The sequence below is a fragment of the Triturus cristatus genome, chromosome 9, assembly GCF_964204655.1.
Source record: "Triturus cristatus chromosome 9, aTriCri1.1, whole genome shotgun sequence".
NCBI lineage: Eukaryota > Metazoa > Chordata > Amphibia > Caudata > Salamandridae > Triturus > Triturus cristatus.
Window position 1 is genome coordinate 1,237,029,501 of NC_140592.1, and position 1,153,433 is coordinate 1,238,182,933.

General features: G+C 47.9%; 1 protein-coding gene across 2 annotated transcripts; it reads right to left on the reverse strand.

The window, feature by feature from the left end:
* Nucleotides 1–159,522: 159,522 nt before the first annotated feature.
* On the reverse strand, nucleotides 159,523–830,018 carry CDIN1 (CDAN1 interacting nuclease 1). 2 transcript variants are annotated; one of them, XM_085627342.1, is made up of 12 exons: nucleotides 829,895–830,018; nucleotides 829,306–829,411; nucleotides 682,864–682,909; nucleotides 660,468–660,532; nucleotides 636,986–637,046; nucleotides 592,819–592,891; nucleotides 521,044–521,123; nucleotides 510,454–510,503; nucleotides 488,382–488,449; nucleotides 433,090–433,155; nucleotides 428,452–428,557; nucleotides 159,523–163,167 (listed from the first exon to the last, which is right to left on the reverse strand). In XM_085627342.1, the coding sequence occupies exons 1-12, from the start codon at nucleotides 829,899–829,901 to the stop codon at nucleotides 162,957–162,959; spliced, it is 939 nt and encodes a 312-aa protein (XP_085483468.1). In that variant the 5' UTR covers nucleotides 829,902–830,018; the 3' UTR covers nucleotides 159,523–162,956. The 2 variants fall into 2 exon arrangements, with proteins under 2 accessions (XP_085483468.1, XP_085483469.1); XM_085627343.1 differs by lacking the exon at nucleotides 159,523–163,167 and adding an exon at nucleotides 248,208–249,184.
* Between the last annotated feature and the right edge of the window lie 323,415 nt (nucleotides 830,019–1,153,433).

The following is a 1,153,433-nucleotide window of genomic DNA, read 5'->3' on the forward strand; positions in this document are numbered from 1 at the left end:
GTGTGATTTTAAAGGATTGTACAATTTGATTATTTGGGAGCAGATCCGTAATAATTGTCAAAATCAGCTGTTGCATCAGTACCTGGTGGACTCTGATCTGACCTCTCCCCAAGAATTGGGCCAGAAGGCAGACAAATGAGTCCGAACCAGGGTGAGGCAGAAGGTTCAGAACCAAGGTGGTGACTCCAAGAAGCAGGATTGTAAGAACTCTGATAAGGGTGGGGAAAGGGGTAAAGACCAGAAGTCTTCTCAAGGGCCCCAAAAATATACATCTGGTGGAGAGTCCCAATCTAACAAAGGAAAAGGCCAAAAGAAACCATGGTGTAAAATCTGTAAGCATAAAACCCATTGGACAAGTGATTATACCAAGTCCAAGGACTCAACTCCTAAGGCAACTGTTCCCCCTAGTTCAGCTCCAAGTGGTGGTACTCAGAACAAGGGTGTAGTAGGGTTAACCCTGGGATCTGAGATGGACTCTGGCCTAGTCAGAGTTCCTACTCAGGCTGTACTGATCTGTGATGGAGGCATGAATATGGCCTCCTTATTTGTCAGTCCCAGTAACCTGGGCAAATACAGACAGCAGCCTTTGATAAATGGATAAGAGGCCTTGGCATTCAGGGACACAGGAGCAAGTGTCACAATGGTGACAAAAGATCTTGTTGCTCCTGAGCAAATCATACTTGGTGAGATGTACCAAGTGACCAATGCTAGCAATGTCAGGACAGACCATTTCTTGGCAGTTGTTAATTTCACCTGGGGAGAGGTAACTGTCCCTAAGAAGTCTGTGGTAAGTGCAGACCTCCCTGTTGAATGCTTGCTTGGTAATGATTTAGAAACTTCAGCTTGGGCTGAAGTGGAGCTCAGGGCTCGTGCAGAAATGTTGGGAATCCCTGAAGATGTATTTGCTATGACCAGGTCACAGGCAAAAATGTCTAACACTAAACAGGCCCTGGATCCTGGAAGAATGGACTAGGTGCCTCCCAAGAAAAGAGCAGTAGGGGTAAGGCAGTGTCTTCCCCCCTGACTCAGAAAGCAGATCAGTCTCTTGAGGGAGATGATCTCAGTCCTGAAGAAGAAACTGTCCCAGAGGAGCTTGAACCTGACCAGGTTGAGTTCTTGGGGACAGGAGGCCCTTCCAGGACAGATCTGAGCCAGGAGCAGCTGAGCTGCCCTTCTCTTGAACCCCTCAAAAAGCAAGCTGCTGATGAGGCTGCTGGGAGTGCTAATGGAACCCATGGGATCTATTGGGATGATGGACTCCTGTACTCAGAGTGTAGAGACCCCAAGCCTGGAGCCACCAGGAGGTTGGTTATACCTCTGAAGTTCAGGGGCTTCCTATTAACACTAGCCCATGATATTCCCTTAGCAGGACACCTAGGCCAAAACAAGACTTGGGACAGAATTGTCCCTCCCTTTCATTGGCCTCACATGTCTGAAGACACCAAGGAGTTTTGTCGCTCCTGTGTCACCTGTCAAGCCAGCGGTAAGGCAGGTGGTACAACAAAGGCCCCCCTGATACCACTACCTGTGGTGGGGGTACTCTTTGAGAGGGTTGGGATTGATATAGTTGGTCCCATGGACCTCAAACAGCATCTGGGCACAGATTTATACTGGTGGTGGTGGACCATGCCACTAGGTACCCAGAGGCTATTCCTCTTAGGACCACCACAGCACCTGTGGTGGCAAGGGCCCTACTTGGAATCTTTTCCAGAGTGGGATTCCCAAAGGAGGTAGTATCAGACAGAGATGCAAACTTCATGTCTAATTACTTAACTCCTATGTGGAAGGAGTGTGGAGTAAATTACAAATTCACCACCCCTTATCGCCCACAGTGCAATGGGTTAGTTGAAAGGTTCAACAAAACCCTCAAGGGCATGATCAAAGGTCTCCCAGAAAAGCTTAGGCGCAGATGGGACATACTTTTGCCCTGCCTTCTCTTTGCCTACACAGAGGTTCCACAGAAGGGGGTTGGTTACAGCCCATTTGAGCTTCTGTTTGGACATCCAGTGAGGGGTCCATTATGTCTAGTGCATGAGGGATGGGAGTTACCTCTCAAACCTCCTAAACAGGATATTGTGGACTATGTACTTGGTCTCCCCTCCCGGATGGCTGAATAAATGAAGAAGGCAAATAAAAACCTTGAGGCTAGCCAGGAAGTACAAAAGGCCTGGCATGACCAAAAGGCTGTGCTGACTGTTTACCAGCCAGGGCAGCAAATATGGGTGTTGGAGCCTGTGGCCTCATCAGCCCTCCAAGACAAATGGAGTGGCCCCCATACCATAATTGAGCAAAAGGGAGAGGTTACCTATTTGGTGGACCTTGGAACTCACAGGAGCCACCACAGGGTGCTCCATGTCAACAGGCTCAAGCCATATGTTGACAGGGCTGACATGGGCTTGCCCATGGCTTCTGATGAGGGACAGGAGGAAGAGAGTGACCCACTCCCTGACCTGCTCTCTCAAAACCCTGATGGATCAGTAGATGGTGTAGCCTTGGCAGGCAGCCTCACTGTCCAGCAACAAACTGACTGCAGAAAAGTCCTCAGTCAGTGTAGACATATGTTTTCACTGACACCAAGTCAGACTACCTGGTGCACTCATGAAGTGGAAACTGGGGACAGTCTACCTGTTAAAAAATAAGATTTACAGGCAACCTGACCATGTCAGGGACTGTATCAGGGCTGAAGTCCAGAGGATGTTGGAATTGGGAGTTATTGAACCCTCAGATAGCCCTTGGGCTAGTCCAGTAGTCTTAGTGCCTAAACCTCACACCAAAGATGGCAAGAGAGAGATGAGGTGTTTTGTAGACTACAGGGGTCTCAATGCAGTCACTAGGACTGATGCCCATCCAATCCCTAGGGCAGATGAGATTATAGACACTTTGGCCTCAGCCAAGTTTCTGAGCACATTTGACCTGACAGCTGGCTACTGGCAGATCAGACTAGCTGATGATGCAAAGCCAAAGACAGCATTTTCTACCCATAGTGGGCACTACCAATTTGTGGTGATGCCCTTTGGCTTTAAAAATGCACCTGCCACTTTTCAAGGGTTGGTGAACAAAGTCCTTACAGGTCTGGAAGCCTATAGTGCAGCATATCTAGATGATATTGCTGTCTTTAGCTCCACCTAGGAGGATCACCTGGCCCACCTAAGAAATGTTTTGGAGGCCCTGCAAAAAGCAAGCCTAGCTATCAAGGCCACTAATTGCCAGATAGGGCAGAGTCAGGTTGTGTACCTGGGCCACCTCGTAGGCCAGGTTCAACCATTGCAGAGTAAAATCCAGACCATAATGGACTGGGTGGCTCCAACCACCCAGACTCAGGTCAAAGCTTTCTAGGGCCTGACTGGGTACTATAGAAGGTTTGTCAAAGGATATGGATCCATAGTGACCCCTTTGAATGACTCAATGTCTAAGAAAATGCCAAAAAAAGTTCAGTGGACAGTCAGCTGTCAAAAGGCATTTGATGACCTGAAGCAGGCCATGTGCACTGCTCCCATTCTGCAAAGTCCGAACTACTCCAAAGAATTCTTTGTTCAAACAGATGCATCTGAGTTGGGGGTAGGGACTGTGTTATCATAATTGAATGATGAGAGTCAGGATCAGCCAGTAGCTTTTATTAGCAGAAGGCTGACCCCCAGAGAGAAATGTTTGTCAGCTATTGAGAGGGAGGCCTTTGCTGTGGTTTGGGCTCTGAAGAAGTTGAGGCCATACTTGTTTGGCACTCACTTCATTGTTCAGACAGATCATAAGCCCCTCTTATGGCTAAAACAGATAAAGGGTGAAAACCCCAAACTTTTAAGGTGGTCCTTTTCCCTACAGGGGATGGACTATACAGTGCAACATAGACCTGGGAGTAACCATGCCAATGCAGATGGACTCTCCAGATATTACCACTTAGAACATGATGACTCAACTGGTCAAGGTTAGTTTAATGTCCTTATGTTGGGGGTGGTTGTGTAGGAGAGTAGGATCTGCTTCTTATGGTTACCCCCACTTTTTGCTGATGTTTCACTTTTTTTCGACTTTAGTCTGGCTGGGACCCTGCTATCCAGGGCCCCAGCCTAGCTGCTTCCTCTCTAAATTGATTGCATGTACTTTAGGTACACCACATATTGGATTCTGGGGTACCCTTTTAAGTCCCTAGTATATGGTATACTATGTACCTAGGGCATAGGTAGCCCAGAGGCCTCTCAGGGGCTGCAGCATGTATTATGCCACCCCTGGGAGACCATTTACAATGACACAACAGGTCTGCTACAGCAGCCTGTGTAAGGTGGTGTATGCACCCCTTTCTTAGATATAGGTTCCCTATATCTATCCCTATCACTGCACATTTAAACCTATCAGTCACCCCTATGGCAGGCCTTATCGATCCTGAAGGCAGGGTGCTGGGTTTTATGTGAGAGGGTGCCCATGCATGATCAGAGTCCATCTGCAGCCTTTGGAACCTTTATTCCGGGGTTGTTTGTGATGCAGCCAAACGATACCCTCTTAAGTGCATTATGACCTCGCGGTAAATGCTAACTTTGGAATGGCTGCATGGAAACATGTTGTGTTTGGTGTCAAACACCTTAGAATCATATCTCCACACCAGTAACTGGTGTGAGAGGTATGATTCCACCCTGACTTCACCGGTACACCCGGTACCAGCTTCACAGACCCTGGCTTCACAAAATGGATGCTGCCAGCCACAGATACGCCTGTCTGCCCTCCTTCTGCTGGACACAACTCCCGCAGGGGAGGCCTGGACAATAGTTCCTGTCACAGGGAGGTGTGACCACCTCCCAGACAGGGTTTAGTGTATTGGGGCTGGGTGGGTGCACTCCAAGAGTGCTTTGATGTCTGCACTGGGGGCACATTTGGTGTCCCTGTGCATAGCTATCAGCCCCTGCTCTGGCGCGAAACTGGACAAAGGACATGGGTGTAGCCACCCCTCCGTCCTGACCCTTCCATAGGTGGGTCCCCAGAGTTTGTCCCACCCCTTCCTTGGGTATAAAGTAGGAAACCCTGACTACAGGACTTTAGATTTACCTGGACGAAACTCTGCTACAGAATCCCAGAACTTCTACAATCTACACGACATTGGATGACCGAAGAATCTCCCTTGGAAAAGGAGTTACTCCCCTGCAAGGCAGGCACCAAAGACGCATCTGTCCGGTTTGCAACTACGCAGCTCCTGAAGGTCTCCGAAGACTTGGCAACACAGGAGGTGGGTTTCCAAGCTTCCCCGAGGCTGATTCGTGCTCTCAGCAACCCTGAGATCCAAAGCCCTCATGGGGACCGTGCAACCCGAACCCCTGGACACCGTGCACATTTGCAGCAGCATATGCTTCTTGGCAATCCCTGAGGCTGTGCTTTGGGCTACTTATAGTCCAGACCCCGAGCAGTGATTCCGATGAAGATTACTGGCCTACACTCCTCGTGGCTGGTATTTATTGATTCCTCTTGAGGTCTCTTCGCGATCCCTTGTCCATCGACTTGTGGGTCCCTGAGAAGGGTACTTTAACTTTCAATGGGCTTACCTGGTTGCTCCAGATGTGCCCTGACTCTCCATCGCTTGGGGAGTCCACAGGACCTTGCTTGTCAACACCAAAGCTGTTTTACTCTCACCGCGTGGGTTGCCATTGCCAAGGCTTGTTGGTCGCTGTAATGAAAGCTGGATCCTGACACTGGTTAAATAGAGATGATTTATTCAGGATCAACACAGGAGCAATACAGCACCAACCGATCAGCAGTCGCCCAGCTCTGGAATGGATGAAAGTCTTAACATTCCAGTTCAGCTTGTGGTGAAGAGCAGTTGCTGGGCAAAAAAAAACCCATTGCTGTGTATATGCCAATATAACATCAAGTAACAGGACTGCCAAAATTCTCAATATGCCAACTTACATTGAGTCTAAGGTTAAGACTATGTGTCAAATCTTCACCGTGCAGTAGGAGTCCTTGAAAACCTCTCCCCCTGTAATGTTTATCTTTCAGTCGCTAAAGTAAAGCTTTGCGTAAAACTTCTTGAAAAAAAAAATCCTGTCGTTTCTTGCCGCGTTGTCTAGGTAACTGACAACAAAATTGCCGCTGGGATGACGTGGCAGGCGTGTGGACGTGCGTTCCAAAACTTGCAGGTCAGGAAGAGAGCACGCAGAAAGAACGTGGAACAGAGCAGAGGAAGCTCGTGGAAAGCAGCTTGACGGAAGGCAGTTAACGGTGAGGCTCGCGCATGTTAAGAAACAGCCTCGAGTTAATTAAGGCTTGATTAATACGAGGTAAACTCACGGTTTTCACGATTCCAAATGTGTGGCACGGTCTAATCCAACAATAGCAGGTGTCTGTGGGAGTCGCTTGAGTCCAAAGTGAAGACGTCTTGATACAATAAATATTCAAGCAGGGGAATAGGTGCTGCAAGCGTTGCCTGTCCCCGATCGGGCAGAGTCTACTCGTCGCCAGTGTAATGAAAGTTGGATCCTGACACTGGTTAAATAGAGATGATTTATTCAGGATCAACACAGGAGCAGTACAGCACCAACCGATCGGCAGTCGCCCAGCTCTGGAATGGATGATTCATGGCAACGCATACATCACTCCATTCCATGACATGGGCAGGGTTCTACACAGTACTACACATAGCTCACAGGTTACAACAGTCTCCAATCCGGACACCGATCCCCCAGCACTCGACATCCTCTGTGGGACAGCTCGCCTGCAGACTGTGGCCATCGTAGACGCCTCCTGGTCTCCCTGGCAGTGGAGTCAAGCTTCACCTCATCGCACCTGAAACACCCGACATCGGTGGGCATTCGGCTATCGTACCCCTCTGTCCCCTCTGCTTTCAGGTTCTTCTGATCTTCGATCCAGGCTTGGATCACACCGGACACTTTTCCTTTCCACGGCAGCAGCACTTTGCAGCAACTCTCCATTAAAAACAGTGAAGATTCCCGACACCATTTGACACCTATGCACCCGGCTTCCCTGGGTTAGGTAACACGCGTACTCCGGTGCTCACGTGGGTGCTGGCCTTAGAACCTTCTAAGTCTAAAAGGGTTTGCTCCAAGTCCACTCCTAAGTGTCCTTAATCTCTAAAATTCCAACCGCGACTTTCCCATAGGATTGTACGAAGCTCATGGCTGTGTTCTCACACTGCACGTGTCCCCCGTGGGTCCCCTGTGTCACTACCTTGGGTGGTTCCTTGGGGTCCCAGCGATTCTACGTGCTCTAGGCACTGTGTCTAGTCAAGTCGTGGTTCTTATACCACTTTCTTAATATATGGTTTGGTCTCCCCCTGGGGCCCATTGTATATTGTGCTATTTACTGTCGTTTTAGAACTGTAGTATTGTGTGCCTTGCTCTCTAATCTCATAAAGAGGTTAGTAGAGAGTGTTTAGTAATAAATATATATATTTTATATAAATACCTAGTGTGGCTCTCCTTTCATTTGGTCATTCAAGAGGTCATAATCTGGTAAACCAAGCTGCTTTACATTCCTTCGAGACTTAGCCTGAAGGCTGCTCTCCATAGCTACCACTAGGATAGCTTTCAATAAAGGTTGTCTTAAACCTAATCATCAATAAGGGTTGATTGGGCTGGTGCAAGGTGCCCACTATAACTAGGGGACAGCATATACCAGGCCAACTTCTCACACCCATGATAAGGACTTCACATCACTGTCAATGAAAAAGCAAATCCAGTCAAACAGAAACAATTCACCAATATCCTCAAACCAATCAATCCTTCATACTAGAAACTCACAGTGCCACACTCGGTGTCTCCGCACGAGAAACACAAGAAGGAAAAACAGAAACCCCCTTCACCTGGTTTAAACTTGCCAATTAACCAATCAGAATACACATAACCTCCCTCCCATTCAGAACTACCTTAAACATCTAGACCGTCAACCTACTTAACTGATAAAAATATTTATAATTGCCAGTAGTAGGCCCACATAACTTTTTATGTCACAAATAAACATATCTGATCAAAATTTATTGGCTAATGTTATAAAAGTCGTACCAACCAGTGAAAACGAAACTTGGAGTCATGAGGCAGGGGACGATCAAATTAGGCTGCAGGTTTGACTAAATGATCCAGCACCGAAAGGCAAATTATGCCGCGTAATGCTGCAAATTGTGTGATAGTATTACTTTATTATTTTGTAATTTTTTCTCGTAGCGCAGTCTGGGCAAAGTTTTCACCTCATTAGTACCAGCAGGGTGATTGGCTGTTGAAGACAGTCAAGTGGCCAGGTCTTTCGGCCAAACCCTCATCTCACAACATTAGGCTGGCCAACATCTACTGGGCATAGCCATACATGTGTAGCAGGGTGGCCATCCATGGTGAGTTGTGGACGGTGACTGGCTTGAAGCCAGGCTGCGTGGTCAACTACCATGCAGGGCTGAGTGCCGGACCAGGCTGTAAGTCAGGCTGTGTGGCCAACCCTGCTAAACACGGACATAAGCCATATGCTGCGGGATTGGCTACCCACGGAGGGTTCAATTCAGGGCCATGCACAGCGAAGGTTGAGTCCTTGCATTGGGTTGGTCAACAAGGGGCAGGTGCCCAGCTCCTGCTGCCAGAATACTAACCGCTGCATATACCCTCACAAAGTCTCTCAATCACTTTCTCACTTACTAACTCTCCTATTCACCCCCTCGCCCTCATACTCTCTCTTAGACTCTTCTTCAACCTCACTTCTTTCTCTGTCTCTCACTCTCTCTCTCTGTCTTCTTTGTGCATCACTTTCACACTCATTTGTACTCATCTACAAATCAAAAAACGTATTTGTATCCTTTTTAACCCATTAACGTGGGGTCCGAATTTTGTTTTTTGATTTTAAAGATATAACTTTTTTGAGATTTGTATTTTTTGAGAAAACAAAAATAGCCCTAATTTCTTGACATTTTTTTTTGTAAAAAAAGAACAAAAACAAATCGGGAATAAATAAATAACTGATGTAACTGAATAAAAATATTTTTTTTACCTACTCTTCTGGTATTCTTGAATTTTCTTCAGCCAAGCCTCCAGGTTCTGGGCTGCAGACAAGATTAGTCTGCCACACAGTAAACAATGCAATCCCACAGTTTGATAACAGGGATTGATGGCTTTCTGCACCTCTTCTAGAATTTGTTGAGGAAATGAAGCTCCAGCAGAGATGGCATGTAACATGGTTGCCAACATGCATTAGCCTCCTGGGCGCCCCTCTTCCTGCGCATTGAGATGTTTGTGCATCAATGGAACCCCGAAGCTGGATCACCCTCGGCTGCCCATACTCAACTTCTTTTTGCGGAGAATGCAAATAACATATTTCAATGTTAATTTGTTTTCATCATGTGGATTGGAGAAAATTGATTTCAAAATTATTTTAGGCAGCAATATTAAACCTTCTCTCTCATCAACTGCTGATGCTTTTTCTTGCTTCTCTTCCTCTGGATTTCTTCTGTCAGAATCATCTTTTCCAGAAACCCTTTTTGAAGAAGAAAAAGTTTTGTTTCCCCAAGAAATAAAGTACGAAAAAAAAGCTTTACAGTTTCCTTTGTTGTAGATCTCTCTGATGGAATGGAGTGCCTGGATCTTTAAGCACACAAAGAAACACAGGGTATGGGGCAATAGATACTGCACCTATCGAAAATCAGGTTTCTAAATAATCTATCTCAGGGTGCCTGGGACCTGAGGCTCAATACCCCTATGCCTCCAAGGGAAATTCCCTCAATTTTAAATATAACACAATGGTCCAGCACTCCACTCAAAGTGAAAACAGTCTAGTTCATCAACATTTCTGATCCGTCCAGGAGGTCTTGTATAAATTCTTTATTCAAAATCTTCTTGAAAACACACGACTGTAGCCAACGCATTTCGTCCCTAAGGACTTATTCAGGGCTACAAGTAAGTATACATAAAAAGGAGACATTATATTGACAATAATATTTACAAACATTTGTACAGTTAAAAACAATTGTTTGAGGAATTTTTTATATTTACAATCTTTGTGTTTTTAAGAATATTTTGAATAAAGAATTTATACAAGACCTGCTGGACGGATCAGAAATTTTGTTGAACTAGACTGTTTTCACTTTGAGTGGAGTGCATGGATCTGTTCAAGAAACTCAAGAACTGTTTGAATGTGGAACAACACAATTTCAGGAACTGATCAAACATCTGCAATAAGCCTTAAGGACTCCTGAATCTTCTGCAAACCCTGGACAATAGACATGGTTGGGACAGGCATGCCCTAGCTTCCTGACACCAGTTCCCAGCCCTGCAAATCTCACACGACTTAAAACATTACAACATAACACTATATCAGTGAGATTTTAGCTGGGGGGAGGGAGTATTTGTATTTGGGGAGTGTTGGGGGGCAGTGCGTTGATAGTTGGAAGAGGTCTGCACTGTACCATGCAATGGAGTATATTACTAGGGGAAGACCAATGACATGCTGGTCCTTGCAGATGACTGTTGTAATTGAAATATGCAATAAAAATTGTTTTTGCAAAAAAAAAATCAGTGAGATTTTAGCTGCAGTTAGATAACTTCTACTTTCAAACAACATATTACAATTTGTTTTCATATGAAAACTTTTAAAAAAGTTTACAGGGTTAACGGTGATCGTTTTTGCATTCACAGTATTTGCATTAGACCATCTCTATGATAGCACAACAGCCGTGAACCTCGAAAAAGACCTGTGACCTGAAAGTACTATGTCTATGAGTGAATCCGTGAAAGAAACACCAGTCACTGTACTCCCAAGAAACGAAATGAACGCAATCTTATTCGTTACAATATAAAACAAACTCCAACCAAGCAAGTCTTGACCCTTTTAAAGACACAATTACATTACCAGTGTACAATTATGCATGGTGAGACCACTTTCCAGCACCATACTTCAGAAAGTCTCAAAGTCAAAGCTCTAGAGCCAATATACATCTGCATCAACCCATGACCAGCAATACTCAAAGCAGCAACATGAAGATGATGTAACACTTTGGGCACTAACCTGTTTTTAACTTCCTTATTGGTGCAATCTTGTAGGAGCGTGAAATGGTCCCAGAAGCTAGTTCCCAATACCACCCAAACACTGACACCGCCCCAATCCTGCCAGATTCTAACTGAACCAGTCCTCAGGTGAAAGGAGAAATGGATTGAAAAAAGACGAGAAACATCCTCTGTTTAGACTGGTCCCTCTTAGCATAGGTACTTCACACGGGTTCCCTCCTAGGCCGCTAATGGAATGTGCCTGTGTGTATCTAACAAAACAATAAGAACATTGTTTAAATGATAGGGTGCTTCTAATACAGGGTCTAAATGGATAACCCCATACCATTAAAGTCCAGCTTACCTAAAACCCCCCTCTTTCTATGCTTTAGTACATAGGAAACTCCTAGAGAAAAATAAACAATACAATCATGTGAGGACTCTGAGGGTTATGTTTTAGCAAAAATAATTACCCTTGTTGGGACCCTCATTATTACCTATTGTACCACTCGGGGAGAACCTTTATACCATGTGAAGAACCCCGTAATAATATGATAATTCGCTAAATACTTCCAATGGTAAGCTAAGTGCTAGATGAGCTGAATCAGAGGAAACATAAACCAAGATCTCTAAATATCCCCAGAAAGCTTTTATATAACAGTCTTGCAACAAAAGTACTTTTCTAAATCTCATATAGGGTCTTTTTATTTTCAGGATCTTCAGAATCCGGAAATATCGACGCACAAAAACAGGTATCCATCACTGTAAGTTTTTCTCCACACAACATTCATACTTTGCACCATATCATTTTGTCGCACCAGTCCTCTGTTAGTAAGTGCTTTTATATTTATCTCACAGGTTTCACAGAGTCTTACTGAGGAGCAATGATGCAGGCAAGCGGAACAAGTAAGGACCAGGACTGCAGGCGATTCAGGAAGATGAAGCAGGCACCAAGACTCCGGATGAGGCAAAGAAGTGGAGATGCACAATTTAAGTTCCACCTCTACCTGTCACAGAAGCGCAATATTTATATGCAGTAGCACAATATACCCAGGTCCATGTGGTTTGACAAATCTTCCCAAAACTTTCAAAAAAAGTCTCATTCATCTCCGCTCCTCCCTGGAAAGTTATGTGGTGAAGCAGGAGCAGAGAAAAAGGGGCATCTGAAAACGCATTTTCCCCATGTAAAACACATGTAGACACAGCTATAACCAAAACACTTGAACGGCTTTACATCAAATTTGGCAGAAAGCTAGATCTTTATCCATGAATCACGCTTTTTGTGATGTGGTGTAAATCTGTTAAGCAGTTTTTGAGAAATAAAGGTTTACATTTTTTGTATACCTAGTGATGCAGTACACCGTGGTACCTTTGTGAAGTGCACGGTACATGGGGAGGACAACAACTAATATGATTGGTTAGTAAAAGGCCTTGCAAAATGAAAAGGCAGCCATCTTGCTTAGACCACACTTTGCCTTTGTCGTGAGAATGAACAAAAAAATACAGGTTTCTGCTGTTTTAATCTAGGGGAATAAATGAAACAGTTTAGCAAACTGTGTAGAGGTAGGGAAAATTAGTTTTATTGGTGTTTATAGTTTTAACCCCTTCGGTGCTCATGACGGAATGGTTCCGTCATGACCCACGGTTGAGCTGTGCTCATGACGGAACCATTCCGTCATGACCACGCCCGCGCAAGATTCCGTCAGCACAGCGGCGGAATCTGCGCAGCATCGAAGGGGTTAAAAAAGTTTACGGGGTACTGTCACATGTATCACGAAAGCACCATGGTATTTATTACATTGTAAAAAAATGTTTACAAATGACAAAATACACCTACAGATATAACAGGGTGGCTCTTAAAAGAGCCTTTGTTGATTTGTTCAGCCAATATATTAACAAATGTGTCCAGCAACGTTTGGAGGATAATATAGGATTTGTTATGTCAATAACAGAAAGTGGACTATAACTACAGCCAAATACTACTAAAGACACATTGCGGTCAAATGAGTATGAAAATGAATAGAACACTAGATAAGAAATACAATGAAGAAGTAAAGCATTATGTGATTGGTTTGAAAGAGAAAGTGGGCAATAAACAAAGCCAAATACACAGATTGTGTGGACTGTTGGAAAGCAATACAGTTCTATTTGTTCTTCAAAGACATTGCAGAAATATTTCAAATTATATCTCATCACCTCCGTCTACATTATTCTATCTAAAACAGATACATTTATTTGTGGAATACTGTTGCAAAAATAATACAGGTGCACAAATGTTAAAAATGTAACCCTTGTATTAGGACAATTACTACTGTAACCATTACTTCTTTATGTCCTTTTTTAAACAGATTTGCCCACATTGAACACAATGCCTGGAGAAGCAAACAAAGATTTACTACAGAGAGAGGAGAAACAAGATAATTGAACAACCAAAAGTAGGGCGCCTAAAGAAAAACAATAATACTGATAAGAGCAATTACAATTGTGCTAATGTTTATACACACCCTAACCTAATTAATGAAAAAGTAAATAAGAAACAATTTACAAAGAGAGAAACATTAACAGTTAGATATTTTGAACAGAGGAAATCCTTATTTAAAAAATATATGCACCTTAACCAGAAGAGACAAGGTACAGAATGCAACTGCAAAGCATTGTGAAACTTGTGTCCTCAAACAAACCGCTTCAAACAAGTTATATAACATATTGTTACAAAAAGCATTTCATGTGAAAAGAAAACGATATCTTTTTAGAATAAATCGCTTCAAAAGCCTTGACCCCTTAATTTCAACCTATAAAATACATAAACTATGGAAGACGCAATTCGTGAGAAGACTAAACTTCTGTAACATTTTTTAGGGAACTTGGAGACATATGTCAAACCTGAACCATCATTTCATGAAGAGAGTTAGCATCAAAACAATACACGTGTACTTTCAATCACATGTGAAGGCCGGTGTTATGAAGTCTTACATGGAAATGTAGTAGGAAAGGCAAAAGAAACAATATGTTTGGCCCTATTACTCACCAGTAACCTTCATTACTCCTGGTCCTCGTCTCATTCATTACAAAATGAGATATGTCTATCTCACAGACAGAAAAAAGAACTAAAGGAAAGCTGAATCCCAACCCAACTCCACCCCCTCCCACTGGGAGTACCTGATTTTACTTACCCAGCATTCATTCTGAACTACCATGCCTCATATGAATGCCGGCCGTCCGGGCAGGAGGGAGGAAGGGGAGTAATGAATGGGATGAAGACAACGGGACCGGGAGTAATGAAGCTTACCGGTAAGTAATAGGGCATCACCACCAGGTCCCGCTTATCCTCGTCACATTCATTACAAAATTAGGATACCCAAGCCATTAACCCGGCATTCATGTAAACAGAAACACAAGGACACAAAGACAAGTGGTTTATTGGAACAGCAAAAGTCAGATGTTAGGAGCTTACCGCCTGCAACACCCCCAGACCAAAAGGTGTATCCTCACACAGCAAATTCTGAAGCCTATAATGCTGCACAAAAGTATACAAGGATGCCCAAGTGGTGGCCCTTCAAATCTCAGACAGGGAAACCCCATGTAATTCGACCCAGGATGCTGCCAGTCCTCAGAGTAGTTCGACCTCGCACCTCTGCAGGAGGAGGAGACCCCGAAAGAGAGTAAGCCAATTCAATGACCCACTTTAACCAACGACCAATCAACAAAGAAGAAGCCTTCCCACACCGGTAACAGACCACAAAGGAAACAAACAAGAAGTCCGATTTCCTGAAAGGACCAGTACGCTCCAGATAGATATACTAGGCCCTCCTGACATCCAGCAAGGACCAAGGAATATCATCCCCAGACTCCTGCTCCACCCATAAAGCCGGCAAAATAACTTATGAGAACGATGGAACTGAGAAGCCACCTTGGGCAAAAAAAGAGGAATCCGAATGCAAGACCACCCCATCCTCAGAAAAAGACAGGAAGGGCTATCGGGCCATCAAAGCCCCCAACGCCCCCAACTCACTCAGGCGCCTGGCCTAAGTGCTGGCCAACAAGAAAACAACTTTCAAGGTAACAAACTTGATGTCAACCAAGGCCAAAGGCTTGAAGGCAGCCACAATCAAAGCCCGCAACTGGAACAGAGGCTCAACCAAAGGCCGAGACAAAGAAAAACCCCTCAGCAACCACAAGACCAAATCGTCCACACCCGCCAAATTCCCCCAAGGCAGACGAAATGCATTAATCGCAGCACACTGGGCCCGCAGAATCGAAACAGTCAAATGCTTCTCGGAACCCTCCCAAAGAAACTGCAACACATCCGTCAAGGAACACTCCAGGGGAGACAACCGAAGGGACCCACACCAATGCTGGAAATTTCCTCAGTGGCACCATAGGAATTCACGATAAAAGGCCTATGAGACTGCTGAAAAACAGCCAAAGCTAAATGCCTGGGGAGACCCTTGCCCTGCCACTCCCTGCTCTCAACTTCCACACCGACCGCTGTAGCTGTGGGAGAGGCAGCAAAGGAGCTGACCCTAGGGGAGAGGAGAAGCAGGGAATCACCCAGAGACCCTGAACATATAGGAGCCTGAGAGTGGGGAACCACGATGGCCAGGGCCAAAAGGGTGCCACTACCACCACCTCCCAGGATTCCCACAGCAGACGTGCCAGGAACCAGTGGGGGTCAGAGCAATGGTTGAAAGGCATACAACAGATGGGACGGCAAGGAATGGTCAAAGCATTCACGTCCATGCCCCCACCATCTGAATGCATGCACAAAACTGGGGCAGCTGAGCATTGTGCCAGGAAGCAAATAGGTCTGGAAAAGGAACACCAAACCTCCAGGACACCTGCTGAAAGACCTCACAGGTCCTGAGAGGGTGGAAAGAAATGACTGAGAGCATCCGCTACTCCATTGTCCACCCGCCTGATGTGAACTGCCGCAAGAGCCAACAGATGCCCCTCTGCCCAGCAAAACAAGGGAACCGCCACTGCATTCAGAGACCGGAACGAAATCCCACCCATTCAGGTAAGCCACCGTCACCATGTTGTCGGGCCGAACCACAACATTCCGCCCCAACAGAGAAAGTCCAAAACCCATGCTCGCCAGTATGGACCACTGGAGGATCGTGCTGCAATGGTACCCCTTTGGAAAGTCTGTCCATCACTGTCCATCAGCGCAGAACTGGAAGGATGGTTGGAGACACTGGAACCAGATGGTCGAGGTCCCGAACCACCAGACCCCAATAGGCCAGATGATGGATTCACAGAGGCCGGAGATGGAAACAAGCCCAGGGTACCGTGAACACAGCTGCTGCCATTAGATCCAGAAGACGCAACCACAGCCGAGCTTGAAATGAAGCACTCCTCATTATTCTGACCATCAAGGACAGCAGAGCCATAGCCCTGGGGACCAGTAAGAACACGCTGTTCAGGTCGGTGTGAAATCTGGCCCCTATAGACGTCATGTCCTGAGAATAGACCAGTTGACACTATGAACGGTTCTGCAGGAAACCATGTCTAGACAGGGCTGAACAAACTACCTGCAGACGTAGCAGAAGCTGCTCCCTGGACGGAGCATGGAGCAGCCAATAGTCTAAATAGGGATACAGGTGTTTGCCCTAAAGATGTAATGAATACACCAACGGAGCTACAACTTTGGTGAAAATCCTCGGGGCAGGCCAAAGGTCAGGACACGAAACTGTTAGTGATCTTCTTGAATGAAAAATCACAGGAACCACTGGAAGAGGGGATGGATCGGTACATGACATGACAGTAAGCATCCTGCAGATCGAGTGCACATGAGATGATTCCTGAGAACCAACGGGCTCACCCTCTGCAAGGTCTCCATCTTGAAGGGCAGATGGAGGACAAACCTGTTCAGATCCTTCAAGTCCAACACCAGCTGGAACCCCCATTGCCTTGGCCACCAGGAAGATAATGGAATAAATTCCCTGACCCCTCTCCATCGGAGGGACTTCCAGAATCGCCCCCTGAAGCAGAAGCAAATCAATTCCCAGAGACAAAGCTGCCCTCTTAACAGGACTGTATGGCCATGGAGTCGGATGAACCTCTGAATCCGAGGGAGGGACTGCAAACTCGATCCGGTAACCGTGCCTTACAATGTCCAGCACCCAGGCATCTGAAGAAGACTCTTCCCAGGCTGGAAGAAAGTGCTGAATCCAACCACCGACCAGCAATTCCTGCACGTCCATCATTTAGTCAGGAACGAGGCCTTGGCTGGGAATACTTAGCTTTCCTGTCCCTCCCCTGGCCTTGCCCTCGAGAAAACTACCTCCTAGAAGGCTGATGAAAGGGAAACGCCAGAGTAGAAGAGGGTTTATCAGCGGAGGTCTGCTTCAGGGAAGAGGAGAGCTTCTTCTCCTTAAAAAGCTTGTGCAATTTACCCTCCAATTCCTCGTCACACATCATACTACCCTGGAAAGACAACCTCAGGGACGAGGCCTTCTGGGCGGAATCAGTTTTCCAGTTCTTCAAAACCAGATTGCGGCGAGCTGCCACACAAGCCCCACCAGACAGAGCTATGGTCCGCACCACATCAAAGGACACATCGGAAAGAAACTCAAACTGGTGCTCAATGTGTTCCAACAGCTGACAGCAGTCAGAGGTGTCATCCAGGGACCTACATAGGGCCTTGAAATCGGAAATCAAGGGTTGAGCAACATATGTCCCATAAATGCCAGCGCGCATAGCCAGATGAGCGCTGGAGTACACTTTACGATGAGAACCATCCACTTTCTTGTCGACTTAAACCTTAATAACAGCCTCCTCAGATAGCGACATCCGCCCCACCAGACTGGCCACAAACAAGTCAACGGGAATAGAGTCTGGCAACATTTTGGCCACATCCTGAAGAGGATACAACTTAGCCATGAAGCGGGGATGCATGATCCTATCAGGGTCCTTCCATTCCCGCTTGTGAGGGGTGTGTGGGAAGTCAGCCAATAGTGTTGGTCCATCCAGGAACAATGCCGGCATAACCAGTGGTGGCTGCTGCTTAACGGGGGTGGCCTGACAGGGGGCGGGGGATGAAGAAAAACAATACACTTACCGACCTCTCAGTCCTCTTTGGTCGTCCGCGCAGGAAGAACACAGGCTCCCAGACTCCATTAGCCAACCACAACGCTGCTGTCACTAGCATGACAACAGCGTCCTGATTGGTCAGAGTGCCATGGGTCAGCGCTCAGACAGGGACTGGGAGCCTGTGAATGTTCTCTACCCTGGTTGGGTAGAGAACATGCTACGTGCGCATGACTGTTTGGCCAGCACAAGACGGCCGGCCAAACCATCATATGCCTTTAGAGAGTGTCCACCACTCCTCCCCTTGCTCTGGCCAGCCCAGCCCGCTTGCACCTATGCAGGTACGGAAAAGAAATTATAATAACGTTGCGTTTTTGTCAATTTATTTTTCCTTTTTGAACTGCTCACAAAGCAGTGGGGCGACACTCCTCCGCCTCAGCAGAGGAGCCGCCACTGGGCATAACCCATTACGTCATTGAGGAGCCGCAACTAGGACGTGGACCAGTACAGTCGGTGGTGGCAGTGAGGCCTCTTGATTGTCCTTATTTTCTTGGATAAGGTGTTCCATAATTTTTACATTTGTGCGGAGAACGAGCCACCACCCATCCTGATTCTTTTGAAACCTGGGACGGCTAACAGCGGTGTCAGTCTTGGGCTAAGGTTCCTCCTCTGGATATCGACGTTGATTTTCTATTGAAGAAAAGTTGGTCCAGGGCGATGGATTCTCCTTTGGACAAAGCAGGGGGATTTGCAGGTCCATCTTATTACACAGTGGTCAGTGCTCTGCCTCGAGGGCTGGTGTGACACGGTCCCGTCTGTTGAAGCTCAGAGATCCTCTGGTAACAGCATTCTGTACTCTGAAGTTTTTTGTCGAGGTGATTTTCAAGTCCAATGTGTGGTCTATTGGTGTAATCTATTCTTGAAGTCACTAGTGCTGCTTATGGCTGTACTCTGGTAGTAGCCCAAGGAGGGGAAGTTTTGTCATGGATTACTCATGATGTTGAAGCCGCTTTCGTAACACTGTTGACCTGACGTCTAGAGAGAGCTTGGAGTCCATGGTCACACCCAAGTACTTTACCTCTGTCGTGTGGTGGGAGGAGATTCAATGTCATGAGGCCAGGCTGTCATTGGGTTTTTCATAGTCCACAGGCTAGAAATTCAAGGGCACATTCACAAAAAGTCACGCAACGCCGCAAGTCACCTTGCTGCGCTGCGTGACAAGGAAAGAGCGGGAATGCGCCATATTCAAAAGAATACATCGCATTCCTATCTTTAGGTAGGAGTGCACCGTATTTATGAAATATGGTGCATTTCTGTCCCTTTCCCCTGCACTGGCGCACAATGGGATGCCTGGCACCAACGCAGTCACCCTTCCTCCATGGTGCAATGGTGCCTGCGTTGCAGGCAGGATTGTTTTTGTGCATGAAGGGGCATCTTTCTGCACAATACAATGCCGATAGGTTTTTGCCTCTTTCTGTGTGTGCTGCAGAATAGCACACACAAAAGGAGGAAACAACGAGGTGAAATAAAGATCCTGGGGAGGCGTATCTTTTTGGCGCATTCCCAGGTCTACCTGTTCTTGTAAATCTGGGTATGCATCAAAAACCATGGATGTTGCATGGGAACAGCCATGGAAACGCCTCCCTGGCACAGAGTAATGCAGCGCAGCGATTTGCACTGTGTTACAATACTCAAGATTTATGAAGAAATGCAGGGCCATACAAGGTGGCCTCGCGAGGCTTCATACATCTCTGTTTTGAATTGCGTCGCTCTTGCACCCTCGGTTTTAGAAGGTTTTATTTTCAAAAGCTTTGGCGCCAAGTCCTTGCAGACACTGGCTGCTATCTGCCCCGTGTTCATACCCCATGTTACACAGTGCACAGCACAGTCTGCTCACATGTGTGCATGTATGTGTTGGTATCCTTGGCTCATTAAATCCAGACTTCCATGCTTTGAAACGCTGGCTCTGGTGCAGAGCCCCCGTCTCGTCACACTCGGCTGCCTCCCGCCTCCTCTGTCGTGAATGACAGGTCTGCCCGCGACTTCGCTGGGTTTGAGCACGAGGTTCGGTCGGACTAATTAATTGTATTAGAAATGTTACAGACCAAACATTTACAGACACAAAATGACGCCCCTCCACTCTCCAGGCCCATCAGGAGAGGATGCTGCGCTTCGAATATTGCAAACACCATGAACCCTTTGAAAACTGCAAGCTTCACGCCCACACCCCCACTCCATATAATGCTTTATTTGCAATCGACTGTTAAAATATATTAGCCCCCCCCCCCCCTCACCTCCAGGCTGTAGAATTGCAGCTCGTCTGTGTGGCCCCTCCCCTCAATTAATCACGAGTGTGACATTGGCTGGAAGGTTGTCAACATTTAAACAATTTTGCACTGAAGAAGTACATCTAAGATGTGGCCCCGGGCCCCAAGATCTGGAGCTGAAGAGAGGGTGAGAGGAAACAACAGTGACAGCGCCTCTGCGCCCTTCATCCGAAGGGCATTCGCAGAATGCAAGATGTGCATATCTATATGTGCATATTTACTTATATGCATACACATTATGTAAATGTGCCATCCTTCGTTGCCCTTACTGGCCTGCAAACACAGGCAGGGGCGTGTGGTGCCTTTTTTCTGGGTCATGGGGCAGTCTGTGGTTTCTGGGCAGCAGGGCCGGACTGGGGACCCAAGGAGGCCGCGGTAAACAAGCTCAAACCAGCCTCAGCCCTCCTCTCCTCCCCAAATCTCTTTCCATCCCACAATTCTCTCTTTCTGTCTTCTCCCTCTCTCTTTTTATCACTTGACTCCTTCCCTATAACCTTGAGGAGGTGGGAAAGTGACAGAGACACCAGGAGGAATTCAAACCCACCTCCAGGGCCTCCAGCCCACTGGGGAATGCCTGATGGAATAAGAGTATTTATAAAGGAACAGGGGTCCCTTATAGACAGCTAAATGTACATAGGGATACAATGAAGCCTGTGTATGATGTCTAAATGGACGATTTATAAATATTTATTTTGCACAATTAAAAAACACAATGGTGTGGAGAGGTCGTAAAACGACCAGAAAAGACAGTCAACTAGAACTTTGACAGCTCGGGCATATAAGTGTGACCAATGAAGCACAATGGCTATACTCACCATTCACGAGTACCAATGCTTTTGTGTACACATATGGACAATCGACAATAGGTACTAGAGTCAACGACGTTTCGATCCTTCGGGAATTCATAGGATCATCATCAGGACATACAGTCTTATGCCTGAGGAGTTATTATTTATGTAAACCAATAGGAGGTAGGAGCACATGGGGGAATGGGATCCTGCTCACGTGCGATAAAGTGCACGAGGCGGAATGAGCAGGAAGTTGTAAGTGCTTTGATTCATGGTTTGGTTAGATTGGGGTCGTCACGAATGCTGCGGCCACTCGGGATATAAGAAAGTGCCAGGTGTTGCCGGACTGCAAACCCTTGTTGTAAATGCTATGGGGAGTATAGGTAATAAAAGGATAATAAAGGAGTGAAGGCCTGAATGGGAGCACACAGTGGTTACACAGCGTCAGCATGTAGTGAAGGGTGTGGTTTGGGCAGCGAGGCACATGTGGATCGGTGGATTAAGAGACCTGTCTGGCCCTGCTGGGTAGTACCTGTGGAGGCCTCTGGCCATGGGTACTGCTGCTCGTGCACTTGATAACCAAGTGGCCCCTTCGGTACGCCTGACTGCCGAGGCCTACGCAGTCAAGTGGTCAAGCCTTACTCTAGGAGTCGGCAGGGTCGGATTGGGAACAAACTAAGGCCCGGGCACCAAAGGAAAAAGTGGCCCACATTTGTGGATAATGACGTTTCATGAACCGCTGTTTAGTATCGGGTAGTAATCTGTGATAAATTAAGACTAGACGAACCACTAGGCACACCATTATTCCCCCGCAACCCACCCACAGGTCTCACCTGATCTTTAGGCCTATACATTTCTCTACTTTGGGTGTCTGAATGTGTTAGTCACCTATTGGGCCGTTAGTCTGTGCTCCCCCGCCCCCAAAGATCCCTGAATATCCTGTATTGTATCGGGCCATGAGTCAGAGAACCATGTGCATCCTTTGAGGCTTCTGTCCACCCTCAAGGACCAGAGGTCTTCCTCTTCTGGTTGTCACTCGGGAGCCTCTCTGCAGGCATCTCTCAGGGGATCGCTCACTACTTTGTACTTAATATCTTTGTATGTTAAGTAGAACATGGATTTGAATCTGGAAAAGCTGCAGTAATTCATTCCAAATGCCTTTCAATCTCTCTGTCTCTATACTCCTTTCTCACTTGCTGTGCTCTCTCATTCTCCCTATCACTTTTTGCCCCCTCCTAGTGATTCCTTTTTCTCTCATACTCTACTTCTTTTCCTCTCCTTGGTGTCTCTCATTCTACCTATGTGCTTTGGTCTCTCACATTTCCCCTTTCTCTTTTCCTGTATTTCTCTCTGTCTCCAAATCCCCCTCTCTCTCCCACTCTTGTCCCCCTGTGCGCTATTTCTTCAGTTATCTGTATATCTCTTATGCCATTATTCCCTTGCCATTTTGTATGTCTCCTTTAAGGTTTAGTTCATGTCACTGTATTGCAAACCATCCCCTTTTCTCCTGTCTTGTTCTCTCCTGTCAGTCTCTTTCACAACCCTCTGTCCTATGAATTTCTTTGTACTATACCTTAAGTTATATTATTATGTGTCCCCTTTATTACCTTGCTGCATACAGTAATGGAAAGTCCTCCTGGGTCTGGAGGCAGGGTTTAAACCAAAGGAGAATCCACAGGTGGAATTTCCTTTACCATTCCATTCGTTTGATGAAGGAAATTCCAATGGTGGATTTTAATCTACATTTAGCACTACTTCCTGGAATGCTAGCAACCTCTAAACTAAGCCCTAGAATGAGGGAGAGATTTAGGATAGTCAATCAATCAATCAATCAATTATTTGTAAAGCGCACTACATCCCCGTGAGGGTTTCAAGGTGCTGAGGGGGGGGGGGGGGGGGGGATGCTGTTGCTACTGGTCGAAGAGCCAGCTCTTGAGTCGTCTCCTGAAGGTCAGCAGGTCTTCGGTTTGTCGTAGGGTGAGGGGGAGGGTGTTCCATAGTGCATGTGAGGTAGTAACCATCCTTCCTTTTTTCATAGACCAGAAAATGTTTGACACCCTTTACTGCCTTTTGCTGCTCTCCATCATTTCCTTTGTCATTCACTTTTAATTTTAGAGTTTTATAAAAAGCAAGCTCTACCCAATGGTATTGGAGCGCTTTACATGGACACTAGAAGCGCAGTATGTTGAGCCAACGCTGAGAATCAAACCTGGTTCCCAAGTCGTCAGCTCTGGCTGTTACTCCACATCCTCTACTACTTTCCTTCCTCCCTCTTCTCCACTGTCTCTTTCCAGCTTTCTCTCTATCTTTAACAATTTCTGCCCTTGTCTCCAATGTCTTCCATCACTTCTTCTCCCTCAGCTCTTCCCCTCCCTCCCTCCCTCCATCTGTCTGCCTCTCTAGCACTCTTATCCTCCCTCCTCTACCTTTCCTTTCTTCCTCGCTTGATTTCCTTTTCCTCTTCAAATATATTTGTCATTCTTCTCCACTTGGCTGTCTCACTTCTCCTTTTGTCTCTCTCCACATTGCTCTCCCCACTCAATCATTGTTACTGTCCTCTCATGTCTATTTTCCATTTGATTTGTCATTTTGGCTCAGAATTAATGTTTTTCACAGTAATATTTAAAAAAAAAAAGTTTTGTATGGTCAAATTTTTTTTTCTTTTTGCTCATTTTGTTTGTTTGCATTGTTTTTGTTTTGTTCAGTGGTGAACAGGAGTCCCATCATAGTTACATAATCTGTCTCCCTGTACAGCCCCTTTCAGACCACCCCCAGGCAACATTACTGCTAGCTGTGCTGCTCAGAGAGAGTACATCCACTCCCAGTGGCCTCACTGTCATGCTGAGAGACCCGGGGCAGGAGGAGACCCCCCACATGCAGAGCCTGCTCAGTTTGACTCATTGTCCTAGACATGATGCCTGGCTCATCGCAGCAGACAATGAGCCAGGCATGCTCTGCACATAGTTGTAATGGGCTCGGATCTCCCCTCGAAGGCTGCTGCAGGCAGTGAGCAGGCAAATGGGATGTTATTTCCATGTGAAGAACCGGCCCACTAGCTGGCCTTGACCTCGGGCCCCTCGGGCAATGCCCGATTGCCCGCCCTGCCAATCCGAGCTGGGAGTGGGAACACATTTTGAACTTAGATACTGCCTGGCACAAGTGATTGGATGCAACAGAATTAGGATGCAATCAGAGCTAAACCTTTCAGGCCCATTCCATCTCTTATATGCACACATGAAAGAAGGACAGTGAAAATTAAAAATAACACAAAGCACCAGAAGATGCGAGCAGGGCAGAGACACAATCTATACACAATTATAGTGCGTATGTGGGAAGTGCTAATGCGTGCTCCTTAGGGGTGCCAAAGTCACGGCCCATCACAGCTGGGGTTTTAAAACTGGGGCTTACCCTCATGGTCCTTGGGGCACTACTCGGCCCCAGTGGTTCCCCACCTGAAGCATCTCGGCTTTAAGGATCACACACACCTAAGGCTTGAAAGGGATTCTCTAATTAACTATTCTTCACAAGTAAAGATACATACATTTAATAAATGAGGCAGGGTCTGCACAGAGATGATTAAGTAATGCAGAATCCTGTCTGGTTTGATCCTGAAGTGAGACTCCTTGTAGAGCGCTTCACTGGAACATGCACCAGTCTAAAAACTATCCACGAAAGCGCTGTAATTTATATATTTTATTTATTTAGACGGTTTTGTATAGCACGAACAAGACCCTTGCGGGTATCAGAGCGCTTCACATATCAGACATAGGAAAAAATGTGTACATATAAATACAGTGTTATGTGTATACAAGGTACATAATACAGAGAAATGCAAATAGCTATAGTTCAAGTGAATTTGGACATGAGAACCGATTTCACTTCTTTTTTGAAAAAAGCCGTAGATGGATTGAGTCTCGTTTCTGGGGGTAGGGCATTCCATATCCTGGGGGCCATTCCTGAGAAGGTACGATTGTATGTTTTTTTCTTGGAGAAACGTTGCGGTTTCAGTAAAAGCTTGTTAGAACTCCTGGTAGATCTGTTACCACCTGATAATACCAGTTTTTCGGCTAGGTACCTAGGGGTTTTGTGGTGTAGTGCCTTATGGGTCATACAGGTGATTTTTAACTGGATCCTGGCCTCAAAAGGTAGCCAGTTTAGGGCATGTAGGTCAGGGGAGATGTGGCAGTTTCTTTTAGTGCCTGTAACGAGTCTAGCGGCTGTATTGATTGATGCGCTGAGAGGGGCGGTCGTTGCCTTGGGGAGACCACAGAGAGCGACGCTCCCATAGTCAACTCTGGGAATTACTAGGGATTGAACCGCCTGTTTGAAGTCCATTGCGGGAATGAAGGGTTTCAATTTTCTCAGCGTGTTGATCGGAAAGTTTGCTCCTTTTGTTGCAGCGCTGATGTGCTTCTGCATGTTTAGCTTATTATCCAGGGTTATTCCTAGAGATTTAGCGGAGTCAATGATGAAAGGTTGACCGTCGAGTGCAGTTAGGTGCTTCATTCACTCACGGATGGTCGTTGTTTGGTTGGGGGGAGCGATTAGGAGGAATTCTGTTTTTAGTGTGTTTAGCTTTAGATGATTCTTAGCTAGCCATGTCTGTGTCTTTTGGAGCGATGAGTTCAGGGACTTGATGTCGTCAAGAGATTGGATCTTAATGTAGAGTTGTGTGTCATCTGCGTACATGTGATATTGGATATTTTCGAGGCTGAGAAGCTCTGTGAGTGGTTCCATAAACAGACTGAAGAGTGTCGGGGATAGGGAAGAGCCCTGGGGTAATCCCAAGGTGACTGGGGTGGGGTTGGATAAAGATTGGTTGATCTTGAATCTTTGTGTTCTGTTTTGGAGGAAGGAAGTGAACCAGTTTAACACTGTTCCGGATAGCCCCATTCTAAGCTTCAGGAGGTTCAGTAGATTGTCATGTTTGACTGTGTCGAACGCTGAAGAGAGGTCAAGTAGGATTAGCAAGTATGCTTTATTTTGGTCCAGTATTTGTAACGTGTCATCAATTATGTGGGTCATGGCTGATTCGGTACTATGCCCTGATCGAAAGCCTGATTGGAATTGGTCGAGCAGGTTGAAGTGGTCTATGTGCATGTGGACACATTTTTCGAGTAGTTTGGCCAAGGTTGAGATATTGGGCGATAGTTGTTTAGGTCTGATGGGTCCGCTGAAACTTTCTTAAGGATGGGGGTTACCTGACCGGCTTTGAGGATGTCAGGGATGGTTCCTTGCAAGAGAGAAGAATTTATGATTCTAGTCCATAGGGGCACTAGCAGTGGCATGAAGGTCTTTGAGTGGGATGCTGGAAGGGGGTCTGTGAAATGATTGGAAGGATTCAGAGTGGTGAGCGTGTTTAGGATAGTTTCTTCGCTGTATAGCGCTCGGATTGGTAAAGATGGGCAACTCTTTAAGAATCTTATCAAAGACAGGAAGCTGGAGATGCCTAAAAGTAATTGTCTCAAGATGCTGTACATCATTACAAATGAAGTAGATCGGTTAGTATGGAAAGTAGCGGTATTGGGCGCAATCCTGGCAAAAGTCCAGAAACAAGCATTGGTAATAGAACCCGATGAGAATTTATCGAAACCCTCTTCTGTTTCCATCCTGCACAGTTCCCTCTGGGTACCCTGGCTCTTCTTTGTTTTGTTTCTTTGTCACATCCTCGTGAAGCTTTCGCAGGCAGAAAGAGTCCTTGCTTTTGCTCTCAAGTGTGCTACAGCCTACAATGGAGTTTATTGCACTACTAAAAATGTTAGGTCCTTGTCTCATGTTCCCATGGTTTTGTGGGAGCTGTGCTCTTTCTTACAGCTTTAATTAAAATTTACTATTCCAACTCTAGTGAGTGCAACGGTAAAGAAATTGCTGGATAGCAGAGGGGTAAAAATTACTATTCCAACTCCAGTGAGTGCAACAGTAGGGAAAGTGCTGGATAGCGGAGAAAAAAAAACGTACTATTCACACTCGAACCCATCCAAAAAAATATATATATTACATTTTATTTTTTTTAATAATAAAAATTGATAACATTTAAAAAATAGTAAACATTAAACATATAAAAAGAACACATATTATAATAATAATTTCATATAACAAAAACCCACAAATATTATATAAAATAAAATGATAAATACATTTACAAAAAAAATTCTTTTAAACTAGAAAATATTTACAAACAAAAAAAGAATTAAAACATAAATGTATTTATTTTATTTCCTACCCTATAACACCACACCAATAACTGAACACTTCAACATTTTTAGTGCAATTTACATAATTATTAATGAATTAAATAAATATTAATAAAAAATAATAAACATCAATTAACTACACAACACTTTAACACAATAATATCCACAACACACACTTAAAACAATAAAACACAATTAAAACTTGATAAGAGGCCTGTCTGGCCTCATTCACCTGTTTTTTCTAAAAATTCTAAAGTAATTTTGCGACAGGAGCTACCTGACAGCCACTATGGGCCCGGGATGAGCAATGTATTAAGCAACAATAGTTTTCTGGGAAATATTTTATGAGCTAAAACCATAGTTTCCAAATCAGTTCTGCTACATTTGCTTTGTAACCCTACATCAAATACCATATATTTAAAAAATATAAACATAAGCATATTGCCATAGAGAAACTTTTTATAAAAAAATAAAAACAAATTAATAAATGATACAATGCATTTTAGGCGTACACAATAGTGCTTAGAGCTCTTCTTTCACACAGTGAAAAAGGGTCAAACTCACAAGGGATGTATATGTACAGTGGGTGCAAAAGACCAACATGCAACAAACAATGAAGTTCGAGACAATTAAATTGTGTGTGTACTCAACAAGCCTAACTCAGACAAAGTCTCCTGGAGCAAATGCCGCGGCATCATGGCGTTTCAACCCTCAATGCTTTTTGGGTCACCATCAGGACAGGGGTAATATAGAGACTATACCAACAGCATTCTGGGTAAAAAAAAAAGACAAATCAGATAGTAATCATGAATTTGGGCAAGAGGCTATACGGCATAGCTACATCACCTAAACCTCTAGAATGTAATACACTAGTAATGTACAAGGCCACATAATTAACTCTGACACCTACAAAATAAGAAAAGTGGCTTTATATATCATTTGTGCCATACATGTGAAGGAACAGCTGTGAAGATAATTTCTAATAAGACTGGTTTAGAAGTAAGGAGCAATTATGGAACAAGAGTATCACAAAATAGGGTAACAAAACAAAAACATGTTTGGTGTGACATCATCCATCACTATGGCATTTAATGTAAATACATTTCAATGGTGAGCAGAGCGGTACTTACGGTGCTGGAGTCAAAAAAGCATTCTAAAGACCAAGGAAGAAACCCTGGATAGGAACCTTGAATCACACTTCTCAAATGATCTTTAATTGAAGGGGAGACCACTCTCAAGAATGCCATCAAAGTACTTTGAACATATGGAAAGCAATTGTTGCACATACATAACACTTACTGCACAGTGTAGCACAATGTCGGCACTGCAACTGTCTGAAACATGTGCACTGCCTAGTGGTTGTTTAAATAAGATGGCTGCTACATCAAAATAGGTAGATACAAGTCAGTAAGATGTGAAACATGATTGGGTCAGTTAGAGACATGTTCTTTTAAAAAACACAATGTTTAAAAATAAAAAGAAGACAGACTCATAGGAAGTGAGTAATGATGCCCCCTGCCACGAATTGCAACAAATGCCAGAATATCACAATGTGAAAGTAATACACCAATTAATGCATGTAAACTGTAAGTGCAGTTGTATTTTATTATCAAATTGAGAATATTTGTATTCTCTTTTTTTGTTGAATTGAAAATATTTTTTTTTAATTTGTATTTATACTTTAAGTCCTGGCCAGGGCTTGAAGTGGGCCGGGTCTCACCGGTGCTGAGCACCAACAGTTTTTTAAAGGGGGCCTCGAACGAAACGGGTCTCTATCGGGCTCTGTGTTGTGCCTACCGGCAATCCGTTTATTTCCGGACTGCAGTGACAGCAGGCACATTATGTGCGCGTAATCACACTGCTCACTTCTCACTAGTGGAGATGTTACGGCATGACGTCATGCCAGGTGAGCCCTGTAGGGGAAGGGAAATCCTTTAAAGAGAGGCATTTTCTCTCTGGATTTCCCTTCTCTTTTTTAAACTCAGGAGCAGCAACATTGTTGTGGTGTCACCAGGGTTTTAAGTGGAAGCTTGTTCAATATTATATACAAGCCATAGTTGCTGTTTATTTACCTTATGCAACTAACAACCATTGACAAAGCCAGTAGTCCTGACTTGTTGTGGGTATGATGTTACTGGTTGTATCATATATCTGGATGCAATGACAGAAACAGCAAAATACAAGTCGGGCAGCACACTATGCAAAACACAGATTTTAGCTTAATGTTTTAAGCCACGCCCTTTTATTACATAGGCCACGCCCCTTTGAGACACCCATCCTCCTCCCCCCCCTGTTTTTTCATTCCACTTAAAGCCCTGGTCCTGGGCGCATTTTGAGAAACAATTTGGGTCTTGAGATCTTCTGAAATACACATGATCTGCTCTGGAACACCTAGAAATATATTCTGTTCAAAACATTATTTGCCTTCTAGTAGCTTATGACAAGAGTTCCCAAGCCTATTGGGAAGGAACCGGGCATTATCTCCTACCCTTCTGACGTTACATGGTCTGAGTGTAGCCAATCAAGGAGTTATGTTATGTGATTTGTATAGCGCACTAATCACCCGAGAGGGTATCCAGGCGCTTGTCCCTATATTCCATCTTGGATTACTATTGTGCAAAGTCTTTTGTCAAGAGTCTTTCTACATCAACTAAATAAGAAATTAAATAAATTAAGTAACAAACAGATAAATGAATAAACAAAATAAATACAATAAAATTGTGAATAATCAATTGGGACAAGTTAATAAACTAGCACAAAAATAAATAACTGAACAGATAAAAGAACACATGAAAAATAAATAAAAAGACACAAATTATAAATAAATAGACGATTTAATAGCCAAACACATAATTGGACAGGCATGCAGATAAATAAATACAAACAAACGAGTGAGTAAATAAGCAAATAAATACAGGAACAAATGACATCATCGTTAAAAGACATGAAAGATGCACTACACCTTTCAGAAGGTTTGAACTTTTATCGTACCACAGATACCCTGCTTGGTTGGGACGTGGATGCCCTGCATACCAGCATTCCGCAAGATGCAACCCTACAGACCATTGGCAAACTATTGCGATAAACTGACTGAGCTTGCATTAACCCCATCTCTTTTGTAATGAAATGTGCAGCTTTCACCATGAAAGAGGACTTCTTTATGAAGGAGGATATGCTATATCTTCAGATGAATCAATAGATCCACAGAAATGAGACACATCGTATATTCATTGCATCCAACCTCTTATTTCTCAAACATTAGACTTTGAAGGAGAGGCAATATGAATAGAATGACAGCGTTTATAGAATGGATTAAACTGTCCCCCATCCACTATTACCAGAACTGCTGTACGGTGTACTTTCCCAAGTAAAACTGCGTGTGTTGGACAACATAAACATCAGAACTGTGCGAGACTGACTCCACGCACAACAGCCGGATATGAAGGCCTAAGTCCTGCCAGCTCACAGTGCACCATCTGTGTCCCTAACCTGACAAGCTAACAAATGGATTGTGCAACTTCAGAACACGACAACCCTGACTCCCTGAGGAAATCATGGTAACAGATCTAGAACCCTTTCACTCAGTTACTTATGCAAACCAAAGAGATACAAAAGAAATACACAGTAAAGCATGTCATTATTTATTGACGCATCGTGACTCTTGAGGAAATACTTGTGCTGCAATAATCAATAGAAAGAAACAGAATAATGCGATTAGCATCACAAGGATGGTGAAAAAGATGAACAGTTCAACCACCTTGCTTGTTACAGAGAATATATGCTTGCATACAAGCACTGTAATGTATTGTACTCCTACATAGCGTATCCGAACCCATCATGTCTAGGGTGCGTGAATCTGCCAAAATCGAACTCCCTGTTACCTGTGGGTAAGCGTCATCAGGCTGCCCATGTTGGTGAGAGCTGGGCAGCATCCCTCGCATGGGGTAAACAGGGATCAGTGGGCTGGAATTCCGGCATGGGTCGGCCTCTCAGTGCCAGTGAAATGCTGCTCTATCGAAACAAAGGATCGATGTTGTATATATAATAACATCCTCCATATTACCATGCTGAAGCCCCGGCCAGGCCGCTATTGTTTATCCTATCGAGATTGCTCTACCACCAAGCGACCACAACAAATAACAGTGTGTGTGATGAACTTAGCCCTGTACGGAATGTTTAAGGTATTTAATAGTGTACCTACAAACTGGAAATGTGAGCAAACCTCCGTTTAGAGAATAGTATCCTTTATTTGCATGCAAATGAATGTGCGTCAAACGTTATTGTGTTAAAGGAGAGAAGGTAACTTACCAAGGTGAGCATGTAAAATGGCGTTTCTATCCGGGACTACTGTGATCACGTGACAGTACTCCAAGCACGTCTGACCTGACTTTCCTTCAGCTCTTGGTCGTACCAAGCAATGGTCACATCACCACAGAAGTCTATAAAAGATTAATAGAAATTCATTTTTTAATTTCAACAGCCATCATCCAAGGGTCTTGTAAAATAATTTACAGGTGGGGCAGTTCCTTGAGATTGTTAATCTCTTCAGAGGTCCAAAGAACAAGCTGAGTAATTGGTAGGAAATTGATAGAATTGATGTGATTCTGCAGCGGCCATAGCGATTTTCGCATAAAATATGGATTTGCCACATTTGCCACATGATCCATCATGTGCCTCATTATCTGCTGATTTAAAAAAACAAAACATTAGCTTCTAGCTCAAACGGATCAATAGTTGAAAATAATATGGGGACTTGGGTTCTTGCGGACTGTAAGGCTTTGATCAAAGTTTGACTGGTCATGTTTCAGAAGCTTATTGCTGTATTTGGGTGTTAAATTTGTACTAATAATGTGATCCCTTTTCCCTGACACTGCGTCAAGGTGTAAAAATGGGAAAATAATAAAGTGAAACTATCACAAAATGTGCCGCAAAGTTTGCCTTTTATTGCTGCATAATCTAGTCAACCCTGCCGCATAAATTAGTAGTTCTCTGCCTCATATTTCCAGTGTCCCTGCCTAGATTTATAAAATCGTACACAAGGGTTTCAATGCCTTTTAAGGCCACATTTTTTCGTATCCGTATACTCTGTAATATGCCTAAAATTCCTTAGCTAAACGTTGTTGTACAAAAATTGACACACTGATGAAACGAACATCGAAAAGCTCGGGAAACAGCAGCAAAATAGTGCAAAAGAATCATTTCATGCAAATATTTTGAAACCGTGCTGTATTCTGTTTTTAGCCTGTTTGTTTTTGGGGAAAGGAGAGACGGGCGTCCGGCTACAGATTGGTGAAAAATGCTCAAACAGTCCCAAAGTGGTCCAGGAATGCGCCTGCCAGGTGTGGATCCGGCCTCCTCCCCACCACGGTCCATTAGTGACCCCCAGCCCTGACCTTGGAGGACTCCCACCCTCCACGAAGGTGAAAGGTGAGGCAGACTTCAAAACCCTCCCAGGGGCTTTGTTTTCTTTGAAGTTATTGATTTGTGTCTGCAAGTTATTTAAGATGAAAACAAAATGTACTTTCTAAAAACTCCACAAGTGATAACTGGGCTAAGTGGCCGGGGAGGTCATCTCACCAGCATTACTTCCGGTGAACCGAAAACTGCCCTCTTACACACACCCTAGGCACGTGAAGTATGTCAGCAGAGCCCTGTGAAGTGTGCATGTGTCTGAGCAGGGTCTGTGGGACGGGGGAGGGGGGGGGGGTATGTCTATATAAATATTCTGTATCCGCCCTACCAAGTTTCCCAGGTCCATGCGTGACTGTTTGCTCCAGTCCATTTTTATTATTTTTTTAATTGGGATGATGGGGCTTGTAGTCTTGTTCATCACGTCATAAAACTAGGACTACAAATCCCAGCGCGCAAAGAAAATAACCTGGACTGGAGCAGTTATTTATTCATGGGGCCTGGAAAGCTTGTCATCTATGCCATAGTAGCAGGAAAAGAGTTTTGTGCAGCGAGGTCAGTGAGAGAAAGATGCACTAATGGCCGGTTGTATGACTTTATACCGCATTGCGTTGTAACGCATGCCTTTACCACGCATGCGTTACACTGCGAATGCCATCACCACGCATATCCTTTACCACGAAAATGTCTTTTACACGCATACTTTTACAACGATTTTCGTTGTTAAAATATGCATGTCAATGGCATTTTCATGTTAAAGGATATCACCCTAAAAATATACCCTTTAAATTTACCTCTGTGCGACACCACCCCCTCACCTCTCCTCTCCATCTTCCGAGGTGACGTTGCACATCGTTAAGAGGAAGCGGAAGTGTCCTTCCGTTTCCTCTAACGACGCCGATTGCCTCCACAACTTTTTGTTCATAGGACGGAAACAGGTGTGTTTGTAAAAATTTTATTTTGGGGGTTGTCCCGCCAAACCCCCTTTTTTATTACCACGCTTTTTTTGGGGGTGGAGGGGGAGACCCCGCCAAGCCCCCCTTTTTTTTTTCTTTTAACTTTAGCACACATGCCTTTACTACGTATCTCGTAGTAAAGGTATGCGTGGTAAAGGCTATTCATTGTAACCACGCATGCGTTGTAATGCATGCGTGGTTATTGTTATGCGTGGAAACGGCCGCGTTGTAGTGGCCATTTTCCCTAATGGCCATGTGGGTGTCAGGAAGTGAAACGCTGGCTCTCGTGGACGCTTGAACCCGGCCTGGCCGTACCTGGGAGTGTCAGTGGTCGGATGTGACGTGCAAGGGCTTTCAGATCCTCTCTGATGCGGTGGATACATCCTGAGGGACAGTCAAGGTACATCCACAAGGCCGATTTCCAGTGATTTCACGCTTGCAATAGGCTGGTTGTGGACCCCCCCCCATCTCCCAAGTTGTGTTAGAGAGCTAGGCTTGGATCTGGGCCTGTTTGTTGCTGTTGATAATGATGAGCCCAGTCCCTGCCAGGTTCAGTTAAATGCAGGCATTTCACTTCCACGCTTGAAGGAGAGTGCGGCCATCTTTAAGTCAGTCAAAACACCTGATGCCTGGCGTGCAAGTGGTTCAGAATCCTGCTGTTAAATGTAGTCTTTGTTTAAAAATATGGACCTGTCTACCCCATCTGGAAGGACTTTGCTGACTCACAACCATCAACTGTGTCTGAGCTCTTCACAGGGCTGCTCCATCTTTTCTTCATAATTTATTTTGGTTAAATCTCATCCCACTTGCGCCCTCTGTTCTTCAGCTTCTGGTGGTATCTCTGTTGCGGTGCTCTTGGCCCTGTGGCACTCGCAACGTCTGGTACCGCTTCTAAGCCTTGAACTCCCTTCGCTTCTCTCTGAGCTCAGTTGAAAACCATCTCCTGTTTGGAATAAAGACACCGCTCTTTTCTCATGATCTTGATGAACTTTTGGTCCAATGCCTGGTTCTGTTTTTAGGTCTCGCCTGACCCAGCGCATGCGCTGGTCTGGCGAGACTTATTGAGAGGGCTCCAAAAAGTGCTACCAGGCCAGCCTAGAGCTACAGTGCATGTGCGCGCGCTGCGCTTGACTGCGATTACTTTCACTTTCGCGGCCGCTTTGATGTTTGATCGCGATCACTTTCGGGGCCGCAGGGCCGCTTGGCATAGCCAATAGGTCTCGCTTTTGGGACCTTATAAGTATTTAGTTATGCAACTGTTGCATGGCTAAACACTTATAAGGTCCCAAAGGCGAGACCTTTTGGCTATGCCAATGCTTATTCTGATTCGGCTGGAGTCCTCGCCAGGGTACCTTGCCCCAGGGCATCAGTTGTGCTTTATGTGTTGAACTCATATTTGTCCTTGCTGATGGAGACTTTCAGACAGAGCTGAGCTTCATCAGGTTCCAACTATAAATGAAGACAAATGGGGAGAGTACGGTCCCTTGCGGTACCTCACCCCCACTCGGATCAGCATCTGGATGAGCTGATTTAGTGACAGATGGAGGTCAACCAGCATAGTATGGCACCATCCAAGGTCACCAAGGCTGGAAGGATGCCTGATGGTGTTTAATGTTGTAGACCTTCTACGAGGACAACGGAGGCAAGGGCTGCCCTGGTCTGTGACGAGTTGGATATCACCTGTAGACGTGATATTGAAAGACGTAGTGCCCTGGTGTAGTCAGGTCCTGAGATGAGTCGTGTAGGGTGAAGTTGGGATTAATTCGGGTTTGAAGCTCAAAGTTGCCTCCTCGCTCCATTAGTTTTCTGATGAGCGGACGGTGTGATCTTTGGTGAGGACGCTGGGGTTGAAGTTCGCTCACTAGGGAAGAGAAGCTTTGTCCAGCCACGAGTATGTCTGATTAGACGCCTTCTGAGAGACGAGTTGAGTACCCCAAGGATTCTGAGTGTGTCTCTTGTTCACAACATTACAAAACAAAGGCAGCGGCTGACGTCACAGATTTCAGTGTAGCACGGACGTTCAGGAAGCCTGTACTTTTTTAAAGAATGCTCCATCTGGTATGCTGCTGGTTGGGATGGGAGGGGGTCGTGCTAAGGCCTGTAAAGGTGATGCCTGATCTCATGTATCTGATGAAGAATTAATTGTGTTTATCAGATGAGAGGGGTATCCGGGCTTTTGAGAACAGACTGAAGCAATGACTGAAGGCTTTAAAGAGACCAATACTGTATTTATCTCCATCAGTAGGACTTCTCTTGTATGTATGGATTTGCTTATGGCCTTAAGGTTTCTGCTTAGGAATGTCTTAGGTTTGTGAGGTCATCTTTGTGCTGGAGTTTGCACCATTTCTACTCTTGCTTTCAGATATCTTGTTTGCCGGTGGTGAGTTACTCATCGCACCACAGCGCAGAGCGCTTTGGCGTCACGAAGCGCAGAGACAAAAATGGCTTCTTATCCTGGGGGATGGTCAGGCAAATGTTTACAAATTCCAGAAAAGAGCTGATGTTGAGAGCTGAGACATCGGTGGCTCCCAGAACGATGACGTCCTACAAGAAAACGTCAAGTTGAAACTCCTCGCAGGAGCAGCGTTAATGGTTTTTCAGGTGTGTGCTTGTGTCAGTGCATATATTGATGTACGTGTCAGCACACGCGTGTGCCTGAGCATAAGCTATCTACAACTCAAAACCTCAACATTTGAGAAATTTGGCACTTGATTTCACATTTGGCGCCATTGACAACCTCATCAATTACACCATGGATGACATCACCGATCACACAATAAGTCACTTAAAACCACAGCATCTTTTAGATTTCTCCACCGATTCACAATCTTACTCAAGGCTGTGTCAGTATTCATGTTTTTGTGTCCTCTCCTGGTCAACACACCCCTCCCTCAAAAAGGATTGGACCAAACTTAGAGTGTAAAAACACAATTGTTTCCGTACAAAATGCAGAAATGTGGTTAGGGTTCGTGCCCCAAATTTCAGATCCACAAATGATAGACACACATTGTTCATTCTGCGCTCCACCTGTGGTCTGAAAGCATCAGCCCTGAAACCAACTTTAACTGAAGCCTAAACCCCAATCCTAACTCTATGCATAACCAGTACTTAAGGGCCACTGCATGAACCGAAGGCCATGCTGTCATGCTGTACCCCAGCAGCACTAGTCTCTGGTGCATATTGGCACTGCAAGCAGCCAACTCCAAATATTCTTGGCAGACTAGTTATCCTTTTATCATCATTTGACAAAAGTGCCCAAAACATTCCGCGCAGATTAATTCATTCCAATTTTCATAGGTCATTTTTGGGACGTGGAAACACAAACACAGCTAAATGAGGGCCTGGTAAGGCAGGCACTGTGAGCATGGGTATGGGCACCTTTGCCTAGTTGATATTGTGAGAATGGGTACTGAGTGCAACTTCGGGCCCTTCCTGGTGGGTACTGAAGGCAGGGGTGCTGGGCATCAGGATGAACGTCTGGCAGAAGGCCATTGTAGGAGGCTGGCTTAGTATCTGGTGCACATTTATTTAAGTGATGCACCTCACACAAATCCGACAACCCTTATGGTGATGTTAGGGGTCGTTGATAACCTTTGAAAGCTCTCAAAGTGGTAGCTGTGGAGAGCAGCCTTCAGGCTTATCTTGAAGGAGTGTAAAGCAGCTTGTTTTACCAACTTTAATCTGCAGTGCAGGGTAGATGAAAAGAAACCACTCAGTGTTTATAAAAATAGGTCTTATTTATTACAAGCACTGTCGCTAACACATTGGTACATCTCCTACCTGGAGATATCAGCACAATACACAAGAATACTTTGCAATAATCAGCTAAGTAGCATAAAAATACACTTGTCTCCAGGGCGAGACCAAACCACATATGAAGAAAGTGAAATGTGACCACACAAGCCAAAGGCACCGGATTCTCAAGAGGACCCCAGGCAGCTCACCCAGGATGGAGCCCACAGTGCAAGGGATGCAGTGACGACGCTGATCTTCAGGGGAAAAGGTGCTGGAGGCTAGAGCTTCTTGTAGCCCAAAGATCTCTGGAGTACAGAGCCAACAAGCCTTGGCAACAGCAAGTCAACACAGTGCATGGGGCTTTGTTCCCAGCAGCGCCGACGAGGGATACTATCCTCAAAATTGCTGAGAAGACAGATCAGGACTCTATGGAGCTGCAGAACCAGCACCTGTGTTGCTGGGCCTCAGGAAGTCCATAGGACGACATGAGCAGCAGACTGATCAACTTCCTTGCAGTGCCTGCAGATGCATGGGAGTGACTCCTTCACTCCAACGGAGATTTCCTTGGGTGTCCGTGTTGCCCACCAGTCTGAAAAATTGAAGAACAGGGAGACCAGGAGCAGTGGGAGACCAGACCAGGAGCAGCAGGAGTCTTCCTTGGTACAGTCTCAGTTCCAGTCGAAGTCCATACCATTGAAGAGCGATGTAGTTTCAGAGTTGAGTCTTGTCCCACGATGAATCTGAGGACCTGCCCACAGGGGGAGTCCTCAACTACCCTAAGGAAAGGGTTGGAACGATTCCAGGGTGCCTCCCAGAGGAGGGGATGGACAGAGGGAAGTATAGCCCAATGTCCTTTATCCAGTTTCACGGGAACCAAGGGTTTCTGAACTGGCTCAAACTGGAGTTTGCAAGAGGGTACCAAATGTGCCCTTCAAAGCAGTCTGGTGGCGCTGGCAAGCGCCCCACCACAGCCCAATACACTAAGTCCTGTCGGAGGGGTGGTCACACCTTCCTGTGATAGGAAACCTATTGTTCTACCTTCCTCTGCTTGAGCTTGACTGAGCAGCAGGAGGGCAAAATCATGTCTGTGGTCAGCAGCAGCACTAGCTTATTAGCAGACCCTGAAAATCTGTTACCGGGAGTACTGGGAGGTCCCCTAATGGCCCCCAGTAAATGGGATCATACTTCCAACACTGGAATCAGTGTTGGGGTATGATTTCAACATATTTGATACCAAACATGGCCGGGTTTGGTGCAGCCACTATATAGTTAGACAATTAGACATATCGTAATGACTGATGACCACTATATGTCTAAAAATGTCTGACCCCACTTACAAAGCCTGGTGAATTGACCCCAGGGTTTGTAGGGTGTGTCCTGCTCACGCAGGGACACCCTCACACTTATAACCAATTACCCTGCCCTCAGGACTGAAGAGCCTGCCATAGGAGTGACTTATAGGTTTTAAGTGTAGTGATCTCAGATATAAGGAAACTTACATCTGTTGTGAGAGGTGATAGCACCAGCTTACAGAGGCTGCAATGGCAGGCCTGTAGTCACTGTTTTAGTGGACTTCCATGGGTGGTATAATACAGACTGCAGCCCTGGAGTACCTGTGCACTGGGTACCTTAGTACCATATACTTGGGACTTACAAGGGTACACAAGTAGCCAATTGTGGGGGTACCAAAGTGCTTACCATGTCAATTTAGGGGAGAAAGCACAGTTGCTGGGGACCTGATTAGCAGGATCCCAGAAGACTAGGTCAAAAACATACTGACACCCAGCAACAAGTAGATGTAACCATGAAAGCAGATCCTACTTTCCTACAGCCATGCCCTTTGCCTAGTTGATATTTTGAGAATGGGTACTGAGTACAGCCTTAGACCCTTCCTGGTGGGTACTGCAGGCAGGGGTTTATAATATAATATGCACCAATTAAAGGGATATGACCACAAGCCAAAGGAATTGAATTAGATATTGGGAGATATTGGGCGGCCTCCTATGTTCTCTCCACCAAATTTCAATTTGCAGACAGGTGTGACGACAGACAGGATATATTAGCTCAAATCCACTCAATTAAAACAAGGCTTGAGGGGTGTCACGATGAAGAAAGAAGGTGGCTTCAAAGTAAAACATATTGTGTGAGAAACAGACATCATATGAAGCTCACAAAAATAGCATGACTGCCTAGGCTTGGAAGGCCACACAGCTGTTAAGATGAGCAAGACAGATATTTGAGAACCCCAGAAACCAGAAAAAAGTTGCTGTGTATAGAAGCAAGGTTGGAGACTTAGTGAGGGTGATTCACACCTTCACTAGTCACACAAAATCTTTGGGTCTGATAAGTGGTCAAATACAATTTGGAAGGCCATTGCAGAGAATCATCAAAAATATGAATTGTTTGATTTGAGGAATCCTTCTCAAATGATGGGAAAAACTATAATCTATGCAACAGAGGTCATTAGACCAGGTATAGCAGAGCTCTGCTTGTTCTGAACAGTTGGCTCCAGTCCAATTGCTCAATTCGTATTGAAAGCGGTTTTAAAGGTACACTCATTATTAGATATAATCGCAGCACGTGGCAGTTCTGATACTGTGCCCAGTTCATAGAAAGGTTCCTTACTGTTGCCCATCCTCAAAAAGAGGTCTAGAGGGGACTACACTGGCCTACACATCAACTGACACCTGCATCACTGCTGCAACATCTGCTACTCTTACATCATTAAGGTAGGCTTTTTATGATTTTAATGACCATGACCTCGACCCCACTGCATTGACCATACACCTAATCAGCATCACCTTTTTTTGCAATTTTTTTATCCGTAAGCAATTTTTCATTAAATGCAGACCTTTTCTATTTTTTTTAATTTAAATGTTTTGTTTATGCATTACCCCTAACATTTCAGCATGTTCCCTACATTAAAATTAATTAGGCAACTAATATTTAAATGTATTTAATTAATTTAAAAATAGTATTTTATTTCATAAACCTAATCTTTAGATGTTTACATTAATTATTATTCATTTAGTTTGATATCCAAACCTTCAGATTATTTAATAAATGTATACATTATTTGATAACCTAGCTTAACTTCTTAAATATAGTTCATTAACTTATCATCAATGGAACGTAATAACCTGAAATCTAGTTCATTATTGATAATTGTCTTAATGAAACAATATATCCATACTCTCTAATATGTCTGATTAATTTATAATTATTTGTATTTCACAATGTATACTTTAACTTTAAATATAGCCAATTAATTTAGAATTGTGAGTTTTATAATCTAACACAAACACTATATATTTAATGTATTGACAATTTCTTTAAATTATCCTACCTTAACCTTTAAATATATTTAATATAATTAAATGTATTTAATAAAGTAATTAAAAAATATATAAATAATAAATGTAATATCTTAAAGAATCCAAACAGCTTCACATTTTCCTGTACTTCATTTTCCCCCACTGATTCTCATCCTTGCCAGCCCTACATACAAAGTATTTTACATCATTTTAATTGTAAATAAAAATACAATTTGTAATAATGTATGAGGTAAACCCACTCTGAAGCTCATTTTCTGAATATATTAACTATATACATATATATATAATGTTTTAAAATAATGCTTGCCACATTTAATTCTGTTACTTATCATTGGAATATTTTTGGTCAGCGATGTAGTGACCCTCAACTTGTTTGTTACAAGAATGGAGTTAAAGTAATTGTTCTCCATGTTGTGGACTTGATGTAGTGGTGGTGTACCAGCTAGAGACAGCCCTTAAATGTATGGACTGAGTGCCTTAACTGACAATCTGGTGGCTCAGTGGACTAATGCATCCTCTGCAGGGGCCGGTGTTCAACCTCATGGTCACAGGTTCAAATCCTGGGGCTCCACTCAGCCTTTCATCCATCTGAGGTCGATAAAATGAGTACCATTGAGTTGGATAACAATAAAACATCTGTTATTCAGCGCCAAGATGCCTAAGGGTGAACGTGTGCTTTACAAAAACACGATGTTATGTTATGACACGTGTGGATGCGTTTTTTTGCATAACCCCTTTTAATCCCTCTGAAAGAGAGGGTCTCTGAGAAGAATCTCTCACTCACATCACGGTATACTGCCCATGACCACACTAGTATAAGAGGAGTTGAGAAGATCTTAATACCCATTTATTTGGTGTTTGTGGAGGTCACCATAGAGTGAACTATGCATGGTTGTTAGCAAAATTATTGTCCAAGGGTATTTCTCAAGGGCAGCTGGAACCAATCCAAGCATTATCTGTAAGTGCCTGAGTTGTTATATGTTATGTTATATTAATTTGATAAAGCGCAGTGACTAACACCCGAAGGTATATCTCGGCGCTCAACCACTTGAAAGCCGCATCCAACCCATTAAAATAACCAGGTTTTTAGCAGTCTTTTAAATTGGACAAAGTCCACACAGCTACGGAGATGACCAGGAAGCGGATTCAACAGCCACGGCGCAGTGTAAGAGAAAGCTCTGCCCCATATCTTGAGGCACGGATGCGAGGAATTGACAAAAGGGCATTGTCGCTTGATCTGAGAGTGCGGGAGGCGCAGTAATAACAAACTGTCCTTCAGATACTGAGGGGATTTTCCCAATAGAGCTTTGTGGAGAAGACAGCATATCTTAAAGAAAATGCGCTTTCTGACCGGCTGCCCATGGAGGGACCCGAGGATAGGGGCGGAAGTAGAGCCTGCTGGGAGGTCAGAGGCTAGTCGGGCTGCCGTGTTTTGCACCACTTGGAGTTTAGTCAGGAGGGTGTCGTTGGCAGCCATGAACAAAGTGTTGATGCAGTCCAGGCGACTAATAATCAGCGCCTGAACCAGCGTTTTTTCTGGCCGAAGCCAAGGGAAAACTTTCCTTAAAAGCCACATGGTATAAAAACATGTCCCTCTTGTGGCAACAACAGGACTTGTCATGGACAATTTGTGGTCAATTTTTATACCTAGATCTTTTGGGTCAAGGGGCGGCTCCCAATTTATTGGGCCACCAGTCATATGCTTTTTTCACGGCTACCCTAACGGTTCTTCTGATTGAAGAAGTAATCGTCTTCTTGCCTTGACCCACTGGTTTCAATATGGGAAACAGTGCCTGTGATTGTCTGAATAATTCTGCACTCTGCAAGTTTGTAATGAGAACTCTGCCCTCACCTAATGATGTCATTCACTCTCTTTGTCATCTGTTAGGTCAGGGAAGAAAGCAGGCAGGACAATATCTTGATCGCCATAAAAATGTTGACACAGATGAAGGATCTGGTGTTAATATTGTACAATTATGAGTTACTCACAAAGAGGATTCTGATCAAATCAGATTCCAGGCACCAAATTGAAAGTGGCCCCATAGTGAATTATGAATCTAAAACGTGGCCCCTGTTTGCCTATTGGGGCAGTTAAAGCTTCTAAAAGACACGCTGTATAAGTGTTTTGCAAGGAATGAAAGACTGCACGGATTTGAACTTCCTACAGGCAATGTTTATTTTAAAATCAGGGAAATGACCAGTAAACACCATCAAAGCAGACCATAAAACAGGCCCACAAACAGCTCAAAATATGGTCCACAAACTAACCGGTCAGACCAGCACATCCTAAGGGTCAGTCCGACCCTGACCAGTACCACCATCTCTCCCAACCGTACACGGACGTAATAGATACCAAGAGAGTTACTTCATGTGTAAGTAGTTAAACCAGAATTTCGGGTAAAGGTTTAAATGGAGCTCTTTGCAAAGCCTTTAGGACCAAGGGAAGGTCCCAAGAAGACTACGGAGGAAAACATAAGGGAGTGTGTGAATCGTCAATTTTTTTAGTATTCTGGTTACTAAATGTTTAATCATATCAAGTGATCTCACAGAGATCTACAGGCTTTGATTGCTGCCCACTGACAGTTTTGTGAGGATGTGATCAAACTTGCAATAAGCCTTCTCCTAGGAAGTCTAAGAAGAAGTAGGGATCCAGTGATACGAGTGTTAAATTATGGTTCAAACACCAGGCATGAAAATGTTCCCACAGCCTCCTATAACCAGATAAGAGTTTGATAGTTCTCCGGAGGATTGTAGATCTTTCCTTAATGCTTCGAGCAACCAACATTTTTTAATCCAGTCCTTTCCGTTTCTAAGCCATCAACCTAAATTTCCTCACGGACGCAAACTGAAGAACCGGGGTCAATAATGGGGGGCAGACATAACAGGAGACTCAACGGGGAGTCCATTGCCATCCTTGGGAGGAAAGGAACCAAGAGCTTCTGGGCCACTGTGGCGCTATTAGAAAGATATTAATGACGGTCCCCAGTCCTGAATCTCCCTCAGTACTCTCGTGAGGAGGGGAACTGGAGGAAAGCATACCCCAGGCCTCATGGCCACTTCAATGACACAGCATCCCTCCCTTATTAAACTTCCCACTGGTGCAATGAAGAGAACAGCAGAAGTAGGGTGTCTTCTGTGCATGAACATAGATCCGTTATTGGATGAATCCATGCTTGGTACATCATTCGGAATTCTTTTAGATGTCTGAAATTTATTGACGAAGGAAAAACTCAACTTTACTGATCTGCTATGTGATCTGTTTGTCTTGGAATATGCATGGCTCTCAGGGAAATAGGATTTCCCTCCATTCACAAACACATTTCCGGCACTATTTTGTACATTTGTAAACATTATATTTCTACCTGTCGATTTATCTGAGGTCGAGCCACTGGACTGTCTGCTTTTATCAGTACTGCCTGAGCAAGCCCCAAAGAGCCCTTTGGATTACCATCAATTGGTGGATTTCTGAGCTTCCTCCTCTGACCATGAGCCCTCAATTAATTGGCTGTTTAAGGCTGCAGCCCCCACTATAGTGGGTCCACCCATTCCTTGTCATTGGTTGGCTTTGTTTTCACACATTTGCTTGCTTCTTGTTCAATAGATTTCCTTCCACTTTGTCCCTCCTCTGGAGCATGGACTCATTTCTCATCCTTTTGAGTGACAACTGTATCCTTCCACTGCTCACACTTTAGGAAATGTTTATTTTCTTTTTTCATTCAGCATTCCATGAAAATGCATGTATTGTATTTCCTTACTCTCTCCCCTCCTATGATGCTTCCTTCCCTCAAGTATCTGCCCGTGCTCTGTGTCGCTCCCCAATCCTCCCAGCTTGTCTGTAAAAGCACAGCAACAGGTATATTTTGACCAGGGTGTAACTAAAGAGCAGACTTTAAGGGTTGTTTTTGTTTTATCTCCTGCATTGCACATATTACACAAAAGGTGAGTTCTTAGCACACAATGACGTTTATGATGATATGGGCTGCCGGCTTCTGCACCCGTTGCATTTGAGGCAGACAGTGTAACAGCATGACTGAAATTCAGATTTCTTTTCTTGCAGACCCCTAAATCTGCGCCTTGGGCTACTGCAGAGGATCAAATGGAGCATCTTTTTCAGTTGTGAGTCAAGTGGAGAGCAAATTAGGCGCTGGCGAGCGTTTCCCTGTAAACTCCCCTATTCTTTTGAACTTCTGGTCAGAGTTTCTTGAGTGAAAGAGTATTTGAAAAATAAATCTCGCCATTTATAAAGTTTGAAAAAATTGAATTCAGCGTGCAATTTTGAGATATCTTAAGATTTGTGTTTGCTTTTTCTCCAGTATTTTAAAATGTTTTTTCCTTTTACATAGAAAAAGTATTAAGGGGGGTTGATTGATGGCTTCGCTTCTTTAGTTCAAATGAGTTCTGACATTAAACCATATCCATCTTCAGTTATTTTGCAGCACCAGTGATGGTTTTTGAGCCAAAGGCATGTAGAATATTTCTTGGCATTATTGTACTGTATTGTAATTGCATCTATGTAGCGCTGGCGAGGCGTCGAAGCGCTTTTTCAGCGAGTAGCACGCTAAACCGGGAACCCATAAAGGATTAGTGGTGAATTAGTATAGTGAAATATGAGAGTAATTTGAATGGTGGACATGTGAGTCTGTTATTTGGATTGAGAAGGGTAGTGGAGGGGAAAGGTTTGGTGAAAAGCACGCTGTTCCAGAGCCCAAACAGGATTAGTGGGAACTAGTGTAGGGAAATGGTGGTGGACATGTTAGTCTGTTCTTTGGATTGAAAAGGAATTGTGGAGGGATAAAAGAGGGAATTGGCTAGAATGTATTTTTATTTTTTGGAGTTCATAGCAGTAGGAGGGGGTTTGGGATGAGTAAAGGGGAGTTGGAGGGGAGTTAGGATAAGGAAATATGAAATTAATTTGAGTGGTGGACATGTTAGTCTGCTTATTGGATTGAAAAGAATAGCGGAGAGATGGAAGAAGGAAGGGTCTAGAATCTTTTATTTTTTATTTTTTTTAGTTCATAGCTATAGGAGGGGGTTTGGAATGTGTAAAGGGGGGGTGGAGGGGAAGAGTCAGAGGTAAGGATTTTGGGAGTTCTGACTAGTAAAAGAGGTATGAGATGATGAAAGTAGGGTAGGGTATTACCGTTTAATACTTTCCTACATTTGGTTATTCCTTAAAGAAATTTAATTCAGAATATATTGTATTTTTTCTCATTCGTAATTTTATTTATCCATTTTTGGACCTTACAATTGTATTTTGTCGGTGTCTGAATATATTGTATTACATTGTATTTCTTGTTCTACTTTAAATCAAATTTTACTCACACAAATTCATCTTTCTTCCGGCTATGAAACGACTCTGAAGTCCAGAATGAAATGATTAAACCTGAAAACACACACGCCAAAGTCCTCTCCTTTTTCATAGTTTCTCGGCTAAAAACATTCGATAAAAACCCGTAGGGTTGTGTTCATAAGAGGAAGGAGTTGTTTTTTTCTGCATATCGTGTAATTAAGTTCCCTGTGTCGATGACAGGCAGAGCATTGAGTGGAACAGAAATGGCACTTTCCGTTTGACACAAAACTTTCTCCGATACTGCCGCGATGCATCCAATTTTCGTCTTTCCGGTTCAGACACCAATCTCGGGCCCGGAATCCGGCGCTCTGCTGCGCGGGCTCTGATCGCCGTGGGAGACCCCATTATGCAATTTTGCGTCCATTTTCTCGCGTTTGAAGTTCAAGGGTCGGGCTCCAGTCACAGGGGAACACTGCAGTGTTTATTCTGTGCCCTCACTTTGAGTGGAGAAGAGGACCCGAGGGTAAGATGTGCCCACGAGGACCCGAGGCCGCCAGGAGGGGCGAGGGCACGGCCGTGAATTCCTGCGAAGGAATCGGACTCGCTTGTAATGGACATACAAATGGGATTTAAGAAAAAAATAAAGAAGGGGGAAGCAAGATTCTGGGGGAAAAACATGGCCTCGCAGGTCTGTGAACCATGACTGCCCCTGCCCGTCACACACTGGGTGGGTCAGGGTCAGTCACGCCCTGACAAAGCTGTACCGCAGGTAGGGCTGGGTCAGAGTCAGTCTCGTCCTGACACAGCTTTGCCTCAGGTAGGGCTGGGTCAGAGCAGTGCTCTCGGTAGGGCTGGGTCAGAGTCAGTCTCGCCTGACACATGTTGCCTTAGGTAGGGCTGGGTCAGGGTCAGTCTCGTCCGGACACAGCTTTGCCTCAGGCAGGGCTGGGGCAGAGTCAAGGCAGTTCTTTGGGTAGGGCTGGGTCAGAGCAGTGCCTTGGGTAGGGCTGGGTTAGAGTCAAAGCAGTGCCTCGGGTAGGGCTGGTTCAGAGTCGGAGCAGTGCTTTCGGTAGGGCTGGGTCAGAGTCAAAGCAGTGCCTGTGCCTCGGGTAGGGCTGGGTCAGAGTCAGAGCAGTGCCTTGGGTGGGGCTGGGTCAGAGTCAGAGCAGTGCCTCGGGTAGGGCTTGTTCAGAGTCGGAGCAGTGCCTGTGCCTCGGGTAGGGCTGGGTCAAAGTCAGAGCAGTGCCTTGGGTAGGGCTGGGTCAGAGTCAAGGCAGTTCTTTGGGTAGGGCTGGGTCAGAGCAGTGCCTTGGGTAGGGCTGGGTCAGAGTCAAGGCAGTGCCTTGGGTAGGGTTGGTTAGAGTCAGAGCAGTGCCTTGGGTAGGGCTGGGTCAGAGTCAAGGCAGTGCCTTGGGTAGGGTTGGTTAGAGTCAGAGCAGTGCCTTGGGTAGGGCTGGGTCGGAGTCAAGGCAGTGCCTTGGGTAGGGTTGGTTAGAGTCAGAGCAGTGCTTCGGGTAGGGCTGGGTCAGAGTCACAGCAGTGCCTTGGGTAGGGCTGGGTCAGAGTCAAGGCAGTGCCTTGGGTAGGGTTGGTTAGAGTCAGAGCAGTGCCTTGGTTAGGGCTGGGTCAGAGTCAAGGCAGTGCCTTGGGTAGGGTTGGTTAGAGTCAGAGCAGTGCCTTGGGTAGGGCTGGGTCAGAGTCAAGGCAGTGCCTTGGGTAGGGTTGGTTAGAGTCAGAGCAGTGCCTTGGGTAGGGCTGGGTCAGAGTCAAGGCAGTGCCTTGGGTAGGGTTGGTTAGAGTCAGAGCAGTGCTTCGGGTAGGGCTGGGTCAGAGTCAGAGCAGTGCCATGGGTAGGGCTGGGTCAGAGTCAAGGCAGTGCCTTGGGTAGGGTTGGGTCAGAGTCAGAGCAGTGCCTCGGGTAGGGCTTGTTCAGAGTCGGAGCAGTGCTTTCGGTAGGGCTGGGTCACAGTCAAAGCAGGGCCTCGGGTAGGGCTGGGTTAGAGTCAAAGCAGTGCTTTGGGTAGGGCTGGGTCAGAGTCAGAGCAGTGCTTTGGGTAGGGCTGGGTCAAAGTCACGGCAGTGCCTTGGACAGGGCTGGGTCAGTCAGTCTCTGGTAGTGCTTGATCACAGTCACTCACGTCTTTACAGAGCAGTGCCTTGGGTAGGGCTGGGTCAGAGTCAAGGCAGTTCTTTGGGTAGGGCTGGGTCAGAGCAGTGCCTTGGGTAGGGCTGGGTCAGAGTCAAGGCAGTGCCTTGGGTAGGGTTGGTTAGAGTCAGAGCAGTGCTTCGGGTAGGGCTGGGTCAGAGTCAGAGCAGTGCCTTGGGTAGGGCTGGGTCAGAGTCAAGGCAGTGTCTTGGGTAGGGTTGGTTAGAGTCAGAGCAGTGCCTTGGGTAGGGCTGGGTCAGAGTCAAGGCAGTGCCTTGGGTAGGGTTGGTTAGAGTCAGAGCAGTGCTTCGGGTAGGGCTGGGTCAGAGTCAGAGCAGTGCCTTGGGTAGGGCTGGATAGAGTCAGAGCAGTGCCTTGGGTAGGGCTGGGTCAGAGTCAAGGCAGTGCCTTGGGTAGGGTTGGTTAGAGTCAGAGCAGTGCCTTGGGTAGGGCTGGGTCAGAGTCAAGGCAGTGCCTTGGGTAGGGTTGATTAGAGTCAGAGCAGTGCCTTGGGTAGGGCTGGGTCAGAGTCAAGGCAGTGCCTTGGGTAGGGTTGGTTAGAGTCAGAGCAGTGCCTTGGGTAGGGCTGGGTCAGAGTCAAGGCAGTGCCTTGGGTAGGGTTGATTAGAGTCAGAGCAGTGCCTTGGGTAGGGCTGGGTCAGAGTAAAGGCAGTGCCTTGGGTAGGGTTGGTTAGAGTCAGAGCAGTGCCTTGGGTAGGGCTGGGTCAGAGTCAGAGCAGTGCCTTGGGTAGGGTTGGGTCAGAGTCAGAGCAGTGCCTCGGGTAGGGCTGGGTCAGAGTCAGAGCAGTGCCTCGGGTAGGGTTGGTTAGAGTCAGAGCAGTGCTTCGGGTAGGGCTGGGTCAGAGTCAGAGCAGTGCCTTGGGTAGTGTGGGGTCATAGTCAGAGCAGTGCCTCGGGTAGGGCTGGGTCAGAGTCAGAGCAGTGCCTCGGGTAGGGCTTGTTCAGAGTCGGAGCAGTGCTTTCGGTAGGGCTGGGTCACAGTCAAAGCAGGGCCTCGGGTAGGGCTGGGTTAGAGTCAAAGCAGTGCTTTGGGTAGGGCTGGGTCAGAGTCAGAGCATTGCCTCGGGTAGGGCTTGTTCAGAGTCGGAGCAGTGCTTTGGGTAGGGCTTGTTCAGAGTCGGAGCAGTGCCTCGGGTAGGGCTGGGTCAGAGTCAGAGCAGTGCCTTGGGTAGGGTGGGGTCAGAGTCAGAGCAGTGCTTTGGGTAGGGCTTGTTCAGAGTCGGAGCAGTGCCTCGGGTAGGGCTGGGTTAGAGTCAAAGCAGTGCTTTGGGTAGGGCTGGGTCAGAGTCAGAGCAGTGCCTCGGGTAGGGCTTGTTCAGAGTCGGAGCAGTGCTTTGGGTAGGGCTTGTTCAGAGTCGGAGCAGTGCCTCGGGTAGGGTTGGGTCAGAGTCAGAGCAGTGCCTCGGGTAGGGCTTGTTCAGAGTCGGAGCAGGGCCTCGGTGAGGGCTGGGTTAGAGCCAAAGCAGTGCTCTGGGTAGGGCTGGGTCAGAGTCAGAGCAGTGCTTTGGGTAGGGCTGGGTCAAAGTCACGGCAGTGCCTTGGACAGGGCTGGGTCAGTCAGTCTCTGGTAGTGCTTGATCACAGTCACTCACGTCTTTACAGAGCAGTGCCTCTAGTAGGACTGGGTCACAGTCAAAGCAGGGCCCCGGGTAGGGCTGGGTCAGAGTCAGTCTCTGATAGGACTGGAACAGCCAGTCACACCTTTTACAGAGCAGTGCTGAAGGTAGGGCTGGTTCAGAATCAGTCACGCCTTTACAGAGCACTGCCTCGGGTAGGCCTGAGTCAGAGTCAGTCTCGGGTAGGGCTGGATCATGGTCAGTCACACCTTTACAAGCACTCCCTGGGGGAGGGTATGGATGATCATATGGATGGTCGTGAGGAATATGAAACAAGCATTTGCAATGCAATAGGTCTCGCATTTGCGAGAGTTGGAGCTATTGGCATTGTAAATGACAATGCCTTTTATTCATTTGTTAAACATTGTTGCTTCTATCATATAACCATACAAGATGCAAAAATGTGGAAACTCACTTCCGACAAGGACACAAGCCAGTGACAGTACACTTTATATACCCAAATAATCCCTTAACCCCTTGTGTGCCCATGACGAGCTGGACTCGTCATGGGCCGCGGTTGCGCTGTGCCCATGACGAGTCCAGCTCGTCATGAACCCCGCCCGCTAATGTAACGGCCGGCACAGGGCGGGGAAAGGGCGTGGCACACAAGGGGTTAATGAATGGGTGCTGCACAGACGGCTATAAACAATTTACCTTGCACTTCTATTGTACTAGCAGCTGGGAAAGGAGAATGCGCACGCGAGTGATGGTGTAGATGTTCAGTTGCTAGTTTAATAGGTCCAGGTATGAACGGCTGACTGTTACTGTCAATACTGTGGTTCTGAAATAACTGTCTTTTTGGTGCTCTCCTATTATAATTTCTACTTTCCTACGTGGATACTGTCATGGCGTTATGTTTTTTTCCTGATGCCAAATTTCGATGCACTTATAGGTAACTCATATGTATAGAGTTATACGCTGGATTTGAGATATATATATCTGTTTATAGAAACAGCACACTGTAACATGGCATAATCCTTTACGCAGGTTATGGTGTCACTGAAACCCAATAAAGTTTATTTAAAAAAAATATATACACATACAATACCTATAATGCAAGCCACCATGTCATGGTGGCAATTCATTACATACTGAGCACGTGCATTTTATGATAATGCTTACCCTAACATGCTTTCCCTGGTTTAGGGGTGGTATTCCTGGTATATTGTTGGCAGTTGTGGCATGAAAGTGCCAAGGAACAAAAATAAATACTTTAATTACATTAAAGCCAAAGCAGTCGCAGAAGACACAGTCAGGTACATTTTGTGAATGTCCGGGCGTGGGCTGGGCCAGGCAAAACCTAATTTGTTTGTAAAGGATCTTCTTGTATAGGACAGCCAAGGACAGGTGAAATGAGGACGGCGGCACCGCAAACAACGTGTACTCAGTAACAGAAAGAAGAGAAGCTCTGAGCTCGAAATGGGCATCTTTACTTTTGAACTAGTTAGCATCGGGCATTCAAGAGACAGTCAAACAGTAAATGGTGGGAGATGAAACTCTAAACTTGAGAGCACAGCAGATGGAGAAGCAACAACAGATCGAATATGATCCCTTCCCTTTGCCCGCAAACATTCGAACATCTCACCCCAAACACGTACAGGTTAAAAGTAACAAACCTACAGACTGCACATCACAAACTCTATGCTGACTGGGAGTGACATAAGAGCGAACAGGAGAGAACTAAATGCAGGTAAAATGGAAAACGTATGAGGATATGCATAAGACACAATGCAGTAGGTTATCCTTATCCTGAAATCCCAGGCCCGCCCCGAACTCACCTGAGAGTCCCTGAATTCCACCACCACATTCTCACTGTTCCAGCGTGCCGCCATCTTCATCTGGCAATACGTGATGTCACAGAATAACACGCCCGCAGCGCACGATGGGAAGTGTAGTTCATTTGGAGTTGAAGGAGACGGAAATGTGAGGTGGCAGTAGAAAGAACGGACGGGGTTGCTGAGATGACAGGATATAGGAAACTATTGGGTGTGGGTCGAACGAAAGACAGCAAGGTGACCCATACTGGGAAGGATGTGGCTGGCAAACTTCATATGTCGCTTGTAGAGTTCCCACCTGCCAGTTTTTTAATGCCCCGGCTGGAACAAAAGTAAGCAAAATCATCCAAAGCCGGTATTTTTACCCTTTATCTGTGCGTAATTCAAACAGCAAATGTAATTAGAACAAACTTTTAGAGGTGCACCAGAGCTGCGTTTACGGTCCCTGTTAATTAAAGTAAACAAATGCAGTAAAGTCATGTTACGATTTTGTTTAATGTACAATTTAGTATCATGTTCGGGGCATTACAGGCCCTTAAAATGCAACAGATGGCCAGTATTTTTCACATGGAAAGTGGCAACCCTAGCTATGTGTTCCACCACCAGTAAAATGAAGGTGCGTACGCGCAAACAGGGAGGGAGAGGGAGCGAGCGAGCAGGAGTTGTGCTAATGCCGCGAGCCATACATGTGCACATCTCCTGTCCTCCATACGCACACATCTGCTGTCTCTTGTGCCAATGCCGTCAGCCGTACGTTTGCACATCTTCCGGTCTTCTGTACGCGTGCACATGTCCTGTCCCCCTTCGGCAAAGAAATCGACAACAACAGATCTCGCCAAAGCGTGCGGCGCATGCGCTGTGTCGCTAGGCGAGACCTAAAAAGGGTTCATAAGAGGAATACTAAGAAGATCACCCTACCTGAAAAATCTCTAGTCAGTATGAAAGGGGGGGGTCTAGTGACAAAATCAATAAAGTCCTTTGTGGGCAAACATTTTCAAATGGCACCAATGCCCGTGAAAGCTCAAGCTCAAGACCAAGACCTTGATAAGGAGCAGTCAAATGTACTGGAGGTTAACGAATACTGTGCACCAGATCTCGACGATCTATCTCTCACCCAAAGTGATTTAAGTCGAATTGACCCCCCCTTGGAACCAAGACTTTCATCATCCTCTCGGATATTTTCTTCATCTGGCGTCGAAGAAGTAGAAGTAGTAGAAGAAGTTGAAATTGAGGGGAATCTTTTTAAGGACTTGGGAGATGGAAGTGTCTTATTGAATCCAGCTACAAGGCCTAAGTCCGATAAAAGCTTAGGCCATTCGGGAACTCAAGTCTCTAAGTCCATAGAAGAAGTGGTGCGTAATAGCACATTGGGCTTAGATATATCCACTACACCCTCGGCCTCAATGTTGGACATAATGCTGATGCTGCAAAAAACCTTGCAAGGATTGTTAGAAGTTTCAATGTTAAATGATACCTTGCTAAATAACCATGAAATCCATTTCAAAAGAATGGTAGAAGAACTACAGGGGATCGGGGGTCACATGCCATCTATGGTTAGACCGGTGCCAGATCCCCCCATTGAAGGTACTACTGGGGATATTGTAAATTGTATTGTATTGTATTGTAATTGCATTTATATGGCGCTTACTACCCCTGACGAGGTGTCGAAGCGCTTTTTCGGCGAGTAGCACGCTACTCCGGAACCTATAAAGGATTACTGGTGAATTACTATAGTGAAAATATGAAAGTAATTTTAGTAGTGGATATGTTAGTCAGTTATTTGGATTGAGAAGGATAGTGGAGGGATAGAAGAGGGAAAAAGGTTTGCATTCATATAGCGCTTGCTACCCTTGATGCAGTGTCAAAGTGCTTTTTCGGTGAGTAGCACGCTACTCCGGAACCCATAAAGGATTAGTTGTGAATTAGTATAGTGAAATATGAAAGTCATTTGAAGGGTGCATGTGTTAGTTATTTGGATTGAGAAGGATAGTGGAGGGATAGAGAAGGGAACAAGGTTTGCATTTATATAGCGCTTGCTACCCCTGATGGGGGGTTGAAGTGCTTTTTCGGCAAGTAGTACGCTACTCTGGAGCTCATATCCCATTAAAACATATCAGTTCCGCTGAGAAATTCTTCTTCAGCCACATTCAGTTCATATTTACTCTGCTGGGCAGCACGGGTTATGTCCAGGGCCACTGGAGTTATGTGGTGCTGTGCCACTGCACATTCCTCATCATTATGAAATAGCCCCATTTGCCGTATAATCCATTAAGTGCCCTGCAAAATGTGCAGATCTAAACCCAAAAAAATGCTCAAATGGATCAAAAGTTACTAACCATGTGGCGTCACATGGTGCGTGCAGTGAAAGGCTCCTGGCAAAGATTGACTGGTCAACTTTAAGACACTTATTGATGTAGTTGGGTGTTTAACTGGTACTAGTGAGGTGAAAGGTATGTCCAGACCACGTTAACATTTGTAAACAAGCATTGGCATAGCCAATAGGTCTCACCTTTGGGACCTTATAAGTGTTTAGCCATGCAACAGTTGCATAACTAAATACTTATAAGGTCCCAAAAGAGAGACCTATTGGCTATGAAAAACGACCGCGAAAGTGAATGTAATTGCGGTAAAGTGCGGCACGCGCGCCCGCGCACATGCACTGTAGCTCTAGGCTGGCCTGGTAGCACTTTTTGGAGCCCTCTCAATAAGTCTTGCCTGACCCAGCGCATGCGCTGGGTCAGGCGAGACCTAAAAAGGACAACAGTGAGGTAGTACTATCATTGTTTGCCTTTTCTATTTGCCAACCCTGCTATGTAGTTAAGTTCCCCTCGGTTGGGGTTATATGCCATTACAAGTGTGTGAACTCTGTTGACAATTGTCTGTTCTGTGCCATTAAAGGCGTCCAGTTCAGCTGAAGAGTGTTGCCCTTGCCCCATTAAAAACAGATCACGATAAAATGCTAAATGCAGTGTCTAACAAAGGCCTGTCTGTGATCACCTAACTATATATTCGAGCTGTGGGTGTTACTGCGTTACAGTCGCCTGTGGTTGGCTCTTCAAAGGCTTGTGTAGTCACTGAGTTGTGTAGTAAACACTACAGACCTGAGCATCTCGGGATATTTACAAACCTCTTAAACTGAATCATACCTACAAAAAGGAACTTTGAGGGATAGCGCGTCGCTTCGAAAGGCAGAAATAAGAGATGGGTAGCACATCTTTAAGGTGGCACGTGTCATTTGAGTTACCAGTGTCATAGGGTTTACTGCCTCCAGGAAACCCTCGTTACAATCCCAGAATCCACACTTGGTTACGTTACAGGATCCTCTTTGAGTCAGCCCATCCCCCGTTCCCCAATGCAAGTCCAAAATCGTAGAGCGTAGAAACCCGGTGATCGCAATATAAGGCGCTATAGGGTTTTTTTTTTACTTGTAACGTTATGTGATTCTCTCTGAGTCAGCCCATCCCCCCGTTTTCAAGTTCATATCCAAAAATCGTAGCACCTACAAACCTGGGCCCATATACCATGCTTACGAACAGGCACTCTCCGGCCCACGGGCCACCTACCTATGAATATCCACACCCAGGGAAGCATCTTCTCCTACAGGCTGTGACACCTGAACTCAACCACCAACTCTCCAAGTAATCCTGGGTCGCACGCAGTGTCTGATGAAGGCTTGTGCTTAGTGGAAGGAAGGAATAAAGTCAGACGCCGGGCATCCTCAGAAACACAGCCCCCTCCGGCACCGAGAGTGAGCCGCAGCATCCATGCCGGCGCCCATGAAGGAGGCAGGTAGGAGAGGCTTGGAGGCAGCGGAGGTAGGGGAGTGGGGACCGGGGAGGCACCTGAGGTACAGGTAAGAGCAGATGAGGGGCGGATGGGGTATAGAGGTGCAGGCAGGTGAGGTTGGTATAGAGATCGAGGCAGGTAATGTAAAGAGGTCATGGCAGGTAAGGTACGCAGGAGGAGGTAGGTGATATAAAGCGGCGGGAGCAGGTGAGGTACAGGCAGGAGGAATATAGTAAAGAAGTTTAGGTGGACAAGAGATGTCTGGAGATGAAGTCTGACGTGAGGTAGGAGCAGGTATGTAACAGGTGGGGACGACAGGTGAGGTCTGGTATAGTGCAAGCGAATAACCAGCAGGATGTGTACATTTCCAGATGTCCAATGTTGATTAGGAAACGGGGGGAGCTCTCTTGGCATAGGCACCAGAACTCTTGGTACTATCTAGAAAGGCAAACTCAGCCACAGGGAAGAAAGAAGCACTTAAAAAAAGGGAGGGGCAGGGTGGAGCAGACACAAGTAGAATCAAAGGGGATAGGAATCCCCCAAACAGTAGAAGGGGAAGGAGGAACCTGGAGTGTCCATCCAATCTGGGACTAGCAAAATTGGGAGGGAAAGGGTCCAACAAAAATCTATCCAGAATGCCTGTGCGGAGGTTAAAAGATTGAGAATATGTGAAAAGACGCAGCGAGGGAAAGAATCCACTAGGAATCCAGCTGTGGGGGGAAAACATAAAAAATATATTGTCTAGAAAGAAGGTAAAGTCAGGATATAAAAGCATAAGACTGCAGTGACAAGATGTGGCTATTCTTTGAACCTACCGAAATAGAGAAGGGGAGGAAAAAACAAAGAAAGATCATACCTCTAAATCGATCCCAACTCTTATTCTCCTTTGCAAAATGCCCTAGCCTGAAAGAAATTGGGACAAAAGATCTGAGGCAGGTAGGTTTTAGTTGTATTCGTGCATATGAATGTGCTAATCATAGTTAAGTGCTAAACAAATGACGGTGGTGTGAGAAAAAACATAAGCACCTTCTCCTGATTTGGGAGGGCAATATTTTAGAAATTGTAAAATACCCCTCACACACTGACACCTGATTCAGTGTCATGCTTCATCATTGGGGTCTTCCCGCCCCTCTACTGGACGGGGCGTGCTACGACCTACGTAGACGCGGGAGCACTTTGAATCGTGATTCGTGACTATGTGTAGTGCGTGGGATCGTGGAAAATATGTGCAGTAGTTACAAATTCCCTGGCTAGTGGAAAAAATAATTTTATTGCCTTCCCTAGCTGAGAATAATAAAAAATGGGGCGGTGTAGATGGTGTACTATAATGAGTCACTTTCTACAGGGTCGACATGTTTCAGAAGCCATCCCCCTGGCTTTCTTCCTCAGGACCAAAAAAGAACGATCCCTGTGTCATAGGTACGGCTGGGTCGGAGTCAGTCACACCTCAACAGAGCAGTGCCTATTGTATCCTAGCATGGCTAAAACAGTCAGCAACGCCCTGCCCAAGCAGTACCTCGGGTAGGGATGGGTCAAAGTCAGTCTTGGGTAGGGCTGGATGAGAGTCAGTCTCAATTTTACAGCGCAGTGACTTTGGTAGGACTGGGTCATTCAGAGCAGTCACTGGGCAGGCCTTTACAGAGTCAGTCTAAGGTAGGGCTGGGTCAGAGTCAGTCTCAGGTAGGGCTGGGTCAGAGTCAGTCACACCTTTACAGAGCAGTGCCTTGGGTAGGGCTGGGTCAGAGTCAGTCTTGGGTAGAGCTGGATCAGAGTCAGTCACACGTTTACAGAGCAGTGCCTCTGGTAGGGCTGGCTTGAAGTCAGTCTCGCGTAGAGCTGGGGCAGAGTCAGTCACTCTTTGACAGAGCAGTACATCTAGAAGACCATTAGTTCTAAGGGAGTCATTCACATCCTGACAGGGTGCTGCTTCTGAAAAGCAGGTACGGCTGGGTCAGACAGAGTCACAGTCTGATGGGGCATACCCTACAAGAGAGAGTGTGTGCAAACTAACACCCCTCGCACATTTGAAAAAACTCATGCACATAAGAAAGGATTGTGCTGTTGAATATCAATGATATGAATATCATGGAACAAGAATATTGTGAACAAAATATCGAAGACCAATATCTCGAAACATACCTGCATTTGGAGGAAGTACAGATTAACTATTCAAACGTCCACATCTACGTACCTTGAACAGATATATCACCATGGTACATATGTATGGATTTGGGTATTGGAAATCTATACTTACCTTTGGATATGTTGGATTATTCTTTTGTTCTCCATATTTGCCTCCCTCAATATTCTGGCTTCACTGTCCAGGGCGCTATCCGTGAGAAGAATACGCCATTCACAATACTGCGCAAGGTTCACAATGGGCCCTCAAAGGCAGCGCAAGAGCAAAAAGGCCCTCTGTCTAGCGTGCATGGCAAATAATACAAGGAGATCAGCTCTTAGCTTTGGACACATACAGTGCCTCCCTACCTTTTTATCTTCTTTCGTCCTTGGCTCCAGTTTTCGAACCCCATACATTAATTGAGGACTTGGGTATGTAAAGTGCCCCCGGTTTCCTCAGGTGAGTAATCTCTCTCGACCCCATGCGGGGAGACGCACTGGTTTGCTGCAGTTTATGTACACCGGGTTCCCCGGTTCTGCAGAGTCAGAGCCGGAGGGCGCTCATTCCAGGCGATGCACCGGCCCTTTGGAACTCCCTGCCTCTCCATGCCAGACGCATCTCTAATCACTGGTCCTCAAGAAGGGCTGTGGAGACTTGGCTATTCTCTGATCATTAGTTGCTCCCCTCGGAAGTCCCGTTGCTGGGACAGCCATGCGCTCTATAAATATTCTAACATAACATAACACTGCTTGGGAGCTGCCTGCCGGCTGAGCACTGGGGGTGGTGTGTACTGTTCCTCAGATAAAAATTCATACAGTCCCAAGAAAGTGACCCTTTTCACTAAACGGGGGCATGGACCCAACGCCAAATGTATGTGATGCAGGGATGGCTCCTCCGTCATGGCGGAGGAGCGTCGCTCCACTGCTGGAACCAGCAGATCAAAACACGTAGAATGATAAAGCAATTAATAAAACTCCTTTATTATCATTTTAATTTACTTGTAGGAACTGGAGCCGCAGTCTAGTCTTGAGAGTGTGGCCATCTGCAGCAGGAGTGGTGGGCACAGCGCACTACAGGTGTGCACTTTGGTTTCGCTGACCGTCTTACGATGGCCAAACTGATATGCGCACTTTGATATCTCCAGGCTGTTGCTTGAAGATCTCAGCAGGGCTTAGGAGCACAGGCTCCCAGTCCCTGCCAGAGCATGAAACCAGCCCACTCCACCCAATCCCGGCGCTTCTCTCATACTGGGTAATACGAGCATGAGAGCAGCCTCTGGATTGGCGCAGGGGCCTCTGTGAGCCTGTGTGCATCAGGATTCAGGAGCTGAAGAGCACGGTGAGGCGGCAGGTAAGTTGTATTTATATTTTTGTTTGCTCTACCGCGCTACCCGACCACTATTCCCTGCTACCGGCCACAACTGGTGTGATGTTCTCTATAAGTAAGTGTATATGTCTGTTGCCCCTGGTGAGCTGTTGGCACCGACATTCAGGTACCAGGTAGGAACCCATCTGTGACCATTAGTAGCCAAGAGGCTAGCTTGTTTTCATCCCAGTGGCCCTTAGCACACGGATACAATGCTCTGCTCAGTGCTCTCCGCAGCACCACACTGGTACCTCTGCGAGGCATTTGTGTCGCCACAGCTAGCTTCATCAAGGAATTCACTCGACACCGCAAGTGCTACATCGGCTCCCCTCCAGGTCCACATCATCTTCAGGACCAGCTACATCATGTACAAGGTCCTCAGAATTGACATCTGGCCCTGAAACGAACCACCTTAGGTCTCACCAGGAGCCAGGACATGGACACCAAAAGAAGCATGGAGGAACCAATAAGGAGACAAACCTTCATCTACACACCCAGGAACAGAATCCACCTCCCCATGGGCGTCAGAACTGCTGCTACGCTCCTGAAGTTCAGAGTACTCACACCTCTTCAAAGATGGCTACCATATTACACAATAGGAGCTTCCCTGTTACCTGGCTCAAGGGCGCAGCGAAGCACCCGCTATCCCAGCTCAAGCAGGGTGCTGTTGTGGCAGATGAATTGTTTAATGGCACTTCTCAACTTTTTATCTCTGGCTCGCCAGTCATCTCAAGCCAGAAACATAAATGTTGCATTAATAAACTACAATGACACAGCCATGAGGCGGTAACAAAAAGATGCAAAAAAAGAAAGAACAACTTTTAATATGGTAAAGAAAAAATAAGTTAAAACCAAATGGAGAACAAAGGAAACAAAGTAGAATGCAAGTAATGAAGGAAAGAAAAAGAAGCATGAAGGAAAGAGGGCACAAACATGGAAAATAGGCAAAAAGGTTGTAAAGGAAGAATGAATGAAAAGATTGAAGGATGAAGAGAAGAAAATAAGCAGGAAAACTTGATAAAAAAAAGAAAAATGGAAGGAGAGTGTAGTATCTTCATGTTATGTTATTAGTGGTCCCCTTTACCTTGTAATTAGCTGCTCAGCCAGTGTGAGTGTTCTGTGTGGAATGTTGACATGAGAGGAATGGTTGGGTGCCTGGGTGTGGGTGAAGAAGAGAGGAAGGCAGAAAATATAATAAAATAACAGAAACAATTGTGAGTGGAAAGAAGGGCAATGGAAGGAAAGTAATATAGAACATTCCTGTCAATTCCCAGCGCTAGAACACAATGTACTGCCTAGCACCAACGCAGGCACCCATGCACAACTTTGCAAGGGTAGCTGCGTTGTAAGCAGGATTGTTTTTCAGCAGGAAGGAGCACCTTCCTGCACAAAAACAATGCTGCAAGCCATATTACCCTGTCTGTGTGCTGTAGAATGCAGCACACGTAGAAAGAGGAAGTACGAAGGAGAAATAAAGATATTTTGCCTCGTTACGCCTCAACTGGGGAGGCATAGCAATTTGATGCATTCCCAGGTTTACCACTGATGGTAAATCTGGGAATGCGCCAAAATCCACGGGTGGATGTGTGCGAACACCCATGCATCCCCCATGGAACGCCTCCCTGGGGCAGAATAACTCAGTGACTTGCGCTGTGTTGCGTTACTCTGGATTCATCAAGCCATGCAGGTCCACACAAGGTGGCCTTGCGTGGCTTGATAAATCCGACTTCGGCTTTGCGTCGTCTTTGTGCCCCTCGGCACAATGGTGAAGCAAAACCTTCATAAATATACCCCTCAGTGAAAAAAAATGTTGTGCAGTTTTGTGTCACTTTTGTGACGCAAACCCACTACAAAATGTTTGTTAATCTGGGCCCAAGATTCTGGATGACTCAGTCTGAAGCATTTAAAATCAGGAACTTTGTCAGCAGTACGCCAATGACGCAGAGCCGCACCAATAGATCTCCTCTCCGAGGGACAGCAATCTCCTCTCTCAAACCCTGGCGGCTGTTCAAAGATGGATGTCTACATATACATAAAACTCTACCCTTACAAGACTGAGGGGCATATTTACAAGGGTTGTCCCCACCAGAAAGACACTTTTTGTGACGCTGTGGTGGTGATAACCACTTCACCTTATTTACAAGGGGGCATTAAGCCACTTAACATGGCTTAACGCCGTCTTGTAAATAAGGCACTCTTTCACGCTACACTTAGCTGTAGCAAAGTCTCTGGATTCCCATTGGATAGGTGCTGTCCCACACTCAAATTCAGGTTAACTAACAGAAGTGGATCAAAGTTGGGGTATACTTTCTGTCAAGTGTCGTTTGGCCCAGAGATACAAGCTACAGTGAAACTTGTCAATAGCCCCCTCCACGCCTTGTCAAGAATCTTCCCCTTGTTGAAAGTCAAACATCGCAAGGTACTGATAAAGGTAGCAGAGGTGTCCTAAATCCAACATTGCAGATCAGTTTATCTAAGGCTCCCCAAAATCCTATCAAGACACTAGGCTCACAACTCAGCAGAGCCACCTGCATCATTCATGGACTGAGCAAAAACAATCCTCTGTCCGCCCAGAGATCTCAAGGGGCTTGGTTGACCATGCTCTGGGTTTGTGGTGGAAAACTGAATGTTGCTCTTGAAGCAGCCGTCCACAAATAGAAGGTACAGAGTAAATAATTCTCTTTATTGTAAGGGAACGCCATCAGAGCTCTCCTCGCAGGGCCTTCAATCTTCTCGCTAACTCCTCATGCCAACATTCAAAGAGTCCTCCCACAAAAGCATTCCAACTGAACAGGGGGGTGGGGGGGACAAGGAATAGAAAGACAGTGGTTGAGTCTTCATTGCAACAGCCTGTACACCCCTTGTCTATGTTACTGCTGGTGTCTTCCTAATTAGTTGGTTTTTTGTAACCCTTGAAGTTGAACCCTTAGTTGCACATATGAAATAATACAAACCGATGTCCACAAACAGCCAGCTGTCTGTGTTGGTATGTCACTTGCGATCCAGTGGTGGCCAGATAGCTCAGGGTGATGAACACCACTGCAAAGTGTGTGTCCTTGCAGAGATATGTGCATATCCCATCATAGCTATTTCAGCCTATCACCATTGAGAGGTAGAGCAGATGCATACCATACGCTGGGTAATAATAATTTATTTGAAAAGTTTTATAAAGCGCTAACATGACTCGACAGGGTATCAGAGCACTGTACATCTGCAGAAAAGATAAGCAGGTGAAGGTGTAAAATATTACCCATAAAAGAAGTTAAACAAACATAATGCAATTAACATATTATTAAGTACCTAAAGATATGGAACTGGTCTTTATTGTTATTGATCCAGTGTAATTAGGGATACCATGATCCTCATGTAAATTGTGCTGCACACAGTCAATCACATTGGATCAACATGTGTTAATTACGACAATGTGCTGGACGCAATTGTTGATACAAAATGGAGAAACCACCTTCTTTGCTGAAACCTGTCCTGGCAATGCAGGTGTGTCGAAGGCTGGTCAGACTTTCAGGATATTCAGATGAGCTACGTTTACATACAAGAAACCTAAATGGGAATAATTTGCATAGTCAAGGGTTTTCCTGAACATCTTGGTATGAGACCACCCTCATGGACTAGTGTTGGATATCCCTTATATAATGTATTCTGCTCCGCCTCTCCTAAGACAATATGCAAAGCTTTGCATTAAATTATCCATTATGGGTCACGGATACAAACCCAGCAAAGCCACGATTTTTCGACCGAGCTTGGTGCTTCAGACTCGGACAGACCCTCCTGCATTTCATTTCCATAAATGGGGACTAAAACCTATTGTTGGAGACACGTGCACTTTGTATTTTCCAATATTTACTTCAGTGAATTGTTTCCTTATTTAAAAATATTACCCCCATAATGTGCATTGCTCTATTATCGACCAGTAACCGCTATGGTCCTAAGTATTAACTGGTCGGACAAGCGTCCGACCAGCATCGTGTCAGAATGGAAATCGATCGACTATTAGTCGGCAGGTCCATCCGATAAACATCCATTTCTCCATTGCGGCTTGTGCAGAGGCCGAAAGAGGGCGGCTGCACAACCTGCATTAGAAATATTGTTGTTTTCAAACATTGCTGCACCATGTGGCAGTCACCATGCGGTGCCTGGCACATGGTGCAGAGATATTGGCCCCATAGCAGAGGACCAGGGGGCAAGGGAGCCCTGCTATGGCGCCCCAAAGTCACTTTCTGCCTGCCTTTTCATGACAGGCGAACGCCATGAAAGGGCAGGCAGAAAGCAACATCGTAATACCGGCAGCGGAGCCGAGGCTGGCTCCTCTGTCATTTTGGGGTTACAATTCCGCCCACCGTCCCTTCGACCACCAGTATCATAATACAGCGGTCAGGCGGAAAGTCTATGCTGTCGGATGGCTTTTCATCTGACATCATAATAAGGGCCTATGTGTCCAGATTTTAACAGGTATAAATTATGTGGAAACTTGCTAGCATCACATAGGTACTTTGTATTAAAGTGGCCCTATTCTGAAAAGTTACTTTTTTTTTCCTGAAGAAGACCTTCTGCTCATTAATCACACACGCCGAAACATCAGCAGTACAATTTTAGGACATAACATCACAGGTAGTGCAAAAAATAATATAGGCATTAGTGAGGGATTACAAAATAATACCAACTAGTACCCAGAGAGCCCACTGACATTGCAGTCAAAGTGCTGATGTCATGCAACGCACGGTTAAGCATTGCTTCACCTTCGTTGTGCACTTTTTGTTCTTTTTTTACAGCCGCCAAACCTATGGTCTATTATGAGACTTGACAATTATTAAATCACTGAGGCTCCTCAAATCCTTTTCTCAGGACTGTAACATTTGTAGTACCTTTGACTGATCCATTTAAATAAATGTCATTGCATATACCTTTTAAAATGATTGATGGTGATAGCTGATGTTTCCAGAGATTGTACCAACACCATTTAACACAAAAATACATCCTGGATCAGTATAATTATATCTTCTGGGTAACTATTCTTTTTTTTTTTTTAACTCAAGTCACGTGCCACTTTCATCCTGTCCTGGTTTTTATGTGTAAACATTTTGGAGATCTACTGTTGCTTCTTCCATCCTAAGAGTGGCCTACAAGCAGGGTCATTGGAAATATGAGATTGTGCAGCTGCGACGATTTTCGCATAATTATAGATTTGCCGCATTTGCCACATAATCCATCATTAGGTGCATAATCTGCAGATTTAACAAAAAAAGAATTGTTTCCAGCTCAAACAGTTCAGATGATACTAAAGTCGCAGCAACACGTGTTGCTGTGCAGCGGAAGGACTTTTGCAAAGGCTGACTGGTCACCTTTCTGCTGCTTATTGCTATATTTGGGTGTTAAACTGGTACTGAGGTGCATCCAATGCCCAGACAGTGTTAACAAGTGTAAAAAGTACAACATAATGAAATAATACTATCAAAAAAGTGTGCTGCATTACGTTGGATAATTTTCTTTTTCTTGCCTCATAATTTACTAAACCCTGCTGTATAATTAGTCCCACCCCTGCCGCATAATTCCAGTGGCCCTGCCTACAAATCCCAATATGCAACACGCCGTTCACCTAGGAGCCAGGAAGTGATAATGGCAAAAGGCATGACTTGGGCCCATTTAACAGGGACATCTTAACGATTTTGAAGGACCTGGGACAAACATATTTTGTGGGCCCCTCAGAACAACTTGAATAAATGATCCAGTTTAACTCTTTCATGCCCTCTTTGACCAGATCACTGACAGTGCACAGGCACACTCGTCCAAATTCGAAAAGTGTTTACATCTAGTATTCAGGGATAGTGACGTGTGTTTTCAGTATTGTATCTCAGCAGCAGCTGACTAATATTACTGCAAATAATCTCTGTAGCCCCCCCCCCCCATGTCTCATATGCGAGGTCCTGTTTTGATCTAAAATAAACTTTTTGATGGACGTTGCAGGAAACAAACACATTTCTCTGCAAAATGTTTGTAATAGACTCTCACACATCACCCACATTAAAAATAAATCAAAGTTAAACGGTATTTAAAACAATGTGTTTAAGAAATATTCAAGATCACCAGGGCAAGACTGCAGAACAGAGCTGGCTCCATCAGAGGGGCCCCTGAAAGGCTGGGGCCCACTTTGCCCATGCCTTTACAAATGCTGGTATTTTTTGTATTTAAAACGTATCTGCACTTAGTAGCTACTAATAGCTGTGTGAGAGCTGAGACAGAGAAGGGAAACCAGGTAGTCTGTGTCCAAGGTTTTGAATTCGATATATCACAAGGTGTGAACGGCACAGGCCCGGGCTCTGGCGGTAAAAAGGCTGCACGCGGTATTTGTGGATTTCTTAGCGCCCACCACGAGCTGAGTGCGCATAGCGCCCACTCCTCTGATGTCCTGACGTTTACCGTCAAACTGCCCCAGCACAATAAAAAATGTAAAAATGGATACTAACGGGCACAAAATGGTGGCATTTTTCTTTGAGTTACTACGCACTTATTTACCTCAGGTGTTATTCAGCCCTCTCAAATTACACGGGGTCTAAAAGACACCAATTTTTTTTAATTTTAAGTAAACGTCTGCTCACAAGAAATATGAAAGTCTGCCTTAAAACACACGAAGCGTCCGGTTTTCCCTGCGATAATGACTCCACGTCGCCAAGCGGGCCCCTGCCTGCCCCTGGCGACCCAGGCGAGCCTCTGACTTCAATGGCGAAGAAACAGGGAAAGGTCGCGGCTGAGTGACAAGTTCACGCGATCAGCTCCATTATCAGACCCTCTGTTCCACAAATTGCACTCTACTTCCAGACCCCGGCTCACTGCGAATTATCTTTGAGGGTAAAAAAGAAAGGAAGGGGGCAATTTGAGCCCAATCCTGCGTGCTGTTATTTGTGAAAGCAGTTTTTGGTGGGTGACGCCTGTCGGACTTAATGGCTGCTGGGCTGTCATCTCTTCTGAGCACCATTAGGGAATGTAGAATTTAAGGGCTCGGTGACGCATCAAAGGCAGGCGAGAGGGGGCGTGGGTAACTTTCAGAAGCGTTTAACCAAACATCCAAGGGACACCCTTTCTTTGGAGAGAGGTAGTTGAGTGCCAGGGGGTGCTTTGGTGGAGTTTCCAAGATGGTCGCCATGGTTTGAGAATTGTGAACAAGCCGCTGGGCCCTGCTCCTACTGACAGCGGAAACAGGAAGTGGTGGGGCGCTCGCTGATGGGAACTGGTGATGCTGTATGGCACCCTTGGGCGACTTGTGGGGAGGGGCAGGGATGCAGTTGTCATGGATGGACCAAGGAGACATGATTATTTTTCAGTCCCAGCTTCCACACTGGACCATGTATTTTGTGACCCCGATCAAGTCTTTTTAGGGATGGGCTTTGATAGCGCAGCTGTGGAAGAGACTTATTACTAAGAATATACAAAAAGTGGGCTTTGGGCCCTCTCCTCTCAACTATTAGCTTTCTTCCACCAAACTCTTTCAGCCATTGGCTTCAGACTTTCTCCTTCATGTTTTAACTCAGTCCAGGAATGTATTTACATCTCACCTAAAGCTATTGGCTGTTTGGGTGTATCCTTCTACTTCCACTCAAGTCCTTGCATTGAGCTCCAGAGGATACTTTACAACTACAGCCCTCTCTGACGGCTCTTGCTGTTTCCCACTCCTGTGTCTCGCTCTAATATGCAAATACTGTATGTGTTAGCACATCAAATCAAGACCTATTGGCTTTACCAATGCTTGCTTGTCTCTGGCCAAGTTGGCAGTTTTAGTGCAGTAAGAAACAGATATTGGGCACAGGTAAGGTTACCAGATAGCTCCATGTCATCAGGGCTGCCATGCTTTAGTCCAGAGCTTTCCATCTATAGGTCATTGAATTCACTTCAGTTATAAGGTGACCACTTCCCTCCAGGTCAATGCAGACATGGTTTCCAGTCTTGTATTGGTTGGTGATATCCTAATGCATTCTGGGTGTTGTAGTCTTCTTTTGTTTTCATTGAATTCATTCCACTAATAACCGGAAATCAATATTTTGTAGATGAAACGTTTAGGCCTCCAGACAAACTCCAAAATGACGGAAGTGACGTGCTCACCTTGTAAAGTTGAAATGAACCAATAATACAACTCCCACAATGCATTGCATTGGAAATGCAAAACCACAGGACTGGAAATAGTGCCATGATGACAGGTAGACATCTGGTCACCTAATGCACAGGGCAGGAATACTGCCAATATGGTTCACTGAGTGAAATGCTGGTTGTAGACCTTGTCTGTCACTTGTGTGCCAAGAATTTGAATCTCTGAATGGGAAACTCAGCCTTTAATTTGTACAAGTTATATAAATTAGGTGGGAGTGCCATCTCTCACAGTCCTAGAAGAAGGGAAAACTGCAGTACTGAGAGAAAACACAAGTTATTATGATACCCGACTCAATGTAGGCATGTTGGCACATAAGACAAGGTGCATGGTATTTAAAAGTAGGACATGTAGAAATGTAATGTTAATATGTCTGCCAGTCACTAGCACCCAAATGTTTTTTTTCACCATGCCAGGCCTAGCTGTCCTATATAGGAAACCAGGGTACAGATAAAAAATTCTAATACTGTATTTCCGAAATGGGACTAGCTTGAAAAATAGTTAAACAATTTTTAATACTTATTAAAAATCCAATTCAATGGTGAAGTCAGATTTGTAATAAATTTTAAAGAAAAGTAACCTTTAGAAAGTTACCTTTTACCTTCCTGAAGTTCTTGGAGGTTTATTAGCATTTGCTCTCCAACTTCTCTAAGCCAGTTACCAGCATTAGAGTAGGTGTCAATTCAGTGTGAAATTCCTCCCAGGAGCTACACAATATATCACTGATGGATAGGTCATTCTGAATGGGCTGGGATGGCTCCCTTGAGATCAGCAGAAGAGTGGGGACTGGGAGCATCCTTTTTCAAATTACTGTGTCAGATACTGCTGGAGTGTCAGAATCTGCTTGACATATCAGCTGACTTTATCTAGAACACTTGGGGGCACACTTGAAAGGGTGAGAGCAGGATGCCAAGAAAATTCCTTTTTATCTACTGCCTGGTTGCTGGAAAACCCAGACTTCTGTCTCTGGGTTTAGTGTGGTTACAGTGGCAGCCCAAATTGAATTCATGTGTTAGTTGTTTTATGACACTAGGATTACCATAGTCACACACACATACATATACTTGTGTATATGAGGGTAGCTTGGACTATTGCTGCTGTTACGGTAACTGTTGTGTGAAACAGGGGTGGGTATTCTGCACTGCTGATGCGGGGCTTGATTCACTCATGTATGTGAGGGGAGCTTGCACTATTACTGCCTGTACCGTAACCTTTGTGTGCACCAGGGGTGGATATATTATATTGCTGCTACTGCTTTTGAGGTACTCGTGTATGTGAGTAGAGCTTGCACTATTGATGCCTGTACCATAACCGTTGTGTGCACCAGGGGTGGATATACAGCACTGCTGCTGTAGTTCATGATGCACTTGTGTGTGCGCGAGGGGAGCTTGCACTATTGCTGCCTGTATTGTAACTGTTGCGTGCATCGGGGCGGATATATTACACTGTTGCAGTGGTGCTTGATTCACTCATGTATGTGAGTAGAGCTTGCACTATTGCTGCCTGTACCGTAACCATTGTGTGCACCAGGGGTGGATATACTGCACTGCTGCTGTAGTTCATGATGCACCTGTGTGTGTGATGGGAGCTTGCAGTATTGTTGCCTGTATTGTAACTGTTGTGTGCATCGGGGTGAATATATTACACTGTTGCTGCGGTGCTTGATTCACTCGTGTATGAGAGGGGAGCTTGCACTGTTGATGGCTGTACTGTAAGCGCTGTGGGCACTAGGGGTGGATATAGTATAATGCTGTGGTGCTTGATTCACTTGTGTATGTGAGTACAGCTTGCACTATTGATGCCTGTACCGTAACCGTTGTGTGCACCAGGGGTGGATATACTGCACTGCTGCTGTAGTTCATGATGCACTTGTGTGTGTGAGGGGAGCTTGCATTATTGATGCCTGTACCGTAACCGTTGTGTGCACCAGGGGTGGATATACTGCACTGCTGCTGTAGTTCATGATGCACTTGTGTGTGCAAGCTTGCACTATTGCTGCATGTACTGTAACCGTTGTGTGCATCAGGGTGGATATATTACACTGTTGCTGCGGTGCTTGATTCACTCGTGTATGTGAGTAGAGCTTGCACTATTGCTGCCTGTACCATAACCGTTTTGTGCACCAGGGGTGGATATACTGCACTGCTGCTGTAGTTCATGATGCACTTGTGTGTGCGAGAGGAGCTTGCACTATTGCTGCCTGTATTGTAACTGTTGCGTGCTTCGGGGTGGATATATTACACTTTTGCTGTGGTGCTTGATTCACTTGTGTATGAGAGGGGAGCTTGCACTATTGCTGCCTGTATTGTAACTGTTGCATGCATCGGGGGTGGATATATTACACTGTTGCTGCAGTGCTTGATTCACTTGTGTATGAGAGGGGAGCTTGCACTATTGCTGCCTGTATTGTAACTGTTGCATCCATCGGGGGTGGATATATTACACTGTTGCTGCGGTGCTTGATTCACCCGTGTATGAGAGGGGAGCTTGCACTATTGCTGCCTGTATTGTAACTGTTGCATGCATCGGGGGTGGCTATATTACACTGTTGCTGCGATGCTTGATTCACTCGTGTATGAGAGGGGAGTTTGCACTATTGCTGCCTGTATTGTAACTGTTGCGTGAATCGGGGTGGATATATTACACTGTTTATGCGGTGCTTAATTCACTCGTGTATGAGAGGGGAGCTTGCACTATTGCTGCCTGTATTGTAACTGTTGCGTGCATCGGGGGTGGATATATTACACTGTTGCTACGGTGCTTGATTAACTTGTGTATGAGAGGGGAGTTTGCATTATTGCTGGCTGTACCGTAACTGTTGTGTGAAACAGGGGTGGGTATTCTGCACTGCTGATGCGGGGCTTGATTCACTCATGTATGTGAGGGGAGCTTGCACTATTACTGCCTGTACCATAACCGTTGTGTGCACCAGGGGTGGATATACGGCACTGCTGCTGTAGTTCATGATGTACTTGTGTGTGCGAGGGGAGCTTGCACTATTGCTGCCTGTATTTTAACTGTTGCGTGCATCGGGGGTGGATATATTACACTGTTGCTACAGTGCTTGATTCACTCGTGTATGAGAGGGGAGCTTGCACTGTTGATGCCTGTACTGTAAGTGCTGTGGGCACTAGGGGTGGATATACTGCACTGCTGCTGTGGTTTGTGATGCGCTATTGTGTGTGAGGGGAGCTTGCACTATTGCTGCCTGTATTGTAACTGTTGCGTGCATCGGGGTGGATATATTACACTGTTGCTGCGGTGCTTGATTCACTCGTGTATGAGAGGGGAGCTTGCACTATTGCTGCCTGTATTGTAACTGTTGCGTGCACCAGGGGTGGATATATTATATTGCTGCTACTGCTTTTGAGGCACTCGTGTATGTGAGTAGAGCTTGCACTATTGATGCCTGTACCGTAACCGTTGTGTGCACCAGGGGTGAATATACAGCACTGCTGCTGTAGTTCATGATGCACTTGTGTGTGCGAGGGGAGCTTGCACTATTGCTGCCTGTATTGTAACTGTTGCGTGCATCGGGGGTGGATATATTGCACTGTTGCTGCGGTGCTTAATTCACTTGTGTATGAGAGGGGAGCTTGCACTATTGCTGCCTGTACCTTAACTGTTGTGTGCACCAGGGGTGGATATACAGCACTGCTGCTGTAGTTCATGATGCACCTGTGTGTGTGATGGGAGCTTGCAGTATTGTTGCCTGTATTGTAACTGTTGTGTGCATCGGGGTGAATATATTACACTGTTGCTGCGGTGCTTGATTCACTCGTGTATGAGAGGGGAGCTTGCACTGTTGATGGCTGTACTGTAAGCGCTGTGGGCACTAGGGGTGGATATAGTATAATGCTGTGGTGCTTGATTCACTTGTGTATGTGAGTACAGCTTGCACTATTGATGCCTGTACCGTAACCGTTGTGTGCACCAGGGGTGGATATACTGCACTGCTGCTGTAGTTCATGATGCACTTGTGTGTGCGAGGGGAGCTTCACTATTGCTGCCTGCATTGTAACTTTTGTGTGCATCGGGTGGATATATTACACTGTTGCTGCGGTGCTTGATTCACTCATGCATCAGAGGGGAGCTTGCACTATTACTGCCTGTACCATAACCGTTTTGTGCACCAGGGGTGGAAATACTGCACTGCTGTTGTAGTTCATGATGCACTTGTGTGGGCGAGGGGAGCTTGCACTATTGCTGCCTGTATTGTAACTGTTGCGTGCATCGGGGGTGGATATATTACATTGTTGCTGCGGTGCTTGATTCACTCGTGCATGAGAGGGGAGCTTGCACTATTGCTGCCTGTATTGTAACTGTTGCGTGCATCTGGGGTGGATATACTGCACTGCTGCTGTAGTTCATGATGCACTTGTGTGTGCGAGGGGAGCTTGCACTATTGCTGCCTGTATTGTAACTGTTGCGTACATCGGGGTGGATATATTACACTGTTGCTGCGGTGCTCGATTCACTCATGTATGAGAGGGGAGCTTGCACTATTACTGCCTGTACCTTAACTGTTGTGTGCACCAGGGGTGGATATACTGCACTGCTGCTGTAGTTCATGATGCACTTGTGCGTGCGAGGGGAGCTTGCACTATTGCTGCCTGTATTGTAACTGTTGCGTGCATCGGGGGGGGGGATATATTACACTGTTGCTGCGGTGCTTGATTCACTTGTGTATGAGAGGGGAGCCTGCACTGTTGATGCCTGTATTGTAACTGTTGTGTGCACCGGGGTGGATATACTGCACTGCTGCTGTAGTTCATGATGCACTTGTGTGCACAAGGGGAGCTTGCACTATTTCTGCCTGTACCGTAACTGTTGTGTGCACAAGGGGTGGATATACTGCACTGCTGCTGTAGTTCATGATGCACTTGTGTGTGCGAGGGGAGCTTCACTATTGCTGCCTGTATTGTAACTGTTGTGTGCATCGGGTGGATATATTACACTGTTGCTGCGGTGCTTGATTCACTCGTGTATCAGAGGGGAGCTTGTACTATTACTGCCTGTACCATAACCGTTTTGTGCACCAGGGGTGGATATACTGCACTGCTGTTGTAGTTCATGATGCACTTGTGTGTGCGAGGGGAGCTTGCACTATTGCTGCCTGTATTGTAACTGTTGCGTGCATCGGGGGTGGATATATTACACTGTTGCTGCGGTGCTTGATTCACTCGTGCATGAGAGGGGAGCTTGCACTATTGCTGCCTGTATTGTAACTGTTGCGTGCATCTGGGGTGGATATATTACACTGTTGCTGCAGTGCTTGATTCACTTGTGTATGAGAGGGGAGCTTGCACTATTGCTGCCTGTATTGTAACTGTTGCATCCATCGGGGGTGGATATATTACACTGTTGCTGCGGTGCTTGATTCACCCGTGTATGAGAGGGGAGCTTGCACTATTGCTGCCTGTATTGTAACTGTTGCATGCATCGGGGGTGGCTATATTACACTGTTGCTGCGATGCTTGATTCACTCGTGTATGAGAGGGGAGTTTGCACTATTGCTGCCTGTATTGTAACTGTTGCGTGAATCGGGGTGGATATATTACACTGTTTATGCGGTGCTTAATTCACTCGTGTATGAGAGGGGAGCTTGCACTATTGCTGCCTGTATTGTAACTGTTGCGTGCATCGGGGGTGGATATATTACACTGTTGCTACGGTGCTTGATTAACTTGTGTATGAGAGGGGAGTTTGCATTATTGCTGGCTGTACCGTAACTGTTGTGTGAAACAGGGGTGGGTATTCTGCACTGCTGATGCGGGGCTTGATTCACTCATGTATGTGAGGGGAGCTTGCACTATTACTGCCTGTACCATAACCGTTGTGTGCACCAGGGGTGGATATACGGCACTGCTGCTGTAGTTCATGATGTACTTGTGTGTGCGAGGGGAGCTTGCACTATTGCTGCCTGTATTTTAACTGTTGCGTGCATCGGGGGTGGATATATTACACTGTTGCTACAGTGCTTGATTCACTCGTGTATGAGAGGGGAGCTTGCACTGTTGATGCCTGTACTGTAAGTGCTGTGGGCACTAGGGGTGGATATACTGCACTGCTGCTGTGGTTTGTGATGCGCTATTGTGTGTGAGGGGAGCTTGCACTATTGCTGCCTGTATTGTAACTGTTGCGTGCATCGGGGTGGATATATTACACTGTTGCTGCGGTGCTTGATTCACTCGTGTATGAGAGGGGAGCTTGCACTATTGCTGCCTGTATTGTAACTGTTGCGTGCACCAGGGGTGGATATATTATATTGCTGCTACTGCTTTTGAGGCACTCGTGTATGTGAGTAGAGCTTGCACTATTGATGCCTGTACCGTAACCGTTGTGTGCACCAGGGGTGAATATACAGCACTGCTGCTGTAGTTCATGATGCACTTGTGTGTGCGAGGGGAGCTTGCACTATTGCTGCCTGTATTGTAACTGTTGCGTGCATCGGGGGTGGATATATTGCACTGTTGCTGCGGTGCTTAATTCACTTGTGTATGAGAGGGGAGCTTGCACTATTGCTGCCTGTACCTTAACTGTTGTGTGCACCAGGGGTGGATATACAGCACTGCTGCTGTAGTTCATGATGCACCTGTGTGTGTGATGGGAGCTTGCAGTATTGTTGCCTGTATTGTAACTGTTGTGTGCATCGGGGTGAATATATTACACTGTTGCTGCGGTGCTTGATTCACTCGTGTATGAGAGGGGAGCTTGCACTGTTGATGGCTGTACTGTAAGCGCTGTGGGCACTAGGGGTGGATATAGTATAATGCTGTGGTGCTTGATTCACTTGTGTATGTGAGTACAGCTTGCACTATTGATGCCTGTACCGTAACCGTTGTGTGCACCAGGGGTGGATATACTGCACTGCTGCTGTAGTTCATGATGCACTTGTGTGTGCGAGGGGAGCTTCACTATTGCTGCCTGCATTGTAACTTTTGTGTGCATCGGGTGGATATATTACACTGTTGCTGCGGTGCTTGATTCACTCATGCATCAGAGGGGAGCTTGCACTATTACTGCCTGTACCATAACCGTTTTGTGCACCAGGGGTGGAAATACTGCACTGCTGTTGTAGTTCATGATGCACTTGTGTGGGCGAGGGGAGCTTGCACTATTGCTGCCTGTATTGTAACTGTTGCGTGCATCGGGGGTGGATATATTACATTGTTGCTGCGGTGCTTGATTCACTCGTGCATGAGAGGGGAGCTTGCACTATTGCTGCCTGTATTGTAACTGTTGCGTGCATCTGGGGTGGATATACTGCACTGCTGCTGTAGTTCATGATGCACTTGTGTGTGCGAGGGGAGCTTGCACTATTGCTGCCTGTATTGTAACTGTTGCGTACATCGGGGTGGATATATTACACTGTTGCTGCGGTGCTCGATTCACTCATGTATGAGAGGGGAGCTTGCACTATTACTGCCTGTACCTTAACTGTTGTGTGCACCAGGGGTGGATATACTGCACTGCTGCTGTAGTTCATGATGCACTTGTGCGTGCGAGGGGAGCTTGCACTATTGCTGCCTGTATTGTAACTGTTGCGTGCATCGGGGGGGGGGATATATTACACTGTTGCTGCGGTGCTTGATTCACTTGTGTATGAGAGGGGAGCCTGCACTGTTGATGCCTGTATTGTAACTGTTGTGTGCACCGGGGTGGATATACTGCACTGCTGCTGTAGTTCATGATGCACTTGTGTGCACAAGGGGAGCTTGCACTATTTCTGCCTGTACCGTAACTGTTGTGTGCACAAGGGGTGGATATACTGCACTGCTGCTGTAGTTCATGATGCACTTGTGTGTGCGAGGGGAGCTTCACTATTGCTGCCTGTATTGTAACTGTTGTGTGCATCGGGTGGATATATTACACTGTTGCTGCGGTGCTTGATTCACTCGTGTATCAGAGGGGAGCTTGTACTATTACTGCCTGTACCATAACCGTTTTGTGCACCAGGGGTGGATATACTGCACTGCTGTTGTAGTTCATGATGCACTTGTGTGTGCGAGGGGAGCTTGCACTATTGCTGCCTGTATTGTAACTGTTGCGTGCATCGGGGGTGGATATATTACACTGTTGCTGCGGTGCTTGATTCACTCGTGCATGAGAGGGGAGCTTGCACTATTGCTGCCTGTATTGTAACTGTTGCGTGCATCTGGGGTGGATATACTGCACTGCTGCTGTAGTTCATGATGCACTTGTGTGTGCGAGGGGAGCTTGCACTATTGCTGCCTGTATTGTAACTGTTGTGTGCATCGGGGTGGATATATTACACGGTTGCTGCGGTGCTTGATTCACTTGTGTATGAGAGGGGAGCTTGCACTATTGCTGCCTGTATTGTAACTGTTGTGTGCATCGGGGGTGGATATATTACACTGTTGCTGCGGTGCTTGATTCACTCGTGTATGTGAATAGAGCTTGCACTATTGCTGCCTGTATTGTAACTGTTGCGTGCACCAGGGGTGGATATATTACACTGTTGCTGCGGTGCTTGATTCACTCGTGTATGAGAGGGGAGCTTGCACTGTTGATGCCTGTACTGTAAGTGTTGTTGGCACTAGGGGTGGATATACTGCACTGCTGCTGTGGTTTGTGATGCGCTCGTGTGAGTGAGGGGAGCTTGCACTATTACTGCCTGTATTGTAACTGTTGCATGCATCGGGGTGGATATATTACGCGGTCGCTGCGGTGCTTGGTTCACTCGTGTATGAGAGGGGAGCTTGCACTGTTGATGCCTGTACTGTAAGTACAGTGGGCACTAGGGGTGGATATACTGCACTGCTGCTGTGGTTTGTGATGCGCTCGTGTGTGTGAGGGGAGCTTGCACTTTTATGCCAGTACTCGAACTGTTTTGTATACCTGAGTGGATACACTGCACTGCTGTTGCTCCTGCTGTAAGCTGCGCGTGATGAAAGATTACATTTCTCTCGTGCATGCTGCCTACCCTTTTCTCTTTGGAAATGATTGCGTCTCTCAATGCTTCTTTCTCTTAGCGTGATTTCTCTTCAAGGTGCATGTTCAGTGCTCTAATAGGTTTAATAGGCTACCCATGCCCATTGGCTTAAGAGGCTATTTCATGCTCATAGTCTTCAAAGACTTGCCGGTTTTCATTGGCTTGTGAGGCTGCCTCGTGTTTAATGCTCTGAAAGGCTGTTGCATGCTCGATTACTGGGGAGCCCTAGTCCTTGCTCAGTTCCTTGATATTCGAAGCCACGGCGCTGCCCGGAGAGGCTAACCCTGGTGTAATCCACCACGAGGTTATGTGCATTTTAATCGCTTGAGAACTTGACCATTGTTCAATGCCCTGAGAAGCTTGTACTAGTTCAATGTGCCGAGGGGGTAAATCCATGGAAAATGGTCTTCGAGGCAAACGCATCCAATGCCTTGATATGCAACCCAAGCCCAGTGCTTGGAGGGCAGTCCTTGTTCAGTTCCATGAGAGACTAGCTCAAGTTCAATCACCGAGGAAGCTACCCATGCCTAACGCATGGAGAGACCAGCCCATGTCCAATGCATTATGAGGCTAGCCAATGTTCAGTGCTCGGAGAAGCTAACCCATATCCAATGCTCTGAGATATTAGCCCATGTCTACCGCCTAAACGGCTAACTAATGTCCTACACCCTGATTATAACCTATACTCAAAGCAAGCCCATGTTCAGTGACTTTGCTTTGAGTGGCTAGCCTCTGTTCAAAGCATTAAGTGGCTCACCTCTGTTCAATGCCTTGAGTGGCTCGCCTCTGTTCAATGCCTTGAGTGGATTGCCTCTGTTCAATGCCTTGAGTGGATAGCCTCTGTTCAATGCCTTCAGTGGATAGCCTCTGTTCAATGCCTTGAGAGGATAGCCTCTGTTCAATGCCTTGAGTGGATAGCCTATGTTCATTGCCTTGAGTGGATAGCCTATGTTCAATGCCTTGAGTGGGTAGCCTTTGTTCAATTACATGAAAGGTTAGACCCTCGTCAATAAACAGAGGGGCTAGCGCAAATTCAAAATCATGACAGGATAACCCATGTTCTATGCATGAGAGCCTAGCCTTCTTCAAAGCCCTCAGAGTCTATCACGTATCCAAATATGTGAGAGGCAAGCCCATGTCCAATGCCTCGAAGGGCTAGCTCATGTGCAGTGCATCGTGGTGCTAGCTCCCATCCAATGACTTGCCAGGCTGACCCATGATAAAGCCCAATGATGTAACACTAAATGACACTCGTGCAAGATTTGAGGGGCCCTGAGACTTCCATTTGTCACAGATATTCATAGTCCTGAGGCTGAAAGGGGCCCTTGGGGGTGCCCACCCCAGGCCCACATGTTCTGCATTACAACCCTGAAATAGCCCTGAGAGGCTAGCCCGTGCGCAATGTCCTCAGGGGCTAGCCCATGTTCACAGCTATGTGAGATAGCAAAACATGTTCATATCCCCTCAGAATGTAGCCTCAGTCAAAACTGAGAGGCAGGCCCACCTCCAGTGTGCTGAGAGACTTGTTCTAGTTCACAATTTTAAGAGGCTAACCAAGTTCCAATGCCTTGATACCTGGTGAAGCTGTCCCAGATCCAACCCCTTCAGTGGCTAGCCTATGTTTAATGCCATAAGAGGATGGATCCGGTCTAATTATTTGAGGGGCCAGCACAGGACTCAAGTCATCAGATGCTATCCCATGTTCAGGTTCTTGGGAGGCCAGCTTTTATTCAATGTCTGAGAGGCTAGAACATGTTAAAAGATATGAGAGATTAGCCTGTGTTAAATGCCTTCAGACGTTAGATCAAATTCAATTACCTGAGAGGCTAGTCTTTTTTTCAAAACTAGGAGGCCATATCTGTTTAATGAAGTGAGAGAGAAGCCCATGTTCAATGCCTTGAGAAGCTAACTCATGACCAGTGCATTGAAGAGCTTTCCCATCCAATACTTCAAGATGCAAGCCCATGAACAAATATCATGAGAGGCTAGCCCATATACCATGCCCTGCAAAACTAACTCATGTTCAGTTCCCTGAGAAATATGTCCTTGTTCAATTCCTTGAAAGGCTAGCCCATTTTACACGTCCTGAGAAGCTAGTTCATGGTCAATGCTTTGAGAGATGATCCCATGCTCAGTGTCTCAAAAGACTAGCCAATTGTTTGAAAGGCCTGAAGGATCTACCTCAAGTTCAAAGCTGCGAGACACAGGACCGTGCTCATAATTGAGGGGCTAGCCCACGTTCAAAGCCTTGAGAGGCTAGCCTGTGACAAAATCCTTGAGAGACCGGAACAGGTTGAAAACCCTCAGTCAAGCCAAAGCCCATAGAGAGGAGCTCTAGGTCACTGGCTTTTTGCTGGTCCAGGTTCAATGCCTTGAGAGATGGCCCATGTTCAAGGTCATGAGAGAACAGACCCACTTCTATGACTTGATGATCTGGCTCATGTTCAATGCCTTGGGCTGGGAGAATTTATATTTTTCCTCAATAGTTTGCAAACGTTTATTACGGTCCAAATCAACCATGTTTGCTGGATGCACATCTGTTTACAAGAGAAAAGGCCAACTATAGATAGTCTGCCCAGTTCATGCCAGAAACCTGCCTGTTTCTGGAGTCAAATAAAAAATGGATGTGGGTGCATTTATGGCACAATTTCCATTAAAAAAAGGCATTTTTCAGCCAGTTTGCTCCCCGAAAGGTCATCTCAAGCCATGTTCAATGTCTTGACAGCCGAAATCACATTTAATGTCATGTTAAGTAGCTCATGTCAAAGTGCTTGAGAGGGTAGCCCGTATCCAGAGTTTTGCAAGGCTAGGTCACGTTCAAAGCCTTGAGAGGCTAGCCCAGGTTCACTGGCTTGAGAGGCTAGGTCACTTCCAGTGCCTTGAGAGGCTAGCCCAGGTCCAGTGGTTTGAGAGGTTAGGTCACGTCCAATGCCTTGAGAGGCTACCCTAGGTCCAATGGCTTGAGAGGCTACGTCACATTCAATGCCTTGAGAGGCTAGCCCAGGTCCAGTGGCTTGAGAGGCTAGTCCAGGTCCAATGGCTTGAGAGGCTAGGTCATGTCCAATGCCTTGAGAGGCTAGCCCAGGTCCAGTGGTTTGAGACACTAGGTCACGTCCAATGCCTTGAGGGTTTATCCCAGGTTCAGTAATTTGAGAGGCTATTCCAGGTCCAGTGCCTTGAGAGGCTAGCCCAGGGCAAATGCCTTGAGAGGCTAGGCCATGGCCAATGCCTAGAGAGGCTAGCCCATATCCAGTGGTTTGAGAGGCTAGCCTATTTCCAATGCTGAGAGGATAGAGTATGTTCAAAGCTGTGCGAGTCTGGACTATATTCGATCAATTTAGGGGCTTGGGATGCTAGCTGATGTCCACTGCTGTTAGACTGTAGCTCATGTACTAAACCTTCTAAGGTCTAAAAAAGGTACAAAGGCAGGAGAGGCTAGCCTCATTCGAATGGCTTGAGAGGCCAGGCCATGTGCAATGGCTAGAGGGGCTAGTCAGGTCCAAGGACTTGAGAGGCTAGGTTACGTCTGATGCCTTGAGAGGCTAGCTCAGGTCCATTGGCCTGAGAGCCAAGGCCACGTCCAATGCCTTAAGGGGCTAGCCGGTGCCCAAAAGCTTGAGAAGGCTAGGTCACGTCCAATGCCTTGAGAGGCTAGCCAATGTCCAATGCCTTGAGAGCTAGCCCAGGTCCAATACCTTGAGAGGCTCATTCAGGACCAATGGCTTGAGAGGCTAGGTCACGTCTAACAGCTTGAGATGCTATGTCACGTCCAATGCCTTGAGAGGCTAGCCCAGGTCCAGTGGTTTGAGAGGCTAGCCTAGGTCCAATGCCTTGAGAGGCCAGACCAGGTCCAGTGGTTTGAGAGGCTAGCTCAGGTCCAATGCCTTGAGAGGCTAGTCCAGGTCCAGTGGTTTGAGAGACTAGCCCAGGTCCAATGCCTTGAGAGGCCAGACCAGGTCCAGTGGTTTGAGAGGCTAGGTCATGTCCAATGCCTTGAGAGGCTAGCCCAGGTCCATTGGCTTGAGAGTCAAGGTCACGTCCAATGCCTTAAGGGGCTAGCCAGTGTCCAAAAGCTTGAGAGGCTAGGTCATGTCCAATGCCTTGAGAGGCTAGCCGAGATCCAATGCCTTGAGAGGCTCGTTCAGGTCCAATGCTTTGAGAAGCTGGCCCAGGTCCAGAGGTTTGAGAGGCTACGTCACGTCCAATATCTTGAGAGGCTAGCCCAGGTCCAGTGGTTTGAGAGGCTAGCCTAGGTCCAATGCCTTGAGAGGCCAGACCAGGTCCAGTGGTTTGAGAGGCTAGCTCAGGTCCAATGCCTTGAGAGGCTAGTCCAGGTTCAGGGGTTTGAGAGGGTAGGTCATGTCCAATGCCTTGAGATGCTAGCCCAGGTCCTCTGGCTTGAGAGGCTAGGTCACGTCCAATGCCTTGAGAGGCTATCCCAGGTCCAGTGGTTTGTGACACTACGTCACGTCCAATGCCTTGAGGGGCTAGTCCAGGTCCAATGGCTTGAGAGGCTAGGTCAAGGCCAGTACCTTGACAGGCTAGCCCATGTCCAGTGGTTTGAGAGGCTAGCCTATTTCCAATGCTGAGAGGATAGAGTATTTTCAAAGCTGTGCAAGTCTGGACTCTATTCGATTAATTTAGTGGCTTATGATGCTAGCTAATGTCCACTGCTGTTAGACTAGCTCATGTAGAAAACCTTCTAAAGTCTAAAATAGGTACAAAGGCAGGAGAGACTAGCCTCGGTCTAATGACGTGAGAGGCCAGGTCATGTCCAATGCCTAAAGGGGCTAGCCAGGTCCAATTGAGAGGCTAGGTCATGTCTAATACCTTGAGAGGCTAGCCCATGTCCAATGCCTTGAGAGGCTAGCCCATGTCCAATGGCTTGGGAGGCTAGGTCACGCCCAATACCTTGAGAGGCTAGCCCAGGTCCAATGCCTTGAGAGGCTAGCCTGTGTCCAATGGCTTGAGAGGCAAGGACACGTCCAATGCCTTTAGGGGCTAGGCCAGGTCCAATGGCATGAGAGGCTAGGTCAGATCTAATGCCTTGAGAGGTTAGATCACATCCAATGCCTTGAGAGGCTAGGTCATGTCCAATGGCTTGAGAGGCTAGCCCATGTCCACTGGCTTTAGAGGTTAGATCATGTCCAAGCATTGAGAGGCTAGCCCATGTCCAGTCGCTTGCTAGGCTAGGTCACGTCCACTGCCTTGAGAGGGTAGCCCATGCCCAATAGCTTGAGAGGCTTGCCCATGTCCAGTGGCATAAAGCTAGGTCATATCCAGTGACCTGATAGGCTAGCCCAGGTCCAATGGCTTGAGAGGCAAGGTCATTTCCAGTGCCTTGAGAGACTAGCCCATGTCCAATAGCTTGAGAGGCCAGGTCATGTGCAATGCTTTGAGGGGCTAGCCATGTCCTATGATATAAGAGGATAGGTCATATCCAATGCCTTGAGAGGCTAGCCCAGGTCCAATGGCTTGAGAGGATAGCCTGGGTCCAATGGCTTCATAGGCTAGGTCATATCCAATGACTTCAGGGGTTAGCCTGTGTCTAATGACTTGGCAGGCTAGGTCATACTCAATGACTTGAGAGACTAGGTCATATTCAATGGCCTGAGAGGCTGAGTCATATCCAATGACCTAAGAGCCTAGGTCACAGCCAATGGCTTGAGAGGCAATGTCACGCCCAGTGCCTTGAGAGGCTAGCCTGTGTCCAATGGCTTGATAGGCTGGGTCATATCCAATGACCTGAGAGCCTAAATCTCATCCAATGGCTTCAGAGGCTAGGTCACGTCCGATGCCTTGCGAGGCCAGGCCATATTCAACATCTACCTACCTCTCGTCCCTGTATATGCTCCCTTCCTTTAACCGCCTGTAGATTCTCCCTTCCTTTAACCGTGCTCTTTTCCAGAGCAATGTACATTGAAATCTCAAGGGCATTAATAGGTTTTGTGCCCCGAGCTGCGCTCTCAGGACAGTACTTTTACCAATTCATAATTACTACTTTTCATCCCATCCTAAAAATATTTGGGGAATTTGTAGGGACTTGTAGTTTTGATGACAACCACTATAAAGTAGGACTACAAGTCCCAAAATGCAAAGCCAAAACGTGGTCTAGATACGTCACAGATGGACCTATGATGCTTGGGAGCTCTGCAAACCGAGGACTGTAAGAGGCCCGCATGCCAAGGAACTAAGAAAAGAGCCACAGAAATGGAAATTCACAAACTCGCCCCACTCGGGTTTCCACCCTCTCCCGGCACGACCTGCAGCGGCAGCTTTCAGTAAACACAATTTAGGGCCCTTTGATCCCGACGCTGATGTTGGATTTCCCAGAACATTAAATTATAGCCTGGCGTGGGGGGCGGCCCCGTCCAGGAAGGAGGGGAGGGCCTGCGGTTTGAGGCATGGCTCACAGCCTGTGGGTAAGGCTCGCTACAGGTGACGCCCGGGCCAGCAGCGGGGCCGTCGTCTTGTGGGCTTCGGTCCTCACACTCCTGGCGGAAGCAGCTGCTCTCTGTGCTCTGACGTCAGAGGCCTCGTGAATCCCTCCACACCGAACTTCCTCTCCTTGTTTTACCGAAGTTACGAGCTCAGCTTCACTATCATTGGTTCAGGTGTGCGAATTCAATCGGATCAGCTGACGTCACCAGGACTAGAACTCCTAGAATACATTAGGTTGCTAACTGAAAACCCAGGGTCAGGGCACTACAGTATTAGTGACATCTGGTAACCTTAATTAATAGACTTTTTTTTATTAATTCGCATTTAATTTCCTGCCCCATACATCACAAAGTCACCACTTCCTTACCAGCCCTGCATTCTAAGTCTTTACAACATATGTGAAATGTTATTTTCACTTGAAAAGTTTTGCAACCTTCCAGTTGCCCAGCACAAAGATTTCTGTGCCTAACAAGATCATTTTCGTTCTAGTCGATCCCAAGAAAGCAATTAACATTCTACAGAACGTAGTTCGATCTACTTGCCTATCTGCGTCAGAATCCAGGCTGGAAAATCTAAGCAGATTTTTTTCCTCAACACACGTAAAATGTTTGGTAGCTTTTCAACAAACAACGCCATTGCAGAGGTAACGAACATTAATTATGATCCAGAAACATAGTTTGCATTTAGCATAGGTATATGCAACATAAATCATTATAAAAATCACTATTTTCACGTGTATCTCCAAGTAGAAACATTTACAAACTGGTGTGAAAATTAAAGTGAATTCAGTAAGCACCACAGCTGGATGGGTGCTACTTTTTATGTTATAAATAATGTTTATTAAGAAAAAAGTATTTTAAACTATTACAAAAGACTACTTTCAGCAATTTATAAATATAAAAGGTGGAAAAAATCAACAATTCATAAAAGAATCAATGCGAACTCCGTGATTTTTATTTATTGGCTGTTACTTATATGAAACGCCTTCCAGTTGGCAGGCTCGCAATTAACATATAATACTGGATGTATTAGTGTTCGGAGATATTCCTTCCTATAGATTAAAACAAGAGAAATGTAGTAAGATATGACAAAGGTCGGCCTATACATTCATCCACTGGCACAGATCCTATTTTGGACTCTTATCTGTGAAGCTAACACTAGCCAGTACCAAACGGTTTTAACATCCGTTTTCATTTGTAGTGCCTTGTTCTGCAATGTAGGACCAGGCACATTCTTCAGATTCTGAAGGCTCGCTCCCCAGCCACTGTTTAATAAAAGAAATGGAGGAGGGATCCCTCAAATAGCATCTCTCAGAAGGCAAAGAGCGGGCAGAGAGACTGGTAACAATTCCTTCACCTCGTGAGACAGAGACCATCCTCAAATGACCCCTAAAGAAACAAGTCCCACTCCATTCTGAGTGAGTTTTAAACCTGCAAGCAGATACTCGCCTCCCTCCATCAGTACTTTCCAACAGTATGAGGAATTTTTTTTATATGGAAAGACAACTGTAAGGAGGAGACAAGCCTTAAGAAACGACTCTTTGCTATAAGGTTCCGGTGGTGGCATTCTTCACAAACCACGATTTAATTAGTTTTTTGATCTCTATTGATGAAGGATAAAATGCAGAAACACGTGTCTAGAGACTTACAGCATTATCTGCACCAACCCTGGTCAAAAACTACAGCTAATATTCAAAGTTCGGGTCTCGTGATCAGAGTGGTTGGAAAATGAGCCTCATGCGGTTTGTTTCCCCACTTAGCGACCATGAAATCTTTAGCGCTTTCAGTCAAAAATTGAAAAATTAACATTTTTGTATTAATAACCTTTAAAGAATTAAAGTTTTTGTATCCATGACTAATTTATTGATATCACAATATGGTTCCACCTGGTTCAGTTTACGCCGAAGCCTACACTATTCTGCCTACACTACGCCTCCAGTAATGAGCTGTCTCACTTCTTTAATAGCTTCTATATACAGCCCTTAACTGAGGTCACGGGCCACAGCAACACAGTGAGTTATAACCTCTGAGACTACCACAATTTCATGGACTTACACTCCTTACTAGACCTTTTGTTCCCAGTACGTTTGCCCCTCCCACCGCCAAGGTCACATTTATTTGGTCTGTTTGATGAAGATGCTGGGGATAAAACTTGTGACACTAGGGGACCCCACCAAGCTATTGCAGAGCCAACATCGGACTCTACAACAAATGAGCTACTGGCTGAGCTCGTCTTAAGAGTTCGCGAGCTTGCATTTTTGTTTTTTTCCTCATTTTGAATTGAAAGATCCTATAAATAGTTGTCATGCTTGATCGGGGTAATATGCAAGTTAATTATGATGAAGGATCCAAGTCCCCCACACCCAAGGCCTTCACCATCTTTCAGGCCAAGCCCCTAAGACCAATTTATTTTAGCTGAGCACGTGTTAAACATTAAACGCTTGGAAGGGGAGCTTGGTAAGACCACCAGAACGCACCCTAGTCCTAAATAAAGGGGAGCTTGGTAAAACCACCAGAACTCATTCTAGTCCTAAATAAAGGGGAGCTTGGTAAGACCACCAGAACGCACCCTAGTCCTAAATAAAGGGGAGCTTGGTAAGACCACCAGAACGCATCCTAGTCCTAAATAAAGGGGAGCTTGGTAAAATCACCAGAACGCACCCTAGTCCTCAACAAAGGGGGACTAGTACTAAACAGCGGCGGATCAGTAATGGCCACCAGAACGCACCCTAGTCCTAAATAAAGGAGAGCTTGGTAAAACGTGAGTGTCCTTCTACTACTCACACAGGCCTTACATTTCCCACAAGGGAAGAAACCCCTGAGCTCCCTTAAGGTCCCCCCCGTGGGAAGTTTAGGATAAAATTGGCTTTGGACAAGACTATCTTTCAATGATCTGGCTTTTCTAAAAGTTAGCAAAGGAGTAGGTCTATGATATATATTCCCTTGTGGGAAACGTAAGGCCTGTGTGAGTAGTAGAAGGACACTCACGTATGGGATAATTGGCCTTAAGAAGCCCAAATCTATAACCAAGTTTCTAACATGTAGCAGCGCCTATGTGGTGTACTGCCTGGAATGCCCATGTGGTCTGCGTTATATCGGCAGCACTATTCACCCAGTAAAAGTAAGAATCTTGGAGCACATGAGAGCGATAGCGAAGAATGATGCTACCTACTCTGTGGCAAGACACTTTGCTGAGAAGCATGAAAGCAACAGGGAGCTGCTGCGTTTCTATGGGCTAGATCAGATCCCCATGAACATCAGGGGAGGGGACAGGATTAAACAGTTACGTAGACTGGAATCGAGATATATCATAGACCTAGGCACGAAGATACCCCAAGGGATGAACGTAGGGGAAGAACTGGCAGTGCATCTAGGGGATTAATCTCTCTTTTTCAGGTTTAAAGTGTACTAATGTTCTTTTATTAGTATAATTATGTTGAAGTCAGATTCATGTACTCTTTGAGATAATTCTTTTTTATATATTGGATGGTCTATAATGAGGTGTGGAAATATTTTGGTGAAAGCCGATACACGGCGTAATAAGAATACCACCTAGGATCTATAGCCGATACACGGCGTGATTGTATTGACTACAACAACCTGCAGTTGATAATGTTACAAAATATTTTTTGTCTACAAATATTTTTTGTCTACAAATAATGTGTTTCACACATTTGTGGGAAACGTATATACTGTATGCTGCAAATAATTCAGCGAGGTTTGTTGTTACATACAGTCCTAATGGAGATTCATACACTCCAATATGGCGCTTGTATATAGGTGAATGGTGGTCCTTTTTCTGTTTTCCACACGAAAGTGTATCACATGACCATTGACGTATTGTTAAAATGTCGTCCGTCTCTTGGCGCGAAACTTGAAAACATTAGATTAAGGCGTCAGCCGAAACGAGTCATGTTTCAAAGCAGATAAAATAAAGAAATAAGAAAGATAACCCCTGCGAGTGCTTTCCTTATACCAGATGGCAGAAGAGGAGTGAGCGAGTATATATATATATATATATATATATATATATATATATATATATATATTCACTGATAAATATCAAAAGTTACAGGCACATTATAGTTAGGTTCAGATTTTACACGCACATGACGCAGAAATTCAGCATTTGGACTTACCTGAGCTAACTATGACTTACATCCCCGTAATGCACTTCTTATGACCTCAAATATTACATCACTCATGACATGGTCAGTGACATCACTCATGACATCCCAAATTACCTCACTGATGACATCATCCAGTGAGAGTGATTCGTAAAAGTTTCTGAAACTTAAAGATATATACTAAGCTACTGCATAAGTTAAATTACTATCTTTCTGTACTACTGAGTGATACTACTTCTAACATATGTCATCGGATCTATAATCCAGCTTTTTAAGCGGGTGCACTTTTTATCAGTAAACTACCCTCGACCCTGACACGTCACCTGCTAATGTATGTGTATAGTAGTGCATAGAGACAGTCCAAGCTGTTTATTGAGACTTCATGCCACAGTGACGGCTGAGTATTGTTTTGTTTCATGACATACTGACCAGTATCCTTAGACCTCTGTCCTCTGTGAGGAATGACTGTAGTGCATTGCAATAAATTCATCTGTTCACTAAGACCTTTCTCTAGGGTGATGGCTCAGCATAGTAGATATTTACAACAGACTCACCTCTCTGCTCACACCCTTTTCCAGGATGAAGAATAATTTTACTAGTGGTTTGTGACAAAGTGGCCTGTTTGTTAAGAACTCTCTACTGGTTGTATGTTGTAGTGGCTAGTGTAGATCTGACATTTGCACTAAAACCTCTTTTCAGGTTCCTGTATGGTGTTGTTGTGCTTTGCAATAGACTAGCCTATACAGTTAGACGTTTTACTTTGCTCATTAGTTTTCAGAGTGGTGGTTCAGGAAAAACAAGAGTATCTGCTAAGAACTGTCTCTTAAGTGATAAGTGAGTGCGGTAGTTAAGGTTACAGTGAGCTCTGTGCTGCAAGCCTCTCACCTGTGCCGTATTATTTTAAAAACATTAATGATATTTTATGAAGTATATTGAAGTTTACTTTGCTGGAGGATGTCATCAGTGATGTCGTTTGAGATGTCTTCAGTGATGTGACTGACCATGTTAGGAGTGATGTAATATGGGAGGTCCTAAGCAGTGCATTGCGAGAGTTTAAGTTATAGTTAGTGCAGGTAACTATAACTGCTGAATTTCTATGCCATGGCATCTGAGGAATCAACCCTACTTCCTTGCCTTAAAACTGACTGTTTACTCTTCCCCTGTAGAACAGATTTCTGACAGTTTTCCTCTTTCAAGCACAAGGAAGCACCAAGACGTCCATGGGCATGCGCCGTGCTTTATAAAACTCAAATCAAATCTATGTTTTTGTGTATGTAAAATAACCTTACTGGTCCTGACTGAACCTAATTAGAACATCCCTGTAATCTTTATTAGTTTCAATACATTTCTAAGTTTTTTTAAATTCTATTTCCTAGCTATAATGTCCCTATAACCTTTGTTTTTTTTCCAGTAAGTGTGTAAATGGGTGTGTACATTACTGTGTGGGTGTGTGTGTGAATGGGTATGTGAGTGGATGTATGGGTCAGTGAGTGGGTAGGTGATTGGATGTATGGGTCAGTGAATGGGAGTGTGAGTAGCTGTATGGGTGTGTGTGTGGTTGTATGTGTCAATGAGTAGCTGTGAGTGGCTGTAGGCTGTGTGCATGGGTGTGTGAGTGGCTGTATGAGTCGTTGAGTGGGTGTGCGAGTGGTTTTGTGGATGCATGCGTGGGAGTAGGAGTGGCTGCATGGGTGTGTGCAGGAGTGGTTGTGTTGGTGTTTAAGCAGGTGTGTGAGTGAATGTATGGGTCTGAGAGTGGGTGTAGGAGTGGCTGTATGGGTCAGTGAGTGGGTGTGCGAGTGGCTGTATGGGTTGATGAGTGGGTGTGAGTGGCTGTGTAGGTGTGTTACCTGGTGTGTGATTGGCTGTATGGGTCACTGAGTGGGTGTGTTAGTGGCTGTATGGGTCTGTGAGTGGGTGTGTGAGAGGTTTTGTGGTTGTGTGAATGAATGTGTGAGCCAACAAGATGACAAGCTTTCCAGTGATGCACCTGTGAGCCTATGAGTAGTGCTGTGAATACTTGGGCAGCATTTCCAGAAACCCCAGATGACCTTTCATTGCTCTGCACTACTTCTGCTCTCTACTGATGAAGGCCTAAACCCAGAAACACGTGTCTAGAGATCACAGCACTATCTGCACCAACTTTGGTGAAAAACAACCACTTTGAAGTAAGTGTACTGCATTTACCAGAATGCAATGGGGTGAACTGTGCTGAGATGAGAGACGTTGTGCCCCCCACCACCCTTTTTGAGTGGCTCTATTGGTCTGTGAATGGATTTGTGGGTGTGTGAATTGATGTATAAGTGGCTGTATGGGTGTGTGAGTGGGTGTGTGAGTGGCTGTATGAGTTGGTGGGTGTGTGAGTGGCTGTATGGGTCAGTGAGTGGGTGAGCTAGTGGCTGTATGACTCGGTGGGTGGGTGTGTTAGTAGCTGTATGGGTCTGAGTGGGTGTGTGAGAGGTTTTGTGGGTGTGTGAGTGGATGTGTAAACCAACAAGCTCTCCAGTGCAGTACCTGTGTGCCCGTGGGAGGTACTGTGACCTGTGAAGCATTTCCAGCAACCCCAGATTACTTTGCTTTGCTCTCCACTACTTTTGTTCTTTACCGATGAAGGGCAAAACGCAGAAACATGCGTCTAGAGATCAAAGCACTATCTGCACCAACTTTGGTGAAAAACTACAGCAACTTGGAAACAAGTCTACTGCATTTACCAGGATGCACTGAGGTGAACTGTGCTGGGATGAGAGGTAGTGTGCTCCCACCCCTCTTTCTGAGTGACTCTATGGGTCTGTGAGTGGTTTTGTGGGTGTCTGAGTGGGTGCACTAGTGGCTGTATGGATAACGGAGTGGCTGTGTGAGTGTGTAAGCAGTTGTGTGAGTGGCTGTATGGGTCAGTGGTGAGTGGCTGTATGTGTCGGTGAGTGGGTCTGTGAGTGGGTGTATGAGTTGCTGCATGGGTCTGTTTGAGTAGCTGTTTGGGTTGGTGGGTATGTGAGTGGCTGTATGGGTCAGTAAGTGTGTGAGTGGCTGTATGGGTTAGTGGGTGTGTATGAGTGGCTGTATGGGTCATGAGTGGGTGCGAGTGGCTGTATGGGTCATGAGTGGGTGCGAGTGGCTACATGGGTGTGTGAGTGGGTGTGGATAGTTTTCTGGATGTGTGAGAGGTTTTGTGGGGCTGTGAGTGGCTGTATGGGCCGTGTGTGGGTGTATGAGTGGTTCTATGGGTCTGTGAATGTATGTGACAGTGGCTGTATGGGTCTGAGTGGGTGTGTGAGTGGCTTTATGGGTCTATGAGTGGGTGTGTGAGCGGCTGTATGGGTCTGAGTGGCTGTATGGGTCTAAGTGGGCCTGGGAGTGGCTGCATGGGCTTATGAGTGGGTGGGTGTGGCAACATGTTCTCCATGAGTGGTGTGTCAGTGACTGAATGGGTGTCTGAATGGGAGTGTGAATGGCTGTGTGGGTCTGTCAGGTATGTGAGAGCTGGTATTGGCATGTAAGTGAGTGTGTGAGTGGCTGTATGGGTCTGTGAATGTGTGTGTGAGTGGGTGGATGGGTCTAGGAGTGGGTGCGTAAGTGGCTATATGGGTCAGTGAGAGTGTGCGTGAGTGGGTGTGTGATTGGCTGTATGGGTGTGTGAGTGGCTCCGTAGGAGTGTGTGAATGGCTGTGAGGGTAACTATATGGGTGTATGGATGTGTGAGTAGGGTATGTGATTGGTTGTGGGGGGTGTGAGTGTGTGTGTGACGGAGTGTATTTTTTTTTAATCCTGCATTGGATCTGTGGATCCATCATGGATTCACTCGGGGGCAGCGCTTAGCCCTGTAATGGATCCATACATATGGAGAAAAACATTTTTTGGGCAATTTCTTGCCAATCAGGGGTCCCTCGGCGACCTCTCTACAACACCCATTGATCAGGGTACCTCTATCCTGACCCCTTCAATCACTTTCGACTTTCATTTTGAGGCCCGGGACCATTTCCTGATAGATAAAATGAAAGCTGCAACTTTCCTGTCAGGTTGCAGCCAGCCAATCACAGCATTGCTGTGGATTAACGTCCCTAGATATCTTTAAATCTTTTCTTTTTAAGAACTCAAAAATTACTGAACAGATTTGCACCAAATAACAAAAAGATATATCTGGACCAAGATCTAGCTTCCTGCCAAATTTGGTGTAATTCTGTTGAGCGGTTCGGGCTGCAGTTGTGTTGAAAATCCCTATGTGAAATTGCATGGGGATAATGCGTTTTGGGACCCCCCCTTTTTTTAAACAGTTGCTGAAGTGAGTGGCAGTTATTAGTAAAACAAAAAACGCTTTGTCTATGTAAACTAGGCCTTAACTTTAAGAGGCGGCCACCAGTAGGTTATATATATATCTATATTATATATATACACTGAAAAAAACAAAGTTTACAGGAACTTTATGGTTCGGTTCAGATTTTACACACACAAAACCATAGAAATTCAGTAGTTATAATTATCTCCAGTAACTATAACTCATGCCTTAATGTAACTATACCTCATGCCTCTGCCATGCACAGTTTTCTCATCAATAATGTCATTGCAAATGTTGTGTGATATTATTGATGTCATAGGAGATGTCATGAGTGATGTAATATGTGGGGTAATTAACAATGCATGGCAAGGGTGTGAGCTATAGTTACTCAAAATAACTATAAATACTGAATTTCTATAGTTCTGTGTATGTAAAATTTGAACGTAACTATAACGTCCCTGTAAACTTTGCTTTTTTTCAGTGAATTTCTAAAAATCTTTTGAAAATTATTTTTCATCTATATCTTCCCTGTAATGTCTGTTTTTTATGCTATTTCCTAACTAGAATGTCCCTGCAACCTGGGTGTGTGAGTGGGCGCATGAGTGCATGTGTGACTGGATGTGTTTGTCTGTGAGTGGGTGTGCGAATGGCTGGGTGGGTGTGTGAGTAGTTGTGGGAGTGGCTGTGTGGGTGTGTGAGTGGTTTTGAGGGTCTGTGAGTGGGTGTGTGAGTGGCTGTGTGGGTGTGTGATTGGGTGTGTGGGTGAGTGTGTGTGTGAAAGCTATGTGGGTGGGTGAGTTTGTGTGAATGGTTTTGAGGACCTGTGAGTGACTGTGTGGATGGTTTTGAGGGTCTGTTAGTGGGTGTGTGAGCGTGCAGAAGTGTAAGTGGATATGTGAGTGAGTTGGTGTGTGGTTCTGCAAGTGAATGTATATATTTTTTTAATTGGTGTCTGGATCCATGGATCCACCCGAATCCGTTGTTGTTAGACAATTTCTTGCCCATGAGGGGTCCCTCACAGACACCTCCATTAGACCCTTGGGGTCAGGGTACCTCTACCCTGACCCTGTCTATCATTTTTTAATGTTATTTTGCCCACTGAGAACCGAGTCCAGATTAACAAAATGACGGGCACAACTTTCACTCAGGTTGCGGCCAGCCAATCACAGCATTGCTGTTGGCGCTTGGATTCACAAATCCCAGGAGGATCCACGGAGGACCCACATCCCTAGATGTACAAATTTGGATTTCAGTTAAGATCTAGAAAACTACTGAACGGATTTACACCAAATCACAAAAAGGTCGATTCCTGGACCAAGATCTACCTTTCTACCAAATTTGGTGTTATTCCAGTTTGGGCTGTAGTTGTGACTAAAATCCCTATAGGAATTAACATGGGAAACACCCCTCCTTTTTCTCGGCCTCCGCTTGACTGATTACCCCGAAACTTTCCATGCACAACTAGAATCAGTGGCACACTTTATTTTGAAAATTTCATGAGGATTTATCAAACAGCGCCAAGGATATAGGCAGGTCAAAAAACACTTTTCCTATGGAAAATAGGTCCTTAATATAACTACCTACTGGCAATCACCAGTAGGTTTTTATATATTCACTGAAAAAACCATAGGTTTCACACATGTTATAGTTAGCTGTACATTTTACTGATAAAAAACCAATGAAATTCCCCCGTTATAGTTACTGTAGGCAACTATAACTCACGCGACCGCAATCCTCTGCTGATGCGAATACTGTATTTAGACACTTATTTGCCCATGTCTTCTTCCATTAAATTTTAGCTATACATATATTACAAATATTTTTTTTTCATAAAGACACATATGTCATCAGCAGAGGATTACGGTCGCGTGAGTTATAGTTGCCTACAGTAACTATAACGGGGGAATTTCATTGGTTTTTTATCAGTAAAATGTACAGCTAACTATAACATGTGTGAAACCTATGGTTTTTTCAGTGAATTTGCAAGGTTTTTTAAATGCTAATTCCTAACTATAACGTGTGTGAAACCTATGGTTTTTTCAGTGAATTTGTACGGTTTTTTAAATGCCAACTTACTTTACGCCATTCGTGGCGTGCGCGCCCAGTTAACGCTGTTCGTTCCGTGCGCGCACGGTGCGCTTCGCGCACCGTGCGCGCACAGTGAGCACGCGGTGCGCTTCGCGCACCGCGCGCCCACTTTACGCAGTTAGTGCCATGCAAGCACGGTGGTCACGCGTACATATGCATATCTATCTATATAACAAAAATCAGGTTGGAGGGAGAAAGAAGAGCCTCTGATCCACTCAGCTTCCTTATCTCAAGTATCCAAAAATCAATGGGGGAGTGGATCACTAGTCCCAAAAGAACCAGGGAATGCAGAGATAGTACTAGGTACTGTTATAAAACCCTCAATCACGTTTTTGTAAAGATCGAGTGGAGCGGTATATTTTCATTCTCCGCTTCGTTATTAACAACGTGACAGCATCATCATCGGGTTCATGCAATGCTTCCTCCACCTGGAGGTCGTCCCGCTGGTTATTTTGGTAGTGATTGTGGAAAAAAGTGAAGTGACAAATAGTGTAGAAAATATAGAGATAAAATACCCATAGAGCCAGTAAAAAATCTTTAATTATACTGGGTTTGGGAAATGATAAAAAAGTCTCTGGTGCACTCACTGGCTGGTTATGGCCATGTGCACTATATAAGAAGCGTCCATAAAAAGGTCGACATGTTTCAGCCTTTCGATTGCCCCGAAGGGTCAAGTAGGCTTTCTTCAGGACCTAAGCAGTGAAGAGGACCCTAATTCAGGAAGTCCTCCAGTGAGTGAGCCGAGATATAATGATCCCAGGGGTATCTGTTCGATTTGAACCTGTAGTCAATATTAGGAACAGTTGGGGGTAGAGGGAATAAAAAATAACAGACCTTGCTTTTTTAAAACGATATACTCAGAATAATGCAAACATTGTTGGTTATCCTCAAATGTAGGAACAGTGGATAAACTGCTCTAACAACTAGGAAATGGCAATTCTTTAAAAAGTAAGTGGCTATAAATGTGCCCACTAAACATGGCAAAATTCGCCCCTCCTTCTTAGCAAGAGTAAGAATAAAAACGTACAGTCCATTTTGTCATATGTTGTGGAGTAATAAACACACACGTTAGTGGTATAACTAAGGGGTTAACCAAGTTGTAATTTAGTAGTTGCCCCTTAGTGTTGTGACTGATCATAGTTCTGGGGAGATGACAAGTATGTTATTCATGAACAATTCGAAGCCTTCAACATAAAAATATTTACATCAGAAGCATAACGTGATTGTTAGCACTTTACATGGTAATCCACAAAAGATGTGCCCAAAGGTGGTAGCTGTAGATATTGTGATAAGTAAACGTTACTTAGGGGATGGAAGCCCTGGATTTTATGTGGTAGAGACAAGAAAATGTAATATATTAAATTAATATTACGCATTGACAGGTTTACCAGAATAGAGGGTAACTTGCATGCAGTAGTTGCTATGTGATGCTCTTTTAACGGATGCGAAACAGTTACGTGCATTTAATGAACAGTCAAAGGTGGGTGGACCGATGAGAAATCAAGGCGTGACTGGCGTGTGGTTTACAAAGTGTGGTATTGTTGTCCTCTACAGTTGGGGGGTTGATATTAAATAAGGGAACCGTGTTCTAGACAGTGTAAGGGGAGGTTGGTTCCTTACACGAATGTTGTGTCGAGAAATCATTAGAGGTGCACCGAAGAACACAAAGAGGTTGTACCTGTTCGCCGTAATTGTAGGCAACAGCGGGGGAGAAAGGGGCGGTTGCTCACGCTCTTGGTGGAGGGAGAATAAAAATAAACATAAAAATAGGCAGAGATTACACCGCTAATTACCCTTAATCCATATTTAGTGTTAAGAAATGTGGATACCTATTAGCATCCGTCTTACATCTTGTGGTGTGGAACCTTCGTCCAGTGCTGACGCTGCCCTCTTTGACCCGGTACTGGATGTAGTGCCTGCGTGGCGAGGTTATAAGGAAAGGGAGAGGGCATAGACACTAAAAGTGGACAAAGGTAGGACGTCCCCAATAGGAAAGGCTGTTAAATCCAAAAATGGGGGGGCGAATAGGTCACTAATCTCCAAAATAATCGGACACAATCCTTTTGATGTTAAAATAAATTATTACACTAAACATATAGGTCTATTCGACCTTGTAGAAGAGTTGTAAAAAGGGAGGGAGGTGTTGACTCTATATCGAGAAGGAGAGCCGTTGCTCATTGGTAACAAAATATGTAGGTTTAGGTAGCTGATGTCCAAAGAACAAAAGGACAATAACAATATGTTTATATCTATAGAGTTGCGAGTGTTCCAATGATGTAAAAACAACTATATAACATTATAGTGATTGTGTGGTAGTTTGATGCATATTTAAAAGGGCAGCATTTTGACAAACCCAAAAATCACAAGGTGTTAGGGACAGTGGTAGTTGAAAGCGAAAGCAAAAAGGACACATGGTTCCCATAGGTGGAGAAACTGTGTTATAATATTTTGTAGTCAGTGTATTATCTGCACATCTTGGTGTGTGAGTTTTGTTCGTATCATAGTTACACAATTTCAATAAAGTTATGTTTTTTCTATAAAGTTATATTTTCTCCTCTCAAAGGGTCCCATCATTTCATGAAGCTCAGCCATGGTATGTTGTCGTTCAGTCCTTGTGAATATGTCTGAAGGCGGTAGACCCATCTTTATTCTTTTTCGAACAGTACTTTTTCAGCATTATTGTTCTTAACATTTAGAGTTTCTAGGATAACCCAGCGTAGATCATTGACGTTGTGTCCTTTTTCCAGAGAATGATTGCTCATCTTGGTTGCGCTCTTTTTACACTTGATGTTACTTCGGTGCTCGCAAAGTCTTTGTTTAACTTTTCGGCACGTCATTCCAATCATTATCTGGAAAAAGGACACAACGTCAATGATCTACGCTGGGTTATCCTAGAAACTCTAAATGTTAAGAACAGTAATGCTGAAAAAGTACTGTTCGAAAAAGAACAAAGATAGGTCTACCGCCTTCAGACATATTCACAAGGACTGAACGACAACATACCATGGCTGAGCTTCATGAAATGATGGGACCCTTTGAGAGGAGAAAATATAACTTTATAGAAAAAACATAACTTTATTGACATTGTGTAACTATGATACGAACAAAACTCACACACCAAGATGTGCAGATAATACACTGACTACAAAATATTATAACACAGTTTCTCCACCTATGGGAACCATGTGTCCTTTTTGCTTTCGCTTTCAACTACCACTGTCCCTAACACCTTGTGATTTTTGGGTTTGTCAAAATGCTGCCCTTTTAAATAACAAACAAATGATGGACGGAATGCTGACAATGCAGACATTCTCCCCCAGTCAAGAGATCTGGGTTAAATCCATCGTTCTTTTGCCCACTACACCACCCCAGTTTAGACATGGCCATATGCAAATCAGTCTTGACCCTGTGCCTCATGGGAACAGTCCAGCCCGAACTGCCAAGCCATGTCTTCCCTGGACCGGAATCAAGCATCCTAGGACCGGTTTCTGGCTATCAGCCGTCATCAGCCAGGATAGCTTGACTCCAGTGGCGTAGTGAGCACGGGTCCCAGAAACCGGTCCTAGGAAGCTTGTTTCCGGTCCAGGGAAGGCATGGCTTGGCAGTTCGGGCTGGACTGTTCCCATGAGGCACAGGGTCAGACTGATGATTTGCATATGGCCATGTCTGAACTGGGGTGGCAGAGTGGGCTAAAGAACGGTGATGGATCAATCCCAGATCTGTTGACTGGGTGTGAGTGATTGATTGGTTCTGATGCTCCGTCCATCACCACCCCTTTTTGCACCGCCCTTTTAAATATGCATCAAACTACCACACGATCACTATAATGTTATATAGTTGTTTTTACATCATTGGAACACTCGCAACTCTATAGATATAAACATATTGTTATTGTCCTTTTGTTCTTTGGACATCAGCTACCTAAACCTACATATTTTGTTACCAATGAGCAACGGCTCTCCTTCTCGATATAGAGTCAACACCTCCCTCCCTTTTTACAACTCTTCTACAAGGTCGAATAGACCTATATGTTTAGTGTAATAATTTATTTTAACATCAAAAGGATTGTGTCCGATTATTTTGGAGATTAGTGACCTATTCGCCCCCCCATTTTTGGATTTAACAGCCTTTCCTATTGGGGACGTCCTACCTTTGTCCACTTTTAGTGTCTATGCCCTCTCCCTTTCCTTATAACCTCGCCACGCAGGCACTACATCCAGTACCGGGTCAAAGAGGGCAGCGTCAGCACTGGACGAAGGTTCCACGCCACAAGAGGTAAGACGGATGCTAATAGGTATCCACATTTCTTAACACTAAATATGGATTAAGGGTAATTAGCGGTGTAATCTCTGCCTATTTTTATGTTTATTTTTATTCTCCCTCCACCAAGAGCGTGAGCAACCGCCCCTTTCTCCCCCGCTGTTGCCTACAATTACGGCGAACAGGTACGACCTCTTTGTGTTCTTCGGTGCACCTCTAATGATTTCTCGACACAACATTCGTGTAAGGAACCAACCTCCCCTTACACTGTCTAGAACACGGTTCCCTTATTTAATATCAACCCCCCAACTGTAGAGGACAACAATACCACACTTTGTAAACCACACGCCAGTCACGCCTTGATTTCTCATCGGTCCACCCACCTTTGACTGTTCATTAAATGCACGTAACTGTTTCGCATCCGTTAAAAGAGCATCACATAGCAACTACTGCATGCAAGTTACCCTCTATTCTGGTAAACCTGTCAATGCGTAATATTAATTTGTTAATATATTACATTTTCTTGTCTCTACCACATAAAATCCAGGGCTTCCATCCCCTAAGTAATGTTTACTTATCACAATATCTACAGCTACCACCTTTGGGCACATCTTTCGTGGATTACCATGTAAAGTGCTAACAATCACGTTATGCTTCTGATGTAAATATTTTTATGTTGAAGGCTTCGAATTGTTCATGAATAACATACTTGTCATCTCCCCAGAACTATGATCAGTCACAACACTAAGGGGCAACTACTAAATTACAACTTGGTTAACCCCTTAGTTATACCACTAACATGTGTGTGTTTATTACTCCACAACATATGACAAAATGGATTGTACGTTTTTATTCTTACTCTTGCTAAGAAGGAGGGGCGAATTTTGCCATGTTTAGTGGGCACATTTATAGCCACTTACTTTTTAAAGAATTGCCATTTCCTAGTTGTTAGAGCAGTTTATCCACTGTTCCTACATTTGAGGATAACCAACAATGTTTGCATTATTCTGAGTATATCGTTTTAAAAAAACAAGGTCTGTTATTTTTTATTCCCTCTACCCCCAACTGTTCCTCATATTGACTACAGGTTCAAATCGAACAGATACCCCTGGGATCATTATATCTCGGCTCACTCACTGGAGGACTTCCTGAATTAGGGTCCTCTTCACTGCTTAGGTCCTGAAGAAAGCCTACTTGACCATTCGGGGCAATCGAAAGGCTGAAACATGTCGACCTTTTTATGGACACTTCTTATATAGTGCACATGGCCATAACCAGCCAGTGAGTGCACCAGAGACTTTTTTATCATTTCCCAAACCCAGTATAATTAAAGATTTTTTACTGGCTCTATGGGTATTTTATCTCTATATTTTCTACACTATTTGTCACTTCACTTTTTTCCACAATCACTACCAAAATAACCAGCGGGACGACCTCCAGGTGGAGGAAGCATTGCATGAACCCGATGATGATGCTGTCACGTTGTTAATAACGAAGCGGAGAATGAAAATATACCGCTCCACTCGATCTTTACAAAAACGTGATTGAGGGTTTTATAACAGTACCTAGTACTATCTCTGCATTCCCTGGTTCTTTTGGGACTAGTGATCCACTCCCCCATTGATTTTTGGATATCTATCTATATAGGCATATATATGTATATCTATATACAAAATCCTTTCTATGGAAAAGCAGACCCAACTATACCTAGGTAATATATATATATATATATATATATATATATATATATATATATATATTATCTACTGGCGGTCGCCAGTAGATAGTTATAGTTAGGACCGTGTTTCCATAGGAAATCTGAAAATTCTATTTTGAATAACTTTGGCGCCGGTTGACGAATCCTCGCGAATTTTTCAAAATAGGTGGGGCGCTCCGCTCCTACCCTGAAAGTATCGGGGTGATTAGTCAAGCGGGGGCCGAGAAAAAAGGGGGGTCCCAAAATGCGTTTTCCCCATGCATTTTTCCATAGGGACCTTTAGTCCAAGGTACAGCCCGAACGGCTGAACAGAATTACTTGAAATTTGGCAGAGAGGTAGTCCTCAGGTCAGGGATGTGCCTTTTGAATATCTGGAGTCAATCTGTTCAGTAGTTCCTGAGAAAAGTTCAGTTAAAAGTACATATATATCTATAAGTGCGCACCATGCGCGCACCGTGCGCGCACGTTGACGTGCGCGAGCGCAATTCTGATTGGTTGGTAGATGTCAGTAAACATTCGAATCGGTCGAAATCAGGAAGTGTCGTCCGCCATTTTGTCTCTCGCAGTCTGAGGCAGTGAAAAACAAAGGTGGAGAATGTGAAAAGGGGGCAGGGTGGACAGTTCCTGACCCCCTAGCCTTTGTCAGGGGTCACTGAAGGACCCCCAAGGGTGAAAAAAACATTTATTTTTTTTACGAAAAAGCGCGGGGTGCGCGCACCGTGCGCGCACGGCAAGCAAAATGCATCGTGGGCGCTCGGTGCGCGAAGGGCACCGAGTGCCCACAGCGCGCGCACGGTGCGCGCACGGTGAAAAACCTTAAAAAAAAAAAAAATTCATAAATACATAACTTGGCATTTAAAAAACCGTACAAATTCACTTAAAAAATCATAGGTTTCACACACGTTATAGTTAGGAATTAGCATTTAAAAAACCTTGCAAATTCACTTAAAAAACCATAGGTTTCACACATGTTATAGTTAGCTGGACATTTCCCTCGTAAAAAACCAATGAAATTCCCCCGTTATAGTTAGTGCAGGCAACTATAACTCACACGACCGCAATCCTCTGCTGATGACGTCAGATATTACATCACTGTATTTAGACACCTATTTACCCATGTCTTCTTCCATTAATCTTTAGCTATACATATATTACAAATATTTATTTTTCAGAAAGACACATATGTAATCAGTGATGTAATATCTGACGTCATCAGCAGAGGATTGCGGCCGCGTGAGTTATAGTTGCCTGCGCTAACTATAACGGGGGAATTTCATTGGTTTTTTACGAGGGAAATGTCCAGCTAACTATAACATGTGTGAAACCTATGGTTTTTTAAGTGAATTTGCAAGGTTTTTTAAATGCTAATTCCTAACTATAACGTGTGTGAAACCTATGGTTTTTTAAGTGAATATATATATATATATATATATATATATATATATCGACTTCTCGTTTTCCCTGAAACAGCCGCCGCTCACCAAATCACCGGGTGCGTCGTCGTTAATGACCGCCAAGGAAACAGGTCCGTAATATTGCTTCTTTCTTTCTCTCACCGAAAAAGATTGACGACGCTTTGTTTTGGCCAATTGTTTTATTGGAACAGCTATAAATCAATTGGCCAAAACAAAGCGTCGTCAATCTTTTTCGGCGAGAGAAAGAAAAAAGCAATAAATATATATATATATATATATATATATATATATATATATATATATATAGAGAGAGAGAGAGAGAGAGAGAGAGAGAGAGAGAGAGAGAGAGAGAGAGAGAGAGAGAGAGAGAGAGGAGAGAGAGAGAGAGAGAGAGAGAGAGAGAGAGATAAATACACACATATATATTACCTAGGTATAGTTAGGTCTGCTTTTCCATAGAAGGAGCGTTTTTTGGTTTGCTTATAACATTTGCCCCATTTGACGAATCTTCATAAAACTTTCTCAAATGTAATCCACCCCACCTCCTTCCTGGAAAGTTTCAGGGTTATCCGTCAAGTGGGACCTAAGAAAAAAAGGGGGGGGGAGGGAGGGGTGGTCCCACAACTCAAAATCCCCATTCATTTTATATGGACTTCTTTCGGCATTTTGTGATTTAGTGTAAATCTGTTCAGTAGTTTGGGAAATTAAGGGACAAAAATAATTGTATATCTGGACGGTTGGGTCTGCGAGAGACTCTTGGGGGAGCGCCAATTTAAAAATACAGCATTCTAATTAGCCAAGGGAGCTTCATTTCCAGCGGGAGTCAGACTCCTGTGGGAGCAAGCACACTGATTGGCTGCCAGCAACATGAGAAAAATGTTGCCGGCAGCCATCACAGGACTCGGGTACTTAGTCCCCCGTCATGAAGTTTAAAAAAATAATATAAGAGGAAGGGTAGGGATGCCCTGACCCCCTAGGCCCATTTGGAGGGGGTCGACCCAGAGAGACCTCCCTGGGGCCAAAAAGAAGAAAAAAGGCAGCAAAAAAAGCAGCGATCCTACTGGAACGGAAAAAGAAGTCCAAATGTCAGCTGGACCAAGTTTCATTTGTTTATGCCCTGGGGGAGTGGAGGGGGACTGCATTTATGAAGGGAAGGGGACCATGTGGCACCCCTCCGGAGCCATTAAATGTCTTGGGGAGCCCACCATATGGCGATTACTTTAAGGGAGGGGGACACGTGGCCCCCTCCTCGAGTCATTAATATCCCCTGGGACCCTATCTACTGGAGCCGGTTCAGTAGCTATATCCCAAGCGCAGCGTGGGTTTGGTGCAGGGTCTAGCCGCGGGGGTGGGGGGGTTGCATTCACATATGGTAATTAAACATTACTTTACACTAAAAAAAAACCTAGAAATTTACTGTGAAAAAAACAAAGGTTAAAATAAAGTTCTAGTTGTGTGAATATGTCAGTGACAACACTAACATTTTGAACTAAAAAACACACAGAAATTCACCAGTTATAGCTAGCAGAGCTAACTCTACTTGCGCCCCCGCCATGCATTGCTTATGACTTCACGTATTGCATCACTCATGACATGTTCTATGACATCATTGATAAAAATCTCTGATGCTATTGGTTATCCCATTGTAAATGTAAGACTACAGGTATTACAATGAAAACAGACCGCCCCCCAGACTAGGCAAGCTTCTTATGTCTGATTTGGGAACCTTGACAGCTTGGAATTTGAGATTAGTGTGAACTCAGCCTCCTTTCCTTCCAGCCTGGCTTACACAATGGAAAACTGAACTTACCTCAGACCAGGGACAATCTCAGAACATCTGCAGTGGTGCAAGCTGGGCTAATACACTTGCACCGTGTTGTGACTTTTAAACCCTGAATCAAGATATTTGCCCCCGCAGTAAAAAGTGAAGCAAACCACATCTCACTCAATCGTTCTGGTTTTACTATAAGTGGAAAACTTAGATGTCTGCTTTTCATATGTGATGCAGTGGGCCACGTTGAGCCCAATGACTTCACTCCATTTGTTATGACAGGTTTAACATAACCGTGTAAATCCGCAGGCTTTGTTCCCCAAAATGTAAGTTGTGCATTGAATAAGACAAGTGAAAATCTTCTGCACCTGGGCTTACTGTAGATGCAAATGTCCTGATTAACAGTTACACAGACCTAAACACAGGAAAGGTCCATGCTCCGGTTTACTTACAATAATGAGCAACAAATCCCAGAATGCAACATTTTATCCAGTCAATTCCAAGAACTGAATGAAAGTGACAAACTCTTCACTGAGCCATCTGGCAGCTAGGCCCAGTGTCTCAATAGATATCCCTGTGTTTCCAAGCACCTTGTTATCAGCATTGGGCTTTCTGTTTCTAAATGATGTTAAGAGTCTTATTGCAAATTGTTCGAGAGAAGCAAACAGACTACAATTCCCAGGTTGCACAGGACTGTTAAATCAAATCCAGGGCTCGGAAAGAGTGTCAGGCGTGATCTGGTAACCCCAATGGGACCAGATGTTCTTGAGGTATGCATGCATGCCCAAACTACTAATGGGACAAGGAAACTTCAGGTCCCAGAATGCAAAGTGGGGTTGATTTTAAGTCAGGACTAGCTGAAAGTTTCACAGATTGAGTGTTTGGAGACAGGCACAGTTATCTCCTTTAGTAAGAGGTGGGATCACCGGCGCTGACAGGCCTTCCGCCATGCAGGAGCATAGCTACCAAGGCACCCCATGTAACGTATTACACTATCAGGAAGGCCTGGATCTTTTAGCTAGCCACCTTATTGTATCCTGGGACTTGTAGTTTCACTTATGATACCGTAATTATTGGACTACAGGAGCCATGGATGCCAAAAAAAAAAACAAAGAGTGGAAGCAGGTGGCATGTGTGGGATGGATCCACTTGGCAACCATGAAGTTGGTATTTTAAAAATAGGCCCGGGTGACAACTGACGCAAATTTGACACATTTCCAGCAATATGACGTTCATGATAAATGTCCTCGCTGCTGCACTCAGGCGCACCCCACTTCCACAACGCCTTGGCCAATGCATCACACCCCTTATACCCCTCTTTGGGTCTCAAAGGTGCACCCCTCCATGCCTTACCCCCCCATCTCCGCGCCTCCGTGTCTCTCCCCGGCTGCCTATGTTGTACTTTTCTCTCCTGTGCATCACTGCTGTTGTATAGCCTGGGCCACTTGAATTATGCAGCAGCAGAGGAACAAATTATGCGGCAGGGTTGACTAGATTATGTGTCATGAAATGCCAACTGTGAGGCATTATGCAGCACATTATGTGACACATATATCTAGCTATTGTGTCACCAACACACATTGGTGCAAAAGGGAAACCAAAAGTTCTGCAAAAAAAACATTTTCTGACGAAATAACTGTCTGCATATTTACTAGATTTTGCTGGAAATGTTATTCAGCAACAACTACCAAGTCAGTCTAGCCTGGAACACTATTTTATTAACACTGCCACTGTTTGTGTTGTGTGAAAAACGGGCGAGGGTTCTGGTGAGCGTACTGTTCTTAGCCAGGTTGGCACTATGTCGTGCAATCCGAGAGTTGTCAGTGTCATGTAGGAGCTAACCATCTCTTCCCAGATCTAAAGAGCACCTAGCAGGGTCAAAGGTGAGAGCCGCGTGCTCCTGACTAAGCACCACGCTGGTCTGTGATGGACCCGCACCACCGCAGTCTCACCGAGTCCCCCGGGGGCACAGTGAATGTGGAGGCGAGATGCAGTATAAGGGTCATCCTTACTATCCCAATAAAGGTGATTGGACACCAGGTATTACTTTGATACATGACATTTAAATAAACTACCTTACAATTATTAAACGGCAAACATTGAAACGAATAGTGAAAGTGTGAAGATTAAAAAAATAACCAATACAATACCACTTGTCGAGTTCAAGATGGCTAGGGAAGCTAACTGGGTCCAATCCTCTGATTCTTGAACCCAGAGGGTTGGTTCCTCTCACGTGAAACAATCGAGCAATGCTATACAAGGGAGTTTCAGCACCATGGACAGTTCTAGCGCTTCCGCAATGCTGAAATAATGTAATGCAGGAACATAAGATGGTGCCCCTGGGGTACCTTTAAGAGGCCATACACAGTTTAGCTTTACAAATTTTCTCCAAGGGACCAACTTCTCCTCGACCAACCTTTTGACGTCTAGGGGTTTATTTCCAGAAATAAGCCAACCCTTCAATCATAGGTCAATTAAAGTTCATTTAAAATGTAATATAAAACGTAATTAAATACCATATATCTCATTTACTACAGGTCATAATTAACTGTTTATGGTGCCAGAAGGTATGAAATTAACAGAATATCATCTGAAAGAAATATAGTGTCCTAAATATACTTTAGAAAAATATGGCTCCAGTTGAATAAATAATATAAACTTGCACCCAGTTGGCTGATATTTTTGTCAACAATATTTAGGACACGATATTTATGTCGGACAATATTTCTTCTTACAATGATCTGATGTAGATCTGCCGGATGGTACCAGAACATATGGTAGCAAAATTTTAAGATGCATCGCTTGCAGTTGATAAATCCTAACTTCAGTGTACCAAGGACGCCTTTGGGTAGCCAACCAACCAGGTTTGGTATCACAAATCTTCACGCAGCTCTAATGGTTGACCTGCTGGGTATAGTCAGAGAAATTCCGTCATTGACGGCACAGAAGGCCCAGAGGTGGCTCTTTGGTTGATGCTAGAGGCCACCTGAAACTTGCAGACCTGGATGAGCTATGACCCATTGTTGGAAACCCACTCCCACACTAGACGGGGTGGTGGTGGTCTTCCGGACACACTGTGGTAGCTTGGCTCGAGTGGTCAGGAATCAGGCTCCGTGCTAAGCATACAACATACCCAAACAATAACCATGCGTGCATCCGTTCCAAAAACGACTCTACACCGTAAAAATTATGAAAATATCTTTCTTTATCTTCTTTTTCTCTTAGTTGCTGATTGGAGAAAATAAATAACAATCACAATATACAAACTTTTTAGAAAGTGCAGGACAAATAAATACTGGCTTAATGATTCAATAAATAGGGGTGATCATAAATACTGAAGGCATAAATAAAAGTGCAATACAGACAGGCAATTAAATATTCTGAGGCAATAAATACTGTAACCAATAAATATTGTGCATCAATAAATACTGTGGACCAATAAATACAGTGGAACAATAAATAGGTTAAATACAATAAATACAGTGCCCCTAATAAATACTTAAAAGCTGACAGTGACACTCATGGAATCAGATCACTTTTGAATTCCTAAGGGCTGATTTGGCCCAGGCACAGCTTGTGGGGATGGGGAAGGCTTGGGGGTGTCTACTCCCTGGCTTGGTCAAGGCTGAGGCCTAAACTGAGGTAGATAAAGGGGGAAAATACCAGAGACCTGGCTCTCTCTCTCCACACAACTTCTCTAGATTAGTCCCAGTTCACCCCTGGCACAGTCAGGTTGGTTCCAGCACCTCCCTAGCCCCTTAGAGCAGTCTCTCAGGTCTCCACAGGGCCTTAGGCGCCCTCTACTCCACTTACTGCCCTTTTTCTGATGCTCCGACGCCGCTGGAGTCGGGTCGATGCCGTGAGGCGGTTCCAGCTCGATGTCGGCGGCCTCGGCACAATGTCAGTTCTTTGACGACGCCGGCAGGCGGCTCCGGTCTCGATGTCAGCGGCCTCGGTTCGATCTCGGCCTCCGATTCGATGGCGTCGGGCAGTCTTACTCGATGTCGACTTCGGGCGGCTCCGGTCCGATGGCGACCTCGGCTTCGACGACGTCGGCCGGCCTTGCCTCGATGTCGACTTCCGGCGGCCCCGGAGTGCGATCCTCACTCCCGACCTCCGTTGCTCCTCACAGGTTTCCGGCGACTCCGGAGTGCGACCTCCACTCCCGACCTCCGGCACGATTCTCACGGGTTCCGGCGACTCCGGAGTGCGATCCTCACTCCCGACCTCCGTTACCCTTCACCTCGGTCTCCGACGACTCCGGAGGGCGGACTTCACTCCTCCGATGACGCCGCTCACCCGACCTCGGTGACTTCCTCCTCGACCTCTGGTATTCCTCACGACCTCTGACGGCGCCCTCTCTCGACCTCTGGCGGCTCCGGGTACGACGTCTGCTTTTCCAGTCAGCGCCGCTTCTCCACCTCGGGCTCCAGGTCTTAGGCTACTCGACGTCGGACTTCAGGGAAACCAGCTTCCAGGTCAGGATCTTGCTGTTCTCTTGTTTCTAAGGCCTGTTCCTGCTGTCCAGGTCCTCAGGATGGTTTTTCTGACTTCTTCCCACACAGGGCTCTAGGCTGGGCTCCGTCAGTAGGGACTAGTATCAAGGGTGGGTTTATGGACCCCACTCCAGGCACAAGTTTCCACCCCTGCTGCTTCACTCCTTCCTCCTTCAAGTTTGTGCTGCTCACTCTTCACCAGTCAGGTGCCAACTGCCAGCTCCAACTGCCAACTCTCTCTCTTAGCTTCCCAACATTCTAAACCGCCTCCAACTGTCACAGGGTTCTGGAATGTTCTGGAAGGTGCTAGCAGGTTCCAGTGGATGCTGGTGATGTCACAGGTGGCCACCATTTTGTGCTCCAGGCCCTCAGACAGAAGTTTCAGGGGTAGCTAAAATGGCTCCCTGAATCTGCATCAACACTAAAAACGAAAACAAATGAGGGAAAAAGGGCCAAGTCCTACACAACCCCCTTCCAGCCAAAAGCCAGGGTAGACCGATCAATGCCTTGATGGTCTTCCCTGCTTGGGGCGAGAAAAGGTGGACGCAGGCCCGCAACGGCAGGAGCACCCGCAAGTTCTCCTCCGCTCTGGAACCCAATGGTTCCCTAACGAACCTCCCTGGTCCAACAAAACCACCCCACTGGGGCTCCCTAGCTAGTTGTGGCCAGGACCGGCCCCTGAGCCGTCCAGATGTCTCTGGCCCGGGTGATCTTGCGGAGTGGGGGGCAGTAGCCCCAGGCCTGTAGTGCCCGTTGACCACTCCGGTCCTCCTCCTTGCAGTCCTAAACTGCCTCTGGACCTTCCTCCTGGGGTTCACACCCTTAGGCTGACCAGCCTTCAGGGGCGAGGCTCTCCTCCCCCTAACTCTCCTTCTGGGGTTCCTCACCCTACCCTGCGAGGCACCCTCAGACCAACACTTCCTCCTCAGTCTAGGGCCTTGACCCCTCAACTGATCCTTCAACCTAGGGTCTAAACCCTTAGGCTGAGTCGGTGCCCGAGGCGAGACCTTCCTCCCTCTGCACCCCCTTCCAGATTTCAGCACCCTCCTAACGGGAAAAGTACCCCTAGAAGTCAATTTCGGGGGGACCCGGTTAACAGAGGCCCCACCCGCCAGGTCAGGCAACCCCTGAGCCTGGCATCCCAGCCCAGGACCTAAACCCTGAAACTGGGCCAACCCCAGAACCTCAGGCGCGCTGGTTACAGTCGCCCTGGGTCCTCCTGACACTAGGGGCTCCCCTGCACTGGAGGGCACATCGGGACAGCCTAGGCTCCCAACCTGGGGCTCCCTTGCGGAACTCTCCAGGCCCTGAGACTTCGGTTGGGGCACCTCGGGACACCTCCCCGTCTCACGCCTTCCTACAGATAGGTCGTGAGGCCCTACAACCCTCTCTCCCTGGGACCTAGCTGGGCTATCTGCCACTTCTCTCACCTCGCTGGGTTGGGAGATCCCTGCACTACCCCCTTCAGGTTCCCACCCCAATGCCTCCTCAGACACCCTGGTGATGTCATCCTGGGGTAAATAAACTTCTAGCTCCTGTGGAGCTTCCGGTATGCTGCCACCAGTGTCCTCGCTGGACACACTCATCTGGAGGGCACGCAGCTCCAGCTCCTTCATCCGAAGCTCGTGCGCCATCCTTCTCTCCTCCATCTCTTTCTCCAGCCTTGCTAAGTCCCATGTGAGCTGTCTTTTCTCCCTCCGGTCTGTTAACTCCACTTTAGACAAGCCACCGCTAGAGGCACTGCTGCCCTTCCTGGAAAGTGTCCTGGGCCCCGCTGACAGGTTCCCCACCTCCGGTTGGTACAAACCAGCTCCCTCACTATCGGGCTCTCTCTCCCTGTCCTCCTCCTCAGCCTTGCTTTCTCGGCGTGCCTCCCCCCAAGCCCTTAAGCTGGTTTGGAGTGCACCCTTCTTTGCTCCTGGGGGACAATACACCCACTTCCGCTGGCAAAACTCCCTGAGTTGGGACACAGTGTACGTTTCTAAATTTTCTAGTACAAACTCCATCTTGCCCACTCAGGTTAGAGGACAGGTTTTGTGCAGTAACTATGCAGGGGGGTACCTTTAATAATACCTCCTCCCACCACCAGAGTAAATTTGGAAAAAAACAAAAACCCACAATTAGGAAGGCCGCTTTGAGAAAACTCCCGGTGTAGGCCTATGGACTACCCACAGTTATTGTTGAGTATACGTAGGCACAGCTCTATCCCACCACTGAACACCAATTTATGTTGGAAACCCACTCCCACACTAGACGGGGTGGTGGTGGTCTTCCGGACACACTGTGGTAGCTTGGCTCGAGTGGTCAGGAATCAGGCTCCGTGCTAAGCATACAACATACCCAAACAATAACCATGCGTGCATCCGTTCCAAAAACGACTCTACACCGTAAAAATTATGAAAATATCTTTCTTTATCTTCTTTTTCTCTTAGTTGCTGATTGGAGAAAATAAATAACAATCACAATATACAAACTTTTTAGAAAGTGCAGGACAAATAAATACTGGCTTAATGATTCAATAAATAGGGGTGATCATAAATACTGAAGGCATAAATAAAAGTGCAATACAGACAGGCAATTAAATATTCTGAGGCAATAAATACTGTAACCAATAAATATTGTGCATCAATAAATACTGTGGACCAATAAATACAGTGGAACAATAAATAGGTTAAATACAATAAATACAGTGCCCCTAATAAATACTTAAAAGCTGACAGTGACACTCATGGAATCAGATCACTTTTGAATTCCTAAGGGCTGATTTGGCCCAGGCACAGCTTGTGGGGATGGGGAAGGCTTGGGGGTGTCTACTCCCTGGCTTGGTCAAGGCTGAGGCCTAAACTGAGGTAGATAAAGGGGGAAAATACCAGAGACCTGGCTCTCTCTCTCCACACAACTTCTCTAGATTAGTCCCAGTTCACCCCTGGCACAGTCAGGTTGGTTCCAGCACCTCCCTAGCCCCTTAGAGCAGTCTCTCAGGTCTCCACAGGGCCTTAGGCGCCCTCTACTCCACTTACTGCTCTTTTTCTGATGCTCCGACGCCGCTGGAGTCGGGTCGATGCCGTGAGGCGGTTCCAGCTCGATGTCGGCGGCCTCGGCACAATGTCAGTTCTTTGACGACGCCGGCAGGCGGCTCCGGTCTCGATGTCAGCGGCCTCGGTTCGATCTCGGCCTCCGATTCGATGGCGTCGGGCAGTCTTACTCGATGTCGACTTCGGGCGGCTCCGGTCCGATGGCGACCTCGGCTTCGACGACGTCGGCCGGCCTTGCCTCGATGTCGACTTCCGGCGGCCCCGGAGTGCGATCCTCACTCCCGACCTCCGTTGCTCCTCACAGGTTTCCGGCGACTCCGGAGTGCGACCTCCACTCCCGACCTCCGGCACGATTCTCACGGGTTCCGGCGACTCCGGAGTGCGATCCTCACTCCCGACCTCCGTTACCCTTCACCTCGGTCTCCGACGACTCCGGAGGGCGGACTTCACTCCTCCGATGACGCCGCTCACCCGACCTCGGTGACTTCCTCCTCGACCTCTGGTATTCCTCACGACCTCTGACGGCGCCCTCTCTCGACCTCTGGCGGCTCCGGGTACGACGTCTGCTTTTCCAGTCAGCGCCGCTTCTCCACCTCGGGCTCCAGGTCTTAGGCTACTCGACGTCGGACTTCAGGGAAACCAGCTTCCAGGTCAGGATCTTGCTGTTCTCTTGTTTCTAAGGCCTGTTCCTGCTGTCCAGGTCCTCAGGATGGTTTTTCTGACTTCTTCCCACACAGGGCTCTAGGCTGGGCTCCGTCAGTAGGGACTAGTATCAAGGGTGGGTTTATGGACCCCACTCCAGGCACAAGTTTCCACCCCTGCTGCTTCACTCCTTCCTCCTTCAAATTTGTGCTGCTCACTCTTCACCAGTCAGGTGCCAACTGCCAGCTCCAACTGCCAACTCTCTCTCTTAGCTTCCCAACATTCTAAACCGCCTCCAACTGTCACAGGGTTCTGGAATGTTCTGGAAGGTGCTAGCAGGTTCCAGTGGATGCTGGTGATGTCACAGGTGGCCACCATTTTGTGCTCCAGGCCCTCAGACAGAAGTTTCAGGGGTAGCTAAAATGGCTCCCTGAATCTGCATCAACACTAAAAACGAAAACAAATGAGGGAAAAAGGGCCAAGTCCTACACCCATCACATGAGTTTTTGGGTGTCCTCATGGTGCACAGAGGGAAAGGGAACTCACATTCCAAACAACAAGCTCGAGAACAAGTAGAATCAGGCCTAAGGGTTCTGGATCACTGCACAGCCTCTGAGGGCCAGCGTAACACTCCAGGGGCTTATGGACAGATCCCCCAACATCCTGTCCCACACCTAGTAATGAAGCCACACTCCCTCCTCAGAGGCATGAGGCAGACAGGTGCCAGGGATGGACAGAAGGACACCACCAGTCAACAGAGCACATGTTGGCACACAGGCGCAGGCCTGGCTAGCAGTTGCCTCTTCTGGAGCTGCCTGCCCTCACAGGCTGGAAACTATCCTACCACCTTTCCGTTGTCTCTTGTGATGTGTTGCGATGGCTTCTGGCAGTCAGGGTCTTCCCGCCTCCCTATAAATGGGAACCAGGTGTGAAGATGGCCTGCAAGAAGCGATTATCCTGCCTACTCACAGATGAGCTGACGGGAAGATCACAGACACAACCAACCTGAGAAGCTAATGACACATCCACTATCGCCTGGTAACTCTACCCCGAGACCCGAGGGAGAGGCAAGTGACAGGGAAAGCGAGGACCCAGTAGCCTAAGAAGGACATTGGTCAGAGAGTCGGGAGCACAGAAGGTACTGGGGAAGCAAACTCACTTCGGGGAGACCAATATACCTCCCACAGGCCCTCAATCTCAAACCACAATAAGAATTCTAGCAACACAATCAGAAGTATCAGATTTGACATTTCCCCAGTAATCCTAATGTTAAATGGTAGGCAGGTTCAGTCGGTAACTTTTCAAGTATTGCCCGGCGGTAATCGCCTCTTACACCATTCGATGATTAACCAACAAAAGAGGCAGGCGCCGGAGACTGGAAGGCAGGAAACAAAGTGTTATTCCGTCGGAGCAGAACACATCAGATCGGACAGCAAGGTATCGTCTCGAGGTGCTCTCTCCACATCTGAGGCCTCGCCTCTTATACACAGGTTTATTGCTTTATTACATGTGGTACATTCTTATTGAGACTTTGATGTACGGAAAGACATCCTTGGAACCCCCACTTCAAGCTCGTTCCCACACATATCTACAGTGGAAGTCCCCACCCCACCCACAGTAGGAGATGGCTATCACACAGCTGGACATTCCGCCAATTCCCGGGGGTGTGTGCGACTGGTCGGGTCTCAGGGGGTGGGGGGCCTTGATCTACTGTAATCCCTTTGAAGTGGGGTGTTTCCCTTATAGTAGGGGCAATAAACTGCATCCGCAGGGCTAGGTGATGGCCTGGGATCGGTTCGGACAATCGGGCGCAGAGGAAGGGGGGTTATCAAAGGGATGTATGACCATGTATGGGATGAAAGAAGGTGTCGGTCAGGCGCGGGATGTGGTTCCATGGCAGGGTCGCGCAGAAGGAGAGAGTTTATGGCCCATGTATGAGAGAGCGGGGGTGGTCAGCGCACGGGGGGGGATGTTCGCAGCGCCAGGGGGACGCGCTGGCGATCGGCAATGAGGTCATGGTGCCTAAAATGGCTGTCGTGTGTTTTCTGCGTGTGGCGTTTGGGGAGAGACAAGATGGCGCAGATAATGTTCAGTTACGAACTAAATTTCCACAGTCCTCCCTTTTAACATATCTCGCCAGCTTGTTTAGTTCGGATCTATCCCCATAATACCTTGTACTTCTATTTCATACAGGGCCTTCATTCGTTCTGCTTCAAAGTTCAGAGTCTTAGGGCAGATGCAGTTCGTGAAAAGTGAACATAGAGGTGGCAAGCATTGAATCCCCAGGCAGCATCCACACAGTTCCACAATCGGTATTAGGATAAACGTAAACAACCTCCACCCCCAACTTCTAATAGTGTCCCAAAACCAACTCCCAAGCGACCATCCTTCTTGCTCCTGATGAACCTCTGCGGAAAGTCTGTGGAGGTGTTCAATCGCCCTGTAGACTGAGGGTGAGTTATCCGGTACGTAGGTACAACAGCTGGACCCAATGATGCGGCATGCTCCTCCACCATCAGCCAGAACCACGTCTAGAACGAGGCGGTTCTGAAGAGCTACCAGGCGGACGGCCTGAAGCTCACCGGTGTTGTTGGTGAGGATGCCGGCTGTAATGTTCATTGTGGTTTCGACTGCCTGGGTCAGGTGCCGGATGGCACGGGTGTTTGCCATTGGACCCCACAGTGGAACAAGTCCCTTTACTGCATCCATGAACTGTGCTCCAGTGGAGTTGGCTTGTACAATGTCCTTTGCACGTTTCTGCCGGTGATGGTTTGCTGGAGCCACATATGTTGGAGGAAGGATAAAAGCGATGTAGCAGGTGCCTCCCCAACCCTTTGGAAGCCAGGTGTAGGCCTTAGTACCACAGACGAAGTACATATTTGGGGAGGTAACAAAGGAGGGTGGGTCAACTGAGTCCAATGTTCGGGTGATGAGACAGGAACTGTGGCCTACCGGCTGTGTTCCTAGGCCTTCGAGGCACACCAGACCTGTGATGTTGACGACGGATAGGGCCACTGTTAGGGTGGCGGCCGTTCGTTTCCGGAGGTAAGAGAAGGTGGGTCTGGCTGGGTTGTTGAACACCTGCATTTCAACTCGCTCCTTGGCAGGGATGTCCATATGGAAAGAGGTGTTTGATCTCAAAGGACAAAAGGGGGCAGAGGTTTATCCAGTTTGGTTCAGCCAGAACCCATGGTAGAAGTGCGACACAGTTTTGCCGGAAGTGGCATTGTCCTTGTAACTTTCTTGCAGGAGGATTAGCCAAGCGAGGCAGGAGCCATGGACAGAGAAGGGCGAAGGGATGAAAGGGATAGAATGTCCAGTGGCATGTGGTAGCAATCCACAGATCCAGCAGTTAGTGGCATTGGCGGCAAGGTTGTGTTGGTGGAGCAGTTGCACAAAAGAGTTATTCCAGAACTCCTTACGTCTTTCTCGGAGTTGGGGTGAAAGTGAAATCAGATGGTGTTCTTTCATGGTGGTGGGTTGGGCAGTGGTCAGCAATGTCTTATGAGCGGGTGCGTTCTCTTCCAGGATCCAGAAAGTGACCATGAGAAGGAGGCAAAGGAGAAGGGTAACAAAAAGTGCAATGGTCTTTGAGCTGTGCATTTTGTCAGTCTTTGGATTTTTGTAGTGGATCTTCGGACGTCCGGTTGCTTCCATCACCTTCAAGGGACTCGGTAGCGGGCAGAACCACAGATTTTGTTTAGTTTCTCTCCTGGAGGCCTTTGAGGTGACTAGGCTACCGCTCTGAGATTTCAACTTAGTTTGTGGTCTGCTTAGCCGAAGTTCCCTCCTTGCATCGTAGGTTATACCCTTCTTTGGATGGCACTGTGGGATCGAGATATTCAGTCAATTCAAGCGTCTCTGTATTCGGGCAGCAGCTCAGGGATGGTCGGTCTTTGTCCAGAAGTTCCTCTTGGGCGGTGATGTTGTCGGTGGTCGTCAGGGTCGATGATACCTTCTTGCAGTGGTGTGCATGCAGCCAATTACGTTTCCCCTCCACTCGAAGAGCTGTTCGGGTGGTGATCAGGACTTGCAGGGGGCCCGTCCACCGGGGCTCCAGACTCTTGGTGCGCTGGAAGTTGCGCACTAGGACAAAGTCACCGGGTTGGATGTCGTGTCCGGGGCCCCTGGAAGCATCAGGAATGGCTTGCAGCACCTGCTGATGGATAACAGACAACGTTTTAGTTAGATTGTACAGATAGTCAGACATGAGGACGTCCGGGACGTCGTGGATAGATGTTGGTTTCGGTGCAGTCCAAAGGTTCATGGGTCGCCCGAAGACGACCTCGTAGGGGGTTAAGTGGTGTTTGGTAGGAGTGGAACGCATTGATAGCAATGCTAGTGGGAGGGCGTCTGGCCATTTCAGTCCTGTGGTGGCAACTATTTTGGCTAGTTTGAGTTTCAATGTGGCATTATGTCGCTCAACCAAGCCTGCAGATTGGGGGTGGAAGACCGCATGAAATTTCTGTTTCACACCCAACCCTTTTAAGATGAGTTGGATAACTTCGGCTACGAAGTGGGGGCCGTTGTCGCTCCATAAAATTCGACAAAGGCCGTAACGGGGGAAGAATTCTTTCAGTAGTACTTTTGCGGTAGTCATAGCCGTGTTGTCGCGGGTTGGGTAGGCTTCTACCCATTTGCTGAAGGCGCACACAATGACAAGCACTTACATCAGGGTTTGGCACCTTTCTAGCTGAATGTAGTCCATCTGTAGGACCTCAAAGGGGTGACTAGGAACCCCAAACCCTCCCCGGGGCACAGCAGTTCCTTTACCAGGGTTGTGTTGGAGGCATATCAGACATTGTTGGACTAGGCGTTTAGCTGAGTCTGGGATTTTGTTGTTGTGCCAGACTTTGGAGATGAGTTCAATCATGGGGGCAGACCCTATGTGTGCGGGGGAGTGTGTCATGGTCAGCATGGGAATCAGGTATGAGTCAGGTAGCAACCATTTGTTCGTGTCTCTAGTTCGCCAGCAGCCTTCATCATCTTTCAATCCCACCCGTGCCCATTCAGTCAATTCGTGTGGTGAGCTGGCCAATTGTATGTCTCTAATGGTTTCCCTAGCATCCTTCCATTTTTCAGTTTGTGACCTGGTCACGTACATGCGTGTTGTTGACCTATTCTCGGCTGTGGTTCGGGCAGTGATGTCAGCCAGCGCATTTCCCTGTCCTATAATGTCCGTCACCTTTTTGTGTGCCTGGCATTTGATCACAGCTAGCAGTGTGGGGAGGAGGACTGCTTCGGTCAGAGCGGAGACTAGATCTCCATGTAGGATGGGTGTGCCATGGGAAGTCAGGAATCCCCTCTCCTTCCATAGGAGCCCAAAGTGGTGAACCACCCCGAAGGCGTACTGGCTGTCGGTGTAAATGTTTGCGGTTGTCCCCACTGCTCGTGTGAGAGCAATCAGTTCAGCCGCCTGTGCGGATCGTTGTGTGATGCGGGCTGTCTCAACAACTGTTCGGGCCATGGTGACTGCATAGGCGGCTGAGGTGGTGCCGTCGGGGAGCTTGATGCATGAGCCATCTACCCACAGCTCTCCGTCAGGATCTGGGAAGGCAGTATCTCGGAGGTCAACCCTACTCTTGGTCTGTTCGTCGGTGAGGGTCACACAGTCATGTATAGGGGACGCATTGGGGTCATTGTTAGGGAGAGGTAGCAGAGTGGCTGGGTTCAGAGTGGTGCATCGTTTCAACGTGATGTGGGGTGCAAGCAGAGTTAGTTCATAACCAGTCAGTCGTGCGCTAGTCAGGTGTTGAGTCTTAGTCTGGTTCAGGAGGGTGTCAACTGCATGGGGTACTAGCACGGTGAGGGGGTTTGAAAGCACGATCCCCTCACTTTGTCGGATAGAGACAGCAGTGGCGGCTACTGCTCGAAGGCAGGCGGGCAAAGCTCTGGCTACAGGGTCAAGAGTGGCAGAGAAGTAGGCACAAGGGCGTTGCTTGGGACCTATGGACTGGGTTAGAACAGACAACGCGCATCCCTCCCTTTCGTGGGTGAAGAGAGAGAAAGGTTTAGTGTAGTCTGGGGTTCCTAGGACTGGTGCTGAGCAAAGGGCATCTCGTAATTCTTTGAAGGCGGATTGGCATTCGGGTGTCCAGGGGAGGGGGAAGGGGACATCTTTAGCCAACAGGAAAAGCAGAGGTTTTACAATAAGACTGAAGTTTGGCAACCACTGTCGACAGAAGGAGGTGAGGCCTACCAGAGACCGCACTTGCTTCTGAGTTTTGGGAACGGGGGTTTCTAGGATGGTCTGAATTCGGGCAGGTGTAAGCTTCCTCCCATCTTTGGATAGGAGGTGGCCTAGGTATGTCACTTGGGGTTGGCAGAATTGCAGCTTCTTCCTGGAGACCTTGTGACCGTTCTCCGCGAGGAAGTGGAGGAGGTGGATGGTGGCTGTGACTGCGAGCGGAGTGGTGTCGGCCGCCAAAAGAATATCATCGACATACTGTATTAACACCACTCCGTCCGGTAGTTGAACTGCATCCAGTTGTCTCTTGAGGGCCTGGCTATATATGCTGGGACTCTCAGTGTAGCCTTGTGGTGCCCTACAAAATCTGTACGAACGGGCTTTTAAGGTGAAGCCGAAATGGTAGCAGCTGTCTGGGTGGATGGGGATGGAAAAGAATGCGTTCTTGAGATCAATAACGGTAAAGGTAGTGGCAGTGGACGGAATCAGGGTGAGGATGGTGGTGATATCTGAGACTACGGGGTACTGAGGTATGACTACTTTGTTAACCTCTCGTAAGTCGACAATGAAGCGGTATGCCTTTTCATCTCCCTCGCCTTGCTTCTTAACAATGGGTAGGATGGGGCTGTTGCAAACATTACTAACTACTTCTTCTACCACTCCTGCATCGACTAGGGACTGGATGATTTCCACCAACACCTTCTCGCCTTCGGGCGATATCCGATACTGTGGAAGCTTTGGGAGCACTGCGTCCGGTCGGACAGTTATGTGTACAGGGTCGATCACCATGCGTCCTACGTCTGAGTCGGTTTTAGCCCATAGATGTGTGGGTAACGTGTCAAGTAGGGACAGGTCAGCATCAGTTATGGAGAACATACGTCGTGTGAGACAAGGCTTGAACAGATCTGGGTTATCGTGCAGTATGACTCGGACTCCGTCTGGGGAACATCTGATGGTAGCCCGGAAATGTTTTAGTAAATCAAGACCCATAATGGCGTCGGGGGTGTTGGAGGAGAGCAGAAATGTTGTGTCAGTGGTGTTATTTTCCAAGTCAAAGGAGATTGGTGCGGACAAGGGATTAGTGGAGGGCGTTCCATCAAAGCCTATTGAGGTTACGTGTGAGCCAGGCAAGGGTGCCCTTGGGATCAGCCGTTTAGACAGCGCACTACGTGTCGCCCCAGTGTCTACCAAAAATGGAGACTTTGTGCCCAGGACCTTAGCGGTGACGTAAGGACCTTGCTGGTCAACACGGAGTTTGACTGGACCACTCCCTTGCCCCTGGCGGTCCTATGCAAAGTCATGGGTGTTTTCGTAGTCGGACTGCTGGCACTGGTTCTGTCGGGGGCGGTCGAAGGTGTTTGGTCTATATGGCCTGTCACTGGTGGTGTCGTTCGTGTACCCTCGTCCCTGTCCTCTATTTCTGGGGCTGTTTGCTATGTCTCTTGTGTCCCTATTCTTGTTCATATCCAGAAGGACCGGGCACTGGGATTTCCAGTGTCCGAACCCTTTACAGAACGCACACTGATTCTCGTCTAAGTCCCTGCGTCCAACGTAGGGTGCGGGTGCATGGTCTCTAGGGGGTGGTTTCCTAGGGGCAGTCGGTTGGTAGTTTCCCTTGGGAGGTTCCCTTCCTATGGTCACCCCTTGCAACTGTGCGATCATTACCCTTTCCTTCAGCTCCTTTTTCTTTCTCTCGGACGCCCTATCGTTCTCATTCTTTTGGTGTTCGTAGTACTGGGCCATCTGGAGGATAGCCGCGGGTTTGGAGGCTGCCCAACTACTCTCGCTGGTCTGTAACTTCTGGGAGACTTCCTGTGACAGACCCTTCACATAATTCTGGACAAAGAGGTGATGTCCGGTTGCAGTGGTAATGTCCTGGCCACTATAATCGGAAAACACTGTCTCGAATCGAGAGAAGTATTCGGATACATCCTCCTGGGGTTTCTGGCGGCAAGCCGTCACTATCGACCAGTCTACTTTCCTTTCTGGGATTAGGGTCTTTAATTTCTGAACAATCTTGTCTGGGAGTTCCAATATGGCTTTTAGAGGTTTCTGTCCAGGTTCTCGCTGCTTGTCTATGGTATCGAGTTGCACCCAGGTATATCCGAACGGTTCAGCGTGGTCGACTTTCCGGATTTGCTTCCACACATCAGCCGGCAGACATAACCCGAAGAACAAATCGATATCCGCCAAGGTCATTATAGTTGAACCTAAGGCCGTACCTAGTTCTGTGTAAAAGGCAGTCGGGTTCTTTCTTAAGTCGGGTAGGGTTTTTCTAAAGGTCAGGATGTCTTGTCGGTCCCATGGCTGATAGACCCAGTTATATACAACCCTTCCCTTCGCATCTTGGTGGTTGATGTCATCGTGTGTTCCCTGACCTCGTGGGGGGACCCAGTAAGGAGCGGCTTCCTTGATGGGCATCATGGTATCAGCTTTTCCTGCCTGGGGTTCAGTCGCTATGGGGGTTTCTGTCTTGGTCGTCTGTCTGTGTTCTTTAAGATGTCGGAAGACTTCGAGTGTACGTGTGAAGAGGTCCGTCACATCGCCCTCTCCCCCTTCTCCAATATCAACCTTTCTATACAAGGTTGCTAAGCCTTCGGGACCTCTATCCTGGTACCTATCCTCAGAGGCATTCAGAGTGTGATAACGAAGTCGTACGACAAGGTGTCGTCTGTGGTTGTCGGCATATGAGTTATACATATCTGTCACATATTCCTCACTTTCCTTCCGTTCTACTAGTGTTCTCACTACCTTATTGATTTCGTCTCGTTCACCCTTTGTTAGCCGATTCATTCTGGTGGAATCTTTCTTTCTCGTCTCGGGGTCATCTAACGTTATTGCTAACGTTGTGTTCAGTACAAGAGGCTCGGCCGGCGCGGAGGCCGTGAGGACCGAGGCCCTGGTACTGCTTTCGCTTGCATTCGGGGGTTGTGGGTGCTGCACTATAGGTTGGGAGGGAGCGTATGGAGGGGGCATGTAGATGATCGGAGGACCTAATAGCAATTCATCGTTCGCCCGTTGCTTGGAAGGCAACTCAGGGTAGAGCGTAGAGGGGGTCCTAACAGGGCACTGGCCTGACGTTTCAGATTCTTGTTTAGCTTCCTTTCTCTCCTTTATTTCTTCCTCTAACTTTCTAGCGACAAGGTGAGCTGCCTTTCGTAGTTCTTTTTCTGCCTTTACTTCTTCTCTCTTTTTCCGTTGCGTTGTTTCTTTGCGCCACATGCCGAAACTGTCGAGCATAGTGGGCGTCGTTTTATTGCTACGTAGAGCTATTTGTAGCATTTCTATTTTATGGTCATTAAAGGATCCCATCAGTGGCCACTGACTTTCGGAGTCCTTCTTTGTATATTTATGCCATAGTTTGCTATAGGCTACAGCGACTAGTCCATATTTAGTAAACATGTCCTTATTAGGGGTGCCTTCCAGTGGAGCCGGATGGTTCATCTCTAATAAGCGGTCCGGGCAGAACCAACTATCAATCAGTGGGGAGAAGATAGGCATGACGGGTTACAACGGGGACAAAAGTCTGCACTACCTATCTTTTCACTGCTTGCAAAGACTTGACAGAATATCTCTATTCCACGTTATTTGTAAGCAGAGAATACCTCCAAAGTACCAATATCGAACAACCAGCGTTCGGACAATCAATCAATCAATGGTGAGAAAGAGATAGGCACGACGGGTTACAACGGGGGACAAAAGTCCGCGTTACCTACCCTTCACTATCTGCAAAGACTAGACAGAATATTTCTATTCTACGTTATTTGCAAACAGAGAATATCTCAAAAAGCACTATTCGTCAAAAACAATCAATGTTCGGACAATCAATCAGTGGGGAGAATAATAGGCACGACAGATTACAAAGGGGGACAAAAGTCCGCGTTACCTACCCTTCACTATCTGCAAAGGGAGAGAGAATATCCCCGTTTGTAGACAGCGAATATCTCAAAAAGAACAATCAAATAAGCAATACTAGTATTTTCAATCAATCAATCAATCGTTTCGCAATTTGTCGTGTTATACGACCTTACCCGGACCGCATGGACAGTTTCTCGTCTTCCGCCTCCAGCGCCCGATCGTCCTCTACTCTCCGTATTTGCCACGGCACTCCTGATGGTTCCCAGTCAGGACCGTAGATCACTCGAGAGAGGTCTGCTCGGAACCAGTGAAGTTCGGATGATCGGCTGCCAGACGAGGGTCTATCAGGCAGGAGCTCTTCCCGATCGTTGCAGTCGTTCACTTTGTCGTCAGGACCTCTCCCACTGGATCCACGTGTCGCTGATGGGCCCAACGTTGGGCGCCAATTGTTAAATGGTAGGCAGGGTCAGTCGGTAACTTTTCAAGTATTGCCCGGCGGTAATCGCCTCTTACACCATTCGATGATTAACCAACAAAAGAGGCAGGCGCCGGAGACTGGAAGGCAGGAAACAAAGTTTTATTCCGTCGGAGCAGAACACATCAGATCGGACAGCAAGGTATCGTCTCGAGGTGCTCTCTCCACATCTCTGAGGCCTCGCCTCTTATACACAGGTTTATTGCTTTATTACATGTGGTACATTCTTATTGAGACTTTGATGTACGGAAAGACATCCTTGGAACCCCCACTTCAAGCTCGTTCCCACACATATCTACAGTGGAAGTCCCCACCCCACCCACAGTAGGAGATGGCTATCACACAGCTGGACATTCCGCCAATTCCCGGGGGTGTGTCCGACTGGTCGGGTCTCAGGGGGTGGGGGGCCTTGATCTACTGTAATCCCTTTGATGTGGGGTGTTTCCCTTATAGTAGGGGCAATAAACTGCATCCGCAGGGCTAGGTGATGGCCTGGGATCGGTTCGGACAATCGGGCGCAGAGGAAGGGGGGTTATCAAAGGGATTTATGACCATGTATGGGATGAAAGAAGGTGTCGGTCAGGCGCGGGATGTGGTTCCATGGCAGGGTCGCGCAGAAGGAGAGAGTTTATGGCCCATGTATGAGAGAGCGGGGGTGGTCAGCGCACGGGGGGATGTTCGCAGCGCCAGGGGGACGCGCTGGCGATCGGCAATGAGGTCATGGTGCCTAAAATGGCCGTCGCGTGTTTTCTGCGTGTGGCGTTTGGGGAGAGACAAGATGGCGCAGATAATGTTCAGTTATGAACTAAATTTCCACACTAACCCTATCCAATTATACTCTAAAAAACACAAAAGGATTAGACTTCCGGGGCACTGAAATACTGTGCCCATGGCCAGCCTGTTTGGAGTATGGGTCTCAAAAAATCCCTACGTGCCGGTGGAAAGAGGGTGTCTATCTGAAAGTCAAATGTGTACAGGCGGATTCGAGATACTGGACTCCACCATCTAGCACATGCTCTAAGCTTCAGAGAACTTAGTCCAGTAACCAGCCTATGTGTGCCTCAAACATTTTTATCAAACCTGCTGCTTCTCAATTGGCTGTTGAGCAAAGAAAGATCAGAGTACCGGACTCCGTGTAACTTCATAGACCATTGCAGGGTTGCAACTGTGACTATCTCTCGTAAGTCTCCAGCCTTTCAAATCTTCCCAAGGTCTTGGATATGCCTTCTTCGTCCTCGTCTCCATCCACTCGGGGAACCAACGCTCTCGGCAAAAGTTACATGTTCAAAGTACATCTACAGGAACCCCCTCCTGCTGAGTCCGATGCTCTCAAATGACCTCCTGAGAATCCCAGGAGAGTAAAGAACCTTGTTCGTATCACAGCACACAACGACCCTGCTAGGCTTATCTGCTCAGGTGTTACAAAGCCCTACAACGAGAGCACCCAGTAACACAATCCTGGTACGCACAAGCAACAGCCTTATGTTCTATCTGTGATTATCCTGTAAGGAAACTGGGCTGGACTAAACTTCCCTGCTTCTTCGAAGCTTTTTGCAACTTGCATTAAGTCCTACTTGCAGAATGTCTCAGTGATGGAGACATGCCATTGCTCTGAATATATATATATATATATATATATATATATATATATATATATATATATATATATATATGTATATTCACTTAAAAAACCATAGGTTTCACACATGTTATAGTTAGCTGGACATTTCCCTCGGAAAAAACCAATGAAATTCCCCCGTTATAGTTAGTGCAGGCAACTATAACTCACGCGACCGCAATCCTCTGCTGATGACGTCAGATATTACATCACTGATTAAATATGTGTCTTTCTGAAAAACAAATATTTGTAATATATGTATAGCTAAAGATTAATGGAAGAAGACATGGGTAAATAGGTGTCTAAATACAGTGATGTAATAGCTGACGTCATTAGCAGAGGATTGCGGTCGCGTGAGTTATAGTTGCCTGCACTAACTATAACGGGGGAATTTCATTGTTTTTTTCCGAGGGAAATGTCCACCTAACTATAACATGTGTGAAACCTATGGTTTTTTAAGTGAATTTGCAAGGTTTTTTAAATGCTAATTCCTAACTATAACATGTGTGAAACCTATGGTTTTTTAAGTGAATTTGTACGTTTTTTTAAATGCTAAGTTATGTATTTATTAATATATATTTTTTTCAGGTTCTTCACCGTGCGCCCACCGGGTGCGCACGTTGTGCGTGCCGTGCGCGCACAATGCACGCACCCCGCGCTTTTTCGAAAAAAAAAAATGTTTTTTTCATCCTTGGGGGTCCTTCAGTGACCCCCTGACAAAGGCTAGGGGGCCAGGAACTGTCCACCCTGCCCCCTTTTCACATTCTCCACCTTTGTTTTTCACTGCCTCAGACTACGAGAGACAAAATGGCGGCCGACACTTCCTGATTTCGACCGACTGCAATGTTTACTGTCATGTAACCACCGATCAGAATTACGCTCGCGCACGGCAGCGTGCGCGTACGGTATGCTTACCGTACGCGCACGGTGCGCGCCTATAGATATATATGTACTTTTAACTGAAATTTTCTCAGGAACTACAGAACAGATTGACTCCAGATATTCAAAAGGCACATCCCTGACCTGAGGACTTTCTCTTTGCCAAATTTCAAATAATTCTGTTCAGCCGTTCGGGCTGTACCTTGGACTAAAGGTCCCTATGGAAAAATGCATGGGGAAAATGCATTTTGGGACCCTCCTTTTTTCTCGGCCCCCACTCGACTAATCACCCCGAGACTTTCAGGGTAGGAGCGGAGCGGAGCGCCCCACCTATTTTGAAAAATTCACGAGGATTCGTCGACCGGCGCCAAAGTTATTCAAAATAGAATTTTCAGATTTCCTATGGAAACACGGTCCTAACTATAACTATCTACTGGCGACCGCCAGTAGATATATATATATATAGATATTATCTCCCTAATAGCCCCATTTGTAATCCATAAGCACTAGGAGAAGTAAGCTCTGTAGCAGCAGACCCAAGGTGGAACTTGCTGCACTTTTAGTTGAAAGTTAGCAGCAGGTACCAGACCTGCTGAGCTACTCCGCATTCGAACAGAGTGTTGAGCTGGACTAGCACCCTGGTAGTAGTGAGAGTAGCAGCGTTGGTCCCGAGGAGTCTAAGCATTTTATGTGTCTATAACGCCGGCCCCGTTGGCCTACACTGGGCTGTGTTCGATCCTCAGATTAACACCGGAATGCAGCTCTGGTCCTAGTTACACCCATCAATCATGCATGCCTATTTCACACCCATGTATCTTGCATACTGTGTTTTCACATCCATGTATCTTGCATGTTGGGTCTTCACGCCCATGTATCTTGCATGTTGGGTTTTCACCGCCGTGCTCGATTTTAACTGGTCTCTTTTCTGTTGGTGCACATCTCTGAATGGTCACTGATCTTTATCTAGTGTGACAAACTTTTGTGTTAGTTTGTAATTTATTCATGCACCTGACCACCTCTTGCTCTACGACACGTGTACCTGGAGCACTGAGGTCACTAAAGGGAGATGGAAGAACCTGGTTGCCTGACCTGGGGCTGGCAACCACCAGCCCCAGGTGTCCTGCCCCACAGAGAACCATGGACCTCCGGATGAGGCAAGGGTTCCTACACCAGAAGGCTGGAAGCAGCAAATGAGAGCGGAGAGTCTCAGAAGAAACAAGGCCAACAGATGGGAGAGGGGGTGATACTGGAGTCTGGGTGGGGAGAAAGGCAGCCGGGTCTGCAGGTAAGAGAGACTCGTTCGAAAAAAATATAGTCCACGAGCTGGGGCTTAAAAACTAGAGCTTAGAAGTGCCTTACAAGCTCCTATACCGGGGGCGTGGCTATTAATAGCGCAGCTTGTGCGCTGGCACTGGGGGCCCAGAGATGGCTCAAGGTTTCGGGGCGGGGGGGGGCTAATTCTTCCAGCCATAGGCAGAGTGGCTCTAAGAAGGGGTGAAAACACAACAAAAGCCTCATTAACAAGTAAATTGTGTCTCAAAGACCTGTGAAGTACTCGAGTGCGGCTGCAATTAGACGGTCCCCAGCTTGCGAAGCTGTCTCAGCCCAGGCTCTCACACACGACGGGGGGGGGGCTGAAGCCCGGTGAGCCCAATGGGTGTTGCGCACCTGCTCACAGCATCCCAATTAGTGGCTGTGTTTGTGGGTAAGAGCCAAATCAGGGGTAGGACGAAAGACACAATACTGCCGCAGCGAGAGCTGCGCATGCGCGCGAATGCGCATTTCTCACAAGACATCTCGCAAGATGTACGCCTAGGAGGAGGAGGGCAGCCCGGGGACGTCGCAATACAGGTAAGTGAACTTATTTCTTCTAACTAGGAGGAGGTGGGGAGCTAATTTAGTGGGGGGCTGGCTAACTCTGCTCCGCTGCAGAGTCTGAGTTTTGCCCTTTACTCCTTGCTCTAAAGGAGCGCGGAGTAGGGAAATCACTGCACACTCCGCTGGAGGAGCGGAGTTCACCGCCCACCGCTACCTATAATGCAGAGAGAATGTAGTTATATATATATATATATATATATATATATATATATATATATATATATAGAAATAGTCCTTTCCGCTCTCCTTTCCTCTCGGCGGAAATACAGGCACGGACCTCTCGCCTCCAAATCGAAAATTAAACAGTCCCACAAGCCAGGGCGGGTGAAGCAAATAATTTAATACCCAATTTAAGATGCAAAAATAAACGGACCAGTGTCCTCCATGACGCGTTTCGCTCCACGCAGGGAGCTTGATCACATGATGCGTCTCCGTGAAATGAGCTCATAAATAGAGCGACACTGAACACCACAAGGAAGAAAATAGAAGACAGACTGCCAAATAGATCCTGACACACAATCTGTTCCCTTTAGGCACGATCGGCAACGCAATCAATGTAATGTGCAAAATACGCAAACTGTAACAACAGGGCTCAGTAAACAGTAATTTGATAAAATAGACAGTAATTGACAAAATTGTATAAATATATAAATACATAAAATATATAAAATATATATACACAACACAAAAAGGAGGTGCCATACAAGGTGGTTTTAAAATAAATGCATAGTGCATATAATCCACCTAAAAAGGCAACCTTAATGGGCCCTTTGTATAAAAAACGAACTGTCACATTTATGTACATGGACAAGTGTCCAATGACTGAAGGCCCAAGAAGTTTGTTGAAAAACTCAATGTGTATAGCACAAGACATAAGTCAAAATTAGCAGCATATATGAATAAAACTAGTCAAAAAGAGAAGAAAAGCAAAATTTCATAAATATACTAAAAAAGCCATATAAAAAATTCATCTCATTAAACAAATCAAGAGCCCAGGGAAAATAGAGAATCTCAAAGAATCAGGCAGTCTGAAAATTAAAAACTATTCATAAAATGCCTAAAAGACATAAAAAAGTTTAAAAACCATTACAGCAATAGAGTTAAAATAGACAAAGCAAGTAGCGACAGTAACTCACAAAACCACTCATAAAAAATTGTGAAGATCCTCATTAATATTCAAACCATTAGGAGCTCTTGTATCTAAGGCTAGAATAAAATGCGATTCACGCTGTCTAAGTAATTTATCACGGTTGCCACCTCGTCCGGGGTTGGCAACTGCTCCTATGACAGTGTATTCCAGATCTTTTAATTTATTATCATGGATGGACTTAAAATGTCTTGCCACAGGATAGTTGTGGTCTGAGTTTACTATCGCCCTAATATGTTGCAGGATTCGTTTATGCACCGGAAGTTTTGTGCTTCCTATATATTCAAGATTGCAGGTGCATTTGAGTTTGTAAATTGCATAATCAGTGCGGCACGTCAAATGTCCCTGAATGGCTATCTCTTTACATATATATATACATACATACACATACATGTATATATACTCCTTTCTCTCTGCGGTAGGGAAAGAGTACAGCACTTCGAGGCAGCTTGGATTACAAAATCTTTTGACAGGTTAATAGTTAGCAGATCTAACTATAGCTTGATAACTTGCACCCCGCCATGCACTGCTTATAACCTCACATATTACATCACTCATGACATGCTCTATGACATCATTTATAACATCTCAAATGAGATCATTGATGAATTTTTGTGCTTTTTTAGCTCAAAACTTTAATGTTATGACTGACGTATTCACCTAATTATAACGTTTTAACTATAAAACTTCGTGAAAGTTTTTTATAAGAAAAAAATCTTTTTATCAGACTGAACTATACTTTAACCTTTGTTTTTTCAGTGAATTGAGGTTTTTTTTTTTAAGGAAATGAATTTTTATAACCATACGCTCAAAGCCCCCCCCCCCCCTCCCTGAACCTAATTAGGCCCCGGGGACCCCATCCTCGGGTCCAAAAATTAAATAAAAGGGCTCCCAACTGGAGAACTTTCTATTGGTTAATTAGTGAGTACTACCTTGCTGGGGAAAATCCATAGTCTACACTACAGCGGCGTAAAGGACCACAAGGTAATTTCTCCAGTGACCTTGTGTACATGCAATTTTGGCAATGTGAATGTTCTTCGAGCATCTTCATAAAGAAACGTCGTAAAGAGAAGATGACAAGACTACAGACAAAGAGTTGAATCTCCACCAAACAAGGGAACTTTCTCTTAATTATATCGCGTAAGTGCCTCTTTGTTTGGTGGCGATGTCCTCATATTCATTTGCCTCAGGAACGATCCATCAAAATCTGCAATAAACGCACTTCAAAATGGCAGGAACACTGTTGCATGCTACTAAGTCGGAAGGGAAGGGGTCAAATGGGCGGAGCTTGTAGGTGATTTGGTGCCTTTGCATACTCAGCAGCAATGAAAAGGGAGAACTGTGGACTGTGCTCTCAGACCAGGAGATGACAAGAAAGAATCCTCTCGTCTTGGACAGTCCCTACAGAAGAAATTGCGCTCCAATAAATCAACGATGCATTCAACTCCATCAAGGGTTTCAGATAGTTTTTCAATGTACAACTGTAGAGAAAATACACTGTCCATCAGCCTGTATGATGGCGGGAACACCATTGCATACCAGTAACTGGAAGGGGCGGGACCCAACGGGCTAAGCTTGTAGATGATTTGGTGCCTTTGCAGATTCTGCAGCAATTAAAAGGGGGAACCATGGACTGTGCTCCCCAACCAGGAGGTGACAAGAAAGAACCCAATCGTCTTGGACAGTCACTACAGACGAGATTGCACTCCAATAAATCTATGATGCATACACCTCCATCAAGGATTTCACATCGTTTTTCAGCATGAAACTGTAGAGAACACACATGCCTTTTATAAAAGTGGTGGGGGCTGCACCCCTCCATCCCAGAGCCTATTATGGCCTGGAGTTCCCATACCCCGGGGCCCTAATTACTTAAAGGTTGGTGCCCCAGTGCCTAACCAGGGCACCCACCATACACACATTGAAGGCTGCGGGGGAGCCTCAGGGACCCTGCTGGTTCCCTGCATGCTGCGGGAGCCAGCATTGCTCCAGACCGCAGGTGGGAGTAATCAGTTGATCTGTTTCCCTGCCCAGGGAAACAGATCTCAAGTCTGCTCCCAGCCGGCGGGAGCACTTTTAAAGCTCCCAACCGCTGAGACTTTGTGTTTGCTGCCGATTGGCGGGAGTTTAAAAAATGCTCCCACCAGTCGGGAGCAAACACAAGTTTCCCTGCCCGCACCGGTGCCGGCAGGGGAACTACTGTGTCCCGGCGATGGGCTCCCTGGGACATAGTATGTGAGCCTGCCCCAAGGAATGGGGTCCCAAGGGCCTTTTAAGGCTCAGGTAAGGGGGCTGTGCACCCCCCCACCCTTTTTCTGGACATTTCAGTCATGGTTGTGGGCTGCAGTTCCCCCTCCCCATTTTTATTAAATCAGGCCCCGGTGCAATAAATGGTTCAGGGAGGGTTGTCGCGTGCCCCCTTCCCTTAATTAAACAAGGCAGCCCCAGGCCACCATTTTCTTTTTTTTTTGCGAGCCTGCAGAACTCCTTTTGGATTATGGCAAAAATTGCAGATTTCTTTCTTTGGGCCCTGGGGGTGTCCCTCAGGGTCCCCCCCCCCCCCGGCTCATGTAGCTTAGGAGGGCAAGGTATCCCTACCCTACCTTCTTATATGGCTTTTATTTAAAGTTTTCCCCATGCATTTTCCCATAGGACCTGTTGACGCAGCTACAGCCCGAACTTCTTAACGGAATTACACCAAATTTGGCAAAGAGGTAGTCCTCAGTTCAGACTCGTGCCTTTTGCATAAATGGTGTAAATCCGTTCAGTAGATAGATATATCTATGGCCTCGGAGGATCCGCGCACCCTATGCGCACCCTCCCCGAACCGAGCGCGCACCCTCCCGATCACGCACTGAATGCTAATTGGCGGTCGAGTGTCTGTCTACATTCGAAACCAGGAACTGTTGGCAGCCATTTTGTGCCTCGGTAGAAGCGAGGCTGATTAAGTAAGGGAAATAAGTGTGTGAAAGATGTAAAGGGGGCAGGGAAGAAATACTCTGACCCTCTAGTGTTGCTTAGGGGGGCACCCTTTTTTTTTTTTTAAACGGCGAAATGTGCATACGGTGCGCGGTTCCTAACGCGTTGGGTGCGCGGATCCCAAAAAAATGGAAAAAATAATAATAATAAAGTTTTGAAAATATAGTTTAAAAATTATTTTACTAAATATAAAAATATATTTTAAAACATTAACGATTTTTTAAAAAAAAAGCCATTTTGTGCCTCGGTAGAAGCGAGGCTGATTAAGTAAGGGAAATAAGTGTGTGCCAGGACCCCCGGCCCACGAGTACCCCAGCCGACCCGCCTGACGTACACCGCCGCCACCCTCATCGCACTCAACACCGGCCGATTCCCAGGATGCCACCGAGCCACCCCGAGAGGCACCCACGGACCCTTCAGCTGCCTCACCTGCAAGTTCACCTGCATCCGGACCTGCCCGCCACCAGCACCTGGCAAGCCAAACACCAGCAGCAACCACCTCAAGTGCATCCTCCTCAACACCCGCTCCGTCCACAGACACGCCATCGAACTCTGGAACCTCCTATACACCACAGCCCCGGACGTTGCCTTCCTCACGGAGACCTGGATGAACGCCTCTTCAGCGCCCGACATCGCCATCGCCATCCCTGAGGGCTACAAGATCACCCGGAGGGACCGCACCGCCAACCAGATGGGAGGAGGCATCGCCATCATCCACAGGAACACCATCCGTATCACGACCAGCACCGACAACTCCCTAACCACCGCCGAACACCTGCACTTCCAGATCCACACCGACCCGAAGACCACCCTCAGAGGCACCCTGATCTACCGACCCCCGGGACCACGCACCCAATTCAGCGAGGACATCGCCGACTTCGTCAGCCCGCATGCCCTCCCCTCCGCTGACTACATCCTCCTGGGGGACCTCAACTTCCACCTGGAGAACAACAACGACCGCAACACCAGCACCCTGCTCGACAACCTCGCCAACCTTGGACTCAAGCAGCTGGTGTCCACCCCCACCCACCTCGCCGGACACACACTCGACGCCGTCTTCTCATCCAGCACAGACCTCGCCTTCAGCCACGCCACAGAACTTCACTGGACGGACCACAGCTGTGTCCACTTCACCTTCAAAAGAACGGCGATCCACCACCACCAGCAACAGGTTGCCCGTAGAAGCTGGAACAAGATCACAGCCGACCAGCTCGCCGCCTCCCTGAGCCAGCACCCTCCTGCCAGCTCAGCGAACCCCAGCCAGGCCGCCGAAAACCTCACGAAGTGGATCAGCAACTGCGCGGACGAACTCGCCCCTCTGAGGACCCCGCCCAGCAGACCCGGCAGCAAGAAGGCCCCATGGTTCACCGACGAACTCAAGAGCTCCAAGAAGAACTGCCGAGCCCTCGAGAAAGCCTGGAGAAGGGAACCAACACCGGACAACATGACCACCCTCAAGCTCGCCACCCGGAAGCACCACCAACTGATCTGCGCCGCCAAGAAAACTGCATTCAAAGACCGGCTGGACAACAACGCACACAACTGCAAAGAACTCTTCAACATCGTGCAAGAGCTCTCCAACCCCAGCGCAGGAAACAACGACATCACCCCATCACAAGACCTCTGCAACTCCCTCGCCTCCTACTTCCACAACAAGATCGCAGACATACACAACAGCTTCAGCATTCATCCGACGCACGCCACGACCACAGCAACGCCGCCCACCACCACCCTCCGCGCCTGGACTCCGATCAGCACCGAAGACACCGCCCGCATGATGAATTCCGTCCACTCCGGATCGCCGACCGACCCCTGCCCTCACCACGTCTTCAACAAGGCAGACGCTGTCATCGCACCCCACCTGCGGGACATTATCAACACCTCCTTCGACACCGCCACCTTCCCCGAGAGCTGGAAGCACGCAGAACTCAGCGCTCTACTCAAGAAACCCACTGCGGACCCCACCGAACTCAAGAATTACCGCCCCATCTCGCTCCTCCCGTTTCCAGCCAAAGTCATCGAGAAGACCGTCAACAAGCAGCTGGCCGCCTTCCTCGAGACAAATGGATCCCTCGACCCCTCACAGTCTGGCTTCCGAGCCAACAACAGCACCGAGACCGCCCTCATCGCTGCCACCGACGACATCAGAGCCCTGATGGACAACGGAGACACAGCGGCCCTCATCCTCCTAGACCTCTCCGCGGCATTCGACACGGTCTGCCACCACACCCTAGTACAGCGCCTCAGCAACGTCGGAATCCAGGAGAAGGCAATGGATTGGATCATCTCCTTCCTCGACGGAAGGACACAGAGAGTCCGCCTACCACCGTACAAGTCAGAGGCCACCAAAGTCATCTGCGGCGTCCCTCAAGGATCCTCGCTGAGCCCCACCCTCTTCAACGTCTACATGAGCCCCCTCGCGGCCATCACACGCCAACACAACCTCAACATAATCTCCTACGCCGACGACACCCAGCTGATCCTCTCCCTGACCAACGACCCCGCCGCCGCCAGAGCCGATCTGCACGAAGGGATGAAAGATGTAGCCGAGTGGATGACGACCAGCCGACTGAAACTGAACTCAGACAAGACGGAGGTCCTCATCCTGGGCCCCTCGCCCTCCGCCTGGGACGACTCCTGGTGGCCCCCCGCCCTGGGCACCGCACCCAAACCGACGGACCACGCACGCAACCTGGGCTTCATCCTGGACTCCTCCCTCTCCATGACCAGGCAAGTCAACGCCGTCTCCTCGGCATGCTTCAACATCCTACGCATGCTACGGAAGATCTTCTGGTGGATCCCCACCGAGACCAGGAAGACCGTCACCCAGGCCCTCGTCACCAGCCGACTGGACTACGGCAACGCCCTCTACGCCGGTACCACCGCCAAGCTCCAGAAGAGACTCCAGCGGATCCAGAACGCCTCAGCCAGACTCATCCTCGACATCCCACGAAACAGCCACATCTCCGGAAACCTGAGAGACCTGCATTGGCTCCCCGTCAACAAAAGAATAACCTTCCGTCTCCTCACCCACGCACACAAAGCCCTCCACGACCAAGGCCCGATCTACCTCAACAACCGAATCAACTTCTACGCTCCCAAACGCCACCTCCGATCAGCCAGCCACGCCCTCGCCCCCGTCCCCCGCATCCGAAGAGCGACAACAGGAGGAAGGTCCTTCTCCTACCTGGCCGCCAAGACCTGGAACTCCCTCCCGACCGACCTACGCCTGACCCAGGACCACCTCTCCTTCAGGAAGAAGCTGAAGACCTGGCTGTTCGAGCAGTAACGGCACCCCCCCCCCCCCCAAGCGCCTTGAGACCCTACGGGTGAGTAGTGCGCTCTACAAATGCTTTGATTGATTGATTGATTGAAAGATGTAATGGGGGCAGGGTAGAAATACTCTGACCCTCTAGTGTTGCCTGGCCCCCCCCCCCTTTAAATGGCGAAATGCGCGCACGGTGCACGGTTCCTAACGCGTTGGGTGCGCGGATCCCAAAAAAATAGAAAAAAAATTACAAATAACTTTTTGAATATAGTTTACAAATTATTTTAAAAGATATAAAAATATATTTTAAAACATTAACAATTTTTTTTTAAACCCAATAAAAACAACAAATATTTTTTAATTTTTAAAAGAATTTATTGAAAAAATAAGTTAAAAAAAGATGATAAAGTATTTTAAAAAAAACAAATAAAGGAATTGACACTGAAATTGAAAAATTGAGAAATTCAATGAAAATCATTAAACATCATAGCTTTAGAGATACATTATAGATGGCAATTAGCATTTAAAAAACCTTTGAAATTCACTGAAAAAAACATAGGTTTCATGCACGTTATAGTTAGGAATTGGCATTTAAAAAACCTTAGAAATTCACTGAAAAAATCATAAGTTTCAGGGGTGTGCTAGTTAGCTGGACATTTCCCTCGTACATAACCCTAGAAATTCCCCCGTTATAGTTAGTTCAGCTAACTATAACTCGCGCCCCCCCGCAATGCACTGCTGATGACGTCACATATTACATCACTCATGACATGGTCAGTGAGATCACTCATGACATCACTGATGACATCTCAAATGACATCACTGATGACATAATCAATGTAATAAATTAGTGCATCTTCTCACACCCAAATATAATCTTTGATACACCGACTCAAAATTTCAGACGGTCATTCTCAAAACCATAGATACTACAATACCAATAACTACATACCCACTCATTGACTCTTAGGTCTACACACACCTCCACTCACTCATCTGTAGAGTCACTCATACTTACAGTCACTCAGTACAGGACTATCATATGAATTTATACACCTATATAGACACTCAGACACCGCCAATCATCCATAGACTTACTCATACACCTAGTCAATCATGCAAATAATTAAGCACACTCCAATTGACTCACCTATACAGTTATACACACACAAGTTCATTTACTCATATATATACTACCACATTCTTACGCTCTTATACAATTACTGATACAAGCACACACTCATCCATACAGCCACTCTCACAATCACACACTCTCACATATACCCAGTTATATACTCTTACACACATATACCCTGCCTTTCACATATGTAGTTACTCACACATGTACCACTGACATATACATTCAATCACTAACACACTGATACATACACTCACCCAACCATACAGTCCATCACAGATGCACTCCAAAAACCATGCACCCATAGAATCACCCACTCACACATCTATGCACAGAGTCACACACACCCTACCCACACAAACACTCATGCACCCATACAGATACTCAGACAACCAATCAATAACTCATTTAGACACTCACATAGCTATTCACAAAACCATGCAGGTACTTATACACCAACAGACAGACATATACAGACATTCACACAGTTTAGTCACTAGTCTGCAGTAAGATACGTTTAATGACTCACTTAGAGTCAGTCACACACCTACTAATTCATCCATTCACATACTTATACACCCACTCATTCTTCCATAGTTCTTTCCCTATATATATTAAACTTATTAAAACTCTACAGAAACACAGACTCACTGGATGATGTCATCAGTGATGTCATCGGTGATGTCATCAGTGATGTCACTGACCATGTCATGAGTGATGTAATATGTGACGTCATCAGCAGTGCATTGCGGGGGCGCGCGAGTTATATTTAGCTGAACTAACTATAACGGGGGAATTTCTAGGGTTTTGTATGAGGGTAATGTCCAGCTAACTATAACACCCCTGAAACTTATGTTTTTTTCAGTGAATTTCTAAGGTTTTTTAAATGCCAATTCCTAACTATAACGTGCATGAAACCTATGGTTTTTTCAGTGAATATATATATATACACACATACACACACACACATTATATACATCAACCTCTATTCTCACCTCCAGCACTAGGGCCTCAAGCACTAGAGCATTTATTCTCACCTCCGTCACCAGGGCCTCTATTCTCACCTTCTGCACCGGGGCTTCTATTCTTACCTCCGGTATCGGGCCTCTATTCTCACCTCCAGCACCGGGGCCTCTATTCTCACCCAGAGCACCGGGCATCTATCCTCACCCACAGCACTGGGGCCTCTATTCGCACCCACAGCACCGGGGCCTCTAATCGCAACCACAGCACCGGAGCCTCTATTCGCACCCACAGCACCGGGGCCTCTATTTGCACCCACAGCACCACGGCACCGGCGCCTCTATTCGCACCCACAGCACCGGAGCCTCTATTCGCACCCACAGTACCGGGGCCTCTATTCGCACCCACAGCACCGGGGCCTCTATTCGCACCCACAGCACCGGGGCCTCTATTTGCACCCACAGCACCGGGGCCTCTATTTGCACCCACAGCACCGGGGCCTCTATTCGCACCCACAGCACCGGGGCCTCTATTCGCACCCACAGCACCGGGGCCTCTATTCGCACCCACAGCACCGGGGCCTCTATTCGCACCCAAAGCACCGGGGCCTCTATTCGCACCCACAGCACCGGGGCCTCTATTCGCACCCACAGTACCGGGGCCTCTATTCTCACCTCAAGCACCGGCGCCTCTATTATCACCCACAGCACCGGAAGAATCTAAATTCATCGTCCCGGCATTCTCTATTCTTAGCTTCCAGGGAATAGAGCCTTCATTGTCGTCCTCAAGCACAGGAAGCCTCTTGCTTTTCTTCAAGTGTGGGAGGCTCAACCTTTAGCACATAAAACCGGCATGGTGACTGCAGCACTGGCTGGGTTACCCATGGAGACAACACATGGTCGATAACATGCACAAGGCCTATAGGAATAGAGGGACTTTGTATCTTCCAAAGACGTTGACGAGAACTTCGGCTATAGCACCTTCACTGAATCGGTGATGCTCTGGTACAACCTCCTATGATGCGGATGTTACTGGCAGAGATCACATAGCGCTGACTTCGAGACTACTTATGCTCCTCCCAACCCCCAACAATACCGCCCGAACTTACAAAAGCAGCTACAAGATGCTCCAGTTCAACAAATCCACCTTGAGGCCACCATCCCTGGAGGGTCCCTCTTAGATCTTCTTTAATTTCATTACAACATTTAAACTTTGACCTACACAACATAACCCCTCTCAAAGGCAAGCTCTGGGCACAGAAACCCAACAACATCCAGCAAAGAGTTCTAGAAATCACGAGAGCCTGGCTAGGAAGAGGAGTACTAGAGCACCTTTTAAAATCTGATACCACGCAGATCGGGATTTAAAAAGGGCGATCATTTTCACCTCTTACAAGTTGTACCTTTCAAAATGGGGCATAACGTGGATTGAAGTGCTCTGCACATTAGAGTCTGCATGTATCGGTATTTACGGGGCATTTCCCTCCCCGTAAAATTCAGCAGATGCCCCCTGCCGAAATGTACCTGTCAAATTGTGAGGCTTTTGATAACTACCACAAAACTCGTAATTCCAATAACTCTGCAAACAGTCGTTTGCCCAGGGATCGGAAAAGAACAAGTCACTGGTAATGAGGGGCTAAGATGTTGCGTATCTGCCTACCTATCAATTCTGTCACTCTTCCACTGGCCTTTGGTGTTCCCACATTTTCAAGATAGAAAAGTGCAGCAGAGCAACGGCAAGACAACAGCGATGGCCACGCGATGAACCAACACCGCAGCATAAGGAAAGGTCTTTTAACCAGGTGCCCTACAGTTTTTTATGGATATCACAGCATCAGAAAATTGATGTTTTACAATGGACAGGACATTGGAGAAGATGGAAGTGAGATGAAGGCAATGAAGGCTAGATAATAAAATCAAATGTATGTATGGCTGACACAGCTCTGGCCTAGAACGCTCAACCCCTCTGCCCATCAGCACGGCCGTACTCTGTTAAGGAGAAGCCCAGGTAATGGGGCTACACATGTCTAACTGGAGGGTCCCAAAGAGCTGCTATGCCATGAGGCCACACATTTAGCACGGATCTCCGAGAGGCTGAGCACACACAAACACACAGCTGTGGAGACAACCATGTGCAGAATGTGCATTGTGCATACACGCATAGTAAACGTCCAAGGACCTGTGATCCTCAGAGCTATTGTTTTATGAATCAAAAAAGGATTTGTAGAGCACAGCAAATCACCCTTGAGGGTCTCAAGTGCAAGAAACTATTCCTAAAAACGCACACATCTTTCTCGCCACTGTATTCGGTGTCAATAAATAGGAAGGCCTATGGCTCACAGCATTAAAATTTGAGCAAGATGGTGGTAAAGAGTTCCTTGATAGAATCCTCAGATAAGTTCAACAAGGTCTCTTTCTACCATCAAAGAAGCAGTGGACAGCCCCGAATGGACAGGAGGCCGTCGAACAATGCGGAGGCGCAGTGAGCATCAGCGCTTCTTGGAATGGCGTGGAGTACGAATGCCCACCTTAGGTTCGTTTTGTTATATGGATAATAATCCTGCTTCTCAAACAATTTCCCCCTTTTTTGTTTCACTCAAACTCTCCAAACTACGCTAACACTACGTACAGAGGCGCAAGTTTCCCTCTTGTAGTGCTCGCTATATTTTTTTTATTCTGAAACCCAGTATTTAAAACATAAGCAGCGCTACTAAATGCTGTTTTATACAAAGAAAGTGTAAAACCAGGGGAGTAGCTTTCAATAGTGCAGAAGGTGCAGTGGCACCGAGGCTCGGGGTCTAAGGGGCCTCCTGAACTTCGGTTATGGCTTCAGGGTGGTGCCACATGTTTGCTAGTGCAATTCCTTGCTTGCTTTGGAGCCCACGTGACCTGTGCTGCGCCAGCGTGTAAAATATCAAACAGCTCCCTCTGGCTAGCGCCTTGCACCCCCGCCACCCCTGATGCCACCCAATGAGGGCCAGCCGCGGAGTCTGGAGACCGCGGCCCTGTATGGAGGCCAGACGGATCCCCAGAGGGCCTCTTCCTCCCCATGGCCAGCGGCGCTCTCTGGGCCATGTCAGCTCAGGCACTTGACTCCAGGCACTTGACTCCAGGCCCTGCCCGCGTCAGGCTCCCGGAGCTCCGAGGACGGGGTGTTAATCCGCCAGAATCCCCTGACTCTTGGAAATGCGTTCAGCGCCGTTTGAAGTTCCCATGCCCAGGCCTCGGAGCGGAGCCTGGCGGCGGCCACTGTGCGCCACAAGGCTCATGGCGCTGACCTGGCCCGTCCCTGCTCCGGGCCGCGCACGAACAATGGCAGGAAAGTGCGGAACACGAGTGAGCGCAGCTGGGCCCGGGCCTGCCTCGTCTCAGCCGCAATTACACCTTCCGTGTTTCAACTCCGGAGCCTGGACGCGGTGTCCATAAACCCAAGTTTACATAATATTTCCTCTGCTCCGGGCGGGGGGTGAGTTTGGGGTAAAGCGTCGGACGTGCCAAGTTTTACGTAACGAGACCTCGTGCTAACCCCGGGAGGCGGCTTCCAGGGTTTCTTTTTCCCACACCAGCCGTCCAGACGGGCGGTTCACGGAGAAGTCAGTGGGTGGGTTTATCCTACAAGCGGAAGGGCCCGCAAGGTGCGCGCCTGGAGTCCCGGCGACGGCAGCTCCAGGGAACCTGTCCCTCTCTTAGCCCACTCTGCCACCTTAACCGGTCCCTGAGCCTAGCTAGCCCAACCCCTCTCCCATCAAACACATTCTCTTCTTTAATGGCTTGTCAAGGTTAGGTTTTGGGGTGGCAGCCCCCAGTCTCACCTCTGGCCTCTGCGCTTGGATTATGGCTCATGATAACTACGCAGGACTCCACTGTAAACAATAAACAGGTAATATAGCCCTGGTTAGTCGTGCAGCCTTGGGATCCGCTGTTTATGGAAGTAACTTTACAAACAGGCACTGGGCATGCCCACTAGTGCCCCTGACGTCATCTTGGCATCGGGCTGAAGACAGGGAGCACAGGTTGAATAATGCAGTGTGGAAAGAACACGTCATCGTGAATAATTCCCAAATAGATGAGTAAAGCGGATGCTATGCATTGCCCATGGTCCTCAAATGCATTACCAAGATATATATATATATATATATATATATATATATATATATATATATATATATATATATATATATACACACATTTTTTTTTTTACTTTGAGGCCGGAGTTGAACGAACCTTGGCTACTAGTGGGAGCCAAAAGTCTACATTACACAGTGCTCCAATGAGTGTTATGTTCTCAGATGATGTCCTAAAGGGAGAATGCGAGATGTGGCACACGCACAGGAGGTCATTTGGTTCGTGTCAGAGCGGAGGTCCCCTGAGATGTTCTTGGTCTTTGGCCAAAAAGATGCCGGTTGGTTGGATGTTGGTGACACCCATACCGCAGTTAACCGAAAGGCCCCAACTACGATATAACCCAGGTTAATAGAGAGTTACAGAGAATTTCTGGTCACATTTGCGGGGTTTCAACCAACTGAAGATAAAGGAACACGTCTCGATGATGAAAGAAAACCAGGAAACAAGACCCAAGTCCTGGGGTGATGAGGGACACCAGCATTCACCCCCATGAGCGACAGAAAGGGAACCCACCTCCACCGGGGGGAAGTTGAAATCCACAATAACCTCAAACCCTATGAGGAAATATTTAGAGAAACCAATGTTAACAGCAGCAGCGAGACCAGGACCCCACATTCAATTCAACCACTATAAAGGAAACCCCTCCAAACTCGGATGTCAGACGCCCAGGTGCAATCCCAAGAGAAGGATCCGGGAAATCTCCCCTCTTCCAAGGGTAGAGAACAGGATCCCACCAGCCTCGCCCGACTCCTGCTGCCCATTACTACAGGTTTGCACAGTAACCGTACCAAAGCCAATAGGTTTTACGCTTGCACTCAAACTCTGACAAAAGCAATTAAAAAGGTCTTCTGCAGTGCAAAACAATTAAAAAAGGATTGCGTTGTGTACACAATGCATGAAGTTAAAGAATTGCATGTGTCATGTCGGTGTACTTTTCAAACGTAAAATAGTGCCACATGCACACCAGCGGAGGAGAAAGGATCCACCTCAACAGCCAATAGAAACAAGCGAAGACTAATATATTCATGTGGGCTGATCCAAGGAGTGATTGAGGACATCTCTAGCCAATGACTAATGTATCCAGAGTCAAAAACGCCAATGGCTGAAGGAGGCAGACTCAAAGTGCCTTAGAAAGTGTACTTAATATAATAAGTTTGGCAAGAATACCGCAAGCTCGTTTTAATGTCAAACCTCAAAATGGAGGGCTTTATTCTCATTTGCAGACTTCCCAAAACACTACATTCAGAGTTCAATGTACTCAAGTCCAGTAAACGCACATAAAACAAATAACACTACTATATGTCTATAGGCGAATAAGGGTAGAGTCACCTTCCTAGCCCAGAGGCCCACTGGTGGGGAGGTCAACCCGAGGCTTACACCGCCTCTGCGGCGCTTGCTCTTGTGGATACAACAAGAAAATCCATTTTCAGTGCTTTCAATGTGGCACAAGCATTAAAGTCACATAAAGCATGATTTAAGACCAGTGTTGTGATGGACGCCCTGCGCAACCAGCCTTCTCGAAGTCTCGGGCTCAGCCAGGTCTACCGACCGATTCTCACAAAGAGCCGTGGCAAGGCAGACGTGACCTGGTGTTATACGTAAGCGGCGTGAAGACGACCATCCTACTAAAGAGAGCTGGAGTCTCCATAAAACGCATCAATGGAAGATCCACCCAAAACCATCAGAGATCCATGCAAAGCAAAAACAGATCCTACAAGCAAAATTACTAGAAGTGTATTTAAAATAGACCAGGACCATCCCTTGAGCCCATCAGTTATGGACCTATAGCTGATGTACAAACGAATGGGTCTGGAGCATCCTTTGAGCCCACCAGTTATGGACCTATAGCTGATGTACAAACAAATGGGTCTGGAGCATCCTTTGACTCCACCAGTTATGGACCAATAACTGATGTACAAACTAATGGGTCTGGAGCATCCTTTGAGTCCACCAGTTATGGACCAATAGCTGATTAAAAGCTAATGGGTCTGGAGCATCCTTTGAGTCCACCAGTTATGGACCTATAGCTGATGTACAAACGAATGGGTCTGGAGCATCCTTTGAGTCCACCAGTTATGGACCTATAGCTGATGTACAAACAAATGGGTCTGGAGCATCCTTTGAGTCCACCAGTTATGGACCTATAGCTGATGTACAAACAAATGGGTCTGGAGCATCCTTTGACTCCACCAGTTATGGACCAATAACTGATGTACAAACTAATGGGTCTGGAGCATCCTTTGAGTCCACCAGTTATGGACCAATAGCTGATTAAAAGCTAATGGGTCTGGAGCATCCTTTAAGTCCACCAGTTATGGACCTATAGCTGATGTACAAACGAATGGGTCTGGAGCATCCTTTGAGTCCACCAGTTATGGACCTATAGCTGATGTACAAACGAATGGGTCTGGAGCATCCTTTGAGTCCACCAGTTATGGACCTATAGCTGATGTACAAACGAATGGGTCTGGAGCATCCTTTGACTCCACCAGTTATGGACCAATAACTGATGTACAAACTAATGGGTCTGGAGCATCCTTTGAGTCCACCAGTTATGGACCAATAGCTGATTAAAAGCTAATGGGTCTGGAGCATCCTTTGAGTCCTCCAGTTATGGACCTATAGCTGATGTACAAACGAATGGGTCTGGAGCATCCTTTGAGTCCACCAGTTATGGACCAATAGCTGATGTACAAACTAATGGGCTGGAGCATCCCTTGAGCCCACCAGTTATGGACCAATAGCTAATGTACAAACTAATGGGTCTGGAGCATCCTTTGAGTCCACCAGTTATGGACCAATAGCTGATGTACAAACGAATGGGTCTGGAGCATCCTTTGACTCCACCAGTTATGGACCAATAACTGATGTACAAACTAATGGGTCTGGAGCATCCTTTGAGTCCACCAGTTATGGACCAATAGCTGATTAAAAGCTAATGGGTCTGGAGCATCCTTTGAGTCCACCAGTTATGGACCAATAGCTGATGTACAAACTAATGGGTCTGGAGCATCCTTTGAGTCCACCAGTGATGGACCAATAGCTGATGTACAAACTAATGGGTCTGGAGCATCCCTTGAGCCCACCAGTTATGGACCAATAGCTGATGTACAAACGAATGGGTCTGGAGCATCCATTGAGTCCACCAGTTATGGACCAATAGCGGATGTGCAAACTAATGGGTGTGGAGCATCTTTTAAGTCCAACAGTTATGGACCAATAGCTGATGTACAAACTAATGGGTCTGGAGCATCTTTTAAATCCACCAGTTATGGACCAATAGCTGATGAACAGACTATCACAAATGTTTCTGTGAAATGTTAGGGTCAGGGAGTTGCAGAAGCTGCTGTAGTTCGGCACTATGGGTAGGAACACGTGTCCATTACCTCTCATAACAGAAACTACTCCATACAGTCTTGGCTTCGTTTTATCAAACAACCTATGCCTAAAAATTGAGAAACAGCCTTTACAACGTGGACTAAGACACGCATGTAGTTTCCCCGCAAGCTCAACCATGCTTGCCCTAACCACGCATGTGCTTTACCCACACATATGCGTGGTCTAGGTGCTGCAATGGGAAGGCCCAGGAACAGGAAGGATGGGGAGCGAACGCGGTGAGGTAAGTGGGGCTGAAGCCGGGATTAGGGGGGTGGGGTAGTTTAAGGGTTGGGGTAGTTTTTAGGACTGGGGGTCGTGGTTGTTTCAGACCTTGGGGAAGTTTTTAAGGCTCGGGTGGGGGTGGTTTGGGGTAGTTTCTAGAGCTTAGGGGTTTCAGGGTAGTTTTTAAGACTTGGTGGGGTTGGAGTACGTTTTAGGGCTGAGGGGATGGTCGGGGTACTTTTTAGGGCTCAGGGGGAGAGTCGGGGTACTTTTTAGACCAGAGGGGTCGGGTTTGTTTTCAGGACACGGGGGACGGTTTAGTTTTTAGGGCTTGGGGGGGGGGGGGGGAGGGGATCAGATTGGTGTTTGGTTTCAGGGGTGGGGGGGGTTGTTTTTAGGGTTCGGGGGGGGGAGGGTCGTTTTTAGGGCTGGGGGCCTTGGGTGTGAAGTTTACCACACATATCCCTTTACCAGTCATGCCTTTACCGTCAAATGCATGGTAAATGCATGCGTGATAAAGGAATGCGCTATTCAGACGTATGCGTGGTTAGGTCAACGACGCGTTGTAGAGGCACGCCTGGTTTTGCCATGCGTGCCTCTATCATACAACCTCAAAAATTGACTCCTTGAAATAGGGGGGCGGTCAATGGCAGAAGATACCCCTCCATTTTGCCCTGTCCGCCCTTGGTATTTGTCGGCATGGTGTGGGTTCTGCCTGTAGAAATTAGCATCTTTCTCAGCCACCCAAAGGCCTGTCTACGTCCATTATTGATAGTGACACACTGAGAAAGGACACAGTTTAGAAAATACGGCAGGGCGCCCTTGACACACGAGGAAACAAAACATGCCGATGGATGCCAGTCTGAAAAGAAAAGTTACTCCAGCTCTGAAGCGCATCTCTCAGGCACGGGGCACTCTACTGAAAGGAATGCTTTTGACTGCGCAAACTCTTGCTTTTATGACTGCGAACTGGTGGGGACCGCGGGGAGAGATTAGCGCGTTATATCTCGGCAGAAAACAGAGGTGCGCACAATCCCTCGAAGCTGCTCCCCTCTGCGCACGGAGGCCGTCAAGCACAGGCTCCTGCAAGCACCGTCCGGGGCCTGCTTTGAACGTACGAAGTGCCGCCGTCGTGCGCTCTGGGCCCAGCAGGGACTGCGCGGGTCACGAGATGTCGCGACTCAGCTGTGCGGTTTCACGGCCGGCAGCTGGACGAGGAGGGGGTACTTGCTTTGCTGGCACCCCCTTCCGTTCAGAGGTGAGAGGAGTGTGCGTGCCTGTGCACTGCTGCGTCTGCACCGTGCGCAGTCCGAGGACACTGCGCACAGATGCGCATTGACGAGACCTGGCCCCTGAGGTGATCCGAAGCCTTTCCTGAGTTACTGCCCACACGAGACGACATTTTACTTACATTTTCTTTTTCTGCTTCTTGGTGAAATGCGAACCTTGCTCCAAGGAGCAATGGAGCGCTTTCATAGAAGCGTTTTTAGCACGCGCATCTGCAACGCGCAGTGAGTTTCAGAGAGCTGTACAGTGCGTGGGAGATAAACTGGGGTGCAGTGGGGGGAGAATGGAATCTGGCAGGAAAATGGGGTTCAACACAAGTGGAATAGAACAGGGGTGACGGGTAACGCGGGACCCCCTCTTCTGGTTGTGGAAGGTAGTGGGCTTCACCGTGCCCTGGGAGATGCCCTGGCGCAGATCATCGTGCCTGGGAGAGGTCATGGTGCCTGGGAGAGGCCCTGGTGCAGTTCATGATGCCTGGGAGAAGCCATAGTGCAGATCACGGTGTCTGGGAGAGGCCCTGGTGCAGATCACGGTGTCTGGGAGAGGCCCTGGTGCAGGTCATGGTGCCTGGGAGAGGCCCTGGTGCAGATCATGGTGCCTGGGAGAAGTCATGGTGCAGATCACGGTCTCTGGGAGAGGCCCTGGTGCAGACCATGGTGTCTGGGAGAGGCCCTGGTGCAGATCATGATGCCTGGGAGAAGTCATGGTGCAGATCACGGTATCTGGGAGAGGCCCTGGTGCAGATCATGATGCCTGGGAGAAGCCAAGGTGCAGATCACGGTGTCTGGGAGAAGCCAAGGTGCAGATCACGGTGTCTGGGAGAGGCCTTGGTGCAGATCATGGTGCCTGGGAGAGGCCCTGCTGCAGATCATGATGCCTGGGAGAAGTCATGGTGCAGATCACGGTCTCTGGGAGAGGCCCTGGTGCAGATCATGGTGTTTAGGAGAGGCCATTGTGTAGATCATGGTGTCTGGGAGAGGCCCTGGTGCAGATCATGATGCCTGGGAGAAGTCATGGTGCAGATCACGGTATCTGGGAGAGGCCCTGGTGCAGATCATGATGCCTGGGAGAAGCCAAGGTGCAGATCACGGTGTCTGGGAGAGGCCTTGGTGGAGATCATGGTGCCTGGGAGAGGCCCTGCTGCAGATCATGATGCCTGGGAGAAGTCATGGTGCAGATCACGGTCTCTGGGAGAGGCCCTGGTGCAGATCATGGTGTTTAGGAGAGGCCATTGTGTAGATCATGGTGTCTGGGAGAGGCCCTGGTGCAGATCATGATGCCTGGGAGAAGTCATGGTGCAGATCACGGTATCTGGGAGAGGCCCTGGTGCAGATCATGATGCATGGGAGAGGCCATGGTGCAGATCATGGTGCCTGGGAGAGGCCCTGGTGCAGATCATGATGCATGGGAGAGGCCATGGTGCAGATCATGGTGCCTGGGAGAGGCCATGGTGCAGATCACGGTCTCTGGGAGAGGCCCTGGTGCAGATCATGATGCCTGGGAGAAGTCATGGTGCAGATCACGGTGTCTGGGAGAGGCCCTGGTGCAGATCATGATGCCTGGGAGAAGTCATGGTGCAGATCATGGTATCTGGGAGAGGCCCTGGTGCAGATCATGATGCATGGGAGAGGCCATGGTGCAGATCATGGTGCCTTGGAGAGGCCATGGTGCAGATCACGGTGTCTGGGAGAGGCCCTGTTGCAGATCATGATGCCTGGGAGAAGCCATGGTGCAGATCACGGTGTCTGGGAAAGGCCCTGGTGCAGATCATGGTGTCTGGGAGAGGTCATGGTGTATGGGAGAGGCCATGGTGCCTGGGAGAGGCCATGGTGCAGATCATGGTGCCTGAGAGAGGCCCTGATGCAGATCATGGTGTCTGGGAGAGGCCCTGGTGCAGATCTGGGAGAAGCCATGGTGCAGTTCACGGTGTCTGGGAAAGGCCATGGTGCAGATCATGGTGTATGGGAGAGGTCATGGTGCCTGGGTGAGGCCATGGCGAACATCATGGTGCCTGGGAGAGGCCATGGTGCAGATCATGATGCCTGGGAGAGGCCATGGTGCAGATCACGGTGTCTGGGAGAGGCCCTGGTGCAGATCATGATGCCTGGGAGAAGTCATGGTGCAGATCACAGTGTCTGAGAGAGGCCCTGGTGCAGATCACGGTGTCTGGGAGAGGCCCTGGTGCAGATCACGGTGTCTGGGAGAGGCCCTGGTGCAGATCATGATGCATGGGAGAGGCCATGGTGCAGATCATGGTGCCTGAGAGAGGCCCTGGTGCAGATCACGGTGTCTGGGAGAGGCCCTGGTGCAGATCATGATGCATGGGAGAGGCCATGGTGCAGATCACAGTGTCTGAGAGAGGCCCTGGTGCAGATCATGGTGTCTGGGAGAGGCCCTGGTGCAGATCATGATGCATGGGAGAGGCCATGGTGCAGATCATGGTGCCTGAGACAGGCCCTGGTGCAGATCATGGTGTCTAGAAGAGGCCCAGGTGCAGATCATGGTGTCTGGGTGAAGCCCTGGTGCAGATCATGATGCATGGGAGAGGCCATGGTGCAGATCATGGTGCCTGAGACAGGCCCTGGTGCAGATCATGGTGTCTAGAAGAGGCCCAGGTGCAGATCATGGTGTCTGGGTGAAGCCATGGTGAAAGTGGAGTCTGCCAGGATCAGTCTACACTGCTGCTCATGGTTCCTTCAAGTCGGTCTTCATCACATGCAGATCAGAAAAGATAGGAAGAAGTTTCTGAACTCCAACTGTTTGCTCAATAAAGAGTAGAATACATTGCATAACACGTTCTATAATGTTGTCTACCGGTTTCGATTAGAAACCATTACCGACAATACCAGATTAAAAATCCAGATAAGGCCCGATTACTTGCCAGTAATCTTCATTACCATTAGTCTCGATAGCCCTGGTCGCAGTCATTAGGGGAAAGACACAGGAAGTGAAGTCATAACTCCTCCCACCGTCTGAGCTTACACAAAGTTCCGGTTTCCTTCTCCTGCCTTCTGACTGGGACAGCGATGGGGCCAGACTTTATTTGAAACACCTTTGTGTCCATCCTTTACAATCCTGGAAATCTTCAATGGCACGGGAGGAAGAGATGCCGGTCGTGGATTGGCTAAAAGGACTGTGGCAAAGATGGCCGAGTCTTAAATCTCTCAAAATGGATTTCCTCTTCAACTTGCTTTCCACGTGGTGGTAACAACGGATGCCAGTGAGAAGGGCGGGGGAGCAACCTGTGAGATGGGGGGAGTCCCATGGAAGATGGCCAGTTAGAGAGCCAGAGATACTCACCCTGGAGAGAATTAACAGCGATTCAGAAGACACCGTTACATTTCAAGAATGCATGGCCAGCCGATGCCTTAATTCGAATGGACAATACAGCAGTGGTCAGAATCGATCAACTGATGTTTCCAAGATGATTGACTCCAATGTTCGAGAATATTTTTCCATTAGTGTTTAGCAGCGTGATCGGCCTGTATGAGGTGCATTGCTCTGGGTCTGTCCGTGCCTTATGTACTCGCATCAGGTCGCCTTAACACATTGTCAGGGTGAGTCCCGAAGTCTAGTAAAGGTGCTTAAGTGATGTGCTTACGTGTGGGATGAATGTTTTATAAAACACTACCTGGAACCCTTTGGCCCTGAAGCCTTGTCGGGGGGCACAGGCTTAAGTGCTTCTTGGATTTCCGATACTTCTGTGGGTGACTCGAGGGGGGTCCCTCTCTGATCCTGCAACAGTGGCCCCCATCTGCACAAGCCTAGGTAAGCATTTCTATTCTTCCTGGTTTCTTTCCACCTCGCATAGAGAGCTTGGTAGTATTCCCTCAGGGTGTTCTGTGGTCTCGGATGCCCCATGTGTCGTTCTCTTTAGTTTCGAGATATGTGCCGTAGCCCTTTGGAAGCATAGGGCCTGATTTAGATCTCGGTGGATGGGTTACTCCGTCACAATGGTGACGGATATCCCATCCGCCAAAATATAAATTCGATTAAATCCTATAGGATTTATATTTCGGCGGATGGGATACCCGTCACCGTTGTGACGGAGTAACCCCGCCACCAAGATCTAATTCAGGCCTATAGTCTTATAGCTAATAGGGTTCTTATCTTGTCTCCATTGCCATAAAAACTGGCCTCTTTTTAGTAGCGCAATCTCAGCACAATTCATTCTATGCAGTCTCCTAAACACTGCTAGGTTATTGATATTTTCTTTTAGTTCGGGCTTCTTATCAGTCTGCCTAATTTCTCAGATCCCCTTAGTAAGTCCCCCCCCCCTTCAGTCTCCTCGGTTTGTCTCACTGCTAGGCCTATAGCTGTGCCGTCCAGGGTAGGCTTAAGTGTGTCCCATATCGGATTGAGAGACAGTGCGGATGTGGTGTTGGTGCCAAAAGCCCTGTGTCGCTTTGGCATGGCTACCCTGTGTATTGGGTCCATGAGAGGACCTTCCTGCATCCCACACTGCGTTGACCTGGTGGGGCGCTCTCTCTGTCCAAAGCCAACTCTAGGTGTGCATGGTCTTCAATGGAGATGTTTCATATGTTTGCTTCTGTGACTGTGTGGAAGAGGGGGTGAAAAATAAACAGGTATTCTGTGTGTGTTTGTGGCATGTGCATCTGAGAAAAAGAAGAATCTTGTAACCCGCGGTGGGGTCTGTTTCAGTGTATGATTTCCTGTCTATGTCCAAGTTGGGTTCCCAGCAGCTATTGAAGGGGATCCCTACTAGCTCTCCCTTCGGGGCTCCCATTTACTTGCGGAATAGTTGTCGAAGGAAGGGCTCATGGGCTGTACTGGGGGCATATAAACTGAGGAAGTTGTAGGGGGTGTTCTGCACGAGGAGTTGAATTGTGATCAACCGATCCTCCTGATCCGTTTTGACTTTGACTTCCATTCCTCCATGTTGTTGCTGCAAAGAATAGCCATGCTTCCCGTTTTAATGGGAGCAGACACACAGAAAAGGAGGAGTTAAAGTCTCATTCTATTCCAAAATTGGTCTTGCTGTAAGAGGTGGGCCGGCTAGAGAAAGACTACATCAGGCCATGTATAATGATAATATGGCTCCACGCGAGTTGGCATTTGTTCGAGGAGTTTAACACCTTCACATTAAGAGAGACATGCTTGAATGTGTGTGAGATTTGCTTCTCGCCCACATGTTAAGATCTCTCTGTCCCAGGTTATGTGCACCCGTGAGCTCCCGCCTTTTCTTTTACCTCTGTAACAGGCCAACATGGTCTAACAGAGTCCTCTCTAGAAAAGATCGGACCTGTTACATGATTGACCATGGTTGAGCCCCACCACAAACCTCACAACTATATGTCACTACTCTCAAGAGTAGGGACATATAGTGGGGTGGTCTGTGGTGAGCCTGTCAACGGGATGCGTTCACCACCAACAACAAAAAATAGGTAGGGGGTCCAGACTCACTGGATTGCCCCAACCCGGTCTCCTTTCCCAGCCCAATCCAACACCATCTTTCAAAGCTGGCGAGGAGTGTAGGAAAGTTGGCTCCTTGTTTATTCTTTCCCGTTCTGCCGGTTTCTGTGCAGGTTCCCCCGCTGCCCATTGTCTTGAGATGTTGAACCACGTCTTGCTTCGTCACTGTGGAACCTGGTGGAAGTTCTCTCTGCAGTTTGGTCTTGTTTTGTGATGTCTTCAACTTGAAGTGCCCTCTATTTACCATTGCAATGAAAAATGAGATGTAAGAAATGCCCCCATTGATAGGAAAACTTCAGGCTGTTGAGGAAGCCTGTTATTGGATGGAAAAAAAGCTTTTCAGTCAGCACCAATAATTCTGGTAGAGATCACTTTCAGTTTGTTTGAATAGGACGCCGTACTTTTCCGGAGCTCATTTCTTTAGGAGTTCCTCGTCAAAGGAGCGTTCCCTCGTAAAGACGTCAGGGTGGAGTCCATGTGGTCCTACTGTGTGCCCACCCTATGCGTTCTGTCCAGTTTGATCAGGTCTCGACAGTCTGTAGGACATTTTGGACAAATCCCTGGATATCTTCCACTTCCTGGGACTCCTCTAATTCTGCTAGTGTTGCGTTGTGTGCCCTGGATTAGATATTATTTTCTTCTAGCACAATCATCCTGACCCAGAGATGTACCTGCTTGTTGTATGTTCCAGATCATCCACTCTTATAAGTTCTATGATCTTGTACCCTGCTCCTTTCGTAGATGGATGTCTTCAAATCAGTCCAGAATGACCTAACTTCTGTACGAATCTCATTTAACAAGTGTTCCCTTGTGGGGATGCTTGCCCGGTCAATTTGGTGCAGACTGGTGGGTCTGGCATCCCAAGTTTCTTGCAATCTCTTTTCGAGGCAGAGAAAGACCACATGTCGGCTGAGTGTTCTTTCCAGTTGCAACCATGGACTATGCAGCTCAGCTTCATGTGACTTTACTTGGTTTCCAAAGGGGGACCTGCTGCCCTGCTCTCCGAGTACAAGTTTTCCTTATTCAGATTTCCAGGGACCATTCCTGAAATCCTAACAGTTTAAAGCCCTGTGTCAATCCTGACACTCATGTTTTTTTTTTTATTTAAGGCAATGTGGTTGACTGGATTAGGGCTGAATTTTTTTTAATATGGAAACACACCTGCTCCATTTCACAAGTTTCATGCTGTGAATTTTTTTTTTTTTTTTCACCACCTTGTGCATCTAACTCCAAAGATGGTGGACCAGAAGGCAGTGGTCGTGGGTACCCACATGTGAGAAAAAGTCACAGCACCCGTGAAACAGAAGCACCTTTTTCAGAATGTGACTCACATCAGAGGCAATTCGCGAGCTCACCAGTGCCCATTTTAGCTGCTGGATTTGACGGCCATTTTCCAGAATGCCATGGATGATGGGGTTGCACGGTCATGGCAGGCTGGACCCAGGCTAAAGGCCACATGAAACAAGGGTTTAAAAATAAGTAAATGCCAGTAAAAACAACGGTCGACCACTTTGAACAAAACACATATTTGGCAATGGCACAGATATGAAGAAAACACCCCAGCAAACTCAATAACATGGCTGTCAACCGTGAGCTATGTTGAGTGTGTTCCTAAACATAACTGGCAAATTTCAATGATTTTGCGCATTTGAGCCACTTTTTACTCAAGTTTTTTAGCAACAAAAAATATGTATTAATGAATTACATATACACACACGTATTTTAACATACCTTAGTTTGGATGCAGTTTTCCTTCCCTCTGGAGACCCCCAGTGTAAGTGGTCATCAGACGCAATGTAATGGCCTGCAGCATAAAGGGGGGTGTACCCGCATTTCGGTCCCTGATCATCTCTTGTGAACAGCAGGGTTATGTTCGAAGCCTATAGCAGTACACACTTTGCCAGTCGAGAGGTAAAACCCGTCTACAAGCACCATGAAAGGGCAGACGGACACCATTAGGACGACTTGTAATCAGAAGGCCAACAAGCACAATACAAAGACCTACAAGCCCTACAGGACACCACTTTGAGTCTCTTTTGTGCTTCTGTCATTTCTTGCCTTTGATGTGGTGAAATAAGTCATTATTGATGTTGACTAACAGATGGCACATTTTCTTCAGGTCTGCTTTGACCCCCACCAGTTACATTTATCAGGGATCCACACCTGCCAACTTAAAGGAATATGCTACTTACCAGTATGCATCTGTTCTTGGCATGTAGAGCTGCAGATCTATACACTGTGCATAGATCGCCATCTGGTGTTGGGCCCGGATGTTTGCAGTTTGTTTTTCCTCTTGGAAAGTCTTTGGAAGTCACGAGGTCGGGGACTCCTCCTTTGGTTCGTATTGCGCATGGGCTTCGGCTCCATCCTCAGATTGTTTTTCGCCAGCAGGGAAAAATGGAGCGTAGTAGTAACAGTAAAGAAACCCATGTGTCTTGTATCTAAATAAGATAGACTGGAACGGATACGGGTAGCCGGGGAGGCGGGTGGGCGTGTATAGATCTGCAGCTCTACATGCCAAGATCATATTCCGTTCGAGGCATATGAGCTGCAGATTATACACTGTGCATAGACTATATAGCAGTACCCAACCCTAGCGGCGACCACCGGTATCCGTTGCAGTTGTTTGGAACAGTGTTTTTAGTACAGCCTGGCCCACACTAGCTTGTTGCTTGGTTTGCACATCTACACAGTAATGTTTTGTGAAAGTGTGCGGTGTTGACCATGTGGCTGCTTTGCAGATGTCATCTAAAGGTATGTTCCCTAGAAAAGCCATAGAAGCCCCTATCTTCCTTGTAGAGTGGGCTTTAGGGGGAACAGATAGCGTTCGTTTTGCTTTGTGGTAGCAAATCTGTATGCATTTTACAATCCACCTAGCTATCCCTGATTTAGAAATAGGGTTGCCTTTATGTGGCGGAGAGAAGGAGACAAATAGCTGTTTGTTTTTTCTGAAAGGTTGTGTTCGTTGGATGTAGTAAAGTAAGGCCCTTTTAACATCCAGTGTATGTAAAGCCCTTTCCGCAACAGTTTGAGGTTGTGAGAAAAAGACTGGTAATTCTACCGACTGGTTTAGATGGAAGGGAGAAATGACTTTGGGTAGAAATTTTGGATTGTTGCGGAGTACAACCTTGTTCTGATGCATTTGAAGAAAAGGTTCCTGTATAGTGAGTGCTTATATTTCACTAACCCTTCTAAGGGAAGTGATGGCCACTAGGAAAGCTGTTTTCCATGTGAGAAATTACAGCTCACATTTGTGTAATGGTTCGAAAGGGGGTCCCATTAGTCTTGTGAGTACTATATTTAAGTTCCAGACAGGTGAGGGTGGTACTCTGGGTGGAATTACTCTTTTGAGGCCTTTCATAAAGGCTTTGATGGCAAGCACCCTTAAAAGTGATAGGTGCTGCCTGTTTTGTAAGTAAGCAGCAATTGCTGCAAGGTGTAACCGGATGGATGTATATGCTAGGTTACACTTTTGTAGATGGAGCAAGTAACATATGATGTGCTGTATGGACGCATTTAGAGGATTGATTGTGTTGTTGTGGCAGTAAACAACAAATCTTTTCCACTTTGCAGCATAGCATGCCCTAGTAGTAGGGCGTCTAGCTTCCCTGATAATATTCATGCAATCAGGGGGAAGGTTAAGGTATCCGAATTCTAGGACCTCAGGAGCCAGATTGCAAGGTTGAGCTGAGCTGGGTCTGGGTGCCTGATCTCTCCATGGTTCTGGGTTAGGAGGCATGGTGAGAGGTGCAGCTTTTGGTGTGGTACTACCGAGAGTTCCAGCAGCGTGGTGTACCACGGTTGTCTGGCCCACGTTGGAGCTACTAGGATCAGTGTTAGGGAATGCTGTTGTAGCTTTCGCACCACTAATGGAATTAGTGGGAGAGGTGGAAAAGCGTACGCAAATTTGTCTGACCAGTTCATCCATATCGCATTGCCTTTGGACAATGGGTGTGGATATCTGGCGGCGAAGCTTGGGCATTTTTTGTTTTCGTGGGTGGCGAATAGGTCTATGTGTGGATGCCCCCACTTCTGAAAGAACGGGTGAAGAACCTGCGGGTGAAGTTCCCACTCATGGATCTGCTGCGTCTGTCTGCTGAGCAGATCTGCCACAGTGTTTTGGACTCCTGGGACGTGTTGGGCCAGGAGAAAGATTTTCTGCGGAATTGCCCATCTCCATATGCTCTGTGCTAATTGAGAGAGCTGTGGAGAGTGTGTGCCCCCCTGTTTTTGAATATAGTACATGGCAGTCATGTTGTCTGTGCGAATGAGGACTGCCTTGCCTGAAATCTGCGTCTGGAAGGATTTTAGGGCGAGGAAGATCACCAGTAACTCCAGATGGTTGAGGTGGAGTAACTTCTGTTGCGGCGTCCATGTGCCCTGTACTGTGAGATGTAACAGATGAGCTCCCCATCCAGAGAGCGATGCGTCTGTTGTTAGGATTATTTGTGGGACCGGGTCCAGGAACGGTCGACCTCTGGAAAGATTTGTGGTGTTCCACCACTGCAGAGAGCGATGGGTACGACCGTCTACCAACACCAGATCTGTCAGTTGCCCCATGACCTGGTTCCACTGGCGCGCTAAACACTCTTGGAGTGGACGCATCTGGAGTCTTGCGTGAGGCACTATGAAAATGCAAGAGGCCATCATCCCTATTAGTTGCATAAACACTCTTGCTGGAAGAGAGTGTTGAAGTATGAATTTTTGACGCAGAGCCTGTATGTTTGCAATCCTGGCAGGATTAGGATAGGCTATGGATTTTGAGGTGTCTATGGCGGCACCGAGGTACTGTTTTGTGTGTGATGGTACCAGGTGAGACTTTTGGTGGTTCACCGTGAAACCTAGCTGGTGAAGTAGTTGGATTGTAGCGGCGGTATGGCGCACACATTGGTCGTAGGATGTCGCTTTTATTAGCCAGTCGTCCAAATATGGGAAGACGTGAATGTGCTGTCTTCTGAGGTGTGCCGCCACTACTGCTAGGCACTTGGTGAATACCCTTGGTGCTGTTGTGACCCCGAACGGGAGCACCTTGAACTGGTAGTGTTGCCCGTCCACTACAAATCTGAGGTACTTTCTGTGAGCATGGTGTACTGGGATATGAAAGTATGCGTCTTTCAAGTCCAGTGTGGTGAGAAAGTCGTTCTGGGAGAGGAGTGGTAGAATCTGTTGAAGGGTCACCATGTGAAAATGGTCTGAATGTATGTAGGTGTTTAGAGGCCTGAGATCTAGAATAGGTCATAGAGTCTCGTCTCTTTTTGGAATCAGAAAGTACAAGGAGTAGACCCCTAAATGTTGTGGATTGATGGGGACTTGCTCTATGGCTTGTTTTTGCAGGAGGGAGATTACCTCCTGTTTTAGTAACGTGGCATGTTCTTGAGACATGAGAATGTTTGGGGGGGTAGATGTTAATTCTAGGCAGTACCCTCAATGAATAATTTGGGTCCCCCATCTGTCTGAGGTGAATGTCTCCCAGACGTGAAGGAAATCTTGTATTCTGCCCCCGACCGGAGTAGAATGGTCTGGAGGGAGCGGGGGAGAGTCATTGGGTAAGTGGTGTGGCAGAGCGGGCGGTGTTTGTCTTGCCTCTGCCTTTATTATTATTGCCTCCGTAGCCACCTCTTTGATAACCCTTTGTGAAGGTAGACTGAGGAGGGGATTTATATGACGTGGATGCGCCATCTGAGGAGTAGCCTCTACCAGTGCCCCGAAAGGAGAAGCGGCGAAAGGAGCACCTAGGAGTGTGTGTCTGCAGGGCTCCTATTGATTTCGCCGTATCAGTATCTTTTTTCATCTTTTCGAGGGCTTCATCAACTTTTGGACCAAATAAATATTGTTGATCGAATGGGTGGTTTAATATGGAGGCTTGCACCTCAGGTTTAAAACCTGAAACTCTTAGCCAGGCGTGGCGACGAAGGAGGACACTGGTGTTTATGGCCCTGGAGGCTGTATCTGCTGCATCTAGGGCACAGCGTATAGAGGTATTAGTTATAGTTTTTCCCTCTTGGATCAATTCATTAGCCCTATTCTTATATTTTTCAGGGAGATGGTGCATGATGGTCTCTAACTCATCATAATGCGCTCTGTAGTATCTGGCCAATAGCGCTTGAGTGTTGGCGATACGCCATATATTGGCAGCTTGTGACGCAGTGCGCTTCCCTGACGCGTCTAGGAGCTTGGACTCTTTGTCAGGTGGTGGTGCTTCGCCTGACGCCTGAGAATTTGAACGCTTCCTAGCTGTAGATACCACTAAGGAATCCAGTGGTGCAGGGCCTTTAATGTATGAAGGATCTGTGGGGGCAGCTTTATATTTTTTCTCTATTCGAGGGTTTAGGACCCTAGCCCTGACTGGGTCTTAAAAAACCTCCGGTGCATGTTTGATTACTCCTTTTAGCATAGGTAGTATTGCAGTGGACCTATGTGCAGAATCGAAGGTGTCTAGGAGAAAATCTTCCTCCACTGGGTCAGTATGTAGCTCTACCCCGTGGTAATGTGCCGCCCTCTGTAGTAGGTGGTGAAAACCTAACGAGTCTTCTGGTGGGGATGGCCTAGATGGATAGAGGTCATCCTGTGGGACATCTGGGATGTCCGGATTGTTATAGTCATTCCATGGGTCTGGGGATCCAGTAGGGGTGGGGTCTTGTGGCACATCTGCTGGATAATAGTAAGGGTCCCCTTGATCATCATGGTCTGGAGACAGGGTCGGAGAGCGATGAGGCAGGGGTGGAGAGGGTGGAGGTGGGGAGGGTGGAGGGGGTGGGGAAGGCTCTCTGAAAGGGGAGGTAGCAGTGTCCTTCCTCTTTGGAGGTGGAGGTGGAGCTGGTTTGTCCAAATGTCTCTTTTTTGAAGACAATGTCAAATGTCCAGTTTTTGGATCCTTGGTAAGTGTCTTTTGTAGAGGATCCGGTGTAAAAAGTTCTTGCGACACTGGTTGTTCGGTCGGCGCCGAGGTTTTCGGGGCCGACGGCTTGTCTGTGCCGTGCTTTTTCGGGACCTCCGATTTTTTGTTCGGTGCTGAGAGGGGCTTCGGCACGGGAGTGTCGGTGCCGAGGTCCTTATGATGTTTGGTCGGCACCGAGAGGGCGGGTTTCGACACAGAGGGCTTTGCTGGGCTCGGTGTGGAGGTGGAGGACGATTTTTTCTTCGGTGCCGAAGGGTGTTTTTCGGCACCGCTGGCAGGCTGGCTCGAGCCCGAGCCGCTGGAAGGCTTATTTGGCTTCTTCACCGGGCCCGAAGGTGGGGTGTTAGAAGCAGTGTCCTTGGTCTTGCCTTGGCAAGAAGGCGAAGGAGTGACCGAAGCCTTTTTGGGTATCGGCGTGGGTGTGGGAGGGGGTATAGTACTCACGACCCTCTGCGCCGGAGTGATGTCCTCCACATCTGATTCGTCGGCCTCGGAAGCACTGACGAGATAGTCGTCATCTTCTTCGATGTTCTGCTGTCCCGGAGCGTCAACGTCGTCCCCGAAGATGTCGACTGGAGCGGAGGTCGAGGAGTGTGCCATGTTGCGTCGGGCCCTTCGATATCGAATAGTCTTTTTTGATCTAAAAGACTTGCAGTCAGGACAGTCTCGAGCCTTGTGTTCAGGGGAGAGGCAGAGGTTGCATACCTCATGAAGATCGGTGTGGGGGAATTTGGACCCACATCGAGGGCACTTCTTGAAGGGAGTTCTTTCCATCAGCCGAGACCGGAGCCGGGATAAGCCCGAAGGCCGCCGTCGACGACCGGAGTCGAAGAAGTGCCGAAGGGAAGGTGATTAAGATGATTTATTTATCTAAAGAATCTCGATGAGCGAGGATTTTGCGTTGATCGTTGAACTGGAAAAGTTCGGAACCGGAGCGCGAAGTATTACATCCGAGCCTGATGGCAGAAAAAAACAATCTGAGGATGGAGCCGAAGCCCATGCGCAATACGAACCAAAGGAGGAGTCACCGACCTCGTGACTTCCAAACAAAAACTTTCCAAGAGGAAAAACAAACTGCAAACATCCGGGCCCAACACCAGATGGCGATCTATGCACAGTGTATAATCTGCAGCTCATATGCCTCGAACAAGATATTCCAATGTGTGAGGCGGGCCTCGGACTAAGAGGGGGTGTGGCCTTAAGCTGAGAACTAATTAAGAGGCACTTCTGTTCCTCCCACCCACCAACATCCTCAAAAAGCTTGCAAACTTAATGGACATCGGCTGCTCACAGCCTAAAAGACGACCTGGAAACCCATTCCGTGCAGTGGTTTCCAATCATGAGTGCACTGGCCTGTACGGCAATCAATAATTACACAAGAGAGGGTTAGTCTGTCTAGAAATGAACATTAAGGTCGAAGAGGTCAGTTATCTGGTCTTAAGATGGTGGGTGATCTGCATCCAGCGAAATTGGTGCAACCCTGGCATCTCATGGATATATTAGTAGGATCCTCACCCACACGTACCACCAGTGGCACGCTTCATCATTGGATCTTCACGCACTGCATCTAGTGCGAGTGTGTGGGCTCAACACAGTTTGTGAGATATATTGAGGCCAGATAACTGACCTCTTAGAACTTAACCCCTTCCATGCGCGGGGAATTCCCGCGCCGTGCGGGAGTTTGTATTAGTGGGCGGGGATTCGGACGGCCGGGAGCCGTCGTGCGCACACGCCCACCGTGATGGCTCCCGGCCGTCATGCGCACTGAAGAGGTTAAGAGTTCATTTCTAGACAAGTTAACCCTCTCTTGTGTAATTATTGATTCTATCCATGGAGGCTGAGGGTTACCCCTTTTTAGATTCTCACTACCTGGTGGTCATTTACCTCTAGGGCAATCCGGCAGTTCCGGATGTGCTGGTCTAACAGATCAGTGTGTGGGCTACAGTTTTAGTAGTTTGTGGGCTTGTTTTATTGCCAGGTGGGACGGTTTCTACTTTTGATTTTGATATTGCAAGACGCATTTCCTGCAACAAACACAAATGCATTCAGTCTTCCACACCTGGCAAAATACCCATACAGCGTGCCTTTACAAGTTAAAACTGGCCTGCAATTGTATGCCAAGTTTTCCGCTATCTGGTTCGCTAATGGGGGCTACTTTTATTCTGGTGCCGAGACGATTTTTTTGTCCTAGTTCGACCCTGTTTCCAGTTCATCTTCCCTGCCACTGTGTAAACACGGCTCCTATCCAGATGACTGGGTGAAGGGAGCAGATATCGTGTGACACACGGTGGCACCATCTGAGTTGGCAGATTCGAGGATGTCCCTACGCAGCTCTCCTCCTCCTTCACGCCATCTCTTCCTTTGCTGCTCTCAGAATACATCAATCGATCAATCAGTTATATGTAAAGCGTGGCAAATCGCACGTGAGGTCTCAGGCTGCAGGAGTGCAGGCTGCCGCGTGGTGCTTTGCTCATTCGAACAGCCAGGTCTTGAGCCCTTTCCTGAATTGCTGTAGTGATGGGGAGGTTCTAAGGTGCAGGCGGAGGTTGGTCCAGGCTTTGGCCACCAGATGGGAGAAGGAGCATCCTCCGCCTGTGGCTCTGTGGATCCGGGGGTATCTGCGAGGAAGGATTAGGAGGATCGTAGGTGTCTGGCTGGTTGGTGGAGGGTCAAGCATTTGTTGATGTATGTTGGTCCAATGTTGTGTAGGGCTTTGTATGCGTGGGTCAACCGTCTCAAGTATATTGGGTCTTCCCTGTGCTGCTCTTAAACGTGTCGCTGTTCCCTGACATCTGTACTGTTTTCAAGTCTGTACTCTCTCCATATCCCGTTCTACAGTCCCTTCCCTCACCTCATGCTGTACCTAACTATCTTCACTCCTGTTGTTCAAAGCCACTCATCCTGCACTAACAGTTGTCAAGTCTGTTATCTCCTTCAAGCTTCTCCCAAGTTGTTTCTCTTTGAGAAGCTCACAAACTCTAGTGTTGTATGGCCGGGTCTCAGCGCTGTTCACTACACTCTTACTTCTCCATCAAGATTTATGAAGCCTCCTTTCTCTCACTATGCCGTCTCATGCCTCAAGTTGCACTGTTTTCTAGTCTCTTCCTTCACCTGTTCTTCTCAAATGTCTCCCCTGTTCCTGTGGGGTTTTCAAGTCCCTTCTCCCTATACGGCTCAGCAGCGTCCCTCCTCCTATGTTGTTCTCACGCCTCAGTTCTTCCCCTGATGTTCTTGACTTCTTCTATTTTCTTACACTACTGTGGCATCTATTCTTTATCTTCTTTCATATTAAGATCTCCGCTCTCAGATCTCCAGGCTCGTTCCTCTCTAGGCTGTAGCTTAAGGAAATGCAGCTAGGTGTCTCTTCGATAAAGCATCGCCCAACTGCCCAAGCTCTTCTCAAGCCTGACGGCTCTCCGATGTTCACTAGTTACCTTGGTTTTATTCTCTCCCCGTGGGCCCTTGTAGGGTCTTTTTTCACCTGACCGAGTTGGGTGGGTTTGTGGTGGAGTTCAGTTATTTAAGGCTACTAGTCCCAATAACATTATGGTATTCATTTTAATTCAAATCAGATATTGATCTCCCAATTTTTATTAATACAAAACAATTTCAACAAATAAAGACACTGACAAATTCTTCCTTGGAACACAATTTGGGGGGTGAAGCAGGGGTTTGCATGGCTCACGTTTTATAGTCTTCGTATTAACTGTCCCACGGAATGAAAAACTTTGCAATCTTATATCATCCTGATTGTGCAAGTTCTGACTTTAAGCTATTACAAGGGATGAATCCTCTGTGGCAGACCTAAAGTAAGGAGGATGTTTCTTCCCCAATTACACAAGGACATTGCTGTTTGCATCCTGATGGTTACCTGCATCTTGGCATCTTTCCCTAGTAGGCTGTGTTTGCAGACGGCTCACAATGTTCCCTAAATCTAGATAAGACCATCACTTTCTCGCCACTGCATGTGGGTCTGACACTTCGATCCCATAATCTGTGGGATGGCCTGTCGCTAAGACAGCAAGGGGTGAGGAGCTCTGAAGAAAATAGGTGAGGACTGAGCGCTAAGACAGCAAGGGGTGAGGTGCTCTGAACAGCAAGGGGTGAGGTGCTCTGGAAAAAATAGGTGAGGACTGAGCGCTGAGACAGCAAGGGGTGAGGTGCTCTGACAGAACTGTGAGGACTAAGCGCTAAGACAACAAGGGGTGAAGTGCGCTGACAGAACTGTGAGGACTAAGCGCTAAGACAGCAAGGGGTGAAGTGCGCTGACAGAACTGTGAGGACTAAGCGCTAAGACAGCAAGGGGTGATGTGCGCTGACAGAACTGTGAGGACTGAGCGCTAAGACAGCAAGGGGTGAGGTGCTCTGACAGAACTGTGAGGACTGAGCGCTAAAACAGCAAGGAGTGAAGTGCTCTGACAGAACAGTGAGGACTGAGTGCTAAAACAGCAAGGGGTGAAGTGCTCTGACAGAACTGTGAGGACTAAGCGCTAAGACAGCAAGGGGTGAAGTGCTCTGAAAGAACTATGCGAGGACTGAGCGCTAAGACAGCAAGGGGTGAGGTGCTCTGAAAGAACTATGCGAGGACTGAGCGCTAAGACAGCAAGGGGTGAGGTGCTCTTAAAGAACTATGCAAGGACTGAGCGCTAAGACAGCAAGGGGTGAGGTGCTCTGAAAGAACTATGCGAGGACTGAGCGATAAGACAGCAAGGGGTGAGGTGCTCTGAAAGAACTATGCGAGGACTGAGCGCTAAGACAGCAAGGGGTGAGGTGCTCTGAAAGAACTATGCAAGGACTGAGCGCTGAGACAGCAAGGGTGAGGTGCTCTGAAAGAACTATGCGAGGACTGAGCGCTAAGACAGCAAGGGGTGAGGTGCTCTTAAAGAACTATGCAAGGACTGAGCGCTGAGACAGCAAGGGTGAGGTGCGCTGAAAGAACTATGCGAGGACTGAGCACTGGGACAGCAAGGGGTGAAGTGCGCTGACAGAACTGTGAGGACTAAGCGCTAAGACAGCAAGGGGTGAAGTGCGCTGACAGAACTGTGAGGACTGAGCGCTAAGACAGCAAGGGGTGATGTGCGCTGACAGAACTGTGAGGACTGAGTGCTAAGACAGCAAGGGGTGAAGTGCGCTGACAGAACTGTGAGGACTGAGCGCTAAGACAGCAAGGGGTGAAGTGCTCTGACAGAACTGTGAGGACTAAGCGCTAAGACAGCAAGGGGTGAAGTGCTCTGAAAGAACTATGCGAGGACTGAGCGCTAAGACAGCAAGGGGTGAGGTGCTCTGACAGAACTGTGAGGACTGAGCGCTAAAACAGCAAGGAGTGAAGTGCTCTGACAGAACTGTGAGGACTGAGTGCTAAGACAGCAAGGGGTGAAGTGCTCTTACAGAACTGTGAGGACTGAGCGCTAAGACAGCAAGGGGTGAAGTGCGCTGACAGAACTGTGAGGACTGAGCGCTAAGACAGCAAGGGGTGAGGTGCTCTGACAGAACTGTGAGGACTGAGCGCTAAAACAGCAAGGAGTGAAGTGCTCTGACAGAACTGTGAGGACTGAGTGCTAAGACAGCAAGGGGTGAAGTGCTCTGACAGAACTGTGATGACTAAGCGCCAAGACAGCAAGGGGTGAAGTGCTCTGAAAGAACTATGCGAGGACTGAGCGCTAAGACAGCAAGGGGTGAGGTGCTCTGAAAGAACTATGCGAGGACTGAGCGCTAAGACAGCAAGGGGTGAGGTGCTCTGAAAGAACTATGCGAGGACTGAGCGCTAAGACAGCAAGGGGTGAGGTGCTCCGAAAGAACTATGCGAGGACTGAGCGCTAAGACAGCAAGGGGTGAGGTGCTCTGAAAGAACTATGCGAGGACTGAGCGCTAAGACAGCAAGGGGTGAGGTGATCTGAAAGAACTATGCGAGGACTGAGCGATAAGACAGCAAGGGGTGAGGTGCTCTGAAAGAACTATGCGAGGACTGAGCGCTAAGACAGCAAGGGGTGACAAAGCCAGTGGGAGTGTCCGCTCTGAGACAGGCAGGTGTGAGTTGCACTGAAGGAGCCATGTGACAACTGAGCACTAGGTCAGCAAGCGGTGAGGTGCTCTGAAAGAACTATGTGAGAACTGAGCGCTAAGACAGTAAGGGGTGAGGTGCTCTGAAAAATCTAGGTGAGGACTGAGTGCTAAGAAAGTAAGGGGTGATGTGCGCTGACAGAACTGTGAGGACTGGGCGCTAAGACAGCAAGGGGTGAGGTGCTCTGAAACAACTATGCGAGGACTGAGTGCTAAGACAAGGGGTGAGGTGCTCTTAAAGAACTATGTGAGGACTGAGCGCTAAGACAGCAAGGGGTGAGGTGCTCTAACAGAGCCAGTGGGAATGTCCGCTCTGGGTTAGAAAGGTGTGATGTGCACTGAGAGAGCCATGTGAGAACTGAGCGTAGGGTAAGTAAGGCGCGAGGTGAAGTGACAGCGCTGGGGGCCGGGATGTTCCACTCTGGGATAGAAAGGTGTGAGGTGCACTGAAGGAGCTATGTGAGAAGTCAGTGCTAGGCCAGCAAGGCGTGAGGTGCTCTGTCGGAGCCAGGGGGTGTCTCCGCTCTGGGACAGGCAGGCGTGGGGTGCCCTGTCAGAGCCAGGGGGTGTCTCCGCTCTGGGACAGGGAGGCGTGAGGTGCACTGAAGGAGCTCCCGTGGTGATGAACCGATAGCGCTACCAGGAGCTCCGAGGCTGGGATGGCAGCACACGTGGTCCACGCCTGACAGAGCAGCACATAAGACATATCTAAAAGGTTAGCACGAGTCTAGAGGGGTGGGGCACCCTTCAGCCGGGGTATCTGTTCCTTTTGTTCCGCGGGAGGGCCAGGGGAGGAAGGCAAGTGAAGTCCGGAAGGATGCCGATGGCGGTCCTGTGCACACGGGCGGCCTGACACCAGGTCCCGGGCGGGTGATGATGAGGAGCGGCCCTGGCTGTGGTGTTTGGCCGACCTGCGCGCTTGTGACCCCGGCGGGGGTTCAGCACAAGTTCAGGCCGGCTCTTGGCAGCGGAGTGCCGCTCGGGAAGGCCGGATTGCTTCCGGATCCGCCCCCTCTCCAGGCCTCGGGGCGGCCGCCCTGCCGGAGCCCAGGGTGACGATGTCGGTGGGGAAGCAGTCCTTCAGCAGGATGCCGCGCTCCCGGTGGGAGTCCAGCTCCTCGATGAAGCCGTACCAGTAGATGACCAGCCCGGGGCCAAACCTGCAGGACAGAAGCGAGAGGGTTAAACCATGGCGCCTGACACACCACCACGAAACAAACCCCAAACCTGTAGGAGAGAAGGAAGAGGGTTAAACCATGGCACCTGACACAACCACAAAACAAACCCCAAACCTGCAGGTGAGAAGCAAGAGGGTTAAAGCATGGCGCCTGACACACCACCAACTCCCACCAAACAAATCCCAAATCTGCAGGAGAGAAGGGAGAGGGTTAAAGCATGGCGCCTGACACACCACCAACTCCCACAAAACAAACCCAGCGCCAACCAAACACTCAGTGCCAGTCACAAGCATGGCGCCTGACACACCACCAACTCCCACAAAACAAATCCCAAATCTGCAGGAGAGAAGGGAGAGGGTTAAAGCATGGCGCCTGACACACCACCAACTCCCACAAAACAAACCCAGCGCCAACCAAATACCAGGCCCCGGCTCAGTGCCAGTCACAAGCATGGCGCCTGACACACCACCAACTCATAGGAAACATACCCAGCCCAGCGCCAATCAAACACCTGGTCTGCGACTCAGTGCCAGTCACAAACCAGGCCCCAGCTCAGTGGCACTCACAAACATGGTGCCCGACACACCACCAGCTCACAGGAATCAAACCCAGCCCAGCTCCATTCAAATACCAGCCTGCGACTCACTGCCAGCCAAAGACCCGGCTCTGGCTCACTGCCAGCTACAAACCACCCAGCGGCTCAGTGCCAATCACAAACCAGGCCCGCCCGGTGCCAATCATAAACCAGGCTCGGCTGAGTGCCAATCACAAACGACCCCGCGGCTCAGTGCCAATCACAAAGCAGGCTCTGGGTCAGTGACATCACAAACCAGTTACCATCTCAGAGCTATCCACAACATGAAGTGTAACTGCAACAAATGATGGACGGGATGCTGAATGATTCAGTCATTCTCCCCCAGTCAAGAGATCTGGGTTAAATCCATTGTTCTTTTGCCCACTACGCCACCCCAGTTTGGACCCAGCATGACAGCACGAGGTGGAAGAGCAGACAGCAAGCACGAGGTGGAAGAGCGCCAGGAAAGCACGAGGTGGAAGAGAGCCAGGAGAGCATGCGGTGGAAGAGCGCCAGGTGAGCACGCGGTGGAAGAGCGACAGGTGAGCACGAGGTGGCATAGCACCAGGTGAGCTCAAGTTGGAAAAGCCCCAGGTGAGCACGAGGTGGAAGAGCAGACGGCGAGTACGAGGTGGAAGAGCACCAAGTGAGCACGAGGTGGAAGAGCGCCAGGAAAGCACGAGGTGGAAGAGAGCCAGAAGAGCACGAGGTGGAAGAGAGCCAGGAGAGCACGTGGTGACATAGCACCAGGTGAGCATGAGGTGGAAGTGCGCCAGGACAGCACGAGGGGGAAAAGCACCATGACAGTACGAGGTGGAAGAGCAGACAGCGAGTACGAGGTGGAAGAACACCAAGTGAGCGCGAGGTGGAAGAGACCCAGGAGAGCACAAGGTGGAAGAGCGCCAGAAGATCACAAGGCGGAAGAGACCCAGAAGAGCACGAGGTGGAAGAGCGCCAGAACAGCACGAGGTGGAAGAGCAACAAGGGAGCACGAGGTGGAAGAGCAACAAGGGAGCACGAGGTGGAAGAGCAACAAGGGAGCACGAGGTGGAAGAGCAACAAGGGAGCACGAGGTGGAAGAGCAACAAGGGAGCACGAGGTGGAAGAGCAACAAGGTGAACACGAGGTGGAAGAGCGCCAGAAGAGCACAAGGTGGAATAGCACCGGGTGAGCTCGGGGTGGAATAGCCCCAGGTGAGCACGAGGAGGAATAGCACCAGGTGAGCACAAGATGGAAGAGCCCCAGGTAAGTACGAGGTGGAAGAGCGCCAGGACAGCACGAGGTGGAAGCACCATGACAGCACGAGGTGGAAGAGCACCAAGTGAGCACATGGTGGAAGAGCGCCAGGAGAGCACGAGGGGGAAGAGCGCCAGGATATCACGAGGTGGAAGAGCCTCAGAAGAGCACCAGAAGAGCACAAGGTGGAAGAGCGACAAGGGAGCACAAGGTGGAATTGCGACAAGGGAGCACAAGGTGGAAGAGCACCAGGTGAACACGAGGTGGAAGAGCGCCAGTTGAGCACGAGGGGGAAGAGCGCCAGTTGAGCACGAGGGGGAAGAGCACCAGGTAAGCACGAGGTGGAAGAGCGCCAGTTGAGCACAAGGTGGAAGAGCACGAGGTGGCATAGCACCAGGTGAGCTCAAGTTGGAAGAGCCCCAGGTGAGCACGAGGTGGAAGAGCGCCAGGACAGCACGAGGTATAAGAGCACCATGACAGCACGACGTGGAAGAGCAGACGGCGAGTACGAGGTGGAAGAGCACCAAGTGAGCATGAGGTGGAGGAGCGCCAGGAAAGCACGAGGTGGAGGAGCGCCAGTAAAGCACGAGGTGGAAGAGCGCCAGGAAAGCACGAGGTGGAAGAGAGCCAGGAAAGCACGAGGTGGAAGAGCGTCAGTTGAGCACGAGGTGGAAGAGCGCCAGTTCAGCACAAGGTGGAAGAGCGCCAGGTGAGCACAAGGTGGAAGAGCACCAGGTGAGCACAAGGTGGAAGAGCACCAAGTGAGCACAAAGTGGAAGAGCGCCAGGTGAGTACAAGGTGGATGAGCGCCAGGTGAGCACGAGGTGGAAGAGCGCCAGGTGAGCACGAGGTGGAAGAGCACCATGACAGCACGAGGTGGAAGAGCAGACGGCGAGTACGAGGTGGAAGAGCAGACGGCGAGTACGAGGTGGAAGAGCAGACGGCGAGTAGGAGGTGGAAGAGCAGACGGCGAGTAGGAGGTGGAAGAGCAGACGGCGAGTAGGAGGTGGAAGAGCAGACGGCGAGTACGAGGTGGAAGAGTAGACGGCAAGTACGAGGTGGAAGAGCACCAAGTGAGCACAAGGTGGAAGAGCGCCAGGAGATCACGAGGGGGAAGAGCCTCAGAAGAGCACCAGAAGAGCACAAGGTGGAAGAGCGACAAGGGAGCACAAGGTGGAAGAGCCACAAGGGAGCACAAGGTGGAAGAGCACCAGGTGAACACAAGGGGGAAGAGTGCCAGTTGAGCACAAGGGGGAAGAGCGCCAGTTGAGCACGAGGGGGAAGAGCCCCAGGTAAGCACGAGGTGGCATAACACCAGGTGAGCTCAAGTTGGAAGAGCCCCAGGTGAGCAGGAGGTGGAAGAGCGCCAGGACAGCACGAGGTGGAAAAGCACCATGACAGCACGAGGTGGAAGAGCAGACGCGAGTACGAGGTGGAAGAGCACCAAGTGAGCACGAGGTGGAAGAGCGCCAGGGGAGCACGAGGAGGAAGAGCCCCAGGTAAGTACGACATGTTTCTGACCCCCTGAGGGGAGAGCCTCTCTGGGGTCAGGAACAAAGCCTGGTCTGGGCGGAGGCGTTCACACCTTCCCTAAGCAGGATGGGCATCCCAGAGCTGGAAGCTGCAAAGGCCCTGCCGCCTTTGAAATGCGACCCAGATAGTGAAAGATGCCACCCTCCCACCCCAGACCCCACTTTTTGGCAAGAGGACAGGTGGGAACATTTGTTAGATTAGGAGATGGGCCCTCACTTAGGCAGCACCACCCCTAAGGTGGGGCAGCTGATGTGGACCCCACTTTTTGGAATCCTCCATCTTGTGTTGGAAACATTTAGCCTATTAGGGTCAGGGTTATGCCCACATCCCACAGAAAGTGTTCATATAGAGGGTGTAGTCACCCTAAGGTAGAAGAAACTATTGGTTACTACCTGGTACTCCCCTTAAAGGCCCTAAATTGAGTATTTAGGTGACACTCCTCGACCCAGAACTTCAGATTCGACAGTCCTAAAGAAGAAAAGGAAAAGAAGAGCTGCTGAACTTGAGACCTGAGACCCTGCCGCAGAGTTTTGGAGCAAATCCCTGCCTGCATCTTCAAGACTCGCCAATCAAGGTGAACTATCTTGTCCTGCTGCTGTGTGGCCTCTAAGAACCCCAGAGGATCACCAGCCTTCGTTAATTGCTTAGAACTCCCTTGGAATTGAGGAGCTACTCCCCTGCAGTTTGCAGGCACCGAAGACCGCAGAGTCCGATCAACCAACTTGCTGCTCACCCATCTGACCAAAGCAGCAACTGACCAGGAAGTGGTACTCATGCTCTGGAAAGTCAGATCAGTCTCCCCCCTAGAGTGTGGAAGCACCAGGACCGACCAGAACTGTGCAGTACTAAACCCCGGGGTACAGAATGCCCTGCACCAAGACCGACCACAAAGAGTCCAGTTGGGACTCCAACTGCCCAGGAAGCAAGCAAGCACCAATGAAGGGATGTCACCACCCCTGAGACCCACTCTGGGAGTGGCCCAGCAGTCCTGAAATCGTCCCTGGCAGCTGTCTGCTCCTGACCACGTAGACCACCTTTGTGCACAGAGTGCGGCTGATCTACCTGCCCTGCACCCAGCCTGCCCTGGGTAACGACGAACCGGCTGTGCTCCCATGCTGCTGAGTCCCTTGAGACCTGAGCCACCGCTTAAGAGCTCTCGGACTTGCCTACAAGTCCCATTCTGCAGCGTTTCTAGGTAACCCCACTTCTTTGTAGTGCGCCAGCTACCAACGCCTTCAGCACTCTGCTCCCGGACGAATCCAGGACTCTCCCAACGGCCTGCTGGTAGAACACTGGACCTTGGCATGCTACCACTCCGAACCCAGAAGGTGAACCCCTAAAAGAGTCTGCCTGATTTTCTATACATTTCTGCTTTTTCTTCCCATAGGAATCCATTGTGCGTAATTGCGCACAACGGTAAACTATTTCCCAAACTTTGATAATTTATAAGAAAAACAGTACTTACAATTGAATGAAGTTCTTGGTTTGATAATATATTTAAAAAAAACTTTATTTTTTAAAATTGGTCTCAGATTTATTCTTTGAGTGTGTGTCTCATTTAGTGCCTCTGTGAGTACAACAAATGCTTAGCACTACCCTCTGATAAGCCTAACTGATCACCCACAGTACCACAAAATAGAGATTTAGTATTATCTACTTTTGCCTGTCAGTCAATTGGGGACTCACTGAACTCTCTGCACATGCTTGTGTTCTCAGTCCATAGAGAGCCTACTCTAGAAGGAAGGACGGTGATTTCACAACATCCCACTGACAGGTCAGGAGAGCCAGGGTAGGTGAGCCCATATCATCCCACTGCCAGGAGAGCTGGGGTAGGTGAGCCCATATCATCCCACTGCTAGGAGAGCTGGAGTAGGTGAGATGTTATCATCCCACTGCCAGGAGAGCTGGGGTAGGTGAGCCCATATCATCCCACTGCTAGGAGAGCTGGAGTAGGTGAGCCCATATCATCCCACTGCTAGGAGAGCTGGAGTAGGTGAGATGTTATCCCACTGCCAGGAGAGCTGGGGTAGGTGAGGTCATATCACCCCACTGCTAGGAGAGCAGGGAGAGGTGAGGTCATATCATTCCACTGCCAAGAGGGCTGGGGCAGGTGAGCTCCTATCATCCCACTGCCAGGAGAGATGGGGCTGGTGAGGTCATATCCCACTTCCGGGAGAGCTGCGGTAGGTGAGGTCATATCCCACTGCCAGGAGAGCTGGGGTAGGTGAGGTCATATCCCACTGCCGGGAGAGCTGGGGTAGGTGAGGTCATATCCCACTGCCAGGAGAGTGGGGGTAGATGAGGTCATATTGTCCCACTGCCAGGAGAGCTGGGGTAGGTGAGGTCATATCGTCCCACTGCCAGGAGAGCCGGGGTAGGTGAACCAATATCATCCCACTGCCAGGACAGCTGGGGCAAGTGAGGTGTTTTCATCCCGCTGCCGGGAGAGCTGGGGTAGGTGAGGTCATATCCCACTGCCGGGAGAGTGGGGGTAGGTGAGGTCATATCCCACTGCCGGGAGAGTGGGGGTAGATGAGGTCCTATCCCACTGCCGGGAGAGTGGGGGCAGAGGAGGTCATATCGTCCCACTGCCAGGACAGCTGGGGCAGGTGAGCTGGGGTAGGTGAGGTCATATCATCCCACTGCTAGGAGAGCAGGGAGAGGTGAGTTCATATCATCCCACTGCCGGGAGAGCTGGTGTAGGTGAGGTCATATCCCACTGCTGGGAGAGCTGGGGTAGGTGAGGTCATATCATCCCACTGCCAGGACAGCTGGGGCAGGTGAGCTGGGGTAGGTAGGTGACCGCACAGAATACCCTACTTGCCGTCCAGCAGTCTCTTCCCCAGCCAAACTGAACTATTCAGTGGTGCCTCCTGCAGGAAACTTTGCGCCCCGACATGCCACTGACTCCACCGTAGCCCAACTTGTCTTCCAGAGGTATCTGCCTGTCATTAAACCTCCGGGTTTGCCGGCAGACTAATCAGGGGTGTAGCATCCATAGGTGCAGTTGTACCGGGGCCCAGAGGCAACAGAATCCCGATTAATGCTGTATTCTACAACAGACAGGAGACCCATTCCCTTCCTTCCATTGGGCCCGTGACACACTGGCTAGGCCACTGAGGCCACCTTCTCCCCCCCCCCCCCCCCCCCGCTCACACTTGGTATTACCCTCACCACGACCAAGCTCGTGCCTTCTCAGGTTTGACCTCACCCACGTGATTCACAAGAGCCTAGGTTCGGAGGAAACCAAAGATGTCAACATAAATACATGGGTATTTCAGCCCCTGCCCCGACAGAGCCCCAGGGGCCACTCCGGAAGCGCCTCGCGGGGTGACGGGCCGTACAGGAAGTGCAGGCCCGAGGCCGCAAGTTAATAAATAAGTAATCACCATCCGTCACTTTCTGCACCACTTGCAGGGCTCCCGCCCCCTACAGAGAGCACTTAATTAAAGGTAACCCTACTTCGGATGTCCTCCCGCAGGAAATGTACAATCAGCCGCAAATCAGCGAGTGCTGGAGGAGTGGGAGGGGCGGCGGGTGCGCGCACAGCGCCAAACTCGTGCAAGTTCAATGTTCAGAAGCTTCCAGCCCCCTCAGGCGTGATCAGCCGGAGACTGACGAGAGGACGGCCGAGGCCTGCCAACAACAACAGGGCAGAGTGGGGCTGCTGGGAGTGGCAAGTCCCGGCACAAGTTCACCGCCATGTCACGGGAAGGGAACTCTCTGGGCCCGTGCCCGCCAGCCTCACTCGCCAATGGGGAAAGGAGCCTTCTGCAGCAAACGGACACGCCCAGTTCGCACTTACACCTGTCTGGCTGGGCGCGCGCGCTTCTGTCTGCGCTCACGATGCTGTCAGATCTAGGAGTTTTCTCTCTGTCTACAGTTTCTTGAGCACAGACAAAAGCATACGCGCTCTGCCATATAGTATCTCGCATACAGAAAAAGAAAACACCCGCTGCATGATATAGAATCTTGAGCGCAATCAAAAGCAAGCACACTCAAACAGTAGCTTGCAGACAGAAAGAAAACACCTGCATGAAATAGAATCTTGAGCGTAGACAAAAGCAAACATGCTCAACACACAGTAGCTAGCAGACCGGCTGAAAACACCCAGCTCTACTAGCATCTTGAGCGCAGACAAATTAACGCGCTCAAACAGTAGCTTTGAGATATAAAAAAAAACACCTAGATCTATTAGCCTCTTGAGCACAGACAAATGAACGCGCTAACACAAACAGAAGCTTGCCGACAGAAACCAAACACCGATATCTAATAGCGTCTTGAGTGCAGAGGAGAGCAAAGATGCACATGCAAATGGCCTCTGGCTTACAAAAAACATGGCCATGCTGAACTTGCACACAGAGGAGGGACATGATCGTCTCTGAATACAGGTTCAACCTGCAAGCCTTCTAACCTGTGGTCTGGAGACACCTGGGGGTCTGCAATGCGTACTCAGGGGGTCTGTGACTGCTTAGACATATTAACACATGAATAAAGTGTACATGAATAAAGAAGCAATATGCCCCTAGCTGGTGGATGGACAATGCTAGCTGCCTTGAAATAGTCAAGTTCTACCCTTCTCTAGCAGGGATGATTGTAACAAGTTACCATTGCTCAGCCCCACGGAATCACGACTGGAGTGATTGCAATCCTTTCAAGCTTTAAGGAAGAGAGATGTGATTTTGCTACTCAAAGTTTGTATTTCCAAAATGACAGCTTTATACCCTTTAGAATCGCACCCCGTGTGCGCCATCAGTGCCATGGACAAGGGCGGATCCCCACCTTGGGGTGAGACAGTCTACTCCTGTCGCGTGGCTGTGACTGGGCCGTGCGTGAACCACGATTAGTCTTTGGCGTTCCCGCTGGTGGATCCCCATTTCAATCAGATTCCCCCTCAGTCTCACCCCTTTGGAGAGAAAGGGGTTTGCAGCCTGCAGTTGTTGAGCCAGTGGAGGGGCAGTGCTGTGCTAGACCTGGCTAGTGAGGTCATCTTCTTGGCCGGGCAGAATTGCTGATCAGGACTCTAGACCTTTTTGTCTACTTCCTGCCTTTCTTCAGAACATGCCTATTGGTTCATGGAGTCTGTGCTCGCTTTCTCAGGGGGATCTAAATCTACTTGCTACATTCTAGAAATATAACAGGAGCCGCTTCTAGATCTCTTGGGGGAAATACAAAGGGGAGACGGACAGCGCTGCCATCATCTGTGAAGATTGAGGCCGTCTGAGCAAAGTGTTCCCTGGAAGCAGCAGCACAGCACGCTACGAGCACCTTAGCTATGTCAGCGGAGAGTGTCTCTGAATGGAGACGGTGAGTGCAGCAAGAGTCCCTTCTCTATTTCTGAGGTGAGAGGTCACTACATGGAGACGGTGAGTGCAGCAAGAGTCCCTTCTCCATTTCTGAGGTGAGAGGTCACTACATGGAGACGGTGAGTGCAGCAAGAGTCCCTTCTCCATTTCTGAGGTGAGAGGTCACTACATGGAGACGGTGAGTGCAGCAAGAGTCCCTTCTCCATTTCTGAGGTGAGAGGTCACTACATGGAGACGGTGAGTGCAGCAAGAGTCCCTTCTCCATTTCTGAGGTGAGAGGTCACTACATGGAGACGGTGAGTGCAGCAAGAGTCCCTTCTCCATTTCTGAGGTGAGAGGTCACTACATGGAGACGGTGAGTGCAGCAAGAGTCCCTTCTCCATTTCTGAGACGAGAGGTCACTACATGGAGACGGTGAGTGCAGCAAGAGTCCCTTCTCCATTTCTGAGGTGAGAGGTCACTACATGGAGACGGTGAGTGCAGCAAGAGTCCCTTCTCCATTTCTGAGACGAGAGGTCACTACATGGAGACGGTGAGTGCAGCAAGAGTCCCTTCTCCATTTCTGAGGTGAGAGGTCACTACATGGAGACGGTGAGTGCAGCAAGAGTCCCTTCTCCATTTCTGAGGTGAGAGGTCACTACATGGAGATGGTGAGTGCAGCAAGAGTCCCTTCTCCATTTCTGAGGTGAGAGGTCACTACATGGAGACGGTCAGTGCAGCACGAGTCCTTTCTCCATTTCTGAGGTGAGAGGTCACTACATGGAGACGGTCAGTGCAGCACGAGTCCTTTCTCCATTTCTGAGGTGAGAGGTCACTACATGGAGATGGTGAGTGCAGCAAGAGTCCTTTCTCCATTTCTGAGGTGAGAGGTCACTACATGGAGACGGTGAGTGCAGCAAGAGTCCCTTCTCCATTTCTGAGGTGAGAGGTCACTACATGGAGACGGTGAGTGCAGCAAGAGTCCCTTCTCCATTTCTGAGGTGAGAGGTCACTACATGGTGATGGTGAGTGCAGCAAGAGTCCCTTCTCCATTTCTGAGGTGATAGGTCACCACATGGAGACGGTGAGTGCAGCAAGAGTCCCTTCTCCATTTCTGAGGTGAGAGGTCTCTGAATGGAGACGGTGAGTGCAGCACGAGTCCTTTCTCCATTTCTGAGGTGAGAGGTCACTACATGGAGATGGTGAGTGCAGCAAGAGTCCTTTCTCCATTTCTGAGGTGAGAGGTCACTACATGGAGACGGTGAGTGCAGCAAGAGTCCCTTCTCCATTTCTGAGGTGAGAGGTCACTACATGGAGACGGTGAGTGCAGCAAGAGTCCCTTCTCCATTTCTGAGGTGAGAGGTCACTACATGGTGATGGTGAGTGCAGCAAGAGTCCCTTCTCCATTTCTGAGGTGATAGGTCACCACATGGAGACGGTGAGTGCAGCAAGAGTCCCTTCTCCATTTCTGAGGTGAGAGGTCTCTGAATGGAGACGGTGAGTGCAGCAAGAGTCCCTTCTCTATTTCTGAGGTGAGAGGTCACTACATGGAGACGGTGAGTGCAGCAAGAGTCTCTTCTCTATTTCTGAGGTGAGAGGTCACTACATGGAGACGGTGAGTGCAGCAAGAGTCCCTTCTCCATTTCTGAGGTGAGAGGTCACTACATGGAGACGGTGAGTGCAGCAAGAGTCCCTTCTCCATTTCTGAGGTGATAGGTCACCACATGGAGACGGTGAGTGCAGCAAGAGTCCCTTCTCCATTTCTGAGGTGATAGGTCACCACATGGAAACGGTGAGTGCAGCAAGAGTCCCTTCTCCATTTCTGAGGTGATAGGTCACCACATGGAGACGGTGAGTGCAGCAAGAGTCCCTTCTCCATTTCTGAGGTGAGAGGCCACTATATGGAGACAGTGAGTGCATCAAGAGTCCCATCTCCATTTCTGAGGTGAGAGGTCACTACATGGAGATGGTGAGTGCAGCAAGAGTCCCTTCTCCATTTCTGAGGTGAGAGGTCACTACATGGAGACGGTGAGTGCAGCAAGAGTCCCTTCTCCAATTCTGAGGTGAGAGGTCACTACATGGAGACGGTGAGTGCAGCAAGAGTCCCTTCTCCATTTCTGAGGTGAGAGGTCACTACATGGAGACGGTGAGTGCAGCAAGAGTCCCTTCTCCATTTCTGAGGTGAGAGGTCACTACATGGAGACGGTGAGTGCAGCAAGAGTCCCTTCTCCATTTCTGAGGTGAGAGGTCACTACATGGTGATGGTGAGTGCAGCAAGAGTCCCTTCTCCATTTCTGAGGTGAGAGGTCACTACATGGAGACGGTGAGTGCAGCAAGAGTCCCTTCTCCATTTCTGAGGTGAGAGGTCACTACATGGAGACGGTGAGTGCAGCAAGAGTCCCTTCTCCATTTCTGAGGTGAGAGGTCACTACATGGTGATGGTGAGTGCAGCAAGAGTCCCTTCTCCATTTCTGAGGTGATAGGTCACCACATGGAGACGGTGAGTGCAGCAAGAGTCCCTTCTCCATTTCTGAGGTGAGAGGTCTCTGAATGGAGACGGTGAGTGCAGCAAGAGTCCCTTCTCTATTTCTGAGGTGAGAGGTCACTACATGGAGACGGTGAGTGCAGCAAGAGTCTCTTCTCTATTTCTGAGGTGAGAGGTCACTACATGGAGACGGTGAGTGCAGCAAGAGTCCCTTCTCCATTTCTGAGGTGAGAGGTCACTACATGGAGACGGTGAGTGCAGCAAGAGTCCCTTCTCCATTTCTGAGGTGATAGGTCACCACATGGAGACGGTGAGTGCAGCAAGAGTCCCTTCTCCATTTCTGAGGTGATAGGTCACCACATGGAAACGGTGAGTGCAGCAAGAGTCCCTTCTCCATTTCTGAGGTGATAGGTCACCACATGGAGACGGTGAGTGCAGCAAGAGTCCCTTCTCCATTTCTGAGGTGAGAGGCCACTATATGGAGACAGTGAGTGCATCAAGAGTCCCATCTCCATTTCTGAGGTGAGAGGTCACTACATGGAGATGGTGAGTGCAGCAAGAGTCCCTTCTCCATTTCTGAGGTGATAGGTCACCACATGGAGACGGTGAGTGCAGCAAGAGTCCCTTCTCCATTTCTGAGGTGAGAGGTCACTACATGGAGACGGTGAGTGCAGCACGAGTCCTTTCTCCATTTCTGAGGTGAGAGGTCACCACATGGAGACGGTGAGTGCAGCAAGAGTCCTTTCTCCATTTCTGAGGTGAGAGGTCACTACATGGAGACGGTGAGTGCAGCAAGAGTCCCTTCTCCATTTCTGAGGTGAGAGGTCACTACATGGAGATGGTGAGTGCAGCAAGAGTCCCTTCTCCATTTCTGAGGTGAGAGGTCCCTACATGGAGATGGTGAGTGCAGCAAGAGTCCCTTCTCCATTTCTGAGGTGAGAGGTCACTACATGGAGATGGTGAGTGCAGCAAGAGTCCCTTCTCCATTTCTGAGGTGAGAGGTCACTACATGGAGACGGTGAGTGCAGCAAGAGTCCCTTCTCCATTTCTGAGGTGATAGGTCACCACATGGAGACGGTGAGTGCAGCAAGAGTCCCTTCTCCATTTCTGAGGTGAGAGGTCTCTGAATGGAGACGGTGAGTGCAGCAAGAGTCCCTTCTCTATTTCTGAGGTGAGAGGTCACTACATGGAGACGGTGAGTGCAGCAAGAGTCTCTTCTCTATTTCTGAGGTGAGAGGTCACTACATGGAGACGGTGAGTGCAGCAAGAGTCCCTTCTCCATTTCTGAGGTGATAGGTCACCACATGGAGACGGTGAGTGCAGCAAGAGTCCCTTCTCCATTTCTGAGGTGATAGGTCACCACATGGAAACGGTGAGTGCAGCAAGAGTCCCTTCTCCATTTCTGAGGTGATAGGTCACCACATGGAGACGGTGAGTGCAGCAAGAGTCCCTTCTCCATTTCTGAGGTGAGAGGCCACTATATGGAGACAGTGAGTGCATCAAGAGTCCCATCTCCATTTCTGAGGTGAGAGGTCACTACATGGAGATGGTGAGTGCAGCAAGAGTCCCTTCTCCATTTCTGAGGTGAGAGGTCACTACATGGAGACGGTGAGTGCAGCAAGAGTCCCTTCTCCAATTCTGAGGTGAGAGGTCACTACATGGAGACGGTGAGTGCAGCAAGAGTCCCTTCTCCATTTCTGAGGTGAGAGGTCACTACATGGAGACGGTGAGTGCAGCAAGAGTCCCTTCTCCATTTCTGAGGTGAGAGGTCACTACATGGAGACGGTGAGTGCAGCAAGAGTCCCTTCTCCATTTCTGAGGTGAGAGGTCACTACATGGTGATGGTGAGTGCAGCAAGAGTCCCTTCTCCATTTCTGAGGTGAGAGGTCACTACATGGAGACGGTGAGTGCAGCAAGAGTCCCTTCTCCATTTCTGAGGTGAGAGGTCACTACATGGAGACGGTGAGTGCAGCAAGAGTCCCTTCTCCATTTCTGAGGTGAGAGGTCTCTGAATGGAGACGGTGAGTGCAGCAAGAGTCCCTTCTCTATTTCTGAGGTGAGAGGTCACTACATGGAGACGGTGAGTGCAGCAAGAGTCTCTTCTCTATTTCTGAGGTGAGAGGTCACTACATGGAGACGGTGAGTGCAGCAAGAGTCCCTTCTCCATTTCTGAGGTGAGAGGTCACTACATGGAGACGGTGAGTGCAGCAAGAGTCCCTTCTCCATTTCTGAGGTGATAGGTCACCACATGGAGACGGTGAGTGCAGCAAGAGTCCCTTCTCCATTTCTGAGGTGATAGGTCACCACATGGAAACGGTGAGTGCAGCAAGAGTCCCTTCTCCATTTCTGAGGTGATAGGTCACCACATGGAGACGGTGAGTGCAGCAAGAGTCCCTTCTCCATTTCTGAGGTGAGAGGCCACTATATGGAGACAGTGAGTGCATCAAGAGTCCCATCTCCATTTCTGAGGTGAGAGGTCACTACATGGAGATGGAGAGTGCAGCAAGAGTCCCTTCTCCATTTCTGAGGTGATAGGTCACCACATGGAGACGGTGAGTGCAGCAAGAGTCCCTTCTCCATTTCTGAGGTGAGAGGTCACTACATGGAGACGGTGAGTGCAGCACGAGTCCTTTCTCCATTTCTGAGGTGAGAGGTCACCACATGGAGACGGTGAGTGCAGCAAGAGTCCTTTCTCCATTTCTGAGGTGAGAGGTCACTACATGGAGACGGTGAGTGCAGCAAGAGTCCCTTCTCCATTTCTGAGGTGAGAGGTCACTACATGGAGATGGTGAGTGCAGCAAGAGTCCCTTCTCCATTTCTGAGGTGAGAGGTCCCTACATGGAGATGGTGAGTGCAGCAAGAGTCCCTTCTCCATTTCTGAGGTGAGAGGTCACTACATGGAGATGGTGAGTGCAGCAAGAGTCCCTTCTCCATTTCTGAGGTGAGAGGTCACTACATGGAGACGGTGAGTGCAGCAAGAGTCCCTTCTCCATTTCTGAGGTGAGAGGTCACTACATGGAGACGGTGAGTGCAGAAAGAGTCCCTTCTCCATTTCTGAGGTGAGAGGTCCCTACATGGAGACGGTGAGTGCAGCAAGAGTCCCTTCTCCATTTCTGAGGTGAGAGGTCACTACATGGAGACGGTGAGTGCAGAAAGAGTCCCTTCTCCATTTCTGAGGAGAGAGGTCACTACATGGAGACGGTGAGTGCAGCAAGAGTCCCTTCTCCATTTCTGAGGTGAGAGGTCACTACATGGAGACGGTGAGTGCAGCACGAGTCCTTTCTCCATTTCTGAGGTGAGAGGTCACTACATGGAGACGGTGAGTGCAGCAAGAGTCCCATCTCCATTTCTGAGGTGAGAGGTCACTACATGGAGACAGTGAGAGCAGCACGAGTCCTTTCTCCATTTCTGAGGTGAGAGGTCACTACATGGAGACGGTGAGTGCAGCAAGAGTCCCTTCTCCATTTCTGAGGTGAGAGGTCACTACATGGAGACGGTGAGTGCAGCACGAGTCCTTTCTCCATTTCTGAGGTGAGAGGTCACTACATGGAGACGGTGAGTGCAGCACGAGTCCTTTCTCCATTTCTGAGGTGAGAGGTCACTACATGGAGATGGTGAGTGCAGCAAGAGTCCTTTCTCCATTTCTGAGGTGAGAGGTCACTACATGGAGACGGTGAGTGCAGCAAGAGTCCCTTCTCCATTTCTGAGGTGAGAGGTCACTACATGGAGACGGTGAGTGCAGCAAGAGTCCCTTCTCCATTTCTGAGGTGAGAGGTCACTACATGGTGATGGTGAGTGCAGCAAGAGTCCCTTCTCCATTTCTGAGGTGATAGGTCACCACATGGAGACGGTGAGTGCAGCAAGAGTCCCTTCTCCATTTCTGAGGTGAGAGGTCTCTGAATGGAGACGGTGAGTGCAGCAAGAGTCCCTTCTCTATTTCTGAGGTGAGAGGTCACTACATGGAGACGGTGAGTGCAGCAAGAGTCTCTTCTCTATTTCTGAGGTGAGAGGTCACTACATGGAGACGGTGAGTGCAGCAAGAGTCCCTTCTCCATTTCTGAGGTGAGAGGTCACTACATGGAGACGGTGAGTGCAGCAAGAGTCCCTTCTCCATTTCTGAGGTGATAGGTCACCACATGGAGACGGTGAGTGCAGCAAGAGTCCCTTCTCCATTTCTGAGGTGATAGGTCACCACATGGAAACGGTGAGTGCAGCAAGAGTCCCTTCTCCATTTCTGAGGTGATAGGTCACCACATGGAGACGGTGAGTGCAGCAAGAGTCCCTTCTCCATTTCTGAGGTGAGAGGCCACTATATGGAGACAGTGAGTGCATCAAGAGTCCCATCTCCATTTCTGAGGTGAGAGGTCACTACATGGAGATGGTGAGTGCAGCAAGAGTCCCTTCTCCATTTCTGAGGTGAGAGGTCACTACATGGAGACGGTGAGTGCAGCAAGAGTCCCTTCTCCAATTCTGAGGTGAGAGGTCACTACATGGAGACGGTGAGTGCAGCAAGAGTCCCTTCTCCATTTCTGAGGTGAGAGGTCACTACATGGAGACGGTGAGTGCAGCAAGAGTCCCTTCTCCATTTCTGAGGTGAGAGGTCACTACATGGAGACGGTGAGTGCAGCAAGAGTCCCTTCTCCATTTCTGAGGTGAGAGGTCACTACATGGTGATGGTGAGTGCAGCAAGAGTCCCTTCTCCATTTCTGAGGTGAGAGGTCACTACATGGAGACGGTGAGTGCAGCAAGAGTCCCTTCTCCATTTCTGAGGTGAGAGGTCACTACATGGAGACGGTGAGTGCAGCAAGAGTCCCTTCTCCATTTCTGAGGTGAGAGGTCACTACATGGTGATGGTGAGTGCAGCAAGAGTCCCTTCTCCATTTCTGAGGTGATAGGTCACCACATGGAGACGGTGAGTGCAGCAAGAGTCCCTTCTCCATTTCTGAGGTGAGAGGTCTCTGAATGGAGACGGTGAGTGCAGCAAGAGTCCCTTCTCTATTTCTGAGGTGAGAGGTCACTACATGGAGACGGTGAGTGCAGCAAGAGTCTCTTCTCTATTTCTGAGGTGAGAGGTCACTACATGGAGACGGTGAGTGCAGCAAGAGTCCCTTCTCCATTTCTGAGGTGAGAGGTCACTACATGGAGACGGTGAGTGCAGCAAGAGTCCCTTCTCCATTTCTGAGGTGATAGGTCACCACATGGAGACGGTGAGTGCAGCAATAGTCCCTTCTCCATTTCTGAGGTGATAGGTCACCACATGGAAACGGTGAGTGCAGCAAGAGTCCCTTCTCCATTTCTGAGGTGATAGGTCACCACATGGAGACGGTGAGTGCAGCAAGAGTCCCTTCTCCATTTCTGAGGTGAGAGGCCACTATATGGAGACAGTGAGTGCATCAAGAGTCCCATCTCCATTTCTGAGGTGAGAGGTCACTACATGGAGATGGTGAGTGCAGCAAGAGTCCCTTCTCCATTTCTGAGGTGATAGGTCACCACATGGAGACGGTGAGTGCAGCAAGAGTCCCTTCTCCATTTCTGAGGTGAGAGGTCACTACATGGAGACGGTGAGTGCAGCACGAGTCCTTTCTCCATTTCTGAGGTGAGAGGTCACCACATGGAGACGGTGAGTGCAGCAAGAGTCCTTTCTCCATTTCTGAGGTGAGAGGTCACTACATGGAGACGGTGAGTGCAGCAAGAGTCCCTTCTCCATTTCTGAGGTGAGAGGTCACTACATGGAGATGGTGAGTGCAGCAAGAGTCCCTTCTCCATTTCTGAGGTGAGAGGTCCCTACATGGAGATGGTGAGTGCAGCAAGAGTCCCTTCTCCATTTCTGAGGTGAGAGGTCACTACATGGAGATGGTGAGTGCAGCAAGAGTCCCTTCTCCATTTCTGAGGTGAGAGGTCACTACATGGAGACGGTGAGTGCAGCAAGAGTCCCTTCTCCATTTCTGAGGTGAGAGGTCACTACATGGAGACGGTGAGTGCAGAAAGAGTCCCTTCTCCATTTCTGAGGTGAGAGGTCCCTACATGGAGACGGTGAGTGCAGCAAGAGTCCCTTCTCCATTTCTGAGGTGAGAGGTCACTACATGGAGACGGTGAGTGCAGAAAGAGTCCCTTCTCCATTTCTGAGGAGAGAGGTCACTACATGGAGACGGTGAGTGCAGCAAGAGTCCCTTCTCCATTTCTGAGGTGAGAGGTCACTACATGGAGACGGTGAGTGCAGCACGAGTCCTTTCTCCATTTCTGAGGTGAGAGGTCACTACATGGAGACGGTGAGTGCAGCAAGAGTCCCATCTCCATTTCTGAGGTGAGAGGTCACTACATGGAGACGGTGAGAGCAGCACGAGTCCTTTCTCCATTTCTGAGGTGAGAGGTCACTACATGGAGACGGTGAGTGCAGCAAGAGTCCCTTCTCCATTTCTGAGGTGAGAGGTCACTACATGGAGACGGTGAGTGCAGCACGAGTCCTTTCTCCATTTCTGAGGTGAGAGGTCACTACATGGAGACGGTGAGTGCAGCACGAGTCCTTTCTCCATTTCTGAGGTGAGAGGTCACTACATGGAGATGGTGAGTGCAGCAAGAGTCCCTTCTCCATTTCTGAGGTGAGAGGTCACAACATGGTGATGGTGAGTGCAGCACGAGTCCCTTCTCCATTTCTGAGGTGAGAGGTCAGTATATGGAGACAGTGAGTGCAGCAAGAGTCCCTTCTCCATTTCTGAGGTGAGAGGTCACTACATGGAGACGGTGAGTGCAGCAAGAGTCCCTTCTCCATTTCTGAGGTGAGAGGTCACTACATGGAGATGGTGAGTGCAGCAAGAGTCCCTTCTCCATTTCTGAGGTGAGAGGTCACTACATGGAGACGGTGAGTGCAGCAAGAGTCCCTTCTCCATTTCTGAGGTGAGAGGTCACTACATGGAGACGGTGAGTGCAGCAAGAGTCCTTTCTCCATTTCTGAGGTGAGAGGTCACTACATGGAGACGGTGAGTGCAGCAAGAGTCCCTTCTCCATTTCTTTTTTTTTTCTTTTTTTTTTTTACTTTTAGTTATGCATACATTAGAATCGATATTTCAGCAATCAATGAGTACAGCCGTACATTGACAGGGGGAAGAAAGTCACATTTACATGTTATCTGCTGCTCGATCTCTATTACGCCTCATTTCCAGTTCCAACGTTGGGGAAATACAAAGATTACCACGGTATACATTCCATTTGCCCCATTTCCTATCCCACTTCTTTGGGCATCCCAGAATTGTAAAAACGTCCTTTTCTGCAATCATACATTTATCAACTTCCTGTAACCATGCTTGTGTAGTTGGAGAACTTGCCGCCCCCCACCCCGTAGCTATTTCTCTTTTGACCAGGGTGTATCTAAGTGTGGCTAGCTGTTGTTCCACCTCTGTAAGATCCGTTGCCGCCCATATATTAAGCAGACCCAACCCCGGTGTGAGAGTCAATACTTTCCCTTGGGCCGTTTGGATACGAGTCGTGGCCCCCTCCCATATCTCTAGAAGCTGCAGGCATTCCCATACCGTATGATAAAAGGTAGCCGTATGGTTGCAACCCCTGAGACAGAGTGGATCAGTTCTGGCCCCTATCTTTGCCAGTATTACTCCTGTTAAATATGATCTATGAAGAATTTTGAATTGTATCAATCGGAAGCGGAGGGTGACGGCCGCCTCTCTAGGGGATATCAGGGCAGCCTGCCAATCTTCATCTTCAAGTGATCCCAGGTCTCCCTCCCATTGTTCTCTAAGCTTGCGCAATATGTCAGGTATGTTATTACACAATTTTTTGTAGGTCAATGAAATGGCTTTGGAATGTAGTGCCCATCTAGCAGCCGATCTTCCAACGGTGACGACTCTGGTAACCCTGCGGGGTTCGGCAAGGCTGTGGTCAGGGCGTGTTGGATCTGCATGTATCTAAACTGTCCCCCCTGAGCCTGAAGCTCCTTAAAACTGAGGATCGACCCCTTTTTGATCATGTCTCCAACAACGGAGATTTCGATGGTGTCCCACCTATCAAAGCCGGGTTGATGGCAGAGAGAACCCAACCTTTGGGCATACCATAGTGGCGCTGCCTTTGTGAGGACGTTTGACCACCCTAGTCGGGAGTTGGCCTGATGCCAGATAGCTACTGTATGAGAGAGAGAGGCCCCAAATATCGCCCTTGCTTCACTTTGGAGTACAGCGCTCCCAGATAACCTGAACACCCAGTCTGATATCTGTCCAGCATATATGCGGGATCATTAGGAGAGCGGTAAATCCACTGGTTTATCACCACTATTGCGAGGCCCAGTAGTAGAGTCTAAGGTCTGGGAGGGCTATTCCTCCATCGTACCAACCTTTCGTTAATTTTTTGGTGGCAGTGCGGGGGGCCCTTCCATCCCAGAGCAGGGTTGTAACCTCACTCTCCACCTCTGTGAAATATGTGTCTGGAACTCGATATGGGCAATTCTGGAGAATATATAAGAAACGGGGGAGTGCCAGCATCTTAAACAGGGCAGCACGGCCAATCAGGGGCAAGGATCTCCAATGTTTGACATCTGTTTTGAGCTGGGCCAGTGGGGGGGGCCAGGTTACAACCATAAAAAAGGGTAGGGTCAGACGTAGCATATATTCCCAAGTACCGAAAGCCTTCCCCTGCCACCTCGATTGCGCAATTTGGGGGGATTTACTCCAGTTTATTTGATAGCCAGAGTACTTTCCAAAGTTCGTGAAAATATCCAGGACACCGCGAATGGACTTATATGGGGAGGCTAGGTACAGCAAGATATCGTCTGCGTACAGGGATATTCGATCTTTGACCCTCTGCCCATTTCAGGACCCTCACCATCCCGTCCCGACGGCTCCAGGCGGGCAGCGGTTCCAGCATCAAGGAAAATATCAATGAGGACAGAGGACAGCCCTGCCGGGTTCCCCTTCGCAGTGTGAATATGCCTGAGTTATAGTTATTAACTCTCACTTGGCCCTTTATATCTGTGTAGAGTAGTTTAATCCAGCCTAAAAATTTCGGGCCAAGTCCCATCTTGGTCAAGACTGCAAATAAATATGGCCACTCAATGGAATCAAACGCCATAGAGGCATCCAATGATAACACCACAGCATCCTCTTCCAGGAATCCTTCTCCATTTCTGAGGTGGTAGGTCACCACATGGAGACGTGAGTGCAAGAGTCCCTTCTCCATTTCTGAGGTGATAGGTCACCACATGGAGATGGTGAGTGCAAGAGTCGCGTCTCTTTCCAGGGCTGTGATGGGCCGCCTGCTTCGCGCAGAGTAAGACTTGCTGCAGGCACTGGACGCCAGGGATACCACAGCCTGGCACCAGGAGCTGCCCACTGAAGGTCCGGAGGGACTTTGCGAACAATCACAACCTTGCACCTGAAAAATGTTATCGCCCTAATAGAGCTACGCCATCTGCCCAATGGTACACAGAAGAACTGCGCCTCCAACGTCAATACTGCAGAAACCTTGAAAGCCGCTGGAGAAAAAATTACAGTTCCTCTGCCAAGCAAGATTATAAGAGCGCTCTAGCTATTTATAAAAAAGCCATTAACACGCAAAAAAATCTTTTTTATACTGGCCAAATTGAACAAGCACACAATTCATCTAGGATGCTTTTTCAAGTCGTGAATTCTCTTTCTAGTCCAAAGGGACCTATAATTGATAACTCGCAGGAACTATGTGATTCATTAGCCACTTTTTTCAAAACCAAGATAACGGATATTTATTCTACTTTTTCCAATGAACAGATAGGAAAAACTGATGTTACACCCATCATCCATTCAACACCCATCAACTCCTTCTTTGATCAGTTTCAGCCAGCTACTGAAGATCAGATCAGTGCGCTGATCTGTAAGATCAAATCAGGTTCCCCACTTGACCCTTGCCCTCCTACAACAATGAATAAATTGCAGAATGTTATCACACAGCCGCTAACTGAAATATGTAACACCATATTTAAATCCGGTGCCTACCCAGAGAGTTGGAAGAAGGCCATTGTTAAACCTTTAATTAAAAAACCTTCCTTGGACCCCACTATTTCGTCCAACTACAGGCCTATTGCTTGCCTCCCTTTTACGTCTAAAATCATAGAGGCAATTATGAATAAACAGCTCTCAGAGTTTATTGAACATCATAAACTCTTAGATGATACTCAGTTCGGGTTCCGGAGGGAACACGGAACTGAGACAGCACTAATAAAAGCCTCAGACGAAATTAGGGAGATTATGGACTTAGGTCCAATAAAATAAGAACTGCAGCTCCTCCTATCGGCGGCCTTTGACACGGTCGACCATACCATCTTGGTCGACCGTGTCGTAACCTTCGGGATCAATCATTTGGCCAAAGACCTTATAGCCTCCTTTTTATCCAACCGTAGACAGGCAGTAAAGCTGGGCAATTATTATTCACCCACTACTGAATTGCCTTGTGGGGTCCCTCAGGGATCCTCGCTAAGTCCCACACTTTTTAACATTTATGTTTCGGACTTGGCGGGGGTCATTAAATCTCATGGGATGCGTTTAACCACCTACGCTGATGATACCCAGCTCGTGCTGGCGGTATATAAGAATGGCCCTGTGGTAGCAGCTGGGTTTCAGGAGGGCTTACTGGATGTACAATCATGGATGCACAGTAACTGCCTGAAACTTAATGCGCAGAAGACTGAGGTTATGACCTTTGGCACAATCCATCCAGAATGGTCTCACATATGGTGGCCTAGTCAGATGGGCCCGCCTCCGGTGCCAGCCACCAAGGTCAGAAATTTGGGAGTGATTTTTGATAACAAGTTATCTTTTGGATGCCATGTTAACAAGGTCGTTTCGGCTACTTTCTTTGTATTGAAGAAAATAAAAAACTCTTGCCGTATTTACCAGTCTCTGCAGGAAAAACGCTAGTTACCACACTAGTGTTTTCAAAATTAGATTATGGAAATGCTCTCTTCCTTGGCACACACAAATACATCTTAAACAAGCTCCAGTCCGTCCAAAATATGGCGGCACGGATCCTGCTTAACATCCCTAGGCGACATTCCACTTCTGCAGCCATACGCCATCTTCATTGGCTAAGGGTTGAGAGCAGGATCAAATTTAAGGCTCTCTGTATAGCCTATAAGGCCATTCATCAAATAGGACCGAAGTTCTTAAAAGAGGCTTTCCAGGTGTACATCCCTAAAAAAAATCTAAGATCAGCAGCTAGCTATCTTTTGACTGTCCCCCGCACAAGAACGGCCACATGGGGTGACAGGAGATTTTTGGTAACAACACCTGTGCTCTGGAACCTACTTCCTTTGCACATTAAAACTGCATCCACCCTTATTAACTTTCGCAAATTATTGAAGACCTGGCTTTTTAATCAATGAGAACGCGGTCTGATCTGTACTGTAATCTGGAGTATCTCGCTGCGCCTAGACACCTTAGGGTATTAGTTGCGCACAAAAAATCTCATAAATAAATAAATAAATAAATTTCATTAATCTTTAACAGGAACTGATCACTACCTCAATTGCTGCAGGCCACGTAAAGACTTAAATTCGTATTTATTATTTTATTTCTGGAGGGCAGCTTACTTCAAATGGCACTAGGAAATCACGCGCGCACGTTTTCCCATGGCTAGTCCCTCTGTGAGCCCATCTGACCCGGCCTGTTACTGAACCCGACATCAAGATAAAACAGTCTGTAGTAAGAAACGTATTGTACTTAACATAGTGGGTTAAACATGTCTGTTCTGGGCTTTTACTGCTCAGACTCCTCGGGCTCGCACCCTGGCTCCTGTTGGGAGCTGGGCTGTGGTTCGAAATCCTTCATAAATCCAATCGACTGTCCCTTCGGACCTTCTGTCAATAAGATTACACCCAGGGAACAAGTCCTAAAAAAAAAAGTGGGGGGGATTAACATAGTTAATCAGTAAAGAAAATGGCATCACAGCGCGTGACATCACGACGCGTGACATTGCGGCGCGTGATGCGTGTGACATCACAGGAAGTGGCATCAAAAGACATGACATCAGATCTTAAGCCCTCACATACATCTTTAGCAGGTGTATCATTAGTACATGTGTTCACATTTCTAGTATACTTGCAAACTCTCCTGATTTAGGCGGAAGATTCACACTTTCGTAAGCTATTCATAAAGAATGTTGTCTTTTGTCAGCATAAAGCTGCCTCTAGCCATAGTGCTTTAGAAGAAAAAATAGTGATATTTAAATTATTACAACGCCTCCACAGGGGTAGTAAGCACTATATAAATGCTATTTATTTTATGCAAGTACTGTGAAAGACCTACACATCTGACATGCTTACAGGGCATGCATATATCCTAAACAGGGCCTGAACAAATTGAAAGGCTGCCTCTCTTCAGTATGAGTGGAGTGCTAGCAAGGTGTGAGCCTTTGTTTCCCCTCTGCTGCATTTGCTTCTAGGTGTGAGGCTCCTGACTGTTGCCAGCCAGGAGACTCCCAAAAAAGGAGGCCGGATGACCCCTCAGATTCGGTCTTGGTTATGGGCCCAGCAGGAACCTTACATAAGAAAGCCCCGTCCCGGATCGAAAGCAGATAACGTGCAGGCGCTGCTGAAAGTGTCCCGGGACGAATTCAGCATCTTTATCAGTGGGGCCCAACTTCTTGGCAGGGTGGACGGTGTCCACCCTGTGAAACAAGCATTGGCATAGCCAATAGGTCTCGCTTTTGGGACCTTATAAGTATTTAGTTATGCAACTGTTGCATGGCTAAACACTTATAAGGTCCCAAAAGTGAGACCTATTGGCTATGCCAATGCTTGTTTAGATTGATTACACGACAGCTGCGCTGTCAAGCCAGACCTAAAGAAGGACTCAAATTTGGTGTGGATACCTTCTGTGCAGGGAAAAGGTTATGAAGGTATAAACGTGAGCTACTCCTAACTTCCAAACATCCAAAAAAGGGCTTAGCCCCGGTGGGAAAGCCCTGGCAGTAAAGAGTTTAACCAAACCCAATGAATCTCACGTTGTCGGAGCACTAGCTGGTACGATAAGTCACTGGGGCACATTCTCACTAATTGGGTGAGAGTGTTGTGTCCTCACACTATCTGGTATGATAAGTCACTGGAGCACATTTTCACTAATTGGGTGAGAGTGTTGTGTCCTGGAGCTCAGCATGGTTTATGCGTATCATATTATTGACTCGCACTTGAGAATCTCCCCAGCTACGTCTTTTTGTCAGTGAAACGTCGACTATTATCACGCCATCTAAAAGACCGTTTCCGTCAGCTTGGCATGTGGTGCAGCCGTGCATGCCCAGTGTCCATCCATATGGAGTGTGAAAAACAAATATTGCAACGCCAAAGTCACTGAATTCAACGAATTCAATGCTCTTGGGGGCGAACTGGCGAAGCCCTTGTGAGTAGAATGAAGACATTTCAAACTCCCTATTCCAATCATTAAAGCAGAGGTTGCATAGTTTGAAATTTAAACATACCGCCGGTGACAAATGCAGGAACCTCAAAGTCACAAGTTCGAATTCAGCCGCAGCAAGTTAACGCTTCGATATTTCCGATGGGAGCAAATGTGGTGCTATAAATTAAGCAAGGGCGACATCGGTTATGTAGAGTGCCTAGAGCAACGGTACGCAGCGCTACATAAAAAGATCTGCATTGATATTACATGCATGTCGGGTGTCGCTCTTTCTAACACGTGAAACCAGGGGGAGGGCTGGGTGAGCCACGGTAAACTCTAAAATAGCATTTGCTAATCAACAGGGGCCAGCAGCGGAGCGCAACAGGAGCTTATAAATGCGACTCGAAAAAATACATGCCAAGAGATGGCGAACAAGCAACGCCAACAACGCCTCCCGCTTTTTTTCTCTTTTAGAGCCGTCCCAGTTGGACTGGCTCGCCTGACTGGTTTCTTATCTTTATGGGGCCATGTGTTTGGCCCCATAAAGATAAAAAAAAACTTTTACGCCAGCAGTAAGTCGGGGCAGCCAGTCCAACTGGGACGGCTCTAAAAGAGAAAAGTGTACGTCACTAGACGCTCTTTTCCAATGGCTGGCCACCGTTTAAACAGTGACGCCAGCCAATGGAAAAGAGGGGTGGGGCTTAAAGCCCACTAGAGAAATCTCCTCAAATCATTAAATCTCGCCAGCGAGACTGCGCATGTCTGCGCAGTCTTACGCCAGGCGAGACCTAAAAAGTGGGTGGACGCCGTCCACCCGCGTGTACCCCGACTCGTGCCCTGATTGCACCCATCTCCTTTGAAGGTGTCTCGGCTGTCTGCTCCAGGCCGCCATCTTGAACTCCCAATCATTCGTGATCTAGGAGGTATTTTGTGCCCTTTTGTTTGTTCAGCACAACCTCGCTTGTCCGGTCTGAACTCTCTTTGGCACGTGTGGGTCCCCCTGCCAGCTCCAGTGCTGCCCCCTACCTCCATATGGTTGTTGGATGAGGGGCGCCATGCCCCCCCTTCCCCGGATCGACGAGCCTTGCATGTGGATTCACCAAGAATGCCTTCTTCAAACACTCACATGAGGGGCAGAGGAGATGCAAAGCATCCCTGAATTGTCTCCAAATAAACTTTGTTTTTGTTTATTTACCTTTGAATCGCTGGTTGGCGTTTGGTGGCACCCTCTTTAATCACTTCAGCCTGGAGGAAGGGAGAGCCGGTACTTCTCGTGTGGGTTTCCAGTCCATGGGTGGTTGTGTTCGCATTTATCTGGTGCAGCGTAACTCTGTCCATCCGCGCTCGAGGGTCGCAAAGCGTGGCTCGTGCCTTCTCCGTCGCTTTTCTCGATGCATTGTAGCGCAATTATACTGCACTTACTCCCTAGGTGACACGATTGCTTGCATAGGTAGCATGCTACGCCGTGTAGGATGCGAGGTTGTGTTTTTATCCTATGTGGGAAGTGTTCGCATGCTGTGCATGATGACCCCCAAAGTTCGGTTATCGTGTTCTGCGCATTGCTTAGTAGTGTGATGGATGAAGAGGAGCGAGAGTTAGATGCGCAGTTCATGGTTTTCAGTAACATGGCACCTCTGAGCAGCTCTGCAGGCAGCTCTGCAGGCACTTCTTATGATCACAGTCCACTTAGCTGGTCACTGCACTGCGTTGTCCACCTGGAGGTATTTTGTTTAAAGTTTTAGGTCCCCAGCTGGCATGGTTGGTGAGAGAAGTAGTGAGATCTGCAAGGTTGGACTTGGTTGCCTGCATCCCCTCTCTGAACGTCATTATGAGATGGCAAGAAGTGGCCATGGTGTGTGGCTAGTGGGGATCAGCAGTGCTGGACTAGATCACAGCCCTCCGCTTGGCCAGTAGCATGCAACAGATCTCTTCAGTTACTCCGTGCCTGGTCAGCTGGTCATGGCTGGTTTATTGATTGGCAGGGTTAGATTGAGATCAAAAATTAGCCTGGTCACACCAAAAAAAAGTGTCCCACATTTGCGGATTGCCTTTCTGCAAAACACTGCTTCAGCCAGGTTTTATGAAAAGAAAGGGGGTGGAGGTCATGTTTTATTAACTTCACTTAAATGCACAGATTAGTTCACACTGCCGAGCCACACATGAACGTGAGACCACTTCTGCTCAGGTCCCCTGCCCCCCCTCAATCAGCATACATTAAGGGGGCGGCCCAGCAAGAGAAAGGGAGTGATATCTCCGCCCATCTGACACTAGAAAGGCCACTCAGGCACCCACTGGGCTCCTGGCAGAATCTTAACAGCACAGACAGCCCCCAGGCTGCCCAAAAAAAGCAGCCCACAGCCGGAACTCGGCTACCGGCCCTTCGGCCATTTCCTGAGTGCACGCGTTACCAATACGACCCTGTTGACTGGTACAGTTCTGGGTGATTCCCAGGACCCGTAGCATACATGTCGTATGTGAATGTAAGATGATCGAGATATAGCTGACTGGTGACCACTGAGTGCTATGCTAGTAGTATTACTGTGGGCCAGAAGAGTTATATAGAATTTACGTTACTATCCAGAGTTTTGCAGTGTTGAGCTTTGGGTGGTAACCGAAATCCATGCTTTTTATGGCACAAAGGCAGTTGTTGAGTTTTGAGTTGTAGAGCTCTTCCGGGCTGTGCATTTAATTTTTAGAGTTATTTGCATGTCACTTGCATAGTTTTAACAGGTGAGGTTGAAGGATTTATTCTGGTTTGATAAGGGCATTGGGTAGATATTGAATATTAGAGGGGATATGTTGAACCCCTGAAGAACACCACAGTGTTGGGTGCAAGGGTGGTAGGTAAACAGATAGAGACTATCTCTGAGATAAGAACCAATCAATCTTAGAGCATTTTTATGCATTCTGAGCTGATGATGTCTTTATAGTCACCTATGGTGGTGGACAGTGTCAAAGCAGCTCATAACCCTAGAAGCAATAGGGTGGCTACTCGTTTGTTGTCCACTGTGAGGCTGCGATCATCCCAGGTGGATCTGATGAGTGAATCTCTCTCTTCCTGGTCTGAAGCCAGTCTGTTGGTCTGAAATTAAGTCACTTTCTTCTGTAAATGTTCAAAGTTGTGTGCAGACTGTTCTTTCGAATATTTTTCCTTAGAGTGGCCCTTTTGCTATAGGCCTGTGGTTTGCTGGGTTGGATGGGTCAAGGTTTCTCATTTTGAGAAGTGGTCTAATAATGTGGGTGGTTTTTAGCTTGGGTGGGAATGAAACTAGTTTGAGGGATTTGTTGAGTAAGCATCAAGCTACCTCCCCTACACTGTCTGTTTGAACGATGTCCTTAAAGATGCTTTAAGGTGGAAGACTGCTTGCGGGTCTGTCTATGTTGGTTGAGTCAATTGTTGGGAAGGTTTTGTCTGTGTTTCCTTTAAGGTAATTTTCCATCTTTCAAATTTTTAGATCAGTTCTGTGAAGATTGTGTTGCAGAAGTATTGTGATCATGTTGTTTCTGTGTTTTGGCACTCCGGATTGCAAAATGCTGCTACAATCGTGTGGAGTTCCTTATACGGGCAGTCTGCTTCACTTATGCTTAGAAGTCAATAGGAAGTCAAGCCCTAAACCTTACAACGAATAGAGACCCTAGCCCTAGAAGCTAATAGGAAAAAATGTCCTAAGCCGTACAATCAATAAACACTCTAGCTTAAGGAACCAAAAAGAGGCCAAGCCCTAAGCACTACAACCAATATAAATCCTAGCTATGGAGCCAATAGGAAATCAAGCCCCAAGGCCTATAACCAATAGAAACCCTAGCTCTATAGGTCAAGTCACCTTAAACGTAAGGGGCTCTGTAAGGTGGGAGTGGAGGAGGAAGGCCGGTTTGGATGACTAGGACTCAGCCTAATCACTTCACCTGAAACTGGTGTGCTGAGGAGGAAGGGAGATACTGCTCAGCTCACAATATCCTTGGTTGCAGTCTGGCCCAAGACATTCTTTTCAGTTCCTGTTCAACACTGCAGGTAAAGCCCAAAATTTAAAACCACTTGAAAATGCTATTGCAAACTTTCAAATCCTTCTCTAATCACCCACAAGAGTGTACTAATCAGACACCCAAACACAATTGGACACAAACAAAAGCAGACTACGCAGCTTCTAAACAACTAGGCTAGGTTTAGACATAATGTTTATTTTTGGGGGACGGAGGGGAGAGGTTGGTCTTTTGACCCTTTAGTACAGTTTTTAAATCAAATGCCCTAATAAGGCGCACACGCAGAGATTCAAATGTGAAATTGTTTTATCATCATTTTATTTTTCAACTTCTGGCTTTGAGCAGTGGGGCGATGCTCCTCCGCCATTACTGAGGAGCCGCCGCTGTTAATTTGTTATACCTGCTGGTTGACTGTTGAGTTCTGTGCTCTTGCCGCCCGCACAAAAACTCCCTGAGAACCCTGCGATCGCCCGCCCTCGCTACCTTGAATGTCAAGTGTGGAAAGAGTTGCGCTTGGCTCTATTTGCAGCGCCATAATAGTATGGACCCCAGGACCCCAATGGCAAATGGCCTGAACCACCACAACGGGGGCCTAGTAGCCTTCCTTCTGCCTGTCCAACACCTAACTGAAGTTCAACCCAATCAAGACAAAAATTCTGTTATTTGGCAATAACAAACAAGAAACAGTCCAAATCTGGACAGTTTAATATTGCAACTTGCTCCGAACGCCAAGTCACCTGGATTCACCCTGGACACCAACCTCACCCTCAAGGTACATACTGCCAAATATATTGAAACAAATACGGCCTGGTACTAGCTCTCTCTCTTCTAATGAAATGAAACTATTTCTTCCAGAAAACAACTTCAGAATTGCTGTTCAAGCCTCTGTACTCGAATTTAGATGTCAGTAAGGCCCAGTTCCATAGAGTACTAGACTCTACACTGGCATCCCTTAAGGGCATGCCGCTACAGTCTAATCCAGGGCCTGGAGTCGTAATAAACACATTACCCTCCTGATAGAACTTCGTTGACTCTCCTGGCCGTCCTGCACCATCTTCAAAATCAGCTGCATTATTTACAAAGCTGGCATTGACAGTACCCTTCTTATCTTGTAGAAAAGCTCATGATCTCTGGTGGATCTCGGCACACACGCAGCCAGGCCACCATCAGATTGCAGACTAAGAAGTGTAAAAAAGAAAACAGAAGGCAGCAGGCCTTTTCTATCTATGCACCCAGGATCTGGAACAACATACATGTATCCACCAGGACCGCCCCAGCATCTGTGCACCCAGGATCTGGAACAGCATCCCTGTATCCATCAGGATGGCCCCAGCATCTGTGCACCCAGGATCTGGAACAACATACATGGATCCATCAGGACCACACCAACACTGCTCTAATTTAGGAAAGAGTTGAAAAGGCAGCTCCTTAAACAACACTACACCACAATGAAGTATCCATCTAAAACTCATTGACTTTATGCTTGTCCTTGGCCCAGTAAAGCGCTTTGCTGAGTTTTGTTTAGGGTTGCGCTATAGCAATACCACATACATACACCCTCCGTCGCTGCTTTGAAGTAACCTTTGGGCCAACGCTTTGTAATTGGAGCAAATAAAATTTTCTGAAGAAAAACACTTCCAAAAATATGCATTTGTTGACTGCTCCTCATCGAGGCACATGCGTTTGATGCCTTGAGGTGCCAAATCACACCACATGCCAGAGTCAAATCACAGGCTGGATGCCATGAACTGCGTGGGCAGCAGCACAACAAGCAGAACGAGTTCTCCAAACAGGTGTCGGCTCGGGGACAAAGGCGACGGAAAGGGAATGGATCCAAGTGCAGCAAGGAAAATTGGAAGGCGTCCTTGGCAGCAAGCGCCTATGTTCTCGGCCAGGTGTGGTTACTAAATACTCCTTAATCTATACACAAATTACACGGTGTGCATGTTGCGCGGCGGCTTGATTGCCGGCTGTGGCTCTTAATGACACAAGGGCCGGGGCAGCTTTCCATGCCCACGTTTTCACTTTTCAGAGAAGTATGACATAAGATCCGGCTGCTTCGTGGAGTTGCTAGAGAAGTGAGCTCTGGTTACCGGCGGAACACGGTTTTCCAGAATACCTGGCGCAGTTGCCAACACGTGGTCTAGAAACAAGAGCCAGTTCAGTTGCTGCCTTTAAGAGGATCCTGATCATACAGGGCCATCAATTGGATTACGCCTCTGGAAAGGCCTTCGTTGACTGGCTGGATTAGGTTTTTCTGAGATCTATCTTGCAGCAAAGCTGCCAGTCGTATGCAGATGTTGGCATTTTTGGCCAGCCTTTTTACCTCCAGGCATTTCCAGCTAATGCCACATTTGAATGATGCCTCCAAGAAAATAGTCATTCATCTAAATATCACCCATTCAGAAGATGTCAACTAGATTATGCCACACAACACTGCATGGTAGGAACAGAAGTACTAAACTGAGAAAAATCTGTTTTTCACTTCCTGACTTTGGTCATTGGACCTCAGAGGAGTGTTGAGTCCCACTGCTTGAATGTACTCTGTTTAAGCTGCATCATGAGTTACCGCCTGCAATGCCCACCTTTTAATAAAAGGTCCGCTGCCTGTTTGCAGTTGGAGTAAAGGGTCCTGGGTATGTTGCAGGGACAAGTATGGAGAGAGTGTGTGTGCTGTACATGTTGCCTTTGTGTGTGATGGTGGGTGGGTGTGTGGTGCATCTGCAGTGCCTTACTGTGTGAGGGCAGAATCTATGTGTGTGCGTGGTACACAAGATGGAAGCTGTAGGCAGCCTTCTGGATAGGGAGATTGTTGGGGTATTGCTGGAGCTCTTTGAAGTGGAGCAGGCACTGCGAAATGAAGAAGGGAGACAGGGTTTCCTTTGGATAGTTCTAACCCCCTCATGTGTAGTTCTTCTGTAGAGGTGTTCCTACAGACGATTTGGTGTAGCAGAAACCCCCACATACCACTTGGGAGCAGAATTATCTTGTTACATTTTAAATTAACGTTCTGTAGGCTGGGGGATGGGTCAGGTAGTTTTCTGGGCTAGGGGTTCGGGGCTAGTCTTCAGGGCTGGGGGGTTGGAGGTAGTTTTCAGGGCTGGGAGGCTTGGGGCTAGTTTTCTGGGCTGGGGGGGGGGGGGTTGAGGCTAGTTTTCAGGGCTGGGGCAATTATTCAGGGCTGGGGGTCAGGGGTAGTTTTCAGGGCTGGGGGGGGGGTCGGAGTAGTTTTTATGGCTGGGGGAATTTTGTGGTAATTGTTTTAATTAGGGTATTAGGCTTCGGGGTTGGGGAATGGGTAGTCGGGGTAGTTTGTAGGGCTTTGGGGAGGGCGGGCAGTTTTTAGGTCTGGTCAGGGCTGGGCAGGGTCAGGTTAAGGGACAGGGTTTTAGGAATCAGGGCAGGGGGAGGGCACTGCATGGGGTTGGGAGAGGGGAAGGGGTATTTGCACCTCAGTGCGGGTGGGGGGCGGGGGGAGTTTGTACCTTAGGGCAGTGGGGAGGGGGTGGCGACCTTAGCCACGCATGTCCCTTTACCATGCATGCCTTTACCACAAACATGTGTCAGGCATGCGGGGTTGGTGAATTCGTGGTTGCATCATACGCCCGGAGCACGAGCCACCTTGGACAAACACCGCTCTACGCCGTGCAGTCGGCTTGCACAAGCTTGGCATCGGCACTGGTGTCGGGGCCTTGCAGGGGCACAGCTGTGCGGGGTCGCCACCACGACGTAGGGGAGCCCTCGCAACATACATACTCTGGGACACAGAGTGGTACTTTCACCTAAATCTCTTCATTATCACTTTAAGTTGTATATACTCGCATTCTTCCTCAATCCCATTGGTCCTTCTAATATCAGCTTTGGAATGATGAAAGCATGAGCTGGGCTCGCTACGACAAAGACCTGTGAATCAGAGCTAAAATCAGGAGCGGCCTGTTGCTGACAGATAGAAAGATACTCGGTACAACCCTTAAGGCCACCCCATAAGCTAATAACCACTCACACCAGGCAAATGAGCCTACCTCATTGTAAACACCAGACTGACAATAAAAATCTGCCACAATCCACAGCATCGGGAGCCTGTCACAGGGCTTTAAGTAGGCCGGGTCTCTCTGGGTCTCCGATCCAGTGGTGATTAACAACGGAAATGTAAAGGAGTCCCTGTTGGGCCCTATATTCATGTCCTTAATATTAATAGCAAAAAAAAATGGATTCCTGAAAACTGAATGTAAAAAACGTTAAGGTAATCCATGTCAGGGATTTAGTTCCTGTTTATATTTCAGGTTTTACTTAATCTTGCATTCCCAAAAGTGTCTGCCATTTCCAAGATGCTGTGTTTCTGTATTTTTTTCATGTAGCATAGTGCTCCTGTATAAGGCATACTTCGAACCGAGTCATCTGCAGGTGTTTATTAAGGGCCTCGATTGGAAACTTGGGAGTTGAGCCTAAAGTCAATCCGAGTTTCTCACAGTGCCTGTGGGTCAAAAAGGTGTTCAGAAACATGCACATCCAATCATTGGCCTCTATGAAGAGCGCACAAATCAATGGTCAGGCACTCCAGTGGCAATTGTGATTTTGTGCAAATGTATGTGAATGAGGTAAGCAGTGCTTGCAAGTGAGGGGGTGCGTTGTGTGTTTGTAGGGCGGTGAAGAGAAGTTTCAGTTGGGTGGAAAGCTATGAGCAGCATATGATCTTACAGATTTAGTTTCTGTTTAAGCCACGCCCCTTTTAGAGACCCCTCCCACACCCTTTTTTCATCACACTTGAAGCCCTGCCCACATCTGTCAAATAAAATCTGATAAAAATATTTGTGGCACAGATTAAACTTTTGGGCCTGCTTGCACCAGAAGTTTCAGGGTTTGGCTGGAAAGATAAAACGGAGACCACCGAGAGACTCTCCGAGGAGACCTGGGGACGGAGAAATGGAAAATCAGCGTTGGTTTTAAGGTCTAGGCGAGGGGCAGTAGGCGAGGAGGCGTTTTATAGCCCCACTGTGCAGAGAGCAACACTAGTCATTTACAAAAGAAAACTTACAATTGCGTAAGTGTATATGCAAAAGCTTACTCTTACACTTTTGAGTAACTTCACTGGTTCGGGCTATTCACCATTAACTAGTATAGAGGTATTCGAAAGAGTAGACTTGCATTTCTCCACCCCTTGAAACAGGGAGTGGGGACAAATTTAAGAGTGCAAAGTAATTATTGCCAAAAAGGAGAAGCAGTAAGTCCAGCATCACACATGGACAACAACTGATACTGAAATAGAAAATAATAGAGGGAGGGGCTTAAAATAAAACCCCAAAGGAAATGGTGTTAAATTAAAATATTTAAACTAGATATAAATATAAATAAATATAACAATGTTAAAAAACGAAAACATTTTTATGTTAACATATTTTAATAATTTTAAATGATCAAATATTGTAACTTTACTTAAAAAATAGTCAAAGTAGTTTTATGTACATCACGTCAAATGATTAATACATAATAAAAATATATTTCTTTAATATAAGTGTGATTTTCCTATTAATAAACCTTTAAAAATAATGTTAATGCATTACATTTTTTATGAATTAGAGGATTACTTCAAAAGTAGGTTAATAGTGCTGTAACATTTTTTATTTTGTTCAAATTTTAACATAAATATATAAAATTAATTTGCAATACAGATACTTGTCTTTTTCCAGTTTAATAAACTTTTGTTTTTTACTTTTCCTTATACTTTTCTAGAGGGATTGTTTATTAAACGTGAACAAAGTTAGTAAAAAGATTTTTATGTTGCATGTAGATGTATATTATTTTTATACATTTCTTTTAAATGTAGAGCAAACTAAAAAATGTTACAGCATTATTAACAATTTAAATTTAATTATTTTGAATATATTAAATAAAATTGTTATTTCGAATTTTAAATTGAAAACAAATCACACTTAAAGGGCATTATATTTTTTAATATAAATTATTATAAGTGATGTATAGAATTAAAATAATGTAGTTATATTTTAATAAAACACATTTTTTGTACACCACCAGTTAGTATTCGATATTTTATACGTTATCATCTGTCCCAGTTAGGAATTTTAACTTGCTTCCTGTATATAGTAATATGAATTTGGCACCATGCACTTTATATGAAACCCTCTGTTCTATCCAATAATTTTAACTTTATCTTCTGATCTTCTGGTTTAAAAAACTTTGTCATTTGTAATGCAATGTCTTTTTATTGATGAAATGTTTCCTCCTATATGTTCACTTTTATGACATTGATTTGTCGAATAAAGTATCTTTTGACTTGAACACATTTTATGTAATAACATTTAAAAAAGGTTATTAAAATATTTTAAACTGAAGAAAATGTTTTCTTTTTCGATTTTTTAACATTAAATAAAATCCCTTTTTCAATTGATTTCTATTGGAGGGTGTTGCAGTGCCAGCGATTGCCCATGAGTGGTGCTGGACTCACTCTAGCTCGGAGTTTGAGTACATTTACTACTATTTGGGTACATTTTGGCTCTAGTAACTTTAAAAGTGTAGTTTGTAAATAGCAATGGGCTTACTCTTTGGTGGGTGGGGGGTGCATGTCCCACCCCAAGCCACTCCTAAGCTCTTCCTAACCCTTCCTGAAACCCCACCTATTTTGCAGTAAGTACGCCTCATTTTTCAACCACTCCCATGATCTCACCAACATTTACTACTAAGTAGTAAACTTTCATGTGTGAGGACCTCCCCACAGAAAAGGCAGAAAAGGTGGAGATTTACACTCGTAGGTTTGTGAACAGTATTTTAGTAGCACTAGTAAATGGACTACAAACTAGATGGACTACAAAATACAGTTTGTGGCTAGGCCCCTAAGGGCAATTACGTGCTGGGCTTAGAACCGGCCCTGAGAAGATGGAAAGCGATGAATGGATAGATAAAAACAGCTGGGTTGAAGCATGGCATAAACACGGTTCACAAAGACCGTATGAAATAAAATCATTGTTGTGGCCAAAGGCTACTTATTCTGTACCTCCAACGCAGCCAAGGAAAAGGACCCTTACTACCTGCTCTAATGTGTAGTAAAATACAGCTCTGAAATAAGTACATCAGTTCTGGATCTCAAAAAGTGTGGTGGCACAACATGCCAGCATGAATGTTCTAAATGTTGTGAGTCAACACACCAAAGCGCGTGGGAGTAGTGCTTGCAGTAAGATGACCACTGGCAACGCTCTGGGTAGCATTCCAACCCGCCATTCATCTAAGTTTTGTGAGGACACGGACAGACGATCAATGTGGGATTCGAACAGTGATGATAAACAAGGCCAGAACATTTCAGGATAATCAAAGATTGCCTTCCAGCGTCTGAACGCCTCAGTTCACTCGTTCACTCGGCCGCCCATCTCTGGAAGGCTCCAGCACTCACGCCCTGATTTATATCTTGGTGGACGGGATACTCCGTCACAACGGATATCCTGTCCGCCAATATATAAATCCCACTATATCCTATTGGATTGATATTTCGGCGGACGGGATATCTGTCAGCATTGTGTCGGAGTAACCCGTCCGCCAAGATCTAAATCCGGCGCGCAGGGTTTAGCAAACCCATCTCTTCTGCAAAGTGGTCAGAAAGGCCTTTCCTCTGTAGCGCTTTCTCCACTCTCGGCTCCAGGAGGCACCTGCAAAAAGAACAGTTGATAGACAGAATGCAGAACAATGTCATACATTCACCCCAGTACAGAGATCTGGGCCTAAATCCATCGTTTTTTTGCTCACCATGCCGTTCCAGTATGAACCCAGCCATATGCAAATCAGTCTTGACCCTGTGCCTCATGGGAACAGTCCAGCCCGAACTGCCAAGCCAGGTCCTCCCTGGACTGGAAACAAGCATCCTAGGACCGGTTTCGGGGTTTCACCCCTCTTCAGCCAGGATAGCTTGATTCCAGTGGCATGGAGAGCAAGGGACCCACGTCTGAGCATACCCTTCCCACTCGGGGTGACAAATGCAAAATCAACAATTGATGGACAGAATGCAGAACAATGTCATACATTCCCCCCAGTACAGAGATCTGGGCCTAAATCCATCGTTTTTTTGCTCACCATGCCGTTCCAGTATGAACCCAGCCATATGCAAATCAGTCTTGACTCTGTGCCTCATGGGAACAGTCCAGCCCGAACTGCCAAGCCAGGTCCTCCCTGGACTGGAAACAAGCATCCTAGGACCGGTTTCGGGGTTCCACCCCTCTTCAGCCAGGATAGCTTGATTCCAGTGGCATGGAGAGCACGGGACCCACGTCTGAGCATACCCATCCCACTCGGGGTGACAAATGCAAAAACAACAGTTGATGGACAGAATGCAGAATAAGGCACCAGGGAACTTTTCCAAAGAGCCAGGGAGGTGCCACAGAGGGCGGAAAACGTATAAGCATCAGAAGCTGGGGTTCCCTTGCCTTCCACAGAGGCATGGCTCGAAAACTAAAATTAGTTACATAAAGTAGGTGTCCCGTGGCACTATGGTAAGAATTGTTTTTATAACCCGGCGCTCTTTGGAGCGAAGGGCTCCTGGTAATTATTTGTATTGTTACATTTCAGTCTATAGTTATCCATATCCATTTTTTCTCATCTTTCTGTATTTACCTATATTCATTGCTGGACGATAAAACAATGAAGTTGCATCTATTATGTTTTCACATTTATTTAACGGGCAAACACACACTCACTCTTGGATGTCCACAGCGGGTTACTGTGATAACCAGCCATATTTGCATGAAACAGTACACTCAAAAGAAAACATTAAACTGCTAACCATGTGAACACCTGCAGCTAGTTACAGGTTATTAGAAAACCGCATGCCTTTTTTAAACTCCTTTATTGCCAATAAACTCAGCTAATATCTGGTTAACCACGTCCTAGAGCATGGAGAGACAATCAAAAGAAGGCCTAAAGCCTGTATTTTCCGTTTCTAACAAAGACAGACATGGAAACTCATCACTTTCCGCCTGTTTTTCGAAAAAAAATTGATAAACATGGAAAACTATAAGGATACATTATAATCTATATTCTCATGTCACTGGTATAACAGTAAAGGGACTTGAATCTTATTCGAAAGGGATATCATAGAGACGTGTCTACATGCACTGACTGTAAGCTCACCTCGGTAAGCACCTGTTGCATCATGGGAAATCAAGTTTTTGTCCCGGATACATGATCATACAAACTTGCTAGGCATCAAAAGGACATGGCCGACTTGCACTCACCCACTCTGGAGTACAATGGACTCTTTGAAGGCCTACCCCGATTTCATGCTGGGAAGAGGACGCGGCGCGCGCTCCTGTGGCTCGCGGATGATGGACAACCAGTCTCAATGTTTCGGAGGCCATAAATGATGGCTCTCAATAAAAGCCTCTACAAGCTCGTTTGGCTGCTCCTAAAATAGGACTCCCTCCTTAATGCAGAGAGGGGAAGAGCAATGGCTTCCTTAATGCGCCCCCGCCTCCTCCCCGCGCGGCCCACATACATTAGTCTATGTGTGGTTATCGGAAACAGCGCGACTGAAAGTTACAAACGACGGCCCTTCCCGTAGACTGATCATACACGCGAGATGTTAATAACCTCTTTCCACGATTAAACACATCAGAGCTCATCTTCCCCTCAAGAGAGCACGGCTCCTGCCTGTCAATGGCGCTCGGCGGAAGGGCGGCCATCTTAGCTTTCCAGCTCAAGCTCTCTGGTACCATCTGAACTTTCCAAGACCAGTTTGCTTCACTGCACTCTTTTGTTCAATAGCAACAAAACATGTTATATGTTCCGTAACTGTATTTACAAGTGGTTTATACTGCATCTGTGCCCTAATAAATGCTGGAGGCATGCCTCTTTCTCAGATTTGTCACACTCTGGCAGTTGGTAACTGAAACACGGGATGATATTAAGATATTTCAGTTTGGTCAAGGGGGAAAGCAAGACTAGAACTCGAGTGGTGTCAGGCCAAAGGGACCCGTGGTTCCTGAGCCTTCTCTGTAAAGTGTGTGCGAGAGCCATTTCATGCTATTACATTTACCAACCCATCTATACTCCTAGCTCGTAAATAAACTCCGCTTTGCTTGAAGCACCACACTGAACATGATTCTTAACACAGACTATGAGTGTGGAAGCACACAAAGGCGTCATCGTCTGAGCGCCTGCTTTGGGATCCGTGCCTATGACTGTCATGTCGCAAGGTCATGTCTTAAGGACACCAGCACCATGCAGGACAGAGTCCTCCCAGGGCTTTAGACCAACTTCAAGTTAGGGCAGGCGTGAAGTGTGAGGAGGAGCGGGCTACTCCAGTGAAGAATAGCGAAGGGACAGCGAGGGTGCATACAACCTCCCCAGGAGTCGAACAACAAATGCACGGAGAGGGTACCCCAATAAAGAATAGTTTAGTATCTTGAGCGGTGTCCGTGTGGTCTATTCAGCCAAACCCCAAAGACAACTGGCGACAAATGAAAATAGAAGAAAGTGGACATAAGCGGTACCTCCCGACACCTAGAGCACTCCTCAATCTGTGTGTCCTCAACCCGTATGTTGAACCCCTCAGGGAAATCAAATCTGAGAACGAGGCCTAACTATCCCCCAATAGGCAGATGATACTGAACTGCATCTTAAGATAAGCTCGGTACATGCACTACTGCCAAGCCAAGATTGAGTCGGGCTCCCCTAAAACCAGAGCTAAACTCAGCAGATCAATCACAAAGATCTCACTAGTCTGAAGATCTCAACGCTGGCTCCCAATGGAGAAGTGCTGGCTACTCAGGACAAGGGGTGTAACCAATACTCACACCATCCCAGAAACTGAAATCCCTGGGGTAAGGCGGGAATTCCAGAAACAAAGAAGACTAGTGCTTTAAATCCCAGCATCCCTCAAGCAACAATCAATCAATCCTTCCCGGGGCAGGACTCCGGAACAGCACGAGTGAGACCCTTCAGATATCTCCACTAAGAGAGGAAGTAAAGAATTATTATCTGATCCATAATATACCCTGCAAATTGAAAATGCAAGAAACCTTACCACTAGGGGCGTACCCCCAACCTCTGAAACCTTTAGGCTCACCCACAACATAACTAATTCACGGCCCAAATCACTACGACCCAAACCATCTTTGTCATCATCAGAAGTTGTCACACAGACTGATCACACACGCCTAAGGTTACTCAGTGAGTGACAGCCAGAGCCACTACTTGTGCGTGAGTAAGATTTTTCCTCAGTACGGTTGTAATTTAATGCTAAATATAAAAAGGTATGAGGTCCATGTGATGTGATCCCACTATATAAAACCTCAAATGAAACAAATTGACTAACTCAGACCAGGCACTGAGGCGGGCAAGGGGGGGGGGCTGGGCACGAGCGAGAAGCGCCCTTCGAGCCAGCGCGTAAGAAGCCGACTCAGCTCCCAGGAAAGTTTAAAAGGGGAGACACAGTAATCAGACTTTTACACTTCCAAGAAGTCAATGGCCTCTTACCAGCACATGTGCACCTACCTACCTACCTACCTACCCAACAACACTGATACAACCAAAGTGTGCACTCGTGCATACACCACTAACAAGACAAAATGCACCACAGGGCAGGTATTGCACAAGAATGGATTAAGAGTCCCCTGAACTGGAGAATGGTTCCATCAGCTCAAAAGCAGCTAAAAACGAGGGGCGCACAAAAGTTGCGTAGTTTGCTTTGGCGTAATTATGCAAAGTTAGAGCAAAATGACATATGATTCCACAAAAAGCAAATGTCATTTTGCACTCTATTTTGGCGCAATATACATCCTCTCGTAAATATTTGGCTCAAGGATTCGCTTTAACAAGAACTTTGGGAACAACAGCCGCTCATGTTCTTTTGGTCTTGTGAGTCCACAGTAAACGGACTGTGAATAGTTCACTGTAATTTTTTTGCTGCAAATTGCATAACTATGCAAAGTGCCATAAATTTAGCATAATATGAAATTATGTAAAGTACTCGGCAGACTTAAAATTTTAATACTCACAAATAAGTATCCCACCTAATTACACTATATGCTGTGCACTATTCCCTTAAAGATGTATCATAAGCTAACTAGCATGAATGGGAGCAGTCCCATTTTGTTTAGTAACCCTCACGCACTCTAGTAGCGTCATGCTTCATCATCTAGGGAAGACCTCACGCGTCTTGTAGAGTCGGGAGATGCAGACCCTAATAGGCATTTGAGCGGGGTTAGGATCCTTGGGGACTGTGACTACAGGACTACCCCTCACTACGCATCCCTATGAGACGCGTGTGGTCTTCCATAGTTGGTTTGAACACAACAAGACATCCTGGATTCTGGATAAGCATATCCAAGGGCCGGGTGTGGTGGGGAAGCTATCTGCACCACAGAAATACCTTACTTGAACCAGGGAGGGAACCACTGTATTTTTGCCCTGAAGAAAGCCTTGGACCCATAGGGGCCATAGTCAAGAGGCTGAAACATGTTGGCAATCATGTGACTAGGGTCATAGGACCATAAAATACTCGAGACCCCACACTTTTCCAATTTTTAATATCCCCTGATACTCCATTATTAATGGGATACCTGGAGTCTCAGGATGATTGTTAATCTTTAAACCCCCCAGGCCTATTCTTCTAAGTGCTCCCTGGAATATGGTTGAGCCCACCCTGACCTTTAGGAGTCAGGGTGAACCTGATGATGAAGCATGACACTACTAGAGTGTGTGAGGGTTACTAAACAAAATGAGACTGCTCCCATTCATGCTAGTTAGCTTTCGATACATCTTTAAGAGAATATTGCCCAGTATATAATGTAATTAGGTGGGATACATTTTTGTAAGTGTTAGTACTTAGTTGGGAGAACGTATCCCTCGTTTGTCTTTTCCAGTACTGTGGAAGACCCTCTCTCGCCTTCCGGCCGTTGGCCATAGTTTTGCAGACTTTACATTTTGCCAGAGCCTGAACCTGCATTTACTGGATGAACACCAAGCTCAGATCCAGAGCCTAATTCTCGCTTCCACCGGACACACATCAAGCCCTGAACCCAAAACCAACTTACACCGGGGACACACCAAGCCCTGAGCCAGAGTCTAAGCCCCGTTTCCACTGGATGAACACCAAGCTCTGAGCCAGAGCTTAATTCCTGCTTCCACCGGACAAACACCAAGCTCTGATGCAGAGCCTAATTTTTGCTTCCACCGGACACACACCAAGCCCTGAGCCAGAGCCAAAACTCTGCTTCCATTGGATGAAAACCAAGCCCTGGCCAGAACCTAAGTCCCGCTTCCACTGGATGAAAAACAACCCCTGAGCCAGATCCTAAGCCCTGCTTCCACTGCATGAACACCAAGCCCTGAGCCAGAGCCTAAGCCCCGCTTCCACTGGATGAAAAACAACCCCTGAGCCAGATCCTAAGCCCTGCTTCCACTGCATGAACACCAAGCCCTGAGCCCTGAGCCAGAGCCTAAGCCCAGCTTCCACTGCATAAACACCAAGCTCTGAGCCAGACCCTCATCCCCCCTTCCACTGGACGAACACCAAGCCTTGAGCCAGACCCTAATCCCTGCTTCCACTGGATGAAAACCAAGCCAGAGCTTAAGACTGGCCTCCACTGGATGAACACCAAGCCCCGAGACACAGCCTAGGCCCAGTTTACACTGGATGAACACCAAGCCCCGAGACACAGCCTAGGCCCAGTTTACACTGGATGAACACCAAGCCTTCAGCGAGATCCTAGGTCCCGCTTCCATTGGATTAACACCAAGCCTTGAGCCAGAGTTAAGCATAGCTTCCACTGCATGAATACCAAGCCCTGAGCCAGATCCTCAGCCCCGCTTCCACCGGATGAGAACCAAGCCAGAGCGTAAGACCGGCCTGCACTGGATGCACGCCAAGCCCTAAGCCAGAGTCTAGACCCCCCTTTCACTGGATGAGCACCAAGCCAGATCCTATGCCCGCTTCCACTGGATGAACAGCGAGCCAGATCATGAGCCCACTTCCACTGGATGAACCCCAAGCCCTGGACCTGAGCCTAAGCCCCGCTTCCACTGGATGAACACCAAGCCCTGGACCTGAGCCTAGGCCCCGCTTCCACTGGATGAACACCTAGCCCTGAGCCAGAGCCTAAGCCCCGCTTCCACTGGATGAAAACCAAGCCCTGAGCAAGAGTCTAAACCCCGCTTCCACTGGATGAACACCAAGCCAGAGCTTAAGACCGGCCTCCACTGGATGAACACCAGGCCCTGAGCCAGAGCCTAATCCCCCCCCCCCTTCCACTGATTAGAAACCAAGCTCTGGATCATAGCATAAGCCCCGCTTCCACTGGATGAATACCAAGCCCTGAGCCAGAGTCTAAGCCCCGCTTCCACTGGATGAACAGCAAGCCCTGGACCTGAGCCTAGGCCCCGCTTCCATTGGATGAAAACCAAGCCCTGAGCAAGAGTCTAAACCCCGCTTCCACTGGTTAGAAACCAAGCTCTGGATTATAGCATAAGCCCCGCTTCCACTGGATGAGCACCAAGCCCTGAGCCAGAGTCTAAGCCCTGCTTCCATTGGATGAATACCAAGCCCTGATCCAGAGTCTAAGCCCTGCTTCCATTGGATGAACAGCAAGCCCTGGACCTGAGCCTAATCCCCGCTTACACCGAATGAGCACTAAGCCCTGAGCCACAGCCTAAACCCCGCTTCCACTGGATGAACACCAAGCCCTGAGCCAGATCCTAAGCCCCGCTTCCACTGGATGAATCCCAAGCCCTGAGCCAGAGCCTAGGCCCCGCTTCCACTGGTTGGAAACCAAGCTCTGGACCAGAGCCTAAGCCCTGCTTTCACTCGATGAGCACCAAGCCCTGGACCTGAACCTAAGCCCTGCTTTCACTGGATGAACACCAAGCCCTGAGCCAGAGCCTAGGCCCCGCTTTCACTGGATGAACACCAAGCCTTGAGCCAGAGCCTAGGCCCTGCTTCCACTGGTTGGAAACCAAACTCTGGACGAGAGCCTAAGCCTCGCTTCAACTGGATGAATCCCAAGCCCTGAGCCAGATCCTAAGCCCCGCTTCCACTGGATGAACACCAAGCCCTGATCCAGATCCTAAGCCCCGCTTCCGCTGTATGAACACCAAGCCCTGAGCCAGAGTCTAAGCCTCGCTTCAACTGGATGAAAACAAGCCCCGAGTCAGAGCCTAAACCCAGATTCCCCTGGATGAATACCAAGCCCTGAGCCAGAGCCTAATCCCCCCTTCCACTGATGGACAACAAGCCCTGAGCCAGAGCCTAATCCCCCCCTTCCTTTGGTTGAATACCAAGCCCTAAGCCACAGTCTAGACCCCCCCCTTTCACTGGATGAGCACCAAGACAGATCCTATGCCCGCTTCCACTGGATGAACAGCGAGCCAGATCATGAGCCCACTTCCACTGGATGAACCCCAAGCCCTGGACCTGAGCCTAGGCCCACCTCCACTGGATGGAAACCAAGCTCTGGACCTGAGCCTAAGCCCCGCTTCCACTGGATGAACACCACGCCCTGAGCCAGAGCCTAGGCCCCGCTTTCACTGGTTGGAAACCAAGCTCTGGACCAGAGCCTAAGCCTCGCTTCCATTGGATGAACACCAAGCCCTGGACCTGAGCCTAGGCCCCGCTTCTACTGGATGAACACCAAGCCCTGAGCCAGAGCCTAAGCCCACTTCCACTGGATGGAAACCAAGCTCTGGACCAGAGCCTAAGCCCCGCTTCCACTGGATGAACACCAAGCCCTGGACCTGACCCTAAGCCCTGCTTTCACTGGATGAACACCAAGCCCTGAGCCAGAGCCTAAGCCCTGCTTTCACTGGATGAACACCAAGCCTTGAGCCAGAGCCTAAGTCCCGCTTCCACTGGTTGGAAACCAAGCTCTGGACCAGAGCCTAAGCCTCGCTTCCACTGGATGAACACCAAGCCCTGGACCTGAGCCTAGGCCCCGCTTCCACTGGATGAACACCAAGCCCTGAGCCAGAGCCTAAGCCCACCTCCACTGGATGGAAACCAAGCTCTGGACCAGAGCCTAAGCCCCGCTTCCACTGGATGAACACCAAGCCCTGAGCCAGAGCCTAGGCCCCGCTTCCATCGGACACACAGCAATGCCTGAGCCAGAGCCTAGGCCCGCTTCCGCTGTATGAACACCAAGCCCTGGACCTGACCCTAAGCCCTGCTTTCACTGGAAGAGCACCACGCCCTGGACCTGAGCCTAAGCCCCGCTTCCACTGGATGAGCACCAAGCCAGAGCGTAAGACCGGCCTGCACTGGATGAACACCAAGCCCTGATCCAGATCCTAAGCCCTGCTTCCGCTGTATGAACACCAAGGCCTGAGCCAGAGCCTAGGCCCCGCTTCCACTGGATGAGCACCAGGCCCTGAGCCACAGCCTAGGCCCCGCTTCCACCGGACACACAGCAACGTCTGAGCCAGAGCCTAGCCCCGCTTCCACTGGCCTTTTACCAAGGCTTGTTCCACATAACACACTCAGCCCTTGAAAACGCTGCAGCAAACCCTGCTTCTCATTAGACTCGCATTCCACGGGGCGAGGGATTCCACGCCATGCCGACGAGGAATTTTAAATATTTATTCCTCGGCATTTGTAACATCTTTATTGGCTCCGTAAACAGAGCGTGTGTCCTCTCGTCCTCCCTGCGCAGGAGGCTCCTCGTGCGTAAAGTGAACACTCGCCTGCCAGGGGGACTATTTCTGGAGCGGGCCGAGGAAGGATACAACCTAGGGACAGTTCTCTCACCGGTGACGTGCGTTCCTGGCCCACAGCTGTGCACAAGGCCTGCAAGAGTGGGCGTGGGGCTCGGTTTTGAGGTCAGATAAGCCTCAGCTTAAAAAATATATATGAAGAAAAATCTGAGCTTCTGGGACCAGGCAGGGACTGAGTGACGCTGAGAGCTCTGGAACCAGAAGTTTAAAAACTGCTCTTTGTATATAGCGCACAGGGCTGCGCGGCGCCTCACTTACCCCCCCACAAAAATACCATTACTCTGTAGGTGAGGGTCTTCTCTTCTCGACCTCTGGAGCATGCGAGTCATAGTCGGCCCTGACCACGGGCACTACTCAGATTTCCACAGCAGTGGGTGCATGAACCCATGAACCCAGTGAGCTATCTACCGTGCGCTGATAGGTTCAGAGTATGAGCAGCAGAGTCACTTCTCAAGCAGACAAAGTCCCGGCTCGTCCCAGGGCGTAATGGACCCTCCAAGGCAAGAATATGGACAACCGTCATTAATGGCGCAGGGGCAAAGGTCAGGATGGAGCGTTCTGATCATCATTTCCATACAAGAACCCCAAGCACAGGAAGGGGTCCGTACATTTTGTACGCAGGAGCCACGAGTGACAACTACGACTTATGATGGCGACATCGAACACGTCCGTGGGTGAAAATAGCCTACAATTATCGTTACTTTCCCCAGTAACAGTTCTCGACTCCAGGCTGTCCTGCCGCTCCAGCCTGCAGGTTACATGACGAAGAGGTAATTGCTCCCCACCTACCCCCAAACACACCTAGTAATTCTCAAATCAAGGTGTCGAGCCCAGGATTACAATTTACTCTGAGTGGATCTGGGGGCGGCTGCATCGAGTGCACCGAGAGAAGTCACGGGGCACACCAGCACACCACCACCCCGCACGATGTACTCCCCCGGGGCATCGAGCGGGTGTGCAGGCTGGATGCCGGGTGTGCAGGCTGGATGCCGGGTGTGCAGGCTGGATGCCGGGAGTGCACGCTGGAAGGCGGGAGTGCACTCTGGAAGGCGGGAGTGCAGGCTGGATACGCCGGGAGTGCAGGCTGGATGCCGGGTGTGCACGCTGGAAGGCGGGAGTGCACGCTGGATGCCGGGAGTGCACGCTGGAAGCCGGGTGTGCACGCTGGAAGCCGGGTGTGCACGCTGGATGCCGGGTGTGCACGCTGGATGCCGGGAGTGCACGCTGGAAGGCGGGAGTGCACTCTGGAAGGCGGGAGTGCAGGCTGGATGCGCCGGGAGTGCAGGCTGGATGCCGGGTGTGCACGCTGGATGCCGGGTGTGCAGGCTGGATGCGCCGGGAGTGCAGGCTGGATGCGCCGGGAGTGCAGGCTGGATGCGCCGGGAGTGCAGGCTGGATGCGCCGGGAGTGCAGGCTGGATGCGCCGGGAGTGCAGGCTGGATGCGCAGGGAGTGCAGGCTGGATGCGCCGGGAGTGCAGGCTGGATGCGCCGGGAGTGCAGGCTGGATGCGCCGGGAGTGCAGGCTGGATGCGCCGGGAGTGCAGGCTGGATGCGCCGGGAGTGCAGGCTGGATGCGCCGGGAGTGCACGCTGGATGCCGGGAGTGCAGGCTGGATGCCGGGAGTGCAGGCTGGATGCCGGGAGTGCACGCTGGATGCCGGGAGTGCACGCTGGATGCCGGGAGTGCACGCTGGATGCCGGGAGTGCACGCTGGAAGCCGGGTGTGCAGGCTGGAAGCCGGGTGTGCAGGCTGGAAGCCGGGAGAGCAGGCTGGATGCCGGGAGTGCAGGCTGGATGCCGGGTGTGCAGGCTGGAAGCCGGGTGTGCAGGCTGGAAGCCGGGTGTGCAGGCTGGAAGCCGGGAGTGCAGGCTGGATGCCGGGTGTGCACGCTGGAAGCCGGGAGTGCAGGCTGGAAGCCGGGAGTGCAGGCTGGATGCCGGGAGTGCAGGCTGGAAGCCGGGTGTGCAGGCTGGAAGCCGGGTGTGCAGGCTGGAAGCCGGGTGTGCAGGCTGGAAGCCGGGAGTGCAGGCTGGATGCCGGGTGTGCACGCTGGAAGCCGGGAGTGCAGGCTGGAAGCCGGGAGTGCAGGCTGGAAGCCGGGAGTGCAGGCTGGATGCCGGGAGTGCAGGCTGGATGCCGGGAGTGCAGGCTGGATGCCGGGAGTGCAGGCTGGATGCCGGGAGTGCAGGCTGGAAGCCGGTTGTGCACGCTGGAAGCCGGGAGTGCACGCTGGAAGCCGGGAGTGCAGGCTGGAAGCCGGGAGTGCAGGCTGGAAGCCGGGAGTGCAGGCTGGAAGCCGGGAGTGCAGGCTGGAAGCCGGGAGTGCAGGCTGGATGCCGGGAGTGCAGGCTGGATGCCGGGAGTGCACGCTGGAAGCCGGGAGTGCAGGCTGGATGCCGGGAGTGCAGGCTGGATGCCGGGTGTGCACGCTGGAAGCCGGGTGTGCACGCTGGAAGCCGGGAGTGCAGGCTGGATGCCGGGAGTGCAGGCTGGATGCCGGGAGTGCAGGCTGGATGCCGGGTGTGCACGCTGGAAGCAGGGAGTGCACGCTGGAAGCAGGGAGTGCAGGCTGGATGCCGGGAGTGCAGGCTGGATGCCGGGAGTGCAGGCTGGATGCCGGGAGTGCAGGCTGGATGCCGGGAGTGCAGGCTGGATGCCGGGAGTGCAGGCTGGATGCCGGGAGTGCACGCTGGATGCCGGGAGTGCACGCTGGATGCCGGGAGTGCACGCTGGATGCCGGGAGTGCACCCTGGAAGCCGGGAGTGCACCCTGGAAGCCGGGAGTGCAGGCTGGATGCCGGGAGTGCACGCTGGAAGCCGGGAGTGCAGGCTGGAAGCCGGGAGTGCAGGCTGGAAGCCGGGAGTGCAGGCTGGAAGCCGGGAGTGCAGGCTGGATGCCGGGAGTGCACGCTGGATGCCGGGTGTGCAGGCTGGAAGCCGGGTGTGCACGCTGGAAGCCGTGAGTGCACGCTGGATGCCGGGAGTGCACGCTGGATGCCGGGAGTGCACGCTGGATGCCGGGAGTGCACGCTGGATGCCGGGAGAGCACAATCCAGCGTGCACGCTGGATGCCGGATGTGTACTCTGGAAACGGGAGAAACGTACACAAGAGCCAAGAAGATGGCAGGTGGCGAAGAACATTATAGCCAAAGTGGTGCAGGCTCAAACTCGGGGACAGTGGACAGGCTGCTGGCTCTGAAACTCGCTCTCAGGGCTGCCTGGGTACACAAGCTTCTGGCTCTCAAGCTCGCGCCCAGGTCAAGTGGACAGGCCGTTGGCTCTAAAACTCGTGCTCAGTGGACAGACACTGGTTCTAAAACTCATGGTCAGTGGACAGACACCGGTTCTAAAACTCGCACTCAGGGCTCAGTGGGCAGGCTGCTGGCTCTAAAACTTGGGTTTAGCAGACAAGCTGCTGGTTCTAAAACTTGCGCTCCTGACTCAGTGGACAGACACTAGTTCCAAAACTCGCACTCAGGGCTCAGTGGATAGGCTGCTGGCTCTAAAACTCCCGCTCCTGGCTCAGTGGACAGACACCGGTTCTAAAACTCCAGCTCCTGGCTCGGTGGACAGACTTCGGTTCTAAAACTCACGCTCCTGGCTCAGTGGACAGACACTGGTTCTAAAACTCGCGCCCAGGGCTCAGTGGACAGACACCGGTTCTAAAACTCGCACTCGGGGCTCAGTGGATAGGCTGCTGGCTCTAAATCTCACGCTCCTGGCTCAGTGGACAGACACCGGTTCTAAAACTCGAGCTCAGGGCTCAGTGGACAGACATTGGTTCTAAAACTTGCGCTCAGGGCTCGGTGAACAGACATCGGTTCTAAAACTCGCTCTCAGGGCTCGGTGAACAGACACTGGTTCTAAAACTAGTGCTCAGGGCTCAGTGGATAGACACCAGTTCTAAAACTCGCGCTCAGGGCTCAGTGGACAGACACCGGTTCTAAAAGTCGCGCTCAGGGCTCAGTGGATAGACACCGGTTCTAAAACTAGCGCTCCTGGCTCAGTGGACAGACACCTGTTCTAAAACTCTCGCTCCTGGCTCAGTGGACAGAGACCGGTTCTAAAACTCCCGCTCCTGGCTCAGTGGACAGACACCGGTTCTAAAACTCGCGCTCAGGGCTCAGTGGACAAGCTGCTGGCTCTAAAACTCGCGCTCCTGGCTCAGTGGACAGACACCGGTTCTAATACCCGCGCTCAGGGCTCAGTGGACAGACACCGGTTCTAAAACTAGCGCTCCTGGCTCAGTGGACAGACACCGGTTCTAAAACTCGCGCTCCTGGCTTAGTGGACAGACACCGGTTCTAAAACTCCCGCTCCTGGCTCAGTGGACAGACACCGGTTCTAAAATTCGCGCTCAGGGCTCAGTGGACAGACACCGGTTCTAAAACTAGCGCTCCTGGCTCAGTGGACAGACACCGGTTCTAAAACTCGCGCTCTTGGCTCAGTGGACAGACACCGGTTCTAAAACTCCCGCTCCTGGCTCAGTGGACAGACACCGGTTCTAAAACTCGCGCTCAGGGCTCAGTGGACAGACACCGGTTCTAAAACTAGCGCTCCTGGCTCAGTGGACAGACACTGGTTCTAAAACTCGCGCTCCTGGCTCAGTGGACATACACCGGTTCTAAAACTCGCGCTCAGTGGACAGACACCGGTTCTAAAACTAGCGCTCCTGGCTCAGTGGACAGACACCGGTTCTAAAACTCCCGCTCCTGGCTCAGTGGACAACACCGGTTCTAAAACTCCCCCTCCTGGCTCAGTGGACAGACACCGGTTCTAAAACTCGCGCTCAGGGCTCAGTGGACAGACACCTTAGAACAATTCCAAAACTGCATGAGGCAGACCATGGACTGGCTACAGAGAAACTGCCTGCAGTTCAATGGAGATAAAACTGAGTTACTGTACTATTCGCCGCTTAGACAGATTCAACATCTGCCGGTGGATCTCAGGCTCGTTCCGGATGAGGCTCCACTGGCTCCAGCCAGTACAATACGTAATCTTGGTTTCTTGTTCGATAGTAATCTCCAGCTGGATTCGCAGGCAAACAAGACAGCCAGCGTATGTTTTGGGCTACTACGGCTCTTACGCCGAATCCTCCCACTTCTGCCTGAAGACTCCCGAAGCACAGTCGTAAGGAGCACGGTACTTAGCAGAATGGATTATTGTAACTCCCTGTACTTAGGAGCCCCCCAATACATTCTGCAGGGGCTACAGAGAGTCCAGTCAGCTGCAGCGAAGCTGGCGTTAAAACGCAAGCATGACTCTTCTTCCACCCAGGCGCTACAAGAGCTTCACTGGCTGCCAGTCAGAGAAAGGGTTCTCTTCAAGTCTCTCTGTCTAGTTTATAAAGCAGTCCATGGGATGGGCCCGGTCCCTCTTCAGGAAAGATTTACATGCTATCTTCCCTCGAGACAGCTGCGATCCTCCAACGCTAATCTGCTGGTACAACCCAGGTTCAAACGAACAAGGATGGGCGGGAGGGCCTTCAGTGTGGTGGGTGCTCGGATGTGGAACGAGCTCCCACTGCGGATTAGACAGATGAATTCTTTAATGGAATTCAGAAAGAGCCTTAAGACCTGGCTCTTTCCAGCAGCTTGATGACTCCTGATCAACCGTCTCCCTCTGCACTAGTGATTCTCTTCTGTCAGAGCGCCAGTATACCCGTAGGGTGACAGTCTGCGCTATACAAATACCAATACAATACAATACAATACACCGGTTCTAAAACTCGCGCTCAGGGCTCAGTGGACAAGCTGCTGGCTCTAAAACTCGCGTTCCTGGCTCAGTGGACAGACACCCGTTCTAAAACTCGCGCTCCTGGCTCAGTGGACAGACACCCGTTCTAAAACTCGCGCTCCTGGCTCAGTGGACAGACACTGGTTCTAAAACTCGCGCTCAGGGCTCAGTGGACAGACACCGGTTCTAAAACTCGCGCTCAGGGCTCAGTGGACAGACACCCGTTCTAAAACTCGCGCTCAGGGCTCAGTGGACAGACACCCGTTCTAAAACTCGCGCTCAGGGCTCAGTGGACAGACACCGGTTCTAAAACTCGCCTTTTCATGAACTGGAACTAGAAACTAGGTAGACCTAGATTTGATGGAGCCTGGGACAAGTTAAATGTGGTCACTGCAGAGTCCACTGTAACACTTTAGGGCCGAGGATCTACGCTGAAAGACCGAATCAAATTAAGTTTATCAAAGAAAGAAAAAAACCTCATATTTAGGAGCAAAGCCAAGTGTCCAGGACGCATGAAGACTAAAGAGCCCGACGCAGACCCGGGTGGCAGCACTGTCTGCAGCTCTAAAGATGCCAGGCTTGAAACTCACTGCCCCTTCTTGCTGCAGTGATCGCTTGGGTGGTAAGGTGGGCACTGTAGGCACATGGAAGCCGATGGCTCAGACGATGTGCTTGCAAGAAAGCCAAACAGCACTGCTTTTATCACAGACTGTCCCAGGTCCATTCACATTTCAACCTAAATGTAACATGATGTAGTGAGAATCAGAGAGGGTAAACACATCTGTCTAAACACCCACTGAAACAGTCTCATGTGAGGCTCACACTGATGCAACTTTGTAAGGGGGTCACGTGCACGTCCACGGGGAAGGACTCAGACTAAACCTTCTGGACTGATGCACCTGTGTAAGGGGGGGACGTGCACGACAGCGGGCAATGACTGAGGCTAAACCTTCTGGACTGATGCACCTGTGTAAGAGGCGCGTGCACGACAGCGGGCAAGGACTGAGGCTCAACCTCCTGAACTGATGCACATGTGTAAGAGGCGCGTGCACGCCTGCGGGCAAGGACTGAGGCTAAATCTTCTGGACTGATGCACCTGTGTAAGGGTCAAGTGCACGCCCTCTGGCAAGGACTGAGGCTCAACCTTCTGGACTGATGCACCTGTGTGAGGGGCGGGTGCACGACAGCGGGCAAGGACTGAGGCTAAACCTTCTGGACTGATGATACACTTGTGTAAGGGGCTCGTGCACGACAGCGGGCAAGGACTGAAGCTCAACCTTCTGGACTGATGCACCTGTGTAAGAAGCGCGTGCAAGCCCGCGGGGAAGGACTGAGGCTAAACGATCTGGACGGGTATACCGGTGTAAGAGGTGCGTGCACGCCCGCGGGGAAGGACTGAGGCTCAATCTTCTGGACTGAGGCACCTGTGTAAGAGGCGCGTGCACGCCCTTTTGCAAGGACCGAGGCTTAACCTTCTGGACTGATGCACCTGTGTAAGAGGCGCGTGCACGCCCGTGGGGAAGGACTGAGGCTAAACCATCTGGACTGATGCACCTGTCTAAGGGTCACATGCACGCCCTCTGGCAAGGACTGAGGCTAAACCTTCTGGAGTGATACACTTGTGTAAGAAGCTCGTGCATGTTCGCGGGGAAGGACTGAGGCTAAACCTTCTGGACTGAGGCACCTGTGTAAGGGGCGCGTGCACGCCCTCTGGCAAGGACTGAGGCTAAATCTTCTGGACTGAGGCACCTGTGTAAGGGGAACATGCACGACCTCTGGCAAGGACTGAGGCTAAACCTTCTGAACTGATGCACATGTGCAAGAGGCGCGTGCACGCCCGCGGGCAAGGACTGAGGCTAAACCTTCTGAAATGATGCACCTGTGTAAGGGGCGCATGCACGCTCAAGGGCAAGGACTGAGGCTAAACCTCCTGAACTGATGCACCTGTGTAAGAGGCGCGTGCACGCCCGCGGGCAAGGACTGACGCTAAACCTTCTGAACTGATGCACCTGTGTAAGAGGCGCGTGCACGCCCGCGTGCAAGGACTGAGGCTAAACCTTCTTGACGGATGATACACTTGTGTAAGGGGCTCGTGCACGACAGCGAGCAAGGACTGAAGCTCAACCTTCTGGACTGATGCACCTGTGTAAGAGGCGCGTGCACGCCCGCGGTCAAGGACTGAGGCTGAACCTTCTGGACTGATGCACCTGTGTAAGGGGCGCGTGCACGCCCGCGGTCAAGGACTGAGGCTAAACCTCCTGAACTGAGGCCCCTGTGTAAGAGGTGCGTGCAGGCCCACGGAGAATGACTGAGGCTAAACCTTCTGCACTGATGCACCTGTGTAAGAAGCGCGTGCACGCCCGCGGGGAAGGACTGAGGCTAAACCTTCTGGACTGATGCACCTGTGTAAGGGGCGCGTACACAACAGCGGGCAAGGACTGAAGCTCAACCTTCTGGACTGATGCACCTGTGTAAGAGGCGCGTGCACGACAGCGGGCAAAGACTGAGTCTAAACCTCCTGAACTGATGCACCTGTGTATGGGGCGCGTGCACGCTCAAGGGCAAGGACTGAGGCTAAACCTTCTGGACTGATGCACCTGTGTAAGAGGCCCGTGCACACCCATGGGGAAGGACTGAGGCTAAATCTTCTGGACTGATGCACCTGTGTAAGAGCACGACAGCGGGCAAGGACGGAGTCTAAACCTCCTGAACTGATGCACCCGTGTAAGAGGCGTGTGCACGCCCTCTGGCAAGGACTGAGGCTAAATCTTCTGGACTGATGCACCTGTGTAAGAGGCACGTGCACGCCCCCGGGGAAGGACTGAGGCAGCTGTGTAAGAGGCGTGTGCACGCCCTCTGGCAAGGACCGAGGCTAAACCTTCTGGACTGATGCACCTGTGTAAGAGGCACGTGCACGCCCTCTGGCAAGGACTGAGGCTCAACCTTCTGGACTGATGCACCTGTGTAAGGGTCACGTGCACGCCCTCTGGCAAGGACTGAGGCTAATAACAAACAAATGATGGACGGAATGCTGACAATGCAGACATTCTCCCCCAGTCAAGAGATCTGGGTTAAATCCATCGTTCTTTTGCCCACTACACCACCCCAGTTTAGACATGGCCGTATGCAAATCAGTCTTGACCCTGTGCCTCATGGGAACAGTCCAGCCCGAACTGCCAAGCCAGACGTGGGACCCGTGCTCACTACGCCACTGGAGTCAAGCTATCCTGGCTGATGACGGCTGATAGCCAGAAACCGGTCCTAGGATGCTTGATTCTGGTCCAGGGAAGACATGGCTTGGCAGTTCGGGCTGGACTGTTCCCATGAGGCACAGGGTCAAGACTGATTTGCATATGGCCATGTCTAAACTGGGGTGGCATAGTGGGCAAAAGAACGATGGATTTAACCCAGATCTCTTGACTGGGGGAGAATGTCTGCATTGTCAGCATTCCGTCCATCAATTGTTTGTTGTAACGCTTTTCGCCCTAAGTGGGATGGGTATTCCCAGACGTGGGACCCGTGCTCACTACGCCACTGGAGTCAAGGTATCCTGGCTGATGACGGCTGATAGCCAGAAACCGGTCCTAGGATGCTTGATTCTGGTCCAGGGAAGACATGGCTTGGCAGTTCGGGCTGGACTGTTCCCATGAGGCACAGGGTCAAGACTGATTTGCATATGGCCATGTCTAAACTGGGGTGGTGTAGTGGGCAAAAGAACGATGGATTTAACCCAGATCTCTTGACTGGGGGAGAATGTCTGCGTTGTCAGCATTCCGTCCATCAATTGTTTGTTGTAACGCTTTTCGTCCTAAGTGGGATGGGTATTCCCATACGTGGGACCCGTGCTCACTACGCCACTGGAGTCAAGCTATCCTGGCTGATGACGGCTGATAGCCAGAAACCGGTCCTAGGATGCTTGATTCCGGTCAAGGGAAGACGTGGCTTGGCAGTTCGGGCTGGACTGTTCCCATGAGGCACAGGGTCAAGACTGATTTGCATATGGCCATGTCTAAACTGGGGTGGTGTAGTGGGCAAAAGAACGATGGATTTAACCCAGATCTCTTGACTGGGGGAGAATGTCTGCATTGTCAGCATTCCGTCCATCAATTGTTTGTTGTAACGCTTTTCGTCCTAAGTGGGATGGGTATTCCCATACGTGGGACCCGTGCTCACTACGCCACTGGAGTCAAGCTATCCTGGCTGATGACGGCTGATAGCCAGAAACCGGTCCTAGGATGCTTGATTCTGGTCCAGGGAAGACATGGCTTGGCAGTTCGGGCTGGACTGTTCCCATGAGGCACAGGGTCAAGACTGATTTGCATATGGCCATGTCTAAACTGGGGTGGCGTAGTGGGCAAAAGAACGATGGATTTAACCCAGATCTCTTGACTGGGGGAGAATGTCTGCATTGTCAGCATTCCGTCCATCAATTGTTTGTTGTAAGGACTGAGGCTAAACCTTCTGAACTGAGGCACCTGTGTAAAAGGCACGTGCATGCCCGCGGGCAAGGACTGAGGCTTGTCCTTCAGATCTATGCACAAGAAAGAGGGAGGCGATATCAGGGCTTGGCGAGTCCACTTGTCTACATGTTCATCCGCCCCGTCCTCATTCCATACGTGATGCAGTTGACCGAAGAAGGGGCCCCTTTGTATCTGAACAGCTGCCCTCACTTTCAAGTCTGATGAATTGGACCATAATGTTGGTGATGGTGATGTGAACAGTAAACAAGACAACAAACCAATGCTGAGAATTTTTTTAAGGACTGAAAGAAACAAAGATTCAGTTCACCGGGCATAAACTGGAGCAGCAGAGGGGTAATGACAGACAGAAGGACATGGGTACCCAAGGGAGGGACCATGCAGGACTCGCAGAGCCCAAGCATTTCATGGACTAGCAGCTCACCTTCGTAGAGGAGGAACGCCTTGAGCCCTCCTGGAAAGGGGACAACACCTCCGACGGGAAAGTCGCTTTAGTACTCAAGACCAGTTAGTATGTATAGCAGCTAACACAAGCATGTGCAACTCACCGACACACCTTGCCAAAGGGATGGTCTCAAGAAGAACAGTCTTAAAAGTTAACAACCTCAGCAGGCAACTGTGCAAAGCTTCAAACGGAGCCCCCTGAAGTATAGTCAAACCTGGGTTCAGGTCCCCTCGGAGCAGCACAAAAGTTGGCGGAGGAAACTTAGGCGAGCCCCTTCAAAAATCGAACGACAATAGGAGATGTAAAGAAAGAAGGATGGTCCGGAAGAGCAGCAATGTAGCCGTTTACTGAGCCCCATACAACCCTGCTGGGCTATTGAAAGAGCAAAGAGCAGAATATCTGATAAATGCATCTTCAGTGGGTCCAGATCATGCTGTGTGTGCCATGCAACAAAGGGAGTCTGCCTTCCACAATACACTTTTTGTACTAGGGCAACAAGCTGACGAAATGTCTTTAAGCACCTCTGGCGGTAGATGGATGGAGCTCAGGTGTCCCTGCTCAAGCTCCAGGCATGAAGGCGAAGGCTCTGTAGGATGGGGTGCAGACCCGTCCCTTCGAATGGGAGAGTGAGTCTGTTTGAGGCACTTGGGGGCAGGGGCCACAGGGAGAGTCGAAGGAGGTGTGTATACCACACACTCTATGGCTACACTGGCACAATTGTAATGCCTTGGGTTCAGTCCTGGTGCCGCTTCCTCAAGACCTGAGGAATCAAGGGCTTGAGGGGAAATATGCAATGAAGTGGAAAACCTCAACTGAAATAAGTCCCCCAAGGCACCCTCAAACAGATACTGCACGACACAAAACTCTGAGCAGTGCATGAGTGGCGAAGAAGTCTATCTGAGGAGTTTTCCACAGAGCAAAGATGTTGTGGACCATATGTGGGTGCAAATACCACTCATGGTCAGCAAGATGACACCAACTTAGGTGGTCAGCTTTGGTGTTCAGAGAGCCTGTCAACTGTTTGGCAACCAACTAGATCCCCTGTGCGTATACACAATTCTGAAGGCTCAGAGTTTCCCCCATCAGAGATTTGAGAGCTTATGCAACCAAGCTTGTTGACATACCATATCGTAGAAATGTTGTAAGCGAAGGTCTGGACAGTTTGGCCATGAATGGTGGGCAAGGAAGACCTTCAGGGCCAGGCAGGTATAACCACAGTTCATGCAGGTGACCTGCTCCACTAGAAACCAAAGGCCTTTCATTTGCAGTTCCTCCAGGTGCACACCACATCTCAAGGTGTGTGCATTTGTCACTACTGTGGCCACTGCTAGAGGGGGGCAGAAGGACATCCCTTGTGTAAGGTACTCCTCTAATGACGAATAGTGCAAGTGTGCTTCGGTGTCCTGGGAGATCATAATGGTGTCTGACAGATCTCCCCTATGCAGGAACCACTGCCAAGCCTTCATGTGCAGACACGCGTGAGTGGCCAGAAGAACGTAGAAAGCCAGCAAGCGTGGCAGATGAACCATCAGGACTGGTAGTCAAGCCCCATCTCCTCAACCCCCCCAAAGATAGTCCAACTTCAGCGGTGGTCACCCCACCATGAGCAGCTAATTGTTGAGGTACGGGCACAATGTGATCCCTGACCTGTGTAGATGTGCCGTAACCACCACCGTCACCTTTGTGAAGACTCGGGTGCTGATGTCAGCTGGCCTGAACGGGAGGACTGCAAATGAGTAGTGAGTATAACACAACACAAACCACTGGATCCTCCTGAAGGATCGGAAGGACACGTCCTACAAGTCGAGGGACACCGCCCAGTGTTCATCTTCTAGCGCCAGAAGCTCCGGCACCAGGGACAGCCTCCTGAGCTTCTCCATGGCGAGGTGGAAGTTCGGGATCCTGAGATCTCGGATTGATCGAAGGCCGCCATTCTGCTTAGGAACGAGGAACTACAAAGAGCAGCACTCCTGCTTAATTTCCTGCTCTGAGACCAAATCCACTGCTCTCTTCAGCAACAGGGAGGACCCCTCCTGCTGCAAGATTCAAAGGTGATCCTCTGACCGAAGGGACTGAGAGGGACGGATCCTGGGAGGTGCCATCTAGCACCCCTCAATCTCCACATCCCAGGGGTTAATTAATAAGTAGAGCAGACCCAGCCCAGAGCACGAGCATGCACATGTATGCATGCTTAAATATGCTAAGGCATATGCATAGAGATATACCGAGGCATGGCCAAACAAGCGTGGACATGTACATGCACTCGTAGAAGGTAACCCCTCCCCCCCCTCCCCAAAGACCCAGCCAGGGCCTCTAGTGCCTGCACCCCACAACAAGGAGAGGCACCTGGAATCAGTAGCACGAAGGGGGTCACTGACGAACCACGTGGCTGGGATGTGAGAGGTTCCCTTGAAACACATAGGCTGATGTACTTCAGGATATTGAAAATGCTTAAAAAGACTAGAATACGACAAACTTGGCTCTCGCCAGCCACACGTCCTCACCCACTCCGCCAGTACACGGTTGTTTTTTGTAAGACAAATTCAATTGTATTCGATTTCAGAAAAATTGCTGGAAAAACACAAGGTGCGATTACTTATCTCATGGCTGCCTGGTCCGGGGGACCCCCGCGGTGTACATTTCCTACCAACACGTGTCGCGCATTAAGGATGGACCGCTCTACCCGTGTGCAGCAAACCTGATCAGGGTTCCAACAAAGGTTTATACCAGTGGATTACCGCATCTGGAGGGCGATCAGCACATGAGGCGAGAGGATAGGAGTCCCTGAGTGCTGACCCCGGCTGTCGGGTGAAGGCAGTTTCTTCACCCTGCCTTGCAGCGGCCAATTCTGCAATGGGAAGGTTTACCCCTCATGGTCTGCAGGGGCTGCTGGGAGGAGAATGAGTGGACAACTGAAGACAGGATAAGGAAGCGAAACCCCCGGTGAAGCAGATGGAGGCCCTTATGCCTGGGTGACAACCCCTACATCCCTTACTACTTTTCTTCCGTGTGTACCCCATCACCTTCACGCCCTACTGGTGGGCAGTGGTAGCGACCGCAGTAGGTGTGACCTACCAAGAGTGTGCCAGTGCCAAAGAAGCCCTAGAGACAGATCCTCTCCTCCCATCACTACTGGTGGGCAGTGGTAGCGACGGAAGTAGGGGTGACCTACCAAGAGTGTGCCCGTGCCAAAGAAGCCCTCAGACACAGCTCCTCTACTCCCATTAGGCCATGGGCTACAAGCAACCACAATGGAGATGTTTGTTAACATCAGATTACATTTATTCTGTATATGCTGTCCTGCATTAATAGTCGCTGCACCACCTCTGTTAATGCTGCTCATGTGTCCAAGGAAGCTCACCCAAGAACAGAACCAGTAGAAACCTTTACTGGTCGTCCGAATGATACCCTCTCAAGTGCAGCCCTAGGCCTACAAGGGACTGGTTGGTACCACCCGGTAGCACCTTTGCAGTACGGTAATCTCTTACAGATTTCACAGTCCACCCGGTTTGCTAGCTGCACCTGGTTGTAAAGCGCTGCCAGGCTAATGGATATACCTACTACTGGTCTAATGTATCACTCTACCACCCTGCCCACAGCCCTTGTGTGCCTTTCACAGCAAGAAGGACATCTGTGTGCCTTCCGTCTATCCTCCACAGCCCCAAGGGCCTCTGTCTGCCTTCCCTCCACAGCCCCAAGGGCCTCGGTCTGCCTTCCCTCCACAGCCCCAAGGGCCTCTGTCTGCCTTCCCTCCACAGCCCCAAGGGCCTCTGTCTGCCTTCCCTCCACAGCCCCAAGGGCCTCTGTCTGCCTTCCCTCCACAGCCCCTAGGGCCTCTGTCTGCCTTCCCTCCAGAGCCCCAAGGGCCTCTGTCTGCCTTCCCTCCACAGCCCCAAGGGCCTCTGTCTGCCTTCCCTCCACAGCCCCAAGGGCCTCTGTCTGCCTTCCCTCCACAGCCCCAAGGGCCTCTGTCTGCCTTCCCTCCACAGCCCCAAGGGCCTCTGTCTGCCTTCCCTCCACAGCCCCTAGGGCCTCTGTCTGCCTTCCCTCCACAGCCCCTAGGGCCTCTGTCTGCCTTCTCTCCACAGCCCCAAGGGCCTCTGTCTGCCTTCCCTCCACAGCCCCAAGGGCCTCCGCCCTAGGGCCTCTGTCTGCCTTCCCTCCACAGCCCCTAGGGCCTCTGTCTGCCTTCCCTCCAGAGCCCCAAGGGCCTCTGTCTGCCTTCTCTCCACAGCCCCAAGGGCCTCTGTCTGCCTTCCCTCCACAGCCCCAAGGGCCTCTGCCCTAGGGCCTCTGTCTGCCTTCTCTCCACATCCCCAAGGGCCTCTGTCTGCCTTCCCTCCACAGCCCCAAGGGCCTCTGTCTGCCTTCCCTCCACAGCCCCTAGGGCCTCTGTCTGTCTTCCCTCCAGAGCCCCAAGGGCCTCTGTCTGCCTTCCCTCCAGAGCCCCAAGGGCCTCTGTCTGCCTTCCCTCCAGAGCCCCAAGGGCCTCTGTCTGCCTTCCCTCCAGAGCCCCAAGGGCCTCTGTCTGCCTTCCCTCCACAGCCCCTAGGGCCTCTGTCTGCCTTCTCTCCACAGCCCCAAGGGCCTCTGTCTGCCTTCCCTCCACAGCCCCAAGGGCCTCTGCCTGCCTTCCCTCCACAGCCCCTAGGGCCTCTGTCTGCCTTCCCTCCAGAGCCCCAAGGGCCTCTGTCTGCCTTCCCTCCAGAGCCCCAAGGGCCTCTGTCTGCCTTCCCTCCAGAGCCCCAAGGGCCTCTGTCTGCCTTCCCTCCACAGCCCCAAGGGCCTCTGCCCTAGGGCCTCTGTCTGCCTTCCCTCCACAGCCCCTAGGGCCTCTGCCCTAGGGCCTCTGTCTGCCTTCCCTCCACAGCCCCTAGGGCCTCTGTCTGCCTTCTCTCCACAGCCCCAAGGGCCTCTGTCTGCCTTCCCTCCACAGCCCCAAGGGCCTCTGCCCTAGGGCCTCTGTCTGCCTTCCCTCCACAGCCCCAAGGGCCTCCGCCCTAGGGCCTCTGTCTGCCTTCCCTCCACAGCCCCAAGGTCCTCTGTCTGCCTTCCCTCCACAGCCCCAAGGGCCTCTGTCTGCCTTCCCTCCAGAGCCCCAAGGGCCTCTGTCTGCCTTCCCTCCAGAGCCCCAAGGGCCTCTGTCTGCCTTCCCTCCACAGCCCCAAGGGCCTCTGCCCTAGGGCCTCTGTCTGCCTTCCCTCCACAGCCCCTAGGGCCTCTGCCCTAGGGCCTCTGTCTGCCTTCCCTCCACAGCCCCTAGGGCCTCTGTCTGCCTTCTCTCCACAGCCCCAAGGGCCTCTGTCTGCCTTCCCTCCACAGCCCCAAGGGCCTCTGCCCTAGGGCCTCTGTCTGCCTTCCCTCCACAGCCCCAAGGGCCTCCGCCCTAGGGCCTCTGTCTGCCTTCCCTCCACAGCCCCAAGGTCCTCTGTCTGCCTTCCCTCCACAGCCCCAAGGGCCTCTGTCTGCCTTCCCTCCACAGCCCCAAGGGCCTCGGTCTGCCTTCCCTCCAGAGCCCCAAGGGCCTCTGTCTGCCTTCCCTCCAGAGCCCCAAGGGCCTCTGTCTGCCTTCCCTCCAGAGCCCCAAGGGCCTCTGTCTGCCTTCCCTCCAGAGCCCCAAGGGCCTCTGTCTGCCTTCCCTCCAGAGCCCCAAGGGCCTCTGTCTGCCTTCCCTCCACAGCCCCAAGGGCCTCTGCCCTAGGGCCTCTGTCTGCCTTCCCTCCACAGCCCCTAGGGCCTCTGCCCTAGGGCCTCTGTCTGCCTTCCCTCCACAGCCCCAAGGGCCTCTGTCTGCCTTCCCTCCACAGCCCCAAGGGCCTCTGTCTGCCTTCCCTCCACAGCCCCTAGGGCCTCTGTCTGCCTTCCCTCCACAGCCCCTAGGGCCTCTGTCTGCCTTCCCTCCAGAGCCCCAAGAGCCTCTGTCTGCCTTCCCTCCACATATTCTGGGCACTCCTCCTCTACCAGTCACAGCACAGAGATCTTCTGGGTGCCTCTGCTCTACCATTCACAGCACAGAGATCTTCTGGGTGCTTCTCTTCTACCATTCACAGCACTAAGATCTTCTGGGTGCTTCTCCTCTACCATTCACAGCACAGAGATATTCTGGGCACTCCTCCTCTACCAGTCACAGCACAGAGATCTTCTGGGTGCTTTTCCTCTACCACTCACGGCACTAAGATCTTCTGGGTGCTTGTGCTCTACCATTCACAGCACAAAGATCTTCTGGGTACTTCTGCCCTACCATTTACAGCACAGAGATCCTCTGGGTACTTCTCCTCTACCAGTCACAGCACAGAGATCTTCTGGGTGCCTCTGCTCTACCATTCACAGCACTAAGATCTTCGGGGTGCTTCTCTACCATTTACAGCACTAAGATCTTCTGGGTGCTTCTCCTCTATCATTCACAGCACTAAGTTCTTCTGGGTGCTTCTCCTCTATCATTCACAGCACTAAGTTCTTCTGGGTGCTTCTCCTCTATCATTCACAGCACTAAGATCTTCCGGTGCTTCTCCTCTACCATTAACAGCACTAAGATCTTCTGTGTGTTTCTCCTCTACCATTCACAGCACTAAGATATTCCAGGTACTTCTCTACCATTCTCAGCGCCAAGATCTTCTGGATGCTTCTCCACTATCATTCACAGCACTAAGATATTCTGGGAGCTTTTCTACCATTCACAGCACTAAGTTCTTCTGGTTACTTCTCCTCTAGCATTCACAGCACCAAGATCTTCTAGGTGCTTCCCTTCTAACATTCACAGCACTAATATCTTCTGGGTGTTTTCCCTCTACACTACATGGACCTCTTAGCGTGCCCCTTTCACCCTCTACAGCACTAAGAATAGGTATTGCCTCTCAACAGCACTATGGACAACACTCTGCAGCACTAAGGAGCTCAGTGTGGCTCTCCTCTACCCTACGCAGCACTAAGGACGTCACTTCCCCTCCTTTTAATAGCCTACAGACACACCCTGGTGGAAGCACCTTCTCTCTCCTGGCAGCAGCATCATGGAACCACCTCCCTGGGAAGACTAGAAGCATCCAAGGCTGCCTGGGATTCAGTCTGAAGCTGATGGACAGGCTCACTCTCAAGAGAGGATGAATGATCTGAAACAACCAGGAGATGGAAACCCACATCATCTAAGGGAGGGAACGGATTGCACAAGGCTAAATACTTAGCACGCAACAATGCTAGGCTGTTCCCTCTTATAAATGGCTGCCACCGAGAACGCGGAAGAGCACACTCGAAAATGTCTTCGTGAGGGATTCAACCCGGGATTTCTCTTCGGACTAAGTAAGTCGGATGTTTGAACGCTCGTTTTCTCCTCTCTTTGTTTAACCCCTTCGACGCGCATGACGGAACCGTTGCGTCATGGCCCCGCCCGCGCACGGAACCTTCAGCGTGGCGCGGAAATCCGCGCCGCGCTGAAGGGGTTAAACTTCGCTAACTGTATGAGTAACTTAGCTAAATGACTGTAAAACAAGAACGTTGGTTACGTCGATAATATATTTCGATTCCCCGGCTGAGCATGTAGAATACCCGGCAAGTCATTTCACGCACATTAATAGTGCTGCAAAAGTTGTCATCGTAGGAAACCTTCTATGCCTTAATGACACTTTGTTTGAAACCACCCGCGTACTTTTTCACTATATAGGTTGCACTACGTACCAGGTGGTCTTAGTGAATGTCCGGTATGAGATCTTGGCCGCACTATACTAAACATGTTTATGTCGCTTTGAAAGATAAACTGATATTCATCTGAAACCTTGTCATAACGTTCCCGTTGGGGTAGATAATGCAACTGTATTCAATCTGTTTACTTTATCAAGTTTGTTTCAAAACAATCAAACTACTATTTGATCTTTCTTATAATACTTGTTTGATTACATAAATTTTTCCCATTCCCCTTCCCATACAGCAAACGATATATATTTGCTTTTAAATGCTTTGAATAATTCTATGATGTAATGTACAAGATTCTCAATTTAGACTAAGAAAGGTATTATATGAATGAATTATTTGATAAAGGTTGCTTTGACGAAACTTTATTTATTCTGCATAAATATAATTTCAGTGCATGTTCACATCCTGTTAATCATTAGTGATCACTTTCATGACCCTGGTATTAATACTTTTCTATAGTGTAAAACAGATATTCAATTGAAAATATTTATATTTGCTCACCAATTTGCATGTTCCCTAGCCAGCACTTTTAAACTCTTATAAAGAGGTTGTCCTATATATAGATTACAAAGGTTAATGACCGTTATATAGAATATATTATCTTGGAGCTTTTTAACCGCTTTCTGACTTGGACAATCTCACTCACAGCACTTTTTTATTTTTTTTGTCACTGCTTTTTGGTGATTTCCTTATGATTTTTCATTTTATATATTTTTTATGGTATCCTTCTTTTGCACTTTTTTATTAATGGCACAATCATCACCATTTAGTATTTTACTATGGGGTTTCCATTTATTTTTATTCATAATCTTACAAATACTTCTTTACAGCCTTGAGAAAGCCCAGGTCGTACTGACCAGGGGGCGAAACACGTGTCGGCTGTTTGGTTACTGTACCATCATAAAAAAACATATTTTATGAAATTAATAAAGACTTTATTCAAAATCAATATTGGACAACTCTCTTCCTTAGGAAATATCGAATTAAAGAAATATTGGTTTCATTATATTTACAAAATGTAAAGAGGAGTAAATACTCAAAACTGAAAAACATATCCAAAAGAAGCCCCTGCAAAGGGAACTAAAAACAGCCTGGCAGACAAAGGGCCTGCGTGCTGGATCCGTGGCTCTGCTGGATTGCATCCTCAGGAAGAGCCCCTGGCTTAGGGAGTCAGCAGCCTGGCACCCTGGTTCTAGAAGGAGCCATGGAGCCAGGAGTGGTTCACTCTGCTAGAAGTGCTCCTGACTCTGCCTTGAAGGAGGAAGTAAAGCGTGCTGGAGAAGGGGTCCTGAAGGGCACCCGTGCAGGAGGAAAGGCTGCCTAGGAAAGGACGCATTCCAGCAGCCTGCTGACCGCAGAAGCTCTGTGAAGAGAGCACGGGACCATCTCTGTATCATGCCTGCAATGCCCGGGGAAAGATCATGCCCACAGCAAGCAGTTGTGAGCCCCTTACGTCCCCAAAACTCTCCATGTGTACCTCAACAAAACAGGCTGCTCTGCTTGTCCAAGACTCCTACAAGGCCGGGAGGGGGTTGTTGCGGTTGCCAGTGTGGTAGTGAATTTTCAAAACCCCTGTGAGCAGCATTACCCGAAAGAAATGAATAGTTCTTTACTTGCCGGGTGTGCCATACAAACACTGTTGTCAAAGCCTGTAGGCAGAGTCTGATTGATTGGGAAGCAATCTCTGATAAACCACTGACTAGCTGCTTGAGAGAATCATTGTCAAAGTCTGTAGGCCTTGGGGTTTTGCTGCTAAGCCCTGATGCTAAAGCCAAAAGACTGTGGCTTCTACAGCATGAAAACATGTTGTCAAAGTCAATAGATATTGGCCTTTACGGTGTAAAATCTGTATTACACTGCTTGTTTCTCCGTGTTCATGTATATTTCCATGTATAGTAGTTCGCTGTGTGTAGAATAAAGCCTTTTTTTCTTTTTGAGTTAAAGCACCAGCACAGGTGGGGGTCCGGCCGAGACCTACCAAAATCGTCCCTCCCCCAAATGGGGATTCCTTTAAGAAAGGCAGAGACACACAGACACCATCACTGCATTAGGGAATATACAATTCTCAGGCCGTATTTATTACAAACAACATAAACACGACATTCTATATCAACCAAATTATTCAAATATCAAAACTTTCACATGACATTTACAATATTTACATCAAGAATCCTTTGATTAGAGGAACTAAGACATGTCATCTCCTAGCAACAGATCCTCAAAAGAAGTCATGGCTGGCCACGCCCCCGGTACCATGGCATTGACTATTCCAAATGATTCGGGACCGTGGTCCTCATACCGCAAGTTGCATATCACAAGGTGACCTCACCTGCCCCCTCGAAATAGAGGGAGTGTGGGCCAGCATGAAAACGGAACCCCCACCATACCAGAGCAAACCCAAGAAGGGATCCTCCCGGCACCCAATGGGATGGGCCTGGGCAACCGGGCCATACCTTGGTCACGCAGACGCCATCACCCGACATTCTCCGGGGCCATGAAGTGAAGTACTGTGAGAGGCTAGGGACAATCGCTGTAGCAGGAGTCCCAACCCCTTCTCTACACCCCCATGGCAACCCTAGCCCTGGTTTTAAGCCAAAGGCTTCCTAATTCTGAATTCGCCTGCACTTCAATTACGGATGCCAAGGTTATCCACCTGTTTTGTGACCAAACATGACTCCTTCCCCGGAACACAAAAAGAGACCATCTAAGGGGATGGGAGGGTGGAAAAAAAGGCAGCTTCACCACCGCGTTCCCAAGCGGCAAGGTCCAGGGTGCGGGCACAATAACGAGGTCCTCTGGGGCAGCCAGGCGAGGGAAAAAAACAGGTATCTGTGTGAGGATGCACTCCCCCTTTTATCCTCATCTGGCTGCCCCCACGACCGCCCAGGCGCCCCTCACCGCTACCGGCCAACCACCGAGCGCAGGCAACCCCCTCCCTGCAAAATTCCACACTGCGGCACCACCGTTGGTGCCGCCCGGCACCAGTCCACACCGGCCCGCACCTGTCTTGGGGGCTTTCTATCGGTTGGCGTCCCCCCTGGGCCAGGAGTAGTAGCACTGAGGGTTGTTGCTGTTGCAGAGTTCTGCTTTTCTCACTCACATCATTTCCCTGTACGCACCGGACTGCTCCGTCTGGCTACTGGAGGTTCAAATCCTAAAGGGGTGGTGTTGTTGTGCTGACGGGGTCCAACAGTTAGATGGCCCCAAGGCACAAGAGGTAAAAAGAGGCAAGTGACAGCTGAAGCCTGGTAACCCTGACTGCCCGGAGACTGCCACCCTACCTGGAAACACATCACAGGGCCACTGTGTGCCCCCTCCGCTCTACCCTTCACAGCACTGCGGACCTGGGTGTGACTCCTCTTTACAGCACTAAGAACTTTTGTGCCTCGACGTCTACCATCAACATCACCCAGGGACCGTCTGTGTGCCTCTCATCTCTGCCATCTACAGCACCAAGGACATGTGTGTGCCTCCTCTTTACAGCACTGAGAACCTTTGTGCCGCTCTTCCACCATATATACCACTAGGGACCCTTGGAAAGCATCTCGTCCCTGCCCTCTACAGCACCGAGGACCTGTGTGTGTCTCCTCTTTACAGCACTAAGAAACGTTGTGCCTCGCGTCTACCTCACACCACCACGGACCCTCTGTGAGGCCTTTCCTCTGCCCTCCACAGCACTGTGGTCCTGTGTGTGCCTCCTCTTTACAGCACTAAGAACCTCTGTGCCTCGATGCCTACCATCCACACCACCAGGGATTCTCAGTGTGCCTCTGGTAACACTTTCGTAGCACTAAAGACTTTATTGTTCCTCTGCCATGCCCTCCACAGCACCGAGGACCTGTGTGTACCTTCTCTTTACAGCACTAAGAACCTTTGTGCCGCTTGTCTACCATATATACCACTAGGGACCCTCGGTGTGCCTCTCCTCTGTGCCCTTCACAGCACCAAGGACCTGTGTGTGGCTCCTCTTTACAGCACTAAGAACATCTGTGCCTCCCGCCTACCATGCACACCACCAGGGACCCTGTGCATCTCCCCCTCCACAGCACTGTGGACCTATGTGTGCCTCCTCTTTACAGCACTGTTAGAAATGGCGATTTCTGGTTGGCTAGGGCTTGCGCCAAAGCCAGGCAGAAACCACCACTCTAGTCAGGGCTGGGGAGTTACACGCCAAAGATAACCCCTGCTCACCCCCTTGGTAGCTTGGCACGAGCAGTCAGGCTTATCCCGGAGGCAATGTGTAAAGCGTTTGCGCGCGCACCCAGCAACAACACCCAAGGCCCACCACAAAAGAAACTCCACACAAGGTATTATATAACAATAGCCTTTGTATTATACCAAAACACATTAGATAATATTCATACAATTTACACTGTGCCAACTGGCACTGGGCAGAATTTTACAAGGGATTATATGTACAGGGGACAGGGCCACATGGACCACTGTCAGGAATTAGCACTTTTAGAACTTAGCACTTAGAGCATAGGATATAAAATTACTGTAGCACAAAATAACACATGTAGCACACAACAACCCATGTAGCACACAACCAGTAACTACTGGTAACAGGTAAGTACCACCTACGTAACCCTAACCACCTTAGGAAAATATCTCGTAGGGAACCAGGACCTCACTAGCACCACCTGTACTAGGAGAAAAGCAACCACCTAAGTATCACAATACCTGTAGGGGTATAAGCTCATTACACATGATGCATCACAACACATTCAGAGGTGTAAACACAAGGCACATGACGCATAAAAACACATTCAGAGGTGCTGGTTAGGAACAATAGCGCAAAGCTCACATTAGCCACCACTTGTGGCAGTCCCTAGGCCAACTGGCCTCGTAGGGGGCTAGGACGCCCTGTGTCCCAATGTCAGGGGCCTAAACGTGGCAGCTGCCCACCAAGTGCTGGGCAGCTGGGAAGATGCTGGGGCCAACGTTGGAGCCTTCCAGGGCTCTGAATACACAACACTCGTGGCCCCCTGAGCCCCTCTGGGCTCTGAACTAAAATATGCCCCAAAAGCGGGGGACGTCCTGGGCACACAGCCAAAGATTGCCCTACTCGTTGGAGTCCCGCTCGGGGGACTCGTGACAGACAATTCGCCCCGTCGTTGGAGCGTGCAACGCGCTCAAGGAATACTGCCCCCGGGGTTGGAGCGTCAAACACTCTTAACCGAGAGTGTCCTCATACGTTGGAGCGGCCCGCTGCCTTCCGGGGCCGCTCTGAACATCAAAAGAACTGCCCCTGTATACGTTGGAGCCTCGTGGGCTCACAGACAAAGAATGCTGGCCCCTCCGGTGGAGCCTCCTCGTGGGGGGCTCAGATGCGGACAGGAACCACCCCGAGCCCTCTCCTTACCGGGTCTTCCGACGCGCCGACTCTGCTCTGCTCCCTGGTGTCGGCTGCAGCATCCGCGGGGCTCTCCCTGGGGTCAAGGGAGCCCCGCCTTCAAACCAGCTGCTGGCTTCTCCGGAGTAGCACGTCCCAGAGCGGGGTGGGCTCCCGCCTGGGCCTCTTGACGCGGCGCTCTCTCGGTCACGGCGTCTCTCTCCCGGGGCAGACGCAGGAGCGCGGGGTGGGCTCCCGCTTGCTTCCTGCTTCCGTCTCGTGGCCCGCCCCCAGAGGATGCCTGACTTCCGGTAAGCCCAGCCGCGGCGGTGATTCTCTCTGCTTTCTCCGAAGCGCGGGGTGGGCTCCCGCCTTCGTATTAAAGTCGAAATAGGCAGAACCAAGCGGGGTGGGCACCCGCCAACGACCACGGCAATGTCCCTGGCAGGGTGGGCACCTGCCAGGGGACTTCCGGAACGGCCAAGAACGGGGCAAATGCCGGGTGGGCACCGGCTTCCAGAAATAAAGCGCTCCTAGCGCTAAGGATAAAAGTGAAAGCGCTCTCAGCGCTAAAGGCAAGTCCAGCAAAGTTCTCCCCTGCATGCAGCAAGGCAGGGGGGGCAAGGCTGGGCCCAGAGCCAGCTCACTGGGCCTCCAGGCAGGGAGGTAGACCAAGTGGCGGTCCTCTGGCCCAGCAACAGCAGCAGCCCCCTCAGGCAGGATCCTTAAAGAGAACATTTTACTTGGGGTCTCAGCCCCTTCTTATACACAGAACACCTTTGTCTCAAGGGGAAGGGGCGAACCAGTTACAATTGGTTCCTGAGCACTTTGTTTTGCTCAGCCCCTCTCCCTATTCACAGAACAGGTCAGGGTCATCAGTCGCACCACAGGGGGCGGAACCAGCATTGTGTGGGGAAATCCCAGCCCTATTCAGGTCCTAGGTGTACTCCTCCCACCCATCTAGCTGCTGATCTCCCCATTCACCACTGGGTGACTCCTCCTGACTCTGGGGATTCCCTAGCCCGTCACATGACCTCAGGCAGCCAATCGCCAGACAAGGCACTCATTTCACCACATGCACTCAGAGTGCGCACGCACTTTACTCTGGGACACAGGGAAACTGCGCAGAAACCAAAAATCACTACCACCAGGTCACCAGTAAAAGCAAAAAGTTTAGGGGTGAACCTGCCAGAAGGGCCAAGTCCAACAAGCACTAAGAACCTTTATACCTCTCGTCTATCATGCATACCACCAGGGACCCTCGGTGTGCCTCTCCTCGCTGCCCTTCACAGCACCGAGGACCTGGGTGTGACTCCTGTTTACAGCACTAAGAACCTTTGTGCTTCCTGTCTACCATCCACACCACAAGGGACCCTGTGTGCCTCTGGTATCCCCTCCACAGCACTGAGGACCTGTGTGCGCCTCCTCCTTACAGCACTAAGAACCTTCGTACCTCTCGTCTATCATCTACACCACCAAGGACCCTCTGTGCCTCTGATATCTCCTCCACAGCACTGAGGACCTGTGTGTGCAAATATTCAACGGGGAACACGCTGTTTCGCAGCCTCTGTTGCAGGAGCCAAGGATCAGAACACAGACAGCTGCACTTTAATGCACCCCTACTTCCAAAGCAGCTGCCGAAAATGAGTCTGACTGTCTGACAGTTCCGAGATGAGATGCTTTTTGTGTCTAAAAAGTTCAAAGTGGCGCGGACTTCCAATATTACTCCGCCTTTCAGAACCTTCCCACCACTTCCTTTCTTCAAAGGGGAGGTGTATGTTGATCTTGGGTCAAACTCCAGCTTTTGAATACAGCTCAGAGCACCTACAAATGTGCATGCATAGAATAAACACCTGTGCTGTACAGTACCGCCCCCATCCGGTGTCAGCTGCAAGTCAGACAGGATGTGCGGGGCTTCATTACTAAGAAGCTGCTGCTACAGAGCCTTGAAGCCCACCCATTCTTAAGGTGCGCTGGCATTAGAGCATGCCAGAGGAGGCTGGGGGGGGGGGGGGGGGAGGAGATTACCCTAACGGCAATGACCAGGACAAGAGTCCGCAAAGGAGGCTCCTGCTAGACAAGTGAGGGGCCCGGGGCGTGTCTGGCGCGTGAAACTTCAGTGCACTTCACTTGGACCCCGAGCCACCTCCTGCCAGGTCAGGGTCCCCACTCGCCACTTCTGGGTTTGTAAAGAATTGATCAGGGGTGAGGAGTCTTTGTCTGAACTGTGGTTTGGTGATGAAGGCTTTGTTACATCTACTTGTCGAGGCTGAGTTTGGGATGGACGCATGGTACCCCAAGACTGGCAGAAACCTTGGCATTCTGCATCACAGTTAGGACAATTCTTAAACCTGGTTGGCAACCCAAGATTGAGCAGTTCTAATCGGTACAGGGGCCTGGAGGGATGCTTACACAACAGCCTGGTCCTGATGCTGCGGAGAATGAAGGAGGCGGGGCTTATGCAGGGGACCAAGCTATGGCTCAGACGTCCAGGCACATCCCCCACAGGATTCAACAGTACAGTTGCATTAACAGCGACTTGCTCTGGAAAAGGGGCGCCCGGGCCTAGGGTTAACCAAATAAAAGCCTGGGTTAGAAGGTTGTGTAGAATCTATACATTCACTTGACAAGTTGGTGGCATTTATCAGGCCTCGACCTCATATGTCCAAACAGGAAACAGTTGGATCTGCAGAAGGTAAGCAGAGGCAGGCTTTTGCTTCAGCAAAACAGAGCTACAAATACTTGGATTCATTGTCATATCATATCAATGACTTGTAAAGCGCTCGTACACCGGATTGGTTTCGTGGCGCTGAGAAAACTAGGGGGTTGCCAGTCCGGAGCAGATCGTTCGTAAGCCTGTGTGAATAACCAGGTTTTGAGAGATTTTCTGAAGTGAAGTAGGTTGGTGCGGAGTCTGATCTCCAGGGGGCTGGAGTTCCACAAGTGTGGCCAAACCTGCAACCCCCTTGGCGTTTCAGTTTGAAGGTGGGTACCATCAGGAGGTGGAGTTGGGCTGAACGGAGATTTCGAGTGGGGGTGTAGCGAGAGATGAGATTGTCAATGAATTTGGGGCTGCGACCGTTTAGGGATTTGAACACCAGGCAGCAGACTTTGAAGGCGCAGCGCTGGGGGATGGGCAGCCAGTGCAGCTTCCTGAGGAAGGGCGAAGCATGTTGCCATCTGGGCTGTTTGTGTATTAGTCGGGCCGCTTGGTTCTGTACCAGCTGTAGTCGCTTAGTGAGGCCGAGTGGAAGTCCCAGGTATGTGGCGTTTGCGTAGTCTAGACGAGACAGGACCAGGGGAGAGCCAGATTTGACTTTAGCTAGTAGGTTACTCAAGGTCTCTGTGTCAATGGGCGGGATAGAGTCCAGAGAATGGGGGTTCCTGGATGTGGGCGGGGTAATATCTTGCGAGGACCTGGGGGAAATGCTGGCTTTGATGGCAGTGATTTTATCTATAACAAAATTATTCAGAGAATCACATAGGGCTTGGCTTTGCTTAGGACTCTCAGGGTTTGACAGTTCGTCGACTATTGTGAATAATTATTTGGATTGGTTGTTGGAGTTGAGGATTCGTGATGAGAAATAGGCTGCCTTGGCTGCGGAGATGGCCTTTTTGTAATCATTCAGGGCCCGGACGTAGGTAGTTTTACCTTTTTGAGAGTAGTCCTGCCTCCACTTCCTTTCCATTTGACGGAGGGAGCGTTCTGGGGATTTTAAGTCGGGGGAGAACCATCTCTGGGCCTCATGCCGGCGGGTGAGACTGATTCGTTTAAGTGGAGCGTGAGAGTTACTGGCCGCTAATAGCCAGGATGAGAAAGATTTTTCGTGTAGGTTGACGTCAGGTGTGGGACGGGGAGCTGTGTTAATTAGAGTTGTGATGAAGTCGTTGTTGTCAATGGAGAGCCATTTTCTCGCCATCCCTCCCCCTACGGTGGGCAGTTTCCCCGTGAGTGTGTGCTTTAAGGAGAATTTTACCAAGTGATGGTCAGACCATACACAGGACATGATAGATGGGGCTGATATCACTAAGTTGGTGGTCCAGAGCTGGTCTAGAGTGTGGCCTTTTGAGTGGGTGGCTGAGAAGATCTGTTGAGTGAAGTTCATGTTTTTTAGTAGCTCGGTGGAGTGTGGTCCTCGTTGAGGGTCATTAGCCCAGTAATTAAAATCCCCTATTAGGAGGACTCTGGTATAGTTAGTGAGAAGGGGTGCGATTTGTTCAGCTAACAGGTGAGGGAACAGGGGCATGTACTGAGGAGGCCTATAGAGTAGTATACCTATGATCGGGCCGAGTTGGATTCAAGCTTTATCACTGCGTTATCAGTGGCGGAGAGGTTGAGTGGGGTGAGGGCGGAGAAACTCGGATTTTTGTGGATAATGGCCGCTATTCCGCCGCCTGTCTTGCCAGGTGGACGGTTAGTTTGTAGAATATAATATTCACAGGGTAGGGCAGCTAATATGTCGGGTGAAGATTCAGAGGTGAGCCACGTTTCTGTGATTAAAAGGATGTCTGGTCGTTCATAGTCGAGGAGGCTGAACATTTCCAGCTGGTATTTAACTAGTGAACGAGTGTTGAGGAAGAGAATAGATACGTCTTTTTGTCCCATGTTTGCCTGGGTACGTTGCTGGGGGTCTGGGTGATGGGCAACCTGACCTCGGGGAACGAGCCTCGTGTCTGACCTATGTTGAAGTGACGCAAGCGTGCCAAGGCCTTAGCTCCGGGCTTAAGTGAGGCAGAGTGAAGCATTCTGAGCTCCGGGGAGGAGTATTTAAGTATTTGGGCATAGTGACTGGGCCCTGGGCCCGGTCGGGGGCGGACGGGCACAGACCGGCTTGCCTTTGGCACACCCGCTGCGCACATCTGCTGCGCTCCCGTGCTGCAGCCGGCATTTATGACGGTTTTTTAGCTAAGCTCCTCCTGGAGGTCTCGTGATCGGGACCCAGGAAGGAGGCAGGAAGTTGCTGGAGCGCTCTAGTAATCAGAGTGCTCTACGGTGAGTGATAGTTCAATACCGATAATTTTACAAAGGCAATCCGATTCAAATTCACAGTTTTACAGGCAACACATAATAGTTAATAAGTACTGGTTTTTTAAAATTGCAGTTTAGCACAGGTTAAGAAAGCGCTGTTACCGGGTGGTGACCTCTAACCTAGAGTGCCTGCTCCCGCGCTGCAGGTTGTTTAGATTGTTTACATTATAAAATCAGGACTACAAGTACCAGAATACAAGGAAACAAGCACTGGCAAAGCCAATAATTCTTGCCTTTAAGACCTAATGGCTTAGTGAATTGTGTTCAGCCATGCTGCACAGCATCCTGGATGCTATGCAGCATGGCTAAAGAAGAAAAAAAAAACTCAGATGCGGGCACTTTGTTTTTCTATTTAACTGTCTGCGTTGGATCGGCAAATAAAAAGAAACAAAGTGACAAAACGTTCCTTTGAAGCACAGGTGGAAGAGAAGCAACACAGAGTTTGTGGGTAAGGGGAGTAACATGCAGATCGCAGATGGGAGGGGAAGCAATGCAGGGATGGGAAGATGCAACTTGTGACAGAAGGCGGGTATGGATGGGAGGTAGCAACACTGAGGGCAGGGCGGACAGAAGCAACATGGAGGGGCTCTGGAGGAGAAACAAAGAGCAGCGTGGAGTGGGCAGAGGAGAAGCACACAGGCGAGAAAGCAATGGGGAGGACACTAAAGTGAGTGCAACATGAGGGTGGCAGGGAGCAGCACAAAAGCAACAGGGAGTGCGAGGGGAGAGGTACATGAGGGAGACAGCTGGAAAACACATCCACTCTGGTGGAGTGTTTAACCAAAAAAGAATGACGTAGGGCTTGAAAAGCAAGCTGTAGAAGTGTAGAAGCCGGCCACTCAAAAGAGATGGGTAAGAGGCTATGCACAATGGGGAAGGTCAAACACAGACTGACAAGCTGGAACATGAATAGGAAGCAGGCAAATGGGAGTGACAGGAAAGCCAGCCAACGGAAGACAATAGGGAGGCTCCAAGGCCCTAGATATTCTTAGTAAGCCCACAATATGTATTGCAACAGACAGCACATGTCCAACCACTCGGTTCGACCTAAAAACTGGACTGGATTAGCTACTAGTGGACCTGGGGAAGTTGAGAGCTCCAACAAACGGAACACAGGAAATTAATCAATTGGGCTAAAGACTTGGAATCAGTCAGGTGGAAAATGACACTACGCACTGGAATATGTCGTTCCTAATTAAAACATTAACCGAACAGGTGGAGTTTGAACTTTTTGGGGGGAAGAACTCAGACGAGACCAGCAGCAGGGGCTAGGCAGGTAGAAAGGTTAAAGCTTTATGCACCTTGGTGTCCAACATAAGAACACAAGGGCTGGATCACAGTCAGAAATTCAGGACAACCACTGAACTACATGAATGATGTTCCTTGGAATTAATTGTAGGTAAATGCACCCCCGATAGGTATCTTGAAATCCATGCAGCAGAAGTTTCCCACCGTTGGACAGGAGACAATGGCCACATTTCTGTGCCCCAAAAATGAGACATTCCGAGGGGCCAATAAGACGGACCCCCACTCCGCGGATGTGTGTAAAAACTGCTGTCTGGGCTCCTCAAACTGGAAGGTTACCGGATGACTGCTTTTCACGAAGGACACTGTACCCCAGTCCAGAGTTTCCTTACATGGGGCTGTGATCTAAAACTTCGAATTCAATTGAGATAAACTAGGACTATAACTCCCAGCATGCACAAGGATTTTGGTCCGCTAATTGGTGTCCTTGAGGTCTTGTTGCCATCTGATAACTTTATGGAAAAATACTTTAATAGCCCAGCTCCCGTGCTCGGGTGAAGGCCATTGCTGATTCTAAGTTACCACAAGTTCCACTGGTCAGTTAATTGCATATGTGGTCTCTCTGTGGAAGTTCCAAAGGTCGGGGTGGGCCTCAGGTTCAGTTCGGAGATGCACACCCAGCCCTTTCTGGTTAAATCATACATACCACTTGGCATTCTGGTGCTTAGAACTTTCTCCCTAAGTGTCATCAATGTAAGGCCCAGGATTGGCTGAGGCGTAAGACCTGGGGCAGTCCACCCTGCCTCTAGGCACGTCGTCCTCCGAGCATGGCTCCTTCTTGAGACACCCTCACTCCGTGGATGGGTGGTGGGCCCATCCCTCTATGTGTCAGGCATTCATTCCCATTCTCATCTCAGAACATTCATTAGCCCATCTCAGGATCAGCAGACGCCCACCCCACCCCGGCGATGAACGGCCTCACACAGAGACAGCCACTTGAGAAAGGCCAATTCCGGCTTCGAGGCGCAGCCCTTGACAGCTGCCCTGCTGGCGGCACCCCGACCCTCACGGATGATGCTTGTTTTGGGGTACAGATCGGTGTTGATGGGGCCGACTGACCGTGACCTCGCCGGGGCACGTTGACGGGAGTGACCTGCGGCTGGCCCCCCAGCACGGTTCACCGGTCCACGGCCGGCTCCCAGCTCTTGCTCCGCCCCCTCGGTGTTCTAAGCACTTGACAAACCGGAGGCCCTTTCACTTTCCAGCCGGAATGGCCTCATCTCCCTGTCAGGAGCACGGCGGGGGAGTCCATTACTCGTCGCGACTTCTTCTCCCGGCTGACAAGTCAGTTAAGCGGCTCTTGTCGCCAAGGCGGCCCCGTGTCAAATTAACCGCCCCCCGGTTGTCACCATTACCGCGCAGCGCGCCTTGATGGCCGGAGCTCGGAGGGTCCCTCGCGTGTCACCCCTCGTCAGGGCGGAAGGGACGGTGCTTACACACGGCTGACAGGTAATCTCCCGTCCACAATTAGCCCAATTAGCCCTGTCATAAACAATCCGGTGGGCGCGCAAGCAACACAAACAGATCAACAGAGCCAGGCCTCGCGCCATTAATGGCGAGTAATGGGCACATCAACTGATATCATGCTTGCCCTTACTTATTGGTGGATTCTGAGGACCCCGGCTCAGCTGGAGCGCCTGTCAGGAGCTACCTGGCCGGCACAAATTGTTCCCATCCACTTTCATTAGCTCGTGGACGCGGGGCAAGCGAGAGCGGCGCAATCAGCGAGCGCGCACCTGCTCGTGCAGACACCTAACAGAGCCTTTGCAGTGCTCGACCAACCATAGCGTGGCCAACTGCTTCTTAGATGGCTGTTCATAGGCCAACTGCTTCTTAGATGGCTGTTCATAGGCCAGCTGGTCTTGGGCCGCTTGTTTATAAACCAGCTGGTCTTGGGCTGGTTGTTTATAGACCAGCTGGTCTTGTGCTGGTTGTTTATTATGGACCAGCTGGCCTTAGGCTGGTTGTTTATAGACCAGCTGGTCTTGGGGTGGTTGGTTATAGACCAGCTGGCCTTGGGCTGGTTGTTTATAGACCAGCTGGTCTTGGGCTGGTGGTTTGTTTATAGACCAGCTGGTCTTGGGCTGGTTGTTTATAAACCAGCTGGTCTTGGGCTGGTTGTATATAGACCAGCTGGTCTTGGGCTGGTTGTTTATAGACCAGCTGGTCTTGGGCTGGTTGTTTATAGACCAGCTGGTCTTGGGCTGGTTGTTTATAGACCAGCTAGTCTTGGGCTGGTTGTTTATTATGGACCAGCTGGTCTTGGGCTGGTTGTTTATTATGGACCAGCTGGTCTTGGGCTGGTTGTTTATTATGGACCAGCTGGTCTTGGGCTGGTTGTTTATTATGGACCAGCTGGTCTTGGGCTGGTTATTCATAGGCCAACTGGTCTTGGCCGCTTGTTTATAGACCAGCTGGTCTTGGGCTGCTTGTTTATAGACCAGCTGGCCTTGGGCCGGTTGTTCGTAGGCTGACTGATTTTGTGCCACTTGTTTATAGATTGACTAGTCTTTGGCCGGTTGGTCATTGGCCAACTTGTCTTGAGATGGTTGTTCATAGACCAACTAGTCGTGGGCTGGTTGATTATAGGTCAATACGTCTTGGGCTGGTTGTTTATAGACCAGCTGGTCTTTGGCTGGTTGTTTATAGATCAGCTGGTCTTGGGTTGGTTGTTTATAGACCAGCTGGTCTTGGGTTGGTTGTTTATAGACCAGCTGGTCTTGGGCTGGTTGTTTATTATGGACCAGCTGGTCTTGGGCTGGTTGTTTATTATGGACCAGCTGGTCTTGGGCTGGTTGTTTATAGACCAGCTGGTCTTGGGCTGGTTGTTCATAGGCCAACTGGTCTTGGGCTGGTTGTTTATAGACCAGCTGGTCTTGGGCCGCTTGTTTATAGACCAGCTGGTCTTGGGCTGGTTGTTTATTATGGACCAGCTGGCCTTGGGCTGGTTGTTTATTATGGACCAGCTGGCCTTGGGCCGGTTGTTCATAGGGTGACTGATTTTGTGCCACTTGTTTATAGATTGACTTGTCTTTGGCCGGTTGGTCATTGTCCAACTTGTCTTGAGATGGTTGTTCATAGACCAACTAGTCCTGGGCTGGTTGATTATAGGTCAACACGTCTTGGGCTGGTTGTTTATAGACCAGCTGGTCTTGGGCTGGTTGTTTATTATGGACCAGCTGGCCTTAGGCTGGTTGTTTATAGACCAGCTGGTCTTGGGCTGGCTGTTTATAGACCAGCTGGTCTTGGGTTGGTTGTTTATAGACCAGCTGGTCTTGGGCTGGTTGTTTATAGACCAGCTGGTCTTGGGCTGGTTGGTTATTATGGACCAGCTGGTCTTGGGCTGGTTGTTTATAGACCAGCTGGTCTTGGGCTGGTTGTTCATAGGCCAACTGGTCTTGGGCTGGTTGTTTATAGACCAGCTGGTCTTGGGCCGCTTGTTTATAGACCAGCTGGTCTTGGGCCACTTGTTTATAGACCAGCTGGTCTTGGGCTGCTTGTTTATAGACCAGCTGGTCTTGGGCTGGTTGTTTATTATGGACCAGCTGGCCTTGGGCTGGTTGTTTATTATGGACCAGCTGGCCTTGGGCCGGTTGTTCATAGGCTGACTGATTTTGTGCCACTTGTTTATAGATTGACTAGTCTTTGGCCGGTTGGTCATTGGCCAACTTGTCTTGAGATGGTTGTTCATAGACCAACTAGTCGTGGGCTGGTTGATTATAGGTCAACAAGTCTTGGGCTGGTTGTTCGTAGGTTGACCAGTCTTGGGACATTTGTTTATAGAGCGCCTAGCCTTGGGCCCGTTGTTTATTGGCCAACTTGTCTTGGGACGGTTGCTCATAGGCCAACTCGTCTGGGGCCGGTTGTTCATAGGCCAACTCGTCTTGGGCCAGTTGTTGATAGGCAAACTCGTCTTGGGCCGATTGTTGATATGTCATCTCGTCTTGGGACGGCTGTCCACAGCCCAACTACTCTGCGGCTGGTTGTTCATAGGCGAACCAGTCTTGGGCTGGCTGATTTTAGGCCAAGAGCTCTTGGGCCAGATGGAATTAAGGAAACAGGACTACACAACCAAATATGTTTGAGATGACAAGGGACAACAGGCAAACCAGCCGTAAACTGGAAAAGAATGCCTGTTTTTTTTTTTTTTAGAGATAAGATAAATTAAACATTCACCTTAGATGCTAGCTAGGTAGATCACCAAATTTCAAGAAAAAAGATGCAATCTTAAACAAAAAAATAAGAAAATGGTGTGGGCACTTATGCATTGTTCACCTAGGGTGCAATTTAGTGGCAGCTATTCTGATTTCTCTAAGTACCTTCTGTACAGTTTCAACCCACACACAAAACAGGTTACACAACAATTCATTTTTGTTTTAGGTTGCGCCAAAACGCACACATCACCAAAATTGATAATCCAATTGGAATGGAAAAACTACTGAACAATACTGAAAATTATAGATCAAAAACAATCTAAAAGTGTGCAGTTGTGTGGTACCATACATAAGCAAAGATAAATTTACAGTCCGCACACAAGCCTGTGGTACATGCGGGTACACGGCTTCCACCCACTATTTTCACAGGGTAGACGCTGTCCACTCTGTCAAGAAGCTGGGCCCCACTGAAATATGCGGAACTTGTCCAGTGTAATTTTCAGACACTGGGACACGTTCAGCTCAGCAGCACCTGCTCGTTGCCTGCTTTTCATTCCCAGCAGCAATGTACAGGCAGGAGGGAGCTTGTTTATTTTCACCTCAAGCAGGGCCAAAGATAAAGGCCAACGTTAAGGAGCCATCAGGTCTCCTTTTGTTCCAGTGTGATCCTGGCTGGGTGTGGTCTGCAGCCTCAGACCTAGATGCAAATGCAACAGAGAGGAAACAAAGCCTCACAGCTTATTATCACTTCACAGGTATTTAAGCAAGGCATGGTTTGGACTTTTTTTTCCAGTCTGAGATATGAGACAAGCATGCATTCTAAGAATGTCAGATGTGTTGCTCTATCCAAGTGTCGTGTAGTTTCCACCAATCAGTAGCAACTGCATGTTTATGAACGACAAACTTAGGATGGTGCCAGACTGATTCCATGCACCCCCATAGCATATAATGTCACTTGGACCAGCTAGCTCGCGGTGTGGCTGTTAGCCCCCTTAAGCTAAACAGGGAGAAAACAGTTCTGGCAACCACTGAACATGACAACTCTGTTCCCTCAGAAACCGTGGTGACAGACTTCAGTCGTTGCCAGAACTGTTCGGTCCCTGTTTAGGTTAGGGGGTGCTAACGGTGCGAGATAGCTGGTCCAAGGGACAACCTATGCTACAGGGGTGCATGGAATCAATCTAGCACCATCCTACGTTTATGTCGTCCATAAACGCCTTCCTACGGATTGGTGGAAACTACACTACATGGCGCCCAACGTGTGCCCTGTCACTCAAACAAAGATGTACCCAGCCCTGAATCCACTAAACAGCATGTATTGAGCAGCTGTTCCCTGCGTCAAAAATGAAAGTGTGGGTTCAACCTTTACCACTGTAGAACTAATGTAGGTGCAAGAATGGCGGTAAACTGAGGGCCTGTATCAGTGGGTTAACATGTATGTTGGGTGTTTAGAGTGGGAACAAAGCACTCTACTGAGATGGAGTCTCAATTCATACACATTTCAGAGAAAAACAGCAGAAAATGACCCCAGGCATACCTAGTTCAACTCATTTACCTGTCTCAATCAGTCATTACTTGTAGAGCGCGTCTCATCACCCATGAGGGTATCCAGGAACTGGGCTAGTCAAATTGCCAGGTCTTGAAGCTCTTCCTGAAGTCAGTCAGTGAGGGTGATGTGTGGAGCGTGAGGGCGTTTCAGGACCTGGCGGCGAGGTGGGAGAAAGAGCGTTCTCTGCTGTGGCTACGACCAATGGCCGGTGTAAGTGCAAGGGCGAGGGAGGCGGAGCAAAGGTTTCCGTCTATTAAAGCAAGCAGCTAAGGTCAGTACTTGGTCTCCAGCTTTACCCTGCCATTGCTGCTACCCAGGTTTACAAATATTATGTCATCATGTCATTGTGAAAGACATTTTGCATCCTCCAAACAAAGCTGCTCTCTGGCGTGTCAAGCAGAAGCCTTTAGCATATACAACCGGTCTTGTTCAAGCAATAATGGGGCACACTCAATGTAAAGTACTCCGCACAAGTTTTATACCGCACACCCACCCCATAACTAAAATAGCAGATTCGAGCATATGGCCCCTTTATGTCCTTTAGAGTTGCCTGCTTGAAATGAAAAGAAATGAAATGAAATGAAATGAAAAGAGGAATTTAATAAAGCGCACTGCGGCCAAAGCGGCTTCCTGGCGCTGGGGGCTCAAACACGCTCACAGGGAAAACCCAAAAGGACTAGCCGGGAAAAGCCTGGGAAAAAAGAAAAGTTTTAAGGGCCTTGCGGAAGTGACGGTAGATGGGGATGGAGCGGATAGCAAGAGGAAGGCTATTCCAAAGCCGAGGGGCCAGAACCGAGAAGCGAGTGCCCCCGGTACGAGTTTTACGAAAGCGGGGAATGTGAAGCAGAGACAATGATGAGGAACGAAGAGTGCGAGCGGGGGCATGAGAGGTGATAAGGGAGTTAATGAACAGTGGGGCAGAACGATGGTGGGCCAGGAAGGCCAGGCAAGCAAGTTTAAAAGAAGATCTGAAATGTACTGGGAGCCAGTGGAGAGACCTAAGGGCAGGAGTGATGTGAGAGCATTTGGGTAAGTGAAGAATAAGTCGGGCCGCCTGATTTTGGATGGCCTGAAGACGGCGGGCTTCATAGGCCGGGATGCCAACATACAGGCCATTCCCATAGTCAAGGCGGGAGATGATTAAAGCGATGACTATAGTTTTGAGAGCATCAGCCGAAAAAAAACGAGAGATCTTGCGAATGATACGAAGGGAAAGGAAACATGAAGAAACAACAGAACTAATTTGTGAGTGCATAGACAGGTCTTGGCTGATCTTGATGCCCAAAGTCCGGACAGAAGAGACTGGTACCGGGGGAGGACCAAAAGAAAGAGGCCAATGAACAGGGGACCAAGGGTTGGAAGGACCACCGGTGAGGACAAGCTCCGTTTTATCCAGATTGAGCTTCAAATGATTGGAGCTCATCCACTGCGAAATAAAAACTAGAGTAGAGCAAAATTTGGGAAGGGAAAGAGAAGGGGATGAGAGATCGAAAACAAGCTGGAGGTCATCAGCGTAGTTATACACAGAAACCCCCAGCTCGAGAAGAGAAGAGACAAGAGGGCGGATATAAAGATTGAAAAGAAGAGGGGAAAGAGAAGAGCCCTGCGGCATCCCACAGGTGACTGAACGAGGGGGAGCGGAAAATCCGGAAAGATGAACCGCTTGCGTCCTGCCTAAGAGGAAGGACGCGATCCAAGAAAGGGCAGCTCCCTGAATGCCCACTGCGCTGACACGGTCGAGAAGAATGGCATGATCGACCGTGTCAAACGCAGCGGACAGGTCGAGGAGAACCAGGGCCTGGGGGAGACTGCTATCAGCTTTCCCCTTAAGTTCATCCATGACTGCCAACACCACGCCCTCTGTAGAGTGGCCAGGGCGGAAACCCGCCTGGTGGGAGGCCAAAAGACGATTCTCCTCGAGATAGGTGGATAAGCAAGTAGTGACGTAGCTTTCAAGGATCTTCCCAAGATAGGGAAGCAGAGAAATAGGCCTGAAATTAGATAACAAAGAGGGGTCAAGACTAGGTTTTTTAAGAATAGGAAGAATGATAGCAGATTTGAAAGAGGAGGGGACAGTAGCCAAAGTAAGAGAAGCATTAAGAAGAGCAAGAGGGGGAGCAGGGCAACTAGAAAAAAAGAGTTCTAAGGATGCGAGCAGGAGCGCAGTCCGCAGGAGAACCGGACTTAACTTTGGCAAGCAGATCCAAAAAAAGCAGAGAGGAAATGGGTTGAAAGTAATTAAAAGAAGAAGGTGAAAAAGAAGAGGCAGAGAATTCAGGTTGGGGCGCAGGAGGAATGTTGGCCTTAATAGTAAGGATCTTATCAATAAAGTAATCATTGAGTGAAGAACAAAGATTGGGAAGGAACCAAAGATGTGCAAGTGCGGTCAGAAGTGGCAAGACTATGAACTAAGGAAAAAATTTCACGCGATTTGTTGGCAGAGAAGGTAACTCTCTCAGTGAAGTATTTGGTCTTGGCCGCTAAAATAGCACTTTTGTATTCATTCAAGAGGGTTTTATATTTGAGCCGGAGAGTGGGACAGTAGTTCCGTCTCCACTGACGTTCAGAGCGCCTGAGACCCAGTTTAAGAGTTTTTAGTTCAGAAGTAAACCATTTGTGGGCATCATAAGGTCGAACACGCTTAACCCTCTTGAGGGGGGCGGCCTAATCACAAGAGGAGGAGAGCCAAACAGTAATGGCGTCAGCCTGATCTTCCAAGGGCAAGTTAAAGAGGTCAGGAGCGGATAGAGCCAGAGAAGATGAGAGAGAATTAAGATCAATCTGGTTCCAGCTGCGTGCCAAGATGGTCTTAGAAGGAGGAGCTTTCTCAGCAGAGCCCAGATGGATGGAGAAAGAGATCATAGAGTGATCCGACCAGACACAGGGAAGAATGGAAATTGATGAGATGTTGCAACATGAAGACCAGATTTGATCCAGAATATGACCCTGTGTGTGAGTGGGGGCCAAAACATGAGAGGAAAAATTGAGGCACTTGAGAGTGGCAGTGAAATCTTTGGATGATGAATCCTCCCTGGGATCACCTGGCCAATGCTGTGTACTGTGTGCTGTGAACTTGCTGTGTGTCCCTCACTCTTTGAGTAAGGCATCAGCCCTCTACAGCTAGAATGCATAGAACCCGCCCCCCCCCCCCATCTCGCCCCCGCTCCACCCAAGTACCCACAAAGCAAACCTTACTCAAGGTGTGGGAAATTTAGGCCATGTTTAATACAACATAAAATCTTCACAAACATGACAATCAATAACATTGACATTTACTAGGCCATAAATTCTTGCATCACACATTTAATTTCCTAGTGTTCAGAATTCATAACCTATTTATCTTTCTTGACCATAATACCCTCCAGCACTAAGGGGCCTCCAGGCTCGCATCCCCGCCGTTTGAGAACCACGCAAGGCGCAACGCACCTGCGTCCTTGAGTGGTGAGCCCCCCCAGCCCTTGGTCCTTGTCCGTCTGTTTCCGGGGGCCCACCCCTCGCCACCAGGCTGTTCAAGGAGGCTCGTGTGACCTGTCGCCCTTGCCTCCCCAGCAGCCGGTGTCCCCATTCTCCCTGCGGAGAGCTTACCATCTCTCCCCTCAGTGCTGGCCTCAGGAGTATGCTAGCAGGCCTCCCGTTGTCTTAAAATCACAACCCTGTGACCTCTATTCCGCAAACCCCCTTGCCCCAACTAAAAGACCCAAAACCCTAAACTCAAGGGACGGGTGGGTGGGAGATCAAATGGTAGCCGTCGTCCGGGCAGGAAAAAAGAGAATGAGTGGAGGTGAGATCCGGGCCTAAATAGCCCCTAAGCCCCACCTCCACTCATCCCAACCGGAAGTATGCGTTGCACCTACGATGCGGTGCCCCGGAAGGACTACCGCCGGCCGGCAACCAATCAGGTTGCCGGCCATGCTAGCGCTACCAGGGGGTGTGTCACCGGGGCGGGGGGGAGCCGGGTCCTAAGGGCGCGCTTTCCGATGGTCGCGCTTGGCATAGAACCCGGACCCCCCCCATCTCGCCCCCGCTCCACCCAAGTACCCACAAAGCAAACCTTACTCAAAGTGTGGGAAAATTAGCCCTTGTTTAATACAACATAAAATCTTCACAAACATGACAATCAATAACATTGACATTTACTAGGCCATAAATTCTTGCATCACACATTTCATTTCCTAGTGTTCAGAATTCATAACCTATTTATCTTTCTTGACCATAATACCCTCCAGCACTAAGGGGCCTCCAGGCTCGCATCCCCGCCGTTTGATAACCACGCAAGGCGCAACCCACCTGCGTCCTTGAGTGGTGAGCCCCCCAGCCCTTGGCCCTTGTCCGGCTGTTTCCGGGGGCCCACCCCTCGCCACCAGGCTGTTCAAGGAGGCTCGTGTGATCTGTCGCCCTTGCCTCCCCAGCAGCCGGTGTCCTCATTCTCCCTGCGGAGAGCTTACCATCTGTCCCCTCAGTGCTGGCCTCAGGAGTATGCCAGCAGGCCTCCCGTTGTCTTAAAATCACAACCCTGTGACCTCTATTCCGCCACTAGGGTGACCAGGGGCCGCAGGTCCTTCACCCTCCCCACCAAAGAAAAGGTTCTGCACAAAAGACCAAATCCCCTTGATCCACATGTCCGTGCCGATGTCCGATAGGTGCACCCCGTCGTGGTGAAACATCTGATCGCCTGATATTAATCTGTGGGGAATGTGACACAAGCGGCCCGATACGGAGCACAACCTAGCCAACTCCCCGTTGAGTCGTCTCACCGATACGTTCAGGGCCCAGGATCTGACCCCTCCCGACCAAACCCGGCGGGGGATCATGCATGACCATGCTATCCGGGCCTGTGGGAATGTCCTCCCCAGCCAGGCAAATTCAGTCAGTAAGTCCTCTCTTACAGCCATGCGACCCAAATCCACCATGTCATTTCCTCCCAGGTGCAAGATGATCAAATCCGGGGACGGAAGTCCCTCGCGTTCTCGAGTCTCCTGAACCAGCTGGCGCAACTGCCGGATCCGCAAGCCACCGACGCCTCGCCATAAAAATGATGTTCTCCTTAACCCCGCTGGTTTCACCACTCGCCTCTGCCGCAGCCGAACCGTGGCGCGCCCAACACCCAGATTACTTTCGTTGACATACTAATAGCGAGGGAGAAGAAAAACAATGTCAGCATCATACAATCTAACCAGAAGCCCTTTCACAGTAACTCTGGCCGCACATAGCGCTTAAAACATGATGACGACCAGCGCCCTACTCTCTTGACCACCTCTGCCAGTAAACCGGCTCCCGCCGCGAGAGTTGCCGCCCCTATCCTAAAGGAGTGAGATGGATAACCCGTAGGATCCAACCCCAAAGCGTTCAAAGCCTGCTTAAAGACGGCATTGAACTGGAATTTTGATAAGCAATCCCCTTGCTCGTGAATAAACAGCGCCTGCCCGCCCCCGCTGGGGCGTATTAATTGATAAGCTTCCAAGTTGGCTATGGGGCAGGCTATGTCACCTGGAGCTGGAGATAAGTGAATTATGGCCCCCTTCCCCAGCGGGTCAGTCTTAGATCGCCTCAACACCACCTCTAACCCCCCAGAGACTAACTTTGTGTCCTGCCATTGAAGTCCCCCCTGCATGGTCTGCTTTGGACGCTCCTACCACTTCTCCCAAGCGGAAGGCCCCATAAAACGCTAGGGAAAAGGCTGCCCTGAACAGAATGCACTCATAGTGCGATGCGCATACAGACTGTAGCACCCCCAGGATGTCCCTTAGCAACTGCACATCCAGAGGCCTCCGCATGTCCTTCTTTGACCCCTCCAGCCTAGCCCAGCCGGACAGGGCCCTCCTTACCACGAAGGTAGCCCCAGGGTCCTGCATCCCAGCCACTTTTGCAAAGAAGCTTATCGCTGTCATGCGCGCCCTGGCGTAAGACGCCGGTCTACCTTGATTCCTCAGTACCATTAAATATTCGCAAAGCGTTACTGCTGAAAAAAAGGGGGGAGTGGCTTGAGTACCCCACAAAATTCCTGTAATCTCTGAACTGCTGCTGGTAAGTTCTTCTCGTGCTTTTGCTCAAGGATGCTCCCACCAGCCCCGCTAATCCGGCACTCCAATCCTCCACAAAGAAGCTGGGAAAACTCGTCCGCCTGCGGGTGATACTTCCTGAACTCCTGTAACTTGAGGCGAGACAAAGCATCAGCGGCTTGATTATGTACACCGGGAATATGTGCTGCCCTGAACACCAAATTCAATTTCAAACAGGCCAGAACCAGATGCTTCAATAACCGCAACACGTGCTTACAAGTGGCTCCTTGCCTATTGATGGCTTCCACTACCGCCATATTGTCAGACCAGAAGATTACAGTTTTGTTCCTGAAAATAGGAGCCCAGATTTCCACAGCCACTATAATAGGAAAAAGTTCCAAGAAAGCGATGTTTCTAGACAAACCGCTCTCATGCCATGTCAATGGCCAATCGCCCCTACACCACTGTGTCCCCAAAATTGCCCCAAATCCAATGCTGCCTGCTGAGTCAGTAAGCAGGCCCAATTCAGAGCTAGACATCGCCGGTTCAGGCCAAATTACCTTACCATTGAAACCCTTCAGAAATTCGCGCCAAATCCTTAGGTCCTCTTTGACCTCTGCCTGTAATCTTACATGGTGATACTTCTGAGTGAGGCCAGTCATGGCTCGAGCAATGGATCTAGAAAACGGGCGGCCCATGGGAATGATTCTCAAAGCAAAATTTAGCTGCCCCACCAAAACCTGGAGTTGATGCAGGGTGACCTTGGGACCTGCTAAGGCAGCGTCTATGGCCTGTGAAAATGCCCTAACTTTGTCTAACAGCAACCTGCATTCCCCTGCTACGATATCTATTTCAATCCCCAGAAATGACAGGCTAGTATCAGGACCCACCGTCTTCCCCGGGGCCAGGGGCACTCCCATTTCCTCAAACAAAGCTACCAGCTGGCCTAGAGCCCGCCCACAACTTTCCGAGTCCGGTGGGCCCATAATCATGAAATCATCCAAGTAATGCACTATCTCCTTATGCCCTGTCTTTACCACAAATAGCCACTGCAACATTGTGCTAAACATTTCGAAATATTTGCATGACACAGCGCAGCCCATTGGCATGCATCTGTCAAAGTAATACCGAGAGTCCACCTGGAAACCTAATAGATGGTAGTCTTCTGGCTGCACCGGCAAGAGCCGAAAGGCAGACTCAACATCAGTTTTTGCCAGCAAAGCGCGTGGCCCCAAGTCTTGCAGCTTCTGCAATGCTGCATCAAAAGAAGAGTACGTCACCGAGAACAAAGACGGATCTATGGCATCATTTACCGACGCCCCTTGCGGGGCTGATAAATTGTGTATCATCCTGAATTGCCCTGGATTTTTTTTAGGCACCACCCCCAGGGGAGAGCAAACAAACCCAGGCAGTGGAGGCAACCCAAAAGGACCAGCCACCCACCCCAGGGCCTTTTCCTTGTTTACCTTACTTGCCACCACCTCTGGGTGCATACGTGCTGACAACAAATTCTTACAGTAGCCCACTGGTGGAACCCCTATTGCAGGGATGCGGAAGCCTACTGAAAACCCCTCATACAAAATTCTGGCTGCCTTCCTATCAGGGTACTGATTTAGCCAGAGCATCAGTTTCCCTAAGTTGACCGGAGTAGGTAATTCATTGTGCCGGGGGAGGCTTGGAATCCCTCTCTTTTTCTTTAGATTTTTTGATACATTTAAACTCTGGGTGGGAGAGGTGGCCGCAGTAAGCGCATGTGTGTTTGAATTTGCATGTCCCCGGGGCCCAAGTGCATGTTTTCCGATTAAACGCCCAACATGTCCCTTTTTTCTCCCCTGGGCCTCCTTGGGATGTCCGAAAGGGCTGCCTCACATGCATCTTGTTCACGCTTTCCAGCCAGACGTTCACCTCCGTCTGGTCCCACCCCATGTCAGGATCTTCTACTTTGGCCCACCTAAAATCCAATGGTTCAAATGGTAGCCGTCGTCCGGGCAGCGAAAAAGCGAATGAGTGGAGGTGAGATCCGGGCCTAAATAGCCCCTAAGCCCCACCTCCACTCATCCCAACCGGAAGTATGCGTTGCACCTACGATGTGGTGCCCCGGAAGGACTACCGCCGGCCGGCAACCAATCAGGTTGCCGGCCATGCTAGCGCTACCAGGGGGTGTGTCACCGGGGGGAGCCGGGTCCTAAGGGCGCGCTTTCCGATGGTCGCGCTTGGCATTCCACTGGCAAAGAGGCCACCATTACAGACAGGAAATGTAACAATCAGCTGGGAGTTGGCAATCATTTGCCACTCATACGGGCAGAATCACTCTTACTTTACACTTATCAGTTCCGTAAGTCTTTTTAGGTCAGGCAATAGCCAAGATCTTTTGATTTTATTAAAATGAACTGTATAATATACCTACTTTAAGGGCCTTTCAGCCAGCCCTCTACAGCTATTGGTCTGTTACTGTGTCATTCATAAATTTACCTCTGCCTATTACAACAGGCAGTGCCCACCGAATTTATCATCGCTTTACTTACAATAGCGATGAAGAAGAATTTTTTCTTTTTCCAGGGCCACCACTACGTACAGACAAAGGGTGTCGCGTTGGGGACAGCCTTCGCCCCGGATTTGGCGATTATTTTTATGGTCAACTTTGAGAGAGCCTTTGTCTTTAACAACAATACCTTCTACCACCGGGTTAATTTGTGGAAACGGTATATTGATGATCTACTGATGATCTGGACCGGAGACACAACTGAGTTGGGCCTCTTTCACAATTGGCGGAATCAATGTAACCAGGATATTAAATTCACATTACAATCGGATGCCAATGAGATAGCTTTCCTGGACATTAAAATTTTTTGTGAAAATAACAAGCTATATACCACACTGTTCCGCAAGCCTACAGAACGTATCTCCCTCCTCAGGTACAACAACCACCATCCCCGGGGCCTGAGAGACAACCTACAGGTGGGTCAGCTCTTACGGATCCGTAGGAACTGCTCTAAGAAGGCAGACTATATGACTGAATCTGAGGACCTAAGTACCCATCTGATGGTGAGGGGATACCTAAGAAGATTGGTGAAAAGAGCTCGGAAAAGGGCCTGGTTTAACCCACGGGAAACTTTACTGACTCCCAGGGAGAAGAAAGACATATCATCACAGAGATTAATCTGCGTTACCACTTTTTCCACAAGAAGCAATGCCATAAAGAATGTTATTAACAAACATTGGAACCTGGTGTCGGACGACATTGACCAACCAAATCCATTCATGCACTCTTTTAAAAAAGCGAAGAGTGTGAAACACCACATGGTCCGCTCCCATTTGGAAACAGCTACTGAACCCACGATTCAATCACTTTGGAACCTACCACCGGTAAAGGGACATTATAAATGTGGACACTGCAAAGCATGCCATACCATGATCGCTACTAAGAACTTCAACTATAAACAACACACGATTGCCCGACATTCCTTTACCAATTGTAACTCTGTGAACGTAATCTATGGTATCATCTGCCCATGTGGATTCCTCTATGTGGGCCAGACGCAGCAGAAGATCAAGGCCTGAATACTCAACATCAGAGCAGGATCCGGTGCTCTGTCCACGGGGCACCGCTAGTTGAGCGTTTCGCAACGAAGGGACAGAATCCAGATCAACTACAGTGGTTGGTAATAGAAAAAGCTGAACTGGGACCGAGAGGGGGACACATTGCCTCGATCTTGAACATACGGGAATCTAAATGGATGGTACGTCTGGACACCATTGCCAATGGACTCAATGAATTGGATTCCAGTAATGCACAATTGTCGTGCCTCACCACTGAATGAATTGATTTGAGGTGCACAACACACACATAGCATGATGATGTCACCCTTTCAGCCATTTCAAGAATACTAGCGTTTTTCAAAGTATGTTGGGTCCTAGAGATCGAGTTTATAAGTATAAACAAACTGACCCAATAATGTACTCTCTAGCAACAGTTTCGTATATTCAGTTTTGCATGATGCGAGATTTCTATATCCTTTACGTGTGATAATGTACACTTTAGACTTTGACATCGTAATGATCTCACAGGCAGTATGACAAATATGTAATCACCCGATACTTCACTACTATTGAACTCATGCACGTAATGACGTCTGTTTAGTTATGGATATTGAACCTTTAGGGATCTTTATCCCATAGGATGTGATGTATACATGCATATTCATTTACTGCCATTCAATTATGTTTTTCGACTAGTTAATATTATGTAAAATGAGCCAACGATTTGATTTTACTCATGTAATTCAAGGTTACATCTGACACTGATACGACCACAAACACGTGGAGTGTAGGATAGCCAAGTCTGTCTTCCCTTACCGTTAGTTAGACTCACAGCGACACCGGCATCCAGCGTCTACACTACGCTGGACGTCACGCGTTCCCCGGCGTTTCAACCGCAGTCCTATTTTAAACAGAGTTCACGCACCAGTGGCGTCTTGGTCCCACTACGTGGTAAACTTTGGAGGATTAGCGGTGAGTGTGTTGCAGATGTCATTGCTCTAAGGCACATTCTGATTATAGACCCAGCATTAGTCATATCGTGCATTCGTTGACACCGGCTAACTCGGTGATGAATAACAATCATAGATTTCAGGCCCAACTCCCGTATCGCTCAGACGATACTGACACTTTGGGATGCGCGTAATCTCACCAAACTAACCTGCCCCTTTACCCTCGATTAACAAGATGTAACAATCCAACAGTCTCAACTTCCTTTCTGTTCCCAGCATTGATTCGGTTTTCCTCCTTCATTTATGATTACAGATTAACCCGATTGAGGCAACCAGGGTTTCAGTCCCAAAACAAAAATATGGATTTATGACTATGAATTTTCAGCAGTACGGTTAATACGACTGCGATAGACCAGATTTATGTGATTCATCTCATCCTTAGAGTAAGAGATTCAATATTGGGCAAATAATTCAATATACCAACCCTTATTCATTCTAGGTTTACTGACAGACACCTTACCTTTGCAGGTGTTTTTCACTCTCTCCCGCGTATATCTTCTTGGAGCCTTTTGGCCCCCTTGGCCTGACAACATTCACACTTGTGAGGCCTCTCACCAACTAGTTACGGTGAATATAGCGACCAGCACATATATTGTCTTTATTACAACTAACGATGGACATGACAAATCACCTTTATTTTACTCCCAGGTGCCCCGTCTTTTTCACTTTCACTACAGACCTGAGGAAGACCCCGCTAGTAAGGCTTAGAAGAACCTACACACATTCAGGGGTCGAAACGTCAACACTTCATTGACGCCAGTATTTTTAACAGTACATGCGTTACTGTGATACTTTGTCTTACATGGCTATGTAATCTACTGTAATTATTTGATATATCATGCGTATGTGGCATGGAATAATATGCCAAACAATTGGATTGTGATATTCATACTATTTAACTTCACGTAGCTCACTACCTTCACTCGAGTCACTATCCTTTCTCCCTTCCACCTCTCCATTTGGGCACTCCAATGATGGTTTTTTAAATGTTTCCTTCTAAATGTAATTTTCGAAATTGCAACATATGTTCAGTGTGATTAAACAACACTGAAGCATCAGTATAGTTATCTCTTGATTTTTGTTTTATATGCAACTGTACAATTTCTATTTACACTCATTTTGATGTAATAATACTGGGACCACATTCTTCTATAATGCCTTACACCCAGGTCCCAGTGATTTTTGGTTTACCCTGTGAATAACGTATTACAACAGGGGGCAAAGAAGCAGTCCATCCACTTCAGTGAGTGAGGAACTTCAATGTGAGAGACAGCATTCTGCCCTTTACAAGGAGAACATTCACACATAAAGTAGTTCCTTTAAGTGGCAAGGACTCCTACGGCAATGTGTGCTTTCTGAGCTTTGAAAGAATGTTTGCTTTTAGCATTTGTTTTTCTTTGATATTGAGAAGGGCCTGGCAGCTTCTCCAACAATAACGTTTTGCAAAAACCAGGACAAAACAAGCATTAACAATAAATGAGTCTGGCAGCCAATAACAGACATATTGGCTTTGCCAATTCTCCTTTTTGTAAGTAAAAAGGGGGTACAGTGGTCTCCTGCATACAACTTAAGACTTGGCGAACTAAACTTAAAGTGAATTCATTAGTTCATTTACAGCTTATTATTAGGCACTGGAATTTTGTGAAGCTATGGTGTTTCCACATGATTACAGACTTACCACACAATCAACTGCTTAATTATAAATCTCCTCAAAAACAAATATGTTTCTTGGTCAAACGGCTCAAAACATACTAAAAAATAAAATTGTCATGGGATTCTGTGCCATGGCAGGTCCTTTGCAAAGGTTAACTGTAAACTTTCACTTTCTGACTGCTGTATACACAGGGCCACTGGAATAATGCAATTCTGCGGCTTGTTTGCATAATTATAAATTTGCTGCATTTGCCACATAATCCAGCGTCTGCTGCATAATCTGCAGATTTTAACAAAAAAATGTTTTGCTTTCTAGCTCAAAGAGATCAAAAGTTACTAAAAACATGGTTACATGTGTTTGCGTGCAGTGGAAGGCTCTTCGCAAAAGTTAACTGGTTATCTTTCGCTTACTTATTTCTATACTTAGTAGTTAAACATACACTAATGAGGTGAAATGTTTGCCCAGATATTACCTTATGTAACAATATCAAATTTGTGAATTCATAGAATCAAAAAATGTGCTGCATTATGCTGCATAATTTGCCTTTTCTTGCCACATAATTTAGTCACTACAGCCGCATAATTTATTGCTCCCCTGATGTATAATTTCAGTGGCCCTGTGTATACAGTACTAAAGAGGTGAAACATTTGCTACGAAAGATTTGTGTTGAAATGTCACAAGAACGAGATAATACTGCCCCAGAATATGTAGCATAATCTGCCCTTTAGTCCCACATAGTTCAATCAACATTGCTCAGAAATCTGGCTCTCGATTGCTGTATAATTCCAGTGGCCATGTATATAATGCATAAAGTCCCCACCCATTTAAAACAGCTCTGTCAGCCGTAAAAAGCCAGGGAGGAATGCAGCTGACATTTAGTGGACAAGACCTGGTAGGTTCTCCTTTCAGCATTACGGCTACATTTTGAACTATAAAGTAAGAAATTTAAAATTTGATAATAAGAGTTAGAAAAACTAAAAGTTTGAAAGGCAAATCTTATACAAAAAAGCAGGGAGTGTGAAAAAAGAAAATATAAAAAAACCCAATTAAAATGGGGAGGGTTATCTTTAAAGACGGGTGAGGATGTGCATTACGGTACGTTTTTTAAGTAGGGGAGGGTTAGAGATAGGTTAGAGATTGGAAGATGGCATAGGCTAGGGTCAGGCGTACTGATGTTGAATGTTAGAGATGAGGTAACGGCAAGAGGTGGGGTGGAATAATGGATAATGCTAGCACTGGTTAGGAGTGGCTGCAAGTTTAGAGATTAAGAACGAGTAAAAGACAGTGTTAGGATAATGGGACTGTTAGGGTTAAGTTCAGGGATATGGTGGAGGACTGGCTTAGGGTGATGCATAGTGATAGGGTTATATTTAGGGATGAAGATGGGTAGATATTGAGGTTATTTTAAGGGGTTGTGAGATAGGGTGCATAACAGTAAAGACTAAGTGATCGGGTCAGTATTCGACTTTCAGTGGGTGAGGATGCTTCCAGACAATTTTACAAAAAAGATTGAGAAAAACGTCGACTTTTTGCCTTCAAACAATTGGGCTGAATCAAAATTCAAAATGTTAGTTCTGACTTTTATTTTCAGAAATGAGCTTTCTCAAATATTTAAGCCATATTCAACAACTTTATGAATCTAGGATCAAAACATAGAATATTTATTTAAAAAAAAATTGGGTGGGTAATACAAGATTATATGAAAAAAGGCGTAATACGTGCACAACCAGTTTGTTCACAGTCTCTTACTATTGAATCAAATTAGATGTGCACGTGGGCAGCGTCCTCTGGTGTGGGACGTTTTCAGTAAATGCAGGGCTGCACACTCAAACGTGAGTGTGTCGCCTAGGGCACAATCAAAATCCCATATGGGTTAAATGTCTTGTGTGAATCAAAGTAATCAGGTAATCCAATTATTATTTTAGATGTTTAATCATATGTCAATCTTATTCCTCAGATGTGATCATATATATACAATTCATCTAATTCATATCCTTAGATGCATAATGTGTTCAATACATCCAATCACGATGTCAAGCTTCTTTGCTTTTAGCATCCCAATGCATTTCGGGCACTGGGCCCTACATCAGGGGACAATGTAATCCGCTAAAGCAGGGTAACCGGGTGATTTGATGTCCCTGCTTTAGGGCCTGGAAATTGCCAACACCATGGCGCTTTGGAGATGTATGTGCCGATAACCAGGTGGTTGCATTGCAGGGTATAGCATGGCGATGCTTCTTATAAGGCTGTGGTAGATGTACTGCGGTAAGTGAACTGTGCCTTGATGTCACCAGAGGCAGGTCCTCATAACCGAAGACAATGAGCGGCACAAGTCAACTTTATTGTGTCACCTCTGAGGCTGGTTCTGGCCCCATTAGGATTCACTTCTCTTCCATCGCAGGTCCATCCTCACCGGGGCTCGGGCAAGGCATGGTCCCCGAGGATCGGGCGGGACATGGCCCCCCCCCTCCTCACCGGGGCATGGTTCCCCCTCCTCATCGGGGCATGATTCCCCCCTCCTCACCGGGGCTCTCGCAGAGCATGGTGCCACTCCTCACTGGCAGAGCATGGTCCCCCATCCTCACCGGGGCTCGTGCAGAGCATGGTCCCTCTCCTCACCGGGGCTCGTGCAGAGCATGGTCCCTCTCCTCACCGGGGCTCGCGCAGAGCATGGTTCTCCCCCCCTCACCGGGGCTCGCGTAGAGCATGGTTCCCCCCCCCTCACTGGGGCTCGCGCAGAGCATGTTCTCCCCCCCTCTCACCGGGGCTCACGCAGAGCATGGTCTCCCCCCCTCACCGGGGCTCGCGCAGAGCACGGTCCCTCACCGGGGCTCGCGCAGAGCATGCTCCCTCCTCACCAGGGCTCGCGCAGAGCATGCTCCCTCCTCACCAGGGCTCTCGCAGAGCATGCTCCCTCCTCACCAGGGCTCGCGCAGAGCATGCTCCCTCCTCACCAGGGCTCGCGCAGAGCATGCTCCCTCCTCACCAGGGCTCGCGCAGAGCATGCTCCCTCCTCACCAGGGCTCGCGCAGAGCATGCTCCCTCCTCACCAGGGCTCGCGCAGAGCATGCTCCCTCCTCACCAGGGCTCGCGCAGAGCATGCTCCCTCCTCACCAGGGCTCGCGCAGAGCATGCTCCCTCCTCACCAGGGCTCGCGCAGACCATGCTCCCTCCTCACCAGGGCTCGCGCAGACCATGCTCCCTCCTCACCAGGGCTCGCGCAGACCATGCTCCCGCGAGCCTGATCCCTCCTCATCGGGGTTCACGCAGAGCATGCCCCCCCCCCCCCCCCTCACCGGGGCTCGCGCAAGACCATGCTCCCTCCTCACCAGGGCTCGCGCAGAGCATGCTCCCTCCTCACCAGGGCTCGCGCAGAGCTCCTCACCAGGGCTCGCGCAGAGCATGCTCCCTCCTCACCAGGGCTCGCGCAGAGCATGCTCCCTCCTCACCAGGGCTCGCGCAGAGCATGCTCCCTCCTCACCAGGGCTCGCGCAGAGCATGGGAGCATGGTTACCCCCCCCCTCACCAGGGCTCACGCAGAGCATGGTTCCCCCCCCCCCCCCCCTCACCGGGTCTCGTGCAGAGCATGGTTCTCCCCCCTCACCGGGGCTCGTGCAGAGCATGGTTCTCCCCCCTCACCGGGGCTCGTGCAGAGCATGGTCCCCCCCCCTCACCAGGGCTCATGCAGAGCATGGTTCCCCCCCCTCACCAGGACTCGTGCAGAGCATGGTTCCCCCCCATCACCAGGGCTCGTGCAGAGCATGCCCCCCCCACCAGGGCTCATGTAGAGCATGGTCCACCCTCACCGGGGCTCGTGCAGAGCATGGTTCCCCCCCTCACTGGGGCTCGCGCAGACCATGCTCCCTCCTCACCAGGGCTCGCGCAGACCATGCTCCCTCCTCACCAGGGCTCGCGCAGACCATGCTCCCTCCTCACCAGGGCTCGCGCAGACCATGCTCCCTCCTCACCAGGGCTCGCGCAGAGCATGCTCCCTCCTCACCAGGGCTCGCGCAGAGCATGCTCCCTCCTCACCAGGGCTCGCGCAGAGCATGCTCCCTCCTCACCAGGGCTCGCGCAGAGCATGCTCCCTCCTCACCAGGGCTCGCGTAGAGCATGCTCCCTCCTCACCAGGGCTCGCGCAGAGCATGGGAGCATGGTTACCCCCCCCTCACCAGGGCTCACGCAGAGCATGGTTTCCCCCCCCCCTCACCGGGTCTCGTGCAGAGCATGGTTCTCCCCCCTCACCGGGGCTCGTGCAGAGCATGGTTCTCCCCCCTCACCGGGGCTCGTGCAGAGCATGGTTCCCCCCCTCACCAGGACTCGTGCAGAGCATGGTTCCCCCCCCTCACCAGGACTCGTGCAGAGCATGGTTCCACCCCCTCACCAGGGCTCGTGCAGAGCATGCCCACCCTCACCAGGGCTCGTGCAGAGCATGGTTCCCCCCCCCCCTCACCGGGGCTCGCGCAGAGCATGCTCCCTCCTCACCGGGCCTCGCGCAGAGCATGCTCCCTCCTCACCGGGCCTCACACAGAGCATGCTCCCTCCTCACCGGGCCTCGCGCAGAGCATGCTCACTTTGCCACTGGATCCAAGATAGCCTGGCTAACGAGCGTTATGAACCCGAAACCGGTCCCAGGATGCTGGTTTCCGGTCCAGGGAAGACATGGCTTGGCAGTTTGGGCTGGACTGTTCCCATGAGGCACAGGGTCAGACTGATTTGCATATGGCCATGTCTGAACTGGGGTGGTGGAGTGAGCTAAAGAATGATGATGGATTAAACCCAGATCAGTTGACTGGGGGTGAGTGTTTGATTTGCTCTAACGCTCCGTCCATCATCCCCTTTGGTATCGCTTTGTTCGCCCTAAGTTGGCAGGGTATGCCCAGACATGGGTCCCTTGCTCACTTTGCCACTGGATCCCAGATAGCCTGGCTGACGAGGGTTATGAACCCGAAACCGGTCCCAGGATGCTTGTTTCCGGCCCAGGGAAGACATGGCTTGGCAGTTCGGGCTGGACTGTTCCCATGAGGCACAGGGTCAGACTGATTGCATATGGCCATGTCTGAACTGGGGTGGTGGAGTGAGCTAAAGAATGATGATGGATTAAACCCAGATCAGTTGACTGGGGGTGAGTGTTTGATTTGCTCTAACGCTCCATCCATCATCCCCTTTGGTATCGCCATGCTCCCTCCTCACCAGGGCTCGCGCAGAGCATGCTCCCTCCTCACCAGGGCTCGCGCAGAGCATGCTCCCTCCTCACCAGGGCTCGCGCAGACCATGCTCCCTCCTCACCAGGGCTCGCGCAGAGCATGCTCCCTCCTCACCAGGGCTCGCGCAGAGCATGCTCCCTCCTCACCAGGGCTCGCGCAGAGCATGCTCCCTCCTCACCAGGGACATTCAATACTCCACTACCCTGAACGTAGGTGAGGTTGTGAGAGGAGGCAGATTTCCATAAAGGCGTTTCGTTTGGGGTCATACTGCGCTCCTTTAATCAGAGTGAGTCAGAGCTATGTTGTGGCGAGTGTCTGTGTCTGTGTGTGTGGGGGGGTCTTACAGCATTCCTTTCAATGCGTGTCACCTAAAGCAGTGCGGTCTGTGGGGGCAAGAGACTTCTAGCCGCATTATGGACAAACCCCAGTCCAACAAGGCCAGCGGTGGAGTCCGGTGCCACTGGACCACGCGCCATGTTGTTCTCGCGCCACTGTCTGCCCAAGGTCACAAGCGGCCATGACCTCTCCATCCCGATGACCTCATCAGAGACGGGCGCCCCCTCGCAACCCCAGACCCGGCTCGAGCACAACGACGCCCCAGCGGGCATTCGAGCAAAAGTCAAAACCTCTGCTGGTGCCGGTGTGGTTCCACTTGAGCGGTTTCTTCTCTTGAGAAACTGGGGGAGGGCGAGAAATAATAAAACAACAATAAATAAAAAAAAATGAACAACAAGCTTCAGGAGCCGCAGAAAAACAGGCCCGTTCCTCCCTGGTGGCTAATCTGCCTGGCGCGGTCTTGTCGAGGCATGACAGTTTACTGAGAGGCGCGGCAAAAAGCGGTAATTACCAGAGTTACAGGGCAATTAATGTATATTACACGCCAGCGCTCGTGGCAGGCACTGTCATTCGCCCCACAAAAATGAGCACTCTTCAGCGAGAGGTGACGTTAATTGGGGTGTTAATGATTGAGCTGAGGGGACGGGGGCCCCGATAGGAACAAAACCACGACTCGCGCTGCGACTTCAGAAACCAGAAAATTGGACTAAAAATGAGATTAATTGCTGTTTAGAGAAAGGAGAGAACCTAAAAAGCTATTAAATTGCAGGGTTTGGGGTGCCCGGGTGACGGTTCTGATGGTAATACTGCCCGCCTCGCAGCGGGGAGGGAGACGGGCCTGGCTTCGGTGCCACTTGACAGCGGGAGCCACGATGCTGGCACACTTGAACCCAGGCTGGCAGTCTGAATATCTGCACACCCCCGCGGACGATAGGGCAAACGTGAACTTCAGACAGCCTCCAACATGTGTACACAAATACCTCCACGCACACAAGTGGAGGTAAAAGGACCGTTCATTCACATCTGTGAGACGAGGAAAACACGGCGTGTCGTGCGGTGGAGCCGTGCTCTGTGTACACTACTTCCCGAATTCAGGTTCACAGCTGCTGCCTCTTGCTTTAATGGGCAGTGAAATGACACGGACCACTGGTGGACCCCAGTTTCATTTTATTTTTAAGATTTTTTTTTATAGAACAAAATACAAAAGTATATTTATTCACATTATTTGTTTTACTTTACTAAAAAAGGCTCAATTTTCTGTATAGAAAACAACAATCTGGATAGGTGAGGAACCCCTCCTCCCCCACGAGGAGGTTGGAGCGAACCAAGCAAGAACAAAACCCACCGCAGGAATACACCGCCCTGCCCAAAAGGCCAAAATGATTAGCCAGAGACCCATCTTATTGTTTTTTTAGGAAACACTTCTCTAACCGTACTTATTACAAACAGGAGAAAAAAAAACCCATAAACCAGTGCACATAAAAATCAGTTACCATACACAACAGTAATGTGAAACCCATACAGGCAACTAGAAAGCGGCCCCGGACCTTTTCTCCACCCAGAATTATGGCTGACCACCTGGTCATCCCTTCCAGCACTGAAGAATTGCATGGAGCCCAACTTCCTAAATTTAACTCGCAACAAATGTACCCGCTCCCCAACAGCAGGAGCCGGGCCAGCTAAAGGCGGGACACCACCCACTGCACCAGAGCCAACCCTAACGAGGGATCTTCTGCTGGCGGCCTTTAGGAGACGGGTCTAGGCAACGGGCCATAACTTGGCCCCTTGGAACAAGCGCCATCTTCCCACCTCCCGCAGCGAACAACAATCATTCCAGTTCAAAGTCCTTCCATTCAGGTTAATGTCCGTCCCATTACCAAATGGATGTGGCGTATCTCAAATGCAGGGGATATTTGTCTGTCCCTACCTAGACGATTGGTTGAATACACTTTGGCTGAAGTATGGATATTCAGGCAGCCAAAGTGTATAGTTTGGAGCAGTCTATCATTTACATGCCAACCCTCCCGATTCAGGCGGAAGACTACTGATTTCAAGGCTAGTCTCATGCCTCCCGACTCCTCTGCGGGCTTCAGGTAACAGGGCCTGGGATTGTGTAACTCGGAGCTTGCACTGCCTGTAACCTGCAGGCCAGTGCTCAACACTTGCATCTTGCTCGCTCTGCCTGCCATAGCACTTTCTCCGTGCTCCTGACATGTAAAAAACTCCATACATTTGCGTTTCGAATATTCGATCCTGCAGCAGCAGTCTTGAAATCCCATATATGACAGTAACTCTATTCAGGCCACAATAGAAGTCAATGGGGGAAATACTTTCTCCCAATTTTTTTTATTTTTAGAAATCTGCCACTTTTCTCTTTTAAAATATTGGCATGCATGGTCATCTATCTGTCTGAACTGTCATAATTTGCTACCAACTCGTCACCCAACGGCATGCTGGACGTCATCTCTGCTAGGATCGATCGCCTCTTGAATCTTTTAGACTCCCCATGCAAGGTCGCACAGGAGACCCCTACATCAATGTCTGGAAGGCCAATGCTGATATCGAATGGGCATCTGGGAAGACACTTACTCTAGCCCACTCAGCAATGTAATCACTTCTCTCGTGGTGCTGGTATCTGTTGAAAGGAGTTCCTTTTCAAGAGAATATTACAACACAGATAATTGGCACAAAAGCTTCTCTAGAGGGACGGGGTGCTCGCATGGACCCCCTTCAGGTTCAGAGAACATGACCAGAAAAGAGGCGATCTTACCATATCGATCTGCTGGTGCTGAGAGCAGTCCACCGGGATCTAAACTATTCTCTTGCATTCTTTACATCCCTTTTTGTTCAGATGGACAACAACAATGAGCAAGCTTGGAGGGACACATTCCAGCCTACTGACCTAGAAAGGCCAAACAATCTGGAAATGGCTCATAGCAAGGATCCTACAGAGAACAGCGGTTCACCTTTCATGGGGTTCAGAATGCGGCAGTAGACTCGCTCAGCACCGGATTAAAAAAAAACCACTAGTGGGTCCCAATAACAAAGTTCTGCAAAGAGTTGTTTCTGCTAGGGCTCTCCACAGCCACACCTGTTCAAACACACAGAACACAAGAAATTCCCAGACTACACCTCCAGCTATTAGCAACCAGGGTCAAAGGGCAATGCCAGTTTAATAAACTGAATAGAGACTTTCTTTACGCATTTCCTCAGGACCAGTGGCTTCCATCAGTGCTGCTCCACTGCAAGTCAGGACGATCTTGATAGCTACTGAGTGACTACAAAGGAGGCTGCTGTGCAACTGGATCTACTTGACGCATTCGGGGGTCGGACCCTGGATCCTGACCGTTCATCGTTGAACTTAGCAGCTTGGCTCCTGAAGTCACACAATACAGGCATTTGAATTTGCCAGAGAACAGTATGGACATACTGAAAGCAGCAAACCACTTTTACCGGAAAATTAAGATACTGCCAGTGTTCACCCTCTTTAACAGAGGCTCTCCCATCCTCGGGAGAGCTGATGATATGGTGGTGGGGGGGGGGGGTTCACACACGACTGGGCAGGCAGGGGTCACCAGCGATTGGATCATGGTGGGCACTGCCCTGGAAGCGGGGCAGCGAAGGTAGATCCCACCCCCATTTAAGCGGCTGCGTGGTGGTGAGCAGGTCTCTTGTTCCCTGCTCGCAGTCGGAGAAGACGCAGTTGCTGTGCCCCAGGACGGCCCATCACCGGAGCAACAATGTGCTGCCCACTGCTAAGGGGCCCCCTCCTCACGGCATTGCCCTGCCGGAAGCCGCACAGAAGCGGTTTCCCAAGATTAGGGAGGATCCCCAACAGTTTAAGGTAGAACTCAGACCATACAGTTATGTGCGATCCTGTCTGGGTTGTTATCAACCAGTTACTGTCCCCGAGTTTAGGGAGTGGGTGATAACAAAAGACACTTAAGTATGACACTTATATCAAGAGATACAGAGACTTTGCCAATGCACAGATGTCCAACCCACAAAAAAAAAAAGACGAGACAAAAATCAACAACATTAAACAAAATAAAGGGGAATCACATGCTGTATGAAAGATAGATTTGACCCACATTCTGGTATCCCAAAGGTGCCTGAGAATTCCTCTCAAGCCACGGGAGCTGCTTCCTTCAGGGGCAGCTCTCCAATATTCAAACCATATTAATCACATTTCCGCAGCTGAGCGAACCTAGGCCTGGGCGAACCAGTTACCATCACTAATCATTGTTTAGTAACCAAAGGCAAAAAACAGAAAGAAGCTTCAGAAACCAGGTTACGGCCTCTCCAAATGCACGGATTCCATGAATAAGTGGGAGGGAAGCGTGGGAGGTGGGTAGGGGAGGCATCAAGGCGGAGGAGGCAGTGGGGTCGCCCCACTGAGACTCTGTTTCAGCAGTGGCCAATTAGGTCACTGGAAAAGAGACTGCCAAAAACGGCCTGTCTAAGCATCACATGAGCAACATGAACAAACTAGTTTACATCATACTTCCGTTTTCTTTGATACTCTGTGCCAGTCCTGCATTGGCGGATAGCAATGTCACAAAGTTCTCAGCAGTAAGGCTGCAAACCTGTGACTAGCCCAGCTTGCCAAGAGTACTACTTTGCTATCTTGCTGAACTACAAAAAGTAGTAAATTTGATCTTGTTTTTAGGAGTACCACTACAAGTACAGATTTACAACGTTTTTTGTGAATGTGGCCCATTATGTGCTACAGTGTGAAACGTAAGACTGCCCGCCACCCCGATCAATACTGCAGTTCCCTTGGTGAGTACCAGTCTGACCAGAGAGTCTCACAGACCAGCCACCAGTGCATAAAGGCAGAAAACCCAGGGAACAGCTCTAAAATTGGTACCCCATATTGTCTCAATAACAAACAAACACAAGCAGCGTCTCCACATAAGCTGGAAGACAGAACAAAGCGCTGCGCGTGACCACCCAACAAAATCCAGACCACATTAGAAACAAAGCACAACTAACAAGTCATTCAAACATCCACTCAACCGTAAGCGTGATTAAGACTAAACAGATGCCAGAATGCCCACCGTGTAAGTATAGCATTAAAAATACATACATTTTTAAAAAGTTCACTGATCGTGGCTGCTACACACCCAGCACCAACAAACACGCATGGAATCTTAATGAAACACATGTTGGGAAAACTACACGCAACCAACTGAGAGGAGAATGAAAAACAACGCTGGATGAAAACGTTGTGAATCGAGAAACATGAAACATTCCACCCAAGTACAAGCATCCACTCAAATCCCACAATCTCTAATCACAAAACTGCTAAAACAAACTCCATTCACCACTAGCTCCCACCCCCCAATTCCATAACCCATGCCAGCAAAAAAAGCTACACACACACACAAAAAAGGTATATATCCATCCATCCATCCATCCATCTATCCATCCATCCATCTATCTATCTATCTATCTATCCATCTATCCATCTATCCATCTATACATATTAAAAAAAATTAACAGAAATAAAATTGAGAGATTTGAAGAAATGACATTGATAGACTGCATGTAAGGGTGAATGCCTGTGATGCAGCAGCCATCATTCTCTTTAGTTTCAGACACTGACAACCTGATTTGTTTTCTGGTGCAGGATACAATAATCAGTACTTTAAAAGGACAGGTACTGAGTACCTGCACTTCTAAGCATGGATGCAGTATTTATTATGGGCTTTGTACTGGCACTTCTCAGGAGCAACCAGGTACTCCAGACCAGTAAACACCTGCACATTTATTTTTCCATTTCAAGCGCCACACTACACGTTTTTCGATGTGGATCAATAACGCGGAGACACCCCTCTTAGGCGTCCGTTTGAGGTTTAAAAAACAGCTCATTCATTCATTCATTCAACAAGAGACTCTTTTGGGTAACAAGGGTCCAGATAAGGTGGCAGCGTGCTCCAGGAGTGCAGTGTTCATCCTCCTCCGCCCGCTCCTAACCAGCCACAACCAGAGTGGTGTCGGCACATTAGAGGAGCAGCAGCCATGGTGGCCGCGCCACCCACTGCAGTGTGGCAACAGCGCCCAGGGCGAAAGCAGCAGAGGGGGAGCTCAGTAAGTGCTGGACTATCCCACCCACCTAATGTAACGGCCATTTCTACAGCACACAGCTACCTATGCGGAGGTGTCCCGGCGCTAATGGTTACCACCAATCTTCTTTGCCGCGATTCCCTTCCTAGCTTAGGTCCCTATCTCTCCGCAGCAACCAACCTCAATGAGAACTTGTGCTGTGGCCCCCATTGAACCTGCCTATGCTGCAGACCCCATTAGACCTGCCTCTGCCGCACCCCCCATTAGACCTGCCTCTGCTGCAGCCCCCATTAGACCTGCCTCTGCTGCAGCCCCCATTAGACCTGCCTCTGCTGCAGCCCCCATTAGACCTGCCTCTGCTGCACCCCCCATTAGACCTGCCTCTGCTGCACCCCCCATTAGACCTGCCTCTGCCGCACCCCCCATTAGACCTGCCTCTGCCGCAGCCCCATTTGACCTGCCTCTGCCGCAGCCCCCATTAGACCTGCCTCTGCCGCACCCCCCATTAGACCTGCCTCTGCCGCAGCCCCCGTTAGACCTGCCTCTGCCGCAGCCCCCGTTAGACCTGCCTCTGCCGCAGCCCCCGTTAGACCTGCCTCTGCTGCACCCCCATTAGACCTGCCTCTGCTGCAGCCCCCATTAGACCTGCCTCTGCTGCAGCCCCCGTTAGACCTGCCTCTGCTGCAGCCCCCGTTAGACCTGCCTCTGCTGCAGCCCCCGTTAGACCTGCCTCTGCTGCAGCCCCCATTGGACCTGCCTCTGCTGCAGCCCCCGTTAGACCTGCCTCTGCTGCAGCCCCCGTTAGACCTGCCTCTGCTGCAGCCCCCGTTAGACCTGCCTCTACTGCAGCCCCCGTTAGACCTGCCTCTGCTGCAGCCCCCGTTAGACCTGCCTCTACTGCAGCCCCCGTTAGACCTGCCTCTGCTGCAGCCCCCGTTAGACCTGCCTCTGCTGCAGCCCCCGTTAGACCTGCCTCTGCTGCAGCCCCCGTTAGACCTGCCTCTGCTGCAGCCCCCGTTAGACCTGCCTCTGCTGCAGCCCCCGTTAGAACTGTGTTTGCTGTTCACCCCGTTTAGAACTCTATCGTACTTTCATCTCCTAGTACAGATTGTGGTCAGACCCTTGCAACAGGAAGAGTCAGCCGGACGGGATCACGTGCTCAAGAATTAGCAAGGCTCGCCTGAGACACCGCAACCAGCCTTAAAGTAGTAAGTGTCTGTATGGCTCAAGGCCAGAACCTTGGAGGAACAAGGCAGGCCTGGGCTCTGTGTGCTCTGGGCGACTTGAGGTACTGTATTCAGGAGACTCAATGCTCTCTGCTGGCTGGAGCTAGCATTCAGAGAGATGGACTGGGAGATGTCTACCACAGGGAATGACCCCTTCTGGCTACTACTGTTTTAGATCAAAAGCCTATTGCTAGAGGTAAGTGCAGAGTTAAATGAAGCGGCATGGGAGAGTCGAAGTAGTAGAAAACGGGTATCCCCAACATCCAAAGATGGGGCCCAACCATTGCTATCGCTTCATGAACACCTTAGGGGTGCTGGTAAGGTCAAAGGGGAGCACAGCAAACTGAAAATGTTCTTGGCTGACCTTGAACCACAAGTAACATCTGTGGGACTGCAGGACAGGCGCATTAAACAATGCTTCCTGCAGGTCAAAGGCAACCATCAAGTCGCCTGGATTCAGGGCAGCCAGAACTTGGGTTACTGCCAGCATTTTGATTTTGTTCTTCTGTAGAAAGGTATTCAGGGGGCTAAGATTTAAAATACAACAAAGGGCTCCATCCCTCTTCAGCACGACGAAATAGCGGGAACAACACCTGCCCCTACCTGCAGCTTGCACCCTTCTGATTGACCTTTGACCTTTGAACAGTAGAACCTGCACCTCCTTCTGCGAGGTGGACAGGTGCTGCTCTAAAAGCCACACTGATGTGGGAGGAGGCAGTGGTGGGTTGAAAAGAAACAGAAAGGCATAACCCCGCTGGGCGATCTGGAGGACCCATCAGTCAGATGGGATGGACTGCCATGCTGGGAGAAAAGGTCTAATCCTGCCTCCGACAGGGTGGCTGCGCACTATTACCAGAAAAATAAAGCAGCCTGGGGGCTGATGCTGAAGGGGCGGCGGACTGAGAAGAGCTGTGTGCGATATAGCAATGTCTCGCTTCCCGAATGCTTCAATCCTTTACGCCTCCTTGTCAGGAGTTGTCGTAGGGAATGCATAATAATTCCCTTTGCTAGTGGAAGCCTGGTCCACAAAACTCTCAGGAGTAGGATGCTGCGTAAGAAAATGCGGGTCACCAGACCTGGTATGGCCACCTGCATGTTCACCGGTGGGCAAGAGCAAGTCTTAGCCCAACTGCCCTTAAGGGTATCAGTTAGGGCTTCATTAAATGGAAGTAAGGGCTCCAGAAAGACTGGCCCGGTGTGCAAAACCGCAGTAGGGATCTTTAGCTTGACTTCATCAGAAGGCGGTCTAGAATCTCAGCTGCATGGGGGGCAAGGGAAAGTCTGAGGGGTGAAACCAAGCCTGTACCCAGGGAAGTATCACGCCTACTGGCCTAATGAAAGTCCATATAGATACAGTCATCACCCCCATCATCACCCTTGTCATTATCAGGTGGTGACAAACTCTCGTCAGAATCAGAGCCCAAAGACGACGAAGCCTCTGAGGAGGGCTCTGTTAGAGGGAGTGTTTGTGATGAATCAGATCGTACAGGAACGGGGTATGCTGGAGTGGAGTCCGAGCACAGCCAGGCCAGTGTCGATAGGGGCTAACCAGTGACTGTCAGCCACCTCATAGCTGACCGCTTGCGAAGGCGCCAGTCTATTGCAGACTGACTTAAATGAGTCCAACAACATTTCATTAAACAGCAAGGGGGGTTTTGATTAAGAGGAGCCAGTCCATACATGCCAGTTAAAATGTTGGTTTTAATCTCAGATAAGAGCAGAGACAATTTCTGGACCTCAGCCACCTTACTCTTCACTTCCTTGAAAGATACAAAGTCTTCCGAATGGACTGACGGGAGGCAATCAGGAGTAACTGCACCAGAAGGGGCAAAACCATTTCAGTTCTGAGACCTGAACCAAGGAAGTTACTCCGAGTTGGAGTATGAACAAGGCAAATACACAACAGCATCCACCACCGTGGCAACACAATTCTCAAATGAATCTAGACCACGAAGCATAGAGGTACCAATAGAAGAGCCAACCATATGTTCTGAGAGTGAAGTCTGAGACAGCACAATACACGCTCCGGCCTCAACACACAAGTAGGCGCAGAGGCCTTCAGTGGGTCAAGTAGAGCTGGCAGTACTGAACACAAAGCCAGAACAGAACCAGGCATCACCTTCGGGTTCAGGACAACCACAGTAGGACATTGCTCCAGAGACAAGGCTGAGGATCGAAGGATGAATCCGAGGACTTCTAGACCTGTCCCCTGAACAGAATTGATGGTCTTGATAAAGAGGAGTCCTCCGCAAAGTAAGTTCAAAGCTTGTAGAGAGAAGACTTCCTTGGTAAGAATGCCTCCCAATATGTAAACCTGCTTGAAACTTTCCAAAATCAAAATCTTTCCACTTAATTTTGACCGTACAAAGTTGGATGCGGATTGGTCATGCCGGCAGAGAACTGGGTGGAGGTCCTGGCTGAAAGTCGCATTATGTTACCCGGAACCAATGGTACTGCTGCATACAGTGGACCTCGGAGGAATGGTGCAAAGGGATAATGTGAGGAGCTAGGATCAGGGCGAACAGCTACAGAGAGTAGGTGAAGGGAAAGTTTTGTGCCGAGAATCTGCTGTGCATGGCCGGAGTCTGTGCACAGCATGGTCTGGGCAGGGGCACTGGCCGGAGGGCATCTCCGAGAGCCACATCTTGCAAACTGAGCCGTGCTGAGCGGGGATCTACTAGGAGCAGTGCGCGGCCGAAGCAATGTCCAGTGCGTAGTTTGAACAAGGGAAAGAGTATATTAGAACAAAACAAATCAACTGAAAAAGATGTTGTTAAAGGGATGTTTCTGTTCTTTATTCGCATCATAAAATGTTATAAAAATTTCATTTTTGTACAACACTTCAGTTGAACAGATAGTGTTATAATACATAACGAGAAAAGCACTGAAAATCATCAATTAAAGCGATTTATGGAACGTGTCCCCTCCACAATGTACTGATCATGACCTCACACATCACAGATGACATGAACAACACCAGTAACATTACATATGGCACCACCAATGCTATCATCAGTTACATGATTGAAGCCATGAATAATCGCTCGCTCACACGGCTGTTGACTTGCAAATACAGCCTTCTTTCAATGGCGCCCTTTGCAATTACAGAGACTAAGCCGCAACGGTTCAAGGACATGGTTCTGGAATAGAAGACCTTCTGTATTTACCAAGAGATCCTCCAATTTGTGCTGCCCTAAACACCCAACTCTAGAGTTTCTACCACGCTCCCTAATTATCCGGCATTGGGGAAACCCTCTTAAATACATCTGTCTCCTTCACGGTTTCAGTGGTTCCCAGCCTCCACAGCATATTTAACATTATTATCAAGATCCCAGGTCTTATGTCGCCATACAGGAACCACTGACACTTTCTCTGGAAATCTTGCCTTCATCGGGACGCCTCTGCAGAGGTAGCCGCGCTGTACAAATGACTTTGACCGACTGATTGATCGATCGTCCAATCAGCTGTGCCTTCCATCCTTATTATGGCGCTTTGCAAGTGACGTAAATAAACTTCACTTTCAATCATCTCCCAACCAACCTTTCACTGTCTAACACACAAATTCCCCACTCAGTTATATAGCAATCCCCTTGATCTTTTTCTAGTCTCTGATTAACTATCCTACATTACTCCATTATCAAGTTATTGTATCACTGTATTGTCCAAACCTTCATGCACAGAACCACCCCTTCCATCTGTCCCTCCTCATCTTTTAACTCCAAGAGAACAATGTCTGACCTCAATCCTGGAGCAGATAAACCAAAAGTCTGCTGGTCTCAATAAATACCTTCGGTAATGATATATCTGTAAGAGACATAGATTGCTTATGGATTCCTCACCTTCAAATTACTCCCCCAGGCGTCAGACTGAACCCGGAGAATTTTTATTCAGCAGTACCCCTGCATGTCGGTAGGTGGCGTCGGTCGTCTTCTCGTTAGTCGTTGGCGTCGTGGTCGCCGGAATGACGTTGCGGTGTCTACTTAGACGCCGCCCCTGCGCACTGACTTCAGGTCTTTACACAAAATTCCATGCCAGAAGCGCAGAGCCATGCAAGACACTGACCACTGCAGCACAAAACTAGGGACCTGCAGGAAAGTCCCTTACCCTAGAAGTCAGTTCGAAGAACCGGAAGGATGGGTGTGGCAGTGAGGAATCCATAACTAATCTATGTATCTAAAAGATATATCGTTACCGAAGGTAAGTAACTTGTTCATCTGAAAGAGACAATTAGTAATGGATTCCTCCCTTACAATAGATACCCCAGCAATACCAACCCCGGAGGAGGGTCTGCGAACCAAGTTCACCCCAGAAAGTCCTGGAGAACTGAACGGCCAAAGAAGCCATCTCTCTGGACTTGGCTGTCCAGGCAGTACTGTTTGCTAAACGTGTGCAATGCAGCCCACGTAGCTGCCTTGCAGAGCTCATGAAGGGGAACACCACGTCCCAAAGCAGTAGTGGCTGCCATTGCCCTGGTGGAATGGCTGTGCAACCCTACTGGAGGCTCCTTTTTCGCTAAGGAATAGCAGATCTTTATGCAAAGATCGACTCATGGATGATTCGCTTCTGCACGGCCCAACCTTTCTTGGCATCCACATAGCCAACAAAGAGTTGATCATCCATCCCGAATTGTCTTGTGCGATCCAAATAAAATGAGAGCGCATGTTTTGGATCCAGACGGTGGAGCCTCTCCTCTTCTTTAGAAGGATGCGGGGTGGGATGAAGGTGGGCTAAGGGATTGTCTGTTCTATGTGGGAAGAAGTAACCACTTTGGACAGGAAAGAAGGCCTAGTGGGAAGGACAACTTTGTCCGGATGAACAGCCAGGAGAGGAGGTTTTGAAGAAAGAGCCTGCAGATCACTCATCCTGCGAGCAGAGGTGATGGCGACCAGAAAGTCAGTTTTAAATGTCAGAAAGCTGAAAGAACAGCTATGTAGCTGCTCGAAGGGAGCGCACATAAGATAGGTCAGAACAAAGTTCAAGTCCCACCGAGGCATTACGAAAGGAATTGGAGGATACAAGTGAGTAATGCCTTTAATGAAGTGATTACAATAGGGGACTTGAAAAGAGAGGCTGGTCAGGAAACCGAAGAAAGGCCGAAATGGCCAAAAGATAGCCTTTTAGAGTGCCCAGAGCAGAGCCCTGTGGGCCAAAGAAAGAATGAAGAGGAGAGCCTCTGAAAGGTATGTAAAAAGGGATCCACAGCCTTTGCTGCACACCAAGTCACAAATTTGTTCCATCTACAGGCGTATACAGTTTTGGTGGAGGGACGCCTAGCTGCCAAGAGAACGTTACAGACTTCAGGAGGAAGGTCGAAAACTGTCACTGTCGCCGCTCAATCTCCAGGAAAGGAGGTGGAGGCTGGACAGGTTCGGGTCGAGGACCGTCCCCTGTTGCTGCAACGGATTATTCCTCCCGAAGAGGCAGTCTGATCGGAGGATCGATGGCCATGTGGAAGAGCTTGGGATACCAGACTCTTCGTGTCCAGTCCGGGGCCACAAGAATGACTTGGGTCGCGCTTGATTTTCCTCAGCACACTGGGTAGAAGTGGTATAGGCGGAAAGGCATATAGAAGACCGCAACTCCACTCGCGACAAAGCGTCGCAGAGCGAGTGCCGCCCTGGAAATTCCCACACGCAGAACTGCTGACATTGCACGTTCTCTTAGGTAGCGAATCGATCTAATCAAGGTTCTCCCTACCGCTGAAAGAGACCTTGTGCCACCTCCAAGTGAAGACGCCATTCGTGATCAATCATGCACTGGCGGCTGAGTTTGTCCGCCCTGGCGTTCAGTGAACCTGCCAGGTGTTGAACCACCAGGGGCATGCCCTGATGTTCCAGCCACTTCCAGACCCGAAGTGCCTCCTGACATAGGGCCCACGACCCCACCCAGCCCTGTTTGTTGCAGTACCACATGGCGGTTATGTTGTCTGAACACCTGCAGTACTCTCCCTTTGACAGAAGGAAGGAATGCCTTCAGACTAAGGTGGATCGCCCGAAGCTCCAGAAGGTTGATGTGGAGCCCAGTCTCCGCTGGCAACCAGAGGCCTCTGATCTCCGCCTCTCCAATGTGGCCCCACCACCCCAAAAGTGATGAGTGTCACCACTGTGAACTCCGGTTGGAGAAGGGAGAGGGATCTGCTGTTGACCCAATCCTGATTTGTTAGCCACCACTGCAATTGGTGTGCAGTGCAATCCGAGATCTGGATGCAATCGGAAAGATTTCCCTGATGCTGTGCCCACTGGAACCTCAGGTCCCACTGCAGAGCCCGCATATGCCCCCTGGCATAGTACACCAGCAGGAGGCCATGAGGCCCAGTAGCCTCAGGGTCATTCGGACTGAAAACAGGGATAAAGGCTGAAAGATCGGAATCATGGCCCGACAATCCCGGACTTGCAGCTCGGGAGGATAAACCCGAAACTGTGCTGTGTCCAGAACCGCTCCAATGAAAAGGAGATTCTGGGAATCAGGTGCGACTTCGGCACGTTGATAGTGAACCTCAGTGAATGCAGGAGGTCGGCCGTAGTCTGGAAGTGGGAGACGACAGCCTGGGACGAGGCCGCCTTCGACAGCCAGTCGTCAAGATAGGGTTAGACTGGAACCCCTGATCTGCGCAGGTGAGCTGCGACCACTGCCATCACTTTCGTGAACACTCCTAAACTAACCCCTGCTCACCCCCTTGGTAGCTTGGCACGAGCAGTCAGGCTTATCTTAAAGGCAGTTTTTAAAGCATTTGCACATAACCACCAGTAATACAGTGTAAGCACCACAAAATGACACCACACCAGTTTAGAAAAATATCCAATATTTTTATATATTTAAGACAAGACCAAAAACGATAAAAATCCACAATACAGTACTTAAAAATCTTCAATTATCAAAATATGCTTGAGAAATAGTTCCTTGATGTCGATAGCTCCATCTGGGGATATCACGGCGTTGTAAGCATACAAATCCAAACCGTTCTGGCTGACCGCGGCGTTGCGGGCCTGCTACGGTGTCAGAAAGACCCGCAAACAGTACCTTTTAGAAATGCAGGGCGTCTGCGACCTCTTGTTGAGCTTCCGAAAGCACGGCGTCTGCAGGCGTCTGTTCCGGAGGTCGGTTCCGGAGTCGTCGGGGCCCTTGAAGTCACACGCGTTGCATGTCGAACTCCCCTCTGTTGAAGTCAGGAGCGCTGGTGCCGGCAGGCGTCGGGTGCTGCCGTGCAAAGTGAAGCGGTGCGGTGCCCTCAGGTCGCGGTGCGAGCAGCTTGGTGGCAGCGTCAGATAGCGTTGGTGAGACCAGGGTCGCGGTGCGAGGTGAAGGCGGTGCTCGTCGAGGTGCTGGCAGGTCACGGTGCAAGCAGCGGCGTCATCGTGGCTGAAGCGCTGTCGTCGGCTGACGAACTGGAGTCGATGGTGCCGGCGTCAGTAGGCCAAGGCTGCGGTGCGGGATGAGGGCGGTGCATCGTGTAACTTTACGAGCAGTGGCCTCAAATGGAGCGGCATCGTCAGGGATACCAAGGCGTCGTCGTGAAGCGAGGCGGTGCGGAGTGCGGTGCCCACAGGTCGCGGTGCGAGCAGCGGCTCGGTGGCGGCGTCAGCAGGCATCGTCGGTGAGACCAGGGTCGCGGTGCGGCATTGCAGCGGTGCCCTCTGCGGCGCCTTCAGGATGCCGATATGGTATTATCTCTTAGAGAGGATTGCAAAAAGAACCTAGTAAAAAACTTTGGTCTTGGATTCAGACATATTAGCGCCTACGACGTATGACCCTAAACTAGGTTCAAGACTGAAGTGCGACCTCCCGTTGGCATACAACATTAGCACACTGTGAGGACATCAATGAGAGGAGTCCCTGCATTGCTTACCTAGAAAGGAGTACGACTACTACTTTTTTGTTGAAACGCACAAGTCATGTTTCTTGATAGCACCAATATGTTTTATGTCTGTAAATTGTATATATGTGTGTCTATTGTAAATATGTTATTTATGTATTGATTATGTTTTTGCATACACTTTATAGAAGAACTTAGGCAAGAAGGTAATTGTCTAATCAGGCCTGCACACGGCTAACATGTCTTGGAGAAAAATGAATTAAAAAAATGCTTTAATGTATTAAGTTACAATCCAGGGATAAATAAAAAATCCTTCTGGAGATAAAACAAATTTGGATTTATGGTGTCAGAGGTTACATGTTTTGTATAGATTCAGGACGCGGAGTCAGCAGCGGCGTCGTAGACGGCAACGGGTTGCTTTTTCTTCTGTTGCAGCACAAAACACACAGTCCTCAGTGCTAAGGGCAGAAGAGCTTGAAGTGTTTGCTGTTCCTGAGACTTCTTGAACAGGGGGCAAGCTCTACCTCAAGCCCTTGGAGAAACTCACAAAAGTAGATTGCAGAAAGTTCTGTTCAGTCCTTTCACTGCCCAAGACAGAAGCAGCCAAAGTTCAGGGGTCTGGGCCCCAATATTTATATCCCAAAATCCTTTGATCTCTTAGGCAGAGAGTGTCTGTGCCCAGCCAGAACCAGTTCTGCCTTCTCTGGTGTGACGTCCTGGCAGAAGGTGGAGATGGCATTGTCAGAGACAGACCAGGCCCTTTGAGGTGCAAGGAAATCTCATTCCCCTTCCCCAATTGCAGCCCAGGTCTAGTCAGCCCTTTCATGACCCACCCAGACTATCTGGAGCCACTCCTGCTCCCCAGCCTTCTGTCATCCAAAACCCAGACAGGCAATCCACATTCCAGCAGAGGCACACAGGGTGACTGAGCAAGAAAATACCTACTGTCTAAAAGTGGTATTTTCAACAACAGAATGTAACAATTATTTACAATGCAACGGTCTCGGCATTGTTAAAGTTAGAGCTATTGGCATTGCTCATGACATTATTTTTGTTTATGTTTTACTGAACTGTGATCAGCGGGTGTGCCCGGTAGAACTCTGGCTTAGGGTGGGGGCACTCTGCATGCAGGACTGCCTGGAGGGGTCTCCTTGAACTTGGGAGGGAGGAGCTCTATGAAGGAGCATTTCCTAAACTTCAGTGCGGGACCTAAGTGACGGTGAGCGTCTGTACAACTGGGTTAGGACAAGGAACCCATCCCAACAGGGGAAAAAGTCAAACTGAAGTAAAGAAGGGGCTTTCTGAAAGGGGCCTTCGTTCTGAGCCTGGGGTGGGACCAGCGGGAGGGGGGGCAGGACAGGTGACGTGAAAAAAAAGCTGTGCCTTCGACACTCCTATTGTGCATCTCCCGAGATTACAGCTCGTGCGTGGGGCATATTTCACATTATGAACGGAACCGCTCTGTTTTACTGTTGTTTGATCTGTGCACTGAGGGTTTTTAAAGTTCCTGAAGGGGTCTTGTGGGGAGGGGGTCCGGTGTTCAACAGTCAGTATACATGTTTTGCTGTCTGATGTGAGAAATAACTGTTGTGACCAGTGACTTCAGGGAATGTTATTTTGATGAAAATCTCTCCCCAGCAGCCCACGATGTATGTTTAAAGCCCAGACTTTCGTCATTTAAGACTTTGCATTTAATTTTTATTTGTTTAAAATGCAGCATTAATGACAGTGCATGTAGTATAAACGTGAGTGAGGGAAACCAATTATGAAAGCTGACCATTTCTCCCGCCAATGACCCGCACTCACCGGGGCCGGGATGCCAACTCTTGCTGGTACCGCCGCTCCCGGTGCGGGTCTTTTTCTGGTTCCTGCGAGGGAAGCTGGCTCCCCTGGCAACCGCACGCACGTCCCGGATAGCAGCGGCACGGCCGTCACTGGCGAGGCGCCATTAACACAGAAGAAGGACTCGGGCCGGGGATATGACATCGATCCGGCGGCGGCCATCTTAGAATGTCAACGTTTCAATCATAGCGAGCAGCGATGTGGTAGTGAACTGAGAGCGGTGACTGATTCAATTCCAGTTTAACACTAAACCTACATTTAGAATTGTTTCTAAGCGTAGACTGAAAATTGGACAAAATAGTTAAGCGCTAATTTTTATTTTGCAGTTTTATATTGCGCAACTTGCAATTGAATAAGATGAGTAAACAGTAACACGAAACTCAAAACTAACATATAGATTGGAAGATAAATTATGCGCTTCGAACTTGTATTTAACGTGGCAAAACTTCCCTAAAATGTCCACTTTTCTTTATAAATCATACAACAGTTGACGTCACGCAGCAATGAGAACCAAGGAGTTCTGACGGTGATTCCTGCCTGCCGTGTGGAAAGCACTCGGTAAGCCACGAAGGGGTACTCTGCTCAGGCCCCCGCCATGGGGGAGAGAAAGAAACACGAGAGAGAGAGAGAGACACAACTGCCTTTCTCCGAGGTCAAGCAGAAATGCCTCGGAGAAAGGCAGCGGCGGTTTCGGATTCGGGGGCGTGTTTTTCTTTTTCTCTCCTCTTGCCATTGGCTGGAGGAGAGAAAAACACGCCCAGAGAAAAGTATCGAAAAAAACGCCCCTGAATCCGAAAAGGACGGGGCCTGTTTTGCGAGACAAACCTCTTCTCCAATGGCTGGCCAGCATTTAAGAGGCCAGCCATTGGAGAAGAGGAGAGAAGAGGGGCGGGTTCAAGCCCCTCTTCTCCAAGTCATTAAATCTTGCGAGCGAGACTGCGCAAGGGCAGCCTTCGCTAGCCGAGACCTAAAAATCACCTTCACTAAAAGATGCATCTTTAGATTCTGAGTTCAGGCATACTAAACTCTATTTTTCTATCTAATTTCCCAGGCCAGTTATGTTTATAAGATGTTATAAACAAACTCCCAATTTTGTCCTGTGGGGAACAGGTATCCTTGCAATAATGAAAAACAAAGTTGGCTGTAATTCACAATCAGGACATGCCACACACACCAGGGCATGTCCTACCTTTCACATACACTGCACCCTGCCGACAGGGGTACCTTGGGCCTACCTTAGGGGTGGCTGACATGTAAGAAAAGGGAATGTTAGGGACTGGCAAGTGTGTGCACTGGCCAAGTCGACATGGCAGTTACAAACTGCGCGCAGACTCTTCAATGGCAGGTCTGAGTTACCTTTTCAGGGCTACTCACGTGGGTGGCACAATCAGTGCTGCAGGCCCACTAGTAGCATTTGATTTACAGGTCCCGGCACAATCAGTGCACTTTACTAGGGACTAACAAGTAAATCAAATATCCAATCATGGAAACACCAATCCATAACACAATTTACACAGAGAGCATATGCACTTTAGCACTGATTAGCAGTGGTAAAGTGCCCAGAATCCTAAAACCAACACAAACAGGTCAGGAAAAAATAGGAGGAAGAAGCAAAAAGTTTGGGGATAACCCTGCAAAAAGGCCATTTCCAACAGTCTCTCAATTCGGCCACTGCACAGGAGAGCACGGCCCGGGCCACCTCTGGGCACTGAGGCAGCTCCTGCGTGACCGTGTCCCAGACAGAATGAGAGTACCGGCCCCAGAGACATGCAGTGTTCACCGACTGCAGTCCTAAGCTGGAGGAAGAAAACATTTTCTTTCCAAGATGGTCCAGCTTCTTGGATTCCTATCAGGTGGTCCGATAGGGAATGCACCCTTGGAAGTAAAAGCTTGGACCATCAAGCTCGGGGTCGACATCGGCTGGGGACACAACCGGCGTTGGAGGGGGCAGAGGCATCGTCAATGGATTCGGCGCCGGAGGAGATGTCACAAGGTCGACTGTCAACGATCTGGAGCCAGAACTGGATCCCTGCGGGCCCTGCGGCGCCGAAGCCGCTGGCATCGAAGGCCTAGAGCCCCCAGCCGAGTCTGCAGGGCCCAAAGGCACGTCGGCAGAGTCGGGCTGCCCAAAAATAGAATGGAGGGCTTTGTAAAATCTACGAAGTTGGGCAGGGGTCGCTCCGGCTCCCGGAAAGGGAGGGAGGCTCAGAGTCCACCCAACAGCCTCCGCGGGAGGAGCCGGACGACTACCTGCCACATCCCGTGTCGGCTGACGAAGAGGGAGAACGCAAAGAGCGACGGTGCTTCTTCGCCTTCATTTGTGCTTCGACTTACCTGAAGACGAACACTTCGACGAGGAATGGTGGTGCTGGCTCCGCGACCGGTCCCGTGACCTCCCTCTCGACCGGGACCTCGAGCGGCGCGGAGCCGAATGCCGTGCCTCCAGAAACTTTTGAGACCGCTCCCGCAAAGTCTTCAGGGCCATGGTCCATCAGTCAGAGCACGACTTCGGGTTGTGGTCGCGCTCCAGACACCAGAGGCACACAAGATGAGGGTCCGTCACCGACATCAGCTTGTGGAGAAGCAACAAGGCTTGAAACCGGTCCGCAGAGATGACATCCGTGTGCAACAGGAGTCGAAACAACTCAAAAAGACATTGACAAAAGTCGCAAAAATGGAGTAAAAAATTGACTCGAGGTACCGCTCTCTCCGGATCTGCACTGGCTGGCGCGGAAAAAGAAAGAACTGACATCAGCGCGCAGGTGCGGCGTCTAAGTAGACACCGCAACATTATTCCGATGACCATGACACCAACGACGAACGCGGAGTCGACCGACTCCACGTACCAATGCGCAGGGGTACTGCTGAAGAAAAATTCTCCAGATCCGGTCTGACACCTGGGGGTAATTCTAAGGTGAGGTATCCATAACTAATTGTCCCTTTCAGATAGCACCTCTTTTGACCCCTTCAGGGCCCTCTAGTCTATTTCCAAATGTATCCACTGTACTCTCTGATAACAGCCCTGGATTGCACCAGCGAGCCATTGTGCTAACAAACACTCCAGCAAATGCAAGTCCTTGACACAGAAGAATCATGACTCCTACAAGGCTCAATACTGGACATAACACCTAATTTAACCACATTGCACTACAGCTCACCTGATCTCATCTCCCAACATCCCAAGAGTCCTGCGAACTGCAGCTCAGTCCATGCAAACAGCTCCTGCCAGCCTCTTGCATCTTATCACATTTCCTGAAAGTGGAGATGTACACTGCCCACTTCCCGGAGTTTGGGACAACACACCGATTGTCCCTGTGATGTTCAGCTGGACTGCCCTGCTGCTCCTACCTGGCCTGTGAGGAAGGGCCAGACAGTAAGGAGCCCAGCGAAAGGTGAGCAGAGCTCCACAAAGCCTTCTCTAGACTGCAGCAGAGGAAGGCTTCCAAAGAATATATCCTAGAAGTAACGGGGAGCTGAATTGTGATTCTGCCTGGTGAGCACACGGTCTGTACCCCTGGCTGCCTATTTTCATCTTTGTGAGCCGCCCTCTTTGCAACCGATGTCTGGTGTCATGCTGAGCACACTCCACTACCACCCTTGAAGGCTGAATGCAGGAAGAAGTGTTTCCAAGTACCTCTGTGTTTTTCTACCTGACTGGGACGCGGTCACCGCCTACCTGGCTTGCTTCTAAGCCTCATACTGAGGTTGAAGGAGTCCTTCATGGCCCATCTTTGTGGGCCTCCCTTTGTCTTTATGGCCTTTCTTCCCAATGTCCCCTCAGGGCCAGAACACTTCAGTATCAATCCCTCCTGGATACAAACCCACTGACTCTGGGTCCCAAAATCCTTATGGATCTATTCAACTTTCAATGTAGTGTGACAATCCTGGCCCACACGTTGATGTGTTGTTTAAATTGCCCACAGAGCGCCTTTATTACATTGTTTGAGTGTAATACGACTAGTGGTCGCGAACAGTACGTAGGTGGTGATGATCCTTGGTGGAAGGACCAGAGGCAGAATGACTCACATGGGATATCATTGGTCTTTCATTCCCATGAGTGAGGATCCCGATCCTTAGAATTGTAAACAATTGATTCGTGACTGCATAGTATGTCCATCGTAGTGACAGTGATGTTGCTCATTACCAGCTGGATCCGGAGGGTCCACTAAGAAATGAGGAATAACCACAGGTATTGGTAATTCTGGGTCAGATTCCACTATAAGTCCTCATTAGACCCTCACACAGAGATTTCACCTGATTTTAGGTGCCAACATGTTTTGGTGAGTGTGAAGAAATTTGCAGTGCTTCCCCAGATCAATTAATTGGGACTGGGCCGATAATTGCTGATACGGACCTAACTGGACTTAAGAGGCCACTCGTATTGAGGGCATTAGTGCGATAACTGCTCTACTGTATCTAGTCTCAACCTTCACACCACCTACAACAAGCAGGAGCCTGACTCCCAGCACAGACCCCTCGCAGGATGGCCACGTGCCAGTGCTAGGGCACAGTTTAAGATGCTCACATTGGTGCTAAAAGCCCCTCATTGTACTCCACACTCATCCCAGGTCACCCCCTGGGCCCAGTGAACTCTGCTAACCTGCAGCTGTTCCCAGACCCTCATGTACTCCCTGTCTGTCCTCTCCTCTGGAACACTGCCCCTTACTGACTCCCACTTACTGAAGTCAACAAGACACGCCAATGATCACCATCACCCTGATGGCACAACCGGGAAGCGGAATAATGTAGACACTGTGACTGGTACAATGTGATGTCACCTGTTAGGTCTGTGTGCGTCACCATACATCACCTCACCATCGTGTAGTATTATACTAGGTATGATGCGTTGCTGTGTTCTATGTACTATACTGGTCTTCAATAAAGACTAACGAGGTGGCCAGGTGGTTGCATGGAGGGGGTGTTGTGTTAAGGGGGGGGAAACTTGAATATTTCATTGCATATCTGATCGGGAATTAATACGACAGAATGCCAACATAATTGCAGGTGTTTCATTTGAGCCGGTGGAGGACACCACAACTTATTTTTCCGCATCAGACATTTACCGAGAGCACGAGAGGGAAAAAACACACAAAGGAGAAATGAGGAGGAAGAGAGAGACGGAAACATTGCTACCAGGGGAGGAAGCAAGAACCTGAAAGAATGAGATAAAAAGCCAGTTAGCGTCTGGTAGTGGGTTAAAGAGTTATCAGGTGGATTCAAGTCTATGCAGACCTTTAATAGCACCAGTTGCAGGCTTCGGAGCAGAGATTTGGGCACCGGTACTCATTCATTGACAAATAAACCACTGAATTGCCCGAGACCACTGCCCAGTGGCTACTGGGGAACGATGAATGCTTGCAACACATACCCAAAAACTATGCCCTGCTGTCAGAAGTCCCTGAATATGGCCCAAGGCCACTCCAAGCAGGCCCTGGGGGTACAGGGTTCGAGTGCAGGGCAAACCCGAAGGTCAAGCTCTGTGGACAATACCTGCAGAGTGCAGAACCCTGTGCCGTGGGCATAGAAAGTAAGAAGACGGCATGCAGGGCATGGCCAAAGGTCACACCCATGCGCTCTGAGCCCACTCAGATACAGCAAGCAGGGTGTGGTCTAATGCCTTGCTCTGCACCTGCTCGCTGCCCATTGGGTACTATGGTCAAGGCTCCTGGGATTCAGAAAGCTCGTCACGAAAAATAAAAAAGCTGGAAAAAAAACTACGTTGAATGAGGTTAGTGTCCGATACAAAGATTAGTGGCTTGTAAAAATTATTTATAAAAAGATGTCAGAAAAAACTCAGCAAAAGGGGTGTTGTACTTGCAATCCCAATTTTGAATCCAATGAAATGTGGCAGTTGAGAGGGGAACAAAACCATAACTGCCCATACATGTCCTGTTCATGATGTCACTCTTGGCAACACATAAGGACGTCAGCGATGACATCACCGGTCACTTTGGCAGCAGTAGCCCTTAGTTCCTAGTCAAAGGGTCATGGAGGGAGCACAGAGAGTTCCCCCTTCCCATCACTTAAGATATTTTTCCTTTCCTATATTCCTCTGAGCGTGTAATTACGGTAAAAAACTGAGTTCAAGTCCTTGCATGTTCATAAGATGGAACCATACCTTTACATTTGTGAACATAACAATGTAAAGCTGTTGCTTTTTGTGGCAAATGTGGGCATTTTCCATCCCTCCTTTGAGGTGGTCATGTAACCTGCTTAGTCTTTCAGAAGGTATGGTTTTGTAGGACAGGGTTTTCAGATTTATTTTTGCGAAAACTGATGGCAGATTAAACTTTCGAACCAATCAAGTGACGTTCAGCAGGTCTACAAGTCTGATGTCGGTAGTCCAGGCATGGCTACATGTCTGATGTCGGTAGTTCAGGCTTTGCTACAAAGCAACAGTCTGCTGGACCAGAGGAGGGCATTTCAAGTTCACCCTGGGTCATTACATGGGTCACTACCGGGCACACTGGGGCAAGAGATGGTACATTGAATCAGAGGGAAGGGAGAGGCATGGAGAGTATCGGTTTGAAGGCAGGCCGGGAGGAGGGGCTCTTCCTAGCAGGAATCTGGCAAACTCAGGGTGCAAGGTGACCAACAAGACAACAAAAAGTCTGCAAACAACCAAACACTAGGTGTTGCTCCACTACCAGATATCTAAAAAATGGTGTACCCAACAGCAAAACCAATGAAAAAGTAACAAACAAGTTACTTGCCTTCGTTAACGATATATCTGTAAGAGACATATATATTAGCTATGGATTCCTTACCTTAGAATTACCCCCGGGCATCTGACGGGATCTGAAGAATTTTTCGTCACAGTACCCCTGCGCGTCGGTAGGTGGCGTCGGTCGACTCCACGATCGTCGTTGGCGTCGTGATCGCCGGAATGATGTCACAAGATATACTAAGACACCGCCCCTCCGCACTGACGTCAGTTCTTTACACAACATTCCACACAGAATCGCAGACCCATGAAAGACACTGACCACTGGTGCATAAAGCTAGGGCCCTGAAAGGGAGTCTCTTACTCTAGGAGTCAGTTCGCAGAACGGGGAAGGATGGGTGAGGCGGTAAGGAATCCATAACTAATATATGTCTCTTACAGATATATCGTTACTGAAGGTATGCAACTTGTTCATCTGAAAAAGACTATTAGTTATGGATTCCTTACCTTAGAAAAGATACCCCAGCAATACCAACCCCGGACGTGGATCTGCAAACTAAGTTCACACCAGGAAGTCCTGAAGAATGGAGCGGCCAAAGAAGCCGTCTCGCTGGACTTGGCTGTCCAGACAGTAATGTTTAGTGAACGTGTGCAAAGAAGCCCATGTGGCTGCCTGGCAGATGTCATGAAGGGTGACTCCACATCCCAAACCAGTAGTGGGTGTCGTCACTCTGGTGGATTGGGCGCACAACCCTACTGGAGGTTCCTTTTTCTCCAAGGAATAACAAATTTTAATGCCGAGAAAGACCCATCGAGAAATGGTTTCTTTCTGCACGGCCCAACCTTTATTGGCGCCCACACAGCCAACAAAGAGCTGAACATCCACCCGGATTTGTTTTGTGCGATCCAGATAAAATGAGAGCGCACGTTTTCGATCCGGACGGTGTAGTCTCTCCTCCTCTTTAGAAGGATGCGGGGGCAGGAAGAATGTGGGCAAAATGATCTTCTGTCCTATGTGGAAAAATGTAACCACTTTGAGAAGAAAAGTATGTCTAGCTCGAAGGACAACCTTGTCCAGATGAGCAGCAAGGAAAGGAGGTTTAGAAAAAAGAGCCTGAAGCTCACTCACCCTGCGAGCAGAGGTGATTGCAACCAAAAAAGCAGTTTTCAGGGTCAAGAGTGAGAGGACAATTATGTAGTGGCTTGAAAGGAGCACACATAAGGTAAGTAAGAACAAGATTCAAGTCCCACTGGGGCATTACGAAAGGAATAGGAGGAAACAGGTGAGTAATGCCCTTAAGAAAGCGATTTACAATAGGGGACTTGAAAAGAGAAGGTTGATCAAGGAGAAGAAAGGCCAAAATGGCCAAAAGATAGCCTTTAAGAGTGCCCAGAGCGGAGCCCTGCTGGGCCAAAGAAAGAATGAAGAGGAGGACCACTGAAAGAGGGGCAGAAAGGGGATCCACAGCCTTTGCTATGCACCATGCCACAAATTTGTTCCATCTACAGGCGTGTACCGTTTTAGTGGAGGGACACCTGGCTGCCAAGATGACATTACAGACTTCGGGAGGAAGGTCAAAAGCCGTCAACTGTCGCCGCTCAATCTCCACACAAGGAGTTGGAGGCTGGACAGGTTCGGGTGGAGCACTGTCCCATGCTGCTGCGACAGAAGATCCTCCCGAAGGGGCAGTCTGATCGGAGGATCGATGGCCATGTTCAAGAGCTGGGGATACCCGACTCTTCATGCCCAGTCCGGTAGAAGTGGTATAGGCAGAAAGGCGTATAGAATACCGCAACTCCACTCAGGGCAAAAAGCGTTGCCTAACGAGCGCCACCTTGAAATTTCAACATGCAGAACTGCTGACTTTGCACGTTCTCTTCGGTGGCAAATTGATCTAACCAAGGCTCTCCCCACTGCAGAAAGAGACCTTGCACCACCTCAGAGTGAAGACACCATTCGTGATCCATCAAGCGCCAGTGGCTGAGTTCATCCGCTCTGGCGTTCAGGGAACCTGCCAGGTGTTGAACCACCAGGGACATGCCCTGATGTACCAGCCACTTCCAAAGGCAAAGGACTTCCTGATAGAGGGTCCATGACCCCAACCCGCCCTGTTGGTTGCAATGCCACATGGCGGAAGTGTTGTCTGTGAACACCTGCACTACTCTTCCTTTGACAGAAGGAAGAAATGCCTTCAGTGCTAGAAGAATCTCCCGGACGTACAGAAGGTTGATGTGGAGCCCAGACTCCGACGGAGACCAGAGGCCTCTGATCTCCGTTTCTCCCATGTGGCCGCCCCATCCTAAGAGTGACGCATCTGTCACCACTGTGAACTCTGTTTGGAGAAGGGATCTGCCGTTGACCCAATCCTGGTTCATGAGCCAGCACTGCAACTGATGTGTAGTCGCCTCCGAGATCTGGACAACATCGGACAGATTGCCCTGATGCTGCACCCACTGGACCTTCAGCTCCAACTGCAGAGCCCGCATATGCCACCTGGCATGATCCACTAGCAGGATGCAGGAGGCCATGAGGCCAAGCAGCCTTAGGGTCATCCTCACCGAAATCCGGGATAGAGGCTGGAACATTGGTACCATAGCCCGAATATCCTGGACTCGCTGTTCGGGAGGATGGGTCCAGAACCGCTCCGATGAAAAGGAGCTTCTGAGAAGGGTGCAGGTGCGACTTCGGCACGTTGACTGTGAACCCCAGCGAATGCAGGAGGTCCACCGTAGTCTGGAGGTGGGCAACGAAAACCTGGGGCGAGCTCACCTCCAACAACCAGTCGTCGAGTCTCGGGAAGACTGTAACCCCTGATTATTGCGCAGATGAGCTGCGACCACCGCCATCACTTTCATGAACACCCAAGGGAGCTGGTAAGGCCAAAGGGGAGCACGGTAAACTGAAAATGCTCGTGGCCCACCATGAACCATAGGCAATGCCTGTGGCCCGGCAGGATGGGGATGTGGAAATAAGCATCCTGCCAGTCCAACCCTACCATCCAGTCTCCCGGTTCGAGGGCAGACAGGATCTGAGCCAATGTCAACATCTTGAACTTCTCCTTCCGGAGTAAGCGGTTGACGTCCCTGAGGTCCAAGATAGGACGCAGGCCTTTGTCCTTCTTGGGCACCAGAAAGTAGTGGGAGTAGCCGCCACGACCTACTTCTGGCACAGGGACTAGCTTGATAGCTCCCTTGGCCAAGAGAGATGCAACTTCCTGACGGAGAAAGGCCAGGTGATCCTCGGACATGCGATGGAATGAAGGTGGCATGGAGGGAGGGGTAGTCTCAAAGGGGAGGGAGCAGCCCCTAAAACTATCTGCAAAACCCAACTGTCCGACGTGATATTTTGCCAGTGGGGGAGGTGATGGCGGATCTTGTCGCCCACTGGCAACTGGTGACCATGAAAGGTCGGACTAGGAAGGTTTGGAGGCTGCTGCAGAGGGGACACTGGTGGACTGGCGGACGGGCCCGCCCACTGGCCCCCAGACCCACAACAGTGGATCCCACATCCCTGCAGAGGCTAAACTGCCTGCGCAGGCCTGTAGCTCTGGGCAGAATGTGGTGGAGCACCCCTTCCGTAGCCACAAAATGGCAAAAAGCAGACTGCGCGGGGCGAGAGGCGATAGCGAGGCCCAAGGATCTGGCCGTAGCCCTAAAGTCCTTGAAGTGCTCAAGCGCATTGTCCGACTTGTCGCCAAACAATTAACGGCCATCAAAGATGTCCAAAAGAGTTGATTGGACATTGCCGAAAAGTCAATGAACCTCAGCCAGGCGTAGCGTCTCAGGGCTACCGACGTTGAAATCGTCCTGCCTAGCAAGTTGGCAGTGTCCAGCCCACAGCGAATGACGAACTTTGCTGCATCCCTCCCTTCTGCGACCACACGGGTTCAGATTCATCACAGAACGCTCCCCGCACAACCTGGAGTCGCCACCTGGCACAAGACACCAGAAGCCCATATTGCGAGGACCCACTGCACACATCTGTTTGTGATAATCGCTACAAGGTTTAAAGCTTGTGGTTTCAGGAGGTGACATTACTGATGCACACTGGAGAATTTATTTATTTTAAGAAAAAAGGAGGCTACTAAGGAGCTTGCTCCAGATCCGCATCAGAAAGCATGGAAAGAAAGGAAATAACATCAGCTCCCATTTGTGAGATATTATATGTGGCTCCGGTGTCACTTCCAGGGTGAGAGGATTTGACACAGTCACAGAAAGCCCACTGCTAGCACACAGGAGCAATGCTGAGAAAAACCTCCAGATCCAGTCTGTCACTTTGAGGCATTTATAAGATGAGGTATCTGCGGTTTGAAGTTTCCATCAGAAATTGTAACATACGATAACCAGGTTCTCCTTCTCCACGAAGCTTTAAACCAGCTACAATAAGTCTCATGGTTGTGAAAATGAGCACCTGTGACATCTACCTGAGACATTATTTAACATTGTTCTGATCATTGTCTCTCATTTGTACTTCTATCTTGATCAATTGTGAATATTTTACCCTCGCACCTGTATATAATACGTTCACATCACCACAGTCACTAAGCACTGCACTTCACTGTAATCTATGTCACTATTTTCTATACATTTATTTCTTGACAGCCTTTTATAAATGTATACTCTGATTGCCTTTCTCAGTAAGAAGTAAAATTGCTATGCTAAGAAGTGCATTCTTGTTTGTTTTGTGTTCCATTAGTATCACAATTGAATGATACCATTTGAATTATACAGGTCTTTGTAAAGGAATTATCTGCTTCCCGACACAACCACTGTAACCTCTCAGAAGCAAGCAGGTACTCTGGTACTGGGTACCGCCCCCTCTCAGAAGCAAGCAGGTACTCTGGTACTAGGCACCGCTCCTCTCAGAAGCAAGCCGATCCTCTGGCACTGGGTACAGAACTCTCAGAAGCAAGCAGGTACTCTGGAACTGACAACCACCACCTCTCCGAAGCAAGTAGGTACTCTGGCACTGGGTACCCCCCTCTTTCAGGTACTCTGGTAACAAGTGATGCCACCTCTCAGGAGCAAGCAGATGCTCTGTTACTGGATACCGTCCCCTCTCAGAAGCATACAGACACCCTGGCACTGGGTACCGCCCCCTGTCAGAAGCAAACAGGGAGTCTGGTACTGAGTACTGCCTCTTCTCAGAAGCAAGCAGGTACTCTGGTACTGGGTAACACCACCTCTCAGAAGCAAGTATGTACTCTGGCACTAGGTATTGTACTCTCTCAGAAGCAAGCAGGTACTCTGGTACTGAGTACTGCCCCCTCTCAAAAGCAAGCAGGTACTCTGGTACTGACTGCCACCACCTCTCAGAAGTAAGCAGGTACTCTGGTACTGATTACCACCACCTCTCAGAAGCAAGTAGGTACTCTGGTACTGGCTACCACCACCTCTCAGAAGCAAGTAGGTACTCTGGCACTGGGTACTGCCCCCTCTCAGATGCAAGCAGGTACTCTGGTACTGGGTACCACCACCTATCAGAAGTATGTACTTTGGCACTGGGTAATGTCCTCTCTCAGAAGCAAGCAGGTACTCCGGTACTGAGTACTGCCCCCTCTCAGAAGTATGCGGAGACTCTGGCACTGGGTACCGCCCTCTTTCAGGTACTCTAATACTGAGTGACTCCACCTCTCAGAAGCAAGCAGGTACTCTAGTACTGGGTACCGCCCCCTGTCAGAAGCAAGCAGGTACTCTGGTACTGAGTGTCAACCCTCTCAGAAGCTAACAGGTACTCTGGTACTGGGTACCGCCCTCTCAAAAGCAAGCAGGTGCTCTGGCACTGGGTACTGCCCTCTTTCAGAAGCAAGCAGGTACTCTGGTACTGAGTACTGCCACCTCTCATAAGCAAACAGATACTCTAGCACTGGGAACTGCCCCCTCTCAGAAGCTAGCAAGTACTCTGGTACCGAGTGCCACCACCTCTCAGAAGCAAGCATGGACTCTGGTACTGGTTTCCACCCTCTTTCAGGTACTCTAATACTGAGTGACGCCCCCTGTCAGAAGCAAGCAGGTACTCTGGTACTGGGTACCACCCCCTCTCAGAAACATGCAGGCACCCTGGCACTGGGTACCGCCCCCTCTCAGAAACATGCAGGCACCCTGGCACTGGGTACCGCCCCCTGTCAGAAGCAAGCAGGTACTCTGGTACTGAGTGCCACCACCTCTCAGAAGCAAGCAGGCACTCTGGCACTGGGTAACGCCCTCTCAGATACTCTAGTACCGAGTGACGCCACCTCTCAGAAACAAGCAGGTACTCTGGTACTGGGTACCGCCCTCTCAAAAGCAAGCAGATACTCTAGCACTGGGAACTGCCCCCTCTCAGAAGCCTCTTTCAGGTACTCTGGTACTGAGTGCTCCCACCTCTCAAAAGCAAGCAGGGACTCTGGTGCTGGGTAACAGCGCTTCTTCAGTCTCCTGCACTTCTCAGCAGTGTGCAATAGAGCGTGCCCCCCTCTCAGAGGCATGGGGAGACTCTGTCACTGGATACTGCCCCCTCTCAGAAGCAAGCAGGTACTCTGGTACTGAGTGCCGCCACCTCTCAGAAGCAAGCAGGCACTCTGGCACTGGGTAACGCCCGCTCAGATACTCTAGTACCGAGTGACGCCACCTCTCAGAAACAAGCAGGTACTGGGTACCTCCCTCTCAAAAGCAAGCAGGTGCTCTGGCACTGGCTACTGCCCTCTATCAGAAGCAAGCAGGTACTCTGGTACTGAGTTCTGCCACCTCTCATAAGCAAACAGATACTCTAGCACTGGGAACTGCCCCCACTCAGAAGCCTCTTTCAGGTACTCTGATACCGGGTGACGCCACCTCTCAGAAGCAAGCAGGTACTCTGGTACTGGATACCGCCCCCTCTCAGAAGCATACAGGCACCCTGGCACTGGGTACCGCCCCCTGTCAGAAGCAAACAGGAAGTCTAGTACTGAGTACTGCCCCCTCTCAGAAGCAAGCAGGTACTCTGTTACTGGGTACCACCACCTCTCAGAAGTAAGTAGGTACTCTGGCACTGGGTACCGCCCTCTCTCAGAAGCAAGCAGGTACTCTGGTACTGGGTACCACCACCTCTCAGAAGCAAGTAGGTACTCTGGCACTGGGTACCGCCCTCTCTCAGAAGCAAGCAGGTACTCTGGTACTGGGTACCGCCCCCTCTCAGAAGCAAGCAGGTACTCTGGTACTGGGTACCACCACCTCTCAGAAGCAAGTAGGTACTCTGGCACTGGGTACCGCCCTCTCTCAGAAGCAAGCAGGTACTCTGGTACTGAGTACCGCCCCCTCTCAGAAGCAAGCAGGTACTCTGGTACTGGGTACCACCACCTCTCAGAAGCAAGTAGGTACTCTGGCACTGGGTACCGCCCTCTCTCAGAAGCAAGGTACTCTGGTACTGGGTACCACCACCTCTCAGAAGCAAGCAGGTACTCTGGTACTGAGTACCGCCCCCTCTCAGAAGCAAGCAGGTACTCTGGTACTGGGTACCGCCACCTCTCAGAAGCAAGCATGTACTCTGGAATGGAGTACTGCCCCCTCTCAGAAGCAAGCAGGTAGTCAGGCACTGGGTACCGCCACCTCTCAGAAGCAAGCAGGTACTCTGGTATTGGGTACTGCCCCCTCTCAGAAGCAAGGAAGCGCTCTAATACAGGGTACCGCCCCCTCTCAGAAGCAAGGAGGCGCTCTAGTACTTGGTACCGCCCACTCTTAGAAGCAAGGAGGTGCTCTAGTACGGGGTACCACCCCCTCAGAAGCAAGGAGGCGCTCTAGTACTGGGTACCGCCCCCTCTTAGAAGCAAGGAGGCGCTCTAGTACTGGGTACCGCCCCCTCTCAGAAGCAAGGAGGCGCTCTAGTACTGGGTACCGCCCCCTCTCAGAAGCAAGGAGGCGCTCTAGTACTGGGTACCGCCCCCTCTCAGAAGCAAGGAAGCGCTCTAGTACAGGGTACCGCCCCCTCTTAGAAGCAAGGAGGCGCTCTAGTACTGGGTACCGCCCCCTCTCAGAAGCAAGGAGGCGCTCTAGTACTTGGTACCGCCCATTCTTAGAAGCAAGGAGGTGCTCTAGTACGGGGTACCACCCCCTCAGAAGCAAGGAGGCGCTCTAGTACTGGGTACTTGGGGGTTCTAATTTTCCATTTCAAGCACCACTCTGAACACTGGTGTAATTTCCTAAATGCATCTCTGGTTCCAGCTGCCATCAAGCAAACGGTCAGGATTGGTTTAAGAGACGGAAGTAAACCCACTTTCTTGGCCTCCAATGGGTCTTCGTGTGAGAGTCAGGCAGACAGGCCTAGGGCCGCGGAAGCACCTGCGTCCAGGGGAGATACGGAAACCACGGTAAAATGGAGGCGTGGAGGATTGCAACAACCAACACCCTGAATGATGTAAATACCACATATGCAAAAGAAACCACCCGCGGCCCAGCTCGGTCCGTGTTCGGAACCCCGAGTTTCGACCGCGGTTCGCGCCCGCGCGATGCATTTCTTAATTGCTCCTCGCACGTAATCAGCGAGTGGCTGCGGCGTGGAGTGAGGTAATTACAAGGGGGGATCGGCAGTTCTTAAAAGCATCTCTCGAGCTGCCTAATTCTCTCCAGCAATTACATAATTGCTCCCCCTTTTAGCCCTTTCGACTGTCATTGCGGCTGTATACATAAAACACCGCACTTAAACCCTTGACATGTTAGAGGGATAAACATACCGCTTTGAAGTCAAGTCGCTGCTGCCAGCCAGCGGCATCGGGATTTTTTTTTTGCCTTTTAGAATTGCTCCAGCTCGTTGAAGTCCTGTCGCTCCTCGAAGCCACGGCGGCTTGTGCTGAGCCCACAGTATAAAACCTGCACTTAATTTGAGGGGGCAAGAAAGACTGCTGACTTATGGATTCAATTTCTCCATTATTATGTATTTTAAGTGGCAAAAGTAAAATAAATTGGCGGCCTAATGGAAAGCGAGGACTCAGTATCGCGACCCCATCTGGAGTGCCCTCTGCGCGCTCCTACGAGTGTGCTTCAGCGTCTTAAGTGTGTGCATTTGTCATTGGATTAAAGGTGCGCACCTTTTATTCTTTGCATGGCCACCTGGGTCTAAGGTGTCGTGGCTCTGGGGTGGTGTGTCACGTTGTTCACAACGGACTACAATCTCACATATGCGCCGCGTATCTCGGTTGGTGGCTCCCTACTGCTGAGACACAAAAGGGCTGCTGTCGTTCAGCGGAGATGGCTTCATAACATATACGACGCCTCGTCAGGGGTAGTAAGCGCTATATAAATGCAATTACAATACAATATCAAGAAATGCGCGTTCAGCCCGAGGGGGTCTCTAGCCCCTCCTGACGATAATTGATCGACCTTGGAAGGATGACAGGCTGGGTGAAGTTGCCTGAATGCATGCGTTTGACCATACGGGCAAAGGGCCCTGCAATGGATGGCATTAGTGTAATCAAGCTCAAGAAGCTCAAGCTCAAGAAAACTTTATTTCGGAATAATCCATAAAAGCACATAAAAACAATCTAAAACATTGACAACAATGGATAAAAACTTTAAAAATAATGCATCCAAACAGCCAATACATACTAATTACATACATAAATCAGGTTGACATTTTTAGGTATTTTTTCCGTTTATGCCAGAAAGCCCCCAAGAATTTTGCCACTGCAAAGACAATGTGTGCGGCCGTTTCGCTCTTGAGAATTCTAAAGGCTTGGTGACACCTTACAAAGCCCATGTTCCTACAGATCGGAATGATCCACTTTCTGCGGAGCTCAGTATAGCCTGTGCAAAAAAATATAAAATGCAGCTCAGTTTCCTCACTTGCGCTGCATGCCGGGCAAATACTGGATGTCGACAGGGACCAGGAGCTAGTGAAAGCACGGATTGGCAAGGACCCGTGCCTCCATTGTAGGTAGAGCTTCCTAATTATTACGGGGTAAACATTATCCAAGGCCGATTCAAAGGTGTATGTGCTCTTCATGAGAAGGAATTGGTTTGTTAGGGACCCTAAGGATTTAGAGGGTCGAAGTAAAGGAGCCTTAGAATCATGATACGCCTTGGTTAGAGCCTTTTTAGAAAATTTGGGACACACATTTCCAGGATCATTCCATAGTGCATCTAATCCTAGGCTCATCAAACTATTCCTTATGAATTTAAGCCAGGGAATATTCCCCGAATTTGGGAAGCTGAGAACTTCCTGGAGACCCTGTCTATAGTGAATCAATTCAGGCACTGTCCATAATCTGCGCCAGTAGATCACAGGACGAAGTGCCAACTCTTCCTCCAATGGTCTAATGCCTAAGTCAAGTCGTAGGGGCACTAGCGGTGTACTCGGAGGAAGGGCTACTAGACACCTAAGGAATCTATTCTCCTCCTTTGCCAGACTATCCAGGATTTTATGACCCCATAGTTCACTCCCATAGGTAACTGCTCCTCTTGCTTGGACTCTATAAATATGAAGAGGAGGGCCTATGGGTTTAAGGGTTGACCTATTCTTCCCCACCAGTGCTAGTATTCCTCCGATATGTTGCGCCAGCTTCAGCCTTGTTTTCTCCTGATGTTGACCCCACCCCAATTCCTCATTGAGTGTGACACCAAGATATTCAAACGTGCTCACTCGGTCTAGTACATTTTCCCCAATGCGAGGAATACGGTGAAACCTGGGTGGCGGATTGAAGGCCATAAATTTGGTCTTTGTGGTGTTAATTTCCAATCCATGCTCTCTACAGAAGTCCCCAAAACCATCCAGAACACGCTGGATTCCCATAGGTGACTTGGAGAGAAGGAGGGTATCGTCGGCAAACATAATTGCTGGGACCCTCCTTCCCGCCAGCTTCGGGACATCCGAATTGGGGACCCCATTAAGGTGGTCAATGACCCCGTTAACAAAGAGGCAGAACAGGGTCGGTGCAAGTACGCACCCCTGTCTTACCCCTCTCTCAACTGGGAACTTGTTTGAGAGTACGCCCTGCGCACCGCACCTCACACGGGCATAAGTGTTAGTATGGAGGCGGATGATCATATTCAGGATATCAGCTGGCACCCCAGCTTTCGCCAGGACTTCCCAAAGCTTACCACGGGGAACAAGGTCGAACGCAGCCCTTAGATCAACAAATACAGTATAGAGGCTGCCACCCTCCAGCTGTATTGTTTTCCAATGTATAAGGGACAGCCTAAAGACCTGGTCCACGGTAGAGATCTTCTGGCGAAACCCAGCCTGAAGAGGGCTCAGGACATCCCTCTCCTCGATCCAGTCCAAAAGTCGATCCAACAGAAGCCTCGCAAAGAGTTTCTGTGGAACGTCTATCAGACTGATCGGTCTATAATTGGCGGGGAGCAAAGGTGAGCCCCTTTTAAAAATGGGCACAATCTCCGCCCCCAGCCAAGTTGGGGGAAGTGCCATCCCATGAATAATTGCATTAAACAGTATCAAAAAGTACAGTGCCCACATTCTGACTTCGTGCCTTAGGAGGTCGCCTGGAATCTTATCTAAACCTGGCGCTTTTCCTAAAGAAAGGCAAGTGATTGCCCTTTCCACTTCCTCCAGCTTAAAGTCTTCCAACACCGTGCAACTATCAATGGGGTTCACTAGGCTCTCAGGCGGTGTTCCCATTTGGTCTAGCCCAACACTGCTATAGAGGGACGATAAGTGTTTTTCCCAGACTTCGGCTGTAACATTACCTTCTATTGCCTTTACAGGCTCAGCAGAACCATGTCTGACTATGTGCCAGAATTTTTTGGAATCTCTAACTTTGAGAGCAGATGTTATTTCTGACCAGTTCTCCCAGTCCCAGTCTATTTTTGCGGCTTCCAGACTGGACTTATAGGCCACCCTCTTTTCCCTGATCACAAAGGATGTTTCCTTATTTTTAAGTGCTTGGAGGAGATCTTTCTTTGCTACCCTGCAGCTGGCATTGAACCAAGAGGCTCTTTCGCTCCTCGGTTTCCTGTCCCGGACCACAGGATTCAATACCTCAGCTAGATTGACACAAAGAGCCTGATGGATATCCTCAAGGGAAGAACAGCCATCCGACGAGGGCAATTGAGGGAGAAGGCTCTCCATTCTTTCCAAAGTTTCAGCCACTTGCTCATATATAGCCCTTATACGGTTCGGTTTCTCTAATAGTCTATCCCACCTTAGTCTTCGTCTGTTGCTAGACAGAGTAAGGCCAAGGACAGGTAAACCGTTTCCCCGAGAATCTGGGCTAAGGAGACCATCCGCAGCTAATGAAAGGATTAGAGGGTTGTGATCACTATCAGCCCTTTGGGCAATTTTAAAGTCTAGTGCCAATTTCCAATCTTGGAGTTTGATCAGTATGTAATCGATCCGCGACTCCTGCCTTGGTCTGTTAAAAGTTGGCTGGGGCGGGTTATCCCCCTTGAACCTACCATTGCATGCTCTGAGTGAGTTTGCCAATGTTAATGTTAGAACTTGCAATAAGAGAGGTGAGGCTACCCTGACTGGCGGACCTATAATTCTTTCGATTCCCCAGAGGTCATCCTCCTCACTGGTGATCCCATCTAAATACGTCGGGAGTGGTTCGAACTGAATATTAAAGTCCCCTCCGACCAAGAGTATGTCTGGGCCAGTGAGGGAGTCAAGAAAAAGCCCTAGATCCTCCAGTGTCCTTGAGGTGGCTGCAACTCCAACCGGTCTAGAGTATATATTTACCAGTCTCAGACCCGCCCCATTGGGCCAACGCAAGACGACACATAGGATATCCAGAGAATTAGTTTCTACCACCTCGGCGGTGCAACCTAAATGAGAAGCAATCCATGTTGATAGGCCACCAGACGGGCGTCCCTTCCCGCCCCATCTAGCTGGAATATCAAAAATAGCAAAACCGGGGTGGCTAAGATTTTCTCTAGACCACGTCTCTTGGAACATGCATATATCATGTTCTTTAATAAAGGTTTCCCAATCAGTGTTACCTAACTTGTTGGGAAGCCCAGCCACATTCCATGACATAATCTCTAAAGCCCTCATAGTTCTAGTTACAGACATAGAAGCCTCATGCGGGGTAGTTTCTTTTAACCTTAGGGGAGCACAGACCTCCCGTGCGCTTTGTGCGTTGCATGAGGACTCCTGTAGAACTTTGGGCTTTCGTGGGAAGCTGCCACCCCCCACCTCCACCCCGTTCCCCATGTTTGCGGAACGGTAAGATTCGGTAGCTATTTCATCTATGGCCACCAGAGCATGTTCCAGGGGCCCTAAGCGACCCGCCAGTGAGGACATAGATTGCCTGTCAGAGATAGAGTGGTGTAGAAAGCAGGTCGACCGTTTGAAAATCAAATCCATACCCTCATCCTGGTCCCCTTGTGTGCGATGTCCATAACCAGAAGAGATACTGAGTCAATCACAGTCATCAACTCCTGATAAGGCCCCAAATCTATTGACAACTTCGAGGGGAGTAAATGGTAGCGTGTAATTCACCCTCCGAGGTCCCATTCTATGATTCCTAAATGGAACCATAGTCCATTCTGCTGCATTTTCATATGCCACATGGCTAAGTGCATGCGTGTTATAATGTGGAACAAGGGAAGCAGATGGTGCTACGAATGGATGAAGAGGGGCCACTGTTTTTCTTGGAGCCCTGGGATGTACATTATTAGAGACTATTGATCTTGGGTAAAAATATGATAATACACGGGGATTTATAAATCCCCGTGTGGAGCCCAAGGGGTAGTCTAAGATGTATTTGACTGCATTGGGGTCTCTAAAGTTAATAATGATTACATCCCCTTCTAAGTCTTTGATTCTACGGCCCAACCAAGGAAGTCTCCGAACATGCAGTATCTCTCCATTGATGTTAGGGGGAAGGGGTCTATTTGTCCTAAGCCAGTGCACGATTTTATTTTTTAGGTTATAATAACCCTCATTTCTGCCCTTATCCAGAGGTGGAACTTCTGTTAACACCACCACATATGGTACCGCCTCTGGGGGCAAATTAACTTGATGGCTACGTGAATCGCTTACTCTAACTGAGAGGTGATTCTCCCCCTTCTCGTTTGGGGATGTTACTCTGTTAGGGATTGCTAATTCCTTCCTTAGTTCACCATCTACGTGTTGGCCATGGCTTAGATTAATTGCGGTAAGGGTGGGCTTATCCCTGCGCTGAGAATTGGAGCTACCTATCTCATTAATCCTAATGTGCGTGAGAGGTGGATCTAAGTCCGTAGGGGGAGACGGGTAGTGAGTAGAATCTTTCGATGTACCTGGATGTTTTGTGAATAAAGATTCTAGATTCCCCAGTCGAGACTCTATATTTTTTAATCTTTCTATGATAGGTAGAGTGAACGATCTAATCAGCTTCTCGATGCTCTCAAGGTGTGATGTCACTGTACATAGTTCAGGGAGGAGCAACGGAGGGCGAGACAAGTCAGGAGGAGGAACAACCAGGGAAGGGGAGGGTGTTGCAGCCAAGTCACATGTAGTTAAGTGTGATAATGGAGCCTTTGTCAGTGATACAGTGCTCTCAATTTGTATAGGGCCCTTGCCAAAATCAGTGTGATTAATATTACGAATTGGCAAGTTGCCTAACCTCTTTCTTCTCTTGGGCGGGGGGGGCCTTATAACTTTGGACACCTGTATCCTCCCTGGCTTTTTAATAGTGGTCTTAGCCCTCGGTTCAATTGGAGTAATAACAATATCAATTTCCTTTCCAGAAATAATAGAAGTATTGGGGGAAGACACATTAGTTAAAACTAGTGATGAGTTAAAATTACTGGGTGTAGGATCAATTGTTCTTAACAGCTCTGGGACGTTATCCATGGCTAGCGCCTCCTGCGTCAGGGTAGAAGGGCTTAGCACAATAGAGGACAAAGGCAGAGGAGATATACTGTCCATTAATGTCCTATTTTTCATACACTCTATGGAGCGGCGTCGCTCAACCCTTCGTTCAGCGAGGGTAATCTCCTTGTCCGTAGGTATCTTTTTGAAATACTCTACCAATGTACCTTTGGTTGGAACGCCATGTTTAGCAGGAGAGTTAGTAGCTAACATAGCAGCCATATTAATACTAACAGTGTGAAGCTGTGGACTCACGATTAGTAGATGTAGCGAATAGGGAGTTACCCCAGTCCGGTCTCCTCGTGTCTCTGAGGGCCTCAGAGGGCCCGCTCTTTGCCCGGTCTTCGCCCCGGCTCTCGTCCCGCACGCGTCCCGCTAGCGCGCGAGGACTGTATTACGATATTGTAGAAGAGGGGGGCGGAGATAGGGGAGGAGTCGGGAAGAGGGCCAGGTGCAGCCGGTGTGGAGCGCGCACAGCTCCCTGGTCCTCGCAGTCCCGAATGCGTGTATCTCTAGTAGCAGGCTCTCCCCTGCAGCTGGTGAGTTCAAACAGCACTATGGCTCCAGCTTGCGGCGTCCGTTGTAGATGACAAGCCCCAATGACCAACAGCAGGGAAACGATCCTCGAGCGGCTCCCGCGAAGCGGGGGCCGCGAGTGGTTAAGTACTTTGCGGGGGAGGAGTCGGGAAGAGGGCCAGGTGCAGCCGGTGTGGAGCGCGCACAGCTCCCTGGTCCTCGCAGTCCCGAATGCGTGTATCTCTAGTAGCAGGCTCTCCCCTGCAGCTGGTGAGTTCAAACAGCACTATGGCTCCAGCTTGCGGCGTCCGTTGTAGACGACAAGCCCCAATGACCAACAGCAGGGAAACGATCCTCGAGCGGCACCATCCATCAGTGGTGCGTCGCTATCAGGATATCCAGTGTATTTATCAAGGAAACCGTCCAGATCACGGCTCAAGTGGTGCCGATTGCAGAATCGCAGGACGCGGCATCTCAGCAGGCCGGCTTCCTCATGGATTGGAAGGGGGGTGATAGAGGGGGGTGGGGGGGGGGGAGGGGTTTGGGGGTGTTTCCAGCGCACCCAGAGGCACCGACAAAGGGAATGACAGAGATGAACATGTACCAGTCACTGCTGCCTTGAACCCGCTAAACGACTACCACTAAATAAGGTAATAGAAACCTGTGTTGCTCACAGCGCTAAGAGGTAGCAAAACACGAAGCGCTATAGAAAATACGTCATCAAACAAACTGACATTCTTGAACGTCCATCTGCTGGTGACACAGATGCAGGACCGAGTGAAGAGGTCTTTCCGCACCTAGGATTTCCACACAAGGGTCAAGCTAACATCTCTCTTGCCCTAACACAACTGGATTACGCAAATTGTCTGTATAACATCCATAACATGTGTATTTGTAAAGCGCATGTTCACACAGAAGGGAATCTTGGCGCTGAATAACAGATGTTTATTGTTACCCAACTCAATGGTACTCAAAGCTCAACCATGTCAACTATGAGAATACAAATTAAAAAAAAAAGTAAAAAAAAAATCAGACCACTGCTGTTAAACTCCTACTACAAGTAAAGTCGCAAGCACACAGCTCTCCTGCCTTGTGGGCGCTACCCTGGTTCCCAGCTGCAAGAAGGTCCTCCTTCAAGTTGCTTTGTATCACACACAAAGTAATACATGGCAAATGACCACTCATCATCCGGAAGAAATGAACAAATCTAAACAACGAAAGGAACCTAGGCTCTAGAATAGCTCTCGCTTCAACACTCCGGCAGACAAGACAACAAACATGGGTGGAACAGGTTTCTCAATTCAAAGAGCAAAATATGGAATCGCCGACCCGCAAACATAAGATCCATGGATCCATTTCCACTTCAGATTAGCCAAGAGTTGGCGCTTCCCCACATGAGGACTATACTCACAACGCAAGAATGTACCACAGCAGCATGCTCCGGTATGACAGGCTATACTTCTCACAGTATGGAAAAGAGCCGTCATTATACAAGTACATGTCTTTATACTTTGAATGATACCTCCCGTTATAGCCAAACACATTTATATAAGGGAAAAACGATATATTACACAACAGGATACATGTTAGTAATTAGAATAAGTGGCATGCGTATATTTATGGAGCTATAAGTTTATTAAAGCTATTTGAAACCAAAAAAACCTATGTACCACAAGATCAATGCGGACAGCAAACCATGTAAATATTGCACTTTCAAGGTACATTTGGGTAAAAATAGAGGGGTTTAATCAAGCAAACATAACTTTACCAAGCGTTATAGATATATATATATCTGTATATTCACTGAAAAAACCATAGGTTTCAGGGGCGTTATAGTTAGTTGGACATTTCACTCGTACAAAACCAGTGAAATTCCCCCGTTATAGTTAGTTCAGCTAACTATAACTCGCACGCCCACAATGCACTGCTGATGACGTCACATATTACATCACTCATGAGATGGTCAGTGACATCACTCATGACATCACTCATGACATCATCCAGTGAATGTGTGTTTTTATGAAAATTAAATGTGTTTTATATATGTGTATCTCAAGGTCGATGGAAGAATAAATGGGTATATAAGTATCTAAATGGATGATTTTTTTTGTTGAAAAATTGATTGAATAACTGACTAAGTGTATCTTAGTGAATACATGGGTTAGTGAGTAATGTTTAAATATATAAATATCTGTATCAGTCTTTCACTTTGTGTATAAGTGGCTGCATGGGTTGGTGAGTAGCTACATGAGTGTCTATATAGGTTATTAGTTCTTTTTTTGAGTATCAGTACGAGTGTCTGAATGGTTCGGTGGGGGGTATTACGTAGTGCATAGATACATGAATGAGTGACTCACTGTTTGTATATGTTGAAGACAGCATGTGTGCAAGACTGTATGGGTGGATGAGTGTGTGTATGGGTGTGTTAGTGAGTGAATGACTGTCTCAATAGTGTCTTTATGAGTAACTACATATGTTTTAAACTAGTATATGTGACTATTGGTGTATATAAGTGAGTATATGTGAGAGTGGGAGATTGGAAGAGTTCCTGTATAAATTAGTATGTGTTTCTATAAGTGATTGCTTAAGAGAGTAAGTATGTGTAAGTTTCTGTAGAAGTAAGTGTGGTAGTGTGTGTATAACTGTATATGCAAGTAAATGGATGTTTGATACTTTGTTTGCATGTGTGACTATGTGTGTGAGTAACTATGGATGAGTGTCGGTGTATAACAGGATGTATAGGTGTATGAGTACATATGATAAGTGAGTGCATGTATGAGTGACTGTATAGGACTGTTGGTGAATGAGAGGATGTATGTGTAGATCTTGGAATTACTGAATAGGTGTGTTGTAAGTGGTATTGGTATGTCCATTGTTTTGAAAATGTTAGTTTCTATTTTTGAGTGTGTGTATCAAAGGTTATATTAGGGTGAGAGGAGGTCTGCCACTATCACAAGGATGATGTCATGAGTGATGTCATTTAAGATGTCATCAGTGATGTCATGAGTGATGTCACTGACCATGTCATGAGTGATGCAATATGTGACGTCATCAGCAGTGCATTGCGGGCGCGCAAGTTATAATTAGCTGAACTAACTATAACGGGGGAATTTCACTGGTTTTGTACGAGTGAAATGTCCAACTAACTATAACGCCCCTGAAACCTATTGTATTTTTCAAGTGAATTTCAAAGGTTTTTTAAATGCTAATTCCCAACTATAACGCCACTGAAACCTATGGTTTTTTCCGTGAATTTCAAAGGTTTTTTAAATGCTAGTTTCTAGCTATGCCTACAGAGGTAGGACATGTGATGAAAGAAGAAAACGCACAGAAAGAAAAAAAAGAAATGCAGAAAGAAGCAACAGAAGTCCTCAAAGACGAAGAAAAGTGCAGGAAGAAGCAAGACATGTGCAGAAAGAACAAACAGAGGAGCAGAGAGGCCTTGTTACAAAATCATCCTGTGCCCACAACTTTTTCAGACGGGTACCAGTGTTAACTGACTGACTAACCAGGCCTAGAGCCAGTGGTAAGCTAAAAGACACTCAGAATACAGTGAAAACACCTACATACACTAGGGAACACTATGCATTGGGGTACCCCTGTGATTAGCATGGCCTCCTCTGTAAGCCCCTAGTACATAATAGGGCATGGGGATTAAAACTACCTCTTAAAACGCGCCACAGGGTGCGTTTGCAAACTGGTGAAGGGAGGGGGGGGAGCCTGAGGTGGCATGTGTGCAAACACGCCCTGTGGGCATTTTAAGTTGGGGGATAAAGTCCCCTTGAATCCTGCAGGTCAACTAACCCACAGGGTATGTCCAGTAAGTGCCACAGAGTTGCATTGCAGAGAGGTGTAAAATGGGGCATGGCCTCGGACCACCTCTCTGCAACGCAGCCCTGTGCTGCTTACTGGAGGTACATTGTGGGCTACTTGGACCCAGGGACTCTCAGGATTAAAGGGGACTTAATTCCCCAACTTAAAACGCGCATCCCGCGATAAAAAAGAAAAAAAAAAAAAATTTTGGGACCCCCTGAGCCGGCCTAGGGGGTCAGGGTGTTTCTACCCTGCCCCCTTTTCGTGTTTTGCGCGTTTGTTTTTCTCTTTTCTTGTGCCTCGGTTCTACCGAGGCACAAGATGGCTGCCAACACTTCCTGGTTTGGAGTGTTGACAGCCAATTAGCATGAAGCTCGTGATCGGGAGATCATCCGCGGCCATAGATATCACTATCTTTATTTCTTAATTTCTCAAAAACTACTGAACGGATTTACACCATTTTTAAAAAGGTCGCTTTCTGAGCAAAGCAGTACCTTTTTGACAAATTTGGTGTAATTCCGTTCAGCAGTTTTTGCTATAACAGTGTCTAAAGTTTCCTATGGGAAAATGATTTTTTCACCACTATTTTTTGAATTTCTCAGGAACTACTGAACGGATTTACACCATTTAAAAACAAGCATTGAAAATGCAATAGGTCTCGCCTTTGATTAAGTTAAAGCCATTTGCTTTGCTAATGGTATTCTATAGCAAAGCAATTGGCTTTAACTTAATCAAAGGCGAGACCTATTGCATTTTTAATGCTTGTTGGTAGGGAGATTAAGTGATTTGCCCAGAATCACGGGATGTTGAGCCAACGCCGATGCTCGATCCTTGTTCCCCAACTCTGGCCGTTAGGCCACATCCTCAAATTCTGGGAGTTCGAACTAGATTAATTTCAGCAGAAACAAATCAGCATCTTTAAACAATGTAGGAGCGGGGAACATGAAGTTATCCGGTGACCTTAAATACAAAGTGCCCCGTTTTGGCTGCCCAGCATTAGATTGTCTTAAGCACATATTTAGCTTTACCGCTGCCTTCGATTGACTCTGACCGGCAGGCATTACTAATCAATCAATCAATAAGGACTGTGGTAATCTAACTAATACAAGAAACAAACCAGCAAACGCTCGCCTCTGTTGTTGGCCGGAGGGGACACCTCGTCCTCCGAGGGAACACTTCTTACAACGTTGGGGGTGGCCATGCTGCACTATGAGAACCATGCACTACTCGAAAGAGCTAGCCAGCTGGAAAGGCCACGTCACCCGCAGGGGGGTGTTTACAGAAGACAGCCCCTTGATGTTTCACCCACTGTCCGGGAAGAAAAGTCTTTTTTCAGTGGCCGTTTGGCCCCTCAGGCTAGCCGCAGTCAGCGCGAGATCTCTTACCCCATCCCCCCGGAGCGATATCTAGTCCTGGTTAAAGTTGGGTATTCACGAGGGCTCACTCGCCTGGTCATCCTTGGTTTCTGGCTAGTTTTCATTCCACCTCATATCTATTTTTCTAAACACCCTACACTTTAAGTAGCCTTTGCTCACACACTCTAGAAGTTCTAGAGAAAAACACTTTCCCAACGACAGATTATTTGTTAAAGAGTCATAGAGCCGCACATCCCAGCCATGATACCCTGCATTGCCCGTAATTTTGGTACATAGTGCCCCCACCTGAAGCTGCACTCCGTGTCTTGACGTTTGTGCAGGCACAGGCCACCGACTCGACCCTGCACAGTGCACTGACCGTCACTTAGTTTACAGGCTGTTCTCGTCTGTGTTAAATTGTTAACACGGTCAGGGTCTATCCACATACGTAAAACACTCCAAAGTAAAAAAAACAACAAAAAAAAAAACACAAAGGTGTTTGGGGACGGCCCTTTGGCTTTGTTTTCACAAGTATGTATTTGTTTAGGCCTAGATTGCTCCCCAGAGCAGATGTGTAATGCGATCTGAACTCTGTTCCTAGATGCGTGTCCTCCGTCGAAATCCACGCTTAAGATTCTCTGTGGCTAAAAATACAGAGTTATGACTGTTTACTCGTTTAATTGATTGCTGTTAGTATAAAAGTATAGTATTGCTTTCTATAACTTACTACAAAGTCCATTTTGAAGTCATAATCCTTCCGGACTCTGGTGTTAGAAGTGTGAATACCACGTGACTCAATGGCGTCAGTGTTTTCATGTCTTCGGTTCCCATTCAGCAGCCCAGTGCATTTTTTTGTTGTTACATATTTATATAGCGCGATCTCGACCCGGAGGTATTGGAGCGCTTTACATGAGCACCAGTTGCATTACACAAGGACACACTCCTTTTTGGTAGGGAGATTAAGTGATTTGCCCAGAATCACGGGATGTCGATCCAACGCTGAGGCTCGATCCTTGTTCACCACTCTGGCCGTTAGGCCACATCCTCCAATTCTGGGAGTTCAGACTAGATTAATTTCAGCTGAAACAAATCGGCATCTTAAAACAATGTAAGTGGGGAACATGAAGTTATCCGGTGACCTTAAATACAAATTGCCCCGTTTTGGCCACCCAGCCTTAGATTGTCTCAAGCGCATATTTAGCTTTACCGTTGCCTTCGATTGACTCTGACCGGCAGGCCTTACTAATCAATCAAACGCTCGATAAGGACTGTGGTAATCTAACTAATACAAGAAACAAACCAGCAAACGCTCGCCTCTGTTGTTGGTCGGCGGGACACCTCGTCCTCCGAGGGAACACTTCTTACAACGTCGGGGGTGGCCATGTTGCACTATGAGAACCCTACACTACTCGAAAGAGCCAGCCAGCTGGAAAGGCCACGTCCCCCACAGGGGGGTGTTTACAGAAGACAGCCCCTTGATGTTTCCACCACTGTCCGGGAAGAAAAGTCTTTTTTCAGGTATGGTAATAATTTCCTAAAATGTTATCACACCTTCAGCCTTTCCCTTAATCCGCTGGGAAAGGTACTTTGTTTAATTAAAAAAAGGGGGAGAGACGTCCCCACCCCTACAAACCAGGCTAAACGGCCCCATGATAATTATTCCCGGGTCAGACTTTAGCGGGGCATTACGGCCCGCCGGAGCGCGTGATATTAGCTTTGAGTTTTCGGACTGTATGTTTTTTGCTGCTTGTTTTGTTTGGGAGGCTACTTTGAGTTTCCAATGAAGGGCGTTGAAGCGCCCCTGGACAGGGGTGAACAGCAGCTCGGGTTGGGAGGGGGCCGTGTGTGTGTTGTTTTCACCCTCTTTCCTCCCTTTGTTTGGGCCTGCGTCTGCCCAGCCGCCTCGGAGCAGCTGTTTCAGCACATGGCGTAGGACCCCCATGGGCTGGTGCCCGCTCTGGAGCCTTTGAAGGGCCTGCCAGGCTTGTGGTGGGGTGCTGTGGTCGAGGGAGGGGGAGACGTGCGGTGTTTAATTGTGAAGCTCAAGCCGCAACACGCCGCGCCAGAGAAATTAAAGTTTCTCTTGCAGGACACCGCGATCATTTATTTTCTAACTTTAACACTGCGGGGTTGGAGGGGAAAGACTCCATCATACGGGAAGGCACCTTTACATCTCATTCTTTATTTCAGTTTGGAAAGGAAACGTTACAGCGATATGACTTTTGCAGAATCAGTGAGTGAAAACCAAATGCGCAAAAAAGAAAAAGTGGAGCCGTGGGCTTTCGTGCCTCACCGCACCGCAATTTCCGAATGACCGGGGTGAAAGTCGACGAGGACGCCCAGGATGGAGTTTGCTGCGCGTGCCTGTCCTCGACAGACTTTTCTCTTTTTGAGCCGTCCCACTTGGACGGACTGCTCTGCTGGCGTAAAAGGTTTATTATCTTCTTTATGGGGCCATCTGTTTCGCCCCATAAAGAAGATAAGAAACCTTTTACGCCAGCAGGAAGTCAGACGAGCCAGTCCAAGTGGGACGGCTCTAAAAGAGAAAAGTGTACGTCACTGGAAGCTCTGTTCCAATGGCTGGCCACCGTTTAGCATAAACGGTGACGCCAGCCAATGGAAAAGAGGGGCAAGGCTTAAACCCCGCTAGTGAAAGCTACCCAAAAACATAAAATCTCGCCAGCGAGACTGCGCATGTGCGCAGCCTACGCTACCCGAGACCTAAAAAGGGCGCTTTCGGAACCAAGGGCTACCTTTTTGCAAAATTTGGTGTATTCCATTCAGCAGTTCGGGCTGTAGCCGTGTCTAAAATTTCCTATGGGAAATAACATGGGGAAAACGCATTTTGAGATCCCCCTTTTCTCTCTGCCCCCGCTTGACAAATCACCCCAAAACTTTCAGGATAGGAGCTGACCGGAACGGGACATTAGTTTTGAAAATGTTGCGAAGATTCGTTAACCGGCACCGAAGTTATTGAGAATAGAATGTTACGATTTTCCTATGGATAATAGGTCCTAACTATAACCCTACTGGCGACTGCCAGTAGGATGGGGATATATATATATATATAGATATATATATATATACATATATATATATACACACACACAGTTTAGCACCAAAATCGGATCACTCTCGGACGGGTGCTTCTTCGTGGTGGTGCCTCACGTAATATGGGCCTGGGCCATCACAACTTCAAGTCCTCTAACTCCCTTAATGTAGAGTCTCAGGCTGAATCTGGCCTTCAAAAACATCTGTCTGCTAAAGACAGCCCCACAGCATGTCTATCATGTCTTACTCCGTTGACACAACAACAGACAAGACACTACCTACTCAGTGTTTAATCAAGCTCACCCCTTGAAGCTTGTCTCCTTAATGTCCTGCAATTTGGATCTAAGAGTATAGTACAACCCTGAATAAAGCCATTACATCTGAGTTTGGAAAAAGGCGTTGGCTAAGTCTTTGCTCAAAAAGGCCAACATAGACCTTGCAGAACTAAAAAATGATCGGCCCATTTCCTTGCTGCCTGTACCCACTAAAATCCTCGAGACACAGCTGAACCTCCAGGTTATGGACTATCTTGAACAATTCCAACTCCTAGATGCATCTCAGTTTGGCTTTAGGTTCAACCATGGACTGATACTGCACTAGTATCTGCAGTCAACAACATCCACTCCATGGGGGATGCTGAGGAGGCTGCAGCGTTGATCCTTCTGGACCTATCTGCAGCCTTCGATACCATCTCCACGACCCGCCTCGATCAGCTCCAGCAACTGGGGGTCACAGACTTGGCACTTAAACTTCTGGTATCTTTTCTAAGTGACAGGTCTCAGATGGTCATAGAGGATCAGTTTTGCTCGGAGTCCATACTGATACCATGTGGGGTGCCTCCAGGCTCTTCTATGAGTCCCACATTGTTCAACTTGCAGATTTACCCGCTGACGAAAAAACGTATCCGATCTTTTGGGCTCCAAGCTTTGCCTTATGCTGATGACACCCAAATCATTGTGTATCTCTAGGGACATGGATGCGACTACCTCCAATTTAAAAAACTGTATGCAGGCATTGGCAGGCATTGGCCACATGGATGGAGAGAAATTACTTACGACTCAATGGGGACAACACAGAGGTCCTGATCTTTGGTGGTCAACCATCTTTGTGGTCTAATTTGTGGTGGTCATATAGGCTGGGGGCCTTACCTACTCCAACAGACTGCAAAAAATCTTGGCGTAGTGGTCGATAGAAATCTATCGTTCAACCTGCAGGTAAACACAGAAGTTTCCACTTGTTTTTGGATAATCAAATCCCTGAGGAAAGTGTTTCCCTTCATTTTACTTGGCACTCATGTCCAGGTTGGACTACTGTAATACTCTCTACCTGGATATTAAGACTGTTCTTGCCAAACTGCAGATTGTTCAGAATGCTACAGCCAGATTAATCCTTGATATACCTAAATTTCAGTCAGTCTCTGACCAGGCTCTTTGCATGGACAATATAGGTACAGGACAACTCATGAATCTATTTCAACACTACATTCCTTCTAAACAGCTGCAATTCTCAGGCAAACATTTACTAATCTTTCCTAGGTATAGAAAATCGAGATGGGGAGGCAGAGCTTTTTCGGTGGCCGCATCCAAGCTGTGAAACTCACTTCCCCATTCGATCTCCAGTCTTCAATCTCGTGCTTCATTTCGCAAGGCCTTGAAGACCTGGCTTCTTACTCTTTAATAGGAAGTCAGCGAGATCTGCCTTACTTTCTCTTCCATTCCTAAGATTGACTGCTATTAGCGCCTTGACACCATTTGGCATTTGTCATGCTTTAAAAGTTTTTTTTTATTCATTCATTAAGGAATTACTCTTCTGAGTCACTTCAGAACAGCTTTAATGACGGTCATCCTTAAGAGAGGCATGTTGCCTATTCTGGAAAAGCAACCACAGCAGTCAAGTGCAAACAAATGGAGGTAAAGGCTACACTGCATGTTTGGAGGTATACTAGGTAACAATGTTTTGACAGTGGCTGCTAAGGAGTCAATCTGGTTTGAAAGGCAGCAGCAGACAAACCTTTTCCATTAGGTAGCACAGCAGGCACGAGTCACGGGCCTGAGTGCTTCCTTAAGAATGTTCATAAATTCTGGAGGAAAATTGAGGTAATCCACTTATAAGATTTTAGGTGCCAGATTGCAAGGTTGAGTCTCTTGAAGTCGGGGTGCCCAATTTCTCCATGGTTCTGCATGAGAAGGTCCGGCCTGTTGGGGAGCATCTTGTGTGGAACTACTGAAAACTTGATGATAGTGGAGAACCAGGATTGTTTGGCCCAAGTGGGAGCCACCAGGATGAGGGTGAGAGGTTTGCGGCAGTTTCTGAACCACAAACAGAATGAGGGGGAGAGGTGGGAAAGCATAGATAAATATACCTAACCAGTTCATCCACAGTGCACTGCCCATGGACATCTGGAGGCAAAGTTTGGGTATTTTGCATTTTCTTCTGTGGCGAAGGGGTCCAAGGACAGAAACCCCCAGCACTGGAAGTACCAGACGTAGACTGCCAGGTGGAATTCCCACTCGTGGACTTATTGCCCCATCCTACTGAGAAGGTCAACAAAGTTATTGTCCACCCCTGGGAGGCATTCAACCCACAGGTGGATCCTGTAGTGGAGAGCTCAGTGCCAGATGGATGGATCGAGCGGAAACAGTTGAGGAAATTTAGGGACACCCTGATTCTTTATGTAATACATGCCTGCCATGTTGTCCATCTGGACTAGGACTATCTTGCCTACTATGTGGAGAAGGAAAGCCTTGAGGGCTGGATGGACAGCTAACAACTCCAGACAGTTGACGTGAAGGCCCCTGTGACTGGGATACTACTGGTCCTGCACAGTCAGGTTTTGTAGATGCGCTCCCCACCTACTGAGAGGTGTGTACGTTGTAATGGTGATCTGCTAAACAGGATCAAGAAAGGGCCCCTGCAACATGTTGTCAGTGTTCCACCACTGCAGAGAGCGATGCGTGCAGTAGTTGATCAACACTAGATCTTACTAATGACCCTCCACCTGAGACCACTGATGCAATAAGCATTCCTGCAGCGGGCGAAGGTGCAATCTTCAGTGGAGTACTATGGCGATGCAGGAGGCCATCATGCCTAGGAGGCGCATGGCTGCCCAGACCTTGACCTGTTGAGATTAAGCTGAAAAAAAGAGAGAGCAAAGCATGGAAGCACTGGACTCTTGCTCGACCGGGACAGGCATTGCTCCCAAATAGGGTTGAATTTGAAGGGACTGGAGAGGGGACTATAAAGCGTTAATAGTAATGGCAGGATTGTGAAGGAGATCTGTTGTGGCTCGATTTTGTGCATAGCACTGCTGTTGCGTTGCGCTCAATATCAGCCAACTGTCCATGTATTGGAATACAGAGATGCCCTGTCTTTGTGGGTGCGCTGTTACTACTACAAGGCATTTAGTAAAAACTGGAGGTACAGTGGTGACCCCGAATGGCAGCACTTTGAACTGGTAGTGTTGACCACTGAACACAAACCTGAGGTAGTGCCAATACACAGGATGAAGCGAGATGTGTAAGTATATGTCGAGGTTGAGTGCAGCCATGAAGTCGCCGTGCTCTAGGAGCGGAATGACATCCAGAAGAGAGACCATATGGACGAGTTCTGATAATATGTACTCATTCAGGACCAAGATTGAGAGGACTCGTTAGCTGAAAATTCTTCCTTTAGACCTTCCCGTAGTGTTTACCCAGGAGACAAGTATCCGGCCACTTAGTGGATGGACCGGTCTAAGAGGACTGAGAACTTTACAGTCCCCCATTAAGTTTCCTTAAGCCCCCAGTCCTGATGAGGCCCAGACAAAATGGGCTGAAACGCGTCAACCCGACATAGAAAAGGAGCCCGCGTTTTTTGATTTATATATAAAGAAAATGTACAACACCAGTAAATAATAGAAACAGGGTTGAGATGCATGAGTACCCTGATAGGTGTTGATATGAGGGCTGTCTTTTTTGATTTGGGTTGCGATTTATAGTTGTTTGTATTAAAAAATTGTAGTTCGTAGCTGTACAAATATTAGGGCAGTGTCTTGAGATATAAATGTACTAACTGTGTTTGCATATTATTGATTTGTGTATTAATGTGCTGTATGTAAAGGTTTGTATTTTGATCTGTTTGTGACAAGAAATATATATATATATATATATATGTTCTTTGCCCGTGATCAAGGACACTCAGTTGTTTGAAACGCGTTGGGCTTTTGACTATTGCAGATGGTTTTTTCTAAACTGCCGAGCTGTAAACTTCAAATAAAGGCACCTTACTCTCAGCAGTGGCTTCTTCACGTAGGGCAACCTCAAGGATTTTGTGTGTAGCGGCTTTGCTCGGCCGCGAAGATGCCCGCTGCATACTTTGCAGATCCTGCGTCAGGGATTACCGAGCGCACAGGAGCAGAGAGGCCGCTTTGAAGACCAATGAATAACAGCTCTACAGAAGTTCTTAAACTCCAGTCTCACCCACTGTGGAAATATTAAAGACTAAAAGCAGGCTGTGGCGGCACCCACTTGGGCTAAAGGTGAGAAACCACAAGCACCAGAAGGCCATGCGGCATACGCCCATATAGGCGGGTCTTGAATGTACTTATCAAGGTGTTTCTCATCAGTGCCTGCCATTTCCTGTTCTTTGCCCGTGATCAAGGACACTCAGTTGTTTGAAACGCGTTGGGCTTTTGACTATTGCAGATGGTTTTTTCTAACCTGCCGAGCTGTAAACTTCAAATAAAGGCACCTTACTCTCAGCAGTGGCTTCTTCATGTAGGGCAACCTCAAGGATTATATATATATATATATATATATAATATATATATATATATATATATATATATATATGATGTATAGTGATATACATCAGACTAACAGACCAGTGTGAGTGCCCTTCTAAATAAGATAATTGGCTTCTAAGAGAATATATTTTTTCACTGATGGATTAATTTAGGTGTCAGCGTTACAAATTGTTTATTGGATTTATTCCGCCGCATCATTCTTTTTGTCCGTCTGAGGTCCAGAATGGGCCTTAGGGATCCCTGCTTTTTCGGAATGACTAAGTAGAGTAAATAAACCACTAAGCCTTGTAGGTGTTGTGGCACCCTTTGAGGAGGAGAACTTGGAGCTCTTGCTGAAGCACGCATTGGTGTTTCTAAGGAGGGGACATGTCTGCGGTGTGGTATGTTGACTGGTGTGGGGATGAGCTCCAGGCGGTAACTGTGTTGAATGATGTCTAATACTCACTGATCTGAGGTAACATGTTGCCAAGAGGGGAAGAACATCTGAAGCGGTTCCCAAACAGGCGCTGTGTGATCAAGGGGAAGGAGCAGCAAGTCACTGTTTTACAGGGACAGCTCCTTTTGGGGAAGCTGCCTCTGCTTTTGGCACAGTTTCCAAACCTTGTAGAGTTTTTTTTTTTTTTTTAATGCAGATTTATATACCGCGAACCCGACCCAAAGGTATTGGAGAGCTTTACGTTACAAAAGGACACATTCAGACACAGGGAGATTAAGTGATTTGCCCAGAATCACAGGATGTGGACGCGACCCCGAGGCTCGAACCCTGGTTTCCAGCACCAAAGTCGGCAATCTAGCCGGCGGACCACATCCTAGTTTAGCTAGACTACCCCGATGTTCGGAGAAGGGGATTATCCCTGGACAGCTACTCACTCTACTTGATACCAATTACAGTCTATTAATTTGTTACCATGAAAACTTGTTGCACAATTTCCTGTACCTAATTTGACGGAAATTGCATACTGCCGCTATAATTAACCAATGAGCCTTGAGAAAGCCCTGGTCCAATAGACCGAGTAGGGCGAAACACGTGTCGGCTGTTTTTGCATATTTTTTTTTTTAAACTTTGAAATAATATAAAAAGAAGAAGACAACTAATAAAAGACTTTTGAAAAAAGAACATACAAAAACCTGCCTTTCTTTCAAACTATACATCAAAACCAAACAGGATACCCTTTGGGAGAGCTAATCCTTAAAGATATGAGGAGACAACACTCACATTTTCTTTGCTCAGTTTCATAAATGAGATGGGGAAGGTGATGGTGGAGGTCTGGGTGGGCTGTAAGAGGGTAGTGGGTGTCCAGGATCAGAAAAAGGACGGGTGGCTTTATCCCGCTTCTTCCGATGTGTGGTGGAGGAGTGGGCTCCAGAGCTTTTTCAAAGCTGAGCTGTCTCTAAGGAGGTCGAGTGGCCAGCACTGGAGGTTGTGCAAGCATTCGGCCCATCTGGGGGTGAATGTCTATCTGCCTCAGGCAAGTGTCAAGTTCGTCCTGGAGGACCAGTTTTATAGTTTTGAGGGCTGCATTTTTGATCGGCACTGGTGCCGATCTGAGTTTCAACACAGATCAGATCCGACAGCATGGTCGGTGCTGAGCCAAGAGTGGGTAGTGTCAAGGGAGTTGGCTTCAGGATTTTCTTTGGTGTCGAGTCAAAGCTGGGTGTGGTGTCCGAAGTCAACAGTCAGTACCAACCACGGCCCGAAGGTACTGGTGGCCCAGAATCCTTATTCCGTGGGTCTGTCCAGAGCAGCTGAATGCCCCTTGTGGGGTGAAAGCACAGTGTGGTATTGAGGGGGAGCTGTGCTCATGACCTGTTGAGCTGCTGGGAGGTCTTTGATCTCGAGGCCAGAGCCGGAAGTCTCTTCGGGGTGAGAAAACCACGTACCCGGCGGCCAAAGGCTCAGGATGATGTTCCCCTCAAGGTCCTGGGTGCTGAGGAGGTCTGGAGTATGTTCGTCGCTCCTGTGGGACATCTAGAGTCGGTCTCGGAGAGTCTTTTTTTACCAGAAGGACCAGTACGCGTCGCAAGAGCCCCAGCCCTTGCTTGGGTGAGAGGCAAAGATTACAGACCTAGTGGGAGTCGGTCATGGGGTATTTCACACAACACTGAGGGCAGTATCAAAAGAGCGTCCATTCCACCACAGACGGGGAAACGGACCGAAATGGAAGTGAGAGTGGCCCGGAGGAGTGAAGCCACACCATGAGCAGGAGTCGACCAGAGCACCCTCGATACAGCTGCAGGCGTCAACCCCAATACGAAAGAACGGGGAACGCATTCAAATACAACACCAACAGAGGGAGAGGAACCGTGAGGACTAAAAAGAACACCAAGACTGTGTCGATCTGAAGCATGGGAGCACATGTCTGTACCCGATTACCGAAAGAAAACAATCTAACAATAGAGCCGATGACCATGCACATTGCAAGCAAGAGGTGGAGTCACAGTATCTCGAGAAGAATTTTTAGAGGAAAAACAACTTGCACACATCTGGGTCCAAAATGAGATAGGAGTATGCACAGCATGTGAATCTACAGCCACACATGCTTCGAACATACATTTACAATACGTTTATAAAAAGGGCTGTATTTTTCTCTTGGGCCTTTAACATTATCTTGAAGCCCCTGCGAGTGAGAGTGTTCTTGGATAGGGTGAGGAGGCACCCTGGCAGTTGAGAGATCTGCTTCTTCTGCAGGTTGCTGCACACTGGTCTTGGGCATGCATGCCGTGATCCACCGCTGCCGTTCAGAAAGCTGGCGGGGCTGGTGCTAAGGACTTGTGACCCAGCCCAAGGGGGTTTAAACTCTTTCTTTCCTTGCAAGGGAATAGAGCAGGAAGGTTTTTTTGGGGGGAAACTTGCAACTTGCATCTCTGCTCACACAATCAATCAATCAATCAATCAAAGCATTTGTATAGCGCACTACTCACCCGGAGGGTCTCAAGGCGCTAGGGGAGGGGGTCCGCTACTGCTCGAACAGCCAGGTCTTGAGCTGCTTCCTGAAGGCGAGGTGGTCCTGGGTAAGGCGGAGGTGGGTCGGGAGGGAGTTCCAGGTCTTGGCGGCGAGGTAGGAGAAGGACCTTCCTCCTGTGGTGGCTCTTCGGATGCGGGGGACGGCGGCGAGGGCGTGGCTGGTCGATCGAAGCTGGCGTTTGGGAGCGTAGAAGTTGAGGCGGCTGTTGAGGTATCCTGGGCCTTGGTTGTGTAGGGCTTTGTGTGCGTGGGTGAGGAGACGGAAGGTGATTCTCTTGTTGACCGGGAGCCAGTGCAGGTCTCTCAGGTGTCCGGAGATGAGGTTGCGGCGGGGGATGTCCAGGATGAGACGTGCAGAGGCGTTCTGGATCCGCTGGAGTTTCTTCTGGAGTTTGGCGGTGGTTCCGGCGTAAAGGGAGTTGCCGTAGTCCAGACGGCTGGTGACGAGGGCCTGTGTGACCGTTTTCCTGGTCTCGGTGGGGATCCACCGGAAGATCTTACGTAGCATGCGCAGGATGTTGAAGCACGCCGAGGAGACGGCGTTGACTTGTCTGGTCATGGAGAGGGAGGCGTCCAGGATGAAGCCCAGGTTGCGAGCATGGTCTGTTGGTTTGGGTGCGTTGCCTAGGGCGGGGGGCCACCAGGAGTCGTCCCAGGCGGAGGGTGAGGAACCCAGGATGAGGACTTCTGTCTTGTCCAAGTTCAGTTTCAGGCGGCTGTTCTTCATCCATTCGGCTACCTCTTTCATCCCTTCGTGTAGGTTGGCTCTGGCGGTGTCGGGGTCGTTGGTGAGGGAGAGGATCAGCTGGGTGTCGTCGGTGTAAGAGATGATGTTGAGGTTGTGCTGGCGTGCGATGGCTGCGAGGGGGCTCATGTAGACGTTGAAGAGGGTTGGGCTAAGCGAGGAGCCTTGAGGAATGCCGCAGATGACTTCGGTGGCTTCTGATCTGAACGGTGGGAGGCGGACTCTCTGTGTCCTTCCGGTGAGGAAGGAGATGATCCACTCCAGTGCCTTCTCCTGGATTCCGACGTTGTTGAGGCGCTGCACTAGGGTACGGTGGCAGACCGTGTCGAAGGCTGCGGAGAGGTCTAGGAGGATGAGGGCCGCTGTTTCTCCGTTGTCGAGCAGGGTTCGGATGTCATCGGTGGCTGCGATGAGGGCGGTCTCGCACAATACCAGCCCCGCAAGCCATCAAGGCACAGTCTTGTCTCGGTTACTCTCGCCTCAACCTTCGCAAGTGTGGCTTGCTGAGAAACAGGCTCTCCTTTTCTGCTCCCAGTACAACTTGTATTTTATGACAGCACACGCATCCTGTTAAGGTGAATTTGGTCCCAGCATTTACAGCTATGAAAGGACTCCTTAAGGATAGGGTTAGAGGGTACCCTAACTCCGGACAGCGCTGCGAGGACACAGAATAAGCACTATATTCAAGAGGCATTTACGATGTGGCGAGTGACAGTACAGGAGGATTCTTCAATCTGCAGCTCAAGGCTGGTGTGCTGCACCAGGACTCTTTCAGTGCTGTGCAGTATCTTGTGCTCAGTCTTTGGTGTGCTACACCAGGGCTCTTTCAGTACTGTGCAGTATCTTGTATTCTGTCTGTGGTGTGCTGCACCAGGGCTCTTTCAGTGCTGTGCAGCATTGTGTGTTCATTCTGCGGTGTGCTGCACCAGGGCTCTTTCAGTGCTGTGCAGTATCTTGTGCTCAGTCTTTGGTGTGCTACACCAGGGCTCTTTCAGTGCTGTGCAGCATTCTGTGTTCGATCTGCGGTGTGCTGCACCAGGGCTCTTTCAGTGCTGTGCAGTATCTTGTGCTCAGTCTTTGGTGTGCTGCACCAGAGCTCTTTCAGTGCTGTGCAGTATCTTGTGTTCAATCTGCGGTGTGCTGCACCAGAGCTCTTTCAGTGCTGTGCAGTATCTTGTGTTCAATCTGTGGTGCGCTGCACCAGAGCTCTTTCAGTGCTGTGCAGCATTGTGTGCTCAATCTGCAGTGTGCTGCACCAGAGCTCTTTCACTGCTGTGCGGTATTGTGTGTTCAGTCTGAGCTGTGCTACACTATAGCTCTTTCAGTGCTGTGCAGTATCTTGTGTTCAATCTGCGGTGTGCTGCACCAGAGCTCTTTCAGTGCTGTGCAGTATCTTGTGTTCAATCTGCGGTGTGCTGCACCAGAGCTCTTTCAGTGCTGTGCAGTATCTTGTGTTCAATCTGTGGTGCGCTGCACCAGGGCTCTTTCAGTGCTGTGCAGCATTGTGTGTTCAATCTGCGGTGTGCTGCACCAGGGCTCTTTCAGTGCTGTGCAGTATCTTGTGCTCAGTCTTTGGTGTGCTGCACCAGAGCTCTTTCAGTGCTGTGCAGTATCTTGTGCTCAGTCTTTGGTGTGCTGCACCAGCAGAGCTCTTTCAGTGCTGTGCAGTATCTTGTGTTCAGTCTGTGGTGCGCTGCACCAGAGCTCTTTCAGTGCTGTGCAGTATCTTGTGTTCAATCTGCGGTGCGCTGCACCAGAGCTCTTTCAGTGCTGTGCAGTATCTTGTGTTCAATCTGCAGTGCGCTGCACCACAGCTCTTTCAGTGCTGTGCAGTATCTTGTGTTCAATCTGCGGTTTGCTGCACCAGAGCTCTTTCAGTGCTGTGCAGTATCTTGTGCTCAGTCTTTGGTGTGCTGCACCAGCAGAGCTCTTTCAGTGCTGTGCAGTATCTTGTGTTCAGTCTGTGGTGCGCTGCACCAGAGCTCTTTCAGTGCTGTGCAGTATCTTGTGTTCAATCTGCGGTGCGCTGCACCAGAGCTCTTTCAGTGCTGTGCAGTATCTTGTGTTCAATCTGCAGTGCGCTGCACCACAGCTCTTTCAGTGCTGTGCAGTATCTTGTGTTCAATCTGCGGTGCGCTGCACCAGAGCTCTTTTAGTGCTGTGCAGTATCTTGTGTTCAATCTGCAGTGCGCTGCACCACAGCTCTTTCAGTGCTGTGCAGTATCTTGTGTTCAATCTGCGGTTTGCTGCACCAGAGCTCTTTCAGTGCTGTGCAGTATCTTGTGCTCAGTCTTTGGTGTGCTGCACCAGGGCTCTTTCAGTGCTGTGCAGTATCTTGTGCTCAGTCTTTGGTGTGCTGCACCAGAGCTCTTTCAGTGCTGTGCAGTATCTTGTGCTCAGTCTTTGGTGTGCTGCACCAGAGCTCTTTCAGTGCTGTGCAGTATCTTGTGTTCAATCTGCGGTGCGCTGCACCAGAGCTCTTTCAGTGCTGTGCAGTATCTTGTGTTCAATTTGTGGTGTGCTGCCCAGAGCTCTTTCAGTGCTGTGCAGTATCTTGTGTTCAATCTGTGGTGTGCTGCACCAGAGCTCTTTCAGTGCTGTGCTGTATCTTGTGTTCAATCTGTGGTGTGCTGCACCAGAGCTCTTTAAGTGCTGTGCAGTATCTTGTGTTCAATCTGCGGTGTGCTGCACCAGAGCTCTTTCAGTGCTGTGCAGTTTCTTGTGTTCAATCTGTGGTGCGCTGCACCAGAGCTCTTTCAGTGCTGTGCAGCATTGTGTGCTCAATCTGCGGTGTGCTGCACCAGAGCTCTTTCACTGCTGTGCGGTATTGTGTGTTCAGTCTGAGCTGTGCTACACTATAGCTCTTTCACTGCTGTGCGGTATTGTGTGTTCAGTCTGAACTGTGCTGCTCTATAGCTCTTTCACTGCTGTGCGGTATTGTGTGTTCAGTCTGAACTGTGCTGCACTATAGCGCTTTCACTGCTGTGCGGTATTGTGTGTTTCGTCTGTGGTGTGCTGCACCAAGGCTCTTTCAGTGCTGTGCAGTATCTTGTGTTCAGTCTGAGCTGTACTGCACTATAGCTCTTTCACTGCTTTGCGGTATTGTGTGTTCAGTCTGTGCTGTGCTGCACTATAGTACAGCACAGCACAGACTGAACACAAGATACTGCACATCGCTGAAAGAGCTCAGGTGCAGCACACCACAGACTGAACACACAATACTGCACAGCACTGAAAGAGTTAACGGTCCACCCTGCGGACAACAGTATTGGGGCCCATACTGTTGGGCACAGTATCAACGGTCTACCCTGTGGACAAGAGCATTGGGGCTCAGACTGTTGTGCAAAGTACCAAAGGCCTACCCTGCCAAGAAGAGTATCGGGGTGCATACTGTTGTGTTCAGTACCAAAGGTCCACCCTGCAGAGAAGAGTATCGGGGCTCATACTGTTGTGCAAAGTACCAAAGGTCCACCCTGCCGAGAAGAGTATCGGGGCTCATACTGCTGTGTACAGTATCAAAGGTCCACCCTGCCAAGAAGAGTATCGGGGCTCATACTGCTGTGTACAGTACCAAAGGCCCACCCTGCCAAGAAGAGTATCGGGGCTCATACTGTTGTGCTAAGTACCAAAGGCCCACCCTGCCAAGAACAGTATCGGGGCTCATACTGTTGTGCACAGTATCAAAGGCCCATCCTGCCAAGAAGAGTATCGGGGCTCATACTGTTGTGCACAGTACCAAAGGCCCACCCTGCCAAGAACAGTATCGGGGCTCATACTGCTGTGTACAGTATCAAAGGTCCACCCTGCCAAGAAGAGTATCGGGGCTCATACTGCTGTGTACAGTACCAAAGGCCCACCCTGCCAAGAAGAGTATCGGGGCTCATACTGTTGTGCTAAGTACCAAAGGCCCACCCTGCCAAGAACAGTATCGGGGCTCATACTGTTGTGCACAGTATCAAAGGCCCATCCTGCCAAGAAGAGTATCGGGGCTCATACTGTTGTGCACAGTACCAAAGGTCTGCTCTGCCAAGAAGAGTATCGGGGCTCATACTGCTGTGCACAGTATCAAAGGCCCACCCTGCCAAGAAGAGTTTCGGGGCTCAGACTGTTGTGCACAGTATCAAAGGTTCTTCCTGCCAAGAAGAGTATCGGGGCTCATACTGCTGTGTACAGTATCAAAGGTCCACCCTGCCAAGAAGAGTATCGGGGCTCATACTGCTGTGTACAGTATCAAAGGCCCACCCTGCCAAGAAGAGTATCGGGGCTCATACTGTTGTGCTAAGTACCAAAGGCCCACCCTGCCAAGAACAGTATCGGGGCTCATACTGTTGTGCACAGTATCAAAGGCCCATCCTGCCAAGAAGAGTATCGGGGCTCATACTGTTGTGCACAGTACCAAAGGCCCACCCTGCCAAGAACAGTATCGGGGCTCATACTGCTGTGTACAGTATCAAAGGTCCACCCTGCCAAGAAGAGTATCGGGGCTCATACTGCTGTGTACAGTACCAAAGGCCCACCCTGCCAAGAAGAGTATCGGGGCTCATACTGTTGTGCTAAGTACCAAAGGCCCACCCTGCCAAGAACAGTATCGGGGCTCATACTGTTGTGCACAGTATCAAAGGCCCATCCTGCCAAGAAGAGTATCGGGGCTCATACTGTTGTGCACAGTACCAAAGGTCTGCTCTGCCAAGAAGAGTATCGGGGCTCATACTGCTGTGCACAGTATCAAAGGCCCACCCTGCCAAGAAGAGTTTCGGGGCTCAGACTGTTGTGCACAGTATCAAAGGTTCTTCCTGCCAAGAAGAGTATCGGGGCTCATACTGCTGTGTACAGTATCAAAGGTCCACCCTGCAGAGAAGAGTATCGGGGCTCAGACTGTTGTGCAAAGTACCAAAGGTCCACCCTGCTGAGAAGAGTATCGGGGCTCATACTGCTGTGCACAGTATCAAAGGTCCACCCTGCCGAGAAGAGTATCGGGGCTCATACTGCTGTGCACAGTATCAAAGGTCCACCCTGCCGAGAAGAGTATCGGGGCTCATACTGCTGTGCACAGTATCAAAGGTCCACCCTGCCGAGAAGAGTATCGGGGCTCATACTGCTGTGCACAGTATCAAAGGTCCACCCTGCCAAGAAGAGTATCGGGGCGCATACTGTTGTGCACAGTACCAAAGGTCCACTCTGCCGAGAAGAGTATCGGGGCTCAGACTGTTGTGCACAGCATCACGGAATCATTCGCGAATGCCACAGTACGCACCGTACACCCACACTGAGGTGGCACATACATGTTTTCGCACACACCATTGATGGCGTCAGGACATAAAAATAATACCATGCCATTTGTGGTGTAACATCTCGCTGCAGTATTTGTTGCCATGGTTAAATCTTATGAATGGTTTCATATCTTCTAAAAAAAAACACAATAACCAGATACGAAAGAAATATAATGCCAGCACTCGCCGCTCTCTGCTTTTGCACCTGTACGTGCACATACCACAAACTGTACTATGGTTGTAAACCACACATGCATCCATGCACTAAACCATCAAAAAAAGCACAGCAGCAAAGTAGGTGTGGGTGAAGCTCAGGGTCTACAAACACAAATGGCAATGGGAGGCTGCTAGCAATATGCCCAACCACTGGCAATCACTCAGGGTAGCATCCCAACCCACTGCTATTTTGCTCACCAGGCTACCTCAGCTTGGACCCAGCCATATGCAAATCAGCTCCTTTGCTCCTCAAGTCACACAGATGTTCTGTTACATTGCAAAACAAGCACCAATGTTTGCGTTTCAAAAAACAACAATTGCATGGCAAAGCCCACTATCTGGTGAGCCACACTGTGACTTACACACATGACACAAGTTATGTTGGGAATGACATAAAAGCAGACTCCACTGTTCAGATACGTGAAATATAGATCATTCCAGATGAAGTTTCTGTCTTAACTTGTGAATTTCCCATTTTGGGGGGTTTTTGTAGCCACTATTGGCACCCAATGAACCTTAACTTCCGTTTACCTTTAGTGTGTGCAGTGAGCGTATCTCAGTATCGCTCTCTTACTGTTACCACCATTGTCAGCACATAGTAAAGCTCATTGGCTGCACCCCTCTCACCCGCAAAGACACACATATGACCGTCACGTTTGGTTGTGCACCAAACCAATCACACTGCTGGACCATGGTGCGTATCACAGACATCCCAGACCTCAGGACAAGGTGGGAATTTACTGTTAGGGGCTTTGTCTACTGGGTCTGAAACCACGACTGAAGGGCGAAGTAACGCAAATTCATGCCTGACATTATAAGTAGCTAAGCATAGAATCTCCATGGCTTGGAAGTCAGTATTTGCACCGATAGTTGGGGGCTGGACTATAGACGTGATGGTATGTGACACAGTAGAGTGCACTCCACTAAAGACGGCTCTTGGTCTCCTAGACATTACTGGACTTGTAGAACTCTCTAGAAACTCCAACGACAGACCCCTTGGGCCGAGGGCAAGATTTTGCTCCAGTGGAATAGTAGGGTATGCACCTTTGTCATCCACTAGCAGGGACTTGTTGTTCTGATGATGAATGACAAAGGCCTTAATCCCACATCTGCATTACACTATATACTGTAGTGGCGTGAGGGGTGGGTGTGTTCTTGTACCAGCTGTCGGGATGCGTTTTGTTGTTGGAAATTGTGACCATGGCTCGTGTCTGGTGTGAGTATCTCTGCACGGATTACTTGCGCCATTGCTTTTTTGTGTTCTGTAATTGGAGTTGCAATTCTGCTAGGAAATAATAAAAACTTTTTAAAAAGTATAACGACTTCTATTCGGGTCATTGTTAAAACCAGGAAACCACCAGGCACATGCATCAACCATTTTTGCAAGCGCAAACGGTGTGATTCGCAAAAATCAGCCGTTTGCGCCCGCAAAAAGGGCTTCTGCGATGCATCAACCTGTCAGCCTCTCGCAATTTAAGAAATCATTGAGATTTCTTAAATTGCAATTGCATTTAAGGAATCGCAAATTGCGATTCCTTAAATGCATTGCATGATGGAATCGCAAATTGCGATTTTGCTAATAGGGGGCGCAAATTACCATCAATTTGTACTTGATGGTAATTTGCAAAAATTTTGAAGAATGCACTAAAGTGCATTTTTCAAAGTTGTAGGTTACACACACACATGCCCTTGGGGAATGTGTGTGCGCGCAACATGTGTACACAGATCATTTTCAGGGGTGCAACAGGGTGTCCTTTTGAAAACCTTGAAATTGCACGCGCAATTTGCGAGTACCTTTTGGTACTCGCAAATTGCGCAGGCAATTTCCCATTCATTCCTATGGGCCTGTAGGCCCATAGGAATGAACGGGAAGGCATTCCTTAATTGCGACTTGCAATTTGCGAGTCGCAATTAAGGAATGTTTGGGAATCGCTAATTTTATAGCGATTCCTACATGCATAGGCTTTTGCAATTCCTTAATTGCGATTCCTTAATAATCGCAATTAAGGAATTGCAAAAGCCTACATTGATGCATGTACCTGCACATGTTCCAGACAGACCACAGCGCTCCAAAACCCTACTGACTGCACATATGTGCTGTACACCAGGTTCTATAGACAGGGTAGCAGAGAGGGAGAAGGAAGACTCTCCAATGAGTATCTACCTCAGTTTGTGAGTCATCTGAAGGCAAAGCCCTGATAGGTGTGCCAACTCCAGGGCTTTACTATGACCTTCGTCCAACTGTAGGACCTTCTAGAAATTTCATCCCACTTTAAAACCTTCTACAAGTTTCAGACAGATCTAGAGGCCTTCTAGAAGCTTCATCCACCTCTAAGCCTTTCTACAAGCTTCAGAAATATCTAGGGGCCTCCTAGAAGCTTCATCCAGCTCTAAGCCCTTCTACAAGCTTCAGACATATCTAGGGGGCTTCTAAAAGCTTCATCCACCTCCAAGCCTTTCTACAAGGTTCATCCACCTCTAAGCCCATCTGCAAGTTTCAGAAAGATCTAGAGGCCTTCTAGAAGTTTCATCCAGCTCTAAGGCCTTCTACAAACTTCATCCAGCTCTAAAGCCTTCTAGAAGATTCATCCAGCTCTATGGCCTTCTACAAGCGTCATCCAGCTCCAAGCCCTTCTACAAACTTCATCCAGCTCTAAGCCCTTCTACAAAACTTCATCCAGCTCTAAGGCCTTCTACAACCTTCCCTCCTGAATTTCTTAACTATCGTTAGTACTGTTATTGTTTCAGAGCAAAGAAGGTGCTAATATTACTGAATGTAATGGTACTCATCTTATCGACCTCTGGGTGGGATTCGCATTAGTGCCTGCAGGTTATGCACATAGGCGTCAGAAGTGAGTGCTTAACTTACAGAGTCAGTTATAGGCTACTGTTAAAAGAGGGCAGGGTAGAAAAAACCAGGACTTCTCCTGTGGCAGTACGAGGTCTGTACAATGGGGATACGTTGTCGTTCTGTGGCTGTACAAAAAGAGGGGTTCACTGTACTGGTGCACCCTACAAGGAACTCTTTCCAATGTTGGACATTTCTGTACATTACCAGGATCCTGGGCTGGCCCTCTATTGTTCTTTCTGTGGCGGTGTAGTATCGGGGGCTAGTCTCCTGTGGTACGGGATAGCTTGTTGGTTCTGTAGGTGTACCGAAAGAGGGGAAGCCTAGGCTGGTCACTGTCGCTCATTCTGTGGCGGTGTTTTAGTATCAGGGGCTAGTCTCCTGTGGTGTGGGATAGCTTGTTGGTTCTGTAGGTGTACCGAAAGAGGGTTAGCCTAGGCTGGTCACTGTTCATTCTGTGGCGGTGTAGTATCAGGGGCTAGTCTCCTGTGGTACGGGATCGCTTGTTGGTTCTGCAGGTGTACCGACAGAGGGGTAGCCTAGGCTGGTCACTGTTGTTCATTCTGTGGCGGTGTAGTATCGGGGGCTAGTCTCCTGTGGTGTGGGATAGCTTGTTGGTTCTGTAGGTGTACCGAAAGAGGGTTAGCCTAGGCTGGTCACTGTTCATTCTGTGGCGGTGTAGTATCAGGGGCTAGTCTCCTGTGGTACGGGATCGCTTGTTGGTTCTGTAGGTGTACCGAAAGAGGGGTAGCCTAGGCTGGTCACGGTCGTTCATTCTGTGGCGGTGTAGTATCAGGGGCTAGTCTCCTGTGGTGTGGGATAGCTTGTTGGTTCTGTAGGTGTACCGAAAGAGGGTTAGCCTAGGCTGGTCACTGTTCATTCTGTGGCAGTGTAGTATCAGGGGCTAGTCTCCTGTGGTACGGGATCGCTTGTTGGTTCTGTAGGTGTACCGAAAGAGGGGTAGCCTAGGCTGGTCACTGTTGTTCATTCTATGGCGGTTTAGTATCGGGGGCAAGTCTCCTGTGGTATGGGATCGCTTGTTGGTTCTGTAGGTGTACCGAAAGAGGGGTAGCCTAGGCTGGTCACTGTTGTTCATTCTATGGCGGTTTAGTATCGGGGGCTAGTCTGCTGTGGTATGGGATCGCTTGTTGGTTCTGTAGGTGTACCGAAAGAGGGGTAGCCTAGGCTGGTCACTGTCGTTCATTCTGTGGCGGTGTAGTATCAGGGGCTAGTCTCCTGTGGTGTGGGATAGCTTGTTGGTTCTGTAGGTGTACCGAAAGAGGGGTAGCCTAGGCGGGTCACGGTCGTTCATTCTGTGGCGGTGTAGTATCGGGGGTTAGTCTCCTGTGGTGTGGGATATCTTGTTGGTTCTGTAGGTGTACCGAAAGAGGGGTAGCCTAGGCTGGTCACTGTTCATTCTGTGGCGGTGTAGTATCAGGGGCTAGTCTTCTGTGGTGTGGGATAGCTTGTTGGTTCTGTAGGTGTACCGAAAGAGGGGTAGCCTAGGCTGGTCACTGTCGTTCATTCTGTGGCGGTTTAGTATCGGGGGCTAGTCTCCTGTGGTACGGGACCGCTTGTTGGTTCTGTAGGTGTACCGAAAGAGGGGTAGCCTAGGCTGGTCACTGTTGTTCATTCTGTGGCGGTTTAGTATCAGGGGCTACTCTCCTGTGGTGTGGGATAGCTTTTTGGTTCTGTAGGTGTACTGAAAGAGGGGTAGCCTAGGCTGGTCACTGTTGATCATTCTGTGGCGGTGTAGTATCGGGGGCTAGTCTCCTGTGGTACGGGATCGCTTGTTGGTTCTGTAGGTGTACCGAAAGAGGGGTAGGCTAGGCTGGTCACTGTCGTTCATTCTGTGGCGGTGTAGTATCAGGGGCTAGTCTCCTGTGGTACGGGACCGCTTGTTGGTTCTGTAGGTGTACTGAAAGAGGGGTAGCCTAGGCTGGTCACTGTTGTTCATTCTGTGGCGGTGTAGTATCGGGGGCTAGTCTCCTGTGGTACGGGATCGCTTGTTGGTTCTGTAGGTGTACAGAAAGAGGGGTAGCCTAGGCTGGTCACTGTTGTTCATTCTGTGGCGGTGTAGTATCGGGGGCTAGTCTCCTGTGGTACGGGATCGCTTGTTGGTTCTGTAGGTGTACTGAAAGAGGGGTAGCCTAAGCTGGTCACTGTTGTTCATTCTGTGGCGGTGTAGTGTCAGGGGCTAGTCTCCTGTGGTACGGGATTGCTTGTTGGTTCTGTAGGTGTACCGAAAGAGGGGTAGCCTAGGCTGGTCACTGTCGTTCATTCTGTGGCGGTGTAGTATCGGGGGCTAGTCTCCTGTGGTACGGGACCGCTTGTTGGTTCTGTAGGTGTACTGAAAGAGGGGTAGCCTAGGCTGTCACTGTTGTTCATTCTGTGGCGGTGTAGTATCGGGGGCTAGTCTCCTGTGGTATGGGATCGCTTGTTGGTTCTGTAGGTGTACCGAAAGAGGGGTAGCCTAGGCTGGTCACTGTCGTTCATTCTGTGGCAGTGTAGTATCGGGGGCTAGTCTCCTGTGGTACGGGATCGCTTGTTGGTTCTGTAGGTGTAAAGAAAGAGGGGTAGCCTAGGCTGGTCACTGTCGTTCATTCTGTGGCGGTGTAGTATCGGGGGCTAGTCTCCTGTGGTACGGGATCGCTTGTTGGTTCTGTAGGTGTACCGAAAGAGGGGTAGCCTAGGCTGGTCACTGTTGTTCATTCTGTGGCGGTTTAGTATCAGGGGCTACTCTCCTGTGGTGTGGGATAGCTTGTTGGTTCTGTAGGTGTACCGAAAGAGGGGTAGCCTAGGCTGGTCACAGTTGTTCATTCTGTGGCGGTGTAGTATCGGGGGCTAGTCTCCTGTGGTACGGGATCGCTTGTTGGTTCTGTAGATGTACTGAAAGATGGGTTACTGGGGTGGCACATCCTATAAGGAACTCTTTCCATTGTTTGGACATTGCTGTGCATTACCAGGAGCCTGGGCTGGTCCCTGTTCATTCTGTGGGTGCACAGCACAATGTCAAACTAACATGAACTGCCTAAAATAGCTCTTGAGGAATCATCTTTTGTTTACCACAAAGGAGCAGCTCCAGCAGCACAAATACACACAGGTTTGGCACGGCTTCTGTTGGACTGAGGAGCGATGAGACGTGTGTTCGGCCTGGACACCCTACCTTGCCTCACTGGACGTGGTAGTGGTGGAGTCACGAGTCCAGAGGAGGAGGGCACACGCCTTCCCTAGAAAGGCCAGAGTGGCACGTGGTAGTGGTGGAGTCACAGGTCCAGAGGAGGAGGGCACACGCCTTCCCTAGAAAGGCCAATCAGAGTGGCACTCGGTAGTGGTGGAGTAACAGGTCTAGAGGAGGAGGGCACACGCCTTTCCTAGAAAGGCCAATCAGAGTGGCACGCGGTAGTGGTGGAGTCACGGGTCCAGAGGAGGAGGGTAAACGCCTTCCCTAGAAAGGCCAATCAGAGTGCCACGTGGTAGTGGTGGAGTCACAGGTCCAGAGGAGGAGGGCACACGCCTTCCCTAGAAAGGCCAATCAGAGTGGCACGCGGTAGTGGTGGAGTCACTAGTCCAGAGGAGGAGGGCACACGCCTTCCCTAGAAAGGCCAATCAGAGTGGCACATGGTAGTGGTGGAGCCACAGGTCCAGAGGAGGGGGGCACACGCCTTCCCTAGAAAGGCCAATCAGAGTGGCACGCGGTAGTGGTGGAGTCACGGGTCCAGAGGAGGAGGGCACACGCCTACCCTAGAAAGGCCAGAGTGGCACGTGGTAGTGGTGGAGTCACAGGTCCAGAGGAGGAGGGCACACACCTTCCCTAGAAAGGCCAATCACTGTGGCACGCCAGCTCGTGTTTAAAAGTATATCTTTTGAGATCAATCGCATCAAAGTGTTAATCAAAATGCGAGGGGCCGGCTCGTTTGTGAATGTAAAGAAGGTTTATATGTCAGTGGGCATTCACGCGGACAAATACGATGCAGCAAAGTAATGCGACAACTTTGTTTCGAACAATGAGGTGCTAACGAAGACAAAAACACAGCCCCAATTCTGGATCTCTCACCCAATGGATAAGCTGGATCGTGGAATCCTTTCTGGTTACAGTCATTGGGCTCTGGTTGATTTAGTGCCAGGACTGGGCTGGTTGGGTGAACACAGACTGTCTAAACTGAATAAACCAATGACCAGTATGGTAGAGGGGTCCTACTGTGTCTTTAGTGGTCAGACTCCAGTCCATTGGCCAGTCTCCGTTAGCCTCTCCTTTTCTTCCTGGCATCAGGGAGACAACAAGGATCTCCAGAACGGATGAAGCGCCTGGAGGGGATGCAACCAGCTTCAATGACTGTCCAGAAACAGTCTTGTTGTCTCACTGACCTTCCCTCTAGAGTGTGACTCACGCTACTGAGGGCCAGCTCCTACGGTCTGTGGTCAACTCAATCTTATAAACCTGGAAAGGGCACATCTGTTCCAGATACAGCGGGCTGTCTTCAGGCAATCGGGGCAGAGACGACATAATCTGGCAGGCGAGCCCCAATAAAAAAGGCGGGGAGGCTGGGGCAGAGTCACTCAAGTCACCTGCATCGGAGATTGCAATCCCTCTGCCCCGTCCCCGTGTCCTTTCATGGGCAGGGTCATAGTTCAATCCTTACACCTTCCCTGCCTGCTTCTTTCCAATGTTACTTGGCATCGGTGAGTCGCTGACCTCAGAAGCATCCTCATGCCTGCCCATCTCCCAGCTGCCCACACCGTCCTGTGCCAGGACAAGGCGCACATGCCCCTTTCAAGTCAAGAGAGCCTCTTGCTTCTGCTCCCGGTCCATCTGGATCGCTTTAATCACGGCTGAGCGCCGCTCCGCCGCCCTGTATACAAACGCCATGTTTAGATCAGTATCGCATGAAGCTCGCTCGAGACATCAGATGTCAGAAGGAGGGGGCGCGCCGGGCCTCGCCATCCGAGGCGGCCCGTCACCAAACCACCAAATTCCAGTTGTCAAACACAATTTCGCGTGTGTACTTCTTGTGTCTGAGCGCATTTTCGATCCTCTAAAATCAGCAATTTACACAAAACGAAAGTGCTTGGGGTGGGCGCTGCGGAGTTTGCAGTGCGCCAGAACAGTTTATGCTTAAAGTGGCAGAAAATGGCGCGGAAATCCCTGGCTGATGGCCTCCGACTCCCACCCCTGTCAGAGCGCAGCACTTTCATTTGCGGTGATACATGGCGGCGAGGGTCAGAGGTCAGAGTTGACGGGAAGGCCAGCAGGAAAGGCGGAGGATATCTTACAGAGAGCGTAGCCTCATATATTGGCACCAGGCCCTGCCTCTCTTCCAAGTACACTGCGGCCATCACTGCCGTCTCAGGGCTGCAGGACTCCACGCCGCTGTCCCAGAAAACCCTCTACCTATTATAAGTGGTCGGGTGTTTCTCCATCAAGGCACCACGTGGACCCAACCTGAAGAATTGCCCGACTCTGCCAATGTTTGGATCCCCAGTGGCCTCCGCGTGCCACCGGGCCAAAGATTTGAAACACATCTGGTCTAGCAACTCAGCGGGTACAACATGGTGGCAGATGTATGCTCTTTCAGCCTAGTCATTTTCTCACTATTTGGTGGCGAAGTGACTTAGACAAGTTTCACACTCCATTAAGGGCAAGTCTATTCTCGGTCTTCCACCGACAATCAACCTAGTGGAGAAAGATTGCCGCCAATCTGAGCCTTCGCAATCTTTGTCTGTTAGGTTGCTCATCATTCGGTCAATCGGAGTCGTCCTTCAATGATCAACCCAGTCTGAACCTTCTATCGAGGAACAACCCAATACGGTCTTTCTGAGTTTTTCACTGTAGAAAACCCCAGTGGACGAAGGCTACAGTCAAGCGGAATCTTTAGCCGAGGTTAAAGGCGATGGTTTTTCTGAATCTTGCTTTGATGATTAACTGGGTGGACAATCATTACTGTCAATCTCGATCTTTCTTCGATGATCAACTCAGAAGGCAAAGACGAGGGTCAATTTGGTTCTCCACTAATTATCGACAAAGAGGACCAAGGCTATGGCTGTAGTGAGCTTTGATCAAAGATCAAGCCAGTGAGCAATGACTGTGGGCAAACTAAGTCTTTCATTGGTGATCGAGCCACAGAAGAAAAAGACCACGGTCATTCTGAGTCCTCCACTAACGATCAGCCAGGTAAATAAAGACTATAATTTTTCTGGGAGTTTCTTCGACGATTTACACATTGGACAAAGAAAATGGTCATTCTGAGATGTCGAAGATGAAAAGCTTAGTGGACGATGGATATGGTCATTCTGAAGGTTCCACTGATGATCAGTGGACTAATACTATGTGTTTTCAGAGTCTTCAACTGATGAACAACCAAGTGGACAAAGACTACTGATATTTCTCAGTCTTCGCCAATGATAGCTAATGGAAAATGATTATGGCCATCTTAGTCGTCCACTGATGATCAAGCCAGTGGACCAAGACTGTGGTCATTGTTTGTCTTCTATCAACTTAGTGGTTGAAGATTAAGGTCATACTACGTTTTTGAGTAAGGATCATCCCAGTAGGCAAACTATGCTGTCCTTCTGAGTTTTCCACTGGTGATCAAGCTAGTAGATAACGACTACATTATTTTGGAAAATTGCACCACCAAGCAAGAGGAAACTGAATACAGTGATTCTGGCTCTTCTAGTAATATTCATTCCAGGGGATGAAGGACAGGGTCATTCTGAATCTCCCACCAACAAACATGAAGAGGATTGGCACAGGACGTAATTAACAATCCTCAATCTCAAGTAAAAGTCCCAGGACGTGGACACTGGAATATCACCTCCAAGATTGATTCATGGCAGCCCATGCCAATTGTATTTATTTATTTTAGGAATTTATAAAGCACACTAATACCCCCAGAAAGGGGTATCCTGGCATTGACTGGAAGAAACAATATAAAGAAAGGCCAACTCTACGGGGCCCTGAAGAAATTCGTTTTTAGCAGTTTCTTGAATTTAGTAAGGCATCTTTCGAACGAGTGCAAAAAGGAAGGGCCTTCCAAGCCTTTGAAGTCACCACCACAGGGAATTACTGCCTAACCTTCAGCATCAAACCATGGAATAGAAATAAAATAAAGTGAGCTTGATGTAAGGCTATTGGGACGGAGAAGTCCCTTGCAGGGTGATGGACCTGTACCCCTACCCTAAGTGCCCCCAGCTGCAATGATGTTTGGATCCCTGTTGCTGATCCCTGTTGCTGATTTTACTGTCATAGGCGAACACCACAAATTATGCATGTGCGCCATGGCAAATGCCTGTCTCACGGATTGCGGTCTTGTTGGACCGTAGGGGGCACTCAAACTGCTATCCTCATAGTTGTGAAAAGCTACAGCTTTTGCCAGGAGTTAAGCAGCAGTGGTGGCTGCATGTTGTGTAGTGATCAGTAGAAGGAAACAGGCCTTTTCACCTGTATCACTAGAGCGAGGCCTACAGGTTCACTCATGCAAAGTTCTGCTGCTGTGTGCGTAACTCACCCTTGGCCTACATCAGGTTAGTATACAGCGCTGAGCAGTGCATGTGTGTTGTATGCACGTGCTGGGCGTATGTGCGCCTGGGAATAGTACAATACAAGGAAAATTTAGTGTTGTGCGGTGGGTGTGCTGGGTGCATGTGTGCCTGTGAATGGTACAATACATGGAAGATGTAGTGTTGTGCAGTGCATGTGTGTTATATGCATGTGCTGAGTGCATGTGTGCCTGTGAATGGTACAATATATAGAAGATTCTGGATTCCATTTTGGGAGACCCAGGGCGGACTGGAGGGGCATGAGGAGGTCGGAGTGCCCCCAACAGATTTGTGGATTGCTGCATTCTTATGAGCTGGGTGGGACAGTGGAAATAAGACTCTTCAGTATACTTCAGAGGGTGCTCTTTGATTCAGAGAGAGGTCCCCGGAATGGGGCCTGAACACATCTCAGGAAGGAGATGGGGCTGAAGCCCTGGGGTAACCTTTCGATACACATCACTGTAGATGACATCTAGGTGGGAACCATTAAGCTCTCCCGTGACCTGTGTTGTGGGGATATCGGCTTTGAAGTCACTCCTGTTGTGACAGACTGCTTTATGGAGGAAGGGTAAGGCAGAAGAGAAGACACTTTAAAAGGAAGCAGACCCCCAACATATACTTGAAAGACTCCGCCCCAAAATCACATTTGGTGTCTGGAAATGGAATACAGAGGCCCCAAAAATTGTCATCTGTCAAGCAGTCAGCCGGCTGTATGAGGAGAAGCTCAGTAAGACTTCTTCTGGTGACCACAACCACACCTGCCAGTCTCCCAGCTACATCAGGGGACATCACCAAGGGAATCCAAGACCACCTGCCCTGCTTGGAGCACCAGTATCTGCCTGCTTGCTAAGACCAGTGTACCCTGCCAGCTTCCCAGCTAGGTCAGGGGAAATCACTCAGGGAATCCAGGACCACCTGCTCTCGCTGGAGTACCAGTGCCTGCCTGTCAAGACCAGTGTGCCCTGTGAGGAAGAGAACAGCACTAGAGGGAGCGAGGTCCAGTGGGAGATCCTGGCGACTGGATCTCTAAAGCGAGGTGTGAGGAGACTGCATTGTCACCAATCGGGCTGTAGCCCTGTGCGGAGTGGAGTCAGTGACCCCGTATTTCAGGTGGGTCTGCTGTGAAGATTTTTACTATGCCAATTGGGCTGTAGCTCGTGTGTGGAGTGAGGACGGTGGTGCTGTATGCTAGGAGGAACCACCAGGAAAAAGGCAAGGAGCGTGGGCGGGCTGGGACCATTGTAGAGAGGAAGAGGACGCTGTGGTAACCAAGGTGGGCCAGAGCCCTGACTGAGGATCTGCACCAGAAGCATTGAATGTCACCACCCCCTGCGGGGAGGATCCAAGGAAACCTACTGGCATCAGAGAAGCGTTGATTACACCTGGGCCCTGTCCCTGCAGGAACACGTGTGAGGAGCTCTAAGACACCCAACAGGTGCCCCTGCAGGGCCACATGTGCAATACTCAATGGAGACTGCTGCCGCAACCTCCGCACCCATGAGGGGGGGTGCTCTATGAGACTGTGGTCGTACAGGTCCTTCTGGTACGGGTAAGACTGATTGACAGGCTAGAAGGCTCCCGAGGAACTTGCCTGTCATAGCGTATCAGGGTTAGAACTCTTGACTTTAGAGTTGGAGTGGGGCTGCTGAGACTCAGAATACCTGCGGGGCTTAAGCTTTGTACCACCTATAGTGAATGGAGGATAGCCCTAACCTCGGTGGATTGTGTGGATTGTTTTTGAATGCCAGATTTTACTTTATATTACCATTTAAATATTCCTTTTTTCATAAAGGCAAGTATTTGACTGGACAATCATTTATTGCTGCTATTGAACACATTTTGAGTTGTGAGCCTGTGTTAACCGCCATGTGTCTACCTCCTCTGAGAAGCATGGACTGCTCGACCCATGCTGCCACTGAGTCCGGTCAAGTGATCCATACTAGGTTGGGCCCCAGGTCACCAGGAGCAAAAGGCCTCAACCACCACAGTTAGGCCCAGTAGCTCCCACTTGACCCGTGGCCTTCTGAACGGGGTTGTGACAAAGTTCCTAAATGTTCTATATTTCAAAAGAGATACAACATATAGTGGTCAGAAGGAATGTTATAAACTGCAACATGACAAAAGAGAGCTTGGAAAAGGCCCGATTTGGGTAGTTGGGCAAAGTGGGATGAAATATGTGCACGTTTAGACCCAGCACTAACTGTGCACTTGCGTTGTGATCCAGCTGAAGTATCAACATCAAGTAACAGGGAAAACCAACAAATAAAGAGTTACAATAGTCAAACCTGTATGTAGTTAGTGTAAAGACCAAAGCTTTCTGGAAGAAATCGACAGGAAATGCAGAATTTTCAAGACAAAGCAAGTACAAGTGGTTGTACGACGTTACAACGCATGCTTTCACTACACATTTTTTGTTTACAACGTATGCATTTACCCAACATGTTGTGATCACGCAGGTAAATGTAAAAAAAAAAAAAAAAACAATTATATAAAAAACCCATTCCTCCTCTTTACTAATGACCTTTTCTACCCTATGCCCATACCGACCCCAAACCCTAAAAATACTCTTTCCATGCAATACCCTTAGCCACTCCAAAACCATAGTTAGAAGTGGTTGTATAACGTTACAACGCAAGCTTTCACAACACATTTTGAAAAAATGTATGCATTTACCATGCATCTGCCTTTACCACGCAGGTAAGTATAAATAAGGTAAGTGATTTTATAGATATATATATACACACACATGTATGTGTATTCTAAAAAAAAGTGAGTCCACCACACCTCCATTTTTTTAATGAATGAATTTTACAGCTAATACCCCTGCCGGCCCCTAAACCCTAAAAGTACCCTTATAATCCAGTACCCTTACCCACCCCTAAATCCTAAAAATACCCTTACAACCCAATATCCTTACCCACCCCTAAACCCTAATAATGTCCTTACAACCCTAAATACCCTTACATCACAATACCTTTATCCATCCCTAAACCCTAAAAATACCCTTACCACTCTATGCCCCTACCCACCCCTAAACCCTAAAACACCCTTACATCACAATACCCATAACCACCCGTAAAACATTAAAAATACATTTCACACAATACCCTTATCCATAAACCCTACAAACACCCTTACCCACCCCTAAGCCCTAAAATACCCATTCCACCTACTACGTTTGCCAACCCCATAACCCAAAAAACACACTTAAAGCCCAATACCTTTAACCATCCCTAAACCCTAAAAACATCTTTAAACCAATACCCTTGCCCACCCTTAAACCCTAAAAACACCCTTACCACCGAACACCCTCATCCACTCCTAAACCCTAAAAATACCCTTACCACTCAATACCCTTACTTTGCCCTAAACTCTAAAAATACCCTTACCACCCCATAACCCTTAAATGTACATATACATGCATAGTCCGCTAATAGTGTTTCAAAGAAAGCAGAGAACGGAGTACGGGTGTATGAATCCTTTTGCAAACATGGGGGACAGAAGGTCTAGGAGAGAACAAATTGTAGAACAGAAAACTCAATTAATACTGATAAAAGAATTGGAGCAGACACATATGACTAGGATTAATAAATGGTGAGAAATTACAACTCTGAAGAAACATACTGATAACAAACTTGTCCCTAGTGGACTTAGGATACTAGTATTACCCTCAGTAAGCAATTTCGATGAGGATCTCCTTAAGCAGTGGCAATTGGATACCACACAATTTTCTTTCAAACTTATGAGGACCCTTATAAAACATGCTGGCATTTCAGCCGTCTTCAGCCAGAAACCGGTCCTAGGAAGCTTGTTTCCGGTCCAGGGAAGGCATGGCTTGGCAGTTCGGGCTGGACTGTTCCCATGAGGCACAGGGTCAGACTGATTTGCATATGGCCATGTCTGAACTGGGGTGGCAGAGTGGGCTAAAGAACGGTGATGGATCAAACCCAGATCTGTTGACTGGGTGTGAGTGTTTGATTGGTTCTGATGCTCCGTCCATCACCACCCCCTTTTTGTACCGCTTTGTTCGCCATAAGTTGGCACGGTATGCTCAGACGTGAGTCCTTTGCTCACTTTGCCACTGGATTCAAGCAAGCCTGGCTGAAATGCCAGAAACCGGTCCTAGGAAGCTTGTTTCCGGTCCAGGGAAGGCATGGCTTGGCAGTTCGGGCTGGACTGTTCCCATGAGGCACAGGGTCAGACTGATTTGCATATGGCCATGTCTGAACTGGGGTGGCAGAGTGGGCTAAAGAATGGTGATGGATCAAACCCAGATCTGTTGACTGGGTGTGAGTGTTTGATTGGTTCTGATGCTCCGTCCATCACCACCCCCTTTTTGGACCAAAAACTGACAACAGCATCAGAAAAGATAAAATAAATTGAAGATAAAATAGATAAAAGCAAGAGCATAGGAGAGGTAATAGATGTGCTAGAAACGAAATTGGAGAAACATGAATAGGACATACGAGAAAGAAAAGTAAGGATATTTAATGAAACAGAGTGGATTATGCAACTGGAAGGATATACACATTTGCGAAGACGTTTGATTCTTTACACAGCAGGCATGTCATGGACAAAACACTAGGGAAGGAAATTGTCCCTCTTAATGAGGGAAGCTCAGACGTTAGTTCAAGTGATGAGGGTACATCTATTACAACTCTGAAGCGGGATATTTTGAAATAAGACTATATCAAATAAGTACAAGACCACAAGGAATGGGATTTATAAACAGAATTAATAAAAATGTACCAAAATAGGAGATCCAAGAGAAGATATAAAAAGAAATAGAGGAAGAAAGAAGAAGCAATGATCAGTATCCTTGAAGGCAATAACCTAGTAATCAATCTATCATCTAAACAGTTAAATGAAAAACATCTCCAGCTATTGAACAAGGGATTGACATATTGCGCAGACACAGAAATACATCTAGCTACTGAACGTATTGACATGTTTAATTTTTCAAGATTGTTAACATTTTAAAAATACTTAGCACAAAAGAAAAATAAGTAAAATGTTCAGGAATGCTCAAAGGTTTCGACGCTGACTATGAATGATATCCATCATTTCAAGACTTTATTAAATCTGGAGAATTAATCTAGCAATGAGGACAATCTAAATACCATCAATGAATTATCTGATATGTAATGTTGTGAAAGTATGGGAATCTCTACTTATGAAGCAGTGAACAGGAGATGTAAACCTAAATCAACCTTTTGCCAACAACTACCAGCGGTTAATGAGATCAATCTTTTTCAAGAAATCATGGTGAAAGGATTAAATGGATTAGCAAAGAAGAATACAAATGAAAGATCCAATATGACTAAAGAAGGTTGGTCAGCATTAAGACATCTTCAAGAAAACCAAAATATAGTCATAAAGCCTCAGAGGCGGAAACATCATAATTTTGGATCGTCACAAGTATATTCCAGAAGCTAAGAGACAAATATACAACATTACATGAAACTTGAAAAAGAGTCAACTGCTATATATGCTGTGGAATTCCATCATAAATTAAGTATTTTGAAATAAATTGGTTTATTGGACGAAGATGAATACAGATACTTGAAGGTAGATTATTCTACACCAACTATCTATTTCTTACCTATGGTCCATAAGGATATTGAGAATTCACTTGGCTGTCCCATTGTTAGTTCCATAAGTCCATTTTTGAAAAATAACTCCAGACTTATGTAAATATTAATGTTTCCCTATGCGGGACTCTATTTTTTTTTTAACAAAATCAATAGTATTCTTTGCAAGAATTATTATTTGATGGCAACCATAGATGTGGTGTGCCCCTACACATCCATGCAACATACTCATGGTATCAAAGTATGTGAATAATACTTAAGATCAATTCGTTTAATGGAACATCCCTAAATGCTAATAATATAAATGCTAGAATTCTGCCTGAATCCTAAAGTACTCTTATCTGATGGAAACTATTATCTGCAGATCAAAGGCACAGCCATTGGTACATCATTTGCATCAACATATGCAAACCTAATGATGGGTTGGTGAGAAGCTGAAACAATGTGGACAGAACGGAACCTAGAGTTATTAGAACAGGTGAAACTCTGGGTCCCTTTATATCGATTAACTCTTTATAATGTGGGAAAGGAGTAGGAAGGAAGTGGAGCTTTTTACTAATTCACTGAAATGTGTTTTAAACTTACAATTTACATATGAAATCAGTCTATATATGATCAACTTAGATATTGACACACAAATTAGAGATCATCAGATATGTTAAAAGAACCACAGAAAATAAATTGCGTTCTAATAACATACTCCATGCAAATAATGGTTACCCAAAAGCTCTCAAATGGAGTGTTCCCAATGGCGAACTCTTAGGAGCTAGGCGGAACTGCTCTGAAGGAAGAAACTTGGAATATCAAGCCTTGGAGATGTTTGAGAGATTTAATCAAAGAAGATATGCAATATTTGTTTTGGCAGATGCATTAAGGAGAGCATGAGAAAAAAAATAGAGAATCTCCTTATTACGAAGAAAAAAGATACATTTGATAAAAATGGAGATGGTATAAGGTATATATTAAGACTATGATATGCCGCAGCATGAAATGATGAAGCTAATTTAGGGAAAACTGGAGGATTTTAAAAACAGATGAATATCTTGAAGAAGTTTGCCAGAACAACCACAAATGACGTATAGAAAAGTTGCCTTTTTAGATTTATTGACACAAAGTTTCATGTCAAATATCCGATTGAATACATGCAATTGGCTGAAAAGTAAACAGAATGGATTTTGGAAATGCTCTAAATGTAAAGCATCTGAATGTGGGCGCAACACATTTTTTTAAAAGTCCATAATGGATAAAAAGAAAAATTAAAGAGCATATCACATGCAGACTACACATGTAGTATATACATTAGAACATGGATGTGGTAAAAAAATGTTGGCAGTACAGTCAACAAGTTAAGATTAAGAATTCTACAACATCTGTGTGCAATCAATAATAAGGATTTTTCCTACACAGTGACAAAACATATGATGTACATGATGGGAATAAAGTAGGACTCAAATATTATGGCATCCAACACATTTCTAAGAAGCCAAGAGGAGGAAATTTAGAACTACTGTTAAGATGAATCAAAGTTAACCATATTGATGGGCACTGAGATCCCAAGGGGACTAAATGTAGATGCAGAGCTTAATGTCCCCCATGAGACATTTTATCAAATGAGCCGCCTATTTCAAAATGAGTTCGGTTTCTAATTCATATGAGATATATTGATTTTTTGTACTAACAGTCTTAACAGCATATGGATTTTGCATGGGTACTTCACCTTGACTCTTAGATTCTATTTAAATAGGAGCATGAGCACCTTATTTGAAGCACTTTAAAGAAGTGACCTATCGATGTGTGCAATAGTGAAGCACCATAAATATATAATGTAATACTTTGTGCAATAGTTGCCAATAGAAGGTTCTTTGTACCAGGGTCATGTGAAGTTAATCATATGCAATTTAGTAAAGCTTCAGAAAAATGTAAAAGATTTTAATTTTTAAATGCACACACTTTATAGGGGTACTTAACCTTAATTTGGTGCAATAGTGAAATATGCACAAGAACTTTATATTAAGCAGCAGAAATGCATTACTTATTACCTGAATTTGTGGTGAAATAGTGGAATCATAGGAATCTCATGTTTACACTATGAAAAGCATATGCACTTTACAAAGTTAAAGAAAATTCAAAACATCTCAAAGGACTGAAACATCTGAGTTTAAGAGTTTCCTAGCCTGAATGTTCCGGCCTTAAAATAACAAACTTTTTAAAATATGGAACTTTGACTGTAGGGTATTTTACCCTGCCCCCTGATGCACTAATTGGTTGGATTCGGACACTATTCACTTTCTGTTTGCCATGTTTTGAAATATTATCTGTTTGCTCTTTAGGTTTTGACTTTGTGGACATTTGATGCCTTTTAATAAACAAATAGTTGACTATTATATTGAGAATCAAATAATAGTGAGTTACAATCAACTTCAAAATGGCAGGAGCAAATGGAAATTGAAAGTGCATTACGTGCAGTCTAGTGTTTTTAAATCTGGTTCACTTGGTGGGAGGAGATTGGATGACTGCCACTTCAAGAGGACACTCTGGAAATGTGGACTCCATGGTCCTGTCAAAGGCTGTTGCCGAAACACATCTGCCATAATTTTCACTTTGAGAATAAATATTTAACCATTTGGGTGTAATTGCTCTGCTACCTACTCCTTTCTGCCTAAGGTCCACAAAGCGGGATTACCAAAGGCAAGCACTTCTGCCTTCTCGCCATCCAAGAAGAGCGAGTTCGCTTTCATCCAGGTCCAATGCATGTAAACAAGCCTTAAACTGAACCTGAAGCACCTGCTGAACCCCATATAATCTAAGGATGGTTGGAGTGTCATCAATCAATACGGTTAGCGAACAGTGAGTCATATAGATTCAACAAGCATTGAAAATGCAATAGGTCTCGCCTTTAATTAAGTTAAAGCAATTTGCTTTGCTAATGGTATTGTATAGCAAAATAAATGACTTTAACTTAATGAAAGGTGAGACCTATTGCATTTTTAATGGTTTACCCCACAGACCCGTTCTACTTGCTTGGCACATAGATTTTGTTTGGAAAAAAAATAAAAGTGGTATATTGGATACACGTCTGTTGTGAAGTCATTTACGCCATGTTTTTCAACCATGATATACCATCAGTTTACACCCAAAAGCTAATTGAAGACAGCGCTACCATGCAAAGAGCTGCAGTGCTGTTACCATGCAAAGAGCTGCGGTAGTCTTACTTAAATAAACAAGAAAGTAGTCATGTGAACCCTGTATGAGGCCCAGTATGTTATAGACAAAGCAACTTATAGCCTATTAAATCAAATAGTCTTTTGTACAGTTGGAATTCTGAACTCAAGTGTTTGAAGGTGCTTTCATATGCGATAGTGAAGAAAAAGGAGGATCAGTAAAATATAATATTTGTCTACGATCACACAATTTGGTTAAGTGGGGAAGCCTCAAATAATCCATGTTTTCTGGTTTCACTTTGCACAAATCATCCATTAAGCAGGTATCTAGTTCTCTCCTTTTCACCTCAACTGTTGATGCTTTGCTTTTATCTCTTTTGTGCATGAGGGCAGAGGGTGGCACGCAGAAAGCACATGAAAGCTTGGCTCGTTATGGGCTCAAGGTTCCAACGGGACCTTGAGCTGAGCCAGAGCCAGGATTCAGCCTGGCTCGAGCTTTCAGCGGCTCGACCACCTCTAGTATGCATGAGTGACTGCAATTCCATATAATGTATATTGGCGATATGGTCTGCTTTACAGGTGTTACTTCTTGAACAGGGAAAATATGAAAAGACAGTCCTCTGAAAACGGGACAGTCCGGGGCAATCCTGGAAGTCTGGTCAGTGGTCACCCTGTGTGCGCTCAGTGCCTCAGTCCCCCTGACGTCCACAAACACCTTCTGGAGCCTCCGCGCACACACGCTCATGTGTATTTATTATTTCTGAGGCCACTGGTAGCACAGCGCCGTCCTCTATTCCCTTGTGCTGGTGCACTATAGCGCTGGCCTCGTGCCTCGCAGCACCTTTGCACCATGGACACTGGTGTGCATCCTGACCTGCATAGGGTCTATTCTGGAAACATCCCTTACGTTACAAAACCATTTGTCTAGACCACTCTTGAAACGTCACACGTTGTATGTGCGCTGTGCAGGGCAGTGCGTGTGCACCGCGTGGAAGGTTTATAGAAATAAAACGCCCCTCCTTGTTAGCGCCTGCATCAGGGAGGCGCTAGCTTTTGTCTCAAAGTCCGGTCTGGGGTCTTTGCCTCATAAACCGCGGGTGTCTGTGGAGCTGCGCCTAAGACTCACCCAACTGGCATCCCTCTGTGTGTAAAGCGCCGCAGCGCAGCACAAGGCGCTATGTGCCCATGGAAAGGGTATTCATTGTGCTGGATTATAACCGCACTTGTAAGAGTTGGCAAAATGAAGATGTGAAGCGCCAAGAGGCTGCTCCCTCCCTGTGCGCAGTAAGTCCAGCGGGATCAGCTCGTCCCGTGGGAAGCTCCTGAAAGTGTAGCGCTCGTACTAAGCCCCGCTCTCGCCGGCCAGCAGCAAGACGAGGAGCAGGGGGCCCATAGCGGCCAGCAGCGTCCGTAGCCTGGTGTGGAGAGGAATGGTGGGTGCACTGAGTCTGCCGGTGCGCTGGGACAACCCGTCCACGTACCCACAATTATGGATACGGAGGAGACGGGGACTCTAAAAGTTTCTACCCCGCTCCAGTCAGGTTTCCCACAGCTCGGGCGAGAGGAGTGGCAGCCTTAGCCCCGGGCTGTCCCACACTCATAGGATCAGCCTGCAAATGGGAGAAGAGAGGGGCGCGACAGCCCCCGAAGACAGCTTTTGGAGCATGGATGCAGACAGCATTAATTAAACAAGCAGGACAACATGTGCAGCCGGGACAGGGTCTTTGGCAATGGCGGTACGGTGCGATAAACAAAAAGCCCTCCAAAATAACACACCATCTACACCCCCCCCCCCACACTGAACACACTAATTAAACTTACCTGTTGCGGTGGGAGTGGGTGGGGGAGGCGGAGGGAGTGAGTGCGGCAGCGTGGTGAAGGCGCGAGGGGCGGGGGGAGTGAGCACGGCAGTGTGGTGAACGCACGAGGGGCGGGGGAGTGAGCGAAGTAGCGCGGTGAACGCGCTATTTAGACAAGATGGCGTCGGACTACACGCGCATGCTGTGTGCATTGGACAGATGGCGAGAGCAGCCATCTTTGTCCATGCAGACACATGCATGCAAGCGTTGGGGAGAATTGATTCCAAAAGGTCCTCTCCATGTGGGGGGGGGGGTTGGGGGGAGAGTGAGCACAGCAGTGTGGTGAACGTGCTATTTAGAAAAGATGGTGTCGGACTGTCCAGTGTCCGTACAGACACGCGTATGCTGTCTGCATTGGATAGATGGCGAGAGCAGCCACCTTTGTCCATACAGACGCGTGCATGCAAGCGTTGGGGAGAATTGATTCCAAAAGGTCCTCTCCATGGCGAGAGCAGCGCATGCACTGCTTTCGCCAGGCGAGACCTAAAAACACTGGACTGGAAGCAGAGCCTTCGGGGACACCAGAAATAAGGCATTTGGCCAAGGAGCAAAGTTACCAAGAGAAACAGGGGGAAACAATTTGACCTAAAGAAGTTAAATACTGAGCTCTTAACACAAATGCCAGACCGTCGATTTAGCAAGATGGCATGGTACATGGTGTTAAATGCGCTGATAAATCAAGAAGAATGAACACACCGACAGCTCCAGCATCCAAAATCACGCGGATGCCATTTTTGGCCCATGCAAGTACGGGTTCAGTGCTGGGACTTCGAAGGAAACCAGATGATGTGAAAAGTGGCTGACTTAAGGGGACGAAGACAGATCACATGCTCAGTGAGGTTAGCTGTCAATGGGAGAAAAGGAATAAGGCTGAAATCAGAAGTGATCGCAGCGTTACCACCTGGTTGTTTCTGCAATGGGGCAATCAAAGCCGCTTTCCAACAGTCAAGCATAATTCCAGAACACAAAGAGCTACACAGTGCTGTAAAAAGAGGTGCAACTACCTGAACTACAGGCTTTAAATGGCTGACTGGACAAAGGACCGACAAAGAGCCGGAGAAGCATGTAATAAGCTTTGTAGTGATCTGCCCCTAAGTGGAAGGAAAAAATCCATCCCAACTTGCCCTAGCAGGTAGAAGTTTAGAACAGTCAGGCTCGGCTGGCAAATGAGATGAAACTACAGGATTAAGATTCAAAAGACAAAATGTCAGTCCCATAGAAGGCAGGAGGACCCTTGAAGATGGGGCCGTGCGATACCGCTGGGAAGGGCATTATTGTAATGTGCAAATTCATATTCACTTAAATCCCAATGAGCATCATATTAAGGAGCTCCGTAAGCAGGATATCGGTCCAGGAGATGGACACGAGAGAGGACATGAACTGGCGCGTGGTCTGAGAGCTGTGCAGGAACCTTCCATCACCAGGATGTAGAGAACGATTGAAGATGTGGCTGTTGAGGTGTAGAGCTGGAGCGATGGTGTACCGATACTTTTTGAGTTTTAAAGAGAGACTTCTCTGTGCAGTTTTAAATAGTCACTTCACTGAGCTAAGGCTCCTATCCAAATGGCCAGATGTTCCACAAGTATGACAGACATCCCAATAACTCTTTGAATCTTGCACAGCATCCGAGGAAGATACCCCATCACTTCTTGTACTACACACACGTCAGGCGCTTCTTTACGCTTGCACAGCATCCAAGGAAGATACCCCATCACTTCTTGTACTACACACACAAGCCAGGCGCTTCTTTACTCTTGCACAGCATCCGAGGAAGATACCCCATCACTACTTGTACCGCACACAAGCCACGCGCTTCTTTACTCTTGCACAGCATCCGAGGAAGATACCCCATCACTTCTTGTACTACACACACAAGCCAGGCGCTTCTTTACTCTTGCACAGCATCCGAGGAAGATACCCCATCACTTCTTGTACCCCACACAAGCCACGCGCTTCTTTACTCTTGCACAGCATCCGAGGAAGATACCCCATCACTTCTTGTACTACACACACAAGCCAGGCGCTTCTTTACTCTTGCACAGCATCCGGGAAGATACCCCATCACTTCTTGTACTACACACACAAGCCAGGCGCTTCTTTACTCTTGCACAGCATCCGAGGAAGATACCCCATCACTTCTTGTTCTACACACACACACACGCCTGGTGCTTCTTTACTCTTGCACAGCATCTGAGGAAGATACCCCATCACTTCTTGTACTACACACACAAGCCAGGCGCTTCTTTACTCTTGCACAGCATCCGAGGAAGATACCCCATCACTTCTTGTACTACACACACAAGCCAGGCGCTTCTTTACTCTTGCACAGCATCCGAGGAAGATGCTATGTCGCTTTTTGAACCGCACACACAAGCCAGGCTCTTCTTTACACTTGCACAGAATCCGAGGAAGGTGCCCCATCACTTCTTGTACTACACACACAAGCCAGGCGCTTCTTTACTCTTGCACAGCATCCGAGGAAGATACCCCATCACTTCTTGTTCTACACACACACACGCCAGGTGCTTCTTTACTCTTGCACAGCATCTGAGGGAGATACCCCATCACTTCTTGAACCGCACACAAGCCAGGCGCTTCTTTACTCTTGCACAGCATCCGAGGGAGATACCCCATCACTTCTTGTACCGCACACAAGCCAGGCGCTTCTTTACTCTTGCACAGCATCCTAGGAAGGTGCCCCATCACTTCTTGTACTACACACACAAGCCAAGCGTTTCTTTACTCTTGCACAGCATCTGAGGAAGATACCCCATCACTTCTTGTACCGCACACAAGCCAGGCGCTTCTTTACTCTTGCACAGCATCCGAGGAAGATGCCCTGTCGCTTTTTGAACCGCACACACAAGCCAGGCTCTTCTTTACACTTGCACAGAATCCGAGGAAGGTGCCCCATCACTTCTTGTACTACACACACAAGCCAGGTGCTTCTTTACTCTTGCACACTATACACGGAAACACTTCTTTTGCACACAGCGAGGAAGAAAGCCCAAAGCTACAGGCTACCTGAATGAGTTTGATTTTTGGCTGATGGCTGAATAAAAGCTCTGAAGCAGATTTTGTCTACTTCTGAGTCAGCTCTGATGTGCGCGCTTTAATTTCTGATCACTGTGAGATACAACTTTCATTTGATCTCTCTAGGAAATAATATGCCATTATACGTCACGTGTACCCTTGGTTTGTTACTACCTCTCTTTCAATCTACAGCCTTCTGTTTTATAATTGGAACACCATAATTGAGAGGCATTATTATTGCCACTACCAGCTGCTGAGTAGACAGGTGGATTGCAATGGAGTTCAGTTGCTGCTGCCTTTGGGATACTATAAAAACACTCCTCCTTATGACTGTTGCTTCAATATTTATTTATTTTATTTATTTATTTATAGAGTTTTATATAGCGCGAACATGACCCTTGGGTATCAGAGCGCTTCACAGTTACATGAGGTAGCATTGCGAAACATCTAGTAAAGAAGCAATAACATCTATGTACAGTTTTGATAGCAGGAGTGTCTTATCAATCTGAGATTCCTGCACAAGTCTTTGTTCTTGTATTCAGATAGCAATTTTTGAAAGCTAACTAGTGTAGAAGGTGTAGCAGTTTTCCAGTATCAATGGTTCCGATGTGTCTTTTATCGTGATTTTCTACCTGAAAGCAAGTCCCGAATAGTACTGTATCGTAGGACCTATTCTCGGCAAATGGGTGATCTTTTCTTTACATACATTGTTGTCCTGTGTTGGTAACACCTTATCAGGTGTTGGTGATGGGCCGTCTTGCCTACGGAAGGAACTTGCTCATTAGGAAGATCTTCGCCTCCCTCTTGAATTTTGCTGTATTTGGAATTTTTCTAATGTTTGGAGGTAGAGAGTTCCAGATTCTGGGGGCTGCGCCGAAGAAAGCTCTGTCATACGTTTTCTTCTTCCGAAAGATGGGTGGTTTCAACAGCAGTTCTTTGGCACTCCTGGCTGGTCTGCTCCCCCCCCCCCCCCGATAGCTCAATTTTCTGGGCTAGGTACCCCGGTGTTTTGTAGTGGAGCGCTTTTTGGGTAATGCAAGCTAGCTTAAGCTGAATTCTGGCTTCATATGGTAACCAGTTTAAGGCTTTCAGGTGTGGGGAGATATGGTCCTATTTCTTAGATCCCGTAACGAGTCTTGCGGCCACATTGAGGCAAGCTTTTAGTGGTGCTGTGGAGATTTTAGATAGACCAAGTTGTACATCCATATTCAATCCATGAAATAACTAAGGATTGGACTGCCAATTTGAGGTCCGCTGTAGAAATTAGTGGTTTCATTTTTCTAATATAGTTTAGGTGGAAACGGGCACTTTTTGCCATTGATTTGATGTGGGCTTTCATGTCTAGGTTCTTATCCAGTGTGATTCCTAATGATTTTGCTGAGTCAACTAGAATAGGGGTGCAGTTTAATGCTATGATAATTTTGGTCCATTCCTTCACTTTTGTGTGGTTCTTTGTTGGTGAAATTAATAGGTTCATGGCTGGCTTCCAAGGGAGTTCGGTGAGTGCTACTTTCTGAATAATTAATCACTTCATTGGTGCAATAAACCAGAGAAAGCACCCCCGCCCCACACACAATAATAATAAAAACCGGTTCGCTTCATACACACTTAATCAGCTGTTCACCACCATTTAAAACTTCAATGGTGCAAGATTCACTAGCAAACAAAATTCCTTCCCTTTATGGAAAACATTGCCCGCCGGCATCAGACAACAGCATTCGTGCCAGTGCCCAGTTGGCAGGGATATAAAGTGGGCCGATGGCAACAGCAACAATCGCTCTACAACAGGTACCCTTCCAAAGTGGCTGGGCCTGAAGACCCATCAGGGAGGGCTCCTGGACAGGGGAATGGAGGTACCCGCCCAGAACACGCCAGAGGTTAAGGTTGTGCCCTCTCATCCGGCACTCGAGAAGATCCACCATTTGGTAACCAGACTAAAAAAAAAGCACTGAAGAAGGGCCTTGGCTTGGAAACAGCTCTGAGGAAACAGAAACCCAATAAGCTGATCTTCAAGGAGCTCCTGGTAATCACCTCACCTTTGATTCATGAGACTCAAAACAAACAAGGAAAATGGACAGTTAGATCGAGATAAAGGCCAGGCAAGCTTCTTAATGTTGCACCCCATTTCACATGGATAATATAATGAGAAAGCAATTGACTTGGTCTGGTTGGACCTTGATGTGTTATCCCTTGAGGTTGCACCTCAATGACTAACATTGCGCCAGAGAGGGTTGAACCAGCACCGGGCAGCAATGTCAAACGTCTCCTCCATGCAGAAGGAACTACAGCGGCATCAGACTCCCTCTTGACTTCATTACTTTGAGCTCAGACCCAGCTGCCGCAGCAGATTCCAGCTACGTATCGAGCAGCACTGGCCTATTAGTTGCAGGTTCCCATCTCAAAAACGTCACAGAGTATCACCATGCACAAGTCAAACACCCACCCATGAGCTATTTTAAGTAGGTTCAGGAAATGTAAAGGTTCCCGACACATACATTTTAGGTCAAAATAAAACTTGAGATGCGTTGAGATCCCCAAAGACACAGACTCAAAAGGAGAATAGCCTGAAGGGTAGAAGCTGGCAGTACCCTGCTGCCAAAGGGGGCATCAGAGCCTAAAGGGACTGGCATTCCAAACCCTGGCAAAGCGATAGGAGATCTCATGTCATTTCCCGGTTTATACATTAAGGCCCATTTCTTCTGAAGAGATGTTCTTCTCCAGAAATACCCACTGCCTGAAGAGGCGATATCGATGATGCAGTTACCATCTTACCAGCTTTGCGTGCTGCAGAACGGAGCAGTTTAAAAGGTACACTTCTTCAAAGGTTCACCTTCACAGCGAGTTACCATGTTTGTTATGCAATGCATTACTGGTGATGAACAATGAGATTTTATTTTATTATGGAAACAACTCCGGCTAAGGGACCACTGTTTTGATTTGTTCTGTTTTTTTTGTCTTCCTCTCTCTCCTCATCGCCCCCTTTGACCAAGCTGCCATTATCAGCGAAGTCCTCACCTCATGCTGCCATCATCAGTGAAGTCTTCACCTCATGCTGCCATCATCAGTGAAGCCCTCACCTCATGCTGCTGCCATCAGTGAAGCCCTCACCTCATGCTGCCACCATCAGTGAAGTCCTCACCTCATGCTGCCACCATCAGTGAAGTCTTCACCTCATGCTGCCACCATCAGTGAAAACCTCCCCTCATGCTGCTGCCATCAGTGAAGCCCTCACCTCATGCTGCTGCCATCAGTGAAGTCTTCACCTCATGCTGCCATCATCAGTGAAGCCCTCACCTCATGCTGCCATCATCAGTGAAGTCTTCACCTCATGCTGCCATCATCAGTGAAGTCTTCACCTCATGCTGCCACCATCAGTGAAAACCTCCCCTCATGCTGCTGCCATCAGTGAAGCCCTCACCTCATGCTGCTGCCATCAGTGAAGTCTTCACCTCATGCTGCCATCATCAGTGAAGCCCTCACCTCATGCTGCCATCATCAGTGAAGTCTTCACCTCATGCTGCCATCATCAGTGAAGTCTTCACCTCATGCTGCCACCATCAGTGAAAACCTCCCCTCATGCTGCTGCCATCAGTGAAGCCCTCACCTCATGCTGCCATCATCAGTGAAGCCCTCACCTCATGCTGCTGCCATCAGCGAAGTCCTCACCTCATGCTGCCACCATCAGTGAAGCCCTCACCTCATGCTGCCACCATCAGTGAAGCCCTCACCTCATGCTTCCATCATCAGTGAAGCCCTCACCTCATACTGCCACCATCAGTGAAGTCCTCACCTCATGCTGCCATCATCGGCGAAGGCCTCACCTCATGCTGCCATCATCAGCGAAGGCCTCACCTCATGCTGCCACAATCAGTGAAGCCCTCACCTCATGCTGCCACCATCAGTGAAGCCCTCACCTCATGCTGCTGCCACCATCAGTGAAGCCCTCACCTCATGCTGCTGCTATCAGTGAAGCCCTCATCTCATGCTGCCACCATCAGTGAAGTCCTCACCTCATGCTGCCACCATCAGTGAAGCCCTCACCTCATGCTGCCACCATCAGTGAAGCCCTCACCTCATGCTGCTGCCATCAGTGAAGCCCTCACCTCATGCTTCCATCATCAGCAAAGTCCTCACCTCATGCTGCCACCATCAACGAAGCCCTCACCTCATGCTGCCATCATCGGCGAAGGCCTCACCTCATGCTGCCATCATCGGCAAAGGCCTCACCTCATGCTGCTTTGCCAAAGAATCGGTCACAAAACTGAAACTTTTAGGTGTGGCAGTGGAAGAAGGTGGTCTCCTTGGTGCTTCTGGTGGCACATGAGTACCTGGTGGAGGCTTGAGCCAGGGGCCACCTCTGAAGAGAAGTCGAGTCAAAGCGTTTTCAGATATAGAGGAAGCAAGATGAAGTGACAAGCCTGCCATGAAATATTCAATGCTGCAGGCTCTTTGACAGTTGGTCACAAAGAACAGCCCTCTCTCTCTCAGCAAACAAGATGTCTGTGTTTGCAGACCCTTGTAGAACACCGTGTTCGTGAGGCTGCTTCAGGTGCTTAAATGGCCAAAGTAAAGGAGGCGGGCTTGAAAGAAGAGGAAATACGACCCAAAAGGGGGCTTTTCAGCGCTTCTTACTCTTGGAAGTCTAGTTTTGTGATGATATTTTGGGAGGGTGTTCAAGATTGGGGGCTGCTGCACTAACTCGAAATCCTTCATTGTTGCATTAACAGAGTACTGTATTTTTTTCCTCGAGGGAAAGTATTTTTTTAAACCTCATGTCACTGCATCATGATATTGATACTACACAATACGAGTACACCCGACAAAAAGAGAGTCACTATACATATCCCAACAGAGTTACAATGTGCTTTTCAAAGTTATTATTTTAGGATCTACGCGCCGCATCAAGGAAGCATACAAACAGCTGAGCAGGGGCACAGAATAATGCCTATTGCCTCACCGGTCTGCACTCTCAAGCCTAGATTTATCTCTGGGAACAGGGTCTATCAATGACAAACAAAAAAAGGAAAGAGACTCTTGGAAAAACAGGGAGAAATGGAAACGGTGAGATTAGGAGGATTCAAAGGAAACAAGCAGCAAAGGCGAAGTCTACATGTGAGAGGAGCCCAAAGGGCCTGCTATCGCCGGCGTGGGGACAGCAACAGCTCAACTTCAGGCGAGACTGACACGGGAGCGTTCACCTGGTCATCTACATCTAGGGCTCTCATGTGCAGGATCCCGGAGGCCAGAAAGGGATCAGTGGTGGGGGCGCTTACAAAACAGCAGCGGTCCAGCACGTTTCAGTAAGGTTTGCTTCCCAGAAACAAGAAAAACTACAAAGACCAACATAAGCTCAGGCAGTTATAAGACCAATCATCATACAAAGCCATCACAACGAGCACCCTGCTTGTCTTGCAGATAAGCTCACCATCTCTTATGTTTCTCTGCACACATGGAGCCAGGACACCAGCAGGCTAAGAAGTGTGAAAAAACACAAGATGGGGTGCCTTTTCCATTTTGCATCCAGCACTTGCAATAACATTCCTGTGTCCATCAGTACCGCCCAAACGCTACACCACATTAGGAAAAAATGAAAGACGCATCTTTAAAGAGCACTACATCACAATGCACTAACCATTCACAAACCACCCATCTCTCCCATCACTCCTTGACCTTATACTGGTCTTTGACACTGCACAGTACTCAGCTGCTTTTTCGCTGGGTTAGTGCTACAGAAATACCACGTACATACATTGAATACACCCCTTGTCACACACGTCTTTTTGTATTTATCAGGCCCTGCTAGGTGCACCAATATGGTCCTGCAAACCAACTGGTCTCTTTGTCTACTTCTGATAAGGAAGTCAGATAGGCCTCCGCAGCCTCGAACTGAGGAAACATGTATATGTTGTCCTCTTTCATTATTGGAAGCATGGCAGAACAAGCATTGGCATAGCCAATAGGTCTCGCCTTTGGGACCTTATAAGTGTTTAGCCATGCAGCAGTTGCATAACTAAATACTTATAAGGTCCCAAAAGCGAGACCTATTGGCTATGCCAAGCGGCCGCGAAAGTGATCGCCATCAAACATCAAAGCGGCCGTGAAAGTGAAAGTAATCGCGGTAAAGCGCGGCGCGCGCGCCCGCGCACATGCACTGTAGCTCTAGGCTGGCCTGGTAGCACTTTTTGGAGCCCTCTCAATAAGTCTCGCCAGACCAGCGCATGCGCTGGGTCAGGCGAGACCTAAAAAAGGATTAAGGCCTTGTCCCCTGTCCCAGTGCCACCCTCCGTAATTCTTGCATCTTCTGCCTCCCATTCATGGTCACAAAATTCAAGCCTGGAAAGGATGCAGTGACCCTTCTAACAGATCATCTTCGAGGCAGCCTCTTTCAAGATGTAATTTCGCAGGTGCTCACAGTCTCATGTCGCCAGCACTGTGCCGCCTCACCTTGGACCACCCTTAGCCCCCCTAGGCAACAGGTCAGCAAAACAGTGGTCGGTTCCCATCCAGGTCTGACATACCTTCCTCAGAACTGCCTCCCAAGTGCCGTTCGATTACATCTGTTATCCTCTGGAAGATACCCCCCGCATCCATTATCACACTAGAGTGCATTGAGGTTTCAGGCGCTCCACTTGCTCTTCAAAATAAGTTACGCTTTTTAGTGCCCAAGACAGAAAAATATCAGATCTCTAAGCCTCAACCATTAAAGTACACACAGAAAGACCTGGTGTGTCCAGCTCTCCCTTTGTAATATTTGCCTTTTTATTGGAGTCATCCAAATGGGTCTCAATTTTGTCATTTTTTCCTCATTTGCTACCATTCTTCAAATGGTGGTCTCCAGCTCTTCTTGGATGTTGCTCTTTGCTGCCATGAGCGTTTGTTCCGCCATGGACATATCCAGGGTGTCCTCCACCTCCTTGGGAGGCCTCTTTTCAGCCCTCAGCCAATGGGTGTCCTGTGCACCAAACGTGAAGCCACCCTGATCCAGCATAACCCTCCTCTGAACTCTTCCCATGTCATCTTTCTCTCTTGTGCCATCATCGCAACTGCCCGGCTAGCAGGGTCGGCAAAGAATAGTGATCACACGTCTCCCGTCCCAGGAAACCCTAAAGTTCCTGCACCTGCCAAGGAAGGGAAGGACAGTGTAGGTAAAAAAAAACACATGCCTATGCAGTCAGTATTCCACTCAGGACCGCCAGCCCAGCGGAAGAGCTCTGCTAACCACTAAAGCCTCCCTTGCTCTGGTTCTCACTGTTTCTAGCTCTTTCATTTGTCAAAAGGTCAAGCTCAGCCTGTTTACCACGAGGACGACGCCATCTTGGACTCAGTCGATACAGGAAGCGGCATTTTCCACCGTATACTCAGAGCCCCATGCTGTTTACACACTGCTGCACCAAAAACTGTCTCTGCAGGACTCTTCAATGGAGGATGATGGTCAGAAAAATACCGCCAAGGGACTTTATACACCAATAGGGAGACCGAGTGAACCAGATGTGCCGCTGCTCCCTATAGGTAATTGTGCAGACTTCCTCTCCTACGTGGTGTCCCAGGACCACCCATTGCGGGAGCCAGTGCTGGGGCGAAGAGGCTGTGTTTTGCAGGATCCCGCGGCTCGAGGCTCTGGATGGCTCAAATTGTCCTTCAGTTTGTGCTCTTTAAACTTCATGCAGCTGACAAAGAGCTGGACATCAGTTTGAATTAAGGGCAATGCATGCCATTGCCAGAGCTCGAGCTCTGACTTTCAGCAATGGCTATTGCCAAAGTGAGGCAGTATGTGGTAATACATCTAAATTCTACACCATGGATGATCAGGGACTACAATGGGGTGCAATTGGCGGAACTGCTCACTTGCAAGCACCAATCAAGGTGATGTCAAAGGTTACCTATAGTGCACCAAGATGTTTCTCTCCACTGGAAGGCAATTTAAGGCACAACCCTTCTGCACACACCCGGAATCCAGTCAAAGTAATCCCAAATTACCCACAATTCACCTGGAAACTGCTTGAGGTGCTGAGTTCACCAGCTCCCTCAGTTTTTAGGCTAGTCAGGATGCAACCTTTCTCAGACACCCAGGCTGCCCTTAAGGTGACTCCAGAGATTACCCACAATGCACCAGGGCGCTCATCAAGATGGCTGCAGGCACATGCACGTCACAAAAGCAATCGAAAAAAAAATCGACTAATGTGAGCAGCCCAGGTCGGCACAGACTTTTCTTCTGACGGGGCACGGCAGTGCCTCTCGCTGTGAGTGCGCAATTTACATCTGAAAAGGCAAATGGCGCCTCCCCGGTTCCAATCTTCCGAGAATCTGCCCCGGAATCAAAAGCAGAGGAAAAATATTGATATAAACCTCTGCTCTGTGGATCAAACATAATGGCTCACGGGTTGACTTTCCCCTATTCTTGGGAACGCATAGCAAAGTCTTATGAATGTATTAACATTATGAAATTTTTCACATCAGTTGAGATAGCTCGCAGATGAAGGGCCTATTTTGCTTTTCAATTAAATCTATTTCCATGAAAGGTCTTTCAAGGCTGCGCAAAGTGCTGCGCGCTCCTATTATGGCTGACAGTTATCGCAGGCACGCCTCGGCGCTTCCTTTATCCTCCTGGTGAACAATTGGAAGATTGTGCTGCGGGGAGGCCGCGCCGCGCTTCCTCCCGGCCCCGCAATTAAAGGCGTTCCGAGCCGCGTCTTCCCTCGGAGATGTTAATGGCGGAGGCGCGCCTTCCGCTGCGAGGGCACGCGGCCGGAAGTGCACTTTATGGAGGCATGCGAGGCCGCCTTCGGCCCTGCAACAAAAAGCTGCGTCAGTGCTTACAGGCGCGGGGTAAAGATGGGGGCCCTGTGACGGAAGGTGGCACAAGTCCTCAGAGTGGGTGGGGTGAGCACCAGGGGCAAGGCCAGTGTGTCGTCACCACGGGCCCTAGTGAAAGGAAAGAAATGGCCCTTCTGGGTGCTGTTAGAATTGGGAAATACAGTAAGAATCTGTATTCAGCGGACCACTGAGGCCTCTGGGCCCGGTGCCACTGCACTTGCTGGACCAATGGAAGCTACGCCCCCGTTGACTACCACGCTTTGTGCAAATGCTCAATGTCATCTAATTTGTGTAAAAGGAACAAGTTGAGTCACTTGTGTGTGCAAAAATGGCATAATGCTGCACACCGTGCATGTGTGGTGTGCTTTCTATGCAGCGGTAGTGAGCTGTGTGCAACCCCCTGACATGTGCACACCACCATGAGCCGCGTGCACAAGCTGAAAAATTGCATACATTTGTGAGCCTGTCAATGTGAATATTTGTGGGGCGCAAGGGAAAATAAAGAGCTCTATAAGGACGCCACAGCCTGCATGTGTGACCAACATGTGCTAAGTCACATGCTACAAGTTATGTATGAAACTAGCAATATGGAGTGAGAGAATACCCTGTACTGTTCTGTCAACCCTGACAAGCTGACGCAATTTTGTTGTTGCAAAACATCACCATGATGTTGCCCAAGCAGAGCACTTCCCATGAAACCCACCTTCCTCACCAGAAAGGTCGCACTGAGAGCCCGGTCTTAGCTGTAGGTAACAAGAGTCAGTGTGTAGGAGTCAATGTTTGTCCCCTTTTATACTCCGTGGAAACCACTGTGAATAAGCTTTCTTTATCAGGTAGAGGTTTATGTAACAGAGTTTCAAAATGGAGTAAGGGCGCTCTCCTGTTTCAGAACAGTGACAGTAGACCACATCCAAAGTTTAGCCGAGAGAACCGCATGACCAGAGATGCTGGGCTAGGAGTGCCCCCTGCATGGTTAACAGGTATGGACCCCTGCCCTCGGAGCCTGACTGCATGGCAGACTGGTATCATGACTTATTTTGGCCCTGGCATCACGTTAATGTAGAATGTACAAAAAGACCTAGGCCTGTCTCTGGTAATGCAATGTCCAGAACTTGTTCTGTGACATTAGAAGGTCCGTGCCGTAATACTGCACATTGGACTTCTACGCGGGTGCATCCCAAAGACCAGCGTACTGGGCTTTGTGAATCAATAGTATGACTCGACCTCTTTCTCTATGTCAAGGGGAGGCAAGCCTCAGCCTTCTCTTGTGTAAAGCTCTGGTGTTAAGGGAAAGCTAGAACCTTGCGCTGACGTTCTTGTGGGCGTATATGTGCAATGGGCGTGTAGCATGTGTGGCAGTAGAACACTGTGTATTGGGCGAGTCCTGAGTGCTACGACCAGTGGAATTCATTCTGGACGCCCCTGGTTTAGCACTGCACCAGATGGAAGATGGGCATACTAGCCCAGAGAGAGGAAGTGTGCTGCATACATGTCTGTGGGTGGAGAGCAGGTCGCTTAAGTGAAGAGGATGGAGGTAGGGCTATCTTTAGAAATTCAATGACGTCCTTGTTATCAAAAGGCTACTGATTTGTATCTTGGTGCATTGCCATTTGGTAGATGTTAGGGGGTGGGACTTGTTCAACTTCAGAAGTTTCAAGGCAGGACCGGCCCTATTGACAGTTCCGGATTACTGCTTCAGGAAGGCCGGTGACAGTCGGGTGCAGAGATCTCGCACTCCACTGTGCCCTTGGTTTGGATACTCCTGCTAGGAGCCAACCCTACTGTTGTCTGCTGCGAGTGTCAGCACCTTGAACAAAGGCTGTGTCTAAGGAGCAGCCTGGAAATAACATTTCAAAGATAATCCCAAACCGGTGCCGAAGCCTTAGACAGCGGATCCCCATTCCCTGTCTGAAAAATGTGCAAAGTGGGATCCAACCACCCCACTTTGTCCAAAGATCTTCATAACCAAGGAAGGGAGGGCCCGCAGGGTACTCGAAGGAATACTGAGTTACCAGGGCTGGTATCTCCATGACAGCCAGTCTCCTAGAGGTGAGGAGCCGCGCTGCAAGGGTGCGCTGGTTACTCTGTGTGGTTATTGTGTGAAATGCACCAAGAATTTTGCACAACTGTTTCATCTGGCAGCTTGCTATGGGTCTGACAAATGGTGCTGCTGCCATGGGTCTGAGAAGCTGGGGCTTGGTCACTGCTGAACCGAAGCCAGATAAGCCTGGGGGGCTGCAACTGCTGAAGACAGATCACTGCTGAACAAGCAGCCGAGAAGCTGCAATTGCTTTTTCTGGGTACCCATCTGAACTTGGTCTCGGCAACATGTGTGGCACCGCTGCATGCCATCACTGTGGATGTAGGGTGCATGAATCAAATGGCCAGCTCCAGTGCATAGTGACTGTCATTTGAGCGAGCGTTTTCCTCTCGCAACAAGACTGTTTTGCGGTTGCTCCCTGGTACCCTCTTGCAGTGGCACTATAATGCAGCTGCCTACAGTGGCCTTAATGTGGCACAGGCTCTGCTGAAGGTACAAGAAGCAAGGAGGAATTATGATCTAGCTCAGTGGTTCCCAAACTGTGCACCGTGGCTCCCTTGGGAGCCGTGAAACCTAGCCAGGGGAGCCGCGCACCAAGCACTTTAATGCATTTAATGTTGAAGGGTCTGTTGGCTTCAGTTAAACTAATTAGACTTAAACGCATGATGTCAATGATTTGTAAGTGATATGCCTAAAGCTGTAAACGTAGTACTTAGTTGATGGCATGTCGAGGGAGATGACCTCGATATTTCACTGGATCCCCACGCTCCAACACTCCCAAAGTAAGCAGAAGATGCCTGATTTATTTTGTAAGACTAGTTTATAGTTTTGTTTATTTCCAAATGCATTTTACACCAATGCAAGTTATCAGGAAAGTACAGTTGTCCTGTCTATTAAACACACCAAGTATTGAATCATAGATACTTCCAGTACACATTTCTTTCAGTACACACATATTTCCAGACAGGCCTGCTCTCTCCTTAAGCACAGGGAAGTAAAACAACATACACAGCATACTGCCAACATTTGGAAGCAAGAGGGACGGAGACAGCCAAAATAAATCTGTATGTGGTTTACAAAATCGTGTGACCCTGCTGAGACAGATGTGTTTGCACATTTGACATGGGTAGAAATGGAAGTGCATGCAAATATCCACTCACCGTCCAAAAAAAGTAACATTGGAGAACCAGGGTCAATGGGTCAAGGGATCCGCGGGTCGAAAATGTTAGGAAACCACTGATCTAGCTAACAGAAGCCCAAGTCTTCGGAAAGAGGTTCGAAGAAATAAGTGAGGTCAGCATTAGTCCGAGAAAAGCTAAGAGTAAAGAAGAAATCATGGTGTACGACAGAGACTCAAGGATCTAGAGAGATGCAAGGCCAGGTGTCTTTCTTATATGTTCCGGATAAAACCAATGCAGCGCTATGTAGAGATTTAGAGACAGCGATGACACTCAATAAATCCCTCAATGGAAACCAATACAGACCAGGCAGGGAGGCAGAGACATAGTCACTCCGTCTTAGGCAAAACTTGACATGTATGGGGATGGAAGAGGTCCAGTGCAGGACTGATAAGCGCGCACAACTACCCCAAGCTCTCCATGGTGAGTTTTTGTTGGTTTACCATATGTGGCCTAAGTACATGTTACAATCGTGTGTGCGCAGCCCTACTGTGAACTCGCGCGGATAAGGCAAGGAGTGACTCCTTGAATGAAACTCAGCACTTCTCAAAGCAGTGTTATCAAACCTTTTTTCTGCCACAATACCCAAGGGCATTTCCCCATGACTACAAACGGCAGTGAGTTGTCAAGTTCAGAGGATTTCTTTTCTTTTGGCATTTACAACCTCTTCTTCTTCTACCCAAGTCTTTAACAAGAGGGTCAGGTTGGATAGGCTTCCAGTAAAATCAGTCAGCACTACACCCAATCAGCTGAAAAACTCATCCTCATGCCTACTACCCTACTCCTTTTCCTAGACTCTCTCTTGCCTACAAGGAAGACTGGACCAGCAGCACTACACCCCATTCGACAGAATACTCCTTCTCGACTGACTACATGTTGCTTTGTTATGGTGCTTTTCTCCTTTGCTTCTCTTCAATGGCCCCACCCCTGTGCGAATGTAAAACATAAAGCCCATCCTCAAGATCTTTGATTGGGCATAAGGCATGGTGTGGACCTGAAGCCCGCCTCCTTTTATAAGGAACTCTACCCTTTGGGACGCATCCCCAGCTGGGACGGAGCAACAGCAACTGCCTTAGGCCATGCAGTCTCTCACAGGTACGCGGTTTCCTGGACAAAGGGCAAGAATTGTATTGTGTGGCCAGGTGTGTCACTTCACGTGAAGGAAGGGTCGCTCGTAGTACTCTAAGGTAGCACAGGTATGTATACCTCGAGAAGTTGAAGCTGGCAGAGTCATCTGAACCACATTACATGACTGTAGCTGCCCTAAGCGTTCTGCACCACTATCCTGCCCACAGGAGCCAACTGGTACATGAGTCCTACTATGGAATAGCAATGGTAGTTAGGAGGTGGTAATTTGTGCCATACCCCGTGCCTACTCCAGGCTGAGAGTACACAGGTGAACACCAAAGCATGGCTTGAGTTCTAGGAGGGCACAACATATACCCCTGCATGTCTGTGATCCTTGCCAGCTCACCAGGCCGTGGAGGACTGTCATTGGCAAAAGCAACAGATTTTAAAGGCAAGTCAGGCTTTTTACTTGTCACATGCCAAGCAAAGTTGCCTAGTGGCCTGTCCTGTGTTTTAAATTGCTCTGCTAGTCTGCGGCAACCATTCCATCGCTCATTTAGGCTGAGGCGAGGGCCTGAAGGTGCCACTGCAGGACAAAGAGGCTGCCTACACAGGATGAACTGTGAGAAGCTTGGTAAGGAGGAAAGGAAAGTATCTCGCTAAAATCCAGGGAAGGGTCTGCACTGCCAGACCCCTTTGGTCACGCTTTGAGACCAGGCCGACCAGCTGTTGCACTTACCTTTACCGGACCAAGATGTGCCTCAAAAGGGAGCAGAAGCTTTGACAAATAATGCGTTGTTGCAAATGTGGGTTTTATAACCGAATTGAGCCAATGAGCTATCTCCAAACATGAGTGGTATCAAAGTATGGATGACGATTTAGTCATGCAAAATGTTTTGTTAATGATTTCCAAAGAAGGTAAAAGTGAGTCCTCTGCCTGCTTCTGTCTGACCTTATGTAAACGTTTTGGTGAGTTATCTGTGTTAGATAGTAAAGTTACTTCAAGAGTAGAAAATCTGTCCCTCCTTAGGGTTTGAGATTCAAATTGTCCAAAATAGCACATGGAGGTCAGTTAGGTCAAACGTTAACTAAAAAAAGATTGAGAGAGATTTTTTGGCGGCCTGGTATGGACAAAGATTACTGTGTGGGTTGTAAGGTGTATGGACTGTAAAGGAGGAAACAGGTCAGAGTGGGTAGTCAGTCAGTTATGAGAGATCTCTGACCCAGGGAAACGTTGGCACAGTGCAAGTATAGACTTTATTGGACCTATGAGGGCACACAGGACGAGGGGGTGTGCAGGCGAGTTGAAATTTGCTAGGCTCAGGGCGGACATCTATTTCAAGTGGTTCATAGTAAAGTTTATGCATGAGATCATTACAAAGGCTACTATTAAATTACTGGAGAAAATCTTTAAGGAGGAAGGTTTTCAAATAAAACCCATCACTGACAATGGTACACAGTTAACATCAGAGGATATAAAAAGATTTTTGGAATTCTGTGGGATTTTACATTCACACATTATTATATAATCCCCAGACCACTAGTATATTAGAGAGGGCAAATTGTTTGGGGAAAGGAGTTATTCAGATGGAATTGGAAAAAAGCTTTGGCATAGCCAATAGGTCTCGCCCTTCAGACCTTATAAGTGTTTAACCATGCAACAGTTAATGTTGTTGTACTAAGGATATTAATCTGCATAGCTAAATACTTATATGGTCCCAAAAGCGAGACCTATTGGCTATGTCAATGCTTGTTTACTTTTACAATAAATATTTATTTAAATTTTGCAAGGGCACACTACTGCCACTTGCTTGTCCCCATTTGCACGTCATCCCACGCATACTTTGTTTTTTAATTTACCATTTTGATTCAATAATAATCATTCAAATATTGCCCCATGCATAGGCACAATGGCAACCTTTTACTGATTTTTCCTACAGCAAAAAAATAAAAAAAAGCTTTAATAGATGGATTCCATGTCTGAACACGCACAACGGCAATCTAGGAGAAAAAATGGAGCGTTGGAAACAAGTTTCATGGGTGAAATGTAGCGGCTTGCCAATGCTTGTTAAAAATTGTGGCTCAGAACTACATTTGAGACTTGCTTTTTGATAATGTTGTTCATGTTTCTTGCCCCACCATACTTGAGTAAAACGCGCCTTCCACACTCATCAAGTTCTGAAATTAACCACCCATTGTTTATGGAATACACTAGTGCTAATATACTATTATAGGGTCTTGCCATGTCGAACCCATATACATTTTCCAGTCTCTGAGTTCACACATGAGAATCCCGGTTTCCCTAAACTTGGTATAAAGTGTACAAGCACTTAAAACTGATGTTGATACCACTGTCTTTTAATGTTGTATTGCTCTATACCCACTGGGATATACTATGTTAACTTACATCAGTCTCACATTTATTTATATTGAATTTGTTCACACAACCTTTAAAGCGCTCTGATACCTGGCTTCGGGTCTGGCTAGCACTAAATAAAACTCCCAAATCAATCAATAAATAAAGCAGAAAACTGAAAGTTGATGATTAGTCACAAATATAGATCTGGGAGCTCAATCCTCCTCTATACATATTTTGTAGAAGATTTACCTCTTTAGCCTTTTTAACAAGACGTTCAAAAAAGTGCCGCTTCCGGCCTCAGTTAGAATAGGCGAGGGAACCCACATGGCGATAACTGCTCGTGCCCTAACATATTTATTTTGTGCAGACACCACTGATAGCATCTTTGGTTTCAGTGGACGGTACACCGGGCATTGTCTTCCATTTGACGGTTAACTAGAATGCCAGGAATTTAAATGACAGGTTCTAGAGTTTCACAGTTGACACACCTATCATATCTCTGCGTGGGGTCTACGGCACACGGTCAAGACATGGCTTCGCTCTACATTCTTAGAGAGCAACAACTCCCGCTCTAATAATTTGATGCGTCATCTTTAACTATGTGCGTTTGCCCCCGGGTTGAAACAGTACTGTGAAAACCAAACAAAGGCTTGGCCAGGAATATTTTACTAATGTAACTGTTTGAGTTTCTTTTTTAACCAGTAATAATACCGTATGGGGAATGATTAACGTCACTCATCGCTGTTAGAAATCCAATAACATTTTAGGGCAGCATGATTTCCTTACCTAATGCTGCAGTAAAATCTTTTCTGTGCGCGGATTTGTAGGTGATGAACCCTCGCCTAGCTTTAATGATGGATCCAATCACTACATTGTAAATAAAACAAGCAGGAGTTGTGTGTGGGCGCGCGCGCTAAAAGAAAAAAAAAAAAGACGCGAGTGGTGCGCGCACGGTGGGAAAAGTGAAAGCAGGCTGGTGAGTGGTGTGTGATGTGCGCGCACCATGACGAGAGAGGACAGCCAGATGGCACCTCTGCTGGTCATTGTGCGCGTAACCGCACGCTCTATGCCAGCCAAAAAGCTGTGGTTGGCTGTTTAAAGCCCACACACTAAATGTCTCGCCAGAGCAGCGCATGCGCTGGCTCAGGTGAGACCTAAAAACGAGTGATGTCAGAGGCGTGGTCAGTGATCTTGTGTGGGCTTATCTGACAGAAGAAAATAGTGTTCCTAAAGATATTCCATTTGAAGTGATGAAATGGAGGCAAGATTATACCAAGAAATCACAAGTGTGGAAGAAGGCGTTGTGCTGTCAGGAAAATTTTGAATGTGTTTAAGAGAGGGGTGGTGGTAAGATGAAAGTCAGTGACTTTGACAAAATAAGGTTAGGACACACTGATGGTGGATGGGCAAAGTTCCAATGCCCTTATAGAGTTTAATAGGTGCATGATTTGTTTGTGGTTTTGGAGAATGGTGAACGATGAGATTTGAGAAGATTAGTGTTGCAAGTTAAGAAAGATAAGAAGAGAGCTGAACAGGAGGAGGGTTGTAGCAGTTTCAACCAATGTTGATGAAATACAGGTAAGTGTTGGACAGAATTGTTGAAAGAGAAAGTCGCTTCAATGTGAGAAGTGAGGGACTCAATGGAGGTGGAAACAGTGGGGTTGCCGACAGAGCTTCTGGGCACCATGAACAACTTGAATTGAAAAGAGGGTTTCCAAGAACAAGGAGTGCTCACAGACCACCTGGTTATTTACGAGATGATGTGACTTACATATGTGTTGTCTTGCGTTCTGTTTTTAGTTCTCCATTTTTCACTGGAGTTATGATAATTCATTGGGAAATGGTTGTTGCTAATTTTGAAAAGGGGGGGAAGATGTGTTGTCATTTTATGCATAATATGCTTAATATGTTGTAGAATGTATTCTAGTAAGTGTTCTATTGTATCATGTGATCTTGGACTTGAGTGTTCCACTGCCAGACAGTTACCCACCGGCTGGAGAGGGAGCGCCATGCTTTTATCATCTTGATGAATACAATTTATGATTAATCTTATTCTAAGGCTCCAGTTGAGGACTTTGGAAAAGGCCCGCAGTATGTCAGATGCCAAAAGAGTCTAACAGCTGAGTACTCACAAAATCTACAATTGCATGTTGTAGTACTACCAAAAGAAAATATAGCACATGTGATGGCTGGGTGATGAAAAAATCACAACCGTATTCAGTGGCCTTGTCAGAGGAACCCAAAGCACCTGGGCAAGGTGGTTACTAACTTCACATCACAAAATGTAACTGGTGGGGGGTTGAACCTCTGTTTTTTATCACTGTTGTAACATCGGGTGAGCTTTTTACTTTATTTGGGTGATTGGTTTGTGTTTGGGCAAAATAAGATAATAAGATTCACTTCCCTGCAATTGGGCAGGGAAGTGCAGGTCCAGTTGAAACTGGCCAGCTGTACAGTTGCAGGAGAGGCCTTTTGTAGCTTGTTGCGTCCCTGTAGCTTGAACAGGAGTTCAGCCATATGATCCTTGGAGTCAAACTCTTTGTCCTGGATAAAAGATGGAGCAGGCCCAGTCTTCTAGGCTCTGCTCAGGTCACAGACAGCAGATCCAACCCGGTTCTTTTAATTCCATGCGTCCAGACAATATTCAGAGGAAGGTCCTGGGGATGCCAAATTTATGCCTGGCACCAGCCTGTGGGCGAGGGAAACTGCTAGCTACTCCCTAACCAATGGGGTAAAAGTTGCTAATGGTAATCTTACCCACTTTTGTAACATTTTCTGTGTGCTGTACTGCAAATAATTCCCCAACACTGCTCTCTACCTAAATCCAATATGGCAGGCATTTCTTTCCCTGCACAAGCTCCTGTGCCCACCACGAAGATGTGGTCATGGAAATTCCCTTCCCTCTGAAATTATTGCCGGACTGGCTTGAGGGAGGGTCTAAGAGGGGGACAAAGGAAGGGGGCAGGCCTGCTTTCACCTAACATTTGCTTATGACAGTAGAGGCCTCTTTGAAGATAATCAAGTCAAGAGGACACAACTCCCCACATCCAAGGCCTTGGTGACATCTGGGGCTCATGCCAATGGGTGTCCAGAGGCTTTAAGGCAGGGAAAAGGTAACTTTCTTAAAAAATAATATTCCATATTTTCTATTACAAATCTGACTTCATCTGTGAAGTGAACTTGTAATAAGGTCCAAGAATAAATTTGTAGCCGTTTCCTAGCTGAAGGCAACATGGTATAATATTGTATCCCAGTGATTTCCTAAGGGAAAACCAACCCTGCTACAGCCCTTACAGTGAAAGGGGCCCTTTCACTGTAAGGATGTTTACTATTACACTTTTACATGTCCCACTTTAAAATACTATGAATCCTGCTTTACAGACACCAAGGCCTACTTAGGGGTGCCTTATTCATATTTAAAAGGAAAGTTTAGGCCTATGAAAAGGGTTTAGTTTGTGGGGCCGAATTTGCAGTTTAAAACTGCAAGCCAGGCTACCGTGGCTAGGCATGCAGTCATATTTACACCTTCACTGTAGAGGATAACTAAATCTACAATGGTGTTTACTCCATTCAAAGGGCAACTGCAAACTATAGACTCATACGTTGCTATGAGAAGTCACCTGGCACCAGCCCTGCCCCACAATTTGCTCTCTACTCACTGCATATATTATGTGCATCAGTAAAGCGCACTATTACTCGCGAGTCTATCCTAGCGCTGAGCAGGTGTGTCTGCCTGGCCATGCCTATGGTAGGTTGTTAATTGAAAAGCCACGTCTTCAGCTTCTGTGGAGTTCAAGAAGAGAGGACGAGGCTCTGGTGTGGAGTGGGAGGCTGCTCACTCGTCAGAGAGCGCCTGTCCTCCTGATCTGGTTCTGTGCGTGAGTGTGATGTGTGCGAGTAGGAGTCCTGCGGATCAGAGGTGTCTGTGTGGTTGGACGATGAGACTGTTCAGGTAGATATGGCTATAGCAATATAGTGCCTTGGATGTGAGGAGTGTGAAATGAGTGCATTTGTGTTTCAGAAGCCAGTGGAGTCCCCTGACATGTGGTTTGATGAGTGTTCTGTGTGGAAGGTTGAGGATGAATCCGGCTGCCGAGTTCTGGATGGTTTGTAGTCTTCTAGTGAGTTGCTTGGTGATCCCGGCATAGAGGGTGCTCCCGTAGTCCAACTTGCTGGCGACCAGGGCCCGACTGACGGCTTTATTAGTGTCGCTTGGGAGCCATTTGAATATATATTTCTCAGTATCTTCAGGGCGTGGAGGCAGGATGCAGTGACAGTGTCCAGTTTACTCGATTATTCTGAGGTTCCTGGCAGGGGTTCAGGGTGTGGGTCCAAATTCGGTCACCCATCACTTGGAGTACCATGGTTTAGTGTTCTTGCAAAAGATCACTATTTCTGACTTGTCAGTGTGGAGCTGAGACAGTCGGCTTTCATCCAGTGAGCAACTTCAGTCATGCAGGTGGTGAACTTGTTTCTAGTGTCGGGGTCTTGTCCAAGAGGGATAGTACGAGTTGTGTGTAGGAAAGGATGTTGATATTGTGTATGTGGATTATTCTGGCCAGAGGGATCATGCATGCGTTGAAGAGGGTGAACGATGAGTCTTGAGTAACTTTGCAGAGGAGTTTGAGGGCTTCCAAGGCGTAATGTGCCAGGCTGACAACTTGAGTTCCACCCGTTAAGAAGGACCAGACCCAGTTGTATGTGGGTCCGTGGATGCCAACCTCTTGCGGGCGCATGATGAGGATGGGCTGTGAGACTGTCATATGCTGCAGAGAGGTCCCGGAGAATGAGTGCTGCCGCTGTCTCTTCTGTCAAGGATCATGGGAACAGATCAGGTGAGACGTCATTTTCTGTATGTGATGGTCAGTAACAAATAATGCCTTATGCTAAAACAACGTTACAACAAACAAATGATGGACGGAATGCTGACAATGCAGACATTCTCCCCCAGTCAAGAGATCTGGGTTAAATCCATCGTTCTTTTGCCCACTACGCCACCCCAGTTTAGACATGGCCATATGCAAATCAGTCTTGACCCTGTGCCTCATGGGAACAGTCCAGCCCGAACTGCCAAGCCATGTCTTCCCTGGACCGGAATCAAGCATCCTAGGACCGGTTTCTGGCTATCAGCCGTCATCAGCCAGGATAGCTTGACTCCATCATTTGTTTGTTGTAACGCTGTTCGCCCTTAGTGGGATGGGTATTCCCAGACGTGGGACCCGTGCTCACTACGCCACTGGAGTCAAGCTATCCTGGCTGATGACGGCTGATAGCCAGAAACCGGTCCTAGGATGCTTGATTCCGGTCCAGGGAAGACATGGCTTGGCAGTTCGGGCTGGACTGTTCCCATGAGGCACAGGGTCAAGACTGATTTGCATATGGCCATGTCTGAACTGGGGTGGCGTAGTGGGCAAAAGAACGATGGATTTAACCCAGATCTCTTGACTGGGGGAGAATGTCTGCATTGTCAGCATTCCATCCATCATTTGTTTGTTGTAACGCTTTATGCTAAAACAACAGAGCCATGAGCTTTTCCTGCCTGCTGCTGAGCTGTTTCATGCCCCGGAGCTGGTGTAACATCACCTACAGGTCCGCAGATATTTTTTCACTTTAGATCAATGTTAGACAGATCAGAGTGCAAAACGAGAGTTGTAATAATCTGTCAACCACTGATGATTACTTTGAAGACATCCTATGTAAGAGAAAGACTTGAAATACAATTATGTAATATGCGCAGGGCAATGATTTAAAAAAAAGGGCATAAACAGATTTTTTTATTAAATGCTACAGTTAATGTTGCTTCCGAGTACAAGTTTTTCCAGAAATCCGGAAGAAAATAATTTCACAGTTTTGCTATTAATGAATTTTCACATTTTTAAATTTAGAAGTGAGTGGCCTGCACTGCCAGGAGGGTAAACAGAATTGGAAGTGCCCGCTTGAGTGCTCAGGTTGGCCCATGGAAAGGCGAAGGAAAGCTGGCATGCATTTGGGGATCCCGTCCCAGCTGCTCTCGAGGGCCGTCGTTTCAAGAGCCCGCAGCCAGTAATTCCAGCTTAATCCACGTGGGCCTATAAACAGTTACTCCCATTACCGACCTTGTAAACAAATTTACAGCCTGTGAAATTTGAAAACCTCACGTACCAACCCCGGGATGGGAGGATAACACAAATTAAGCAACGAGGGAGTGGGGTGGAGGCAAATTTACAAAGCTGTGAATGACTCCTCTTAAGGAGAGCACCAGTGACGACAATCTGCGGAGCAAATGCAAACCATTACCCCCCCCCCCCCCTTACTTTCGCCCCCCCCTCACTTGTGGGCCAAGCAGAACCAGGCTGCAAATTTATAAACATTAAAAACAGCGGCCAGGCAGTGACTATCCCAGCCCCCACCCGCCCGCCCCTCCAACGCACAGCTTTAGCTAATAAAACTTCAAACGGATCAGAAACGTACACCCCTCAAAAGGCCCTGAATAAAACCATACGAAAAGCCGAAAAAATTAATCTGCGCTAAAATGGGCCAAAGAATTTCAAATGAAAGTAATTCAAAATGAAAGCCATAAAGGGCAATTAAGGCAGCTATTGTGACAACTCTAAGTGGCCCTTTCGAGGAAGGTAGGCCGTAAGACGCGTAACCCCATCTACATAGCGGTGATAAATGAAGCGTGCCGCGTCATTACACGGCCATAAATCATGCTGCTCAACTGCTGACGGCGGCATCGGCTCTAACCTTTGCAGGCGCCTCGTAAGCGCGGCGCGCTCGCGGCTCTGACACGTGCGCGCTAACACGGCCGCCGCTGATTGGCCGATGGACGGAGGAGGCGCGCGGGCCGCCTTTGTTTGCCGCCAGAAAAGGTGTGACGCTGGCGCCGCGAGGCGTCACCTTCCTCGTCTCTGCCTCGTTCTATCCTTAAATATTGATTAACAAAGCATAAATACACTGATGAGGCAGTTTTTGTCAAAATATCAAAGGTGCAATATAAAAGCTGTTACAAAACCATATGACTGGTTTTTCCAATCATTTGTTATTGATATTTAGTCTTTTCTGTCGTTATCTCAAAAAGTTCCCGCTGTCTCAAAAAGTTCCCTGAATAAAGATTTTATTTCACAAGGAAATGCAGGCTCTGCGTGGCACAAGGGGCTTGTCAAGTTATTCCACTGTAGCCCCGAAGAAGGGTGAACGGGTTCGAGCACGAGCAGCGTGTGGTTTGGCGCCTACTGCAGAGGAACGGGACAGGCAGCATCAGACACTCAAAAGAGCGCACGCAGGGACGGTGCTCTGAACTATAATAGAGGATATGAGACCAGGGGAGGAGCCGAGAAGGAAATAGGTTAAAAAGAACGTAAAATAAAGGTAAGGATTGCGCGGACCAGCCGCACTGCAGAAGAAACAAAAGAGCTAACACGATTGGAAGGAGGCCTTGGGCAGACAGAGGTAAGAGTCCAAAAGAATGATGGGTAAAGCAGGAGACCATTTAGGAAATCACCAGTGAACTGGACACACAAGAAGGGGGTGCCTGGAGGCCCTTACTGTTCATTGTCAGGGCAAAGACTGACCCATCATGCTTACCAGTACAAAGGTGTTCTGATATTCAACTTCCTCCCCGGCGGGCCCGGCTTTTGCTACACTGTACGGGGTGCTGGTGAAGCCCTGGACTGATGCGACTATCCACTGGTAAAAAATATATATTATATATATATATATATATATATATATATAAAAATATATATAGCGAACGCTGTTGTTCTTTGCTTCCCTTCGCTTGGGAAAGGATGGACACAGACCCAATTGTTGTGCTTGCAGGTATTTTATTACTCAACCACCACAATCGCCCTGACGCGTTTCAGCCAAACACGGCCTTGACCACATGATATATATATTTGTATATATATGTATATATTTATATTTGATCCTGGTTCTTGTGCAGCACAGTACACCAGCAAGAATGCCATAACTACCAGTATATGTGAAGATGTACGCACCATGTAATGCGAGGCGTGCAATCGTGTGTCCTCACCTCCACCACAGCGCATGTACAAAATATCTAAACCTTTTGTTGAACTGTGACAAAGCTGCTCTTCCTCTGGATTTAGGTTTTCCTTGCATTTCACAAAAAACAAGTTGCAAGCTGTGGTCATTGAAAGCTTCCATCGCGATTGGGTATTTATATGTGACATGCGCTCTTTGCTTTTTTACATCAAGGCCAGCCCATAAGACGCTGTTCTTGCCATGAACACCTGACCACGTCCAATAAGGCACATTATAATGGGAGGGGGCCCCAACTCTTATGGCATCCACATCACTGTGCAGGTGATGCAATTTACAATTTCTGTTGTAAAAACAAAGGAAGGACAACACCAGAACGGTGCACTCGAGGACTATGATGCTACTGAAATAGACGGACTAACTACTTCATCTGAGAGAGTCAAAACCAGCCCTTGGCTCTATAAACCATACGTGCAGCGGTCCACACAAGCAGTGTCATGACCCTCCTAACACATAGCCACACATGAGTAATGCAATGGGGAGGGCAAGTCAGGCATCAACCACTTCCCCTTAATTATGCCAGGAAAGTTGTGTTAGCTCTGGTTACAATTTTGGTGGTGCTCGTGGGGCCACTGGACCAATGCCGAATTGAACGCCTCAGAACCTATTAAAAAGCCTCAAGAACTTCTATACATTTTCCACCGCTGGTCGAGAAGACATTAGGCAGCATTCCTGGTCTTATGAGTTGCGTCCAAAAGATATATAGGGCGCTGGCCATCGTCTAAAATAAGGTTTTATGAAGGAGGCATAACCATAAGATTTATGGGGCGAAAAATCAGCGTTGGGAAGGCACATAAATCTTCTCAGTGGGTATACAATCAGGCCTTGGAGTCTAAGAGCTACTAATGCCTGGTGCTGAAGCTACAGCAAGAAGAGGGTCAAGGCAGGGTGAGGCTATCCTGCAGGGTGCTGAGAAACGAACCTGGTTTTGATTAATGTAGCCAAATGCAAAGAGACATAACAAAGGTTTTTTCCACAACGTGGTGGCAAATACCAAAAAGAACTTGCCACCTCTTCTGTGGCCTTTACAGCAAAAACAACAAGAGCCAGACGCACACAACCCAGGCCACATTCACTGGTGTCCAATATCTTGCTTACAAAGTGGTCTGATGCATATTACATACGTTTTTCAACATTATCCCAATGAATAGAGCACATCTGGTGGTGGACGAGTCCAAACTCCCTGTTCGGATGGGCACATGAACAGAAGCTTTCTGCTGCACATAAATATGATCAGAGAAGAACTGAAGTACGCAAGCGGAGCACCAACGGAAGTGTGGATCACAGGAATCCACTCGATCAAAGGTTATACGAGAAAGAGTTTTGCACGGGAGCAGCGACCAACAAACAGGAAGAGAAAACAGCAGCGATTTTAGACAAAGTCTGGATTGGCCCCCAAAATTCATGAGACCAAAATGTAAAATCGAGGGGTCTCCACTGCCATCAACAATATGAATCTCAGACTTGTCTACATTGATCTTAAGCCAAGTGTGCCTCAAGTCCTGCACCTCCACCAGGAAGGACTAGAGTCGACGCTGTGACGCCCACGCGCCCATCCAGCCAGAGCAGAGCCGGACCTGAGATACATCAGGCATTCTTTTCAGCTGTGGTTTCCGGTGCTCAGCACTGGTACTTAACTGTCAGCACCAACGCTAGTAACAGTCCACCACATGGTGGCGCTATCAAATTATGAGATAAGCACAACAAGTGTTTAATATACATTTAAAATGAATAACACATGCTGCGCACCCTATTATTAAAGCTTTGGGTGGTCTGGAATAGTCTGAATTGTTACAACTGCAGGAGTGTGATGGTTAGTAGTTGTGTTGGTTCTGTTATTGCAGCGCCAACAGGGGCAGTGGCTGGTGCAGGCTGCAGTGGCCTCCTCAAAAAGGGCACTGGGACCTTACTTTTTATTTAATTTTTAGAAATTAAGCACTGGTGTACAAAGAGGACCATAAAAGGACCGGCGGATGAGGCATAGTACCTGAGTCCACACAGGGGGGTGGTCACAAAGGTCAGAAAAGCGCAATCCCCTCTCCTACATCAATCAAGAGTGGGCAGCAAGATTCTGCAGTCGACATGAAAGTAACTTGAGCAGAGTTGGAAATAGCCCAATGATGCAGTCTAGAAGAGCCAGATCCTTGCCACTGGTATAGAGCACTGCTGCCACCAGTCCTGCCTCAAAGCACTATTCTCCTGCGCCAGGGCGCGTCAAAGGCCTGCTTATACGGATGGGGAGGGTGTTGGTCGATATGATCTAGCAGCAGAGTTGGGCAATCCATCGCGGGGTCCCTTGCTGATCAGTTTATGGTTTAGCTAAGTGACACTGATTATTTTTGGGCACACCATATTCACTGAGAAGACAACACTGACCCGGCACACTAGCAGGCAATGTGACCCTACTCCCTGTGGGACCGCCCTAGCCCCTAGGATTGACACGCCCAGAAAAGGAATATGGTTTGCCATACAATGGTTGGTTTGTTCAACTCAAACAAATCAGAGTCTAGAGAGCCAGTGTCAACTATAGAGCAGTGGAGGGCAAGTTCAAGGTAACAGAAGCCTGTGGAATCTGAAAGGGGACTTGCCTGTTGAGCAGGGGTGGTCATGTCCAAGGGCAGAGAAGCCTGCGTCCTGTAAGAGGAGGCTAGCCCGTGGAGCTGGATGGAGCAGTGCTGGACATGTACAGGGGCACAGAAGCCTGCGTCCTGTAAGAGGAGGCTAGCCCGTGGAGCTGGATGATGCAGTGGTGGCCAAGTATAAGAGCACAGAAGCCTGTGGCCCCTGAGAAGGGACTAACCTGTGGAGCTGGATGATGCAGTGGTGGCCAAGTCCATGGGCACAGAAGCCTCTGGCCTTTAAGAGGTGGCTAGCCTGTGGAGCTAGATGGAGCAGTGCTGGACATGTACAGGGGCGCAGAAGCATGTGGCCTGTAAAAGGAGGCTGCCTGAAGCTGGATGGAGTAGTAGTGGACATGTAAATGAGCATAGAAGCTTGTGACCTCTGAGAGGAGGCGAGCCGGTGGAGATGGTTGATGCAGTAGTGCTCAAGGACATGGGCAGAGAAGCCAGTGGCCTGTAAGAGGAGGCTAGCCTGTGGAAATGGATGATGCAGTTCAAGGGCACAGAAGCATGAAGCCCCTGAGAAGGGACTAACCTGTGGAGCTGGATGGAGCAGTGGTGGTCATGTACAAGGGCACAAGCCTGTGGCCTGTAAGAGGAGGCTAGCTTGTGGAGCTGGATGGAGTAGTAGTGGACATGTACATGAGCACAGAAGCTTGTGACCTCTAAGAGGAGGCTAGCCTGTGGAGATGAATGGCACAGTAGTGCTTATGTACAGGGGCACAGAAGCCAGTGGCCTGTAAGAGGAGGCTAGCCTGTGGAAATGGATGATGCAGTGGGGGACATGTTCAAGGGCACAGAAGCCTGTCGCCCCTGAGAAGGGACTAACCTGTGGAGCTGGATGGAGTAGTGGTGCTCATGTACAGGGGCACAGAAGCATGTTGCCTGTAAGAGGAGGCTAGCCTGTGGAGATGGATGGCGCAGTAGTGCTTATGTACAGGGTCACAGAAGCCAGTGGCCTGTAAGAGGAGGCTAGCCTGTGGAAATGGATGGAGCAGTGGTGGTCATGTACAATGGTACAGACGCCTCTGACCTGTAAGAGGTGGCTAGCCCGTGGAGCTGGATGGAGCAGTGCTGGACATGTACAGGGGCACAGAAGCCTGCGTCCTGTAAGAGGAGGCTAGCCCGTGGAGCTGGATGATGCAGTGGTGGCCAAGTCCATGGGCACAGAAGCCTCTGGCCTTTAAGAGGTGGCTAGCCTGTGGAGCTAGATGGAGCAGTGCTGGACATGTACAGGGGCGCAGAAGCATGTGGCCTGTTAGAGGAGGCTAGCCTGTGGAGCTAGATGATGCAGTGGTGGACATGTTCAAGGGCACAGGAGCATGTGGCCTGTAAAATGAGGCTGCCTGAAGCTGGATGGAGTAGTAGTGGACATGTAAATGAGCATAGAAGCTTGTGACCTCTGAGAGGAGGCGAGCCGGTGGAGATGGTTGATGCAGTAGTGCTCAAGGACATGGGCAGAGAAGCCAGTGGCCTGTAAGAGGAGGCTAGCCTGTGGAAATGGATGATGCAGTTCAAGGGCACAGAAGCATGAAGCCCCAGAGAAGGGACTAACCTGTGGAGCTGGATGGAGCAGTGGTGGTCATGTACAAGGGCACAAGCCTGTGGCCTGTAAGAGGAGGCTAGCTTGTGGAGCTGGATGGAGTAGTAGTGGACATGTACATGAGCACAGAAGCTTGTGACCTCTAAGAGGAGGCTAGCCTGTGGAGATGAATGGCACAGTAGTGCTTATGTACAGGGGCACAGAAGCCAGTGGCCTGTAAGAGGAGGCTAGCCTGTGGAAATGGATGATGCAGTGGGGGACATGTTCAAGGGCACAGAAGCCTGTCGCCCCTGAGAAGGGACTAACCTGTGGAGCTGGATGGAGCAGTGGTGCTCATGTACAGGGGCACAGAAGCATGTTGCCTGTAAGAGGAGGCTAGCCTGTGGAGATGGATGGCGCAGTAGTGCCTATGTACAGGGTCACAGAAGCCAGTGGCCTGTAAGAGGAGGCTAGCCTGTGGAAATGGATGGAGCAGTGGTGGTCATGTACAATGGTACAGACGCCTCTGACCTGTAAGAGGTGGCTAGCCTGTGGAGCTAGATGGAGCAGTGGTGGACATGTTACAGGGGCACAGAAGCCTGTGACCTGTAAGAGGAGGCTGCCTGAAGCTGGATGGAGTAGTAGTGGACATGTATATCAGCACACAAGCTTGGGACCTCTGACAGGAGGCTAGCCTGTGGAGCAGTAGTGCTTATGTACAGGGTCACAGAAGCCAGTGGCTTGTAGGAGGAGGCTAGCTTGTGGAGCAGTGGTGCTCATGTATAGGGGCACAGACGCCTGTTACCTGTAAGAGGAGGCTGCCTGAAGCTGGATGGAGTAGTAGTGGACCTATACATGAGCACAGAAGCTTGTGACCTCTGACAGGAGGCTAGCCTGTGGAGATGGATGGCGCAGTAGAACACGGACATGGGCAGAGAAGCCTGTGTCTTGTAAGAGGAGCTGGATGGAGCAGTGGTGGGCATGGACAAGGACAGATCTAAGAGGAGGTAGACTGTGGAGTTCACCTGTGACCCACGGGCATCTACTGATCAGAACATCATAAATGACAACACAAGGTTGACATCTCCCATAAACAGAACCTAGACCGCCCCCTACACCACATGGAGCTGTGTGTACATTTTGGTCCTGCCGCTCCCTTCACGACCCTTGACCAGGGCTCACTGGGCACTGCCAGGCTACCACAGGGAATGCCATGAGGTGGAAGCTACTGCTCACACTCGATGTGCATGTTGTGAGCCCTCTGTCAGTGAGCAGCAGATGAGGTCGGTGTTGGACCTAGTGACCCACTAGGAGTGACCGCTCAGATTAGTGCACGGCGGTCGAATTTGACCCTCCGAACCATGCAGGATCTCAGGTACCAGAAGCTACGTGATCACCAGTCTATTTCTCGTACATTTACTCCTGTCTATTTGGGTGGTTAGACTTTTGTATGCTGTGTGAAGGGGCAGTTCTTAATTTGAGCCGGAGGACTTATGACAGCCAGCCACATGGTGACGCTGTTTTCTAATTTTGTGATGAACACAACAGTTGTTTAATAATTCTATATATTTTAAAAATGACTAGTACCTGCCACCCGAAGCTACAAAAATAGCGTGGGGCAGGTATCCGTGATTGTTAATGTGTAGTTAAATTCTGAATTGTCATTAGGAGCACAATGGGTGGTGCAAGCTCCTGTGGTCTCCTGACAAGGGCCCCGGCTCTTATTTCTTTCCAAATTACGCACTGGTGTAGGGGCAGTTGAACATGTTGTGTTTCGGGGCAGCAGTAAAACAAGACACTAGGAAACAGCAGGGCTTCTTTAGTTGTATGAGATACATGTGTTGTTGATGTTCAACACAACTGTCAGATGGTGTCATGGAATCACTATACTGGTGCATGTGGGCTGTTTCCTCTCCCCCCAGCGATGCACTTGTACAGTCCCTCTTCACCAGTGCTTTACCACCGGGCAGATGAAATACCGCCTGGCAAAGTGAGCAGCTATTTTTAAAGAATGAGGTCCACTTAGTGGGTCACCAGGATACAGATCTAGCGCCCTGAAGGCCCAGCGAGCTCAAATATTTAGAAGATGCCCAGAAACAAAAACGCAGGTCAAAGGTGTAATGCATCAGCTGCAGGGACCTGTATGCAATCTTTACGCCTGGAGTATGAATCCCATTGGTTTGACTCCGTTTATCTTGGTTCTGAGATTCATAAAAGGAGTACCACCCATGTGGATAACAGCGAAAGATATAATCTAGACCGTAAAACGCGCCAAAAACTGTGGCTTGATGTGCTGGACAAAGAAGTTTCCAATGTCTTTTGTATCAGGGATTCTCCATCATTGAGTAAACAAAAACATGGATTTAGACAGATTCCTCTATAACAGAAATGTTCAAATTAACACCCCGAGTGGGACGGGTATGCTCAGATGTGAGTCCCGTGCTCTCCATGCCACTGGAATCAAGCTATCCTGGCTGAAGAGGGGTGAAACCCCGAAACCGGTCCTAGGATGCTTGTTTCCAGTCCAGGGAGGACCTGGCTTGGCAGTTTGGGCTGGACTGTTCCAATGAGGCACAGGGTCAAGACTGATTTGCATATGGCTGGGTTCAAACTGGAATGGCATGGTGAGCAAAAAAAGATGGATTTAGGCCCAGATCTCTGTACTGGGGTGAATGTATGACATTGTTCTGCATTCTGTCCATCAATTGTTGTGTTTGCAAATTAACAGAACCTACAGCTTAGCATAGTCAGTGCCAGGGCTCAGGAAGAACAATTAATTTTCTAAAGGTATTTTACATCAAAACTTTAAGTGGCAGCTGCTGTCAGGATCCACATCACATACTCACACACACACGGACCTGGAAGGGAAAGTCTCTTTAGAAGAAACCAGGCCACCGGCTTGGACAAAGGCGCACAAGATCACACATGAACTGCACACCTAGGAAGGTGGGAAGATCCTCCAGGTAAAGAGGTAGGAAGGAACAGACCAGGCCAGGCCGAGCTCCGGCGGAGAGCCATGCTGGTGTCTGCCGCTGTCGCCACTGATATGAGTCGATGGCGGCGCGCAGCCACGACGGAGGGTTGCCTGCGACTGCCTGCCTGGTGCTTCACAGGGCATTAGTCTTGATACGAACTAACTAGAGATCAGCGCGAAGTAACGACAAGCTGAAGAGACAGGCCTGGTCCACGCTCGCAGGAGCAGCCGTCCCGAGGCGCAGCCACTCTTGTTGATCAACGTCAACATCTTGGAGACATTGCCTGAGAAGGACATCTCGGGCTTTCTTCCCCGTCACCACCTCTGGGCCGTGCCCTTGCTACGTCATGGTCAGAGGGCCCACCACGACAAACAGGGAGGCTTCCTGGGTCAGGGTCATAACGCCACTTATGGCTGACCCCGCGCGGCACAGAAGTGCCCATTCATGTGGTAGTCTCGCAGCGCCTCAAAGAGTGCAAGGAAATCTAATAATTAAAAGAGGCGGGCTCGGCATCTCGACCCAAAAGGACGAGGTGTCTGGGGTCCGCCTTGAATGGACAGTGATGGACGAGGGGGCGAGGCCGAGCCCGGAGAGGGGACAGATGTTTGCGGGTTGGCTTGTCTAAGGCACTATTACCATTCTGCCATGAGACGAGCAGAAAATAAGAAACCGTCCCCCGCATCATCTGCGCGCGTCATCGTCCATCTGCGAACCTTTTCGAAGGGATTTCCATCCAGAATCGTGGCACAAAGGGGGCGAGGCTGACCGCACACACTTGGTACGACAAAAGCGCATGCCCGTCGCACCGGAGAGGGAGGCACAAGAGGCTGGCTGCAGAGGGAGGTACACGAGGCTGGCTGCAGAGGGAGGCCGGGCCCGATTCCGGGCTCAGGTCGGCACTCTCCGGGGCGCCCTTGGCAGGGTCACGTGACAGGGTGGATTTCATTTCGCCAAGTCCAAGCCGGAAATCTGCCTCATCGCCACAGGATCTCTCATCTGAATATAATGTTATGTCCCCCTCTCTTGTTAGAGGGAGGGAGGAAGGGAGAGGGAGAGGGAGAGAGAGGAGGGGGGGGGGTAAAAGAGATGGAGAGAGAGAGAGAGAGAGAGAGAGAGAGAGAGAGAGAGAGAGAGAGAGAGAGAGAGAGAGAGAGAGAGAGAGAGAGAGATTAAGAAAGGAGCAATCGGAAAGACCCAAAAGACGGAGATAAAGAGACCGGAAGTGTAGGGTGCTGGAATCAACACTAGGCAGCCTTGGTATTCCGGCACCCGGCACTGGGTGGCCCTGGCGGAAGGCCGGCTCCTTAGAAAAAACGTTGGGCCCCGCTCTTTGAAAGGAAGACGAAAAAATAAATAAACTAATAATGTCTATTTTCGTACATAAACTACATGCAGAAATCTCAGGGGTCCGTTATCTTGTTATATTTTTATTAGTACCCTGAAGAGACCTGCTGTTTGGCTGAGAACTGTACAAAGCATCAAACTAGATATTAGCACAACTGCGAAAAGAACATTTAAAGATTACTTTACCTATTGTAAAGCGCATGCATATTTTCCAAATAGTAAGATTTTGTTAAGCTTATAAATAACACAAAATTACAACATTTTAGAACACAGGGAAGGTATATTGATTGGTGCCATTGAAAAGGGCCCTTTTTCCAGTGCTAACTTAGAGCCACGCTCATTTTTGGGAACCGGCACTTACTTTTCTGCATCAGATTAGAGATTTACCGAGAGCAAGAGAGAACAAGCATTTACAATGCAATGGTCTCGGTATTGGTAAAGTTAGAGCTATTGGCATTGCTCATGACATTATTTTTGTTTATGTTTGTGTTTTTAAAACATTTAAAGAAACGGCATTGTCATGAGCAATGCCAATAGCTCTAACTTTAACAATGCCGAGACCGTTGCATTGTAAATGCTTGTTATTTCTGTCTTCCTCTTTTCCTCCTTACTCCCTCCCCTTCGCTTTCCTCTCTCATGTTATCCTGTCTCCGTCCTCCCATCTCTTTTTCTTTCATCTTTGCTCCAAGAACATGGCCATCGGTATACTTAGCAACACTGCTCCGAAGACACTGCTCCCCATCGCCCCCACCACGGACGGGAATGACTCGACTTCCCGCAGCTTTGAATGCCTTTCTGATCTGCTCGATCAAGTAGGTCCACTCCAAGGCAAAAAGGACCGACCGAAACCATCAGCACCAACGTTCAACAAAGCACTGTGCAAGGAAAGCCTTAAAACTCTGAGAAACATGGAGATGGTTGGCCTCCACCAATACCCTCACCCGTCTCAGAAATACCAGGCTCCTGTACAAGACACATCTTCTGGGAGGAATCCAACCACCTCACATCCCACCTGGACTTAGCCAAGAACCGACCGAAGCAACTCTTCCATCTGGTCAAAACCCCAACTGCCCCTCCACGTCCTTAACATTTGAAGACGCACCAACAAGAGCGGAGGAGTGTGTACAGTCCTTCCTCTTTACATCATGACGTCCATACTACCCCTCCCTTGGTGTGCGAATCCAAAGACACGTGGCGACATTTCCAAACCACTGCAGCGAAGTGGTGCAGGGTATCATTTCAGCTTCTTTTCTTCGGTTATCGTGTAAATTGACACTTGCCCCTTTATTGAACATCTGTCTGAAAGTTAGTGCTCTCCTCAGTAAAGTAAGAAAAGGGATTTAAAAATGCCTCTTGGTGAAAAAAAACGTAGCTTTAATGAATGTCTGCAAGGCACACATTAAAAAGAAAAGAGAATACAGCTTCATCCTCACAGTGATAACGGGCCAACATGATTCTGCCGTTCCTACTAACCCTACTTAGGTGTATTATGCCAGTCCTACAAACAGCTGTATGCCATGCCGATCAGCTGTATGTCAGTCCTACAAACAGCTGTATGTCAGTCCTACAAACAGCTGTATGCCAGTCCTACAAACAGCTGTATGCCAGTCCTACAAACAGCTGCATGCCATGCCGATCAGCTGTATGTCAGTCCTACAAACAGCTGTATGCCAGTCCTACAAACAGCTGTATGCCAGTCCTACAAACCGCTGTATGCCAGTCCTACTGACCCTGAAAAGGTGTAGCCCATTCCTACTAACCGCTGTATGCCATGCCAGTCCTACTAACAGCTGTATGCCATGCCGATCAGCTGAATGCCAGTCCTACTAACAGCTGTATGCCAGTCCTACTAACAGCTGTATGCCAGTCCTACTAACCCTAATAAAAGGAATATGTCATTCGTACAAACAGCTGTATTCCATTCCTACCAACCCAACTAAAAAAGGTGTATGCCATTCCTAACCTCACTAAGAGGTGTATGCCAGTCCTAACCAACCCTACTAACAGGTGTATGCCAGTCCTACTAACCCTACTAACAGCTGTGTGCCAGTCCTCAGTACCTTAACTGAGCCTTGACACTGCAAGAAAGCTAAATACAGATGTAAAACGGAGTAGAAACGCTGCCCCAATAATAGTGGCGTGACGAACGTGGCCAACGTTTAAATCACTTTTACTTTTCATTATTACTCCCTGCTCTCCTTCACCCCCACACACAGCTGGCGTAGGCACAGCCGCATGGGCACACTGGCAGCGCTCATCTGCAGTTTTGAGAGAGTTGTAACCCGTCGTGAGTGATGCCCGGAGGAACCCGATGACGATGCATGCCACCACATGGCGGGTCCGCGCTTTCCGGCCTTAAAGCAGAGTTTGTGTAGGTTTTGTCGGTTTCTTTACTCTCAGAGTATGCAGAGGACTCTTATGACCCTGTAGGGGTTTGGCCACATCAGACCCGATGCATCTTGGGTGTCTGGACTTTCAAAACGGACTTGAAGGCCCACTACAACAAGATTTTAGCTAAGACATTATTTGTTACCAAATGCTGGTGCAGACATACTCGGCTCACCCTGGTCACTCCTGTACACACCTCTTGTACTGTTTTCTGTAATGATTCCTTTGTAATATTGTAACTTCCATGTAACAAACATGTCTACTGTAGAGCGGTCTAGGCTCTTTGGGTAATGCATACATCGAACCCTCCCGGTTCCGGCGGGAAAGTACCGATGTCAAGGCTAGCCTCCCGCCTCCGATTCCTACAGGCCCAAACCCGACTGCTCGTGTTGCTTCAGATGGGAGGGGCTGGCCTCGTGTTACTCGGAGTATGCACTGCCAGGAACCTGATCCTGCAGGCCAGTGCACAACACTTATGCCATACGCCCTCTGCCTGGCATAGCGATTTCTATGCGCTCTTGACAGGTGTGGAAAAAACTTCTGTTTCAATCTCTGCTATTCCATCCCGCAGCAGCAGACTTGCAAATCCCATACACGCCTATAGACCCCGTGCAGCCACAATAGAAGTCAATGGGAGAAAGACATTCTCAGGATGATGTTTTTTAAATATCCCCCTTTCCTCTTCCAACATGCTGGCATGTATGGTAAGATCTGCCTCATATATACACACATAAATAAATATTCGAAGGGTTCCTCAGCACTCTCCAAGTCTTGGGGCTCAGCAGAGTATAAATTCTTCCGGCTGGATTTCGGCTGCACACTACTTCCGGGAAACTCTGGAGTGCAGAGTGCCCCTCCTACCCCCGTTCGGCTGGTGATGGGTGCGGGGCGAGGCCAGGCTGGCAGTGTGTGCCCAGAGGATCAGGGTGAGCCTTGCCCCTCCTGCTACGGATGGGTGCGGGGTGAGGCCAGACTGGCAGTGTGTGCTCAGAGGGTCAGGGTGAGCCCGGCGCCCCTCAGTCCAGGACCGGGAGCCCTTCCCCTCCTGCTAGTGATGGGTGCGGGGCGAGGCCAGACTGGCAGTGAATACCCAGAGGATCAGGGCAAGCTCTGCCCCTCCTGTCCCCGTCCTGCTAGTGATGGGCGCGTAGCGAGACCTAACTGGCAGTGAGCACAGAGGGTCAGGTTCAGCCCGACGCCCCTCCGTCCAGGACGGGGAGCCCTGCCCCTTCTGCCAGTGATAGGGGAGGCCGTGAGGGGCGAGGCCTGGCTGGCAGAGTGTGCCCAGACTCCAGAGGGTCAGGGTGAGCCTTGCACTTCCTGCTACGGATGGGTGCGGGGCGAGGCCAGTCTGGCAGTGTGTGCCCACAGGGTCAGGGTAAGCCCCGCCCCTCCCATTCACTGAGGGCACTATGAATCTGCAGCTCCTTCCGGGTTGTTTATTCCACCGGTGATGTAATGATGGGTATTCTGAAGGAAGCTGGGTCACGCCGAGGGCCCAGGAACCGGTCTGCCCGCCTCTGGGGCGGGGCGTTCCCCGTGTGGCTACCTGCCAATGGCACAATATTGCACAAATGGAGTTTAAATTCAGGAAACACAGGTGTGAGCTGTGCCCGGGGGGTGGGGGGAGGTGGGGCCGGGGGGGGGGGGGGGGGGGGGGGTTGTGTTCCCAGGTGGCTCACTCACCACGGCACCGTGTTGCACAAACCCCGGTGTGAACTGGGCCGGGGGCTGGCTCGGTGCTGCCCCAGGGACACTGCCCGTCATCAGGGCGTGCTCTTCCCGCACTCTGGGGCGGTTTTTTTTCATCTTTTTTTAAAATTATTTTATGCGTTTTTGTATAGCGCGAACTTTACCCGAAGGTGTCAGAGCGCTTCACAATAGGAACAGTACTGATACATGAGGTACAAATTACAAGTGTGCCCTGCTATGGTCAGAGGCGCCCCCGCACTGTCTGCACAGGCCACAGCCCAGCCGGGGGTGCCCGGGAGCCTGCCGCGCTCCACGAGGACTGTGGTGAAACCCGAAATACTGATGCTTAAATGCACTTTGCGTTCTCTCGCGCTCTAAAGACAAATGAGTTGTCGATTGTCAATGCTTGTGTTTTCTAGTTTACACAAGGGATATCATCTGCTCTACATAGTCTATTCATTCATCCATCTTTTTGCCCACCCGCCAGTAACTGTAAATGAGTGCTCCCACAGGGCCAACTCTGCACGTGTCCATCTCTGCCACGCGCACACACCTCACGGGGCTTCATGGCACTATGGGCCGAATTGCAGCGCAGACCTGCTCCCTGGCGAAGCAGCTGTCCCTTCGTAAGGTCAGGACACCGGCTCTGTTGGGGCAGAGCAAAAGGCACGCCACTGCCTTTCTCCGAGGCAGAGCATGCCTCGGAGAAAGGCAGCCTCCTTTTCGGATTCGGGGGCGTGTTTTGCTGTTGTCTCCTCCCTGAGACTTTTCGCAAAAAACACGCCCCCGATCCGAAAAGGACGGGGCATGATTGGAGTGACGGGACCTCTTCTCCAATGGCTGGCCAGCATTTACGAGGCCAGCCAATGGAGAACAGGGCAGAAGAGGGGCGGGTTCAAGCCCCTCTTCTCCCAAGTCATTAAATCTCCGGACTTCCGGTCTGCCGACCGGATGGTCCCGAGACCTAAAAATGAAGCAGAAAGATGGAGGAAAAGAAAGGCAGAAAAACGGACCTAAAGGGGCAGGAACCTACAAGAGTGAAATAAACGGGCTGGGAGTGTCTGGTAGTAGATTATAATCATGAGGTGGATTTAAGGCTATCAGCCGTGGTATTCAGCACACGGATATTTCATTGCATCAGCCGCAGGCTTCTGAGCAGGGGTGGGTGGAACATGCAGAGTTTCACTCCGCAGAATTCAACAGCGTTACATGAAACCAACTCCGTGAGATTCCATGGAGTACCGCGAGCGGCGGAATTTTGGTACGTCGCGCGGCTCGTGCGGATTTTTAGCACATTGAGCTTGTCCCACACTGTATAATCTGCGCTAACGGCACTACGCAGCGCACCAGAAGGCGCTGCTTCTTCCTGCTGCTCTAGATTTTCTACTCAAGCGGCACCTTTCTCAACGTGAGTAGCAACTTTTTCAACACAAGTGGTAGCGGCCTTTTGCGTCCTCCCACAATGAGAAATCACGCTGGGACTTGTCCTAGTACTCAAATTTTCTTGCTCACCAACTTAACGTTGGTGAGCCGCACACGAGAAAAACTCTGCCACGAGGAGTTTTTCCTGGAACTACGCGCTCCAAGCGGAGAGGGAAAAACTCTGCAAAATCTGCTGGCGGAGCGAAGTTTACTGCCCACCCCTATTTCTGAGCAAAGCTTTGGACACTGACATTCATGTACAAGTTACACATTTACTTTTTCAACAATTAAAACAGACATTCTGTGGTGAATATTTGATGCTTAGGTGCTAAAGGCCCTACAAGTGAGACAGCTCACAGTTGCTGACTTTAGTTGTGGCTTTCAGACTCCATTCTATGTCATGCAAAGACCCACGTGTGTGCACAAACAATTGCCTTACCGTGGATCACTGCAGAGCAGAGAGGCGAGACGCAAAAAGATGCTATAATCTAAATAAAATAAGCAAGTGAGATCTATTATATTTAAAAAAATGGATCTGCAGCATGGCGGCATCTAGGACCAGACTGACAAAGAAACCGGTCCTGGCAAACAGCTTGGCTGCCCCCCCCCCCCCCCCCCCCCCCGGGAGGGTAGGTGCTAGTGGAAAACACCACTCCTGTCTCACCGCTGCAGCTTTGGTTACAGGGGGACGATATTGCTGAAACACCCCCCCCCCGTAACAAAACCAGCCCCCGGGGGTCCAAAACAGGCCCCCCACCCTGGCAGTCCACCGGGGAAACGTCCAGTGCCCGCTACAGCCAGTCTGGCCCTGGCGGCATCCCACGGAATCAAAGAGATCCACTAGAATCGAGGCAATGACAATGCAGCTATAATAGAGATAAAGGCAAAACAACAACAGATTCTTGACGGAACCGCTGAGGACACGGCTGCTTCCTATGACGGAGTTTGTGGTGCGAAACATTCAGTCCGCTCCTGATAGCCTGTCATCGGCCATGTGCAACTGTGCACAGACTGCACCCACCCTCCCCATCATACCCAAACCACAAGGAGGGGCAAGCAGAAGTGGTGAAAGAGGGAACGTTTGGACAGGAGCCAAGGGAGGATGGGGAGAGACCTAAATGGACAGGATAGACTAAGACGAGGAGGCGGAGACAGATGGACAGGGAGAGAGCTAGAGGCACAGGAAAAACAGATGGAGAAGAAAAAGAGGGACAGAGATAGACGGGCAAGTGAGAAAGCTAGACAGGTAAGTGAGAAAGCTAGACAAATAGGGGATAAAGCAATACAAATAGGGGATAAAGCTAGACAGGGAGAAAGTTAGACAGGGAGGGAGAAAGCTAGACAGGGAGGGAGAAAGCTAGACAGGGAGGGGGAAAGCTAGACAGGGAGGGAAGCAAGCTAGGTAGAAAAAAGCTAGCTAGATGTGCGAAAGCTATCAACCAGGTAGGGGAGAAATATCTAGACAGGTAGGGGAGAAGGCTAGACAAGTAGGGGAGAAGGCTAGACAAGTAGGGGAGAAAGTTAGACAAGTAGGGGAGAAAGCTAGTCAAGTAGGGGAGAAAGCTAGACAAGTAGGAGAGAAAGCTAGACAAGTAGGAGAGAAAGCTAGACAAGTATGGAAGCAAGCTAGACCGGTAGGGAAGCTAGCCAGACGGGTGAAAGCTAGCTAAACAGGTAGTGGAGAAAGATATCTAGACAGGTAAGGGAGAAAGCTAGACAGGTAGGGGAGAAAGCTAGACAGGTAGGGGAGAAAGCTAGACAGGTAGGGGAGAAAGCTAGACAGGTAGGGGAGAAAGCTAGACAGGTAGGGGAGAAAGCTAGACAGGTAGGGGAGAAAGCTAGACACGTTAGGGGTGAAAGCTAGACACGTAGGGGTGAAAGCTAGACACGTAGGGGTGAAAGCTAGACAAGTAGGGGAGAAAGCTAGACAAGTAGGGGAGAAAGCTAGACATGTAGGGGAGTGAACTAGACAGGGGAGCAAAGTAGACAGGTAAGGTAGAGCTACACAGGTAAGAGAGACTATAACAGTGTGAAACGGCGTCCCGACAACCCCGACCAGAACACCGTCTTTCCCCGAACTTACCTCCTTCGCCAGCCCCGGGGCTGTATCCCCGGCTTCATAATGCCCCCATAAGGACTCGACCTGAGACGCCAGCAAAACACCGGAAAATCACACCCTTCCTTTCCCCACAGAGACCAACCAGAACATCGGGTCAGACAGCCTCAAATATCGCGGACTCCGGAAGCTCCGCCCCTATGGCAGCGACAGCACCGGATAAAAAGGAGAACCCGGAAGTGCGAAGGGTCGGAGATTTGTGGCAGGAACCTCGGACTGGAGGACGCGAAGGAGAAGAGGCAAGAGACGGAGAGCAGACGACTGAAGCAGACGTGTGGACCGAAGAGTGGTGGAGTCCACAGGAGGTGGCTGTAGAGCGGCCGTAACTCAACGGGAGAGTTACGGCGGACCGCGTGAGTGCCTTTAACCTCACTAGTTTACTCACTAGGAGTCCCCTGTATAGTCCTTGTATACATTCCCCTTCTCTTTAGCAAAACGTTCCCTGCACTGTATTATAATTGTATAGCACTGCACTGTGTGCCCTGCCTCGTCCTTCACGTCCCGACCGAACACCCTTTCTTCTTCCCGCCCCGTATTCCTTGCCCCGGTCCCTTCCTTTCCTCACTGTCTCGTTTTTCCGCCCCTTCCCCACACACCCGGGTGACGGTGACGGGAGCAAAGATCCTCCGAAAAGGATAGGACTAACGGTCCCTTTTGTTTCTCCTTTTGCTCCCTGCCCTCCGTGGATCCTCCACGTCGCCGAAACCTCCCTTGGAGCCGCCGAAGACCGCAACCAGCATCGCCGGCCTCGAGTGGATCCAGCCCCCGGACCTCCTCCTTGTTTACCTTGTGTTCTACCTTTGTGACTCTTCAATAAATCCCTACTATAGCACACTACATACGGCCTCCTCGCTTGCTTTTCCGGCCCGCTGCACACCCAGCCTCACATTTGGTGTCAGAAGTGGGATCAGCCGGAAGCATGGAGGCCGTTGTCAAGAAGATGGCGGAGTCTCAGGAACAATTTGCCAAACTGATGGAGCAGTTCCTAAAAACGGCTGAAGACGACAGGGGCCAACTTCACGATGTCTTGAAGGGTCAAGGGACCACCCACGGAGAGACCCTGGAGAAGCTAACAACGGTCCTGGGTCTGCAGAGACCACTAGCCTCCCTCCCTTCGGTGGTACTGCAGAAGTATGTCCCGGGGGAAGACCCGGACTACTTCTTTACTAACTTTGAACGTCTTGCCCAAGCAGCCAACTGGCCAACGGACCGTTGGGGGCAATATCTGGGACCCCTTCTCACAGGCGATCTACAAGCCGCATACCAACAGGCCAACATACAGGGCACCACCCCGTATGCAGATATTAAAAGGTGTGTGTTGGAACGACTTGGGATCGACGATGACACGTATAGAGTAAAGCTACGCCAGGCGAAAGAGAGGCCACAAGAGAATCCCAGGGCCCTCTCATTCCGAATTAGGGATCTTGCAAACCGATGGCTCCGGTCGGAAAACTCTACAAAAGACGAGATACTGGAGAAAATCTATTTGGAACAGTTCCTGAACTCTTTACATCCTGCCACCCAGCGGTGGGTGAGACAACATTCCAGACTCACCCTAGAAACCGCCGTTGAGATAGCCTCGGCCTTCAACCGGGCACAGGAACTCCAGCGGGGCAAAGAGGAGCATCCGCACCGTACCCCGAACGCTGGACCATCACGGCCTCTCCGGCCCCTTCTCCTCCGAAGACCAGAACCAACCCCCCTGTATCCCTCCCCGGTTGTGTTCCGTCCCCCTAATCCAGGACCTCAGTGCTATGCCTGTGGCGGTTTCGGTCACATTGCCCGGATGTGCCCGCAGAAGGAAGAACCTATGGAGGTCGGGCTTGTCCGGAACTATCTCTGCACCCATCCGGACACCACACCACCAGTCTTCCATTGTCCGGTCTCTATCGATGGTCAACAAGTCATGGCCCTTGCCGATAGCGGCTGCCGTCAGAGCGTCCTGAGACCTCAAGATCTGGGACATCCCGTCAGTCCTACGGGGGTGGTTGCCATTCAGTGTGTCCATGGGGACACTAAATAGTACCCCACTACCCAGGTGCGGATCCAGCACCGGTACGACCCCGGGAGCTCCCTCACTATTGGTCTGGTCCCCGCTCTCCCCGAACAAGCCATTCTGGGGAGTGACTATCCAGGACTGCCTACGCTTCTCCAGGACACCTCCGACTCCCTGTCCCAGTGGTGGAAGGACGCTCCTTATCCAGGCCAGACCTACCCTGCAACGGTTCCGAAAACCCACAAAACCAGAAGCCAGAAAAGAAAAGAGAGGAAAGAATACGTCAGCGCGTATCCCGCCTTTACTGATGACCACCCGTGGCAGACGGACAGGGAATTCCGAGCAGCCCAACAGGAGGATCCCCTTCTTCAGGAAGCCTGGGGAAGGGCCCTCGACCACGAAGACCCCTTGCAAGTAGGTCCCTATTTCTTTAAAAAAAACGGGCTGCTGTACAGAAAAGGTGGGCCCCAACAGAACGCCCAGTTGCTTATCCCGGGTCCCTTCCAGGACAAAGTCCTTTTCCTTGCCCACAGCCACCTTCTGGGGGGTCATTTTGGCGACGTCAAAACCAGTCAAACCATTTTAGAGAAATTCTATTGGCCCGGGGTGTACCAAAGGACCAAAAACTATTGTCAGGAATGCATCATATGCCAGAAAAACAGCCGACATAGACCCCCCAGGGTGCCACTGCAACCCCTCCCTCTCATAGACGTCCCCTTTAGCCGAATAGGGATGGACATTATAGGACCACTCTTGCCCTCCCGTAGCGGGTGTCGCTATGCCCTGGTCGTAGTGGACTACGCCACCCGCTTTCCTGAAGCCATACCCCTGAGACAACCCACTACCCAAACGATAGCCAAAGCCCTGATCTCCCTGTTTTCCCGGGTAGGGTTTCCCCGGGAAATCCTAACCGATCAGGGCACACCTTTCGTTTCTGCCTTGATGAAGCGAGTGTGCGCTGAACTGGGAATTAAACAGATCCGTACGTCTGCTTATCATCCGCAGACGGACGGATTGGTGGAGCGTTACAACGCCACCCTCAAACAGACCCTCAAGAAGCTCTTGGGCCTAGAAGCCAAAAGGTGGGAGGACATGCTGCCCTTGGCCCTCTTCGCCATCCGCTGCAAGCCCCAGAGCAGCACCGGCTACTCACCGTATGAGTTACTGTACGGGCGTCCCCCGCGTACCCTGCTAGACATGGCACAGGAGGCCTGGGAGGCTGAACCGGATCGCACCCGTCCCCTTCCAGAATACCTTGAGAACTTGAAAACCCACCTCTCTATGGTCCGGGACATAGTGAGACAGAACCTCGAGAACGCTCAAGATAACCAAAAGAAGCAGTATGATAAGGGTACCAGGTCCCGCGTCTTCGCTGTCAACGACTTGGTACTCCTCATGATGCCCTCATCAGACCAAAAACTTCTTGGACAGTGGCAAGGGCCGTACACCATCCTCCGACAGGTGACCCCGGTTACCTATGAGGTAGAGATAGACCCTACCCGTGGTACCTCCCAAATATACCATGTAAACCTGCTAAAAAAATGGGAAGGACCCCGTCCCGTTCTATACGGAAACCCCGATCCCCGACTTCTCTCTTTTGACTCCTGTGTAGATCCGGAACTGGCTCCGGTACAGACCCAGGAATTACGGGAGTGTCTGGCACCCCTGAAAGCGGTCTTCTCCTCCTCTCCTGGTCGAACCAACATCACCGAACATGCGATAGAGACCATGCCAGGAAAAATAGTCCGCTTAAGGCCCTATAGACTTCCCGAAGCACGCCGAGAGGTCATACGACAAGAGATAGCAGACATGCAGAAAATGGGAATCATAGAACCCTCAGTGAGTGACTGGAATTCTCCAATCGTCCTTGTGCCAAAACCAGATGGATCGGTCCGTTTTTGTATTGACTTTAGAGAGGTCAACAAGGTCTCTACCTTCGACAGCTACCCCTTACCCCGGGTGGATGAAATGATTGAAAGGATAGGCAAAGCAAAGTACATATCGACCTTGGACCTATGCAAAGGGTATTGGCAAATCCCCCTCAGGGAACAGGATAAAAAGAAGACCGCCTTTTCCACCCCTGAGGGGTTGTACCAGTTTTTGGTTATGCCCTTTGGTCTACATGGCGCCCCCGCCACCTTTCAGCGCGCTATGAATCAGGTTTTAAGACCCCACGCACAGTATGCTGGGGCCTATTTGGATGACATCATCATCTTCAGTGACAGCTGGCCCCAACATTTGAAACATCTTTTTGACGTCGTCTCCTCTCTAGGGTCTTTTGGGTTCGCCATCAACCCCGCCAAAACAACCCTGGCGGCGAGAACCGTTAAATACCTGGGGTACCTTCTGGGGGATGGCTTAATAAGACCCCAAGAAAACAAAACAGCCGCTATTCGATCCCTTCCCTTCCCCCACACAAAAAAAGACCTCCGAGCCTTCCTAGGACTTCTCGGATATTATCGACGCTTTGTACCAAACTTTTCCCAAAGAGCAGCAGCCCTGACGGACCTGCTAACAAAATCAAACCGATCCGAGGAGAAGCTACGGAACCCCTCTCCTGAAGCCTGGCAAGCCTTTACGGACTTGAAGGAAGCCTTGACCTCCAGTCCTGTCTTGGTACCCCCCGACTTCTGCCGGCCTTTTATCCTACAAACAGACGCCTCTGATCATGGGTTAGGGGCGGTGCTATCCCAGAAGGATTCCCTAGATAATGAAAGGCCTATTTTGTATGTCAGCCGCAAATTGTTCCCCCGTGAAAAACACTACGCCGTGGTGGAGAAGGAAGCCCTGGCCATCAAGTGGGCAGTGGACCATCTCCGCTATTATCTGGAGGGCAGAGACTTTGTCCTCTACACAGATCACGCCCCTCTGGAGTGGATGGCCCGGAACAAAGGCCAGAACGACAGAGTCCTCCGATGGTTTCTCTCCTTACAGCCCTTCCGCTTCACCACCAAACATAGGAAGGGGTCCGAACAGGGCAACGCAGATTTCCTTTCGAGATACCCTACGTCTCCCGCCCCTACAGGAAGGACAGCTAGGGGAAGGGGATGTGAAACGGCGTCCCGACAACCCCGACCAGAACACCGTCTTTCCCCGAACTTACCTCCTTCGCCAGCCCCGGGGCTGTATCCCCGGCTTCATAATGCCCCCATAAGGACTCGACCTGAGACGCCAGCAAAACACCGGAAAATCACACCCTTCCTTTCCCCACAGAGACCAACCAGAACATCGGGTCAGACAGCCTCAAATATCGCGGACTCCGGAAGCTCCGCCCCTATGGCAGCGACAGCACCGGATAAAAAGGAGAACCCGGAAGTGCGAAGGGTCGGAGATTTGTGGCAGGAACCTCGGACTGGAGGACGCGAAGGAGAAGAGGCAAGAGACGGAGAGCAGACGACTGAAGCAGACGTGTGGACCGAAGAGTGGTGGAGTCCACAGGAGGTGGCTGTAGAGCGGCCGTAACTCAACGGGAGAGTTACGGCGGACCGCGTGAGTGCCTTTAACCTCACTAGTTTACTCACTAGGAGTCCCCTGTATAGTCCTTGTATACATTCCCCTTCTCTTTAGCATTACGTTCCCTGCACTGTATTATAATTGTATAGCACTGCACTGTGTGCCCTGCCTCGTCCTTCACGTCCCGACCGAACACCCTTTCTTCTTCCCGCCCCGTATTCCTTGCCCCGGTCCCTTCCTTTCCTCACTGTCTCGTTTTTCCGCCCCTTCCCCACACACCCGGGTGACGGTGACGGGAGCAAAGATCCTCCGAAAAGGATAGGACTAACGGTCCCTTTTGTTTCTCCTTTTGCTCCCTGCCCTCCGTGGATCCTCCACGTCGCCGAAACCTCCCTTGGAGCCGCCGAAGACCGCAACCAGCATCGCCGGCCTCGAGTGGATCCAGCCCCCGGACCTCCTCCTTGTTTACCTTGTGTTCTACCTTTGTGACTCTTCAATAAATCCCTACTATAGCACACTACATACGGCCTCCTCGCTTGCTTTTCCGGCCCGCTGCACACCCAGCCTCACAAACAGGTAAGGGAGAGCTAGACAGGCAAGGAAGGGAGAGAGCTAGACAGGTAAGGGAGAGAGCTAGACAGGTAAGGGAGTGAACTAGACAGGCAAGGGAGTGAACTAGACAGGCAAGGGAGTGAACTAGACAGGCAAGGGAGAAAAGTAGACCGGTAAGGGAGAAAGCTAGCTAGACATGCAGGGGAGTGAAGTAGACAGCTAAGGAAGAGAGCTAGACAGGTAAGTAGGAAAGCTAGACAGGTAGGGAGTGAGCTAGACAGGTAGAGGAGCGAGCTAGAACAGGTATGGGAGGGAGCGAGCTAGAACAGGTATGGGAGAAAGCTAGCTAGACAGGTAGGGGAGTAAGATATCTACCCAAGTAGGGGAGAAAGCTAGACAGGTAGGGGAGCGAGCTAGACCAGTAGGGGAGCAAACTAGATAGGAAAAAGATAGCTAGACAGATAGGAGAGAATGCTAGACAGCAAGGACTTGGGTGCCATTCTATATGGACGCGGGCCCCACCAACAATTTAAGTGACAATCTACAGGTTCAAGACAGGGCTTTCACACTGTTTACTAGAAAGAGGAGGCCTGAAATGGAGATATCAACATATCGAAAGGGGCAGGGAGGAGTCAGAGACACAAGGCAGCAACTGCAAGCCACCTCTCACTTGTAAGACCCTTAGCACAATAACAGTCACATTTTATCATTTTGAGTCATTTATAAGGTCAGCTCAATTCTACTGTATGGAAAATGTGCATCTGCTTTACAATAGGTAAAGTAACATTTACAAGCTCTTTTCACACTTCTGTCTGTGTTAATATCTGTGCTAATGTGTTGGTTTGTACCATTCTCAGCCAATTAGGAGGTACCTCAGGGTACTAATAAAAATACAGGAAGACCACAAGCCCCTGAGATCCGTGTGTGGAGATTATGTGTGAAGTAGATGTAAATTTGTTATGTGCACATATAATACAAATTGCAGAGTTTTTACCTGAGCTATGACTGCAAAGAAGAGGTTGTGACAGCCCTTCCTATGACAAAGAGACATCACTGCAGGTTGTCTATGCTAATTATTCCCTCATCTACTTTTTAAGTTGCAGCCTACGAGACAGCGCAACTAAAGACATCTTGGGGACTTTCAGAAAGTTGACCGAGGAATGCATTCCACCCGTTGTTTACCACTGGCTTTGTGGTTTCCAACTCATTTTCTGGCTTTCAATTTGTTGGCTTTACGTGCTGTGCATTCCGATCAAACGTCAGTCACTGCCTTCCAAGGGCAGTTGTTTACTTTTCTTTCTCTGACTTCAAAGTGAGAGGAATTATGCAACAATCTTGATAGATACTGGGGGTACGAAACAGTTTGTTTCTAGCACACAACAACATTTAAACACACTGTGTAAGTATCTCAGAATATGGCAAAATTAATAACACATATGAAGCACATTTTTCGTTATTTCTGAAGTTTGTTGGAAATATACTTATACATGATAAAAACAAATTAATACACTAGGTGATGCAATTTCCACACATTTTCATTTGTGCATAGTTTAGTTTTATTAGTAAAACTGTATGTATGTGCAAATATAATGGTAATTTCAATTGAAAATGTGTTTTCTATAATGGCAGTCCGCTTTCATACCATGCATACTCCACTCTGCACCACTCCACTGCACTCTGCACTATTCCACTCCACTCTATGCCACTTCACGCTCCGCTTCTCTACTCTACCCTGTACCACTCTACTGTATGCCAACACACTCCTCTCCACTCTACATCACTGCACTCTACACCAATCTACTCTGTACAATTCTACTCTACGCCACTCTGCAACACTGCACTCTATGCCACTGCACTCTATGCCAATGCACTTCACTCTGCAACAGTCAACTTTATGCCCCTGCACTCTACGCCAATCCACTGTACCCCACTCTAATTTACTCTGCACCACTGCACTCTATGCCAGTACACTCGTTGCCACTCTGCCCTGCATCACTCCACTCTAAGCCACTTTACTCTACTCTGAAACAATCTACTCTATGCCAGAGCACTCTACTCCACTCTACGCCACTCCACGCAACTCTATTCTTAACAACTGCACTCTAGACAACTCTACTCTATGCCTCTGAACTCTAAATCACTGCTCCCTACGGCACTCTACTACACTCACCATTACACTCTGACACTCTGCTCTGCAACACTGCACTCTTAACCACTGAACTGTATGCCATTCTACTCCACTGCTGTCTGCATCACTCAACTCTACGCCACACCACTCCACTCAGTGCTGCCCAACTCTGCACCACACCACTGCATTCTATAACTCTGCATTGTGTACCGCTAGATTCAATGCCACTGCATTCTACACCACTGCACTCTATGCCACTGTACTCTACTCTATGCCACTGCAGTGTATGCCACTCTACGCAACTCCACACTATGCCACTCCTATACACAGCACTCTTCCACTTCACTCCACAACACTTTACTCCACTCATCGCCATTCCACCCTACAACACTCCATGCAACTATACTCCACGTCACTAACGTTTAGCCATTCTGCACAGCAGCCACGCTAGTATTCAGCATGGCTAAAATGCATTGGTAAAGCTAATAGCTCTTGCATAAGCACGACCTACTGGTTCTGCCAGTGCTGGTTTAGGACTGGTTTCTTGCTTTAAGAGTTCGAGGATGGGCAGTTTGGGTGAGCAGCTCATAAGGCCTGAACCGCACCAATAACTTGGTAAACCTGGCTCCCATCGGTAGGAGGAAGCTACACTGGTAGGAGGAGGAAGACAGACGAGAGATGTCTACATGGATAGAAGAGGGCCAGACACACAGGAAAGAAAACCACACAAACAGGAGAGCACAAGAGATGTGGCTAGGGGGAGAAAGACAGATAGGATGGAAAGCAAGACGGATAAGAGACAGCCAGAAAGAAAGGCGATCTGGGTGGCTAGAGAAGAGCAATGTGGACAGGAGAGAGCTAGATGCATATTAGAGCGAGCTAGGGAGACCGGAGAAATGGAGGTGATGGATTAGAATGAACTGACTTATAGCATGGGGGCTCAACAGACAGGAGAGCCCACTGTAGTAAAGAACTAGGCAAATGAAAGCAAGGAACCTCAATGGATAGGCGAGCGAGATAATGATATAGGCGAGAGAGCTCGATGGATAAAAGAAAGAGCTGGAAAGATAGGGAGATGGTGGAAGAAGAGAGAACTAGAAGGGTAGGAAAAAGACAGGAGAACCCAAAGATACGCATGTAGGATTGGAGGTTCGATGGTCCGAATAGAGCAGCTAGGGGGTTAGGGAGTCTTCAAATCTATCTGGATGGCTCATAAACATTTGTGTGCGATGTGTCGTCTCATCAATAATCATGGAGGTCTATAGGTCAATTTGCTTTAAGGCCTGAATGAAAATCGTGTGCCTAAAGTTCACCATATGTGAATTGAGTTCTGAAAGACCCTAATGTATAGCATAAAGACTCACTAGTGAGCTTTTCATTGTTCTACCCCTCCAAGCTGAAATTCCATTTGTTTTAAGAAATAAAAATACTATGTGTATAATCCTACTTCGATATCTGAGGTAATGTGAACCCGGCTCAGCAAAATATAGGAGGCTAAAAGCTTTACGATAATAGAAGCTAACTAAAATTGACCTTTTTATTTGTATTTAACTACATTATATTTTATAGGAAGGGATGCTTATTGAATACGGTGTAATGTAATATTGATTAATTGGAAAACTTAATAAACAAATGTTTGAACTGGAGAGTTCAATGGCCTCACTGATGAGTGAGGAGCTTCATAGCCTCCGTGGGCAACGGGCTAACTCGATGCAAGATGCGATGATGCAACGGTGGAGGTGGAGGTCATCGGAAACAATTCATTCTCACTCAGAAGATATGAATCCACTGATGGCCATACAAAGACTCACCAGTTCTGGTGGGCGATGGAATAAAACCATGGTCTTCCCTGAAACGAAGAGGTCCATCAGTCATACCAAGATGTACCTTAAGATCTAAGATACTCACCAAGTACTGGATGACTCTGTGGTCCTCACGGAGGAGCATGGAGATAAATTAGCTTAATTCTGGAAAACCGGACGGCTCAACAACCTCTGTGCTTGAGATGGCGTCTCAACTATCTTTACGGAGAGTTGAAAAACGCAATGATGGACGTACAGAAATAGATAGCTAGAGTCTTTGCCAGGAGCCGTAGAACCAGAGCATCGTGGAGAATCCGATGGCTCAACGCCCATGGAGTGTGACCTGAGGCTCTAGGAGTGGTCATGGAGGCTTGTAGAATCTCTTGTTTTTCAATGAGAACTAAATCACACAGGACTTGAAAACTCAACGGCCTCACTTCCATGGATAGATGGAGAAATAATTCTCACAGATGGTCACGGCGTGCAATGACTCAAACTTTCTCTTTCAGACTGTAGGTTTTTGGTTAGCCTACAAGTTATTAAACAAAAAATAGTCCATGTATTGCTAAAATTGCGCTGTATCAACAAAGTATGGTCCTGCCCAATGAACTGCATTTGTCACCAACTGTGGTCACAAATATCGTGACAAAGTAGTGTATGAGTGGCACCAACTTGGCATACAACTGTAAACAATACAACAGAAAGGATGAAGGAAACACACCACACAATATATACGGAAATAACAAACAATGAACCAGGCACATAGAAGACAACTTAAATATTTTCCTGAGAATGCTTACATTTCTTAAGGGATCCACTAAGCCAGAAGCACATAAGAGATGTTCGATTAAATAGGTTTAAGGCCTCAACTAGGTCACCTTATAAGGTTTATGTCCATCCAGTAACGAATCGTTCGTAGTTCTGGGGGTGATGGCTTTTATTGAGCAAAATAAAGTAATCTCATAGAAGCGTCAGCTTTCGACGCTGCACGAGCCCTGAAATCCAGGCGACTACCATTGTTATTATTAATAAGCACTTGTATAGACACCATCTTCCCCTAGTGCCGCACTGTACTACCTTTCAGTGGTCCCTGGAACGGCTTCCGGCACATTTACATCAGACAGAGGTGTCTTTTGGTTCGTGGAGTGGAGGTGTGTGCTCAGCAGAGGTTTAATAAGTTGAGTTCTTAGGGAGGGGAGACTGGAGAAGAGCGGGGGGGGGGGGGGGGCTTTGGGGAGATTCTGTGCCAAATTGCTTAGGTAGGCCCTCAATTGGTATGCATGTCTACTGCCTGACAAATGTATATTGTATTAAGTAGCTGACAGTAGCAAGCGGTGTCTGACGCCTAAACAGGCAGCTAATTGCATAATTAGACCATGTTGGTAATGTCTTCCGAGTTCTGTCGTCATGCATGCAACTCTAAGGTGGTATGTGCGGTATGAGATGTGAGTACGCTGCCCCCCCCCCCCCCCCCCAACTATATGGCATAACGGTTTGGGGTGGATGGTTTGTGTTCTGCAGGAGGCTGAGACCGCTATTTAAGACATATCTGAGCAGTTTTACAGACATGTGCTATGTTCTGCTCCCATAGATTTTTATGCAAATGTCGGCGATATAATAATACGTAGAGACGCCCCTTTCTGGGATTTCAAAGTTTGGGCTTATGCGATAAATAAGTTGTATGACATTGTACATTTTAAGGGGTTTAAATCTGCTCTGATTTAGATCATTCTAAGCAGCTGCTCCTTCACTAAGAGTACCATGCTGGTCACTGGGTGCCAGACACTGCAGGCCAGGCTCTCAGTCTTCAGGTAGTTTCCTGGATTCTGTTAATATTGGGCGGTTCCAATGGCCAACTCTTGGGTGCACGGGGGAAACACATCTACTTCTATTTTCAATCCTCCTACAAATTCTGGAAGATACCAGATGAAAAAACAGTGTGTCCAGGATTTAGCCATTTGAAAGAGATGCGTTCAATCGGAGCGAAGAGGCACGCGCGCCTACAGCACAATGTCCCCCTGCGCGGCTGTCGTTCGCCTGCCATGGATAAATATTCCACACTTCGCCATTTAATATGCTAAGAGCAGTTTAAATTCCAATAAATAAGGCCCCGTCATCTGCTGGCCTGGCTGGTGAAAAATGCACTGGCATCCCTCATACATTTAATATTCGCCAGCATGTGAGGATAATTTTTATGCAACTCTGATAGTTAGAAAGATAGATAACTCAATTATTGCCCCATCCATCAGGGGATTCGGATGCGGAAGAGGCTACTGAGATGATTGATGGCGAGGACGGTCCACCCATTCTCGCGCTGTCATGTTCGCACAGTTCCCTCCCCTCCTTCGCGCCAGTCTTTTCGCATCCTTCGCCAGCCAGGCTTCATTACCCCTCAACTTCGGTAAACGAAGGAGCCTATGATGAGGGCGATACCACTCCAAGATGGCTGCTTCCTCGACAAATGTCAGCTTATGGGAAGGAGGAAGCAGGCCGCAAAAGGGGGTAAATACATTTTTTTGACAGATAAAACAAACAGCATTAACGTTACTAATGAACTTCAACTTGGCAGTTACAAATAAGGGTGGAATCCCGCCTGCTCCCTGACTTGATTGCTTTCTGCGTGAGTTTCGGCCTCCATTTATGAAAATGTAAATGAGCTAATTAGCAGGAAGGGGGCATTGTTTGAGAGACTCTGCTTCACTTCTTCCCCGTCTCTTTTTGACATCCATGATCAATGGCGCCTTTCAATATACCACCCCTACCCTTTCCATCTCGTTACCGGGCTTCAGAAATCAGCCCGGGCTGCGATTTCCACAGCTATTTAATGCAAACGCGCCCTTGCAAGAGAAATTTAAAGAAAGGTGCCGAGAATTTATTCACTGATCGTTTTTATGTAGGACCCAGCGCAGGGAGCTGACGTCCCAAAATTCTGATGCAACCGCATGGACCCAGAAGTGTGGTTAGAGCGAACGAGACAGATTCTGGTTAAAATTACAAACCATGTAAGATAGATTCAAGGTAGAGTCGCGAAAGGGAGTGGTGCTATTCAGGAATACAAGAATCACTACACACACACTTATGTTTTTCCCCAAACTCTTCACTCGGTGGTGATGCCACAGAAAGGGGAGTCCGCCTCTACGACACACGGACAACAAGGACATCCTAACAGAGTCTCAGCACCTGGAGCGACGGCCCAGGGCCTAATGGGTAAGAGAGACAAGCAACCTACAAACTAGAAGGCAAAAACATTCACCTGCGGTAATAATTGACAAATTCACCTTCATGCATAAGGAACACAAACCAACCTCAAGCAATAAAGGACACACGCCCCCCTTCCACAGAAGCAAGACATCCTCCTGAAGGAATAAGGGACACAAACCCTAATTCAGCCACGCGGGGCATACAACAGCCGTCAGGTTAAAAGGTACAAATGCACGCCAAGGTGCGAAGGACACACATTCACCTCCAGGATAAAAGGTCACCTTCTTCTCCATGAGTGTGGGACACAAATTCTCCATAAGGAATAAGTATAAGGAGCAGAAACTCTCCTCCAGGACTGAGGAGCATGCTTCCACCACAAAGAGCACAAGACACATCCTGGTCAGGGAATAAGGGGCACCAACCCCCCTTCAACCTCAAGGGACGCAAGTCAACATTCAGGAACAAGAGACGCATATCTACCATCCGAAACGAGAGACCCTCCTCCCCTCCGTGCAAAGAATAAGGGACACACAACCATCTCCATGAGCAAACAGCATGCATCCTCGATGAAGAAGGGACCCGAATCCACCCCCATACACAAGGGAAACATCTGCTCCAGGATAGAAGCCCAATTCTACCAACATGATCAAGGGAGTGAAAATCACCCCCCCGGAATGAGGGACACATCAACCTTCAGAAGTACATAATGCATCATTCTCACAAATTCGAAATAATTCCTCCCGCAGGTATAAGGGTATATTTACTCCCGGAATAGGTAAAACAAAAGATCCTTCAGGAACAAGAGCGCAAATATTCAATCAGGAAAAAAAAAGTTATAATCCTCAGAAATAATAAAACTCAAATCCTCCTCCAGGAATAAGGAACACACCCACATTCGAGGACTAAGGGATAGGAAAAAGGAACGCACATCCACCCCGTGAAGGACCGCCACAAATTCATCTACGTGAGAAATGACAAATCCCAATGATATAAGACACATTTTCTTTCAATGGATAAGAGATGCACATCTATAGAAAGAAATAAGGGGCAGATATCCACTGCCAGGAATACTCGGCTGGAAAACAGGGACATACATCCACTTTAAAGGACACACAAATACACAACTCTAGGATAAGAGATACACATCAACCTGCACGGAAAAGGGACACAAAATCACTACACAAATAAGAGACTGCCCATCCTCCTCCATGAATAAGGTAGCAAATTCACCTCTAGGTGTAAGGACACAGACCAGCATCTGGGAATAAAGGATCACAAATCCATCCCCAAGAAGATGGACTAAAACAACCAACAGGAATAGAGAACAACCTCCAAGAACGAAGTGCAATGAACAACTGCAGGAGTAGGGCCTACCAACAATGAAAGGGGGAATGGATCCACATTCCACATCCACAAAGTCCTGCATTACCAGTAAACGTGCAACATGGCGTTCCATTGTCCACCAATACGAGCCGCTCCCACACTGGAGCCGGCCTCTGTCTCCAAGTGTCATTATATTCTGAACACAACAAGGCGAGAGGACTTGGGGGTTCTCCGCTGTCCCACACAAGGGACGTGTAGATGTCACCTCGCTGTGGAGGTGCTTCCCCGAGCTGCCTGCACCGGGATAAACAGCCTTCGTTCCTGGGGGATCCGGAGGTTGCAGGCCCTACAAATCCTGTAAGGCATTGCATGATGGGATATGCTCCCCCTGCTCCCCCTGCTGAGTTAATGTTTTCTCTTCAGTGAAGACTTGCATAAGGTCGCATCGTCAAGCCTTCTCAGTCAGTCTCTGGATGTGGAGAGGAACCTTCGTTTCTGGTTTGATCAGATGACAGTACAGTTATTGGCACGGGGGCACATCTAGAGTTCCTGAACGGTGAATGCCCCACTTCGAAGCTATGGTGTACGGCCTGACCTGCAGCAGGTTTGGGTTGAGTCAATAGACAGACGTCCTCTTTCGTTCCTACATTAGAGGATTTTTCCGTGGATACATTTATAAGTGAGGAGAAGGGTGATGAACATTCAAGGTGACCACCTCACTCCAGGTGTTTATAGAGACGGTCTCCAGGCCTGCGCGGATCACCCACGAATCACTGGTTTCAGGTATGTTAGTCTAACTAGTCCAATGGAAGCAAAGCTGGCCTAGCAGCTAGAGCGGTCGACCTCGAAGCCGAAGAACCAGGATTCGGATCTTGGCAGGGACGCTCAACATCCTGTGATTCTGGGCAAATCACTTAATCTCCCAGTGGCTTCCGAAATGAATGTGTGTTTGTAACGAAACTGGTGCTCATGTAAAGCGCTCCGACACCTTTTGCGCTATATAAAACTCAAACAAAACAAAAAAAAGCAAGGCTGCAGCACATGGAATGCATTGTGCTATCGCACAAAGATCAAGGACTGGAAACAGAGTCTGGCATGACCTGGGAGGCGTGGTCACCCAATGAACATTGCCGAGGAAGGCTTGGGAACACATATGGGTGACCTCTGGATGGAGATCAGTGCATGTTTTTGTAGCCAACAGCCTGGGTGACGCACCCTGGACAATTAGAAAAAGGAGGATTGTTTATATGGAGAGAGTGGGTCAAAGGAGACTAGGGTAGCCACGTCAGGATAGGACAGTAGCTTATTATAAGACCATACATCTTTCTGCCGGAGGTTGGAAAGCTATGGTGCACCATATTCTGCCATAGAGCCAAGGTCACCCCCGCGTGGGGCTCCCGTGCAGACCAGGGACTGAAAGGGAAAGGCTAGTGTCTCTCTTCCCTATGCTGAACCTGCAGCCGAGAAAGTGAAAGGCATCTAGGGCCAGTGCCACCCACTTTAGATGGCGCAATTCCTGGCTAGCGAGAAAACGTCACTGGCAATGAGTACAACAATCTCCCAACCATAAGCGCGCCAACACATAACATAACACAACACAACAGCACGTTCACCCAGACAGGCATCTTGGCGCTGAATAACAGACGTTTAGTCATTTTATTTTTAACACGAACTCCTCTCATGGTCTGCTTCCGCCCACGCGCGCCCTCCCAGCAGCCCTTGCGAGAGGGAAGGCACCAGGAGGACTCTGGTTCCAGGGTGCCAGAGCTAGCACGGGGGGCACATGCACGTGCTCCTATGCAGATCGCCTGTGAACAGGGTGAGGCGCATTGGAAATGTCAGCTGGAAATGTCAATTAAAACTCGCAGGGAGCGCGGGGGGTGAGGTCTGCGGAGCTGACATTCTTTGACATCGCTGAGTGTCTGTGACCAGGCCCCTGGCGAGCACGACAGGACCCGGGCTGTCAGCTCTTATCGCGCACAAACCTCGACGCTTGTCGGATCCGGACGTGGAGGGCCGGGGACGGGGACGCGAGCCTTGCGGGAATGTTGGGGGCGCAGGGAGAGGGCCGCCTGCGCTGCCCGCTCCTCGGCGGTGACGAGACAACATCTGAAGGGGACGGCACAGCAGAAGGGGCCCGCTTTAATGAAGGGGCGCAGGAGGCCAGCGTTCGGCCTGCTAGAAGCCCAGCATCAAAGCGCTTACTGCTTAACATGAGGAGCCTAGGACGCACCTATGGCGCGCATATGCCGCAGGTGCACGGAAGGGGCCAACTTTAATGAAAGGGCACAGGAGGCCAGCGCTCGGCCTGCTAGAAGGCCAGCATCAAGGCGCTTACTGCTAAACACGAGGGGGCAGATTTATGTTAACTGGCGCATCCCTGCATATCAGCAGGGATGCGCCAAATATTATGCGCCACCATGGATGCGCCGCATTTATAATGCGGCGCACCATGGGGCAAAAACGCCACAGATGCGTGACGCATCTGTGCCGCAAAAGTGGCGCATTGCTGGAGTTGCATCGCAAGCGCGACGCAGGTCCAGCAATGTTCTGGGGGGCCCTATCTGTACAATGCTGCGTCAATCCTTACGCCTGCTTCAAGCAGGCGCAGGGTTTTGACGCAGCATGGGCCTAAAAGTAACTGAGTGAAATCTTGTAGATTTCACTCAGCCACTTTTAGGAGGCGTTCCTGCGCCGGAACGCCCCCACCTGCCCTGGAACGCCTACATGTGGCGCAGGGCTTTACAACGTGACGCATCTCCCAGATGCGTCACGTTGTAAATACCCCGCACCATGGCGCAGGATTTGCGCCGCTGCTGCGTCACAAAAGTGACGCAACGGCGGCGCAAAAGTGGCGCAAGTGCAACATAAATCTGCCCCGAGGAGCCTAGGACGCACCTATGGCGCGCATATGCCGCAGGTGCACAGAAGGGGCCGGCTTTAATGAAAGGGCGCAGGAGGCCAGCGTTCGGCCTGCTAAAAGACCAGCATCAAGGCGCTTACTGCTGAACACGAGGAGCCTAGGACGCACCTATGGCGCGCATATGGCGCAGGTGCACAGAAGGGGGCAGCTTTAATGAAAGGGCGCACCAGGCCAGTGTGCGGCCTGCTAGAAGACCTGCGTCGAAGCACTTACTGCTGAACACGAGGAGCCGGACACGTATGGCAAGTGCTTAGAAGGGTCCGCTTTAACTAAAGGGCACAGGAGGCCGGCGTCCGGCCTGCTAGAAGACCAGCGTCAAGGCGTTTACTGCTGAACACGAGGAGCCCAGGACGCAGCTATGGCGCAGGTGCACAGAAGGGGCCCGCTTTAATGAAAGGGCGCAGGAGCCCAGCGTTCGGACTGCTAGAAGACCAGCATCAAGGCGCTTACTGCTGAACACGAGGAGCCTCGGGTTATACCGATTTTTCATTTAAAATGCGACGGAAATTCAGAGTACCCCTCTTGCCGCCCCGTCCATATGTCGAATTTATTTTAAGGATTTTTCTGGTCTATTCCTCGCTCGGCAACAGAATGATCACAACTCACAACAAGCAACGTGTAGCAAATGGTGCGTCACTCGCTCGTAACAACTATGGTACTCGGAAGAAACAATGTTTGAAACAGCAACATAGACAAAAGGGTGCGTCGTTCACTTCTAGGAACCCTGGTACTCACAAGAGTTAATGTCTGGCCCGGCAACGTAGACTCGAGAGCAAAGCGCGTCTCCTTTACTTGTAGTAACTCTGGTACCCATAAGAGGCACTGTTACTCACACGAGGCACTATAGCACGGCAACATAGAGAAAAGGCTGCGTACCTGACTCGTAGTAACTCTGATGCTCACAAGATAATGTGTAGCATGGCAACAGACAAAAGGGAGCGACGTTCACTTGTAAGAACCCTGGTACTCACAAAAGGCACTGTTACTCACACGAGGCAATGTCTAGCACTGCAACGTAGAGAAAAGGGTGCAACACTCACTTTTAGTGACTTTGGTACTCACAACAATTCAAGGTTCAAAGAAACTTTATTCGGATAACAACGTATCTACACCCCCACCCGCCAGCTCCGCGCCGCCAGCCTCGCCACTGTCCCCCGCATCCAACGAACGACCTCGGCGGCAGATCCTTCTCCTACCTCTCCGCCAAAACCTGGAACACCCTCCCGACCGACCTACGGCAGACCCAAGACCTGCTCACCTTCAGAAGACTCCTCAAGACCTGGCTCTTCGAGCAGTAGCAGCACCCCCTCCCCTCAGCGCCTTGAGACCCTCACGTGTTAGTGCAACAATATCTCAGCAGGATATATTTAGATTATTTAGACTGGGATGTACAAGACATTACCCTCACGGGTAGGTAGTGCGCTGTACAAGTACAATGATTGATTGATTGATTGAACGTATCCATAAAAGCACAGCAGCAAAACAGGATAAAAATATACAAGTAAGAGTCATAATAAAATCCATTGGCAACCTACAATATACAGTAGCCATCCAGATTCGTACAAAAATTCCTATATAGATAGTGTGAAGACTCCAAGATTAGACATCATCTGACGTGCTGGAACAGCAAGTCTCAAAAAAGTGCCCGTCCGATAAACCAGCTCTTCGTCATCCAGAGTAAGTAACCTCAGGTAAGCATTTTCCAGACTGATGGGCGTAAACGTTTTAAAATACGGGGTTAAAAGCCACTTAATATACTAATATTTACAAAAAAACTGAAAACTTAAAATAGATTGACCACTCTGACCATCACACGGGCAGGGTAAGTGATCGAGGTCAGAAGGGTGACCGAGGGGAAAACACAACACCAATTTAACAGTGCCCGCCCGAGGCGAAACAAGAGGCTCCTCTCCCAGTGGCACATGGACTGGGTAAGGTAGTTACCCAGCAGGTGCACGGGATGTTCAATGGCCATATAGTTATGGACAAGGGATTTTTTGGATTCCTTTTCAATCCGTTCCGTATAGCGAATAACGTGCACTCCGAAGCTTATTTTTATGCATGGTCACTGCTGTGCTACGATTCAAGAAGATACGTCCCTTGTTATCACTACATAGGCTCCGACACGCCCCTGACAACCAAGGGATATCCTTCCCTTTCTCACGTCCAATAAAATCACTGATGATCTCTCTCGTTAAGGATGCGGCTGGGTTTTTCCAAACGGATAAGCAAAAGAGGGCGGGGCGGGACCTAATAAAATCTTCTATAACATTTAGGTTAAGTTCCCTATGGCAGACATATTGAGGTGTGGAGATTGGGACGCCTAGTAGCTTCCTGCAGAATCTGTTCTCTTCCTGTTGGGTAAAGGGACTTTTGGCAATGCCCCAGACCTCAGCGCCATAAGTGGCTGTTGGCATGCATTGCGATTTATTTATTTTTTAAACTGGCTAAAATGGCACCTGTTCTCTTTGGGCGTGGAAGACTGAGAATCGAGTTGGTGGCCTTTGAGAACTTGCTCCTGGAGTGAGCCATATGCTCAGTCCAGGAGCCGTTTGCAGCAAAAACCACCCCAAGATAAGGGAAGGTGCCAGTACTCATCAACTTCTGATTACCCACAGATATAAAACTAAGTTGGCGTTTCCTAGGACCACACAACATTATAAAAAGGTTTTTAAAGTTAGTACATAGGTCCAAACTGTCCATGTGGTTGACAAAACCCTGCACTAGAGTGCGTAAGGAATTCGAAGAGCGGCGCATAAGGACCGCATCATCCGCATAGAATAGTACGGGGAGTGTTTTTCCATTAATTTTTGGGACATCTTGAGTCAATGATTTTAACGTTTTGTTCAGTCTGTTAATGTAGATGATAAAAACAGTTAATGTCTAGCACGGCAACGTAGAGAAAAGGGCTTCTTGCTCACTCGTCGTAACTCTGATACTCGCAAGAGAATGTCTTGCACGGCAACGTAGAGAAAAGGGCAACTTGCTCACTTGTAGTAACTCTGGTACTCACTAGAGTCAATGTCTAGCACTGCAACATAGAGAAAAGGGAGTGTCGCTCACTCGTAGTATCTCTGGTACTCACTAGAGTCAATGTCTAGCACTGCAACATAGAGAAAAGGCAGTGTCGCTCACTCGTAGTATCTCTGGTACTCACAGAAGACAATGGGCATGATTTATATGCTGGTGGGCAGCCCGTTTCTCCGCCAGGGTAAGGGAGTGAATTACTCCAGCCATCCTGAAGAAGTTGCTGCCTGCCAAATGTAGAAATCTCCACTGGCCAAGTGGACGTTTCCAGCATGGACAGGAAACGGTCACACGGCGGTTCCAGCCAATGCATTGTAAGTTTGACAGACAGCTCCGTCAACATGAGGGAGCCATACAGCAAAGCAAACGTAATTTTTTTTTCTTCAAAAGAAAATTTCCAAAGTAGGATTTTCTTTTTGAAAAATAAATAAATAACACTTCACCCCCCTTCGTTGCCATGGGAGTTTTCTTCCATGGTGATGGGGGCATTCAGCACTTTTCAATTCCCCTCACTTTCAGGTTTTTCCTCTCAGTGGGGGGTATTGAAAATCGTCTCTACATCCGACCATCTAAATTCGGTGGTCGGACCTAAGGCAAACCTAGGATGGCCCCTACTCCATCGGGACGTCGGAGGGGTTTGACCACGGCGGGGATGGAATAGTCTCCACCGTCATCAAACCTATAGCACGCCCAAATCTAAATCGGGCAAGTAGACCATAACATTGGCGGGGAGAAACTACGTCGTCGTTGCCACAGAGTTCCCTCTTTGCCAATATATGAATGGACCTGATGTCTGGAACAGCAACGTAGAGAAGAAGGCGAGCTGATCACCTGTAGTAACTCTGGGACTCACAAGAGTCAATATCTGGTACAGCAACGTGCAGAAAGAGGTGCATCGCTTACTCGTAAACACTCTGCTACTCACAAGAGACGTCTGAGGAGGCAATGTAGACAAAAGGGGGCGTGGCACACTTGCATTAACTCTGGTACTCGCAAGAGTCTATGTAAGGCAGTGTCGTCAAAAGGACGCGTCACATCAGTAAATGCAACTCACGACAGTCAATGTCTGGCAGAGCCACGTAGAGGCATGTAGCATCGCTCACTCATAGTAACTGAGCTCCCCTCATCCTTTCTGCGATCACTATCATCTACTGATATGGCTAGATATTAAACTGATTTTTTACAAAATTCCACCGAAAAGTATCTCTATTAGCACAAATGAATATGGCAAACAAAAAATGCTGCTTCGCTACTTAAAAAAAACAAAACAATGTGCTGCACATATGTGTTGACCTAGTGTACAGTGAAGCACAAAAACAGCTGTAATGTATGTATGTATTTCTATTCATGGAGTGCAATAGATATCAAGGGAGCACTGTATATTACTAGGGAAATGGGAGGCACCCTACAAGATCACCCATACAATCACATGATGCATTTTACATTTTTGTAGTCACAGGGAGATTAAGTGATTTGCCCTGAATCACATGATGCGGGGTCACTCGCCAGGGTCACTGGAATTATGAGATTGTGCGGCTGCTACCTTTTTAGCTAATTACGGATTTCCTCAATTTGGATTTAACAAAAAACAATAAAATGTTTTAAGCTCAAGCTGACCAAAAGTTACTAAACGTTGCAATATGTTTTCAAGCAGCAGAAGGGCCTTTGCAAAGGTGAACTGTTCATCTTTCATGTTGCTTAATTCTGTTTTTGGTTGTTAAAATGGTACCAATGAGGTGAAATCTTTCCCCAGACGGTATTACCATGCGTAAAAATTATAATGAAGTAATACTAGTATTTGCCGCATTATGCCACATAATTGCCTTTTCTTGCTGCATAATTTTGAAAAGCCGGTTGCTGAATGTGGTGCTCCCCTGCCACATAATTCCAAAATCGGCAGCTCCAGCCGCCAGGTGCTTTACACAGCCGTTTTTTTCATGTTCAGATGTCAGACGTAACACGCCTGTAGCTGCTCACCAAAGGGGGCATGAACCTCCAGACGCTTAGTGAAGCAATGCACGGCTGAAAAGTGGGTGTGTTTTCTATTTCTAGGGCTGGGCCACCTGTGCTGTTACACCAGATTACCCGGCCTGTACAGCCGACCTGGGCAGGGTCTCAGCTTTCAAAACACATCAGTGTTGTTTGAACTCTCACCAGCAGGGGTGTGCCCAGTTTACAGCCAATCGGAAACCCCAAAATGATCCGAAACAATTTATAAAAACCCCACAGATTTAGGAATTAATCAAAAGTTCAAGTGGGCGCCCAGCACACGTGGCCGCTTATTGATACCCAAATGCGAGGGACTGACGACTAAAGAAACGAGAAAGGACTTTATATGAGCATTTCAGGAGGAGACTGGTTTGTTTCAGCTGTGCGCGTCCTCGGCTGTGGCACTCACTGCCCTCGCAGATGCCCCGTGACGCGAGAGGTGCTTCGTGGACACGGAAACAAGCAATAGTCACATACCGCCACCCTGTCCAGCCCCTGGCCAGCTCTTGTCTCTGCAGTCAACTCCTGCACAATCATTTAGAGAAGAGAGGGAATTATCACCAACCCATCACCAGTCCAAAGAGGAGAACATGTGAAACCCATCACCAGTCCAGAGAGGAGAACATGTGAGGCCCAGCGTGTGTGGTGTTTGCACCCGTTACCACAATGCCTTTAACCACAATTCTTGCGCTGCGATTCTAGCCCCTGGGGCAACATTACATTTATACCACGGAGCCCAATTATTACTACTCCTGAATATAGCATCTTTTTCTAACTGGGCGCCCCCTCCAGCAGTGGTTAAGTCACTAACTCAATATTTGAATCCTTTATGTAGCTGTTGGTTTTCCCTCCGTTTCTGTTACAATATTATCCTCTGTTGTCTCAAGGTGGGAGCTAGAAGTTCGTGGAATGACAGTTCCTATATTGCAATGCAGCTGTGCTTTATTTCAGCCGGTGTTTGGTTTTCGCAGGCTAATCTTGGCTTGGCACGGTGCAGGTGGGGTGGCCCATCTGATGCTTGCGGGGCAGAGGTTGGACAGGGACTCTGCCGGTGGGGCAGAGGTTGGACAGGGACTCTGCCGGTGGGGCAGAGGTTGGACAGGGACTCCACCGGTGGGGCAGAGGTTGGACAGGGCCTCCGCAGGTGGGGCAGTGAGCTGCTGCTGGCACAGTGACAGGATACCACAACATGCCAAGTTCTGCAGCCGCTGATGCTGCCCAAGTGGGGCGTGGCCTGCATCGACGCGCGCAGGGGGCAGCGGTGAGTGAGGTGTGCAGCTGAAGCACGTGGTAGGGGGTGAATCTCCAAGGTTTGCGTCTGTCAGCCGCTGAAGAAACGAACTGCTCATGCGTGGCCAGTTTTGCTAGTCTTTCCTGGCAGGTTCGCTCCAGAAAGGTCAGGCGGGCCCTACCACGCCGCCATGCTCGGCTGACATCTTCTGACATGCTGGCACGACGACGAAAGGTTCTGACCTTCTCTTCCAGGACCAAGGGACCTCATGGACAGCCCCACCCCCTCCCCGCCGCCACATCCTGATCCACAAGCGTCTTCAGCAGCCGGGGCGGGCTCGCTGACGCGTGCGCTGATGATCAGCATTGACGTCTCTAGCCTTGCCTTCTTGTCTGGCCCCAACGTAGGTGGCCATTTGCAGACAGGCGTATCACGAGCCTGCTGCCGCCTCATGGCGGAAGTATTCCAGCGGTGAAGGGTAATGAAAAGTAACAAAAAGTTTATCAAGAAATTGGTAAAAATATTTGTATGTTAAATATTAATGTAAATCAATTTACATATATTTATTTTAAATGTTGAACAAAATGAAAAATACTACAGCACAATATACAATTTCAATTTAAAATGCAACTGTTTTGACTTTATTCAATGAAAGTTATTTTTCTGAAGTTTAAATTAAAAAAAAATTCACTTATAGTAACAATTTCTTTTTATTTTCTATTAAAAGTGATGTATAGAATTAAGATGTATTTATATTTTAATTAATTGTAGTGATCAAGTCCATTCAGTTCAGATGATTCAAGGAGGTTTTATTGAAGATGGTACAAGATCACAGGGAGACAATAAGTAGATAAGATCAAGACTAGAGCAAGATCAGTCCAGGACCCGATCAAGACCCCACCAGGAGCAGCCAGCTCAGCCCAGTCAACTGTGACTTCTCTGACAGATCCCCAGCATTCTGACAGCATCATCACATTAACCTTCCACTTGTGGTAGAATAGCATTGCATTAACATTAGCAGGATATGACATGAATGCAGTAATATTCTAATTCAAAAAAGGTTATTAAACTGTGTTAAAAAAAAAATGTTTCGTTTTTTGATAATTTTAACATTAAATGTATTTATATTTTTAGCTATTTGAAATAAATGAGCATCATTTCCTATAGGTTTTATTTTAAGTCCCCACATCCATTAGTTTCTACTGGAGGGTGTTGCTGTACCAGCGTTTGGTGCTGAAAAACAATGACAACTGTTATGGGTCAGTTGTGGCTGTAGTCTGGGTGCACGTTGTGAATAAGAATAAACATACTCTTTTGTGGGTCAACGTCCCTCCCTTTATCCCTTCATAAACCTCCTTTAATCCAGCCCCTTTAGTAGAAAGTATTTCCTTTTTTTATCACCACCCTGTCCCTCCCACATTTACTACTAAAATATATACTTAGACGTGCGGAAACTCTGTGGTCAGGTGGAGCTCTCTGAACAGAAAAAGATAAGAGGCGGAATATCGGCAGGTAGATTTGTGAGTAGCATTTTGTGATACGTTAGTAGAGCTGATGTAGAACTACTAATCGTACTAAAAAAAAATGGGGCTTGTGAATAAGCGCTAAGGTCTGTCGAAGACCCGCTGATCACACGGGGTGATTTTATTTATGCATTCCTAGGTAGCATACTCAACCCTGCGGTAACAGGGTACTTACTGTTCACAAAACAAGAGACATGCGTCAACATACATGGAACTGGACGGAAGAAAAACAGTCTCATAAGAGAACAAGCGTAAACCAATAAAAGAGGCAAGTTAGTTAAGCTGGTTCCAGAAAGGGTCATGATGAGTCAAAAAGCTGAGTAAGGGGTGCGGGGGAGCACTGGATGGAAGCAGAGAGTTAGGTTTGGAGAAAGGTCGAAGAAATGACTGTAGGGACGGACATCCTTGCACCGTACTAGCCTTTGTTTGTCAGGGCTGGCTACCAAAGTGTCTCCGGCAGCCACAGTGGCTAGTGACTTCTACCCTGATGAGTCCATTTCGAGACGGACACCAAGTGGCAGGTCATTTTGTAGCAGAGCACAGGCGGTTTTACACGTAGTCTGGGGATTGGCTCTATGGACGATTGCTTGGAAAATTCATTTAGTCCCATTACCGAGTACCTTTGTTTGCCTCTGTGTGGAGGTAGTGGATCGTGCCGTGACCAGTGCGTGATGCATACTGTGTTGTATGTGTTAGATTCTTCTGTGTACATATGCTTTGTGTATGATATCTGCTACTGAGGAAAGTGACAGCAGCACAAGATGGAGTCGTCTGTCCATACTCGCTCGGTGGACTTGACACCCTTTAGACTCTGCCATCTGAGACAGTCAGGGATCCACATATGGAGCCTACCAGGCCAGGTATCTTTATGTATATTGACAATCAAACAGTTGGTAGTAGCGTTCCCTAAAGGGAAAGAACCGTCCATCTAAAAAACAGTGTCAGTGACAAATGACAAATACAAGCGTGGATAGTCATACGATATAAGTATATCGGGGTGCTAGAGTAGCTAAGGAACCGTTCTTTCTACAGGCAGCCACGCGTACGACTGGTGTGGGGTCTACTATATTGTTTCGTTAGGTGACTGACGTATCATGGTCTAGCCTTTCGATGTTCTTTTGCTACTTCCAGAGCCAGGGCTCTAATAACGGCGATCATCTATTGCTTATTGGATCAAGGAAGTTACTGCGGTTCATTTACATTATTTCTTATTACACGAGCGGCCGCAATTTTGGGGACTGCCTTGCAGTTGGCCACAAACAACGGGACACGGGTTGGATACGGATGTTTTGAGACGTTTTGTAGTTCTACACTTGCCATCACTCTTTGTGAATTTCGGTCTTAATACAGGATCGTTTTGAGTGTATATTAGATCATCATTCGTACTGATCATCCGTTGTGCTTTGGACCTTCTGCCTACAACATTCTCATTTTGCCTTGAGAAAGTCTCAATATAGATGTGTACAGACGAAACACGGTTTGGCTTCGGTATTTTCTGGGAATTTCTTTAACAACAATAAAAATAATTTTTCAACGGATGGTGTTTATGGATTACCTCTGAAGCCCTACATAGGATTGGAATACATTACACTCGCCTTATGACTATAGGGATTGTACATTTTATGTTAGGATATACAAATATCCAATACGCTCATTTTGGATTCATTACATTCAATATGGGTATGCTGTAATAGCTTCTTTCTAAATCTATCTATATATATATTTTACCAATCCTGGTTCAAAGGTACGTAAAACAGGCGCTGACACCGTGGGTAGTATCATCAAAGAAAAATACTTTATTCCATCATTGCTGGCTAGACACGTTTCGGCGGTCTAGCCGCCGTGTGTGTGTATATATATATGGACTATTCTCTTTTTAAACCGGCCCCCAGGTGGAACAACAATCACTTGATGGAACATGGCACTGAGGAAAGCCGACAGGCTGAAACGCGTCTGCCTAGCGTTTCATTTCCATCTAACTCGAGCGCTTGAATTTTAGAAATAAAAAGCAGCTGACAACTCCGAGCATGTGTCGGCCCCGTTTTCTCTGTGGGGGAAAACAGGGGATTGGAGTGTGTATGTGTATATATATATATATATGTATATATTATCTATTGTCGGTCGCCAGTAGATAGTTATAGTTAGGACCGTGTTTCCATAGGAAATCCGCAACATTCTATTTGGAATAACTTTGGCGCCGGTCGACGAATCCTCGCAAAATTTTCAAAACTAATGGGGCGCTACGCTCCGCTCCTACCCTGAAAGTCTCGGGGGGATTCGTCAAGCGGGTGCTGAGAAAAAAGGGGGGTCCCAAAACGCGTTTTCCCCATGCATTTTCCCATAGGACCTTTAGTCCGAGCTACAGCCCGAACGGCTGAACAGAATTACTTGAAATTTGGCAGAGAGGTAGTCCTCAGGTCAAGGATGTGCCTTTTGTAGGTCTGGTGTAAATCTGTTCAGTAGGTCCTGAGAAAATAGCATTTAAATCAATATATATATATCTGTAAGCGCACTCCGTGCAGGGTGTGCGCACAGTGAAAAACCAGAAAAAAATAAAAAAATAAATACATAACTTAGCATTTAAAAAACCGTACAAATTCACTGAAAAAACCATAGGTTTCACACACGTTATAGTTAGGAATTATCATTTACAAAACCTTGCAAATTCACTTAAAAAACCATAGGTTTCACACATGTTATAGTTAGCTGTACATTTCACTCGTAAAAAAACAATGAAATTCCACGTTATAGTTAGATCAGGTAACTATAACTTGCGCGACCGCAATCCACAATGTGTAATTTCAGATGTCATCATTGATGTCATGAGTAATGTCACTGACCATGTAATAAGTGATGTAATATGTGACGTCATGAGCAGTTTATTGTGGGCGCGCAAGTTATAGTTACCTGATCTAACTATAACGTGGAATTTCATTGGTTTTTTACGAGTGAAATGTACAGCTAACTAGAACATGTGTGAAACCGATGGTTTTTTAAGTGAATTTGCAAGGTTTTGTAAATGATAATTCCTAACTATAACGTGTGTGAAACCTATGGTTTTTTCAGTGATATATATATATATATATATATCAATCAGACCTGCCTACTTGAACAAAAATCTCACCGGTTGAGTAGGGTACGGGGCTTTGGAGGGGACGAGGCCTCGTGTCGAGAAGTACCCAAGAGGCTCTTTTGCCTGCCACCCTGTGATATCGTCTCCTCACCAGGAGACCGTGTGATGGGAACAGATATTGTGTCACACTGTGGGACCATGTGAGCTGGCAGGCCTATATATCTGGTATTTCTATAGCATGAACTTGGCCAAAAGTCAGCGGAGCGACCTAAACCAAGATTGCCAAACGCAGTCGTGGTTGCCAGAGTGGCTGAGTTTCTAGACCGCCCCAGGGTTGGCTTACTCGTGCTTGGGGTGACGGCTACAGGCCTCTGCCTAGGACCTGCGCCCCTTCCTGGCCCAACGCAACAAGGAAAGCAAAGAGCACACAGTGCCTTCACCATCCGCGGACTTCTACCTACCACGTGCATCTCTCCATCAGCATCACGAATCTGAGGAGACACTTCCACTGTGAGCATCACAGATCTAAAATCCAAATTACTGTGACTATCGAGACAAAAGGAAATTCAGCTGTGCAGCATGCAGTACTGTTCGCTATTTCATTTCTGGAACTTTTCCCAAGCAAAATTGCTATAAACTGGATGGAGGATAAAATGATATTGGAGGGGCACCGTTGGGGCATTCTGCCTTTGAACAATGTATTATGGGCATCAGATTGCAGGAAACGTGCTGAACTGCTTATGAAAGGCCCCTTCGACTCCTCCTCTTCCTTGGGGTGAAGGATGGTTTGAACTCCACATTGTCACACTTTTGGTTCGCAGCTCACATTGAAGACAGAGCAGCGCTGCAGATTCTAGAAGCTACTTACAGGGTTGGGGGTGCCCGGGGTCACAGATGTGGAGTAACCCCAACATGTAGGCGGGAAATAGTCCTGTTTGGAAACCGCAAGGCCGGGCTCGAGTCCTTTTGGTCCTGAGATGATGCTTTCATATGGAGTGTCTTCTGGCTGGGCATGTGTAACACACCTGTCTGAAGCTATTCTATTTAGGGTTTCGGTTTAATGGTATTTATTTATCGACAGTGCAGTCTGTATTTTTCCAAATTTATTCCTGGCTATTTTTTTCTGCAACTATCCATAATTATTTTGGAGTTTAGGAAAAATGAAGCTGAAACTAGTATATTTGTACATTTAGTCGATAAATGTACACTCATACATGAAGGCCTGACAGATTTTAATTATATGAATCCTCATAGATGATCAATTAATACAATTATATGAAGATATACATATTTTAGTATCAACCTTATGCACACTCACTGATGTTTAAGCCTTATTAGGAAACTCCCTCTCTATTTTAACTCCCTTGCCTGTTACTCTGCACAGTAATTAGCCATCAGTCGTGACTTACTGCATTTAGAATCGCGCAAAAACCACCAAGTTCCCGTTTTTATCCATATTTAAAGACTAAAAAAGACAGGAAAATAGTTGGGGCTCTGTTTTTATCAGTGGAAATCAAGAAAGTGTGAGCCTTCATTCTATCGTGCGGTTGTGATGTTGCAGGACTCGCATTATAAGGTCACTGCTTTCAGTAACTTACATACAGTGTAGACATTTTGTTAGCACCGCAACAGCACACCTCTCTCAAAACACCACGCAAGCCTTAAGAGCCATTCTGTGCCAGTTCTGTAACCGTTACACACTACCACCATTCAATGGAACAGAGCTGGCTTGCTGTGCTCAGGCAAGGAACAAGCATTCCCTCCAGTGGAACCACAAATACCAGCACAAGCCGTAAGAACCATTCTGTGCCAGTTAGGTTAACCTACACACAACCACCGATCAACGCTACAAACCTGGTTCGCTGTGCTCAGGCAAGAATCCATCATTCACCCCAGTGTAGCCACAAACACCACCACAAGTCATAGGAACCATTCTGTGGCAGTTAGGTTAACCTACACACAACCACCGATCAACGCTACAAACCTGGTTCGCTGTGCCCAGGCAAGGAACAAGCATTCACCCCAGTGTAGCCACAAACACCAGCACAAGTCATAGGAACCATTCTGTGGCAGTTAGGTTAACCTACACACAACCACCCATGAAAGATACAGCCCTGACTTGGTCTGCCCAGGCAAGGAACAAGCATTCACCCCAGTGGAACAACAAACACCACCACTAGTCATAAGATTCATTCCGTGCCAGTTAGGTTAACCTACACACAACTACCGATCAACGCTACAAACCTGGTTCGCTGTGCTCAGGCAAGGATCAATCTTCACCCCAGTGGAACCACAAACACCACCACTAGTCATAAGACTCATTCCGTGCCAGTTAGGTTAACCTACACACAACCACCGATCAACGCTACAAACCTGGTTCGCTGTGCTCAGGCAAGGATCAATCTTCACCCCAGTGGAACCACAAACACCACCACTAGTCATAAGACTCATTCCGTGCCAGTTAGGTTAACCTACACACAACCACCGATCAACGCTACAAACCTGGTTCGCTGTGCTCAGGCAAGGATCCATCATTCCCCCAAGTGGAGCCACAAACACCACCACAAATCATAAGAACTATTCTGTTTTGTATTGTATTATAGCGCTTACTACCCCTGCCGAGGCGTCGAAGCGCTTTTTCAGCGAGTAGCACTCTACTCCGGAACGCATAAAGAATTAGTGTTGAATTAGTGTAGTGAAATATGTTCCAGTTAGGTTAACTTATGAACAAGCACCCATCAACGCTACAGCCCCGACTTGCTGTGCCCATCAAGAGAACCGTCTGCCCAGGCAAACCACAGCCATTAGCCCACAGTATTAATTCATAAATGGTACATTCGCCAAACCTACCCTCACTAGCCCAACACAAGCACAAACGGCCGATGAAAAAGCCAAACTCCAAGAGCGCTCCAGTGCCGTACCAATGGTAGGGCTGCGTTGCAGACACGCGCATAAAATAAAATGCGTGTATAATTGAACAATTGGGATGATATAAAAGTTAATGGCGACACTAAGCTAATCAGAGGCAGGCGACAAAAGACATTTAGACGCTGGAGGGTGTAGTACTAAAAACACGGCGGTAGGTGCACTCCAACAGCTTGTTAGTCCAATTTAAGCACCAAATGAAAATCAATGCCCCCCTCCCCCCTCGTACAAGGCCTGCGCACTTAGCCCCCGCCACAGGAGCCCGCGTTACGAGCCCAATTTACAGCAGGGCCTGGAGTTCACAGCAGCAGTTGCTGGGGTTTGCTGCTGACCATAACATTTTAGTGATAAACGGCCTGCGAGAGGTTTGTTACCGGAGCACGGAGGCCTCTGGGGGACCCTGCGGTTTCAATCACTCCCCGCGGCCTGCCAGGCTCTGGATTTTTCAAGGTTTTTCTCCTGCCCAGGCCCCATAAACTTTCAAGAGCCCCTTAATTAACCAACCTTTTAAATAGCCCCTTAAAAGGTAGACTGTAAAAGCTCCTGTTGTACAGCACTTACTGCTACAGGTGTCGCGCTTCTTAGCGCTGTAAAAAGAGGCATTAGGCTCTTCCGCCGCCTCGTTTTGGTCGCAGGAGTGTCAAGGCCGAAAGGCAAGTTCTCTCTAAGAAGTGGGTGTGATAGTCTGAAAGGAGGGATGTGTGTGGTGTCTACAGGAGTAAACGCGTGCATGAAGTGGAGAATGGCATTACATAACATAACGTGTATGTGTCAGGCGCACGTTCACCCAGAGGCATCTTGGCGCTAAATAACAGATGTTTATTGTTACGCAACTCAATGGTACTCATTTTATCGACATTAGATGGATGAAAGGCTGAGGGGACCCGCCGGGTTTTGAACCCGTGACCATGAGGTCGAACACAGGCCCCTGCAGTGGACGCATTAGTCCACTGAGCCACCATTACATGGAAGGGTCCTTCACCCCCCTCCACCCGAGGCACTCAGGCTAGGCGGAGTGAAGACGGAGTCTGATCAAGAGAAGTATAGCTCCTGGTGTCATCAAGGACTACTCCGAGGAGCTGCCAGATGCAACAGAACATCAGCTTATCTCACAGTACCAAAGTTAATGTTTGGTCGGAGGGATGTACTTAATACATTCTCAGTTGACTAAAGCTGTTCACAGAAAAGAGTTACCTGTAACTACAATTCTCCAGCGTTGGTATCTTTCATAGAGTCATGTTTGACTCATTCCTCGTAGTCACTTTGAGAGTTCCATGGCCACTTTAAACAGTACTAAGAGAATAGAACATGCCTGAAAGGCCTTAGGCCGATGCCACTTTAGATCAGACTCGCCCCTTTAAAGAAGAACTGAAGTAAAGGTGCAGCACACACCGCCCCTCCCACAGGCCACCCAGCCTCAGACTTCCAGCACACCGGTGGCAAGAGAACAACAAGTAAAGATAAGCCTTTACACTAAAATTTTTCTTCTCTAGAATTTGATCTTTCATAGATTCACATGCATGATTCAGATTAACACACAAGTAGCATGGGGCATAACGTGTAAGTGCGAATGGCTAGATAAAAAGTAAAAGGCCTCCCCTTACTGAGAAAGATGATGCAGAACTGCTAAACCAGCCCTAACTCTTGCTCCGCTGCTGTAACAGGCAGCCACGCTGTATAAATGGACCACTCTACAAATCTGGGCTAACGGAACCTCTACAGCTGACCATGCTAACACTTCCAATAGGCTGCGCTCTGGCCGTCTTCGTAGCCCACTCCTAGCAGTCACATGGCAAAAGGTAATGGAATGGCCTGTTTGAACAAGGAAATCAGGAGCTAGTCATGTGCTCTGAAGTATTTGTTTCTTTATATTTACAACTTCAAACATCTGCAGCCGTCTAGTGAGTGCAGGTCCCTTTCTGATGCATGTGAGTAGTTCTGGGAAAAAGCTGTCAGCCTGTATGGCTCATTGAGATGAGTCAGAAGGCCCTTTAGGAGTGATCTGTGGATTACTGTGTAACAATACTCTGGGCCGGATTACAAGGTTGGTGGTGCAGGAGTGGGACGGCACACCGCCACTCTGCACTGCAAAACACGAACGTCCGCAGCCCGCCAAATTACGAGTTTCCTCGTAGGCTGGTGGGCTGTCCTTTTGCGTTACCACAGTGGTGACTTTCAAAAAGGCACCACAATGGGTGAGGTTCCTGTAGATATAAGACAAGTGCCTATAAAATATGTTTTTTTAAGTCCTGGTGCTGGCCCAAGTCATTTTTCCCATTGCAAATCCCCTGTTACATAGGTTAACATGGTAGGTAGTTTTTGATTAATAACTATGGATAGGATAGGGATAGAAATGCCATTTAAAGACTTCCCAGAATGGTATTATTAAATCCAACAATATCATATTGTTGAATTTCTCCTAAAGTGTACATACAAGAAGTTATAAGACTTTCTTGTTTGGAAGTCCAAATTCTGCCTTCCAGTGGTCTGTCCTGATTGGTCAGAGTTAAGCGGATTCGCCAGGCTACCTTGAAGAGGTGATAAAGAGCCCCTGGAGTTGACCAGCTCTGCTGGGAGGGCGGTGTGCTGTTCCATAGGAATGCCAGGCCAGGGGTAGGAGTCGTAAACCATGGTCTTCAAAGAGGAGAGCAGAGGCCAGTGTCATTTACAGCTCTGAACTTACCACCTCAGGCAGATGGTAGGATTAAGGAAGGTATGAGCAGAATCAAGGGGGGGAATCTAAGTAAATTAGCCATCCTAGGGGTGTGTTTAGCAAGCTCTTACCTCCTTGCTGGAAAATCAGCCATTATGGATTTGGAAGATTTGATGCACTCTGGGACAAAATAATGCCACACTCTACAGGATGTGGTCATAACTTTGAGGAGTTATCCTGCACCCATTGGTCAGAAGTTACCTCCTGCATGACCCAGAGAACTTGGAATAAGTATCTGAGAGGTGCAGAGCCCTCCAGATCTGCTGCTTGAAATTTACTGAAGCAAGAAGTGCCCTGCTGAGAAGTTTTGCTGTGCAAAGATTTCTAAGGCCTGACCTCTGAAAACTGCACCATCTGAAACTACAGCCCTGTGGATTATTTTGCTGAAAAATAACTAAAGCGTGGACTCCCTGAAAGCTACAGGTTAAAAGAGCTCAACTGGAACATCACCAACTAAATCTACACCTTGGAGAACCATCAGTGGATTTGTAAGGGTTTTGTAACAGTGGATTGTGGGAACTGATGTCCTCAACTTTCAAGGACCGTCTTGGAGCTTCCAGACCCTTGCAGTAAATTTGCGAGACTTTGGGACCCCTTGAGGAACTTCAGGAAGAAGTTCAAGAAGTTTGGAGAGCTTTGAAAAAAAGCTCCATAGAGGGACCGACTCAACCTGCCCAGCCAAGCCGCCTGCCTTCAACCGCGAGCCGGCCACACAAACCAGGTTTGTCCCGCTAAAAGCTCCATAGCCTCAACTTTCAGAGACTGACCGGGACTAAGAGAAATCTGAAGCCGGTGAACCCTCACCGGATCCAGCTACATGAGGAGCATCGAGAGACCCCGCGAGAAAAAGCTCCAGAAAAGTTTCTAAGTCCGCTCGTAGAAAAGGTGACGGGGAGCAACCGCGAGAGCCAAGGCGCCTGCCTTCCATCCCGTGTTGGCCTGGATTCCTGGGTTGTCCCGCTGAAGCAATCTTGAAATATTTTGTAAGTCCACTCCAGGGAAGTTGACCGGGACCTCGTCACAAATCAAGCCGGCAAACCCTCACCGGATCCGGACTGGCTGGGAGCTTTGAGGACCCTTGGGAAGAAAAGCTCCAGAAAAGTTTCTAAGTGTGAAGGTAGAAACTGAGACCGGGACCTGCCGGGAGCAGTAGCCGCTCGGGGCTCCATCGCGCCTGGCCTGAAACTTTGACTTTGGCCCAGTCTATCGTGAGCAGGTATCACAATATGGTGCTATAATCTTCTAAGTGCTATATTTTATTAAATCTTTGAAAATTCATATCTCCGGTTCCCTACATTGGATTTTTGTCGTTTTGGTGTCATTTTAAAGATAAAAATATTTCCTATTTTTATCAATTGGTGTTTGATTTTTATTATGTGTTGTGTCTTAATTATTTACTGAAATGGTGTTTTTAAATGCTTTACATATCTGTCTTTGAAGTTAAGCTTGTCTGCTCGCAGCCACGTTACCAAAGGTTGAGCATAGGAATAATTTTCTAAGACTTATGCTGAGTCCTATCACGTGTTAGTGGCCTTATTGCCAGTGGCAGACCCACATTTGCCACTACCAAAAACCCACTTTCCTACAGTGAGAAAACTTGTTATATGCTTGCTGTCTCAAGACCGCCACGCCAGCGATCACTGGTCCCTGGCAGCGGTCCACTCACGATCCTACCGGTGCAGTCATAATACGGCAGTCAGACCCTTGGTGCGGCGATCCTCGACCGCCACGCACCTCCACCACGAGTTTGGCGGTCCTATTGCTAGCCAAACTCCTAATTAGGCCCCCTGCCCTTGCTGAATCTATAAAAAGGTTCTTTGATTATATGCCACTGTCATAGCAGAGGTCTGAGCAAGGAACAGTGCTGTTTTCCACAACAGGCTTTTGAGACTCCCTATACATGGGTTCAAAGGAACTTTTCATGAGTTGACCTAATATTGTGCTCCGATCCCATGGTGTCAAGGATGTCTGATCGAAGGAAATGCTCTAAAGACATTTTTAATGAACTCCTTAATCACCCTTCTGGAAACAAGGGAGGCAAGCTGAAGAGCAAAGAGATCTGCATATGGCCAATAGGCTCACCATGATGCATGCCCCAGCCTTCACCGTGACTGCTCAAGCGACTGGAGCACTAGGCGGAAAGGCTGCAGCCAGAAGGGAAGCGGGCCTTCTAAGGGCATATTGGCAAAGGGAGGGTGCTTTTTTTAATTGTTTTCAATGGAACAGTCTTGGAAACATGCAGTTCTTATTATCCAGTTGACAGGACAGTTGGTCATTTTCATTCTAACAGAACAGTCTTATTATTTTCATTAAATCAAAACAGCCAACATGTGTTTTGTTCCTCAAGGGACTTTTTCAAGGCTGCAGAGATTATTATCACGCTTTGAGTATATAACATTCAGAAGGTGAATATGAGGAGAAGTGATCAACACCCAGTTGAGGTTAGCCTTACAAACTTGGGAAGAAACACAATCTTGCATTGTGCAGAGTAATAAGCATGTGAGAATCGACACTCAGTTTGTACAGAGCGAGGATGAGCGACAAGCACCGATAGTAATCGTTCATTCTTCCTTCCCAAAGACAGCGAGGGAAGATATTCTGAAATGGCAGTCTGGGCTGGCAAAGAGTTCACAGTATACACGATTTGCTGAAACACACAGGCAACCTTATTGAACATTCCCTCAGCCACCACTCAAGCAATAAATTCCACATTCTGGAATTAATCTAAACCCCTCTGGAAGAGCTCCAGAAAAGAGCGCCAACGAATGATTCATGATTCGTCTTAAGGTGACAGATCTGACTCTGTTAGTAGACAAGACACGTGCTCCATATCTGTGCAGAAGGCCAGACATAAGCCTCTATGTTTGTTTGGAAGTTAATCGCAAAAGTAACGTCAGGGGTGGTATTCTAGATGAGAACATATAAGTTACTGCAAATAAATGAACAATAGTGAAGTCTTTTGGCTTCTGGAGTAAAGTGGTAAATAACAAAGCAGAGTCTGAGCTGAACCACAGACAAACAAACATATATACACAATAGGAAACAAGCATCAAGATGTCACAACCGGACAAGTGCACACAAGGATGTTTAACATTATCAGATAAAGACATTTTTTTGGGGGGGTGATCAACGGTATGGGTGCTGTACATGTATTTTTGGTCCACTGTCCATTCCATAAGTATTAAAGTGGTAAATAGTTGACCATCGAAGTGGTGCTGCTGTAAAAGTTTGGGTATTATATATAGGAGCAGCACTCATGTACCATACAGGTACGTGAACACAGAGTATGAACTTTTATGTGCTTACCAGGGAAGGTGAGGTGCATATATATTCATTATAGAATGCTAGTCCCGTACATCTTATGTGTATGCATTGGACAATGGATTTGTCATCTATGGCTGTACTGGCGAGAAGGAGCTTAAGGGGACCTAGTGGCAGAGGTAATTAGATGAAAATGTGAGCTGATACTCACTGCAGTCCTATTAGTAGAAAGAGTCACTCAAAGTAGCTGGCTAGGTGTAAATTAAATGAAGTTTCCCGTCTGTGATGGAATCAAACACACATCTTACCTTCGGTGATGGTCTTTTGGGCGGATACTTTATCTAACCGCACATTTATCATATTCCCCAAGCACCAGACTGGATCGGGAAGCTTTTCATGGCAGTGCTCCTGTGCGTCGCTAGGTGGCGCCACGCAGGCTTCATTCCACCCCCGGAAGTGACAGAGTGGAGCAGCATATAAGCGCCACACGGCACCAGTTTCATGCTTGACTTTCGACGCGCCCTCGGAAACGGAGCACAACACAGTTGCCAGTACCAGTGTGCAGATCTCTAATTTGGGAACTTTTTAGGTGATATAAAGAGACCACTCCACGGCATGTGGAGAGCGGTGAGGAATTTGCAGGTAGACACGAGCATCCAACAGAAAGAGGCGCCGGTGCAGTAGGGGGAGGCTAGTATCCCGACCTCTGCGGAAGGGCAGCGACTACCACCTTCACCTTCGTAAACACCCAAGCGGCTTCTTCCAAACAAGGAACTAGCGAAAACCACTCCCACTCCCCACTGATAAGGCTGGTGGACCTCTTCCATGGGTAGCTCTTTTAGCCCTTCCCAGACAGTCTGTGGTGTCTAGCCCCAAAGGGATGATGAATTTGGCACCCTCCGAACATTCTGAATGGTTTGGGCTGGGACCGCCGGTAAAATCTCACCGACCATGTCCCAAAGTGTGTGGGTATACGGCTGAGTAGACAGCTTACATTACCCAATTTAGAACAAGGCTAGGTGAGGAGAAAATTTGTTTACCAAAGGTATAGACATGTTTTGACTTCCTGTCAGGAGGAGTGGTTGGGAAGACATTAGGGTTTACTCTACTGGTGGGCGTCTCTATTACCAAGCTTTCAGGGGCTTGGAGATTGGTTAAAAAATCTGGGTCACCTGGAGTTGAGAATCTGGGTGAGAGGAGTGGTGCAGCGGTCTGAGTGGCTGCCTTCGAAGCGTGAGGTTCACGGTTTGATCCACAGAGCCAGCTCTGCTAAGCACTCCGGGCAATAGCTCACTTAATCTCACCGACAGCCCCCAGCACCTTGAGACCCTTATGGGTGATTAGTTTGCGCTAAACAAATACCAGATTATGGAATAGGTCTATAGCATCAGGCAACTTTCAGTTGACTGTGGGTCCATGCACGGTTTAGCCAAAGTGTCCAACAGTGTGTCACGGAGGACAAAAGAGCAATAGAGGTTCAGTCGGTACTTGGCCAGGTTGCAGGACAGCATATTCATTTTTACTAGGGGTGGGCGGAATTTTGCGAAATTAACTTTAGCAAATTATCGCGAAAATGTTTAAAATTATCGCAAACAAGCGGAAATATCGCGAAGATGCGGAAGTTTTTTTCCCGCATGTTCGCGAGATTTTCTGCATGGTTGCGGGTCGCCAACTTACCCATGTGGTTGCTTGCGGGCGCGGCCATCTTGTTTTGAGTTGTCTCGCGGTGCATGATCACGAGAAGAAAGACGGGATCGCACAACGCATGACGTCACTGCGGGCGCGATCTGTCGCGAGACAGCGCAAATGGCTAAAAACAATACAATACAAGAAAACTTGTCGGCGAACGCAGGGATTCAGATAAGGCGATCGCGCGCGCGCGAGAATGTATTATTTTACAGCGCGAGCAAGAAACAAATTATCGCCAAGCTGCGGAAACCGGAAATTTTGACATTTTCGCGCTCTACGCGGAACGAGAAAATGTCAAATTATCGCAATTTCCGCGAACGGAACTACATTTTCGCCCGGGCCTAATTTTTACCCCCATGGTGTGGAGGCAAAGGTCAAGGAGGTCAGCAGCCCTCCTAATCACAGTGACCAAAGATGTACTTTCTTCTGTTGTCAGACCAGGGGGCTAGCAAACCAGTATCAGGTGAGGTGTCCAACCCACTTGCATCCTACTAGCCCATGTACCAGCTGTCCTCATAGGGAGATGCAAACGTTTCCCTATCCCCACCAATGTCATTTCTTTATGGCTGGCTATGGTCTGAGTTCCAGCTCAAAAACGTGAGTAGTGTCCATGCATGACTGCGCGGGAGCAGAATCATGTATGAGTGTGATGGATTCAACACTGGTTGCGGAACATCAAAATCTGGACATACTCTTGAACGCGATAAAGCCTGATCGCAGTTGGATACCACAGTGAGTTGCGGCTCCATCTCCGACACCAGTGGCATTGGAGCTCGAGGGCCCACTGCATATTTTGCCAGTAGGCCCAAAGCCAGTCCTGACACAAGTACAGAACCCGAAATGGGTTCAAGGGACACTGACGGCGCCGAGGGCGATCCCACTGGCGGTTATGAATCTGGAGGCCTATGCAGGTCCTTGGGGCCTGAAGGAACGCCAGAGGAAGCCAGAAGTATGTCAAAGAATTGCAGAATGGCCTGAAAGGCTTAGACTTGCTGTGACATCGCTGATGACCAGGGAACTCGGGGTACTCCAGGACTGAATCTGCTCCTCAGTGGACCAGTGACACCATTCGGCCATCTCTGGAGAACAAAAATTGTCAGGAAAGGGCAGAGTCCCACATGGACTTATTTTGTGTTTTCTTTGACCTACTCAAAACCTTCAACCTCAAAGAAGATTGTCTGTGGAAATGACTTCAGAAGCTGGGTGGAGCTGGTCCGTGCTCTCTCCTTCCTCTAGTGGTGGGACCAGTGTGGAGACTGCCAGTGCTTCGCCACGAACAGCTTTACGTTCTCAAATACTTTAAGATTTAGCTAGGCACAGTCGTCACAGCCTTTTAAGACTTGTGTCGAACCTGGGCATCAAAAGCCCACCTCATATGGATCTTTCACAGACATCTGTTTGCGAAGGTCCTTGCAAGACTTAAACCCTGTCGTTTTAGGGGTAACATGCCCTTTCAGAGTGAAGAACGAAGGAGCAGAACTCTGGATCCACATCCGAACGCACTGAAAGAAACTGACAGAGTGCATGAGTGGTACTTATATGGTGCTCCGTGTGTCATCCCCGACACAGAACGGCGTGGATGCAAAGTCGCATGACGACACCTACCTGCATGCAGGAGCTCTGCTTTCGAGTGTCTGGATCCAGTCTGGTGCCAGGGGATATTCACAAGGTTTGGAATTTGTGCTTAGAAGTATCCATCAGTTATATTTTATGTACATCAGCTGTTGGTTAATAACTCGCTTCTATCCTTTCCACAGTTACAAGAGAAATTTAACCTTCCCGACTCTTGTATTCATCAATACAACACATTATCTCCTGTTCTCTAAACCTTTCTACAAAACTTTAATTCCAACTCTACTCCTATTTCTTTTACTCCTGTTACACCCCTATTTCAAACTCCCCTTGATCCAACTCCAAGTGCTTCTTTTATATATAAAACCTTATCCTCACCTGCTAACACTCAGAGTAAATCTCCTATCGAATTACTTTGGGAACAAGACTTATCTAAATCACTCTCTGTTCATCAATGGGACCGAATGTGGCAAAAAATCTTCAAAACCTCTAAAGCTGCCAATATTACACAATCCCTATATTTTATTTATAACAGAGTTGTAATTACTCCCTTTTTTCTACACAAAATTGACCATTCTCTCTCCATTATGTTGGCCATGTCTCTCTTCTGAAGGCTCGCTGATGCATTTACTTGCCCCAAGGTGTAGGACTTCTGGAAAGCTATTTGGTCGAAATGTTTATAGATTTTTAATTGTGATGTACCATTTGCTATTCACAATATCTTTTTAGGTACCATATCTACGGATTTCGATCACCCCCTCTCAAAACTGTTCTATTTGACCTCTTTATTGCTATTGCCTTTAAAGTTATATTAACTTGTCGGGATGATAACTCTAAAATATCCTTTTTTTATGGTGGAATTTGATTTGTGATGAACATAGAATTGCTTCTGTCTCCCACTCTTCTATTTATTTAAAGATTAAGTCGGACTTACTATGGTTACCTTTTACTTCATTTCTATCCTCACGCTCTTCTTTCTTATAACACCCATTTTTACTTGACTCATTTAACCCTCCCTTCTTTTTCTCTCTTTTCCCCTCTTTCTTCTCTTCTTTCCCTCTCCTCTATTCTTCCCTCTATCTCTTTTATATATCAAATTATTCAAATATAACATTTTCTCTAATGGAACACACTCCTTTATTACGATAATATAATTTCTCCTTACCCTTATTTCGCCTCTACTCTTACATATCTCTTTCTTATTATAATAGTTGCTAATATTATGTATTACTCTTAGCCCAAAATACTTATGTGATGTTCTAATTCTGTGTTCATTCTCTCAATAAAAAAATAAAAATAAAAGAAGTATCCATCAGTAATAACCAATGACCAAAGAGATGCAGCATTGACACAAACAAGTAAGATGCTGACCCCAATGGAAGTTCATCAGAGACTAGAGGCAGAACTACTCATGCATCTGCGACAATAAGGATCTCCCTCTACTGCCCAATCTTCCGCGCTTTGCATAGCCTCCAAATATGCTTTTTGTGTCTAGTCGCAGGACGGCTGCACATGGAAGAGCTGGCAAGTGCAGGACACCAAAGGCAGGCAGCACCTTACCTGTTCCAGTAACTCCAGAACTGGTCCTGGAGGTAGGCCCGATGACTGGCCTCGTCACCGAAGGAGGCTTTGCTTTCGATCCAGTGGATGACGTGGCCTTCCACAGCTGGAAAACAAAGAGCGACTCAGATAAGTGCATCACCTCCTGGATCATTCGCCCTTCACAGGGCTTCTTTCAAGTGTCACCCCACAACTTCCGGGAATCCCAGAATGCCCAAGTACCCCATCCGCTCTAGCAAGCATCACATGGAATCTTCAGTCTCAATGCTGTTGATCATGACTTCCAGGTCAGTAGCTGTGCAGATTGACAGGTAGGTGAGTTTAAAAAATGCATTCAGTTTCCTAATGAAGCTCAAGAATTTCCAAATGGGCACCTGTGTTTGCTCTGGGGTGTATTCTTTCCAGATAAGGGTGATGCTATATTACATATGGCTGCCTTAACTCGCTATAACCCACCTGGCATCTAGGTGTGAGTGAACATTCATCAGATTAAATATAGGAATATACTGGAAGTAGCTTCATTTTTTACACAAAACCCCAAATGAACATGAATAAACTAAGATAAAAGATGAAAAAAATGAACATGGAAAAAGGCAGCCGAAAACATAAAAATATGAATATCATATAAGCTGATCTCAAAAATAGAAGACACAGTGACAATAGGCCTGTCCAACAACCTCCACAGAGTTGCCCTGCACCCCCAGAACACAGCAGAGACATGTCAGGCATGGAGGTCATCTAGGGGTCACCAAGGATCGCACCCGTGACCCCTGGCTTACCCCATGGGACCCCTGGCCATGGAGGTGGCACAATCCCAAAGCCAGGGGCATTGAATCTCTGCCCTCCCTGGTTTTTGGATTATACTAATAGTGAATAATAACAGTCTATTAGTCACCATTAGTGAGATAAAGATGGAGCACAGTGGGAGCGGGAATCAGACTTTCGCTGGAGACTGAAGTAAGTAACAAAAGGATTTTAAGTGTAGGATGTGTGTGCTTGTGAGTGAGCGCATATTTGGGAGAGAGAAGTTGTGTGTGCGCGATCATGCGTGTCTGCTGTCGTGTGTAAGAATGTGTGTGACAACGTGAGTGAGTCAATGACAGGTACTGAGTGAGAGCTAGTGAGGTAGAGTGCTAGTAAGTGAGTATGAATAAGACAGAGTGAGTGAGACTTAGTGAGAGTAACAGTGTCTGCAAATGTAAGACTGTATAAGTGTGAGGGAGTGTTGGAGAGTAATAATGACGGAGTGAAAAGAAGTGGGTGAGTGAGCATAACAGAGAGAATGAAGGAGTCAAAGTAAGTGAGAATTAGTGAGAGTAAGCATGAGTGAGTGACAGTAAGAGTGAATGTGAGTGAGAGTGAGTGAGAATAAGTGAGACTGAGTGAGAGTGAGTGCTAGTGCAACTGAGTGAGTGCGAAAGTAAGAGTGAGTAAGAATGATTGTAAGTGCGAATGAGGGAGAATGAGTGAATGAGAATAGGAGTGAATGCAGGAAAGTGAGTGAGAATGAATGAATGCAAGTGAGTGAGAATAAATGAGTGTGAATGAGTATGAGTGAATGTAAGTGAGCGTGAGTGATAATGTGTCATACTTGCAAGTCTGCTTTTGGCCCAGACCTACTGAAGGCAATTCAAGCCTTGTAGAGGCACCCATGACAAAGTACTGGCAACAGCATACTGGTGGTAATTACTGGCATAATGGGCACCCATGGTGCTGTGCTGATACTGTCATATTAGAGGTCCTTCTTGGCATAGAGGGCATCCACGGCACAGTGGTGGCGCTAGCGCATTGGAGGTGATTCTTGGCACAAAGGAGGTCAACGGCAATATATGGGAGGCAGGCGACCAGGACAAAATGCCGGCCTTGACTTACTGAAGTCATTTTTGACATAAGGACCACCCATTAATGGCAATATTCTCGCATACTTTATGTAATTTTTGGCATCCATAGCACATTTTGAAAAAAAGGTTTCCTTGGCTAGTGATGTTTAATGAGTCTTTTCAGAAGCTAAGGCGCTTTAGCAAATTTATGTGAAAATTATGCTTCAAAATGCACTATTTTAAACAATTTTCTGGAGGGAAGAACGTCCTATAAGTCCCTCAAGAAAAGGTCCGACTCGCATGCTTTGCTCTCTAGCTGCAATCAGGGCAGTATTATGCCCCAGCACTTTCAAAGACCCCAATATAGGGGGCCTCTGAAACAGACATCTGTCTGAGCTGAATTGTTATATTAATCCTGCAGTCATTATGGAACTTCAGCTATGTCAAAGATTATGATGTCATCCTTGTGACATGCCTTTCTGATAAGAATCAGAGTAAAAGGTCTTATGATGTCACTTCCTGTGATGTCATTCAAATCAAGTGATGTCACTTCCGCTACTCCTGGAATTTTGGTAAATCAAAATCCATGTCGTCAGGCTCCATCACGTGCACAAAACGGCACCGAAGCCATATAGCTGGTTAAGCGCTGGCACCGGAACAGCAAATCCATAGACTAACAAACCTACAAACCAAACAGGTTAATGTTTTGTCAGAAAACACAGTATATATTAAACACAAACTTTCACACTGCCATATGCACAACACACCAGCAAAGGGACCCACAAAATGTCATGAGGGTTGCTACCGAAAATGAGCAAAACCAGTTTGAAAATATTTTCAGTCTAATTTTGCTAATTTTTCAAATAGCTCAGACTGGATATCACTCTCTTTGAGTCCACTAGGGCTAAACACACTTGAAAGCTCGGTTCTGATACTGTGAAGGGGTTTATGTACATATGGGACCATAAGAAGGTTTTTTTCACCTCCCATATAGCTGGCAAATCTCTGAGACTTCAATTGCATAACCTAGTGCCCTCACAACTATTCAGGACAAGTTAATTTAAACAGAACACACATGCACAACACCACCTCAAGGAGCGGTTTTATTTTGTCGTGATTTTATAAAACTCTCCCGTTGGGGAGCTTCTAGGCCCGTGCGATTAAAAGAACAAACAAACCACTGCCTGTAGCGTTTGTCGAGAATTAGACTATGTGTCGAAGCGTGAAGGTGGAATGTGTGAATGTGCTCCTTGTGAAAGAGTCAGTCACAGTAAAGTTAGCTAACGGGTGAAGTGGGCGGACGCACTAACCCATGCTGTATGCTGTAGAGGGAAGAAGAACAAGCATTGGCATAGCCAATAGGTCTCGCCTTTGGGACCTTACAAGTGTTTAGCTATGCAACAGTTGCATAACTAAATACTTATAAGGTCCCAAAAGCGAGACCTATTGGCTATGCCAAGCGGCCGTGAAAGTGATCTCGATCAAACATCAAAGCAAAGTAATCACGGTCAAGCGCGGTGCGCGCGCCCGTGCCCATGCACTGTAGATCTCGGCTGGCCTAGTAGCACCTTTTGGAGCCCTCTCAATAAGTCTCGCCAGACCAGCGCATGCGCTGGGTCAGGCGAGACCTAAAAACGTAAAGGACAACAACAGACCAATGGATGACTGGAGCCGGCTGAAATTCCCTGTATGTAACTATATTACTTATATAAATCTAATCAAAAGGTCTTGGCTAATGACCACACCTAAAAAAATAAAAAAATAAATAAAGAAGAACTGGACACCGTCCGCCTGCTCCCCACCCTGCCCTCTCAGGCGCCCTTGTTGGGACAGCAGTAGCGCTCAGAGGCCCGTGTTCCTTCAATGTTAATGATCCTTGTTGAATGTGCACATGTACCATGGAAGGACACAGAAGCATCCATGTCTATCCACACACAGGCCCTATGGCTCATTCATGCATTTACTCCCAGGCATTTCATGTTTCAGGTGCAGCGGGCGCCAAACATCTTGGCATTTGCTCAATTGTCTCTTGCTTTAGTTACTCATTTTGCATCCTTATGTTCAGGCAGCTACATAACGCTTGGGATTTTAAAGTGTTTATATTCACTCTTCATATTCCAGTTCTTAAGATAATTGTCTGTAAATGCACTTTAACTTTTTTTTACATTTATTTTGCTTACACCAAATGTTCTCAAAAGGCTCATTTGTCTACACGTCTTTTTTTCCTGAAATTGTTTTAGTTGTTTGTATTTTTATCAGTAACAAGGTTTTTTTTTTTTTTTAAAGAAGGGAAACCCTATGTCTGCCTCAGAATGCGGCCGAGGACGGGCACTCGCTGGGTTTGGAAGCTGGTGCCGCGGGAGAAACTCTGCAGCTATGGAAGCAAAGAAGGTGGCCTGCATCACGCGGGATACTGAGCACTAGACCCCCCCGCCCCCCCAGCTCAGCCCCAACTATCCCCCCCGACACCACCGCACCACCTCCAGGATAGACTGGCCAACAACCAGCCCTGTCGCTATTTACGGAAGATAAGGTGATGCCTTAGGACAAAAGACTGAAGTTTAATTCCTAGCTTCTCTGAACAATACATTGTGTGATCCTGGGTAATGGCTGTCACTGAGCGCCTCCAGATCCCTCAACTGGCATACCTCAGCAATTAAAAATAGGCTCACTCCTAGAAGTAAGAATAGTATTTTTTTTAGAGAGCATTTACATGTGTAGGTGATCTAACCACTGATGTCACAAAAACTCAACATTTGCGAGAAATAAAATAACAGAACATTCTTAATGAACAAGTCTGAACAACCGGAGAACTTACCAACAGGCACTTCCAGGATGATATCCGGGGTTTTGTCATACCCCTTGGCCCTCAGCTGGTCTTCTTCTGCCGAGAGAAAAGAACAGATTGGTGTCAGCACAGACACTACATGCATGTGTTTCATAAGCATCATTCGTAAACATGTATTAACACACAGCACCGCACACAGCAGCTTCGCCGCCATGTCAGGGGCAGGCACATGCACTGGCAAGACGGGCCGAGCACACGGTACCTTTCAGGGGTACTGAAGGGGAAAATCAAAGGTGCGGGGCGTGGACTTCTAGATTCAAGGATGGATTAAGTAACTGTGACACTGCGAGGAGATGCGAACTCTACACTAGCATAACATTGTCATCCTAGTCAGACTTCCATACACTGCACTGTACTGTACCACATCACACAGACAGGCCTTACATGCACTGCACAGCCCCACATCACACAGATAGGCCTTGCGTGCACTGCCCCACATCACACAGACAAGCCTTGCATGTGCTGCAGTGTCCCACATCACACAGACAGGCCTAGCATGCACCGCATTGTCCCACATCACACGGACAGGTCTTGCATGCACTGGCTCACATCACACAGACAGGCCTTGCATGCACTGGCTCACATCACACAGACAGGCCTAGCATGCACCACACTGCCCCACATCACACAGACAGGCCTTGCATGCACTGTCCCACATCACACAGACAGGCCTTGCATGCACTGGCTCACATCACACAGACAGGCCTAGCATGCACCACACTGCCCCACATCACACAGACAGGCCTTGCATGCACTGTCCCACATCACACGGACAGGTCTTGCATGCACTGTCCCACATGAGACAGACATTCCCTCCACGCACTGCACTGCCCCACATCACACAGACAGGCCTTGTATGTATGGCACTGCCTCACATCACACAGACAGGCCTTGCATGCACTGTCTCACATCACACAGACAGGCCTTGCATGCACTGTCTCACATCACACAGACAGGCCTTGCATGCACTGTCTCACATCACACAGACAAGCCTTGCATGTGCTGCAGTGTCTCACATCACACAGACAGGCCTTGCATGCACTGTCTCACATCACACAGACAGGCCTTACATGCACTGCACAGCCCCACATCACACAGATAGGCCTTGCGTGCACTGCCCCACATCACACAGACAAGCCTTGCATGTGCTGCAGTGTCCCACATCACACAGACAGGCCTAGCATGCACCGCATTGTCCCACATCACACGGACAGGTCTTGCATGCACTGGCTCACATCACACAGACAGGCCTTGCATGCACTGGCTCACATCACACAGACAGGCCTAGCATGCACCACACTGCCCCACATCACACAGACAGGCCTTGCATGCACTGTCCCACATCACACGGACAGGTCTTGCATGCACTGTCCCACATGAGACAGACATGCCCTCCACGCACTGCACTGCCCCACATCACACAGACAGGCCTTGTATGTATGGCACTGCCCCACATCACACAGACAGGCCTTGCATGCACTGTCTCACATCACACAGACAGGCCTTGCATGCACTGTCTCACATCACACAGACAGGCCTTGCATGCACTGTCTCACATCACACAGACAGGCCTTGCATGCACTGTCTCACATCACACAGACAAGCCTTGCATGTGCTGCAGTGTCTCACATCACACAGACAGGCCTTGCATGCACCGCACTGTCCCACATCACACAGACAGGCCTTGCATGCACTGTCTCACATCACACAGACAGGCCTTGCATGCACTGTCCCACATCACACAGACAGGCCTTGCATGCACTGTCTCACATCACACAGACAGGCCTTGTATGCACTGGCTCACATCACACAGACAGGCCTAGCATGCACCGCATTGTCCCACATCACACAGACAGGCCTTGCATGCACCGCATTGTCCCACATCACACAGACAAGCCTTGCATGCATTGCACTGCACTGTCCCACCTCACACAGAGAGGCCTTGCATGTGTTGCAGTGTCCCACATCACACAGACAGGCCTTGCAGGCATTGCCCCACATCACACAGACAGGCCTTGCATGCACTGCCCCACATCACACAGACAGGCCTTGTATGCACTGCCCCACATCACACAGAGAGGCCTTGTATGCACTGCCCCACATCACACAGAGAGGCCTTGCAGGCATGCACTGTCCCACATGAGATAGACAGCCCGTGCTGCACTTTCCAAAACCACACAGACAGCTTGGTTGAACACAAGACCCTGGAGTTGTCTCAAGGAGCCAGACTGCTCTTCTTCACAGGACCGAGCACTGATTAACAGGCAGTGAGGTAATGGAAGATCAAATCCTACTCGAAGACAGTAAGTGGGAAAGAAAGTCAACTTATTAGGCATAATACACGATTTAAGTAAAATTATGTGGCATACAATGTTATCCACGTAGCTTAATATTTGAACACATTGGTTTTTTACAGTAAAGGGCGCAAAAGGGTAGATATGCAACATGTCGTCCGTCTTCCACTTAAGCCCATCACCAGCGTTTTATTCGGTGTTCCTTCATCCTGCCTGAAAAAAACAAATACTGCTCCACTCAGCAGAAAACAAGCCCACGTGTACATACTCCTTGTAGTAAAATGTGTGCTATTCTGCTTCACACACGCCCCGGGAAATACCTCTTAAACAGTCCTTCAGAAAAATATTGTACAGTACATATTTATTACACAATTGTCTCACAAGAAGGCACGTTAAGGTTCAAGAGATGCAAAGTATGTAGTGTTCAGCTAAACTGAAAGTGCCCTTGTTAATTAACTGACTCTTTCAGGCCGTGCTTAATGTGTAAAAAAAAAACATAAGTGCCAGAGCTCTGTCAGGAGGCCACTGCAGCTTGCACCACCCATTGCCGCTGCCAGCGCCACCAGTGATAGTAACAACACAACTACTAACCATCACACTCCTACAGGTGCGAGAATTCGGACAATTTCAGTCCTCAAAAGCTATGAGGAAGGGTCGGGTGGTCCTTTTTAATGTATATTGAATTAATGATTAACTGTTGCTGTGGTCGCCCCTAAATTAGCCATACAGCGCCACCTAGTGGCAGACTGTCACAATAGCTGGTGTTGACAATTAGGTGCAGGTGCCGAGCACTGGAAACCACCGGCTCAAATTAAGCACTGCTTTCAGGGCACTGCAAGGGGAAAAAACATTTGCACATGAGTGAAGTCAAAAAGACGTTCTTACCAAAGAACCACCAATGCCTTTTAATTTGTTTATATTTAAAGATATACAGCTCTCATTCCTGCAAAAAGGAAGTAACCTTCCTCACACATCCATTTAAAGGGGATGTTAACACAACATGGATTAAATGATCTCGTTTTTAATGCCCGAATACAGCAATCAAGCATTGAAAGGTCACTAGTTGAATTTGAATTTGAATTTATATAGCTTTATTCGATTTATCTAAAAATCATAAAAGCATACAGATACAATTTATGCAGACAGTTAAAAAACATTTTCCATATAAACAAATTACCAAAATGGATAAAAAACATTACTCGCAAGAGTTAAAAAAAAGTACAACAGTGATTTGAATTAATCAGTCAAGGTTGACATGTGTTAGTTAACTCATAGAGTTTCTAAATTTCATCACAGACATTAAAAAGCGAGAAACAACCCAAATAACATCCACATCTTCTAAAAGCAAAATTTTTAAGTATGCCGATTTACATGTTCTTATCCCCCAGCGTTTAAGAAGGGGTAAGAGGAATAATTTCCTCGGACTGGTGTACAAATTACAAAAGAACATGATGTGAATGTTACTTTGTGTGGAATGGTCATCGCATGGACATATTAATTTCAATGAGGCCCAGTCATTCTGTTTCGGGAAAGCAACCAAGCGGAAGAAATTCCCTAGGCACAGCCTAGTTAGGAGCATGCGGGCATAGGGTGCCTTTTCAGTTCCAAGATAAAATTGTAGGCCTTCAGTGGGGGTAATTTGCTGATAGTTCAGGGTTGTGCCTTTGAGTTTCTCGGTATCCCATCTAGCGCTCTCTAGGTGTGTAGATAATAGCTTTTTGAGGGCCGGTCTAGTCAAGGTTTGTAGGGTCTCTGGCTCGTTGTAAAATTCAGGGTGTCCAATGTTAGTAAACATCGCTTGTACGTGTCGCAGCCACTTAATTTTTGCAACACCGTCCAAACCCATGCAGTCTTCTATGAGATTTCTATTCAGATAGCACTCCTCTGTGGTCCAGATCTTATACCAAAGCAGACAAGGTGATATTTTTATAATGTCGCTGAGGTATTTGACGCCGGTCTCAATGTGAGTCATAAAAGTCGACGTGGTTTTGGGCACACCTAGTAAGTAACAAATGAAGATGTTCTCACAGGTTTGTAATACAGACACATTCTCAAAACCCCAGAGACCTGCGCCATATGTGGCCGTTGCTATACACTTTGCGCGGTAGACCTGTAGCATTTCTTGAATGGGTTTACCCCCAATTTTAGCTGCAAAGGTTCTTAAAGCACCTATGGCACGGCTAAAGGCGAGTTTCCTAGCTGACACTGCGTGTTTCCACCTTCCCCACCTGTCAAACACAATGCCCAAATAGCAAAAGGTGTCAGTAATAGCAATCTTTTGCTGATCTAAGTATATTGAGCATGATGGTCTATTGTTCTTTTGAGAGCAGGGCATGGAGAAAGTTTTGGAAATATTCACCTTTAAATTTCTTTTATGCATGTAGGATGAAAATTCATTTACTGCTCTCTGCAAACCTATTTTTGTCCTAGACATGATTGCCGCGTCGTCAGCATATAAAAGGATGGGTACAGGGCTACCCTTAACAGCCGGATAATCGCTTGCCAATGTTATTAAGCTTTCCGCGATAGAATTTATGTAAAATGAGAAGAGCAAGGGCGCAAGTATGCATCCTTGCCTCACCCCTCTGTTTATAGCAAATTTTTGTGAGCATTGCCCCTGGGTCCCAAATCTTACTCTGGCCCCCGCTTCTCTATATAATTCTTTAATAAATATAAGGATAGCTGTGTCCACCCCGATATCTTCCAGTGTCGACCAGAGCATCGCATGATCCACACAATCAAATGCGGAGCTGAGGTCGACAAAGGTGACAAATAGATCCCCTTTTTTGGCCTGTGTATATTTGGAGACTAATAGGGACAAATTTAAAGATTGCTCCAATGTCCCTAGTCTCTTTCGAAACCCATATTGGAACTCCGAGATAACCTTCTTCTCTTTTTCCCAGTATTGTATCCTCTTGAGGACGATCCTGCCAGCGACTTTCATGAGACCGTCCAATAACGATATAGGACGGTAACAAGCAGGGTCGTCCCTATTTCCTTTTTTAAAAATGGGGACTACAATTGCATCCGACCAGGTGGTGATAAAACCGCATTTATTTCCCATGTTAAGTACGTTGGTTAACAAGGGAACCCAGAAGTCCGGTTCTGATTTATAGAGGTCCACTGGGGTGTGGTCAGGGCCGGGAGCTTTGCCTAAGGGACTTTCTCTAAGGGCATCTTCCACTTCTAGTGTGGTGAATACCAGTTCAATAGGGTAGGGAGGAGCTGGGGAAACAGTAAGATTGCTATCCTGGGTGATGCCATCTGGTGGTAAATTCACATTGCCTGGGTTCGAGGCATTACCCTGTATGTTGCTGGAATAGAGGTTACCAAAGTGTTCTGCCCAGAGCTCAGCCGTTATGGCCACTTCTACAGAGTTATCTCTGTCTTTTAAGTTATAAACAGACCTTATAACTTTCCAAAAGGCATTACTGTCCTTATTCCCAGCAGCTTCCCCCAGGGCTTCCCAGGCCTCTTGCTTCAATTTCGCCCTCCGCTGTTTAATTGCCAGCTTATAATCATGTCTCGCTCGACGAATTTGAACTCTATCTTTAGGGTCGGCAGACAAAGCTTTCTTTAAGGTTTTCAATGTTGATGTACATCTAGAGTCAAACCAGCCCCGAGTATGCCTCCCCTGGTCTTTGGAGTTCCTAGTCAGTGCATTTTTTATGTGGCACTGAATATTGGAAAAAGCTACCATGATGCTCTTTGGATCAGTATCTTCCTCTAAGCAGGCAAGTACATCCGTGGAGCAGGAGGATAAAAAGTTTTGAAAAAAAGATGTTGCATTTATTTTCTCCCATTTAATTACATACCCGTTGGTCTTAGATAGGGTAACCTCAAATGGATATAAAGCCCTACTAGGTTCCTTTACTTTGCCCTCCATGAGATTTACCCCGAAGATAATAGGGTAATGATCGCTCGTGGGGTCATCACCCGTTTCCCAGAATGTTATAAAATCAGGATAGGTGGGTGATATCAAGGCGAAATCAATTGTAGATTTACAACCTCTTCCATGGTACGTTGGGGCAAAGGGAACCGGGGGCGAGCATACCTGGTTAATAAAGGTGAGGTCAAAGGTAAATATAACATTGTTAAGGAGAGACCCCATATTGGTGTGGGAAAAGTGCAGGGGCCCGTCCTCCCCGGGATCTGCAAGGCCGCACAAACCTAACTCAGAAGACGGACAGACGGGGCAATTGAAGTCACCCACCCACAGCACTATGAGATCCCCCAAGGCTTGATCTCTCAACTTGTGAATGTGATGGATCATAACGTTCAAAGTTGGTTCCACCTCACCAATTAGTAAATTATTATAAAAATTCACAAGAATCACCTTTTGCGAAGTGCCCCATTTAAATGATATAATTTGGAAGTACTGATTAGATTGAAAGTCGTAAACTTTTACGTCCCCTACATTGGATATATATGTACACAAACCCCCCTTGTTGCGACCCTTGGCTGATGGCGCCGCTGGGGTATGCAAGGTTCGATAGCCCAACATATGCGCTTCCTCTATAAGCCAAGTTTCTTGTAGGCATAGGATGCCATACTTCTGCACAATCTCCAACCAAGGCTTGTGGGTGATCTTACTATCGAGGCCTGCGACATTCCAAGAAAGGAGAGAATGCATTGAATTACTAATTTCCTGTGGATGACGGCCCGCGTTCCCAGTAATGCCTATCCGAGCTTGCAGATGTACAGAGTCTGCCGGTAGTTTGCCCTGTGGTACAAGAGGGCGCTGTACAGGGGGGTTTAGATCTATCCCAATATGAGTTGGGACTAGGGGTGTGGACATTGATTTTGCTCTCGGAGCGGTTTCCATTAGGGGATTTTTAGGGTTGGTAGGGATTATAGCAGCACTAATTCCCAGTCAATCCACCTGATCCAGACATTCGAACCTGTTCATGGTGGATGCTCCTTCCCACCAGTTATTAAAAGGTTGCCAACCGTCCCCATGTCCTTTCCGTCTGCGATTATGGACTATTGACCAGGCCCCAGGTAACTCAACCGTCTGTTTTGGGGGATAGAAAAAGGTAAGGGGTCTGATGACAATAGATTGATCAGTGTCCTGTAAATCCCAGGTAGTGATATACTGGGCTGTATGAGGGTCTGCAAATGAGACCACTATGCAGTCACCTGGGATAGATTTATGGGTACGCCCCACCCAAGGCACTCTCCTGACCATTAGAACCCTCGTCCTGACGGTGTTGGGGAGCTGCCTGTTGGTATTAAGCCAGTGGATCACCTTATTCTTTAGGGACCACTGGGTCTCCCTAGAAGGTGGGTCAAGTGGTGGTACACCAGCCAGTATAACGACGTAAGGCCCGGCATCAGGAGGAAGATCAATGTAACCCCCACGAAAATTCTGGCGGCCATGGTACTGATTAGTTATGCACGCAGTAGGGGAAACATTAGTCTTATTGGACTTATATACGGCCTTAGGGATAGGGTTGGATAAGGGCTGATTCTCGGAGCCTGTTACCACTGATATTGGGGTTTTTGGTAATGGGGGAAAGGGAACAGTTGGCTTAAGACAGGGTTTGGATATTGTGATTGGCTTTGGTAGGGGTGGGGACAAGGCCGACGCTGGAATTTCAGGAGCAAGGGAACTAGCATTAGCATTAGTTTCTGGTACCGGGTGAATGGCATCGTCATTCTCCTGAGAAGTACTCTCAGCAATATGAGGATAAATTGCTTCCAGTTGTTTTAGGCTAAGAGTGGCCAGGGAGACTAAGGTCTTGTCCATCTCGAGGAGATTGTTCTCTATGCGAGAAAGCCTAAGTTCCAGAGGTGACAGTAGTTGTTTTAATGTACCCCAGACTATCTTAAGAAAGTCTTCGTCGTCACCCCCCTTGTCTCTGTCCCTCCCTAACTCACTTTGCCCTCCCTGAATAGGATTCTCACCATATGTGGGGAAAGGCCCTTGGATAGGGTCAAGGACTGCGTTAAGGTTGCTATGTTCGCTATCCACCCCTGTTAATTGATTAACCAAATTTGGGGCTTGTGTGATCCCCCCAGTGGTGGGTAGTGTACGCCTATTATTAAAAAAACTGTGACCTTGCAATTTTTTGTTTTTTGCGGGCATAGGCAGATCTTGCATTATTTTTCTTTTTACGAGTTGAACCAATTTTGTTTTTGTTTTGTGCTGCACATCCGCCAAAACCATGACGGTTCCAGGACCAATGGGAGTAACTCCCTCGTGAGTTTTTGAGAGGCCAGTTGTTGATGTTGTAGATATTGCGTCCAATGGAAGGGAAGATGGTGGGGAAGCATGATGAACATCTGCCAAGATTATCAATGGGGAAGGACAAGAAACATGTTGTGGAGATGCAGCAAACGCTATTTTCCCTAGGGAAGATTTTTTAGAGTTAGCAAAAGTCTGGGAAAGCCTACGTGCCGCATCAAGCTCGTCTGACACCCTCTTTTGCATTTTGGTGATTTCAGCATCAATTGCTAAGTTGGTCTTAACAAGGAAGTCATCTAGTGTCCCGGTGGGCTTGCTCAGCCCCATTGCAGTTTTACTGCGACTGCCCCGTGTGCTCATAATATGTCAATTACAATGCCCACAATGTACTTACTGATGAAGAAGGGACGAAACAATTAGCAGGAACCAAATAAGGGGGGGTGGGCCAGGCCAGTCCTCTATGTCCTCGAACGGCCTCAAACGGCCCGCTCTTTGTCCGGTCTTCGTCCCGGACTGCGCCCCGCACGCACCCCGCACGCGTCCCGCGATACGCGATACGCGTTACAGGGATTGCCTTTATGCTGTGGTTTGTAAATAGGGGCGTGGCACTGGGAGGGGGCGCGGCTCGCACGGGAAGAGGACCAGCTGGAGCTGTTGTGTGCTGGTCCTCGCAGTCCCGGGGCCAGCGCCTCTCCCTCCTCTGCGGCTGCGGGATGTGCTGGGGCTTCCTAGCCGGACAGCGGTGCTAATTAGCCTCGAGAGGCTGCTCCTGTACTTGAAGACTGCTCCGGTCGTGCTCGGAATGAGCTGAGGTGGATTTCACTAGGATATCTGTTATGAAATCCGCTGAGGTATTAGGTTTCATACTCAACGGAAAGTATCTTCAGATAAGTCCTAAGCCTGTAGGAGGATTGATGTCAAGTGTAATCAGTACGTTCGATGTCTGACTAAAGAAAGAAAGGAACAACAAAACAAAGTCTTTACTTGCCGCTGGGGGTGAAGATCCGGAGTTTTATGTCAGAAGCGAGGTAACTGAAATTCAGCAGTAACACAATTAATTCCGCAGGGTGTAAGTCTGGTTGTGGTCCGGTTGAATGCGCCAAGCAAACAAGGAAGCAGGTAGATTCCCCGCACCGGTTGGAGTGCTTCGACGCCCTAGAGAAAGGCTTCCGGAAGACACAGATTGTTTGTACCGTACCGGGTGGCACGTCTAGGCGCGTTACAAGCGCACGGCAGGAAAGACTTCCAATCAAAGAGCGAGGGTTCTGTCCGTACCGGGAGGCACGTCTTGCCGCCGAAAAGGAGAAGTCCTTCGCTAACAGCGGGGTGTGTTAATCGCCGAGATTTCAAGTTGGCGTTTTCGCAACACGTACGATGTCAATGATCCAGGCTGAAGTAAACGAGATTCCCCACAGACGTGTAGTTCAATATCGACGGGAGAAGGTTCAGGGTTTCACGAGAAGTCGCTATTAATAAATAGACAACTTCTGAAGACAAGGGGTGCGGGACAACGCGCAGGGGTTGACAATTAATGACGGCAGCAATGTACCTGAGTGTTGGTTCTATTGTATAGAGCGCTACAGGACAAGAAGATAGGTACCCGTGTTAAATCGGGACTCCCGCCTGCCGCTCCTGGTCACAACTCAGGGCGTGAGGCAACGCTCGTGCACTCCTTTCAGTTGAAACGTATCCGATTCACTGCTTTACTTTGAATGCCACACTAGTTAACTATTGCAGAATGTCGGGAGCTGCACAGCAGTCTATATACAGCATTTTAGTAGTACGTTATTATATGAGAAACAAGTAATGGGCAGCTGATGTAGGAGGTGGTGGATTATGTGGCAAGTAGTGGATTATGTGGCAAGTAGTGGATTATGAGGCAAGTAAAGCAAATTCACAATCAGAAGTAAAATGTCAGAGCTATGGAGCTGCAACGTTTCACTGTTTCTTCTTCCAGTACTTTTAAAATAACTTTAACACCATTATCATCGACCGTCTAAATGAGGCAGCCTTGTGTTTATCTAAAGATCCCTCTTCGGATCTAACCACTTACATCTTAAGATGGGGCTGCAGGGTCCTAACAACTACACTTCTACACCATCTTTGTGGTCATTTTGTCAGTTCAGCACGGAATGCTTTTTTATCCTGACACAGACAACAGTTCTGTACAGGTCCCTGTAATAGGTAGTCCAGTGCCCACATGGGTGGCAGAATCCGCTCCTCAGTCCTCCAAAGGATGCCGTCCCAATTCTCTCATGGATCCCCCAATACCGCCCACCTACACATTCTAACTTTAACATTCCACGTTCTACGGATATCATTACTTCCATTACATCACCTCTACACAGTCCCTTCCACATTTTCCAAAGTGGGGTAACATTTCTAAAGCCTGAGGTGACAAAGAATATTTACAAGGGGACGACCAGTCATTGGAAGACGTTGCCCCCTTGGAATGCCATGGTATAACCAACAAGCCACCTCTACAAGAACACTGGGGCTATGCGGACAAGTGTGGAATCATTCTGTTGAAGGCATCTCTATTCTGTCCTGGATTTTACTGTGTCCAGTCTTACGGAGTCCAAGAATGACGCTGTCACCACTATATCATGAAAGAGGATGTGAGCCAATTTCTTGCAAGCTTTGTCGGCTTCTCTGAATCCATCATAAGGGGAAACACTGAACTCTGCGATTCGGCAACCTGATCTACACCAGAATGTAACGTTATGAGGTTATACAGATTGCCTCAGGCCGAGGGTTTTGGGGTAACATACACCCCAAAGTAGTCAAGTCAGCAAGAGACAGAATATACCTATAATGCAACACAAAAATAATGATCCTAAAACAAATGCCTGAAAACCAAAGGATGAAGTGCAATAAAAAAGAAGTCTCGGGCTGGGAGAGCAACTTTTTGGATTATTCATCCAATATTTCCTGACTCTACTCTTACAGCAGCAATTTAGGATGTCGACTGGTAGAGTCAAGAGCTTTACAAAGGCCAGATATTGTTGACATGAGAACAGGGAAGTTACTTTAGATCAGTGTTATGTAGAGACATTTAGAGTTGCTCATGAATTAAAGCCCATTAAGGTTTGAGATTCAGAATAAACAGTTGAATATCACCACCGTCAACACACAGTCTTACAGAGGATCGGGTGAAACCGGGGTACCGTGGAAGAACAATGGAAGAGAAAAGGCATCATTGGGGAAACACAGGGGAACAATTCAGGCAAAGAGAGCGGAAGGAGAGGGGCAAACGGGGGGAAATTAAAGCAAAGAGAGTAGTGGGGGAGGGAGCACCCACAAAACAATGGTAATCGGGAGAGCGTATGGAGGTAAGAACATCTTAGGAACACAGAAAGATCTGGAGTGCAGATTAGGGCACTAAGAAACAATGATTACACTAGAAACTCTCACCATAGGGTTTGCCAAGAAGGCTCTAGCCACAGCCTTAGCTATCGCAACCAAGCCTGAAGATTTTAACCTCCAACAAATTATTTCCAGCCCAACTCACTACACTGGACACAGTCTGGATGTAATATTTACACCCTTAGGACAAGCCACAGTTATAGACAACTCCCTCGTAAGCGAATGTGACCACATCGTCCCCTTGAAGATCAACACACCTATCAATGGCAAAACCTCGAACACCAAAAACCACCAACGACAAACGCTCCTACAGACAATGAAACAACTTAACATCCACCAACTCAACACCCACCTTGGAAGAGACCCAATAAACATGGAACCGAAAGACATACACTTAATATTATTGGATGTCCACTGCACGGGACAAACAGCACCTGCACCTCTGTTCGCCCACCCCCTCCCACCTCCACCTCGCAGGCACTGCTGCAGACACGCTCCACCTGCTCAGAGCAGACAGAAAATAGCAGCTTTTTTGGGGGGTTGAAATCGCAAAAACTGCCCAGTTAACCACCAACTAATCCTATGCCGGAGTAGTTATTCACCATTTTGGGGGGAGAGAACTTGTAAGGGCAGAGATACTGGTCAATAAAGTAGAATCTAGTCCCCCGGTATCGCTGCAAAGACCAGCCACCCATAATGAGGGCCTAACTGGAACACTAGTTACGCATGGAAATTAAAATCAAGAGAGTGGATGTGGAGGTAACAACTGGGGAACAGCTGGAGATGGACACAACAGAAGTGATTGCATCTTTCATGCTTGTGTTTTGAGTAAAATCAGGTTTGCAGACCTTCTGCCAGCTCATTGCGCCATCCGATACAGAGTTCACAAAACAGAAATCCACAAGACAGAATGTAGGAATTGGAAGCGGGGCAATGAGCTAAGACTGTTTGTCAAGATATGGCCAGATACACTCACAATTTACAAACTTTTACGGAAAACAGCAAGAGAAGGCCACCAGATTGAAACAGGTCCATTGTGTTCCTTACCCTTAGTAGCACCTAGAACCCTTAGTCTGCAGCTGTACCTTGACTGGATTGGAGTTTTTTTGGAACAAAACATAGGTTCCCTTAGGTGTTGCTAGAACTCCAAAATATCTTTAACTCTCATGATTGCCAATCTTTCTAATATCTACATGAGCCAAATGTACAAAACTAAAATGGATACCACGTATATAATGTTTTGTATTTTATAATATATGGCATTAAAATGTTTTCCTTTCTTTACATATAATTAATCATTAAGAAAGCTCTGTATACGGGAGGAGCCTAGCGCGCAACCAAGATGGCCGCGTAGGTGCGAGGCTCCCGAGGACCTCCGCGACCTCCTGAATTAATCCTGGCGATATCCTGTCCTTGTTGAGGGGACTGTGTCGGGGAACCCGAGCAGAGGCGCCACCCGTTTTTCGGGCTCGAATCGGACCCCGGACACCGGTGGGAGCACCGATCGAAGGTTGCGGCCTTCTCCTCGCCGGCCCCCCGGATTGGAGTAGTGGGGCGATCCGGGGACATATTGAACAACAGCGGCGGGCAGGGCTGGGTGACTCGCGTACCCCGCACTTTCGCTTTTGCGCCCTCCTTGCACTCAAGCGAGGCTGGGTTGCGGAGCCGGGTGCGGTGGTGTGGTCTTGTCCAGGAGCCCGGCCGACCCGCCGGCGGTGGGTTGACCTGCGGTTCAGTGGTCGCCCCCGCCCCCCCCCCCGGAGCCCGTGAATTGGTATAGCGGCCCGTTTGAGGAGATTGGCACGGCGGTGGGAGAGCAAGCATGTCCACCAAACAAGATGGCGACCGGGCGAAGGTGAAGACAACCCGCCGTGGCACGGCGCACCAAGCTAACAGTATGGACCGCTACACGCTCCAGAAGGGTTCTCCGGAGACATTGCGCGCATCCCCGGTGGGCCCGACGGAGGCATCTGCTCATCCGGTGGATCTGACCCTCCGGGACGTCATGGGCGCCATTGCAGAGATGAAGGCCTCGGTGGACCAGCGTTTCGACACCCTAGCGCAAAAAATAGACTCGGTCCTGGTGGATGTGAGCCTTGTGAGGGCAGACTTGTCCAAAACGAACGACCGGGTCGATTCCCTGGCCCACACCACGGACGTGGTGGCCCTCCAGAAGGAGGTGCGCCGGCTTGGCCAGGCGAGCGCCCTGATGGAGCGGCGATTGGAGGATTCCGAGGGTCGGGCCCGGAGGAATAATGTCCGTATTGTGGGGGTGCCGGAGGGACGAGAGGCGGGGGCGGCGGATCTTTTTGTGGAAGAATTGATCCTGACCCACCTCCAGCCCCGGGGGCTGAGTAAGCTTTTTGCGGTGGAGCGTGCTCACCGGGTCCCTGGGGGCAGACCTAAGACCGGTGCCCCGCCGCGGCCTCTCATTGCCCGGATTTTTAATTTTCGGGACAGAGATGCTATCCTCCAGACCTCCAGGCAACAGGGACCGGTCAAGCTTGACAACATGGATGTGCATTTCTACCCAGACTTTACTCCGGCGGTTCAGAAGCAGAGACAGAGTTTTCTTGGTGTTAAACGTCGCCTACGGGACCTGAACCTCAAGTACTCAATGCTTTTTCCAGCTAAGCTGAGGGTGGAGGTGGATGGTCGCACGCACTTCTTCGACCGGCCCGAGGCGGCTGGGGACTGGTTGGACACTCTGCCTGGAGATCGGGGCCGGGGGGGCGGGGGGGGCGCGGCTGGCGAGGAGGGCCCGCCGGATCAGAATTGAGGGGTGACTGAATAGGCCTTGCTCTGGACGATGTTCCTTCACCATTTATTGATTGCATATGTTCCCCTCCTATGGAGGTCATGCGGGGTCTGTTGGGGGCTTCCCTCCTCCTCTGGGGGACTAGTTAGTTTTAGCTATGGGGCGACAGGCACACTGCACTTTGGGGGGGCTGTCTGGGCTCATGCAGGGGTGCAGGGAGGGGGGAGTTCTGTTGGGATGGGGGGGTGGGGGGGGTGTGTTGTTTGTTTGCACCGCAAGGCAAACCCGCTACTGTGTTGTTGTTCTTAAGATGCTCGGTGGGGGACGACCGATTGTTTCGACGTATGATGGGGGGTAGGGATTTGACTGTGTTGTCATGGAATGTTAACGGCCTGGGGGATAGGATTAAGCGTGGTGTGGTCCTGCAGTACTTAAAACGTATTTCACCAGATGTTGTCTTCCTGCAGGAGACGCACCTTATAGGTAACTCCTTTCATGCAATGAATCGGCGGGGATATCGTTTGGCGGCCCATTCTGGCTTCACTTCGGGCTCGCGGGGGGTGGGCATTATGATCAAGAACTCGCTCCCGTTGGAGATTGATGAGGTGCGCCATGATGAGAGGGGACGCTACACTGTTCTGGTGGGAAGAATGGAGGGTAGAGTGTTTATTTTTATATCAGTGTACGTCCCGCCTGGGTTACAAGCCACCACATTTGCGGATCTGGGGCACCTCCTTCTGGACCTTCCGAGTGGCCTGCTGGTGGTTGGAGGGGACTTTAATGCGGTAGCTTCTGGGTCTATGGATCGCCATCCCCCTAGGGACCTCCCCCGGGCACAGGCGTGGCTGCCCGGCCTTTTAGACACGCTGGGCCTGGTGGATTGCTGGCGATTAAAGCATCCCGCACAGCGGCAGTACACCTTCCACTCGGGCGCCCATGGTAGCCTCTCGCGGCTTGATTACATCCTTGTCCCGGCGGCCCATGCAGGGAGGGTGGGGGAGGTGCGCCATCTGGCGCGGGGTATCTCAGACCACTCCCCATTGCTGTTACATTTCGATGTCTTCCCGAGGGGGGATGGCAGGGTGGCTCCAATCAATGCATGGTATTTGCGCGACCCCACCATTCGTGCCGATTTGATCAAATCCTTACAGCGATATTTCGACGAGAATGTGGGGTCGGTCCCTTCGGCCATCTCCCTGTGGGAGGCTTTCAAGGTAGTTCTTAGAGGGGAGGCCCTCTCCTTTGTCTCCCATGCCCGGCGGCGCGAGCGGGAGGAGGTGACCCGGGTAGAGGCCGAGATTGCAGAACTGGAGGGTGACCTGGGGAGCGGGGTAACAGACGCCAAGCTGCATGTTCTACACCTAAAGCAGGCGGCCTATCGGGCCCTCGTCACGGAGGCGGCCAGGGGCCTCAGTAGAGAGCAGCAGGGGCGATTGTATGATGTGGGTGATAAGGCTGGCAAATTGATTGCGTGGTTGGATAAGAGGGAGAGAGCGAGCCGCGTGGTCCCTTTGATTGAGAGTGTGGAGGGTGCGTGTGTCACCGAGCCGGAAGCCATTGTCTCCTGCTTTGCGGACTATTTCCGCGAAGTCTACTCCCCGGTTTCCCCCTGCTCGGAGGAAGATTCCCATGCCCTGCTTCGGGACATCGCACTGCCCTCCCTTACGGTGGAGGACAGGGATTCGCTGGACGCTCCTCCCACCTCGGACGAAATTGCCTTGGCTATTCGCTCGGTTGCATCCGGCAAGGCCATGGGCCCCAATGGTATTCCCATTGAGCTATACAAGCTACGCCCGGATGTGTTGGCGCCCCACCTGCGCGCGATGTTCCTGGCGGCCCACTCGCAGGGTTCCCTCCCGCCGGACCAGCGTCTGGCCACAATTGTTGTGATCCACAAGGAGGGGAAGCCCCGTGAACGGGTCACATCCTATAGGCCGATCTCGCTCCTGAACGCGGAGCCCAAAATCCTCGCCAAGGTGTTGGCCAACCGGTTGGTTGGCGTGGTGGGCGATTTGGTCCACCAAGACCAATCTGGCTTTATACCACACCGCAACACGGCGCTCAATCTGCGGCGCTTGCACGGGGTGCTCGCGCGTGTCCCATTTGTGCGGGAGCCGGCCATCTTGGCGTCCTTGGACGCCACCATGGCGTTTGACACGCTGGAGTGGCCATACATCTGGGCGATGCTGGCGAAATTTGGATTTGGACCGGGCTTTATCAGCTGGGTCAAATTGTTGTACTCGGGCCCATTGGCGCAGGTGGTGGTGAATGGGCGAGTCTCGGTCCCATTCGCGCTGGGGCGGGGCACGCGACAGGGCTGCCCCTTGTCACCTCTCCTGTTTGCACTGGCCCTGGAGCCCCTGGCGGAGTGGCTGCGGTGGCACCCTTCCATCCGTGGTCTCCGCTGGACCCCCGAGCATGAGGACCGGGTGTCCCTCTATGCTGATGATATCCTCCTGTATCTCGCCTCCCCGCGTAAATCACTGATCGTCCTGGTTGATGTTTTGCGCTCATTCGGTCGCAACTCAGGACTTGTCATCAACTGGGCGAAATCCTGTGTATACGTGCTTTCCGGGGAGGCTCCGGTCCTGCCACGGGACTGTCCGATCCAGATTGCCTCCCAGGGGTTTCGGTACCTGGGTATATATATCACTCTTGACCCGGAGGCCCGCTATGAGCGGAATTTGTTGCCCCCCCTCCAGCGCTTGAAGGAGGACGTGGTGCGCTGGCGGCGTCTGCCGCTTTCGCCGCTCGGCCGAGCGGCCTTGTTTAAAATGATGTCCTTGCCGCGCTTCCTCTACGCCCTCCAGAATACTATGGACTTGGTTCCAGCACGCTATTTCCGTGAGGTGGAGGGCCTCCAGCGGCGCCTGTTCTGGGACGGGAGGCCGCGCATTGCTCTAGCTAAATTGACGCTCCCGTGGTACGATGGGGGGGTCGCCCTCCCGGACATTAAACGGTATTACTGGGCCTCCCAACTGGCTGCAATTAATCATGGCCTTTACGGGCCCGCCTTGAACCCGGCGTTTGAGATGGACAAGATGCTCCTGCCCGGTGGCGACTACAATCGAGCGCTCTACTCTGCCGCGCCCGACTCCCGTCTGACGGGACCGACGCGTGTCATGGTGCGTGTCTGGCACGCGGCTAATGCAGCCATGGGGTGGAAGGACCGTTTGACCCGAGCGTCACCGCTGTACGCGTCTGAGAGGTTGGGCTCCCTGTGGACGTCGAAGGGCTTCGAGAAGTGGGACACGATCGGAATCAGCACGGTGGGAGATCTCTGGACGAGGGGGGGATTCAAGACTTTTGCGGCGCTGCAGACGGAGTTTCAGCTGCAGGGCAGTGAGTACTTTCGGTACCTACAAGTCCGCCATGCGCTGGGCTCCGTCTTCCCGGATGTCGCGTCCATTCCGGAGTCTTCCCCCCTGGAGGACAGAGTGCTGGATGGCCATGTCCCAGACAGCACGATCTCCCTCGTATATAAAAAACTGATCAACGACAGATCGTGCCTGCTGACTAGTCTCCGCGAGGCCTGGGTCGCCGACGGGCTAGAGCTGGACGACGAGGATTGGATTTCCGCGGTGGCCTCTCCAAAAGAGGTGGCCATCCCGGCTCGCCTTCGTTTCGTCCAGCTTAAGATCCTTCACCGGGTTTACGTGACGGGGCCAAGGCTTCTACGTATGGGCTTTGCTGGTGACGGAATGTGTAAGCGTGGCTGTGGTGCGTTGGCAACTTTCATGCATATACTGTGGGAGTGCCCAAAGGTGGAGCGATTCTGGCGTGGTGTGCATGAGGTCCTGCGTGTGGTTACGCGTGTCGCGCTGTTGCCTGAAGCGAGGAGATGCCTGCTGAATGTGTGGGAACCAAATGACTATTCGGTCCCGCAGACGCGGTGGGTGACTCTGGGATACATGATAGCTAAGCGTGATATTGCTCAATTGTGGGGATCCCAGAGGCCCCCTGCGGTGTTGGCTTGGAAAGAACATATGGATTGGTGTATGTTTCGTGAAAAGGTGGTGTATGTGGCGAGGGGTAAGCCTGGGGCGTGGGTGAAAATCTGGGGCCCCTGGAACGCTTACCGCGGGGGTATTTGTGAGCCGCCACTGCTACCGGCTGCCTCGCCTGCTCCGTCTCCCTAGATGGCCCCCCTCCCTCGGCCGTGGGCACGCGGTCCCCCAGTCCCTGATCTACTCCCATTCCCCTCGTCAGAGTTCTGCTGCTGGTTTGGATCCCCCACTTATGGAGCACATGCTGTCACTTTGGATCGCGGGTTGCCTTGCGGGTGTGGTTTTTCGTGTTGTCTTGTTTTGAGAAAAGGGAACCGTACTGTGGGCATGGAGCTATGCGGCCTGCAACATTGATATCTCCTGTTTCGCTACTCTGCACTGCCAAGAGACTCTTACTGTATGTATGCAATATGCTTTTGTCACTCTAGCGGCCGGCCGGGTGGTTGTAGGCCCATACCTGTAAATTTTTACAGACTGCAATAAACGGTTTCAAAAAAAAAAAAAAAAAAAAAGAAAGCTCTGTATGCTAACTTAAAATATAGCCTAGGAAGAATGAAAAACAAACATTCATCAGTTTTAAAAAACAATCACATCTCCCATTTTGTGTCACTATACAATTCTGAGCTACTTTTTCCTGTGAGATTGTACAGTGCAAGTATATTGTGAAATACATACTTGCTAACTGTGAATTTGTGGGCCTGAAAAACTACAGAGGAGTGAAAAAGGGTAATAGGCAGAGTGTGTCCTATGGCACTAATGCTATGTTTATACAATGAACACCCCTGTCCAGAAAACAATCGAGCCAAATCTTTAGTAGTTTAGAGGAACACATTTTTGAGGTGGTGGCTTGCTCATTGTTCTCTCCCAAACTAGGAAGTTGTTTTTAAAGACGCTGAACAGTCAACCACACGTGTGCCACACTTTATGATCGAGACGGCTCCAAGTTGTGGGGATGTCCATGGTTAGCAGAAGGGCAGGACCCCAATAGATAGAGTGGGAACACTCCACATTTAGAAGGGATGGACCCAAGTAGGTAGAGTGAGAACACTACACAGTTAGAAGAAGGGATGGACCCCAGCGGGTAGAGTGGGAACACTCCAGAGTTAGAGGAAGGGATGGTACCCAGCGGGTAGAGTGGGAACACTCCGCACTTAGAAGAAGGGATGGACCCCAGCGGGTAGAGTGAGAACACTCCACAGTTAGAAGAAGGGATGGACCCCAGCAGGTAGAGTGTGAACACTCCACAGTTAGAAGAAGGGATGGACCCCAGCGGGTAGAGTGGGAACACTCCAGAGTTAGAGGAAGGGATGGTACCCAGCGGGTAGAGTGGGAACACTCCGCACTTAGAAGAAGGGATGGACCCCAGCGGGTAGAGTGAGAACACTCCACAGTTAGAAGTAGGGATGGACACCAGTAGGTAGAGTGGTAACACCCCACAGTTAGAAGGGATGGACCCCAGCAGGTAGAGTGGGAACACTCCACAGAGGAAAAGATGGACCCCAGTAGGTAGAGTGGGAACACTCCACAGAGGAAAAGATGGACCCCAGTAGGTAGAGTGGGAACACTCCACAGTTAGAGGAAGGGATGGACCCCAGCGGGTAGAGTGGGAACACTCCACAGAGGAAAAGATGGACCCCAGTAGGTAGAGTGGGAACACTCCACAGAGGAAAAGATGGACCCCAGCGGGTAGAGTGGGAACACTCCACAGTTAGAGGAAGGGATGGACCCCAGCGGGTAGAGTGAGAACACTCCACAGTTAGAGGAAGGGATGGACCCCAGCGGGTAGAGTGGGAACACTCCACAGTTAGAGGAAGGGATGGACCCCAGCGGGTAGAGTGAGAACACTCCACATCTAGAGGAAGGGATGGACCCCAGCGGGTAGAGTGGGAACACTCCACAGTTAGAAGAAGGGATGGACCCCAGCGGGTAGAGTGAGAACACTCCACATCTAGAGGAAGGGATGGACCCCAGCAGGTATAGTGGGAACACTCCACAGTTAGAGGAAGGGGTGGACCCAAGCAGGTAGAGTGGGAACACTCCACAGTTAGAGGAAGGGATGGACCCAAGCAGGTAGAGTGGGAACACTCCACAGTTAGAAGAAGGGATGGACCCCAGCGGGTAGAGTGAGAACACTCCACAGTTAGAAGTAGGGATGGACCCCAGTAGGTAGAGTGTAACACCCCACATTTAGAAGGGATGGACCCCAGCGGGTAGAGTGGGAACACTCCACAGTTAGAGGAAGGGATGGACCCCAGCGGGTAGAGTGAAAACACCCCACATTTAGACGGGATGGACCCAAGCAGGTAGAGTGGGAACACTCCACAGTTAGAGGAAGGGATGGACCCCAGTAGGTAGAGTGGGAACACTCCACAGTTAGAAGTAGGGATGGACCCCAGTAGGTAGAGTGGTAACACCCCACATTTAGAAGGGATGGACCCCAGTGGGTAGAGTGGGAACACTCCACAGTTAGAGGAAGGGATGGACCCCAGCAGGTAGAGTGGGAACACTCCACAGTTAGAAGAAGGGATGGACCCCAGTAGGTAGAGTGGGAACACTCCACAGTTAGAAGGGATGGACCCCAGTAGGTAGAGTGGGAACACTCCACAGTTAGAAGGGATGGACCCCAGTAGGTAGAGTGGGAACACTCCACAGTTAGGAGTAGGGATGGACCCCAGTAGGTAGAGTGAGAACACTCCACAGTTGGAAGGGATGGACCCCAGTAGGTAGAGTGGGAACACTCCACAGTTAGAAGGGATGGACCCCAGTAGGTAGAGTGGGAACACTCCACAGTTAGAAGGGATGGACCCCAGTAGGTAGAGTGGGAACACTCCACAGAGGAAAAGATGGACCCCAGCAGGTAGAGTGGGAACACTCCACAGTTAGAAGGGATGGACCCCAGTAGGTAGAGTGGGAACACTCCACAGTTAGAAGTAGGGATGGACCCCAGTAGGTAGAGTGGTAACACCCCACATTTAGAAGGGATGGACCCCAGCGGGTAGAGTGGGAACACTCCACAGTTAGAGGAAGGGATGGACCCCAGCAGGTAGAGTGGGAACACTCCACAGTTAGAAGAAGGGATGGACCCCAGCGGGTAGAATAGGAATACTCCACAGTTAGAAGAAGGGATGGACCCAAGCAGGTAGAGTGAGAACACTCCACAGTTAGAAGAAGGGATGGACCCCAGTAGGTAGAGTGGTAACACTCCACAGTTAGAAGTAGGGATGGACCCCAGCAGGTAGAGTGGGAACACTCCACAGTTAGAAGAAGGGATGGACCCCAGCGGGTAGAGTGAGAACACTCCACAGTTAGACGAAGGGATGGACCCAGCGGGTAGAGTGGGAACACTACACAGAGGAAAAGATGGACCCCAGCAGGTAGAGTGGGAACACTCCACGGTTAGAAGAAGGGATGGACCCCAGCGGGTAGAGTGAGAACACTCCACAGTTAGAAGGGATGGACCCCAGTAGGTAGAGTGGGAACACTCCACAGTTAGGAGTAGGGATGGACCCCAGTAGGTAGAGTGAGAACACTCCACAGTTGGAAGGGATGGACCCCAGTAGGTAGAGTGGGAACACTCCACAGTTAGAAGGGATGGACCCCAGTAGGTAGAGTGGGAACACTCCACAGTTAGAAGGGATGGACCCCAGTAGGTAGAGTGGGAACACTCCACAGAGGAAAAGATGGACCCCAGCAGGTAGAGTGGGAACACTCCACAGTTAGAAGGGATGGACCCCAGTAGGTAGAGTGGGAACACTCCACAGTTAGAAGTAGGGATGGACCCCAGTAGGTAGAGTGGTAACACCCCACATTTAGAAGGGATGGACCCCAGCGGGTAGAGTGGGAACACTCCACAGTTAGAGGAAGGGATGGACCCCAGCAGGTAGAGTGGGAACACTCCACAGTTAGAAGAAGGGATGGACCCCAGCGGGTAGAATAGGAATACTCCACAGTTAGAAGAAGGGATGGACCCAAGCAGGTAGAGTGAGAACACTCCACAGTTAGAAGAAGGGATGGACCCCAGTAGGTAGAGTGGTAACACTCCACAGTTAGAAGTAGGGATGGACCCCAGCAGGTAGAGTGGGAACACTCCACAGTTAGAAGAAGGGATGGACCCCAGCGGGTAGAGTGAGAACACTCCACAGTTAGACGAAGGGATGGACCCAGCGGGTAGAGTGGGAACACTACACAGAGGAAAAGATGGACCCCAGCAGGTAGAGTGGGAACACTCCACGGTTAGAAGAAGGGATGGACCCCAGCGGGTAGAGTGAGAACACTCCACAGTTAGAAGTAGGGATGGACCCCAGTAGGTAGAGTGGTAACACCCCACATTTAGAAGGGATGGACCCCAGCGGGTAGAGTGGGAACACTCCACAGTTAGAGGAAGGGATGGACCCCAGCAGGTAGAGTGGGAACACTCCACAGTTAGAAGAAGGGATGGACCCCAGCGGGTAGAGTGAGAACACTCCACAGTTAGACGAAGGGATGGACCCCTGCAGGTAGAGTGGGAACACTCCACAGTTGGAAGAAGGGATGGACCCCTGCAGGTAGAGTGGGAACACTCCACAGTTAGAAGTAGGGATGGACCTCTGCAGGTGGAGTGGGAACACACCACAGTTAAAAGAAGGGATGGACCCCTGCAGGTAGAGTGGGAACACTCCACAGTTAGAAGAAGGGATGGACCCCTGCAGGTAGAGTGGGAACACACCACAGTTAGAAGAAGGGATGGACCCCAGCAGGTAGAGTGGGAACACTACACAGAGGAAAAGATGGACCCCAGCAGGTAGAGTGGGAACACTCCACAGTTAGAAGGGATGGACCCTAGTAGGTAGAGTGGGAACACTCCACAGTTAGAAGTAGGGATGGACCCCAGTAGGTAGAGTGGGAACACTCCACAGTTAGAAGGGATGGACCCCAGTAGGTAGAGTGGGAACACTCCACAGTTAGAGGAAGGGATGGACCCCAGTAGGTAGAGTGGGAACACTCCACAGTTAGAGGAAGGGATGGACCCCTGCAGGTAGAGTGGGAACACTCCACAGTTAGAAGGGATGGACCCCAGTAGGTAGAGTGGGAACACTCCACAGTTAGAAGTAGGGATGGACCCCAGTAGGTAGAGTGGTAACACCCCACATTTAGAAGGGATGGACCCCAGCGGGTAGAGTGGGAACACTCCACAGTTAGAGGAAGGGATGGACCCCAGCAGGTAGAGTGGGAACACTCCACAGTTAGAAGAAGGGATGGACCCCAGCGGGTAGAATAGGAATACTCCACAGTTAGAAGAAGGGATGGACCCCAGTAGGTAGAGTGGTAACACCCCACATTTAGAAGGGATGGACCCCAGCGGGTAGAGTGGGAACACTCCACAGTTAGAGGAAGGGATGGACCCCAGCGGGTAGAGTGGGAACACCCCACATTTAGAAGGGATGGACCCAAGCAGGTAGAGTGGGAGCACTCCACAGTTAGAAGAAGGGATGGACCCAAGTAGGTAGAGTGGGAACACTCCACAGTTAGAGGAAGGGATGGACCCAAGCAGGTAGAGTGGGAACACCCCGCAGTTAGAAGAAGGGATGGACCCCAGCGGGTAGAGTGGGAACACTCCACAGTTAGAAGAAGGGATGGACCCCTGCAGGTAGAGTGAGAACACTCCACAGTTAGAAGTAGGGATGGACCCCAGTAGGTAGAGTGGTAACACCCCACATTTAGAAGGGATGGACCCCAGCGGGTAGAGTGGGAACACTCCACAGTTAGAGGAAGGGATGGACCCCAGTAGGTAGAGTGGGAACACTTCACAGTTAGAAGGGATGGACCCCAGCGGGTAGAGTGGGAACACTCCACAGTTAGAAGGGATGGACTTCAGTAGGTAAAGTGAGAAGACTCCTGCGAGAAGGGAGGGACCACAGTAGTTAGTGAGGGAACACTCCACAGTGAGCAGAAGACCAGATTCCAGTGGGTTTTGGGGAGACACTACTGTGAGAGATGAAAGGGGGGATCTTTCACTCCAGAGGGGCTTAAGCAGTTACAATTGTGAAATGAAAGACATGAAGTGCAGTTTAACTTTATTGTGAGTTTTGCCGGCAAAGCATTGTTTACTATGTTACAGAGCATGGTTTGCCAGACATGAAGTACGATCTTCGGACGTTTAATGGTACAAATCTGTTTCTGCACCCCACAGGATAACACCAACCAAGGAGGTTGTATCCCTTTTTAATGCATTTTCACACTACTCTTTCCAGACTTCGGACATAGGGGTTCACCAACTAATTTACCCTGAAAAATTTCCCTTACAGTTAGTGGTGACTTTGTGATATGCAGAAATATGTTGACACCGACTAGTGCCACTGTGGAGGGTTCTAAATTAATCTTTCAGTGTGCCAATTAAATGTTTTTAACCTTGTGTTAGGAAGGTAAAATGCGTCACATCCTGCATTATAATCGAAGACTGTTTGTATCTGAGTGATTTGAACACCAAGAATAGCCCCACTCTCAATACCAGCTCTCAAGGACTTGCAGAGACTGTAGAGGGAGAGCCCGAATCTCTGAGAGGTAAGCTAGACTACCAATATGGAAGTGAAATAAGGCCCTAAATGTTTGTGCGCAATTTGTTTCGTAACCAAACGCTGAAATCAATAGGGCGGTGGTCGTGTGAACGAGTATGTTCTCAACTGGTTTTATGTATTATTAGGGAGGCTCAGCTGAGCGAATGCCATTCGGGGTTTAACAGCTGCAGTTCATTTTGTGTGGACTACCCTCCAAAAGATGGGCCCAAGGGATTAGGGTGGTGTTTCGATCTTATCTTATGCATCACTGTGGTGAGAGGTGAACTCGTGTCAAGGGGAAAACATACCATCTGTAGTATCTTGAAATTACCTATTCCTGCCATTAAATAAGTTCACGTCCATTTAGTCCCACAAGGAGACCACACCTTTACCTTGATGGAAAGTCAGCAGCATCTGCACACGTCTTATTCCACGCAGAATGATGTAGGATCAGCAGCCTATAAAACACCTTCCTGGTTGGAAGACCTTTATCAACATATTCGTTTTTACCTCCATAGTGGGGAGCTGGAGATCAAGGACTTCAGCAGCTAAACGCACAACCAAAGCGTAAGAGGCACATTCTTCAGTGGCTGGGCCAGAAGGGGAGAAGAGGGCTGTCTCTGGGGAGGTATCCAGTCCACTAGCCTCCTGCAAGTTCTCATACCAATTTTCCTTGACATAGGGCTGAGTGAACTCATCACCCTGGTCATATCAGAGTCAGTCCCAACAAGGGAATGCCAAGAATATTGAGCTTTGAGGTAATGCAAGTTCAGAAATAAGTGCCTGGGACATATCCCGGCATGACGTCGGTCGAAGGTGGACCTGCGTCGAATCGGCGGCGTAAAGTACAAATCGTGGGCAGTCATCTTTGGGCAGTGACGTCAGCGTCAACGTACCCTGCGTGGTTTTGGGTGCATGGGCAGCATTGGAACTGGAGCTAAAGGCAAAAGTGGCTCAATGGGTGCAGGTGGGGCTGAGGGTGAACCCGAAGGCGGCAGTTCAGGTGGAGGGCCTCTCAGCTCCATGGGGCCTAAAGGCACACCAGAGGGAGTCAGTAGGGATCCAAAGAGCCGGAGGACAGCTGCAAGTAATCTTTCAATTTGCTGCGGCATGGCTGAAGCCCCGAAAAGGTCAGGTGGTGCCGAACCAGATGCGGAATCAGGTCTGAAGTCGGCTCACTTCGAGAGCGGAACAGTTGGCTCCACCGATCCGCATAGTCAGGGGAGTGGGATTGGTGCGAAGGAACGGAACTCCACTTCGACTTCTTGTACTTACCGGAAGACTTGGGGCACGACGAAGACCGGCCTCTAGAGCCGCTCCGACGACTCAATGAGCAGAATCTAATCTTGGATTTGGAGTCTTCCTGTACCTGGTGACAAAGTTTCACCTTGCGTTCCCTCATGGCCTTCGGGGTTATTGGCACACAGTCTCCGCAGGCATTAGCAGCCCGGTCCGACCCCAGACCGGACAGGCAAACCTAGTGGGGAACTGTCACAGATATCTCCTAGCTACAGTCTTTATAACTGGGTTCAAAACTTGTCGTCTTAGGGTAGTGACATCCCGGGCACACTGGATAAACTGGAAGAAAAATCGAGAAGATGGAGGATCTCTGAGAGACAAAAGAAGCTCCAGATCCGCATCTAGTGGTGCAGAAAGAAAGGAACTGACGTCAACGCGCAGGGGTGGCACCATTATAGGCCCCACACGAAACTTCCAGAGCAGAACAGCGTCAGTGCAGAGCCACATGGTGCCACCTTCCGGTGTGCAGGGGAATTAAGAAGAAAGTTTACAGATCAAGTCTGACACCTGTGGAATATTCAAAAGGTGAGGAAGCTGCAACTAGAAATCTCTACCAGAAGAATATCCAGCTATGGACACTATAAGACGCAGTGCGAAGCTTAAACTGTGTGGGGTTCACAGCCTCACCTCAGTCCTCCCTTTCTCTTTGCATTCACCCTGAGTATAACCTGTGCATAAGGATATGTTTCAATTACTTTTCCCAAATACGCCAGCTCTTTATTCACGACACTGATCTGGTAATTTCTTTGCAAGGTCGGCCATTTTGTCTGTGCTCTTCCTCAGCTAACAGCCGACCCAGTCATCGGTGTAGGTTCATCGACATGTAGGGTTTCGGAGTACTGTCCGGAACCTCATCCGCCTCTGATATAATAAATGTCGTGCTCCCTGCATCGAGCTGCCTCCTCCAACCATTCATGAGGCCCGCCCGGGCAGCGGCTTCACAGTGACTGCGCAAGAGCCAGACTCCCAGCAGCCAGTTGTGCCTAGTGCATTTTAATTTTAGACCAATAACCTCGACAGAGCCTGTTCCACCTCTACGCTATAACGCATGGGTCTCCAAACCGTCGATCGAGAGCTACCAGTAGCTCACAGACTGCCTCCGAGTAGCGCACACACATAATGACCGGTCAGTTGTCTTCACAATAAGAAACTGCAGTTTTTCTAAGGCAGGGCTTATAAATAGTTTGCGTCCCATTCGGTCATTCTTAGGGAACTCACACTGCAGACCATACTCTTCTGGAAATGTTCTTTCTTTTGCCATTCCCTTCTATTGCTCTTTCTTTTCTTCTTCCTTTTCAGCTTTTTTTTGTTCTCTTGCCTTTCTTTCCATCTTGATGCATTTTTCCTCCCAATTCTTGCTTTCTCATTCTTCCTATGTCTTTCTGGTTCTTTACTTGGATTGCCTTTTTTCTTTTTTTCTTTTCATTTCATTCTTTTTTGCTGTTTTTCTTTTCTCTCGACTTTTTTCTTCCCCCTTCTTCCGCTACTTCTCTTGTTTAGCTTTCTTTCTCTTTATTCTTTCCTTCAGTGTCTATCCATTTTCTTGTTAGTTTCTTTTCTCTTGTTCATTCCTTTATTATTCTTTTTTTTACTTTTTATTCGTTTTGCAACAACATTGCATTGGTACAGATTGCACATTTGAACATTATTCACATTGTTCCCCCCTGTTTCGGAGAGCTTTACATTCAGCTCTGAGGTAAGCAGGCGGTATTGCAGTGCACAGTCCCCATTGATAGGTCCACCGAGTGCAAGAGAAGTTGTCAAACAAAGGCTATACCACATGACGTATGGAAGGACATTAACAGGGGTCTGAGCATCAGCTAATTGGAAGGGAAAGGAGACCCTACCTTTGCTGTCATTTGAGCCATCAAAGTTTGTCGTTCTCTCCGCATCTCTACCGTAGGGGAAATGCAAATATCTCCTCTGTACTTGTTCCACTTCCCCCATTTATGGTCCCACTTCCTAGGACAGTCCCGTCTATTAAACACTGTCTTTTCAGCAATCATAGCTGTGTCCATGTCTTTGGCCCACTCACCCACAGACGGGACCGTGTCCACCCCCATTTCTGCGCTATGTTGCGCTTAGCAATGATAAAACCAATCGAGACCCAACTCAGTTCTGCCTGGTAAAGGTCTGTCGCTCCCCAGATATTAAGGAGACAGAGCTGGGGAGACAATCGGAGAAGCTTGTCACACGCTCTCTCAAGTTGGTGGGCAATCCCCACCCAATACTGCTGGATGTGTGGACAATCCCATATTATATGTACAAAGGTCCCCATTTGATTACAATGTCGGAGACAGAGCGGGTCAGGGGGTCACCAATTTTAACAGGAGCTTAGCGTCAAAGTACACCCGGTGGAGCACTTTCAGCTGAATGAGTTGCAGGCGCATGGGAATAGCCACCTCCCTGGGGGAGGTCAGTGCGTCTCGCCAGTTGTCATCTTCTGTGCTCTCAGGTCTGTCTCCCAGCTAGCCCTCACTTTTAGCATCGGATCGGCACGGTTATTTACCAGTTTCTTATAAGTGAGCGATATAGCTTTGTTATTCATGGGGTCCAATAACAACCGGTCCTCCAAGAGGGAAGAGTCAGGGAGAGGAGTATCCTTTGGCAAAGCGGACGGGATTGTGTGACTAATCTGCAGATATCTAAAGGCCTCAGATGGAGCCAATTGGAACTTTGACTGGAGGTCAGCGAATGAGGCGAGCCTCCCCTTAACCCACATGTCCCCAACCGTGGATATACCAATTGTGTCCCATTTATCAAATCCCGGCCATCGACTAAGGCGTCCCAGGATGTTGGGCTCCCACAATGGCATCGCTTTAGTCAGTCGCCCCTTCCATCCCAATTTACCAGTAACTATGTGCGAAGTCTCCACTGCTCGGGCCGTAGGTCCAGTTAAATGAAGTTTACGGGGACCAGTGTATAGCGCCCTATTATTGCCGTCCCGTCCCATAAGCCAATGATCTGTGCGGAAACTAGGTTCGTCATGCGGGCCGAATACCCACCTATTGATTGGAGTTAATTGGGAGGCCCGATAATATAACCGTAAGTCAGGTAACCCCACACCGCCGTTATACCAGCCCATGGTTAGCTTATTCATCGTGATCCGCGGTGTGCGGTCTTCCCATAAAAGGCTCCGTAATGTGCTATCAATTTGGGCGAAATAGGAGTCAGGAATGGGATTGGGAGTGTTTTGTAGCACGTAAAGGAAACATGGAAGTGCAAGCATCTTAAACAGGGATGCGCGCCCCAGGAGAGTGAGAGGGAGGGATCGCCAGTGGGCTGCATCAGATTTTAAACGCTGGAGAGGCCCCAGCAGGTTGCGTTCAGTGAAGAGGTTAACGTCTGGAGATACAAAAATGCCCAAATAGCGAAAGCCTCCGAGTGCCACTGGGATCTCATAGCCCCAAGGGTTGGCTGGAGGGGGGTACCCCATAACACAAACATCTGGGACTTGGACCAGTTTATCCTGTATCCCGAGTGAGCACCAAAAATATGGAAAATGTGCAGCACCCTCCTATATTTTTCTTGTTAAGCTTTCATTGATACCATTCTGCTTTTAATCTTTCTTTGCTCCGTTACTATCTTTGGTTTTCTGCTTGTCTTTTCCTTCCGTTCTTAATTTTTTCTGTTTCTGTCCTAATTGTTCTTTCACTCCATTGTTTAAACCTTTTCTTTCATCCTCAATTCCTTTTTTCCCTCTTCATTTTTCACATTTACTGCTGCTTTTTTTCTTATTCCCTTTCTATTTTTCTTCTTCTCTTTCCTTTCTTGCTTCCTATTTCTGACTTTTTCAGACCCTTTTTTCCCTTTTTCATTTGCTTATTTTATTTTCACCCTTTATTTTTGCTCCCTTACTATCTTCCCTTATTCAGTATTCTATTTCTTTCATCTTTTTTATTCTTCCTCTCCTTTTTCTTTCCCTTCTTTCACTTTCCTTTCTCAGCTCCATAACTCATTCTTTCTTCCTTTCCTCGTGCCCCCTTTCATTTAATTTCCCTTCAGTTCCTTTACCTAACACCTCCTTTTCTTTTCACATCCATCTTTCATTCTTTTCTTTCTTTGTTTTCTTCCCTTCCTGCTTTCTATCTTTCTCTTACTTCCTTTTTTTATCTCATCACTTTTTTTTTATAATTTCTGTTCTATCTTTCCTTTTTTTTTTTTTAGAGTTTATAGAGAAAACTCTTTATGCATTAATGTGTGTGGCATGACTCCTGACTGGTATACCCATAGGGGTTACTGCAAAGATACGTTTACTTGTAGACAGCTATCCGGTTTAAATGTGCCTTTCAAGCTGGATTGTAGACACCTGTCCTAATGAAGGATGCAATTTATATGTTAAAAAATAATGTTCTGATATGCTTATTTGAGAACTTCACCTAAAGTACCTCATGAAAATTAGCCAGATAAGTCCAAATGTTTCGTGTCATTATACGTGTTGCATGACAACTAGACCACAAGCCAGAGGAGACCCTCGCCTCACACTGGCGATTCATAAACAAAAGTAAATGTTGAAGCTGTTCCTTTTGGACCCCACAGGTGCCCCTTTAGTGATCCAGCTCCTATGGCATTACTGTAAGCTCACAGGAGCAAACCAGGGCCCTCTAGAGGCGGTGCTTAAGCGGTGCACCCTTAACCAATCATCCTGCGGCGCAGCAGCTCAAGGAAGATTCCAATGAGCAGAATCCCCTCTCACCAAAGGAGGGCTGAAGACCCCTAAGCTCGTTCTAAGTCATTTATTTTATGTGGGTGTCTATTCAAAATTGTTGTGATAGTGGCCATTTTTATATTGCATTCACTGAATTGTTTTTGGCAGTCGACACATACCAGAAGCTAGTTTCTGATTGGAAGTGCCCCTTCAGGAGCAGGTACCCCAGTCTGTTTAAAGGAGGGGGTGATGGCTCTTGTCTGAGGTCTTCTGGAGTTTTATTACGGACTCTTGCTGCAGGTCCTGGAAGTAAGGTGGACACAGCGGCCCCTTTCTTACATCTGAATCTTACCAGGGAGACGCGACTGGAGCTCGGTACCTTCCTATGCCGTCTGTGGTTGTGAGTTCCATCTGGAATTACCTGGGTGGGTTCAGGACACTAAATAGAATACATACTAGAGGTGCAACAGGCTGTAAGGGCACATCACAGGAGATGTGCGAGACCAGGCAGGCGGTCTGTGGACTTCACTCCGCCCCACTGCACGCTGAGCCACATTGGCGGGAGGAGGCTTGTAGTGCGGAGGTGACTTACGATGGACTCTGTCCTCTAGGCAGAAGATGGCCCAAGACCTGAACAGCCAGATGATGGGCCTCTGTGAGGAAGAAGGGCTGATGGATGGGAGTGACCTCGCCTGGCAGTGAGCACCTCCTGCATTAGCGGGGATACTCCTGTCCAGGTGTACCTGCTGCCAAGGAAAAGGGCAGGGCCGGGGCAGGGGAGTTGGCCGGGGCAGGGGAATGCTGTGCTGCCCCTCAGGTCCTTGGATTTCAGAAACAATAACAGGGCTGATAAAAGGCAAAAAAACATAGTGCAGTCCTAAAACAGGTGTATTTCAGAGAGATTCTAGCAAATCCCTTTTCCATTTGAGAAAGATGCAAGACATTATCTTTTTAAATTAGGTTTGGCTCTAAAGGACGGCCACCAATGGTCGCGCTTCCTTTACGCACATTTCAATACCGATACATCGGTGGCTGCAGATATGAAACGAATGGGTGGGAGTTTGACTTGGGGATGAGGTTGGACTCCGTCAAATCAGTTATAGATACATTTCCGACAGCGCCCAACATTAATTGTGTCATTTAGGGGGTGGAGAAAAGAGTTCTCAGGTTAGAACCTTTCAAAGGTATTCCAAATATCCCAATACCCCCAGACATCGCCTAGGGAAAATTAAGAATGTTTCAAAAGTAACCCCTCCCCGAGGCATTAAACGTTTTTAGGATAGGCAAGTCCTTAATTTGAGCCTGTAATTGCAGGTGGGGCCCACTGCCACTCATTGTTGGACTTACTTTGCATCGTCAGCCTTTGACCCAGATTAAGAGAAAAAAGGGAGAAGAAAAAGATGGGGGGAAAGTGACTAAGAGAGAAAGTGGGGTAAGGCAAGAAACTGCAGAAGTGCGATGAACGGACCAGGAGTGTATGAGGGTGGATACAAGAGTATTGAGGCGCCATTATGATTTGGCAGCTGTGATATTCAGCACCACAGACATCCAGTAACGCTGGCCACGGGCTTGCTGCCATATTGGAGGGCCTGGTCCGAGTCTCTGCAACGCGCTCTTCCGCCTCATTCAGTATTACATTGTACAAAGGGCCTACCTCACTTCTGACATTACCCATTACTTTCAGCGCACTGACGCAGTTTGTCCTAGATGTCACCTGCCCGATGCTGACCGCCTTACTATGTTGTGGGCATGTCCACTCCTATTTGCTTGCAGAGGGTCACATCCCAATTATCCGCCTGCACAGGGCACACTGTGACATACATATGGTAAGCATGCATATTGGGTCTTTTTTGTAGGGGAGAGACGCAAGGTCCGCTCCCGTGTCCTCGATTGTTGAAAGCTAATCACGCAATACTAGAAGTCACCAGAAACCCCGCCCCTGGTGGCCTGGGGGCTGTCGCTCCTGGTGTGGGCCGAAGCAGAAAGTGTAGCGTTATACAAGGAGAATAACTTAGGGGTGCGCAAATTCCCTATAGTAACTAACTGGGACCCCGTATTGCATGAATTTCAGACTGAATCGCACACTGATTCGGCTTCCCCGGACGCCCCCGCAGGAGGGGACGAAGCGGATGCAGAGACCTGAAAAGCTCACAACAAGCAAACTAGACCCTGTTGGGTATTGCAATGCGCACCTCGCACCTCAACTAAGGGTTTGCCCGATGGATTGTTGGCAAACCGGGTAATACGGACTACTATGGGTTAGTGGTTGGGAGAGGGATGGAAGGTTTAGTTTGGGCAGGTTTATTTAGTCTATTGCCAACACCCTTCAATCTTTGCCATTATAATACATACTGGACTCTACAGTTGGCCACATATGTACAGTCAACAAGGGTACCCATGTGATGCGGTGCATGCGCGCGCTATTTGCAATTTATTACCGGACTTCTGTTTAGCTATTCCATACAGCAATGTCATATAGTCCTGTATCCTTGTCTGAATGGCACTGTATGTTGTTCTGCTTTGTCAACTCCTTACCTTTGTTTACAATTCAATAAAAAAAATACAAAAAAAAAAAAAGCTGACCGCGGGCTTTGCTAGCAAATCTTCGGGCCCAGGACTTGAACTTTTATAAATTAAGCACTGGGTCTGTCCTAGAAAAGCCTTTAGATGCCTCATACCTCAGGTAAACCATGTATAAAAGTATATACACACATACACAAAGGTTTGAGTCAGCCCTATTCATCCATTGGTCTGTTCAGTTGTCATTTACATTTTTGCTTCAGCCCATGACAACAAACGGCATGGGGTACTAGCCATTGAATCTCTTGCACTGCGAGTGACAGCATATTGCCTGATCACATGCACACACCTGCCTCAAGAAAAAGCATTTTAGTGGTTAGGCTGGTGGGCCAACACTTAACTTTGCCAATGCTTTTCTTTCCATTCTTGATACTTTTTGAGTCACGTTTGCATGTGTGAAATATTCATTTAAGTCACAGTAACTGAAGGCCAATTCTACCTTTTCTTTGCTCCAATAAGAATCATATTTATTGAGCTGTGTATTACAAGAGCATGTTACTTACTTTTGGTGACGTTCTTCTGGTGGATACTCCAACCGTAGTTTCTTCACCGGTTTACCACCTTCCCTACTAATCCCCTTTCATTCTACCTTATAAACCAAGTAGGAAGTTAAGATACGAAAATCAATTACTAGTTCAAATACAAAGGATAAGAAAATCACGCACAGGAGGCAGATTATTATTATTTATTTTACTTTTAGAGTTTATTGTAGCGCGAACAAGACCCAGGGTAGGGTATCAGAGCGCTTTACAAGGAAAGCAGATTGAGTATAGAACATTTTGCATGACATATCAGTCAAAGTTACAAAATATTTCTTACAAGGTTAGGTAGGTAGCAGCAATGAGCATGTAACAGTAGGAACAAGATCTAGTACGCGTCAGTCATTAAGGTGAGTGAGGAACCAAGTTCGAAGTCGTAGACTGGTTCAGTGCCTTGCGGAGTTAAGGGAGGAATTCGCTCATCAGGAATGATTTTGCTTCCCTTTTGAATAGTGGTGTGGAGGAGATTTTTCTGATGTGCGGAAGTAGCGAGTTCCATATTCTTGGTGCCGCTCCAGGGAATGCTCTATTAGAAGTTTTTATCTTGCTGTAACAAGAGGGTTTCAGGAGTAGAATGTCGGCGCTCAGAGTGTCTGTTTCCTCCCGATAAGGAGAGTTTTTGTGAGAAGTACGGGTGGGTTTGTGGTGTAGAGCTTTGTGAGTGATGCAAGCCATCTTTAGTTGGATTCTAGCTCATAGGGTAGCCAGTTGAGCACCTTCAGGTGTGGAGATATGTGGTCAAATTTCCAAGATCCTGTTAGGAGTCTGGCTGCTGCACTGAGACAGGCTTTTAATGGGGCTGTTAAGATTTGGGAGGGCCAGAGAGGGTAGTACATCCGTACTCCAACCTTGAAATAACTAAAGCCTGAACTGCAGTTTTGAGGTCAAGGATCTCGATAAATGGTTTCATTTTTCTGAGATAGCTGAGGTGAAAGCAAGCATTTTTAGCCAACAGGTTGATGTGCGTTTGCATGTTAAGGTTCTTATCCAGTGTAATTCCAAGCGATTTTGTGAAGTCCACCAGAGTCGGTGTGCAATTCAGAGCAGTGATCATCTTGGTCCATTCCTTTATCTCCAGAGACTTTTTAGGGGGGCGATTAAAAGAAATTCCGTTTTTTGTGAGTTTAACGTGAGAAACTTGGTCGTTAGCCAGTGGACGGTCTTTTCGAGAGCTTGATTCATCATCTTAATCTCAGATCTTTTAGTTACTAAGCCCTATGCCCTCGGGGAGTGATAGAACTAACCTGTTATATCACTATGCAAATCTCTCCTCATTATATTTTTTAGGACCACACTGAAGATATATTTATTCGACTAACAACAGCACCCACCCCTGCCCGAATGCCAGTCTAATTCTGGATGTTTTTAGATTGGTAGGATACAACTGGTCAAATGGTTGCAGGGATTCTGTTCAGGAACAGAACTCTGCTTGGGACCTTAGACCATCAGTAGTTAGGGACTGAGTCTCCATACCACCTCAGTACCATGAGCCAGAGTCTGACTAGCTATAGTGTCTCACTTTCCCTCCTACTCATAACCAGAGGAACAAGTGAATTGACACCTCAGGACACAACACTCCCGCCCCCTCTCAAGGATCACGGTGACAGGACGCTCCCTTTCGCTCACACACTGGTCCACAATAAGATATGAAAGAAACCTGAAGGAAGTTTGAAATGTTTATTTAAACTATTGTGCTCTGAACTGCAGTATACATGCCACAATTAGAAAACTGCCTAGCAAACATACAATCAGTATTGTCAATAAACTGTATATTATGAAAAGCCCTGTCATATTATAAGACCGTATGGCCTAATCTCCTCTCCTCCTACAGAAGGAAGTAAAACTAAATATACAGCAAGGATCTCTCGGCTTAGCAACGGACCCCATACCTTGGGATACACAGATAAACATATTACATCTTAGATACAGCTGTGATCTTCTCTCAGGAAAAATTGATCGCTCTCTTATTACTGTGCATACCTATATGACAAGGATCACATGTTCATAAATAACAGCTGCATTCTGTGTTAAGTCTAGGTGTGAGTGCCTGACCAGAGCGTAACAACAGGGGACATTGCTGTTTGACCTAGTCTGTTCTTCAGACAGAATCCAGGGAACGAATAGAACGAGAAAACAACTGTAGGTCCTGTGTGAAAATATAATGCAACACAAAGGCAAACGAGATTACGTAGTAACGTGTGCAATGCTAATGCGGCCTGTGTCGTGCAGAGTCAGGTTAACATAGATAAAACTACAATAGGCCCTGTATAAAACATATGACAAAAGTTTATCTTACAAGTTTCTTCAATCATTCAAACAAAGGTGTTTTTCCACTTCTCTAGGAGAATCTGTGTTAAATTCCAAGCAAGAATCTTTGTAAGAGTGATCGCTTTTTATACAAAACGGTATCCTTAATCACTAGCGGCCCCTCCACTTTATCTGCAACTTTCAAGCTCACAATTGGGATTTTAGTTATTTCACTAAGAGCTGCTTTCTCCCTGGTTGTTAAGTTGGAGAATTTATTTTCTTATCTGTAGGTAAAAGTTTGAACTTAAACGTACCCAGAATGTTTTGAAGGGCCAGTGGTAAATAGGTAAATGTTGAACTGAGCTCTTTATACATGGGTGAGTCGCACATGTTACTTTGTTCAGTGCATTCCCTGTTTACGTCTACGTGTGTCATATTCTTCTGGGATGCTTTAGCACTACCATGCTCAGATGAACTTGTCTCTGTAACAGTCTTGCTTTTCTCTGGCCCCTTAGACTATTTCTCTCTGTACAGCTCCATGAAAGCATATATTTCATCAACTTAGTAGTCCATAGTGTGTAACTTAAATTTACTTATTTTTCTTTCATTACTTTTAAGGGTGTGTTTCAAATCTCTTATTGATTACATCTAATAGTTTAGCTAATATTGGTTTATTTATGTAACTGACCCTTAATTTCATGTTTCCAATGACCTGATGATGTTAAATAACTTCTCAACGGTTAGTAAATATCAAGTCTACTGATCACGTATTGCAGTTGGCATACCATTTTCGACAAAATGGTTACTTTGGTTTCAATCAGTCAATCGTGTTTGTTAAGCACGACTACGCACCCATAAGGGTCTCAAGGCGCTGGGGAGGAGGGGAGGTGCAGGTTCCAGTCCATCAAGGAGGGGGTCTGTCAAAGAGCCAAGTTTGGAGGTTTCTCATGAAGATGGGGAGTGATGTTGTCTGTCTGAGGTGGAGCGTTCCAGGCTCTGACCGCGAGGAAGGAGAAGGACCGGCCTCCCGCTCTGGTCTTTCTGGCATGGGGGACCGCGGCATAGGAGAGCTGGTCTGATCATAGGGTCCTTTGGGGTGCGTGGAATTTGAGTCGGCTGTTCAGGTATGCTGGTCCGGTGTTGTGGAGGGCTTTGTGTGCGTGGGTGAGAACCTTGAAGGTGATTCTAGCCTCGATGGGGAGCCAGCGGACTGTGCGCAGGTGCTGGGAGATATGGCGGTGTCTTGGCAGGTTGAGGACCAATCTTGCGGCGGCGTTCTGGATGTTTTGTAGCTTGCATGTGATGTTTTTGTTTATTCTGGTGTAGAGTGCGTTGCCGTAGTCAAATCTGCTGGTGACGAGGGCGCGAGTGACGGTCTTTCTGTGTTCGAGGGGGATCCATTTGAAGGTCTTACATAGGAGGCGGAGGTGTGAAAGCAGGAGGATGTGACGGAGTTGATCTGGCGGTCCATTTTGAGTTTGGAGGTTGCGTATAAGGTTGCGTGCGTGGTCTGTCGGGGTGGGTGGGCTTCCGAGGGCGCTGGGCCACCAGGTGTCGTTCCAGGCGTCAGAGTGTGGGCCGATGATAAGTACTTCTGTTTAGTCAGTGTTGAGTTGTAGGCAGCTGCTTTTCATTCATATGGCGACAGCTTCCATGCCTTCTTGAAAGTTGTATTTGGTTCGTTTGACAGGGAGAGGATGAATGGGTATCATCTGCGTATGAAACAATGTTGAGTCCGTGGGTTCTGACGATGGGGGCGATCGAGGTCATGTAGACGTTGAAGAGCGTGGGGCTGAGGGAGGACCCCTGGGGGACTCCTCAGGTTGTTGGTGTAGGGTCCGAGAGGAAAGGAGGGAGTCTGACCCGCTGCGTTCTGCCGGAGAGGAAAGAGTGGATCCAGTCGAGGGCCTTGTCCCGGATCCCTGCATCGTGGAGTCTGTGTGTTAGGGTGCGGTGGGAGACTGTGTCAAAGGCCGCTGAGAGGTCGAGGAGGATGAGGGCTACTGTTTCTCCTCTGTCCAGGAGGGAGCGGATGTCGTCTGTTGTGGCAAGGAGGATGGTTTCTGTGCTGTGGTTTTTTCTGAAGCCGGATTGGGAGGAGTCGAGGATGTTGTGCTCTTCGATGTAGGTGGAGAGTTGGCTGTTGATGGCTTTCTCGATGACTTTCGCTGGGAACGGGAGCAGGGACATGGGTCTGTAGTTTTTGAGGTCGGTGGGGTCCGCCGAGGGCTTCTTCAGGATGCGTTCTTTGATACGAGCACCTTTAGGCTATCCGCTGTCCCTATGGGATCCCTGGAATTTGTGATATTGGACACTTGTACTGACACAAATACTTAGATTTCTCTTTTGAGTAAAAATTCTACGTGGTGTGGGTTTTTGGTGGGGATTCTCCAATGTGGTTGACTGTTGTTTTAGTGTATATTACCTGCATATATACCGAATAGATTCAGCTCTATTATCAGAGGTATGTGCTATTTCTACAATTGATATCATGGTGGCTTAGAGGACCGGAAACGGAGCGCACATTAAACCCTGCATCATGTAATGTTTACTTCCGACGAAAAGATTCCAATGTTGTTCAGCCGCCACGAAAACATGACAGAAACCAAAGACCCTTATAGAAAATGGCGAAAGCAAACCCTTGTCTCTGCTCTCTCGCCTCCCAGGCCTTCCCTTTAATAGGCCCAGCATTTGAGCAGCAGATAATACTTCCTTCTGGTCTCCTAAACCCCAGATTAGGCCGAATATCTCCCGGCACCGCTAGCAATGCCGCAGCAGATATGAAAGCATGTTTCAGCTACTTTATCAAATAGTAATTGGGGCCGGGGCCTGGGCCTGGTGCAGGGTAGTGGGTAACAGAGCTCCCCGCCGGGCTCTAAAACAATAAAAGATAACAGGTTCAGCATCCGTCACTCCTGCCTCGGCTAGTGCTGTCTGACGATGCCTCCCTGATCGCAGGGGCTACTCGCCTGCACCCAGCCCTCGCCAGGGGCACGTGCCTGGCATCACCAACCCCTCGCCAGGGGCCTATTTTCACAGAGCCCTTAAAAACTGGCGCTCGGCGTGATTCTGAGAGCGCTCGATGGTTGGCAGATAAAAGAGCTGAGTCATTGTGAGATAAAGCGGTCTGCCGAGGATCACGCAGTGTGGTCAACTGAAAAAGATTTAGAAGGTAAGACCACCAATTTAGCTGCTAGTTTCCATTCCCTCTGTAAAAAGAAACGTTAATTAATTTCGTGGTTGTTCTTCCAAATCAGGGAAGAAAAAACTCATTTCAAGTTTAGTTTTTTCCCTCCATTTGTTACACAAGATTTCCTATTTAAGTTTTACTTTCTTTTTCCCCCCAAAGCTTTTTCTTTTTTGGGGGCTAGTATTGCTTTATTACGATATGAACACTCGTGGTATACAAATCTCGATATAAAAAAAAAAAAACAGTTCAACTGTCAAAAAACGCACATTAACAACAAAGGTGTGATGTATTGTGTGGTGATCTAGAACAATGGTTCTCAACCAATTGACTTCTGGGGACCCCCAATCAACCATTACTGGAACCCGGGGACCCCCACTGAGTCAAGACGGCTAGCCAAGGCCCCAGCCTAACCACTCTTGATAATTTGAACGCAAAACAATACACAAAAAATATAGAAAAAAACACTGAAACAAATACACAAATAATGACACATTTTATTTATATCGTAAACATGTATATTTAAAAAAATATATAAACATTTTAATATGAAGGTTGGATCTTTTCTAAATTCAATTGAGGCCACTCAGCATCCATACGGTGTTCTGTTTGATGCACCGCTACCGCTCCCATGAATCCGTCTGAGGATTCCAAGTTAGTCTTCAATTTCAAATTTCTTCACATGAACAGTACATTTTAAAATGTTCAATAGTACATTTAGCTTCTTTATTTGCATACACTATATTAATCTGTTAATATTTAATTTTCTAAGTAGTCGCGGAGCCCCTACGAAGGCTTTGCAGAACCCATGGGGTCCCCGGACCACAGGTTAGGAACCACTGGTCTATAAGTTCCCGCGCACTGGACAGTGTGCAAGGGAAGTATGTTGGGATCTACAACACGGAGTAGTCTGCGAGTACCATGTGTAACGAGTTCAGCATGAGCAGACCAAGAAACTGTCCAATGGGCCTGAAACCTTGAGAAGTTGATGTGCGCAAGATTGCTCATTGGCGGGAGTGTCCCACCATTCGTGGCCGCGTGTAGGTTGTGTCACAGCTGTATCTATAACATGGAGACGCGGCTAAATTCAGTCATGTGGGTCCGGGAGGGGGTTAGGGGGAGGAGAGGGGAGTAGTGTAGGTACTGGCAGTAGGCCTACTGTGCTGTGCTTGGATGAGTGTAGTATGGGTGGTTACGTTGGCCGTTCATCTGTTTTTGGCACCATCTTCTTCAGGTTAGTATCTCAGGTACCGCTAGACGGGGTTTCCGCTGCACGAGTAGGTAGTGAGTGGCAGGCCGCAATCTCTGCAGTTGCCTAGTTGTGTAAGTACCTTAACCACATCTCTATGTCCGGGGCAACAGGTGACTTCCAGGGTTCTGCAATGCTCCTCATGATGAGCAAAAAACCGAAACAATATATTTTACTGCATATTTATTTCTGCGTGTGCGTACAAGGAGCTCCTAGTATGCATTGTAGGGGGTCAGGAGGCAGAATCCTCCCCGTAATCGCTGTCAGCATGAAAGCAATATTGTCCAAAACTACATTATAAACAGGGGAGTCCCACACCATGTGGTAAAAGTCTGCAGGAGGGCATGGGTAGAGTGGACATTTGGGGGCAGTACCGGGGAACATGCCAGGTATACACACAGGTGTAACATATGTCTGGGGAAGATAAACAAACTGGGTGTATTTGAAGTGAGGTTTCTGGAACCATGGACCGCAGTTTGTCAGAAATATTGAGGTTCACGATGCAGGCACATTTTTCCATCTGGGCGGGAAAGTCTGCAGTATTACAGTTTAAGAGGGCAGAGTAGAGTGTTGTGACCGCTTGTCTATCATTTCTGAGTGATAACAGTGACTGCAGAGGAGGGTGGATCTCTGGTTCCGTCCGTCCAATCACCTCACTGTGCCTATCACTTGAACTAGCGCACTGTTTGTCAGGAATTAACCCCCATCTATACCATACTGTTCCATGAGATCCTGAAACGTCAGTAAGGTCTTGTGAGTGTACAGGTCTACTAGGGGTGGTTAGACCTGCCTCGGTCCACGTTATGATGGGCCGTCAGAGTATGGAGAGCGCCCACAGTGGAAGAACCGGCGAGTATAGCGCCTGGCCACTTTTTGGTCGGATGTATGTCCGCCAGGAGTGTTTGGCCATTCTGGCCATGCGGCCAGTCCCTGAGTATGGTCCAGGAATCAATCCAACACTTGGCGTCCTCCAACGTTCTGTAGCACTACTGACTGCTCCGGGTTGGAAAGTCCAACCAGCCATTGTGTCGGCCACTGCAATTGGGGCCCCCACCTCCCCTCCCTTATGGAGAGCTGCTCTTTTCCGTGCTTATCCCCAAACCAAGCTGGTAAGGACTGGGTTCAGGTCGTGAAAGAAGCGTTTAGGAAGCTGGATATGCAGTGCTGAATAATGATACAGTAGCGAAGGGAGGGCTAACATTTTGGCTATGGCAATTCTACCCATACCAGAGAGGGGCAACGATCCCCAGAATACCAGAGCGTTGAGCGTGCTAGTCTGCATGTACCCCTGATTCTCTTGTACTAGGACCTCCTTAGAGTGGTATATATTAATCCCCAGGTATTGGAAATGGATCACTCTGCCAACCCAGCACCAAGAGAGGCAGTGCCTCACGTTCTGGTTGTGTGAGGCAACGCAACGGGAACAAACAAGACGTGGTCCAGTTTAGTTTTCATCCAGAACACACTCCAAATCTTCAAGTGTTTCCATCACCTGTGGAAGGGTTCTGTGCGGGTCGCGGACATACACAAACGCGCCGCCCGCATATAGTGAGATAGCCTCCCATGCGCTACCTTTAAAATCCCCCATCGTGGACCCCTGTCCCGCACCAAGCTCCAGAGTGACTCCATCTCTATGGTGAGTATGATTGTTGGCAATGGGAAGCCCTGCCTGGTGCCCTATGTATGCCGAACGTGGGAGATATTTCACCACCCGTGCCGACCTGGGCCACAGGATTAGTGTAGAATAAGCTTATCCACTGTAAAATGCCAGAGTTGAAGTCCATTTTTCCAGCATTGTATTTAGGTAAGGCCATCCTAAGGTGTCAAAAGACTTCTTTACATTAAGGGAGAATGCTGTGAAAACAGGCCTGTATGCTCGTTTTCTTCCATAATTCAGAAGAGATGCGCCTTAGGTTTGAGAAAGTGCTGCTATTGAGTATGAAACCATTCTGGTCAGCATATACCAACTTGGGGAGCAAAGGTAGTATCCTGTTGGCTAGAACCTCCCCCAATAGTTTACAGTTTGTGTCAAGGAGAGACAGCAGTCTATAAGAACGCACAGTCAATGAATCTCTTCCAGGTTTAGAGAACTTCACGCATAATCGCCGGTAGGGTGCCCAGATCCCTAGTCTGGTTGTACAATTGTAGGAGTTTGTGATAAGGGTAGATCCATAGGCTGAGTAAAACTCCATCGAGATACCGTCTAACCCAGGTGCCTTATTGCGTGCCATTTCACCTATGGCGAGTCCAAGATCCTCGATTGCCAGAAGTTCGTCTAAAGTGTGGCATTGAAGTGGGCCGAGCTGAGGCAAGGGGGTAGCATTGAGATAGTCAAGTAGAGGGGGGCCATCCCTGGGCATTGTCCCTTTATAGAGCGCGCTGTAGTAGTCCACAAAGGCTTTCTTAATGCCAGTCTGTGTGTCACAAGGACCCTGGATGGGGACGAACCGTACTCACCTAACATCTAGGGGATTCAGAGCACAATAACCATGCCAAAACCCTCCCTGTTCCCATATGAGTTGTGTGATGTAGCCATTGTTGCCTGCAGTTGCTGATATGCATACTTCAGCCTTTCGAATGGTGTGCTCCAATTCCAGAATTCGAGCGTGTAGTGCTAACTTCATGCTATATGATGTTCTGATACAGTGGCCCGCATGACTGCTCTGAGGGCATCCCATTCCACACCTCTGTCAGTTGCAGCTCCTTTAATCTCTGTGAAACAGTCAACTATGTGCGAGTCTATAGTGTCGTGGAACCCCCTGACCTGTAGAGCCAGTGTATACAGCCACAAAGTAAACACTGGGGTGTTGCGCCTACCCCACTGCGTCATTTGTTTCTAAGGGTTGTGATCGGACAGAGTGCGTCAAAGGTATTCTGCGCTGGAGGCACGAGGGAGCATACAGTGGTTACATAAAAAAGGTCTATTCTGGTATGAAGTTCATGAACAGGTGAGAAGAGCAAATAGTCTCTTGCAACCAGATGCATGGAACCCCAAATGTTGTGCAAGAGACCTTTATCTATTCAGGCTCGGAAAGCATGTGCTGTTCTCTTCATAGCAGTGCCTTGCAGTGGAGGGGAAGGATCTGTCCAATGTGATGTTGGGAACTGTGTTAAAGTCCCTGCCCCATATGCTTGGTGCCATCAGGTCCTGGACTTAGGTGGGTGGGAGATCTGGCAGGAAATGTGATTGTTTGCTATTGGGTGCATATATTGCGACAGGGGTAATCAGTGCCCCATCCAGACGCCCCTCAATCACCACATATCGTGCCCCAGGGTTGACCTGTGTGCAAGTTATCACCAGTTGTAGGGCAGGAGCCACCCATATGAGCACCCCTCGGGCTTAACTGGAAAAGGTGGTGGCAGCAACCTGGCCCCTCCTCCGTCTCTTAAGTCAGAGGAGCAACGTAGGAGTCAAGTGCATTTCTTGAAGAAACGCGATAGGAGTCTGCCTGCGTCAAAGGTAGGAATAAATGAGGTGGCGGAATCTGAAAGTGGCTATCCCCCGGACATTCCAGGTCAGAATATTAAACATGTGAGTGAATGTCCTTTAGTGTGACGCCATATCTGTAGCTAAGTTAGACCCCCACCAGGTTCGAATTTTTGGAATCTTCGCCCACATATGGTCTTCAAGTCGTGTGTACTTTGTAGAGCAGTATATCCATGAACATAAACATACAACAATTACCCCCAACTCGCAATCCCTGGATGTGTCTCAAACATAGACATGACTAAATAAAACTTGGGTGAGAAAGTTGAAAAGAGAAGGAATATAGTCTGCCTGGATCTGGGGAGGGACAGATTCCTGGGCTATTGTAGAGAAATGTACACAAACCGTGCCCAAATGGCGGCACCTAGTGTCTCTCCCCACATTCATGCCACAGCCACGACCAGGAAGTGTCTAGTAAGGGAGGGTACATTACATGGAGTCATATCACCTGATCGGATGTCATTAGTGTGAGTTCCGGGCCTAAACATAGCTCAGCTGGTAGCAGCTCCAAGTCAAAAGTAGTCTCTTGATTTGTAGTGGTAGACAGAGACCATGGGGAGGCCACTGTTGAACTATGAAGGCAATCTGCCACGGCGCGTTCAAGTGCCGCCTGCTCACTGGATAGGCAGCCCTTGACAGTCCTGCACCATCACCAACTTGATCCATAGAATTGCTAGTTTGAGTTCTGCCGAGTGTCGCAGGATATCTGTGACACTCCCTTAGTCTCAAGTTAGCCCTGGCATCTGCCGGGGTTGCAAAGAAGAGCATAGAATCAGTTCACCACACACAGTTTAGCTGGGTACATAAGAGAATATTTCAAGCCTAGGTACCAGAGCTTCTGTTTAACTGGCAAGAATAAGCCTTCTGAGTCTCTGCATTTATGCTGTATTGTCAGGGTAAATGTTCACTGAGGCATTTCGATATGCCAGGAACCCTTGGAGCTGGGAACTTGAAGGATGTGGTTATGATCCTGATAGTTGAAGAGTTATGCCACTACTAGTCAAGGCAAAGACACCGGGCGGGGGGTTCTGGATCCACCCGGTACCTTATCTGCCCTCTCCAGCAAGAAGAACGTAGTACACTTACCACCTAAGGCAGTATTGAGCAGCCAATCCTCGAGAAAAAGTTCTATGTTGGGGCCTTCTGCGCCCTCTGGGAGGCCCACCATTTGGATGTTGTTCTGGCGAGATTGGCCTTCAGCATCCTCCACACTTGCTCGTACTTTATATACCTGAACTTGGAGGTCCTTAATGTGGGTCTGCATCTCAGTGAGAGGGTGGTGCATTCCCGCCAGTGCCGATTTGTTTGTCTCCACTCGGTCCTCAAGGTTGGCCACATCTGCCCTCAAAAGCCTCATGTCAATCACCAGGGAATCAATTTGGGTTTTAGGGTAGTTTTCACATTCCTGATGGCCTGCAGTAGCTTGGCGAATCTGGTTTGATCTGTGGAAGCACTGTGTCCATCCCCTGACTGGGGTAGGTCAGATGGAGGGCAGGATTCGGGTTCCCCGTCCTGTCTACCCTTCGTAGGGCGCTGCTTGACCATGATCCTAGGAAGAATGCGTCCAAAAAGGGGAAGGAAATAAGTCAGTATGCATCTTGGCAGGTATAGGGCCTAGTCCAATGTGGTGGCAGGTGCTCCCCGGAGGGCAGCCCCAGGGGTCCCCCCTTCCCAGTCACTGCTGCTCCCTGCAGCGGACAAGGCCCTCTTCCAGCAGTTAATCCGCAATGATCGTGAGGACCTGCCCCGGTGTCAAATGTCAATACCAGGGGAGGGGGGGGATGTGTGGATGACAGATAACACGCTACTGCCTCACCTAGAAGTGGGCTGTTGAGTCCCTGGTCCAGTGATGGAAGCCAGGAGGGGAGCAAGGTCAGTTGCTTACATGCTCCAGGAACCCTGAACCCAGTGCGGCAGAGACCCTAGACCTAATGAACAGGCGGCAGAGTTGGGGGCCTCAGCATGCAAGGTGTTGGGAGGGCACACGATTCAGGCGTATAGCAACACAGGAGGAGGCAGCTCAGTCACTCATGGTAGTAGTCCGTACCCAAGTTGTCCTCAGGGTGGGGTAGACAGCGAGGTGCTGGCGTGGCCCAAATATCCCTGGGTTTCACTGCAGCGGGAGTGGGGGGGGGTGAGGGTGGGAGGCATCAGGGCCTGTACTGTGATAAGGGATGCCACCCAAAAGCCGGAGGGCATTGCGGGCAGGGCTTCCCAGTCCCCCAAAATCCCTCCCGTCTCCTACGGTGTAGGTCTTCCCCTCATTGGCTATGCAGCCATTGGGGGGGGGGCGGCACAGCAAGCATCTTATGCAACGCAGGCAGCTTTGGCTCTTAAGGAATAGCAGTCATGAACCTGCCACCCGATCCATAACAAAAGTCTGTAGGGTCGTTCAACCGAGGCTCAACCTGTAGAACCAGCCTCTCCCCCATTGTGCAGACTCCAAAGGGGGAATAGGAGCTCCAGGCGCTTCGCTAGCAGTACACCGGGAGGCCGCAGATGCCACCGCCCAGTTCTCAGGCGCAAGCCACAGCGCACCTGGGGCCGTCTCTAGCCCAGGCATGCCGCGAAGGAGGCAGCCAGACCCCTGGAATGCAGGCAGCTGGCAGGATGATGTCAGGCACAGCAGAGGCACTGAGCTGACTCACTCCAAGTCAAACCCGGTCGCCATCTTGGCTCTGCCCCCCTACCACAGCACGTTCATAATTGCACTTCCATACTGGGGCATGTAAAGGGGAGTGACTGTGCAAAGAAAGCATGTGTGAAAGTGGTGAGAGTGGAGTTTGCTCACTGCAGTGCTTGTTGCTGGCTCGCCCTACTGTCTGGTGGTTGGGAATAAACTCTACTGCAGGCGTTTTCATGGAAGCACCCCTTTTGGATGCCGCCATTTACAAAACAAAATCTGTGAGAGAACCCCTATATGCACGCTTTCTTAAGTGTGTCTGCCTATTCCTATCTTCAACTGTTAACACCAGATGATTCTCCAAACTTTTATGTTGGAACCACAATATGTGCTTGGGGAGGGGCGCGATGTGGGAGCTGTGCTGAAGAGAGCTAGTGCGAACTTTGCCGATTCTTCATGCAGGCCATTTCTCCTTATTTCTAGCTCGGATGTCCCTCTTTCCCAGCTGATTCGGAGCAGTCTAACCAGCTTAAGAAACCAGGAAAAAAAGCCAATATTCCAACCAGGTATGAAGCCAAAACCTGCAAAGTACTCCCAGGCAAGGACTGTTCTCTTCTAGATAAATCCAGAAAGCAGGTCTTGAAGAAGGCTTGAGATGTAGGACGTGAGGCTGCCCTGCATCCCTCTGAGGTGGAAGAACACCAGTGCTGGTTTAGACCTGGTGCAACGAGCAGGACGTTTTAAGGAATTGGGGCAAGAACCCCAAGGCTGTGAAGGATGCAAAGTACAATCCCTCTTGGAATTATTGCTTCAGCGGTCTATGTAATAGGGAAACATACACTCCAACTGGCGAAAAAGATTTGAAGCCCAAAGGGATTAATTCTGTCTATGCATAGCTGGAGAGCACAAGACCCGTCCCTGCCAAAGACTTTAGTTGAAAAATTATAACTATTATCTGCAGATTAAGTTGGCTGAGGCTGCTTAAGAAACAGAAGACAAACTATGCACGGTTCTTATTAGAGACAGGGAAGGGCGCCAAAGGGATGGCCACAAAATTGCACAGTTTTATAAAACGAAACATGTCATAAAAGGCACTTGTTTAAGAAGCTCACGCACAATGACGTCAGAATGAGTTTAAAACCGCACTGAGGTGCAAGAACCTAAATTAAGGAACTAAACGCAAGCCTCCTTAAAGAACTAAAAGTATCTGGCTTCCTGAGATGGGCCACACGACAGACACAATGTCTGCAAGAAGCTTTCACATCCGCCGAGTTGGATACCAGAGGACTCGCCATCATGAACTTTGAAGAACAACCGAGAGTTCCTCTGTCTCCACCAAGACTAAGAACTTGACACTTTTTGAGATGTAAAAGTGCACATTGATGGACCCTGGGTAAAAAGGGCGAGGAAATGGAAGGCGCGAGGGCGGTGCTGGGAGTGTTGAGCGCCGTCTCACCACCACCTCGAAGGCATTGGTCTGACTGATTTATACCAAGTTCAACATTATTATCAATGATTAGATGGTCTATAAACACCGACGTCACCTTCAGCTGACCCGTCAATCACGGTGACGGCAGTGAGAAGCATGTCATGATAAGAAGCGGGTCAAACAGATCATATCATGAAGTACAGTTGAAGCAAACACTCTAATAAAGTGTAGGAGATGAAAGGGCACGGAAGAAAAGAAAAAGGTGCAACCAGGGATGATACGTAGCAGCCAACAACATGCCCAGTTCTTGAGCACCTAGTAAAAGGCTGGCACCATATAAATGCTCGTACTAATGTATGCCCCCCAAGAAATGTGCTACAGTCCTGCATTGGGAAATAGGTATAGACTTAAAAAGCCGTGGATGCCAACTTGGTTTGGTAAAAACACCAACAGATTTTTATTTTATTTATATTTATACCGCGCACAGATACTCCAAGAGTGTCCCGGCGCGAACCTCGAGAGATGTAAATGGCCAGATTAATTGAAAAGGAATGTTTTAAAGTGGTTTTTAAAAAAAAGTGGGGTTCCTGAATGCTGCAGAGAGCAAGAGGCAGCGAGTTCAATGCTAGAGCAGATTTCAGAGCAAGGGAGCTGCCACCTGTCATTTGCGAGCCGAAACCTGGGACATTGCCCAGAAGTTGAGATGTAGAGCGAAGTTGTCTTGAAGGAGTATAATAGGAGAAGCGTTTTTGAAGATCGATTGGTCTTCGGGCATGAAGAGCACGATGAGCTAGGACTAAGGATTTAAATTTCACCCGTTCTGCTACGGGCAGCCAGAGAAGCGCACAAAGATGTTGTCTCACACTGCTTCTGGCGGGAATGTCAAAAAGAAGCCTGGCTGCTGCGTTCTGAACTACTTGTAGTCTGTTTAACAGATAGCCCGGGGTGCCAACATAAAGAGCATTGGCATAGTCTATTCAGGATAGAATAAGGGCACAGGTAACCGTTTCCTCAGCAGCCCTAGGAAGAAGGGGAAGATATTTCCTGAGAGTTTTTAGTAACCCGAAGCAAGTTCCAGCCAGCTTCTTGATCTGGGTCGAAAATGTAAGGTTCTCCTCGAACCAAGCCCCCAGGTTTATTAACGGGTTGGGCTGTTGACGCAGACAGAGCAAAATCAGACAGGCAGAGTGTTTCTCTAAACTGGGGAGGGGGGGAGGGGGGGGGGGGGAACTTTCCAAGGAGGAGGATTTCAGATTCCTCTTCGCAGCACATTGCAGTCTTCTGTATATCCCAGGCTCTCGAAGAAGCCATGCTGCCATCCTGAAAACCATCTCTCCTTTCCCTTGCACCTCTGAGCTGCCATCTTGGTTTGGTAATCACACCGACAGACGCAGCCCATCGCAGTCTTCAGCATATCCCGGGCTCCCGAAGAAGCCATGCTGCCATCCTGCAAACCATCTCTCCTTTCCTTTGCACCGCTGGGCTGCCATCTTGGTTTGGTAATCACAACGACAGACGCAGCCCATCACAGTCTTCAGCATATCCTAGTCTCCCGAAGAAGCCATGCTGCCATCCTGCAAACCATCTCTCCTTTCCCTTGCAGCTCTGGGCTGCCATCTTGGTTTGGTAATCACACCAACAGACGTAGCCCATCGCAGGCTTCAGCATATCCCGGGCTCCCAAAAAAGCCATGCTGCCATCTCTCCTTTCCCTTACACCTCTGGGCTGTTAACCAGTTACGCACCTGCATCGGACCGATATTGCACTGGGACGGACGTCAGATAATTTCATGTTTTCAGCTACGCAGACAGTGGCAAAGAATGCTTTGAATGTAATGATGCATTTCACTATCTGGTGCACCAGATTACACAGAAAATAGGACTTAGTTCACCTGTTTGTTGAGGTCAAACAAACTTGTAATATGCTATGGGAAAATAATTCAGAGAGTTTCTTTGAAAAGAGGGTTCAAATATCCGAGACTCAAGAAAACAGGCACATGTTCAAGAAAAGTGTCCTGCAGCTTTCAGTGCTGCAGAGTTCAAAACTCAAAAGTATCTGGTGGTGCAGACAACAGGCTCTGCAAACCCATTCTAAGGAGTCTGTGGTATCAGAAGCCTGAGGCCAATATTGGTATGACAATGTCTTTCAGATTTCATGCACATGTGGATTAAAAGGCAGGCCTTTTCACCAAAAAATCAGGCACTCGGCTAGTTACAATGCTAGCTTAGTTGAAAGAAGCAGACCAAGTGGGTTCTATCAAGGGTAGACAGTATGGGGAGAGTGACACTTGTTGAAACCGTGACCCCGCCGCAGATTCCTACCGAGCCTGGATGCTGAAAAGGCATTTGATCATGTGAGATGGAGAGACTTGAAGGAAGTCCTGAATAAGACTGGTTTGGGCCCAGAGAGGACGGAATGGATCATGTCCAGTTACAAAGACCCGGAAGCCAGGCTACGGGTAAATGACATACTGTTAAATCCTTTATATTAAAAGGGAGGGACAGCACAAGAGTGCCCGTCTACATTTCTGTTTGGACAACGCGGTTAAACCTCTTGCAATACAAATAAGAAAACAGGACAAGATCCAGGGAATTCCTTTGAGCCAGAGTGCAGCACAAGATATGTCTCATTGCAGATAAAATGCGGTCTCTGTTGATTCACCTAGTAGAAACCTTGAAAGAATCTGAGCTTATATCAGGGTTTAATGTCTATCAACTAAAGTCTTAGATATTAAACCTGACCCTTACAGAAACTTAAACCCAGTTGCCCTTTTAGGTGGGTCTCATTTGACCAGGTTATTGGGCCTACATTTCAGCAACAAATTGGAGAATTGGCCCAAAGAGAATTGACTGGAACTCGAAAGACATTGAGCGAGACCTATATAGATGCAATTTTCCTTTTAGATCCAGACAGGGTGAGGTTCACATCATAAAAATTTATATCCTGGCCCGCATTGCGTACTTTTGTCCAGACCCTCCCAGATGACGGTATAAAGGTCATTCAAAAAGACTCAGATTCCATCATATAGGCAGGCATAAACCTCAGGTAAATGTGAAAATAATGGCGGCCCGAAGAGAGAAAGGGATACTGTGATGCCCGACATGCTCGCCTATGATAGAGGGGCTCACCTCCGAATTCTGGTGGGATGGACTGCACGAGAGACAGAGAAAACAGGTCTCTCAATGAAAATAGAAATAGGTGTGAGATCCCAGTGGATCCACTGTGATCCACAAATCCCCCAAATCCTGCAACACATATTTAGCTATCCCAGGATACGGTGACAAAAGGAGGAAAATTAACATGGTTTCCATCCCAGAAGTCACAAATACACGATAACCACTCATTTAAACCCATGCTAAGGCTAGACTTCTTTAAGGGATGGAGAGAGAGAATGTCACATACTCTTAGACATGTTATAGGGGGCGAAATAAAGTAATCTGAAAAATGTAAGAGAGAGTATGGCACAACAGAATAAGATAGGCTGCAATATCAACAACGGAGACACGGAATGTTATATCCACAAATCAGGTCAGAGACCACGAAGGCGCGGACCCCGATAGTGAAATTTACCAGGATCGGACTGAGAAGCAAGGGTCCGATATATGACGTATGTAAAACCTTGATAGACAAGAGGGAGGGGAAGTAGTGGGAATACAAAAAACCTGGGCCCACATATTGAATAGTGAGATAACAGACGATGAATGGGACACACAGTGTCGCAACAAGCAGAGGATTCATGAAAGCATCCTGTGCAGGGAATCCACTTGCAAATTTTAGTACCACTGGTAGAGAACACCTGCAAAATTAAAAGTGATGTTCCCAACAGTTTATGATAGGTGCTGCAGATTTGGTGGACGTGCCCTGCACACTTTTTGAAAAGAGCTACTGAGTCACATTAACTGAGTACTGGGCTATGAAATGTCAGTGGACTCTGGAGTAACACTTTTGGCCTTACCACAAAGGAATATTGCACAAATATATTCATTACATAGGGCAGTGTTGCGACAAATTATGGGAACGGCTTTTATGCTAATAGATTTTTTGGGGAAAGAAGGACCCACCAGCTGTAGCCCATTGATTTGGGAAACTTTGGCAAACACACAAACGAAAAATTATCCCACAATATACCTCGCAGAGAACAAGTACATCAAGATCTTGTCATCTTTGATAAAAAACACCTGTCAAGTATTGAACATAGACAATGTTATATACATGTAAAACCGACCGGAAACCTTTTGACTGCCTAAAACAGAACAATTTCCTTTCCACCTAGGAGTGGTCTTTGGAGCGCCTGTGGCGGGTCTGAAGAATTATTCTGAATTTTCAGCAGGAATAAAGGAGAGCCTGGAGGCATGGTGTGGGAACATTGTACTTTGACAATGCAGAGAACCCACAATTACTGGGTTGTAAGTGCCCACTAATGAAAAAATAAATTTGAGCCCTCTGCCTCCAACTCAGGAGTCATCGCCTCTATTAGACAAATGTAGAAGTGCGTATTGAAGCTCAGAAGGCAAGTTGCCCTCTGGGTAGAGGTGGAAAGAGCACGAGTGATTGAAGACCACTGACTTTGAGGCCAGTCCAGCTTTAAAAGCTACGAAACGCTAAGTTTGTAGAGGATGTGGAAAAAGTTGGAGAAACAGCACCTAGACATTTGCTGCATATCTATAAAGACAAGAGTCTTCCCCACAAAACGAGGGTCTAAACCCTTTTTTCTGCATGTCTTCGCTTGATAAGGGCGCTCATAGTAAAGCAGATCATTATGTGCACCAGTCCCAGAGAAGGCGCACAGAGGGGGTTATGATTTTTTAGATATTGTTTTTTAGAGTTTGTCTGCTGCTCTGAGACTCCCTGAAGGTCCAAAGCAGAACTTCTCAACGATCTGTAGAGGCAGACGGCCGTGAATCCTATCAAGGTGTTCACAGTTCTGTGGCTACTGCTCCATCACAGATATGTGTTTGCCTAGTAGACCAGCAGACATCACAAAAGGTTCATCTGAGAGAGTCCAATAGTTTGCGGAGTCCTAGATTCCAAATGGGATCCAGACCATGCCATAATGGACAACTCTGCAACCAAGATTCTCACGCTAAATACTGTTAAGCGCAGAGACGCAGCCAGTCCAGAAAAATACTCAGCGAAGTTGGCATAAGAAACAATCTAAATCCTGCTTGGATTTTGGTGCAACGCGCTGTGCAGTTAATTGTGAAGAGGTTGTCAGCCATGTCCTCATTTCTGAGTCCACTCCAGGTTTCTTGAGGGCAGTAGGAGGTGGAAGAGAGCTAGGGGAGATGAAGAGGAACCACAGACCAGGCCTCAGCTGGATAAGCTTGCTCAGATAATAAGAACTGCATGACCGTGCCAACACTCAGCGGAGGACATTTTCCCGCACGACATACACTGATGCACCCCACATGTAGGTGTTGTACTTCGGCCGTGATCCTGCTATATATTGATGCCCTTTGACTATGTGTATGCCCTGCATTGCTTTTGTTAATACCATTCTTCTGCGTTTTCAAGAGAGTGGCCTGATCCACTGGTAAGGGCGCACCGCAGTCTGGCTTCAATGCGCCACCTCCTTTTGTGTGTGTTTTTTGCTTCTTTTTGGTTTACTGAAATGTGAATTAGAGGGGGCACGCACGTTTTTTTTTGCCACAATCTTGGTTACTATGGTGCAATGCAGGCTGCAAAATGCCTTTGTAATGTAGTATGTAGCAGTAACGCCATATACCCTATATTGTCATGAGGCACAACATGCGAAAGAGCACCCTTAGTGTAAATGGTTGAAAATGTGCATATGACTTTGCACATGTCAAAGATTCCTGTTTTAGAGTTCCTACCCCTCACAACCAATGATGATATTTCAGAGGGTGGGGGATGAAGGCAAGCCATTTTCTATGCCTCTATGGTATAACCTATGGTCTATAGCTTGGGCACATGTGCGCACCATGCTATCGCTATCATCAAGGATTTTTTTTTTTTGCTATTGGCGTACGCGGACTTGTTGAAGCCCAAGGGTATCCCATAAAGGTGGCTGAAGACAATCTAACTGTTTGTCACAGCTTCTAAAATGAGATTCAAATTTCAATGATGTGGTGAGTTTTCTCGCAGTTAACAATACATTTTTACCTAATTTTTTGCCAATAACTTTAAAAACCATTAACCGGATTTACATGAAATCAAATTTGAAGGCGGCCAACGGAGGCCTTTGACATCCTAACAAGTTTCGCGTCGATCAATCCACCTCTTTTTTGCAGCCTTGGATAAAGATCCACTGTGGGTGTTAAAATATGAATATTACATTTTGTTGCCTTCCTTCTCCTTATAGCTCTGCCCATCCTGACCCATTTCCACCAAAAGTTCCAAAAATGAGTTTAACATTTTTTAAGTTGTGAGCATATTTTTGTTGACATGTAGGTCATATGGTGATAGTCATGACGCGCTAAATTCTACACTCATTCCTGATGTCTGACAAAATAAAAACGCAACAATCTAGGAACTTGCACACAGAATACCTCGGAGTAACTGAATATACATTGTATAAACTTGACATAATGGTAAACATGCACAATTAAAAAAATTACACTGAAAAAATACCAAAGTCAAAGATTTCTTGTCTACTTAGGATAGGAAGAAATCTAGGATATAACAGACATAGCGATATCTCAGGCACTCCGCTTGCATATTCGATGTAAAGGTCACTTATGTCTTTGAAAGTCAGACAGTCTATGTCGATGGGCCATTCGCAGTCTTCAACACTCATTTTATGACGATACCTCTCACTCATGGGCGCATGCATCCCAATGCACTGTATAACTCATGGCCGAAAACTTACCGAGGAAGGATAGGTTATTCTCCAGGAGTTTCTCCCGCAGCAAGACTTCATGCTCGTGTCCGATGGAGCTGAGGTTCGATGTCAAGGAAATACGAGATGCTTCATTATGTTCAAAATATAAGAAAATATCTGCATTAAGGGTGATCAAGACATCTCAGGAAGCCACTAGTCAGTGGTTAACTACATGGTCACCACCCTTCAGTGTTCTACAAAAGATATGCAGAGCTAGCAAGCAATAACCAGGCAACCAATCTTGAAATGGAAGTTGGGTTAAGCTATTCCAATAGCTAAATAAACTATATTTAGAGTGGTGTGTTCTGGCCTGTAGGACATGTCTCCAGAGGGATAGAAAGCTACCAATATCCTGGGTATAGTACCGAAGGGCAGCTCATGCAGTAAAAGTGACAAGCCATATTTTGTATTTGCTTCTCCTATGGAAAGCCACCCATCTAATGCCAAGAGCATTCATAGTTGAGAGCTAGGTCACTCTCACAGCTCGACTACATGGACGTTATTAAGGCGCACCTAAAACGTTCATAAAAAGTGCAGGATCGTGCGATCCACAGTTTTACCCAGACACTGACTTACATCGAGAATGTCGTCCAGTTCAACTTTCTCTGTATACTAAATGTAAAATGTAAATGTCAAGGTACTTATAGAGCGCACTGTCACCAGACGGCCACCTTGCGGTGTCGCCTTTGCGGTTTCCTGGCGCTGATACTCATACCGCTGTGGAACCCCTCCTGGCTTTCCCTGTGAAGTGTCCACTCCTGGGCACCCCCAGGGTGAAGCCAGGCATCCTTAGCGCTGTTGGGGCCGGTGTGGAGGCTAAGCAAGGTATTGCCCAGAGTTGCAGCGTGGGGCCCGTGATTAGAATAGGCACGAGGCGAGAATAGACAGGTCCAAGGAAATTGAGCCCGAGCCCAGCCAAGGAGGGAATCGAACCCTGGTCCCTGGCCAGAACTCTGCTTCAGGGTCTGCCGCTCTAACCATTGAGCCACACTCCTCCACACTACCACCCAGCGGCACTGGTGGATCGTCTCCCTGTTTTCTTAATCCCAATCGCTAACGGAGTTCTAGGATCAACCAACAATGCCTCTTTCATCCTACGCCCTTCTGCTTGAAACATTGGGAGGAAGACTCTTCCATTAGGAACACTTTACCAGTAAACCCTAAGTTGGAATCTTGACCAGATCAATTTAGAGCCGCTCTGAAAGGGCATCCTTTGTCTTACTCCTGTGTCTCTCTTTAAAGATTGCAGGTCTAAGGGTTGTCACTGTCTGGAGTTGCTTAAGGATATTGCAGTCAACTCAAGTTTTCCCCGAAAGAAAAAATAAACATCCATCAACGCAAGACGTTTATAGATTTTATAATTAATTGAATAATAAAGACCTGGACATTTGATAGAGTTTTGCCCGATTAATTAAGTACATTAAACAGAACAGAGTTGTGCGTGCCAAGGAATGACTGGCATTCATAAGCTTTCAACAATAGATTTAAACCAGTACATTTTTAAGACACAGCTACACCAGCATTTCTTTAACTAATGTTTTTACCCTGTTTACAAGCTTGCCGAAAATTTGGTGCGTGGACTATTTTAGGGGGGCGCAATCTATAATTTCAGCCGCTAGCCTCACACCAAATTCCAGCTCGCACCCTCTGATCAAATTCCAGCTATACTGAGTTTTCTCTACAGAGTAGGGAATAACTGGAGAGACCCAGGAATACTGTGTTCTGTACCCAGTTCTAGGAAAAAGACATTCACGTTTTCCACCTCCTCTGAGTAGGTGGAAACTGTTAAGTAGGAGGTCGGAAGGGAGGTTAGCGGGCTGGGGTGTAGTGAGTTCGGGGAGGCTGTCTGTCTGTGGGGATTATTCCCTGCTCCACCATGCTGCTGCAAGGGTCAGGCAAGGGCATGGCAGAGCTGTGCTGCTACCTGAGGTAGAAGTGTCTACAGTCCAGAATTATGGGATGCAGAGTTTGCAAACCTGATCATTCAGGCCCGGACGCACTTATAATTAATCAGTGAAGTAATTCAACTCCGAGGTATTGATTCAGAAGAAACTGCACTACTCTTAAGGGTCTTAATGAAAACAGAATGGTTCTCACCTACAATGTCAAGTTAAAAAAGAACCTTTAAGCAGTACCCAGGACTAACTAATGGTCTCAATTAAGCTCCAAGTTTATTTACATCTAGAGAGCCAGGGGGAGAGAGGTTGCTCATCACCCAAACGACTCAGATGTAGGAAAGGCCCCAAAACAGCAGAAAACTCCTCTCCGTCAGGGACAATCGTGAAAGCTTCAACATAATTCTGCTACACCCGTCACCATGTTCGACACGAACAACCCTACTACACTCCTATTCCAAAAGGATCGACTGTATTGAGCAGGGCGGGGTTGCACTCCAGTCGTTCAGATCACCCCTCTCAAACAGCATCCATCAAATACAATTCACCCATGCTTTTCCAAAAATGAATCGGTGGAAGAACCCTCAAACTCTGCCAATCCCAAAGAAACCTTCAGCCGACCCACTCGAACTGGCAAATTATAAGCTCATTTCAAGATGACCTTTAGTCGCAAAAGTATTAGAAAAGACATTGATAGACAACTGAATAATCATATGAAGGTCTTCAAAGTGCCTGGTCAAACACAAGTAGGTTTGGACCACTGCATTGCACCGAGACTGCGCTGGTGTCAGTTTTGGATAATATTAGGATGCTATAGGATGGGCGATGTTGGCAGCGTTGATCCTGTTGATCTTTGATACGGTCTCTCATAATGTTTTGCTCCTCAGACCACAGATGTCGGGAGTGCAAGGTAAAGTTTAGATTGTTTCTCTTCATTCTTACTCAATCGTTCTCACACGGTGAATGGTGACTTTCTCCTCTAATGAAAGATTATTGTGTGTCCAAAGGGTCTATATTAAGCCCCGCCTTGTTTAATATTTATGTCTCTCCCCTTGCTTCACAAATAAAATATAGTTGGTTTATCACTCATGCCATATGCCGACGATCCCCAGATTGTTGTCTCGCTGGCAGATGAATCTAAAGATGCCTAAAACCTGCATGGATGTTGGACTTCAGTGATGACATGGATGTGCGGCAATGCCTTAAAGCTGAAGATGGAGCCGCTGCGTTTTGGCAAGCTGGCAACCCCCAATGCACCAAATGAGTGGCCTCCGAATTAGAAGATCCTCCTACTGCTGTTGCAGAAGCTAAAAACTTAGAGGTAATGATTGACAATCTTAATATGGCTAAGCAAATAAGGTTTCAGCATCCTGGTTTTTAGAATACGGATGCTGTTCAAAGTACTGTCAATGCTACCCAAGCAGACTCATAAGGTCGCCCGGCTACCATTTCATCACACCTGGACTATGGTAACGCCCTATAGTAGAGGCTACCGGTGAAGAGGACAACCCGTTTGCAGTTCAGTTCAAAATTGGGCCGCTAGACTCTTGGTAGGTGTTAAGCACAAGGAGCCTGCCAATCCTACATTGAAAACTCTCTACTACTTACTTATTGATAAGAGAATGCAGTTCAAATTGCTTGTATGTCTCACCAAGTCTTCAATAAGCTGGGTTCTGAAATTACATCAGAGAAACTTAAGCCCTAAAGACCGTGCTGGCCTCCACGGTCTGCTAACGATTTCCTGTTCCCCGAATAAGCCTGACCCAAAAAGGCGGCAGAGCATTTTCTTTTTGGGCTCCCAAATTGTGGAATGCCCTCCTCCTTCAGTTAAAGGGTGACGGTACCTAAAATTTGGTAAGAGTTTGAAGCCATGGGTGTTTCAGTAAACAGGTTGCTTTATCCGTTTTGCAGTGCCAAGGACACCCTTGTCAGGGTAACAGCTGCGCTTTATAAAACTATTTCAGCATCATGTGCCACCTGGCGAGGTTGACAAGGAGGAAGACAAAAGCTAATATGCCAAAGGCCTCAGAACTACACTCATCTGCATCCAGGTAAAAGCCAGAAGCATTTGGCTCATAGCCCATATGTCCCAAACTCATTGCAGCGCAGGAATGGCCTTCAACTTCACCATGTCCAGAATCATCCTAATGGGAAGAATCCTCTGTGATGGAATCAGGTGGGACTTTGGTTTAAATGTTAAACCTCAACAATGTTATGAATTCTGCAGTTGTCCACAGGTGGTCCATGACGGACTGTGGCAAGTCCACCTTCACCAGCCAGTTGAGGTACAGGAATACAGGAACCCCTGACCTCCAAAGACCAGCAGCAACCACCACCAGCACTTCTGTGAACATTCAAGGGGCGCTGATGGGGCTTAAGCACAGCACGGAAAACTGGAAATGCTCTGGGCTCACTTTTAATGGCTTACCACACCGGTAGGACTGCAGCACAGGTCTATGAAAAAACGTCCTGCAAATCCAAGGATCCCGTCCAGTCTCCTGGGTCCACAATGAAAAGGATCTGAGACAATGTTAGCACTTTGAATTTGTCCTTCTGGGTGAAGACATTAAGGGAATTGAAGTTTGAAGACAGACCTAAGCCCCTTTTTCGGGATCAGGCAGTAGCAGGAATAACCCCGATTTTCTCCCTTACCCTCATTATAGTGCCCGTGGAGAACCTCCTGTAGCAGGATAAACAGTTGCTTTTTTGGAAATTGTTTCTAGTCTGGGAGGGATATTGGCCGAGAAGGAGAGAAAAAGGTAGAGCATAGCATTTTTGAAAAATGTGCAAGACCCACCTGTTGCATGTGATAGATGGCCAAGCTGGAAGGAAATGCTGAAACCGGACTTCACTGGGAAGTTTGCTGTATCATTGGCTGGAAAGGCTGTTGTGGCCTAAATTGGAACCATTTTGGAGCTTGTGCGGAAACTGCCTTGAAGGAGTTAACAACCTTATGGAACACTTTGCAGCTCTGTTATCTTCAATGTATTCCAGAACGGACAACAAAAACAGCTCAGCACACTTGTAAATATCAAATGTAAACAATCCACAGTGAGATAAGCTCATAACACAGTTGTTTTCCCAAGAAGAGTCGATATGGTCTTTCGATTTTTGAAATTCATCCTTTATTCACATATTTTTTGCAACCGCCAACGCGTTTCGTACACAATCGGACTTCTTCAGGGCTCACAATGTAAGCTTTATGTATTTTCATATATCCGTTGCCAATGCGTTTTACCAATTGATTTGGAAATGCGTGTATCCAAACACTGTATATGTACTGATTCGAAAAGGCTCAATTATAAGTTTGTCGGTGAGTAAATCCACCCGTCTCTGCGCGATCGTCTGGCTTGAAAGGAAGTTCTTCCATTGTGAGCCCTGAAGAAGTCAGATTGTGGACGAAACGCGCTGGCGGTTGTAAAAAATATGTGAATAAAGGATGAATTTCAAAGATCGAAAGACCATATCGACTCTTCTTGGGAAAAAAACTGTGTTATGAACTTATCTCACTGTGGATTGTTTACATTTGATATTTACAAGTGTGCTGAGCTGTTTTTGTTGTATGGTACTAGAGGAACCAGTTAGGTTTCTTCTGGTTTCTCTATATTGGGTCCTAGGGGATTGTGTCCCAAGCTCTTTGCACCTTGTTTTGTGTGTAAACTATAGGGACGTTAAGACTGGTGGGAGCATCTATGCTTTGATCCCCATTCTCTTGCACTATTCCAGAACGGAGTCTACCTTCTCTCCAAGGTTGCACGACTCAAAGGGTATATCCATAAACGATGCATGTACACTGCCAGAGAATCCAGTGGACCTCATCCAGGTCTACGAAGTACAACACTGGTATGGACTGCCCTGTAATTGCAGTCCATGCTATCCAAGCCAGCATGGATAATGTACTTGGCCGGATCCTGCTTTGAATCGTCTAGGTCAGAGAAGCCCTAAGGTCCTCAGGGACCACCAGCAAGATCTCTCTGGCCATGTCTCAAAGGGCTTGTGTATATCCTCCTAACAGACAGACTGTGGTTATAGAATGTAGTGCCAGGCTGGGAGAAGAAGAAAAGGTATCTTTGTCTAAAGCATAAATCTTTTCAGATTCTTAATCTGGGAGATTGGGGTTCACCCTGCTGGTCTAGACCTGTGCAATTAGACTTTCCAGAGTAAGGTGCTTGGTGAGAAAACCTGGGTCACAAAGTGCTGGCCTCACCAGGCTACCTGCCGGCTAACAGGTGGGAAAGGACACAGTTTCGACCAGGTAGCCATTGAATTGTCTGTGAAAGCGTCCTCAAGGGCTCAGACAATGATGGCCTGGTACCAACATTTCCTCCAAAAAAGGTGCTTTAGTCTCAATGGATGGGAGCTAAAATTCTAGTACTTTGACTGTCCTCCAAACAACCACTGCAAATGAAGCACTTTCTTGCCTTGGTCGCCCATGTGGAGAGAAGTGTGGTCTCACAGGACGCATCAAAAACACTGGCATTTTGTAAGTCAAGGTATAAGGCTTCAGTATATGGAGGAGGGAGAAAGCCACTCCCCTCACCATCATCCTCAGTAGTACCCTGGGGCTACCCTGGCAGAGAATCACAGTAAGAACCAAAAACATAATGGAGCCCCTGCTGATAGGTGCCACATGATAAAGACACTGGGTTAGAGTCAGGCTGCTTGACAACACAAGAACACAACATTTTGCTGCGCTTCTCATCTATAGTTTAAAAGGATCATAGTCCAGCTCTAGAATCACATCACTGGCGGCCTATGAAACAAAGGGTTAATTTCAAGACCCACTCCCTAATCCACCAAGCACTGCACGTTTCAGCGCTGGGCAAACCCTTCAAGATGTTCATGCCATATAGTCCGATCAGATGTCTAAGATGCGCCTCTTAACTGTCTCTCACTGCACTGGCTAGACAGAAACGGGAAGATTTCTGCAACATCCAGGTGGATCCTACTGCAACTCAGCGATGAACCCAACATCAGATGTTGTCGAACGCACCTAAGGACCCCCTCTTCCTGAAAGTGTGCACCGCCTCGGGACTTTAATCCTAGAGTTGTACTCCCCTGGGGCCCCCCCCCATCCCCCCGCCCCACCTTGATGCTCTAAAAGTCCTTCGTTCTTTTAAGCACCTTCTAAAAACATCAAATAAATAAATAATTATAAATAAGAATAATTCACAAGCATAAACTCACTTAAGGAAAAGAAACAATATGAAATTGAATAAATTGTGACTCCAAAGATGCCAATTAGTAGAGGACCGATTCAAAAAATACCAAACCTGCAAAGGATTTTCTTGGAAGACACGACTGACTGCTTATATTGCGCCTGCCCATACCCAATACATTAGATGAGGCTCTGTGGGCGCTTGACGGCAACTCTTATACCACACTCTAGCATCTCGTCTGCATGATAATAAAAGCTGACTCAATATTCGTACATGGCAATGCTCACCGGCGCTATGGCCGATACCACAACTACGTCACATCACAGTCTGCAATCAAGCAATAATGCAGAGTTACAATTTGTATAAGTGCTCTTATGCTGAATGCATTTTAAATGCAGTCAATGATGTACCTACCATAACGTTCTGCTAATCTTAGCCTGCAAGATTCTCAATGAAACTGCCATTAAGTCTCAAGGCTGGACGCTCTCAATTAAAGTTTTAAGAAGAGTGCCCATTACTAAAGGTCCAGACGGTTTTTAATGATTTATTCATGGATGATGATTTCTAAGGCATCACCTGCAGCTGAGGCATCTCTGGGTTCCACAGCACCCGGTTCCTATCAAGAGAAAGTACTTACTGACACAAATGATTTCAAGACTGCATTTTCTGTCTCTGCAGTGTCATGTGTGAAGATGCGTCTCCCGACATCAATCAACACTAAGGAAACAAAGTTAAAATGGATCTATCAAGATTTTCTTTATATATGCAGGATATTACCAGAGAAGTCAAAATAGTTGTTTTCTATGTATATTGGCTAAATTTAAAGTTATTAGGAGTATAGAATTCTGCTTTTTATAGGATTATGGCAGAGAATCATTTAGTCTGGCTAATTTGAGTTTCAGATCCATGGATCTTGGACAAATGCAAGCTAGAGGTTACCCTGCTGATTCAGAGAGGGGGCTGCATATTGAGAAGCAATTTTCAGAACGGGGAATATTTGTTTTTAGTTGTCGACTACGAACCTAATGAAATATTTTAAGGCGTGCAATCTTTGAGAGGACATCTGTCTGAGATCCTTTGACAAACGCATCAACAGGGATTTTTCAGTTTAAATACAAGTGAAAAGAAAATTACAAAAGCAGGTCCTGAATGAGTTAATTTTCACTTAGTTGCTCAAAAAGACAAAATAAATACATCACATGTGGAGACATCTGCCTGGAAAGCAATGTAAAGTACCTAGAAACTTTTAATTCTATTCCCTAGGACTGTTTTAACACATTCATATCTTTTTGCATAAAACTCATTACCAACTGCAAGGCTACACATCTGGGCTTGCATTAGGGTAAGGATTAGCACTGGGGCGAATGATAGTACATGGGGTAGGGTCTATTGCTATATTTCCATCATTATGGCATCATTGGTTTCGTCATTATTGCGAATTACACACCGAACAAATCAACATGAAATATTCATTTTGCATTCCTTATAACAGCTTTGCTTATTTTCAAAAGCAAGTGCAGACAACCAGGTGAAAACACATAGGGAAAGAACCAATGTTGCAAGAACTCTTCCAGCCCAATGAATCTACACTGGGGGTGCGATCAATGGCCTATGCGAAGCGGCAGAAAACATACGGGGGATCAATTCAGGGTCTTTAGAAGGTTGAACAATATCTTTTCCATATACGAGTTAAAACCAGACCAAAAAAATACTTTGGGGGTGCAATGACTATAATGTAATATAAAACAAACAATATACAATAATAATAATAATAATAATAATAATAATAATAATAATAAAATGAGTCCAAAAATGCAAAAATGCAAAATCATGGTTACCATTTTCTGTTCACTCCCTTTCAAATAAGACGAATGCTGGATTTCTACAATCTGCACACATTTTGTTTTTTTGGAGTTTATAACTTTGTGAGGAAAACTTCAATAAACATCAAAAAAGACCTCAAAATGACAAAGGAAGGCATCAATTGATTCTTCAAACAATGGGAAATTTCTTTCAAGACACAAAATTAAAAAATGGATAGAAAGAAATAATGGTTCCTACGGAGAGCTCATAAAGGAGCCAAAATGAGACCTCATAACAGTGTATCTGATTAACCTGCCACATCTCTCGATGAACGCAATAATTCAACTTGTTGCCTCACCTACAAAGCAGTCCACCCACCCACTATTTTTATCACCATGAGAAAGGTATGGGAAGCATTTCAGAAGAAGCAAGTTTGTATTGCTCCAAGAAATCATACGCACTAAAGTGTAAGCATCCCTATGCCATGTTCCTAGAGTTTAGAACTTCCTGTTCGAATATGAATATCATTGCTCTTCTGATACTCCAGAGGTCACTGAAAAAGACCCTATGGATACATTAGATATTTATATGCAGGAATCAAAACCTCCCTAGATAAAACCATGTCATATCAATGCAGATCTCAATCTCACACATCCAACCATAGACTCCCTAAAACCCGATGCTGTCATACCATGAATCCCTAATCTCTTTCCCACTCTCTTATTCCTTATTCTGGATACTTTCATTTCTTCTGTTTTAAGGATGTCACCTTTTTCTTCATATACATATCAGCAGTGCGTAATAAAATGTTACTTAGACTTAATGACTTTCTGAAATCTATGAATCAGTAAACAAATATGGTATGCAACAGTACATCATTTAACTCCGGAAACATAGCAATGCAAATTGTAAGACTAATTTTAGCTTCTTATACAAGATTTTAATTAAAAAAGTTACTGAACAAAAATAATTTAAATTTTCATGAACAATCCCAATTAAATGTCCTGCCCTCTCGTCTGCCAGACACCAATTTAGAAGCTGAATTCCTAAACGCCCTTAGCAAGATTGCACTTTCTTTCAGTTTTTTAATAAAATGTTCTGCAATCAACTTTCTAAATAAATAAAAACCATAATAACGCCCTCACTCTTGCAGCGAACAAGAGGCATACATTCCACAACAACTTCCTAACTTCAGGCACCATGATCTGTCCTCAAGACTTTTGATATCATACCATTACTCAAGAAGAAGTCCTATTGTACCAGAAGTTCCAGCCAGTTATAACTAATCTCCAATGACCCATCCTTAAGAAAGTGACTAAAAGAACTTGCTTCACTCAAACCTCAAAATTCGTAGGCGGAAACAACCTAGTCTCGGACCATCAAACAGCCTTCGGCCAGGTAGAGTCTGACTTGATATCCATCTGGGATGACCTGAAAACAACTGGATGGAAATGGAGTGGCTCTCCTATTCGGATGGTTGAGCTTCATCTCAGTGCAGCCATATACGTCAGCTCCTTTCAGCATTGACACGGGCCTAACTCAAGACTCAAACATCCCAGCACTCCTCTTCAATGGCTATCAAATGCTGCTGCAGGACCTCAAGATTCTTCAAACTAACTTCCAAATAACACTGACAGCACGTGCATTATCCTAAAAATGGAAAACGCAAAGTATCTAGACACTTCGGGTCTTGGGCGGCGAGTAATCACCTGGAGCTCAACTCTTCCAAACCTGAGAAGCTAACCTGCAGAGAACTGAATGGTTATTAACCTACAAGTATCTGACCTGACAAGTTTGACCAACCAACAGACATTGGCTGGAGTAACCCAGAGTGATCATAGACTCCAGCTTCTTGCTGGTACCAAAAATGAACCAAATCGCAAAAGCATTTTCTACACATCTTGATTTCCACAATCTGCCTGGTCATGTCTTGCCTAGACTATGCAAATGGATTCAACCTGGTTATCCACTCTTACTATCTTGAAGACTGCAAAGGATCTAAAGTGAGGCAGCAAGCTATAACCCACACATTCACCTTTGAAAACACATGCCATCCTTCATCCAACTTAAACTCCAAAACTAGTCATCAAACCAAACCATCCACTCTAGACTAACACCATGGCTAATCATTCTCCCCTGCTAGAAGTAACACCATGGTTGGACATCACTGTCTGTATAAGCAACACATAGATGGATTTCCCTCCAAGGTAAAGACAAGGGAGAGATCCAAGATCACTTGGAACTCTGGAAAGAGGGAAAAACCCAGCTCTTCCCAAAACGATGATGCAGAAGGACACGAACCAATAAGCAGAAGCAATTTACCACACACGAGTGTCATGGTCATCAGATGATTCAGATCATAATCATGTAGAAACTGGAGCCTACGCCCACACAAGGTTGCAGCACAATCATATGTAAACCATGCTTCACTTTGGTCCTTAACACACCGGACATAAGAACAGCTACCCGATCTCAGCAAGAAGAGAATCAATTACACAAAAGGCAGGACACCAACATACTTTCCACATAGGCCACACTCACACCTAAAACACTCCTATCCAGGCACAACCATATAAATCAAGCTTTCCACCTTTCACTTCTCTCTGCTGCACAACATGCTGAAGCACAGCAACATATGGAAAAATAAGAGCCCCACACTCAAACAAGGATGACTCTTTCGGTCTCCTATTCTGACCCCGATGCCATTCCTCAATGCGTCCTGGTGTTATACTTGTGGGACTTTATAACCACTTAATGCTGTATTGTAACTATGACTTTTATGAATACCCTCATGTACCTCTTGTAAACATCATATCTCATAACATGTAAAGAGCTCTGATACCTTCGGGTCAAGCCAACTGTATATAAAACTCAAACCAAGTACAATTCAAAGTGTAGCACGCTACTCATTTTCTAATGTGCTTCCGCAGGGGTAAAAAGCTCTATATGAATACAGTAGGTTTCTTAGTAGATAACAGAGTCTAGTAAAACAGGATTTAAAGTGTGTCACCACCCTTCAAAGTGTTTCAAACATCAATCAATCAATCAGGGGTTTATAGAGCGCACTACTCACCCGTGAGGGTCTCACGGTGCTGGGGATGCAGTTCCGGATCAGTCGAAAATCCAGGTCTCGAGGCTCTTCCTGAAGGTATGCAGTATGGAGGAGCATCTGATGTTGACTGGGAGCTCGTTCCAGGTCTTTGCTGCGACATAGGAGAAGGCTCTTCCACCTGCTTTGGTTCTGCGGATGCATGGGGTCTCTGCTAGGGTGAGGTTGGCGGAGCGGAGGTTCCCTTTGGGTACGTGGAAGGAGATTCTTTTGTTGAGGTATTTGGGTCTGATGTTGAGGAATTTGTAAGCCTGGGTGAGTAACTTGAAAGTTACTCTCTATTCGATGGGGAACCAGTGGAGGTCTCGTAGGTGCTGGGTCATGCGCTCGTGTCGTAGGGTTCCGAGGATGAGTCTGGCTGCGGTGTTCTGGATGGTATGGAGCTTGTGTATCAGGGTCTTGTTGATTCCGGCGTAGAGGGCGTTACCGTAGTCCAGTCTGCTGGTTATGAGTGTGTGGGTGATGGTCTTTCTGCATTCGGGGGGATCCACGTGAAGGTCTTACCGAGGATGCGGAGGTTGTTGAAGTAGGTGGAGGCGACAGCGTTGATCTGGCAGGTCTGGGTGAGGGAGGAGTCTGGGATGATGCCGAGGTTCCGGGCGTGGTGCGTAGGAGTAGGGGGGTTCCGAGGGCAGGCGGCCACCAAGCGCTGTCCCACGCAGTGGGGGAGAGCCCAAGGACGAGGACCTCTGTCTTCTCAGAGTTCAGTTTTAGGCAGCTGTCGTTCATCCAGGCTGCTACGTCTTTCATTCCTTCTTGGAAGCTGAGTCTGTTGTCTTCGGGGTTCTTCGTGAGCTGGGTGTCGTCTGCGTAGGATAATATGCTGAGTCCATGCTGTCTAACGATGGCGGCGAGGGGGGCCATGTAGATGTTGAAGAGTGTGGAGCTGAGCGAGGATCCTTGGGGTACACCACAGTTGATCTCTGTAGGTTCGGAGAGGAAAGGAGGGAGTCTGATCCTTTGGGTTCTGCCACAGATAACGGAGCAGATCCAGTCGAGGGCGGTTCTTCGTATACCGGCATTGTGGAGTCTGGCTGTGAGAGTATGGTGTGAGACGGTGTCGAAGGCTGCGGAGAGGTCTAGTAGGATGAGGGCAGTCATGTGGCCCTGGTCGAGTAGCATGCGGATGTCGGTGGTGGCAAGGAGGGTGGTCTTGGTGCTGTGGTTGCTGCGGAAACCAGACTGGGAGGAGTCGAGGATGGTGTTCTCTTCGATGAAGGTGGTCAGCTGGGCGTTGATGAAACTCTCAGTGACTCTGGCTAGGAAGGGAAAGGAAGGAGAGAGATGGGCCAGTAGTTTTTCAGGTCCGTTGGGTCGGCCGAGGGTTTCTTGAGGAGGGGCTGGACCATATCCACATCGAAATGCTTAACACTGCGCACATCTCAACACACACTGTATCACCACTGACCTCTGTGGAGCCTCTCTTTCTCGCTTTCCAATTCCAGAGACAGGTGTCAGTATGGGTAGTAGTACTAAAGCACTACTGTTATGTACTCCTGCATTACTTTGTGAATCAGCTCTGAAAAGTCCAACTTCCTATTAAAGTGCAAAGAACGAGGTCACAATATTTTTATATTTGTACCAATTGTATATGCACAGTCACTGAAAAGTCCCATTTTAGATGGTCTGAGGCCAATTACAAGAGTATGTAAAAGAGTACTACTTTACATACACCAAAATGCATATGGAAATAGGCCCCAAAGAGATTTCCTCTTGACCCAGAGACTTGCAATATTGCCCTGCTGATTGCAGCCAGCTTCAAAACAACGGATTTGTTGTCCTAGCTCTTCCATTCCCCTTCTCTTTCAGTATCCCAAATGCTGGAGACTTTGGCTGGGCACTGGTTTGGTGAGGGCTGCGGCCAAAGGCTGTGCCAAGTGGACTGTGGGGTGAGTTAACTGATAACAGGCAGACGTCAAAGACAAAGCCCTGAAGCACAATCACGCAGGCCATGGTAAACAGTCCTACCGAGTGAGCTCTGGGGCAGAGGGCAGGGAGTAGCCTATGCTCACTAGACTGTAGTACATTAGTGAATGCCATGTCCAAAGAGCTAGGGGCAGAGGCGAGAACTGGCTCAGGGCCTGCCGTGTTCGATTTGGGGCAGTGGTATATGGCACAGAACTTGGCTAAAAACGTACTCTGAGCCAAGTGGGTGAGCTTAATTTATATTGTGAGCTCGGTGAGCAATGCTGCAGGTTGTGCCAATGGGCACTGCGACTTAGTGCACCGGGTGCATGGTATGGCTGATGGGCATATCCTCTGCCCAACAGGCACTGGAGGTGGGTCGCATGCACATTCAAGAATGTTGCTAACTTATTACTCAAAAACCTTTGTTAATCGGCATTATGGTGGTCTACTAAGAACTCTACACTTAATATGAAAAGGAAATCTGTTAAAAATACAGCTGAAAAGACATTCTGGTTATGATCCAAAAGCTAAAACCATTGACGCTCCCCAGTTGTGGTCAGCTACAGAATGTTAATGCCCCAAAGCATGGCTCACGACATCCCAGACTGCCTAAAAAATGAGAACACATTTTACATTTCATGGGGGATGCTAGCTTGACAGGTGTAAGCATTTAGATGCCCAATAAAACAGTGCAGATATATAGATAGAAAGGCTAGTGCAATTCAGCGATAACTTCATGCAGGACAGTATCTTTTACTCCAACCTACCCACTGCAACAACACTGTTCATGACATCAATGATAGCGCATACACCATCATAAAGGGATCCTCAAAAACAGTCAATACTCCTGTAAGTAGCATGCTAAGGGCGGGTGGCCTAGGACGCCCAGAGTGAGTCTCCTAGCATGCCCAGTGCAGGTCGCCTAGTACGCCCAGGGCGGGTTGCCTCGCACGGCCAGGGCGGGCCGCCTAGCACGCCCAGGGCGGGTCGCCTCGCACGCCCATGCCCAGGACGGGTCATCTAGCATGCCCAGATTGGGTCGCCTCGCACGCCCAGGGCGGGTCTTGCAATAAGGTAGCCCTTCCTGCTGGTCCTCTCAAGCACAAGGCATATGTCCTACCCCAACAACAACTGCCTGCAACCTGGGACTCATACTGGATCCCAAGATGTCTCTTGACACACAAATTAGGAAACTTACTGCTACTTGCTTTGTTCTTATAAAAGTGTTAACAAATCCTACAATTTATACCACAGAAAGCCAGGCAACTACTAGTCCAATCCCTGGTCCTCAGCAGGTTAGATTACTGCAACGCCTTCGTTGTCGGCCTTCCAGCAGATCTTATTCACAGCCTGCTGGTCATTCAGAATGCGTGGTGGACGTTCGCAAATTCCGTCCATCTTCAAAGCCTGCAATGGCTCCCCATTCAGAAAAGAAGTCTCTTCAAGGCCATAAAGCCATCCTTCCTACCCACCGGGGAAACTACATATTAATGCTCAAAAGATACATCTCTTCTAGACTCTTACTCTCGGCTTTTTCAAACCTCGTAGAAGTTCCCAAATTTCACCGAGCCCTTTTGGGCAGGCAGGCGTTTTAGTGATTACTACTCGGGCATGGAACAATCTTCCAATCGAGATTGGATCCGAATTCAATCTCCTAAGTTTTCGTAAGCGCTTGAGAACTTTTCGATTTTAATACATTCTTCTGTGCATGGTGGCTTAATTTATAGCGCCAGGACATCCCCACGTCATTGTGCGCTCTATACATTAAAATAGAATAGAAGACAATAGAAGAAAAATATAAGAATTTACAAGTCACTTAGGAATCCACCAAGGTCTAGACTCTGGGGATACCATCAGGTGTCCTGATCATTTCTTTATTTCACAATTCTTGGGAGAAAGCTCTGGTTTAGAGTGATTAGACACTGTGAAAGCCCAAGGACCTTGGAATGTGCCCACAGGCGAAACTCCCAGACCCCAGAGCTGCTGATCAGCCTACAGTAATGCAGCAGAGCTGTGGAGCAGGACTTGGAGATAACCTCACAGGCCAGTTTGCTGCGCCTCCAAATCCAGTAGCGCCATTTCCCGTAAGACCTGCGAGTGCTTCCAGAAACACCAGCTTCTTGGCAGCTGCCGCGAGGTTGGCTTCAGGCTTTCGCGCGTGCATACATAATCAGAGAGTTATATCTAAAATCAATACGTAATCCTTCAGAAGGCATTATGCTTTTAAAACCTTAACTTTAAATTGATTTCCAACTCTTTCATCTGACCCCAAGTTAACATGTAATTCGGGAACATCTGTGCAGGGGGTAATGCGTTCTGTGCCGGCATGTCACACTTATCTTCTCTACGCCCCACCTCACTGCGAGCGGCGGCTACCAAGTGGCTTCAATTTATCACTGCCCAGGCTCCTTACAAGTCCAATAGAGTGGACTGATTTTAGCATAAAACAAGGGGTGTGCAAAGATGCTTTGCATGCTAAATATTGCTGTTATTAAATTTCATCCTCTTGGAAGGTTGTTAGTTTTTCGATTTACTTTTGCGATTGCCCTTCCAGATTATCTGCACTGCGAGACTTCCATCGCATTGGAAAGCAGTTGTCACTTTAGTCAAACCCATCAAGCTTGAAAAAGAATGTAGAATGTTTCTATGCATGTTTAAATGTCGAGACATTACTCAACAGAAGAGCACTCCCAGTTTTCTGCAAACTATAGTGTATGCATGCGGGTCTTAAACTTTTGACGTCTGAGAACCCCCACAGAATGACTACTGGAAGTGGGGATCTCCACCTCATCAATTTCTAAGATTTGAACCTCAAACCAATGCAGGCAAACAAGTATACATCAAACAAATACACGAGTTATGAAATATTGCATATAATTCACAAACAATGTGAACATCGAAATTTAAATTTTGATGAGAAAGTTCAAAATGTAATTTTATCTCTGCAAGGCGAAGCAAGATTCTAGATTCTAGTAGATCACTGTCTTTATGCTTCTAATGCATGCTTTCTTTGTGTCGGTTCATATGACCGCTTCATTTGAGGCTGCCAATCGTCTGTACTAGATTCCGTTTGCAGTGCTTGCACGGCTCGCACGAAACAAGATAAAGACACCAACTTAATTTCCGTGGATCACAGGTTAAGAGCCGCTGTTGCATGCAGGACCATGTTTACCTATATATAAACATACATATTAAGCAGATTTCTGTAGAAGTGTTCATTTTCACACTGATATGCCGACACAATAAAACTTTGCGAATTGCCAAGTTTTTCCACAGATCTTTGTGAAGGTTGCAAAAAACCCTACACAACTTTGCAAACTCCTTTTTAGATCGAGCCAAGGTCGAGCCTAGAGCCAGCGTGCAGGGAATAGAAGCCCCGCCCACTCTGCGCTCATATTTGCCATTGGCTTGTGTCATTGTCTGTCCTAAATGCTGGCTTCTGATTCGTCAATAAGCTCGTTCGTCCCTCTTTAGTACCGCCTCCTCTTCACTTGTCACCTCCCATGGCGACTAGCCCCTTTACTTCTGTTGTTACACAGTACGTGTTATTTAGACTGCGAGCACTATTTTCTTTAATGAGGTTCTCCTACTGCAGGCACGACATGCTTTGGTGCCTTCTTTAGTTCCCCCCCCCTCCTTACTATCGTCTGACCATCTTCCCCCCCGCCTTCCCTCCCGTTTGCCGTACCTTCTCCCGCCCGCCCTCCTATGGTCTGTGCCTTCTTCCCCCCGCCCGCCCTCCCGTTGTCCGTCCATTCTTGCCCCCCGCCCGCCCTCCCATTGTCACTCTGTGCCTTCTCACACTACCGTTCCCCGAGCCTTCTCCCCCCCGCCCACCCTCCCTCCCATTGTCCGTGATGCCTACCATTTGCAATGCAATATGTCTTGCGTAAATGCAAGACCTATTGCATTGCAAATGCTTGTTCTATTCTGTTCTGGAAAAAGGGAGTAAAACGGCTGAGGTGCAGAGAACTGGAACTGATGGTGTTGTTAGGGAAATAAAGGACTAGCCACTATTTTGTATCAGACAGCTGAGAACACTTCATTATTAGGACATTAAGTCTACCCTTACAGAAATTAATAGTACTCCTATTGCACTGGGAGAGGTTTAGTACCCACAGCAAGGGTAAGTTGCCCTGCTATTGCCCCCTATAAAGAAAACATAAGGACCATTTTGTGGGGAAAGGTTACATGTTCTGAGGTGATAAGGAGACCAGGTTTAGAGGAAACTGTCCTGTTCCGGGATGTATAGTTATGGGATATCCTTTTCTATAAGTTTATGGTATGTGGCATAATGTACAGGATAGCGCTTCGAGTCCTTTGAGCATTCCCTAATGCTGGAGAGGATGTGTGTAAATCTAAGGGGATGAACAGTGATGGTCTTTCACCCATTCGTTGCCTGTCCCTTTCCTTCTTCGCCTTGAACCATAGTGGGGCAGCTGCGTACTATCACTACCGGCATTTCCCCCTGTTGCTCTTGTCATCTGTAGGGTGCTGTGTTTGCCCTGGGTTCTGATCCACAGTTCCTTGCATTTTGTGGCTCTTTGTAAAGGAGGGGTGTGTTTTGTGTGTGAAGATGGGAGGTTGGTCCTATTCTTTTTATGGCGGCAAGAGGTCTGTCTGTGCCGGTTTATTAAGAATGCAGTCGTGCCCAGGTGAATTGCGGCAAACATCCGGGAGAGGCGGGTTTTGGGTGGTGGGATTTTGGAACAGGGACTTTTTCCTACTTTGGACAGGCCAGTTGAAGCTTCGGCACACCAAGTTCACCCTACAGCCAGAGACAGTCAATTCATCACATGATTTTGGTGTTACTCTGTATATGGAACTATTCATTTATTGCATACGTCACTCAAAATCACATGCACTTTAACTCAGCACATGAAATATGAATCTCAAATTGACCCTAAAGAACATATGTAGTAGACTGTAACGAATTTTAAGAGACTATGTTATTCTTTATATCGGATGCACTGGATGACCAGTCCTTCTGTGTATAGAAACTCTACGGATACTAATCCTGGCTGCGATCTGACTCCGCGAGTGTGTGCGTTACCTCCACACATATCCATCTGCATTAGACTGTGCTCGGTGCCTTTAATTCAAAGATAAGTTCTCTGTCCTCGGAAGGCACCTTACCGCCCTTCTCTAACAGTCCCCCCTTTACCTTTCCCCTATTGTCACCACAGCTTCACTTGACTTCATTACATTTCTTTAGGAAATGTTATTACTCATGCATCAATCTTATACTATTTGTGGGAATCCGAACCTCAGATCAAACCTGTTTGCAAAAGGAAATATATTTCTGATCAGTCACGCTTTCCGTAGTTCACTTCCATGCAAATCAATCCATGTTTGCAACATACAGCATCATATAAAGGTGAAACAAGCATTGTTCTCATCATTCACCTTTCGTCCATCTTGAGTACCATTAGTTGCTTCCAAAGATGTGAGCTGATTCTTGGGTCCAGACTATTCTGTAGTAACTAGAGACAAACCTAGAGGACCTTGGCTTCAAAGGAAATGTCCTCAAGGTCAACTCATGCTACGTCTCCGGCAGATCCAAGAACATCTCCTGTTCGCGTCACTTACGGTCAGCACAGACTCTGGAGTACCTCAAGGCTCGATTATCTCACCAATCCTCTTCAGGGCAGCCCCACCCCAACCCCAGACCTCACGAAGCCCTCAAACTTACAATACTTCATCTAACTCATTCATTACAATTATCTGTCTGCAGGCAAGATGGTCTTTTGTTGGAAGATCTCTTGTGGACCAAACCAGAAACTTACATAGGGATTAGAGACAACAAACTACATATTATTTGTTGGCTTTCTTGTCACTCTCATTTGCTTGCTTCTTATTGTGTTTATCCCTTATATGCAGCATAGCCTCTTCACCATCCTTTTGAATGAGGACTTGTATCCTTCCACCGTTCACACTACAGTAACTATTTTTCTTTAAGCACTCTGAGAGTGCATGGGTTTTCTTGCTCCTCAAATACCTGCCTCCCCTACATGTTCCATGTTGCTCCCTCTGCACATCCCACCCCACCAGACACCACCCACACCCAAGCTTAATTTCCTACCTCTTTCAGCCTTTTCCCCTGCCCAATTTTTTTGCTCCCATCCTCCAGGTTCACTGCTCCCTACTCCCTGTACTCTGTTGCTCTAGGGGTGGGGAAATTTGCACTGTTTGCTTTCACGTAATTACATAAAATTACGCATAAGTATGTGAAATACAAAAATGCAATTTCACACAATATTTTAAAGCAAAATGCATCCATGTTTCAGTGTTTGGTGTAAGGATGCATTTAAACAAAAGCAATTGAACAACAGCTGCTAGAGTTTGGTTGTTCCAGTGTTTTTGCGGTAAATTTTTACAACACATTGCACTATTCGTGGTAATTTTGTTTTAAACCACAACTGGTGCTTAATTATGCGAAGTGGCGTAATGGTGTAATTTCGGGACTGTTGTATGACAAGCGTAACAAAAAATTCCAGAAATTACACAACTTACGTCAGTATAATTTAAATTTATCCTAAGCCAGCAATGATCTCCCAACACAAAGTTTTGAATTTTCCATTTTTCAAGGGGGTGTCAGCTGCCATTTGCTGCCGGCTACTTAGTTTTCATTAAAGCACTTTTGTTCTAGTAAAAATTCCATCCACCATCTTAGAACAGTAAATACAGAAGTAAATATAAAGGCACCTGTGTCACTTTGTATGCATGTACATCACATATAGATGGCGCAGCTGCCAGTACCGTCAGAAAACACATGTGCGCATTCAGCAGGCACAAGGGCACAAGGCCTACTTTTTTTTTTTTAATTACTTTTTATGTTGATGCTGCACATGTTGATTAGCTTTGCCAATGCTTTTTAACTTTGCATATTTCTTCAACTTAATTCAAGCATGACTTTACACAGGCCAGGCAGTGTTCAGTTAATTTCAATAGAGCTACAGACCTAGGGCCAGCTGTACGACCTGCCTAATAGCGACTCGCAAATTGTGTCACTTTTGAGACTCGCAATGTGCAACTCGCAATTTGGCATGTACAACAGTGTCTTGGACACTGTTTGCGATTCCCAATAGGGTCGCAAAATGCGAGACTCATCAATATTAATGAGTCAGTCGGATTTTGCGACCCCATTGGGAATGACCGCCCTCCTAGGGATGGTGGCGGCTGGGTTCAGCAGACCTCCATGTCAGGGAGTGCCTTTAAATAAAGCAACTTCTTTCTTTTTTAAATGCAGCCTGTTTACCTTAAAGGAAAACGGGATGCATTTTGGTTTTAAAAATGAAACATTTTTTTGTTTCAGTTTGTAAGGGCAGGCAGTGGCCTGCCCTTAATAAATAATTTTGCATGCATTTGCAAATGGGATGGGGTACCCTGGGGACGCCTTGCCATTTGCGAATGCATTACCACCTACTTGTAGTAGTTGGTAATTTGCAAGTGTTTTGCGACCGCAATTGCGGTCGCAGAAACATTGGTACATAGCTTTGCGGTCGCTATTAGGAAGGGAACGCCCCTTCCAAATACTGAGTCGCAATTTATTTGCGACTCCAAAATACAGCTGGTACATAGGCCCATGGTTTTTAGTGTGAAGACATCTCAGGAGACCTGCAGGAAAACCGTGCATCGCTTCCCAGTCTGCAGCTAAATCCCACTCCGACATACACACACAGACAGACACATACAGGCAGCTTCAAACAAAACAAACCCAACATTCCAAGAGGACATAGCAGGTCTGGTTGGCGCGAGAAGGTTTCTGGCCAAATGCGAGCAGCCACAACGGTCACCAAGACCCAACTTGCTCAAACCGTAAGCATGAGAACTCTGATGAAAACCTACTGCGATTACGGTCAAATTTAGGCGCAGCCCAGAAGCAGCCCAAACCTGTTTCTGCCAAGCATATCTACGCAAACACCCAAACCCCCCAGCCTGCAGGTGCTACACTTGGACAGCAGAGGTTTCTGTACTGACATGCACAAAGGTCAAGACGGAGAAGAGATGGCCTGAGTTTAGAAGAGCTTCAAGGACACAAGAATCAGATGCCATCCAGAGGGTCCACCAGTACCCTGTGCTCCACTGCACCTTAAACAGGAGAAGACAGCGGTGGTCGACATTGATAGCAAGCTAAAGACGGCTGTCCCCACAGGCACATGGGGACCATGATGGACAAAGGATACTGTTTGATGGAATCCACCAAGGACCCGTAGCAGCAATCATTCAGCAGGCACTGTGGGCAAAAAACAAAAGACAATGAGGAGGAAAGGCAGAAGATGTATACAAACACTTAACAACCGACATCTCATAATTGTCATTCTTGCTAACCTCCCAGGAACACCACAATGATTAAGTAATAGAAAAGTAAAAATCAGGGCTGGACCGGCCAATCTGGCATCTCCTCAGTAGGCTGCAGGCTAGCGGGCGGCTCTGAGAGCAGGGTCCGAGGGGCGCCTCCAGATTTCCATGGGGCCCTTTCATATTCTTACCGAGGTCACCTGGCCCTATCCACGTGAGCCGATCCTGTATGGGGCGTGCACCTCTTAACTATTCACTAGAGGTATACTCATGTATTCAGTAGGGGGGTCCAGATTCCCATAGGGCAGGGTGAATATAGGCGGAGTCCTGATGAAACGCCATGACCCGCAAGTGCGATTCGAGGTACGAAACATGCAGCCTGCAGTAGAGGGACAACCGAACAAGCAAGGTTCTACTGGTCCTCTTGTTTCTGTTTTTAATCTTGGCATGAATGCCCACGGAATAAAGTGGGAGCATGTGGGTTTACTAAATCAACTTTAATCTTAACTGCCATTCCCACTTACTGCACAGAATCCTCCATCATATCACTCATGCATAGATCATAGTTAGGGTCAGTGAAAAAGAACGCCCCTAAAAAGGGCCCCCCTAATATGGGATGAGGGACCCGCTATGCATTGCAGCGCCCATCTAGCGTGGAGCAAAACCTGAAGATGAAGCAAGCCACCTAGGTGGGTGAGGGTTAAAAAATCCTAATTTGGGATGCCCCGCAGATAGAGGTATGATGTACACTAGAGGACTGATTATATGACATTGTTTGACCTCAAATAACCACTAAGTTGAGGTTAACAATATGGATCGTCGCACCTTGTTGATTTTCTTAATGACAGTGAGAGAGGATATGTGACGGAGCATTTGAAAACCTCTCAGCCCCTACCTCTTACTTTTGATCTGCTACATTGACAAAGTCAAGACGTGAGACCAATTGACTTTGCCAATTTTTGGTTTTTGTGGGCAATGACATTTCCTCTCGGACCACTGCAGAGGTGACCAGTACAACGCGGACTTTATATCCAATCTTCCCAACTCGGACTCTTGTAAACCAAAGGTCACTGGACTACCAGCTTACCAGGAAATAATGATCTATTTGGACTTCGGAACGCCCTAATGAATCGAGAATGTAAACACGACAAGAAAAGCTGTAACATAGGTCAGGACAAGCCTACAAAAAACGGATTACCCTTGGGATGTGGCCTCTTAGCCGGCTCCTGCTTGCATCTGCCAATGGTTCTTTTATCCTTACCCCTTCACTCAGTGAGCAAGCAGAGAGCTGGTTCAACGGTTTCTGCTTTTGTCCAAAGTGGGGGGTCTTTCCACAAACTGTTACATTTACTATAGGTCTGTCTTACTCGGGGCGCGCTCCTGTACCTGTTGTCACTTCTTGAAGCTGCACAAACCTACCTGATGTGATAAAAAGAGAACTAGGAGGAAGCCAAGAGGAGCTCAGAGTGGAAGCACAAACCTTGGTTAAATAGGGGGAATGGACTGACTTTCAAGTATTGCATGAACTAATCATGAATGAAGACCTCATACGTCTAATAATCGGATTAAACAGCTGATGATGCAAATGGGTTCTTTACTTTGGCAAATAACCTCAAACTTCGCCCTCTACAACATTACTGTGATTCCCAAGTTGCGAATTGGCCATTCAGAGAAATACGTACAAGTGGGCGGGAGTCCATAGAGCAAGCAAAGGGGATTCGCATGCCATGTAGGGCACTGTGGGGTCAGCAGCCCTAGTGAGAAGGAGGGGGGGGGGGGGCATCACGCAATAAAAGCAAGACTGCAATGGAAGACTATGTGATTGTCTGTAAAAACTAAAAAAGGTGCGAGTACACTCCCCCTCCCCCCGCGTGAGCTGTGCATACCATGAGTTCCAAGGACTCAGATTCAAAGTAGGAGCAGCGGCCAGACCCAGGAAGGAGGAATGGGAGGGAGATCTGGCACTAATGGACACAGGAAATGCCTCCTTCTCCTCCTCAATGGTGAAGGGGAGACACCACGTTCCAAAGACCGGCTAATTTACCTCTTAGTGACACTGGTCCTTTCCAATGGAGGTAGATAACAGCCCTTCTAGAACAGGTTAGTAGGCAACGGAAGGGTGACTGGTACAGGAAAGAGGTTTGTAGTAGAGTTTGGGTCTGGACACGTCAGCAGATGCTCCTATGAAGGGGTCTCCAAGAAGAGATGAGTGAAACAGACAGGCGAGTCCAACGTTCCATTGGTGGTGGGTCTCGGGTAACTCTTGTTCACCAGAAGACCCCTGGTCTGGTACGCCCTAAAAATCCAACAACTGTGAACTGGTCCTGATTGCCGAGGACGGTCTTGGAAAAAAGGTTAAGTGAGTCTACTGACCTCTTGCTCTAGACCTGCCCAGGCTTGGATCATTCAGGAACAGTCTACACGAGCATGGCTGCATCAGACTACAGAAGTTGAATCCCAGTGCCTCGGTTGTACAGATTTGGTAGTCGAGGAGGCAGTGGATCGTGGATCCAGTAAACCAAGGATCCCCCGGTCAGCCCACTGGCTCTCATCCTGCTCGATAGAGTGACTTTAGAAGCACAGCCCTACACCAAGGCAGCTTCTCCTCGCGGACAGCAGCGTCTAGTCATGGCTCCTCTTTAGCCGCATGTTTACATCGGGAAAGGGGAGCGCCAAAGATCATTTCAGGTTTTTTTTTTTATAGGTAGAGAAATTTGAAAAGGAGTGCATAGCTCAGCAGGAGCTAGGGATGAGGAATGTCTCAGGACGGTCAGCTCTGGTTTAAGACGTTCTGAGGCAGGATGAAATGGCCCCAAATCTGGGGGCCAGATCCGAAAACAGAGAGTCCAATAAATAGAGGCCACAGTCAGAACTACCCCTTCCCATTAGGACTGAAGCATTGAAGAACAACATATCCTTCCGCAGGGATCAGAAAATGTATATGGACATGGAATAAGACGTAGGCACTTGCAAGATAGTCCCTTCTGCTCCAGAGCGTGTGTGTATTGTAAGACCGCTTGAGGGGTATTGGTTCTTTGCTGCCCTTAAAGAGTTAGGGCAAACCAAGCGAGAGCAGAGGAACCCTTCCCAAGATTCCCACCCCAGTTGCTCCTTTTTTCATAGGGTTTAAAGGCTTTCGCCACTCAAAACCAAGGTCGCACAGGGTATCACAGGATGGTCATGACAAACCATCTTTGTTGACTTCACCAGCCACTAATAACACCCATTTAAGGCCTCTCTCTCTGTATCCTACTGGTTGTGGGGAGCACCTACAAATGTCAAAGGTGATTCTGCATATTCCCCAGACTGGACACAGATTCTGAATAGTAGGGATGTGATGTTTACGCCAGGCTCCACTGCGAAGTTAAGGCATGGAACACAGGAAGCAAATTCACACCAGGTTCACATACAACCCAACAATACACGGTAACAGAGGATTATCGCTTGAATAATGTCCACTTCAAGCCTCTTTAACAGTATGAATGGGATTCGCAACCGTAGAGGCTTTCTGAAATGTGTCAGAAGGAGCATGGGCCAGCAGTCCTCAAGAGAGGTATCTCTAATGGTCTTCCTCTACCCTCAACTTTATGCTCACATAGACTTCGAGGTGCCAAATAGCTCCAGAGTTATCTCTGCTGCTTAAGTTCATTATCCTGGGTCCAGGGAAGGCTTGGGAATAATAACAATGCGCCTCCTGCAGGTTTGCAGGAGTTGCTACAATCACAACCAGTTATTCCTAGTACACAATGGTTTTCTCCCTGCCACAACTTTTCAGTTGGGCAAATAATTTCTGCAGAAAAGAAAATTGAATCTTGATATTAAGTTAATTTCTCATACTGAGGGTGACCAGGCTCCTGACACCTCTCGGACAGGGGACACAGGGGGTGGGGACAGCTACTTTTGTACAGCTGACAGTAGGGATTGTCCAGTGTCCTTGAGAGGCCTGGGACTCCCAGACCTCTGCAGTTAAGGGGTATTTAGCAATAGTTGCTACTGATCGTAGTAAATCATTTTTTTATTCTCCTGGGCTGACCAAAGAGGCTAGCTCGCAATCAGGAATCCATGCGGTACCTTTGGTTTACATTTGATGGTGGGGACGTTGCCGGCTAGGGAAACACTCCTGAAGTCAGGAGCAGCACAAGATCTCAAAGAGTTCTCTGCAAAGCAGTCAAATGCTCATGAGGACCTGTCCAGTGCAAAGGACAAAGAGGCACTGGACATCAACAACGCCTGGAGAAAGGCAAAGATTACGCTTGTGTGTGTCAACAAACACACAGCGCACAGTTTGGATGCCATGGGTTCCAGATGGCTGCAGAGGAGGAGTGCTGAGGAGAAGGACCACAGGAGCGTGTGTAGGGCAAAGGCCCTCCCACCGGTACAACAGGGTCCAAGAGAGACAGATGATTGCAAAAGTCTGTTGGTGCATAAAGTGAGTTCCTGTCAAGCTAGGCCAATACTTGCCCATTTCACCTGCGTCTGCGTCTTTACTGGTGGGTTCTGTCCTGTGGCTCCGCTCGTCCAGTTCGTTGGCAGCTCCAGTGTTTCAGTAGAAGTGACTGGCTGGCTGGCTGTACTTTGAGGGTGAGAATTTCCTTGTGCTGTGAGTGCTTCGGAGATGGGAGGCAGGTAAGGAAGCAGGTCAGTGTTCCCCGAGATCCAACAATGCGTTTGGTCCAAGTTGGAGAGAGAATCAGTACCACACAAGTACATGCTCCATGGACAAGCAGGGCTTCTTTGTGATCCAAAGATCTGGAGGGAAGTCTCCAGGACCATCCCTTGTCTAGGAAACGGACACTGCTTCAGCTGTAGACCACAATGAAGCATTCTTTGAAACTTGAAGGTCGCTGGCCTCTCTGGAAGAAGCATTCTCATCACTTCTTGGGACTGTGGAAGGCGACAGGTTGACAGAAGTGGTTTGTGGATTCCAAGAAGTTGGCATTCATACGTAAACTACTTCTTTTAAGGGCATGGCAGGTTTCCTCCAGGGCTTGGTGGAGTACAAACTCCAGTTCAGGTGCTCAACGAACAACAGGCACCAACTGCTTTATTCCAAAAATTCCCCAAGCCAGAAAATCCAAAGCAGGCATTTTCCTGATCAATGACGCGAGTACAGGGAAAATCCAGACCAGGAAGCCTCATGAAGAAAACCTTTTCAGACCATAACCCCATGACCAACTCCCTTTGAATTTCTGCACTATGTAAACCCGTTCTCTATGATGATTCTAGTCCGCCAAGGTGTTTGTAAAGCACTCCGCTGTCTTATGGCTAGGTCTGCAATATAGAAATATGTGTAAGGTACATATAAAAACAAGACTGCACCCCTAAAGTAAGCAAGTAGAAGAAACAAAGCTTTCCACACACTGGGGTGGAAGGACAAACGCTATGTTATGGCACCTGCTTGAATCTCAAAGGCCACCTCGGTGCATAGTGAACCGGCTGTGATCAACACACTATTGACTCTCAGCAACCAGACTGCTTTAAAGAGGCCCTTGAAAAGGGGCAATAGAGGTGTCCCGCCAACAGCAGATGTGCAAAGCAAGCGACCGACATTAGAATAAACAGACTGGACACACAAATACTTTTAAAGATACTTGGTAAATTATGGGGTATATAAATATGAAGATATTTACATAAGGAGATGTTAGAGGAGCATAGAGGTGCACAGGACAGTGAACCAGGGTTAATTAGGCCCACTGTCCAGCTTTAGGAGAGACTTCAAAGCGGTTTTGACAGTGGTAGGGCACAGGATGTGGGTCCAGAGCTCAGGTGCTAGTAGATGGAGAAGGAGACTCCGTAGGCAGGGTAGGGAGGTCTAGGGAAGGTCGAACGAAGGATATATGAGGGCGCTCATCTGTTCAATATTCCTGATAGGCAGCTGAGAGACAGTTTCAGTCTTTGAATACCAGAATAAGCAGTTTGTACAGAGCTCTATTTTTTGCTGCTAATCGCCCAGTTTGGTGTCGTTAGTAGGACGTGTGATTGTGCTGGGATTGTGGTAAAGTTGTGACACACTTGAGTATTAAGGAAGGCCAAGAGGAGGCCATGGTAGTAATCTAGCTTGCCCAGGCGTGGGTTTGGGGGTTCTATTTTAGCTGTGCGCATGTGAGGACAGGTTGGCAGACAGTGGGCGCTTGGTATCTCTACCACCTGACGCACATGTGCTACGGATCCCAAACTCATGCTGGGGTGGGTGCGTCACCCATGCTGAAAGAGTAGGGGTGAGGGTGTATGGGGATAAAAGACAGGAACTGGAAGATGCCGGATTTCACGTTTTGCCAAACATGAAATTACTTAGATCTTAGAGGAACAACCACAAGGGAATGGATTTCCATTCAGCAGCATGTTGCAGTGAGAGATGTTGGACTGGAGACTGGGGCTAAAGGCTGGAAAGGAGAAACATACTTGTGTGCCTTCTTCAAAAGGATAAGAGAAGCCAAACACTGAGATGGGACTAGTGAGAACAAGAGAAAGAAAGGAAGAAGTCCCAAAAGCGAGCACGGAGACCGTTTGATTGGCAGATGGGAGCCCTGAGAGTGAAGTGCACCATGAGAAGGAGAAAGATTGATCAGAAACATGAGAGGAAAAACACTGGAGTGCCTGATATGCAGCGTGTGGTAAGTAAGGCTGCCAACAGCATGAGGATCGAATACTCACTGAGTATGAACAAAGCAAAAGAAAATGTGCATTAAAGATGTTCATATTTGTTCTTTTGAATTATTTTATTTCTAAGGTTGTCTCTTTTTGTGAAGAAATATTTGGGCCTGAGAGCATGGGTTTAAAGCCGGGGTCAGTTGTACGAATGTTGATCCTAACTGAGCATGTAGTGACCGAGGCTAGGCTTGGTGCGCGGATCTGTACTGTACAGTCTGGAGTTGTACAAAACTTCACTTGAAACAACTGCCCGTGACATTCCAAGACTTGGGCGAGGAGGAGGCGCGAGGCTGGGTGATGGTCTGTGGATAGGAAGGGGAGACCATGTGTTTGTTGAGTAAATGCATGAAATAAAAGACTGTGCTCCAAGCTGCCCTGGGTGGTCCAGGTGAACATCTGAAGCCATGCAGTCCATCATAAGGCCTGTCTCTAGGTATCTGCCAATGGGAGCGCGACTTCAGTGCCCAGGTGCAGGTGAACACGAGAATCCCGACACTGAATGGAAAGGTTTCTTCAACAAGCGTAGCTATGGCAGCTCAATAGGTACCCTGCTCTGTCCTGTTAGGCTCTTATTCCCACCCACAGCCTAGTTGATACCCAGCACAGATGGTGACCCCGGACCAGCTCTCTCTTCATGTGGCACGACGTAGCTTTGTTTTGGGAGAGTGCGGTGATTGGGGTGTACCATTCCAAAATAAATATATTCTTAGGCAGTTGGGTCTGGGAGCCCTGAGGCAGGTCTGCTGTCCATGTGTCTGTTTACTTATCATCCTAATTTCGTCAACGGGTTTTTTGTTCTTCACTTTCTGGATCAGGAACTTTGGGGTCCATTAGGATGGCAGGCGGTCTCCAGTCCGCCTGCCACCCTAGCGGTGCTGGGACCTGCCCCCAGTGGGGCGGCGGTCCCGCACCGCCAATTAGGAAGCGACTGCCACCCTGGCAGTTGCATCTCGCATATGAAACATTGTGGCGGGCGGTGCTGTGAGCAGTACCCGCCACAATGTAGGAAATGCATGTCATGCATTGGCATGCACAACGTGACAGGCAGCGCACGGTGCCTGCCACCTTGTGTATGCCAATGTAGGGGGGGCACCATGGGTACCCCCCGAATGCAGCCCCACATGCCCCTCGGGGGCCCACAACGGGCCCCCAAAGAGATTCCCGCATGCCTTTCCATGGCGGAGAAAGGCGTAACACCACCCACATCATAATATGGATGGCGGTGCCTGCAAGGCACCGCCACCATATTATAGGCCTTTTCCGTCCGGCAGGTAATCATGACGATTGCCTACCGGCGGAAAAGCGGCGGACGGTCTTTCCATCCGCCGCGGTACCCCAGCCATGCTAATGTGGCGGGGGGTAAAAGGCCGTCTGGCGGGGTGTGTTGGTGGGCGGATCGCCACCGCCGGTCTGGCGGTGGCGATCCGCCCGCCATGCTAATGGGCCCCTTTGCATTTACAAAGATTTTGCATCTGAGGTTTTTGGCGTAGCTCCAATGCAAAATCCTTTTTGATATTTATAAAGCCATGCAAATGTTGTTTTGCAAGGCAGCGTCACGTAGAGGTTACACTTTTGGTTAATGGCATTACCGTTCAGCTTTGTATACTTGGCATTGCACCAAAATTGTGCGCCTGCCTGGGCTGGCAAAACCTAGAGAAATATCCCTATTTCGTCTTCTTATTTCCTCTTTGTATGTGTGCTACAGAATATTCCTTCCTGCACAAAAACTATCCTGGCCATAATGGAGACACCCTGGCACTATGGCGCAAGGGTACCTAGGTTAGCACTAAGCAACCCAAAGTGTGCCAGCGTATGGAGATAGCTAAACTGCATAGCCCCTTTGAAGATATATATATTTTTTTTCTCATGTCATGCTGCTTAGCGATTAAGTCACGAAGCAATCGCTGCGGACTGACAGCCGCTGATAAAACAACTTACAATTCCCCCATCCGCTATTTATTAACTACTGGACCAAGGCCTGCATAGTATGAAAAAAAATTGGGGTAGAGCCTGAATCATGGACAAACTGAGCTAGGAAGATTCCTGATAAAAAGTGCTTGTTCTGTTTCCTGAGGGGAACCCTGTTAAATCGCACTTTTGGGTTCAAAACGCACTGACTGAGTGATGTTTAATGATTAACAGTACTGGCATGTATGTTGTTGTTTTTTACCTCTCTGCTATCCAACACTTTCCCTACTGTTGCACTGACTGGAGTGGGAATAGTATATTTTATCCCTCCGCTATCCAACACTTTCCCTACTGTTGATTCACTGGGGTGGGAATAGTAGTTTTTACCCTTCCGCTATCTAACACTTTCTCTACTGTTGCATAGATTAGAGTGGGAAATTTATGTTTAAATATTATTAAATAGTTTAATGTTTTAATTAATAATATATTTTTTTAACATAAATTTTATTTTATTGGTATATGTATATATTTGTTACATTTTTATATATTTTTAGAATTATAAAATGAATTTACATAATAGTTTATTAATTGTTTACAGTAAATATGTATAATAAATCTATTTTTTTTAAATTAGATAGATATATATATATATATATATCAAAGCTCAAAGTACCCTAACGTACAAGGAGCACTCGGGCCTCAGCTGCACACAACTTGAAAGGTAAGCACGCCTCCAACACAACAATTCCTTTCACTGTTCAAAACTGCCTGGATGCCTGACGCGTTTCGAAGTGTCCCCCCTTCTCTTCAGAAGCTTTGGCAGTTTGGAAAAAGCGCTTAGGGCACCACCCCCTTAATTGCATAGATGCACGCCCTGGATGCGTGATTCGTGCAAAATCCATACGCTAAGGGGGTGGTGCCCTAAGCGCTTTTTCCAAACTGCCAAAGTCTCTGAAGAGAAGTGGGGACACTTCGAAACGCGTCAGGCATCCAGGGCAGTTTTGAACAGTGAAAGGAATTGTTGTGTTGGAGGCGTGCTTACCTATCAAGTTGTGTGCAGCTGAGGCCCGAGTGCTCCTTGTACGTTAGGGTACTTTGAGCTTTGATATTTACGCGGTGACCCTGCCGCGGGAGGAGCACCACCCTGAGAGAACCGGGGGCCATGCGGTCTTTAATAATGGGCCGATATCGTGGGGCAGCAGCGTATGGATTTTGCACGAATCACGCACAGCGAGGCCCATCTGTGGGCTTGAAAGGTTGCCAGCTGAACATTTGCGCAACTTGAGGCACTACAAATCCCACAAGCCCATCCAGGGCGTGCATCTATGCAATTAAGGGGGTGGTGCCCTAAGCGCTTTTTCCAAACTGCCAAAGCCTCTGAAGAGAAGTGGGGACACTTTGAAACGCGTCAGGCATCCAGGGCAGTTTTGAACAGTGAAAGGAATTGTTGTGTTGGAGGCGTGCTTACCTATCAAGTTGTGTGCAGCTGAGGCCCGAGTGCTCCTTGTACGTTAGGGTACTTTGATATATATATATATATATACATACACACGATTTTTGTTACATCTATATTTATGTCATTGATATTTTTGTTTGCGATATTTTTGTACTTACCTATATAAATATAGGTGGTCGATATTTTTGACATCTATATTTATGACTTCATATTGTGGTATGGGGATGTTTTGGGTGTCGATGTTTTGTCAGTGAACCGATCACTATACACAGATACATGTATGGTAGGCAATGTTGAATGACCCAACCCTCGCCCTGAGGAAACATCGAGTGAGGTTCTCCTAACCGAGGCGATCGCTGGCACCAACATACCGCAGGAGTGGCAGACACTGCATCTGGTTCAGTTATGATGCCGCTTCCATCAAATGCAAAGTAGCAGAAAATACACGCAAGACTTATACCTGCTGGACTTGATTGGCGAGGATGGTGTCTGGAATCAGCGAAGTCTCCTTCAGCATGCTGTTCAGGTACGGCTTTGAGGCTGGAGAGGAAAATAAACATTGATCATCACACTGCGCCTAGGTGCCCTGCAAGACCACTTAAAATCCATGCGTATGTGATGCTCTTCCTTTCAGGTGCAGGTCTCCCTGCTTAAAAAGAAAGTGAAACCTGCTGACATCTATCACTAGAAAACATGTTTCCCCAGTTGGAGGTGGCGGCTACATCTCTTTCAAATGGATTACAAGGATTTGTAGGCACCTGTTTATAATCCAAAATGGCGGCACATTCGTAGAATAGGGGACTTGATGGAGAATACGGGAATGCAAAGTCAAATCCTTGAGCTAAAGGCTGATTAGATGTTCAGTTTGTGAATGTAAACATGCAGCCGATGCCACCAAAACTACCCAATGAAAAACGCACGTCATTGGTCAATGACCACTACACCGTTGCCACTGATGGTTGTCAACAAACAAAGAAAGCCAATCATTTTGGCCGCCTCTCAATGTAGATTCTTCCAACCGCTTGCAGAGCCTCCTTCCACGGTTGTCAATCTCCATCTAGCACCCACATTAAGTATGCAGTCTTACCGTGGGGATCTGGGCGACCACGACGACTCTTACCTTACAAAGGCATATAAGGCAGGGTAGAAAGACTAGCTTAAGCCTTTCGAACATTTGTGAAATCTGTGGCGCGTGGGTGCTCTTACAACAGCAGCCCTTGGTGGTGTACGTGTCGTTCTCCTTGGAATACAGAGGTTGCATCCACTACTGGGCAAGAACCTGCATCAAAGCCCCAATGAGCTGCCCACACACAGCACCCAAACTCCTTCTTAAAACCTAATTAGGCCCATTTTGGTAGGGCAAGGTCGATTTTTGCCACCGAATATTGGCCAGGTTTTCACCCCCAGCTCTACCACTGCATGTCTTGTGTATTATCCTCCTGAGCTGCTTGCCTGATTTTTTAATTTTTCCCTTCTATTGGCCATCGCACCCTAGTTCTGGACGCCATCCATCAACGTGTCACTTACGGGCCCAGTAGGGTTGATCATAGCGGAATCCTGTTACTTCTGGAGGAAGGCTGGCGAATCCGTCCCCGCTGCGCTAAGTGCCTTTTTAGTTTTGAATAATGAGATGGGACCAGTTCATTAGCTGCTGGAAGATGGAGCGCATGCAAGGGGGTGGGGGCAGGGCTAGGCGGCTGGGAGCTGGGGGAACGGTCCGGGTCCGTAGCCTCGCTACCTGTCTTGACAAGTCTTCTAATTACCCTCTTGTCGCTCTGTGGGGCTGTGGGCACCGACGACGGCGTCTAATGATCCCAAGCCCATGGCCCAAACACAGGCAGGTGAGGAAGAAACCGCGATAAGCATATTTGTTCAGCTAGAGTAACCCCATCGGAGCCACCTCCCCAGAACGGCGCAAGAAGGTGGAGGCGGGTGGGATATCAGCACTTTTTATTTTTAGCGGGGAAGATAAATTTAAGAGGAGTAAATTGGAAAATCAAATGAGGGCCTCCACCAGCCAGAGAGATTTGCAGAGCTGTCTCCCGGCGTTTGAAGAGCCCATTCATCACAGCCCTACAAGTAGTCAATTCCTGCTCTATCTGTAAATGTTTTCAGATATTAGCCAATTTATATGCTCTCAGATTCATCACAGAAAATCAGCTTCGCCGCCACGTATTATCCCCACCGCGGCTGACGGCTGATGTACGAGCGCCTCCGCAGCTCAATGACTTGTGTTGCGGAGGCAAGAGCGTTTTTAATTAATAAACAAATTTGCCGACGAGCTCATCAGTGCCAAGTGGAATAACGATTGCCATCCATTATTGTTTATTGCGTCCCTCCCTCAACAAATGTTGCCTTCTAATGGGATTTCTTGCCCATTTTTTAATTTACTTAATGGCATTTTCATCCCAGAGAAAAATGCAAATTTCTGATGCAAAAAAAAAAAAGATTCTAATAACCCACTGTAAGAAACCCATTTAGCATTTTTTTTCTGCAGAAGTCGAATTTCAACCACAGTCAAAAAAACTTTACTTTGTAATAGTTATTTTTGAAAAATGCTCATGCCACGATAATGAATATTTGTTTTATTACTAGTGCGAGGGGGGGTACAGATGGATTTCTGGTGAAATTGTATTCATGATGTGAGCTCTAGGACAGAGACTTCTCTACAAAGGAACACAGAGTTCTCGCATGAGGGGTTGGGACTGTGGTAGAGCCATCTGCATGTCACTCAAAACTACCTACAATTTTATTGGTTCTGGCCTAACACATACCAGTCTTAGATAATCACCAGGTTTAGGGAAACCCTCTTGACCCGACAAGTCACAGACCCACATTGCAGATTCACACCAGAACAATCTCACATCTGCATATTGATCAACATCTCCTGAACTTGAATAGAAGAGCTATTTAATAAGAAATCGTTGTATTTTTTAGAAAAAAAAACCTTCAGCCTCTAGTCAAGAGTGTCCAACGTTGGCTTATGCGGGTTGGATCCATAGCACACTCCTAAAATAAGTACTACATACAAGACATGTCTCCAGTGGAATATATAGACATTATGGTTGTACCATATGGTGCCGTCATTCTTATTTGGATGAACTAAATGAAAACGTATCCAGAAGATCCGGCATGGATCGGACTCTCGTACACCAATGTTGGGTACGCCTACATCTCCGCGACACGGATTACGAGGTGTCCAACCTGCCGATGCTATTGGCTGCCGGTCACACCACAGGTCCCTTGGCCGAGGAGCCCGCTATCCATCCTCATCACAAGCCCAGCACCAGACAGTAAGTCACTGAGCAGGTCTGTGATTTATGAACTCAGCCACAATCCAGTGGAGAATCAAACAAACACCATTTGCAATATCCCCTTTTAAAACGAAACAATGATTTTGTGCTTTTCGCCTTCACGCCTGTGAGATCCCAGCATGCAATGCAGTGGAGGCTGTCTGAATTAGGGGGGGGCGATGGGGTAAAGAGCCCTTACATACAAATGCATGAGAGCTTAAAAACAGGTTAAACCCCGTTATTAAGCGCTGTATAAAAAGTAAACATCTGCACTACCGTGTGCTTAAAGAGCACAGGCACATTGGATATGGTTCTGGCGTGGACACACGTCACATCCTGCGAGTATCCAACTCGGAGGTGCAAACCTCGACGGTCAGCCAGCGCCCCCAAGCTTTCCCAGGGTGCGTGCTTAAAAAAATCCCAAAGTAAACCCACGAGCCAGTGATTTAGACCTAAGAGCAGCTGTGTGTTTCATGCAGGACAAGAAGCACTTACTCCTTTTAAGGCTGTCATACGTCATTTTGCACATGAATCTTTGCACCATTTTGCAACTATGTGGTTTTTTTTTTACCTAACGTAGAAACATTACAATTAAGTGACTTTCTGCAAAGCAATACAAGTATTTGCTACAGAATTTTTTTGACAAAGCATTGCCTTTCTGAAAAAATGGTAATATAATTTGTTCCTCAAGGAGCTGTAGATTATTTGATGTACCGGACTGTGGGAAAACGTGTGAAATGTTTCCCTGTGGATAAAAACGGGAAGGTTGCCCCAAACTATGCGGCAATTATATAATAAAAAAAATGTGCACGTTTCCTAAAAAATACAACTGGAAACAGTGAAAACAATCCAGAAAAAGAGTAAAAAACTCAAAATAGTGAATTCATTTTTTCAAATAATTTTAAATTCTTTGGAATTCCTTTACAAGAAGGCATTCTTTGAACAGTAAGGAGAAACCCGAATTCCTCATAAATATGAAATTAAACACTAATGTCTATGTAGATGGCTATGGTGGTGTATACTCTGAAGATTTACAAAAATCACATATTCTATATACATTTTTAAAATCTAAACATATAGCTTTCTGCATGTAACGCGTCAAGGAAACAACATTTCATAATGCTCTAATCATCTGCTTGCACTTTTAAAAGGCACAGTTAAGGTAAAAGAAGAAAAATACTTAAAATGAGGGAACTGGAGAAGATATAAGAGAGGTTAAGAAGGAAAGAGAAGGAACAAGAACGGTTGCATTGCCGCCGGACCATAAAAGGAAGCGAGATCTTACAAAACCTTGGGCGGCCAGTTGAATTTTGTCTATTTATGGATGATTTTTGCATAGGGCACTAGGCCATCCCTCTGCACTCAGTGCGGTGCAGGTTAGAGGATATTCCATGATGCTTTCAATATTGAAGAGGGCAGTGGAAATTCTTGCACCCTGAGGTTTGTGTATGGTAGCGGGCATCCTTGCGTGATGAGTTTAGCATATGGCTGCGGGCATTCTGGTGCCCTCTGAGTTTGGTGCAGGGCCTCCGGCATTCTCATACTTGCTCCAGTGCACCAACCCCAGATGGTAGAGATCAGGGGGGTCAGTCCCTGCTTTTGCCCGAATGTTCCTGTCGGTGGTTGTACAATGTCTCCTGTTGAGGTGGTTCGCTTCATAAGTAGTGGAGGCTGCGTTGGTAGGAAAGCCGTACCGACATTGAGCGGCGGAGCCCTGCTCCTCAGGGATGCAAGAGAAAGAGTTAAAACATACTGATGTTAAGCCAGCGGCACCAAAGCGTAGGGTCCATAATGTCCCACAACCCACAAAAGTAGTAAGAGACACACAAATCCCCTTGCACCTTTACTAGTCCAATCACAGTGACTGAAGCACGGTCCCTTGAGGTCTGAGGCCTGCATCCCTCGTGCTGCGCCCATCAGGTACAGACGCTTTGTACTCTTCAATGTACAACTTTAGGCTCTCCTGGAAGATGTCAGCATATGAAACCTATCAGCTACGACTCAGATTAACAACACACACGTACACCCATGTATCAGGAGCAAGTGAAATTCACAGCTACCCTCGCCCTTCAAAGCTGCTTGTCTGCCCTTAAATTATGCTTGGTGACAAGCTTCCTGAAAGGTATGGCTTAAAATCAGAAATACTGTACCCCACAAACCAAACTCCGCCACCATCATAGGTTGGCACATTATCAACAACGGATCGAAAGCTTGGAAGTCACCGTAAACCTAAACCCCGAATCAGTGGTCCGTTCAGTGCCTACCACATCTCTCTGCACGCACCAGTGTGCCATGTCATTCCCCCAACAGTACCGAAGACTTCTGTTGGCTATAGCAAGCTCTTTCTCCGGCTGGTCTAGGTCCTTCATCTCATGTCTCCAGGTGGTTCAAGATTCCACAGCTAGAACGGTGGTGAAAAAGAGGCCTTGGGGCGGACTTCCTCTCACTGAGCTTCATGCCTCTGCATTGGTCTTTGTCAACATCAAGCTGACCATCAAAACCCTCTGCATCACCCCCAGATTCACCCATGAGCGAGCCCTTGAAAACCTTCCAGAACATACAGGGGACCTTCAGTTCATCCAACAAAAACCTACTCCACACCCGTCTCCCTAGGTGCTGCACCTCGGACGTCTGGCTGTCCACATACGGCGGCCGTGGCCACGAGCGTACACGTGGCGGTTGTGGACACACGCGCACACATACGGCGGCCGTGGACACGTGCGTACACGTACAATGGCTGGGGACACGCACACCCATATAAACAGCTCTCCTTTAGACAGGAACTGAAGGGCCACCTCCTCAGACCACCTTGTGCATCCGCTCCCCCAGTTCAGAAGCACCATGAGATGATTTAGTTTGTGAAGCGGTGCTACACAAGCACACCAATACATTTATTATTTATGAAACCTATTGAAGAATCCTTAAAGTAGCGAACAAGGGCACCTAGGAGGAAAACATGTACTTCTAAAAAGTGAGACTGCCCTGCCCCCCCCCACCCCCCCGCTGCTGCCTGGGGAACAGGGAGCTCAGCCCTATTCTCGGGACACAGTCATCTTCCAGCTCACTGTCCACACTGGCCTTTTCACCCACTTGTTATGGGCCGGGTTTTGACCACAGTTTAAGTTTACATTAAAACTCGGTGAAAGGCAGGGAAACCATGAGTAGCTTGGAGAAGAGGCAGCTCCTAGTGTGATGTCACTGAAGTAAGAGAAGCTACCAGTGTGATGTCACTGGAGAAGAGGCAGCTCCCAATGTTACGTCACTGGAGAAGAGGCAGCTCCCAGTGTGATGTCACTGCAGTAAGAGCATCTACCAGTGTGATGTCACTGGAGAAGAGGCAGCTCCCAGTGTGATGTCACTGTAGTAACAGCAGCTCCCAGTGTGATGTCACTGGAGAAGAGGCAGCTCCCAGTGTGATGTCACTGTAGTACACCCTCCACGCAGGAACCACGGCCAAACTCCTGAAAAGACAACGCATACAGAACGCCTCCGCACGCCTCATCCTCGACATCCCCCGCCACACTCACATCACAGCACACCTGAGAAACCTGCACTGGCTCCCAGTCAACAAGAGGATCACCTTCAAGCTCCTCACCCACGCTCACAAAGCACTCCACAACGCAGGCCCAGCATACCTCAAACGACTCACCTTCAACACCCCGAACCGCCAGCTTCGCTCCGCTGACCTCACCCTCGTTCCACGCTTCCACAGGACAACCAACGGCGGCAGATCTTTCTCCTACCTCGTCGCCAAGACATGGAACACCCTCCCCACCCATCTGCGACAAACCCATGATCTGCTGACCTTCAGGAGACTTCTCAAGACCTGGCTGTTCGAGCAACAGCTGCACCCCTCCCCCTCCTCAGCGCCTTGAGACCCTCACGGGTGATTAGTGCGCTCTACAAATGAGTGATTGATTGATGTTACTGTAGTAACAGCAGCTCCCAGTGAGATGTCACTGCATTAAGCAGCTCCCAGTGTGATGTCACTGCAGTAAGAACAGCTCCAGTGTGATGTCACTGCAGTAAGAGCAGCTCCAGTGTGATGTCACTGCAGTAAGAGCAGCTCCCAGTGTGATGTCACTGCAGTAAGAACAACTCCAGTGTGATGCCACTCAAGAAGAGACAGCTCCAGTTATTACAATAAGAATACTGCCGAATGTGACCGGACAGCAGTAAGAACCCCCAGTGCGATGTCACTGAAGGGAAGCTTCCAGTGTGATGTCACTGGAGAAGAAGCAGCTCCCGGTGTGATATCACTGAAGTAAGGGCAGCTCCAGTAGCTCCCAGGGTGAAGTCACCACACTAAGGGGCCTATTAGGATATCTGGCGGATCTCCACCGCCGGCTTGGCGGTGGCGATCCACCCGCCAAATATCCTTTTTCACCCCCCGCCATATTAGTATGGCGAGGGGCACCACGGCGGATGGAAAGACCGTCTGCCGTTTCCCGCTGGTCGCATTGCCGGCCAGGCAGAAAAGGCAGCCAATATGGTGGCAGTGCCTTGCAGGCACCGCCATCCATATTAGCATGCCAGCGGTGACATGCCTTTCCATGGCGGAAAGGCATGCGGAGAATGCCTTTGGGGGCCCGTTGCTGGCCCCCGAGGGTGTGGGGGGTGGATACCTGCACTTGAGGGGTACCCATGGTACCCCCCTTCATTGGCATGCACAAGGTGGCAGGCACCACGCGGTGCCTGTCACGTTGTGCATGCCAATGCACAACATGCATATTTTGCATTGTGGCGGGTGCTGCTGACAGCACCGCCCGCCACAAAGTAAAATGTGCTGGATGCGACCGCCAGGATGGCGGTCGCATCCTAATTGCGATAGCGGAACTGCCGCACCTCTGGCGGTTGGTCTTGTTTACCGTTACGGTAGCTGTCCGCCCGCCATCGTAATAGGCCCCTAAATGTAGCTCCCAGTGTGACGTCACCGCAGTAAGTGTGGCTCCCAGTATGATGTCACTGCAGAAAGAGCAGCTCCTACTGTGACATTACTGGAGTAAGAACAGCTCCCAGTGTGATGTCACTACAGTAAACGTAGCTCCCAGTGTGACATTACTGCAGTAGGAGCTCGTCCGAGTAGCTCCCAGTTTGATGTCACGGCAGTAAGAGCTCCACTGTGATGTCACTCAAGAAGAGGCAGCTCCAGTTATTTGTGACCGGACAGCGGTAAGAACCCCCCAGTGCGATGTCACTTAAGGGCAGCTTCCAGTGTGATGTCACTGGAGAAAAAGCAGCTGAGTATTATGTCACTGCTGAAAGGAAGGACCTGGTGTGATGGCCATAAAGTAAGCATGATTTCACTGCATTAAGGAGCGCTCTCCGCGTAACGTCACTGATGCAGAAACCGCTCAGCAGTGACGTCACGCCACTCAGGCAGCCAGTGTTGGCGTCCACGGATGCTCTTTCTTGGGCCGTGGCTGTGACGCCGGCCGTGTGCGTGTGACGCAGGGAGGCCGGCCGCCGGCCGGACCCGCGCGATCTCCCCTGTTGTTATTTACAGCCCGGGCGCGCGCACCCTCTCGCGCGCCCCCGCTCGCACGCGCTTCCCGCCATGATGAACGAGCTGCAGCCAGCTCATTTCATACATGCCTGATTTATGAGGGCCCGGGCGCGCAGGTCACCGCTTTACTCAAACGCACAAAGTCACCGCCAAGGTCGGCCCGTTTATGAATTTTTATACATTTCTCTATTCCCTCCTCCCTTCCCCAGCGCCGAAAAAAAGGGCCTCCATCACCTCTCAAGTGGCAGCTTCCACCACACAGCACGGCGGGAGGACGGAAAATAACACAGAAAGGTTTATCCGTCAGCAGGCCGCGCGCACACTTCCAAAATGTGCATCAAAGGTTCTTTAATAGAGAAGCAAGGGGTGGGGGGGGGGGGGGCAAAACAGCCGTAGGCCGCGCTGACCGAGCTTCAATTATGACTCCTAGTAAGACACTGGCCTTAATGTCCACGGCTCGCCTTCGGGGATGCTTATTACACACAACTGCTTTGCAGCAGCAGCGTGGAATCTATAAAACTACCATTAGGCAGCCGAATCAATCAAAATGCCATTAAAGCGGAATAAGGTGCCGATATCCGTGATGTGCTCGCGGCGGCTTTGATTTTCCCTTCAGATTATTAGCCGCAGTCCGGCGGTGACTCTGTTACCGAGGCGGGGGCCGAGAGGGGCCATGTGTCCTCGCCGGCTTCATAAAGTTTGCGGCCTCATATTTCCCGGCCTATCGATTACCCATTATCGTTTGTCAGCAGGCATCCTAACTCAAGGGGAGGGAGTTGAAGCCGGCTAACGTCACCCCCCAGCACTGGAGACGGTCTTCGATGAGCTGGAGAGTGGGACGGCTGTCCAGCCAGGTCCAAGCGTGAGGAGACGCGCGAGGGTGGATATCACCCGTGAGCATGTGGAGGGGTGAGCAGGACAAATGACTATCACCCCCCAGCACTGGAGACGGTCTTCCATGAGCTGGAGAGTGGGACGGCTGTCCAGCCAGGTCCAAGCACGAGGGGACACGCAAGGGTGGATATCACCCGTGAGCATGTGGAGGGGTGAGCAGGACAAATGACTATCACCCCCCAGCACTGGAGACGGTCTTCCATGAGCTGAAGAGTGGGACGGCTGTCCAGCCAGGTCCAAGCACGAGGGGACGCGCGAGGGTGGATATCACCCGTGAGCATGTGGAGGGGTGAGCAGGACAAATGACTATCACCCCCCAGCACTGGAGACGGTCTTCCATGAGCTGGAGAGTGGGACGGCTGTCCAGCCAGGTCCAAGCACGAGGGGACACGCAAGGGTGGATATCACCCGTGAGCATGTGGAGGGGTGAGCAGGACAAATGACTGTCGGTCCCCAGCAATGGAGACGGTCTTCCATGAGCTGGAGAGTGGGACGGCTGTCCAGCCAGGTCCAAGCGTGAGGAGACGCGCGAGGGTGGATATCACCCGTGAGCATGTGGAGGGGTGAGCAGGACAAATAACTGTCGGTCCCCAGCAATGGAGACGGTCTTCAATGAGCTGGAGACAAGGCGCCAGGCCTAAGCACGAGGGCATACAAGAGTGGACAGCACCAATGAGCATGTAGAGGGGTCAACAGAAAGAAATGACGTTCCGCATTCGAGGTGGTCTTCGATAATCTAGAGAGAGAGGTCTTCCATGAGCTGGAGAGCGGGACAGTTTTCCAACCAGTTCGAAGCGTGAGGAGACGCGGAAGAGTGGATATCACCCATGAGCATGTGGACGGGTGAATAGCACAAATGACTATCACCCCCCAGCACTGGAGACGGTCTTCCATGAGCTGGCGAGTGGGACCGTTGCCCAGCCAGGCCCAAGCTCGAAGGGGACGCGCAAGAGTGGATATCACCCGTGAGCATGAGGAGGGCTGAAAAGGAGAAATTACTATCACCCCCCAGCACTGGAGACGGTCTTCCATGAGCTGGAGAGTGGGTCGGCTGTCCAGCCAGGTCCAAGCACGAGGGGACATGCAAGGGTGGATATCACCCGTGAGCATGTGGAAGGGTGAACAGGACAAATGACTATCACCCCCCAGCTCTGGAGACGGTCTTCCATGAGCTGGCGAGTGGGACCATTGCCCAGCCAGGCCCAAACTTGAAGGGGACGCGCAAGAGTGGATGTCACCCGTGAGCATGTGGAGGGCTGAAAAGGAGAAATGAGTATCACCCCCCAGCAATGGAGAAGGTCTTCCATGAGCTCGAGAGTGGGACAATTTTCCAGCCAGGTCGAAGCTTGAGTTGATGCGCGAGGGTGGATATCACCCGTGAGCATGTGGAGGTCTGAAAAGGAGAAATTACTATCACCCCCCAGCACTGGAGACAAGGTGTCAGGCCTAAGCACGAGGGCATAAAAGAGAGTGGACAGCACCAATGAGCATGTAGAGGGGTCAACTGAAACAAATGATGGTCAGCATTCAAGGCGGTCTTCAATGAGCTGGAGAGGGGGAGCAGTTGTCCAGCCAGGCCTAAGCGTAAGAGGACACACACAGCTGGACATCACCCATGTGGAGGGATAAACAGGAGAAATAACTGTCACCCTGTAGCAATGGAGACGGTCTTCAATGAGCTGGAGACAAGGAGCCAGGCCTAAGCATGAGGGAATACGAGTGAGCGTCCAGCACCAATGAGCATGTAGAGTGGTCAACTGAAACAAATGATGGTCAGCATTCAAGGCGGTCTTCAATGAGCTGGAGAGAGGGAGCAGTTGTCCAGCCAGGCCAAAGCGCAAGAGGACACATACGGTTGAACATCACCCATGAGCATGTGGAGGGGTGACCAGGACAAATAACAGTCACTCCCTAGCACTCCAGGCAGTCTTCGATGAGCCAGAGAGTGGGAGCGGTTGTCCAGCTGGGCCAGAGCATGAGGGGACACACACAGATGGACATCACCCATGAGCATGTGAAGGGGTGAACAGGACAAATAACAGTCACCCTCTAGCACTGCAGACAGTCTTCGATGAGCCAGAGAGTGGGAGCGATGGTCTAGCCAGGCCCAAGAGCGAGGTGACACGTGAGCTTGGACATCACCCATGAGCATGTGGAGGTATGCACCAGGCACATGATTCTGTCAGTCAACTGTACAGTTAGGAAACCTGGATTTTGTTCCCAAGCTACACACACATCTAAAATTGTGTGGTCTTGAAAACATCATTTAGCCCTCTGGTTGGCTAACAGAGAGCCCCTAAAAAGCAACTAACTCCTTCAAAAAAACATAACACTTGTAGTAATCTGAAGATCAAACCCTGACTCTGTATATTCTCTTCCTCGCTCGGTCTTTCCACATCAACCCATAATAATGCAATATTTCCATTAAATTACCAATACAAATTTTATAATACAATCATAATTCTTTGTACTAGGCCAATACACCTCAAATTATTCCAAAAATTAGTAAACTATTTCAGACCCTCCCTTATTTCATAACATCAAGGGATCCGAGTACAAAAACTACAAGCTAACGTAAGTTAACAATAAAAAAAGCCAACATTTGTTTTACTGGATAACAAATCAACACAAACCCCAATGAAATGCTGAAGATCGCACTGTTAATCACATGCACCAGATCACCACCATCTCTACCAATTGCAACACTGCATTTCGCGACCCTCTGCGCCAATACGCACAGGGCTTCATAAATCTAGATCAGTTGCTTGGCGGCTATCCGGCCTCCATACAAAACCACAAACCAGTCACTGCCACACAAAAACAGAAGTGACACTACAAGATGGACCATAAAGTCATCGACAGCATAATTGTGTTCACCCAGTAAAAGGTAATATATACACTGTGCTTAAATGTTGATAGTAATATTGTATTGGCGCTGTCATTTTTCCCGCCCTCTCAAATTTACAAAGTTTATTGTGGCTGCCACTGGGACATGGACATCTTCCAACACATTTTTTCACAGCACCATTCACAAATCAGCAGAGTTCAATTTGTTAACCGTGAAAAAAAAGGACAAGGGAAAAAAGTGTACTAGCCAATCAAATTAAATTTTTGATTTAAATTTCGGGTTGTGGTCTAGTCTACAAACCCAACCGACAGATATTTTAATACATGATAATATGTTCTCCTTCCGTGTTCTCCACAAACCACTAATCAGACCTGCACCAAACTAGTCCTACAAATTAAGTTGAATGAAATCCTATCCTCTGGTCAAAGTTGGTGCAAATATGCCCAGCTGTTTTTGCTGTATCCTTAGGCAGAAATGCATGGTCAATTTGAGGTGCATGCATGCTGGCTTGGGAGTTTGTGCTGTGTCAATCGGCTCCAAGGGTGTCTGCGGTGCACACAATGGCCTCCGAAAGCATGCGTGATAACCAGACCACGGCTGCCATCGCAGCTTAGCACCTGCTGGTCCAAGCAACGCCTTAGAGGAGAAAAGCTGCAGAAACGAGCTGACCCCTAGCCTGAACACCTGCAAAATCCAGGGGGCGAGGGGTGCATTACTTGCTGCAAACACAGGTCCGGATTAGCATCCCAGCTGAAGCAGGACCACTTATAGGCGGAAAAAAAGTTCATTCTAGAGCCCGACGCAATCAGCATGTATGTAACGGCATGGTTTCTTAACACCCGGAAGCAGCACGCTCGATTTACAAACATCTCCAAAACTCGAGTTATTTTGTAAAAAATCAAGCTGAATAAAGCAGCGCGTTAATGGGTCGCCACGTCACTTCCTCTGACAGCGCCTCTGTACAGCACAGGGGCACTCTGGCGGGCGATTGTTAAGTTTCAGACTCCAGAAATGGGGGGCATTAACCGGCATCGACGCTTCGTGGAGCTCGAGACTGCCAGTGACTTCAGCACCATGGAGAGCAGAGCGCTGCCCTTGGCGACAAAGATGGTTAAAGTGCAAGTTTATAGGCGGCAAGGGGTTTATACAAATAAGTTTCTTCTATAAACCGCTAGCCCCCATCAACGTGCATTATAACTGGGCCCCAGTGAAATATCTGAAGGTCAGCGCAATCTTGACTAAATTCCTGCACTTTGTAGGGCGCTTGTTAAGCCAAATGCCCGAGATGAAACTATTTACAGGTACACAAATTCAGTTGCTGGAGCATGGGACAACGTGAACGGAGCGCGAGAGGACTATATTCCAGTCACATGAAATGTTGTACTATTTATTTTTTTCACGCAGTAAATGTATCCCAAAAAAATGCATGCCAAACATGGGCATGAGAATGCATTTCTAATTTTAAAAAAAATGTGGAAAATGCCAGCCAAAATTTTGTGTGAACTGATAGCATGTAATTCCACATAGTCTTTTTTGGGACATTTCACTTTATTTCGGCTAAATAAAAATACGCAAAGATTTCCCAGGCCTGGAGATGAGCCTCATTTGAGTTTGCACCGGTCGTGCATCTAGTGGGCTTTTTTTAATTTAATTTTTTTACATCCAATGAGGTTTCTAGAAGAATCCTAACAGTAATGTAATGTAGGTAGGTATGTAAGTGCACGAGGATAGTGCAAACCTAGCTGGGAAGCAAGGGACTGCCGAACAAGGGACGAGAGTCCAGGAGTAACATCACAATAAGCACGGAGAGCCATGTAACACGTAAACACTACGGCGCAGGAAGGTAATGCTCCTCAGAGACGCACCTTCAATGTCAGTGCGTGCACCATTAATGGTGAACAGACTGCAATCTATGCTTGCTTTAAAAGACTTGGGTCAGCCTCGGTCTGCCACTCGCTTCTTTTTCTCCGGAACCGTCAGCCATTGGTTTGAAGAACTCACTCTGTGGCATCTCGGATCAGCACAAATGAGTTTTTATTGTCAAGAGTTTTTCAATGGGCAGTTTGGGCATGTCCTTCCACCCTAATTGGATTCGATGAGGGACTATTTTACTCTGAAATCAATAGGCAAGCAGTCGTGTAGCACAGGAGACCAAACACAAAATCATCTTAAAACAGATGCTACATAAAAGAAAGCAGTCCTTTTTGTAGCATTAATTTATCGCTGCTTTTGTTTGTGTTCCTTTCCCAATGCTGCCAGATAAACAAGGAAAGCCAATATGATTGACGTTTGTACAGCGAGCACCATACAAACATCAAATCTCCTGACTTTGCCAATGCTTGTTCTGAAGTGCAGAGGTTAGGAGCCATTCAGATGTGGACGCTGTTCCACATTCTGGGTGTGCCTGGGAAGAAGGCCTGCTCTTTCTTCTTTCCCCTACTCATCTAATGCTTTATGCCCAGACTCGCAATTTCCTCGTGCAGGGTACGCCTCCAGCGGCGGCTCCTGGGCTAAGGCGGAGGAGCATGGCCCACACGAAAAATAAAAAAATAAAGTTATCATTTTAGCTTTATGGTACTTGTCTAGTTTTTTTTATTTGGCATGGATGGGCTGTCAGCCAGCAGGGGGAGGCTGCTAAAGTGCACATGACGATTTGGCCGGCCAAACCATCATGCGCACTTTGCATGTTCTCCACCCAGGTTGCTTTACTGCCTGGTAGAGAACATTCCTAGGCTTCCACTCCCTCTCTGAGCGCCGAACCATGGCGCTCAGACCAATCAGGGCTCTGCTATCAGCAGCGTTGTGATTCACTAGGACAGAGTGGGAGCCTGGGAGCTTCCTGTTGCAGCATCCTAGATGGAAGAACGGAGGAGAGGCGGCGGCCTGGAAAGTGCCGTTTTCTTCTTTTTTTTTTTTTTTACCCTACTCCTGCTACCCCCTTCCCCCCCCCCCCCCCCCCCACCACCATGGCCCAATAGCAGCCGCCATTGTAAGCCTCCCTGTCATGATTAGCTTCATGGTTAGGTCATTTGGGGTGTCATTTCTAAGAGCTATGCTAGAAGGGATTTTACAGACCTCCAGCTGACACCACAGGGGCCTGTTGATTCAAAACTGTAAGGAATCAGAGTACACACCAAACTCTCACATGATACATCAAGGAAAAGAATGAAACTGAAAATACAGCAGTTTCCAAAGTTCGAATAGTGGTCATCAATAGACCTTTGACTCAAGGGCGAAGAGTTCAATAGCTCAGCCAACTTGAGAGGGACCACTTGGTCCATCAATGTCTGTACAGAGTTCAAGAATTTGCAAAAATTCCATCTAGGGGGATGACAATTCCTCAAATCTGTAAGAAAAATAGGATTCTTTAGTTTTTTTTTCAGGTCTCATCACAAGATGGCTTTTAGCTCTCGGTTGTCGAAGACCTACTCTGTATGATACAGATACTTGGAGAGGGCATTGTTTCAGCCGATTGATAATCATTTGTTGACTTCCTTATCAATCTAATTGGTAGGTTTCTTATTCGATTTCCTCCTCTTTTTAGGTTTGCCCCCACCTGGAGCACGGTTTCTTCACCATCATTTGAACTGGATGACTTCTAGCCTTTCACGGCCACATCAGGGAACTACTTTTTTTAATTTTTCCTTGAGCCCTCCATGGGAGTGCGAAAATTTTCTGGCTCTCTTCGCCCGCATATGGTGCTTCCCCCATTCACATCCCCACCTATTGAATTCATCCATAAATGCACAGCAATGTGTATATTTTTAGCACAGATTGAATAAAAATCAAACTTTAACAGGATTTGTTTTATCCCCTTTGCTTCACATGTTGGATGGCACTTTGACACACAAATGGAACAGGAATGGTGCTGGGGAGTGGCAGAGTACTTCACCCATCCAGCTGGCAGTTCAAGCAGATGTCCTTAGCCCCTGGGCTGCTGCAGAGCATCAAACGGCCGGAGCATTTGATCGGATTACGATTTGGCTTATTCATGGCCTCAGACAGCTGTTGTGTTTTTTTAAACTACCTGCAACTAGTGCTCTACGTTATTTTTAAGCTTATCGAGTGTAAGAGGCTTTGTGAATTCTTTTCAGGAGTTTCCTGTATGAAAAGTATTTGAAAAATAAACCAAGGCCTTTATAAAGAATGAAAATATTGAATTCAATGTTCATTTTCAAGATACCTTAAATTGTGTGTGTGTTTTTCCTCCAGTACTTTGAGATGTACTATTACTTTAACTTTTCTTTTTTTTTTTAAACTGTGCTTTACCAACAATATTGGCAAAGCAAATAGCTTCCCACTCGCATTGTAATGGTGAGACCAAATGGCTTTGCCAACACTTGTTTGCATACGAGTTTGTGAACATCGCAGTGTTTTGATAAGCGACTTCCAGCCGGGCCTAGCCCGCTAGCCTATTTCAAGCTTGTGTTTAGTGTACTCCTGCTTTAGTTCCATTAAACATGGGTACAACATAAAAATACAATTAATACCCTTGGATTTACCAGTAATTCAGCACAGGCCAAGTAGAGTTTGTTGATGCAGCCAATGCGACTGCCAGTCGAGCAGCTGGTTTGATTAGGCGCCTCCAGCAGGGCTACGCGTAGGGTTATTTTGAGCAGATCTTTGTTAAGAGGTTTCTAAATGTGCTTACTGACCACATAGGCTGAGCTCTTTCGACAAAGTTGAGTTGTGACTTCAAGTAGATATTGAATTTCTCGGTTGCCAGACCAAAACATAAGTACAGGGGAAGGTTGAAGAACAACCCTTCTCTTCCTTGTGACCAAAGACTATATCCAAAGCATGCTCGGCTTTATGTGCTGGATGAGAGCATTTTTCAGAAGGGAAAGTCCGACACAGATAATACAACCCTTTATGGTGGACGATTCAGGCGGATGACTCACAGGCTAAGCTGCCCTAGGACTAAGGTTAGTCCGCGACTGCAGTTAAGGTGTCCCCAGGGCATTTTACTAAGACACACTCTTTGCAGTTGTCACTTGATTTTCCTTATGTGCAGTCAAGTTTTATTTTCTGGTGGAGCACAGCACAGCATAACATCTAGATGGGTGGGGTCATATCATGGACCCTGGAAATTATAGTCACGATTTGACAGACTTCCTGTGATTGTGGACCTCGCTCTTGGGAGTTGGATCCAGCAGGAAGAAAATAGAATTCCTACCTTCCTTTTGAATAGTCCCACTAAAGGTTTTACAGCTCTCCTGCGGTGCCAGGATAGTTATTGATCCTTGGAAGATTCGAATCTTTTAGGATGTCTGTAATCAGGATTTTATTTTCTATCCGCAGGCTCTCGCTTAGGCTCAGTGGCTGCCAGGGGCAGCCAGGGTTTGTTGGTTCAAACCTTCTACGGCAGTTAATAACTCAGTTGAAAACGGGCATCAACTCAACCGATGGTGAGGGGTTGGTGTAGCTTGCCCTGGGATTCACTCATTGCTTACTGGAGGAGGGACAAGAACCAGGGTCAGGCAGACAATCTGTGCTTTGACAGGGCTCAGGGAAGAATCTTTTCAACAGAGGGAATGCGGGGCGCAGTTTGGTTCTGGAAGTACTGCGCTATATATCCTGGTCCAGGTAGCGCCGCCACCAAAATACTGAGCTGCACTTGAGACTTTGGGTTGTTCGGCTCTGGCTCCGCTGGTCAGTCTCCACTACTGATCTGCAGCTCAGGTTGGTCAGTATTTCAGGGGGTCTCAGAAGGGCTAAAAGACACACTGGGCAGAAGCTGATGTCTACTTTTATTGCAGTGCTTGACAAGAGAGCAGATGGACAGATCAGGGACCATGAAAGAGGTTTGGCCAGCATGGTCCCAGCTGTAAAAGGAATGACCCCCGGAGGTTCAATTTCTGGAAAGCTTTTTTAGGTCCTAGAGAGTCCTCAAGTGGATTTTCAGTACTAGTTGGTAGGGTTCAGGAAATATACTATCTTGGGTAGCAGGAAACTAGTCCAGTGACCAGAGTGTTCTGTTCTACACAACTAACATGGGGAGAAATTACACCCCTAACAGAAGCGCTTCATATGTAAAGGAAAAAATGACGGTGCCCAAGTTTTGCTGGGAAACCCGTGACCAGCACTCGTGAAGGCCAGGGCACAGAATACCAAGATTGCTTAGTCTTGTTTCCACCTGATGCTTTTTTCAATCATCACCAGACACCCCCCTGCCACTTCATCTAACTCTTGCAGGTTCCTTTTCATCCACGCTTTCTCCTTTGTCACTTTTTCTGACGTTATTTTCATCTTTCTTTCCCCCTTTTTTGTTTTTCTCTTTCTTGCTCTGGATTAAAGGCTGATGAGAAAATCATGAGCTGGTCACCAAGAAATTATTGCATTGGGCTCCATCTGCAACCACCGGCTGAAATTAAGCACTGCTCAGTACCCCACTGATGAATCACTGCACAGAAAAAACACCAGTCCTTCTCCTATCGTCTGATGAATATCAGTGCCCCGGTCAAAGAAAACATAACCAGATATCACTTCCATGGTTGTGAATTGTTACTGAGATAATATCCTTCATCTACTTGCTCCCCCCACTATATTCTTCCTTCTTGGTGATTATAATTTGATGCTCAATAATCAACTTGAAAACACACCTTGTATCCAAAACAGCGCCGCGGCCATTCATTAATCAAAAGCAAAACGGTAAAGCAAACTAACAATTTCTAGAAATTTCACTAAATCACCCAGGTATCATTTTATAAGGGCACAGAACCTTCACCCAGCAATGGTGGCATGCTTCATCGTTAAGTTCCCACTTCACTGGACCGAACATGTCTTCTGTCCGAATGGGCTCCAGTAGACAATGAGCTCTTGTAAAACTGTATAAGATTTTATCTGAAGAAAATGGGCGGGATCCAGGTGTTTTTTAGTACAATTTCTTGTAGGTGAACCTATTAGTCCTTTATTCAGGAAGCCAGAGCAAGATTTAAAAAAAGAGTAACACAGGTCATGCAGGCCACTACTTAGTTCCTACGTCACTGGTTGATATGTTTCGACCACCACTAAGACCCACAACGTCTGTTGTCTGCTTCAGGACCTAGGGATTCCTTAAACTGTCCCTGCCATCTAGGAGTGTCCTACTTGGGTATAGTGTAGGGAAAGCAAAGTCAAACACACCAAAAATACTTGTGTTTACAGATAATCTACCAAGAGTATACAGGGAGTAATGGTAAAGAAGAAACACACATTGTTCAACATTGCAAAGTTGTGAGTTTGCTGACGTGGCTTTAAGCAGTGAGGCCACGTCAAATTGTGTAAGTAATAAAAAGATAATTTAATAATAAACAATGCACCCACGAGTATCACTGCACATCTCACCCACACACACAAGAAGAAAATCCAACATACATAGGTGTATCTTGGGTGTACCAGTGGCTAAATTGGTTTTTTGGGCCTTTAAGATATGGGCTATCTCCTCAAGAAGGCAGTCATGTTACCCCCTGTAGAGACACACTGTTATTGGATATATGTATCACTGTTTGATATCATGCTCTGAGGCGTGCTGCCTAAGAAAGTCCCTTCCATGGAATCATATTAACAGTTAACAGGGAGAATCAACAATAAAGCACAGCCCATAAGGCAATACACTCATTTACATCCTGATTCTATTTGAGAACTAGCCAGTGTGATTAAGGACAATGCACAGGAGGATGCTACGGAGGGTCTCTTCAAATAGTGGCCAAGATCTGTCAAAAGAGAGATGAAAAGGAAGAGATGCCCTTTCTGCCTATTCCTCGCAGCCATATTTCACCCTCCATTTGTGCACAATAAATGAACACAACCATATTTGATATGGGGCAGACTAGTCCCAGTTTAATTGAACGTGACTTGTCAAACCAGCAACTCCTGCTGCATCCGATGTATTGAGCAGAGATTCATATGGCCGAAACGCAAATGATATACTGATCCCCTGAAGAGCGGCATCATCTTATTACGATCAATACCCAGATGGCAGATATTATTGACCATCACAACTAATAATTAGAAACAAGTCCACTGTTTACCGTAATATCGTTCGGAGTAGTAGTTGTGCAAGCAAGCTACAATGTGTTAACAAGATTCAACCCGAGGACACAAACACCAAACAGGACTTAAACATGGAATGTATAATGGAGGTGTCAATAGTGGTCATCCTTATTACAGTTCACGGGCATTGAGAGCAAAGTGCATGCGTGGACTACATAGTGTATGAAAGATTATTATTTTGCATTGCATTCAGGAGTGCATCTTTACATTAGCAATTTCATTAGTATATTGCGATGTATAGGTTTGTAGATATGCTATGGTCTGGAGGCTATCAGGACATATACTGGTGCGCAAGAAAAGAGAGTTAAGCTGGCTCCAAGATATGTCAATCAATCAATTAAACAGGACTTATAAAGTGCGGCTAATCACCCGTGAGAGTATCCAGGTGCTGCGAACCTGCTGCTTTAAGAGGGTTCCATTGAACCGCCTGGTCTCGAGTCCCTTCCTGAATTCCAACAGAGGTTGAGCTCCGGAGGTAAAAGAGGAGGTCCTTCCAGGACTTTGTACCGTGGTAGGAGAAGGAGTGTTCGCCACTGTTGCTTCGGCAGATGGGGGAGTGTGAGCGAGGGAGAGGGAGGCGGAATGCAGGTGTCTTGAGGGTTGGTGGAAATGCAGGCAGTGGTTGATGGGTGCTGGTCCTTGGTTGTGTAGGCTTTGTAGGTGTGGATCAGCATCTTGAATTGATATCTTTTGTGAATGGGGAGCAAGTGGAGCTTCTTGAGGTGAAGAGTAATGTGGGTGTGCTTTGGGAGGTTGAGTCTGGCTGCTGAATACTGTATGGTTTGTAATCTCTTCAGGAGGTGCAAGGTGATTCCTAAGTAGAGTGTGTTGCCGTAGTCCAGCCAGCTGGTGACTAGGGCTTCAGTGACAGTTCATCTGGTGATCAGGGGGAGCCTTTTGACATTCTCACGAAGCATGCAAAATATGGGGAAGCAGGCAGAGGAGACTGCGTTTATCTGGTTTTTAAAGGTGAGCTTGCTGTCCAGGATGATGCCACTGTTGCGGGCATACTCTTTCGGAGTAGGTGAGGGTCCTAGTTCGGAATGCCACCAGGCATCGCTCCATGTAGAGGTGTTGTTCCCAACGATGAGCAATTCCATTTTGTCTGTGTTGATTCGTAGGCAGTTGTCTTTCATACAGTCGGCGACAGTTGTCGTGCACCTGCAAAAGTTGGCCATCGTGGTAGAGGGGTCTTCTGATAGCGAGAGGATGAGCTCGGTGTCATTGGTGAGGATATGATGTTTGGTCAATGGGTTCTGACCATGTTGGCCAATGGGGTCATGCAGGTATTGAACAGTGCAGGGATGAGCCTTGAGGGACGCCGCAGGTGACGTTCTTCGGTTCCGAGGTGAAAGGTGGAAGGCGGATTCTCTGGGTTCTTCCAGTGAGGAAGGAGGCGATACACTTGAGGGCGTCTCCTTGGATTCCAATGTGGTGAAGCCTCTTGATAAGTATGTGGTGAGATACAGTGTTGAAAGCTGCTGAGAGGTCGAGGAGGATCAGGGCCACTGTTTCTCCCCGGTTAAGGAGGGTTCTGATGTTGTCGGTGGCAGCGATCAGGGCGGTTTCAGTGCTGTGGTTGATGCGGAATCCGGAATGGGAGGTGTCCAGAAGATTGTTCTTCTCCAGGTGTTCCATGAGTTGGCGGTTGATGGCCTTTTAGATGACTTTGTCGGGAAAAGGGGTGTGGGGCAGAGAGAAGAGAAGGTACTTCTTGGGTTTGCAGGGGTTGGCAGATGGTCTCTTAAGAAGGGGTTTGACTTCAGGACATTTCCCTTCTTCAGGGAAGGTGGCTGCGGTGATGGATGCGTTGAAGATGGCGGTGAGCTCGGTGCAGATGGTAGGGATTTGCATCTGTGACAGTGAGGAGGCGAAGGATGTCAGCGGTGGTGGGTTGGGGTTTGAAGTTTTTGTAGGTAGTGGAGATCTTGTTGTAGAAGAAGACTGCCAGGTTGACGCAGAGATCCTGGGAAGGGGTGATGTTTTTGGTGGCTGAGGGGTTGGGGAACTCTGACAATGTTGAAGAGTTCTTTGCTCAAGTTAGAACTGGCTTCAATGCGGTTGGCAAGGGCACTTCTTTTAGTCTCTTCCAGGAGTTGGTGGTATTGGTTGGGGGATGTCTTAAATGTGGCTCGGTCTGTGGGTTCCCTGCTGGTGCACTTTTCCCTTTCCAGTTGCTTGCAGTTGAGTTTTGTGGTTCTCAGTTCCGTGGTGTACCAATAGGCCTGTTTGGAAGATCTCTTGAGTCTCGTGGCCTTGACTGGAGCAACTCTGTCCGAGCAGTGGTTGATACAGGAGGAGAAGCTCTTGACAGCTTGTTCTAGGTTAGTTGCTGTGTCAGGGTGGGAGGTGTGGAGGACGTTGGTCCACGGCTCACTGATACTTTGTTCCAGCTGTCATTGTTTAGTCTAATGACATGTGTCTGTAATTTATACATCCATCTGTGTTCCTTCTGTTGTAGAAGTTGTGCCATATGAGATGGAGTTCAATACTCGGCTTTTCAAGAATGACCCAGCCTATGTCATTTTCTTGTGTGTACTGTTTCTAAATAGTGACTGGGCATTTGGGTTGCTCCTTTTTTGCACCTTTAACGTTACTTTCTGTGTTAACATTCCCACATACTGATGTTCTAAGAATTACAGTTAGTGTGTTTAATGAGACGCCAATTAGTCCGAAGGCCCAGTTCTAGTTCTTTATTGATGTTTTTGTATTTACAAAGACTACAGCTCCTGGAACTAGAACAAATTGGGTGGTCGGGATCCCACTTTTATAAAGAACTTCAACAACGGGGGTCCGGATCCACTGCTTAAAGCTGCAGAGCAGTTTTGTGTGGCTGTTCCTTCAAGTGTCCCTCCCAGTCTGTTGTCTAGATACAGCTTTTGTGTAGAGAGGTTTCGCCCCGCCTGCAGCACTGGGGCAAGCTCCACACAGAACACCCACAACAGAGGCACAAGGGGTGTCTTACACTTGAGGTCATAAGTTTAACTGAGGAGTAATAAAGGAAAGACAAAAGGCAGGCCTCACCTAAAAAGTCACTCACATTTCAAGACCGAGATACCAATCCCACCACTCACTCCTTCCACTCACCGAGTAGCAGTGCCCGGGAAGGCTAATTAATAGCTCCTTGTTCCCCAAAGGCTCATACAATGTCAAAAGGCAACCCCGTTTCCATTCCTCACTTCAGTGTCTGGGTCTCCTCCCTTCAGCTACAGGAAAGCAAGCAATACACTTTCACTGACTAGGAACGCAGTCCTCATCCTACACTGTGTGCTAGATCAGGCGAGGGATAGCAAAATATATCCCACAGGCCTCCATTGCTCTGGCTCACTCACAGAATGGATATATTACAAGAGCTACGCACACAGACACGCTTAACAAACACTGGCTGTCAGCTCAAGGGTCTGTGCATGCATACAGAAATCAGACTGAACACCGAAGGGCCAGCAGGCCTCAACCTGAGTAACTCAAATAAAAAAGTATGCTGCCACCACCGCTCAACACCCTAAACTCATGACCGGGAGAGCAACTTACTGTTAGTACAAAGGGTATGTTTGGTGTGCTCCTCCAGGTCACAAGACAGGTCACGAACTCATCGTAGTCAGAGACAGGTTTAGGCCTCTGCACATATGCTTGGAATAGTGTGAAGCTGGGGCCAAAATAATAAGTCAGGATACCAGAAATGCATGCAGTTGGGGACTCGGCATGAGTCACTGTTTGAGGAGCTCCACAGCCCTTCTAGTAGATCCCACTACATCTGTCTCAAGTGCCTTCCCTAATTTTATTTTTGATCTGTAGGAATGTGTTTGACCTGCATGCAAGAAAAAAAACACACGTCTGCTACTTTCTCACATGTTAGTTCTTCACCGTGCATCTAGTGTAATAAATAGGCCCCACGGAGCGCATGCAGACCAATGGAGGACCATATTCACCAAAAGTCGTGCAAAAGGCAGAATGCCACCACAAAAAAAGCCAGAGCATCAAGCTCTTCAAGCAATACGCTCACAAGATGGAGGCCGCCTCAAGATGGCCGCCGTCTCCAGCAGACGCCAGCTCTGCGACACTCTAAACTCCCGCCAGTGAAGGTGAGCTCCCAACTCCTCAGAAAGCCTTGACGTGGCGCCGTTTCTTTTTATTGATCTGGCGCACAGTCCGTGCGGGCACCCAATCATGAATTTGACAGTTTTATCATGGAGTAATAGACTTCCTTCGGATAATTGCTCTCACCTCCTTCCATTTCCAGCCTTCACAGGCATCTCTCCCTCCCGCGCCCCGCTACCCTGTCAGTCCTCTGTGACATTACTATCTCCCTTTTATAGCCACACACACAATTTTAGGGGCTCCACTTAATTATGACAGCGCCTTAACAATTTAAAGCTCATCACCAGGTTGGAAAGGTTAAATATTAACATATTATGACTTAGTTTATAAAGATTGACAGCGCAATCACTTTCATTAAGCTTTAGCTAAATTTCCCACATTCATGCAAATTATGTGTTTATCAAATACAGATTTTATTTCTCCAGAGGCTGATATTTGTCTCCCTCCGCACCCACAGATGAAACATCAGTTGTCTCCAAACAACATCAATCACTTTCCTTCATGTCACAGAACTGAAGTAAAACTGTAAGGCTCAAGGGAGGGTGTGGGATCTTCATGTCTATGCCATGCATTCTCCCTTAGTTATATATCCCATGCTGCTCAGCCAGTGTGAGTGTGAGGTAATAGAATGCTGATGTCCGTATGGTTTGAGTGTCAGTTGGCATGCGTGGGCTGAGCAGCTAGAATGCTGATCCCAGTGGGGCCTTCCTGCTTCCTTACCACCATCTTTTACCAGTGACTTCTAACTTGAGAATAAACTTTATCCTGTTTTACCTTTAGTACTAGTTACCCTGCATCTTCATTTACCAGAGGCCGCTGTGCTCAAGGGAGGCCGCAGATGGCTCAAGTGAGGCTGCAGATGGCTCAAGGGAAACTATGAGGCTGCAGTGCTCAAGGGAGGCTATGAGGCTGCAGTGCTCAAGGGAGGCTATGAGGCTGCAGTGCTCAAGGGAGGCTATGAGGCTGCAGTGCTCAAGGGAGGCTGCGAGGCCACATTACTCAAGGTAGTCCGCAGTGCTCAAGGGAATATCGGGGGGCCGCAGTGCTCAAGGGAGGCCGCAGATTGCTCAAGGGAGGCCGCAGATGGCTCAAGGGAGGCCGCAAGGCTGCAGTGCTCAAGGGAGGCCGCAGTGCTCAAGGGAGGCTACGAGGATGCAGTGCTCAATGGAGGCTATGAGGCTGCAGTGCTCAAGGGAGGCTATGAGGCTGCAGTGCTCAAGGGAGGCTATGAGGCTGCAGTGCTCAAGGGAGGCTATGAGGCTGCAGTGCTCAAGGGAGGCTGCGAGGCCACATTACTCAAGGTAGTCCGCAGTGCTCAAGGGAATATCGGGGGGCCGCAGTGCTCAAGGGAGGCCGCAGATTGCTCAAGGGAGGCCGCAGATGGCTCAAGGGAGGCCACAAGGCTGCAGTGCTCAAGGGAGGCCGCAGTGCTCAAGGGAGGCTACGAGGATGCAGTGCTCAATGGAGGCTACGAGGCCACAGTACTCAAGGTACTCTGCAGTCCTCAAAGAAGGCAGCAGTGCACTGGGGAGACTACAAGGCCACAGTGCGCAAGGGATGCCGCAAGGCTGCCATTCTCAAAGGAGGCCGCAGTGCATGGGGAAGGCTACATTGTAGGCGGAGGCCACAGAGTGCACGGGGGAGGCCACAGTGCTGCAGTAAACTAGGAAGGCTGCAGTACACAAGGGGGGCTGCAGTACACAAGGGAGGCTGCAGTCCTCAAGGGAGGCTGCAGTCCCCAAGGGAGGCTGCAGTCCTCAAGGGAGGCCTCAAAACTCAAAGGAGGATGAGGCCCTCAACGTGTGTAAATCTATGACCATCTCTCCATCGTGGGAATGTGCCTGCAGAACGTTTTTGAATACCCATTAATTTTTAACTTTGCTGTTGCTCACATCCTCAGCCATGCATTCCCAAACTGAAATGCCCACAACTTGTCACGCAAACAGATTCTCACTTTGGGAATAACAAATCTGATGCTATATTAACAAATTAAGGCATTTTCACACCTAACTTCAGCGTGGGCTTGCGGATTGAAATTGAACATTCCTTCAAAATAAGAGCCAAGAAAATGTAAAAGAATCAGCCGTCTCATATTCCTGCAAATCAGAACGAAGAGTACTCCATGGTACATCCTTGTGCCCTCTTCCTCTCCAATGGCCATATGGCTTACATACTAGAATGAGATCAGATGCAATTTCATACGTTTGCTGATGGAATCCAGGGCTGCATCCCTTGGAGAACAGAGCTGAGAAACATGAAAGTAAAGCAGAGTTAAGGCTATCTTTGACATGATTGAATCATCTATTTTGTGCTGCAATGGTCCCTAGGGAGGTAGGGATAGGAGGTAACAAATGAATACAGACCCAATCAATCCCGTGAATCCCTCCAATTTCTTTACTTGAGGCCATCACGCTGCCATCGCGAAGTCGTATTACACGCAGCCTCTCCTGAAGTGCCCCTTGATCCTCGACCTGCCAGTACCGCATATCTGCGACGGCCGTTATCTTAGGCACTTATATACAGGCATGCTAATATAATGTCCTGAAGATGATCCATGCATTGCTCACTTGGATCGAAACGCCGTCAACACCTTAAAACGCCTCATGCACTAAATGTGATGTCATTATTAACTGTGTAGAGACGTTACTTGCGATTTGTTTCTTAAAATTCATACTACTTGTCAAAACAAATCGTAAGCGTTGCCTGAGCCTCACTTAAATGTTCTCCCTATTTTATGTTTGTAGGTTTGTGTAGTAGGATGCAGGCTTGTGTCCCACTTTTCAGCATTTGTGTTTGTTTATATCCCAAAAACGTGCTGATAAATTAAATATTGAACCTCTGTCGGGCTGGATAAGTTAACCAATACAGCACTGATTGGGTCTGTATTCATTTGTTACCTCCTATCCCTACCTCCCTAGGGACCATTGTAGCACAATATAATTGATTCCCGAGGTCCCTGGCTAACTTTACTTGGGTCCCCTTGTTGTTTGAAAAGATGATTGAATCATCTTCACAACACCACAAACCGTTCATTGCAAACCTCCCTCATTCCTGGACCGGACCGTCCACCTCACCATCTCCATGGGCCTGCTGGGCATCCCTTAAACACACCTAGGGCAACCTAAAGCAGAACACCAGGGAAACCTTCAGATCTTTTGAAGACTTCTGTATCGACAGCCTACATCTCAAACTTCTCTAACCGTGCCACCTTCACAGCCACATCAATACGCTTCTCACCGACGTCAGAGAAATTTTTGAAAAACATGTGACCATGTGCATAATAAAGCATGAAAGTCCAAGCCAAGCTCTTCAACATCCTGGTACTCCAAAGACCTCGCCAACAACAAACTTCCCATACAGACCGTAAAGGAAATAGAAGAAAATCAGAACCCACCACAACCACACACCACTTGAGTCCCTCCACACACTACAGTGAAAACTCACTGCATCAGCTGAAGTCAAGTGTTTCACACCAGCACCATCACTGAAGCTGCCAACCGAAGCTCAACTCTATCCAAGCAATCAAGCACTGAATCGACCCCATACCCCACCCTCCAGCCCCACACACTCTAAGATATGTGCAACGGCATTAACCTTTTTCTGTGAAAATACACAGAAGATCCAACAGCACGTGGACAACATCAAGCTTACTTTTCCTTTGGCACTCGCCCCCCTGCACTGCATCTCACAGCTGCAATCCTTCAAACCCTGTCTCTTGCAAACATCACCAACATTCGCACTCAACTCCCTCAGAGCCCCCTCCTATGAAGTGGTGTTACCCTTGCGCTTCATCAAAGCCCTCTCAAATGCAGCACTGTGCCTTTACTCGGCATGGTCAGTCCACCCCTCACTCAATGCATCTTCATAGAAAGGATTAAAGAAAGCCACACACACCTCACTATGAGGCCTAATAAGGTCCAAACCAGTGTGAGCCTGTGTTTCCTTTTTGAGGGGGGCTTTGCACCCTAAGTTACTGAATATGTATTAGAAGAGTCAGTTACATGACTGAAGAAACCAACATACAGAGAGCCAGGGAAGCGTTAGGAGACTACAATCTGTAGACTAGAGGACACAGAACAAGGCAAGAGTTACTTTTGGGGGCAGAGGATACAGCTAAGGGTACTCTCGATCTATGAGAAGTTGTAGTTGAGGCGGGTTTGGAAGGAAAGAGAGAGGGTCATATTACTCCAGTTCATCTCACTTTTCAACAGCTGCCCACTTCCAGGTTGATGGCTGGCATGCTTGAATTAATCTCAGCCGCTGGTGATCGCTTGGGTAACATCACAGTTTATCATCTTTCTTCCAGTGTGCGACTCGAGACAGAGAATAGACATATGCAAATCAATCTCGGCCCTGCTCCAATAGGAAAGGTCCAGGGTTGGCCTCCTATAAATAGCGGCAACTCTAGACTGGTTTCTGCTTAGTAAGGCCTCATAAGTGAGGCGCTGAGCATGGAACCTCATCTGTGCATCTCAACCACTGGCAATAGCTTAGGCCACATTCCAGGCCACCCTTTTTCCTCCCATTTTGGCTCTCTGGATAGAAACTAGCAATAGTCAAATCAATCGTAGTGCTGATCTAACTGGAAGAGACTATCCCGCATTGCCAGGTCAGTCGCCATCCAGACGCGAGCCTAAGCAGCCCCAGACAGGCTACATACGCCTCGTCAGGGAGGTACAGCTTGTGTCCTTTGCACAAGACCCAAAATGAGTACACGCATCAAAATGAGGGCGTCTGGGGAAACAAACAACGCCGCAATGGAAGGAATGCTTGAATTCATTCCAGCCGCAGACAATTGCTCTGGGCCCCATTTCGGTCCATTGGTCTTCGCCCACTGTGCCACTCAACCAAGGCAGAGGCTGCCCATATGCAAAGGAGTCTTTGCCCTTTTCTATCCAGCCCTTGACTCTGCCACCCTGAACCACCTGGCTAAGGGCTCTATCCAGGTGCCAGCGCACTCTATGTAGTGCTGAAACATCTCACCTAGAACAGCCGGCCTTCAAAGCTCACAAACCCTGAGCCCAGCCCTCCCTAAGATTGCCCCACAGATCTGGAATTAAATCAACCATTTCTTCAGGCTAATCCCTCACCCTCCATATTCAAAAAAGATTCAAAATATAGTGTTTCCAGGAGAAGAATCCAAACACCAACTTTACCCGAGCCCCGCTGCTCCACCGATTCAACAATAAGCACCTTTCCTTGCTTCACATCGCGTCACAATATCCTACGCTTGGATTCTTTAATTACGAATCTGAATTATAAGGGATGTAAATATGTATTATATGTATATATGCGATGGTTAGGACGTGTCTGTATGCTCTTCAGTTGTCATGTTTCTTTCCACTGTGTGATTTTTCTTGCATCCTTTGTATCCTCTTGGTGCCCATGTCCACAAGCGCTGCTGGATTCCTTGTACAGTGCTCTGACGCGCCACGGGTACGGTTTGTTCGCTATCAAAGCACTGAAATAAAGTTCAACTGGTTAGAGTTAGTTAATCCACCGCACTTATGTTCTACCAGGTTATATGTATGTAGGATTTGTATAGGGCGAACCTGGCCAAAAGACAGCAGGGGTACAAGTGATCGGACCTGGGACACAAGGGGGCCTTTGGTGGTTGGGACACTGCAGAAGGCGCGGGAGCGTTGAACGTCTAAGGGTGGAGCGAGAAGTGGTTCCTGCGTGGTGGAAGTGGGTGAGACGCCCTGGGGTAGATTCTAAGACATGGCGAACACATCTAAGAGCAGAGAGGTGGCCAGTCTAGTCAGGGTTGGTGTCTCTAATGGTGGTACATATGCTTCCCTGACCCATGACACCACCGCTGTCAGTAAAGCTTTGAGACCCTGGGACCACAGCTTGAAAACCTAGAGGAAGCCACTGGTCATTAGGACAACCTTTAAAACCCCTCCTTCCGCCTATGGTGGGCATGACTGTCCAGGGGACACATGAATGACTTCTCTCTCCAAAGCGAGTTGCTGGGTATATAACGGTTCATAGTTGTATACACCACACTTGTGTTTTACACGTTAATGCTCAGCGCGTGTATTTCGATTTGATAACGTGTGCCTCCTGCAGTGTGCTGCCCACCCCAGGCACCTGTAGCGGAAAAATAAGTGGCGGTCCCCAAAAATGGGTGCCGGTGGTCACCGGCTCAAATTGAGCACTGGACTGTGCACACGCGTGGAGGGTCGGCGCACGCGCCTGTGATCCTCGGCTAGCAAGGAAGCCATGTGCAGCAGTCTACACTCTCAGGCCTCACTGATCCAGCTCGCGCTCTCTCCTCCAGCTCGCGCTCTCTTTGGAACTGAAAGGATGACATTAAAAGTACAAGGCTGGAGTAAGCGAGGCGTGCAGCTCATTACAGCGCCAGCCAATGGCCCAACACGCAGCACTATCGATCGCCGCAGCCCGCGCCAGACGAAAGTGCGGCCGGGAGGGGATGACGGATGCGTGCACCAGCCGCGCCGCACAGACCACTCACAACGCGCCGCACAGACCCCTCACAACGCGCCAAAAAAGACCACCCCCGTGGCCTGCTCAGGGACTGCCCCGCATCACAGGCGTTAGACAGCCACCGGGGCAGAGTCCGCAAAGCACCGCGCAGGGCAGCAAGGGTCACGCATACGTTATGTTGGGGCAGTGCCAGTACGTACATGTTTACCACCTCTAGTGCTAATGACGTCGAGGTCACATCCTAAACAATGGAATACCGGTACCTGCAGCCGTCCCCAGCCCCCTAAACACCAGCCTGTAACTCCTCGGCTGCCACACACAGCACCATCTCTCACCCCTCCACAGAATCCGTGCACGTGCCAACCCGGCCCTCGGGCACATATCAATTAGGTCAATTATGTCACTGGTAATTAGAAACAGGAATTAGCAAAGCTAAGACGCTTTGATGCCAGGCTCTACCAAGGGTATTTCAGCATTAGAGCTGTAGCCGGTTGGGTACCCAGGCTCCCACCCACCGGAGCGGCTGGCAGCTGCCTGTGCCACAAGGTCCGACGGACAGCAGGCATCACCACGTCTCAGTTAATGCCCATCTTAAGGTCGAGCCAACCAGACAGCACATGATCTTTCTGCTGCAAGGAATATTGTCACTTAACAGGGACATAGAGGGGGTTGAAGCCCGTACGTTGCTTACTATTGGCGTTCTTTCCGTGCCATTCATTTGCTTCTTACTGGCGGCTCAGCTTGTCAATCTTGTGTACGTCCCTCCCATTGAGCACTGTCTCTCTACAATATCTGATTGGCTGGCATCACTGCTTCGGCCGATTGCTTTTTAAGAACTACATTTTTCTTTTGTTTGAAGCACACCATTAAGAGTGAGTGTGTTTTTCAGCTGTCTCCTTCATATACGTCTCTCTCTCTGCACTCTATGATGCCCAACTGCTTCACCACGAAACCTCTCCCGTGAGCTCAACTGAGTGCTTCTCCCCATTGCTGCCCACTCCCCCACCCTATGATGCCCAACTGCTTCACCCCGAAACCTCTCCCATGAGCTCAACTGAGTGCTTCCCCCATTGCTTCCCACGCCCTCACCCTATGATGCCCAACTGCTTCACCCCGAAACCTCTCCCGTGAGCTCAACTGAGTGCTTCTCCCCATTGCTTCCCACTCCCCCACCCTATGATGCCCAACTGCTTCACCCCGAAACCTCTCCCATGAGCTCAACTGAGTGCTTCTCCCCATTGCTTCCCACGCCCTCACCCTATGATGCCCAACTGCTTCACCCCGAAACCTCTCCCGTGAGCTCAACTGAGTGCTTCTCCCCATTGCTTCCCACTCCCCCACCCTATGATGCCCAACTGCTTCACCCCGAAACCTCTCCCGTGAGCTCAACTGAGTGCTTCTCCCCATTGCTTCCCACTCCCCCACCCCCCTACAGGGGCCCTCAGTGTTCGTGAGTTCGCCTGAATCTTGCATCAAAGCACTCAGAGAGAAGACTAGGGCAGGCAGTGACATCAGCAGTGACGTTGGTTCATCTACTCAGAGGAGTCAACGGATATCATATTAGGGGGCCAGCAGACCAAAAGCTGTTTGCGAGAAGTGACTCCAGTGATTTCCGGGAGGAAGTGGTCTTTGTAGCTGATGGAAGAAGGAAGTCACTTATAGAAAGCAAGGCCGTGAGCGCGTGAAGATCTGCCTCCGTTGCACTGGAACCTTGCCTGGTGAACGAGGCAGTTTTGCACACACAACTTTAGGTTTAAAAATTAAGCCGACAGATTTAGCGTGCAAACAATCCTGCTCACTAAACAACATGGGCCCAATTATGATCTTGGCAGAAGGGTTACTCCGTTCAAAAGTGACGGATATCAGGGCCAGCAAATTACAATTCCACTATATCCTATGAAACTTTTATACGGCGGACGGAATACCGCTCACGTTTGTGCCGGAGTACCCCATCAGCCAACATTGTAATCATGCCCGTAGTCTTCTCAACACACAGGATTGAAATACTCAGTTTTGGATGAAACCACTCATGCCTCTCCCCATTTCTGACATACCTCACACCGCTTGAAACAGATCCTCTCCAATAACTGTTGCCGCAACGCTCAAAAGATCCGCACACTGAAGCCTCCCACACAACTTACCTCTCAGTTGGCCTTCCTTGGTCTACTGGACATCACGCTAACGCTTACAAATTTCCTAATGAGGACACCTTAGTCGACACTTTGGTCAACCTTTCGAGTACTGCACACTCTCTTCCGGAGATGGGTCAGTAATTAGCCGTGTGATATTATGAATGCTTTTGTTATTCATGCTCCATGGAAAAAGGTCAACGATAGACCCTGGTAAAAGTCACACTAGAGGTCCACTGAGGAGCTTCCCTTCGGTAATAGGCTAATGCCGCTGCCTCCGAAGACGACAAGAAAATCCGCTAATGAGGCAGCAGGGCTTAGATGCTCATTCAGACTTGCTCTTCATGGGTGAAACACATGGGAAAAATGTGTAGCTTTGAAAACTGAAGAATAATTCCTCTTTTCTGAGGAATTCCGTTTATCCGATACACTGTCCTTTTGCGTTTATCCTGTTGAGATCCACTTTGGTCGCTATTGCTCAAAGGTGGCCCTTCTACACAATCCCAGGCATTCACTGCAGTCAGCGTTGGACAAGGACTGCCTCTGCTGACTAAAGGACAATGGTGAAGAAATGTAAGTGGTCAGTGGCTCAAGATTATGTTTAAGGACAGGCGAAACCCTTAAACACTTGGGTATCAAGGTACCGTGTAACTAAAGACTGGCTCAACATTAAGGACTGCTTTACGTATGCCCCGCGATGAGCTTGTGACGAACAACAATCACATTTTCACAATCTTTGTGAAATCAAGCTGGACTTCCGCTGTCCTCAGACATCAAGAGTGGTAAAGGAAGAAGTCTACATCTTGTATCCAAGAAGTTGCTAGAAGTAGCTGCATCTTAGTACCTGTTTATATATAGTACATATTTTTTTTTTTTTTCATTATTTGTTGGAAAAAACCTTCTCAGCTTAGGAAAGTGCCTACTATTCAACTGCGGTCTTGACTGTACAGAAGGAAAGGGAACCAGCCTAAAACATCACACATCATTTACAAATGACAAGCATTTGGAAAAATCCTAGTCAAATTCTATGTCAGGACTGGAGGCGAGGATTATGCAGTCTTTCTTCACTTTATTCCATTAGCAGCATGAAGGTAAACAAAGACTACGTTTCCCATGAACCATAGGGAAAAAAGTAGTAAAAAAAGAACAACATGGTAACAACCAATCAGCAACCAGCATCAATGTCCAATCCAGAGCGAGAGCGTCCCACATAGTCCTTCGCTAGTGTCCTCTCTTCCTTCGCTGCTCTGCAGCAAGATAAGTACTCTTCAGTTTTTGTACTGTGTAGTGCTTAATTAGGTGCTTCTAGCGTTTTGCTGTGATAGTAATTCATGTATGCTTAACTACACGTTTCTGTGTTCTGCTGGGTTATACCTCATGTTCTATTGATTGGTTTTTGGATCGTAGGTGTTGTGCTTTCACGGCGCTGCTACCCGTTTTATTTGCATAATATTTTGTGTTGACGGCTACACACGCTTTCGTTTCGAGCTGCGGCATAATTGTGTTCAAAGGCGCCGCGGGGTTGAGGATCTCCTCGTCCCTACGCGGCACGTTGCTGGCTTAGCTCTTCAGACCTCCCGCCGCTAGAGGGCACGGGAGGTCGCGGAAGGCACGTCGCGGTGTTTGTTCTCTTCAGAGATTCAAACACCGAGCGTGCATCTGTGGAGAACCCAGTCTGAGGAGAACGCCCGTTTTGGGTCCGTAAAGGCGATCCGCGGTAAAGTTAACCCGCGATCGGCCGTATTTCCATGTATACGCTCTGTTTTCTATGCTGACCGCTTTTAAGGGGATTTCAGACTCCTGTAACTGAATATTGAACACCTTGTGTGAGGTCTTGTAACTTCCCTGTTCAGGGATTCTTCAAGGGACTCAGCCCAGCCCGGTGAGCACCCCCCTGGCACTGGGGGTATGGTGATTACGTGTATCCTTTCATGCCAGCAGTGGTCCCTTGGGGTTTGATTTCCTGCAATTGCGGCACTTCAATTCCGCCAGAGAGTTGGCTGACACCCAGCCTGTTATTGAAGGCCTGTCTACGGGCCATTTCAGTTGCCACTCCATAGTCTCTTTGGGAGTAATGGAGTATTACGACAAATTCCCGGAGGAGGAGGATCCTCTGGCGGAGATGCTGTGGTGAATGAGCCACTTTTGTGGTCTGACACCCTATGATGACCCTCAACCACCACCATTTTGTACTGACTTAAGTGTGTTATGTTACCTTAGCCTTAATGTAGGATGGGTTTGCATATGCCTGCTTTTCTTCTGTCTTTTAGTGGAATAGTCTTTCCAAGAATAGAAGGTATGGGATGTTGAGGTGCAGTCTTGTGGGTGGTGGTGCACACATGTGCTCAATGTTGTATACTGAGGGATTAAGTGTATAATGTTATTTGGGTTAGGTGAATTATGACTTTGACCTATTGGCTTTGACGTAGTCTAATGTCATTCTGCCTTCTGACTTTACCTTGCTTCAAACTTTTCTGTGTGCACAGTGGTGCTTGTAAGTTGTGTGGATGAGAATTATAGGTGTGGACTATTGCCTTTGACAGGGCCTCATGTCTGACTCTGGCTTGCTGCTGCGTGCACAACCATGCTTGCAAGTTGTTTGGGTTATTCACATTCAAGGTCTTGGTGTTTTCCTGAGCAATTGTTTTTGTTTAGTGTACTGTGGAAGGCCTTGTGAGAGCTTCGTCAAGACAGAGGCTGGAAGAAGTGCAAATGGAGGAAGAGACTTGAGAGCTCCTTACTGCCATGGAGATGCTTGCTTGGAACTTGGCCAGTTCTGGTAAAATTCCTCTGGCGGTGGGAGGAGGTCTTTCACAAATCTTCTAGTGTGTTTATAGCTGAGGGTTGCAGGCTGAGAAACTGGGAGTTTGGATTCCGAGCGAGGGCAGACGTGTCTATCTCGGATTGAACCCTGGCTTGCTGAGCTCTGATCCCCGGCTGTAATTCCCCCAGTCAGAAGTGGGCAGTGTATGCACCAGGTGATGTATTGAGTTGTGTGGTTCTTTGATCATTGGAGGTGTTTTCTTTGTGGTGTGGGAGGTGCACATCCAGAGTACTCCTCTGCTCTCTATATATGTATATCTTTCTGATCTCTTGTAGGACGTCCAGTGTACCTTATCTTATATCAGTTATTGCTTGTTTATTAATCAGTATTATAGTTTGCTCAGTTATTGATTCATGCCTTTAGATTATAAGTTTGCTACATATATTTGAATCTTATGCATTTGGTATCTGAGATAGCCTTTGCTTAGAGAGTATTATGTAATAAACCCCAAGCCTTATTCTAAAAGTGATAGAGTCTTTGCATTTTGTTAAATAAAACCCCTTTTCAAAAGGTGCTGTTTGTTTTGTGTTGCAGTCTTGCTGTGCCAGGAGTGGTAAGACATGCTCAAAAGTGTATATTATTCAAAGGTGCAGTAGTATATTTGCCTCCCAGGTGGGAGTGCAGGGATTGGGTGTGGCTTATTGGTGAGAAGCCACATTCAAAACAGATGCCCTGGGGGGATGCCTTTTATGAGGCGGTTGATTCCTCGATTTACCAAGCTGTGGGTCAGGCTATATCCCCCCCCTAGAGGACAGGCTTTTGTGCCAGATAAATGAGGCGTTCTCATGCCTGGAACAACGCATGGGTACCCCGGCCACTCTGCCTACTCCCTCTGTTCCCATTCCCACAGGTTCCCCGCCGAGCAAGCGCCCTCGGGTCCCCGGGGTGGATTCAGACGCTTTTGAGCGTTTATGGCAGGCTTTCCTGGACAATCGGGCAGTACAGCCGGTTATCGTTCTCCCCCCTCCTCCCCCTGCCCCTAGAGATACTGACAAGGACGCATCAGGCGATCCGGACTCGGATCCTGGTCCTTCGCGACCTTGGCTTCCTTCTCGTCCTTTTGTTTCCCCTTCGGTCACCTCAGATCTGTTGGATCCAAATGATATTATTCATCCCCGTTCTTCGAAGTGGGTACCTGGGAAGAAGGTGGCGGCTTATGTCGCAGAACATATCCGTCGGCCCTTAGAAAAAGAGGCTCGTAACTGCCTGAGGGTGGAGTGCCCTCACCCCTCATTGGAGGGGAAAGTAGCTCTCACCCCCGAAATTGACCCTAGAATGTCAATTCTCTTACAAAAGTTCATACGTGACCCCAAAAAAGGGATTGATAGGTCCTGGAGGGCTTGCCAGGACAAGCTCCTGGACACCCTTGGACCGGCTACCAAAATTCTAGATATGGCTGAGGAGGCCAAGGAGTCGGGCTCTATTATTTCCCCGGAAACCCTCTCCAACTGGGCTCAAACTGTGGTTATTTTTTTGGGCACTGCGAATTGCGCCCTCTCTACAGAGCGCCGTAGGTCTCTCCTTATAAAGATCGATCCCAAATTGGGAGACCTGGCGGATTCTCAGGCTGGCGCCGTGGCTCAAGGGGGCTTGTTTGGCGAGCCCTTTGTGAAGGAGTTCGGCAAGTTTGTGAATACCTTCACATCCCTCGACGGGGCACAGACTACCATTAGGAAAGTTTTTCCCCGTGTTTTTCGCAGGGCTGGCCGAGGCAGGGGCCGCTCGGGGTCACCAGCAGGGTAACCAGAGAGGCTCCGGTGAGTCGCAGGACCAGTCCCGGTTCGGGAATTTCTACCCCACAAGAGGCCGCAGGGGCAAAGGAAGAGGATTCTGAGGAGGATCCACCGCCGCAATCTCCGGTGAGTCTTCACCTTTTTTCCCCGTCAAAGATAGGGGGGCGGTTGGCAAGTTGTTACCAGGCTTGGTTGTCTCTCACACACGATGCTTGGGTTCTCCAAATGGTGCAGGGGTTTCATATAGACTTCATGGGGTCCCCAGTTCAGCGCGCCAGTCCCCGGCCCATTCAGTTTTCGGCTCCAGATGCAGCCCTGGTGGACGAGGAGGTCACATCCCTCCTGCGGAAGGGCGCCATTCTCCCCGCCTTCAGCCGTTCAGGGGGGTTTTTGAGCAATATTTTCTTGGTAGACAAAACAGATGGCGGCAAGAGACCAGTCATCAATTTGAGCGAATTCAACGAATGGCTTGTTTACCGCCATTTCAAAATGGAGGGAATTTATCTCCTGCGGGACGTTTTGCGCCCCCACGATTGGATGGTTCATCTGGACCTCAAGGACGCTTATTTGGTGAACCCGATCTTTCCTCCGCACAGGCGGTTTCTTCAATTCACCTGGCGCAACCAGGATTACGAGTTTGCTTCCCTCCCGTTCGGTCTCTCTTCGGCTCTGTGGTTTTTTACCAAGGTTCTAAAACCGGTGGTGGAATTTTTGAGAGCAAGAGGGGTCAGGATGATCGTGTACTTGGGCGACCTCCTTTTGATGGCCTCTTGCCCGCGCCAACTGGAAGTTCAACTCCAGATGGCGGTGGGTCTCCTTCAGGATCTCGGGTTTGTCATCAACCAGAGCAAGTCTCTATTACATCCAACCCAGTCGCTTACCTTCTTGGGGTTCGTGATCGACTCAACGTCGTCCACTCTCAGTCTTCCGGCCAAGAAAGTTTCCATGATCAGACTAATTGCGTTGTGTCCTAGCCAGGCAGAAGGTCTCTCTCCGTCAGCTCACCCGAGTGGTGGGGTTTTTGTAGGCCTCCATTCAGGCCATATTTCCAGGCCCGCTTCATTACCGGGCCTTAGAGCGCCTCAAGGCTTACTTTCTCAGGAAAGGGTTCCCATATTCTCACACTGTTTCACTCACTCCCGAGGTGAATGCCGAGATCCAATGGTGGCTGGACCATATGGGGGCCTGGAAAGGCCGAGCGATCTTCGGGTCAGCTCCAGATCTGGTGATCGAATCAGACGCCAGCAGAATGGGCTGGGGCGCACGTTGCGGGGTGTTGTCCACAGGAGGTTTGTGGTCTCCAGACGAACAGAAGTTACACATAAATTGTCTGGAACCTTTGGCCAGTTCGTTTGCCGTACGTTGCTGGACGAAAGACTTGGTGCGGTTGTGTGTTCTGCTGAAGATGGACAACATTTCCGCAGTCCGGTATGTAAACCATCTGGGAGGCACCAGGTCCCAAGCCCTCTCTAGCGGCAAGTTTCTGGCAGTATTGCCTGGACAGCCAGATATCAGTCACAGCAGAGTATCTCCCTGGTCGGGACAATTTGGAGGCGGATTTCCAATCACGCCACTTCAGAGACTCCAGCATGTGGATGTTGGACAGGGCCATATTTGCGGCTCTGAACGAGCATTGGGGCCCGTTCTCAGCGGATCTGTTTGCGTCCAGACTGGACCACCAGACGCCTCGGTTTTTCAGTTGGAGACCGGACCCGTTGGCGGCAGCCACGGACGCGTTCCTCCAGGATTAGAGCCTGGAACAGGGATACACATTTCCCCCGTTTGCGATGATCACGCGCTCTTCAGCTTAGATTCGCAGGCAGAGGGCGGACCTGGTGATGGTCACTCCCCTGTGGAGGTCGCAAGTTTGGTTTCCAGTTCTTCTGGAACTTTCCTGGGATTTTCCAATCCTAACCCTCCAGTCTCCCACTCTTCTTATGAATCCAGACGGGTGTCTTCACCTGCTGGTGTCAGCGGGATCACTGTTTCTCATGGTGTGGCGGATTTCCGGGGTAGATGGGAAACCCCAGGACTTTCGCAAGCGGCTGAGAGCCTCATCTCAAAAGCTTGGGCGGACAGCACAGTTCAAAGGTACAAGTCTGCTTGGAACCGATGGGCCAGTTGGTGTATGCGGCGGGGTTACGATCCCTTGGTCGCAGACGTGGTTCAGGTAGTGAATTTTCTGGCCTAGCTAGCTTCTGATGGGTTTGCCCATCGGCCCGTTAATACCTTTAGTTCAGCTATTTCGGCGGGCCATGTCCCGGTTAATGGCGCACCTATAGGGGAGCACCCCCTGGTTTGCAAGCTGCTTAGGGGCGTGAGGCTTTCGTTACCTCCAGAACCTCGTTATTCCGCCCTGTGGGACGTGAATCAGGTTCTCAATCTTTTTCTCTCCTGGCAGCCTAACCGGTTTCTTTCTCGGAAGGAGCTTTCAGCTAAACTAGCAATGCTCCTTTGTTTGGTCTCTTGCAGGCGAGTCTCGGATGTTCGTGCCTTGGATATTTCCGGAAGGCTGCTCACCCCTGACGGGGTCACCTTCACCCTGCTACGTCGCACTAAATGCCATACTAGGATGATATCGTACCCGGCGTTTCCGGACTCACGGAAGTTATGTGTGGTCAAATGTCTAAAGGCATATGAGGAGATGACGGAGGAGTTCCGTCCTCCAGGAGAACGCCAATTGCTCATTGCGCTCCGTAAACCCTTTAAAGCGGTTTCCTCACCCACCATCGCCAGATGGGTTCGGTGGGTGATGCAAGAGGCTGGTATAAGCCTTTGAGACTTTGGAGCACATTCTGCTCGTGGCACGATGGCATCAAAGGCGTTCGGCCTAGGCGCACGTCTCGAGGATATCCTCAATGCTGCTGATTGGTCTTCGAACTCTACTTTTAAGAAGTTCTATTTCAAACCAGTGCTGAATATGGCTCAGCTGGCTGTGGGCAAGCTTTGAACAAGCATAATCCTCGCCTCCAGTCCTGACATAGAATGAAAAATTTCCTAGCTAACGTAATGGAAAGTTTCAATTCTATTAACGACTCTGAGGCGAGGATTATCCCCGCCCTTCGCTCCAGGAGGAGATCCCTCCCCGTATGACAGTAAGTAGATGTTTTCCAGTTGTGATTGACGCTTTACTGATTTGTGTAACCTGTCTTGCTCCGTAACAGGGTTTGACTGTGTTTTCCTGGGGTAATGTCTCCCTGTCGTTTGCAGGTTCTGATGCTCAGAAACAAGATATTTGAAGAGTGCGGAACAGCTGTCGTCGCGCTCCGAAAGAGGAAGAGAGGACACTAGCGAAGGACTATGTGGGACGCTCTCGCTCCAGATTGGACTTTGATGCTGGTTGCTGATTGGTTGTTACCATGTTGTTCTTTTTTGACTACTTTTTACCCTATGGTTCATGGGAAACGTAGTCTTTGTTTACCTTCATGCTGCTAATGGAATAAAGTGAAGAAAGAAGGCATAATCCTCGCCTCCGAGTCCTTAATAGAATTGAAACTTTCTGTTACGTTAGCTAGGAAGTTTTTCATTCCATATTATAATTAATATTATTGCTTTTATTGCAAGGCAATTAGAGCTGCTCCATATACAACCTTTAGAGCTGGAGAGGAACTTAAATATCTAATGAATCCTGCCCAGTTTGATGAAGCAATCTTAGAATTTTATTTGGGAGAAACACTTTGGTGACTGAAGGAATTTTAATATGATATTTGGCTTCTGTGAATCCTATAGATTCCACTACAGAGATCTACACAAACCAGCTCCCGTCTTAGCAATTTTGTGGCAGTTTAGTTAAGCAAATTAACTTGTGTCATAGAGTGGCAACTAATTCACCATGTACTACGGCCTTAACACGCCTGCTCTCCAGTCGCACCACTTGGTCATAGAGAGATCTCAGGTTAAGACTCTTTGCATTGTTTGCAAGTCGCTCTACGTCCCACCATCCAATATGCTCACCTTTCTTTGAAAGATGTGGTATCAGATCCATTCATATATGATCCATCCTTTAGAACACTATTTTTCACTCTCGAGTTTCGAGCAGCATTTTCGAAAGTAACAGTGAGGCGTGAAAACACTTATTTCACTCCATTTCCACCCCTCCAAAAACAATGCCTCTTGGGACACCTTCTCAATAATCGTCGAAAGAGACATCCACAACATTCTTTTATCATTAAACCCATCTAATCACTTCACTGACCCTTTACCTCCGGCTACATTCAAAGAGATCAAAGCATGTATTCTCCCCCTATGGACTAAGATTGTAAATGCCTCACTACGTCAGGGTATTATCCCAGATTGCCTAAAAGCAGGACAAGTAACCCCAACACAGACCGCTCTGATCCTAATAACTTCAGACCCATTTCCAACATCCCTACTCTTGCAAAGCTCTTAGAAAAATGTTTTCAGATCCAACTCTGCAATCGCATAGATAACTATCAACTCCTTGATCAACACCAGTCAGGATTCCGTCAAGGTCACAGCACTGAATCTGCACTCACCCATGTCGTTGATGACATACAAACAATGCTGGATCAAAATGAATCATGCCCTCTGATACTGCGTGACCCATCGGCCACCTTCAAACACGATAGTCTACTGAAACTACTGGAACAAAGGATGGGTCTATCAGTGGTCGCAATGCAATGGTTTTCATCATTCCTCCAAAACAGATCCCAGAGAGTCAAAATAAACCAATCTCTATCTAAGCCCCACACGATCTCTCTAGGTGTTCCACAGGGATCTTCTCTCTACCCCATTCTTTTCAATTTACTCCTGGAACCACTAGCAAACCACTTAAAATCTGCTAACATCCATTATTATATGCATGTTGATGATACTCCGCTGTATCTCAAAATCGCCTCCTCAGAGGACATTATATCTCTTAATGTCATCTTGCAAAACACACATCTCTGGCTCACGGATCATCTTCTCAAACTTAACGCTGCCAAAACCAAATTCCTTCTCATCTCACCGCTGAATAACACCCCCAAGATCGAGCCTTGGTTGAAACAGCTTACAGCCCTTAACTGCTCCCCTCACATCATAGACTCGTCTAGATCCTTGGGTATTACATTAGACAAACAACTGAACATGCAGGAACACATTAATGCTGCCACCAAAGAAGAGAATTACCAAATGAGCATTCTGCGGAAACTTAAACCCTACCTTCCACACGAAGAAATAAAACAAGCAGTCCAAGCTCTTGTATTGCCCAGACTGGACAATGGTAGTGCCACATAATGTGGCCTACCTCGATACAAGTTGGCCCCTCTAAGAGCATCCCTCAATGCGGCAGCCAGACATGTCTCTGGAACAAAAAGAAATACACACATCTCCACGGCCCTAAAATCCCTGAACTGGCTACCATATGAAGCAAGAATCCAATAAAAAATTGCATGCCTGACACAAAACGCTACATTTCAATACCCCGAGATACCTGGCCTCAAAAGCTAGCAAAATCAGGGGGCTGCAGACCCTCGCGAAGTTCGCACACCCTGCTTCTGAAACCCCAACGAACCCACAAAAAAGAAAATGGGCACAAGAGCTTTCTCAGTTGTGGCACCTAAGATATGGAACTCTCTACAACCGGATGTTCGCCTAATCCCCTCAACTGCCGTCTTAAAAAAAGAAGCAAAATCTTTTTTGCTGACAAAGTTTTTACCCTAAGACAATTTATCTGTGTCTTTGGAATGTAACCATATCAACTTCTCTATGACGATTGACCACCTTATTACTGACTATAATTGAGATCAAGCTTTTTAATCTATGTACCTTCATAAAGGTTTGTCATGCACATCTGTATCTTTTGTTTACCAGTCCAATTGATACCCATTCCTCGTCATGTAGAGTGTCTAATACCCACTAGGGTCATGTTCGCGCTATGCAAAAATTTATAAATAAATTTCCGGATCACATCAAACTAGGCGGATCCATTTCCCCAATGGATCTCGTAGTCGAAGCTCTTGCCCAACGGCTGGTCAAACATTTAGACTCAACCCATGTCATTATGGGCAACAACATGCAAGACCTTCCATCTATGCTTGGAACTCTACACAACACACAGGTACATAGGGATTCCAGCACAGACCACCTACCCCACCTGTGAATACAGAACTAATCACTCGATCTGGTGCCTCTCCGTCAAAGTACATTAGCAGAATGCTGTGCTTTGCAAAAAACCCACATTACAGTTAAAACAAATTTTAGAAAAATAAATACTGGGTTCACAGGTACAACAGAGTATGATATTCACACGGATAAAGAATAGTACCGAAAATAAGAGCACCTAGTGTCTCCCCCAGATGTCTTGCATTCCCTTCCAAATTTAGGGCACCACCTAGAACATGCTGCATGTCCTCGGCTGGCTATCCCTGTCTATGTGGATGTGTTTCTTTTTTATACAGCACAAAAACAGCCACATGGAAGCGGGCATCTGAAATACAGAGCTGCTTTCCCAGCAACCATGCTCTCATGAGCCCTCCTCAGTCTCCGGAGCTTCTCATTAATGCTGTCACTAATGATCCTCACCGTGGCTTATTGAGGGTGGGTGTAGGAGAGTAGGGTCTGCTATCCTATGGTCACCCCAAATTTTTGCTTTTTGCTTCACTGGTTTTTGACACATTGAGGCTGTGGGCCTGCCAATCAGACCCCCAGCCTGCTGTTCGCTCTACTAAATTAAAACTATGCACCCTAGGTGCATAACCAATTGGAAGTGGATCACCCTGTCAGCCCCTGTACCAGTGTACACTAGGTACCCAGGGCATTGGTGTACCCAAGGCCTGCCAAGGGCTGAAGCATGTATTATGCCACCCCAGGCTTGGCCTAACAATTTGACACAACTGGCTGATCACTCAGCTGGGGTAAGTTGGTGTAACCACCTCTTACATAGGTGTAGTATACCTATACCTAACCTTAAATGGGACACATGTTAACCTATAAGTCACTCCTATGGCAGGCCTTAACAATCCTGAAGGCAGAGTGCTTGGTTCCATGTGAGATGGTGCTCTGGCATGAGCTGAGCCTGTCTGCAGTGGTCGGAACAACTTCCTTCTACTGTTTCCAGATATCGTCATACCATATACTCTTAAGTGCATTATGAACCTCGCGGTTAAATGCTATCTTTGGTTTGGCTTTATCAAAACATGTCGAGTAAGGTGTCATACGAATTGGAATACTAACCCCTCGCCAATTCTGGCGACGGGGTTAGCATTCCACCCTTCTAGAGGGACACGACATGTACAGTACCTGAAACCCGGGTAAAATCAGACATAGCCTCAGCTCCACAAAATGGATGCTGCCACCACAGACACAAGTCTGCCCTCCTGCTGCTGGGAGTCCTTCCAGCTCGGGAGGTGTGGACAAAGGGTTTCCTGCCAGGGGAGGTGCGTGCACCACCCCAGACAGGATTTTGTGTATTGGTCAGGTAGGGCTTGAAAGAAACCAGACATGCCTGTGGCTCACAAGGAGCCTCGGTGCATATGCCAGTTCAAACCGGTCCTGGGGCACACCAGTCCCGGGCCTGGGGCGAGCTGGACAAAGGATTGGGGGTGTAACCACCCCCCTTCCTGGTCCCACCCAATGGGAGGGACCTAGCAGGTAGTCCGGCCCCTAGAATCCGCTTAAAGGTAGGAGCTGTGTCCTAAGACTTCAGACATCCTGGAATCAACTTAACACTAAGAAGAAGACGGGAACTTCGACGCTCTGCTGCACAGAGGACTGAAGCCAATCTCCCCTGTGGTCAGGGAGTGACCACCTTGCTAACGCAAGCACCATCCAGCGAATCAACGTCTGCTTTGCCGCCGCCTCCCGCCGGAGCCCGAGCCCAGAGACTGACAAGACCTGGACCTCCAGACCTCTCACCGCCCGATCCACAGTCCCTGAAAAGAGGAGACCCGTGGAGGCACCGAGACACGTGGAGCCAGCCATCTTGAAACGACCACGACAAGCTGACAAGTGCAACAACCGAGGCTCCCTCCAAGTTGTGCTTTGGGATCTGAGAAGCCCAACACCCGAGCAGCATCTGCACCAAAGGTGAGCCCTCCAGCATCTCCACGGTCTGCGTGGGGCCCTTCTGCATTTTGCCACTCGACGCGCCTAACCGGTTGCTGGCCCGCTGGCTAGTAGCCATCTTGGCGACGAACTCTACGAAATACACCGCTGGTCTGGTTGCTCCAGACTGGCCCTTGCTCCCCTCCAAAGGAGCAATCCCTCTGACCTTGCTGGTCAGAACCATCAGCTTATTTCATCTCCTGCAACAATTGCTTTTGCCAAGGTTTGTTTGCTTCGATCAAGTCGCCGACACCGCCGACAGCGAGAGCCTGCGTGAACAGCTCGTGAACCGACTCCTGGACGTCGTCGACCTCCAGGGACCACGTGGCTGCAGAGACAAGCTACACCTTTCTTCCTGTTTGCACCCGACATTGCCTGGTACCCACCTGGTGCCACGCTGGTCACTGGCTAGTGACTGAACACTGTCCCCTCTGCTTACAGGTCTTCAACATCGCCGATCCACTCTTGGATCCACTGCATCTCTCCCGGACCGACCGCCTGCAGCATCTTTGTCTTCAGGCTCCACGGAACAGATAGAAGAAACCCGACGCACTTCGAGGCCTATGCACCCGCTTCCTGTGGGTGAGGTAAAGCTGGCACACCTATGCCCAAGTGTAGTAATACATCTCTAGTGCCTGTGTTCCAAATCTTGAGTTCCTAGTCCATCCGGAAGATCCTCTTTGCAGTAACTTTGTACTTTTTACGCACCCATTGAAACCTATGGGAGCACGCGTGTGACTATTTGCTCTGCACACGCCACCCGTGGACCTCCTGGTCACTAACTGAAGTTAGCTCCTTGTAGGCCCAGCGATTCTAGAGGCCCTAGGCCTTTTCCCTTTTCTGTTCGTGGTACTTATACCACTATTTTAGTATATGGTTTGAGCGGCCACCAGGGCCTATCCATATAAAGTGCAACTTCTGTGTATTCTACTGTAATCTTGTTTGACGATTTGTGCTCCTGTGCTCATAAAGAGACTAGGGGTTACTTTGAGAAATAAATACATATATATTTTGAATATATATCTGTGTGGTGTCCTTTCATTGGTATAAAAGGGGGTTGCATTTGGTAAAACAGCTGGCTTAACACGCTTCACGAGTTTAGCCTCAAAGACTGCTTAGCCTACGCTACCACTAGGGCAGCTAGTCCGAAAAGGTTGACTTACAACCACACCATAAGGGTTGCTTGGCATGGTACAAGGTGGTCACTTTAACTAGTGAGCATCATATACCAGGCCAACTTCTCACATTGGTGAGCAGCGGTTGGATTTGAGCTTGCTGTGTTTTACCATTGTAATCTCTTGGTTACCAATTGAAAGATCACATAGGTACCTGTAGGTACATATAAAACAAGATTAGATATACATAAGTTCTACTGAACTTAGTTGTTGTAGAGCAAAGGGAGTAGCACACCCTGACTACAACTACTAGATAGGTTTAGTAGGTAAACCCAAGTGTAGGTAGATTGCAACACATCCACCCACACTTAAGAGCAATGGCCGGGGCAGAGGGGTCCACTGTACCCATCTCTGTTGAGAGTGACCCCCAGAGGGCACCATCCAGCTTTGCTACCCTTAACCAGAATGAGCTCAGGCATTTGGCAACTCTTAGAGGCCTTAAACAGCCCAAGAACCCTACCTCTGCTGAGCTCAGAGAACTCTTGCAAAATGATGAGAATCAGAGAGAACTCAAGAAAGCTTCCCAGTTAGCCCCCTTAGGGTCAGGAACAGGAGGCCCCCCTTCTGAAGATGCTACAGAGGTACCCAGTTCCAATAGCCATCCCTTAGATGAGAATCATACTACAGGGGAGGAAAGTGGTGAGGATACAGAAAGTAGTGATGATGAAGGGAGAACTAGCCCAGTGCCAAGTGTTATACTTGGCCCAGCTAAACTAAGGCTATTGGGGATTGACAGTGGGTTTACCCCATTGGATCTCCCCAGTGGACTTAACACAGGGCTTGGGAGGCAAAGGAATCGCTCAGGTGACTCCAATGCTTCCCATGGCTCTAGAGGCTCTCAAGGTCACTCCAGGAAAAGGATGACCACCCCTCAGAGGAGGGAACATGAGGCCAGAATGCAGGAAGCCCAGCTGAGGATCAGGAAGCAGGAGCTAGAGGTAGCCCTGATGGAAGAAAAACTGAACAAGGCTAGGCAACCTAGAGAGAGTGGGTCTATACCCACTGGTGGCAGCATTGTCCCTAAGGACAAAGATAGGGTCTTTGATAATAGGAACCTGTCTAAGGTTGTGCCCCCCTACAAAAGTGGGGATGACATCCACAAATGGATAACTGCTCTTGAGAGAGCTTGCAAAGTACAGCAGGTTCCTGAAGACCAGTGGGCAGCAATCCTCTGGCTCTCCTTTGAAGGAAGAGGCAGAGACAGACTCCTCACTGTTAGAGAAGAGGATGTCAGAAATTACAGAGTCCTGAAGAGTGTTCTGGTAGATGGGTTAGGCTTAACCACTGAACAGTACAGGTTAATGTTCAGAGACACCCAAAAGACACAGACTCAGGACTGGTCTGAATATGTTGAATGTGCCACTAAGGCTTTGGAGGGTTGGTTGCTGGGAAGTAAGGTATCTGATTTTACAGGATTGTATAATTTGATGATGAGAGAACAGATTTTAAATAACTGTCAAAACCAGCAACTGCATCAACACTTGGTTGACTCTGATCTGACCTCTCCCCAAGAATTGGGAAAGAAGGCAGACAAATGGGTCAGAACCAGGGTTAAGCAAAAGAACCAGAACCAGGGCCAAGGGGGTGATCAGAAGAAAACAGACCAAAAGGGTGGAGATCAGAAATCTAAAGACCAGAAGTCTTCAACAGGGCCCCAAACTACTGCTAAGGAGGGTGGGTCCCAACAACAGTCCAAAAAGAAGAAAGAAGGTCAAAAGAAACCCTGGTGCAATCATTGCAAAAACACAACTCACTGGACTAGTGATTGCAAAAAGGGTGGAGCCCCCAACACTGTTGCCCCTAAGGCACATGCTCCCAGTACTACTGTTAGCAGTGTTGGTCCCCAGACAAAGGGTGTAGTGGGAATCACTATGGGAACTGAAGGAGATTCTGACTTAGACAGAACCCTGACACAGGCAGTCTTGATCTGTGATGGGGACATTGATTTGTCCCTGACTGTGAGCCCCAGTAACCTGGGCAAGTACAGACAGACTCCTTTAATTAATGACAAAGTGGCTCAAGCCTACAGGGACACATGTGCCAGTGTCACTATGGTGACACCAGGCTTTGTGGACCCTGGACAGTACATACCAGGTGAGAACTACCTGGTGACCAATGCCAGCAATGCCACTACTTCACATAGTGTGGCAGTTGTTAACTTCTCATGGGGAGGGGTAACTGGCCTCAAAAGGGTTGTGGTTAGTGCAGACCTCCCAGTAGAATGTTTGTTGGGCAATGACCTAGAAAGTTCTCTATGGTCAGAAGTGGAGTACAGGACTCATGCAGAGATGTTAGGTATATCATCACATGTCCTTGCTGTGACCAGGTCACAGGCCAAAAAGTGCCTCACTGAACCTCAGGTCTTGGATCCTGGAACAATGGACCAAGTACCTACCAAGAAGAAGAACAGGAGGGTCAAGGCTGTGCCTTCCCCCCTGCCTCAGAGTGATGATCAGCCTTCCCAGGAAGCTGATCTAGAGGACCCTGAAGGAACTGTCCCTGAAGAGCTTGAACCTGATCAGGTTGAGTTTCTGGGGACAGGGGGACCTTCAAGGGCTGACTTGAGGCAGGCTCAGTTATCCTGTCCCTCTCTTGAACCCCTCAGACAGCTGGCTGCTGCTGAGGCTGCTGGGAATGCTCAAGGTACCCATAAAGTGTATTGGGATGAAGGGCTCCTTTATTCAGAGGCTAGAGACCCCAAGCCTGGTGCTACCAGGAGGTTGGTTATACCTCTGCAATTTAGGGGCTTCCTTCTTACCTTGGCCCATGATATTCCTTTAGCAGGACACTTAGGCCAGAACAAGACTTGGGACAGGCTTGTCCCTCACTTTCACTGGCCTCATATGAATGAAGATACAAAGGAGTTTTGTCGCTCCTGTGTGACCTGCCAAGCCAGTGGCAAATCAGGTGGCACAACAAAGGCCCCCCTAATACCACTACCTGTGGTGGGGGTCCCCTTTGAAAGAGTGGGAATAGACATAGTGGGTCCCATGGATCCTCCCACTGCATCTGGGCACAGATTTATACTGGTGGTAGTGGATCATGCCACCAGGTATCCAGAGGCAATTCCCCTTAGGACCACTACAGCACCTGTTGTGGCCAGGGCCCTGCTGGGAGTATTCTCCAGAGTGGGGTTTCCTAAAGAGGTAGTATCTGACAGAGGTACCAACTTTATGTCAGGATACTTGACAGCTATGTGGAAGGAATGTGGTGTCAACTACAAGTTCACCACCCCTTATCACCCACAATGCAATGGGCTTGTTGAGAGATTCAACAAGACCCTAAAGGGTATGATCAAAGGATTACCTGAAAAGCTCAGGCGAAGATGGGACATCCTTCTACCCTGCCTTCTGTTTGCTTACAGAGAGGTCCCACAAAAAGGAGTTGGCTACAGCCCCTTTGAATTGTTGTTTGGGCACCCTGTAAGAGGCCCACTGTGCTTGGTGAAGGAAGGATGGGAGTTACCTCTCAAAAAGCCTAAGCTAGACATAGTGGACTATGTACTTGGTCTCCGCTCCAGGATGGCTGAGTATATGGAGAAGGCATCCAAAAACCTTGAAGCAAGCCAGGCCTTACAGAAAGCTTGGCATGACCAAAAGGCTGTCTTGGTTGAGTTTCAGCCAGGACAGAAGGTATGGGTGTTGGAGCCAGTGGCCCCAGCAGCACTCCAAGACAAATGGTCTGGACCCCATACAATCCTGGAAAAGAAGGGAGAGGTCACCTACTTGGTCGATCTAGGAACTCCCAGGAGTCCCCACAGGGTACTCCATGTTAACAGGCTTAAAGCATATGTTGACAGGGCAGACATGGGCTTGCTCATGGCTACAGATGAGGGACAGGAGGAAGAGAGTGACCCTCTCCCAGACCTGTTGTCTCAGAACCCTGAAGATGGCTCAGTTGAAGGAGTGACCCTTGGAGGCAACCTCACTGCCCATCAGCAGACTGAATGTAGACAGGTTCTACAATCATTTTCACATATGTTTTCCTTGATACCTAGTCAAACTGACTGGTGTACCCATGTGGTGGACACTGGTGACAGTCTGCCTGTAAAGAACAAGCTTTACAGACAACCTGACCACGTCAGTGACTGTATAAAGGCTGAGGTACATAAAATGCTGGAATTAGGTGTCATTGAACCCTCAGAGAGCCCCTGGGCTAGCCCAGTGGTTCTGGTCCCCAAACCTCACACCAAAGATGGCAAGAGAGAGATGAGGTTCTGTGTGGACTACAGGGGTCTCAATGCTGTCACCAGGACAGATGCACACCCTATTCCAAGGGCAGATGAGCTCATAGACAAACTAGCGTCTGCAAAGTTTTTGAGCACATTTGACTTAACAGCTGGCTATTGGCAAATCAGATTAGCTGAGGAGTCTAAGGCCAAAACAGCATTCTCAACCCCAGGTGGGCACTACCAGTTTGTGGTGATGCCCTTTGGTCTGAAGAATGCACCTGCCACCTTCCAAAGGCTGGTGAACCAAGTCCTTACTGGGTTGGATGACTTTTGCGCAGCATATCTTGATGACATTGCTGTCTTTAGCTCCACCTGGGAGGATCACCTGATCCACCTGAAGAAGGCTCTTGAGGCTCTGCAAAGGGCAGGCCTCACTATCAAGGCTACTAAGTGCCAGATAGGGCAGAGTAAGGTTGTATATTTGGGCCACCTTGTAGGTGGAGACCAAGTTCAACCACTGGAGAGTAAGATACAATCCATCAAGGACTGGTCCCCTCCAACCACCCAGACTCAAGTTCGAGCTTTCTTGGGCTTGACTGGGTACTACAGGAAGTTTGTTAAGAACTATGGGTCCATTGTGACTCCTCTTAATGATCTGACATCCAAGAAGATGCCCAAAAAGGTTCAGTGGACAGTAAGCTGTCAAAAGGCATTTGATGACCTGAAGGAGGCCATGTGCTCTGCACCTATCCTGAAAAGTCCTGACTACTCCAAAGAGTTTATTGTCCAAACAGATGCTTCTGAGTTGGGTGTGGGAGCTGTGCTGTCACAACTTAATGTAGATGGTCAAGACCAACCCATTGCTTTTATTAGCAGAAGGTTGACCCCCAGAGAGAAGAATTGGTCAGCTATTGAGAGGGAGGCCTTTGCTGTGGTGTGGGCCCTGAAGAAGCTGAGGCCATACTTGTTTGGCACTCACTTCAAGATTCAGACCGACCATAAGCCCCTCTTGTGGCTAAATCAGATGAAGGGTGAAAACCCCAAACTGCTTAGGTGGTCCATTTCCCTACAGGGGATGGACTTTACAGTGGAGCACCGGCCAGGTACTGACCATGGGAATGCAGATGGTCTCTCCAGGTACTTCCACTTAGGACATGAAGACGAGACTGGTCAAGGCTAGTTTAATGTCCCAGCGTTTGGGGGGGGTTGTGTAGGAGAGTAGGGTCTGCTATCCTATGGTCACCCCAAATTTTTGCTTTTTGCTTCACTGGTTTTTGACATATTGAGGCTGTGGGCCTGCCAATCAGACCCCCAGCCTGCTGTTCTCTCTACTAAATTAAAACTATGCACCCTAGGTGCATAACCAATTGGAAGTGGATCACCCTGTCAGCCCCTGTACCAGTGTACACTAGGTACCCAGGGCATTGGTGTACCCAAGGCCTGCCAAGGGCTGAAGCATGTATTATGCCACCCCAGGCTTGGCCTAACAATTTGACACAACTGGCTGATCACTCAGCTGGGGTAAGTTGGTGTAACCACCTCTTACTTAGGTGTAGTATACCTATACCTAACCTTAAATGGGACACATGTTAACCTATAAGTCACTCCTATGGCAGGCCTTAACAATCCTGAAGGCAGAGTGCTTGGTTCCATGTGAGATGGTGCTCTGGCATGAGCTGAGCCTGTCTGCAGTGGTCGGAACAACTTCCTTCTACTGTTTCCAGATATCGTCATACCATATACTCTTAAGTGCATTATGAACCTCGCGGTTAAATGCTATCTTTGGTTTTGCTTTATCAAAACATGTCGAGTAAGGTGTCATACGAATTGGAATACTAACCCCTCGCCAATTCTGGCGACGGGGTTAGCATTCCACCCTTCTAGAGGGACACGACATGTACAGTACCTGAAACCCGGGTAAAATCAGACATAGCCTCAGCTCCACAAAATGGATGCTGCCACCACAGACACAAGTCTGCCCTCCTGCTGCTGGGAGTCCTTCCAGCTCGGGAGGTGTGGACAAAGGGTTTCCTGCCAGGGGAGGTGCGTGCACCACCCCAGACAGGATTTTGTGTATTGGTCAGGTAGGGCTTGAAAGAAACCAGACATGCCTGTGGCTCACAAGGAGCCTCGGTGCATATGCCAGTTCAAACCGGTCCTGGGGCACACCAGTCCCGGGCCTGGGGCGAGCTGGACAAAGGATTGGGGGTGTAACCACCCCCCTTCCTGGTCCCACCCATAGGGAGGGACCTAGCAGGTAGTCCGGCCCCTAGAATCCGCTTAAAGGTAGGAGCTGTGTCCTAAGACTTCAGACATCCTGGAATCAACTTAACACTAAGAAGAAGACGGGAACTTCGACGCTCTGCTGCACAGAGGACTGAAGCCAATCTCCCCTGTGGTCAGGGAGTGACCACCTTGCTAACGCAAGCACCATCCAGCGAATCAACGTCTGCTTTGCCGCCGCCTCCCGCCGGAGCCCGAGCCCAGAGACTGACAAGACCTGGACCTCCAGACCTCTCACCGCCCGATCCACAGTCCCTGAAAAGAGGAGACCCGTGGAGGCACCGAGACACGTGGAGCCAGCCATCTTGAAACGACCACGACAAGCTGACAAGTGCAACAACCGAGGCTCCCTCCAAGTTGTGCTTTGGGATCTGAGAAGCCCAACACCCGAGCAGCATCTGCACCAAAGGTGAGCCCTCCAGCATCTCCACGGTCTGCGTGGGGCCCTTCTGCATTTTGCCACTCGACGCGCCTAACCGGTTGCTGGCCCGCTGGCTAGTAGCCATCTTGGCGACGAACTCTACGAAATACACCGCTGGTCTGGTTGCTCCAGACTGGCCCTTGCTCCCCTCCAAAGGAGCAATCCCTCTGACCTTGCTGGTCAGAACCATCAGCTTATTTCATCTCCTGCAACAATTGCTTTTGCCAAGGTTTGTTTGCTTCGATCAAGTCGCCGACACCGCCGACAGCGAGAGCCTGCGTGGGACAGCTCGTGAACCGACTCCTGGACGTCGTCGACCTCCAGGGACCACGTGGCTGCAGAGACAAGCTACACCTTTCTTCCTGTTTGCACCCGACATTGCCTGGTACCCACCTGGTGCCACGCTGGTCACTGGCTAGTGACTGTGAACACTGTCCCCTCTGCTTACAGGTCTTCAACATCGCCGATCCACTCTTGGATCCACTGCATCTCTCCCGGACCGACCGCCTGCAGCATCTTTGTCTTCAGGCTCCACGGAACAGATAGAAGAAACCCGACGCACTTCGAGGCCTATGCACCCGCTTCCTGTGGGTGAGGTAAAGCTGGCACACCTATGCCCAAGTGTAGTAATACATCTCTAGTGCCTGTGTTCCAAATCTTGAGTTCCTAGTCCATCCGGAAGATCCTCTTTGCAGTAACTTTGTACTTTTTACGCACCCATTGAAACCTATGGGAGCACGCGTGTGACTATTTGCTCTGCACACGCCACCCGTGGACCTCCTGGTCACTAACTGACTGAAGTTAGCTCCTTGTAGGCCCAGCGATTCTAGAGGCCCTAGGCCTTTTCCCTTTTCTGTTCGTGGTACTTATACCACTATTTTAGTATATGGTTTGAGCGGCCACCAGGGCCTATCCATATAAAGTGCAACTTCTGTGTATTCTACTGTAATCTTGTTTGACGATTTGTGCTCCTGTGCTCATAAAGAGACTAGGGGTTACTTTGAGAAATAAATACATATATATTTTGAATATATATCTGTGTGGTGTCCTTTCATTGGTATAAAAGGGGGTTGCATTTGGTAAAACAGCTGGCTTAACACGCTTCACGAGTTTAGCCTCAAAGACTGCTTAGCCTACGCTACCACTAGGGCAGCTAGTCCGAAAAGGTTGACTTACAACCACACCATAAGGGTTGCTTGGCATGGTACAAGGTGATCACTTTAACTAGTGAGCATCATATACCAGGCCAACTTCTCACAGTGGGGCATTGAAAGGTAAGCAGGTCAGAGAGTGGTGGCCTACAACCCCTGACCCAAAGGACAGGGGAAAGGCATGCGGGGAAGGGCACTGCCCAGCAGCAGCAAGCAGTGCAGCCCTTGGGCCTGGTGACCCACCACGGGAGGGGAGGATGGAGGTGCAGGGGCCCAGGTCCTTGGAGCACCAACCCCTGACCCAAAGGACAGGGGAAAGGCCTGTGGGAAAGGGCACTGCCCAGCAGCAGCAAGCAGTGCAGCCCTTGGGGCTGGTGACCCACCACGGGAGGGGAGGATGGAGGTGCAGGGGCCACTGGACTTGTAGCATCGCCATGTGCAAGGTGCCCTCTCTGGCACTTAACAGCACTCCCTCAATACAGACCCTCTCTCTGGACGTGTAGCATTCCCCATGTGTTCACTCTCCTTAGTATCCCAGCACTCCCTCAATACAGACCCTCTCTCTGGACGTGTAGCATCGCCATGTGCAAGGTTCACTCTCCTGAGCTTCCCAGCACTCCCTCAATACAGACCCTCTCCCTTGACTTGTAGCATCTTGCACATGGGTTCACTCTCCGGTGCTTAACAGCACTCCCTCGATATAGACCCTCTCCCTTGACTTGTAGCCTCACCATGTGCAAGGTTCACTCTCCTGAGCTTCCCAGCACTCGCTCATTATAGACCCTCTCTCTGGACTTGTAGGCTCACCATGTGCAAGCTTCACTCTCCTGAGCTTCCCAGCACTCCCTCGATATAGACTCTCTCTGGACTTGTAGCATCTCCATGTGCAAGGTGCCCTCTCCTGCACTTCCCAGCGTTCCCTCAATATAGACCCTCTCTCTGGACTTGGACCATCGCCATGTGCAAGGTTCACTCTCCTCAGCTTCCCAGCGCTCCCTCAATATAGACCCTCTCTCTGGACTTGTAGCATCGCCCTGTGTTCACTCTCCTTAGTGTCCCAGCACTCCCTCAATAGCGACCCTCTCTCTGGACTTGTAGCATCACCATGTGCAAGGTGCCCTCTCCTAGGCTTCCCAGCACTCCCTCGATATAGACCCTCTCTGGACTTGTACCATCGCCCTGTGTTCACTCTCCTTAGTGTCCCAGCACTCCCTCGATATAGACCCTCTCTCTGGACTTGTAGCCTCACCATGTGCAAGGTTCACTCTCCTGAGCTTCCCAGCGCTCCCCCAATAAAGACCCTCTCTCTGGACTTGTAGCATCACCATGTGCAAGGTGCCCTCTCCTAGGCTTCCCAGCGCTCCCTAATAAAGACCCTCTCTCTGGACTTGTAGCCTCACCATGTGCAAGGTGCCCTCTCCTAGGCTTCCTAGTGCTCCCTCAATATAGACCCTCTCTCTGGACCTGTAGCATCGCCGTGAATAAGCTTCACACTTCTAAGCGCCCCATCACACTCAGACTAAGGACCCAATTTATCATGCAATTGGCTCACTCATCGGAGACGCCCCTCACACTGAGATTAATGAGCCTCTGCCTTCGCTAGTTTGGTCACCAAGCACCTCTTTCCTCACTTTTTAAAAACTATTTGTCATCTAAAGCCACCCCAAAGGGTGGACCACAGAACATCTGAGAGCCTCCTTCACAGCTGTTGTATTCTCTGCCAAACATCTGAGAACCTGTGTGGAGCATCAGCTGGGCCCCGCCACCCTGTCCAAGAACAGATCAAAAACCACAGTTCTTTCCAGTCTGCAAAGCACTTTTGTACTTGTCCAGAGTCCGGACTTTGGTTATGAATGCAAAACGCGTCTTTCATCAAAACTTTTATCTTTTGGTCAAATGATCCACAAGTCTGGTCAGCATAAAGGTACTGAGAAGAAGCCCCAGCCAAGACGTGTATTAGGCTGGCATGCTTCCCTCCTGCTCTGTCAGGACCTACAGCTCTCAGTACCTGGCGGATCCTTCCTACCAGTTGTAACAGGAACAGAAACCTATTCTGGTGCCTGCGGGGACTGCTGTGGAGGCCCCAAGCTTGGACATAAGCTGCACCCCCACACATGGACCATCACCCAGAAGAAAACAGGAGAAGAAAGAGACACCTCGATAGCCCTGACACTGGAAGGCTCAGCCTTTAAGACGTGCTTCGCCCCTACCTCAATACTCAACCAAAAAGGAGCAGAAAGATACCAATGAAACTGGACGGAAGGACAGAAGCCACCAATAGCTCTGTCCTAGACAATAGAGACTCTGCCCCAGAGTCTTTTACAAAGGAATCGTTGCCTGGGGGCCTGTCCGCAGCCCTCCAATGGCGGCTGATGATGGGCCCTTCCTCCATACCATACCCTACGCCTGCTCACAATACCTTAAATCAGTAATTACAAGGAGCCGCACCTTTGTAAACTACACAAGACCCAGCCCCCTGTGATACAAACGAAGCAGCAGGATTTCTAGGCCGCACAGACAATAGAGTCCCTAACAGCTCCCATCCATCCTTTCGGCTGGGAGTCACCCGTCCTCTTCCCTGGCCGCAGGCCCCATGGGACACAGAGAGGGTACTGTGTATTCGAACACATCACACTGATGCAAGCACACTCACTCACTGACCGGCGCACTCAGACAATCAAATGACAAGCAAAAAGCAAGTTGAGAGCTCGGAAGACTCCGCTTCAGTGCAGCCGAGATGGATGCCTGGCACTGGGAGATATATGAATAGAAAGCACCACACAGGCCACTCGAGCAGCATCTCACCTGGACTTAAATGTCAACCTCCCCTGCAGGTGAGACGCATAGAAAACACAGCACTCAAGGAGAGCATATGAGGGTGGGGCATTGAAAGGGAAACAGGTCAGAGAGTGGTGGCCTACAACCCCTGACCCAAAGGACAGGGGAAAGGCCTGTGGGGAAGGGCACTGCCCAGCAGCAGCAAGCAGTGCAGCCCTTGGGGCTGGTGACCCACCATGGGAGGGGAGGATGGAGGTGCAGGGGCCCAGGTCCTTGAGGCACCAATCCCTGACCCAAAGGACGGGGCAAAGGCATGCGGGGAAGGGCACTGCCCAGCAGCAGCAAGCAGTGCAGCCCTTGGGGCTGGTGACCCCCCACGGGAGGGGAGGATGGAGGTGCAGGGGCCCAAGTCCTTGGAGCACCAACCCCTGACCCAAAGGACAGGGGAAAGGCCTGTGGGGAAGGGCACTGCCCAGCAGCAGCGAGCAGTGCAGCCCTTGGGGCTGGTGACCCACCATGGGAGGGGAGGATGGAGGTGCAGGGGCCCAGGTCCTTGGAGCACCAACCCCTGACCCAAAGGACGGGGCAAAGGCATGCGGGGAAGGGCACTGCCCAGCAGCAGCAAGCAGTGCAGCCCTTGGGGCTGGTGACCCACCATGGGAGGGGAGGATGGAGGTGCAGGGGCCCAGGTCCTTGAGGCACCAACCCCTGACCCAAAGGACAGGGGAAAGGCCTGTGGGGAAGGGCACTGCCCAGCAGCAGCGAGCAGTGCAGCCCTTGGGGCTGGTGACCCACCACGGGAGGGGAGGATGGAGGTGCAGGGGCCCAGGTCCTTGAGGCACCAATCCCTGACCCAAAGGACGGGGCAAAGGCATGCGGGGAAGGGCACTGCCCAGCAGCAGCAAGCAGTGCAGCCCTTGGGGCTGGTGACCCCCCACGGGAGGGGAGGATGGAGGTGCAGGGGCCCAGGTCCTTGAGGCACCAATCCCTGACCTAAAGGACAGGGGAAAGGCCTGCGGGGAAGGGCACTGCCCAGCAGCAGCAAGCAGTGCAGCCCTTGGGGCTGGTGACCCACCACGGGAGGGGAGGATGGAGGTGCAGGGGCCCAGGTCCTTGGAGCACCAACCCCTGACCTAAAGGACAGGGGAAAGGCCTGCGGGGAAGGGCACTGCCCAGCAGCAGCAAGCAGTGCAGCCCTTGGGGCTGGTGACCCACCACGGGAGGGGAGGATGGAGGTGCAGGGGCCCAGGTCCTTGGAGCACCGCACAGGCACCTCATTGGCTCCTCCGGTGAAGTGCTGGCAGGCAGGAGACCCCTCTTCAACAACTAAAAGAAGTTGTCGACACGCGCGTGTTAGGCCTTTGTTGCCCCAAGTCCGCTTGCACATGTACCATGATGGATGTCTGCGTCCGCATCACTCAGTCTGGCTTTGGCACGCCCCCCTCGTTGCATCCCTCTGATTTTGAATGAAGCTGGTCTCTTCCCCCGTGCACTTTGTCTCTTCGCCCCCCCCCCCCCCCTGCACTTTGCTTGGCCTGCAGCTACCGCCTCTTTCGAAGCTCCAGTTTGTCTGGTAACTGCTTGGAATGGGCTGCTGGGTTGCATCGAGTGGCTGTCTGCTGGTTTCCCCTCTCGGCTGCGTCCAGCTGGGCTCGCCTGCCCTCATGAACACGGTTTTCATTTAGCAGCTGAAATGTGTGATTCTGCCTCGTTGCGGGGTGCCTTCCCTTCTCCGTGGGCACGGGCTGCTGGGGGGGGGGAGGGGCTGCTGTTCTTGGCTTGGCTCGGCTCGGCTCTGTTCCTATCCGTGCTTGCAAACCAGCCTCCCTCAGCAGCACTGATACGGTTTACATTGCTAACTACAGGAACCCTTAGTGCCGGACACGGCTAACAACCAAACACTGCGAGAAACAAACCAACTTTAAAGGGACAGTACAGGGCGCTCACGTGCTATCTGTCCACGCCAGGCCGCACGGCGAGGGCTCATCAGCCCTGGATGCCTCTAGGTGTGTATAGCAGGCACTATAACTGCTTCTAGGCACTCACAGCGATCGACGCAGGATCAAGTTCTAGGTGGCTCTCAGCTGCCTATGATCAGATGAGTGGAACGTAACCATTTGACTTCTGTGGCCCTGCACTTATTACTGGGATCTGGAGACCCCCTAAGAATAATTTTTGGATTCTGGGGGCCCCTTCTTAATCATTACTGGAATCCCCCCCACTGAGTCATTTTTTTGATGATTCGATCAGTAAAACAATACACAAATGATAACATTTTGTTGAATTCACAGACAAATATATATATTATTTTTAAATCACAATTTTAATGGGAAGGTAGGAGCTTCTGTAAATTTAATTAAGACTACCCATCGTCCACATTATATTCCGTTTTATGTGCTGGCTCCGTTCCTATAAATCAATCTGAGTACACCAAATTAATTTTTAGTCTGCACTTCCAAATTCCATCACATCTACACGTTTTAAAATGTTCATGTTTACAGTTTGCTTCTTTATTCCTATACACTTTATTAATCTGTTAATATTATTTAATTTTCCAAGCAGTCGAGGAGCCCCTAAATAGGCTCCGCGTACTCCCAGGGGTCCCCCGTTTTTAGAAACACAGGTCTTGGTGACATGTCCACGGGGAACCTGCATTAATGTATTACATGATTTTCACCAATCCCCACTACACGGCAGCATATTACTCGGAGTCCATAAAGGCGGTGTTCTGTGGCATGCGTCCAGTACTGAGGACTCCTGCAAAATGTGTGCCTTGTCTTTGAGTCTGTCTACCTGAACATCAGGAATTATTCAAGTTCTAGCACATCATGAAAGCGAAGCAGCGCCCTTCACACTTCTAACTCAATGTCTCCATTGGGTTCCTTCCAACAGATGCTAAATGTGCCGGGCTTCATCCTACAAGAGAAAGAACCCGCCAAACATGCCGCAAAGTAAAAGATACTTACGACAGCGACTCTTGCACTGGAATACTTACACTGCCTTCCACCACTCTCAAGGCACGTTCTCACCACGGGCCATCTCTTGCAGACCAGGGCTTGCAAAGCCCACCCACAGGCTGCCCCTTCTTCACAAGTACCATAACTGCCCAGGACAGATGAGGGGAAGTGGGCAGATTCATTAAGAAAGGGACTAGGAGCTACCAGTAAATAGTGCTCAATGTACTCCTCTCTTCAGACTCATGGGAAGATTGATCAGCATGGAATCCAAAAAGGGAATATTAGCAGAGGTTCAGCCACACAAACTCTTGAGAAGCATGAATGAACCTCAGAACGTCCATAGCTTAGTACTTGGAGAATACATCGCAAACAGCTCACGCGGCTTCTTAACGGACGAGATGGACAAATGTTTCTGGAAAATGGTGGATGCTGACAAAGTCATCAATGCCCTTCAAACTTGGCTGTTCACTCAGCAATACTAAACCCCGTATCTCTCTAATCCAGGACCAGGGCTCCTTGAGGCAACTACAGGTTCAATAAGAACCGCTAAATAAAATAAGATTCAGAAATTTTGCATAATTCAGAAATTAAAAAAGCACCAAATGAGAGTCTCAAGATAGGACATTGGAATAAGGTCGGTCTAAAGAAGGATGGATTTCATCCAATAAAAGTTATTCTCTAGGGCCCTTCTGGCACGGAGCACCTGCAGATCCTCTTCGACGATGGACTTGAGAAGTGGAGTGGAGCAATATCTGTTGGTTAAAGGATTGGGACTACCCAAACTTTTGGGTTCTACGATAATTTCCCAGCTCTGCCATTGCTGATACTAGGAGTATCCGTAACATCAGCGGTGGGGGGAAATCAAGGGCATTAAGAGCTGGACCCCGACGGTGTACCACAAAACAAGGAATTACAGGGGGATCAGTAATTCTAGGTTCGATTTCCCGGGTCATTTCTCCTCTTGGACAGGACTTTCCCTTGGAGATTTTGGCTCCCTGTGGCAGCTGAAGTCTCTGGGTGAAAGTAAACAGATGTGCTGTGTTCAAATGGATCTCATAGTTCAATCAATCAATCAATCAATCAATCAATCAATCAATCAATCAATCAATCAATCAGGGGTTTATAAAGGGCGCTACTCACCTGTGAGGGTCTCAAGGCTCCTTGTTCTTAGAATACATCTGATGGAGCTGCTAACAACCATCAACGGCCCCATCCAAATTAAGTGGTCACTCCTAATCAGGGTCTTAGAGCTGGATGAGTCCACTGGCCCCATATCTGTGACCACGGGGGCTTGTGGTGCCACAAGTCAGACTTGGAATGAGGGGAAAGTAGCATACTAGGTTAGGTTAATGAGTCAAACATTTTCCACATGTTTTGGAATCTAGAAATACCTTGTGATTGCCTTAAGGTCTTAGTTATGACTTCTGCTAGCTTTAATGGTTTTCTCAATCACCACCTCAGTTATTTAACTGCTGACTGCATCGTGGTGTATTTGGGACGCATCTCAATCTTTTCGGAAGACTCTTGACCATAGAAAGGATAAGACTTCTCTTGCTTGTAAGCCTCAACTGTGTTCAAAGATGAAGACAATACTCCTTTATCAACAACACTATGGCCGTCTTTCGATACTGCCGGCTTGCTCCGGTGAGTTAAGGAATGTGTGAAAAGTCACTTAAGAAATGGAATGTTCTCATTATCTCCTAGACATATATGATAAAAGGGTCTGCGTTACGGCAGAATCACACCTAGCCATCTTATTTCAATACGTTGAAATCCATAGAGATCTTGAATCATCTAAGAATATTACTACAAGACAAATGTGACTTCCAGATGACATTTGACTGCAGATCTGTTACCCACAAGGGCGAGGGAGTGACTCAGCCCAACTGTACTGGGGACAAACACCTTGCCCATCATGCATGTATGAATTTATATATATTTACGCACTATATGAGCGTGTCTAAGTGGCTATGAAGCGGTTTTTTGCACGTGCATGTGTATCAGATGGGTTTAGGCTTTGTAAAGGGAATGTACCTGCATTCATGTGTATGCAAGTAGATGCATATATGTATACATGAAAAAATATATATATATCGCCACACTCTGCTTGTGCTTCTCCTTGGTTGAGAAAAACGGACGACGAACCCAGTTTTAGTGCATATATCAGGTGTTCATCTCAGTGAGCCACCATTGCTGCCATGACGCGTTTCGGCCAAACTTGGCCTTGATCACATGATATACACACACACACACACACACACACACACACACACACACACACGTGTCATAATATGTAGAGGAGAGTCTGAATATGTCTTTTGCCTTTTTTGTATGATAATGCATAAATGTCAGAGTATGAAAATATGATTGTAGGGAAGGTACCTACATTTAGATATAAAAAAAAAAAGTCTATGTATATTCATGCACACCATGCATGCATGCATTACATATGGATACATGTACAGGGGTTTATGGCTTGTACAGAAATAATATTAAGTGTAAGAGATATATATATATATCTCAACAAAAGTGCTCGATAGCAAATTCCAAGGGCACACGAGAGCTTGTCCACCATACGGCGTACTCTCCTCTTCTCCTGGTACTCATCACATGCAGACGCGTTTCGAGGCTGGCGCCTCTTCTTCCTGGGCAGTGATGACAACCAGCCACACAAACTCGCTGAATTAGCATTTCCGGTGCTTTTATTCATTCAATTGTCCATGCTAATTACCACAATTGTTTCTGGGACATGTAGTCCCGATGCGAGTTACGGTCTCCCCTGAGTGGGTGTGTTGCTCGTCAATGATTTTTATATATATATATCACTTAAAAAACCATAGGTGGAACTTCATTGGTTTTTTACGAGTGAAATATCCACCTAACTATAACGTGTGTGAAACCTATGGTTTTTTCAGTGAATTTGTACGGTTTTTTAAAAATGCTAAGTTATGTATGTATTATTTTTTTTGTTAAATATTTATTTTTCAATAAACTACGTATTAAAAAATATTATTATTATTTTTTTTTTTAATGGTTTTTCACCGTGCGCGTATACCGTGCGCGTATATATAATCTACTGGCGGTCGCCAGTAGATAGTTATAGTTAGGACCGTGTTTCCATAGGAAATCTCAAAATTCTATTTTGAATAACTTTGGCGCCGGTTGACGAATCCTCGTGAAATTTTCAAAACTAATGGGGCGCTCCTCTCAGCTCCTACCCTGAAAGTCTCGGGGGGATTCGTCAAGCGGGGGCCGAGAAAGAAGGGGGGTCCCAAAACACATTTTCCCCATGCATTTTCCCATAGGACCTTTAGTCGAAGGTACAGCCCGAACGGCTGAACAGAATTACTTGAAATTTGGCAGAGAGGTAGTCCTCAGGTCAGGGATGTGCCTTTTGCATATATGGAGTCAATCTGTTCAGTAGTTCCTGAGAAAATTGCAGTTAAAGCACATAAATATCTATAGCCGCGCACGGTGCGCGCCCCTTAACGTGCGCAAGCGTAATTCTGATTGGTGGATTCATGTCAGTCAACATTCGAATCGGTCGAAATCAGGAAGTGTCGGCCGCCATTTTGTTTGTTTTGAGTGCGAGAGTGAAAAAGGAAGGTGGCGAACGTGAAAAGGGGGCAGGGTAGAGAGTTCCTGACCCCCTAGCCTTTGTCAGGGGGTCCCTGAAGGACCCCAGAGGCAGAAAAAAACATTTTATATTTTATTTTTTAAATCGCGGGGTGCGCCCACGGTACGCGCATGGTGAAAAACCATTAAAAAAATAATAATAATTTTTAATACGTACTTTATTGTAAAATAAATATATAAAAAAAAATAATAATACATACATAACTTAGCATTTACAAAACCGTACAAATTCACTGAAAAAAACATAGGTTTCATACACGTTATAGTTAGGAATTAGCATTTAAAAAAACCTTGCAAATTCACTTAAAAAACCATAGGTTTCACACATGTTATAGTTAGGTGGATATTTCACTCGTAAAAAAACAATTAAATTCCCCCGTTATAGTTAGTTCAGATAACTATAACTCGCGCGACTGCCACTCTAGCACAAGGATGATGTCATGAGCGAGGTCACTGACCATGTCATGAGTGATGTAATATGTGACGTCATCAGCAGTGCATTGCGGGCGCGCGAGTTATAGTTATCTGAACTAACTATAACGGGGGAATTTCATTGGTTTTTTACGAGTGAAATATCCACCTAACTATAACATGTGTGAAACCTATGGTTTTTTAAGTGAATATATATATTGATATGTGATCAAGACTCGAATGAGTTGAAACGCGTTATGGCGGCATCGATGAAATAAACACGAAAAAATTGGCACCAAGATTGTGGTGCGGGGGGGGGGGGGGGGGGGGAGGGAGATATAGAGATAGATAGATATATATATATATATATTTTTTTTCTACCCCCTCCCAAACAATTCAGTTTCCCACTATCACGCTTTTCATCCTGCGAATAAAGGGGAGACGGGCCGCCACTCGTATGCGATTATAGTATGTTTATTAACACAAATATGCAGCAAAACAGCCCGATGTGTTTTGGAGCAAAAGGCTCCTTATTCACTGGAACAGCTATGATCATATATGAGTGGGGGCCCGTCTCCCCTTTATTCGCCGGATGGAAAGCGTGATAGTGGGAAACTGGATTGTTGTACCCCGCCACATTGAACAGGCTTGGGGAACCAGCAACATCTTTGTTGGGGTATATTATATATGTCTGAATATACGTTCAATTATTTTCTATTTTTTTTTTTTAAACTGCATCTCTATCGGTCCTACCTCCACTGTGACACATCCTAAAACTTTCAGGCAACTACAGACTTCCAAACATCCTTCCAAACTGTTCCCTCCTATCCACTTCATCTACTAATGGGCGCTCATATGCACCACTCCAAATAACATCTAAAATCTTTCCTTTACTGATCCACCTCAATGAATCTATCCCTGCTCAAAACACTAGAGTAAATGCATGGGATCATAAACTTAAACTTACCACAACTAACACTACAAGGGAAAAGGAATCACATATTACTAATCTACCACCCATTTACATCTAAACTTGGGTTCCGCAGTAGTGTGCTACACACTTCAAAATCAATTCAACGCCTAGTGAGATGTAGTAGTTGCTACATAAATACAATTTACAAACACTAGGAGTAACATACAAAGACACAGTTCTGGACGTAGAAAGATTCACACTTTGATAACCACCATTTTTTAATATAAATTCAGAGACTTTCTTTGGACAATTGATATTACAAAGCAAAAATTATTTTTTTTAAATAATTTTAAAAAGTGTCTGCATCCTTCTCTTTGTCGAACATTCAGAATATGGCCTCCTGTTGTGGAGCAACAATGCTATCTATGCGCTCTCTTAGAGAAATGCAACGCGCCTCATGACCTGCAATAAATTTGATTATATGTAATCGTTTTGTATAAGCACAGCACAAGAATACAAAATAGGCCACGCCTCTTGCATTGTCTCTTCGGGCGACCCTGCAGAAAACTAGTCGTAGAAGCGCCTCTGCCCTCCAATGTACGCAGCGGAGGCATTTTATTCCAGAGTGGCGCGGATTTATTGAGGCTCTGATACACAGCGGCGTACACTAAAAATTACTCTCCTTCCGATTTCATTGTGCAGTGTAAAAAAGGCACCGAATGCAATCAAGCCCCCCCCCAGTCCCATTCCCTTAAAGGGAAAAAAGGGGTGAGCAGTAAGGGCGCCACAAAGGCGTTATAAAAGATGCATTAAAGGCACTCTCAGATTTATGGGCCTCTATTAACTTCTGTGATTCCCAAGCCAATGAATTTGCGCTTTTTTCTGCCGTTAACGGTGTCTGAGATGGACCTGCCTCGGCTGATCTACCTGCTGCAGACCGCTTTCTTCACGAGCTCCAGAGAGCAGCAGGTCCATAGCAATCAGGGCCCTGACGGTGACAAATGTGCTGCTGCCGAGTCCCAGAAAATAACACACATCCACTTTAATCTCTCTCTTGATTAAATCGCAGCACCCTCCACCACCCCGCCTCTCGGCCGCCACCAGCCTGACACCATGTGATTTGCTGGTGAGGCATCACTGCAGCCCACTCTCCAGCCTGCCTGCCCAAACACCTTGATCCTGCTGCAGCCCCACTGAATTCTGAGGGGCGCTGCACCCCATGATGATGTGCCTAAAGAAAACCATTGAACGACAAAACCAACATGGCCGCACAATGGCAGACAGATGACCTCTTTAGCAAAGACAACATGGTCGTCACACTGGCAGCCAGGCGACCTTTTTAGCAAACACAACATGGCCTCACACTGGCAGACAGATTACCTCAATAGCAAAGACAACATGGTAATCACACTGGCAGTCAGACAACCTCTTTCATGATTGCAAGACGGCTGAACCCTGGCAGTCAGACAACCTTTTTAGCGAATACAACATGGCCGCACTCGAGCATTTAGGTGACCCCTTTCGCGACTGTAACATCGCCACACTCTGGCAACCAGATGACCTCTTTCACGAATACAACATGGCTGCACGCTGGCAGTCAGGCAGATAGATTATCTCTTTCGCGAATGCAAGATGGCTGCACACTGGCAGACAGACGACCTCTGTAGCAAACACAACATGGCCGCACTCTAGCAGCCAGATGACCTTTTTCACGAATGCAAGATGGCTGCACAGTGGCAGATACACGACCTCTGTAGCAAATGCAAGATGGCCGCACTCTAGCAGACAGGTGACCTCTTTTGCGAATGCAAGATGGCTGCACACTGGCAGATGACCTCTGTAGGAAATGGAAGATGTCCGCACTCTAGCAGACAGGTGACCTCTTTCGCGAATGCAAGATGGCTGCACACTTGCAGACACACGACCTCTGTAGCAAATGCAAGATGGCCACAATCTAGCAGACAAGGGGACCTCTCGCGAATGCAAGATGGCTGCACACTGGCAGACTACTTCTGAAGCAAATGCAAGATGGACCCACTCTAGCAGACGGGTGACCTCTTTCGCGAATGCAAGATGGCTTCACACTGGCAGACAGACGACCTCTGTAGCAAATGCAAGATGGCCGCACTCTAGCAGACAGGTGACCTCTTTCGCGAATGCAAGATGGCTGCACACTGGCATACAGACGACCTCTGCAGCAAATGCAAGATGGCCGCACTCTGGCAGACAGGTGACCTCTTTCGCGAATACAAGATGGCTGCACACTTGCAGACACACGACCTCTGTAGCAAATGCAAGATGGCCGCAATCTAACAGACAAGGGGACCTCTCGCGAATGCAAGATGGCTGCACACTGGCAGACAGACGACCTCTGTAGCAAATACAACATGGCAGCACACTGACAGCATATACAACATGGTCACACAGTGTCAGACATGATCTTAGCAAACACACGTGGCCCCACACTAGCAGCCCCGTGACCTCTTTAGCTTTCGAGATTTCAAGTGCATCGGCCAGATCTGAACATCATCCGCAGTCCTCGCGCCTTTGCCCCCACAACAGCCTCCCTCACAAAGGTAAACAGCACGCAAGGCAATAAAACCGCTGCAGAACACGGGAACGGCCCTCCTTCCCCTTCCAGGAGACTAGGCAAATATTTATGGGGCAGTTGACTAACTCCTGCCTAGTCCGGGGAAAAAAGCGGAGCAATTTAGCCGGATATTCATGGCCCACTTTGAATATCACATTGAATATTACTCATAAATCTTTTACGAGCCAATCCCCAGAGCTCACTTAACAGCCGGTTTTAATCATGCATCTGACACCGAGAAAATAACACAATGTATTTTTCCAGTGGCAAATTAATTTAGGCGGGAACCGCCTCCCGAGGCTGCACTCTCTTCAGCGCGCGCGCGGGAAGGCGTCCTTCATTCCGACGGTTTATCTTCCAATACCGAACCATTAAAAAAGCACAATGTGGTTTTTTTTTTCCACTTCCTTCCTGCAGCGGTTAATAGCATCGCACAACCGTTGGGTGCGTTTTTTCTCCCGTTTCTAACCGTGCAGCTGTTCCTGGATGAACGTCACATATTTACTTAAAAAATATATATATATAAACAAATAAATAAACGTGGCCATGTAATTTTTCCCGTATATTTCCGAAAGAGATTTTTTTTAATGTGCTTACTGCCATTTGGCAGATTTAAATTTTTCGCTTATTTTTTTTTTTCTCTTTTTCTAATCCTTTTCATTTGATTTAAATTTTTGGGGAATAATTTTATTAGCAGTGTGGAATACATACGGAGAGATCCCCTCATGTTATTATTTTAATTACTGATGTACAGCCTAACCTTTCAATTCATTGTCCTCAGTGTGATCCCCCTGATGCGCCCCTCTCGACTAAAGGCGCACGCTGAAAGATGACATACGTACACAGATCTGGTGGTAAGCGACGATACTCCACAAAATGGCAGCACCATCAAACGTGGACGGACTTTCTCCATTACATCGCTCCCCTACTAACAAGTTGGAACCTATAATAAACCAGTGCCACGTTTAGGTGTCTCACAATAGCTATGTGACCTAGTCATTCTAGTGCCTCGGCCACGTGGAGTAACTTTGTTCTCCGTGGGTGATATAGGCTGCCCCATGGGTATTATCTGATCAGTACCTGAGCGATCAATGGCTGGTGGTCTCAGTTGACCTCCAAACATGTATCTCTTTTCGCCAATATATCCTTTGCATTTTCTGTGCTGTCCTCCCCCAGACTCATGGTACGCCGGCTCCATCAGCCTCTGATTTTCAATATGGAGGCCGCCTCTGTCTAGATGCTAGAAGGAGGAGAGGTCATGTATGGCTCTGCGCATCTTTTTTATCCATGATCACAGTTCTTTTTTTTTTTTTTTTTTACGATGTGCATTGGATGGCAAGATAGTCTGCACTTGTTTAACTTTCCTTTTTTGTGTATCAAGATTCAGTTTCCCACCTGTAAGTTTCTTCCAGGTGTTCTCCTTCTCAAGGATTTCTCGCGATTTTTCTTCTTTTGCAGCCTCTGTTCTTCTTTTGCGTCGTTCCTCGTGTGCACATTCGATGTGTGGAATTCTTGATGTCACTGTGTTCCAAGAAGAAGAATTTTCTTGGTGCTAGTCCAGTGGTGAGGTGCGGCAGGCTCTTCCCTGGGAGGTCATATCTGGCTGTAGTGAGTGTCCTGTTTTGTGCAGCGTGTAATATTGTTTTGATGGTACACATGAGGTGTTCTATTTTGCCAATGACCCGGGCCAGCATGGGGTGATCCCTTGATGTGCAGAGACATTATATTGTGCAGAATCTCTAAATCATAGACTGAAATAGTGGGCTTTTATCGCTTTAGATTAAAAGAGAAACCATTGTAAAAATTGAATTTAATTCAATTAGGATTTTTTCACCTTCTATTTTGTTGCTTAATAACCCTGGGAAGGGGTGTCTTGAATAACCATCCACAATGAGCAGGGAATGTCCACTGGCGGGCAGGTCATACATGTCCATACTCTTTCTTTCATGCTTTTGTGAGACTATTGTCAGGAAGCAGGGATTAGAGGTGTCACTTACTGTCAAGTCTGGTTCTAGTGTGATGCATTAACAAGTAGATGCATATCGATAAGGCAATGTGATTACATGCAAAACTAGACCCTACAGATCCCGCTAACTGGATAAAGTGTGAAATTTACACATTTTTTGTTAATAAATTAACAACTATTAAAAGTAATGTGCTGTCCTCAAGAATATAGCATGAAAGGTACACAAAAGTAAAACTTTTCAGAAAACATTTCACTAAAGCCTCCTTTTGAAGACTAAATATCTGGCGAAGAAATAAGTAGAAATGAACTTGGATGAAGCAAACTAGAAACCATATTACGACAACAATAGAACTAGTCATGAGATAATATGAAAAGGAACACAGCTCTCTTCAAAACATTGAACTAACTCTAGGTGGCGGAAGCAAAGGATTGTTGAAGATGTTTAATGTGCAAAGAAAAGAGGGAGCGTGCCTCATTCTAAGATCAAGAGAGCCCTTACCCCAATGCGTTGGTGATGCGTGGAGGTGCAGAGCATGCCCCTTAAAGCAATAACATGTCCAATCTTCCAAGAAATCTACAATGATTCAGGATGAAGGTAGACAGATCGTATCCAGGCTGGACAACCCAAACTGGAGAAATGTATTCAGGGCAATCAAAAACTGAAGCCTCAGTAAAATAGTTAAAGGCAACGCTTTTTTCAGAAGTATTGATGGACTAATGAATCCTTAGCTAAATTCACCAACCTGGGAGTTCTGAAGTCCTCTAAGGTTGCTTTGCAGGCATGTTGGCTTTTTGTTATGACAAATATAGTGATCTATTTTCTAAACTCCCAAAAAAAAAAAAAAACTCTTGTCAACTACATCCAACCACCATTAACTATTAATCCTATGTGCATCTGTCAAAACAAACATGCAACACAAGGGCAACCGTACTTTGCTATACAAAAACAACAAATCTCAATAAACCTTAAAAAAATAAGGACATAGAGGTTCCTACAATACAATATTATTGACTGTTCAAAATCAAAGGTAGTCATTTTATGAACATTGCAAGATGAAAGACTGAATAGAAGATGCCTGCATTCAAACCTGTCAGCAGCAGGATATGCAGAGATCTTCACAGCACCATTTAAATCCAGTGAACCATCTGGGAGTAGATCAACAGAGGCCATGGATGACCTGCACGCCTACATGTTTGATTTTAGTTTCCTTGGTGCTATTTATTTTGAGAATCCTCTTCCTGTATCAGAGTAGCTCGATGCAGTGAGGATATGTTTGACCCCAATGATCCACATGAATAGAAAATTCATTTTATTGTGTGCAATCTATTGGGAGCGGGTTCAACCCTCAAACCGATGATGGCTTAGCTTCTACATTTGAACAACTAGCATTGGCATAACTGCTGTAAGATGTCTTCTTGTAACAAGAATTGAAAAGACAGAATGTGCCTGACACAAACAAGGCCTTGAGCCGCTTAAAGAAAGAGGGATCTAATTCAATGAGGAGGTAACGTCATCTTGATGACCCCCAAAAGCTATGTTACATTGACCACAGCATTAATAGAGAGGAAATGTATTTCCTTGATGTTGTTTACCACAACATAATTCGGATGGTGCATTATAATAAAATAGCGGCTAGAATTTACTCAGAATTATATTTCTCTCTTAATTGAAAAGACGTAATAGCTTTTCACGTACAGCAGCATCCTCCCTGCTATGCCTTCAGGAACCTCAAACACTCATCCCTTTCCACAAGGGACTCCCCTTATTGATCATTACGCTGGTGTTGCATCGGAATAACGCAGTTTAACTTTCCGTTTATTGTAATCCCAACCGTTTTGCGACCAAAGCTAGTAGATTTTACGTCACAGTGTACAATATCTCTAGGCAGCTTATTGGTCTGGGGGGGTTTGATTAAAATAAAACTTACGATCAACTCCGTCGCGAAGTTGCAGATACCGTTCCAGCACAATGCGAGCCATCAGAGCCGGGGAGAAGTCCACCTGTGAGGAAAACAAGAAGTAGAGAGTTAGAGGTCTCAAAGCTAGAATGGCTGCCTGTAGGTGGTTGGGGGATGCAAGAAGGAGCCTACTACCCCCTGGGTGGAAGTCACGTACACAAATCAGAGACAAACCTCCTCGTGGTTAGACACTACGGCCTATGAATATAAGAGGTAACTTGCAGTTCGTTGGGAGTAGAAGAGGTCTAGTGGGGTAGGAGGCAAGCACGGAACACGGCGTTCAAGCCTTTACCAAGCTTCTGCGAGTTTATCTGGGTGACGTGCTTTCAAATGTGATCTAGGTCGCATCGCGGGCTCAGAGAAAAACATGAGCCTTCCTTGATGAAAGGAAATACCTGCCTCCCAATGGCTGCCACATTGATGAAGTCCTGACTGGGTGTGAGTGTTTGATTGGTTCTGATGCTCCGTCCATCACCACCCCCTTTTGTACCGCTTTGTTCGCCATAAGTTGGCAGGGTATGCTCAGACGTGAGTCCCTTGCTCACTTTGCCACTGGATTCAAGCAAGCCTGGCTGAAGACGGCTGAAATGCCAGAAACCGGTCCTAGGAAGCTTGTTTCCGGTCCAGGGAAGGCATGGCTTGGCAGTTCGGGCTGGACTGTTCCCATGAGGCACAGGGTCAGACTGATTTGCATATGGCCACGTCTGAACTGGGGTGGCAGAGTGGGCTAAAGAACGGTGATGGATCAAACCCAGATCTGTTGACTGGGTGTGAGTGTTTGATTGGTTCTGATGCTCCGTCCATCACCACCCCCTTTTGTACCACATTGATGGAGTCCTGGCATCCACCTATGAACAACAGAAGCATCACGCCCACACCACAACCATGCCCAACCTTTCAGGAACAGCCATTCTTTCGCAGAAGTAAAACTGTGGGATGTGTTTTTTAGCCCTAACAAACTCGTTTGTGTTTTTAAAGAGTGGGATGATGTGAGTGCAAAGCTGCTCAAGCACAACCCTAGTAAAGATTCCTTAAATGTAGGATTATGCTCCTGTCTTTAATCTCATCTTGACGTTTACAGTCTGTGCCAGGGATTGGCAAAGCTGGTCCACATCTGAGACGTGGCGATGTGGGAAGCGTGAACAGGACTCCGCAGAAGGCTCCTCCGCAGGACTAGGCTCCATGGTTCTACACATGCAGGTCCACGGGTGGGGAGAAGAGCATGCGAGTGAAGGCGAGAGAAGGCAAGATAAAGCAAAAAAGAAATCAAAGCCCAACATTCCAGAAGGGCAGATAGAATTAGGGGCAAAGTGGAGACAACAAGAGGGTCTGAATACGCAACGACAGGAAGGGAAATGAGTGGATTAGATGGCGTTGCACTACAAGGTCACCAGGAAATATTTCACATGAAAAAGGCCGAGTTTGAGTTTTGTGCTGAGACTGGCCAGCTTCGCCAGCAGCATTGAGACGGGGATTAGACGTGCGAGGGCATTCTGCCAGCATTTTCTTTCTTTTTCGATGCAATTTTGCATTAAAAAATGCATCCTTTGTCACAGATTTTAAAGAACGGGTCAGCGGGTGAAGTTCACTCCTTTTCTATAAACATAAAGTCTAACTTGTCGCCTGCAGAACAATCCCAGATGCGGTGTCCTGTTCGGCGCGATGACGGACCCTTCCATGCTGCTGTACATGCTACAAAGCGTAGACAAGATGGCGGCGTCCATGCAAAGTGCTGAGCTATGGTCCCTCGCGGTCCCGGATAGCTCTGTGCTACGAAGCCCAAGGCAGGAGCATCCCTTCCACAGAGCTGCCCCTTCCCCCAGGAGCCCTCCGCAAGGGTGACCAGAAAAGGAATGACACTGCTCATGGGCAGCCAGGCTGGGAGGACGCCCCCATTAGTGCAGGTGTGAGCCGCCCCCATTAGTGCAGGTGTGAGCCGCCCCCATTAGTGCAGGTGTGAGCCGCCCCCATTAGTGCAGGTGTGAGCCGCCCCTCTAATGTTCATATTAATCATGTGTCCATCACGCTTCACGTCAAAGCGCAACCATCATTCACTGCGGCGTGAATCCCCCTCGGTGGCTTCCCTTCAATGGCCCTTTAACTACTGGATGGAAGGACAAAATCTCTATTATTTAACACGCGTTGTCCCACCAATTTTGTAGAATGCCAGGATTTTCTTTCTTTTAAAGCTCACTGGGGCCTGCAACGACGCACCCCCTGCGGGCAACTCATCTCAAGGTTCCTGCATATCGAGGTTTATTGAAATATGCAAATTGCAGACAACTTAACAAAACAAGCATTGGCAATACCAACAGGTCTGGCTTATGAAGGAAAGTGTCTCTTGTGTCAGGGATGGGTTTAAGCACTCTTTAGGTCATCATACATTTCCACTAATCTTTGGACTCACACATCCAATCATCCATCCACTAATTCATACTCCCATTCACCCTCCGACCCAATATCAATAAAACGCATACAAATTAAACATATGGAATTGTACAAATTCTGCACAGCTGTCCTCCTCCCACCCCTGGAGAAGTGTGGCTCAATGGTTAGAGCGGCAGACCTCGATGCAGAGCACCGGTCCGGGACCAGGGTTCAATTCCCGTCGCGGCAGGGTCTCGGGCTATAAATTCCGCGGACCGAATATTCTCGCTTCAGTGCCTATTCTAATCCTGGGTCCCACGCTGCAACTCTGGGCAATAGCTTGCTTAATCTCCACAACGGCCCCAACAGCGCTGGGATGCCTGGCCTCACCATGGGGGTGCCCAGGAGTGGACACTCCACATGGAAAGCCAGGAAGGGTTCCTTCAGCGGTATGAGTACAGCGCTGAGATACCCGTAGTGGTCATCGGCGCTATATAAATACCTATACATACATACCCCTGCTGCTGCCAGAGGAAAAACACTATCAGTTATCTTGTTACCTAAGCCACTTTCACATTATTTGCAATGTCACGTGGGTGACCCTGTAAGTTCAAGCTCAGACAGCTAGATACACATAATGATCCCAGCTGTGTGGAGGGCAAGCCCTTTTGTGGAAGCACACAACTCCTGCCCAATCAAAACATATCCTCCTGGCTCTGAACATGTGGGCGAAGTTAAAGCCCCTCTCTAGTGATGCTCACATAATTGTCTGGTTGCATAAGGAGCAGTAGGTAAGGGCTTCAGTGGACGGCATCAATCTAAACATAACAATCCAACAGCAAGCTCAATTTTAGCCCCTCAGCGTTCATTATTTTGGGTCTGAGTCATCAAAATACCATGTCGAGCCTAAAAAATACACATTTACTATTCCAGGAAAAGTGTCACACAAGTGGAATAAAATCAAATATAGCCGCGTGTTTCACTCTTGTTAGAGTTCATCAAAGGTGTAAACTCAGAAGTATCCAAACACAAGGAGATGATGGACGGAGTGCTGACATTTTTTCAAACACTCACCCCCAGTCACAGATCTGGGTTGAATCCATCATCGTTCTTTAGCTCACTTCGCCACCTCAGTTCAGACCCAGCTATATGCAAATCAGTCTTGACACTGTGCCTCATGGGAACAGTGTAGCCCAAACTGCCAAGCCATGTATCCCTGAACCGGAAACAAGCATCCCGGGACCAGTTTCGGGCTAACAGCCCTCTTCAGCCAGGCTAGCTTGAATCCAGTGGCAAAGTGAGCAAGGGATCCAAGTCTGGGCATACCCTGCCATCTTAGGGCGAACAAAGCAAACACAAGGAGATAATGGACGGAGTGCTGTCATCCCCTTTGGTTTTGCTTTGTTCGCCCTAAGTTGGCAGGGTATGCCTAGATGTGGGCCCCTTGCTCACTTTGCCATGGTATTCAAGCTAGCCTGGCTGAAGAGGGTTGTTATCTCGAAACCGGTCCTAGGATGCTAGTTTCAGGTCCAGGGAAGACATGGCTTGTCAGTTCGGGCTGGACTGTTCCCATGAGGTACAGGGTCAGACTGATTTGCATAAGACGATGTCTGAACTTGGGTGGCAGAGTGAGCTAAAGAATGATGGATTAAACCCAGATCAGTTGACTGGGGGTGAGTGTTTGCAATGTTCAACACTCTATTCATCATCCCATTTGGTTTTGCTTTGTTCGCCCTAAGTTGGCAGGGTATGCCCAGACGTGGGTCCCTTGCTCACTTTGCCACTGGATTCAAGATAGCCTGGCTGATGAGGGTTATGAACCCGAAACCGGTCCCAGGATGCTTGTTTCCGGTCCAGGGAAGACATGGCTTGGCAGTTCGGCCTGGACTGTTCCTATGAGGCATATGGTCAGACTGATTTGCATATGGCCATGTCTGAACTGGGGTGGCGGAGTGAGCTAAAGAATGATGATGGAATAAACCCAGATAAGTTGACTGGGGGTGAGTGCTTGCAATGTTCAGCGCTCCGTCCATCATCTCCTTGTGTTTGCTTTGTTCGCCCTAAGTTGGCAGGGTATGCCTAGATGTGGGCCCCTTGCTCACTTTGCCATTGGATTCAAGCAAGCCTGGCTGAAAAGGGTTGTTATCCCGAAACCGGTCCCAGGATGCTTGTTTCAGGTCCAGGGAAGACATGGCTTGTCAGTTCGGGCTGGACTGTTCCCATGAGGCACAGGGTCAGACTGATTTGCATATGGCCATGTCTGAACTGGGGTGGCAGAGTGAGCTAAAGAATGATGGATTAAACCCAGATCAGTTGACTGGGGGTGAGTGTTTGCAATGTTCAGCGCTCCGTCCATCATCCCTTTGGCTTTACTTACAAGTATCCTCCAGAAATTAATCTTGAAGTAAATTAAACTTTTACGATGCCTTACAGGCCTTAGTGATATGAAAACAAACATACTTTCTGCTCCCGATTCAACCTCAACATCCCTCCTGCCTTCTCTAGGAGCTGAAGATGAACAGTTTGCTAGAAGGAATCAGCTATTATCTATTTCCAACGTACCAGAAAGCACGACTTTAACACAAAATGTGAGCTTAGATTTCTTAAGCTCTTGTAGCCTCCTGTACAATATGGATTCATTTAATATGCAGTGATTTTCTGTTTTTGTTGTTTAGTTCCAAAGAGTGGTGCTGTGCCAGCTACAGGGGCCATGTTGCCAGAGCCATGAACATGCATCTGTGAAAGCTGCTTCTGGTGTGCCTTGTGATTTACCCATAGTTGGCTTAGCATCATCAGTACTTGAGGATAATACAGCCTAATGGAATAACCTTTTCATCCTCTGTAGACGCAGTTCAAACTGCTCCAGCTAGGCACTGCGAGTAGGGCGTTACAGAATCTGGACATATGATCTTTGGGTCAACTGCAAAGTCTTGAGAAAGGAGGACTTTGTGTATTTTGTGATTATGGTAGAGGTGGTTCAGTGTTACTTCACCACCATGTCCAAACCTGTCCGGTGTAGAGACGATTCATACTTCATCATTCCAAAAATCATCAAGGATAGAAATGATCAATGCTACTTTGTCTTTCCGAAACTCATCATACACAGAGGTGGTTCAGTGCAACTTTATCAGCATGTCCACACCTGTCCGGCATAGGGAGGATCCCTGCTACGTCATCATTCCCAAACTCATCAGGGATAGAGACGATCACTGGTACTTCATTGTCATTTCAAAAGTCATCATCATGTATGCAGAAGGTTCAAAGCTACTTCGTCATTTCCAACCCAATTAGGCATAGAGGTGATCCCCACTACTTTGCAATCACCAAAACTCATCAGGGGTTAGTGATGTTCAAGCTACTTAATCATCATTTCCAACCCCAGTAGGATTAAATATGATCATTACTCCTTTTCGTTCCCAAACCAGCGAGGAGTAGACGTGGTCTCGCCAGAACGAATAGGTTCTCAATGCTTTTGCCTTCTTATTGTGTAATCTACCTGACCGAAGAAGTTGACCATGCTACTTACTTATTGATTTTGAGCCCACCTGAGAGAGCTGAAGTCCTATTCTGATTCAGAGCACACAGCAACAGCAGGTTTAAAAATGATTCCTCCATCCCAAAGCGAAATTACTGGATTTCAGTCAGATGTTGCGTTTCACCCAGAAAACGATGTGCCAAGTTTAACAAAACAAGTTTGCCCAGTTTCTAAAAAGTGTTCCCCAGCCTTTTATTTTGACACAATTAATTGAAACATTTATTCTTGATAAAAGTAATTGGTTTGAGACTAAATTTGGCAAAAAGTAACCGATTTATGAAACCGTGAATGACTTCCTGTTGAAAACATACATTTATGAATGAGAAACAACCCTAGAGTCACAGATCAGAATCCTGTTCCTAATCCCCTTTTTTCACCATCATTACTACACAGAAAGGTAGATTCGCAGAGGGCGAATCACGGGGTTTAGTTTTCCTAATTTGCAGTGAGTACCACATCATGTTCCTGTTCTTGCCAACTCCTTGTTCAGCGAGAAACCAGACTAGGTAGTGGCAATGAAACGCGCAGGTTCCTTTCATAGGGTTGGCTGTTCAAGTGCTGTGAGGGACCTTACTCACAAAGTGTGTCTGTCTGGGCAGGTTGGGGGGAGCTGTGTTAAGCTAGGAGGTAAACAGTAAGAGACGCTGTAGGGACAAGCTTTTATTAAATCCACCATAAGAATATGTTTTTGAAAAGGCGTCTATCCCCCTGAATATATCCACCTGGATCCGCTGGCAGCATGTACTGCCGCACACCCGCCAGCAGCCGACCCCTTTGGGATTTGTTGCAACAACCCATGTCGGCGGATTATTACCTGCCCGCCATCCAGCTGCCACCTTTATGTTGTACTTAGTATTGAAAACGAGCCATCACTGCATCTGCCAGCGATTGATGCCACACCAGCCCCTTTATGAGTCCGTATATCTTTAATCAGTGGCAACCATAAAAATTGATGAAATGTGTACATTTATATATCAGCATCGCAGAGCCTGACGGGGCCTGGCTGCCGCTGTGTCTGGCAAATGTGCTTTGATTCAATTTATTTATATGCATTTTTTCTGTTTGTGACTGCTATCACAATCATTCTAAAAATCGGACTTTTGGCTCTAAAATTAAAAATATGAGGATTGTTTGCAACAAATCAGAACTGATGGTACCAAAGTGTGGCTTGCTGCCTGTTCCGCTATTCTATGTGCAGGGAGGTCCTAATTTTGTCTGCTATGGGAGCAGAGTAGCAGGCGATAAAGTGATTTTTCCATATTTTTGGTAGGGTGGTTTTGGTAAAGCAAGGATGTCAATATTAGAACTTGCACCTACAGTTTCTAAGTAATTAAGGGAACCACTGAACGCTTCCCAGGCAGACGATGAGATTTTGATGTTCAAACAGAAGTCTGTCCACTAAACTGTTCACAGGTTATATATTTTAAAAGTCCTAGCTGCTGTCCCGTAGAAGAAACGCCACTTTCCCTGGGTTCTTTTAAAAAAATGTAACTTGGTTTGTTCAGAGACAAGAGGAAAACATTCACATAGGTAGTGTATGCCTAGATTTTATGTTCATGGATCAATCCATTTTGCACAAGCTCAACCATGGCCGGCTGTGGTTTAAACTTGTTTTAGACATCACATGTGACTAGGGTAATTCTGGAGTGTACAATGTAGGTTAAAGGGTTCCTGATCCATGCCGGATATATAATATTATCACCTGACAATGCTAATGATTGATTTTTAGGTCAGTAATAGACTACGTAAAGTATTTCTATTTAGATAATCTATGTAAATTTATTTCATGCGGATATCCTTAAAATCAGACATGGATTCAGATCTTGTTACGCTAGTGTAATAACACAACCATTTAAATACAATATGTAATCATCTTTCAATGTTTTTGAAATGTATGTAGGCATATCAAGAGTAAACAGAAAGCTATATTATACAGTGTGTAGTAATAGTTAGGACCAATTTTCTATAGAAAATGGATATTTTTAGTTTGTTAAGTCATCCAAAGAACTATACAACCTAGTAAGTAGTTTGATGAAACCCATCAACAACAAATCCGCCCCCACTTCCCTCTGAGGCACGGTGCAAGCAATTGGCCAGCTTCCTTTTGGATTAAGTCAATAACATCTGTAGGAAGGTGGAATCTGACTGCATGGTTACCCCCACTTATTTTCTGGTGTTTTGCTATTTTTTTACTAGTCCGACTGGGATCCTGCTATCCAGGACCCCAGTCTATCTGCTTTCTCCCTTAAATTGCAATGCAGGTACTTTAGGTACACTCCAGATTGGATACTGGGGTACCCTTATCAGTCCCTAGTATATGGTACACTATGTACCCAGGGCATAGGTACCCCAGAGGCCTCACAGGGGCTGCAGCATGTATTGTGCCACCCCTGAGAGACCATTCAAAATGGCACCATAGGTCTGCTACTGCAGCCTGTGTAAGGTGCTGCATGCACCCCTTACTTAGATATAGGTTCACTATATCTATTCTAAATCACTGCACATATAAACCTATCAGTCACCCCTATGGCAGGCCTTATCAATCCTGAAGGCAGGGGGCTGGGTTTTATGTGAGAGGGTGCCCCTGCATGAGCAGAGCCCCTCTGCAGCATTCGGAACCTATTTTATGGGGTTGTTTGTGATGCAGTCAACCATATATATTTAAGTGCATTATAACCTCGAGGTAAATGCTAACTTGAAAACGGCTGCTTAGAAACATGTCATGTTTGGTGTCAAACACCTTGGAATCACACCTCCCTGCCAGTAACTGGCGGGGGAGGTATGATTCCACCCTTCTAGAGGGACTTATGTGAAAGACCGGTACACCCGGTATCAGCTTTCTCGACCTGAGCATCACAAAATGGATGCTGCCAGCCACAGACACTAGTCTGCCCTCTGCTGCTGAGCTGAGCTCGAGCAGGGGAAGGCTTGACCATAGGTTTCCTGTCACAGGGAGGTGTGACCACCTCCCAGACAGGATTTAGTGTATTGGGGCTGGGTGGGTGCACTCAGAGTGTTTGAAAGTCTGCACTGGGGGCATATTTGGTGTCCCTGTGCATAGTCCAGTTCAAACCGGTTGCAGGAGTCATTTGCTCCTGCTCTGGTGCAAAACTGGACAAAGGACATGGGTGTATCCACCCCCCTGTCCTGACCCTCCCATAGGTGGGTCCCCAGAGTTTTTCCCACCCCTTCCTTGGGTATAAAGTAGGAACCCTGACTACAGGACTTTAAATTTTACCTGGACTAAACTCTGCTACAGAAACAAAGTACTTCGACGATCTACACTTCGCTGGACGACTGAAGAGTCTCCCTTGGAGTGAAGGAGCTACTCCCCTGCAGCAGCAGGCACCTAAACGCATCTGACTGGTTTGCATCTCCCAAGCTCCTGAGGACTCAGAAGATTGCTGCAACACAGGAGGTGGATTCCCGAGCGTCCCTGAGGTTGTTCTGACCTATCGGCAATTCTGTGACCAGTATCCCTCGTGGGGACCATGCAACCGGAACTCCTGTGCACCATGTACTTTTGCAGCAGCATGTGCTTTTTGGCAATCCCTGAGGCTGTGCTTTGGTCTACGTGTAGTCGTGACCCGATCAGTATTTCCACCGAAGATTTCCGGCCTACACTCCACGAGTGTTCCGTGGGCTGGTATTTCATGATTCAGCTCGAGGTCCCTTCGCCATACCTGGTCCGTTGGCCTGAGTCCCTGTGAAGGTAACTTTGACTTTCCTTAGGCTTTCCTGGTTGCAAGCAATGGAGAGTCAGGGCACGTCTGTAGCAGAGTCCCAAAGACCTTGCTGGTCCTCACCGCAGCTTTGTTTCCTCTGCCCGCGTGGGTTGCAGTTGCCAAGGCTTGTTGTTGTTCGATCCGGACACTGACCCCCCCCAGCACTCAACATCCTTCGTGCGACAGCTCACCTCCAGGCTTTGGTCGTAGTCGACGTCTCCTGGTGCCCGTGGCTGCAGAGTCAAACATCCTATCTTCTCACCTGAAGCACCCGACATCGGTGGGCATTCGTCTACTGAGCCCCTGGTCACCCTGAAGTGACTCATACTCTGTCCCCTCTGCTTTCAGATTCTTCTCACCTCGGATCCAGGCTTGGATTCCACTGGACACTTCATCTTCCCGGCAGCAGCACTTCTTCGCATCACGCCATTGAAAACGACGAAGGTTTCCGACACCACTTGACCCCTATGCACCCGGCTCCCCTGGGATAGGTAACACGAGTACCTCAGTACTCACAAGGGTACTAGCTTTAGAACCTTCTATGTTCCAAAGGGTTTGCTTAAAGTCTTCTCCGAGGTGTCATTAAACTCCAAATTTCCAACCGCAACTTTACCATAGGGTTGTACAGAGCTCGCGCTTGTGTTCTCACACTGCACCCGTGCTCCGTGGGTCCCCTGTGTCACTACTTTGGGTGGTTCCTTGGGGTCCCAGCGATTCTACGTGCTCTAGGCACGTGCCTAGTTAAGTCATGTTTGTTATACCACTTTTTTAGTATATAGTTTCGGTCTCCCCCTGGAGCCCGTTGTGTATTGTGCTATTTACGGTTGTTCTAGTAATTTAATATTGTGTGCTTTGTGCTCTAATCTCATAAAGAGGTTAGTATAATGACCATAATGCACTGGTGGTATACGCCCATTGAGGCGAGATGTATAAATCAGCCTTGAGTACGGCGTCACTGTTACCAGCCTCCTCATCCACAAGCAAGCCAGTGATAAAGGGACAGACAGCCCCGAAACGCATATGGCAGAAAATTGGCGTATGGTTAACTTTGCTGCAACAACGAGTATACATGCCCTGCAGTCAGCCGATCAATTAAAGGTTTGAAGCAGCACGCCGCGTGTGGCGCCTTCATATGGGAGCACCCTTCATATGGAATATGGTGTGTATATATATATATATATATATATATATATATATATATATATATATATATATATATATATAAAGGCGATGATTTCCCTGCACCTCCACAGCAATGGCGAACAGAGCCGCGAACCCAGCGAAATGAGGTTAAATGGAGTTCTTTATTTTTCTTGAACCTCGAACCTGACGCGTTTCGGGCTTCAGAAGCCCTTGCTCACAAGTCAGTTTGAAATACGTTCGTCATTATTTTCAAATACTTCACAGTGATTAGAGTGCCAACAACACGTGGTGCATAGACATAGAAAATAGATAAAACACTGCAGAACGTTAATGTTGCGATGAGTCTGTTTTCTCAACATGTGGTTACTCATAACTGCTTAAATGCTTATACGGTGACCAATTCATTACATGTCACGACCAAATAATGCTAATAATACATAAAATTGTCCTAAAAGCCTATAAATATACTAATAAATAAAAATTTTATAACATTTGTATAAAAAAAACGTTTTTTAATTATTGTATATATAGTTAACTGATCAAAAGATTTATAAAATAAAAATCAATGCAAAGATTCAATTGGTCAGAGATATATTGCTCTTATGATGATACCCCCGTTCATACATGTTACCTATATCAGCCTAAATGCTGTTTTTTTTACTACTCATCCGAATCTTATATTGACAGACAAATCTATGCAGTGTTTCATACCTAAATTAACGTGCTAATTATCTGATCCTTACTTGGATCGCCATAAAGTGCTAGTGCAATAAGGAAATACATAATAAATAATGCATTATATGCATATACACAACTAAAAACATCAAGGTAAAAGACGGTTAAAACCCTTATTCAACAAAGTTAAAATCCGGGCTAAAACCTGACTAAAACCATCTGATGATTCCAAATGTGTATAGGAAGTGGAAGAGAGATCACATTTGCCTATATTGAAAGATCAGAAAAGCTATATACCGACACTTCAAACAATAAAATAACAGTTGTTCCCAAGACATCCTGTAACATGAGTAAGACCAAATGTTTGTTATTATGTTATTTACAGAAAATGATACATCTCATCTGTATTATTTAAACCATTGGGGGTCTTGCTATCTAATTCTACAATCATTTTGGATTCCAGTTGTCTTAATCTTTTCTCCCTATTTCCCCCACGCCGTAATTTGGGTACATTCACCACTACAAAGTATTTTAAACAATTCAAGTCATTGTTATGCACCAACTTAAAGTGCCTAGCCACTGGGTAAGAGGAATCATTATTGACTATGGCACGTAGGTGTTGCAGAATTCTGACGTGCACCTGCAGCTTAGTGCTTCCCACATATCTGAGGCCACAGGTGCACGTCAGAACATACACTGCAAATTCTGTTTTGCAGTTGAATCTACCCTGAATTTTGATTGCGTAGGGGCTAAAGGGAGTAGAGTATGTGTCAGTGTTCACTCCGAATTTTCAAGCTCTGCAGGAGGAACATTTAACAAACCCCTGCTTGGGTTGAAACCATTGTTTTGCAGCTGCTAGCTCCGGAAAAGGTTTCACGATCTGAGTTTTCATTGAAGGGACCTTCCTATGAGTAATCGTGGGTTGTGATGGTAACATGGGAGCTAAAACACCATCTATCATAACGATTGGCCAATTGCGCTTGACAATCGACCTAATCTGTCTTTCCTGTCTGTTATACGCCGTAATGAGTCTAGGAGTGTTGTTCAAATTATCATTAGCTACCAATCGGTTATTGGAGGATAAAAGTGTTGTCCTGGATTTTAAATCCACTTTGGAAATTGCTTCGTTAAGGATAGATTCTTTGTAACCTCCGATACGAAATCTGGTTAGTGCCTCTTATTTACAGATTTCGTAGTCCTCTGTTGTACTACAGATGCGTTTTAGGCGTGTTAGCTCACCTAGGGGTATGCTTCTGATGGTGTGGTGGGGATGTGCACTGCTGGCGTGTAAAGTGGTATTCCCTGCTGTTGTTTTTCTATGAAGGGAGGTGGCCAGCTGATTGTTTTTGACATAGATTTTAACGTCTAAAAAGTCTATTTGCGTCGTGCTCAAATGAGATGTAAATTTGAGATTGTAGCTGTTACTGTTAATCTTGTCAATAAAATTCTTTGCGCTTAATTCATCCCCTCTCAAAATAATGAGAACATCATCAATATACCGCCACCACTGAATTACATGGGTGCGGTATTCCTCTTGAAATGAGCATTTGAGGACCTGCTCCTCCCACCAACCTACATGCAAGCATGCATAGCTGGGGGAAAAGCAGGCCCCCATAGCTACGCCTCTCTTCTGTACATACACATCATTTCCAAACACAAAAAAGTTGTTGGAACAGACACCATGTTACTAGATCTACTAACATCTTATTGCGATTATACATTTCTAATGGTTTTGTTTCCAGAAAATGTGACAGGGCATTTAGCCCTGTTTTGTGTTCGATACTAGTATAAAGGGATTCAATATCTAACGAAATGAGCAGTAAATCATCTGTCCATTGTATGTTAGTCAGTTTATTTAATAAATCACCGGTGTCTCTGATGTACGTCGGGAGTTCTTTGACCAGATCTTGTAGAAAGAAATCCACATACTGTGTGATGTGTTCTCCCATACTACCAATGGCTGCTATTATTGGTCTTCCTGGCACTGGATTAGTGAGTGTTTGAACTTTGGGAATAAAGTATATCCTTGGTAGGATTGGGTGTTCCACAAATAAAAAATTGAATTCATCAGCAGAGATAAACCCATCTCTCTTCCATTGTAGCAGTTTACCTTTTAACCCATTTCTTGCTACATTATATGTTTTATGGTCAACTTTTTCATAGCATGTTTTGTCGTCCAGATGCCTTTGTGCTTCTATTTTATAGTCCTTTTGAGGCCGGAGTACAACATTGCCTCCTTTATCCGATTTTGTTACCAATATTTCATGAGTAGACTCGAGTTTTTTCATAAGCTCACAGTATTTAATTTCCTGATAGCTCTTACGACGCTTTTTGTGTTTAGTTTGATAGTGTAGTTTTTTGATATCCTCAACTACCACCTCATGAAAAATGTCGATAGCATCTTTCGGCATCATTGGAATAAATCGTGATTTTGGTTCAAAAGGGCTTATGCCAGCACCGCTTTGCTGGATATTCGCGGCGGCTAAGCGCTCTTGCGTATTCAACAGATCAGTGGTTTCCTGAGTCGTGTTTGACCTATTCTCAAACAAGTGGTGTAACGTTAGGAGAGCCGGAGCATCTTTTGCTTGTAGTTCCGTGTGTTCTCTGCTAGCATTTCCCTCTGTTTGAGTATCTTTCAGGCCTTCCTTGATGGCAAAAAACTTTAATTTCAATTTTCGTATATATATATATATATATACATACATATACACACACACACACACATACATATACACATACACACACACATACATATACACACTCACACACACACACACATATACACACACATTACCTACTGGCAGTTGCCAGTAGGTAGTTCTAGTTACAACCTGGTTTCCATAAGAAAAGCATTTTTTGATTTGCTAATAACTTTAGGTGTCGTTTAACGAATCTTTACAAAATGTTCCAAAAAGTTGCACTCTTTAGGCCAGCTCCTATCTTGAAAGTTTGGGGGTGATTAATCAAGCCGGGGCTGAGAAAAAAGGGGGGTCCCAAAACGCGTTTTCCTATGTTAATTTCCATAGGAAATTTTGCGACGAGCTACAGCCCGAACTGCTGAACGGAATTAACCCTAATTTGGCAGAAGGTAGAGCTTGGTTCAGAAAGCGACCTTTTGTTTTTTTAAATTATGTAAACCCGTTCAGTAGTTGCCGAGAAGTTAGAAAAATAAAAGTTTCGATATCTGGGTGAAGCCCAAGTGCCGTGCACAAGCTTCACCGTGATTGGCTGCCAACACTCCAAACCAGGAAGTGTTGGCAGCTGTAGGAGAGTAGGATCTGCACTTATGTTGCCCCCACTTTTTTTTCTGATGTATACACTGGTTTCTGGCTATAGTCAGGCTGGGTCCCTGCTAATCAGGGCCCCCAGTCTCTCTGTTCTCTCTAAACAACTTTGAGTGTATACTAGATGCACTAGTGATTAGATACTGCGGTACCTTATGAGCCCCTAGTATATGGTACCCTAGGTACCAACGGCATAGGCACTTCACAGGCCTACCAGGGGCTGAAGCATGTATTATGCCACCCCTGGGAAGCAGACTAAATCTGACACCCCAGGCCTGCTGCAGCCTGGGTGAGGTAGTGTTAGCACTCCTCAGAGGTATAGGTTTCTATATCTCACCATACACACACACACATAAACCTATCAGTCACCCCTATGGCAGGCCCTATCAATCCTGAGGGCAGGGTGCTTGGTTTACAATGTGAGGGGGTGCCTCTGCCTGAGCAAGGCCCCTCTGCAGCTCGCAGGGTCTATTCCTTGTGGCTGTTTGTGGATGCGGTTAAACCATTTACTCTTAAGTGCATTATAACCTCCCAGTTAATGCTAACTTTGGAATGACTGCATCAAAACAGATCGTGTTTGGTGTCAAACAACTTGGAATCATACCCCCACACCAGTAACTGGTGTGGGAGTATGATCCCACCCTTCTAGAGGGGATGACATGTACCTACTGTGGTAACACGGCAGAAATCTGAAAGAGCCCAGGCATCACAAAATGGATACCACCAGCACAGACACTTGGCTGCCCTCCTGCTGCTGACTGAAACTCGCAGTGGAGGAGGCCCAACAATAGGCATCCTGTCACAGGGAGGTGTCACCACCTTCCAGACAGGATTTAGTGTATTGGGGCTGGGTGGGTGCACTCCTAGAGTGCTTTGAAGTCCTGCACCGGGGGAACAGTAGGCTCCTCTGTGCATATGCCAGCTCAAACCGGTACAGGGGCTACCTGTCCCTGTTCTGGCGCGAAACTGGACAAAGGGAAGTGGGTGTAACCACCCTCTACCCTGACCCTCCCAGAGGAGTGGTCATAGAGCTAGTCCCTCCCCCATCTTCAGTATAAGATAGCCAACCTTGAAATTGCAAAGTAGATACCCCTGGACGACGCTCTACAAAGAAGAATCATGGCCCTTCGACTTTCCACTACCTTTGGAAGACAAAAAAATCTCCCATGGATTCAAGGAGTGACTCCCCTGCTTGGCAGGCACCAGAAACTCTAATCAACGGTCGCAAATTTTCCCGCTCCCGCCGGAGTCCGAAGTCCCTGCAGCCCCGGAAGCGGATTTCCTGACTTCGACTGCCATTGTGAGTCCGCAGCAGAGCTGAGGCGAGTGGACCCCACGAGTGACTAGGAACAGCAATACCCGGGTACCGTGCACTATTGTCGAGTGCAACCCCTTTACGACGTTCTACGAACTTTTGCTTTGGACCACTTGTGGCCGAAGCCTCCAGCAGGTTTTGCGGCGAAAATCAGAGGCCTACCCCGTCCCGAGTGACCGTGGGCTCCTGTGAAGCATTTCCTCAAGAGGCGTCTTCGCGATCCCTTGCCCCTTGGCTTGTGGGTCCCCCGAAGACTTTATCGACTCAAAGGGCTCCCCTGGTTGCTCCAGGCCTGCCCTAACTCACCCTCACTGAGTGAGTCCCTCAGACATTGCTGGTCTGCACCATCGACTTTCTTCACTCTACACAAGACTTCCTGTTGCCAAGGCTTGTTGGCTCCAATCCAGTTGCCGACACCGCCATCAGCTGCAGACGTCGTGGGACACTCCGAATCCAGCTGCTGGTCATCCTCAATCTCTCCTGGACCTCGTGAGCGAAGAGTCAAAACACCCTTGATGCCCTGAAATCACCCGACATCCGTGGGCATCCATCTTCCTGGCCCCGAGTCACTGGCAAGTGACTGTGAACACTGTCACTTCAACTTTCAGGTCTTCAGCGTCTCGAATCCACCCTTGGATTCCACCGGACACTTCTTCAGTCGCAGCAAGTCTTCTTTGGTCTCCATAGAAAACAGGATTTTCACAATGGAAACTTTAGACAAGGCTACAGGTCAAACTGCTGAACGGAATTACGCCAAATTTGGCAGGGAGAAAGGTCTTGGTCCAGAAAGCACGGTTTTGTTGAAATGGCGTAAATCCGTTCAGTAGTTATGAGATATTAAAGGGAAAAAATATACATATATCTGGTCGGTGCATTACTCGAGCACGAGCTTGCCTCTGATTGGCTGCTAACTCTTCAAAGCAGGAAGTGTCCTCTGATTGGCTGCTAACACCTGAAACCAGGAAGTGTTAACAGCCATCTTGTGCCTCGCATCGAATGAAAATATAAAAGAAAGGTTCCGGGTGCAATTTAATATAGCGGAGCTCTGTGTAATGATGATTTGGACGCAGTGAAGGTTTAACATTTAATAACAATAAAGGAGAAACAGGTGAGCGCCAGGCAACACAACTTCCACTCCAGGACACTAGTAGGAAGTTAAGCCTTTCACGCTCCCTGTGCCCAACATCACCACTTCGGAGGTATGCCTTTTGAAGCCAGTCCGTCAGCTCGCAGCTGTCTACCTTTGCGAGCTGGTACGCTGCTGTGCCTGTACCTCTGCGAGCTACTACGCTGCTGTTCCTTTGGGAGCGGACGGCTCGTAGTTCTGCCTCTGAGTTGATCGGACGAGCCGCAGTTGTCCCTTTGCGAGCCTGGGTACGAACTGTTCATAAGTCTTACTATATGAGCATTGAAAAGCAATTTTGTGATTCAGTCCGTCAGCTGGCATCTGTCTGAGGCATTTCTGAAAACATACCGGAGCTCTGTTTGTGAGAGATACCCATTTCACGCTGCCTCTCCCCACATCAGCAGGTAACGCACCCTCTTCCCACATCACTAGCATACCGTCAACAACCTTCTTGGGCCCACAAGGCTCCCACTGCGAACCACTGGTGGGCTCGCAGCTCTTCCGGTGCGACTTCTCGGGCCCGCACTTTTACGAGCCAGGCCGCCGGTTTGCAGGTCTCAGAGAAGAGATGCAATGGAGGCAATGATGATGCAGGTCAGACACCCAACAGTACTCAGACATCCCCCAGCAGCAGCTGCTTGTCCGCCATCCCGCTCACCCCCCACAAACAAATGTGACAGGAACGTTTTTAAATGCGGCGCCTTAGAAATCGGCTGGTGTTGCAGTTTTAATAAAAAAGATGCTTGTGAGGTTGGACAAATAAGAATCTTAGTCATGTATGGATTTACATATAAAACATTTTACTAAAACAAAACAACAAATAAAATGATGTACAGCCACACCATGTCATCCCTTGACAATTTGTGAATCACAGCCTACAAGACAAAAAGAAAAATAAGATAGTGCGTTATGCATCCAGCAAAGGAGAGAGAAAGAGAGGGAGAGTGAGATACAAGAAAGATAAAAAGAGAGAAACAGTCTGAGAGAGAGGAAGAGAGAAAGAGTGAGAGAGGGAGAAAGAGACAGCGAAAGAGAGAGAGGAAGACCGAAAGAAAGAGTAAGACAGAGGAAGACAGAAAGAGAAAGAGAGAAAGATACAAGGAAGAAATAAACAGTGTGAGAGAAAGAGAGGAAGACAGAGAGAGAGAGAGAGAAACCGTGAAACAGTGTGAGAGAGGAAGAGAGAGGAAGAGATGGAGAAAGAGTGAGAGGAAGAGAGAGACAGAGTGAGAGAGGAAGACAAATATTAAGAAAGAAAGAGTGAGATACAAGGAAGAGAGAAAAAGTGTGAGAGAGAGGAAAAGAGAAACAGTGTGAGGGAGAGGAAGAGAAAGTGAGAGAACGAAAGAATGAGAGAGAGGGGAAGAGACAGAAAGAGAGAAAGTGTGAGTGAGAGAGAAAGGAAGAGATGGAGAGGGAGTGTTGACACTGGAGAAAATCTTTGCAGCTCACCTTTGTGTCACCGGTGTGTCTCCAACACGTGCCAGGACATACTGCACCCTCAAGTTTAGTTATCTGAAAGATAGTATAGAATTAGTAATTGCAGACTATATACAAGTGCACATGCATAATTCTCTGTTTTGGCTGCGCGCACCTAGGCTGCTGCATCCCATCCACTTCTGAGAGGTGTCTAACAGCCGCTGCGCACCCAGCGCAATATTATCAAGAATGGCGATAACATTATCGCCGCTTTAGCGGCAGGAAACTGCCGCAAAAGCGGCGATAAGGGCCTTGATATTATGCCCCTTGTGAATTCCCATAGAAGCCCAGGTTTGATGTCGTTCACACCAGAACCTGGGCTTCTATGGGAATTCTCAAGTGCATATTATCAAGCCACTTAACGCCTCTTTAGCGGCAGTTTCCTGCCGCTAAAGCGGTGATGATGTTATTGCTGTTCTTGATATTATGGTCCGCAGTCTGCTGTAGCCCATGCACTCCCACTGCCCAGAGGTATATAACAGTCGCTGCGCACCCAGGCTGCTGCACCCCATGCACTCCCACTATCCGGAGCTGCCGATGCGCATCCAGGCTGCTGCACCCCATCTACTCCCATTGGCTGGAGGTGAGGGCCCGCTGCTGCGCAAACAAGCCTCTCTGCTCACCTTCCGCCACCGGCGTGTGTCGAAGAGAGTTGACCACGTGCCGAAGGAACCTCCTCAGCCTCAGCACACACGGTCAACTGAGCTCACAATTCAGAATGGGTGTTGATTGCCAGGATGGCCACGCATCATCGCAGGTTCTACACGTGATCAGCTCTGGTGGTGTGGGAGAGGGGGGGGTGTTATGTCAATTTCTGAATCAGAGTGCTAGATAAAAAGCAAGATAAGATTGTGCGCCATGCGTCCAGCAAAGGAGGAAGGAAGGGGGAGAGAAAGAGAGGAAGAGAGGAAGAGAGGGAGAGAGGGAGAGAGGGAGAGAGGGAGAGAGGGAGAGAGGGAGAGAGGGAGAGAGGGAGAGAGGGAGAGAGGGAGAGAGGGAGAGAGGGAGAGAGGGAGAGAGGGAGAGAGAGAGAGAGAGAGAGAGAGAGAGAGAGAGAAGACTGGAGAAAATCTTCACAGCTCACCTTTGTGTCACCAGTGTGTCTCCAACCACGTGCCGGGACATAGTGCACCCTCAAGCTCCCACATATGAAAGATAGTACAGAATTAGTAATTGTAGGAAAGACCAGTATGCTGGAATGAAAAGACAGACTGTAGTTCTCTTGATGTGGTTTAATCCTCAGAACATGTTTTGTACGCAGCAAGAATGACTGAACGCCCGTTAACTTCTACCTCCCAACCTTCTAACATTCAAAACAACATTCCCAAAGTGACGCGAGGCAGCCACGAGCTGTGAGAGAAATGTCACGCTCATGTCTGCATGCTTCGATGCTACCAACACACCTTACCTCTTTAAAAAAAAAAAAAAACTGAGAAAGGAAAGTTCGTCAAAATTTGATGGTAAATTTAAGGGTACAAAGTATGAAAAAAAAATACTCAACTACTTTGCTACAGATGTGGGAGCGACAGACATTTGGCCGACTGTAAAAACTGCCCTGCTATTGGAAAACTTGTTCAAAATGCAATAAGAAAGGGTAATGGCAGAGTATATACGACTGCGTATGCCTAAATCGCTGTGCAGCCTTTCTGCATCCAGGCTGCTGCACCACATGCACTCCCACCACCCAGAGGTATCTGCCCGCCGCTGTGCACCCAGGCCTCACTGCTCACCTTTTCGCGGTCACGGCACCCTCCACATCATGCAGCTCCGTTCTGGAAGGTAATAGGTCTCACATTGGGTACTGAGTCTAAATATGGCCATGGCAGAGGACATACTAGTGCACCTATCATCATCGCAGGTTGTACACCCGCTCAGTGGTTGTGGTGCTACTAACTCAGTGAGAAGAGAGGCCATGTATTCTAAACTGTAAAATGGCATAGTGTACGTGCGCCCGGTCTTTTATATTAGCAGGGTCACGTGCCCTGTGACGCCTGTGCTGGATGGGTGTGGTGTTGGTGTATACCAGCCGTGAGGGAGTGGCTGTGGCAATGCAGGTGTCCGTGTTGCAAAAGCCAATGTGTCACACTGTGAGCCAAGTCCAACAATATGGCCAACATGGAAGGTACAGGGAATTACTGACCCTATATTCATTCATAGTTCCACACAAGAAAGATGGTGGACATGAGACATCTGTGTGGATATGAATGTTTATTGGACATTCAGTGGAGTGTTGCAGCTGTAGCAATACAGGGCCATGGAAAGTTGAAGTTTCAGTCTTTTGCACATGGAAGGCAGCCAATTAGAGACAAGCTCGTTGTCAGGCTGTGCCAACATATGTACTTAATCACTGCGATGATCCTCACACACTTATAAATTCACTATACACTCTGCTTACAGTATTCTAATGATGCAGTCTCTACATACGTACTTGTACAATGACCGAGACAAAGTTACATAACTAAAGTTTTCCCCCTCTGTCAAAGGTAAGATGATTGCATACACTGTTCAGAGCACTATGTAATGTGGTAGGGCCTAGGGGCAGCATGTTGCATACATAATGAACACACAGACACAGATAGATAGTGGAACTGGGTACGGGCACGTGCGCTCGACTCATATTTATTACCAGGGTCACATGTCCAGTGACGTCTGTGGTGGATGCGTGTGGGGTGATTGTAAGCCAACCCTCCGGGAATGGTTGGTCCTGGCAACAAGTACAACAGTAATCATTGGATCAGACACAGAGATTCAATCATAAAGGGTCAATGATTTGTGCTGCAGTAAGGGACGGGTACCAGATATGAAATCATACAGAAATTATTCTATCGTAAAGGGTTCATGACTTGTGATACATAGGTCTGCGGTGATGTGCCACTGTGTTCTCAGGTGGCCTGTGTCGAGGAGGCCCGCGGTCATGGCGGCAGGGTGAGGCCCGCCGCTCTGGCACTCGTTGGTCTTCACAGTTCACAGGTGAACCACGCCCAGAGCCCCGGCTTATTTATTCATACACCTACGTCGGGGGGGGGGGGGGGGGGGGGTTGAGGTGTTGAGGCTGGTGGCAGTGAGTGTTGTGGCCTTCATGGGTGTTTGAGCTGCGTGATCAGTAATTCTATGACATATGTTGCGCTTCAGATGTGATTCTGGGCTGCGATCCCTTTCACATTGTAGGTAGTCGTCCTGGTTTACACCAGTAAAATGCAGATGTTAGCTACCTATAGCAAACATGGCTTATTCCCTGTTTTTGGATCGCACCCCAGATTTGGCTCCTCATTGAAAATATCAGGAACTGGTGCTTTTGTGTTAATTTTTGTACGGGGACGTCTACTCTGTATATTATTACCGTTAGTAGTTGTTCTCATTTGTGACGAATATATATTTTTTTGGAAGCTATTGCTGGAAAACTGGGGATATTGGCTGTTTTCACTGGGTTGACAATGAAGTGATAATTTAAAATCACTGAAAAAATTATAGGTTTAAAGAAGAAAATAATTACAAATTAGCATTTAAAAAACCTTTGAAATTCACTGAAAAACCATAGGTTTCAGGGACGCTATAGTTACAAATTGGCATTTAAAAAACCTTTGAAATTCACTGAAAAAAACATAGGTTTCAGGGATGTTATAGTTGGTTGGACATTTCACTCATACAAAACCATAGAAATTATAGTTAGTTGAGCTAACTATAACTCGCGCCCCCGCAATGCACTGCTGATGACGTCACATATTACATCATTCATGATATGATCAGTGACCTCACTGATGACATCTCAAATGACATCATTGATGACATCATCCACATGACAATCTGATGCACCTCCTCACACTCTAATATAACCTTTGATACACCCCCTGTAAAATACAGACTAGCATTTTCAAAACCATCGACACACCAACACCAGTTACTACAAACGCACTCACTGATTCCTAGGTCTACACACACATCCACTCATTCACCCATACAACCATTCATACATGTAGTCACTGATCAATACAACACTATCATATGCACTCATGCACCTATACAGACACACACACCACCACTCATCCTAGTCAGTCATGCAAAGAATCAGTCACAGTTCCATTTACTCACCTACACAGTTATACACACACCACCTCATTTATTCATACAGGTACTAACGCATACTTACTCTCCTATATAATCACTCATACAAGTATACACTCATCCATACAGCCACTCTCACAATCACTGACTCTCAAATATAGACATTTATATACTCCAACTCTCACATACACTGCCTTTTGGTTTTGTTATTACTTGGACATCTACCACTGAGACATCCAGTCACTCACCAACACATCCATACATACACTCACTCACCCATACAACTGTTTCCACATGCACTCTTAAAGTCATACAACCAGTCAATTAACCACTCACACATCTATGCACAGTCACGCACCCCCATCCAACCAAACACACTCAGTCTCCCATACAATTACTCAGGCAACTAATCAATTACCCATATAGACACCCGTGGAGCTACTGACCAACTAATGCAGCAGGTTATACAACAACAGACATACTGATACAGACAGTCACACAGTTTAGTCACTAACCCATGTATTCAGTAAGACATTTAATGACTCACTCAAACATTAAGTCACACACCTACTTAATCCTCCATCCAAACACGTATACATCCACTCATTTTTCAATACAGCTTGGTATATATATATATAAAATGCATAATATTAAAGAAAAACATTCACTGGATGATGTCATCAGTGATGTCATTAGAGATGTCATGAGTGAGGTCATCAGTGATGTCACTGACCATGTCATGAATGATGTAATATGTGACGTCATCAGCAGTGCATTGCGGGGGCCCGAGTTATAGTTAGCTCAACTAACTATAACGGGGGAATTTCTATGGTTTTGTATGAGTGAAATGTCCAACTAACTATAACGTCCCTGAAACCTATGTTTTTTTCAGTATATTAATATTATATATAAGATTTCAGTACATGTCTTTCTTAGTAGTTTCAACAACAACAATTTCAGGAACTGTTTAGTGTACAAGGTGTAACAGTATTCCTATACAAAAGATTCTGGTGTGTAAGTTCTACATCAAAACAATTCCCGAGTAGTACTGTACAGTTAAAGAGCAGTTAATCACAATGCTGATGGTGAACAGTCTTGCCTAAGGCAGGAACTTGCTCATTAGGAAGATCTTTGCTTCCCTCTTGAATGTTGCCGTGTTTGGAATGTTTCCAATGTTTGGAGGGAGTGAGTTCCAGATTCTGGGGGCTGCTCCGAAGAAAGGACTGTCATATGTTTTCTTCTTCCGAAAGATGGGTGGTTTCAGCAACAGCTCTGTGGCACTTCTTGCTGGTCTGCTTCCCCCTGATAGCTCAATTGCCTGGGCTAGGTAGCTTGGTGTTTTGTAGTGGAGAGCTTTGGCGGTAATACATGCCAGCTTAAGCTGAATTTTGGCTTCATATGGTAACCAGTTTAATGCTTTCAGGTGTGGGGAGATATGTTCATATTTTCTAGACCCAGTAATGAGTCTGGCGGCCGCATTGAGACAGGCTTTTAGTGGTGCTGTGGAAATTTTCGATAGACCTGCTACAGTTGTACATCTATATTCAATCCTTGAAATAACTAAGGACTGGACTGCCAGTTTGAGGTCTGCCGTAGTAATGAGTGGTTTCTCTTTTCAAATATAGTTCAGGTGGAACCGGGCACTTTTTGCCATCGATTTGATGTGGGCTTTCATGTCAAGGTTCTTATCAAGCGTGATTCCCAGTGATTTAGTTGAGTCAACTAAAGTAGGGGTGCAGTTTAGCGCTGTGATCAGTTTGGTCCATTTCTTCACATCTGTGGGGTTCTTTGGTGGCTATATGAATAGGAATTCCGTTTTTTGTACATTTAGTTTCAGATGATTGCTAGTTAACCAGTGTAATGACACTTTTAAGGCCTCATTCATTATCTTGATGTCTTCCAGTGACGCGATCTTGATGTAGATCTTAGTGTCATCTGCGTACATGTGATAGGATAAGTTTACGTCTCAGAGAATTTCTGTAAGGGGTTCGACATATAGGTGGAATAGTGATGGAGATAATGTTGATACTTCCGGGACTCCAATCGAATTCGGGCATGATGGGGATAGCGCCTGGTTGACCAGGAATCTTTGTGTTCTGTTCTGAAGGAAGGATTCAAACCGTTTCAGAACATTTCCAGATAGTCCCATCCTGTCATGAAGCCTGGTTAGCAATTTTTCATGATTTACCGTGTCAAATGCAGACAGGTCAAGGACTAGTAGGCATGTTTGATTGTGATCTAGGGCCTATAGCGCATCATCCACTATATGTAAGATTGCTGTCTCCGTACTGTGGCCTGGTCTGAATCCCGATTTGCAGTCGTCCAACAGCTTGAAATTAGCGATGTGATTGCTCAGTTGATTTTGCACACATTTCTCAATTAGTTTGGCAGTAATAGAATATTGGTTTCTGGGCGATAGTTATTTGGCTCTGCTGGGTCCGCTGTAGGTTTTTTTGATGATGGGGAGGACTTGACCTGTTTTTAGGCACTCTGGTAGGATCCCTTGAGATAGTGAGGCATTTAATATTTTTGTCCATATTGGGACAACGACATGGTTGATTCTTTTTAGGCATTTAGAGGGGTGGGGGTCTTGTAGTGGTTATTAGGTTTGATATCCGAGAGAGTTTTGGAATTGGTATTCTGGTCATATAACTTGAAGGTTGCCCATTGTGCATTGTTTTTGACCTATCATGATTGTTTGTCGTGGTAGCATTGTTCAGTGGTGGTAGTTGGCTGGAGAGGTTGTCGGCTGCCATCCTGAGCTCTCTTTCTAGCGTGTTGGCCTTGTCAGTGAAGAATGTTGAGAATTCCTCGCAGCTCAGTTGAGTTTTAGTAGTTTCTTGGGCAGATTTGGCCAACTTATTGGATTGTTGCTTTAACATCTCGAATAGTTTTGAATATGCTACTTACCAGTATGCATCTGTTCTTGGCATGTAGGGCTGCTGACATTCATATCTGTGCATAGATCGCCGCCTAGTGTTGGGTCCGGATGTTTGCACGTTGTTGTCCTGGAAGAGTCTTCGAAGTATCCTGAGATAGGTGACTCCTCCCCTGGACCACAGTGCGCATGGGCATCTTCTCCATCCTCAGATTGTTTTTCGCCATTGTGGCAGTGATGGAGTAGATACAGAAAGTGATGACCATGCTATACAGTAATTCTGAGAGCTGCAGCTGCTACAGGCGCCGGGGAGGAGGGTGGGCGATATGAATGTCAGCAGCCCTACATGCCAAGAACAGATGCATACTGGTAAGTAGCATATTCAGTTCGAGGCATGTGGGCTGCTGAATTCATATCTGTGCATAGAATACATAGCAGTACCTCCAATTAGCGGCGGCCACCAGTGCCAGCTGCAGCGGTCTGAAAAAGAGTTTTGAGAACAGCCTGTCCTACAGCTGCCTGCTGTTTTGAGTGTACATCTACACAATAGTGTTTGGTAAATGTATGTATAATGGACCATGTGGCTGCTCTACATATATCCTGCAAAGGAATGTTTCCCAGGAAAGCCATGGATGCCTCTAACTTACGTGTTGAGTGGGCTCGTGGGGGAATCGTTAATGTGCGTTTAGCCTTTTGATAGCAAATTTGAATACATTTAACGATCCATCTGGCTATACCTACTTTGGAGATGGCGTTGCCTTTGTGTTGTGGAGAAAAGGCAACGAAAAGTTGTTTTGTCTTCCTAAAGTCTTTAGTTCTGTCTATATAGTACATGAGGGCTCTTTTGACATCTAGTGTATGGAGCATTCTTTCAGCGACATTTTGTGGATTCTGAAAGAAAACAGGCAGTTCAATAGTTTGATTCATGTGGAACTGCGATATTACTTTAGGCATGAATTTGGGGTTGGTACGTAGTACGACCCTGTTTGCGTGAACCTGTATGAATGGCTCTTGAATGGTTAGTGCCTGGAGTTCACGAACTCTTCTTAACGAAGTGATTGCCACTAGGAAAGCTACTTTCCAGGTGAGGAATTGAATCTCACATGAGTGGAGAGGTTCGAAGGGTGGACCCATCAGTCGGGTGAGGACCAAGTTGAGGTTCCACACCGGTGCTGGTGGGTGTCTTGGGGGAATTACTCGTTTAAGTCCCTCCAAGAAAGCTTTGATGGCAGGCACTCTGAATAAAGAGAGGTGCTGCCTGTTTTGGAGATAGGCTGCTATTGCGGTCAAATGGATACGTATTGAGGTGTATGCCAGATTGCATCGGTATAGGTGTAAGAGGTAACAGATTATATTTTGAATGGATGCGTCTAGCGGGTTAATGTCATTGTTGTTGCAGTAAATGACAAATCTCTTCCATTTAGCTGCATAGCAAGCTCTGGTAGTGGGTCTCCTGGCCTCCTTAATGATCTCCATACAGTCAGGTGGCAGGTTTAGGTAGCCAAACTCTAAGACTTCAGGAGCCAGATTGCCAGGTTCAGCTGTTGCGGATCTGGGTGCTGAATTTCGCCATGGTTCTGCGTTAAGAGTGCAGGTTTGATCCGCAGCCTTTGATGCGGCACCACGGAAAGTTCTAGAAAGGTGGTGTACCATGGCTGGCGCGCCCATGTGGGAGCAACTAGGATGAGTGTCAGTGAGTGCTGTCGCAGTTTGCGTGCTGGGGGAAAAGCGTACGCAAATCTGCCGGACCAGTTCATCCATATCACATTGCCCTGCGACTGTGGATGTGGGAACCTGGCGGCAAAGCTTTGGCATTTTGCGTTTTCTTTTGTGGCGAATAGGTCTATCTCTGGATGACCCCACTGTTGGAAGTACGGTTGGAGTACTGACGGGTGTAGCTCCCACTCGTGCATCTGGTGGCTGTGTCTGCTGAGCAGATCCGCCATCTGGTTGTCCTTGCCTGGGAGGTGTTCCGCCATGAGGAATATGTTCCTCTGAATGGCCCACTTCCACATGCTCTGAGCCAGATGAGACAACTGTGGAGAGTGCGTTCCTCCCTGCTTCTGTATGTAGTACATGGCAGTCATGTTGTCCGTCCGGATCAACACGACTTTGTTGCACAAGTGTACTTTGAATGCCTTCATGGCTAGGAAGATTGCCATCAGTTCCAGAACGTTGATGTGCATCTTCTTTTGTTGTATTGTCCATAGTCCCTGCACTGTGTAATGGAGTACATGAGCTCCCCATCCCTGGAGAGACGCGTCCGCCGTCAGTATTATTTGTGGAACAGGCTCGTGGAACGGTCAGCCCTTGCAAAGGTTTTGTGGATTCCACCAATGCAGAGAGTTGTATACCCGACCGCTCACCAACACTAGGGGCCATATGTAGAAAGCAAAATTGCGATCGCAAACGCCGAAATTCGCCGAATTTCGGCGTTTGCGATCGCAATTTTGCTAAGTGGTATGTAGGAAGGCAAATCTGCGTGCAAAATTAGGATTCGCTAAATTTGCGATTCCTTATTTTGCAATTGCATTTAAGGAATCGCAAATTTTGCGATTCCTTAAATGCAATGTAAGAAGCACCAAAAAAGTGCAATTTGGCCTTAAGGAATCGCAAATTACCACCAACTACAGGTTGGTGGTAATTTGCGATTTCTTTCAAGAATGCATATTTTTAAATTTCTCAAACTGGCATGTGGTGCACACACATGTCCTTAGGGCATGTATGTGTGCCACATGTGCACCCATTCTCATTTCAGGGGTGCAACAGAGTGTCCTTTTGAAACCCTGGCACACTTGAAATTGTATTCTCAATTTGCGATTCTCTAATTGAGAATCGCAAATTGAGAATGTCTTCCCATTCATTCCTATGGGCCTCTAGGCCCATAGGAATGAATGGGGAGGTATTCCTTAATTGCGAATTGCAATTTGCAATTAAGGAATATGTAGGATTCGCAAAATTATTTGCTAATCCTACCTACATTCCGTTTTGCAATTCTCTAATTGCGATTCCCTAAAAATTGCAATTAGAGAATCGCAAAACACGTTCTACCTACATATGGCCCTAGGTCTTTTAATTGCCCGTGAGCCTGATTCCATTGACGTGCCAAGCACTCCTGAAGCGGGCGCATATGTAGTCTCGCGTGCGGGACTCTGAAAATGCAGGAGGCCATCATGCCTATCAACTGCATGAACACTCGCGCAGGAAGGGAGCGTTGGGGTTTGAACTTTGAGATCAGCATTTGCATGCTGTTGATCCTCACTAAATTTGGCTGAGCTGTGCCTGCCAGTGTGTCTATGGTCGCATCTAGGTACTGTTGGACGTGTGCGGGTTGGAGATGTGATTGTGGGTAATTTAGTGAGAATCCCAGACTGTGAAGAAGGTGAATGGTGCGGGACATGTGGCTGGCACATTGCTGGGCTGACTGTGCCTGAACAAGCCAGTCGTCCAGGTAAGGGTAGACGTGAATGTGTTGCCTCCGTAGATGTGCAGCCACAGTAGCTAGGCACTTTGTGAAAACTCTGGGTGCTGTTGTCACGCCGAAGGGAAGGACTTTGAATTGGTAGTGCTGCCCCTGAATAGTGAACCTGAGATATTTTCTGTGTGACGGGTGTATGGGTATGTGGAAATACGCATCTTTGAGGTCTAGCGTGGCTAGGAAGTCTCCCTGTCTGAGCAGCGGGAGAACCTGCTGTAGGGTGAGCATGTGGAAATGCTCTGAGAGAATGTAGTGGTTGAGGGGTCTCAGGTCTAGTATAGGTCTGAATGACCCGTCCTTTTTTGGTATTAAGAAGTACAGAGAGTACACCCCTGTCCCCTGCTGGTGGACGGGCACGACCTCTATTGCGCCTTTTTGCAGCATACTTAGCACTTCCTGCTGTAATAATGCTAAGTGCTCTGAGGACATAGGACGGTGCTTTGGCGGTATTGTGGGCGGAGTGGAGGTTAATTCGAGGCAGTAACCGTGTTGGATAACATCTTTGACCCACCTGTCCGTGGTGATGGTATTCCACGTGGACAGGAACCGCTGGAGTCTTCCCCCGACAGGTGTTATATGGTCGGGGGGAAGGGAGAGGGCGTCACGGTTTGTTTTTGGGGGAGGACCTGGTATTGTCGTAACCGCGTCCTCTGCCCTTTGTGCTGGAGCCACGATATCCACCTCGTGTGTTCTTATCATAGGTACTTTGTGTGCCCCCTTTATTGTAGGTTTGCTGTGACCCTTGTCCTCTACCCGCTCCTCTATTTCCGGGGCGACGAAAGGAGCCACTACGAAATGTCTGCGTTTGCAGAGCCCCCATCGATTTCGCAGTGTCTGTGTCTTTTTTTATCTTTTCTAGGGTGGTGTCAACCTCTGGTCCGAATAAGTAGTCGGGGTTGACAGGCTGATTGAGGATGTTCTTTTGAACCTCAGGTTTGAATCCGGAGATTCGTAACCAGGCGTGTCGTCGTAGCATGACGCTGGTGTTTATGGCTCTTGCAGCTGTGTCGGCGGCATCCAGTGCACACTTAAATGGATGCGTTTGTGAGAAGTTGTCCCTCCCTGATGAGGAGCTCCGCTGCCTCTTTGTACTCGTCTGGTAGATGTTGGAGTAGGGTCTCTAACGTGTCATAGTGTGAGCGATCGTAGCGAGCTAGGAGCGCCTGTGTATTGGCAATGCGCCATATGTTTGCCGCCTGGGCTGCAATCCTTTTGCCGGAGGTCTCTAGAACCTTGGACTCTTTGTCCGGGGGAGGAGCATCACCAGTTGTCTGCGAGTGTGCCCGTTTGCGAGCATTAGCAACTACGATGGAGTCCAGAGGTAACTGGCCTCTAATATATGTAGGGTCCCCAGGTGCAGGCTTGTATTTTTTCTCGATCCTGGGGTTTATTACCCGTGCCCTGGTGGTTTCTTTGAAAATGTCCTTTGCTGGCTTGAGGACACCTTTCAACATGGGCAGAGTCTTTACAGTCCTCTCTGAGGATGCGAAAGTGTCCACCAAGAAATCGTCCTCGATTGTGTCTGAGTGGAGTTGCACTCCATGATTGGCTGCGGCACGTTCAATGAGGGCGTTGAATGCAGCAGTGTCCTCTGTGGGAGACGTTTTTGCGCCATAAAGCTGCGTGTCCTGTGTATCCAGAGCGGCACCTGGGTCTACAGGGTCATCCCAAACTTGATCAGGGTCCTGCTGGCCTTCAGGGTCCATATCCCTGGGGTAGGTGGTGTCGTCACCCATGTAGTCCTCTACTACATCCGTGTCGGAGTGCGTCGGAGAGAAGGACTGTGGATCTGGGTAAGAGGTGTGGAGGCGTTCATAAAGAACGGGTTCTGCTTCTGTCGGCAGTTTTTGCTTTAGTGGGATCCTGTAAGAGTCCAAAGCCTGCTCGGAAGTGATCTTCCGCTTTCGGAGCATGAGCCTGCCGGTGTCGGCGTCGATGAAGTGGGACGGTGATGTCCCAGTAGGAGAGTGTTCAGTAGATGGGGGCCTTGTCTGGGTGACACGTGTTCTGATCTCGAAGAGTTTCGGCGCCGTGGATGGCGGCAAACCAAAGGTGATGTTGGTTGGTGCCGAAGGTGCCTTTTGAGCCTTTTTCGGCTCGGAGCCCGACGTGGCCCGGAGGGCTGCCTTTTCTCTGATGCGTTGCAAGGACGCTTGAACTTGTCGCACCTGGAACGCCGACGGTTCTTTGGCGCCGAGTGGTTCCGTAGAGGTAGGTGTGGACTTCTTTGGAGCCACAGGGTCATCGAGTCGAGGAGAGGTAGTAGCTGTCGACGGCGTCGATGATTGGACCGTAGTTGCTGCTTTCGAGGTGGATTGCGATGCAGCGGCCATTTTAACCTTGGTGGTCGGTGCCGATTGTTTCGGTGCCGGGGGCCGAGGCGCTTTGGCGGTACCGATGGCCTTTCTCTTTGGGTCGGCGCCGACATCGGCTGCAGCGAGTTTGGCCCCGAAGTCCCTTTTGGTGCAGTCGGAGCCGATGGGTTTGGCTGGCGTCGAAGGTGTGGTGGTCCTCGAGCCGACCAGTGTTATTTTCACTTTCGGTTTCTGTTGAACCGGTGCGACGATTGGTTTCGGTTTCGTGGAAGGGAAACCAGTCTTTTTGGGTAATAATGGCTCTCGCTGGATGTCCGAGGCCGGGCCAGAGGGCGGGGCCGAGGAACTGCGGGATTGGTCTTGGGTAAGGCCCGAAGGCGATCCCTCGACCGGAGCCGTAGACTGACGCACTGGGATATCTTCTGTTTGGACGGGTAGGCCCTGCTCGTCACCAGAGCTACCTTCTTCGGCCCCTAAGGCCTCATCGTAGTCTCCTACCTCATCGTCGGCTTCTTCCCTGTGAAAAAGCTTTTCATCTACGTCTTCCGATCTGGAACCGTGTTCGGAAGCGGGGCTGGAGGGTATGTTTTCCACGCTTTCAACATCTTCGTCCTCGGTGCTGAAGATGTTGGTCGGGGCCGGTGCCGCTTGCTGCGCTTCAAGTCGCGCGGCTCGTCGATTCCGTAGTCTTCTTGGATCTGAATCGGGCACAGGCCATACATTTCGCTTCGTCGTGATCCGGTGATAGGCATTTGTTGCACACCGGGTGGACGTCGATATGTGGATATTTAGCGTGGCAAACAGGACACCGCTTGAATGGTGTCCTCGATTCCATCGTCGATGTAGGTCGATGGTCGGATATAATGGATCCGAAAAAGTTGTTAAAAGTCGCTAAACTAACCAGTAAACTGTCGATACCGATCGGGAACAGTACCGATGAAAACTAGAGGCCTTTTGGCCTGAAAACTAAATTTTCCTAACTTGAGTCAAGATAAGCACATCCGAACCCAATGGCGGAAAAAAACAATCTGAGGATGGAGAGGATGCCCATGCGCACTGTGGTCCAGGGGAGGAGTCACCTATCTCAGGATACTTCGAAGACTCTTCCAGGACAACAACGTGCAAACATCCGGACCCAACACTAGGCGGCGATCTATGCACAGATATGAATTCAGCAGCCCACATGCCTCGAACTCGTGGTCTGTTTTTGGCGTTATCCAGTTCCGATCTAAAGAATTCCTTTTTGGAATTGAGGACCCTTTTGTTGTACTTCTTTCTGATTTGTCTGAGAGTTTTCAGCAGGGGTGGGGGGGGTGATGTGTGCTGTCTCCATTTTCTTTCTGCAAGTCTCAGTTTCCGCCTATCTTCATTCAGTGTCCCATCAAACCATGGATTTTTATCTTTCTCTGAGACTCTTTTCAGTTTTAGTGGCATGGTGGAGTTAACTATATTCGTCATTGACGTAGTGTTGTGATCAGTGAGTTCGTTAACGTTTAGCAAGTTGTTAGGCGGATTTAGATCCTGCTCACATCTTGCTACTAGTAGCTCAATATTAGAGATATCTATAACTAGAACTGGTGAATGTCTGTGGTTTTTAGAGTTTAAAAAGTAAAGTTGTTACTGAACATTTCACCTAACTATAACATTACCTTAACCTTTGTTTTTTCAGCGAATTCTAGATTTTTTTCCAAAGTAAAGTAATATTTAATTGCCATACATAAATCCAAACACCCGCCGGCCACGGCCTTCGGCCAAGCACAGTAGGGAGATTGCCAAAAGGTCTGGCCTGTGGCCAAACCCCGTAAAGGCAGCCAACCCAACACTATGCAGGGCCATCGGTCGCGCATGGAGAGGGGTTAACCACAACGCCTGACCTGCGGCCACTTCTCTGCATAAAGCCAACCCCACCCTACATATGGCCTTAGGGCGGGAGAGGTAGGACACAAGGTCAAGCTTGCGGCCAACCCCACTCTGCACACAGCCTTTGGCTGTGCTCTGCAGGGGGCTGGTCAGTGGGCCTGGTCCTGGGGACCACCACCCCCAGGGCCATTTCTTTTTTTATAGGGGAGGGGAGCCGCATGACTCCTACCCCCGAACGATTATGACCCTGGGGACCCCAAGGCCATATATATTTTAAAGGTGAGGTAAGCCATGTGGCATCCTCCCCGAGCCTCATTAGGGCCTGCGAACCCCATCCCATCAGGGGACTTTTCTTCTCTATTATTAAGGGGGAAGAGGGAGCCACGTGGCTCCCCCTTCCAGAGCCTTACTAGGCCCTGGGGACCCCATACCGCAGGCCCACCACTCAATATAAAGGTGAGGGGGGATGCGCAGCCCCCTCCCCAAGACTTTTTAGGCTCTGGGGACCCCATCCCTCAGGGCCACACCTTTAAATAAAGGGTGGGGGACCCCATTTCCCAGGTCTCATGTTTTTTTTAAGGTGGGTGCACTGGTGTTCACCGAGGACACCCACCATATACTAATTGGGGGCCGCGGGGGGAGGCCCAAGGCTCCAACTGGTTCCCTACATACAGCGAGAGCCGGCATTGCTCCCACCTGCAGGGAGCAGCTCCGGGAAGGAGCAATATTTGGATCAGTTTCCCTGCCCGCATCAGTGCCAAAAAAAAACACGGGAGCCGCACTTGTTCTTTATTTTTTTAAATGTTGCTGCATTTTTTTTTCTCCGCCCCAGGCTTAGAGGGTCAGGGCATCCTTACTCTGCCCCTATATTTTTTCTAACTTTTTTTTTCTTTTAGGACTACGGACAGAGTCCTCGATTCCTAAGCTGGCTGCCATCAATTCCTGGTTGAGATGGTGGCAGCCAATCAGATCTCAGCTTGAGATCTGTTGAGATCTGCGGAGGCTTCGAGTCCCTAGATACACAACGTTTCTGAGCATTAATAGCTCAAAAACTACTGACCGGATTTACACCAAAATACAAAAAGCACTCTTCCTGGACAAAGATCTAGCTTCCCGGCAAATTTGGTGCAAATCCGTTTAGCTGTTTAGGCTCTAGCAGTGTCTAAAGTTCCTATGGGAAAACATGTTTTGGGATCTTTTTTTTTTTTCTTTCTTCCAGCCCCTGCTTGACGGATCACCAGGCACAAACTAGTCAAAAAGAGCTCTTTTTTAGAAAGTTTTGTGAAGATTTGTTAAACAGTGCCAAAGTTATTAGCAACACAAGAAATGTATTTCCGATGGAAACACAATCCTAACTATAACGACAGACAGACAGAAGTAAATGTGTAATCTGGGCCAATTGCACCATCAAGGGGTTCTGATGATATAATAAACCACACCGCCATAGTTTATTTGGCTTTTGAGGAATGGATTGAGTTGACATTAGAAGCACTCATCCCAAGAAAACTCCAGAAGTCTCTCTGAACCAAAGTTAGTGCCAAATTGTTCTCACCAGAGATTGGGAGCTAGAGAAGGAATGTAAGAGAGAGGAAAGGAAATGGAGACTCCAATATGATGAAGAGAAGAAGGCCATTTACAAAAAAGCCTTGAAAAAAATACCAGCATGCAATCAGAAGAGCTAGATTAGCGACTTTTTTCTGACATACTTCTGTGTTTACAATTTTTATTTCCACACTCTGGAAGAGATTCACTGGCAGATTCATGTATCAATTTTAGCCCTGCAAGGGTAAGCTTGTCAGGTCTGCGGATTCTCTGGCCCACAGCACAAGATTGTTCGAAAAGAACGTGGTGTAGGGCGGCTGGACTGACTGATTAAAGCTCACTCATTCGACAAGCTGAGATTATGGTGATGAGAAAGACCATCTTCACAGAGTCAGGAGACATAGGGAACGACTGTGCAATTGCTCAAAAGGAGTACACAAAGAAAATAATTACAAAATTAAGATCCCACTGTGGCATCACAGACGGTTTAGTAAGGAAAATGAGGACCAAACCTTTGAGAAAACGCATCACAACAGGTGATTTGAATGAGGATAGTTGCTGCAGGAAACACAGAAAGGCCAAAATGGCAAAAAAAAAAATCCCAACAAGGACTTTCAAGATTAAAACACAATAAAAAGTAACACATTCAACAGTTTAACTTGCAACAGGTTTCACAACCATTCACAAACTTGTCCCAACATTGAGCCAAACAGAGTTTATAGACGGATGCCTGGTTGCCAAGATGGTATCTACTACTAGGTAGATCGAATGCAGGCAGCTGCCGCCTCTGAATCGTCACACTTGGGTGCAAGACCCTGCCCAGCTGCTGTGACAGAAGATCCTCTCTAAGACTACTCTTCCATGAAAGGACAGCAGGGGGACTACCCCGTTTTAGGGTAAGTGTCCAGCAGACTGGCCTCTCGTAGGTCAATATAAACATTGACCTACGAGAATTCATCCCCATCATCATCATCACCAAAACCTGGTTGACTCTGACCAGAGTCCAATACAAACATTTGCTGGAGCACTGGAGGGTGGCTCCTAGGCAAAGGCGTTGTCTTATCAAAGTCAGAAAGTATGGGGGCCGGATGTGTAGGGACTAAACTCAAGCACAGCTTTGGCCGAGACTAATTCGGCTCAGTGTCAGACAGTAATATGGGCTCAACGTCCTCCTCTGGCATCGGAGGCTTCAGTGCCGACGTCAATGTGGCGGGAACTGGCATGGATTGTGGTGACTGGGGTGGAGTCTGATCCAGAGTCAGAGGGGAAGCCAAACCAGATTTGGGAGGCACAGATCGCATCAAGGGAAGAGGCTTCCCAGGATCCAGAGAGACCAAACACACCCAAGAGGGAAAATGCAAAGCATGGCCTTCTTAAATGCCTCAAATCTGCTGTGGTATCGCAAACGGACATAGAACTTCGAGGTGCATCGGTATCAGCTACAGAACCGGCTGTGGAGCACCCCAATGTCCTCACAACTCAGAGGGAATGTGGCGCGGTTAGGACGAGACCCACTTGGAACTTTTGTGTTTATTTTATGAGTTTGACTTACCCAAAGATTTTGAATGCGATGACTACCTGTTGCAGGGCTGATCCAGAAAGTGGTATTGTGTTGGAGACCTTAACTTTGTGTTGGTGTGAATTTTATGGGACTTCCACAGTGCTTGGAAACATAAGCATGACTTCGAGATCACAGATCCCCATCAGGTGCATCAGGGTAAACTCCTCCCAGAACTCTGTGTAGTGGTCAGACCCCAAAGACCAGAGGTACACATGGCGGGCATCTCTTACGGGCATTTATTTGTGACAGTCCTTAATGGTTTAAACCCTGTTTTAGGAGGGGGCATATTCTCTTGCATTGGTAAAGTATTTAAGAAAGCTAAGTTCATCAAATGATGAGAAAAAAGTAGGAGCTGGCTCCAGATCAGCACATGAAGCACAGAAAGAAAGGCAATGACATCCGCATGCTGATGTGGCACCTATATGTGGATCCAGTCGTCACTTCTGTGGCAGAGCGGAGTTGACGCACAGCTTCACCATGGCACAAATGGCACAGAGGCACTTTGCTGGAAAATCTTACAGATCCAGTCCGGCAGCTGGGATACTGTGCGGAATCTATGGTTAGAAGAATCCATCAGAAAAAAATGCTTATCATTGGATTTGCGAATTTGTGGATCCTAGGCCTTCCCTGGGTCTCGCAACCCTTCTGGCCCTCAGGAATAGCAAATCCAGGAAAGGATTGCTGAATTCTGTAATTTTTTTTTATATATATATATTTTTTTAAAACAGTATTAGAGCACTAATGCTGCGCTTGGCCACTCATGAGGATTCGCTGCAAGCGGTTGAGTGGAAGCAGGGCTAGTTACAGTCTAGGCTATGCAGCCAGCATCCTGCAGAGAATGGACAAAGGCAGTGCATAAGAGGTTGGCTGACCAAGAAGAGCTGGGTACAGAGCCTAATCCAGGCACTCAGCCAACCCCTGCATCACATGGCCAAAGGGGTTGGCTGCCTGCAGTGAGTTTGATGGAGGAGCTGGCTGGAGCCCAGACCCTGCAATCAATCCCACTACAGGAGGCCAAAGAATGTGCACAGCAGGGGTTGGCTGTATACGGGGTGGGTGGGGGGGGGGGGTGCAAGGTCTGACTGGATGAAAACCCCTACTGTGCATGGTTGAAGGCCATGTGCTACAAGTGTTGCCCACCCAAAGAGATTATGGTGCAGTGGGCAGCCGGAGGCAAGGCCCCGCAGCCAACTCAGCTACACAGAGCTGGTTGTATATGTAAATAGTGTAAGTAATGTTAAACTTATACGTTATGTAAAACTTACTTACATATTGTGCTATGGTGTACCATGCTAAGTTCATTGTATACCACGGTACATGGGGCTCACAACTGGGTATGTGATTGGTTCATGGCTGTGTTTACCAAAAGTAAAAATCAGCCATATACTTTTCATCACAAATTTCCATTCTTCTGCAGTCAGTGCTTTGATGACTTATGGCTTAGGGAGCTCCATATAATTAAGTATTACGTTTTCTTGTTATTAATAACCTATTACCACTTCATTTCAGTGGGAATAGGTTACCTTTTTGGTTTATAAATGTGTAGATATTATCGACCTTTGGATTTGTTTTTATATTTTCTCCGTTAAAAATGCTGGCTCTGTTTGCTGAATCTCTAGTTTTACAGGATTTTAGTCAAGGGGGTCCAAAGAAAAAAGGGGGTTTCCAAAATATGCTCAATTGTAATGATTTCACATACACATTTGTATTTCCAGCTCCGCAAAAACCGTCAGTCGCATTTTGTCCAATGAGGCAAGATCACATATTATAGTGCCCACGTGATTCTTTTGTTAGTTTAGGTAAGTAGTGTAAAGTTTTAAGGTATTTAAAGTTTGTGATATCTGTTACGTTATTTTAGAGAAATTTGGGGGTATTTCACGATAGCACCACAGTACATAGTGATTACAAGTCATTAACAGATTGTCTAATCATTGGCTTTAGAAAAGTTAAATGCAGCTATGTTGTTTGTAGGTACACTTTGCCCGTGTTCTGTGTTACACCTTCCAATGTAGGTATTACATGTGGTATTTTTGCCCTTTTACCACTTTATTAAAGTGGCAAGAGGTAGATGAAATATATATATATCAATTTTTCAAAAAACACCACCTTCCGCCGCACCTCGCGTCACAGGTGCAACTCCAGCGGTGGTAAACCACACAACAGCAATAAACTTCAACGGCCACAATGGTTTTGCAAGAAACAGGTGCACTTGCGGGATAATATCAACACAATATTTTATTGGCTTATTCAAAAAGCATGGTCAGTCGCACTTCGGCACGATGCCTTCTTCAATGTCGGTTTTAATAACAATTCGTACACAATTATAAATCCAAGAGGAATACGTCCCACGTGACATTTCATCAAAAGCGATAACTTTCTATGCGCCCTACGTGGTGCGATGTTAATGTGGCGGCCATCTTAGAGTGATACTTATTGCTTAATAAATGCATACTCTTATTGCGATGTTTACCACTTTTCACCACCCCGGGTGGCGCATTATGGCCTGAACTCAATTCCAATTATAGAGAAGGAGGTGATATGTATGGCCTTTCAGATTCAAGTACTGATGTGTACAGAACATGATCAAAGTGCCAATGTAGCTCCTCACGCTGACATGAGGCCATCCTCAAAACATGTGAGTGGCATACATGATGCGGCCTGTCAAAGCACCTGCATTCGTACAGCGTGGATGTAAATTAAACGGTTAGGTGTGAAAATGGTTAATTTATTAACTCACCCCAATGCAATGTCCTGTGCATGCTTTCTCGGGGGCTTCCTGGCTCAAAAAGTCAAACTTGAAAAGTTGAATGCCTCAAGCTGAAGCTTCAGTTAGCCGAGTTCCTCATCTGTGGATGGGGTGGTCACCGTCTGACAGCTCAAAGGGACGTTTTGAAGAGCTGAGCTGAATGTCAGCCTGTTTAACACTGACCTGCAGCTAGAAACGGAAAGAAATGCTCTTGCTTTGCTCTTTTTACATCTCTGTGCAGAACGTTATGGATCGCAAGTGGGCTTCTGCAGACTGCTCCCACCCACCCCTTGGAAGGAAATATAGGTTGTCACATTGTCATGTCGTCACAATATGCTGACACCCCAATCAATGACTGTGGGGTCAGCAGTTCCAGGCAGACACCACTCCTCTGGTAGTGTCAGCTGGTGGCCGGTAAGTTGGAGGAACGAAGGACTTACGAGAAGCGACGAGTAGAGCCACGCACGTATTAGAGGCTAGATCTGGGGTCTTCAGGCACATGGGCCACTGGGGGACAGTGCATGTCTGAAATGTGACCCAGGGAATCCAAAAACTAGAGGCCTGATTCACGAAGACTGGTTTATGAGTAGACTTACTCCTGGGCTTACTCCTGGACTGCATAAGTAATAGGAGAGTAATCTGGCTCAAGGTTTTAGGGAAAGGGGGAATATTAAATGAAAACTCTCAAATAAATACAGGTTGATGGTAGAAGAAGCACATTTTCCAGCACTTTACTACAGTGGTGCACAAGACACGTACTCTTGTCTGTCGGGAACCCAAGATGTTTCACCTTTGTCACTCGGTTGAGGAGTTTCCCGCCAGAAGGGAGGAAAGTGAACAGTTCGACAGATTCACAGAGCCCCTGGAAAGCCCTCTCTCTTGGGCCCAAGGAGCACCAGCCAGGTCACCTGTAGTCAGTGTCTGACTGCAGACCAAGTCCTCATTCAGCAATAAATGCAGCAGGGGCTTCATGGAGACGTGTAACCAGCCTGGCTTTAGGGTGGACCTTTAGGGTGGACCACTGAGGAGCCAGACCGTTAAGGCCCACCTACTGAAGACTCAATGTACATGCTCACACTTTGTTCTCTGCCACCAAGAAGCTCCATTAACCCATTGGGCGTGCTTCAAGCAACTCATCTCGCTGAGCCGACTTCTGATACCACTCCTCTAGGAGCCGGTGAGCTCAGGCATGCTCTCGGAGTGGAATAAGAGGAAGAAGTCTCATGTGTGGAGACAGCCAGAGAAGAACCCCCATACTCTTACAAACCTCTGGTCCACATGGCGCAGAGGCCTAATGACGCCCAGCAGCAGTTCCAGAGTATGGAACTGTCTCTACCACAGATTCAGCTGCACAAATGTAACATCTGATGAACCAGACAAGTCCTCGATTATTCCAAGGCAGGACTGGAGACCCGGTGGACACGTGCGTTCCATAAAAGCATCAGACATTTAAACACTTTAAATGCCAGCACTCGGCAGAGCCATCCAAGCGCCAACGTCTCATGACATACTAGGAGATTCCTTCTGACATGAGAACAGTTGTGGGGAGGGGAGGATATTTCCAACCCGGGGGGCGAGAGAGGGGTGGGCAGAAATATTGTCCCTCGACAGGTGTTTGAAGCTAAATGATGGATGCTGTTGGCAGACTTCTGGTATCCCCAGAGGGGTCCTGGGGAGCTATCGGCTTGTGGAAGCCCCCCGCTTGCTAACACAGGGTCTGTCTTACAGGGGGCTCCACATATGCTTCCTGATCTTGATGACAGCAGCCAGACTCCTCCCCTCTTTAACAGGAGACCGGGCGGGAGAGGGCATCATTGGTGCCCACTCAAGGTATGAATTTTAACATAATGCGCACTTGGAGCCCCCGTTGTTGGACACCGTCAGTGAGAATCTACTTGTTTTCCTGGCTTTGTTCCCGCTTCCCTTTCTGCTAACTCTGCGATATGACTTTAAAAGAGAGAAATTTAGAGAGCAGGGAAAATATGGATTTCTCTTCATTGCCTCAAAGCATCTACTCTCAAAAATATGAAGTTAAGTACGATCCAATCCAGCAACATCTAAAATCAACTATGTTATAAAGCACAGAGCAATGAATTAAAGCATTTCAAATACCAAAATATGTGTTCAAAGAATCCCTACCCCTCTATCGAGATCACTCGTCGACCATTGCGAACCACTGTCTCTTGGAGCGCTGCTACGGTTATCGGCCTCTGTGTTGTGTTATCCCGTATGGTCCTGTTTACAGTATTTGTCAAAATCCTCTGCCACTACTAATGAACAAAGTACAAAATGCAACTAATAGTGCGCCAAAGTTGGCTCGGCCTGCAGCGGAGTGTCTCCAGAACCAGAAGGCCTTCCGTGAAAAGCAGACCTGGTCGAAGCGAAAAGACTCCAGGGCTTTGGAACCACCAAAGACCCGGCACCCGAAGTCCCCACTGAGGACTCTTTGGGTCTCCTAGTCTGTCCCCGATGCCATTCCTCAATGCGTCCTTGTGTTATACTTGTGTGACTTTATAACTACTTAATGCTGTATTGTTTAACTAGAACTCTTAGGAATTCCCTCATGTACCTATTATAAACGTGATCTCCTAACATGTGAAGTGCTCGGATACCTTCGGGTCTAGCTAGCGCTATATAAAACTCTAATTGCACTCGCCAAGTTCATTCATGGAGAGGGATATCAAAGAAACAGTCTGTCAAACCTCTTAAAACAGCACTGCGGGTTTTGTGAAGATGGTGTTCAGCTGTTGTGTATTTGAAAACTGATGTTTTTAGTGCCTTTGTCTAGTTTGAAGTTTGGTGTGCGGAGGACACTCTTGTTGCAGATAGGTTTGCTCTTTCTGGTTTTGACTACAACAACTTGAAAATACAAGGATTTATCGGCCACATTCCACCCTCCCCAGAGCTGGTCCAGTAGGGCCAGGGTCCTTTTCGCTGTGCTGGTGGTCCCGGACGGTGACCCCTCCACGGTTGCCACCCGGGGTGCATGGATTGGGGCAAGTAGTAACCTAGGATCAGTGCAGTCTTTGCACTGAAAGGCAGATCATCTGGAAGTGGACATTCATCCTCCAATGGTCGTTTTAAATGTCTTTTGTGATCTTGACTTTCTCAATCATAATACACAACGTTTTATACCACAACACAAAGGAATTTCCTTTTTGCTTCTGCCTACGGAGGAGGACTTAAAGTTCCTGTGTAGAGCTTAGCCAGCACTGTGTAGGAGAAGCACAGACTGGCAAGAAGGCATCCTCTAGCCTAGGGGAGACTTCGGTTATTCTCAGAAAGGTTTCCACGAATAACAGAATTCTCCAGACCTTCTCTTAAAGAATTAAACAGACACGTTTCGGCCTCTCTTTCAGGAAACAGAAATAATCTGAAGAGGATGAACTGTACTTCCACACAGCAAACATCCTGTGATAACAGTGGACTGAACAAGTAATGCAAACTGTGGCATAAAATAACTACAACAGAAGCAGCAGCAGGTGAACCATGGTCTAAAGATCCGATGCAAACGCCTTATTCTCTGGCGGACACCCGCAAACCGAAAAGTCAGAGACCAGACTCCCCAAAGTATACCGAGCGGGGAGCAATCAAGGCTACAATACACCTGAGTGGGTTCAAGGCATGCACAGTCCCATCTCCCAAATCATCCCACCTCCCAAATAGTCCCTCCACTCAATACTGGATGCCCCATGGACCACAGACACCCCTCAAACTTTAGAAGGGCTAGGGAACAGGCAGGAAATCACTACCTACTGGAGAGGATACAAGCATGAGTGCTCTGCTTGAATGCACCCAACACACAGTCACTGTTCCTTGATCCTCTGTGCAACCACATCCCTTTGCATCCATGGCCACTCTCGCCCCAGCTTAGAACATATGTATTCTGGAGTGCTATATACCTCATTTCATGGGTTCCGAAGAATGTCTTCTTTTAGCTAAGTTTCCTCTGAAGCATCTCACCCTTGCAGTCCTTCCGCAGTGGGTCACCCAGGTCATAGGGATGGTCACCTACTGAAACTTGGCCTACACAGGACTTTCAATGAAAAACTATTTGCAAACTACGAATACAAATCGGACAGAACCGACAGTCTTCAAGCCGTGCTGTTCTGATCATGCCACCCTCATACTAAAGGTTCTGCCCTGGCTTGAGATGCAGAAAAGACTGAAGTTCAAAACACTGTGCACTAGCCATAGAGTTCTACATAGAAGGGCATCGGTCATCATTTCAAGATTTTCCAGCAATAAGTCTACCAAAAAGCTACGGCCATCGCACCTTGAATCTGAGGACCATGTATCTGGCAGAGTACCATCGTTTTGGGTGGGAGAGGATTTGACATCAAAGGCACCATCCTGTGGAATTCTCTTTTACCAAACTTTGGCTTGGAAGATGAGTTCTTGAGGCTCTGCACAGTGTTGAAAACCCACCAGTTCTGCACGTCCAGTTGGCAAGGACACACCTAATTCCCACGTTTAAAAAAGGCACATCATCCCTTTCGAAGTCTTGGTATATATGGTGGTAGACTGGATCAACCTACAGCCCCGCCCACCGCCTGGCTGCAAAGCAACAGTTCCAAAAATAATCCTAAATAAATACAACAAAAAGAATAACCTAGTAATGGTACTCGGGGTAGCACATCTATACCACATGTAGTCCTATGAACGTCCCAATCAAGCGCAGTTGGATTCAAACCTACAACCACAAGGTGACTGCTCTCCGATGGCAGCGCCTGCCGGCCTCCCCTACCCTACATTATTTTAATCTTCCAAACACATTTTTACCAAGTGGCTCTTGCAGATCTCAAACTCAGCAGTATTTCACGCACATTCCCCTTGCAAAAAGAAAAAAAAAGCTAATTACAAGAACTGATTTATTAATAACAGGAAGACTTTGTCCAATTAATAGAAGCACTAACAGGCCAGGGAACAATTCGGGATGCCTAATGTTCTTTGAAACCATTTTTTAGGTTAATTACATTTCTAAGTAAAGCTGCGCTGGATGCGCCCCTCAGGACTACGGTGCAGGAAGATGAAAAGACGCATTACCTCGTAGGCCAGCTCCAGCAGGACCGGGGCAGCCGCGTTCCTCCTCACGCCGCTCAGGTACCTGGGGAAGACAAAGCCACGTGAGAGCAGGAGTGGCGGGAAAAGGCTTGTGTAGACATGCGCACGTCTCCTAGGAGCCGCAAGCTGACCCCGCTTGGGGAGGGCGGCAGCGACTCTGGAGATGATTTACCTAACTACAGCCACATCAACATGTCCGACCCGACTGCCATCCTAGTGTGCTAGAACTGTTGCTCCTGAGACAAAGGCGCGGTCAACTGAAATGCTTTGTTGGGCCCTCGATGGCAAGGTGAGGAATGGTGGGCAGAACTCTCAGGTAAAACACCTTTTGGAGCATTTCAGGGGTGAGTCTCTTGGTTAACACTGGTCTCAGACTCCATAAGCTCTGTTGTACTTAATTAAGCCAAGACTGATCTATCAGGCGCTTTAATAAGACATGTCATCAATGCAAGAGCTTTACCACAACAAAAACAACATTGTCAAAAACAACAAATATGCATGAAGTAGGCATTTCATTACCTTCCTAAGTCTTAGGTTACTGACTGGGCAGAGGGAAGCGTAGCGGTCACCGAATCCAACTAGGTTCAGCAGGCGGCCTAAACTCCCCAGCCGAATGGCATACCGCACCATCTACCTAAACAACAGTTTCAATGTTTGATCCTAACTGAATGAATTATAGGGGCTCTAGGTGTCTACACTTGTAAGGCTTGTTCCCCTCTGTGTGTGCTTTTCTTCTAGAAAATGACTGAACACCCAGGCTCAGAGTGCCCAGAGGTGGTCCCACACATCCAAAACTGAAGAAATATACGAGTCATATATAAAATACCATAATATGTGTATCTGTAAAGCGCAGGTTCACCCGTGGGCCTCTTGGCGTTCAGCAGATGTTCATTGTTACCCAACTCAAAAGGTACTCATTTTATATAAAATAATGACATCAGTCGGCATGACCGCAGTCAAGGAGAACTCTCAGACCCCGAATGTAAAAAATAAACATATTTATATAGATCCCATGCCAACAGTAAGTTTCCATACTCTATGGCACAATCATGTGTATAACAGAACAACGAAGCCCTATATTTAACGAAAAGCTGCCACCCAACAGCAAGTCCATCTCAGTGTATCCACACTCTGCACTGGCACCATGAACTGCACAACAAACTTCAAAACACGGTGCTTGAAAAGAGCTGAAACTGAGCATCTTTAATAGGACACAGGTATCAGGGCAGGTGAATCACAGATGTTTGTACCAAACCACTAGAACGGCTCCAGCCTGTTATCCTTCACTTAACCCTTCAATGGACCACATCAGAGGCTATACCACCAAAGCACGCGCTGCCTTGTATAGTTCTGTACGGTTTGCTGTGGCACACTGTGAACTATTAAAGGAGGACTCTGCTATCTGTACAGTTTGCCTTGCCTGCTTTTCTCCCTCGGGTCACCCTATCAAAAGAGCTTCCTTGACACAGCATCCACATGCGTCCAATGCGGCTCACGTTTGATGAACAGTTCTGTTGCCATGATACAAACCCTGTACAGCCCCAACTTACACCACACAGTCACCCAAACACACCTCAGATCAGACATAACTGACATCCATCTTACACCCAGCACCACTCGCTGCCCATCAGTACCACCAACCAACATCTTCCCAACTACACCTAGAATTTGCCTTTCGCAAACAGAAACCTGGCAACCTCGTGCACATTACAAGCCAAAAAAGCTGCATCGCTGGCAAAGCGCCGCCAACACAACAGTATTTTCCAGCACTATACCAGCATACATTCAAGAGTGAATCATTTAGCTTAACCACACCCCTCTCCACAAACAGAACTCTGATCATAGCAATGCCTGGAGAGAGAAGAGTCAGGGCTGGCCAGGAGAGGGACAGCTGACCTCCCAGCTCTACAAGACCATGCCTGTCTAGAGAAGAGTCAGGGCTGACTAGGAGATGGCCAACTGACCTCCCAGTTCTACAAGACCATGTCTGTCTAGAGAAGAGTCAGGGATTGCCAGGAGATGGACAGCTGACCTCCCAGTCCAACAAGACCTTCATCTGACCCATCGATAAACTTAACACACGACACATACCTTTATCAAGATCAAATTCATTTTATGTTAACAAAATCCATCACGAACTTTAGTAAACACAGCAACTAACAAGTCTTCACTAATGACCCACCACAAACCACACACAATCCCACATAAGTGAGCAACGGTGAACCCAGGACGCATCAAAGACACCTAGATCAAGAGTCTGCTAGGGTGCAATGCTAATGGTTGAAGGCTCTTACAGATGACGTGGCAGAACGTGGAATGTAATAAGGGGCGCGTAGTTACACTGATGAGCTACCTACAAGTGCCAGCTCCTCCTTGGGGCTGCAGTGCTGCGTGCACGGTCCTCCTTGGGGCTGCAGGGCCACCTGCAGTGCATGCTCCTCCTTAGGGCTGCAGTGCCGCCTGCTGTGCATGTTCCTTGGAGCTGCAGCGTTGCCTGTTCCTGCTCCTCCTTGGGGCTGCAGGGCCGCCTGCAGTGCATGCTCCTCCTTGGGGCATGCAGTGCATGCTCCTCCTTGGGGCTGCAGGGCCGCCTGCAGTGCATGCTCCTCCTTGGGGCATGCAGTGCATGCTCCTCCTTGGGGCTGCAGGGCCGCCTACAGTGCATGCTCCTTCTTGGGGCTGCAGTGCCGCCTGCTGTGTATGCTGCATTTCAGTTGTGTAGTTCTGCCTGCTGTGATGGTCTCATCACTGCCTGCAGTGCATGCTCCTCCTTGGGGCAGCAGTGCCTGCTCCTCCTTGGGGATGCAGTGCATGCTCCTCCTTGGGGATGCAGTGCTGCCTGCTGTTCCTGCTCCTCCTTCGGGCTGCAGTGCCGCCTGCACTGCATGCTCCTCCTTGGGGCTGCAGGGCCACCTGCACTGCATGCTCCTCCTTGGGGCTGCAGCGCCGCCTGCACTGCATGCTCCTCCTTGGGGCTGCAGGGCCGCCTGCACAGCATGCTCCTCCTTGGGGCTGCAGTGCAGCCTGTTGTGTATGCTGCATTTCTGTCGTGTAGTTCTGCCTGCTGTGATGGTCTCATCACTGCCTGCAGTGCATGCTGCTTCTTGGGGCTGCAGGGCCGGCCCTGCCCTGCAGTGCTTGCTCCTCCTTGGGGCAGCAGTGCCACATGCAGTGCTTGCTCCTCCTTGGGGCAGCAGTGTCACCTGCAGTGCCTGCTCCTCCTTGGGGCTGCAGTGCTGCCTGCTGTTCCTGCTCCTCCTTGGGGCTGCAGGGCCGCCTGCACTGCATGCTCCTCCTTGGGGCTGCAGGGCCGCCTGCACTGCATGCTCCTCCTTGGGGCTGCAGGGCCGCCTGCACTGCATGCTCCTCCTTGGGGCATGCAGTGCAGCCTGCCGTGTATGCTGCATTTCTGTTGTGTAGTTCTGCCTGTATTGTATTGTATTGTATTGTATTGTATTGTTTTGGTAGAGCGCAAACAGCTGCCCCAGCAATGAGGCGTCCCGGCGCTAGAGAAACCGCAAAAACCCAGGCCTGAGCGAAATAAGATGAAGGGAATTAGGAAAGAGGGAATAGATGCGTCTTAATTGCTTTCCGGAACGCCGAAAGACTTTCTATGGAGCGGATGTATTGCGGCAGACTGTTCCATAGTTTGGCTCCAAGGACCCTAAAGGAGCGGCCGCCCATGCGGCAGAGTTTTATGCGCGGAACGCACAGGAGGTTTTGGTTGGAGGAACGCAGGTTACGTGTCGGGACATAGGGGGTGAGGAATGGTCGAAGCAGTGGAGGGGTATCCAGTTTAATGATTTTAAAGGTAATAATGAGGGTCTTGAATTTAATTCTGGAGTCCACAGGTAGCCAGTGTAGTTTTTGGATGGTCGCTCTAGCTGAACATCTACGGGGGAGGCCGACTAGCATTCTAGCCGCAGAGTTTTGCACGCGTTGGAGTCGTGATATCTCTCCTTTGTTGGCACCAAGGAGGAGTACATTGGCGTAGTCAAGACGCGAAAGGATGGTAGCCGGAATAATAAGTTGGCGAGTCTTGGCGTTAAAGAAGCCTAGTATGTGGCTAAGACTCCTCAGCAGGCCAATACAGGTGCCAGCAACTTTTTTGGTGTGGGCCTGAAAGTTGAGTGAGGAATCCATCCAAACTCCTAGGTTTTTAACTAGGGATTTGGGAGGTGGGATGGTGCCTAGGAAGGACGGCCACCAGTGCTCATTCCAGAGGCTGTTGTTTTTGCCAAGGAGTAGCACTTCTGTTTTACCAGCATTGAGCTGTAAACAGTTATCTGTCATCCATTGGGCTACTGCGGAGAGACCGTTTTTAAAACTGGAGGAGGCGATGGAAGGGCCTTCTGTAAGAGCGATGGCCAGTTGTGTGTCGTCGGCGTACAACACCAAAGTCAGTCCCCATTCTTTGGCCACTGCTGCTAGAGGTTGCACGTAAAGATTAAAAAGGGATGGGCTCAACGCAGAGCCCTGCGGAACTCCCTGTGCAATGGGGTGAGGTTTAGATAGAAAGGGGGGTGCTGAGACCCGAAAGGATCTGTCTTTGAGAAAAGATCGGAACCACTCCAATGCGTGGCCAGATACTCCAAATATCTCCAGACGATTTAGAAGGATATCATGGGATACCGTATCAAAGGCCACGCTGAGGTCAAGAAGAATCAGCGCAGCACTTTGACCGGCATCTAAAATCGTTCGGAGGTGCTCTGTGGTGGCCAGGAGAGCAGACTCAGTACTATGGCCTGGACTGAACCCATTTTGAGATGGGTCCAGGATGATGTTTTGGACCATGTGCTGGGATAGAGCACTGTTCACATGTGCTTCAGCAAGTTTGGACAGCCATGGGAGCAGGGAGATTGGTCGGAAATTCTCCGGTTTAGATGAATCTAAGGTGGGTTTCTTGATAATGGGTGAAACCCACGCTTGCTTCCAGGCAGGTGGTACACTTGCTGATGTGAAGGAGAGGTTCAGAATAGAGGTAAGTGAAGGTAGAAAAAAGTGGAGTGACTCTAAAAATTGGGCCAGGCGCATGGGGTCTGCCGGCGAACCAGATTTAACTTTCCGGCATAGTTTGGAAAGGTTGTCAATGGAAATTTTCGGGATGTGAGTCAGGGTAGTATGGTTGGGGGAAGGAGTAGGGTTTTTGGAAGGGCTGTGGGAGCGCTGAGGAAAAGAAGTATAGATTTTCTGTACCTTGTCGACAAAGAATGTAGCAAGATCTTCGCATTGTTGTGCGGAGGAGATACTAGGGAGGGGGGATTTGCCGCTCTGAAGTTCTTGAACGAGTTTAAAGACTTCTTTGGCAGGGGTGGGGCTGGATTCGATTTTGTCTGCATAGAAGGCAGTTCGCGCAGCGCGGATGGCTTTATGGTACGTTTTTAGTTTTAGTAGATAGTTGGATTTTTCTTCGTTGTTATATTCCCTTCTCCATAAGCGCTCGGCTTTTTTACAGTCTTTGCGCATGGTTTTGAGGGTGTCATTATACCATGGGTTGGACGGTGAGTTGCGTCCTTTCGTCCATTTTGCTGGGATGAGGGAGTCAAGTCCTCCGGTGATCCAGTCATGAAACGCGCTATAGGTTGCGTTGATATCAGAATTGGTGTCATGGTGGAAATCCCCAAGGGTGGTGTGAAGATCGCTGATTGAAAGTTTGTGCCATGGTCTTTTTAGACGACGAATTGGTGCAGTTTTGTGCCTAATTTTGTTGACTAGAATGGACAGTTTGATAAGGTGATGGTCTGTCCATCCCATTGGTAAGGGTGTCTCTGCTTTAAGTTCTTCAATGTTTGTGAATACTGGGTCTAGAATATGACCAGCTAGATGCGTTGGAGCTAGAATGAGGGAATTAAATTGCAAGGCAGAGAGATCAGCGAGAAGATTTTTGATCGTGGCGTCATTTGGCAGGTCAAAGTGAAGGTTGAGATCGCCTAGGATGGTAAAGTTAGAGTTTTTTGTTACTAGAGAGTTTGCTGTCTCGAGTAGAGCCTCAATGAATTTTGAAGCAGGGCCAGGGGGGCGATAGATGTAGAGGCCCGACACAGTGAAGTTGGGATTTATTATGATTCTAAAATATGCACTTTCACAGTCGGGCAGTTCTTCCTTGGCGAATGAACATGAAAACTGTTTCTTATAAATTATGGCGATACCTCCTCCTCTTCCATCCCTATTAATGGTCGACATAAGGTAGTCGTCTGGTAGCGTGAGGTTAGGTATGGCAGAAGTGCCGTCCCATAACCAGGTTTCACAGAGGAAGAGGACGTCAGGGTTTTCGCTCTGTAGGAGGGTATTGACCTCAAGGTGGTGTTTGGATAGTGACCTGACGTTAAGATGGAGAATCGTGATGGGGGTAGTATCGGCAGGCTCTAGTAGCTGTCGAATAGTGTGGGGGTTGGCCGTAGTAAGGTCACAAGTTTGACATTGAAGGCAGGTGAGACCAAGCGTACCTGTAATGTTTGCACAGGACCGTCCAGGATTCCCGGCAAGTAGTTGTTCCCTGTCATAATGAAGGGGTGCTGATGGAGAACGGCCAGGGGGACTGGCGAGAGGCGATGACTTGGCGAGGACGGGCGAAGACGGGCGAAGACGGGCTTGCCTTAGGCGCGCAAACAGCGCTCCCGCTGCGCTCGTCCGCTGCGCTTGCGTGGGAAGCACATTTAGGGAAAGGGGGGGGGGGGGGGGTGGGCGTGGCCTGTCAGGTGGGTGTGGCCTCGCGTGTGCAGCGATGGCGGCCGTGAAACAACTATCCCACGAAGCAGCGCTAGATCCGCTGATTGTGGGGTGCCTGCTTGGCGATTAGCCCAGAGAAGAGCTCAAGGTGAGATCCAAGTTAAAATAAGTTACAACATAAAAATTTAAACAGTTTTAAAAAGCGAGCGAATAACACCTCCGGCTTCCGCCTCAGAGGTTTGGTTTCCAGACCTGCTGTGTGGGTCTCATTACTGCCTGCAGCCAAGCTCCTTCTTGGGGCTGCAATGCCGCCTGCTGTGCATGCTCATCCTTAGGGCTGCAGTGCCGCCTGCTGTGCATGTTCCTTGGAGCTGCAGCGCCGCCTGCTGTGTATGCTGCGTGTTCCTGCTCCTCCTTGGGGCATGCAGTGCATGCTCCTCCTTGGGGCTGCAGGGCCGCCTACAGTGCATGCTCTTTCTTGTGGCTGCAGTGCCGCCTGCTGTGTATGCTGCGTTTCAGTCGTGTAGTTCTGCCTGCTGTGATGGTCTCATCACTGTCTGCAGTGCATGCTGCTTCTTGGCGCGGCAGGGCCGGCCCTGCAGTGCCACATGCAGTGCTTGCTCCTCCTTGGGGCTGCAGTGTCACCTGCAGTGCCTGCTCCTCCTTGGGGCTGCAGTGCATGCTCCTCCTTGGGGCTGCAGTGCTGCCTGCTGTTCCTGCTCCTCCTTGGGGCTGCAGGGCCGCCCGCTGTTCCGGCTCCTCCTTGGGGCTGCAGGGCCGCCTGCACTGCATGCTCCTCCTTGGGGCTGCAGGGCTGCCTGCACTGCATGCTCCTCCTTGGGGCTGCAGGGCCGCCTGCACTGCATGCTCCTCCTTGGGGCTGCAGGGCCGCCTGCACTGCATGCTCCTCCTTGGGGCTACGGGGCCGCCTGCAGTGCATGCTCCTCCTTGAGGCTGCAGTGCAGCCTGTTGTGTATGCTGCATTTCTGTCGTGTAGTTCTGCCTGCTGTGTGGGTCTCATTACTGCCTGCAGCCATGCTCCTTCTTGGGGCTGCAATGTGGTCTGCTGTGTATGCTGCATTTGGGCCCTGTAGTTATGCCTACTGGTCTCATCACTGCCTGCAGTGAATGCTCCTCCTTGGGGCTGCAGGGCCACCTGCTGTGCATGCTCCTCATTGGGGCTGCATGGCCGTCCGGCAGTGCATGCTCCTCCTTGGGGCTGCAGGGTCGCCTGCAGTGCATGCTCCTCCTTGGGGCTGCAGGGCCGAATGCTGAGAATGCTGCATTTCTGTCATGTAGTTCTGCCTGCTGTGCAGGTCTCATCACTGCCTGTAGTGCATGCTCATTCTTGGGGCTGCAGTATCACCTGCTGTGCATGCGCCTCCTTGGGGCTGCAGTGCCGCCTGCTGTGCATGCTCCTCCTTAGGGCTGCAGTGCCGCCTGCTGTGCATGCTCCTCCTTAGGGCTGCAGGGCCGCCTGCAGTGCATGTTCCTTCTTGGGGCTGCAGTGCCGCCTGCTGTGCATGTTCCTTGGAGCTGCAGCGCTGCCTGCAGTGCATACTCCTCCTTGGGGCTGCAGGGCCGCCTGCAGTGCATGCTCCTCCTTGGGGCTGCAGGGCCGCCTGCAATGCATGCTCCTTCTTGGGGCTGCAGTGCCACCTGCAGTGCATGCTGCATTTCAGTCGTGCAGTTCTGCCTGCTGTGCAGGTCTCATCACTGCCTGCAGTGCATGCTCCTCCTTGGGGCTGCAGGGCCACCTGCAGTGCTTGCTCCTCCTTGGGGCTGCAGGGCCACCTTCAGTGCTTGCTCCTCCTTGGGGCAGCAGTGCCGCCTGCAGTGCCAGCTCCTCCTTGGGGCTGCAGTACTACCTGCTCCTTCTTGTGGCTGCAGTGCTGCCTGCAGTGCATGGTCCTCCTTGGCGCTGCAGAGCCGCCTGCAGTGTATGCTGCATTTCAGTCCTGTAGTTCTGCCTACTGTGCAGGTCTCATCACTGCCTGCAGTGTCTGCTAGTGCCGCCTGCAGGGTCTGTACCTCCTTGGGGCTGCAGGGCCGCCTGCAGTGCCTGAACCTCCTTGAGGCTGCAGAGCCGCCTGTAGTGTATGCTGCATTTCTGTCGTGTAGTTCTGCCTGATGTGTAGGTCTCATTACTGCCTGCAGTGCATGCTCCTTCTTGGGGCTGCAGGCTCCCTGCAATGCATGCTCCTCCCTAAGGCTGCAGTGCCACCTGCTGTGTATGCTGCATTTCTATTGTGTAGTTATGGCTGCTGTGCAGGTCTCATCACTACCTGCAGTGCATGCTTCTCCTTGGGGCTGCAAAGCCTGCCTGCAGGGCGTGCTCCTCCTTGGGGCTGCAGTGCCGCCTGCAGGGCTTGCTCCTCCTTGGGGCTGCAGTGCCTGCTTCTCCTTGGGGCTGCAGTGCCGCCTGCAGTGCCTGCTTCTCCTTGGGGCTGCAGTGCTACCTGCAGTGGCTGCTCCTCCTTGGGGCTGCAGTGCCGCCTGCAGTGCCTGCTTCTTGGGGCTGCAGTACCGCCTGCAGTGCCTGCTCCTCATGGGGCTGCAGTACCGCCTGCAGTGCCTGCTCCTCCTTGGGGCTGCAGTGCCGCCTGCAGTTTCTACTCCTCCTTGGGGCTGCAGTGCCGCTTGCAGTGCCGGCTCCTCCTTAGGGCTTCAGTGCCACCTGTTGTGCATGGCCCAGCTTAAAGCGTTAGTGTTGCCTGTCATGTACGCCCCGGCTTGTGTTGTCTGATGTGCAGGTCTCATCACTGCCTGCAGCACATCCTTCTTGGGGTTGCAGTGCCGCTTGCTGTGTATGCTGCATTTCTGTTGTGTAGTTCTGCCTGCTGTGCAGGTCTCATCACAGCCTGCTGTGCCTGCTCCTCTTTGGGGCTGCAGTGCGGCCTGCAGTGCATGCTCCTCCTTAGGGCTGCAGTGCCGCCTGCTGTGCCTGCTCCTCTTTGGGGCTGCAGTGCCTCCTGCTGTGCAGGCTTCTCTTTGGTGCATTTGCAACAAATGATGGACGGAATGATTAATGATTCAAACATTCTCCCCCAGTCAAGAGATCTGGGTTATATCCATCCTTCTTTTGCCCACTACACCACCCCAGTTTGGACCCAGCCATATGCAAATCAGTCTTGACCCTGTGCTGGAGTCAAGCTATCCCGGCTGATTAGGGCTGAAAGCCTGAAACTGGTCCTAGGATGCTTGGTTCCAGTCCAGGGAGGACCTGGCCTGGAAGTTCGGGCTGGACTGTTCCCATGAGGCACAGGGTCAAGGCTGATTTGCATATGGCTGGGTCCCAACTGAAATGGCATGGGGAGCAAAAAACGATGGATTTAGGCCCAGATCTCTGTATTGGGGTGAATGTATGCCATTGTTCTGCATTCTGTCCATCAACTGTTGTTTTTGCATTTTCTCCTCTTTAGGGCTGCAGTGCCGCGTGATGTGCATGGCCCAGCTTAGATCGTTAGTGTTGCCTGTCGTGTACGCCCCGGCTTGTGTAGTCTGATGTGCAGGTCCTATCTGGCGGCTGTAGAGTTGCCTGCGGAGCTGCCTGCAGAGCCTGTTCATCTCAAGGCAGCAGTTCGGCCTGGTTTGCACGTCCCTTCTAGGCGCTGTAGTGTTGGATATGTTGCTTGTGCCATCTCAGGGCAGTAGCGCTGCCTGGGGTGCATGCCCCATCGAGGAGCTGTAGTGATGCCTGCAGTGCATGTCCCATCTCAGGGCAGTAGCGCTGCCTGGGTTCACGCTCCATCGAGGAGCTGTAGTGCTGCCTGGAGTGCATGTCCCATCTCAGGGCAGTAGCGCTGCCTGCAGTGCATGTCCCATCTCTGGGCAGTAGCGCTGCCTAGGTTCACGCCCCATCAAGGAGCTGTAGCGCTGCCTGCAGTGCATGTCCCATCTCAGAGCAGTAGCGCTGCCAGGGGTGCATGCCCTATCGAGGAGCTGTAGCCCTGCCTGTGGTGTACGTCCCATCTCAGGGCAGTAGCGCTGCCTGGGGTGCATGCCCTATCGAGGAGCTGTAGCCCTGCCTGGGGTGCATGCCCTATCGAGGAGCTGTAGCCCTGCCTGGGGTGCATGTCCCATCTCAGGGCAGTAGCGCTGTGTGCAGTGCATGTCCCATCTCAGGGCAGTAGCGCTGCCTGGGGTGCATGTCCCATCTCAGGGCAGTAGCGCTGCCAGGGGTGCATGTCCCATCTCAGGGCAGTAGCGCTGCCAGGGGTGCATGTCCCATCTCAGGGCAGTAGCGCTGCCAGGGGTGCATGTCCCATCTCAGGGCAGTAGCGCTGTGTGCAGTGCATGTCCCATCTCAGGGCAGTAGCGCTGTGTGCAGTGCATGTCCCATCTCAGGGCAGTAGCGCTGTGTGCAGTGCATGTCCCATCTCAGGGCAGTAGCGCTGTGTGCAGTGCATGTCCCATCTCAGGGCAGTAGCGCTGCCTGGGGTGCATGTCCCATCTCAGGGCAGTAGCGCTGCCAGGGGTGCATGTCCCATCTCAGGGCAGTAGCGCTGCCAGGGGTGCATGTCCCATCTCAGGGCAGTAGCGCTGCCAGGGGTGCATGTCCCATCTCAGGGCAGTAGCGCTGCCAGGGGTGCATGTCCCATCTCAGGGCAGTAGCGCTGTGTGCAGTGCATGTCCCATCTCAGGGCAGTAGCGCTGTGTGCAGTGCATGTCCCATCTCAGGGCAGTAGCGCTGTGTGCAGTGCATGTCCCATCTCAGGGCAGTAGCGCTGTGTGCAGTGCATGTCCCATCTCAGGGCAGTAGCGCTGTGTGCAGTGCATGTCTCATCTCAGGGCAGTAGTGCTGTGTGCAGTGCATGTCCCATCTCAGCGCAGTAGCGCTGCGTGCAGTGCATGTCCCATCTCAGGGCGGTAGCGCTGCCCGGGGTGCATGTCCCATCTCAGGGCAGCGGCGCTGCCTGGGGTGCATGTCTCATTGAGGAGCTGTAGTGCATGCCCCATCTCAGGGCAGTACTGCTGCCTGCAGTGCATGTCCACAATCAGGGCAGTAGCGCTGCCTGGATGCATGCCCCATCGAGGAGCTGTAGCCCTGCCTGGGGTGCATGTCCTATCTCAGCGCTACCCATCGAGGAGCTGTAGCCCTGCCTGGGGTGCATGTCCCATCTCAGGGCAGTAACGCTGCCTGGAGTGCATGTCCCATCTCAGGGCAGTAACGCTGCCTGGGGTGCATGTCCCATCTCAGGGCAGTAACGCTGCCTGGAGTGCATGTCCCATCTCAGGGCAGTAACGCTGCCTGGGGTGCATGTCCCATCTCAAGGCAGTAGCGGTGCCTGGGGTGCATGTCCCATCTCAGGGCAGTAGCGCTGCCTGGCAGGGCAGTAACGCTGTCTGGCAGGGCAGTAACGCTGTCTGGGGTGCATGTCCCATCTCAGGGCAGTAACGCTGCCTGGTGTGCAGTCGCGCCTCAGGGCAGTAGTGCTGCCTTCAGTGCATGTCCCATCTCAGGGCAGTAGCGCTGCCTGGGTTCACGCCCCATCAAGGAGCTGTAGTGCTGCCTGGGGTGCATGTCCCATCTCAGGGCTATAGCGCTGCCTGGGGTGCATGTCCCATCTCAGGGCAGTAGTGCTGCCTGGGGTGCAGGTCATCGAGGAGCTGTATGCTGACTGGGGTGCAGGTCATCGAGGAGCTGTAGTGCTGCCTGCAGTGCATGTCCCATCCCAGGGCAGTCGGGTTGTCCGTGGTGCAGGTTCCAGCATGGCTCGGTAGTGCTGCCTGCAGTGCATGTCCCATCTCAGGGCAGTAGCGCTGCCTGGGGTGCATGCCCCATCGAGGAGCTGTAGCGCTGCCTGGGGTGCATGTCCCATCTCAGGGCAGTAGGGTTGTCCGTGGTGCAGGTTCCAGCATGGCTCGGTAGTGCTGCCTGCAGTGCATGTCCCATCTCAGGGCATTAGCGCTGCCTGGGGTGCATGCCCCATCGAGGAGCTGTAGTGCTGCCTGCAGTGCATGTCCCATTCCAGGGCAGTAGCGCTGCCTGGTGTGCATGCCCCATCGAGGAGCTGTAGTGCTGCCTGCAGTGAATGTCCCATTCCAGGGCAGTCGGGTTGTCCGTGGTGCAGGTTCCGGCATGGCTCGGTAGTGCTGCCTGCTCTCTAGGCCGTAGTGCTGTCGCTACACATGCCCCCCCCGGCTGGCGCTGTAGCGCTGCCTACTGCGCATTCACACACCCGCCTCACCTACAAGCTGCCAGCGGCGAGACAACGGCAGCGCTCGGACACCCGGGAGAGAACAAAGCCATCATTCAAGAGGGGCTCCCGAACCCCAAATCTGATGGACAACGAAAGATGGAAACGCACGAGCGATTAGAACGATTCAGCGATTCCTGTAATTAATCTTGTACCGAAATTCTATGCATCAGAATTAATTACAGCGTTCCATTACGAGGTGCACGCTTTTACAGTCAATTGAATGATTTTAAAACATGCACAAAGGGAAATCGATTCAAATGACAGCCAGGTACAAGGACACAAAGGCAGACCCGCTCGGAGGGCCACGGGCTGGGGTCAGAGGGATCAAGCGAGCAGGGGACACTCAGACACATACCCCAAGAACCGTGTCACCGGCAGAAATTAGAATACAGGCGCAGAAACTCAGAGTATGGACAGCCAGCTAGCAAGCTACAGGCACAGAAACTCCTATATGGACGGACAGACAGCTACCCCAAGAAACGTGTCACTAGCAGAGCTTAAAATACAGGCACAGAAACTCCTAAAGTATGGACAGCCAGCTACTCCAAGGAATGTGCCCCCGCAGAGCTTAAGATGCAGGCACAGAAACTCCAAGAGTAGGTCTTGTTTTCGATGCGACACACTTGATCGGTCCTCCATTTTGCTTTCTCAACGTGACACGCTTGATTTTTCCCTCGCTTTGCAAACGGGTACACAATGGTTCTCTTTCCTGCATCCTTTGCATTTCTGTCCAATGGCAGGATACTTACCTTCATGAGGAAAGGAAAATCCACATCGAAAACACAACTTCTTTTGCTTTGGAGGCAGTACTTTATGGCCTTCTACCTTGTTTTTCAACTTACTTTTCACACTCCGTGCTGATACAGTTTGGGCCATTCCAACGTCCATGTTAGCTGCTTTTCTGTCCGCTCTTTCTTCCGCTCTGCCAGCCATGAACACTCGCTCCAAGCTGTGTCTCTTACAGCATTTCTAGTCTGAAGCAATCAGACAACCATCTATTGCTCGGAGGCAATGCATGGACAGAGGTGGAGGCAGTACGTGGACGGAAGCAGACGAGCCAATAGCTGGACAGGTGCGCCGGCAATGGCTGGACGAAGGAGGAGGAGGCAGCAGGGACAATGGCTGGACGGAGGAGGAGGCGGCAATGAGTGGGCGGAGGAGGAGGAGGCAGCAGGGACAATGGCTGGACGGAGGAGGAGGCGGCAATGAGTGGGCGGAGGAGGAGGAGGCGGCAATGGCTGGGCGGAGAAGGAGGAGGCGGCAATGGCTGGGCAGAAAAGGAGGAGGCGGCAATGGCTGGGCAGAAAAGGAGGAGGCGGCAATGGCTGGGCAAAAAAGGAGGAGGCGGCAATGGCTGGGCAGAAAAGGAGGAGGCGGCAATGGCTGGGCAGAAAAGGAGGAGGCGGCAATGGCTGGGCAGAAAAGGAGGAGGCGGCAATGGCTGGGCAGAAAAGGAGGAGGCGGCAATGGCTGGGCAGAAAAGGAGGAGGCGGCAATGGCTGGGCAGAAAAGGAGGAGGCGGCAATGGCTGGGCAGAAAAGGAGGAGGCGGCAATGGCTGGGCAGAAAAGGAGGAGGCGGCAATGGCTGGGCAGAAAAGGAGGCGACGGCAATGGCTGGACGCAGGAGGCGGCGGCGACGGCAATGGCTGGACGCAGGAGGCGGCGGCGACGGCACTGGCTGGACGCAGGAGGCGGCGGCGACGGCACTGGCTGGACGCAGGAGGCGACGGCACTGGCTGGACGCAGGAGGCGACGGCACTGGCTGGACGCAGGAGGCGACGGCACTGGCTGGACGCAGGAGGCGACGGCACTGGCTGGACGCAGGAGGCGACGGCACTGGCTGGACGCAGGAGGCGACGGCACTGGCTGGACGCAGGAGGCGACGGCACTGGCTGGACGCAGGAGGCGACGGCACTGGCTGGACGCAGGAGGCGACGGCACTGGCTGGACGCAGGAGGCGACGGCACTGGCTGGACGCAGGAGGCGACGGCACTGGCTGGACGCAGGAGGCGACGGCACTGGCTGGACGCAGGAGGCGACGGCACTGGCTGGACGCAGGAGGCGACGGCACTGGCTGGACGCAGGAGGCAATGGCTGGACAGAGGAGGAGGCAATGGCTGGACAGAGGAGGAGGCAATGGCTGGACAGAGGAGGAGGCAATGGCTGGACAGAGGAGGAGGCAATGGCTGGACAGAGGAGGAGGCAATGGCTGGACAGAGGAGGAGGCAATGGCTGGACAGAGGAGGAGGCAATGGCTGGACAGAGGAGGAGGAGGATGAGACAATGGCTGGACAGAGGAGGAGGAGGAGGAGACAATGGCTGGACAGAGGAGGAGGAAGCATTGGAAGAAGAGGAGGAGAAAGCATTGGAAGAAGAGGAAGCATTAGAAGAAGAGGAGGAGAAAGCATTGGAAGAAGAGGAGGAGGAAGCATTGGAAGAAGAGGAAGCATTAGAAGAAGAGGAGGAGGAAGCATTGGAAGAAGAGGAGGAGAAAGCATTGGAAGAAGAGGAGGAGAAAGCATTGGAAGAAGAGGAGGAGGAAGCATTGGAAGAAGAGGAGGCGGCAATGGCTAGACAGAGGAGGAGGAGGAGACAACAGCTGGACAGAGGAGGAAGAGGAGGAGACTGCAACGGCAGGACGGAGGAGGAGACTGCAACGGCAGGACGGAGGAGGAGACTGCAACGGCAGGACGCAGGAGGAGACTGCAACGGCAGGACGCAGGAGGAGACTGCAACGGCAGGACGCAGGAGGAGACTGCAACGGCAGGACGCAGGAGGAGACTGCAACGGCAGGACGCAGGAGGAGACTGCAACGGCAGGACGCAGGAGGAGACTGCAACGGCAGGACGCAGGAGGAGACTGCAACGGCAGGACGCAGGAGGAGACTGCAACGGCAGGACGCAGGAGGAGACTGCAACGGCAGGACGCAGGAGGAGACTGCAACGGCAGGACGCAGGAGGAGACTGCAACGGCAGGACGCAGGAGGAGACTGCAACGGCTAGAAGCAGGAGGAGACTGCAACGGCTAGAAGCAGGAGGAGACTGCAACGGCTAGAAGCAGGAGGAGACTGCAACGGCTAGAAGCAGGAGGAGACTGCAACGGCTAGAAGCAGGAGGAGACTGCAACGGCTGGACGCAGGAGGCGGCGACGGCAATGGCTGGACGCAGGAGGAGGCGACGGCAATGGCTGGACGCAGGAGGGGAAGGACGAGGCACTGGCTGGACAGAGGAGGGGAAGGACGAGGCACTGGCTGGACAGAGGAGGGGAAGGACGAGGCACTGGCTGGACAGAGGAGGGGAAGGACGAGGCACTGGCTGGACAGAGGAGGGGAAGGACGAGGCACTGGCTGGACAGAGGAGGGGAAGGACGAGGCACTGGCTGGACAGAGGAGGGGAAGGACGAGGCACTGGCTGGACAGAGGAGGGGAAGGACGAAGCACTGGCTGGACAGAGGAGGAGTAGGCGGCGGCAATGGCTGGACAGAGGAGGAGGAGTAAATGCCTGGACCAGAGTGCGGGGCGGGGCAAGACCTGGACCAGAGTGCGGGGTGCTGCAAGGCCTGGATCAGAGGGCGGGGTGGGGTGGGGCAAGGCCCGGACCAGAGGGCGGGCCAAGGCCCGGACCAGAGGGCGGGCCAAGGCCCGGACCAGAGGGAAGGGCCAAGGCCCGGACCAGAGGGAAGGGCCAAGGCCCGGACCAGAGGGAAGGGCCGGGCTAAGGCCCGGACCAGAGGGAAGGGCCGGGCTAAGGCCCGGACCAGAGGGAAGGGCCGGGCTAAGGCCCGGACCAGAGGGAAGGGCTGGGCTAAGGCCCGGACCAGAGGGAAGGGCTGGGCTAAGGCCCGGACCAGAGGGAAGGGCTGGGCTAAGGCCCGGACCAGAGGGAAGGGCTGGGCTAAGGCCCGGACCAGAGGGAAGGGCTGGGCTAAGGCCCGGACCAGAGGGCAGAGCTGGGCTAAGGCCCGGACCAGAGGGCAGAGCTGGGCTAAGGCCCGGACCAGAAGGCAGGGCTGGGCTAAGGCCCGGACCAGAGGGCAGGGCTGGGCTAAGGCCCGGACCAGAGGGCAGGGCTGGGCTAAGGCCCGGACCAGAGGGCAGGGCTGGGCTAAGGCCCGGACCAGAGGTCAGGGCTGGGCTAAGGCCCGGACCAGAGGTCAGGGCTGGGCTAAGGCCCGGACCAGAGGTCAGGGCTGGGCTAAGGCCCGGACCAGAGGTCAGGGCTGGGCTAAGGCCCGGACCAGAGGGAAGGGCTGGGCTAAGGCCCGGACCAGAGGGCAGGGCTGGGCTAAGGCCCGGACCAGAGGGCAGGGCTGGGCTAAGGCCCGGACCAGAGGGCAGGGCTGGGCTAAGGCCCGGACCAGAGGGCAGGGCTGGGCTAAGGCCCGGACCAGAGGGCAGGGCTGGGCTAAGGCCCGGACCAGAGGGCAGGGCGGGGCTAAGGCCCGGACCAGAGGGCAGGGCGGGGCTAAGGCCCGGACCAGAGGGCAGGGCGGGGCTAAGGTCCGGACCAGGGGGCGGGGCGGGGCTAAGGTCCGGACCAGGGGGCGGGGCGGGGCAAGGCCCGGACCAGGGGGCGGGGCGGGGCAAGGCCCGGACCAGGGGGCGGGGCGGGGCAAGGCCTGGACCAGAGGGCGGGGCGGGGCAAGGCCTGGACCAGAGGGCGGGGCGGGGCAAGGCCTGGACCAGAAGGCGGGGCGGGGCAAGGCCTGGACCAGAAGGCGGGGCGGGGCAAGGCCTGGACCAGAGGGCGGGGCGGGGCAAGGCCTGGACCAGAGGGCGGGGCGGGGCAAGGCCTGGACCAGAGGGCGGGGCGGGGCAAGGCCTGGACCAGAGGGCGGGGCGGGGCAAGGCCTGGACCAGAGGGCGGGGCGGGGCAAGGCCTGGACCAGAGGGCGGGGCGGGGCAAGGCCTGGACCAGAGGGCGGGGCGGGGCAAGGCCTGGACCAGAGGGCGGGGCGGGGCAAGGCCTGGACCAGAGGGCGGGGCGGGGCAAGGCCTGGACCAGAGGGCGGACGGGGCAAGGCCTGGACCAGTGGGCGGACGGGGCAAGGCCTAGACCAGAGGGCGGGGCAAGACCTGGACCAGAGGGCGGGGCAAGGCCTGGACCAGAGGGCGGGGCGGGGCAAGGCCTGGACCAGAGGGCGGGGCGGGGCAAGGCCTGGACCAGAGGGCGGGGCGGGGCAAGGCCTGGACCAGAGGGCGGGGCGGGGCAAGGCCTGGACCAGAGGGCGGGGCGGGGCAAGGCCTGGACCAGAGGGCGGGGCGGGGCAAGGCCTGGACCAGAGGGCGGACGGGGCAAGGCCTGGACCAGTGGGCGGACGGGGCAAGGCCTAGACCAGAGGGCGGGGCAAGACCTGGACCAGAGGGCGGGGCAAGACCTGGGGCAAGGCCTGGACCAGAGGGCGGGGCGGGGCAAGGCCTGGACCAGAGGGCGGACGGGGCAAGGCCTGGACCAGAGGGCGGACGGGGCAAGGCCTGGACCAGTGGGCGGACGGGGCAAGGCCTGGACCAGAGGGCGGGGCAAGACCTGGACCAGAGGGCGGGGCAAGACCTGGACCAGAGGGCGGGGCAAGACCTGGACCAGAGGGCGGGGCAAGGTGGTCAGGGCAAGGAGGTCAGGGCAAGGGAAGAGGTGTGGCGCCACGGCCAGGGCGACTGACTCCGGAATCTGGGGATCACGGTTCCATACCCGGCGGCAGATTAGCCCAGCACCATGTGACTCTGGGTAATAGCTTGCTTAATCTTCCCGACGGCCCCCAGCGCCTAGAGACCCTTACGGGTGATTGTTCGCGCTTTACAAATGTGGATTATTATTAAGGAGGTTAGGGCAAGGTCAAGCCAAGTAGGTCGGGGCAAGGAGTTCGGGGCGAGGCCAGGACCAGAGAGCGGGGTGGGGCAAGGCCTGGACCAGAGGGCGGGGCAAGACCTGGACCAGAGGGCGGGGCAAGGTGGTCAGGGCCAAGGTCCAGTCAGAGGTCGGGCCAAGGTCCAGACAGAGGTCGGGCCAAGGTCCAGACAGAGGTCGGGCCAAGGTCCAGACAGAGGTCGGGCCAAGGTCCAGACAGAGGTCGGGCCAAGGTCCAGACAGAGGTCGGGCCAAGGTCCAGACAGAGGTCGGGCCAAGGTCCAGACAGAGGTCGGGCCAAGGTCCAGACAGAGGTCGGGCCAAGGTCCAGACAGAGGTCGGGCCAAGGTCCAGACAGAGGTCGGGCCAAGGTCCAGACAGAGGTCAAGGAAAAATCTAGGTGGAGGTTAAGGCAATATCTGAGCAGAGATTAAGGCAACATCTGGGCAGAGGTTAAGGCAACATCTAGATCAGAGTTATAGAACTATCTGGCAGGATAGAAGGTTAAGACAATGTCTTTTGGGTGCCCAAGGAAAAGTCTAGGAAGATGTTATAACCTGGTGTCATGGGAGTCTATGGTTAACCCAACAGGAGAGGCCTAGTCTAGGAAGGGGTAAAGGGAGTAATAAAGCAGGAGGTCAAGGCAATGCCTTGCAGTGGATGTCATGGCGAAACCTAGCAAAGGAGGTCAAGGCGATGCCTTGACCTAGCAGGCTTGACCTAGCAGGTAGGGTCAAGGTATGGTCTGGCAAATGTTTGGTGGTTAGATGATAGGAGGGGGGGTCCAAAGCATGGCATAATTGCGGGGGGGAGGGGTCCTGGAATGGCTGATGTATGGGCAAGTAAGGGCGTGGAAAGCACGTGTCTAGGTAAGACCTGGTAGAGGGGTGTCTAGACATGGTCTTGGGGGGGAGGGGTTTAGGCAAGGCCTTGGGACGGAGATTTTAGAAAGACCTCTGCGGGTCCAGGCAAGGCCTGGGAGAGGGGAGGGGTCTGGGGAAGGCTTAAAAAGGCTGGTGAGGGCAAGGCCTAGGTGGAGTGACCAAGGCAAGGCCTAGGTGGGGTGACCAAGGCAAGGCCTACGTGGGGTGACCAAGGCAAGTTCTTAATGGGGTAATCAAGGCAAGGTGGCTTCAAGGTCTGGATGTCAGACAATGTCTAGCCAGAACTAGCAGCAAGTGAAGGCAACGCCTAGCAGCAGGCAAAGGCGACATCTAGCAGGAAGTCAACTTCCCGGTTAGACTGTGGCTGAGGTATGGTTTAGCATAAAGTCAAGGAATGTTCCCAGAAAATATCAAGGAGTGGTCCACCATAAGGTAGAGATACATGGTCTAGTGGAAGGTCTGGCGGAAGACTGCTACTAGCTGAGGTCCCATAGCAGCAGGCTCTGGTATGTACATACTTGACAGCGGTGGCACAGAGGGTGGCGCTAAGGAAAGTAACATGCAGCTGTGCTTTCATGATTACTGAGGACATGGTGTGTATGCCGGTCTGCTGACCCTTCAAGGAAGCAGATATGAAAGTAGGGATTCCAAGATTAGATTAACACCTGGAAGGACACGCGTACCTACCAGCACACAAGCTCAGCAGAACCATTAGGGGACTTCAAACATTTGTGCAGAGTTTTATAAAAAGAAATTTATAATCATTGGTGAGTGCCTGTATGCCTGGCCCAGCAGAGTCCTTAGCTCAGCATCTATCTCCTCAGAGCCTGTGTCACACCCCGCAAACTCTACCTGCATGTTCTGGCCTCCAGCAAGACCCTGCGCTCGGCATACCTGCCTCAAAGCGTGGTAATTATGAGTAGCGGCTTTTGTTCCCCAACACCTTGATTCCTTGCAAAGGCATAAAGGCTGTATTAACACTGGTAAACCGCATATGTGCAAAAATGATGTATTTTATGGTGTGGTTTTGTGGCCTCACTGTGTAATACACTCACAATACCGTATTGGGTCCAGTCAATCTCATTTGTTAAACCTGAGCTCAACTTTGGGTAGCCGTGAATCACAGTTTTTCATAAAAAATGGAAACAAGCATTGGCAACTACCATGGTTAGCGGAAACTTTATAAACGTTCGAAAGTTGTGTTTCGGTACTCCAGCCTATTTCGGGTGACCAACTCCGGCAGGGAGAAGGTCAAAGGGGCCAGTAAGGAGTTACCTTGTCACAAAAGCAGTCTCTAGTCCAGGTCCTATGGGCGAACCGCCATAGATTTCAAAGGAGTGGTCCTGATGCAAGGGATACAGGGTGATGAAGATGCTGTAGGATGGTGAAGGTGCTGTAGGATGCTGAGTGGTTGACGGAGGCTTCCGTGGGCTACTCTTTGATCCTTGGTCTTGGTGGGGGCGGCTTTAGCCACAGGGGTCGATGTTCCTCGAAAGCCTGGTGGGTCCAGCAAAATTCCAGTTCTACTGGTCTCCAGTCACAGTGGTTCCCAATGCTGATAGCTAGTGTCTTTCCTGGGCTGCGAAACGGCTGTAAGACAAGAGAGTCGGGACTCAATCTCCCAGGCTGCATGTCGACAGTCGGTGGAGGTCAAGCGATTGTGGCTACTGACTTGCCAAGGCGGCCTATTTCCGCTTTTGTGGCCAAGTAGCTGTAACAGGAAGTCAGCCAACTGACTCCTGGAGTCCACCTCTTCTATCTGGGGCTCGGGACGACTTATCCATGAGCCAAGCACCACAGGCACAGTCCTCACTTTGCTAACCCAGAAATTGCAAGAACAGTCCTTTGGTGCAGTCTCTCCGTGCCAGGTCCAGGGTGCAGCAGGGCAGCAGGGCAGTCCTTCTCCAATCCCTTCTACATTGCAGATATGATCTCAGGTCTGGGTGACATATTTATGCCCAAAAGGTGCCTTCTGGGGATACGGTGGTTACTAAACAATGGGCTACTAGGACCGTTCCCACTTGTTGTCTACTTCTTGCAATGTGCAGCATCTAGCTATCCCAGAGTGCAGCATTCTGCCCACTTCCAAGATGGCAGGACTCCTCTTGGTTTGTGGAGCTTGGTAGCCTACTCTCAATGTTCAGCTACCTGAGACCTACACGCCCACACGAAAACGGGTTTGGCAACTATTTTCCCCTCACTGTTCCCTTCACCAGCCTGTTTACCAGATCAAGAAAAGCAGCCCCTCTCATGTGTCCACCATTTTCCGTTCTAAGGTTGCTTCCCCTTATACTTGCTTCTGGGCTCACACCTTGTGTGGCTTCCTGCCAGGGAGAAGTGACGCCTCTTCCAATGGCAGGTCTCTATCATTTCCTTTCCTGGGAGTCGTTCACTGTTCTCCCCAGGAGGTCAGCAGACTGTCTTGTGGCCAGCATCTGCGAATGGCCACTGAAAAACTTGGGCAACAGAGTAGCAACTTCCTAAAGTTGCCTTTGACTTAAAAGTTACATTAAATTCAACTTGGGCTTAATGTAACAATTATTGATACATTGAAGCACCAACTTTAGTAGGCCCATTCAGGAGTTAGCACAGCGGAGTTGTCAGTGTGTAACCCTGTACTCGCCAATGGGGCTACTAGCCTTCCCACAGTAAAAACAACAATTTGGTGTTTTTACTGTTAAGACAGATACAAATATATGTCCTACTTTTTTATATACAGCACCATGCATTAGGACTTGATAGGCTTGCTGTAGGGGTGACATATATATAGCCTAAAGGGAAGTTTTGACTTAATTAGTTTAAATAAAATCGAGTTAGCAGTGTAAAACTGCTCTAACAGTCTGCAGTAGCAGGCTGGGAGACATACTTTACTTTGTCGCACTCAGAGTGGAACAATAAGTGCTGTAGCTATGAGGGGCAACTTAAACTTACAGGCCCTGGGCAGCCGTGGTACCATATAATAGGGACATATACATAAGTTAAGTTATACCTATTTGGTGTAAGCCAATCAAACAGCACTTTAAAGGGTCAAAGCACTGGAAAGGAGGTCAGGCTAGCAGGCCTCAGTGCACTCAAAGAGTGAAAACAAGCAGCATCAGTCCAAAACTTTGGGGGTGATCAGGCAAAAATAAGCATTTTCTCATAAAAATGTGAAGATTACAGCTTTACTTGGCATTACCCCATCCAATGCAAGTAGGAGTAACGTTTACTTCGTGTTTTTTTTCTTTGAAAAAACAACGTCATCTAACCTGGTCCACCATATAATGATCTCTCCTGATCACAGAACATTCTAAATGCAGTAGCACGTCTATTGTCCAACATAGCGAGGAAGAAGCACATCACAGCAACGCGGTGAAAGATACACTGGCTTCCAGTATGTAATGGAACGGATTTGAAATGTGCTTGCATAAAGCTATGGATGGCGGAGCTCTCCAATGTCTCACAAACATCCTGCACGCTAGCAAGAGATTTTTGACAAAGCTTACAACACCTGCTGGTTATGCCCCAATTTAAGTGACTGAAAATTAGGAGCAGATCCTTATCTATTTGAGCAGTTCAAGGATGAATGATATCCCTTGGGAATCAGATGTAGGACCACCTAAAGTTCAGACAATCACTGCCAACCAGGCTGTTTGGATCAATACCATCTGAACTAGTCACCCAAAAAAATTCTGCTCAGATCTCTTAGACATGACCAAGATACAAGCAAGTGAAAGACCGGTGTAGAAAAAAATAAACATATCAGATGGAGGAGGGTCTATTTTTAAACAGGCCCAGGTCACAAATGAAGGCAGCTTATGAGGGGGGTTAGAGTAGGTGGGACACTGACATCACACAACCGACATGGGAAGAAGCGGGTCTCACCTTTGGTAGTAGCTCTCTATGGCCTCAGCCGTGTGGTGTCGGCTGTGGGTTCGCTTGATCAGTTTCTGAAAGAAAAGAAAGAGAAAGGTAAAGAACAAGCACTGCTTTCATCAAAGAGCTATTTCACTAATGGCAGTGTCCAACAAACCTCAAGTAACGTGCAAATGTTCGCTATTGACAAGGCGATGCAGGATACACTCAATATTCATGTCCCTGAAGCAGAAAAAAGAATGGATGTGCAGTACCACGTGAACGCAGAAAACCCCATTCAGGTGCGCTAGAGACATACGTCTCCTATTACCAACTCTTTTGAGCGGAGACCCAAAGGTCTAGCTTAGAAGTGTAAAAAGGTCTGATCTCAGGGGGAATACAGCTAGTCCTTACCCCACCCACCTGAAGCGTTTGTTGGGTTCACTCTCAAATATTGCAAGCCACAAGCAATCCCAATTATGCCAGTCAACGAGCGGGGAAGGTAGGTTGGCATTGGTAATGGAATGGAACACAAGAGAGTCGCATTTACTACAGGCGAGTTGGTCTTTCTCTTATATCAGATCATGTCCACCCAGCCATCAATACAATATTATCAAGTAGAGGACAGTGGTTGGAGGCAGCAGATCATGCCATAGATGTTACAAACCTCCCAGGCCTTGAGGTGCTCTCAGTGTAGAGTTTACAGAATGCTGCAGATAGGAGGAGAATCCGTCTGCCCTTCAGATATCAGAAAGGCAAAACTGGTCAGGAAAGCGCCTGTCGATCTGATGACGTGAGCTTGAACCTCATCATAAAAAATAGATTACAGAATACAAACCAACAAAAAACCGAGGTCTTGGCAACTCTTCTGATAGCTACGCTGCCACCATACGTCAATGGTATTAATAATTCCTGAAAGGCTGAGCAACAGCATGGCTGTGAACGACAGGGTTGGGGAGGCACTGTTAGGATGTGCCTATTCTCTAAAGGTTGGGGTCTCCCCTAATCCTTGCAGAGGTTTACTCCTGGAGGCACACACATCGTCTGTTCTTGCTTTTATTTCTCTGCTGAGAAATCCTATAAGAAATCCTGAAAATATCCTGTAATGCCAACTTCTTTCTAAACATGTGCCTATAGGCTTCCCACAGGCTGATCCTGCGGAGTCCAACGATTCTAGTGACAGCGCTGTATTGCGGCTGGGTGTCCCGTGGTCGGCTAAAAGGACCCACTGAGATCGGCTTGAAGAAAACGAACAAGATGGAGTTTTACTTCATGCACATGATTACAATGGAGGTTTGGGCAACTCAAGGCTAGGTACAAAGAAAAGGGGCGTCAGACAGAGCGCCTTGACATCTCCAGCAAAGTACTCAAGGCGGACTCCAGGTCAGTGGAGGAGCAGCAGGTGGGGGAGACTCTGGATCCATGCATAGGGTCAAGGTAGTGGCACCTGAGAAAGGGTCGGCCTCTGACATAAGCGGACGCCTTTAGTGCTAGCCCGGTGTTACCCTAAGACATCAACCGCTTCAATCAAAAAAGTATTTTTTTCTTCAAAGAACCACAAATACAGATGCGTTTCCCTATTGAAAACTGGTAATCCTGTGTGTCACAGCATGGCAGCGGCAAGGACGCTTATTCTGGGCTCCTGTAAGTCGTCCGCCAAGACCACACTTAACTATATCAGAGTCTGAAGGCAGGAGAGACGCCTCCCCGGATCATCTCCCTCAAGAGCATCAGCAGCCAGTCCGGAATCAGGGTGACCATTTTAAACGGATTCAGCACCCCTGCAAGAAACTGAACCCCCTTTTATGGCTTTAAATGGTGGATTCGTTTGTGGTTTTACAGGCATTTATTTTCCAAAGGGTGAAAGATATTTGGAGTTCATCACCTCTCCTGGCTTCTAACCCGCCAGGCGTGGAAGTGTTCAGGAGACCAAAATAACTTGCTAACTTTGGGCAGCTGGAACTTTACCCGATTTGTATCATTATGACTGCTGCGGCTTTCCCCTCTAGATGTCACCCCTCCCCCTCTGACAACATGAAGAATGCAGGTAATCATACACTCGCCACCAGGACCCGCTTTTCTATTACGCTATGACCTGTATTCAATGTTTCTTTCGCACCCAAATCAGAGGATCGCCAAGTTCTTTCCTGAGGTTGGGGCCCCATGAAGAAGAAGGAATACAATTCTCTCCATAGAAGAACTCATCTGGAATATGGCCAGAGAACCTGCAACTAGTCTGGATGATAGGGAGCATGCATGCCCCCACCTGGGCCAATTCCACGCAAGCTGCCCTCGAGATACAGAAGCCAGGATGAGTGTATTATGTATGTGTATATATATATATATACACACATCTCTATCTATCTATCTATCTATCTATCTATATCTATATATCTATCTATATCTATCTATCTCTATATTCACTGAAAAAACCATAGGTTTCACACATGTTATAGTTAGCGGAAATTTTACTGATAAAAAACCTGTGAAATTGCCCCGTTATAGTTAGTGCTGGCAACTATAACTCACGCGACCGCAATCCTCAGCTGATGCTAATACTGTATTTAGACACTTATTTGCCCATGTCTTCTTCCATACATTTTTAGCTATACATATATTACAAATATTTTTTTTTCATAAAGACACATATGTCATCAGCAGAAGATTGCAGTCGCGTGAGTTATAGTTGCCTGCACTAACTAGAACGGGGCAATTTCACTGGTTTTTTATCAGTAAAATTTCCGCTAACTATAACATGTGTGAAACCTATGGTTTTTTCAGTGAATTTGCAAGGTTTTTTAAATGCTAATTCCTAACTATAACGTGTGTGAAACCTATGGTTTTTTCAGTGAATTTGTACGGTTTTTTAAATGCTAAGTTACTTTACGCCATTCGAGGCGTGCGCGCCCACTTAACGCAGTTCGTTCCGTGCACGGTTTTTATCAACTTTCATAAGCCCTGTACATTTGGTGGCCTTCGGCCACCAAAAGCGCAAGGGGGTGGGGTCAGTGTGGATAGTGTTTTTTTTATTTCGAATTTATAATTCCATGTTGACAATATTTAGTTTTTTATCACCTGTAATATGCCCTGTACATTTGGAGGCCTTCGGCCACCAAAAGCACAGGGGGTGGGGTGAGTATGGATAGTGTTTTTTTATTTCAATTTTTTTACCGTACGCGTACGGTACGCGTAATCGGCGAAATTGGCGAAAAAAAAAAATGCCGTTTTTGCTCTTGGGGGATCTTTGGGGATTCCCTCAACATGGCTATGTGGGTGGGAGTTGTCAAAACAGCCCCTTTACATGTTTTTGGGCTTCATATTTGAAAAATCACTCTCAGTGCGAGAGACAAAATGGCGGACGCCGCTTCCTGGTTTCGGCCGATTCGAATGTTTACTAAGATCTAAGAGCCAATCAGAATCGCGCTCGCGCACGCCACCGTACGCGTACGGTAAGCGTACCGTAAGCGTACCGTAAGCTGGCTCAGATATATATATTGATTTAAAGGCTATTTTCTCAGATTCTACCGAACAGATTTACACCAAACCTACAAAAGGCACTTCCTTGACCTGAGGACTACCTCTCTGCCAAATTTCAAGTAAATCTGTTCAGCCGTTCGGGCTGTAGCCCTGTCTAAAGGTCCTATGGAAAAATGCATGGGAAAAACGCGTTTTGGGACCCCCCTTTTATCTCAGCCCCTGCTTGACGAATCCCCCCGAGACTTTCAGGGTAGGAGCGGAGCATAGCGCCCCACCTATTTTGAAAAATTCGCGAGGATTCGTCGACCGGCGCCAAAGTTATTCAAAATAGAATGTTGCGGATTTCCTATGGAAAAGGGGTCCTAACTATAACTACCTACTGGCGACCGCCAGTAGGTAATATTTATCTATATCTATATCTACATATCTATCTATATATCTATCTATATATCTATATATCTATATATTTGTTTTTTTAAGAACAAGGACTTACATTTCAGATATACTGGGTTCCTGTGGGAAGCCCAGGAATGGCACGATGGACCATTGAAGCTGAAATGCTAATTTTGCTATCCAAGTTGACGCTACCGCAGTTTGCACATTGTCCAATCAGTGAATGGCTGTATGAATAGATCCATGATCTCTGCCAAAGTAGAAAATCAATTTGATCCATTTCCCATCTTCTCACCAAGGTGTTCCTTTCTTAGGCCACACAGAATGCGCATTGGGAGGAAACAGGCATTTAGGATGGGCTTTTAAAGAGGTAAGAAAAAAGCACTGCTCTGTTGCAGTAATTTCTGAACACTCCTCTTGAAAGCTTGAGACGGGAGGAACCTTGTAGCCTACAGCAGGAAATGTACCAAAAGCATGGGTGTCTGAAGGGCACACACTGGCCGGGGTCTGTGTATACTGTGCAGCCCTTCGGTCTGGGTTTTTGTGAAAATCACCAACTAGCAGTGCAATTTTCACTGGGATCAGGTTGAGGACTTAAAGATGTAAAGGACATGTGTTACTTATATCCCAGATGTGTGAGAAGATGTCAAAGATGCGCGGAGGCAGCTTAGGCCAGCCTAGACGCAAGCAAACATGTCCAACTTCAAAGACAACTCGAAACAGTGATCAGCTGAGTATCGACAATAGGTGTCAAACGATAAACTGCACACAATAAACCAGCTGCAGCAGGTGTGACTTAAAGATACAGGTTCCTATTATAAGTACTACCTACCCAGACGCCTGGTGCCGATGAGCAAAGCTTGCAGAAGGCATGCGTTGAGCCCCTGAGGCTCCCTTAAAGATTGCTTGTAAGGGTAAAAGCCTCGAGAAAGGGACCAATGACTCAGGCATGGATCCCATTTCTAAGGAAAGACACTTTGTGATGCAGAGGGTCATGAAGTGAAGCTTGGATACAAAGGAAGCTTGCATGCACTGTGAAAGGGCATCATGGGTGACGAAGGCCAAAGGCCTAGTGAGTTTGAGAGCCTCAATGTGGGGTTACATAAATTCTCTTCCAGCTTTATAACTATGGGTTGCCTCTTCTGATCTTGGAGAGTTAATGCGGACGTCATACACAACCACTGAGGTGAAGGATGGGTACGAAAGGCCAAATTCAGTAAAAGTATGCAGGGTGAAGTGCTGAAAGCACGAGGCACTGCTGGAGCAGTGAGGGCTAAAAAACTTCAAAGCAAACAGATGCATCTCCCTAGTAGCCTTGGGCTTGCCAATATGCAAAACTAGGTTTTACTCCCACCAGAGATTGAGAAGTCTCAAGGGTCAAACATCTTATCAAAATGCACCTGCCTGGACCGCTTGACCAAAACAATCCTCCAGGAGCGCTTCAGTATTGCTCAGTCAAAGACAAAAGAACTCTTTGGCTGATTAAACACTTCTCAGCCGGGTAGTGGGTGACTTAAGTACCATCATTAGGAGGCAAACCTCTACAACAAAAAACTAGCAATACGAAGAGGTGGCTGTCCAGACATGGAAGTCATTCGCAGATTTGTAAATCAAAAAGGGGGAGACAGAAGCGGAAGAGCGGTTTCCTCAGCTTCCAAATTAAATACTACACAAATCAAAAGAGGGTGAACCGCACCGGTCTTGATACCAGAGTCTTGTAAGGATAGTATCGGAAACCCTCAACCACTATTAACAACCAGTGGTGCATATAATCTCCTCTGGAGTGATAGTGGGCAGTGTCATTATCAGGTCGCCCACCTGGATACTGAATTTCATTGCAGGACCGGAGACTACCATTATGCATTTATTCTTTAATGCCACTGCACGCATCACTTGAAAGAACAATACATCATAAACCAAAAAGTATCTGGAATCGAACATTGGCAATATAGAAGTTGTCCATGTACAGAATGATCTTCCTCTTTTCGAATGCTGCTCCTCGCTTAGATAAGTAGCAACTTGTTTTAACAATCCTTTGATACGGTTACTGGTTTTGCCTCAACTTGTTTGGTGTTACTTCTGATTGTTTAGTTTCCAATCTATGAAAACAAACTCAGTTTATTCCTATTTTAATGACTTGCTCATTTGCGTAGTATTTTTTCATAATCTACTAGGCTTTTCAGATTTTTTTATCCCTTGCGATTATATTGGGGCGCCTTTGTGGTTCTAATTAAAGTGCACACTCGCATCCCATACCTTTAGATCTTTCACCCTAATCTGTGGGCTCACCACAAGAGATTACACCAGCCGTGACAGGCCTCTGCCGTTACCACGGGCCACGGCGTCTCTAGGCTGATTGCGAATAGGAGGTTCTAGCACCTCAAAAGGGAGCGGTGCCCTAAGCAGCACAAAAGAGAGGCGTCCGATGCAGCACAATGGAAATGGGTGCCCTGAGCGGCACACAAGATATGGACACTCAAAATGGAGTTTTTAGAGGAGGAGCTCCAGAGAGAATAGGAGCTTTGTGTTGAGTACATACTTGATTTCCAACAAGGGAATGATGATCAAACACTCCAGAAGTACTGAAAGGCGGCCGCTTGAACATGTGGGGATGGATCAAGAATCACTGGAGACGGAAGTGAGAAATGTCCTCCTGGCAGAATGCTCTAGGCCAGTCATACATGGCAAAGTATGACTTACACCAAACTTACACCCTTTTCAAGGTGGGGAAAGACCCCCAGGAAGGGATCTGAGCGATTCCTTTAACAATGCCAAGACTGATTCTTCAATGTTGTTGGCCCACTGGCAAAGATCATTGATATCCCCGAAGAGGCTTACGTTAAGGGTCTTCCATTAGACCTAGACCTCCTGAGAGGCTGGAGCCAGCACGCTATGGTTTTCCTTGGGAACGCTAATGCAGGAATAAATGCAGAGATACAAGGCAGTCCTGATAAAAATCAACCTGAAAACTAGGCAATTTAGAGGAAAGTAGCCACAAAGAACCTCAAGGGCCTCCTTTTTGGTGAGGACATGGTTAAAAGGTTGGGCAAATATGTAGCAACCTTCACTTCCCTCGACAAAGCCAAGAGCAATATGTGCAGGGCCTTCAGTGGAGGATTTTTGGCAGGTTTGGCAGAATGAGATTCTCGGCCAGCTGGGGTTTTCAAAAGTCCTACTTTGAGAATTTCAAGCAGAGAGGCTGTCAAGCCGGTACATCACCTTCCTTCTATCCCCAAAGAGACTTATCAACCAGCAAGAGGGGCCAAGGACCCTTCTGTTACCATTGTGAGCACAAGGATGTCTCCTTCTTCCCAGGGAAGAGTGGGTGGTCACCTCAAATATTTTACCCATGTGTGGGAAACCATTACTCCGGATCCATCGGTGTTAGAAGCCATCCGAGTTTCAGAATAGATTTCTCAGAAAACCCCTTTCAACATACTTCTCCAAGGGAATTAATTTTGAACGCAGATCAGCAAAAAGTAGTAGACGAAGAGGCCAAATGTATGTTGTTCAAGGGAGCGATTGTAGAAGTGAGAAAGCGAAGCAGAGTTTTTTTTTAAGTTCTCGCTTCCTGGTACAGAAAAAGGACAAGGCATGGAGATCTGTTATAAACCGATTCATGGTGTATAGACACTTCAAGATTGCGGGTATCCATCTTTTAAGAGATGTTGCTGAAGAACGATTGGTTGATAAAGTTGGATCTGAAGGATGCCTATTTTACAATCACCATGGCGAAGCACTGCCAACCTTGCCTTCAATTCACCTGGCAGAATCAAGTTTTCCAATTTTGTTCACTTCCTTTTGGCCTGTCTTCAGCACCATGGTGCTTCACCATGGTAATGAGGGCAGTCGCTTCCTACCTCAGTGAAAGGGGCACTCTCATTATCATTTATTTGGACGATATGTCAATATTAAGTAATGAAAGATTTGGATATGGTCAAATACCCACTGGAAAGTTTAGGATTCATAGTGAACAAGGAGGAATCCATTCTTATCCCTTCACATCCTGGATTTTTTAGGGTTCACAATAGATACAGTCAATGTGGTTCTGCTTCATCCCTTAAAGAATATCACAAAGATACGGAAAGAAATACAATACGTTCTCAAATAGAACTCATTAACTCTAAGGAAACTAGCTAGACTCCAAGGTCTACTATCTATTCAATTCAGCAATTTTTCATCATCCTTGCCTCTATCTTGCTTTGCTAAGGATAAAGGCAAGAGCCCTTCTGGAAGGACTATGGTATGGAGACAGGTGTTAGACGGACCGGGAGGGTCGGCCGATGACAAGGGGAGAGGTCTCCGGGGAGAGCCGTCTCCAGCGATCGTACAGACAAATAACTTCCCCCCCACAGACAGATACCACACAAGGATAAGATTTAGCGTTCTTTATATGCACTTCTTAAGGTACGATGAAATGGTACAAGGAGGTCTGGACTCAGGGGTCCCCTCGATTTAAGTCTCTCAAGATAGGAAAAGGGGTAGCGGGACAGTCTGTTTACCAGTCTGGTAGTTGGGATATCCAGGCACCGCTGTGAGGCGAGAGTTGTGTCACATTGCTTAACTGTCTATATATGCCGCCCGGCCCCCGGGATGTGGGCTGAATGGCTGTGTGCATTGCTAAACCGAAGAATATGACCGGAGATTGTAGGGGGTGCCGGTTGCCCCAATGGTTATGTTGCTGAAAATGTTGCAATAAAAAACATGTTTTAAAAAAAAACCAGTCTGGTAGTTGGGATGGTATGGTGATTAGCTCACAATCCTCGAGCTTGGTGGTTTAGCTGGTACGGGCCGCGGCAGCGCCAGCAGGTCCCGGTGGAGATGGTCGATACACGGTCTGCGGCAGCGCCAGCAGGTCCCGGTGAAGATGGTCGAGGTACGGTCCGCGGCAGCGCCAGCAGGTCCCGGTGAAGGTGGTCGTTACAACGGGCCGCGGTAGCGCCAGCAGGTCCCGACGAGGATGGATGTTGCAGAAGGCCGCGGCAGCGCCAGCAGGCAGGACGATAGTCGCAAGATAGGGCTACGGCAGCGCCAGTAGTCCGTCAAGGCTGAGTTCTCTCGGTGTCTCTCGACTCCAGGATACAACTACCTCCCTGCTCCGGAGCTGCTCCAGTTATAGGGCAGGCGCCCTTTGATGTCCGGACCCTCGCACTTGGAGGTCGGAGGGTCCGGGATGAAGGTGTCCAGACACCCAGCAGGGGGTGGAGCCAGCGCCTGGGGGAGCTGGAGGCGATCGGCACCTGGAGGGGGAGAGTCCTTGGCGCTTCGTTCTCCCATTGACCTGCCAAGTGGTCCGCTCACCTCCTGGGTGGATGGTGGTGCCGGGATGTAGGGGCCGGCCAGGCCCAGGGTTAGGGTCGGATGGAGGCCACGCGGCCACGTGGCGCAGGGCCCAAGATGGCGGCTTGACCCGGCCGGGGGAGCCGGTGGTGGCTTGGGTCCGTGATACATGGAGGTCCGAGGGCAGGAATTCTGTCGGGAGACGGGGTGCGGGTGATTCTCGTGGGTCACGCCTGGTGGGCCTGGGCTGGGGCCCTGTCATGCGGGGAGGGAGCCAGCCCTTCGTGTGGCCTGTCCAACATGCGTCCCCCCCAGCTGAAGGCGGGGAGAGTCACCCATCTTCTTGGGGACTCTCCTCGTCGAGGCGGAAAAAGCGTGACAGGCCATCCGCGTTGGCGTGGTCTTGGCCCGGTCGGTGCTCCACGGTGAAGTCCATTCCCTGCAGGGAGATGGACCAGCGCAATAGTTTTGGGTTCTCCCCCCGCATCTGCATCAGCCACTGCAGGGGTCGATGGTCGGTTTGTACCCGGAAGTGGGTACCGAAGAGATAGGGCCGGAGCTTTTTGAGGGCCCACACCACTGCGAAGGCCTCCCTCTCGATTGTGCTCCAGCGCTGTTCTCGGGCCAGGAGACGTCGGCTGATGAAGGCCACCGGCTGGTCATGACCTTCGGGGTTCACTTGGGAAAGAACCGCCCCGATGCCGTGGTCGGAGGCGTCTGTCTGTACCACGAATTCCCGACTGTAATCGGGGGCCTGGAGCACAGGGGCGGTGCACAGGGCGGCCTTCAGCTTTTCGAAGGCCGCTTGACAATCGGGGGTCCAGTTAATCCGCTTCGGTTGGTTTTTGGACGTGAGACCCGTGAGGGGCCCCACAATGCTGCCGTAGTCCCTCACGAACCGCCGGTAGTAGCCGGTGAGCCCCAAGAAGGCTCGGACCTCGGTCTGGGTGACGGGGGGGCTGCCAGGACTGGATGGCAGCAATTTTAAGTTGCAGCGGGGCCACCAGCCCGCTTCCCACCTGGTGCCCAAGGTAGGTCACGGACCCATGACCAATTTGGCATTTGCCGGCCTTAATCGTGAGGCCGGCCCGCTGGAGGGCCTGTAGGACCTCTTGGAGGTGGAGGAGGTGGTCGGACCAGTGGCGGCTGTATACAGCGATATCGTCCAGGTAGGCCGCGCTGAACTCTTCGAGCCCCGCCAAGACCTGGTTCACAAGACGTTGAAACGTGGCGGGGGCGTTCTTCATGCCGAAGGGCATGACCTTGAAGTGGTAGTGGCCATCGGGCGTAGAGAAGGCGGATCGTTCCTGAGCCCGGGGTGTGAGGCCGATCTGCCAGTAGCCCGCTGTTAGGTCGAAGATACTGAGGTAGCGGGCGGCCCCCAGCCGGTCGATCAGTTCGTCCGCCCGGGGGATAGGATGAGCGTCGGTCCGGGTGACAGCGTTCAAGCCCAGGTAGTCGACGCAGAATCTCAGTTCAGGTGTGGTGCCGGGGGCAGCGGCTTTGGGTACCAATACAACCGGGCTGGCCCAGGGACTGTCCGAGGGCTCGATGACCCCGATCGTGAGCATTCTGGCTACTTCTTCTTGTATGCAAGCCCGTACCCGATCTGGTATGCGATAGGCCCGGTGTCGGATAGGGGGACTGTCCCCGGTGTCCACGTCGTGCAAGCACCAAGGGGTGACCCCGGGGGTGAGGGAGAACAGTGTAGCGAACCGCAGCAGGAGGTCCCGGCAGCCCTGGCGTTGCTCTGGGGTGAGGGCATCGGAGAGCCGGACCCCGTCCACGGAACCGTCGTTCTCCTGAGCCTTCAGGAGATCCGGGAGGGGTTCGGAGTCTTCCTCTGCCCCACTGTCCGTAGCCATCAGGAGGCTAAGTTCTGAGCGCACAAAGTGTGGTTTGAGTCTGTTGGTGTGGAGGACCCGAAGGGGGTTCCGGGGGGTCCCCATGTCGATGAGGTAAGTGACGGGGCTTTTGCGCTCGACCACTTTGAAGGGCCCCGTCCACTTATCTTGCAAGGCACATGGTTCGGTGGGGGACATCACCCACACTTGTTGACCAGGTTCGAACTCGACGGAGGAGGCATTGTGATCATACCACCTCTTCATGTCTTCCTGGCTGGCCTCGAGGTTCTCCTTGGCCATCTCCCTGAAGCGCCGGGTCTGGTTGCGTAGGGCCAGGAGGTACTTGAAGACGTCTGGAGGGCTCTTTAGGGGGGCCATCTCCCAACCTTCTTTGACTAGGCTGAGGGGCCCTCGCACAGGGTGCCCGTACAGGAGTTCGAAAGGGCTAAAACCGAGGGATTTCTGGGGAACTTCCCGGTAGGCGAAGAGGAGGCACGGGAGTAGTACATCCCACTGGCGACGGAGGGGCTCTTCCAATCCCCCAATCATCCCCTTGAGAGTGCGGTTGAATCGCTCCACTAGTCCATTCCCTTGGGGGTGATAGGGGGTCGTGAATCTGTAGGTGACCTCGCACTGTTGCCAGAGGGACTTCATGTATTTGGAGATGAAGTTCGTTCCTCGGTCGCTGACGACTTCTCGGGGGAAGCCCACCCGGGAGAAGATCCCCATTAGGGCCCGGCCAACCACCGGAGCGGTCACAGTTCGTAGGGGCACCGCCTCGGGGTAGCGGGTGGCGTGGTCCACCAGTACCAGGATGAACCTGTGTCCTTGCGCCGTGCGGGGGTCCAGGGGCCCCACAATGTCTATCCCTACCCTCTCGAACGGGGTAGTGACCACTGGGAAGGGTTGTAGAGGGGCTTTCAGCTTACGGCCACTCTTCCCGCTGGCTTGGCACGTGGGGCAGGACCGGCAGTGGTTCAGGACGTCGTTCCTCATCTTCGGCCAGAAAAAGTGGGTTACTAGGCGACTAAGTTTTGTCCTGGCCCAGGTGTCCAGCCAGGGGTACATCGTGGGCCAGGTTGAGCAGAAAGTCTCTGAAGCGGAGAGGTACCACTAGTACTCGACCGGCCCCTAGCTCCGCGATTCTTTGTTCGCTGTATAGCAGGTCGTTATCCCAGTAGACCCAGTGAGTTCCGGTGGAGTCCCCTGCGCTCTGGGCGCTGGCTTGTTGGCGGAGTCCCTCGAGGGAGGGGCAGGTCTTTTGCTCCTGGCGGAACTGTTCTTGGGTGGGCCCCCCTTCTTGACGCCATTGAGCTAGGCCGGGTAAGTCCTGGGGTTGCGTGTCCCCTTCGGTCGTTGGTTCCGGGGGGTTGGCCTCGTCGTTGTCTTCTACTGGGGCGACCGGGGGCGGAGGTGCTGGCCATTCCGGTTCTTCGGATCGGGGGACGGCACGGGCGGCCATGGACCGGGTGGTTACGCAGGCCCAGTCCGGGAGGCCCAGCATCCCCAGGTGCTCCCTTCTCTCGACGGTGGCCCACGGGGAACTCTCAAGGTCATTCCCCAGGAGGCAGTCCACGGGGGCATCATCCCGGACCGTCACCTTCAACAGGCCGGAGACCCCTCCCCATTCGAAGGGGACGCAGGCCATTTGACACAGACTTTCGGAATTGTCGGCTGAGCGGACGGGGCAGAGAATGTTCGGCAGGATCTGCTCGGGCTTCACCAGGTGACAGCGGACGGCCGTCACACTGGCGCCTGTGTCACGTTATGCCTCGGCCCGATGCCCATTAATGGTCACCCACTGACCGCATTTCCTGGTGTTGGCGGGTAGGGGAGCCCGCGGGACCATGTCTTTTCCCTCTAGGCACGCTAGAACCATGGCGGCCGGTTCCCACTCTTGCTGGGCCGGCTCATACTCTTCCTGTTCCTCTGATAGTCGTTCTTCCCCCAGGGCGGCGGCAGCCACCTGGCGGGGCTTGGGCGTTTGGTTCTGCGGGCAGCTCGGGTCATTGGCGTAGTGGCCGACTCGCTGGCATCGGTGGCACGTGACGTTGGCTCGGAACCCAGGACGCATCGGGGGGTTGCCCCGGCCGGCCGGGGACGGGGTGCTGGCCACGGGTGTTGCCGGGGGGCTGTCTCTCCCTCGCCCCTGGCCTCCTCCTCCTCCCCGGGGACGGTGCTGGCCTTGGTTGCTTCGGTTTTGCTCGTGTGGTCCTCTCCGGCCCACTCGGGTGCTTTCCCATCGGTCAGCCTCAGCTGCGAGCTGCCGGGGGTCAGTCAGTTTACTGTCGAGGAGGTGCTGCCTGAGCTCGACGAAACAGTTGTTCGACAGGTGTTCCCATACCATAAGGTTAAAGAGTTGTTCGTAGGTTGTTACATGGCTCCCCTTGATCCAACCCTCGAAGGCTCGGCTGAAATAGTTGACGTACTCCACCCAAGTTGTACCCGGGATCCGGGTGCAATCTCTGAACCTCTGGCGGTACATCTCGGGTGTGAGGCCGTAGCGGGTGAGGAGGGCAGCCTTCATGTGGTCGTAGGACGACATTTGGTGATCTGGGAGCTGCAACAGGGCATCGCGGCCTTCGTTGACGAACCTCCCCCATAGTCCGGCTCCCCAATCACTCCGGTCGATCCGGTGGGAGGTCATGGCGATCTCGTAGGCTTTGAACCACTGTTGTATGTCGTCTTCTCGAACATACTCTCGGACAACATCCTTGGGGATGTGGACTTTTTTCTCGGTTGCCCCCGGGGTGTGCGGTCGCTCAGGCATCCCCGGTTCTTTATTCTGTTTCCGAAGTTCTATTTCCGCCAGTTTGCGCTCGTGTTCGAGTGTTATTCTTTTTTCCTCAAGCTCTCTCTGTCTTTGCTTTTCTTCTCGCTCTTCTCGGAGCCGCAGATGCTCTAGATTTATTTTCTGCTCGGCTAACTTGAGTTCACTGTCCATCTTGAGTCGTGCCATTTCCAATTCGTGTAATCTGGTTCTTTCTCTTTCCTGGATCTCCTCCTGCGAGAGGCCCGTTCCCCGCTCCTCGGGAGCCGTGGCGTTCCCCTCTGGTGCGACACTGTTTTGGTCGGAGGGTCCGGCGATCCCAGTTTCTGCCCACGACTCAAGGGCGCGCTTCAAATCGTCTTTGGTACTCAGGCCGGTGGTAGCAATGCCTAGTTCCATGCAGAATTGTTTCAGTTCGCGGTGGCTGTATTCTTCCAGCTTATCCATTTGGAACTTTTCAGTGGAACCGCTATCTTTGGCTGACATCGTGGTTTTGTCGTAGGGTGAGCTACTCTCTGTACGATTACGCGTTGATTCGGATCGCGCCGCTGGCCACCAATGTTAGACAGACCGGGAGGGTCGGCCGAGGACAAGGGGAGAGGTCTCCGGGGAGAGCCGTCTCCAGCGATCGTACAGACAAATAATTTCCCCCCCACAGACAGATACCACACAAGGATAAGATTTAGCGTTCTTTATATGCACTTCTTAAGGTACGATGAAATGGTACAAGGAGGTCTGGACTCAGGGGTCCCCTCGATTTAAGTCTCTCAAGATAGGAAAAGGGGTAGCGGGACAGTCTGTTTACCAGTCTGGTAGTTGGGATGGTATGGTGATTAGCTCACAATCCTCGAGCTTGGTGGTTTAGCTGGTACGGGCCGCGGCAGCGCCAGCAGGTCCCGGTGGAGATGGTCGATACACGGTCCGCGGCGCCGCCAGCAGGTCCCGGTGAAGATGGTCGAGGTACGGTCCGCGGCAGCGCCAGCAGGTCCCGGTGAAGGTGGTCATTACAACGGGCCGCGGCAGCGCCAGCAGGTCCCGACGAGGATGGATGTTGCAGAAGGCCGCGGCAGCGCCAGCAGGCAGGACGATAGTCGCAAGATAGGGCTACGGCAGCGCCAGTAGTCCGTCAAGGCTGAGTTCTCTCGGTGTCTCTCGACTCCAGGATACAACTACCTCCCTGCTCCGGAGCTGCTCCAGTTATAGGGCAGGCGCCCTTTGATGTCCGGACCCTCGCACTTGGAGGTCGGAGGGTCCGGGATGAAGGTGTCCAGACACCCAGCAGGGGGTGGAGCCAGCGCCTGGGGGAGCTGGAGGCGATCGGCACCTGGAGGGGGAGAGTCCTTGGCGCTTCGTTCTCCCATTGACCTGCCAAGTGGTCCGCTCACCTCCTGGGTGGATGGTGGTGCCGGGATGTCGGGGCCGGCCAGGCCCAGGGTTAGGGTCGGATGGAGGCCACGCGGCCACGTGGCGCAGGGCCCAAGATGGCGGCTTGACCCGGCCGGGGGAGCCGGTGGTGGCTTGGGTCCGTGATACATGGAGGTCCGAGGGCAGGAATTCCGTCGGGAGACGGGGTGCGGGTGATTCTCGTGGGTCACGCCTGGTGGGCCTGGGCTGGGGCCCTGTCATGCGGGGAGGGAGCCAGCCCTTCGTGTGGCCTGTCCAACAACAGGATATCGCTAGATCAGGCGGCGAAGGCGGAACTGGTTTGGAGGTAAGAGAATTTGGATGCCTGGAATGGCCGGGAAATTTGGGATGTTCACCAGACTTCATTCTGGATTCAGATGCGAGTCTAACTGGTTAGGGGTGCATGCTTGGGTGTACAGGAAGCTGGTGAATTGAGGTAAAACAGGGAGGTTGCATCACAAACTATGTGGAATTGACAGCAGGTCTTTATGCTCTCATGAGTTTCAGACATTGTTTACAAGGGAGAGCAGTATTATAGAAAACAGACAATGTTTCTGCAGTGGCCTATATAAATCGCTGAGGGGGTACAAAATCCCTGGATCTATCAGATTTAGCCAAAATGTTTTAGTTACTTTGCTTGGAACACGAAATCAGATTGAGGGCACAGTATTTGCCAGGAAAGAAGAATGTAACTGCGGCCTGGAGTTCAAGATTTTTAAGGGATTTCAGAGATTGGAAATTGAACAAAGAAAGTTTCAGGAAATTTGTTCCGTTTTGGGGTTCTCTGGAGATAGACCTTTCTGCAAGCAGGCGGACATTTAAACAGAAGAAGTATTATAGTTGGATGCCAGATACGGGGGACCTGGCTGTGAAAGCATTCCTCAGATGGAAGGGAGTGAAGGGTTACACGTTCCCCCTTCGCAATGATTCAGAGGGTACTTCAGAGGTACTGATAACTCCGTTCTGGGTCTCGCGAGAATGGCTCCCAATGATTTTGGAACTCGCTTGTGAAATTCCATTTTATCTTCCTGCTATGGAGAGTCTGCTGAGAGACGTAGATGGAGAGGAACATCCTCTGGAACAGACAGGGACTTTGAACTTTCTGGCATGGAAAGTATCAGGAGATCTTCAGATGTGTCAGGCCTTTCGGGAACAGCTGAAGAACTGCTCAAGGAAACTTGGGCGCCAGGAACCCAGCGCAGGCATAAAGGAATTTGGAAAGTTTGGGTGCGTTGGTGCATGCAAAGGAACTTTGACCCATAGAGGTTCCTATAGTTGAGGCGGTTAACCTCCTGGTGGAGCAGTGTGATAGGGGCCTTAGCTATAGAACTAATAATAATTATGGATCAGCAGTCTCTGCAGATCACAGCCTGATCAATGGCAAGAGTGTAGATAAAAATGCTTTGATTTGCAGCGTTTTTATGAGCAATAGACTAAGGAGGCCTCCTAAACCAAGATTAAATTATTTTTCTTTTCAGATAATACTCAATAGTTCAGTTCTTGAGGAGAGTTATGCAGTTGTGGTCTCTTAAGTCCTTGATCATCCAAGAATGGAGAGATCAAATTTTGCATTTTAAAGAGGAAAATCATTCTTTGCATAGACTACTTATATACTGCCAATGTTCGATTCTAGATTGTTTTAGGTTTATGATGTAATGTTCTTTCAAGCGCTGTGTAGAGTGGCATTAAAGGATAAATGCGTAACGATAGCCTACGTGTCTTTAATGAAATTCAGTTAGTCTTAGCATCTAATTTGGAGAATCGATATTCTCCATATGGATAACACCTCCACCAAGGGAGAGATTGGATGAAGATAACTGTGGGACCTGTGCCAAAGGATAAAATTACCTCCTATACCTGTGTAAGTGATTTTAATGTGCAAGGCGGGATAAGGGTAGATTTTTTAAAAAAAAACAGATGTATTACCAATCCTTAGTATCTAGAAATCTGGGCTACATGTTGTGGCCATAGGAGAGCCTCTGTGGGTCAATTGGCCTTCAGCAGGACCTCGTGAATCAGATCCCTTCCCTGTATTTGTTGCTACTGATGGGGCACTCCGGTAAGTATATTAACTTGCGGGTCTTCGTTACAAGTGTGATTCTTGCCTATAAAATAAAGGCAACAATAGGAAATCAATACCTGGAAATACTTTGACAAGGTCTTATTTCACCTGTGGTTACCTCCTACTTAACACAATGTGCGATTAATTTCAGTTCACCTACAACCAGTGCTTAATTTGTAAAATATTAAGTGCCAGGGCTCTGACCAGGAGGCCACTGCAGCTTGCACCACCCATTGCCCTGGTCATCACCGCCAAAACTACTACTAACCATCTCCCTCGCATGTAAATGCGCCAGTTCAGATTATTCCAGGTACCCAAAGCTAAAGGAATGGTTGGGGAGGCAGGTCATAGCACTATTTTAATGTACATTGTATTCCTAAACAACCGTTGTTCTGCTCATCTCTAAACTAGATGAGCAGCGCCATCATGTGGTAGACTGTTCTAAGTATGGTGTTGACATTTAGGTGCCTGTGCCGAGCACCTGAAAGCACCAGCTCAAATTAAGCACAGCCTACAACCAGACAGTGCAGGTTATGTGATGAATACACGTCGGAGTAATCTTTATCTATTTCCAAATGTGTTAATCAATCTCTTATTTACAAATCGTGAAATATGATAACGGAGAAGTCGTGTGGTGGTTTTTGCCAACAGTTAGAAAATGTCGGACGAGTTTAAAAACAGAGGTAAAAAGCTGTTTAAAAACTGAGAACTCACAATCTGTGCAGTGTATGTTACCACTACTGAGGTCTACAGCGGATGCGTGGTGAGGAGCCGCATCAGGTCGCTGTGTCAGTATTTGTCCTGTACCGTAGTATAATGCAGGTGACAACTGTCTCTTATTATATTGTGAGCACTGTGCCTGGTTGCTGGTTGTAAATAGTGGGTGAGGATTTGCGAGACAATCCTTGCGAGACTCTGGTATCGAGACCAGTGTGGTTCACTCTTTTTTAATTTGCGTGGTCTTTCGTAGATACCAGACAAATGTGAGATGCTGTAGTGGACTGGCCAAATGTTTCTATAGCGGGGTACCAGAAGCCATGCATTTAAGATACCAAGTGGACAGGCGTGGAAATCTTTTTGTATCCTTTGGAGGTAGTCTTTCCCCTTAAATAGAGGCAGCACCCAGGCTCTACCACTCACCGGTGACAAAGAATCACATGAAGTTGTGAATGAGAAGGATGGGGGAAGGCACCTAATCTCCCTCACAAATCCAAGGAGGCGTAGTTATTGTACAACAGCCCTTATTGTGTGGGGTGTGTGCATGACAGGCACTGGCAGCTTTGACAAAGAGGTCACTTCGCAGGAGCTTCAGATGCTTAGTTAACACACAAAGTTGTGTGGAGCAGGATTATGTTTCCTGATGTGTGACTGTGTCTGCATTCTTTCCTCCATCTCAGTGAAATGGTAGAGGAAGACGTGGCTCAGTTCCAGTCCAGGACTAGATGGCTCATCTGAACACACGTCATCAGCTCCATCAGTGTCGGCCAATGCCTACCTTAGGATGAAGGGGTGGAGCTCCAGGGAATTACCACTGTTCTCAGAGAGTCATCATAGACCGTACAGTTTTAGTTGTGAGTTGTCTATGTGGCCGGCTCTGGAAATGTTTACTTAAGGAGCAGGGTGGGCGTATCATTATAACACTGCTCTGCCTCTCCATTCTCGTGAAAGATGAGCTGGAGATACAAATATCACATCTGAATCTTTACCAGCACATCCCCAGGCGCGGTGCTACTACAGACATGAAGCTAATGTGCATAGCTGGATCTGGAGGAGGAATGAAGACCCTCCTCCCATGGCACCCAGCTCTGAAAAATAAACTAGAGCTTAAGTGAGGTCTACAGGTTGGACTTTGGTGGAAAACAGTAGGAGATAAAGAGTCCATTGTGATCGGTGTAACACCATCCACGGCTTGTACCACAGGCATCTTCTTAACATTGAACACCACCACAATGAATAGTACATGCGGTCTTTAGTGCCACACTGGTTGGCGTAATATCCCCTGTTCTACTTTAGGGTTCAAGACCCAATACAACAAATACATTGAAAAATCCATCCTAGAGTTACATGGTGCAACTAGCAGTCCCCACCTGGGATGGCGAAAGGACCTGGGCCAGTGTCTTCGTTAATTGAAGTTTTTTAGTTTTGTTTTTTTCAGGACCGGTGTAGGTGAGGTCGCAAATCAGAGTGGCGTACCAATCACAGTTGAGTTGTCTTGAGTTGGGAGTGTGGGGTCTGTCCTTTAACTTCACCGAACCTTGGGGAGTAGTTTACACAGCATGGACGTATCAGCCATATAACTCGGAGTTTCTTGGTATAATTGACTGAACCTGCTTTAAAGTACATCAACAACCTTAGGCAAGAGTGGGAGGGGTTTCGAAAGTCGAGTTGTTGGTGGTGGTCTGAAGCAGAGGCCTGTTCCTTGCAGGCCCGCTGCTGAGCAAGTAAATCGCAAGGCACCCCATGTCCAGATGTGGGTAGCCTCCTCCTCCCTTCATGCTTCTATCGCACCTTACCGCAGTACCAACGCGTCTAAGTACAAGAGGGCAGGTGAACCATTCGCATCAAACATGGAGCGACCTGGGATCAACTCTATAGAGAGAGGCCAAGACTTTCTGAAAAAACTCATTCCGAAAACTTTAAGGGCGACAACATTTGTGGCCATGTGCAGCAACTCCAGGTTTAAACTATAGAAGGAAAGCAGAATGTCCCCATCCCACAGAGACAGGGGATGCCTTCACAAACAAACACCAACTGACAAGAATTGCTCTAAGGAAATAAGGAGAAAAAAAAGCACCGACTTCCCAATATAGGATAGTGGCGCCTTTCCATGGGTCGCCGTCAATTGTAATGAAAACGTGCTGTTGAGCACATGGTTCAAACAGGCCACATGGTTTGGTAAAGAAGGGGACCCCTACAATAAACAATAGAATTTGCTAGCTGTAGGGAAAAATACAATTGGGGTAATTAGGTAATACTTGTGGGAATCGCGTTATCGCAGAAGACTAATAACAAATCGAGTCCTAAATTATTCCAAGAATCCAGGACACGACTGTGCTGAATTACTCTACCACTATATAGAAGTACGAATCTGAATTCAGTTGAACCTAAATAAACATTGTCGCTTCTCTAAATAATTTTTAATTTCACATGTCCTCAAATTATTTGAGTTGGAAATAAAAGTGCGCCGATATATATCACGCCCTATATACAAAGAAAAGTGGTGTCCTGTCTACATACTGAAAAACACCTATTAAAGGAGCATACGTAAAAATATAGATACTATTGTCTCCAAATCTTTAAACAGTTCCTAGGAAGCAAGAACTGCTGTTTCCAAACGTAAAAGACCATGGACTACAGTAATAGAAGAAAGAGTTGAGCTGGGTTTCCTGACGAAGGCACACATGCCGAAACGCGCGTAGTTTTCATCTACCGCCAGCCTTTGTACCGCTTCATAACCTATCACTTTTTCGTGAATTTTAATTCCGTTTGGTGTTGTTTTTTTATAATTTACCTCATATATATGTTTGTGTATATTTGTTTCTGTTTAGGCACAAAATCAGGTCTATGATGTTTACAGAATCGAGAATATTATAAAAAATACATAAATTAAATGTTATATTTGATACATCAAAAAAATCATAAAAATTAAGAGTATTTTTCATTAATGGAATACCTTAAATAAAAATATTTTGTCATATATCAAACACAAACGGTTTCAATCACATATATATGTCCATTTAAATGCATTTTATTATGTTTTTTTTATTCATAATATATAGAAATGCTTGGCCTGATATGCTTTATAATATATGATGATCAAACAGGACACATGGCATAGTTCTGGTTACAGCCCTGACAATGACTCGGCCTACAGTCTGTCAAAGATGTGATGGCTTTCACTGTATACTTCTTTGCTATCTGGATGGTGTCTTTATGTAAAGCGCTACACGACCTATTGGAGCGAGATCGGAGCTATACAAATATCCAAAATAAAATCAAGATAAACTGATCAGTCAGCAGTCCGAAGAGGGAGGGGGGAGACAGACAGACAGACAGACAGATAGATAGACAGATAGATAGACAGATAGATAGATAGATAGATAGACAGATAGACAGACAGATAGATATATAGATAGATATATAGAATAGATTAGATATAGATAGATTAGATAGATATAGATAGATTAGATAGATAAAATAGATTAGATAGATTAGATAGGATAGATATTTTTTCTTTTTATTCCATACACGCTGGTAGAGGATGAGGAACGGCAGGCCTGTCCAGCCCCTTTATACACAGCACTCCGTGGTCTTGTATTCAGTGCGCTCTTTTACGCTACGGATATCCCACTGGGCCTATAGCAGCCCTTTCACGCGGTCACTGATTCTGCACCCACGCATACTAATGTAAGACACGAAATAATATTTTCAAACTCCTGACTGGCATGGTGCACCTTTGCAGTCATACAAAAGCCCCCGAATCATAGGGGTCACGGGGATATAAACCTGGGATTCAGGTGGAGGAAAAGGTACACAACCTTTACAGGCCTCTCTTCGTTTTACTCCCAGACCGTCGCACAACGCTTTACTTCCCCCTCCCCACTGCTGGGCTCCCCTCCATTTTTAACCTTCCACAATTCGACTGCATCGTGGTCGTCGTCTCGAAAGTCGAAAGTGGGGGACAGGAACTTATTTAAAAACTAAGACTACATTGGCGAGAAGGCGGGGGAGCCCGCTTGACGGACAGCCGTCAGAGGATGATAAATGACTCTATTTTCTGCCTCCAAAGCCGCCTGCCACTCCGGGCCAGGCCATTCATCATCGTCGCTGTCAGGCCGGGGAAGTGGGCCTGACAGTGCAGGCAGCAGACATTTAGCGGGCTCGGATCCCGGCCGCAGCGGGCAAATTATTATTGTCACAATAATAATGTTTTAGCATAATTTATTAGGGGTCCAGCAAACAGGCAGAGGCGGGATGGTATTGGACAGATGGGTATGGGCGCGCCTGGCACGCGCGGGCCGGGGCGCGTCAGCGGCACGCGGACCCGGGGGGAGCGCGCGAGCAGCGCGCGCAGGCGCCGTCCCTCCCCCGCAGCCAATCACAGCGCTGGCACTTCAATTACAAAGAGAGAAAGGGGCATTCATCATTCAATTAGGCACCTGTCAGGGCGCACAAAAGGCAGAGAAAACTTCTAACCTGGTACTCCTGGGAGAAGATGCTGAGCAGCGTGGACGGCGATTGACTGGAACAAATAAAAGAGGAACAAAGTTAATTACTGCAGTGCACACAGTGTGGTGGGGGTTGGGGGGGCGACACTGGGGTGGGGGCGGCTTCAAAAGGTAGGCCTGCTGCCCAGCAATGTGAGGGGGTGCACAGGAGTGGGTCTGCACAAGTTGTTCCAGATGAGCATCTTGGACAAAGGCTGCCCCCTCCTGATGGCAGGTCAGGAGAGGAGGGGGCTGGGGGTCAGGGACTGGAGGGTTAGGGAGGAGGTTTCAAGGATACTTAGGGCTACAGAGGGATCGAGGGGTAAACAGAGGAGGGTCGAGTACAAAAGCGTGAGAAGGTGAACAGTGAAGAAGTAATGGGGTGGTGTAGAGCGACCAGGGTACACAGATACAACGAGGCATGAGTTAGGAATGTGGGGTAAACAGAGAAGACGGCGTCAAAAAAGAGCAACAGCAGTACGGGGAGAAAGATGACCCGAGACAAGCTGTGAGGGGAAGATATAGGGAGAGATCGAGGTAAAAACAGGACTTGGGGTACCCCAGTGTGTGGAGGAAGAAAGGTGGCCGAGACTGAAAGAGTCCGGGGGAGTGGCATGCGGAACAGGAAGTTAAACAGGATAAAGTTAGGAACCCGGAGTGTGAGGAGGAAGAGAGCGGAGTGATCAACAAGAGAGAAGGAGCGAAGGAGGTCTCCACTGATGTAAATAAGGGCCTGGGGAGGAAAAGGGGACCGCAGCTCGTGGAAAGAAGGAGCTGCAGCTCGTGGAAAGAGGATAGCAGTGAAGCGGTCCTGAGAAAGGGATAAAAGAGATCGAAGGGCGAATCAAGAAAAAGAAAGTTACAGCAGAGAGAGGACGAAGAGCGGAGGCACACTGGAGTGATAAAGGGCCATCGGGGTGTGAGGAGGAAGACATAGCAGAGGGCAAGAGTGGGAAGAAGGAATACAGAAAAAAAGCATGGAGGGATAGCGAGCCAAAGAAAGGGATGGGGGTGAAAATAAAACTAATCAGTAGATACAGGAGGGGCTATAGAAATGAGTAGAGAAGAAAATAATGGATGAGACAGTGGTTCTTAATCCCCAACGGCATCCCTACTGGAAACTGGGGACCCCGCCTAAGCAATTCGTACAATTTAAACCTCAAAACAAAGCACAAACAACCAGAAGCAATTATGCATTAAACAAAGACACAAACTGTAAAATCATTTATTTAATTCACCATTTTTTTTTATTTATTGTTTTACAAAAAGCGAAATATGAAATGGGAAGGTTAGAAAAATGTGGCTTTATTTCTAAACCCTGATACGCCATGCTACACTCCAACACGTCACTTTGTCTTTTTGTTTTGCTCCTAATGCATGCTCTTTTTGTCAGCAGATACCAGTGCTTCAATTGAGGCCAACAATTGTCCTTACTGTATTCTGTTTGCTGTACTTGCGCCGCTACCAAAAATCAAGCTCAACAGTCCAACTTACTTTCTAGCCTGCAATTTGAAATTACTTAACATTTACAGGGTAAACAATTTCAACTTTCCATTTTCATTTTTATGTATAAATATACACTTCAATAACCATCTCATATTATAGCCAGAGCCCCCTGAGTAGACGACCCCACATTAAGAAGTACTGGACTAACAGTGTGAGGAAACAGGGAGAAGAAATTGGTTTTAGTCAGATATCCGCTCATTGCGAGTAGCAGGGAGGTAAACACCAGGATAGTATGGCCTAGTGGGATGGGAACAGAGGGAGAAAAAAGGCTGCTGATGTCAGGAGAGGTCATAATGAGAAGCAGAGGGGTACATGGCGGAAAGGCTAGACTATGAGTGGGGGGAAATAGGAGGACAGACTGGCGGGGTCAGGAGAGGTCATAAGGAAGGGGTGAGCGTTAAATACGGGTGAAGGATGGTCCGAGAGTGAAAGAGGAAAATAATAGGTACTGGAAGGCCAAAGAACAGTAAGGTACAACGAGAACAACGAACAAAGGCAATGAGGGACAGGAGTGTGATTTAAAAGGAAGGAGGGAACGCTGGGGCGATGAGTGGAAGAGAAGGAAGGTATGGAGTAGGAAAGAGAAGATGAAAAAGGGAGGAGGATGATGAGGATAAAGACACCTGCCTTGGAGGCCTGGGGGAGTGACGCCCGACAGGGGCACGTGAGCAGAGCAGCAATGCCACAGGATCAGAAGTGATAAGAGGAAAAGAACAGGGGAAACCGGCAATAAAGGAATATATTGTTGTCATACAGCGCAATACCCTGCAGTACTAGTGAAAAGAGAACTACAGAACAGACTCTACTAAGGCCCAGGTAACTGCCTCCTTGGAAAGATATTGTGTTTTAGTTTGTGCGAGTAAAATGAACTAAACACTAGGTTATGGAATACCTCTACAAACAACTCTGTAACCGGGGGTATAGTGAGCATACCGATCTTGGGTGCACACAGTAACAGATCTCCACTGTGAAAGGATACTTAGCTTCATGGTACACAGTAACGGTGGACAGGGCGTGCATGCAGATATTCTGGGTACACAACATAGGATACACGGATGTAAATACGTTTATGGTATATAGTGAGTGAGGGTACAGAACACATGCACATCTTCAGAGTATAGAACGGAGGATACAGCAGGAATACAGATCTACAGGGGGCAAAGCAACAGAGGACACACTGGGTATAAACACCTTCAAGGAATATTGTGAGGGCACTGTGGGTATGCACCTCTTCCTGGTATAAAGTAGCGGCTACAGTAGGCATAGAGCCCTTCAAGGTCACAGTAACAAAGGATACAGTGGGTATAAACATCTTCATGCGGTACAGTAACGGAGGAAACACTGGGCATGAACATCTTCAGGGTATATAGTAAGCGAGGGTTCAGTGGGTATAAAACTCTTCATGATGTAAAGTAGAGGATACAATAGGCATAGAGCCCTTCAAGGTATACAATAACAAAGGATACAGTGGGTATAAACATCTTCATGCGGTACAGTAACAGAGGAAACACTGGACATGAACATCTAATTCCAATTTCTTTGTTTTATTAATTGAAATCTTACAAAAAATGCAAATAGTAATCAAAATATGAAGATGAAAAGAACATCTATAAATAATACCATGACATATATACTAAATTATACTTAATAAAATTCATTACATAATACATTTTAAAATTCGGTAGTTAAGGGTTTCAAATTATACTCCTATTTTTTGTCCAACTCTCATTTTTTTTTACAAAGGCAGAATTCATAGATATATCATCAGAGCCTAGACATCATGTCAAAGCTTGTCTACATGTCCTTACTCCACGGTCGTTAAATAGTCTCTTGAGTATAGCTTTCCTTTAGTTGTCTAATTCAGGGCAAAGACATAGTAAATGTACAATGTTCTCCTGCCCAGATTTACATAGTCTACATAGAGTGTCCTCTTCTGACTTCGTCCATGGAGGTAGATGGCATAAATCCGGTAGTTAGCCAAATCATGCTTTAGTAAACATGTGTTTGTTTTTTAATGACCATGGTGTATTGTTGGACCTTTTTTTTTTCTTCGAAAATCCGTTTATTATTGGCCATGCATGTTTTCTTTTTGCAAATAGATCTTTATCTTTTATCAACGAAAGATGATTAGTAACTTTCCTGAGTAATTGTATCTTATCAGATAGGCATTACTTCAAATTCTTCTATCGCTTCATTTAAGTAAGTCCAGGCCTGCAGTTTCCTATTGTTATTTATTTCCTGCCACAATAGCTGGGATAGTTGATTATCATGATCCTTTTTTATTCTGTTCCACACCTTAATAGCTTGTCCTTTTCTCGCATATAACTGGTTGTTTAAACCAAATTCCAGCCTAACTTGCGCTTGAGATGCGTTATTAGGCAGGTGAAAAAGGGTTTTATAAGTTCTTGCAAGCGCATCATTAATGATCACCGCATCTCTCCCATTTGATGCCTCACTACCATATAGATGGAGTGGAGAGGTGTGGTGCAGCGGCCAGGGCAGCTGACTTCGAAGCACAGGGTTCACAGTTCGATCCCCGGCTCCGGCGGCAGCTCAGCTCAGCACCATGTGACTCTGGGCAATAGCTTACTTAATTTCCACTACGGCCTTGAGACCCGAAAGGGTGAGTAGTTAGCGCTTTACAAATACGGATTTACATTTATTTACATTTATATATGAACATCTTCAAGGAATATTGTGAGGGCACTGTGGGTAAACACATGTCCATGGTATAAAGCAGAGGATACAATAGGCATAGAGACCTTCAAGGTATATAGTAAAAAAGGACAGTGGGTATAAACATCTTCATGCTGTACAGTAACAGAAGAAACACTGGGTATGAACACCTTCAGGGTAATATAGTAAGTGAGGGTTCAGTGGGTATAAAACTCTTCATGATATAAAGTAGAGGATACAATAGGCATAGAGCCCTTCAAGGTATACAATAACAAAAGATACAGTGGGTATAAACATCTTCATGCTGTACAGTAACTGAGGAAACACTGGGTATGAACACCTTCAGGGTATATAGTAAGTGAGGGTTCAGTGAGAATACACATCTTCAGCTAAACGGTAACAGAGGATACGTGCAAATCTTTATGGTGCACAGCGACTGAAAATGCAGTAGGCATATGAGAAACTTCACCTCATGGTGTACAGAAACAGAGAAAGAATTGTGTATAGAGCTTCCACATTTACAGAAACCGTGGGTACTTCGTTTATACACTTCTTTGGGGTATAAAGTAACAAAGGATGGAATAAGTTTACAGGAACCGAGGGTACATTGTGTATACACCTCTTCATGGTACACAGAAACAGAGGATACAATAGGCATACCGATCTTCGGTCTCTACAGAAACTGAGGGTACATTGTGTATACACCTCTTTGGAGTATAAAGTAACTGAGGATGCAATAAGGATACAGAAACCGAGGGTACATTGTGTATACACCTCTGTGGAGTATAAAACAACTGAGGATGCAATAAGGATACAGAAACCGAGGGTACATTGTGTATACACCTCTGTGGAGTATAAAGTAACTGAGGATGCAATAAGGATACAGAAACCGAGGGTACATTGTGTATACACCTCTGTGGAGTATAAAGTAACTGAGGATGGAATAAGTTTACAGGAACCGAGGGTACATTGTGTATACACCTCTTTATGGTACACAGAAACAGAGGATACAATAGGCATACCGATCTTCGGTCTCTACAGAAACCGAGGGTACATTGTGTATACACATCTCTTTGGGGTATAAAGTAACTGAGGATGCAATAAGGTTACAGAAACCGAGGGTGCATTGTGTATACACCTCTTTGGAGTATAAAGTAACTGAGGATGCAATAAGGTTACAGAAACCGAGGGTACATTGTGTATACACACCTCTTTGGAGTATAAAGTAACTGAGGATGCAATAAGGTTACAGAAACCGAGGGTACATTATGTATACACCTCTTCATGGTACACAGAAACAGAGGATACAATAGGCATACCGATCTTCGGTCTCTACAGAAACCGAGGGTACATTGTGTATACACATCTCTTTGGGGTATAAAGTAACTGTGGATACAAGAAGTTTACAGAAACCGAGGGTACATTGGGTCTACACCTCTTTGGGGTGTAAAGCAACTGAGGATGCAATAAGGTTACAGAAACTGATGGTACATTGTGTATACACCTCTTTGGGGTGTAAAGTAACTGAGGATGCAATAAGGTTACAGAAACTGGGGATGCATTTTGTCTACACCTCTTCATTGTATACAAAAACAGAGGATATAATAGTCATACCCATCCTCAGCGTTTACAGAAACTCAGGGTACATTGTGTTTACACCTCTTCACGGCATACAGTAACTGAGGATACAGTAGGCATACGTATCTCTAGGGTATACATTGCCCGATTAAGACTTCCGACCCACCGTTCAAGCCCTCATGCACTCCCATCTGAAAGGTAGTGATGCTCTATTCGCACACTGGCACACTAGGGGCATTACACAGGATATATAGTTGTATACAATAACAGAGGACACTGTGGATACATTTATTCACTGTATGCAATAATGAGGATACAGTCATTATACACATCGTCAGGCTATACTATAACTAAGCAAAACCAAAGGGGATGATGGACAGAGTGTTGAACATTGCAAGCACTCACCCCCAGTCAACTGATCTAGGTTTAATCCATCATCATTCTTTAGCTCATTCCGCCACCCCAGTTCAGACATGGCCATATGCAAATCAGTCTGACCCTGTGCCTCATGGGAACAGTCCAGCCCGAACTAAAGAATGATGATGGATTAAACGCAGATCAGTTGACTGGGGGTGAGTGCTTGCAATGTTCAACACTCCGTCCATCATCCCCTTTGGTTTTGCTTTGTTCGCCCTAAGTTGGCAGGGTATGCCCAGACGTGGGTCCCTTGCTCACTTTGCCACTGGATTCAAGCTAGCCTGGCTGATGACGCCCGATTAGCCAGAAACCGGTCCCAGGATGCTTGTTTCCAGTCCAGGGAAGACCTGGTTAGGCAGTTCAGGCTGGACTGTTCCCCTGAGGCACAGGGTCAGACTGATTTGCATATGGCCATGTCTGAACTGGGGTGGCAGAGTGGGCTAAAGAACGGTGATGGATTAAACCCAGATCAGTTGAATGGGGGTGAGTGCTTGCAATGTTCAACACTCCGTCCATCATCCCCTTTGGTTTTGCTTTAACTAAGGACACAGATACACAGCCCCTGCCACCCATCACTGTAAGCACCTTGTCTGGTGAAGCACCCACTCCCTTTCTCAACAATAATTGTTCCACCATGCAATCAAAATAGGACATTCTCACTTAAAGGAAGCAACCCAGACACTTTCACTACCCTAACTGGTTGTCCTCCATCCACTCCTCCGAACCATCCAACGGCATGCCAACATCAACAGCAGTCACCTGTTGCACAACCACCGGTCAGGCTTCAGGAAAACATTGCAACACAGATAGCAGCGAACCGAGGTGTAAACAATTCCCTTCTCAGCGAAGACCGTAATCTCTTCCTTCTGCTCGACCCCTCAGAACCCATCAATGCCTAATCACCCCCTATCCACTTAGGTTTCACCAGCATCATACCTGAATGGTCTGTCTGACCAATAGCATAACAACTTCCAGGCACAGGTCTAGTACCTCACAGATCCACGTCTCTCTGGCATCTTCAGGCTCTACTAGGTGCTGCTCTTCTCCTACTCTACCAACTACAGGACCAAAGGCCAGGAGTATGACCAACACAACCTCGCCCAGGTGAATTCTTACAGATCACAGAACTTCCCAGGTTCCAGATGAGCACCTCTGGCATCTACATCTCCCTAGCATCTTTTCGCTTTACCGGGAGCTTCTTGGGGGCCTTCTCTGTCACTCATGAACCAAAATCCAGTAGCAAGACTGACACCAGCTTATCAAGGTGAGTTCTTAAAGATCTCAAGAGATTTCAGTTAAAAACAGGATACGCCAAAACACGTTGTATGGCTGCATTCTCCATATGGTCTGGTACGGCCTAACGCCCCCTCCTCCCCTGACGGTGACAAAAACCAAGAAACTTTCTTGTTTTTGGAATAGGGGGTCGTTGACCCCCGATCGTATTTATTAACATACAAACAAGTTATATTCATAACATACCATAACGCAGAAATGACAAGACAGGATTCGGTACATTTGCTTAGATCCTAGCTTTAACAAAAACTCTAATACATAAATGTTCCTATCCTAGTCTAACACATTGCTGTTCACATTTCTGCGTATTGTTCTGGGCCTACGGCAAGGTCAAAATGCTGGCCCCTCCCCCTTACACCGAAACTGTCCCGCGCACCCCAACCGGGATGCGCATTCGCCGGAGGCCCAGCTGACCCGGAAGTACTTACCCCCAGGCAACCCCCAAACGTTCAGGACTTACTCCATAAAGGAGCCATGCAGACAGCGCAGCTTACTTACGCCCGCGTGCGGGGTGGCTAACCAACCAATGGAAAGCGTAACCCCCCCCCCTTTGTCCCCGCACCGTTCCAACCAACCGGTTGTAACTGCCCCTGGAGTCTGGTGAGAACCAAATGTCCCTCCCCTCTGGGCGGCTCACGTAATGAGACGCCCCAAAAGATGAGTCAATTTAGTCTGTCCAACCTATGACCTTACCGCTCGCCTAGGAATATCGCCTGAAAACACGACAAAAAAGGCATCAAAACATATCTACAAATTGGTAACCTGTGGAAAAAATTTACAGAAAACATACACTTTACAACGAGGCTCTCAGTTCAGGGATGGTGGGTGGGGAAAAAACAGTTAAAGAGCCTCCCGAGGGAGGTAACGCACATGCACCCGATGTGCTGCCGGGGGGAGGAAAGAGAGAATGATTCCAGAGCTCCCCCCGGTTTTAAAGTCCCGAGGGTCGCCCACGCCCCCGGAAGTGATCGGATCGCTTCCGGGGCGCGGGGGAGCCTCACGTGACCCGGGGGAGCCTCACGTGACCCGGAAGTGATTCAATCACTTCCGGGCCATGATAGCCAGCGAGTGAACAGGACTGGGAGAGGGCACAGTTCCGGTGGGGGCACGGCCGACCACCATAATGGCGGCGGGGCCGATGCTGGCCCCGCCTTCCTCTATGTTCTGGTACGGCCTAACGCCCCCTCCTCCCCTGACGGTGACAAAAACAAAGAAACTTCCTTGTTTTTGGAATAGGGGGTCGTTGACCCCCGATCATATTTATTAACATACAAACAAGTTATATTCATAACATACCATAACGCAGAAATGACAAGACAGGATTCGGTACATTCGGTACATGCTCTGCATTTGCATATGCCAATCTGCATACTATGTATATTGTAATGTCTTCTGAAGCAGGTGTTTTTCTGGTTAATAAAAAATAAAAAATAAAATAAAAACAGGATATGCCAAGGAACCATCTCTTGTTGTCACCTACGTGGACGTGGATCTTCTCAGGGCCTCCTCTGCCGAGCAATGAATCAAACTCCAGTGCTATGAATGACACCCACTCAACGTTCAGTTACCTGCCAAGTACCTCAATGATCCATCTCTTCTTGGAATCTTCTGCCTCAATCTGGGCATGTCAAGGCCTACGCTGCCAACCGCAGGAAGAAAATACAGCAGTATGACCGACACCAACTTGTGCAGGAGAGTAGTCCCAGGTCACGCAATTCCAGTTCCATGCGGAGTGCCTCAAGGATCCACCACTCTCACATTTTCTCATTCTACCTGGAGACTTCTCTGTCAACCACAGGACCAGAACCCAGCACCGTGATGCTGACACAAGTCTGCTATAAAACTCTATGATCAATGACATAACTACAGGACCCCAGGTGCTTATCGAAGGCTGGATGCATACCACAGGCATCTAATAAACACCAACAGACTCGCTCCGATGACTGGACCACTCTCCAACATGAAGATACACAGATTCACCCCTCCTCTCAATGGAGGCCAACTCACTCAAATTGATAATTGGTAGCAAAATGTATTTTACAACAGAACAAACCCCACACTGCCTGACTCCAACTTCCGAAGCACCGTTCTCATCCTCCCCCCATCAGGAAGGTAGCGATGCCCCATTCACGGGCAGGTCAACTAATAGGTGGTCCACAGTTGAAACATAGGACTATTTCATCCCCTCTTAGATGGACCGGCATTGACACTCCCTCCAAGCCTCCATCTTCAAAAACTGATCACCTAAGGAGGCCAACACAGCAGGTGACCTCACCCCACCCCCAATAAATGCAAGAACTTTAGGATATACTTTATCAGAGGATACAGAATGAGGTTAGAGGGGGTAAAAGCCCGCAGAGGGTAAACCTCCACAGAACATACAGCCCATGGAGGATGCAGAGGGTATACGCTCACAGGGGCTGCAGGGGACAAATGCCAGGAGGATGCAGAGGGTATAAACATACAAACATACTAACACACATACAAACATACTAACACACATACAAACATACTAACACACATACAAACATACTAACACACACACACACACACACACACACACACACACACACACACGGTGCCCGTAGAGAGAGGATACAGAGGGTATACGCATGTAGAGAAAGCAGAGAATAAACGCCCATAAAGGAGGCATGGGTATACATCTACTTAGAATGTAGAAGGAATGCACTCACCAAGGATAGAGTGGGCATAGCACACAAGTTACATAAGGTATACACACACAGAATAGATAAGGTATACACACACACACAGAGGATGCAGAAGGTACACACCCACAAAGTAAAGAGTTCATATTAACCAACAGAGCACAAAGCGGCTATAACTCCAAAGTGGACACAAAATGTGCGCCTCCTGAAGATACAGAGGGTACACACTTACGGAACACAGAGGACACACACACACACAACTACGGAGTGTACAGGCACATAGGAGATACAGAAGGCACACACGCACAGAGGGTATATGCTGACTTAGAATGGAGAGGATATACACCCACAGTTGATACGGAGGGTATACACACAGAGAATGCAGAAGACATGCACCCATACAGGACACTGGGCACACACAACCACAGAGTACAGGCACACACAAGAAACAGAAGGTACATGCCCACAAGAGATGCAGAGGGTATACTCTCACATGAAACGGAGAGGGAAAACACACAGAGGAAGCAGATGGGTCACCCATAGATGGTACAGAAGGTACACAACCGCAAAGGATACAGGGCTCCCACCCACAGAGGGTACACAACCGCAGAGGATACAGAGGGTGCCCACCCACAGAGGGTGCACAACCGCAGAGGATACAGAAGGTGCCCACCCACAGAGGGTACACAACCGCAGAGGAAACAGAGGATGCCCACCCACAGAGGGTACACAACCCCAGAGGATACAGAGGGCTCCCACCCACAGAGGGTACAGAGGGTGTACACACAAAGGATGAAAAAGGTACAAAACCACAGAGGATATAGAGGGTACCCACCCACAGAGGGTACAAAGGGTGCACAACCACAGATGATACAGAGGGTGCCCACCCACAGAGGATACAGAGGGTGCCCACCCACAGAGGGTAGACAACCGCAAAGGATACAGAGGGTTCCCACCCACAGAGGGTACAGAGGGTGTACACACAAAGGATGAAAAAGGTACAAAACCACAGAGGATACAGAGGGTGCCCACCCACAGAGGGTACAAAGGGTACACAACCACAGATGATACAGAGGGTGCCCAACCACAGATGATACAGAGGGTGCCCACCCACAGATGGTGTACACACAAAGGATGAAAAAGGTACAAAACCACAGAGGATATAGAGGGTGCCCACCCACAGAGGGTACAAAGGGTGCACAACCACAGATGATACAGAGGGTGCACAACCACAGATGATACAGAGGGTGCCCAACCACAGATGATACAGAGGGTGCCCACCCACAGAGGATACAGAGGGTGTCCACCCACAGATGGTGTACACACAAAGGATGAAAAAGGTACAAAACCACAGAGGATATAGAGGGTGCCCACCCACAGAGGGTACACAACCGCAGAGGATACAGAGGGTGACCACCCACAGAGGGTACACAACCACAGAGGATGCCCACCCACAGAGGGTACACAACCACAGAGGATACAGAGGTTGCCCACCCACAGAGGGTACACAACTACAAAGGATACAGTGGGTGCCCACCTACAGAGGGTACAAAGGGTACACAACCACAGATGATACAAAGGGTACACAACCACAGAGGATACAGGAGGTAGTAATCCGCAGGAAGCACACACCCACTGAAAGTACAACGGCACGGAGGGCACACAATCCCAGAGCCCTGCCAAGTCCCACATGCCCCTTCTATAAGAAGAGGTGTTCGCCCGTGGCCTCTTGGCTGCACCAGCCTCACCCCGGCCGGCAGAGACTGGCCACAAGGCTCACAGATGGAACTCCCTCAGGGGGGCGTTAGGCGCGGATTCTGTCTGCCTTTCAATACAATACACGATGTCAAAACGTTGCATTGCACACCGCGCTTTCTGCTAGCGTCGCAGCTTCATGGCGCTGTAAGATATGGAATCGCCCATCGGAGCAGTAACCATTTCATCGACTACAGGAGGAGTAAAGCATCCGTAAGCCTTGCGAGGTACAAGCCTGTGACCTGCAGGCTGCAAGTGGCCCTCTGTAGCGAGCGATAAACTCACGGAGCTATTTCAAACCAATCCCACCTTCCTCAAAAACAGAAAAAGTCACTTCATCTTTTTTGCGCTCTTTGGAGTGTTTTGTGAGATCTTTCTAAATATTTGCTCTTTTCATTATATAGTATTCAAGATAACTATTGCTATTAAGTTCTAGACAAAAACGAGAGGGGCGAGAAAAAGAGCCCGCTGCAGAGAGGGAGACCGCCAGAGAAAGAGAGGGCGAGAGAAAGCGACGGCGAAAGAGAGAGGGACCGCGAGGCGAGAGAGGGACTGGCAGAGAGAACGAGAGAAAGAGAACGAGAGAAAGAGCGCGAGAGACAGCAAGAGAGAAACAAATGCGGCTGCAGGGAGATACTGCCATAAAAGTGGGTCACAGAAAGATCGCCAGAGAGAGCGAGAGATTGCTGCAGAGAGAGGAGGCTGTAGAAAGTGATGCCGCAAAGAGCGAGAGAGGCAGCCGGGAAGAAAAAGGGAGAGACTAGGAGAGGGGGAGAGACCTAGACGGCTGCAGAAAGATGCAACCGGGGAGAGAGAGAGAGAACTGCTTAAAGAGTTGACGAGCGAGAGAGAGAACTGCTTAAAGAGATGACGAGAGAGAGAGAACACGAGAGAGAGAGAACGAGAGAGAGAGAGAACGAGAGAGAGAACGAGAGAGAACGAGAGAGAGAGAGAGAAAACGAGAGAACGAGAGAGAGAAAACGAGAAAACGAGAGAGAGAAAACGAGAGAGAGAGAGAGAGAGAACGAGAGAGAGAGAACGAGAGAACGAGAGAACGAGAGAACGAGAGAGAGAGAGAGAGAGAGAGAGAGGCCACCGCCAAAAGTGGCCCCGCAGAAGACCTTTTCGACTGGTAGGCGGTGGATTAAAAACACCATCACTTCACATCCAGCTCAATAAAAAGGATACATTTCGGTGCGAGATAAAAAAAAAATTGAAATAAAAGGAGGGCAAATTAAAAGATGGAAACGAACGTTTTCTTAGCAGGAAAAGAGCACCTCTGTAAAGAGTAATATTAAAAAGTATGCAAAACGAGGAAGGTTTGTAGGTGAAAAAGAGGGGGTTTACATTTCAATGATAGATGCATCTAAATGGTGGGGCGAAAGCAAAAAGGTCTACATTTTAAAAAGCAGAAAATGTCACAATTTATTATTTGACAAACAAGTGTGAACAACGAAATAAATATATTTCTAAAGACCTCGTACAAATAAGAAAGGAGATTTTTAGAGGCAAGCGAGAACATTTAAAAAAAATAAAGAGCGCGTCCTTCGATTGGAGAAACCACCGTCCATGTCAGTCAGGAGCCTGGAGCGAGGCTGCGTTCCAGCTTCCGTCGCTGATGCCGTGCTGGAGACAGTATCCCTTCGAGCAGGCAGATATTACAAGATAACTAGGCCTGGGCCAAAATTCCGTTCCGTTCGCAGAAATTGCCATAATTTGGCATTTTCGTGTTCCGCGGAAAGTGCGAAAATGTCAAAATTTCCGCATTCCGCAGCTTAGCGATAATTTGTTTCTTGCTCGCGCTGTAAAATAATACATTTTCGCGTGCGCGCGATCGCCTTACCTGAATCCCCACGTTCGCCGACAAGTTTGCCGATCCGGTCGCGTTCTCCACGAGATGTTGGATTGTTGGTAGCCATTTGCGCTGTCTCGCGACAGTTTGCGCCCGCAGTAACGTCATGCGTCGCGCAATCACGCCTTTCTTCTCGCGATCATGCACCGCGAGACAAGTGAAAACAAGATGGCCGCGCCCGCGAGCAACCGCATGGGTAAGTTGGCGAGCCGCGACCACGCAGAAAATACCGCGAACGGGCGGGAAAAAACTTCGGCATCTTCGCGCTATTTCCGCGTGTTTGCGGAGATTTTTAACACTTTCGCGATAATTTGCAAAAGTGAATTTCGCAAATTCCGCCCACCCCTAATGATAACACATGGCGAGGGTCGGGCCATCATAAAGATATAAACACCACCTAACACAATCCCATGGCTACAGCATTAATTCGTCTATTCTGACCTCGCAGCCCTAATCAACAGGCGTCATTTATCCACTAACAATGTAAACAAGCATTGGCATAGCCAATAGGTCTCGCCTTTGGGACCTTATAAGTGTTTAGCCAGAGATATTGACTTTGCTTATGTCTTGAAGCTGTGCAGAAGTCTGCAGCATGCTTAAAAGTTATTTTCAAGTGCCCCCCCTTCTTCGTAGCGCAACAGCTACTCACAACCTCAGCACCCTGGAACCGGGCGAATCCGGGGCGCTTCTGAGAATCCACTGGTGGAACTCTGACATTAGCAATAACATCACCGTGTGGAATTCGTGAAAGATAGTTTTCTGTGACATCACTGTTAATATTTTGGAAAAAACATATTGATACAAATATGTGGTGATGTCACGGATACATCACCAAATGCAGGTATTGTTACATATTGCAATGTGACATCACAGACTGCATCACCAAAATAATACAATTATATATATCCCCGATGACATCACTGACAAAAATCCCTGATAAACAGTTCACTTAAACTTATTAGTGACATTACATTAAAAATGTTGTTCCTTTGACCAAATGTAATGGAACTGATGACGTGATTCAAAAGTCAGTGCAGGGAAAAGACAGATACATTTTTTTACTTATAACCTCACTAAAATGAACATTACCATATTTCACTGTGGCACCACTGATGACTTCACTGAAATGATAAGTCCTATCTGCTACACTATGACATCACGTATCACAACACTACAGAGTTAATGTCCGTGTCTATGTGACATCACTGATGACTCACCAACTTGTAAGTAGAGGTCACGTGACTCACTGACGGTGTCACTGAAAGCATCAAAACCTGTATTATCGTTGTAGCTCCGGGTTTAAAAAAATGTATTAACAGAATTAATAGCGATTCCGTGATGACATCTTAGAAGTGAAAATATTGCTGCACATTTCACTGAGGCATAACTAATGACGTCATTGTAGTAAAAGCCTGGATACGTGTTGTATGTATGTCCCTTTCTGTAACACTGGAGTGAGCCAATGAGACGACAAACGACATCGCTGCAAAAGCACGGACAGCTGGGGATACAAAGGGCGCTGGTTGTTGACCGGCGACGGATCCATGTGCAAATCGTCAAGCGCCTGGTACGAAAGGCAGGGGGGCAGCGCGTTAGTGAAACTGCGGTGACAGCTGCTTCCGGGTGTTTGCTTATCGGTACATGTGTATCAAGAGACCAGCGGTTTCTACATGCATGTGCTACCCGGCCCAGGGCTACCCTCTGCCCCCATCATGCACACAACACGGCTCCAAGCCAGGCCAAACCAAGACAGTCACGCACAACACACCACACAAATAATAGAGCGTCATCTTAACACACCCTCATAACAAGGCACAACACTGGGAGACACAAGACCACCACGGCGCGAGGAGTGAACAGCCGCTTCTCAGTGGAGAGGTACAGGGTAAGGTGCTTGCTTCGCTCACCACCTCTGCATACAGGCGCAACAAAGACATACATGGACCTCACTTTACTTCCACACTAGCCCACAGAACCCGTTTCTAAGAGCACTAAAGAAACTCTAGTAACAACACACAAGCAAACACCACCAACAGACACTCGCAAGCGGTGACTCCTCCTGATTGTGCTGCGATAGGCAACGGTGGTTGGCGCTATATAAATACATTGACTTTGGAGTAATTTTATTACTTCCAAGAACAGGGTGGAATGGATACATATGACGCTGTGACATCACTACGAAAGAACAGTAAGGACACGTCACATTGACCGCAAGATGAGCACGCAACTTATTTTTTTCCAAAATATAGGATCGTGTTCCACTTGACTAAAAGTCGTGGTGATGTTGGTAATTCAGGATTGATGAGACTTCCGTGATCTCGGCGCTCCACCTTTGCCACGCTGTTCAATCTTGGGCAGACTGCAAGCACCAGACCTGTACAAGAGCAGAAGAAACGAGCGCGGCGTGACCCAAAACTGCCGCGCGCCGCTGCGAATTAAAAACAGATGGCCCCTGCGTGCCGCTGCTGGCTCCCGAGAGCAAAACGCTCTGGGAGTAAACTTTTCCCAAGAAGCTGGGACATCCACACGCTTTTAGCCAATTGCGTACTAAAGCCAGACGGAAAGGCCAATAGCGTGTGAGCACCACAAGCTTCTACAGAAACTGAAGTCATTCCAAGAGATCGATTTCCTATGGAGAGCATGCGCGCTGCCATAGGTTCAACCAAACAAGAGCCGCAAACTCGGGTAACAGTGGCCCCCAAAACCATATACACCACTGAGGGTGGGACACGGACATTACCAGACCCCCTGCATGGTAAAAAATGCTGCACAGGAGCATATAACAGAGGACGCCACACAGGCAGTTTGAGTCTGGTTAGTGCACAGACCACAATGGTTTCAAAAGCTACAACAACGAATCCCCACTCAGTCAATTTGTCTGCTTGTTCTGTGGACACAAACAATATCTTATGACAATCAAAATAACCCTCTTTCTTCAAATATCAGCACCTTTAATACTTTGCGTGCTTCAGAGGGTATTATTCATTGAAAATTGCAAAAGAAGCTAAAAAACACACATTACTGCAAACAAAATATGCTTTTTAACAGGAAAGAAAAGTCTTCAGTAATACATTTTCTTCTTACTAACAGCTAGAACAGTTATTTATTCTTTGCATCACAAATCCCAAAACACTAGACTGCAGTGTCAATAAACATTGTCCTCTTTGGATATAAAATAGATGGTATTGGTGCGTACTGCTCCCTGTAGGGTGTATGAACCCACTGTGACCCTACAATGGCTTCTTGGGTTCTGGTGCAGCTTACAACCATTTGGCCTCATGGTTTATGTCAGCAGGAGTCCTAGATACTAAATACTTTAATATATGAACAGAAACATATGTATACACACGCATACAAACAATAGTTTGACTTGGTTTTATTTATTGCAATTTGGCCAATGGTTTGAAAGTCAGTGGATGAAGAGACTAGAGTCTCTATTGCATAATGTGTTAAGACATCATCCTCCTTTATTAAATTTTTTTTTAAAAACGACAGTAAAATTTGTTTAAATTCACATTTGTAATATTGTTCAAATACCCTTAAACGTTTGTTATTTGGACGTTGTAAACTAAATTACTACCCAATGGTCGCACCATTAAGTACAACTCCTTAATTTATCATGTAACCATTATCTCCATAAGGACGGAATCATGTGTTATGGGTAAAACAAGAGGGTTTTGTTGTCACCAACAACTAGTAATGAACTGAGCGACCACACTACAAGGTTACCTAATCTATACATAATAGGAAAGTAAAAACCCTACAAATACCGACCAACAGGAGGGAGGGAGGGATGAAACGGGGAGCAGGAACATAAATAAAGTTCAAAGGTAGTGGGAAGCTGGAAAACAACTTTAAGATGCATCCTTAAAAACTACCATGTGAATTCTAACTATTGAGTTTTATATAGCCCTACGTAGACCCGAAGGTTTTGGAGCACTTTACGTGTTCGGAGATAACGTTTACAAGAGGTACATGAGGGGACTCGTAAGACTCATAGTTCAACAATACAGCATTAAGTGGTTATAAAGTCACACAAGTATAACACGAGGACGCATTGAGAAATGGCATAGGGGGACAGACTAGGAGACCGAAAGAGTCATCAGAGAGGACTTCAGATGTCAGGTCTTTGGTGGTTCAGGAGGCCTTAGAGTTTTCCTGCTTCAAACAGGTCCGCTGTTCACAAGAGGCCTTGGAGTCTTCTTGCGTCGGTCTTTATTAAAGGCAGGCAGTCCTCCCAGGTTCCGGAGGGCTTGGAGTCTTCCTGCTTCAAGCAGGTCTGTTGTTCACGGGAGATCTTGGAGTCTTCTTTCTTCAAGCAGGACAGGCATTCACGTGAGGTCTTGGAGTCTTGTTGCTTCAAGCAGGTTTGCTGTTCATGGGTGGCCTTAGAGTCTTCCTGCTTAGAGCAGGTCCAATGTTCACGGAAGGCCTTGGAGTCTTATTGCTTCGAGCATGTCCGATGTTCACAGGAGGCCTTGGAGTCTTCTTGCTTCAAGCAGGACCGATGTTCACCGGAGGCCTTGGTCTTTATTGAAGGCAGGCAGTCCTCCCAGGTACTGGAGGCACTTGGCTGCAGGACGAGTCGAGTTTGGCGCTCTGTTAGTTGTATTTGGTACTTTGTGTTGATTAGGAGTGCCAGAGGATTTTGACGAATACGGTAAACAGGACCATACCGAATAACACAAGACAGAGGCTGATAACAGTAAAAGCTCTGGTTCGCAATGATCGACGGGCAATCTCAATACAGGGGTAGGGATTCTCTGAACATGTATTTTTGTGTTTGACGTGCTTTAATTCATTGCTCTGTGCTTTGTAACAATACAGTTGATTTTAGATGTTGCTGGATTGGATGGTAATTGACTTGATATTTTTAAGAGCAGATGCTTTGAGGCTATCAAGAGAAATCCATATATTCCCCGCTCTTCAAATTTCTCTCTTTCAAAGTCCTATCGCAGAGTTAACAAAGGAAAGTGGAAACAAAGCCAGGAAAACAAGTGGATTCTCGCTGACAGCGCCCAACAGCGGGGGCTCCAAGTGCGCATTATATTAAAATTCATACCTTGAGTGGGCACCGATGAGACCCCCTCCCGCTCTGTCTCCTGTTAAAGAGGGGAGGAGTCTGGCTGCTGTCATCCAGATCAGGAAGCATATGTGGAGCCCCCTGTGAGACAGATCCCGTGTTAGCAAGCGGGGGGCTTCCACAAGCCGAGAGCTCCCCAGGACCCCTCTGGGGATACCAGCTACCAGAAGTCTGCCAACAGCATCCATCATTTAGCATCAAACACCTGGCGAGGGGGCAACCTGGACAATATTCCTGCCCACCCCTCTCGCATCCCCCCGGTTGGAATTATCCTCCCCTCCCCACAACTGTTCTCGTGTCAGAAGGAATCTCCTAGCATGTCATGAGACGGCGGCGCTTGGATGGCTCTGCCGAGTGCTGGCATTTAACGCTTCTTTCCTGCAGCTTGTTATTGTATAAACCTGGCTTGATTGAAGTCCCCCTGGGCCGGCCCTGCCTGTGTCTGCTCCTGTTCAGCGGCGCTGTCAGTGCAGCCGTATGAATGCGGAGTCTTTAATAAACAGGTATAAAGGTGCCCAGATGATGATGGCACATAAACCGCACCGGGCTCCAACGGAGGGCTCCTCTGCCTGGAGGGTGAAGGACCCAGAGCGCTCTCTGTCTGGACGAAAAAGGCCCCCGGCCCACAGACTGAGCGCTCTCTGTCTGGATGATAAGATGCCCTCACCCTCCAGGCCCACGTAAGACTGAGCACTTCTCTGCCTGGAGGATAAAGACCCCTCCAGGCCCACGTAATACTGAGCACTTCTCTGCCTGGAGGATAAAGACCCTTCCAGGCCCACGCAAGACTGAGCACTTCTCTGCCTGGAGGATAAAGACCCTTCCAGGCCCACGCAAGACTGAGCACTTCTCTGCCTGGAGGATAAAGACCCCTCCAGGCCCACGTAATACTGAGCACTTCTCTCCCTAGAGGATAAAGACCCCTCCAGGCCCACGTAATACTGAGCACTTCTCAGCCTGGAGGATAAGGACCCCTCCAGGCCCACGTGAGACTGAGCACTTCACTGCCTGGAGGATAAGGACCCCTCCAGGCCCACGTGAGACGGAGCACTTCTCTGCCTGGAGGATAAAGACCCTTCCAGGCCCACGTAATACTGAGCACTTCTCAGCCTGGAGGATAAAGACCCCTCCCCTCCAGCCCACGTGAGACTGAGCAATTCTCAGCCTGGAGGATAAGGACCCCTCCAGGCCCACGTAAGACTGAGCACTTCTCTGCCTGGAGGATAAAGACCCCTCCAGGCCCACGTAATACTGAGCACTTCTCAGCCTGGAGGATAAAGATCCCTCCCCTCCAGGCCCACGTGAGACTGAGCACTTCACTGCCTGGAGGATAAAGACCCCTCCAGGCCCACGTGAGACGGAGCACTTCTCTGCCTGGAGGATAAAGACCCCTCCAGGCCCACGTAATACTGAGCACTTCTCTCCCTAGAGGATAAAGACCCCTCCAGGCCCACGTAATACTGAGCACTTCTCAGCCTGGAGGATAAAGACCCCTCCCCTCCAGCCCACGTGAGACTGAGCAATTCTCAGCCTGGAGGATAAGGACCCCTCCAGGCCCACGTAAGACTGAGCACTTCTCTGCCTGGAGGATAAGGACCCCTCCAGGCCCACGTGAGACTGAGCGCTTTTCAGCCTGGAGGATAAAGACCCCTCCAGGCCCATGTAAGACGGAGGGCTTCTCTACCTGGAGGAGAAAGACCCTTCCAGGCCCAAGTGAGACTGAGCGCTTTTCAGCCTGGAGGATAAAGACCCCTCCAGGCCCACGTAAGACGGGGCGCTTCTCTGCCTGGAGGAGAAAGACCCTTCCAGGCCCACGTAAGACGGGACGCTTCTCTGCCTGGAGGATAAATATCCTTCCAGGCCCACAAAGACGGAGTGCTTCTCTGCCTGGACGGTGTTGTTTTGCAAGGTTAGGCGTGGTTTTGATATTGTAATGATGCTTGCTGTGGGCCAGTGCGTATCAGCGCACAGGCAATGACAGACGGGCCTTCTTTGAGTCAGGCCATGTCAAGACCTCTCTGGTTAACTGCAAGTGGTCTTCTCGGTCCTTCAGATTATGCCGTCAAAAACCAATAGGCAAGAAGTAACGCTGCAGCAACACCCTCACAATAACCACTGCCAGGCAAGCTTAAAGGAACGCCCTGAATACGAAGACGACACCGTAGCCTCAGTAAATCAACCACAAACCTCAAGGTCATTGCACATAACAATCTTAGATACCAGGTACTCATCTCTGCATCAAACACTAAAACCAAGCATCTACAAGAACAACCAGCCACACCTCAACAACTGATGGACCTGCCGGAACCGAAAACAAATTTTGGTCTGTGATGGAATCCTCAAGACCAGGGCGTGATGGCTGTACGGGTAGTTAGAAATCTGTGTCAACATAGCATGAGGATTAGGAAAAACAGAAATGAGGCCAGCAAAAAATGACAATGGTTAATTCAAGGCTCGTCATTAAGAGAGGTGTGCAGCCCTGTGTCAGGAAGGAAACGTACCCACCCCATGGCTCTGCAGAGCATGCTCCCTTGCATTGAGCACACCAAAGCAAGTTCTTGAGCTTTAACTTTTCGCAGAGGTTGTCCCGTCAAAAGGATTGTGACCCCGAGTGGGGCTCTGTGGGTTAATACTAGCTAAGTGGGGCCCCCTCTCATTCTGAGGTGCCTTAGTTTCTGTAGACAGGAGGTTCCCAATTCCATCCCTCCTTCCTGCAGGCACCTGAACACAAAGAATCGCTGGACCAGTGTATGGGAAATTAGTTGGACATTCCCATGGGAAAGGAAGGTCTCTGCCTAGAAGGGGGAGATGGCAAAGAAGCTGAGGCAGTGATGAACACGAAGAACGTCTGCACCCGCATGTCCCTGCAGCATCATCCCAAATCCAGCGTGCCCTTGAGGGTGGCGCACTCCCAAATACGTATTCTACAGGCTTTCGTACTATAGAATCCCGGTGCCGAGAAGTGGGAGGTGCTGAAACCATCATGGCCACATTCAGCAGTCAACCAATGAACCTGCAGCCAGATGACCAGGGACAGCCGGACCTGGACACAGCCTCTCTGATACCAGTACTGGCACTGCTCACCTGACCAGGAGTAGACTGTTCTAACACTGGCTGAGCCGCGGCAGAGTGTCACTAATCTCAGCTCAGGTGGCCATGCGAGGATGAATACCACCAGTGCTGCCCTCGCCACAGGTTGGGCATGCGCCTCTTGAACATCAAAAATGATACGGGAGGTGCTGTGCCATTATGGCTCTAAGAAGAAAGGGAACCATCACTTCTTGAGACTGCATTAATATGACACTTTGGCCAATGGTTGCCAGAACACAGGAAACCCAAACGAACAGTTCCTATTGAACCCCTAAAGAGGGAGGAAGGTCCATTGCTTGGCTCGAAACACTGGTGTTGATCTGGCCTAGAGTAACAGCAGAGGCGGAATCGCAAAATCAGAGCTACTGCTTGATAGGGGGTCAGCGTGTTGTATTGTGTTGTGTGCATAAATACATTTCCTTTCACAGGAAAAAGCACTGTCTGGTCTTTTATATATTAACATCTAGTACAGGAGTCTCCAGAGGTGCTTCTGGCCCAAAAAAGTTGTCCAGAGTTATTAGCCAATTATGTCACTGTAAAATAGGACCATGTATGTTAACATGGCAACCCAAACGTTGCTCGCACGGTTACCAACAGAAACACCAGCAAAAAGCAAAAGTTAAATGCCTCCACCACCCCAGTGAAAGCCAATCAGCATATCTGTTTCTGAAAAGAAACATTTTATATCAAATACAACTTTCCACTTCCGGCAACCAAACTCATTTTCCTAAAGTATATCCTTTTCTGAAAAAAAATATTTTTGCCTTCAAAATATCAGTTTTCATTTCTAGGAAATACAGGGTCCCCAAACATTAGCTTGTCGTTTTCACTGAGTACTCACATGTGCAAATGTCTCACATGGACAGATTCTGCTGGAAATATTACAGGTATTACAATCATAGGCCAAGTATGGTCACCATAAAACCCAGGATGCCTTCTACTATGCCAACAATGCTAACCATTATACCAGGGTTACCACTGTGCCAAGGCCAGACACAATAATGGTCATAATGATGCCCACCATACATCAGTCATGGCCACTATTATGACAGGGATGGCAAGAAGTAGGTCAGGCACAATCTTAATATGTCAATGATGGCTGCCTTTATGCCACAACTAGATCCAAAATGCACAAAATATGTATTATGCTTTTGCCACCATTATGTCCTTCAAAAATAGAAAGATCCAAGATTGCCCTCCAAAGTAATCCAAATCGTTATCTTTTTCTCTTGTCTGATTCAAGTTTGAACACATTTGCTGAGCTGCAGTGGTGTGCTCTCTGCTCCGAGACACAGAGAAAACTGGAAATATAGTTGCATGCCAAATAGTATGCAAGCCTATTGCACACAAGTGGAAGGTGCTCATAATGTATTCAAATGAAGAATGTTGAAAATACTGTTTTGGTTGATAACAGGAAGAAAAGAAAAAAAAACTCCTTCAGGGACGTTTCCCACCGCTTGGCGTCCATCATCTGTGTCTCTTTTGCTTTCTTGCCCTAAGTGAGCAGAGTACGCCCAGATGTGGGTCCCGCGCTCACTGTGTCACTGGATTCAAGCTAGCCTGGCTGATGAGGGGGCGATGCCCTGGAAATGGTCCCAGGATGCTCGTTTCCGTTACAGGGAGGACCTGGCTTGGCAGTTCGGGCTGCACTCTTCCTATGAGGAACAGAGTCAAGACTGATTTGCTTATGCCTGGGTCCAAACTGGGATGGCGAAGTGAGCAATGATGGACTTAACCCAAATCTCTTGACTGGGGTGAATGTTTGATTTGCTCTGCATTCCATCCATCATCTGTGTCTTTTACTAGTTGGCATGCAGCTGTATTTTCAATAGCCACCATTAAACCATAAATGGACATAATCGTGCCAAAGATTAACCTCTTACGATGGGGGGGGGGAAAAGGGTTGGCATATACTCTTGGTGGTCCTTGACAACACGCCATACCCTCCAAGGAGAAACACTGTATAAGGGAGGGGCACTAACACAGACACACACCTAAATGTGCACTCATGCATACATACACAAATGCACACAAGGCTCTTAATCATCTCCGCTATGGACCCATGCCCTGCTCACCTCAACTCTTGGCCAGATCATGCATCCAACTCACACATTTTTATATGGACTTTGAATTATGTCTGCAGGAGCACATGTTGCTGAAAGTAGTTTCATCACATGAAAGCTAAAAGGAGAAAGCCTTTGGTAATCCTTCAGAAACATAAAATAGTGGTTATCTAAACGTAATGCCTGCCCACTAGCCTCCCCAGAACCTGCCCCCACCCTGAACCCATCTGCTGTCGAGACATGTGTGCACTTATGTCTCTCAGGGACACATCTTGCTGAAAGTATTAATCACATGGCTCAACTAAAAAAACTTGCAAGCAGAGGTGTGGCAACGCCCCCACACCAGTGCAGTCCCTCAAGCATACACACAGCCAAATTAATGCACAAGGCTCTTAGTAGTCTCAATCCTGGGTCCATAGACTGCTCTCATCGGTTCTTGGGCTGATCATGCACCTAACACACATTCATCCTGGCTCCTGAAATCCCACACTTTGGTAGGTCGGTGTGGGTAACTATCCACGCTGATGCGGACACACTTCTTTCATGGTCCATTGCTTATACACGTGGTGTTACTGGTAGACCAGGCCCTACAACGTGGCCAATCTCTTGGTGACTCCGCTAGATTGAGAGTAGAGACAGATGGTCATGTGGCAGATCCCGAGGGCCATCACTCTGTGTTTGAGTGTTATCATGAGGCTCTGCCATTGATTTGGCTGGCTACCAAACTAAAGGCCCTGAGATTGGCAGTGCTGCCTTCTTTAATAGAAACAAACAAGGGAAAACCAATCACCCACTGAAAACCTGAGTATCAATACATACTGAGGTAAATGGGCTACGAGGGAATAATACTTAGATGCACAGACCCTCTTAATGGGCTTAGCTTCAGCTCAGAGAGCAACTTTGAAGGTGTTAGCGACTTATCAACTCGAGAACTATTCGTTTACCCCTGCTCTGGTGGATGGTTTACTGAGTACGGAGTCCCTAACACCAACCCATGAGTGAGCCTTGGACTGCTCGGCTTCACTACGATGACCGACAATAGCTGGAGGGGTGTGCTTGTGCTCAGTTTGAGCTTGATAGGAAGGTTAAGCTCCAGGTTACCAGTGGCAGAAGGCTCTGATTGTCACAATCTTAGCCAGTAACCCAGTCTGCCTGGGGACTCTGGATTAAGTTGCCGCAACATTTCAGGTGGGTCAAAAGAGCCTTGTTGCGTTGGCCTGACAGCCTCTCCATTACAACACCTCTAAGCTACAAGCGTGCAGAAGTCTGCACAATATTCCATAGTATTCTTGTTATTAGTACTAGTCCGAACGACTGAAAAAAATATTTGTAGAAAACAGTCTAAAGTTGTAAAGTTTCACATGTAAATGCCATATTCCTGCAGAAAAACGTACAATATATGGTCCCGTAGTAAAGGGAATATATAAGAAATGGGGCTATGGTACAACAGAATATATATATATATATATATATCAGGTATTTTTCCACTGCATGTGCAGAATCATTTATTCCTCGTGTGTCGCCATTACGCGTTTCGGCTCGCCTGAGCCTTGATCACATGACAAAAAGTCTATATTATATATATATATATATATATATATATATATATATATATATATATATATATATATATATATATATATACACACACACACATGTCTATACATATATATTTTCACTTAAAAACCATAGGTTTCACACATGTTCTAGTTAGCTGGACATTTCACTCGTAAAAAACCAATGAAATTTCCCCGTTATAGTTACTGCAGGCAACTATAACTCACGCGACCGCAATCCTCTGCTGATGATGTCAGATATTACATCACTGTATTTTGACACTTATTTACCCATGTCATCTTCCATTAATCTTTAGCTATACATATATTACAAATATTTATTTTTCAGAAAGACACATATGTCATCAGTGATGTAATATCTGACGTCATCAGCAGAGGATTGCGGTCGCGTGAGTTATAGTTGCCTGCAGTAACTATAACGGGGGAATTTCATTGGTTTTTTACGAGTGAAATGTCCAGCTAACTATAACATGTGTGAAACCTATGGTTTTTTAAGTGAATTTGCAAGGTTTTTTAAATGCTAATTCGTAACTATAACGTGTGTGAAACCTATGGTTTTTTCAGTGAATTTGTACGGTTTTTTAAATGCTAAGTTATGTATTTATTTATTCATTTATTTTTCAGGTTTTACACCGTGCGCGCACCTCGCGATTTAAAAAAAAAACAAATTTTTTTTTTCCCCCTTGGGGTCCTTCTGTGCCCCCCTGACCAAGGATAGGGGGTCAGGAACTGTCCACTCTGCCCCTTTTCGCGTTCTCCACCTTTGTTTTTCACCCCCTCAGACTGCGAGAGTCAAAATGGCGTCCGACACTTCCTGGTTTCGACCGATTCGAATGTTTACCGACATCTAACAACCAATCAGAATTGCGCTCGCGCACGGCAGGGTGCGCGCAGGGTGCGCGCGTATAGATATTGATATGCTTTTAAATGCTATTTTCTCAGGAAATACTGAACAGATTTACACCAGACCTGCAAAAGGCACTTCCTTGTTCTTATGGCTACCTCTCTGCCAAATTTCAAGTAATTCTGTTCAGCCGTTCGGGCTGTAGCTGTGTCTAAAGGTCCTATGGAAAAATGCATGGGGAAAAAGCGTTTTGGGACCCCCCTTTTTTCTTGGCCCCCACTTGACGAATCACCCCGAGACTTTCAGGGTAGGAGCTGAGCGGAGCGCCCCATTAGTTTTGAAAATTTCGCGAGGATTCGTCAACCGGCGCCAAAGTTATTCAAAATAGAATTTTGAGATTTCCTATGGAAACTAGGTTGTAACTATAACTATCTACTGGCGAACGCCAGTAGATTATATATATATATATATATATATATATATAATCTACTGGCGGTCGCGCACACTGTGAAAAACCTTAAAAAATATATATTAATAAATACATAACTTAGCATTTAAAAAACCGTACAAATTCACTTAAAAAACTATAGGTTTCACACACGTTATAGTTAGGAATTAGCATTTAAAAAACCTTGCAAATTCACTTAAAAACCATAGGTTTCACACAGGTTATAATTAGGTGGACATTTCACTCGTAAAAAACCAATGAAATTCCCCCGTTATAGTTAGTTCAGATAACTATAACTCGCGCGACCACCACTCTATCACAAGGATGATGTCATGAGAGATGCCACTGACCATGTCATGAGTGATGTAATATGTGACGTCATGAGCAGTGGATTGCGGGCGCGCGAGTTATAGTTATCTGAACTAACTATAACGGGGGAATTTCATTGGTTTTTTTACGAGTGAAATGTCCAGCTAACTATAACATGTGTGAAACCTATGGTTTTTTAAATGCTAATTCCTAACTATAACGTGTGTGAAACCTATGGTTTTTTAAGTGAATTTGTACGGTTTTTTAAATGCTAAGTTATGTATTTATAATTATTTTTTTTTCCTCAAGGTTTTTTTACCGTGCGCGCACCCCGCGATTTCTTTTCAAAAATAATAAAATGTTTTTTTCACTCTTGGGGGTTCTTCTGTGACCCCCTGACAAAGGCTAGGGGGTCAGGAACTCTCTTCCCTGCCCCCTTTTCACGTTTTCCACCTTTTTTCCACCTTTCCTTATCAGTGCGACAGACAAAATGGCGGCCGACACTTCCTGATTTCGACCGATTCGAATGTTTACTGACATCTATCAACCAATCAGAATTTCGCTCGCGCACGGCACCGTGCGCGCACGGTGCGCGCGTATAGATATTTATATGCTTTTAAATGCTATTTTCTCAGGAAATACTGAACAGATTGACACCAGACCTGCAAAAGGCACTTCCCTGACCTGAGGACTACCTCTCTGCCAAATTTCAAGTAATTATGTTCAGCCATTCGGGCTGTACCTTCGACTAAAGGTCCTATGGAAAAATGCATGGGGAAAACGCGTTTTGGGACCCCCCTTTTTTTCTCGGCCCCCCCTTGACAAATCACCCCGAGACTTTCAGGGTAGGAGCTGAGCGGAGCGCCCCATTAGTTTGAAAATTTCGCGAGGATTCGTCAACCGGCGCCAAAGTTATTCAAAATAGAATTTTGAGATTTCCTATGGAAACACGATCCTAACTATAACTATCTACTGGCGACCGCCAGTAGATAATTTATATATATTATGTTAAAGATTTAACCTCATATATTAGAGACACAAAAGATTTTTTACAGAAGATTGAGAACATACATTGGGACAGAAATTATTGGCTGGTATGCTTAGACGTGGAGAGTCTGTACACCAGTATCAGGCACAGAGATGGACTGAAAGCTTGTGAACACTTTCTTAGTTCTAGGAGCATACATTTGTTAACACATACTTTGATGTTATTGCAAATGATTGAGTTGTGCCTTGTAGAAAATGTATTCACTTTCAATGGAGTACTATATAAACAAGTGCAGGGAACTTCGATGGGCACCTGCTTCGCTCCCAGCTATGCCAATCTTTTGGTTGGCTGGTGGGAGAAGCAGGTGCTCGGGAGTGAACTGATGGGACAATGGACAAGTAAGATCAGTATCTGGCTGAGATTTATTGACGACATTTTCTTTGTGTGGGAAGGTGGAGAACAAGAATTATTTGAGTTCCTTAATGAACTAAATGAAAATGCTCTTAACCTCAAATTTACTATGCAACACAGCCAGGAAACAGTTGATTTCTTGGACATCAGATTGACAGCGAAAGATAAACTAGAGACAGATTTGTTTAGAAAAAGCACAGCAGGAAACTCGGTACTCTACGCAACCAGTTGTCACCCTCAGAATTTTAGGTGGAGCATACCGTTCGGAGAGTTCCTTCGTGCAAAGAGAAACTGCAGCACGGAGGAATCATACGAAAGAAACAAGAAATGTCAGAAAGATTTCTAGCTAGAGGGTACCCGCAGGGAATGCTAAAAAAAGCTGAGAAAAGAGCAGATGATATTAAGAGAGACGAGGCACTTTACAAAGCACCAAATAAAAAACTATCTGAGACTGATTCACCCATTAGACTTATCACTACCTTTAATTCCCAATCCAATCAATTTCATCAAATAATGAAAAAGAGATGGGATATCTTAATCCAAGACAAGGTATTGAAAGAAAAACTTGGCCCATACCCTGCAATAACCTACAGAAAGGGAACCTCTATAAAAGATATGATTGTTAAAAGTCATTTCAGTAATCAGAAACCGACATGGTTGGAAAAAGTAGGAGGGTTCCATCGGTGTGGTAAGTGTAAGGCGTGCAGCCACAGCGAGAATGTCAAACAAGTAGTCCTAGAAAGAACTCAAAGAAAGTGGTACATTCGCAAGAACATACAGTGCAGTACAGACTTTGTAATCTATGTAATCACTTGTCCTTGTGGCAAGTGGTACATAGGTTCAACAACTTTCCCAGTGAAAAAGAGAATATTGGAACACTGGCGTGCCATTACCAATAAGGACTTTAGCTATAGCACGGCAAGACATTTTTGTAATGAACACAATGGAGATTGGACGAAGGCTAAATTCTTTGCCCTTGATACCATTACCAAGAACCCCAGAGGAGGGAATAGAATCCAAGTCTTACACAGAGCAGAATCGAGATTTATTCTGCAAGCTGGAAGTGTAGCTCCCTTTGGGATGAACAATGATGAAGAGATGCATGTACACCTTTAATCTATTAATTCAGATCAGTATAGCCTCCACCTTCCACCCTTTAGGAAACCAAGATCCTTTTTAGACGAGTTAAGTCTCTGTTATTTGAAGAGTTTATGTTCGTTTAGTAATGATATGGATCATTTGTTGTCTGTTTTTCCTTGTGACCTTTTCCTGGTTAATTGTATATGCATTCATGTTGACTGTTTCCATGACACCAAGTTTTGGAAGATATTGAATGCAAAGATTGAAAGGGCCTTTTTACTCAATCTGATTTTTCATATGACTTAATCTTTTAGTTAATTTGACTTAAATCCTGGAGAGTAAATATTACCTGTATTGGACTTTATATCTGCATTAATTTTAAACCTGTGTCTCACTTTTTGTCTCTCCCTTCTAGACTGGACCTATGGAGCCCACAGGCACCACTGTTATTGCCAAGTGATACGAACACGGAGACTTAGAGGGTTGTTTCACAACCACCTTCTCCTTTACTTTTGGGAATTTAGGACCATGGGCCACACCATTATTTTGCACCTTTTGATTGAAGCTAAGTGCACTCTATGTAAATATATTAATAACATGTGTTAATTCTTATAGTTGGGATTGTATATGGAGACATAGGTTTTGTTGCAATACTCTCCGTCATACTGAATGATCTTATTTTCAATTGGGTACTACACCCTCATTTTTCTGTTTCTTTGACACCATAAGTTAATGAATGCTCTCCCCTTTTGTATCAATAATAAATGAAGAGAGGTAAATCAATAATGTTTTGATTAATAGGCATTGATTTAATTAAAAGTCAGTGACCTACTCAATTCAACGAGTGGTCCGACATGCAGTCCAAATGAGATATGTGTTCTTTTTTACACACTGTAAATTTGGCCATGAAATGCATATAGAATTTTTGTTATGAATAAATTAAAAGTCTCTTGTTTATGTCCTTCGAATTTCTTTAAATAGACTGAGCTCATGGTCATGTGACCAAGAGCTTGTATGCTCGAAACGCGTCTGTTTTTTGCCCTGTAAATAATTAAAGTATTATTGAAAACTGGATTTGTGTGGCTCGTACTTGCGAGTAGTTGGTGGACACACGGACACACACACACACACACACGGACACACACACACGGACACGGACACACACGGACACACACACACACACACACACACACACACACACACGGACACAGACACGGAATCATCCTCGACTCAACGCTCTCAATGACCAAGCAAGTCAACGCCGTCTCCTCCTCCTGCTGCTTCAACACCCTCCGCAAGATCTACAGATGGATCCCGACAGATGCAAGAAGGACAATCACCCAGACCCTCGTCAGCAGCAGACTCTACTACGGAAACACCCTCTACGCGGGAGCCCCAACCAAGCTCAAACGACTACAACGCATCCAAAACGCCTCGGCGCGACTAATCCTCGACGTACCACGACACGGCCACATCACCCCCCCACTTGAGAAACCTGCACTGGCTCCCGTCAACAAGAGGATATCCTTCAAGCTCCTCATCCACGCACACAAAGCACTCCACAAGACCAGCCCAGCCTACCTCAACACACTGCTCACCTTCTACATCCCCAACCGCCAGCTACGCTCCACCGACCTCTCACTCGCCACCGTCCCGCGCATCCGAAGAACAACCACAAGCGGGAGATCCTTCTCCCACCTCGCTGCCAAGACATGGAACACCCTCCTACTGAGCCTATGACAGACCCAAGACCTGCTGACCTTCAAGAGGATACTCAAGCCCTGGCTGTTCGACCAGTAGCACCCCCCCCCCCCCAGCACTTTGCGACCGTCGCAGGTATGTAGAGCGTTTTACAAATGATTGATTGATTGACCAGACTGTAGAGCGTTCTACAGGGAATTAACAAACCTAATTTTTATTATCTCTGAGACAAGTGGGCAATAGCTCTTGAACAAAGAAATAAAAATTTTTAGTGCCCACTAATACCTTGTTTCCCGGCAAAGTTTTAATCTTACCTGATATATCACAGTATAGTCCATCACACCTATTTAACATCAAACAGACTACATCAGGGCTTCCCAAACCTTTTTGAACCATGACCGAATTTTTAGAACATACATTTGTGACCCACCTAGCTTTAATGGACATGAGGCGGGCAATTTTTTAATGTAACTAAAGCATTGTGTGGCACCACACTGTCATTTACAAACAGCACATTTTCCAATGACATGGCCACTAAATTCGCACAGACCTCTAATTTTACTGATAAAACTGTATTGCACACAAATGATAATGTGTGGAAATCGGTTTTCAGCAAATATTTATCATTTGTGCATCATCAAGTAAAGTGTCTGGATTGGTTTTGATCCTATTAAACTATGTTTCAATCACACTTAAATGTGCTTAATTTTTGCTTTTCTAACCGCGGAATGTGTACAGTTCATTTACAGGTATTTACATTTTGTTGTGTGTTGCAAAAATGACATCCTACAGCCTTTCCATTCACACTCACTTTACCCTACTAAGATTGTCACACAATTCACTTTACTTTTCTTTCTCTGACCACAAAGTGAGAGGAGTTTGTAAACAAGAGTGCAGTGCAGTGCAGTGGCTTAGACTAGATTGTTTCAGAGTAGCATGGAGTGGTGCAGCGTAGAGTATGGTGGTGCAGGGTAAAACGCAGTGGCACAGAGTAGATTACTGTAGAGTTGAGTGGCGCAGCATTGATTGCAGTGGCGTTGAGAGGCGTGGCGCAGAATGGAATAGAGAGGCGCATACTGCAGTAGTTTGTTTCAGAGTAGAGTGAAATGCCGTAGATTGCAGCGGTATAGACTAGAGTGCAGTGGTGCGGAGTGGATTAGAGTGGTTTAGAGTGGATTAGATCGGTTTAGAGTGGATTGGTGTAGAGTGCAGAGACTTACAGTGGAGCGATGTAGAGATTAGTGGCGTAGAGTGGCATAAAGTAGAGTGCAGTGACAATGACAGAGTATAGTGGCGTAGAGCTTAGTGGTTCAGAGTAGATTGGCGTAGAGTGCATTGGTTTTCAGTAAAGTGGTGTAGAGTGCATTGGCATAGAGTGCAGTGGCGTATAGTGGTGTGGAAAAGAGCAGCGCTGAGTGAAGTGATGCTAAGTGAAGTGGCACCAAGTGGAGTGGCGTAGAGTTGATTGTTTCAGAACAGAGTGCAGTGGTGCAGAGTAGATTAGAGTGGCTTGATGGGGTTGGCATTGAGTGCACTGGCATACAGTAGAAAGTTAGAGGCATAGAGTGCAGTGTTGCATAGTAGGGTGGCATAAAATGAAGTGGCCGGGAGTGATGTTGAGTGCAATGGCAAAAAGTGCAATAGTGCATAGTAGAGTAGTGTGGGGTAGACTGCACTGGCATAGAGTGGAGTGGTGAATAATAGTGATGCGTGGAGTGGTGATGAGAAGAGTGCAGTGACGCGGAGTGCAGTAGTGTGGACTGGTGCAGAGTACAGTGCAGTAGTGTGGAGTGGAGCAGAGTGGGGTAGGGTGGAGTAACTTGGAGTATCCATGATATTGTAGCGTACTGCCATTATATACAACATATCTTCAATTGAAATGACAATTACATTTTCACTCACATACAGTTTTACTGATAAGTGTACAGCGCACAAACGATAATGTGTGGAAATGTCATCACCCAAAGTATTTATATGATCATAAGCACAGTTATTTACAGTCATTTAAATGTTGTTGTGTGCTAGAGAAAACCAAAATAACATTGTACAGCCTTCCTCAAGCAGACCCCCAGTAGTTAGCACGACTGTCACAAAAATCCTCTCACATTGAGGTCAGAGAAAGAAAAGTAAACGCCAAGCTCCCTGGAAGACACAGCCTGACACTTGACCTCTGTCTTTAAATGCACAGCAAATGTGACTAGATGAGAACAAGATTTAAAGGCCTGTTTACAGAAACTGGTTTATGGAAGAATACAGTAAACAAGGTTTGGGCAATAGGAGGGAGGAACTAGAGTTCCTAAAGCATAAAGCAAATAAAGCCAGCAAATAGAAAGCCAGAAAATGTGAGTTACAAACCACAAACCCAATGGTAAGCAACAGGTGGAATGCAGTCCTGGGTCAACTTTCTGATTGCTCCCAAGATGTCTTTAGCAAACCAGAGAGCCGCGCACTGCCTGGTAGGCTGCGGCCTAAAAACAAGAGCAAGAGCATACATTTATTGAACTAGCATCATTGCTGGCAAAAAGACAGATTGCAATGACGCTGCGATCCTCGTGTTCCATTATCATATAAAAAAAGAGACCCAGAGGATGTGGCTTTGCAGCCTGAGCTGTAGACTTTGGAACTGGGGAACTAGGCTAGAGTCTCAGCGTCGGTTCAACAGCCTATGATCTTTCAAAAAATGAAAGTGGCCTTGGGTAATATAACTGGTGCTCATGTAAAGGGCTCCAATACCTTCGGGTCGAGTTTGTGCTATATGAAACTACCCCCAAAAAAAAACAACATAAAAATGGACAAAGGAGGAAACATGCTGCCATCCGTGAATGGAGCACATGTGATGATGCAGGTACACTGCTAGCAGCCTGGGACACGAACAAGAGTGCTACTACCATGACTGCATAATCCCGCTTCTGTTAGACTGGGGCAGGGCTAGGATGGAGATCAGAGTATTGCTAACACACAAACTAAGAGAAACTATAGAAAAAAACTCTACACCCAAGACAGAGACGAATCAAGACTAAGTAAAGAGCTGTCTTAGAAAGTCACAGATCACGATATGTTCAAAGTTTAATGCTCTTCTATCAAGTGCAAGGAAAGAAACACGCTATGAGCACCATATATGGATGTGGGCACCTTGAACCTCTGCTGTCACTTGAGAGTTAAAAACAAAACAGAATGTTACAAGTTTTTTTTTTTTTTTTTTGTTTTTCAAAAACCTTTATTGTTCCATCGAAGAGTACACCGCTATTCAGCCAACAACCCGGAGGCAGGCAGCTAGTATTCGAGGCGGAACTCCGCCCAAGCATTTGAGATCGTACTTTCAAACGGCAATACAGCATTTTACAATGGAACAAACAGAACAGAACTAATAAAGAGCCCGAGTCGAAGGAAAGCAAACAGTAAATGATCGAAATGACATAATCATCTTCACGCTGCGCCCACAGCCCGCCCAGACAGAACAAGCGACAGACAACCCCTCTCAGCGGACGAACCCCATATCCCAGATCACTTATGCCAGGCGGATCACCACTTACAGCACCCCACAGTCGAACTCCAACCTCTCCACGTCATTTAAGCCACGATCAGCCCGCTTGGTCATCTTCCAACGCTGTCGTACTAGCCAACCAGTCTACCAGTGGCTGCCAGATATCTACAGGCCGCGAGCGCTGCGGCAGCTGGTCCCAGTATGAGGTCAGCTGCTCCCTACAGTACACCGCCGATCTTATCCAGGCCTTCACGTTTGGCGGCATTGTCTTCTTCCAGTGTAGCGCTACCTGACGCTTAGCAAGTAATAATAAAATGGCCACAAGCCTACGTGAGGTCTTGGGCACATTTCTAACGAATCCCAATAGGGCCACAAGTGGGTCCGGCCCCAGTACCATCCCCACGATCTGCCCCACGGCATTGAAGACTGCAATCCAGAAGTCACGTATGGGGCCACACACCCAGACAAGGTGATAGAACGCGGCATCCTGCGCACCGCATCTCCAACAGCACGCATCAGACCGCAGACCCATCCTACACAATTGAATGGGCGTCCGGTAGGTCCGGTGCAGATAGTTGAAGTGTACCAACCGCAGCCTGTAACTAGGGGATAGGTTTTCAAGTTGGGAGCAACAGTACTCCCACTGCTTCTCGGTAATAGATATACCCGCTTCAAGTTCCCACGCGGATCTGGAGTCAGTGTGCGCAACCGGAGCCGTGCTTTGAGTAGCTCTATAGATCCGTGTGATCAGTTTGCGCGCGGAGGAGTTCGAGAGTACGTCCTCCAAGGCCGCAATCGTCGGCGGAGCCTCTGGAAACATAGGGTACCTGCCCTTGCAGGCGGACCGCAGTTGATAGTAGAGAAGAAGCTCCGAGGCAGTCGGTTCCGGCGCTGCCGCCATGTCCCGCACTGTGAGGAAGGTATCGTCCGGGTACAAGTCTCCCGCAACCTTCAGTCCGCAGGCCTGCGCCCGCCGCGCCACTGCCGCGTCCGTCAATGGCCCCAATAGTGGATTATCCGCGAGGGGCATACTCGGCGCATATAAGTCATCCACGCCTGCACGTTTGGCAATGCTTGACCAGGCCCAGCGTACCATCTCAACAGTGTCAATGTCGTCCCTGGAGCGTCTGTAGCTCTGATATGCCGCTGCACGAAGGGGGCAGGGGGCCGCAACATCCATCTCGATGGCCACGTGCGGCTGGTAAGGGATCGGGTGCTGCCAGTAGTGCAGATATTGGGCCTGAGCACTGTACGCATATAGCTCCATGTCCGGGGCCGCGAGTCCCCCCTGACGGAAGGGAAGTGTGAGGAGGTTCCAGGCCACTCTGGGCTGCTTACCCGCCCAGACCAGTTCAATCAAGGCGGAGCGGAGCCGGCGAAAGAACGACTTAGTGAGTGGCACGGGGATGTTTACGAATAAGTAAAGAAACTTAGGAACGACCACCATTTTAGCAATTGCTATGCGGCCCATCAGAGATAGTGGCAGCGCTTTCCAGCGCTTCACTTTGCACTCCAGCCATTCCACGGCCACCCCAAAATTGGCCAGCCATATGTCCTGTATCGATCGGCTAAACCGTATGCCCAGGTATTTAATCTCATCAGTGACCCAGTCAATCGGGAATTCCGTGTGGCATTGACTCGTACCGTCCGTCAGCGGGAACATCGCCGACTTTGACCAGTTGATATCGATACCCGTGAGGCCGCTGTACCTTGTCACCTCACGCATCAGTGGGTCGAAGTTTTCCGATGGATTCATCATATATATGGTTATGTCGTCGGCGTACATAGAGACCAGCAGGCCACGCGACGTGAAGCCGATACTGCGATGAGTGTGGTGTTGGCGCAAACGAGCCGCCAGCGGCTCCGTCGCAATAGCGAACAGCAGTGGCGACAAGGGGCAGCCCTGCCGAGTGCCTCTTGTTATGGGGATCGGGGAAGACGTCTGACCATTAACCCGTACCCTAGCCGTCGGGTGATTGTAGATTATTCCAATACGCCTGGCAAAGGAGGGGCTGAAACCCATGCGAGTGAATAATGCCCGTAGGAATTTCCACTCTAGTGAGTCGAACGCCTTAGTGGCGTCAAGCAATGCGGCCGCGGCTTGTACCTTGGGATCCAAATAATGCAGGAGCCCAAACAGCACTCTAAGATTGTGGGAAGTGGACCGCCCCATCACAAAGCCCGACTGATCGGACAACGCTATCTGAGGCAGCATAAGTTTCAGGCGGTCAGCGAGTAGTTTCGCGTAGATTTTGGCGTCAAGATTAATTAGCGAGAGTGGGCGATATGAGTCCGGGGTAACAGGATTCTTGCCAGGTTTAAGCAGCGTAATGATGAGGGCCTCTCGCATCGAGGCAGGGAGGATGCCAACCTCCATCGCTTCCTCAAAAACATTATGCAAGCGAGGGACCAGTAGGTCTGCGTATTCCTTGTAGAAGGCTGCCGTCAGCCCGTCTGGGCCTGGTGCCTTGCTGAGCGGCATAGCGGCTATAACCGCTCGAATGTCCTCCTGCGTGAAGGGGAGGTCCATGTATTGTCGGGCACTATTACTGAACCATGCAAGAGCTATGGTGTCCAGGTAATCACTAATAATAGTGTCGTCAGGGGACACCTTAGAGGTGTACAAGTCCTTATAGTAGTCTGTCATCACCGCCAGTATAGCCGGAGGATCTCGAATTACTGCACCCCCCGACTCCTGTATCTCAAGAATATGCTCCGACCCGCGTGGCGGGCGCAGCAGATTTGCTAGTGTTCGGCCAGCTCTATCACCCTCTCCGTAGCGCCTGGCCTGAGAATCTTTGGACAAGAACCTGACCTCCCTCTCAGCCTCCTCTTGATACTCGGTCAGTTTCGTCCTGAAGTCTGCACTCGCACCACCAGACGGGGTTGCCACCATCGCAGCTTCAAGCCGAGCCAGTTCAGATTCCAACCTGCCGAGAGTAGCTCTAATGGAGCGTAAAACCCCAGTTTTTAGCGCCATGCAGTGGCCTCTTGTCACAGCTTTACAGGCCTCCCAGAGCACGCCAGGTGAATCTACTGAGCCCTCGTTTAGTGCGAAGTATTCCTCCAGTTTTTCCCGCAAAGAGTGCTGGAAGACCTGGTCGCGCAGAGCCCGGGACGGGAATCTCCAACTAAACGGCTGGATGTACTGCGGCGGGGTGGATATCGTTAAGCAAACCGGGGCATGATCAGAAAGTGACCGCGGCAAGTGAGTCACCTCTAACACCGATGAGTGCAGATCTCTGGACAGCAGCCAGAAATCCAATCTGGACCAGGCCGCACGATGAGCTGTGATACACGTACCGGCGCGGGTCTCAGGGTGCAGTGTCCTCCAGGAGTCCACCAGCCCTGCCTCTTGCATAATATGGCCAAGCGCCTCCGACGCCCTAGGGTGATGTTCCCGAGTGGTGCCCTGCCTATCTGCAGTATCTGACAGTACCACATTATAGTCTCCTCCCCACAGTATCGCAGCAGGTCCACAGTTCCGCACCTTATGCCACAATCCCTCGTAGAAATCTGGATTATCGTCATTCGGGCCATAAACATTCACCAGAATCACTCTCGCGCCGCACAGCGAACCTACCAACAGAACAAACCTGCCCCCCACGTCCCTGATTTCCTCATGCGTCCTCCAGTGAAGCCCTTTTCTGATAAGTATCGCCACCCCTCTAGAGTAGTTAGAGTAGTGAGCGTGAACTACCTCACCCCATCGGTTGTGTCTGAGCAGCTGCGCAGCATTGTCCGTCAGGTGCGTCTCCTGCAGAAGGCAAATGTCCGCACCCTTCCTAATCAGAAAGGCCTGTATCAGTCTCACTTTCCGCCTATCATTCATACCCCGTACATTCCAGGTAATACACTTTATGCTATTCACCGCACCATACGTGTTAACAGATTTCGGGCAAGCCTCAAGCATACACCTACCCCCCAGTCACCCGGCCAAGTCACACCAACTCTCGAAGCACGCATTTCCAATCCAGCGGGTCCCAATATATGAGGGCGGCAATGCCACAGCAATCCGTACGCCCGCCAACAGGGCAGGGAACCTCCACCAGGCACCAAGCAGGGAAATAGAACTCGAGCAGGCCACGGACCCGCCGCTCGTTGCATCGATTCCTGCAGCCCGTCCCTGTCAGACAACACACATCCCACCCGGCCAGCTGGGCAGCCTGCCCGGTAAATGCCAGTACACCTCTTGCTAGATGACTGTCGACATGACAGCGCGCTGCGCACAACGTGCGATTCAATAGCAGTTTTCGCCACCTCCGACCCGGCTCTGAAACTTAAATAAAATACAACAAAAACCCCCAGCCCCAGCCAAACCCCTAACCCTCCCGCTCCAACCCCCCAATCAGGTTGTGCAATGAACTCCCTGGACCCCCTCCCAACTACAACAACTGTAACTACAGTCTCTAAATGTGAACAGTGAATGGGAATCATCCCTTGAGGTACGCAGGTTGGCCACCTACAGGCCCTGTACTTGTGACAGGGCGATCGAGCGCGAGACTAGTGTACCAGCTCAAGGACCATCCCCCCCCAATCCCGCAGCCCTGCTCAGCTCCCTCATAGCATCCGAAATTGGAACTCCAGGGAAGTAAACATTCTCAATATGGCCCAGCACAGCGTAGACAGGCGACACCCAGCGATTTAACAAGAAGCAAACAGGAGTAGTCATTCAACGTCACTTAGCCTATCCCGCTGGTCCGGGTCAACTGCCGGTGTCTGAGCCTTTTGGTCCTTTAACAGTTGTTTGGCATATTTCATAGCCGCCTTAGCGTCAACAAAAAAGGATGGCTTACCGGGACCTTGGACCCGGAGTTTAGCAGGGTAGATGAGGGAGTATTTGGTGCCCGCCTGTTGAAAAAGTTTCTTCGCCGGCAAAAATTCCCTTCGAGCGGCTTGAACCTGCATCGTATAGTCCGGGTATAGTGCAATGTGGTTGCCCCTGTATTGCAAGTCCGATATGTCCCTTGCCATTCGTAAGATCACGTCCCGGTCCCTATAATTCAAGATTCGTGCAATAATAGGCCGGGGCGGTGCACCGGGTTTAGGCCTGGGCCCCAGTGATCTGTGAGCCCTCTCGACCAGGAACATCGGAGACAATCCCGACCCAAACAGATCCTTACACATTTGTTCGACAAAGAGCTCCATGCTGGTTATGTCCGTCGTTTCCGCCACACCCGTGATGCGGACGTTGTTGCGCCGCGAGCGCGCCTCCAAATCCTCATTTTTCTGCTGAATGAGTGTTAGAATCTTCTCCATGCCCCTAAGTTGGCCGGCAAGGCCGGTCTGATTTTCCTCCGTGTCGGCCACACGTGTTTCGAGCGATTCCACTCTCCCCTCTTGTTTGTCCATGCGGGACGTGATACCGTCCATGCGGGCAGCCAGCGCATCCATTTTGCCATCGATGCCATGTAAGCTTGTTTTCAGTTCCTGAAACATGGCCTTAATGTCCGCCTCTTGAGCACCACTCTGGTCCGCTCGAGAAGATTCGGCCTCACGGAGGTCTGGGTCTGGGTCCGGCGGCTTCTGCTTGGACTTGTCGAAAGTGATTTTCGGCTGCCGCGTGTCCGGTTTGCCCATGGCCACTCACCAGCCGCCACCAGTCGCCGACCCTCCGCGTCTCACCGAGGGCAGCAGGTCGGTTAGTCACAGTATGTAGGCTGAATGGCTGGGTCTCCAATAGCGGGGCGCGCACCCTAAGCAGAGCAGGCGGGGAGAGTCACAGCGCAGGCCGCCGGAGCAGGACAACCCTAGTACAGCCGTGCACTTTCCACATCACAGGTCAACGCTCCAACCTCACCACAGTATTGTCGGTGCATGTACGGCAGCCGGCCTCGTCTCTCCGATCGTCTCCCTGGAACCTTCGACCATGGGACTTCTGCTTCAGGCAAAATGGCCGCCGCTGCGATCAGCCGCCCGGGCCCGTCGCCGTGCGCCGTCGTGCAATCCAGGGGCGGACGTTCGGCGGTCTTCCACACCAGCCGCCGCCTCCTCAGCTTCACTCCGACAGCCGTAGGGGGTGAGACCTTCGCCGGGGTGCGCTTTTCTTTGGGCGAGCGAACAGCCTCCGCCTCACCCCTCGGATAGGTTTCGGGCACTCCACACGCAAGGCCCCGGCTCTAGCGAATGGTGTAGGCCGCCACGACTCCGCGCCGCCCGCGGGCCGCTCTCCGTCCACAAGCCGCCGACGGGGTCAGAAAAGCCAGAGCACAGGGCGGACACCCAGGACTACCGTCTCGGGCGGGGAGGACCGAGCTCGCACCCCAGTTCAGCTAATAATTGAAGGATTTCTGTGCTCGATCGGCGGAGCTGCGGTTTCAGGCAGCCATTCCGCTCGGCAGCCAAGCCACGCCCCCCCCAGAATGTTACAAGTTAAATGGTTCACTGACGCAGATTTCAAGGGAGAACTTTGTTCTCCTTCCCAAGAAAAGATGGTGTGATACTACTGGGTGCAATCAGCGACTGTCCAATCAGAGAAAGAGATACCCTAGGACATAAACTGTTCCTTGCATTTCCTCTCTTCCCTCTTTTTCCACTTCCTCTCTTCACTCTTTTTCCACTTCCTCTCTTCCCGGCGTCTCCAATTCCTCTCTTCCCTCTGTCTCCAATTCCTCTCTTCCCTATGACTGCACTTCCTCTTCCCTATGACTGCACTTCCTGTCTTACCTCTGTCTCTACTGTCTCCTCCCTCTGCCTCCACTTCCTCTCTTCCCTCTGTCACCACTTGTCTTCTGTTGCCAGTTTCCCTCTTCCCTTCCCTTTCTTCCCTACGTCTCTACTGTCTCTTCCCTACGTCTCTACTGTCTCTTCCCTACGTCTCTACTGTCTCTTCCCTACGTCTCTACTGTCTCTTCCCTACGTCTCTACTGTCTCTTCCCTACGTCTCTACTGTCTCTGCCCGTCCTCTCTACTGTCTCTGCCCGTCCTCTCTACTGTCTCTGCCCGTCCTCTCTACTGTCTCTGCCCGTCCTCTCTACGGTCTCTGCCCGTCCTCTCTACTGTCTCTGCCCGTCCTCTCTACTGTCTCTGCCCGTCCTCTCTACTGTCTCTTCCTTCCTTCCGCCTCCACTTCCTCTCTTCCCTTTGTCACCACTTCTCTTCTGTCGCCACTTTTCCTCTTCCCTGTCTCCAGTTCCCCTCTTCCCTGTCTCCAGTTCCCCTCTTCCCTCTCGCCACTTTCCCTCTTCCCTGTCTCCACTTTCCCTCTTCCCTCCGTCTCCACTTCCCCTCTTCCCTCCGTCTCCACTTCCCCTCTTCCCTCCGTCTCCACTTCCCTTCTTCCCCCCGTCTCCACTTGCACTCTTCCCTCAGTCTCCACTTGCACTCTTCCCTCCGTCTCCACTTGCACTCTTCCCTCCGTCTCCACTTGCACTCTTCCCTCCGTCTCCACTTGCACTCTTCCCTCCGTCTCCACTTGCACTCTTCCCTCCGTCTCCACTTGCACTCTTCCCACCGCCTCCACTTGCTCTCTACCCACCGCCTCCACTTGCTCTCTTCCCACCCCCTCCACTTCCTCTTCCCTTTGTCACCACTTCTCTTCTGTTGCCACTTTCCTTGTTCCCTGTCTCCACTTCCCCTCTTCCCTATGTCTCTACTTTCTCTTCCCTGTCTCCACTTCCCCTCTTCCCTATGTCTCTACTTTCTCTTCCCTGTCTCCACTTCCCCTCTTCCCTATGTCTCTACTTTCTCTTCCCTGTCTCCACTTCCCCTCTTCCCTATGTCTCTACTTTCTCTTCCCAGTCTCCACTTCCCCGTCTCTACTTTCACTTCCCCGTCTCTACTTTCACTTCCCCGTCTCCACTTCCCCGTCTCTACTTTTACTCTACTTTTACTTCCCCGTCTCCACTTGGAGAGTGGAGAAGTGTGGCTCAATGGTTAGAGTGGCAGACCTCGATGCAGAGCACTGGTCCGGGACCAGGGTTCGATTCCCGACGCGGCAGGGTCTCGGGCTATAAATTCCTCGGACCTGATATTCTCGCATCAGTGCCTATTCTAATCATGGGTCCCACGCTGCAACTCTGGGCAATAGCTTGCTTAGTCTCCACAACGGCCCCAACAGCGCTGGGATGCCTGGCTTCACCATGGGGGTGCCCAGGAGTGGACACTTCACACGGATAGCCAGGAAGGGTTCCTACAGCGGTATGAGTACAGCGCGGAGATACCCCCAGGGGTGATTCGGCGCTATATAAGCACATACACACATTTACACATTTACACACATTTACATTTACACACTTCCCCGTCTCTACTTTTACTTCCCCGTCTCCACTTCCCCGTCTCTACTTTCTCCTCCCCGTCTCCACTTACCCGTCATTCCTCTGCCTCCATTTCCCTGTCCTCCCTCTGCCTCCATTTCCCCGTCCTCCCTCTGCCTCCACTTCCCCGTCCTCCCTCTGCCTCCACTTCCCCGTCCTCCCTCTGCCTCCACTTCCCCGTCCTCCCTCTGCCTCCACTTCCCCGTCCTCCCTCTGCCTCCACTTCCCCGTCCTCCCTCTGCCTCCACTTCCCCGTCCTCCCTCTGCCTCCACTTCCCCGTCCTCCCTCTGCCTCCACTTCCCCGTCTTCCCTCTGCCTCCACTTCCCCGTCTTCCCTCTGCCTCCACTTCCCCGTCTTCCCTCTGCCTCCACTTCCCCGTCTTCCCTCTGCCTCCGCTTCCCCGTCTTCCCTCGGCCTCCGCTTCCCCGTCTTCCCTCTGCCTCCACTTCCCCGTCTTCCCTCTGCCGCCACTTCCAGTCTTCCCTCTGCCGCCACTTCCAGTCTTCCCTCTGCCGCCACTTCCAGTCTTCCCTCTGCCGCCGCTTACCGTCATGCTTCTGCCGCCGCTTCCCGTCTTCCCTCTGCCGCCGCTTCCCGTCTTCCCTCTGCCGCCGCTTCCCGTCTTCCCTGACGCTGCTTCCCGTCTTTCCTGTCACCGCTTCCTGTCTTCCCTGTCACCGCTTCCTGTCTTCCCTGTCACCGCTTCCCGTCCTCCTGGTTGCTGCTTCCCGTCTCCATTTCCCCCATCCCTCTGTCTTCACTTCCTCTTTCCCTCATCCCTGCGCCTACACTTCCTGTCTTCGCTCTGCCTCCACTTGCTGTCTTCCCTATGTATTTAATAGCACCGGTCGTGGAGTTCCTCAGTGCTCTTCCTTGAGCCCTTTACTTTCGGATATTCATGTTGCCTCGCTGGCTGCCCCAGTTCGTTCTTTTAGTCTTCCTTTCGATGCCCATGCAAGGTTATCGATGGCTTGTGTCAAGGCCAGATGTGAGCTCCATAATCTAGCAGTTTGGAGGAAGCAGGGAGTTCAATGTGCTTTAAAGTACTTCAGGTGTGTAGTAGATCCTTGGGAGGGCAATATGTTTGAGGGAAACAAGTTGTTTTTTAGGTGCTGGCTAGGGTTAGATCTGGCATAAGCGTGAATGGTAAATTCTGTTACCGGAAGAGTGGTGCAGTGAGTGTTGTGGATCCAGGCACAGTGGTTAGACGGCAGCGATCATGCCCATTTAGGCTACAAAACATGAACTTTTTGTGTAATGTTTCTTTCCTTGCTTTGCTGCCACTATTACTAAACTCTTGTATCTTCCATTGCAGTCCAAGTCTAGGGTGTACCTACATATTTCCCTCCAAGCAACTGGTGCACGCTGGCTAATCCTCTTCATCCTTGGATTAATGGTTCTGTTTATAAACTGTAGAAGAGACTATGGTCACCATCTTCATCTGCTCACCTTTTAGACCTGGAGATACTGACAACCAGTGACTAGTAAAACATGATATCTGCACAGTAATGGTTAAAGGAACCAATCCAGTGTAGTTCCTGCACTTTCAAGATACAAATAACTCCATTCCAAGATGGCGACTAAACTAACCAATGAAGGGGGCAGTTGTATCTATAAAGTCAAGAAAGTAACAAGTCAAAATGGGCTCTAGAGGCATCGGACCCTTGCCCACTCTGTCCCACTTTACTGATAATTGTGTGCATTGTATTGGTCTTGTGTTCTTCTACTGTCGTTAGCACGGAGCTTCTCCGTCATTGCTCACATGCAGATTCTTCTCCTTCTACCAATGTGTGACCACACTTCCAGCTTTGGAGTCTTGACCTTGGACCGATGCTCCAGGTGTGATAGTGTGCGTTCCTCAGAAGTCCTCTTCTTCTGTTGGAGTGCCATCACTAAAAACCTGAACCTACAACCTGGGTCCAGTAAGAAACATACTTTCTAAATCATACCCTACACCAAATCATGCCAGTCAACACAAGGTCTATGTGTTTGCTCCACGTTGGCATTTCCTGTTCAGTTTGATGTTCGGTAGACCCAGCATCTTCATCTTACTGTCATGGTAGGGTTGGCGTGGCTGATACACTCTACCGTAGCCAAGAAAGGAGCGAAAATTGGATGAAGCCCTGGGGGCGGTGGTGAGGCCCAAAGACTTGGCCGTGGCCTGCAAGTCTTTAAAGCGCTCAAAGCAGCACCCGCCTTGTCTCCGAAGAGATGTGAGCCATCGAAGGGCATGTCCATGAGGTTGGCCTGGACATCCCCCGAAAAATCAGATGTTCTCAGCCAGGCGTGGCAAAACACCACCACCGTCATGTAAATTGCTCTGCCTAGCAAGTCCATTGTGTCCAAACCACATCTGATTGGCAACTTAGCTGCATCCCTCCCACCCATCTGATATAGCTTGGGAGAGTAGAGCCCGGTCCTCCTCCGAGACTCTGGGCAGCACCTGGGCCACTGTTTCCCATATGGAATGGGAGTAACCTCTCTCTATTTCCCCCCCCTCCCCCCCCAAGAGGCATGCGGTGTTCACCGACCGCAATTCTAGGCTGGCAGAAGAAAATGTTTTCTACACAAAGTTTTCCAGCCACTTGGATTCCCTGTCCATGGGTGTGAAAGGGAATGCGCCAGGAGAAGTGGAAGCCTGGACAACCAAGCTATCGGGGGTGGGAGGTGGTGAAGAAGGTTGTCACCCGGTGCGGGGCGGTGGGCGATCGTCCTAGTCACAGGAGCCCCTGTGCTGTGTTTTACCATGTCCCCAGAAGGACGTCTTCCAAGGCCTCGTTGAAGGGCAGCAGGGGTTCTGAACCCGAGACCCTAGGCCGAAGGACACCAAACCGGCTCAGTGTCACCGGGAATGAGGCTAGGGGAGGCGCTGCCGGTGGGCGCCGGCGAGGACCTCGGCGCTGGACGCGACACCGGGCAAGGTCGCTGAGGAGGCGTGACCAGCGTCGGTCCGGACCCGGGAACGGGTCCAGTCGGAGACCGTAGTGCCGGGATCAAAGCTGCCGGCATGGAAACCACATGGGCTCCTGAGTCTTCAAAGCCTGCAGGGCCCGGAGGTGTGCTGGCAGGGTCAGACCGCCCAAATATGGCACACATGGCGTCATAATTTTTTTTTAGTTGGGTGGGGGTCGCTCCCGGCCCCGGAAAGGGAGGGAAACGCGGAGCCGACTCAGGCACCCTTTCTGCAGAGTAGGGCCTCAAATGCCGAGGTTCTTCCGCCATATGGTGAGACGGGCGGGGTGACTTTTGGTGCCTCTTACCTGACTTCGATGACTTCGACGAAGAGGATTTTGATGCACCAGATCGGTGCTCAGACCTTCCTTTCGACCGGGACCGAGAGAGACAAGGCAAACGCCACGGTGCAGGACACCGGGCCACGAGAAGCTTTAGGGACCACTCCCTCAAAGCCTTCGGCACCAGGGCCCAGCAGTCGGAGCACGACTTAAGAGTTGTGGTATCGATCCAGGCACCAAAGACAGACCAGATGGCGGTCCGTGACCGACATGGCACGGTGACAGGCGCCGCACGGCTTGAATCCCAAAGTCTTCTTACTCGACATGACACCTATACACCAAAGAAGTCAACAAAAAGTCGAAAAAAGTCTGTCAAAAATGACAGGAGGTAGCTCTCTTCAACGGATTGGCGCTGAAAAGAACTGACGTCAGCACATCGGAGTGGCGGTTATATTGATGACGTGGACGTCATGACGACAAACACGACACTAACTAAGTCACGCGGAGTAGACAGACGTCACTTACCGGCGCACAGGTGTACTGCTGTGATTAACCCTGATCATGAATTTGATGTTAGGACCGCAGATGAAGTTACAGGTATATCAAGAGGTGGGCGTTCTTCCCTCGGATGCAGTGGGATGGTGTAGCCGTAGAATGAGTCTTTCATACACATCATGAGGGTGACATGTGGTGTCATTCGATCATGCACTTCATGACTGATGGGTGCTTTAACCTCAAATGCAGTGTCATTAAAAGAGGGTGGGTGGTTGCAGTCTCTGATGGGAGAACCATGCCCATCATAATGGTGAATATGCTAGATGTTGCAGCCTCAGATGGAGTCAACATTTTAACATGAAGAGATGGATGTGCATGTACACCTGGACATTGGGAATCTTAGGGAGTAGTCTTGTGTTCATCAACTTAGTTGGGTGTTGTATCATCAGAAGGAGTTTACCGATTGCCATGATGGGTGGTGCTGTAGGCACAGACCTCATATGTCATGAAAGTGGAGCCTTGTAGAACAAGTTACTTACCTTCGGTAACGATGTATCTGTAAGAAACATTAGTTAGTTAGATTCCTCACCTTAGAATATCCCCAGGCGTCAGACTGGATCCGGAAGATTTTTCGTCAGCAATACCCCTTGCGCGTCGCTAGGCGTCGTCTGCGGCTCCGCGTCCGTTGTCGGCGTCGTGCGCCGGAATGACGTCGGAGTACTTAGACGCCGCCCTCGCGCGCTGACGTCAGTTCTTGTACATAGCTTTCCGCGCCAGGAACGCAGAGCCATGCAAAGACCGACACTGGTGCCAAAAATAAAATCTAGGGGCCTGAAAAGGATAACCTTAACCCTAGATGTCAGTTCGCAGAACGGGGAGGATGGGTGGGTCGGTGAGGAATCTAACTAACTAATGTTTCTTACAGATACATCGTTACCGAAGGTAAGTAACTTGTTCATCTGAAAGAAACACGTTAGTTAGATTCCTCACCTTAGAATAGATACCCAAGCAATACCATCCCCGGTGGTGGGTCTGCGAACCAAGATCACACCAGAAAGTCCTGGAGGACAGAACGGCCAAAGAAGCCATCCCTCCGGACTTGGCTGTCAAGGCAATAATGCCTGGCAAACGTGTGTAGCGAAGCCCACGTCGCCGTCTGACAGATGTCCTGCAAAGTGACACCCCGTCCCAAAGCAGTAGTAGCCGCTGTGGCCCGAGTAGAATGGGCGCGCAGCCCAACAGGAGGGTCCTTTTTTGCCAAGGAGTAACAAATTTTGATGCACAAAACGACCCACCGAGAGATGGTCCGTTTGTGCACAGCTTTCCCCTTCTTAGCACCCACGTATCCAACGAAAAGTTGGTCGTCCACCCGGAACTGCTTTGTGCGGTCCAAATAAAAGGAGAGCGCACGTTTTGGGTCCAGACGGTGGAGCCTCTCTTCCTCTTTGGAAGGATGCGGAGGCGGAAAGAAGGTGGGCAAGGTGACAGACTGCCCAAGATGAAATGGAGTCACCACTTTCGGAAGAAAGGAGGGACGAGGCCGAAGGACAACCTTGTCTGGATGAACAGAGAGAAAGGGAGGCTTTGAAGATAAAGCCTGGAGCTCACTCACCCGTCTAGCCGAGGTGATGGCTACCAGAAAAGCAGTCTTAAGCGTCAGCAGACGAAGAGGACAATTATGAAGAGGCTCAAAGGGAGCACACATTAGAAATGTGAGAACAAGATTCAAGTCCCACTGAGGCATTACAAAAGGGACAGGAGGGAACGTGTGAGTAATGCCTTTTAGAAAGCGTGTAACAACAGGGGACTTGAAAAGAGAAGGCTGATCAGGAAGCCGCAAGAAGGCAGAGATGGCAGCAAGATAACCTTTCAGGGTGCCCAGGGCAGAGCCCTGCCGGGCCAAAGAAAGAAGAAAGAGGAGAACCTCAGAAAGAGGGGCGGAAAGGGGATCCACAGCCTTTGCTGTGCACCATGCCACAAATTTGTTCCACCGGCAGGCGTATACCGTCTTTGTGGAGGGACGCCTGGCTGCCAGCCGCTCAATCTCCACGCATGGAGGTGGAGGCTGGACAGGTTCGGGTGGAGGACCGTCCCCTGCTGCTGCGACAGAAGATCCTCCCGAAGGGGCAGACGTATCGGAGGATCGGTCAACATACTGAGTAGCTCGGGATACCAGTACCTTCGTGCCCAATCCGGAGAATCCAAGATGACTTGGGCCCGGTCGTGCCTGATCTTCTTCAGCACTCTGGGCAGAAGTGGTATAGGCGGAAAGGCGTACAACAGACCGCAACTCCACTCGTGACGAAAAGCGTCGCCGAGCGAGTGCCGCCTTGGAAATTCCAACGCGCAGAACTGCTGACATTGCGCGTTCTCTTCGGTGGCGAATAGATCTAACCAAGGCTCTCCCCACTGCTGAAAGAGACCTTGCGCCACTTCGGAGTTCAGACGCCATTCGTGATCCATCATGCACCGGCGGCTGAGTTCGTCTGCTCTGGCGTTCAGAGAGCCCGCCAGATGTTGAACCACTAGGGTGACGCCCTGGTGTTCCAGCCATGTCCAGAGGCGCAGAGCCTCCTGACAAAGGGTCCACGACCCCACCCCACCCTGTTTGTTGCAATACCACATGGCGGTGGTGTTGTCCGTGAACACCTGCACGACACTTCCCCTGACAGAGGGAAGGAAGGCTTTCAGTGCAAGTCGGATCGCTCTCAACTCCAACAGGTTGATGTGGAGACGAGACTCCGCCGGAGACCAGAGGCCTCTGATCTCCGCCTCTCCCATATGGCCACCCCATCCCAGGAGGGACGCATCCGTCACTACGACATGCTCCGGTTGGGGAAGGGAGAGGCTCTTGCCCTTGACCCAATCGCGGTCCGTGAGCCACCACTGCAACTGCTGTGCAGTGCCCTCCGAGATCAAGACATGGTCGGACAGGTTGCCGTGATGCTGGGCCCACTGAAACTTCAGGTCCCACTGCAGAGCCCGCATGCGCCGCCTGGCGTGATGCACTAGTAGGATGCAGGAGGCCATCAGCCCCAGAAGCCGCAACACTAGCCTGACCGAAACCCAGGATAGAGGCCGAAAGATGGGAATCAGGGCCTGTATATCCCGGACCCGCTGTTCCGGTGGATGGACCCGGAACTGCGCCGAATCGAGAACCGCTCCGATGAAGAGGAGCTTCTGAGAGGGACTCAGGTGTGACTTCGGCACGTTGATGGAAAATCCCAGCAAATGCAGGAGATCCGCCGTAGTCTGGAGGTGGGAGACGACTGTCTGGGGCGAGCCTGCCTTCAACAACCAGTCGTCGAGATAGGGGAAGACTGGAACCCCTGATCTGCGCAGATGAGCTGCGACCACCGCCATCACTTTCGTGAACACCCGAGGGGCACTGGTGAGGCCGAAGGGGAGCACGGTAAACTGAAAGTGCTCTTGGTCCACCGTGAACCGCAGGTAACGCCGGTGGGCCGGCAGGACGGGGATGTGGAAATATGCGTCCTGCAAGTCCAACGCTACCATCCAGTCTCCGGGGTCTAGGGCAGCTAGAACCTGAGCCAAAGTTAACATCTTGAACCTTTCCTTCCGGAGGAAGGCATTGACGTTCCGGAGGTCCAAGATAGGGCGTAGGCCCCCTTTGCCCTTCTTGGGAACCAGAAAGTAGTGGGAAAAACAACCACGACCTACTTCTGGGCTCGGAACGCGCTCGACGGCCCCCTTGGCCAAGAGGGCCGAAACTTCCTCGTGGAGAAGATTCAAATGATCCCCCGAGATACGGTGGTGCTGAGGTGGCATGGCTGGAGGGGTCGTCTCGAAGGGGAGGGAGTAGCCCCTTCGGACGATTTGCAGCACCCACCTGTCCGATGTGATGGACCGCCAGTGGAGCAGGTGATGGCGAACTCTGCCGCCCACTGGCGTGGAATGGGCCTGAAAGCTCGGACTAGGAAGGCTTTGAGGCGGATGCTGCCGGGGTGGATGTGGGCTGACCTCGTCGTCCTCCAGAACCGCCTCGGCGGAAATCACGTCCGCGCGCAGGTTGGTTCTGCGGCTGGTGGCTAGGCGCACGTGAGGAGGCACCCCTTCCTTGGCCACGAAAGGGGCGAAAGGCGGAAGTTTGCGACCGCGGGCCGAGAGGCCCAAGGACTTGGCCGTAGCCCGGGAGTCCTTAAAGCGATTCAGCGCACTGTCCACTTTCTCGCCAAAGAGGCGAGTGCCATCAAAGGGCATGTCCATGATAGTGCTCTGGACATCGCCCGAAAATGACGTGGACCGCAGCCAGGCGTGACGTCGAAGCGCCACTGTGGTAGAAATGGCCCTACCCAGCGAGTCCGTAGTGTCAAGCCCACATCGGATAGCATGTCGCGCTGCATCCCTCCCATCGGCCAGAGCCTGGGTAAGTCGTGTCCGGACCTCCTCCGGACACAGGGGCAGCACGTCCTCCACCGCATCCCACAGAGAGTGGGAATAACGGTCCAAGAGACAGGCGGTGTTCAAAGACCGCAGGCCCAAACTAAGGGAGGAGAACAGCTTCTTGCCAAACTGTTCCAGTCTCTTGGAATCCCGGTCCGGCGGGGCGGTCGGGAAGGAGGATTGGGAGGTAGAGGCCTGGATAACCAGGCTCTCAGGGGTAGGGTGTTGGGACAGAAAACTGGGGTCGCCCGGAGCAGGGCGGTGGCGCCTGGCGACGTTCCTGTCCACAGGAGGAACTGTGGAGGGCTTGGACCAGGTGCCCTGCAGAACGTCAATGAGGGCCTCATTGAATTGCAGCAGAGGCTCAGTGGCGCTTGCTGCAGACTGAAGCACCTCAGTAAGGACGTTAGTCCTCACAGCCACGGCAGGCAGCTCGAGCCCAAGGGCTGCGGCCGCCTTGTGCAGCACCACAGAGAAAGCAGCGCCCTCCTCCGAAGCCACAGTCGGAGGAGAGACGAATCCAGTGTCTGGAGAGGTATCCAGGCCACTGGCCTCCCCCAGTTCATCTGCCCAGTCCTGTGACATTTGAGCCTGAACGGCCATAGGATCCTCGGATCCCTCCCAGTTGTCCCCATCATCCGATTCCTGGTATACAGGAGGAAGGAGCGGAGCCGGGCGATAGACATAATGTGTCTCCAGCGGCGCCGAACGCGGCGTCCATCGACGCCGTACCGGCGCCGGGCCCGGAGTGGGGCTGAACTGGGGCTCGACGTCGAGCGGAGTCGACGTCTGCGTCGGGGGTGGTACCGGTGTAGACGCCGGCAGAGGAGGCGTTACGAGGTCGACCGGCGTCGGCGGGGACTCGGGAACGGGTCCCTCGGGCGCTTGCGGCGTCGAGGCCGGAGCCGTCAACGGCGCCGGGTCCGGAGCCACCGGCAGGCAAGGCAGCCCAGTCGGGTCCGCGGGGCCCGAAGGCGCGCCAGCGGGCGTCGACGGCGGAGCCAGACTCCTCATGGCCGAGAGGAAGGCACTGACTTCCGCCGGCGTCGCGTCAGTCCCAGGGACCGGAGGGTATGGGGACTTGCGCGGCGCCTGCGGCTCCGCCGGAGCAGCGGGGGTGGAACCACCCTGACCCTCGGCCGAGTCGCGCGACCGGCGAGGGGAGTCCGAAGAGCGGTGTCGCCTCTTGGACTTCTTGGAATGCTTCGACTTACCCGAAGACTTGGATCCCGACGACCGATGGTGACGTCTGCTGCGGCTCCGCGACCGATCCTTGGACCTCCTCCTGGACCGGGATCGAGAGGCGCGCGGAGCCGAGTGGCGAATCTCGAGAAGCTTACGGGACCGCTCCCGTCTAGCCTTCGAGGTCAGGGCCTTGCAGTCCGAGCACGACTCCGCGTCGTGGTCGAGGCCCAAGCAGTAAAGGCACCGGCGGTGATGGTCCGTAACCGACATCAAGCGGCTACAGTCAGCACAGGCTTTAAAACCAGGCATCCTACTGGCACCGGAGTCGAGACAAGATCAAAAAGGATCAAAAAAGTTAGTCAAAAATTGACTAAAGGGGTAGCTCTCCCGGATCTGCGCTTACTGGCGTGGAAAAAAGAAGAACTGACGTCAGCGCGCGAGGGTGGCGTCTAAGTACTCCGACGACGTCATTCCGGCGCACGACGCCGACGACGGACGCGGAGCCGCAGACGACGCCTAGCGACGCGCAAGGGGTATTGCTGACGAAAAATCTTCCGGATCCAGTCTGACGCCTGGGGATATTCTAAGGTGAGGAATCTAACTAACGTGTTTCTTTCAGATTGGAGTCTCATGCTCATCACCTGGAAGTTGGATCTTGGTAGCCTCCATGGGGTCTCAAGTATACTGTGAGTGTATGGGATTACACATTCAGATTGGGTCTTTGCACATCATCCCAGCAGACGTGTATAGCCTTTGACAGGGATGTATGTACATAGCGAGGGCGGGAGGCTCCAGTTCCAGATGAACAAATGACAGTAGCAAGTTCTAGTCTCAGATGGCACCTGCATGAAGATCCTAGAGATGGAGATGTGTGTGCCTAATGAGGGTGGCAGGTTGTAGTCTGGAACTAAGCCTTCACTAGGATATAGCCTCAGAGGGAGCATTATGTACCCTAGGCAAGGTGAACATATAGTCTCAGATGGTTCCTTTATAAGCATAGGAGGCTATAGTCTTGGACGTAGCCTACTGCACTTTGAGGATGGAGGGTTTTGGTTTCAGGAGAAGCTTCATGTACCTCATGAGTATGAGTGGCTATAGTCCCAGGTGTATCCGTGTGTACATCATGAGGATGGGAGGTTATAGTCCGAGGAGGAACCTTGTGTACGAAATGGGGTTGGGAAGTTATTGTCTCAGGTGAAGCCTTGTGCATTGCATGATGAAGGTATGTTTTTAGCTTCAGCATTGCTTCTGAATTTAATAGTATATCGTTTTTTGCATCACTGCCCACTAACATACTTCAACTCTCCAGCAAAACCTTCCACCTGCAAGTCAGTTGAGGTCTTTCTGACTCAAACCGCTCACTGCAGGAATGAAACAGAAGACATGACCATGGGTTTTTGATTGACATGTTGCTCCAGGGTTTAACTCCAGCCATAGGTTTTCAAGTTATTGGCAATTTGAGCTGCTAGGGTCCTCTACTTCTTCCACTTCAGTGCACAAACAAGTCTGCAAAGGGAAACCAGACTCAATACAGCTACATTCAGTTCTGAGGTGAGGGCACATCTGTAGAGAATAGCAACAGTACAACTGCAGCAAGATTTGGCAACACTGTATGGACTCCTCTACAAAAAGCAGCAAAGACTCCCACTGGAGATAATGCAGCACTTACTATATGGGCACCTCTACAGAGAGAAGCCAGACTGCCATTGCAGCTATATTGAATACCGTGAGAAGACACCTCAGCAAAGGGCAGCTAGGTTCCCTTTGCAGCTACATTCGCCTTGAGACCCTAACGGGTGTGCAGCTGCGCTTTACAAACCCCTGATTGAATAATTGATTGATTTAATTATAAGAACACCTCTGCAGAAGCCTGCTAGATTCCCAGTGCAGCTAGATTCAGTACTAACGTAAGGACACAACAGACAAGGGAAACTAGACTCCTACTGCAGATACATTCCTATTGCAGCTAGATAAATAAGTTACTTGCATACAGTAATACTGTATGTAGTTGCACATTTCTCACCACCTGAGAATCCCAGCCACCAGCCTGGATCCAGAAACATTTCAATAGCTTTCCCATGCTGGTGGGCGCTGGCTGTACTTCGGCGCTGCATGCGGTACCTCATGACATCACTGGAGCCATAATGCACCCAGTCCGCATACTAACGTTAGTTACCATCCATTTTTTAGTGTGCCTTCAAGGCAAACGTATAATACCACTATCAATAAGATGGGGAAAGTTTTCAGTTACACAACAAAAAACATATGAAAAGGACTACTTGTACAGACCGCCATTCAACGGGTAGGTGGGCAGGTGAGGAATCTGCAGGTACAGTACAACACCAGAAAAAAACATGACTGAAGGTAAGTAACTTTTTCCTCTGATGGATACTTCTAGCTGCAGATTCATCTCCTTTTGAATTGATTCGCTAGGCGCTTCCACACCTGCAAAAGAGTGATGGGACGGCCAAAGCGCTGCTTTGCAAATATCTGCCACAGGCACTCCTCTCCCTAGTGCTGAAGAAGACTTCGCCCTGGTCAAATGAGCATGAACACCTTATGCAGGCTTCTTGTGTGCCATGGTGTAGCAGATCTTGATGCACAGGATTACCCACCTGGACAGTGTTCTTTTGTGGGCTACTTTGCCTTTTATCTTTCCAACATATCCCACAAAGAGGAGATAATCCAGTCTGAACTCACATGTTTTGCCCACGTAGCAGCCGACTGCTCTCTTGGTATCAAGACAAAGTCTTTCCTTCTCTTTATTTGGGTGCGGCAGGAGATAGACTGTGGATTGGCCTAAGAAGAAGGAGGTAACCCTTTCGGCAGGAAGGCAGGGCTGGTTCTTAACACCGGCTTGTCAGGGAAGAAGGGTGTCAGGGAGGATCTACACTCAATGCTTGCAATTCGATTAACTGCCTTGCTGTTGTAATAGCGATTAAGGCAATCATCATAAATGTCAGTAAAAGCAAGGGACAACTGTGTAATGGTTCAAACAGGGAACCAATTAGTGAAGTAAAAACTAAATTAAGATCCCATTGTGGCATAATATAGGGGAGTAGGAGGGAATTTATTTGTGAGGCCTTTTACAAATCTCATAACAATGGGAGATTTAAAGAAGGATGGTCGGGTAGACATAGGAGAGCGGAGAAAGCTGATAAATAACCTTTAATAGTAGCCACTGCACAGTCCTGCTGGGCCAGTGAGAGGGCAAAACAGAGAATGACAGACAGGTGAGCCTGAATAGTATCTATGGACTTGTCGGTAACCATTTAACAACTTTGGCCCTTCTGCCAGAATGAATAGTTTTGGTGGAGTGCCTTCTTGAACATAACAATGGCCACCACTTCAGGGGATAAGGAGAAAGAGCTTAGGTTGCCCAGCCCAGTCTCCAGGCACGTAGGTGGAGGTTCTGGAGACCAGGGTGTAGAACCTGCCCCTGAGGGAGGAGGAGGTCTACCCTGTTAGGGAGACGGAGCAGAGGGCACAAGAAAAGGTGAATGAGGTTTGCAAACCATACCAATCAAAGCCAATCAGAATTAATTAGGCTAGTGAAGGTGAAACTTCCACAAGACGTGAGAAGTCAAGGGTATGGGAGGAAATGCGGAAAGTTCCACTTCAAGTGAAATGCGTCCCCCAATGCTCCATACAGCGGATACTGGAGAGCACAGAATTTTGGGCAGTGAGCATTCTATTCTCTTGAGTGGCAAACATGTCTATCTGCAGAGTACCCCACAGTTGGAAGATATCTTAGTCTATCGCCATTCGAGGTTGACAAGATGAAGCTGGCTGAGACTGCTGCTCGCATGTTGAGTTCTCCGGTCAGGTGATTTGCTACAACACAATTCTTTTGGTCCTGAGTCCAGGACCAGAGAGGTAGAGCTTCTCTGCAGAGAAGAAATAACCCCACTCCCTGCTGCTTTATGTACCACATTGCGGTCGTATTATCTGTCAAAATCTGGACTGACTTGACTGTGAAGGGACCACTGGCATAACGAAAAGTGAGGGGGCCTCCCTGCACGGTACGTGGAGTGGCCCCCTCCGGGCTCAATCAGGAGCTCTCCGGCCAGAGTGCAGTGTCAAGGGGGCCACTTGCAGCTTGGGCTGCGGGGTCCTTTGTTACGCCCCTGGAAGGGACCAGCTGTATCGCCTGTAATTCAAAAATATTCAGGTGTAGAATCTGCTCTTCTGCAGACAAGAGGACTCTGATCTCCAATTCCTTTAGATGAACACCCCACACTAGAGTGGAGGCATCTATGATTAAATTGCCACCCGAGGAAGAGGGGGAACCCGCTTGCCCTGAGAAAGGTTGCTGTTCACACTCCACCACTGCAGGTCCACTGAAGTGTCCCTGGAGATTTTGATACAGGCATGGAGATCTCCACTGTGCTGGAACCACTGCCTGTGGAGACCCCACTGGAGGCATGGGTGACCAATAAAATGCAGGAGGCAAGCAGACCAACTCAAATGATAGCCTGACAATACTGAATCCTCTGAGGAGGAGGAAAACCTTAATTCGATGTGGTGTCCAGTACAGCCCCGAGGAACAGATGTGCTTAGTTGGCACCAGGAGAGATTTGGACTTGTTGATCAAATAGCCAAGTTGAACAACAACGTGGTTGTCACCTGCAAGTGACAAGACAGCATCTCTGAAGAGCTGGCTTTGATGAGCCAGTCATCCAGATAAAGTAAGATCGCAATCCACGTCTGTTTGAGAAGGGCTGCAACCGCTGCCATCACCTTGTAAAGACCTGAGGGGCAGAAATGAGGCAAAACAGATGGACTGCAAACTGGTAGTGTAGTAGTAGTAAGGCTTTATTCGACAATAAACGTATCTTAAAAGCATCACAAAAGTACATTACGCGTATATACAAAAACAATATTAAAAACCTATATACATCAAATATAAAATTAAGTTAAATATTCACGTTTGATCACAATTTAGCCATAAGTTTTAAGATATATATTAAACATTTTGTTCTAGCCTTTTGAATCTGATGGACCAGGTCCATGATAAAAACTTTGAGAGACCACAAACAAACAAAGGTTGTGTATCCACCATTAAAATGCAAAGTGCCTCATTGTGGTACCTAGTACCCAACAAGCTACAGATTGGTTACAACCAGCTTTTCCACGGAGATGCATATGCCGGACAGGCAAACAGGATATGGGCCACAGTTTCTGCTTTGTTTTTGTTTTTACAGATAGGGCAGTATGGTGATGTTTGGAATGGGGGTTTCCAGCGGGCAGTAAATGCACGCACTGGAAGAATCCCCACCCTAAATTTAACTGGTAGTGTTCAAACCGGACCGTGAAGCAAAGATATTTCCTGTGCGATTGCAGGATAAGGATGTGGAAAAAGGCATCCTGCAGTTTAACATACACCATCCAATATTCGGATTCCAACACAAGCAGAACCTGAGCAAGGGAGAGCGTTTTGAAGTTGTCCTTTTTGAGGAACCAATTCAAATCCCGGAGGTCTAGGATGGATGAAGACAGTTGTGCTTTTCAAGGATCAGGAAGTACCAGGAGCAGCATCCTTGACCCCGACCCTCCTCTGGAAGCAATGCCAAAGAGCCCTTTAGGAGCAAATACTGAACTTACTGTTCAAGGATATACAAATGGTCTTATGGAAGTGCATCTGGTCAGGGAGGGATGGGAGGTGAAGCTTGCAGGAAGGGTGGAAAATACCCCCTCTCCATAATTTGCAAGATCCAAAATATCTGAAGTGATGGTCCTCCCTCCTTATCGAAAGGAAGATGCTGGACCTTCAACTAGCTGAGCGTTTTCCGGTGAGACAGAACTAGTATGGCTTCTCTGCGGTGGCTGGCGAAGGTAGGAGAAGACGCTGTCTTCCTTTACCATATCCCCAGTAGTTTGTAGAGGGTGCTAGCTTGTTGTTGCGGATATCGTTGTCGGCCTCGAAAGGAAAAGCCTCAGCTAAAGCCTTGAAAGTTTCAGAATTGCCTATTATCCCTGGTCTGAGTTTGAATACCAAGGGACCTGGGAGTAGTTTCACTGTCTTTAAATCTCTCCAGTGCAGAGTCTGCCGTGCCACCGAAGAGGCGAGGTTTATCCCACAGGTCTATAAGCGAGGTAAGAACATCCTGTGAAAAAGTAGAATTCAGCAAGACTGCACCAAAATGTTTTCGAAAAATAGAAATTGTCGAATAATGTTGAGAACTCACAAGGCGGATTGGGAGCTTCAGAATGCATTTGTGGTGTGGAAAAAGGGAACCGATGTCAGCAGTCCGACAGGGCACTTAATGGCTCCTGTTATGTCACGAGGTACTCCTACGGCACCAAAGTGAAGCTGCACCCCATATTGGTGTGGGAGAGCTATTGAAGTATTTCCAGATCCAAAATGGTGCCTAGGATATTCAAAAGGTGAGGAATCATGCAGTAGAAGTATCCATCAGAATTGACATGCACAGTAAAAACACGCCTGGAGAGTGCAACTAGACCGCCATTGTAACAAGACCTGGCACAGACTGCAAGAACGCCTCTGCAAAGGGGGTCGGCTAGATTCACTGCAGCTAGTCACACTGCAGAAGACGTTGCACCTACTAAAAGATCACCTCTGAAGGGAGCAGCTACACTCCCATTTCAGCTAGACCTGGAAGTCACTGCGAGAACCCTTCAGCAGGGGGCAGCAAGTCTTCCACTGCAGCTCAACTTGGCACCCGCTGTAAGAACACGTCTGCCAGTGGCAGCTAAACTTCCACTAGCCTGCTGCTAGACGTCTCATGCAGTTAGACTACGACTTCAGCTAGACTTGGCGTACCCACTGTAAGAACACGTCTGAAGATAGCATCTACAATCCCTCTGTAACTGGACTTAGCACCCACTGTAAGAAAGCGCTTGCAGGCAGCAGCAAGACATCCCCTGCAGCCACACCCAGCTGGACTATCACGCACTGCAAGAAAACACGTGCAAAGAGTGGCTAGGTTGCAACTGTAGCTAGATTCAGCACTCTCACCAAGAACATGTATGCAGAGGCCAGCTGGATTCCCACTGCAGCTAAACAAGAAAAACCCACTGTAAGAACGCACCAGTCGACAGTATCTAAACTCCAGCTGAAGCCAGACCTGGCACACCTATTGCAGGAACACCTCTGCAGATGGCAGCCAGACTCCCACTGCAGCCAGACTCCCACTGCAGCCAAATAAGACCTACCCACTGTAAGAATGCGCCTGTCAACAGTATCTAAACTCCAGCTGGAGCCAGACTTGGCACACCTATTAGAGGAACACGTCTGCAGATAATAATAATAATAATCCACATTTGTAAAGCGCGAACAATCACCCATAAGGGTCTGTAGGCGCTGGGGGGCCGTCGGAAGGATTAAGCAAGCTATTGCCCAGAGTCACATGGTGTTGGGCTAATCTGCTGCCGGGGATCGAACTGTGATCCCCAGATTCCGGAGTCAGTCGCCCTGGCCGCTGCGCCACACCTCTTCCCTGGCAGCTAGACTCCCACTGCAGCTAGACTCCCACTGCAGCTAGACTCCCACTGCAGCTAGACAAGACATACCCACTGTAAGAATGCACCAGTTGACAGTATCTAAACTCCGGATGAAGCCAGACCTGGCACACCTATTGCTCCCGTCCAGAATCAGAATAAGCTGTGGGTCGTTACAATGCAGAAGATCTGCATATGACGAGACTCTGGATTTAGGTAGAGTCAGTACACAAACAGAATCATTAGGACTTTTGACCTTCCGAACTGAAGTACGACTAATGCGTATGGTTGGTCCAAAATATTTCCTCATTTTTGTTACACAAGCCTAACTAAGCAGAGTGACCAGAGATTTGGTCCTGACGAATGCCAAGAACATGTAGTTGTCATCTAGGGCAGAAACAGGTTTACCTAAACAGGGTAGATATCCATAACCCTGTCTCACGTTGCTATTTTTAATCTTCCCAGTAGGAAGTAAAAATTAAATACTGGTTATTTCTACTGATGAAGTTTTAATTCCTGCACGATATGGTCTTGTTTTTCGCCCTCTGCCCCTCGCTAACACTTCTTGAGGTCATTACAATAACGTGCGAGTTTGAGAACACTCCTGCTCCTTCCCGGCTGAAAAGTTGTAGCCCACATTGGGTACCGTGCGGTCCCTTTGTGTTGGAGGAACCCTATGATGAAGCATGTCACCCTCGGGTGAGTGAGGGTTTACGTCCATATAATGGTCATGCCCACCTATCTTTCTTTCATTTTCTCCACACCTAGTTATGCTGTCCTACACATAGTGTGAGTTACATTAGTTGGAAGAGTGTCGTTTAGCTTAAATACCTGTTGTGGTATTTATAGACTTCCTTGTTGACCCTCTGTGTGTGATACACACCTATTAGAGTAAAATGTCTGCAGATGGCAGCTAGACTCCCACTGCAGCTAGACTCCCACTGCAGCTAGACTCCCACTGCAGCTACACAAGACATACCCACTGTAAGAATGCACCAGTCAACAGTATCTAAACTCCAGCAGAAGCCAGACTTGGCACACCTATTAGAGGAACACGTCTGCAGATGGCAGCAGGACTCCCACTGCAGCTAGACTCCCACTGCAGCTAGACTCCCACTGCAGCTAGACAAGACATACCCACTGTAAGAATGCACCAGTCGACAGTATCTAAACTCCAGTTGACGCCAGACCTGGCATGCCCATTAGAGGAGCACGTCTGCAGATGGCAGCGAGACTCCCACTGCAGCCAGACTCCCACTGCAGCCAGACTCCCACTGCAGCCAGACTCCCACTGCAGCCAGACTCCCACTGCAGCCAGACTCCCAGACAAGACATACCCACTGTAAGAATGCACCAGTCGACAGTATCTAAACTCCAGCTGAAGCCAGACCTGGCACACCTATTAGAAGAACACGTCTGCAGAGAGAAGCTGGTCTCACTATAGCCAGGCCTATTAACAGGTCCATAGAAGGCAGCTGCATTCCTACCCACTGTAAGAACACACCTGCAGAGGGCAGCCAGGCTCACCCGACAGCTGGACCCGGCGTCCAGTACACCTCTGCAGGGCACAGTAAGTCCCCCCTCCAGCCCCCCTCCCAGTGCACTAAGACACCCACTCACCCGACCCCCCCATTACCAATTCGGAGGTTATCTCAAACTCACTGCGGCGGGGAACCCGCGGTAATCAAATTTAGAAAACCACAAATTATATTTAAATGTATTATTTACAAGCAATTAATTATCATAAAAAAGGGAAGGCGCCGCCAGGTGGCTTCCATTACGTAAATTAGCGTTAATGGCAATTGCACTGGATTCGGCATTAGCATATGTCGCTGGCACATGGGGCAGACGCTGGTGCGGAACCGGTTTCCGCAGGGCACCATCGGGCACAGAAGCGTGGAAGGAGTGCCTGGCAGAGCTGAGATGTTCCAGATGTGAGTGCAGGGGCACGTGCCGCCCCTGCCTGCGCGCGAGGCGCTGGTGGCTGCGGCCCGCGGGGCTGGGGCTCTAGTGATGCTAGGAGGTACCCGTGGTCTGCTTTGTCTCTGTGCACCTTTCTGATGCGACAGCAGACCCCGGAGGGCGGTCAGACACCGCACAGAGGTACGGATAACCACACAGACTAAACACATTCCATCGATGACTGACACGTGCCAGGAACAGTGACTAAAAGGCGGGACGTTTCAAACAGGAAGTCTTCGGCATGGTTTTTGACACTGATGGCGACGCCTGACCCGGATGTTGTTGTAATCAGTCTTGGCCATACCAAGGTGGACCGAACCTCCGCACTGTTGAGGATGCTGTCCTCCTCGAGGAGAAGCAAGGGGAGAAGCAAGGATGACGCTACTTACTACAGGGAAGGAAGGGATCGACGAAGACGTGGGGCCGGACTGGAAACCAAACATAGCCCCGACACAAATGTTAAAACTAGCCTCACACTACAAGAGGCCATCGGAAGGCAGCTTTCTAAGATGAAGTCCACCAGGAAAATGCCAGCATGTCAGGATGCAAAAAGAACCATTGATGGACAGAATGCAGAACAATGCCATACTTTCACCCCAGTACAGAGATCTGGGCCTAAATCCATCGTTTTTTTGCTCACCATGCCATTCCAGTTTGGACCCAGCCATATGCAAATCCGTCTTGACCCTGTGCCTCATGGCAACAGTCCAGCCCGAACTGCCAGGCCAGGTCCTCCCTGGACTGGAAACAAGCATCCTAGGACCGGTTTCGGGGTTTCACCCATCTTCAGACTGGATAGCTTGATTCCAGTGACAGGGAGAGCATGGGACCCACGTCTGAGCATACCCGTCCCACTCGGGGTGACAAATGCAAAAAGAACTATTGATGGACAGAATGCAGAACAATGTCATACATTCACACCAGTACAGAGATCTGGGCCTAAATCCATAGTTTTTTTGCTCACCATCAATTGTGTGTCTTCAGCATGTCAGGATGGCCAGACCTGGAAAGATGAGTTGAAGGGAAGTAAAGAGGAGAGCGAATCATGCTTGTCTGGTGGTTTAAACAGCCAATGGGGTGTTATCTGTGGGGTGAGCAGATCCGGCAATGTGGCCGCATGCACTGGTGTATAAGCCCTTATAGGTTCGTCCAACCAGGTGGCAAGAAGTAATTGGTGAACGGGGAGGTGTAGAAATGAATTGATGCACATCTGTTGACCAAGGTGACATTTCGCACTTCTGTGCTGAAGCCTTATGCTTCAGATCAGCCCCGCACAGCAGCGCTAGGAGTTGGTTGAACACTCTTTCAGGTGAGGTGAGGTTCTAAGCAACAATAAGCAAGTTAGGAAGGTCTTGGTACCAAAAGTGGCACAACGGCAGGGTGTGGGGTACTGGAGTAAGTACTAGAACCGAGGAGGGCGCTGGTAAAAAAATTAATACCGCCACAGGGTGACTGGGAGGACTGCTTAGCTGAGTCCTCTGGTTAGGGCGCTACCCCCAGCGTCTCTCCATGACGTTCATCTCAAACAGAGCAGTCTAAAGTCTTTATGGAGGCAAATCTCAAAGATCACCTTTTGGTATAAAGCCTCTTGAACTGGAATGCTGGGGCCAAGGGGACATCTTCCATTCTGAGTAATGGCGCCTTCCTATGACCTGTGGCCTACTGCAGTGGATCAAGAGGCTTTCCCTTTAACTCTGGAGGGGAAGACGCAGAGAGCTCTTGAGAGGGTGTTTTGTATGAAGCTGGGGACAAACTTGTAGACAAATGTATATGCCAAACACGACTGGTTGGTGGTTGATGTGGCTCTTCTGTGGCCAGTGGGGTGTTTCCCTGCTTCACACACATGATCCTTTCTTAACAGACTACAGGTAGGGCTGGCTGCGGAAGGCCGGCTCGCCTGTAGCCTGTACCATAGGTTCACAGAGGCCTGAACGTTAGACGTTGCAGAAGTCAAGTTGGTAATTAATAGCAACATCAACTGCAGATGACCGATGTTCAACCCAAAGTACTAGAAAGAGGTTCCCAAGATTCTAGATTTGGAGAAACTGTTCTTGGAAACAGTCCCAACTCGATGGGCAACGGTCAGGTCCTTATAAAAATATGGCCAAGTTGTTATCCTTAGTGGACAGGTTCAACTGATTCGCTGAGACGAGGTTTCAGAGGTGGTTTTCTATCATTAATGCAAGATAAAGATTTTGGTTTACGCCTCATTTATCCAGCTATGAGCCCGTTAGTATCCATCCAACTATAGACCGCTATTATACAGTCATGTTTCACCTCCAGAAATAAAGCTAGTTTCATTTGTAATTTTAATATCAAGTCTGGTATATTCATCTGAAGACTCAGGAAATTTACTCGGCCAAGCGGACAGAAGAGCTATGTCATTATTACAGCAGGGATAGGAGCGCTCTAAAGAACCCCGCAGTTTATGGTGGACCACTCAGATAGGGATGGGACAAATTTAAGCAGCAAAGACTTTCTGTAAGAGGAAAAATCAGAGGCAAGAAGGCAAGCTCGCTTTTCATACTCCAGCAGGAAAGAAGTCAACCAGAGTTGGTTGTTTTAAGTTGACGTATTCATTTCTTACAGCTTCCCCTGAAATGGTGGCCTGTAAACCGAAAGAAGTATGATGGATTGTGAGGGAGAAAAGAGTAGGGAAACCAAAAGGCATTCACGCTCAATAATTAGTGGTTGGTTTTTACAGTCTACCTCACTCTAAACACTCAAAACTCTATCAACTCTAAACACACTATAAAAATGCAGCATTCCACTAAGCCTGGGACCGCCAGGGTGGGCGAATCAGCCCTCAGTGATGGGCCACACTCACTCACAGAATGACTCAAATAAATTGCCATTCTCATGTTCTCGGTTCCTTGAGTCATAAAAAAAGATCAACATCTATTGGCGTGCAACTAATATCCACAGTATTTGTCGGACCACCTGATTATTATTGGAGCTTGTAGAGCGCGCGGCTACCTCCAACGGAAGTGTCCCGGCGCTAGCAGCGCATCCATCCTGAGGGTGGACCGTCGGCTCTAAGGCAGGCCGAATAGCCATGTTTTTAAGGCTTTCCTGAACATGGTTTCCGATTTGATTTTTCTCAGGTGATCAGGCATGGAATTCCATAAGGTAGCGGTTTTCACCGAGAAGGCCCGGCCACCAATCCTAGCCTTTGCAAAACGGGGAGTCACCAGAAGATTCTGATCATCTGATCGGAGTGCTCTGGATTGGCTATATTTCTGAAGTCTCCGCTTCAGGTATAGAGGACCAGTCCCTCTAGCTGCTCTATGAGCCATGACCATAGCTTTGAATTCCACTCTTATCTTTACCGGCAGCCAATGAAGACTGCGCAAGTGAGGGGTAATATGTCGTCGTAGCGGCACATTCCTAATTAGCCTGGCTGCCGCGTTTTGAATGAGCTGTAGCCTCCTGATCAGATACTCCGGAACACCAAGGTAGAGACTATAAGCATAGTCAAGTTCAGAGGTAACTAATGCATGCACTATTGACTTCCTGCAGTCCATGGGCAGGAAGTGAAGGAATCTCCACAGAGTCTTCAGTTTCCAGAAACACCGTGAGGAGACATGCGCAATTTGTGCCTTGCCAGTGAGTTGAGAGTCAAACTTGAACCCTAAGTTCTTGGCACGGGCAACAGGAAGCGGGGTGGATTTAACTCAGTCGGCACCACAATGCAGATCGAGGCAGAGTAGGTTGATTAAAAAATAAGACCTCCGTCTTATCGGTGTTTAATTTTAGACAGCTGTCCGTCATCCATGAGGAGATGTTCAAAAGACACTGTCTAAAATTGGCGAAAGCTGTCACCAGTTGAGTCTCGTCGGCATACAAGACCACTTTCACCCCACACTGCTCAACAATTGCCGCAAGGGGAGTAAGATAGACATCAAAAAGTCTGGGACTCAGAGCCGAGCCCTGAGGAACACTTCTGTTTTATCCTGAATTAATTATGTAGGCTTACGAAATGTTCGCTTTATGCTCATAGTCCAAACATAAATTTAAAATCTTTCATTTTGATAATAAACGGTCTGTATTTTTATTACTGCCTGAGAAATAATATTACTATCCAAGACTTAGTTTATACCAAGGTGAGAAAAAATGAGTACTGTGCTAGCAGGAGACATGCAGCTCAACTCAAGACATCAATGTACAATCCAAAGGCCGAGGCTTAGGTTTCAAAAGCACAAATGGAGCGGAGGTTCCATAACAAACTACATCATTCACGCGTGCCATGGCCCTGATGAGCCATGCAATGTTGCGATCGACCATACATCGTTTGAGGAGCGATAAAACTTTACCCATGAGACACAAAGTATGACCTAAGCCATACAATGTGGTCAGTGAACCAAATGACTGTGGCAATGAGCCACAAAACTGTCCAACAAACCACAAATCTTGGGCAACGAGCCACACACCTTGCCCACTGTGCAATAAAATACGTCTTATGAGGCATAACACTTGGCCAATGAGCCATATATTTTGTCCGACAAAACCTTGACCAGTGAGCCGCAAAAGCAATATATTCTACCAAAGGTCAATACATCATGAAAACGTCACAGCAAGTCATACGTTTGCTCCTGTGGGTGCCATGGATTGCCCCCAGCAGAATCACCACAAGTACCATTGTCACCATGTAACATGGACCCGCTGTGTCTTTACTGCCCTTATCGTCATTCCTGCTACTTCAGCATGAACTGGACACACAGACTATGCTGGCAGGTGCCACATACAGTGCTTCCCTTTGGGGCCATTTCGATAAGAAAGAAATTAGAGAGTCAATGTGGAAGTGGTAACCAGGAGTGAAGAGAGAGGGTGCAGAGGTAAAATTTGCTGACGAAGAGTAACATCTCAGAGTGGGACACTGGCTTAGTTAGAGGGGGGCTGCTCTACACCAGGCTGGGCGGCATTTAGCGCCGTCAGTGATGGAGAAAGATGCAATGGCCTCTACTACTGAAGTAGGATAGAAATAAATTAGGGCTTGTGTGGGGACGAGCTAGAGTTAGATTGCGAATCATGGAGGCTTGGGTTACCCTCAGCTTCAGGTCAAAGAGCGAGTGGAGGCCATAATCACAGGGCACACGGTGGACGCCACAGCCTTGTGGCACTTTGGTGCTCAAGGCTCCACTTAGTGGATCTGAAGACAGACTAACGAAGTGCAGCGGATGACTAGGCTTCACAGGACAGAGGCTGCAATGGATGCGCACACATAAGCACCACGGGTAAGAGAACATCAAGGACAAGCTAGAGAGGGACACTGCTTCACCAGTGAGCAGGACCGGCTTCAAGTCTTCAGCAAGGGGTAGCACAGCACCTACCAGTAGAGAAGACGGTCAAAGAAAATAACAGCAGCTGCTTTTACTGCTAAAGAGACGCAATGCACACAACATGGGATGGGCTCAATACCTCACCTATGGCTACAACTGGGCAAACCGCCATTGAAGAATGGCTAGAAACTGGCTGATTCTCCCGGCAGTCAATGCACTTTAACCCTGCGCTGCCCACAACGATGACAGCTAACATTCTACCTGCCATTACTATCTACCATAGCAGAGCTCCTCGGCACCGCTTTGGCTTGCTCTTTTGAAATATGAAATCTTTATAGACTGCAAGGGAACTGCAACACAGTGCTATTTGGCAATAGCAGTATCCTGTGGTAGGCTCATCCTTGTAACTAGCATTATGACAGATTGCAAAGCCCCACTCTATGGAGGGCCAACTGTCTGGAGATCTCACTGAGACAGAGCAGACTTCTCTACTGAAGCAGCAGTTGCGTCCCCCGAAGAACAGTCAAACAATGCGACTGGGACGCCAGTATAAGCACTCTGGTGATTTTATGGAGACTTCCTTTCAAATGCAGGAAGGCTCATTAGCCATCGTAAGTTAGATAATGAGTTTTTGGGACCTTTATTCTGCCGACTAAGCATCGGCATATCAGCAACACACAAAAGGTGATGGGAGGACACTTGTGAGCTGTCTAACGACTGGCAATCGAGAGGGGTAGCACCTCATCCCATCGTTCTTTTGCTCGCCACGTCACGTCACCTCAGTTTGGACCCATCCATACCAGGTCTCCCCTGAACTTGACCATTATCAACTCAAAAGCAGTTTCACCCTGATTGGGGCTTGTCATTCAGGTGTGGCTTGGTTCCAGTGGCACATATATTGCAAACAACTGACCATGAAAGCCGTCTCTACCAGGACATGCTTTCAGCAATTGTGAAATAAAAATAAGCAACCTCTGAAGAAATCCGGTATTATCAGATAAAAGAAGCCCCATTTAAAAATTAGTTTATTCCAATTCTATACCCAGGCACCAAGAGATGGTGGGGAGGGGGGGGGGGGGGGGGGGCTTTAAGTCTAAGGTTTGGCTCTGTGCACTGCTCTCTGCAATATCCTGAGCTGGGAAGATGCCCAACAGACTGCTCCACGCGCTCCAACCCGGAAGTAGTAAGGTTTCTGTGGAAAACCTTTCTGAATGGACACTCCACAAACACAACCTTCCTGGTCCCAGACTTCAGCCGACTTGGGAGAATTGTCCGCTCTCAAAGAAAACTCACTTAAGGCGAATGGAACTTTCCGCTTTCTGGTTCCCTTTTAGTGGAATGAACTGCTCATTAAATGTAATGACTGATACATGTTGAAAGGTAGTAAACTAGTTATCTGTTAAAATGTAGTGCCTCGGAGAGAAGAACCACACCACTCTGAATGAAAACACAACACTCCCTTGATCCAAACCCATCCCCTGGCACTGCACACGCATGCAAAGAGGGTCTGGTGAACGCAACTTATCTCCTCCTTATTGCCCTGTGGTCCAGCACGTGCGGTGGCGGCGGCACACCCAATCAGCAATCACAGATATCGGTTACCTCATACTTTCACCATCCCATATCCTGAGGCGTATTACCATCTGTGTAATGGTGAACATAGGGTCACCTGCCTAGCCTGCCAAGGAACTAGGGTGCGGCGGTTCCTTTCCTGTGGCCAGAGGATGCCTGTCTAGGGGTGGGCTACATCTTCCAAGTGCAAACTAGGAAAGCATCATTCATTGATCGCTTACAGATACTCACTAGCTGGTTAACACAAGACAAGGGTGCTCAGTGTCACTGTGCATAATGTCTTGTGCAATATACACGAGATATAGGTGCTAAATATCACTATTGTGCACAAAGTATCAACTCGCACAAGAGATGGCACTCACAGTGTCACTGTTGTACACTTAATATCTGGCTCACATAATACATGAGCTCTTATTGTCACTACTGTGTACACAATATGTGGCTCACAGAAGACATGGGCATTCATTGTCACTACTGTGCGCACAATATCCGACTTCTACAATATGTGAGCACTCAATGTCACTGCTGTGCCCACGATACCTGGGTCACGCAAGGCACGGGCATTCAATGTCACTGTTGTGCCCACAATACCTGGGTCACGCAAGACATGGGCGCTCAATGTCACTAGTGTGCCCACGATACCTGCGTTACACAAGATACGGGCATTCAATGTCACTGTTGTGCCCACAATGCCTGGGTCACGCAAGACACGGGCATTCAATGTCACTGTTGTGCCCACGATACCCGGGTCACGCAAGATATGGGCGCTCAATGTCACTGTTCTGCCAACGATACCTGGGTCACGCAAGGCACGGGCATTCAATGTCACTGTTGTGCCCACAATACCTGGGTCACAAAAGACTAAGGTGCTCAATGTCACTAGTGTGCCCACAAAACCTGGGCTACACAAGACACGGGCATTCAATGTCACAGTTGTGCCCACAATACCTGGGTCACGCAAGACACGGGCGCTCAAAGTCACTAGTGTGCCCACTATACCTGCGTTACACAAGATATGAGCATTCAATGTCACTGTTGTGCCCACAAAACATGGGTCACGCAAGACACGAGCACTCAATGTCACTGTTGTGCCCACGATACCCGGGTCACGCAAGATATGGGCGCTCAATGTCACTGTTCTGCCAACGATACCTGGGTCAAACAAGACATGGGCATTTAATGTCACTGTTGTGCCCACGATACCTGGGTGTCACAAGACAAGGGCATTCAATGTCACTGTTGTGCCCACGATACCCGGGTCACGCAAGATATGGGCGCTCAATGTCACTGTTGTGCCCACGATACCCGGGTCACGCAAGATATGGGCATTTAATGTCACTGTTGTGCCCACGATAGATGGGTGTCACGAGACACGGCCATTCAGTGTCACTGTTGTGCCCACGATACCTGGGTCACACAAGACATGTGCGCTCAATGTAACAGTAGTGCACATCATATTTGATTCACACAACAAATGGGTACTCAATGTCAACAGTAAGCACACAATATCCGACTCACAGACAACATGGGTGATCAGTGTCAACATTGAGCACAGAATATCTGAATCGCACAAGACATGGCCGCTCAGTCTCACAGTTGTGCACACAATATCTGACTCACACAAGACACATGCGACTATTGGTACAGCCAGAAAAGCATGAGACATCTTGAGAGATACGAGACCGCCAGACCGGCGTGTGGTAGCCACAATCAGTATAGCATGAGTCAGCGTGAGATACGAGACAGCCAGAGCGCTGAGTGGTAGCCACAATCAGTTCAGCCAGAAAAGCAGGAGATACGAAACAGCCAGAAGACTCTAAGATGGCCAGTGAGGTAAGACACAGATATAGAACAGTCACCGCCAGGTACACGATGGAAGCGTGTGATACTGCCAGAAATATACAGGAAAGATAGGGAGATATGAAGTATATTGAATACATCATTACCAGCCGGGTTAGAATTATCACCGGCAGAGCATTCGAACCAAGACTGTCACCACCTGTCTTAAGCCCGGAGAAAGTCGCGGGATCACGTCCATTGGCGACGAAACACGTGTCGGCTGGTTTTCGTGTGTTCCATTGAACAATAATAACAAGAATGAACACACTGGAGATTGAACATTAAGACCTTTTTGAAACTGTATAAACCATCAGTTGTTTAACACCTTGTTCACGTGTGCCCGGGACTCACAATGCAAGGATGGAGAGCGCGGTCATACCCAGAGAGATACTAGGAAGCCAAGGAGAGGCTCTCTAGTCGCTAAGCTTGGAAACAGACAGATAGACACAGGTTGAGGAGCGACATAGGAGCCGGCCGGCAAGCTGCAACACTAAGCACTCCAACTTTAAGGGAGGCGGAGAGACAGCTCTGTGAAAGGGGGGGGGGCTCACAGGAACCTAAAGGAAGCTGAAGTTCCTGTCGGGTCCTGCATCCCATCCCTTCATCTGGGACCAGCATCTGCCTGTAAACACAACACTGGTGGTTTTGGACTTGTTGGTAGTCCAGGGAAGACCTCTACACAGGTGCTGTCTGCGGCATGTCCTCCGCTCCCGCCTCACACCTTGATCCCTTCTTACCCGCCTCTTTACCTCTGCTACTACTGCGCCCAGATGCTTAGCTTGCCACTTGCTGTGTGTCACCACTTTTGTTGTGTCTATTTACTTCACCCAGATAACTACTCTAAATGTTGCAGTATACCACTACTGTGTCCAGATGCCTAGTCTGGCTTCTGCCGTGTGCCGCTATTGCGCCCAGATACCTAGTATGTGACTTGCTATGTGCTTTTATTGTGCCCAGTTGCCTAGCCTGACTCTGTGGGTCACTGCTATGCCCAGGGGGGTCCTCTGGTTCGTGCCACCACTGTGCTCTGATGCCTAGTCTGTCATTTCCTGTGTGCTTTTACTGTGTCCAAATGGACGATCGGTCTATTAATGTGTGCCACTACACAGCCCACATTCTAGTCTTTGTCCTTGTGTCACTGCTCCACCAGATGCCTACACTTGCTGTGTACCACTACAGCGCCCAGATGCCAAGATGTCATGTCTGCTACTATGCCTTGACACTTAGGTTAGGCATTTCGGCCTAGTACTGCCACACAGTAAGAGACAGATGATGTCTTGCCATGTGCCACTAATGCAGCCTTCTCTCCGATCATGCGCCATTACGGTGCCTAGAAGCCACGTACATTGTTTTGAGCCACTACTGTGGCCAGATGCTCAGTCTGCCATGAATGCCCCGCTTGCTGTGTGCCACTTCTGCCCTCACAGATGCCCAGCATGCGTCGGAGTGTGCCATTACCGCACCCAGATCCGATGCCAGGGCAGGTCTGGAGAGGCCCGCTGCTTCTAAAGAGAGAGAAGTTAGCACGCCAAAAGGAGTGATACTTTGGTTGCATTAACCAGCCTGGTCTGGGTTAATGTGCTCTTTGTCCGGGCCTGCAGCATCCCAGTCCGTGGAGCCGGCTTCAAGAATGGCTTTCCCCCAATTCGAGTCAGTAGCCCACCGGTAATTGGCGAGTCACGGCCGGCCCCGCGCGAGGCTACCTGGGCGGGGAGCGGCCGGCACCCCGCTCCCCAGGCACCCCCTCTCATCAGCATCTCAATGGGACATGCCACAGCAGCCAAGCAGCCCTCGCCGCCGATTGATCACGCGAGATAAGCGCCAAATAACAGAAGCATTAACAAAAGCTTGACGTTTGCTCAACATCCATTATTCTGACAGTGATTTCGGAGCAGCAAAGCCCGGGAGTGCGATTAATTGACATTCATATCCCCCCGTGGGCCTGCGGGCGCCATCTTGCAGCCCGCCACGTCTTGGCTTTCCAGAAGGTGCCCCTCGCATGAGTGACTCTGCCTCCCCAGCCCCGCCTGCACTCCCACACGCCGACCCTCTGTCGTTAATGAGAGGAGACAAACTTTTCAGAGATGTGCACCCAGTGGCGCCGCTTGGCTCTCCTTGGCCCAAATTCCAACACCATCGTTCATGCGTTCTCTCCGAAATCGGGGCTCGATTCTGTCCTCGAATATGGGCAATCAGAAGCAGCGTCTTCTGGCTAGGAGACCTTTGGTAGCCGCGACACTGTCCTTGTTACCCGGGCTCTTAGGGGTCATTGCAGGATTATTTATTGCACTTTCATTTGTTTTCACCTGACTTATGGGGAACAACTGAGGGAGATCGTGGACGGAGTAATAGTGGGGACAGGATTCAACCGGCCCTGTGATGTCCTCAAAGCATGCACGACGTCACATTTCCGTATCCCACCATTGTGTTGCCCACATGATGCAGTCCGGGGCTAGCACCTTTTTTTCTGCGACCCTCATAAGAAGCTCCGTTTTGTGCCCCTGGGTGGACTGTACGGAGACCGCCCAGGCTCTGAAGCTTTTGAGCGCGCTGAACCAACTTTGAGGGCAAATAGCAAATATTTGCATCCAAAAATTTCAAACGCATTAAAAAGGCATGTTACGAATCAACTGTACCTGTTGTTCACACTCTCAACTATACTCTCAACTATACGTTCACTACACCATGTGTGAAGCACGTCTTGGAACCTCTTGCACCCCTCAACACCTCCAGCAGAGCCCAAACTACACCCGACACACTACCAACCAATCAGGGGCCAGGCTTCCGACGCAGTATAAACCCGTTTACTAGGAATTCGGTTTCATCAAATACCTGTGAAAACAAAATCATTTTCCCTGACGAAGAATGTCAACTCGAAGCGCGTAGGCAATGTAATGCAAGCGGAATTATTAAAACAAACTTTTCGAAATAAAGACTGTGAAACAAACCAAACAAAAGCTGAGGAAATCTCCACCCCCCCACACCGCCAAGAAAAATCTTCTATGATATTCAAATTTCTACATAGATCACACGACTCCCTCCCGGATCACCTCCGATCCGAAGTGATCCCGAGAGTAGACACCACGAGCCAAATTGCCTCTTGGCATGTGAACAACAGGTGCTATTGTTACGGAAGGATGAGGGGCCTAACGAGCCGTGCCAGGTGGTCGCACCAGAGGTGTACAGGTGACACAGGCCTCTGCTGAGAAGGTCCACCCGTGCATGCCTTCTTTCTCATCACTACTCTGATATCACAAGCAAGGACCCGGAAAACTGGAGACAATGTCAGAAACAGAGCCACCGACTCACTGGACTGGTCTTGGCTGCAGTAAAAACCAACACAAAGTGCCTGCTCATTGTGGGAGAGAACGGGACAGGAGGACGCATTTTCTGTTATTCGTTGTAAAAATAGCTGCTGGTGAAAGTGCTGCCATTTTTAAAAAGTGGCCATCCTAACAAGCATTGGCATAGCCAATAGGTCTCGCCTTTGGGACCTTATAAGTGTTTAGCCATGCAACAGTTGCATAACTAAACACTTATAAGGTCCCAAAAGCGAGACCTATTGGCTATGCCAATGCTTGTTTTAACTGCTGCAATCTATTGAAGCCTCAGGCTCAGGGAGAACATCAAAGCGACCCTGCGGCCACGAAAGTGAAAGTAATCGCGGTAAAGCGCGACGCCCGCGCACATGCACTGTAGGCTCTAGGCTGGCCTGGTAGCACTTTTTGGAGCCCTCGCAAAATGTCTCGCCAGACCAGCACGAGACCTATAAAGGGTAATTTCCCCCCCAAACATGAAAGGTGGGTCCCTGGGCTACCTCGGGATATTCTAAAGACAAGCGTCAGTTGTTTCTATTTAAGTTCCTTTGACTACGTGTGACGTCATAACCTTCCCGGCTCACCTTCATCAGTCTATTTTCCTCTTTAAATGCTGGTTCTCGGCAGCTAAGTATCCTTTCATATTTATTTTTTGAACTAGTTGTGTTCCTAAAAGTGTGACCCTGGGCAAGTGACTTTTTTCTCGTAACAAATGAGTGATTAAACCCTATACTTAAGCGCTATACATAGGGTGAACCTTCTGCATATTAGGGGACGGAGTCCTTTCTGTTGAGAACTGCCCTTTAAAATGCTCTCAGATGCAATTGCCTAATCGGGCTTCATCTGAATCTTTTAACGGATTCTTAAAAGAGCTTTTAACAAGCGGCGGGGACAGCTGTTGGCCCCAAATATATTCATAGGGCAGAAGGAACAAATTGAGACAGGGAGGGCCTGTTCATCTGCAGGCAGAGCTTGAATGCAGCCCCCTCTCCGCACCTCATTTTATAAAAAGGCCCAATTTGAATTTTCTCCACGCCATGATGTCTGCGTGAGTCTGGGCACTTGACGGAGCCACCTTAAAAATGTATTTTAAGGGGTCTGCGGATCATGAATACAAATGGAACAGACATGAGGCGGGAGGCCCCATATTAGCAACGCGTCTCCTCCATTGTGCAGGATGGACTGTGACAGCACCGAGGCGAAAGCGTCTCCCCCCGGATCCCGTTAGCACCACCAGCAGAGGCGGGCAGGAGCGAGCCCCTGCAACATCTGTGCTATAGGGGCCTGCTGCTGCCACCCACCAACAGAAGGGGCCACAGCTTAACCAGGCCTTCTGCCCCCCAACACATCTGTGGCCCTCTCATTACAAGTGCGAGCAGAGGCGTGGGACCAGCACCTCGCACCCACCACAACAGAGCATCAGGGCGGATCGGCACGCGCACAAGGGCGCTTTCTGCACTTCCAAGACACCTGCCTTCACACGGCCATCTTGGAAAGTATAGGACTCTGTAGAACCTAAATACTGGTAGCAGCTGTATTCAGAGAGAAAAACAGACCTTACCACTCAGCGTAAAGACCTGCCTCAGGGTCCCGACTTATATCTGGCAACGGTACTATAGAAATTGTGAGGTATTGAAAACCTTATGTGCGGGGGTGGTTCGACAGATCACTCCGGCCTAACCCCCCATGCCCATCTCCTCAGCCACTTTCGAGGCTCAAATGCTTATGCATAAACGTGCCCGGCTGTCCCTCACTCAGTGACCCTGTGACGTCATTACTTGCAGAGTCCCAGGTTTGCATCCGCACTGTGATGTGTGGATCTACCCTGTGTGTGTGGGTAGATCCGATACACAAAACAGAAGGACTAGCGGTGTGTCACTCATTACATGAGGCTTAGCTGAGCCAAATGGCGCGCTCATCAGACATTGAGAAAGGACTCCCTTCCCATGCTCGGAATGACCAGAATGCATTGCTGCACATTGGCTGAAATGTGGGTTAAAGCACAGCTAGATTAACCAAGTGTATGAATATCTCAAAGTGCAGGATCTTGGCATTCTTTTAAACAACTGTTGATCTGAAATGCTGGAGATGTGCCCTTGTGGTCTACTGCCATCACGGTCTTTATGGAGACGGAGGCCGGCCTTGTGCACAAGTTGGTACCCACGGCTGACTGCTCGATGCGCCGGCTCCCTGCCCTCTAGTGAAGGAAACCCACACCCATATACCAAGAGGCCTGAAAGTGAAAACCCGTGACAGAAAGACCATGACCTTTCTTCACCGGTTTGAGGATATCAGACCAACCATGAAGAGAGGCGGCTCCTACCCCTACCCCTACCCACCACACCCTCACCTCTTCCGAAAGCAAAGTACACCGAGCAAAGAAGTGCCTCACACACACTCACCCACAGTGCATCATTCACTCCCTCATCTTGTGTGACTTGCACAACTCCAGATGTTCCATCACTTTGGTCTAAATTCCCAGAGGAAAAGGGTCATTTCTAAAACCAAGAAGCCGCTTGAATAAGAACAAAAATGACTAAAACACTGGAAAATGCAGCCTAGAATCAATCATGCCAAAGTTAGTGGCAAATATTCCAAATCATACAAGTCTAAAACAGACGAGTGGTGTAACGCACACTCATCACAGCACACGCGAGGGACCCAAAAGCACAAAATCAAGGTATACCTGTAAAAGAAATGTTTAAAACACACCAATATCATATGGAAGATGTAAGACCCAGACAAGGCTCAATGTGGGCTCTTATCTCTTCCTATGGAAAAACACAAGCACACAATTGTTTAGAAACGCAAATGCAAAAGGTGTGTTACCTATAAAACCGAAAGGTTTCATCAAAACAAGATCATACATATATGAAGGCACTACGGAGTCTTGCAGGCTGGCATCCGGCTCCATGCCCCAAGATCAATCAAAGTGTCAGGGATTCACTCCAGACTCTGAAGTGGTCTCAGTACACCCTGCTTTTCCCGTTCCCCCTGCACGGCGATACTTGTAACTGAACCCTGTAAACGTTTATGGGCCAACACAGTCCAACTAAATGCGGAGTGCATCCAGGCGCTCCTGAAATCCTTGCCACCGAGGAACCAGGGGCAGCAGTGTGCAGGCTTCAGTCCTTCAGAGTTCGCTGGGTAAGTCCACAGTGGGAGTCCCCTGCTGTGCTCCTAGAATCCTCTCACGAGGCGCTCTCCGCTTTGTGTAGGCTACTGGCACACAACCGTGGGGACACCAGCGGGAAGGAACACCACACATTTCCTTAACTCACATTGCAACGCTACAAAGCACAGGCACCCAACACTTGACTGACACATATTTTACCCATGGAGAGGGAATGATTCGGTTTCACTCCACTGCAGCAGCAGCTGAACGCGGTGCATGCAAGCGACACTGAAGCCGGGAGTGTACGGATGTTTGTGTGCACGTGTACTGTGGATGCACATGTGGGTTGTGCTAGGCCTTTAATTCCTTTTTTAGGCATCCCATTTCTAATTCGGTTAGGCATTACAGATTTTCTTTAAGGTTGCTCTTGGGAAGCGTATCTCCATCTCACAATCCTCCTGTTGGCAATAAATGGACGAAGTGTTAAGTGTGGTGCAAAGCTGGATTTAGAAATGATTGTGGTGAAGTGATATTTTTACAGATCTTCTTATGTGTGATGTGATATGTTCACAGATCTTCCTTTGTGGAGTCATTTCGGTGTGCTTCCTTCCCTCGGAGGTAGATTTTGCATTCTGTGCGTTTTGACCCTAGTTGTGAAGGAGCTCTACAGACCCGTTATCAATTTGGCATACTTTTTTTGTGTTCTTTGCTGCTCATCTAGTCTTTGTGTCCAGTGGCATCTTGTGTGAGGTGCGTTATGAATGAATGAATTTATTTATAGAGCGCTACATTCACTCCAAGGAGCATCTTGGCGCTAGCGGACAATGAAACGAAAACAGAAGCAGCAGTGGTACGAGGGGAATAAGAGTGAGGCTATGGATTCATATCCATCATCATTTAAGGGAAAGCACAGCACTGTCGGGAACAGGGAACATCCTTGTTTTTAGAAGCTCCCTAAAGAAGCGCTCTGATTGAGCCAATCTCAACTGGAGCGGCAAGCTGTTCCAGGCTTTTGTACCTAGAACGGCTATGGTTTTGCCCCCTTTTGTTTTCAGTCGATAGCTAGGGACTATCAGATAGTTCCCCGAAGACGATCGCAGAAGACGCTGAGTAGTATAGGGGCGAATTCTGGATCTGAGATATGTCGGCCCTGATGCTTTTATAGGTGATCGTTAAAACTTTAAACAAAATTCTTTTATGAATTGGTAGCCAATATAGTCGTTGAAGTGCTACTAAGGAAGGGGATCCTCTAGGGAGCCCAAGCACCAACCTGGCCGCTGCGTTCTGCACCACCTGTAACTTCTTTATTATAGATTTATTTACCCCTGCATACAGGCTGTTGCAGTAGTCCAGACGCGAAAGCACTAGTGCCACCGCAACAGTTTTCCTAGCCTTCAAGGGCAATAGGTCCAAGAACTTTCTCAAAGTTCTTATGGTATAAAAACACATGCCTGCTACCGCCAATGCTTGGCTATGGAACGATAAAGAGTGATCAAATAAAATCCCTAGGGTCCGTACTGTATCTGCAGTGTTTGGTGGTGGAACCATATTTTCAGGCCACCATTGACTGGGCGTAAAAAGATTTATTTTCCCGAACAACAGGATTTCGTTTTTTTGGCTGTTACATTTCAGATGATTAAGTTTCATCCAATTCATGACTGCTGTTAGGCAGTGATAGAATTTTTCTTCCGATATGGTGGAACTTTTATCTAGGGGGAGGATGATCTGTGTGTCATCTGCATAAGTAATAGCTTTGACATCATTTGAATCTATAAGGACAAGCAGTGGGGTCATGTACAGATTAAAAAGCGTCAGGCTCAGGGAAGAGCCCTGGGGGACCCCCGATGGAAGCTGTTTTTCTACCGACTTGTGTTGGCCGAGGGTGACTATGTTACGTCTATTTTCTAAAAAAGACAAAAACCATGCTAGCGCCTTGTTGGTGACGCCACTGGTTTCAAGTCTGCCAAGCAGAATGACGTGGGAAACCGTATCAAACGCCGCAGATGAATCCAACAGAACCAGTACTGCATCCTTGCCCTGATCTAAGGCCAGCTTTGATGTTTGAGGTGTGAAGCAGTACTGATTCTGTTGAATGGCAGGGTCTGAAACCAGATTGTTTTGGGTGAAGGATATTTTCCTTCAGCAAGAAGTCATTTAGTTGTCTGTTTGCCAATTTTTCCACTAGTTTACTCAGCCATGGGAACCGTGAAATTGGCCTGAGGTTAGAGAGTGTGGTGGGGTCCGCGATGTTCTTTTTTTGAAGGGGTTTTACTGCTGCGATCTTCCAATTGTCTGGGTCACCGGAGGATTCAAATGATGAATTAATGATATGATTAATGGCTGGATTAATAATGTCCACAAGTGCCTGAAGGACTCTGGGATCGAAGGGGGAACCCGATTTACAGGTGAGAATAGCTTGTCTCGATTGTTCCATGCTGATCTCTTGGAAGCTGGAGAATATTCCTGTGGTGCCCAAGGATGTGGACTGGTTGATCTGGAGGACGGTCTCAGGGAAATCCTCTCTCAGATCCGTGATTTTGTTTTCAAAATATTCGGCGATTTTTTCACACAAAGCTTGTGATGGTATGACTTCTTGATCAAGTATCTTGGGCTTTGTGAGTGGGGAGTGTGTGTGACATTGTAGGTTCTCAGTTCCTGCTGTGCCTTCTTGGCATAAAGACACGTCGGTGGTGCGTGTGTGTACCACTCTCTTGGTAGGTGGAGCACTTGGCATAAAAAGCGAAGCAGTAACTCGTGCTGCTGGGGGGAGGGCCTTTGAATACCTTAGACAAAATGTAACTGGTCGCTGCTGCTTAAGCAAATCGGTTATTCAGAGACCTGCTGCGTCCGGTTCACCTGCATGCTACACCGTCTTCTAAAAATACTCCCACTGACCTGCAGACGTGGTTTGGGCTCCTGCAGGACTCTTTCCTCCTGGGCAGGGAATGAAAATAATGGACCCATGACGGTGTCCTGTACGAACCTCACAAGTGGATTGCTGTGCTACAGTGGAGCCATGGGCTTGTGTATACTCACTGTCTATTACTAGAACCTGACTGCTAATCATTTCAGCTCCCACTGGTCTCACATGACCACTGTCTGTGCACTGCACGCGTCGGTATGCCATGGCCAGCTGGGAGCCAAGGAACCGTTGACAATGAATATTGAGTGAGTAAGGATGGGTGACTTGAACAGACTGCTCAGACCACATGAGAGTAGAGTCCAGCGACCCTCTGAGACTCCGTAGGACACTTCCTTTCTACATGTGGTTTATATGGAACGTCTCGCTTCGTGGACCTGCTGACGAGATGGAGTGAGGAACAGAATCAAGAGGAGGCCCATTGATCTAGAATACAAATTTCACAGTCCGACAGTGGACATGGGGAGAAGACAAAACGCACCAGACCACTGACATCAAAACTAGTCAAGCAGTTTGTTTTTAATCAATTATACTGTAGGAGTTTATGGAAAGGGGGCACCCAAGAGTCCACCTCGTTGACCCACAGAACAGATGTTCATGCAATAGGCTAAAAAGGGGGTCGCGATTTTGTTTTTATTTTACACAACTAAACTTTTAAAAGAGATCAAAACTCTCATACAAATATATTCCACACATATGTTTAGCTCAAATTTTCAAGAGAAAAACCAGGACAATTCATGCAGGAATATAAAAGAACATTGGCAGATAGCAGTATGATTTTATTGGTAATACGGCGATATGGGAGAACAGCAACGTGTTTTTCCTTTCAATTGGCATTTGACAACCACCGCCTTTTTCCCTTCAAATCATCGGTAAATATAAAAGTGTTTGGTTGGGAAAAGTCTTTGTTCGGGCGCATCTTCAGAGCTAAACAGGACACCATTTGTTAATATTTATTCGCTGTAATAGCAGTGTTTATCGACACGTGTGAATGTACTTTAATTGCAACCACCAATGAGGTCTTACAAACTAATTCTGGATATTTCCCGTTATTCGCTTCCATAAAGCCCCTTTAATTAGGAGAGTTTAAATTAAAAATAATCGTGGGTACTGGTAGAGTGATCTGCAGAGCCGCTGCATATACTCCTTGCATGAGTAAACTGAATATACACATATTTTTGGCTTTCCAAGATATTTCCGCGCTGCTGCCAGACTGGAGAACAGTAAGCAGCCTCCCCCGGCGCGGCACTTAGGGGGATAAAGAGGGCCACAAAGGAGGGCCTCTGTCACAGGGCCGTATTTTTTGTATTTTATTTAGTGATGTAATAAGCTTAACAACATATATCAGGGCCAAAGCGGTCGTGCTCGGGCAGGCAGGCAATCCATCACTTGGCCTGCCAGGAGTGACGGCAAACAGACGCTAACAAGGAAATGCCTTCTCTAATAATCACCCGCGCCACAGAGAGGCCGGCCTGCTGCACAACACCTCCTAAATTTTTACCAATAATATGCATTTAATGCACTTCTGTTTCTTTGACACGGCAGGGAAGTGAATTTATGGGCCTGGTGCGGCCTGGACTGTACCCGCAGCGATGGTGGTTCTTCGAGGCAGATCCAGGGATGGGGGTATGCCTGAGCAGGCCTCCTGGAGGGCTGGGGTGGAGAAATGTAACCTGCCGGAGCAGGCCTTCTGAAGGGCAGTGGGTGGAGGGATGGAGCCTGTCGGTGCAGGCCTGATGGAGGGCCGGGATTGAGGGATGGGGTCTGCCGGAGCAGGCCTCCTGGAGGGCCGGGGTGGAGGGATGGAGCCTGCCGGAGCAGGCCTCCTGGAGGGCCGGGGTGGAGGGATGGAGCCTGCCGGAGCAGGCCTGATGGAGGGCCGGGATTGAGGGATGGGGTCTGCCGGAGCAGGCCTCCTGGAGGGCCGGGGTGGAGGGATGGGTGAAGAGTGGAGTAGAGTCCAAGAGCGGAGTAGAGCAGAGCAGAGTATAGTCCAAGAGCAGAGTAGAGTCCAAGAGTGGAGTAGAGCAGGGTAGAGTCCAAGAGTAGAGTAGAGCAGGGTAGAGTCCAAGAGTAGAGTAGAGCAGGGTAGAGTCCAAGAGTAGAGTAGAGCAGGGTAGAGTCCAAGAGTAGAGTAGAGCAGGGTAGAGTCCAAGAGTAGAGTAGAGCAGGGTAGAGTCCAAGAGTAGAGTAGAGATGGGTAGAGTCCAAGAGTAGAGTGGAGTAGAGTCCAAGAGTAGAGTAGAGATGGGTAGAGTCCAAGAGTAGAGTAGAGATGGGTAGAGTCCAAGAGTAGAGTAGAGTAGAGTAGAGTCCAAGAGTAGTGTAGAGTCCAAGAGTAGTGTAGAGTCCAAGAGTAGAGTAGAGTCCAAGAGTAGAGTAGAGTAGAGTCCAAGAGTAGAGTAGAGTCCAAGAGTAGAGTAGGGTCCAAGAGTAGAGTAGGGTCCAAGAGTAGAGTAGGGTCCAAGAGTAGAGTAGGGTCCAAGAGTAGAGTAGGGTCCAAGAGTAGAGTAGGGTCCAAGAGTAGAGTAGGGTCCAAGAGTAGAGTAGGGTCCAAGAGTAGAGTAGGGTCCAAGAGTAGAGTAGGGTCCAAGAGTAGAGTAGGGTCCAAGAGTAGAGTAGGGTCCAAGAGTAGAGTCCAAGAGTAGAGTCCAAGAGTAGAGTCCAAGAGTGGAGGAGGAGCAGAGTGGAGTAAAGTGGCGTGGGTGGTTTGGAGTGGCCTAGAGAGTGGGTGGTTTGGAGTGGCCTAGAGAGTGGGTGGGTTGGAGAGGCCTAGAGCGGGTGGGTTGGAGAGGCCTAGAGCGGGTGGGTTGGAGAGGCCTAGAGCGGGTGGGTTGGAGAGGCCTAGAGCGGGTGGGTTGGAGAGGCCTAGAGCGGGTGGGTTGGAGAGGCCTAGAGCGGGTGGGTTGGAGAGGCCTAGAGCGGGTGGGTTGGAGCGGCCTAGAGCGGGTGGGTTGGAGCGGCCTAGAGCGGGTGGGTTGGAGCGGCCTAGAGCGGGTGGGTTGGAGCGGCCTAGAGCGGGTGGGTTGGAGCGGCCTAGAGCGGGTGGGTTGGAGCGGCCTAGAGCGGGTGGGTTGGAGCGGCCTAGAGCGGGTGGGTTGGAGCGGCCTAGAGCGGGTGGGTTGGAGCGGCCTAGAGCGGGTGGGTTGGAGCGGCCTAGAGCGGGTGGGTTGGAGCGGCCTAGAGCGAGTGGATGGGAGCGGCCTAGAGTGGATGGGAGCGGCCTAGAGTGGATGGGAGCGGCCTAGAGTGGATGGGAGCGGCCTAGAGTGGAGTAGGGTAGGGCAGAGTGGAGTGGCGAAGAGTGGCAGCACACTGCCATTACAGTCCACATATTTTCAATTGAAATGAAAATTACATTTGCACATACAGTTTTACTGATAAAACTATACAGTGCACAAGTGATAATGTGTGGAAATGGCATCACCTAGTGTACAGATTTGTGCAGAGTAGAGTCCAAGAGTAGAGTAGAGTAGTGTAGAGTCCAAGAGTAGAGTAGAGTAGTGTAGAGTCCAAGAGTGGAGTAGAGTCCAAGAGTGGAGTAGAGTCCAAGAGTGGAGTAGAGTCCAAGAGTGGAGTAGAGTCCAAGAGTGGAGTAGAGTCCAAGAGTGGAGTAGAGTCCAAGAGTGGAGTAGAGTCCAAGAGTGGAGTAGAGTCCAAGAGTGGAGTAGAGTCCAAGAGTAGAGTAGAGTCCAAGAGTAGAGTAGAGTCCAAGAGTGAAGTGGAGTGGAGGAGGAGCAGAGTGGAGTAAAGTGGCGTGGGTGGTTTGGAGTGGCCTAGAGAGTGGGTGGTTTGGAGTGGCCTAGAGTGGGTGGTTTGGAGTGGCCTAGAGTGGGTGGTTTGGAGTGGCCTAGAGTGGGTGGTTTGGAGTGGCCTAGAGTGGGTGGTTTGGAGTGGCCTAGAGTGGGTGGTTTGGAGTGGCCTAGAGTGGGTGGTTTGGAGTGGCCTAGAGTGGGTGGTTTGGAGTGGCCTAGAGTGGGTGGTTTGGAGTGGCCTAGAGTGGGTGGTTTGGAGTGGCCTAGAGTGGGTGGTTTGGAGTGGCCTAGAGTGGGTGGTTTGGAGTGGCCGAGAGTGGGTGGGTTGGAGTGGCCTAGAGTGGGTGGGTTGGAGTGGCCTAGAGCGGGTGGGTTGGAGTGGCCTAGAGCGGGTGGGTTGGAGTGGCCTAGAGCGGGTGGGTTGGAGCGGCCTAGAGCGGGTGGGTTGGAGCGGCCTAGAGCGGGTGGGTTGGAGCGGCCTAGAGCGGGTGGGTTGGAGCGGCCTAGAGCGGGTGGGTTGGAGCGGCCTAGAGCGGGTGGGTTGGAGCGGCCTAGAGCGGGTGGGTTGGAGCGGCCTAGAGCGGGTGGGTTGGAGCGGCCTAGAGCGGGTGGGTTGGAGCGGCCTAGAGCGGGTGGGTTGGAGCGGCCTAGAGCGGGTGGGTTGGAGCGGCCTAGAGCGGGTGGGTTGGAGCGGCCTAGAGCGGGTGGGTTGGAGCGGCCTAGAGCGGATGGGAGCGGCCTAGAGCGGATGGGAGCGGCCTAGAGTGGATGGGAGCGGCCTAGAGTGGATGGGAGCGGCCTAGAGTGGATGGGAGCGGCCTAGAGTGGAGTAGGGTAGGGTAGGGCAGAGTGGAGTGGCGAAGAGTGGCAGCACACTGCCATTACAGTCAACATATTTTCAATTGAAATGAAAATTACATTTGCACATACAGTTTTACTGATAAAACTATACAGTGCACAAGTGATAATGTGTGGAAATGGCATCACCTAGTGTACAGATTTGTCTTAATCGTATTAACATAGTTGTTTCAACCACACTTCAGAATTACAAAATAACTTGCTTCATTTGTGCTTTCATAATTCGGATATATTCTAACATATATGCACAATTAATATACAGACATTTACGTGAGTTTAAGAGGGTTAAGATATAGTTTGCTGCTGACCGCTATGTGAGTAGTATTAGTATGAGCTAGATGACTATGTATTAGTAATGTCAGCCTTCTTTGCTCACATAGATACAGAAAGTAGTGTGCTCGACAGGTTGTTTCATATCTTAGGGCTGTAAACTGTACATTGAACTTGAAGGTGCAATTATCTTTGTGAGTTAAAATCCAGGGTTGTGGACTACATCTAGTTATATTGGGAATACTCAGGTCTTCAAATGTAATCAGAAGTGTATATGTTCTAAATGCTTCGATTCTTGACTGGTAGTGAGTTTCAAAGCCTAGCAGTTTGTACTGAAAAAGCAGGGCCTCCCATAGAAGTCTAGGAGGATCTGTGGTACAAACCTGGTGCACAGTGTCCAGTTTTGTTTGTAGTGCTTGATTGGTCAAGTGAAGGTATTGTGGACCTTTCCTGGAGAGGCGCAGTTGACAATGCTTGAACACTGCCCTTCGAGCTAGAAGGAGCCAGTGCAGTGATTCCAGAACTGAAGTCATGCCATCTCTTTGGTGAAGGCAGAGAAGGAGTCTTGTGGCAGCAATTTGGATACGTTTTATTTTGAGTATGATGAATCGGGGTGTGCCAAGGTATAGGCTGTTGGCATAGTCAAGCTTGGAGATTACGAGATTGGAAGATGTGAGTCTTTTCATTGGTTAGCAGGAGCTCTTTGTGATGTAGTTGACATATGGTATCAAGCATATGTCTTATTCCATGGTACTCGAAGGTTTCGGACTTCTCATGAGGTTGTTGGAGTTCCTTAGGCCGGATGTCAGTAGGGTGGCATTTTTGCCATTGTCCGCAGGTCATGATTTCTGTTTCTCTGGTGTTCAGCTTTAGGTGGTTACTAATCATCCATGAGTTTACAGCACAACGGCAAGTGTTGAGTTGTGGAGGTCCTCCGGGCAATTCAAATCAAACTCTTCACAACTTGGAGCTATAGAGGGTAAATGCCAAGCCGCTCTCCACTCAACATTCATCAAAACCAATAAGGGCTTGGCACGAAGAGGAGTCACATTTGAACTTAGGACCTCCACTGCTATTGGGAATACCCATCTTCCCCCAATCTCTGGCATCACGTCCAAATTAGTGCAGTCCTAGACCTCTTAAATTTCAATTAAAAAGACCTGCAGCACTGCCCTCCATTGCCTGACAGTAACTTTCCACAAAAAGTAAATCACCAAAACTCGGAAAGGTAATCAGAGAAATAAATGTGAAAAGTGAGAAGGCACCTCACATACGCAACACCAGTGAGGCTACCAGCTGGTTCTCGACAGTATGCCCACGTTTTGTCATCATTGGTTGCCAACTCACAAGAGTCAGGAAACTAGTGTCCAGTGAAGAGAAAGTAGACAGACAAAGAAAATAAATTTTAAAGAAATTTTGCTGTCCCATAAAGAGAAAAAGAAAACCCTGTGTATTGCAAAGAACAAGTGTTCCAAGCAATGTTAAGATTGAGTTGAAAACTCACTTTAGGTCACCCTCTTTATTCAAACCAGTGAGTTCACTCAAAATAAAAGCACTACATGTTGCTAACCTTTATAAAGAAGGCCAACATGTTTCATTGCCATTTATCCTTATTGTGGCAAATTCATCAGGGCATAGGGTTTCGATCACTAGCCTCACTGGACATATACTTTTGTGTTGCGGAAGGGCATGTAAAGGCCGAGGGCATTCATACCAGCCTCCACCATACCAAACGGGGTTATATTAAACAATCTTTCCCCGATTTTTAGAACTACACTGTCGCTAACATGTGTTCCACCGCAACCGGTATCGGAACAGTCCGTGTCTCGTCACCGCCTCCCGGTGACGAGACACGGACTGTTCCGAGTGCAGTTCTAAAAATCGGGGAAAGAGTGTTTAATACATCCCCGTTTGGTATGGTGGAGGCTGGTATGAATGCCCTCGGCCTTTACATGCCCTTCCGCAACACAAAAGTGTTGAACAATTCAAATCAAATACAACTTTATTCAGTTTCATTTCTATTAGGTTACACTTGCACCCCACACCCTTCTAAACAAACACATCAATGCCTTGTACATTTAAGTGGCCTACTGTTCCCTCATCTCGTCTCAATCACAGCCCTGGTACAACATCAAGAGAGGCACAACTGTGACCATCACACAGAACCCCCAAACACTTCCAACACATTACACATGATATAAACCCACACTGTTCCAGTTGAGTACAACCTACAGGAAAGCATGCAGTCTGTGAAAGCAGTGCATACATGCCACTGCAATCGGCCAATTTCAGCAGGGATTACCCATTTGAAATTCTATGTAAAAGATTGCAGTTACACTTTTCTTGCACTACTACATGACTCTAGTGCTAAAATAATATTGTGTTCAAGCTTGGGGTTGATTTCTGCACTCTTGCACCCCAAGATTTATTGTTCTTACAAAACAGTACAAGGTTTTCAGGCTCCTGGGAAGCGCCAGGATGCCATCACTGGTGTAATGAGTAAGAAGGGGTTTGTTATCCTGAAGCTTAAACAATGTTTAGTTTATTAAACGTTTATGTTTTGGGAATATTTGCATTTTTGTGCAGATTTCTTTGATGTCTTTACTTGATCAGAAGCCTGGCATGGACTTGTGGGATTAACCACAGAGAAGTTAATGTTAGGCACCGTTCTAGGTGTAGAAAAAATGGAGTCTCTAAAGAGTTAGTATTTACATGCACGCTAAAGAGAGAGAAACAAAGCAGTGCTGCTGCTTACATGGTACCTCTGTGGGTCGGGGCAGGTTCTGCCGGACCCCCACCCCATAATATAGCCTTACAGCCCACTGAAGAGGGCTATAGCAGTTGTTAAACGCCCGAACCCCCATAAGTGTTTAAGATTCCAGCCACCTTGCTTTTAAGAATGGCTCCTAATAAATAAAAGCGCATCATGAGATCAGCCAATACCTTTCATACCAAGGCCAATCTAAGCCAACCTGTCGCATAATCGTTTCTTTCTGCAGACCTTTGTGTTTGCTGTAAACCGAAATAAGAGTGACAATGAAGAAATAACTGATGTAAAGAAGGAATATGTATCGCTGGCACTGAACTTATGACGAAATAAGGCAACTTTATGCAGTATACATTTAGAGGTGGATAGTAAGCTATTTTGAGATGTTTTGGAGTAGAACTGGTTGTGATTACTGTTTTAAAGTACAGCTGTTTTAATGGGCGTGACCTTGAACTGTCTGGCTCTGTAGTTACAGAAGAGTTGCAAGCAGGTTGAGAAGGTGTTTAAAGCAGAAAAGGAAGCACTTTCTAAAAGACGTGGTCTCCAACCACTGATCGCCCAATCAAGCATGTACTGTCCTACTTCAGTGCAGTAGCAGAAAAAAGTAACGAATTAAAAAGGATAAAAACCGAAGACAATTATAAACTAATTGATAAAAACAATCAAACCACGCAGCGCCTTGATACCCTCAGGGGTGACAAGCAGCGCTCTAGAAATCCACCTTATATAACATTACATGGATACTAAACACGACAGTAAATCTGTTAACACTAGCGATGACTTCCACCTGCCACAAGACTTGGGTCTCACTGGGGGTCCTGCATTTAGCGCCCGAGTCCACGCAGCTATGATTTACAGTGTGACCTACAGGCTACTCCCCCAGGTCTGCAACAGGCTCAGAAAACTACTGAGCTATAATACAGCACAATTAGATACCTGAAGAACATGGAGTACACTTGCATGGTGCTCACTGCGCCTTCTCCTCATGTAGAAGACGACTTCTACAGAGATTCAGAACTAATACCTTTCAAGTGCTGTGAAGTGACCACAAGGTGAGGGAAGGCACAGTAGAAAATACATAAAATAATACTAAGGCGTGCAATTTAAAGGGCTAGAAAAATGATAAAATGCGGTACAACGGCATTACTGCTGATAATATCATTCAAGGCTGACCCGTGTCAAGAGTATTCATTCAATGAAAACAGATCACAAAAAAAGAAGAGTGAAAAGAGATCCTTGCTGGGAACAATTTTAACTAGCCTGAACCGTGGTTGTGTGGTTGTGGGGTGGTCTGAAGCCTCAAAGAATCTACGGTGGTCTACTGGACAGAAACGAGCTTTCTGCATCCGACTAGCTGAAGTAGATCTGAGCTCCTTCCACCTGGGCCGATGGGGGTCACCACCGGCTGTGATAGGTCATTTACTGATGAGCCGCCTTAAGACAGCTGCCTCAGTCGGAAGCCATTCCAAGGCGGCTGAAGGACAGCCAGAGAGCCTTCACTTCCATGGGATGTACATGTACTGTACTCCATCTCAGGGCTCCCGCTCCAGGCCTCTCATCAGCAGGGCGGCAGATGATGGATGGGCCTGGCAATATGTCCTGTCCTGAGCAGGACGTTTCCTGCTTCCAGTAAGAGAACCTCGGGCGTCCAGAGATGGTCACTGCAGGTGAAGACATTCCGCATGTTCTTTCCATTAGGGACCCGGACGCGTTTCTGTAGGAAAAACAATCCTTCGCCGCATTTCATTAAACAGGGACCTCGCGCCCCTTCCCTGGTATTTGATTTCCATGTGCGGTCATCTGCCTGGTGTCTCATCTCATAAAAATGACAACGGAATCCTGTGCTCACAATTGCGTATTTTCCGTAGATTTGGGTAGAAACCCGATTTTAATAAAAACACACAACCTAATATGTATAACTTCTTGAATCTCGCTCACTACCGCTTGATGAAACCACAAGCGCGACAAACCACAGAATGAACTGCTATTATTTGTACTTCCTGACACCCAAACACCCCTTCCATTGTTGCACCTCACTCCAGATCTCATGACCTCCACCACAGATCCTTAGCTTCCTACACTCAGGAGTAGTCAGCCGCATTACGCAGCTCTTTACCACTCCTCTTTCGCATCACACGGAAACACAACACCACATTACAAGAAACAGGGAGGGATATTAGCTTCCGCGCCTTTACCAAAACCACAGTTTCCTACCCAAACATGGAGAAAATCTGCATGCTAGCTCAAGGAGTTGAGGCACGTTGTGGACCACTGAGGCTCAGGCACAGTCAACACGTGTAAAATAATGACCCTCAGAAGACAACTTCAGTACTCTCAAGCAAGCCTCCAACTGCTATAAAAAAAAATAAAAAAAACTTTTAAGCTAATTCACATACCGGAGAACGACCTGGAGAAACTGAACTATTCATTCCTTACTCCTTTATGAGAACTCTCAAACACCTAGTAAGTATTGCAAGATTCGGACATATCAAGCTGCTTGTAAGAAATCATCAAGTGATCAGCGTCTGGTCTCATCAAATTAATTATCCTATGATCATGGTCTTGTAAACCAATGCTTGAGATACATTCTCAGTTCTTCCTAAAAAGACTCACAACCCCTGAGGTGGATACACTCAATCCCTCACATCTGAGGCTGCACATCAACCCTCCTTTCCCACACTAAACACGGTAAACTCGAGACTTTATAGGACAGACCCGGTGAACTCACCGCTATCGTTCATCTTCTTGAATCAACCAAACATCTCAAAGTGACGCAGCCAAATCAATCAAAATCCAGCAAATGAAGGCAAGACTTACTTCTGTTCCTCCTCCCACCAGACCATGGCCTGTAGAAACTGCACATGTAGAACTATAATACAGACAGTTTTCATGCAAATACCAGAAAGTCAATATTTCCACAACCAAGTTTGTAATGTACCCACACCTCAGCCACTCCATCTGTTGTCCGTCGAGCCCATTACAAACCACTGCACCCATCAGCCTGTTTCCAAGCTCTAGCAAACCCAAGGCTCTCTAAAATCAGCCACACAACTAGGAGGGCATGACCTTCCAATAGCAAGTCGCGTAAGTGACCCCTGGAAGTTTGGTAGCATATGCAAGCATAGGGTAATAACGGGCAATTCACCAACATCTCTCTCTCACTAGACAAGTCCTGGGATTCCACAACCAAACCACTAATGGCCTTTATTGAGGGCCCCATAGCAGGTTCATAACAGACCACCAACAGGTTGTCCTTTCTCAACAGAATATAACATTTTCACCTTGCCTCAGCCAAGCTCTTTATCACAGATGACCCCACCCTTATTTTCAAAGAGTTGACATACAAACAACTCTCCTCCCTTGTACAGCCGCCCCCCATTTTTACCCCTTCGCACCAGGTACCGCACTCAATTAATCCAAGCCAGTCAGCTCGGTTCTCATTGTATTCTTCATTGTGATACCTTAAGTGCAACTGCTAGGTTATGCACAGATGTGGGCCCTATGCTCACTGTGCCACTGCTGCACCCGACTGAAGAGGCCCAAATAGGCCAAACCGGTCTTGGGTTGCTGGTGTTCTGTATCAGTGAGGCCCTGTCCTGGCAGTTCGAGCTGAACTGTTCATATAGGAGTCGGACCAAGGCCAAGTTCACAGGGATAGGTCTAATCTGAGGTGGTTGATTGGCATATTGTACTTGGAGTCTGGTGTGGCTGCCGTGGTCTTCATTTAGAGTGGACTGATTCACCACGTTTCACACTTGTGGATTTGTACCCTTTATGTATTTTGAGCCCTGGATTGATTTGGACCAACTTTGCCTTGGCTGAACTGAGGTCAGCTATTTTGCCTTCAAGCATTTAGTCCTGAGAAAGGTCTACCTTAATTATTAGCTTTGAGACCGAAAAAACAACAGAACTCTCCACTTTTTGCCTTATAAAAATCTTATGCCAGCCTATCAGCAACACAAGCGACACTACTTTGGATACTTCATCATACAAGAGTGGAATAGAACATATATGTACTAATGGGCATTGAAAGATTCCTTTACAATTTTACATATATGAGCATGTGCTATAATTTAACCCCTTATGTTTTAAAGTGTTGAAATAATAAATAAACTGTTAAATATCTTTATATGTGTATATCTCATTTGAACTAGATGGATGCGATATATTTTTCCATCTTGCACTAAAGGATTAATACTAATACTGCAGTGTAATTGAAAGTACAAACAATTCCTTTGAAAGCAAACCCGCTTTTTTGTCTTGTATGTTGTATAGATGCAAGCTCTCAAAGGGTTACTGGGTTGCTTTTTGTATATGTGTGTGAGATTAATTCAAACATTCCATCCATCACTTTTTCTGCATCTATTGCCCATACAGATCTACTCCCTTCATCACCTGAGGTCAGAAGCCTCATTCTTCCCAAAACTGGACCCTCAACTACATTTCCCTGTTTGAAGCCCCTAAATCAATTACAAAATTTCCTAGCTAAAGTAGACAAGAGTACTTCTCTGATGGTGAGCAGGGATATCAGGTCGTGCAGTGGAAGGCAGTTTATTGTGATGTGCAAAGATCCAAGTCATAGGGTTTTACTTAGTTTTAACATGTTATTCTCCATGCCCGGACTTAAAATCCAGGCGTACATGTACGAAACTGATGACACCACATCCAAGTCCTCCAAAATACGGGAAGTGTAATGAATGATGATAGGTGCTCATGCAGTCAGAGCTTTCATGCCAGGAAAGCAGAGAGTCCAAATGAACTTGGCCCTGGTCTCATCAAGGAGCTGCTCTATTAATAGACGTTGTAAGACCTCCACGGACTGGAAGTGGGGCGGGATGGTAAGCACCTACTTCAAGATATGGATCTTCAAAACAACAGCGTGGATGGATTGTCGTAACACGCCATGGATGCATAGTATCTCCGATTCAACACTGGTACCCGTTAGAGCCATCCTACACTTCAAGCGTGTCTCATTCAGGCCCTGAAGAAATACGATCACATCACCCTCATCCTGATGAAACTTCACAGGCTCCCCTTGACTGCCCGCTGTAGGAAGGTGGAATCTGACTGCATGGTTACCCCCACTTTTTGCCCGGTGTTTTGCTGGTTTTTGACTTAGTTTGACTGGGATCCTGCTAATCAGGACCCCAGTCTATCTGCTATCTCCCGAAATTGGTTGTTCATGTACTTTAGGTATAATCCAGATTGGATTCTGGGGTACCCTTATCAGTCCCTAGTATACGGTATACTATGTACCCAGGGTATAGGTACCCCAGAGGCCTCTCAGGGGCTGCAGCATGTACTATGCCACTCCTCGGAGACCATTCAAAATGACACAACAGGTCTGCTACAGCAGCCCGTGTAAGGTGGTGCATGCACCCCTTACTTAGATATAGGTACATTATATCTATCCTTATCACTGCATATATAAACCTATCCTTATCACTGCATATATAAACCTATCAGTCACCCCTATGGCAGGCCATATCAATCCTGAAGGCAGGGTGCTGGGTTTTATGTGAGAGGGTGCCCATGCATGAGCAGAGCCCCTCTGGAGCCTTCGAAACCTATATTCCGGGGTTGTTTGTGATGCAGCCAACCATATATACTTAAGTGCATTATAACCTCGCGGTAAATGTTAACTTTAAAACGGCTGCATGGAAACATGTCGTGTTTGGTGTCAAACACCTTGGAATCATACCTCCAGACCAGTAACTGGTGTGGGAGGTATGATTCCACCCTACTAGAGGGAGAAAAATGACAGCACCAGTACACCCGGTACCAGCTTTGCAAGCCCTGGCATCACAAAATGGATGCTGCCAGCCACAGACATGAGTCTGCCCGCCTGCTGCTGGACAAAACTCCGGCAGTGGAAGGCAGGACAATAGGTTTCCTGTCACAGGGATGTGTGACCACCTCCCAGACAGGCTTTAGTGTATTGGGGCTGGGTGGGTGCACTCTGAGAGTGCTTTGATGTCTGCACTGGGTAGGAACCCCTGGCTACAGGACTTTAGATTTACCTGGATGAAACTCTGCTACAGAAACCAAGTACTTCGACTATCTACACTACGCTGGATGACTGAAAAATCTCCCTTGGAATAAAGGAGTTACTCCCCTGCAAGGCAGGCACCTGAAACGCATCTGACTAGTTTGCATCTACGCAGCTCCTGAAGGACTCTGAAGATTTCTGCAACACAGGAGGTGGGTTCCCGTGGTCTCTGAGGTTAATCCGTGCTCTCAGCAATTCTGAGACCCGCATACCTCGTGGGGACCGTACAACCAAAACCCCTGGGCACCGTGTACATTTGCAGCAGCATATACTTTTTGGCGATCCCGGAGGCTGTGCTTTGGGCTACTTGTAGTTCAGACCCCGAGCAGTATTTCCACTGAAGATTTCCGGCCTACACTCCACGAGTGTTCCATGGGCTGGTGTTTTGTGATTAAGCTCAAGGTCCCTTTGCGATCCCTGGTCCGTCGACCTGTGGGTCCCTGAGAAGGGAACTTTGACTTTAAGTGGGCTTTCATGGTTGCTCCAGACGTGCCCTGACTCTCCATCGCTTGGGGAGTCCCCAGAACCTTGCTGGTCCCCACCGAAGCATCTTTTCTCGGACCGCGTGGGTTGCAGTTGCCAAGGCTTGTTGGTGTTCAATCCGGACACTGACCCCCCCAGCACTCGACATCCTTCATGGGACAGCTCACCTGCGGACTTTGGTCATCATCGACGTCTGCTGGTCCCCGTGGCTGCAGAGTCAAGCTTCACCTCTTCTCACCTGAAACGCCCGACATCGGTGGGCATTAGTCTATCTTGCCACTGGTCACTGTGAAGTTACCCAGACTCTGTCTCCTCTGCTTTCAGGTTCTTCTCAGCTCTGATCCAGGCTTGGATCACACCGGACACTTTTTATCTTCCCGGCAGCAGGACTTCTTCGCATCACGCCATTGAAATCAACGAGAGTTTCCGACACCACTTGACCCCTATGCACCCGGCTCTCCTGGGATAGGTAACACGGGTACCTCGGTACTCTCAAGGGTGCTGGCCTTAGAACCTTCTAATGTTCCAAAGGGTTTGCTTGAAGTCCTCTCCCAAGTGTCCTTAATCTTAACCTTAATCCGCGACTTTCCCATAGAGTTAGACGGAGCCCGCTGCTGTGTTCTCACACTGCATGCATCCCCCGTGGGTCCCCTGTGTCACTACCTTGAGTGGTTCCTTGGGGTCCCAGAGATTCTACGTGCTCTAGGCACTGTGTCTGGTCAAGTTGTGGTTGTTATACCACTTTCTTAGTATATGGTTTGGTCTCCCCCCTGGAACCCACTGTGTATTGTGCTATTTACTGTCGTTCTTGTGCTTTAATATTGTGTACCTTGTTCTCTAATCTCATAAAGAGGTTAGTAGAGAGTGTTTAGTAATAAATACATATATTTATATATACCTTGTGTGGTTCTCCTTTCATTTGGTCATTCAGGAGGTTACAATCTGGTAAACCAAGCTGCTTTACATTCCTTCGAGACTTAGCCTGAAGGCTGCTCTCCATAGCTACCACTAGGATAGCTTTCAATAAAGGTTGTCTTTAACCTAATCATCAATAAGGGTCGTTTGAAATGGTGCAAGGTGCCCACTATAACTAGTGGACAGCATATACCAGGCCAACTTCTCACACCCGCACCATCTTCTAAATCATCAGCATCATTTACAAAGCCACAATGACCAATACCTCCACTTACCGTGCAGATAACCTCACCATATCTGGTGGTTCTTGGCATACTCTCCATCGGACTGCAGACTAACAAGTGTAAAAAAGAAAACAAAAAGGCAGCAAGCCTTTTCCATCTATGCATCCATTAGGTCCATCAAGCGCTGTTCTGATTTAGGAAAGAGTTAAATCACTGTTTCTAAACTCCAGGCAACACATGAGTATTCTTTAGGAATTCATAGAGACGTACGATCCCATGAAGCAAAAGGCTGGGAAGAAGTTTTAAGTGACCAGTGTTGCACCTCAGTCTGGTTGCAACCCAGTGTGGTGCCAAAATAGGCAAAAGGTTCATGTTCTCATTTTTAAAGACAACTCCTTGGGCCATACAACAGCGATTCACTCCTCTATGAATAGATGGAGTATACATGACCGGACCGTAAAGGGAAAATGGTCAGACAGGAGTCTGGCAAATGATATCCATAAGCAGGAGCTGAAGGTAGTTCATTAGGCTCTCAAGACCTTCTTTCGGCAACCTCATCCAGTTCCGTCCTAGTACATACACCACCACCATGACCAATTACTTTAATATGCACTTTGCAAAGAGGTGCATAGGAATCAGGTTTATGTGTTTTAGTATTTATAATGTGCTACAACTTACCAATAATGAAAATGTCAAGTTTCTCAAGAGTAACACAAATAATCAGGAACTGGTTCCCGTAGAAGAACTTCCACCAGACCTGCAAAAGTAAGCTCAGAAGACACTGCTGAAAGGCGAACATGAGAGAGCAGAGAATGTGGCAAGCGACAGCATGATAGGCAGGAGACGAAAAGCTGGCACCATGACCTCCCATTTGCCACCAAGATGCAATTTAGTTCAGTACCGAATTGGAGGGGTCAGACTCCCACTTCAATTATCATTCAGGATCGTACAAGGATGACTATAGAACACAGGGTGAGCGAGCTTGAGGTAGCGCACCAACCTGAATGACACGCCTTCAGCGAATGAGGACAGCGACGACCCATGTGACTTTTATGCATATCCAACCAGATAATCTCCTACTCTTAGGAGAGTATCACGGATAAGGGCGCATGTCCCCAGCCTGATCTCAAACTTCACACCACCATTCATCAAAGGACGAGGTAACCCTCAAACGTTTTGAGAAGAATTGCAAACCTTTTTGAACGTAATAAACCCAGTTGGGCTGATGTCAATTAATAGTTAGGTTTAATAATGATGGCAGAAGTGAAAGACCAATCGTCAAGACTAACGTAATTGGCGGCGACAAGGCCTTATTGGTGAAGCTGCTCTTACTGCTGCTAGAGATCCACTGTCAAACGCTACTACTGAAGTGCGTCCAGTTAAAGGCCACTGGACCCAGATTAATAATTTCAAATAAAGCAAAGGTGAAAGCCCCGCTGTTTCTTTTGATAGTTTGAAAGAGGCTATTCCTATATTGTTAATGCCGTGGAAACTCCACACGAGGCTGTACGAGCGACGTTTGTTCGAGGACTACTGGTTCAGGGACGAACAAGACATAGGTCCTGTTGGCAAACTCAAGGTCTTTCAGAATTGGTTTCAGTTGTGACTCATTGGGTAGTCGTGCAAGAACAAAAAATATTCGCTGAATCGAACCTAATGTCTCACCAAATACAATCCTCCCAGCAAACAGTCAGAGTGAGGGGACGAGGAGAAATGGGAAGGCAGAATGATTGGGGAGGGCAGGGATGATCAGCGGGTAGAAGCGGAATTAGCCCCAGAAGGGAAGAGGAGAGTTTGCTACGCTGTGTGTTACGCCACGCTTCAACTTAGGACAGTTAGGGCACTGGAGACAAGACTGCCCAAATTTGTCCCAAGGCTTACACAAACAGCTTTTAGAAAAAAGTTTGCCTTCTGCTCCTCCAAATAGACACCCTTCCTTCTAGGACAGCACAAGGAGCGCATACCGCTCTGTGAATGCTTTAATCCATGTACATCAAGAAGGGCCATACATACAATGGCTCATTAATGGAAAGACCATTACGTGCCCTACTAATGGAGATGCTAAGATTGGCTTTAAAGTCTCAGAATTTCCTTCCCTCTCTCACTCTCTCAATCAACACAGTTAATTCAATTGGCAATTCAAACAAACATGTTCCTCATCATATTAGTAATCTGGTGTCTATCTCTTTAAGCCCTATTACTGACCAACGCGCATTTATTTTAAGTCCGCCCTCCCTCGCCAGCAGATCTCCGGAGGAGGGAATCCTTAAGGCAAATTGAATTCTCTTGAATCCTGCCCTAGTGAAGGCATTTATTTGAATTTACCAGCGAAGGATGAAAATGTTATTCTAGCAGTAGTGTCTTACACAAGGTTTCAAGTGCAACTGATGATTTTGTAGAAACTTCACCTCAATCAAATGCCTAATGTGCGCGTCTTCCACGCCATGGCTTGAACATGACAATAATACAAGTCAAGCTTTAACTGCTGAAGTAACTGCTGAACTTGGTAAAGGTAGAGTGATTTCTATGAAAAAGCTTCCCCGCAAACCACACTACTTGGTGTGCCCTGGTGGGGACTGACAGCAATAGGTCAGTCATTGCTGGTGTGAGAAGGTGGTTTGGTGCCTACTGTAAGCATCTGTCATCTGATTTTATCCATCTAAAAGCCTGGATAAAAAATTAAAATTTTTAGTACATGATTTACATGCCATAAATGTTGCTATAATGCCTACCCTATTGTACCAAAGCCTGCTTTTTTTGTATCATGGATACTAGCAGCTGCTGCTGCATGGTTTACTGCTCTAGGTTTACATTCTACTTCTCTATTCCCGCACACACTGATTTCCAACATCACTTTGTGTTCTGATTGTCCAGAAGCGAAGTCATGCAGTCTTGATTGCCTCAAGGGTACACAGAATCACTTTCTTGCAGGCACACAGGCGCCAGAGGAGCCCCCTGATCTCCAAGTGATTCAGACTCCGGTTGGCGCGAGTAAAGTTTCTTTATTAACTACATGAACATCTTGAAGGTTGCGAAAGAACCTCCCACCAGACCCCCCAGTAAAATCATCCTCGGTCTTCAAGTGGAAGAGGTTCTGCATCCAATGTCTGGAGAAAGAAGTGGAAACGAAAACTGCCAAAAAATAGCAGTACTGTCTTCTCTTCTTTATTTGACCAAAGCTGGCCTCCAATTTACTTCCGATTAGGAGAATGTGTCAGTCGTAGCTGCATGTATGTCAGATCCACTTCATACATAGCTTTTGTCAGAGGACCCATGATCAGGGATCTACCAGAAGAGTTTAGGAAAGACTATCTCCAGACAGAAAAGAGGTTTCTCTGAGAGTTAATATTGTGCGGTCTAGTTTAATGTATTCCCCTTCCCGCCCTTTGAGTCTCCGCACAATACAGAACTCATGCACTTGCCTCGGAACGCACAATTTAGTGGTCATCATGTTACCTACTTCAGTCGCAGACCCCATGAGTAGCATTACGGACCCCAGGAGGTCCCCGGACTATAGGTGAAGAACCACTGCTCTAGGAGGTTAAGAGGGTCTAAGATATTCTCTAGATAGGACTAAGTCTAAGAACATATACAAGGCCGAACTTTGGAGAGGTTTGTTTTTTCTCTCTTCTAAATTAATCTTTATTATATAGACAGTTTTCTGAATCCGCGCCTACTGCCAAATGTCCAGCATGCGCTGGCCTCAAGTCCAGAGCTCCTGCCACTGATGAGGCAGAACAACAGCTTCTCTTATGACAAATGCACCAATTCCAGGCCTCTGCAAGGCTGCTCCCTGCAGTCCGGTTCAATACTCTGTGCACATTCGCTTGCACAGTGATTCTTCTGTATTTTGAGCTATGCTCCTGGCCCTCGCTCTCAGGTACACAGAGGCTTGCCACTCTATCTTACAATTCATGAATGTCAGACAGAATCCCACAATGGGGAAGGAAACGTTACCTACTGTTAATCTGGGTTCAACTATCACTGGTTTTACTTCTAAACTTTAAAAAAAAATCTTTTTATTAACTTTGCTCATGGTCTCATACAGCATATATCCAAATTCACAAGGCATAGGGGGTAACACCCCTGCATGGGCTATACACAATTCTTGAGCATCTCCCCCTCCCTCCCATGGACCAAGAGCGACCCCCGGGGGTTCCTTCTCTTAGTCACCTAGGCATGGGAGCGGCAGGAGCGGCCCTGCTGTGCACGATGGGACAGTGGAGCGACTGGAACTCTTAGGGTCTCAGTTTTTTCTCATGTTAAAGCCTACACAGGAACACAATACTCTGCTTTGCCTTTTCTTTTAAAATGCATTTCTACAATGACGTATTCAGTAAAATGTAGTTCATTATGACCGATTTCTTTGACCAGCTTTAAAAAACAGAAAATACAAACATAACAGGCATTTGTTCTTAGCGGAGTTATTTTAAAAAACATAATATCATTTTTTTTATTATTCATGTATTCATTACGTCTGCACATGCTCAGAAATATTCTGCCCTTGAATTAAGAGAGAATTAAGAGAGAATACGAATGACAGATCTAGAATTACAAACGAGTAGCTTTTCATTAGTCGGCATTTCTGATTAATTTTTTTCTACTCAATCTTCCATGGAGGACGAATCCTACACCCCCGTCAGCATCCACTTGCTTTATCTACTGAACACGGGCGCTGGTCTTCCTTCCTTCCTTGAAGAAAGTCTCAGATGTCCTCTCATTATTAACATTCAGGCCCAGCCTTTGTCTGCATGACATCTTTCTAGGGAAATTCATTTCCAGGCTGGTTCGTTTAATAGGAAGGATTATCCTGCCCACTTCACAATTAGCGCTTATTAAACGGGGCCAATTTACCAGCCTTGATGAGCCTTTCGGAGCCCTAAAGCAGCCCCTTCTTAATTAGGTGGGATGCAATTTGCCAGGGTCTTGCCACACACGGGCCTTTCGCATGGAGCAGCCAATCATAAAACAGTACAATCAAACACGTATTGGAATGAAATACGCGTGTTTCCAGAACAAATTTATACAGGAATAGATACTATTTACAATGCGTTACACGGACGGGCTCTTTGATTTCACAGACTTACAGCTTCTTTCAGCAGAGCATACAAAGCAACGGCTCCTTCTTCAAGACAGCAAATGAAGTTTCCAGTCAAGTGGAAACCTCTGCCTTTGGGCAGCCTGGAGGAGATGCAGCAACAATTTGTCATGTTGCCTTTATGTCTTAACTTAGTTCTACCCCAGGTAGTTGGGGGTGATATGTACGCTGCTTCTGTTTTTTTTCTTTTTTCACTTGCCTGACCACCTCAATGTACCCTGATGTGAAGAGGCATTGAACCTTGCCCAAACTAATACACTTGATCACACCATCCTTCAACAGCTCCACGAAGGAGATGCCCAGCCCAATACCTGCACTCCAAATGCAAATAAAGCGCTTCAGAAAGAGGCCACAAGATGCTCCAACATAAATAGCTTTCCTCATGCCGATGATAAATATATGGTACGCATTTGCACCTCCAAACATGATGGAGGTATTTAAGCCCATACCAATTTCATTTCCAGAGCCCTTTGAGGAGACACCCCCACTGATCTATAAAGTTATGACCTCAGTTGTAATTCCCCAAGGACAAGCCCTTCCCAGGTTCCTCCATAGAACACTTGTCCAGGAATTCTGATCAATGAATTCAGCATTATCCAAATCATGCGTCAACGTAAACATATATTCTGAGAACCCCAAATGCAAAGCTTTCACGGCTCCTGGAATGCTGACGAGCACATGTTCATCTTAGGACGGAACAACGCACTCCAGCCGTAGTTACTGGACACTATATTGTCCTGGTGTTTTGATTTGTGTATTGTCAAGGGCTGAACCCAAGAGCATCCATCAGTGAATCAGCAAAGTTACAAGCCCATTGCCATGGTATTTTATGTGGGTATTGTGACCGGAACCCAAGAGCATCCATCAGTGAATCAGCAAAGTTACAAGCCCATTGCCATGGTATTTTATGTGGGTATTGTGACCGGAACCCAAGAGCATCCATCAGTGAATCAGCAAAGTTACAAGCCCATTGCCATGGTATTTTATGTGGGTATTGTGACCGGAACCCAAGAGCATCCATCAGTGAATCAGCAAAGTTACAAGCCCATTGCCATGGTATTTTAAGTGGGTATTGTGACCGGAACCCAAGAGCATCCATCAGTGAATCAGCAAAGTTACAAGCCCATTGCCATGGTATTTTATGTGGGTATTGTGACCGGAACCCAAGAGCATCCATCAGTGAATCAGCAAAGTTACAAGCCCATTGCCATGGTATGTTTATGTGGGTATTGTGACCGGAACCCAAGAGCATCCATCAGTGAATCAGCAAAGTTACAAGCCCATTGCCATGGTATTTTATGTGGGTATTGTGACCGGAACCCAAGAGCATCCATCAGTGAATCAGCAAAGTTACAAGCCCATTGCCATGGTATGTTTATGTGGGTATTGTGACCGGAACCCAAGAGCATCCATCAGTGAATCAGCAAAGTTACAAGCCCATTGCCATGGTATTTTATGTGGGTATTGTGACCTGAACCCAAGAGCATCCATCAGTGAATCAGTAAAGTTACAAGCCCATTGCCATGGTATTTTATGTGGGTATTGTTATGACCTGAACCCAAGTGTAACCTTCAATGAATTAGCAAAATAACAAACAAATACAGAAAGCCAGTATTCATAAAAAGCCCGAACCCATTTTCTTCCAGGAATAAATCTGTCAAAGTGAGAGTTCCCACACAAAAAGTCCATAATGTATGGGAGTATTTAACATCACAATCCTGATTGATCCATTAAAGCCCAGCAGTGTGGGCTGCTTCCGCTACCATATTCCAGGATAGGTAGGCAAGCGTGTACATCTCTAACAAACTTATAAGCTATGTCTTCGATTCAGGCCAATAAACTGCAGCCAGTCTCTTGGTCCCACATACTTCCAAAACACCTCTGAATGCAGACTCATCCACATACAATGTATGTCTTCACAAACCCAACCACCCTCTACATTTACTGCTGAATCACCAACCTTGCCATTGTGTGGAAAAGTCAGAGAAAATCTCACTACACTGCAAAACGCTATGCAGCAATGTGTCCCCCCCCCCGCCCACACACTGATTTTAAAATCAACAATACATTGTATAAAATTGGTCACTGACCTATTGCAGGGAGCAAATGAGGTGTGACCATGTATAGCTGCCTACCTGTAGCTCAATACAGTTTTAAATAATTGAGCATTCATGTGACCGCCAGAGCTTGCTTGGGAACTGAACCTAGCACCACTGCTGAAAGTTACAAGGACAAATCTGGACCAAAGGGAAGCACTGCCTATGCCCACAACAGGATAAGCCACACTACTTAAAATGCTCTTCCTATTTAAAATATTCAACGTACTGCAAAACACCTTTCAGATTCCCAGAGCATTGTTTTCCCAAAAATAAAAGGAGGAAACCCTCACATTTCTCGGGGACATAAGACACCAGGGAGGCATTTAATAAATGCTTGCTGTCATGGACTTAAAGGAGCCTGGCAATGGCGAATGCCGAACATACTACTGGGTAGCTCATTTACCTGTACTGAATGGCTGGATATTTGGAAGGAGGGAAGATCTGGCTACTAGGCTACAGTTGATCAAATTATCAGACTCCGTGATGGCGTTCGGGTTCACACCCTTCCACAGCTAACATTCAATATTTGGTAGCTGGAATAAAGCATTAAAATTGATTGTACGTAACAAACATATAACACATTCAACACCAATGGAACGAGACCCGAGAGGATTGTGGCAGCTTTCTCAGCAAACCCCAGGAGAATTTCGTTGTATCTCTACTGAAGAAGGATGAAATCCAGAAACACATGTGTCTACAGATTAACAGCACTAACCTGCACCAACTTTGGTGAGACACTCTGCAAAATTTCAAGTAAGCATTTAAATTGAACTGCATGTACCAGGATGCAAAGGGGCGAACTGAGCTGGGAGGTAGCAGTGTGCTCCCATCCCCCTTCTGTTTCCAAAAGGCTCCCTTGAGCCACTGGGCTGACGAGCTCATGGGAGGCACCTGTGCGCCAGGGAGAGGTACAGAGAGACCTGAGAGGATTGTGGCAGCTTTCTCAGCAAACCCCAGGAGAATTTTGTTTTATCTCTACTGAAGAAGGATGAAATCCAGAAACACATGTGTCTAGAGATTAACAGCACTAACCTGCACCAACTTTGGTGAGACACTCTGCAAAATTTCAAGTAAGCATTTAAATTGAACTGCATGTACCAAGATGCAAAGGGGCGAACTGTGCTGGGAGGTAGCAGTGTGCTCCCATCCCCCTTCTGGAACAAGGAAACTGGCTAAAATATGTTAATGGCAAGGGATTCATGGCACGGGAAACTATAGAAATATCCAAATTGGAGGAGATCTAGACTATAGATCATTTGATACCCGTCACAGATTTAGCACAAGAATTTGAGCTACATAGAACAAAAATGTATAAATATCTGCAGCTAGAACATGCATTATCATGTCACATAAAGATGACCAACAGCATCCTTGAACACAGGCCACAGGTGGGCAAGATCTTCGTATTGAGGATGGAAATCAAATTGCACAGATGCACCAAATCCTGATCAAAGCCACTTGGAATGAATCAATCAAACAGCATTTGTAAAGTGCAACACTGTCACCTCTAGGGGCATCTGAGAGCTGCATGGGAGGCTGGCATTGGAAAGATAGAAAAGGGTTACCGTCAAGAAGCCACATTGGCGACTCATACACTATTAATATCTGACACACTTAAATTCATCTCATTTAAATTCATGCAGGGAATCTGCTTTACACCAGAGCAGCTCTGGAAAAGGGGAAGCGTATTTTCCCTCTACGTCACAGGTGAGAGAGAGACACGATTTCTTTCATATAACTTGGTCATATGCCACAGAACGCAGCGAATAGTCCTCTCTTGCAAGAATCGCGACAGAGAAAGCACAGCTACCATTTAACTTTATCACCAAATCTAACGTTGAGGATTCTGAAGGAGGTGGCTTACCAGGGTACATGAGATTACAAAACAGGAATGCGACGTCTTACTCCAAAAGAGACCGCTCGATGCTGGATGTCAATCACAGCACACACAGTGTCAGGGTGGCAAAAGAGTTAAGGACCAATGCACCGTAATGAAGATATCTGTGTATTTGGAACGAGATTGTCCCCAGAAGCATTCCAAGATCTGGGAACCATGGATCGAATACTCAACTGGCCTTGATATTTGAACTTAGATCCTCTTTACTGAGTCCAGATGAACAGCGAGAAAACTAACTTATTATTTATAAACTGGGAAGTGATATCTGTATAATGCGGTGATATATTGCTCCGTCAATGTTGTTGACATAAAAATAAATAAAAAGATTGATAAAGGAAAAACACTGATGATGTACGTAGTTCACAACTCAACATGCCATCAGCTTTCTACTCCCCAGATTACGGTAAACCACATCATCTCATACCATCCAAGACTTTGAATAACTTCAGAGGAGTGAAGCGGCACAACAAAAAAAAGCCTAGAATATTTTATGAAACAATCGTATTAGACCTGGTCTTCATTAGCATTCTGCTGAGCTATAGTTTGAATACCAAGAAGCATTCTCTGGACCCATCCTACATGTAACCACCTCCTTTCTCGCTTGCTGCTCACATCTCATACTCCACTATTCTCTCTCGCATATCACAAGGCCCTTGACTCACCCCTGCACTCCCCCTCTTCTATCATTCTACTCTGAAGGGTAGGAGCCTGTACACTCCACGCAATCTTTTGGTAGGCAGGCTCGCGTGCCACTCAGTCTCAGTGGATTAGGTGATTGGATGTGCTCACACACATACAGGAGTATGGGTTCTACAGCCAAGGGCAGTGGGGGGACGCACAGACCTCAAGGCACCATGCCAGCACCACATCCCTTGCTCACTTTTCCACTGGATTCAAGCTAGCCTGGCTGATGACGGCTGATTAGCCAGAAACCGGTCCCAGGATGCTTGTTTCCGGTCCAGGGAAGACATGGCTTGGCAGTTCGGGCTGGACTGCTCCCATGAGGCACAGGGTCAGCCTGATTTGCATATGCCCATGTCTGAACTGGGGTGGCGGAGTGAACTAAAGAATGATGATGGATTAAACCCAGATCAGTTGACTGGGGGTGAGTGCTTGCACTGTTCAACACTCCGTCCATCATCCCCTTTGATTTTGCTTTATTAGCACCACAAAAGCAGCAGTAGGCAAATCCTTAGAGGAGTTGCCGCTTTTGGTGTCCCTAACAGGACATAAAAAGCACCAATTCACCTCCCATGCTACAATTCTTTTTGTCTTCCGTTTTAGCTGTGACCTCGAATGTACCCATTGTGAATCATTTTTTAATTTTCAAAGACGTAAAAATATTAGTATATTTAGATATTCTATCAGATTGTATACAGCAGAGACTTAATTGCAGGTGTCAACTATTTCTCAGATAACACAGCCAGTAAAGTAATTTAGTCAATGAAGGTTTATCCACTAGTGGTCAATTTTGTTCATGCCACATTCGATAGGAAGGGGTCTAGTCAAGCAAAGTAGTTTGACAGTGGAGGAGGACTGCATTTGCTGCTCCCTAAGCCACCATCCAATAGCTTCAGGCTCGCACATGTTTTAGAGCAGCATGGAAACGGATTGCTATACGTTTTGGGAAGCATGGAGTAGCCCATGCTCTAATGCGAACACTGCAATTTGGGGGCATCAGTATTACCCCACAAGTTATCAACGAACATCTCGACGTGCCACCATGCAGCAGCTCAGGTTATAGAACATTGACAAGTATCTTAAAGGTCAATCAATCAATCAGGTGTTTTTTAAGCGCGTCAACTCACCCGTAAGGGTCTCAAGGCACGGGTGGGGTAGGTGGGGAAGGGGGGGGGGGTGGGGGGGTCGCAGGTTCCAGTCCATCAAGGACGGAGTCTGTCGAAGAGCCAGGTTTTGAGGTTTCTTGCGAAGATGGGGAGCAATGTTATCTGTCTGAGGTGGAGCGGAAGGTCGTTCCAGGCTCTGGCCGCACGGAAGGAGAAGGAGCGGCCTCCCGATCTGGTCTTTCTGGTGCAGGGAACCACGGCGTAGGAGAGCTGTGCTGATCGTAGGGTCCTTTGGGGTGCATTGAATTTGAGTCGGTACACCAAACAATATGGTTAATCTAAAATGAATTTTTGGTCCCATCTTACATAAACACATTTCAGAATAACCAACCAATTATCTCCAACCCTAAAAATACATAGTTTCTACAGCCAATTAGGCAGTAGTCACGCCAGACGTAATACAGTTCTGTTACTACATTTACCGAATAATCATAGACTCGTGATTCTGACCAGGAAGGAATTAGTGATATTTTCATTTGCATTACAATTTGGGACCGACTTGGGGAGTTCCTCATAATTAGGAGGGCTTCAGTCCCTGATGCTGTAACTTGCATTTGGATATACATTGGGTTATTTGTGACTTGGATTGGTCCCTGAAGCTTTAAATAGGGGCCAACAGGCTACTAGTGTACAGGGTACAACGGGTAGTTAGTGACTACTGCCGAATTGGCTGTAAAAAGGAATCCGGTACATAAATCAGCCCCGAAGAAGTCATTGAGTGCAAAAACACACGACGAAACATGTGTTGGCAGTTGAATGTTTTTTCCCGCATGTCAGCTAGTTTGGAAGCTGTACATTGAATTTCATTGCAGTCTGGAACATCGGACACCGAGTGTGAGAAGTTGGCCTGGTATATGCTGTCCACTAGTTATAGTGGGCACCTTGCATCAGTCTAAACGACCCTTATTGATGATTAGGTTAAAGATAACCTTTATTGAAAGCTATCCTAGTGGTAGCTATGGAGAGCAGCCTTCAGGCTAAGTCTCGAAGGAATGTAAAGCAGCTTGGTTTACCAGATTATAACCTCCTGAATGACCAAATGAAAGGAGAACCACACAAAGTATGTATAAAATATATGTATTTATTACTAAACACTCTCTACTAACCTCTTTAGGGGATTAGAGAACAAGATACACAATATTGAAGCACTAGAACGACAGTAAATAGCACATTACACAGTGGCCGACCAAACCATATATTAAGAAAGTGGTATAACAACCACGACTTAACTAGACAGTGCCTAGAGCACATAGAATCGCTGGGGCCCCAAGGAACCACCCAAAGTAGAGACACAGGGGACCCACTGGGGACGCTTGCAGTGTGAGAACAAAGGCGCGATTTGGAATTTTAAACATTAAGGACACTTAAGAGAGGACTTCAAGCAAACCCTTTGGAACATAGAAGGTTCTAAGGCCAGCACCCTTGAGAGTACCAAAGTACCAGTGTTACCTATCCCAGGAGACCTGGGTGCATAGGGGTCAAGTGGTGTCGGAAACGCTCGTTGATTTCAATGGCGTGTTGCGAAGAAGTGCTGCTGCTGGGCAGATGAGAAGTGTCCTGTGTGATCCAAGCCTGGATCGGAGCGGAGACGAACCTGAAAGCAGAGGGGACAGAGTCTGGGTCATTTCACAGTGACCAGGAGCACGATAGACGAATGCCCACCAATGTCGGGTGTTTCAGGTGAGATGAGGTGAAGCATGACTCTGCAGCCACGGGGACCAGGAGATGTCGACGACAACCAAAGTCCACAGGTGAGCTGTCCCACGAAGGATGTAGAGTGCTGGGGGTCACTGACCGGATTGGAGACCAACAAGCCATGGCAACTGCAACCCACGCGGTCAGAGAAAAGATGCTTCGGTATGGACCAGCAAGGTCCTGGGGACTCTCTAAGCGATGGAGAGTCAGGGCACGTCTGGAGCAACCAGGAAAGCCCACTAAAAGTTAAAGTTGCCTTCACAGGGACCCACAGGTCGACGGACCTGGGATCGCGAGAGGACCTAGAGAGGAATCACAAAATACCAGCCCACGGAACACTGGTGGAGTGTAGGCCGGTAATCTTCGATGGGAACACTGCTTGGGGTCAAGACTACAAGTAGCCCAAAGCACAGCCTCAGGGATCGCCAAAAAGCATATGCTGCTGAAAATGTGCACGTGTCCAGGGGTACGGGTTGCACAGTCCCCACGAGAGCTGCGGGTCTCAGGTTTGCTGAGAGCACTAGTCGACCTTGGGGAAGCTTGGGAACCCACCTCCTGTGTTGCAAAATCTTCGGAGTCCTTCAGGAGCTGCGTAGATGCAAACTGGTCAGATGCGTTTCAGGTGCCTGCCTTGCAGGTGAGTAAATCGTTTACTCCAAGGGAGATTCTTCAGTCATCCAGCGTAGTGTAGATAGTCAAAGTACTTGGTTTCTGTAGCAGAGTTTCGTCCAGGTAAATCTAAAGTCCTGTAGCCAGGGGTTCCTACTTGATACCCAAGGAAGGGGTGGGACAAACTCCGGGGACCCATCAATGGGAGGGTCAGGATAGAGGAGTGGCTACACCCATGTCCTTTGTCCAGTTTCGCGCCACAGCAGGGGCTGATAGCCCCTGCAACCGGTTTGGACTATACACAGGACACCAAATGTGCCCCCAGTGCAGACATCACAGCACTCTTGGAGTGCACCCACCTAGCCCCAATACACTAAAGCCTGTCTGGGAGGTGGTCACACCTCCCTGTGACAGGAAACTATTGTCCAGCCCTCCCCTGCCGGAGTTTCGTCCAGCAGCAGGAGGGCAGACTCGTGTCTGTGGCTGGAAGCATCCATTTTGTGATGCCAGGGTCTGTGAAGTTGGTACCGGGTGTACCGGTGGGGTCATATTTCGCCCTCTAGTAGGGTGGAATCATATCTCCCTCACCAGTTACTGGTGTGGAGATATGATTCCAAGGTGTTTGACACCAAACATGACATGTTTACATGCAGCCGTTTTAAAGTTAGCATTTACCGCGAGGTTATAATGCACTTAAGTATATATGGTTGGCTGCATCACAAACAACCCCGGAATATAGGTTCCGAAGGCTGCAGAGGGGCTCTGCTCATGCATGGGCACCCTCTCACATAAAACCCAGCACCCTGCCTTCAGGATTGATAAGGTGACTGATAGGTTTATATGTGCAGTGATATGGAGAGATATAGTGAACCTATATCTCAGTAAGGGGTGCATGCACCACCTTACCCTGACTGCTGTAGCAGTCCTGTGGTGTCATTTTGGAAGGCTTCCCAGGGGTGGCATAATACATGCTGCAGCCCATGAGAGGCCTCTGGGGTACCTATGCCCTAGGTACATAGTATACCATATACTAGGGACTGATAAGGGTACCCCAGAATCCAATCTAGAGTGTACCTAAAGAACACGAACAACCAATTTAGGGAGAAAGCAGACAGACTGGGATCCTGATTAGCAGGATCCCAGTGAAACTAAGTCGAAAACCAGCAAGAAACCAGGCAAACAGTGGGGGTAACCATGCAGTCAGATTCCACCTTCCTACACCGAGTACCCAAACAGGAAATAAAGTGGAACAAGAGCAATAAGAGACTTTTGTTACTAATGGGCTCATTGTTTACATTTGAGTGCTCAGGGAGGAATTGAATTGTTCTGGAACTTCCTTCCTTGGCGGGACTATTGGAGTGGAACTGGCAGCCGACCTCTCTTCTCTTTGAGCACCAATACTTTTTTGAATTGAATATTAGCCCTATACCATTGTTGACCACCCATTAATTCGGCCCTTTTTGCCTGGTTGCCAATTTTGCTGTGGTTCTAAAAATACATAGTTTAGAAAGCACAAAGAATGTGTAAAAAAGAAAAGACAAGCATTGGCATAGCCAATAGGTCTCGCCATTGGGACCTTATAAGTGTTTAGCCATGCACCAGTTGCATAACTAAATACTTATAAGGTCCCAAAAGCGAGACCTATTGGCTATGCAAAGCGGCCGTGAAACCGAAAGTAATCGCGGTAAAGCGCGGCGCACGCGGCCGCGCACATGCACTGTGGTTCTAGGATGGCCTGGTAGCACTTTTTGGAGCCCTCTCAATAAGTCTCGCCAGACCAGCGCATGCGCTGGGTCAGGCGAGACCTAAAAAAACAATCTGCCTTTATCCTCTGACACACAGCTCTGTCTTGAAAAATCTCAACAGTTGCACTCAGGTGTAGTATAAGATAGTCCAGATTTTAATGTGTACCAATCTAAACCCTGTTCTATATATATATCTTTGTGTGTCACCCATCCGGACCTTAAACCATCCAGCCTTCCCACAGTAAAGTTCTCTATTCGTGATATGGCATCAAAATCAGGGCTTACAGGTCTAGTGGGAGCCATCCTGGATTGGGGAGGGTCATGGCAGGCGTGAGGGGTCGATGCAATTCTCAATTACAAGTGTCTAAAGATTTCAGCACCAGCCATTCAATAATAAGCTTGTAGTTGTGCAAACAATGTCAAATATTTTCAGCCACATATGCCCGAAAGAAGTGATCCTGGTCACGTCCCATTTGCGCAAACATGGGAGTTGGTTCAACTCCCTTAATGGATTATTAGCCCAAAAGGACCTGCGATCAGTCAGTACTGTGGTCCATCTCCCCTTTGTCACAATCTGCCCCAGCTTCACTACAGTTCTTGTGTTTTCATGTAGCTGGTTTATCACTTTAGTACCATATTGGACAGCCCACGTTTCCCAGAACAGGTCTATCCACTCTAAGGGATGGCTCCCATTGCTGTGAAGAGCCAACATGAACTTCCACCAATTGCAAGTCTCAGTAGTACTCGACACACTGTAGTTGAGATTCTGGGAGGGCCCCTGTCAACTGTTGCATTTGTCCTCTTCAAGACGTTTTCTAGGACCTAGCAGGACATACTGTGAAGCAGATATAGAATCATGGGATGCATCATCACCTTATAAACTGTTGGCAGTCAGTGGCAGCGTTCACCAGTGGCGCACACGGTGCAGTGTCAGATTTGTGACTAGTCTGCATTGGAGTGCTTCCGTAGGACAGTGTGGCGAGTACCATGGAGTGGAAAATGCTTTTGATTCCGCATGGGACTTGACGCTGGTCTTCATCAACCTTGAAATGTAGTAATCAAAAAGGAGAGCAAGTCCTTTTGTACAAACATAATACAGGAAGCTTCTTCTGGGCCACTGTCACCCTAGAATGACTTGCCTGCTTGGTACCCTGATCTGGAAGTCCTTTGAAGTCTCTGGACTAAGTACAACCTCAAGCCTTATGCACTTCTGTGTAAAATGACGGCACCTCCATTCATTGGTTCAGCACAGGCTTCTGTGTCCTCTATGAGACCTTCCCTAGCTACCCCTGCAAACAAAAGTATGGTTTCTACGCTGTGCTGCATCTTTGCCTATTAAATACTATGCTGGAGGTACATGTAATGGTTTCAATCTAATGTTCCAAGACAGACAAAAGGGGCGCTCACCCTTTATCTTCAACACGCGAGTGAACATCCCAAACAACTGTCCATGACCTGCAAAGTCCCTAAAGACATCAAAAGGCCACCTTACATAATCCCCCCTCCTCCTCCGCCAAACCCCAAAAACAGCTTTACTAAAGAGGTACATTGTGGTACTGAGCATGTACACGTGTATAAATGTATGTATTTCTATGTTTGCATATGTATGTGTGTCTTCGGACTTGTATGGTGTGATCCCAGCTAGCAAGCACCGGAGCACGACACAGCAGGGGGTGGGTCGATCCAGAATCAAGTTCACAAAGGACCCGATTCACTTGTAGCTCCCTGCACCCCTCCCTCCCCCACCAACTGAGAAGACCCTGTAGCAATGATGGATGAGATGAGGTTTAACTTCCTGGTGGAACAGCACCCCACAGCATGTGTGTGCGCAGTGTTTCCTGCACACTGTGCCAACTTGAACTCTTTTCCATTGCTAAACTGTCCTTGCCCTGTTGCTTTTAAGTAACCCCACAAACTCAGGGTGAGGCACCCGACAAGCATAAAAAAAGAACTGTTAAAACAAGCCTCCCTGCCACGGAGGTGAGAGGTCACAGCAGTCTTGGTTCCTGCACAACTGTGGTGCGGCTGCCGTGCTCTGCACGTCCACAGCCTAGCTCCTTTTCTACAAGTTGTCGTGTTGATACAGAGTGGATATGAATTGCCGGAAATATTCTGGCATCCATATGTGCTGCAACCAAGACTGCTTAGATTTTTCAGGATTTCAACGATGAAAAAGATTGTTTTAATCATAAATATCCGGAACCATTTTAGCAACAGAAAATGAAACCTGCCAGGCGTTCCTTGAACCTCACGTTTCTAGCACAACGGCAGTGACCACATAAAACAGCAAAACTGGAAAAGTAAACTCAGCACCACAGCCAGAAGAAACTCTAAATGAATACTTTTAATTTTAAAATATTTACAAAACTCCCCTAGTAGGGCAAATTCAGAGGAGAACCTGTTCATGAAGCTCCGGTGATCCTAGAAACAGTTCCAAAGTGAGGTGTACGCCGGAGCCGGCTGATGGGGTGGACGGGTTGGTAGAGGGCGTCGTGAGCCAATAAGTGAGCGGGTTGGTTAGTTTCAGGCAGATGAGCATGTATTGAGGCTAAATGAGTGGGTAGGAGACGAGTTGCCAGATGACTGACAGTGTTGTGTAGGTGGGTGTAATGATAATGGTAAGGTGAGTGTGCGGGAGGCTCGTTGGTGGGGTGAGCATGTTGGAGAATGGCTCTTAGTAGATTGAGCGGGCGAGAGAGTGGGCCTGGGATATGTAGGGTTGGACAGAAGGCTGGGGAGGTCAGTGGGAGGACAGGTAGCTCGCTGTAAGTTGAGTGAGTGGGTTGGTGGCTCGGTAGGTCGCTATATGGAATGGTGTCTGATTTGAGTGAGCAGGTGGGAAGGTGTCTGGGGAGATAGGGGAGATAGGGGAGATGGTAGGTGAGTGAATATGAGGGGTGGCTGTGACTTGAGCTAGCAGGTGGGAGGATGATTGGGGATTAAATAGGTTATGGGGGGTTAAGTGAGTGAGAGGTTAAGGGGTTGAGTGAGTTTAGGGACAAAGTAGGTGGATGAGTAAGTGGGTGAGTAAGTGGGTAGGGGGTCAGAGTATTCAGGTTGAGTAAGCGGGTGTGAGGGCTTGATGGTTCAGCAACGAGTCCGCTGTTGGCTGGTGAAATGAGTGAACGGGAGGTTGGCTGGTGATGTAAGGTTGTGGAATGATGGCTGTGATTGAGTGGGTGCAAGTGGCTTGGGAGGTGAGGTGGGGGGAGGGCAGCTGAGGTTGGGAGGATGGTTAGAAGTTGCATGAATTCATAGAAGGGTGTCCATATCCCGGAGTGAAGCAGGATTGTTTGATTGCTGCTGTTGTGAGCTCTGCAGGCACCAGACCAATCCCCAAGCTTGCAGCAAGGTTAATAAAGTATCCCTTGCTTGGTATGGAACGATCCCTGTGCAGTCTGAAAGGTTACTAAAGGAATCCTCGCTCGGTACGGACCGATTCCCATGCCGGCAGCAAGGTTACTTAAGAAATCCTCACTTGGTAGGGACCGATCCCCATGCCTGCAGCAAGGTTACTAAAGAAATCCTCGCTTGGTAGGGACCGATCCCCATGCCTGCAGCAAGGCGCGCCTAAGCGAAGCCCATCTGCGCCAGTCTGACGCTGGGCGCGGTCCAGGCGCGGACACCCTGGCTCCTGCGACCTCCACATGACCCGATGCCAACACCCTCCACGCACTCAACACCGGCCAAAATCCCACCTGCTTCCAGGCCACCCCGAAGCTCACCCACGGACCTTTCACCTGTCGAAACTGCAGCTACACCAGCCGGTGACACCAGCACGTCCGGCCCATCCCGAAACTGAAGGCAACAACCACCTCAGCTGCATACTACTCAACACGCGCTCAGTCCACAAGCATGCCGTCGAACTCTGGGACCTGCTCGACTCCTCTGACCCGGACGTCGCCTTCCTGACGGAGACCTGGATGAACACGTCCTCGGCACCGGACATATCCATAGCCATAGCCATAGCCATCCCGGACGGCTACAAGGTCACAACAGGGACCGGAACAACAACAAACCAGGAGGAGGCATCGCCATCATCCACAGAAACACCATCACAATCTCAACCAACACCGAAGACACTCTCAGCATGGCCGAACTCCTACACTTCCAGATCCACGTCGATCACAACACTACCCTCAGAGAAACCCTCGTCTACAGACCCCCGGGACCCCGACCACAGTTCAGCGAATCCATCACTGACCTCATCAGCATGCACGCCCTCGCCCCCACAGACTACATCCTCCTCAGAGACCTGAATTTCCACCTCGAGAACGCCAACGACAACAACTCCACGACACTGATCGACAACCTCGGACTCAAACAACTCGTCACGACACCCACCCACCCACTCCGCCAGACACACGCTCGATCCCATCTTCTCCGCCAGCGACCACGTTACATTCAGCCACACCACCGAACTCCACTGGACTGACCACCACTGCATCCACTTCTCCTTCAAGAAACACACCACGCACAACCAACCGCAATAGACCCCATACCGCAACTGGAAAAAAGTAACCGAAGACCAACTCATCACCACACAAGCTCGAGACCCACCACCCGAGCCCACCGTGAACGACGCAGCAGCCCACAACCTCAGACAATGGATCGACGACTGCGCCAATACCCTCACCACGATCAGGAAACCCTCCAACAGGCACATCGACACAAGAGCCATCTGGTTCAACGCCGACCTTTAGAACTGCAAGCGCACCTGCAGAAGATTCGAGGCGCAAAGAACAGACACCAGACAACCACGCAGCTCTCATGAACGCCAGACGCAAACACCACCAACTCATCCGATCCGCCAAAAGAACCTCCTTCAAGGAACGCATCGACAACAACGCACACAACAGTAAAGAGCTCTTCAACATCGTGAAAGAACTCGCCACCCCCAGCTCCAATGACGTACCGCCGTCACAAGAACTCTGCGACTCCTGGCTACCTTCTTCCACCGCAAGATCGCAGACATCTACAACAGCTTTGAAACCAAAAACGCCGACGATAGATGCCGACCCCCCACCCCCGACCCAACACCCACCAAACACAACGACCTTCTGCTCTCCTGGAACAACATCACCGACAAAGACACCACCAAAATCATGAAGACCATCCACTCCGGCGCACCATCCGACCCCTGCCCCCACCACATCTTCAACAAGGCTAGCTACATCATCGCACCCCAACTTCGAAAGATAATCAAGAGCTCCTTCGACACTGCCACCTTCCCTGAGATCTGGAAACACGCCGAGATCAACGCCCTCCTCAAGAAGCCCAAGGCAGACCCGAAGGACCTCAAGAACTTCCGACCCATCTTCCTGCCCCCGTTAACGTCATTAAGAAGACCGCCAACAGACAACTGACCCACTTCCTGGAGGAGAACAACGTCCTGGACTCCTCCCAATCCGGCTCCCGCAGCAATCACAGCATCGAAACTGCCCTCATTGCCACCACTGACGACATCAGGTCCATACTGGACAAGGACAAAACCGCAGCCCTCGTCCTCCTGGACCTCTCGGCCACCTTCGACACCGTCTGCCACCACACCCTGCGCACCCGCCTCCACAACGCAGGGATCTGAGGCAAAACCCTGGACTGCATCACCTCCTACCTCACCGGCAGAACCAGAGAGTCCGCCTCCTCCCCATACCGATCCAAAGCCACCACGATCACCTGCGGCGTACCCCATGGATCATCCATCAGCCCAACACTCTTCAACATCTACATGAAATCACTCGCCAACATCGTCAGAGCACACCACCTCAACATCGTCTCATACGCCGACGACACCCAGCTGATCCTCTCCCTCACCAAAGACCTGAACACCGCCAAGTCCTACCTCCACGAGGGAATGAAGGCTGTCGCAGATTGGATGAAGACCAGCCGCCTGAAACTGAACTCAGACAAGATGGAGGTCCTCATCCTCGGCTCCACCCCCTCCGTATGTGACGACTCCTGGTGGCCGACCACGCTGAGAGCTGCCCCGGCACCCACTAACCACGTTCGCAATCTGGGGTTCATCCTGGATTCACGCTCTCTATGACCCAGCAACTCAACGCTGTCTCCTCCTCCTGCTGCTTCAACACCCTCTGCATGCTCTGCAAGATCTACAGATGGATTCCCACCGAAACAAGGAGAACGGTCACCCAAGCACTCGTCAGCAGCAGGCTGGACTACGGCAACGCCCTCTACGCAGGAACCACGGCTACACTCCAGAAGGGACTCCAACCCATACAAGACGCCTCCGCACGCCTCGGACTCCCTCGCCACAGCCACATCACCGTCCACCTTCGAGATCTGCACTGGCTCCCAGTCAACAAGAGGATCACCTTCAAACTCCTCACCCACGCTCACAAAGCACTCCACAACGTCGGACAAGCATACCTCAACGAACCACTGTCCTTATACACCCTGAACCGCAAGCTTCCCTTCCGCCGACCTCGCCCTCGCCACTGTCCCACGCATCCGCCAAACGACCACAGGTGGAAGATCCTTCTCCCACCTCGCCGTAAAGACCTTGAACACTTTCCCCCTCCCACCTCGCCGTAAAGACCTTGAACACTTTCCCCACCCACCTGCATCAGACCCAGAACCTGCTGACCTTCAGGAGACTCCTCAAGACCTGGCTGTACGACCAGTAGCTGCCACCCCTTAGCGCCTTGAGACCCTCACGGGTGAGCAGCGTGCTCTACATATGCTTGATTGATTGAAAGGCATCCTCGCTTTGTAGGGACCGATCCCCATGCATGCAGCAAGGTTACTAAAGGAATCCTCGCTTAGTAGGCACTGACCCTTATGCATGCAGTAAGGTTACTAAAGGAACCCTCACTTAGTACGGACCGATCCTCATGCATGCAGGAAGGTTACTAAAGGAATCTTCGCTTGGTGGGGACCGATACCCATGCATGCAGCAAGGTTACTAAAGGAATCCTCGCTTGGTAGGGACCGATCCCCATGCATGCAGGAAGGTTACTAATGGAATCCTCGCTTGGTAAGGACCGACCCTCATGCATGCATCAAGTTTACTAAAGGAATCCTCACTTAGTAGGGACCGATCCCCATGCATGCAGCAAAGTTTCTAAAGGAATCCTCGCTTGGTAGGGACCGATCCCCATGTATGCAGCAAGGTTACTAAAGGAACCCTCGCTTAGTAGGGACCGATCCTCATGCATGCATCAAGTTTACTAAAGGAATCCTCGCTTGGTAGGGACCGATCCCCATGCATGCAGCAAAGTTACTAAAGGAATCCTCGCTTGGCAGGGACCACTCCCCATGCATACAGCAAGGTTACTAAAGGAGCCCTCGCTTAGTAGGGACCAATCCTCATGCATGCATCAAGTTTACTAAAGGAATCCTCGCTTGGTAGGGACCAATACCCATGCATGCAGCAAGGTTTCTAAAGGAATCCTTGCTTGGTAGGGACCGATGTACATGCATGCAGCAAGGTTACTAAAGGAATCCTCGCTAAGTAGAGACCGATCCCCATGCATGCAGAAAAGTTACTAAAGGAATCCTCGCTTGGTAAGGATCGACCCTCATGCATGCATCAAGTTTACTAAAGGAATCCTCAATTAGTAGGGACTGATCCCCATGCATGCATCAAGTTTGCTAAAGGAATCCTCGCTTGGCAGGGACCAATCCCCATGCATGCAGCAAGGTTACTAAAGGAGCCCTCGCTTAGTAGGGACCGATCCTCATGCATGTATGCATCAAGTTTGCTAAAGGAATCCTCGCTTGGCAGGGACCAATCCCCATGCATGCAGCAAGGTTTCTAAAGGAATCCTTGCTTGGTAGGGACCAATACCCATACATGCAGCAGGTTTACTAAAGGAATCCTCGCTTGGTACGGACCGACTCTCATGCATGCAGCAAGGTTCCTAAAGGAACCCTCGCTTAGTAGGGACCAATCCTCATGCATGCATGCATCAAGTTTGCTAAAGGAATCCTCGCTTGGCAGGGACCAATCCCCATGCATGCAGCAAGGTTACTAAAGGAGCCCTCGCTTAGTAGGGACCAATCCTCATGCATGCATCAAGTTTACTAAAGGAATCCTCGTTTGGTAGGGACAGATACCCATGCATGCAGCAAGGTTTCTAAAGGAATCCTAGCTTGGTAGGGACCGATGTACAAGCATGCAGCAAGGTTTCTAAAGGAATCCTCGCTTGGTAGGGACCGATACCCATGCATGCAGCAAGGTTTCTAAAGGAATCCTCGCTTGGTAGGGACCGATACCCATGCATGCAGCAAGGTTTCTAAAGGAATCCTCGCTTGGTAGGGACCGATACCCATGCATGCAGCAAGGTTACTAAAGGAACCCTCGCTTGGTAGGGACCGATACCCATGCATGCAGCAAGGTTTCTAAAGGAATCCTAGCTTGGTAGGGACCGATGTACAAGCATGCAGCAAGGTTTCTAAAGGAATCCTCGCTTGGTAGGGACCGATACCCATGCATGCAGCAAGGTTTCTAAAGGAATCCTTGCTTGGTAGGGACCGATACCCATGCATGCAGCAAGGTTACTAAAGGAATCCTCGCTTGGTAGGGACCGATACCCATGCATGCAGCAAGGTTTCTAAAGGAACCCTCGCTTGGTAGGGACCGATACCCATGCATGCAGCAAGGTTTCTAAAGGAATCCTCGCTTGGTAGGGACCGATACCCATGCATGCAGCAAGGTTACTAAAGGAACCCTCGCTTGGTAGGGACCGATACCCATGCATGCAGCAAGGTTTCTAAAGGAATCCTAGCTTGGTAGGGACCGATGTACAAGCATGCAGCAAGGTTTCTAAAGGAATCCTCGCTTGGTAGGGACCGATACCCATGCATGCAGCAAGGTTTCTAAAGGAATCCTCGCTTGGTAGGGACCGATACCCATGCATGCAGCAAGGTTTCTAAAGGAATCCTCGCTTGGTAGGGACCGATACCCATGCATGCAGCAAGGTTTCTAAAGGAATCCTCGCTTGGTAGGGACCGATGTACAAGCATGCAGCAAGGTTACTAAAGGAATCCTCGCTTGGTAGGGACCGATACCCATGCATGCAGCAGGTTTACTAAAGGAATCCTCGCTTGGTAGGGACCGACTCTCATGCATGCAGCAAGGTTCCTAAAGGAACCCTCGCTTAGTAGGGACCGATCCTCATGCATGCATCAAGTTTACTAAAGGAATCCTTGCTTGGCAGGGACCAATCCCCATGCATGCAGTAAGGTTTCTAAAGGAATCCTTGCTTGGTAGGGACCAATACCCATACATGCAGCAGGTTTACTAAAGGAATCCTCGCTTGGTAGGGACCGACTCATGCATGCAGCAAGGTTCCTAAAGGAACCCTCGCTTAGTAGGGACCGATCCTCATGCATGCATGCATCAAGTTTGCTAAAGGAATCCTCGCTTGGCAGGGACCAATCCCCATGCATGCAGCAAGGTTACTGAAGGAGCCCTCGCTTAGTAGGGACCAATCCTCATGCATGCATCAAGTTTACTAAAGGAATCCTCGCTTGGTAGGGACAGATACCCATGCATGCAGCAAGGTTTCTAAAGGAATCCTAGCTTGGTAGGGACCGATGTACAAGCATGCAGCAAGGTTTCTAAAGGAATCCTCGCTTGGTAGGGACCGATACCCATGCATGCAGCAAGGTTTCTAAAGGAATCCTCGCTTGGTAGGGACCGATACCCATGCATGCAGCAAGGTTACTAAAGGAATCCTCGCTTGGTAGGGACCGATACCCATGCATGCAGCAAAGTTTCTAAAGGAATCCTCGCTTGGTAGGGACCGATACCCATGCATGCAGCAAGGTTACTAAAGGAACCCTCGCTTGGTAGGGACCGATACCCATGCATGCAGCAAGGTTTCTAAAGGAATCCTAGCTTGATAGGGACCGATGTACAAGCATGCAGCAAGGTTTCTAAAGGAATCCTCGCTTGGTAGGGACCGATACCCATGCATGCAGCAAGGTTTCTAAAGGAATCCTCGCTTGGTAGGGACCGATACCCATGCATGCAGCAAGGTTTCTAAAGGAATCCTCGCTTGGTAGGGACCGATGTACAAGCATGCAGCAAGGTTACTAAAGGAATCCTCGCTTGGTAGGGACTGATACCCATGCATGCAGCAAGGTTACTAAAGGAATCCTCGCTTGGTAGGGACCGATGTACAAGCATGCAGCAAGGTTTCTAAAGGAATCCTCGCTTGGTAGGGACCGATGTACAAGCATGCAGCAAGGTTACTAAAGGAATTCGCGGTTGATGGTTTTACATTTAAGAAACCAGGAGGCCTTCAGCATTAAACCAGGTTAGGAGAGATGTAAAGTGTGACTAAGGGAGGAGAGTTCAAAAGTAAAAACCCAATGGACTCTATCTAGGCCGTTAGCACTTAAGCTGGATAGCAATCCATTCCAACCTTTGTTTTAGTTCTCATGAACCAGTATGGACAGGGCACAACCATTTGTACAATCGTTTTGACCTCGCCCTGGCCAGCTTAACAGGAACACAACCAACACACATGGCCATAAGGGGTTCACCTAGAGAAGGGAACCCTTGGTACAGACGCCCGCCCCAGGGTGTACTGGCCACTCTTTTCTCTCAAGCTCCCAAGGACACCTCTGTCATGTCATCTGACCACTCACTTAGCCTCAGCTATTTCCAAAGAGTGGGACTCTCCAGGGGTTTTGGGAGGTACAAATGGACCAATGAAACTCTGACCCAGGAAGGGAAAGAGCAGACACTTTAGCACACACACTGGGAGCTTCCTGCTCAGAAAGAGTCATCTAAGATGGGCCCTCTTTTGCCCGTGCACACGAAAGAGAAGGGACTCATGGACGCCTTATTAATGGCTGCCACGGAGCATGTGATGAAGCGCTCAGTAGTGGGGGGCACAGTCTGTGCGCTACATCAAGGTCAATAGACTGCGCTACTGATGGGTGGGGAAACGGAGGGGTACCCTTGGGCTGAAACTGTAGAATCAGAGTGATTGTGTGAGTGAGGGACTGAATAAATTACTCCGAATGTATTTGTGCCCAGTACTTCACGAAAACCGAGCACCTGGGTTCTAGATTGGGCCTAATAATAGAAAGGTGACGTATACAGGACACAGAACGTGGCTTCCACGCTGCGCCTATTAACAGAGTGGATTTCACAGAATACTGTGCATAGGAGGAGTAAAATCATGGTCGTGCGCGCGGTTTTAAAGAAAGATGGAGTCAGAAAATGAATCACATTTTTAATGACTTCGTGACACATACAAATGGTAAAGTGCAGAACTGACGGACACAGAACACAAGACGTTCCCCATCTCAGTGTAATGATGTCAGCTGCTCGGTGCCGGCTAATTTCAAGTGCCCCACACTCGCAAGTAGGACATCTGCAGCGGTCACCCCGATGCCCAGGGCTCGCTGTGCCCGCACCTCTAAAACACTCTCTTGAGTAGACCCCCTGTCCGCTCTGGGGCAGCAGGAGCTGCTGCCCTCACAGTGCAGGTCCCTGCCCCCTCACCACCCCCGGGCACACAGTACAGCTGCTCATTAGCAACAGAGGTGCAAGTTTATGAGTGCCCCACATTAACCAGAAGCCCCACACCACATAATGGTAATCCCAGGGACAACCACAAATGCAAACTGGCCTGGAAAGAGATCAGCACTTATCACAGGCGAGGGGGGACCACAGGGAGGTCTGTGATGCCAGAGTGCCTGGAAGGAAGGCGGACCAGCGGTGACCAGCATCCTGCACTACTTCAGGCCGGAGGTTTCTAGGTCAGAACTTAGAAGATATTCAGAAACACATCACAGAGGCGCGACAGCAACTCTGGAGTTCTGGGTCAAATCAGACTTTCAATTAAAAGATTTTTTTCTTAACTTTTGCGCATTTTAATTAATCTGCATTAAACTATCCAAAAAAAATGTACATCCACTCTAGTTTTTGGTGGCAGGATTCGTGCAGATCTCTCAAGCGAGGCCATAAAAGTAGAAGCGGGCCCCAAAGAAACATTTGCCATTTTAACTCCCTTAGCATTTTTGTTGTAAAATCCAGAAACAAAATAGCTGAAAGACATTACACCAAACCGGACATGTAAATAGAACTTTCTGCAAGGAAGTTCCTTTACTTTGTATGGTGAAAATCCATGCACTAGTAGCATGGCCAATCTACCCTGACTGCCTACACCCAGGTGGAGTAGCCTCAAAGGGACCCCCTGGCAATAAAACAATTAAATGATTTATATCACAGGACTCGCAAATCCGTTAAAAAGACAAAACAGTATTCAATGCACTACTGCTACGGTTGGCCAAAAGCCACACACGGGGGTTGCCAGCACACAGTGGCGTGGGGGCAGGGTCTGGCCACCCTCCCACCCTGCAGCCAACCTACGCCGTTCACGGAAGAAGGTTGTAAGTAGTAGGGGTTGGCTGCACAAAGTGGGTTGCATGCAGTGCCTGGCCACCTTTGACCAACCCTTGCTGCGGATGGCTAAGGAGCGGCTTGTGCAGGTAAGAACGGTGGGCAGGGTGGGGGGAGGAGGGGAGTACTCGACAAACGATGACGAGGGAAAATGAATTATTCAATTTTACCTCATCGTCTGTCGAGTTTTCCCCCACAATGCCTCACGGCTCTTACCTGCACAGGCCGCTCCTGCCGGGCCGGAGGGTTGTACGCCGGAGACCAAGCGCTGCAACCAAACTTCACATACCCCGCACACACAGCCGAAGCCCAAAGGTTGCGGTTATTGGCCGCCTGTGGAGAGATGTAGGCAGTGTCTGGCTGGAGGTCAGGCACTGCAGACAGACTCGCTATGTATGGCAGGAAGCTGCGCGAGCAGCGGTTGCTTGCCTGTGGAGGTATGGGTGCAGGGCCTGGACACAAAGCTCTGTTGCCAATCGTGCTGCGCATGGCCCTTAGTCATGCCAGTGTCGTCGCCCCCTTCAGACGTTCCAAACTTAAACGTCCCCACGACGCCCAACGCTGGTTCTCTGATGAGCTGAAAATAAAGAAATTAGCTCTCAGACAGGCCGAGCGCAGTTGGAGACGTGACTATACCCCGGATAAAAAAAGCCATCTATATGAGCCTCTTAAATGACTATAAAAAAATCTATCATCCTGGCCAAAACTACGTACTTCTCGTAAAAAATCACCAACTCTGCCACTAAGACCAAAGACATCTTCGCCATAGTCGACAAACTATCACTGCCGGACAGAGTAATTGCTAAACCACTCCCCTCCCAACCGCTAAGTGATTCTCTTAATGTGTATTTTATGGAGAAAATTGCCACCATCAAAAACAGTATCACCCCCCCCCCCCCCCCCCGGTCCTCCCAATGAACCCTCCGCGCATGTGCAATAACTCCCAGGTGCTGAACGAAATACCTCCGATATCTAAAGAGGAGTTTCTCGACCTATTAAAAAAAGTCGGGTCCGGCTCCCCTATAGACTGCTTTCCCCCGCACATTCTACAAAAAGCCTTCTCTTCTCTTCCTGCCCTGACCCCCCACTAGCGCTTCTTAACAACTCTCTGAGATTAGGCCTGGTCCCCAACTCCTTTAAAATCGCCGAAGTCGTCCCCATCCTTAAAAAGCCCAATGCCGACCCCCTGAAACTCAGTAACTTTCGACCGATCTCCCTACTCCCCTACCTCAGCAAGATCCTAGAAGCTCATGTCGCTAAATGCCTCAGCTCCTTCGTGGAACACTCGCTGTTCCTCGACCCTCAGCAGGCGGGATCCAGACCAGCTCACTCCACTGAGCTGGTCATCCTCGCAGTCATGGACGAACTAAGGAAGGGGGCCGACCACAACATCTCTCAGGCCCTCATCCTTCTGGATCTGTCGGCTGCTTTTGACATGGTCGATCACGATCTCCTGATCGACCATGTCGGCAGCGCCGGTATCCAGGGAACTGCCCTGAAATGGATCTCCTCCTTCCTGGATAACTGCTCCCATGCAGTCCGTCTTGCTACCTTTTCAGCTAAAAGGGTCAGGCTGACATGCGGGGTCCCTCAGGGGTCTTCTCTCTCCCCCCTCCTCTTCAACTTATACATGTCCCCCCTGATACGCTCCCTGCGCAACTGTGAGGTGGCCACTGTCAACTACGCCGACGACCTCCAGTTAGTTTTCAAAATCGACTCCTCTACCACCTCAGTCTCAAACTTTCAGTCTACCTTGTACCTCATGAGCAATTGGATGAATGCCAATCAACTGAAGCTCAACCCTGATAAGACTGAACTGGTCTTGACGGACGGTATCTCCAATCCCTGGAACCCTAACTTCTGGCCCCCTCTCTTAGGCAACCACCCTCACCCAGCGGAATCGGTGAAAAGCCTAGGGGTCATCATAAGCAAAGATCAGTCTATGAAAGCTCAGTTTAGCACAGTCGTATCATCTTGCTTCTTTCATCTACGCAGAATACGAAAAATTTCTAGATTCCTAACCACAGAGGCCCTCACCCTGGTTCTTCTGGCCCTGGTCATATCTCGTATTAACTACGCCAACTCACTCTATGTTGGCATCCCGGCCTATCAGATTCGCCACCTACAATTGGTTCAGAACCAGGCAGCTAGGCTTATCTTTCATCAACCCAGGCATCAACATGTCCGCCCCCTGATGAAGAGCCTTCATTGGCTCCCGGTGGCCAACCGCTGCGCATTCAAACTTGGTTGCACTATCTTCAAAGCCCTGGCCGGTCAAGGCCCGGCTTTTATCTTGTCTATGATACTCCGCTATACTCCCTCACGCGCACTTCGCTCCTCCCACTTGAACCTGCTCGGTGTCCCCCTCTTTAAGCGGAAAAAACACGGCGGCCTCAGATTCTCTCTCTTGGCCCCTCAATTTTGGAATTCCCTTCCCGCCAAGCTCAGATGTGTAACCCTGTACCAGATTTAGATCCCTCCTTAAAACCCTTTTATTCTCTCAGGCATACAAGTAATCCCCTGTCATCATACTTCTGCCGTTCCCTCTGCACTAGCGCCATGAAACCGCTGGGTGTAAGAGCGCTTTATAAATAATATATATATATATATATATATATATATATATATATATATATATATATATATATATATAGCTGCCTGCGGATTGTTCAGGCAGAGATTAGCCTCTGGTGTGTCGGCTGCACACAGACAGAACAGCCATGTACTGGGGGTGTTGGCGGCTCACAGCGGGCGAGGCAGTGCACTGTAGGCTTTAGCTTCCATTGTAGAGGTGGGTTGGGTGCAGGGAACTCTTGAATATGGTATGATCAAAGACCCCAAAAATTCACCCAAATAAGTTACAAATTTAGTTATTATTTGCTTTGTTTATATCACCTAAACATGCGTTTAAAAAAAAATTCAGAAATTCACCTAAAGAACCACAATTAGAGTGCTATTATGATTACAAATTAAATTCCAAAAAAACACTGAAATGTGCACAATCCAACAACACTGAAAAGCAAAATGTGGTAAACAACATATAAACAAACTAATAAATAATACTACAATCGTAGTGATCTCAGTCAAAGTGGTAACGGTAACTTGATATGGAGTTTCTTCCGCAGGATGATTTACAACATTTATAACAGCAGCTATTTCATGAAGGGTGAGGTCATAAGCATTGCATTGGAGGGGCGCATTATGGCTGGCGTGAGAGTTCTCGATTGTGCTCATCCTATAATGTATTAATTTAATGATTTTTTTTTTTAACTAGAACTGCATTTTAGCTGAGTTTTAGGTGAAAAAATATATAAAAACAGACTCAGCAATAGGGAAGCTGTAGTTATTTTAATGGAAACGTTAACTATATTTATAGTTTGTTTTTTAAAGCACTGTTCGGCACATCTGCATGAAGTTTACTAAACAAAAAACGAATTTGGGCTCGGTATGGCAATTTTCGCGCAGTTCCATCAAGTGTTGGGGGAAACGGAAAAGTGTGTTTTTCTGTTTCATCTCTAATACAATTCTTTGCTCTCTAATGCAGGAGGCAAGGCTCTGTCCTGCATCCTTAAAGATAAGGCGCCATAAGGGCAAGGGTAGCATGCCTAAAATCCGTGGTTCAGGTAGAGGATCCCAAAGATGAAAATTATTTAAAACTAGATTTTTCTGAAAGGTTCACGGACCCCAGTGCAGCGAGAATATCCGCATACCTTGCCATGGGATCTACAAACCCTCAGCAAGGGCTCTTTCATACATGTAGGATCTCCACTTAGTTCGCGAACCCTTGCTCATGGTCCATGAACCCACAAAGGCTCATGGGCTCTTTTTGGGCCTCCCACAGGGTTCATGGGTTCCTGTACAAGGAACTAGTACAAACATGGCTCAGTGACATGAACCTTGACAGCTTTGAAGCCCAACTTTCACCCAATGTGAACTCCCTTGGATGCAATATGGAAACCAACATCACCCTCAAAGAAAACATTGCCAAGAAAACAAAGTTGGCTTGGTATCCGTGCTCTCTCCTAAAGAAAGCAAACCTGTTCCTCTTACAAAGACACTTAAACTGCTGGTCAAGCCCTCATACTCTTGATTGTGGAAGGTGACAACATCTGGCACCAGGGCCTCTAAGAAGCTATAGTGCCCCTCTTGTGGGTCAGGTTGCACGAGGTCTACTCCAGGCGTTAAATTAATATTATCAGTCACCCTAACGCTATCCCACTTACTCTACCCAATTGTGATGAATTTGCCTCCTTCTTCGCTTCTAAAACAAAACCCATAAAATCAGACCTACTCAAGGACCTCCTATCCCTCTCAGACATAAAAAAGAACTCATCACTGCCCCAGGCTGGTGCCCAAGATAATGACCTCCCAAGATTCATACTCAAAAACAAAGCATCTCGGTCCCACTTCAACACCTACAGTGAAGATACCAGATTAAAGACGCTAACTGCTCTGAAACCCTCCAATCATTTCATAGACCCGCTCCCGGCTAATTTCCTAAAATACCTAATTCCTCTGGTACTACCCCTCTGGACCAAGATCATAAATACGTCCCTCCTTCAAGGATCCATTCCAGACATCCTGAAAACAGGTCAGGTTTCGCCTATCCTAAAGAAAACAACAGCTGACCCCTCGGACCTAAATAACTATCGTCCGATTTCTAATATACCTATGCTAGCCAAACTCCTGGAAAAATGCGTTAACATACAGCTGAACAGTCACATTGATCAATTCAACCTGCTTAACCAATTTCAATCAGGCTTCAGAGCAGGTCACAGCACAGAATCAGCCAGGACTCATGTAATAGACTACGCCCTAAAAATCCTGGACCAAAACGATCCTGTGTACTAATCCTACTCGACCTGTCATCAGCTTTTGACACCGTCAAACACGGTAACCTGCTAGAACTCCTGAAACACAGAATGGGAATGTCTGGAACTGTATTTAACTGGTTCGCCTCTTTCCTCCAAAATAGATCCCAAAGATTCAAGGTCATCCAATCACTGTCCAACCCCATGGCAGTCACATTAGGAGTTCCGCAAGGCTCCTCCCTCTCACCCACCCTTTTCAACCCTTTTATGGAACCTCTTACCGATCTTCTCAGTCACGCCAAGATTCACTTCCACATGTATGCAGACAACACCCAAATCTACATCAAGATCCACTCACTTGATGGCATCAAATCGCTCAACACCACACTACAAAAGTCCCAAACATGGCTGGCCAAAAACCACTTGAAACTAAACTCCCACAAAACGGAATTCCTCTTAATCGCTCCCCCTAAAAAAATCTCCCACTATCCTGGATTGGCTGAAGCAACAGCTCTCAAAGGACAACCTCTCATCGTCGACTCAGCGAAATCGCTAGGGGTAACGCTTGACAGTAACCTTAAGATGCAGAAACATATCAGCGCCTCCACAAAAGGAGCTAACTTCCACCTGAAGACCTTGCGAAAACTGAAATCCTTTCTGCCTGCCTACGATTTCAAACAAGCAGTTCAAGCCCTAGTAATCCCTCGTGTGGAATATGGGGCGGTAACCTTATGCGGCCTCCCAAGGTCATCGACAGCCCCGCTAAGAGCCACTATCAACTCAGCTGCGGGACTCATCATGGGTTCAAAGAGAAACTCTCACATTTCCCCAGACCTGAGAGCCCTCAAATGGCTTCCGTTTGAAGCCAGAATTCATCTGAAAATCGCTTGTATGACGCACAAGGCCCTCCACCACAACACCCTGCACTACCTAGCTCAGAAACTGGTGCTCTCTGCGGGAATCAGAGCCTCCAGAAGTGCCAAGACTCTTCTTCTAAAACCACAACGATTTGCTAAGAAAAAAACCTATAACCGATCCTTCTCTGGAATGGCTCCTAGGATCTGGAACGCTTTGCCCAGTGAAACAAGAATGAACCCGTCCACTGCTTCCTTCAAAAAAGAAGTGAAAGCGATCCTCATGGCTAAATTCACGTGAACTCTAGGACTGTTTACTATATTTTATTACTTGTTCTGATTTTGCGCTCTATAGTCGTCCTTTTGTTTTGCGCTAGCTTAGTTTTACGATTATGAGCTTTGTATTCCTTTTTCACCTAGATCTTCGTATACTATATCTTGCTTTCGACGTGTAAAGCGCTCTGATACTCGCAAGGGTCTTGTTTGCGCTATATAAAACCCTCAAATAATAATATCACATCATCCCGATGATCAAACTTGACTGGCTTACCTTGCCGGCAGGCACCTATTTCAAAACCATCTGCATCATCCACAAAGCCATAACGACTAGCACCTCTGCCTAACTAGCAGATAAACTCGCAGTCTCTGGTGGTTCTCAGCACTCCCACAGCCAGGACAGCATCAGACTGGAGAATAAAAAGGGTGAAGGAAAAAAAACGAGACAGCAGGCCTTTTCCATGTATGCAGTCAGTGTCTGGAACACCGCCCCCCCATCCATCAGGACCACCCCAACCTTGCTCCACTTTATGAAAGAATCTAAGATTAACCTTTTTAAAGACAACTACATCATGATGTAGTAATAGCACACTTCTGCTCCTAGCAGGCCGCTATCTAGCCAATCACACACTGATTGTATCAGTGCTTTTGACCCTGTACAGCATTCAGTGCCTTTTGGCTAAAAGTATACAAATGCCACATACATACATAAAATACAAGATGCAAAGTAGAAGCAGGAAAGTAAAGTAAGAGGGCAGAGAAAGCAAGGTTTGAGACAGGAGGAGTATAGAGAAGCAGAATAGAAGGAGGTGGGGAAGCGAAGACGCAGAAACAGGTTAGAGTGGGGAGGAAGTGTTCGAAAGGGGGAGGGGTACGGATGAGGCTTGACAGGAAGAGGTAAGGTGGGTATGAGGAAAGAGAGGAGAGCATGAGGTGTAAGAAAACATACGGAACAATGGGGAGAAAAGTTCTGAGAGCAGGTGGAATATGCAAGATGCATATAAAAAAATAAAATTAAAAAAATAATTAAAAAAAGATAGGAATCTAGAGAAGACTGCACAATAATTGATATAAATTTGCCACCGTATAAGCTGGGCCACTGGAATTATGCGATTCGGCACTCTTTCCACATAATTATGGGTTTGTCACATAATCCATCATCTGCTGCATAATCTGCAGATTTTAACAAACAAAAAACAGTTTTGAACTCAAACTGATCGAAGATTACTAAAAACGTGGCAAAATGTGTGGAAGGCCTTTCGCAAAACTAGACTAATCATCTTCCAGTTGCTAAATGCTGCATTTGGTTGTTAAATAGTTAATAATGAGGTGAAATATTTGCCCAGACAGTGTTACCATGAGTGAAAACGACAACATCATGAAGTAATACTATCACAAAATCTGCCATATTATGCCGCATAATTTTCCTTTTCTTGCTGCATAATTTAGTCAACCCCGGCACATAATTTGGCCCTCTCCTGGGCCATAATTCCAACGGCTTAGAGTATAGGTGTCTTTGACAATTATGATTATGAACACTCTGGCACATTCAGCAAACTTGTTTTTGCTGGACTGCGGCACTATACCAAGGTGTTGATTATTTATGGTCAAAGTTTATTCAAGCAGCAACGATTTTCTATTCATTGATCAGTTGTGTGACCGTAATTCGGGTTATCTTTGAACTCTCTTATGCAAACTATTTTACAGAAGTGGACAGCAAATTTCAGGAGTATTCAAAATGGTATCAATGCAATACATCACCAATTTTATAATTTGTTTATTTAATGCTTTTCAGTCGCATTCCTGCAGATATAGGCGATTCTAGAAAGTTGTTGCTGTAACTGAAACAAAAAGAGAGATTGGACTTTGGCTGTTCTGAATCTAGGTAGTTGAAAGTGCTGTGGGGGAGGGGGTGCTGCTTCTTACACCTCTGAATCTAGGCAGTTGAAAGTGCTGTGGGGGAGGGGGTGCTGCTTCTTACACCTCTGAATCTAGGCAGTTGAAAGTGCTGTGGGGGAGGGGGTGCTGCTTCTTACACCTCTGAATCTAGGTAGTTGAAAGTGCTGTGGGGGAGGGGGTGCCGCCTCTTACACCTCTGAATCTAGGCAGTTGAAAGTGCTGTGGGGGAGGGGGTGCTGCTTCTTACACCTCTGAATCTAGGTAGTTGAAAGTGCTGTGGGGGAGGGGCTGCTGCTTCTTACACCTCTGAATCTAGGTAGTTGAAAGTGCTGTGGGGGAGGGGCTGCTGCTTCTTACACCTCTGAATCTAGGTAGTTGAAAGTGCTGTGGGGGAGGGGGTGCTGCTTCTTACACCTCTGAATCTAGGTAGTTGAAAGTGCTGTGGGGAGGGGCTGCTGCTTCTTACACCTCTGAATCTAGGTAGTTGAAAGTCCTGTGGGGGAGGGGGTGCTGCTTCTTACACCTCTTTATCTAGGCAGCTGAAAGTGCTGTGGGGGAGGGGGTGCTGCTTCTTACACCTCTGAATCTAGGTAGTTGAAAGTGCTGTGGGGGAGGGGGTGCTGCTTCTTACACCTCTGAATCTAGGCAGTTGAAAGTGCTGTGGGGGAGGGAGTGCTGCTTCTTACACCTCTGAATCTAGGTAGTTGAAAGTGCTGTGGGGGAGGGGGTGCTGATTCTTACACCTCTGAATCTAGGCAGTTGAAAGTGCTGTGGGGGAGGGGATGCTGCTTCTTACACCTCTGAATCTAGGTAGTTGAAAGTGCTGTGGGGGAGGGGGCGCTGCTTCTTACACCTCTGAATCTAGGTAGTTGAAAGTGCTGTGGGGGAGGGAGTGCTGCTTCTTACACCTCTGAATCTAGGTAGTTGAAAGTGCTGTGGGGGAGGGGCTGCTGCTTCTTACACCTCTGAATCTAGGTAGTTGAAAGTGCTGTGGGGGAGGGAGTGCTGCTTCTTACACCTCTGAATCTAGGTAGTTGAAAGTGCTGTGGGGGAGGGGCTGCTGCTTCTTACACCTCTGAATCTAGGTAGTTGAAAGTGCTGTGGGGGAGGGGGCGCTGCTTCTTACACCTCTGAATCTAGGTAGTTGAAAGTGCTGTGGGGGAGGGGGTGCTGCTTCTTACACCTCTGAATCTAGGCAGTTGAAAGTGCTGTGGGGGAGGGAGTGCTGCTTCTTACACCTCTGAATCTAGGTAGTTGAAAGTGCTGTGGGGGAGGGGGTGCTGCTTCTTACACCTCTGAATCTAGGCAGTTTAAAGTGCTGTGGGGGAGGGGGTGCTGCTTCTTACACCTCTGAATCTAGGTAGTTGAAAGTGCTGTGGGGGAGGGGGCGCTGCTTCTTACACCTCTGAATCTAGGTAGTTGAAAGTGCTGTGGGGGAGGGAGTGCTGCTTCTTACACCTCTGAATCTAGGTAGTTGAAAGTGCTGTGGGGGAGGGGCTGCTGCTTCTTACACCTCTGAATCTAGGTAGTTGAAAATGCTGTGGGGGAGGGAGTGCTGCTTATTACACCTCTGAATCTAGGTAGTTGAAAGTGCTGTGGGGGAGGGGCTGCTGCTTCTTACACCTCTGAATCTAGGTAGTTGAAAGTGCTGTGGGGGAGGGGGTGCTGCTTCTTACACCTCTTTTCCACTAGAGATGTCAAGTAGATCTGTCTAGTATGCAGGATTGTTCGGGTAAGGCTTCATAGACCAGGCTCCAGTTTTAAATTCGACTCTAGCTTCTATTGGTAACCAATGTAAGTTAGAAAAGTAGAGGGGAAGATGAACTTTCTCGTAGAAGGCAAGAGGCTGGCTGGTTGTCTGAATAAAGCCAAATGTGGGTTACTGATTACCTACAGTTACGGAATCAAAAGTCACATGATCTACAATTTAAATCACAATATCTCAATACTGGCACCGAAGTAGTAATTATTTGCATATCATACTGAAGGTAAAATCATCATGGCATCTACAAGAAATCCACGTCAACTCTCCTCAAGGGCTATTCCATATTACTATAGCTGGATGGGCACTGCACGGTGTGTACCTGAAGCATGCAGAGCCTATCCAACCATGTTAACGTGGAATATCCCTACCGAGGAATTTGTCAGAGCTACAAAACATGCTCTTACACACATGACTTCTGAAAAGGTAACATTGTTCACTGCCACCGCAAATGGTTTAGAAATTAGACAGCTGGGAAAGTGACCTGTATCACTCGAGAGGACGCTTATGTTACTAAACAACAATGGTTATTACTGAAATACAAAATATGACAGATCCCAGCAGTAAAGCAGAAGAGGGCAGGTCCTACAGGGCAAATCACCAAAGTTGGAGCAAAACTAGCTCAACACAGGATTATTCTGAAACAAAACGGGAAACTGGTGGTCATACTCCCGCATTCACGGAATTGATACACCAGTAGCTTTGGAACAAGCACCTCTTCAGCCTATGGACCAAGAATGGCACAGTCATTTGTCCAGAAACAGCAGAAAGAAGTTTTCAAGTGAGGAAGTGTGACACAAAACAGAAGACATTGAACAGGGAGGACCTTGCCCCGACTATCTCCCTTTGGGTACCCAGTGTAATCACTCAATTTAACTACCACAGTCCAGCCCTCATAACACCCCCACTTTATTATAAGTGCCATTATCCAGGTAACCTCGGCGAGTCTGTCATTACTAAAACATAGGACAACCACATTTTCTGTCAGTTTTAGAAAAGATAATTCACTTGAGCATCTTATTCAATGTTTATGTTTTTAAAAGAAGGGAGAGATGTCACAATAGCACAACAAATCCCCTGGCAATGCCCTTCCTTGGACGTTTATGCATCCAGCATCTTTCAGGTCCTCTCCTGCCACCCTCCCAGCACTATGCCCAACTGAACCGGTCACATTCAATGTAATCCGAACCATCATGCAAAAGTCCTACTTTCACAAGGACTCCATAATCAATCATTCACCCGACATCCAGAACCAAGGCACTTCAAGCAGCATAGCCCGCAATTCGTAATACCGTCTCCTGATTTACGCACAAGTCCTTTTCTATCCATTTCAACTGGTCCAGTCATCACCCTATCTCCTTTACGAACCGGCATCCATATCTAATCCAGAAAGATCAAAGATTAGACTGGGGGCAGCTGATAGGCCATTGACCAGACTCTGGGCGGCTGAAATGGACAAGTGCATGATTGCTGAGAAAGAAGTGTACAAATCTTGAGGATGCCCCAAGAAATGGGATAAGAAATGGGGCAGGTGGAATGGGCATGGGGTGAATTGTGTATATCCCCAACTGTCGAATTGGAAATGGAACGGCGCAATGTACAATTATCTGATTTGCTGGACTGAGTGAATTGTACTCTCTTCTGTCATACCTATATTATGTAACGTATTCAGAGATATTCAAAATGATGTTCTGTGACCTTTTACAGATTGAATTTAATAAAAAAAAAATTAAAAAAAGATTAGACTGGGCTTCGCCATTGACCTGCTCAATTTTAAATGGTTTCAAAGTTGATGAGGAAGTCAAAACTATGTTTGATATCTCCAACCTCTTCATCCAGCACACTGCCAGCAACCATCTCACCAAATGAACAAACAGTCAGAAACTAAATGCCAGCACAAGACAAAACGGGCAACAGCTAAACCTCTGAATTAAATTTGACTTCCCCTCAGATCTCACAGGGCTTAATAGAGGTCCACTTCAAATACAAAATAGATCTCATTGACAAAAACGGATGTTTGCACTACCAGAATACCTTATACTGATGGTCACGGCCTGCTTCAAACCGACACATCTCTCTGGGTGCAATAACCATATTAGTATCACCTGAATCCCTTATGAACAATCCACTGAATGAAACAGCTACCAAGACCTAAGACTCCTCCTACATCTTAAGCTCACTGAGCCACTTCTTATAAGGACAGCATTATCCCTTGCCCAAAATCAAATATCTGCCCAATGGCTTGCTCGACCCATTAAACACACTATCAACGGCACATTAACATATGGCACAATGAACTGTGCCCCGAAAACTGGCCAAATCCATAGCATGCTAAGTAAATCTCATGTTGATCAAGTAAAACCCAGAAACCAAAGGCCCATTACCGATCTCGGACTCCTTGAAAACAGTAACTGTAAAACCATCCTACCTCAAATTTGAGGCTCATATTGAAAAACATATCCCTATAAGCGGCAAGGAATCCGGATGAAGACATAGATGCAGAACCGAAATTGTGAGTATCCAAGTGGCTGATTTGGTCTTATGGATCCATGGCAGCAGTGCCCTCTTACAGCAGTTTTTGTGAGAGTCAACAAGGTCAAAAACAAAGTTGTTCTGGCAATCCCATGGCAATGCATTGGTAATGCAGAGTACCCAGTAGAACAATCATATCCTAATGATATTTTATTAGTGCATGAAACATTACTGTCCTACTGCAAGACTAAGCATTTGCCAATCAAGAAATACACTGTAGGAATAGGGAAGAGCTAATCACTCACTGCTGAGTTCCGCTCCCTGCAATATACAACTACTCTCCGAGTGCAGCATGCAGATCACTGATTTTCAGGCCAATAACATTTCAAATATGCCATCAACAATATCTAAAGATGACATCATCCAAACGTAACAACTAGTGTCTCACAGCCAGGCTAGATCATGTTGAAGCACGGCTGTCTATTGGCTACTTTAAAATTAAATTAGACGGATCATAATTCATTCTCTTCTCCAAGGTCAAACCTGGCCCCAACATACCAATCGGGCTTGACAGCATAAGGACTTCTCCTTCAGCTTTTCGTCCTGAACAACATTCCTGGGTTTCTTTGTGGATGTCCCAGAGACAGACACTATCAAAAAGATTCAGGAAGCCTTGTATCAGCTGAGCCAGCATGATCAAACGTTCTTATAGGCAAAAGCCCCATCTCCTGAATTGTTGCACATGCAGAATGATAACTCCCAACTCACAGTTTAACAAGTATGCAAAGCCGGCTGTTGAAAGCAGTACTCCACTACCCTGCCAGACTCCTCAAAAAGCAGAGAAAATATGATCATATCACTGTTGCAAGGCCATGACAACCAATAATCAATGCCCTATGGACACACACTCAACCAGTAGAAAGGGGGCTAGATTCAATTCCTGTCGTACTCCAGACTTCTCAACCCACCATCCCATCCTACCCCACACATTCCCTGTCCCTTTCCAGCTGTAGATATCAAAGCTAGTAAAAATCTGCGTTTTTACATAGGGTCAACACTATGTTCTAAATGGTGGATATTTTTCAAGGTAATGTTCTCTTTCAAACTCCTTAAATCTATACACATCCCAAACTCCCAACTATGCTTTTTAGTGATAAGAATGTTTGATCAGCTAGTCACAAGATTGTGGTGGTTCTATTTTTACAGAACCTACTTCTTTCAATGCTGTCAATGGAATCTTACATCCTGGCTGGCGTATTTACAGGAATAGTTGAAGAGTCGAGGTGCAGTTTGATACTTGAAGGATCTCAGCTCTTTTAGACTCTCGCTCAACAATTTCTCGACCTCCGTTTTGATAGCTAACGCGGCACTTCTCACTCATACCATCGGCTGTGCTGAAAACAGAACAGTCTTTAAATGTTAACATACATACTCCCGCTTTTCACTTACAAACTTTTCATTCTTATTTCTACTCTTACTATTTAAAGCACCCTCAAAGACTAACTGCTTTAAAAAAGTAATGGCTTGCATCTTATCTCCTCCACCTTCACCCCGTCCAAATTTCGGGATGTAGGTTATCAGGTTCTTGTGTAATCTTCTACTCGCCCATATATATACAGAACAACTCCTTAGGCATTAAGACATAAGGCAACCCTGAAATAGCCAATTAAATAATATTTATTGTTCTTAGTTCTACCACATAACTTTCAAGCTTCCATTCTCCTCTATTTCCTCTCAATAGAAAACCCCATTTGAAATGCATACACGAAAATGTATTCTCGGAGCCTTTGAGACGGGATGTCACCAATATTAAATACATTCTTTCAGCCATAGGATGAGGGAAAATAATCGGCTATATCTTAACAAGGCAAAAGGCATGTAAGGCAAGAGGGTCGTCAGCTTGTTTGCCACCTGTTGGGCATGTGTACATCATGTTTCTGCTGACTGGTACAGACACAACAGCCAGTCTATTGATGGCTGACGTACTGGTAGCTGTGGTACTCACTAGTAAATAAGCCAGCATGTCATCTGGCATGTAGGCCACTGCACACTTCGGTGAAATGTCAGCCAGTGTGCTGCCATTTGATAGATTGGCTAGTGTATGGGTGGTTTGCAAATTCACTTGTGTCTTATAATCAGCTCGATGACTAGTGTGCAGCTGGCTGGCAAGTATGCCAAGGAGCTGGAATGTTAGTCCATGTGTTATCCCACAACATTAGCTAGTGTGCAATTGGCCGACATATCGCCCAGAATGAAAAAGACTGAAATGGCAGAACGCTACAGGCTTATATGGCGGTCAGTTGTTTACTAGCTGGCATGTCCGTTTACGTGCTACTGGCTGACATGCCAGACATTGTGTTGTCAGAACACTGGTACTGAAAAATCATCGTTACTTGACAATTCGGTTCATCGCACACTAACCGAAACAGAAAGGACAAGTGGCACACATGCCTTGTGACACTAGAAGTAATTTGACGTTTCCCTCAATGAGCAGAGGTTGAGTTACGCACACCTCACATTTTTATAGCGGTTTTTGTCTTGGAAAAACTCGAGCAACCCGAGTCAATAAATCTGCCAGAAGAGTTACATTTCTGCAGCTGATAAATGTTCTTTAGCTGCCTTTTCTGACGATCTCTTCTTTTTCAAGAATATTCACGCTTTCTGTATTTCAGGCTGTAATACATATATATATATATATATATATTCACTTAAAAAACCATAGGTTTCACACAAGTTATAGTTAGCTGTATATTTCACTCGTAAAAAACCAATGAAATTCCACGTTATAGTTAGATCAGGTAACTATAACTTGCGCCCCCGCAATGCACTGCTGATGACGTCACATATTACATCACTTATGACATGGTCAGTGACATCACTCATGACATCAATGATGACATCTGAAATGACACATTGTGCATTGCGGTTGCGCAAGTTATAGTTACCTGATCTAACTATAACGTGGAATTTCATTGGTTTTTTACGAGTGAAATGTACAGCTAACTATAACTTGTGTGAAACCTATGGTTTTTTAAGTGAATTTGCAAGGTTTTTTAAATGCTAATTCCTAACTATAACGTGTGTGAAACCTATGGTTTTTTCAGTGAATTTGTACGGTTTTTTAAATGCTAAGTTATGTATTTATTTTTAATTTTTGCGCGCACGGTGCGCTTCGCGCACCGAGCGCCCACGTTGCGCATTTCGTACCGTGCACGCCTCTCCATTTTTTACAAAATATCAATTGTTTTTTTCTCCCTTGGGGGTCCTTAGATTTATATATTAAATGTGATTGTTAAATTTTTTTTTTTTTTTTTTTTTTTTACCGTACGCGTACGGTAAGCTTACCGTACGCGCACTCCGCGATTTTTTTTTTAAATTATTACATTTATTTTTCATACTTTTTGGTCCTTCGTGAACCCCCTGACGAACGCTAGGGGGTCTGCAACTCTCTTCGTTGCCCCCTTTTCATGTTATCAACCTTTGTTTTTCAGTGCGAGAGACAGAAAATGGCGGCCGATACTTTCTGATTTCGACCGATTCGAATGTTTACAGTAATGTAACCACCAATCAGAATTGAGCTCGCGTACGGTAAGCTTACCGTAAGCGCACGGAGCGCGCTTACAGATATATATATTGATTTAAATGCTATTTTCTCAGGACCTACTGAACAGATTTACACCAGACCTGCAAAAGGCACATCCCTGACCTGAGGACTACCTCTCTGCCCAATTTCAAGTAATTCTGTTCAGCCGTTCCGGCTGTAGCTCGGACTAAAGGTCCTATGGGAAAATGCATGGGGAAAACGCGTTTTGGGACCCCCCTTTTTTCTCAGCCCCCGCTTGACGAATCCCCCCGAGACTTTCAGGGTAGGAGCGGAGCGTAGCGCCCCATTAGTTTTGAAAAATTTGCGAGGATTCGTCAACTGGCGCCAAAGTTATTCCAAATAGAATGTTGCGGATTTCCTATGGAAACACGGTCCTAACTATAACTATCTACTGGCGACCGCCAGTAGATAATATATATATATATATATATATATATATATATATATATATATATACACACACACACACATATACATACACACATACATACACACACACATATATATATACACATACACACACACACACACACACGGGTTTAAGTGGGCCGGGTCTCACCGATGCTGAGCACCGGAAGTTTTGTAAAGGGGGCCCAAAACGGGTCTCGATCGGGCTCTGTTTTGCACCCTGGCACAGGCGGTACGTTTTTTCTGGACTGCAGTGACAGCAGGCAACTAGTTAAGTTACGCGTAGCATGACGGTATGCCAGGTGAGTATTGTAGGGGGAAGGAAAATACTTTAAGGAGAGTAATTTTCTCTCTGGATTTCTCTTATCTTATTGAAACTCAGGAGCAGCAGTGTTGTGGTGTCACCAGGGCTTTAAGTGGAAGCTTTTTCAATATTATATACAAGCCCTAGATGCTGCTTATTTATCTTATGCAACTAACAACCATTGACAAAGTCAATAGTCCTGACTTGTTGTAGGTATGATGTTAGTTGTTGTAATATATATCTGGATGCAATTACTTCTTCTCAATCTTTATTTCGACCAATAGTCATAAAAGTACAAACAGTTTTAAAAAAAATTCTCAATATTAGAATATACAGACTATAAAAGAAAAAAGAACAGAAAACCATCAAGAAGAACAAAAAAGCCATAAAGTTCCAGCAGCCAGGAATAACCAATGGCTGTGCCCATGCCAATGGTAATAGTCAATGCAAGATACCTCAGTGGGAACTATGAACATAGAAACCCAACTCATACTAGGTGCATAGAACTTCAGACAGGAATTACACACAATCTTCTTTTCCTCCACATTGCTGCGAGAAATGATGATACGGCAAAAACTATTGGGGTAGATAAGTCTGCTTTAAAGACTCGAAAGGCATGCATACAGAACATAAACCCCAAATTCTTACAAACAGGCACGATCCAACACTTCCTGGACTTTTTGTAAGCGGGACAGAAAAATAATGTGTAATTCAGATTCTTCATCTGCAATTACAGAAACAGCAAAAAACAAGTCGGGTGGCACACTATGCTAAGCACAGATTTTTAGCTTAAGTATTTTTAAGAAACGCCCCTAATTACATTGGCCACACCCTGTTGAGAGAACCCCCAGTTTTTTCATTCCACTTCAAGCCCTGTAGATATATATAAATAAAAATAAAAACACAAAAATCCAGCTCCCACAGAAACTCCATGGAAGAAGGCACGGACTCGAGGAGTTAGAAGAATCAGCATTAATTTATTCTGCCAGGTCGCCCTCAATCCAAGAGGTAAGGAGAGACGCGTTTCGGATTTCAAAAATCCTTTGTCAATCTCATATCTCTATATATAGATATGAAAAATGTTAAGAAAACTTTGCATGAAGTGACTTTGTTGCAACTCCTGTAAAAAGTGAGTGCTTCAATGACTGTTATCCATTAATTGCGCTTTTATGCTGAGCAATTCATGCTATATATATATATATATATATATATATATATATAGCATGAATTGCTCAGCATAAAAGAGCAATTAATGGATAACAGTCATTGAAGCACTCACTTTTTACAGGAGTTGCAACAAAGTCACTTCATGCAAAGTTTTCTTAACATTTTTCAAATGCTTTGATGCTGAACGTATCAACGAAAATGTACATACTGCAGGTACCACATTTGTAACTTGGTAAAAACACGTGACAAATAGCTAGGAAATATTTATTTTCCACTGAAACCTGGAGTGTATTTTTCTCAAAATACTTAAAAACGTTGGGTATGAAAGAGAAAACATCTTTAAATGTATACCATGGCTTCATTCGAACGTATCACCAAATTAATAAAATGTTAATTGACAAATAGAAAATGTAACAACATGGACAGGCCACTGAAAGAGCAACTGTGATACATTATGTTAAGCGTAGTTTTGATGTTTTCATTATAAAACAGAAAGGTATGTGTTTTTGAATGCTATGGGGGGAAAAAAAGGACTCGCAATGACAGCTTTTCACTATTCAGCTTTATTCAGAGAGAATGTCACTCAACGTGGCACGCAGGGCATACAAACGCCACAAATTGCAAATAGACAATATCACAGAGATGCATACAGAAATCTTGCAAGTTATATCTATCAATGGGATGGCGACATCAATTGTTTGATCAAACATCCATGTGAAAATGAGTGAGAGCGTTTGCCTTTGCCACTGATTTTTCATACACTACTGAATTGAGACTATTGCTCACCACAAAGCAAATGCTGTGGTTTTTGCCACTACCAGGGTAAAAACTCAAAATCGGCATAAACTCACTTCTATGCGAGTTTGGCATCTGCCCTCGCGAAACCATGGGGAGTATGCATTACAGGAGTGTGAAAGCATACCTACCAACCCTTTTAAGTCTACACGAAGAGTAAAAAGAAGCGTTTCTGTTGGTTAATCCCACCAAACTCAATGTAAATAAAAACTTTTGGGAGGATGGGTGTTGTACGGTCTAGTGTCTCGTTCCCTCTGTGTCACGTGACGCCCCGTCCAATCGGGACGGGCGGCTTCGTGACGCGGAGGGGGGCGGAACACTAGACGGAGAGAGCTGGCGGCGAGCGGATCTCGTCGCTCCTCGTGGGCCTATATATCGGAATTACTTGCTGTAAATTGAGAGAATAAACTACACGCTGTTATCACTACCTGCCAGCGTCCTCCCTGTTATTCCTGGCACAACAAATGGCGACGAGGGTTCAGGAAGTGGGGCCCACGAGTGTCTCTCCATGCCCTCCTGTTCTTGCTGATTGAGGCGGAGCCCTCCCACGTGGGCGTCTGCTGCTGAAGTCCGTCCCTGCTGCATCTAGTGCCGGCCTTGCTGCCTGTCTCGCCTGCCTCCTTGCCTCGTGCTTCGGCCTGTTGACGCTGTCTCCGGTCCTGAGTGCCAGGTACCTTCTGTTGCTGTGGGGTCTCGCCTAACGGTGTCCGCGCCTTGCTTGGTCCTCACTCCTCGTGCCTGCGTGCTGTCAAGGCTTTGGGTCCTGCTGCTGCGTGGGAGAGCCTGCAGTCCGCGCCACGTGTGCCGGGCGCGCTCAAAATGGCGCACGGAGGCAACATCTGTGTCCCGCCTCTATTTTTGGAGGTTCCCGGCAAGCCATGCATGAAGTGGAAAAGCTGGTTGAGGGCTTTCGAGAACTATATCGTTTCCATTGATGGCACGGGGTACTCGGCGGAGCGGAAAAAGGCGCTGCTGTTCGGACTGCTGGGGAAGGCTGGGCAAGAGGTCTTCGACAGTTTGCCTGTGTTCGTGAATCCGCCTGGTGTTACCACTCAGCTCAACGCGTACCAGGAAGCGGTAAGGAGGTTGGAGCTGCAGTATGCTGAAGAGACTAACATCATGGTGGGGCGCCACAAGTTCGCGCTTAGGAAGCAGGAAGAGGGGGAGTCTATTGAGGAATACATTGCCTGCTTGCGCGTTCTTGCCCAAGACTGTGAATTTGCGGGCATGACGGACACTTACATCAGAGACCAGGTGGTGTTCTACTGCCACTCCAAGAAAGTGCAGGAACGATTGCTGACATGCCGCGATCCTACGCTTCAGGAGGTGGTGGCCATTGCGAAGGCCATCGAGAGATCCCTGGTGTCCGCAGAGGAACTTGCCAAGACTAGCCACGCTGCCAGTGTGTTTTATGTGCAGGACAGGAGCAAATCCGCCCAGAAGCCTCCTGATAGAGGGGCGAATGATAAGGGGGCGGTTAGGAAGCCGTTCGCTTGCTTCAGGTGCGGAGCGATAGATCACTTGGCTGACAGTAAGGCTTGCCCTGCGCTGGGCAGGAAATGTACTAAGTGCAGGAGGGTGGGCCACTTTGCTGCTGTATGCAAGACCAGGAAGCCAGCTAGCAGTGTGAAAGTGAGTTCTGTGAGCGAAGGTGATCTTGAGGCGCTAGGGGATATAGTGCTATCTATTGATGCTGAGGATGGGCGAGTGAAGGGGCCCATAGGCTCCGTGATGATTGGCTCTGTTGAGCTTCCGTTCACTGCTGATTCAGGTTCCCCTATTACCCTGATTTCCGACACTACCTTTGATGCGATGTGGCACGATGTGCAGTTGCGTGTGACGGACGTAAATCCGAAAGCGTTTGGGGAGCAGGATATAGTGATGAAAGGGTACTTTCCCGATACCCTCACTTTCAAAGGGAGGGCCATCAATACCAAGATTTACGTGGCCGAGAAAGGGAGAAGCCTTGTGGGATGGAAGGATCTGGCAAAGTTAGGAGTGATGTTGATCCCGGGGGCAGCGGATCCCATAGTTCTCAGAGCTGACTGGGTCAATTCCATTCAGGCGGACGATGACCCGGGTGGGTTGTCCGGCGTTCTTGCAAAATTCAGCTCAGTCTTTGCAAATGAAGTGGGATGCGTGAAAGGCTTCGTGCACGACATACAGCTGAAGGAGGGGGCGATGCCAATCAAGCACAAGGTCAGGACTGTGCCTCTCTCTGTCAGGGCGGAACTCAAGTCTGTGCTGGACAAGTTGGAGAATGAAGGGGTTATCGAAAGTGCCGGTGCTTCGGAATGGGTGTCCGCGATCGTCGTATCGAAGAAGAAAAGAACTGGAGACATCCGTCTGTGCGTGGACCTGCGTTCCCTCAATAACAACATCCTAGTCAATTGTCACCCGCTGCCCAACATTCAGGATATTTTGGCGTCGACATCCGGATCCTGCCTGTTTACCCTGATTGATCTGAAGTCCGCGTACCACCAGGTCTGCCTCACCGAAGGCTCTAAGAAGCTGACCACATTTGTCACTCCGTTCGGGGCATACAGGTATGTCCGGCTGCCTTTCGGACTCGCCTCTGCCTCGGGGGTGTTTCAAAAGCTGATGGATCTCTTGTTCTGTGACATGGAGGGGGTTGAAGCGTTCCAGGACGATATCTTGATCCACACTAAGGACGAGGCAGAGCACCTGGTGGTGTTGAGCAAGGTGTTGGAGGTTCTGCGTGAAAAGGGGATGACAGTCTCCAAGGACAAATGCAAATTTATGGAGTCCAAGATCGAATACTTGGGGCATGTGTTGACCCCGGATGGGATTGCTCCCAAAGAAGACCTGGTGAAGGCGATCAGAGAAGCTCCGTGCCCTGGTGACAAGGATGCACTGCGGTCTTTCCTGGGGCTCAGTGAGTACTATTCGAAGTTCCTGCAGGGGTACGCGACCACTGTGGAGCCACTGAGGGCCTTGTTGAGGAAGAATGTCAAGTACGCGTGGGCAGCGGAGCAGGACGCGGCTTTCGAGGCCGTCAAGAGGAGTATCGCAGAGGCACCGGTGCTGCAGCCTTACAACAAGGACTTGCGGAATGTGGTCACGGTCGATGCAAGTGCAAAGGGCATTGGGGCGGTTTTCTGCCAGTTCCACGGGCAGAAGGAGAACACCATCGCCTTCATATCCCGCTCTCTGAGCGATGCCGAGAAGCACTACAGCACCATTGAGCGCGAGACGCTCGCCTGTGTCTGGGCGGTGGAGAAACTCAAGAACTACTTGTGGGGCAAGGTGTTCGAAATCGTCACGGATCACAAACCCCTGATCTACATGATGGCCGGCGAGGGCCGTGGTAATGGGAAGGCCAGTTCGCGGCTGCTGCGCCTACTGTCCAAGCTGCAGGAATACCACTTCACCATCAGGCACATCAAGGGTGGCCTCAACTGCAGAGCGGATTGCCTGTCCCGCTTGCCCGTGGCAGGGGACGTTGATGGGTCCCTGGACGATACGGAGTGTGTGGTGGCACTGGTGGATGCCACGACGATGTGCGAAGGTTCCATATCTGAAGAGGAGTGGCTTGCTTCTCAGGAGAAGGACGTGGTTCTCCGCACCGTGATGGGCCACGTGACATCATATTGGCCTCCCGTGCGGAATCTACATGGGTCCCTCCGGAGCTTCCAGCAGGTGAGTGCGGAACTCACCCTCGAGAATGGCTTCTTGAAACGGCATGAGCTGTTTGTCCCGCCGGAAGGTCTCAGGGGCAAACTAATAAGGATTGCCCACAAAGGTCACCCTGGCGGCACCGCGACCAAGAACCTATTAAAAATGTACTACTGGTGGCCGGGCATGTCCAGCGACGTCTGCGAATTCATTGACAGGTGTGAGCAGTGTCTGAAGGCGGACAAGCATTGGAAAACCAGCAGAGGGGAGCTGCAGAGAGTGGAGATTCCGGCTGGCCCATGGAGCAAGATCGCCATCGACTTCGCGGGCCCGTTTTCACTGCTGCCGGAGGATTGCAGATTTCTCATCGTGATCACCGACTATTACTCCAAGTGGATACAGTACAAGTTCGTCCGAGAGGTTACCACGGACCGGGTGATTCAAGTGCTACGGAAAATCTTCGCTCAAGAAGGGCAACCGAAGGTCATGGTATCTGATAACGGCACCCAGCTGGTATCCAAGAAGATGATGGATTTTCTCGCCCACTCGGGGATCAAGCAGGAGAAGACCCCATTGTACAGCCCGAAGAGCAATGGGCAGGTAGAGAGAATGAACAGGTTCCTCAAAGAGGGAATCCAGCTTGCCCTTGCGTCCAACTTGGATGTGAAGATGTTTCTCGCAGACAAGGTGCACACTTACCACAACACTCCAAATGCCGTTACTGGTCACACGCCTTTCTATTTGATGAGGGGGAGACGGTGCACCAGCGAACTTACCCCCAAGTACAACGAGTGGTATGATGTGCGAGAAGACACGGAGGGTGTACATGAGAAGACGCTGAGAGTCAGGGAGCGACTCATGGCTAAGCAAGAGTGTGCTAAAAAGTACGCCGATACTGTGAATAGAGCCAGAGCTAAGGAGGTGGAACAGGGAGATTGGGTCCTAGTAAGGAAGCCGCATAAGGTGATGAAGGGGGAGTCAGTCTTTCAAACTCCTGTACGTGTGCGGGAGGTCAGGAAAGGGGCAGTGTGTTTGGAAAGCGGAGGATGGAGAAGCAAGGATGACATTGTCAAGCTCAAAGCAGGCCAGGAAAACATCATTATGAATGGAGGCCGTGCGAGTGGGCCCAGGCATGACGACAGTGTACCTGAGTGGCAAGAGTACGAGGTTGTGAGCAGGAGTGAACGGGCGGATAATGGTTGGCTGCACACCCCGCCTGTTGACAGAGCTAGCAGTGGTGAATCAGCATGTCATGAGGAGATGCGAGTTGAGACAAGTGGTGCCGGTGGGCGTGGTGGAATGAAGTCCATGCGGGAGTTCGAAGGCAACCAAGGTGTCCAGGAGGGTACCAGATATAGTAGCCCGCTATGCGCCGAGGGGCAACCTCGGTTTGTGACTCCTAGGAGGCCTACCAGATCTGTTAGGGCGCCCAAGCGCTTTGAAGACTTTGTTATGACATGATTAACGTTTTGCTGTTATATTATTGAAGGGGAGATGTTGTACGGTCTAGTGTCTCGTTCCCTCTGTGTCACGTGACGCCCCGTCCAATCGGGACGGGCGGCTTCGTGACGCGGAGGGGGGCGGAACACTAGACGGAGAGAGCTGGCGGCGAGCGGATCTCGTCGCTCCTCGTGGGCCTATATATCGGAATTACTTGCTGTAAATTGAGAGAATAAACTACACGCTGTTATCACTACCTGCCAGCGTCCTCCCTGTTATTCCTGGCACAACAATGGGGAAGGTTTCCAGGGCAGGTAATCTAACGGAAGTCTGTGGGAAGAAATGTGCTTCTTTGGCGGGTGAAGATGGGGGGTTTGCGGGAAGCGGTTAATGCCCATCCACCCATAGCACGTGGACTGGCTGGAGCATTTAAAGGGTGCAGGTACTTACTTGGGGAACTTCTCCTGCAGCCTCCTCATGCACTGCCTGCTGGGCTTCAGGTGGGAGATGAACCTGGCAATCTGGCCATACTGGGCTTTGGTGATCTTCATGTTCACTGAAAGTCAAAGAGCAGAAATCCTGTGAGATGACGAGCTTTACAGGACACTGTCGGCGCAGGGCAATGTACAACTAGCTGGCTACACGTAGGGCAGGGATAAAAGCCACAATCACAAATGATAAACAATGCATGGCTTTTATATAGAAAAGACTGATTGACCCAAGCACACACTAGGCGGCAGCAATAGACTGCTCACACAGCTCTACAAAGGATAACAAGGTAGCACAAAGAAATGCAGCTCTGTATGACTGGCCTGGGCTACAAGGCTCCAAAACAGGGGTATATATAATCGTAGCTGACAGTACTAGTTTCACACATGAATCTTGGAAAGGGGCGAATGGCTAAAAACAGTGCACTCTGTAGAGCTCTGCCTGGGGCGAGCTGGACACACCGCGGCAGACAGTGTCAGTAAGCCAGCGCTGCCCCAACGTCCCACAACAACACGCCCACATGGTTTACAGCAGACTCCTGACAGTCTACCTGCCATTGCTTCAACGCTACTGCTCGCGCACAGAATCTACGTCCAGATCCTGGCCGGTACCACGCTCACATAGGAGCGCGTCCGAGACGCTAGTCACGTCGTCACGGAGACAGTACGGCTTCCTAACGAATCAGCTTTGCGAATAAGGGATTGTTTGAAATCGAGGCTTGAAATAGTGAACTTTCCGGAAAACGAGAGTAGCGTCACTTGGCAGTCCCGTGTCGCTCTAGTTTGACGTCCTCAAGTCTGAACTGTTGCGCGGGAGACAGCCTTTCTGATGGGGTGCGTGAGTGCTGTAGCGGGGGAAGTGGTTATTATTCACAACTATCTGTGCAAAGTGCGCCACTCAGAGCGTAACGCTGTATAATTAGGTTCTCAGTCCTGTCCTTTCAACTATGATCATAAGGTGACCGTGTCGGAGACAAACATTCGATTGTTACGTCTCAGAACACTTTTTTTTCCCCCCTTCAGTTTTATGTAGCCTGAGCTCGATCCGAATGTATTGGAGCGCTTTACATGAGCACCAGTTACGTTACAAAAGGAAACATTCATTTTTTTGGTAGGCATGGGGAGATTAAGTGATTTGTCCAGTATCACAGGATGTTGAGCCAACTGAGACCCAAACTGTAGTAGACTAGTATTGTAGGTCTTGCTGCTCAGCCAGAGTGGAATGTTGGTGCATGGATAGAATGCAGTGTTGGAATGCCTGAGTGGGAGAACCAGTTGAGGACGGGCTGAGCAGCAAGTGGGCTGCTCCTGGTGGGGCCCCCCCTTGATACTTATCATCTGATTAATAAAGCATTCTTCATATGCTACACCTCGTCTAACTTCCAATTATTTCATCTAGCTCTCAGGCCCATCTAAAAAGTTCATTCAATCATTCATTCGTGTGACATATTTATTTTATTTAAAAAAAAAAAAAGAATAGAAGTTATTTATTTTAAAATTGCTGCAATATGTTCCATTTCGTTGGCATAGCAGTCTTTATGGACAAGGGTTTCGTATAGATATTGATCTGTTACATGTTTCCTGAAGGGAACTTTTTATTAGTTTAGGTATACGAGTGAATAGCCTGCAGTCTGTAACAAAATGTTTCATTATTTGAGGTATGCATTGCCAACAAAGTTTGTTGGTTCACAACGTGTAATTTTTTTTTCACTTAGGTAATTTATCTGTTACAAGTTCCAGATGGGAATGTTCATTAGTTTAGGTTTATTTATAGCCTACTACAGCCAGTAACAGAATTTCTATGGTATGCATACATTGCTGTGTCATTTCACTTGTACGTGGATATGTCACATACGTTATTACTGTATAGTGTTTTACTCATCTGCACAGAAATAATTTTCATTATTAAAGTATGCACTGGTTCATAACGTGGAATTTTTCCCTTAGCTAATAAATCTGTTACAAGTTTCCTAATGGGAATTTTCATTAGTTTCGGTTTATGTATAGATTGCCTTCTAAATTCAGCCAGTAATAGAATTTTCATGGTACGCATGCATTGCCAGTGTCATTTCACTTGTACGTGGAAATGTCACATAAATTATTACTGTACGTTATTTAATTTAACTGCTTGATTATAATTTTCATTTATTAAGGTACACACTGTAATAGCCTTCGGCTATGTGGTTTTCCACCGGTTCGTGGATTTCTCACCTATTTTTTTTGCATTATTGTGTATCGCTCACAGTGCTTTTTTCGCATGTTTAGTTAAGGGGTTGCCATTTATTCATGTATACGTGATATCCACTTTTGCGCGGATAGGTCACTTTCAGGTATACATTTTGTAAGCCTACTGGCTTTGTGATACTCACTTGTACGTGCAGATATCACCTGCTGTGTTTCTACTTCTTATTTCTTTACTTTACTGGATTTATTCATCCACTGTGTGTAGAATCTACGTCTTCTTTAATTTTGTGGCAGTGTGTGGTTTTCACTTCTTCTCTTGGTTCTGGTACATGATTCCACACCTTTTTCTGTCACGTTGGACTTATTTTATAGTTCAACAGGGTGCTGTTTTCACCTTTCTTAATATATTTTTTCTTCACAGTCTTTACTTATATTCTTATGAATTGCTTGATCTTTCCTACCTTTTTTCTACCATTTGCTATTTCTATCCTTCATTTGCTCCGTTAATAGGGATGAGGCATTCTATGTCTTTTGCTCTTAATTAATGCAATGTATTTTCTTTTATGAATTATTGCATGTCTTTTTCATTTAGATGCATTGTTAACAATTTTACCCCTATATTGATTCATATTGTACTGTACTTACAAAATTCTTTTGTTTCTGTTAAAAGGGGGAAGGTGATGTAGTAGACTAGTATTGTAGGTCTTGCTGCTCAGCCAGAGTGGAATGTTGGTGCATGGTTAGAATGCAGTGTTGGAATGCCTGAGTGGGAGAATCAGTTGAGGACGGGCTGAGCAGCAAGTGGGCTGCTCCTGGTGGGGCGCCCCCTTGATACTTATCATCTGATTAATAAAGCATTCTTCATATGCTACACCTCGTCTAACTTCCAATTATTTCATCTTATTTCACAAACCTGCTTCCCCAACTCCAAAGTCGGCAGCTCTGGCCTTTATGCTCACATGGAGGTACGCAAACATTTTTCTGCCGCATAGACAGCAGAAGTCATTTGTTGGGGAGTGGGGAGACTATGAGTCATTCCAAATCCCCCTTTCTAAACCAGCCCATATTAAAATATGTATGTAAAACGTATACTTAATTAACAGCCTGACAGAATCTGGTCTTTTGGAATGTATGATTTAATGTCTCTTCTGGTACAAAAATCAGGAAATAGCCTAATGCTGTTTTTTCCCCCATAATCAGTATATACTTTAAACAGTAAATGTAAGAAGAAAACACTTCAAAATGTGTTTATACAGCTGCCTTAATTACTAACTTGCTGATAAAGTAAAAAGAGAAAGGCCATGTTAAAAATGAATAAAGACAATTTCATATTAAGTAATACTGAAGAATCATGTCTGGGCCTTAGCAGAATCTTGTAGTGTCCTGCTGGACACATATGTATGTTTTCACACATACCTGTTTACCAGACACTCTCTGAAGACTGGCCTTTACTCCCACACCAATCCAACACAGGGGTCGCCAGTCAGGTGACCCTCGCATTACAAGAGCCCAAGCACTCGAACTTGTGGCCAGGTGAGTATAACATAGCATATGGGCCTAGGGCCCACAACTTTACATTGACAACGAGGATTCTGACACCCACTCTGTGCAGCTTTGCAGCTCGCCGCAGTGTCTGGTGAGGAATTCATTGGTGGCGCCACTATCGTCTACCCCGAGGAAGAGGTCATGTCGCCCCAAGAAAAGGGTGAACCCTTTCCTCGCCGGAGAGAGAAAATGGAGACTGTGCTTCTCCACCACATGTCTGCAACTGCTGCTGCCCGCCTTCAGAGAGACTCCATGAATCGAAGGGCGACATACTAAAGTAAGAGCAGTGCGATTGACAGGATGCCGTTTTCAGACACACCCTGGCCAATCAGTGGTGACGGGGCCCACACCATACCATGCCCCATACCTGAGAAGTGCTCCTGTAGTTAATTGCGGCACCCCACCAGCAGGAGGAGAAAGAATGAGCCCACTCCTGCACCAGCAGCACCCACATGGGTGACATGGTACGCAACTTTGAGAAAGCTGCCGTGGCATCCTGAAGTGGCTGCAGCGCCACCTAGCAGTTGATCGCTGCACTGCGGCCCCTCGGTGGAGCCTTATTTGTCCAAAGACAAGCCGCCCAGTATTAATGAAAAAAAATGCTAGTGTGATGTGCCCCATTTCCCGCACCCTCCGCCTCACTTTGCCCGCAGAGCACCAAGTGGTGCATGAAGAACCAGCGGCCTGGCGTGCGGCACTCCAGAGGACATCCGTAGTCATTTGCGGCACCCCGTGAGCAGGGAAGAAGATTGAAGCCGCACCCTCAGTGAGAAAATCCTGCACTACAATGCCAGCAATGCCCCCTGCTACATAAGGAAAGGAAGGAGAGAGTAAAGGAGCTGCGGCAGCCGACCTGCACCGTGTGTCCCTACCTGCCGGTAAGGTGGCCTTCATCCCTTCATGCTGCCAGCCCGACGGCTGCCAACGCTCCAGACAGAGGCCGAGGTTTCTCTCGGCTGCACTTTGGCCCTTTCTTGCTGTCAAGCCTCTCGCCCTGGTGTGGTGCGCGTCTACAGCACCATCTAGTGAAGACTCATTGTTACGCACGGAGCATCGGCACATTTGAGGCGGCCCAACGGGGCTAAGTATTGAACAAGACAAGCCGCACTGCCGCCCACAGGATTAAGAGCCCGCAGCGCCCCTGGTAAACACAGGAAACAGGAGAGCGACCCCACTGCACCCATGCACACAGAGCCCGTAATAGCTGACTCAGCCGGTAGGAGTGATTCTGGCGTGAGGCCCCATGCCTGTGTCTCCTCCCAATAAAAAAATTTAAAAAAAAACAGCAACCCTGAACTGTAGCCACGTTTACTACCTGCACAGATTCACCAGAGGTGGGCAGTGACCTGCACAGCTCCCCGTCTCCCATGCTGCAAAAGAGACCACAGCTGTGCAAGAGAACTGAGACTGGCTGAGAGAGCACTGTGCGCCCACTGGTGGTCAACTGCTGCCACCGCATGCCACCAGAATGCTGGCCTGGCCAGAGCAGAGAAACTAACTACCTCTCTCCCTGAAGGAGGAGTAAAGCATCATACACCCCTGGTGGCAAATGGCCACCACTGCAAGAGAGAAGAAAAGGCACACAGGGAGCTAGCAGAGGGCACCATTGAAGAGACAGAGCAAGTTTCACAGTAAGCATCTGGGTACTCTACCCTCTACCTCCCAAACGTACGACACCACCAGCGCTCCCCAGAGTCATGAGGGCAGGAAGGGCCCGGTGTGGCCCGAATACAGGAAGGAGATCGTCCCACAGTGGGCCAGAGACTGTTCAGAGAGTGCCCCCCCACACACTAAGACTGTGTCACACATTGTCCCATTACAAGCACGGGGAGAGCCTCATATCCCCTAGTGCCAAGCTGCCACCACGACAAATGTAAGGAGACCCTCACCTCTCAAGGCGATCTAGAGTTGCACCCTGAATACCTTGTCCAGGAGAAGAAAGGTATGGAAGAGGCTGAAGACCGGATCCATGAAAGCAAACCTACCTCCACTGCCATCCACAAACTGACTGATGCACATTTGAGAAGACGCGCCAGTCCTACAGACAGGACAGGACCTGCGAGAGGTCCAAGACGGGAGAAGATGCACAGTCCTTCAGACAGGACAGGACCTGCAAGAGGTCAGAGATGGGAGAAGATACACAGTCCTACGGACAGGACGGAATTGGCAGGAGGTCCAGGTGATGAGGACTGATGGCATGTGGCCTTACGCTACTTTGCACAAGATGAAGAGGAAAATACATGCAACGTGTGGCAGGATGCCACACTGCAAGCAAGAATTATAAAGGAGGAAAGAGCGTGTGACCAGACCTGTCACACTGAAAGACCTGACGGCCCCAGATGCACAAGAACAAAAGATCAAAGGGTGAAGAGACTGAGGACTCATGCCACTACCGGAGAGTACACCTACAGACACAAGCCAGCCACCAATGTGAAGCGACGTCCCTTGTGACAGCTCAGCAGGAGTCCCAAATGTAAGTCACCAGCAAGCTTGAACCACGTCTGCCCCACACTTCCTAGTGCGACCATCTGTTCACATTCACTGGCTAACGACCGCAGATACCGGAAGGAGAAGAATAGCACCAGCAAACACACCGAGCTATGTGGATGTGTCTTCCTAACAGTAACCCTTAGACCCTACAAGTGTTCATCACCTATCATCCAGGTCGTCTAATAGTAACCACACCATCAGTGCCATATGCATCACCCTAACAAAAGAAGGATCATCTCACCACCAGTGTGGAGCTTCACACACACAAACCATCAAGAGACCAAGGAGGCACTCCTTGCACCACGGGCAACCAATTGTTCAGTGACAATCCGATAGCTCCACCTGCACCTGGGTCGTGTTGGAGCCTAACCACACATCTCATCGTGAGATCTGATTGGCTGTCAGCACTTCATCCAAGAAGTGTTGGCAGCCATCTTGGGACCAATATACATGATAGCACCCCATTAAAAAGCATTGCAGTTAATAGAAGGTTTTAAGACTTTAGTTACATTATAAATCATTTGTTGATGGTACCTAACTCATTTTAGGAATTGTGGTATTTTCTAAGGTGATTTTACCATGTGAAAAAGCCTTCTGCTGGGATATCATGAATCATGTTTGAGAGAAAACTATGTTCTTATGCTTTTCCCACAGAGGTTTGGAAGGTGATCTATAAGCTAAACTGAGTGCATATTTTCTGTAAATTCACATTATTTTTCTCAGTCATGTGAGAATGAAGTCTGATATTCTCAGTAAAACATGTACATCCAACAAGGGCAGAGACTGTCCGTTGATTCCTTTGTGTTCTAATCCAGCTTTCCAGAGTGTTCCAAAGAACAACTAGAGCGCTAACAGTCCTACTTATAATAAACGTATGGCACACCTGAAGCCATCTTGATTGGAATAGAGTGGTAACTCTTAAAACATTTAATTTAAAAAGGAACAAAATGAGGGGGTCATTTTGTCATAGAAAGTATGATTAGTGCTGCAGAAAGATAAATTAGGGCACGTTTTGAGTGACTTCTCAAATCCTCTTCTATTTCATTAAAAAATTCTGACATGCAGACTGAAACATCCACTTTCAGTACCAGCAGCAGACTTCCCTGGTGAGCAGTAGCTTTACTACAGTGATCTAATGAGCAACTAGAGTGCTAACATTCTGAATTTATGGCAAATGTGTGACACATCTGAATGCCTTCTTGATGGAATCAAAGTAAAAAACTGAAAGTATTCCTACTGAGGAGACTGTAGTAAATGAGGCAATTAGGAAACTTTATAACAAATAAGTCTCCCAAGATGGCCACCAGAGACAAAAGAGCCCAAATGTAGCACAAATATCACCCAGATGTAGCCCAAGTATAGCCCAATGACAGAACGTCCCAGAGTGTTCTAAAGAACAACTAGAGCGCTAACAGTCTTACTTATGACATGCAGACTGAAACATGCTCTTTGAATACCAGCAGCAAACTTCCCTGGTGAGCAGTAGCTTTACTACAGTGATCTAATGAGCAACTAGAGTGCTACCATTCAGAATTTATGGCAAATGTGTGACACATCTGAATGCCTTCTTGATGGAACCAAAGTAAACAAGCATTGAAAAAGGTCTCGCCCTCGTTTAAGTTAAAGCAATTCTGTTAGTAATTAGCTTTGCTTGTATTAGTGTTTTTCAAACTTTCATGTACATAACATGCATATGTATGCATATATGTATATGTATGCATGCATTTATATTTATATAGATATGCAGATTATATATATATATATGTTTATATATGTGTTTTCAAAAGTTACCCCTTCAGGTGGAGTGCACACTCGGGATCGCTCCTTCATTACAGGTAGGTTTTTCAGCCACAACCTCTTAGCTTCAGCCAACGCGTTTCGGGCAGGAACGCCCTTCTCACTCCTATAAACAATCAAAATGGGATAATTGTGTGCTGTCCGCCTCACTGTACAATATATTCGGCATCTCCCGCTCCACTCAAACTGTACAATGCAAACAGCAAGCGGACCCGCGTGGCTTCGGGGGTGGAACTCCGATGTAGCAGCAGTCACACAGGAATTACCTCTTCCGCGTAGCTGACCAATTCCAACAGCACACGGACCCACGAGGCACAGGCGGTGGTGCTCCTCCGTGACCAAGGGCTGGTCATTAATTTGTTTTCAAAAGTTACCCCTTCAGGTGGAGTGCACACTCGGGATCGCTCCTTCATTACAGGTAGGTTTTTCAGCCACAACCTCTTAGCTTCAGCCAACGCGTTTCGGGCAGGAACGCCCTTCTTCATGGGCCGTGAGTGAAGGTGACGACAAGAAAGCACTGCCAGTAAAATCCCTAATTTATTTCACAATCAGCATGTTGTTAATCGCCCAATGCATTCTGGGACTGATAGTGCAAAATATCGCTAACCCATGTGGGCGTCGTCAGAGTCACTCCTATAAACAATCAAAATGGGATAATTGTGTGCTGTCCGCCTCACTGTACAATATATTCGGCATCTCCCGCTCCACTCAAACTGTACAATGCAAACAGCAAGCGGACCCGCGTGGCTTCGGAGGTGGAACTCCGATGTAGCAGCAGCCACACAGGAATTACCTTTTCCGCGTAGCTGACCAATTCCAACAGCACACGGACCCACGAGGCACAGGCGGTGGTGCTCCTCCGTGACCAAGGGCTGGTCACTAATTTGTTTTCAAAAGTTACCCCTTCAGGTGGAGTGCACACTCGGGATCGCTCCTTCATTACAGGTAGGTTTTTCAGCCACAACCTCTTAGCTTCAGCCAACGCGTTTCGGGCAGGAACGCCCTTCTTCATGGGCCGTGAGTGAAGGTGACGACAAGAAAGCACTGCCAGTAAAATCCCTCTTTTATTTCACAATCAGCATGTTGTTAATCACCCAATGCATTCTGGGACTGATAGTGCAAAATATCGCTAACCCATGTGGGCGTCGTCAGAGTCACTCCTATAAACAATCAAAATGGGATAATTGTGTGCTGTCCGCCTCACTGTACAATATATTCCGCATCTCCCGCTCCACTCAAACTGTACAATGCAAACAGCAAGCGGACCCGCGTGGCTTCGGGGTTGGAACTCCGATGTAGCAGCAGCCACACAGGAATTACCTCTTCCGCGTAGCTGACCAATTCCAACAGCACACGGACCCACGAGGCACAGGCGGTGGTGCTCCTCTGTGACCAAGGGCTGGTCACTAATTTGTTTTCAAAAGTTACCCCTTCAGGTGGAGTGCACACTCGGGATCGCTCCTTCATTACAGGTAGGTTTTTCAGCCACAACCTCTTAGCTTCAGCCAATGCGTTTCGGGCAGGAACGCCCTTCTTCATGGGCCGTGAGTGAAGGTGACGACAAGAAAGCACTGCCAGTAAAATCCCTCATTTATTTCACAATCAGCATGTTGTTAATCACCCAATGCATTCTGGGACTGATAGTGCAAAATATCGCTAACCCATGTGGGCGTCGTCAGAGTCACTCCTATAAACAATCAAAATGGGATAATTGTGTGCTGTCCGCCTCACTGTACAATATATTCGGCATCTCCCGCTCCACTCAAACTGTACAATGCAAACAGCAAGCGGACCCGCGTGGCTTCGGGGGTGGAACTCCGATGTAGCAGCAGCCACACAGGAATTACCTTTTCCGCGTAGCTGACCAATTCCAACAGCACACGGACCCACGAGGCACAGGCGGTGGTGCTCCTCCGTGACCAAGGGCTGGTCACTAATTTGTTTTCAAAAGTTACCCCTTCAGGTGGAGTGCACACTCGGGATCGCTCCTTCATTACAGGTAGGTTTTTCAGCCACAACCTCTTAGCTTCAGCCAACGCGTTTCGGGCAGGAACGCCCTTCTTCATGGGCCGTGAGTGAAGGTGACGACAAGAAAGCACTGCCAGTAAAATCCCTCTTTTATTTCACAATCAGCATGTTGTTAATCACCCAATGCATTCTGGGACTGATAGTGCAAAATATCGCTAACCCATGTGGGCGTCGTCAGAGTCACTCCTATAAACAATCAAAATGGGATAATTGTGTGCTGTCCACCTCACTGTACAATATATTCGGCATCTCCCGCTCCACTCAAACTGTACAATGCAAACAGCAAGCGGACCCGCGTGGCTTCGGGGGTGGAACTCCGATGTAGCAGCAGCCACACAGGAATGACCTCTTCCGCGTAGCTGACCAATTCCAACAGCACACGGACCCACGAGGCACAGGCGGTGGTGCTCCTCCGTGACCAAGGGCTGGTCACTAATTTGTTTTCAAAAGTTACCCCTTCAGGTGGAGTGCACACTCGGGATCGCTCCTTCATTACAGGTAGGTTTTTCAGCCACAACCTCTTAGCTTCAGCCAACGCGTTTCGGGCAGGAACGCTTTCTTCATGGGCCGTGAGTGAAGGTGACGACAAGAAAGCACTGCCAGTAAAATCCCTCTTTTATTTCACAATCAGCATGTTGTTAATCACCCAATGCATTCTGGGACTGATAGTGCAAAATATCGCTAACCCATGTGGGCGTCGTCAGAGTCACTCCTATAAACAATCAAAATGGAATAATTGTGTGCTGTCCGCCTCACTGTACAATATATTCGGCATCTCCCGCTCCACTCAAACTGTACAATGCAAACAGCAAGCGGACCCGCGTGGCTTCGGGGGTGGAACTCCGATGTAGCAGCAGCCACACAGGAATTACCTCATCCGCGTAGCTGACCAATTCCAACAGCACACGGACCCACGAGGCACAGGCGGTGGTGCTCCTCCGTGACCAAGGGCTGGTCACTAATTTGTTTACAAAAGTTACCCCTTCAGGTGGAGTGCACACTCGGGATCGCTCCTTCATTACAGGTAGGTTTTTCAGCCACAACCTCTTAGCTTCAGCCAACGCGTTTCGGGCAGGAACGCCCTTCTTCATGGGCCGTGAGTGAAGGTGACGACAAGAAAGCACTGCCAGTAAAATCCCTCTTTTATTTCACAATCAGCATGTTGTTAATCACCCAATGCATTCTGGGACTGATAGTGCAAAATATCGCTAACCCATGTGGGCGTCGTCAGAGTCACTCCTATAAACAATCAAAATGGGATAATTGTGTGCTGTCCGCCTCACTGTACAATATATTCGGCATCTCCCGCTCCACTCAAACTGTACAATGCAAACAGCAAGCGGACCCGCGTGGCTTCGGGGGTGGAACTCCGATGTAGCAGCAGCCACACAGGAATGACCTCTTCCGCGTAGCTGACCAATTCCAACAGCACACGGACCCACGAGGCACAGGCGGTGGTGCTCCTCCGTGACCAAGGGCTGGTCACTAATTTGTTTTCAAAAGTTACCCCTTCAGGTGGAGTGCACACTCGGGATCGCTCCTTCATTACAGGTAGGTTTTTCAGCCACAACCTCTTAGCTTCAGCCAACGCGTTTCGGGCAGGAACGGCCTTCTTCATGGGCCGTGAGTGAAGGTGACGACAAGAAAGCACTGCCAGTAAAATCCCTCTTTTATTTCACAATCAGCATGTTGTTAATCACCCAATGCATTCTGGGACTGATAGTGCAAAATATCGCTAACCCATGTGGGCGTCGTCAGAGTCACTCCTATAAACAATCAAAATGGGATAATTGTGTGCTGTCCGCCTCACTACAATATATTCGGCATCTCCCGCTCCACTCAAACTGTACAATGCAAACAGCAAGCGGACCCGCGTGGCTTCGGGGGTGGAACTCCGATGTAGCAGCAGCCACACAGGAATTACCTCTTCCGCGTAGCTGACCAATTCCAACAGCACACGGACCCACGAGGCACAGGCCTCCACCCCAGGGGTAACCTTTCTTCAAAATGTTTATATATGTATATATATGCAAATAGAAGTTGGGTTACAGGTAAGTTGCCCGGCGCTGAAATAATCTCAGACACTGGTCCCCACCAGTGTAGTTCAAAATATTAAACACAAACACATCTGAGAACAATAATGATCAATGTTTTCAATAATCCACAGATGATAAGTCTTCTTGTTCATTTATTCCATGATGTTTTTATTCTTGTTTCTTTAGAAGTCAAAAAGTTCACAAAGGAATATCACAGAAAGTGCCAACACGTGTTTCGCGTCAGCTGCGCTTCTTCAGGGCTGTCATATAAACAAAATTGATACACTTAGAATATACTAATACAATCATATTCTAGTATACATATGCATACAACTCTAGATGATTATAACATGAAAAAAAATTTTTTTAAACTCCAGTACTGTTTCCTCAACCAATATATAAAGGAAAATACAAATAATGTAAAAGGTAAAATACAAAAGAAAAGGAACATAAGGAAAATAGGCCTGACATTCTATTGAGCTGTCTTTTAGTCTTAAATTTGAAATCCTAAATTCATTAATAATAAAATTCAATAATGAAATTAAACACAGGAGCAGAGTTTACCTCGTCTTCCATTATTGGTGTCTTTTCTAAAAAGCTAAGAGAAAATCTTCCCAGTTGATAGGGTCTCCCTATATTTGGATGCAATTCCTAAAGATAGAGTTGAATCATTGTTAATTGGTTTACAATTTAAAATTCCAGTAAAAAAAAAAAGGGGGGTTATTTTGTCCAAGAGTATAATCTCACCTTATTCGCGACTCTATTCCGCACAACACTTATATTTGAAGTTTTATCTGTTTAGTAGCTCTGTTAGCGTTCCATGATAAGATCTATAAAGATATATTAAACAATCTATTAAGTCCCACTGAGGTGTCTCACAATATTTCTGGATATTTCAGAAAAATATAGTATGGTAACGTTTGTATAATCAGCTCTATTTAATCGTATTCTATTCTCCAATGTAATTAGTATCATCATTTTTATGGATATTTTTGAAAAACCTATTGTGTGGTAGCGATAGTGTGAACTGTTCTAATTGATCGCACTCTATTTCTCAAAAGAAAAGTGAAAATATAATACAATGTTAATAAATCTTACAGAGTCTAATTACATTTTTACCTCTCTTCTGTTAATTCGAGAGTATATCTAGCAACCTAATGTTATTAAAGTTCATTCAAAATTTGGAAGTCCAAAACAAAAAAGGGAAGTTAGAATTCTAAGTCAGCTAGTACTTCCGATATTCTAAACAAGCTTCAACCTATATCAAACTTTAAATGCGCCAGTATCCTTCTTACCGCTAAAATAGAAAAGTGTCCCGGGTTCAGAACATCCTTCGGTTTGCACAGGTAAAGCGCCATTGGTGCCCTTGCCGTTATATATACTCCACACTCAATTAACATATTCAAAAATCGGCGGGAAAAAGTAAGCGTTCGCTAATAGCTTTGAATCTCTTCAGTGAAGCAGACATAATTAAATGATTCAAAATACCAATATTCGTTATATCCAATAATTTCGAATCTTTATGTAGTTCCCAATTATATATAAATAATTATAATTTATTTGTTAAAGCGAAAAAAATATATAATAATTTTTTTGTTTTGCCATTGTAGTTGAAATCAAACCCCTGTCTCGATTTACATAGAGAGGCACTGTTATAACATGTGAGCTAATCTACACGGTTCAAATGTTATACATTTGCTAACTGGTTATTTAAAACACATCCAACGTTATTAGTTAATGATTCGAAGAATCACCATATCTAAAGATAATACAAAAATACTCAAAGATCTAGTTACTTTGAACATATAAAGAAAAGATAAATAAATATGGTATGTGGAACAATTTAAGTTTGAAAATAATATGGTCAATACCATCGATCTAGAGTTAGAATCGAACCCCTACATATTCGGCATGAAGTTATCGGTTATTAGCAGAGTAAGCTATCTAGTTAGTCCTCATGAAGTTGTGTTGATCATGAATATCTTGCATTGTTATAACATGTGAGCTAATCTACACGGTTCAAATGTTATAAATTTGCTAACTGGTTATTTTAAACACATCTAACGTTATTAATTAATGATTCGAAGAATCACCATATCTAAAGAGAATACAAAAATACTCAAAGATCTAGTTACTTTGAATATATAAAGAAAAGATAAATAAATATGGTATATGGAACAATTTAAGTTTATATATATATATATACAAATACATATATATAAATGCATATGCATATATATATATGTGCATATGTGTGCGTGTAGAGAGTGGTAGAGAGGTAGCGGTTTAGAGGTAGAGGTGTAGAGGTAGAGAGGTAGAGGTAGAGAGTAGTAGAGAGAGAAGTAGAGAGAGGTAGAGAGTAGAGAGCGAGTAATAGAGAGTGAGTAGTAGATAGTAGATAGTAGTAGAGAGAGTAGCAGAGAGTGAGTAGTAGCGAGTAGTAGAGTGAGTAGTAGAGAGTGAGTAGTAGAGAGTGAGTATTAGAGAGTGAGTAGTAGAGTGAGAAGTAGAGAGTGAGTAGTAGAGAGTGAGTAGTAGAGAGTAGTAGAGAGTGAGTAGTAGAATGAGTACTAGAGAGTAGCAGAGAGCGAGTAGTAGAGAGCAAGTAGTAGAGAGTGTGTAGTAGAGAGTGTGTAGTAGAGAGTGAGTAGTAGAGAGTAGTGGAGAGTGAGTAGTAGAGAGTAGTAGAGAGTGAGAAGTAGAGCGAGTAAGAGAGAGTAGTACAGTAGTAGAGAGTGAGTAGTAGAGAGTAGCTGAGAGCGAGTAGTAGAGAGTGAGTAGTGGAGAGTGAGCAGTAGAGCGTAGTAGAGAGTGAGTAGTACATAGTGAGTAGTAGAGAGTAGTAGTAGAGTGAGTAGTAGAGAGTGTGTAGTAGAGAGAGAGGAGTAGTAGAGAGTGAGTGATAGAGAGTAGTAGAGTGAGTAGTAGGGAATAGTAGAGAGTGAGTAGTAGAGAGTAGTAGAGAATGAGTAGTAGAGAGTAGTAGAGAGTGAGTAGTGGAGAGAGAGTAGTAGAGAGTGAGTGGTAGAGAGTAGTAGAGAGTAGTAGAGTCAGTAGTAGAGAGTAGTAGAGTGGGTAGTAGAGTGAATAGTAGAGAGTAGTAGTAGAGAGTAGTAGAGAGTGAGTAGCGAGTGAGTAGTAGAGAGTGAGTAGTAGAGAGTGAGTAGTAGAGTAGTAGAGAGTGAGTGGTAGAGAGTAGTAGAGTCAGTAGTAGAGAGTGAGTAGTAGAGTGTGAGTAGTAGAGAGTGAGTAGTAGAGAGTAGTAGAGAGTGAGTAGTAGAGTAGTAGAGAGTAGTCAGTCAGTGTCAGTCAGTCAGTGTCAGTCAATCAGTGTCAGTCAGTGTCAGTCAACCAGTGTCAGTCAGTCAGTTTCAGTCAATCAGTGTCAGTCAGTGTCAGTCAATCATTGTCAGTCAGTGTCAGTCAGTCAGTGTCAGCTAGAGCAGCTCTGCTGACCTGGTTCTCTGGCTCTAAAGCAGCTCTGCTGACCTGGTTCTCTCTCTCTAAAGCAGCTCTTCTGACCTGGTTTCTCTGGCTCTACAGAAGGTCTGCTGACCTGGTTCTCTGGCTCTAGGGCAGCTCTGCTGACCTCGTTCTTAGGCTACAGAGCAGCTCTGATGATCTGGTTCTCTGGCTCTACAACAGCTCTGCTGACCTGGTTCTCTGGCTCTAATGCAGCTCTGCTGACCTGGTACTATGGCTCTAAAGCAGTTCTGCTGACATGGTTTCCCTGGCTCTAGAGCAGCTCTGCTGACCTGGTTCTCTCCCTCTAGAGCAGCTCTGCTGACCTGGTTCTCTCCCTCTAAAGCAGCTCTACTGACCTGGTTTCTCTGGTTCTACAGCAGCTCTGCTGACCTGGTTCTCTGGCTCTAGAGCAGCTCTGCTGACCTGGTTCTTAGGCTCTAGAGCAGCTCTGCTGACCTGGTTCTCTGGCTCTAAAGCAGCTCTGCTGACCTGGTTCAATGGCTCTAAAGCAGCTCTGCTGACTTGGTTCTCTGACTCTAGAGCAGCTCTGCTGACCTTGTTCTCTGGCTCTAAAGCAGCTCTGCTAACCTGGTTCTCTGGCTCTAAAGCAGCTCTGCTGGCCTGGTTCTCTGGCTCTAAAGCAGCTCTGCTGACCTGGTTCTCTCGCTCTAAAGCAGCTCTGCTGACCTGGTTTCTCTGGCTCTACAGCAGCTCTGCTGACCTGGTTCTTCTCTGGCTATAGAGCAGCTCTGCTGACCTAGTTCTTAGGCTCTAGAGCAGCTCTGCTGACCTGGTTCTCTGGCTCTGCAGCAGCTCTGCTGACCTGGTTTTCTGCACTCACGATGAACGCACCCGACTTCGCGAAAACATATTTAAAAATAACATAAGTTTATTATAAGTACAAATATATTATTTTTATGAATATCTTACATAATCTCTTGCCCTAAATATGTATATTAAAGACACATACATATTATTTTGGAACATCATTTTTTTTTGCGGGAGTCTCGCACCCAGCGCACACTGTGGAAATTTAGCGTGCAAACTGAACATCATCTGCGCCATCTTGCCTCTCCCCAGCGTCACGCACAACGAATGCACGGCCGCCATTTTAGACACCCCACTCATTGTCAATCGCCAGCGCGGTCCCCTTGGCGCTGCGAGCATCCCCCGCGCGCTGGCCACCCCCGCTCTCTCATACAGGCCATAAACCCTCTCCTTCTGCGCGACCCTGCTACGGAACCACTTCCGACCGACAAACCCATACATGGTCATGCCTCTCCTTTGATAACCCCCTTCCTCTGCGCCCCATTGACCGAACTGGTCCCAGGCCATCACCTAGCCCTGCGGATGCAGTTTATTGCCCCTACTGTAAAGGAAACACCCCACATCAAAGGGATTACAGTAGAATCAAAGCCCCTACCCCCTGAGACCCGGCCAGTTGCACACACCCCCGGGAATTAGCGGAATTCCCTGCTGCGCGATAGCCATCTCCCACTGCGGGTAGGGTGGGAACTTCTACTGTATCTATGTGTGGGATCGGATCTGAACCGGGGCTTCAGGGGATATTTCCCCGCACATCAAGGGAATCACAAGAATGTACTATGTGTAATAAAGCAATAAACCAGTGTATAAGAGACCAGGTCTCAGAGATGCAGTTAGAGCACCTCGTGACGATACCTTGCTGTCTGATCTGATGTGTTCTGCTCCGACGGAATAAAACCTTGTTTCCTGCCTTCCAGTCTCCGGCGCCTGCCTCTTTTATTGGTAAATTATCGAGTGGTATGAGAGGCGATTATCGCCGGGCAAAATACTTGGAAGATATCGACTGAAACTGCCGCTACCATTTAACAATTGGCGTCCCAAACGTGGGGCCCATCAGCGACACGTGGATCCAGTGGGAGAGGTCCCGACGACAGAGTGAACGACTGCAACGATCGGGAGAGCTCCTGCCCAATAGACCCTCGTCTGGCAGCCGATCATCCGAACTTCACTGGTTCCGAGCAGACCTCTCTCGAGTGATCTACGGTCCTGACTGGGAACCATCAGGAGTGCCGCGGCAAATACGGAGAATAGAGGACGATCGGGCGCTGGAGGCGGAAGACGAGAAACTGTCCATGCGGTCCGGGTAAGGTCGTGAAACACGACAAAAGTGCGAAATAATTGATTGATTGATTGAATACTAGTATTGCTCATTGATTGTGCTCATTGATTGTTCTCTTTTGAGATATTCGCTGTCTACAAACGGGGAGGAGTAGAAATACTCTCTCTCTCTCCCTTTGCAGATAGTGAAGGGTAGGTAACGCAGACTTTTGTCCCCGTTGAAACCCGTCGTGCCTATCTTTATCTCCCCATTGATTGATTGTCCGAACATTGATTGTTTTGAAGAATAGTGCTTTTTGAGATATTCTCTGTTTGCAAATAACGTAGAATAGGAATATTCTGTCTAGTCTTTGCAAATAGTGAAGGGTAGGTAACGCAGACTTTTGTCCCCATTGAAACCCGTCGTGCCTATCTTTATCTCCCCATTGATTGATTGATTGATTGTCCGAACACTAGTTGTTCGATATTGGTTCTTTGGAGGTATTCTCTGCTTACAAATAACGAGGAATAGAGATATTCTGTCTAGTCTTTGCAAGCAGTGAAAAGATAGGTAGTGCTGACTTTTGTCCCCGTTGAAACCCGTCATGCCTATCTTCTCCCCACTGATTGGTAGTTGGTTCTGCCCGGACCGCTTATTAGAGGTGAACCACCCGGCTCCACTGGAAGGCACCCCTAATAAGGACATGTTCACTAAATATGGACTAGTCGCCGTGGCTTATAGCAAGCTGTGGCATAAATATACCAAGAAGGAGCCCGAAAGTCAGTGGCCACTGATGGGATCCTTCGACGATCGCAAGATAGAAGCGCTAGAAGTAGCTCTGCGTAGCAATAAGACGACGCCTACTATGCTTGACAGTATTGGCATGTGGCGTAAAGAAGCGACGCAACGGAAAAAGAGGGAAGAAGTAAAAGCAGAAAAGGAATTACGAAAGGCAGCTCACCTTGCCGCTAAAAAGTTAGAAGAAGACATAAAAGAGAGAAGGGAAACTAAGCTAAGCCAGGAGCCCGAAACCTCAGGCCAGTACGCTGTTAGGTCCCCTTCTTTGCTCTACCCTGTGTTGTCCTCCAGGCAGCAAACGAATGACGAATTACTGTTAGGTCCCCCGACCATTTACATGCCCCCTCCGTATGCACCCTCCCAATCAGTAGTGCAACACCCACAACCCCCGAACACGAACGAAAGCAGTACAGGGGCCTCGGCCCTCACGGCCTCCGCGCCGGCTGAACCTCTTGTACTGAACCTAACGTCGACTACAACGCTAGACGACCATGAGATAGGAAAGAAAGAGTCCACCAGAATGAATCGGTTAACTAAAGATGAACGAGCAGGAATTGACAAGATAGTAGGGACGCTGGTGGAGCGAAAAGAAAGTGAGGAGTATATAACGGACGTGTATAAATCGTATGCCGACAGCCGCAGACGACACTTCGTCGTACGGCTCTGTTATCGCACCCTGAATACATATGAGAATAGGTACCACGATAAAGGTCCCGAAGGCCTAGCGGCCCTATATAGGAAGGTAGACATTGGGGAAGAAAGAGAGGGCGATGTAACGAACCTCTTCACTCGTACACTCGAGGTCTACCGACACCTTAAAGAACATGGACAGACAACCACAACGGAAACCCCCATGGCAACTAAGCCCCAGGGAGGAAGGGCCGAGGCCATGATGCCCATTAAAGAAGCTGCCCCCTACTGGGTCCCCCCACGGGGTCAGGGAACACACGACGACATCAACCACCAAGATGCGAAGGGAAGGGTTGTATATAACTGGGTCTACCAGCCGTGGGACCGGCAAGATATTTTGACCTTTAGAAAGACCCTACCCGACTTGAGAAAGAACCCGACTGCCTTCTACACTGAATTAGGTACAGCCTTAGGCTCAACGATAATGACGTTAGCAGATATCGACTTGTTCTTTGGGCTATGTCTGCCGGCTGATGTGTGGAAACAAATCCGGAAAGTTGACCACGCTGAGCCGTTCGGATATACCTGGGTACAACTCGATACCATAGATAAACAGCGAGAACCAGGACAGAAACCCCCGAAAGCCATCCTAGAGCTCCCAGATAAGATTGTACAAAAGCTGAAGACTCTAATCCCTGAAAGAAAGGTAGACTGGTCGATAGTGACGGCTTGCCGCCAGAAACCCCAGGAAGACGTGTCTGAATACTTCTCCCGATTCGAGACTGTGTTTTCCGACTACAGTGGCCAAGACATGACCACCGCAACCGGACACCACCTCTTTGTCCAGAATTATGTAAAGGGTCTGTCGCCAGAAGTTTCCCAGAAACTACAGACCAGCGAGAGTAGTTGGGCAGCCTCCAAACCCGCAGCAATTCTCCAGATGGCCCAATACTACGAAAACCAGAAAAACGAGAACGATAGGGCGTCGGAGAAAAAGAAAAAGGAATTAAAGGAGAGGGTGATGATAGCTCAGTTGCAAGGGGTGACCATAGGAAGGGAACCCCCGAAAGAGAACTACCAACCAACCGCCCCTAGAAAGCTACCCCCTAGAGACCATACACCTACACCCTACAACGGACGGAGAGACTTAGATGGAAATCAATGTGCGTTCTGTAGAGGGTTCGGACACTGGAAATCCCAGTGCCCGGTCCTTCTGGAATTGAACAAGAATAGGGGCCCCAGAGACGCAGCATATGACCCCAGAAATAGAGAACAGGGACGAGGGCACACGAACAACACCATCAACGACAGGCCAGGCAGACCAAACACCTTTGATCGCCCCCGGCAAAACCAGTGTCAGCAGTCCGACTATGAAAGCACTCATGACTTCGCATAGGACCGCCAGGGGCAAGGGAGGGATCCAGTCGAACTCCGTGTTGACCAGCAAGGTCCTTACGTCACCGCTAAGGTCTTGGGCACAAAATCTCCATTCCTGGTAGATACTGGGGCGACACGTAGTGCGTTATCTAAACGACTGATTCCTAGGGCACCCTTGTCTGGCTCACACGTAACCTCAATAGGCTTTGACGGAACGCCCTCCACTAACCCCTTATCGGCACCAATCCCCTTTGACTTGGAAGATAACACCACTGACACGACCTTTCTGCTCTCCTCCAACACCCCCGATGCTATTATGGGACTCGATTTGCTAAAACATTTTCGAGCCACTATCAGATGCTCCCCAGACGGAGTTCGAGTCATCCTACACGATAACCCAGATCTGTTCAGACCCTGTCACACTCGGCACATGCTCTCTATAACCGATGCTGATATGTCCCTACTCGACACATTACCTTCACATCTATGGGCTAAAACCGACTCAGATGTAGGGCGCATGGTGATTGACCCGGTACACATAACCGTCCGACCGGACGCAGTGCTCCCAAAACTTCCTCAGTATCGGATATCCCCCGAAGGCGAGAAGGCATTGGTGGAAATCATCGAGTCCCTGGTCGAGGCAGGAGTGGTAGAAGAAGTAGTGAGTAATGTTTGCAACAGCCCTATCCTACCCATTGTAAAGAAGCAAGGCGAGGGGGATGAGAAAGCCTACCGTTTCATTGTTGACTTGCGGGAGGTTAACAAAGTAGTCATACCCCAGTACCCCGTAGTCTCAGACATCACCACCATCCTCACCCTGATTCCATCCACCGCCACCATCTTTACTGTTATTGACCTCAAGAACGCATTCTTTTCCATCCCCATCCACCCAGACAGCCGCTACCTGTTCGGCTTCTCCTTAAAAGCCCGTTCGTACAGATTCTGTAGGGCACCCCAAGGCTACACTGAGAGTCCCAGTATTTACAGCCAAGCCCTCAAGAGGCAGCTAGATGCAGTCCAACTACCCGATGGAGTGGCATTGATACAGTACGTCGATGACATTCTTTTGGCGGCCGACACCACCCCTCTTGCCGTCACGGCCACCATTCACCTCCTTCGCTTCCTTGCGGAGAACGGTCACAAGGTCTCCAGAAAGAAATTGCAATTCTGCCAGCCCCAAGTAACGTATCTAGGCCACCTACTATCCAAAGATGGGAGGAAACTTACCCCTGACCGAATTCAAACCATCCTAGAAACCCCTGTTCCCAAAACTCAGAAGCAAGTGCGGTCCCTAGTGGGCCTCACCTCCTTTTGTCGTCAGTGGTTGCCAAATTTCAGTCTTATCGTAAAACCTCTGCTTTCCCTGCTGGCCAAAGATACCCCCTTCCCCCTCCCATGGACACCCGAATGCCAATCCTCCTTCAAGGAATTACGAGACGCCCTCTGCTCAGCCCCAGTCCTAGGAACCCCAGACTACACTAAACCTTTCTCCCTGTACACCCACGAAAGGGAGGGATGCGCATTGTCTGTCCTAACCCAGTCCATAGGCCCTAAACAACGCCCTTGTGCCTACTTCTCTGCCACTCTCGACCCCGTAGCCAGAGCCTTGCCCGCCTGCCTTCGAGCAGTAGCCGCCGCTGCTGTCTCTATCCGACAAAGTGAGGGGATCGTGCTCTCGAACCCCCTCACTGTATTGGTGCCCCATGCTGTTGATACCCTCCTGAACCAAACCAAAACTCAACACCTGACTAGCGCACGACTGACTGGGTACGAACTGACTCTGCTTGCACCCCACATCACATTGAAACGATGCACCACTCTGAATCCAGCCACTCTACTACCTCTCCCTGACACTGACCCTAATGCGTCCCCTATACATGACTGTGTGACCCTCACCGACGAACAGACCAAGAGTAGGGTTGACCTCCGGGATACTGCCTTCCCGAACCCTGACGGAGAACTGTGGGTGGATGGCTCGTGTATCAAGCTCCCCGATGGCACCACCTCAGCTGCCTATGCAGTCACCACGGCCCGAACCGTTGTTGAGACAGCCCGCATCACCCAGCGATCCGCACAGGCGGCTGAACTTATTGCCCTCACACGAGCCTGCATCCTGGCAGCAGGGACAACCGCAAACATTTACACAGACAGTCAGTATGCCTTCGGGGTAGTTCACCACTTTGGGCTCTTATGGAAAGAGAGGGGATTCTTGACCTCGCATGGCACACCCATCCTGCATGGAGATCTAGTCTCTGCCCTGACCGAAGCAGTCCTCCTCCCCACACGGCTGGCTGTGATCAAATGCCAGGCACACAAGAAGGTGACAGACATTGTAGGACAGGGAAATGCACTAGCTGACGTTACTGCCCGAACCACAGCCGAGAATAGGTCCACGACCCGCATGTACGTGACCAGGTCACAAACTGAGAATTGGAAGGATGCTAGGGAAACGATTAGGGATATCCAATTAGCCAGCACACCACACGAATTAACTGAATGGGCCCGGGTAGGATTGAAGGACGATGACGGTTGTTGGCGAACTAAAGACTCGAACAAATGGTTGCTACCCGACTCATACTTGATCCCCATGCTGACCATGGCACACTCCCCCGCACACATAGGGTCTGCCCCCATGATCGAACTCATCTCCAAAGTCTGGCACAACGACAGAATACCAGACTCAGCCAAACGACTGGTCCAACAATGCCTAGTATGCCTCCAACACAACCCTGGGAAAGGAACTGCTGTACCCCGGGGAGGGTTTGGGGTCCCCAATCACCCCTTTGAAGTCCTACAAATGGACTACGTCCAGCTAGAAAGGTGCCGAGGTTTAAAGTATGTGCTTGTCGTTGTGTGTGCCTTCAGCAAGTGGGTGGAAGCCTACCCAACCCACGACAACACCGCTATGACTACTGCAAAAGTACTACTGAAGGAATTCTTCCCCCGATACGGCCTTTGTCGAATTTTGTGGAGCGACAATGGCCCCCACTTCGTAGCCGAAGTTATCCAACTCATCTTAAAAGGGTTGGGGGTAAAACAGAAGTTCCACGCGGTCTTCCATCCCCAATCTGCAGGCTTGGTTGAGCGACACAATGCCACGTTGAAGCTTAAGATAGCAAAAATAGTCGCCACCACAGGGCTAAGATGGCCAGACGCTCTCCCGCTAGCATTGCTATCAATGCGTTCCACCCCCACCAAACACCACTTAACCCCCTACGAGGTCGTCTTCGGGCGGCCCATGAACCTTTGGACTGCACCAAAACCATCATCCATCCACGACGTCCCGGACGTCCTCATGTCTGACTATTTGTATAACCTAACTAAGACATTGTCTGTTATCCATCAGCAGGTGCTGCACGCCATTCCCGATGTTTCCAGGGGCCCGGGACACGACATCCAACCCGGCGATTTCGTCTTAGTGCGTAACTTCCAACGCACCAAGAGTCTGGAGCCCCGGTGGACGGGTCCCCTGCAAGTCCTGATCACCACCCGAACAGCTCTTCGAGTGGAGGGGAAACGCAATTGGCTGCATGCACACCACTGCAAGAAGGTATCACCGACCCTGAACAGCATCACCGCCCAAGAAGAACTCCTGGACAAAGATCGACCATCCCTGAGCCGCTGCCCAGATACAGAGACACTCGAGTTAGTAAGATATCCTGATCCCACTGTGCCATCCAAAGAAGGGTATAACTTACGACGAAAGGAGAGAACTTCGGCTAAGCAGACCACAAGCTAAGTGAGAATCTCAAAGCGGTAGCCTAGTCACCCCAAAGGCCACCAGGAGAGAAACCAAACAAAGTCTGTGGTTCTGCCCGCTACCGAGTCTCTTGAAGGTGATGGAAGCGCCCAACATGAAGATGATGGAAGCAACCGGACGTCCGAAGATCCACTACAGAAACCCAAAAACTGACCGAATGCACAGCTTAAAGACTATTGCACTTTTCATTACCCTTCTCTTTTGCCTTCTCCTCATGGTCGCCTTCTGGATCATGGAGGAGAGCACACCCGCTCATAAGACATTACTGGCCACCGTTCAACCTACCACCACGAAAGAACATCATCTGATCTCGCTTTCACCCCAACTCCGAGAAAGGCGTAAGGAGTTCTGGAATAACTCCTTTGTGCAGTTGCTCCACCAACACAATCTTGCTACCAACGCCACTAATTGCTGGATCTGTGGACTGCTACCACATGCCACTGGACACTCTATCCCTTTCATCCCTTCACCTTTTTCTGTCCATGGCTCCTGCCTCGCCTGGCTAATCCTCCTGCAAGAAAGCTACAAGGACAATGCCACTTCCGGCAGAACCATATCACACTTCTACCATGGGTTCTGGCTGAACAAAACTGGAAGAACTTCTGCCCTCTTCTGCCCTCTGAGATCGAACACTTCCTTTCACATGGACATCCCTGCCAAAGAACGAGTTGAAATGCAAGTGTTCAACAATCCAGCCAGACCCACCTTCTCTTACCTCCGGAAACGAACGGCCGCCACCCTAACAGTGGCCCTGTCCGTCATCAACGTCACTGGGTCTGTATGCCTCGAAGGCCTGGGGGCACAGCTGGTGGGCCACAGCTCCTGCCTCATCACCCGAACATTGGACTCAGTTGACCCACCCTCCTTTGTTGCCTCCCCGAATATGTACTTCATCTGCGGTACTAAGGCCTATACCTGGCTTCCGAAAGGTTGGGGAGGCACCTGCTACATCGCCTTTGTCCTTCCTCCGACGTATGTGGCTCCAGCAAACCATCACCGACAGAAACGGGCCAAAGACATTGTTCAGGCCGACTCCACCAGAGCACAGTTCATGGACGCAGTCAAAGGCCTTGTTCCTCTCTGGGGTCCAATGGCAAACAGCCGTGCCATCCGCCACTTAACCCAGGCAGTCGAAACGGCAATGAACATTACAGCTGGCGCCCTCGCCAACAACACCGCTGAGCTTCAGGCCGTCCGCCTGGTGGCTCTCCAGAACCGCCTTGTTCTAGACGTGGTTCTAGCAGATCGTGGAGGAGCATGCCGCATCATTGGGTCCAGCTGTTGTACCTACGTACCGGATAACTCACCCTCAGTCTACAAAGCAATTGAACACCTCCACAGACTGTCCGCAGAGGTCCATCAAGAACAAGAAGAATGGTCGCTGGGGAGTTGGTTTTGGGACACTATTAAAGGTTGGGGATGGAGGCTGTTTTCATTTATCCTGATACCCATTGTGATACTATGTGGATGTTGCTTGGGGATTCAGTGTCTGCCACCTTTATGTTCGCTTTTTATGAACTGCATCTGCCCTAAGACTTTGGACTTTGAAACCGAGCGGATGAAAGCTCTGAACGAGGTGGAGGTACGGGGTATTATGGGGATAGATCCAAACTAGGCAAGCTGGCGAGATATGTTAAAAGGGAGGACTGTGGAAATTTAGCGTGCAAACTGAACATCATCTGCGCCATCTTGCCTCTCCCCAGCGTCACGCACAACGAATGCACGGCCGCCATTTTAGACACCCCACTCATTGTCAATCGCCAGCGCGGTCCCCTTGGCGCTGCGAGCATCCCCCGCGCGCTGGCCACCCCCGCTCTCTCATACAGGCCATAAACCCTCTCCTTCTGCGCGACCCTGCTACGGAACCACTTCCGACCGACAAACCCATACATGGTCATGCCTCTCCTTTGATAACCCCCTTCCTCTGCGCCCCATTGACCGAACTGGTCCCAGGCCATCACCTAGCCCTGCGGATGCAGTTTATTGCCCCTACTGTAAAGGAAACACCCCACATCAAAGGGATTACAGTAGAATCAAAGCCCCTACCCCCTGAGACCCGGCCAGTTGCACACACCCCCGGGAATTAGCGGAATTCCCTGCTGCGCGATAGCCATCTCCCACTGCGGGTAGGGTGGGAACTTCTACTGTATCTATGTGTGGGATCGGATCTGAACCGGGGCTTCAGGGGATATTTCCCCGCACATCAAGGGAATCACAAGAATGTACTATGTGTAATAAAGCAATAAACCAGTGTATAAGAGACCAGGTCTCAGAGATGCAGTTAGAGCACCTCGTGACGATACCTTGCTGTCTGATCTGATGTGTTCTGCTCCGACGGAATAAAACCTTGTTTCCTGCCTTCCAGTCTCCGGCGCCTGCCTCTTTTATTGGTAAATTATCGAGTGGTATGAGAGGCGATTATCGCCGGGCAAAATACTTGGAAGATATCGACTGAAACTGCCGCTACCATTTAACAACCCCAGCACGTATATGACGTCACGCAAGACCCGCAACCGCACAAACATCTCGTACCGTAATGCGCATGTGTCACGAATGCACGGGAGCAGGAGTCGCGGACTGGTCGCATACCAATCGCGCACATCACGTGATATTAAATGTATATGATGTAACTGAAAAACACGCAGCCGTCGTACACCATTCGCGGATCCTTCATGACTTTTCTAAAATAGTGGCTAGACTGCGCGCACCCACCGTGATGTGTACGCTTTGAGTGCGCGACTCTGAATTTTTTTTGGATTTAAGAAAATAATATAAATATATTAAAATAAAAAGTGAAAACAAGAAAAATAATCAATATTTCAGTTGTAATTTTTTTTAAAAAATTGCCATTGTGTCATCAGTGATGTCACTGACCATGTCATGAATGATGCAATATGTGACATCATCAGCAGTGCATTGCGGGCGCGCGAGTTATAGTTAGCAGAACTAACTATAAAGGAGGAATTTCTATGGTTTTGTACGAGTGAAATGGCCAGCTAACTATAACACCCCTGAAATCTATGTTTTTTTTTGTGAATTTCTAAGGTTTTTTTAAATGCTAATTTCTAACTATAATGTCTCTGAAACCTATGGTTTTTTCAGTGAATATATATATATATATATATATATATATATATATATAAATATATGTCAATATCTCGCGCTGCGGGCAACGCAGGAAACAGTCGCACTCAGGATATATTTTAAGCAGATAAAGTATTTATTGACTTGACGCGTTTCGACACACTGTCTTTGTCAAAAAGTCATACACTGGAAAACGGACAGCCATGTCTTTTTAAAGAAGCATTTCCTGGTTACCATCATGAACATAGAAGACATTTTTACATTCACCCATTTAGGGTGTGATTTTGGCCCATTCAGGGCAGTATTATTGAAAAGAGAACTATATTTATGTTCAGTAATGGCCGCCAATGGGGATTTCAAACCCATCCAGGGTGTGATTTAGGGCTGAACTGTATTGCAACAAAGAAATGTATTTGTACTTGCATGTTCAGTGATGGCCGCCAAAGTGGACTGAAGCAAGTCCTATGTTGTTGTCTATGCAAAGGGAGTATTTATGTCCACTCCAAAGTTGTTGCCTCTAGCAATTGACGAAGGCGATAGCTGAAACGCGTTTTGCTGTGAGCTGTTCCAATAAAGAATAATTGGATAACTGTTCCCGTGAGTGCTGGTGCTTGTGTACCCGGAGCGTTGACTGAGTGCGGTGTCCGTCGCCGCAGAGAAAGCACCCGACCGCGAGTGAAGGGGCGTGACGGAAAGTTGAGCCGGATATATATATATATATATATATAAATATATGTCAATATCTCGCGCTGCGGGCAACGCAGGAAACAGTCGCACTCAGGATATATTTTAAGCAGATAAAGTATTTATTGACTTGACGCGTTTCGACACACTGTCTTTGTCAAAAAGTCATACACTGGAAAACGGACAGCCATGTCTTTTTAAAGAAGCATTTCCTGGTTACCATCATGAACATAGAAGACATTTTTACATTCATGTGAGTATGTCCTGAACACCTCTTGTTGGAAGAAAGACTATACAATCCTAACAACAAAACTTTATCGTTACAAATTGGCAACACAGTCACATAGAAGTTTCTAAATAAAATAGAATTCATAAGTGAATTAACTATTATTGCTTAATCAACAATAAAGGAAATTAGCTCGTGTGTAAAGAAATACATAAATTTATATAAATCAGAAAATGCCAATTGGCATATATCTGAACGCAGTAGATCGGGCCAGTGCCCGTTGCATATTTATAGGGAGTTCAGGATGTAATGTTTTGAAAGAAACGCAAAGAAATAAAAGATCTAAAGTCCAGTCTGCCCATGATCGAATTTAAGTTGGAGAAACAATAAATCGGTGTCGGAATGGCATTGAAGCAGTACTAGAGGCAATAGGGATTACACAAACGGGAAAGAGGAGGGGATACAAGCCCAATTGGGCTTAATAAAACCCTACTGTCTTTACTGCATGTACATGGTGTAGACAAATTAGCATCCCACAGCCGTGAGGATCTAAAGGAGGAAGAGAGAGGATGCAGTAGAGTCCTAATGCCATGTGTATATAACAGATTGACCAAATACAGGAGGGGAGAGAAGTTTTCAGCCTAGGTGAACATGGAGATCTTCGTCATGGTTGAGGCCTCCTGGAGTCTTGCTTTGTAACTTCACTATATACTCAGATTCCAGGCGTCGCAAGTGACGTTCCCGATCTCCTCCTCTCATTGATAACACAACCCTGTCGATGCCAAAAAATGAGATTTTAGTGCTGTCATCTTTGACATTAGGATGTACCTGTTCGCAATGTTTGGCTATAGCATAAGACAAATCGCCATTTTTGATTGCGCGCAAATGTTCCAGAACACGCTTCTTCACCGGGAAGATTGTACTTCCCACATAATGTAGGCCACAAATACAAACCAGAACATAGACAACAAACTCTGTATTGCAGTTTATAAAGCAGTTGATTTTCCCTGTTTTTCCATTAGCTAAGGTATATGTCTTGATATTTGTGCTACTGTTGCATGCTTTGCATCTCCCACACTTGTGGAATCCTGGGAGTTCTCTTAACCAGGTTCCACGTGGCCTCGATTTGATAGTGAGGTGGCTATGCACTAGAATGTCTTGTAGGGACTGGCACTTTTTATATGTTATATGTGGTGTAGGACTAACATTTTTCCCTATAACAACGTCATTTCTGACTATGTGCCAGTGTTTTTTTACTATTTGATGGATCTCCTGTGAAGCATGATTAAAAGTGGTAATGAGTCTTATCTCATGTTTATCACTATTCTTTTCTTTAGGTAACAGTAGACTGTTTCTGCTTCTTTTCTCTGCTTTTTCAGTTGCTATTCTGATGGTCCTACCTGAATAGCCTCTGTTCTTGAAGCGACCCCTCATGTGTTGTGCTTCTCGCTCAAAGGAATTCTTGGTGCTACAATTGCGCTTAGCTCTTAATAGTTCCCCATAGGGGATACTGTTCTTAGGTCCCGTAGGATGATGACTGCGTGCATGTAAAATGCTGTTACTAGACGTGGGCTTTCTGAAGAGGCTGGTGTTCAATGTGTCATGTTCGACCTCCACTAGAATGTCAAGAAACTCTATTCTAGTTCGATCGGTTTTGCTGGTGAACTGTAAATTTAATTTTTTCACCGACAAACCTTGGATAAAGATATCCAGAGAACTTTGTGGTCCGTCCCATATTAGAAAAATATCATCTATATAGCGGGTCCACATCATAACATTGTCCATGTACTGTATGTTATTGTCATGCCACAAATGTTCCGCCTCCCACCACCCCATGAAAAGACATGCATACGATGGAGCAAAGCAACTTCCCATCGCGGTACCTGTATACTGTTCATACCAGTCATCTTCAAAAAGGAAGCAGTTGTTGTACAAACAAAATTGTAGCATATGCAATAGTATTTCAGTATGATCAAACATAGTGGTTGGTCTGTCCCTAAAATAGTATTTGCATGCTTGTATGCCCAAATCATGTTCAATACAGGTCTATAGTCCAACCACATCAATTGTCTCTAGGATGTAAGTTTCCTTCCTTGGAATTTCCTGTACTTTAGTTAGAAAATCCATGGTGTCCCTACAATATGATGGTAGGTTCAGGACATAAGGACAAAGAAAGTAATCAAGGTAAATGGAAGTATTTTCGAGGAGACTCTGTTTAGCTGATATAATAGGTCTCCCAGGGGGATCTGTTGGGTGTTTGTGCACCTTTGGCAGCATATAGAATACCGGAGTGACAGGTTTCTTAACCAGCAAGAATAAAAACTCATTATGACTTAGCATGTCGTCCTCACGCCAGCCATTCAGAACTTTATGGTATTCTAGGATAGTCTTGTTGTATCTTGCCTGGCTGGATCTGAGGTAGCAGCCTGAGAACTCAAGTTGTCTCTTAGCCTTGTTCGGTACTTGTTAATGTCCCAGAGGACCACATTACCCCCTTTATCAGAGGGTTTGATAACAAAGTCAGTTGCTGCTTTTAAAGACTGCATGCCAGCCCTTTGCGCAGCAGTGAGATTCCTGGCAAAATTATTGCCTTCATTTTTCCAAAGGGACAGTAAATCAAGTAAAACAGCCACGTGAAACGTGTCTAATCCATCATGTAATGTTATAGGATTAAATTTGGAAATGGGTTTAAAGTCGTTTCTAGATCTTTTACTGACTTCCATATCCAAACTAATCAGGAGGTCTCGATCTGTGTCCCAATCTCTGGTACCAATTTGTATTTCCCTCATGTCTGCCATAGTATCGATGTCCCGTATGGATAAGGTAGTATCAATGGGAGTCTGGGACATTGGAAGCCTTATATTAGAGAAAACAACGTTTTGTTTGGAAGTATATAACTTCAGGAGTTTTAGTTTTCGTAAAAATAAGAACAGGTCAATACGTGTTTTAGCAAAGTCGAAGTTAGCAGTGGGACAGAAAGATAGGCATAACTCCAAGACCGATCTTTCCTGGGGGGTTATGCTGAGAAAGATTAATGACAGTAAAATTAGAGTTTGGTTGCTCACCCATCACTTGTTTCTCTTCGATCGCCTGATGCCTCTCCCATGTGGCGTTAAGTTGTCGCTGGCCTTCGCCCCCTCTCCTTGTTCTTCTCCTTTGTCTCGTCCTCTGCCTCCTCCTTTTCCTCTTCCCCGTGTGGGTTTTTTGGCGGCGCTGAGGCTTAATTGCATAAAACGGTACTCCTCCAATGATGTAAATGGTCCTCTTTGTGATATCAAAGTTGTATTCCTGTCCTCGTCATCGGATGGTGCGGCGGAACTTGAGCCCGATGTTTCCGATTCTAGTACTTGGATTGTTTCCATTTTCTTGTAATCCTTCCTGATTGCATCATATTTTTTGCTGAAGGTGAGAATGCGTCCTTGCGCATAATCATTTCTGTCTCTGATGAATTTCCACCGTTTCCTGGCCTTGATTCCATCCTCGTATTTTGTAAGTCTTATCTCCATTTCCTTGGTGAAAATCATGATTTCCTCCTGGTTGGGCATTTTAAGTGCTTCACGCAGCTCTTTCAATTCCTCTCCGATGAGTTGTAACTCCATTGCCGCATATTTGGAAAGGAGACCAAGCGTCTGTTTACACATACCTGCCATCAGGGCAGACCATTCCTCTAATAGTTTGGGGTTGGGATTTTGGTAGGTGGGTGTAACTAAGATTCTGAGTCCCCTCGGGACACGTCCCACTTCGATATAATTATCAAGGGAGATAACTTCCCAACTGCGGTTAATCTCCTTTTTACACAGTTTTTCAAGTTTAATGAGGTCTTGTTTTAAAGACCGATTCTCCCCTGTATCTCCCACGGTCGACCTTGTGGCATTTGCTTGGTTTGCATCGTCAGCCTCCAGGAAGAGCGATTTCGCAACATCCAGTCTCTGGCGTATTGCCTCACACATAGTTTATATCATACAATCCCAGCTATGCTCCATATGCCCCAGAGCTTCAAGCACATTCCGATTACCTCCTGCTGAGTAAAAGAGATCCTCCCCAGTACTTCGATTAGAAACGCTGCTGCGTTTAAAAGAGTAAGGGGCACCCCTACTGTATTGAAAATGTTAGGAGAAACCTAGAGTTCTTCCGAGGGTTCGGGGTGGGATTCCAAACCGTAGCGCACTCTCCACTGGAAGCGGTCCGTGCGCGCCGGCTCTTCTCTCCTCCGAAATTCCTTCGTGCTCAACGTAGGCTCTCTCGAGCGGGAGATCACTCCCGGGATGCAAATGCAGCGGCGGGAATCGGGAAAGAAACGTTCGTGAAAGAAGTTCAGCCTTGCTTCCGATCTCATCCACCTGGCGGGGCTGGTGCAGACGGGCGGGCGCTGGACCCGCTAAATATATGTCAATATCTCGCGCTGGTGCATACGCCCACTGTGGCTGGACTTACCTGCTCATTGCTATTAGTGATGTCATTTTCTGCCGCCAGTCTGCCTGTTGCCAAGCCAGTGAACAAGGGTTAATCTAGCTCGAAACGCGTATGGTAAAAATTGGCGCACTATGAAGCTGTGACAGTATTGTTAAATGCTCTGCAGGTGCTGCAATAAAAAGGATATAAAGCATGCCGTGTGTGGCGCCTTCATCAGGGGAGCAACTTTTCGTTTGGAATATATATATATATATATATCTATATATATATATATATTACCTACTGGCGGTCGCCAGTAGGTAGTTATAGTTAGGACCACGTTTCCATAGGAAAACCTCAACATTCTATTTTGAATAACTTTGGCGCCGGTCGACGAATCCTCGCGAATTTCTCAAAATAGGTGGGGCGCTATGCTCCGCTCCTACCCTGAAAGTCTCGGGGGGATTCGTCAAGCGGGGGCTGAGATAAAAGGGGGGTCCCAAAACGCGTTTTTCCCATGCATTTTTCCATAGGACCTTTAGAACGAGCTACAGCCCGAACGGCTGAACAGAATTACTAGAAATTTGGCAGAGAGGTAGTCCCTAGGTCAAGGAAGTGCCTTTTGTAGGTTTGGTGTATATCTGTTCAGTAGATTCTGAGAAAATAGCCTTTAAATCAATATATATATCTGAGCCCGCTTACGGTACGCTTACCGTACGCTTACCGTACGCTTACCGTAAGCTTACGGTGGCGTGCGCGAGCGCGATTCTGATTGGCTCTTAGATCTTAGTAAACATTCGAATCGGCCAAAACCAGGAAGCGGCGTCCGCCATTTTGTCTCTCGCACTGAGTGTTGTTTATCAAACATGATGGCCAAAAACATGTTACGGGGCTGTTTTGACAACTCCCTCCCACATAGTCATGTTGAGGGAGTCCCCAAACATCCCCCAAGAGCAAAAACGGTTTTATTTTTTTTTCGGCAATTTCGCGGGGTACGCTTACCGTACGCTTACCGTACGCTTACCGTAAGCTTACCGTACGCTTACGGTAAAAAAATAAAAATAAAAAAAACACTATCCACACTTACCCCACCCCCTGTGCTTTTGGTGGCCGCAGGCCACCAAATGTGCAGGGCTTATTAATAGAGAAAAAAAACGTAATTTTGGCAACATGAAATTATAAAATCGAAATAAAAAAAACACTATCCACATTGACCTCACCCCCTGTGCTTTTGGTGGCCGAAGGCCACCAAATGTACAGGGCTTATTAAAGTTGATAAAAACCGTGCACGGAACGAACTGCGTTAAGTGGGCGCGCACGCCACAAATGGCGTAAAGTAACTTAGCATTTAAAAAACCGTACAAATTCACTGAAAAAACCATAGGTTTCACACACGTTATAGTTAGGAAATAGCATTTAAAAAACCTTGCTAATTCACTGAAAAAACCATAGGTTTCACACATGTTATAGTTAGCTGGACATTTTACTGATAAAAAACCAATGAAATTCCCCCGTTATAGTTACTGTAGGCAACTTTAACTCACGCGACCGTAATCCTCTGCTGATGACATATGTGTCTTTATGAAAAAAAAATATTTGTAATATATGTATAGCTAAAATTTAATGGAAGAAGATATGGGCAAATAAGTGTCTAAATACAGTATTAGCATCAGCAGAGGATTGCGGTCGCGTGAGTTATAGTTGCCTACAGTAACTATAACGGGGGAATTTCATTGGTTTTTTATCAGTAAAATGTCCAGCTAACTATAACATGTGTGAAACCTATGGTTTTTTCAGTGAATATAGATATATATATATATATATATTGCAAAGAACACACGCACCCTTCAGCTGCATGAAACAGGCCACTCCATCGCGCCGTTAAGATTCCTTTATTTCTGGCAGACACAGCATAACGCGTTTCGAGGTAACAAACCACTTAATCATATGCAACATTGCAGGGGAGGGTTCGTTAGCTTGTTTAAAAAGTGACTGAGACATTGAAGAAGGACCAGTGTCCACTTGTTTGTTTAAAGAGGCAGTTCATATTTAGATTTTCGATTCTTGCATGACATATGGAAAAATACTTTCCTTGTTTTTCACTCATGAAACGTCTCTCAGGAGATTGCAAAAAGTTTCATATGTGCATTTTCAATGCTTTCCTCTTTATGCCCCCTAAAAGTTAGGACTGCAATCCCCAGAATGCCTCTCTCATATATAGTTCTTAATTTCTTCAATGTAGATCTTGGCAAAACTTCGCCTTCTATTTACTCGGTACCAACTGCTTACAAAGCCTTTACTGGGTTTAGTACCTTATTGTGGCTGCATCCTATGGTCCGAGTAACAAGGGAAGATTCCACGACCACCCCGGTTTCTGTTAATTGTCACTTGCCTTCAACAATGAAAAGTTCATCAGCACGGCGTGCTTCGGGACAAATCCCTCCAGCAGACTCTGGCTAATTCAAAAGTTCATCTCCAAGGTGAGGCGGGCCTCTCAGTGTAGCCCTGCCAGTCAGTCCTTTTTAATGTAAATCAATTCAGCCGGCGGGCGCTCATGTATAGAAATCCAAACGAAGCTTTCCTGACATAAAAAGGCACCACAGCCTCTCGAGTCGGGGCCCGTCTTAGGTGTGTCAGACACCTTGTAAATTGCAAAGAACACACGCACCCTTCAGCTGCATGAAACAGGCCACTCCATCGCGCTGTTAAGATTCCTTTATTTCTGGCAGACACAGCATAACGCGTTTCGAGGTAACAAACCTCTTAATCATATGCAACATTGCAGGGGAGGGTTCGTTAGCTTGTTTAAAACGTGACTGAGACATTGAAGAAGGACCAGTGTCCACTTGTTTGTTTAAAGAGGCAGTTCATATTTAGATTTTCGATTCTTGCATGACATATAGAAAAATACTTTCCTTGTTTTTCACTCATGAAACGTCTCTCAGGAGATTGCAAAAAGTTTCATATGTGCATTTTCAATGCTTTCCTCTTTATGCCCCCTAAAAGTTAGGACTGCAATCCCCAGAATGCCTCTCTCATATATAGTTCTTAATTTCTTCAATGTAGATCTTGGCAAAACTTCGCCTTCTATTTACTCCGTACCAACTGCTTACAAAGCCTTTACTTATATATATATATCACTTCTTTCCAGCAGGGCTCCAAATTGACAGGAAACCAAAGGATGGAGACAGACCCAGAGTAGGTGCTTGCGGTATTATTTATTATCCATATGTCGTCGATACACGTTTCGGCTCGGGCGAGCCTTGTTCACTCAACATGGATTCATTTTGTGCGTAAATTTAAAGTGACCGTGCATGAAAACGTAATACCCCACGTGGTGTCAGATCAGAGTAGATCAGAGTAGACATAGACAAAACACTAGCGTGTACTAACATGTATCAAAGCAATTTTGTAAATACAGTTAGGAATGGACGAAACAAGTAATGTAAACATCCTGATTTGATATACTGAAATTATGTATAAAAAACTCATCCCGCTAGAAGTGTTTCGTCAAGAGTCATAAAAATAAACCTCAAAGTTGACCGAGGGTAAAGGGGTTAAGCATGTGCAAATAACAGTGCTTGATGTGAATTAAAACATGTGCATTAAAAATCTACTTGTTCTTCTATGTAAACGGAGAACAATAGATCAACCAAATTGAAACATAGCGAGCAAAAATGAGAAAATGCTGGTGGTGTACCAGAGATTTTGAAATTTTACACATAGGTAATTACTGTGAATCTCTACTGGCAAATCAATGTAAAATACAGTTTGAAAGACCCGTAATGGCTTTGTATCCCAAAAGGTAAAAATATCACACATCAAATGTAAGGTATCAGATATCAAATTTCCTAGGAGGAGGGACAAAATACAAAAGACATATAAGATTAAAAGCCAAAAGGTTGGATCAGGAATTTCATAGACATATGCTCAGAATAGTCAGATAAGCAGATGAACAAAAGGATAATCAATTACCACATGTTGTATCTGACATAACAGGCTAATGATCCATATAGGAAGATTACTCGTTGGAGTACCCAATTACATAGTCACCTATATATACATTGGAAGGAAAGGGAAGGGGATGTGCAAAATGCAAACAATAAATATATAAATATAAATACACACATATATAAATATAACCTCATAAATATATAAATATATAAAAATATATATTAAGATCTCAATTGGTAAAAGAAAGATCTAATGGGTTATACAGGTTGACTTCTCTACCTTATAGACCGGGCGAATGTTACGTGGACAGCCTGTAGTGAATCCGGATAAAATATCCAAAAAATGTCTAAAAAGCATATTTTAATGTGTAAGAATTCCTATGGCTAAGATCCCAAAAATTGCTACTTCCGGCGAATGAAGGGGAAGAGTTATCCCCCTGCTCAAAGGCAGGTGTACAGGTCTTCTGTCACATTCAAACCGTTAGTGTACTTGGTGTCTAATTGTAATATGTATCTTGTCTCGAGTTTTCTGAGCTTATATTCACGATCTCCACCTCTTCTACTAGGAGGTACGGCATCAATTACAAAATAATTGAGACCTTTGTTGTTGGATTGATGGGATTTTTTAAAATGTCTTGCCACGGGATATGTGTTGTCTTCATTCGAAATTGCACGGAGATGTTGAAGGATGCGCTTGTGAGCCTGGAGTTTAGTGCTCCCAATGTATTTGAGTCCACAGGGGCATATCAATACATATATGGCGAATTCACTTTTGCATGTTAGAAGTTTAGTAATTTTATACTTGGTTTGGCAAAAGGGAGTGGTGTAGAACAACGTGTTAATCCCATGGATACACGCTTTGCATGTTTTACATTTGAAAAAACCTTTGTGTGTTTGAAGCCACGAGGTTTCCATAATTTCAGGGTTAGTTGATACCAAACAATCCCTCATAGATGGAGCCTTGCTGTAGGTAATGGACACCCTCTGCGGTAGCTGTGGTCCTATTACTGGGTCACACAGAACTAAAGGCCAACATGTTTGGATAATCTTGTGGATTGCCCTGTGTTGTTTGCTGAAGCTCATGATAAGACGGAATTCTTCCTTGGTCTTCATACTAATGGTGGTGTTAGTAGTCTCAGGGTTTTTAGCTATTTGTTTATCTTGGAGAAGAGTATTTCTATCCATATTGGATGTTTTGGAGATAGCAGATTCAATGGTTTTCAGTTGATATCCTCTTTCAAGGAATCTGATTTTACTGGACTCCTGAGCTATAGAGAGGTCAGTGACGTTGCTGCAGACCCGTTTCAAACGAAGCATTTCCCCATATGGGATGCTGTTTATAAGATGTTGGGGGTGGGAACTCTGAGCATGTAAAGTGGAGTTACCAGCGGTTTCTTTTCTGTAAATGCGGGTCTCCAGTTTGTTGTTGTGTACATATATTTGGGTGTCTAGAAAATTAACAGAAGTGTCACTAACATTGACCGTGAAGTGTAGGTTAAGTTGATTACAATTCAGGTTGTTGACAAACTCATGTGCTTCTTCTGTACTGCCCTGCCACACCACAAATAAATCGTCAATGTAGCGGAGCCATATTTTAATATGGTTCTCCACAGTATGTTGGTACTCATTGTTGAGGACCAGCTTTTCCCACCAGCCCATATGGAGGCAGGCATAACTAGGGGAAAAGCTGGCCCCCATAGCTACACCTCTGGTCTGTTGAAATAAAAAATTACATATGACGGCAATTTTTTAACAAAATCCTGAAGAAAGTAATCAACATAAATGGATGTGTTTTCTAGGAGTCCTTCTTTTGCAGTGATAATAGGACGTCCTGGTGGGTTGGAAATGTCTTTGTGAACTTTAGGGATGAAATAGATAGACGGTGTTGTAGGGTTGTCTTTTCTTAAAAAATTGTATTCATCTTCACTAATGAGGTCACTTTTTCTCCAACCTGCTATATAAATATACACATACAAGCAATGATTTACACACTTGGCAAATGCAACTGTTAAATGCATGGATAATAATATGAAATAAAACACAACAATAATACACCGGCAAGTTATACTGGACGTCCTGCAAGAAATTTAAACTAAATACACCAAATGATTACCTTAGATGTGCACACAGACTTTCACTCATCACAATGTCAAAACTCAAAACACCTCAGATGATTATAGCCACTGGAAACTGAAGGTGCATATTGACAGCCACGCATCACAATGACTGTTATAGCCACTGGAAAATGAATGCACACAAACAGCCATGCATCACAATGGCACTAATCAAAAATCAAACACTTCACCTGGTGCAATCTTCATCATCACCCACTTCAGACTGGGGGATTCACAGCCGGGGTCAAGAGACTCAGCAACCAGGGTTCTGCTGTACCGAAGTAGATGTGTCCATCCCCATTTGGACTCCAAAACAATCCCGGTCTCTAAGTCAACAAACTTTAGCTTTATAGTCTCAAACCACACTAGAAGGTCCACAGAGGCGTTCCTCTTCACCAAGGAAACTTACTGGAATTGGCCACTTTCCATGCAAACTTTCCAGGGCAAAGGAATTCTCACATTCCTTCTGCATTTTCATGTTCCAGCCTTTGTCTTAACGAAGCTTACAAAGGTCTCCAGCTGTACATTCAACAATCTTCTCTCCAAAAACAAAGCAACCTTGAACATGAATAACCTAAACACGTTGAGTAATCTGGGAGCCCGCCTGTGCGCGCAAAAAGCTCGAGCAAGACAGCTTCAGAATTCAAGATGACATGAGCGCATGTCAAAGCCAATAGTAACAACTTCATAATACTTCCCAATGTACAACACAATGCACATTTGTGCACCACTGCCTATAGCATCACATACTTCATCTCTCAATGTACAACATAATGCACATTTGAGCCGCACTGTTCATAACACTGCACTTCGAGACCAAGAAATACATTCCACACCTCTCTCTCTCTCTCTCTCTCTCTCTCTCTCTCTCTCTGTCTCTCTCTCTCTCTCTCTCTCTCTCTCTCTCTCATGATTTCAAATGCACATCCCACACGTTCTGTTCCTGGCAAGGCTGTTCTACTCTGTGACAGCTCCCACTCTAAGACTGCAAGATTAAATCTTCAAAGAAAAAGGCATATGCGGGACGTACATTCAGGCTAGGGTAAAGTAAAACACCAAAAGTCAATTAAAATCATGGTAGTCAAAGGTCATCATGTGGTTTCAAACCATAGGAGTGCCTCTAGCACTACATTCCACCTCATGACCTTTGTCTATCATAACATACATATATAAAAAAACTCAGCTCCTTAAGTCAAAGCATGAATATAAATTGAAGCACACATTAAAATAGTGACATTATAAAAGCATGTAACATAATACTTCATTTAAAGTAGCTCATGCAAATCTGATAATAACTTGGTTTCAGGAATAAATGTAACTTAATACTGCATCTAAAATAGCTCATGCATATCTGATAATAACTCAGCTTCAGGAATAAATGTACGATGAATACACAAAATGAATGCACAAATAGAATCAAACATGTTAACTCATTAATGCTCCTAATGTTAGAAATGGCTAATTGTGGAACTTCTACTATTGAAGCAGCCAAACTTATATATTTAGCTTAAAATAAAACTCTCTGGATTTAATGAAAAATATCCTTCTTTGTGAACACAGCCTTCTTGCTTTGAAAATATATATTTTAACATTTTTTTTTATTTTAACAACATCAAATAATAATAATAGTATTACTTGTAAAGCGCCTGGTTACACCAACTGGTGTGTCCCTGCGCTGAGGCAAAACTCTTCGGAGAAGGAGATAGAAAAGAGGACATTTACCTGGAAAAGCCAGTGTTTCAGTTTTTTTGGGAAGAGAGACTCCAATGGTTCTGCACGGAGAGAGAGAGAAAGTGCATTCCAGTATTTGGCTGCCAAATAACTGAACAAACGCACTGCCATTCTTACTTTTTGTACTTTAGGAACTTTGACCAGATAGGTCCCGGTTGGTCTAAGATGGCGTGTAGGATTATGAGGGGTAAGTAGGTCATGCAAATACTTCGGACCTTTGCCCTGCAAGCTACGGTGACTGATGCATAAGGCTTTAAAAAGGATTCTTTTCTTAACCAGCAGCCAATGCAGGTCATCAAGAGCCTTCCTGGCGGAAGCTCTCCTAGGAAGTTTCAGAAGTAGGCGAGCTGCCGCATTCTGGATACATTGCAGCCTGTGAAGGCATTTTTTGTTGCTCCTAGATAGAAAACATTTCTGTGTTCCAATTGGGATGTTACCAAGGCATGGACCAGGGTTTTCCTAGCTGAGGTGGGAAGAACGTCCAGAGTTTTCCGTAACATTTTCAGAATACCAAAGCATTTCCCTGCCACCTTCCTGGTATGTGCCTCAAAAGAAATAGCAGAGTCCAACCAATCTCCTAGGTTTTTAACCTGTTTTCGTGGGGGTAGGAGTAGGGCCCTGTGTCTGTGTGCACCATGCCGATGACCAAATGGAGGGGGATTTCCCCACCACTAAAATCTCAGTTTTACTGCCATTTAATTTAAGGCAGTTATTTGTCATCCAGGAGGCCAAGTCCTGCCGGCAAGTCAAGAGTAAAACGTAATGGCTGCTACTTCAGAGGCATGCGACAGCGAGACAACCAATTGCGTGTCATCCGCATATGACACAATGGTGACTCCCTGCCGTTTTATAATCTCTGCCAAAGGTGCGATATAAAGATAAAAAAGAGTAGGGCTCAAAACAGAGCCTTGAGGGACCCCTTGGGACAGAGCTATGCCTTTGGAGATATGTGGGTGTTCTGCCACCTGGAAGCTCCAATCCTGCAGAAAGGAAGCCATCCATTTAATCGCGGCTTCATCCAGCCCTCCTAATCTGAGATGTTGTAAAAGCAGGTTGTGGGATACCATATCAAAGGCCGCACTAAGGTCCAATAGGATCAAAGCAATGGTCTGACCCTCATCCACACATCTGCGTATTGTCTCTGTAGTAAGGAGCAGTGATGACTCAATAGAGTGCGTGGCTCTAAAGCCTGATTGTGTGGGGTGTAGTAGATTTTGCTGATTAATGTGTGCAACTAATTGTGTATTCACCACCTTTTCTGCTATTACGGAGAAATAGGGCAAAAGTGAATTAGGGCGCAATTCTCCAGCTGACTCGAGTCAGCTCCAGGCTTTTTCTTTAGCAGGAGGACAACTGCCTGCTTCCACAACTTTGGGACCACACCACCGGAGAAGGATAGCTCGAGAAGCTGCTGTATGTAAGGCATTATAATCTCCAGGCCTTCTCTCAACATTTAAGGTGTAGCTGGATCTGTGGGAGAGCTGGATTTAATACTTAAAGCTACACCTTTGAGATCTTCTAGTAAGGGTGGATCAAATTTAGAGCGGCAGTTGGCCCCATCCACAGTGGTCCTCTCAAATTGGCAGAACATCCCATTGCGAGCCTTATCCGGAAAGGTATCATATATTTTAACTACCTTCTCAGCAAAGAAATCAGCAATTTGATTACACGACTCAGATGAGCTGGCAACAGGAGTCGCAGATCTCGCAAGCAAGGACAGATTTTTAAGGATGGTAAATAATTCTTTGGAAGAGCTATCTGCCTGCTCTGTTCTCTCATATAGTAGGCAGCACACGTTTTTTTAATAAGGGAGTGATAGTGCTTTAAGTTTAGCTTATAGGCAGCCTTATTGTCGTCTGAGAAATCTCTCCCCCATATCCGTTCTAGGTGCTTACAAGATTTATTTGCTGTTCTTAGGTCTTCATTAAACCATGGTGCAGATTTGGTCCGTCTACACAGGAAGCTGGAGGTCCAAGGCTCCACTATATCCAAAGCTTCTGTAAGAATGTATGACGTTACAACGCAAACATTTACAACGCATGCCTTTACAACGCAGTTTTTACATTGCAATATCCATTACAACGCATGATTTTACATTGTATGCCATCACAACGCATTTTTAGAAAATACATTTACAACGCATTCCATTACATCGCATTATACCATTACAACTAGGGCTCCCTGTTTTCCATTTTTACTGATTTTTACAGATAAATACAGACAAAAACATTTATTTTCTTGTCTGTATTTATTTTTAAATGTGGATAAAGATAAAAACGGAAATTGGGTTGCTTTTTGAGTAATTCTACATACTGTCTGCCATGACTGCCAGGCCTATGGGTGTGTGGATTGATAGGTTAGGGGGCTAAAAAAGAAAGTAATTTTAATAAAGAGGCTGTAACAGAAGTAGATATGCACATGGTTGATTCTGAAATTTGCATATTTCCTTTTAAGTGCATTCATTTATCTTTTGCAGGTGTTTACAGCATTGAAACATGGTAGGCATTCAAGCATGAGTGCATATTTACAGATTAAATAAATGTGGAAATATACTAGTTTCAGCTTCATTTTTCCACAAAACCATAAATAAATATGGATAAATACAGACACAAATGCCCCAAACATACATACCATAAAACCGGGAGCCCTAATTACAACGCATACCATTACATTGCATATAAGGTTAGTGTTGGATAGTGTAGGGGTAAAAATGACTATTCCCACTCCAGCGAGTGCAACAGTAGGGTAAGTGTTGGATAGTGTAGTGGTAAAAATTACTATTCCCACTCCAGTGAGTGCAACAGTAGGGTAAGTGTTGGATAGTGTAGGGGTAAAAACTATGCGTTGTAATGGTATGCGTTGTAGTGACATGCGTTGTAATGACATGCGTTGTAGTGACATGCGATGTAATGGCTGAGTTGTAATGGCATGCAATGTAAAGGATGTTCTGTTGTAATGACTGCATTGTATAGGTAGTGTGATGTAATGACTGCGTTGTACCCGTTGTTTCCCCTTCTGTAATCCACTTATCCACTGAGCTACATGCCGCATTAATATCCTTTCCCAGGAGAGGACGACTCTGCTGGAGGGCATGAATAAAGCTTGCCGGGGTGAATCTAGACCATCTCCTATGTGGAGTATTTAATCCTATTGTAGCTATCGAGGGAATATTAGCTAAGGGAATAGAGAAAGCAACGAGATGGTGGTCAGACCATGGGACTGCAATCGGGTATTCAATTTCTAGATCTAAACAGTTATTGAAAATAGGGTCTAATATATGGCCGTGTTGGTGTATTGGGAGAGTGGATTTAAGTGTTAGTTGAAGAGTGGGTAATTCCTGACATAGAGATTGAGCTTCACAATTAGATAAGTCATCAAAGTGTAGATTAAAATCACCTAAAACTATCAATTTAGTATAGCGAAGGGCTGGTTTGCCTAGCCATTGTCATTGGCTAGGTAAGTTCATCTGGTTGATTCAGCCAAAGGATGTCAGCAACGATGTCAGTCTGCGCTGTCCGGTGATCACTTCATGGTTGGAAGGGGTCCCACACTCTCACGGGCCTAGTGAGACAAAGGCACCCACATGCAGGAAAGGGACATCAGGTACACCAACACGACGCAGTATGATCTGAAAAAGGAACAAGCATCACTCTTAATTCAAAAAATATTTTCCAAAAAGCACACTTTCTCCTTTTTCTGTTTTGGGTTTGTCTGCATGGTTCACTGCTGGCTGTGGGGAATTATCTGAGAATTCTACCCACTCTTTGGCCTCTGAATTCTTGGTATTGGAGTCAAACTCTCCTTCTTCTTGCTCAGTAAGAAGGGCTGGGGCAGTCCGCTTCCTGACTATTTCTCCATAAACTGCTGAATGCGTACAACCTTCATCATTTGGCATTAGCCCAAGGCAATCCATCTGCCCTGGTAACTTTCCTTTCTCCAACTGGCCCCTCACCTTCTGTGGGACTGGTCTGTGCTGTGCATGCTGACAAATAGGAATCACAGTTCTAAGTAAGTCTAGGGGGATATGCATCCCTTCATTCTCTGCCCGCCCGTTAGTAGTGTCTTTCTCTCCCAGGTGCTCGCACTCAGTCATGCACACCAAATCAGAATCGTGTGACACCACCTCTGCCTCCAAGATTTTAGCCTTTTCATATGTAAGGGAATCGAAGCATCTATCTAGTACATGTATGGGACAGTGAGCATCTAGATGATACACAGTAGCTGCGCTTTGCAGTAATATTTGCCACATTTCTTGCCACAACTCCTTCTTCCACTTCACTGGCGAATCCTGTGTCTCGGGCTCCTCAAGCATCACCCCTGGACTTTCTACTGGGACCTGCACCAATGGTTCATGCAAGACGGTAATTTCTGTCTGTATGTACCACTTGATCACATTTGCTTCTGGTGCATTACCTGTCGCAACAAAGGTGCTGGATTGTGCAGGACTCCATTGCCCAGAAGACCGAGGGGCTGCCTCACCTGCTCCCACTGCTGAACTCCGCCCAAAGCACCTTTAAATCAACCTAGCGCTTCCCGCTTCGCGGGAAACGCGTCGCAACAAAGGTGCTGGATTGTGCAGGACTCCATTGCCCAGAAGACCGAGGGGCTGCCTCACCTGCTCCCACTGCCGAACTCCGCCCAAAGCACCTTTAAATCAACCTAGCGCTTCCCGCTTCGCGGGAAACGCGTCGCAACAAAGGTGCTGGATTGTGCAGGACTCCATTGCCCAGAAGACCGAGGGGCTGCCTCACCTGCTCCCACTGCTGAACTCCGCCCAAAGCATTATTTAACACGTATTAATCACCGCTACGCGGGACGCGAGCGGGCGCGCCGTACGAAGCCCGGACAAAGGGCGGGCCGTCTGTGGCCGTCAGGGGCCAAGGGAGGCCGGGCCGGGCTACCCCCCTTGCTGGACGTACTGTGAGTTTGCGAGTAAAACTGGTGTTATATTATTTGGCTGTGCTGTGCGGGACCTTGTTCATATCCATCTTTGTGCCTCCCACATTGTCCGTACACCATGGGTAAACGGAAGTTGATTGATAGCCAAGGAGTCGGTGGCGAGGGCAGCGCTGTAGCAAAACAACGTAGGAAAAAGAGAGCTCGGAGGTCTGCAAAAGCGGCCGACACAGCGGGGACTTTGGACAGTATTAATTTGTTGGTTGAGGAGTGTGAAGCTATTCTGGAGTCAGAGGAGAGAGTATCAGGTGCTCCTTCTGGGGTGCCTGTTGATGTCCTGGTGCATACCATTTCTAATTCATCCCCTAGTATCCCGGCTATGTTTCGCACTAAAGCTAAAAAGATATCTAGGGGTGAAGGGAGCATTGAGGTGGGAACTGCACCGGGCGGTGGGAGGGATTTGCTTTCCACCGTCTCTACCCACTCTGGTGATGCTGTGCCTGTTGTTCTATGCTCCAATAGATTCTGGGGTGATTAGTGTTGAAACTATCGACCCCTTACTTCCTTTACCATTGATTTCACCATGTAGTACAGCCGGGACCCGTGATGATTCACTCCAAGCTCTTGTTAAGCTAATTCGTTCATTACAGGAGGAAGTTAGTGCCTTGAAAGTTGTGATCAATACCCTGACTGTGGCCGTTGGTAACCACACACTTGTTCAGCAACCCCTCTCTTGTATTCCCAAGGAAGCATCCACGCTCCCTGTGAATGCTAGGTTACCCTCCCAGGCTAACCCTTTGGGGTTGTTAAAATCTGGTGTCCAAGCCAATAGGGAGGTATCATATAATGAAGCACTAAGGGCGGGGAATCTTTGCTCCTCACAACATTTTGGGGGTACTCTCGCTGCTGTTCCACAGCCTAATTTGAACTACAAGAGGAATGAAGGTGAAAGAGGAACCCCTGCCAGTACTATCCAGAGATCTCTAGTAGAAAGGGGGCAATGTGTGGATCGTTATACGAATGCTGATAATAGCTGCACCAACAAGAAAATTTTTATGACCAATGTTCCCAAATTATGCAATAGTCAGGGTCCTGAAAGTGCTGATTCACTGAAAATAAGGCGATCCACTGGTTGAGATATGTCAGAGGTTGTCGCTCTGTCATTAGAGATGACATTATCAGAGCTACAAGACTGACTTCTCCATTGTCGCCAACCGATTGTATTGAATTAAGTCTCTGTTCTAGTGATCTTGTGGAGAATGTATTTATCTTGGAGTTCAGGACATGCCCCCCCAATGGATCTCCCATCCAGTTAAGAAAATCTATCTTGTATGGTCCAGGGTGGGCTAAGTGCGACCAGCAGAGTATCAACAGAGAGATGGGTCTATATTGGACAATGTTGACTGACATGATGACCTGGGGGTCAACGGCTCTATAGATGAAGGGATTCTATTGCATAGTGTTGATAGCTGTGGTACTGGGTTTAGTACTATCTCTAACCCGCCCATGAATCCAGGTTGTAATAACTGTTTTCATACTGACACAGAGCAGAGTCTGGACCCCATTCTTTCGACGAATATTGCTACCTCTGTTCCCCAATCCACTACCCTTATTAATAAGTTTGTATCCATAGGGGGCGGCTCATTACTTTCTTGGAATATAGCTGGGTTACATGCCAAGTTACCCATTGCTGAATGGGTTGCATTTATTAATAATGTGGATATATGCTTATTCCAGGAGACTTGGTTACTGGAACCCAGATTCTGTATGGGTTCTGTATGGGTTATTTAAATTACCACATTACGGCAACTAAAGGGACGCATGGTTACTGGAACCCAGATTCTGTATGGGTTATTTAAATTACCACATTACGGCAACTAAAGGGACGCATGGCCGTCCTTCTGGGGGTTTAACGATATGGCCTCGGCAAGATCTAAGTTTAAATAGCAAGCACATTTCTACTGGGAGTGGAGATATACAATTACTTAGGTTAGAACTAGGTTCTGTGGGCACAATTGATATCTATAATGTCTATGCTAGGGGCGAGATCACCAGTCTTTGACGAGCTACTGAGGCTGCTTGATCTTAACTCAACGTGTTCTTCTGTGGTAGTCGACGGCGATTTCAATGCTACCTTCGACCCTTTGGTACTCTATGAGGGGGATGAATATGAGGATGAGGAGGCACTTTGGGGTATCCCCCCTCAAGAACTGCCTCCTATAAATAGGTGGACGGAAAAAATAATCCAGATTAATTCCCTTTGTATGGAGAAGAGCTTAAGGGCATTGAATGGCAGGATGCCTGGCGACCGCAATGGTGCCTATACGGATTCTTTCTTCCAATGGTGATTTAGGGGATATAACATCATTCCATACTAATCTCTTTGCTTTCCTGAGAACCCTCTTCCAAAAGAAGAGAGGTTCTGGTCTGAAATTGGCCCCGAGTCGAGTTAGCTGGTTTAACGAGGACTGTAGACGGTCGAGGCTATTGCTGGGGAAAGCTTTAAAGGAAGGTGATGTAGGTGCTGTGCGTACCACCAGAAACGATTATAAAAGTTGTATTGCTAGGGCGAAGCGTCATTGGGATGAACTTAAGTGGCTGGACCTTTTAGAAGCGAGTACCAAGAACAATAGCAATTGTTCTGGGGCATCGTTAAGTGGGGATATGGTGGCCAGGCAGAGCGGCCTCAAAACAATGTTCCCCCGGAGAGGTGGGTGGAGTATTTTAAACCTCAGTATGCTTCCCTCCTGGAAAGAACAGCTAGCGAAGGTACTGCTGCCCCGAATATCTTGGTTCCTGATTTTAATAGTGCAGAAGTGACGCTGGCCCTTACCGGTGTAGCTCCCGGGAAGGCTCCTGGCCCTGATGGGGTTCCAGTGGACCTCCTTTTGAGTGACAAGGTCAAATGGGGGAGATACATTCAATTGTTTGCTAATGCCCTGGCGCGTGGTGCCCCTATCCCCGGCGCGTGGCAATTGGCTGAGATAATTCCGGTATTTAAAAAGGGGGACCGGTCGCTTCCGGAAAACTACAGGCCCATTAGTTTGATCAACGCTATCCAGAAAATCATAGGCAGGCTGATCTTAAATCGTGTTCATCTGTGGTCAGCCTCAAAAAGTATTTTGTCTCCATTCCAGGCGGGCTTTCGTCAGCATATCAGCACGGTCGACCAGGTATTCCGCTTTGTCCTTCTATATTGGAAATTTGTGACATTGAGTAAAGGGAGTCTTTATGCGGTCTTTGTGGACCTAAGGGCAGCCTTTGATTTAGTCCCTCGTCCTAAATTATGGAGGGTGCTGAAGGATCTGGGACTGCACCAAGGGCTGTTGTCCTTAATACAGAGGCTCCACGATGATAATTCCGCCAGAATCAGATGGGGAGGGCAGGGGAGACAACCGAGGCCTTCCCGGTAGAACGGAGGGTTCGCCAGGGTTGTGCAATGGCCCCCACTCTATTTTCCCTTTACATTAATGGAATAGCCGAACGTCTTTTAGAAGTAAGCACTGATGCCCCCTCCCTTGCAGGCGTGAAAGTCCCGATCCTAATGTTCGCGGATGACACGCTTCTAATTGCCAAGACTCCTAGCGGTTTACAGCGGGCATTAGGCGTTTTTGAGAATTTTTGTAAGGACCGTGGACTTGAAGTAAATGTAAAGAAAACAAAGTTCATGGCTTTTAACCCTCATAGACATTTTAAAAACAAGTTTTTATTGCTTAACCAATCCCTTGAACAAGTACAGGCTTTTACTTATCTAGGGGTTATTATACAAAATAACCTTAAGTGGACGCACCAGAAAGAACTGGCAGCTTTAAAACATAGGCAGCTCACTGGAGTTATAAGTGGTGAATTCAAGAAATCTCTAACAAAACCAATCAAACCTGTGCTCCAGGTCTATAGTGCTAAAGCTGTTAGTACAGCATTGTATGGAGCTGAATTGTGGGGCTTCGAGAACTTGTCCTCCCTTACTGTTTCTGAGAACAAGTTCTTTCGAGGCATCACATCATTGCCTCAGAGCACGCCCTTAGTTCCCCTTAGGTATGATCTGTGAAAGAGTTCTATTGCAGATATAGCCAGACTACGTCCAATTCTATATTGGCGGAGACTGTGGTCAACCCCGGAATTAGCCCAGTATGCAGCGGGGTTCCTGGACGTTTTGTCTATGGCTGGATCCCACAAAATTGGGTGGTCCAAGGATCTTCGAAAAACTTTTGAGGCTCTGGGTCTGAGCGATCTAGGGGTGAAGCCCTTCGGTGCTTCCTTTCCATCAAAAAACCTGCTAAAAGAAAATTACTGGGAGTGGACTAATACAAAGACAATGACCGATTGTAACACCCTTTCTCTAACGGATGGTTTTTTGAATATAAATCTGTCCCAAGGCTTGAGCCTTTTTGGGACCTTATCACTAAACCATTAGATAGGAAATTGTACTTCCAGTTATGGGTGGGATCATTGCCCTTGAACTCATTCACTGCCTGGTGGTCTAATTATGTAAATAACCTATGCCCTTTTTGCAAATTCCATGAAGAAACGATAACACACATGTTTTTTGTATGTCCTCCCTATCTATCTCCGAGGCATGTCTGGCTGAGACCAATTTGTCAACTATTGGGTACTAGACATAGTGGTGAGGCAATAAGGATTCTGTGTACTAGTACAGAACCGGTCATTGTTGTGGCTGTGGCAAAATTCTTAGGCTGGGCGTGGATAATAAGAAACCGAAACACTAGAGAGTGATGTCCTAGCTGATTCTGATGTGTACCTGTATTATTCTTGAGTATGATGAAATATGTTTCTTTTATAAATTTTAGAGCCTAGTTTTTAATTCTATTTAAGTAATCAATTTAAGTGTATACATTTTATATTGTTATTATGGACTGTGTACTTGTTTGTATCGCTTTTATGACAATTGTCGAATAAAGCTTTTTTGGATTGGCATTACCTGTTCTGTATCTCTCAAGCCAAATCTTCAACCATTGCAGTAGAGACATTTTAAAACTGAAAATCACACTATGCCTTATTGTCATCTGCCCAGAGTCTGTCAGCATGCACAAAACACAAAAGCACATTTATCTGCCCTGTGTCTGTCACAGCACAACTCAAAAGCAATTGTGCCTGCCCTGGGTCTATCAGAGCACAACTCAAAAGCAACTGTGTCTGCCCTGTGTCTATCAGAGCACAACTCAAAAGCAACTGTGTCTGCCCTGTGTCTATCAGAGCACAAAACCACACACAAACAACTGTGTCTACCCAGTGTCTGTCACAGTGCATTGAAACACTAGCAACTGTTTTTCAAAGGGAGAAAAACATTCTCCAGCATTTATCGATGTTTCAGTCCAAAAATCTAAGAGCACCCTCTTCTTTCCTTGTTTTTCCCACATACTCCAAGTGGCACACTGCCCCTGAAACGTCACATGTAACCCAATGTCTCCTTTCTGTATTGGCCACATGTCTGAAACATTGCATAACCTCTTTTGCAGATTCAAAAGCACATTGCTACTTCTCTCCCCACTTAGAGAGTAATGTTTAAAAATGTAGGGCCCGATTCACAGAACTAATTTAAGACAAAATCCTAAACTTACTACAATTTTGGTATTCACAGAAGGCACTTACTCATTTTGGTATTCACAGAAGGCACTTACTCATTTCGGGATTCACAGAAGTTAGGAGTCCTAACTTTAGGATTACTAAAGGCCTTGTGTGAATACCGAAAGTCTTAAAATTATGATTTTTCTCGGTTTAGGAGCAGTAAAGTTAGGACTCCTAACTTTAGGACTCCTAAATGCCTTCTGTGAATACCGAAAGTCTTAAAGTTAGGATTTTTCTCAGTTTAGCAGTAGTAAAGTTAGAAGTCCTAACTTTACCACTCCTAAACTGAAAATCAATAAATGTATATTTTGTGTTGTATATTAACAACTTTGGGAAACTAGCTTACCCTTAGTGTGGAACTTGAATGACCTTGTGCCAGGTCATAACTATCAACCTTAGTTAATGTGGTTAATGTAGTTGCACTCCAAGTGATAGTTGCTGATCTTAGAAAGTGATGGACTGTATTATACCGAAATGTGAGCGAGCATACCTACTTCTTTTAGGAGGGTTCGTTGATTTCTCTACCTGAGAAAAGTTTGAAAAACTGAACTCAAATACATTTTAATGCAAATGTTATATACATCGCTAAGCAATAGGCTCTGAAAGATCACACACGAAATATATAATTTTACAGTGTGGTCATGAAGCCTGACACATCCTAGGAGTTAACCTCACTTTGCTCACAATGTGCAGAGTGTATTCCTTTCATATGTAAAGAATTACCTCAAGTATGCCAAGAGCTGCACATTGTCATGAGCGCCACCTTATGCCAAGATTTATCTACAATATGCCTGTGCTAGAATTTTGCAATTGATGCCACCCATATATCATGCCTGCCCAAATGTCAAAAATGGTCTCCAGTATGTCAGGGTCCGCAATTTGACATGGTTGCCAGCCACCCCATATGCTAAGGTTTCCCTCCCTTATGCCAAAATAACCTCCAGTGTCCTGTCCCGCTGCTGGCATTTATGCCTGCATTTTGCCACAAGTGCCATCTCTAATGGGAAGAATTACTTTCAATATGCCACCACCACCATGCTGCCACAGATGCTCCCATAAGCTAAGAATGTACTCCAGTGGGCCATGATCAGCAGCAGCAGGCGCACCAGCATAACACACACTCACACATTCTTATTCTCTTTCATACTCACTCTACCTCCGATGCATAATGCCACCCACAAAGTCCCTTATTTATTTACACTTAGTCACTCACTCTGAATCACCCCATCTTACTAGCAATCTTTCACTCATTCTAACTCACCCATACTCTTTCTCGTCACTTATCCTCTAAAACTGTCACTGTCATTCATTCAATTCCACTTTGGGACCCACTCTTCCTGTACTCACTCATTGTTAATAGCAGATCCAGACTCACACTGTTATGCAGTATAAATTGCAATTAAATATTCACACACTCATTTTCACTCACTCCTACACCCAGAACTCACTCACTCCTGCACCCAAAACAACCTTGCTTTCTCAACAGATGACTCTTCCATGGGAGCAAGGCCGGGATCCAATGCTGCAAACAAGGAGCCAGAGAGAGGTACAGGTTGACCGAGAGGAGATGACCATCATATGTCATGATCACTGAGACATTATGTGGAGTTTAACAGGTGTCAGGACAGGACCCTGTCACCACTCTTGACAAGCCGCCATGGTTCCTGGATCCTGGTATGTTACTAGTGTGAGCTAACATGGTAAATGTGAACATATCAAGGCAGGAACATCATTGCACAGACAGACTAAGGGAGAGTAGCTGGCCCCTTATGTGTGAGATTTTATAATTAGGCACTAAATTGTAAAAGTTTGATGTCATTCTGAGCCGTGAGACTGTTTAAATCTATGACTGTCTTCATACCTGTAGAAATTACACCCAATGATCGAGATTTCAGGTGTTATCGAAAGCTAAGAAACCATTAGTCAGGAAGGACATGACATGACTCCTGGTTTAACAGACATCAAAGTGAGACAACCTAAGATCACAGTGGACAAAAGATATGGGATGCCCAGTTTCATATAGGCCAAATCTGATGGAGTTGGGTTAAAACTAACCAAAGGATGACTGGCCCTGTTCACACGGACTTCATTTCAGACCACTTTTCTGGGACAGGGGAACTTAAGGGCAACTCGGCAATCCTTGTGCGACTTTTTGCAGTTATTCCTGGCACCACAGAAGCCAGATACTACTGTACGCGCACTGATTTGCCTCGTACCTCCTGTTTAGATTTTGGGCTCTAGGGGGTAGCAAGGTTGAACAGTCAAAGATTACTCTTGAAGTTTGGTCGTGTAGTAGAATGATCGTATCAGCTAGTATGTCTTCATTGCACAATAACTTTAATATACAGTCATTTTTATGTCTTTTAAGAAAATAAATAGGACTTATATTTCAGTTTAGTGTAAAAGTTCAGTAATCAACACCCAGCTAGCACATTTCATAGAAGCCAACAACATCCTAGACACCTCTCATTCCGAATTCCGCAGCAACCACAGCACAGAGACTGCCGTGATAGCCGCCACCGACGACATTCGTGCCTTCCTCCATCAAGGCCACTCAACAGCCCTCATCCTCCTTGACCTTTCAGCAGCCTTCGACACCATCTCCCACCGCACACTAGCCTTCAGACTCCATGACGCCGGCATCCAGGGAACAGCCTTAGACTGGATTCGATCTTTCCTCTTAGGCAGAACACAAAGAATAAGACTCCCGCCCTTCTTCTCAGATCTACAGAAATCAGATGCGGAGTACCCCAAGGATCCTACCTCAGCCCCACGCTCTTCAACGTCTACACGTCCCCCCTCGCAACCATTGTCAGAAAACACGGACTCAACATAGTCTCATATGCTGACGACAGAAAGCTCATCCTCTTCCTCACCAAGGAATCCGACATCACCAGTCACAGTTTCCAAGAAGGGATGAAAGACGTCGCAACCTGGATGATCAGCAGCTACTTGAAGCTCAACTCAGAGAAAACAGAAGACCTTATCCTCAGCTCCACACCCTCTGCATGGGACAACACCTGGTGGCCACCTGCCCTCAGAAACCCACCCACCCCAACGGACCAGGCCCGCAACCTTGGCATCATACTCGACTCTTCACTCACCATGAACAGCCTGATCAACGCTGTGTCCACCACTTGCTTCAACACCCACCGCATACGTCGGAAGACCTTCAAATGGATCTCCCTGATGCCAGGAAGACCATCACCAATGCACTCATCACCAGCACACTGGACTACCGAAACGCCCTCTATGCCAGAATCAACAAAAAACTCCTCCACAAACTCCAGGCCGTCCAGAACGCTGCAGCCAGACTTATCCTCAACATCCTGCGACATGACCACATCACCCAAAACCTCCGCGACATCCACTGGCTCCCCGTCGAAAGAAGAATAATCTTCAAACTGCTCACACATTTCTACCAAGCCCTCCATAACACCAGACCCCAATACCTCAACGAACAAATCTCCTTCCACGCCCCCAAGAGAAGCCTCTGCTCTGCTGACCTAGCCCTAGCCATGGTCCCCCGCATCCACAGGGCCAGAGCAGGTGGCAGATCCTTCTCCTACCTTGCAGCCACGACCTGGAATGAACTCCCCCCTCCGCATCAGACGAAGCCAGACACTGCACCATTTCAGAAAGGACCTCAAGACTTGGCTCTTAGAATGACCTAAAGAGCTGCTCGAACCCCCCCTCCCCCAGCGCCTTGAGACCCTCACAGATGAGAAGAGTGCTTTAAAAAAACCTGATTGATTGATTTATTGAATAATCAAAGCAATACAGCACTCAGAATAACCTCTCACGGTTCAGTTGTATCGAGCAGACATAAGTCGGTCTTGCCACGGAGTCACCGCAAGAGTGCAAGAGCTGCTTTTTCAAGAGAATGCAAGTTCTTGTAATGCTATTTTTACTTATATCATCATAGCATTCAAATCTGTAGGAGGTGATTCCACTCGTCTTTGGTGAACCACCTAGGTGGCAAGTAACAATCTCTTGCTCAGCACTGTTGTGGCAGTTTGCAGCTGCTGCACAAAGGTCCAGGACTGATGCATCTTATGAAATAGTCCTTGGGGAAGCAGGGGACAGCAGTAACTGTGCACAGTCAGAGAAGCAGGGGCTTTTTATAGCAAGCACATTCTAAAAGCACAAGAAACGCAGTCTATAACGGGCAGTGTAGCTGAGGCGCAAAGTCAGGAGAGGCAGCTCTAGGGAGTCTCGCGGGTTGCAATTAGGTACCAGGCTCAGCCACCTGTATCCTTGGGGAGCAGTCTCAGGGATTCACTACAGGTGGCAGAGGGCTAATCCAAGTTGCAAATGTCGAGGCGATCCCGGCCCAGCACTACTCCAAGTACAACAGAAGGGGCTGCCTGGTGATGGCTTCATCTTCACACAGTGATCTACACATCTCCTTCTTGACTTTCTCCAGGCTTACCTGATATCACATAGTTGTAATCCTTTCTCAATGCATAGATGGGAGCTTTGCACACAACTCTGAGCTGTATTGAGTTGAGCTGGATTGGCGCAACAAATCTCCAATTTTTGGATCATTTTTCCCAACAACAACACGTCAATCAGCTAGGTCTGTAATTCTGGCTGAACGAAGGTCAGTATTTAACATGCCAAAGTTGTCGTCTCCTTTCAAGTTAAAGCAACAGCAGCTATATTCCTCAGTGCTGGAGTATAGTCCATACTCCTTTGAGGAGATAGCTAAAGTTTCTTGCCGCTGGGCAAGTGTACGAAGCCCCTTGAAGTATGAAGATGAAATCTGAACTAACTCACATGCGTGAGTCAGAGAGAGAGAGAGAGTTAGAGTCAGTCAGTGAGAGAGAGAGTCAGACAGTGAGAGAGTGAGTCAGTCAGTGAGATAGTCAGTCAGTCAGTCAGTCAGTGAGAGAGAGAGAGAGTGAGAGTCAGACAAATAGTCAGGCAGAGAGTCAGTGAGAGTCAGTCAGTCAGTCAGTGAGAGAGTCAGTGTGAAAAGTTGGCCTGGCATATGCTGGTCACTAGTTATAGTGGCCACCTTGCACCAGTCCAATTCGACTCCTATGGTAGATAGGTTTAAGACAACCTTTTAAAGAAAGCTATCCTAGTGGTAGCTGTGGAGAGCAGCCTTCAGGCTAAGTCTCTGAGGAATGTAAAGCAGCTTGTTTCACCTAATAATCTCTTGAATTACCAAATGAAAGGACACCACACAGGTATATATATCAAATATATATGTATTTATTTCTAGACACACTCTACTAATCTCTTTATGAGATTAGAAGCCAGAAACACATTCAAATATCAACGTTTCACAATAAGTTAAGCACAAATATGGCTGGGACCCTAGGGGCGTACCAGACCATATACTAAAAAAGACGTTTAGGAAAGTTGACTTGCAGAATGACAAGGCCTAGGGCCTGTAGAATCGCTGGGGCTTCACTAATGCAGTAAAATCAGGTAAGCAACAGACCCACGGGAGACGCATGCAGTGTGAGAACACAGCCGCGGGTTCCCTATTGATTACAATGGAGCAAGTCGCGGTTTGATTTTTAAAGTTTTAGGGTACTTCGAGGAAGTCTACAAGCAAGCCACTTACAAGGTAAGTAATTCGAGGGCCAACACACACTAGGGCACTGGAGTGCACGAGTTACCTCACCCAGGGAAGCCGGGTGTATAGGTGTCTTTTGGTGTCGGTTCGCGTCGCTGTTTTCTATGGAGACCAAAAAAGATTTGCTGCTTGCGAAGACTGAAGAAGTGTCCGGCGGAATCCAAGGCTGGATTCAAGATGTAGAAGACCTGAAAATTGAAGGGACAGTGTTCACAGTCACTTGCCAGTGACCCGGGGCCAGAAAGATGGATGCCCACGGATGTCGGTGATTTCAGGTGATCAAGGGTGTTTTGACTCTTTGCTCACGATGACCAGGAGAGATCGACAATGACCAGCAGCTGGGTTCTGAGTATCCCACGACGTCTGCAGCTGACTGCAGTGTTGGCAACCGGATTGGAGCCAACAAGCCTTGGCAACAGCAAGACTTGTGGAAAGTGAATTTAGTCAATGGTGCAGACCAGCAAGGTTTGAGGGACTCACCCAGCAAGGGTAAGTGAGGGCAGGCCTGGAGCAACCAGGAGAGCCCTTTGAGTTGATAAGAAAGTCTTCGGAGGACCCACAAGCCAACGAGCTAGGGATCGCAAAGACCCCTCTTGAGGAAATGCTTCACAGGAGCCCACGGTCACTCGGGATGGGGTAGGCCTCTGATTGTCGCTGCAAGACCTGCTGGAGGCTTGGGCCACAAATGGTCCAAAGCACAAGTTGGTAGAATGTCGTAAAGGGGTTGCACTCGACAATAGTGCACGGTTCCCAGGTATTGTGGTTCCTCGTCACTCGTGGGGTCCACTCGCCTCAGCTTTGCTTGGGACTCACAATGGCCGTCAAGAAGTCAGCAAATCTACTTCCAGGGCAGCAGGGACTTCGGACTCCAGCGGGAGCGGGACTCTTTGCGACCGTTGATTCAAGTTTTGGTGCCTGCCAAGCAGGGGAGTCACTCCTTGACTCCAAGGGAGATTCTTCCATCTTCCAAAGGTAGTGGAACATCGAAGGACCAGGATTCTTCTTGTAAAGCGTCGTCCAGGGTTATCTACTTTGCAATGGCAAGGTTTCCCTATCTTATACTGAAGATAGGGGAGGGACTAGTTCTATGACCACTCCTCTGGGAGGGTCAGAGTAGGGGGTGGTTACACCCACTTCCCTTTGTCCAGTTTCACGCCAGAGCAGGGACAGATAGCCCCTTAGCCGGTTTGAACTGGTGTATGCACAGAGGAGCCTACTGCTCCCCCAGTGCAGGACTTCAAAGCACTCTAGGAGTGCACCCACCCAGCCCCAATACACTAAATCCTGTCTGGAAGGTGGTGACAGCTCCCTGTGACAGGATGCCTATTGTTGGGCTTCCTCCACTGCGAGTTTCAGTCAGCAGCAGGAGGGCAGCCCAGTGTCTGTGCTGGTGGCATCCATTTTGTGATGCCAGGGCTCTATAGGATTTCTGTCGTTTTACATGTCGTCCCCTCTAGAAGGGTGGGATCATGCTCCCACATCATGGACTGATGTGGGGGTATGATTCCAAGTTGTTTGACAACAAACACGACATGTTTTGATGCAGTCATTCCAAAGTTAGCATTTTAATGTACTTAAGAGTATATGGTTTAACCGCATCCACAAACAGCCATAGAGAATAGACTCTGGTAGCTGCAGAGGGGCCCTGCTCAGGCAGAGGCACCCCCTCACATTGTAAACCAAGCACCCTGCCCTCACGATTGATAGGGCCTGCCACAGGGGTGGCTGATAGGTTTATATGAGTGTGCATGGTGAGATATAGGAACCTATACCTCAGTGAGGAGTGCTAACACTACCTCACACAGGCTGCAGTAGCAGGCCTGTGGTGTCAGATTGAGAATGCTTCCCAGGGGTGGTATAATACATGCTGCAGCCCCTGGTAGGCCTGTGAAGTGCCTATGCCCTAGGTACCTAGGGTACCATATACTAGGGGCTCATAAGGTACCACAGTATCCAATCACTAGTGCATCTAATATGCACACCAAGTCGCTTAGAGAGAACAGAGACACTGGGGCCCTGATAGCAGGGACCCAGCCAGACTATAGCCAGTAACCAGTGAATACGTCAGAAACAAAGTGGGGGCAACATAAGTGCAGATCCTACTCTCCTACACTCACTGACTGACTGGCTGACTGTTTTACTGACTGAATGCCACTGACTCTCTGACTGACTAACTGACTGACTTTCTCACTCTCTCTCTCACTGACTGACTGACTCTCTCATTGACTGACTGACTCTCTTTCTCACTCTCTCTCACTGACTGACTCTCTATCACTGACTGACTGACTCCCTCAATAACTCTCTCACTGTCTCACTCTTTCTCTCACTGACTGACTGACTTTCTCACTGACTGACTGACTCTCTCACTGACTGACTCACTCTCTCACTGACTGACTGTCTGACTGACTATTTGACTGACTGACTCTCTCACTGACTGACTCTCTCACTGACTGACTGACTGACTCCCACTGACACACTGACTGACTGACTCTCACTGTCTCACTCTCTCTCTCACTGACTGACTGACTGACTCTCTCTCTCACTGACTGACTGACTCTCTCACTGACTGACTGACTCTCTCACTTTCTCTCTCTCTCTCTCACTGACTGTCTGATTGACTCTTTCACTGACTGACTCCTCTGTGCATATGCCAGCTCAAACCGGTTCAGGGGCTACCTGTCCGTGCTCTGGCGCAAAACTGGACAAAGGGAAGTGGGTGTAACCACCCCCTCTCCTGACCCTCCTAGAGGAGTGGTCATAGAGCTAGTCCCTCCCCTATCTTCACTATAAGATAGCAAACTTTGCCATTGCAAATCAGATAACCCTGGACGACGCTCTACAAAGAAGAATCCTGGCCCTTCGACGTTCCACTACCTTTGGAAGACAGAAGAATCTCCCTTGGAGTCAAGGAGTGACTCCCCTGCTTGGCAGGCACCAAAAACCTTAATCAATGGTTGCAAACTTTCCTGGACCTGGCTGAGTTCTAAGTCCCTGCTGCCCTGGAAGTAGATTTCCTGACTTCTTGACGCTTTTCAGTCGTGATCAAGTTGCATGTATTATCTACTGAGGCGACGAAACACGTGTTGGCTTGGGAACTGCATATTGACTGAATCCATGAAGATCCATTAAACTATGGAAAGAAAGAAACAGAAAGAATTCGATTGTTTATTTTTTTGTACCTCTCATGTTACTTCTTATGAAATTTGAGAGTGATAACTTAAGTGTGCTTGGGTTTCTAATGTACGTTTCTTCGTTGCTATTTGCCACAAAAATTAGAGAGGCTGGTGGTTCTCTCCAACCTTTAAGCACCTTACGATTTGAGTGATTATTTGTAATACCTGGGGAATTTACCTTGAGGCGCCTTTTCCTATCACCTATACCACCTTTTCCATTGTTATTATATGCAAGTCGACATTTTTTACCATTTTTTTAGTATATGGTCTGATACGCCCCTAGGGCTCCAGCAATATTTGTGCTTAATTTATTGTGAAACGTTGACATTTGAATGTGTATCTGGCTTCTAATCTCATAAAGAGATTAGTAGAGTGTGTCTAGTAATAAATACATATATATTTGATATATATACCTGTGTGGTGTCCTTTCATTTGGTAATTCAAGAGATTATAAGGTCAAATAAGCTGCTTTACATTCCTCTGAGACTTAGCCTGAAGGCTGCTCTCCACAGCTACCACTAGGATAGCTTTCTTTAAAAGGTTATCTTAAACCTATCTACCATAAGAGTCGAATTGGACTGGTGCAAGGTGGCCACTATAACTAGTGACCAGCATATGCCAGGCCAACTCCTCACAGTGAGTGAGTGAGTCAGTCAGTGAATCAGTCATTCAGTCAGTGAGAGAGTCAGTCAGTGAGAGAGAGAGTGAGAGTCAGTCAGTTAGTCAGTCAGAGAGTCAGTCAGTCAGTCAGTCAGTGAGAGAGTGAGAGAGAGTGAGAGAGTCAGGCAGTCAGTCATTGAGAGTGAGAGAGTCAGTCAGTGAGAGAGTGAGAGAGAGTGAGAGAGTCAGGCAGTCAGTCATTGAGAGTGAGATAGTCAGTCAGTAAGTCAGTGAGAGAGTCAGTCAGTGAGTCAGTCACTGAGAGAGTCAGTAAGTCAGAGAGAGAGAGAGTCCGTCAGTCAGTCACAGAGTCAGTCAGTCAGTGAGAGAGTGAGAGAGTCAGTCAGTCAGTGAGAGGGAGAGAGAGAGAGAGATTGATCAGTCAGTCAGTGAGATAGAACGTGAGAGAGTCAGTCAGTGAGTGAGTCAGTCAGTCAGTGAGAGAGTCAGTCAGTCAGTTAGTGAGAGAGAGATTGAGGGAGTCAGTCAGTCAGTGAGAGAGTTAGTCAGTCAGTCAGTGAGAGAGTCAGTCAATCAGTCAGTGAGAGAGAGAGTCAGTCAGTCAGGGAGAGAATCCGTCAGTGAGTCAGTCAGTCAGTGAGAGAGTCAGTCAGTCAGTGAGAGAGAGGGTGAGCGAGTCAGTCAGTTAGTCAGTGAGAGGGAGAGAGTCAGTCAGTCAGTGAGGGAGACAGTGAGAGAGTCAGTCAGTCAGTCAGTGAGAGGGAGAGAGTCAGTCAGTCAGTGAGGGAATGAGTGAGAGAGACAGTCAGTCATTTAGTCAGTGAGAGGGAGATTGAGGGAGTCAGTCAGTCAGTGAAAGAGAGAGTGAGAGAGTCAGTCAGTGAGAGAGTCAGTCAGTGAGTCAGTCAGTGAGAGAGTAAGTCAGTCAGCCAGAGTCAGTGAGAGTCAGTCAGTCAGTCAGTCAGTGAGAGTCAGTCAGTGAGAGAGAGAGATTGAGTCAGTCAGTCAGTGAGAGAGAGTGAGAGAGTCAGTCAGTGAGTCAGTCAGTCAGTGAGAGAGTCCGTCAGTAAGTCAGTTAGTGTGAGAGAGATTGAGGGGGTCAGTCAGTCAGTCAGTGACAGAGTTAGTCAGTCAGTGAGAGAGAGAGTGAGAGAGTTAGTTAGTCAGTCAGTCAGGGAGAGAGTGAGAGTCAGTCAGTGAGTCAGTCAGTGAGTCAGGCAGTCAGTCAGTGAGAGAGTCAGTCAGTCAGTGAGTCAGTGAGAGAGAGTGAGAAAGTGATAGTCAGTCAGTCAGTGTGTCAGTGAGAGTCAGTCAGTGAGAGAGTGTTTGAGGGAGTCAGTCAGTCAGTGAGAGAGAGTGAGAGTCAGTCAGTCAGTGAGAGAGTCACTCAGTCAGTCACTCAGTGAGAGAGTCAGTCAGTCAGTGAGAGAGAGAGTGAGAGAGTCAGTCATTTAGTCAGTCAGTCAGTCAGTCAATGAGAGAGTGAGTCAGTCAGTCAGTGAGAGAGTCAGTCAGTCAGAGAGAGAGAGAGTGAGAGAGTCAGTCAGTCAGAGAGTGAGTAAGTGAGTAAGTCAGAGAGTGAGTAAGTCAGTGAGAGAGAGATTGAGAGAGTGAGTGAGTGAGTCAGTCAGTCAGTGAGAGAGAGAGTGAGAGAGTCAGTCAGTGAATCAGACAGTCAGTGAGAGAGTCAGTCAGTGAGACAGAGAGAGAGTCAGTCAGTCAGGGAGAGAATCCGTCAGTGAGTCAGTCAGTCAGTGAGAGAGTCAGTCAGTCAGTGAGAGAGAGGGTGAGCGAGTCAGTCAGTTAGTCAGTGAGAGGGAGAGAGTCAGTCAGTCAGTGAGGGAGACAGTGAGAGAGTCAGTCAGTCAGTCAGTGAGAGGGAGAGAGTCAGTCAGTCAGTGAGGGAATGATTGAGAGAGACAGTCAGTCATTTAGTCAGTGAGAGGGAGATTGAGGGAGTCAGTCAGTCAGTGAAAGAGAGAGTGAGAGAGTCAGTCAGTGAGAGAGTCAGTCAGTGAGTCAGTCAGTGAGAGAGTAAGTCAGTCAGCCAGAGTCAGTGAGAGTCAGTCAGTCAGTCAGTCAGTGAGAGTCAGTCAGTGAGAGAGAGAGATTGAGTCAGTCAGTCAGTGAGAGAGAGTGAGAGAGTCAGTCAGTGAGTCAGTCAGTCAGTGAGAGAGTCCGTCAGTAAGTCAGTTAGTGTGAGAGAGATTGAGGGGGTCAGTCAGTCAGTCAGTGACAGAGTTAGTCAGTCAGTGAGAGAGAGAGTGAGAGAGTTAGTTAGTCAGTCAGTCAGGGAGAGAGTGAGAGTCAGTCAGTGAGTCAGTCAGTGAGTCAGGCAGTGATTCAGTGAGAGAGTCAGTCAGTCAGTGAGTCAGTGAGAGAGAGTGAGAAAGTGATAGTCAGTCAGTCAGTGTGTCAGTGAGAGTCAGTCAGTGAGAGAGTGTTTGAGGGAGTCAGTCAGTCAGTGAGAGAGAGTGAGAGTCAGTCAGTCAGTGAGAGAGTCACTCAGTCAGTCACTCAGTGAGAGAGTCAGTCAGTCAGTGAGAGAGAGAGTGAGAGAGTCAGTCATTTAGTCAGTCAGTCAGTCAGTCAATGAGAGAGTGAGTCAGTCAGTCAGTGAGAGAGTCAGTCAGTCAGAGAGAGAGAGAGTGAGAGAGTCAGTCAGTCAGAGAGTGAGTAAGTGAGTAAGTCAGAGAGTGAGTAAGTCAGTGAGAGAGAGATTGAGAGAGTGAGTGAGTGAGTCAGTCAGTCAGTGAGAGAGAGAGTGAGAGAGTCAGTCAGTGAATCAGACAGTCAGTGAGAGAGTCAGTCAGTGAGACAGAATGAGAGAGTCAGTCAGTGAATATATGCACAAGGACAAAAATCCTGGGAACAGAAAACAAGCACGGCCGCAAAGTTATACATCATTAGTAACATGATGCACAACAACAAGGGAGGAATGCCGCTGTCACAAAGCGCGCCCCTGCTCGCTCCCGACACCAAAACGCTGTGGGAGTGACCTTTACACAAAGCGGTGGGACATGCACCCGCCTTTGGCCATTTGCATGCTTTCATTATTGAAAGCCACACACAAAGGACAATAGAATGTGTGGGAGTTACCAGACCCACACGAAGAACTTTTGGGGAAGTTTGGAGTGCTTACAAGAAGCCTCCCATAGGGCAGGGCATTCGCGCTGCGCTAGGCTCGACCTAAAAAAACAACAGCAGCACATATTTAATAAAGTCCTGTATGTTATGTGCCATTGGTCCATGAAAAATATTAAGGGGGAAATTTACTAACAATTTATGCCTTATTTGCATCACAAAAATGACACAAAACTGGTGCAAAGTGTTGTGATTGGGTTTACTTTCCAATGCAACTGATAATTTGCATTGGAAAGTTGACTAAAATAAAGCAAAGTAACACTGTGTGCTTCTTTCAGTCAAGATGGCTTTCTCATGTAACCACCCCTGGGTTTTGATTCAAATCTCTAACTCCTAACATTTGTAGACAGGGATTTGCACCCAAAAAATGTTTGCTTCCTCGAGGCCAGTGTAACAATGGAGTACATTTAAAAAAATCTCCACGCATTTCCAACTTTGTATGTGGGTTGCACTGTGCAGCACACATTCAATGTGCGAAAAGTATAACATTTCCATGAAAAAAGAGACGTCATATCGAAATCTTGACATCACCATCTCAATTTGTTCGGTATGTACTTGCCACACTGCAGAATCCTGTTGTCACTTTACTGCTTCAATGATATTTTCAAAGATTCTCATTTTGGACCTTACGCAGTGTCTAATCACTTACTCTGGCATCCTTCCCGACCCTGCTGGTTACTTGGTCATCGGTGCAAGGGGACAGCATTAAATCTCACCTGTACTGGCTCCCTGTTAGCAGTTAACTCTGAGGTCAGTTGACCCTTGGATATTATTACACCAAGATGCCAGGGGAAGCGAGTCCGCAAGAATAAGATTACGCAGCATTTGACAGCCAGTGACATCACGATTGGCCCCATAGTACATGAATAGCCTCTCAACAGTCTCCTATTGGCTCCTGAGGTCTGGGCAAGGGCAAGGAATGCAAACTGCAGAAAGAAAAAAACAGCTGATGGAGTTCTATTAAGTTTGTGTTTCTGTCGCTGCCTTCATGACCACCGAGACCACTGGGAGGAAGGACAGGGCCAGAAGTACCTTAACTGATCTCCATGCTGTTGACCCCATATTTATTGTCAATTGATGTGAGCAGTCTCTTCCAATCGCCTCAGATCTACCTCTGAGAGCCTTGCGCTCCACACTGAGGGAAGTGTCTTGTAGGAGCAAGCTGCATCCTTCTGAAGCCTGCTTCCGAGAACATGTCAGAGCCATAATAGCCATGTGCTTGTCTGCAGTCACCTGAAGAGTTGGGTGTTTGGGGAGCAGAGCAGCCTCTGGGAGAGGTCTAGCTCAGCCAGCTCCATGAAGCCTTTATTGGTTATCATTGCAAACCCTTAATGATGTTGATGTATGGGAATTTATTGAGCGCTCGGCTATTCAAAAGAGTGTCCCGGCGCTATATTCAACTCTTCTATTTGCTCATCCTGTCTAACTCTGTCCCCAGGGGACTCTACAGTGAGGGCAAAGAGCATGGGGGAGAGTGGACATCCCTGCCGGGTCCGCCTTTCAGTCCTAAATCTGTAAGAAGTAGTGCCATTCACGCGTCCCATCGCCATTGGCCACTTGTATCCACTGAGCAACTATCACCCAACCCACACGCAGACAACATCCGTTCAAGAGAGCATCAGTCATCCCTATCGAACACTTTCTCTGTGTCCTGCATGACCATCAGCGCTCCCTTCCAGGTTCTGTCTGCCTTATATTTGGTGAACAACAGTTTGTTTGTGTTTTCTCCTCATCCCACATATTTGTTTGGTTCCTCAAGACCCAGCAGGAGCCTCCCTAGCTTTGCCAAAAGTATTCCCGTGAAGATCTTAACGTACGTTTAACAGGGAAATGGGACATGGGTCTATATAAACCACATAAAAATGCATCTCTACCTGGTTTAAGGACCAGGGAGCTCACCGCTTGCATCATTGTCTCTGTTCCACCTTTGGCCATATTAAAGGCCTTAAAGAGCCTAGCCAAGAGAGGAGCAATTTGTGTGCAGAAAGTTTTCTAAACAAACACTGCACAGTAACCATCGTGCCTGGGACTTACCTACTTTTACTTTGGCTAGACTCAGTATTACGTCTTCTGTTCTTATGAGTCTACCACATTCTTATTTCTGTTCCATTGTCAGCTTTTGCATCTGTACCATGGATACAGAGTCTATTATCATTTTGTCATCTGAAGCTTTCCTTGTAGAGGTTTCATATAAATGCATCAAATGCATTTGATATCCCTCTGTGGTCGTGTAAACCCCACAAGTTGTTTTGATTTTGAATTTTCCTCACCCTTTCTTTTGTTATTTTCTCCTTGATACATAGCAGGACGCGTTCTACCTTGTTTGTGTTGCGCATTTTAGCTTGGGTCTTTGAGTCCATTGAGTTTCCTCCACATTGAATTGGAATGACTTCTTTTTGTACTAATAGTTTCTAGTTCCCTCACTTGGCTTTTAAGCGACTCTCTTTTATCTTGTCTTTCTATTTTTAGCTTCACTTACATTGATAGGATTTCCAATTTTACTACAGTCTGTAGGGCACTTCATTGCACCCAGCTATCTATGTCCCCTTTGTTGTTCTCCTCTAGTAAGAACAACAGATAACTTTCTAGAACTTGTACTACGAGCTTACAGCAGTTCAGCCTTTCATTCAGCCACCACCTGTTTCTTTTCCCTGTTTGTCCTGCTACATGACTAGCCGGCTAAATGGACGCATAGGCTGATATGGTCATCAGACCAATGTTTGCCTGATAGACAATCCATCTGGTTTACTGTTTGTGCTTACCGGTCTCTGGAATTGTCCAGGTCCAGGTTGCTCCCTATGATAACTTCCTCTGGTGCTTCTGTCAGTATATTGATAATTGTCTCACACAAGAATTCATTTAGGGAATCATTTTGAGCATAAATTGAGCTTATTGTTTATGTTTTTCTACTTCTTGTCTTTTGTTGGGCTGGTCCTGCATACGGTTGTTTCAGCAGAATTCCCACCACCCCGGTTTATTGCTTTGAGGAATAGTATTGTCCAGAGAATGTCTTTGGCTTCTTTCTAGGCCAGTATTTTGGGAGAAGATGCGTCTACTGCACAAGTCAAATGTCTTCCTCCAGGATGTCTAATAAGAAGTACCGGAGCGGCTTGCCTGGAGCATTTAGACCATGCACAGCCTACTTTTTTAATGTCATCACCATGATGTGGAGCATGTGTTTGTCTTCACGTTTACCCTCTGTGTGTGTTCTGTTGTGATGTTTGGCGGGTGTTGAGTGTAGGAGAGTAGGGTCTGCAATCCTATGATCACCCAGATTTTTTTGCTTTTGCTTCATTGGTTTACGACTTTCCCCGGCTGCGGGCCTGCCAATCAGACCCACAGCCTAGCTGTTCTCTCTCGAAATTAACACATGTACATTAGGTGCATCCACTAATTGGAACTGGGCCGCCTTATCAGTCCCTGTATCAGCATACCACAGGTATCCAGGGCATCGGTGTACCCAGGGCCTACCAGGGGCTGCAGCATGTATTGTGCCACCCCTGGATGGCCGCCCAAATCTGACACAACTGGCTGCACGACAGCTGGGGCAAGGTGGTGTAATCACCCGTTGCTGTAGGTGTAGTATTCCTATACCTAACCCTAAAATGGACGCATGGATTCCTGTCAGTCACTCCTATGGCAGGCCTTATCAATCCTGAAGGCAGAGTGCTGGGAATCATGTGAGATGGTGCTCTGGCACGAGCTGAGCCCTTCGACGGCTTGCGGAACCAAATCCTAATAGCCGTTCCATGGTGACGCGGGCCAACTACCTTAAAGTGCATTATAATCCTCGCGGTTATTTGCTAACTTTGGCATCGCATCACCCAAACATGTCGAGTAAGGTGTCATACGAATTGGAATACGAACCCCTCGCCAGTTCTGGCGACGGGGTTAGCATTCCACCCTTCTAGAGGGACACGACATGGAAGTAACCTTGAACCCCGGTTAAAGTTGACTCAAGCCTCAGCATCACAAAATGGATGCTGCCACCAGACACAAGTCTGACCTCCTGCTGCTGGGAGACCTTCCAGCGAGGGGAGCTTGGACAAAGGGTTTCCTGTCAAGGGCGGTGTTAGCACCATCCCAGACAGGGTTTGTGTATCCCAGGTAGGCAGGGCTGAAAGGAAGGTGATTGCAAGTGGCACCCCGGTGCTCACTGTGCATAGCCCAGCTCAAACCAGTTTCGGGGGCACACCAGCCCCTGAGCTGGGGCGAAGCCGGACAAAGGATAGGGGTGTAACCACCCCCCTCCTGGTCCCACCCATAGGTAGGACCTAGTCAGCGGGTCCCCTTCCCAAATTGGATAATTCTGAATCTTGAACTACTTTCCACGAAAGGAACTCTTGACTATTTCTGAAGACTCTCCCTTGTGGCTAAGGAGTAGCCACCCTGCACCAGCAGGCACCACCTAAGCGCTTGCGGTTTGCTGTACGTCTCTGCCACGGATCAAGACTGCCCAGCTCGACGAGACCCGGGTTCCCTGCCATCTCTGACCTCTACCTACATCATCAGCTCAGCTGAGATTCGTAGGTGTGACCAGACCTGCGGGACCGGCCATCTTCAGAACCTGCACGACGCTTATCTAGCACGCCCACCGAGGGACCCTCGAGTGAGTGCACCTAGGGTTTGAGAAGCCCTAACCCTGAGCGGCTCCAGCACCGAAGTCTGCCTCCCCAGCATCCACGAGATCTGCGTGGGGGCCCTTCTGCTCCTTGCTGCTCACATCGTTGTCCGACCACTCGCCGACCGGCTTGTGGCCCTCTTCACGACGCACCACGACAGACTTTCATCCCTGGTCTGGTTGCTCCAGACTGGCTCTTGCTCCCCTTCAACAGAGGAGTACCTCGGATCCTCCTGGTCCACTCCCGACGCCACCTTGACTCCACCGCGTGGGTTTGCCACTGCCAAGACCTGCTGTCCCATTCTTGGGCCCAGCACCATCGACAGCAGACACCTTCGTGGGACAGCTCGCCCTCCATCCTGGTCGCCGCCGCGCCTCCTGGTCCGAGGAACAGCCGAGTCCGACGTCATCCACTCACCTGGTCGAGGTGACTTCAGCCAATACCTTCCTGGTACCCACACGATCGCTGGCTAGCGGTTGAGAACTGAGTCCCCTCTGCTTTCAGGTTTCCTTCATCAACGATCCAGGCTTGGATCTCTCTGAACATCGACACTGGTCGCCTGCCAGCAACTTCTTCTTTCAGGCTCCTGAGACTACAACGAGGACTCCCGACATCTTGCTGAACCCCACGCAGCCGCAGCCTCTGGGCTAGGTAACTCGAGCATCTCGGTGCTCCATCATAGGTTCTCTCTACAAGTGTCCAGTTCCTTTTTCGTTTAGTCCCACTGATCGGATTCCTCCGGAATCAGTGACTTTAAACTATCTAACCTTTCCCATTCCACTTGCAGTGTATATGGTTTCGTGCCCTCCGGGCACTTGTGTAAATTGTGCAACCAGAAGTATTTTCATAAGAGTTTTGTAGTGTGCTTAGCTCCCTGACTCATAGAGAGCCAGGGTAGTCTTGTTATAAATAAATATCCTTTATTTTCATAACAGCTTGTGTGGTGTCCTTTCACTTGGTGTTCAAGGGGTATATGTGATGGTAAACAGCTGGCTTAACACGCCCTCTAGAGTTTCGCCTAAAGACTGCTCGTATCCACGCTACTAGGATAGCTGGTCTATAAGGTTGACTTACAACCAATCATCATTAAGGGTCGTTTGGAATGATACACAGTGATCACTAGAATAGTGAGCACTACATATCAGGCCAACTTCTCACATTGGTGAGCAGCGGTTGGGATTTGAGCTTGCTGTTGTTTTACCACACACGTATCCTAAGAATATCAAAGTGAAAGATCACATAAGTACCCAGGTACATATAACTTAACTTAGAATACTCTGAGTTCTACTGAACCAGCTGTTGTAGTGTAACAGGACTTAGCACACCCTGACTACAACTCTTAGCAAGGGATCAGTAGGTAAACAAATAGTGTAGGTAGGTGCATCACTTACACCTCACTAGAAAGCATGTCGGTCCACGGAGAGTCTGCAGAGACTCCCTTAGTGGTCAGTGACCCTCCACAGGTCGTGTCACGATATGCAGCTCTTAGCTTCAAGGAGATGAGACAACTGTGTGCCTCCAGGAAGCTAAACCAGGGTTCTAACCCTACCATCGCATTTCTGATAGGTCTCTTAGAGACGTACGATGCTAGGAGGTCCTCTAACACAGGTCCCCCCAATGCTGATGGGAACATGCCTCCCTTAGAGGGAACCCTTGGTGACCCGGACCTCGACCTCCATACAGAGGAGGAAGACGAGGAAGAGTTATCAGGAGACGAGGCAAACAACGGTCCAGTGGTAGTCGGCAGGCTTACGAGGACCAACTTAAGCAGGCATGAGAATGGAACCGGGGGAGCCCCGGCCCCACGCTCAAGCAGGCCTAACATTGGGAACGGACGAGCTAGGTCTCTCTCCAGAGGCTCTAACAGATCTGTTCGTACACATGTCTCTCAGGCATCTTCCCAGAGAAGAATGACGTCCCCTCGGAGAAGGGAGCATGAAGCGAAGATGAGGGAAGTCAATCTGAGGATCGAGCGGGAAGAACTTGCCCTCGCCAAAGAAAGGCTTGCCTTAGCCCGAGAGCAGAAATTAAGTGGGTTAGATCCCACTGGTGGCAGCATTCTCATTAGAGAAAAAGACAGGGGTATAGATACTAGACACCTGAGTAAAATAGTGCCCCCCTTTAAACAAGGGGACGACATCCATAAGTGGATAACTGCTTTGGAGAGGGCCTGCACTGTCCAGTGCGTCCCCCAAAGTCAGTGGGCAGCTATACTGTGGCTCTCCTTTGAGGGTAAAGGACGAGACAAGCTCCTCACTACTAGAGCTGAGGATGCGAACAACTACCAAGTCCTGAAGAATACACTGATTGATGGGTTCGGCTTAACCACCGAGCAGTACCGGGTGCTGTTCAGGGACACCCAGAAAATTCAGTCTCAGGATTGGACTGACTTTGTCGATTGTGCCACTAAGGCTTTGGAGGGCTGGTTGCTGGGTAGCAAGGTTACTGACTACACAGGATTGTACAATCTTATCATGAGAGAACAGATTTTAAACAACTGTCAGAACCAATTGTTGCATCAGCACCTTGTCGACTCGGATCTGACCTCTCCCCAAGAATTGGGAAAGAAGGCAGACAGATGGGTCAGAACAAGGGTCAAGCAGAACCAGACTCAGAACCAGGGTGGTCAGAAGAAAGCAGACCAAAAGGGTAGTAACAAGAACGAACAAAATGACCAGAAGTCTTCGACAGGTCCCCAACAAACTAAAGAGGGTGGGGGTCAGGCTTCACAGAAGAAGAAGACTCAAGAAGGCCAGTCAAAAAGGTGGTGCCAATACTGTAAAAGTAAGACTCACTGGTTTAGTGAGTGCACCAAGAAAGGAGGGCAAACTCCTGCCACTGCAGCCCCTAAGGCACCTGCACCCCCTAGTACAGTCAGCAGTGGTAGTGCGCCTCCCAAGGCATTAGTTGGGTTAACCTTGGGAACCGAGGGGAGTGACGACTTAGTCAGCACGCTCACTCAGGCCGTCCTTGTCTGTACAGGGGATATGGATATGTCCCCTGGTGCCAGTCCCAATACTTTGGGCAAATACAGACAGACACCTTTGATCAATGGAAAAGTGGCTCAGGCCTACAGGACACTTGTGCCAGTGTCACCATGGTGACGCCTAACTTTGTGGACCCTGGACAGATCATGCTAGGTACCGATTACCTAGTGACCAATGCCAGCAATGTCACTACCAATCACAGTATGGCAGTTGTTGATTTCTCCTGGGGAGGGGTAAGTGGCCCGAACAAGGTTGTGGTTAGTTCAGACCTCCCCGTAGAATGTCTGTTGGGCAATGATTTGGAAACGTCACAATGGTCAGAAGTGGAGCAGAGGACTCACATGGAAATGTTAGGCTTGCCAGCACATGTCCTTGCTGTGACCAGGTCACAGGCCAAAAGATGCCCCACTGAACAGGTGCTGGATCCTGGAAGAACGGACCAGACACCTTCCAAGAAAAGGAGCAGTAAGGGTAAGGCTTCGCCTTCCCCCTTGCCCCAGGTCGTGGATCAAGTCTCTGAGGAGGCTGACCTTAAAGAACTGAGGGAAACTGAGCTGAAAGAGCTTGAACCTGGTCAGGTTGACTTTCTGGGCTCAGGGGGACCCTCCAGGGAAGACCTGGGGAAGGCACAGTTAGACTGCCCCTCACTTGAACCCCTCAGACAGCAGGCTGCTGCTGAGGCTGCAGGGAACGCCACAGGTACCCACAAAGTGTACTGGGACGATGGACTCCTGTACTCCGAGGCAAGAGACCCCAAGCCTGGCACGACCAGGAGGCTGGTCGTCCCCTTGTCTCTGAGAGGTTTCCTCCTTACCTTGGCCCACGAGATTCCCCTTGCAGGTCACTTAGGCCAGAATAAGACTTGGGACAGGATTGTTCCACACTTTCACTGGCCCCACATGTCCGAAGATACGAAGGAGTTTTGCCGCTCCTGTGTCACTTGCCAAGCCAGCGGTAAGTCAGGTGGCACGACAAAGGCCCCCCTTATACCACTACCGGTGGTGGGGGTACCCTTTGAACGAGTGGGGATCGACATTGTCGGACCAATGGAACCCCAGACAGCATCAGGGCACAAGTTTATACTGGTGGTGGTGGACCACGCCACCAGGTATCCTGAAGCTATTCCCCTTAGGACCACTACAGCACCTGTTGTGGCACGAGCCCTAGTTGGAGTGTTCTCCAGAGTGGGCTTCCCTAAGGAGGTTGTCTCAGACAGAGGTGCAAACTTCATGTCGGGATATCTGACTGCTATGTGGAAGGAGTGTGGTGTCAACTACAAATTCACCACACCCTATCACCCACAATGCAATGGGCTTGTTGAGAGATTCAACAGGACCCTAAAAGGGATGATTCATGGACTACCTGAAAAGCTTCGGCGGAGATGGGATGTCCTGATACCCTGCCTCTTGTTCGCCTACAGAGAGGTCCCGCAGAAGGGGGTTGGCTACAGCCCTTTTGAGCTTCTGTTCGGACATCCTGTAAGGGGACTCCTTTGTTTGGTAAAGGAAGGATGGGAGAGACCTCTCAAAAAGCCGGCATCAAACATTGTGGACTATGTGCTCGGTCTCCGCTCGCGGATGGCTGAGTACATGGAAAAGGCATCTAAAAACCTTGAGGCGAGCCAAGAATTACAAAAAGCTTGGCACGACCAAAAGGCTGTCCTGACTGTGTATCAGCCTGGGCAGAAGGTGTGGGTGCTGGAGCCAGTGGCCCCAGCAGCACTCAAAGACAAATGGTCTGGGCCCCACACGATCATTGAGCAAAAGGGAGAGGTCACCTACTTGGTAGACCTGGGAACTCCCCGGAGCCCCCACAGGGTGCTCCATGTAAACAGGCTCAAGGCATATGTCGACAGGGAAGCCATGGGCTTGCTCATGGCCACAGATGAGGGACAGGAGGAGGAGAGTGACCCTCTCCCGGACCTGCTCTCTCAGAAACCTGAAGATGGGTCGGGAGATGGTGTTGTCTTTTGCGGCAGCCTCTCTGGACATCAACAAAAGGATTGTAAACAGGTTCTTCAATCCTTTCGACATATGTTCTCTCTGACACCCAGTCAGACCAATTGGTGTACCCAAGAGGTCGACACTGGGGACAGTCTGCCCGTAAAGAGTAAAATCTATCGACAGCCTGATCATGTCAGAGACTGCATCAAGACAGAGGTGCAGAAAATGTTGGAGCTGGGAGTCATTGAGCCCTCGGACAGCCCCTGGGCTAGTCCCGTAGTTCTCGTGCCGAAACCTCACACCCAGGGCGGTAAGAAAGAGATGAGGTTTTGCGTGGACTACAGAGGCCTCAATGCAGTCACTAAGACTGACGCCCACCCGATACCGAGAGCAGACGAACTTATAGACCGGTTGGCTTCGGCCAACTACTTAAGTACGTTTGACCTGACAGCTGGGTATTGGCAAATCAGGTTAGCTGAGGAGGCCAAGCCCAAAACTGCATTTTCTACCCCGGGTGGGCATTATCAGTTCGTGGTAATGCCCTTTGGTTTGAAAAATGCACCTGCCACCTTCCAAAGGCTGGTGAATCGAGTTCTCACTGGGTTGGACGACTTCTGTGCGGCGTATCTGGACGATATCGCTGTCTTTAGCGCCACCTGGGAGGATCACCTGGTCCACCTGAGGAAAGTGTTGGAGGCCCTGCAAAAGGCAGGCCTCACTATCAAGGCCACTAAGTGCCAGATAGGGCAGACACAGGTTGTATACCTGGGCCACCTTGTAGGTGGAGGCCAGGTTCAGCCATTGGAGAGCAAAATACAGGCCATACAGGACTGGGCTCCTCCAACCACCCAGACTCAGGTTCGAGCTTTCTTGGGCCTGACTGGTTATTACCGGAAATTTGTCAGAAATTATGGATCCATTGTGACCCCGCTAAACGATCTGACAAGTAAAAAGATGCCAAAAAAAGTTCAGTGGACAGCAAGCTGTCAGAAGGCATTCGATGACCTAAAGCAGGCCATGTGCACAGCACCTATCCTAAAGAGTCCAGACTACTCCAAACCATTCATTGTCCAAACAGACGCTTCGGAGTTGGGTGTGGGAGCTGTTCTATCTCAGCTGAATTTTGATGGTCATGACCAGCCCATGGCTTTCATTAGCAGGAGGCTGACCCCCAGAGAGAAGAATTGGTCAGCTATTGAGAGGGAGGCCTTTGCTGTGGTTTGGGCCCTGAAGAAGTTGAGGCCATACTTGTTTGGCACTCACTTCAAGATTCAGACCGACCATAAGCCCCTCTTGTGGCTAAATCAAATGAAGGGTGAAAACCCCAAACTACTTAGGTGGTCCATATCGCTACAGGGGATGGACTTCACAGTGGAGCATAGACCTGGCACTGATCATGGCAATGCAGATGGGCTCTCCAGGTATTTCCACTTAGAGCAAGAAGACTCACCTGGTCAAGGTTAGCTTATTGTCCCAAAGTTTGGGGGGGGGGGGTCATGTAGGAGAGTAGGGTCTGCAATCCTTTGATCACCCAGATTTTTTTGCTTTTGCTTTTGCTTCATTGGTTTACGACTTTCCCCGGCTGCGGGCCTGCCAATCAGACCCACAGCCTAGCTGTTCTCTCTCGAAATTAACACATGTACATTAGGTGCATCCACTAATTGGAACTGGGCCGCCTTATCAGTCCCTGTATCAGCATACCACAGGTATCCAGGGCATCGGTGTACCCAGGGCCTACCAGGGGCTGCAGCATGTATTGTGCCACCCCTGGATGGCCGCCCAAATCTGACACAACTGTCTGCACGACAGCTGGGGCAAGGTGGTGTAATCACCCGTTGCTGTAGGTGTAGTATTCCTATACCTAACCCTAAAATGGACGCATGGATTCCTGTCAGTCACTCCTATGGCAGGCCTTATCAATCCTGAAGGCAGAGTGCTGGGAATCATGTGAGATGGTGCTCTGGCGCGAGCTGAGCCCGTCGACGGCTTGCGGAACCAAATCCTAATAGCCGTTCCATGGTGACGCGGGCCAACTACCTTAAAGTGCATTATAATCCTTGCGGTTATTTGCTAACTTTGGCATCGCATCACCCAAACATGTCGAGTAAGGTGTCATACGAATTGGAATACGAACCCCTCGCCAGTTCTGGCGACGGGGTTAGCATTCCACCCTTCTAGAGGGACACGACATGGAATTAACATTGAACCCCGGTTAAAGTTGACTCAAGCCTCAGCATCACAAAATGGATGCTGCCACCAGACACAAGTCTGACCTCCTGCTGCTGGGAGACCTTCCAGCGAGGGGAGCTTGGACAAAGGGTTTCCTGTCAAGGGCGGTGTTAGCACCATCCCAGACAGGGTTTGTGTATCCCAGGTAGGCAGGGCTGAAAGGAAGGTGATTGCAAGTGGCACCCCGGTGCTCACTGTGCATAGCCCAGCTCAAACCAGTTTCGGGGGCACACCAGCTCCTGAGCTGGGGCGAAGCCGGACAAAGGATAGGGGTGTAACCACCCCCCTCCTGGACCCACCCATAGGTAGGACCTAGTCACGGGCCAGCCCCTTTTTCCTAGAATAAAGGTGGGAGCGGGTCCCCTTCCCAAATTGGATAATTCTGAATCTTGAACTACTTTCCACGAAAGGAACTCTTGACTATTTCTGAAGACTCTCCCTTGTGGCTAAGGAGTAGCCACCCTGCACCAGCAGGCACCACCTAAGCGCTTGCGGTTTGCTGTACGTCTCTCCCACGGATCAAGACTGCCCAGCTCGACGAGACCCGGGTTCCCTGCCATCTCTGACCTCTACCTACATCATCAGCTCAGCTGAGATTCGTAGGTGTGACCAGACCTGCGGGACCGGCCATCTTCAGAACCTGCACGACGCTTATCTAGCACGCCCACCGAGGGACCCTCGAGTGAGTGCACCTAGGGTTTGAGAAGCCCTAACCCTGAGCGGCTCCAGCACCGAAGTCTGCCTCCCCAGCATCCACGAGATCTGCGTTGGGGCCCTTCTGCTCCTTGCTGCTCACCGCGTTGTCCGACCACTCGCCGACCGGCTTGTGGCCCTCTTCACGACGCACCACGACAGACTTTCATCCCTGGTCTGGTTGCTCCAGACTGGCTCTTGCTCCCGTTCAACAGAGGAGTACCTCGGACCCTCCTGGTCCACTCCCGACGCCATCTTGACTCCACCGCGTGGGTTTGCCACTGCCAAGACCTGCTGTTCCATTCTTGGGCCCAGCATCATCGACAGCAGACACCTTCGTGGGACAGCTCGCCCTCCATCCTGGTCGCCGCCGCGCCTCCTGGTCCGAGGAACAGCCGAGTCCGACGTCATCCACTCACCTGGTCGAGGTGACTTCAGCCAATACCTTCCTGGTACCCACACGATAGCTGGCTAGCGGTTGAGAACTGAGTCCCCTCTGCTTTCAGGTTTCCTTCATCACCGATCCAGGCTTGGATCTCTCTGAACATCGACACTGGTCGCCTGCCAGCAACTTCTTCTTTCAGGCTCCTGAGACTACAACGAGGACTCCCGACATCTTGCTGAACCCCACGCAGCCGCAGCCTCTGGGCTAGGTAACTCGAGCATCTCGGTGCTCCATCATAGGTTCGCTCTACAAGTGTCCAGTTCCTTTTTCGTTTAGTCCCACTGATCGGATTCCTCCGGAATCAGTGACTTTAAACTATCTAACCTTTCCCATTCCACTTGCAGTGTATATGGTTTCGTGCCCTCCGGGCACTTGTGTAAATTGTGCAACCAGAAGTATTTTCATAAGAGTTTTGTAGTGTGCTTAGCTCCCTGACTCATAGAGAGCCAGGGTAGTCTTGTTATAAATAAATATCCTTTATTTTCATAACAGCTTGTGTGGTGTCCTTTCACTTGGTATTCAAGGGGTATATGTGATGGTAAACAGCTGGCTTAACACGCCCTCTAGAGTTTAGCCTAAGACTGCTCGTATCCACGCTACTAGGATAGCTGGTCTATAAGGTTGACTTGCAACCAATCATCAATAAGGGTCGTTTGGAATGATACACAGTGATCACTAGAATAGTGAGCACTACATATCAGGCCAACTTCTCACATTGAGGGCCTCTGCTCTTATTCAGGTGTTGTGTTCCTCAATATCCCATATAACCTTTAGAATTGAACCAAGAACTTTCTCTAACTTAAGTGAATTGACTCTTCAGGAGGAGACCTCCTGCCCTGGCCTTCTCCAGGTAATCCATATATCATATTCTTATCTCCCTCTTGAGGCCCATTTAATTTCACTCCATTTGTTCTTTCTTGTAATCTCCTTCTCCTGGGGCCAACCAGAGAGTCTCAAAGGCCCCCACCATGTGGATGATGTACTTCAGCATCATTACACTCAGGATAGCGCTGTGTCTCTCTCCACTCTTTCTGCGCTACACATCTCCGGCTCTTCCTGTCCACAGTTCTCCTTTGTGTGGGATGTTGCGTTTCCCTTTCGGAAGCCCGGTCTACCTGATTTGGGCCCGGCCAATTGATCGTTAGTCAAAAACCTTTTCAGTATTTTCCTTTCAATCTTTGTGAGGTGTGTCTGAACTTGTTTGAGTCCTCCTTTTCCAAAACTGCGCTCTTCCTGGATTCCTAGGACCTGTTTGACCTCTATTTACAACTCAGGCTCGTACTACTTTTTGTTCCAGGTACAAATTAGCTGTCATTTCATACAAATAGGGAAGGTGCACCAATGAGAGTCAGTAGACGTCAGGTCAATTCGAAAAAGTATCCTTTATTGCTTTGTAGAATTAAAAGTAATCATCAGCTAACGCGTTTCGTTCTCAAAGAACTTCATCAGGGCTCAAAGAATTCAAAGGGATGTCCAGTTGACGTATATGTTTTAATCTTTAGAATTCAATTGGTATAAATTTCTCTCTAGAATTCAAAAAGAACCAATTTTAAGTAAGTAGTCCCTCGCAATTATGCTTAATATATAGGGCAAGTATGTTTTACACTTATGATGAGGGATCCTGCTCGTCAGTACGTCGTTACTTTTTCAGGACTACAGACATCCATACTTGCCCTATATATTAAGCATAATGAGCCCTGATGAAGTTCTTTGAGAACGAAACGTGTTGGCTGATGATTACTTTTAATACTACAAAGCAATAAAGGATACTTTTTCGAATTGACCTGACGCCTAAAGACTCTCATTGGTGCACCTTCCCTATTTGTATGAATTGACTTATTTGGTTTCCAGTGGAGTGGAAGTGCAGCGGACTCCGGAAGTTGTTGCACAGTTTTTGTACTTTTCTTTAAACATTGGAACTGAGGTGCTGAACCCTGGTCAGCCGCATTTTGCTTTTTGTTTTCACAAATTAGCTGTCATGGGTGCCCCCATCTTTGTGGCGTCTTGTGTGTTCCGAGGATGGCTGTCAACTCTCTCAAGATGCATTATTTCTGTCATTGGGGAGCAATCTTGAAAAACTAATGTGCTCTTTCCCTCAAACCCAAGCTTTCCTTTCTATCACAGTATGTCCATGATCCTCTCTTTTATCTTGTATTTATGAATCCTCGTCAGGGTGTCCGGGGTGCTCATGTTCTTGTTGTATCCCACCATTCTATCTGCTCTGTCTAATTCGATTTCCTGCTTGAAGCCAGGTAGAGAGAGAAACATTGCACAAAGTTTTCCAGTTTTCTATTTCATATTTTCTTCAATAATCCCCTTATGTGGACATTCGGACATTGTGTCTTCTTATCTTGTTTTCTAGATCTTTTAACTTCCCCTGGAGTTCTGTTGTCTATTCTTGCAACTGAAGGAGATCTTGTTTCAAGAATTCCTGCTCCTCCGACCTATAATCTCCCAATTCCTATAGGGCAAACAAATGTCACTCATTTGTTTTTTAATTTCTGTAATGTCTTATGTTAGATCAATCCGCAGCACACTGATGCCCTCCCTTCACTCTTTAAACAATTCTGCCATGAATTGACCACATCTCCAGCTTTTTCTGGCATTGGATCTCTCGAGACAGCTTTGCGATTTCTGCGCTTAGAGTTGTCCTGGCATGCAGCAATGGAGCTTTTATAGTGTTGTCTTTGCACCCTGGCCATCTTGTGCGTGCCTTTGTATCCTTCGATGTTGCGCAATCTTGATTTGTGTTCTCACAAATCTCCATCTATTTTGATTGCAAAAGTATCTCTTTGCTTGTGCCTCTGGTCTCCTTTCAAGACTGTCTTTGTTGCTGTCTCCAAGTTTCACCTTGCAGGCACAGTGCCTCTACCTGCTTTTATCTTTGCTTGTAGGACCACTCGATCCCTTATCAATGCCGGCAGTCCCTACTCATGTGCCTCAATCTCCATGGGCCACTCAGTTGGTTTAATGGCCAGCTCCTTGATGCCCCCAAATGATGAGGGGACTCTCACTAGCTGGTAGCCAGTGCTGTTTATGTCACAGTCTTTCTGCCTATGAGCTGATTCTGGGCTGTGCGTTATTGTGTTGCCCCGGGTGCGCAGTTTATTAGTTCCTCCCTTGGCCTCCCACAATCCGTGTTTGCTTCGTTGCTCCTGGGGCCTGGATCCCCTTGGCAGGCCTAATTCTTTTTTGGGTCTATCCCCACTTACTCCCTTCTGAAGCCCTTTTCGGGCTCCCTCACCATCCCCGATACCTCTTGTGTGTTTTTGGCCCGCACCAGCCCAAAGACTGCTCCTGTGGTTGCACCCAGGCTAAGCGCTGGAGCCGGCGCTGGCCGCAGTCACGCCGCCGCATTCACTGGGTGCAGTTTGTTCAAAATAAACAGGGGCTTTTGACGTGTAGCAATGGGACTGTCGCCCAGCCAGTCCTCTACTTCTAGGCCGGGCTATGAGCTCAGGGTATTGCGGTCACCATATTTTCTTCCCATCCAGCGCGCTGCGACAATCCTGCTTCAGTTTCTATCTGGTGGCCCCAGCCGGGTACGAGATGCGAATATGTCAGTGGCAGAAGCTGTAGATTTCTGCTCTCCTCAGTTAGTTTCAGGGACTGCAGGCTGTAGTTTAGCTGACCTGGTTGGAGGAGAGGTGAAAGGGCCCTGTTTGATGGTCGCCATCTTGGCGACACCCCAGACTTGGATTTTAACGCAATGATTCGCTTTTCAAGATGACTTGATATAGTATTGTTCAGCATAGCCAGGTCACCTGAGCTGAACATATCATTTGTTCTTTCAAGATTGTAACTGAGATTCTGTTTTTAACATTGGCAGACAGGGAGCCGTCCAAAAGTGATCTGCTTAAAGTCAACATGGGCCGTGCCTTCTGCAGCAGACCTCGTTGAATGACATGGCAATCCTGCTTAGAAGCTAACCATCTTTCTTTGCCAGGATGAGATGATTTAACTATACATGTCTTAGATGTAGACTGAGGATGAAAGGATAAAGCATTTATAGTACACTCCCCATGATATATCTCAAGGACACCATAGAAAGAGATCTAAGATCATCAATTTATGAGGACCAAACTGCTTCTGCAAGATGTGGAGACCCAGGGATGGTCCAGCCTTGACCAGAATCAGTGGAAAGTTGCACCCATGTGTGGGAAAGAACTTGCACAAAACATTTGAAAAAGAAAAGAATGTTTTTCAAGCAGTTGCCATCACTGAGATGCTCCCAACAGAGAAAAAAACCAATCTGCTCTCAGCTGCCAAAAGATAATGAGAAATGGACGATGTTGCTAAGCAACGCACACAGCCTGCCGTTCAGCGCTTTGCAGCAGTCGTGATTCTGTGTCGTAGGCATGTGTATGCAGATTGCAGATGCCATGCCGGTGAGGGTTCTGTCTTACTACTCTCACGTTCATGCTTTGAAGATTGGCCGACATGATGGAGGGGGTGGTTTGTGTCTTGTCTGAATTTGGGGCTGTGCCTCGTGATGTTACTTTTAGTGATACTGAAGGTTTGGCAAAAGAACAAAAAAGAAACAGATAAGACAAAACTTTAGTTGATGGGACGTTATGGTTCTGATCCAAAGCTTAAAAGCGAGTGACATTCAATGGTTACGCAAGCTCCTAATGTGCTTCTCTTAATGTAACACATAGTATTAAAAGGAAGCATCTTTGTTGACATCACCAGTGACATCATTGATGACATTACTCAAGCTGATCAAGGACACTGTAGACCACAGTCTACTGGGCTCAACCTTTAGACGTACAGTGCGGGCATTAGACCCATGGACTTCCTTAGGCCTGGCCCTGCTCAATGGAGACACGTGGGCTGAGCCTAGCCTAGCTGTGCCCAGTTGACTTTGTGCAAAGGGTCGGGCCTTTGTCCAAGGTATAGGGTGAGGGGAAAGGTGTTTCGAGGCCAGAGCTTAGTTTGCTCATCCCTAGCTGCAAGACCCTGAGCTCTACACCCTCCACCCAAAGTGCACATTCTACACTGATGTTTGCTGTGCTCTGTGTGCTGTATGTATAAAGGCTGGTCATTGGTTAGATCTTGCACTTAGGTCCTGGATTCATAACTCCCCCTTTTCAGGGCCGACTGAACATGACCTTCAGATTTGTACAGCGGCTCAGGGGCTGGACTCAAAACTCCTAAGCCAAGCACACCCTCTGGCTCCAGGTACCATAACATCCCTTCATCTAAGTTTTGTTCTGTGTTTTTGTAAATGGTATACTTTGGGCTACAGGCCAGAAGGAGAACTCACGACTTTTGGATGTCTATGTAGCATTCCTCTGCTCCCTAAGACCTCTACATCTTTTCCCCAGTACTCCACCTGTACAGATACGCTGCTTTTAGATCACTCCACAGATCCTTGCCACCCCTTGACCAACCTTCAAGAAATTTGAAACAAACTTTATTTCAGGAAATTATATTTCATGGAGATTGATCAGGCGCAACAATGCTATTAGCAGACCACGGTTTCCATTTCCTTAGAACAAAACAAGTCAACATTAACTACAAATTTGCTTTTAATGATTCTGTAACATACAAATATAATATTAGAAAAAAAGACATAGAGTATACATAACAGAAAACTATGTTAAATGGATCAGTGGTAGACTGAAGGGTTAGGCAGGAGGAGAAACTGGAGTCTTACACTGTTCCATGAGGACTTTATACCACTCTGCATTCAACTATTCACAGACAGAGGAGAAGAAAAACCAGAGGCTTACTGCGCTCTGGCTGGACACCCCAACACGCGACACCAATCTATGCATAGACCAAGGTGGGGTAATGGCTTCTTGAAACACCCTTGATTATCACTGTAGGTAACAAGGGACACACCTGCCAGCACAACCCCGCCAAGTGTCCTGGGGGAGCTGGAATCAATAAAAGCTATGAAATATGAAATCCATGTAAATGACATACGACTGAAGATCTGCGCCAAGACAAATCGGAAGTACCATTTAAATGTCACAGGTAAAATAAGAGTGTTATAGACAACATTACCTTAACAATCAATAAAAAATATGTAAAAATCATAAGCATCAACTTTGAAATAAATAATAGTTTGCTATTTTTTTAAACAGTGCAAACAAAATAGAAGACGTGAGCTAAGAGCCTGCCCTTTAAAAGGTCTACGGGCTTGATTCAGATTTTCATCACAAATGACAATCTTCCAGTTTCTGGAGGAAACTCTAAATATGGAGTAAAACTGAGTAGCTGACTATCCTATTTCTGCGGTGAAGGAAATTTAATAGTAGATCTTACTCCATATATAGGATTTCCTCAATAATGGATCTTACTCCATATTTGAAGTGTCCTCCAGGTAATGGAGCATTTTAGGTTATCACTGAACTCTAAATCAGGCCCAAAAAGTCCAATAGAAGGTCTAGGTGAGTCGGGGGTCTCAGACGGGCCCTGGCACCACAGGATGGAACTTCTGAGGAAGGTCAACTTGGTGCACACTCAGGATCTGCTGAATTAAGATCTTTCTCCTTTAGAGAGCTCCACGTGTCCAGGTCCTTGGAAAGACCACCTAGCTGGTCCACGTCATCGAGCAGGCGAGGTTGAGAGAACTACAGAAAGATCTCTGGCACGTCAGGTTCTGCGTGGATAACAGGTGCTCACGTCTCGCTTGACCTTAACTTGGGTGCCGCACGGCTTTCACCTAAGGTAGTGGGACTCAGAAAATGGACAGCGATTCACAGCAATGTCTAAGGATATAGAAATACCATGAAGTGCCCTTTGAACCCAACTGGCATCACAGCATGTGATATTCCAAAGTCTTTGATCCTGATGATATCATAGAAACACCTACAAAGAAGCAATGAGCACATGATTAATAAATAAAAATGCAGCTACAAGTCTATTTTATTTAGCACTCCCTTATATATAAACTTCTTTGCTGCCCTGATATGTCAACGGTCCATCCTTAATAAGGCAGGCATAAAACCACCTGAGGCCCATCTGTCCCACGCCCTGGCACATTCACTGTAGGCACAACCATCATGCTCTGATTTAGACACCTACGTTGCTAGGTAAAGACTCAGGTGCACAGGCACAACTGTACTGGGATCAGACATAGGTTCAAATGCCCAAGCAAAGCCCTCAATACCTCAGTAAAGCTTCAAACTAAGGGGCAGATCTACAAGAAAGTGACGCATCTGTACAGATGCGTCACTTTCCCTGCGCCACACTTAGAAACCCTTGCGCCACCATAGATGCGCCGTATTTACAATACGGCGCACTATGGCGCAAGGACTGACAGATGCGTCAGAAATTCTGACGCATCTGTTGGCGGAAAAGTCACGCATTTGCTGGAGTCATGTCGCAAGCACGACGCAACTCCAGCAATGCGTGTTGAGGCCTATTCCCACTACACTGCGTCACTACTTACGCCTGCTTGAAGCAGGCGTAAGGTTTTGACGCAGTGGCATCCTAAAAGTGGCGCAGTGAAATCTTGTAGATTTCACTGAGTCACTTTTACGAGGCCTTCCTGCGTGGGAACGCCCACCCTGCATACATTATACCTGACGCAGGTATAATGTGACGCAGGGCTTTACAACGTGACGCATCTCCCTAGATGCGTCACGTTGTAAATAGGCCGCATTGTTTGCGCTGCTGTTGCGTCAAAAAAGTGACGCAACTGCAGCGCAAAAGTCACGCAAGGGGCTTGTAAATCTGCCCCGAAATGTTAGGCAAATGCTCACTATACTCAGCCATAGCCTCGGGTGTCCAGACTTATCCTTGAACGCATAAGATATGGATTCTCAACCTCACTTGACCAGGAACCTCTTCACCCCTCAGGTACTATTTTAGCTGCAATAGACAATACAACAGGAAAGTTGTGAAACTTCACCAATGGAGTAATACCAACAAAAGTTAGAAATGAATGCTTGTCAAAGGTTCCTGGGTAATAATGTTTAGGCCCCTCGCTAAACTTAAGGGACACTTCAGCCCCAAAGTCAGGATGAGCCGGTCAAGCTTCCGCGGCCACCACCCCTGCTATCTCCAGCATATTACAAATCAACCTTCAATGGCCACCACCCCCTGCTATTGGCAGTATATTACAACTGGAGCTTCAATGGCCACCACTCCCGCTATCGCCAGCATGTTACAACTCAAGACTAAATGGCCACCATTCCCTGCTGTCGCCAGCATGTTGCAACTCGAGCTTTACTGTCCACCACCCACTGCTGTCGCTAGCATGTTACAACTCGAGCTTCAATGGCCACCACCCCTGCTGTTGCCAGCATGTTACAACTCACTCTAGCTTCAATGTCCACCACCCTCTGCTATCGCCAGCATGTTACAACTCCAGTTTCAATGGCCACCACCCCCTGCTATTGCCAGCAAGTTACAACTCGAGCTTCAATCGCCACCACACACTACTGTCGCCAGCATGTTACAACTCATGCTTTAATGTCCACCACCCCCTACTGTCGCCAGGATGTTTCAACTCGAGCTTCAATGGCCACCACCCCCTGCTGTTGCCAGCATGTTACAACTCCAGTTTCAATGGCCACCACCCCCTGCTATTGCCAGCAAGTTACAACTCGAGCTTCAATCGCCACCACACACTACTGTCGCCAGCATGTTACAACTCATGCTTTAATGTCCACCACCCCCTACTGTCGCCAGGATGTTTCAACTCGAGCTTCAATGTCCACCACCCTCTGCTATCGCCAGCATGTTACAACTCCAGTTTCAATGGCCACCACCCCCTGCTATCACCAGCATGTTACAACTCGAGCTTCAATGGCCACCCCTCTGCTATTGCCAGCATGTTACAACTCGAGCCTGAATGGCCACCACCCCTCACTATCGCCAGCATGTTACTACTCGAGCTTCAATGGCACCACTCCCTGCTATTATCAGCATGTTACACCTTGACTTTCAACGGCCACCACCCCCTGCTGTCACTAGCATGTTACAACTCAAGCTTCAATGGCCACCACCCCCGCTATCGCCAGCAAGTTACAACTTGAGCTTCAGTGGCCACCACCCCCGCTATTGCCGGCATGTTACAGCTCTGTCTCCCCTAAAGGAACTAATTCTCACTGGTGCCTCCATCCATGAGGGGTCTAACATGATACTGGCAGAACCACAAAGCAGGAAGGCTGCCAGCCTTGGTGTTAGGTGAGCCAAGATATGAAGCAGTGTAGCTCCTCACTAAGCAATTCCAATCTTCCCACCTGACCCACCATGTAAAGTGTTTCTGGTGGACGGCAGAGTTCCTCCCCTGCCATCCTTAGGCCAATAAGTGGCAGTAAGAGGCAGGGAAGTTCCCAGGGAGGAGCAGAGACAGGAACAACAGAAAGTAAATCTGGGTCTGGCAGAGCCCCAGAGCTGCCCACCTTGGACTCATTATCACACTGTTATTCAGTGTCAGATCCTAGGAGACGACTTTAAGGTATTTGCAGGTGCAATAGGGTGCTAAAGTGTGATTTATTTTGGGCTTAGAGGTCCATGTTAACGACTGGAGTGCGCGTGCACACACACTCTGTCCGTGCTAACCACTGCAGTCCTTGTGCCCTCTGTCCATGGTAATCACTGCACACCTCGTGCACACTGCACGTGCACTCTGTCCGTGCTGACGACTGGAGTGCGCGTGCACACACACTCTGCCCGTGCTAACCACTGCAGTCCTTGTGCCCTCTGTCCATGGTAATCACTGCACACCTCGTGCACACTGCACGTGCACTCTGTCCATGTTGAATGTCCTTGTCAAAGTTCTGATTTTAATATAGATTGCAGTTTGACAGTCGAGGAAGCAGAAGTTAAAACCCCAATCCCCCACATTAGTGAACTCAGTAAGCCGTGCTACAAACTGATAGCTTTAAAGGATTCTGCTGCCTTCAGGTGATGGCGTTCTCGTCCTTCTGCTGTCTGGAATCTGTCCATGATTCCAGGGTTCTATCGACCTCTGTTTCCTGAGAAACTTTTATTTTCACTGGAGCTTAACCATGTCCTGGCTCCTTGTCACAGTGGCCGTGGCAATCCCTGGAGACGAGGGAAGGATGCAGCTCTCAGGAGCTCAGAATTAGAGGGTGAAATGCTCTGCACACTTTGCTGTGTCAGGGACCTCTTGTGGTGGGCAAGGGATGCGCTTAGCTTTACACGATGCACCTACACCATGCGCTACGTGGAGACAACGGAACATGCATGTCTTCAGAAGCAGGATGGAAGTGTGCTAAGGCTGTGGGCGAAACTTGGACAGGAGCCTCACATCTCAGCTGGGCGCGTGTCATGAAACACCTGTATACAGACAAGAAGCACTACATGTCCCATGAGCCCAGGGCACTCTCACGAGACGTGCCAGTGGTGGCGGCCATCTTGAAAGTCTAGTATAAGTGTCTCGTGGTCCATAATGTCCTTGCTAGGCAATCGTCATATATAGTTGCTGCAGACTGGAGTTTTTGTTGGAATTCCTGTCATCTTTTCTTCTGTGAAGTTAAAGAAAGACCTCTTGGAAGTAGAGAAGTACTTGGTATCACACTTGTGAGGATACAGATTTGCAACTCTTTGTTTTCACAATGAGCATCCTTTAAAAATGACAAACTCTATAGCACTTGTTTGTTTTCATCAGGGGTCACCCCTTCGCATCACAAGCTCTGTGCAGCTGTTTATTTCACAGAGGCATCCCTAAGGATTCTGGACTGAGGTGCACTTGGTATTATTCCACTGTGAGTTACATGAGGGATTTATGAACAGTTGGTGTTGTAAACGACAGTGGGTTCAGGTTGGCACAGAATGATTCTTTTATGGTATGCTGATATCGATGCTCGTAAATATATGATAGCTGGGTTTAGAAGCTAAATTTCCAATTCTGACAAATGCTTTTCCTGTGACAGGTATCCACTGATCACTTTGGACGTGAACAATGCATGGAAGTTGCCTCATAATATTGAAGGTGGCTCTCTTTGACAAACAACCACCAAACCTCCAGACGACTTCGCCCCGCCTCCCTTCCGCGCGCTCACACCTCGTGCATACGGCAAAGCCACAGCGTAGGTCTCTCCTTCTCCTACCTCACATACAAGTCCTGGAACATCCTCCCTCTCCACCTCCAGGGCTCACCCTCGCTACTGGAATTCAGGAAAGGACTCAAGGCCTATCTGTTGGACTGAGCCTCTGCAGCAAGATTCGCAGCGCCTGGATACCCTCACAGGTGATTAGGCGCTCTTTACAAGTAATGATCGATTGATTGCACCTCTTAAAGCCCTACGTGTGAGTCGCAGTTACTATATCAACCTTAATTGTATTTCAATTCAGAAGAAAGATTAAGTGTCAATTTATCATACGGAGTGGAAATGGAGTGAAAATAGAGTGGAAATAGAGTGCATGTGGGGTACCGCAGAGAGTGTCTAGTCTAAAGGTAAGATGTCTAAACTATAGTCATTCTAAACCCTGCAGTGCAGGCCAAGCCCAGCTTTGTAACCAAGAGTGATGCTGTCCAGTGTCTCTGTTTCCCTGCCTTCTCCCACTCCCCTGGGCCGACTGCGAATCACCACAATATAGTGGGCATTGGCTTTAGATTTGGAAAAGTGTGAAACTATACTTGCTCCGGTTGGATCCGGATTTCCAGGTTAGTGAATCTTGGCAAGACCCTTCCCTCTACGTAGACTCTGCTCTGATAAACTCTCTAGTCTGCCTCTGCCTCTGCCCGGCCCCTCAGCTCTCAGTGTCACAGTCTGATATTCCTACATTATGGTGCAATCTGAGGTGGTATTCACTTGGAATCCCTGTGGTGTCACAGCTCCAGTGCACTATAAGCGTGTGCCCCTGGCATACCCTGAATAGGAAGACAGTGCCAGAGGAGCACAGAGTTGGCCAGAGGAAGCAAGAAGATGGTCCCTCAAGAAACTTGTAAGTGTCATTGCTAATTCCTGACACTCCCTGCACTCTACCCAGGTGCAAACAGACAGGCAGCACCTCCACAGGTTTGCGGTGGCATTCGCTGGGCGCATGGTTCTCTGGGACTGGAATCTTGCACATCACTCACACTCTGGACTGGCAGCTCTTCCCTTCTCCTAGGATTGTTGGGGATTGTGCCAATGCTGGTTGGTGAAGAACGGGCAGGTGCCTAATCACTTGTAGAGTGTGCCGATACCTGTTGGTGAAGAACTGACAGGTGCCCAGTCACCTGTAGGGTCCACAAACTAGAGATTCAAAGCTGAGGTTTGGCGGACCGCGAGCGGTCCTGGCTTGATGGATTGATGAACTCAGAGCTGCCTCAGCCAAAAGGTAATAGTCATTGGAAGACAGAAGTCATGCCTCTAGGCACAAGGAGCCATTCAGGGGGTCTTCCAAGAGCCACATCATAGCTATACCCCAGATAATTCTGAGGATGCAGCAGGACTCTTGACAAGTTCTTGGAGTAATAAGGTGCTGGGGTTCACGTAAGCCTCAATGGAATGGAATTTTAAATAGAAACCCTACACATTGTTTGTTGGAAATACCAAGGCGATCAACTATCTGGATTTATCGTTCCCTTATCAAGGCATTTATAAAGCTCTTTCAGCAGCGAGGGCATTATGAACCCTGGGAATGGATTTCTGGTATTCCAAATCACCAGCCACACAATTTGTGACTCCAACAAATGGCCACAAGGAGCTGGCTTGGGAAAAATGACCCCAACTCCATAATCCCCACTTTGTCTCCTACACCAAAGACCATGACATTTAAATGCAAGGAGGTGCGCGTGAGCCCTGCAGCTCCATGTGCCAACCCTTGCCACCCATCGAGCTCCAGCGGCAACAATTTCCTTCCTTCGACGAGAACCAAGGCTTACCTGTTGGAGGGATCTCCAAGGTACCAGGTGAATATCTCACGGTACTTTACAAGATATATCTACCTCACTTACCATCACAAGTTAGAACAGAATTGCATTTTCATTATGTTATTTGCTCTTGGTAGTTACTAATAACCATATTCATACATAAGAATTTTAACAGCAGTATTAGATGTGGGGGGAAGGTATATCACACCCAAAGATCTCCTTGCATTCGACAGACCTTCAGTCAACACCCTAGAGGACTTATGAAGGGTCGGGCAGCTAGATCAGAGGGTCTTGTTCTCTCACAAATTCATCTTTCATGGGCCTCTGCTTTGGGTCCTGGCAGTCCTGCCTATCTTCTCTGCTACCGCACTATTTCTAGAGCCTGCTCGCTTCACTGCGAGAGTTCACACTCGAACTCATTTTCTGTTCTCTGGACTCCTCCCAGTTCTACCTACTTAACTCATTTCTTTCTGTATTCTCGTTTATCTCCTACATGGAAGCGACTTGTGTGCACACTTTTTAAAAATACATGAACGCACAACAATGTAAGCCATTCAAGCAACAAACAAAGGGTGAGCACGGTTAGTTATTTACCTAAAATGCTGGTTCCGTTTGCGCTCCTACTCTTGGTCAATGCATCACGTCCAGGGATGGTCCATTCTCCACCTTTGGAGAAACCTCTCCTTCCCTCTGGCACAGGGTTCTTCCACTCCTGCTTATCTTCTGCTTTTCCGTGGTTCTTCTAGAGTCCACTCTCTTCGTACTGTGGATTGCACTCACACTCTCCTAAATCCTGGGACTCTCCTCCCGCCTACCTACCCAAGACTGACCTGTCGTCTCCTACCTAGACAACAATTCATAGTTCCTTTAGTGTCCCTAGAAACAGATCTATAAACAAGCACAGCTTTAACTAAAGCTAACACTGTCTGACCTGATTGGCGGCTTGAATGCTGTGCTGCACTCCACCCCAGTTCCCCTGGAGAAATCTCTCCCTTAGGGTTGGCACATGGTGTAACATAACGTGTATTTGTAAGGTGCACATTCACCCAAGGGTATTTTGGCCCTTAATAACAGATGTTTATTGTTATCCAATGTTACTCATTTTATCGACCTTAGAAGGATGAAAGGCTGAGTGGGCCCACTGGGATTTTAACCGGTGACCATGAGGTCGAACACAGATCCCTGCAGTGGATGCATTAGGCCACTGGGCCACCAGACCCACTGTCATCATGTGAAGCCCGGTTCAGCTCTCCCCCAACCTCACCCCACTGCAGGCAGTAAGATGAACATCTAATGCTCTCCCCTCCCCTATTTGCATGACTGTTTATGTTTATTTGCTACATACTTGGCCCGCGAATAAATGTGACAGAAACTGAAACTGAGATAGCAGGTGCACAACTTTCTCATGAGAAGAAACAAACACACCCTAATATGATACAAGAAATGCAAACTTCCAGATGCTGAGCTAGTCTTTTGTGAATCCTTGCTTAGAAGCACCATGCAGGAGGATGAGACTGAATACGCCGAAGAGGAGAAGCAGCAGAGGCCATACACAGTATGGGCAACCAAGATGGCAGTAAATTAATCAACATGGCATTAGCTATTATGGCAACCTCAAAACACATTTCATGCATTTTTTCACTACATAATACTGCCACAGAGTGTGCTACATACGGTGCCTTTCATCACATAGCAAAATGCATAATTTTTCTTTTCTTTTCACATTCTTTCCCAAATAACTTTGATTCTTTTACCAAATCCACATCATATCTTTATAACAATTTTGAACTGCTCCGAATTCTTTTGCCCAACTTAGTGTAAGTGGTGAAGAGGAGTCTAATGTGTGCACGTGTAGAGGGAAAATAGAATCTGATTATAAGTACATGCAAAGAAACATCTTGACATTCAGTGGAAATGGTTACAGGGACTTTGAGGTCACAAAGTATGAAAGGTCCCCAAATGGGGTGCATTAAACCATCTATTTCAGGCGACTGACGTTTACATCCCAACTTTATAGGAGTGAGTTCACTGGTGATTTTGGTCATATTTGAGACTCGAACTTTGGATGCATCTATCTGGTTTCTATCTACATGTAATTTATATAGTGCTGAATGCTTTAGGGGTCCACCCTCTGGCTGCCTCCATTTGGGGAATGCTATCATCCTTCACCTCTGCCAAAGTCCGCGATCACTTCTGCATTTACTTGTCTACTGTTTGTGGTACATTAGACTTTGTCAGTGTTTCTGGAATTGTTTGCGTTTGGGTTCACATTCGATTGGAGAGCAGCAGGCCGTTTGGAATTTGCCACCTTAGCTTTCCATCTGTTGGTGGCTTGTCTCATCCTGCTGAATTTTTGCTTTGGGTTTAGTTATTTACCTGAACTTTTCTTGAAGTGATGCCCAGGCTACTTACCGGTAATCTTCATTACTCCGAGTGCTGTCTTCCTCGCCACATGAGTTCCCATCCCTCCCTTCCCTGTTTGGCTATCGGCTTCATGATGTTGGGTGCTGAGGCTTGGCACTTGAACAGGAAGTGGGTGTGCCGAGCCTCCTCTTGTACTGGTCAGAGGTGAAGGGGGTCGGCCATGTTAGGGAGGGATGGGAGGACTAGAGAGCTAATTTGCTTGGAGGGTTCTGTTGGGGAGCTGAAGCTCACTATGTTAGTCAAGTGGCGAGGAATACATATGAGGAGGTAATGTAGGGTTTATTTTTGATGGATCATAGGAAGGGATGTAGGGTTTATTTTTGATGGGCCATAGGAAGGGATGTAGGGTTTATTTTTGATGGATCATAGGAAGGGATGTAGGTTTTATTTTTGATGGGCCATAGGAGATCTTCCTGTAACAGCTTGTAGACCTTCAAAGTAGTTTTGATGGTGATCCTTGATTGCCGTCTAACCATCGGGATGACTTTGAAGAACCTTGACACCCTGCGACACCTCATACTGGAGCCCTTTGAGATTTTGTAGGGGACGGAGAGATTTGTGGGAGATCGAGGCAGATGTTTTCATAGTCAGCCTTTGTTTGTTTGTCGCTGCTCACTCACACTTGAGCTTGAGGTGTCTATTGTGGTATTTGGCTGTTGTTGATAAATGATCATTTATCTTGCTCTTCACGGGTATTTTCAAGTGAATGTAAACAGACCTTCCAGAAAGACGTTGGGGTTCGGGCTTCTAAGGAACCTTTACTGAAGGCTAACGGAGTGCAAAAGTGTAAACTGGGAATCTCTGTGATATTGACAAACTTTGCAAAGTCGCTAAGATGTAAAGCTGGCCACCTTTGTAACACTTCCCCTATGCAAGAAAGTATTGTAAAAAACAGTTTTTCTGAAGAAATTTCTGCAAATAATTTTTGGCCAAGAAAGTTCTTCCACCCAATTTGGGCATTTTCTGAGGGTTGGGTTTTATAAAACCAAATTCACTGGATTTTTCACTGCAATTTATAAAAAAACAAATTAGCTTACATGAACTTATGAATGCTGTAGTTTAGGAAAACACTTAATGAAAGTGGCAGAGGAAACATCTTTGCACTTTTGCACACTTCTACAGGGGGCTGCTTTAACTAACTCTTACTTCAAGGCCTATGCAAAAAGATATATACATAGGGAGATGTATACATCTCCGCATGAAGGTATTGTTACATTTTGGGAGGTGCACAATCATCTACAGAAGTACATTGGAAAGCTGCCCAAGCATTCCCAGATGTACGCTGGAAAGTTGCCCAAGTATTCCTGCAATTACGCTGGAAAGCTGCCCAAGCATTCCCGGAAGTAGATCGGAAAGCTTCCCAAGCATTCCCAGAAGTACGTTGGAAAGCTGCCCAAGCATTCCCGGAAGTATGCTAGAAAGCTGCCAAAGCATTCCTGGAAGTACGCTGGAAAGCTGCCAAAGCATTCCTAGAGGTACGCTGGAAAGCTGCCCAAGCATTCCCAGAGGTACGCTGGAAAGCTGCCCAAACATTCCCGGAAGTATGCTAGAAAGCTGCTAAAGCATTCCTGGAAGTACGCTGGAAAGCTGTCAAAGCATTCCTAGAGGTACGCTGGAAAGCTGCCCAAGCATTCCTGGAAGTACGCAGGAAATCTGCCCAAACTTTTCCAGAAGTACGCTGGAAAGCTGCTCAAGCATTCCCAGAAGTACGCTAGAAAGCTGCCAAAGCTTTCCTGGAAGTATGCTGGAAAGCTGCCCAAGCATTCCCGGAAGTATGCTGGAAAGCTGCCCAAGCATTCCCAGAAGTACACTAGAAAGCTGTCCAAGTATTCCTGGAAGTATGCTGGAAAGCTGCCTAAGCTTTCCCGGAAGTACGTTGGAAAGCTGCCCAAGCATTCCCAGAAGTACTCTGGAAAGATGCCCAAGCATTCCCAGAAGTACGCTGGAAAGATGCCCAAGCATTCCCAGAACTACTCTGGAAAGATGCCCAAGCATTCCCAGAACTACTCTGGAAAGATACCCAAGCATTCCCAAAAGTACACTGGAAAGATGCCCAAGCATTCCCAGAAGTAAGCTGGAAAGATGCCCAAGCATTCCCAGAACTACTCTGGAAAGATACCCAAGCATTCCCAGAACTACTCTGAAAAGATGCCCAAGCATTCCCAGAAGTACGCTGGAAAGATGCCCAAGCATTCCCGGAAGAAGGCTGGAAAGCTTCCCAAGCATTCCCAGAAGTACGCTGGAAGGCTGCCCAAGCATTCCCAGAAATACACTAGAAACCTGTCCAACCATTCCCAAAAGTACCTAGAAAACTGCCTAAGCATTCCCAGGATTACGCTGGAAAGCTGCCCAAGCTTTCCCAGAAGTACTCTGGAAAGATTCCCAAGCATTCCTGGAAGTACGCTTGAAAGCTGCCCAAGCCTTCCCGGAAGTACATTGGAAGCTGCCCAAGCATTCCCAGAAGTACGCTGGAAAGCTTCCCAAGCATTCCCAGAAGTACATTGGAAAGCTGCCCACCCATTCCCAGAAGTACGCTGTATGGCTGCCCAAGGATTCCTGGAAGTACATTGGAAAGCTGCCCAAGCATTCCCAAAAGTACGCTAGAAAACTGCCCAAGCATTCCCAGGAGTACACTGGAAAGCTGTCCAAGCATTCCTAAAACTACGCTGGAAAGCTGCAGAGGCACAGGTTTCCAGGTGCACATCTGGGAATATCATGTGACTTTTCCCAAAGACTTCTATTCCTCCTGTATGGAGTTCTCCATAGTTGAGAACTCCACACAGGGAATGAAGCCTCTTGAGCAAATACACCGTTTTTTTCTCTGTAGGGAATTTTCTTTCCCTGTGGCAAAAGCCAGTTCCCTAAACCCCTAGCAAATTTGTGATGGTCTGTTCTTCTCTCCATCCTGAAAGGTTACCATCTCTAGTTACCAGTGGAAAGGGAAAGATAGTTAGAAAATGCCCAAAGCAAATCACGTCTTATAAAGTCCACTTCCCACCCCTTGGAGGCCTGATCTCCGCACTCACGGCAGAGCAATCTGGAGCGGTGAATGCTTTTACACCCACCAGGAATGCCCTTGTGAATTCCTGACAGGCGAAAAAAAGGGTACATTTCATCTCAAACTTACATCAATGTCACTGCTTAATTTGAGCTGGTGGTTTCCGGTGCTCGGCACCAGCACTTATTTGTCAACACCGGCGCTTGTGACAGTCTGCCACAAGGTGGTGCTGTCAGGCTAATTTAGAGATGACCACAACAACACTTAATTATTAATTAAATATCCATTAAAAATTACTATTACCTGCCGCCCAAGCCATTCTTGTAGCTTTGGGGCCGGGAATATTCTGAATTGTCACACTCGTAGGAGTGTGAAGGTTAGTAGTTGTGTTGTTACTAACACTGGCAGCGGCAATGGGTGGCGCAGGATGCAGTGGCCTCCTGACGAGAGCCGTGGCTCTTATTTTTCCACAAATTAAGCACTGATTATGCCCACATTTGCCTCTGTGAACAGGCCCATTTGTCCTTACGTTAGAAGCAATGGCATTTTCTGAAGGGTGTGCCATGCATTTTTGTTTTGCATTTTTACACAGCTCGAACTCGACCGGGAGGTGCTGGAGGGCTTTACATGAGCACCAGTTACTTTACACAAGGACAAGTTCATTTGTTTTAGTAGGCATGGTGAGATTAATAGATTTGCCCAGAATCACAGGATGTTGAGCCGACGCCGAGACTCGAACCTGGCTTCCCAGTGCCAAAGTCGGCAGCTCTGACCCTTGCGCCACATCCACATTTAATCTCCAAAAAATCATTTCGCAGGCCTACCACGAAGAATATGCAGAAAATAGAATTAATTTTAGTTTCCCATTTTTCGCAAGTTTTTACAGCTTCATCGTGCCCCCACAGGGATGTGGGATGCCAACAACACGCCCGGACTGGCACTGCCTGGCATCCGTCCGGGTGCGGAGAGCGCTTTTCGTTCCAAGGTGATTTGACAGCAAGAGTTAACTCTGAGAAACACTCACTAAATGATACAAAGTGGCAAATCCCCTTAATGCCTCCTGCACGCCCTATAAAGCTTCCCTCCAAACCAGAGTAATCGTACATATTGTAACAATCCGCTTACAGATATTTGTATGTAAACAAACCCATCCAGCGCCGGGAAGCCGCTTCTGCCGGGACTTTATGAGCTGTGCAGAACACAAATGGGTCTAATTATGCCTCCCCGGGAGCGGCAGCGCCGGCCTCGATGACTGGATGCGGCGCTCATCTCAGCAGGTGCCAGTCTGTTGGCACGGCTTTGACAATTACCCAAGTTAATCAGTTGTGAAGTTAATTTCCGTCTGGAGGTGGGGGAGGGGGGAGATGCCGGGCAGCGCCGGAGCGCGCGCCTTGGCGAAGCGCCGCTGATATCTCCTGAGTGGGAGGGAGGTGAGCTGTGGCAGGGGGTGTGCCAGGGTGGCACAGAGGCTCCCTGAGGCGTGCCAGTAGTACAGTGTGGGCAGAGAGACTAATGCAGAGAGACTGAGAGGGAGTTGAGCTGTGGCGAGGGGAGTGCCAGGGTGGCACAGGGGGGCTCCCTGAGGCATGCCTGCAGCAGAGACTTCTACGGTGTGGGCAGAGAGAGGGAGACAGAGAGAGGGAGACAGAGAGACCGTGTTAATGAGAGGGTGGTGAGCTGTGGCAGGGGATGTGCCAGGGTGGGCGGGCTCCATGAGGCATGCCAGAAGCAGAGACTTCTACACTGTGGGCAGAGAGAGGGAAACAGAGAGATCGAGTTAATGAGAGGGAGGTGAGCTGTGGCAGGTGTGTGCCAGGGTGGCACAGGGGTCTCCCTGAGGAGTGCCAGCAGCAGAAGAGGCGTCTATGGTGTGGGCAGAGAGAAGGAGGCAGAGGGAGACAGAGACTGAGAATGGGAGGGAGGTGAGCTGCGGCGAAGGGTGTGCCATGGTGGCACGGGGGGCTCCTTGAGGCGTACCAGCAGCAGAGACTTCTATGGTGTGGGCAGAGAGGGTGAGACAGAGAGAGAGGGAGACAGAGAGACTTATTGAATGGGGGAGCAATGAGCTGTGGTGAGGGTTCACCATGGCGGTGCAGGGGAGCCCCCCGTGGCATGCCAGTAACAGAGGCTTCTACAGTCCGGGCCGCGAAGGAGAAAGACAAAGAGAGAGGGAGACAGAGAGAATGAGACAGAGAGAGTGAGACAGAGAGAGAGAGCAACAGAGAGAGAGGGAGACTGAGGCTGAGTGAATGGAGATGTCCAGTGGTGCGGATTCAGTAATGGAGGTGCAGAGGTGTTCCAGGAGTGGGGGCAGAAGCAGAGACTACAATATGGGAAGAGAGAGCGAGATAGTGAGAGAGAGAGAGAGAGAGAGAGAGTGAGAGAGCGAGAGAGAGGGAGACAGAGAGAGAGAGAGAGACCAAGAGAAGGAAATAAAAGAGGCTGCTTGAACTCACTACCAGTCAAGATTCAAAACATCCAGGAGCATTTACACCTGAGAAGGTGGGTAAAAATACAGCTATTTCCAAAGTAACTACATCATCCCACAACCCTGGAATAATACCTGTACTAATAAAATAACACCCAGGTGTCGGGAAGCCGATTGTCTTTCAAACAGGCGCTCAAAATGTTTTTGTATTGATATTGACCACATGTAAATAAATCATGCAGTAACTTCCAAATTAATTCAAACAACACCACATAATGCAAAGACTCTTCGAGATGTTTTTTCTAAAAAATGTTTTCTTTATTCTTAATCTTCTTTTAAAGACGTATTTTCTCTGTAGCCATAACCAATGCGTTTCGTCCCATCTGGGACTTCTTCAGGGCTGATTCTTCAGTCTTTATGTATGTTGTATTATGTCTTCTTTGTTTGAACCTTGAAAGAAGTGATACAGATTGATTCCTGCTGAGTCTATTCAAATTCCAGGTCTATAGGCTTCTCGTCCTATGATGGATGTGAACTTTTATAGTCCCATGAGCTTGAGTCCCTCACCTGTTGTGTGTCGTGCAGCATCCACAAGAAAACATTTTTTTTAAGAAAAACATCTCGATGAGTCGATGCATTGTGTGGTCTTGTTTAAATTAATTTGGAAGTTACTGCATGATATATTAACACATGGTCAATGTAATTACAAGACAGTCTTGAGTGCTGAGTCATATATATTGTACAGGCTCCATAATAAATCACTTACTCTGCTTGACCCTCTTAGACACATAAGACAGAACCCTCCAAGGGTCATGTCCGTCACCCAGCAAGGTACCAGTAAACCATCCACCACCAACGGAACGTCCATAGAATACCAGAAGAGATCTGTCACATACAGCTGGCCAATGGAGGACTCCAATTTAGTGCACCGTTCACAAGTCTGTTATTGGAGGGAACGATCTTTGACAGCTGGCCAACTGGACGCATGGCCCACCCCATATGGCCTTCTAGCACGGTTGACTTCTGGTGGTTTCTTAGCATGCAGTTCTGGGGTTTGCATCACAGACCAGAGTTTGAATTGTCTTGTAATGATATGTTTTGGTACTGTGCTCTTGCCCTTGTCTTGTCTTTGGATCGCAGTGGTTTGATTTTTAATGGGTGTGTGTGTTTGATTTTGGTATTGCAAAGCTGTAGAGAAGGGCTTTTACCCATTACTTACATATGTCTCAGGAAGAGAACAATTCCTTTGTGTGGTGATTAGAGGTGGACTGTCTCTGGTGCTGATAGACTTGTCACATCTTTGATGAGTTGTGCTGTTGCGTGTATCTGCATGGTGCATACTGGTGGAGAGTGAGGGAGCAATGTGATTGGTAGCTACAAGACATATCAACGCTGTGTGGAATGATCAGTATAACATGTGCTGTTCGACAGGGAGGTACCAAGGATGTGGGAGACATGTATCATTGGTGTGTTCTCTAGGAAAAAACACATAAATAATCCACCAGGTACCTTGATTTGGGCTTTATTGTGGCCAAGCGATTGATTACCCGTAGGTGGAATTCGGAGGAACCCCCCCCCCCCCCACCGACGCAAGCCTGGTTCCTTTCCATGTTGAATTGGGTGAAGGCCTAAGCGGTCTCCCTGATAAGAGAGAATACGCTGGGCTTGCGTAAATTCCCCATCTCCACTGAATGGAATGCTAGGCTGTGTGCGCTACAGGGGTTGTTGGAGCCGGATGTTCATTGGATGTTTCCCCTCCTGGTGATTAGCGAGGCTGGCCTGAGCAGGCCCCTGTCCTGAGCGGTGCATTGATATGTGGACTAGGACCCCTGTCCCCTCCATTGGATGGAATGCTATGCTGTGTGCGCTACAGGGGTTGTTGGAGCCGGATGTTCATTGGATGTTTCCCCTCCTGGTGATTAGCGAGGCTGGCCTGAGCAGGCCCCTGTCCTGAACGGTGCATTGATATGTGGACTAGGACCCCCGTCCCCTCCACTGGATGATCCTTTCTCTCCGCAGTCTGATTGTGCGTCCATAGGGTAGTTGATGGACCTTTGTCTTCTGACGCCGGGGACTTTGGTTTCCGTCCTTCCCTTGCCGAGGCTGCTGCTTCCCTTTCCATGCCCTTCCTTTATAGTTTTTCCCATGTTTGGTGTTTTCATTAAAATGTTTGACTTTACACTCCGATTCATGTGATATGGCGTAGTGAAGCCAAACGAAATGTGATTGTGTAATTTGTTGCCTGGCGCATAGTTGCAGATATGATGCACCATACGTGATCGTACAGTTTTGCTGATGGAGGGCGCAGACACTATGGCTGACGGGATATGCTGAACGCTATTATTGATGTTGTCCATGTTCATTGATGTGACCATGCCGCTATGTTATTGATTCCTTATCTGGACTTCATGACTACCTATTGGCTCTCTACGGTGCTATCAATGTTCTTATATTGCTTTGTTTTCATGTATACAAAATGTAAAATCTTTAATAAATAGATCCAACAAAAAAAATAACATGTACTGTTCGATAATAGATTGTTTTGGTTTTCTTCAATTGGATTTTTATTTATTTAAAGTGTTTTTATAAAGCGTGAACATGACCCAGGGGTATCAGAGCGCTGTTTGTACGGTGGGAAACAGAGACCTAAACATACAAATGAACACCTACCAAAAACATGGTACATAAGACGTAAAACTAAAGCAAGATGTGGTACTGAACTATAATGCATAACCAGAGCTGGGGGGCCCAACAGTGGTGTGCGTGTTTACACTACTGTAGTGTAATCACAGAAGGCCCACCCCAGTTGTCTGTATGGTGACAGGAGCAGGAAGCTGTGCACCTTTCACAGGCAGGGAGGCATACTGCAGGTTCTGTGCTTTTACACCCACTGAACCATCACGGTTTGTGACGTCAGCAGACCCAATGAAACCTTTTCAAGCTTCAGGTTTTCGCCACTCGCCCTGGGAAGGGAGCTTTAAACGGTACAAAGACTTTAGCGTTGTGATGCTAATCACATTTACTGTTTCCAGAATCTATGATTTATGGCCAATGAGAAGTCTAATAATTATGCATCCAAGCAATATGAGCAGGCAGAAGCATACTCAACCAGGACATGCTTACAGAGTCAAGGGAGAGCAGGAGTCTGCAGCACTGGTGAATGGACAAATGCCATTGGCTGTTCAGAACACAGGGGTCCAAGAGGCAAATCTGGTGAAAACGCACCAAAGGCGCTGGCAGAAGGACCCCATAGAGAGGCGGTCTCCTTAAAAATAGTTCACTTCGCAGGAACAGCCGTCTCTCGTTCTTTCTCTGTCCGAGGCCTTTGCTCTGGGTCCTGGTTGGTGGAGTGGTTGATATAGCTTAGTATAAGTGGCTACTGTCGCTAACTACTGGGTACTATCGCATGCCACATGAATAAACAAAGCTCCTCACTGTACACTGAGGGCCTCATCTACAAAAAAATTATGCAGCGTGGCGCCGCAGGCCATTTAGCTGCGCCGTGCTCCGTCATTCAAAGCATTAACAACAATACAACGCATCCCTGTGTTTTCCCCTGCGGTGGCAAACAATTGGGCGCCATGAGCCAGCGCAGGCACCCTTGAGTCATGTTGCAAGGGTGCCTGAGCTAAGTGGATGATTGTTTTTGTGCAGTAAGGGACACCTTCCTGCACAAAAAATATAATTCATGCAATTGTCCTCTTTCCAGCACGCATAGAAAGAGGAAAAAACAAGGAGAAATAAAAGTATTTCTCCTCCTTGCACCATTCCTGTGTCTCTCCTGGGGTGGCGTTAGGTTTTGACGCATTCCCAGGTTTACAAAATGTTGTAAATCTGGGAATGCATCAAGTTCCACGGATGTTGTGTGGGAACACCCACAGCAACACCCATGGAACGTCCCTTTCATGCAGAGTAACGCTTGAAATAGGCCCATATTTACAAGGCCATTAAAAGTCATGCAGGGTGACTTTACCGGGCCTTGTAAATATGGGCAAGATCATTGCGCCGCTATTGCGTCAAAAATAGTGATTGTAGGAGAGTAGGATCTGCACTTATGTTGCCCCCACTTTTTTTCTGATGTATACACTGGTTTCTGGCTATAGTCTGGCTGGGTCCCTGCTAATCAGAGCCCCAGTCTCTCTGTTCTCTCTAAACAACTTTGAGTGCAAACTAGATGCACTAGTGATTGTATACTGTGGTACCTTATGAGCCCCTAGTATATGGTACCCTAGGTACCAAGGGCATACGTACTTCACAGGCCTACCAGGGGCTGAAGCATGTATTATGCCACCCCTGGGAAGCAGACTAAATCTGACACCACAGTCCTGCTACTGCAGCCTGGGTGAGGTAGTGTTAGCACTCCTCACTGAGGTATAGGTTTCTATAGCTCACCATGCACACACATATAAACCTATCAGTTACCCCTATGGCAGGCCCTATCAATCCTGAGGGCAGGGTGCTTGGTTTACAATGTGAGGGGGTGCCTCTGCATGAGTGGGACCCCTCTGCAGCTGGCAGGGTCTATTCCCTATGGCTGTTTGTGGATGCGGTTAAACCATATATTCTTAAGTGCATTATAACCTCCCGGTTAATGCTAACTTTGGAATGACTGCATCAAAACATGTGTTTGGTGTCAAACAACTTGGAATCATACCCCTACACCAGTAACTTGTGTGGGAGTATGATCCCACCCTTCTAGAGGGGACGACATGTACCTACTGTGGTAACACGGTAGAAATCTGAAAGAGCCCTGACATCACAAAGTGGATGCCACCAGCACAGACACTGGGCTGCCCTCCTGCTGCTGACTGAAACACACAGTGGAGGAGGCCCAACAATAGGCATCCTGTCACAGGGAGGTGTCACTACCTTCCAGACAGGATTTAGTGTATTGGGGCTGGGTGGGTGCACTCCTAGAGTGCTTTGAAGTCCTGCACTGGGGGAGCAGTAGGCTCCTCTGTGCATATGCCAGCTCAAACCGGTTCAGGGGCTACCTGTCCCTGCTCTGGCGTGAAACTGGACAAAGGGAAGTGGGTGTAACCACCCCCTACCCTGACCCTCCCAGAGGAGTGGTCATAAAGCTTGTCCCTCCCCTATCTTCAGTATAAGATAGGAAACCCTTGCCATTGCAAGTTAGATAACCCTGGACGACGCTGGTCCTTTGACGTTCCACTACCTTTGGAAGATGGAAGAATCTCCCTTGGAGTCAAGGAGTGACTCCCCTGCTTGGCAGGCACCAAAACTTGAATCAACGGTCGCAAACTTTCCCGCTCCCGCTGGAGTCCGAAGTCCCTGCAGCCCCAGAAGTAAATTTCCTGACTTCTTGACGGCCATTGTGAGTCCCCAGCAAAGCTGAGGCGAGTGGACCCCACGAGTGATGAGGAACCGCAATACCTGGGAACCGTGCACTATTGTCAAGTGCAACCCCTTCACGACGTTCTACGAACTTGTGCTTTGGACCATTTGTGGCCCAAGCCTCCAGCAGGTTTTGCAGCAAAATTCAGAGGCCTACCATGTCCCGAGTGACCGTGGGCTCCTGTAAAGCATTTCCTCACGAGGCGTCTTTGCGATCCCTTGCCCGTTGGCTTGTGGGTCTCCTGAAGACTTTCTGATCAAACCAAAGGGCTCCCCTGGTTGCTCCAGGCCTGCCCTCACTTACGCTTGCAGGATGAGTCTTTCAGACCTTGCTGGTCTGCACCGTTGACTAAATTCATTTTCCACAAGACTTGCTGTTGCCAAGGCTTGTTGGCTCCAATCTGGTTGCCGACACTGCAGTCAGCTGCAGACGTTGCAGGACACTCCGAATCCAGCTGCTGGTCATCGTCGATCTCTCATGGTCATTGTGAGCGAAGAGTCAAAACACCCTTGATCACCTGAAATCACCCGACATCCGTGGGCATCCATCTTCCTGGCCCCGGGTCACTGGCAAGTGACTGGGAACACTGTCCCTTCATTCTTAGGTCTTCTACATCTTGAATCCAGCCTTGGATTCCACCGGACACTTCTTCAGTCTTCGCAAGCAGCAAATCTTCTTTGGTTCCCATAGAAAACAGCGACACGACCCGACACCAAAAGACACCTATGCACCCGGCTTCCCTGGGTGAGGTAACTCTTGCACTCCGGTGCCCTAGTGTGTGTTGGCCCTCGAATTACTTACCTTGTAAGTGGCTTGCTTGTAGACTTCCTCGAAGTACCCTAAAACTTAAAAAATCAAACCGCGACTTGTTCCATTGGAATCAATAGGGAACCCGTGGCTGTGTTCTCACACTGCATGCGTCTCCCATGGGTCTGTTAATTACCTGCTTTTACTGCATTAGTGAAGCCCCAGCGATTCTACAGGCCCTAGGCCTTGTCATTCTGCAAGTCGACTTTCCTAAACCTCTTCTTTCGTATATGGTCTGGTATGCCCCTAGGGCCCCAGCCATATTTGTGCTTAACTTTTTGTGAAACGTTGATATTTTCTTTTCCTTTTTTTTTTTTATTAGCATTTTAAATGTGTACAAATCAAATACAACCATAACATTTTGGTCACAGTACAACAGCATCCGTCATCCTTTTTTTCCATTCCTATTCAAAGGCCCTCCATACCCTCCGCACATCAATGCATAGGATAAGCAGTTAGTTCACTTGGTACAGCTGCAAGTATTGGCTCAAGTATGTCCAATAGTCTCTTGGTTTCGACCTGGTAGGAAGTTCTTCTTCATATGTCTGTAGTGTATCCTTACAATACGTTAAGTCAGCGATCCAGTCTTTAAGTTTCGGAATCTTCCTGCCATTCCAGCAGAGCGATACCCTCCGTTTGGCCAGGAGTAACGAAACCACACAGAATTTGCGCTTTTGGGCCCTCACCCCAGGCAGTAGACCCAGCAAACAGGTGTTAACATTGCAACCCACCTCACTGTCCACCATAGCCCCCAGCATCTGCGTTACTTGTGTCCAGTATTCCAGAACCGCCCCACAAGACCATGCTAGATGGACAAAATCCGCCCCTTCTTCATTGCAGCGGCCACACCTAGAATCCGAGCGTAACCCATATCTGTGCAGCCTAGCAGGTGAGTAATATGTCTGGTGTAAGTACTTGAAATGGAGAATGCATAAATTTCCGTTAGGTGTTAACATGCCAGTCAATGTACAAGCTATAGCCCATTCCTCCTCAGTTAATGGAACATCTAGGCAGCTATTCCATTTCTCCATAGCTTTATGTGTATTTGCCGCTATGTCGCTTTGTAGTTTAGTATAAAGCGTGGATACCAAACTTTTTGCCGTGGGCGTGGTAATTATCCACTGCAGAGCGGACAATACCGGCGGTTCAGCCGGGTACGTTGGATAAAGTTTTTTCATGGCATTTTGTATCCTGTGATAGTTAAATTGGAACAATAATGTCTTATTACTAATGAATGTCAGATTTTAAAGCGTTTTGAAATTCCCATCCTCAGAAAGATCCCCCATTGTGTCGATACCGATCTGGCGCAACAATCCCACCCCCACCGCCTCCTGGGTGACCGAAATCTCCGGATGCCAGTGGAGCCGAAGCGCCGGGGCGTATAGTGGCAATTTGTTAGCCTTTCTGCCCATGATATGCCAAGCTTTGTTCGTGGCATCGATCGTGTTAATGTCACTCTTATGTAATGGAGGCCTACGATGGGTTATAACAGCTTCCAATGGGATCGGCAGAGCGTCCCCTTCCTCAATTGCAGTATGTGTGAGGTATGGGACTTTGTGATACCAGAAATGCGCATATTGCGCTTGCGCGCAAAGGTAATAAAGCAAAAAGTTGGGAACTCCGAACCCTCCCTGGCAGTAGGGTAATGTAAGCGTCTTCAAATCAACCCTGGCCGTTTTTCCCGCCCAGATTAGCTGGAGGACCATCAAGGTAATTCGACGAAAAACCTCTGCTGGGGGCTGGATGGGTATGTTATTGAAAAGGTATAATAGTTTAGGTAACACTACCATTTTTACAATGGCGATGCGGTCCGCCAAAGACAGCGGTAGTTGGATCCATCTCCGCACTTTCCCTTCCAAGGCATCGATTGCCCTCCCATAGTTAGTCCTAATAACGATTTCAGGGTCACGGTGATACCACACACCCAAGTATTTTACCGGTTCAGTCTTCCATTCCAGAGGGTATTCCATGGGGTGCGGTTGTGTGCTGTCCGTCAAGGGAATAATCAGGGACTTGGCCCAGTTTATATTTATACCTGAGTGGTGCGCGAATTTAATATATTCCCTCAGTAACGGGTTCAGATTGTCCCCTGGGTCCCTCACATATAACAACATATCATCGGCATACAATGATATGTGCAACAGTCTTTGCGGAAATTGCAGAGCCGAGTAATGGTGCCCCTGCCGAATTTTGCATGCTAGTGGCTCTAGCGCTAGCGCAAACAAGAGCGGGGACAGCGGGCACCCCTGTCTAGTCCCCCTACGGATATCAATGGGCTCTGAAATATATTTATTCACCCGGACTCGCGCCACTGGTGCATTATATAAGAGTTGGATCCATTGGAGAAACATGGGTGGAAAGCCCATCCTCCGTAGTACTGTATTTAGATATTTCCACTCTAGCGAGTCAAAGGCCTTGGCCTCGTTCAGAAATACCGCCGCAGCCTTGGTCGTGGGTGTCAGATAGTGCGATAATGCAAACAGGGTCCGTGTATTGTGTGCAGTGGAGCGCGATGGGATGAACCCGGATTGATCAGGTACGATCAGCTTAGACATTAAAGGGTTCAGTCGGGCAGCAAGCAGTTTGGCCAGGATCTTGTTGTCCACATTTATAAGAGACAAGGGTCTGTACGAGTCACAGAGCTCCGGATCTTTTTGCGGTTTGAGCAGCGCCAGTAGCAGTGCTTCCTGTAGGGTCGGAGGCAGGCTCTGCTGTTCGTGGGCATTACCATACATCTCCACCAGACGAGGGGCTAACCGATCCACAAAGGCCTTGTAGAATTCGCATGTGAACCCATCTGGGCCCGGGGCTTTACCATTTGGCAATGATCTAATCACCTCCGTGACCTCTTCCACCGTGATAGGCAGAGACAGATATTCCCGGTGCGTGTCCGACAGCCACGCTATCGCCACATCATCTAGATACTCCATTATTTCGGCCTAGTTTGCCGTGGGTCTGGAGGCATAAACCGCCCCATATGTAGTCACAAACTTGCTTAAAATTTCCTGCGCGCCATATTTCTGCTCCCCCCGCTTATTGCGAACCATTTGAATGTTCTGTGGCACGTGACCTTCACATATTTTAGACGCCAAGTATCTGCCCGATCTACCCCCCTCCCCATAGGCCCTCACTATCTGTCTCTTCGCTGTATATTTAAGTTCATCTTCCGCATAGCTTTGGTACTCGGATAGTATAGTTCTAATATCTCCTAAGATTTTAGTATCTTGTGTTCTCTCATACTCCTCCTCCAAAATTCGCAGCTTGTCTTCCCTCACCTTTAGCTGCTGCCGTATGTCTTTTAGAATACCAGCGTTCGTGCTAATACAGACGCCGCGAATCGTTGCTTTAAAAGCATCCCAGAGCACGTTGGGATCCTTCATAGTAGGCGCATTGTGATCAAAATAGTCCTGCATCGCCTGCCCAGTAGTTTCTACATATATGGGATCTAGTAGTGCTTTTGCGTTAAATCTCCAACTGAAGGGAGGTGGTGCATAGTTCGGGAATTCCAGGGAGAGGAGCACTGGGTTGTGATCAGACAGCGTTCTGGGCAAATGCCTAACCTCCCGTGTCCATAACACAATATCCCCAGTTACTAACCAGTAATCAATGCGGGACCAACTACCGTGTGCCGCCGATGCGTGCGTGGCCTCTCTCCCCTCTGGATTCCTACTTCTCCAAATATCAGTAAGTCCCCTATCTACCATTATGTCCTTTAAGATATGTAGCGCACGTCTGTGAGGCTCCATCGTCGTCCCCAGATCAAGTGCGTAGCTTGTAGGTCCCTCAGTTTACCCCATAATGAATGATAGAACTGCGGGTCATCCACATTTGGTCCGTATACGTTCACAACGGCCAGTCTCTGCCCCCGCAGTGTACCTGAAATTATGACAAATCGCCCCAAGTCATCCGCCACAGTATTCTCTATCGTATACTGTAGTCCCCTTTTAACCAGTATCAACACCCCTCTTGCATAGGATGAGTACGAAGAGTGATGCACCGACTCAGCCCACCTGCGCCCTATACTGGATTGATGAGTCGGTGCACAGTGCGTCTCCTGTATTAGTGCAATGTCGATGTGCAGTCTATCTAAGTATGCTATGTCTGTCTGATTTTTTTGGGGTTGCTAAGCCCCCGCACATTCCACGTTAGCAATTTGAGGCACCCAGCCCCTTCTTGTGCATCCGCCATTTTCCAGTAGTGATAGTATAGCATAACCAATACAAGCATTTAGTTAGTGCGTCCCAATGAACATCTAAGCATAAAGTGACCTCAGTTTTTCCCAACATAAGTACGTGGATTTCAGCGATGCGTCTCATGCACTGCGACCAGCAAAACAACTTCCCAACCCCTTTCCTCCTCCCCCACCCACTTCAGCACCCCAATCATGCCAAAGACATACCCCACAAAAGAAAACTAACATAAATTAACTGAGTTTGGGGATCACCCGCTTCGGGGGACCGCCCAGAGCACACATCTCCATCCAACTAAATGGATGTGGACAGGTATACAATATGATTTGGAGCCTAAGAATTACCATAACAGTACAGGTATCTTATCATCTTCTAGCAGATCTTGCAGTGACCATATTACCGATCTTTGCCGACCCGCAGTACTGCACAACTGCCATCAGGTGGACAGTGGCCCAGCTCCTTAACAACAATCACGCAGCCAAACCTGTGACGTCACATGTACTAGAGGACCATTGCCAATGAGCAGATCCCAACCCCCAACAGCCCCATCTGGCCCACCAACTCTCCGTCCCTCAGGCTCATTACGGCCACAAAAGAGGTCAACAGTGTTTGCCAACAGTGCGGTCCCGAGTTATTAGTTCGTTACCCCCTTATCAATCGTCAACAAACAACAATCTCAGTCCCATCTGGGCTAAAACGCACTTTGAGGTGCCATAGTTCAGCAGAGCGTGCGCAAGGGCAATTTAGTTCATACCGCTTGTACTTACAGTCTCCAGCGGACTAGAAAAGTCCCACAGCCAGTGCAGGGTATCGATGCTCTCTCTCTAAGGTTTTGGAACTGTCTCATGACCGTTACCTCATCAGGGGCAGCTGCCCCTCCAGCCTCACATGCCTTGTTTTGCAGCTTCCCGAATATTCCTCTTCATCTGCCCGCTAGTCTGCGTCCGGATTCTGGTCGTTTCTCTGCTGTTCTTTGCGTTTGGCGCCAATTTTTTTGACGAGATCTTGTGCCGCCTTAGGCGTGTGACATAACGTTGCTCGGCCCTCATGCGTCACTCGAAGCCTGGCTGGATATAGCATGGCATAATCAATTCCAAGGTCGCGCAGCTTTTTTTTAACTGGATTGAATTCCTTCCGTGCTAGCTGGACGGCGACTGTGAAGTCCGGATAGAATTCCAGTGTATTGCCCTGGTGTGTGATCTGCCGTTTTTCTCGCGCCAGCCGTAAGATGACATCTCGGTCTCTATAGTTGAGGACTCTGGCAACTATAGGACGCGGGGGCGCTCCAGGTTTCAGTCGCGGTGCCAGCAACCGATGCGCTCTCTCGATCAAGAACATCGGGGAGAGGTGTTCCGTGCCAAAAACGCTGCAAATCAGCTCCTCCACATACGTTTCCATCCGTCCAACATTGGTGGATTCCGGAATCCCCGTGATTCTGGCGTTATTTCGCCGCGACCGCGCCTCTAAATCCTCCGCCTTATTTTTTAGCACGTCCAGCAGCTGCTCTACCTCCGCACACTGTTGGGCCGTGGCCTGCGAGACATTCTCCACCACTCCAATGCGATTTTCCGCCTCCACCAGCCTCTCCCCATGTCCATCCAGCTTGGCCGCCATATTGTCGACTCGTAACGTGATGGTATCCAGTTTACCATTGATGTCCTGCAGGCTCTGCTGGATGGCCTGCAGCACTCCCTCCATACCCGTGGGCACCGCCTCTCCAGCGTCCAGGGCAGTGTCCGACAGCGCTGCAGTGCCCTTCGTTTGGTGTTTAGATTCTAAGAGGAGTTTGGATTGGGTTTTATCTGGTTTCCCCATGCCTCGTTCTTCCACCGTCAGACACCAGGAAAACCAATTTGCAAGTCTTCCAGGTGGGGGTGTTGCAGTCCTTCACCTGCAAATGCAATGGACCCCAGCCGATCAGCACACAGGTCTCCAATGTTCGCTCAGCGCCTCGGACGTCCGCGCCCGCAGCACCGCACTTCACGGAGCCCACGCGCCTTCAGCCTCCTACAGCCTTGCGAGCTTCGATGGCAGCAAGATCACGTAGCGCACCCCAGCCTCACCCGCGATCAAGGAGGTCATACAGCAGGTGTGTAGTGTAATGCACGAGAGCCAGCAATCCAGGCGACCTCCGCTCAACACGCGCGTCTCGGGGGCAGGGAATGAACGCAATAGCCAGTCCGGTGCACTCACAGTCGATAATGGCCGGCGTTGGATGCGCCGCAGGCCAGATCGTCGCCCTCCATCTCCTCCCGTGCAGTGGCGGCAGTCAAGGCCAGCGATCCTGAAACCTTTCTCGCGGCAGCCCCGTCTCCCAGCAGTCGCGTTAAGCAGCCCTCAGTCCCCCGGCATCTCATCAGGCAGCCAGGGCCTCCGGGGCAGGCGAGGACATAACGGCCATGCGGGCAGCACTCACCCTCGCCGCGTGCATGTAGGCAGCGTGTGGCAGAATCAGAGGCTGTGTCGGCGTCGTTGCTGGTCGATACTGCAGTCCGCACCTTAGGACACTCTCACCCGGAGCGAATGTCGGAGCCGGTCGCAGCCGCCATTTCGCGCCGCTCTACGCTCCAGGGCATATTGCTCCATAAAGCCCTCAGATCGTTAGCGCGACCTCAGCGCTCAGAGGCAGCGGCCGTCTCACAAGCCCCAGCTCGCAGGAGCGGCCCGCGGCGATGTTTCTGTCGGCTCCCCGCCTCAGTAGCCTTCGGTCAGTCCGGGCGGCGCCATCTTGTTGTCCGATAGCTGTGTCGGCGGCATGGTGTTCAACAGCCCAATTCCGGGTCTAGAATGCCGTTATGCTGTTCTCCGCACCATCCATGTGTGGACGCTTGTGTCCGGTCACCCAGACATCAGTTTTTTGCTACGGTGCAGCTCAGGTCATGCCTGTTTGTGCCGTTTTTCGTCCCCGTCCGGCGGAGCTGTCTCACAAGGCAGCCATTCCGCTGTGCGCCCTCTAGCGCCCCCGTGAAACGTTGATATTTGAATGTGTTCCTGGCTTCTAATCTCATAAAAAGATTAGTAGAGTGTGTCTAGAAATAAATACATATATATTTGATATATATACCTGTGTGGTGTCCTTTCATTTGGTAATTCAAGAGATTATAAGGTAAAACAAGCTGCTTTACAATTCCTCAGAGACTTAGCCTGAAAGCTGCTCTCCACAGCTACCACTAGGATAGCTTTCTTTAAAAGGTTGTCTTAAACCTATCTACCATAAGAGTCGAATTGGACTGGTGCAAGGTGGCCACTATAACTAGTGACCAGCATATGCCAGGCCAACTCCTCACAGTGATGCACTGTCGGTGCAATGGGCTTCTAAATAAGCCCCTGAGTCTCTAAGAGTACTGAGTTCAGCACTCACTCACTATCAATCAATCAATCAATCAATCAATCAATCAATCAATCAATCAATCAATCAATCAATCATTCAATTAATCAATCAATCACGGGTTTGTAAAGCGCAGCTACTCACCCGTGAGGGTCTCAAGGCACTGAGGGAGGGAGGGGGCTGCTAATCCATCTGGCTGTGGGGGTTCAGTCTAAGAGCCCGGTCTTAAGGTCGTTCCTGAAATGGGTCGACAGCGCGGATTGCCTGAAGTGGAGGGGCAGGGTGTTACAGGTCTTGGCGGCGAGGTAGGAGGACGATCTTCCTCCGATTTCTGGTCTCGGTGATCCGTGGGTGAGTTGGGCGGAGCAGAGGTCTCGGGCGGGTGTGTGGATATTCAGAGGCGGCGGTTCAGATATCCTGGTCCTGCCTCGTGGAGAGCCTTGTAGGCATGTGTGAGGAGCTTGTATGTGATTCTCTTGTTGATAGGGAGCCAGCAGAGTTGTCGGAGGTGTTATGTCATGTGGCTGTGGCGGGGATGTCAAAGTGCAGACTGGCTGTGGTGTTTTGAACATTCTTTAGTTTCCTGAGCTGTTTCTGTGTGGCACCGGCATAGAGTTTGTTGTTGTTGTCAAGTATACTGGTGATGAGTGCCTGGGCAACCGTCTTTCTGGGTTCTGTGGGGAGCCATCTGAATGTCTTTCGAAACAGGCGGAGTGTGTGGAAAACGGACGAGTATATTGCGTTGTTTTGGCGGTTCATTGAGAGCGAGGAGACAAGTATGATGCCACGGTTCCATGCGTTGTCCGCAGGGGTGGGAGAGGTTCCTAGTGCGGCAGGCCACCAGGATTCATCCCAGGGTGAGGGGGTGGGTCCGAAGGATGAGTATTTCGGTCTTGTCCGATTTGAGCTTGAGGCAGCTGTCTTGCATCCAGGTAGCAACTCTCTTCATTCCATTGTGAAAGTTGATTTTGGTGGCTGTGGGTTGGTTGGTGAGGGAGATGATCAGCTGGGTATCGTCGGCATAGGAGACAATGTTGAGTCCGTGGTTTCTGACGATGGCTGCGAGGGGAGCCATGTAGACGTTGAAGAGGGTGGGGCTCAGGCTGGAGCCCTGGGGCACTGTGCAGCTGATCTCTGTAGGTTCTGAGAGGAACGGGGTAGTCTGACTTGCTGTGCTCGACCGGTCAGGAAGGAGTGGATCCAGTCCAGTGCCTTGTCGTGTATGCCAGCATCATGGAATCTCATGATTAGGGTGAAGTGGAAGACGGTGTCCAAGGCGGCCGAGAAGTCCTGTAGGATGAGGGCTGCAGTGTCGTACCAGTCGATGAAGGAGAGGATGTCGTAGGTGGCGACGTGGAGTGCGGTCACGGTGCTGTGGTTGTTTCGGAAACCACATTGGGAGGTGTCCAGGGCTACGTACTTCAGGGAGAGGAAGAGGAGTAGGAATTCAGAAACTCTATGATACAAGTAAGTACACAGAGCTGTATCGTTGAACAAGCATTGATAAATCCAATAGGCCTGGCTTTAATGTGCCAGCGCATGTAAAAGTAGGTATTCAATATTGCAGTTTGTATATTTTGCATGCATAAATGCTGGTTATCACATGAAAGTCTTGAATGCAGACTCCTGTTTCCCCGTGGCTGCATATTCATCCACTGCTGTCAAGAAGTGCTGACGTATAAAATACATCATTGATAAAGAGGTGTGCCACTCCTAGACTTGGTCTGCGTCCCACAACACCCTGTGTGTCCCGTGTGTACGTGAAAAAAAGGGGCAGGTGTTGACATTTGTAATAATAGAGGCCAGTGCTCAGAGTGATGGTGCTGCTATCAAAGTTACATCACTGAAGTCACAGGGTTTGTGAAAAGTCCAAGCGTCACAAAAAAGAATTTGTGTAGCAAATGAGCCACGTCCATTCAGCTGGTGAGTGGTAAAGGTGTAGTATGCAGCCGGCAGTGTATTTTGGAGCACACTATTGCAAATACATGACTAAAGCATGGTGTGTTAGTGCACTGTCATTTACAGACGGCACATTTTACAATGACCTCTAAATCTTCCCACTCTTCCCACAATGTGTGGCTATTGGGTGTCAACAAATATTTATCATTAGCGCAGAGCCAAGCAAAGTGCCTAGATTTGTTTCGATCCTATTCAAACTTTTGTTCCTATTACACTTCAGAATTACAAAAAATGTGCTTAATTTCTGTGTTCCTAATTGCTGATTATTGATTACTGAAATATGTGTACTCTTCATTAGCAGGTATTTAATATGTTGTTGTGTTTTAGGAAAAAAAGAAAGCCAACATCCTTCCCTCTAACACTGTACTTCAGCGAGATTGCCACATAGTTCACTTTACAAAATCCTCTCAGTTTGTAGTCAGAGAAAGAAACGTAAATAGCAATTTCCTGGTTAAAAGTATAAGCAGTCATTTTTCAGTAGATATAGATAAGAGTTTAGAGTTTACATTTATATATGTTCGATTAATTAAAATCATTACATGAGTTAAAATCATGATCCAACTATCATACTTAATCTCATTATGTTATGTTATGTTATGGTAGCTTATATAGCGCACGATTAACCGGGGGTGTCCTGGCGCTAGTTACCTTTCCATTACCTAAAACAGCAGACGTAATAGGAAAATGAATGTGTCATAACTTAAACAGGACTATTTATCAAAAAGCCATGTTTTCAGACTCTTCCTTTAAAGATATTAAGTCCATGGAATGTCTGAGATAGTCAGGGAGGTCATGCCAGGCTTTGGCTGCCCCGAGTACGAAGCTTCGACCTCCCCAAGTGGCTTTTTTGATGGCTGGCACTGTGATCAGCTTGGCTCCAGAAGAGCGAAGATTCCTTTTTGGTGTATACCATGTGAATTGTTTCATCAAAAATTCCGGTACAGTACGATGTAGAGCTTTATAGACCGTACACAACCCCCAGAAGCGAACTTTATTTCTCACTGAGAGCCAATGACGTTTTTTTATTCCTCCAGAAATTGAGGCAAACTTTCGTATGCCAGTAAGAAGCCTAGCTGCAGCATTGTGCAGCGTTTGGAGCTTATTCATGAAGCGTTCCTGGATGTTTAAGTACAAGCTGTTACAATAATCAAGCTTTGATAGGACCAAAGCGGTAACCACCGTCTGTCGACTGCCCAAAGGCAGCTAAGGCAGATTTTTAAAAATTGTTTTAAGGACAAATTCTGTTTTAGATGAAACTGCATTTATTTGGTGTCCGAAGTTAAGTTTGTCATCAACAATTACACCTAGGTTCTTTGCCTTCTTCGCAGGTGCAGGAAGGGAGCCCATAGATGACGGCCACCAGTTGGGTGCCCAAAACTTATGGTCATTACCGAATAAAATCACCTCTGTTTTGTCAGAGTTAAGTTTTAAACAATTTTCCCCCATCCAGTTGCCTATTGCTTTAATGCAATCCTGAAATCGTTTCTCCATCCCAACCTCCTGCCCGGGTAGCAGGGACACCACAATTTGGGTGTCGTCTGCATACGATGTAAGATCAAACCCATAAGCACTAATCAGTGGGGCCAGTGAGGAAACGTATACATTAAACAACGTTGGACTAAGCGAAGACCCCTGTGGGACTCCACAAGGCAGCACAAATGGTTTAGATTGGTAATCACCCAGAGACACCGCCTGAACTCGGTCCGAGAGAAACGAATGAAGGAGTTTCCACGCTCTGTTCTGGATCCCACAGGTCCTTAAACGGTCCATCAGAAGATCATGATGGACCATATCAAAGGCTGTGGACAGATCCAGTCGGACCATGGCCGCTCTACCACCCAGGTCTACAGCTTTCCTGATCTCCTCAATTGCCTTAATGAGGGCTGATTCAGTGCTGTGTCCCTCTCTAAAGCCATATTGAGTGGGATCCAGAGCATTAGTTTCTCTGAGAAAAGCACTGAGCTGAGTATTTAGGGCCTTCTCTACCATTGTTGCTGGCAGAGGGAGTCGCGATATTGGGCGGAAACTGTTAGGATCTTTAGGATCCAAGTTGGACTTTTTCAAAAGGGGCAAAACTGAGGCCACCTTCCAAGGTTTAGGAAATTGACCAGTTTCCAACATCATATTGAAAATTGATGTGAGGGCACATGAAATCGGCCATGCGGCAAGTTGGGCCACTGCCACTGGGCAGGGGTCATCCGGAGAACCAGATCTCGCTGCCAGAAGCAAGTTGTGAGTGGTTTCCCCTGATAATGATGTAAACTTGTCCAGTGAAGGATGAAGTGGAGAGGGTGGATTTAAAATCTCCCTAGCTTTAGACCCACCAGTCTTACTTGGATCATTGAATGCTGAAAAAATAATCTCAACTTTGTTTAGAAAAAAGTTAGCGAGATCATCGCAGAGTTCCTGACTAGAATAAACTTTTTCTGGAGGTGGTAATACCAGACTAGAAATAGTTCGAAAACGTTCTTTTGATGAACTTCTAGCCAAGTCAACTTTGTTTACAAAATATTTTTGTTTAGCAGTAAACAGATGTTGTTTATAGCTTTGGAGGCTCTTTTTATACACCTCCTTATCAGCATCTCTATAATCTCTCCGCTAGCCGCGTTCAAGACGCTTACATTTGAGTTTGTGGTTTCTCAATTCTTCCGTAAACCACGGGGCGGATGGAAGTGATCTTTTCGGAAAAATGGTTCTTACTGGAGCTAATATGCTACATGCATTTTATACCCAGGTAGCTTCCTCTGGTCTTATGGGGATAAAACCTGCCGAGGATGTGGTGTCAGAATAATTAATATAATTAAACATTCCTGAATGATAAATAACCATCCCCTAGATGTTCCAACCAGAGATTGTCGAGGTGTCATGGTGCCATGTGGTCGTCCAATGCCCAATAAACAGAAAGGTTGTATGTCATTTCAAAATAATCTGACATATTATCCTAACAATCTGAAAGGGATTTCAAAGGGCTTAACATTTAAAACTTTCCAATATTGTACAAAGATCCTCTTTAAACAATTAAAAGAGTGTGGACATTATTAAACAAGCCCACCTAAATACTATATATTAAAACAGTCCGATGTTTAAGATAGAGCTCCTCAGAGCCATTATACAATAAGCACCTAGATGTATAAAGTTAATTTTACACATTCCCATTGTTAATTTCTCTTCCTTCATGAATGGAAGACCCATTGGGGATTGATGAATCCCTAAAGAGATTAGGAGTGTGATGTTATAAAGATTAAACATTGTGGTTCATCAGTCCAACCGACCAAACATGATCAATCATGGGCGGTTGTCTTAGCCCTCTTCGGAGGCGGGGTTTCCTTTTTGAATTTCACTTTTAACCTCTTTTTGCACTGCTTCTACTGCCGTCTTCATGATTTTTAAGAAGCAACGAGAGTTGGCACGATTCCCCTCTTAGATAGCAGGGGATCACATACCGCAGGATCTGATGTTAGAACCCGGAGCATTGGACGTAGCCCATACAGCCTCAAAGATTTTAGTTTATCACAAATGCATATTAGATGGATCCGTGATTCATCCGATGTGCTGCACAGTCTGCAATGTTTGCTGGTTCCTCCATTCACATGGTCATACCAATAACATCTCAACGTAATCAAGCCAAACGTTATATTTAGCCGTACTGAGGAGCAGAAGACTCAGATAATCCGGCAGCACTCCCGGGGTGTAGACATCTGTGGTCCAGCTACCATGAGACTTGGTTTTCAAGTTTCTCACATCTTGGTCAAAAGATGGGGCTTGTGGATTCTTCAGTAACCATCTTCTTAACATTTTGCTGGGAAGGTTTGCTTTGATACGGTCTTCTGTCTGTAATTTCTTGACACAGTTGGTTAGCGGGGACATCCACACTGATTTTGGCTCCTGAATTCTTTTCCAGAGGAGATGTTTTATTGATCTGTTGTCAGCTGATTTAAATTTTAGGCAGTATGATATATATCTTGTCTGTAACACCAGATCCTATTTGAAAAGTTTTAACTCAAGCCTGGTTTTGTCATGAGAGGTGCAGTCAGGTAGAGCAAATAAGCATTGATAGAACTGACAGTGTTGTTCATCTAGCCGGTCAAATGGTTGTTCTCTAAACATAAATGCTCCATATGAGATGGAGGACATCACTTGATGCCCCATAACAGACAAAGTCACTCCGCTATTTTTGCGAGCCAGGTTCCACTTTGTTAGGCCCATTGTGCATATCAGATATTGAGATGTTGTATTCATGGCTTCTGCTTGGGTTCGTTTGCCCCCATTTCATCTAAATGCACAACAAGATATTTGAAACTTTTCACTCTTTTACACCTGCACCTTCTAAATGCCATATGCCTTATTTAATCAGAATCCTTCTAAAAGCCATCTTTTTTGTTTCATCTAAATTGATGATAATGGCGTTGTTGGTGACGTAGCGAGCCAATGTATTTAGAGACTTCTTGAGGCCCAATTGTGAACGGTTGAACAGGACCTTGTCATCGGTTTACTGTCGGGTTTGGATTTATTGGCTTGCTAGTCTTGGTGCACATGTTCTTTGAGTGTCCAAGTTACCTTCTGGGTCCACCATGTAGATAAACAAGCATTGGCATAGCCAATAGGTCTCGCCTTTGGGACCTTTAAAGTGTTTTGTCACATCTGATTAAAAAACAAAACATAAAACCGGGTGCCATGCGAGGCAGTGCGGCGCCGACCATCATTAATTAAATTAGGGGTAGAAAGTCGACAAATGTACCAACACAAATAAAGCAGCGCCAGGCTGCACTTACATGCTGCCTGCGAATGAGTGCAGTATTAACACCTATGTCCACCACAGAGCTATCTCGGGTTACTTTAGCTGCATCATTTCAGCTCCTGCACCTCACTGAAGGTCTGCCTCATCTTATACAAGCTTTCCATCTTCTATGGGAGTTCCTACTCACAACTGATGCTCAGTGAGATAAGCACTCTCTCAATGTGGTCTGGATAAGAAGCGTGTACCTGGGTAACACACTCCGCATTGATCTGCGCAACGGTGGGGGTGAGCACCTTCCTCACCCCACCTTTTGGAGGAGGGGCTGCAATCCTAATACCTGCAATACTAATATGAGGGGAGGACCACCCAGATGAGTCTGCTTGTGCTAAAACTCTTGCTGAACTTCAGAGATCCCTTCTGATTGGCTACAGTCTCCCCCACACACTAAGACTGCCAGAGTCCACCAAAGGGGTTCAAGACCAACACACGCTGTTTTATTGAATCTGATGGAGGCGTTCGCCGTTCAGTGCCCCGCAGCCTCTGTGAGTGGCACAAACTAACATCAATCACACACACCCTGAATCAGCCCACACAAAATGTGCAAAGTAGTGAACAGCTGAAAACACTCTGAATAGATAAGTGGAAAACATCTGAGGATCGTGCCTCGTCTAAGACCAAGCCCCCCAACACGTCCCCATCGGAACGAAATCCTATAGCCTGATGGATGCAGGGATGTCATAAAAGCAGCACACATACAAACAAATCAAATATAAATAATGCATTACAACCCACACACGCGCCGCTGCAACTAGCGTGCTTTAGCGGAGATCGGCGTTATCATGGCAAAGCGAAACAAGAAGACCGCGAGAAAGAAAAGAAGACCGCGAGTGGTGTCGAGCACTGCAAGGAATGTAAGGAATGCAGCTGCCACCCTACGCGCCACTGCTCTCTCCTGCAAGCAAACCGTTGTGGGAGTGAACATTTCCTAAAGAGGTGGAATATGCGCCCGCCTTTAGACATTTGCAGCCTCTTGTTTCTAATTGACACAGCCAACAGCCAAGCAATGCGTGGGGGGAGTCAGACCCACACAGAAAAGTGTTGAGTCATTACATGAAGCCTCCCTTATTGCAGCGCATGCGCGCTGCGCTAGGCCCGACTTAAAAAGCAGCGGGTTGGAATGCAACCTTGTTTTAGGCCTTTGTTGCTGTCTTTTCTGCGGTTGTCCAGTTTGAAGATAGCTTAATCTTCACTCACATCTCACAGTAGAGTGACTCAATTGTTCTAAGGAATACTGGAGGGATAGCCCAATTATTCAGCTTTGCCAAAAGCCTGCCTCTTACAATGCTATCAAAATCCGTTGTGAAATCGATAAATGCTGCATAAAGAGGTATTGACTTTGGGCGTACCGCATCCTCACTTAGGCAAGACAGGGTTAGCAAGATAACCTCAAAGTTACAGGTTCGTTGAAAGCCGGCTTGAAACCATGGGATGAGCTGTCTTTCTACAGCCCAGGTTTCCACCTCCTCATTTAGTAACCTTGTGTAGCAGTTCCCTTCAACATCAAGGAGCGCTATCATTCGGTAGTTCCTCAATGTATCCCGACTTCCGTTCTTATGCATTGCAACCAGGATGGACCCTTGCAAGCTGTCTGGGACAACGCTGGTACAGAAGCAATTCAGAAAAAGATTGCCGACATTTTTGGTCCTTAGCGTCGGGTCAGATTTAAGGAGTGCAGCCGGTAGACCATTGGGGCCGGGTGCGCCCGCCACCACTCTAACCTTGCTTATGGGCTTGCCCACCCTTGATTCGGTGAGCCAAATCAGAACTTCAAGTTGTACCTGTGGCGTCCACTGGCAAATTGATGTGCCCGCTTTCAATCTTCCGTGTGGAGCGGAATATTCCAGCACTTGTCCAAGAGAATCTGTCTGCTATACTGGAGCAGAGCCTCTTGTTACTATTGGCTTACAGTAAGATGCTTCACCGAAAGGGGAGTCGTCATTGTGCACAAGATCCCTTGTCTCTCAAGCATTGCATTTGTACCCACAATGCTCTCCGGTATGGGCCCAGCTGGGAAAGGAGCTTCTTCCTTATTGTATAGACCTTGTATATAATCAGTCCACTGTTTTGATGATATGTTACACGTTGTTGTCTTTTTACTTCGGAAAAGTTTATTTACATGACACCAGAATTTCCTTGGGGCCTTAAATTTTCGGGTGCGTGGAGTTTTGCCCAGTTTAACTCATCATTAATTTTTTTATCGACCTTTTTTTGCTTTTGTGTACTTGCCTCAGCGCTTTAATTTTTTCTTTCAACAATTTAGATCCATGCTTTTTATTGCTATATCTGTGTAAGGCTTTGTTTAGCTCTTTCCTTACCTTCCCTGCTTCCTGTTTATTAATAAGGTCCAGCCCTCAGTTGGGTTGCTATTTCTCATAGAGTCCTGCCCTAATTTATTTATATAACTTGTTCTTTCCGTTTTGCTCCTGGGTGTCAGTAGACAGAGCCTGACCTATGACCTTTTGAAGGCACAGCAAATGTGAGAAGATAAACTCAAAAGGTAAAGGCATTTCCATTGCTCGGTCACCTTCTGAACTCCAGCATGATTATGTTTGGGGTGCTGCAGCACCCCCACATCCCTATTTGCAGAGCCTATGGACTCCCTGAGACTTGTGGTGAAGGTGGGTAAGCTGGGGGCAGAGAAGGTAATCTGGAAGAGAGAAACCTTTGACAAGCTGCCACTGGACGACAAGCAAGCTTTTGAGGTGGAGGAAATGCAAGGACGCCGAGTCCCGAAAGGGTCAGGCGTAGGAGATGTGACATCACACACACTATAACACCAGTTACCTTAATTGGGTGAAACATTGTTCCATACTCAACCCATCAACAGCATCCTGTTTTCTACTGAGTGCCAGTGGGAGGGCAAGGTGTAGAAAAAACACAGAAGACCTGCACATAAAAGAGGGACTTTGATTTTGTGCAGCTGGGGAGGACCAAATTATGTTTCACTGTTACCTCTGTTGGGCAAAGGTTTCACCTTAATATTAGTTTGACACCTACATACATCAATCAGCACCTGAAAGTATCCTGAATCTATAGGACTAAAGGTCTACCACTGTGCGGCAACTTGTGTTGCAGAGATTTTAGTAACTTTTGATCGAAAATATTTTCATACATCTGAAAATTTGTCAGAAGATGAATTATTTGGCAAGTGTGGGAAAGCTATAACTAAGTGGAAAATGCTGCGGCTGCAATACCACATAATTCAAGTTACCTACCCTGAGATCACTATTAGTTTTCTGTTCCTAGTAATGCCTTCTTGACCCATGAGACCAGCAGTAACAATTGCCGGGTGTCCCAAACTGCAAGCCTGGATGGCAGCTTCTCCACTGGCCCTCTACAGCTTGCAGTGTGGTACCCATGGGAGAGGGTGCCACAGTTGTACTTATTTAAATGTTTTTCTAGCTTGTAAACAAGATGGATGCTTGAACCCTATGAAAACAATACAGTGAAAGCTTTGTCAGACACCTGAGGAATTTCAGCACAAAGGGCACAAAGCAAAAGTGACCGCTGACCCTTACACCGAAAAATGTACTGGCGCTTCAACATCTTCTGGGCCCTCTTATCCAGATCAGAGGCAACATTCTCAGGTGAAATATTCAAACTCAGGTAGTAAATGCCCCGTTTGACACCCCCACCTCCAAGCAGCATGTGCATCAGGACCCAGCAATGGCCATTTTGAAACGGTCATAGTTTGGGGGGAGCACATGGGTTTGAAGAAGCATCCAGGGTGTTTCAGCTCACTTAGGTGGTCGTCAAGATGTTGTGACAGGATGTGTGGCAATTATGTGTGCCTAGTGAGGTTATGTGTGTATGGTACATATGATGTGTGTGATAATGTATGGGGCAGTGTCTTGTGTGTGGTTATGGGTGTAGGCTGCAGGTGCTGTGTGTGGTTATGTGTATGCTGCAGTGCGCTTTGTGTGGTTATGTGTGTATGCTGCAATGTGCTTTGTGTGGTTATGGGTGTAGGCTGCAGGTGCTGTGTGTGGTTATGTGTATGCTGCAGTGCGCTTTGTGTGGTTATGTGTGTATGCTGCAATGTGCTTTGTGTGGTTATGGGTGTAGGCTGCAGGTGCTGTGTGTGGTTATGTGTATGCTGCAGTGCGCTTTGTGTGGTTATGTGTGTATGCTGCAATGTGCTTTGTGTGGTTATGGGTGTAGGCTGCAGGTGCTGTGTGTGGTTATGTGTATGCTGCAGGTGCTGTGTGTGGGTATGTGTGTATGCTGCAATGTGCTTTGTGTGGTTATGGGTGTAGGCTGCATGTGCTGTGTGTGGTTATGTGTATGCTGCAGTGCGCTTTGTGTGGTTATGCATTTATTCTGCAATGTGCTTTGTGTGGTTATGGGTGTAGGCTGCAGATGCTGTGTGTGGTTATGTATATGCTCCAGTGTGCTTTGTGTGGTTATGTGTGTATGCTGCAGTGTGTTCTGTGCAGTTATATATGTAGGCTGCAGATGCAGTGTGTGATTATGTGTGCATGCCGCATTGTGCTTTGTGTGGTTATGGGTGTAGGCTGCAGGTGCTGTGTGTGGTTATGTGTATGCTGCAGTGCGCTTTGTGTGGTTATGGGTGTAGGCTGCAGATGCTGTGTGTGGTTATGTAAATGCTCCAGTGTGCTTTGTGTGGTTATGTGTGTATGCTGCAGTGTGCTTTGTGCAGTTATATATGTAGGCTGCAGATGCAGTGTGTGATTATGTGTGCATGCCGCATTGTGCTTTGTGTGGTTATGTGTGTAGGCTGCAGGTGCTGTGTGTACTTTGTGTGGTTATGTGTGTATGCTGCGGGTACTTTGTGTAGTAGTGTGTGTATGCTGCAGTGCGCTTTGTGTGGTTATGTGTGTATGCTGCAGGTGCTGTGTGTGGTTATGTGTATATGCTGCAGGTGTTGTGTGTGGTTATGTGTGTATGCTGCAGGTGCTGTGTGTTGTTATGTGTGTATGCTGCACTCTGCATTGTGTGGTTATGTGTGTATGTCATAGAGTGCTTTGTGTGGTGATGTGTGTATGCTACAGTGTGCTTTGTGTGGTTATGTGTGTAGGCTGCAGGTGCTGTGTATGGTTTTGTTTGTAGGTGCAAGTGTTGTGTGTGGTTATGTGTCTATGCAGCAAGTGCTGTGTATGTTAATGTGTGTATGTTGTAAGTGTTGTGCATGAAAATGTGTGTATGCTGTAGATGTTGTGCATGGAAATGTGTCTATGCTGCAGTGTGCTTTGTGTGGTTATGTGTGTATGCTGCAGATGGTGTGCATGGTAATGTGTGTACGCTGCAGTGTGCTGTGTGTGCTTATAGGTGTAGGCTGTAGTGTGCTTTGTGTGGTTATGTGTGTATGCTACAGTGTGCTGTGTGTGGTTATGTGTGTAGGCTGCAGGTGCTGTGCGTGGCTATGTGTGTATGCTACAGTGTGCTGTGTGTGGTTATGGGTGTAGGCTGGAGGTTCTGTGTGTGGCTATGTGTATATGCCACAGGTGCTGTGTGTGGCTATGTGTGTATGCTGCAGGTGCTGTGGGTGGTTATATGTGTATGCTGAAGGTGCTATGTGTGTATGCTGCAGTTGCAGTGTGTGGTTATGTGTGTATGCTGCGGTGAGCTTTGTGTGGTTATGCCTGTATGCTGTAGTGTGCTTTGTGTAGTTATGTGTGTAGGCTGCAGTTGCTGTGTGTGGTTATGTGTGTATGCTACAGTGTGTTGTGTGTGGTTATGGGTGTAGGCTGCAGGTGCTGTGTGTGGCTATATGTGTATGCTACAGTGTGCTGTGTGTGGTTATGGGTGTAGACTGCAGGTGATGTGTGTGGCTATGTGTGTATGCTGCAGGTGCTGTGTGTGGCTATGTGTGTATGCTGCAGGTGCTGTGGGTGGTTATATGTGTATGCTGAAGGTGCTATGTGTGTATGCTGCAGTTGCAGTGTGTGGTTATGTGTGTATGCTGCGGTGAGCTTTGTGTGGTTATGCCTGTATGCTGTAGTGTGCTTTGTGTAGTTATGTGTGTAGACTGCAGTTGCTGTGTGTGGTTATGTGTGTATGCTACAGTGTGCTGTGTGTGGTTATGGGTGTAGGCTGCAGGTGCTGTGTGTGGCTATATGTGTATGCTACAGTGTGCTGTGTGTGGTTATGGGTGTAGACTGCAGGTGCTGTGTGTGGCTATGTGTGTATGCTGCAGGTGCTGTGTGTGGGTATGTGTGTATGCTGCAGTTGCAGTGTGTGGTTATGTGTGTATGCTGCGGTGAGCTTTGTGTGGTTATGCCTGTATGCTGTAGTGTGCTTTGTGTAGTTATGTGTGTAGGCTGCAGTTGCTGTGTGTGGTTATGTGTGTATGCTACAGTGTGTTGTGTGTGGTTATGGGTGTAGGCTGCAGGTGCTGTGTGTGGCTATATGTGTATGCTACAGTGTGCTGTGTGTGGTTATGGGTGTAGACTGCAGGTGATGTGTGTGGCTATGTGTGTATGCTGCAGGTGCTGTGTGTGGCTATGTGTGTATGCTGCAGGTGCTGTGGGTGGTTATATGTGTATGCTGAAGGTGCTATGTGTGTATGCTGCAGTTGCAGTGTGTGGTTATGTGTGTATGCTGCGGTGAGCTTTGTGTGGTTATGCCTGTATGCTGTAGTGTGCTTTGTGTAGTTATGTGTGTAGACTGCAGTTGCTGTGTGTGGTTATGTGTGTATGCTACAGTGTGCTGTGTGTGGTTATGGGTGTAGGCTGCAGGTGCTGTGTGTGGCTATATGTGTATGCTACAGTGTGCTGTGTGTGGTTATGGGTGTAGACTGCAGGTGCTGTGTGTGGCTATGTGTGTATGCTGCAGGTGCTGTGTGTGGGTATGTGTGTATGCTGCAGTTGCAGTGTGTGGTTATGTGTGTATGCTGCGGTGAGCTTTGTGTGGTTATGCCTGTATGCTGTAGTGTGCTTTGTGTAGTTATGTGTGTAGGCTGCAGTTGCTGTGTGTGGTTATGTGTGTATGCTACAGTGTGCTGTGTGTGGTTATGGGTGTAGGCTGCAGGTGCTGTGTGTGGCTATATGTGTATGCTACAGTGTGCTGTGTGTGGTTATGGGTGTAGACTGCAGGTGATGTGTGTGGCTATGTGTGTATGCTGCAGGTGCTGTGTGTGGCTATGTGTGTATGCTGCAGTCTGCTTTCGTGGGTATGTGTGTATGCTGCATGTGCGGTGTTTGGTAATTGTGTTTATGCTTCATGTGAGATCTGGCCTCACCTTTCTGTGTCTGCATCAGCGGACAGTCCAGGAGCTGTCAGCAGGATCTGAGAGTCCAGTCTCTTGCAAATCTGATTGTGTGTCTGTTTCTATCATTTCAGCCATCCCAAGTGTGGAGGAATTTCCCGCGGATGTCTGACTCTAAAGTGAGTGGCATGTCTGCTGCACCTTTGTACAGGCTAGTTCAGGTGATGTGCCCGCCCATGAAGGACAGGAACCATTGATGTCAAGGAGGTGGTACCACAGAGCAAAGCCTCTCTGATTGCCCTATATTGGGTGTAAGCACCGCCAGCGACAGATGGAATATCTGGTGATTTCTGCCGGTATTTCCTTTACCGCCTGTCTTTAAACGAGGCTCTTATTCTAGTGAGAAAACGGACTCATGTTGAGTGACCGCAGCCTGGTTCAGAGTTTGGTTGCAGATCACATGCCTGCCGTGTCGTTAGACATGCAATGTCCCGCAGCAGTTTAAGTCTGCAGTATGTAGAGTTGACCACCAGGCAGCGCAAGTTATTCCAGAAAAGCTTCTGTAACTGCCAAATGGGAGGAGCTCCTTAAATGGAAAAAATATATTTAAAAAACCCATGACTATCCGTCAATACTGGTGGATATTCCACCAGTGTCTGTGGATGCTGGGAATGGCGCCTAAACGGAGGTTGCACACTCCGTACTCATCTAGGCGTCTCACCAACACACCCAGGGTGTAAACCAACATGCTGGGGCCACAAAACATGCCTTTTCCAAAAAGTTCCTCACCTTCTCCATGATGGTTATTCAGACAGAGTTTATGCCACCAGATATGGGTCCACGTATGGTCCTCAAGTCAACTTTTGAAGTTTGCAGAGACTTGGCGCAGCCACCAGCGTCTCAGTTGGTGCCATGCCAACCAGCACGGGTACTCTAGCTAGGGCGGTACCAAGGACAGTTTTCTGTGTTCAGCTGGTTCTCCCCTGGGCCAGGATTCTGGGTTTCCTCTGGCTTCTGTGGCTCAGGCCTTATTTGGAAACCATTCTTGGCAGACCTTAGTTTCTACTTTTGGAAGAGGTTTAGAGGTGACATCAAGATGGTGATCCGGCTCTTGCAGGTTAGTGCTGAGTCAGCGACCCGCGGATAGGTCTTCTGTACTATAATGGCGACCTTGGGGTTGAGTGGTGGAAGGTTACCTTGTTCATTCATCATTTACAGATGTCATGGGCTGCTCTCTTTCTTGAAATTTTTTGTTCTCCGAACAATTGTTACAAACACTCACAGGAACATTGTGATGTGCTCTCCTAGTGTCGCCTTCAAGAGACAAAGGCGTCCCGCAACACCTAAAAGGTATCTAATTTGGGAAATAAATGAGCACTGTCAGATGCAAGCACAATTCCACCTTTTTTCCGCTTGCTAAAATCTCTGCCTCAAAAATGGATAAAAAGAGTCTGCATGCAACAAAATCCACCTTTGTCGCACTCCGTCAACCATGACATATACCTGTCGGAGATGATAAAAGACTTACCACGGACTGCCGCCCTATCCAAAATGAGATCTTGTCGCCTACCAGCGTCGCATTCATAAAAGAGAGCAGCGGTTTATAATTGCTGATCTTATCCGGTAACAGTCGTACAACAATACAGGTACAATGCGGAGCGCGCAGGGCGGCGCAACCTTTGTAAGAAAGAACCTGTGCCCTAACAGGAGCTATCTTAGACCAGGCGGCCCCTGGACCTGCTTAGATCCTTCTAGCCAAGGTTGGGACCATGGATGGTTTTCTAATGTCTGGAGCACTGTGGACGCCATCTTGGATCAAATATTCAAACTGATTGCAGGAAATGTTCTTCACTATCAAGAAATAATACACAACAATGTTGCAAATAATCTAATTCCCATATTAATGGCGACTAAAATTGCAAAGTTCACCAGAGGAAAAAAGATGAATTGTGTTACTGAAACCCACATTAATTGCAAGGAAATATAATCTCTAAACACATTACCGATACAAAAAATAGCTACATTTAATATGAACATTTAAAGCACAATTAATGGGAAAGATTGTGTAACATACTGCTTCTGTTACTGAGTTTCGAAATACTTATGGATAGTGGCAGTGCGCAGTTGTGTTTCTAGACTATCACGGGCAGGCTGCTGTGTGACATCAATACTGTGCCCTAAATATTGTGCACACAGATTTTGCACCGTTGAAGTGATTAGCAGAAAACATCCACCCAATGGAAAGATATTTTTGTAAATGATATTTAGGCCTCTACATTTCTGTCAGGCTAGGTCTCGGTGTACAAGATGCTGATATCCAACCCCACAGCTCCTTAGATATGATGGATTACACAATCCAGAGTGGGGATTACTTGACACTGCATTGTCATGAGCAGACAGCAACATCACAACAGGGATAACAAGTCAAAAAACAAACAACGGAAGTATGCATTGTATAGTAACACGGTAGATGTAGACAGTGTTTGGTGGCATGAGACAGGAACTGGCCTTTTGCTCCAGTGGCATGAGATGGCGTTGTGGTTTTATAATATTCCTTGAGTCAGAGACGTTCTTGGATCTCAGGGAGCAGCGAGCCCCAGGGATGAGGGATTAGAACAGACGGTAATCGGAACCTGCACGCCTTGGTAGGTGGGTTGAGTGTGTCATTGATTCTGGCAGGTTGTGTAGCTTGTCTTTGTGATAGCCAAGCAGACCATGGCTGTGCTGGGGTCTCCTATTCTACACACGTGTTAACAGTTTGCAGAGAGTCCTCCTTTTGTTGAGAGCCACACTTAGTTGAAAGGGAGTGGTGAGCGGGTGTCTGGGCAGGTAAATAATGTTCTAGTAGCAAAGATGAGAACCTTATTCAATGGAGAAAAGGAATAGTAAGGGAGGTCTACGCGCAATCTATTACAATAGTCAAGTTTACTTGATATTAGTGAGGTAGTTAGTGCCTTGGTGGTGAGAATGGGAGAGAAAGGCACATATTTTCTTTTATTTAGTACTTAGAAGTATCACATTAAATTATTTCCTATGCATGGGATGTCTGAAAGGTGTGCTGAGGTCGTCTCTAAAGATGAGAAAGTCACAATTCTGGAATAAACTGGATACAACTAGGTGGAGCGAAGGGTGCAGAAGGGGATAGAAATGAAAGCACTTCAGTTTTGTAGGAGTTCAATGTTAGAGACCTGAGGACCATCCAGTCTCGAACAGCAGCAAGGCAGTCTGGGTTTGCCCTGGGGGCATGGGGCAGAGTCTAGGAAGGGAGAAGAAGATTGTGTGTCATTGGCTTGAAGCTGGTAGGGTGAGGTTGCCAAGTGAGGTGATGAACAGACACTCATCCTAGAGGGACTCAACCAGTAAAGGGGTCGGGGTGAGCTCTTGGAGTCCAAGGACATTGGGAAAGAGTGGCCTGATACGCATGAGGAGAGAGAATGAAACTCCCTTGGGGAGGTCCGGTGTTAGGACCCGGGACCACTGTGGGCCGGGTCTCCTCTTGCTCACTCGACGCGCTGGCCATTGTTGGTTGTTGGCGCCTCCACGCCAGGTACTTCCTGTCGCCTCATATTGTGAGATGCGATGGAGGGCAACAGGAAATGTGGGTTTGTGCATCTTGCACATCACTTCCGCTCACCTCCGCGACTGCCAGGGGTATATGTGTTGAACTGCCCATGGCCTCCGCCTTTTCAGTGGAGGATTCCAGCAGCAGAGGTCCCTGAGGATGCGCCGGGTGGCTTTTTCCCACCCATCCCCCTGTGGTGTCTTGCTAAGGAGCAGACTTCTGTGGCAGGAACCCTCCTCCTTCAGTCACTTCGAGTCAGCAGAGGAGTTCTCCGGTTCATTCTTCCCAGGATAGCCCCTGGGTGGGTGCAGCAATCCTGATCCAACCAGAGGATGTACAGACCGGCTTTGGGGCTCGGGCTCACAGTTTACCTCTGTTGGACATGGGGCTGTAGCTCCTGGTCCCATTAATCGCAGCTCCTCAGGCAGCCTGGTGTTCTAGGGGCGGGACCCTGGAATGCGGACAAGGGTACAGTGAGGCGGTGACCCCCTCACAGATGCAGGTGGTTCCACCTGTATGGTCCAATGTATAAGGGAACGCCAAAGACCCTGGTGTTTGAGCACTCATTGCAGGTATGCTGTATTTTGCCCCTAGATACTAGGCCTGTTATGATTCTGTCACGTTTATCACTTTATTGACAAAAATGCACTTTACTGCTTAATGTGTGATCTTATCTCACCTGTGATTGACTCTTCACGATGTAAAGCTAATTTTGTGTGCTTCACTTACCTGTAATAAATATGACTTTTCTCACGAAATACCGTGTGTATGTTAGTGCCTCGTTTGGGAGGGGCACGGACCAGACTGGGGGTATTCGGTGTGGTGTCTGGGACCACTAGGCCCACATGCTGGACACACGGACACCATGGGGTTGTACCGGAACTGGCCCAGGGCACGTGCGCCCGGCCCCTTTTATTCACAGGGTCACCTGACTGGTGACGCCTGTGGTGGGTTGGTGTTAGTGTAGGTGTTGCACAGATCCAAACACTAGAACGTGTCCGACCGGACACTACATTCAGGTCCTAAAAGTTGATAACAAGAGAAAGTGCTGTTTCAGCTCAGTGTGGGGAATGGAAGCCAAACTGGAAAGGGTCAAGAAGGTTTTTAGAAGAGAGATAGGTAGTAAGAGGTTGACGACTAAGCGTTTCAGAATGGATACAGTTAAATCAAAAGGGCTGGCCGGCATTGAGCATTGGGTTTCTACTAAGGGAACTACAAACGCAGATTTGAAACACTGAGAGCAAGTTCCGGATGAGAGCCCTTACGCGATCCCGCCGACTGTGTACATATTTTCCGCTTGAAAGCCCAGCAAGTCCCTTTTTTCTCACCTGACCCCGCTAGGGTGGGGGCCGATTTTGTTACAGGGCCATTTTTGCAGCATAGCTGCAAAATCTGCCCTGTAACAAAATCGGCAGAAAGCGGCCCTGGCAAACAGCTCGGCCGCACCCAAGGGGGCCGGCCGAGCTCTTTGCCAGGGGCCGTTTTTGGTTCCCAGTCCGGCCCTGCATCCTGTTTTCCTGCAGGGAAAATGGGGTGCATTTAAAAAAAATGCTTTATTAAAAAGCAATCTCAAACATGGTGGTCTGCTGACCCCACCAGGCCACCATCCTTGTAATGGCTGCAATTCCTAATGGGTCGCATTTTGCAACCTACCTAATTAATATTAATCCGGTAGGTCTATTGCGACCCCATTAGGAATTGCTATTTCCAGCTTGTACATTTTTGTACATTAAGTATTGCGATTTTATAATTGCGATTCGCAGAGAATCACAATAAGGAACTCGCAATCCCTAAATTCTGTACAAATGGCCCTGTGTTACTTCAGAACATGAAATCGTCAAACAGTTGTTGGGATGTATACTCATGCATTAGTGCACGTCATACACTTGAGTTGTGGTGTAATTAATTACTAATGCAAAACTATAGCAGAACCGGTGCAATCTATGTGATCTGGAAACGTCAGTGCAGAACTATGTCAGCGCTGGTGCGCTGTGTGTCTCTCAGTCCCTGCAGTTTGTTTGTTGCACTCAGTCCTAGGCGCTGTGTATCTCAGTCCCTGCATTTCGGTATTTGCACTAAGTCCTAGGCACTGTGTATCTCAGTCCCTGCAGTTCGGTATTTGCACTCAGTCCTAGGCGTTGTGTATCTCAGCCCCTGCAGTTCGGTATTTGCACTCAGTCGGTATTTGCACTCAGTCCTAGGCGCTGTGTATCTCAGCCCCTGCAGTTCGTTTTTTGCACTCAGTCGTAGGCACTGTGTAGCTCAGCCCCTGCAGTTTGTTTTTCACTCAGTCCTAGGTGCTGTGTATCTCGGCCCCTGCAGTTTGTTTTTGCACTCAGTCCTAGGCGTTGTGTATCTCAGCCCCTGCAGTTCGTTTTTTGCACTCAGTCGTAGGCGCTGTGCAGCTCAGCCCCTACAGTTCGTTTTTGCACTCAGTCGTAGGCGCTGTGTAGCTCAGCCCCTGCAGTTTGTTTTTGCACTCAGTCCTAGGCGTTGTGTCTCTCAGCCCCTGTAGTTTGTTTTTGCACTCAGTCCTAGGCACTGTGTAGCTCAGCCCCTACAGTTCGTTTTTGCAATCAGTCCTAGCTGCTGTGTATCTCGGCCCCTGCAGTTTGTTTTTGCACTCAGTCCTAGGCAAGGCTCCATCCATTCCATCCCCACACTCGGAGCCCCGCGTGGAAGAGCGATGGCGCTCCTCCGCCATGCGAGACGGGCCTTCCTCCCTGATCGCCCTTCCCGGCTGCCATCCAAGGCAGACTGCGCGCACGGCTCCCGGCGCCGCCGCAGACACCTATGTTTCACGCGGGAGACAAGGCCCATGTGCTTCGCGGCAGCTTTTAAAGCTGTTTCTTTCATTTATTTTATTACCCTTTAATGAATGTAATTAGAACCCAAGTAATTAAGTGCAATTGTGCTCAGTGTGTTCGCGTTGTAAATTGCCCTAAACAATGTGCCTGGTGTGAGCCAATCTGTGGGATTAATAGAGGATGGTTAATGCTTCGGGATGGTATTTCACACTAAACGGCCTTCGAGGGAAACAGAGGAGTGAGGGCGCCCTCGTTAATCTTAGTCAACTGGCAGCTGGAGCGTGAGGGCGCCGCCCTGGCGAAGGGCGGGACGAGGGGAGCGGAAGTGACACACCAGGGCCTGTCTCTTTCTTGATTCATGGATCTCTAATGATGGACGTCACAGCGGACCACTGGAGATCTTAGTCAACAGGCAGCTGGGGCGTGAGGGGCGCCGCCCTGGCGAGGGGCGGGGAGAGGGGAGCGGAAGTGACACACCCGGGCCTGTTTCTGTCCTGATTCATGGATCCCAAGTGATGGACGTTGCAGCGGGCCTATGAAGACAAGTTATGTTCTGCACTCAATCATGGGCGGGGCCATGGTGTCAAGGGCGGAACTGAGGCTCCTAGTGTGGCACCTGGTCACTCACTAGCATATCTGCCAACACACCCATTCGAGCGGGAGACTCCCGATTATTGAAATTAAAAATGGTTTTATATCACCCTCTCCTGCTCCAAGTTGCCTCTAGTTCTACAGAGGTCATAGGGTAAATGCATTCCTCTACTTTTCCTTAAATCTTCCACTTTCCTGTTCTAAAGTATTGGCACTTATGCCCTAGGCAGATGCAATGAACCTAGTGCATCAATCATTCATTCATTGCTTATGAAAATAACTAATGCTACTAAAGGATGCTTCACGGCACGTGTGCAAAGGGGAAGGAGAAGCCGGTTGAAAATGGATTTGTTGGTGGGAAAGGCAGGACTTCAAGAATTTCATAAAAAAATAGGGGAGATGTGCATTAGGTGCCAACATTATCCATGGAGAGGGAGTCGAGCGGCTGCATGGCATGAGAACGCTTCAACATCTGGGGTTCGCCCCTGTCTTGAGAGCAGAGACTAGTTTTTGCATCAGGATCTGACTAGTGCTGTAGTCTTACAGCTAAGTTGCAATCTGTAGAACAAGGTGAAAATACGTTTCTTGCATCTCTGCTTCAAAAGATTGTGTGGTCTTAAGCAAATCATGTTATGTCCCTGTGTCTCAGGTCCATTACTAGCCAAAATTGGGAGGTTTTACAAGAAAATACATTCCTAGTCTTAATCAGCTGACTAAGGGTCTTGATATCACAATTTGAATTTTTAGCCAAAAGCACTTAGCATTCAGGGCCGGACTGGCCGTAGCGGGCACCGGGCAATCCCCCGGTGCGCCACACGGGTGGGGGCCGGTTTTGGGCCCCTGGGGGCCGATTCTGTTACAGGGCCGAAAACCGGCCCTGGCAAAGAGCTCGGTGGCACCCCCAACCCGGGGGTGGGGGGGGGGGGGGTGTTTGCCAAGCACTTTGCCAGTGCCGGTTAGCATTCTAAGGTGCACATATTGGAAAAGCCGAACTACAATTCCCAGCCTGTAGTGTGTTGTAGGCTGAAAAACTGGAATGGTGGTGTTGTAGGGTATTTATCTCCCCATAATGTGTAACAACTGCTGATCATGAATCGGTTGTTGCTGTGTGACAGGCTAGGTGTCAAGAAATGCAACACTGAAGGGGGGTGGGCGGCGACACAGAGGTCCGTGTTTAACTTGAAAACAAGCATTTACAATGCAATTGGTCTTGTAATTGCGAGTTTTCGAGCTATTGGCATTGTAAATGGCAATGCCTTTTATAATATTAAAAGGCATTGTCATTTACAATACCAATAGTTAAAAGTTTTGCTAAAGCAATACCTATTGCATTGGAGAGTGCGGTGTCCGTGAAGCAGGTGCCACGCTCACTATTAAAGTAAAAAAAAAAAGAAACAGAGCGCAGTGTTCCTGAAGCGGGCGCCGTGCTCAACCTCAAAAGTTAACATTTTGGCGTATTCCCAGCTACCGCGAGCTGAAAGGATGATGTAGAGCCACTAGTTCTCCATGTTTTTCTTTATTTAAAGTACATGGAACTGTGAAACACTTTGCTGGTCTTAAAAGACAGTGACACCATGTGAAGGACTATTTTAACCCCTTCAGTGCCACGCCCTTTCCCCCTCCTGTGCCGGGCGTTGCATTAGTGGGTGGGGTTCATGACGAGATAGTCTCGTCATGGGCACAGGGCGACTGTGCTCCATGACGAGACTATCTCGTCATGGGCACAGAAGAGGTTAATGAAGGCTCCCAGTTTTCAGTTTTTACGCATTTTTATAGATAAATACATACAGGAAACAATGTGTGTCTGTCAGCATTTATTTTTAAAAGTGGATGAATACAGAAAATTGGGCTTCTTTTAAGTGTCTCCCTGTGCTGTCTTTCAAGTATTATATATAGGCCAACAGCTGAGCAGATGGACAGCATTGGACATTTAAGAAAACAGGATGTAATTTCTTAAAATAATGGCATATGTCAACATTTGTGGTGTAATGCTAATATTTACCAGTGGATGTATTGTTAAGTAATATTTGGCTGCTTAAATAGCTAAAACACGACAGACATCAAAGTATTAGTACACGTCTATCAGTTAAATAAATATGGAAATGTACAGTTTTGCAACTTCATTTATCTGCGAACACAAAATAAATATGGATAAATACAGATAAAGTGGGCAAACAATAAATATGTATAAATACGGACGGAAATGCAAAAAAAAAAAAATACCACAAAACTGGGACCTCTAATTATAATCAAGTGCCATTGCTTATAAATAAATGCAGGTGCCGAGCATCGGCAAACACTGGCACAAATTAAGCACTGGCAGTAGACTTTGCTCTATGCTGTTCATCTAAACTCATGGGCAAACATTAGGACACGGACAACATGGGTGCATGATTACACACAAAGTGTACAAACCTTTTGACTAATTTCCTCAAATGCAGTTAGGGTAGCCAGCCTCTCCGATCCTTCCGCACGTAGATCAGCAAAGTGTGGCTTAAAAGCCAGTACTTAATTTGAGCTGGCGGTTTCCGTTGCTTGGGACCGGCACTTAATTGTCAACATAAGCACTTACGACAGTATACCACATAGTGGCGCTGCGTGTCTAATTTAGAGATGAGATCAACAACAGTTGTTTATTAATTCAATATACATAAAACAAAATGACTAATACCTGCTGCCCACGGCATTCTTATAGCTTTGGGGGCCTGGAACAGTCTGAATTGTCACAGCTGTGGGAGTGTGATGGTTAGTAGTTGTATTGGTACTGGCAGCACAGGCACCTTGAGACCCTCGCTGGTGAGTAGTTACGCTTAACAAATACTGATTGATTCCCAGGGGTAATGGCTGGTGCAAAATGCAGTGGCATCCCGACGAAGACCCTGGCACTTATTTTGTTACAAATTAAGCACTGTTTAATGAGTTTCCATTGTACTGTTCACTAGTTAGTCACTCAATTTTAGGGACAAATGTCTCTTTGGTATGCACTGAATTGTACACTCCTCTATGTTGATTTGAGGAAAAGATGTATAAATCATGTGTGATTCCATAATCAGACACAAAGCCACATTGCCAATGCCAAAATACCATCTTGGAGAGTACACAACAGTGTAAAGACAGGATTCACAAAGTTTTTTCACCACAGTGTTTTTGCGGCGCATCAAGTGAATGAGGTCAGTGTTTCAAAGATAGACAACTGTATTGGAAACCGTGTATAGTGAATGAAACTTCCATGGGGTACCCAAAGTATCATTTTGCAGGACTTCCACTGGCAGTGCTGCTGTAGACATCCTGATTCTCTGAGCCATGTTTGAGAAATGTTTCGTTTTGTGTTTAACATCTCCGGTATGTAGTTGCTGAGGGTGTAGGCGGAAGATTTTTTTTACTTTAAGAAATATGTGTGTACTAAAAATTTTTATAATTATGTGCTGTTTCTGATTTGCCAGTGCTACACTAACAATGATCATACCATGCTGAATTTGTAGAATCTATTAATAGCTTGTGATTTGTCTATAAAACCTCTGGGTTGCACTAATCACGGGGTGACATGCTACTTTTCTTGGTAGACGCCTTATCGTTTTCCTCTGGGTTGACTTTCCATTTTCCTCCTGAGACTCTGTCCGTTTGTCTCTAGATTTTCTATTGGGATGCTGTCACTACTCTTTATGAGTTGAACACTTAGGTTGTCTAGATTTGCCAAATTAGTGATTTTACCCAGGCGTTACGACTTTGTAATTTTCTGTATTTTGCCTTCATGGAATTTCATGCATTTTTCTCTGTGCCGCACATTTAACAATTTTAAAATAAAGTCCCTTTTTGCCTTATTTTTTATCTAGAACTCAGTTCTTTATACCTACATATTTTTATTCTAATTCACTCTACTAAATTGTGTATTTTCCTGATGAGAAGTGTAGTCTCTAACCGCTAGATCAACTGGAGATACTCGAGCCGAATTGTTTAGGTAAAAATCGGGGTAATTGAAATATTCGGGTTCAGGTGATTATTGGGGTTCGGCTGCTACAATGTCTAACAGGAAACCTGGTTTTGATCCCAGCTTCCAAGCTTGACCAAATAGCTTAACCCTTAAAATTACTTTTCTCCATGGTGCCTCTTTTACCACGATCACCACATTTGAGTTCTCCTTGAAATAGTCCAGGACGTGCACTGTGCCACAGCCTCTCATGCTTGGTTTAATAGACCATAATATTGCTCCATCTATAGAAATAAATAGCTTATATTGGATGGAACAAGACAACTGTCTTGCCTCTTGAGTCATTAATAAGATTGTGACAGCAGAAAAAGTTTGGTTCACCAATTTCAATAAAGAGCACTCAGGGCAGTGATATAATCTAAGGTGCTAAAGGGAAACAGTCCAAAATAGACTTTTTTATGTAACAGGTCATACCTCAGGTATAAGAAAAATGGCAGCCACCAACATTTGCGGATGAGCAGGATGTCCACGCTGAGCTATGAGCTGTTTGCGTAAGCATCCACAGCGATGCTTTTCCAGACAGGATGCAACACAGATGGGGCTGTGGAGAATGCCGGGTCTCCGCAGTTACTGCCTCACTACCCTGCCCTATAGGTGCTTGCATTGGTGTTGGGTGGCTAGTTTGCGGTCCCGCTGCCCACACCCAGTCAGTGGCTAGCGAGGCTTGGCATCATGGGCACGGTGCATTTCATAGTGAAGGCCGAGACTACTATGACTCATCCTAGTAAATTTGCTGCATACGGTCAACCTCACCCGATGCCTGTTGCGACGCCCCATCACCCCTGTCTCTTCTGAGCCTGGTGAATATGCTCTATGAAGCACTGATTGTTTCACAACGTTTGATGTGATACCCCTATTCCTGGGAAGATACCCTGACCCCACAGGAGCAATGTTGAAGCTCTGAAAAAAGAGAATTGTCTGTTCCTAGGTTCTCCTGTTGTTCATCTAGAGTCAGGGAGACACCAGTAAAAAACATTTTGTGCTCACCGACCTAGAATGTTAATATATATCTAACAGTTTAACAAAGATAGAAAATAAATGTTGATGTAAATGGCGTACACTCACCCAAACTAGTGGACCCAATGATTAGCAGACTGTACAATCAGTGAACAGTAGTACTCTCGGAGTGTGTCCCAGTACAAGACATGGAAACCACTGATTTACCATACTACACAAGGTGGGTGAGGATTCATCCTATATGAGTAGATGGATGTATGGTAAATCCATAAGGGGTTTGCCTATTTCTTGCAGGAGTTTTATAGTTCCTGTATGTTAGTCTGTTTACAAAAAAAAATATACAGCAGGCCTTCCCTCACTCTTTAGTGTGTTATCTACCTGTGTTGCACATGTCCTGCATATCCGAGGGAATTGTGTGATGTTCTTTCTGCCACTGCCACCTGTCCTTAACTTATCATTTGTGTAAGTGAAGGTTGAGCTGCGGCTGTCCATGTTGTGCCTTCATTGTGTTGTGAAGCTTGGTATACAGCTTTTCACTCCATAGAAGATAAACATGTTCCACATTAGCAATGCTTGTTTTAATGCATGATGTGAGTGGAAGCGTGTTTTAAATGGAGTAGGCGACTTCGTTCATTTTTAACGGATAGCCTACAAGTGGCTCCATGGGCTGTATATCACCTCCAGCCAATTTTTACATTCAAGCCGATAGTATGCTGTGTTTTGATACCATAATGAAACTACCTTCCCCACAATGCAAAATGCTGTTGGCTGAAAAAAAATATGATAGTTTCTTATGTGTAGTGCCAAAGTGCAGAGTTGTGAAATGCAAAATAAAATTTGATTCCTGGATTTGTTTCTTGTAAACAATCACAGGTTAAACAGCCCAGTGGGTGAGAGAGCAGAGATAGCCTTTCTGATGCAAATGCTTAAATCTCCTCAAAATGGACAAACATTAACACTCTAACTGCTTTCTAAAATGGTCTATTTACCAGAACAATGCAGCATCAGCTATTTAGATGTGTGTAGGGACACAGAGAAGAGGAAAAGAATGTCCTTTCACCCCGTCTTCTCCAGTCCATCCTTGGCGGTTCATGTGATTTAGGTGACATACTCACAACACTGCTGTGATGAGTCCTGCCTCAAACAAGTCTTGTACAGGTTGGAGGTGCTGCCCCGCGACGGCCGTCAGTACTAGACACCATGTCAAAAACCCAACGGTCCACCTACCTTAAATGGAACTACCTCCCCAGTACTATCATGTCTGTCTTCTGTCCACATGGCTAATGACTCATGAAAATCAGGGAGGAACTACCGACCAGGTTGGACCAGTGAGCCCTTGATCTCAGTAGACCTCTCCGTGGCATTAAACATGGGTGACGGCAAGATTCCCCTTCACTGGTTGCATGCATCTAGCAGTGTTGGAGTATCTCAGTGGTTCACGTCCCTTCAATCTGACCGGTTTGACCAAGCAAACCTGGCATCAGCCTCCTCCAACATCTTCAGCGAGAATCAACATTCTCTTCTATTCACCTCAAAACATACAAGTCCCTCTTTGACAGTTTTAACATGAGAACCACTGATACTACTCTGACAACACCCAGGCTACCTATTATAACCATAGAGCCTAGGTGGCATTAACAAGTCCTGAACTGCTTAGTAAAAGGTCACCGTTGGATGCATCAGAACTGGCGTAATATGAATGCCTGAGCTAGAGAAGCCTTCTTACTTGGTGCCGATGACCCAACTGTACTTCCCTTTGACCAGCCGTCTTGCGTCACTTTTCTAAAGTTCTACCACATGGGAGTCATATCAGTGATTCAACATCTGAACAACAACATCACCAACAAGCATTGTCAATGCCAATCGTTCTCTGCTTTAAACTGCAAGTACTAAGACATTAGCTTTGCCAATACTTAATTGTTGTGTTACAGATGTAAAATAACATATTTGAAATACTGTAGGAAGAGTAAACACCTATTTTAAGGTATGTGGAAAATGAATATTGAATTCAAATTTTTTCCTCTTTATAGACAGCATAGTTTAAAATTTCACAGTGGTAACTGAACAGAATTCAAAATGCCTGTTGCGCATGTTCCGCCCTATAAATTATGCAGAGGACTAGTTGCAGGCATGTTAAACTTAACAGCTGCGTGAGGAAGTGTCAGAATTTAAAAACGATAATGCTTGCTATTTACTTTTTATACAGCTCGAAACTAGACAAACGCTTAGCAATCTGGTGCTGTTCAACAGCCCCGGGAGGAACAGTAGAAGGCGAGAGATACGAGAAAATCAATCCGATACAGTCTGCACTTTAGTCAAACCTTGAAAAATTATACCTACTGCTGTGCTTTCACGGGCGAGCTTGGGTGGGTGGGGAGCAATACAGGGAGTGTGGGGGCAGGGGCATAAAGCACTTTGGAGCGAGAACAAGAAAACACATCCTCTCCTATGGAGTGCTAAAGAAAAAGAAAAAAGTAGCTCCCTGATGTGAGCTGTGGAAGGATACAAGTCATCCAGTCAAAAGGATGTTAAAGAAGCTGTGCTCCAGGGCAAGGACCTACACCAGAAAGCCATCAAATAAAAAGCAATCCATTGAGATTGACAAGAAAGCCAGCATCAGTGCGGAGCTGAGCCAACTCCCACTCCAAGTATTGTATTCTGCACAACAGGTCTTCAATAACAGATAGCTAAAAGCTGTGCGTGGGGGAAACCTTAAAATGCCTTTAACTACCTACTTGTGCTCCATGAAATAATGCTCCTACTGATCCCTCCTCGACAGTTGCCCTTCTTACAGCACTGACTATCTCAAGCTTCACCACCATGATGGACGCTATAATGGTCTCCCTGATAAAAAGTTGGACAAGCTCCAAAAAGTGCAAAGCTATGCTGCCTGCACCAACCTTGGTCTGATGTGCCCGAGCCCATATTTATCTTGCATGGATATCCCTCCACTGACTGGCATCCAAACAACAGTTTGAGCAGGGGCGGCTCCTCCATTGGAGCGGAGGAGCTTCGCCCCACTTAAAATCCCCCCAAACCCCTGAAAAATAAAATAATATATTACCATTTTATTTTTCTTCCCTGTCCCGAACAGAACATCAGGACTGGGGCGGGGCCACTGCTGAGTGACAGCAGCATGTCACTCAGCAGGGAGGAGGGTGGGCTGGTCTGGCACTGTTTAAAGTGCGCATGTATTTTTGTCCGGCCGTCTTCAAACGGCCAGCCTCACATGTGCACCTTAAACAGCTCTAACCCAGCTGTCTTAAAACAGTTGGGTTAGAGCAAGCGAAAGCCTCAACAGCGATGTGGAGCACCGAGTGAGGCCGCTCCCTCCAATCAGGATGCTGCTCTCCTGCTGCAGGAGAGCAGTGTCCTGATTGGTCAAGGGAGTTGCTGTTGCTAGTTCTGGTGGAGAGAAGAGAACCGGAGGAGGATGTTGCGTCGTGTTCAAGTAAGTTTTAATTTTTAAAATGTTATTTTGCGCTCCTGCCTCCCCTCCTCCGCGTAGATGCCAGCCGCCACTGTCGTTGAGTGCAAAATTACATCCCAGGGACACAAGACCTGCCATGGCCAATCACCATACTGCCACTCCAGCCAGCTACCACATGCCATCAGACCTATGCATCTAAGTTCAGCTTCTCAAAAAAAGCTCTGCCACCTGTTAAGGTGCACGTTTTAGGGCAGAGTAGTCCATATGCAAGATGTCTTCCTCTTGAATGCCCCCTTTCACCTCTAAACTGACTTCTTGAAATGACAGAATGCCCTGAAAATGTATTTTTTTCCATGAGGTTTGTGTTTACCTCCAGATCTGATTGTCCTTGAATACAGAGAATTTGCAGTTGTTGAAGATGTGACGATCGTGTCCCGATATTCCGAGAGGATGTGGCCTAATGCCTAGAGCCGTCAATCTCAAAGCTGGGGAACTAGGTTCAAGTCTCGGCAGGGATGCTCAACATCCTGTGATTCTGGGCAAATTATTTAATCTCCCTGTGCCTAACAAAATGAATGTATCTGTCTGTAATGCTCATGCAAAGCTCTCTGATACCTTTGAGTCGAGTTTGGGCTATAGAAAACTCCCCCCAAAAAACCCACTTCTTGTTTACACACAGGGCTTTGAAGCAGCCCATGGGTCACACCTCACTGTACAAAAACACTAGACTATTAAAACAATTATGTTAGAATGGTGGGGGTCCGCACATGGACATCGATTCACCTAAATGCCATAGTTGGCGGAAGTGACATTATACATCTTTTCACCTACATGACATCACAGGAAGTGACATCATACAAACCTTTGGCAATGACTATTCTCAGGTGGTGTCATATGGGTTGTATGTGATTTCATAGAAAAAATAATTTCATGTAATACCACTACTGAGAAACCATTTCACCTAAACTCGTAATGGATATTTTCAGCATGAATAGCATTTACCATTTCGTAGAAACCAAATCATAGTATTACTTTTTTTTTTAATTGCCTTTTGCATGTTTATTATTTTAAGGTGTAAATGCAATGGTTGCAGACCTTACTTTCAGAATCAGTTTTGTTGGTGGTACTAATTACTTTAGGGGACATTATTTCAAATTTAAATCTTTTACATTGTCAAACAATTACTTCAGATGTTTTTACTTCACTGACCCCTCACCACCCCTGATTTCTCAGAACCCCAAAACAATATTAATCCCCTTAACTACATCCATCCCTGAACCTTAAAAGCCCCTTATTTCCCTAAACTCCACCCATTCCAGAAACCTAAAATAAAAACCCTACACCTAAACTACACCCGTCCCTGGACCCTAAACTACACCCATCCTGAACCCTAAAACCTCTTTCTACCCTACACTCCACCTATTCCTGAACCATAAAACCCCTCCCTACCTATAACTTCCAACCATTCCTGAACCCTAAAAACCCCTTTCTATGCCTAAGCTCCTCCCATCCCTTACCATTTAAAAACACTCACCAAACTTAAACTCCACATCCCTAAACCCTAACATCACCGCCCATAAACACCACCCATCCATGACCCCTAAAGAATCCTCATCACCCCTACACTCTACTCATCCCTGAACCATAAAACCCCCTTTCTACATTTTAACTCCACCCATCCCTGAATCCTTGAAACCCCTCACCACCCTATATTCTACCCAATTCTGAACCCTAAAACCGCTTCACCTCCCCTAACCTCTTCCCATCACTGACCCGTAACCCCTTCAGTGCCCATGACGAGATAGTCTCGTCATGGAGCGCGGTTGCGCTGTGCCCATGACGAGACTATCTCGTCATGAACCCCGCCCGCTAATGAAACGCCCGGCACAGGCCGTGGAAAGGGCGGGGCACTGAAGAGGTTAAAAACTCTCACCAGACCTAAGCTCCACCCATCCATGAACAGGGACATCTTAAAGATTTTGGGGACCCTGGGCCAAACGTATTTTGAGGGCCCCTATTCACAGCTTTGAATTTATGATACAATATCAGGTCTTTCATGCCCACTTTAGCTGGGTCACTGACAGTACACAGGCACACTCCTCCAAATTCTGTGTGTTTACATCTGCTAATCAGAGATAGTGATGTGTGTCTTCAATATTGTATGACAGCAGCAGCTCACTAATATTACTGCAAGTAACCTCTGTGACACCCTCCCATTTCTTATATCTGAGGTCCTGTTTTGATCTAAAAGAAACATTTTTATGGGTGTTGCATGAAACACAAACACACTTTCTCTGGAAAATGCCAGTAATAGACCCTAACACATCACCCACTCTAAACATACATTAAAGGAAAATATATTTAAAACAATCTATTTAAGGATTATTAAAGGTCATCAGGGCAAGACTCTGCAGAACAGATCTGGCTGTGTCAGGGGGCCCCCTGAAAGGCTGTGACCCCGGGCCAGAGCCCTCTTTGCCCATGCCTTAAAACGTCTCCGTCCATGAACCCAAATAACGCTCAACACTCCTACACTACACCCATCCCTGAACCCTAAAACACCTCATACCCCTAGACTCCACTCATCCGTGAACCCTAAGAACCCCTAACCACCCTTAAACTCCACAAATTTCTGATACCTAAAAACCCTGTTCTATGTATGAACTCCACCCATCCCTGACTCCTAAAAGCCCCTGACCAACCCTAAATATTATCAATCCCTCAACCCAATAACCTCTCAATAGAACTAAATTCCACCCCAGTTTAATATAATGTTGGATTTTTCTTTAAAAACATCTCACAATAAAAATTGTCGATTTATTTGTATTTCCTTAAAAGTGTATTTCCTTAAAATAGTTTTTCCATGATTTGGTTTCCTCCAAAGTGGTTTCTCAGTTTTCATTTTCCCATTAATTCACATACATCAGTCACATGACCTTATCCCTGATGACCTCACAATAATTGCCATCGCTGAGGTTTCATAATAACTGGGTGATTAATAGACCAACACAGCACAGACAAATGTTTAGTTTAGATACCACCTACATTATGGTGCTGACATGATAAGCCAGGGGAATATTTCTGGTTTCTCCCTGTATTACAAGAAATATTATGTGTTCGACATACGATATAGCGGCACAAAAAACAGTAAAGCACAAGGAACCTAAATTAGCTATGCCATGATTTAATAGTTCCCCTCTCATATACCGCAATGAGAATGCATTAATAAATCATAGGGAAAGGTAAAAAACTTTTTTAAAAAACAATAGTAGTTATGTCTAGGAGTGGGCGATAAATCCTGCTCCGCCGGTGGAGTTGGCAGAGTTTTGGCCACTCTGCGTTACGCATGTAACGTGGAGTTCTTGCCAAATTCCGCCAACTGCTGCTGGTGGAGTTTTTTCTTGCACGCGGCTTGCCAATGATAATTTGGTTAATATACCTGGACAAACAGGGTAGGTACCACGACCATGCAGCTTAACCTTTGCTGTGTGATTAGTTCACAGGATAAAAGCAGACACCGCTTCTGGAGTTAAAATGGTGCTCTTCAAAAATAAATCTGCTATTTTGTAAGTATTAACCCCTTCGACACTGCGCAAATTCTCCCACTGCGCGGGAAAATTAATGAGTGGGCGTGTTTTGGATGGGCCCCGGCCGTCCTCCGCACACGCCCACCGTGACGTCGGACGTCGGGGGGCCGTCCTGAGCACCGAAGAGGTTAAATAACTTGAACCAACATCCATTCACCTCTGAGTTCCGTAATATATGGTACCGTTTAACCCCTTGCATGCTCATGACGGAACCACTCCGTCATGAGCCACGGGCGCCGTGTGCTCATGACGGAGTGGTTCCGTCATGCTGCGGCCGTTGGCGGCCGCTCCGCCCACGCGGCGCTGTTTCCCCGCCTGTGCGAGCGATCAGCGCAAATGGGTGGAGTCCTGACGGAACCACGCCGTCATGAGCACAGCTCGCCCGTGACTCATGATGGCGTGGCTCCGTCATGAGCATGGCGGCGCTGCACTCACCCCAAACTCCCCCAGCACTGCGGCGGAAAAACACTTAGCGCTGATTATGAGTGGGTCAGAGGAAGTTGCAAGTAAATCCAGCATTTGTAAAGCGCACAGTTACCCGAGGGTGTCAAGGGACTGGGGGCCATCGGGAAGATTAAGCGAACTATTGCGCAGAGTCACATGGTGCTGGGCTAACCTGCCACCGGGGATCGAACCGTGAACCCCATGGTCAGGAGTCAGGCACCCTGGCCGCTGCGCCACACCTCTTCCACAAGTTATCGCACCCGATAAATCCCTACGTTCGAAATTTAACAGGTGCAATGAATTGTAACTATTCTGAAATTCTGGGGGAGCGACTTGCGGATTTTAGTGTTTGCTCGCCCAAAACCTGCATGTCACTGCCAATTCCATACACTTTTACCCCTTGTAAACTCTGGCAGATTTGGCCTGCTGAAAGTTTTGAAGGGCGAGGACTTTATTGATCTGGGAAATTATCAGATGTGGTAAATCCACAGAACTCGGAATTCTGATCTTGGAATTCGATTTTCTGTGGAGACAGGATATTGCTTTGTACTTCACTGTACAGCTCTGAGGGGATGGAGGCCCTTATGTATGAACACGTTTCCCCGTAGACACAGAATGGCTAAAACCCGTTAGGCCCATAGCTCGGCACACATTTTAAACAAAGAATAGTCTAGTATGTGTCTGCTTTAGTGTTACCTGAAAAGTACTTTTCGACGTCACACCAAACCTCCTTTCCAGTTCACGTATTACCACATACTAATTTGTTAAAAGGTTTTGACCAAGAGATGTAAGTATTCAATGCAGAATAAGACAAAATAAGTGTCGGAGCCCAAAGTTTCGCTCAGAATCCTGCGTCCGGCGCTATCGAATGTAGGAGGTACTGAATGCCAAGGCTACGTAGTCTTGATCCCACCTCCTGCCTCTTTCTTCCACCACCAGACACTCCCTGCCCCTTTATCACATTTTATCAGGTTCTTCTTAACCCTTGCTTTCTTTCTTTGTTACTGTTTTTTGTCTTTCTCTTCCTTCTTGTGTGTTTTCCCACTTTTGCTCTGGGTCAAAGTCTGATGAGTTAAAGTAAGTGCCGGTCCCCAAAAAGTGACTGCCGGTGGGCCCCACCTCCAACCACTGGCTCAAATAAAGCAGTGTAAATATTGCTCAATGCACAGACCAATAACCCTCAGTCTGTTGAGGCCATAGCACCCCTCCCCCAGCCTAACCATACCAGGGATAGTCTAACAATCTGTCTGTGAGTTACAAGCACAAAGGGCACTCTGAGGCATTCCACAGTTTGTTGAGGCCATAGCACCCCTCCCCCCAGCCTAACCATACCAGGGATGGTCTAACAATCTGTCTGTGAGTTACAAGCACAAAGAGCACTCTGGGGCATTCCATAGTTTGTTGAGGCCATAGCACCCCTCCCCCCAGCCTAACCATACCAGGGATAGTCTAACAATCTGTCTGTGAGTTACAAGCACAAAGGGCACTCTGAGGCATTCCATAGTTTGTTGAGGCCATAACACCCCTCCCCCCAGCCTAACCATACCAGGGATGGTCTAACAATCTGTCTGTGAGTTACAAGCACAAAGAGCACTCTGGGGCATTCCATAGTTTGTTGAGGCCATAGCACCCCTCCCCCAGCCTAACCATACCAGGGATAGTCTAACAATCTGTCTGTGAGTTACAAGCACAAAGGGCACTCTGAGGCATTCCATAGTTTGTTGAGGCCATAACACCCCTCCCCCCAGCCTAACCATACCAGGGATGGTCTAACAATCTGTCTGTGAGTTACAAGCACAAAGGGCACTCTGAGGCATTCCATAGTTTGTTGAGGCCATAGCACCCCTCCCCCCAGCCTAACCATACCAGGGATAGTCTAACAATCTGTCTGTGAGTTACAAGCACAAAGGGCACTCTGAGGCATTCCATAGTTTGCCTTCTTGACAGACTAAACAACAATTTAAATGTTTATAAGTAGCATATATACTGCTTTCCACACCTAGCTATAATAGCTACAAACAGCATCGTCAGGCACCCTTTCCAGATACATGTTCAACTTGTTGCAGTAAAAAACAGACAGATTCCAAAGCTGCATTGCCCAGCGGCATGCCAGCCGTGGTGCCCAGAGCTGGCTCATTCTGTGGACAGAGTTGGCGCTCTAGTTCTTTAATAGATTTTGGTGGGGCGCCTCCTCTGGGTGCCCTCCTGGGCCTCGGGATCGTTCCACATTTAGATTTTATTGCATTTGTTTTTATTCTTTTTTCCACGCATTTTCTTCTCTTCTGCCAGTGCCCGTCTACAGTACTGTGCCAGGACCAGTCATGGACGTCAAATCACCGAAATACCAGGGGCAGTGAAAGTGACATCTCACACCCTTTGACTGTTGACTGCCATACACCCGGGATGACATATTGTGCCACCTCAACAGCTTTGTGACCTGCTGAAGGATATACAGAAGGGCAGGCAGTGGAGCCCACCACAAATAAATTGGACACTCTGCGGCATATTTACGAAGGCATTTTGGCATATGTACTGCAGTAGTACTCTTTTATGTACTCTTACACACCTTTGTGAACTGGCCCCAAAAATCTAAAATGGGAGTAACATGAGAATAGTCATATACACTTAGGGCCTGATTTAGAAGTCAGCGGTGGGGAACACTCCATCACAAACGTGAGCGATATCTTGTACGCTGTATTATGACCACGTTCTATCCTATGAGGATCGTAATACGGCGGACAGGATATCCGTCACGTTTGTGACGAAGTATTCCCTCCGCCCACTTCTAAATCAGGCCCTGACTAGAAAATATTGTGCCCTACTTTCTCTAATAGGTAGTTGGACATATTTTTAACATAGAATCAATAACGTAAAATGTTACAGCACATCTGTGTTAAATTTAATGTGTGTTAATTAATTAATTTAAATATGTGTATTGAATTTATAATTAATATTTCTTAGAGAATAATTTAAGAAATTCCCACACAAAGTTACAATTTTTTAATATGCATTAAAACTTTTTTAAGTTATCTGTTGAGTTCTGTTAAATTACTTACATTTTTTAACAAACATATAATTTATTTTTTTAATAAAGTTTATTTTTAAATGTTAAAATGTTAAATGTATTATTTAGTAATTAAAAATACATGTTTTTAAGATTAAACACAATGTATATGTATATTTTAAAGTCAAATGAATTTTCTTTATTAAGCAATATTTCCTGTGGGGTGTTATTTTAAGTGCCTGCCTTCTTTTTTCATGAAAGAAAGATTTTGGTTCTAGTGAAATAGTAGAAGAAATGGATTATGAAAACATGTGTTTGTAAATGATTTTAAGTGAGTCAGAGAGATTTGAACAAAGAAATCCAAATCATTGTCTAACCCTTTGCAAAAGATTCAGACAACGGATTTGCACTCATTCTGCTGTGTATGTAACAAACTGATTTTGCATCAAATACAGAGTCACATTTCTTCAAAAAGTGGAGGAAATGCATTTTTTCTGTCGCGATATGGCATCGCGGGGGCACTATTTAAAAAGGTGTTATAAAGCTGCACTAACATTCACAGTGGCTTGTACCAGAAGAGAACACATGTATGCACATCTGTACACAGATGTCTGCCACTGTAGGGATCTTAAAGGGCAGGGTAACTTCCATTTCTGAGTTAAAATGCCAATGTTCAGCAAAGTCAAGTGTACAGCCAAAGCATGGAATTATCTGCCAATTCCTATCAAAGCCATGCCACACCTGTCAGCCCTCAGGAAAGCCCTGGAAACTTGTTGTGTAGCAGAGCTAGCGCCAAGACACCTCCGGCTATTCGAGCGCTCTAGAAGTTTTTATAACGTAACATAACAATTTTGGCATTCGTCACTAAATATTCGCACTTGATTCATCTTGGTGGCCCGGTGCATCTGGGGACTTGCAGGTCCTTGCTCTTTGAATGATCAGGTGAGCCATATCTTATCTGCAGCAGAAAGGTGGAGGACTGGCCAAATGCAGAGGACCCCTAGACACCTTGGGCAGCAGCGGCTCTTGGAGGGAGTGCTGCGGGGTGGTGGGGTGGGGCGGGGGAGGGTCCTGGTGTAGTGTAGTAAACTACGGCATACGGCCGAACGAAGGTAAGTAAACAAATAAATAAATAAAATGAATTTCATTGAACGCGCTGCATCGCATTTGGTGATTCAGCAAGCACAATAAAATTTGTTTTATTTGTTTACTTACCTCTGTTCAGCCGTATGCCGTAGTTTACTACCCCCCACCCTGCTCCTCCCCCCACCCCGCCCCACCGCCCCGCAGCACTCCCTCCAGGAGCCGCTACTGACCCTGGGGACTCTTGATGGTCTGGTTGCTATTATTGAAACAATGCTGGCCTGGTTGTTATTTTTGAAACGATGCTGGCCTGGTTTTTATCATTGAATTGATGCTGGTCTGGTTGTTATTATTGAGCCTATGCTGGCCTGGTTGTTATTATTGAATTGATGCTGGTTTGGTTGTTATTACTGAAACAACGCTGGTCTGTTTGTTATTATTAAAACAACGCTGGTCTGTTTGTTATTATTAAAACAATGCTGGTCTGGTTTTACTATTAAAACAATGCTGGTCTGGTTGTTATTACTGAAATGATGCAGGTCTGCTTGTTATTATTGAAACAATGCTGGTCTGGTTGTTATAATTGAAATTATGCTATTTGATTGTTATTATTGACACAATGCTGGTATGGTTGCTATTATTGAATTGATGATGGGTTGGTTGTTATTATTGAATTGATGCTGGCCTGGTTGTTATTATTGAATTGATACTGGTCTGTTTGTTATTATTGAAATTATGCTGATCTGGTTGTTATTATTGAAACAATGCAGGTTTGATTGTTATTATCGAAACAATGCTGGTTTCATTGTTATTATTGACACAAAACTGTTCTGGTTGTTGTTATTGAAACAATGCTGGTCTGGTTGGTATTATTGAAATGATGATGTCTGGTTGTTATTATTGAAGAATTGCTGATCTGGATGTTATTATTGAAACAATGCTGGTCTGGTTGTTATTAAAACGATGCTGGTTTGGTTGTTATTATTGAAACAATGCTGGTCTGGTTGTTATTATTGAAACAATGCTGGTCTGGTTGTTATTAAAACGATGCTGGTCTGGTTGTTATTATTGAAGCAATGCTGGTCTGGTTGTTATTATTGAAACAATGCTGGTCTGGTTGTTATTACTGAAATTATGCAGGTCCGCTTGTTATTATTGAAACAATGCTGGTCTGGTTGTTATTATTAAAACAATGCTGGTCTGGTTGTTATTATTGAAGAAATGCTGATCTGGATGTTATTATTGAAACAATGCTGGTCTGGTTGTTATTAAAACAATGCTAGTCTGGTTGTTATTATTAAAACAATGCTGATCTGGTTGTTATTATTGAAGCAATGCTGGTCTGGTTGTTATTATTGAAACATAGCTGGTCTGGTTGTTATTACTGAAATGATGCAGGTCTGCTTGTTATTATTGAAACAATGCTGGTCTGGTTGTTATTATTAAAACAATGCTGGTCTGGTTGTTATTATTGAAACAATGCTGGTCTGGTTGTTATTATTGAAGAAATGCTGATCTGGATGTTATTATTGAAACAATGCTGGTCTGGTTGTTATTAAAACAATGCTAGTCTGGTTGTTATTATTAAAACAATGCTGATCTGGTTGTTATTATTGAAGCAATGCTGGTCTGGTTGTTATTATTGAAACATAGCTGGTCTGGTTGTTATTACTGAAATGATGCAGGTCTGCTTGTTATTATTGAAACAATGCTGGTCTGGTTGTTATTATTAAAACAATGCCGGTCTGGTTGTTATTATTGAAACAACGCTGGTTTGGTTTTTATTTTTGAGACGATGCTGGTCTGGTTGTTATTATAAAAACAATGCTGATCTGGTTGTTATTATTGAACAATGCTGGGCTGGTTGTTATTGTTGAAACAATGCTGGCCTGGTTGTTATTATTGAAATTATTCTATTTAATTGTTATTATTGACACAATGCTGGTATAGTTGCTATTATTGAATTGATGATGGGTTGGTTGTTATTATTGAATTGATACTGGTCTGTTTGTTATTATTGAAATTATGCTAATCTGGTTGTTATTATTGAAACAATGCTGGTTTCATTGTTATTATTGACACAAAACTGTTCTGGTTCTTGTTATTGAAACAATGCTGGTCTGGTTGGTATTATTGAAATGATGATGGTCTGGTTGTTATTATTGAAGAAATGCTGATCTGGATGTTATTATTGAAACAATGCTGGTCTGGTTGTTATTGAAACGATGCTGGTTTGGTTGTTATTATTGAAACAATGCTGGTCTGGTTGTTATTATTAAAACAATGCTGATCCGGTTGTTATTATTGAAGAAATGCTGGTCTGGTTGTTGTTATTGAAACATAGCTGGTCTGGTTGTTATTATTGAAACAATGCTGGCCTGGTTGTTATTACTGAAATGATGCAGGTCTGCTTGTTATTATTGAAACAATGCTGGTCTGGTTGTTATTGTTAAAACAATGCTGATCTGGTTGTTATTATTGAAGAAATGCTGGTCTGGTTGTTATTACTGAAATGATGCAGGTCTGCTTGTTATTATTGAAACAATGCTGGTCTGGTTGTTATTGTTAAAACAATGCTGATCTGGTTGTTATTATTGAAACAATGCTGGTCTGGTTGTTATTATTAAAACAATGCTGATTTGGTTGTTATTATTGAAACAATGCTCGGCTGGTTGTTATTGTTGAAACAATGCTGGGCTGGTTGTTAATATGAAACGATGCTGGTCTGGTTGTTATTATAGAAATGATGCTGGTTTGGTTGTTATTATTGAAACAATGCTGGCCTGGTTGTTAATATTGAAACAATGCTGGGCTAGTTGTTAATATGAAACAATGCTGGATTGGTTGTTATATTTAAACAATGCTGGGCTAGTGGTTAATATGAAACTGTCAACGGAGCACCTTCCTTGGGATCTGCGTGTAGATTGTTTATTCCACCTCCAGGCAGCTCCAACTCAGAAAGCTATAATAGCACAGAGTATTGGAGAGGCGAGGTGAGGGAAGGGTAGGAAGGGGACTGCGGGGAGGGAGACCTGTAAAAGAAAGTAAAAAACACACACATACAATATCATGTGTATATCTGAAGCACAATGATAACTTAATAGTATCTTAAGTGTAGTCACTTATCAACCTCTCACTTGGAGGATTCCTAGTGTGCTCTGGTCATAAAGGAAATAATAATTTATAATGCACAAAGCCCAAAATGCTGATAAAATATCATAAGCAGCACCTAGCGGCCTAGGAATGAATTGGAAGAATCAAAACATACACACCAATATGCGTGTCAAACACCAGAATCGTACTTCACTCACACGCACGCTTTTTGACTTCACAAGTACGTCACAAATATATTGACACCAAAATATACATGCGTGTGTCACCGACACCTTCGTCTGTACTAACGTGCACTTGCGCTTGTAATCTTCACAAGTGCGCTCTAAATGGATTCGTATCACAATTTACATGCATGTGGTGAAATAGGAGTCACCACGCATGACATAATGCAATGTCCTTTTTCTTTAACTATAGTGTGCGTTTGTTAATACCAATCACAAGCGCGTACTATGCAAAATAAGATCGCCAAGAATAAAACATGCGTGCCCAGAGAATCAACACTTCTGTATTGACGACATAAAACTTCAAAGCGAAAATGTCTCTACCGCGCCCCAAGTTGAATGATCTTGCCGGCCGGGAGGAATAACAAGAATGGACTTACCGTTAAGACTGGGTCGGTCTTACCTTGCCTCGCAGTAAGGGATCGAGTTACAGAACTCGGTCTGAGGCGGAGATCAGCCTCCGGAAGCACTGCGCCACCTAACCAGCAGCCGACACAGCAGCACGTCCTTTCACCTGCAGAGATCACAAATAGTGAGCCCTGAGCTACGTGCTCACGCAGACTCATCAAGCAGTCAGAATCCAAGATGGCCACCACCAACTGGGCCGGGGGAAAGGGGAATGGGTCTTACCACAACGTAAATTCTTCTCCAGGCGCTGTGTGCAGGACACCCTTGAGGGCCAAGCGTCTGAGGGTGGGGCGGGCCCTAGACCGCCACGCTAACAGAAACATAGCTGGTCTGGTTGTTATGATTGAAACGATGCTGGTTTGGTTGTTATTATTGAAGCAATGCCAGCTTGATTGTTATTATTGAAACAATGCTGGTTTGGTTGTTATTATTGAAACAAAGCTGGTCTGGTCGTGCTTTGGTTCCATTGGAAAATAGGGTCAGCAGATATTTGGTCCTGTGCTACCGCTGCACTCTTCTCCTTCGTACTCACCCTTTGGTCACATGACAGATCACAATTAAATAAATAAAACTACAACAAAATTACAACAAAGGTTGATTTTTATCTAGTCTTTCACATTGGCAAGCTGGTCATTTTGAGGGATCCTTTTTTTTTTCGTGAATGCAAATTGTGCTCACTCCTGTGCTTTTCTGGACATAGGATTGGAGTTGTGTTGTCACAAGTGAATGATTTGGACGAGGATTGGCCAGTTGTCTTCATCAGCAGGGGACTCCTCCCCTGAGAGCAGCGTGGACTGCCATTGAGAGGGAGGCCTTGCTGTGGTTTGGTCCCTGAAGAAGCTGAGACCCTATCTGTTTGGGACTCGCGTCAGAGTTCAAACTGGCCACAGACCTCCCAGATGAGTGATGCAGATGTGAAGAAAGAACCCCAAACTGTTGAGGTGGTGCATGTCCCTACAGGGTATGGACTTTACAGTGGAGCACAGACCTGGGATTGACCATGCAAATACAGATGGCCTTTCTACATTCTTCCATTTAGGTCATAAGAACTACTCGGATACAGATTAGTTGCTGATCACCTTTCATCTGGAGGGGGCGATGCAAGAAAATGCCTCTTTTTGTATGGTTACTCTCAAGTTTGTTCAGACTGATGCTGCTGGTTTATGGACTCTCAGACTGTACTAAGGCCTGCTAACATGACCTCAGTGCCAGTGTCCTGACCCTAAAACGTATATGTTGCATTCACTATAGCTAATTGGCACAGGCTAACTTACCTATAATGCCTTCGTATATGGTACGCAGGGCACCGGGGGCATGTAAGTTAGAAGATCACTGCCGGAATTTCAGCACTGCTTGAGCCACCCTGGATGTGACACAAGTAAACGAGTCTCCCAGTCTGCCACTGCAGGCTGGAAAATCACTTTTAAACTGCTAGCCGTGCTGGAGCAGAGTTTTCAGTTTGAAAATTCTGGGGCTTTTGAAGCTCTGGCATGTCTATTCGTTGTACTAATTTATTAATAATTAATAATTAATTATTTGTCTTGTGCAAGTGTGTTTATATTAATCAATCCGTTTGTCCTAATAAGAGAAGAGAGAGTTACACGTGGGTGTACATAATTGTGCTGTTTTAAAAATAACGTGCGCGTTTTCATGTTTAAACGTTGCTATGTGCTGTTTATTTTTGAGCACAAAACGCTTTCCGAATTAATGCTTTTCTATGTTGCAAGTGCTAGATAAATGCATACACATAAGGGTATTAGTGGGGTTAACACTGTTTAATCACTATGCTGTGGTAACGTTGTTTTTGTCTCTTTTAATTAAGATGGTCTATTAAGGCCTATGTTGGCCTAAGAAAAGATGGCCGACTTGTGAGCCTGGCTGTGATTTATAATATGAAAACTGTGACAAGGGAGACCCCTGCTGGATATGGTCTTGAAGCTAACTGACCATGGTCCTTGCTTGAAAAACTTTCCATGAGGACAGCAGCAGTTTTTGGGAAGTCTCCAAGTGAAATGAAAGTGTCCTTGGCAGCCTTGGGAAACAAAGGAGCCTTAGAGAGAAGCTCTGAACTGTGGCTCGATAGCCGAGGAGAAGCAGGATTAATATGATACATGTTTTATTTTCTTGGTTCCTGTTCCGTAGTCTTCATTATGTGTACTTTTCCTGAGCGGAGATTCTCAAATGTAGCGATGTTACATCCTTTCCTTCTCGCTCTGCTCAGCAAGTCCGGCGGACATTATAGTTTTTCTATGTTCCCAATGTATCTTTCTATTGTTTAGAAACTATAAGAGATGTTAGCCTAGAAAGGGTCTTTGCCACTTGCCACTTGCCATTTTGCCTTTGCCGCGTACCGAATCTGCGTTGCTGAGGATTGATGCTGAAGGGACTTCGTCTTGAGAGACATTTACCGAGAGACTTGTCCTGACCCGTTCTGACATTTAGCTAGAATAGGTAACTATGAGAAATGATTTACTCTGATTGATTTTCTTGACTAATTTTAGATAAAGCAATATAATTTTAAACATGGTGTTGGATATTCTTTCTTGTCAATTATTTTGTTTGCATTATTGATTATTGGTGTATATATTGTATAGGTTATGCTTAGGGACAGTCACAAAAACCAGGTCTTATCGACCTCGATATAGATGCAGGGTGTTTAGGAGTGTTTTCTTTCCACAGGTTTATTGCTGGTAGAGTATTTGAGCGTATGTTAGTGAAATGGGCCCTAGCGTATGATGTATGCATGTGCGTGTAACTGTGAGATTACTTTATTCGTGGTAGTGGGAATATTGTACACACCCTGATCTCTATCAATTTCCTGGTAGCAGAGATTGATGGTTTTTGTTGATTGTCTTGATCTGATAAGATTGTTTTTATTGATTATTGATTATGTACTAATACTATATGTTGGAGTCATAATGTTGAGTTATATGTAGTGCTTCTGGAACTTGGAAGCTGTACCAGTTCCGTAGTAGGGCAGAGGGAAGTATATGCTGCTCTCGGGAAAGACGGAATTGTAAGGAATAACGTGTGACAATTGAAGTTGCGCGTCACATTGTCTGGGTTCGGAATTAGTGACATCGTCGTATGTTACTATTAGATATTTCTGGTATATAAGGAGTGTGTATGATAGTGAAGGTTATCTGTAAAACTCTGGTCTTAAGTCCCAGGGATCCGTAAGGATTTCCGTTAAAGCTTATCGCGGGGGAGGAATAGGTATTCTCTGAGCTTATTTGAAGAACTGGGCAAAGAAAGCTTCCTTAGTTAATGTGTGTTATAATTCTGTAGTGGAGCAGATTGTCTGTTCACGGGAAGCAGGATTCTGTGTGTATGTACTATATGTTCTTGTATGAATGTGCGTGAATGTTTGTACATTTAGTTGATTGTAAGACTCTTTGGACAAGTCCTAGAGGAAACAGTTAATGAATGTATGTTAGTAGGGCAGAGTAGTAGAAGTGCTGCTGTGTCAATGAAAGGTCTCTTATGAAATAGACTCTCTTTTACTATTCTGTGGTTAGCGAAGCAGACAATGGAGATGTTTTTATGTTGTAACTAATAGATTTGTAGAAATTTTGACACGAAGTCTACTGAAAAGATTTTGTAAAGGAGGGGTAGACGAGTGACAGAAGACAGGAGACAAACTGAAGCGACTGTTGACGTCAGAAAGACCGCGCTCTGATTGGATGGTAGATCAGAATAGTGCTCGCGCTAGGATTGGTGCGTTAGTGTGAGCCGCGCAAGGATTGGTGGGGCTATTTAGTGACGTAGACGTTCCAGGATTGGTGCGTTAGTGTGAGTCGCGCTGCAATTGGTTGAAAATTCGTATTGTATATTTATAATACGGAAAGAGTAGAGAGTTCTTTATAAACGCTAAAATGTATTACCAAGAAGAGAAAAAGAAGGAGACATTTTTTGGTAAAATTAAAAAGTGGTTTAGCAAGGATAAAGATGTTAAAACAAGAGAGGGTGAGTTGTTACCTCCACCGAAAACACCTGCATCCTTTATGGCTGCAAGACATGGGTTTCATACCTGTATATGGTTGGAGAATTGGGTTAGGTATACTAAAGAAGATGGTGTTCTAGCATTTCCAGAACATGGTTCATTTAATCTGGCCGTGTTGAGAAATTTACGGGAAAAGATGTTATGTCTTGACCCGAAACCGAGACCTACACAGTTCGAGGCTTTAGTGGAATGGGAAGAAGAAGTACATGAGAGAGAAAAACAAAGATCTGGAGGGTACTATAGGTATATGTTTGGGAGGAGACATGATCGTGAGACTCATCATGATCGAATGAAAAGGTGGCGAGATGTTAGTATGTCAGAGGGATTATATCCGATGAGGACAGTTGAAGGAGGAGCAGAAAGGGTTCCTGAGTCAGAAATAAGAAAATATGGAGTTAATGAGTATGAGGATGAGGTCTTGAATGACATGATTTACAAAAGACCACCTCCATATAGACCAGAAGCGGACAAAAGTACACCAGTTGTTTCTCCGATAAGAGATACAGTGTGTGTTAATGAGACAGAAAATGAGACACCTGAGGTAAGGAGTGATCATTACCTTGATGAGAATGCCAGACAATTAGCCAGAACTACAACAGAGTTGACAAAGAAGATTAGGGAGTTAACGAAGAATCTAGAAGCTGTTACAGTGCCTGTAACAATAGGTCCGGTTATGCCTGTGTTTGACAAACAGAGGACAGGTGAGAATGGACTGGTGATTCCATATGTTGGGAATAATCTGACAAATTCAGTTGGTCCTTCAGGAGATTCAGGCAAAAGAGCAGAAAGAAGAGACCTGAGACAATCAAGACATGACACATGTAGTGAAATATTGGATGCTAGTGAAGCTAGTTGTTCAGGGATGCCAATTTTAGAACCGCAAAAGAGAGTGGTTCCAGTGAGAAAAACTGCTGAAATAACAGTTGATGATTTAAATGATTGGATGAAGGTTCTACAGAAAAAGGATAAAGATTCACAAGTAATTGATGTAGCTAAGTTACGTGTAGAACTAGAAGAGCTTGTCACAGGAACAGTTCCAACAGAGATTCTGAAGAGTCATCATGATGGTGAACTAATGTTTATGTGCAAGAGTGTTACCTGGAGAGCAAGAAATACACATGACAGGCTAAGAGCAATAGCAAATGAGCAGGGAGTTGACATTGATAAAGTGAAAGCTTTACAAAGAACTTACAGGATGGATTTTACAGAGAAGGACATTGAAAATTTGAATGCTACTGGTAGAACAGGACAGATTAAGGAAATGGTAGCATTATTGCGAAGATGGGGTGATGTAGAAAAGTGGAAGGATAGGTGGTACAAGAAAAGAGATGAGGCTGAAGATAGAACAACTTATTCAGCATTTCCAGTGAGAGAAAAGGAGAAACCAGTGGATAATTATCCTATGAGAGAAATACCTGGAGGAGGATATGTACATGTTCCATGGACTAGACAGGATATTTTATCATTTACGAATGATTTCCCTCGATTGAGAGAAAAGCCCGTCGAGTGGTATAGGCAGGTAGATAGGTTTGTGAAATTGTCAAAAGTGCTGTGGGTTGACCTGAATAGTCTGTTTGATATAATTGTTCCAGCAGACTTGTGGACTGAGTGTAAAATAGTTGTGAGTTGGCCTACTGAGGAATATCCAAGAGACCCAAGAACAGGGGCACCAGATCCAGAGGTAATGAGGAAGTATGATCAGGTGATGGTATACCTGAAGAGTAAAGTACCTGCAAAAGAGACAGACTGGGTAAAGATAGATCGAACACAACAGGAAGCGAAAGAATCAGTTCATGCTTTTTATGAGAGGCTGATACTGGCATTTAAACAATTCAGTGGAGATGAACACCTGGGTGACAAAGATTTGAGTCATTTTGTATACAGATTTGTATATGGCCTTAGACCTGAAATTGGTGAAAGAATTCGTGAGCACACAGTGGATTGGCAGAGTAAGAAAGTAGATGAGATCCTGAGACATGCAAAATACTTCAGTGATGAAATTGAAGCAAAACAAAGAAAGCTGAAAGAGAAAGCAATGTGGGCACAAGTGAAAGTTGCGGAGAGACAGGAAGCACAGTTAGTGGAACAGGCGAATAATCCAGGAAACAATGCAGGGAATAGACCTAGATATGCAGGGAAAGGAAAAGGAAGTCTTGAGGAAGCAAAGAAAAAGTTTCCTTGTCACAACTGTGGCCAATTGGGGCATTGGAGATCGGAGTGTCCTAATCCACCATTAGTAAGTAATGAAAACAAATCCTTAAATCAACAGGTGCAGAACGAAGGAAATAATCAACAGCAGCAACAACAGAAAGTTGTGAGACAGCAGAGTCAAGAGCCAAAACCGCCCTTGCCGCAGAATAGAGGGTTACAAAAGTATAATCAGGATTCAGGATTCTACAATGAAGAGCAGGTAAACAAACCAAGACGTTCTAACAAAGTACAGCAGTACTTGTTAAAGAGTGAAGGGAGTGAGTCTGAGGGTGATTATTGACGGTGCCGAGGAGAGGAAGAAGAGTGCATACTTGGTGCAACTCTAGAAATAGACCAGGCAGGACCATTTGTGGATGGGAAAATAAATGAGGAGAGTGTTACTTTTTTGGTAGACACAGGTGCGACAAGATCAACTGTCAGGTCAACAGATGTTAGAAATCTTCCTCTCTCGGATGAAGCAATCCAAGTAGTTGGTGTAGCCAATACGCAAATCAAAACACGTCTTACTGAACCTGTAAGAGTACAGATAGGGAAATTTTCAGACATGCACAGATTCATTGTCTGTGACACGAGTCCAGTGAACCTATTGGGTAGGGACTTGTTGTGCAAGATGAACTGCACAATTTTTTGTACACCGGATGGAATAGCTTTTGAAACACCAGATGAAGATGTTTTGTACCGAGTGACTCTAGAAAATAGAGAAAGTGAGTTAATTGGTGCATTTGCTGTGTTTAATCCAGAGGATTTGCCTCAAGAGCTGAGAGACACAGTGAAAAGGACAGTTTGGGATTTTACTGGAGAGGATGTGGGATTGATGAATAATGTAGATCCAGTGAAAATTGCAGTAAAAGAGGGAATCACATATCCTAACATTCCTCAGTACAAAATGACACCAGAAATAATTGAAGGGATAACTCCTATAATTGAGAAAATGAATCAGCAAGGAGTCCTGAGAGAACTACTGAGTAGTCCGTGTAATTCACCCATAATGGGACTAAAAAAGCCCAATGGGAAATTTAGGATCGTACAGGATTTGAGAAAAGTTAATCAAATTGTGGTGGCATGTTGTCCTATTGTGCCAAATCCATCAGTGATCCTGTATCAAAATCCACATGATGCTGAGTGGTATACAGTGATTGATTTGTGTCATGCGTTCTTTTCAATTCCATTGCATCATGATAGCCAGCCGATTTTTGCATTTAGGTTTGGCCAGCGTATCTTAGCATGGTGTCGAATCCCACAGGGGTATACGGAGAGTCCTTCGATATTCAATCAGTTATTGAAGAAATCGTTGGAAAGTTTGATCATGCCTGAGAGTTCAGTGCTAGTGCAGTACATTGATGACCTACTGGTGGCATCAAAGACACGTGAAGCTTGTGAAGTAGATACCATAGCTTTACTGAATCATCTGGCAGATCGAGGGTTAAAGGTATCTCCAGCCAAATTACAGTTTTGCAAGAAAGAGGTGCATTATCTTGGACACAATATTGAAAAGGGTCTGAGAAAAGTGACTACTGACAGGATCAGAATAATCAGAGAAATGAAAGCTCCAAAAACCCAGAGAGAAGTGAGAATGTTCCTGGGTATGGTGGGTTATTGTCGTCAGTGGATAATTAATTTTTCCTTGATAGCAAAGCCACTGATTAAACTGACAAAAAGTGAAATGACGGATCCATTGGATCTAGATGCAGAACAAATGGCAGCATTTGAAGAGCTCAAGAGTAAAATGTGTGAGGCTCCAGCTTTGGGTATGCCTGACTATGAAAAAGAATTTGAGTTGTACTGCAGTGAGAGAAATGGATGTGCACTTTCAGTGTTAATTCAGAAGCATGGATTACTGAGAAGGCCTATTGCGTACTTCTCATCGACACTTGACCCTGTAGCTGTGGGTTTACCAGGTTGTCTGAAATCTGTGGCTGCAACATGCAGGAGCCTGGAACAGAGTGAGGGAATCATAATGGGATATCCTGTAAGGGTATTCGTACCTCACAATGTGGCAATTCTTTTGACAAGAAGCAGGACTCAGTACATGTCACATAGTCGATTGACTAAATATGAAAAAGTGATTCTGGGAGCATCAAATGTGACTCTTGAGAGATGTGTAAATGTGAATCCAGCGACGCTTTTACCAGATGTTGAAAATGTGGGTGTGAAAATGGAAGATGATCATGATTGTTTGGATGTGCTTGAGTACTGTACAAAACCAAGACCAGACATAAGGGATCTACCCTTGAATGAGAGTGATCATGTGTTGTTTGTGGATGGATCATGCCTGAGAAATAATGATGGTGTGCTATGTGCAGCATATGCGGTATGTAAAGTTTCAGAGGTCATGGAAGCATCACCATTGAAAGGAGTGAAATCTGCGCAAGTTGCTGAATTGATAGCATTGACAAAAGCTTGCGAAATTGGGAAAGATTTGAGGACAACTGTATTGACTTGGAGTGGTGCATGATTTTGGCCAACTTTGGCTACAAAGAGGTTTCTTGACATCGAGTGGAACTCCGATACAAAATGCTGAAATGATTGGTAAATTGCTTGAGGCGATACAGCTGCCTAAAGAGTTAGCAGTTGTAAAATGTGCTGCCCATGGACAAGGGGAGGATTTTATAACGGTCGGAAACCGTTATGCGAACGATGTTGCACAATATTGTGCCAAAACAAATCAGTCTATCAACAGGGACAGAGAAGGGGAAATGTCTTTACTCTCTGTGATGTTTACTAATGTCTTAGAAACCTGGGATGAAGTGAAACAGTTGCAAGATGAGGCAGGAGAGGAAGAGAAAAAAGATTGGATTAAGGCAGGATGTGCTCCAAGAGAAACAGACCATGTTTGGGTTTACAGAGATGGCAGACCAGTGATGCCCAACTCCATCTTGTCGTCAATGGCAAGGATGTATCATGGCCAGGGACATTTGGGGAGGGACGCGATGGTTAGGTCGTTCAAGCAAACCTGGTACAATGCAAAGTTCAGGACAATTGCAGAAAGCATCTGTCAGAGGTGTTTAGTTTGTCAGCAATTTAACACTGGGAAAAAGACAGTGGTGAGTCTGGGGACAATAGGCAGAGAAGGAGGTCCTTTTACAAGAATGCAGATTGATTTCATTGAGATGCCCCAAGTAAACAGACTGAGGTATGTTTTAGTGGTAGTCTGTTTGTTTTCAAGGTGGGTGGAAGCTTACCCGACTAGAAGAAATGATGGATTAACAGTGGCAAAGTTACTGTTAAGGGAGTTGATTCCTAGGTACGGGTTTCCAGTAACAGTTGAGTCTGATAGAGGTGGACACTTTCAAAATGAGCTTATGGCTTTAATTTGTGAAGCATTGAAAATACAGCAGAAGCTACATTGTGCATACCGACCGGAGGCTTCTGGTGTGGTTGAACAGATTAATGGCACAATCAAGAATAGAATTGGAAAAATGTGCTTAGCCACTGGCATGAAATGGCCAGATGTTTTACCTCTAGTTCTGATGACTATGAGATCTACTCCAGATAGAACTACTGGTTTGAGTCCGCACGAAATAATAATGGGACGTGCAATGCGCCATGCATTCGTGCCTGTCAATAAATTGGTGACAATAACTGATGACATGATTTTGGATTACTGTAAAGGCCTGGCTGACGCAGTTCATTCTGTGTTTCACCAGGTTGGAGAAGAAGCTACCACACTTGAGAAGAAGAAAGCCCAAGATCTGAGTCCAGGAGACTGGGTGAGGATAAAAGTTCACAGAAGAAGAAATTGCTTGATTCCAAGGTGGGGAAGGCCGAGACAAGTTATTCTGACTACAACGACTGCAGTAAAGTGTGCTGGAGTGAAGCACTGGGTACATGCAAGTCATACTCTGAGAGTTCCAAACCCAAAAGAAGGGACTGGTAAAGAGTATTTTGAAGAGTCAGATTCCAGTGATGATGAAGATACAGAATCAGTGGGGAAAGAAGTAGGAAGAGCTTCGAATGAACCACTGCGAGTATCAGAGAAGAGATCAAATTCTGTAAAAGAGCCTGAAGTTTCAAACAGCAGTGAAGGAAAAAGAAAAGAAAAGAGAAATCATACAGAGAGTAATCCTGAATCAGAAGAGGAGGAGATTGAAGAACCACTTGAGATTATACTTGAAGAAGTAGGGTCAGAAGAAGATAGAGAGGGACAGATTGCGGAAGACCCCCGAGGAGGTGTAGGGAACATTCTTGATGAGCCAGGTGAAGGGACAAGTAGACAGCAAGAAGATTGCGTGTCGGAGACCCGAGGAGGGACAGAAGTAGGGAAGTCTAAAACAGTGGTGAAAAAATCTGTGGAAAAAAAGAAAGCTGCTGGAAAACGGAAACAAGAGGCACTTGAAACAGATGATGAAGATGAACAAACAGAGGGTCGAGTTCTGAGAAAGAGAACTTGGATTGGAGAAAGAAGTAATAAAGAAATAAAGCTGAAAAAGGTGTTAAGAGGAGATCGTTGGCCTAACAACAGAGTTAAAAGGCTGAGATACAAAATAATAAGAGCAAAGACATCGAAAGCTGAACAAGTGAATGAAGTTTCGAGTCAAAGTTCAAAAGCTGAAGGAGAAGAATCAAAGGAGTCAAACGAACCAGTGGAAATAAAAAGAGTAAGAAAACCCAACCAAAAGTACAGATCACCGGAATGGTCTTATGTGGCACTGTCTGAAGGAGGAAAAGAAGAAGCAGTGACTCGAGATAATCCGGAAGAGATCTTGAGAGAAGTGGTTGAGGAAGATACTGGTGAAATTCTGAAAGTACTCTTGACTGACATTGGAGAAGAGTCGAGTACTGAGGATTTTGATGTTGGAGATCTAATACAATTTGATGTTGAAGAAATTGAAGTGAAGGATGACAAGTATCCAAACTGAATAAAGGAAGGATTCACTTGGATTAAGTGAACGGAAAGATCATTTGGATAAACTGAAAGCTGAAGAATTGCTGAAGAATTGGAAAAGTTCAAACAGTAGTGGAGTAGTAGAGGCTAAACTAAAATGGCTAACATAGAGGATAATAGAAATAGATGTGCCTTCTTTAAAAGGTGGTGTAGGATGTGCTGCTGCTGTACTGGATTATTAATGCTTCTATGGGGTGTTTTAGTTTTATTAGTTACTTTTAAAGTAGAGTTTGAGATGCATACAGAGAATGTGACAAATGTAGAGAAGAATTCACAAAAGGTAGTTCCATTTAGAATTAGTAATACTTTCATACACAAAGATAGGTCAATTAATAACTTTTCTAGTAATGTTTTTTCGAAACTGTTATATGAATACGTGAAGACAATGGAAGTAAGGGATTGCTACGTCTGTATGCAATTACCTGCATCCGTTTCAGAGGGTGTTACTTATCATCATTTACCAGCTACATATGGTATTTCCTGTAGTATTTTAAGTAGTGTTTTTTATTTATTAGGGAAAGTAGATTATAAAATGTCTAACAGAGATAGTATTTTTGGGCATTTGCCAATGAACAAAGAGCTGAATCCAGCTAAAGAAGCTAACACTTTTGGTGAGATTTTTATTGAAGAAAAAGGATTAACATTAGATTACATTTTTAAGAATAATTTAACTTGCAGTTTGAAAGGAGAGGAGAAAGCTTTCCTGGATATGGTAGAAGAAAGGAGATTGAACATGCATGAGAAAGCGGGAAAATATAAAGTGAGTGAGACAATTTGGGACATTGAGATGGGAAAAGAGTTGAAGAATGGGGCTAGTCCAACTTTAGCTCTAGATGCACCGCAGAAGGGTAAACTTTGTATTACAAGAAGGAAATCCCAATATGATACATATTTTGTCGGGACTAGTGAGTGCCATGATACATACTTCATTGCAACAGGTTGGGGTTTCAGAGGTGGAGAAGATACAATTTTTCCAGGAGTATATTATGTTTGTGGGAATAAGGCTTATTACAAGTTGCCTGACCATTGGTATGGCACGTGTTATGTGGGCCTAGTTTTTCCAAAGATTTTTCATATAGATAAAATAACAGATGTAGAACATATTAACTTACTAATGCGTTTTAAGAGAGAAACTTGGTCTGAAATAGTGGGTGATATTTTTGGGGTTTTGATTCCAGCAGTGGGAATTTCTTTGAATGCTTATGGAATTCGGAAACTGTCAACAGTGGTTGATCGCTTATCGACAAATACCGCTGGAGGGTTTCTTTTGGTGAATACGGAATTAAGTGCCGTACGTGCCATGTCTATGCAAAATCGACTTGCCCTTGATATCCTATTGGCCAAGGAGGGTGGAGTCTGTGGAATGCTGAAAGTTCAACATTGTTGTACTTACATTCCAGACGAAAGCAAAGACCTGAAGGTCTATATCAAAAATATTACTGATTTGCATGAAGAATTAGTACCACTTGAAGCTGAGAGTTTATGGACTAAAATAGCTAATAAAATGATAGCTGTTAAGGATTTTATTGCAAAAATAGGTTGTACTATTATAGGTAGAATACTGTTTCCCTTAATTTGTATAATTGTTGCTTTATTAATAATAAGATTGGTGTGTGTGTGTTGTAAAAACAGGGGAGGGAGGAAGAAATTGAATAATGAAAAGAAAAACAAGAAGTTGAAAAGAGAACCTCAAGAAATTGAACTAGAAGAATTGAGGGAGAGTGTTTACTTAGAGACAAAAAGGGATGATGAAAGAGTGACTGGTGTCTAATGTTGTGTAAAGGGGAAAAGACATTTCCGATTTCTCCTAAAATGGGACTAAAATTTTCACTAATTTTTTTTTTTTTTTGGGTTTATTTGGTGATAAAATCACCAAAGGGGGGATTGCTGGAGCAGAGTTTTCAGTTTGAAAATTCTGGGGCTTTTGAAGCTCTGGCATGTCTATTCGTTGTACTAATTTATTAATAATTAATAATTAATTATTTGTCTTGTGCAAGTGTGTTTATATTAATCAATCCGTTTGTCCTAATAAGAGAAGAGAGAGTTACACGTGGGTGTGCATAAATGTGCTGTTTTAAAAATAACGTGCGCGTTTTCATGTTTAAACGTTGCTATGTGCTGTTTATTTTTGAGCACAAAACGCTTTCCGAATTAATGCTTTTCTATGTTGCAAGTGCTAGATAAATGCATACACATAAGGGTATTAGTGGGGTTAACACTGTTTAATCACTATGATGTGGTAACGTTGTTTTTGTCTCTTTTAATTAAGATGGTCTATTAAGGCCTATGTTGGCCTAAGAAAAGATGGCCGACTTGTGAGCCTGGCTGTGATTTATAATATGAAAACTGTGACAAGGGAGACCCCTGCTGGAAATGGTCTTGAAGCTAACTGACCATGGTCCTTGCTTGAAAAACTTTCCATGAGGACAGCAGCAGTTTTTGGGAAGTCTCCAAGTGAAATGAAAGTGTCCTTGGCAGCCTTGGGAAACAAAGGAGCCTTAGAGAGAAGCTCTGAACTGTGGCTCGATAGCCGAGGAGAAGCAGGATTAATATGATACATGTTTTATTTTCTTGGTTCCTGTTCCGTAGTCTTCATTATGTGTACTTTTCCTGAGCGGAGATTCTCAAATGTAGCGATGTTACATCCTTTCCTTCTCGCTCTGCTCAGCAAGTCCGGCGGACATTATAGTTTTTCTATGTTCCCAATGTATCTTTCTATTGTTTAGAAACTATAAGAGATGTTAGCCTAGAAAGGGTCTTTGCCACTTGCCACTTGCCATTTTGCCTTTGCCGCGTACCGAATCTGCGTTGCTGAGGATTGATGCTGAAGGGACTTCGTCTTGAGAGACATTTACCGAGAGACTTGTCCTGACCCGTTCTGACATTTAGCTAGAATAGGTAACTATGAGAAATGATTTACTCTGATTGATTTTCTTGACTAATTTTAGATAAAGCAATATAATTTTAAACATGGTGTTGGATATTCTTTCTTGTCAATTATTGGGTTTGCATTATTGATTATTGTTGTATATATTGTATAGGTTATGCTTAGGGACAGTCACAAAAACCAGGTCTTATCGACCTCGATATAGATGCAGGGTGTTTAGGAGTGTTTTCTTTCCACAGGTTTATTGCTGGTAGAGTATTTGAGCGTATGTTAGTGAAATGGGCCCTAGCGTATGATGTATGCATGTGCGTGTAACTGTGAGATTACTTTATTCGTGGTAGTGGGAATATTGTACACACCCTGATCTCTATCAGCCGCACTGTGCCATTTAAAGCAATCGCAAAGCCAAACCTCCCTCTGTAATATGTGTAAGTGTAAATCACTCCTGTGGCAGGCCTACTGAGCCCTACAGCAGGATGCATCATATATCATGAGCAGAACATGCATTTTACATGTTCTGGCAGTGAAAACACAAAACTGTTGTTTTTACTGAGGAGAGACTCGGTCGCCTCATTGGTGAGTACAGAGTTACACGCTGACCCTGCAGCTTTGCAAACTCCTAAACGATGCAACCACAGTTGATACTCCAAGGCATCAAATAACTTGTTACATTAACCCCTACATGATTTCCAAGTCGAAATTAATGTAACATGTGGCAGTGTGCAACTTTTACAAGGTACCCTTAACAGATGCACAAGGAGCATGTCCACGAGACAGCTTTCTGCCCATCAGGGGAATGGGTTAATGACTCCAAGGAAAGTAGACAATAGACGCCTGCAGTGGGGAGAGGTGTTACCTTCCTCCTGCAGGACATCACACGGGTGTTTGCTCAAAAGGAGAGCTTCAAAGGAAAAGCTGCCTTTGAAGGGCAAATGAGTAACACTTTGGAGAAGGGCTTCACCATTGTCTAGGTAGACAGGCCGGCACTAGGGACAGGAAAGGAGAACCCTGTAGCCATACCGTTTTTTCAGGGGCGTGTAGCCCCCTTGGTAGCCACACATCTGAGTTGGGCTAGGGAGCTCTGGATGCCGAGTGAGGGGTTCTGAAATGTTGAAAGTAGGCAGAATGATGCATTTTGGGATTGCCATGTGCCACACTTCACAGGAAGCGGTCATCAGAGGTAGAGAGCCTGGTTGGCTACCAACCGCATCCAACACTGTGGGCATATTTGTGGCAAAAATAGGGCACCCCTGGCACTCAGAACTCAAATTTTGTCTGGTCTGGAAGAAGGACCAAAGAAGGACTGTTCTGCCACACCGTGGAACCTGCAAAGAGAGGCTGCACTAGCGTGGATTCCATCTGCTAAACCTGCTGGCTAGCAAAGGAGAAGGACTGTGCCGGCTGTGTCCTGCTCATGAAAAAGTCATTTCCAGAGCCTAGATGAAGCAAGTGACTCCAAGGGTCAGCTGGCTGACCCACTGTTGGCAGCACAGGACCATAACAGCTGAAGAAGCCTGCTGGGGGGGAGATAGTAGTCCAAATCATCAAGCCTATTTCTCATCACCATGCAGCACCAGAGACCAGGACCCGATGCTCAAAGTTGCACCCGAGTCTGCTGAACATGGGAGAGTCATCAGAGTGCGGATTGGTTGCCCAAATGGCAAGTTATCATGAAATGAAGGAATTGGCTGTGACCATGATCCCGGGCGACTGATAGCCCAGGGGCGACTGGACTGAGAGGACTTTGAGGGATGTCAACTCCGTGGTCAGTACTGCCTTGCCTTCTTCATGGATCGAGGAGTAGCTGCAGCAAGACCCCAGTCGACCGCATCGCAACAACAGCATCCTTGAGCATCGCCAGCATCCTGTATCCTTTGCATCAGGACCACTTCCATAGCAACCTACTGCAGAGGGATAAAAGTGCCTGGAACTTCCTGAATACGGCTTCTACCTTTGAAGTAACTGAGTTGGTCACCTAAAGTAACTCTAAGTAACCGCATGGACACTTGCCCAAAGTTTTCTTACAAATGATTCTGTGTCAAATTTGTTACATTTGCCAAAGCTTGTTTGCAGTTAAGTGGGAAAGTGCATAATTACTGTATCTTGTGAAGTCTATACCTCCGGAACCCTCAGTGGATCTTTTTTGTTGTGATGTCTAAGAATACATAAAAATACAGTCTATTTTTATAAATTGGTGTAGGATTTCTTGCACGTCTTGTGCATTTCTTTTTCAAAATGTCTTGGTGTTGTTTAAGTGTTTTACACTTGTTCCTCTGTGTAAGCCTCACTGGTCAGAGACACATCTACCCAGGGTTGACCTAGAGGGTTTAACAAATTAAACCTACTGGTGCCAAAGGGGTTGGTAAGTGTATTACGTGGTGAAGTCACACAACCACACCATATAATACACCCCATTTCCTCACAATCAATCAATCAATCAATCAATCAATCAATCAATCAATCAATCAATTTGTAGAGTGTGAACTTATCACCCGTGAGGGTATCCAGGTGCTGGCAGGGTCCAGGGTCTCAGTTGAATTGTCAAGTTTTTAGCAACCTTCAGAACTACTGTAGAGTGAGGGAGTCCTGAGGTGCGTGGGGAGGTCGTTCCAGGCTCTGGCTGCGAGGTAGGAGAAGGAGCATTGTCCTGCTATGCTGTTCCTTATGTGGGGTTTGTGGGCCAGCACGAGGGAAGCGGAGGTGTCTGGAGGGTGTGTGGAATCTCAGGCGGTGGTTGATGTTGGCCGGTCACGAGTCGTACAGGGCCTTGAACACATTGGTAAGGAGGTTGAACTGGTATATTTTCCAGATTAAGAGCCAGTGGAGTTTCCAGAGGTGGGGGAGGTGTGGGTGCGACAAGGGAGATCCAGGACGAGTCTAGCTGCGGCGGTCTGGATGGTCTGTAGTCTTTAAATGAGGAGGGCCTCCATTCCCACATAGAGGGCATTTCGTAGTCCAGCCGACTGGTGACCAAGGCTTGGGTGAAGGTGCGTTTTGTTTTTAGGGGAAGCCACTTGAAAACCTTGCATAGCATGTACAGGATGACAAAGCAGGAAGATGACACAGTGGCTACTTGGGATCACATGGTGAGTTTGCTGTCCAGGATGATGCCGAGATTTCTGGCCGGCTCAGCTGGGGTTAGAGTGGAGCCTAGTTCTGTGGGCCACCAAGAGGCATCCCACGGGGAGTTGTTCCTGGCGAAGTTCAGGACCTATGTCTTGTCTGAGGCTGATCATGCATTTGTGCGAGACAACATGCAAGAACTCTCAATAGGACACGTTAGGACAGACCACTGCAAACACAAACAGCAGACCATTGATATGCCAGAATCTTGGTTATCATGGTGCTCACAACATCACTCTCCACCATAACACTTTGCATTAGCATACAACAAAACCCATTAAGACAGAAATCCTACCATAGGTCTAGCACAGCCTTAATATCCCACTTACTGGATATTACAGCAGCCAGCCATCATATGCTACTAACAGTTGCTTTACACACATACACATCTGTCAGGTTATGGGCTTATCTAACACCCTAGAAGATGTGTAATAAAATTAGCTCAGCCATTTAATATCAACCATCAACTATAACAACAAGAACATTCACCCATAACCCATTGAGCTTGACGCATATCACCTAACACGGGAAGATGTTCGCATTTATGCTTAAGTATTTACAGGGTGCATGGCTGCCCAACTAGGGCTTCCCAGCGCTAACTGAAATTGCTGCCGAAAACACCAAGAGCACAGGATCAGAAGCTTCTTGAAACCCAGCTGAAGTGGGAGCGTGTTCTGGAGTTTAGGCACTAAAACCTGAAATAATGTCCCGCCTGTGCGGGCTCTTCTTACTCTAGGAACAGAAACAAGCCTCAGATTGGTTGATCTTAAGGCCCTGGAAGGAGTCACACTACTGTCAGCACATCTTCACAATCGTTCTAACAAGACCCTGCCTTGCAATGGAAACCGCAAAACTTTAGAAACTCATCCCGTGGTGTCACATTTTTTAAAGAAAGAACTGCGAGGTCAAGATGCTCACGTCCTCTGATGCCTAAACTTACCGTATGCCGCACCTTCTCCTGGAACGCGGGTGTCGTCTTGGAGGTGTTTGGTGCAACTTCTCAGGCGCAGTTGCTTGGACATGATCAGATGTGTACCTTATTCTTAGGCCGTCTGCTCTGGACCACATGGCAGCCAGAAGTCTTGGTCTGGATCCTGATCCTTCCTTTTTGTAATCCTTAAGGTCCATGCCAGACATTACTTTGGGGTTACTAACCTATTGATACACAATTACTAACATTCTTCCCAATCCATCATGGAAGGTGAACAATTTCCTGTTTGCTTCGGGTTCCAGATGTAAGTCAGATTTTTCCAGCTCATTGATCTGTATGGAATTCTTGGACGATTCTTGCATTCTTGTCAGAATCTCGCCCTAGCAGAGACCCTGCACGAATGTCCCTGGCCTGGGCTCAGTGCAGCAGCGGTATAGAGTACATGCGCAATTACTGCGCAGGAAGGCACAAATCGTCTTTCTGCAGGAATCACACCTGATGGAAGCGGAAGCCGCAAAAATGCGGAAGAAATGGAGGGTTCAGATTTACTCCACTAACTACTCGGCATTCGCTAGGGGTGTGACAATTTAAATTAGGTATGGCGTACCATTTGCAGTATTAGACAAGAGGATAGACGTGCAGGGCAGGTATATATTTTTACGGGGCACGCTAGACGGCGTTTTAGTTATACTGGGGAGTGTATATGCTCCTAATTTTGATCAGAACAAATATTTCCTGGGACAAAACACGATACTGGCGGGTTAGGAGGCATACCCATGGATCATAGGGGGAACTGCAATGCGGTTATGAATATCGAGCTCGATCGATCACACCCGCCCCTGCATGGCACTGTGGCAAGTAAACAGGCAGAAGCGCTGCGCAGCTGGGTGAATGGGTGGTCCCTATGTGATGTATGGAGACAGAAGAATCAGATGAACAAGGAATACTCCTTTTATTCCCCAGTACACCAGTTACACACCAGAATAGACAGAATCCTATGCTCTCTCTCTCCATAGCTGATCAGGTAACCTCCACCACATATTTAGCAAAGACCTTTTCAGATCATAACCCGCTGGAGATCTCTCTTCACCTGGGTAGAACACCAACCCCGGTGCTGACATGGAAGCTTTGGCCCCAACTTCTGGAGGACTCAGTGTTTCGCAGCACGCTATCGACCACGCTTACAAATTATTTCTCGGAAAATAGGAACACTGCGTCCACGATATAATTGAATGGGATGCGTTAAAGGCAATAATTAGGGGAACGGCGATTAGCGCCACAGTAGGAGCGAGGCAAGAGGAACACAAGAATTTGAACCACTCAAATGGAGTGGGCCCCTTAAATTGGATACAGGTAGAGAGAAACAGGGGAAATAAACAGACTACTCAAACAAGGTTCTCTACCTGAATTGATTAAATTGCGCTATACGATGCTGATATATAAACACCCAGGAAGCTGGCCTATAGACAAAGGCATGCCACAGTCGAAAATTCAGAACATATCATAATGTATTAATAATCAGTTTACATATTGGTATATTAAATAATCAATAAAAAAGAGAGAGACATATCACATGCCACACCACTCTCACCCACTCATTCAAACCAACAAACTCATACCCGTGCATACTCATACGTCCTGAAGGTCAGGAGCCCAACCATGCTCAAAGTATCAAAAGCAAAACATGAACAAATGGACCAAAATGACCAAAAACAGTGACATTGATGATAGTATTTTGTAGGTACTTAGATCCTTTTTCAAATGACACCATGTGTACCATCAGCCTTCAAGTTCCATTTAAATTATAATCTTTATATGGTCCATACAAGTGTAACAACGCCGACAAGCGTTTCGGTGTTCGACCCAATGTGGGTCTCACCTTCCTCAGGGCAGATGAATCCAAGGAAGTGGCTGTGGGATGTGTCTGAGCTCCTGGCCAGGCTAAACACAATCAATTTTATAAAGAAATAACGGGGTAAACGTCAAATAGCAACCGTAGATAAAAGACAATGTTTAAGGCAGTGAGGTAAGAAAACAAGAAAAACTTCAGAACAGAGCTGCTAGAGTACTGGATATGTAGTAGGAACGGGAATCCTCCGTATAGCTTCAGGGAAAAAGGGGGGGGCACCGCCCGTTTACAAAAATATATAGCCAAAATTGGAGACTGGTCGAGCGACAAATCAAGGGAGCAGCCAAGATCAAGGAGGATAAAAGAGTATTAAGCTCGTTGAGGAATCGAACAAAGCTCCTCCGTCTGTCAAAAGAAGTACTCCGCTAGGGCGGGGGCCGGTCGAGACGCCGGATCAGTAACACAAGAATTTGAAGACAGTAGAGGATACCATGACGGGACTAGAGCAAGAGGCGACAAATGACCCCACTAAACAGGCTCCATTGCAAGAGGCTTGTATACAGCACGCGGAATTATTAGAAACCCTTAGAATAATAGATTACAGGACCTTCACCCAGTTAAAAAAACTCTGACGCAGACAAATCAGGAACCCTGCTAGTGAAAATTCTAAGAGATGACCCCCCGGCCACTGTTATTGGCCAAATTAACATACCTGGAGGTAATACGATATGTACACAGTACGACAATAACGAGGCCTTTAGTACAGAATATGAAACGCTCTATAGGAAACCACCGGCACTGGACACCGCGCTCATAGACACTTTTCTCGCAGACTTACCTTACCCAGAAGCCCCAGCAGGCATGAGGGACGCCCTGGCGGGCCCCACCACCAAGGCAGAAAAAAGGCGGCTATTAACGGACTCCCGCGTAATAAAGCGCCGGGTCTGGATGGCCTGCTGGTGGAATTCTTCGAAAGTTACTCGGAGATCTTACTACCTCAACTGCAGGAATTATACAATAAGTCGCTTGAAATGGGCCACCTCCCCTACTCTACTACGCAAGCGTTAGTGGTATCGCTGCTAAAACCAGGGAGGGACATGACTGATATGTCGGGCTACCGCCCGTTGTCGCTATTATCAACCGAGTACAAAATATTAAGTACAATTTTGGCAAACATACTACAACCCTATTTAAATGGGTTTATATATACTGATTAATGTGGATTTATACCGGCCCGTAGCACATCATTAAATATAAGGAGGCTGCATCATAATATGGCAACTGATCTCGAACGATACCAGCACACCGACTTCATAGTGTTGATTAAGAGACAGGCTATATACGTTATCCTGGGACTATATGTTCAGAGCTATTGCACAATTCAGGTTGCCCCCTGACTACTCAAAATGGATCCGTCTACTGTACACCTCCCCGACGGCCAGGGTTAGATCTGGTAAACACATTTGACGCGAATCACAAGTACATAGGGGCATGCGACAAGGCTGCCCCTTGTCCCCTTTATTAATTGCGCTGGCGCTGGAGCCGTTGGCTCTTCGTTTACGACAGGCATCTATTCAATGCGGAATACCAATAGGCACAGCCACGCATCTGATCTCCGCATATGCGGATGACATAATCATTTACGTGAGGGATCTGCTGGGAGGGCTGGACCTGATACCGGGAATTTTCGCCAGTTTCGAAAGGATATCTGGTTTGGCCATCAATGAATCGAAGTCAAACGCCTTCTTCTTCCATGACCAACCATGCCCTGACAGAATCGATTTTGTGATGCTCTCCCTGCCTGTAGCATGGCACACATTTAAATACTTTGGTATCAACATATATCGCATGCACGTGGACATGTTGGAGGGTAACCTTGGTAAGGCTATGAGGGGAATGCGCACACAGGTGACTTTTTGGACCACACTGCCTCTCTCCATAATGGGTCGTGTGGCAGTGTCTAAGATGGTGGTACTTCCACGACTCCTTTATTATTTTACCAACTTACCAATTATAGTACCACCGATTATTTTTAATACCGTAGACACTATACTGTCGGATCATATCTGGGGTTCAGGCCGGTGCAGTCAGCCTCAAGAAACTGCAAATAGACACGAGGGGAGGTGGCCTGGACGCACCGGATTTCCGGGCTTATTATTATGCGAGCCAAATGCAGGGGTTGTCTGGACGGCAGGGCGTAACCTCCAAGAGATTGGTTATACCATAAGGAACATAGAAAGAGGGCTGCTACATACACTGTTGCTACCACACAGTAGGCCCTCCTCTGTACTGACGCCTTTACTGCAAACCACACTGACATGCTGGAAGAAAGCTCTAAAATATACGTCTGGCTGTAGCCCATATCCGGGTAATATTCCATTAGTGGGGATCCCGCTACTGGGCGGTAGGCTCATGAAACACAAGCTCCAACCCTGGCTAGACGCGGGGGTGGAGACAGTTAAGACACTTTTTGAAGGGGAGGTTCTGATGGACCATGATCATTTTGTGCGAGAATCGGGGGTGCCAAACACTCTATATATGGTGCACGCTGAACTAATACATTATGTTAAAAAACACTAGTCTCCTAACGGGGAAGAACCCAAGACGCACAAATTAGTTAAATCATTATAGTACATGGGGCGGGAAAGGCCACCTTATTAAATGGTTATACATAAGCATCTGGACTCACGTCTGGCTGCCCCTCGGTGCACTTCGGGCTCGATGGGTGGCTAATGCGGGAAGGGACCTCTCGGATAGGGAATGGTTGGCCATCCTGGAACACCCGTGGAAGGCATCCCGTAATGCCAATTTTAAGTTCATCCAATATATGGTACTACATAGAGCTTATCTCACGCCACACCGATTGCAGAGGATGTACCCGGAAACGGCACATCAATGTCCCAAATGTAAACTGGCAGAAGTGGACTTAATACATATGCTGTGGGCATGCCTGAGTCTTAGAGAGTTTTGGGGTTCGGTGGGACAACTGGTGGAGGAGTCTACGCATCTTCCCATGGGCGACTTGATACTGGAGTGTTTGTTGGGCCTACAAAAGCGTAGAAAATTGCAGAAGGTTCAACACCACTTCCTAGACTTGGCATTAATATTGGCCAAGCTGTCCATCACCATGCGCTGGAAGTCAGCCAAACCCCCTGCATTACATACCTGGCACAGCGAACGAACGAGATGGGGGGGTGCCGAAAGTGCCGCTCTGCGCAGGGATGAGGCCCGGGGACTGAGGAAAACTCTGATCTCACTAGAATGGGACACTATGCTAGAAGCCCTTAAATTCATTGACCCGTATGACATATCAAATATACCGCACACACAGTAGGCGGTTGTGAGGTGGGGTAATATACAACTATCCCATTGCAGATAGATAGAGAGACGGTGCATACATGCGCGTAAAGATTGATCACATACATTTGGGAAGCAATAGGAACATTATGTAATGTAATTAATTGCCAGGACCTAGGGGTTAGGGGGAGGGATGGGTGGGTGGGAGGTATGGGTTAAAAGTTTGTGAATATCAAAAATACTTGCTTTGTTACAATAATCAATCGCTTTGGAAATTGAATCATGTGGCATCACTGTAGGATACACCAGGCATGGGATGGTGATTTTATTGTGCATAAAGCTACCTGGAAAGATGCAAATGCATGAAGGATTGGCCATGTGAGAATGTACTAACCCTTCGCAAAAACCAATAAAGTATGTTTTTTTTTAAAAAGCAGCGTCCCCGCGCATCCGCAGAACCAGAGCAGGCGGAAGAGGCTTCTCCTACGTCGCAGCCAAGACCTGGCACAAACTCCTGATCGACATCAGGCGCGCCCCTCCCTGAACACCTTCAGGTAGAGCCTCAAGACCTGGCTTTTTGGCTGATTTGGAGCTGCACCACTCCTCCCCCCCACCACCTCCAGCGCCTCGAGACCCTCCCAGGTGAGTAGCGTGATTTAAAAAAAAAACCTGATTGATTGATTGATTCAATCTGAACTTTTCTTCAGTCTATTTACTAGTTCCTCACTGGGCCAGACATCTGGGGAACTTGAAGGCAACGGGCCTTAGCTGCAAGACAAGAGTAGTCAGTCAGACTAACCCAATATGCCAGCTATTGACTTCTGGGCTAACAAAAGCACTGAAATGGCACACCAGAGGTTGATTGGAAGATATATAAATGTCAGTAAAATAACATAATGAACATGTTTCTTGGATATCCCATGCAGGAAATTAGACAGAATGTAAACTCCTCAGAACTACCTAAAACTACACCCTGAAAATGCGTTCACCAAAAAGAAGGCGGTGAGCCCTTTCCACCCTGAAACCATGCCACAAGTAAAGGGCCAGCTCACAAGATCCACATTGTGGAGGCTGCAGGTGCCATCCCGCTGCAGGAGTTCAGGTCCTTAGTCTGTGTGACACCCATCTCTTAGCACGTGATTATGCGCCGGAGTGCCATTGGACAGAACTGTAGGCAGGCATCTCAACCGGAAGTACCAGCATTCGTCCTCACAGGACAGGCATGTGCGTCTCTACTGACATTATTGTCATGTGGTCCTTCTGTGGGAAACGTTGGCTGTCAGAAGTCTTACATTTTTAGGTCGAGCCTGGGCAGCGCATGCGCTGCTCTGCGAGCCATGCTCTATCCGAGTATGGCCTTGAAGCCCCACCCACTCTCCATCCATATTTTTCATTGACTTGTGTCATTCATTGTCCTTCCTAAATGCTGACTTCTGATTCGTTAATAGGCTTGTTAGTCCCTCATTAGTACCGCCTTTTCTTCATTTGCAACCTCCGATGAGGACTGGCCCTTTTACGTCTGTTGTTACACAGTGTGTCTTATTTAGTCTGTAAGCACTTTTGTCTTTAATGAGTTTCTCCTACCGCAGGCACGACATGCTTTCCTGCAATATTCAGCACGCCATGTGCGCTTTCACTTTCCAAGCAGCACGGGACAATGGCGGCCGCTTCTTTGAATAGGTCTCGCATTTACCAGAGTTTGAGCTACTGGCATTGTAAATGACAATGCCTTTTATTTGTGTGTTAATTATCAAAACGGATAAATAAAGGCATTGGCATTTACAATACCAATAGCTTAAACTCTCGCAAATGCGAGACCTATTGCATTGCAAATGCTTGTTAGTTAACCACCCAGTGCTGCAACTGCCACATCATTATCTGCTGAATCATTTGGATTTTATAATTTAAAAAAATAAATACATTCTAGCTTAAACGGATCAACAGTTACTAAACAGAGCAACACGTTGCTACGCAGTGGAAGGCCCTTCACAATGGTTGACTGGTCACTTTCCAGTTGCCTTTTGGTGTATTTGGGTGTTAAACTGTTACTAATCATATGCCCAAACAATGTTAACATGTGTAACAATGGCAAAATAATCATTTTAATACTATCACAATATGTACCGCATTATGCCGCATAATTTGTATTTTCCTGCTACATAAATTAGACAACCCAGCTGTATAATTTGTTCCTCCACTTCTACATCATTCCTGTGGCCCTATCAAAAGGTGGCAAACAGATGCTGCATTTACAGCTGTTATACCTCATTTTACAAGAAATTACAGCATGGCACAAGCGTTAACAATAAATACTACTTTACTTGGCATAAGCCACCCGATGTAAAAGACGCATTTTGAACGGCAACTTTACACCTTCCTTTTGCTTACAAGAGACAGAGATAAGGCCCATGTTAACATGTTAAGAGGCACATTTGTGCATTTAAAGAAGGAGACAAATATGTTTAGTGTGTGGAAGAAAGTTGGGTTTGCGCCACAGCAAAGAAATAGACGGAGAGAACCGGTGAATTTATTTTGCGCACCGCAGAGCAAAGCGCCAAACAAGGGACTTCGAGGCTTCACCGGACCAAACCCAGCCTTGATCGCTTGCTCCCAGCCGCTGCTTCTCATTTCTAACATCATGGTCGATCGATGCCTCTGCAGCACACAGCCAACAGACGTAAGTGACTAGATAAGGTATTACATAAAGTGGCATAACATTGCATCACAAAAGAGCACAACAGAGCATAGCACAATACAGCCGCATAATAGTCTAAACATGATCTTTTTAGCCCTCCAGGAAAAATAGCGTTTTGCCAGCTGGATTGCTCCTCGTGCATTGATAAATATGCTATCGTTCTGGCCATTATTTGCGTTTTGGCATCACCTCCTGATAATCCCTCGAAATGGCATTTTTACCAATTGCACCGACCATGTCATGACTCAAAGTGAGAAACATTTTCTGTCCAAACCTCCCCCCTCCCCCGCCCCCCCGTGGAGGGATGTTTGTTGCCGTGGTGGTTGGAGAGCCAGGGTAAACAGTGACACTTATGCTAACACTGGCAGCGGAAGAGTGGTGTGACGTCAAAACAAAGACATGCAACAGAAGTGTCTTTGTGTGAGGGGAGCTCTGTCTCCAGTGTTTGCACCGTCAACATCCCAGGAGGGTTGTTAGGAAACCAGGAGCGATAAAAGGTCAACAGGCGGAGGACAGTGCTATCAGGGTTGTGTTTGAGCAGTCAACACTGCTCTCATTGGTATGGCAGACACTGATAGCTGGGGCAGACGCCTTCCGGGTCACATTCATCCGATTACTTCCGCACCGCAGCCCTCAACAGGAGATGCTGGGTTCTCAACCTCTCACGTGCTCTCATTGTTATGGCAGACACTGATAGCTGGGGCAGACGCCTTCCGGGTCACATTCATCCGATTACTTCCGCACCGCAGCCCTCAACAGGAGATGCTGGGTTCTCAACCTCTCACGCATCAAAGGGTTCAACGCGTGACACCGTGGAGTAGTGTCGTAAAGTAGAGTTCAATGCAGTAGAACGTCATAGAGTGGAGTATCATAGAGTGTAGTGTCGTGGAGCGGAGCAGAGTAGAGTGGCCTAGAGTGAAGTGGCGTAAAGTGCAGTGGTGCAGAGCAGGTTGACATAGAGTGCAGTGGTGTAGAGGGCACTGATTTTGAGTAAAGTGGTGTGGAGCGCATTGGCATAGAGTACAGTGATGGAGAGTAGAGTGGCTTAGAGTGCTGTGGGGTAGAGTGGTGCAGAGTAAATTGTAGTGGAGTAGAGCACAGTGGCATATAGTGCAGTGGGGTACAGTAGAGTGGTGCAGAGTAGAATAGCGTGGCATAGAGTGCAGTGATGTAGAGCACAATGGTACAGAGTGGTGTAGCGTACAGTGGTGTAGAGTGCAGTGGTACAGAGTAGCTGGCATAGAGTGCAGTGGTGCAGACTGCATTGGTTTTGAGTAAAGTTTTGTTGAGTGCATTAGCGTAAAGTGCAGTGGTTTAGAGTAGAGTGGCGTAGAGTGCAGTGGTATTGAGTGGTGCACAATAGAGGCGAGTGGCATAGAATGGCACAACGTAGAGTGCAGTGATGTAGAATAAAGCGGTGCAGAGTGGCATAGAGTGATGCAGAGTAGAGTTCAGTGGCGTATAGTGCAGTGGCATAAAGTGTTGCAGAGTAGAGTCTAGTGGTGTAGAGTGCAGTAGTGCAGAATAGATTGGCGTTGAGTGCATTGGTTTTGAGTAAAGTATAGAGTACAATAGTGCAGAGTAGAGTGCAGTGGTACAGAGTAGAGTGGAATAGCGCCAAGTGGAGTGGTGCTGAGTGCAGTGGCCTACAATAGATGGTTTCAGAGAAGAGTGGCATAGAATGAAGTGGTATAGAGTAGAGGTCATTGGCGTAGAGCGCAGTGGCATAGAGTACAGTGTTGCAGAGAAGAGTGGAATACAGTGGCATGATGCAGAGTGATGTTGAGTGCAGTGGCAAAGAGTGCAGTGGTGCATAGTAGAGTAGTGTGAGTAGAGTACAGTGGTATAGAGTACAGAGCCGTAGAGTAAAGTCGTGTACAGTGGAGTGGTGCAGAGTAGACTACAGTGACACAGTGTAGACTGGCATGGAGTGGTTTGGCGCAGCATGGATTGGTGCAGAGTAGACTACAGTGGTGTGGAGTGGTGCAGAGTAGAGTGGGCTGAAGTGAAGTATGCATGGTATGGTAGCGTACTGCCCTTCAGACAACACATCTTCATTTGAAATGAGCATTACATTTGCACTGACATACAGTTTTATTTATAAACGTATATAGCGTTATCAGGATAATATGTGGAAATGTCATCACCAAGCGTATTGATTTTTTTGATCATATTAATATATTTGCTTCCAGCACACTACAGAATTACCAAAAAATGTGCTTCATTTGTGCTGATATATTCTGAAATATCTGCACAGTTCATTTACAGATATTTACATTTTCTTGTGTGCTAGAAAAAACACATAACATCATACCGCCTTCCTCAAGCACAGCCCCGGTAGCCAGCATGATAGTCACTTTGAAGTCAGAGAAAGAAAACTAAACACCAAGCTCCCTGGAAGTCAGAGGCTGACCTTTGACCTCTGCCTTTGAATGAACAGCAAATGCGACAAGATTTAAAGGCCTGTTCACGGAAATCCAGGTAGGCTCCGACCTCAAAACAGTTACAAATTGAATTAATTTACTGAGACAGGCACCTGATTTTCAAATAAAAGAAATCATTGTAGATCCTACGTAAATCCTAGTTAGGGAATTTAGAGTTAATGTTAATGTGGAAAAAGAGATAAGGGACAAAGGTAGAGGGAGAAATGAAAGGGAAAGGATTAAGAGGAAGAATGAGGGTGAGGTGACAAAAGTGGACAATATTAACTCATTTTCAAAACAAGCATTGGCAATGCCAATGAGTCTCACCTTTGAGGCTATTTGCTTTCCCAATGGTTGTTAGCCTTCATGAACATCTACTCAGCATGGCTAAAAAACACAAAGTTTAAAAACAGGACCTGTGTCTCATTTTGTAGTTGTGCGCACCATGCATGTGCGTGCTTGACACAACCAATGTTTTTTTATTTTACCAATTTGGATTGGTAATTAAAAGAAAATAAGTAGCATTAAAGAGGTTTTTGGGGGTGTGGGGGGAACAATATGTAGAACTGGGGAGGAGTGGAGAAACAACACGAGGGGTGGGGGTGGAAAGGAGAAGCAAAGATGGAGGATGCAGATTGGGGAAGCAAAACATGCGGCGGGCACAAGGTAAGAGGTTTAATTTATTTACTTTAATCTTTCCTGTGTTATGTCGAACTCCACTACGCTCCCATCCCACCCCCCGCCAAGCCTCATCGCCCCACAGCGTTACCTGTGCGAGCCGCCACTGGATAGTGGGAGGGGGAGAATCACCGGGCAAGAGAGGAGGGTACAGATGGGTGAGGGAAAAATAGCGTCGGAAGTGGGGAGGATAAAGAACGGCAAGAGAAAAGGAGGGTGTAGGTGGGTGGAAAAAACATAAAGGGCGGGGGTGGGAGGCGAAGCAGTGGGTGAGAAAGCAATATAGAGCAGGTGGGAGAGGAGTACACGGAAGAGAAAGCAACAGGGGTAAGTACACGAGGGAAAGAGCAACATGGAGGGGCTGGAAAAGCACATGGTGACAGACAGCAGCACAGAGTGCAAGGCAAGAGAAGTACGTGAGGGAGACAGGTGGAAAACCCATGCACTCCCATGGCATGCTTGATCTAAAAGGAAAAAAGTAGCGCTTGAAGAGCAAGCAATGGAAGCTTAGAAGCCAGACAATAAAAAGAGATGGTAAAGAGGCTATGCCCCATGGGAGGGACAACCACACGATTGACAAGCTGGAACACAAATAAGAAGCAGTCAAATGGGAGTGATAGAAAGACCAACCAATGGTATACAATGGGCGAGTTCCAAGCCTCTGTATGCACGGTCATACATAAGTCCTAATGAGTGGAGAATTGGATAGATGGGTGTCCATTCAAATATACAAGGGCTAAAGAAGAAACGAGAAAATAAACTGATTGAGAAGGATTGTTGGATGAGAAAGACCTCCAGCTCAGCCATAGAGCAATTTAACAATAAGCATTGGCAAAGCCAATAGGTCTGGCATTGGCTGCCAGATGTTTGGCTGGGTCATTTTGTTTAATCATGGTTTTTTGTCAAACTTATTGTTGGAGGAGCTTTGCGTCTTCACAATATAAAACAATTTTGAAAGCAAAAATATTTTTTGGTCTCACAAAGCACACTATTCTCAAAATAGAAACAAAAAAGAGCTATCAAAAGAACAACACGGGGGGTAGCTCGAGTTATGGCGTGTGTTTTTTGCCTTGCTAATCATTACTGCCATAACTACCGAAATTCAGTGGTTTTGTGAGTTTTAACCAGAACCACAATTCACAGCCATACACAATGGCATCATCCAGAGAGGAAGTTGTCCCTATAAGTGCCAAGGACTTAGGGCAATCCATTGTCTTCTCTCTCTTTAGGTCTGGTGTTAGCCCAACCCTTTTGATTTTACAAAAATAAATATATATAATATACTTAGTTATGGGGGTTTCTTGCCAGCTTCTTCATCCACTGGCTTCTTTTTGTGTCATTCACATTTTTCTTCCACCCACATACAGCAAAGGGCAGTGGGTCATCCCACTTTAGCCATTGGCTAACTTCACTGTGAGTTACTGCACTTTACACAGTCACACACACATAGTTCCGTTCAGTGCGAGCGACTGCTATGACAATGTGTGCCTTTTTGAGACCCAAAAATATTTTTGATTTTAACAATATTTTTTTAAATATATATATTGATGAGTGACGACCAACAATAAAGTTTTATGAAAACCGTGCCAAAAGAAAACAAGCAGTAACAATGCCAAAACACTGGCAACGAACACCAACTTACTGGCTTTGCCAATGCTTGTTTAAAAAAAACTTGTTTTCCTTTTTAAACTATTTTTTTAAACTTTTTTAACTTTGCAAGGGCATGGCAGCTCCCCAAACACCGCTACCAAGCTCTCGCCGCCACATGGAGTGCACAGCGTCACAAGTGTACATCATGTTCATGAATGGACTTTTAACTCTTCCCAAGATGGCCACCCTGGCGTGAGCATATGCTTCAAAACACATGGACATCTTCCATTCCAAGATGACTGCTTGCACATACGCATGCAGGTACAGCCATCTTTGAACGCTTTTATAAAAATGTATCGCTAAAACATTCAAAGGCATCTGCTTGTCCGTGTGCATGTATGCGCACACACAAAGAGCCATGTTTGAATGTTTTTGTATAAAATTATTCCAGAACCTTGAATCCACCCGCCTACGGTGTCCTAATAGGGCTTCAGGCCTAGTGCAGCAGGTACAGTAGTGCCAGAGCCCTGGATTGTTAGTGGGCCCAGCACACCCAATAAGGCTTGTTTTCAGAGCTGAAATTGATGCAAGAGCGTCCGGTTTCCTTGTCTGCATTATGGCTGAAGGCATCCTTGTCAAGCCAGTGGTTTGGGGACCCTTCCTGAAAAAAAGCCCACTTTCAACAATGCTGATGAACTTGCTAATAAAAATGGTATTTAATGAAAACACACATTTCATACCATAGCAACAGCGGCAATTGCTGAGCAATGTGACTGAATGCAAAGGTGAGATCACAAAGGTGCATTTGTTACAGCGGTTTTTTATATATATATATCTATATATCTATCTATATATCTATATATACACACACACACACACACACACACACACACACACACACACACACACACACACACACACACACACACACACACACTCATATTCCATGGCACCCCATGCTTTATCTTACATAATAAATGCATTTATGTGAAAATATGACGTGCCATGCAGTACACTTCAGCTGTTTGACCCGTGGCTTCCATTTCCAGGTTCAGCAGAGCCCTTCAGTGTAATACATCCGGTTATCACATGGCACGCCATGCATTATGCCATATAATTGGAATACAGGGGATCATTTCTGCAGCCCAGATGTATGCACTTGTCAAGAGAGTTTCAGCAGCAGCAGGCTTCATGTGGATTACAGCGTTGTATCACACAGCAGCCCATATATTATCTATAGAATAACCGCGCGGAGGGCAATGTATGGCCTGCCATGCAGCACATGGCCGCAATCACTGGAATTATTCGGGCGATGCTTAACACCACGTGGTCAGCTTACATCAGCAGAGCTATTTGGGTGAAGGATGGAGCCGTCTCATATGGCAGTCCATACATCAGCCTGTCTGCTATATATGGAATGTGTTACTGCTTGTGGAAATGCAATAATGCAATACATGCTGTATTTCACAGCGTCCTTCTGCCATCAGACTTTTGCGTAGAACCCTGGATTAAAATTAATATACAACAATTTCTGGGCAGCACAGGGAAAATCAAAATACTAATTTTTTCTTTGGCGCATTGAAAAATGGTCAATTTTTTTTTTACCAAGTTAAAGAAAATTTGTAGAAAAATTTGAGAGTACTTTGTTTTTCAGCTCCCGAAAAAGTGCATTTGTTGATGCAACACATTTTCAGTAGCACTCCATCGCCAAATTTGTAACTTCAAAACCTAAAATGACCAGAGGAAGAAAAGCCTATGAATCGATGCCGATTTCCGAGATTTGTAGTTAAAACGAAAAGGTTTTGGAAGGGATTACATTTTATTGGCACCATTGAGTTGCATGCCCTAAATTTCAGAATCAGGCGGGTACGTTGTCAAAATGACCAAACCTCTAGGCCATGCGTGGTGAACCGTAAAATAATGGTTCCTCTGCTTGGTGAATTTCAGCAAAAAAGTCAATATATATATTTTTTGTGGGGTGGGGTAAGCGCAGGAGGGCTGTTCAATATGACCAGCACGATGCATGGTGTGGAATAATGCCCACCAGGATCTTGCTATTTACTTGTTTATTGCCCCGCCAGCTTCTTGACCATTGATTTTCAAGCAAGGACTACCCAGCAGTTGCCCAACCTACACTAAGTCCCAACAAGAGTTCATTAATGCCCTGCGATCCGCATATTAATGACCTCCTCCTTTGAGTATCACAGTCCTAGGGCAAAAGGGCCTGCTTGGTGATTCCTGAGGCCGCTGTGCTGCCCATTCATGCAGGTTGCCTCTGTAAGTGGTTAGTGGATTTAGGGACGAGTCCCAGATTTACTATGGGTTGGCGTAAATGTTTGTGAGCAGGAACCAACGCACGAATGGCTGAGTCGATCAACCTCTGTCAACCTCTGTAAGCATAAGCGAAGGAGAGATATTAGACTAAGATACCTCAAACAAACTGCACACTCGTGTGAGCATCCAAGAGGTAGGTTGCATTTAACATCATGGTACAAAAGGGGGTGGTGATGGACTGAGCATCAGAACCAATCAAACACTCACACCCAGTCAACAGATCTGGGTTTGATCCATCACCGTTCTTTAGCCCACTCTGCCACCCCAGTTCAGACATGTCCATATGGCAGGGTATGCTCAGACGTGAGTCCCTTGCTCACTTTGCCACTGGATTCAAGCAAGCCTGGCTGAAGACGGCTGAAATGCCAGAAACCGGTCCTAGGAAGCTTGTTTCCGGTCCAGGGAAGGCATGGCTTGGCAGTTCGGGCTGGACTGTTCCCATGAGGCACAGGGTCAGACTGATTTGCATATGGCCATGTCTGAACTGGGGTGGCAGAGTGGGCTAAAGAATGGTGATGGATCAAACCCAGATCTGTTGACTGGGTGTGAGTGTTTGATTGGTTCTGATGCTCCGTCCATCACCACCCCCTTTTTGTACCGCTTTGTTCGCCATAAGTTGGCACGGTATGCTCAGACGTGAGTCCTTTGCTCACTTTGCCACTGGATTCAAGCAAGCCTGGCTGAAATGCCAGAAACCGGTCCTAGGAAGCTTGTTTCCGGTCCAGGGAAGGCATGGCTTGGCAGTTCGGGCTGGACTGTTCCCATGAGGCACAGGGTCAGACTGATTTGCATATGGCCATGTCTGAACTGGGGTGGCAGAGTGGGCTAAAGAATGGTGATGGATCAAACCCAGATCTGTTGACTGGGTGTGAGTGTTTGATTGGTTCTGATGCTCCGTCCATCACCACCACCCCCTTTTGTACCGCATTTAACATCATGGTACTTAAAATGTCTTGCCATCCTGCATGTATAAGCAGTAGGCACTGTTGAAGTGTCACCAGATGCACATCCTGTATTCCTTCCATGAGTATCTGGGCGCAGTCCGGTCCATCACACCATAACACCTCAAGCTCCCCGAACCAGTCTCCAATCAGCACAAAGTAAGGACAGGCGTACCCCTGCCTTCTGCTTTCTCGCAGCGCGAAAATCGGAAAATAAAATGGAATTTATGTTTATGCTTCTTGTACTGTGAGAAAGCAGTGGGGCGATGCTCCTCCACCCTAATGGAGGAGCCGCTCCTGGACAGACCTCTATGCTATTGCAAATTTCCTACAGGTCCTGTGTGCCCTTGACTGCCCACGTCCCATTGGTTCCATGTGTGATGTGGCACACCTACAGAGAAACAGCACACACCAACACCTGTGCACACATTTTCTCTCTTTCTTTCTCTGCCCCTCTCTCACACACACATTCATTCTCTCTCTCTCTCAGTTAATGCACAGTACGACTTTGATTCCAAATACTGCTTCTCCAATGTTGTACAAAAAGTACACAAGGAGTTCACATGATTCCTACATATTCAGGCACTGTACCATCAAACAACGCTTTGAAAGTAGTATGTATGCATGTATGTGTGTACAAGACCTACGTATGATACATATGAGCATCAAAACCCATAAATAGATGATAGACCGAAGCCAACATGTATGAATGAGGCCCTTCCTCTATCAAAGATGATTCGCGTTATGACTTGAGACCATGGTTGATGACACCCCTTTGGACTCCCAAGACCCCAGCAGAAGAAGCTCACAACACACTACAAAGGAGAACATGTTGGCATCATTGAAAGATGTTTTGGCATACTCAATGTCTATCCCTCTTTGGATTGACACCCCTTTGGACTCCCAAGACCCCAGCAGAAGAAGCTCACAACACACTACAAAGGAGAACATGTTGGCATCATTGAAAGATGTTTTGGCATACTCAATGTCTATCCCTCTTTGGATTGACACCCCTTTGGACTCCCAAGACCCCAGCAGAAGAAGCTCACAACAAACTACAAAGGAGAACATGTTGGCATCATTGAAAGATGTTTTGGCATACTCAATGTCTATCCCTCTTTGGATTTAGACCTCTTCAGCACTCTGCTACTGTCTGTGTCACAACTGTTGTATGTTGCACATTACTCAACTTACCTAAGTGAGGTAGACTACCTCTAGAGTAAGATCTAGACAGCAATATGCAGTCTCACTAGGATGACAAGAACACAGGTCTCAACACCAACATAGGCTCCCACGAGTGACGGATGAGGAGACAGGAAATCGAACTGATCTTCATAACTTTTATGTGTAAAGTAAACAGTGGGCTCCATTTGTCGCTGAGCAGCCATGGGGTGTTTCCTTTTTTCGCAGCACCGTGCCCAAGAGCATGAGAAGTGAAACTGGGATACATCAAGTGAAGCATGCCAGGCACTTGCCCGGGGTTTATTCCTTTGCAGGTGCATGTTGTTCAGTTGTGCTGCACTGCTGCTTGGAGCTGCGTGCCCCTATTCTGTCGCCTGCCCCTCTACTGGATGAAGCGGGTGTATGACAGCTTCCTACTCTGGTGACCCATCTACTACCTTTGGAGGAGACTTGTCGGATACATTTGCAACCTCGGGTTTAACTCGGATATTTGAACCAGAGAGTGGATGTACCAATGAGAAGGGTATGGTAACAGTAAAGATGACTTTCCAGTCTTACTTGTGGCAGGGAACGGTCCCACAAATCGAGTGGTAAATTTAGAGTGGGCACCAGAATATGCTTGAAATTTAGTGGCGAAGCTGCCCTTGCTCCCAGCCTCATGATCAGGTTCTTTTCTTCTGTCTCTCTGTGAAACACTTGTAACCACCATTTGCTTTTACTAAGTGCTGATGGAAGGCTTTCTTTCTGGCACGGAGACTGTGGTTAGTGAAGGAACTGTGGACAGGGACGCTTTCTGGGCCATCCTTTGTTGATGGAACTCTTGTGAGCAGAACAAATGTGATAGTCCGAGGGAGGCCTGCAAGGAGTTGTCATAAGCAAGACTGACTGATGCAGCCCTTCAGTACCTAGCACTGGATGGTCCATCAGAAATCACTGCTGGTGCCCTTCTAGTGACTGATTGGAGCATTGGGTTCCACCATTCGTATGCAGAAGGTAACTTCTAATAGATTTTAAATGCTTAGTACAAGTCCTTTTCATCAACTTGGTCCAGAAAATAAATGTGCACCGTGTCTCTCTGTCTGTAATAATCACCGTAGGCAGGCTATAAAGGTGAAAGATCTGCACAATGAAGCTTCCTCTAATTCTATGTCTGAGGCCATTCTTTCAAAGATATGAAACGTCCTATGTTGACGAAATAGTCTGTGAGTACCAAGACTAGTGTACCCTTGTGATGGAGATAGGTTGACAGTAAAGTCCAGGGATTATGAGGGAATAGGTCATACCATCCTGCAGCGGGACTAAGAGAGGCTTTCGCTTTTGCACATATAGAACACATGTGAATATAACTTTAGAGGATCTTGCTGATACGAAGCCACCAAAAGTCCCTAGTGATGAGTTCTGTCACCTTTATCTGCTGCAGGAGCGTTCAATCAATCAATCAACTACTCACCCGCGAGGGTCTCAAGGGGAGGGGGGACAGCTCCTTTGAGTGCTGGGGTCATCTGAACAGCCAGGTCTTGGAGTATTTCCTGAAATGGGGCTGGTGTAGGGACTTGCCAGGGGTGGAGGGGGAGGTTTTTCCAGGCCTTGGCTGTGAGGTAGGAGAAGGACTTTCCTCCCGTTCTGGTCTTGTAGATGCGTAGAATGGTGGCCAGAGAGAGGCCAGCTGATTGGAGGTGTAGCTTAGGTGCGTGGTAGGAGAGGCGGTTGTTCAGGTATGCAGCTCCGATGCTGTGGAGGGTCCTGTATGCATGAGTGAGGAGCTTGAAGGTTATTCTTTTTACGATAGGGAGCTAGTGGAGATCGCAGAGGTGTTGTGTGATTTGGTTGTGACGGGAATGTCTAGGATCAGTCTGGCTGTGGTGTTCTGGACGTTCTGGAGCTCTCGAAGATGTTTTTTGTTGATTCTGGCGTTGAGTGCGTTGCCGTAGTCGAGTTTGCTACTGATGAGGGCATGCATGACTGTTTTTCTAGACTCGGATGGGATCCATTTGAACGTTTTTGGGAGTATGCGGAGGGTGTTGAAACAGCCTGAGGAGACGGCATTGATCTGGTGGTTCATCGTGAGCAATGAGTCTAGTACGATGCCGAGGTTTCGTGCGTGGTTCGTCGGGGGGGGGGGGTTTCCGAGGGCGGGGGGCCAACAGGTGTTGTCCCATGTGAAAGGGGTGGAACCAAGGGTGAGGACTTCTGTTTTCTCTGAGTTGAGTTTCAGGCAGCTCTTCTTCATCCAGGTGGCAATGGCTTTCATCCCTTCTTTGAAGTTGTGTCTGGTGATGTTGGGTTCTTTGGTGAGGGAGAGGATGAGCTGAGTGTCATTGGCGTAGGAGACAATGTTGAGCCCATGGTTTCTGACGATGGTTGCGAGGAGGGCCATGTACATGTTGAAAAGGGTGGGGCTGAGGGTGGATCTCTGGGGCACTCCACATCTGGTCTCTGTTGGTTCCGAGAGGTAGGGCGGGAGTCTGACTCGCTGCGTACTGCCTGTGAGAAATTAGCATCTCCAGTCAAAGGCCTTTCCGTGGATGCCGACGTTGTGGAGTCTGGTTACTACTGTGCAGTGGGAGACATTGTCGAAGGCAGCTGAGAGGTCCAGGAGGATGAGGGCTGCCATTTGGCCCTGGTCAAAGAGGGAGCGGATGTCATCGGTGGGTAGGGTGGTCTCCGTGCTGTAGTTGCTACAGAATCCGGATTGGGAGATATCCAGGACATTGTTGGCTTCGATGACTTTTGCTAGCTGGGTGTTGACGGTCTTATCAATGACCTTGGCTGCGAATGGAAGCAGGGAGATGGGTCTGAAGGTCTTGAGGTCTGTCGGGTCTGCGGAGGGTTTATTCAGGAGGGGGTTGACTTCGGCGGGTCTCCAGTCATTGGAAATGTGGTGGTTTCGAGGGAGCAATTGATCGTTTGGCGTAGTTCGGGTGCGATGGCCGTGGCGGCTCTGTGGAAGATGTGGGGTGGGCAGGGGTCTGAGGGCGCTCTGGAGTGGATGCTCTTCATGGTCTTTAAGGTGTCTTCAGTCGTGAGTGGGGTCCAAGTGAGCAGGGTCTGTTGAGTGGCATCGCTGGGGGGGAGCTGGAGCGGTGCGGAGGTCTTGGTTGTTGAAGTTGTCATAGATCATCTTAATCTTGAGGTGAAAAAAGGTGCTGAGTCTGTTGCAGAGGTCTTGGGAGGGTGGGACATCTGTTATTTCGCTGCAGGGTTTGGCAAATTCCTTGATGATGGAGGAGAGTTCTTTTGTGTTGTGAGCGTTGGTGAGGATTTTGTCTTGGAGGAATTTCTTCTTTGTGTATTTGATGAGTTGGTGGTGTGCTGTGGTGGCTGCTCTGTGGGCGATGTGTGTTTCTGGGGTTTTGTTGCTCCTCCATGTGTTTTCGAGTCGTTGACAGGAGCACTTGAATTCTTGGAGTGCAGGGGTGAACCAGCTTGCTTTCTTGATGTGTCGTCCTGGGCTTTCTTGGAGGGGGCGAGTGCCACGGTGTTAGCTTATGGCAGTGGTTCCCAAACTTGTGACTCCTGAGGACCCCCATTGAGTCACCAATGGCAGCCGGGGACCCCAAGCAATTTGTAGCATTTAAATTTCAAACATTAAAACAGTAATTCGAAAAAGATTAACACACGTGTGCACACAAAACAAATACTCGAATTACTAATGATTTTAGGTGCATATTTACAAGCCCCTATCACCATGGGAACATCTTTTTTTGAGACTTCCTTTGGCGATAGCGGCTTCACCTTATTTACAAGGCACTTAACGTGGCTTAACGCTGCCTTGTAAATAAGACCCCCTTTCACCCAATGCTTAGCGTGAAAGGGGTGCGCAGTGGGTGTTGCAGTGGGCGTTTCCCCTGCAACACCAATTGATTTTGACGAGGCCCCCTATTTACAAGGGCAGCGTAAATGGGAGGCCGCGCCAAAATTAAGACCAGGGAAAACCTGGTCTTAACTTGGCGAAACAAAGAGAAATTCTTCATTTCTCCTCGTTTTTGCAAAGCGCCTTGGATTGTTTATGTTCAGGAAGGTGACCCTTCCTGTACATCAACAATCTTTTAAAAAATGACATTTTGTAACTTCCATATGTGCTGCATTCAGCAGCACACATAGAAGTGACAAAATGACATTTCAAGATTTTTTATGTGCGGGAAGGGGTACCTTCCTGTACATAAACAAACTTCCCCTGTTAAGTGTAGCGCCAGCGCCGGGGAAACGCAGGGCTGCACCATATTCTTGTAAATATGGTGCAGCTCTGCGTTTCTGAAGTGGTGGAGTGTGTTGTTAAGCCAAGAAGGCTAACGACACTCTCCACCACTTCTGTTGTATTTTATATTGAAAGAATTTGCAAAAAAACGAAAAAAGTTAATGGGAAGGTTGGTGCTGCATCTCCGTGACTAACTTTTCCATGGTTGGTTTTATTTCGCAGTACGAGGCTCCTGCTCCTGCCAGGGCCGGACTGGAAATCCAAAGCAGCCCTGGCAAATGATTTCAGACCAGTCCCCATACAGTGCACACCAAGTGCAGTGAGTGAGCCTGACCACTAGAAAGGGGGCTTTGGGAGGCTCCCCCCAAAACATTTAGGAAACAATGGTGCAGTCTACAACACATTTATCATTATATATTGAATTGTATTAGCTTTTAAAGAATAGTAAATGAAGACCTGACTATGCACCAGAATACAACATTCTTTCTGGGGGGTCTTCAATGATTCCCCCACTATCACCCTCCAACAGTGCTTCTCATCTCCCCATAGCCCCTCTGTCACCTGTATTTCATTTTATTTAGCATCTCTCATACCATTGTAGGATGTCAGAGCACTTTACATCACACACATATAGAGACAGTGAATCATATGTGTAAATCAGTGCATAGAAAATGTTACATAAGGCAAAGGGAACTACAAGGTGTAAAATTCACGTCATTCATACTGGTAGGCATTTTTAAAGAGTGGTTGGTCTGGAGAAGCACAAACTCAGGATTCAGAACATAACACAGTGGTCAGCATTGACTTTAACAATAAAAATGTATTTCCACCCAAATAAACCTCTTTAGCAGCATCAGGATAATGAAAGACTGGGAAAAAAACATAAGTCACTAACTTGTACCTTGCAGTTTGCAAGCAGCTGTTTGATGACAGTTTATAGGTCACTGTGCTAGATTACAATTGTCACTTATGAACTGCACAGTAACAAAAGAATCTCTCTGACAAAAGCAGTAACCCACTGACCTATGCATATAAAATACTGTTTTTTAAAATACATGGTACACGTTCTTTCCAGTAGGCATATTAACCCTCTGTGCTACATTAGATAAGTCAAAGCTGCCACTAGACAAAACTCTCATCTCTCTCCAGCAGGGACACTAATCACTGGTGTTATCTTGACACTTTTATTGTTCTTTGAAAACTGCTCATTAAACCAGATACTTTGCAGTGCTTTCAAAACTGCTGCCTGCGGACCCCCTAGGAATGTGTCAGGGACCCCTGGGGGTCCGCGGACCACAGTTTGGGAAACACTGGCTTATGGCATCGTTGGTGGTGGGGTGCTGATGACAGCGGAGGTGAGCTGGTCTTCGGTGACTCTGTTCCAGCTTCTACGAGAGAGGCGGTGGGTGTGCTTGTGTGTGGTGGGTTTTCTGAAGGAGAAGTGGATGCAGTGGTGGTTTGTCCAGAGGAGTTCTGTTGTGTGGCTGTAGGAGACGCTGTTTCCTTCTGCAAAGACGGGGTCGAGTGCTTGTCCCACTGTGTGTGTGGGGGCGGTTACAAGTTGCTTCAGTCCTATGTTGGTGAGGTTCTCTAAGAGGGCAGTGGTGTTGGGGTCGTCATGGTTGTCCCGGTGGAAGTATAGGTCTCTGTGTAGGATGTTGTCTGTGGAGGTGAGGGCGTGGGGTGCGATGAGGTCGGCGATGGTGTCGGTGAAAGGAGCGTGGGGGCCGGGCAGCCAGTAGATGAGTGAGGGTTCCGCCGAGAGTCATTTTAGGGTTGGTCTGGATCTGGAGGTGGAGATGGTCCATGAGAGTTGTGGTGTCGTCCAGGCCGGTGGTTGTCATGCAGAGGGTGCTTTTGTGGACAAAGGCGATGCCTCCTCCTGGGCAGGTGGTGTGGTCTTTCCACAGGATCTTGTATCCATAGGGAATGGCAGTGGCAATGTCGGGCGCAGAGTTGGCGTTGGCCCAGGTTTCTATGAGGAAGGTGATGTCAGGCGCATGGGTGTTGAGGAGGTCCCAGGTTTCCATGGCATGCTTGTGTAGGGAGCGCACGTTGAGGAGGATGCAGTTGAGTGGTTTGTGAACATCGGAGTCCGGAAGGCTGGGGGCTGCTGCTGGGGTCTGGAGGTGGGTGAAGGTGCAGCGGCAATGATGACAGGAGATCGGGCATTGGGTGTTGATCGGCGTCGAAAGCTTGCAGTTGTTGCTCCGTCGGGGGTTCAAGGACGTGGAGGGTCATGGAGTTATAGCGGAGGCAGTTCGGAGAACCAGGGTCTCTGGCACTGGTTGCAGTCGGGTCATGGATGGGCGCAGACAGGCTCGCCTTTGGCACGGTTGTGCAACGGCCACCATTAAGTTGGGATTGAAGAGAGGGTGGCCAGCTGGAATGCGGGGGCGGGATGAACACCATAGAGGGGCGAGGGGCCACTGGGGCAGCAGCGGTAGGGAGAAAACACGGGGAGTGTGAGAGAGAAAAGAGAGACAAGAGAGAAAAAGAAAAGAGAGCAGGCAGAGCAAAGAGAGAATAGAGAAAAGAGGGCACAGAGAAAAATGCCAAGAGAGGCAGAACAGCAGAAGATCAGATTGCTCTCCCACTGGACCACCAGGGATGAAACGCAGGCAGGAGTTGTGGTACCATCTAAGACACTTGGACTGCATTGCTTTCCTCTGCGATGAGTAGACCATTGTGAGCTGACCTTCATGAGGGTTCTTTTTCTATCCATTGAGGTGCGGGAATGCCTATTTGAACTTGCCTAAAGATGTCCTTCTGATAAGAAAGTGTGTCTGCTTTTCTGAATCGTTTACCAGGCCAATACGTGATGAAAAAATCAAAAGAAGAAAAGAACAGAGTCCATCTAGCACGGAAAGAGATAGCAAATTTCACTGTGGTGAGATATATGTAGTTCCTATGATCTTCCAGAGCAGTAACGTTATTTCCAGCTTCTTTAAGAAGGTGTCTCTACTGTGAAAAAGCTCCTTTGATTACTAGGAGCCTTCGATCAGATCAGAAATAGTATAGTTCTTTTCTGTCTCTGTTAGAGTTTGTGAGTAAAATGGCACTGGAAGCAGCTCATCAGTTTCTGAATCCCTTTGTGATAGTGTGACTCCAATGGCAAAGGAGGGGGTGTCTGTTTCTACTACAAATGACAATAGCAGAGTGCAGGTAAAGTTTACTTTGAGTTGGTTAAAGTCTTGCTCCTGATCTCCTCCCCATTTGAACTTCATCCTCTGCCTGCTTAATTGAACAATTGTTTTAATGATTGTTTGCTGAGACAATCTGTAAGAGTTGTTGAAAGTTGGCGAAACTAATATATTTCTGAATTTCCATGACATTTCTTGGAGAGGGAGACTCTAATACTGCTTTCACTTTAAAAGAGAGCACTTCTATTTCTATGAAATCTCACACCAAGAAAGGAGATTGCAGATACTTCAAAGAGACACTTCTTAGCTTTGGCGTACAGGGAATGCTTCCTTAACCTCAATGGCACTTCTCATACCTTTTTTTCAAGGGAAGATACGTAAATCAGGATGTCATTGAGATTTAGCACCATGTACACATCCAAAATGTCTCTGATTATGTAATTTATGAAATGCTGGAAGGTTGCAGGAGCATTGTAGAAGTCGAAAGGCATTACCAGCTAATCAAAATACTCAGACTTGGTTTTGAATGCTATCTTCAGATTATCAACATACCAAATCTGTACTTTTTTCTGCTCCTCTGGGATATAATTTTAGAATATTTTGGTTGATTTAACTTGATCAAGAAGTATGATATGAGGAGAAGAGGATACCAGTTTCTTATGGTAATGGGATTCAATTTGCGATAGTCAATGCATAGCCTATATCCTCCATTTGCTTTTGTCACAAAGAAGACTGGTGCCCCCTCTGGGGAGGTGGAATGCCAAAGGAAGTAATGGGCTCAATCAATAACAAACACTTCTGTAATTAGTGAGCCCATCCCAGGTCCTTTGCTCATGGGTGAGCTGAGTTGTTTCCCTGTAACTGAGAGCATGTCTAGAGTTTCCACAGTAGAAACCCAGTCCTGTCTTCCTACATATGCCTGTTTGAGCAGATCTGGTGACATGTTTCTATTCAAATATATCAAACAACTGAGCCATGAATTGAGTTCAGCTGGACAGATGAGGACTCTGATTTAATATGAATGGGATAGGACACACTAAAGTGTTTTTTGTAAGATATGAGAGTCCAAACATAACTTTGGAGGTGTTGCTGTTAAAGAGTTCGTGTTTTGTAGAGAAGTGCAATTGATATTGAGCCATAAAGCTCTCAGATTTCTGAGCATCCCCTGCGAATTTCGTCAGTAGGACTAAAGCCAGATCAGGAGTAAAAGTCACATTTTTGTCTATTCCAAGACCGCTACCCATATGTCGTCATCATTTGTAACACTCGCTGTGGGGTTACCATTACGTGGTCTTAATTGATTTAGAAGGTTCAGCAAAATGGCTCGCTCTAACCAGTCCCAAGCTCTTTGTGGATCTTATTAATAGGTTGAGACATCATTTCATTGGAACTTTCAGCTAGAATCCATATTCTGCATAGTGAACTGTTAGAGTTTGATGTTGTGGACTTACTGAATGCTGCTGCCATCCCTGAGTCTCTCTACTGATGAACAGAGTGGCACGTTATCACCAAACACAGAAATTGGGGGAAAAAGAGGGAAATAGAGTTAAGAGTAATCCAGGACTAGAGCTCACTCTCCGAAACGTCATCTGTTTCTGGGGATGGCACCACTCTGCTATTATTGTCTGGATATCAATAGATCTGACAAACTGTAAGACACAGTGCAGAAGGTCAGTATGGATACCAGATGAATGTAAAACACAGGCAACAACTGAGACAAGGCTTGCGGTTCCAGGAACGGATGATGCTATGACAAGCATGGAGCCGACCAGGAATCCAGCAAAGGCCTCACAATGCTGCTGGACACACAGGTAGAGCTCTACAGGAAAGGGGTACAAGAGTGAAGATAATTATGAGTGAAAGGCAAAGAGGGGACTAACTAAGGAACCTAAGGAACCAAGAGGGAGAAAACAACAAACAGTGGAGAATGCAAAACGGGTATGGACTAGAGCACGGAACGGAAAAACCAATGCAACCACACAACTCACGCCATGCACAGCGGTAAGGTCCCAGGGAGTCTAAATAGGGCTGTACCTCTCTTGATCTGGAAATGATCAAAACCAAGGAAGTGAGTATACCTGTATTCCCATGAAGTTAGCAGTCTAGTGATCTAGCCCGTCAAAGCTTCCACTGTCCCATTCTTCTGTGCCCCCAGCCCCTGTGTGCCTGTCTAAACTGATTCCTGACAACCATGTACATCATGTTTAGGTGAATAAACCTTTGGAGGTGTGCTGATGTTAACAACGTCCAAAGGACAGGAATGGACATGGACAGTCAAGCAATGATAATGCATGGTGCATTTTCAACATTACTTTCCATGTGCTGTGGTTACATTATTTAAGTTTGCATTACATAGAAGGGTCACATGATACAAGTAGTGTTTTTTTATCTGTTGTGGCATTACATATATGTAAGGAAATGCCTCTTTTTGCATTATCACCCCCGATGCTGCTGGTTTTTGGACTCTGAGAGAGCACTGCTGCTCTGACCCTTAAAAGTGTAATGTTGAGTGGCTTATACCCAATTGGCATGAGGTAACTTATAAGCCCCCAGTATATGGTACCAGAGCCACCCAAGGCCTGTGAGTTAAGTTGTCCCTCATGGCTGCAGCACATATTGTGCCACCCTGAGTGAAACAAAGTGAAACATGTCTCTCAGCCTGTCACTGCAGACTGGTTAAGCAGTTTTAAACTGCTAACTCAACTTTGCCATTGAAACTAATGACAAAGTCAAGACCTTCCTTTTTAATGTATATAAGCCACCCCTGCAGCAGGCCGATTGAGTCCTAAGGCAGCGTGCGGTATCGTAAATTGTAGGACATACATTTTTTATATGTCCTAACAGCAAAACCCCAAATTGTTGTTTTTGCTTTGGGGGAGGGGGGGGTATTAGCCCCATTGGCAAGTACAGGGTTACATGCTGACAACTCAGCTGTTCTAACATCTGAGTGGGAATCCTAAAATTGGTATTGCAAGGTATCAAAATAATCATTACTTTAAACCCGACTGATGCCCGACCCGAATTTAAATTAAGTTTTAAGTAAAAGGCAACTTTTGAAAGTTGCCACTCTGTTGCCCAAGTTTTCCCGTGGCCATTCACAGATGCTGGCCACTAGTCAGCCTTCTGAGCTCCTGGGGAGAGGTGTAAACAACTCCCAGGAAACTAAACAATAGAGGCCTATCATTGGAAGAAGTGTTAGCTGTCCCTGGCAGGAAGCCACACAGGCCTTGAGCCCGAAAGGCAAGCTTCAAAGGGGAAGCTACCTTTGAAGGGCAAATGGTGGACATACATGAGAAGAGCTGCTCTTTTACGCTGGTAGACAGGTTGATGACAAAGGCAGAGAGGGGAAAACAGTTGCCAAACCGGTTTTCCCGTGGGCATGTAGCCCTCAGGTAGCCACAGCTCAATGGTAGGCTGCCAAGCCCAGTGACAAAGAAAGGGGTCCTGGCATATTGAGAATGGGCAGAATATTTAATTCTGGGATAGCTAGATGCCACACATCGCAGGAAGTGGTCATCTGGCAGGAGGGGACCTGTTAGCCCATTGGCTAGTAACCACCAAGGGAACTTTCTGGGCATAAATATGGCTGCCCTGGCATCCAGACCAGAGATCACATCTGTACTGGCGAGAGGACCGAAGAAGGACTGCCTTGGTATTCCCTGGACCTGGCAAAGAGAGATTGCACCAAAGACTGTACTTTACCTGATGCTCCTGTGCTAGCAAAGAGAGGACTGTGCCTGTGGTGCCCTACTCAAGGAAAAGTCATCCCGAGTACCCGACAGAAGTGGTGAACTCCAAGACTCAGTTAGCTGACTTCCTGATACAGCTCCAGGACCACAAAAACTGAAGGAACCTGCTTTGGATAGTCAGTAGCCACAATCGCTTGATTGCCACTGATTTCCGGCGTGCAGTGTAGGAGGCTCAAAAGGGGCACCCAACTCAGGAGTGTTGTCAGAGTGCAGTTTGCTCACCCAAGAATGTAACTAGCCTTCACTTCGAGGGACATCAACCCCTGTGGCCAAAGTCACCCCAGCAAGACTGTGGACCAATGTGCCCTCATCCAGCAGCATCTTCAGTATCCTGTATTGCCTTGCATCAAGACCACTCCATTGATATCTATGGCGGTTCACCCATACCAATGGTGGAGCGTTTGCATGGGAGTTGTGTTTCATGCATTTGGGTGAGTCTTGTTCCTTACGTTCTTCCTCGACCCCACAAACTAGCCCCGCACGCAAACATTCTAGGAGCCCACCCAGGTCAACAGGTTGCTATGTTGAGTGAGGCGTTGTCCGACGACCTCCTCCTTGGCACAGTTCATTCCAGTGCAACTGCTAACTGCGTTGCAGGATGATGAGTGCCCTACGCTTCTAGGCATTAGGTTATATTAGTAGCTTTGCACTCTAAGCACTTCTTTGGTCTTCAGGAAGGCCTCTCAGGCCTCATAATTACCTCAGGAAGCACATGCTGCAAGTGCACTCTGGTCACCCTGACCTCACCCATCATGGTGAACAGTGCGGGTCTTCCACAGTCTCCAGTGACCATCTCAGTTACCACCTCCTCATCTCCCTCGCTGTCCTCCCTTTTCTAGGCAGCGTGTCCAATGCCCCTCCACAGCAGTCGGTCAGCTCCTCCCTTCAAGGAAGGCTCTAAATTAGCTTGTCCTGGCAGGCTGCCAGATTCCCAGGTTCTTGTCCGAAACCTGGCAAGAGGAGTTTGCGGTTGTAACCTCAACTCCTGAGCACAGAAGAGGGGCTTCTTGGTTATCACTGGTGTGGGACCCTAGCTTTTGGTAGAGAAATGTTGGCACATTGACTGAAAATTTAAGCCACATCTTTATACTAACTTTGTAGATAACATAATATAACATGTGTATTTGTAAAGCGCACATTCACTCAGAAGGGTATCTTGGTGCTGAATAACAGATGTTTATTGTTACCCAACTCAATAGTACTTATTTTATCGAGCTGAGAAAGATGAAAGGCTGAGTGTTCCCGGCCACAATTTGAACCTGTAACCATGAGGTCAAACACTGGCCCCTACAGAGGACGCATTAGTCCGCTAAGCCACCAGAACCAGCAAAGATAATAGCTGTGTTTCCAAGTCAGCTCTGAGACCAGTTCTGTGCAGTTTTGCCCTTTTGCTTATTCCACTCAGACTGTTGCAGCCAAAACTGCACTACAGTTTTCCTAAGGTCTGAACCGGTGATGTAATCTAATCACCATGCAACGTGATATAAATTTGACACTACGCTAAATATTTGACTTTGCACCATGTAACTCAGATGTGTTTCATGCAGTACTGTACTGCACTCAAGAAAGTTTAATAAATCTGGCCAAATTATTTTGGACAGAGCTAAGTGGAATGCAGGATAAACAGAGGGCCACTTTATCACAGGGGCGGCTCCTCCGCTGAGGCGAAGGGGTGTCGCCCCACTGCTCTCAGAGCAGGAAAAATACAATTATAATAACGTTATTATCATTGTATTTTTTGTATCTACAGGGCGGGGTGGGGTGGGCGGGGCTGGTGGCACAGAGAGGAGGAGTAGTTTGTGCACACTAAGTGCGCATGACTGCTTGGCCGGCCGTCTGCGTGCCGGCCAAACAGTCATGCGCACTTTGCATGTTCTCCACCGGGCTGTAATACACAGCCTGGGAGGAAAACATGCCCAGGCTCCCAGTCCCCGTCTGAGCGCCGAACCACGGCTCTCAGACCAATCTTTGGGGAGTCTGGGTCTTTCCTCCTTCTATGACGGAGGAGGGACGGTGGCTGTGAGGAGGCAAGTGGGTTTAATTTTTATATTTTGTCCCCCCCCCGCCACCTCCCACCCTGCCAGTGGCCACTGCTGCAATGCTGATTGAGCTTTGACAAGAAAAACATGTCGCTGTCCCTTGGTGCTCACTGCGGCGCTGCTTTTGGAATAAGCCCAAGTGTGAGCCGCCCAGTAAGGGAGCACCACACACTGAAGATCAGATGTCCTTATTCACTAAACACTTCTTCTTACCAGTAGAACATCTTCAAAATTGCTTGAATTGCTTCCAGAATATCTTCCAGGAGTATGATTTTTACATTTTTTAAATTATTTTATTCCTGACAGCCTGTGCATTTCATGCACTTACAATTTTGTTTTTGTTCTAAAACCTGTTTTCGGAATTTCATGGTTCTCTGCTCAGGTTCAACGTTTGTCCGCGAAGGTGGAATCAATGTCACATGTCCAGGATAAACACTGACTATGAATATAAATGTCCACCATTTGGATTCATTGTATATCGGTAAATTTGCTGTGGAAATCGTAGAAAGGCGCCTTGGATCCAGCCCTCGAGGGCCAGCATTGGACACCCCTGCACTCAAGGATGGCTAAGAACTGAGTGATAATGAACATGGAAGACAGATGTTCAGGCATACTAGAATACCATGTATAGAATGTATGTAGATTCAGACACTTTGATCTGAAATTTCCTATACATTGCATCAAGGCCGTGTCCTTCACCGCAGGTCACTGCCGGAAAGTGTGACATACAGTGCTCCCAGCATTGGTGTGTTTTTGGGGGCATAAAGGTACCAAATGAATCCTTCAAGGAACCTCTGAACCCTAAACTGCCCATTTGAAGGTTCTTATGCAGTTCATACCGCGGGTGACCCTTAAGGGTCCCACGTTGTGCGCTTTGGGTCATTCTCTCCATTAAATGTTGTCAGCTAGATCCCTAATTCTGCACCAACGCCAAATAGGAACTGTTTCTAGTACTTTGTCGGGTTGTGTGTCTCAATCTTCAGCACAAAAATACTGTGCTACCAACATACCAGAGCCCTCCTTCCAGCCCCTTCTCCCGCCCCTTAAGCCTTACTACAAACTTGAAAAATAATAAAGAATTGTTAAAAAAAAATACAGAACCACGAAATAGAAGTTTTATGGCGGTGGCTGGGAGATTGGCAGACAAGGAGCAAGCGGACAGGCAACTTTCAGAGGAGACAAAACACCGGTTAAAAGGAGTGCCATGGCAACGTCGCTATTGACAGGAACAGTATTGCATCAAAGCATTGGATCCATTAGAGGCAAAATGCTGAGACACCTGGCTCATGAAGCGTGGCTGTAGGGGCCTGGTGGCAGGGCGGGTGCAAGGATTGCTGGACCTCGAGCAGAGTGGACTTCTGCAGGCCGTCCCTTGCAAGAGGTCTGTAGGATATCCCAGTGCCTCTTTCTTTGCCTTAGCACTGACCCGGCATAGGAAGCAGATGCCACGTGAATGCCCACAAAAGGTGCTTTTGTCCATGGAGCTGTCTCAAAGATTGAAGGAAGGAGTGGCTTTGGTCTTCTTCAGTGTAAACAGAAGCTGCTGGGCTGGCATTCTGTCTCATCTCTGGGAGTTCAGTCCTTGCAAGCCAAGACAAGTGTCCTTCGATTGGAATTCTTATCACTCCTGGGAACAGAAGAGATTACAGCCTCTAAAATCCAAAATCTATACAATTCTAACAAAGTCTCAGTCCAACTCAACCTCTGAAACCCTCAGGGATGCCTGGTCTTTAAACCTTAATTTATCCTTGATGGAGAAATATTGGTCTGCTCTGTTAGCAGCTAATTTTTGTTTGACTTTAGATCAGGGTTTATCCTTCATTCAACACTAATTTGTGACCTATGTATATTCAACAGTGACAATCAGAGTTTGATTGACTGAGCTGGAAGCAGGATGCGCGCAGGGGGCTGAAGGCGACACTTTCTCACCAGGCGCCCCGGCTTTTGGGCAGCACCTTTTTAGGCTGCGTTGGCTCACAGAGAGTACCAGCATCGTTACAAGCGCACCGCTGTGGTGGGCGGTAATTCTGCACCGCCCAAAATAGGATGCGGGACCATGTTAACTTCAGGGGTGTGGAGTTTAAGGGGATTTGAGGCTGAACCTTGAGAAACCCCTCATAAATGAGGAATTATTGGCGGGATTGGTCATTCCAAGCCTGTTTTCCCTTGTAATTCCCCATTCTCCCAGCAGTTTTTCCCTGAGATATCAAAACATGACAATTTCAAGATAAATTTTGGGATATCATAATATCCGATTGAGGTCGGTAACACTGTTACCCCCCCAAAATCATTAGGAAGTATCTGCCTCTCATAAAAAGCATCTTGATGTCAACCAGACTTAGATTTTGTGGGGGCATGGCACACTCTGTGAGTGGCTGAAAGAGAAAGAAAAAATGTGTGCTGAGTGCCCTTAGAGGCTGCCAAAGAGGATTCTGCTGCTGATTGGGAGAGCAATACGCAAATAAGCATTGACAGATGTTTGTCGGCATTCAACCTGATGCTCTCGAAAAAGCATATGTATAAAAAGCAACGTTCCTTGATTGTTTGTAAAAGTGCATTGTCTCACTGTCTAGAGGAATATGCTGAATGATGGCTGATGCACAGTCTCTCATTCATTGGGTACACACACTAGGAAAATTCCTCTTGACACCGAAAGGGTGGTCTCTCTTTTGGTCGCCTTTACCCCTCTGACTTCCTTTTCTATTCTTCTTCTTTTTCGTCCCTTAACCCTTAACATTTTTATTTGAATGATTTTACCAATAGGTAAATCCAGGTATTTTGCAAACATGTCGACTGCTATAAAAGGTTTTCTTTCTTCATATCAGGCAATCTGGGTAAGATAGGGATCTCTAACAAAAAATGTACATCAAGAACAACTTTTACTCGAGAAAAATAATTCCGAGCTACTACCAAATTTTATCACTGTACAATACTGACCACAGAAATGTCAGGAAAAGTGTCATCAATATGCAATGTCTCCACATGACGAATGAAAGAGCTCCTGGAGCAACAAGCACCCTCAGGCACAAAATAAGTCTCCCTATCTCAGCTTTAGATAGGTTTTTGAAATGCAACCATTTTGTCTTTAACGCATATCACTTTCTGAGAATAAACACTTGTCTATATAATGCCTCTTCCATTTTGGGCAATCAAACTCAATTTTGTAAATTTCTTTTCTGAAACAAACACAATTTTTGGCTTCAAGTAGCTAGTATTCATTTTTTCAGAAAATACCCAGTTCTCAACATCAACTTGTTTTTCGAGTGTTCACATGTATAAATTCTGCACATGGACAGAATCTGCTTCAGGTGACCAGGCTTTACGATCACATACCTTGGATGCTCACTGTAACGCCAAGGATGCCTACAATATGCCAATAATGGTCACCATTATATCAGAGGAACCAGTGTTCCAAGGGTGGAGCCAGGATCTGCAAAAGTATTCAGTCATGGCCGTTATTATGCCTGGGACAGTTACCATTCTGCCAGGGGCGGTTAAAATTAGGCCAGTCATTCTCCTAATATGTCAGTAATGGCAGCTAGTATGCACCACTACCAAGAATGACCAACATTTGTCAAGGGTGAAAATTATGCCAGGGCCATATGTACGCCAACAATGGACAAAATTGTTGCGACATATACTGTTGGTGATACTTCACTTGACAAAATGCATGGGTTCTAGCTTTCACTTTTTATCAGCGAGAAACACAATACCAACCATGCAAACACAGACATAAATATGCACACTTAGAGAGGCTCGGAAGTGGTTCTCAGGACTGCATCCATCCCCTGAGCTCCTCAGCTCCTAGGTTGATCATGCACTCAACTCACACATTTTCTCTCTGACTTCTTCCAGCCTGCACTTGGGTGACTCCGCTCTGGCTCCAGCCAGATCACACTTGGGTGACTCTGCTCTGGCTCCTGCCGGACCACACTTGGGTGACTCTACTCTGGCTCAATCTCTGGCTCCTGCCGGACCACACTTGGGTGACTCTACTCTGGCTCAATCTCTGGCTCCTGCCGGCCCACACTTGGGTGACTCCGCTCTGGCTCCAGCCAGATCACACTTGGGTGACTCCGCTCTGACTCCTGCCAGCCCACACTTGGGTGACTCTGCTCTGTCTCCATCTCTGGCTCCTGCCCGCCCACACTTGGGTGACTCCGCTCTGGATCCATATCTGGTTCTTGCCAGCCCATACTTGTGTGACTCCGCTCTGGCTCCTGCCAGCCCACACTTGGGTGACTCTACTCTGGCTCCAGCTCTGACTCCTGCCAGCCCACACTTGGGTGGCTCCGCTCTGGATCCATATTTGTTCTTGCCAGCCCACACTTGGGTGACTCTGCTCTGGCTCCATCTCTGGCTCCTGCCAGCCCATACTTGGGTGACTCCGCTGAGGCTCCAGATATTGCTCCTGCCGGCCCACACTTGGGTAACTCCGCTCTGGCTCCGGCTCTGCCTCCTGCCAGCCCACACTTGGGTGACTCTGCTCTGGCTCCTGCCAGCCCACGCTTGGGTGACACCGCTCTGGCTCCAGCTCTGACTCCTGCCAGCCCACACTTGGGTGGCTCCGCTCTGGATCCATATTTGTTCTTGCCAGCCCACACTTGGGTGACTCTGCTCTGGCTCCATCTCTGGCTCCTGCCAGCCCATACTTGGGTGACTCCGCTGAGGCTCCAGATATTGCTCCTGCCGGCCCACACTTGGGTAACTCCGCTCTGGCTCCAGCTCTGCCTCCTGCCAGCCCACACTTGGGTGACTCAGCTCTGGCTCCAGCCAGATCACACTTGGGTGACTCTGCTCTGGCTCCTGCCAGCCCACACTTGGGTGACTCCGCTCTGGATCCATATCTGGCTCCTGCCGGCCCACACTTGGGTGCATCTGCTCTGGCTCCATCTCTGACTCCTGCCAGCCCAAACTTGGGTAACTCCGCTCTGGATCCATCTCTGGCTCCTGCCAGCCCACACTTGGGTGACTCTACTCTGGCTTCATCTCTGGCTCCTGCCAGCCCATACTTGGGTAACTTCGCTCTGGCTCCAGGTATGGCTCCTGCCGGCCCACACTTGGGTGTCTCTGCTCTGGCTCCAGCTCTGACTCCTGCCAGCCCACAGTTGGGTGACTCCGCCCTGGATCCATATCTGGTTCCTGCCAGCCCACACTTGGGTGACTCCGCTCTGGTTCCATCTCTGTCTCCTGCCAGCCCACACTTGGGTGACTCCGCTCTGGCTCCAGCTCTGACTCCTGCCAGCCCACACTTGGGTGACTCCGCCCTGGATCCATATCTGGTTCCTGCCAGCCCACACTTGGGTGACTCCGCTCTGGTTCCATCTCTGACTCCTGCCAGCCCACACTTGGGTGACTCCGCTCTGGTTCCATCTCTGTCTCCTGCCAGCCCACACTTGGGTGACCCCGCTCTGGCTCCTGCCAGCCCAAACTTGGGTGACTCCGCTCTGGCTCCAGCTCTGACTCCTGCCAGCCCACACTTGGGTGACTCCGCTCTGGATCCATATCTGGTTCTTGCCAGACCACACTTAGGTGACGCTTCTCTGGCTCCATCTCTGGCTCCTGCCAGCCCATACTTGGGTGACTCTGCTCTGGCTCCAGGTATTGCTCCTGCCGGCCCACACTTGGGTGACTCCGCTCTGGCTCCTGCCAGCCCACACCTGGGTGACTCCGCTCTGGTTCCATCTCTGCCTCCTGCCAGCCCACACTTGGGTGACTCTGCTCTGGCTCCTGCCAGCCCACACTTGGGTGACTCCGCTCTGGATCCATATCTGGTTCTTGCCAGCCCACACTTAGGTGACGCTTCTCTGGCTCCATCTCTGGCTGCTGCCGGCCCACACTTGGGTGACTCCACTCAGGCTCCAGATATTGCTCCTGCCGGCCCACACTTGGGTGACTCCGCTCTGGCTCCTGCCAGCCCACACCTGGGTGACTCCGCTCTGGTTCCATCTCTGCCTCCTGCCAGCCCACACTTGGGTGACTCTGCTCTGGCTCCTGCCAGCCCACACTTGGGTGAATCCGCTCTGGATCCATATCTGGCTCCTGCCGGCCAACACTTGGGTGACTCCGCTCTGTCTCCAGCTCTGACTCCTGGCAGCCCACAATTGGGTGACTCCGCTCCGGCTCCATCTCTGGCTCTTGCCAGCCAAAACTTGGGTGACTTTGCTCGGGCTCCATCTCTGGCTCCTGCCAGCCCATACTTGGGTGACTGCGCTCTGGCTCCAGATATGGCTCCTGCCGGCCCACACCTGGGTGACTCCACTCTGGCTCCAGAAATGCCTCCTGCTGGCCCACACTTGGGTGCATCTGCTCTGGCTCCATCTCTGGCTCCTGCCACCCCACACTTGGGTGACTCCGCTCTTGCTCCATCTCTAACTCCTGCCAGCCCACACTTGGGTGACTCCGCTCTGGCTCCTGCTGGGCAACACTTGGGTGACTCCGCTCTGGCTCCTGCCAGCCCACACTTGGGTGACTCAGCTCTATCTCCATCTCTGACTCCTGCCGGCCCACACTTGGGTGCTTCCGCTCGCATTCTGTCTCTGGCTCCTGCCTGGCCACACTAGGGTGACCCCACTCTGTTTCCATCTCTGGCGACTCTTTTACCCGGCCCATTCTTCACACACACAGTGACTGACAGAGTGGGGCCTACCACGAGTTTAATTTCCTTGTGACAGTTGCATGAAAAGAGGAGGTGAATTTATTACTGCGTTGGGATATTGGGACAAGAAGTAACATAACATAACATAAGACGTGTATTTGTAAAGCGCACGTTCACCACTACGGGTATCTTGGCGCTGAATAACAGATGTTTATTGTTACCCAACTCAATGGTACTCATTTTATCGACCTCAGATGGATGAAAGGCTGAGTGGACCCGCCGGGATTTGAACCTGTGACCATGAGGTCGAACACAGGCCCCTGCAGCAGACGCATTAGTCCACTGAGCCACCAGACCCGGAAGCTGCTCTTTGTCGCTTCCTAAAAAACGTAGGGGCTTATTTATGAGCCCTTGCGACAGTTTTGCGCTTCCGTTGCGTCACTTTTTTGACGCATCGGTGGCGTAAAACATGCCTCCTGTTGCGCCCTATTTACAAAGTGACGCATCTGAGCAGATGCGTCACTTTGTAAACCCCTGCGCTACATTATACTTGCGCCAGGTATAATGTATGCAGGGTGGGCGTTTTGACGTAAGTAAGCCTCGTAGAAGTGACGCAGTGAAATCTTCGAGGTTTCGCTGCGCCACTTCTAGGGTGCAAATGCGTCAATATCTTACGCCTGCCTCACAGCAGGTGTAAGACAGACGCAGGCCCTTTCACATGGGGCTTGCCCCGTGTGAAAGGACACATTGCTGGAGTTGCGTCACTTTTGTGACACAATCCAGCAATGCGTTACTTTTGCGCCTACAGATACTTCAGAAATACTGACGTATCTGTCATTCCTTGCGACATGATGCGTCATTTTTTTTTTTTTTTTAATTATTTTTATTGCAGGAATCAGTAAATCGTTACATAATCGGTCAGCATTATATGTCAAGCCAGATCAATGAGACATACCCCTCCGTCCCCCCACCATGAGTCGCTTACACAGCCATTTAGCCCACAACCCTGGGGTCGGGCGGCGGAATTCGATGGGGGCTCAGAAGGATGTCGAAGCTGGCCTGGATGACCCACTGTCCGTCATCTGCTTTTCCAAACAAGCCTATAAACCCAAAAAGAACACCCCACCCTGAACACACTACAAACCCAGGAAAACCCACCCACCCCCGCCATCAGCGCACGGCAACAACCGCAACAGGATCTCCTAAAGGACCCATGGGGAGAGCAACAAAGCTAAAAAGTGCAATTGTCTATCGGGACTCGGGGCGAGCCGCACCCTCACGCTCAGAGTCGCTGGGGGCGCAATAGTCCCTAAGGGCCTGCACTAACATCTCCCATTCCAGCGCTGCCTCCTGTGCCTTCTCATTACCCTGCCTCCAAGCTAGCTGGTATCTTAGCGTGCTCTCCCCCGCCGCCCACTTCAAAAGTTCGCTGTGCCACCGGCCTCCCGTCGGACCAGCTCGTGCCTTCCAGTTCCTGGTCACCTCCCGTTTAGCAAGGAGCAACCCCAGATCGATAAACTTGCTAGATATTTTATTCTTCGGGGTATGAGGGAACCAGTGCAGGAGACCCACCGCCGCGTCAAACGATAAGGATCTCCCCGTCGTCTCCTCCAGGGTCTTCCTCACTTCTACCCAATAGGATGTCAATCCCGGGCAGGCCCATAGCATGTGGAGAAGGTCCGCCTCCTGGGCCGGGCACCTTGGGCATTCCGCCGAAGTTGTAGCAAAATATCGCCTGATTTTCACCGGGGTCAAATATGCTCTATGGAGCACGTAGTAGTGGACCAGTTGAAAGCGGGCGTGGCGTGTGCCCTTCCAGGCTCGCCGTACCAGCTGGGACCAAGTCGTCTCCGGGATCTCCTTGCCAATGTCCTCTTCCCAACGGTTTCTCAAGGTGGTGAGGGGAGCCAGCCCCTCATTGATCAGCCTGCCGTAAAGGCAAGTGACCGCTTTTACCGTGCCCGCAGACATCATCACGTATTGGCATACCGGGGATAAGGGGGGTTCCTCCTGCCCGCATCTCCAGTGCGCCTGGATCGTTCGAACAAGGGCCGAGTGCAGCAAAAAGTCGCCGCGGGGAATCCCGAAGCGATCAATGAGCTCCTGGAAGGGCAAGAGCGACCCGTCCTCGTATAGATCACCGACTAGCTGTAGACCGGCGTCCTCCCAGGTCGCCAACCGTGACCAATCGCCCCCATGGGGCAAAGCCGTTAGCATCCCCAGAGGTATTTCGGGCGCATACGGTGTCCTCAGGTGGCCCCGGGCATGAGCTCGGTTCCAGCACAGGCGAACGGTCCGCTCCTCCTGTGACAAGTCCTGCAAGGTCAACCGTTGTCTCATCGCTATGAAGGAGAGAACATGCCTGGCCATGCCCGTTCCCCTCCTGTCTTCTGGGCCCCGGAACTCCCGGGCGATCTCCTGGGTGAAGGCCTGGAGCTGCGCCGCTAAATAATACTTTTCGAAGTCCGGCACCGCAAGCCCACCATCCTCCTTCGGCCTCATCAGGGTCTTGAGGGCCACCCGCCGGCGGCCCGAGCCCCAGAGGAATCCGACTATCATTGATCGTAATAGGCGAAACGTGGCCGGTGGGACCCAGAGCGGTAGTGTCCGGAAATAATATAACAACCGGGGAAGCGCCACCATTTTAAGCAAGGCGATCCGCCCCGCCACCGAGAGCGGTAGTGTGGCCCAAAAGCTCATACTGCCTCGAAGTGCTCGAATGCCCCGGGTAATGTTCCCATCCAGGAGGTCAGAAGGTTCATGGTAGATATACACCCCTAGATACTTAAAGCATTCGGGTTCCCATCTGATCTCCCTACCTAGAGCAGGGGTGGGGGTGCCCCTGCGGACCGGGAAAAGACAGGTCTTAGTCCAATTCACTCGGAGGCCCGAGACCTCCCCAAACTCCGTGAGCGCCGTCGCAGCCCCATGTAGGGCAGCGAGCGGGTCTTCTAGGAAGAGCAACAGGTCGTCTGCATACAATGAAATGTAGTGCGGGTCCGAAGGAGTCCACAGGCCCGTGTAATGGGCTCCTGACCGGAGATGCAGCGCAAGAGGTTCCACCGCCAGCGCAAAGAGCAGTGGGGATAACGAACACCCCTGCCTCGTGCCTCGCTCCACCGGATATTGTGAGGAAATCAGCGGCCCCGCCCGAACCCTGGCTGACGCCGAGGCGTACAGAACCCTGGTCCACCTGATGAAGCCCTCCCCGAGGCCGAACCTCCGTAGCACAGTACAAAGGTAGTCCCATTCCAGGCTATCAAAAGCCTTCTCTAAATCCACTGATAGGACAACCGGGCATGGGGCGTCCACCAGCGGGTCCCCTAGCAATCGAAACAACCTGCGAATGTTCATGGTCGTGTTACGCCTGGGGATAAAGCCAGCCTGGTCCTCATGTACCAAGGAGCTCATGTGTCCGAGCAGCCTCGAGGCCAAGATGCTGCTCAGTATTTTATAATCCACCGTCAGCATTGATAAGGGACGGTAAGACCCCGGATCGGATGAATCCCTTCCGGGCTTGAGGAGCGGGACCACCAATGCCTCGCACATCGAGCCCGGGAGACGCCCAAGCCTCTTTGCCTCCCCGTATACTACCAATAACCTAGGGGCTAGGAGATCAGCATAAGCCGCATAGAACTCCACAGGAAGGCCGTCCAGGCCCGGGGTCTTGTTTCTCGCCATCTTTTTAATGGCGCTACGGATCTCTCCCAGTTCTATGTCGGACCCCAAGGCTTTCGCCACGTCCTGCTCCATTGTTCGAATCTCCAGAGGCCGCAAGTAATCATCGAGCAGGTCAGGGTCTCGGTCCGAGCGACTGCGGTACAAGCGCTCATAATATTGCCGGTAGCAGCTCAGAATCGCAGGCTGGGTGTACACCTGGGTTCCGTCTGCCCTGCGCATGGACGTCGTCATCGAAGACTGCCGCGTCGGGTTGGCCAGCCATGCCAACAGCGCGCTCGACCTATCCCCCTCTGCGATGGACCGAACCGTATAGGCCTTATAGTCAAAACAACGGAGCCGTTCGACCTCCGCCGCCACCGCCTCCTTCGCCTCCGCCGTGCGTGCCTGTAACTCGGGGCGCCCGGGGCGGCGTAATTCCAGCTCGCGGAGTTTTCGATCCGCTGCCTCTAAGTCGGCAAGGATAGTTCGCCTCACGCCGACCTGTTTAGAAATGCAGTACCCCCTCACCACCACCTTAAAAGCGTCCCACTCTAACGCTCTCGAGCTTGCGGTGCCACCATTGGACGTAAAGTACTCTGAGATCGTTTCACCTAGGTCCGCCTTGAAAACACTGTCCTCAAGGGTCTCGGGCCGTAATTTCCAGGTGGGCACCGCAGGCACCCCGGGAAACCAACGAAGGTCCAGCAGGAGGGGGTTATGGTCAGAAATGGTCCTGGTCAAATATTCAGACCGGACCGCTGCTGAAACCAGTTCGGGCGAGCCAAGAAATCCGTCCAGTCGAACGTGCAACTCATGGAGGCTCGAGAAGTATGAGTAGTCCCTAGTTGTGGGGTGTTGCGCCCTCCAGATATCCGTGAGACCCCAGTGAGTCTGCCAGTCCCTACGATCCCTAGCCAAGCGCCGAACCGGAGAATCGGGGAGGGGTGGGTGCGAGCGGTCAGTGTCTACATCCACTACTGAGTTGAAATCTCCACCGAGCAGGAGGGGCCCGGAGAGGCAATGGGCCAACGAGCCCGATAACCTGGAAAGGAAGGCAGTCTGGTCTACATTAGGAGCGTACACACAGCAAACGTTTAGGTCTCTCCCTCCCAAAGTCCCCGAAATGGCCACATACCGCCCCTCCGGATCTATCACTGTGTTCGTGACCTGGAATGGAACCCCCGCCCTAACCCAGATCAGCGCCCCTCTGGCATATGCAGAGTACGAAGTGCAAAAGACCTGCCCCCTCCACCTACGCTGTAACGCCGCCCCTTCCGCCTTGTTCAGATGAGTCTCCTGTAGCAGCGCCATGTGTATCCCCCTACGCACTAAGTAAGCGTGGACCTTGTGACGCCTGGACATAGTATGAAGCCCCCGTACGTTTCAAGTAACACATTTCAGATTAGCAACATCAGCCATTGTCCCATATTGTTCTCGCAAAGTCTCCCCATCTGGGTCCCAACAAAGGAAGGACATCGATCCTCACAGCACTGATGGCGGCCATTTTCCCCAACCAAAACTTAACAACCCAACTATGAACCAACTCCCCAGCCACCCTCCCCAGAACAGGACCCAAATAGCACCATCTAGTTCCCATCCAAACTATACCCTCCAACAACCCACTATACCCTGCTAATCCTGCAGTCGCCACCGTAGGAAGGCCTTAAGGGCCAGGTGCGGGCCGGGCGGAGGCAGTGGGCCCTCGACGCTCAGGCCACCAGGACTATAGCAAGCCCAAAACAGTGTCATAGAGAAACCCCCTCGGGGCAAGTCCAGGGCACCCCATCCTCCCGTCCCCGGGAGTCAGCATCTCTTATCGACACCCGCCACCCCCCCGCCGGGCCCCCACCCAAAACGAAGTAGCTCACCCCGTTACCCCTGTCCATCCAGAAGGTCCTCCACTGATTGCGGTGTGATCACCGGCGTATGAACACTGTCAGGCACGGATTCCTCGGAGTCCGTTGGACCCCCCTCGTCATCAGGGACCGCTTCCTCCGCAATGGCATCGTCCCGTCAACCAGACAGCGCCGATAGCACCTCTAGTACTCCCTTCCGCTCTGTCGATGTCTCTGCAGTTGGGGGACCTCCCGAGCGGCCACGGCGACCCCGAATCCTCCTGGATCGCCGCCTCTGCTCCGACTCCGCCGTCCGTGGAGGTGAGGAGCCGGATCCACCTTTCCCCGCTCTATAAAGTTCAAGCCAGTTACACACATCTTCTGGGTTATCAAAGAACTGAGTTTTGTCATCTACAATTATGCGGAGCCTCGCAGGATAGAAGAGCGAGTACTGGATGCCCTCGCTCCGGAGCTCGCGCTTAACCGCCAGGAAGGAAAACCGTCTGCGTTGAGTTTCATGGGTGTAATCCGGGAAGATGTTCACCTGGCTGTTCGCCACTTTAAATGGCCCATTATGCCTGGCGGCATTGAGGATGAGGTCTCTGTCTCTAAAGTGCAATAACCGCGCCACCACCGGTCGCGGGGCACGTCCCTGCTGCGGTGGCCTCGCCGGGACTCTATGGGCACGCTCCAGGGTGTAGAAGGAGGATAGACCCTCCGGGGTCACCGTGTCTCGGAGCCAGGCCTCCAGATATGCCACCATGTCGCCATCCTCAATCTTTTCCGGCAGGCCCACCACACGGATGTTGTTCCTCCTGTTACGGCCTTCCGCATCCTCCGCTCTCTGCTCCAGAACCGAAATCCGGGATAAAGCATCCTTCATATCCGCAGCCAAGGTTCGCTGTGTCGGCTCCAAGGTTTTCACCGAGCTCTCCACTTCCTTGACCCGGTCTGAGAGTTTGCCGTGGTCCGCTCTAAGGAGACCCAGGCTCGTCGCTACCTGAGCAATGTCCTGCTGGAGGGCCGAGCGCGTGGTCGCTATTGCCTCTAAGACGCGGTCAAATTGCTGCTGCAGTGGTGCACCGCCAGAACCCTCCGGGCCCCCGCGTTCCTCCTTGTCCTGGGTCTCCGAGTCCGATACAGCTGGGGTAGCCCCTTTAGCGCCTCTAGGTTTCCCCATGTTGCCGGCCGCTCTCCGCGCGGGTCCCGGAGCGGGCGTCCCCGAGTGCAGACGCCGGCTATGACTCCCTTGAGCACTGGGCCTCGGGTCGAGTGCCGGAGATCCCCGTCTCCAGGGCCCGTCGGACCGTCTCAACCCTGGCTCGTGCCACCAACACGTCGTCCGGGGGCACCGAGGAGGAGGCGGAGACAATCGTCGCCAGGTCGGGCAGGCCCGCACGATCGATGGAGTCCCGGAGTGAGTGTTACCAACTCCACCGGACGATTCGCGGCCCCAAAGAACTGCGCCTCCCATGGAAGTGGGTCGGCCAGGAGAAGGTAGCCAAGTGCGGTGTAGGGAGTGGGGCCACCGTCGGGACCTCCAGACGTCCTCGTGTGGAATCCGCTATGGTGTGGGCATCCGCCCGTCCAAGTGCAATCCCCGTTAAAAGAGACCTCTCTGACCGATGTCCAGCTCCATCCCCCACCGGGAGACAGCAGAGCAGGGGATGCGCCGCTGCCAACGATATCCCTCCAGTCTAATGGACCCGGCCAAGGGGACCAAGAAGTTCGGGCGCCATGTTGGGTCGCACTCCGCAACTCCCCAAACTGCGATTTTCGCCGGGTCACCGCTCGTGCCGATCGCGCCAGAGGCCCCGGCAGGTCTCCGTCGGGCCGGTCAGCAAAATGCGGGGGCTGGGGTGCCCCGCAGCCGCCGATTTACAGGATAATCACGGGCTCAGTCCCGGAGCCGAGCTCTCAGGCGACCATCACCATCGGCGTCCAAGCCACGCCCCCGCGACATGATGCGTCATACAGTAAATATGACGCATCCATTATGTCGCAAGGAGGGCACACTGAGAAGTGACGCATCCATTATGTCGCAAGGAGGGCACACTGAGAAGTGACGCATCCATTATGTCGCAAGGAGGGCACACTGAGAAGTGTTGCATCGCTGCTTTCACACAGCGATGCGTCAATTCTCATAAATGAGGCCCGTAGTTCTTGCTCTTGCTTCTCTGCTTTTGCTGAAGAATAAAACACAAGTCTCACAGGGAGCAGCACTAATGAGTGGAAGTGACAAAAGCAAATAAAAATGTCATCGACAAGAAGGATCAAAATGAAAAAACAAGAATCAAAGGACCAAATAATTGATGAGTTGACTGAATCATTTGAAATCGTATACGATAAGAAATGGCTTCCTAATGACCAGACATTACAAAGAATATAAATAGGGTGATTGCAGAAGAAAAGATTGTTATAAACATAAATGTTAGAGGAGCATAACATCAATTCATTTATTAAAATTGACTGGAATTGACTATAAGCCCTGCTGAAAAGTGTTGTATTGTAGTGAATCTGTGAGAAACTATAACCAATGAAGTTGACTCACAGTGGTGCCTGGTAATTGAATATCAATTGAAGAAATACAAGTCATAAACCAGGAAGATTGGTGGACAAGGGAACACCGCAACCATTAAAAAGCAATCTAAAAGCAATGGCCATGCCCTAGGAACATGTTGTCACCCTAAAACCTATTATCATAAACAGACACCGAATCATGACTATCTTGCCAGGAAGTCATAAAGTTTATGGAAAGAAGATAAGTGGATGGACCGACAATCGATACATCTAAGACTCTGCCCAAGTAGTGGAATCAGAGGCAGAAAGGAAGCTTGCATATGGAAATGAGACTGGGGAAATGTGTGCTGGGAATGGACTTTTGGAACAGAGAAGAATAGAGGTGATAAAGATGGTGGGAGACCCAGAAGAAGAGGGGACCTGCTATTAAGACAATAGAAGATGAGCTTTAAGAAGGTGTTAGAGTTGGAACCTGAAGATAAAGCGATGAAGAGAGAGCAAGGAGTCAAATACTGACGAGAAGCGGTGAGTTGAGAAGGACAGGGCTGGTACTTCCATAAGATAAGGTAAGGGGGAAGCTTGAAGGTGCAACGTAGTGACTCGGCTGATCTACTGAAAATAGGGCTAAAATTGAATTTTTAAATCTATGTGGAAGGCTCCTGCTGAAACATCCTATTTTTTCTCTGGAATACAATAGTAATTTTCTGTTCCTAAAGGGGAAATTGAATTTTGAGAGGAGGAGAAGATACTGTGGGGGCTGGGAGGGGCGGGGGTAGATCAGGCAAGGAGCAAATCTTTATTTTCTTGGGGTTGAGGACGAAATTAACCAAAAGGCAGCAGTATGACAGGTACAATGTGCCCCATTTAGAGGAGGGCAGTAAAAGTAAACCTACCAAAAACATCACATTTACTGTTTCTCCCTCTCGGCTAAATGCAAAACATCTCAGCCGCTTGGAAACCCTGTTGGTGTCGACATCTGCCCCACACCCCCCCTCTGCAGGATACAGGGGGAACTCTGCTGGAAAAAAGCAGCAGGTCAACCCAGGATGCAGAGTAGTTGAACCACCACGATGCAGTGGTGCAGATATAATTAATGTAACTGGTATGGTGGTGCAAGGGCTATGGGGGTGTGAGGGCCCCACCACTCCCCAATTATAGCTGCCATATCCTACCTAACCAGGGGGCATTTAAGGAAATGCACGTCCTTGTGTTTGCGCCCAGGGCACCCTTGCTCTTACCCTGCCACCATACCTGGGGGAGTTATCACTGAGAAAGACCACCTTGCAAAGATAGCAGACTTTCACACAAAAAAATGTGCCAAGCGCCCCCAACATCCTACGAAATACACTGCAGAATGGTGGGCAGGCTTGGCATGCGGGCAGTGACCCTGTAGCATTCAATTGGTGGCACATTTGATGTTCTGCCAGGACAGATGGACCCTGGCAACATTTCTGACTCAATTTCGACTACTTTGCCTTGGAATCCATTGTCATATCAGCACAACATTCAAATCCATTTATAAAATAAATTCTTAGTCCTAATTTACAGAGTCAAAATTGGGGGAAGTTACCAGCACAAAGTGCATTTGTGAGTGTGGACATGCCACCAGAATGTCCTCAATCACAAATTCAGAGTTAGAGGGTGGTTTGTGTTTCTGCGTGGACCCACCTGCAAAAGTTGGCTTACGCCCACTTACTTATAGCTGTGTGATAGTTTACATATCCCTTTACATATCCTATTTTCAGGAATGGGGTGGGAACACTTCCAATATTCAGTGGGTGTGTACGGGAAGGCGTTCCTCCATGAGGAAAAACATTCTCATCATAGAAAAATAAAAAATGTTAAAGTGCAAATGCAAATTTGTGCCACACTTATGCGTGCAGAATACCGCCTTGTGGGAATTCCACATATGTACATTTTGTGTTTGTGAGTACGGCTGCAAATCTAAGACTGACATAGATTTTCTTTGAGTGCTCCTAGGATTCTTTCTGGATCACATGAAATGTATAAATTTGCTCCAAAGGTTGGAGTAGTCATTCAAGAACAAATTTGTGTCTTTCCAAGGTAGACATTTGCAATTGTAAAGCATCTGGGAATCACTGGTGTAAAAATAAGAAGGGGTAAGTGGCTTACATGTCCCCTCTTTCTCCCCTTGAATGTTCACATGCAGACAGTGGGCCGGATTCACAAAGGGCCCGCACTCATGGCGAGGCCCCGCACCTGTGACGGAGACACGCACTCATAGCGGAGGCCCTGCACTCACGGGGGAGGCCCCGCACTCGTGGAAGAGGCCCAGCGCTCGTGACGGAGGCCCAGCACTCGTGACGGAGGCCCAGCACTCGTGACGGAGGCCCCAAACTCGTGGCGGAGGCCCTGCACTCATGGCGAGGCCCCGCACTTGTGACGGAGACCCGCACTCATAGCGGAGGCCCTGCACTCACGGGGGAGGCCCCGCACTCTTGGCAGAGGCCCAGCGCTCGTGACGGAGGCCCCGCACTCGTGGTTAAGGCCCCGCACTTGTGGCGGAGGCCCCGCACTCGTGACGGAGGCCCCGCACTCGTGGCGGAGGCTCAGCACTCGTGACGGAGGCCCCGCACTCGTGGCAGAGGCCCAGCACTCGTGAGAGAGGCCCCGCACGCGTGGTTAAGGCTCAGCACTTGTGGCGGAGGCCCTGCACTTGTAGCGGAGGCCCCGCAGCTTGTTGCAGAATCTCCACAATCTCATTTCGACAGTTATAACCATAAGTCATTGCTGATACAGAGCGTACACAAGTTAGTCAGCAGCAGTCTCTAGCCAACGCGTCTCGATTCAAAGTTCCAAACTCTGAGCTAGTGCGTAATCCAACTTCTAACCGAGTCACAGGACCTGATTCACGAAGGGCCTCCGCACCTGTGGTGAAGGCCCGTCTCACATGCAGAGAGGCTGTAAGACTGCTAATTGTATAAATATGGTGATATTTGTCTGCGGCTCACCAGGAGGATCTGCCCTATTCAATATTTCTGTGGAACTGATATCTGTAGCCGTGCAAGGAAAGAGGGGACAGCCACGTTTGATGGTACTGAAGTCAACATCTGGGTCAGCTCTACACAATTCTTGTTTGGTCTGGCCATCTTCCACGTTGCTCTATTTCGAATGCGCGTTGTTGTCTTGTTTGGGTGAAACATGTTGCGCGCCAACATTTTGTGCCGCCATCTTGCAACCCGAGCCTCGCCGCGCCATCTGAGCGCATGCGGCCTACGGACCCCGCCGCCCCTCGTTCACCGCCAGACAATGCCGGCTGCCACCGCCACTGCCGCCATCCATCTCCCCACCCCGGCCCTTTGTTGTCCCTGGGCATTCAGAATTTGTATACTGTGTACTCTGGGCGTGCGGCTGCAAATGTGCCCCGAACGCACATTTAAAAACGAGTATCGATCGGGCACAAATTCATTGCCTCCTCGCCGGAAGAGTTTATTATTATGCGGCCCACGTGCCTAGGTATGCCTTTAATTAAATGCGACTCCATAAATAGGCGGGTAATGGAAGTTAGCAGAGGGGAGCTGATCTAATCACGGCGGCGGCTCATTTATCACTGTCCTAACAAGACAATGAGAGGCGACACTAAGCTATTCTTTCCGGTGCACCGGGGCGGCGCTCCTGGAGCAGTGCGCGCGCGTGGGCGGAGGGATGCCCGGTGCAGGCCTGGCCGAGGGGCCGGGGCGGGGGCCGGGGTTGCCCCGCTAGGGACATGCACACACACGGTGGGGCCACAGCGCCCCCTGCCTGCCCCTGAGGGTGGGGGGGGGGGGGCGTTACATCACGGTCACTCGCGGGCTCCTGACGTTAATCAAAACCAACGCCATCCCGCGTCACTTAGCTAATTTGTGTATTATTGTCAGCGTGGCCATTAATTATGCGGCGGCGAGGAGGGGGGAAGATTAATGGGATGTCACAGGTAATTTGCAGTGATCCGGGCTCCCCGGGACATTGGGGGAGCGCGAGGCGGGGGGAGAGAGTGCCGCGCGGTGCGGGCGGCGGTCAGTCTCGGGCCTGCTCGGAAGGGTCGAGGTCTGAACGGCCTCCTTTTGTTACTCGATGCGGGTGCATTTTACTAAAACACTTACACCCTTATTTGCAGTGTGGTCACAATTCCAAATGTATGCAAAATCGAGCTTGCCTCTAAATTTGACAAAGTACTGCTGGGTTTGAAAAATATTACTCCAGGAACCCATACATTGGGGTGTCAAGGAGTGGCAGCGGAAAGGGGGTGGAGTCATGAATCCTATACATTTCTGTTTTTGTTAAAGTCTGTCACAAATTAATTGGCCACAACGTTACAATAAACCTGATCTCGGCTACTTAATTGGTCACAAACAGGCTGCATTTTAAACTATGGGGTTAAAGCACCTGCTGCTGCCTATTTGTGTTGGCAGGAAATTGTATGGGTTAATAATTATAGTAAGATATCTCTGGTGGTTAATGCAGTTGCTGGAGAGATCTGTCATTTGTCTAGACCCAGTTGAGACTCCTGAAGTTTAGCATTCACATTTCAAATTTGTATTTTATGTAGAAAGGTGAGTGGGTTACTGCTTTTGACATCCTCTTGTTACTTGCTGTTCATTGCTAACAAACATTATAGAATATCACAGTGAGCTATGAATTGGCATCAAAGAGGTGCTTGCAAGTGTCAAGGCACAAGTTTACAACCCTAAAGTTATTTTCTAAATCAGTCTTTTAGCAAGATTGCTAAAAGAGGCCGTTTAGTAATAAGAAAGTCTTATATCATTTTAAATCATTACTTTGTGTTTGTCCCGACCAGGCACTCTTGATAACTTGTAATCCTCATTGTTTTATGTAACATACTAACATACTGTAGATTGATTTGAACACTTAGGGGCAGATTTACAAGCCTCTTGCGCCCCTTTTGCGTCACTTTTTCCATGTTAAAAATGACGCAAAAGTGGCTTGTGGGGCTTGTAAATCTGCCCCTTGGGGTCCGATTCACAAAAGGAATTACGACTCGTAAAGTTACGAGTGAGGAGTCTCTGCACTCATGGTGGAATCTCCACACTGAACACTGCAGTGCGGAGATTCCGCCACGAGTGTGAAAACTCCGAAACTTTACGAGTCCTGAGTCCCTTTGTGAATTGGACCCACAAGATGTGTTATCTCCGTGTAATGTGTGCATGTGATGTAACATGCCCTGACACTCTACACTGGGATGAGTAGCGCCCAAAAATATTTAAATACAATAATGAGTCCTTTTTTCAAAATCATAATTTGTGTAATTACCCATATCTGACATACTTACAAGTGTGTGCACCTCTCTTGAAGCAGAGGGTTAACAACGTCAAAAACCTGCCTCCAAATAATATTTTCTCTGTACAGATCACAAGCGTTGTGCCTTTGTGCCGTTTTATTTAGGTGTTAGGCTCCAGGTAGTTCCCGCCAGGATTATACTTGAACAAAATGAGGGCTGATGGCCCTTTAAATTAGGCCGTTGTTTTGGGTCCACCTGGAAGTGAAAAAAAAGCCCCTTCACTGCCTGCAGGTTGCTGCTTAGAATAAAGAGCTGTCAGTGGCGGGTGCTGCTGAATGTGTCATGGTGTTGTCAACTTACGCCGGGACAAAATCAGCATACCTCAGGGAGGGCAGCCTGGATCCTGGACCCAGCTCAATACCAGCCCCTGGATCTGGGATCTGGCAGGATCACCTCATGTCCTGCACTGTACTGCACACATGTATTAGCCCACATGAGGTACTTCCCAATATACTGTAAAAGTGTGTGGTAAATCGCCGGTTCTAAAGTGTACCAACCTCCAAAGGGCGTGGGTCTACCTCATATAAATAATTACGCCCACACGCAAGTGGTAAGTGCTTTTTACCCTCTATGAACAATGTGTGCCAGGACAGGTTACCCAAGGACTGTGCTGCACTATGCAATGACACAAACAGTTAGACAGGTTTGGTCTGGTTCTTACACCGAGGGTTGAAGAGGAAACAACACCCCAAAGGCCTAACTCTGGGGTGGGTGGACGGTACAAAGTCAAAGGTAAATGGTTATGGAGCCGATTCACAGAACTAACTTAAGACAAAATCCTAAACTTACTACTTTTGGTATTCACAGAAGTTAGGATTTTATCTTAAGTTTGTCTTAAGACAAACTTAAGATAGACTTAAGACAGACTTAAGACAAACTTAAGACAGACTTAAGACAGACTTAAGACTGACTTAATACAGACTTAAGACAGACTTAAGACAGACTTAAGACAAACTTAAGACAAAATCCTAACTTCTGTGAATACCAAAAGTAGTAAGTTTAGGATTTTGTCTTAAGTTAGTTCTGTGAATCGGGCCCTATATTTTTTGTTCTTACTCATGGAGTAGCTGCTCATAAATACCATTTGCTCATGTGTTGCTCATGCAGTTATCAAAGGGTCCTACCTGAAGGATATTTGATGTATAAATCTGTACTTTAGGAGTAATAACATGTAGAATTTGCCGCAGTAAACGTTTACTCACATTATTCCTTATTTTAGGGCACGTCATTGGGTGTTGAAACATACCCCAGTGCCGACACCCGAATAATAATCTTGGGTCAGGGTCAAAGGGGGGTTTGTGCCTGAATTGCGATCCCTAGCACATTTGCCATCAGTGGCTAAACTAGGAACATCAAATTTGGTAGTTTTTAGCACAAAGGTCAGACAAGCATTGGCAATGTCAATAGGTATTGCCGTCTGGCCTTGCAATGGTTTTTAGCAACACTGTACCGCATCCCTGATGCTATGCAGCATGGCTAAAAAGGAATAAAGAAAGTGCTACGATGCAACCAGCCATGTCATTTTGCAGGTGTGTGCACCATGCATACGCGCGCCTACAAAATGACGTAGGCAGATTTTCTCTTTTTATTTACTGATCTGAGTTGAAACAGTAAGTAAAAGGAAAAGAAGGCATAGAAGCATTTTTTTAAGCTGATGGGAGGAAGAAACACACAGGGGCGTAATCAACACAGTGTGGGGGAGAAATCAACACAGGGTGCATGTGTGGGGAAGCAACACGGAAGGCGCAGGTGGGTGGAAGCAAAGAATACAGAGATAGAACTCTGTGGATTGACGGAGGAAGCAAATAGGCAGGAGAGAGCAATGTGGAGCGGGCGGTGAAGCACAGGGTTGAGAAAGGAAGGTGGGGGGAAGAAGAATATGAGGGTGAGCACATCAAGGAGGGGAGCGGGGGAGAAGCACCTGGGCGATAGAGAGTGACACTGAGTTTGACAGGGGGACAAGAGAAGTGCATGAGGGAGACAGCTGGAAAACACATGCACTCTTCGGTAATTGTGCGCTTTGTAAATCTATGTCATTTTCATTTAATGTCACTATCGAGGAGTGGTTAAGCAAAAAGAAAAAAGTAGTGCCTGAAAAGTGAGCAGTAAAAGGACATACAGTTATGCAGCATAGTCCAAGGCAGGATCAAACCAGTTCTTAATTTGATCCGGTGGTTTCCGGTGCTTGGCACCAGCATTTAATTATTGGCACTGGCACTTAATTCTCAACAACGCCACTTAGGACAGTCTGCCACATGGTGGCACTGTTTGTCTAATTTAGGGATACGCATCACAAGAGATGTTTCTTAATAGACTATACATTAGAAGTGACTGATATTTGCCACCTAAGCCACGTCTTACAGCTTTGGGGGCCTGCAATAGTCTGAACAGTCACAGTTGTAGAAGTGTAATCATTAGTAGTTGCGTTTGCAGTGTCATTGGCAGCGCTGGCAGGGTCCATGGGCAGTGCAGGCTACAGTTGCCTCCTGACGAGGGTCCTATAACTTATATTTTAACAAATTAAACACTGGAACAATCATAATAACACAGGCTTATAAATGGGGAGAGGAGTTAACCTAGCGGCTAGGGCGCTCGACCTCCGACCTGGGGAACTGGGTTCGAGTCTCGGTAATGACGCTGAACATCCTGTGATTCTGGGCAAATCACTTAATCTCCCCGTGCCTAACAACAAATGAATGTGTGTCCTCATGTAACGTAACTGGTGCTCATGTAAAGCGCTCTGATGCCTGATTGGATTTGGGTCAAGTTCGCGCTATATAAAACTCTGCAAAAAAAAAAAAATAGTAAGCAAGCAATTGAGAGTGACAGTAAAGTCAGCCAATGGTAAGCAAGGGGCGGGCTCTAAGCCCACTGTAAGCTGACAATAGGCCTTTTGCAAACAGCTTTTGCTGTCTGTTAAGCGAGCCATGCAAAATGACCTTCAGTGTGGGTGTTTTTGACTGTAACCCATAGGAGGTACTGCTGTCAGTTACTTTCTGACAGCATCTGAAGGTATCTTGCAAGGTAGAAATGGTCGTGAAATCCGCAGGAAGAGCCAGATCTCTTTCACAAATGACTATTTTGCTTTGAATATCTTTGACACATAGCTAGAATAGATGCCCGAGGGTCACCCAGACTGTTCCCCATAACTGAGCCTGCTTTTGTTCTCAGAGAGGCTCATTCGACATGGAAAAGCTGAGTTACTAGCTATGCTCTCAGTAAAGTTGCCCCTTTGTGAAAAAGATACCAGCCGTTTGCTTTTGCTTTGCTAGTCTGGAACAGCCAAGGGCTGGTAGACAAGAAAGAATTTGTGTAAAATTGTCAGGATTCTTTTGCAACATGTTAATTGTCCCTCTGTTTGCTCTAATAATCATTGTGAAATTATTTAGACATCTTTTAAAATGTTAAATGTGTTTACTGTTTTAGGTTTTAGTTTCAGAACACAAAAAAAAAAGATTTCAATGATTTTCTCCATATTTTTTTCAGCCTGGACATGAAAATACAGGCTAGGCCATACCGCAAAGTGGCAACCCTAGCCCCCGGTGAATGTTGAGGGATCTTCCAAGTGTCTTTGTTGCCGGATAAGCGCCAGGAGGGCCCTGCTACACTTTGCTTTCTGGAAAAGGACTCCTTCATCACAAATTCTCAGTCCCAAACTTTTGCTGGTCTCTGTCATGCCACTGCACTTTAGATTCTGGCTCAAATTAGGGAGTGCTTTAGTCATAGCTTTGGTCTTGGACGCCATGCTTGGCACACATAGATGCAGCAGTGGTTTATTTATTTGTTATTATTTTTGCAGATTTATATAGTGTGAGTGCTTTATATGGCAACAGGGACTACTGCACGCAGAATGTTACATAGCACTGTTACAAAGTTACAATACACAGTGTTCTCAGACGGTGATTGGATAACAGAACAACAGAGGGTTCAATGGTTTATTCATGAAGACTTGAGCCTTCCAGGGACCTCTGGTCACAGAAGAACTCAGGGTGCAATGATGATGCGCTGAGGGGCACACTGGCTTTTCATGGTAATCAGATGGCACTCAGTGGGCCTCTCAGTGTGAAGGCTCTCTCGAGGCGTCTGCACTTACAGGCACGGAAGAGGGGATGCAGTGGGCCGGCATTTCAGGCCCTGGGTCTCGGCAGGTTCTGGATGTTGGACCTCCTCAGGGCAGGGGTACTAGACTTATTATCTTTTGCATTTCTTTATCAGTTTTACTACATATAAAACGAAACAATAATGAGGACATTTTCAGGTCATGTTCTGTTGTCCATAACATACACATAAGAGGCATAATGTCTTAGCCTATGCGGCCCAACAGGTTGGTGTGCAGCAGTATATCGTATTTAAGAACACCATTGCGCATGTGTAGGATATCATATGAGGTGTCAGTGTGCGTTGGAGGGAACTTTCAGTGGAGGGCATCCAGAACCACCCGTCCACCTTTGGTGTTCATCTCGTTCGTTGGAGGTTAGGAGTATCGTGTAATTGGGTTTTTAGGGGTTATCCGATGGTGGGGGACCAGACGTGGAGTACGTGTTAGGGGACCACCATGCTGACCACATCCCGTGGCTGTTGAGAGTGGTACTGGGGCGTTTATAATACAGTGACTGACTTTGGAGTCGGCAGAGAGGATGGTCCTGCAGTCCATCACGCTATGGTGGCTTCTGCCGGGCAGATTAGTATCCAGTTGCGTATAAGTGGGTGCTTCGGGTGGTGTTCAAGGTGGTTCGCTTCCAAATTTCTACTGTAAATGTCCCAATTCTTCTCCCCAGTTCCCCCTACCCATCATGTACTGGTCACTGTGAGGATTTCCAGGTTAGCCTTTGCCCATTTCAACGGGTGGAGAGCCAGCCTTTCATGTCGGGGGCTGCATGGGATTTCCAGGACATCGCTATTTGCCGTTTAAACACAATAAAGGTTATGTTAATGCATCTGTGTAAGTACCTATCTCCCTTAGTCTTGGGTCTAAGACCGAGCAAGCATGATTCAGGTGTAGTTCGGACCATGCTCTCAACTAAGGCAGAGGTGATTCCTGTGACCCCCTCCCTGGACCACCTAACCACCAGTGAGCCATCATCCAACATTTTCTGACTGGCATCCAGCTTGCGATGGTGGTACAGCAAAGCAGTATATAGGGCCGTTATAGTTTTCTGTGTCCCTCAGTGTGATAGTATGGTGTGCAGTGGAGGTGACATTGGTGGTTTGGTTCTGCCCTGTCTCCATATTGTGGTAATCGCATTTTGTTGTGTGGCGAGGCATGTCAGAAAGTGCCCTGCCGTTATATCATGGGTGTCGATCACCTCCCGGAAGGATGTAGTATGCCCTCCGTGAACAGGTTCCCTGTCCGTTCAATTCGAGCATCTCTCCAGTACGCCATATCATGGTGTAGGGTAGCATCTTCAAGTATTGCCATTTGCGAGATGGGTATCAGTGGTGAGTATGGAGGGTGAGGACTGTTGCCATGTACATATTCATGCCAACAGTGTTTTGCTATTCTCATCTGTTGCGTCTCGTTTGGGGTGTGTGCCTGGGGATCTGATATCCAGGTGGCAATGTGTGTCATGCTGGGTAGTCATTTGATGTCTGTTTGTTCTCGGCAGTGGATTGTCCCTAACCATCGCAGCAGCCACTGCAGTTGAGCCGCTGCATACTACATCGCGCAGTTGGGGGCGCCAAGGCTGCCCATCAATAAACGGCCATTGTAGTGCATGAAATGCCACACATCTCCTGCCCGTGTCCCATATCAGCTCCGACAGGTGTAGGTCCCTTAAGAAGCACACTAGGAGTGTAAGCAGTAGTGCTGCAAAGAAGTACTGTAGCCGTGGAAGGATGATCATCTTGGAGTTCGCCACTCGGCCCAGAGGGAGGAATATTCTTATCGAGCCCAGTGTTCTAAATACATATCCCTCTATGAGGCCCTTGTCCAAATGGTAGATCTGAATGCTCATTTATATGAATGTGTCATGGTGCTATTCAAACCTGGTTCAAATCTGGTGCATCTCTTGTGTGTGTAGCAGCATTTAAGGTGCATGTGGACGCGGACGTCTTTGTGGGAGTGACAATGCCACTTACGTTCCATGTCAGTAGATTATAATGTGGATCAGTGTAGGGCGCAGGAGTTCCCATTGGGTATGTCTGTTTGCAAAAGTGGATCTCGCCCCTCGGTCTAGATCCTCCGTTTCCCAAGTGTGTGGGTCCTAGCGAATGCCCCCTAGCTGTTTGTGTGCATGATATGGTGTTGGGTTGGGCTAGATGATTGTATATAAGAGTCTCCAACTGTGTAACAACAATGTGAACAGCCTTTTTAACTGCCCCTCCCTATCCAAGCAGCCACAAGGTGCCCAGCCATACCAATTAAACATACGAACAACCACTCTAGAAAACTGAAATGCAAAGTATGTGTCCATTTTGGCAAAAATGGGTGTGTGGTGGGCCCTTCTCTATATGTCACGGTCCAGCGAGCCCATAACAGTGATCTTGATACCTGGCCTGAGGTGTCCCCAGTACCTGCATACGGTCAACCCTCATCTCAGAACTCACAGCCAGGGGAAAGTACAGCCCATCATAGTAGGTCATCTGCCAATCTTGGAGCCAGTTCCAGTTCGCAAGGTTCCTCCCCAGCAGAGGCTGTGCTTTTATTGGCACCTGAGCCAGTGTCTGAGGCACAGTCTGACTGTAAAGCCGCAAAAGAGTTTTGGGTGTGGAGTAGTACTTCTGCTACCAGTTGTGCTCATTCCTTGGCTGCCTGTTCTTTGGAGGGGCGGTTACGAGTCTTCCTGTGCCTCATGTGTTTCGGTCTTGGGGTCAGCCAATCGCCAGCGTTCCGGACAGTATTCAAGGGTACCGCTATGCCCTTAGCATGTAGGCTGGTCCATGCGTATTCGGGGAGTGAAAAAAAGTGAGTTGATTCGCCTTCCATCACCTTGAGGTTAGCGCAGTAGAAGAGTGTGCACTTCATGCCTAGTCCACGTAGCTGTTTTTCGACCATTGCGTAGGAGTTGCGGACGCTCTGCACTTCCGCAGTGAAATCCGGGTAAGCGGTGATGGAGCTTCCCTCGAAGTGCCTGGGGCTTTTGTCAGAAACAGTTGCAGGATCAAATCTCTGTCCCTGTAATTAAGTAGATTTACAATCACAGGTCTTGGTTGGGTGCCCAGTGGTGGAGATCCCCCCAGAAGTATGTGTGCTCTTTCTATGGAGTAGAATGTAGGTATCATTTCAGCCAGCAACGTGGACATCAGCCACAGTTTAAGAAAGAGTTCCATATTCGGGCCCTCGGAGCGCTCCAGAAAGCCCAAGAATTGGACATTATTACACCTTGAGCGGCCATCCACGTCCTCAGCCTTCAGCTGTAGAGAGGTTATCACAGTCCTCATGTCTTTCAAATGGATTTGGAGTTCTTCCAGTGTGGGGGGCATCGTGGTTAATGTGGATTTTGCGTCGTTAAGTCAATCCACTAACTTCCTGTGGTCAGCGTGGAGCAGGTTCCCATCCAAAGAGACAGCATTTATTTTGGACTCCAGTGTGGTTTTCGTGTCCAGAATTGCCTGCATTATCCTGTTAAATTGGCCAGCGTGTTTTTCGAGGGTGGCCTTGAGGCGGTTCAGGGCACCCCCCACACATGTGTGGGCAGAAGAATGGTTTAGTGAATCCCCATTGGGTATGGGTTTTTTGGCATGCTTGGGCTTCACCATCTTACCTGCAACAACGTGATCCTCTTGAGGTGCTCCGACAGACCCCAAATGGTATGCCCAGGCTGCCACTCTCTGGTCCCCTTCGGGTCTCACACTATGCTCCAGCGTGATATCGAAGTGGGCCTGTATGTGGTGCCCGACAGGTCTATGTAGTGTGGTCTAGGGGTGGTGCGGTATGACCTTTCCCTATAGGGGATGCAGCGGTACGGGTCCCAGTTCCGCTTCGGTAATGGGAGGGAGGCAATTATGGGGTGCCGTTTAGTGCTGCTGAGGTCGGGATTCCTATTGGTTGCGAGAAGGGGGACACCTGGGTACGCAGGTCCTCTCGTCCGCTCCCTTGGCCTCAGAAACTCACTGCTTCTCATCACTGCGTTAAGACCAGGTCTTCACTCTCACCATGTGCCGTGGGTTCAAGGTCGCGAGGCCACACACGCCCAACAGGCCACCCTGTGCTCATAGGAGGTGTTGGCAATTGGTCTGTGTCCCCAACACTGCAACAATTATGCCGCATATCCGCCACTGGATGGCCCCCCACCCAACGTCAGCCTTCCTTGCCTCATCAGGGGCAGGTATGGCAGTCTAGCGGCCAAGCCCAGACTCAGCGAGGGCTGCTCTGGTCTTTCCTGCAGGGTACACTTCACCAGAGGGGCAGCGGGCCGCCAGTCCCCATGCTCATGGTCTACTTTTCTGGTCCGAGACAGCCCTGCACTCCATCACTCCGTGGTCACGAGTCGCGGAGGTGTCTCCACTGGCTATACCGCCTCGGCACCGCAAGGTCCACCCACATCCACTCCAGCAGCTCAGTGCACTCTCTCCAGATGCTCTGTGGCCAGGTGCCACGCTGCAGCCTCGAACCGCTCAGTGTCCTCTCTCGAGTATGGCAGCAGGGTCGTGGGCAAGTACATGTCCACCTACTATGGGCGCCCTGGGGGTCATCCACACTCCAGTGGGTGCCGCCATTCCGGGTCACTCAGGATAAAGAAGGATTATGGTCAGGCCCAGGCCGGAGCTCAAGCAAGCACGTTTGCCATGGTCGCCATCTTGGCTATGCCCTCCTGTGGTACTAGACTTGAGCTTTAGATGGGCTAGATTAGATCCTTTACTTGAAAATAGTTCACCTTGTCTGTTTCAGCAATAGCAGCCAGCTTTAATGAGTCCTGGGGGCAGTGCTTAATTTGTAAATCAATAAGTGATGGGGCCCAATTTTTTGTACAGAAGCCCAAGGCCGGCGCTACAGATATCGTGGTGCAGAGTACCGGGATGCGTAGTCTTGATTCCACCTTGTCACTCCTTGTCCCTTTATCTCACTATTGCTGATCCTTTTTCAACTCTACATTCTTTCTGTCATTCTTTTTCTGCCTTTCTGTTCCTTCTTTTTTCTGCTTTTGTGCTTTCTCTCTCTTTCTCTCGCATGGCCTGGATCAAAGCTTGTTCACGAAAAAAAACTTCCAGTCCCCAGAAATGAGTGCTGGTGGGTTCCACCTGCAACTACCTGCTCAAATTATGCACCTCCTGCTTGTAAGTCCCTACCTCTCAAAGATACACAGCCAGGAATTCTTCCTCTACACAAGGGTCCAAAGTGCCACACAGGATATGCCACAGGGGTCAGTGTAAATATATACAGTCTTAGAAGCAACTGGTCTGAACCCAACTATCCACTCAGAGTCCCGTTTTATGGGGTGGGGGGGAGTTAATTGTTTCAAAGTTCATTTTCTTTCAGGCGTGCCTCAGCTCCATGGCAACTGGTCACTGGGTAGATGCCACTTTTGTTCGTGTATTGGCTTGCAGACACCTTCCTGAGCAATCGGGTGCTGCTGTTGTCTCTTCTCTCTAGCCGGACATCTCAGAGGGTGTGGCGGCTGTGCGCAGGTTCGACAATGCCTTCAGCCACTTTATTGTTCAGGTTTGCTCTCGGCAAGCTATAGGATGGCCGGCTGGGCCTAACAAGTCCCATACACAGTGAGTAACAGAAGAAGTTTCTACTCCACTCTTTGAGGGCCTGATTTAGATCTAGGCGGACGGGTTACTCCGTCACACGTTATATCCTATGGGATTTATATTTCGGCGGACGGGATATCAGTCACCGCTGTGACGGAGTAACCGGTCCACCAAGACCTAAATTCTACACTCCCAGGTGCTTTCATGCACACAATACACATGTAGGGGAACTGAGGGGGCTCAGTCATGGTAAACTACAGAGGATTACCTGAGAGCGCCAGTAGGCAGTGTCCCCACAGGGATTCAAGTCAAAAGCCCAGACTGAACCCTGTTCCCATAATCAGCTGCCATCAATCACTAGGAGGGTTGTAACCTGGTCATGGGCGTGGTAGTCATCCACAATAAAATGAGCACCACTTTGTGGTATAGTCCCCTATCATCAAACAGGGTCTGGTACTGAACTGTGGAGCAACATACATGAAGATGTAGAGACCTTCTCAGGAGACTCGTGAAGCTGTCTTCAGCACAGGAAAAAAGACCAGTTTGTGAGCATGATAAAATGAGGAGCAGGATTTTCATGTATATAGATTCAAGGACATTCAACCCGTCTGTCTGTCTGTCTGTCTGTCTGTCTGTCTGTCTGTCTGTCTGTCTGTCTGTCTGTCTGTCTGTCTGTCTGTCTGTCTGTCTGTCTGTCTGTCTGTCTGTCTGTCTGTCTGTCTGTCTGTCTGTCTGTCTGTCTGTCTGTCTGTCCATCCATCTATCCGTCTGTCCGCCTGTTTGTCTGTCTGTCATCTGTCTGTCTGTCTGTCTGTCTGTCTGTCTGTCTGTCTATCTATCTATCCATCTATCCGTCTATCCGTCTATCTGTCTGTCATCTGTCTGTCTGTCTGTATATCTCCACCTGTCTCTCTGTCTGCCTAGGTCTCCTACTTTCCTCCTCCTGGTCATTGCTCTTCCACTACAGCAGATGCCTCTGCCCATCTCTCTTGAGCCATCTGCCTATCATGCTATCCCTGTGATAGGCGATTTATTTCCGGAGCTGCAGGCAAATGTTGCCGTCTTTGGACATGAAACACCTGTGATGACACATGAGTGACAGAGAGAGATGTGCTCTGATGGAGCAGAAGGGACAGGCCTATTTATCACTGGTAACCTTCCTCTGTTTACCAGCGTCATTTATTCTCCGCTTTCTGGCCCCTGTGCAGGGCGTGTCACCGACACATATGAAGAGAGGAGAGAAACTGACAGCTGCATCAATCAGACATGTGGGGAGCTTGACAGCGGCCCTGGAGGAAGTGACGGATGAGGCAAGGGGGCACCATGCAACAGCCCAGAGTGAAGAACTTTACGGAAGTGTCCTGCAGCGCCACTGCTCCGTGTGCAGCGTGTGCGAAGAATGGCAAATAACCATTCAACGCAGTGTCACTCCCCATGGGGTGGACACCCGTGCACTACCGTTTACCATAGAAGCAGTGACTCATGTGTTATTGTTACAGTTAATGTTAAAATGACTAATAACTAAAAAAGCTTCTGCAATATTAGAATTATTAGTAGTAGTATTATTACTATTATTAGATTGTTGTTGTTGTTCTTCTTATTACTAATAACCCAAAGTCGTCTTCATTGTTGCTATTATGATCAGTATTATTATTAGACTTCATACCTATGTAATTTTTCTTTCTTTTCTTGTAAATATTGATATTTCTGTTTTTCTTATTATTTCCAGTAGTAATAGCAGGGGTAGTAATAGTCATATTACTATTAGTATTACTATGATTACTATGTAATTATTATACCGCTTTGAGTAGTAATTTATTATTATTGCTATTATTATTTTCAAAACCTTCATTTTTGGTGGCATTTAATTCTTATTCTTAATCTTTTCTTCATACATATTTTTAATCTTATTCTTATTCTTACTCGTATTCTTATTCCTATCCTTATGATTATCCTTATCCTTATCCTTATACTTATACTTATTCTTATTCTTATCCTTATCCTTATGCTTATCCTTATCCTTATTCTTATACTTATTCTTATTCTTATTCTAATTTTTATTCTTATCCTTATCCTTATGCTTATCCTTATCCTTATTCTTATACTTATTCTTTTTCTTATTCTTATCCTTATAGATATCCTTATTCTTATTCTTACTCTTATCCTTATCCGTATTCTTATTCTTATCCTTATCTTTATCCTTAGCCTTATCCTTATTCTTATCCTTATTCTTATTCTTTTTCTTTTTTCTTATTCTTATTCTCATTCTCATTCTCATTCTTATCCTTATCTTATTCACATTCTTATTCTTACTCTTACTCTTACTCATACTCTTATTCTTATTCTTACTTTTATTCTTATTCATATTCATGTCTTATTCATATTCGTTATTCATATTCTTATTCTTATTCTTACTCTTATTCTTATTCTCATTCTTATCCTTATCCTTATCCTATCCTTATCCTTATCGTTATCCTTATCGTTATTCTTATTCTTACTCTTACTCTTATTTTTATTCTAATTCTTACTCTTACTCTTATTCTTATTCTTATTTTTATTGTAAGTCTGTAAGGCTCATCAGCCAGGTATAGCTTGGTTCCAGTGACACAATGTGCACAGGACTCTGTTGTAATGTGATATTAATATTGTCTTCACAGTAGACTCACATCTGGGCATACCCGTCGCACTTAGGGCGACACACTGAAGTATACAAAAAAGTGATGGGTGGGATGCTTAAAGTCATAAAGCAAACACAAGGAGATGATGGACGGAGCGCTGAAACTTTTCAGACACTCACCCCCAGTCACAGATCTGGGTTGAATCCATCATCGTTCTTTAGCTCACTTCACTACCCCAGATCAGACACAGCTATATGCAAATCAGTCTTGACCCTGTGCCTCATGGGAACAGTCCAGCCCTCATCAGCCAGGCTAGCTTGAATCCAGTGGCAAAGTGAGCAAGGGACCCACGTCTGGGCATACCCTGACCTGCGAACAAAGCAAACACAAGGAGATGATGGACGGAGTGCTGAAACTTGGGCACAGGGTCAAGACTGATTTGCATATCGCTGGGTTCAAACTGAAATTGCATGGGGAGCAAAAATGATGGATTTAGTCCCAGATCTCTGTACTGGGGTGAATGTCTGACAATGTTCTGCATTCTGTCAATGAACTGTTCTTTTTGCATTTGTCAGCCCGAGTGGGACGGGTATGCCCAGACGCGGGTCCCGTGCTCTCCATGCCATTGGAAGTCAAGCTATCCTGGCTGATGAGGGTTGAAAACCTGAAACCGTTCCTAGGATGCTTGTTTCCAGTCCAGGGAGGACCTGACCTGGCAGTTCAGGCTCGACTGCTCCCATTGGGCACAGGGTCAAGACTGATTTGCATATGGCTGGGTTCAAACTGAATGGCATGGGGAGCAAAAAACGATGGATTTAGGCCCAGATCTCTGTACTGGGGTGAATGTATGACAATGTTCTGCATTCTGTCCATCAACTGTTCTTTTTGCATTTGTCAGCCCGAGTGGGACGGGTATGCCCAGACGCGGGTTCCGTGCTCTCCATGCCACTGGAAGTCAAGCAATAATGGCTGATGAGGGTTGAAAACCCGAAACCGTTCCGCGGATGCTTGTTTCCAGTCCAGGGAGGACCTGACCTGGCAGTTCGGGCTCGACGGTTCCCATTGGGCACAGGGTCAAGACTGATTTGCATATGGCTGGGTTCAAACTGGAATGGCATGGGGAGCAAAAAACCGATGCATTTAGGCCCAGATCTCTGTACTCGGGTGAATGTATGACAATGTTCTGCATTCTGTCTATCAACTGTTCTTTAGGCTTGAAGTCATCCCACTTCACTGACGAGGCATGAACATGAATTTGAGAGACTTTTTGGTATAATTATAGGGTCTGGGTTGTTTGTGTGTACACTTGTATGTTCTCCAGTACCAGGTTGGCAGTAAAAGAGGCACATTTACTGCCATACATGCTTTTTGCAAGCAACTACTATAAGTACAAAGTGTTCTTTTACACACTGCTTGCAGGTTTTCAAAACACATAAATAAAAGTCACTGTCATTCACAATGTCAAAGCTCAAACTCTCGCAAATGCAAAACCTATTGCATTGCAAATGCTTGTTGAGCTCTGAGACGGAGGCGGCAGCAGTCATAGGAACCGTGATGCCAGGCAGTGCGTTTCAAAGGCAGGAGAGAGGAGGAGCCAGCTGCAGCCAAAACAGACCTCGTTCTTTGAATGCACTGTAAATGTGGCAAAATAAGAGCAAGATGTATATCCCTGGTTACAACACAGCTTTGTAAACCACGATCACTGGTCTTGACTGCTCCAGCTTAAAGAAAGAAATAGTGCTCACGAGCTATGAGTAACAACACATGTAACAGGGGCAGTCCTTGAAAATGAGCAGAGCTTTTAAAGCCCATATCCTGAATACCGCTTGTCTCGCAGAGACAGTGCAAGCGCAGACCTAGGCGAGACCTAAACAAATGCTGCAGAGAGGTCCAGGAGAATGAGGGCTGCCGTGCCTTCTCTGTCAAGGATCTTGCAGATGTTGTCTGTGGTGGTGATGAGTTCTACTTCTGTACTGTGGTTGGGCCTGAATCCGCACTACTGCGTGGCATCGAGGAGCTGGTGGTTGCTGAGGTGGTTGGTGAGGCATCAGTTGGTTTATCCATCACAGGACCAATGGGTCATAGCTACAGTTGGCCCACCGTATTCAGAGCAGGATGGTTGTCACTGATTCTACCTGTCTCTGAATGTCAATCACTGGCTGGTGGGCACATTCAGGGAAAATGCAGAATGGCCTTGACACGCATGGAGAAAACATTTGCTTCCTGAGTTGGTATCCAGGTCTTTCTGAGGACTAGTTACACTCTTCACCACCCAGAAGCCAGTAAGCTGCATATTTAAAGATTTTCTTGTGCCTATGTACTAGTATTCAATATCTGAAACTATAGTGTATGTTCCAGGTATCCTCCATTGCCTCTAATACTCTGACTCACCCATTAGAAGTTGCCACCATATCTGAGAGATGATGTCTTTTGTTTTCGCGTTTTCCGACCCTTTTATCTCCTTGAGGTCTATCAATGCATGAGGTTTCCACCCAGATACAGGTCTGGTCTTAAGAAGGAGGACTGGATAACCCCACATTCCACTACCACCAGTTAGTACCGGACAGTGTTGTACGCGGTGTATCCCTGGTCAGTGTAGATGAAATAGAAAGTACCAATGCACCATCATCATCGCTCCAGGGGGAAACACCTTCTTCCTGGTGGTACTGTGTTGCAGGTGATATGGGGTGAATCAGGGGAGTTCCAGGAAACATAGTGATGGAACCAGAAAAGGTTGTAGCTTTCCTTCAAACTCTTTACAGCTAGTACAACTATTGTGCACTTTTATCTGTGTACTGTGACTATAGTAGCTATTCGGCTTTACTTTTTCCAGTACAATTGATGGGGATACATAGGGGAAATGCACCCCGATAATTTATTTTCAAATTGTGAGCCATTGTTTGCTGTTTTTTGGTTTGTGTCTAAGGGCAGCCTGTACCCCAAGAATTATAATAGTTTTTGGACAAACTTATGCCATTGGTGCCTTGTGTAGGGGAATGGTGGTGTATCATCAACATTTATGAGTGCACTGCAGGCATTTTGTCCTGTTAGTAATATGTGTCTGGGAGAGTTGGAAAGGAGGTCCATGGCTTGATATTCATCTTTTTTTATGTGGAATTATGTGCTGTTGTTGGTATATTTCTGGCAGAGTAGTGGAAAGAGTGGTTCAACCCAAAAGAATCCAGTTTTCTGGGGGCATTTTTATATGGTTGCTCTCTGCCCTGACCTTTAACTGTGACCTTAAAGTGAATTTGAAAGGTTTTCTTTTCAGAGAAAAAGAATCCTAAAGTCACTTTAAATATATTTTGCAGAGAATATAGCTTTAGGTACATATAGATGCATCTGCTTCATCGTGTGCCTATTAGTCACATCAGGCAGCGGTAGGGTTTGAGGGCAGTGGTGAGAGATTTTATGCTTACATTATTCATCAGAAGACTTCTGGCAGAACCATTTTCAGTGGGCCATGAGGCAAGGAGGAGTTACTGGGCCCAACCGTGGTGGGTCGATGTAGGAAGGTGGAATCTGACTATATGGTTGCCCCCACTTTTTTCCTGGTGTTTGAATGGTTTTTGACTAGTCTGGCTGGGATCCTGCTATCCAGGACCCCAGCCTACCTGCTTACTCTCTTAAATGATTGGTGTGCATATTAGATGCACTAGTGATTGGATACTGTGGTACCTTATGAGCCCCTAGTATATGGTACCTTAGGTACCTAGGGCATTGGTACTTCACAGGCCTACCAGGGGCTGCAGCATGTATTATGCCACCCCTGGGAAGCATTCTCAATCTGACACCACAGGCCTGCTACTGCAGCCTGTGTGAGGTAGTGTTAGCACTCCTCACTGAGGTATAGGTTCCTATATCTCACCATACACACATATATAAACCTATCAGCCACCCCTATTGCAGGCCCTAACAATCCTGAGGGCAGGGTGCTTGGTTTACTATGTGAGGGGGTGCTTCTGCATGAGCAGGACCCCTCTGCAGCTGGCAGAGTCTATTCTCTGCTGCTGTTTGTGGATGCGGTTAAACCATATACTCTTAAGTGCATTATAACCTCGCGGTAAATGCTATCTTTGGAATGACTGCATCAAAACATGTCGTGTTTGGTGTCAAACAACTTGGAATCATACCCCCACACCAGTAACTGGTGTGGGAGTATGACCCCACCCTTCTAGAGGGGATGACATGTACCCACTGTACTAAACGGTAGAAATCTTCTAGAGCCCTGGCATCACAAAATGGATGCCACCAGCACAGACACTGGGCTGCTCTCCTGCTGCTGACCGAAACTCGCAGTGGAGGAAGCCCAACAAAAGGCATCCTGTCACAGGGAGGTGTCACCACCTCCCAGACAGGATTTAGTGTATTGGAGCTGGGTGGGTGCACTCTTAGAGTGCTTTGAAGTCCTGCACTGGGGGAGCAGTAGGCTCCTCTGTGCATATGCCAGCTCAAACCGGTTCAGGGGCTACCTGCCCCTGCTCTGGCGCGAAACTGGACAAAGGGAAGTGGGTGTAACCACCCACTACCCTGACCCTCCTAGAGGAGTGGTCATAGAGCTAGTCCCTCCCCTATCTTCAGTATAAGATACCAAGCATTGCCAATGCAATTCAGATTACCCTGGACGACATTCTACAAAGAAGAATCCTGGCCCTTCGACGTTCCACTATCTCTGGAAGACTGAAGAATCTCCCTTGGAATCAAGGAGTGACTCCCCTGCTTGGCAGGCACCTGTAACTTCAATCGACAGTTGCAAACTTTACCGCTCCCGCCAGAGTCCGAAGTCCCTGTGTCCCCTGAAGCGGATTTCCTGATCTCTCGACGGCCATTTTGAGTCCCCAGCGACACTCTGGCATCTGGACTCCACGAGTGACGAGGAACAGCAATACCAGGGAACAGTGCACTGATTTCGAGTGCAAACCCTAAACAATGTTCTACGAACTTGTGCTTTAGACCATCTGTAGTCCAAGTCCCTAGCAGGTCTGGTTCCAAAAATCAGCGGCCTACCCCGTCCCGAGTGACCGTGGGCTCCTGTGAAACTTTTCCTGCAAAGGCGTCTTCACGGTTACTTGACTGTTGGCTAGTGACTCAACCGAAGACTTTCTCATCAACTTCAAGGGCTCTCCTGATTGCTCCTGGCCTGCCCTCACTTATCCTTGCTGGGTAAGTCCATCAGACCTTGCTGGTCTGCATCACCGCCAATCTTCAGTCCACACAAGACTTGCAGTTGCCAAGGCTTGTTGGTGCCAATCCAGTTGTCGACACCGTCATCAGCTGCAGACTTTGTGGGACACTCCGAATCCAGCCGCTGGTCATCGTCAATCCCTCCTGGACCTCGTGAGCAAAGAGACAAATCACCATTGACTACCTGAAACGACGCGACATCAGTGGTCATCCATCCTGCTGGCCACCGGTCACTGGCAAGTGACTTTGAACACTATCCCCTCAATTTTCAGGTCCTCTTCATCTTCAATCCATCTTCGGATTCCAGCGGACACCTCTTCAGTCGTCTCAAGCAGCAAGTCTTCATTGGTCTCCATTGAAAACAGCATCGCGACCCGACACCAAAAGACACCTATGCACCCGGCTTCCGTGGGTGAGGTAAATTGTGCACTCCGGTGCCCAAGAGTGTGTTGGCCCTCGAAATACTTACCCTGTAAGTGGCTTGCTTGTTGACTTCTTCGAAGTGCCCTAAAACTTTAAAATACAAACCGCGACTTGCTCCATTGTAACCTATAGGAAACCCGCGGCTGTGTTTAGACACTGCACGCGTCTCCCGTGGGCTTGTTACTTACCTGCTAACACTGCAGTAGTGAATCCCCAGCGATTCCCAAGGCCCTAGGCTTTGTCATTTTGCAAGTCGACTTTGTTAAACCATTTTCTTAGTATATGGTCTGGTACGCCCCTAGGGCTACAGCCATATTTGTGCTTAATTTATTGAGAACTGTTGACATTTGAATGTGTATCTGGGTTCTAATCTCATAAAGAGATTAGTAGAGTGTATCTAGAAATAAATACATATATATTTGATATATATACCTGTGTGGTGTCCTTTTCATTTGGTAATTCAAGAGATTATAAGGTAAAACAAGCTGTTTTACATTCCTCAGAGACTTAGCCTGAAGGCTGCTCTCCACAGCTACCACTAGGATAGCTTTCTTTAAAAGGTTGTCTTAAACCTATCTACCATAAGAGTCGAATTGGACTGGTGCAAGGTGGCCACTATAACTAGTGACCAGCATATGCCAGGCCAACTTCTCACAGTCGACACCTTTTTACTCCTGATGTCCTGGGGCACGACCTACTCTGAATCATGAGCAACTGGGCCAAGTACCCCTTCAGCACTTCACTCTCAGTTGTAGCGCAGCTAGAGCTATCCAAGGCTTCTTGTGGGGGAGGTATACACAGGGTGGTGAATACAGTCTTAGAAATCAAAATACTTTCAGCAGCAGAAATAACTGTTTGTCCAGTCAAATACTTTTTTTATGGAAAATGAGTACTTATGTATGAACACAGAGTAAAATATGACATTTGCAAATAATACGCACAGTCCCCTAAAGTCTGGGCTCTTGTGTTTTATAGACCATTCCCTGAGTCCCACTCCCCTCTTGCTAGCAGTAGTGGTTATTCCCCATTTACTAGAGGTAACATTGAGGTTAAGCCCCACTAATAGTCTGAGTCTCCGGAGCCCGACTCCGATTCTCTCTCAAAGTCAGAAGTGTTCTTGCACTGAAGTGATATATGTCAGGCAAGTTCCCCAAGGCCGTCCGACCCATAAATCAGTCTTACCCGCACCAGCAGGATTGGAGCGACTGGAGTCCGTTAATGCACCCCCCTCACCAGTGCTTAAGCTAGAGCAGCTGTCTCCAGCTAGCTCCACATGGGGCCCTGGAGGGGAAGCAGCCAGGTGTCCTGGAGTTCCTCATTCACAGTGGAGAGCAGTAGCTGGGGGGTCCTCGGTGCTCCATCAATGCTTGGTAAATCTCTTGGGTTCCTCCCTACAGGGGCTGTGGGGGTTGCTCCTCATGATGATGGTCTCAAGCAGAGCATGCTCCTTGCCATGTCCCGGTGGCTCTTTCTGGCCAGTGGCGTAACGAAACTTGAGGGGGCCCCCCTGCAAAGCACAATGAGGGGGCCCCCCTAGCGGCCCAGCCCACCACCTACCACTTTGTTCCACCGACAAAAATAAGCAGTCACCTAAACAAACACAAAGTAGAGACTACACAAACCAATGAAGCAGAATGTACATTAGAGACGAAAGGAAACAAATATAGGAACCGACAAAGGCGCATAAAAAAACAGAAACCAAATAAAAGCATTAAAGTAACAGCTATGGTTAAAAAAGGAAGCAAGCTGGGGCTGAGCACCACTAAGCCCAGGGCAGGCTTTAGCACTGGTGGCGCCCAGTGCGACAATGTTTTTTGGCGTCCCCCCTCCAATGACCACCTCCTCCACGGATCCCCTCCCTACCACCCTTTAACAGTCTCCATAACCACTCTCTCTCAGATGCATTTAATATAGCCTTATAGCCCGCCGTAGCGGGCTATACCGGCTGTTAAAGGCCCGCTGCAGCGTTAAAGGCCCGAGCCGAAGGCGAGTGACTTTAACAAAAGCAGCGGGACTTTAATAGCGGTATAGCCCTGCTATGAAGGGCTATAAGGCTATTAGAACATTCTGCCACTAGAGGGCAGAATGTTCTAACAAATTAAACAAAGGCTTCTCGAAGCTCGAGGGGATTTAAATCCCCTCGAGGTTCGAGAGGCCTTTGTAAAACATTGGAATGTTGCTCTGCAGGCCTTTACCGGCCCGTAGAAGCAGGGAGCACTCCATTGTCTACAATGGAGCTCTCAACATTCCAATGTTCTAATACATTTTATAGCGTCACTCATAAAAGTGAAGGGTGTCAGAGAACTGGACATAACGCACACATTACATAGAGACTATCAATCATAGGTGTGTAAATCAGTGCATAGGACATGTTACATAAGACAAAGTATAACAAGGGGTGGATTCACATGTCATCCATACGGGTAGGCAGTATAGTCGAAGAGTACTTGGTCTGGAGAAGCACACACTCTGAAGTTAAAATGTAACACAATGGATTGGGGCTCTCTTTAATAACTATAACTGATTTGTACCCAAGTGAACCCTTTTCGCAACATTAAAATAATGAAAGTCTGGGGAAAAAACCCATACGCTCTAATCTATATCTTGAAGTCTGCCAGCAATTCTTTGATGACCGTTAATAGCTCACTGTAAACTGCAACTAACAAAAGGAAGTCTCTGAGGAAAGCAGTAACCCACTGACCTGTTTACATTACATTCACTTTGTGATCTGCATGGTACATGTTCTGTGCAGCAGGCATATTAACCTTCTGCGCTACCTAACCAAGAATCAAAACCTACACGAGTCAAAACTTCTATTAGACAAAACTCCGATCTCGCCTGGAAGAACATTAATCACTGGAGTTTCCTTGACATTTTAGCTGCTGCATGAACAGGAATGCACTAGCAAACACCAAACAGGCGTCGCCGTGCGAAGTCAGCACCCGGTGCGGTGGCACCGGTTGCACCGCCCTTGAGCCGGCCCTGACTGAGCCTTTGCACCAGAGCCCACTGCTGTTTGTTTTCTTTCACCAGGAGAGAGGGGTTGGAGGGGAGGGGGCGAGGGACATCTCTCAAACCGAACAAAAGCTGCTTTCAGGAGTGGAAAGGGTTAATTAGTGAACTATTAAAAATACATTATCAGTTGTGTATTGCGATTGATAACGCGGTGGGGGACTTAAACTCCCACCCCCCAACACCTAGGGGGTGTATTCTGTGGGGTGTCCTGGATAAACGCAATCATAATAATATAAAAAAACAGTCTTAGTTAAAAGGAGGGGCTGGGATGTTGAGGGCTGTTGGTTAAATTGACAGGGTCGTGATCTTCTGGACCGAGGTTGTGTTTTATTCTCCTCTTCATTTCACAAATTAGTGGGTTTCATACAGCTAATATTGCCCCCCCCCCAAATAAAAAAAACAACAGCACACTGCTCCACACCCCACGATTCACAGATACATTAGTCTCCCAATATTTGTTTTAACCGGAGTGAGGCAAACTTGTCACAAAGTAGAGCTCAGACGAAGTTTTGAAAACATGACAGATGTGAGTCCACACTAAGGGCAAATGGAAAAAGCAAAGAGAAAGAAAACACAGGGGGCACCGCTGCAAGTGCAGGTTGCCCCAAGCTTCCCGATGAAGTGTGCTGCCAAGTACTGACTGGTAGGGCATCTTGTGCTACAACTAGTTGTGTAAGTGCCTGGAGCAGCTCCCTTGTGCCCACTCTTGCAAGCACATGCTGCAGGTTGGTGTGAGCGCTCCTCCTGCAAGAACCCTGACACTTAACGAAATAGGGGAGGTTGCTGTGAGTGCTGGAGGCAGGCATTCTCTGGGATTTTGGGGCACTGCTTGGTAATTTTAGGGCACACACCCCTCACTGTGCAAGACATAGAGGAAGTGCAGCTGCTGAAAGTGACTGATGCAGGAGACTTTTGCTGCAAAATCGCTGATAATGCAGTTTGCCTTTGTGGTAAATTGTGGAACTGTAAGCCCCTATGGTCCTTGCAGTGTAGTTTGCCTTAATTGCTGCATCTGCACTCCGCGAAGGCTACTACTTTACCCTCTCCACCCTTTGGTGGCACCAAAACGCCCAGACACCATCATTGCCCTCACTGTGTTTCCACAAAGTGCCTACTGCAGTAAGTGCCATTGCAAACGTTGTGTCAGTGCATCCGCCCGCACATGTACCAGGAGTAGATTCCAGTAAAATGCTGACACCGTAAACCCCCGCAACCCCCGGCACCAGAGCATGAGTCCTCCAGAGGGGCGAGATGTGCCGACTGTAATAAGTGACCCGGTATTATGGCTGCCCCAAGTGCCATGAGACAAAGGAGCTGCAGAATGCATAAAGTGCCACGAGTGCAAGGTGCTGTAAGTGCTCCGACGCTGTCCCCAGGTGTTTAAGGTGGGTGTTGTTTACGTGCACCTTGTGCACGCGCTCCGATCCTGTATTTATCCCAGAGGGGCTGCAGGCTACAAGATGATGTAAATGCCCTAGGAGCAGGGCGAGTTAAGCACCTAACACAAGGTTCTGCAACTGCTCTGATACGATATTTGCCCTGGGGCCATCAAATGACGGGGCTTTATGTTGACGTAAATGTCCCTGGTGCAGAGCGAAGCAAGTGCTCAGTAGTACAGGTTCTTCAAGTGCTCCAGTACTATATTTAACCCCCCACCAAGGTGAGGTGGGGTCAGGGCATATGTTTAAGGGGCTGCAGAGTTTTTGGGAAAAGGTGGGAAAAAAGGGACAGCATTTTGTTAGTTTCCACTGGTATGTAAATGAATGTAGTAGCATTGTGGGCAAATTCCGCAACATTAGAGCCTCACTGTTCCTCATCTATTCAACATCGCTGCTGGCTACTTGGATTCTGAATGCCAGAACTGAACATACGTGAAAAGCATCCGTGTGTCTGCCTCGGGCCTCATTTTCAGTTGTGAAGTCTTAAACACTTGAGATCACTGTTCTCCTTCCTGGGAACAGAGAAAGGCGACGCGGTCGGTGGATATGGCGCGTCTCTGATTTCAAAATGTGCGTAATAATTTAAAACTAACTATGGCTCACTCTCCACCAAGTATTGTTGAAAATACAAAAATAGAACACTTGCAAAAATAATGGAGTGACTTTGTGAGTGCCGACACATATCCACCATGATGCCCTCCCTGATTCCAAATTATCTCATCAGATTACCACCCCACCACCCACTGAGCCTCCGTCCTCGCCACCACCCACGGACCAATCCTGCCTAGGCTCGGACGCAGACTCGCCTGACCTGAGGGCTGGACCTGGGCTGCAGCTTCAGAGCTACAGGAGGCCCAAGCGGGCAGCAGAGAAGGCACTGGCAGGGCAAGGCTAGCCAGACATGGCCCAGGGCTAGTAATAATTTAAACTATGAGCGGTGACGGACATCCACGGTCCTTCTCAGTCTCTGGGCTAGCGTAACATGGCTGGGTCCTGGGATCGGATGCCATACCTTGGCTCACGCGCACTTTTAATTGCACGCGCTCTGCAATGCGCAAGCATGACAAATTCAATCAGGGCATTGGTCACCTGCCCCTGCCCCACCCTGAAGACCGCGGAGACAACTGCGCACCGCGTTCATCCACCAACCATTTAGCCTCAGAGGCCCGGCCCGTGCACCAACACACCATTTTCCCGGTCAGTTTTGTCAACTTGGCCCATAGTCATACATGTGGTCATATTATGATGCGCTCAGTGTGCTAAGCATTGCTAAGGAAATTGAGAAATGAAGTAATTTTCCAATCTATATGCTCAATTAGGTAATTTTTTGAGAACATGACAGCCGCATGCTGACACGGATTACCGTATTATGATGCATCACCACAGTTGAAAGAAGCCGGGTCTGGTGGCTCAGTGGACTAATGCATCCACTGCAGGGGCCTGTGTTCAATCTCATGGTCACAGGTTCAAATCCCAGCAGGTCCACTCAGCCTTTCATCCATCTGAGGTCGATAAAAGGAGTATCATTGAGTTGGGTAACAATAAACATCTGTTATTCAGCACCAAGAGACCTCTGGGTGAATGTGTGCTTTACAAATACTTATGTTAAGATCAAAATTATGGCTGTTTCCCAGTTTATTTTGATAGTTAATTTGATGATTGACGGGGCCTCATAGTAACAAGCATTGTGATGTTATTTGATATTACTAGAAAAATAGTAGATGAGGTCCACAGTGAATCTGCACAAAATAACAACTACTTTGAAATAGTTAAAATACTTATTGTCCAAAAGGAGTAATTTATGGATTGTACTATGACTATTTTTTATTAGTCTAGGGTTAACTTCCCACTTATAGGGTAAACGGACATGTGTGTTTATTAATAGTACCATTGAGAGGAAAATCAGCCTCAAGTACAAGTCATTGAAGGCTTTTCGAACATGATAGACATGGTGTTCGATGAGCAACTTCAGAGACTAGTGCGTTGAGGAGGTGAGTATGTATCGTTATAGATGAATAACTGTGGATTTAGCCTTAGAGGCCCGGCGGCCGGGGCCCAGGCGTGCGTGCCGTGTGCACCATTTAAGTTATTAAGAGGCCAGGCGTGCCGTGTGCACTGAGCATCTTTTAATTTATAATGAAATGAGGGGGCCCCTGAAGCGCGGGGCCCCCCGCAACGCGGGGTCTGCGGGGGCCTATGTTACGCCCCTGTTTCTGGCCCATGTGGTCACTAACTCCACTCTGTACAGGTCCGATGGCCCGATCAGCACTGCAGCACTCTTCATGGCAGCCCCACCTGGCATACGGGGTCACTGACTTACAGTCTGCACACGGGCGATGACCCAATTGGTGCAGCAACGGTCAAACCTCACTGCACGGTGGCCCTCTTCTGGCACACAGGGGTCGGTAACTTTTTGTTGCACACAGGCAACAACCAGCTTGGTGCAGCAGCCACCTTCTCACACCTTGTTATGGGGATCTAATCAACAGGATCCCTACTGGACCACACTCCCTCCAGCTCTCTCCACTTCCTCACAGGGCACACTGGTCTTGGCAAGCAAACAGGCGATGGTGCTCCAGTAGCAGGTGGTCTTGAAATCCCTGGATGGTGTCCCCTCATCCAGGTGGGAGACGGGCAGACCTTGGCACCCAGTCCTAGTCACAGGTAGAAGTCTTCCAGAGTTTCTCCTCCTCGCGACAGCCAGACTGGCTGCTTGACAGTTGACAATTTTCTTCTTATAGTCCATTTCCAGAAACCAAATGTGCTTTAGGCTCTGAGTCTTTGAGGTTTATGCTGTGTCTGCTTCCTTTTGAAGCGCCTTCTCCTCTGCCTTACCCTTCCTCCATAAGGCAGATGTCACAGCAGGGGTGACTCCAAAGCCGATGGCCCCACATCACAGGCCATGGGAGTGATTTGAGGTTCACACCTGGATGTCAGCCACAGTCATGTGTGTATCAAAAGGTTACCCCAGGCCTCAGCCTTACTCTTCACGATTCCCTTATCAGCCCCATTTCCTTCCTGAGATGTGCCCAGGCCCCTTCCTAGTGACCTCTCTCTGAATCAAAGAGCCCCCTTTGAAGAGCACTGAAGGGTCTGGCTCTCCCTCCTCCAGTGTGTCCCACCCAGCTCACAGGATGCAGCAATACACAAATCTGTCTTGGGGGACTGCTCTTCATCCTCATGTTCCTCCAGTCAGCCCCGGGTCTCCCAAAATGGAACCCAGCTTCTTCCATGTATTGTAGCATTCACAGGCCCACATACGCCCATCACATGCACGTAATATACATACACTGTACAGCACTACATCCTTCATGTAATGTACCATTCCCAGGCACACATACACCCATCACATGCACATAATATACATGCACTGTACAGCACTACATCCTTCATGTAATGTACCATTCCCAGGCACACATACACCCATCACATGCACATAATATACATGCACTGTACAGCACTACATCCTTCATGTAATGTACCATTCCCAGGCACACATACACCCATCACATGCACATAATATACATGCACTGTACAGCACTACATCCTTCATGTAATGTACCATTCCCAGGCACACATACAACCAGCACATGCATATAACATACACTTACTGCACAGCACTGCACCATCCCTGTATTGTGCCATTTACAAGCACACGCCAAACACATTCACAAGACACACATGCTGTGCAGCACAGCACACAAAATGATGTAGGCCAAGGGGGAGTTAAGCACACTGCAGCGGTACTTTAAATGAGTGAGCCTGTAGGCCTCACTCCAGTCACACAGGTACCAAGTTCTGTTCCTTCCTACTGATCACTAAACGGTATGCCGAAAGCACCGCCTTCGTGCTGCATATCTCCCAGTGAAGGCAGTGGCTTTTCTCCACTATGAGGTTGGTGCTTTGGACGCCCCTCTCGGTCCAAAAATACTGCAATGCGTGATATAGGCCTATGTCATGGCACACACGCTTGATCTGTGTTCCCCCATGACAACAAAAATCAGCACCAGGGATCCGACATCAATAAAGTTGGGGCACTCAGGGCAGGGGTGCACGTCCATTACCATGCAGGGGGCTTTTCCGTCCCAACATCTTCCCAAATGGCTGTTGTCTTTTAAACATCAGCAATTTAGAAAAATGAACTGAAAATCATGAACCTGGTGCACAGAAGCTTTCCCAATATTTAAGACGGTTTGAAGATTGTCTTCAGCCAGTAAATGAAGCTGTTTTACGAAGGTTTAGACCAGGTTTAAGATGTCTCAATATACTGTTTTCTAGCTTACGACTGTGGGAGCCAGGGGAAAAAACATTGTAAACCAGAACATTCTTTCTTGACTCAAGGCCCTCTTCCGCCAGTCTTCAGCCAGGTAAAAATAAACATCCTAAATGAGCCTGTCCATCCTCCACTCATGTACGTCATCCACCTGAAACCCTTTTCACTTATTGCACAGCGATGCAACCTTTCCCAGTTTTGCTCCCACAAACTTTCAAGCGAGTATGGACTTTTCATGATCCTTCACAGATTTTGTGAAAAAAAAATCATTCTTCACCTGTGAAGATCAGATATTTTCTGTGATTTGATTTTGCATACATTATTATTGACTTTCTAAATGATACTGTTGAAGGTAGCCTTTGAAGAAAATAGTCAAACTCTTTCTCCACAGGGCGATTATGTGCAAGAAAATGTCATGGAAATGTCGAATTGTGGACCAGTAATATTGAATCAAATTTAGGCATGAAAAATATTAATGACTCATATCTATCATTGTTGCTGGACCTTTTAGGCCTCCTGCTCCAGCTGTCTTCTGCCTGTTTGTTGCTCCATTTATTTCCTGTTTGTATTTGTTTTCACATCTGGAACCAAGGACCGGCAGATGTTCTGGGTGTCATGATTGGTTTGGTCGACAAGCAGGTATCCACTCAGAATGCCGGAGGCAGGGAGGACACTTGTAAGAGGCCTTTCACTGCACAAGAAGAAGGCTCGCTGGAAACTATTCTCACCAAAGTGTGAAAGGTACCAGGAGTGATCCACCACAGGAAGAGGCCATCCACAGGGAGACTGATAGCCTCGATCGGAGAAGGATCTCCTCTGGTCCTGATCCCTTCAGGTCCACGCGTGGCCACCAGGATCCAGACATGGTCTGCCAGGATTCAGTGGTTACTAGACATTTCTTTCTGCAAACCACACATCTACTTTGAGATTTGTCCTTGACCCATTCTAGTGATATCTGTTGTTGGGAGAAGGGTTCATCTCCATGTGGAAGGACGGGATTATCTGAACCTAAGAATATGAAGCAGGAAACCCAGAGAGATTTAAAGCAGTGAAAACAATTTGAAACCTGTGGCCTGATCTACGAAGGAGTTTCCTAAACTTAAGTCTGTTCTAAGAGTGTCTTAAACAAGGACATTTGGATCTAATTGCTTAGGATTTTGCCTCGGCTAAAGGTAGTTTTAAACAGAGGCGGCTCCTCTGTTAAGGCGGAGGAGCGTCGCCCCACTAACTAAATTACCCCAGAGATTAAAAATAAAATGGTAATGAAGTTCATTCATTACCACTTTATTTTCTCAATAACCCCGTCTGAGCGTCAAGATGGGGGTGGGGCCGCTGCTGACTGGCAGCAACAGAGAGCAGTGATGGGCAGGGCTCTTTAAGTTTAAAGTGTACGGGGCCGATTCACAGAACTAACTTAAGACAAAATCCTAAACTTACTACTTTTGGTATTCACAGAAGTTAGGATTTTGTCTTAAGTTTGTCTTAAGACAAACTTAAGACAGAATTAAGACAGTCTCAAGACAGTCTTAAGACAGACTTAAGAAAGTCTTAAGACAGACTAAAGACAGACTTAAGACAAACTTAAGACAAAATCCTAAGTTAAGTCGGTCTTAAGTCTGTTTTAAGTTAGTCTTAAGTCTGTCTTAAGACTGTCTTAAATCTGTCTTAAGACTGTCTTAAGTCTGTCTTAAGTTTGTCTTAAGACAAATTTAAGACAAAATCCCAACTTCTGTGAATACCAAAAGTAGTAAGTTTAGGATTTTGTCTTAAGTTAGTTCTGTGAATCGGGCCCAAGGTGTCTCTTTGGCCGGCTGGCTTGCGTTGGCCAGCCAGACATGCACATTTTAAACCTCTCTAACCCAGCTGTCTTAGAGAAAACATAGAGCTCCGGTGCCCGTGGGAGCGCCAAAGGAGGCCTCTCTCTCCATTCCGAGCGCTTCCTTTATGCTGCATGAGAGCAGCACCAGGATTGGTGAGGGCCGTTTCCTGAGTCTCTCATTGGAGCCTGTCTCCAGAAGACCTGAGCGGGGAGGACGTCGCACCAGGAAGGTAAGTGAAATTATTTTATCATGTATTTATTTTTGTCCCATCCTCCTCACCACCTCCGTGTATGTCACCCGTCTCTGGTTTAAAACATTCCTAAGATCGTTGGGGATGTTCTACAAAAGTTATTCCCTAGTTTATTAGCTGTAAGTCGTTTTTCTAGTCTTAGTGCAGCCTTAATCGTGTTGTAAACAAGGTGAACATTCTTATAATTTACACCTTTTCATCCTTGCTTAAGAAGGTGTTAAGTCTGTATGTCTTAAATGTGACAAATGTCTTCGTAAATTAGGCCCTCCGGCCAGAGTTCAAGAAGCGACTACTAGGCCGATTATAGATGCCCCATAAGGGTTTGAGAAATTTAGCACACCTAGTAAAATATGATACCCAGGATTTGGAATTTATTGGGTACGATGAACAGCATTTATTACGAGTTAAGCCCACCAAAGCTTTTAGGTGCTTTCTGCTCCTAAATTTGCATGTCTCATTATTTTTGAGCCATCCCTCCCCAGGCTTGACATGCAGAAATGAACCTGACATTGACGGTGTAATTATAGGATGTGGTAAACACCACATAATTTATAATTCTGATCCCTGATCAAACAGGGGTTTGCGCGGAGACCAGACTTATGCGGGGATCTCGTAATCTGCACTTTACCCTCTCAAACAGAATTGATGCTCCTGGTAATGCAGGCGGTACTGTAATGCTTGGAGGTACAGTTCATGGTGGAAGATACTGGTCATACTCGCTGGTTCAGGTACTGCTGGATTGCATGCTACTGATCATTCCACTGTACGGCGGTCCCTGTCACGCTAGAAAGCATAGCATTGGTCATGCTGGCAGGTATTGTTATTCACAAAGGTAGCAGTCATGCTGGGAAATCCCAGTCATGCTGTGAGGGCCTGGAGATGTTGAGAGCCTCTGTCCTGCTCGGAGGTACGAGTGATGCTTGTAGGTCCTGCCCATGCTTGGGTAGACCGGTCATGCTGGCAGGCATGGGACTGGTCTTTCTGGCAGGTACTGTCATGTATTGAGGTTCCGCTCATTCCAGAAGGCATGGTACTGTTCATGTTGGCAGGTACTGCCATGTACAAACATGCCGCCATGCTTGAAGACATGGTGCTGGTAATGCTGGCAGTATTGTCTTACTCAGAGGTAACAGTCGTGCTGGCAGCAGATACTGGTTTCCCTGGGAGGTACTGTCATTTTTGGAGGTACTGGTCATGCTGGGAGGTGGTGGTCATGCTGGGAGGGGATGGGATGCCACACACACTCCAGCAAGGGCGGAGACTGGAGCACCGGGTTTACAAAATAGAAACATAAGAGCTGACAATGAAATATGATTTAATATGAACTCCTGGCTGATTCGGATTCACACACCTCTCCAATCTGCAGGCCTCTGGCTGCACACCCCCTCGAGTGATATATATCCAGTTAAATTCATTGCAGCCCATACATTATTCTCTATATATGAACACACACACTGGCGCGCGCACCCACAATCGGAGAATAAACTGAATTTTATGCCTCCAACTTTATTAAATGTAATGACACGTTGCAGTGAAATATCTTTCTTTCTCTCCGGCTGCCGTGCGGTAATATATTAAAATATACACTCCCGTCCCTCGTAGTTGGAGTTTATTAATTCTAACAGGTAATATTCCACTCAGGTAAATGTCTCCATCCCCAGGGGGCCCGAGCTAACGCAAATGATAGATCTCGCTTAGGAAGTCGAAGAGCTATTTTTATTTGAAATCCTGCTCCCTGGGCCGGAAGAGGAGTGCAGTGAATTTCACGAGGAGGCACAGGCTTGTAGGAACACCTGGACAAGGAGTCTCCCCCGCGAGGGCGGGAAGGGCGCGCGCGCGACTCCCTCCTGGGCACTGGCCCGCGTGGCCACATGGCGGGGGCGGAGCTTGCGGTTACCAAGCTACAAGGGCGTCGCCATCATTAGATACATCAGTTGAAGTGGAACGTGGCCCTAAGTGTATGAGGGGCCTACTGCACCCTAATTATGGCCCGCTTTAGCCACCCAATAGGAGACTAGGGGTCTATTTTGTTGCTTGTTTTAGGGCCCCTGGCACTGTGGTAACAAGTCATTTGAAATTGTAATATAGAATATAGAATGATTTATTAATGACGTTGTCTTCGCGAGGTTCTGGCAGTGACCGGTATGTCAGTTACTGGCTGGACATGTTGTGGGCACTACATGTTGGAATAAAACCTACTTCTCATCACTACCTCGTGTGCAGAGCCTCCTTACAGGCAGCTTGTAACGTGGTTTTTAGGCCAAACTGCGTCATTTGCTCTCCTCCGCACCATCAGGACCCATAATGAAAAGACTAGAATGTGGCCAGACGCCACCCACAGCAGGACGCTGTACATATTTGGTCATAGTTCAGTTTAACAAAGTGGTTCTTAGCTCCACAACAAACTGCATTCCCCCAATAAGCGAGGCGCTGTAAATCTGCCTTTTGTAATGCACCATTTCTTATACGCTAATGGCATTTTTGAGCCCACAAGCATCAGAAATGTGAATCCACAAACTACTTCCTGCGCTACGACCATGTCCCAGGTCTATGTGACGCTTTGGCCTCCAGCTTGCCTGACATTTGATGCTCTGTCCGGCTAGAAGCTCCTGGCTGTCCACCCGTTAACATGCCCCTTAATGCCATCTGGACCTCATTCTCTCGTTTGTGTCTCTCAGTTGCCACTTAGTCTTGGACGCATTGCACCAACATCTCCTTTGGTCATTGACCAGCTTGTTTTTCTAAACAATTTGGCAACAAACCTTCACTCTAGAACATTTAGAACCTCTCTCTGGGCCGCAGGCACACCCCCTCCCATCTCAAAGAAGTCTTTGTAATGCTGTTGGTTTAAGTCATTGACTTGACCCTTTCTCCTCTGAGCTATTGTTCCTCCTCCTAAATCCCTTTGTCAGCTGAGATCTTGGAAAGTCCTGTCAGAAGCAGCGCAGAGACGCCTTGGAGACTAGCACAATGCCAGGCAGGCTTCCACTCTCATCATAGAGCATGGTTCGTGTGTGTTGCACGGCAGCAGTTGACGATACGGGGTTCTTGTAGACCGTTGACCATCATTTGACACATTCGACCATGATGTTCTCCAGCCCGACTCCAGGGGATTGGTGAAGGTGTCAATGTCCTCAGATGGCTTCTTCCTTGTAGACCGGCCTGAGCCGAAGCATCTATCTCCCTCCATTAACATCGGATCCTCAGGCTTTGGCCGGTGGGATCCCACAGGGTTTGGCATTACCCCCTCATGTGTTTAACACTGATATCGGGCCTTTGTTTACGTTTGTTTGTTCATAAGGCCTCATTCCTTTAACGTACACACGTGACAAGCATATTGTACCATGACTTGATGGCCGGTGTCACTTGGGTGTTTCCTTCCACAATTGCATGATGGAGGCCAGGGGTCGATAGGTTCCAGTTGGCTTACACTTAATACTGAAAAAACAGATACTGGAATGGTGATTGTTGGTGAGCTCTCCAATTACTGGTGCTCTGACCTTTGGCCAGCTGAGCTGTGACCATGTCCAGTGCCCGTACATACTGCTAAGAACGTTTGCTTTAAGGATGGTTTGGTCTCACAATGTACTAGGTCAATTCAGTCATCCCTTTCCGTATTATGCAACACAGGGCAAAAGGTACTCCCTTTTCACTGTTAGTGGGCCAAGACTTGACTAAGCTAATGGTCTCTTCGTGGACTTGCTAAAACGCCTTCAGGGACACCTTGAATCTATTCAGAGTGCGGCACCCAGCATCACTCTGGGAGGTCCGCAGTTCTGTGACACCACCCTTCATCCGCAGTCTCCTCGTGGAATCCAGGACCTCCCTTAAGACCCTGGGAGTCACTGTGAGTTCCCTTAAGGAGGAACTCTGAGTTTCCTTAAGACTCTGGGGATCACCGTGAGTTTCCAAAAGCAGCGGTGTTGGAACAATTTTCAGGGTTGGGGTGCTGGCCTTCAACATCACTCCACTAAATGTATATAGGGTTTGCATAATGAATTGAAGTGCTAATTAAAGAACAAGTCTACCAAATGTGGGAGATGGGGAGGGGGATCTAGCAGGGAGAGTGAGAGTGTAGGATTTTGGAACACATTTTTACAGATCTATGGCTTAAATGTCACAGCACGTTCTTTATATATTAAGGCCAGCTAACGCGTAGTTAAAGGACTAGGACTCAACTTTTAACCTGCAGTTGAGTGACAGTTAATGCCCCTTTTTCGTGTACAGCACAAAATGTCAGAAGGATAAAAGATGAATACCATTGGTGAACATGTATTGGCACAACCAAAAGGTACATCCATGGCAAGTTGGTCTGATGGCTGCATTTTTATATATTTTCTTTGCAAATAAATGCTGGAAAAACATAACAAGAAACAGATATTAAACTATGCAGTCGCCAAAATGTTGCAACCATCTTACTGCAATTCATTTTTTTATTTAAAATGTTGAACATAATTTTAATAGAACAGTACAAGTGCTTCCTAGCATGCGGGGGAATAGATATCAAAAGCCTTTTTAGTTTCAATGTGCATCTCAAGGAAATATGATTTTTAGTGGTGCAAAAAATTGGCTTTGAATGACTGTAATCTGAAGACAGCCGTCTGATTTAGAGTTTGGCGGACGGATTACTCCATCACAGATGTGATGGATATTCAGTCTGCTTTTCTACAAGTACCATAGAATATAAAGCACTTATTATAAGGGGGGCAGGATATCCGTCATGTTTGTGACAGTAACCCTTTCGCAAAACTGTGAATCAGGACCATGGTTTAAACATACCAGGAGACATTAAAACAGGAAGAAGTATGGAAAGAAAAAGCAGTGGTAAAGTAAAGTATTCACCCACTAGCCCTGGGTCTGAGGTGTAATTCATTTAGGTGCATGTGCATATGTGAGCTGGCAAAATACCTTCACTCGCACTGCAAAAGGGCCAACGACTGAAGTGGATAGATGCCCTGCTCCGTGATGTATCGGACCGGTGAAGAAAGAGACATCCATCCTTCCATCCATCCATCCATCCATCCATCCATCCATTCTTCCTTCCTTCCATCCTTCCATCCATCCTTCCTTCCTTCTATCCATCCATCCATCCATCCATTCTTCCTTCCTTCCATCCTTCCATCCATCCATCCTTCCTTCTATCCATCCATCCACCCTTCCTTCCTTCCATCCATCCACCATCCATCCATCCATCCATCCATCCATCCATCCATCCATCCATCCATCCATCCATCCATCCATCCATCCATCCATCCTTCCATCCTTCCATCCATCCATCCATCCATCCATCCATCCATCCATCCATCCATCCATCCTTCCATCCTTCCTTCTATCCATCCATCCTTCCTTCCATCCATCCATCCATCCATCCATCCATCCATCCATCCATCCATCCATCCATCCATCCATCCTTCCTTCCTTCCTTCCTTCCTTCCTTCCTTCCTTCCTTCCTTCCTTCCTTCCTTCCTTCCTTCCTTCCTTCCTTCCTTCCTTCTTTCCTTCCTTCTATCCATCCATCCATCCATCCATCCATCCATCCATCCTTCCTTCCTTCCTTCCTTCCATCCATCCTTCCTTCCATCCATCCATCCATCCATCCATTCTGTCTGTCTGCCGATCTATCTAACTGTATCTTTATGCAATTTTTAATGAAATAAGGCTGGTGAGACAGCTTGAACTGTCTATGACTAGACTTAAAAAATAATGTAAAACTCAGTACACTGAAGCAAAGTGTAACGTTCGAGATCACAAGGTTAAAGAAACACATATTTGCCTGTTCAGAGCACTAATCAGGAGGTAAGCCAGATATTTCTGCTAGCTATATTACCGCCCAAATTAGGATACCGGGCGGATCGCCACCACCGCGATCCACCCCAGATTGCCGGCAGGGCGGAAAAAGCAGACAATATGGTGGCGGTGCCTTGCAGGTACCGCCATCCATATTATCATGTGCATTTTGAAAGGCCTTTCCATGGCGGCGGAAAATGCTTTGGGGGCCTGTTACAGGCCCCCGAGGGGGTGGGGAGCTGCACTTGGGGGGCACCTATGGTATCCCTCTTCATTGGCATACACAAGGTGGCAGGCACCGCGCGGTGCCAGTCACTTTGTGCATGCCAATGCACAACATGCATATTTTACATTGCGGCGGGTGCTGCTTACAGCACCGCCCGCCGCAATGTAAAATATGCGGGATGCGACCGCCACCCTGGTCACATCCTAATGGGCCTAGCGGGACCACCGCACCTCTGGCGGTCGGTCCCGTTTACCGTTATGGTGGCACCATCGTAATGGGGCCCTCTGTTCGGGTAAAAATGAGGCAGGACTGGGGTGTACTAGCACGTGCATTTATTCACATGTCAATGCCTTCAGCATACTGTACCCTCCTTTCACGCTCATATACCCCAGCGTCACTGTGATCAAGGTACACAGTTTACTCACTTTGCAAAAAAATAATGAAGAAGCGTAGTAAACGCAGAGTCCATGTTAAAAGAATAAGCAGCAGTTCGTCAGATGAGGCTGTCAGACACAGTAACACACCTCAAATGCTGCAAGAAAATAGACTATCATTGCCCTTTCTTCATCTGACGTCCTTCCAGGATATGTGGGTTACCAGAGTACGCCTGCTCTTTAGACTTTGGGGGCACTCTGAGTTCCCATAGAATTAGGAGGGGTGGTGGGGGGTAGCTTTGAGTTCTCTTCAGGGGATCACTGACAGAATATCGACGGACAGAATATCGAGCAACAGTAATATTGAGTCTACAATATCGATGGACAGAATATCGACAGCCTAGCTCTATAATGGTAAGTACAAAAATATCGAAACCAAAATATTGTTGTTTAAAATATCGTTTTTTTTTAAATGTCTTAAAAATAATATAAAAACAAATAATAAATATAATTTATAAAAACATAAGGGTCTATTAGCATGCTTTTTACCGCACACCAGCAGCGGTCCTCTCCGCCGCCATATTAGTATGGCCAAACATAGCCCATTTACCGTCCACCACGGTGCGATGCAAACCGCCATCAAAGTGCGCCCGAGACCGCAGCGGTGGGAGCTAATGGAGACTCACCGCCGTGCGGAATGACGTCCCGTTCACTGTCCAAATCAGGATGCCCCAAACATCCAGTCGCACCGCAGCGGAGAAACCGCCCAACCAGAGACGGCGGAGGCTCGACAGCGGAGCGCAAAATCAGAGTCCCGGTCCCTTCCACCCGGTGGCGACCGCAATGAAACCAGCTCTAAATGTCTTCCCAGTGCTGTATCTGATACATTACCAGCAACCACCCGCCGCCGCAGGTATGCGATAACACAACTCCGCACACAACCCCAACACACAACTCATGGGCTGATATAGGGTTCCTGTCCACACCAGACACCCTGGTGGGGACAGGAACACATCCACAATTGTACCCACACATATCCTACCTGTCACCAAATTACCCCTCCGCATCTAGGACACCCATCGACCGCGATATTGACGTAATGTCAGTCACGTCACCGCAGCGGTGAAGACGCGGGAAAACATGCGCACAATGCAGAGGGCAGGGCAGAAGGCAGGGCCTGCGCCAGGCATGGGCAGTGAACAAGGTCATGGGGCCACACCTCCACCCTCCACACACTAGGCCCCCCTCAAACATGAAGGGACATGCCATGTGCCCCTCCTGTGCCCCACCTGTGCACCCACATGTCCAAAACAAGCCACGTGAACCCACACCCTGCACCACACACCAAACAACTAGGGAGACAACCTCAGCAGGTGCGGCTGCAGAGGAACACACAGCACAGAAGCACAGGGCCAGGGCAACCCACACACCACAACAACACCACACACTGAGTCCAAGCACAAAATGAACACACACACAGATAATGAACAACACTCCACTAGACACACATCCTGCCAAGTCACACAGACATAACCCACACTGACACAGCCGCATGCACAGACCACATGCCAGCAGCAATGGAGTACAACATATAGGAAAGCTAAAGTGAGGTGCACACAAATTGAAGGACAAGTAGCTAACTAACAAGCATGTGCACATCACATGAAAGACAAGAAACATATCAGAACACCCTCAGCCCATCAAATCACACATGGCTGGCACAGTGAGTAAAGTCAAACCACAGTCACCTCAGTGCAACAACTCAGGGAGACAGCAAGGCAACCCATGTATAGGCACAGGGATGAAAGGAAGGCCCTGAAGTCAAACTGTGAACAGCAACATCTTTGTATCCAAGTACTGGACAGGAGTATGTCAGCAGCACAACACACAGGGCCCATAGCAACACTCCATGACTGTCAAACACATGTAGGAATCTACACACATACCCCCATCACACCTGCAGCACACAACACCGGTGATGGACACACAGAAGGGTGTCAACAATGTCCAGTCATTACACAGATGTACAATCACACTCTGTGTGTGGTATCCACAAACATCACACACACACACAGGGATGCCAGAACCAATGTCTGCACAAAAACAACAGCCAAACACATAACACAACTAAAACACACACAGAATCACCACAAAACCAGATGACCTGGGCAGCAAAACTGTGGAAAGCCAATGGGAGCACAGACAGAACAGGAGTGCACAACCCCATCAGTCAGGAACAATGCACAGACAACACACCACAACACAGACAAGAAATGCACCATCACAAAACAATCACAATCACAAAACAATCACGGACACAAACTGGGACCAATGGGCCTACAATGACACACAGACAGACATACCACACTACCCATCAAGTTTACATGGTTTCATAGTGTACCACATGCCTGTACTTGCACAAGAATGACAAGAGACAGCTCAAATATGAGAGGAGAAAACACCAAGGACGCACCTAACACAAGCACAGGAACTAGAATAGACCTAAGTTCATGTGACAGACACACAAGTAAGGCACACCACATCGGCAACACACATCTGAATGAAACACACCACACCAACAAAACACACACTGACATGCAAATAGTACACCACACACAGAGCATTTGTCAGCTGTAAGAGACAACACAGCCCAAACACTGCACATAGCCACATCAAACACACAACATATGCACATGCCAATAAATCACATTGCAAACAGAGCAGGACATCAGGGGATGCACACCAGGCAAGCACAAGGCAACATACACCCACAGCACTGCATGCACACCAAGCAGGGTGTGCACACTAAACATACCAGTCACACACAGATATGAGTGACACACCATGAACACCCACAACAACAACCAAAACAGCACTCAGACAACACCACACTCAGGAAGTGAAGCAGTACCTCAGCAAACACACATACACCTAACCCAACACCCACAGATGCACAAGTTTGGGACACCAAAGTGGAAACAACCTTACCAGAGGACTGTGCAGCACAAACAGTTGATCTGCATATGAACAACCATGACTGCTAAACAGTACAAGAGAATCACATATAACCATGTGGCAAAATGTCCTGAGTGGTACATTGCTCCTACGCAAAGATCTGCACCACAAAGCACAGTGTCAAAAATGAAGTGATGGGGAGGCACACACACAGGCAACCCAAGGGACAGCTGACATGAAAGTGAAGTGGTGTGTACGTCAGTAGTGGACATGGCAGGGGTGTACCATACACAAATAGATGGAGTGCAGACTCACAATGGCTAGGCATCTGAAGCACAGATAGGAGATGGTATGACACCACATCCCACATGCCATACTGTAGGCAATAAAGCCCCATATGACAGCAATGCATGAAAAAACACACGCACACTGTCAGTGTGGCTGAGCAGGTATGCACAGTGACCACAAACAGCATCAAGACACATGGATGATCAACAAAACACCACACTGACTTGCCAGTCACATACTCTGCATAGTCACAATTGCCAATAACAACAAGTAGGAGTCAACCAGAACTGCAAGCCACAACAACACACTGCACAGTGGACAACATAAAACACACACATGTGCACACAATCACAAGCACAGGGCTGAACAATCACGCAAACAGGCACTCTACTCCTGGGTGTCACATGTGTGTAGTTGACATTGCAGGGGCACACACACATCAACACTCCCGACAAATCCACCTCCTTCATACTGCACACTTCTAGACCACCCAAGTGCACACATTGAAAGTAACCCATGTGACTAGGATGACTGACCATCACAAGATAACTATACACCTACACTGCTGAGGAACAGATAAAGTAAGATCACACATACATGATGACCCTGGCCAGCCTACCTGCAGTCCTGTGGATAGAATCCCACTCTCTGCTGCCAGTGCCTCCAAACCAGACATGTGTACAATATAGCTAACATGAACAAAGTATGATAATGATAACAGTATTTCAAATAAAACCACCATCATTGCACCCACAAGCATCAGAGTCCGGAAGAACTGAAGTCCCTGTCACCCCTGTGAAAACTAGAAAAAGTGAGATAAGCCATTGGCAATGTTTAAGTGGCATACAGAGCATGTGGCACAGTAAACCATACACACACAGAAATAACTTTAATCAGTAAGGACACTGACAAAACAGACAACTGGAGCATCTGTCTTTATTCACATATTGCACAGATAGGCACCAATATTAGACAACAGCAAGGCCAGTGGCCAGAAGTTACATGAGAAGGTGCACAGGCAAGGGGCAAACAGGAGTGAACAACAAGGCCAGTAGGCAGCACAAAGGGCAGAGTGAGTCCATGAGAAGCTGCACAGGCAAGGTGTAACCAGCAGTGAACAACAAGGCCAGTGGCCAGCACAATGTGCAGAGTGGGCCCATGAGAAGCTGCACAGGGAATGTGTACGACTGTATCCTACCACGGTCACCAACACAGTCAGGGGGTAAGAATGGGCAGTACAGGCACCGCTGTAGGAGAGACAGGTGTGTGACGCTGACTACCACTCAGACTTGGCTGTCAGTCGGACAGGGAGCTGGCTGTGTGTCGGGGACAGTTGGAGGCCTGGCCCAGGGAGAGAGAGGCCCAGCTGAGGTAGAGGCATCAGTGGCTTGGGAAGCCAGAGGCCTGCCTGGACCAGGTGGTGTAGTGGCACATGGAGGTGGAGTCATGCTGCCGTGAGACACAGTGTGGGTGGGAGATTGTGGAGGGGTGCCTTTCCACTTCTTGGGGACTTGAAATGGCTTCCCTGACTTGGGATTAATGGGAAGTGGTGTGGCCACAACAGGCACACTTACCACCAAAGCTGCATCAGGTGCAGACGGTGTCCCACCCTCTGGGGACATGCTGGATCCTGCAGTTTGCTTGGCCTGGCCTTGCCTTAGCACCTCCATCCCCTGTTTATCTAGTGCTCCCCCTACAGTGCCCTCCTTCCCCTGCTTCACTGGGCTTTGGATGGGGGTCGAGGTTGTGGGTGAATCTGCATTGGAGCTCTTCTTATGTGTACTCTTATCAGGCACCACCTTCTCAGTGGGCACAGAAACTGTCTGCTTGTCTCTGCGAGATGCTTTTGGGACAGGAGAGTCCTTGGCTGGGGATGCCTCTGAGGCATGTGACCCTGAGGTCTGCTTTTTGGCTTTGTGGCCCTTGGTGTTGCCGGACACGCTTTTGTCTTTGCCTTCTGGGGTGGCTTTTTTTTCTGTGAGGATGGTGTCTGTGCCCTGGACCGCTTGGGCTGCTGCTGCTGTGTGCTGCGTGTGCTGTATCTTGACCTTGATGTCTGTTGTGCGTGGTCACTATCATCAGATGTGGCCACTGGCAGGGGGGTGGACAACAGGACTGGATCTGGACTCCGAGATTGTGCCAGTTGAAGGGCTGCCGTCACTGCGGAGGACAAAGACTGGACAGTCCGGAGTAGCCCACCCACATCTGAATGTATGTCCTCCATGAAAGCAACCACCTGTGCCAACTTTTTGTCATGGTCTATGAAGGCATTGAGGAGAGCTGTCTGGCCCACACACAGTTGGCGCAAAAGGTCCACAGACTCAGCACTGATGGAAGCAGGGGGGACAGGGGCTGGGGCAGCGGTGCCTGGGATGAAGGACACTCTTCCCTCCTTACTGGTGCGAACACGGGCAGGACTAGTGGAAGTATCTGGGAGGGTGGGCAGGGTCCCATTCCCTGTGCCCGCCAACAATGATGCGTCACCGCCGTTGTCAGATGATGTAGAGTTTTGCGTCTCTGGCTGTGATTCCTCCAGCAGACTCCTGTCCCCCTCCGAGGCGCTAGTCACATCTGTGTCACTGTGCTTGAGTGCAGCTGATGTGCTTGATGCCTCACCACTGGTGTCCATCCTCTGTCCTTCCGTGCCCACGGGAGATGCCGCATGAGAGAGAGATGTAGGGTCAGTTCATTAGCATCAACAGAACAAACATATGCAAACAAAGCATCACTGAAGATGATGAAATCTACATGTTGCACACCACCCTGTGCAATAACATTGTGCAACCTCAAATTTTTACTCGAACAGTGCGTGTCAACGAGCAAACCAGGCATAATTGAGCCATGTGATGACCACACAGCACAATATCCTGCCGGTGGCTCCATTTAAGCAGACACACAAATAGCTCTGAGCACACCTAGGGCCCTGATGGGGGCAAGGATGAACCCCACAACATGTTGCCACTGTCAAATCTGGATGGAGCAGAAGGGGACAACACAGATACAGACTCCAACATAACAGTCCACAATGGCCATGAGCCCATGCCATCCACCATGTTGTACTTTGGGGCACAACTACTGTTGCACATTGGCATCAGATGTCCAAGGCTCACAAATCTGAGGTCAGGCAATGCACGCATTGATGAAAGCACACTCAGAACAGGTACACTGACGTTCCCTTCCATGTGATTTAACAGACTAACCCAATGCAGATGATAATTGCAATTAAATGCCCAATAATCAATTTACATTAGAAAGTACAGGTAGGGGAAATCCATGACTTACAAGCCACTGCATCACACTATCAACATCACATAGCCCAGCGCTGGCCCAGGCTGTGTACACATGCAGCCACTCACAGCCAAAGTCACCCTTCCCAGAATACTCACCCCTAGCTTGCTGTTGATGCCCCTTCAAATGTGCATCCAGCTCTGGCTGTGTCACGGCCAAGATGCGGGCCATTAGTGGTGTCATGCTGCGCTGGGCCAACCTGCCAGTCCGAGAGATCAGCTCCAGTGTCATCTCAGCAACGTTCTTGCTCAGCCGGCAGATGTCATCACACCTCTTGTGACAGTGGGTGCGCCGTTGGTTGGAGACACCCAGAGCCCGCACCTTGCATGCAATGGACCTCTACACGGCCTTATGCTGGTGTACTTTGAGCTGCAGGCATGGGAGACAAGAGGGGGAAAACATCAGTGACACAGTGTTATGTACCAATATCTCTCAGTACAGTAGCATGATACTGACTCATCACAAATCCACAGATATGTTTCACAGAGATAAGAATGCATCTCACATGGTACATCAGCGTGGGAGAGCCACACATACATGCATGCAGGTGTGAGGGTGGACACAGTACCTGCTCATTTCTTTACACATGCAGGATGCCAGCACATAAAGCCACGTGTAGTCTGCCCACATCTACAGTCCATTTTTAAGTGAAGCAAGACATACATTACATATCAACATATGTTTGGTGGTAGACTCACTGTGTCCAACACTGTGCAGCCCTCAATGTCATTGCCCTGTGAATGGCTCACTGTGTCATGGATGTCACATTGAGGGATATGATCTCACAAACTCAGACCCTTCTCACAAGGCCGGTCGTGTGCAATCTACAGGGCTGAGACGGCTAATATGATGGAGAGTAAGGAAAATAAGACACATGCCACACTCTGCACATTCAGTGATGTGTCCTTGTCAGATTGGGCGGTGACTGTGCAGCCCAGTTGGGCTCACACTGAGAGTGACAACAGGGATCCACACAGCCATTCAACACAAGCAATCACTGTCCTGACTCCTGCATTACCAACTTGCTGCGTCACTGTATGGCTGACAGGACAATACATGTCCCTCAAATCTTGATGTGCAGGCAGGGAAGTGTGTGACATAGGCTACACACCCCTCCCCCCTGGAGAAAGCATGCTAGGCATTGCATGACAAAACCCCACACTCTCAGGCACATACTGCAGCATCTCAACTTAATGTGTGCCCCCCTGCACTCTCACTCACACTGTTGAAGACTTACCACGACTTTTGGGGCCCCATATAGCCTTGGATAGTGTGTGAGCACCTCGTCCACCAGGCCCTCCAGCTCCTCGCTGGTGAAGGGACTGGCCCGGATTTTCTCAGTCCTCGCCATCACTGTGGCCAGATTAAAGCAGCTGCTACAGTTGGTGTTGAGGGGTGGCAGGCAGCAGTCCCTGGAGGCAGAAGCTGTTGGTGTTGAGGGGTGGCAGGCAGCAGTCCCTGGAGGCAGAAGCTGTTGGTGTTGAGGGGTGGCAGGCAGCAGTCCCTGGAGGCAGAAGCTGTTGGTGTTGAGGTGTGGCAGGCAGCAGTCTATGGAGACACCAGCAGCAGCGGCAGGTGCGGGGTCTCAGGCAGCAGGCACTGGAAGCTGTGGAAATATGAGGCTCTCTCCCACACATATATAGCCCCCTTGGGCAGTTTTTGTGGTTCTAAGCTGCTGCAATTGGTGTTCCAGGTCAGCCTTTTTCAAATGCATCCAATGACCGGGCCCACGGTGGCGGAGCACGCCTACCGCGATTTTCAAAATTCCATTAGGCTACCGCGATTGAGGTTCCCATTGGCTGTAAAGGCATGGTCCATGGCAGTGACACACCGCAGGGGCCAGGCGGGTGCTACCGCAGTGGTGCATCTTTCACTTGCAACCAATGACCAGGCCCACGGTGGCGGAGCACGCCTACCGCGATTTTCAAAATTGCATTAGGCTACCGCGATTGCGGTTCCCATTGGCTGTAAGGTCATGGTCCATGGCGGTGACACACCGCTGGTGCCAGGCTGTAGCTACCGCGATTTGGGTGCCATACACTGCAATGAGTGACCGTGATTTGGATGGCGGAGCATGCCAACCGCCAAATTGCAAGACTCAAATGCCTATCAGTACCGCAAGTGTGGCTTTGGCATTGGCGGTGACACACCGCTGGGGCCAGGTGGTAGCTACCGCGATCTGGGTGCCATACACTGCAATGAGTGACTGTGATTTGGATGGCGGAGCATGCCAACCACCATATTTCAAGACTCATATGCCTATCAGTACCGCAAGTGTGACTTTGGCATTGGCGCTGACACACCGCTGGTGCCAGGCGGTAGCTACCGCGATTTGGGTGCCATACACTGCAATGAGTGACCGTGATTTGGATGGCAGGGCATGCCAGCTGCCATATTGCAAAACTCATATGACTATCAGTACCGCGAGTGTGGCTTTGGCATTGGCGGTGGCACACCGCTGGGGCCAGGCGGTAACTACCGCGATTTGGGTGCCATACACTACAATGCGTGACCGTGATTTGGATGGCGGAGCATGCAACCGCCATATTGCAAGACTCATATGCCTATCAGTACCACAAGTGTGGCTTTGGCATTGGCAGTGACACACCGCTGGGGCCAGGCGGTAGCTACATCAATTTGGGTGCCATACACTACAATGAGTGACCGTGATTTGGATGTCGGAGCACTTTGTTTGACAGCACCTATGGACACATCATGCTGTGTCAATGGTCAATGGCCAGTTATCAGCAGTGCACAATGGCCACATAATTAATGGCACATCATTGTGCACACATGCCATATTGACATTTTAGACCCCTGCTGACTACACATGCCATGTTTGTATATGTGTTTTAGTACATTGGCATGTACTCACTCACATGTCACTTGTGATTTTGATGGGCATGTCCACAGAACAGAGTTGTGATGGATTTTCCAATGGGTACACATGTCAATGTGAAAAAGGGCAGATAAAATCCCAGTGATGTATGTGTCAATGAACAATGTGCATGTTGGACTGTCTACTTTTCTTGGCTCAGGCACACACTTGTAGTTTACGCACAGACTGTGCTCATTGTTTTGTCGACTTGTGCCCTGTGCAACTTACCGCTGAAGGTGTGGCAGGTACATCATCTAGGTATGAGAAAGTGGTGTTGCAGTTTCACACATATGCTGTTTGAAATACTCTCAGGGATGATCATGCTAGATGTGGCCATATCCATTTGTGCATTCTCATAGTCAGATATTGTTTTGTAGGTACTTGCTGTGTGAAAGGGGACAAGTGTACGAGTAGTATAGCTGAAGGTGTCACTACATGTAAGGTTGTCTGCAAATCGACTGTGATGACAGTCCTTGTTGGCTTTCTGTCAATCAAAATGTAAGATGTGGTACACATCTCAGGTGTATTGCATTGACATGTGTCCCCTTTTATCTCAACTAGGAGGAGACCAAATCTGCATCGTCCCTACACAGTGCTGGCAGACATGGAGAATGAAGAGATCATCCGGAAATTCTGTCTGGATAGGACCACCCTACAAACCCTATGTGCTATGTTGGAGCCCCACCTGCAGCCTCGCAGGACATATCTGGGTGCCTTCACCACAACAATGAAGGTGATGGCGGCCCTGCATTTTTTTGCAAATGGATCATTCCAGAACACGGTGGCCAGTGCAGGTGGGATGTCACAACCAATGTTCAGCATGGTGCAATGGGCTGTCCTGTCTGCCATGATGATATACAAGAACAGATATATGCATTTCCCCAGGAGGCATGAGTTGGCGGATGTTAAGGGTGACTTTTATGCCCTTGGGCACATCCCCCATGTTGTTGGTGCCATTGATTGCACACATGTTGGGCTGGTTCCACCACAGGCACGTGAACACGTCTACAGGAATCGGAAACATTTTCATTCCATCAACGTGCAAGTGATGTGCCAGGTGGATATGATTATCTCGCACGTGTGTGCCAAATTTCCAGGCTCGGCCCATTACTCATATATCATGCAGAACAGCATCTTGCCCCAGCTGATGGATAATCTGCCTCCTGAGCGGGCATGGATTGTGGGTGAGTATGCAGAGTCAATTAGCGTGCTATGTGTGTGACATGCTGTCCTCTGCCACAGTTGTATTACAAAGTAGGCCTGTTTATCTCACACCTAGGTGACCAACCGTCCTTGGTTGCTGAGCCCACTGCGAAATGCCCAGACTCCAGCTGAAGTCCACTACAACGATGCCCATGGGAGGACCCGTCGTGTGGTGGAGCGGACGTTTGGTCTCCTCAAGTCACGGTTTCTCTGCCTGGACAAGACGAGAGGTGCCCTCATGTACTCACCACAAAAGGTGTGCCAGATCATTGTAGCATGCTGCATGCTCCACAACCTTGCCTTGCGCAAGGAGATCCCCCTGCTCCTGGATGGTGATGAGCAGCCAAGGCCTCCGCCTGCTAACCAACCCATGTCCAGTGACGAGGATAGTGGAGAGGAGGAAGGTGTTGACCGGCGGCGACAGCTCATCAACCGTTACTTCACTTGAAGGTGAGTGACAATGTACAATGGACCCATTGTGTGATGATGTCGCTGTTGTTGGGAAGGTGTGTGTCAGCTTTGTGACTGCAGCCGGTTGTTGACTCAATGGTGACTGACAATATTTCTGGGACAGAGTTGTTTGGCACATCTACATGGTGCTTATGTCAGCACTGTTGCTCATTGTAATGTGTGCAGAATTGAGTACCTTGATGACAAGTGTTGAGTGATAGCTGTGATGCCAACACCTGACTAGTGAATATTGTTCTGTTCTGTTTTCCTAGGTCCCTCCAGCCTCTCCTTGCCAACACACATTCCATACTCCAAGTACATTGTAATCATGGTGAAGACTGCACTACCCGGAATAACCACGGAGCTGACACAACGACATGTGTGTGTGAGTAGTGTTTATTTACAATGCGGACATGTGAGGGTGGGTGAATATTTACAATAAGGTGATTATTGATGCAGTGAGTTGTCGGTTATGGTACATGAGACAATCAAGTAGTCACCACATCGATTTGGTGACCCGGTCCAACAGACAGATGCCATTCACAATGCAGTGTGGGTAAGGACAGTCCAGAAAGTCAATGCAGTATTGAAGAGTGAGCCCATCATGGCTGGCTCTGTGACTGGCATTTGGCAGGTGCTTTGCCAAGGGTTACTCCCAGTGATTTATTTGGACGGCCCCTTGCTCGTTTTGCGGGGGCCCTCTGCTGTGGGGCCAGTGGGGTCTGAGGACTCACCCCTCTCTGTGGCCACAGGGGAGGAGGGTGAACTGTCATCCTGCAGCCCACCAGAGTGAGGTGGAGGTGTTGGTTGTTGCGCAGACCTGTCCCTCAGTACCCCCACTAGCTGGCCCAAGAGGTCTACAATTTGTCCCATGTGGGTGTCCATGGACCTCATCAGCAGGAGGAGCTCGCAGGAATCTTCCTCAGTCCGGTCCCTTCGTCCCTGGCCCTGATCATAGGCCCCAATGACTCTGTTGATGTTGTCCAGAGCTTCGGTCCCAGTGTCAGGTTGTCTATGTCTGACCCTTGTCCTCCCACCTGTCCTGCTGCCACGGACCTGTTGCCTCACCACTGTAGGCACACGTATACTCTCCCTGCACTCCTCAGTTGGTGGTGTGTGGTGGCCATCCTCTGGTGCTGGGAGGGTGTTGCAGGCAGCACTGGTGGTGGTGCTTGCTGAGGATGCACAGGCCGTTACAGCAGGGGGCTGTAGAGATGTTGTTGTTGCAGCAGATGTGGTGGGGGGACAATGGGGTCCTGGAACCTGTTGCGCCCTGGCACACCAGAAGGGCCGGCTTCGAACTCCTCATCCAAAGATCCAGGGAGTCAACATCCGAGAGTCCATGTTGCAGGGGGGGAGACTGGCTCAGCAGGTTGCTGTTGTCGTCCTCTGCAGTCAGTTCTTGGTCACCTGTGGGACAGAGGGGAGATGGCCATTGAGGTGCACCCCTCAAGCATGGTGTTAGATGTACCTTATTCACTGTTCATACACAACACCATTTACTAGTCGTCTCATTGTTTGTCTGCTCACTACTGTGCATCCTGACTTGCTGTGGTAGGAAATGCGTTGTTGTCCATGGTGTGACATGTCAATACATGCAATGTGCAATGTGCATATTTTGTGTTTACAAGGACATATTGTTATATGATGACTTGCGCCACAACAATTTAATGTGAAGCGTCTTTGTTGATCACTCTGCCTGGCAGACGTTACAGCTGAGCATGGACTGGCCATTGTTATCTCATGCATTCCTTTGTCATGCCATGTGCAAACCGCAATTTGTACTGCGGCCCATGCTTTCTATGTTCTCATATGGTAATTGATGCTCTGGCCCCAAGGTACTTACACATGGCATTCAGTGCTGTGCATTGTTGTGCAGCAACTTTCATCAACATGTGAATTGGCGAGTCACACTGTGGTTGCTGTGACAGTTACATTCGCTTGGCTGGCTGCAAACTGCAAGTGGCACTGGGATCTGTGTGAATTTTGGTGTGTTGAGAGTGCTGGTTTTGTCAAATGGCAACATGCTTTTTGGGAGGAAAGGCTGGGTGCATGCACTGTCTACTTACCTGTTCAGTTCTGACAATTGGGTGGAATTTGTGACACATCTGTGTGTGTGTGTGGTGGAGGGCTAAATCCTGCTCAGGGGTGGAACAAGAGAGGATAAGATGGCTACCTACCTGTTAGGTGAAGGTGTACAATGCAATGCCTTACACATGCTTCTGCGTGGGGGTGAGTGCTACATCTTGTTGAGCTTGGGAACAAGGAGGCATGGTGGGAGTGGTGGTGCAGTCCTCCCACCCCCAGACAGGACAACCTGGGTAAATGGCTACCTACCTGTGATTTTGGTTGGTGAGATACAACGGCTGCCACATGCATCTGGATGGGAAGGAGTGTTCCATCCTGCTCAGGGGTGGGACAGGGGTGTCTGATGGGAGTTGTAGCGCTGGCTTCCCACCCACAAACACCCCTCCCTGTAAAGTTGGCTACCTACCTGTAAGTTTGTGGAGAGTAATGCAATGGAGGGCACATGGTTGTGGGTCTGGAGGGAGTGCTCCATCCTGCTGAGCTTTGGTACAAGTGGGCCTGGTGTGAGTTGTAGTGCAGGCTTCCCAACCACTGACACCCCTCCCAGTTAAGATGGTTACCTACCTGTTAGGTGAAGGTGGAAAATGCAATGGCTGCCACATGCATCTGGGTGGGAGGGAGTGGTCCATCCTGCTCAGGGGTGGGACAGGGGTGTATGGTGGGAGTGTTGACGCAGGCCTCCCACCCCCAGACAGAATAACCTTGGTAAATGGCTACCTACCTGTGAGTTTTGTTGGTGAGATGCAATGGTTGTCACCTGCATCTGGGTGGGAGGGAGTGCTCCATTCTGCTCAGGGGTGGAACAGGGGTGCATGGTGGGAGTGGTGGTGCTGGTTGCCTGGACACATGCCACCCTGTAAATGTTGTGTAGCTCTGGGGTGATTCAGATGGAGTGAATGTTACATCTGCGAGACCTGTGTTGGGTATTGTGGTGCAGACTAATGGACTTGGGCCTAGGAGGTATAGCTTTGTAGTTGTGCAAGACAGTACATAGCAGTGTGATGGTATACATTTGTTTGTACTTACCAGCCTGCACTCCCCCGGCTATTCCTGGGAGACAGTCTAGTTGCAGTATGGCTACCACCTTCTCCTCCCATGAAGTGAATGTTTTTAGTGGAACAGGAGGGCCACCGCCAGTCCTCTGTGCCAGCTCACGGTTCTTGCTCCTCTTCTTCTTCACAACAGTCTTCAGGTCATGCCACCGCTTCTGGATTTCCTATTTGTTGCGCGGGGTGGTCCCTACTGCATTGACCTTATTAACTATCCTTATCCACATTTGTGCTCTTGTGGCTAATGGTGTCTGTTGGACAAGGTTACCAAACAATCGTGGTTCAACTCTGATTATCTCATCTACCATAACCTTCAACTCACTCTCTGTGAATTTTGGCATTTTCTGTGGTGCCATGGTGTGTGATGTGCCAAGGAGTTAGCGGTGCAGGTGTGGGTGTGGTGGCTGTGGTGGTGATGTGTATGGTGTGTGATGTGCAAAGGGGTTAGATGTGCAGGTGTGGAAGTGGTGTTGGTGGTGGTGATGTCTGTGTGCTGTGCTGTTTTGCCTCTCCTTTCAGCTGTGGTGTTGGGCCCTTCAGGTGTGGAGTATTGCAAAGGATTGTGGTCAGGGAAGGGGCTTGTTTTATACTCAGCTATGTGGGTGTGTCAAAGTAGGTTATTGCTGTCAGGTGTGTTGTGTGGGGTGTCCTGGGATTTGTAGTTTTCAGATTTGCCATGGGTGTGTGTCTTTGGGGTGTGTTAGGTGTTTTTAGGGGCAGGACTAGTTTGCTGTGTGCACTTGGTGGCCATGTTGTGTGTTTTCATATTGTCCGCCATTTTATTCACAGAGCTTCCGCAGCGGTGGCTATGCTACAGCCCTTCCGCCGTATCTCCCATTCATCACTGTTTGCGACCGCGGCGGTCGGAAACAGCAGAACGTACCGCCGGCACATCGGGGATATCCAAATTTTCCGGGCGGTGTCTCTGCTATCGTGGCGGCGGGTTGGTGTGTTTCTGCCGAGAATCCGTACGTCGCGGACAGCTTTTGACCTTCTCCGCCCGCTACGAGCATTTTTTCTTTGGCTCTTTCCGCCGTGGTCGTTTGTTTTGGCGGTTGGTCCTAATCGGACCGCCGGTTTTGCCGCGGTACCGGCGGGCGGTTGTTTTCCGCTACCATGGCGGTCGGGGTGGTTTTCCGTCCGCCATCCTAATGGGCCCCATAGTTAGAATTATTTAAAAATGTTAGAAACTGATAAATGATAAATGTAATATAAAAAAAAATTACACATACATTTTTATTTGTTTTATATATATTAACTTAATAATATTAATAAATATGTTTTTATTTAACTATAAAATCTTAGAAACATAAGAAAAGTTATAAATACATATATATACATAAACCTGCAATATAAATATAAAAATAAAAAATATATATAATAAATTAAAATATTAAAATTAATATTTATTTAAAAAAACATTTTTTTACACTACATTAACTATAAAAGTAGGGAAATGTTGGATATGGTAGGGGATAAAATTATTATTCCCACTACACAAAGCGCAACAGTAGGGAAAGTGTTGTTGGATAGCGGAGGGGAATAATTTACTATTCCCACTACAACAAATGCAACACTAGGGAAAGTGTTGGATAGCGGAGGGGAATAATTTACTATTCCCACTCCAGTGAGTGCAACAGTAGGTAATGTGTTGTATAGCGGGTGGGTAAAAATTACTATTCCCACTTCAACGGGTGTAACAGTAGGGAAAGTGTCGGATAGCGGGGGGTTAAATTTACTATTCCCACTCCTGTGAGTGCAACAGTAGGGAAAGTATTGGATAGCGGGTGAGTAAAAATTACTATTCCCACTCCGAGTGTAACAGTAGAGAAAGTTTTAGATAGTGGGTGGGTAAAAATTACTATACCAACTCCAACAAGTGCAACAGTAGGGAATGTGTTGTATAGCGGGCAGATAAAAATTACTATTACCACTCCAGCGAGTGCAACAGTAGGGAAAGTATTGGATAGCGGGTATGTAAAAATTACTATTCCCACTCCAGTGAGTGCAACAGTACAGAAAGTGTTGGATAATGGGTATATAAAAATTACTATTCCCACTCCAATATGTGCAACAGTAGGGAAAGTGTTGGATAGTGGGTGGGTAAAAATGACTATTCCCACTCCAGTGACTGCAACAGTACGGAAAGTGTTGTATAGCGGGTATGTAAAAATTACTATTCCCACTCCAGTGAGTGCAACAGTAGGGAAAGTGTTGGATAGCGGGTGGGTAAAAATTTCTATTCCCACTCCAGCGAGTGCAACAGTAGGGAAAGTGTTGAATAGCGGGTATGTAAAAATTACTATTCCCACTCCAGTGAGTGCAACAGTAGGGAAAGTGTTGGATAGCGGGTGGGTAAAAATTACTAATCCCACTCCAGTGAGTGCAACAGTAGGGAAAGTGTTGGATAGCGGGTGGGAATAATTTACTATTCCCACTCCACCAAGTGTAACAGTAGGGAAAGTGCTGGATAGCGGAGGGGAATAATTTAATATTCCCTCTCCTGCAAAACAATTAACATGAATTAACAAATAATTAATTTTTCAAAAATAATTTACCTCCCACTATATCCCCCTATAAAGGTCCCCACCAACATTTTAAAATATTACACAATTAACATAATTATTTAATAATTAATTAACTAATAACAATAAACAAGCAAATTAAAAACAATCAAAAATAAATTAGTTCACACAATTAACACTATAAAATAACTTTAAATATATATTGTAAGTAAAAAATAATAAACATTTCATTAAAATTAAATTACTTCCCACTCAACTACCCTATCAACCGACTCATAAAAAATGTACTCAATTAACGTAGTTACTAATTATTTATTAATAATTAATATCGAATTATTAACTAATTCAAAAAACTAACACAATTAACAATATAAAATAATAATTACATACATATTAATTAATACAATTATTAATTAATTAATTATAATTAAATTACTTCCCTCCCTACTCCCCTATAAAACCACAACCCGCTCCTAAAAAAATTACACAATTAACATATGTATCAATCCATTATTAATTATTAACAACCAATTAATAATTAATTAATAACAAATTAATTAACACAATTAACAATATAAATGATCAAATACAAAAATATGAATTAATACAATTATTAATTAATTAATTTAAAGTAAATTACTTCCCACCCTATCCCCCTATAAACCCACAACCCGCTAGGGAACTAAAACGCAATATTTATGTTTTTGTAAAAAATAATAACTTCTAAAAATGTAGTATTAAATATATTATAATTAAATTACTTTCCACCCTATTCCCCTATAAACCCAAAACCTGCTACGGAACTAAAATACGCAAAAATGAATTAACATAAAATTAATTACTTGTAAAAAGTTCAAACATACATTACAAAAATAAGCTATACTTTTAACACATATACTAACATACAAAAAACTAAAAAAGAAATTGATATTATTAACGATATTTTTACAAACGATATTACTAACATCGATATTAATTAAAACTATATTTCTTACCTGCATGTCGATATTCTGATCGACAATATTCTTGATGCTCTATATTCTGTCATATCGATATTTAAACATCGATATAATGGTATATCGATATTATGTCTGCATACCCTCTTCAGGCTCTGGAGGTCACTGTAAATTTCCTTACGACTTTGGGAGATAATCTTAAAATTAAGAATTTAAGAATTTGGAGGCCACTGTGAATTCCCTTAAATCTCTGGGGCTACTATGATTTCCTGTCAGACCATGAGATTTTCTTAGGGGCCTATTATGATGGCGGGCGGATCGCCACCGCCGGCCTGGCGGTGGAGATCTGCCCGCTATCTGTACCTGATTTACCCTCAGCCATATTAGTATGGCGGGGGGTACCGCGGTGGACGGAAAGACCGTCCACTGCTTTTCAGCCGGCAGGCAATCATTAAGATTGCCTGCCGTGCGTATCTGGGGAACAATATGGTGGCGGTGCCGTGCAGTCACCACCATCCATATTATGATGTGTATTTTTCAAGGCCTTCCCATGGTAGATGTGCCGCCATGGAAAGGCCGGCGGAAATTGCATTAGGGGCCCGTTACGGGCCCCCAGGGGGGGGTTGCACTTGGGGGGTACCTATGGTACCCCCCTACATTGCCATACACAAGGTGGCAGGAACTGAGCGGTGCCTGTCACGTTGTGTATGGCAATGCACAACATGCCTCTTTAACATTGCGACGGGTGCTGTTTATAGCACCACCCGCCGTAATGTGAAAGGCAAGAATGCGCCCGCCAGGGTGGCGGGTGCATCCTAATTGGCCTCGTGGGACCCCGCACCTCTGGCGGTTGGTCCCATTCTCCATTACGGTTTGTCCGCCCGCCATCGTAATGGGGCCCTAAGAGTTCATTTAAGAATCCGGGGTCACTCTCGAGTTATGCCGCAATTTTGCTTCCTATATTTTGCATCTGGAATAGGTGCTTCTGCGTGTTGGGTGATTTCAGGGTGCACAATTACCCACCATCTCAGAATTTCATTCGGATAGTTCCAGAGGATCTCATCAAAAGCGTTTCCTGCATCACAAGCCACCAAAAGGTGGTGCTCAAATGTGTCCCTGGTATGTTTACAGGGTCCATCCCCTGCCAAAAGTTGGCCCTTCTTTGCACAATGAAGTCTGATTGATTTTTGAGGACCAGTTTGCTTATTAGTTGAATTAGTTATGTGAACTAGTTCTGTTGTTAGTTCTATTAGTTCTAGGGGCTAGTTTAGTAACTACACTACTCAGACTACCTGCGCAGGATCTACTCTCTTGGCAGCCAGGGTTTAAGGCGATTGGTCTATCATTGCAACAATACAATCTTTGCTGTTGATCCCCTTAGACTGCTTCATATATCTACCAAGGCCTTGTTAAAAATTCTAGTTATTAATGGAGAGATGTGTACAGTGAAGCACTCATAAAATGCGATATTAGATGATTTCCACATTTTACATTTCTAATAGCTTTTTCGAAGCACTAACATAACACGTGTATTTGTAAAGCTCATGTTCACCCCCTGGGACGTCTTCACAGTGAATAACAAGTGTTGAATGTTACCCAAGTCAATGCTACTTATTGTAGTGACTTGAGAAGGATGAAAGGCTAAGTAGACCCACCGGGATTCAAACCAGGGGCCTCAGGTCAAATGTAGCTTTCTGGAGTGGATGTAATTATTCACTTACCCACCAGGTAAATCACAGATATTTCTGTTGAGTAGCTGCTTACTATCTTCTTTCCATTTTGGGTAAACAAGGTAAACATAAAACAGTTGTGGATGGACTCATTCCAGATTTCTTTTTTGGAATAAAGTATGAAGGTGTAATTAATGTCCTTGATATTAGTCATGCCATTCCCATTTTGGCCATGTCTAAACTGGGGTGGTGTAGTGGGCAAAAGAACGATGGATTTAACCCAGATCTCTTGACTGGGGGAGAATGTATGCATGGTCAGCATTCCGTCCATCATTTGTTTGTTGTAACGCTTTTTGCCCTAAGTGGGATGGGTATTCCCAGACGTGGGACCCGTGCTCACTACGCCACTGGAGTCAAGCTATCCTGGCTGATGACGGCTGATAGCCAGAAACCGGTCCTAGGATGCTTGATTCCGGTCCAGGGAAGACATGGCTTGGCAGTTCGGGCTGGACTGTTCCCATGAGGCACAGGGTCAAGACTGATTTGCATATGGCCATGTCTAAACTGGGGTGGTGTAGTGGGCAAAAGAACGATGGATTTAACCCAGATCTCTTGACTGGGGGAGAATGTATGCATTGTCAGCATTCCGTCCATCATTTGTTTGTTGTAACGCTTTTTGCCCTAAGTGGGATGGGTATTCCCAGACGTGGGACCCGTGCTCACTACGCTACTGGAGTCAAGCTATCCTGGCTGATGACGGCTGATAGCCAGAAACCGGTCCTAGGATGCTTGATTCCGGTCCAGGGAAGACATGGCTTGGCAGTTCGGGCTGGACTGTTCCCATGAGGCACAGGGTCAAGACTGATTTGCATATGGCCATGTCTAAACTGGGGTGGTGTAGTGGGCAAAAGAACGATGGATTTAACCCAGATCTCTTGACTGGGGGAGAATGTATGCATTGTCAGCATTCCGTCCATCATTTGTTTGTTGTAACGCTTTTTGCCCTAAGTGGGATGGGTATTCCCAGACGTGGGACCCGTGCTCACTACGCCACTGGAGTCAAGCTATCCTGGCTGATGACGGCTGATAGCCAGAAACCGGTCCTAGGATGCTTGATTCCGGTCCAGGGAAGACATGGCTTGGCAGTTCGGGCTGGACTGTTCCCATGAGGCACAGGGTCAAGACTGATTTGCATATGGCCATGTCTAAACTGGGGTGGTGTAGTGGGCAAAAGAACGATGGATTTAACCCAGATCTCTTGACTGGGGGAGAATGTATGCATTGTCAGCATTCCGTCCATCATTTGTTTGTTGTAACGCTTTTTGCCCTAAGTGGGATGGGTATTCCCAGACGTGGGACCCGTGCTCACTACGCCACTGGAGTCAAGCTATCCTGGCTGATGACGGCTGATAGCCAGAAACCGGTCCTAGGATGCTTGATTCCGGTCCAGGGAAGACATGGCTTGGCAGTTCGGGCTGGACTGTTCCCATGAGGCACAGGGTCAAGACTGATTTGCATATGGCCATGTCTAAACTGGGGTGGTGTAGTGGGCAAAAGAACGATGGATTTAACCCAGATCTCTTGACTGGGGGAGAATGTATGCATTGTCAGCATTCCGTGCATCATTTGTTTGTTGTAACGCTTTTTGCCCTAAGTGGGATGGGTATTTCCAGACGTGGGACCCGTGCTCACTACGCCACTGGAGTCAAGCTATCCTGGCTGATGACGGCTGATAGCCAGAAACCGGTCCTAGGATGCTTGATTCCGGTCCAGGGAAGACATGGCTTGGCAGTTCGGGCTGGACTGTTCCCATGAGGCACAGGGTCAAGACTGATTTGCATATGGCCATGTCTAAACTGGGGTGGTGTAGTGGGCAAAAGAACGATGGATTTAACCCAGATCTCTTGACTGGGGGAGAATGTATGCATTGTCAGCATTCCGTCCATCATTTGTTTGTTGTAACGCTTTTTGCCCTAAGTGGGATGGGTATTCCCAGACGTGGGACCCGTGCTCACTACGCCACTGGAGTCAAGCTATCCTGGCTGATGACGGCTGATAGCCAGAAACCGGTCCTAGGATGCTTGATTCCGGTCCAGGAAAGACATGGCTTGGCAGTTCGGGCTGGACTGTTCCCATGAGGCACAGGGTCAAGACTGATTTGCATATGGCCATGTCTAAACTGGGGTGGTGTAGTGGGCAAAAGAACGATGGATTTAACCCAGATCTCTTGACTGGGGGAGAATGTATGCATTGTCAGCATTCCGTCCATCATTTGTTTGTTGTAACGCTTTTTGCCCTAAGTGGGATGGGTATTCCCAGACGTGGGACCCGTGCTCACTACGCCACTGGAGTCAAGCTATCCTGGCTGATGACGGCTGATAGCCAGAAACCGGTCCTAGGATGCTTGATTCCGGTCCAGGGAAGACATGGCTTGGCAGTTCGGGCTGGACTGTTCCCATGAGGCACAGGGTCAAGACTGATTTGCATATGGCCATGTCTAAACTGGGGTGGTGTAGTGGGCAAAAGAACGATGGATTTAACCCAGATGTCTTGACTGGGGGAGAATGTATGCATTGTCAGCATTCCGTCCATCATTTGTTTGTTGTAACGCTTTTTGCCCTAAGTGGGATGGGTATTCCCAGACGTGGGACCCGTGCTCACTACGCCACTGGAGTCAAGCTATCCTGGCTGATGACGGCTGATAGCCAGAAACCGGTCCTAGGATGCTTGATTCCGGTCCAGGGAAGACATGGCTTGGCAGTTCGGGCTGGACTGTTCCCATGAGGCACAGGGTCAAGACTGATTTGCATATGGCCATGTCTAAACTGGGGTGGTGTAGTGGGCAAAAGAACGATGGATTTAACCCAGATCTCTTGACTGGGGGAGAATGTATGCATTGTCAGCATTCCGTCCATCATTTGTTTGTTGTAACGCCACATGAAACCTGCGTCAGGTTTCATGTGGGCGTTTCTACTCAGGGGGGGGCGTTCCGTCGCAGGAACGCCCCTGAAAAGTGACTCAGTCAAATCTATAAGATTTCACTGAGTCACTTTCCCAATGCTGATGCGTCAACACCATGACGCACCATGTTAGGGATAGGGTAGGTTGGAACAGTGCTGGAGTTGCGTCGCGCTTGTGATGCAACTTCAGCACTGCGCCAACCTTACGCCGGCAGATGCGTCACGTATCTGCTTGTCCTTGCGCCACGATGCACCGCATTGTAAATGCGGCGCATCTGCGGTGGCGCAAGGGCAAACTTGTGTGACGCATCTTCCCTGGTGCATCCATGCTGATTTGCAGGGATGCGGCAGGAAACATAAATCTTCCCCTAAGATCTTCAATCATGGTTATTGCTCTCTCATTCTGCACAGCCCGAGGCACTGGCTTTCACCCTGGAGCCCAGGGAACCCCAAGTGGGCTCTGATAGAAGCCCATGCCTCAGCTGGTGACCCTTACAATGTGTTATCACTGGAGGAAAGGTCGAGCTCAGTCCCATCTTTTAGATTCCTTTAGAGATGCACGGTTAGGCTTATGTCAAATTTGATCAAAATTCAGTCAGACAGGTGAGTTTTGCTTCAGTTTTGATAACTCGGATAAACCCGACTGCTAAAGATTCTTCTAGGCTTCAAAGAGAGAGAAAGATGTTTTATTCGTAGATGGACTTCTTCGGAGGAACACGATTGTGCCATGTAGAAGTTTCCAAAATTTATTTATTTATTGAAATTTATAACGCGCAACAGCTACCCTCAATGGGTTTCCCGGCGCAAGGGATAGACTCAAGAAGAAAGCAGACCATATGAGAAACAACACCTTAAATCCTCAAAGCAGCACAGATCATTGAAAAAGTATAGTTTTCAATTTTTTTCTGAAAGCAAAATAATTTGTTTCCATTTTTAAAGAAATGGGTAGGGTATTCCAATATTTGGGGGCAAGATGTGAAAAGGCCCGTCCCCCCATTCTTGTAAGCTTAAAACGAGGAATAACAAAATCGCAATTGGCAGAGGATCTGAGAGTGCGACTGGGCTTATAAGAGTAAATACTCACTTCTCAAGTGCAAATGATGCAGCTATCTCAGGTTCTACCCGCTGCTTTCACCTGTGAGCTCTGTCACCTCAAGAGCCTCACACTTCTTCTGTATGTGAACTCACCTGAACTGCACACAGAGACCTTCGTCTGTGTTATTTCAGACATCTCAGCAGTCACAGTCTAAACGATGGGCTCTCGAGCGTGTTCTTAAGGCCAGGAGAGAAGGGTTGGTTCTTAAATGCCCCAGAAGAGAGTTCCAGATGCAGTTGCTTCTCCTGAGAAGAACTGACTTTGATCTTGGGCAGTTTTAAAACTTGGTGAATGTAAGGACGGGTAGATTCTGCACCCAAACCTCTTTTTCACCAGAAATAAGTATTTTGGCCATAAAGGTTTGTTTGGGTGAAATGATTGATAGACAGGGTAGTACCCCAATGTAAATGTGGCTGTTGCTTCCTTGAGGAGCCAGCGCAGGATTGTGGTGAAACGAGTAAACGTTCTTGCTGTGGATAGATGTGTTGCTGTGGAAAGTAACACGGCTTGAGTGGCGTGAACCTGGACACGGGCACCCTGGTAAGAACGCCACGTCAAAGGTCCAAGCAGATCACCAGTGTGTGGGCTGCTGGTCTCACGAAGGCACTTGATGGCAGGTGTTTCATTTTTGCGAGCGAGCAGAGGTGAAAGATGGCAGCTTTTACAATTATGTGGGAACCCAGAGAAATGAGGGCTCCGGAGTAATGTTTAAGGGCGTCACAGTAGATGAGAGGGAAGGAGAGAAGTGTTTCCCTTTAGGTTCATGAAGGAGTCCAAACGTACATGCAATGCATACATACATACATACGTACATGCAATGCATACATACATACAGACAATGGACGGTCTCACATTCTCTATCCTGGGTCCAACTCACTGGAAGTCCCTTGAAATGTTAGAAGATAACCATGGATCCCAGAATAGAGATGTGGGCTTTATTAGCATAAATGTCAGAGCTGGCTCGGGGCTTCCAGGGCACACATGACCTACTGGGATCCAATCGAGGTGATTGAGTCTATTTCCCAGTTATATTGCTTGATTATCCTACTCAGGGACACTGATAAGTGGGTATCAAGTACAACCCTTTAACATTTTACCCCAGGCCAGTGAGGCATGCTGTCAAACACCTACTCGGGGAGGTGCCTGGTGTTAGTGATTGAGAACTCAACAAGCCGCACAATATCACTCAATAAGAGATTGTCCGGCCAGTGATTTTTTTTTTCCACAAGAGAAAGTACTTTATTCTCCACCATTCAACACTACACAAATAGATCCTGCGATGGGCAAGAGTTCATAAACTACTGTAATTCCAATGAATAAGGAAATAATGCGGGGATCCTAGCCAGCTGCTGCCTCACGGAGTTTTAGTGAGCGCCTTCCCAGAGCTCTGTCTTTGAGTGCTTCTGTGGTTGTTTTCTGCCTGAAATTGTCCAGTTCAAGTTCAAAGGCTGCCCTGTCCAGGGCTTGAGCTCGGCCAGAGCAGGTTTGACTGGTTGCAATGCAGAGGGGCTTTAGTTCTGAAGATGCAGGTGTTGAGTGTAGTTGCAGCACCGTGTCCCCAGCCCTTCCTTCTCTGGCTGACTTCGACTGGTGCAGATGAGTCATCGTAGGGCTGGTGAGCGTGTGCGGTACTTGGAGTCAGGGCGTCGGACCCAAAGAAATGCTCCACTTACCTACAGATCTTTGGAGAAAGGTGATTCAGGATTCCATGCTAGACTTCTAGCATCCACAGGGTACATCAGTGGGGGTGATGATCATAGGAAGTATTTGTGCACACCACTGGGAACGGTTCACAGTAGCTTCCATGGATTTGAGTTTAATACTCTTTGGCACAGAGCGTCTTAGGGTACCAGGACCCAGACAGATCACAAGTGGGTCTGCGTGACTGGTGCTCTCCCCAGTCCATGGCAGCTACCCAACCGAATGGACCCTGTCAAGGAACCTGGGTGAAGGAAACCTCAAAGCCCAATTGGGGCTGATCTCAAACATGCAACAAGCAGCTGCGGTTCACCACAACTTCGTTGCTCTGGTGATCTCCCTTTTTGTTCATGGCTCTATACTCACTCCAGTTGTTAGGGTGAGTCTGTTCCCCTGGGCAAGCCCTCCACCAGGGATCCATAACTGGTCTTCTCCGTTGGGCAGACGCTCCCTGCTGAGGTAACTATAGCACCCCTCTATGAACAGGCGAGGTGGGCTCCAGTCCAGAGCAGACCACCAGCCATTCCACCACACGGGGGCCGATTCCGATCCGGGTCGGAAAGCACTCCGACCGAGTCGGATCCGGAGTGTTTTCCGACTGAGCCGGACCCCTACAGTCCCACCGAGCGAGTACGATGCGCACGTATGCTGTCGGACTCGGTTCGGTCGGACTCCCATAGAAGTCAATGGCAGCCGGTCGTACGACGCGTACATGAGCTCCCATTGACTGAATGGGTACGTCTTGAACAAGTGCACCCCCTACAGTGGGTACACGTCGGTGCTACCCGCACCGTACATGCCTGTGTTGGGGAGACCCATAGGTCTCCCCCTGTGTCATAGTCATAGGGCTGCGGGTGTCAGGGGGTCTGACGTGGACCCCCAAAGTCAGACTCCGGGAGCTTTTGCGAGCCGGACACTCTGGCTCGCACAGGCTGTCCGTCGCGTGCATCTTACTGGCTCGGTTGTAAATCGCATCCATTGCACGCCACGGTTAGCTTCCGACCGGGACGTACGGAGTGGTTCGGACCCAGAAACGACACGGCCGGTGAATTTCATGTAGCTCGCATCATACTTGCTCGCTTGTACAGCTGTACGAGTTGGCCGGAAAACACGCGTACGGCTCGTAGTTTTACCGGCCGAACCCGATTCGGTGCCCTTCTGACCGAGATCGGAATCGGCCCCACGGTAGCAGACTTCTTTAGGTAATGAACCCTCCTCCACTGGGAAGCAGGCTCTCAAACACACCAGCCCTGTAAGTCAAACATATCTCCAACACACTTCGAGGTGTTACGTACACTGGTCATTTGGAGATCCTTGTACACTGATCTGAAGTTATAACCCTTTTCTAATACTCATCTTGCTGACAAACATTTGTGTATTCCATGGGTATACAGTTGGTGCTGGAGCGCGATAGCTCTGACATTTTGTGAATCCATTCTCAGACAGTCAATGCCACTCTTTGTCTTCAGGCGATGCCAGTCAGACGAGGGTAATGTTGGGAGTCTCTACATGGAGAAATCCAAAACATAAGCACAGACTATGCGACGTTACAACGTCACATATTACATCGCAGTAGGTAACAACGCAGTCGTTACAACGACCGCGTTGTTACCACGCGTTTCTTTACAACGCAAGTTGTTTCTATGACTTGCACTAAATGGCGCGCTGGACTTAGGAATAGTATAAATTACTATTCCTACTCCAGTTAGCGCAACAGCAGGGAATGTGTTGGATTTAAAATCCAACACATTCCTTCGTCTTGCACGCCACCTAGTGCAAGTCGTAGAAACGACTTGCGTTGTATAGGCACGTGTGGTAACAACGCAGTCGTTGTAACCACGTTGTTACCTACCTGCGGAGTAAGAACAGCGCTGTAAATGCTGTTTCCCGTAAGCACAATAGAGAATTAACTTTGTGGGAGCAGCAATTCCAGGGGAACCAAAGTACAGGCCCATTCAGAAGACTGACCTTTGACTTGTAAAGAGATTGCTAACTCCCTGCACCCTTCACCAATCCAATGAGTGTAACACCAGATAGGACAAAAGGGAAGACACAGTAGCAGGCTGCCTCTGCACATCAAACCCCTCCCACACCTTTGAGTCTGTCTCTTCACAAATCTCCAGAAATGCTACCAGTACACAATACTAGTCTGGCATGCCTCTTCACCCTCCATTTTCTGAAATATGTTTTTAGTGAACATCCAAGATGGCTTCCGCTGAGCTCGCTGTCACACTTAACCCACACACTCCTGGTTCATCCTATCTTGTACACCAGATTTACATACATGGACACGATCGGAAGCAGCGAATAATCCTGTAACACAAGACTAGGCAGGCCATTTGTACCGATGAGGCCAATAGGCCACTCACCCTCCTTCTGCAGAAGAAAACAACAAGGCCATGGAAGGACTGATTGAATTCATCTACGCAGCTGGCAATTGTTCGGCCACCTTCCAGTCCATCGTTTTACACTCATTGTGCCGCTCTAGAAAGAGGGCAGCCATGTACACATCAGACTTGGTCCTTGCCTAGTAGGAACAGTGCAGCTGAGCTGCCAGGCCACATTCCTTCCAGACACGAACACAAGTAACCCCACACCGGTTGTGGCCAACTTAGGCATTGCCAGTGATTAATTTCTTTAATCCTGTGGCATAGTGAGCACAGGACCCACGTATGGGTATACCCGTTTGTTAGAAGGTGGTTCTGACACTATGGGCCGCCCGGATTTTTTGATTTTTGAGCACCTAATTGTTGAGCTTTTACTGTGGGGGAGCCTCATAAGTTGGGACTCACCCACAGTGAACTCAGGATGTAAGAGACTGCATGGGGATTTTACTGGTGTTCCCCTGGCTTGACCAGGCCACTGCGCAGCAGCTGGAGTAAGGGACACCGGGCTGGTTACATGCAGACACATGTGTACATGCGTGTGCACACGTGTACGGGCAGCTCAGGGGAGATTCCTAGCGTGTGCAGTCCAGGAGCAGCTACAAAGTGAATGCTGTGGCAGGACTTATGCAGTATTGAGTGGAATAGGCTTTATACACTGGAAACATGCCAGGGAAAGTCAGTGTGTCTTACTGTGTTTTCACTTCATTATTTCCCTAAGGGAATGTGGGGCCCATGGCTAAATTAACTTCCACAAGGCCTACAGTTTCCAGACATGCACTAAAGTCCATTGTATTGGAGGTGAAAAGAAGTATTCTGCAGAGTCCAAAGTCATATTTGTACTGCTTTTGGGTCATCCAGAACTGTCATATTTCTGTGAGCCAGCCAGGACCAGACCCAGGCTGAGGGCTGACCTCAGCTGGATGGATTGATAACCTTTCTTCCACAAGCTAGGGCCTCTTCTCCACGAAGAGAAGATGGGAGGGGATACAGGTTCATCAATTAGCAGCTGTCACTGGGTGCCAGGCACCAGGCTGCACCAAGGAGGGAAGGCAGCGTGGGGGATGAGGCTTCAGACATGTGGCCAGAAACCCTGGAGGACACCATTTTGAACAAGCTCAGAGGCTGGACAAGGAGGGAGCAGGGGCAGGGACGTGATGTGTCGCTGTTTGATAGGACCAACAGAGACTTTCTGCCAGCCCCCTACTCAACTTTTAAAAAGTGCTTGCACAGGAAGAGAAGGGCTCTCTGGGGTGTGGTCTGCTGAGGGTGAAGGTGCTGGAGCCTGGCGCAATGGGCAGTTGGAAGGAGAGACCCCCTGACTGCCCCCAGGACCCTATGAGCACCAGAAGAAGAGCCCAGGACTGGTGCACAGAAGCAGGGGCCTCTGCGCAGGGAGAACAGAGTCCCAGAAGGAGAGCCTGGCGAGAGGCTGGCGCAGGGAGCCAGTGCAGACAGCACCCTGCTGAATCAGAGACCCTGAGGGAAGAGGAGAGTGTTCCCAGTGGCGGGGGCTGGTGAGTTCCAGAAGGAGAGCCTGGCGAGAGGCTGGCGCAGGGAGCCAGTGAAGACAGCACCCTGCTGAATCAGAGACCCTGAGGGAAGAGGAGAGTGTTCCCGGTGGCGGGGGCTGGTAAAGAGGAGCATGAAGTGCCCCATAATGCCTCGCCAGGAATTTGGAAATCTGCTGTTTTGGTGCTTTGTGGCCCCCAGAGGAGAGGGGCCACCCTCACTTGTGAAAAGGTGCTGGGGGAGCGGCTGGGGGAGCACAGTCTTCCCCCCCCCCCAGCACGAAGAAATCTGCCATTTTTGTGCCTGGTGGCCTCCAGAGGAGGGGGTCAACCTCATCTGTGAAAAGGGGTGCAGGGGGGCGGCAGGAGCACCGCAGTCTCCCCCAGCATAAAGAAGAACAGTCCACCCCTAAGTTTCACGGGGCATCTGAAAGAATAACCCCTCAAGGGCTCAGCAGAAGGGCTGAGTTGGGGATGTTGGAAAAGGTTGTCCACTGGACGAGTACCACGGAGCTTGCAGCGTGCTTCCGCAGTAGCCGAAGCCTCATTCTTGGAATTCTAAAACTTCCGCGTGTTGTATTTTGTTTGCTTTATTTTCTATCCCCTGGTTTTAATTGTTCTTACCCACCTCCTGGCCTATACTTGCACTGTAAAATTTAACAAACTCACCGCTATTTTGCGGGTCCGGCCTCACGGGGCTGCTTCGTTTCTATGATCGCCATCTTGGAGCGGGAAGGGACGCTCTAGCCACTATTCCCGAGCGCTCTAGTGCTCGATTGCGGGTTTAGCCTATATTAGACGCTCTTTCCTAGCACAGCGGTGACGTGCAGCGGAAGCGCCTTCTCTGCGCCTGAGTCGCGCCAGAGTCCTGCCCGTCTGCGCTCGTCAGCGCTAAGGCAGGGCTAGGGCAGGACTCTCTGGAGTTTGACTATGCTTGCGGCCAATTACCTACTCAGCTTTCGGAATAGGGTGGGTGGATGTGCGCACGGGGCCCTTGATCCTCTCTCTGGCCCTGTTCAGTGTTCTCGGTGTAGGTTTGAGCTCCCATTGTCTCTGCCTATTAGGGCCCTACAGCCCCCACCAGGTGTTTTTAATGTAGTAGACCGCTCTGCGGTCTCTCACCGGCAAAGTACATTTAAAATATTCCATCTGAACGTGAGATCGTTGGTCTGCCATTATTTAGATGTTTTTACTCTACTTACAGATGAAAGACCGGATATATTTTTCTTAACGGAAACCTGGCTACATGACAACGCCACGGCGGCGATAAATCTTGCTCTACCTATGGATTATACTATGTATACCTTACATCGTAATTCGAGAGGTGGCGGGATTGCGGCCGTAGTTAAGACATGTTATCCTTGTTCATGGAATGCCATAGGTATAGCGGGTTGCGAAAGTGCTCATTTTGCAATCTCGATGACCCCACAGTTTACCTTCTCCGGTCTGGTTATCTACAGACCCCCCGGCCCTGATGCTGCCTTTCGAACTGCTCTTCCAGAGGTGGTCTCTTCTCTAGCCCTCAGATCAGCAAACTTTAGTATAATAGGTGATCTTAATCTCCACATGGATGCCCCTCAATCCTCTGTGGTGAGTAGTTTTCTTGCAGATCTTGAGGTGCTACGATTATATCAGCACATTAATTGTCAGACCCATGTAGGGGGTCACATTCTGGACCCCTTTCTGACGAATCTGTATAATGTGAGTGTATCGCCGTCTAAACCTATGGTTTGGACAGACCACTACCTGGTCGAAGTCCGGATTACTTCGACTGTCTCTCCTTTTAAAAGTACTATACCCGTCGTTTTTAAACGCCCTTGGAGGAATATGAATCTGGAAGATTTCCATCACCTTTTGCTACAACATCTTCCAGAACACGCTACAGACGTCGCCTCAGGGTATGACCACTTTTGCGAGTGGTTGACCCAAGCATTAGACACTTTAATACCAGCGGGTTGGAGTAAGATCCGGCCGGGCCACTCAAGCCCATGGTATGACGACTCCCTTAGGCTCCTTAAGGTCGCCTGTAAGAGGGCAGAAAGAGCTTGGCGCAAGGCATATGATCCCATTCTTAAACAGGGATATCAGGCCAGCATTAAGCTGTATCACCGAGCTATCTGTAAAGCACGGGCCTCATTTTATTCCTTAGAATTTAAGAGCAGTTCTAACCCTACTAAACTAATCTTCAAGGTTTTTAAAGATCTGACCAATAAGAAAGTCGCAGTGATGGGGAACGGCTCTTTGGCCCACTGTGAAGAGTTAGCATCTTTTTTTGTGGAGAAAGTGGACGCGATCTATAGGTCTTTTCCTCCTCTTACTACATCTAATAACAACATAGGACCTATGCATGTCATCTCCAGTCCATTGTTAGTGATTCCTGTGCCTTCCCAGGAAGAGTTTGAATCCTTAGTTGTGAAAGTCAAATCGGGCTCTCCGGCGGACCCTCTGAGACCTGCACAATTTAGGGAATCCGCCGAGATCTGTTTCCCGTCTCTTTATAATCTCATCAGGTTATCTTTCACATCTGGGACGGTACCCATAAAATGGAAGCAAGCCACGGTTATGCCGATATTAAAAAAGCCTACTCTAGATCCAACAAAACCAGAACATTATCGGCCCATTTCTCTGCTTCCATGGATCTCTAAGATTGCTGAGGCTCACGCCAATAATATTTTATCTGGTCACCTTCTAAATTCTTGATCCCTCCCAGAACGGCTTTCGTGCTGGCCATAGCACAGACACAGCTCTATTGGCTATGGTTGAGCACCTGCGGAGGATGTTAGACTCTGGACAGACGGCGGCACTGATCCTTTTGGATCTCAGTGCCGCCTTCGACACTGTTTCCCACCAGATTTTGCTTCAGCGGTTAAGAGAAGCCGGAGTGGAGGGTGCAGCTCTAGACTGTTTTTGCTCATTTTTGGCTGAGCGCACTTTTAAAGTGTCTACACCTCCCTATGAGTCTACTCCTCGCCACATCGCCCAAGGAGTCCCGCAGGGTTCGGCACTTAGCCCGACCCTGTTTAATTTGTATGTGCAACCGCTGACGGTGGTCGCCAATAAATGGGGCCTAACTATGGTGTCCTACGCCGATGACACCCAGTTAGCGGTTGCTCTAAACGGGAACACTGTGCTGGATGCTTCCAATTTTCAGAGGGCCCTCAAGGAGGTGGCAAGCTGGATGACGGATAACCGCCTCCAACTCAATGCCACTAAGACTGAAGTCTTAGTCTTGGACAAAGAGGCTCATCTCTGGGGAGGCGACTGGTGGCCATTAGAGCTTGGCCAAGCCCCTATCCCGGTGACACAGGTAAAGAACCTCGGGGTCTGGCTTGATGCCAATCTATCATTTACCCCTCATACAAAAAAGGTGGCTGGTACCTGCTTTGGTGCCCTTCAAAGTCTTAGGCCCATCTTCAGATTTTTCGATGCCTCCACTAGGCAACTCATAGTCCAAGCTATGATTCTTTCCAGATTGGATTACGCCAGTGCACTTCTATTGGGCACCAACCAAGCAGAGCTTACACGCCTTCAGCGTGTGCAAAATGCGGCTGCCAGAATGTTGGTCGGTTTGCCCAAATTCTGTTCAGCTAGGCGTTCCATTCTGGACCTTCATTGGTTGCCTGTCGGGCAGAGGATAAAGTTCAAAGCCTTGTGCCTGGTTTTTAAAATCCTAAAGTTTGCCTCTCCTCCCATTTTAGCTCAGACCATCTCCTACTATACCCCTGCAAGAGCATTACGATCAACGGGTCAATTTCTGGCTAATGTCCCTCGTTTCAAAAAAGCCAGGATGGGTGGCCGCTCATTTGGTGTTTTGGCAGCAAGCCTTTGGAACACACTGCCTGTTAGTATTCGTTCTATTCCTGATTTGCTGCCGTTCAGAAAGGCTGTGAAAACATTTTTGTTTCCTCTGGCTTAATGGTTTTTGCGGCTGGTTACCACGCGTCTTGTGTTATGTTACCTGATCCTCTATAGCGCCGGGACGCCACTTGGCTGCGGCATCTTTGCGCTTTACAAATATAAATAACATAACAACAGCATAACATGTCTGGAGAAGGGCATCCCCTGGAGGTGAAGTGGTGTAATTGCACCGAAATGCATTTACTATTGGTTATTTCTTTTTAGGTGGACTGAAAGTCACATGTGTAAAGTGAAGTACCTGTGTAAGGTGATGTTAAGCTAAATGGAGTTATGTTGCTGGACCCTCCTGCTAGGGGGTCTGTCTGTATTTACGTAATCCCATGCTTTTGTGATTCCTTTTAAAGTGAAGAGGCACACTGCAGGAGAAGTGTAGTTGACAGGAGTACTTCTTTTGAAGGGACTGTAAGTCACATGTGTAAGGAGATGTCATAAGCCAAGTGGGGCTATGTTGCCAGACAGTCCTGCTAGGGTGTCTGGCTGTATATGAGCAATCCTGTGATTTCATCTGTGATGCCTTTAGGGGCTGTAATTGCAATGCATTCAAATGATCAACCAAGGTGAAGAGTACTGTCATTCTAAAATGTGCGTAAACATGGATTCTTGCTGCTGCGCTTAGGTGAAGACCCCAGACTGCTAGCCCTTAAGATATAGAGGTGCATACTTTATGGTCAGTAGGAGATGTTTAGTCAGGGTCATGTGTCACCAAGGCAGGTTTACCCCTGTTTAATGCTTGTTGAGGTAATGGGGTGGGTCGCCACTGGGATGGTGCCAGTGCGCAGGGCCCTCGCTCCAGGTTATGTTCAACTAAATGCATTGGGGGCAAGTTGATGTGCATACATGGGAGTGGTGGTACTAGACCCCACCCCCCCTGCGGGAGGGGTGGAGATGTTATGCAATGTCACAAAGTAATTCCAACAGCTTATGTATATTTGTAAATTGGTGCATGGTATTGAGTAGTGTGTGTGTTTAATAAATGTACTCTTACTTTTATAAAGCAAAGTACAGACTGGACATCAAATATTGAGTGTTATTTTTGTGCACCTGCAAATGGCGATTACTAGCCCACACCACCTCCCTTGAGTAAGCCTCAGACTGCTCTGCAACGCTACCCTCTGAGAGTCAGGCGCTACAATTGGGTGTTTGGTTCCCAGTGAAGGACAAATGTAGTCATGTTATTTGTGCAGGCCTCACAGATGCTGCCTCGTTTTCCAACACCGTTGCTCTTAGGACATCTCACTGATCAAAGTGATGATGGGTGAAATGCTTGAATTAATCTTAGCTGCTGGTAATTCATCAAGGCCACATCCTTCTCCAACATTTTTTGCCCATGATCAGAGAGGGACCAACAATATGCAAATCAGCCTTGGCTGTGCTCCAATAGGAACAATCCAGCGCAAATTGCCTGGCTAGGTCCCATCTAAATGGAAACACAAGCAACCCCTAGACCAGGTTTTGCCTATTTAGGACTCGCCAGTGAGCTATAGCGTGAGTCCTGTGGTACAGTGAGCACAAGGCCCACATCTGGGCATTCCCAATGCAGTTCAGGCATTTGAAGAAAACACAAAAGTGAAGTGTGGAATTCTTTAATTATTCTATGCCACTGGCAAACGCTTGGGTATCGTCATGCAGTCCTTTGTTTTTAATTCTCTATGCCACTCCTTATAGAGACCAACCATATACAAATCAGTCCTGTTCCCCCAGGGAGAGTCCAGTCTGAAATGCCTACTTCGATCACCTCCAGATATAAACATGTGTAAGACAAGATTGGGTTTGCCCTACTTAGACCTTCTCAGTGATGTAGAGCTTGAGTTAAATATTTTTTTTTTAAATGTTCCCCTATACCCTACCATAGGAAACTATGCAGTCAGGGCAGAAATCTCTGCATGGGAAAGTATAGGAAAAAGTAAAAAAGTTTATTAAACTTGAAAATAAATATTGCAAATACATTCATGTTATACGATGCTAATGGAAATTCATTTTATTTATTTACTTTAAACATATAACAAAATAAGAAATTCTACAGCACTATTAAATTAATTTTGAATTGAAACTTTAATCAATGGAAATATATCCAATCGAATTACATTTATTTATCCGAAGTTCAAATTAAAAAATAAATTCCCATCTAAGGATTTTTTTAATGTACATTAATAATTATTAAAAGTGATGTATAGAAGTAATTACATTTAATTTAATGATTTAAAAAAAATGTATTATATAATTATTTTTAAATTCAAGGTAGATTATTAAAATATTTAATAGATAAATAATAAATATATGTGCTTGTTTCATTAATTTATGTAGTGCTGAACTTAATACTGTTTTCTTTTCTTTGTTAGTAACTTACACTCAGAGTTTGTGAATACTGAAAAGTTGAAAACTGACTCAAAAGTGTGAGTTACCAATGTGAATCAGGCCTGCAATCTTTTTACTTTAGGTGGGAACATATTTTTATTTTAAACTTCAGAAGAAATATTTTTTATTTAATATAATACATTTGAAAGAATTGAAGATTTCATTTAAAATTAAGATGTGCTGTAGCTTTTTTTTTCTACATTGAAAATAAAAATATGAAATTAATATACATTCATATTTAACGTAAAAAACTTAGAACATAGTTACTCATTTAATGCAATGTTGAATAAACTTTAAACAAATTCCTTATAATTTGGCATAGGGAGATCTCCACCTGACTGCTCCAGCCACTATGCAAATTTTATATTATATGCTTATGTGCATTTTCTCATTGGAGAGTCCAAATGCAGAATTCACAACTGGTGAATGCCAAGTCTGAAACACATCCTCTCTCACCCACGAAAATTCTCCTAGGTTCTTCACTACCATCGCCTTCTCTTTATTCATTTCTCTTCACTTGTCCATCCTCAGACCTGTGTTGCCCAGTGCCTCCCTGATATTTTAATGTTTCTTACTGGCAAACCTGATGTCACACTCCTTATTTATATGCAAGGCCATTGGAATTATGCTGCAGGGGAAGACCAAATTATACAGCAGGGTTGACTAAGTTTTGCAGGAAGAAAAGGTAAATTATGCACCATAATGCGGCTTTTTTGTGATAATATTGCTTTATTGTTTTGTCATTTGTAGGTCTCGGCAAGACAGAGCATGTGCTGTCCTGCTGAGACATGTTGTATACACTCAGTGGGTTTACAGCCCATAGCTTACCATTGGTTAGCTTCAATGTCGCTCACAAATCCTTCATTCCCATTTGTCATGACATGCATGTGTCCTGACTTTTCTTGTGTTTGGCTCTCCACTGGAGCATCGACCAAGTACTTGTGTCCATCCACTGCTTCCATTTTTGGAGCTACTTTTTTATTTGGGTCTAAGCACTCCATATGAGTGCTCGTGTTTTCAGCCCCACCTGCCCCCATTCACGTTGCAAGTTACGAATTGACGCTCTGTAGTATAAAGGGTTGCCCCTCCCTTTACACTCACCAATTGCCCCTTCCCCCTTGCTCTTACTCCTGCCCTTCTCCCTCTCTCTTTGGGGCATATTATCAAGCCAGGCGATAAAATTATCGTTGCTTTAGCGGCAGAAAACTGCCGCTAAAACGGCGATAATGGGCTTGATAATATGCTCTATGGAATTCCAATTGAAGCCCATGTTAGATGTGAAGGACATCTAACATGGGCTTCAAATGGAATTCCATAGAGAGTATTATCAAGCCCATTATCGCCGTTTTAGCTGCAGTTTTCTGCCTCTAAAGCGGCGATAATTTTATCGCCTGGCTTGATAATATGCCCCTATGTCTTTCTCCCCACACCCTCGATACTATTAGACTGTGAAACGCAGGGACGAAGTCACAGACTTCACTCCTGCCTCCTCCCTTTTGGTTAGAGCAGCACTCATGCAGCTTTTCTTTTTGCAGTTTTCTATAGCGCGAACTAAACCCATAGGTTTTGGAGTTCTCTACATATGCAACAGTTACATTACACAAGGACACATTAATGTTAGGTCTCGGCCTCCCAGTCCATGCGTTGTCTCTTTGCACCCGGTATTGTGTTCCTTGTCCCAGCCCTCCTGCCAGACAAAAAAGCTCTATGACGTGGTCAGTCCAGGCCGCGTCATAGCACTTTTTTCCATGACTTTCAGCCATGCTGAACAGCAGATTTGCTGCTATACAACATGGCTAAAAGACATTCACATTAACAACGCCGAGACCTATTGGCTTTACATTGCTAGTTACTCATGGTAACACGGTGTGGTCAAAGATTTCAGCTTATTTGTAGCTGTTTGGTAACCAAATGCAGCAATAAGCAACTGAAAGATAACTAGTCAACATTGGCAAAAGGCCTTCCACTTTGCGGGAACATGTCACCGCGTTTTTAGTAACTTTTAATCCGGTCGAGCTACAAAAAATGTTTTTCTTAAACCTGCAGATTATGCAGCAGATGATGGATTATGTGAAAAATGCAGCAAATCCATACCTATGTGGCAAATGCGGGAATGCAGTGGCCCTGCCTATACTCCAACAGATCCCTTTGGCCCCATCTCTCTCTCCTTTCTGTCTCTCCTGCCTTTGCACGCCCTCCTCAGACTCCTGCAGGTCCCTCTCACCCCATTTTACTCTCTTCCCTTCCCCTCTGCCCTCACTCCCCACCCCCGTCGTGCTGAGGCACACTGTCGCCGTTGCGTGCTCGCCCAGGCAGGGCTCCAGTCCCATTAAGGCTTCTCTGGCTGTGAGTGAGGGCTCTCGGCTGGTGAGTGGCAGGCCCTCGGAGCCTTCCTCTACGCCTGGCAGCATTTCTTTAGCGGGCACCGTCCTAACATTTGTGGTTTGGCTGCTTTCACTGCATAAAAGCAGCTGATGCTAATTACCCTGGTAATAATGGCATCCAAGGGCATGAAAGTGCCCTTTAGTGGTTACCTCTCCTCTCTGTCATTAACTCTCATTACTGTGCGCCTGGCACTGGGTGGCTCGTGCTGCGCGTCTGCGACGCCTGCGGGCGCGCCAAGTACACCAGTGCCCAGACATTTAATATTTGAATGAATGTATATAGTGCAAAAAACACTGAATTGTTTCTTCGCTTATATGTATTTCCCATGGTCAAAGCACGCCTTATAGCTACTTAAGATGGATGAAAGACAGAGCTGTCCCTACCAGGATTCCGACATGCTATGCTATGCTATGTAAATTTCTAAACCCCTGGGCTTCCCAGCGCTGGTGTAGACATAGTGTTGCTTCGCGACAAGTGGAGATACACAGGAGGGCTTGCCTTTAATGTGGATATAGCCACGCTTTTAGCCTTTTTCTGAACTGAGATTCAATGTCTAGACATTTTAATTCTATGGGGAGCGTGCTCCAAAGTTTGGGGATGAGATATGAAAAGGACCTACCGCCCCATCTGGCCTTGTGAATTCAAGGTACATTCAAGAATGGACCAATACAAGATCTTTAAGCCCTACTGCGGGAATAGAGGGTAGGGAAACAACCTTTACAACGCAGTCATTACAACGCACTACCTTTACAACATAGTCATTACAATGGAACAACCTCCTTTACAATTACAACACAGCCATTACATCGCATGTCACTACAACGCATGTCATTACAATGCATGTCGCTACAATGCATGCCTTTACAACACGTTATAAGGTAAGTAATGGGGAATAGTAATTTTTACCCCTACACTATCCAACACTTACCCTACTGTTGCGCTCACTGGAGTGGGAATAGTAATTTTTACCACTACACTATGCAGCACTTACCCTACTGTTGCCCTAAAAGTAATATGTGTTGTAATGGTATGTGTTGAAATGGTATGCGTTGCACTGGAATGCGTTGTAAATGTAGTTTCTAAAAATGCGTTGTGACGGCATGCAATGTAAAATCATGCGTTGTAATGGATGTTGCGATGTAAAAACTGCGTTGTAAATATTTGCATTGTAACATCATACATTCAGAGGGTAAGAGTGCCCTTATCATAGTGGGTCCTTTGGTGTTAAGCTCTCTATGTGCCAGACAGAGTGTTTTAAATGTCGTTCTTGACTCAATGGGGAGCCAGTGCAGAGAAGAAAGAGCACTGTTTGATGAGGCAAATTTTGAGACCTTAGGATCCTTGCTGCCACATTTTGGATAACCTGAAGCCTTTTGGTGGCATATTTAGGGGAGCCTATATACATAGAGTTCCTGTAGTCCAAACGGGAGAGAACAAGGGATTGGACCACAATTCTTCTGGCTGCACGCGAGATAAAGTCTAGGATTTTACGAGTTTTCTGAGGGTGCCAAAACAAGTTGATGCAAGTTTTATGGCCTGTGTATCCATGAAAAGGGACTTGTCCAGCCACATCCCAAGGCTTTTGATTGGAGAGGAGGGGATGGGCGAATAGCCAATCATTCTGGCCTGTCTGTAGGTGGTTGAGGGTCAGGTCTGTTTCCCAGAATCATCAGCTCAGTTTTTTCCCGTTCACTTTTAAGCATCAGTTTGCCATCCACTTGGATACTTTTTCCAAGCAGGCAGACAGCTGATGGGGCTGTGAGCCTTTTCCAGGGGTGAGGGAGATGAGCAATTGTGTGTCCTCGCAATATGATATTATTGACAGCCCAAACTCCTAAACAATATCTGTCAAAGGGCACATGTATTGGTTAAAACGTGTGGGGCTGAGGGCGAACCCTGCGGGACCCCATACCTCGAGGGAAGGACTTCTGAGTACCATGAATTCTATCCAACATATTTTGAAAGATCTGCCCTTCCAAGAGGAGGTGAGCCAACTAGGAGCGGAGCTCCTTATTCCAGCTTCACCCATTCTGTACGTATATGTCTCATGGTCAACCGTGTTGAACGCTGCACTTAGGTCCAGGAGGATGACAGCATCTGTTCCTCCCTGGTCCAGTGGCATTTTTAATTCCTCTGTTTCTGTGTTGTGGATGGAATCCCATCTGGGAAGTCTGCAGTAGATGATTTTGTTCAAGGAATGTAGACAGTTTTGGTTGACATGTTTTCTAGCACCTTGCTTATGACTGGCGGCAAGGAGATTGACCTATATTTCCCTAGACATATAGGGGCAAGTGTTTTTTTTTTTACAAGGGTTTGATCACCACTGTTTTCATTTAGATGGCACTATTCCAGTGGATAGGGACAAATGAAGGAGTTCCATTATAATGGAGAAGATAGCTGGAGCTCCTTGTGACAGTATGTGTCGGGGGCGGCGTCAAGCGGGGACCCTGGTTCGACCTTGCTGTGAAGAGTGGGAAGTTCTTCCTCGATGATGAGGGGGAAGAGAGGCCGGCCAACGTGGGAAGTGTTGAGCATACATTTCTCCAATGTAAGGGCAATTAAGATTCGGTTCTTTTGTTGAGACAGATAAATATGGGCTATTTTGTTCTGAATGAACACTGCCAATTTGTTGCCGCGTGCTATTGAGGGCGCGGGGAGAGTGTTTACGGTTTTTGGGGTGACACCCGGCTTATTTTGTTTACGTAGTAGGGTGCTTGGGCATTTTTTATTTCTACATGGTAGTTCCTAATTATAGTTCAATGGGTAACTTAAAAAAAAAACATTTCAAGGAACAAGATGAGAGGTAAACCAAGGTGCATTTTTTTCTTTTTGACCTCTTTTGATCCAGAGCCTTTTGGATCCATTCTTCAAATTTCGTGTTGGTGTAATCAGGGTTTCCTCCTAATGTAGGTTTGGTTGAGTCTAGGGACGAATTCCACTCCACTGTATTCAGCTTAGACCATCTATGGTCGATTCTTGGAGTGTATTTGGACCCTTTCCTGGGCGTATGTTTATCAAGCGTGAAAGGGATTAAAAAATGATCTGCCGAGGGGTAGGAGGGGGACTTTTTACAATGATTTTTTGGTCATTGCTAAAAACCAGATTAAGGAGGTGTCCTTTGATGAGTGTAGTGCCTTCAACTCTTTGCGTGAGTTGAATAGCGTCTATGTCATGTATTATCCCTGCTGCCTGGTCACCCAGAGGGGTAATAACAGATTTTCTGAATGCCAGTCTAGAACTGGGAACAGAGTCTAGGGAGTCTGTATATCAATATTACCGAGAAGGTGCAGGTGGTGACAGGTTTAGTGTGAATTTGAGATTCTTGCATCCAGAAATGGGAAGGGAGTTGGACACTCATCTGTAGGACTCTTAAGATTATTGCAATGCTGCTGCCCACTTTAGTTACACGATCTTTCCTGCACACATAATACCCTGTGGTGAGTGTTTGGTTAATGTCAGGTATACCGTTCTCGTGAAACCTAGGGGCATATTTACAAGGGCTTTAAGGTGGCGGTCTGAGTGTGTGTAGCTGCTGGGAGGTGAATCCTACCTTACTTGTGGAACACTGGGCAGGGTTCCTGGTCCTGTTGGGGCGCTGATGTGCGCAGAAGGTCTTGCCTTTAGCGGGCCTTTGGCGCATGTCAGTGGTGCACCCGAGGCGCACGTCATCTGAGTGCCCGCTCCCCAGCCATCGTTTAAAGCTGAGGACAAGTCAATCGCTAGAGCGCTGACCTGACTGTCATCTCTCTGGTAGGAGTATGCTATTGGAAGTGCTCCCATGCCGTGCTTAATTTGTAAAATATTAAGTGCCATGGCTCTGACCAGGAGGCCAATGCAGCTTGCATCACCCATCGCCCCTGTCATCACTGCCAAAACAACTACTAACCCTCTCTCTCGCATGTAAATGCGACAGTAAAGATTATTCCAGGTCCCCAAAGGTAAAGAATGGCTGGGGGAGGCAGGTATTAGCCATTTTTTAATGTATATTGTTTCTTTAAACAGCTGATATACTGCTCCTTTCTAAATTACATGAGCAGTACCACCTTGTGGCAGACTGCCCTAAGTGTGGTGTTGACAATTAGGTGCTGGTGCCGAGCACCGGAAACCAATTAAGTGCCGGTGCTCAGCACCGGAAAGCTCCGGCTCAAATTAAGCACTGCTCCCGTGCTCTAGGCAGTTTTCCCTGCTCCCCCTTTGTTCTCAGTGCAAAGCAGTCAACTTTAAAAAGGGTTAATTGTTATATAATCTTTATAGCTTGATGAATAAAAATCATTTCAATCAAAACATCTTCACATCACATATTTAAAAACTCTACCACATATACTATTTAAAAAATTGCCAATCATAATAGTGTCCAAAAAACCAGATCAAATCACCATACATCATTAATTACTACGACATATTATTGCACATTTTTGCATTTTAAAGTGACAGCGTGCAAAGCATACTAATTCCCTGTATCTAACGACAAGAATAAAATGTATTAAAAAATACTTCAATAGTTTCTGCAGAAGAATATTACACGTGTTGCATTTTAAAGTGCTAACGTGCAGTAATTGCAACTTCCATTGTATTAAAACAATAATAAAGTGCATCAAAAGGTACTGTAACGGTGAAACTTCTATTATTAGATTTCTAATTATCACCCTAGCAGCATGATCACTAAGATATACAGGATATAAAAAATATTCAAAACTATTAGGTTCCAGAGCCATAGAAATAATGGACCTCAAATTATTATGAGACATTCAATTGATGGACGGAATTCACCCCCAGTCAAGTGATCTGGGTTAAATCCATCATTTTTTTGCTCACCATGCCACCCCAGTTTAGACCTGGCCATATGCAAATCAGTCTTGACCCTGTGCCTCATGGGAACAGTCCAGCCCGAACTGCCAAGCCAGGTCCTCCCTGGACCGGAAACAAGCATCCTAGGACCGGTTTTGGGGTTTCACCCCTCATCAGCCAGGATAGCTTGATTCCAGTGGCACAGTGAGCCCGGGACCCATGTCTGGGCATACCCGGCGCACTTAGGGCGAGAAAGCAAAAGATACACAATTAATGGACGAAATGCAGAACAAATCAAAACATTCGATGGATTAAGGCCCAGATCTCTGTACTGGGGTTAATGTATGACATTGTTCTGCATTCTGTCCTTCAATTGTTCTTTTTGCACTCAAATTATTATATCAAACATTTTCCAACTACACTTAAGAATTTTACCAATTGGCATAACAACTGGATCGATTCTCCAGATAATGTCATAATTAAAGCCTAACGAGCTGATCTAACCCTGATCCTCAAGAAATGTGGTTTCAAAATGGTACGTCGAATGTTAATCAGTTTAGTACACACGCACACTATATTTACTAATGTTTCTTGTGTCCATCCGCATAGTCTACTATTAGAGTCTGGCCACTGCTTTATCTATGATCTATGATTGCGTGCCCTCTTTTGTTGGATTTATTCCCATTTGTAACCTTAAAAAAATATTTTTAATCTTTGCTGAGAAATAAGCAGTCAAATATGGCTGAATGTGTAAATGTAAATGTGCTTGTACTTATATAGCACACAGCTACCCCGGATCGGGGTTTCCCGGCGCTGTACTCATACTACTAGGGAACCCTTCCTGGCTTTTTCCCTGTGTAATGTCCACTCCTGGGCATCCCCAGGGTGAAGCCAGGAATCCCAGCGCTGTTGGGGCTGTTGTGGAGATTAAGCAAGCTATTGCCCAGAGTTGCAGCGTGGGACCCATGATTAGAATAGGCACTGAGGCGAGAATATCCAGTCCGTGGAATTTATAGCCCGAGACCCTGCCGCAACAGGAATCGAACCCTGGTCCCGGACCAGTGTTCTGCATCGAAGTCTGCCACTCTAACCATTGAGCCATACTTCTCCACAATGTGTGGAGATTGGTATGAATTAATCACATCCCATGCATAATTTTTCCTGCTAATACATTTTTGTCCAGCATGAGGGATTTAGCTTTGATACGTTTTAACATTTTTTTACTTCTAATTGGGCATTTTCCGATCTTGCAGTGCTATTTGCAGACCAATATGGGATTTCCATTTAGCAGCATAGGCAGACATCTATTTCTAACCAGCAATTGTTCCCTAGGGATGCAGGAGCTGATGAAGACATAGCGACCATACATTTCAAAAATGCTCCTTTTGATACCAGGCACCGTCTCTGGAGACCAAACTCTAATCTTATTCCTGCTTGGCCTACTGAATTGGCAATCCCAAAAGTTGCTTTGAAGACCTTGACTACCAATAGATCCAGAACCTTCGCATCTTTTCCTCTGGTGATGGGTGAACCATATAAAAGGGTTGGTTGTAACTTAGCTTTGATGACTTTAAGAAAGTAGTCATATGATTAACAAGTGAGTGATTTTTTTGAGCATTTAAAAGCATGAATTAGAGTCACAGTTTTAGCCCTTAGGTCCTTAAAATGGAATTTGAAGGATAAAAAGTGATTTCCTTTTTAAAAACCAGTGCAAAGTAGCAAAATAAAAAATTACTTCCTTTTAAAAACACACACTACCTAAAAACTATTCTAAAACATTGATTGTCACAGTTTTCAAAACGTATTTCCCCCTTCTCAGTGCAAAGGAGCCAGCTTTAAAAAGTCATTTTCTTTTTCAAAAACCAGTGCAAAGCAGCAGATTAAAAACATTACTTTCTTTCAAAAAACACACTACTTAAAAACAATCCTAACACATTGATTGTCATGGTTTAAAAAAGTATTTCCTCCTTATGAGTGCAAAGCAGCAAACTTTTAAAATGTGATTTTCTTTTTAAAAACCAGTGCAAAGCAGCAGATTTAAAAACGACTTCCTTTAAAAAAACACACTACCTAAAAAACTATTCTAACACAATGATTGTCACAGTTTTAAAAAGTATTTCCCTCTTATCAGTGAAGTGCTAGTCACACCAGCTCAACATGCCACTTGCAGGCTGCACAGAGGTGTGTGCAGCAGGCACTGCACCTACTCAGTTGTTATCTACTGAACAATTCCTATGTTTATGTCTTAGAAAGCTTCTGGAGTTGCCCTCACTACGATTAAAGCTGAATAAGACAATCACTCAAATGCGATGACCACCACTGATCTCATCCGAAACAGGCTATATTTCCCAGATACAACTACCTCAGGTCTGCTCTGTAGATGGGCACCAAACCACACAGAGAAGATACCTACTTGAGTATCTTGCCAGCTATTCCAGTCCTAATATGTGGGTAGATAACCATCTTAGGAAGGACGTAAACACTCAGAACAGGAAACCAACCATCGAGAGAAGACAACAACTCCATTCTTCATGTCTAGGTGGATACAAAATGCCTCTCAGGAAGACAGCCTCTCCAGACATTGGATTGTTGAATTTAGAAATATTGTCTTTGTGTAAATATAGTAGCTGCAGACAGATTTACTCAATGCTAAACCAATGCTACAAAGTTGTGCCCGTCTCTGACCACGTACATCCTCATGCCCATGTGTGGTGTCGTAGGCGACGATTCTCCAACACCCTGCGTAGCTCTGAAAGTTTACAGTCCTGTACTATTTTGAAGGTCGATATTACCCCATGAATCCTGTTTCTTCACCTGAATAGCCTTCTTATTTCTTCTTCATCACGTGATCTCCGTTGGAGCCTTGTGTATGAAAACGTATACTTTTGTGTTCTGTACAAGTTAGCATTTTACGCCGAGTCAGTGCACCGGGATCCGCCTGGGACGACTCCTGGTGGCCGGCCACGCAGGGAGCTGCACCGACACCCACCAACCACACACGCAACCTGGGGTCATCCTGGACTCAACACTATCTATGACCCAGCAAGTCAACCTTGTCTCCTCCTCCTGGTTCAACACCCTCTGAATGCTTCGCAAGATCTACAGATTGATCCCCACTGGAACCAGAAGGACGGTCACCCAAGCCCTCGTCAGCAGCAGGCTGGACTACGGCAACACCCTCTACGCGGGAACCACGGCCAAACTCCAGAAAAGACTAGTCGACATCCCCTGCCACAGCCACATCACTGCCCACCTGAGCAACCTGCACTTGCTCCCCATCAACAAGAGGATCACCTTCAAACTCCTCACCCACGCTCACAAAGCACTCTACAATGTCGCACCAGGATACCTCAACAAATGACTCACCTTCTACACCCTGAACCGCCAGCTTCGCTCCACTGACCTCGCCCTTGCCACCGTTCCACGGATCCACCAAATGACCACCGGCGGCAGACCATTCACCCACCTCACCGCCAAGACATGGAATACCCTCCTCACCCACCTGCGACAGACCCAGGACCTGCTGACCTTCAGAAGATTTCTCAAGACCTGGTTGTTCGATCAGTAGCAGCACTCCCCCCCTCCTTAGCGCCTTGAGACACTCATGAAGTGCAGATTCATTTCACGACCTCTAAGTGGCTACCACATCGATGCAATGGGTCATTTACTGCCCCACTCACCTGTGGAAGGTTACGTCATTCCTCAGAGGAGCAAGAGACCCAGTACTTCATCAATAGAAGGCTTCACATAACTTAGAGTGGGCAAGTTGTACAACCCCTGGCAGTCGGAGGACACTCCCTCTCTCGGGAGAGATAGTAACCCCAGCCCTCTATTGTAGGTGGGCAAGTAAGACAATTAGGGCCTTATGTAGGTGGGCTGGCATTTACCACTTCATAAATACCGAATCATACCGATTCGGTATTTATGAAGTGGTAAATGCTATGTAGGTAATTGGTCGGTAAATATTACCGATTCAGAAAAATTCGGTAATTACCGAATTGGTATTTACCGATTCGGTAATGAGGCATACCTTCCCATTGATGGGAAGGTATGCCTCATTACCGAATCGGTAAATACCGATTCTTTAATGGGGGGGCACATGCAAGGGTGGCAGGGTGTCACATTGACACCCTGTTGCACCCCTGATTCGGCCATGTGTGCACATGTGGCACACATACATGCCCTGAGGGCATGTGTGTCTGCCACATTGCACACATCAACGGGCAAAATATTGCATTTACACACATATTCGTCATTTACCACCAACTATTAGTTGGTGGTAAACAACGAATCCCCACACACACCACACAGTCCCCCTACATCTCATTTCTGTATTCGGAATTTACCGAATGGGTAAAATTACCGAATCGGTAATTTTACCGAATCGGTAATTTTACCGATTCGGTAAATTCCGAATACAGAAATTCTCCCCCTACATCTCAAAAGTCAAAATACCGGTCGGTAACGGTATAATTACCGAAAATCGGCCGTTACCGACCGGTATTTGGCTACCTACATGAGGCCCTATATGTTCAGAAAGGGGAGGTGAAGTAAGAGGGGAATGGCTAAGACCAAACCTGAAGAATAACATGGAATGCGGGGCCTTGTAATCCTTGGGAATGTTATGTTATGTTATGTTAATGGTTTTTATACCGCGCACAGCTGCCCCAGCAAAGGGGCGTCCTGGCGCCAAGAAAGGTAAACACAATATCACAAAATGCAGCAGAGTCAGTTGATTTTATTAAAAAGAAAAGTTTTGATGACACGTCTGAACCTGGTTAAATCTTCCAAAGCACGGATGTCATTAGGGAGAGCGTTCCAAAACTTAGCGGCTACTACTCGGAAGGAGCGGCCTCCAATCCTGCTCAGCAAAAAGCGAGGAACAACAGCCAAATTCTGGCCCATCGATCTCAAAGAGCGAGAGGGGACATATGGAGTCAGAAGGTTCATGAGAATAGGTGGAGCCATGCCTTTCAAAATTTTAAAGGCCAGACAGAGCACCTTAAACTCAATCCGCCGAGCAACAGGCAACCAATGGGGTGTTTGCAATGCTCTAGACACTGAGCAACGTTTGGGCAGCCCAAATATAGCTCTTGCGGCGGCATTCTGCACTCGTTGTAGCCGCAGAAGTTCAGCCTTGTTCGTGCCTGCTAGCAGAGCACTGGCATAATCTATCCTGGATAGTACCGAGGCCTGGACCACAAGCTGTCTAGTGGGGGCATCGAAGAATTTAAGCACCGGCCTGATGCCCCTAATAATGCCAAAACAAGAGGCAGCCACCCTCTTAGTCTGGCAAGTGAAGCTAAATAAAGGGTCCAGCCAGACCCCGAGGTTTTTTAACTCCATAGCAGGAGAGGGGATCATTCCTAACTCGGGGGGCCACCAGCTGTCATTCCAGCATCCAGGTTGCTTCCCAAGCACCATCACCTCTGTCTTCTTTGTGTTCAATTGGAGACAATTCTGGTTCATCCAATTGGCCACCGAGCGTAGCCCCTCACAGAAGTTGAGGGCGTCCATGGCTGAGTCCCCACTTAGTGTGACCGCCAGCTGCGTATCATCCGCATAGGACACCATTGTCATGCCCCAGCGTTTGACTACCGCAGCCAGCGGCCTCACATAAAGATAGAAGAGAGTGGGGCTCAGAGATGATCCCTGTGGGACCCCCAAGGTGAGCGGGTGAGAGGTGGATTTACCGGGTGGTATCGCAACCTGAAAAGATCTATTGGAAAGGAAGGAGCGAAACCAGCCTAGTGCCAACCCCCTAACCCCAGCTTCCTCTAACCGCCGCAGCAGGATTTCGTGGGACACCGTATCAAAGGCGGCACTCAGATCTAACAACAGGAGTGCCGCTGTTTGTCCGGTGTCCAGCACGGAGCGCAGATGTTCAACCATGTATAACAAGGCAGTCTCCGTGCTGTGGCCTGTACGAAAACCATTTTGCGTGGGATCCAAGATGTTAGCTTTGGCAAGATGGTCGGCCAGGATCCCATTCACGTGGGCTTCGGTGACTTTAGCAGCCCACGGCAGCAGAGAGATGGGGTGATAGTTCTCAGGTTTTATAGGATCTAGGGTAGGCTTTTTTAGGATGGGGGTAACTACCGCTTGCTTCCACTTGGTGGGTACAATCCCTGAACCCAGTGACATATTAATAAGGGCAAGCAAGGGTGCGCGACATGTGGCCTGCATATTTTTAAATAGGGCCGGTTTGAGGGGGTCTGCAGGGGAGCCAGATTTAATTTTTTGGCTCAGTAAATCAAAACCCTCCTCAGATAGGGGGGCCAAAAAATCCAGGATCCTATCATTGATCTTAGGACAATCAGATGAATCCGAGCGGTGCACAAAAGTTGGAAAGGTGTGGTAGATTACTTGCACCTTTTGAACAAAGAACAAGGCCAGACTCTCGCAGTGAGAGTCAGTGCAGATTTCTGTCGCGGAGGCCCTCTTAGTTGTAAGGTCCTTTAGGACCTTGAAGATTAGTTTGGAGGGATTAGGGCTGTTCCGGAACTCCTGCGCATAAAATCTAAGTGTCATGCCCCCTTCTAAACCCTCTGCTTTCCATGGACACTATGGACACTGCATCCAATTTATCAGGAAGTCACTGGACGCCTCATGAAGAGACTCCAGACAATACAAAACTCAGTTGCAAGACTCATCCTCGACGTCCCCAGAAGGACCCACATCACACAGCATCTCAGGAAACTAAATTGGCTCCCGATCCAGAAGAGATGCCAGTTCAAAATACTGACCCAGGCCTACAAGACTCTGCACAACAAAGGTCCTGCAAACATCAATAAACACCTGACCTTCCACCAACCAACCAGACACCTTCCATTCGCCTCCCTTTCCCTTGCAGACACCTCACGGATCCGCCGAACCAACAGCGGAGGACACTCCTTATCACACCAGGCAGCCAAGGCATACAAAAGCCCTTCCCCTGCACCTCAGGACCGCACTGTGGCTCCAGCAATTCAGAAAACAACTCAAGACCTGGATGTTCGAATGATCATACCAACATGCAGCAGTCAACATCTCCAGCGCCTTGAGACCGTCACAGGTGATGTGCCACTCTTTAAAAATGTTGATTGATTAAGTGATTGAAGTTTAAATTCAAAGCTTTAGTCAGAAAAGTGTGTGACCATAGCCCGCATCCAACCATAAACAGTTGTCAGGACCGTAACCCTTCCAAGCAACCAAGGACTGCAGTGACTTGACCTGGAAGCCGGATTCCAGCATCCTCTTCTTTCTTGATGATGGCCAGTGCAGGTGATGCCAGGGTCCTCTGGAACTGCACTCAACTAGGTTTGATAAAAGACACATGGAAAATATCCGCACTCAAATGAGGTCATATCACTTGGTAGTCAGGGCTGATCAATAAGTCTAATACATATGTTCCAATGTGAATGAATGAACAAACACATGAATGCATGCATTAAATGAAACATTAATACATTTGTAAAGCACAACTGTTATCCTAAAATGGTTGTATGTCAGATTATCAAGTACAAAATATATCTGGGGCCAAAATATTGTGGGCTACATAATGAGACCCGAAATAACCCAAAGGTAAGTGTATATAGGCAAGTATAGATTTGTAATCTAATATAACTGAAGTTTGTAGAGCGCACGTTCACCGGACAGTTTCTTGGTGCTGAGCACTTGATGGTGGGCGTTACTGTTGGGTAGGGTCTTATGCCTGTCTAAATAGCCATGTTTTTAGGAGTTTCCTGAATATTGAGTAACATGGGGCTGTTCTAATCTCAAGGGGGAAGGAATTCCAGAGGTTAGGAGCGAGGACTGAGATTCTGGAACAACCCATTCTCTTCTTTTTGAATTGGGGGACCGTTGGGTAGTTCATGGAGATAGGCCGTAGTGAACGTTTCGGGGTGTACTTCTGGATGTAGGAGGTAATGGATGCAGAGCTTTTGTCATTGAGCGTTATGAAGACAGTGCACCTGGTTTTAAAGTTGGGCCTCTATTCCACAGGCAGCCAGTGGAGATCTTTCATCAGAGGGGTGATGTGTCACCTCCTAGTTGGTCGAAGCATTAACTGGGCTGCCGCTCGTGGGTGAGAACTCTATAAATTGGAGCCGGATTACCTTTGTGATTGTGTGGACCAAACCTGCGGGGAGCTTGCGCTGCATATCGAAGGGACGCTGTGGGGGCTTTGAACTCCGGGACTGCGAGGACCAGGGTGCTTCCTGCCAGTCTCACTCAGCACACCTGGTCGCTCTTCCTGGCCCCGCCTCCCTCTACAAGGCTGCGCCTCGCGGCCCCCGCTTCGCGGGAGCCGCTCGTGGGTGAGAACTCTATAAATTGGAGCCAGATTACCTTTGTGATTGTGTGGACCAAACCTGCGGGGAGCTTGCGCTGCATATCGAAGGGACGCTGTGGGGGCTTTGAACTCCGGGACTGCGAGGACCAGGGTGCTTCCTGCCAGTCTCACTCAGCACACCTGGTCGCTCTTCCTGGCCCCGCCTCCCTCTACAACGCTGCGCCTCGCGGCCCCCGCTTCGCGGGAGCCACTCGTGGGTGAGAACTCTATAAATTGGAGCCGGATTACCTTTGTGATTGTGTGGACCAAACCTGCGGGGAGCTTGCGCTGCATATCGAAGGGACGCTGTGGGGGCTTTGAACTCCGGGACTGCGAGGACCAGGGTGCTTCCTGCCAGTCTCACTCAGCACACCTGGTCGCTCTTCCTGGCCCCGCCTCCCTCTACAACACTGCGCCTCGCGGCCCCCGCTTCACGGGTGCCGCTCGTGAGTGAGAACTCTATAAATTGGAGCCGGATTACCTTTGTGATTGTGTGGACCAAACCTGCGGGGAGCTTGCGCTGCATATCGAAGGGACGCTGTGGGGGCTTTGAACTCCGGGACTGCGAGGACCAGAGTGCTTCCTGCCAGTCTCACTCAGCACACCTGGTCGCTCTTCCTGGCCCCGCCTCCCTCTACAACGCTGCGCCTCGCGGCCCCCGCTTCGCGGGAGCCGCTCGTGGGTGAGAACTCTATAAATTGGAGCCGGATTACCTTTGTGATTGTGTGGACCAAACCTGCGGGGAGCTTGCGCTGCATATCGAAGGGACGCTGTGGGGGCTTTGAACTCCGGGACTGCGAGGACCAGGGTGCTTCCTGCCAGTCTCACTCAGCACACTTGGTCGCTCTTCCTGGCCCCGCCTCCTTTCGGTTCTTCACCTACATAAAGACCCCTGGCTGCACGCGCTAGCGGGACGCGCACGGGACGCAGCACGGGGCGAAGACCGGGCTAAGAGCGGGCCGTTTGAGGCCGTTCGAGACTGGAGACGCTGGGCTGGGCCACCACCCCTGCCTTTTGTTAGGTATACTTGATAGAGGCATTTACATAGAAAATGGTGGGAGGAATGCCTAGGGCTAAAAGTACCGTAGCTGGTACCACTTTGGCAGGAACCTTGGATAATTTTATTGTAAGAGCTGCTAACCTACTAGAACGAGAAATAGATCTTACTGTGCGTCGCTTATCGTTGGATCCTCTTACAACTAAACGCTCATCCCTAGGGAACATCGCTCTATCCGTTACACCTGGGGTAAACATTACAAAACCTATTTCAACTGATTGCACGATTAGTGAGTCCGAAAGTGTTGATACATGCACGGATTTAACCTTGGCAAGAAAGAGGGGTAAAGATGTTAGTAACACAATTAGGCCTGCAACTACCCTGCTTGATGCTGTTATTAACCAATCAGAAGGCGTATCTACCCGCGCACAAGTACACGCAACTTCTGAGGTTATTCCCCTCTCTCCCTCCTCTGCCTTAATTTTAGGAGCTAAACCAAAACATAAGGCTGCCCCGCGAGTGAAAAAGTGGAGTCAATCCAGATCGACAAAATTGAAAAATGCAAATCCTATACCTAATAATCCTCTGGGTGCTGCTGACCATTCTCCGACCAAAGTCATTTCGGATTTAACTAGGCAACTAGATGATGGTTTTTACTTTAAAATTAGGGAAGTTTTTGAACACTCAACTCGTCCGATCTTGGATAGACTCACTAAGATAGAGGAGCGTCTCAAGAAACTAGAACAGACCGCCTCTACTAACCTTGAATTTAACCAATCCTTGAAGACAGACTTATTTACTGAGCTTCGTCAATATCCTCTCCCTGCTAATCCTGTAATCAACCGAAAAGAGAAAACTCTTTCCTCTTTGTCTTCGCCTTCTATGGATCAGCAACCGGGATTACCCCGGGACAAATGCGAAGATATAGTCTGTACTGAAAATACAACAAGTATTAGTGGCCTTAAACACCCACATACAGGAGTTAAGTCTCCGCAGAAATTTTTTGACGCTAATACAAAAGCCAATAATGTTATTATACAGGATAAAAATGTGACAGAAATTAGATCTGATTCCACCCAAGTCGATGTCCCTAAGCTACCCACTCTAGACCTTCCACCAGAATCCTCACCTTTTGTTATTATATTGACGGGGGTACCTGGTTTGGAAGGAAAATCCACTGAGTCATACTTTGAGCTGAAACATAAAACAATGCATTGGCTCAATACTAATCGACCACTCCCTCCTCATACCCATACAAAAATTTTGTTTGTCCGGAGAGTCAGCTGGGTGGGTAGAAGGAGTAAAGATATACCGGGGGATTGCATAGTTGTTAACTTTAAGGATACACAGGCTGTAAAATACATCCAGCAGGCACACTCTTCTTTGCCCAATACAAACATCACTCCACTACCTCTTGCTTATTTTTATCCCTATCAAGCAAACAACAGCATGTGGAAACAGATAGGGAGGAGCATAACGAACATCAACCTCGAAAGAGGTAGACCGGCCCCAGTCGACCAAGGTTGGCTGGAGACCTTTCCAAGATCAAACAGGTACAGCTGCCTAGATATGGTCGACTGACTACCCCATAATCCCCACGCATCCGAGTTTGTATGGGAAGTTGTAGCTGGTGAAGTGTCAATTTCACTGTCTGACCGACGGCTGACTCAATCACCAATTTCTCTGGCGGAGAAATCTGAAGCTATTCCTATTAACACCGCGGGCGAAGAGATAATAGACCACCTCACAGTGTTCAATAGTGGAATTTCTGAAAGTGCGGCTCCTTATGTAACTGCTACTGTGACTTCAACGCCAGAGGGTGAAATGGATCGTGCTGTTACACTTTTGTCCTGGAATGTTGCAGGGCTGTCATCCAGGCTAGGCGACACAAACTGTACTTCCTTTATAAAACAGTTCTCGATTATCTGCCTTCAGGAATGCTGGTCAGTTGATCCCATTCATATAAATGGATATCGTACTTACCATACGCCAGCTATACACACCTTAAGAGGGAGAAATAAAGGGGGTCTATGCACTTATGTCTCAAACTGTTTAAAAGAAACTAAGATTTCTTTTTTTTCTGATTCAGCTTTTTATCACATCTTACACATAACGTTGGGGGGTAAACAGCATATAAACTTGATAAACTTCTATAATAACATCCCGAAAGAACTATGGGCCTCGACTTTTAAAGAACTATACGAGACCCTAAAAAACATAGACGAAAAAGAACCCTCCGATACCTGTGTGATTTGGATTGGCGATTTTAACTATTTCCTCTGCCCATTTAGTGACCAAGACTCATGTGGTCTGGGAGAAACGGACGGTGTTCCCTTGACACATTTCTCCCATACACCTCTGGGAAATCATTTAAACAATATACTTTTCTCACTGGACTTGGGCTTTGTAAACGAACTATGCTCTCCATCAGTTCCGTTTACCCCCACATTCATCGGACGGGGATGTAAATCAACCATTGACTTTATGTTAATATCTAAACGCTATCTCCATTATATCCTTGCGTTTGAAACATGCGAGGTAGCAATGAGTGATCACTTACCACTTAGTATGTCCCTTGCTATTTCGAGGGGGAAAAACAACACTGATACCACGGTCCAGAACCTATACGACTTTAGGCTGGAACTCGCAAGGAAGAATGGCTACACCCTAAAATGGGACAAAGTGGAACCAGTGGCCTTCCTTGGCAACTTAATTCGTTCCAAGGAAGTGGACTTTAGTACCTGTCTCGCAGAGAACGTTGAACCTTTTATAGTCAATGATGCATTCCTTAGAATTTCAGAGGAAATTAGAAAGCAACTCACGAGACCTTTACATTCTGGGCACAACAGAACTAAGAGATGGTTTGATAGAGAGTGTAGTAAGACCCATGCTTATTTAATGACTCAACTAAAAAGAGACCCTAGGGTAATGGCTGAAGTCAGATCCGCCAGACTTGCTTACCAACAGGCAGTTAAAAAAAAGGAGGATACAAATTAAACAGGAGGCCTGGGATACTCTCCGGGAAGCTTGCCATTCTAAAAATAATATTGCTTTCTGGAAAGCGGTGAATGCTCCTTTTTTCACCAATGATGCAACAGATTCTATTGCAATAGCCATTTCGGAAGAGACATGGCTGACCTATTTTCGGGACCTTTACACAGATGACCTTCAGGTAGAGACAGAAAGGAGGTTAAATCTAGGAACCCAGGATGTAGCACCCTATCCAATCAATGTGGTTTTTACTATGGAGGAAGTCCTGATAGCTATTGACAAGAGCCCAGCGGGAAAGGCCCCGGGCCCGGATGGAATACCCGTGGATATTTTCAAGGCCAATAATAAGCTATGGGCTCCACTTTTAACTAATGTCCTTAACAGCTTTACTAAAGTGGGTTTTCCACTGACTTGGCAGGAAGCCATCGTGGTACCCATTTTCAAGAAAGGAGATCGCAATATACCGAAATGTTATAGACCGATCTCCTTACTTGATTCACTCATGAAGATCGCGGGGAGAGTTATACTTAATAAATTGCAAACATGGGTGGATGACACAGGTACTCTCTCTCAGTTTCAATATGGTTTTAGGGAAGGTTTGGGAACATTAGAGCAAGGATTGAACCTAGCACTCCTAGTAGCCAAATACGTCGAGGCCAAAAATGAGAACTTATTTCTCACATTTGTGGATTTAAGTTCGGCTTTCGACTGTATTAATCACAATAAACTTTGGTTAACTATGCAGGACATGGGAGTGGACCCTAACCTCCTAATATTTATTAGAGAACTATATCGGGAGGCAGGTGCCAGGGTACGTTTTGGGGACAAGGGGGATTGCACTTCTAAATTTTCTATAGGAAAGGGCGTGAGACAAGGCTGTATTTTAGCTCCTTTTTTGTTTAACTTGTATATCAATTCGGTCGCGTCTCACCTCCTGTAAGACAAGCAGGACTATCCTAAAATTGGCAACTCCTATATCCCCATTCTTTTATATGCAGATGACGCTGTAATTATGGCCCGGACCCAAATCGGTCTTCAGAGATCGATTAGTAATTTCTCAGAGTATATGGGTAGCAGAGGCCTAAAGATTAACATAAGCAAAACTTTTAATATGTGCTGCACAAAAAAGAAGAATCTTAACTGCAATTCATTTTTATCTAACACTAAAATCGAGAGTGAATACTTTTTCGTACTTAGGTATTAATTTTGACAAAAAGGGAACCTGGACAGCAGCTGGCGAATCACGAAAACTAGCATTCTCGCGAGCAATAGGGGCTGTCAAACACTTTTCTAATAAGGTAGGAGGGCGGCCAGTATCAGTCTTGCTTGACATTTACAGGTCTAAATGTGTATCCATAGCACTATATGGCGTGGGAATTTGGGGGATAGTAAATACCCCAAGCATTCAGACCTGTCAGAATGTCTTTCTGCGCTACTTACTGGCAGTGCCTGGGTCCACTTCTTCGTATGTCTGTCATCGAGAGCTGGGCGTACCATATATTGCTGACCTCATTAAATTGGAGCCCATCTTGTTGTGGCATAAAGCTTGGTCTGGAACTGAGACAGGCCTGAACAGGGACATAATTAAGGATTGTTTAAGTCTTGATGGAGCCTCGAAAATTTCATGGTTTAAATACCTAAGAAATTTCTTTGAGGCGATGGGCCATCCGGAATTCTTTGACTCCCCATACAGCATGGTGAGTTTATCAAGAAAGAAGCTTAAGCAAATTTGCTTGCATTTCCTAACAGAGCAACGTTGGCTGTCAGAGAAATGCAAGGGCTCTGTTATGGCCCACCATTTACTTATTAAAAATGAAGGTATCCAACCATATCTGAAATTAGTCCCTAGCTGTTATTCCCGTATGTTATTGTCTCGCTTCAGGGCTGACATCTTTTTTAGATTAGTCACCTTCCCTGAGAAGAACTGCTGGCTCAAGGAACTCATCCCTTGCCCTTGTGACCAGGTCTCTGCTCAATCTTCTCTCCATTGTATCCTTTTTTGCAAATACTACTCAGAACCAAGGAAATGCATTCTCCGACCCGTCTTAAAAAAGCTAGGGCTCAGACAATGTAGAGTGGCGCTGGTCAGATTGCAAATGTTAGATGATGAATTTCTTATTTCTTCTGTGTCAATGTTCCTTAAAACCATTATTAGATTCAGGATCTCCATGAATTAGATTACTTTTAAGTGGTGATATTCCGATTTTTAATGTATGTTTTTTCTTATTGCTATGAATGAAATGTAATATATGTGTGCTTTTATGGTTTTGTTTTTAAAATCGAATAAAGCTGTTTCTGACTCTGACTCTGAACTGGGCTGCCTGGTTCTGGACAATTTGAACTCAGTGAATGAGGCATTTATTTGAACCCATGTATTGTCAGTTTGGATAATCAATTTTAGATAGGAATAGGGCAATAATAACGTAAGTGAGAGCTTCATGGGTGAGAAATTTGGCAATTTTTCTGATTCTCTGGAGCAGGAAAACACATGGGTAGATCACAGCCCCAATTTGGGGCTTTAGGAAGACTTTGGTGCCGATTACGATCCGGTAAAAAAATTCCCCGTACGACTCGTATACGGTCTTTTTACCGTACGAATCGTACAAGTGCCGTACAAACTGCCAATTACGATTCGCATGGGAAAAAGACCATACGAATCGCATTGGGAATTATTCCCCACACGTCCTCGTGTCGGAAAATGTGTCCGACACGTCCTCGGACGATTTACCATACAAATGTGAAAAGTGAAGTCCGACCGCGGAATCACGATCCATCCCGTGAGTCCGATGTTACAACCGTATGGAAAAAACACCGTCCGCACCGAACTCCCATAGCAACCATGGAGAATTGTGCCCGCATATGCGCCCAACACTCCCCCCAGCCCCCGTACGTTCGAGTCGTACCCCCGTGTATGTACACCCCCACCGGTGTATGTACACCCGTGTACGTGTCGTACCCCCCGTGTATGTACACCCGTGTACGTGTCGTACCCCCGTGTATGTACACCGTGTACGTGTCATACCCCCCGTGTATGTACACCCGTGTACGTGTCGTACCCCCCGTGTATGTACACCCATGTACGTGTCGTACCCCCATGTATGTACACCCCTGTACGTGTCGTACCACCCCTGTATGTACACCCGTGTACGTGTCGTACCCCCCGTGTATGTACACCCGTGTACGTGTCGTACCCCCCCTGTATGTACACCCGTGTACGTGTCGTACCCCCCCGTGTATGTACACCCGTGTACGTGTCATACCCCCCCTGTATGTACACCCGTGTACGTGTCGTACCCCCCGTGTATGTACACCCGTGTACGTGTCGTACCCCCGTGTATGTACACCCGTGTACGTGTCGTACCCCCCGTGTATGTACACCCGTGTACGTGTCGTACCACCCGTGTACGTGTCGTACCCCCCGTGTATGTACACCCGTGTACATGCCGTACCCCCCATGTATGTACACCCGTGTACGTGTCGTACCCCCCCGTGTACGTTCGTGTCGTACCTCCCCGGTATTTACACCCGTGTACGTTCGTGTCGTACCCCCCGTGTATGTACACCCGTGTACGTGTCGTACCCCCGTGTATGAACACCCGTGTACGTGTCGTACCCCCGTGTATGTACACCCATGTACGTGTCGTACCCCCGTGTATGTACACCCGTGTACGTGTCGTACCCCCGTGTATGTACACCCGTGTACGTGTCGTACCCCCCCGTATGTACACCCGTGTACGTGTCGTACCCCCCGTGTATGTAAACCCGTGTACGTGTCGTACCCCCCGTGTATGTACACCCGTGTACGTGTCGTACCCCCCGTGCATGTACACCCGTTTACGTTAGAGTCGTACCCCCACCCGCGTATGCATGGAGCGTAACCCCACCCCAACATTCTAAGTACGGAGCGCACCCCAGGCCCCAACATCACCACCTTCACACAACATCGCGCATGTACGAGTCGTACCAAGCCACACACAAGGATAGCACTGTACAACAAAATGGCCCATGTACACACCGTACACATGCTAAAAACGCACGTACACAACCAGGACAAACCAAAACGACACAAGAATACACCATTCGAATGGCACAAAGCCACAAAACATGTCCAACAACCACTAAAACAACACATTCACTGACCTGCAACTGCCAAAAACAAAAACAGAGGCCCAAAACACAACCACTCCTTATAACACACCCACCCAAAGTTCAAACACAGCCACACCCACCAATGGACCAATAAAAAGGGCCCACACACACAAACCATGAGCCTTTGCAACAGACTCACTGCTGCCAGACCCCACAGACAACCTACAGCACCATACTAGAAGCTTTACCACAACACACACTTGCACACCTTCACACACACACCTTCACAAACACCCCCTCATCACATTCACACACACACCTGCACAACCACACCCACACACCCACAACCATCCACACCCCCCCCACCATCCACACCCACACCCCTCACCATGCCCACTAACAAGAATCCAAAGTTCACTAGCCGAGAGTTGGAGGTCCTTGTCGATGAAATCCTCAGAGTCGAGCCACACCTCTTTGGAACATTGGTCAGACAGACCAGCACTTCAGCAAAAACAGCCATGTGGCAGACGATCGTCGATGCTGTGAATGCTGTTGCGGACACCAGAAGGAACAAGCAGGAATGCCAAGCCAGGTGGTACGATCTGCGGAGGAGGGTCCGAGCCAAGATGACCGATGAACACAACCAGGCCAACGTCACTGGAGGAGGGCCGGCCCGCAGATCCGTACACTACCATCCCTGGGAGGAGAGGGTGATGGCCATACTGCCGGTGGTGGCAGTGGACGGAGTAGATGGACTCCGAGAGCCGGGTGAGTACACAAACAACTCACCTCACATGGGGGGAACGTCATCCACAACCAAACTCACAAACAGGCACGCAACCACCCCAAGCTATCGCATGACTCAACCACACTCCATGAACACGCACATGCCACTGGCGCCACCATGCCCCATGCACCCAGCTGGACAATGTCAAGTCACAGGCCACAGAAGACACCAACACATGACACGGTAAGCCGGATGGCGGGAGGGTGGGCCCAAAAAAATCACATAGTGCAACTCAGAAGCAGACAACAATGCCCCCTGCCCATATGGCCTAGGTCACAGCCAGACAAACAGTGTGTCCCAACACAGGAATGACTTGCCAGCAAATGGCGGACGCCTTGCATCAACACATGGGGGTGACGGCACGTTCTTGCACATGACAGCAGCTAATGAACAGCCAACACTGTGAAAGAGTGGCAGCACACACCACCACAGCAGCAGTGCAGACACACACACTACACCCAATGGGTGCCTGGAGATCAGAAACAAACTCACATCAACAATCCAAGGGCCATTCAAAGATCTGCTAACAGTGTGTGCACAGTAAGCTGGGCTGAGGTGACAGAGGGTGACACACAGAGGGAGGGAGAGGGGGACAGAGAGGGAGGGAGACACAGGGACACGGACAGAGGGAGGAGGCTGACACACAGAGGGAGGGAGAGGGGGACAGAGAGGGAGGGAGACACAGGGAGACGGACAGAGGGAGGAGGCTGACACACAGAGGGAGGGAGAGGGGGACAGAGAGGGAGGGAGACACAGGGAGAGCAAATCAGCCTTGTGGTGTGTGGGAATGTCTGCTCATCAGCAGGTGGACTGCGTGCATGTAGACAAGGGTGGCCAGTGCCAGAACCCCCCCCTCTCCTCCATGGCAAAACACTGGGCCATGTCTCAACCTGTGCACGAGCACAACGACAGCTACCTGCATTATATAAGTGTGTGGAACAACTCCATGTGCCCACGTACAGTGCTACACGGAAGGCGCCAATGCACGGCTCGCCACACCTGCCCACTCCACTGCTGACTGCAGTCACACCTGACGCAGCAAGTAAGACTGTGCCACACATAGGTAAAGTCGCCAAAGCTGTGCCCAAGGGACATACCCATGCACAAGTGCACTGTGAGTGGAATGCAAGACATAACCAAATTCCCAGAGAAAATGTTCCAACTTTGAAACGAATGAAACATGGATGTTGCATGGAACAAAATTAACATTGTCTCTCTCACACACAGGTCAACGTCGTGGATCACCCCCCAACACTGGGGGGGAAGACTCACAGGACCCGGCTCGGCGGGATGAAGGAGCCACCGGCAGCGATGACTCTCACCACTCTGTGGACGAACCCGACCCCGACCAACCAGGCCCCTCTGGTGCCCAACGACCTGCAGCACCTGCGTCAGGTACAACCGGGCCAACCACCACCCCACTCCTGCCACATCCCAGGAGACACCCAGGAGCCCTGCCCCACCACCACAAAGCAGCCAGGCTGGCCAGGAGGGACACGGTGTCCCGGGCACCCAGGAGGAGGCAGGCGACAACGCCAATGCCACCCCTCAGGGGTCCCGGAGACCCGATGTGCCCACAAGGGCATGCCAGGTGCAAGTGGGCAGGGGTGGTGGGAGTGGAGGACGGCGGAGGCGCCAGCCTGACCAGTTGGCTGGGGAACCGGTATATTCCCATGTCCGAAACATCCTGGACACATACCGGCAGGACACCACGGGCATGGCCCAGGTTGTGTCCATCCTCGAGGAGATCAAGACCCAGCAGGCCCAGCAACATGCGGAGCAACATGCCTGTCTACAGCAACACCAACGGCGGATGGAGGACAGACAGGCTGAGCTCGTGACGGTGTTCACGGGAATTCACAGTACACTCCGTCGGATGGCCGACAACATGGGCAACCCTCCCTGTGCCATCAGGCGTAGAACATCACCACCCACAGGGAGGGATCAGGAGGAGGAGGAGGCAACATCCGATGGAGCATCCCAAACATCGTCACGGCCTGCTTCTGAGGGTCCCCGCAGGAGGGCGGGTCGTCCACGTAAAAGACCGTGAGGGTCGGCGCTACAGCACCATCTCCCTTGACACCTGGCCTGGCACCTTGCCCACTGGAGCAACAGCAGCACAGCATCAAAAGACATTCTCTGCCACATGGCCTTGCTGGTCACTGTCTGACCAATGTTGACAAAGACTGTGGCATGGACTCTGAGGATTTCAAATGGCAAGGACACCAACTCCCCTAGTATACTTTGGATTCCACACACCCGGAAAGCCCCACATGTCAACCCCCCCCCCCCCACTAAAATAAAAAGTCACACCATGAAGAGAAGATGCCTACTAGTTGCATTATTACCTTACATGTGTCTTGTAAAGTCTAACCATGCCTGAGTTCTCATTTGACTTCAACCATCCACACCCTGGGGCCTGAGTCTGGCACAGGACACACGGGTCACAGTGTATTAGGCAAGACAGACATGGAGCACCATACACACACGTGATGGGCCCAACCAGCTGAGGGGGGGGCCGCACAACCGTGCCGACAGACATATTGAGTACAGCAACAGCCATGCGCAGAGGTCAGGGATAATGTGGAGTGTCCTGGGGGGGCACCCAGGTATGTGTGGACAGGTGGCAGAACCATGTTCTGCAAGCTTGAGTCAGGTGGATGCAGAGAATGGTGGCCTGGCCAACGTTGGATGCATGGGGATGGCACATGTCACAATACCCACACAGTCATGGACATCATGCACAATACACAGTCTAATCCCACACAAACAGCTTGCATCTTGCTACTCGACACATAGACACATAGCCACTATCACGGAAAACCATGCCAGACATGCCGTATGCACCGTGGCAACACACCAGCATTGACTGAGAAGAGGCACCTTGGAGGCATAGGCACACCTTTATTAGTCATGTATTCGGGAATGCAGAGGCAACTCGGAGTACACATACACAGGTCATGTGGAGTAACATGTGGGTCCAACACTGGAACCCCCCTTCTGCAGCACAAATGCGTGATAGCCATGGAACTGGCACACAAGTGTCGGCTAACAGCTAAACACCCCCTGCTGGTCACAGAGAGGCTGCCATACACCATTGATCCTCTGATGTGGAAGTCCCACACCATGTCAAGCCAATGCAAACCGTATGTGTCCGAGGGCAGTGTCACACACATTGATGCCATCATCACAATCCACTATCCCATCACAGATGACTGTCAACAAGTCTGACCATCTATTCAGGTGTACCCAGCTACATGTAATGTGTCCCATGGTGATGCGACATATCTGCAGAGGAACCAAACATCGACAGGGGTAGTGTGCACACATCGTAAACAACTGCCACACCCAATACACCCCTGATGCATCCCTTACCCTAAGGAGACTTCCAAACTTGTCCGTGCGTGTAACGCTGAGTCAGCACACGACGACGTGTCCATGAGGAATAGCAGTGCCACAACAATGCAACCAGCAGACGGCATGCGCAAGTACCTGGGGAAGAGAGACACACAAGAAGTCAGCCACAAAAAGCACAGCCACTTGCATGTGCATGTACTCGACACATGTATGGATGACAACATGCTAGGTCACAATTATGACTGGGGAAATACACTCATCACTGGCACCATCACTCCAGTGACACATCCACACACACCTCTGACTCACGTGGCATACATGCAGATGGACACACACATCGCAACACATGCCACACGGGGACCAATGCGTGCACACTCAGACACTGGTACTCACCACTAAGCAAAGAAGTCGCGTATGAGCCGAGTCCGGATGTCCTCTTGCGGCTCCACATCCTCCACATCACTAGCCCCATTGCCAAGCCCTTCGTCCTCCACGGGTGGATGGTCCTGATCATCTTGATCCAGGATGAGTGGCACAGCTTTCTCAACTGCCATGTTGTGCAGCATGCAGCAGACCATGAAGATTTTGCAGACCTTCGCCAGGGCATATGGGAGGGCGCCGCCGGTCTTGTGGAGGCATCGGAATCGGCTCTTCAGGAGGCCAAATGTCCTCTCTATCACTCGCCTTGTCCGGCCATGGGCGGTGTTGTAGCGGAGCTGGGCTGGCGTGATGGGGTTGCGGAGAGGTGTGATCAGCCATGGCATGTTTGGATAGCCAGCGTCCCCTACATGGAAAGCACATGGACATAAGTAGGACAGGAGAAGCGGTCGTGCTGGAAGTCTACGCAAAATACAGGACAGCCAGAGTGTACCCACCAACAACACATGCTCGTTCGTTGCGCAGCTGCGTCATCATTTCAGGCACCCTGCTACGCCTCATGAAGTAGGCGTCGTGTGCTGATCCTGGAAAACGAGCACAGACATGTGAAATCACCATGTTGGATAGACACACCACAGGGGCATTGATGGAGTGGTAGTGCTTGCGATTCCTGTACGCTACCTCCTGTGCCTGTGGTGGTACCAAAGCCACATGTGTCCCATCTATGGACCCAATGACATGGGGCATCCCTCCCAGGGCATAGAATCCACGCTTGACCACAGTCAACATTTCAGGGGTTGGGAAATGGATGAAGTCATCCAGGTGAAGCAACATGGCCTCTAAGAAATCATGCAGCACACGGCAGAACATGCTCTGGGACATGCCACCAACATGAGCTATGGTATTTTGAAAGGTACCCGTGGCAAGAAAATGTAGGGCTGCCATTACCTTCAGCTTGGGTGTCACTGCCGTAGGATACCTGTGCAGCGGTTGCAGGTGTGGTGCCAGTCTCGCCGTCAACTCCAGAATCAACCGTTGGGGGAAGCGGTAGCACCGGATACAGTCATTCTCCCGCATGGCAGCCAAGTCCGGAATTGGTCGTGGAAGAGGCGGCGCTCTGCAGTAATTTGGAAGTGACAAGGAAGAGTGAGTGCACTACAACAACAATTTATATGTACTGAGCACATGTTAATCTGTCAATACACATATGCTACATACGGAGTCAGGTATGTGCTACATGCCCTGGGCACGTATGGCTGCCAGGTGACACTCCTACCAAGACCCAGCTACACACGGAGATTGTGAACCTCCACATGCCATGGCATGGGACTAGCTGTGTCCCAGTGTAAGTGAACAGCCAGACGCAAGACAGGAGTGACATACATCCACACATCAGCAGAAGTAGGATGTCGATTGCAGAGACTGGTAGCGGAACACTAGAGCCACAGGTCACATGACATTACACTAGGACAGGCCACACACCTTGCCATGAAGGTGTACATGTGATGACTCACCACACATTCATACAGAGGATGGAGACATGTCCTTGTTACGCTACTCTGTGTCCCATGCATACATACGCACCTCACATCGGGTACCACATGTGGCCTGGTGTGCGGAACAGTGTGCCATGTCAATCTACACACAGACACATGTTGGTTGCTGCAACAGCTGATGCTTTTGAGGGAGCACCAACATCAACCCAATGTGAACCCCCCACACATACATGACATAGTCACAAGGTGCACCGTGGGTAGTGACCTGTCTGGTGTGGTAACCCCTGTAGCGGGCATCAGGAGACACTTGCGTGTGTTGTTGACCGTGCCATGCCAGTGACGCTCATCCCAAGTGTGCAGTACGACATGCACACATGTCAAAGGAGTCAAGGGCATGCCCGGCACACATTGCACCGTCACACATAACATCTGTACACATCTCATCATACATCTGGTGCCTTCTCGACTCAGGAGTGAGTTGCCACATCACAGCCTTTCACACCTGTGCCCCACACATGTAGTACTGGCCAGACAATGGCTTGATGTCCATCCATGGACAAGTATGTCAGCCCTATACCTGCCTGTGTGCTGCCTGTCACCACTGTGATGTGTGAAAGGCACCGTACTTTCGCAAATAGGGCCTGTGTACATTCCCTATCACTATGGGAGTGCTGCCGTATGTGTACCCATAGTGATAGTGAGCGTACGCAGGCGTGTACGGGCCGTACCACTATGGGTGTTCTCGCGTATGCGTACTCGTAGTGATAGTGAGCGTACAGGCGTGTCTCCGGTCCGTACCACTATGAGTACGCATACGCGAGAACACCCATAGTGATAGTGAGCGTACAGGCGTGTGTACGGCCCGTACCACTACGAGTACGCATACGCGAGAACACCCATAGTGATAGTGAGCGTACAGGCGTGTGTACGGGCCGTACCACTACGAGTACGCATACGCGGGAACACCCATAGTGGTACGGCCCGTACACACGCCTGTACGCTCACTATCACTCTGAGTACGCATACGCGAGAACACCCATAGTGATAGTGAGCATACAGGCGTGTGTACGGGCCGTACCACTATGAGTACGCATGCGCGAGAACACCCATAGTGATAGTGAGCGTACAGGCGTGTGTACGGGCCGTACCACTATGGGTGTTCTCGCGTATGCATACTCATAGTGGTACGGCCCGTACACACGCCTCTACGCTCCCTATCACTATGAGTACGCATACGCGAGAACACCCATAGTGATAGTGAGCGTACAGGCATGTGTACGGGCCGTACCACTATGAGTACGCATACGCAAGAACACCCATAGTGATACGGAGCGTAAACACGCCTGTACGGGCCGTTGCTATGCATTTGGGGTGCCCTAGGGCCCCGGAACGCACCGTACCTGTGTGTGAAGCTCAAAATTACATAGGGGACACATGAGGGACAAGTATAAAGGCCTACATGCATGCTGGTTGTCATGGAGACCAAGTTTAAAGTTTGAATATTTGGAAGCAGGTGCACAGCAGTAGTCAGTTTGAATGAATCTACTTTGTTGCAATGTGCTTCAGGAGTTGACATCATGCTGAAGAAAAAAACCACAATGAGAACCCACTGACTGTGCTAGGTTTCAAGGGATTGGAGGAAACATAGGATGCAAATGTGAGTGACCAATCACTCTGTACTCCAGTGCATGAAACAGGCCAGCAAGGCAGATATAAGGCAGCCAGGTCCCATGAGGGAGCACTTGCCTGCACATCTCTGTATTCCACGACCCAGCTGCTGCTGCTGATTCCCTGGAACCATGTCAAGGTCTGTGGAGAGGTCACAGCCCTTCACCCTGGAGGAGAACCTGGCTTTGCTGGATGTGATCCTCCCACAGTACCCCATGCTTTATGGGCGACCAGGGTATCAGGTGAGTGCAGAGTTCACTGGCACAGACTGTGTCCCTTTTTTGTGACTGTGACTTCTGGCATTGTGTCCAGGTGTGGCACACATGCTATGTACTGTAGGGGGGCTCCCGGGGGGGAATGCCTGATGTCTCCCAGCCAGAGCATGCTGTGGTGCATGTCTGCCGTCCTCACTTGCATTGTGTTTACTGTGACAATCTCTGCATGGTGCATGCCACATTCTGCCTGTCTTGTCCTCCTGGGAATGTAGCCTCTACAGTCCTCATGTGATTATGTGGTCAGCCCAGTGTGACAGGTGACTGTACCCACAGATGTGTGTTAGTTCTGTGTACCTGTGCTGAGAGTGTCCACATGATGTGTTCGTACCCTGGACATCGGTGTGTGTGTAAGTCCCCTGTCATGTGGGTGGGTGCATATGTGGGGTGTGGCACCCGGGCTGCATGAGGGATGGATATACTCTGCCCATGTGATGTGAGCAGGGAGCAGTGCTGTATGTCTGACGTGCAGAGCCAGCCCCACACCTGTGAGCCCACCCCGTCTAGTGGCACATGTGCAGAGTGAGTTTTGTCGCAGCATGTGTCAATGGAAGGTGAATGTCCTGTGCCTGTGTGTGTCTGTGTACTCTGCTGCGGTAGCGTCAGTGGCCTGTGGCATGTGACTGCTTAGAGGTGCTGCACATTATCCTGGTGTACCTTGTGATGCACAGTGTGAGCCTGGATCATTGATTGTGTAGTTGCCCTCATTACACCTGTGTACTTTCAATGGCACGTACTGCTTTTGCCCTTCCCCAGAGGATGATGTCCCTATGACAAAGGTGCAATGTGTTGGATGCATACTATGCCTTGTTGTACACAGCACATTTGTTCTAATATGTCTCTCTGTGACATGTGCCTGGTGTATTGATGTAGTGTCACTTGTTCATCCTCACAGGTGGGCGCCTCTGCCAAGGAGCAGATATGGCTGACCGCCGTCAGTGCCGTGAGGAGTGCGGATGGTCGGAAGCGGCGCCTGTCCCAGGTGAGGAAACGCTGGCAGGATATCCGGTGCTGGACACGGAGGATCGCACGGGTCCTGCTGGGGGACTCACCTGAGACCCATAAGAACCGGGGGCGCCGCCGTCTGACCCACATCCACAAGCGTGTGCTGGCGGTGGTATTTCCAGACTTGGAGAGGCGCTTACAGGAGAAGCAGCAGCAGGAAGGGGGTAGGTACATGTGTGTTTGTTGTGTGTCACCAGCATTTGTAAGTGCACAGTTGCATGGATTCACTGCCAGGTTTTAAAGGTGCTGTGCAGATCCAGTTACCCACAGTATAGCTGTGCTCTCCTGCCTCCCTTACCCTCCTTGCAATGTGTTCCCTGGTCTGTGTGTAGTCACTCCTTCACAAGGTTATCTAGGCTGGCACTTTCTCCACGTGAACTATGCCTGTATCATCATGTGTGGGGGTGGTGTGTAACAGGTTTTGGGACCTTGCCTGTGCCCTGTCCAGTTCAGTACATGTGGGTTCCATGTCAGTTGGCACTGATGCTGAGTCCAGACATGGGAGTTAGTCTCTCAAGTGTCATGCCTTACAGCGCGCATGTCCTATGTTGTGGCCTGTGACATGATGTGCATGAGTGTGCGATACGCATAGTGCTGGGATGGTGGCGTGTGTTGCAGTCATTCCCATTCAGGACCATGGAGTTGTGTGGCCACTACTGTCCCCTGGGGCATATTTTCCTAGGTGTCATGTGTGTCATCACAAAACGTGGACACTCTCAGTGTCTACAGCTTAGGTTGTGCTCTGTGCCATTGTCCCCTGGCACCATGTATATTGACGTGAAATGTAGTACAAGTGTCCACTGGACAGCCTGACCTGATTTCCCTTGTTCATAGTCACAGTGGCCAGTGCCTGTGTGTCTTGTTACAATCATCTGATGATGGCCATTAGTACATGATTCTTTGGACAGGCGCACCTTGGGAATTTGGCGTCCAATCTTGCATTTATGCAGCCCCTGTGTATTTCACCCAGACTAAGAGATGTAAGTGCTTCCTGTGTCTCAACAAATTGTCTCATGTAGGGGGTGGTTGGTGCGGGCAACGCCTACATGTCAAAACCTGAAATCTCCTTGCTTGTGATGTTTGTCTGGACATACACTCAAGGTGCAGTGAGACAGTCATGTTGGCCATGTTTTCAGTATTACCTATGCAGCATGCGCCTCAAGTTCATGGATATGGTCCCTGCTCATCCCTATTTTCAGCAACGCTGTGTGGTGCAGATGCAGTGCTGGATTGTCCCCAGGGCCTGGCTCCTATGTCAGACTCCATTTCATGTCATTTGCAATTGTGTCATGCTCTCCATGGATTTTCAGTGGCATGGTGGGTCTACCAACTGTGTGTTGCATGCCCTACATCTGTACCTTGTTTTGTAGATGTTACTGATCTTTCTTTTCAGGCTATGCACTGTAACCTATCTAGATTGGACTCATGTGACAT

Coding starts and splice junctions, on each gene's coding strand:
- CDIN1 (XM_085627342.1), bottom strand. Junction 521,124..592,818: donor ACTTCGCGACGGAGTTGATC/GTAAGTTTTATT, acceptor TTTCCTCTCCAG/CCTCAAAGCCGTACCTGAAC. Junction 433,156..488,381: donor GAATAACCTATCCTTCCTCG/GTAAGTTTTCGG, acceptor TTCTCTCGGCAG/AAGAAGACCAGCTGAGGGCC.